Genomic DNA, 1,027,150 nt, shown 5'->3' with positions numbered 1-1,027,150 from the left:
GTAGCGGATGCAGTGTGTGTGTAGCGGATGCAGTGTGTGTGTAGTGGATGCAGTGTGTGTAGCGGATGCAGTGTGTGTGTAGCAGATGCAGTGTGTGTAGCGGATGCAGTGTGTGTTTGTGTAGTGTGAGTGGTGTGGATGCAGTGTGTGTTTGTGTAGTGGATGCAGTGTGTGTTTGTGTAGTGGATGCAGTGTGTATTTGTCTAGTGTGTATATAATGAAAGCAGCGTGTCTGTGTAGTGTGTGGGTAGTGTGCGTAAAGTGAATGCAGTGTGTGTAAAGTGAATGCTGTATATACTAAATGCAAAGTGTGTGTGTTTGTGTAGTGTGTGCATATAAGGAATGCAGAGTGTGTGTATTTGTGTTGTGTGTATAGTGAATGTAGTGTGTTTATATAATGCAGAGTGTGTGTTTGTATAGTGTGTGTATAAAATGCAGAGTGTGTGTGTAGTGTGCATTATATAAACACACTACACAAACACACTGCATTATATAAACACACTACACAAACACACTGTGTATATAATGCAGTGTGTTTGTGTAGTGTTTATATAATGCAGTGTGTTTGTATAGTGTGTGTGTTTATGTACTGTGTGTGTTTGTATAGTGTGTGTGTTTATGTACTGTGTGTGTTTGTATAGTGTGTGTCTATATAATGCAGTGTGTGTATATAGTGTGTGTATATAATGCAGTGTGTTTGTATAGTGTGTGTGTATATAATGCAGTGTGTGTGTATATAATGCAGTGTGTGTATATAATGCAGTGTGTTTGTATAGTGTGTGTGTGTGTATATATAATGCAGTGTGTGTTTGTATAGTGTGTGTGTGTGTATATAATACAGTGTGTTTGTGTAGTGTGCATTATATACACACACTATACAAACACACTGCATTATATATACACACTATACAAACACACTGAATTATATACACAGTGTGTTTGTGTAGTGTATGTGTATAATAATAGTGTATGTGTGAGGGGGCATTTAAAAAAAAAAAAAAAAAAAAATTATTTTTATATTATTTTTTTTTTTATATATATTTAATTATTATTTCTTTTTTGTTGTCCCCCCTCCCTGCTTGTTTCCTTGCCAGGGAGGGGGGATATGTTAATCCCTGGTGGTCCAGTGGCATTAGCTTAGCGAGGGGAGGGGGGGTGGGGTGGGCAGCAAGAGTTTACTCACCACCCAGCAGTTCCTCCAGCTCCCCAGTGTAAATCTCGCGAGACCCGCGGCCGTCAGAGCTGGCCGCGGGTCTCGCGAGATTTACACTGGGGAGCTGGAGGAGCTGCTGGGAGGTGAGTAAACGCTTGCTGCCCGCCCCCCCAGGACCGCCGGGCTTGTAATGAGCCTGGCGGTCCTGGGAGGTATTATCGGCAATATCGGTATCCCTATTGGCTGATACCGATATTGCCGAAAATACCGAATATCGGCCGATTATATCGGTAAAACCGATAATCGGTCGATCCATAGTGCTGACAGGAAGTGATATTCCCACAGTGGATTGAGTGGGCTTCGGTGGCCCTTTATAGCCCAGGTCTTCCATGTCGTGGAGGGAGTAATCCACCAATCCACCAACCTCTTTGTATTTAAATGTTTCTATCATATCCCCCGTCTTGTCTTTCCTCCAAGCTATACATGTTAAGATCTTTTAAATCTTCCATAATGTTTATATTTTGTTGTGAAAACTGAACAGCGTATTATAACTGCAGCTGTAAGGTTATGGTTTAAGGAGGTCCCCTGTCTCCCCGCACACAGTGTATTATAACTGCAGCTATAAGGTTATGGTTTAAGGAGGTCCCCTGCTCCCCGCACATGGTGTATTATAACTGCAGCTATAAGGTTATGGTGTAAGGAGGTTCCTGTCTCCCCGCACACAGTGTATTATAACTGCAGCTATAAGGTTATGGTGTAAGGAGGTCCCCTGTCTCCCCGCACATGGTGTATTATAACTGCAGCTATAAGGTTACGGTGTAAGGAGGTTCCTGTCTCCCGGCACACAGTGTATTATAACTGCAGCTATAAGGTTATGGTGTAAGGAGGTCCCCTGTCTCCCAGCACACAGTGTATTATAACTGCAGCTATAAGGTTATGGTGTAAGGAGGTCCCCTGTCTCCCTGCACACAGTGTATTATAACTGCAGCTATAAGGTTATATTGTAAGGAGGTCCCCTGTCTCCCCGCACACAGTGTATTATAACTGCAGCTATAAGGTTATGGTGTAAGGAAATCCCCTGTCTCCCCGCACACAGTGTATTATAACTGCAGCTATAAGGTTATGGTGTGAGGAGGTTCCTGTCTCCCCGCACACAGTGTATTATAACTGCAGCTATAAGGTTATGGTGTAAGGAGGTCCCCTGTCTCCCCGCACACAGTGTATTATAACTGCAGCTATAAGGTTATGGTGTAAGGAGGTCCCCTGTCTCCCCGCACACAGTGTATTATAACTGCAGCTATAAGGTTATGGTGTAAGGAGGTCTCCTGTCTCCCTGCACACAGTGTATTATAACTGCAGCTATAAGGTTATGGTGTAAGGAGGTCCTCTGTCTCCCCGCACACAGTGTATTATAACTGCAGCTATAAGGTTATGGTGTAAGGAGGTCCCCTGTCTCCCCGCACACAGTGTATTATAACTGCAGCTATAAGGTTATGGTGTAAGGAGGTCTCCTGTCTCCCTGCACACAGTGTATTATAACTGCAGCTATAAGGTTATGGTGTAAGGAGGTCCTCTGTCTCCCCGCACACAGTGTATTATAACTGCAGTTATAAGGTTATGGTGTAAGGAGGTCCCCTGTCTCCCCGCACACAGTGTATTATAACTGCAGCTATAAGGTTATGGTGTAAGGAGGTCCCCTGTCTCCCTGCACACAGTGTATTATAACTGCAGCTATAAGGTTATGGTGTAAGGAGGTCCACTGTCTCCCCGCACACAGTGTATTATAACTGCAGCGATAAGGTTACGGTGTAAGGAGGTTCCTGTCTCCCCGCACACAGTGTATTATAACTGCAGCTATAAGGTTATGGTGTAAGGAGGTCCCCTGTCTCCCCGCACACAGTGTATTATAACTGCAGCTATAAGGTTATGGTGTAAGGAGGTCCCCTGTCTCCCCGCACACAGTGTATTATAACTGCAGCTATAAGGTTATGGTGTAAGGAGGTCTCCTGTCTCCCTGCACACAGTGTATTATAACTGCAGCTATAAGGTTATGGTGTAAGGAGGTCCTCTGTCTCCCCGCACACAGTGTATTATAACTGCAGCTATAAGGTTATGGTGTAAGGAGGTCCCCTGTCTCCCCGCACACAGTGTATTATAACTGCAGCTATAAGGTTATGGTGTAAGGAGGTCCCCTGTCTCCCCGCACACAGTGTATTATAACTGCAGCTATAAGGTTATGGTGTAAGGAGGTCTCCTGTCTCCCTGCACACAGTGTATTATAACTGCAGCTATAAGGTTATGGTGTAAGGAGGTCCTCTGTCTCCCCGCACACAGTGTATTATAACTGCAGTTATAAGGTTATGGTGTAAGGAGGTCCCCTGTCTCCCCGCACACAGTGTATTATAACTGCAGCTATAAGGTTATGGTGTAAGGAGGTCCCCTGTCTCCCCGCACACAGTGTATTATAACTGCAGCTATAAGGTTATGGTGTAAGGAGGTCCACTGTCTCCCCGCACACAGTGTATTATAACTGCAGCGATAAGGTTATGGTGTAAGGAGGTCCCCTGTCTCCCCGCACACAGTGTATTATAACTGCAGCTATAAGGTTATATTGTAAGGAGGTCCCCTGTCTCCCCGCACACAGTGTATTATAACTGCAGCTATAAGGTTATGGTGTCAGGTGGTCCCCTGTCTCCCCGCACATGGTGTATTATAACTGCAGCTATAAGGTTACGGTGTAAGGAGGTTCCTGTCTCCCCGCACACAGTGTATTATAACTGCAGCTATAAGGTTATGGTGTAAGGAGGTCCCCTGTCTCCCCGCACACAGTGTATTATAACTGCAGCTATAAGGTTATGGTGTAAGGAGGTCCCCTGTCTCCCCGCACACAGTGTATTATAACTGCAGCTATAAGGTTATGGTGTAAGGAGGTCTCCTGTCTCCCTGCACACAGTGTATTATAACTGCAGCTATAAGGTTATGGTGTAAGGAGGTCCTCTGTCTCCCCGCACACAGTGTATTATAACTGCAGTTATAAGGTTATGGTGTAAGGAGGTCCCCTGTCTCCCCGCACACAGTGTATTATAACTGCAGCTATAAGGTTATGGTGTAAGGAGGTCCACTGTCTCCCCGCACACAGTGTATTATAACTGCAGCGATAAGGTTATGGTGTAAGGAGGTCCCCTGTCTCCCCGCACACAGTGTATTATAACTGCAGCTATAAGGTTATGGTTTAAGGAGGTCCCCTGCTCCCCGCACACAGTATATTATAACTGCAGCTATAAGGTTATGGTGTAAGAAGGTGCCCTGTCTCCCCGCACACAGTATATTATAACTGCAGCTATAAGGTTATGGTGTAAGAAGGTCCCCTGTCTCTCCGCACACAGTGTGTTATAACTGCAGCTATAACGTTATGTTGTAAGGAGGTCCCCTGTCTCCCTGCACAAAGTGTATTATAACTGCAGCTATAAGGTTATGGTGTAAGGAGGTCCTCTGTCTCCCCGCACACAGTGTATTATAACTGCAGCTATAAGGTTATGGTGTAAGGAGGTCCTCTGTCTCCCCGCTCACAGTGTATTATAACTGCAGCTATAAGGTTATGGTGTAAGGAGGTCCCCTGTCTCTCCGCACACAGTGTATTATAACTGCAGCTATAAGGTTATGGTTTAAGGAGGTCCCCTGCTCCCCACACACAGTGTATTATAACGGCAGCTATAAGGTTATGGTGTAAGGAGGTCCCCTGTCTCCCCGCACACAGTGTATTATAACTGTAGCTATAAGGTTATGGTGTAAGGAGGTCCCCTGTCTCCCTGCACACAGTGTATTATAACTGCAGCTATAAGGTTATGGTGTAAGGAGGTCCCCTGTCTCCTCGCACACAGTGTATTATAACTGCAGCTATAAGGTTATGGTGTAAGGAGGTCCCCTGTCTCCCTGCACACAGTGTATTATAACTGCAGCTATAAGGTTATGGTGTAAGGAGGTCCCCTGTCTCCCTGCACACAGTGTATTATAACTGCAGCGATAAGGTTATGGTGTAAGGAGGTCCCCTGTCTCCCCGCACACAGTGTATTATAACTGCAGCTATGGTTATGGTGTAAGGAGATCCCCTGTCTCCCCGCACACAGTGTATTATAACTGCAGCTATAAGGTTATGGTGTAAGGAGGTCCCCTGTCTCCCTGCACACAGTGTATTATAACTGCAGCTATAAGGTTATGGTGTAAGGAGGTCCCCTGTCTCCCCGCACACAGTGTATTATAACTGCAGCTATAAGGTTATGGTGTAAGGAGGTCCCCTGTCTCCCTGCACACAGTGTATTATAACTGCAGCTATAAGGTTATGGTGTAAGGAGGGTCTTTGTCCCAGTCTCCCCTCACATGGGAGTATTATAACCCAGACATTTGAAACATTTTTACTCTAGCAAAGCATATGGAAAGATATCATTCTACAACTCAGGATCTACATTTTTGCCATTCCTGGTGAAAAGGATTTTAAAGAGGACAGGTTCCGTTGAATAATGCATCCTGTGTGAGAGCAGGGGGGATTTGTAGCACGAGGGGGGGCATTAGTTAGACAGCAGGTGGGAAGTATTATCTGATCGTTAATTGCCAATATGTTTGCAAAGATTCCCAGTTCCTGTTGAGCTGAGCGAGAGAGATTCCTCCTAATCTTTCTGTAATCCAGATGGGAACCATACTTTGTTTCAAGTGTAAATGTCCTCAGAGTTTTACCCCCATAACAATCTCCAGATTGTGTCGCAGATCAAAGCTGAGTCAATAGATCTCAGCTACTCCGTGTAAAGTGACTTGTTACCTGTGGATGGGCCGCTGGGGGCACAGACCTGGCTATTCAATCTGCAGTCTCCGTGAGGTGTTGACGTGGCACGTTAGCCACTTTTCATCCTGTTAGGTCGTTTTCATGGAGGTGACATTTTAGATTTATACACAAGAGGAATATTTTCATGGGAACCTTGGAGAGTCATGTTAGTGAGGTTTGGAGTTTTCGGTTATTAAATGGGATTGCTAACTGGAGTTTGTTACACATATAGTGCACTTTGTCAATCATGGCAGGGGGGTGTAGAGCCAAGTTTATAATGGGCAGAGAAGGCACCTGTCTCCAGGCTGTTGTTTCATAGCGACCCACTGAGCCAGCTGTGATTGCTCTGTGTGAACCTGCAGCGGCGCAAGTTAGGTTGAGCAGCAGTTGGTCAGATAACAGTAGAGTCTGACCCAACATGGCCGCTAAGCCAGATAAATAAAAAACCCAGAAAAAAACTGAAACGGTTGGCTCTATTAAAACAAAAAGTGTTTGGTTTGCTAGACCCAAATGGCCTCCCTTCTCCCTATACCCAGTGTGCTGGGAGGTGGGTCAATGGACACTTCACAGTATGGAGCCCAGCGGACATCCCTACCTCATCTTCCACCCCATGTTTGTGATAAGGTGAAGAGCAATTTATTACCAATAAGGATCCATGAATGGCTTCTCCTCTCCTCCTCCTGGGCAGTGGAGTGGAGGGTGATATAATAATTACCTGACGTTGGGATATCTAAAAACTTATTAGACAGGTAGAACATGTGTCGTACTTGAATATTGAAATCTTGCTTGAAGATCTCCTTCAGATTCTGTCTTCACAAATATATTAAAAATGAATAAATGCTGCTCACAAATAAATTAAAATATATCAGAATAAATACTGCATTGCAAAAATGACTGCGATTATTGGGTAGGAAACTGATAAACAGGCAGCGATGTTCAGGGTCCAGGAGGTGGAACGGTGGATTCCTCAACCAATTAAACTGATATTAAATGAACACTCCAGGCACCATAACCACTACAGGTTTAGGGAGTATCAGTGCATAAATGCCATGAGGGATAACAGCGCTTTAGCATGGCTTAATACTGCTTAGACTCAGGGGAGGGCTGGCAGCGTTAGGCCTGGGGGGCAAATCCAGTCAAGTGGCCCATCGCACCAAGAGGTGAGTAAAAACACGTTTCCCATGTGATTGAAAGGGGAGGCAGTCACCTAAACAAACACACTCAGTGACAGGGACACACACTTGCTGATTTTACACACACTAACAAACACACACTCACTGACAGACACACTGTTACAAGTATACTGACTCACACAGACATACAAATTGACACACACACACATACAGGCATACTGGCTAGCACACACACAGACAAACTGGCACACACACAGAGACATATATACTTGCACACAAACACACAGACATACTGACACACACACACAGACATACTCATACACACACACAGACATACTCATACAGACACACACACTAACTTTAAAAGCCTACCTTTGCTGGTACCTTTCCTGAGGTCCAGTGTGCTGGCTAGGGTGCATGTGAGTTGGGGTCTAGCTCTGCTTGCTGTGTATGGGCCACCCGGTGGTCCCCCTTAGTGTGTGGGCCCCAGTGCAACTGTAGTACCAGCACCGCGGGCCCATGGGGGGGAACGAGGGGCGTAACTGGGGACCGCTGGGCCCCTGTGCATGTGTGTAGGTAGCGGTTACGTGTGGTGCGACACAATACATCACCCCCATTCAAACCCTTAACCCAATCAAAACCAGGAAACATATATGTGTGGTATAAAAAGGCCACAGCTTTTATTTATATTTTGTTTATAATTTATCAAACATATTTATAAAACCAACCATAAATAAAACAAGGTATAAACATTATTTAACTTGAACTAGTCCTTGCCAACCGTACCACCAACCCTCTAGGGTACACGCCCTACCGAGGCATCAGCCCTCCCCCCTCGTCCATGATACCTGGCCTTCACCTTGGCCTTCCAATACCACATGCCAACCCCTGGCCACCATTCCTGGCACAGAGGGCACGCGCAAATACCCAAACCTTTCCCGAGGTTAGGGGAGGGGACCCGACCCAGCATCCTTCTTTTTCTTGTACTCCTCTTCCCAATTGGTTCGGCAAGGACCATACCCGCCAGCTGTGACAAGATATTGAACACCTACAGAGGAAGGAAACAAAAACAGCAAAAAGGGGAGGGAGGGAGGGAGATTGTCACCTTGCCGTTATTTTAAGATGGCTGAGGTGAAGGGGACAAAATGTCCGTTATTTATACAACCCCACCCAAACCCTTAACCTAAATGCCACACCCATTTTACACCCACACCCACCACACCCACACATGCCTCCTATCCGGCTAGCTTTCAGCCCGCCTCCTCTGGGCCTTGTGTGTAGGTAGCGGTTACGTGTGGTGCGACACAATACATCACCCCCATTCAAACCCTTAACCCAATCAAAACCAGGAAACATATATGTGTGGTATAAAAAGGCCACAGCTTTTATTTATATTTTGTTTATAATTTATCAAACATATTTATAAAACCAACCATAAATAAAACAAGGTATAAACATTATTTAACTTGAACTAGTCCTTGCCAACCGTACCACCAACCCTCTAGGGTACACGCCCTACCGAGGCATCAGCCCTCCCCCCTCGTCCATGATACCTGGCCTTCACCTTGGCCTTCCAATACCACATGCCAACCCCATGCCACCATTCCTGGCACAGAGGGCACGCGCAAATACCCAAACCTTTCCCGAGGTTAGGGGAGGGGACCCGACCCAGCATCCTTCTTTTTCTTGTACTCCTCTTCCCAATTGGTTCGGCAAGGACCATACCCGCCACTAGCCCCGCTGCATTTACGCCTAAATCAGCGGGCGCGACCCCCAAGCAACGCCATGGCCTGTTCCAACGCATCCTGCAGCTCTAGGTTAAACAAGTCCAAACCGACATCAGTGAGATGGACCCCATCCGGGCGGAAAAAGATAGCCGCCTCCCGCTCAAAAGTACGGTGTCGAACTGCCAAGCCCCCGATACCTAGCACAAACTTGGAAACCCGCTTATTAATCTTTATGCGACAGCGCTCCATAGCACCCTGATCGCGTGCGCACTTCCAATAGTTCCTGGAAACTATTCCTGACCATATTAAGCAAATTTTTGGAAAAAGTACTCGCAAGCGCGCCAAGTCTCGCCTGATCAGCTCCCCTAAGCCCCACGCGGGCAGCGAACCTAAATCGTTCCCTCCCAGATGCACCACCAAGATATCCGGGATTCCTAATAACGTGGATAACTGCACGACCTCAGGCAACAGCTGACCCCATTTCATGCCCCGGAACCCGAACCACCGGACCTCCGCCAGCTCCCGAGGTATTCCAAGCCTTGTCCCACCCGGGCGAACCCCAGCCCGCAGGTGGGCCCAGTAGATGTAGGAATGACCGATTATCCAGATCCGTCGGCCGGGCCCTGTGGAGAAAACACAAGGGGAATACCGATCAGCCGAGTGGGCCGAACATAGGACCGAAACCTCCCCGATTCCCATCTACCAATCCTTTGAATGGCCTGGTCCGAGAAACCTAAACGAGAGGCTTCCGTAGCGGCCCCAATCCGAAAAGAGTGACCCCCAAAGTCTGTGCTCGAAATACCCAGATGTTCGAGTGCCAGACGGAAAACCCGGAGAAATTGGAAGCGGGAAAGAAAAGACCCATCCCCATGGATTAACAATGGGCCTACAACATCCGGGCGACACAGAAGGTAAGATTGAAAAGCTGCGACGGGACAGACAGCCGAGCCGGGAATGGCGCGAAGGGACACCCATGCCCCCCTACCAAAAATGTCAGTTTTCGACTTTCGCACCAAAAAACGCACCGTATCATCCACGACCGACACATCATGGAACAACAAGCCGCCTGGAATCCGCTTGCTAGGGCTCACAAGTTCCCCAATCCGCAGAGCACCAAAGAAGGCGAAAGAGAAAGCCACCCGAAACAAACGCGCTTCGAAATCGGACAAACAGACCCTGGATAAGACCGACGCAATACCAAGTAGCAGTGCGCCAGAAACCGGTCTCCTGGAATCCCGAGGCTGTGGACCTCTACGCCAGCCACGCATAGCGAGCCGGACCATGAAATCTTTGGTCACATCCGGCACGCGAGTCAGGTTGAACCAGAAGCTCAGACCTGATAGCTTCCCTGCTACCGTGGCTGGGGAACAACCACTAGCCTCCCAAAACCAGAGCAACCGTAAAACCCCCTGAACCCTCTCCGCAGATGAAGAAAACCCACCTTGGTCCTGCTCCAGAGCGACCCAGTCACCCCATGCCTTACCGTACCGGGCCCAAGTAGCATCCGACACTGAAGACCGAATCCATTCCCTTATTCGCTCAGGCCAAGGGACCATAGCTCTCTGGGACAGGGAAGGCCCATCGTATCTGCTTCGGGCGCGATCTGACGAAACACCTGCCATTGGAAACGAGAAAGGGCGTCAGCCGTGGTATTCTCTACAACGGGAATATGCACAGCGCGACATGTAACGTTCAAAGACAGGCAACGCAGAACCAAGCTCCGCAGGAGCCTGACCACCGGAGGAGAGGAGGCTGTCAACCGATTAATGGCCTGGACAACGCCCAAATTGTCACAGTGGAACACGACACGCCTGTTCTTGATCTCCGGTCCCCAAAGATGGAGAGCCACCACAATGGGAAAAAGCTCCAAGAACGCCATGTTCTTGGTCAGGCCCGAGTCGAACCACGATCTTGGCCAAGGTTCTGCGCACCATTGTTTTCCCATGATAGCCCCAAAACCCGACGAACCCGCGGCATCCGTAAACAGGTGCAGCACTTAGTTTGCTACCTCGGGCTGCTGCCAGTAAGACCTACCATTGTACTCTTCCAGAAAAACCGCCCAAACCGCTAAATCCTCCCTGAGCGGTTTGGTCAGGCGGACGAAGTGGAACGGCTTCAGTATCCCTGACGTGGCAGCCGCCAGGCGTCGGTTAAATACTCTACCCATGGGCATAATCCGGCAGGCAAAGTTTAATTTGCCCAACAAGGACTGAAGTCGTTGCAGCGTGATCTTCCGCAAGGAGCTCGCCTCCTGGACCACCCCACGTAGATCAGCCAACTTGTCCAACGGAAGCCGACATTCCCCGATGACCGAATCAATCTCGATCCCGAGGAAGCACAAGCACGTGGAAGGGCCAATTGTTTTGTCAGGTGCCAGCGGCACGCCGAACATACAGGCCACATCCGACACTGCTTGTAAGATCTGGGAGCATATCGGGGAATGCGCGGGGCCCACACACAGAAAGTCATCTAAGTAGTGAAGCAGGGAATCGTAACCGGACTCCATTCTCACTACCCATTCTAGAAAAGAGCTGAAGCATTCAAAATAAAAACAGGATATTGCACAACCCATGGGGAGACACATATCCACGTAATAATGACCTTCAAATGCACATCCCAAGAGATGATGACACTCTGGGTGAACTGGTAGGAGGCGAAAGGCAGACTCGATATCAGTTTTTGCCATGAGTGCCCCGGGGCCAGCGGCCCTGACTATGCCCACAGCAGCGTCAAAGGACGCATAGGAAACGCGGCATAATTCAGCTGCAATGTCATCGTTTACCGAGCACCCATGAGGGTGCGACAGGTGATGAATCAGCCGGAACTTTCCCGGTTCCCGTTTGGGCACCACGCCCAACGGTGAAACCCTTAGATCGGGGAGTGGCGAATCCCGAAATGGGCCCGCCATTCGGCCCAGCGCCACTTCCTTCGCCAGTTTTTCCCTGACCACCCCTGGATATTCAGAAACAGATCTCAGGTTTCTGCAAAAACCGGAGACCTGCCGAGGCCGGTGAGGGATCCAAAACCCCTGCCCAAATCCCTCTAGCAATAAGGCAGCCGCCTTCTTATTCCTATAACGATTTAGCCATGGGCGCATCGCGTCGACGTCCACCGGCGTCCTCGCTCTTAGCGCCCACGGAGTCCCCTTTGTCGCCAGTTTTGGCTCGTTTGAAGCATTTTGAAGCGGGGTGGGACCCACCGCACCCCGAACACTCATGCTTGAAGCGGCAACTAGACCCGAATTTGCATTGGCCATCGTTATATTGCCAACAGCAGCCTGTTTTACGTTGCCCGGCCGACGCTGCGGTTGAAGAACCCGCGCCGGCCCCCCCAAGAAAGGACGACAGGCCCCCTTGATGTGAGGCTGGGCGGGTCATGATAGCTAACCACAAGCCAATGTCCATTTGATCCCAGCCCATGGAAGGCCGAACCGCTAAACGTTGGCGGAACTGCTCATCATACCGCCACCAACCTAAACCGCCGTACACCCGACAAGCGGTCCATATGACGTCCTGGTAGCAGAATAGGGAAGAACATTTGGCGGGAGTCTTCTCACCTATCACGCTGGCTAAGATCGAAAAGGCTCGGATCCAGTTTCCGAAAGTTTTCGGAATCTTCCGGTACCGAAACTTTTCTTTGTCCTTTTCGGACTCTTTAGCGTCAGCGTCAACCCGGGGAAGATCTTCCATAGGGAGGAGAGAAAAAATTTCAACAAATTCCCCCTTGTCTATTTTGGCGCGCAATTCCGGCGTGAGATGGAGGCCCAGAGGGCCTGACCAGCACATGTACGCCGCACCGTGCGCAGCCGGAGCAACCCCCAAACCCGAGAGAGCAGCGGCGTCCCCGGCCGTGCCCACTGCAGATTCCGGCGTCACCGGCAGTAACGCCGAGGTTGAGGGGATGGGGGCCTGTGTTATATTAGCGGGCATTGGCGCCGCGACTGCAGAAGGATCAGACCCTGCGGAACCTGCCCAACCCGCCCGAAGTTGGTTATCTAACGCCACCGGGGGGGAAGCCCCGGGGCGATAACCCCGCTCAAGGGTTAGCAAAACCTGCTTCATAGCCTGGAGTACAGAACCCAATTCTTGCACTTCCCCTGCGCCAGCGCCCCCCAAACCCGACCCCGTTATACCAGAGTACTCACCTGCAGGAGCTGAATTGGCAGGTAGTAGCGGGACTTCAACATGCCCACCAGGCTGCAACGGCCCCAAGGGAACTGCGACCGCAGGAAGCACTGCACCAGTCACAGCATCAGGGAACCGGCTTGTCAGCCGACCAGGGGTGACCTGTGAAGACAGGACAGGTGAAAAAGAACCCTGCCCACCCAACCCAGGTAACTGGGGACCCGCAGAAGTGGTAAAGACTGTGTGTGAAACTGGCATGGCAGAAGGAGCCCCAGAGGGGGCAGCATGGACCATGGGTAATGGCGGGGCAGATGCAGAGGGCATCAGACCCATAGGGAGGGGGCCAAGGGGGGTAGGATGGGCAGGAGATAGTGTTGGAAGAGCTTGATGGGCGGCTGAGGATGATGAGAATGCAGGATGAACGGATGAGGTTGATGGGAGTGCATGCTGTCCGGCTGAGGATGATGGGAGTGCATGCTGGCCGGATGAAGCTGATGGAAGTGCCTGTTGAACGGATGAGGCTGATGGGAGTGTGGTAGTGGCCGGGCCAGGGGAGACAGAGCGGGGAGGATGATAAGGGGGGGGGCTGTGCCCACGAGTAGCCGGACCTGGCTCCATACCCCGACCCCCCGAACCCCCCAACCCCCTACTGGTTGCCCTGCCGCCTCGCGGCCTACTCACCACTCCTGAAGAAGAGCCGGCCGCCGACCTCACTTGCTCGCGCTCCGCCTGGGATCCACCATGAGCCGAGCGCCTGTCAGGTGCTCGGGTTGTCGCCATCGTTGTGCTGGAGAGTGATCTCGCGGACGACCTCCTGGAGGCCCGCGAGATCACAGGAGCAGGAACCGGCGCGGGATGGCCATCACCTCCCCGAGAAGCGGCAGCCGCACGGGTAGCTCTAGACCGCCTCGGGGAGGAGGCGACAGGCTGCACTGACACGTTGCCGCCCGCGGCCGCGGGGGACCTGGCGCGCGGGCCGGCAACGGGGCTCCTGCTCCTACCCCTCACCCGACCCTCCCGCGAGGGGCTATAACGGGTAGGAGGACGCGCCCGGCGGCGCGGAGTACCCTGGCTGCCGACAGAGGGAGCAGCTACCAGGGAGGCACCCTGCAGCCTTACCAGCTGGGCCTGCAGGTGCCGGCCACCGTCCTGGAGGGCCTCAGCCCGAAGAGCAGCAAGGATTCCGTCAATATCCATGCTTCTGGCCGTGGGGTAAGCAAAAGCAACACAATGATAGGAAACAGGGGGAGAGATTGTCACCTTGCCGTTATTTTAAGATGGCTGAGGTGAAGGGGACAAAATGTCCGTTATTTATACAACCCCACCCAAACCCTTAACCTAAATGCCACACCCATTTTACACCCACACCCACCACACCCACACATGCCTCCTATCCGGCTAGCTTTCAGCCCGCCTCCTCTGGGCCTAGAATTAAAGTAGGGCCCCCTTGTCACTCTACCTTGTGCATATTCTCGCTCCTCGTCACTCCCCACTAAGCAATACACATGGTTGAAATGTGTGTAGTTTCTTTGTGTGATTGTACTGTTGCAGAGTGAGTGTTGCATGTATGTGTGTAGTTGGATGAGTGTGATTGTGTGGGTGTGTGAGAGCTGGCTGAGTGTGATTGTATTTGTGGCTGTTTGAGAGGGAGACAAAGAAATAGAGAGGGAAATGGAGAGTGCCAGAGAAGACAGAGAGGGAGGGAGAGACAGAGCTACACATGTAGAGAGATGGAGAGACAGAGAGTGACACAAGGAAAGGAGAGACTGAGACAGCTAGAAAACAAGAGAGACAGAGAGTGACACAAGGAAAGGAGAGCCAGAGACAGCAAGAGAGAGACAAAGAGTGACACAAAGAAAGGAGAAACCGAGACAGCTAGAAAACTAGAGAGACAGAGAGTGACACAAGGAAAGGAGAGCCAGAGACAGCAAGAGAGAGACAAAGAGTGACACAAAGAAAGGAGAAACTGAGACAGCTAGAAAACTAGAGAGACAGAGAGTGACACAAAGAAAGGAGAGCCAGAGACAGCTAGAAAACCATAGAGAGACAGAGAGTGACACAAGAAAAGGAGAGCCTAAAAACTAGAGAGAAACAGAAAGAAAGTGAGACACACAGAAAGAAGTAAAGCCAGGAGGAGACAGCCTCCTATGTGTGCAGGGAGAGGTGATGGAGAGTATTTCACTCACCTTGATCCTGTGTGCCACTGTTGCAAGCTGGGACAGGGAATCCTGGGGGCCTAAGGGCTGCTGGGCTTTCTCTGAGCCCCCCTGTGCAGTCCCAGTGCTGCCAGCTGGGACAGGGAATCCTGGGGGCCTAAGGGCTTCTGGTCTTGCTCTGTGCCCCCCTGTGCAGTCCCAGTGCTGCCAGCTGGGACAGGGAATCCTGGGGGCCTAAGGGCTTCTGGTCTTGCTCTGTGCCCCCCTGTGCAGTCCCAGTGCTGCCAGCTGGGACAGGGAATCCTGGGGGCCTAAGGGCTTCTGGTCTTGCTCTGTGCCCCCCTGTGCAGTCCCAGTGCTGCCAGCTGGGACAGGGAATCCTGGGGGCCTAAGGGCTTCTGGTCTTGCTCTGTGCCCCCCTGTGCAGTCCCAGTGCTGCCAGCTGGGACAGGGAATCCTGGGGGCCTAAGGGCTTCTGGTCTTGCTCTGTGCCCCCCTGTGCAGTCCCAGTGCTGGCATCCTGGGAACTGAGGGAGGGGCCCTGCAGGCAGGATATGGAGGCAGCTCTGCCAGAACTCCACCCAGGAAGAGGTGAGGGTAGGCATTGAGTTCCGGTGTGCCTCCGCGGGACACCCAAACAATGAATACAGCGGGACCTTCATCTGCACTCCACCCTGCCCCTTACTGAGGTTACTGGCCGATTGCCAATCAGTGAGCTTGGATAATTGCTATTTAGTATATTGCCGAATTAGCGATATACTAAATAGCGGTTTTGCAAGGGGAGCCAGTCCTGCCAGCAGGGGTCTACAGAGCAGCCGGGGCCTGGATGCAGCTCCAACCCGGGAGTTCAGCCACCGGGGGTAACATTTTTTTTATTTTATTTTTGGATGTGGGCGGCCCTGGATTTAGGGTGGCCTGGGGGGCAATTGCCTCCCTGCCCCCTGGCCCAGCCCGCCCCTGCTTACACTCACCAATACTTGGTCCAGGCAGCCATCAGGGGGTACAAGCTATACAGTGTTATGGACAGGAACACTTTTATTTTAATATATTGCAGACAGATTTCATGACATCTGATATATTGAAGTGAAATAAAACTGCAAAACACGGGGCAAAAAGGAGCGAGCCGTCTTCCGGCTGTGTACAGACATTCATTATTGCTCCCCAGACAACAGTGTGAGTACCGGCTATTGTTCACCAGCGGCCTACTACAGGGCCATGCTAAGAGTCCACTGGGACATTTATGATGGGCCTAATTACAGAATCTTATCGATAGAAACAGTAAAACAGTGTTTTAAAACAGCTCAAGGAAGCAAGGTGAATGGTTAGAGTTAGGACCCACCTAAGAGGTCTGCCTTGACGTGGCAGGTGGGCTCATCCTCTCATGGCCATTGGAGGTAACTAAAAACCTCCATTTGTTTAAATATACATAGAGATTTGGGAAAGAGCACAGGTAACTTTTTTCTTTGGTTTTTACTAAAACAGTCCTACCTCCCAAGCGTCATGTATCTGGTGGAGGTGGTGCTGTAGGGAAACTCACAGGATATAGCATTCGGAAAACACATACCCTATGCTAATCTCTAGCTTTCATCTTTCAGGTGAATCCATACCCCCTAACAGCAGTGTCCAGTGAAGCAGAATGTCGGTGGGCAAAGGGGCAAACATGCCCAAAAAGAGGGCGTGTCTGCCCAAAGAATTAAATGGTCAGCCGAGGGCACACTGTGCAGACAGCACCCTGAGCTTGGCATAAATGGGTTTAATGCTAGCACTGGCTCTATGCTTTCTAAGGACTATCCAAACTCGCTGGACCACTCCTCTCCTAACCTTCTTACTAGGAGGCAGATGCTCCTGTTAGACAGTCTGGGACAAAAAAAGGTGGTGAGTGTAGAAGAAAGGGAACATCCACAGTGTAAGAGAGACTGAAGCTGCAACAGCATTCGCATAGTGAGCAAAATCAGCTTTACCTTAATTAAATAAATTGTCAGCCAGTTCACACACGTTTTGTTCCCCTACATCTCTCTTAAATTTCCATTATTAAGCAAGAGCATGTGAAGAGTAGTACAGATCAATGAACCTATTCTATGGGCCTGGGACTGGAGCTCCAGCTCCATCAGCCCCTATGTCAATCCTGCTATACTGGCTGGAGAGCTGCACTCTAAATGAGAGCATGTTTTTTGTTTTTAAACAAGTTTTGCTGTCCCACTCTTTTGAGCTTAAAAAAATAAATCTTGATTTTCAGGAGTTTCCGAACAGTTTACAACCAATGAAGTTTCTGAACCATTACAAATAATTTCGTAGTCGTAGCTATTTCCTGCATCCAACAAAAAGCTGCGCAGTAATCACGCCATACGCGGTCTGATGGTAAAATGGTGGCCCATCGGCATGGAAAGAGTTACGCAATGTGCGATCACGTCATGGAAATCAGCAGATGTCGGGCTGGATACATTAATATCGCTGTCACTGTGTGTATCGGAGACCCTGTAATGTGCAGAGAGACTGAACGCCAGCCAATGACCATAAACCGACCAATCTAGATTCTTATTAACAATCATTCCTTCTAAAAACCACTTCAAAGCACGAGCCATGAATCAATCAGCAAAGGGAAATATGCATAATTCCAAACATGCTTTATCATTTAAAATGGGATTGGAAGAAAATGTTTGAAAAGGCTGTAAATAAAAAAGTTAAATCGCTTTATATTGCAGTTTTCTAAAAAGGTGTGTATTGTTATTGCTTTCTCTTTCCAGAGAAAATCAACTTCTTGTCAGATCTTTTAATTGTTTAAATGCATCCCATGTGTATTAAAATGATTAGAAATCCTCGGCCCATTTAACCCCTTCACTGCCCGGTAACAGCTTCAAAGCTGTCATATAAACAGAGGATCGCATGCTCCTCCAGATATCTATGGGTTAAAACGATTTAAATCTATAACTCTTACTTATTTATTGTCCCCCCCAATGAAAATATCGGACATACAGCCCAGTCATTAAGGTCATATATCCGACCTACAAGCCAATCTGACCTCGATTTAAAGGGAATCTATAATGCCAGGAAAACAAACTCATTTTCCTGGCACTATACTTGCACCATGGGGGGGGGAGAGGGGGGGGGGGGGGGGGTTGACAGAGGGGGCTCTGTCAAGCCCTTCCCCTCTCCCCCTCCCCATGGTGCAGAAGAGGTTAATAGCCCTTTTCTGTCACTCTGCTCACACTCCTCTCCCGCTGATTGTCAACAACGTTGCAATTAAATGTGCTATATAAATAAATAACAGTTACGCCGCCCACTCCAGTTGTAGACTACTGGTGGAGGCAAGAACACTTCACACAATTTCCCCAGAAATTTTAGCTTTTCTAGTATGAAATGTTTTTCTAACAGATTGTGGTAATTTGGGAAACGCATGGATTAAGAATATAACTCCCATGACTGCTGACCCAACCAGACCCAACCATCAACCCGTTGCCCCCCAATAACCCACGTGACACCTGGTTCTTGTGGATAAGGGCAACGGCCACAGCTTTATTTAACTTAACAATTTGCTCAGTCCAAAACCTGCCAGCTGTTGGGTATTTGCCCAACAGGCAGTTCTCACACCTTCGGTACCATGAGCCTCGACATCCCGCTCCTCGCCATCAGCTCCGTGCCGGCTGTCGTCTCCCCAATGTCCTTTCTTCCTCTGCGCTGTCCAGGGAAACCGCCAAGCTGTGACAACACAAAACAACAGCACGAGACACAAACCACAACACCAGAAACAGGGAGGGGGGTGGGAAACAGTCAGGAGCCCTCAACTGATCCTGCCGACTGGTAAGTCCCCTCCCTCTCCCCTTCCTTAAGAAACCCCAAGTCTTAGCAACATTGTATCTTTTATTGATCCATCCCACAATCTTGGGCAGCAGTCATGTTCCCCCTTCCTTATTATTCCAGGGGGAATCTGACTGAGAACATTCCTCCAATATTGAGAACAATATGGGGACAGCAGGGCTGGACCTCAAACTCGTGATTGTTCCCTCCAAAATCGGGACCGTTGGGCGGCTGAAAATATAAGCACCCAACCAGGAAGAGGCAGCCCAGTGCATTCAGGGAATTTAATTTTCAGCAACAACAACAAAAAGAATCAATTCTCCACAACAGGAAATGCAATTGCAAATGTTCCATTTAACATTTTGATTCCTGACTCTTTTAGTGTTGGCTAATTTGTGCATGAATAGAAAGCTGTTGTTTTAACATAACAGCGTCCCTTTAACTATGTGCCTGTTTGCTGCGTAAAGACTTTTAATAACGGATTTAATGTATTAATGGAAAGCTTTCATGTACATTAAACGAGGTGGATATAGAGAAAGCCTTTTTTTTAACGAGCAGTGAAATCACAGGGTTCAGACTATTAAACACATATATATATCTCCCTCCGGTGCCATTACTCTGATGGGTGAGAGCCACAAGTGTCACTTTAGCCGAAAAAAGAGGCATCATTTGGAAAACTGAAGTCACCCACATTGGAAAATAAACTGGGTTTCGGACAGAACTGCTATTGATTGAACGAAGAAAAAAAAAACACAAAAGTTTTACTAGCAGATGTTTGCAATATATATATATATTTATATATTGAAACAATTCTTATTTGCTTGGTGCTTTGTTTAAACACTAACAAATCTCTTTCCACTTATTCTTCATATTGTATTCCATTATAAATGACATTATACGTTAGAATGTTTTAAGAAATGAAACAAGCTGTGACAGATTGAATTAGTAATAAATACAGATAAATTAATGGTCAGGTTTACTCAATATACAGTCAAACCAAATACAGAAAGACAATAGAGAGGTGAATTAAATTGATAGAAAGACCACAGAGGATACTGCAAAACCATGTGATAAATTACAAAATGATGGTGGAGCTGGTTGGGAGGCTATAACAGTGGTGATGGTGGTGGTGTGCGGTGGGGAGGCGGCGGGGGGGGCACGATTATATTTCTTTATTTACAGTTTATAACTATTTTCTAGTGAGCTATTTTGGTGTAATGTTCAATTTTCCGGCTGAATGATCTGATTGTTATTTTTGCTGGATGTCTGTCCTTTCACTAAACAATGAATTGTGGAGAAATGGTGAATTTCAGGCAACAATAGCCGATTGAAAGAATTCTCCTCTCCGCTGTAGTGATGGCTCAGCGATTATAGATGGATATTGCAGTCATTGTTCTTTCCATTGACAATTACATAGTGTATGACATCATGGCGCACACACTGGGTAATCATTTATAGAACACGTGGATGGGTAGCTGCTCATATTCCTATCTGCCATCAGTAATATTTCAATACATTGTCTAACGCTCCAAAAACACATTTTGAAATCTCCATCAACCTTTTACCATTCCAGGGGATTTTCTAGGGTCAAACACCTGGTGCTAAATCAATAAAGCCCAATCCTTGGCCCCTCCACAAACTCCATCCCTTAACAAGACTCACAGTTACTTACAGACGCACACAGTCATGTAGACACAGACACGTATGCTCAGACAGGCACAGATTGGAACACACACAGGCATTGGCAGAGACAGAAACAGACAAGTAAATACAAACATAGTCAGGCACAGCCAGACAAAGAAAGAAACACACAGACAGGCCGATGCAGACAGGCACACGCAGGCCTACACAGACACAAACAAGTGCACACAGACATACAAAGGCACACACAAGCAGGAACATGCAGACACAAACAGGCACACACATACACATAAAGGCACACACAGACAGGCGCATTCAGACACAAACAGACACACACAACCATATAAAGGCACACTCAGACACAAACAAACGCACGCAGACACAAACAGGTACATGCACACACAAACATGCACACACAGACTTATAAAGACACAAACAAACACATTCAAACATAGACACAAACGATCACACAAAGCATATAAAGATGCAGACAGGGAGACACAGGCACAGAAATCTCTGTATGATATATAAATCCATTGTTTAAAAAAATAAAAAATAAAATGTGAAATGATTACCAGTTAGAAATGGAAAGATGTTGTGGAATGCAGACCTGGTTATTCACTATAGTGAGAACTGTTTTGAATTCCAAGTGAATGTCAAATTTAAGGCCAAATTATTTGAACGGGTAAGATTTTACGGCTGTGCCTCCAATTTGGCGATTCTGATCCAAAATTCGAAATACACTTTGAACTCCCAACAAATCTCACTTTAGTAAATGACCCAAAAAGAATGAATTTGAGTGAATTAAATAAAGAATAACAAAATGTTGTTTCTAACCGCGGATTCGAGCTACGAGCTCAGCTTGGCTATTTTAATCCCAGTTTTACAGAGAATATTAAGGAAACATATAGCAGAGCTATTTCAGTCCCACAATTCCACAATTTTCTTGGCGTCGGTCTCTTTAAATAAGTAAAATACCTTCTTATTGTCTGGATACAGCTGATCCCTTTTTACAGCCCAAGTAAACTATGTACTAAGCTTGTCCTAATACAGCATGCACCGAGGACAATAATAGCCCGTGCCATTTCCAGGTAATCCCCCGGCTCTGTGTGAGGGGCGAATTGTCACCACCAGTCACAAGTGACATTCTATTACTCCATTATACTGCTAAATAGGCCTTTCCTGTCCCCCAGCCAGTCATTACATTGTATCCCCATTAAGGAGATTAGGACAAAGCCCGCACCCTAGGGATTCTGGGAAGAGCAGAGGGTTAGTAAGCAGGTGCTGATCCGGACAGAACATCCTGGGAATAAATCGCTCTCTAATGTGTTGGGAATTAACGCTGGAAAACAAGCTGCTGAAAGCAATGGGACCAGGCCTATAAATGACCCTTGTGAGTGCCGAGGGGAGCTAGACACAGCTAGCATCCAATGAGTTAAATAGTATCGTTCTGACCTCTGGTACTCAATGGGTTAACACGAATACCAGTAATGCCATTCTTATTTCTTTATTACTGGACCTGAAATGGTGACTGTGATTCAATGTCACAGTGTAAAGACTGCAAATTAATGGGTTAATATCGTGTTGCAGAGAATAGGAGACTCTCCATTTACACCTGTGCTATTCAGTGCAAATCACCAGCAATGGAACCAACAATTGTACCTCTCCGGTACTCTGGCAGAAAAATAGAGGACTTGGTAAGTGGGGGATTGTCTCACAGAGAGAGAATATGTTCTCATTGTGCCAGACTGGTGCCAGAGCAGAGCTCAACAGGTGCCAGAGCAGAGCTAAACAGGTGCCAGAGCAGAGCTCAACAGGTGCCAGAGCAGAGCTCAACAGGTGCCAGAGCAGAGCTCAACAGGTGCCAGAGCAGAGCTAAACAGGTGCCAGAGCAGAGCTAAACAGGTGCCAGAGCAGTGCTAGACCGGTGCCAGAGGAGTGCTAGACCAGTGCCAGAGGAGTGCTAGAACGGTGCCAGAGCAGTGCTAGACCGGTGCCAGAGGAGTGCTAGACTGGTGCCAGAGCAGAGCTAAACAGGTGCCAGAGCAGTGCTAGACTGGTGCCAGAGCAGTGCTAGACTGGTGCCAGAGGAGTGCTAGACTGGTGCCAGAGGAGTGCTAGACTGGTGCCAGAGGAGTGCTAGACCGGTGCCAGAGGAGTGCTAGACCGGTGCCAGAGGAGTGCTAGACCGGTGCCAGGGAGTGCAAGACCGGTGAAAGAGCAGTGCTATTTGGTCGCCTAACTGACGCTGGATGTCCTCACTCTGTGCGTCACCGGAATCCCCATAGGAAAGCATTATACAATTGCTGCTCATGCGCATTAGGACTCCCCCGCCGGCTGACACCAGGGACATTGAAGCTCGACTCAGGTAAGTGACGGGGGGGGGGGGGGGGGGGGGCACGTGGGGGGAAAGTTTTGTGTATTTTTTCTCTCATGTATCTCAACCCCCCCCCCCCCCCCAAGTGTCTTATTTTCTCCTCCCCCACAAGCCACTCCACGTGTCTCATTCCCCCCTTGGTACGTCCATGTGTGTTTATCCCCCCTCCACTCTTGCCCCTACATGTGTCTCTTCCCCATTCCCTCCATATCTCTTCCCCCCTCCCCTGCAGCCTTTCCATTTCTACCTCCTCTCCCTGCAGCCCTCCATCTTTCTCTTGCCCCTCCCCCCTGCAGCTTCTCCATTTCTCTTCCCCCCCTTCTGCTGCTCCTCCATTTCTCTCTCTCCTCCCCTGCCTTCCCCTGCAGCCCCTCCATTTCTCTCTCCCCTACCCTTTCCCTGCAGCCCCTCACCCACTACCTTCCATTTCTCTCCCCCCTTCCCCTGAAGCCACTCCATTTCACTCCCTCCCCCCGTACCTGTTGGCTCTCTCAGTGAGCACTTCCTGTCAGACCGCTCGGCTGCGCTACAGACAGCAGCAGGAGGGGAGCAGCACAGCTCATCGCTCCCCTCCTGCCGTTTAGCCTGCGACCGCTGGCCCAAGAGGTATGCTGGCGGCCCACAGTCACAGGGGTCGCAGCTGCGTCCTGGCCCCCTGGAGTGACTGGCTTGGTCACCGCTGCGAGCAAACTGCGCAAATAATCTATGAAAAAATCCATAATCCAATCTTTTGTTTTAAAGTATTTTTTATAAAATAATAATAAAAACTCTTGGAAGTAGTTGAGTAAACATTTCAGATCTGCTCTACGTCGTAACAACCGCGGGGCTCTGCTCTAGTTCCGTATCACACTTACTGGGGTAATTTGCCAATGGAGTGAGCTCACGTTGGCACCATGATGGAGGTGTGCCGTCATTGGAGAAATGCTCCCAGGTTGGGTCAATCAGGTCACAGGGCGCAGGAGATAGGATGGATTGGGAGATCGGTGTTTGTATAACAATTATAAACCTCTGATCGTGGCAGGGGAGGGCTGGCAATTCCTGGGGGGCAGTACAAACTAATGGTGGTTTAGTCCATGAAATTCCCAGATCCCCGTGTGACTGGTCCTATTCGTCCTATTCTGTCCTATATAAGGATGAAGGCATGGCCACCTCCATCAGTATGGCCTGTGCAGCATGACAAGGCATTCACTGAGAGACACACAGGAGTATTTACTAAAAAGTCACAATTTACAGTGAATTTCAAATTTAAGTCAGCTCTGCTTTTATTTCAGCCACTCTGACCTTAAAATGACACTCTAGTCACCAGAACAACTAGCGCTTAATGTTGTGTATAGTCAGTCCTTGAGGGCCTTTTTATGTAAACACTGCTTTTTCAGTGAAAGGCGTTTGCCTTGTTTGTTTTGTCACTCAGTCGGCCATTGGAGGTGCTTCCTGTATCCCTGCTGCACAGTGTGATATTATCATATCACTGTTTGTGGCACTTCCTCATATTATCATATCACTGTTTGTGGCACTTCCTCATATTATCATATCACTGTTTGTGGCACTTCCTCATATTATCATATCACTGTTTGTGGCACTTCCTCATATTATCATATCACTGTTTGTGGCACTTCCTCATATAATCATATCACTGTTTGTGGCACTTCCTCATATTATCATATCACTGTCTGTGGCACTTCCTCATATTATCATATCACTGTTTGTGGCACTTCCTCATATTATCATATCACTGTTTGTGGTACTTCCTCATATTATCATATCACTGCCTGTGGCACTTCCTCATATTATCATATCACTGTTTGTGGCACTTCCTCATAATATCATATCACTGTTTGTGGCACTTCCTCATATTATCATATCACTGTTTGTGGCACTTCCTCATATTATCATATCACTGTTTGTGGCACTTCCTCATATTATCATATCACTGTCTGTGGCACTTCCTCATATTATCATATCACTGTTTGTGGTACTTCCTCATATTATCATATCACTGTTTGTGGCACTTCCTCATATTATCATATCACTGCCTGTGGCACTTCCTCATATTATCATATCACTGTTTGTGGCACTTCCTCATAATATCATATCACTGTTTGTGGCACTTCCTCATATTATCATATCACTGTTTGTGGCACTTCCTCATATTATCATATCACTGTTTGTGGCACTTCCTCATATTATCATATCACTGTTTGTGGTACTTCCTCATATTATCATATCACTGTTTGTGGCACTTCCTCATATTATCATATCACTGCCTGTGGCACTTCCTCTTATTATCACATCACTGTCTGCGATACTTCCTCAGATTATCATATAACTGCCTGCGATATTTCCTCATATTATCATATTACTGTGTGCAGTGCTTCCTCATATTATCATATCACTGTCTGCGATACTTCCTCAGATTATCATATAACTGCCTGCGATATTTCCTCATATTATCATATTACTGTGTGCAGTGCTTCCTCATATTATCATATCACTGTTTGTGGCACTTCCTCATATTATCATATCACTGTCTGTGGCACGTCCTCATATTATCATATCACTGTTTGTGGCACTTCCTCATATTATCATATCACTGTTTGTGGCACTTCCTCATATTATCATATCACTGTTTGTGGCACTTCCTCATATTATCATATCACTGTTTGTGGCACTTCCTCATATTATCATATCACTGTGTGTGGCACTTCCTCATATTATCATATCACTGTTTGTGGTACTTCCTCATATTATCATATCACTGTGGTACTTCCTCATATTATCATATCACTGTTTGTGGTACTTCCTCAAATTATTATATTACTGTGTGCAGTGCTTCCTCATATTATCATATAACTGTTAATGATATTTCCTCATATTATCATATCACTGTTTGTGGCACTTCCTCATATTATCATATCACTGTCTGCGATACTTCCTAAAACTATCATATTACTGTGTGCAGTGCTTCCTCATATTATCATATCACTGTCTGTGGTACGTCCTCATATCATCATATCACTGCCTGCGATACTTCCTCAAACTATTATATGACTGTGTGCAGTGCTTCCTCATAATATTATATCACTGCCTGTGGCACTTCCTCATATTATCATATTACTGTGTGCAGTACTTCCTCATATTATCATATAACTGTTAATGATATTTCCTCATATTATCATATCACTGCCTGCAATACTTCCTCAAATTATTATATTACTGTGTGCAGTGCTTCCTCATAATATCATATCACTGCCTGTGGCACTTCCTCATATTATCATATCACTGCCTGTGGCACTTCCTCTTATTATCACATCACTGTCTGCGATACTTCCTCAGATTATCATATAACTGCCTGCGATATTTCCTCATATTATCATATTACTGTGTGCAGTGCTTCCTCATATTATCATATCACTGTTTGTGGCACTTCCTCATATTATCATATCACTGCCTGCCCTACGATACTTCCCCATATTATCGTGTCTCCATGTGTCTTCCATGGTGGTAGGAGGCTTGTTGTCCTTGAAGTGACTGTCCATATCCTCAGGAACCCAATGGTCCTGGAATGTCCCATTGGACGGAGCATGTGTCCTCTCTCCAGGATGGAATGTTCCTGTCGCTGACAGTTTATATGTTTATGGTACGGCTGCGATGACAGTTTCAAAGAGAAAGACTCTCTGCTTATGTGGTCCAAGCTTTGTTTGTCATCTTGATTAATGGCTCTGTTGACTAGCGACTTTTCAACTCACACTTGTACCTTCCAGGGCTCGGGAGGACAGAATACAAATAGGTAATGTGTAAATATATCCCTGGACAAGCTCCAATAACGCTGCTCTTAAATACTCCCAAACCACTTCTATGTGAGAGGAACAAACTATTTTTTTTATTATTTTTATTAATTCTTTATTTTCTAGTGCATGAAGGTATAACAGTGCATATGTGGTACCCCGACGGCATTCCACACACTTTTCAATGACATTTATAACATTGGGGTACATAGGTAAACTTGCACATTTTTTATTATTATGAGAGGTCAGCTTTATGATCAGTAGCTTAGAGGAGTGTTCAACGCTTGAGACAAGAGAGAGTTAGTTAAGGTTATGCATCAAGATTGTCAAACAGTGGCCAACAGTGGGTCCCTGAGACCTGTTAAGATTTGTAACTGTGCATTTTTAAGTGGTTTGGGAATTACCACGGTCAACAGGTGAGGTACAAGATGCTGGCAAAACATACTGCGAGAAAACTGACAAAATATACAGAACTGGCAGGCTATACATGTTATCTCGTGGATGCATATTTGAGCAAGATTACAGGTTCGAAATATATTATTTGTGCAGCACTATGCCACGTTGCTTGCACTGTGAAACGATTAAAACAAAAAGTGACAATTAAGTAAGCAGGCTAAACTTGCGTGTGTCTAGTGTGGGGCATGGTATTGCAATAAAGTCCCCTGGGGTTACACTGGAACGAGTCCCTCTTTGGCCGGGTCAGGTTTACTATGATCATTTCCCGCAGTGCCATGTGGCCTATTCAGTCTCCCGGTCACGGAACTCGGCTTGCAGTGCATCCTAGTTGGTTCACCCGATGCCTCATTGGTGGAGAGTCATATCCTGCTTTGGATGCCCGTGGATCTCCCCTTGGATGCAGTAGGTAATCGGGAGTGGGTGGGAGCGGTTGGTACCTTGGTGCCCGCGGGGGGTCTTCTCTGTGGCCACGGGTGCCCGGAGCGGGCCCTTGCTTGATTTCTGCAGTCTCTTTCGAGGGGTTGTTCTGTACGGGTGAGGTACACGCTTTCTTTTCCGACGCCATTTTTTGTTGAATACGTTTGCCAGCATTTTGCACGCTGCTCAGGATCTCATCCTCAGTGTGGTGGTATTTCTTTGCCGTAGGTTCACCACTGTTGCATGGGTCTTGAGGCTTGGGCCGGGATAACCCCCACCGGCCCCAGGGGGGGGGAGACGGGGCCTGCTCCATGACCCCGAGGGGGTCTGGTGTGATTCAGTTGGGCGGGCTAGCGGGGCAGCGACCGTCTACCCCGCTCACCGCCTAAGTAGGCCTCGTCCTGTGCAGACGACATGAGTCATTCTGGGGGACTTAAACACGGAGTGCAAGCCTCTCCCCAGGTCCAGTGCCCCTTCATGTGTCGGACCGTGTTCTCTGGTCGTTAGGAGGGTACCAGTTTAGCTTTTACTTGTTGAAATTTCGCTCGATTGCAGGAGCTGTTGTTTCTTGCGGCTGGTCTGCATGGTGGGCAGGCCCCGCCCCCCCAGGAACAAACTATTTAAAATGGACAATATTGTAATCAGAGACCCCATAACTGGAGACATTTAATCCGAACATAGAAAGTGTGAGATTAACAATGCTCCAGTGTAAACACTGTGATAAGGACCATCATTCAGGTTATGGAAATGAATGTATTACACATAAATTGTGTGATATTAAATATATACATATTAATTAATTAGTAATATCATTTATTTTATCAGAGGTTAAATTGGTGATGTGATCCCAAGGTCGAGGATCCAGACTGTGGAGTAAGAAGAATTGCCTGAATTAAGAACAATGTTTTAAAGAAAAACTGGTGACATGAGTTCCCAAACCTAATGCCTAAATCCTGCACTGTTGGTGTCGGGGATAGGGATTGACTGGTTATCGGTCTGGCTGATATTATCGGCCGATATTCTGTAATTTCAGCAATATCGTATCGCCCAATAAAGATACCGATATTGGCGATAATGCAGCCCAGGGCCGCCATCATGGTCCTGGGGGGCCCACGGCGGTCCTAGGGGACCCAGCACACTCTTACCTTCCCAGCAGCTCCTTCAGCCCCCCTGTATAACTCTTGCGAGTCCCGCAGCTGTCAGAGCGTTGCCATGGGTTACCATGGCAACGCTCCGTGCAGCACACAGGCCGCGAGAGTTAGACAGGGGAGCTGCCATATCCTGGCCAGGTAAGAAGCAGGGAGGGGGGACTAAAACAACATTTCTTAAATAAAAAATAAAATAAAAATGCCCCCCCCACCTTACACACCTACACAAACACTCACTGCACAAACACACACACTCTGCATTCATTATATACACACCCTACACACACACACTGCATTCATTATACACACACACTACACAAACACTCACTGCACACACACTACACAAACACACACTCTGCATTCACTATACACACACACTACACAAACACACACTGCATTCATTATATACACACACTACACAAACACACACTGCATTCATTATATACACACACTACAAAAACACACACACTCTGCATTCACTATACACACACACTACACACACACTGCATTCACTATTCACACACTACACAAACACACACTCTGCATTCATTATACACACACCCTCTGCATTCACTACACACACACACAGACTGCATTCATTATACACACACACTCTGCATTCATTATACACACACACACACACACACACACTCTGCATCCACTACACACACACACACACTCTGCATTCACTATACACACACACACACTGCATTCATTATATACACACACGCTGAATTCATTATACACACACACTCTGCATCCACTACACACACACACTCTGCATTCACTATACACACTCTGCATGCACTATACACACACACTACACACACTCTGCATTCATTATACACACACACTCTGCATTCACTACACACACACACACACTCTGCATTCATTATACACACACAATCTGCATTCACTATACACACACACTCTGCATTCACTACGCACACACACTAATGACTAATCAAATACTCTCACTGCATCCATTACACACACACATATTCTTGAAAACATAAATTCTGACTGGCATGTATGTTTTGTGCATTTACCTTAATATAAAAGATTTGCAAAAAACGAAATAATAAACATGTTAAGTTAACGGTAGATTTATGAAAATAGTTAACTTTTTTTAAATGGTAAGATGCAGATTGGTATTTAAAGTAACAGGCTTCTATTTTATCTTTCACTTCTTAAATGGACTAGCATGGCGCAGTGTGAGTGAGTATCTTAATATACAATTTATTTTTCTGTTTACTTTTGCTAACTCTCACAGATAACTGAAAGCTGCTAAGTAGACTTAAAGATTTCTTTTGAATCGAACTGCGGGTAATCGGGTTGATTGGCTGAATTTCCAGATTCTGAACTAACCAATGCCGAACGTGTTAGACAGGAGGAGGGGGGGCAATATTCTGTATTCCACGCGTGGCACTCACAGAAGAGATAATTGATGGAAAATAAAGACGGACGGCTAGAGAACAGTCACTAAATGTTGATTTTATTCTCAGATCAAATGAGAAGTGGCCAATAGAGGGAAAAGGAGATCAGTAAAAAGAAATCTACATTTTATATTTTATATTTGTGATTTTTAATAAATACATAAATATAGATTATTTTTTTACCGATCCTCAATTGGTTAGATCTTCTCAGTTAATCTGTAAACCAAATGGTGAGAAAATGCTCCAATCAGCATCCTGTACAATAGAAACCCAGTATTAAACATGATATTACTAATGTTCATATTATCTATATATTCCACAGGACACTGATTGCTCACTGATTGCTCCGCTTCCAGAATGGGATTAGGTCAAGCCGAACCAACTGTCCGAAAAAAGTTTCATCTTTGGAAAAAAGTTCAGCAGAAGCGAAATGTCTCGCCTTGCACAAGTATCTGAATATGACGTTATATGGGGGCCCCTCTCTAAGAAGTCTCCATGACCGTGGCCAGATATTTCCCAGATTGTCTTGGCATGATGCAGTGTGCCAGGCTCAGCTAGCTGGCATAGATATAGTCTGTGGGCTATCAAGTGATACACAGCCAGGGCACCTACTGGGATCGACTATCTGGACCTAACATTCACACAGTCCAACCATGAAGATCAACAACCCCAGTCGTCTCCTGTGCTGGAAATAGAAATCCACAACCTGTCTTTATAGCTATTAGCATCAGACTGATTGAGAGAACTCCTGGTGCTAAACGAGTCAATGCTAACACCTATCATACCCAGCCATACACCATCATGGCATAAAAAAATTCATTATTATATTCACTAAATTGTGAAATAGTTGCCAAAGAGCAAATTGTATCAAATTCAAAGAGACTTCGAGGTGAATATCAAATTTTAAGCCGAAGTAGACAAATTAGAATACCACGTTTTAATTTCACTGTTTACCACGTAGACTCTGAAACTCATTTTGAAATCACTTTGAATGACTGTCAAATCACACAGAGAAATACCCGATGCGTGTTCTGCGTACGGACTGCACAGCGCTGCCGATATGTTAGCGCTTTATAAATAATTAGAATTCCCAACAATTCACTTTGTCTTTTTGTTAAAAGTGCACAAGCTGAAATCCCGAATCCTTGTTTTTTTTGCAGGGATCTGCTCTTTAAAGAGCCCCGCGGTGTGCTTATAAATAAATGTCAGCTCAGCTATAAATTAGCACTTGCAAACAGCCCAGTGTCTGAGCAGCTTTTACAGAAATCCTCACAGCTCTGCTCTGTAAACCAAATTAACTGCCTAATCGGGAACTGTCCACGTTTAACGACCCCAAGCTGGCTGGGTGCCACACCACACGTTTCTCCCCGCCGCAGTTCTATTTATTTTTGTGAAAATGGAAACTTGTTAATCTCACACAGTCCTTTGAATGGAGGTTTCTGTACAGAGGAAAAGAAAATATTGCCGGAGTCTGCCTGGGAAAAATGGAATGTGTTGGGTGTCACCAATGATTTAAGTGTGATGGAGGGCGGAAAAAAACATTTAGGGCCTGGTACGTCGGGAGGGGGTCGTAAAATCGATAGGTGAGGGTGCGAATAATAAAAATAGAGTCTAAAAAAAAACCTTTATCCGGAAAGAAAGGTCTAATCCGCTCGTTCCCAGTCACTCACTCCAGAAGGCGTTCTGATAAATGGTATTTTACGTCAAATAAACGGCATTTTATATAGAACGCTAGAAATCAAATGTTTTTCTTTCTTTTAAAACCTCCTTGTCCCCTCCCAGTGATGGGGCAAATTACTGGCTGGACAGGAACACTGCCCTCTGCAATTTGTCTCGGTTTTAATTTACTTGAACACAAAAGAAAATTGGTTTCAGGTTTATGGGTTACATGGTTTCAAGGGATTCTGGAGATACACCTACACCCCCAGGTTCTGAGCCACAGGCCAGCTCGAAACCTACCATACCAGTGAGCCAATGTAGGGGTATACTGAGATACCATTACACCCCCAGGTTCTGAGCCACAGGCCAGCTCGAGACCTACCGTACCAGTGAGCCAATGTAGGGGTATACCGAGATACCATTACACCCCCAGGTTCTGAGCCACAGGCCAGCTCGAAACCTACCATACCAGTGAGCCAATGTAGGGGTATACTGAGATACCATTACACCCCCAGGTTCTGAGCCACAGGCCAGCTCGAGACCTACCGTACCAGTGAGCCAATGTAGGGGTATACCGAGATACCATTACACCCCCAGGTTCTGAGCCGCAGGCCAGCTCGAAACCTACCATACCAGTGAGCCAATGTAGGGGTATACTGAGATACCATTACACCCCCAGGTTCTGAGCCACAGGCCAGCTCGAGACCTACCGTACCAGTGAGCCAATGTAGGGCTATACCGAGATACCACTACACCCCCAGGTTCTGAGCCGCAGGCCAGCTCGAGACCTACCATACCTGTGAGCCAATGTAGGGGTATGCTGAGATACCACTACACCCCCAAGTTCTGAGCCACAGGCCAGTTCGAGACCTACCATACCAGTGTGCCAATGTAGGGGTATACTGAGATACCATTACACCCCCAGGTTCTGAGCCACAGGCCAGCTCGAAACCTACCATACCAGTGAGCCAATGTAGGGGTATACCGAGATACCATTACACCCCCAGGTTCTGAGTCACAGGCCAGCTCGAAACCTACCATACCAGTGAGCCAATGTAGGGGTATACTGAGATACCATTACACCCCCAGGTTCTGAGCCACAGGCCAGCTCGAGACCTACCGTACCAGTGAGCCAATGTAGGGCTATACCGAGATACCACTACACCCCCAGGTTCTGAGCCGCAGGCCAGCTCGAGACCTACCATACCTGTGAGCCAATGTAGGGGTATGCTGAGATACCACTACACCCCCAAGTTCTGAGCCACAGGCCAGTTCGAGACCTACCATACCAGTGTGCCAATGTAGGGGTATACTGAGATACCATTACACCCCCAGGTTCTGAGCCACAGGCCAGCTCGAAACCTACCATACCAACTTGTCCAAATGATCCAATGTAGGGGTATACCGAGATACCATTACACCCCCAGGTTCTGAGCCACAGGCCAGCTCGAAACCTACCATTCAAACTTGTCCGAATGATCCAATGTAGGGGTATACCGAGATACCATTACACCCCCAGGTTCTGACCCACAGGCAGCTTGAGACCTACCATACCAGTGAGCCAATGTAGGGGTATACTGAGATACCATTACGCCCCCAGGATCTAAGGCCACAGGCCAGCTCGAGACCTACCGTACCAGTGAGCCAATGTAGGGGTATACTGAGATACCATTACGCCCCCAGGATCTAAGGCCACAGGCCAGCTCGAGACCTACCATACCAGTAAGCTAATGTAGGGGTATACTGAGATACACCTACTCCCTACCATACCAACTTTTAAAACATAATTAATTAAATCCATAATAACAACCCATTCCACCCCCCAATTTACCTATGCAGCCCCCCGCCACAGCTCAGACCTTGACCCCTTAAGATGTCTGAGCACCTCCACACCCAATATACAATGTCCTGGCCAAACCTTCTTGTAGTCCCAAATTGAAATGGTGGAGACTAACCTCGGAAAGATGCGCAGTATCCATTAACCTGGCAACATTGATTCCAGCTCCAGGTGCCTAATCACCATCCTGCCAACTTTTTATAAGAAAACCGCCATCAATTTACTGACCATAATCCTGCAACATAATCGCTAGCATGCCTCCAGAGAAACATTGCCAACCAAAGAACCACTGCCCGGCCACTAACTCCTGGAATTGGTCCACATCCCTTTTCATTTGTTTAACCAACTCCTGCTTTTGCACCTGCCACATGTCATTATCTCTCGTGTGATATAAAACAAAATCTGTGGACTCCTACCTCAATCAAGCTGCTAAACACCTACCGCCACACGTCTCTCTACCAAAAAAACCCAAACCAAAGCAACACCAATGTAACCAATGTAACCTGACCCACCTACCATGCAACCAACACTAAGGAAGCAAACACAATAGCTCAGGAAAATAACAATACTTCATAGCCAATCCAAACACACCTCCTAGCTCTGCCACGGCCCATCCCAGATAACTAGCCAATCCAAACACACTAACTATAAATGCCCGCCTCCTAGCTCTGTCATGGCCTATCCCAGATAACTAGCCAATCCAAACACACTAACTATGAATGCCGCCCCCCTAGCTCTGTCACAGCCCATCCCAGATAACTAGCCAATCCAAACACACTAACTATGAATGCCTGCCCCCTAGCTCTGTCACTGCCCATCCCAGATAGCTAGCCAATCCAAACACACTAACTATGAATGCCCACCTCTTAGCTCTGTCACGGCCCATCTCAGATAACTAGCCAATCCAAACACTCTAACTATGAATTCCTGCACCCTAGCTCTGTCACGGCCCATCCCAGATAACTAGCCAATCAAAACACACTAACTATGAATGCCTGCCCCCTAGCTCTGTCACTGCCCATCCAAGGTAGCTAGCCAATTGAAACACACTAACTATGAATGCCCACCTCTTAGCTCTGTCACAGCCCATCTCAGATAGCTAGCCAATCCAAACACAGTAACTATGAGTGCCTGTCTCCTAGCTCTGTCATGGCCCATCCCAGATAACTAGCCAATCCAAAAACACTAACTCTGAATGCCGTCCCCCTAGCTCTGTCACAGCCCAACCCAAATACCTAGCCAATCCAAACACACTAACTCTGAATTCCCGCCCCTAGCTCTGTCACGGCCCATCCCAGATAACTAGCCAATCCAAACACACTAACTCTGAATGCCGCCCCCCTATCTCTGTCACAGCCCTTCCCAGATAACTAGCCAATCCAAACACACTAACTCTGAATGCCTGTCTCCTAGCTCTGTCACGGCCCATCCCAGATAACTAGCCAATCAAAACACACTAACTATGAATGCCGCCCCCTAGCTCTGTCACAGCCCATCCCAGATAACTAGCCAATCCAAACACACTAACTCTGAATGCCTGTCTCCTAGCTCTGTCACAGCCCATCCCAGATAACTAGCCAATCCAAACACACTAACTCTGAATGCCTGCCTCATAGCTCTGTCACGGCCCATGCCAGATAACTAGCATATCCAAACACACTAACTATGAATGCCCACCTTATAGCTCTGTCACGGCCAATCCCAGATAACTAGCCAATCCAAGCATTCTAACTCTGAATGCCCTGCCTCCTAGCTCTGTAACGGCCCATCCCAGATTACTAGCCAATCCAAACACACTAACTAAGAATGCCCGCCTCCTAGCTCTGTCACGGCCCATCCCAGATAGCCAGCCAATCCAAACACACTAACTATGAATGCCCTGCCTCCTAGCTCTGTCACAGCCCATGCTAGATAGCTAGCCAATCCAAACACACTAACTCTGAATGCCCGCCTCATAGCTCTGTCACGGCCCATCCCAGATAACTAGCCAATCCAAACACACTAACTCTGAATGTCCACCTCCTAGCTCTGTCACGGCCAATCCCAGATAAGTAGCCAATCCAAAGACACTAACTATGAATGCCCACCTCATAGCTCTGTCACGGCCCATCCCAGGTAGCTAGCCAATCCAGACACACTAATGTTGAATGCCAGCCTTCTAGCTCTGTCACAGCCCATCCCAGATTACTAGCCAATCCAAACACACTAACTCTGAATGCTCGCCTCCTAGCTCTGTCAAGGCCCATCCCAGATAGCTAGCCAATCCAAACACACTAACTATGAATTCCCGCCTCCTAGCTCTGTCACTGCCCATCCAAGATAGCTAGCCAATTCAAACACACTAACTATGAATGCCCACCTCTTAGCTCTGTCACAGCCCATCTCAGATAGCTAGCCAATCCAAACACACTAACTATGAATGCATGTCTCCTAGCTCTGTCACGGCCCATCCCAGATAACTAGCCAATCCAAAAACACTAACTCTGAATGCGGCCCCCCTAGCTCTGTCACAGCCCAACCCAGATACCTAGCCAATCCAAACACACTAACTCTGAATTCCTGCCCCCTAGCTCTGTCACGGCCCATCCCAGATAACTAGCCAATCAAAAACACTAACTCTGAATGCCGCCCCCCTAGCTCTGTCACAGCCCTTCCCAGATACATAGCCAATCTAAACACACTAACTATGAATGCTGCCCCCCTAGCTCTGTAACAGCCCATCCCAGATAACTAGCCAATCCAAACACACTAACTCTGAATGCCTGTCTCCTAGCTCTGTCACGGCCCATCCCAGATAACTAGCCAATCAAAACACACTAACTATGAATGCCGCCCCCTAGCTCTGTCACAGCCCATCCCAGATAACTAGCCAATCCAAACACACTAACTCTGAATGCCTGTCTCCTAGCTCTGTCACGGCCCATCCCAGATAACTAGCCAATCCAAACACACTAACTCTGAATGCCTGCCTCATAGCTCTGTCACGGCCCATGCCAGATAACTAGCATATCCAAACACACTAACTATGTGCCCTACTTCTTCCCGTCTCTGAAGAAGTAGGGCACCCTCCTACGAAACGCGTTAGACAAGACACAGTGAATCATCAGGACTGAGTTCGAGCATACTGAGTGTTTACCAGCAGAGATCTGTATCCGCACAGGACCATTGGCGTACTTGCTGAGTGGAGCCGTTTGCAGTGCACGTCCCCTGGAGTGAGATCCATATCGGGACGCACACAGAGAATCACGCTGTCCTTACCGGCAGCAGGATTTGCAACTCTCATCGGCCGAAGTCCACATCAATCCCAGCCAAATCCAAAGGTTTCTGCACTTTTCTGAGCCTCATTAGACTGGTAACAACTGTACGAACTGTTCCTGAATTATATATTTTTAACTTTTTATCAATAAACTGTTTTTTGTTATATACATCCAGTTTGTACCATTGCTTTCTACTTTTAGTGATACATTTTTTGTATTACTTTAGCATTCAGTTCCTTATACTGTATTGCTACAATATATCTACATATTTGAATTGCATCTTTGAATTAGACAAAGTATAACATTTGGAGCGGATATCAACTACCCTGTTTTATATCAGGGATAGAGATATTTGCACTGCACATATCATCTGCTGCAATTTATCATTTACCTATTTTCATTTCTATTTTTCCATTTTACTTTCTATTTTTTGTTGCCTATTTGATTCATCTTTTGTTTTTACTATTATTCTACACATTTTTTACTCCTTCCTTTTTATTTTATTTTATATCTGCAACGCATACTATTTTGGTTTTCTTAAAGGCAAAGCACGCATTTTTATATCTTAAAGGCACAGCACGCATTTTTATCTGTTATCTATATACTTGCACCTTCTATCATACTCAGCCAATATCATAGGTTAGCTCCTGGTATCTGCATACTATAGCAGAGTGCTCTCTTTATTTATAGGTTTTAGTGAATCCCTAATTTCCAGTTTTGAGCGACCTACTGTTAGTCAGACTCCCTCTCCCCTGGGCATTACATTAGGTATACCAGAATTATCTATTCACACTAACCATAAATGCCCGCCTCATAGCTCTCTCACGACCCATCCCAGATAACTAGCCAATCCAAGCACACTAACTATGAATGCCCGCTTCATAGCTCTCTCACGACCCATCCCAGATAACTAGCCAATCCAAACACACTAACTATGAATGCCCACCTCATAGCTCTGTCACAGCCCATCCCAGATAACTAGCCAATCCAAACACACTAACTATGAATGCCCGCCTCATAGCTCTGTCACAGCCCATCCCAGATAACTAGCCAATCCAAGCACACTAACTATGAATGCCCGCCTCATAGCTCTCTCACGGCCCATCCCAGATAACTAGCCAATCCAAACACACTAACTATGAATGCCCACCTCATAGCTCTGTCACAGCCCATCCCAGATAATTAGCCAATCCAAACACACTAACTATGAATGGCTGCCTCCTAGCTCTGTCAAGGCCCATATTCCACTAATCTGTGCTGCTCAATGGGCTACATTATCTGTTTGAAAAAATAAGATCCAACATCTTTCATTAAAACAACGTGGTTTAGGTTTAATTCCATGTACTGTGACCACTGCAGTGATTTTAAGTGGTCATGGTGCCTTGAGTCTGTATATACTGCATTTCACTGCGAAACACTGCACATAGCGAGTTTAACCCGTTCGTTGACACAGATTTAACTCCACCTCTTGCAGCGTCATAGGGGTGTCATTAAACAGCCGGGAACAAGAGGTGGCTAATGTCAATTCTGTGCAAATTTGTTTCTGCAGTCTGTCAATCATTGGTCAGCTGACACTCTCAGCCAATGAATGGCAACGGGATCAGCTTCTGGCTTCGGCAGCTCTGTAAAATCCATAAGAGAGAAACCCTGGAGGAGCTTGGAGCTCGGTCTTGGAGCTCGGTCGGGGACCATTACTAAATGGTTTGCCCAATTACCAGTAAAACAGGCCGGGGATCTTCTGGCATTATATCCATTACAGCAGGTTTGGGCTATTCCTTTACGAGATCATAATCCTTTGGAAGAACAAAGGAGTATCATCGGATTCGGTGGCCGAGAGGACTTGATAATTCACTGATATTATCAATCAAGGTTTGGTAAGAGCAGAACAAACACCACCATGTGATGAAAGCAATGTCACCAGACTTATACAAATGATTCCTGGATGATCAATTAAAGTAAATAAAGTACTAATAATGCAGGGAATTCAATAACACAGAAAATACAGTATCTGCATAAAATATCCAATTTGAACATGCTTGGAGAAACATATATGCATATCAACGTCACCTATTATAATGTACTATAAAGGCCAAACATGCAGGGAAAATGTCACCGCTAAAGGTTCATTCTGTTTGTCCCCTTGAGATCAAGTGATTAACATTAATTATGTTAAGTCATTAACGATTCCCAACTTCTTCGTCTTTCCCAGCAGAAAACAGTTCAGATATTTTTGGATTTGACTATAACGTTAAATGGACAATTTCTCATATAAAATTGTTTATCTATATAGCTGACTGTCGTTTATATTCAGCTTATAGTGCGTGTTAAAGGGTGATCTCAATGAATCATCAGGTGCTATAGTTCAGAGCAAACATTGAACATACATAAGTTAATAAATTAACAAGGTGTCCTCCTTCTTGTCCCAGTCTGAACCTCCTGTCTAGAAATACAGTTGTGCTCAAAAGTTTTCATACCCTGGCAGAAATTGTGATATTTTGGCATTTATATTGAAAATATGACTGATCATGCAAACAAATGCTCAAGGATAGTGATCCTATGAAGCCATTTATTATCACATAGTTGTTTGGCTCCTTTTTACATCCTAATGATAACAGAAATCAACCAAATGGCCCTGATCAAAAGTTTACATACCCTTGAATGTTTGACCTTGTTACAGACACACAAGGTGACACACACAGGTTAAAATGGAAATGGAAGGTTAATTTCCCAGACGTGTGGCTTTTTAAATTGCAATTATTGTCTGTGCATAAATAGTCAATGAGTTTGTTAGCTCTCACGTGGATGCACTGAGCAGGCTAGATACTGAGCAATGGGGAGCAGAAAAGAATTTGCAAAAGACCTGCGTAACAAGGTAATGGAAACTTTATAAAGATGGCAAAGGATATAAAAATATATCGAAAGCCTTGAAATGCCAGTTAGTACTGTTCAATCACTTATTAAGAAGTGGAAAATTTGGGGTTCTCTTGATACCAAGCCAAGGTCAGGTAGACCAAGACATGTTTTATCCACAACTGCCGGAAAAATTGTTCGGAATACAAAGAAAACCCCACAGGTAACCTCAAGAGAAACACAGGCTGCTCTGGAAAAACATGGTGTGGTTGTTTCAAGGAGCCCAATACGACGATACTTGACCAAAAATTAGCCAAATTTTGCCAAGACAAATGGGCAGCTATACCACCTGCAAGAATTAGGGGCCTCATAGCCAACTATTACAAAATGCTGCACGCTGTCATTGATGCTAAAGGGGGGCAATACACAGTTTTAAGAATTAAGGGTATGCAGACTTCTGAACAGGGGTAATTTCATTTTTTTCCTTGTTGCCATGTTTTGTTTATGATGTGCCATTCGGTTATAACCTACAGTTGAATATAAATCCCATAAAAATAAAAGAAATGTGTTTTGCCTGATCTCTCATATTTTCTTTAAAAAATGGTACATATATTATCGATTCTCCAAGGGTGTGCAAACTTTTGAGCACGACTGCACATAATGGCCTTGATTTAGTTTGTTTGAAATCTGTTAAAAAAAAAAAAAAAAAACTCTTTCAAAATGTTTTTCAGTTACTTTTTGATTTTAACCAAAAATATTATACTGAGGCCAAATTTTGGGGCACCCAGAACATGTATAATTTAATTGGTTATTGGAGGACTCTTCATTTCAGAGGGTTGGACTACAGAACTCGATCGATTATTGCCTTCATGGTGAATATGTATGTTATCTTTATATTTTACAGGTTTGAATGATATGCTTAATTTCTAGTTTAAGGAACAGAATTCAGACACTGTTTTACAGGGTATTGCAACACTATTGTGTGGTATTTTCCAACCCATTCGTAAATAAATCAGTTAATCCTGAAGAGGAAAGTAAACCATATCTTAATTTGCTTATTGGGGAGCTACATTTATTTATTGATGCCTCTATGGCTAATTCTTTAAGAATAGTTATTTACCGCAAGGGAGCCATGACTAATACATTGTTTAGGTCTTCTCTAAGGATACACTTCATCCTTTCACAGATAACGGGGAGAAAAACAGGCAAAATTGTCTATCCTTGGGCAGAATTGTCAAGGAAGAAGTTGAAGAGGCAACAGCTACAATGTAAAGAGTAGTGCGGACTCAGATTCCCGTACAGATGAGGAAGCAGATAAAGAATTCTGAAAAGAACACTAAGGATGTTGTACTAGACAAGCCTGCTGATGAGAAGGAGTGACCATAAAAATTGCTGATAAAGGAGAAGTACTCCTCCGTTTGGAGGACCTGCGGTACCCATGGGAGGACAAGATGGATTCAGCTGAATTATGTTGCAAAATACCTCAAACATAGAGTGGCATGTCCCTTAGATAAGTCGAGTAGAGACCAACTTCAGGTTAAATGCAAAGTCCCTTGCGAAGTATGTGCAACAACCAATGTAGTAACTGAGCAAACATGGACTGAATTACAAAAGAGGGATTAAAACGTGCCTTAAAATCGTGTTAGGACAAGGACTTAGACCGTCCCCTAACAAAACATTTCTCTCAGAGTCAGACTGTAGATGTCCGAGTTCTCAGGGTTAGATTTCCAAGTGATTTGAAAGCTCAGTAATGTTAATACATCAATAGGAACTGAGGGACAGAAAGCCATAGTGTTTGAGTTGAAGCTCACAGACATGGCACTGAATGAACAAAACAAACAGGCAAAGTGTAGCCTAACGGTGGCAATTTTAGGATCATGTTGACGAGCTCCTTAACTGCCGTAAACAAGGCTGTGTCAAGTCAATGAAAACAGATTCCACTGATAAATGTTTGAATAAGGCGAGCAAAGGTAGAAGCTATCCCTTCGTAGGGTAAAATAAGCCATCAAATGTGACGGACAGCCTGTCACCCCGCCAATCAATGCTTCCTAGCTGACGCTGAGGACCATAAGCACCGCACCGAACACCATCAGCACCGTAGCTCCCTAGCTGCTGCAGCTTGGCTGGGGTCTCGCCGTCCCTTCCCACCCTGGACCAAACTCCTGGATCCAGCTCCCAGAGGGAAGGCCTCTCCTCCAAGAGAGTGAAGCTCTTATAAGAGCTAGTGGTTATAGCCTGTATAGTTGTTCCCTACAATCATGAGATGAGGCTGCGTGTTGAGGGTGAAGAGGAACTGATTTTAATGGTGCCACACTTGGCCTTATATGACAATCCCCATGCAAGGGGTACGTCCACATGGACCTTGTTGGGAATTGAGTTACAATATTCACAGACCAATACGAACAGTATTCCAGTGCACACCACTCCCACACACAGCCCACAATCCCTCCCCTCTGCCTGGGAGATAATTGAGTCAGATACTGTATTAACCCAATTATCTCCAGGCAGAAAAAACACACATTTCTATAAAGTACTCCAAAACACATAATATCCCCACAAATGTTACATCTTCTAATAGCCCTGATCTGGGTGACCAACATATCCAAAAATCACCCAGATCAGTTCAGGGGTTCAGGAATTCTATGGAAGTCAATTTTTTGACCGACCGCAGGCATGGTCCCATGCCCAAAACAGTTCCAGAGAATCAGGGCTTGCGGTCGGCCTAGTTCGGTAGTTTGAAAACTAACAAACTACCCAACAGAGTCAATAGTCTTACCCTGGAGCTTGTTCCCCTCATCCAAGTGATTGATCTCACCGAACAGTGCTCTTCTAAGCTGTATAGAAATGAACGCAGGCGATGATGGAAGTCCAGCGGTGTTCGGGAGTTTCTGTATCTGATTTTAGTTCCATGAGATTCATGGCCAAACACCGCTGCCTGCGTTCATGCAAAATAGATGGCCTCCACCTTGTGGTTGTCCATAGGAATTGCGGCCACCCAGACAAACAATTAGAACACTGCGGTAAGAAATGTTCCAAGTTGTTTATAGGTGTTGACAAGCTCCAGGGTGGTCTCTGGTTCGTGCTGTTGTTCGGTAATTCGAAGTGCTGCTTCGAACCACTTCGGGAGTTTGAAGTGCTGCTTCACAAGTCCAAAAAGGCACAAACAGTAATTTAAACCAAGTTTTATCACAGGAGCCATAGTCACAGGGTAGGGGGCTGGCAAATAGGCTCCTCCAAAAGCCAGTGGCGAGGCTACTTTCGCCACATTTGGGTATGCCAATCAGGTAAACACTTTCCGATGGATTTTGTTGAACATTAGCTCAGACAACTTTTCTTTGTCTAATCTGTTGTTCCCATGCAAACAAGATTTTACTAGACCCAGAGATTCCTGCTTAGTGTGACAGAAGAGCAATAATACAAGTGTTTTGGAATGCAACAGGATTTGTGAACAATTTGTTCCTAAAGGAAAAGAAAGGACGACGAGACGCGCCCACCATAGAGCTCAAAAACCACAATCCTATTATTCTTTATTAACACTTCAAGATGGAAGGCATTCATTGCATGAGATATATTTTTTACAATATGATTGTATTTTCTGATTGCATTTTCTGGTTAACCCCTTCTTTACTTCATTTGGAGAGAAACAAACTGTAAATTGACTCGCCTCCCTTCGTGGTGTGTCAAAAAATGTATGAAACCCATTTCGACATTTCTAGGAAGGAAGATTTCTCTAATCTGGCAAAAGTAACCTGGCCACTGGGTTTTGGAGAGGCATGCTTGCCAGCCTCCTGCCCTGTGACTATGGCCCCTGGGATGTATTGCCCTTTAAAAACACTAATTGTGCATATTGGGACTTAGCACAATGCCCCTTGGACTGTTAACTGGAACAGATTTAAACATGTGGCATTGGCCATCTTAAATTGTCCAGCAGTGTTTTGTCATTGAGTGTATGGAACTGTTTTGGGCATGGGACCATGTGAACAGTGCGGCAAAAATAATACTTCCAGGAAATTCCTGAACCCCTGAACCGATCTGATTTTTGGATATGTTGTTCACCCAGATCGGGGCTAACAGGGGATGTGACTTTTGTGGGGATTTGTTGTATTTTGGAGTTCTTTTTGGGGTTTGTAAAAATGTATGGTTTTTTTCGGCTTAGAGTTAATTGAGTTAGTCCATTGTCTCCGTTAATTATATCACAGGCAGAGGGCAATACACAGTATTAAGAATTAAGGGTATGCAGACTTCTGAACGAGGCCATTTCATTTTTTTCCTTGTTGCTATGTTTTGTTTATGATTGGAGTACTTTTTGTACACTATATGGAAGTGACTGAATGCAAAACTATGTTTTTATTGGCTTGTTGTTCCTGTGTCCCTGTGCCCCACAAGGTCCACCTGGGTGGTAACCTTGTGGGGAAAACTGTATAAAAGATCAAGCTGTTCAATAAACCCTCATATCTCGTCTCATGTGTGGGGGGAAAGGCTGCATCTACACTGGGGGATTGCTATACTCTGTATACTCCCCTGGGCTATAATCACTAAGATCTTTTAAGAGCTTGTTCCTGCTACGCTCTCTTGGAAGAGAGGTTCACCCACTGGAACCTGGAGCCTTGTTGTAGGTCGTAGGTCCAGGGTGTCGTAGGTCCAGGGTGGGTAGAGGACGGCGAGACTCCAACCAAGCTGTGGCGGCTCATGGGATCTGCAGTGCTTATGGTGTCTGGTGCGGTGCTGATGGTCCTTGGTAAGCACTAGGAGCATCGATTGACGGAGAGTCCGTTACATCTAATATGGCCTTTTTATTCTTTTTATCTCTAGATTTTACCATTCACATAGTCAGACAAATGATTGATAGTACTGGAGGGGGGGAGGAGGAAAGGCACATTTGCAATTTGAAAGATTTTTACTACTTAAACAATAAGTATGATCATGGAAGCTGCTTACCTGAAAACCCACCACTATGACAGTGACGGAAATATGTGTTTGAAACGAAAGTTGCTCATTTGCAACTCTTGTACATTGGAAGGGATACATTTGTACCAATTGCTGTTAAACCAAAATAGAACAAAAAAATAAAATAACTGGGGGACGGGGCACGAGTTTTGGGTTGACTGATGCGCCTTGTGTGAGTTCCCAGCCTGACATTCAAAATCGGGGGCTTAGTTGACCATCAGTTTGCTAAATCAGTAAAAAAATCATATCATATAGCATATCAGTTGCCTTGAATTCTTGGCAGGATAATTTGCACTCATAATTTTGGTCAAAGACAAGACCAATTGTTTCATCTTATTGAAGACGAACAATGTTTCAGATGTTCGTTCACTCATTAAGGAGGTTGCAAATTGAAGAAGTCATCAAACTTAGCCAAGGAATGTTGGCAGTTTTGTTTAGAACACAATGTATCTGTACAAGCTAAATGTTTGATGGGCTTGCCCAATAGGATAGCAGGCTGGAAATCTCACTGTTTGATAATCCTCAGTGACTTGCTATGGACAGGACACCCTTCCTTAAAATCATGACTGTATGGAGTCGCTGTAAATTAATCTTTTTGCCATGAGCATAAGGAGCAGAAGCTTTACTTTAAGAATGGTCTCCAGCTTAGAACAATGTGTTTCCACCCTTTTAGATGATAGCAAAATCCTTATATCGGGCCTGGAGGCAGAATACATCCAATCACACCTTTTTGGACAGCTAAGCCGTGGTTTCCTCAAGTTTTAGATATGGCAGCAGATTTCATGAGATTGATCAAATAATGATTGATGCTTATTAGGGATCCAGAAAAGTACCCTCAAAACCTCATACAAAGGAATGTTGATCCAATATCAACTCCATTAAAGGTGTATCTTCTTTTGTTGACCCCTCTCTTTGAGGTAGGCAACTAAACAAAACCATCAATCTTCATAAAACTGACTTTATCAGCAGGCCATTCTGGGTTTGATGGCGTTCCCATTGGTAAACATCCTTTTGTGTGATTTTTTTTTCTGAAACAAACTAGATTTTCCACAATTCAGGTTTTATCGCTTTACAATTCTTTGCCTCATCTCATGCAAACATGTATAGGAATTCAGGCTATGAATGTTCACTCCACAGGGAATCAAATTAAAATATTCCAGATGGACAAAAACTTCCATTAAATTGGTCTCTTTTCCAATTTTCCCAAACAGAAGAAATTTGTGTCTGGTGTTATGTCTCAAGGAATATGAAACTAGAACCAAAGACTTCTGACAAACTATTGGAGACCCCTCTCTTTCCAGGATCCTTTCAGACCTGTTTTGTTTGACATGCTAGCACGATGGGTTAACTGGTGTTTGGAAAAAGCAGGAGAATATATTACCATACATGGAATTCATTCTTTTCTGGAGCCATGATATCTAAAGCTGTTTCTGTTGGTTGTGACTAGAAGACATCATGAAATTAGCAGTTTGGTCCCAAGAATATAACTTTGAAGAATTGTATTCTAACTGATTGAACATTTTTTATTTTCCAGTTCTAAGCAAGTTTTTAACTTGTAAATGAGACTCTGTGTCTTCTAATAAAATGGTGGAAAGTCATTATTTTATATACGGCATGCAGGTTAGTATTAATTCTCACCTACGTTAGTTTTATTCTGATCTGTACAGTAAAAATTATCACGCTTCTGTGTTTTGATCATAATTTTCATATCGTTAGCAGTTTTCTGTCTCTTTCCTTTTCAGTTTGATGTTTTATAAGAAGAGAATAGGACTTGTGTTTAGCAGTAAAGGGCAGTTTGAGACCTTTCTTGTTCCAACTCTGATGGATAGTTTGTCTGTAAGATGTTTGGTGGAAAAATCGATGTTACAAACGATACCTATGCATTACATACTAGTATACAGTACTATTGTTGTATGTATTGTGCTGTTTTTTTTTGTTTGTTAATATAAAATAATATGAGCCTCCATGTTTTTAATTAAACATGACTTAATAAAATCACAGAATAAGTTGCCCAAGTTTATGAGTGTGTTAATCCCTACGGATCTTACAATGGAAGGGAGCCGTCCTGACTACACTTCAACTGTGAGTGGGTCTGCTACTTTCCAATTAGCCACCATAACTGTATTGAGTCCACTCAACGTAACCGAGAAGGAGTTTTAATATAAGAGTTAAATGATCAAGTAGTATTTTGGCTCAGACCAGGAGGTCGGTAATAACGTACATGTGACAAACTGCCATTTGCAACTGGGCATTGGAGAGGACTTATTGCTAGCCTCCTGCCCTGCGACTATGGCCCTGGAAGGTATTGCCCTTTGAGACTTGTATTTGGGCACAATGGATGTTTGTATGCTGTTCCTGGCCCTTTAAATACTTGGGAGCAGTGTTCCAACTTTTTAACTGGCACTTCGAATGCAGTCGAAGTGCCGAAGTCGTCGAAGTGCCGAAGTCGTCGCCATTACAGTCGAACACGTGGCGGCGGCCATTTTAATCCAGTCGAACGCGGTGAGTTGTACCTTCCCCTACCCTTCGACACTGCGGCTGGAGACTAGATTCGAACACACGTTTGAACGGGACTTTGTCATTTCTGGGTGTAAACAGACCTCTGGTAGACAATAAAACACCACGGAAACAACCCCGGTTTCACTTCGACACTTCGACAAAAGTCGAAGTGAGTTTGACGGTTCGAACGCCGCCTTCGGATGGGACTTTGTAACTTTTCAGGGCAGAAATAGACCGACCGCACAGCCTGAATCTGTGGAACTGTTTTGGGCAGGGAAATGTGCTTGCGGTCGGTCATAAAGGGACCTCCAGCTAACTCTTTAACCCCTGGAGGGAATTAGCTGAATTTTGGATATGTATGTAAGTAAAGTGTGCTGATTATTAATATGTAGTTTTTATTAATATTGGATGTATAGTTTTAAAGTTATAAAAATTTATAAAAATGTATGTTTAAATTGTTTGTTATAATTGGGTTACCTCTCAGGCTAAGGGGAGGGAATCTGTGGGAGGTAACCATTGTGTGATTGGGTAATGTTTAATTGGATGTGGGCGTCTCCCTTTCAGGGGAGAATTGCATAAAAGCAGAGTGTGTGTAATTAAACCAGAGTTCTTCTTGACCCTTAATACGTAGCCTTGTCTCGTTATTGGAGGGAACTGCTATATCACACTGGGGATTGCTATGTGCTGCATACTCCCTTGAGCTTTAATCACTTGTTCTTGTTCCTGATACCCTCTCCTTGGAGGAGAGGTCTTTCCCACACGGTCCTGAATGCTGGAGGTTCATTCAGGGTGGAAGGAAGACGGCGTGGCTCCAGTTAAACTACGGCGGTTGTGGAGTCTGTGGTGGTTGTGGTGTCGCCTGCAGTGCGTGGAGTCCTCAGGAAGCGCTAAGAGCATCCGTCAACGGAAGGTTGTCCGTTACAGTACACAATAGGAATGCTGTATTGAAAGGAGACTAACATTTTTGTGAGTAAATGTACTGCACTCCTGTTAGCTAGGGGGGAAGAATGTTCTTTCTGTAGGTGGAGCACATGTTCTTTCTCTCCAGTGATTGTCTACGGTTGGTACAGAGAGCATAGAGTTGAGCCTGGACTGCGAGGAGGCAGGGTGAAGAACTCAGTTGGGAAAGACTTGACTGAGAGAAGTAGCTATATTGAAGCATGAAAAGTTTTCAGAAGGTGGTCGAAATATTGATCCAATCATTTAGCTAAACTATAGAAAGTGTGCGGCCCACTAAGGAGGCCCACCAGGTGGCCTCTACACTTAGGGCCAACCAGATGCTTATCAGCATCTTGGCAGAGAAAACCGCGGTTCTCCCATGCTCTCCCCTGCAGGGCTAACGCTATCCAAGTGCCGGCCCTGCAGTGTGCCTTCATGGACCGGAGGGAAGATCAGATACACATTGGAACTTTGCTGGCAGCCAGCAGGGGAGGGAGAGAGGACCCGGGAGCTCTAACCTGCAGCTCCTCCGGGGCCTCCTCTCGCGTGCACAGAAAATTGCGGCGGTTACCATGGCAATGCTCCGATCTCGCGAGAGTGAACTCTAGCCGCAGGAGTCACAGGTTAGAGTTCACAACCCACTAGGAGCACCAGGGATTGCAGGAAAAATCCCCCTTCCCTGAGTAAAGTTAAGAAGGGAGGGGGATTATAAAGAATTAGTATTATTTTAATTTGAAAAAAAACAACATATATATTTGCTTTAAGCTACCTACACACACATAATAAGTCCCTACACATTCACAGACACTGCCCTCCATACTAACACTGCCCTCCATACACACACAAGAGCCAGACCCTAACTCCTAAAATCCTCATGCTGCAGACTGGACATCAGGGAAGCTACTCTCCAGCCCCCAAAAGGTAGAAACTGGAGGGTGGCTATAAAAGAGCATATTTTGAAGCGCATGTTTATATGTATGTAGGTATATATCTGTGTGTGTGTCTGTCGGTGTGTGTGTCTGTATGTCAGTGTGTGTATGTCTATGTTTCTGTATGTATGTCAGTCTGTGTGTATAGGTATGTCTGTTTATGTGTGGTATGTAAATGTATGTTGTAACGGACCGTTTCAGCACACAAGGGGTTAAAATCCGTTTAGGCGATATTCCCCTGTCAGATATAAAGGCAGCTACTGCAGAACACCAAACTCCCGAATTGAATACAAGTGAATGCACCAAACTCCCGAACTGCATACAAGGGAATAAGGTAGCACTCCAAACTCCCGAACCGGAACCTCACGAATAGCTGCTAGCAGACGAACAGGAAAAGCTCCCAAGCGGTTTACACTCCTGGCAATCAGTCTCTATCAGCATTTAGTGAATCCCCCCAAAGACGGGACAAGGCTCCGTGTTGAGGGTCAAGCAGTTGAGGGTCAAGCTGTTTAATTAGGGCTACCTGCCCAGTATTTATGCAGTTCTCCCACCTGGTGGACACTCCCCTAGGGGACCAAATGGAAGACAGACATGTATAATTTTAGGACATACAGTCACAATACTTTCCCACAATACATCCTGGCTTCCTCCCCTCTGCCCTGGAGATAATTGAGAAGTAATTCAATTATCTCCCAGGACAGAGGCAAGACTCCATTATGCATGTGGTTAACATAAGATACAATATTACTTTAAAATACACAAAGTTACTTTTTGCACATAAAACACAGACATGTAACATATCCCCAGATAGCTCAGGTCTGAGTGCACATTATTAGGTGAATGGCACTCAGACCACACGAATACAGTTTAATCGCCATGGAGCCAAAGTCTTTAATTACACGAATAGGCTCCATGGCATAGCTATCTGGGTTAAAACATTCCCCCAACATAAAATACCGAATTTACATAAATTTGTTAAATCGGTACGAATTAGAACCAATGGCCGGAGGCTCAGCGGTGCTTAGCTGACACAGTGTTTGGGTTTGGCGTAGGAAAGCCGGGCAGAAAAGCGCTGGCTGCCCGGGGAGCTCCAGAACACCGCCATCGTGTTGCGGCTAGGTGTAACCGCGACCACCCAGTAACAGTCAATTAAGCTGCGGTTAACCGCAGCTACTGGGTGGTCAATTGCCGGCACACGCTCGTTAAGCCGCGGTTAACCGCGGCTTCAGGGAGGTAAATGAAGGGCACACGCCAGCTTCTGGGTGGCCAATTAACGGCGCCTGCCGGCTCCCCACGGCTCTGGGGAGGCTAAGAAAGGGCTGTTTGTTCGGTAGATAGAATCTACCGAACGGCTGTGCAGAAAGGGAGAAATAAATCCTCCTGCACAGCAAAATTAACCGTTTAACTGCCGGTCCATAATCCAAAGGCAGCAGGTGGGCAACCAGGCTCCTCCAATGCAATGTGGCGAGATTGGTCTTTTCACATATGTCTGTCGGTCTGTGTGTCTGTCTGTGTGTGTGTCTGTGTGTGTATCTGTATGTCTGTCTGTCTGTGTTTCTGTCTGTGTGTATAGGTGTGTCTGTTTATGTGTGGTATGTATCTGTATGTATCTGTATGTCTGTCAGCGTGTATCTGTATGTCTGTCAGTGTGTGTTTGTATCTCTATGTCTGTCTGTCAGTATGTATGAATCTGTGTGTGTGTGTGTGTGTGTGTGTATCTATCTGCATGTCTGTTTATGTGTATCTATGTCTGTCAGCGTGTGTGTGTGTGTATTTATCTGTATGTCTGTATATGTGTATCTGTATGTCTACCTGTCAGTGTGTACTTTTATATGTACTTGGAAAGTGAGGTGCTAAAAGCCTACCTGCGGCCCGTAGAGGTTTAGCCTATTTAGTTTTAGCCCCTTCCTGCTGCCAAGTTGTGCAGTTGTGTCTGCATTAGACTTTGCCCAACGTCAGCCAGCTCTGCATTTACATTAATAAACTTGGTGTCAGATCGATATCACGTGACTGTACCGACCATTGAGACCCACCGAAATCGCAGGAAGACCAGGATTTAACACTCAGCCCAGGAATTAGGAACCAATGGTAATGTTATAATACCCCTGTCCTTTCTCCCCCCCTGAGCTGTATATTTATGGGCATTCAGTTTGTTTTATCATATCCCTTAGGATAAAATTAGCGTTATTAGTCAAGGAATCATTGCATGCCGGTTATTTTGGCATTAGAGAGATAGAGAGATAGAGAGATAGAGACAGAGAGAGAGAAAGGGAGAGATATAGAGAGATAGGGAGATCGATAGAGATAGATATAGATAGACAGTCAGACTGATAGAGAGATAGAGAGATAGGCAGACATATTGATAGATAGATAGATAGACAGACAGACAGACTGATAGACAGACAGACAGATAGATAGATAGATAGCGATAGATAAACAGACGGAGATAGATAGATAGATAGATGATAGATAGATACATAGATAGACTGACAGATATACTGATAGACAGATATACAGATAGATAGATAGATAGACAGATAGATGATAGATAGATAGATAGATGTAATGATTTCAATTCTTTATTTTATGCCATTTTTATGTTGATTTTGCAGTACAATATTTTGTCACTTCCCACCTGTGTGAATTTTCCAGTACAGAAAGAGTTAATATCTACAAAGTCTAATAGGAAATGTTAATGAGATGTCATTAAAGTGCCCCCTCCTTCCCAGTCCGCACTTGTACCCCCACCACCTTTTCCATAGAAAAAAAAAAGCAAGAAATGAAAAGATCGAACGAGGGGAAAAGCGAATGCCCATTAAATCTGTTCTTGGAAGGGATATTACATGTCCTCGTTGTGCACGATTTATTACCTGTGTGGAGAAATGGAACGGCCAAAAGGAAATTACTACCTCTCTCTGCAGCCTGGGGCAAAATACACAATTGTTCAAGTGAAATATTATCATTTTGCAAAGCTCACTGCTTTTATTACAGCCCTTTAAATTGGGATGTTAATAACCATTTCATGCCTGCGGTGTGAGAGACGCATTAATAAACATAACAAATTGCTCTACAAGCGCCCAGTTATAGTGCGACAGATATCTCCGCCAATATGTGAATGGGACGGGGGGAGGTTAGAGTGACTGTCGCTGGAAAGAATGAATTGGGTGCTTAGATCGGACGCTGTCAGCTCGCAGCCCGCCCATTCTTATTTTATGTTTCATTTATTTTCTTGGCACAAATTGAAAAAAGTTAAATAATCAATAAAAATAAAATGTTAAAAAACTCTCCCACGTGTATGAATATTGCTTCTATTCTGATGACATTTTTCTTTGATTGACATCCTATCAGGAGCTGTGCAGTAACACACATTGGGTCTAAATAAAGATACATTTATCAGCTAAGCAGGAAAAAAACATCCACTCAGATTATCTTTTAACATTAAAGGGACACTATAGTCACCAAAACAACTTTAGCCTAATGCAGCAGTTTGGGTGCATAGACCATGCCCGTGCAGTCTCACTGCTCAATCCTCTGCCATTTAGGAGTTAAATCACTGTGTTTATACAGTCCTGGTCACACCTCCCTGCATGTGACTTGCACAGCCTTCCATACAACTTCCTGTAAAGAGAGATCTAATGTTTACACTTCCTTTATTGCAAATTCTCTTTAATTGATAATTTCTTATCTCCTGCTCTGTTAATAGCTTGCTAAACCCTGCAGGAGCCTCCTATGTGTGATTAAAGTTCAATTTACAGAGCAGGAGATAAAAACTTCTAAAGTAAGTTACATCTATTCAAAAAAGAAACAATTTTTTCTCCATGCAGGCTGTGTCAGTCATAGCAGAGGAGGTGTTGCTAAAGCTGCATAAACAGAAACAAAAGTGATTTAACTCCTTAATGGCAGGGGATTTAGCAGTAATACTGCAGGGGCATGATCTATACACCAATACTGCTTTACTGAGCTAAAGTTGTTTTTGTGACGATAGTGTTCCTTTGGAGGGGGAGGACCCTTTTGGTTTAATACGTCCTATTGGGCACTATGAATTAAGTCCCCTATCTGTTTCCAATAAAACCGAAGAAAAGCATTTTACTTACCTGGAATCCAGCACGGGACGTCACAGGGGGTCTTGCTTGGTCCAATCACAGATGCAAAATATGCACAGAATTGACATTAGGTAGCCGGGAATAGTCTACTGGGGTGCAACTGTTGTTGTCATTGTTAAACATGATTTCTATCAGCCAATCAGAGGGCAACAGAAAATAGAACAATATACAATTAGTTAAACTGATCACAGCTCTGTTTGAGGCGGCCAATGAATATGGGCAGATCAATGACTGACAGATGGCCACACCAATCGCAAGTCAGTAAAAGGAAATCAACAACGAGCAGCGTAGTGGTAGGAGGAGCCTGCTGTTCTGTTTCCATTCTCCTAATGAACACTGTAATGACTAGTGTTAAAGCTCGGAGCTGTGTTTATTACCTTATAAAGAGCTTTCATATAAAGAAATACAATTGTCCTGTCAGTATGTCCTGCACACACTATGCAGAATATTCATTCATTATAATTAATATTCATTAAATAAAATATCACTGTGATTACATGGTGTTGGTACCTGATAGCAAGATTAGCAGAATCTTAGTGGAATGTAAGACGGGACAGAGGAAAGACATACAGACAGACAAGTAGATAGATAGATAGACAGACAGATAAAGAGAGAGAGAGACAGAGTTAGAGGGAGACAGAAAGATAGACAAGTAGATAAATATAGATAGATAGATAGACAGAGAGACACACAGATACACACATACCTACACCCAGTGGTGTATCCTGGTTTTGTGCTGCCCTAGGCAGGACAAAACTCAGGCGCCCCCCCCTCCCCCCGCGCCACCCCCACCCAACCTTTCCCCCCGCCCCGCATTCTAAATACACACACACACACACACACTCGCTAACAGAAACACACACACACTAACAGACACACTCACTAACAGACAAACACACTCACTCACTAGCAGACACAAACTAACATACACACACACTCACAGGCAAACACACACTAACAGACACACACACTAACAGACACAAACACTGACACACACACACACTAACAGACACAGACACACACTAACAGACACACACACTAACAGACACAGACACACACTCACCCACCCACATTAACCCTTTTTTTTTTTTCTTTTTTTTTAACACATTTTTATTTTTTTTAACACATTTTTTTAAAAAAAATTTTAACACGTTTTTTTAAAATTTATTTCTAACACTTTTTTTTTAAATTAATATTTAACACATTTTTTTTTTAATTTAACCCCCCCCCCCCGCCTCCTTACCTTTGGGAATGCTGGGGAGGGGGGGTGTCTCTTCCTCCCTGGTGGTCCAGTGGCTGCTGGGCGATCGGGCGGCACTGCCTGGCGGGCGGGCGGGCGGCTGGCCGGCGAGGGAGCACTTCCCCTGAGCTGTCTGCTCAGCTCCCTCGCCGGCCTCAGAGTGAGGCTGGGAGCCGGAATATGACGTCATATTCCGGCTCCGCCTCCCAGCCTCACTCTGCGGCCGGCGAGGGAGCTGAGCAGACAGCTCAGGGGAAGTGCTCCCTCGCCGGCCGCCCACCAGCGCCGCCCGACCGCCCAGGAGCCCGCCGGCATGTCTGTTAGCCGCAAGGCTAACAAGACATTTGCCTTGGGCATTTGGGGGCGGCTTTTTTTGCCGCCCCCTGGAAAATGCCGCCCAAGGCAAATGCCTTGTTTGCCTCGCGGCTAATACGCCCCTGCCTACACCCCACCCAGGGCTTATAAAGCCTTGCCCCGCCCTGCAATTAGGCTCAGAGGACTCTGATTGGTAGGTTTAAGCCATCCAAACAGAGTGCTATGACAGGTAAATGAAGAGACTGAAAGGTAAGTCTCTACATTTACCTGTCACATCACTCTGATTGGTGTGTTTGAAATCCACCAATCAGAGTGTTGTGACAGGTAAATGTAGAGACTTACCTGTCAGTCTCTTCATTTACCTGTCAGATGCTCTGAGCCTAATTGCAGGGTGGGGCGGGTAGGGTGAGGGGGGTAGGTAGGGGTTAATTTTTTGGGGGGAGGGGGGTGACTAGGGGTTTGGGGAGCCCTAGTCACCCGGGGGAGGGGGTGTTAATTTTTTTATTTAGGGCCCCCACCCGCCGCTCAGGGGTGGGGGCCAGGGGGAGAACATTAGGTCCCCCCAATTAGTATTTAGGGCCCCCACCCACCGCTCAGGGGTGGGGGCCAGGGGGGAGGACATTAGGCCCCCCCAATTAGTATTTAAGGCCCCCACCCACCGCTCAGGGGTGGGGGCCACGGGGGAGGACATTAGGTAAAAACATTTTTTTTAAAAAGGGTCCCCCCTCCCAAGCCCCCACCCGCAGCTGTTTAATAGACATGCCCCTACTTGCGGTATAGCGAGTAGGGGCACAATTTACTAATACTAAGTAATTTTTACTTAGTATTAGTAAATTTGGCTGAAAGACCAATTTAGGTCTTTCAGCCTTTTGGTAGATAACTCCCTAAAACCGTGGGAATTAGGGAGTTATCTACCAAGCGGCTGCAAGAGAAGTGCCGAAGTTGCCGAAGTTCTGAATTGTTGAATTGCCGAAGTGCCGAATTGCCGAGGTCCCAAAGTTAAGAAATTACCGAATTTCCGAAGTATCGAAGTTCCGAAGTGTCGAAGTGCCGAAGTTGCCGAAGTTCCGAAGTGTCGAAGCGCCGAATTGCCGAATAGCCGAAGTCCCGAATTTTGGAATGCTGAACCGAACCAAAAAATGTTCCCATGCACATGCCTAATTAATATAGAAATGTCCAGTATAAATTCCCAAATATAAACTTGCCAGAAGAAACAACTGTGATCTTTTTAGAGAGTTTTCTTCCGCCGGGATGCCAAATCAGAAGAATTCTTGGAATCCGTATGTAAAAACAAAGAGAGACCAATAGTGTAATGTATCCCAGAAAGTGGTGTATGATAAAAAAAGTCTATATGGTCCTACTCACATTTTTTAGAGCTTTACCAGCTCTAATATGGATTGCGTACAGTGGTACAATCCTCACTTATAGGATACGTGAAAAGTTGATAGTTGTTTCAGTGATATGAAGACCATAAAATAAAAAGGAAAAGGAAAAACAATAGTGCTCACTGTATTAAAAACATTAGGAGTGTAGAAATATAATTGGGTACTCACATTTGGTTGAGCAGACAAACTGCTCAATGGGTAGTGCGTGAGTGGTAAAATCCCAGCCTAGGATTCTTTAGAGTAGTTCTCGCTGAAACAAATAAGATCAGATGCTAGACAGTAGAGAAGTAAAAGTATAAAATATTAAAAGAGTAAAATGGCACACTAACGGTATAAAAGTACCCAAAATGCATTTATTAACAATATTAAAATATCCACAACGCGTTTCACCTTTAAGGCTTTATCAAGTGGAGATAAAAAAGACTGACCTGACAAACAAGGGTTTATATACAGGCATAACAGATTCAAATCTGGCGCCCAAATGGCGTCATAACAAAAGTTTTAACATTTTTAAAATATTAATTTAGACTTATTAGAAGGATATATATATATAATGCTAAAAGCTTATAGTAAAAAGAACGGTGTAAAACGAGTTAAAACTGTTAGAAAATGATAAATAAAGATGATCACATGATCCGCGGCCCTCTTAGCTTTCGGGCTGCGCCACGTGGTCAAGCATTAGGTAACTATATTTCCCAATTTACCTAGTGCTTGACCACGTGGCGCAGTGTCATTATATTGATGTTATATCCTCCAGAGGAAGAAAGCACATTTGGTATAAAGGCATATTAAAACCATATTGTTTTTTACGTTAACTGTATCCAATCCCAGATGATACATAGAACATTGATATGTAACTAAAACGGAGAGGTTATAGTCTTCACTAAAACCTGTGTTTTGATCAAATTGTATCTCCCTTGTCCTTTCTTAGTTGCATCCTGTGTCCTCCCAGCCTGCGCGGTCTATAAGCTTGGAGGAGGTAAGTCACTTACTGTGGCGAAACCGACCTCGCCACGTGTCCTTGGAGGGGGCTGCTTGCTCGCCTCTTGCCTTTGGACTATGGACCAGACTTTATGTGAATGTGTTAACCCAGATAGCTATGCCATGGAGCCCATTCGTGTAGTTAAAGACTTCGACTCCATGGCGATTGAACTGTGTGAATAGGATCTGCGCGCTATTCGGTAGTTTCGTGCGCTCAGATCCCAGCTATCTGGGGATATGTGTAATGTCTGTGTGTTATGTGTAAAAGGTGAATTTATGTATTTTAAAGTGTTTTACTGTCTTTGTGTCCCCATGTGCTCAATGGAGTCTGTCTCTGTGCTGGGAGGTAATTGGATTACTTCTCCAGGAGAGAAGGCTCTGTAAAACCGGTCTGAGCTGGAAAGCTAGGGGTTTTAAAAGATACTTTACTAACTTTTGAACCCCTGGTCTGATGCATGCCATTTTTAAATATGTTGTTCCCCTGAATGGATTGATTGTGGATATGTAATTTTATGTGAATGTGATGTATGGTTTTGAAGTTATAAATATTGTGTAAAAAGTATATTTTAAACTGTATGAATAATGGGATTATGTGTCACACTAAGGGGAGCGGATGTGTGGGTTGCACCCGTGATACTATTGGTTATTTTATGCCTCCCCCTGGGTGTGGCCTGTATGTGTACAATTGTAATAAAAGCCAGGCTGGATTTGCCAGTCCAGAGTTCCTGCTTAACCCTCAAAGTGAAGTGTCGTCTCATTATTGGGGGAGGATTTATTGCATGCTGTTCCAGTTTGACTGCTAGGAGTGCAAACCTATTCGTATGGTTCCTATTCAACTGTCTACAGCATTCAGAGGCTTGAGAGGATTTATATGCTTCTCAGATTCAATGATTGTGGTGTCTGCCAGAGTGCTTGGAGTCCTCAGGAAACGCTAGGAGCATCCTTTAACGGAGGTACCCAGTCGGGGTGCCAGGCGATCCATTACATTGGTGGCAGCGGTGGGATGGCATCCTAGTGCGAGGTAAAGCAGCTCAGAGACACTGTTTGGATTTACAAATTGAGGGCAACGCTAGCACTCGTGCAGCGCCCCTGGGAGCAGACAAGTATGGAAGGTTCTGGCTCTGGAGATGATTGGCTGGCCGAGGTGAGGCAGCGAGTGGCCGAGTATGGGGATGATATACCCATGGAGACACGCCGGGTGATCTGGAACCAGGTCATGGGCGAGCGAAACACAAGGCTGGGCCGAGAATTCCGGCTGGCGAAAGAGAAGAAGTATGCTCAGCAGCAGGAGCGTTACAGCAGCCGAGTAGAGGCTTCATCCGAGGAGGTTAGCCGTCTTTCCCTGAGGCGGCGGGAGGAACCCGAAGTGGGGTCCTCATAGACTGGTCCTGTGAAGAACCACAACAGGCAGGTAGAGATGGGACCAAGGTCTCTCCACCGGGCCCACCGGGATGCTGGGCAGCCAGCCCAGATCCCCAGCAGCAGCCAGAGTTGCCAGGTGGCCCTTACTCACAAATGTTGAGGGGCCTCACGGATTGGTCCTGGGAAGACCCACAGATGGCAGGTGGAGGTGAGACTGCGGTCTCTCTACTGGCCCTACAGGGATGCTGGGCAGTCGGCCCAGATCCCCAGCCGCAGTGTGCGTTACAGGGAGCTGAAGGTGCCATCCTTCCTCCCCAGCGGCAGAATATTTTACCGGGAGGGGAGAGTCTCGTTCCCCCTCCCCAGTGGCAGCCCAGCTCACCAAGGGGAGACAATAAGCCCCCTCACCAGCGCAGATGGGACCGTGGTCTCTGCGCCCTGCCTACAGGGAGTACAGAGGGTCAGCCCTGCTCCCCAGCGGCTGAAAGTGTGTAAGGGAGAGGAGTTTGTTACCCCCTCTCCCAGCGGCAGCTTAGCACACCAAGGGGAGACAGTAAGCCACACACCAGCGCAGATGGGACCGTGGTCTCTGCGCCCAAGTTACAGGGAGCTGTAGGGGCCGTCCTTGCTCCACAGCGGCAGTCTACGGTTAAGGGAGAGGAGTTTGTTACCCCCTCTCCCCAGCGGCAGCTTAGCCCACCAAGGGGAGACACTAAGTTCCCCACTGGCGCAGATGGAACCAGGGTCTCTGCGCCCAAGCTACAAGGAGTATGGACAGTCGGTCCTGCTTCCCAGCGGCAGCCTAGCCCACCAAGGGGAGATGTTAAGCCCCACAACGGTGTAGATGGGACCGTAGTCTCTGCATCTGCACCACCGGGGATAGGGACAGTCTGTCCTGTGTCCCCACAGCAAGCCAAGGTATTGGAAGGGGAGGCAGTCGGTTTTCCCACCAGCAGAGAGAGCGTCAGGGAGAGGAGCCTGTTACCCCCTCTCCCCAGTGGCAGCTTACAGTGCAGAGAGAGGAACTTGTTGCACCCTCTCTCCAGCGGCAGCCTAACCCACCAAGGGGAGATGTTACACCCCGCAACGATGCAGATGAGACCGTAGTCTCTGCACTTGCAGCACAAGGGGTAAGGATGGTCGGTCCTCTCCCCCAGCCACAGAGCTGTGTACCCAGAGGGGAGACGATCGGTCTCCCCCTCCCACAATAAGGGCTCCAATCAGGCTACTTCAGTGGTAGCGCTGGCACCAGGGCAGAGTACCGCTGGTCTCTGCCCACTCAGCAACCCACCAAGGCAGTCTACCAGCTCCCCGCACAGCCGTGGTGAGGAACCTGAACCTGGACAAGCTGCTACTTTATCCAGGTGGAGTAAACATTTATTGTGGGTGGGAGGTACTGCTGTTTGTGCTTCGTGGGTGGGTTGCTGGACTAACCAGGGCACTGACCGGCAGGAGGTCAGATACCCTGTTAGTCTGGGGGGTAAAGGGGAGAAGTGTGGCGAAACGGACCTCGCCACGTGTCCTTGGAGGGGGCTGCTTGCCCGCCTCTTGCCTTTGGACTATGGACCAGACTTTATGTGAATGTGTTAACCCAGATAGCTATGCCATGGAGCCCATTCATGTAGTTAAAGACTTCGGCTCCATGGCGATTGAACTGTGTGAATAGGATCTGCGCGCTATTCTGTAGTTTTGTGCGCTCAGATCCCAGCTATCTGAGGATATGTGAAATGTCTGTGTGTTATGTGTAAAAGGTGAATTTATGTATTTTAAAGTGTTTTACTGTCTTTGTGTCTCCATGTGCTCAATGGAGTTTGTCTCTGTGCTGGGAGGTAATTGGATTACTTCTCCAGGAGAGAAGGCTCTGTAAAACCGGTCTGAGCTGGAAAGCTAGGGGTTTTAAAAGATACTTTACTAACTTTTGAACCCCTGGTCTGATGCATGCCATTTTTTAATATGCTGTTGTGACGAAGTGCCCTTCGCCACTTTGTCCTGGAGAGGCCTGCTTGCCTGCCTCCTACCCGCTGACTATGGCCCCTGGAAAACTGGTACATTTAAAGATTTATATTTGGGCTTGTTATACTGTATATTGCTGTTGCTGGCCCTTTTAAAATCATCTATGGACAGATTGGGACTTTTGGGACTACTGTCCCTTTAAGACTGTGGAGCATATTTCAGTATATTGCCTTTCATATTATATATGTATTTATGTGTTAAGTTTAACCTGGGTGATTTGTATGCAGCATTCAACTGATTGTTCGGTAGAATCACTCCATTCATTATATTGAGTGAAACTACCGAACAACCAGACCACCCAGGAATGAGTGTGCCTCCAATTACCGTTTGCAACAATGTTGCAAACGGGTAATTGGCAATCCGTGCAGTGTGGTCTGTGTCCTCTGGGTGGCCGCAATTCGGGAGCCGAACACGTGGCGGCGGCCATCTTAAACTACCGAACAGCGGTGTTTTGCCGTCGAGTGTCTGGAACTGAAAACGGACACTCGACTAGGCAAGCACCGCTGAGACCTCCAGACTTCCAGGATTTCGTGGGGAAACTACCGAACAGCCCGCCGTTCGGTAGAAAGAAACTCACGAACTAGGGGATTCATGCGAATTCCCCTTAGTCTCTATAACCCAGGCAATTCGTCTGTTTTCATTCCCTTTTCTGTGACCGACCGCAGGGCCAAAATGCATGGAACTGTTTTCGGATACTTTACCCATGCGGTCGGTCAAATCTTTGGAACTCCATATCTCCCGAACCATTCATCCGAATGAGCTGATTTTTGGACATGTTACCCTCCTGAATAAGAGCTAACCAGCGGTGCCGGATTTAAAGGTGTACCCCTTGGTTTTGGGGTACATCCAGAACTTGAGTAAAAATGGGGACATTTTAATTATGTTATGTGGTTATCTGAGGGGAGGAGACGTGGGGGTGTTACCATACGTATGATTGGTTGTTTTCATCCTCCCCCTGGGAGTGTCCTGTGTGTATCTGTTCCTAATAAAAAGCAGGCTGGGTGTTCCAGTCCTCAGTTCTTCTTGACCCTTCAAAACGTAGCCTTGTCTCGTTATTGGAGGGAATTGCTGTATCACACTGGGGATTGCTATGCTCTGCATATTCCCCTGAGCCTAATCACTTAGCTCTTTTAAGAGCTTGTTCCGGATACGCTCTCCTGGAGGAGAGGTCTTCCCCACACGGTCCTGGAGGACAGAAGCCGATCCAGGGTGGAAGGAAGACGGCGCGGCTCCAGTTAAGCTACGGCGGTTGTGGAGCCTGCGGTGGTTGTGGTGTCGTCTGCAGTGCTTGGAGTCCTCTGAGAGCGCTAGGAGCATCCATCAACGGAGGGTACTCGGTCGGAGTACACGGAGCTCCGTTACAGTTGTTCCCCTGAATGGATTGATTGTGGATATGTAATTTTATGTGAATGTGATGTATGGTTTTGAAGTTATAAATATTGTGTAAAAAGTATATTTTAAACTGTATGAATAATGGGATTATGTGTCACACTAAGGGGAGGGGATGTGTGGGTTGCACCCGTGATACTATTGGTTATTTTATGCCTCCCCCTGGGTGTGGCCTGTATGTGTACAATTGTAATAAAAGCCAGGCTGGATGTGCCAGTCCAGAGTTCCTGTTTAACCCTCAAAGTGAAGTGTCGTCTCATTCTTGGGGGAAGGATTTATTGCATGCTGTTCCAGTTTGACTGCTAGGAGTGCAAACCTATTCGTATGGTTCCTATTCAACTGTCTACAGCATTCAGAGGCTTGAGAGGATTTATATGCTTCTCAGATTCAGTGATTGTGGTGTCTGCCAGAGTGCTTGGAGTCCTCAGGAAACGCTAGGAGCATCCATTAACGGAGGTACCCAGTCGGGGTGCCAGGCGATCCGTTACACTTACTCCCAGCACTCCCTGCAAAATTAAAGGGCCCAGTCTGCCAAAGAGCTGCAGCACCAGACCGCGCCCCTGATGAGGTAGTTCCATTTGATTGGTTTCTTTCACAAATTTCACAATTTCTGCCAGGGAATGCAAACTTTTGAGCACATCGATCGATCGATCGATCGATCGATCGACAGACAGACAGACAGACAGACAGACAGACAGACAGACAGACAGACAGACAGACAGACAGACAGACAGACAGACAGACGGAGATAGATAGATAGAAAGACAGATAGATAGAAAGACAGATAGATAGATAGATAGGTAGGTAGATAGATAGATAGATAGATAAACAGATGGAGATAGATAGATAGATAGATAGATATACAGACAGACAGATAGATAGATAGATAGATAGATAGATAAACAGACAGATAGATAGATAGATAAACAGACGGAGATAGATAGATAGACAGATAGATAGACAGACAGGCAGACATACAGGTAGATAGATAGATAGATACATAGATAATGGATATATAGATAGGTAGATAGATAGATAGATAGATAGATAAACAGACGGAGATAGATAGATAGATAGACGGAGATAGATAGATAGATAAACAGACGGAGATAGATTGATAGGTAGATAGAGATAGATAGATAAACAGACGGAGATAGATATATATAGATAGATAGACGGAGATAGATAGATATATAGATAGATAAACAGACGGAGATAGATAGATAGATACATACATCCAGGTGCTGTTTAATTCATTCATGCACAGTTTTTTAATTCATGAACTGTTTAATTAATTAATGCACTGTTTTTTTAATTCATGAACTGTTTTATTAATTCGTGCACTGTGTTTTTAATTCATGCACTGTTTTATTAATTCATGCACTGTGTTTTTAATTCATGTACTGTTTTAATAATTCAGGCACTGTTTTATTAATTCATGCACTGCGTTTTTAATTCAGGCACTGTTTTATTAATTCATGTACTGTTTTATTATTCATGAACTGTTTTATTAATTCAGGCACTGCGTTTTTAATTCATGCACTGTTTTATTAATTCATGCACTGTGTTTTTAATTCAGGCACTGTTTTATTAATTCATGCACTGTGTTTTTAATTCAGGCACTGTTTTATTAATTCATGCACTGTGTTTTTAATTCAGGCACTGTTTTATTAATTCATGCACTGTTTTATTAATTCATGCACTGTGTTTTTTTATTCATGAAATGTTTTATTAATTAATGCACTGTTTTTTTAATTCATGTATTGTTTTATTAATTCATGCACTGTTTTATTAATTCATGCACTGTGTTTTTATTCATGAACTGTTGTATTAATTCATGTACTGTTTTATTAATTCATGCACTGTTTTTGATTCATGCACTGCATTTTTAATTCATGCACCGTGTTTTCAATTCATGTGCTGTTTTATTAATTCATGCACTGTGTTTTTAATTCAGGCACTGTTTTTTTTTTTTTAGATTCTTTATTTTTGAATGTGCAGTGTTAAATACATAGGTCAGTGATGACAAATGATATTACATTCAGTAGATAATTGGTAACCTTATGGTAACAGATTCAGGATGCGCTGCACTTTTTTTTTTTTTAAGGAAAACAAGAGTAAACATAGACAGGCATAGCTTAATGAAAGGGACTAACAGACTATACATGCTGCCTAAACATTTTAGCTTCGAGGTAAGATTGCATGGTTATGAAATACAAGTCATAGATTGTAGGTATCACATTTAAACTGAGTGCATCTTGTAGCTAGATCAACAATGAGCGTGTTATGCAGTACAACGAGAAATGGTGCCACTGTATCCCTGCCTCCGTATACGGTCGCCCAGGTTAGGATTACTTACGATGGCACAGAGGAATGGGGTTGCAATAGATGCTATAACGAAGCGTATGGTGGGTAGTGGCTGTAAGGGGCCATAAGATGACGCTATTAGCCAAGCGGCAGGCTGCAGGGCTTAGTTCTAAAGACCTGTCTGGTATTATTAGGATGATTGTGGAGGCTAAGTTGTAGCATGCACTTAAGGAGAAGAAACATCATAAGTTTTACAATATATTATGAGGTAAACTAGGTTAGGTTAGCAATACTGTGGATATATCTAGACATGGGATAGCGCCTAAGCATTTTGATCAATCTTAGCTTTGTAAATTGTTTATGAATTGAAGCCGTCAGTGTAGCCTGTAGTAGGTAGTGTTTTGCCAGAACCAGCTCTCATGATGAGTGAACAGGTCCCTCTGCATGCTATTCTTCACCCTATGCCGTTTCTGTAGGGTCCCCTAAGCCAGGAGTGTTGGACCTTCATGGTCTGGACCCAGTTGGTGCCTGCGACAAAGTTCCAGGGAGCGGCTTGCTCGTTTGGTGAGGAGATACTCTGCCACAGGTAGCCTGAGTGTCGGCTCAGAGGTGACCGGGGAGTTCTCTCCATGAAGTTGAGGACAGACGCCTGAATGACGTGGCTCGTCACTCTGCGGTAGCGGCTGGCAGGGTGTCGGACTACTCTTCGCCACCCCAGCTGGTCGTGCGGTTTCCGCGGCTGACGTTGCTTTACTCGGTTGGGAGGCGGGTGCTTGTTCTGTTTGGATCTCATGCCCGGCTTCGTTCGCACTGGAGCCGAACCTCGACGTTTTGGGGGTGGGAATCCTTCCCTGCCCCGGTGCTGCGGGAGGGCTGGAGTTTGTATGCTACCAGCCTGGGGACCCACGAGACCCAGGGTCGCCCCGTGCGGGGTAGTGCGGTGAGTATCCTTCAGTCGCTGGTTCGGTCGCTGTGCTGCTCTCCACCAATGTGGCCGGTACCTCCGGACCATACCCTTCGTCGTGCTCAGCCCGGGAGGGCTCTGGGTGTGTGGAGCTGAAGTGTGGTTCCCGTCTTCGGCTCTCATCCCTGCGGCCTTTTGGTAGCGTGGGGTTGCTGGCTGCATGTAGGCCTCTAGTTTCGCCCAAAAGCGATCAAAGATTCTGTCAATAGAGTCTCTCGTGCAATCTTTAGTTGCTGCTGTAACAGTTTGGTGCCTTCGCTTGTCCGACCTTTGCATGTCAGAATGTTCCACCATCTTGGGGACCCCTGCCTCCATTTCGTATAGGGAGGTCGGTGCGCCTGTCTCTTGGTGCGGAGGCCAGAACACCCCATCCGGTGGGGACCGAGATATCCCCCATCGGTCCATAGGGGGGGGGGGGGTGAGTTTGTTCCTCACTCTTAATGCGGTTGGCATCTGGCGGGAAGGCGGCCGTCCGACCCCCGTGCCTCCGCTAGGCCTCACGTTGCCGCTGCGGTTCCCGGTCGAGTACGTCGCCATGGATGGTACCGACAGGTCCGTGGGAGCTTTCTCCGTGTACTGAGCTCAATTGCGGTAAGTCTCCAGCAGTCAGATTCGGGTTATACGCAGTTTTTGGACTCTCTCCGCAGGAGCTCACACAACGTGCGACTTGTCGGTTAGCTGGTTCGGCTCCGCCCCCAATTCAGGCACTGTTTTATTAATTCATGCACTGTGTTTTTAATTCAGGCACTGTTTTATTAATTCATGCACTGTTTTATTAATTCATGCACTGTGTTTTTTTATTCATGAAATGTTTTATTAATTAATGCACTGTTTTTTTAATTCATGTATTGTTTTATTAATTCATGCACTGTTTTATTAATTCATGCACTGTGTTTTTATTCATGAACTGTTGTATTAATTCATGTACTGTTTTATTAATTCATGCACTGTTTTTGATTCATGCACTGCATTTTTAATTCATGCACCGTGTTTTCAATTCATGTGCTGTTTTATTAATTCATGCACTGTGTTTTTAATTCAGGCACTGCATTTTTAGTTCATGCACTGTGTTTTTAATTCATGTGCTGTTTTATTAATTCATGCACTGTGTTTTTAATTCATGAACTGTTTTATTAATTCATGTACTGTTTTATTAATTCATGCACTGTGTTTTTTATTCATGAACTGTTTTATTAATTCATGTACTGTTTTATTAATTCATGCACTGTTTTTAAAATTCATGTACTGTTTTATTAATTCATGCACTGTTTTATTAATTCATGCACTGCGTTTTTAATTCATGCACTGTTTTATTTATTCATGCACTGTTTTTTTAAATTCATGTATTGTTTTATTAATTCATGCACTGTTTTATTAATTCATGCACTGTTTTATTAATTCATGCACTGTTTTATTAATTCACGCACTGTGTTTTTAATTCATGTACTGTTTTATTAATTCATGTACTGTTTTATTAATTCATACACTGTTTTATTAATTCATACAAATACAAAAAGAGAAGTCCTGCGCTTAAGCTGCAAGGACTACAACACACATCAGCCCCAATATATAGTAAAAACCAAAGAAAAGAAAATGTTACTTGCGCTTTTTCCTTAATCCCTATGTATATTTAGACAAATGGAGGTCATTTAGTTGCTCCAATGGCCATTGGAGGGATGCCCGCCTGCCAACGTCAAGGCAGACCCCCCCTAAGCGGGTCCTAACACTGACCCTTCAGCCTGCTTCCTTGAGCTTCTGGCAAAGATATCTCCAATGAGACAGAAAAGGGTATTTTTTATATACACCCCTTTACTTATTAACCCTTAATAGGGAACACATGGGATGGGTAGCAGCATTGTAACCAGGCTGTGTGATACAAAGTAAATACAAATACAAAAAGAGAAGTCCTGCGCTTAAGCTGCAAGGACTACAACACACATCAGCCCCAATATATAGTAAAAACCAAAGAAAAGAAAATGTTACTTGCGCTTTTTCCTTAATCCCTATGTATATTTAGACAAATGGAGGTCATTTAGTTGCTCCAATGGCCATTGGAGGGATGCCCGCCTGCCAACGTCAAGGCAGACCCCCCCTAAGCGGGTCCTAACACTGACCCTTCAGCCTGCTTCCTTGAGCTTCTGGCAAAGATATCTCCAATGAGACAGAAAAGGGTATTTTTTATATACACCCCTTTATTAATTCATGCACTGTTTTATTAATTCATGTACTGTTTTATTAATTCATGCACTGTTTTATGAATTCATGTACTGTTTTATTAATTCACGCACTGTGTTTTTAATTCATGTACTGTTTTATTAATTCATGTACTGTTTTATTAATTCACGCACTGTGTTTTTAATTCATGTACTGTTTTATTAATTCATGCACTGTGTTTTTTTAATTCATGCACTGTTTTATTAATTCATGCACTGTTTTATTAATTCATGCACTGTTTTATTAATTCATGTACTGTTTTATTAATTCACGCACTGTGTTTTTAATTCATGTACTGTTTTATTAATTCATGTACTGTTTTATTAATTCATGCACTGTGTTTTTTTAATTCATGTACTGTTTTATTAATTCATGCACTGTTTTATTAATTCATGTACTGTTTTATTAATTCACGCACTGTGTTTTTAATTCATGTACTGTTTTATTAATTCATGTACTGTTTTATTAATTCATACACTGTGTTTTTAATTCATGTATTGTTTTATTAATTCAGGCGCTGCGTTATTCATCCACAAGCTGTTTTATTCATCCATGCGCTGTTTTACCAGCCAGCTGCCAGTGAGGAGGGTGTCGGGCTGTGCTCAGTGACCCTGTTCCCACCACCTGTGCCTGCCTGCTAGCTGTGTCTGTAAATAGCACAAAGCATTTTTCCTGTGGCGGTTCCTACTATGCCTGTCATGTCACTTATGCTGAGCTGCACTGCCCCACGGCCCCTGACGCTTGTGCCAGGCTTATTTTGAGCCCTCTGATGGCAGCCATTAATCAGTTTGTGGTTAAGGCATTTGGGGTGATGGCGTCCGACTTACTTTTACCCTAAAAAGAAAATTCACTAAACATTTTGCTTGTGTTACTTGGTGAATATGTGGTTTTCGGATCCTTAACCCTTTGATTCCCAGAGGTTCTGATGCAGTTTGCTGGTTATATTTTGCCTTGGATTGCTTTACGTGCAGACAGTCCTCCTCCTGTATAGTCATTATATAGATTTAATTGGGGGTTACTGATTCTAATAACCTCCAGGGGTAGTGATGTCCCGAATAGTTCGCTGGCGAATAGTTCCTGGCGAACATAGCTTGTTTGCGTTCGCTACGCATGGCGAACATATGCGATGTTCGGTCCGCCCCCTATTCGTCATCATTGAGTAAACTTTGACCCTGTACCTCGCAGTCAGCAGACACATTCCAGCCAATCAGCAGCAGACCCTCCCTCCCAGACCCTTCCACCTCCTGGACAGCATCCATTTTAGATTCATTCTGAAGCTGCATTCATAGTGAGAGGAGGGACAGTGTGCTGCTGCTGATTTAATAGGGAAATTGATAGCTAGGCTAGTGTATTCAGTGTCCACTACAGTCCTGAAGTCCATCTGATCTCTGCTGTAAGGACAGCACCCCAAAAAGCCCTTTTAAGGGCTAGAACATCAGCCTGCTTTTTTTTCCCCTGTATAATCTACTTGCAGTTGCCTGCCTGCCAGCGTGTGTGTCAGGCTCACAGCGTATACTGTACTCACTTGCCCAGTGCCACCACTCATATCTGGTGTCACAATAGCTTGCATTTAAAAAAAACAAAACTTTTTTGACTGTAATATAAAAGCAGTCAGTTTCCTTCACACGTGTGTGTTTCAGGGCCTGCCAGGGCACAGTGTCACACCAGTGCAACTCATATCTGGTGTAATAGTAGTGTACATTTAAAATTTTTTTTTTTTTGACTGTAATAGATTGAATAGCAGTTAGTTGTCTGCGCGCGTCTGTGTCTGGCTCACAGCGTATACTGTGCCCACTTGCCCAGTGCCACCACTCATATCTGGTGTAACAATAGCTTGCATTTAAAAAAAAAAATTACTTTTTTGACTGTAATATAATAACAGTCAGTTTCCTTCACACGTGTGCGTTTCAGGGCCTGCCAGGGCACAGTGTCACACCAGTGCAACTCATATCTGGTGTAACAGTAGTGTACATTTAAAAAAAAAAAAAAAATTCGACTGTAATAGATTGAATAGCAGTTAGTTGTTTGCAAGCGTGTGTGTAAGGCTCACAGCGTATACTGTGCCCACTTGCCCAGTGCCACCACTCATATATGGTGTCACAATAGCTTGCATTTAAAAAACAAAACACTTTTTTGACTGTAATATAATAGCAGTCAGTTTCCTTCACGCGTGTGCGTTTTAGGGCCTGCCAGGGCACAGTGTCACACCAGTGCAACTCATATCTGGTGTAACAGTAGTGTACATTTAAAAATAAAAATAAAATTTTGACTGTAATAGATTGAATAGCAGTTAGTTGTCTGCAAGCGTGTGTGTCAGGATCACAGCGTATACTGTGCCCACTTGCCCAGTGCCACCACTCATATCTGGTGTCACAATAGCTTGCATTTAAAAAAAAATTACTTTTTTGACTGTACTATAATAACAGTCAGTTTCCTTCACACGTGTGCGTTTCAGGGCCTGCCAGGGCACAGTGTCACACCAGTGCAACTCATATCTGGTGTAACAGTACAGTAGTGTACATTTAAAAATAAAAATACAATTTTGACTGTAATAGATTGAATAGCAGTTAGTTGTCTGCAAGCGTGTGTGTCAGGCTCACAGCGTATACTGTGCCCACTTTCCCAGTGCCACCACTCATATCTCGTGTCACAATAGCTTGCATTTAAAAAAACAAAAAAAACTTTTTTGACTGTAATATAATAACAGTCAGTTTCCTTCACACGTGTGCGTTTCAGGGCTTGCCAGGGCACAGTGTCACACCAGTGCAACTCATATCTGGTGTAACAGTAGTGTACATTTAAAAATAAAAATACAATTTTGACTGTAATAGATTGAATAGCAGTTAGTTGTTTGCAAGCGTGTGTGTCAGGCTCACAGCGTATACTGTGCCCACTTGCCCAGTGCCACCACTCATATATGGTGTCACAATAGCTTGCATTTAAAAAAAACAACACTTTTTTGACTGTAATATAATAGCAGTCAGTTTCCTTCACGCGTGTGCGTTTTAGGGCCTGCCAGGGCACAGTGTCACACCAGTGCAACTCATATCTGGTGTAACAGTAGTGTACATTTAAAAAAAGAAATACAATTTTGACTGTAGTAGATTGAATAGCAGTTAGTTGTCTGCAAGCATGTGTCAGGCTCACAGCGTATACTGTGCCCAATTGCCCAGTGCCACCACTCATATCTGGTGTCACAATAGCTTGCATTTAAAAAAAAAACAAAAAACCTTTTTGACTGTAACATAATAGCAGTCAGTTTCCTTCACATTTGTGCGTTTCAGGGCCTGCCAGGGCACAGTGTCACACCAGTGCAACTCATATCTGGTGTAACAGTAGTGTACATTTAAAAATAAAAATAAAATTTTGACTGTAATAGATTGAATAGCAGTTAGTTGTCTGCAAGCGTGTGTGTCAGGCTCACAGCGTATACTGTGCCCACTTGCCCAGTGCCACCACTCATATCTGGTGTCACAATAGCTTGCATTTAAAAAAAAGATTACTTTTTTGACTGTAATATAATAACAGTCAGTTTCCTTCACACGTGTGCGTTTCAGGGCCTGCCAGGGCACAGTGTCACACCAGTGCAACTCATATCTGGTGTAACAGTACAGTAGTGTACATTTAAAAATAAAAATCAAATTTTGACTGTAATAGATTGAATAGCAGTTAGTTGTCTGCAAGCGTGTGTGTCAGGCTCACAGCGTATACTGTGCCCACTTTCCCAGTGCCACCACTCATATCTCGTGTCACAATAGCTTGCATTTAAAAAAACAAAAAAAACTTTTTTGACTGTAATATAATAACAGTCAGTTTCCTTCACACGTGTGCGTTTCAGGGCTTGCCAGGGCACAGTGTCACACCAGTGCAACTCATATCTGGTGTAACAGTAGTGTACATTTAAAAATAAAAATACAATTTTGACTGTAATAGATTGAATAGCAGTTAGTTGTTTGCAAGCGTGTGTGTCAGGCTCACAGCGTATACTGTGCCCACTTGCCCAGTGCCACCACTCATATATGGTGTCACAATAGCTTGCATTTAAAAAAAAAACAACACTTTTTTGACTGTAATATAATAGCAGTCAGTTTCCTTCACGCGTGTGCGTTTTAGGGCCTGCCAGGGCACAGTGTCACACCAGTGCAACTCATATCTGGTGTAACAGTAGTGTACATTTAAAAAAAGAAATACAATTTTGACTGTAGTAGATTCAATAGCAGTTAGTTGTCTGCAAGCATGTGTCAGGCTCACAGCGTATACTGTGCCCACTTGCCCAGTGCCACCACTCATATCTGGTGTCACAATAGCTTGCATTTAAAAAAAAAACAAAAAACCTTTTTGACTGTAACATAATAGCAGTCAGTTTCCTTCACATTTGTGCGTTTCAGGGCCTGCCAGGGCACAGTGTCACACCAGTGCAACTCATATCTGGTGTAACAGTAGTGTACATTTAAAAAAAACCTAGAAATTTGACTGTAATGTAATTGCAGCCAGTTTCCTTCACACGTGTGCGTTTCAGGGCTTGCCAGGGCACAGTGTCACACCAGTGCAACTCATATCTGGTGTAACAGTAGTGTACATTTAAAAATAAAAATAAAATTTTGACTGTAATAGATTGAATAGCAGTTAGTTGTCTGCAAGCGTGTGTGTCAGGCTCACAGCGTATACTGTGCCCACTTGCCCAGTGCCACCACTCATATCTGGTGTCACAATAGCTTGCATTTAAAAAAAAAATTACTTTTTTGACTGTAATATAATAACAGTCAGTTTCCTTCACACGTGTGCGTTTCAGGGCCTGCCAGGGCACAGTGTCACACCAGTGCAACTCATATCTGGTGTAACAGTACAGTAGTGTACATTTAAAAATAAAAATACAATTTTGACTGTAATAGATTGAATAGCAGTTAGTTGTCTGCAAGCGTGTGTGTCAGGCTCACAGCGTATACTGTGCCCACTTTCCCAGTGCCACCACTCATATCTCGTGTCACAATAGCTTGCATTTAAAAAAACAAAAAAACTTTTTTGACTGTAATATAATAACAGTCAGTTTCCTTCACACGTGTGCGTTTCAGGGCTTGCCAGGGCACAGTGTCACACCAGTGCAACTCATATCTGGTGTAACAGTAGTGTACATTTAAAAAAAAAAAAAAGAAATTTCGACTGTAATAGATTGAATAGCAGTTAGTTGTTTGCAATCGTGTGTGTCAGGCTCACAGCGTATACTGTGCCCACTTGCCCAGTGCCACCACTCATATCTCGTGTCACAATAGCTTGCAATTAAAAAAAAAACACTTTTTTGACTGTAATATAATAGCAGTCAGTTTCCTTCACGCGTGTGCGTTTTAGGGCCTGCCAGGGCACAGTGTCACACCAGTGCAACTCATATCTGGTGTAACAGTAGTGTACATTTAAAAAAAAGAAATACAATTTTGACTGTAGTAGATTGAATAGCAGTTAGTAGTCTGCAAGCATGTGTCAGGCTCACAGCATATACTGTGCCAACTTGCCCAGTGCCACCACTCATATCTGGTGTCACAATAGCTTGCATTTTAAAAAAAACAAAAAACCTTTTTGACTGTAACATAATAGCAGTCAGTTTCCTTCACATTTGTGCGTTTCAGGGCCTGCCAGGGCACAGTGTCACACCAGTGCAACTCATATCTGGTGTAACAGTAGTGTACATTTAAAAAAAAACTAGAAATTTGACTGTAATGTAATTGCAGCCAGTTTCCTTCACACGTGTGCGTTTCAGGGCCTGCCAGGGCACAGTGTCACACCAGTGCAACTCATATCTGGTGTAACAGTAGTGTACATTTAAAAATAAAAATAAAATTTTGACTGTAAAAGATTGAATAGCAGTTAGTTGTCTGCAAGCGTGTGTGTCAGGCTCACAGCGTATACTGTGCCCACTTGCCCAGTGCCACCACTCATATCTTGTGTCACAATAGCTTGCATTTAAAAAAAACAAAACTTTTTTGACTGTGAAATAATAGCAGTCAGTTTCCTTCACGCGTGTGAGTTTCAGGGCCTGCCAGGGCACAGTGTCACACCAGTGCAACTCATATCTGGTGTAACAGTAGTGTACATTTAAAAAAAGAAATACAATTTTGACTGTAATAGATTGAATAGCAGTTAGTTGTCTGCAAGCGTGTGTGTCAGGATCACAGCGTATACTGTGCCCACTTGCCCAGTGCCACCACTCATATCTGGTGTCACAATAGCTTGCATTTAAAAAAAAATTACTTTTTTGACTGTACTATAATAACAGTCAGTTTCCTTCACACGTGTGCGTTTCAGGGCCTGCCAGGGCACAGTGTCACACCAGTGCAACTCATATCTGGTGTAACAGTACAGTAGTGTACATTTAAAAATAAAAATACAATTTTGACTGTAATAGATTGAATAGCAGTTAGTTGTCTGCAAGCGTGTGTGTCAGGCTCACAGCGTATACTGTGCCCACTTTCCCAGTGCCACCACTCATATCTCGTGTCACAATAGCTTGCATTTAAAAAAACAAAAAAAACTTTTTTGACTGTAATATAATAACAGTCAGTTTCCTTCACACGTGTGCGTTTCAGGGCTTGCCAGGGCACAGTGTCACACCAGTGCAACTCATATCTGGTGTAACAGTAGTGTACATTTAAAAATAAAAATACAATTTTGACTGTAATAGATTGAATAGCAGTTAGTTGTTTGCAAGCGTGTGTGTCAGGCTCACAGCGTATACTGTGCCCACTTGCCCAGTGCCACCACTCATATATGGTGTCACAATAGCTTGCATTTAAAAAAAACAACACTTTTTTGACTGTAATATAATAGCAGTCAGTTTCCTTCACGCGTGTGCGTTTTAGGGCCTGCCAGGGCACAGTGTCACACCAGTGCAACTCATATCTGGTGTAACAGTAGTGTACATTTAAAAAAAGAAATACAATTTTGACTGTAGTAGATTGAATAGCAGTTAGTTGTCTGCAAGCATGTGTCAGGCTCACAGCGTATACTGTGCCCACTTGCCCAGTGCCACCACTCATATCTGGTGTCACAATAGCTTGCATTTAAAAAAAAAACAAAAAACCTTTTTGACTGTAACATAATAGCAGTCAGTTTCCTTCACATTTGTGCGTTTCAGGGCCTGCCAGGGCACAGTGTCACACCAGTGCAACTCATATCTGGTGTAACAGTAGTGTACATTTAAAAATAAAAATAAAATTTTGACTGTAATAGATTGAATAGCAGTTAGTTGTCTGCAAGCGTGTGTGTCAGGCTCACAGCGTATACTGTGCCCACTTGCCCAGTGCCACCACTCATATCTGGTGTCACAATAGCTTGCATTTAAAAAAAAGATTACTTTTTTGACTGTAATATAATAACAGTCAGTTTCCTTCACACGTGTGCGTTTCAGGGCCTGCCAGGGCACAGTGTCACACCAGTGCAACTCATATCTGGTGTAACAGTACAGTAGTGTACATTTAAAAATAAAAATCAAATTTTGACTGTAATAGATTGAATAGCAGTTAGTTGTCTGCAAGCGTGTGTATCAGGCTCACAGCGTATACTGTGCCCACTTTCCCAGTGCCACCACTCATATCTCGTGTCACAATAGCTTGCATTTAAAAAAACAAAAAAAACTTTTTTGACTGTAATATAATAACAGTCAGTTTCCTTCACACGTGTGCGTTTCAGGGCTTGCCAGGGCACAGTGTCACACCAGTGCAACTCATATCTGGTGTAACAGTAGTGTACATTTAAAAATAAAAATACAATTTTGACTGTAATAGATTGAATAGCAGTTAGTTGTTTGCAAGCGTGTGTGTCAGGCTCACAGCGTATACTGTGCCCACTTGCCCAGTGCCACCACTCATATATGGTGTCACAATAGCTTGCATTTAAAAAAAAAACAACACTTTTTTGACTGTAATATAATAGCAGTCAGTTTCCTTCACGCGTGTGCGTTTTAGGGCCTGCCAGGGCACAGTGTCACACCAGTGCAACTCATATCTGGTGTAACAGTAGTGTACATTTAAAAAAAGAAATACAATTTTGACTGTAGTAGATTGAATAGCAGTTAGTTGTCTGCAAGCATGTGTCAGGCTCACAGCGTATACTGTGCCCACTTGCCCAGTGCCACCACTCATATCTGGTGTCACAATAGCTTGCATTTAAAAAACAAACAAAAAACCTTTTTGACTGTAACATAATAGCAGTCAGTTTCCTTCACATTTGTGCGTTTCAGGGCCTGCCAGGGCACAGTGTCACACCAGTGCAACTCATATCTGGTGTAACAGTAGTGTACATTTAAAAAAAACCTAGAAATTTGACTGTAATGTAATTGCAGCCAGTTTCCTTCACACGTGTGCGTTTCAGGGCTTGCCAGGGCACAGTGTCACACCAGTGCAACTCATATCTGGTGTAACAGTAGTGTACATTTAAAAATAAAAATAAAATTTTGACTGTAATAGATTGAATAGCAGTTAGTTGTCTGCAAGCGTGTGTGTCAGGCTCACAGCGTATACTGTGCCCACTTGCCCAGTGCCACCACTCATATCTGGTGTCACAATAGCTTGCATTTAAAAAAAAAATTACTTTTTTGACTGTAATATAATAACAGTCAGTTTCCTTCACACGTGTGCGTTTCAGGGCCTGCCAGGGCACAGTGTCACACCAGTGCAACTCATATCTGGTGTAACAGTACAGTAGTGTACATTTAAAAATAAAAATACAATTTTGACTGTAATAGATTGAATAGCAGTTAGTTGTCTGCAAGCGTGTGTGTCAGGCTCACAGCGTATACTGTGCCCACTTTCCCAGTGCCACCACTCATATCTCGTGTCACAATAGCTTGCATTTAAAAAAACAAAAAAACTTTTTTGACTGTAATATAATAACAGTCAGTTTCCTTCACACGTGTGCGTTTCAGGGCTTGCCAGGGCACAGTGTCACACCAGTGCAACTCATATCTGGTGTAACAGTAGTGTACATTTAAAAAAAAAAAAAGAAATTTCGACTGTAATAGATTGAATAGCAGTTAGTTGTTTGCAATCGTGTGTGTCAGGCTCACAGCGTATACTGTGCCCACTTGCCCAGTGCCACCACTCATATATGGTGTCACAATAGCTTGCAATTAAAAAAAAAACACTTTTTTGACTGTAATATAATAGCAGTCAGTTTCCTTCACGCGTGTGCGTTTTAGGGCCTGCCAGGGCACAGTGTCACACCAGTGCAACTCATATCTGGTGTAACAGTAGTGTACATTTAAAAAAAAGAAATACAATTTTGACTGTAGTAGATTGAATAGCAGTTAGTAGTCTGCAAGCATGTGTCAGGCTCACAGCATATACTGTGCCAACTTGCCCAGTGCCACCACTCATATCTGGTGTCACAATAGCTTGCATTTTTAAAAAAACAAAAAACCTTTTTGACTGTAACATAATAGCAGTCAGTTTCCTTCACATTTGTGCGTTTCAGGGCCTGCCAGGGCACAGTGTCACACCAGTGCAACTCATATCTGGTGTAACAGTAGTGTACATTTAAAAAAAAACTAGAAATTTGACTGTAATGTAATTGCAGCCAGTTTCCTTCACACGTGTGCGTTTCAGGGCCTGCCAGGGCACAGTGTCACACCAGTGCAACTCATATCTGGTGTAACAGTAGTGTACATTTAAAAATAAAAATAAAATTTTGACTGTAAAAGATTGAATAGCAGTTAGTTGTCTGCAAGCGTGTGTGTCAGGCTCACAGCGTATACTGTGCCCACTTGCCCAGTGCCACCACTCATATCTTGTGTCACAATAGCTTGCATTTAAAAAAAACAAAACTTTTTTGACTGTGAAATAATAGCAGTCAGTTTCCTTCACGCGTGTGAGTTTCAGGGCCTGCCAGGGCACAGTGTCACACCAGTGCAACTCATATCTGGTGTAACAGTAGTGTACATTTAAAAAAAAAAATACAATTTTGACTGTAATAGATTGAATAGCAGTTAGTTGTCTGCAAGCGTGTGTGTCAGGCTCACAGCGTATACTGTGCCCACTTTCCCAGTGCCACCACTCATATCTCGTGTCACAATAGCTTGCATTTAAAAAAACAAAAAAAACTTTTTTGACTGTAATATAATAACAGTCAGTTTCCTTCACACGTGTGCGTTTCAGGGCTTGCCAGGGCACAGTGTCACACCAGTGCAACTCATATCTGGTGTAACAGTAGTGTACATTTAAAAAAAAAAAAAAATTCGACTGTAATAGATTGAATAGCAGTTAGTTGTTTGCAAGCGTGTGTGTCAGGCTCACAGCGTATACTGTGCCCACTTGCCCAGTGCCACCACTCATATATGGTGTCACAATAGCTTGCATTTAAAAAAAACAAACACTTTTTTGACTGTAATATAATAGCAGTCAGTTTCCTTCATGCGTGTGCGTTTTAGGGCCTGCCAGGGCACAGTGTCACACCAGCGCAACTCATACTGGTGTAACAGTAGTGTACATTTAAAAAAAGAAATACAATTTTGACTGTAGTAGATTGAATAGCAGTTAGTTGTCTGCAAGCATGTGTCAGGCTCACAGCGTATACTGTGCCCACTTGCCCAGTGCCACCACTCATATCTGGTGTCACAATAGCTTGCATTTAAAAAAAAACAAAAAACCTTTTTGACTGTAACATAATAGCAGTCAGTTTCCTTCACATGTGTGCGTTTCAGGGTCTGCCAGGGCACAGTGTCACACCAGTGCAACTCATATCTGGTGTAACAGTAGTGTACATTTAAAAAAAAACTAGAAATTTGACTGTAATGTAATTGCAGCCAGTTTCCTTCACACGTGTGCGTTTCAGGGCCTGCCAGGGCACAGTGTCACACCAGTGCAACTCATATCTGGTGTAACAGTAGTGTACATTTAAAAAAAAAAAAAAACTTTTTTGACTGTGAAATAATAGCAGTAAGTTTTCTTCACGCGTGTGCGTTTCAGGGCCTGCCATGGTACAGTGTCACACCAGTGCAACTCATATCTGGTGTAACAGTAGTGTACATTTAAATAAAAAATTTTTTTTTGACTGTAATAGATTGAATAGCAGTTAGTTGTCTGCAAGCGTGTGAGTAGTACCACAAATTGAAAAAAAAATGACAGGCAGAGGCAGGCCACCCCGCAGGGGCCATCGTGGTCGTGGTGCTGTGATTCCCTTTGGCCCTAGAATAATGCCCAGTGTTCAGAGGCCACGTACCCTGAACTCGAAAAGTTCTGAGGACATAGTTGACTGGCTAACACAGGACACCCAATCTTCTACAGCTTCCGCTCGGAACCTTGATGCACCATTCTCCTCCAGCTTAGCTTCGGGCACCTCTGAAGCTACCACTCGCCCGCCTGCCGCCACCACCAACACTAGCAACACAGCCGCTTCACTTGATCTGTCAGAGGAGTTATTTACACATCAGTTGGAAGAAATGAGTGATGCGCAACCATTATTGCAAGAGGATGTATATAACAGGGATATGTCTCAGCCAGGCAGCATTACACACATGGACGTTCGGTGTGATGATGATGATGATGTTGTACCCACTGCTGCTTCCTTTGCTGAGTTGTCAGATACAAGTGAAGCGGTTGATGATGACGATGCGCCGTGGATGTCACTTGGGTGCCCGCTAGAAGAGAAGAAGAACAGGGGGAAAGTTCAGATGGGGAGACAGAGAGGAGGAGGAGACGAGTTGGAAGCAGAGGGAGGTCATCGCAAAGAGCTACTGACACAGTCAGACAGCATGCATCGGCACCCGGGGTCAGCCAGACAGCACGCCAATCAACGCATGCTGTTACCACCACCAGAATGCCGTCATTGCAGAGCTCAGCAGTGTGGCATTTTTTTTGTGTGTCTGCCTCTGACAACAGCGATGCCATTTGCAACCTATGCCAAAAGAAACTGAGTCGTGGGAAGTCCAACACCCACCTAGGTACAACTGCTTTGCGAAGGCACATGATCGCATATCACAGGCATCTCACATGAGTACAAGCAGCACACAAACTCAAAGCCGCCATCCTCCTCCTGGTTCAGCATCTTCAGCCACGTCAACCACTGCTGTCCTCCTTGCCCCCTCTCAACAATCCGCCACTCCTTCTCTTGCCTTGAGCAGTTCCTGCTCATCTGCCCACAGTCAGGTGTCTGTCAAGGACATGTTTGAGCGTAAGAAGCCAATGTCACAAAGTCACCCCCTTGCCCAGCGTCTGACAGCTGGCTTGTCTGAACTCTTAGCCCGCCAGCTTTTACCATACAAGCTGGTGGAGTCTGAGGTGTTCCAAAAATTTGTAGCTATTGGGACACCGCAGTGGAAGGTACCTGGCCAAAATTTCTTTGCACAAAAGGCAATCCCCAACCTGTACTCGATTGTGCAAAAGGAAGTAATGGCATGTCTGGCACACAGTGTTGGGGCAAGGGTCCATCTGACCACTGATACCTGGTTTGCAAAGCATGGTCAGGGCAGGTATATCACCTACACTGCGCATTGGGTAAACCTGCTGACGGCTGCCAAGCATGGAATGCGTGGCTCTGCAGAGGAGTTGGTGACACCGCCACGACTTGCAGGCAGGCCTGCTGCCACCTCCTCTACTCCTCCTACTCCATCCTCTTCCATAACCTCCTCGGCTGCGTCCTCTTCTGCTGCTGCGTCTTGCTCCACATCAACGGCACCCCTCAGCTCCCCAGGTACTATTCCACATCCCGGATACGGCAGTGTCACGCCGTCTTGGGGTTGACTTGCCTGAAAGCAGAGAGTCACACTGGACCAGCACTCCTGTCCGCCCTGAATGCACAGGTGGATCAGTGGCTGACTCCGCACCAACTAGAGATCGGCAAAGTGGTTTGTGACAACGGAAGAAATTTATTGGCGGCATTGAATTTGGGCAAATTGACACATGTGCCGTGCATGGCACATGTGTGTAATCTGATCGTACAATGCTTTGTGCATAAGTACACAGGCTTACAGGACGCCCTGAAGCAGGCCAGGAAGGTGTGTGGCCATTTCAGGCGTTCCTACACGGCCATGGCGCACTTTTCAGATATCCAGCGGCGAAACAACATGCCAGTGAGGCGGTTGATTTGCGACAGCCCGACACGTTGGAATTCAAAACTCCTAATGTTCGACCGCCTGCTCCAACAAGAAAAAGCCTTTAACGAGTATTTGTATGACCAGGGTGCTAGGACAGCCTCTGCGGAGCTGGGATTTTTTTTGCCACGTTACTGGACGCTCATGCGCAATGCCTGTAGGCTCATGCGTCCTTTTGAGGAGGTGACAAACCTAGTCAGTCGCACCGAAGGAACCATAAGCGACATCATACCATTTGTTTTCTTCCTGAAGCGTGCCCTGCGAAGAGTGCTGGATCAGGTCGTAGATGAGCGTGAAGAGGAAGAGGAAGAGTTGTGGTCACCATCACCACCAGAAACAGCCTTATCTTGGACCTGCGGCAACGCTGGAAGAGGATTGTGAGGAAGAGGAGTCAGAGGAGGAATGTGGCTTTGAGGAGGAGGAGGAAGACCAATTACAACAGGCATCCCAGGGTGCTCGTGGTCACCTATCTGGTACCCGTGGTGTTGTACGTGGCTGGGGGGGAAGAACATACCTTCAGTGAGATCACTGAGGATGAGAAATGGGACATGAGTAGCTCGGCATCCAACCTTGTGCAAATGGGGTCTTTCATGCTGTTGTGCCTGTTGAGGGACCCTCGTATAAAAAGGCTGAAGAAGAACGACCTGTACTGGGTGTCCACGCTACTAGACCCCCGGTATAAGCAGAAAGTGGCTGAAATGTTACCAAATTACAACAAGTCGGAAAGGATGCAGCAGTTCCAAAATCAATTAAAAAGTATGCTTTACACAGCATATAAGGGTGATGTCACAGCACAACGGGAATCTAACAGGGGAAGAGGTGAAAGTAATCCTCCTCCTCCCACGACCACGCCGGCAAGGACAGGACGCTTTACAGACGTGTTGTTGATGGAGGACATGCAGAGCTTTTTAAGTCCTACGCATCACCACAGCCCTTCGGGGTCCACCCTCAGAGAACGACTCAACCGACAGGTAGCAGACTACCTCGCCTTAACTGCAGATATCGACACTCTGAGGAGCGATGAACCCCTTGACTACTGGGTGTGCAGGCTTGACCTGTGGCCTGAACTATCCCAATTTGCGATAGAACTTCTGGCCTGCCCTGCTTCAAGTGTCCTGTCAGAAAGGACCTTCAGTGCAGCAGGAGGTATTGTCACTGAGAAGAGAAGTCGCCTAGGTCAAAAAAGTTTAGATTACCTCACCTTTATTAAGATGAATGAGGGATGGATCCCAAAGGGACTGACAGTGGGCGATACATTCGACTAAAAAAGGCCTGATGAGGGGAACTACTTAAAACACCACTCCTATCTGGTGGCACATTAGATTACATGCACAGTGCCCCAAATTTGAAGTAGGAGGACCAACCAAACATCTTTTTCCATCTCCCGGTTCCTAAAATCGATGCCATATACACGTCCCCTGATAGGGGATGTAACAGGGATTAAACTGATAGGAATAGTACTACTTAACACACCTTATAATAACGCAGAGAGAGGCAACACAGAGAGAGGAGTCTGAAGAAGAGGAGTCAGAGGAGGAAGGTGGCTTTGAGGAGGTGGAAGACCAAACACAGCAGGCGTCCCAGGGAGCTTGTTGTCACCTTTCGGGGACCCTTGGTGTTGTACGTGGCTGGGTGGAGGAAGAGACCTTCAATGACATCAGTGAGGACAAGGAACGGGACATGGCTAGCTTGGTATCCAACCTTGTGCAAATGGGGAGTTTGCGGTTGTGCAAATGGACTGTTTGCGGTTGTTTGCGGTGCATTAAACGGGGAGTTTGGTCTGTCACTGTGAAGCGGGCGTAACCCTTACACTACCTGATCGATACAACATTATACCTCATGTTTTAAAGCACGTTATTCCAAACAATTTAGGAATGTTAGGTGATTTATGCCCTTTATGGATTAAAACCAGACTCTGCATCAACTATGTAATTTTCCATGGGAGTTTTGCCATGGATCCCCCTCTGGCATGCCACAGTCCAGGTGTTAGTCCCCTTGAAACAACTTTTCCATCACTATTGTGGCCAGAAAGAGTCCCTGTGGGTTTTAAAATTCGCCTGCCTATTGAAGTCTATGGCGGTTCGCCCGTTCGCGAACATTTGCGGAAGTTCGCGTTCGCCGTTCGCGAACGGAAAATTTTATGTTCGCGACATCACTATCCAGGGGGCGTCGTAGTAACTGGGGCAGATTATATCTATGGGCCCATTATAATACTCAGGACATCTCCCTACGAAAAAGAATGAGTGCTTTCGATATATTGCTCCACAAGATTAAACTACTAATGTGGAGCAATGATTTGTAGGATTGGTAACCATGGTGACTGCCCCACTTTTCCACCTTTGCTCTAGAACGGTTCTCTATATATAAACCTCACCGAGGCTGCACGGCGACACAAGAACCATGTTTGGAGATTTTTTTTCCTGTTGTACCCCATGATAAATGGCCGTACATGATCTGATATACCGTGGGCCACACTAGACATATTGTATCACACTGAGCTCTGAATATTTCCAAATATTGAATTTCAAGAAACGTACAACATGAAATCCCTCCATAGACACAAGATGATTTATCTCTTTCTCAATCATTTATTCTCACATCTTCCAATTAACAGAAATAGATCAAAACCTGTCTTTATTCCCAATGCCAAGCCAGTGCCATCTGTTAACAGTAACATAACGTACATATCTATGTTTAAATTAATTCACATCTCGCAGAGTGATACATTCACAAAATTCTCCTTTTGGCATATCCGTAAATGATTAAACAAATTGTTGTGATTGATAAAATTAATTTTGCTGATTACATTTCTTCTGTTTTTTATTTTTGAGCATTAATTAATGGCGGTTAATTCTTATGCTGTGATTGACCATAGATTGATCAATAAATTATCTTCATGCTGTAGAATCGAGAGCTCTCTAACTCCGTTCTAGATTCTATATAATAGATGTTGTTGGCGGTGCTGAGGTGGTAGAAGAAATTAATGGAAATCCCACAGGAATCACTCGTGGCGTCTTTCTCAGTATCCCATCTTCTTCTTCTTCTCTCTCTCTCTCTCTCTCTCTCTCTCTCTCTCTCTCTCTCTCTCTCTCTCTCTCTCTGAGATTTGTAAGCAAAATAATTTTCAAGAAGTGTTTTCAAGCACCGTGTTTACATTCTCTCTTCTAAATGAGCAACCCCTTCTGTCATCAGCTCCATGACTTCTGTCAGCAAACTTTCCGTCTTAGACATTGAATCTCTCTCTCACGCTCTCCGAAGGGGACAAGGAATGGCCATTTCACGTGTCAGCACAATCTCACTAGCCCCGCGCCACATCCTCTTGAGTTTATTCCTTTTGTGTGACTAGACAAGATCCTTCCTTTCTCTGTGTCAGTAGGGAAGAATAATTTCCTCTTTGTGTGTCTGATGAAGTGTTATATGTTGTGTGTAGATAATACCAGATGAGCCCAATGGGATGATGCAATAGAGACAATGGGTTCCGTAGACGTTAAATGTAGAGCAGAGTAAGTACGGTTCCTGGGCAATAAAAGCCACCACGGTATAACCCATCTAAAGAGTATAGGCACATAGACAATGCCCAAGTATCTTACTTACCCTCCCCTTGGATCCACAACTATGGGTTCCATCATCACACCATAGCAATGAGCGAAAGGCACCTCCAAATGCCAAGTCTGAGAAGCAACAGTTAATACTGGTAAAAGATATCTCAAAGAATCAAGAAGCATTGTGGGTAATATAGCAGGCATGGCTGGCTAGACTGCTAAACCTTTCTGAATGGGGACAAGTCATTCCCAATTCCATCGACTGCCCAAAATTTGTTGGGGTATTACCCAACTGTGAGTCCGAAGAATCATCCAGGACCAATTGCAGGCCATGTAATGTCAACATAAACGTTATAAAAACAAATAATAGATATATGGCACTGCAAAGCAATGATTACTTTTAGTTTTATTAACTAATCTCTGTTTACTTTGGCTTTTTATTTGTACCTCCAGTTTATTATTTTCGAATAAGTTTTTTAAATGATCACAACTTGTTAGAATAAATTATATTGAATCAAGGCCCATAGCTGGTAATGCTGGACCATATATTGATTGTCCACTGCAACCCTTAGTGATATATCAATGGCCTTCTGACATTACTCACGTCTACCTACAGATTGTGATTGGTTGTAATTCCCAGCCAATCACAATGTTTCCATTCATTCCCCATTGACTTAATCTAATTCTGTCTCCTTTATTGAAGATCTTCATTATACAGATGTTGGCAGTACGTGCTGAGATCTTTATTACGCTATCAGCGTTGGCTAATTAACAAGATTAACTACAGCCTGTGGGTGATAATGCGACTCTATGTCCTTTGGATTCACACCCTGACACTTGGAAGCCTCCGTCATAAATAATTTTATTTATTAGACTCTTGCTCTAACGTAGGGGGCTGCCAGGAAGATCAAGGGCGTCTTCTTTCACTTTACTCACCAATACGGAGTAAATAAATGTCTTCGAGTTACCATAAACTGCAAAGGAATATCAGCCCCCATTCCCCTTCGATTCAGCCATGAAAGCCCTGGCAGGTTCGGTGTGAGAGATGTGATAAGGTATCCTGGACTCTGGAGAATATAATTAGATTTATTGCACAGCTCTGTGAAATAGACAGACACAACAAACAAGTGATTGTTATCAGCACGATATAACTAATATTACTGGGGTATATTGGGCACTACGTGAGGGGATAACTGGGCCAGCAGTCTTAGACATAGATAAACTTAAAGGGGCGATCCAACACAATACAATATCAAAAAAATATATTCACTTTTATAGTTCCTTCTATTACTGCAAATATTTACATCATCCTGCTTAAACTTTGTCCAATACAGGAACCAACTAGACTTGTTCATGGAATTTTGATTGCTGTGTATGGATATAATACGCATCACAAGGGTTAAAGTGCAGCTATTAGAAATCAGGTTGTTACAAGCCCACACACACAGATAGCTGTAAATATTCATCTCTATGGGAGGGTCTCACGACCAGATTTCAAAGGTCTCTGTGCACATTCTCAGTTCTACCCAGAGCACATATGTGCAAGTAGTGGGGACCCTGTAGTGCTCACCCAGGAAACCCTTGTTCTCAATAACCAGCCTTGAGATTTTACTGGTGAAATCAGACCACAGCTTTTATTCAAAAATTGTAAACAATTAACTCAATATATTAACATAATATACTGTAACCATACTGTATAGCACAACTGTCCTTAGCAACCCATAAAACCGGAATGCTCCTGGGCACTTGCCTTCCTCCCTGGTTCCAACCAATAATGGCCTCACAAACCTGGCCTTCAATCACCACCATTCTAACCACTAGTCGGCTTTGGCTCAGTAGGAACGTCTGTAAAAAACTATACCTTTTCCTTTACCAAGGCTAGGGGAGGGATGAGCCCTACTTCCTCTATTTACCATTGTACTCCCAGTCCAACCCCGATTGACAAGGACAATACCCGTCTGCTGTGACAAGAAAAACAATTTAGTGCAGCAACAATACCACATTAAAACATACACACGGGGGGGGGCGGAGCCTGACCGCCGAGTCGTGCGGACTCAACTAGCACAAGCTCCAGCCCGGCAGATGGAATCCGGGGTAAAAACGACGGCTGCTAAGCCAACTTTCACCCGAGGGCGCACCACCCACGTCGGGGGTGCCCCACGAGCCCATCGACACCACCCCGGGACTGGTCTGGGCCGGGATCATGGAGATCTAAACGCGGCCTACTAGGGTTGAAGCAGAGGAGAGGCGGCCGCTCTCCTCGGTGCAAAAGCCCACAAGCGAACCTACATCAGCATAACCCCCCCCCCCCCCCCCAGGACCGGTGGGGGACATCCCGGTCCCCACAGGACATACTGACCTGTCGGGGTCGGGAAAGCAAAAAGCAAGCAAACTGGAAGCAGAGCATAGAAGGGCAACAGACCCACAACAACCGGCCAAAATGGCCGCCCAGCCTACACCTGGAAAGAGGAGCACTCACATTAAGACACACGTGTTCCCTATGAAAATCTTTGACCTGCTTTGTGCAGGCCTCAAGGAGGCTCTACTCAACCGGGGGGCAACCCACCGACAAGCTGAAATAAGTGTGGCTTCGTGGATACGTCCAGCAACGAGGCGCAGCCACTATATGCAGGTACCTCGAGCCTCCAAGATGGCCGTTTGGCAAAACAGATACCGCCGGGCCTTGAGGCAGGGCACGGCACCAAAACCCTCGGGCACAAGCTCACACAAGAAACACCGGGATTATAAACCAAGCAACACACACACATCTCCTACCTGACTGAAACCCCGGCGACCAGCGCAACATGAAGCACATCACCCCAGTTGAAGCAACATCGCAAGCGGCCATGCGGCTGCACAACACGGGGGGACTACCGGAGCAGACCTCCGAGCCGGAGAAACCGGGCCCGGCGGCTCAAAGACGGGACTAATAATTACAGCACACCGGACCTACCAACGCGGGGTATAGGCTGAAGCGACCATCACGTTGCCTCACAGGTATTTCTGGCCTAACTCTTGCAACAGCGGAATACCCGGACTCAGACGACTAAAAATGGCCAAATGTGGACTATGCCCCCATGCCATCACAAACTTGATGTCCAGTTACCCATCAATACAACAGCATGCATTTATGTTTAGACTGCGTAGTGTTGTTACACTATACTGTAGGCAAGACATAGCAAAACACATCACTCATGACCCAGCTACTGTTATATTGCAAATCATAATGCCACACTACAACAACACTAGCAAAGCCAACCTAGCACCATTAAGCGTTGATCACCTTACTATATTATTCTAACGATTTCACTGTTTAGCCAAGCCTGTTATAACTATATAAAAATGTGCAATGTCTCATGCCACTATCAAACTTATGTGCATCTTCAAACACGCTGTTGTGGCGTATGTCAATAATATGTAATAAACTGCACAACAAAAATAAAGAATTAAAAAAAAACATACATACAGTGAATACCCAAAGACAGAAAAAGGGACGGGAGGGAGGAGAACTAATTCCTGTCCGATTATGAAATGGCTGAGAAGTTTAATGTAACATGGCCCCTATATAGTATAGTACCCCACTCTGTTATCATGACCAACCCCTGGCCCCACCCAATCCCACCTTATCACCATATTGCACCCCCCCTCCCATTGGGGCTGGCAGGGCAATGCAGGTGGTCTAGCGGACAGTCAGGTGCACTGTTCAGATGTGCGGTCAAGGAGCTCTGATCCTCCTGCTCAGCTCCCTCGCGTGCCTTTCAGTGATGCCGGGGCCGGAGTGACGTCATAGTCCGGCTTCGGCATCACTGCTGTGCACACGAGAGAGCTGAGCAGGGGAGAGCTCAGGGGAGAGTGCTCCCTCGCCGCCAGCCTCCAGCACAAGTAGGTGCCAGCCTCGGAGGGGGCCCTGAGGTGGCCAGCCGACCAGCTCCTGGGACCCCCAGGACAAGAGGCTGGCAAGGCATTTGCCATGGCATTTGAAGTCGCCCCCTTATAGTGCAGCCCAAGGCAAATGCCTTGCCAGCCTCGTGATAAATACAGCTCTGGCCAGTGCTCCACTCCATATTTCGAAGGTTGTTTGGAAACTGCAAGTAAGGGGTCCGGTTCAACGAATGCCTTGTATTTCGTATATACTCCGTTCGTTCGTATACTCTCAAAACGCGCGGGACTTAGTGATTATAGCCTGTTCGCATAGAACATTGATTCGTACATTCCTGAAATCCAAGTAGTTAGTAAGAGTAAATCCAGCGGTTCGTCAGTCACATACCAAAACATCAGTTGAGACTTGATGAAGGGTACAACAGGAATGTTTTATTATGGCCAGATGGCCCACTTTCATAAACAGAGCCCCAGCCGGGGGTCTCAAGCAAGGCCTAAAACTCCCACAACACACCCATGACACTCCCACAACACGCCCAGGAGTCTCTGTCTCTGGGAGATAATTTAGTGTACTTTGATTAAACTAATTATCTCCCAGGCACTGGAGTCACAAATCATAAAACATAAAATATAAAAAATACACATAATACATAGAGAACCCCCACAAATATTATATCCCCGGATAGCCTGGATATGAGCGCCCAAGTTGTCCAAATAGCGCTCATATCCCACAAACACAGCAGAATCACCACCGGGGTAAAGTTTTAACCGACCACAGACGTGGCGTCTGCCCAAATTAGTTCCAGAGAAATAATGGTAGTGGTCGATCCCTTTCGGGAGCTCCAAAACGAACAAAAAGACGAAATGTTCCCCTGGCTCATAGGTAGTGATTGTTTGCCTTGTTTGTGCGAACCATCCTACCGAACAGTGCTCTCCTGGCTTGTTGTGAGATGAAGCAGGCGTTCGTGTGATTGTACTAGTGCTCGTGGGGTTGAGTGTCCGACACTCCACGACCAAGTCCCGCTGCCTGATTTCGCCATTTTCTCCAGCACATGTTGTTCGGTTATACGAACGGTGGCCACACAGGGAGAGCACTTAATTCTGTTGTTTCTCTTAATGGGGTGGTTGTCGGTGTTCGGTAGATTTATCTACCCAATGCAGGGGAAGTAACTCTGATAATAAAAAACATACACGTTTACACGTTTCGTCACAAGTGTGTTTGCTCCCTTCGAGTTGACAGAGAGAGCTGAAAGAACCTAAAACAGTAAGGTGGATATTAAGGTTTATTTAGGTTGGGAAATGGACAAGCCATAGTGGAAATGGATAGCCATTAGTGCTCAGAAGCGCAAGGATTTTTTTTCTTTATTTTGTTACAATTTGTCATACCTTACTGAAAATTGTTGAATTTTGGAACCACAATAAAAAGAGCAAGTTATTTCGCCTCATCCAGCGTGTGAAGTGTCTCTGAAGCCTGAAAAGACTGTGTGTAACACCCAAATCCCAGGACAAGGTACCATGGGAAAGGAGTGCTTCTGTCACAAAAGCCAGGTACAGTATACAGATTACATACCCACATACAGTATACAGGTATTATACTCAGGTATAGTATAGAGCTTGTTCCAGCGAAGCGTTAGTTATTACCGATGGGGTATATCAGTTTGTTCCAGCGAAGCGTTAGTTATTACCGATGGGGTTTATCAGTTTGTTCCAGCACAGTGTTAGTTATTACCGATGGGGTTTATTAGTTTGTTCCAGCGAAGCGTTAGTTATTACCGATGGGGTTTATCAGTTTGTTCCAGTGAAGCGTTAGTTATTACCGATGGGGTTTATCAGTTTGTTCCAGCGAAGCGTTAGTTATTATCGATGGGGTTTATCAGTTTGTTCCAGCGAAGCGTTAGTTATTACCGATGGGGTTTATCAGTTTGTTCCAGCGAAGCGTTAGTTATTATCGATGGGGTTTATCAGTTTGTTCCAGCGAAGCGTTAGTTATTACTGATGGGGTTTATCAGTTTGTTCCAGCGAAGCGTTAGTTATTACCGATGGGGTTTATCAGTTTGTTCCAGTGAAGCGTTAGTTATTACCGATGGGGTTTATCAGTTTGTTCCAGCGAAGCGTTAGTTATTATCGATGGGGTTTATCAGTTTGTTCCAGCGAAGCGTTAGTTATTGCCGATGGGGTTTATCAGTTTGTTCCAGTGAAGCGTTAGTTATTACCGATGGGGTTTATCAGTTTGTTCCAGCGCAGCGTTAGTTATTACCGATGGGGTTTATCAGTTTGTTCCAGCGAAGCGTTAGTTATTATCGATGGGGTTTATCAGTTTGTTCCAGCGAAGCGTTAGTTATTACCGATGGGGTTTATCAGTTTGTTCCAGCAAAGCGTTAGTTATTGCCGATGGGGTTTATCAGTTTGTTCCAGTGAAGCGTTAGTTATTACCGATGGGGTTTATCAGTTTGTTCCAGCGAAGCGTTAGTTATTACTGATGGGGTTTATCAGTTTGTTCCAGCGAAGCGTTAGTTATTACCGATGGGGTTTATCAGTTTGTTCCAGTGAAGCGTTAGTTATTACTGATGGGGTTTATCAGTTTGTTCCAGCAAAGCGTTAGTTATTATCGATGGGGTTTATCAGTTTGTTCCAGCGAAGCGTTAGTTATTACTGATGGGGTTTATCAGTTTGTTCCAGCGAAGCGTTAATTATTACCGATGGGGTTTATCAGTTTGTTCCAGTGAAGCGTTAGTTATTACCGATGGGGTTTATCAGTTTGTTCCAGCGAAGCGTTAGTTATTATCGATGGGGTTTATCAGTTTGTTCCAGCGAAGCGTTAGTTATTACTGATGGGGTTTATCAGTTTGTTCCAGCGAAGCGTTAGTTATTATCTATGGGGTTTATCAGTTTGTTCCAGCGAAGCGTTAGTTGACTCTGAGACCTATCTGTCTGGTTCATCTGGAAATCTCGCCTCTCATGCAGAATTCCGCGTTTGAATTATACCAGGTCTAACCTTTCCTCTGCAGCTGCATAGCCCGAATTTAATACTTCCAGACTCTGCCAAGTCATTTGGTGGTTCTGCCATCCATCAGTACAGGATGGTCCGAGAGACAGACATCTGCCGTTGTTTACCCAGCAACCGCTCGATGGTTACTAGAGCAATGTCTGTAGCACATGAAGCTGTCACTCAGGGGCCAGGATGGACTGGGCCTGCCACTGCTGTCTCTGTGACTTTGGGACGATGACCTGAACATCTCAGTGACTCCTGCTGCATAGACTTATAATTCCTATAAACTGAATACATGAACCCATCAGGTGTCAGAGCTGCTAAACACGCTGTACCGTCCATTACTGGGTAATGCTTAACCCCTTAAGGACCAAACTTCTGTAATAAAAGGGAATCATGACATGTCACACATGTCATGTGTCCTTAATGGGTTAAACATAACGCTTGGTAAATCTCTCGGGTTTTTTATCTGCTGATTTTTGCCCATATCCATCATTTTTGAATCCTTGGATTTTTTTTTTTTTTTTTTTAATGCAACAAATTGATACATTTACCATAAAGAAATCCGTCACTTTTTAAATCACTTTAATAAATATATTCATGATGGGATTATAACCTCACTTTTCAGAACACTTTGATAAATATTCCCCAATATTTTGTAATTTTGCAATTTAGAGACCAACTGTCTTATTATGATCATGTTTTATCTTTTATGAAGCTTCCTATTCCAATACAATACAATTGTTCTTAACGTTACAGGTCTCAGTATACGGCAGCCAATCAGAGTGCACGGATCACGTACAATGACATTAGACAAGTAACAGGAGGTTCGTAGCAGAACGCAGAGAATTTAATGTAAAACAGGAAGTGCTGGGGGAGGAGTTTGCTACGTTGTATCACTTCACTAATGAACACTGAAAAGGTCGGTTTTAAAACTAAAAAATATCTTTCTTTGCTAACTGTTTATCCAACTTTGGAATCTCCAACTAACTCCCTATTTTAGTGGAAATATCTGCCTTACAGTGGCCTCCGTTTATTTTGTTTCGATTAACTTTTGAAACGATCACCATCTGTTAGCGGAACGTATCTACACAAATCACGTAGACGTTAATGGTGAGTTCTGTGGATAAATCATTTGGAATCATTTCTGATGCTGGTTAATTAAGTTGAGGCCATTATAAGCTATTGATGTAAAACGTAGGGTTAGTGGACTGTTATCCTGTGTAGTCTCAGGACATTCCATTGCACAGTGTTATATTAGGGTTTCTTGTAGGCTTGGTACTGTATATATTGTAACGGACCGTTTCACTTACAAGAGGATAAAACCCAGTTTAGGCGATAATCCCCTTTCCAGATGCACAGGCAGCTACTGCAAACACCATTCTCCCGACTGGAACCACACGAACACTGGAACAGCTGAACAAGAAAAGCAGACCTCGGCTTACACTCTTGGCAGTCAGCATACAATCCCATTCCCCCAAAGACCGAGACGACACATCGCTTTGAGGGTTAAGCAAGACTCTGGACTGGGACACCCAGTCTGGCTTTTATTACAACCAAGTACATACAGGACACTCCCAGGGGGAGGATGAATTTAACCAATCACATGGATGTACCTCCCACACATTTCCTCCCCTTAGATTAGCACTTAACATAATTATACCGTACACCTTTTCCCCCAATTCCTGGATGTACCCCAAATACATATGCTACACCTCCAAAACAGGTATCCCCTGATAGCCCTTATTCAGGGGGACAACATATTCAAGAATCAGGTCATTCGGATGAATGGTTCGGGAGATATGAGGTTCCAAATATTTGACCGACCGCATGGGTAAAGTATCCGAAAACAGTTCCATGCATTTTGGCCCTGCGGTCGGTCACAAACAAGTGAATGAAACAGACGAATTACTTGGGTTATAGAGACCAAGGGGAATTCGCATGAATCCCCTAGTTCGTATGTTTCTTTCTACCGAACGGCGGGTCATTCGGTAGTTTCTATACGAATTTCTGGGAGTATGGAGGTCTCAGCGGTGTTTGCCTAGTCAAGTGTCCGATTTCAGTTCCAGACACTCGACGGCAAAACACCGCTGTTCGGTAGTTTAAGATGGCCGCCGCCACGTGTTTGTTTCCCGAATGGCGGCCACCCAGAGGACAAAGAATACATTACATGGATTGCCAATTACCTGTTTGCAACATTGTTGCAACCGGTAATTGGAGGCACACTTATTCCTGGGTGGTCTGGTTGTTCGGTAGTTTCACTCAATATAATGAATGGAGTGATTCTACCGAACAATCAGATGAATGCTGCATACATATCACCCAGGTTAAACTTAACACATGAATACATATACAATATACAGGCAGTACAATAGAATATGCTTCACAGTCTTAAAGGGACAGTAGTCCCAAAATGTCCATCGCTGATTTTAAAGGGCCAGTAGCAGCAATATAAATTATTACATGCCCAATTATAGTTTTGAAAGTGCAATATGTCCAGGGGCCATAGTCAGCGGGCAGGAGGCTAGCAACCAGGCCTCTCCAGTTCACAGTGGCGAAGCTGGTTTCGCCACATATATAATGTAGATATGCAATGTACATACTGTATTTATAATGCCTAATATCATGTCCCCCTCGTGCTGCCAAAACCGCTCTGGTACATCAAAGCTTGGACTCCACAAGGCCTCTGAACGTGTCCTTTCGTATCTGGAACCATTATCAGCAGATCTTCTAAGTCCTACAACTTGGATCGGATTGTTGTTCAAGCACATCCCACAGATGATCAATCGGATTGAGATCTGGGGAATTTAGAGGCAAAGGCAACACCTTGAACTCTTTGTCGTGTTCCTAAAACTATTCCTGAACAGTTTTTGCAGTATGCCAGGGTGCATTATTCACTGGCCACTGCCATCAGGGAACACCATTAAATTCCCATCATGCTAACTATCTGTGAACTGCCAGCAGGAAACGTTCCATTATGCAATAAGGCCCCAACTTAACCCCGCCAGGGGTTAAAGTAAGCAGAGTCAAAGTCAGTAAAGCTGACTCTGGTGCTGAAGGGGTGTATCCGGAGCTGCCATCCAGATCAGTGAGGGCTGGAGAGCCAGGAACCCGTGTACCAGTGCATTCGATCCTAGCAGATCATGTGGTAATCAGCCACTAAACACGGATTGCACAGGGTTAGCGCTTAATAACAACATGCTTTAATACGGCACCATGCCATCCAGGGCACCACGTGATCCCAGCTGGCATGCTGTCTGCAGGGCAGTGCCTACACGTGCGGGGTGTCTGAGTCTGCCAGGGACAACAGAAAGGACTCAATATCTGGATAAAGAATGAGAGGATGACAATAGATTCTACTGAGCTGGTACAAGAACTACAAACTATATTCGTCTGCCGGGAACTCTGAGCTGTGAATCCCAGCTCATAAACCTGGGAGAGAGGAATACTGCATTGTGCCTGCACAAATCCCTTGCTCCTAAATGGGGAGAGAATTGTCCAGTTGTTCCCAAGTCTCTGTATCCCTGAAGACCCCTCACCATATAGTCCAGTGCCACACAGAGTGCAGTATCCCTGTGACACGGCATGCTCAGTCGCCGTGGCACTAATTGTGCAATTCTACCCTAAGGACAAGTGCAGGGGGATTGTAGTCTGGCTGAAATAAATTCCTGTAAATTACCGGCAGAGTAAATCTCTAGCTCGTCCTGTAACCCCTAGCATGACACGGGGTGTAGAAAGGTTATTCTGGACCATGGGGCATGTGTGACGACATTGATGACGAACATGTAATTGTGAATGCTGTGTCCACATAATTACAAAGATATCTGTGTGTGAACTGATGGCTCTCACTGTAAAATGTATATGCCCGCTGAGATATGACCGCTGAGATACAGTGAGGGAAAAAAGTATTTGATCCCCTCCTGATTTTGAACGTTTGTCCACTGACAAAGAAATGATCAATCTATAATTTTAATGTTAGGTGCATTTTAACAGAGAGATAAAATCAGGGCCGTCTTTAATATGAATAGGACCCTGGGCAAAGAATTTTGTTGGGCCCCCTCGGCCCTGCGACCCTCTCAATCCACCAACCCCCCAATTACGCCCAACCCCCAATCACACTGACATATTGACACATACACACACACAGACATATTAAAACATTCACAGATACATACTGACACACACATACACATACTGGCAGACATATTGACACACATTCAGACATACTGACACACACACACACACACAGACGCACATACATACACACACAGACACATACACTGATAGACTTATTGACACACACACAGACATGCTGATACACACACGCATACTGACATACACACAGACACAGTGACACACACAGGCATACTGACATACACACAGACATACTGACACACACAGACAGACATACTAACACACACACATACACAGACACATACACTGACAGAAATACTGACACACACACGCAGACATACTGACACACACACAGACATACTGACACACACACAGACATACTGACACACACACAGACATACTGACACACACACAGACAGAAATGCTGACACACACACACACAGACATGCTGACACACACTGACAGAAGTATTGACACACACACACACAGGCATGCTGACACACACAGGCATGCTGACACACACAGGCATACTGACACACACACAGACAGACATACTGACACACACACACAGACAGACATACTGACACACACACAGAAATACTGACACACACACACAGACACAGACATACTGACACACACACACAGACATATTGACACACACACTGACAGAAGTATTCACACACACACACACACTGACAGAAGTATTGACACACACACAGACATAATGACACACACAGGCATACTGATATACACACACAGATACACTGAAACACAGACAGACAGACATACACACACAAACATACTGACATACATTTAGCCACCCTCCAACCACCCTTACCTTTTCTGGAGGGTGGTTTCCCTGGGGAACAGTGGCAGGCTGAGGCAGTTGGGAGTTCTCCTCTTAAACTCCCCTCCTCCCTGCCTTTCTCCTCCTGTGCGGCTCTGATCTCCGGTGGGAGGAAGTGACGCGCGGCACTCACTTCCTCCCAGCTGGCTGACGAACAGGAAGGGGCCTGGTCGCGCTGTAAGCGTAACAGCGCCCGACCGGGCCCCTGCTGACACATGTCCACCGGGTGGCCCTTAGTGCATGGGCCACCCGGGGGCCCTCTTTAGCATGCGGGATGGTGCGGCTCTGTGCAGCCGCACCACCGGGTCCAAGGGGGGCTGCCCAAATCGCGGGGCCCACGGAGCAGCTGCTCTGGGCCCCCCAGGAGCAACTGGGCCCGGGGCAGCTGCCCCGTTTGCCCCGCGCTAAAGACGGCCCTGGATAAAATAACAAAACAAAAAAAAAATCCAGAAAAAAAGACAGGGTCAAGCTAGGGGAAACACACGAAAGGGATGTCAGTACAGTAACGCACATTGCAGGGCAACCGGGGCACTTCACAGTTTAGCGGGAGTTTTGTCTTGGTGACTATGGTCCCAGCCACCTTAAGATCATTAACAAGATCCTCCCGTGTAGTTCTGGGCTGATTCCTCATCGTTCTCATGATCATTGAAACTCCATGAGGTGAGATCTTGCATGGAGCACCAGACCGTGGGAGGCTGACCGTTATTTTGTGTTTCTTCCATTTGCGAATAATCGCACCAACTGTTGTCACCTTCTCTCCAAGCTGCTCAGCGATGGGCTTGTAGCCCATTTCAGCCTTGTGTAGGTCTACAATCTTGCCCCTGACATCCTTGGACAGCTCTTTGATCGTGGCCATGGTGGAGAGTTTGGAATCTGATTGATTGCTTCTGTGGACAGGTGTCTTTTATACAGGTAGCGAGCTGAGATTAGGAGCACTCCCTTTAAGAGGGTGCTCCTAATCTCAGCTCATTACCTGTATAAAAGAAGCCAGATATCTTGCTGATTGATAGGGAATCGAATACTTATTTCACTCATTGACATGCAAATCAATGTATAACTTTTTTGACATGCGTTTTTCTGGATTAGTATTTTGTTATTCTGTCTCTCACTGTTAAAATACACCTATAAATAAAATTATAGACTGATCATTTCTTTGTCAGTGGGCAAACGTTCAAAATCAGGAGGGGATTAAATACTTTTTTCCCTCACTGTATGTCTCCTGCGATATGTCCACTATCTCAGATCTCCGCTTTCTGTCTGCGCAGTGGCACTCACTGCACTCGCACTGCACGCAATGTACCTTCCAGGATACTGTACAGTGCGAGGGATGTAGGATAGCAGGAAATCTGATAGGAGTGCCGATGGGGAAATGTGTCTCTCTGATGGGAATGACCAGCGAGAAGCAGTAGAGAAATGATCTTTTTTGTTAAATTTTTTTTTGAATTGCGATGTGATGTATGATGAACCCAACCTATGAGCGCAAGATAGAAACATGGAGTGACAAACTCCCCTTCCGTGAGTTACCACGAGCTCCTAGAGGAACCTGCTTGCTAGCCTCCTGCCCACAGACTATGGACCCTGCAGGGAAACCTGTAAAAGACTACCGAACTTGACCGACTGTTACCACTGATTTACCTGGAACTGTTTTGGGCATGGGGCCATGCTTGCGGTTGGTAAATACTATAACTTCCATGAAATTCCTGAACCGATCTGGGTGATTTTTGGATATGTTGGTCACCCAGATCAGGGCTATCAGGGGATGTAGCTTTTGTGGGGTTTCCATGTGTTTTGGGGGTACTTTTGGGGTACTGTTAAAAAGTATGTTTTTCTGTGCTTGGGGACAATAGAAGTAGATTAGTACAGTTCATGATTCAATAATCTCCCAGGCACAGAGAAGGGATTATATTATTTGTGTATAGGATTGTCCTGGAGCCAATGTCATTGTGTGTTGTTTTTTGATTTTTTTTACTGTAGTCTATCCCCAGGTCCAGGGGGCGTGCGACCTGGATATAAGGCCAGTTGTGGCTGCCAATAAATGAGTTCCTGCCTACCCTCAACATAGAGTCTCATCTCATGTGTGGGGGGAACAGCTGTATCTGCGCTGGGGATTGCTATATCACAAAACTCCCCTGGGCTATAATCACAGCTATACTCTATTGGAGGAGAGGTCTTCTCACTGGGAGCTGCATCCAGGAGTTTGGTCCAGGGTGAGAAGGGACGGTGAGATCTCTGCCAAGCTGCGGCAGCTAAGGGGCTACGGTGCTTATGGTGTCTGGTGCGGTGCTTATGGTACTAGGTGACAGCTAGAAAGCAGCGATTGGCGGGGGCACCCAGTTGGGGTGCCAGGTGGTCCATCACACATAGAATGTGACGGCAGATAAGAACCATTTGGCCCATCTAGTCTGCACAATCTTCTAAATACCACGCATGCTTAAACCCCCTCACTGTGTTAACCTCTACCACTCCAACTGGAATGCTACTCCAGATAAACACATAAATCCACTATTCACAATGCTTCCAGTGTAAGGTGGAGTATGAACTGGACAGTAGGGGGCAGAGTCCTGGGGACCTATCTTCGGTCACTCAGTGCAGAGCTGGAATGGACCTAGCTGGGGATTAGACATGGACTGTGATCGGGGCATTCACTGAACTCCGAGATAAATATAGATCTGAAAACCTGACACTGGAAAAAGACAGCTGTTCCTTATAGAGCCAGCTCTTCGGGCATTCGGAGTAAGCCCTTTAACCCTTCATCCAGGAAACGCTGGCCAGCAATATTTAATTTCACAAATTGAGTGATCTGGGCATTATTGCTTCACATCTTCCATCAAACTGGCCCAAATAGGGGAATAATAAGCACAAAAATAAATAGGCACTTTATTATTTAATGTATTATATACAGCAAAAAAAAAAGTTCCAGTTACACAGGAATAGCAGCGCCACCAATCAGGGGCCTCTTATTCTGATATCGATGGGATAAGTGGTTTCTCCCGTCACACGAGCAATTCGAAGTGATAGCAGCCATACCACGACTGCCATTCTGTCACACAGTCTGGGTCTCGGCGCTGCTGACTGGGCATGCGCATGGCTCCGCTCTCATCGAGATTCTTCCTATTCAGGAGTGCCACCTGTGCCCGTGGTATACACAGGACGGAACTGGCAAAGAAAGACATGAACATTCCTCTTTTCCCATCTCTCAGTCAGCACATGATGTGGTTTACTCAAAACAGAAATGATCAAAGAATACATACATATCGTACCTCCAAGATAACATTGATCTACGTTATAAATGTAGGATGGTCCTCAAAAAGGATGTTACGTACAATAACAATTTATCTTTCTCTATTGCTAGAATGCTGTTGAAATACAATGTAACCTCAATGCTTTTACACTTACCTTGTTTTTTTAAACAATATATGTAAAAAATAAAAAAAATCTTTAATAAAGATTATAGATAAAAAAAAAAAGAGAGAATTCCTCCATTGCTGTGTCCAAATGATCGCGGCCATCTTATAGCTGTGTCATTTAATAATAGATAATATCTGTACAATATACAATACTATACAATCATTCAAAGTAGTTATGGTCTTTAAGTGAGATTCTATGGATTAAATCACCTCACCGTATGATAAAAACGATCTGAGGAATTTGGAGGCCAATGCAACAGTTAATCTCTGTCATGTTCATCCAACCATTCTGAGTGGCTGAATGCGTTATACTACTTAAAGAGGCCATCATGGAGCACCATTGCCATTACTGGGTGCACATTGTCTGCAACAATCTCTAGGTAGGTGCTACGTGTCAAAGTAACACCCACATTAATGCCAGGACTCTGGGTTACCAGGCAGAACATTTCCCAGAGCGTAACACTGCCTCCGTCAGTCTACTTACTTCCCATAGTGAATTCTGCTGCCATCTCTTCCCCAGGTAAATGATGCACACACACCCAGCCATTGACCTAAACTAAAAGAAAACATTAGTCATCAGACGAGGCAGCCTTGTTCCATCGCTCCATGGTCCAGGTCACGTCCGGCTTTGGACAGGGGTCATTCATTATGGGCACTCTGACTGGGCTGAGGCTACGCAGCGCTGCAAACTGTGAAACACTGTGTGTTCTGACACCTTTCTATCATGGCCAGCATTAAGTCTTTCAGCAATTTGACCTACAATAACTCTTCTGTGTGATCGGACCGGACTAGTCTTTGCTCCCTGTAACGGCTACCCAGATAGAGAGAGGGTTTCTGCCGTTGAAGACGTCCTTTTTCCCTGCAAGCTGCTGTGGAGAAGTAGGCTGATGTAATCCCATCCACGATATCCAGAGCGAGAATCAGGTTCAGCTGCAACAGGAACAGAATAACCTTCCCAAATAATCCCCTTTCAAGAACGAGACGAGGCTACGTTATGAAGGGTCAAGATGAACTGAGGACTGGAACACCCAGCCTGCTTTTTATTAGAAAAGGGTACACACAGGACACTCCCAGGGGGAGGATAAAAACAACCAATTATGCACAGGGTAACACCCCCACGTCTCCTCCCCTCAGATAACCACATAACACAATTATAACATACAATATTTTACCCCAGTTCTGGATGTACCCCAAAAACAGGGGGTACACCTAAAAATCAGCCCGATTGGATGAATGGTTCGGGAGTTACAGTGTTTCAAAGTTTTGACCGACCGCACAGACCAACTAGCCGAAAATAGTTCCATGAGTTTTGGCCTTGCGGTCGGTCTCTGTTCGCACGGTAAAAAGGTATGAAAATCTTGCCATCCATCCGAATCGCGGGGTTCGCTGCAATCCCCATAGATGATTGATTGTAACTACCGAATGGTGGAGTGTTCGGTAGTTTCTGTGCGAACTTATGGAGGTCTGGAGGACTCAGCGGTGTTCGCCTGTTTGCGTATCCGTTTTTAGTTCCATGCGGTTACAGGCAAACACCGCTGTTCGTACACAAGATGGCCGCGAACACGTGTAAAGTCCCGAAATGGCGGCCACCTATATTTCACATACGGACTTCGCACGAAATCATGCGAACAGAGGAATGAAACGAACAAAGGACTAAGTTGTAAGGATCTGTTACACTCCCCATTTACATCATGGGCGTCCATGGCCTTGACATCGATTCTCCTTTCTTGCACCACTTTTAGTAGGCACTAATTACGGAATCCCGTGAGCACCCAACAAGACTTGCCATTGGGTGTTGACTTGCTGCCAAATGTATCCCTCCCATTGACAGGTGCCATTGTAACGATATCAATATTAACCTCCTGGGAACCGACGAACAAATTGTCTTCCAAAAGACCATCCATTTCTGATGAAGTGGAAGTTCCCAGCCTACCACGTGACATATCATTGGGAAGCCCAGGATGTCCTCTTTACAATACTGCAGGGATTGATAGAGAAGCTCAAAAGACTAAAAGGAGAGCCATGAGAACGAAATGTCGAATACGGAAGACACAAGTGAATGGGCCGGGTCTCAGGAGGATACGTTATACACCTGTCAGTTGTTCTCATTTTTGGGCTGATTTATGTAAATATAGATTTGTTTTTCTTGAAATGGATTGTATATTACATGTGCTTCTATTCCCAACACTTGGTCGTCCTAATATGTGAAATTGTCTTAAAATGTTCCAACTCCATAATAACAGCACTTAAAGGTGACTGGGACATCTGTCGACAGACGGGTATAATGACTGGATGGAAAGGTAGAATTCTGCTATGGGGATATGTTCTGCATTACCACCGTTTTACTGGCAGTGTCTGCTCAGAGAGATTGACCAGCTGATATACACCAGCCCGATATGGGGAATACTCCTCAGCAAGCTATGTAGACTGACAGACGTCCAGCACTGGTCTTTATAACATTTTCAGAATATTGGCCAGTGTCATCACTTATATGCAGATGAAACGCAAATCTACCTGTCCTCCCCTGATCTCTCTCCACCCACCTTGACTCGTGTTTCTGACTGCCTCGCTGCTATTTCCAACTGGATGGCTGCTCACTTCCTTAAACTCAACCTGTCCAAAACAGAACTTCTAGTTTTTCCTCCCTCAAGTGCTGCTACTCCTGTGTCTGTCTCCCTCCAAGTCAACGGCGCTACTATCACCTCTACCTCACAGGCTCGCTGCCTAGGGGTTCTTTTCGATTCTGACCTCTCTTTTACTCCCCATGTCCAATCGATAGTCAAATCCTGTCGCATCCGCCCATATCTAACGCCGGACGCGGCTAAGATACTGGTTCATGCTGTGTTTCTCTCTCGCCTCGACTACTGCAATCCCCTTCTCACCGGTCTTACATGTTCCCAGCTTGCACCGCTGCAATCTATAATGAATGCGGCTGCGAGGCTCATTTTCCTGTCCGGTCGCACCTCCCACGCCTCACCCCTCTGTCAGTCCCTGCATTGGCTTCCAGTTAGATATAGGGCCCAATTCAAAATTCTGGCACTTGCTTACAAATCCCTACATAATGCTGCTCCAACATACCTATCCTCCCTCATACACAAGTATGTCCCGTCGAGACCCCTGCGCTCAGCCCAAGACCTACGCCTATCCTCTGCCCGGATCCCCACCTCTGACGCTCGCCTTCAAGACTTCTCCAGGGCTGCACCTATTCTGTGTGTAACGGATCGCCTGGCACCCCGACTTGGTACCTCTGTTAATGGATGCTCCTAGTGCTTCCTGAGGACTCCAAGCACTCTGACAGACACCACAATCACCGAACCGATGCAGCATATGAACCTTCTCAAGCATAGGAATGCTGTAGACCGTTGAATAGGAACCATACGAATAGGCTTACACTCCTAGCAGTCAACTGGAACAGCATGCAATAAATCCTTCCCCCAATAATGAGACGACACTTCACTTTGAGGGTAAAACAGGAACTCTGGACTGGCTCATCCAGCCTGGCTTTTATTACACTTGTACACTTACAGGCCACACCCAGGGGGAGGCATAAAATAACCAATCACATACATGGTACAACCCACACATCCCCTCCCCTCAGATAACCAGTTAACATAATTATACAGCCAGGAAAACTACAGTTTTTATACATGTGCTATAACTTTAAATCCATACATATTTAGAATCAGCACACTTTAAACATAAACCCTTCCAAAAATCAGACAAATCCCTCCAGTGGATCAAAAGTTAGCTGGAGGTCCCTTTATGACCGACCGCAAGCACATTTTCCTGCCCAAAACAGTTCCATAGATTTGGGCTGTGCGGTCGGTCAATTTCATGCCGAAAAACGACTAAGTCCCATTTCGAACGGGACTTAGTCTCTGGAGCTGCAAGTTCAGTATGGAAGAAGGTAAGGGTCAGCGGTGTTCGGTAAAATGTGTAGCCGATTTCAGTTCCACAGAATCTTTAGCATACACCGCTGACCGCGTTCGACTGAACAAAGATGGCCGCCGCCACGTGCAATTAACCTGCAGTAACCTCACAGCCTGGGAGGTAAATTGCCTGCACACTTTAACTTCTGGGTGGTCCGCCTGTGTGGTACTTGGTTCAGTAAGCCCTATTTACTGAACCAAGTGGGAGAGAGCCAGGGGCAAGTTATTTTACAGGTCTGGGGACATAGTCTTAAAGGGGCATTGTTCACCAAAGTTACAAGATGTCCCCAGACGGTTCTTAAAGGGCCATACACACCAAATAAAAGTCCATACGTTTTCAGGGGCCATAGTCTTAAAGGGTATTGTTACCCAAAGTCTCAATATGTCCCCAGACAGTTCTTAAAGGGCCAGCAGCAGTAAAATAAAAAACCATTCACTGTGCTTAAAGGGCCAGCAGTCGCACAATAAAATACAATATGCCCCAAATAATGCAGGGGCCATAGTCAGCAGGTAGGAGGCGGGCAAACAGGCTTCTCCAGGGCCCAGTGGCAAGGTTGGTTTCGCCACACTGTGGATCTCCCTTCCCTCCTCAATCAGACTTTCACCCAGCCTCCACTCCTTCAAAAAATCTTTGAAAACTCTCTTCTTCATTAAAGCGTATCAATTAAACTGTCAGCAGGTTTCTCATCCCCCACCCCATGACTCCTTTCCTGCAACTGTCAAAAATGACCTACCAAGCACTCAATAAACCCTTCTCTAACAAACTATTTAATTCCCCTACTCTAACCCTTTGTGTCATTATACCTCATTCCCTCTAGCATGTATGTTCCTGTACGTCCAGTGGTCTGATCTCAATTATGTGTTTGTTAGTCCACCCATTGCACAGCGCTACGGAATTTGTTGGCGCTATATAAATAATAAAATAATAATAATAATAATAATAATAATGTGAACGTTTTCTATATAATTACAACTCATTTTGTGCCAGAAATGCTGCTGAAGCTATAAACCATTATTGACCTATAACCTGCTTAACTCTTGTCATTGTTTTTGTACAATGTTGAGGTATGTATGCTAATACTGCCATGGTGGAACTAATACAATTAACCCTTTGTAAACAGCACAGGAATATGGTGCGGAATCTTAATTATTATTACCATTTATATGGCGCTAACATATTCCATAGCGCTTTACAATTATGGAGGTGAAAAACAAGATTGCAGATCAATAGGGGGAATAAACCAGGCTGAGATTTACCAGGCCCGCACTCCGAGCAGCACAGCACGTACAGATTTATTAGTGACCTTAAATGTTCACCATTATTACCATATAAAATCCCTTCTGGCCGGGGTCCTGCTGCAGGTAATTATGGTCTAATCAGCAGAGGAAGAATGGCACTGCGCCTCCAGCAATGTACAACGAGCTGGATGGATGCAGATTCCAAAACAATGAAACATTAGCTGGTAATTGCTGTGACTGGAATCCCCCCGCTCTGCGCTGAATGGCATGAGTCTAATAGGAGGTGAAAGCCATTTAAATGCTCGTAGCCCCATCCGGTGTCGATCAGTTCGTTTCCAGACGGATATGATGGCACAGCTCGTTATAACGTGTCACAGCTAACCATTGCTGGAGGTCGATCATATTAATCTGAGATTAAATAGAAGTGATGTGTTTCTGGCAAACGTTGTGGATTTATACACCTTAGGAACACCAGAGCATTTTAAATAGAAAACGTGTATTCCTAACGATATAGTGCCCCGTTGGCCATCAGAACGCAGTACTGCTCTAATCAGATTGTCTCTGTGAGAGTTTCACTTGGCTGAGTGACAGCCACTAGAGACAATTAAACCCTGCACCTTAACCATCGCTGTACCTGCAGAATGCCAACGTTTTCACATAAAGGGTTAAAACGCAGGGGTGGGGGGCACGGCACGCAGATCACTCCATTGAGATGACATGATCTGGGTGTCTATAGTGACCCTTTAATCTAGTGCTGGAGTGCTGGAGATACGGACTTTCAGATGCCCAACACCAGATTTATTGCCCAACGATTGAATGCAATAGACAGGAATCTATCAAAACCCTATTAATGGGGTAACACAGAATCCTTATTAATGGGGTAACATGGAGCCTTATTAATGGGGTAACATGGAGCCTTATTAATGGGGTAACATGGAATCCTTATTAATGGGGTAACATGGAGCCTTATTAATGGGGTAACACGGAATCCTTATTAATGGGGTAACACAGAATCCTTATTAATGGGGTAACATGGAATCCTTATTAATGGGGTAACACGGAATCCTTATTAATGGGGTAACATGGAGCCTTATTAATGGGGTAACATGGAGCCTTATTAATGGGGTAACATGGAATCCTTATTAATGGGGTAACACGGAATCCTTATTAATGGGGTAACATGGAGCCTTATTAATGGGGTAACATGGAATTCTTATTAATGGAGTAACATGGAGCCTTATTAATGGGGTAACATGGAATCCTTATTAATGGGGTAACATGGAATCCTTATTAATGGGGTAACATGGAATCCTTATTAATGGGGTAACACGGAATCCTTATTAATGGGGTAACATGGAGCCTTATTAATGGGGTAACATGGAGCCTTATTAATGGGGTAACATGGAGCCTTATTAATGGGGTAACATGGAGCCTTATTAATGGGGTAACACGGAATCCTTATTAATGGGGTAACATGGAGCCTTATTAATGGGGTAACATGGAATCCTTATTAATGGGGTAACATGGAATCCTTATTAATGGGGTAACATGGAATCCTTATTAATGGGGTAACATGGAGCCTTATTAATGGGGTAACATGGAATCCTTATTAATGGGGTAACATGGAATCCTTATTAATGGGGTAACATGGAGCCTTATTAATGGGGTAACATGGAATCCTTATTAATGGGGTAACATGGAGCCTTATTAATGGGGTAACATGGAGCCTTATTAATGGGGTAACATGGAATCCTTATTAATGGGGTAACATGGAGTCTTATTAATGGGGTAACATGGAGCCTTATTAATGGGGTAACATGGAATCCTTATTAATGGGGTAACATGGAGCCTTATTAATGGGGTAACATGGAATCCTTATTAATGGGGTAACATGGAATCCTCATTAATGGGGTAACATGGAATCCTTATTAATGGGGTAACACGGAATCCTTATTAATGGGGTAACACGGAATCCTTATTAATGGGGTAACATGGAGCCTTATTAATGGGGTAACATGGAGCCTTATTAATGGGGTAACATGGAATCCTTATTAATGGGGTAACATGGAGCCTTATTAATGGGGTAACATGGAATCCTTATTAATGGGGTAACATGCAGCCTTATTAATGGGGTAACATGGAGCCTTATTAATGGGGTAACATGGAGCCTTATTAATGGGGTAACATGGAATCCTTATTAATGGGGTAACATGGAGCCTTATTAATGGGGTAACATGGAATCCTTATTAATGGGGTAACATGGAATCCTTATTAATGGGGTAACATGGAATCCTTATTAATGGGGTAACATGGAGCCTTATTAATGGGGTAACATGGAGCCTTATTAATGGGGTAACACGGAATCCTTATTAATGGGGTAACACGGAATCCTTATTAATGGGGTAACATGGAATCCTTATTAATGGGGTAACATGGAATCCTTATTAATGGGGTAACATGGAGCCTTATTAATGGGGTAACATGGAGCCTTATTAATGGGGTAACATGGAGCCTTATTAATGGGGTAACACGGAATCCTTATTAATGGGGTAACATGGAGCCTTATTAATGGAGTAACATGGAGCCTTATTAATGGGGTAACATGGAATCCTTATTAATGGGGTAACATGTAGCCTTATTAATGGGGTAACATGGAATCCTTATTAATGGGGTAACATGGAATCCTTATTAATGGGGTAACATGGAGCCTTATTAATGGGGTAACATGGAATCCTTATTAATGGGGTAACATGGAGCCTTATTAATGGGGTAACATGGAGCCTTATTAATGGGGTAACATGGAATCCTTATTAATGGGGTAACACGGAATCCTTATTAATGGGGTAACATGGAGCCTTATTAATGGGGTAACATGGAATCCTTATTAATGGGGTAACATGGAATCCTTATTAATGGGGTAACATGGAATCCTTATTAATGGGGTAACATGGAGCCTTATTAATGGGGTAACACGGAATCCTTATTAATGGGGTAACATGGAGCCTTATTAATGGGGTAACATGGAATCCTTATTAATGGGGTAACACGGAATCCTTATTAATGGGGTAACATGGAATCCTTATTAATGGGGTAACATGGAATCCTTATTAATGGGGTAACATGGAGCCTTATTAATGGGGTAACACGGAATCCTTATTAATGGGGTAACATGGAGCCTTATTAATGGGGTAACATGGAATCCTTATTAATGGGGTAACACGGAATCCTTATTAATGGGGTAACATGGAATCCTTATTAATGGGGTAACATGGAATCCTTATTAATGGGGTAACATGGAATCCTTATTAATGGGGTAACATGGAATCCTTATTAATGGGGTAACATGGAGCCTTATTAATGGGGTAACATGGAGCCTTATTAATGGGGTAACATGGAATCCTTATTAATGGGGTAACATGGAATCCTTATTAATGGGGTAACACGGAATCCTTATTAATGGGGTAACATGGAGCCTTATTAATGGGGTAACATGGAATTCTTATTAATGGAGTAACATGGAGCCTTATTAATGGGGTAACATGGAATCCTTATTAATGGGGTAACATGGAATCCTTATTAATGGGGTAACATGGAATCCTTATTAATGGGGTAACACGGAATCCTTATTAATGGGGTAACATGGAGCCTTATTAATGGGGTAACATGGAGCCTTATTAATGGGGTAACATGGAGCCTTATTAATGGGGTAACATGGAGCCTTATTAATGGGGTAACACGGAATCCTTATTAATGGGGTAACATGGAGCCTTATTAATGGGGTAACATGGAATCCTTATTAATGGGGTAACATGGAATCCTTATTAATGGGGTAACATGGAATCCTTATTAATGGGGTAACATGGAGCCTTATTAATGGGGTAACATGGAATCCTTATTAATGGGGTAACATGGAATCCTTATTAATGGGGTAACATGGAGCCTTATTAATGGGGTAACATGGAATCCTTATTAATGGGGTAACATGGAGCCTTATTAATGGGGTAACATGGAGCCTTATTAATGGGGTAACATGGAATCCTTATTAATGGGGTAACATGGAGTCTTATTAATGGGGTAACATGGAGCCTTATTAATGGGGTAACATGGAATCCTTATTAATGGGGTAACATGGAGCCTTATTAATGGGGTAACATGGAATCCTTATTAATGGGGTAACATGGAATCCTCATTAATGGGGTAACATGGAATCCTTATTAATGGGGTAACACGGAAACCTTATTAATGGGGTAACACGGAATCCTTATTAATGGGGTAACATGGAGCCTTATTAATGGGGTAACATGGAGCCTTATTAATGGGGTAACATGGAATCCTTATTAATGGGGTAACATGGAGCCTTATTAATGGGGTAACATGGAATCCTTATTAATGGGGTAACATGCAGCCTTATTAATGGGGTAACATGGAGCCTTATTAATGGGGTAACATGGAGCCTTATTAATGGGGTAACATGGAATCCTTATTAATGGGGTAACATGGAGCCTTATTAATGGGGTAACATGGAATCCTTATTAATGGGGTAACATGGAATCCTTATTAATGGGGTAACATGGAATCCTTATTAATGGGGTAACATGGAGCCTTATTAATGGGGTAACATGGAGCCTTATTAATGGGGTAACACGGAATCCTTATTAATGGGGTAACACGGAATCCTTATTAATGGGGTAACATGGAATCCTTATTAATGGGGTAACATGGAATCCTTATTAATGGGGTAACATGGAGCCTTATTAATGGGGTAACATGGAGCCTTATTAATGGGGTAACATGGAGCCTTATTAATGGGGTAACACGGAATCCTTATTAATGGGGTAACATGGAGCCTTATTAATGGAGTAACATGGAGCCTTATTAATGGGGTAACATGGAATCCTTATTAATGGGGTAACATGTAGCCTTATTAATGGGGTAACATGGAATCCTTATTAATGGGGTAACATGGAATCCTTATTAATGGGGTAACATGGAGCCTTATTAATGGGGTAACATGGAATCCTTATTAATGGGGTAACACGGAATCCTTATTAATGGGGTAACATGGAGCCTTATTAATGGGGTAACATGGAATCCTTATTAATGGGGTAACATGGAATCCTTATTAATGGGGTAACATGGAATCCTTATTAATGGGGTAACATGGAGCCTTATTAATGGGGTAACACGGAATCCTTATTAATGGGGTAACATGGAGCCTTATTAATGGGGTAACATGGAATCCTTATTAATGGGGTAACACGGAATCCTTATTAATGGGGTAACATGGAATCCTTATTAATGGGGTAACATGGAATCCTTATTAATGGGGTAACATGGAGCCTTATTAATGGGGTAACACGGAATCCTTATTAATGGGGTAACATGGAGCCTTATTAATGGGGTAACATGGAATCCTTATTAATGGGGTAACACGGAATCCTTATTAATGGGGTAACATGGAATCCTTATTAATGGGGTAACATGGAATCCTTATTAATGGGGTAACATGGAATCCTTATTAATGGGGTAACATGGAATCCTTATTAATGGGGTAACATGGAGCCTTATTAATGGGGTAACATGGAGCCTTATTAATGGGGTAACATGGAGCCTTATTAATGGGGTAACATGGAATCCTTATTAATGGGGTAACATGGAATCCTTATTAATGGGGTAACACAGAATCCTTATTAATGGGGTAACACGGAATCCTTATTAATGGGGTAACATGGAATCCTTATTAATGGGGTAACATGGAGCCTTATTAATGGGGTAACATGGAGCCTTATTAATGGGGTAACATGGAATCCTTATTAATGGGGTAACATGGAATCCTTATTAATGGGGTAACATGGAATCCTTATTAATGGGGTAACATGGAATCCTTATTAATGGGGTAACATGGAATCCTTATTAATGGGGTAACATGGAGCTAACATGGAATCCTTATTAATGGGGTAACATGGAATCCTTATTAATGGGGTAACATGGAGCCTTATTAATGGGGTAACATGGAATCCTTATTAATGGGGTAACATGGAGCCTTATTAATGGGGTAACATGGAGCCTTATTAATGGGGTAACATGGAATCCTTATTAATGGGGTAACACGGAATCCTTATTAATGGGGTAACACGGAATCCTTATTAATGGGGTAACATGGAGCCTTATTAATGGGGTAACATGGAGCCTTATTAATGGGGTAACATGGAGCCTTATTAATGGGGTAACATGGAGCCTTATTAATGGGGTAACACGGAATCCTTATTAATGGGGTAACATGGAGCCTTATTAATGGGGTAACATGGAATCCTTATTAATGGGGTAACATGGAATCCTTATTAATGGGGTAACATGGAATCCTTATTAATGGGGTAACATGGAGCCTTATTAATGGGGTAACATGGAATCCTTATTAATGGGGTAACATGGAATCCTTATTAATGGGGTAACATGGAGCCTTATTAATGGGGTAACATGGAATCCTTATTAATGGGGTAACATGGAGCCTTATTAATGGGGTAACATGGAATCCTTATTAATGGGGTAACATGGAATCCTTATTAATGGGGTAACATGGAATCCTTATTAATGGGGTAACATGGAGCCTTATTAATGGGGTAACATGGAGCCTTATTAATGGGGTAACACGGAATCCTTATTAATGGGGTAACACGGAATCCTTATTAATGGGGTAACATGGAATCCTTATTAATGGGGTAACATGGAATCCTTATTAATGGGGTAACATGGAGCCTTATTAATGGGGTAACATGGAGCCTTATTAATGGGGTAACATGGAGCCTTATTAATGGGGTAACACGGAATCCTTATTAATGGGGTAACATGGAGCCTTATTAATGGAGTAACATGGAGCCTTATTAATGGGGTAACATGGAATCCTTATTAATGGGGTAACATGTAGCCTTATTAATGGGGTAACATGGAATCCTTATTAATGGGGTAACATGGAATCCTTATTAATGGGGTAACATGGAGCCTTATTAATGGGGTAACATGGAATCCTTATTAATGGGGTAACACGGAATCCTTATTAATGGGGTAACATGGAGCCTTATTAATGGGGTAACATGGAATCCTTATTAATGGGGTAACATGGAATCCTTATTAATGGGGTAACATGGAATCCTTATTAATGGGGTAACATGGAGCCTTATTAATGGGGTAACACGGAATCCTTATTAATGGGGTAACATGGAGCCTTATTAATGGGGTAACATGGAATCCTTATTAATGGGGTAACACGGAATCCTTATTAATGGGGTAACATGGAATCCTTATTAATGGGGTAACATGGAATCCTTATTAATGGGGTAACATGGAGCCTTATTAATGGGGTAACACGGAATCCTTATTAATGGGGTAACATGGAGCCTTATTAATGGGGTAACATGGAATCCTTATTAATGGGGTAACACGGAATCCTTATTAATGGGGTAACATGGAATCCTTATTAATGGGGTAACATGGAATCCTTATTAATGGGGTAACATGGAATCCTTATTAATGGGGTAACATGGAATCCTTATTAATGGGGTAACATGGAGCCTTATTAATGGGGTAACATGGAGCCTTATTAATGGGGTAACATGGAGCCTTATTAATGGGGTAACATGGAATCCTTATTAATGGGGTAACATGGAATCCTTATTAATGGGGTAACACAGAATCCTTATTAATGGGGTAACACGGAATCCTTATTAATGGGGTAACATGGAATCCTTATTAATGGGGTAACATGGAGCCTTATTAATGGGGTAACATGGAGCCTTATTAATGGGGTAACATGGAATCCTTATTAATGGGGTAACATGGAATCCTTATTAATGGGGTAACATGGAATCCTTATTAATGGGGTAACATGGAATCCTTATTAATGGGGTAACATGGAATCCTTATTAATGGGGTAACATGGAGCTAACATGGAATCCTTATTAATGGGGTAACATGGAATCCTTATTAATGGGGTAACATGGAGCCTTATTAATGGGGTAACATGGAATCCTTATTAATGGGGTAACATGGAGCCTTATTAATGGGGTAACATGGAGCCTTATTAATGGGGTAACATGGAATCCTTATTAATGGGGTAACACGGAATCCTTATTAATGGGGTAACACGGAATCCTTATTAATGGGGTAACATGGAGCCTTATTAATGGGGTAACATGGAGCCTTATTAATGGGGTAACATGGAGCCTTATTAATGGGGTAACATGGAGCCTTATTAATGGGGTAACACGGAATCCTTATTAATGGGGTAACATGGAGCCTTATTAATGGGGTAACATGGAATCCTTATTAATGGGGTAACATGGAATCCTTATTAATGGGGTAACATGGAATCCTTATTAATGGGGTAACATGGAGCCTTATTAATGGGGTAACATGGAATCCTTATTAATGGGGTAACATGGAATCCTTATTAATGGGGTAACATGGAGCCTTATTAATGGGGTAACATGGAATCCTTATTAATGGGGTAACATGGAATCCTTATTAATGGGGTAACATGGAATCCTTATTAATGGGGTAACATGGAATCCTTATTAATGGGGTAACATGGAATCCTTATTAATGGGGTAACATGGAGCTAACATGGAATCCTTATTAATGGGGTAACATGGAATCCTTATTAATGGGGTAACATGGAGCCTTATTAATGGGGTAACATGGAATCCTTATTAATGGGGTAACATGGAGCCTTATTAATGGGGTAACATGGAGCCTTATTAATGGGGTAACATGGAATCCTTATTAATGGGGTAACACGGAATCCTTATTAATGGGGTAACATGGAGCCTTATTAATGGGGTAACATGGAATCCTTATTAATGGGGTAACATGGAATCCTTATTAATGGGGTAACATGGAATCCTTATTAATGGGGTAACATGGAGCCTTATTAATGGGGTAACACGGAATCCTTATTAATGGGGTAACATGGAGCCTTATTAATGGGGTAACATGGAATCCTTATTAATGGGGTAACACGGAATCCTTATTAATGGGGTAACATGGAATCCTTATTAATGGGGTAACATGGAATCCTTATTAATGGGGTAACATGGAATCCTTATTAATGGGGTAACATGGAATCCTTATTAATGGGGTAACATGGAGCCTTATTAATGGGGTAACATGGAGCCTTATTAATGGGGTAACATGGAGCCTTATTAATGGGGTAACATGGAATCCTTATTAATGGGGTAACATGGAATCCTTATTAATGGGGTAACACAGAATCCTTATTAATGGGGTAACACGGAATCCTTATTAATGGGGTAACATGGAATCCTTATTAATGGGGTAACACGGAATCCTTATTAATGGGGTAACATGGAATCCTTATTAATGGGGTAACATGGAATCCTTATTAATGGGGTAACATGGAATCCTTATTAATGGGGTAACATGGAATCCTTATTAATGGGGTAACATGGAGCCTTATTAATGGGGTAACATGGAGCCTTATTAATGGGGTAACATGGAGCCTTATTAATGGGGTAACATGGAATCCTTATTAATGGGGTAACATGGAATCCTTATTAATGGGGTAACACAGAATCCTTATTAATGGGGTAACACGGAATCCTTATTAATGGGGTAACATGGAATCCTTATTAATGGGGTAACATGGAGCCTTATTAATGGGGTAACATGGAGCCTTATTAATGGGGTAACATGGAATCCTTATTAATGGGGTAACATGGAATCCTTATTAATGGGGTAACATGGAATCCTTATTAATGGGGTAACATGGAATCCTTATTAATGGGGTAACATGGAATCCTTATTAATGGGGTAACATGGAGCCTTATTAATGGGGTAACATGGAATCCTTATTAATGGGGTAACATGGAATCCTTATTAATGGGGTAACATGGAGCCTTATTAATGGGGTAACATGGAGCCTTATTAATGGGGTACCACGGAATCCTTATTAATGGGGTAACATGGAATCCTTATTAATGGGGTAACATGGAATCCTTATTAATGGGGTAACACGGAATCCTTATTAATGGGGTAACATGGAGCCTTATTAATGGGGTAACATGGAGCCTTATTAATGGGGTAACATGGAATCCTTATTAATGGGGTAACATGGAATCCTTATTAATGGGGTAACACGGAATCCTTATTAATGGGGTAACATGGAGCCTTATTAATGGGGTAACATGGAATCCTTATTAATGGGGTAACATGGAATCCTTATTAATGGGGTAACATGGAATCCTTATTAATGGGGTAACATGGAATCCTTATTAATGGGGTAACATGGAATCCTTATTAATGGGGTAACATGGAATCCTTATTAATGGGGTAACACGGAATCCTTATTAATGGGGTAACATGGAGCCTTATTAATGGGGTAACATGGAATCCTTATTAATGGGGTAACATGGAATCCTTATTAATGGGGTAACATGGAATCCTTATTAATGGGGTAACATGGAATCCTTATTAATGGGGTAACATGGAATCCTTATTAATGGGGTAACATGGAATCCTTATTAATGGGGTAACATGGAATCCTTATTAATGGGGTAACATGGAATCCTTATTAATGGGGTAACATGGAATCCTTATTAATGGGGTAACATGGAATCCTTATTAATGGGGTAACATGGAATCCTTATTAATGGGGTAACACGGAATCCTTATTAATGGGGTAACATGGAATCCTTATTAATGGGGTAACACGGAATCCTTATTAATGGGGTAACATGGAGCCTTATTAATGGGGTAACATGGAATCCTTATTAATGGGGTAACATGGAATCCTTATTAATGGGGTAACATGGAATCCTTATTAATGGGGTAACATGGAATCCTTATTAATGGGGTAACACGGAATCCTTATTAATGGGGTAACATGGAATCCTTATTAATGGGGTAACACGGAATCCTTATTAATGGGGTAACATGGAATCCTTATTAATGGGGTAACACTGAATCCTTATTAATGGGGTAACACGGAATCCTTATTAATGGGGTAACATGGAGCCTTATTAATGGGGTAACATGGAATCCTTATTAATGGGGTAACACAGAATCCTTATTAATGGGGTAACACGGAATCCTTATTAATGGGGTAACATGGAATCCTTATTAATGGGGTGACACGGAATCCTTATTAATGGGGTAACACAGAATCCTTATTAATGGGGTAACACGGAATCCTTATTAATGGGGTAACATGGAGCCTTATTAATGGGGTAACATGGAATCCTTATTAATGGGGTAACACAGAATCCTTATTAATGGGGTAACATGGAATCCTTATTAATGGGGTAACATGGAATCCTTATTAATGGGGTAACATGGAGCCTTATTAATGGGGTAACATGGAGTCTTATTAATGGGGTAACATGGTGTAACGGATCGCCTGGCACCCCGACTTGGTACCTCCGTTAATGGATGCTCCTAGTGCTTCCTGAGGACTCCAAGCACTCTGGCAGACACCACAATCACCGAATCAGAGAAGCATAGGAATCCTCTCTAGCATATGAATGCTGTAGACCGTTGAATAGGAACCATACGAATAGGCTTGTACTCCTAGCAGTCAACTGGAACAGCATGCAATAAATCCTTCCCCCAATAATGAGACGACACATCACTTTGAGGGTAAAACAGGAACTCTGGACTGGCTCATCCAGCCTGGCTTTTATTTCCAACTCACACATACAGGCCACACCCAGGGGGAGGCATAAAAGAACCAATGACATAGATGTTACCTCCCACACATCCCCTCCCTTTAGTGTGACACATAATCCCATTATGCATACAGTTTAAAATATACTTTTACACAACTTTCATAACTTTAAAACCATACATCACATTCACATAAAAATACATATCCACAATCAATCCGTTCAGGGCAACAACATATTAAAAAATGGCATGGATCAGACCAGGGGTTAAAAAGTTACTAAAAGTATCTTTTGTTCCTTTCTGGCTGGCAGAAAAACATCCCCACAATGCACCCTGGTTTCCTCCCTTCTGCCCTGGAGTTAATTGGAGAAGTAATCCAATTACCCAGGACTAAAGGCAGACTCCATTAACCACATGGTTGCAAAACAACATAAAACACTTTAAAATACATAAAGTCACATTTACACATAACACACAGACATTTCACCTATCCCCAGATAGCTGGGATCTGCACGCACAAAACTACTGAATAGCGCGCAGATCCTACTCACACAGTACAATTGCCATGGAGCTAAAGTCTTTCCCATAGTCTTTCATTATATGAATAGGCTCCATGGTATGGCTATCTGGGGTATCACATTCCCATAAAGTCTGGTCCATAGTCCAAAGGCAAGAGGCGGGCAATCAGCCCCCTCCAAGGACACGTGGCGAGGTCGGTTTCGCCACACTTCTCCCCTTTACCCCCCAGACTAACAGGGTACTTGACCTCCTGCCGGTCAGTGCCCTTGTTAGTCCAGCAGCCCACCCACAAGACAGAAACAGCAGAGCAGCCCACCCACAATAAACAGTTACTACACCTGGGTGAGGGAGAATCTTGTCCAGGTTCAGGTGCCTCACCACGGCTGTGTGGGGGACTGGTAGGCTGCCTTGGTAGGTTGCTGAGGGGGCAGAGACCAGCGGTACTCTGTCCTGTTGCCAGCACTACCACGGGAGTAGTCTGGTTGGAGCCTGGTTGCTGGAGACCGACTGTCTCCCCTTTAAATACACCGCTCTGCTGCTGGAGACCGACTGTCTCCCCTTGAGTTACACAACTCTGCTGCTGGAGACCGACTGTCTCCCCTTTAGTTACACAGCTCTGCTGCTGGAGACAGACTGTCTCCCCTTTGGCTAAACAGCCCTGTTGTGGGGGGGCAGGACCGACCGTCCCTACCCCCTGTGCTGTAAGTGCAGATACCACGGTCCCATCTGCACAGGTGTGGGGCTTACAGTCTCCCCCTGGTACATTAAGCTGCCACTGGGGAGAGGTGGTAACCAGCTCCTCTCCCATTAGAACACTCTGCCGCTGGGGAATGGAGACTGGGCTCTCTATTCCCTGTACATTAATGATCCGCCGCTGGGGAGAGGTGGTAACAATCTCCTCTCCCATGCATACTTCCCGTCTCTGCGGAGGGAGACCGACTGTCTCTCCTCCCAGCACAGAGTCCTGCTGTGGGGAAAAGGGGGCTGGGCTCTCCATTCCCTGCTGGATACTCTGCCGCTGGGGAATGGAGACTGGGCTCCCAATCCCCAACAAATCACACTGCCGCTGGGGAGGGAGGACGGCCCCTTCAGCTCCCTGTAACTTGGGCGCAGAGACCACGGTCCCATCTGCGCTGGTGTGGGGCTTACTGTCTCCCCTTGGTGTGCTAAGCTGCCGCTGGGGAGAGGGGGTAACAAACTCCTCTCCCTTACACACTTTCAGCTGCTGGGGAGCAGGGCTGACCCTCTGTACTCCCTGTAGGCAGGGCGCAGAGACCACGGTCCCATCTGCGCTGGTGAGGGGTTTACTGTCTCCCCTTGGTGAGCTGCGCTGCCGCTGGGGAGAGGGAATAACAAACTCCTCTCCCTTACACACCTTCAGCCGCTGGGGAGAGGGGATAACAGGCTCCTCTCCCTGCACCGTAGACTGCCGCTGGGGAGCAAGAACGGCACCTTCAGCTCCCTGTAACGCACACTGCCGCTGGGGATCTGGGCCGACTGCCCAGCATCCCTGTAGGGCCGGTAGAGAGACCGCAGTCCCATCTCCACCTGCCATCTGTGGGTCTTCCCAGGACCAATCCGTGAGGCCCCGCAACATTTGTGAGTAAGGGCCTGGTGGAGAGACCTTGGTCCCATCTCTACCTGCCTGTTGTGGTTCCTCACAGGACCAGTCTATGAGGACCCCCACTTCGGGTTCCTCCCGCCGCCTCAGGGAAAGACGGCTAACCTCCTCGGATGCAGCCTCTACTCGGCTGCTGTACCGCTCCTGCTGCTGAGCATACTTCCTCTCTTTTGCCAACCGGACTTCTCGGTCCAGCCTTGTGTTTCGCTCAGCCATGACCTGGTTCCAGATCACCCGGCGTGTCTCCATGGGTATATCATCCCCATACTCGGCCACTCGCTGCCTCACCTCGGCCAGCCAATCATCTCCAGAGCCAGAACCTTCCATACTTGTCTGCTCCCAGGGGCGCTGCAAGACTGCTAGCGTTGCCCTCAATTTGTAAATCCAAACAGTGTCTCTGAGCTGCTTTACCTCACACTAGGACGCCATCCCACCGCTGCCACCAATGTAACGGATCGCCTGGCACCCCGACTTGGTACCTCCGTTAATGGATGCTCCTAGTGCTTCCTGAGGACTCCAAGCACTCTGGCAGACACCACAATCACCGAATCAGAGAAGCATAGGAATCCTCTCTAGCATATGAATGCTGTAGGCCGTTGAATAGGAACCATACGAATAGGCTTGTACTCCTAGCAGTCAACTGGAACAGCATGCAATAAATCCTTCCCCCAATAATGAGACGACACATCACTTTGAGGGTAAAACAGGAACTCTGGACTGGCTCATCCAGCCTGGCTTTTATTTCCAACTCACACATACAGGCCACACCCAGGGGGAGGCATAAAAGAACCAATGACATAGATGTTACCTCCCACACATCCCCTCCCTTTAGTGTGACACATAATCCCATTATGCATACAGTTTAAAATATACTTTTACACAACTTTCATAACTTTAAAACCATACATCACATTCACATAAAAATACATATCCACAATCAATCCGTTCAGGGCAACAACATATTAAAAAATGGCATGGATCAGACCAGGGGTTAAAAAGTTACTAAAAGTATCTTTTGTTCCTTTCTGGCTGGCAGAAAAACATCCCCACAATGCACCCTGGTTTCCTCCCTTCTGCCCTGGAGTTAATTGGAGAAGTAATCCAATTACCCAGGACTAAAGGCAGACTCCATTAACCACATGGTTGCAAAACAACATAAAACACTTTAAAATACATAAAGTCACATTTACACATAACACACAGACATTTCACCTATCCCCAGATAGCTGGGATCTGCACGCACAAAACTACTGAATAGCGCGCAGATCCTACTCACACAGTACAATTGCCATGGAGCTAAAGTCTTTCCCATAGTCTTTCATTATATGAATAGGCTCCATGGTATGGCTATCTGGGGTATCACATTCCCATAAAGTCTGGTCCATAGTCCAAAGGCAAGAGGCGGGCAATCAGCCCCCTCCAAGGACACGTGGCGAGGTCGGTTTCGCCACACATGGAATCCTTATTAATGGGGTAACATGGAGCCTTATTAATGGGGTAACATGGAGCCTTATTAATGGGGTAACGTGGAACCTTATTAATGGGGTAACACAGAATCCTTATTAATGGGGTAACATGGAGCCTTATTAATGGGGTAACATGGAATCCTTATTAATGGGGTAACACGGAATCCTTATTAATGGGGTAACATGGAGCCTTATTAATGGGGTAACATGGAGCCTTATTAATGGGGTAACATGGAATCCTTATTAATGTGGTAACACGGAATCCTTATTAATGGGGTAACACGGAACCTTATTAATGGGGTAACATGGAATCCTTATTAATGGGGTAACATGGAATCCTTATTAATGGGGTAACATGGAATCCTTATTAATGGGGTAACACGGAGTCCTTATTAATGGGGTAACATGGAGCCTTATTAATGGGGTAACATGGAATCCTTATTAATGGGGTAACATGGAATCCTTATTAATGGGGTAACATGGAATCCTTATTAATGAGGTAACACAGAATCCTTATTAATGGGGTAATATGGAGCCTTATTAATGGGGTAACACGGAATCCTTATTAATGGGGTAACACGGAATCCTTATTAATGGGGTAACATGGAATCCTTATTAATGGGGTAACATGGAATCCTTATTAATGGGGTAACACAGAATCCTTATTAATGGGGTAACACGGAATCCTTATTAATGGGGTAACATGGAGCCTTATTAATGGGGTAACATGGAATCCTTATTAATGGGGTAACATGGAATCCTTATTAATGGGGTAACACAGAATCCTTATTAATGGGGTAACACGGAATCCTTATTAATGGGGTAACATGGAGCCTTATTAATGGGGTAACATGCAGCCTTATTAATGGGGTAACATGGAATCCTTATTAATGGGGTAACACAGAATCCTTATTAATGGGGTAACACGGAATCCTTATTAATGGAGTAACACGGAATCTTTATTAATGGGGTAACATGGAATCCTTATTAATGGGGTAACGTGGAACCTTATTAATGGGGTAACATGGAGCCTTATTAATGGGGTAACATGGAGCCTTATTAATGGGGTAACACGGAATCCTTATTAATGGGGTAACACGGAATCCTTATTAATGGGGTAACGTGGAACCTTATTAATGGGGTAACATGGAGCCTTATTAATGGGGTAACATGGAGCCTTATTAATGGGGTAACACAGAATCCTTATTAATGGGGTAACATGGAATTCTTATTAATGGGGTAACATGGAATTCTTATTAATGGGGTAACACGGAATCCTTATTAATGGGGTAACATGGAATCCTTATTAATGGGGTAACACGGAATCCTTATTAATGGGGTAACATGGAGCCTTATTAATGGGGTAACATGCAGCCTTATTAATGGGGTAACATGGAATCCTTATTAATGGGGTAACGTGGAATCTTATTAATGGGGTAACATGGAGCCTTATTAATGGGGTAACATGGAGCCTTATTAATGGGGTAACACAGAATCCTTATTAATGGGGTAACACGGAATCCTTATTAATGGGGTAACATGGAATCCTTATTAATGGGGTAACATGGAATCCTTATTAATGGGGTAACATGGAGCCTTATTAATGGGGTACCACGGAATCCTTATTAATGGGGTAACATGGAACCTTATTAATGGGGTAACATGGAATCCTTATTAATGGGTAACATGGAATCCTTATTAATGGAGTAACATGGAATCCTTATTAATGGGGTAACATGGAGCCTTATTAATGGGGTAACATGGAATCCTTATTAATGGGGTAACATGGAATCCTTATTAATGGGGTAACATGGAGCCTTATTAATGGGATAACATGGAGCCTTATTAATGGGGTAACATGGAGCCTTATTAATGGGATAACATGGAATCCTTATTAATGGGGTAACATGGAATCCTTATTAATGGGGTAACACGGAATCCTTATTAATGGGGTAACACGGAATCCTTATTAATGGGGTAACATGGAATCCTTATTAATGGGGTAACATGGAGCCTTATTAATGGGGTAACATGGAATCCTTATTAATGGGGTAACATGTAGCCTTATTAATGGGGTAACATGGAATCCTTATTAATGGGGTAACATGGAATCCTTATTAATGGGGTAACACGGAATCCTTATTAATGGGGTAACATGGAGCCTTATTAATGGGGTAACATGGAATCCTTATTAATGGGGTAACATGGAGCCTTATTAATGGGGTAACATGGAATCCTTATTAATGGGGTAACATGGAACCTTATTAATGGGGTAACACGGAATCCTTATTAATGGGGTAACACGGAATCCTTATTAATGGGGTAACATGGAGCCTTATTAATGGGGTAACATGGAGCCTTATTAATGGGGTAACATGGAGCCTTATTAATGGGGTTACACGGAATCCTTATTAATGGGGTAACACGGAATCCTTATTAATGGGGTAACATGGAGCCTTATTAATGGGGTAACATGGAATCCTTATTAATGGGGTAACATGGAATCCTTATTAATGGGGTAACATGTAGCCTTATTAATGGGGTAACATGGAATCCTTATTAATGGGGTAACACGGAATCCTTATTAATGGGGTAACACGGAATCCTTATTAATGGGGTAACATGGAGCCTTATTAATGGGGTAACATGGAGCCTTATTAATTGGGTAACAAGGAGCCTTATTAATGGGGTAACACGGAATCCTTATTAATGGGGTAACACGGAATCCTTATGTGACGAAGTGCCCTTCGCCACTTTGTCCTGGAGAGGCCTGCTTGCCTGCCTCCTCCCCTGTGACTATGGCCCTGGACTGTATTGCCCTGTAAAACCTACATTTGGGCATAATGGATTTGTGTATACTGCTCCTGGCCCTTTAAATACTTGGGAGCAGTGTTTCAACGTTTTAACTGGCACTTCGAATGCAGTTGAAGTGCCGAAGCCGTCGAAGTACCAAAACCATCGAAGTGCCGAAGCCGTCGAAATGGCCGCCATTACAGCCGAAACACGTGGCGGCGGCCATTTTAATGCAGTCGAACGCGGGCAGCGGGGACCTGAACCTTTCCCTATCCTTCGACACCACAGCTGGAGACTAAGTCCCGTTCAAACGTTCGAACACCCGTTCGAATGGGACTTTATCATCTTTTCATGGGAAATAGATCGCCACTCGACTAGCGACCACCGCGGAAGTTTTAACCACATTTGACTTCGACACTTCGACAAAAGTCGAAGTGCGTTCGAATATTCGAACACCAACTTCGGATGGGACTTTACCGATTTTCCGGACAGAAATAGACCGACCACACAGCCTGAATCTGTGGAACTGTTTTTGGGCATGCAAACAGGCGTGCGGTCGGTCCAAAAGGGACTTTTTAATATTTCTGGAACCACTGGACGGATTCTCACGAATTTTGAATATGTCGTTCCACAATTTATGTTGTGCATAAAAATTTAAGTTTTATTAATGTACCATGTAAAATGGGAAAGTTATGAAAGTGCATACAAATGTATAAAAATGTGTAAGTTTTAGCTTGGAGATAATTGAGTAGATATAGTAGGAAACTCAATTATCTCCCAAGCAGAGGGGAGGGAACCTGTGGGCTGTACTATGCTGTTATTGGTTATTTTATGCCTCCCCCTGGGTGTGTCCTGTGTGTACCTTTTGTAATAAAAAGCAGGCTGGGTGTCCCAGACCTGAGAGTTCTTCTTGACCCTTCAAAACGTAGCCTTGTCTCGTTATTGAAGGGAATTGCTGTATCACACTGGGGATTGATATGCTCTGCATATTCCCCTGAGCTTAATCACTTAGCTCTTTTAAGAGCTTGTTCCGGATACGCTCTCCTGGAGGAGAGGTCTTCCCCACACGGTCCTGGAGGACAGAAGCCGATCCAGGGTGGAAGGAAGACGGCGCGGCTCCAGTTAAGCTACGGCGGTTGTGGAGCCTGCGGTGGTTGTGGTGTCGTCTGCAGTGCCTGGAGTCCTCTGAGAGCGCTAGGAGCATCCATCAACGGAGGGTACTCGGTCGGAGTACACAGAGCTCCGTTACACCTTATTAATGGGGTAACATGGAGCCTTATTAATGGGGTAACATGGGGCCGTATTAATGAGGTAATATGGTGGTAACATGGAATCCTTACTTTTAATACTCTCTAGGCACGGTAACAGCACAGTATACACATTTAAAGTTTTAAAACCACCTCTAAATTTCCCCCATAAATAGTTTGGAGAAATGATGATTGTAATGGCACCCCCAGGCATAAAAGGGTTAAACCGCCGTTTAGAAGATCTTCCCCTTTCAGATATACAGGCACAGCTACTGCAGAACACCAAACTCCTGAACTGGATACAAAATAGCACTCCAACTCCCGAACTGGAACCTGATGAAAAGCTGCTAGCAGACGAACAGGAAAAACAGACTTACACTCCTGGCAATCAGTCTCTAACAGCATACAGTAAATCCCCCCAAGAACGAGACAGAGCTACGTGTTGAGGGTCAAGCAGTGGTCAGTTTAATGGCAGCAAAAGAAACTTATTTTATGACAGTTTCCCTTAGGTAGGACCACCCACAGGGTGTTACAAAATAACCAATCATACACGTACATTACAGAAGACACTCCCAGCATTTACACACAAAATCCTCCCCTCTGCCTGTGATACAATTATGTTACACAATGGTTTAACATAATTATCACAGACAGTAAAAATACAGTTTCCGCACATACCCTGTAACTTTAAAACAATACATCCAATCTCCATAAAAATTACATATTTAAACTCAGCATACTTTAAACATAAACACTCTCATACCAATCGCTCCAGTGGATAAAAAGATAGCCGGAAGTCCTTTATGACCGACCGCAAGCACATTTTCCTGCCCAAAACAGTTCCATAGATTTGGGCTGTGCGGTCGGTCAATTTCCTGCAGAAAAACGGCTAAGTCCCCTTCGAAGGCATGAACAGGTCCGTTGTTCGTGCAAATAGCACATTACAACAAGATGTTCGAATTGTCGAACGTACTTCGACTTTTACCGAAGTGTCGAAGTGGAGGCGACGGTAAGGGTCAGCGGTGTTCGTGTATTTGCGTGCCGATTTTAGTTCCACATTCTTTAGCATACACCGCTGACCGCGTTCGACTAAATTAAAATGGCCGCCGCCACGTGTTTCTTTGTCGAATGGCGGCCACTTCGACGACTTCGGTACTTCGGCTGCATCTGAAGTGCCATATAAAAAGGGCCAAACCTTCCCCAACAGTATTTAAAGGGCCAGAATGTGTGACATACACTCTGGTATGGCCGAATACTGTTTTTAAAGGGCCCAATCTCCCAGGGCCATAGTCCAGAGGCAACAGGCGGGCAACCAGGCTCCTCCAATGCAATGTGAGAGATTGGTCTTGTCACAATGATATTGTGACATTTAACCAGCAGAGAAAAGATTACAAAGAATACGGCTAAGGTAAGGAAAGGTTTAGGAGCAGCTTAGGGTTGGCTGAGAGTAGTAGGGAAATAGTCGGGTAATACAGTAACACTTTATTGACGGCAAAAGCAGAAAAAAAGACTTTGGGATAACATCTCTTATGATTTCTAAACCAGCAAATAATATGAAACGGGGGTGTATGTGGCGTTAATAACCGGGATGTTTTGGAAAAGGGATTTGCAATAAAGGAGAAAAGGAATTCTGTCATTTTATAAATTACCTGCAGGAAAAAAACAAAAAACAAAAAAACCCACTTGATTTATGTAAGCGTTCCAGGTTTCTGTTTATTTCGGGAGACACATCCATTTTCATGCTGATTCCTCCCAAACTTTCTACAATGTAACGGGCAATGGCGCAATGCACAGCCAGCGAGCATCTCAATGGCGGTTAGTTCTAATCACAAACTGAGTTATATAAATATACCACTTATTCCCACACTCTGAAAGCCCACGTTCTGCCCATGGTGAAATCTGTTTGTTTCAGAATCCCTGCAGTTTTATCCAAGAGATTACTAAAACTTCTAACACCTTGGCATGCCGTCCCACCCTCCCGTGGCTGGCACACAGTGGGCCTTTCACAGGACTTTTACACTTCCCCAAGGAGCATGATCTCATTCCTTTGGCAATCCCAAGCAGCTCTCTCCGAGTCGATCTCTGAGCCATGATTGTGTGTGAGGAGACATGTGCCAGTCACTGTAAAGTCATGAGGTCTTCTCCTTGTGTGTTGGATAATCCATCGAAGATATCTCTCGTGATGATATCAGGATGTTGCTAAGGAACAATAACTTTAATGGGCTTCATTCCATACGGTATGTCTCATCCTGATTGTTCAACTCACGTGCCTGAGGCCCTTGTAGACGACTTCAAAGGTTAAACTAATTCCTAGGCTGGATGTCAAGTGTTGGTTCACCATTTTTAATCCCTAGTTATCCAGCCTTGCCTCTCCAGATGTTGTTGATATGCATTTCCCGTAATCCTGTGAGTGTCAGGGGACAACTGTTGGCGGTGGATTACGGGCAAAAACAAACAAACAAAAAATAAATAAAACAATTCGAGGTTATAAGTTGATTTATTCTTGCACCTAAAAGGATCTCAAAGTACAGTAAATCAGCTGAGGACAATACTCGCAGCTTCTCTGCCAGGGATGGGCCAGTCTGCCTCTCGAATCACAAGATTAATCACTCTGTTCCACTGGGGAATATAAAACACACATATGTTTTGTCATGAACATAAATCTCAAAACCTTGCACGGGAAAGTTAATAATATTATACAAACGTGAAGTTATTAACTAATACAATTAAACTGCAATACTTTTCCATGATATAATTCCTTCTACTGAATATCGGATCAATACCGAAAAACTATTTGCAAAAAAGCGTAATATTTATCGATGCCTATTGGATTTCACTCTTTTTGGCTCCCAGTCTCCATGTAATTAATGCTACTGAGCCAAAAATAAACATTTTAAAAATCCTGGGGTTTTTAAAAATACATTTTCATATCAAGATTTCAGTGACACAAAAAGGAATCCAACTGTTTAATAATATTAATATTAAGGTACTTGGGAAAAATGGAATAAGTTGTGTTAACTCCACTGATAAATTCTAGAGCCTTAGATTCAAGGTTATTGGTCCAGCTGAAGAGAAATGTCTAGACCTTTCTAGACATAGTGTAGGAAACTGCATGCAAAGTATCACATGGGCCCGCGTTTCATTATTCTCAGGGAGCCAAGAAAATCATTTCTGTCATTGGGTACTTAATATATCAAACAGTCTGATAGTTTGGAAGATATCCGTGTTATTATGGGCCATTTCACAATTATACAGATAATCATTTTTTACTGAATTGGATATTTCTCTTCCGAACCAAACAGAGATCATTTGGTAGTTCCCCTTCACAACCTTGAAATAAATGCCTGAGAGCCCTCAGCCAATCTTCCCATCGCTTTCATCGCTGTATATAATACATGCGCAGTGGGAGTGTAGCGGAACTCCAATACCCAGCATAAGTATCTCCGCTGTTCAGTCCTCATAGTTAAAAGAAACAGTGTAATACTCCAAGACTCTTTCCCCTCCAGGAACAAGACGACACATAGTTCTGGCCATCAACTGATCTTATTTTGCCCACACAAGGCTTCTATGCACAGACCCCTCGCATGGGGTCTCTTTTACAAAAATACAGAGCTTTTCCTCACAGGATCCTCTGTGCCTGAGAGATAATTGCGTGGAAAAAAACTAGAACTTAATTATCTCTCAGGTACAGAAAAAACTACAATAATTTAAAACACCCCGAAAATACATTTTACTACTTCGGAAACCCATGAAAGTCACATTACCGAATAACTTGGTTTTGAGCGCACACTTAGACGAAATATCACTCAGATCCCTTCGGTGGTTCGGGAACGCCATTCGAATGAAGTTTTGACCAGTCAGCCACAAGTTGATGCCCTAAAATAGTTCTAGAGAAAGCAAGGCAATGACCGGTCATCTTTCAGGGGGCTCTCGCACGAACACTAACAAATGCTCCCCTTGGCTGTTAGTGTACAAATGTTCCCCATATTCATGCCTCTTGAACGCCGTTATCATAACTGTTCGGAAGTTGGATGGGCAGAGGTACCAGGTGTTCGCAGGGTCACATAGCCAAAAATAGTTCCACGCCGTCGACGACCATGTACCACTGCCTGCGTTTGGTAGACAAAATGGCCACCAATAGTTTGCAGACGTGTTTTCGGTTATAGAGGGGAAACACTTTCCTTAATGAGCAATTTGTGGTTAAAGGCCAGGGTTGGTTGGTTGTTAAAAGGTGCGAACAAGGGGACCACACAAATGGGGGTCCGGTAAACGAACGGGTCTGTATGGACAGCCAAACAAAAGGGAATAAAAGTGTAGCTAGATCATCCGTTCTGCTACAGGGAGGTTTGGCATCATGCTAAAACATCATGATAAATCTCTGGATGAGGTCCATTTGTTTCTAGACTTTCAGTGCTTTGTTTAGTTCATGCCAGTTTAGTTCTTCGTGTTTTTGTTAATTTTTCTGTCGTTGTGTCACTGTGCTTGTGTGCTGATGCCGTTATTTGTGTACGCATTGATTGACAAGACATAGCAGTTTCTAAATCGATGACAGGGGTTGAGAAATCCCAGAGAGCCCAGATTGCGAGATTTCATTGTAAGCTAGTAGAAGCTGCCTTTGGGTACAAGTGTTCAAGCAAGCCATTTATGTTGCACGTTCTCTTTACATTTTAGTTTAAATACCCGAAGTCCAAGGGAATGCAGGAATATATGAAACAGAAACTCTCCCAAAAAGCGGGCTCTGTGTCTATGTTATGTTAAGACTAATGAGGTGCAGACAGTTCCTGCACAAACCTTGGATTTAGGACAATGTGAAGCTCAGAATGTGGCCGTCATGGTAAAATATCTTTCTATGCTGGTTAAGACCTCTGTAATGAGAGCAACAAAGGATCAGTCTGCGTCCATCCCAGACGCCTTGTGATAGAGCACTTGTCGTGCTGAGAGTCATTTCTTGGCTGTTAAATAGGGACCAGTTTATTGCCATACATCGGGGCACTACTCAAGCACTGCGTGTGAATTTATATCAGTTTGCTCATATCTCTGTCTCACCCATCACTAAACTTTTCATCCTTTATCTTACCCGAACAGCGAGCACCGGCAATAGTAAATAGTATAAAATATTCTAAACACAGCACTGCTGAAATCATTTATTTAGTGCAGAAAGTAAACATAGAAACATAGAATGTGACGGCAGATAAGAACCATTCGGCCCATCTACTCTGCCCAATTTTCTAAATACTTTCATTAGTCCCTGGCCTTATCTTATAGTTAGGATAGCCTTATGCCTATCCCACGCATGCTTAAACTCCTTTACTGTGTTAACCTCTACCACTTCAGCTGGAAGGCTATTCCATGCATCCACTACCCTCTCAGTAAAGTAATACTTCCTGATATTATTTTTAAACCTATGCCCCTCTAATTTAAGACTATGTCCTCTTGTTGTGGTAGTTTTTCTTCGTTTAAATATAGTCTCCTCCTTTACTGTGTTGATTCCCTTTATGTATTTAAATGTTTCTATCATATCCCCCCCGTCTCGTCTTTCCTCCAAGCTATACATGTTAAGATCCTTTAACCTTTCCTGGTAAGTTTTATCCTGCAATCCATGAACCAGTTTAGTAGTCCTTCTCTGAACTCTCTCTAAGGTATAAATATCCTTCTGAAGATAGGGTCTCCAGTACTGTGTACAGTACTCCAAGTGAGGTCTCACCAGTGTTCTGTACAATGGCATGAGCACTTCCCTCTTTCTACTGCTAATACCTCTCCCTATCCAACCAAGCATTCTGCTAGCATTTCCTGCTGCTCTATTACATTGTCTGCCTACCTTTAAGTTATCAGAAATAATCACCCCTAAATCCCTTTCCTCAGATGTTGAGGTTAGGACTCTATCAAATATTCTGTACTCTGCCCTTGGGTTTTTACGCCCAAGATGCATTATCTTGCACTTATCCACATTAAATGTCAGTTACAACAACTCTGACCATTTTTCTAGTTTACCTAAATCATTAGCCATTTGGTTTATCCCTCCTGGATCATTAACCCTATTACATATCTTAGTATCATCAGCGAAAAGGCATACCATACCATCAAGACCTTCTGCAATATCACTTTTTTACTTAATTTTTGTTTACTCAACATCAACTCCATTTTTATCTAAAACTCGAGTTGGTTTTTTACTTTCTTCCAAGGGACCTCTAAATCTTTTTTCCACCATTTCGCAAACAACTATTTTAATAGCTAAAAAAAGATGTATAAGAATTAGTGATGTCGCAAACATAACATTTTCGGTTCGCGAACCGCGAACGTGAATTTCCGCAAATGTTCGCGAACCGGGCGAACCGCCATAGACTTCAAAAGCAGGCGAATTTTAAAACCTACAGAGACTCTTTCTGGCCACAATAGTGATTGAAGGCGGGGGGGGGGACCTACTGTCCTCCACCCTAGGCTTCCACCCCTGTGTGGCGGGTGGGGGCCATAAAGATAATGAGGGGGTGGGGACTGAGCTCTGCAGGGCGGGGGAAGGCTTATAAAGCCTTGCCACGCCCTGCAATTAGGCTAAGAACACTCTGATTGGCCGGTTTAAGCCAATCAGAGTGCTCTTTGTCATTTTACACAGCGTGGGAAAGTTCTTTGGAATTTTCACACGCTGTGTAAAATGACAAAGTGCTCTCTGATTGGCTTAAACCAGCCAATCAGAGTGTTCTTAGCCTAATTGCAGGGAGTGGCAAGGCTTTATAAGTCTTCCCCCGCCCTGCAGAGCTCAGTCTGCGCGGAGCCCTCCATGGGTGAAGAAGGATTAATTTTTTTTCGCTCGTTTTTTTTTTTTTTTTTTATTGTGTCGGTTATTATGTTTTTTTATTTGGCCTTTTTTTGGGCTGAAAAAAGAAGATTTTAGAAGAAAGAAAACATCGAATGGTAAGTTTTTTTTGTTTTTTTTTTACAGGTTCTTAGTTAAAGGTCCCCCCTCATTATTTTTAGGGTGAGGGGGGTAGGTAGGGAGATAATTTTTTTTTGGGGGGAGGGGGTGACTAGGGTCCCCCCACATTTGTATTTAGGGCCCCCACCCACCGTGCAGGGGTGGGGACCGGGGGGGACAGTAGGTCCCCCCATTGTGATTTATGGCCCCCACCAACCATGTTTTTTTTAGGGCCCCCACCCACCGCTCAGGGGTGGGGGCCGGGGACAGTAGGTCCCCCCATTATGATTTATGGCCCCCACCCACCGCTCAGGGGTGGGGGCCGGGGGGGACAGTAGGTCCCCCCTTATTGTTTTTTTTAGGGCCCCCACCCACCACTCAGGGGTGGGGGCCGGTGGGGTAGGTAGGTCCCCCCCTTATTGTTTTTTTTAGGGCCCCCACCCATGCTCAGGGGTGGGGGGCGGGGGGGGACAGTAGGTCCCCCCTTATAGTTTTTTTAGAGCCCCCACCCACTGCTCAGGGGTGGGGGCCGGGGGGGGACAGTAGGTCCCCCCATTGTGATTTATGGTCCCCACCCAACGCGCAGGGGTGGGGCCGGGGACGAGGACAGTAGGTCCCCACCCTCATTATTTTTATGGCCCCCACCCACAGCGCAGGGGTGGGGGGAGGGAGGACAGTAGGTCCCCCCCTCATTATTTTTATGGCCCCCACCCAACTCTCACAGGTGTGGGCGGGGGGAGGACAGTAGGTCCCCCCATTGTGATTTATGGCCCCCACCCACCGCACAGGGGTGGGGGCCGCAGGGGAGGACAGTAAGTCCCCGGGGCGGATCGAACATCGCATGTGTTCGCCCGCGGTGGCGAACGCGAACATGCTATGTTCGCCAGGAACTATTCGCCAGCGAATAGTTCGGGACATCACTAATAAGAATTGCTTTTAATTCATACGCCATAGGTGGCCAATTTAAATGTAACAAAACTACCTCTGGGGAAATTGTTGGATTTATATCCTTGACACTTGCTTTGCTCAGTATTAAGGCTTTAGAAAGTGGTATATTGATTTTTTTTTTTTAGTAAATAGTGAATCAATCAGATTACTCAAATTAGATTTTGATGTAATTAGATGTGTAGTCATTAGTGATGTCGCGAACATAAAATTTTCGGTTCGCGAACGGCGAACACGAACTTCCGCAAATGTTCGCGAACGGGCGAACCGCGATAGACTTCAATGGGCAGGCGAATTTTAAAACCCACAGGGACTCTTTCTGGCCACAATAGTGATGGAAAAGTTGTTTCAAGGGGACTAACACCTGGACTGTGGCATGCCGGAGGGGGATCCATGGCAAAACTCCCATGGAAAATTACATAGTTGATGCAGAGTCGGGTTTTAATCCATAAAAGGCATAAATCACCTAACATTCCAAAATTGTTTGGAATAACGTGCTTTAAAACATCAGGTATGATGTTGTATCGATCAGGTAGTGTAAGGGTTACGCCCGCTTCACAGTGACAGACCAAACTCCCCGTTTGCACAAGGTTGGATAGGAAGCTAGCCATGTCCCGTTCCTTGTCCTCACTGATGTCATTGAAGGTCTCTTCCTCCACCCAGCCGCGTACAACACCAAGGGTCCCCAAAAGGTGACAACAAGCCCCCTGGGACGCCTGCTGTGTTTGGTCTTCCCCCTCCTCAAAGCCACCTTCCTCCTCTGACTCCTCTTCTTCAGACTTTTCTCTCGTTGCCTCTCTCTGCGTTATTATAAGGTGTGTTAAGTAGTACTATTCCTATCAGTTTAATCCCTGTTACGTCCCCTATCAGGGGATGTGTATATGGCATTGATTTTAGGAACCGGGAGATGGAAAAAGATGCTTGGTTGGTCCTCCTACTTCAAATTTGGGGCACTGTTTGTGTAATCTAATGTGCCACCAGATAGGAGTGGTGTGTTAAGTAGTCCCCCTCATCAGGCCTTTTTTTAGTCGAATGTATTGCCCACTGTCAGTCCCTTTGGGATCCATCCCTCATTCATCTTAATAAAGGTGAGGTAATCTAGACTTTTTTGACCTAGGCGACTTCTCTTCTCAGTGACAATACCTCCTGCTGCACTGAAGGTCCTTTCTGACAGGACACTTGAAGCGGGGCAATCCAGAAGTTCTATCGCAAATTGGGATAGCTCAGGCCACAGGTCAAGCCTGCACACCCAGTAGTCAAGGGGTTCATCGCTCCTCAGAGTGTCGATATCTGCAGTTAAGGCGAGGTAGTCTGCTACCTGTCGGTCGAGTCATTCTCTGAGGGTGGGGCCCGAAGGGCTGTGGCGATGCGTAGGACTTAAAAAGCTCTGCATGTCCTTCATCAACAACACGTCTGTAAAGCGTCCTGTCCTTGCCGGCGTGGTCGTGGTAGGAAGAGGATTATTTTCACCTCTTCCCCTGTTAGATTCCCGTTGTGCTGTGACATCACCCTTATACGCTGTGTAAAGCATACTTTTTAATTGATTTTGGAACTGCTGCATCCTTTCCGACTTGCCGTAATTCGGTAACATTTCAGGCACTTTCTGCTTATACCGGGGGTCTAGTAGCATGGACACCCAGTACAGGTCGTTCTCCTTCAGCCTTTTTATACGAGGGTCTCTCAACAGGCACGACAGCATGAAAGACCCCATTTGCACAAGGTTGGATGCCGAGCTACTCATGTCCCGTTCCTCGTCCTCCGTGATCTCACTGAAGGTATGTTCTTCCCCCCAGCCACGTACAACACCACGGGTACCAGATAGGTGACAACGAGCACCCTGGGATGCCTGTTGTGGTTGGTCTTCCTCATCCTCCTCAAAGCCACATTCCTCCTCTGACTCCTCTTCCTCACAATCCTCTTCCAGCGTTGCCGCAGGTCCAGCAAGCGATGCTGATAAGGCTGTTTCTGGTGGTGATGGTGACCACAACTCTTCCTCTTCCTCTTCACGCTCATCTATGGCCTGATCCATCTCTCTTCGCAGGGCACGCTCCAGGAAGAAAACAAATGGTATGATGTCGCTTATGGTGCCTTCGGTGCGACTGACTAGGTTTGTCACCTCCTCAAAAGGACGCATGAGCCTACAGGCATTGGGCATGAGCGTCCAGTAACGTGACAAAAAAGTTCCCAGCTCCACAGAGGCTCTCCTAGCACCCCGGTCATACAAATACTCGTTAACGGCTTTTTCTTGTTGGAGCAGGCGGTCAAATATTAGGAGTGTTGAATTCCAACGTGTCGGGCTGTTGCAAATCAAGCGCCTCACTGGCATGTTGTTTCGCCGCTGGATATCTGAAAAGTGCGCCATGGCCGTGTAGGAATGCCTGAAATGGCCACACACCTTCCTGGCCTGCTTCAGGACGTCCTGTAAGCCTGGGTACTTATGCACAAAGCGTTCTACGATCAGATTACACACATGTGCCATGCACGGCACATGTGTCAACTTGCCCAAATTCAATGCCGCCAACAAATTTCTTCCATTGTCACAAACCACTTTGCCGATCTCCAGTTGGTGCGGAGTCAGCCACTGATCCACCTGTGCGTTCAGGGCGGACAGGAGTGCTGGTCCGGTGTGACTCTCTGCTTTCAGGCAAGTCAACCCCAAGACGGCGTGACACTGCCGTATCCGGGATGTGGAATAGTACCTGGGGAGCTGCGGGGTGCCGTTGATGTGGAGCAAGATGCAGCAGCAGAAGAGGACTCACCCAAGGAGGTTATGGAAGAGGATGGAGTAGGAGGAGTAGAGGAGGTGGCAGCAGGCCTGCCTGCAAGTCGTGGCGGTGTCACCAACTCCTCTGCAGAGCCACGCTGTAACGGATCGCCTGGCACCCCGACCCCTAGCGCTTCCTGAGGACTCCAAGCACTCTGGCAGACACCACAATCACCGAATCTGAGAAGCATACGAATCCTCTCAAGCCTCTGAATGCTGTAGACAGTTGAATAGGAACCATACGAATAGGCTTGTACTCCTAGCAGTCAACTGGAACAGCATGCAATAAATCCTTCCCCCAATAATGAGACGACACTTCACTTTGAGGGTAAAACAGGAACTCTGGACTGGCACATCCAGCCTGGCTTTTATTACACTTGTACACTTACAGGCCACACCCAGGGGGAGGCATAAAATAACCAATCACATACATGGTTCCACCCACACATCCCCTCAGATAACAGTAAACCCAATTATACGGTACACTTTTTTAGCCAGGTTCTGGATGTACCCCAAAAACAGGGGGTACACCTTTAAATACAGCATCGCTGGATAGCCCTTATTCAGGGGGACAACATATCCAAAAATCAGTTCATTCGGATAAACGGTTCGGGAGATATGGGGTTCCAAAGATTTGACCGACCGCATGGGTAAAGTATCCGAAAACAGTTCCATGCATTTTGGCCCTGCGGTCGGTCACAGACAAGGGAATGAAAACAGACGAATTGCCTGTGTTATAGAGCCTGGAGAGGGTTTGAATGAATTCCCTTGTTTGTGGGGTTCTTTCTACCGAACGGCGGCCATTCGGTAGTTTCTATAAGAATTTCTGGAAGTATGGAGGTCTCAGCGGTGTTTGCCTAGTCGAGTGTCCGATTTTAGTTCCAGACACTCGACGGCAAAACACCGCTGTTCGGTAGTTTAAGATGGCCGCCGCCACGTGTTCGTTTCCCGAATGGCGGCCACCCAGAGGACAAAGAATATATTACACTGATTGCCAATTACCCGTTTGCAACATTGTTGCAAACGGTAATTGGAGGCATACTTATTCCTGGGTGGTCTGGTTGTTCGGTAGTTTCACTCAGTATAATGAATGGAGTGATTCTACCGAACAATCAGTTGAATGCTGCATACATATAACCCAGGTTAACTGAACACATTATAACATATGTAATATTAAATGCAGTATACTGTAATATGCTCCACAGTCTTAAAGGGACAGTAGTCCCAAAAGTCCCAATATGTCCACTGATGCTTTTAAAAGGGCCAGCAGCAGCAATATAAAGTACAATATGCCCCAAATAACCCAGGGGCCATAGTCAGCAGGTAGGAGGCTAGCAACCAGGCTTCTCCAGTTCACAGTGGCGAGGTTGGTTTCGCCACACACGCATTCCATGCTTGGCAGCCGTCAGCAGCTTTACCCAATGCGCAGTGTAGGTGATATACCTGCCCTGACCATGCTTTGCAGACCAGGTATCAGTGGTTAGATGGACCCTTGCCCCAACACTGTGTGCCAGACATGCCATTACTTTCTTTTGCACAATCGAGTACAGGTTGGGGATTGCCTTTTGTGCAAAGAAATTTCGGCCGGGTACCTTCCACTGCGGTGTCCCAATAGCTAAAAAATTTTTGAACGCCTCAGACTCCACCAGCTTGTATGGTAAAAGCTGGCATGCTAAGAGTTCAGACAAGCCAGCTGTCAGATGCCAGGCAAGGGGGTGACTTTGTGACATTGGCTTCTTACGCTCAAACATTTCCTTGACAGACACATGACTGTGGGCAGATGAGCAGGAACTGCTCAAGGCGAGAGTCGGAGTGGCGGATGGTTGAGAGGGGGCAAGGAGGACAGCAGTGGTTGACGTGGCTGAAGATGCTGGACCAGGAGGAGGATGGCGGCTTTGAGTTTGTGTGCTGCTTGTAATCATGTGTTGATCCCATAGGTGTTTGTGATGTGCGATCATGTGCCTTCGCAAAGCAGTTGTACCTAGGTGGGTGTTGGGCTTCCCACGACTCAGTTTCTTTTGGCACAGGTTGCAAATGGCATCGCTGTTGTCAGAGGCAGACACACAAAAAAATGCCACACTGCTGAGCTCTGCAATGATGGCATTCTGGTGGTGACAACAGCATGCGTTGATTGGCGTGCTGTCTGGCTGAACCCGGGTGCCGATGCATGCTGTCTGACTGTGCCACTAGCTCCTTGCGACGACCTCCCCCTGCTTCCAACTCGTCTCCTCCTCCTCTCTGTCTCCCCATCTGAACTTTCCCCCTGTCTTTTTCTCTTCTAGCGGGCACCCACGTGACATCCACGGACGCATTGTCATCATCAACCGCTTCACTTGTATCTGACAACTCAGCAAAGGAAGCAGCAGCGGGTACAACATCATCATCATCACACCGTACGTCCATGTGTGTAATGCTGCCTGACTGAAACATATCCCTGTTATCTACATCCTCTGGCAATAATGGTTGCGCATCACTCATTTCTTCCAACTAATGTGTAGATAACTCCTCTGACAGATCAAGTGAAGCGGCTGTGGTGCTAGTGTTGGTGGTGGCGGCAGGCGGGCGAGTGGTAACTTGAGAGGTGCCCGAAGCTAAGCTGGAGGACGATGGTGCGTCAAGGTTCCGAGCGGAAGCTGTAGAAGATTGGGTGTCCTGTGTTAGCCAGTCAACTATGTCCTCAGAACTTTTCGAGTTCAGGGTACGTGGCCTCTGAACACTGGGCATTATTCTAGGGCCAAAGGGAATCACAGCACCACGAGCACGACGGCCCCTGCGGGCTGGCCTGCCTCTGCCTGTCATTTTTTTTTCGATTAGTGGTACTATGCATGCAAGCTACTGTGACAACAGATTTGAGTGGCACTGTGCACTGGCAGAAGTTGGCAGAGTAGACGCTGTAGGCCTGACACACACCCTTGCAGACAACTAACTGCTATTCAATCTATTACAGTCAAAATTGTATTTTTTATTTTTTTTATGTACACTACTGTTACACCAGATATGAGTTGCACTGGTGTGACACTGTGCCATGGCAGGCCCTGAAACGCACACGTGTGAAGGAAACTGACTGCTATTATTTCACAGTCAAATTTCTAGTTTTTTTTAATGTACATTACTGTTACACCAGATATGAGTTGCACTGGTGTGACACTGTGCCCTGGCAGGCCCTGAAACGCACACGTGTGAAGGAAACTGACTGTTATTATATTACAGTCAAAAAAGTTTTTTTGTTTTTTTAAATGCAAGCTATTGTGACATGAGATATGAGTGGTGGCACTGGGAAAGTGGGCACAGTATACGCTGTGAGCCTGACACACACGCTTGCAGACAACTAACTGCTATTCAATCTATTACAGTCAAAATTGTATTTTCTATTTTTTTTATGTACACTACTGTTACACCAGATATGAGTTGCACTGGTGTGACACTGTGCCATGGCAGGCCCTGAAACGCACACGTGTGAAGGAAACTGACTGCTATTATTTCACAGTCAAATTTCTAGTTTTTTTTAATGTACATTACTGTTACACCAGATATGAGTTGCACTGGTGTGACACTGTGCCCTGGCAGGCCCTGAAACGCACACGTGTGAAGGAAACTGACTGTTATTATATTACAGTCAAAAAAGTTTTTTTTGTTTTTTTAAATGCAAGCTATTGTGACACGAGATATGAGTGGTGGCACTGGGAAAGTGGGCACAGTATACGCTGTGAGCCTGACACACACGCTTGCAGACAACTAACTGCTATTCAATCTATTACAGTCAAAATTTTATTTTTATTTTTAAATGTACACTACTGTACTGTTACACCAGATATGAGTTGCACTGGTGTGACACTGTGCCCTGGCAGGCCCTGAAACGCACACGTGTGAAGGAAACTGACTGTTATTATATTACAGTCAAAAAAGTTTTTTTTGTTTTTTTAAATGCAAGCTATTGTGACACGAGATATGAGTGGTGGCACTGGGAAAGTGGGCACAGTATACGCTGTGAGCCTGACACACACGCTTGCAGACAACTAACTGCTATTCAATCTATTACAGTCAAAATTGTATTTTTATTTTTAAATGTACACTACTGTACTGTTACACCAGATATGAGTTGCACTGGTGTGACACTGTGCCCTGGCAGGCCCTGAAACGCACACGTGTGAAGGAAACTGACTGTTATTATATTACAGTCAAAAAAGTAATTTTTTTTTTAAATGCAAGCTATTGTGACACCAGATATGAGTGGTGGCACTGGGCAAGTGGGCACAGTATACGCTGTGAGCCTGACACACACGCTTGCAAACAACTAACTGCTATTCAATCTATTACAGTCGAAATTGTATTTTTTTTTTTAAATGTACACTACTGTTACACCAGATATGAGTTGCACTGGTGTGACACTGTGCCCTGGCAAGCCCTGAAACGCACACGTGTGAAGGAAACTGACTGTTATTATATTACAGTCAAAAAAGTTTTTTTTGTTTTTTTAAATGCAAGCTATTGTGACACGAGATATGAGTGGTGGCACTGGGAAAGTGGGCACAGTATACGCTGTGAGCCTGACACACACGCTTGCAGACAACTAACTGCTATTCAATCTATTACAGTCAAAATTTTATTTTTATTTTTAAATGTACACTACTGTACTGTTACACCAGATATGAGTTGCACTGGTGTGACACTGTGCCCTGGCAGGCCCTGAAACGCACACGTGTGAAGGAAACTGACTGTTATTATATTACAGTCAAAAAAGTTTTTTTTGTTTTTTTAAATGCAAGCTATTGTGACACGAGATATGAGTGGTGGCACTGGGAAAGTGGGCACAGTATACGCTGTGAGCCTGACACACACGCTTGCAGACAACTAACTGCTATTCAATCTATTACAGTACAAAATTGTATTTTTATTTTTAAATGTACACTACTGTACTGTTACACCAGATATGAGTTGCACTGGTGTGACACTGTGCCCTGGCAGGCCCTGAAACGCACACGTGTGAAGGAAACTGACTGTTATTATATTACAGTCAAAAAAGTAATTTTTTTTTTTTAAATGCAAGCTATTGTGACACCAGATATGAGTGGTGGCACTGGGCAAGTAAGCACAGTATACGCTGTGAGCCTGACACACACGCTTGCAAACAACTAACTGCTATTCAATCTATTACAGTCAAAATTGTATTTTTATTTTTAAATGTACACTACTGTACTGTTACACCAGATATGAGTTGCACTGGTGTGACACTGTGCCCTGGCAAGCCCTGAAACGCACACGTGTGAAGGAAACTGACTGCTATTATATTACAGTCAAAAAAGTTTTTTTTGTTTTTTTAAATGCAAGCTATTGTGACACGAGATATGAGTGGTGGCACTGGGAAAGTGGGCACAGTATACGCTGTGAGCCTGACACACACGCTTGCAGACAACTAACTGCTATTCAATCTATTACAGTCAAAATTTTATTTTTATTTTTAAATGTACACTACTGTACTGTTACACCAGATATGAGTTGCACTGGTGTGACACTGTGCCCTGGCAAGCCCTGAAACGCACACGTGTGAAGGAAACTGACTGCTATTATATTACAGTCAAAAAAAGTTTTTTTTTTTTTAAATGTACACTACTGTTACACCAGATATGAGTTGCACTGGTGTGACACTGTGCCCTAGCAGGCCTTGAAACGCACACGTGTGAAGGAAACTGACTGCTATTATTTCACTGTAAAATTTCTAGTTTTTTTATAAATGTACACTACTGTTACACCAGATATGAGTTGCACTGGTGTGACACTGTGCCCTGGCAGGCCCTGAAACGCACACGTGTGAAGGAAACTGACTGCTATTATTTCACAGTCAAATTTCTAGTTTTATTATTTTTTTTTTAATGTACACTACTGTTACACCAGATATGAGTTGCACTGGTGTGACACTGTGCCCTGGCAGGCCTTGAAATGCACACGTGTGAAGGAAACTGTCTGCCATTATATTACAGTCAAAAAAGTTTTTTTTTTTTTAAATGTACACTACTGTTACACCAGATATGAGTTGCACTGGTGTGACACTGTGCCCTAGCAGGCCTTGAAACGCACACGTGTGAAGGAAACTGACTGCTATTATTTCACTGTAAAATTTCTAGTTTTTTTATAAATGTACACTACTGTTACACCAGATATGAGTTGCACTGGTGTGACACTGTGCCCTGGCAGGCCCTGAAACGCACACGTGTGAAGGAAACTGACTGCTATTATTTCACAGTCAAATTTCTAGTTTTTTTTAATGTACATTACTGTTACACCAGATATGAGTTGCACTGGTGTGACACTGTGCCCTGGCAGGCCCTGAAACGCACACGTGTGAAGGAAACTGACTGCTATTATATTACAGTCAAAAAAAGTTTTTTTTTTTTAAATGCAAGGTATTGTGACACCAGATATGAGTGGTGGCATTGGGCAAGTGGGCACAGTATACGCTGTGAGCCAGACACACACGCTGGCAGGCAGGCAACTGCAATTAGATTACACAGAAAAAAAAAAGCAGATGTGACAAACTGCCATTTGCCACTGGGCATTAGAGAGGACTGATTGCTAGCCTCCTGCCCTGCGACTATGGCCCTGGGATGTATTGCCCTTTAAGAACTGCATTTGGGCCTAATGGATCTTGGTATACTGTTTCTGGCCCTTTAACTGTGTTGTACAAAGAAAGGGTTTGTACTTTTAAACTGGCACTTCGGATGCAGTCGAAGTGCCAAAGTCGTCGAAGTGCTGAAGCAGTCGAAGTGGCCGCCATTAGACAGTCGAACACATGGCGGTGGCCATTTTAATCCAGTCGAACGCGGTTACCTGTACCTTCCCCTACCCTTCGACACTGCGGCTGGAGGCTAAGTCCCGTTCGAAGATTCGAACACACGTTCGAACGGGACTTTGTCATTTTGGTGTAAAATAGACCTCCATTATACTATTGAACACTGCTAAAACACAACCCAGGTTCCACTTCGACAAAAGTCGAAGTGAGTTCAACTAATCGAACGGCGCCTTCGGAAGGGACTTTGTAACTTTTCAGGGCAGAAATAGACCGACCGCACAGCCTGAATCTGTGGAACTGTTTTGGGCAGGGAAATGTGCTTGCGGTCGGTCATAAAGGACTTCCAGCTAACTCTTTAACCCCTGGAGGGAATTAGCTGAATTTTGGACATGTTTGTAAGTAAAGTATGCTGATTATTAATATGTGTTTTTTTTTATTAATATTGGATGTATAGTTTTGGAGTTATAGAAATGTATATAAATGGATGTTTAAACTGTATGTTATAATTGGGTTACCTCTCAGGCTAAGGGGAGGGAATTTGTGGGAGGTAACCATCGTGTGATTGGGTAATGTTTAATTGGATGTGGGCGTCTCCCTTGCAGGGGAGAATTGCATAAAAGCAGAGTGTGTGTAATTAAGCCAGAGTTCTTCTTGATCCCTCAAAACGTAGCCTTGTCTCGTTATTGGAGGGAGATGTTATAATCACACTGGGGATTGCTATGCTCTGCGTACTCCCCTGAGCTTGAATCACTTAGCTCTTTTAAGAGCTGTTCCTGTTACGCTCTCCTTGGAGGAGAGGTCTTCCCCATACAGTCCTGGATGCTGGAGGTTCATACAGGGTGGAAGGAAGAGGTCTTTCCCACACGGTCCTGGAGGACAGAAGCTGATCCAGGGTGGAAGGACAAGGCGAGACTCCAGTCAAGCTACGGCGGTTGCGGAGTCTGCGGTGGTTGTGGTGTCCGGTGCGGTGCTTGTTGTCCTCGGCACAAGCTAGGAAGCATCCATTAACGGAAGGATCCGTTACAGCAGACTTATGTTCTAGCCCTAAAAAGGGCTTTTTGGGGTTCTGTCCTTACAGCAGAGATCAGATTAATCCTTCAGGACTGTAGTGGACACTGAATACACTAGCCTAGCTATCAATTTCCCTATTAAATCAGCAGCAGCACACTGTCCCTCCTCTCACTAAGAATGCAGCTTCCGAATGAATCTAAAATGGATGCTGTCCAGGAGGTGGGAGGGTCTGGGAGGGAGGGTCTGCTGCTGATTGGCTGGAATGTGTCTGCTGACTGTGAGGTACAGGCCAGGGTCAAAGTTTACTCAATGATGACGAATAGGGGGCGTAATTCTCTAGAACTGTTTTGGGCATAGGACCATGTGCACGGTCGGTCAAAACTAGGACTTCCATGGAAATCACAAACCCCTGAACCGACCTGGGTGATTTTTGGATATGTTGGTCCCCAGTTCGGGACTATCAGGGGATATGACTTTGTGGGGTTTCCATGTGTTTTGGGGGTTTGTTAAAATGTGTGTTTTCTGTATCTGGAGATAGTTTAGTTTAGTACAGTTCCGGACTCCATTATCCCCAAGGCATTATCTCCATTATCTTGTTTTGTGTGGGAGTGTCCTGGACCTGAGAGCCAATGTCATTACAGTGTGTGCTTTGTCATAGTCCCCTCTCAGGTCCAGTGAGGAATGCATGTTAGGAAACCCCTTGCATGGGGACCTGCATATAAGGCCAGTTGTGGCTGCCATTAAACAGTTCCTCTTCTGGAGGGGATAGCTATAATCACTCTTGGGATTGCTATAATCACTATACACCCTTGGATTATAATTCATTGCTCTTGAAAGAGCAGCCTGCTTTACTCTCTGGACTAGGAGAGGTCTACTCACTGGAAGCGAGATTCTTTTCTTTGGTCCAGTGTGGGTGAAAACAGACCGTTCGGTGAAAACATCTCCCAAACCACAGATACTGTGACCAGGGCCGGCCTTAGGCAAATAGGCGCCCTGTGCGGAAAGTCTTCATGGCGCCCCCCCACCACCCACCAAGTTGCCTGAATACAGTAACACACACAGGCACCAGGGACGTGTATATCGTGAGGCAAACAAGGCATCTGCCTTAGGTGGCACTTTGCAGGGGGTGGCAAAAAAAGCCGCCCCCAAACCCCCAGATCCCTTGCTTGCCTCACGTCCTGGGGGGCTCAAGAGCTGGCCGGCTGGCCATGTTTGAGCCCCCCCCCCGAGGCTGGCAGCGGGCAGCGAAGGAGCATACTCACCTGAGCTCTTCCTGCTCAGCTCCCTCTGCGCCGCTTAATGAAGCCGGGAGCCGGAATATGACGTCAGTCCGGCTCCTGGCATCACTAAGAGCCGCCTACTCAGTCTGTGCGCCCCCTGCCTGCCCGCCCAGCAGCCACACTGGACTGCAGGCAAGAAATCCACTCCAGCTCTCCCATGGAGGCTGGGTGGATTTAAAATAAAATGAAAAAAATATTAGTTTGTGAGTGTTAGTATGTCATTGTTTGTCAGTGTATATGAGAGTGTGTGTCTGTCCGTGAGTGAGCGTCTGTCAGTCAAAGTGCGGCCTTGACAGGAAGGGGTGGGGGAAATTTAAACTTGGTTACAGGCATGTACACACACACACACACTCAGTTAAAGGCAGTCACACATACAGGCACAGGCACACACAATGGCACAGCTACAGCGACACACACAATTAGAGTCACACACAGACAGTCACACACACACACAGACAGTCACACACACAGACAGACAGTTATACACACACACAGGCAGTCACACACACACACACACAGGCAGTCACACACACACAGGCAGTCACACACACACACACAGGCAGTCACACACACACACAGGCAGGCAATCACACACAGACAGTTACAGACAGACAGACAGTTACAAACAGACAGACACACACAGGCAGGCAGACAGTCACACACACAGGCAGGCAGTCACACACACAGGCAGTTACACACACAGGCAGTCACACACACAGTCACACACACGCAGGCAGTCACACACACAGACAGGCAGTCACACACACACACACAGACAGGTAGTCACACACAGACAGGCAGTCACACACACACACACACACAGACAGGTAGTCACACACAGACAGACACACACAGGCAGTCACACAGACAGACAGTCACACACACACACACACACACACACACAGGCAGTCACACACACACACAGGCAGTCACACACACACAGGCAGTCACACACACACACACAGGCAGTCACACACACAGACAGGCAGGCAGTCACACACACACACAGACAGGCAGTCACACACACACACACACACACACACACAGTCACACAGCCACATGGGACATGTGGGGGGGCTATAGGGACACATGGGGGCTATAATGAGACACATGGGGCTGGGGAGGGGGCTACACATGGGGCTATAAGGACATATGAAGGGCTGGGAGGGGGTACAGGGACACATGGGGGGGGGGCTATAGGGACACATGAAGGGCTGGAGGGGGGGTATAGGAGCATATGAAGGGCTGGGAGGGGGGAATAGTGGGACACATAGAGGGCTGGAAAAGAGGGCTAACAGGCAAACAGTCACACTTACCTCTATCCAGTGGATGCAGCTGGCTGATGGGGAAGCAGGGACTCCTTCCCTCTTCCTGTGCAGCAGGGGCTTCGGGTGGTATTAGCCCCGCCTCTGCCTCACGATAAGCCCCGCCCCCGCAGCTCGGTAAGCCCCGCCCCCTCTGCCGCGATTTTTTTTTTTTTTTTTTAAATAGACCCTGACACCGGCCATGTGCGGGCTGTGTCGGCTGTCAGGGCGCCCCCTGCTCCATGGCGCCCTGTGCGGCCGCACAGCTCGCACACCCCTAAGGCCGGCCCTGACTGTGACCATATGCACAAACTGTTATTCGTATATGAATATTGTGTATTTGATATTCCCAAACAAGACCGACCGCACAGCCTGATTTCATGGAAATATTTTGGGCAGACGCCTCGTGTGCGGTCGGTCTAAACTATACCCCAGTGGCATTTCGTTTGTGGGATCTAAGAAATTTCGGGATATGTTGGACGCTCAGACCCCGGCTATCCGGAGATATAGAACTTGAAGGGGTATCTCAATGTTAAATATATATTTTGAGGTATTTTTTATTATGCATGTCCTGGACCTGAGAGGTAATTATGTGTGTGCTTATGTTGCTGTCCCCTCTCAGGTCCAGTGGGGAATGCCCCTGGAATACATCATCAGAAACCCCTTGCATGGGGACTTGTATAAAAGCCAGCTGTGGCTTCCATTAAAGTAGTTCCAGTTTTATCCTCAACACAGAGCCTCGTCTCGTGCTTGTAGGGAGCAGTTATACCAGCTATTTCACTGTGTTTTAGGATTATGGCTTCCAGGTTTATTGCAGCTGTACTCACACTGGGGGGAAAAGAACATCTCTGGCGGCGAAACCCCTCTTCCCATCGGGGTGTCCGCCACAAGTGATATAGCAATGCCCAGAGTGATACAGCTGTTTTTCTTAGCCCCCGAGAGTTAACTTTTATTTATTTTTTTTAACCCTCAGGGGTTCAATTTATTTTATTAATTAATGTAAATATTTTAAAATGAGATATTTAGCTAGCTGGGGTGGGTGGGAGTTATGGGAAATTGGGGAATTTGGTGTTAGGCTAGCTAAGGGTTAACGTTAAAAAAAGTTTTAAAAAAAAAGCTTTAAAAAGTAAAGTTTTAATAATGTTTTTAAAAAGTGAAAAAAATCCCACCCTCCTTTACCCAGTCCTAATAAAAATTAACCCCTTCCCTGCCAGTTGATTACTGCCAACAGTGGTCAAAATACAGATCACAGTATTATACGTTTTTTTTGAGTTTTTTTTTTTAATCTTTATTTTTGCAAAGAGAGATCATATGGTAAAGTATGCAAAAGCCATATGCTATAGAGTTATTTTGTTGAGGTTTTTCTTCCTGTTGTTGTGGTTGACATGGTCGCTCTCTACCAGTTTAGTTCTGATTTTTTTTTTAACCCCTAAGGGTTAACCTTTCATTTTTTTTTTTTAACCCTCAGGGATTCAACTTATTTAATTAATGAATTTAAATATTTTAAAATTATTTTTTAAGGTTCAAAATATGCCTTTTGAAATACCCTGGGATGTCTTCTTTAAGAAATGGTATGGCTTTATGGGGTAAATGGATTATATAGCCTGGTAAAATACTCTAAAATGGGACATGGACACAGCCTAAAAATTCAAAGTTTGAAAAAAAACTGAATGGCTGTGTCTTAAATGTGCCCCTTCAATGTCCACATATACCTGGCAAAGGTACATATGAGGGTATTGCTGTACTCAGACGACATAGCTGAACAACATATAAATTATTATACAACCGTAGCACATATAGGGTTTGCAAAATATACTGTGCAAACTCACTTTGTGTGTCAAAAAGGCAGAAATGCTTATTACCACTACACCTAGTACAAGCTAGCGGAAAAATGATCCCACGCTAAGGTTCAAAATATGCCTTTTGAATTACCCTGGGATGTCTTCTTTAAGAAATGGTATGCCTTTATGGTGTAGCTGGAATATAAAGGGGGAGGAAGGGGTTAATTCCTTACCTTTTCCCCCCGCCGGGCTCCCTCAGCGCTGGGACTCTCCTCCCTCTTCTTCCGTCATCGGCTGAATGCGCATGAGTGCGCCCATTCAGTCAGTCCATCGGAAAGCATTCTCAAAGCTTTCCTATGGACGCTGGCGTCTTCTCACTGTGAAAATCACAGTGAGAAGCGCGGAAGCGCCTCTAGCGGCTGTCAGTGAGACAGCCACTAGAGGCTGGATTAACCCATAGGTAAACATAGCAGTTTACAGCAGAAAGGGTTAATCCTAGATGGACCCGGCACCCAGACCACTTCATTAAGCCGAAGTGGTCTGGTTGCTTATAGTGGTCCTTTAAAAACCTTAACTTGTCTATTGTCTATTTTACAGCTCTGTAACTTCACAAAATAGTGTCTAGGTCAGGGGTAGGCAACCTACGGCACTAGTGCCATGCACGGCACTCGAGGTGTCTTTGCACGGCACTCAAGGCTGCTAGAGACAAATAGGCTCTGGCCTATCAGGAGTCCCAGTAAAACTTCAGATATCTGCTAATCCGAAAAGGTGGTGAAGGACAATCCTCAATTTATGCATTGCAGCACAAAGAGGGGATCTCAGATCACTTCCTCCTAGCACTTGTGAATAGGAATCCACACTGTAGTAGAGCAGCTCGCAGTTGCTGTTGCAGCTCCTGTCCTTGACCTGTACCTGGCCATACTGGTCCCCACTGGAACCCAGGGAAGCCACCCAGTCTGCTAGATATACACAGGAATGCAGAATCCTGCATTCCTGTGTAATCCCTCATACAAATAGTACGGACAGCCCACACACAAACATACACATAATCTGCACAAACGCAACACCACTAACAATCCACATACATGCACACAACTCCACATGCAGTCTCTCACATGCAATACCTCAAACAGCCCCCACACATACTACCAAACACACAATGTGACATATCCATCTACACAATTCCACAAGCAACCCCCATACACAACTCACATTCATATGTATCATACACAATACCATAAACTACTCATGAACATATACAATATAATAGCTAAAATACGCAGTGCCGTCTTTAACGTGGGGCAAACTGGGCAGCTGCACCGTGAGCCCCGCTGTCCTCATCTATTTCTAACCCCTGGCCGGTAATCCGCACACTAAGGAGGCCCACCGGGTGGCCCGTGCACAAATGGGCACCCGGTGGGCTTCTGTCAGCAGGGTCCCGGTGGCGCACTGAGGCGCTTTAACAGCGCGAGCGGGCCCCTTGCTTTTTGGCAATAGGCTGGGAGGAAGTGACAGCCGTGCATCACTTCCTCCCACAAAGAGAGGAGCGTGCGGGAAAGAAGAGTAGGCAGAGTGGAGGGGGGCTGGCCGAGAGAGCCAGACCCCGACTCCCAACACCTTCAGCCACCAGCAGAAAAGGTAGGAAACTGGAGGGTGGGTTTAAAAGTGTAATTTTTGTGTGTGTCAGTATATCTGTATGTGTGTATGTCTGTGTCAGTATGTCTGTCAGTGTGTGTGTTAGTATGTCTGTGTGTGTCAGTATGTGTGTGTCTGTATATCTGTGTGTGTCAGTATGTCAGTGTGTGTGTGTCAGCATGTCTGTGTCAGTATGTCTGTCTGTGTGTGTGTCAGTATATCTGTGTGTCAGTATATCTGTGTATGTGTCAGTATGTTTGTGTGTGTGTGTGTTAGTATGTCTGTGTGTGTGTGTGTCAGTAAATCTGTGTCAGTATATCTGTGTGTGTGTGTCAGTATGTCAGTATGTCTGTGTGTGTGTTTCAGTGTGTATATATCTCTGTGTGCGTGTATATGTGCATACATCTCAGCATTCACACACTAACACTACACACAAATACACCCCTACATTCAAATGTCAACACGTACAAACACATGTCTGTGTTACACACCAAAATTATATGTAAATACACCCCTGCATTCAAAGACCAACACTACACAAATACATGCTTGCAGTCACGCCAACACCACATACAAACATATTCCATACAAAAACCTGTTTACATTCGAACACACAAAAACCGCTTAGTGCTAAGACCTGGAAACATGGGTAAATGGTAGAGCTCCAGCTGTCAATGCATTACTGGAGTTGCACGACAGATGGGGATCTACCTTTTAATCACTCGTGCAACAGGGAGGCCCAAAACATTTCTTGCACCTCTCTACTTTAGGTCCGCCACTGCGTTGAGGTGGAGGACGTGATTGCACGCCTGGGGAGGGGGGACAGTTTCCAGGGGGCCCCAAACAAATGCTTTGCCCAGGGTCCAGTCAATATTAAAGACAGCCCTGCATACTACGCACAAATGCAACGATACAAAGCAATTACAGTAAAAATAACACGAGCAGGATACGGCAGCATACACACCTCATTTTTAAAAAAAATAGGACTGGCACGCTACGGGACATCACAATCCTATATCGGCACAGTGCTGCTAAAAGGTTGCCTACCCCTGGTCTAGGTCATACATTGGGCAAATTATTTTACTCAGAGGATTCAACTGAGCATAATTTGGGGGATTTTATGACAGTGGTACATATCAAGTGTAAGAAATACTAAGCAAAAATGCAACATGTGTGTAAAAATGCAATTTTTTCCCCCTCACCACAAATATTGACAGAAATTGGTGTAAAAATGCTGACAAGTTAAGGCACCCGGGGTGTCTGCTTTATCAAATGGAAGCCCTTTGTGGGGTTATTTGAATAGTCACACTGATATAAATACCCCAAAATAAGACATAGGCTCGTCAAATCCATCAATTAAAAATCTAACCATAGAAACTGAAATAGCCTTGTCTCTTATTTGGCATTGTAGCTTCACAGAATAGTGCCAAAGGCATACAATGGGGGTATCGTTATACTCAGCAGATGTAGCTGAACACAATCTGTGCAGGAATAGCACACTCCAGCTTTACGAAATACACGTTACAAAAACCTTGTTATATGTGTATATGCCAAAATAGAGGATAAAACACACAATATTACTCCAATGTTTAGCAGGGATTGGCGATTAAATGGCTTCGTAAATATACGTGTATTTTAGTCCTTGTAGTTTGTGACCTGTAACTCTCAAAATTCTATACATATGATGTACTCTATAAATCAAGACACATAAATGAGCTTATTTTGAATTACTTTGCTGGACATATTATGCACACGCTATTATTGCTAAAACTTGGGGGGGAAATGCCCCCCCTCCCCCCATTGTTTTGCCATTTGTTTTATAATTAATGAGAATTTATTTATGTATATGTGACATCAAATTAATGCCCTTTTTGCCCTCTAAAAAAATGGTATATAATATGTGTTGGTGCAATAACTGACAGAGATGCAAATTGCGTTTGAACACAAACAGCAAAAAATGCAAAAATTGCTTGTGTCCTTAAGGGTAAGACAAGTTTTTGAAGCTGCGTCCTTAAGGGGTTAATGGTGCATTCTTTGCACTCCAACCTAACCGGTGGAAAAACCAATGAAACCTAGTTTGAGGTAGATCTAGAAATGAGATGGGATTTTGGGATTGATTAATTTTGATTTAATCCTTGCTGATTCTTTAAATTGGCCCAGATTAAGTTTTATCCGTGTGCTTGCGCTCGTCCTTACAGATAGAGCATTTTCTGCTGTCTTTAACGCCTTGTATGGCAGTCCTAAGCCAGCCTATCTCTAGAAGTTAATCAAAGGAATCCAGAAAACCAATGTAAACGGCTCACGTTACAGAATAAAGACAGCTGCACAATGCATTCAACTGGAGGAGTAAAACTCCCTGCAAATCATACGGGTTTAGTTTATTACAGATCTCCAACTACCGGCCTGGGAAAACAAGCATTTATTAGATTGCCAATGAAATCAACAGGTTTGTAAAATAAATCTAACCGCCCCACTTCTTTGTGTTAAACTTTACAACATTTTCATATCATTTGGAAACACTTCACGGGCTAAATGGGCTGAAAAGAATAAGGGGCAGTTTATACATTGTGGCATGGACACTGTAACAGGGGGGTTTGAAATGATATACATTCATTTACATTATATATATTTATATACATTATATACATTCATTTACATTATATATATTTATATACATTATATACATTATATACATTCATTAACATTATATATATTTATTTACATTATATATATTTATATACATTATATACATTCATTTACATTATATATATTTATATACATTATATACATTCATTTACATTATATATATTTATATACATTATATACATTATATACATTCATTTACATTATATATATTTATATACATTATATACATTATATACATTCATTTACATTATATATATTTATATACATTATATACATTCATTTACATTCTATATATTTATATACATTATATACATTCATTTACATTATATATATTTATATACATTATATACACTTTTTTACATTATATATATTTATATACATTATATACATTCATTTACATTCTATATATTTATATACATTATATACATTCATTTACATTATATATATTTATATACATTATATACATTCATTTACATTATATATATTTATATACATTATATACACTTTTTTACATTCTATACATTTCTGGTCCTTCAGTCCTGACAGACAAAGTCGTTTCTGTCTGTCTGTCTGCCTATCGATGCCAATATGATCACATTCGCTCAGTTGAGATATTTTTCGACAGCACCTTGACCATTACCACATATGAATGTGTTAGAGCACCATAAATGCCAGCTCTGATGTAATGTGTTAACTTCAACTAATGATGTCTTCGAGTGGCATTTCTATTACATCACAATTTGAAGGTTAGAGACAGTTCAGCGCACTGATGATGTCACTGGGTGGCATTAACCTATGGGGAGCATGTGTTTCTATAAGGTACTGTGCACATGTACATTTAATATAATATCAGTTTTGATGTGTTATATTTTGCTTACAGGGCATATCTGTTCTTTAAATGGTTTAATTAACGAGGAATTGTTAGCTTCTTGTACACATTTTCAAGTCCGGTGATGTGGTTTTGGTGTTCAGAAATAATTTTGGGTATTGGTGGTTTGTTATAGAAGTGTTTTTATAACAGCTAACCTCTGCGGAAGGGTGGCAATCGTCATGCCGAGAGTTTAATGTAAGGTATAGGGCCAAATGCTGCCCATCCGGTAACAAGGAAAATTCTGCAGGACAGCATTGGAACAGAGCAAATGCGATTTCTTCACCATAATAACCAGCGTTATCATATCGATGTATATTTAAAATGAGGTGTGAGATTATCATTCTGCCACCACTGCTATATCATCTGCAAACACTGGCATGTGGCTTCCAACGCCCAATAAGATCATCAAATGCAGACTAATAAGAGGTGGGCCATTGTGATAAGAGTGGGACTCAACTAGCCTTCTTGTTCAATTTAAACATTTTCACTGAACTATTGTCTGCAGATTATTATTATTATTATTATGTTATTATTTATATAGCGCCATCAAATTCCGCAGCGCTTTACAATGGGTGGACGGACAGACATGTAGTTGTAACCAGACAAGTTGGATGCACAGGAACAGAGGGGTTGAGGGTCCTGCTCAATGAGCTTACATGCTACAGGGAGTGGGGTAAAATTACACAAAAGGTAAGGATAGTATTAGACTAGTGACAGTTGCAGAAGATGAATCAGTTGGGAGCTATTAACAGTTTAATTGATACGCTTTTATGAAGAAGTGGGTTTTTAACGATTTTTTGAAGGAGTGGAGACTGGGTGAGCATCTAACGGAGGAGGGAAGAGAGTTCCACAGGAACGGTGCAGCCCTCGAGAAATCTTTAAGGCGAGCATCAGAGGTGGGAGTACGGACAGAAGATAGACCTAAGTCTTCAGCAGAGCGTAAGGGCCTAGACGGGACATACTTGTGTATAAGGGAGGATAGATAGGTGGGAGCAGCATTATGTAGATTACAGTAAAGATCAGTTATTGTCGTACCTTCCAATTTCAAGCTAGACTTTGGAAAGTCCCACTTGGGCACAGAAACTCATAACTTTTCATATCTATCCCAGAATTTCCAGATAGACATGCAAATGCACACAGACACTAATTGTGTTACAGACTTTACTCTGCAGAAACCCTTAGTAATGGACACGGTATTAAACACAGCTTTATATAAACCCATAGTATGGCCCTTGATCCAACAGGAACAGTGACCAGAATCCAGTTGAAAAAAAACCAAATGTTTTCTGACTTTTCATCTTTCGGCTTGTATAGTAATATGACTTCTACCATGACAACCCAATCAGTTACCATTTCTTGTAGTAGCGAGATCGTTATTTGTTAAAAACGTTAAATGGTGTCAGAAATGAGCTGCAGATCGACTGGGTAAACGTGGCACAATCTAAAGACAGCGACGTTCCGGCTCAGTATCGAGTCCTCTATTCTATCTCTGTAACAATAGATGTGGATTCCCTGTATATCACAGGACAATCCTTTATATCCAGAGGAAACTGTGGAATTAGATGTTAGATGTCTGAGACACATTTGTCTTTCTCTTAATAACATTAAAAACTATTTAATATATAAATAAATAAGAACAATTATAGTTAATTAACAAGTATCAATTCTTCCTGAATAAAATCAAAGGTATTCCAGAAAAGAAAAAAAGTGTCAAAGAAAGCGAGCAATAATCATAATATTTAATTGATTAATTGCAGCCGTGTAATCGGCATTTATGTCTTTAAAGAGGTAGAAGAGAGTAAAACATGCAGATTGTGCTTGGGAAGAACATGCTCCATCCATTGAGGTCCCCCCAGCTCTCCGAGCCGTGTAACAGAACGCGTACCGCGGGATAGTGTGTCGGCTGCTGGATTTAAGGGATTTGCTACATTGCCTGTAAACATAGTTCCCTCCAGCTGCACAGTCTGTGAGAGCGGCCACTGTACATAATTCTTTTGCTACAAACATGACTTTGTTCCATTCTTTTAGCACCTGAATCCAAGTGAGAATAATAACTGTCTTTGTGATATTTATGGCCTGGTAGGCAATGCGTAGAGTCTGCGCCCCCCCGTCCATCTGCTAACTCTATCAGCCAACCTGCCTTTAACACAAGGCCAACCGAAACCGCGCTGGGAGCTCACTGGCTTTTAAAACTTTATCAAAATAAATGGAGCTGGGAATATGGACTGTTAATCATACTACACTACACCAGCACGCAAAAGGTTAAAGCAGACATTTCCTATGAAGTCAGCTGCTGCAGAGTTTATTAGTATAAAAAATAACAAATTTTCTGTTTGGGTTTGGAATTTTTCCATTTTTTGTAAAGGTTTCCCATCATATCTTGATGATGCTGATTATTTTGGTATTAATATTATCACATTAAATAAGGCTGGCAATACACTGCACGTGTGGGTGAATTGTCCTTAAACCACCAGAACTCAGCTGAAGTAAAGGTGAACCCTCGGGGCAGAGCAAACATCTGATCCTGGCCGCCTCTGGAGGTCGCTTAGTTATTATTTATTTTATTTATTATTGGTATTTATATAGCACTAACTTATTCCGCAGCGCCTTACAATATTATAAAAAGAGGGAGATTTAACCATAAATGAGATAGGCGAGGTTATAGGCATTTCTGAACAGTTGGGTTTTAAAGGGGCCCTCTTAAATGATTGAAAACTAGGGGAGAGTCTGATGGGGTAGGCAGACTATTCCAAAGGAAAGGAGCTGAAAGGGAAAAGGTCTGCTAGCGCGAATTAGCAGTGAGGGTGAGAGCAGCGGACAGGAGGTCCTCGGCAGAGCAGAGTGACCAAGAAAGGGAGTACTTAGGAATTAGGGAAGAAATTTAATGGGGGCTAGAGATGTTTAGAGCTTTATAGGTAACGGTCAGTATTTTGAACTGAATCAAAGAAAGTACAGGAAACCAGTGTAAGGACTGACAGAGGGACGAGGTATGGGAGGAGGAAGATCAGCCTGGCATTCATTACAGATTATAGCGGGGCAGTTGGGCTTCTAGGGAGACCAATTAGGAGAGAATTACAGTGATCAATGCGAGAGATTACCAGAGCATGAACAAGCTCCTTCTGAATGCTGAAAGTTGGGAGAGTTAGGAGGAAAACCACGAGACATGTAATGACGCCGAGGCCATGATTACATCATATCCCAGCTGCCGGCTCACTGCAGGGCGAAGACCATCAGACACAGTCAGATGCACACGGTCCCACAAATATAGTCACTCACACACAATCACAGGCAGACAATCACACACACACAGTCAAAGACAGTCACAGCAGAGTTACACACAGCACACACTCTCTCTCTCACTTACAGTCAGCTTGGGCTGGAGGAGGAGTGGATTCAGTCCCTGCTGTGTTGGAGTTGGGGAAGGAGGGGCTCCTTCCTGCGTCCCCTCTGTGTGCAGCAGTAAGAGGCTGCCTTTAGCTCCAACCCCACATCCGACTTGGCTCCGCCCCCACAGCCGATCTGGCTCCGCCCCCACGGCCGATCTGGCTCCGTCCCCAACTCTCCGTGCGGGTCTCCTGCTCCCAGCCCCTGCGTGTGAGCTGTGTCGGCTGCCCGGCGAACCTGCTGCTATGGCAATCTGTGCAGCCACACAGCTCACTGAACTCCAAGTCTGGCCAGCCCTGATGACACCCCCCCCTACCTGATGGCACCCGGGGCAGACCGCCCCCCTTAGTACGCCACTGATAGCATGCAAAGGTTAGTTTGGGGGGTGGTCACAGGGGGCGAAGAAGAGAGTTGAATGTATGAACGAGATGCCTGGGTTTGTGGGAGTATGGACTAATGAGAGAGGGATAGTATGACTGTTTAGCAAGGGTGAGGGCTAAGCTGTATGAACGCAAGAATTATTTATAATGCGAGACTTCCTCCAGCAGCTTTCAGCAGAATGGGAGCATCTCTGCAGGCAGCGGGCCAACTTAGTGTGCCACGGTTACGGGTGTGTCCTCCTCGAGGCAGGGCCGGCGCGTCCATAAGGCGGCACAGGCGGCCGCCTTAGGGCGCACCGGCTCTGGGGGCGCAAAATTCCAGTGACCGGCAGGAGGGAAGTGCTCCCTCCTGCCTGGTCACTTCCTGGATCCCCGGAGCTGCTGGGAGGCGTGCGGCTGAAGTTGATTAGGAGGCGGCGAGGGAGCTCTCTGATCTCTCTGACCGGCTCCTCGCGCGCCTTTTGCTGATGCCGCGGGAGCCGGAATATGACGTCATATTCCGGCTCCCGCGGCATCAGAAAACAGCCTGCGAGGGAGCCGGTCAGAGAGATCAGAGAGCTCCCTCGCCGCCTCCTAATCAACTTCAGCCGCACGCCTCCCAGCAGCCCCACTGGACCACCAATGAGAGACCCACGCCAGCACTCCAGGTAGGGAGGCTGGGTGGGACATTTAAATGTAATTTATTATTAATTACTTTATTAATTACTGTGTGTGTGCATGTGAGTGTGAGTGTCTGTCAGTGTGTGTGTAAGTGTGTCTATGAGTTTGTGTGTGAGTGTGTATGTCAGTGTGTATGTGTGTGAGTGAGTGTGTGTGTGTCTGTCAGTGTGTGTGTCTGTCAGTGTGTGTGTAAGTGTGTCTATGAGTTTGTGTGTGAGTGAGTGTGTCTGTCGGTGTGTGTGTGTGAGTGAGTGTGTGTGTGTCTGTCAGTATGTGTGTCTGTCAGTATGTGTGTAAGTGTGTCTATGAGTTTGTGTGTGAGTGAGTGTGTCTGTCGGTGTGTGTGAGTATGTCAGTGTGTGTGTGCGCATGTAAGTATGTGTGTGTGTGTGTGTGTTCGAGTATGTGTCTGAGTTTGTGTGTGTGTGTGTGTGAGTGAGTATGTATTTTTCTGTATGCCTGTCTGTATGTATGTATCTGTATGATGGTATGCCTCTGTATGTATGTATGTGTCCGTATGCCTGTATGTCTTGTACGTATGTTTCTGTATGTCTCTGTATGCATGTATGTAACTGGATGTATGTTTGTCTCTGAATGTCTGTATATATGTCTCTGTATGCATGTATGTAACTGTATGCCTTTATGTCTCTGTATGTACGTATGTGTGTGTCTGTGTGTCTCTGTATGCCTGTATGTCTTTGTATGCATGTTTCTGTATGTATGTATGTGTCTGTATGACGATATGCCTCTGTATGTATGTATGTGTCTGTATGCCTGTCTATATGAATGTGTCTGTATGACGTTATGTCTCTGTATGCATGCATGTATCTGTATGTGTGTATGTCTTTGTATGCCTGTATGTATGTATGTATGTGTCTGCATGCCTGTATGTCTTTGTATGTATGTTTCTGTATGCCTGTCTGTATGTATGTGTCTGTATGACGGTATGCCTGCATGTCTGTGTATGCATGTATGTCTCTGACTGTATGTGTCTGTATGTCTCTGTATGATTATTGCTGTCTTTGTATGACAGTGTACCTGTATGACTTTGACTGTGTGACTGAAAAATGATGCCTGTGTGCCTGTGGCTTGGGAGGAAAGACACACAGGTGAAGATGCATTTTTTTTTTTTAATGAGGGTTGGGGGCGCCAAAATGCATCTTCGCCTGTGTAACTAAAAATCCTAGCACCGGCCCTGCCTCGAGGTGCATGTTTGGAGCGGGGCGGCAGCGTCCAGGGCAGAGGTGTGGGTAGTGTTATACGAGGAGATATCCAGTGAGGAAGGTAGGGACGGATGAGAGCTCACAACTGACATCAGCTGAGAGCTGTTGGAGGTCAATAGAATTCAGGTTCCTTCTGAGTTGAGTGGGGTAGGCTAAGAATGTTGGGTGAGGAGGTGGTGGTTTGATAGAGGAAATGTAGTGTTACAGAGAATAGAAACCGTGCATGAATCTGAAAAAAATAAGATAGGGGGTATTGTCAGCTAAATGCATGGTGGAATTAGCCCACTGGGATAGTCTGTGAGATGAAGTTTGTGTATTGGTTTCGAAAGGTAAAATATCTGGTCTCACTGGGGAAGGTCATGAGGTGATAAACGGATACCGCACTGTAAGTAAAATCTGCAGTAGGTCCAACAACCCACAAAACTGCATAATAGCTACAAGGTGTCATTTCTACCATCACAAATATTGGATGTCTATCTAAACCAAACAGAATAGAACAGCAAGCAGCCAGAACATTGCACACTGCTAACCTCACTGCACTATACATAATCTCTATACCACTGCACCTCACTGCACTATACATAATCTCTATACCACTGCACCTCACTGCACTATACATAATCTCTATACCACTGCACCTCACTGCACTATACATAATCTCTATACCACTGCACCTCACTGCACTATACATAATCTCTATACCACTGCACCTCACTGCACTATACATAATCTCTATACCACTGCACCTCACTGCACTATACATAATATCTATACCACTGCACCTCACTGCACTATACATAATATCTATACCACCTCACCTCACTGCACTATACATAATATCTATACCACTGCACCTCACTGCACTATACATAATATCTATACCACCTCACCTCACTGCACTATACATAATCTCTATACCACCTTACCTCACTGCACTATACATAATATCTATACCACTGCACCTCACTGCACTATACATAATCTCTATACCACCTCACCTCACTGCACTATACATAATATGTATACCACTGCACCTCACTGCACTATACATAATCTCTATACCACTGCACCTCACTGCACTATATATAATATCTATACCACCGCACCTCACTGCACTATACATAATCTCTATACCACTGCACCTCACTGCACTATACATAATCTCTATACCACCTCACCTCACTGCACTATACATAATATCTATACCACTGCACCTCACTGCACTATACATAATATCTATACCACCTCACCTCACTGCACTATACATAATATCTATACCACTGCACCTCACTGCACTATACATAATCTCTATACCACTGCACCTCACTGCACTATATATAATATCTATACCACCGCACCTCACTGCACTATACATAATCTCTATACCACTGCACCTCACTGCACTATACATAATCTCTATACCACCTCACCTCACTGCACTATACATAATATCTATACCACTGCACCTCACTGCACTATACATAATATCTATACCACCTCACCTCACTGCACTATACATAATCTCTATACCACCTCACCTCACTGCACTATACATAATATCTATACCACTGCACCTCACTGCACTATACATAATATCTATACCACTGCACCTCACTGCACTATACATAATCTCTATACCACTGCACCTCACTGCACTATACATAATCTCTATACCACCTCACCTCACTGCACTATACATAATATCTATACCACTGCACCTCACTGCACTATACATAATATCTATACCACTGCACCTCACTGCACTATACATAATATCTATACCACCTCACCTCACTGCATTATACATAATATCTATACCACTGCACCTCACTGCACTATACATAATATCTATACCACTGCACCTCACTGCACTATACATAATATCTATACCACTGCACCTCACTGCACTATACATAATATCTATACCACCTCACCTCACTGCACTATACATAATATCTATACCACCTCACCTCACTGCATTATACATAATATCTATACCACTGCACCTCACTGCACTATACATAATATCTATACCACTGCACCTCACTGCACTATACATAATATCTATACCACTGCACCTCACTGCACTATACATAATATCTATACCACTTCACCTCACTGCACTATACATAATATCTATACCACTGCACCTCACTGCACTATACATAATATCTATAAAACTGCACCTCACTGCACTATACATAATATCTATACCACTGCACCTCACTGCACTATACATAATATCTATACCACCTCACCTCACTGCATTATACATAATATCTATACCACTGCACCTCACTGCACTATACATAATATCTATACCACTGCACCTCACTGCACTATACATAATATCTATACCACTGCACCTCACTGCACTATACATAATATCTATACCACTTCACCTCACTGCACTATACATAATATCTATACCACTTCACCTCACTGCACTATACATAATATCTATACCACTGCACCTCACTGCACTATACATAATATCTATACCACTGCACCTCACTGCACTATACATAATATCTATACCACTGCACCTCACTGCACTATACATAATATCTATAGCACTGCACCTCACTGCACTATACATAATATCTATACCACTGCACCTCACTGCACTATACATAATATCTATACCACTGCACCTCACTGCACTATACCACCGCACCTCACTGCACTATACATAATATCTATACCACAGCACCTCACTGCACTATACATAATATCTATACCACTGCACCTCACTGCACTATACATAATATCTATACCACCTCACCTCACTGCACTATACATAATATCTATACCACAGCACCTCACTGCACTATACATAATATCTATACCACTGCACCTCACTGCACTATACATAATATCTATACCACCTCACCTCACTGCACTATACATAATATCTATACCACAGCACCTCACTGCACTATACATAATATCTATACCACTGCACCTCACTGCATTATACATAATATCTATACCACTGCACCTCACTGCACTATACATAATATCTATACCACTGCACCTCACTGCATTATACATAATATCTATACCACTGCACCTCACTGCACTATACATAATATCTATACCACTGCACCTCACTGCACTATACATAATATCTATACCACTGCACCTCACTGCATTATACATAATATCTATACCACTGCACCTCACTGCACTATACATAATATCTATACCACTGCACCTCACTGCACTATGCATAATATCTATACCACTGCACTATACATAATATCTATAGCACTGCACCTCACTGCACTATACATACTATCTATACCACTGCACCTCACTGCACTATACATAATATCTATACCACCGCACCTCACTGCACTATACATAATATCTATACCACTGCACTATACATACTATCTATACCACTGCACCTCACTGCACTATACATAATATCTATACCACAGCACCTCACTGCACTATACATAATATCTATACCACTGCACCTCACTGCACTATACATAATATCTATACCACCTCACCTCACTGCACTATACATAATATCTATACCACAGCACCTCACTGCACTATACATAATATCTATACCACTGCACCTCACTGCATTATACATAATATCTATACCACTGCACCTCACTGCACTATACATAATATCTATACCACTGCACCTCACTGCATTATACATAATATCTATACCACTGCACCTCACTGCACTATACATAATATCTATACCACTGCACCTCACTGCACTATACATAATATCTATACCACTGCACCTCACTGCATTATACATAATATCTATACCACTGCACCTCACTGCACTATACATAATATCTATACCACTGCACCTCACTGCACTATACATAATATCTATACCACTGCACTATACATAATATCTATAGCACTGCACCTCACTGCACTATACATACTATCTATACCACTGCACCTCACTGCACTATACATAATATCTATACCACCGCACCTCACTGCACTATACATAATATCTATACCACTGCACTATACATAATATCTATACCACAGCACCTCACTGCACTATACATAATATCTATACCACAGCACCTCACTGCACTATACATAATCTCTATACCACTGCACCTCACTGCACTATATATAATATCTATACCACTGCACCTCACTGCACTATACATAATATCTATACCACCTCACCTCACTGCACTATACATAATATCTATAGCACTGCACCTCACTGCACTATACATAATATCTATACCACTGCACCTCACTGAACTATACATAATATCTATACCACCTCACCTCACTGCACTATGCATAATATCTATACCACCTCACCTCACTGCACTATACATAATATCTATACCACTGCACCTCACTGCACTATACATAATATCTATACCACTGCACTATACATAATATCTATACCACTGCACCTCACTGCACTATACATAATATCTATACCACCTCACCTCACTGCACTATACATAATATCTATACCACCTCACCTCACTGCACTATACATAATATCTATACCACTGCACCTCACTGCACTATACATAATATCTATACCACTGCACCTCACTGCACTATACATAATATCTATACCACTGCACCTCATTTCACTATACATAATATCTATACCACTGCACCTCACTGCACTATACATAATATCTATACCACCGCACCTCACTGCACTATACATAATATCTATACCACCGCACCTCACTGCACTATACATAATATCTATACCACTGCACCTCACTGCACTATACATAATATCTATACCACTGCACCTCACTGCACTATACATAATATCTATACCACTGCACCTCACTGCACTATACATAATATCTATACCACTGCACCTCACTGCACTATACATAATATCTATACCACTGCACCTCACTGCACTATACATAATATCTATACCACCTCACCTCACTGCACTATACATACTATCTATACCACTGCACCTCACTGCACTATACATAATATCTATACCACTGTAATATCTCTCTGCACAGCACACAGTATAATATATATCTGCAGAGCACACAGTATAATATATATCTGCAGAGCACACAGTGTAATATCTCGCTGCAGAGCACACAGTGTAATATCTCACTGCAGTGCACACACAGTAATATCTCTCTGCAGAGCACAAAGTGTAATATCTCCCTGCAGAGCACACAGTATAATATCTCTCTGCAGAGCACACAGTGTAATATCTCTCTGCAGAGAACACAGTGTAATATCTCTCTGCAGAGCACACAGTAATATCTCACTGCAGAGCACAGTGTAATATCTCTCTGCAGAGCACACAGTGTAATATCTCACTGCAGAGCACAAAGTGTAATATCTCTCTGCAGAGCACACAGTGTAATATCTCACTGCAGAGCACACAGTGTAATATTTCTCTGCAGAGCACACAGAGTAATATCTCTCTGCAGAGCACACAGAGTAATATCTCTCTGCAGAGCACACAGTGCAATATCTCTCTGCAGAGCACACAGTGCAATATCTCTCTGCAGAGCACACAGTGTAATATCTCACTGCAGAGCACATAGTATAATATCTCTGCAGAGCACACAGTATAATATCTCTCTGCAGAGCACAAAGTGTAATATCTCACTGCAGAGCACACAGTGTAATATCTCACTGCAGAGCACAAAGTGTAATATCTCTCTGCAGAGCACACAGTGTAATATCTCTCTGCAGAGCACACAGTATATCTCTCTGCAGAGCACACAGTGTAATATCTCGCTGCAGAGCACACAGTGTAATATTTCTCTGCAGAGCACACAGAGTAATATCTCTCTGCAGAGCACACAGTGTAATATCTCACTGCAGAGCACACAGTGTAATATCTCACTGCAGAGCACATTGTATAATATCTCTGCAGAGCACACAGTATAATATCTCTCTGCAGAGCACACTGTATAATATCTCTCTGCAGAGCACACTGTATAATATCTCACTGCAGAGCACACAGTATATCTCCCTGCAGAGCACACAGTGTAATATCTCACTGCAGAGCACACAGTATAATATATCTCTGCAGAGCACACAGTGTAATATATCTCTGCAGAGCGCACAGTATAATGTATCTCTGCAGAGCACACAGTATAATATATATCTGCAGAGCACACAGTGTAATATCTCGCTGCAGAGCACACAGTGTAATATCTCACTGCAGTGCACACACAGTAATATCTCTCTGCAGAGCACAAAGTGTAATATCTCCCTGCAGAGCACACAGTATAATATCTCTCTGCAGAGCACACAGTGTAATATCTCTCTGCAGAGAACACAGTGTAATATCTCTCTGCAGAGCACACAGTAATATCTCACTGCAGAGCACAGTGTAATATCTCTCTGCAGAGCACACAGTGTAATATCTCACTGCAGAGCACAAAGTGTAATATCTCTCTGCAGAGCACACAGTGTAATATCTCACTGCAGAGCACACAGTGTAATATTTCTCTGCAGAGCACACAGAGTAATATCTCTCTGCAGAGCACACAGAGTAATATCTCTCTGCAGAGCACACAGTGCAATATCTCTCTGCAGAGCACACAGTGCAATATCTCTCTGCAGAGCACACAGTGTAATATCTCACTGCAGAGCACATAGTATAATATCTCTGCAGAGCACACAGTATAATATCTCTCTGCAGAGCACATAGTGTAATATCTCACTGCAGAGCACAAAGTGTAATATCTCACTGCAGAGCACACAGTGTAATATCTCACTGCAGAGCACAAAGTGTAATATCTCTCTGCAGAGCACACAGTGTAATATCTCTCTGCAGAGCACACAGTATATCTCTCTGCAGAGCACACAGTGTAATATCTCGCTGCAGAGCACACAGTGTAATATTTCTCTGCAGAGCACACAGAGTAATATCTCTCTGCAGAGCACACAGTGTAATATCTCACTGCAGAGCACACAGTGTAATATCTCACTGCAGAGCACATTGTATAATATCTCTGCAGAGCACACAGTATAATATCTCTCTGCAGAGCACACTGTATAATATCTCACTGCAGAGCACACAGTATATCTCCCTGCAGAGCACACAGTGTAATATCTCACTGCAGAGCACACAGTATAATATATCTCTGCAGAGCACACAGTATATCTCCCTGCAGAGCACACAGTGTAATATATCTCACTGCAGAGCACACAGTATATCTCCCTGCAGAGCACACAGTGTAATATATCTCTGCAGAGCGCACAGTATAATGTATCTCTGCAGAGCACACAGTATAATATATCTCTGCAGAGCACACAGTGTAATATATCTCTGGATAGCACACAGTATAATATATCTCTGCAGAGCATACAGTATAATATATCTCTGCAGAGTACACAGTGTAATATCTCTCTGCAGAGCACACAGTGTAATATCTCTCTGCAGAGCACACAGTGCAGTGTCTCTCTGCAGAGAACACAGTGTAATATCTCTCTTCAGAGCACACAGTGTAATATCTCACTGCAGAGCACAGTGTAATATCTCTCTGCAGAGGACACAGTGTAATATCTCACTGCAGAGCACAAAGTGTAATATCTCTCTGCAGAGCACACAGTGTAATATCTCTATGCAGAGCACACAGTATATCTCTCTGCAGAGCACACAGTGTAATATCTCACTGCAGAGCACACAGTGTAATATGTCTCTGCAGAGCACACAGAGTAATATCTCTCTGCAGAGCACACAGTGTAAAATCTCACTGCAGAGCACACAGTGCAATCTCTCTCTGCAGAGCACACAGTGTAATATCTCACTGCAGAGCACATAGTATAATATCTCTGCAGAGCACACAGTATAATATCTCTCTGCAGAGCACACTGTATAATATCTCTCTGCAGAGCACACTGTATAATATCTCACTGCAGAGCACACAGTATATCTCCCTGCAGAGCACACAGTGTAATATCTCACTGCAGAGCACACAGTATAATATATCTCTGCAGAGCACACAGTGTAATATATCTCTGCAGAGCGCACAGTATAATGTATCTCTGCAGAGCACACAGTATAATATATCTCTGCAGAGCACACAGTGTAATATATCTCTGCATAGCACACAGTATAATATATCTCTGCAGAGCGCACAGTATAATATATCTCTGCAGAGTACACAGTATAATATATCTCTGCAGAGTACACAGTATAATATATCTCTGCAGAGCACACAGTATAATATCTCCCTGCAGAGCACACAGTGTAATATCTCACTGCAGAGCACACAGTATAATATATCTCTGCAGAGCACACAGTGTAATATATCTCTGCAGAGCACACAGTGTAATATATCTCTGCAGAGCACACAGTGTAATATATCTCTGCAGAGCGCACAGTATAATATCTCCCTGCAGAGCACAGTGTAATATCTCACTGCAGAGCACACAGTATAATATATCTCTGCAGAGCACACAGTGTAATATATCTCTGCAGAGCACACAGTGTAATATATCTCTGCAGAGCACACAGTGTAATATATCTCTGCAGAGCACACAGTGTAATATTTCTCTGCAGAGTAGTGTGTATTTAATCTCGTGATGCTGCAGCAGACATATTGGTTAATACATCTGTTTATAGCAATAAACGAGGAGTACGAGGCCCAGTCTCGGTTATTTGTTGCTATGAGCCCATAACACTCCATTAGTGAGCTGCCGGCTACATCCGGCCTCACATGCCTGGCCGATGTTTACATACAAAATGCCCCCTTAATCAAGGGGAAGTCACCTGAGCTCAGCCCTCACTGCTTGTCAGTCACAGCTCGCTCAGACCCTGGCTCTCTGAGCTCCGAGCAATCCATAAAACCTGCGCCATATGTTCGCATTTTCCATCAGGCCTGGGCTGATTGAATCCAGAGACGTCTTCATTCTGGGGCTTTTCCTCGCCGCTGCTCCCCATCACCATTAATGTCAGCAGGCCACGGGGGCGGCCGTGTTTCCTGCTGCAAAGTGGCTTTATGGACTGTCAGTAACCACAGGATATTAAACAGATTTTTTATGTACCCCAATAGGGCTCAATCCACATCCCTTCGCTTGCTCCCCGTGCGTCCCCTGGCTGTAGGATCACTGCGCGGTTCGCCATCTGAGTCGTAGGAATTCACAGTGAAAAATGCTTTATTAAATTATGTAGGAGCAGGATCTGTACAGATAAATTATAACATGTTTGCAGTAATCCCGAAACAATCCGATCAGGCCTTACATGTCCCACAAATCACTGTTTCACTGATAAAGAACGATTCAATACATACAGCTCTCGGTGAAAACGTGCAAAAAAAAATAATCAGAAAATAGCACTTTCGCAATGTGGGAGTTCTACAGGCTGCACACCAGACTTGTACATGGCCTAAAATTCAGTTCAGCCCAATCGATTTGGTTGGAAACAATTTGGTTTGGTCTATTCGGTTTTCGTGCATGTTAAGTTTTGATTATGATGGATTTCGTACATCTCTCTGTTTGGTGCCAAAGGCAGAACTCCGAATCAAGCAAACCTGTTAGTCTGTTTGGTTCGCTTTGTGATTCGTTATATGGAGATTTAGAGTTATTGAATTGAGATGACCCACCGATCGCCCAAAATTTGGATGGATCGCAATTTGTTTGAAACCGAATGCACCGGTCTACTGCACACAAGGAATAATTGAGCCATAATATAGTGTTTTACACCTAACCCTGTCCAGTGATATAGCAACCAAACAATCGTGTTTCAGCTGACTGTAAAAAAAAACGTGCTGGGTATGACAAGGGCTTTGCTCATATTAATACGGGAGTCCCACACCGGCTGGAAGTGTTGGTCTTGGATTGTATAGAAAGGTAGATCTGGAGTCTTGTTCTGAAGATGTCCAGGAACGCGACCTCTTTCACTATGCTGGAAAGATCATTGAAAGAGAACCATTCGTTTACTCATAACATTTATGGTGAATTCATAACATAATTCACAGATGATATTTGAGGATATGTCTTCCACCCAGCCCTGCTCTGAGATAATGCACAGCCTGGAGAGCTCAGTTCCTTCAGGAACATCAAAAACATGGCGTTAGGGAGTGATAAGACTTCAACCATAAAGCTATTCCTCCATGTTTAGTTGGACTCAACAGGAAGTGTACTTCACAGACTAGTTACAGGATCTCTGTTGAATAATGACTGGGGGGGGGGGGGGTTTATGCATGTATTCTAAATGTTTTGTTAATTCACTAGACATGTGCACCAATACAATTTTCGTTTTCTACGAAAGATTTCGTTTTCAATAAAAATGTCATTCGTCAATCCCGAATTTTGCCTTCAAACCATTCGTTTTCGGTCGAAAATCGTAAAAAATTTATTCGTTTTCCCTATGACTCCATATTAATAAATGGGAGGTTAAATCCTCCTGAATGCCCCTACTCGCGGCATTGCCGCGAGTAGGGGCATGTCAACTAAACAGCGAGCAGCCAGTGGCTGCTCACTGTCATAACACACTAACTATAAAACAATATGGAGGTCACTCTGACCCCCATATTGATAACAGGGAGATTACATTCTTCCTATTGCCCCTACTCGCGGCTATTGCTGCCCAGTCACTAGTGCAATAAATGGGGGGGCTGGCACAGGTAAAATCCTGCTGCTCCTACCTGTACCAGCCCCCCCCCCCCCCCCCGCAGTAGGGGCATGTCACCTAAACAGCAAGCAGCCGTTGGCTGCTCGCTGTCATTTAAATCAATATTTTACATTGAAGTGAGTGAGAGCTATGGTAAGAGAGAGTACATGTAACAAAATGTTATAGTAAAACTATAACAATGTTGCAATAGGAAAAAGTAGCTATTTAGATCTAAATAGCTACTTTTTCCCACTACTCTTACCAGCTCTCTCACTTCTATGTAAGTTTAAATGACAGCAAGCAGCCAGTGTCTGCTCGCTGCCATAAAACTAAATATAAATCAATATGGGGCTCAATAGGACCCCCATATTGATAAAAAAAGGAGGTTAAACCCTCCCCAATGTCCCTACTCGCGGCATGCCGCGAGTAGGGGCATATCGCCTAAATTGAAATTTTAAAACACTAGTGACTGGGCGGCTATTGCTGCCCAGTCGCTAGTTAAATAAGGGGGGACCTGACACAGGTGGGGAACACACAAGTTTAAATGGGGGGGACATTGCCCGCGGGTGGGGACCCTAACATAATAATGTTAGGGCGGAACTAATGTCCCCCCGGTCCCCACCCATTGCCCGCGGATGGGGACCTTAAAGTAATAATGAGGGGGGACCTAATGCCCCCCCCCCAGTCCCCACCCAGTGCCCGCGGGTGGAGACCTTAAAATAATAAACGAAAGAAATGAAAAGGTAATCATTCGGCATTTCCACTTTCCTTTCGTTTCCATTATCGTATGTTGCTCTTTCGTTTACGTTTCTGCCGACGAATACGAAAACCACAGGAATTTTGCCGAAAACGCTTTCGTTCGAAAACGAATGCACATGTCTAGAATTCACTACTAAAATCAAACGGTGGATGGAAGGTCACATCAATTACATAGTTACATGGGCTGCAAAGAGACTTGCATTTATCAAGTTCAGCCACATCTGTTTTTACTGTTGATCCAAAAGAGCCAGTCTGAAGCACTTCCATTTTTGCAACAAACTAGGAAAAAAAATCCTTCTTGACCCCAGAATGGCAGTCAGATTAATCCTTGGATCAAGCAGTTATTGCCCTACATTGAAAAATTATATCCTTGAATATTCTGTTTTTGCAAGTATGCATCTAGTTGCTGTTTAAACATCTGTATGGACTCTGATAAAACCACTTCTTCAGGCAGAGAATTCCACATCCTTATTGTTCTTACAGTAAAATAAACTTTCCTTTGCCTTAGATGAAATCTCCTTTCTTCCAGTCTAAACGCATGACCTCGTGTCCTATGTAAAGTCTGGTTTGTGAATAGATCTCCACACAATGGTTTGTATTGGCCTCGAATATATTTGTATAATGTTATCCTATCCTCTCTCAGGCGATGTTTTTCTAAACTAAAGAGGTTTACTTTTTTTAACCTCTCTTTATAGCTAAAATGTTCCATTCCTTTTATTAATTTTGTAACCCGTCTCTGCACTTTTTCTAGTGCCATAATATCCTTCTTTAGAACAGGTGCCCAAAATTGCACAGCATATTCAATATGTGGTCTTACCAGTGATTTATAAAGAGGCAAAATGATATTCTCGTCCCGAGAATGAATGCCCTTTTTCATGCATGACAAAACCTTACTGGCCTTAGCCACTGCTGATTGACATTGCACATTGTTGCATAGTTTGTTGTCTATAACAATTCCCAAATCCTTTTCGTGTGTTGTTATCCCTAATTTGCTTCCATTAAGGGTATACGTTGCTTGTGCATTCTTTACACCGAAGTGCATAACTTAAATTTTTTCTACATTAGATTTAATCTGCCATTTGAGTGCCCAGTCCCCCAGTCTATCTAAATCCCTCTGCAGCAAAGTAATATCTTGCTCACATTGTATTATTTTACAAAGTTTTGTGTCATCTGCAAACACTGAAACATGACTTTCAATGCTGTCTTCAAGATCATTTATAAACATGTTAAATAGAAGGGGTCCCAGAACAGAACCCTGAGGGACACCACTTACCACCTCTGTCCAGCTTGAAAATTTACCATTAACGACAACTCTTTGTACTCTGTTTTTAAGCCAATGTTCTACCCAAGAACAAGCATTTTCATCTAGACCGATTTCCTTGAGTTTGAACACTAATCTATTGGGTGGAACCGTATCAAATGCCTTGGCAAAATCTAAATAGATCACATCCACTGCAACACCCTGATCTATACTTCTACTTACTTCTTCGTAGAACGCAAGTAAGTTAGTTTGACATGACCTGTGCTTCATAAAACCGTGCTGATTTTTGCTGATAACCATGTTCTTCTCAATGATTTCCTGCATATTTTCCCTTAATAACATTTCAAATACTTTCCCAGCCACAGAAGTTAAGCTCACAGGTCTATAATTTCCAGGCAAAGATTTTGAACCCTTTTTGAATATAGGAACCAAATCTGCCTTCCACCAATTCTCCAGAACACTTCCTGAAAGAAAAGAATCTTGAAAGATTAAAAACAGAGGTTCACTTATTTCCACACTTAGCTTCTTAAGTACTCATGGGTGAATACTTTCAGGCCCTTGAGCTTTGTTTATATTCACTTTCTTTAGTTGCTGCAGCACCTTGTCTTAAGTCATCCAATCATAATTTTTCTGCATGGTTTGTGCAGCAATGATTTACATATCTATAGCCATAGGTTCTAAAATGCCTGCATTTTCTTGGTCTTCATTAACTAACACCACCGTCCCAGTTTTCAGTGTACCTACACTTTCATATTTTTTTTTTTTAGAATTTATGTACTTAAAAAATGCTTTGGGATTGTTTTTGCTCTCTTTGGCTCACATTTTCTCATTTTGTAGTTTAGTGAATCTAATCACCTTTTTGCATGCATTATTGTCTTCCTTATATCTTTTATAGGATGCCTCTGATTTGTCCAATTTAAAGGCTTCGATTGCCATTTTCTTATTTTCAATTTATTGATTCACTTTCCCACTAAGCCATATTGGTTTCAATGTATTCCTTTTATATTTATTACCCAACAGTACAAACTAAGAAATGTATCTTTCTATTATTTGTTTGAAGAGCTTCCATCTAACTTCAGTATTTTTTTTCACTAGGGAGTTATGCCAGTCAATATATTGTGAAGCTGCCCTTATCTTATTGAAATTGGTCTTTTTAAAATTATATGTTTTAGCATACCCCATGTGCTTTTGTTTTTTTGAGTTTATTTCAAAGGACACTTTATTGTGATCACTATTTCCCAAGTGCTCCCTTACTTGAATGTTGGCCAAAAGATTGCTAGAACCGAGTTCTGACCAGCATCCTTTTAAGTTGGTGCTTGTACAAGTTGTAACATGAAGGTGTCATTTAACACATTCAAAAACGTATTCCCGGGGGCGGGGCTTGACCGTCAAGCAGCATGGCCGCATGAAATGTGCGCTCCGACCGACAACTCACTGTAAACGACGATATTGCTATCTTTCCCCCGGCAATTAAGCTGATCTAACACATCGGAGTGCCGGCAACACCCCGGTTCTCGATACGGGCAGATAACAAGCCCCACCGGAGAAGTTAAGCCCGACAGTGCATTGCGGCCTACAGTCGGGAGAGAGTGTGGGAGACGTGGCCGATCTCCCAGCTACCAGACCGGCTGGAAAATGCTAAAGCTACTGGACACCCCGTTCCCCCCCCAGCCGGTGGTGGTCATCCCGGCACAAACCAGCTACCAGTGGAATTTATTCACTAACCAGCCTCAGATGCAAACACCTAGCAGTGTAAACGAAGCCAAGATGGCGGCGGCTGACTCTGCAGCAGTGACATACAGCCTGCAAAAGCCACTGGAACAGCGACTGGACGACAGTTTCTGGCAAACACTGCAGAACAGAAGGAATCGTACTCTAGCAGCGACACAAAGACAAGCGGAGCACATATTCTCATCCCCTGTTAAGCTACACCAGGCGGCAGGTGACCAACGGAAATGGCCAAGAGTACCCAAAAGTGCAAGGCCAGCAAAGGAAAAGCTAGATCCGGCAAAACCCAAAGCCCGCTGCCAACCGTCCGTGCAGAGAACCAGGAGAGGGAACTCCAAGCCTCCAAACTCACCCACCCGGAAGCATACACAAGCAAGGCAAAGAATGACAGCCAGAGCTGGCGGACCGCAACTACAACTCCGCTCCCCCGCAAATGGCGGATCGGGAGCCTCTCGGATAACGGACCCGAACGGAACCAGGCAGAACCATGGCGGAGCATGGAGATCACCCACACCCACACATGTAGGCATACAATATAGATCAGAACGCCCCACATGCCATAATCAACATGCTGGCATACAATATAGATCAGCACGCCCCACATGCCATAATCAACATGCTGGCATACAATATAGATCAGCACGCCCCACATGCCATAATCAACATGCTGGCATACAATATAGATCAGCACACCCCACATGCCATAATCAACATGCTGGCATACAATATAGATCAGCACGCCCCACATGCCATAATCAACATGCTGGCATACAATATAGATCAGCACGCCCCACATGCCATAATCAACATGCTGGCATACAATATAGATCAGCACGCCCCACGTGCCATAATCAACATGTAGGCATACAATATAGATCAGCACGCCCCACGTGCCATAATCAACATGCTGGCATACAATATAGATCAGCACGCCCCACGTGCCATAATCAACATGCTGGCATACAATATAGATCAGCACGCCCCACGTGCCATAATCAACATGCTGGCATACAATATAGATCAGCACGCCCCACGTGCCATAATCAACATGCTGGCATACAATATAGATCAGCACGCCCCACGTGCCATAATCAACATGCTGGCATACAATATAGATCAGCACGCCCCACGTGCCATAATCAACATGTAGGCATACAATATAGATCAGAACGCCCCACATGCCATAATCAACATGCTGGCATACAATATAGATCAGCACGCCCCACATGCCATAATCAACATGCTGGCATACAATATAGATCAGCACGCCCCACATGCCATAATCAACATGCTGGCATACAATATAGATCAGCACGCCCCACGTGCCATAATCAACATGCTGGCATACAATATAGATCAGCACGCCCCACGTGCCATAATCAACATGCTGGCATACAATATAGATCAGAACGCCCCACATGCCATAATCAACATGCTGGCATACAATATAGATCAGCACGCCCCACATGCCATAATCAACATGCTGGCATACAATATAGATCAGCACGCCCCACATGCCATAATCAACATGCTGGCATACAATATAGATCAGCACGCCCCACGTGCCATAATCAACATTCTGGCATACAATATAGATCAGCACGCCCCACATGCCATAATCAACATGCTGGCATACAATATAGATCAGCACGCCCCACGTGCCATAATCAACATGCTGGCATACAATATAGATCAGCACGCCCCACATGCCATAATCAACATGCTGGCATACAATATAGATCAGCACGCCCCACGTGCCATAATCAACATGCTGGCATACAATATAGATCAGCACGCCCCACATGCCATAATCAACATGCTGGCATACAATATAGATCAGCACGCCCCACATGCCATAATCAACATGCTGGCATACAATATAGATCAGCACGCCCCACATGCCATAATCAACATGCTGGCATACAATATAGATCAGCACGCCCCACGTGCCATAATCAACATGCTGGCATACAATATAGATCAGCACGCCCCACATGCCATAATCAACATGCTGGCATACAATATAGATCAGCACGCCCCACATGCCATAATCAACATGCTGGCATACAATATAGATCAGCATGCCCCACGTGCCATAATCAACATGCTGGCATACAATATAGATCAGCACGCCCCACGTGCCATAATCAACATGCTGGCATACAATATAGATCAGCACGCCCCACGTGCCATAATCAACATGCTGGCATACAATATAGATCAGCACGTCCCACATGCCATAATCAACATGCTGACATACAATATAGATCAGCACACCCCACATGCCATAATCAACATGCTGGCATACAATATAAATCAGCACGCCCCACGTGCCATAATCAACACGCTGGCATACAATATAGATCAGCACGCCCCACGTGCCATAATCAACATGCTGGCATACAATATAGATCAGCACGCCCCACGTGCCATAATCAACATGCTAGCATACAATATAGATCAGCACGCCCCACGTGCCATAATCAACACGCTGGCATACAATATAGATCAACACGCCCCACATGCCATAATCAACATGCTGGCATACAATATAGATCAGCACGCCCCACGTGCCATAATCAACATGCTGGCATACAATATAGATCAGCACGCCCCACGTGCCATAATCAACATGTAGGCATACAATATAGATCAGCACGCCCCACGTGCCATAATCAACATGCTGGCATACAATATAGATCAGCACGCCCCACGTGCCATAATCAACATGTAGGCATACAATATAGATCAGCACGCCCCACGTGCCATAATCAACATGCTGGCATACAATATAGATCAGCACGCCCCACATGCCATAATCAACATGCTGGCATACAATATAGATCAGTACGCCCCACATGCCATAATCAACATGCTGGCATACAATATAGATCAGCACGCCCCACGTGCCATAATCAACATGCTGGCATACAATATAGATCAGCACGCCCCACATGCCATAATCAACATGCTGGCATACAATATAGATCAGCACGCCCCACATGCTATAATCAACATGCTGGCATACAATATAGATCAGCACGCCCCACATGCCATAATCAACATGCTGACATACAATATAGATCAGCACGCCCCACGTGCCATAATCAACATGCTGACATACAATATAGATCAGCACGCCCCACGTGCCATAATCAACATGCTGGCATACAATATAGATCAGCACGCCCCACGTGCCATAATCAACATGCTGGCATACAATATAGATCAGCACGTCCCACGTGCCATAATCAACATGCTGGCATACAATATAGATCAGCACGCCCCACGAGCCATAATCAACATGCTGGCATACAATATAGATCAGCACGCCCCACGTGCCATAATCAACATGCTGGCATACAATATAGATCAGCACGCCCCACATGCTATAATCAACATGCTGGCATACAATATAGATCAGCACGCCCCACATGCCATAATCAACATGCTGGCATACAATATAGATCAGCACGCCCCACATGCCATAATCAACATGCTGGCATACAATATAGATCAGCACGCCCCACATGCCATAATCAACATGCTGGCATACAATATAGATCAGCACGCCCCACATGCCATAATCAACCTGCTGGCATACAATATAGATCAGCACGCCCCACATGCCATAATCAACATGCTGGCATACAATATAGATCAGCACGCCCCACGTGCCATAATCAACATGCTGGCATACAATATAGATCAACACGCCCCACGTGCCATAATCAACATGCTGGCATACAATATAGATCAGCACGCCCCACGTGCCATAATCAACATGCTGGCATACAATATAGATCAGCACGCTCCACATGCCATAATCAACCTGCTGGCATACAATATAGATCAGCACGCCCCACGTGCCATAATCAACCTGCTGGCATACAATATAGATCAGCACGCCCCACATGCCATAATCAACATGCTGGCATACAATATAGATCAGCACGCCCCACGTGCCATAATCAACATGCTGGCATACAATATAGATCAGCACGCCCCACATGCCATAATCAACATGCTGGCATACAATATAGATCAGCACGCCCCACATGCCATAATCAACCTGCTGGCATACAATATAGATCAGCATGCCCCACATGCCATAATCAACATGCTGGCATACAATATAGATCAGCACGCCCCACGTGCCATAATCAACATGCTGGCATACAATATAGATCAACACGCCCCACGTGCCATAATCAACATGCTGGCATACAATATAGATCAGCACGCCCCACGTGCCATAATCAACATGCTGGCATACAATATAGATCAGCACGCCCCACATGCCATAATCAACCTGCTGGCATACAATATAGATCAGCACGCCCCACGTGCCATAATCAACCTGCTGGCATACAATATAGATCAGCACGCCCCACATGCCATAATCAACATGCTGGCATACAATATAGATCAGCACGCCCCACGTGCCATAATCAACACGCTGGCATACAATATAGATCAGCACGCCCCACATGCCATAATCAACATGCTGGCATACAATATAGATCAGCACGTCCCACATGCCATAATCAACATGCTGGCATACAATATAGATCAGCACGCCCCACGTGCCATAATCAACATGCTGGCATACAATATAGATCAGCACGCCCCACGTGCCATAATCAACCTGCTGGCATACAATATAGATCAGCACGCCCCACATGCCATAATCAACATGCTGGCATACAATATAGATCAGCACGCCCCACATGCCATAATCAACATGCTGGCATACAATATAGATCAGCACGCCCCACATGCCATAATCAACATGCTGGCATACAATATAGATCAGCATGCCCCACATGCCATAATCAACCTGCTGGCATACAATATAGATCAGCACGCCCCACGTGCCATAATCAACATGCTGGCATACAATATAGATCAGCACGCCCCACATGCCATAATCAACATGCTGGCATACAATATAGATCAGCACGCCCCACATGCCATAATCAACATGCTGGCATACAATATAGATCAGCACGCCCCACATGCCATAATCAACATGCTGGCATACAATATAGATCAGCACGCCCCACGTGCCATAATCAACATGTAGGCATACAATATAGATCAGCACGCCCCACATGCCATAATCAACCTGCTGGCATACAATATAGATCAGCACGCCCCACATGCCATAATCAACATGCTGACATACAATATAGATCAGCACGCCCCACATGCCATAATCAACATGCTGGCATACAATATAGATCAGCACGCCCCACATGCCATAATCAACATGCTGGCATACAATATAGATCAGCACACCCCACGTACCATAATCAACATGCTGGCATACAATATAGATCAGCACGCCCCACGTGCCATAATCAACATGCTGCATACAATATAGATCAGCACGCCCCACATGCCATAATCAACATGCTGGCATACAATATAGATCAGCACGCCCCACATGCCATAATCAACATGCTGACATACAATATAGATCAGCACGCCCCACGTGCCATAATCAACATGCTGGCATACAATATAGATTAGCACGCCCCACGTGCCATAATCAACATGCTGGCATACAATATAGATCAGCACGCCCCACGTGCCATAATCAACATGCTGGCATACAATATAGATCAGCACGCCCCACATGCCATAATCAACATGCTGGCATACAATATAGATCAGCACGCCCCACGTGCCATAATCAACATGCTGGCATACAATATAGATCAGCACGCCCCACGTGCCATAATCAACATGCTGGCATACAATATAGATCAGCACGCCCCACGTGCCATAATCAACATGCTGGCATACAATATAGATCAGCACGCCCCACATGCTATAATCAATATGCTGGCATACAATATAGATCAGCACGCCCCACGTGCCATAATCAACATGCTGGCATACAATATAGATCAGCACGCCCCACATGCCATAATCAACATGCTGGCATACAATATAGACCAGCACGCCCCACGTGCCATAATCAACATGCTGGCATACAATATAGATCAGCACGCCCCACATGCCATAATCAACATGCTGGCATACAATATAGATCAGCACGCCCCACATGCCATAATCAACATGCTGGCATACAATATAGATCAGCACGCCCCACATGCCATAATCAACATGCTGGCATTGTGGTGGAATCTCGGTAAAAATAAATTTAGTAGGCCGAGATTACCACGGGGCATGTGTACGTGCATATGCTGACGTATCGATCAGTTGGTTGCACGAGGCAAGATACGATCAGTAGTGTACGGAGCATGTGCAAGAATACAGGATGTAGTATTCCCCTCCTCCATTGTGCTGGACAGGCCATGCGGTCAAGCAGGAAGTTAATTCTTATTTGTATTGATTGGTTAAGAGAATGTGCGGGTGGAGCTTAATATGGGAGGAGTTATGTGCCTATATAAGGAGCCTGCACTATTGTCCGGGGCTCAGAACTTGCTGTATTTTGGTGACATTAGTCCCTCTGAGTCCCGATCGGTGATCCAATAAAGAATCTCTTCCTTCCTGAAGAAACCTGTGTCCATCTCTCTGTGCTTGGCTTCCGTCAGTTTCTCCGGTATCATTTGGTGCATTGGCCGGGAAGCTCATCGTTCAACGGTAGCTGAGAGGCAGAGCCGTGAGACGGTCTATCTTTGCCCACGTTCTCTACGGCTGCACCCCTGAACTTCTGCGTGGACCTCCCTTCATCTCGGCGCCACTGGTCTGTTGTCCAGGAGATCATCGGCCTCTACGTAAGAAGTCCTGGGGTGTCCCCGTCGATGAGTGTGAACTCAGGTTCAGGAACGAGGAGGTAAGACAACTGCTGTTTTAGACGGCAGACCCACTAGGGGTATACCGATTGTGCGGTAGGCCCATAAGGGGTTTGAATTGTGTATGGAATCTGCCCCCTCTGTCGGAGGGAAGGAGCGAAGGCGCACCGCTCTATCGAACGCTCTTTAGTAAGACCGTTTGATTTGGTTAGTCAGGCGGGGTTCTGGTGTAAATAGCCCTAGCCGGACACCGGTGTCTTGTCTAGACTAGCGTTCTAGGGTGTATATTACGTTCGCTAGGTCGGAGGGACCGGGAGACTAAGCGGCGCCTGTGTAAATTCGGTTCGCTAGCTCTCAACCTATCTTGGCTAAGTGGGAAGGCGTGTAAATTTGGAACCCACTAGATTTTTGATAGTAATCGACTAAGAGGCGCCTGTGTAAATTCGGTCCTCTAGCTCGCTATATGTGGTGCTTGGGCAGTGTGGCTAACCAAAACGGGTGTACATAGTTTTAGGTAGTCCATTCAAGGTACTGGCCAATAGTTTAGTTGGGAATTGTAAATGTGTTAAAGATTGTTTAGTAAAGTGTATATCTTGTTAGATAGCGCGAGCTCAGCCGTCTAGCGAGAGTGTTAATAGTGTGTTGCTGTATCATAGTGCACGGTACCATAACCCTGTATATTTACTGACACTGTATATAAGTACTAATCACTGTCGTCCATTGCATGTTTAACACCATAACCACTAATAATTGTATTGTGACCTTAAATTGTGCTTTGACCTATGCTAACCATACTGTAACCGCTATTTGTAAAAGGCTTAATGTACGGCTAATAGCATGGGTTAATGTATGACTTATAGCATGCCTTAATGTACAGCTTATAGCATGGCTTAATAAACGGCTTATAGAATGACTTAATGTACAGCTTATAGCATGGCTTAATGTACAGCTTATAGCATGGCTTAATAAACGGCTTATAGAATGACTTAATGTACAGCTTATAGCATGGCTTAATGTACGGCTTATAGCATGGCTTAATGTACGACTTATAGCATGACTTAATGTACGACTTATAGCATGACTTAATGTATGACTTATAGCATGGCTTAATGTACAGCTTATAGCATGGCTTAATGTATGACTTATAGCATGGCTTAATGTACAGCTTATAGCATGGCTTAATGTACGGCTTATAGCATGACTTAATGTACGACTTATAGCATGGCTTAATGTATGACTTATAGCATGACTTAATGTACGACTTATAGCATGACTTAATGTACGACTTATAGCATGGCTTAATGTATGACTTATAGCATGGCTTAATGTACGACTTATAGCATGGCTTAATGTATGACTTATAGCATGACTTAATGTAAGACTTATAGCATGACTTAATGTACGACTTATAGCATGACTTAATGTACGACTTATAGCATGGCTTAATGTACGACTTATAGCATGGCTTAATGTATGACTTATAGCATGGCTTAATGTACGACTTATAGCATGGCTTAATGTATGACTTATAGCATGACTTAATGTAAGACTTATAGCATGACTTAATGTACGACTTATAGCATGACTTAATGTACGACTTATAGCATGGCTTAATGAACGGCTTATAGCATGGCTTAATGTACGGCTTATAGCATGGCTTAATGTACGGCTTATAGCATGGCTTAATGTATGGCTTATAGCATAGCTTAATGTACGGCTTATAGCATGGCTTAATGTACGGCTTATAGCATGCCTTAATGTACGGCTTATAGCATGGCTTAATGTACGGCTTATAGCATGCCTTAATGTACGGCTTATAGCATGGCTTAATGTACAGCTTATAGCACGCCTTAATGTACGGCTTATAGCATGGCTTAATGAACGACTTATAGCATGGCTTAATGTATGACTTATAGCATGACTTAATGTACGACTTATAGCATGACTTAATGTACGACTTATAGCATGGCTTAATGAACGACTTATAGCATGGCTTAATGTACAACTTATAGCATGGCTTAATGAACGACTTATAGCATGACTTAATGTACGACTTATAGCATGACTTAATGTACGACTTATAGCATGACTTAATGTACGACTTATAGCATGGCTTAATGTACGGCTTATAGCATAGCTTAATGAACGGCTTATAGCATGGCTTAATGAACGGCTTATAGCATAGCTTAATGAACGGCTTATAGCATGGCTTAATGTACGGCTTATAGCATGGCTTAATGTACGGCTTATAGCATGGGTTAATGTACGGCTTATAGCATGGCTTAATGTATGGCTTATAGCATGGCTTAATGTATGGCTTATTGCATGGCTTAATGAACGGCTTATAGCATAGCTTAATAACCGGCTTATAGCATGGCTTAATGTACGGCTTATAGCATGGCTTAATGTACGGCTTATAGCATGGGTTAATGTACGGCTTATAGCATGGCTTAATGTATGGCTTATAGCATGGCTTAATGTATGGCTTATAGCATGGCTTAATGTACGGCTTATAGCATGCCTTAATGTACGGCTTATAGCATGGCTTAATGTACGGCTTATAGCATGGCTTAATGTATGGCTTATAGCATGCCTTAATGTACGGCTTATAGCATGGCTTAATGTATGGCTTATAGCATGGCTTATAGCATGGCTTAATGTACGGCTTATAGCATGGCTTAATGTATGGCTTATAGCATGCCTTAATGTACGGCTTATAGCATGGCTTAATGTATGGCTTATAGCATGGCTTAATGTATGGCTTATAGCATGCCTTAATGTACGGCTTATAGCATGGCTTAATGTACGGCTTATAGCATGGCTTAATGTATGGCTTATAGCATGCCTTAATGTACGGCTTATAGCATGGCTTAATGTATGGCTTATAGCATGGCTTAATGTATGGCTTATAGCATGCCTTAATGTACGGCTTATAGCATGGCTTAATGTACGGCTTATAGCATGCCTTAATGTACGGCTTATAGCATGGCTTAATGTATGGCTTATAGCATGGCTTAATGTATGGCTTATAGCATGGCTTAATGTACGGCTTATAGCATGCCTTAATGTACGGCTTATAGCATGGCTTAATGTATGGCTTATAGCATGGCTTAATGTATGGCTTATAGCATGGCTTCATGTACGGCTTATAGCATGGCTTAATGTATGGCTTATAGCATGGCTTAATGTATGGCTTATAGCATGCCTTAATGTACAGCTTATAGCATGGCTTAATGTATGGCTTATAGTATGCCTTAATGTACGGCTTATAGCATGGCTTAATGTATGGCTTATAGCATGGCTTAATGTACGGCTTATAGCATGGCTTATAGCATGCCTTAATGTACGGCTTATAGCATGGCTTAATGTACGGCTTATAGCATGGCTTAATGTACGGCTTATAGCATGCCTTAATGTACGGCTTATAGCATGCCTTAATGTACGGCTTATAGCATGGCTTCATGTATGGCTTATAGCATGGCTTAATGTATGGCTTATAGCATGGCTTAATGTATGGCTTATAGCATGCCTTAATGTACGGCTTATAGCATGGCTTAATGTATGGCTTATAGCATGCCTTAATGTACGGCTTATAGCATGGCTTAATGTACGGCTTATAGCATGGCTTAATGTATGGCTTATAGCATGCCTTAATGTACGGCTTATAGCATGGCTTAATGTATGGCTTATAGCATGGCTTAATGTATGGCTTATAGCATGGCTTAATGTACGGCTTATAGCATGGCTTAATGTATGGCTTATAGCATGGCTTAATGTATGGCTTATAGCATGGCTTAATGTATGGCTTATAGCATGGCTTATAGCATGCCTTAATGTACGGCTTATAGCATGCCTTAATGTACGGCTTATAGCATGGCTTCATGTACGGCTTATAGCATGGCTTAATAAACGGCTTATAGCAGGCAGCTTCTTCCAGCTGGCACCAGGAAATGTATCAGAGCGCTGCCTCGGTAACCCATGGCAATGCTCCGATATAATACAGGTAAAGGAGAGCAGTAGCCAGCACGGGGATATCTTCCCTGTCGGCCTCACAGCAGAGGAATGGCTGGCCGGTGAGGGCGATCTCCTGCCTGCCGCACAGAGCCCTGTCTCCCCAATAAAGTCCCTGTCACCCCAATATTTCTCCTATCACCCCATTGTAGCTTTTGTCACCCCATTACAGCCCTGGTCACCCCAATATTGCCCCTATCATCCAATTGCAGCTCTTCTCACCCCCTTACAGCCCCAGTCACCCCACTATACCCACAATCCACCTCACAATAGTCCCTTATCTCCCGCTACAACCCACATTCCCCCGCTATAGGCCGTTGACCCTACATAGCCCCTCTCCTCCACTATAGCCCTAATCCTCCCATTGCAGCACCCATCGCTATCAACATAAAGAAAACGGTGTTCCAAATCTCCGCAAAGGATTCTGGGTAGTTTTCATTTGTAATGATACTCCCAGAAGCTGGGTGTTAGTGATGGGAGTTTTCACCCAGCAGTGACTGTAGGAGCAGCCTCCACTCGCTGAGTCACATTCCTGGGTGGAAAGTTTCCTATTTTGCAGATTTTGTGGTCAGAGGACATGGGGGGTGAGGTGTGGGGGGGGGGGGGGGGGTGCTGCAGCTGTTCCCAGATTAGAAACTGAGTTTGCGGAGTTTGTTTCAAACTCTGATTGTCCTGCAGGAAGTGAAAGATTATCCATAATAACAGATAATAGACCCAATAAATCCCTCTCAATAAAGCCCACAGCCTGGGCCGTGTCATATGGCCATTAATTCATTGGCTCACTGCGTTTTCTAATGATTGGGATCTGCGTGTGAGGGCCGGCTGCTCAGCTTCGATCTCTGAATTATTATTCACTTTTAAAGTTTATTCATCAATTCATCAAACACAGCAATCGAGTCCACGGCCTGCGAGACGCAGGTTAATATCATTAGAGAGGTATTTCCTGACGCATTGCTAATAACCTGTAAGATACCCTTATAGTCTATGCAGCTTTCTGAGCCAGAATACATTGTGACAATAATACCGTCTAATATTAACGCCTGGTATAGAGCGTGGCGGGATACTCGATAGTATGTACACTGTCACATATTTATATTCACCACCATCCACCCGTACTAGTCTGCTAATAGCCAGCCATTTCAAACTCACATGCAATCTCTTAATGCATACGCTCAGAGTACACGCTCTGTATGCACACTCAGTATATACTCTTAGTATACACGCTCTGAATGCACACTCAGTATATACTCTTAGTATACACGCTCTGTATGCACACTCAGTATATACTCTCAGTATACACGCTCTGTATGCACACTCAGTATATACTCTTAGTATACACGCTCTGTATGCACACTCAGTATATACTCTTAGTATACACGCTCTGTATGCACACTCAGTATATACTCTTAGTATACACGCTCTGTATGCACACTCAGTATATACTCTTAGTATACACGCTCTGTATGCACACTGTGGCGAAACCAGCTTCGCCACTGTGAACTGGAGAGGCCTGGCTGCTAGCCTCCTGCCCGCTGACTATGGCCCCTGGACATATTGCACTTTAAAGACTATATTTGGGCAGGTATAATTTGTATTGCTGCTGCTGGCCCTTTAAAAGCAGCGATGGACATATTGGAACTTTTGGGACTACTGTACCTTTAAGACTGTGAAACGTAGTACAGTAATCCTGCCTTTAATACTTTAAATGTCATGTATGTATTGTTGTATGCAGTTAAGCTGGGTTATATATATATATGCAGCCTTCATCTGATTGTTCGGTAGAATCACTCCATTCATTGTATTGAGGAAACTACCGAACAACCAGACCACCCAGGATTAAGTGTGCCTCCAATTACCGTTTGCAACAATGTTGCAAACGGGTAATTGGCAATCATGTAATGTGTTCCGTGTCCTCTGGGTGGCCGCCATTCAGGAAACAACCACGTGGCGGCGGCCATCTTTAACTGCCGAACAGCGGTGTTTTGCCGTCGAGTGTCTGGAACTGAAATCGGACACTCGACTAGGCAAACACCGCTGAGACCTCCAGACGTCCAGGATTTCGTATAGAAACTACCGAATGACCCGTCGTTCGGTAGAAAGAAACATACGAACTGGGGGATTCATGCGAATCCCCCTTAGTCTCTATAACCCAAGTAATTCGTCTGTTTGCGTTCCCTTGTTTGTGACCGACCGCAGGGCCAAAATGCATGGAACTGTTTTCGGATACTTTACCCATGCGGTCGGTCAATACTTTAAAGTCCCATAACTCCCGAACCGTTTATCCGAATGGGCTGATTTTAACATATGTTGTCCCTCCAGACTAGGGCTATCTGGAGATATTGGATTTGTGGATGTACCCCAAGTATTTAGGGTACATCCAAAACTTGGGTAAAAATGTGTCCCTGTTAATTATGTTAAGTGCTAATCTAAGGGGAGGAAATGTGTGGGAGGTACATCCATGTGATTGGTTAAATTCATCCTCCCCCTGGGAGTGTCCTGTATGTACTTGGTTGTAATAAAAGCCAGACTGGGTGTCCCAGTCCTCAGTCTTACTTAACCCTCAAAGCGATGTGTCGTCTCGGTCTTTGGGGGAATGGGATTGTATGCTGACTGCCAAGAGTGTAAGCCGATGTCTGCTTTTCTTGTTCAGCTGTTCCAGTTCGGAGTGTTATTTCGTATCCAGCTCGTGAGTTCTGATGTTCTGCAGTAGCTGTGCCTGTCTATGGAAAAGGGGATTATCGCCTAAACGCATTTTTCCCCTTTAATGCTGAAACGGTCCGTTACAATTGGTGGCAAGCGGCGGGATCGTTCCTACAACCAGAGGGACAGCTACAGACAACACCATTTCTGGATTACAAATTGAGGGCAACGCTAGTATCCGTACAGCGACCCTATCTACAAAGGAACTCAGAAAATGGAGAAGAAGCTTCAGGATGTAATGTCCAGTTACGTAAGCCTGTGGGGTGGAGGAGTCCCAGAGGAGGACAGGATGAGGTACAGAGATATGGCCAGAGCCGAATTGTGGGACGAAGCCCTAGAGAAAGTACAGTATTCACGAGGGGATCAGCGCCGCAGCAGAAGGCAGCAAATTCTGGCTAGAATGGCAGAGCGGATGCCCCTCCTGAGAAAACAGACCACAGAAAAGTGGGTGACTAGACTCGAGATTCTAGTATACGCAGAACTGGTGCTCGACGACGCATACCAGGCGCTACAGTGGTACGCGGCTCAGTGTGTCCCCAGGATGGCAGAGTATGAGTTCCCAGAAGGCGGAGATTACACTGGCCCCGGTCTATTTTGGGATAATAGTGGTGACGAGGACTTTGGGGAAGATACCGACTATCGTTTTTGGGACCTGTACGGCATCCGAGAGAACATGCTGGGTCTCTTTGGCGCTATGGACCTCGAGGCAGACCTACGATATTTAGTTACCCAGGAATGGAACCTGGAGGGGGATTACCTGCGACTCATCAATGAGGCCTGGGAAGAGACAACCGGCCCTCCCGCCCAACAGCAACCAGCAGTACCCGAGGTGGCAGAGTTCCTAGACTGGTCCTGTGAGCAACCCCAGGGAGATGATGGTGTCGTCCATCCTCCCCAGCAGCCGTGTGTGTCCAAGGGAGCCGAAGGTGCAGTCCTTCCTCCCCAGCGGCAGGCTGAGTTACAGGGGGCAGAGGTTGTTGTTCCTGCCCCCCAGCAGCAAAGTGAGATGCCAAGACGGCAGTGTGAAGCGAAGGGAGAGGAGAGCAGCGTCCTCCCTCCCCAGCGGCAGTGTGTGCCCCAGGGAGCTGATGGTGTCGTCCATCCTCCCCAGCGGCAGTGTGTCCTGCAGGGAGCAGAGACAGTCGGTCTCGCACCCCAGCAGCCGGACAAGAGAATGAAAGGGGAGACAGCTGGTCCCCCTTTCCACCAGCAGAGAGAGTGGCAGGGAGAGGAGCCTGCTAACCCCCCTCCCCAGCGGCAGTTTACCGTCCAGAGAGAGGAACTTGTTACACCCTCTCTCCAGCGGCAGCCTAGCTCACCAAGGGGAGATGTTAAGCCCCACAACTGTGCAGATGGGACCGTAGTCTCTGCACTTACAGCACAAGGGATAGGGACGGTCGGTCCTGTTCCCCAGCCTCAGTGTGATGGATCCAAAGGGGAGACAGTCGGTCTCCCCCTCCGGCAGTCGAGCTGCGCACCTAAAGGGGAGACAGCCAGTCTCCAGCAACCCGACGCCCACCAGACTACTCCCGTGGTAGTGCTGGCAACAGGACAGAGTACCGCTGGTCTCTGCCCCCTCAGCAACCCACCAAGGCAGCCTACCCGTCTCCCACCCAGCAGTGGTGAAACACCAGAACTTGGACAAAATCCTTCCTCACCCAGATGTAGTAACCGGTTAGTGTGGGTGGGCTGCTCGGTTATTTCTGTTTTGTGGGTGGGTTGCTGGACTAACCAGGGCACTGACCGGCAGAAAGTCAGGTACCCTGTTAGTCTAATTGGCCAAGGGGAGAAATGTGGCGAAACCAGCTTCGCCACTGTGAACTGGAGAGGCCTGGCTGCTAGCCTCCTGCCCGCTGACTATGGCCCCTGGACATATTGCACTTTAAAGACTATATTTAGGCAGGTATAATTTGTATTGCTGCTGCTGGCCCTTTAAAAGCAGCGATGGACATATTGGAATTTTTGGGACTACTGTACCTTTAAGACTGTGAAACGTAGTACAGTAATCCTGCCTTTAATACTTTAAATGTCATGTATGTATTGTTGTATGCAGTTAACCTGGGTTATATATATATATATGCAGCCTTCATCTGATTGTTCGGTAGAATCACTCCATTCATTGTATTGAGGAAACTACCGAACAACCAGACCACCCAGGATTAAGTGTGCCTCCAATTACCGTTTGCAACAATGTTGCAAACGGGTAATTGGCAATCATGTAATGTGTTCCGTGTCCTCTGGGTGGCCGCCATTCAGGAAACAACCACGTGGCGGCGGCCATCTTTAACTGCCGAACAGCGGTGTTTTGCCGTCGAGTGTCTGGAACTGAAATCGGACACTCGACTAGGCAAACACCGCTGAGACCTCCAGACGTCCAGGATTTCGTATAGAAACTACCGAATGACCCGTCGTTCGGTAGAAAGAAACATACGAACTGGGGGATTCATGCGAATCCCCCTTAGTCTCTATAACCCAAGTAATTCGTCTGTTTGCGTTCCCTTGTTTGTGACCGACCGCAGGGCCAAAATGCATGGAACTGTTTTCGGATACTTTACCCATGCGGTCGGTCAATACTTTAAAGTCCCATAACTCCCGAACCGTTTATCCGAATGGGCTGATTTTAACATATGTTGTCCCTCCAGACTAGGGCTATCTGGAGATATTGGATTTGTGGATGTACCCCAAGTATTTAGGGTACATCCAAAACTTGGGTAAAAATGTGTCCCTGTTAATTATGTTAAGTGCTAATCTAAGGGGAGGAAATGTGTGGGAGGTACATCCATGTGATTGGTTAAATTCATCCTCCCCCTGGGAGTGTCCTGTATGTACTTGGTTGTAATAAAAGCCAGACTGGGTGTCCCAGTCCTCAGTCTTACTTAACCCTCAAAGCGATGTGTCGTCTCGGTCTTTGGGGGAATGGGATTGTATGCTGACTGCCAAGAGTGTAAGCCGATGTCTGCTTTTCTTGTTCAGCTGTTCCAGTTCGGAGTGTTATTTCGTATCCAGCTCGTGAGTTCTGATGTTCTGCAGTAGCTGTGCCTGTCTATGGAAAAGGGGATTATCGCCTAAACGCATTTTTCCCCTTTCATGCTGAAACGGTCCGTTACACACACTCAGTATATACTCTTAGTATACACGCTCTGTATGCACACTCAGTATATACTCTTAGTATACACGCTCTGTATGCACACTCAGTATATACTCTTAGTATACACGCTCTGTATGCACACTCAGTATATATATAGTATACACGCTCTGTGTGGCGAAACCAACTTCGCCACTGTGAACTGGAGAAGCCTGGTTGCCCGCCTGCTGCCTTTGGACTATGGACCAGACTTTATGGGAATGTGATACCCCAGATAGCTATACCATGGAGCCTATTCATATAATGAAAGACTATGGGAAAGACTTTAGCTCCATGGCAATTGTACTGTGTGAATAGGATCTGCGCGCTATTCGGTAGTTTTGTGCGCTCAGATCCCAGCTATCTGGGGATATGTGAAATGTCTGTGTGTTATGGATAAAAAGTTACTTTATGTATTTTAAAGTGTTTTATGTCTTTCTGTAACCATGTGGTTAATGGAGTCTGTCTCTGTGCTGGAGATAATTAGATTACTTCTCCAGCACAGAGAAGGCTCTGTAAAAAACAGTCTGAGCTGGGAAGCTAGGTGTTTTAAAAGATACTTTACTAACTTTTGAACCCCTGGTCTGATCCATGCCATTTTTAATATGTTGTTCCCCTGAATGGATTGATTGTGGATATGTATTTCTATGTGAATGTGATGTATGGTTTTAGAGTTAGGAAAGTTGTGTAAAAGTATATTTTAAACTGCATGCATAATGGGATTATGTGTCACACTAAGGGGAGGGGATGTGTGGGAGGTAACATCTATGTCATTGGTTCTTTTATGCCTCCCCCTGGGTGTGGCCTGTATGTGTGAGTTGGAAATAAAAGCCAGGCTGGATGAGCCAGTCCTCAGTTCCTGCTTAACCTTCAAAGCGATGTGTCGTCTCGTTCTTGGGGGGAATTGGATTGTAAGCTGACTGCCAGGAGTGTAAGCCGATGTCTGCTTTTCTTGTTCAGCTGTTCCAGTGTTCGTGTGGTTCCAGTCGGGAGAGTGGTGTTGCAGTAGCTGCCTGTGCATCTGGAAAGGGGGATATCGCCTAAACTGGGTTTTATCCTCTTGTAAGTGAAACGGTCCGTTACACTCTGTATGCACACTCAGTATATACTCTTAGTATACATGCTCTGTATGCACACTCAGTATATACTCTTAGTATACACGCTCTGTATGCACACTCAGTATATACTCTTAGTATACACGCTCTGTATGCACACTCAGTATATACTCTTAGTATACACGCTCTGTATGCACACTCAGTATATACTCTTAGTATACACGCTCTGTATGCACACTCAGTATATACTCTTAGTATACACGCTCTGTATGCACACTCAGTATATACTCTTAGTATACACGCTCTGTATGCACACTCAGTATATACTCTTAGTATACACGCTCTGTATGCACACTCAGTATATACTCTTAGTATACACGCTCTGTATGCACACTCAGTATATACTCTTAGTATACACGCTCTGTATGCACACTCAGTATATACTCTTAGTATACACGCTCTGTATGCACACTCAGTATATACTCCTAGTATACACGCTCTGTATGCACACTCAGTATATACTCTTAGTATACACGCTCTGTATGCACACTCAGTATATACTCTTAGTATACACGCTCTGTATGCACACTCAGGATATACTCTTAGTATACACGCTCTGTATGCACACTCAGTATATACTCTTAGTATACACGCTCTGTATGCACACTCAGTATATACTCTTAGTATACACGCTCTGTATGCACACTCAGTATATACTCTTAGTATACACGCTCTGTATGCACACTCAGTATATACTCTTAGTATACACGCTCTGTATGCACACTCAGTATATACTCTTAGTATACACGCTCTGTATGCACACTCAGTATATACTCTTAGTATACACGCTCTGTATGCACACTCAGTATATACTCTTAGTATACACGCTCTGTATGCACACTCAGTATATACTCTTAGTATACACGCTCTGTATGCACACTCAGTATATACTCTTAGTATACACGCTCTGCATGCACACTCAGTATATACTCTTAGTATACACGCTCTGCATGCACACTCAGTATATACTCTTAGTATACACGCTCTGTGTGCACACTCAGTATATACTCTTAGTATACACGCTCTGTGTGCACACTCAGTATATACTCTTAGTATACACGCTCTGTGTGCACACTCAGTATATACTCTTAGTATACACGCTCTGTATGCACACTCAGTATATACTCTTAGTATACACGCTCTGTATGCACACTCAGTATATACTCTTAGTACAGTATAGGGTTGTTATATTGTCTACCAGAGGTCTGTTTTACACCCAGAAACGACAAAGTCCCGTTCGAACGTGTGTTCGAATCTTCGAACGGGACTTAGTCTCCAGCCGCAGTGTCGAAGGGTAGGGGAAGGTACAGCTCACCGCGTTCGACTGGATTAAAATGGCCGCCGCCACGTGTTCGACTGTAATGGCGGCCACTTCGACGACTTCGGCACTTCGACGGCTTCAGCACTTCGACGGCTTCGGCACTTCGACTGCATTCGAAGTGCCAGTTCAAAAGTTGAAACACTGCTCCCAAGTATTTAAAGGGCCAGGAACAGCAAACAAACATCCATTTGGCCCAAATACAAGTCTTAAAGGGCAATACCTTCCAGGGCCATAGTCGCAGGCTAGCAATAAGTCCTCTCCAATGCCCAGTGGCAAATGGCAGTTTGTCACACCTCCCTTGTCACTCTTTTTTCTCCCCCTCCCTCCCTTGTCACTCTCTTTTTTCTCCCCCTCCCTCCCTTGACATTCTCTTCCTCCCCCCACCCCTACCTCTATTGTAGCGTGGCCGAGCTCTGTATGATCCGCGGGTACAGGGAGATTTTGTTTCCTGTACCCGGCCGGACTAAAAGGAAGTGCACACTCAGTGTTCACTTCCTGTTAGTCCGACCGGGTACAAGAGACAGATGCTCCCTGTACCCGCGGATCATACAGAGCTCGGCCACGCTACAGTGAGGGAGTGACAGGAGGGAAAGCTGAGCGCTGAGCGCTTCCCTCCTGTCAGCCCCTCTCCTCATGCTGCGCCCGGGCGGTGCGCCCTCATGGACGCACCAGCCCGGGCAAAGCTGCAGCCACCTGAGGCTCTCTACAGAGCGCTCGGGCGGCTGCAGCATGAGGAGGGCCGGCGGAGCTGGGGGGGATTTCTCCATAACCTGTCCCCCCGTATGATTTGCTGGGGGATTTATTTACAAACCTATACACTTGTCTGTAGTGATCAGCGCCCTCATTTGCTGGGTTTGTACCCTCCATTTTTTCTTTTATTTTGCTTTATAGGCTTATTGGGGTGTGCCTATTGAGTGGCAGCTTTTTCACCTATAGTGTGTATCTATAGTACCTTTTTTTCTGGATCTATCTTTATTTGTATTGGATTGCATATCACTTACTGTCTATTGTCCATTAAGAGAGTTCTGCCCAACCCGGGGCACAGAGATTAGGCAGATACCATGAGTTTGCTTGACATCATTCAAATTCCGGGATTGAAGAATGAATGGGAGGCCACAAACCGTAACCTGCCTAGGACCTTGTGGGATCTTAATCCTTACCATTAAGGGTCCAAACACAGGAGCAAGTCAACAGAATAGTGAATCCCTTACTATCTATTGTCCACCAACAGGAACAAGTCGACCCAATGGTGTATCGCTTACAGTCTATTGTGCACCGACAGGAACAAGTCGACCATAAAACGTATCCCTTATTATCTGTTGTCCACCGACAGGAACGAGTCGCCCAATAGTGTATCACTTTCTGTCTATTGTCCACCAACTAGAACAAGTTGACCCAATAACCTATCCCTTACTGTCTATTGTCCACCAACAGGAACAAGCCGACCCAATAACGTATCCCTTACTGTCTATTGTCCACCAACAAGAACAAGTTGACCAAATAGCGTATCCCCTACTATCTATTGTCCACCGACAGGAACAAGTTGACCAAATAGCGTATCCCTTATTGTCTATTCTCCACCAACAAGCAAATGTCGACCAAATAGCGTATCCCTTACTACCTATTGTCCACCGACAGGAACAAGTTGACCAAATAGTGTGGCAAACCCAGCCACTTCTGACTTATATGTATCGTATGTTGTCCATAGGCTGAATGTATACTGCAAGTCGTTACCTGTGATAATGCTATGTACAGCCGTTCGCCGTACGAATGTGGGCTCCCCAGGTAGACCACACCTTCACCAGTCGTGTGGCACCAAGTAACCGAGTGCATCCCGGTTGCAATCGGTATTTCAAGGCTCTCCTAGGTGGCCGCCGATCGGCTACCGACCATGCGGCGGTCGGCCATCTTGGATCCTTTGTCTCTGCAGCGGTGTTCGGTCGTCGAGAGCCTGGAACGGAAAACGGCTACTCGATGAGTGAACACCGCTGGACTTTCAGAGCGTTCGGGAGTCCCGCGTTCGGTGCATCCTATGCCCTGTACTTATTCGGTGCTTTTAAAACCACTTGAATGTTTTATCGTATTATGTGCGGCGTTCGGTCAGTTCAGCTGGGATCGGAGCGGTATTCTCCCAAGGTGTGCGCCCCGACCCCAGCTATCTACCGAACGTTCAATTATTATAAAGTACCGAGTATTGTGTGAATTGTGTATTTTAAGGTCAATTGTCGGTTTTGCTGCACGAGGAGATAATCCACTTAAGCGTCCATTTTGGTAGGAGTATCCTTCTCGTGCAGCAATGCCTGTTGGGAAAGTCGCAGTGTATGTTGGGAGAAATCCCCTGGAATTACTGTCTGGAAACCCCTTGCATGGGGAACTGTATAAATATGCTACCTGCGAATAAACCGAGTTAGTTGACTCCCAAACTGTGTTTCGTCCGGTTATTGGGAGGATGGGGAATATTGCCGTGCTTTCTGTCTTGACTGTGGATTTCCTGAAGATACCAACGGATATCGTGGACTAATATACTGCGTTCCGTAACAATTGGTGGCAAGCGACGGGATCCGAACCTTACAGCCGAAAAACGGAGTTCGTGTAACTGGAACTACCGAACGAGGAAAGCAAAGGCAATTCGTATGGAGATTGACTATACCATACTGAAGCGACAGACGTTAAAGGAACTACTGGAAGCCAGAGGGAAAGTAGCCAGCAGCAAAAACAAGGCGACAATCATTGCCGAGCTGATGGAGGGAGACCAAGCCCGCAGCGCTACCCCCCCGGTAGTTATGGAGGAAACGCTCTATGAAAGAGAGATGAGGACCAGGCTAGCGTTTTTGCCGCAACCGATATCAGATGCCATGTTAAATATGGTAATGGCAAATGTGCAGGAATATGTTATGGCACACAGCCCGCAACACACCCTGGCTCGAACCGAGTCAAACCCAGGGTCCCTCTACAACCCAGTAAAGCCCAAGATCCCGTACCAGGCATTCCGGGCTTTTTGCGAGGAAAAGGACGAGATAGACGGGTACTTGCAGGACTTTGAAAGACTGTGTGATCTGCAAGAGCTAGAACGGTCCGTATGGGTGCAACTGCTAGCAAGCAAACTAGCAGGTCGGGCAGCCGAAGCGTACCGTGCTGTACCCAGTGAGGACAGCAAAGATTATGACAAAGTAAAGCGTGCAATCTTGGAGAGGTATGCCATTACCCCGGAGGCATACCGGCGCAAGTTCCGACACTTACGAAAACCGGAGCGAGATTCGCACGCAGAATGGGCACACAAATTGGATCAAGCCTCCCAAGGGTGGATCCAGGCCAGCAACGCCACCACCATGGAGGAATTGCGCCAGCTGATGTTGTTGGAACAATTTTTTAATGGACTATCCCCGGAGACGCAAGAATGGGTACGGGATAGGAAACCCCTTACCCTAACGGAAGCGGCTAGATTGGCCGATCAACATTTTGATGCCCGGAGACCCCAGGGACCCGTAGCCAAAAGCTACTCCCGACCCCCAGGACTACCTAGCGCTACAACACCCCTAGCGCCCACCGCTGCCCCGTTCCGTCCCTCACAAGGACAGATACCGCCACCGTCCAGATACAACGGGCGGGCCAACATCCAATGCCATTCCTGCAAACAATGGGGGCATATGGCCCGAGAGTGCACCCAGAATCGCAGCAGGCCCACCTGGAATCAGGGCCGTCCAAACCCCGCACCCAGGGCGGCTGCTCACCATTACCAGAGGGACCCCGCCACTCAGGATTTATGGAGTGTACAGGCGGAGGAATCTCTGGGCATATTGCACGAAGTCATGTCGGTCCGAGCCACTGATAACCGGCAACATCACCGACAACTGGTAACTCTTGAGGGAACCGAAGTGCAGGGTCTGCGAGATTCGGGAGCTACCTTAACCCTGGTAGCCCCCCATTTGGTTTCGGAGGGCACGCATACCGGCGGATCTGTGGCCGTTCGGGTAGCCGGGGGAGCTGTATACCGACTACCCACGGCGAAAGTACATTTGAACTGGGGTGCGGGAGAGGGGACAGTAGAAGTGGGACTAATGCAGAACTTACCAGCAGATGTTGTGTTAGGGAATGATTTGGGTCAGATGACCTCTGCCTTTGTTCCACAGGCACCCTACCAGGAAGCCCATCCAGTAACCACACGGCAACAGGCACGCACCACGGCTACACCGATACACTCTGAGGCTCAGGTAAGAAACCACGACCCTTCCCCGACTTCCATATCCTGGGATACCCCGACTACCTTTATCACCGAAGTACAGACCGATCCCACTCTACAAGTCTATAGGGACCGGGCACAAGCTGTCCAGGCCGGGCTAGAGGGAGAGCATTACACGTGGGAAAAAGAGTTACTGTACCGTATCACGGCCAAAGACGTAGGGGGGTCCGTCACTTTGACGAACAAACAACTAGTGGTACCCCGGAAGTATAGGCAGGAGCTGCTCAGAATTGCTCACGATATCCCCTTATCAGGACACCTAGGGATGACCCGTACCCGGTACCGCCTAACGCACGCGTTTTTCTGGCCCGGAATCTCACAGGATGTGCGACAATATTGCACGTCCTGCGACGTCTGCCAGAGAGTAGGAAAACGAGGGGATCGCCACAAGGCCAAGTTATGCCCCCTTCCCATTATCGCCGAACCCTTCAGCAGGGTCGCAGTAGATATAGTAGGGCCCCTGCCAAAACCCAGTCCTTCTGGGAAGAAATACATTTTAACTGTGGTGGACTACGCCACCCGATATCCCGAAGCGGTAGCCCTCTCTAACATTCACGCTGAAACCGTGGCGGAAGCTCTAATAAAAATATTTTCCCGAGTAGGGTTCCCCCAGGAGATAATATCTGACCGGGGCACCCAATTTACTGCTGAGGTTACCCAACAGATGTGGAAAGTGTGTGGCATTAAGCCCATAGTCAATTCAGCCTACCACCCCCAGTCCAATGGACTATGTGAACGCTTCAATGGGACGCTGAAGCAGATGCTTCGGACGTTCGGGGAAACCCACAAAGACTGGGAGAGATTTCTACCTCACCTGCTCTTTGCGTATAGAGAGGTTCCCCAAGAATCGACCGGGTTCTCCCCATTCGAACTACTGTTCGGGAGAAGAGTACGGGGACCTTTAAACTTAATTAGGGAGCACTGGGAGGGGGAGAGTATCGCTAGCGAAACCCCTATAATATCATATGTACTGGAGTTCCGAGACCGACTGGAGGCGCTAACCCAGGCCGTACACACCAACCTCCAGGCGGCCCAGCAACGTCAGCGGCGATGGTACGATAGGGGAGCCAGAGACCGCAGCTTTCAAGTGGGGCAGAAGGTTTTAATTTTAAAACCTGTCCGCACAGATAAGCTGCAGGCCATCTGGCAAGGCCCATACCAGGTAGTGGAGCAGCGATGCGACACTACCTATGTGATTGGCCCCTGCTCCGGGGTAGGGAAGAGACGCATGCTTCACGTCAACCTGCTCAAACCCTACCACGAGCGGATAGAGGATGTGACGGCAATCTGTGCCTCAGCCATGGAAGATCAGGAGAACTTACCACTACCTGATCTGCTAGAACAGGAAGAGCCGGTAGAGCCCTCCCGGGGGGTTCAACTGGGGGAGCGGCTAAGCCCTCGCGAGCGTGCCCAGATACAGGCGCTGATCGTAGCTAAAGGGGCTACGTTCTCTAATTTACCTGGGTACACTCCGCTGGCCACCCACCGAGTTGAAACCCCGGGACAGCTACCTATGCGGCAGGCACCATATAGGGTCCCGGAATCAGTCCGGACTCATATGAAGGCCGAGCTGGATGAAATGCTGCAGTTAGGGGTTATCGAACCCTCAGATAGCCCCTGGGCATCACCGGTAGTCCTGGTGCCTAAAAAGGACGGCACGACCCGATTCTGCGTTGACTACCGGAGGCTGAATGACAAGACCGTGTCTGACGCCTACCCGATGCCCCGTATAGACGAACTGCTAGATAAAATGGCACGGGGCCAGTATCTCACTACAATTGACTTATGTAAGGGATATTGGCAGATTCCTTTAGCCGATGATGCCATACCCAAGTCGGCGTTTGTCACCCCGTTTGGCCTGTACCAGTTCAAGGTCATGCCCTTCGGGATGAAAAACGCTCCGGCTACTTTTCAGCGGATGGTAGATCGACTACTGGACGGCTTCCAGGACTATGCCTGTGCCTACCTGGACGACATAGCCATCTTCAGCCAGACTTGGGAAGATCACCTCCAACATATAGGGGCGATCCTAGATCGTATTGGGGGAGCGGGGTTAACGCTGAAACCGAGTAAGTGCCACGTAGGGATGGCCGAGGTGCAGTATCTAGGACACCGAGTAGGGTGTGGGCAGCAGAGACCCGAGCCAGCCAAAATTGAGGCCGTGGCCAAGTGGCCTACCCCCAGGACCAAAACCCAGGTGCTAGCGTTTCTAGGGACTGCAGGGTATTATAGGAAATTTGTACCCGACTACAGTACCCTGGCCAAACCCCTGACGGACCTGACCAAAAAGAACCTTCCCCGACTGGTTGTCTGGGCCCCAGAGTGTGAGCAGGCATTCCAACGGCTCAAGACCGCACTAACTAATGCTCCTGTGTTAATGGCTCCTGATCCAACTAAAAGATTTCTTGTCCACACAGACGCTTCAATGTTTGGATTGGGGGCAGTGCTGAGCCAAGTGGGAGCCGATGGCGGAGAACATCCCGTAGCCTACTTAAGCCGCAAGTTATTACCCCGCGAAGTAAGCTACGCCGCCATTGAGAAAGAATGCCTGGCCGTGGTGTGGGCCCTTAAAAAGTTACAGCCGTATTTGTATGGACAACCCTTTTCCTTACTCACAGATCATAACCCGTTGGTGTGGCTAAACCGTGTATCTGGAGACAATGCCCGGCTGTTGCGCTGGAGTTTGGCGCTGCAGCCCTTTGACTTTACCATCCACTACCGACCAGGAAAACAAAACGGTAACGCCGACGGGTTATCCAGACAAACAGAATTAGAAAAATGATCTGTGAGTACTCCCCCGGACATCCCCAAGCCGATCCGTTGGGATCAGACTGTGTATGCCGGCTTGGTTCTGGGGGAGCATTGTGGCAAACCCAGCCACTTCTGACTTATATGTATCGTATGTTGTCCATAGGCTGAATGTATACTGCAAGTCGTTACCTGTGATAATGCTATGTACAGCCGTTCGCCGTACGAATGTGGGCTCCCCAGGTAGACCACACCTTCACCAGTCGTGTGGCACCAAGTAACCGAGTGCATCCCGGTTGCAATCGGTATTTCAAGGCTCTCCTAGGTGGCCGCCGATCGGCTACCGACCATGCGGCGGTCGGCCATCTTGGATCCTTTGTCTCTGCAGCGGTGTTCGGTCGTCGAGAGCCTGGAACGGAAAACGGCTACTCGATGAGTGAACACCGCTGGACTTTCAGAGCGTTCGGGAGTCCCGCGTTCGGTGCATCCTATGCCCTGTACTTATTCGGTGCTTTTAAAACCACTTGAATGTTTTATCGTATTATGTGCGGCGTTCGGTCAGTTCAGCTGGGATCGGAGCGGTATTCTCCCAAGGTGTGCGCCCCGACCCCAGCTATCTACCGAACGTTCAATTATTATAAAGTACCGAGTATTGTGTGAATTGTGTATTTTAAGGTCAATTGTCGGTTTTGCTGCACGAGGAGATAATCCACTTAAGCGTCCATTTTGGTAGGAGTATCCTTCTCGTGCAGCAATGCCTGTTGGGAAAGTCGCAGTGTATGTTGGGAGAAATCCCCTGGAATTACTGTCTGGAAACCCCTTGCATGGGGAACTGTATAAATATGCTACCTGCGAATAAACCGAGTTAGTTGACTCCCAAACTGTGTTTCGTCCGGTTATTGGGAGGATGGGGAATATTACCGTGCTTTCTGTCTTGACTGTGGATTTCCTGAAGATACCAACGGATATCGTGGACTAATATACTGCGTTCCGTAACAAATAGCTTATCCCTTACTGTCTGTTGTCCACCGACAGCAACAAGTCGTCCCAATAGCGTATCCCTTACTATCTGTTTTCCATCGACAGGAACAAGTCGACCCAATATCATATCCCTTAATGTCTATTGTCCACCGACAAGAACAAGATGACCCAATGGCATATCCCTTACTGTCTATTGTCCACCAACAGGAACAAGGTGGCCCAATGGCGTATCCCTTACTGTCTATTGTCCACCAACAGGAACAAGTCGACCCGATAGCGTATGCCTTACTGTCCACCAACCGTAACAAGTTGACCAACTAGTGTATCCCTTACTGTCTATTGTCCACCAACAGGACCAAGGTGGCCCAATGGCATATCACTTACGGTCTATTGTCCACTGACAGGAACAAGGTGACCCAATATCGTATCATTTTCTATCTAGTCTACAATAACATAAATGTCTGCTGATAATTTACCACTGAGGGTCCAATGACCTGGCTATCTGCCAAGTGCTACAAGGTTGGTACAGGTTGCACTGCAAACAAGAAGATGTCTCTGCCACTATGATTTCTGAAAGCTCTGGTAATAATTATCCATAGACTTTAAATTAATATTATTTTAAAGACAGAATGGGCAATAGTATCCAAACAGAAGAAAAAAGGAATTTCTGGAAAAAAATCTGCTTAAAATAATATTACACCTCCAGATTGGCTGGTATTTTAGTGGGATTTTATTAATCTCTGGTGCAGTAATTGTATACTGTGTGATGAACATTGAAGAATAATCCTTTCTCTTTCTCCCTAAGTGTGAAAAATAAATTTCCATCTCTCTCACCAGAAGGTCGTGTGTAATGGTCAATTAACAGGAACTACAAATTCTGAGGGAAATTGATTTCTTTTAAACTTCTTAAATGTTCTGCTTTTCAAAGTCTCATTAAAATGAATATAAATCCTTGGAATAGAATTATTGCCACAATGCCCAGCGCCAACTGCTATAATCAAAGCTTATTATGGTATGACAGACACAGAGAGCAACATTCACCAACTGCCATTATCACATCGACATGCAACTTATAATCACATAACACAGACAGCAACATTCACCAACTGCCAATATCACAGCGACATGCAACTTATAATCACATAACACAGACAGCAACATTCACCAACTGCCATTGTCACAGCGACATGCAACTTATAATCACATAACACAGACAGCAACATTCACCAACTGCCATTATCACAGCGACATGCAACTTATAATCACATAACACAGACAGCAACATTCACCAACTGCCAATATCACAGCGACATGCAACTTATAATCACATAACACAGACAGCAACATTAACCAACTGCCAATATCACAGCGACATGCAACTTATAATCACATAACACAGACAGCAACATTCACCAACTGCCATTATCACATCGACATGCAACTTATAATCACATAACACAGACAGCAACATTCACCAACTGCCATTATCACAGCGACATGCAACTTATAATCACATAACACAGACAGCAACATTCACCAACTGCCAATATCACAGCGACATGCAACTTATAATCACATAACACAGACAGCAACATTCACCAACTGCCATTATCACATCGACATGCAACTTATAATCACATAACACAGACAGCAACATTCACCAACTGCCATTATCACATCGACATGCAACTTATAATCACATAACACAGACAGCAACATTCACCAACTGCCAATATCACAGCGACATGCAACTTATAATCACATAACACAGACAGCAACATTCACCAACTGCCAATATCACAGCGACATGCGACTTATAATCACATAACACAGACAGCAACATTCACCAACTGCCAATATCACAGCGACATGCGACTTATAATCACATAACACAGACAGCAACATTCACCAACTGCCATTATCACAGCGACATGCAACTTATAATCACATAACACAGACAGCAACATTCACCAACTGCCAATATCACAGCGACATGCAACTTATAATCACATAACACAGACAGCAACATTCACCAACTGCCAATATCACATCGACATGCAACTTATAATCACATAACACAGACAGCAACATTCACCAACTGCCATTATCACAGCGACATGCAACTTATAATCACATAACACAGACAGCAACATTCACCAACTGCCATTATTACATCGACATGCAACTTATAATCACATAACACAGACAGCAACATTAACCAACTGCCATTATCACAGCGACATGCAACTTATAATCACATAACACAGACAGCAACATTCACCAACTGCCAATATCACAGCGACATGCAACTTATAATCACATAACACAGACAGCAACATTCACCAACTGCCAATATCACATCGACATGCAACTTATAATCACATAACACAGACAGCAACATTCACCAACTGCCAATATCACAGCGACATGCAACTTATAATCACATAACACAGACAGCAACATTCACCAACTGCCATTATCACAGCGACATGCAACTTATAATCACATAACACAGACAGCAACATTCACCAACTGCCATTATCACAGCGACATGCAACTTATAATCACATAACACAGACAGCAACATTCACCAACTGCCATTATCACAGCGTCATGCAACTTATAACCACATAACACAGACAGCAACATTCACCAACTGCCAATATCACATCGACATGCAACTCATAATCACATAACACAGACAGCAACATTCACCAACTGCCATTATCACAGCGACATGCAACTTATAATCACATAACACAGACAGCAACATTCACCAACTGCCAATATCACAGCGACATGCAACTTATAATCACATAACACAGACAGCAACATTCACCAACTGCCAATATCACAGCGACATGCAACTTATAATCACATAACACAGACAGCAACATTCACCAACTGCCATTATCACATCGACATGCAACTTATAATCACATAACACAGACAGCAACATTCACCAACTGCCATTATCACAGCGACATGCAACTTATAATCACATAACACAGACAGCAACATTCACCAACTGCCAATATCACAGCGACATGCAACTTATAATCACATAACACAGACAGCAACATTCACCAACTGCCATTATCACAGCGACATGCAACTTATAATCACATAACACAGACAGCAACATTAACCAACTGCCATTATCACAGCGACATGCAACTTATAATCACATAACACAGACAGCAACATTCACCAACTGCCATTATCACATCGACATGCAACTTATAATCACATAACACAGACAGCAGCATTCACCAACTGCCAATATCACAGCGACATGCAACTTATAATCACATAACACAGACAGCAACATTAACCAACTGCCATTATCACATCGACATGCAACTTATAATCACATAACACAGACAGCAGCATTCACCAACTGCCAATATCACAGCGACATGCAACTTATAATCACATAACACAGACAGCAACATTCACCAACTGCCATTATCACATCGACATGCAACTTATAATCACATAACACAGACAGCAACATTCACCAACTGCCATTATCACATCGACATGCAACTTCTAATCACATAACACAGACAGCAACATTCACCAACTGCCATTATCACATCGACATGCAACTTATAACCACATAACACAGACAGCAACATTCACCAACTGCCAATATCACATCGACATGCAACTCATAATCACATAACACAGACAGCAACATTCACCAACTGCCATTATCACATCGACATGCAACTTATAATCACATAACACAGACAGCAACATTCACCAACTGCCATTATCACAGCGACATGCAACTTATAATCACATAACACAGACAGCAACATTCACCAACTGCCATTATCACATCGACATGCAACTTATAATCACATAACACAGACAGCAACATTCACCAACTGCCATTATCACAGCGACATGCAACTTATAATCACATAACACAGACAGCAACATTCACCAACTGCCAATATCACAGCGACATGCAACTTATAATCACATAACACAGACAGCAACATTCACCAACTGCCATTATCACAGCGACATGCAACTTATAATCACATAACACAGACAGCAACATTCACCAACTGCCAATATCACAGCGACATGCAACTTATAATCACATAACACAGACAGCAACATTCACCAACTGCCATTATCACAGCGACATGCAACTTATAATCACATAACACAGACAGCAACATTCACCAACTGCCATTATCACAGCGACATGCAACTTATAATCACATAACACAGACAGCAACATTAACCAACTGCCAATATCACAGCGACATGCAACTTATATCACATAACACAGACAGCAACATTCACCAACTGCCATTATCACATCGACATGCAACTTATAATCACATAACACAGACAGCAACATTCACCAACTGCCATTATCACAGCGACATGCAACTTATAATCACATAACACAGACAGCAACATTCACCAACTGCCAATATCACAGCGACATGCAACTTATAATCACATAACACAGACAGCAACATTCACCAACTGCCATTATCACATCGACATGCAACTTATAATCACATAACACAGACAGCAACATTCACCAACTGCCATTATCACAGCGACATGCAACTTATAATCCCATAACACAGACAGCAACATTAACCAACTGCCATTATCACAGCGACATGCAACTTATAATCACATAACACAGACAGCAACATTAACCAACTGCCAATATCACATCAACATGCAACTTATAATCACATAACACAGACAGCAACATTCACCAATTGCCAATATCACAGCGACATGCAACTTATAATCACATAACACAGACAGCAACATTCACCAACTGCCATTATCACAGCGACATGCAACTTATAATCACATAACACAGACAGCAACATTCACCAACTGCCATTATCACATCGATATGCAACTTGTAATCACATAACACAGACAGCAACATTCACCAACTGCCAATATCACAGCGACATGCAACTTATAATCACATAACACAGACAGCAACATTCACCAACTGCCATTATCACATCGACATGCAACTTATAATCACATAACACAGACAGCAACATTCACCAACTGCCAATATCACAGCGACATGCAACTTATAATCACATAACACAGACAGCAACATTCACCAACTGCCATTATCACATCGACATGCAACTTACAATCACATAACACAGACAGCAACATTCACCAACTGCCAATATCACAGCGACATGCAACTTATAATCACATAACACAGACAGCAACATTCACCAACTGCCAATATCACAGCGACATGCAACTTATAATCACATAACACAGACAGCAACATTCACCAACTGCCATTATCACAGCGACATGCAACTTATAATCACATAACACAGACAGCAACATTCACCAACTGCCATTATCACATCGACATGCAACTTATAATCACATAACACAGACAGCAACATTCACCAACTGCCATTATCACAGCGACATGCAACTTATAATCACATAACACAGACAGCAACATTCACCAACTGCCAATATCACAGCGACATGCAACTTATAATCACATAACACAGACAGCAACATTCACCAACTGCCGTTATCACATCGACATGCAACTTATAATCACATAACACAGACAGCAACATTCACCAACTGCCATTATCACAGCGACATGCAACTTATAATCACATAACACAGACAGCAACATTAACCAACTGCCATTATCACATCGACATGCAACTTATAATCACATAACACAGACAGCAACATTCACCAACTGCCAATATCACATCGACATGCAACTCATAATCACATAACACAGACAGCAACATTCACCAACTGCAAATATCACAGCGACATGCAACTCATAATCACATAACACAGACAGCAACATTCACCAACTGCCATTATCACAGCGACATGCAACTTATAATCACATAACACAGACAGCAACATTCACCAACTGCCATTATCACATCAACATGCAACTTATAATCACATAACACAGACAGCAACATTCACCAACTGCCATTATCCCATCGACATGCAACTTATAATCACATAACACAGACAGCAACATTCACCAACTGCCAATATCACAGCGACATGCAACTTATAATCACATAACACAGACAGCAACATTCACCAACTGCCATTGTCACAGCGACATGCAACTTATAATCACATAACACAGACAGCAACATTCACCAACTGCCAATATCACAGCGACATGCAACTTATAATCACATAACACAGACAGCAACATTCACCAACTGCCATTATCACATCGACATGCAACTTATAATCACATAACACAGACAGCAACATTCACCAACTGCCATTATCACAGCGACATGCAACTTATAATCACATAACACAGACAGCAACATTCACCAACTGCCAATATCACAGCGACATGCAACTTATAATCACATAACAGAGACAGCAACATTCACCAACTGCCATTATCACAGCGACATGCAACTTATAATCACATAACACAGACAGCAACATTCACCAACTGCCATTATCACATCGACATGCAACTTATAATCACATAACACAGACAGCAACATTCACCAACTGCCATTATCACATCGACATGCAACTTATAATCACATAACACAGACAGCAACATTCACCAACTGCCATTATCACAGCGACATGCAACTTATAATCACATAACACAGACAGCAACATTCACCAACTGCCATTATCACATCGACATGCAACTTATAATCACATAACACAGACAGCAACATTCACCAACTGCCATTATCACATCGACATGCAACTTATAATCACATAACACAGACAGCAACATTCACCAACTGCCATTATCACAGCGACATGCAACTTATAATCACATAACACAGACAGCAACATTAACCAACTGCCATTATCACATCGACATGCAACTTATAATCACATAACACAGACAGCAACATTCACCAACTGCCAATATCACATCGACATGCAACTCATAATCACATAACACAGACAGCAACATTCACCAACTGCCAATATCACAGCGACATGCAACTTATAATCACATAACACAGACAGCAACATTCACCAACTGCCATTATCACAGCGACATGCAACTTATAATCACATAACACAGACAGCAACATTCACCAACTGCCATTATCACATCGACATGCAACTTATAATCACATAACACAGACAGCAACATTCACCAACTGCCATTATCACATCGACATGCAACTTATAATCACATAACACAGACAGCAACATTCACCAACTGCCATTGTCACAGCGACATGCAACTTATAATCACATAACACAGACAGCAGCATTCACCAACTGCCATTATCACAGCGACATGCAACTTATAATCACATAACACAGACAGCAACATTCACCAACTGCCATTATCACAGCGACATGCAACTTATAATCACATAACACAGACAGCAACATTAACCAACTGCCAATATCACAGCGACATGCAACTTATAATCACATAACACAGACAGCAACATTCACCAACTGCCATTATCACAGCGACATGCAACTTATAATCACATAACACAGACAGCAACATTCACCAACTGCCATTATCACAGCGACATGCAACTTATAATCACATAACACAGACAGCAACATTAACCAACTGCCATTATCACATCGACATGCAACTTATAATCACATAACACAGACAGCAACATTCACCAACTGCCAATATCACATCGACATGCAACTCATAATCACATAACACAGACAGCAACATTCACCAACTGCCAATATCACAGCGACATGCAACTTATAATCACATAACACAGACAGCAACATTCACCAACTGCCATTATCACAGCGACATGCAACTTATAATCACATAACACAGACAGCAACATTCACCAACTGCCATTATCACATCGACATGCAACTTATAATCACATAACACAGACAGCAACATTCACCAACTGCCATTATCACATCGACATGCAACTTATAATCACATAACACAGACAGCAACATTCACCAACTGCCATTGTCACAGCGACATGCAACTTATAATCACATAACACAGACAGCAGCATTCACCAACTGCCATTATCACAGCGACATGCAACTTATAATCACATAACACAGACAGCAACATTCACCAACTGCCATTATCACAGCGACATGCAACTTATAATCACATAACACAGACAGCAACATTAACCAACTGCCAATATCACAGCGACATGCAACTTATAATCACATAACACAGACAGCAACATTCACCAACTGCCATTATCACAGCGACATGCAACTTATAATCACATAACACAGACAGCAACATTCACCAACTGCCATTATCACAGCGACATGCAACTTATAATCACATAACACAGACAGCAACATTAACCAACTGCCAATATCACAGCGACATGCAACTTATAATCACATAACACAGACAGCAACATTAACCAACTGCCATTATCACAGCGACATGCAACTTATAATCACATAACACAGACAGCAACATTAACCAACTGCCATTATCACAGCGACATGCAACTTATAATCACATAACACAGACAGCAACATTCACCAACTGCCATTATCACAGCGACATGCAACTTATAATCACATAACACAGACAGCAACATTAACCAACTGCCAATATCACAGTGACATGCAACTTATAATCACATAACACAGACAGCAACATTCACCAACTGCCAATATCACAGCGACATGCAACTTATAATCACATAACACAGACAGCAACATTCACCAACTGCCAATATCACATCGACATGCAACTTATAATCACATAACACAGACAGCAACATTCACCAACTGCCATTATCACATCGACATGCAACTTATAATCACATAACACAGACAGCAACATTCACCAACTGCCATTATCACATCGACATGCAACTTATAATCACATAACACAGACAGCAACATTCACCAACTGCCATTATCACAGCGACATGCAACTTATAATCACATAACACAGACAGCAACATTAACCAACTGCCATTATCACATCGACATGCAACTTATAATCACATAACACAGACAGCAACATTCACCAACTGCCAATATCACAGCGACATGCAACTTATAATCCCATAACACAGACAGCAACATTCACCAACTGCCAATATCACATCGACATGCAACTCATAATCACATAACACAGACAGCAACATTCACCAACTGCCAATATCACAGCGACATGCAACTTATAATCACATAACACAGACAGCAACTTTCACCAACTGCCATTATCACAGCGACATGCAACTTATAATTACATAACACAGACAGCAACATTCACCAACTGCCATTATCACATCGACATGCAACTTATAATCACATAACACAGACAGCAACATTCACCAACTGCCATTATCACATCGACATGCAACTTATAATCACATAACACAGACAGCAACATTCACCAACTGCCAATATCACAGCGACATGCAACTTATAATCACATAACACAGACAGCAACATTCACCAACTGCCATTGTCACAGCGACATGCAACTTATAATCACATAACACAGACAGCAGCATTCACCAACTGCCATTATCACAGCGACATGCAACTTATAATCACATAACACAGACAGCAACATTCACCAACTGCCATTATCACAGCGACATGCAACTTATAATCACATAACACAGACAGCAACATTAACCAACTGCCAATATCACAGCGACATGCAACTTATAATCACATAACACAGACAGCAACATTCACCAACTGCCATTATCACAGCGACATGCAACTTATAATCACATAACACAGACAGCAACATTCACCAACTGCCATTATCACAGCGACATGCAACTTATAATCACGTAACACAGACAGCAACATTAACCAACTGCCAATATCACAGCGACATGCAACTTATAATCACATAACACAGACAGCAACATTAACCAACTGCCATTATCACAGCGACATGCAACTTATAATCACATAACACAGACAGCAACATTAACCAACTGCCATTATCACAGCGACATGCAACTTATAATCACATAACACAGACAGCAACATTCACCAACTGCCATTATCACAGCGACATGCAACTTATAATCACATAACACAGACAGCAACATTCACCAACTGCCATTATCACAGCGACATGCAACTTATAATCACATAACACAGACAGCAACATTAACCAACTGCCAATATCACAGTGACATGCAACTTATAATCACATAACACAGACAGCAACATTCACCAACTGCCAATATCACAGCGACATGCAACTTATAATCACATAACACAGACAGCAACATTAACCAACTGCCATTATCACAGCGACATGCAACTTATAATCACATAACACAGACAGCAACATTAACCAACTGCCATTATCACAGCGACATGCAACTTATAATCACATAACACAGACAGCAACATTCACCAACTGCCATTATCACAGCGACATGCAACTTATAATCACATAACACAGACAGCAACATTCACCAACTGCCATTATCACAGCGACATGCAACTTATAATCACATAACACAGACAGCAACATTAACCAACTGCCAATATCACAGTGACATGCAACTTATAATCACATAACACAGACAGCAACATTCTCCAACTGCCATTATCACAGCGACATGCAACTTATAATCACATAACACAGACAGCAACATTCACCAACTGCCATTATCACAGCGACATGCAACTTATAATCACATAACACAGACAGCAACATTAACCAACTGCCAATATCACAGTGACATGCAACTTATAATCACATAACACAGACAGCAACATTCACCAACTGCCAATATCACATCGACATGCAACTTATAATCACATAACACAGACAGCAACATTCACCAACTGCCATTATCACATCGACATGCAACTTATAATCACATAACACAGACAGCAACATTCACCAACTGCCATTATCACAGCAGTCCCCATGTCAGACTGGATATGAGATACGTGGAAGGTGTATTTTTGTTCATAGTGACCGACTCTGCTCCCGTTGCAGTGATTAAGAACAGCTGACGTTACACCGCGCGGCTTTGGCCGGTAAACGTGACATTGTTTCAGCTGCACACATTGTGTTCATAGAGACAGCCGAACATGTCCGCAGGGAAAGGCTACCAGTCCCAGGTTCTGTCCACAATTATGGTTGTTAGAATTTTTGTCTTTTTATGCAAATCTATTCGGCAAAAACCCAAACATATAATCTGTCCCAGCTTTCAGTGTGAGGAACACAAACACATGGCTCCCATCTTCTAATCCCATACGGTTCTCGGGTAAGAGTAACATTTCATCCCATTTATGATGTTATTATTCACTAAGGAATGGCACATTTAGGTGACATGGATTGCCTGATAGAACGTGGTGCACCCCAGGATTTAGGAAAGCAGCTTGCTTTCAATCCTTGCACGTGATCGATTTCCCCGGCGTCCCCAATCAGTGGTATATTCTTTTTGGTCCCCACCACGAAGTCTAGTCCAGCTGTTCCCATCCATGGTACGTGGGAATAGAAAATGTTTTATTCTCAGCCCCCCTAGCACCATAATATGGAGGAGATCCGCAGGAAACTGCATTTTTTAAAATGTATTTTATTTTCACCATTTAACCCTTTGCTTCTTGTGCATTTTATATAAATATGAACAAGTCTGGAAAATTAACTTTTTTTACAGCATCTTCGAATGGCTTCGAGAGGGCTCTCATTCAGAATCGATCCTTCATTGCTTACTTAGGAGTGGTTTTACCATAGTTAATTTATTGATCTATCTCCAGAATTTTAAATCTGAATTGTGCTGAAATTTAGAAAATTAGTTAATTTTAGTGACAAATTCTGTGAGTAGATTACTCCTATATTTTGCTTTATGAAACAAACTTGTATCCTGTCGTTGTGGAGGAGAGAAGAATTTTTCCGATATATCTTGATGTAATTACAGTATGACAGCACAGAATATCCTAAATCGCTTCCCGATGAGTCGAGGTGATGCCGGGACATTCTGACCTGAGACACAAAAGTATTAAAATGAAACTTACAATCACACCATGAGTCATGTCCAATGGACCAAAGACAGCCGACGTTACAAACCCACCACGATTGCGGCTTTGATTGACGTTAAAACTACAAAAAAAATCACTGAGCAAATCCTATTTTGTAGGCCCTATGCACCAAGATAACCCTTTCAGTGCTGCGCGGTGACAAAGCTTAGCTCACTCCTACACCACAGGAACAAACTCTAATAAATGAGTAAAGATTAATAAATGCAGCCTGCATGTTCACTGAATATCACACAGATATAAAGCAGCTCTAACGAGTGCTATAAAATAACAGTTCAGAATCAAGCGTAGAGGGTGTCATGTGCCCGGACCGCAGTGTTATTGCCTTCAAATCCTTAAAATAATTAGGGATAAATTGCGGGAACCTGTGTCAACCAGGAGTGTGTAAACACAGAGCAGAGATGGATTGGATGGAAGAGCCGGATTAGTACAGGTGACGTGTGTCGCTGACCCCAGGTTCTAAGCACCTGGAAGGAGACTTATTGCCAGGATCAACTCTCAGATTTCATGGAACAAAGGAAAGTGTATTTCGTCCCTCGTAATCCCTCATCCCGCCGCCTAACATTTGTGATTATGTTACAACAAGACAGCTAAGCTGGAACGCTGCCCCACTGAAATGATTCCCGGGGTATTTTATTCCCCATTTCAGATCATCCATCATTCGCACAGTTTCTCTAAGGAAGCTGTCCGCCAAGCGAGGTGAAGTAAGTCGAACGTTTCCCATGTCCTGCGTATTGCTCTATTCTGACACTTTCTTTTTCATCGAGCCTTTCAGCAGAGAGCATGTAAGTGTTTTTCGTTGTGTGCGCAGAAGGCAAAAGCATTTTACTGCTTCTATCAAAGCGCTCCAGGCCACACTGAGTCCATATGAATTTCTTTTTCTTTTTTATTATTATTAGATATATACTTTTTTTTGGCATTTCTCTTTTTTGTTTTCTCTTCCCTCCTGGGATCACCAAGAAGAGAGGTTTTGCTAATTCGTACCAGACCGGCTCTTGCTGCGTCTGATCCTCTAACGAGCTGTAACGTAGCTCGCACAAGCCCAGGGTTTTTGGAACAAGATGTTCTTCAATCTTTCTTCCAACAAGACAACTTCAATACTCAGCATTTCTGCTCTGCATACACAAAAAAAATGAAAAATGTATTTCTAAGGAATTCTTTTCTTCTGAAAAGTATTCGTTGGATCGACATGAGTTTTCAGTTAACCTTTTTGCTGCTAGTGGACCCGCAATACATCCATCTAAGATCACAACCCCTTTTCCCTGAGGTGCCGTGACACTTGATTGATATTTCTTTGTAGTGGCTTAACGAGAAGACGTGCGTGTACACAGCCCCCACTGGTGGATAGTGCTTTATAAACCACTTAAATCATTTGGAAACTTTATGTATATTTTGAAATCACTTAGAGCTACGGTATCAGAAATATCCGTCTCCTAGGACCCCAGGAATAGCGATTTAATGAGCGTTTTCACTGCTTACTGTGACCCTCAGAGGAAATCTATGATACATTTTAAAAAATATTGACTTCTGTTACAAAGTCATTGAGGTAAATGGAAGTTAAAATATCACAGGGAATAAGAGAGAATCATGGCAAATCCAAGCGAGTTGCAGAAAACTGTTAAGCTGCCATTTTAGGATGAACAGCGCTCGTTGCGTTTTAGCATAATTAACCCTATGAGTATCATATGCGTGCCTGGCACATTGCAAAGAGCGACAGTATAGGCTGTAGGGGCCCTTTTATTCAATAAATGTTCTTTTCGCTCTGAGGTCATGTTATTGTCTACAATCAATATGTTTACTGTGGAGCTTAAACTGAATTGACCTCGATTCTGTAATAGTTAAGGTTGAAATAAACCCTGGATTTTCACACACCAAGCATAATAATGAGAATTTTCAGTGTCTCTAAATCGAAAATATTTTCGTGACATGTTGGGCCCATTAAATCTGTAATTATCCCAACATTAAACATTCGAAAAAACAATCTGAATCTGAGCAGGTGATGCTAGCATGCCAATTTCCTGTTTGTCGGTAGCGGTAACATGCCTGTTTCCTGTTTGTCGGTAGCGGTAACATGCCTATTTCCTGTTTGTCAGTAGCGGTAACATGCCTGTTTCCTGTTTTTGGTACCGGTAACATGCCTATTTCCTGTTTGTCAGTAGCGGTAACATGCCTGTTTAATGTTTTTGGTAGCAGTAACATGCCTATTTCCTGTTTGTCGGTAGCGGTAACATGCCGATTTCCTGTTTTTGGTAGCGGTAACATGGCTATTTCCTGTTTGTCGGTAGCAGTAACATGCATATTTCCTGTTTGTTGGTAGTAGTAACATGCCTGTTTCCTGTTTTTGGTAGCGGTAACATGCCTGTTTCCTGTTTTTGGTAGCGGTAACATGCCAATTTCCTGTTTGTCGGTAGCGGTAACATGCCTATTTCCTGTTTGTCGGTAGTGGTAACATGCCTATTTCCTGTTTGTCGGTAGCAGTAACATGCCAATTTCCTGTTTGTTGGTAGTGGTAACATGCCTGTTTCCTGTTTTTGGTAGCGGTAACATGCCAATTTCCTGTTTGTCGGTAGCGGTAACATGCCTATTTCCTGTTTGTCGGTAGCAGTAACATGCCTATTTCCTGTTTGTTGGTAGTAGTAACATGCCTGTTTCCTGTTTTTGGTAGCGGTAACATGCCAATTTCCTGTTTGTCGGTAGCGGTAACATGCCTATTTCCTGTTTGTCGGTAGCAGTAACATGCCTATTTCCTGTTTGTTGGTAGCGGTAACATGCCTGTTTCCTGTTTTTGGTAGCGGTAACATGCCAATTTCCTGTTTGTCGGTAGCGGTAACATGCCTATTTCCTGTTTGTCGGTAGTGGTAACATGCCTATTTCCTGTTTGTCGGTAGCAGTAACATGCCAATTTCCTGTTTGTTGGTAGTGGTAACATGCCTGTTTCCTGTTTTTGGTAGCGGTAACATGCCAATTTCCTGTTTGTCGGTAGCGGTAACATGCCAATTTCCTGTTTGTTGGTAGTGGTAACATGCCTGTTTCCTGTTTTTGGTAGCGGTAACATGCCTGTTTCCTGTTTGTCGGTAGCGGTAACATGCCTATTTCCTGTTTGTCGGTAGCAGTAACATGCCTATTTCCTGTTTGTTGGTAGTGGTAACATGCCTGTTTCCTGTTTTTGGTAGCGGTAACATGCCTGTTTCCTGTTTGTCGGTAGCGGTAACATGCCTATTTCCTGTTTGTCGGTAGCAGTAACATGCCTATTTCCTGTTTGTCGGTAGCAGTAACATGCCTATTTCCTGTTTGTCGGTAGGGGTAACATGCCTGTTTCCTGCTTTTGGTAGCGGTAACATGCCTGTTTCCTGTTTGTCGGTAGCGGTAACATGCCTATTTCCTGTTTGTCGGTAGCGGTAACATGCCTGTTTCCTGTTTGTCGGTAGCGGTAACATGCCTGTTTCCTGTTTGTCGGTAGCGGTAACATGCCTGTTTCCTGTTTGTCGGTAGCGGTAACATGCCTGTTTCCTGTTTGTCGGTAGCGGTAACATGCCTGTTTCCTGTTTGTCGGTAGCGGTAACATGCCTGTTTCCTGTTTGTCGGTAGCGGTAACATGCCTGTTTCCTGCTTTTGGTAGCGGTAACATGCCTGTTTCCTGTTTGTCGGTAGCGGTAACATGCCTGTTTCCTGTTTGTCGGTAGCGGTAACATGCCTGTTTCCTGTTTGTCGGTAGCGGTAACATGCCTGTTTCCTGTTTGTTGGTAGCGGTAACATGGGCTGACAGTCTTCTCCTTGATTTGGGATACCACAAGGACAACAGTATCTAGGGAGGGTAGTTTTGGGGGTTAGTTACTAAACAGCAATCTGTGGGACATTGGAACCAAAGTTAGGGCAAAATAGCTGCTTTGAAATAAACATTTATTTCAATCCTGGTAGAGGTGATCAATTAATGTCACAAATTAGAAAATGAAGCCACAATCGAACTCTTCCTGAAATGAAACCATCGACACTATTCCATGGCTAATTACCTCCCTTTTACACTTAGTGTATCCCAACACTCTGTTACTGCTGGCGTCATGGCGGAAGGCTAAATCTCCTGTGTTATTATACATGCGGTGTGCGAATGGTCTCCTGCGGACATTCTTACCTTTGTACATAGCTACACATAACTACTTAATAAAAGGGGAAAAACAAGTCTGATAATGAGCCTTCTGCCGGATAGCATTTTTAACAGAAACATCACATCACTTCTTTCATGTGGGCTAGAGTTTATTTCCAAACTAACTAATTTCAGGCGTTCGGTATTAAGGCGCTCACGACATACTGCTCGACGACCTCTGACCTGGAAGTGATATCTCTCCTGCCTGCTTAGCTAGGAGTCAAACTTGTCAATCCAGCTTTCTCCCCACAGATCAAAGCCACGGCCCCTCCACTCATTAGCACAATTAATCTGATCCCGAGGCACAAGCCAAAATGTCCTGAGAGGGGGAGGGCGCCGACAGCGGCTTATAAAAGAGAGAATACAAACTTCATCATCGTGCAAAACCCGCGCGCAAGCAGAGCAGCTGGTCCCAAAATGTAACACAGCTGCCTTGGTTTAGCCGCCTTACTGGCTGAAAGTCACAGAAAGGGTTACATTTCAAATTTTCCTGATCCTTGCGCATGTAAAAAAAAAAAACATTAAAATTATAAATTGTCTATTTTAGTGCACATCTAAGCTGGAAACATTCCATTTGTCCTCAATTTGAAGGCTAATTACGGTCGTTTGTAATGCCAGTAGCAAAAAGATCTGTATACATTTTCTTAAAATTTCCTAAAAAGTGAACCAGAAAATGGTTTATAAAGCAGACTACTTATTAAAGAACGTGCTAGCTATTCCAAGAGTAGGGGGTTCAATGCTGGAATTTTGACGCTGTCCGAGCTGCAGACGGGCGGTCTGATCACCAATCTGCCCCAAAAGACTGGGCAAGTCCAGACTGACAGTTACTGGAAAAGAGAATGGGGACATGTGTTTGTACTCATGGAGCCAGAGAGGGTTTCTCCTCAGATATGAATGTCAGCCATCGGGATAACAGTCATTGAGTGGAATTAGTAGGAATATACTAACGGCTGCACGCACACCCAGGAACCTTAAAGGGGTGGGGAATGGGGCTCTGGGGGTTCACTTGGTGGGATGGGGTGCCATGATAAGGTTGGGGCAGGGTAGCTTGGGTGAGAACCAGCAGTGTTTTAATAGATTTAGTCAGTTCTTTGGATTAGTTATTTTCCAAAACACGATTGGAGAGAGTATTAATACATTCTATTCATATTATAATGCTGGCACCTGGAGGGATTTCGCAAAATGCTGTGATATGAAAAATGGGGGAAAGTTGTCAAATGGAGTGCGCCTCCTGATTCTATTGGTTTCTATGGCGATTGCTCTCGTTGTTTTGTAATATAAGATACATATCTTTTTCTGAATATAAGAGAAAATAGACAATAGAAGGCAGTGCAATGCTATAGCCAAGGACAAGGCCCACCACGTGGCATAGATATCAACGATGAGGTAATGGTGAGCACAAACACCTCTAGAAGCTTAAGGTTATATATCAAATCTCCAAAATGAGGAATTAAGAAAGTAATATAGTCACAAAAACTGGTCAAATCACACATTTCAGAGAAATTCGTTTTAGAAAACCAGATCTTGGACGTAAAAGAAGAGCCCCAAGAGGCCCCCGACTAGACAGGTTGGCCGTCAGCCAAGTCCACCCGGGGCAACAGGGCATGGACATCTACCGACTCTTTAGAAATTAGCCAGTGGGTCTAGATATTACAGTAGATCTGGGTGCTTCCCCCGGCATTAAACAGGAGCTCTTCCATAGAGCGGAGCACCGCCATGCGTTGAAACCATGAAGTTATGGAGCATGGGACACTTTTTGTTTCCAGAAAATGGGTATGAAACCCCTGGCAGTTACTCTCTGGTTGTGAATGGGTGGCTTTGGTCAGCAGAGATGTGATTGGGCGAGGATTGGTGTAAAACAAGATGGCCGTAGACACTGGACCAGAATTGATGGCAGGAAACTCGCTATCTTGGCGTGGCTGGCGCCGACGGAGTCTGGTAATAAATATGAATGGAATGGTGTTGGTTCAGGATGAAGGTGATTGAGTTGATTAATATTGTTAATTAAGAATAATGAAAAAGCATTGAGTGACTTTTTGTGCACATACCCACAATGCACTTGCTGCTCACCCAGAAGTGAAATAGTTGTGGATACATGTCTTAGCATTCCAGCGGCGGTGGTAACATTGAGGCAAGGAGAGAAGCAGGATATTAAATCATTATCAGAGTATGTATTCACATCTATACATATTATTCAGGACCAGAGCCAGCTGTAGTGAGGTGAAGGAATGCAGGGGACCTGACGCTACCCGTCAGTGGGGATCAATAAATCGTGTAAATCGGATCCCAGAGATACATAATGCAGATATTTATTAAAACTTCTGAAAAGTGACTTTTGGAGGCGGTGGATAAAACCTGTTCCAACCTATTACAGTGTTTCAAAAATAATCTCAAAACAGTAAATAGACTGTAAACGTACGACGATAATAAATAGTGAAAAAGGCAACGAGAATTGATCAATCACAAAGGAACTCCAACTCTTCCAGGGCGTAAATTCGCAAAATGTTCTTTTAATTTTCCACTTGAAGTATCTTCACGGTATCTACTACCCTTTCTATATCACTGTTACTGCTCCCACTGGAAGGCTATTCCAGGTATCTACTACCCTTTCTATATCACTGTTACTGCTCCCACTGGAAGGCTATTCCAGGTATCTACTACCCTTTCTATATCACTGTTACCGCTCCCACTGGAAGGCTATTCCAGGTATCTACTACCCTTTCTATATCACTGTTACTGCTCCCACTGGAAGGCTATTCCAGGTATCTACTACCCTTTCTATATCACTGTTACCGCTCCCTCTGGAAGGCTATTCCAGGTATCTACTACCAGTTCTCTCCATAATTACTCTATCAATATCCTGTCACTGTCATTAAATATCAATATCAAGCTGCTACCTTATTAACTGTAGCGGCACCCCGGTGTAGTAGGGGTTTACGCCGCTGAGAAGGTGTCCTTTCCCCCCAAGAATGAAGACAGCTAAAGCATAACAGGTTCCCAATAATTACGAATCCAAGTAATAGCCATCCCCTCCAAGCACGAGACGAGACTCTGTGTTGAGGGTCAAAGTAGGAATAATGTTTATTCTGCAACTCGGGCTTTTATGCCGTACAACAACTCCTCCCCGTATCCGGAGGAGATAATACATTTACAGTGGGAGTCACTCCCACTGTACCGGGCAGAATATTTCACAAATATTACAGGGTTAATAACACACACAATATATAACGAAAATGCAATGTGCTACGGTAAGTGTATTAGGGAACGGAGATCTAAGGGAACAATATACGTGAAAATCCCCTAGATCGGTTGGGCCGTTCGCTAGATACACGTTTGCACCATTTACTCAGGAACCATATAACATAAACAAAAACTCTCTCTTGGATCCGGTGTCTCTATTTCGGTACTTTGGATCTGTCGACCAGCATGGGCGTACGTTACCGGTAAGGTTGAAATTCGTCGTGTGGAAAGTTCGTGAGTGTTCGGTCATTAGTTCATGCGGTCAAAATGGCTGCGACCCATTGTTCTTTCCACGTGGCGGTGTGTACCGTACGGATCCACAAGTACCCGAAATCCACAATAATCCAAATACAACGACAATTCTCCGAGATGGTATCTGTCACTCCAAAAGGGGTCTGTCACATTAACGTCATATAATTAAAGAATCACAGGGTGATTAAGTAGTAGTTTTTCTAATGTCTTACTATAATGAATGCAGCTGAATTTCACTGAAAATTTTAAACCTTTAAAGGAAACTGGTTTGTGTACTGTCATCCTAACGATTCACATACTGTCACAAAGTTATTTACTAAGGGGAGAATTCAAAGTGAAGATTGAGAATTTAAGGCCCATCGTAGCTGAACGTTAAGAATAGCTGACTGAGAGAATGTTTACACTTCAACTATTTTAACCTTAAAATTGAAACCCACTTTGATTTCTCACTTTAATACACCTGTCAGCTGTGTGAATTCTATAATATTAATATAAACGTCTTTAATTTAATATAATGCCTGTAATCACTGCATATTCACACTCCAGCTTTAACCCGTTTGGGACAAAAGGCGCTTCTTCATCCAGGCTGAGCCCGTTTAGTGGAAATCGTGTCCCTCTAATTCCCAGTCCAATCCCCTGTTTCACTTGGCCAGTCTTGGTGGAAACCGGACACGGCGAATGACAGGGAATCCTGCCCATGCTGGAGTCCCATAAAAAGATTAATGGGTCAGTTTCGGCAGCAGGATTTCTAATGTGACCTTCCCTGCCGGCCAGTGGAACGTATTGGGCTCGCGTTTCACTGGATGATTTAATATGGCGTTATCGAGATCTTGGAGCTCATGCGGATTATCTTGGGGAGCGACAGATGAAAAATCAATCATATCGAGGATTATGCAGAGGGGACTTGGTATCCAGCGAGATGTGCACAATTGCAAAATATAATATTCAAGATTTTTTCCCTTTTGCAAAGGGAAATTCGATGACGGCAATTTTAACACCGTAATCTTGCAAACATGAGTTTTGGGAAGTTCAGTTATAATTCTAGCTCAGATCGAATTACACCATATTCAATAGAAATGCAAAAAGGCTTATTCTCCAATACTCACTAAGTGTCCTGGATTTTCAGGAGCAGTCCTTTATCCAATGTCTGGTTATTTACAGTAAATTATTCACAATAGGAAATAAGATTTTAAAAAGCCTGATACATTAATTGGGAAAAGAAGATCATGCTAAGCATGGTTAAATATAAAATACAAACTGGGGGGGACACAATTTAGTCGGAGGTGATTAAAAACATCTTACTGCCAAAATTTGCATTTGAAGCTACAGAAACACGAAGCTTGCTAAATAAATATATTAATTGGAGTTCCAGGTTCCCGCAGTCCATAATGGAGACCCCAATTTACATTTTTAAAGTCTCAAGCCCATTGGAACAGGTAACAAGAAGAAACTGGACTGTCCAGTGACCAAAATATAGAATAAAAATGAACTTTTAATAGACTCAAAATTAAGAGGAGCTGGGAAGATACCTAGGTCTGAGCAGATACACATATTGAACACTACATAAACCAAATCAGAGAAGGAAGGAAGGGAGGACAAAGGGTGAAGAGCCGCACACAGGCGAAACGCGTCGGGGCTCCATTGTGTAGTTTAATTTACAAGTTGCGTTAGATTACTTAGACTATTCATCGTACTTAGCATCAGACTATTTCACAGAAATCTGTTAACGTTCTTCTAGCTTCGGGAAGCTTAGAGATTTGCTATTCGGCAAACTAGCGACAGATCAGCTTTCTCTATCAGTTGGTGCTTCAGATTGGAGAGTTCAGTATTTCTGTGATGAATACTTTAGGTCTTCTCAGCCTAGCAACCTGTAACAAAGTCATTTTAGATTTAGGCTTTGGCAGTGTGTTTTAGCTCAGCCACGGTTAGGGAAACAGCGGACATTCGTTCCACTAACTTAGCCTTATCGGACATTTATCATAGCTACACTAACTATTAGCCAGTACAGGGCAGATCAGCAAACTGCTCTGACAGGGCTATTTCTTTGCCGTCTTCACCTGATTATTTGTCCCACCCTGGGCTATCATTTTAATTTCCTCCAGGTTAATTGTTTAGGTCTGAGAACAAACTAAGCTGCAACTCCAAGGCACCGTTTAGATATTTAGGGCCGTTTGTGCACAGGTTTGAGTCATGAGGAAGGGAAAAGACTGAACTTTGAGACTACAACTGGCTGTTGATTAGCATTCCCATCGCTGATACACCAACTTTACCCATAAAAAGGAAACTTACAGCAGATATTCAAAGACGGAACCTTGATGACTATTGCTTTCTGCTGTTGAATCTGAGAAAAACTGAATAAAACAAAACTTGGGTGGCAGGATTAAAAATTCAGAAGAGTAACCGTCTGACGGATCCCAGCTTGATACATCTTAAGTTGTCCTTTGGGACCTGAGAGTTGCATCTTGTTGCCATTATCTGACTTGTGGGATTCCACATTAGTGACACAAGGGTGGTAGGATTAAAGATTTACTAGAGTATCTGCGCCAAGGGCACCCAAGCTGATGTTTCTTGAACAGGTCATTTGTAGTCATTTGTAGTCCTTAGAAATGTGCAGCTACATTGTGAAAAGCTACAAACTGACATCACGGTAAAGCCCACTGTAGAATGTCTTTACCTGCCAGGTAAAGGTTTCAGTTCATTGATGACCATTGGAGTTTTGTTGCCATCTTGTCTGACCATGTATTTGGTCTATGTTGCTCACAGACAGACATGAAAGATTACGTATAGAATGCTTCTCCACTCCAAGGCAGAGGCATCCAACTGTTGTGCGATAAAGTTATTGTTATAATCCACAGTTTGCCAATCTATGATTCCCAGTGATCTGAACGTTGGTTGTAATTAACCACTCACCACTAAACCTAATGAGTAAAAACTCTGACTATCAAAAACGTCTCTATGTTTGAGCACACCAAGACAGGCCAACATACCCAGGACACTTATAAAATGTGTGGTCATGTCTGAGAGAGCAGACACGAGATTCTGAGATAAAACGTCCGAATTGTTTGTTGTGCAAGAGTGACTAGCTCTTTCTATGGTTTTATCATTGACCAGAAATTCAGGTGTTGTGTAGCGTCGCTTGACAGTCATTGACAATCCAACCAAACTGAATGAATTCCTAAATGGCCTCATCTTCAAAAAGGAACAAGATGTCTCAATAGGAAACCACTATTAAAAATTTCCTCTAAGAATTGCAAACCACGGAGGCCAAAATATTCAATGTAATTATCAAGCAGACAACCATTTTAGTAAATTCTAGAGTGCTGTGCAAAGCATAATAATATCCACTGAAGACAGAAACCCAGAGGTAGTGAAAATGCTGGTTAGATATTGGTATATGGTACAGGGCCTGGCACTTGGTGGTATTTTCCTACTTGTCCCTGAAGACAACTACAACTTCTCCTCTTGTATACAAGGTTTACTTTAGGTTCCAAGCATGAGACTCTCTACTATAGAACGCAAGCTCCCCCCACAACAAACAAATCAATAGCATGGGTGGCTGCAGGATAGGAGAGATTTATTTTTAGGATTTTGCTGAGGGTACCTTACTATTTCTGCTATGATACATTCATATGTATTAATTCACCTTTCAAACGATGCATTTATCTATATTCTCTTGTAAAGAATGACAAAATTAATCTATGATAGCTGTTTGTCTGAAAATGGTGCAAACCGTATCTGAATTAGAGGGAACTGATGGTGACAGAACTTGTGGGAAAATGACAGCGATGAAGTGTTTATGTCACTTGTGAAAGGGCCATGGCTCTTGGCTGGGAGTATGGAGGAGAGAAGTGGGACATATTGCATTGAATTCTCCTCACCTCGGACTGTTAATGTCTAGTGTGTGCTTTGGCACAGCAAGCAGAGGATATACAGGCAGCTGAGACCCGTTACTCTGGTAGATGATAGAAAATGGAGTCTAACATGGGGAAAACTCAGGCTAAGTAGCTGGTTCTGATCCTACATTCATGTGATTACAGATATCACTCCCAATTAGATTGTAAGCTCCTTGTTCAGACCCTGGTAGTACCTTCATCTGTATATGGAACAACATGAGTATATCTGCTAATATACTTCAATAAAAGAATTGTTCTGTTCAGTGCATATATCTAGATACATATTGTATAATGTATGTATGATGTATAGATGTACTGCGGGCAGCTGGTTTCCATATCTAGGTATACCGCAATATTACCACCGTATGCAGCTGGTTACCATTTCTAGATATACCGTAATCATAACGCAGCATGCAGCTGGTTACCGTATCTAGATATATCGCAATATTACCACAGCATGCAGCTGGTAACCATATCTAGATATACTGCAATATTACCGCAGCATGCAGCTGGTTGCCATATCTAGATATACCGTAATAACAACGCAGCATGCAGCTGGTTGCAATATCTAGATATACCGCAATATTACTGCAGCATGCAGCTGGTTACCATATCTAGATATACTGCAATATTACCGCAGCGTGCAGCTGGTTGCAATATCTAGATATACCGCAATATTACCGCAGCATGCAGCTGGTTGCAATATCTAGATATACTGCAATATTACCGCAGCATGCAGCTGGTTGCCATATCTAGATATACCGCAATATTACCGCAGCATGCAGCTGGTTGCCATATCTAGATATACCGCAATATTACCGCAGCATGCAGCTGGTTGCCATATCTAGATATACCGCAATATTACCGCAGCATGCAGCTGGTTGCAATATCTAGATATACCGCAATATTACCGCAGCATGCAGCTGGTTGCCATATCTAGATATACTGCAATATTACCGCAGCATGCAGCTGGTTGCAATATCTAGATATACCGCAATATTACCGCAGCAAGCAGCTGGTTGCCATATCTAGATATACTGCAATATTACCGCAGCATGCAGCTGGTTGCCATATCTAGATATACCGTAATAACAACGCAGCATGCAGCTGGTTGCAATATCTAGATAAACTGCAATATTACTGCAGCATGCAGCTGGTTGCCATATCTAGATATACCGCAATATTACCGCAGCATGTAGCTGGTTGCCATATCTAGATATACCGCAATATTACCGCAGCATGTAGCTGGTTGCCATATCTAGATATACCGCAATATTACCGCAGCATGTAGCTGGTTGCCATATCTAGATATACCGCAATATTACCGCAGCATGCAGCTGGTTGCCATATCTAGATATACCGCAATATTACCGCAGCATGCAGGCGGTTGCAATATCTAGATATACCGCAATATTACCGCAGCATGCAGCTGGTTGCAATATCTAGATAAACCACAATATTACCCCAGCATGCAGCTGGTTGCCATATCTAGATATACTGCAATATTACCGCAGCATGCAGCTGGTTGCCATATCTAGATACACCGTAATAACAACGCAGCATGCAGCTGGTTGCAATATCTAGATATACCGCAATATTACCGCAGCATGCAGCTGGTTGCCATATCTAGATATACTGCAATATTACCGCAGCATGCAGCTGGTTGCCATATCTAGATATACTGCAATATTACCGCAGCATGCAGCTGGTTGCCATATCTAGATATACCGCAATATTACCGCAGCATGCAGCTGGTTGCCATATCTAGATATACTGCAATATTACCGCAGCGTGTAGCTGGTTGCCATATCTAGATATACTGCAATATTACCGCAGCATGCAGCTGGTTGCCATATCTAGATATACCGCAATATTACCGCAGCATGCAGCTGGTTGCCATATCTAGATATACTGCAATATTACCGCAGCATGCAGCTGGTTGCCATATCTAGATATACCGCAATATTACCGCAGCATGCAGCTGGTTGCAATATCTAGATATACTGCAATATTACCGCTGCATGCAGCTGGTTGCCATATCTAGATATACCGCAATATTACCGCAGCATGCAGCTGGTTGCCATATCTAGATATACTGCAATATTACCGCAGCATGCAGCTGGTTGCCATATCTAGATATACCGCAATATTACCGCAGCATGCAGCTGGTTGCCATATCTAGATATACCGCAATATTACCGCAGCATGCAGCTGGTTGCCATATCTAGATATACCGCAATATTACCGCAGCATGCAGCTGGTTGCCATATCTAGATATACCGCAATATTACCGCAGCATGCAGCTGGTTGCCATATCTAGATATACTGCAATATTACCGCAGCATGCAGCTGGTTGCCATATCTAGATATACTGCAATATTACCGCAGCATGCAGCTGGTTGCCATATCTAGATATACTGCAATATTACCGCAGCATGCAGCTGGTTGCCATATCTAGATATACTGCAATATTACCGCTACATGCAGCTGGTTGCCATATCTAGATATACTGCAATATTACCGCTACATGCAGCTGGTTGCCATATCTAGATATACCGCAATATTACCGCAGCATGCAGCTGGTTGCCATATCTAGATATACCGCAATATTACCGCAGCATGCAGCTGGTTGCCATATCTAGATATACCGCAATATTACCGCAGCATGCAGCTGGTTACCATATCTAGATATACCGCAATATTACCGCAGCATGCAGCTGGTTGCCATATCTAGATATACCGCAATATTACCGCAGCATGCAGCTGGTTGCCATATCTAGATATACCGCAATATTACCGCAGCATGCAGCTGGTTGCCATATCTAGATATACCGCAATATTACCGCAGCATGCAGCTGGTTGCCATATCTAGATATACTGCAATATTACCGCAGCATGCAGCTGGTTGCCATATCTAGATATACTGCAATATTACCGCAGCATGCAGCTGGTTGCCATATCTAGATATACTGCAATATTACCGCAGCATGCAGCTGGTTACCATATCTAGATATACTGCAATATTACCGCAGCATGCAGCTGGTTACCATATCTAGATATACTGCAATATTACCGCAGCATGCAGCTGGTTGCCATATCTAGATATACCGCAATATTACCGCAGCATGCAGCTGGTTGCCATATCTAGATATACCGCAATATTACCGCAGCATGCAGCTGGTTGCCATATCTAGATATACTGCAATATTACCGCAGCATGCAGCTGGTTGCAATATCTAGATATACTGCAATATTACCGCAGCATGCAGCTGGTTGCCATATCTAGATATACTGCAATATTACCGCAGCATGTAGCTGGTTGCCATATCTAGATATACTGCAATATTACCGCAGCATGCAGCTGGTTGCCATATCTAGATATACTGCAATATTACCGCAGCATGCAGCTGGTTGCCATATCTAGATATACCGCAATATTACCGCAGCATGCAGCTGGTTGCCATATCTAGATATACTGCAATATTACCGCAGCATGCAGCTGGTTGCCATATCTAGATATACCGCAATATTACCGCAGCATGCAGCTGGTTGCCATATCTAGATATACTGCAATATTACCGCAGCATGCAGCTGGTTGCCATATCTAGATATACTGCAATATTACCGCAGCATGCAGCTGGTTACCATATCTAGATATACCGCAATATTACCGCAGCATGCAGCTGGTTGCCATATCTAGATATACTGCAATATTACCGCAGCATGCAGCTGGTTACCATATCTAGATATACTGCAATATTACCGCAGCATGCAGCTGGTTGCCATATCTAGATATACTGCAATATTACCGCAGCATGTAGCTGGTTGCCATATCTAGATATACTGCAATATTACCGCAGCATGCAGCTGGTTACCATATCTAGATATACTGCAATATTACCGCAGCATGCAGCTGGTTGCCATATCTAGATATACCGCAATATTACCGCAGCATGCAGCTGGTTGCCATATCTAGATATACCGCAATATTACCGCAGCATGCAGCTGGTTACCATATCTAGATATACTGCAATATTACCGCAGCATGCAGCTGGTTGCCATATCTAGATATACTGCAATATTTCCGCAGCATGCAGCTGGTTACCATATCTAGATATACTGCAATATTACCGCAGCATGCAGCTGGTTGCCATATCTAGATATACTGCAATATTACCGCAGCATGCAGCTGGTTGCCATATCTAGATATACTGCAATATTTCCGCAGCATGCAGCTGGTTACCATATCTAGATATACTGCAATATTACCGCAGCATGCAGCTGGTTACCATATCTAGATATACTGCAATATTACCGCAGCATGCAGCTGGTTGCTATATCTAGATATACTGCAATATTACCGCAGCATGCAGCTGGTTGCCATATCTAGATATACTGCAATATTACCGCTACATGCAGCTGGTTGCCATATCTAGATATACTGCAATATTACCGCAGCATGCAGCTGGTTACCATATCTAGATATACTGCAATATTACCGCAGCATGCAGCTGGTTGCCATATCTAGATATACTGCAATATTTCCGCAGCATGCAGCTGGTTACCATATCTAGATATACTGCAATATTACCGCAGCATGCAGCTGGTTGCCATATCTAGATATACTGCAATATTACCGCAGCATGCAGCTGGTTGCCATATCTAGATATACTGCAATATTACCGCAGCATGCAGCTGGTTACCATATCTAGATATACTGCAATATTACCGCAGCATGCAGCTGGTTGCCATATCTAGATATACTGCAATATTACCGCAGCATGCAGCTGGTTACCATATCTAGATATACTGCAATATTACCGCAGCATGCAGGTGGTTACCAAATCTAGATATACTGCAATATTACCGCAGCATGCAGCTGGTTGCCATATCTAGATATACTGCAATATTACCGCAGCATGCAGCTGGTTACCAAATCTAGATATACTGCAATATTTCCGCAGCATGCAGCTGGTTGCCATATCTAGATATACCGCAATATTACCGCAGCATGCAGCTGGTTGCCATATCTAGATATACCGCAATATTACCGCAGCATGCAGCTGGTTACCATATCTAGATATACTGCAATATTACCGCAGCGTGTAGCTGGTTGCCATATCTAGATATACCGCAATATTACCGCAGCATGCAGCTGGTTGCCATATCTAGATATACTGCAATATTACCGCAGCAAGCAGCTGGTTGCCATATCTAGATATACTGCAATATTACCGCAGCATGCAGCTGGTTGCCATATCTAGATATACTGCAATATTACCGCAGCATGCAGCTGGTTGCCATATCTAGATATACCGCAATATTACCGCAGCATGCAGCTGGTTACCATATCTAGATATACTGCAATATTACCGCAGCATGCAGCTGGTTGCCATATCTAGATATACCGCAATATTACCGCAGCATGCAGCTGGTTGCAATATCTAGATATACTGCAATATTACCGCAGCATGCAGCTGGTTACCATATCTAGATATACTGCAATATTACCGCAGCATGCAGCTGGTTGCCATATCTAGATATACCGCAATATTACCGCAGAATGCAGCTGGTTACCATATCTAGATATACTGCAATATTACCGCAGCATGCAGCTGGTTGCCATATCTAGATATACCGCAATATTACCGCAGCATGCAGCTGGTTGCCATATCTAGATATACTGCAATATTACCGCAGCATGCAGCTGGTTGCCATATCTAGATATACTGCAATATTACCGCAGCATGTAGCTGGTTGCCATATCTAGATATACTGCAATATTACCGCAGCATGCAGCTGGTTGCCATATCTAGATATACTGCAATATTACCGCAGCGTGTAGCTGGTTGCCATATCTAGATATACTGCAATATTACCGCAGCATGCAGCTGGTTGCCATATCTAGATATACTGCAATATTACCGCAGCATGCAGCTGGTTGCCATATCTAGATATACTGCAATATTACCGCAGCATGCAGCTGGTTGCCATATCTAGATATACTGCAATATTACCGCAGCATGCAGCTGGTTGCCATATCTAGATATACCGCAATATTACCGCAGCGTGTAGCTGGTTGCCATATCTAGATATACTGCAATATTACCGCAGCATGCAGCTGGTTGCCATATCTAGATATACCGCAATATTACCGCAGCATGCAGCTGGTTGCCATATCTAGATATACTGCAATATTACCGCAGCATGCAGCTGGTTACCATATCTAGATATACTGCAATATTTCCGCAGCATGCAGCTGGTTGCAATATCTAGATATACTGCAATATTACCGCAGCATGCAGCTGGTTGCCATATCTAGATATACCGCAATATTACCGCAGCATGCAGCTGGTTGCCATATCTAGATATACTGCAATATTACCGCAGCATGTAGCTGGTTGCCATATCTAGATATACTGCAATATTACCGCAGCATGCAGCTGGTTGCCATATCTAGATATACTGCAATATTACCGCAGCATGCAGCTGGTTGCCATATCTAGATATACTGCAATATTACCGCAGCATGCAGCTGGTTGCCATATCTAGATATACCGCAATATTACCGCAGCATGCAGCTGGTTGCCATATCTAGATATACCGCAATATTACCGCAGCATGCAGCTGGTTGCCATATCTAGATATACCGCAATATTACCGCAGCATGCAGCTGGTTGCCATATCTAGATATACTGCAATATTACCGCAGCATGCAGCTGGTTGCCATATCTAGATATACTGCAATATTACCGCAGCATGCAGCTGGTTACCATATCTAGATATACTGCAATATTTCCGCAGCATGCAGCTGGTTGCAATATCTAGATATACTGCAATATTAACGCAGCATGCAGCTGGTTGCCATATCTAGATATACCGCAATATTACCGCAGCATGCAGCTGGTTGCCATATCTAGATATACTGCAATATTACCGCAGCATGCAGCTGGTTGCCATATCTAGATATACCGCAATATTACCGCAGCATGCAGCTGGTTGCCATATCTAGATATACTGCAATATTACCGCAGCATGCAGCTGGTTACCATATCTAGATATACCGCAATATTACTGCAGCATGCAGCTGGTTGCCATATCTAGATATACTGCAATATTACCGCAGCATGCAGCTGGTTGCCATATCTAGATATACTGCAATATTACCGCAGCATGCAGCTGGTTGCCATATCTAGATATACAGCAATATTACCCCAGCATGCAGCTGGTTGCCATATCTAGATATACTGCAATATTACCCCAGCATGCAGCTGGTTGCCATATCTAGATATACTGCAATATTACCGCAGCATGCAGCTGGTTGCCATATCTAGATATACAGCAATATTACCCCAGCATGCAGCTGGTTGCCATATCTAGATATACCGCTATATTACCCCAGCATGCAGCTGGTTGCCATATCTAGATATACCGCAATATTACCGCAGCATGCAGCTGGTTGCCATATCTAGATATACTGCAATATTACCGCAGCATGCAGCTGGTTGCCATATCTAGATATACCGCAATATTACCGCAGCATGCAGCTGGTTGCCATATCTAGATATACTGCAATATTACCGCAGCATGCAGCTGGTTGCCATATCTAGATATACTGCAATATTACCGCAGCATGCAGCTGGTTGCCATATCTAGATATACAGCAATATTACCCCAGCATGCAGCTGGTTGCCATATCTAGATATACCGCTATATTACCCCAGCATGCAGCTGGTTGCCATATCTAGATATACCGCAATATTACCGCAGCATGCAGCTGGTTGCCATATCTAGATATACTGCAATATTACCGCAGCATGCAGCTGGTTGCCATATCTAGATATACTGCAATATTTCCGCAGCATGCAGCTGGTTGCCATATCTAGATATACTGCAATATTACCGCAGCATGCAGCTGGTTGCCATATCTAGATATACTGCAATATTACCGCAGCATGCAGCTGGTTACCATATCTAGATTTACTGCAATATTACCGCAGCATGCAGGTGGTTACCAAATCTAGATATACTGCAATATTACCGCAGCATGCAGCTGGTTGCCATATCTAGATATACTGCAATATTACCGCAGCATGCAGGTGGTTACCAAATCTAGATATACTGCAATATTACCGCAGCATGCAGCTGGTTGCCATATCTAGATATACCGCAATATTACCGCAGCATGCAGCTGGTTGCCATATCTAGATATACTGCAATATTTCCGCAGCATGCAGCTGGTTGCCATATCTAGATATACTGCAATATTACCGCAGCATGCAGCTGGTTGCCATATCTAGATATACCGCAATATTTCCGCAGCATGCAGGTGGTTACCAAATCTAGATATACTGCAATATTACCGCAGCATGCAGCTGGTTGCCATATCTAGATATACCGCAATATTACCGCAGCATGCAGCTGGTTGCCATATCTAGATATACTGCAATATTACCGCAGCATGCAGCTGGTTGCCATATCTAGATATACTGCAATATTACCGCAGCATGCAGGTGGTTACCAAATCTAGATATACTGCAATATTACCGCAGCATGCAGCTGGTTGCCATATCTAGATATACCGCAATATTACCGCAGCATGCAGCTGGTTGCCATATCTAGATATACTGCAATATTTCCGCAGCATGCAGCTGGTTGCCATATCTAGATATACTGCAATATTACCGCAGCATGCAGCTGGTTGCCATATCTAGATATACTGCAATATTACCGCAGCATGCAGCTGGTTGCCATATCTAGATATACTGCAATATTTCCGCAGCATGCAGCTGGTTGCCATATCTAGATATACTGCAATATTACCGCAGCATGCAGCTGGTTGCCATATCTAGATATACTGCAATATTACCGCAGCATGCAGCTGGTTACCATATCTAGATTTACTGCAATATTACCGCAGCATGCAGGTGGTTACCAAATCTAGATATACTGCAATATTACCGCAGCATGCAGCTGGTTGCCATATCTAGATATACTGCAATATTACCGCAGCATGCAGGTGGTTACCAAATCTAGATATACTGCAATATTACCGCAGCATGCAGCTGGTTGCCATATCTAGATATACCGCAATATTACCGCAGCATGCAGCTGGTTGCCATATCTAGATATACTGCAATATTTCCGCAGCATGCAGCTGGTTGCCATATCTAGATATACTGCAATATTACCGCAGCATGCAGCTGGTTGCCATATCTAGATATACCGCAATATTTCCGCAGCATGCAGGTGGTTACCAAATCTAGATATACTGCAATATTACCGCAGCATGCAGCTGGTTGCCATATCTAGATATACCGCAATATTACCGCAGCATGCAGCTGGTTGCCATATCTAGATATACTGCAATATTACCGCAGCATGCAGCTGGTTGCCATATCTAGATATACCGCAATATTACCGCAGCATGCAGCTTGTTACCATATCTAGATATACCGCAATATTACCGCAGCATGCAGCTGGTTGCAATATCTAGATATACTGCAATATTACCGCAGCATGTAGCTGGTTGCCATATCTAGATATACTGCAATATTACCGCAGCATGCAGCTGGTTGCCATATCTAGATATACTGCAATATTACCGCAGCATGCAGCTGGTTGCCATATCTAGATATACTGCAATATTACCGCAGCGTGTAGCTGGTTACCGTATCTAGATATACTGCAATATTACCGCAGCATGCAGCTGGTTGCCATATCTAGATATACCGCAATATTACCGCAGCATGCAGCTGGTTGCCATATCTAGATATACTGCAATATTACCGCAGCATGCAGCTGGTTGCCATATCTAGATATACCGCAATATTACCGCAGCATGCAGCTTGTTACCATATCTAGATATACCGCAATATTACCGCAGCATGCAGCTGGTTGCAATATCTAGATATACTGCAATATTACCGCAGCATGTAGCTGGTTGCCATATCTAGATATACTGCAATATTACCGCAGCATGCAGCTTGTTACCATATCTAGATATACCGCAATATTACCGCAGCATGCAGCTGGTTGCAATATCTAGATATACTGCAATATTACCGCAGCATGCAGCTGGTTGCCATATCTAGATATACTGCAATATTACCGCAGCATGCAGCTGGTTGCCATATCTAGATATACAGCAATATTACCGCAACATGCAGCTGGTTGCCATATCTAGATATACCGCAATATTACCGCAGCATGCAGCTGGTTGCCATATCTAGATATACTGCAATATTACCGCAGCATGTAGCTGGTTGCCATATCTAGATATACTGCAATATTACCGCAGCATGCAGCTGGTTACCATATCTAGATATACTGCAATATTACCGCAGCATGCAGCTGGTTACCATATCTAGATATACTGCAATATTACCGCAGCATGCAGCTGGTTGCAATATCTAGATATACTGCAATATTACCGCAGAATGCAGCTGGTTACCATATCTAGATATACTGCAATATTACCGCAGCATGTAGCTGGTTGCCATATCTAGATATACTGCAATATTTCCGCAGCATGCAGCTGGTTGCCATATCTAGATATACTGCAATATTTCCGCAGCATGCAGCTGGTTGCCATATCTAGATATACCGCAATATTACCGCAGCATGCAGCTGGTTGCCATATCTAGATATACTGCAATATTACCGCAGCATGCAGCTGGTTGCCATATCTAGATATACTGCAATATTACCGCAGCATGCAGCTGGTTGCCATATCTAGATATACCGCAATATTACCGCAGCATGCAGCTGGTTGCCATATCTAGATATACTGCAATATTACCGCAGCATGCAGCTGGTTGCCATATCTAGATATACTGCAATATTACTGCAGCATGCAGCTGGTTGCCATATCTAGATATACCGCAATATTACCGCAGCATGCAGCTGGTTGCCATATCTAGATATACTGCAATATTACCGCTGCATGCAGCTGGTTACCATATCTAGATATACTGCAATATTACCGCAGCATGCAGCTGGTTACCAAATCTAGATATACTGCAATATTACCGCAGCATGCAGCTGGTTGCCATATCTAGATATACCGCAATATTACCGCAGCATGCAGCTGGTTGCCATATCTAGATATACTGCAATATTACCGCAGCATGCAGCTGGTTGCCATATCTAGCTATACTGCAATATTTCCGCAGCATGCAGGTGGTTACCAAATCTAGATATACTGCAATATTACCGCAGCATGCAGCTGGTTGCCATATCTAGATATACTGCAATATTACCGCAGCATGCAGCTGGTTACCATATATAGATATACTGCAATATTACCGCAGCGTGTAGCTGGTTGCCATATCTAGATATACCGCAATATTACCGCAGCATGCAGCTGGTTGCCATATCTAGATATACTGCAATATTACCGCAGCATGCAGCTGGTTGCCATATCTAGATATACTGCAATATTACCGCAGCATGCAGCTGGTTGCCATATCTAGATATACTGCAATATTACCGCAGCATGCAGCTGGTTGCCATATCTAGATATACTGCAATATTACCGCAGCATGCAGCTGGTTACCATATCTAGATATACTGCAATATTACCGCAGCATGCAGCTGGTTGCCATATCTAGATATACCGCAATATTACCGCAGCATGCAGCTGGTTGCCATATCTAGATATACCGCAATATTACCGCAGCATGCAGCTGGTTGCCATATCTAGATATACCGCAATATTACCGCAGCATGCAGCTGGTTGCCATATCTAGATATACTGCAATATTACCGCAGCATGCAGCTGGTTGCCATATCTAGATATACCGCAATATTACCGCAGCATGCAGCTGGTTGCCATATCTAGATATACCGCAATATTACCGCAGCATGCAGCTGGTTGCCATATCTAGATATACTGCAATATTACCGCAGCATGCAGCTGGTTGCCATATCTAGATATACTGCAATATTACCGCAGCATGCAGCTGGTTGCCATATCTAGATATACTGCAATATTACCGCAGCATGCAGCTGGTTGCCATATCTAGATATACTGCAATATTACCGCAGCATGCAGCTGGTTGCCATATCTAGATATACTGCAATATTACCGCAGCATGCAGCTGGTTGCCATATCTAGATATACTGCAATATTACCGCAGCATGCAGCTGGTTGCCATATCTAGATATACTGCAATATTACCGCAGCATGCAGCTGGTTGCCATATCTAGATATACTGCAATATTACCGCAGCATGCAGCTGGTTACCATATCTAGATATACTGCAATATTACCGCAGCATGCAGCTGGTTGCCATATCTAGATATACTGCAATATTACCGCAGCATGCAGCTGGTTGCCATATCTAGATATACCGCAATATTACCGCAGCATGCAGCTGGTTGCCATATCTAGATATACCGCAATATTACCGCAGCATGCAGCTGGTTGCCATATCTAGATATACTGCAATATTACCGCAGCATGCAGCATGCAGGTGGTTACCAAATCTAGATATACTGCAATATTACCGCAGCATGCAGCTGGTTGCCATATCTAGATATACCGCAATATTACCGCAGCATGCAGCTGGTTGCCATATCTAGATATACCGCAATATTACCGCAGCATGCAGCTGGTTGCCATATCTAGATATACTGCAATATTTCCGCAGCATGCAGCTGGTTACCATATCTAGATATACTGCAATATTACCGCAGCATGCAGCTGGTTACCATATCTAGATATACTGCAATATTACCGCAGCATGCAGCTGGTTACCATATCTAGATATACTGCAATATTACCGCAGCATGCAGCTGGTTGCCATATCTAGATATACTGCAATATTACCGCAGCATGTAGCTGGTTGCCATATCTAGATATACTGCAATATTACCGCAGCATGCAGCTGGTTGCCATATCTAGATATACTGCAATATTACCGCAGCATGTAGCTGGTTGCCATATCTAGATATACTGCAATATTACCGCAGCATGCAGCTGGTTGCCATATCTAGATATACTGCAATATTACCGCAGCATGCAGCTGGTTGCCATATCTAGATATACTGCAATATTACCGCAGCATGTAGCTGGTTGCCATATCTAGATATACTGCAATATTACCGCAGCATGCAGCTGGTTGCCATATCTAGATATACTGCAATATTACCGCAGCATGCAGCTGGTTGCCATATCTAGATATACTGCAATATTACCGCAGCATGCAGCTGGTTACCATATCTAGATATACTGCAATATTACCGCAGCATGCAGCTGGTTACCATAACTAGATATACCGCAATATTACCGCAGCATGCAGCTGGTTGCCATATCTAGATATACCGCAATATTACCGCAGCATGCAGCTGGTTACCATATCTAGATATACCGCAATATTTCCGCAGCATGCAGCTGGTTGCCATATCTAGATATACTGCAATATTACCGCAGCATGCAGGTGGTTACCAAATCTAGATATACTGCAATATTACCGCAGCATGCAGGTGGTTACCAAATCTAGATATACTGCAATATTACCGCAGCATGCAGCTGGTTACCATATCTAGATATACTGCAATATTACCGCAGCATGCAGCTGGTTGCCATATCTAGATATACCGCAATATTACCGCAGCATGCAGCTGGTTGCCATATCTAGATATACTGCAATATTACCGCAGCATGCAGCTGGTTGCCATATCTAGATATACCGCAATATTACCGCAGCATGCAGCTGGTTGCCATATCTAGATATACTGCAATATTTCCGCAGCATGCAGGTGGTTACCAAATCTAGATATACTGCAATATTACCGCAGCATGCAGCTGGTTGCCATATCTAGATATACTGCAATATTACCGCAGCATGCAGCTGGTTGCCATATCTAGATATACTGCAATATTACCGCAGCATGCAGCTGGTTGCCATATCTAGATGTACTGCAATATTACCGCAGCATGCAGCTGGTTGCAATATCTAGATATACTGCAATATTACCGCAGCATGCAGCTGGTTGCCATATCTAGATATACTGCAATATTTCCGCAGCATGCAGGTGGTTACCAAATCTAGATATACTGCAATATTACCGCAGCATGCAGCTGGTTGCCATATCTAGATATACTGCAATATTACCGCAGCATGCAGCTGGTTACCATATCTAGATATACTGCAATATTACCGCAGCATGCAGCTGGTTACCATATCTAGATATACTGCAATATTACCGCAGCATGCAGCTGGTTACCATATCTAGATATACTGCAATATTACCGCAGCATGCAGCTGGTTACCATATCTAGATATACTGCAATATTACCGCAGCATGCAGCTGGTTGCCATATCTAGATATACTGCAATATTACCGCAGCATGCAGCTGGTTGCCATATCTAGATATACTGCAATATTACCGCAGCATGCAGCTGGTTGCCATATCTAGATATACTGCAATATTACCGCAGCATGCAGCTGGTTGCCATATCTAGATATACTGCAATATTACCGCAGCATGTAGCTGGTTGCCATATCTAGATATACTGCAATATTACCGCAGCATGCAGCTGGTTGCCATATCTAGATATACTGCAATATTACCGCAGCATGCAGCTGGTTACCATATCTAGATATACTGCAATATTACCGCAGCATGCAGCTGGTTGCCATATCTAGATATACTGCAATATTACCGCAGCATGCAGCTGGTTGCCATATCTAGATATACCGCAATATTACCGCAGCATGCAGCTGGTTACCATAACTAGATATACCGCAATATTACCGCAGCATGCAGCTGGTTGCCATATCTAGATATACCGCAATATTACCGCAGCATGCAGCTGGTTACCATATCTAGATATACCGCAATATTACCGCAGCATGCAGCTGGTTGCCATATCTAGATATACCGCAATATTACCGCAGCATGCAGCTGGTTGCCATATCTAGATATACTGCAATATTACCGCAGCATGCAGCTGGTTGCCATATCTAGATATACTGCAATATTTCCGCAGCATGCAGGTGGTTGCCATATCTAGATATACTGCAATATTACCGCAGCATGCAGCTGGTTGCCATATCTAGATATACCGCAATATTACCGCAGCATGCAGCTGGTTGCCATATCTAGATATACTGCAATATTACCGCAGCATGCAGCTGGTTACCATATCTAGATATACTGCAATATTACCGCAGCGTGTAGCTGGTTGCCATATCTAGATATACTGCAATATTACCGCAGCATGCAGCTGGTTGCCATATCTAGATATACCGCAATATTACCGCAGCATGCAGCTGGTTGCCATATCTAGATATACTGCAATATTTCCGCAGCATGCAGGTGGTTGCCATATCTAGATATACCGCAATATTTCCGCAGCATGCAGCTGGTTACCAAATCTAGATATTCAGCTGATGTTGAAGAAAATGTGAACCTGTGGAATCTAAATGTTGATGGAAAGTAAGGGCACATATTTTTGCCATCTTTATCAATTGATAACATTTTACACAGATAAGAACAATGATTTCACGGAGGAATAGTTTGTAATTAGCCGTACGTCTTGGAGTGATTCAAGGCCACCCATATCAGGCTGGGACACCCATGTGTTGATTGTAAGAGCATCTAACCCTGAAATCAGAGCCCTGAGATGGAGAGCAGCATTAAATAGCGAATATGTCGATGTCAGATCTCCCCATTGTGCGGGGGTTCAGGTTTCATGTCCTCTCCAAGCTGTAACCAAGCTGCCTCTCCATCTTTCATCACGGCTACGTACACCCTGCCGTGCCGCCTACATAAATATCTCATGTTAACATGCTCTGTGTATCATAGATATGGGATTGCTTAATGTCCATTTATATATATATATATTTACACACGTACACAGACACCGGTCAGTGTTGCAGCTGCAATACCCTCTCTGTCTCTATCTTCTGATTAATGTCTCCCTAGTATGGCCATTTCAGACTCATTTATAGTTCCACAGGTTTAAATAAACATTAATTTAAGATACTATATAAAGGGACACTATAGTCACCAGAACAACTACAGCTTATTGAATTTGTTCTGGTGAGTAGAATCAGTACCTTCAGGCTTTTTGCTGTAAACACTGTCTTTTCATAGAAAATGCAGTGTTTACATTACAGCCTAGTGATAACTTCACTGGCCACTCCTCAGATGGCTACTAGAGGTGCTTCCTGGGGCATTGCTGCACAGTGTGACTGACATTCAGTGTCTCTCCACCCTCCGCATGCAGACACTGAACTTTCCTCATAGTGATGCATTGATTCAATGTATTTCTACGAGGAGATGCTGATTGGCCAGGGCTGTGTTTGCCTTGTGCTGGCTCTACCCCTGATCTGCCTCCTTGACAAGCTCAGCCAATCCAATGCTTTCCTGTGGGAAAGCATTGTGATTGGCTCATATCACCACTTCTGATGATGTCAGCCAAGCAGGCAGATCAGGGGCAGAGCCAGCAGCAGCAGACTGGAGTAAAGGTAAGATTTTACTATATTTAGAGAGGGCAAGGGGAGGCTAGGGCAGCAAGATGGTGTTTTTAACACTATAGGGTTAGGAATACATGTTTGTTTACAGTGTTCCTTTATGATTAATACTCTACCCAGTCATTTGGAAAACTTATTAAATCAAGGCTTTTTTTTTAAAATTATTTAAAGGGTTTTCTGAATCAGTTGGTAGTCTCAACAGGCACACTGAGAATATGTTCATTGTCCTAGGAGACACTGAGAATATGTTCATTGTCCTAGGAGACACTGAGAATCTGTTCATTGTCCTAGGAGACACTGAGAATCAGTCCTTGTAACGGATCACCTTCCGTTGATGGACGCTTCCTAGCTTGCGCCGAGGACCACAAGCACCGCACTGGACACCACAACCACCGCAGACTCCACAACTGGAGCCGCACCGTCTTCCGTCCACCCTGGAATCAGCCTTTGTCCTCCAGGACCGTGTGGGGAAGACCTCTCCTCCAGGAGAGCGTATCAGGATCAAGAGCTAAGTGATTAAAGCTCAAGGGAGTATGCAGAGCATAGCAATCCCCAGTGTGATATAGCTGTCCCCTCCAATCACGAGACAAGACTACGTGTTGAGGGTCAAGAAGATCTCTGGTTTAATTACACACACTCTGCTTTTATGCAATTCTCCCCTGCAAGGGAGACGCCCACATACAATTATACATTACCCAATCACACAACGGTTACATCCCACAGATTCCCTCCCCTTAGCCTGAGAGGTAACCCAATTATAACGTACAATTTAAACATACATTTTACCCAACTTTCATAACTCTAAAACCATACATCCAATATTAATAACAGTTACATATTATTAATCAGTCCATTCCAAATACAAACATACCCAAAAATCATTAGAATGCGTCCAGCCGTTCAGGAGATAGGTATAAGTCCTTTATGACCGACCGCAAGCACATTTTCATGCCCAAAACAGTTCCATGGATTTGGGCTGTGTGGTCGGTCTATTTTGTACCGAGAAAATGACTAAGTCCCATTCGAACGAGCGTTCGAATCTTGAACGGGACTTAGTCTCCAGCCGCGGTGTCGAAGAAGGTACGGGTCAGCGGTGTTCGTGCAATTGGGTAGCCGCAAACAGTTTCATAGATTTGGCTGCACACACTGCTGACCGCGTTTGAATACGTTAAAATGGCCAAGTGTTCGTTTGTCGAATAGCGGCCACTTCGACAACTTCGGCACTTTGACGACTTCGGCACTTCGACTGCATTCGAAGTGCCAGTTTAAAAGTTGTAACCCTGCTCCAAAGCATTTAAAGAGCTAGGAACAAAAATCCATTATGCCCAAATGTAATTCCTAAAGGGCAATACATTCCAGGGCCATAGTCGCAGGGCAGGAGGCTAACGATCAGTCCTCTCCAATGCCCAGTGGCAAAGGGCAGTTTGTCACAGTCCTTTTTCCCAGGAGACACGGGAATAAAATGACAGTTGACTCCCAAACTATGTGTTGTTTAGTTCTTGGGAAAGAGGTATTATTATTACGCTACCTGTGATTTATATGCTGATTCCTGACTACTAGCGGAGATACTGTGGATTAACCTACTACTCCTCTACACAGGGAGAGAGAGACAGAGCCAGAGGCAGGGAGAGAGAGAGACAGAGCTCGGGAGAGACAGACAGAGGGTGAATCTGTCTGTGGTCTCAGAAGACACTGAGAATCTGTCCATGGTCTCAGAATACACTGAGAATCTGTCCTTTGTCCCATGAGACACAGAGAATATGTCCGTGGTCTCTGGAGACACACAGAGAATCTGTCCTTTGTCTCAGGAGACACTGAGAATCTGTCTGTGGTCCCAGGAGACACTGATAATCTGTCCATTGTCCTAGGAGACATTGATAAACTGTTGGTAGTCTCAGGAGACACACAGAAAATCTGTCCTTTGTCCCATGAGACAAAGAGAAACTGTCCGTGGTCTCTGGAGACACACAGAGAATCTGTCCTTTATCCCAGGAGACACTAAGATTCTATCCGTGGTCTCAGGAGACACTGAGAATCTATCAGTTATCCCAGGACACACTCAGAATCTGTCCTTTGTCCCAGGAGACACTTAGAATCTGTCTGTGGTCTCAGGAGACAATGAGAATCTGTGTGTTGTCTCAGGAGACACTGAGAATTTGACCATGGTCTAATGAACACAGAATCTGACGACTCATAATAATATGATTGTGCCCCAGGTGACAATGTAAATGTAACTATCATTACTGAAAATCCAGAGAATCTGCACAAACTCCCTGCACATTCTGATAATTTTAGACATCCCTGTTGTCCTGATTTAGCTGGGAGAGCCCTGATATTGGGGACCTGTTCTCCATCCCAATTTTGTTTCCTCGTATCCAGCATCTAAGCAAAAGAGAACTGTCCCCAGCAAATCATTAGTTCAGGGTACGTGGCATCTGAACACTGGGCATTATTCTAGGGCCAAAGGGAATCACAGCACCATGACCACGACGGCCCCTGCGGGGTGGCCTGCCTCTGCCTGTCATTTTTTTTTCGATTAGTGGTGCTATGCGTGCAAGCTACTGTGACAACAGATATGAGTGGCACTGTGCACTGGCAGAAGTTGGTAGAGTAGATGCTGTAGGCCTGACACACACGCTGGCAGACAACTAACTGCTATTCAATCTATTACAGTCAAAATTGTATTTTTTTTTTTAAATGTACACTACTGTTACACCAGATATGAGTTGCACTGGTGTGACACTGTGTCCTGGCAGGACCTGAAACGCACACGTGTGAAGGAAACTGACTGCTATTATATTACAGTCAAAAAAGTTTGTTTTTTTTTTAAACTGCAAGCTATTGTGACACTAGATATGAGTGGTGGCACTGGGCAAGTGGGCACAGTATACGCTGTGAGCCTGACACACACGCTGGCAGGCAGGCAACTGCAATTAGATTACACAGAGAAAAAAAAAAAGCAGACTGATGTTCTAGCCCTAAAAAGGGCTTTTTGGGGTGCTGTCCTTACAGCAGAGATCAGATGAGTCCTTCAGGACTGTAGTGGACACTGAATACACTAGCCTAGCTATCAATTTCCCTATTAAATCAGCAGCAGCACACTGTCCCTCCTCTCACTAAGAATGCAGCTTCAGAATTAATCTAAAATGGATGCTGTCCAGGAGGTGGGAGGGTCTGGGAGGGAGGGTCTGCTGCTGATTGGCTGGAATGTGTCTGCTGACTGTGAGGCACAGGGTCAAAGATTACTCAATGATGACGAATAGGAGGCGGACCGAACATCGCATATGTTCGCCATGCGTAGCGAACGCAAACAAGCTATGTTCGCCAGGAACTATTCGCCAGCGAACCATTCGGGACATCACTAGTTCAGATGAAAAAACATCCAGCTTGTCTGGCATATGTTCATGCTAAGCTGGTGCCCCATTGTGGTAGACATCGAAAATATAACCATGCTGGCTGCCATCCCTGATGAAGATCATTGTAATGGACCACCTGGCACCCCGACTGGGTACCTCCGCTACTGGATGCTCCTAGCGCTTCCCGAGGGCTCCAAGCGCTCCCCCAGACACCACAACCACTGCAGACCCCACGAACCGCCACAGCTTGGTTGGGGTCTCGCCATCTCCTACCTACCCTGGACCAACGACAAGGCTCCAGGTTCCAGTGGGTGAACCTCTCCTCCAAGAGAGGGAAGTAGGAACAAGCTCTTACAAGAGATTAGAAGTGATTATCCAAGGGAGCACGCAGAGCATAGCAATCCCTTGTAGTGATATAGCAATTCCCCCAATAAGAGACAGGACTCTAGATTGATGGTTAAGCAGGAACTGAGGCTTTATTGTGTCTTTTATACAAGTTTCCAAACAAAGTTACCACCCACGTGGACCTTGTTGGGTACTGAAACTGCAAACTATAGAACCAATCAAGTACAGGCACATAGATAAACACTCCCACTTATTCCAGTAAAATCCTCCCCTCTGCTTGGGAGATAATTGAGTTAGTTACTGTATCAACTCCATTATCTCCAAGCTAAAAAATATACTTTTTATACACTTTTTATAACTTCACAATTATACATCCAATCTTATTAAAACTTATATATCTTTTTTATTTTTATTTTTTCATAACCAGCATAACTAGGGGACAAACAGATTCAATATTCAAAAATCATTCGAATCCGTTCAGCTGTTCGGGAGTTAGCTGGAAGTCATATTTTGACCAACCGCACGCACGCACATTTTCCTGCCCAAAACAGTTCCATAGATTTGGGCTGTGCCGCCGGTCTATTCATCCCAATGCAAATGTCATTCGAATGCACAAACGGGTGCCGTTCATGCAAATAGCAATGTCAATGTGGCATTCGAATAGTCGAACGCTGTTCGACTCCATTTGAAATGTAAGTTCCAAAAGAAGGTAAAACTTCAACGGTGTTCGTGCCGTCGAGTATCCGATTTTAGTTCCATGAACTCGACGGCAAAACACAGCTGACCGCGTTCGGCTGAATTAAAATGGCCGCCACGTGTTTGGTTGTCAAATGGCGGCCACTTCGACTACTTCAGCACTTCGGCTGTATCCGAAGTGCCAATTTAAAGTTGCAGAGCTGCTCCAATACAATTTAAAGGGGCAGAAAGAATCTTTTAAAATCCAATCTTCTAAAATAGAGTTTTTAACAGGCAATATATCCCAGGGGCCATAGACACAAGTCAGGAGGCTGGCAATTAGTCCTCTCCAGGCACAAGTGGCGAAGGGCTCTTCGTCACAATCATCAATTGTGAAAATCTACAACTATTTTGAAATATTTAATAAAATCAACTCTACAAATGTCCTTCGATACAATATTCATATTGGTTTCCAATATGCTCTAAATGTTACACTTTGGAACCTGGGTATACCCCAGTAATTTAGCTGTGAGTCCTACGAATCCAGCTGTGGACACTACTAATCAATATGTGAGCCCCAGGAAATGGGCGTTGCCCCTTATTTGTACCATGACTGCAGAGTTAAAACCCCAGGAGTTCCCCAATCTGTGTATTGGCTTTCGTGGCAATAAAGGAGTTAAATACTCCCAGTCTACTCCTTCTTGTTGGGTCTCTCGTGGCCCATTCCTCCCTAGTGTTGTGGATACACAACAGACCGTATTTCAGCGTCAGACACAGGTGATGACATGGGACAATTTAGTGCCTGGGTTAGCTCTTAAGGGAGACATAGTGTTGTAATTACACGCTCTGCAGCAGGCCTCACTGCTCCGATAAGGGACAACCTTTTCCATGCTTTTTATAGATTGCATTCCCTCCAAAGCTGGAGAAACAGCTGATGTCTCCACACATCCAGGGGGCAGCGAGCGACTCAGAGTGTTTTCAGCAGTTGGAGGGTTAGTGGGAATCAGCGCTTACTTCTGACAAGCCTCAGATAATCAGTCACTGGGCTCCGCATCCACTCAGCGCCAAAGGCCCTACAGAGGTGCTAAGCACACAACATGTACCGTTAGGCTCTTGCACACTTCATGCTCTCTTAGCAGCTTTACAGGAACATTTCACGTTAGTCACTGAAAGAGGGTCGATCACCCCATTCAGCTTCTCTGATCAAGAAAATCAGAATATATTTAAATATATAGATATATCCTACCCTTAACTTACAGCACCGTAGGAAGTTACATTATTACCACCTGAGCTAACGCAGGATGTGTCATCCGTGGATGTTCCTTGTGTTCTGCCTTTGAAGAATCCATATTACGTCCCCAGTGCAGCGTCAGAGCTAGTGGCTGTGTGAAACATGGGTTTTAATATTATTAATACACACACCCACAGAGCCTTTCTTCTCTGGTCTCCCCTAAAATAGAATAGAGGGGGGGGGTGGTTAGGGAAACATGTACCCGGCTGAAGTGACCAGGTGGTCTGCCACACTGACAAAGGAATTTGTCAGCATTTCTGGCCAATTCTCCTCTCTCCCAGTTCTACGATTTTGTCTAAAAAATTGCTGTTCCCTTGTTAGTTCTCACATACCCCTCCTTAGAGATGAAATACCTATATATGTATAGAAAGTCATAACAAATAAAACAGCTCCTTACCCCTGAAATAAGCTATACCCCTACACTCCTCTAACAAGCATAATAATAATAGATAACGAGTGAAACTGCTTCTGGGATAACTGACCAGTTTTAGAGGCTTGTGATTGGTGGAATCTCTTCAAAGTCTAGGAGGTCTCACTGCTGCAGTTAATTGCCTGTAGATTAGAAACAGGAGGAACTTTTCAGAGAAACTTGTAACTTCATGCCAGTAAATGCTGTTTCAATGTTTAGTGGGGTTAATAGCAGATTGGTGGTTTAAAAAAAAAAAAAAATTAAACTTATATTTGTGACGAACTGGAGCTTGTTAACACCTACTAACAACTTGGAACGTTTCTCACCGCAGTGTTCTATTTGTTCGCCACAATTCCTATGGACAACCTGTAACGGATCACCTGGCACCCCGACTGAGTACCTCCGTTAATGGATGCTCCTAGTGCTTCCTGAGGACTCCAAGCCCTCTGGCAGACACCACAATCCGAATCCGAGAAACCTTTTAAATTCTCCCAAGCATATGAATGCTGTATACAGCCGAATAGGAAAAACCATACGATAGGTTTACACTCCTAGCAGTCAAACTGGAACAGCATACAACGAATCCATCCCCCCAATAATGAGACGACACATCACTTTGAGGGTAAGACAGGAACTCTGGACTGTCTCATCCAGCCTGGCTTTTATTACACTAATCCACATACAGGCCACACCCAGGGGGAGGCATAAAATAACCAATCACATACATGGTTCAGCCCACACATCCCCTCCCCTCAGATAACATTAAACTCAATTATCCGGTACACTTTTTCAGCCAAGTTCTGGATGTACCCCAAAACCCGGGGGTACACCTTTAAATCCAGCATCGCTGGATAGCCCTTATTCAGGGGGACAACATATCCAAAATTCAAGTAATTCGGATGAATGGTTCGTGAGATATGGGGTTCCAAAGATTTGACCGACCGCATGGGTAAAGTATCCGAAAACAGTTCCATGCATTTTGGCCCTGCGGTCGGTCACAAACAAGGGAATGAAAACAGACGAATTGCCTGTGTTATAGAGCCTGGAGAGGGTTTGAATGAATTCCCTTGTTTATGGGGCTCTTTCTACCGAACGGCGGGTCATTCGGTAGTTTCCATACGAATTTCTGGAAGTATGGAGGTCTCAGCGGTGTTTGCCTAGTCAAGTGTCCGATTTTAGTTCCAGACACTCGACGGCAAAACACCGCTGTTCGGTAGTTTAAGATGGCCGCCGCCACGTGTTTGTTTCCTGAATGGCGGCCACCCAGAGGACACAGAACACATTACATGATTGCCAATTACCCGTTTGCAACATTGTTGCAAACGGTAATTGGAGGCACACTCATTCCTGGGTGGTCTGGTTGTTCGGTAGTTTCACTCAATATACTGAATGGAGTGATTCTACCGAACAATCAGAATGCTGCATACAAATCACCCAGGATAAACTTAACACATCTATAAATACATATATAATATTACAGGCAGTACACTTGAATATGCTTCACAGTCTTAAAGGGACAGTAGTCCCAAAAGTCCCAATATGTCCATAGATGCTGTTAAAAGGGCCAGTAGCAGCAATATACAGTACAATATGCCCCAAATAACCCAGGGGCCATAGTCAGTAGGTAGGAGGCTAGCAAACAGGCTTCTCCAGGGCCCAGTGGCGAGGTTGGTTTCGCCACATTTCTCCCCTTTTCCAAACATACTAACAGGGTACCTGACCTCTTGCCGGTCAGTGCCCTTGTTAGTCCAGCAGCCCACCCACAAAACAGAAACAGCAGTACAGTCCACCCACAATGAATGGTTACTACACCTGAGTAATGGAAAAACTTGTCCAGGTCCAGGTGCCTCACCCCGGCTGTGTGGGGGACTGGTAGGCTGTTTTGGTGGGTTGCTGAGTGGGCAGAGACCAGCGGTACTCTGCCCTGGTGCCAGCACTACTACAGGAGTAGTCTGGTTGGAGCCTGGTTGCTGGAGACCGACTGTCTCCCCTTTAGCTGCGCAGCTCTGCTGCTGGAGACCGACTGTCTCCCCTTGAGTTACACCGCTCTGCTGCTGGAGACCGACTGTCTCCCCTTGAGTTACACAGCTCTGCTGCTGGAGACCGACTGTCTCCCCTTTAGTTACACAGCTCTGCTGCTGGAGACAGACTGTCTCCCCTTTGGCTAAACAGCCCTGTTGTGGGGGGGCAGGACCGACCGTCCCTACCCCCTGTGCTGGAAGTGCAGAGACCACGGTCCCATCTGCACAGGTGTGGGGCTTACAGTCTCCCCCTGGTACATTAAGCTGCCGCTGGGGAGAGGTGGTAACCAGCTCCTCTCCCATTAGAACACTCTGCCCATTGATGATCCGCCGCTGGGGAGAGGTGGTAACAATCTCCTCTCCCATTAGAACACTCTGCCCATTGATGATCTGCCGCTGGGGAGAGGAGGTAACAATCTCCTCTCCCATGCCTACTTTCAGTCTTTGTGGAGGGAGACCGACTGTCTCTCCTCCCAATTCAGTGTCCTGCTGCTGGGGAACGGAGACTGGGCTCTCTATTCCCAAAAAATCACGCTGCTGCTGGGGGGTAGGACCAACTACCTCTGCCCCCTGCAACTCAGCCTGCCGCTGGGGAGGGAGGACGCTGCTCTCCTCTCCCTGCACTTCACACTGCCTTCCCGGCATATCACTCTGCTGCTGGGGGGTAGGACCAACTACCTCTGTCCCCTGTAACTCAGCCTGCCACTGGGGAATGGAGACTGGGCTCCCAATTCCCTGCAATTCACACTGCCGCTGGGGAATGGAGACTGGGCTCCCAATTCCCAACAAATCACACTGCCGCTGGGGAGGGAGGACGGCCCCTTCAGCTCCCTGTAACTTGGGCGCAGAGACCACGGTCCCATCTGCGCTGGTGAGGGGTTTACTGTCTCCCCTTGGTGGGTTAGGTTGTCGGTGGGGAGAGGGGGTAACAAACTCCTCTCCCTTACACACCTTCAACCGCTGGGGAGAGGGGATAACAGGCTCCTCTCCCTGCACCGTAGACTGCCGCTGGGGAGCAAGAACGGCACTTTCAGCTCCCTGTAACGCACACTGCCGTTGGGGATCTGGGCCGACTGCCCAGCATCCCTGTAGGGCCGGTAGAGAGACCGCAGTCCCATCTCCACCTGCCATCTGTGGGTCTTCCCAGGACCAATCCGTGAGGCCCCGCAACATTTGTGAGTAAGGGCCCGGTGGAGAGACCTTGGTCCCATCTCTACCTGCCTGTTGTGGTTCCTCACAGGACCAGTCTATGAGGACCCCCACTTCGGGTTCCTCCCGCCGCCTCAGGGAAAGACGGCTAACCTCCTCGGATGCAGCCTCTACTCGGCTGCTGTACCACTCCTGCTGCTGAGCATACTTCCTCTCTTTTGCCAACCGGAATTCTCGGTCCAGCCTTGTGTTTCGCTCAGCCATGACCTGGTTCCAGATCACCCGGCGTGTCTCCATGGGTATATCATCCCCATACTCGGCCACTCGCTGCCTCACCTCGGCCAGCCAATCATCTCCAGAGCCAGAACCTTCCATACTTGTCTGCTCCCAGGGGCGCTGCACGACTGCTAGCGTTGCCCTCAATTTGTAATCCAAACGAACTGTGTCTCCGAGCTGCTTTACCTCGCACTAGGACGCCATCCCACCGCTGCCACCAATGTAACGGATCACCTGGCACCCCGACTGAGTACCTCCGTTAATGGATGCTCCTAGTGCTTCCTGAGGACTCCAAGCCCTCTGGCAGACACCACAATCCGAATCCGAGAAACCTTTTAAATTCTCCCAAGCATATGAATGCTGTATACAGCCGAATAGGAAAAACCATACGATAGGTTTACACTCCTAGCAGTCAAACTGGAACAGCATACAACGAATCCATCCCCCCAATAATGAGACGACACATCACTTTGAGGGTAAGACAGGAACTCTGGACTGTCTCATCCAGCCTGGCTTTTATTACACTAATCCACATACAGGCCACACCCAGGGGGAGGCATAAAATAACCAATCACATACATGGTTCAGCCCACACATCCCCTCCCCTCAGATAACATTAAACTCAATTATCCGGTACACTTTTTCAGCCAAGTTCTGGATGTACCCCAAAACCCGGGGGTACACCTTTAAATCCAGCATCGCTGGATAGCCCTTATTCAGGGGGACAACATATCCAAAATTCAAGTAATTCGGATGAATGGTTCGTGAGATATGGGGTTCCAAAGATTTGACCGACCGCATGGGTAAAGTATCCGAAAACAGTTCCATGCATTTTGGCCCTGCGGTCGGTCACAAACAAGGGAATGAAAACAGACGAATTGCCTGTGTTATAGAGCCTGGAGAGGGTTTGAATGAATTCCCTTGTTTATGGGGCTCTTTCTACCGAACGGCGGGTCATTCGGTAGTTTCCATACGAATTTCTGGAAGTATGGAGGTCTCAGCGGTGTTTGCCTAGTCAAGTGTCCGATTTTAGTTCCAGACACTCGACGGCAAAACACCGCTGTTCGGTAGTTTAAGATGGCCGCCGCCACGTGTTTGTTTCCTGAATGGCGGCCACCCAGAGGACACAGAACACATTACATGATTGCCAATTACCCGTTTGCAACATTGTTGCAAACGGTAATTGGAGGCACACTCATTCCTGGGTGGTCTGGTTGTTCGGTAGTTTCACTCAATATACTGAATGGAGTGATTCTACCGAACAATCAGAATGCTGCATACAAATCACCCAGGATAAACTTAACACATCTATAAATACATATATAATATTACAGGCAGTACACTTGAATATGCTTCACAGTCTTAAAGGGACAGTAGTCCCAAAAGTCCCAATATGTCCATAGATGCTGTTAAAAGGGCCAGTAGCAGCAATATACAGTACAATATGCCCCAAATAACCCAGGGGCCATAGTCAGTAGGTAGGAGGCTAGCAAACAGGCTTCTCCAGGGCCCAGTGGCGAGGTTGGTTTCGCCACACAACCACGAGGTGGCGGCCATCTTGTTCGCATGAACGTAGGCAGCGGTGTTTGGGCATGAATCTCCTGGAACTAAAATCGGACATAGAAACTCCCGAACACCGCTGGACTTCCATCATCGCCTGCGTTAGTTTTCTATACAACTTAGAAGGGCTCTGTTCGGTGAGGTCATTCGTCTGGATGAGGGGAACAAGCTCCAGGGTAAGACTATTGTCTGTTCGGAAGTTTGTTCGTTTTTTTTAAACTACCGAACTAGACTGACCGCAAGCCGTGATTCTCTGGAACTGTTTTGGGCATGGGACCATGCCTGCAGTTGGTCAAATAAATGATTTCCATAGAATTCTTGAACCCCTGAACTTATCTGAATGATTTTTTGGATATGTTGGTGACCCAGATCAGGGCTATCGGGGGATGTAACATTTGTGAGGATTTATGTATTTTTCGGGTGTTTTAAAAAAGTATGTTTTTTCTGTGCTTGGAGATAACTGGATGAGAATTCGTACAGTTACTGATCCAATTATCTCCCAGGCAGAGGGGAGGGATTGTGTGCTGTGTGTGGGGGTTTCATGCCTTGTAACCTTATTGTTATTGGTCTGTGAAGTTGCAAATCAGTTCCCCACAAGGTCCCTGTCAGCGTACCCCTTGCATGGGGATTATCATAAAAGGCCAGTTGTGGCTATCATTAAACTGAGGTTTGTTTTACCCTTCACAAAGTCTTGGCTCATGTTTGGGGGATTGGGGAACTACATTCACTCTGGGGATTGCTATATCACAATACTCCCCTGAGTATAATCACTAAGCTCTTATAAGAGCTGTTCCTGCTACACTCTCTGGACTGGGAGGGGTCTACCCACTGGAAGCTGGATCCTGGTCTTGGGTCCAGGGTGGGTGGAGGACGGCGAGACCCCAACCAAGCTGCAGAGGTTTGTGGGGCTTACGGTGGTTATGATGTTCCAGTACAGTGCTTATGGTGCTCGCAAGTACTAGGAAGCAGTGATTGATGGACGTACCCGGTCGGGGTGCCAAATGGTCCGTCACAATATCTGTTAAGATGACTCCCCCGCCCCATGACACCTCAGGCGATGACATACTCACCCATGGCTTTTGTATGGGACTGCAGACTTTACTAGTTTGCATACATAGAATGTGACGGCAGATAAGAACCATTCGGCCCATCTAGTCTGCCTAATTTTCTAAATACTTTCATTAGTCCATGCCCTTATCTTATATCTAGGATAGCTTTATGCCTATCCCACGCATGCTTAAACTCCTTTACTGTGTTAACCTCTACCACTTCAGCTGGAAGGCTATTCATGCATCCACTACCCTCTCAGTAAAGTAATACTTCCTGATATTAAATTTAAACATTTGTCCCTCTAATTTAAAAGGACACTATAGTCACCAGTGCAATTACATGTATTCCTGACCTTATAGTGTTAACACGACCATCTAGCCCCCCTGGGCCCCTCATGCCTCCATAAATATAGTAAAAAATCTTACTGTATTCAAGCCTGAAGCTGTAACTCTGCATGCTGTTAGACTCAGGAAAAACAAGCAGTCTGCTGACATGTGATAGCCTGATTCAATCACAGTGCTTCCCCATAGGATTGGCTGAGACTGACAAAGAGGCAGATCAGGGGCAGAGCCAGCATGATTCAAACACAGCACTGGCCAATCAGCATCTCCTCATAGAGATGAATTGAATCAATGAATCTCTATGAGGAAAGTTCAGTCTCTGCATGCAGAGGGAGGAGACACTGAATCACAGGATGCTGTGCACAGTGCTGCCCTGTGCTCTGCTGACAGCAGATCTGAGTGGATGGAGGCTTATTATGCCTCCATCAACTCCGAAGTCCCTCTGGTTCACTCTGAGTGACTGCAACTGGAGGTGTTCCTAGCTTTCAATGTAAACACTGTATTTTCTCAGAACATACAGTGTTTACATGAGAGGCTGCAGGGAGCTATAGTTCTCACCTGAACAACCTCATTAAGCTGAAGTTGTTCAGGTGACTATAGTGTCCCTTTAATCTTCCTGATGTGAAAACCAAAACCTTAAAAAGTGGGAGGCACATATACAGACTGTTGTAATTCCTACACCGTTCACCTGATTTGGATGTAAATACCCTCAAATTATAGCTTAAAGACTGCAGTTAAAGCACATCTTGTTTGTTTCATTTCAAACCCATTGTGTTGGTGTATAGAGCCCAAAAGATTAGAATTGTGTCGATGTCCCAATATTTATGGACCTGACTGTATCTTTTTATTTTTTATAAAGGTTTTTGCTACATGATCTGTAAAGGATGTGAGTGACCTGCAACCAAGACCGTCCTCTTAATGTAACGTTTCCGTTGTTATTGTTAAATGGCAGCCACTAGGCTGGCTTACAGAACAGTTTGAGGGGAACTGGCCATTTACTGATATTTCAGAATTCAATGAAGAGAAACGAGGATCCCGGCTCGCTCCCCACCAACTTCCAGAGACTTGGACTCTTAGTCTAGTTCTATATGGGAATCTCTGGCAGCTAGATTGAGTCAGTGCAGTGACCTCTAGTGGTTGGTTGGTAAATAACAAGAAAAATAAGTTTTTATGTAAATTCAAGCTATATAAAGTCATGGGAAAAAGAAAGTGCACCCTCTGTGAATTCTATGGTTTTACAGATCAGGACACAACAATCATCTGTTCCTTAGCAGGTCTTAAAATTAAGTAAATACAATCTCAGATGAACAACACATGACGTATTACACTGTGTCATGATTTACTTAACAAAAAACCGAAGTTCCCCCTGTGATTTAATAGCTTGTAGAACCAATTTAGCAGCAATAACTCTAATTATTCTCTGTATGACTTTATCAGTCTCTCACATTTAGAGCAATCAGATGGCTTTACATTAGACTCTACTTTGGTACTTTGGTAAACAGAGGAGTTCATGGTTGACCCAATGACTGCAAGGTTCCCAGGTCTTGTATCATGACCCCTCCACCACCGAGCTGGACAGTTGGTATGAGGTGTTTTTGCTGATATGCTGTGTTTGGTTTTTGCCAAACGTGGTGCTGTGCATTATGACCAAACATCTCCACTTTGATCTCGTCTGTCCAATGGACATCGTTCCAGAAGTCTTGTGGTTTGTTCAGATGCAACTGTGCAAACCTAGGCCGTGTTGCCATGTTCTTTTTAAGAGATAAGAAGCTTTCTCCTGGCAACCATTCCAAAAAAAGCATTCTTGTTCAGTCTTTTTCTAATTGTACTGTCATAAACCTTAACATTTAACATGGTAAGTGAGGCCTGTAGAGTCCGAGATGTATCGGTCTGATCTTGTAGGGAATTTGCTGGGACGTCCACTCCTGGGAAGATTGGCAAGTGTCTTAAATGTTTTTTATTTTTGAATAATCTTTATCACTGTAGAATAATGGATTTTAAATTATTCGGAATTGGCCTTATAACCCATCCCAGTTTGATGGGCAGCAACAATTGCTTCTCTAAGATCGTTGCTGATGTCTTTCCTCCTTGGCACCGTGTTAACACACCTGAATGCTCCAGACCATCAGACTGCTATAACTTCAGCTTTTATAGAGGTGGTCACACTTGCTGATGATCAATTAATCACGGGCATTTGATCAGCAGCACCTGTCTGACTCTTGGCCTCCTAATTCCTATGGAAGCAGTAAGGGTGTACTTAGTTTTTCACACATGGTGTCTCCATTTTGGGTTTGTTAATGTTAAATAAATCGTGACACGGTGTAATATGTCATGTGTTGTTGTTCATCTGAGGTTGTATTTACCCAAATGCAATACCTGCTAAGGAACAGATGATTGCTATTAAAGGGACACTCCAGGCACCCAGACCACTTCTGCTCATTGGAGTGGTCTGGGTGCCAACTCCCACTACCCTTAACCCTGCAACTGTAATTATTGCAGTTTTTCATAAACTGCAATATTTGCATTGCAGGGTTAACTCCACCTCTAGTGGCTGTCTATTAGACAGCCACTAGAGGTCACTTCCTTGTTTCTAGCACAGGTTTCCTGTGCTAGAGCGTCGCTGGACGTCCTCACGCTGTGTGAGGACCTCCAGCGTCGCTCAAAACCCCATAGGAAAGCATTGAAATGATTTTTCAATGCTTTCCTATGGGGAGACGTAATGCGCATGTGCGGCATTTCCGCGCATGCGCATTAGGTCTCCTCGGCCGGTGAGCGAGATTAGTCTCGCCCACCGGCCAACGTAATCACTAGGAGGAGCGTCGCGGAGGTGGAGAAAGCGGCGAGGGACATCGCCGCTGTCCCAGGTAAGTGACTGAAGGGGTTTTTACCCCTTCAGTAACCGGGGATTGGTGGGTGGGAGGGAGAGGGACCCTCTAGTGCCAGAAAAATTGATCGTTTTTCTGGCACTGGAGTTTCCCTTTAAGTCCTGATATGTAAAACCGTAGAATTTAAAGAGGGTGAACTTTCTTTTTCTTATGACTGTATATTAAATTAATAGGCTGGACACCTGACAGCTACCCGGATGGAGACTGGAAAGCAGATAGTTAATAAATCGCATTCCTTTAAAGATGACTGTGTGTGGTTTAGTTATGTTTTAGTTAAAGTGCTTATTTGCTCTCTAGTTGGATGAATTGATTAACGAGGAATCGGAACTTTGTCAGGATAGGTGTTCGTGCTGGTGTTCTCCTCATTCTCTGACACTTACTGATATTTTGAGTTAATGGTTTTTAGGTTAGAACAATATTTTCAAGCACTTTTCAGGTGTTGAATTTGCTAAGTTTTCAATAGGGATATTTCTCGTAAAGGAAGGTAAAGACTGATGCATGACGATAAAGTTTGGTTCATCTGAATCGATTCCTTCAGGAAAAAAAAATAGTTTCAGGCAATTGGATTTCCAGACGTTTGGCTTTTCAGTTGAAAAAAATTTCATCCATGCGATCGTTTGGGGGAAAAAGATCTGGACAAACCAAAATGGCATAAAAATTGGCCAATCAGTGTATTGCAAATATATACATTATATTTATTGCAGTACGTTAAAAGGTGCCTTTTTGCTCCATTTGGCTCACAGATGAAGTGAGAAGTAAGAAAAACGGTAACAAATCAGTATTTATATATTATTTTTTGAATATATAATATGTTTTTTCTCCTCCTTTTTTCTCTATTTCTCACTTTTCTATCAATCTGTGAATAAAATGAATATTTAGTAGCTGTCCCCTAACCATCATCATCTCTTTTTATTGACACCCCAGGTAGAACTCCGAATCACAAAGCAAACAAAACGGGTTTGTCCAATGTCCGTTCTGTTTGTTTCCTGATTTGGTCATGTAGCGTTTCAGAGTTCGGAGTTTTGGTTGAACTGACGATCGCTCGAAATCCAGATACATCACAATTGGTTTGAAAGCGAATGGTCTAGATCAGTGGTTCCCAGCCCCGGTCCTCAAGTACCCCTAACCGTCCAGGATTTAAGGATTAACCAGTTGTGTCTAGGGTGTTTTTTGAAAGTAAACAAAACATTTTTAGACTCAACAGGGTAATCCCTAAATCCTGGACTGATAGGGAGTACTTGAGGACTGTGTTGGGAACCCCTGGTCTAGAAGATATTAATTATGGCAAAGGTAACTGGAAGCTAAATGTAAGGAGATTGGACACTGAGTTAAACTGTGTAACTCGATATCGAACATGAAAACCAACATTAAAGATATCGATCAAAGAAATTGGGAAGGGAAAATCATCCCAGATAAATCAAAAATTAAAGACTTGCAAGAGGACTTATGCAAAGTAATTTCTTGTTCCATTTTTCATTCCTAATTTTATACATGTTTTGTTTACCCATCACCGGAAACATTTGGTAGTTAGACTATATTGGTGATCTTTGTTAACAAATATGGGGAAATCACTAAACAAATATATGTTAAACACAGTATATCGAAGGAAGCATGGAAGAGTTGGAATAATGTGCCATGAACAAGGTTTTTTTAGATCCAACAGAAAATGTTTATGGGGAATTTAAGCAAAGTTTATATAAATGGCGATAAAAATAATAAAAAGAGTTTGTTGTGATAGAAATGGTGAATAAATAAAGATTAAATGATATATTGTGTAAGCCAAGCAGTGTGTGCGATGCCGTTGAAGTGGACAAATCACAAAATCGAGATTCTGTTAATTCAAATGGAAAAGAAGTATAAACGATATAATCATTACACTGCACAGTATCCGGCTGTTTTATACAGGAAGACATTCATAATAACCCCAGCTCAGAAGATAAATACTTTTTAGCTTTCTTTTCGTAGTAAACTATAAGGGGGATCAAGGTGTTCCGTATATTGTCTTTTATGTTAGGTCACTAATCTGTTTTTTAATCCTCATATTATTCCATATAACCCCCCAATAATGCCTACCGATACACCATAAAATCCTCTCTATAACTCCTCCTATTACTCCATATAACCCTCCCTATAACTCCTCCTATTACTCCATATTACCCTCCCTATAACTCCTCCTATTACTCCATATAACCCTCCCTATAACCCCTCCCATTACTCCATATAACCCTCCCTATAACTCCTCCTATTACTCCATATAACCTCCCTATAACTCTTCCTATTACTCCATATAACCCTCTCTATAATCCCTCCTATTACTCTATATAACCCTCCCTATAACTCCTCCTGTTACTCCATATAACCCTCCCTATAACTCCTCCTATTACTCCATATAACCCTCCCTATAACTCCTCCTATTACTCCATATAACCCCTCCCATTACTCCATATAACCCTCCCTATAACTCCTCCTATTACTCCATATAACCTCCCTATAACTCTTCCTATTACTCCATATAACCCTCTCTATAATCCCTCCTATTACTCTATATAACCCTCCCTATAACTCCTCCTGTTACTCCATATAAACCTCCCTATAACTCCTCCTATTACTCCATATAACCCTCCCTATAACTCCTCCTATTACTCCATATAACCCTCCCTATAACTCCTCCTGTTACTCCATATAACCCTCCCTATAACTCCTCCTATTACTCCATATAACCCTCCCTATAACTCCTCCTGTTACTCCATATAACCCTCCTTATAACTCCTCCTATTACTCCCTGTAACTCCTCCTGTTACTCCATATAACCCTCCCTATAACTCCTCCTATTACTCCATATAACCCTCCCTATAACTCCTCCTATTACTCCATATAACCCTCCCTATAACTCCTCCTATTACTCCATATAACCCTCCCTATAACTCTTCCTATTACTCCATATAACCCTCCCTATAACTCCTCCTATTACTCCATATAACCCTCCCTATAACTCCTCCTATTACTCCATATAACCCTCTCTATAATCCCTCCTATTACTCTATATCACCCTCCCTATAACTCCTCCTATTACTCCACATAACCCTCCCTATAACTCCTCCTATTACTCCATATTACTCCTCCTATTACGCCATATAACCCTCCTTATTACTACCTACAACTCCTCCTAATACGCCATATATCCCTCCCTATTACTACCTATAACTCCTCCTATTACGCCATATAACCTCTCTCTATATCACCTCCCTATTACTCCATATAACCCTCACTATAACTCCTCCTATTACTCCATATAACCTCCCTATAGCTCCTCTTATTACTCCATATAACCTCCCTATAACCCCTCCTATTACTCCATATAACCCTCCCTATAACCCCTCCTATTACTCCATATAACCCTCTATATAACCCCTCCCATTACTCCATATAACCTCCCTATAACTCCTCCTATTACTCCATATAACCTCCCTATAACTCCTCCTGTTACTCCATATAACCCTCCCTATAACCCCTCCTACTACTCCATATAATCCCCCAATAATGCCTACTGATACCCCATATAACATTCGCTATACTATAACTCCTCCTATTACTCCATATAACCCTTCCTATAACTCCTCTTATTATTACATATAAACATCTCTATAACTCCTCCTATTGCGCCATATAACCCTCCCTGTAGCTCCTCCTATTACTCCATATAACCTCTCTATAACTCCTCCTATTACTCCATATTACTCCTCCTATTACTCCATATAACCTACCTATAGCTCCTCCTATTACTCCATATAACCCTCTCTATAACCCCTCCTATTACTCCATATAACCTCCCTATAACTCCTCCTATTACTCCATATAACCCTCTCTATAACTCCTCCTATTACTCCATATAACCCTCCCTATAACCCCTCCTATTACTCCATATAACCCTCCCTATAACTCCGCCTATTACTCCATATACCCTCCCTATAACTCCTACTATTACTCCATATAACCCTCCCTATAACTCCGCCTATTACTCCATATAACCCTCCCTATAACTCCTCCTATTACTCCATATAACTCTCCCTATAACTCCTCCTATTACTCCATATAACCCTCCCTATAACTCCTCCTATTACTCCATATAACCCTCCCTATAACTCCTCCTGTTACTCCATATAACCCTCCCTATAACTCCTCCTATTACTCCATATAACCCTCCCTATAACTCCTCCTGTTACTCCATATAACCCTCCCTATAACTCCTCCTATTACTCCATATAACCCTCCCTATAACTCCTCCTATTACTCCATATAACCCTCCCTATAACTCCTCCTATTACTCCATATAACCCTCCCTATAACTCTTCCTATTACTCCATATAACCCTCCCTATAACTCCTCCTATTACTCCATATAACCCTCTCTATAATCCCTCCTATTACTCTATATCACCCTCCCTATAACTCCTCCTATTACTCCACATAACCCTCCCTATAACTCCTCCTATTACTCCATATTACTCCTCCTATTACGCCATATAACCCTCCTTATTACTACCTACAACTCCTCCTAATACGCCATATATCCCTCCCTATTACTACCTATAACTCCTCCTATTACGCCATATAACCTCTCTCTATATCACCTCCCTATTACTCCATATAACCCTCACTATAACTCCTCCTATTACTCCATATAACCTCCCTATAACCCCTCCTATTACTCCATTTAACCCTCCCTATAACCCCTCCTATTACTCCATATAACCCTCTATATAACCCCTCCCATTACTCCATATAACCTCCCTATAACTCCTCCTATTACTCCATATAACCTCCCTATAACTCCTCCTTTTACTCCATATAACCCTCCCTATAACTCCTCCTATTACTCCATATAACCCTCCCTATAACTCCTCCTATTACTCCATGTAACAGATCCCTCCCAACCTCTGGTGGATGTGAAACAAACAAGGGAATTACAATTTACACATCCATTCGTTTCATTCCTCTGTTCGTCTGGTTCCGTGCGAATTTCGCGTGTAATACAGAGGTGGCCGCCATTTCGGGACTTTGCACGTGTTCGCGGCCATCTTGTGTGCGAACAGCGGTGTTTGCCTGTAACCGCATGGAACTGAAAACGGATACGCAAACAGGCGAACACCGCTGAGTCCTCCAGACCTCCATAAGTTTGTACGGAAACTACCGAACGTCCCCTCGTTCGGTAGTTATATGCAATCATCTATGGGGATTCCAGCGAACTCCGCGATTCGCATGGATGGCAAGAATATCATACCTTTTTACCGTGCGAACGGAGACCGACCGCAAGGCCAAAACTCATGGAACTAATTTCGGCTAGTTGGTCTGTGCGGTCGGTCAAAACTTTGGAACGTTGTATCTCCCGAACTATACATCCGAATGGGGTGATTTTTGGATATATTGTCCCCCTGAAGGAGAGCTATCCAGCGCTACCGGATTTAAAGCTGTACCCCCTGTTTTTGGGGTACATCCAGAACTGGTGGAAAAATGTGGACATTTTAATTGGGTTATGTAGTTATCTGAGGGGAGGAGACGTGGGGGTGTTACCATCTGTATTATTGGTTGTTTTCATCCTCCCCCTGGGAGTGTTCTGTGTGTATCTATTTCTAATAAAAAGCAGGCTGGGTGTTCCAGTCCTCAGTTCATCTTGACCCTTCAAAACGTAGCCTCGTCTCGTTCTTGGAAGGGGATTATTTGGGAATATTATTCTGCTCCTGTTTACAGCTGAACCTGCTCCTCACTCTGGATATCGTGGATGGGATTACATCAGCCTACTTCTCCACAGCAGCTTGCAGGGAAAAAGGACGTCTTCAACGGCAGAAACCCTCTCTCTATCTGGGTAGCCGTTACATTGGTTGGCAGCGGTGGGATGGTTCTTTTGCCCAAGGAGCAAGTGCTGAATGGAGTCTCAGTATGCAAAGCTGAAAAGACCCACACTGAAAGATCTATTGGAAAATCGTGGTAGGAGTGCCAGTAACAGACCAAGGAGAGAGCTGATAGCTGACCTACTGGAGCTGGACGAAATGGATAGATCCATGGAGGTAACTGAACCTATTGCACCGGTCAGCGAGAACGATGTACTCACTGCTATTGTACAGCGAAGATTAGCATTATATCCAGAAAAGACCACGGAGCTATTAGACAGACTGTTCAAGAACGCAAAAGAGGAGATCGAGACTAAGAGGAGGCAAGACACGGAACATGTATTGGCGCAACAAGCTAGTACACATATAGTTCCTACTCCTCCTCCCGTTGCTGCAGGGAGGAAAATACCATTTACTGCATTTAAAGCGTTTGCAGAAAATGAGGAAGAAATTGATGGGTATTTGGCAGATTTTGAGCGGCAGTGCTCACTGCACCAGATACCCCCAGACCAATGGGTTACTATTCTGGCTGGAAAACTTTCAGGAAAAGCAAATGAGGCTTTTCGGGCACTCACGGCCGAAGATATCACACAATATCAGCGGGTGAAAGCTGCACTACTCACCCGATACGCAGTCACCCCAGAGGCGTATCGCCGTCGCTTCCGGGAGTCCAAAAAGAAGGCAGCGGACTCCCACATGGAATGGGCAAACAAGCTACAAAGGGTGGCATCACATTGGATGCAAGGGTGCAATGCTAACACCGGAGAAGAAGTGCTACAATTGTTCTTGATGGAACATTTCTTCCAAGATTTGGCGGCAGATACACAGGATTGGGTGAGAGATCGCCGCCCAGCCAACTTAAATGAGGCAGCACGACTAGCGGACGAATATGTGGAAACAAGAAAAGTGAGCCAAGGTACTACACGACCAGCACCTAGAACAGAGGCCCGCACCCCAACCTACGCTGCACGCACAGAATTCCGGGCCCCGGTACCCCCAGGACCTCCACGTCCTCAAGGGTCTAACAACCAGCCCCGGGAATCCTACAAAGTGACGTGTCATCGCTGCGGCAACCTGGGACATATTGCCCGTGTTTGCCCGTTGGGATCAGCCAATAATAACTGGAGGCGCACATCTAACACCGAAAGCCCATCTTCACGCCCCGCTGCTGCTCACTGCCTGGAAATTGAAGGGAGCCCTGAGGAATGTCTGGGAATATTATATGAGGCCAACCCCATACAAGCGGCTTCCCCAGATAATCGCCAGCACCACCGTCAGGAGGTGCGTGTAAATGGACAGATAGCACAAGGCCTAAGGGACACTGGCGCTACCATCACTTTAATACAGAAGCATCTGGTGAAACCAGAACTTGTGTCTAACCGTACTGTTGCTGTTCGGGTCGCAGGGGGGGCTGTCTTTCGCTTACCCACCGCCCGGGTACACTTGGATTGGGGAGTCGGGTCAGGAAAGACCACGGTGGGCATTATGGACAACCTACCCGCTGAGGTCGTGTTGGGCAATGATATTGGCCCTCTAGCCTCGGCCTTTTTACCCACTACTGCTGCGGCTTGCCCCGTGACCACCCGCTCACAGACCCGTATCGAGGACGATCCGCCAACAGGTCGGGAGACCCAGGTAAGCCACCGACAGACACCTAGCAATGACACTACAGATAGACCGCTAGCTTGGGACACCCCAGAGGAGTTTGGGAGGGAAACTAGACAGGACCCCACCCTCCGAAAGTACCGAGAACTAGCTGACAATAGAGGGGATGAGCGGGAACGTTTTATATGGGAGGGGGACCGATTATACAGATTAACCGAAGGCAGGAAGAGAGGCTGTGCTCCTTCGCAGAAGCGCCAATTAGTGGTACCTAGAAAGTACCGATTGGAGCTTCTCCGAATTGGCCACGACATTCCGTTAGCAGGACATCTAGGGGGTAACCGCACAACCTACAGAATCACTCAGACCTTCTTTTGGCCAGGAATCTCGAAGGACGTGCGCCGTTACTGTAGCATGTGTGATGTATGCCAGAGGGTGGGGAAGAGAGGGGATCATCCAAAAGCTCGACTGTCCCCTATGCCTGTGATCGAGGAACCATTTAGCAGGGTGGCAGTCGATCTAGTAGGACCCCTACCTAACCCCAGTCCCTCTGGTAAGAAATACATTCTTACCGTGGTGGACTATGCCACCCGCTACCCAGAAGCCGTCGCTCTGACGAATATCCAGGCTGACACTGTCGCCAGTGCGCTAGTCGGGATATTCACCAGAGTAGGATTTCCCCAGGAAATCTTGTCGGACAGAGGGACCCAGTTTACCGCAGACTTAACCCAGCAGTTGTGGAAGGTCTGTGGTATTAAGCCCCTACTTAGTTCACCGTACCACCCCCAGACTAACGGTCTCTGTGAACGCTTTAATGGTACCCTAAAGCAATTGCTACGGACCTTTACGGCGGAATACAGAGACTGGGAGCGATTTTTGCCACACCTCCTGTTTGCTTACCGGGAGGTACCGCAGGAGTCCACTGGGTTCTCTCCCTTTGAACTGCTCTATGGACGGAGGGTGCGAGGCCCCCTCGACCTCATCCGAGAGCACTGGGAGGGAGAGACGGAACACGAAGGTGTCCCCATCGTACCATATGTGCTAGAAATGCGGGACCGTATGGAACAGTTAGCCCGGATGGCCCGGGATCATCTCCATGCGGCCCAGGGTCGGCAGAAACATTGGTACGATCGGAACGCTAGGCTGAGAACATTCCAGGTAGGACAGAAAGTTCTAGTACTTAAACCCGTTCGAGGAAATAAATTGCAGACCTCCTGGCAAGGCCCCTACAAAGTAGTAGCCCAGGTCTGTGACACCACCTATATCATTGCCAGTAGCAAGGACGAAAAGATACAGAAGTCCTTTCATATAAACCTATTAAAGGAATACCAAGAACGGCCCGAAGACATAGCCGCCATATGCATCCCCGCCACTGAGGACCCTGACAGTCTCCCCATCCCTGATCTATTAGCCAACCCCGAGTCCAAAACTCTGCTTAATACAGTACAGCTAGGGGAGCGATTAACTCCCACAGAACGAGAACAACTCCAGCAACTACTAGTTGAAAAGAGATTAACCTTTTCCCAGGAGCCAGGTTACACACCTGTAGCGACCCATTACGTAGAAACCCCAGGACAAGCCCCGCTCCGACAAACTCCCTATAGAATTCCCGAGGCTGTAAAAGAAGAGATGAGGAAGGAGATTCAGGAGATGTTAAAACTAGGGGTTATAGAGCCATCCGACAGTCCCTGGGCATCTCCCGTCGTCCTAGTCCCCAAAAAGGATGGGACGACCCGGTTCTGTGTCGATTACCGACGCCTCAACGACCGAACTGTGACAGACGCATACCCCATGCCCCGAGTAGACGAGCTATTGGATCGCATTGCCAGGGGACGCTATCTGACCACCATTGACTTGTGCAAGGGGTACTGGCAGATTCCCCTGGCCAAGGACGCTATCCCTAAGTCGGCGTTTGTCACCCCGTTTGGCCTGTACCAGTTTAAGGTCATGCCCTTCGGGATGAAAAACGCCCCAGCTACTTTTCAGCGCTTAGTGGACCGCCTCCTTGATGGCTTCCAGGACTTCGCTTGCGCATACCTGGATGACATTGCGATCTATAGCGAGACTTGGGGGGAACACCTACAACACATAGAGACTGTGTTGGATCAGATTAGGGCCGCCGGCCTAACTCTGAAGCCGGAGAAGTGTAACTTTGGCATGGCTGAAGTTCAGTATTTGGGACACAGGGTGGGGTGTGGGAAACAACGACCAGAACCCGCTAAAGTAGAGGCCGTAGCCAATTGGCCCACACCCCACACTAAGACACAAGTGTTAGCATTTTTAGGGACAGCAGGGTACTACAGGAGATTTGTCCCTGACTACAGCGCCATCGCCAAACCCTTGACAGATTTAACAAAGAAGAACTTACCTAGGGTAGTCCTGTGGTCTCCCGCCTGTGAAACAGCATTCCAAACCTTGAAACAAGCCTTAATCAATGCACCTGTTTTGTCTGCCCCCGTCCCTAACAAAAGATTTGTCGTCCACACAGATGCGTCCATGTACGGACTGGGGGCAGTGCTAAGCCAGGTCGGCGAAGACGGGGGCGAACACCCTGTCGCGTATCTCAGCAGAAAACTGTTACCTAGAGAAGTGAGTTACGCGGCAGTGGAAAAAGAGTGCTTAGCCCTGGTCTGGGCCCTAAAGAAATTGACCCCATATCTGTATGGTCAAGAATTCACCTTAATTACTGATCATAACCCCCTTGTATGGCTGAACAGAGTAGCTGGAGATAATGGACGCTTACTGAGATGGAGTCTCGCACTACAGCCATACAATTTCTCCATCCAATACCGCCCTGGCAAGTTTAATGGGAACGCGGACGGTCTGTCCAGACAAACAGAACTATTGCCTTAACAAAGGACCGGACAGCCCCAAGTTGACCCGAAAAGGATCAATCCGGGTCTGCCGGAGTGTTCCACAAAAGGGGAGCAGTGTAACAGATCCCTCCCAACCTCTGGTGGATGTGAAACAAACAAGGGAATTACAATTTACACATCCATTCGTTTCATTCCTCTGTTCGTCTGGTTCCGTGCGAATTTCGCGTGTAATACAGAGGTGGCCGCCATTTCGGGACTTTGCACGTGTTCGCGGCCATCTTGTGTGCGAACAGCGGTGTTTGCCTGTAACCGCATGGAACTGAAAACGGATACGCAAACAGGCGAACACCGCTGAGTCCTCCAGACCTCCATAAGTTCGTACGGAAACTACCGAACGTCCCCTCGTTCGGTAGTTATATGCAATCATCTATGGGGATTCCAGCGAACTCCGCGATTCGCATGGATGGCAAGAATATCATACCTTTTTACCGTGCGAACGGAGACCGACCGCAAGGCCAAAACTCATGGAACTAATTTCGGCTAGTTGGTCTGTGCGGTCGGTCAAAACTTTGGAACGTTGTATCTCCCGAACTATACATCCGAATGGGGTGATTTTTGGATATATTGTCCCCCTGAAGGAGAGCTATCCAGCGCTACCGGATTTAAAGCTGTACCCCCTGTTTTTGGGGTACATCCAGAACTGGTGGAAAAATGTGGACATTTTAATTGGGTTATGTAGTTATCTGAGGGGAGGAGACGTGGGGGTGTTACCATCTGTATTATTGGTTGTTTTCATCCTCCCCCTGGGAGTGTTCTGTGTGTATCTATTTCTAATAAAAAGCAGGCTGGGTGTTCCAGTCCTCAGTTCATCTTGACCCTTCAAAACGTAGCCTCGTCTCGTTCTTGGAAGGGGATTATTTGGGAATATTATTCTGCTCCTGTTTACAGCTGAACCTGCTCCTCACTCTGGATATCGTGGATGGGATTACATCAGCCTACTTCTCCACAGCAGCTTGCAGGGAAAAAGGACGTCTTCAACGGCAGAAACCCTCTCTCTATCTGGGTAGCCGTTACACTCCACATAACCCTCCCTATAACTCCTCCTATTACTCCATATAACCCTCCCTATAACTCCGTCTATTACTCCATATAACCCTCCCTATAACCCCTCCTATTACTCCATATAACCTCCCTATAACCCCTCCTATTACTCCATATAACCCTCCCTATAACTCCTCCTATTACTCCATATAACCTCCCTATAACTCTTCCTATTACTCCATATAACCCTCCCTATAACCCCTCCTATTACTCCATAAAACCTCCCTATAACTCCTCCTGTCACTCCATATAACCCTCCCTATAACCCCTCCTATTACTCCATATAACCTCCCTGTAACGGATCGCCTGGCACCCCGACTGGGTACCTCCGTTGAAAGATGCTCCTAGCGCTTCCAGAGGACTCCAAGCACTCCACCAGACACCATAAGCACCGCAGGCTGCAACTATCTCCCTTCAGAACGAAGCAGGAACAAGCTCTTACAAGAGCTCAGTGATTATAGCAAGGGAATATGCCTAGCATAGCAATCCCTTGTAGCAGATTCCCCCAATAAGACACAGGACTCAAGTTGAGGGTAAAACAGGAACTCTGGACTGGCTCATCCAGCCTGGCTTTTATTTCCAACTCACACATACAGGCCACACCCAGGGGGAGGCATAAAAGAACCAATGACATAGATGTTACCTCCCACACATCCCCTCCCCTTAGTGTGACACATAATCCCATTATGCATACAGTGTAAAATATACTTTTACACAACTTTCATAACTTTAAAACCATACATCACATTCACATAAAAATACATATCCACAATCAATCCATTCAGGGGAACAACATATTAAAAAATGGCATGAATCCGACCAGGGGTTCAAAAGTTACTAAAAGTATCTTTTGTTCCTTTCTAGCTGGCAGAAAAACATCCCCACAATGCACCCTGGTTTCCTCCCTTCTGCCCTGGAGTTAATTGGAGAAGTAATCCAATTACCCAGGACTAAAGGCAGACTCCATTAACCACATGGTTGCAAAACAACATAAAACACTTTAAAATACATAAAGTCACATTTACACATAACACACAGACATTTCACCTATCCCCAGATAGCTGGGATCTGCACGCACAAAACTACCGAATAGCGCGCAGATCCTACTCACACAGTACAATTGCCATGGAGCTAAAGTCTTTCCCATAGTCTTTCATTATATGAATAGGCTCCATGGTATGGCTATCTGGGGTATCACATTCCCATAAAGTCTGGTCCATAGTCCAAAGGCAAGAGGCGGGCAATCAGCCCCCTCCAAGGACATGTGGCGAGGTCGGTTTCGCCACACTTCTCCCCTTTACCCCCCAGACTAACAGGGTACTTGACCTCCTGCCGGTCAGTGCCCTTGTTAGTCCAGCAGCCCACCCACAAGACAGAAACAGCAGAGCAGCCCACCCACAATAAACAGTTACTACACCTGGGTGAGGGAGAATCTTGTCCAGGTTCAGGTGCCTCACCACGGCTGTGTGGGGGACTGGTAGGCTGCCTTGGTAGGTTGCTGAGGGGGCATAGACCAGCGGTACTCTGTCCTGTTGCCAGCACTACCACGGGAGTAGTCTGGTTGGAGCCTGGTTGCTGGAGACCGACTGTCTCCCCTTTAAATACACCGCTCTGCTGCTGGAGACCGACTGTCTCCCCTTGAGTTACACCGCTCTGCTGCTGGAGACCGACTGTCTCCCCTTGAGTTACACCGCTCTGCTGCTGGAGACAGACTGTCTCCCCTTTGGCTAAACAGCCCTGTTGTGGGGGGGCAGGACCGACCGTCCCTACCCCCTGTGCTGGAAGTGCAGAGACCACGGTCCCATCTGCACAGGTGTGGGGCTTACAGTCTCCCCCTGGTACATTAAGCTGCCGCTGGGGAGAGGTGGTAACCAGCTCCTCTCCCATTAGAACACTCTGCCGCTGGAGAATGGAGACTGGGCTCTCTATTCCCTGTACATTAATGATCCGCCGCTGGGGAGAGGTGGTAACCAGCTCCTCTCTCATTAGAACACTCTGCCGCTGGGGAATGGAGACTGAGCTCTCTATTACCTGTACATTAATGATCCGCCGCTGGGGAGAGGTGGTAACAATCTCCTCTCCCATACATACTTTCCGCCTTTGTGGCGGGAGACCGACTGTCTCTCCTCCCAATACAGTGCCCTGCTGCTGGGGAAAGGAGACTGGGCTCCCTATTCCCTGCACATCAATGATCCGCTGCTGGGGAGAGGTGGTAGCAAGCTCCTCTCCCATACATACTTTCCGCCTTTGTGGAGGGAGACTGACTGTCTCTCCTCCCAATACATTGTCCTGCTGCTGGGGGGGGAGGTCGATGCTCTCCACTTTCTGTAACTCCAGCTCTAGTTGGGCATCTGGGCCGGTTGCCCAGCATCCCTGTAGGGCCGGTGGAGAGATCTCGGTCCCATCTCCACCTGCCTGCAGGGGGTCCTCCCAGGACCAGTCTATGAGGTCCTCTACCTCGGGTACCTCTGGTTGCTGTTGGGGAGGGAGACCGGTTGTCTCTTCCTCCAATAACCCATTCTGCCGCTGAGGAGTGAGACCGACTGTCTCCCCTCCCTGTAAAACATACTGCCGCTGGGGATCTGGGCCGGGTGCCCAGCATCCCTGTAGGGCCGGTAGAGAGACCTCGGTCCCATCTCCCCCGGCCACTTCGGTTTCTTCCTCGTCCCACTCTACCTGTGGCTGGAGTTTCTCCCAACGTGCCCACTGGCCTTCCCTCAACGCCCTGTGTTGTAGGTTCCGGGTCACCATGTCCCACACGAACCGCACGTATTTCTCCTCTGGATTGGGTCCGTAAAACTTCAGGCGCAACCCTACCATTGTGCCAAACTCTAGTACGGAGTAGCTATACGCCATGCTTGCTGTAGCCACTGCTGGTTCCATTATGTTGCTGAAGATAGGGACGCTGCACAACTCCACACGTTACCGTTGTCTCTGAGCTGCTTCTCCTCGCACTAGGACGCCATCCCACCGCTGCCACCAATGTAACGGATCGCCTGGCACCCCGACTGGGTACCTCCGTTGAAAGATGCTCCTAGCGCTTCCAGAGGACTCCAAGCACTCCACCAGACACCATAAGCACCGCAGGCTGCAACTATCTCCCTTCAGAACGAAGCAGGAACAAGCTCTTACAAGAGCTCAGTGATTATAGCAAGGGAATATGCCTAGCATAGCAATCCCTTGTAGCAGATTCCCCCAATAAGACACAGGACTCAAGTTGAGGGTAAAACAGGAACTCTGGACTGGCTCATCCAGCCTGGCTTTTATTTCCAACTCACACATACAGGCCACACCCAGGGGGAGGCATAAAAGAACCAATGACATAGATGTTACCTCCCACACATCCCCTCCCCTTAGTGTGACACATAATCCCATTATGCATACAGTGTAAAATATACTTTTACACAACTTTCATAACTTTAAAACCATACATCACATTCACATAAAAATACATATCCACAATCAATCCATTCAGGGGAACAACATATTAAAAAATGGCATGAATCCGACCAGGGGTTCAAAAGTTACTAAAAGTATCTTTTGTTCCTTTCTAGCTGGCAGAAAAACATCCCCACAATGCACCCTGGTTTCCTCCCTTCTGCCCTGGAGTTAATTGGAGAAGTAATCCAATTACCCAGGACTAAAGGCAGACTCCATTAACCACATGGTTGCAAAACAACATAAAACACTTTAAAATACATAAAGTCACATTTACACATAACACACAGACATTTCACCTATCCCCAGATAGCTGGGATCTGCACGCACAAAACTACCGAATAGCGCGCAGATCCTACTCACACAGTACAATTGCCATGGAGCTAAAGTCTTTCCCATAGTCTTTCATTATATGAATAGGCTCCATGGTATGGCTATCTGGGGTATCACATTCCCATAAAGTCTGGTCCATAGTCCAAAGGCAAGAGGCGGGCAATCAGCCCCCTCCAAGGACATGTGGCGAGGTCGGTTTCGCCACACTCCCTATAACCCCTCCTATTACTCCATATAACCCTCCCTATAACCCCTCCTATTACTCCATAAAACCTCCCTATAACTCCTCCTGTCACTCCATATAACCCTCCCTATAACTCCTCCTATTACTCCATATAAACCCTCCCTATAACTCCGCCTATTACTCCATATAACCCTCTCTATACCTCCATAGATCCTGCCCTGTATCCTGTATAAATAAACCAGTCGCATTGCTTGTATGGTTTATTTTTAAACACTATATATAGTTAATTGTCTGCTATTTAATGGCAGAGGGATGCAGAAGAAACCCAGGAAATGGGCTATAAAGCCTTCAGGGAGGTCAGAACTGGAAAAGCCCATTTAGTCTTTATACAGACAGCTTTGCAGCAGGGAATGGCACATGGCGGCCGAAGTGCTGAAATGCTGGATGAGGAAATTGTAAAATAGTGAGACTGACGGCTGAATTTTTCAAATCATTATCCAGGAGACACCATAAAACAGAGTGAAGTGCAACATTACACACAGCAGCTCGGAGTCATTATACAGAAACTAAGCTCTGTGTATAGGAAACACGGAACACACTGCAGACTGCAAAATGTAAGCTGCTCTGAGCAGGGTTATATGTGACTGTAAACATACTCTGTCAATTCATTTCTACTGTACATCCCCACTAATTAAATGCTAATAATCATAATAATATTGGGACAATGCAATGATCTGTGCATGATCTGTGACCAGCTCTGTGCATGTGCTGAAACCAACTCTGTGAATGCGTTATTACCAGCTCTGTGCATTCGCTGAAACCAACTCTGTGAATGCGTTATAACCAGCTCTGTGCATGCTCTGAAACCAACTCTGTGAATGCGTTATAACCAGCTCTGTGCATGCTCTGAAACCAACTCTGTGAATGCGTTATAACCAGCTCTGTGCATGCTCTGAAACCAACTCTGTGAATGTGTTATAATCAGCTCTGTTCATGTGCTGAAACCAACTCGGTGAATGCGCTGTAACCAACTCTGTGCATGCGCTGTAACCAACTATGTGAATGCGTTATAACCAGCTCTGTGCATGCTCTGAAACCAACTCTGTGAATGCGTTATAACCAGCTCTGTGAATGCGCTGAAACCAACTCTATGAATGCGTTATAACCAGCTCTGTTCATGCTCTGAAACCAACTCTGTGAATGTGTTATAATCAGCTCTGTGCATGTGCTGAAACCAACTCGGTGAATGCGCTGTAACCAGCTCTGTGCATGCGCTGTAACCAACTATGTGAATGCGTTATAACCAGCTCTGTGAATGCGCTGAAACCAACTCTGTGAATGCATTATCATCAGCTCTGTGCATGCTCTGAAACCAACTATGTGAATGCAGCATACAGCACGGTGCATGTGCTGGAACCACCTCTGTGAACGCGTTATAACCAGCTCTGTGGATGTGCTGAAACCAGCTCTGTGAATGCACTATAACCAGCTGTGTGAATGCTCTATAACCAGCTATGTGCATGCGCTGTAACCAACTCTGAGAATGTGCTATAACCAGCTCTGTGCATGCGCTATAATCTGTGCTTGCACGTTACCCAGCTCTGTGCATGCGCTATAATCTGTGCATGCACTGTACCCAGCTCTGTGCATGCGCTATAATCTGTGCATGCGCTATAACCAGCTCTGTGCATGCGCTATAATCTGTGCATGCGCTGTAACCAGCTCTGTGCATGTGCTGCAGTGCCCTCAGACTCACATACATAATGGAGAAGGTAACATTGTAACTAAGATGCCACATTTCCCCCAGTGAGACTGTCCCATCTGTTCTGAGTCCCTTCTGAGGGATGACCCTGGACCGGCAGTGCGGTGTATGGGGCCACCCAGCAGTGGGATCTGATAAACACATTCCTAATCTGCGATCCGAAAATGACCCTCACTGCAGCACACATTAGAGCACTGCTCCCATTATACTGGCACGGCCAGATTATTCATGGGGGTTATAGAAACAGATCGGGCTCTGGCGGAGGACTCACACATACAGGGCCAGGCTGGCATACAGCTCATGGACAAAGTTAAACTGAAAGCATGGTTTACACAATTGTTGACAGCAAAATAATTACATTAAATCGGCAATGAAAGGGTTACACGGTGAGTTACAAACCATTCTGAGGATTAATGCATTAAATCAAAGCCAGTTATCATCAGAAACATACATGGTTAATGGGAGCCCATGGCATTGGGTGGCATGCTCAGTTCCACTTCATAGGCCTGTGTTTTCAGCGCTCTGGCAGACGTGAGTGATGGTGATAATGGAGCAATGCTGAGAAATGTCACGATTAAAGGGCCGGGGTGGGAGCAGATGGAGTTTGATGTGTAAGATGGATGCCTAGTCGCCCCCTCTCCCCACACACATGTGTTACACTCGGCTGAGGTTACATGCCTGGCTTTCCTCTGATTTATGAGCTTTTGAGATTTTTTCTCTTCCCTGCTGCTCACAAAGTAAGGACTTCCTTTTCATGTTTCAATGCCAGCGGGCAACTGGCAACCAGCTGCTGGAAGCTCGGCATAAGACAGACTTTCTTCATTATTGTGTGTGACGCCGACATATACTGCAGTGCATCCAATCAGCAACAAAACTCTGCTGTACTGTGAGCTTTGTAAAACACATATTGACATAATTAGTGATGTACCGAATGGTTCGCTGGCCAATAGTTCCTGGCGAACATAGCGTGTTCGCGTTCGCCACGGCGGGCGAACACATGCGCGGTTCGATCCACCCCCTATTCGTCATCATTGAGTAAACTTTGACCCTGTGCCTCACGGTCAGCAGACACATTCCAGCAAATTAGCAGCAGACCCTCCCTTCCAGACCCTCCCACCTCCTGTACAGCATCCATTTTAGATTCATTCTGAAGCTGCATTCTTAGATAGGAGGGAAAGTGTAGCTGCTGCTCATTTGATAGGGAAATTGATAGCTAAGCTAGGGTATTCAGTGTCAACTACAGTCCTGAAGGACTCATCTGATCTATGCTGTAAGGACAGCACCCCAAAAAGCCCTTTTTAGGGCTAGAACATCAGTCTGCTTTTTCTTTTTTTTTTCTTTTCTTCTGTGTAATGTAATTGCAGTTGCCTGCCTTCCAGCTTCTGTGTCAGGCTCACAGTGGATACTGTGCCCACTTGCCCAGTGCCACCACTCATATCTGGTGTCACAATAGCTTAAACTTGCATTTAAATTTTTTTTTAAAAAATTCACTGTAATAGATTAAGCAGTTAGTTGTCTGCCAGCTTCTGTGTCAGGCTTCTGTGTCAGGCCCACTTGCCACACCGGACAAGCACTCCTGTCCGCCCTGAACGCACAGGTGGAAAAGTGGCTGACTCCGCAGCAACTGGATATCGGCAAAGTGGTTTGTGACAACGGAACAAATTTGTTGGCGGCATTGAAGTTGGGCAAGTTGACACATGTGCCGTGCATGGCACATGTGTGTAATCTGATCGTACAATGCTTTGTGCATAAGTACACAGGCTTACAGGACGTCCTGAAGCAGGCCAAGAAGGTGTGTGGCCATTTCAGGCGTTCCTACACGGCCATGGCGCACTTTGCTGATATCCAGCGGCGAAACAGCATGCCAGTGAGGCGCTTGATTTGCGACAGCCCGACACGTTGGAATTCAACACTCCTAATGTTCGACCGCCTGCTCCAACAAGAAAAATTAATGAATATTTGTATGACCGGGGTGCTAGGACAGCCTCTGGGGAGCTGGGAATTTTTTGGCCACGTTACTGGAGGCTCATGCGCAATGCCTGTAGGCTCATGCGTCCTTTTGAGGAGGTGACAAACCTAGTCAGTCGCACCGCAGGCACCATCAGCGACATCATACCATCTGTTTTCTTCCTGGAGCGTGCCCTGCAAAGAGTGCTGGATCAGGTCGTAGATGAGTGTGAAGAGGAAGAGGAAGAGTTGTGGTCACCATCACCACCAGAAACAGCCTTATCAGCATCGCTTGCTGGACCTGCGGCAACGCTGGAAGAGGATTGTGAGGAAGAGGAGTCAGAGGAGGAATGTGGCTTTGAGGAGGAGGAGAAAGACCAACCACAACAGGCATCCCAGGGTGCTGGTTGTCACCTATCTGGTACCCGTGGTGTTGTACGTGGCTGGGGGGAAGAACATACCTTCATTGAGATCACTGAGGAGGAGGAACGGGAAATGAGTAGCTCGGCATCCAACCTTGTGCAAATGGGGTCGTTCATGCTGTCGTGCCTGTTGAGGGACCCTCGTATAAAAAGGCTGAAGGAGAACGACCTGTACTGGGTGTCCACGCTACTAGACCCCTGGTATAAGCAGAAAGTGGCGGAAATGTTACCGAATTACAACAAGTCGGAAAGGATGCAGCATTTGCTAAATAAATTAAAAAGTATGCTTTACACAGCGTATAAGGGTGATGTCACAGCACAACGGGAATCTAACAGGGGAAGAGATGAAAGTCATCCTCCTCCTCCCACGACCACGCCGGCAAGGACAGGACGCTTTAAAGACGTGTTGTTGATGGAGGACATGCAGAGCTTTTTAAGTCCTACGCATCGCCACAGCCCTTCGGGATCCACCCTCAGAGAATGACTCGACCGACAGGTAGCAGACTACCTCGCCTTAACTGCAGATATCGACACTCTGAGGAGCGATGAATCCCTTGACTACTGGGTGTGCAGGCTTGACCTGTGGCCTGAGCTATCCCAATTTGCGATAGAACTTCTGGCCTGCCCCGCTACAAGTGTTGTCTGCCAGCTACAAGAATGGACCTTCAGTGCAGCAGGAGGTATTGTCACTGAGAAGAGAAGTCGCCTAGGTCAAAAAAGTCTAGATTACCTCACCTTTATTAAGATGAATGAGGGATGGATCCCGAAGGGACTGACAGTGGGCGATACATTCGACTAAAAAAGGCCTGATGAGATGAGCTGCCTTGGGCTAAAAATGGTCCACACGCTGCTGTATTTTAGCTCTGAATGCCGGTTGACTTGCGTGACTTATCCGCCACCAACTAGGGTTCAAGCCGCAATGTTTTAGGGCACTTTCTGCCTGGGAAACAAACATCAATTTTTATGGCCGCTGCTACAGCAGCGGCTGCAACAATACCTAATTTTTCAGGCATGTGTACATGCCTAACTTTTCGGCCCTCTTGTGCTGCACTGTGGCTTCAAAAACCAAACCAAAAAAAGGCACATAAAAGGGATTAAACTGATAGGAATAGTACTACTTAACACACCACTCCTATCTGGTGGCACATTAGATTACACGCGCAGTGCCCCAAATTTGAAGTAGGAGGACCGACCAAGCATCTTTTTCCATCTCCCGCTTCCTAAAATCGATGCCATATACACGTCCCCTGATAGGGCGCCAGCTCGTTATTCTCTTGGGCGCCAGCTCGTTATTCTCTTTTTCACTTCACTAGGGACACTTTACTGCACTATGGGCACTTCGACCCACTCTTTGTCTTGCACACTGTTATTCCTAGCCAGCATCTGTGATGGGAAATCAGGCAGTCATCTAAAAGTTTAGATTGAGCTTTAGCTTAGAACACCCTTGAAGGTGTTTAAGGAGATTAGGGCTAGTTTAGAGGATTCTTCTTAGACCTCTCTGAGTCTTTATAGCCCTTCTACCTATCCAGCATTTCTGGAAACTAGCTAAGAGAAAGGGTGGCTGTGAGTCTGTGATACATTTAACTTTATATCACCTTATTGACACTTTATTACTCCGGTCTCCATACTCTCTGCCTATACCCATCTATTTAGAGGGAATTTCCTTGCCCCTGCCAATATTATATTGTAGGTAATAGTATTACCATTATTACACAATTAGGTCTCTGAGGACAGGTGTCAATCCATATCTGCCAAGTGACCCTATGTAGGGGGAACAGTTCCTATTCTACTCTGTGTCAGTGTGTATCAGGGGCTCTGGGGACAGGTGTCAATCCATATCTGCCAAGTGACCCTATGTAGGGGGAACAGTCCCTATTCTGCTCTGTGTCAGTGTGTATCAGAGATCCTTAGGGCAGGTGTCAATCCATATTTGCCAAGTGACCCTATGTAGGGGGAACAGTCTCTATTCTGCTCTGTGTCAGTGTGTATCATGGTCTCTGAGGACAGGTGTCAATCCATATCTGCCAAGTTACCCTATGTAGGGGGAACAGTCTCTATTCTGCTCTGTGTCAGTGTGTATCATGGTCTCTGAGGACAGGTGTCAATCCATACCTGCCAAGTGACCCTATGTAGGGGGAACAGTCTCTGTTCTGCTCTGTGTCAGTGTGTATCATGATCTCTGAGGACAGGTGTCAATCCATATCTGCCAAGTAACCCTATGTAGGGGGAACAGTCTCTATTCTGCTCTGTGTCAGTGTGTATCATGGTCTCTGAGGACAGGTGTCAATCCATACCTGCCAAGTGACCCTATGTAGGGGGAACAGTCCCTATTCTGCTCTTTGTCAGTGTGTATCATGATCTCTGAGGACAGGTGTCAATCCATATCTGCCAAGTGACCCTATGTAGGTGAACCAGTCCCTATTCTGCTCTGTGTCAGTGTGTATCAGGGATCCTTAGGACAGGTGTCAATACATACCTGCCAAGTGACCCTATGTAGGGTGAACAGTCCCTATTCTGCTCTGTGTCAGTGTGTATCATGGTTTCTGAGGACAGGTGTCAATCCATACCTGCCAAGTGACCCTATGTAGGGGGAACAGTCTCTATTCTGCTCTGTGTCAGTGTGTATCATGGTTTCTGAGGACAGGTGTCAATCCATACCTGCCAAGTGACCCTATGTAGGGTGAACAGTCCCTATTCTGCTCTGTGTCAGTGTGTATCAGGGTCTCTGAGGACAGGTGTCAATCCATATGTCAAGGTGTCAATATGTCAGGTGTCAATCCATATCCATTGTGATTTAGGAATGTTAGGTGATTTATGCCCTTTATGGATTAAAACCAGACTCTCCATCAACTGTGTAATTTTCCATGGGAGTTTTGCCATGGATCCCCCTCTGGCATGCCACAGTCCAGGTGTTAGTCCCCTCGAAACAACTTTTCCATCACTTTTGTGGCCAGAAAGAGTCTTAAAAAGGTTTTAAAATTCGCCTGCCCATTGAAGTCAATGGCGGTTCGCCCGGTTTGTCGGTTCGCGAACGTTTGCGGAAGTTCCCGTTCGCCGTTCGCGAACCGAAAATTTCGTGTTCGCGACATCACTAGACATAATATTCATTTACGTGAAATTGGGATAGAAAGAATGGCAGTCAGTGCCCGATACACCGCCCTGTGTCCCTGTTACTTTGTATATCCCCATTTCCTGCCAAGTCTCATAGAAAATCTATCAGCGAAGGTGAGATTGTCCTGGATCCATCACTCGGCGAAGAACAATCTCTAATCCAGGACATCTTTACTACCAGGCTGGTACAGATCCCACTCGCCTTTTCCATCGCTTTATGTTTGATAAGTAGGATCTCTTTACTGCACATGTTGGCTGCATCTGAGCCCAGTGCCCGGTGGAAGTTGATGGACCGATGCTTTGATCTTCTGTATCCCTTAAGTTAACGCTGGTGGTTATATCCTACCCTGTGGGTGAGCTCTCCTGTCCACAGGCTGAAGAACTGTCCAAAACAGCCAGATGTTTTCAGAGAAGGTAAATTAGAAAGAACTCTCACTCAATTAAAGACACCGTATCGTGGTCCCCATTAGCATGTTGTAGATCAGGGTTGCCCACATGGTAGGTCCCAAGATGTTTTAAAACTACAGCTTCCAGGATGCTTTGTCATACTAAAGGCATGCGGAGCATCATGGGAGTTGTAGTTCTATACCATCTGGGGACCTACCTTGTGGGCACCCCTGTTGTAAATAATAAAAAAGTCCTTATACCTTGCATTAAACACTCAGGTTTTACCAATCACAGCCCTAAACCAAAGCAGAGCTGGTGAACACATGATTAATGAGCCGTTTTGAGACCTGTAAGGATTACCAACACAAACACCACCAACTCGATGAACACAAACACCACAAACTCGATGAACACAAACACCACCAACTCGATGAAGTGTATACCAGCAAAGTTACCCAATAATTCTTCGTTAATCAATTATACCGAATACAAGAAATAAGGACTGCACACAATACCTGTAATGTCTGCTTAACCCCTTAAGGACTAAACTTCTGGAATGAAAGGGAATTATGACATGTCACACATGTCATGTGTCCTTAAGGGGTTAAACACATAATAAACAGATAAACGATAATCTTTATTTATTCATTTATTATATTAAAAATGGACATTTCTAAACACATTTCGGTATCCAGATAGTTTAGCTATATATAACCTCTTATATTTTTTAAAAAAATATATAACAAAAGTTTTGCTGAATCTAATCTTTATTTATTACAAAATCTAGTTACTGGGATCAACACTTTAACATACTGATGCCTATTGGTCATTAAGAACCCATGCTATAAACCATGGGACTACGTTATTAGTACGTCATATGATAAATTAAATATATATATATACAAATACGTGCTTGTTAGATGGAATATATAGGCTGCAAAGTCCTAATGCAACATTGTATTGCCCCAGAGTTACACAAACGTGAACTAATAATATGATGAAACACCAATAATTGTAGCAGTGTGAAAAGATGCCATCTCTAATCCTTCTCAAAATCAGGAGGATCCGGCTGAACACATTTTTCCGATCTATAAATTGGTTCAGGATGTTCATGTGATAGTTCAGCTGAATGGACACATTCAGACGAACCAAAAAGGTCACAAAATGGGGAATTCATATATAAATAATATAATAATACATAGTGTGATGGACCGCCTGGAACCCCGACTGAGTGCCTCTGCCAATAATAAAAACATACTCACGATTGCATTGGCTCTCAGGTCCAGGACACTCCCACACAAAAACAGGGTAATCCCTCCCCTGTGCCTGAGAGATAATTACTTGAGTACATAAATATATAATTAAATTATCTCTCAGTACAAGAAACATGCAATGCAACAACACCCCAAAAGTACCCCTAAAACACATGAAAACCACACAATAGCGTCACATCCCCTGATAGCCCCGATCTTGGGGACCAACATATCCAAAAATCACCCAGATCGGTTCAGGGGTTCAGGATTTCCATGGAAGTCATAATTTTGACAGACCGTGCACATGGTCCTATGCCCAAAACAGTTCCAAGCGATGAAGGCTAACGGTTGGTCTCTTTCCGGAGACTTTTAAAGGGCATTTGGCAATATATATTACAGGTCCCATAGTCCTGAGGCAGGAGGCTGACAAGCAGGCCCCTCCAAGAACACGTAGCAGAGGCATTTCTGCTACACATAGTATATAATAATACATAGTATGTATATATTCAGCTCACCGATAGGAACATTTTAACACTATTTAGTTCATAGCATTTAAAACCACAAATCGTCATCACATTGTTTGCAAAATGAGTAACTCCAGTAATTAAATAATGCTACAAAACATGAAATAGGGCTATTGTAGTACTGCCCCTTTGATCACACCAGATGCTACAAAGCTTCCAGCTTGCATACAATGTGTACATGACCACGTAGAATTCCATCTTGTGGGACGAATGGCGTGAGTTCTGCATTTTTGTATTGTACCTCATTTCCATTAGGTAGCGGCTCCTTGTCAATACCTGCCAAGGTTGCTCAACATTGAACACATCCTTGGTTGCTGTGAGTAGGGCTTGTGTGTGACTATGAGTAGGTGATAGTCTAAGATATTTTATGTACGTTTCAATAAGATGTTTAAATCAAGGTGGAAAGTCTTCACAATATACATTGTTGAACGTGTTCATTGTTTTTGGAAAGGTCCGGGACCTGACCATGACTTGTGGCTCTAGCTCTGTAAAAGATAATGCTAATAACATGTGTCCTACACCACTCCAGTTAAATAATTAATGGAACTATGGGAACAATTTAACTAATACGGGTGGTTGTATTGTTCATGCCATTTCAGTGCCCTTTTAACTTCACCTTGGCAGGCAAGTGTCATCAGGGAGCAAATTATGTGCTGTGGCCTGGGGTGCAACTAGGAATCACAGGCCCTCTTTAAACTCTCACTGACACACACTCACTGACACACACACACTGACACACTCACTGAAGGACACACAGTCATTGGCACACAAACTGTTTAACCAACACACAGTATCAGTGACAGAAACAAACACACACTCACTGACCAGCATACACTGATTCACTGACAGTCACTTACACTCACTCACTGACACACACTGACAAACCCACACTCTCACTGATTTGACCACGCTGACACACACTCTCACTGATACACACACTGACACACACTCTCAATCACAGACACACTGACATATACTCTCACTGATTTGAAACACACTGACTGACAGACACACTCACTGACAGACACACACAAACACACACACATTGATAGACACACTCACACATTTTCAAATTCTTGCACACACACCCACACATTAATTTTATTTATTGTGGCTTTATTTTCTTAGGCCCATCCAGCTTCCCTGCCTTTGAGTGAACTGGTGTCTCGTCCCTGGGGTCCAGTGGGAATATTGTCCATGGCGTCCAGGGGGGATCTTGTAATCTTCTAGTTTCTCACTGCTGCCTTGCGTGCTGTTTAGTGATGCCAGGGCCTAAGTGGCGTCATATTTTGACTCCCGTCATCACGGCGCAAGGAAGCAGTAAGAAACTGTGAGAACATCAGCGCTGCCTCGCCGCCTGCATCTTCTCTCTCCAGTGTGTTTCGGCAGAGAAGGCACTTGCCATCCAGGTAAGCAGGTGCCTATTCAGCCTTACTGAAAAAGCCTCTTCTTTGGGGGCCCCCTGTGACAGTCATAGGCCATTTGCCTTTTCACAGTGCCCCCCATGATTTTTGCGCCCGGGCAGCTGCACCGCCAGCCCAATTAGTAGTTGTAGCAGACTTGGTCACCTCTCCGTTCGGTTTCCGAACGTAGACTGTAGTGGAGAGCTGATATTCCACAGGTTATTTCCACTCAAGGTAATAAAAAGGTTGACCACGCTGGAGTTAACCGCCAAAAGGGGTTCCATACATTTTGGCCCTGCGGTCGGTCACAGAAAAAGGGAATAAAATACACGAACGGCTTGGGTTATGGAGACTGGGGAGAATTCGGATAAACCCACTTGTTCGTGGGGGTCTTTCTACCGAACGGGGAGCTGTTCGGTAGTTCCTACACAAATTGACGGCAGTGAGGAGGTCTCAGCGGTGTTTGCCTAACCGAGTGTCCGATTCGGGTTCCAGACACTCGACAGCAAAACACCGCTGTTCGGGAGAATATACATAATTCTGAGGACAGCCCAATGCCATCCGCTACATAGACTCGTTTCCCTTTTTTTTTTCATCTATCGAACACCGACCACCCCCTGGCTTATTAACGTCAAAGGACCTCGTTAACTCAAGTGCTCTCACTGGGAGGCCACCATTCGTATGCCGAAACGCACGTGCGTTATGGAATAGCGGCTATATTGTCTCCCAAACGCAAGCAGTGGTACCTGGTCATCGAACGTCTGGAGCTAATTCCGGATGCCCGATCTCATGAACCCCAGAGAAATGTTTGGGCTTCAACCTCATGGCTGGTCAAAACTTTGCCCCGATGGCGATTCCCTTACACCGAATGGATCTGAGCACTTTTTGGACAACCTGGGTGTGGCAGAAGCAGCCACAAGAGACTGTTACTTAAACTGTTATATGTTATTCGAACTACCTGTCACTGAATGTACCGTGTATTTTACCAGCCTGTTAATGTAATCGGTTCCCGAACCAGATATACGTAGCCGGTTCGGGAACCGATTGAAAGTACCGAATGCAAGACCACCCTGCTGTGGTCGGGTGCCTCCCATTAATGGAAAGAAACAATGTTGCAAGTACCGTAATTGAGTTCGTGGGTGGCCGCCGTTCGCCTAATCTCCACGTGGCGGCGGCCATCTTAACTGCCGAACAGCGGTGTTTGGTCGTCGAGCGTCTGGAACTAGAATCGGACGCTCGACTAACCAGACACCGCTCAGACCTCCAGGATCACCAAAACGTACGATTCAAACTGCCGAACGGCCCGCTGTTCGGTAGTTTGAATTCCCCAGACTAGGGGATTCATCCGAACGAAAGATTAGAGTCGGATGGCTGAAATGTTCGGTACTTTCTGTTCAGTGAAGTAGACCGACTACAGGGCCAGAATCTATGGAGCTGATTTCGGCTACTGAATCCCTGCAGTCGGTCAAATCTTTAAATGTCTGTAACTCCCGAACCCCTGGTCTGATCTGGGTGAATTTTGAATATGTTGCTCACCCAGAGCAGACCTACCAGGGGACCCCTCATTTGTCACCGTACCCCCTGTATTTAGGGGACATCCAGAAACTGGGGAAAACTCTGTTCCCACTAATGAGCTTAACTGTTAATCTAAGGGGAGGAGAGGGAGAGGAGGTGACTACGATGTGATTGGTTATTTTAAGTTACCTCCCTTGCATGGGAAAAAGACATAAAAGCAAATGTGTAAATAAAGCTGGCAGTTGACCTCCAAGCTATGTGTCGTCTAGTTCTTGGAGGGAAGGGATTGTAACTACGCTACCTGTTTTATACCTGTCTTGGATTGTTGTTCCTGTCTACCAGCGGAGCTACCTTGGATCATACCTCTACTCCGCTACAATTGGTGGCAAGCGACGGGATCGTACTACGCAGCAAGAAGTGTTCAGCAGGAATTAAAAAGGACTGAATGGAAACGGATTATACCCTCTTGAAACGGGACACGCTAAAAGAGTTACTAGAAGCGAGAGGGAGGATAGCGAGCAACAAAACAAAGGCTATCCTAATCACAGAGCTCATGGAAGGAGACAGAGTCGCAGCTGCTGCAGCACCTCCAAGGGAGGAGGAGGAAACTGAATTTACCAGGGAATATAGGACCAGGATGGCTCTATTCTCACCAGCCATGGCAGAACAAAGAGCAGACCAGGTGTACAACGATGTACAGGCATACCTTATGGTGCTAGCGACGCAGAGGAACCAACAAGCGGGGGATGGAAACGCAACGTCTGTCCCCACCCCGCCAGCGAAAGCTAAAATAACATACCAGGCATTTAAAGCATTTATTGATACCGAGGGGGACATCGATGGCTATTTACAGGACTTTGAACGGTTGTGCCAGCTGCATGCCATTAGCACTGAAGACCAAGTACCATTGCTAGCGGGTAACCTATCAGGCCGCGCAGCAGATGCCTACCGAGCTATGCCGGCAGAGGATATCCGGGACTATCAGAAGGTAAAACAAACCTTGCTCGCACGGTATGCCATTACACCTGAAGCATACCGAGCCCAGTTCCGGAAACGACTCAAATCAGGAAAAGACTCGCATGCAGAATTTGCACACCGCCTACAACGGGCAGCTAACGGGTGGCTTGAGGCAGCCAAAGCCGTCACGGCCCAAGAGATCAAGCAGTTGATGGTGCTGGAACAATTCTACAAATGTTTGTCCGACGATCTACAGATCTGGGTAAGAGATCGTAAGCCCTGTACGCTACAAGAGGCCGCTAAGCTAGCAGATGAGCATCAGGACTCCCGGCGGGAACAGCACTTATCCACTAGAGTGCAATCCACGCCAGCTGTTCCCCGACTTACCCCAGTAGATTCGCCCCGACCAGGGGGAACCTACCAGTCCCAACCTCCCCGGTACAACAACAGGGCATCTATCCGGTGCCATGCCTGTAACCAGATGGGTCACATGCAACGAGACTGTCCCCGAAACCGGGCCAGGCCGGCCTGGACCCCTCAACGACCACCAACCACTCCTCGAGCCGCAGTACACTGCTATCAGGGCAGAGCCTTGGCTCAACCTTTCACCTCTACCCAAATAGAGGAACCCTTGGGCACCCTCCATGAGGTAAACCCGGTACAGGCGGCATCAGACAACCGCCAAGGCCACGACAAGTGGTCCATGTGGAGGGCAAGCGGATGGAGGGGTTAAGAGATTCTGGGGCCACCATCACTCTGGTACGGAACCATCTAGTGGCCCCGAACCATCTCACTGGAGACTGTATTGCAGTTCGAGTGGCAGGGGGAGCTATCTACAAAGTACCCACTGCTAAACTACATTTGGACTGGGGAGCGGGGGCAGGACAAATTGAAGTGGGGATGATGCAGGATCTACCTGCCGATGTGATCTTGGGGAACGATTTGGGGGAGCTAACCTCCGCTTTTGTTACCCGACCTCCTCCACAGGAAGCTTACCCGGTCGTCACCCGTCAACAGGCTCGCACCACGGCACCCCACATTGACTCTGAGGCTCAGGTAAGCCCGAACCCCCCTGATCACACTGTGTTACCCTGGGCTGCCCCATTAGAATTTGGTAGCGAGGTCGCCCTGGACCCGTCTCTACAAGTGTACAAGGACAGGATAGATAAAAACCAGACTGGCAGAGAGGGGGAGAGATATGCTTGGGATAAGGGGTTATTATACCGGTATGCAGAAAAGGTAGTAGCCGGATCAATTCCCGTACCCATCAAACAGTTAATTGTGCCTCGAAAGTATAGACGAGAGTTAATGCGGATCGCCCATGACATTCCCATGTCAGGACACCTAGGGATCAGCCGAACCAAACATCGGCTGCTGCAGAACTTCTTCTGGCCAGGGATATCACAGGATATTAAGCAGTACTGTAATACCTGCGATACCTGTCAGAGAGTGGGAAAACGGGGGGACCGATACAAGGCCAAACTACACACCCTGCCCATAATCGAAGAACCCTTTAGCCGGGTAGCGGTAGACATTATCGGACCGCTGAAACAAAAAAGCCCGTCTGGCAAGAAATACATATTGACCGTAGTAGACTATGCCACTAGATACCCCGAAGCAGTAGCCCTGACGAATGTACATGCTGAGACCATAGTAGACGCCCTCATGCGCATATTTACCCGTATGGGGATTCCCCGGGAGATCATTTCGGATCAGGGTACCCAATTCACGGCCGAGGTCACTCAACAGCTTTGGAAAGTATGCGGGGTCCGAGCTATCCTTAATTCCCCATACCACCCCCAGTCCAATGGCCTCTGCGAACGGTTTAATGGAACCCTAAAACAAATGATCCGCACGTTCGTAGCAACCCAGAAAAACTGGGAGCGGTTCTTACCCCATCTCCTGTTCGCCTACCGAGAGGTGCCCCAAGAGTCCACTGGGTTCTCTCCTTTCGAATTGTTGTTCGGAAGGAGAGTAAGGGGACCCCTAGATCTAATCAGAGAACACTGGGAGGGTGGGGACGACCATTAACGGCACCCCTATCGTACCCTATGTGTTGGAGTTTCGGAACCGCTTGGAGGAATTGACCCGGGCTGTGCGCAACAACCTCCAGGCGGCCCAGACACGCCAGCGCCAATGGTATGATAGGGGAGCCAGGGACCGCAGCTTTCAGGTCGGCCAGAAGGTACTAGTCCTACGGCCCGTCCCTACTGACAAGCTGCAGGCTTCCTGGCGGGGCCCATTCAAGGTGGTAGAGCAGGTCTGCGATACCACCTATATAATTGGCCCCTGCGCCGGGACCGGAGACAGACGCATGTTCCATGTGAACATGCTGAAACCCTACCACGAGCGCACAGAGGAAGTATCCGCCATCTGCGCCTCGGCTGCGGAGGACACAGATAACCTACCCCTCCCTGACATGCTAGGCCGAGGAACGCTGCAAGAGGATCTCGCAGCCGTACAATTAGGAGACCGCTTGAATCTCCAGGAAAGAGCTCAGGCCCAAAGTCTAATTAGGGAAAAAGGAGCCACCTTTTCCAACCTCCCGGGATATACCCCGTTAGCTACCAATCGAGTAGAAACCCTAGATCCGACCCCACTCCGTCAACCGCCCTACCGCATTCCCGAAGCAGTGAGGGGGAACATGTACAAGGAGCTGAAGGAAATGTTGCAGTTAGGGGTAATTGAGCATTCGGATAGCCTCTGGGCATCCCCAGTGGTACTCGTGCCGAAGCGGGATGGAACTACCCGCTTCTGTGTAGATTACCGAAGGCTCAATGATAAAACCGTATCCGATGCCTATCCCATGCCCCGGATAGACGAGCTATTAGACAAAATGGCTAGGGGAAAATACTTAACCACAATTGATCTTTGCAAGGGATATTGGCAAATTCCTCTAGCCGAGGACGCTATTCCCAAGTCGGCCTTCGTCACCCCATTTGGCCTGTACCAATTCCGGGTCATGCCATTTAGGATGAAGAACGCCCCGGCCACATTCCAGAGAATGGTGGACCGACTATTAGACGGGTTTCAGGAGTACGCTTGCGCCTATTTAGACAACATAGCCATCTTTAGTTATTCCTGGGCCGACCATCTAGACCATATCGGGGCAGTCCTAGACCGCATCAGAGAAGCCGGACTGACCCTCAAGCCCAGTAAATGTCATATAGGGATGGCAGAGGTCCAATACCTAGGACACCGAGTAGGCAGCGGACACCAAAAACCCGAACCAGCCAAAATAGAGGCCGTAGCTAAATGGCCAACCCCCGCACTAAAACCCAGGTACTAGCCTTTTTGGGGACCGCAGGGTATTACCGAAAGTTTGTACCTAACTACAGCGCCCTAGCCAAGCCCCTTACCGACTTAACCCGCAAGAACCTTCCTAAATTAGTAGTATGGGCCCCAGAGTGTGAACAGGCATTCCAACTCCTAAAAAATGCCCTTGTTAATGCCCCTGTGTTAGCTGCTCCCGATCCGACTAAAAGCTTTCTCGTCCATACAGACGCTTCAATGTTCGGATTGGGAGCAGTACTGAGCCAGATCGGAGCCGATGGCGGTGAACATCCGGTAGCTTACCTCAGCCGAAAACTTTTACCCCGAGAAGTAAGCTACGCCGCCATCGAAAAGGAATGCCTTGCCGTGGTGTGGGCCCTCAAGAAACTGCAGCCCTATTTGTATGGGCAAACATTCTCCCTGCTCACTGATCACAACCCGTTGGTCTGGCTGAACCGGGTGTCAGGAGACAATGCCAGGCTGCTGCGCTGGAGCTTAGCGCTGCAGCCCTTTGATTGCAACATCCAATATCGCCCGGGGAAGCTCAATGGAAATGCTGACGGGTTATCCCGACAAACTGAACTAGACAAGTGATCTGTGGGTACTCCTCCAGACATCCCCAAGCCGATCCGTTGGGATCAGACTGTGTATGCTGGCTTGGTTCTGGGGGAGCATTGTGGCAGAAGCAGCCACAAGAGACTGTTACTTAAACTGTTATATGTTATTCGAACTACCTGTCACTGAATGTACCGTGTATTTTACCAGCCTGTTAATGTAATCGGTTCCCGAACCAGATATACGTAGCCGGTTCGGGAACCGATTGAAAGTACCGAATGCAAGACCACCCTGCTGTGGTCGGGTGCCTCCCATTAATGGAAAGAAACAATGTTGCAAGTACCGTAATTGAGTTCGTGGGTGGCCGCCGTTCGCCTAATCTCCACGTGGCGGCGGCCATCTTAACTGCCGAACAGCGGTGTTTGGTCGTCGAGCGTCTGGAACTAAAATCGGACGCTCGACTAACCAGACACCGCTCAGACCTCCAGGATCACCAAAACGTACGATTCAAACTGCCGAACGGCCCGCTGTTCGGTAGTTTGAATTCCCCAGACTAGGGGATTCATCCGAACGAAAGATTAGAGTCGGATGGCTGAAATGTTCGGTACTTTCTGTTCAGTGAAGTAGACCGACTACAGGGCCAGAATCTATGGAGCTGATTTCGGCTACTGAATCCCTGCAGTCGGTCAAATCTTTAAATGTCTGTAACTCCCGAACCCCTGGTCTGATCTGGGTGAATTTTGAATATGTTGCTCACCCAGAGCAGACCTACCAGGGGACCCCTCATTTGTCACCGTACCCCCTGTATTTAGGGGACATCCAGAAACTGGGGAAAACTCTGTTCCCACTAATGAGCTTAACTGTTAATCTAAGGGGAGGAGAGGGAGAGGAGGTGACTACGATGTGATTGGTTATTTTAAGTTACCTCCCTTGCATGGGAAAAAGACATAAAAGCAAATGTGTGAATAAAGCTGGCAGTTGACCTCCAAGCTATGTGTCGTCTAGTTCTTGGAGGGAAGGGATTGTAACTACGCTACCTGTTTTATACCTGTCTTGGATTGCTGTTCCTGTCTACCAGCGGAGCTACCTTGGATCATACCTCTACTCCGCTACACTGGGTGCTCCGATCGAAGCTATTCGGGGATATAAGATATGTGGGGTTCCTGTGCAGTTTGAGTGTGGTTTTGGGGTGTTTTTGTATATTTTATGTATGATTCCCTGTAACTGAGAGATAATTGAGTTACCAGTCTGTGACTCAATTATCTCTCAGACACAGGGACGCCTGGGAGGGGTTTGTGTTATTCTGTATGGTTGGGTCTGTGCATAAAAGGCTGAGTTTGGCACAACAAAATATCAGTTGTACGTCCAGTTACTGGGGAGGGATAGAACTATTCACTTTGCAGCGCCTTGTTCCAGAGTTCCAGTTTCTGCAGATCCAGCGGAGAAATGTCCTTGTTAGGACTAGAGCTTTGCTACAGTAGTTAAGCTACTGGATGCGTCAGACAGGGCAGCCAGGCCCCCTGGAGAGACGGTCCAGTCGCAGCTGCGACCCCTGTGACCATGGTAGCTCCACCACTGGCTTCACCATATTAACATATTAACAGTGCAACCAGGCAAAAAGCAGTGCTGGGAGGAAGTGAGAGCCTGTCACTTCCTCCCAGCTAACACACACCAAGACATGCAGGACGAGAAGCGAGAGAGGAGAGGGGCACAGACTGGGAGAGCCGGCTCCTTACTCCTAACAGCCTAAGCCAGCAGAAGCCCCCCTCCTGCACCCAAAAGATAGGAAACAGAAGGGTGACCAGCAGGGGTGGACTGACACCTCACAGGGCCCTCGGGCAGTGGGTGATCAAGGGCCCACCCTCCTGGTCCTGGTACAAGGTTTTCTGGTCCCCTGCTATTCTTCTCCCCCTTCTTTCTGCTGCTTTTACACATATATTATGTGTAGGCTGCCCAGCACACAGAATGGATGTGTGAGAGCCACACATCCCTGACTCCCACATCCCTGAGTGCCCCCCAAAATGGCCAGATTTACTTTTAAGGGGTTAATCCCTTAGGTACAGTGGGGGCTGAGGTGGGCACTGGGGGCTGAGGTGGGTACTGGGGGCGGAGGTGGGTACAGGGGGCAGAGGTGGGTACAGGGGGCAGAGGTGGGTACAGGGGGCTGAGGTGGGTACAGTGGGGGCTGAGGTGGGTACAGTGGGGGCTGAGGTGGGTACAGTGGGGGCTGAGGTGGGTACTGGGGGTCTGAGGTGGGTACTGGGGGCTGAGGTAGGTACAGTGGGGGCTGAGGTGGGTACTGGGGGCTGAGGTGGGTACTGGGGGCTGAGGTGGGTACAGGGGGCTGTGGTATGTACAGTGGGGGCTGAGGTGGGTACAGTGGGGGCTGAGGTGGGTACAGTGGGGGCTGAGGTGGGTACTGGGGGGGCTGAGGTGGGTACAGGGGGCTGTGGTGGGTACAGTGGGGGCTGAGGTGGGTACTGGGGGCTGAGGTGGGTACAGGGAACTGTGGTATGTACAGTGGGGGCTGAGGTGGGTACTGGGGGGCTGAGGTGGGTACTGGGGGCTGAGGTGGGTACTGGGGGGCTGAGGTGGGTACAGTGGGGGCTGAGGTGGGTACAGTGGGGGCTGAGGTGGGTACTGGGGGGCTGAGGTGGGTACAGGGGGCTGTGGTGGGTACAGTGGGGGCTGAGGTGGGTACTGGGGGCTGAGGTGGGTACAGGGAACTGTGGTATGTACAGTGGGGGCTGAGGTGGGTACTGGGGGGCTGAGGTGGGTACTGGGGGGCTGAGGTGGGTACTGGGGGGCTGAGGTGGGTACAGGGGGCTGAGGTGGGTACTGGGGGCTGAGGTGGGTACTGGGGGGCTGAGGTGGGTACAGTGGGGGCTGAGGTGGGTACAGTGGGGGCTGAGGTGGGTACTGGGGGTCTGAGGTGGGTACTGGGGGCTGAGGTGGGTACAGGGGGTTGTGGTATGTACAGTGGGGGCTGAGGTGGGTACTGGGGGGCTGAGGTGGGTACAGGGGGTTGTGGTATGTACAGTGGGGGCTGAGGTGGGTACTGGGGGCTGAGGTAGGTACAGTGGGGGCTGAGGTGGGTACAGGGAGACAGGTGGTGCTAAGCTGAATGAAAATTAGCTTACCTGTGCTGTCTGCCAGGCTGCTGCAGCTCCATATCTTCCGGCTGCTCTTCAGGCAGGGCAGGACGTGATGTCACTACCTGGCCCCGCCTCTTCCTCCTCACACAGCTCCGCACGGCTGGAGACCTGGCAGCAGGAACTGAATACTCACTGCCAGGTCTCCCTGAGAGAGGGGAAACGGGGGAGGGAGGGAGGGGGTTAACTACAGAGTGATATGCTGCAGGGGCCCCTGACTGCCTCGGGATCTGCCCGGCCTGTCAGTCCGCCCCTGGTGACCAGTATGTGTGCATTAGCATGTTGTCAGTGTTTGTATCTGTGTGTCTGTTTACCTGCATGTGTGAAAGTGTGCGTATATTAATGTACATGTGTATCTGTGTGTGTGGCAGTGTATGTGTATATGTGCATACATCTCCGCATTAAAACGCCAACACTATACACAAATACACCCTTGCATTCAAACATCAATTTTATATACAAACACACCTCTCATCTCTATTTCTGTGTGTATTTGTATGTGTGTCAATGTGTGTCAGTATATCTGTATGTGGGTCAGTGTGTGTCTATATGTGTGTCAATGTATGTGTCTGTGTGCCTGCGTATGTGTCAGTGTGTATATCTGTGTGAGTACAGGTTTGTGTATGTGTATTAGTGTGTGTGGCAGTGTATGTGTATATATGTATACATTTCAGCCTTCAAATGCCAACACAACACACAAATACACCTCTGTTTTAAAACACCAACACTATATATAAACACAGCCCTGCATTAAAAAGCCAAAGCTACACACAAATGCATGCCTGCATTCACACACACATACTCCATACAACCATGCCTATATTAAACCACTCAAACCCTGCTCAGGGCTAAATACAGCCTGGCAAGGAGGGGAACATGGTAGATCCCCAGTTTGCAAAGCATTGTGGGACATGTATGACAGATGGCGATCTACCTTATGCCCACCCTTGCCATTGTAGGGGGGTTAAAATAATACTTGCACCATGGCCCCCTAAACATTAGTTCTGCCACTGTTGAGAGGGATAGAGTTAATGCAGTCACAGCTTTCCCTATCCCATACTACCGCTCCACCTCTCATATTTCACACTATGGCTTCACATTATCACGCTCACACTTCACACTATGGCTTCACGTTATCACGCTCACACTTCACACTATGGCTTCACATTATCACGCTCACCCTTCACACTATGGCTTCACGTTATCACGCTCACACTTCACACTATGGCTTCACGTTATCACGCTCACACTTCACACTATGGCTTCACGTTATCACGCTCACCCTTCACACTATGGCTTCACGTTATCACGCTCACACTTCACACTATGGCTTCACGTTATCACGCTCACACTTCACACTATGGCTTCACGTTATCACGCTCACACTTCACACTATGGCTTCACGTTATCACGCTCACACTTCACACTATGGCTTCACGTTATCACGCTCACACTTCACACTATGGCTTCACGTTATCACGCTCACACTTCACACTATGGCTTCACGTTATCACGCTCACACTTCACACTATGGCTTCACGTTATCACGCTCACACTTCACACTATGGCTTCACGTTATCACGCTCACACTTCACACTATGGCTTCACGTTATCACGCTCACACTTCACACTATGGCTTCACGTTATCACGCTCACACTTCACACTATGGCTTCACATTATCACGCTCACCCTTCACACTATGGCTTCACGTTATCATGCTCACCCTTCACACTATGGCTACACATTATCACGCTCACACTTCACACTATGGCTTCACATTATCACGCTCACACTTCACACTATGGCTTCACATTATCACGCTCACCCTTCACACTATGGCTACACATTATCACGCTCACACTTCACACTATGGCTTCACATTATCACGCTCACACTTCACACTATGGCTTCACATTATCACGCTCACACTTCACACTATGGCTTCACATTATCACGCTCACCCTTCACACTATGGCTTCACATTATCACGCTCACACTTCACACTATGGCTTCACGTTATCATGCTCACACTTCACACTATGGCTTCACGTTATCACGCTCACACTTAACACTATGGCTTCACATTATCACGCTCACACTTAACACTATGGCTTCACATTATCACGCTCACACTTCACACTATGGCTTCAATTTATCACGGTCACACTTCACACTGTGGCTTCACATTATCACGCTCAAACTTCACACTATGGCTTCACATTATCACGCTCACACTTCACTCACTCTCAGCATGCTGAATCAAATTTGTTTCCTCGTGCTTCGGTTACGTTTCACCTGGATTGTCAGCTTTCAGATCTCTTACCACTGCTGGTAATATCCTACACCTTTAGTGTTAGCTGGGAATATCCTACTCATTTAGTGTCAGCCGGGCTCTACAGAATCGAACGTTCCAACTTATTTAGTGTTAGCCAGGCTCTATAGAATGGAACGTTCCAACTAATTTAGTGTTGGACAGGCTCTATAGAATGGAACGTCCTACTCTTTTAGTGTTGGACAGGCTCTATAGAATGGAATGTCCTACTCATTTAGTGTTAGACAGGATCTATAGACTGGAATGTCCTACTCATTTAGTGTTGGACATGCTCTATAGAATGGAATGTCCTACTCATTTAGTGTTGGACAGGATCTATAGAATGGAATGTCCTACTCATTTAGTGTTGGACAGGATCTATAGAATGGAATGTCCTACTCATTTAGTGTTAGACAGGATCTATAGACTGGAATGTCCTACTCATTTAGTGTTGGACATGCTCTATAGAATGGAATGTCCTACTCATTTAGTGTTGGACAGGATCTATAGAATGGAATGTCCTACTCATTTAGTGTTGGACAGGATCTGTAGAATGGAATGTCCTACTCATTTAGTGTTAGACAGGCTCTATAGAATGGAATGTCCTACTCATTTAGTGTTAGACAGGATCTATAGACTGGAATGTCCTACTCATTTAGTGTTGGACATGCTCTATAGAATGGAATGTCCTACTCATTTAGTGTTGGACAGGATCTATAGAATGGAATGTCCTACTCATTAAGTGTTGGACAGGATCTATAGAATGGAATGTCCTACTCATTTAGTGTTAGACAGGCTCTATAGAATGGAATGTCCTACTCATTTAGTGTTAGACGGCTCTATAGAATGGAATGTCCTACTCATTTAGTGTTAGACAGGATCTATAGAATGGAATGTCCTACTCATTTAGTGTTAGCCAGGCTCTATAGAATGGAATGTCCTACTCATTTAGTGTTAGACAGGCTCTATAGAATGGAATGTCCTACTCATTTAGTGTTAGCCAGGCTCTATAGAATGGAATGTCCTACTCATTTAGTGTCAGCCGGGCTCTATAGAATGGAACGTCCTACTCATTTAGTGTTAGACAGGCTCTATAGAATGGAACGTTCCAACTTATTTTGTGTTAGCCAGGCTCTATAGAATGGAATGTCCTACTCATTTAGCAATAGCTGGACTCTATAGAATGGAATGTCCTGTTAACCATTTTTAACAGAATTTCTGGAGTTATAATTAACTCTGCATGCGTGTCCACTCGTTGTAATGCAGACTGCTTGACCTCCGGTTCACTCAGTGCTATCAGTGGCTGAGCTGTGTACATACACTGATAAGGAAGTCTTTTCCTGGAGTAAGGGGGCGTGGTTAAGGAAACACTTTTTACGTATAAACTACAGATTTTAATCATACAAAAACACAGCGTATTAATGAGGCCAAAAGCTATCAAAAGCATTAAAGTAGTATTAGTACCCGTGGTGATTTCTTGCAATATATTGTATTTTCTCTTTTCATATCATGTGATGTATGATAAATAATCTACTATTAAGAGTTTGTATGTTTTTTCTAGAATATTCTCTATTTTGAAGCAAGCACCATGTTTGTTGTTGTATGTCTATGCTGTTTGCTAGTGTAGTTGGTGCAGAGCAATATCAGAACACCTGTGGTTATTAAGGAGCTCTGTGCATGTACAGTCCCATCGGGAAGTGGTTCGACCGCCCTTCGAAGCATTGTGCAAGAACCTAAAATAAATCGTTTAATCTGCGCTTATTTGCTTTATTTTGACAATAGTTCACAATACTTATTTGTTATTAGTTTTAGGGTGTAAGAAGCCGTCATTCTAAAACACACTTTGTGGCAGAACCACTGTTCATTCGTGTATTTTCCTCTCTGTGTTATGTGTTTCTCCTGGCTTTTCGTGTATTATGCCCTGTTTCCCTATTCAGGAGCGTTCATACGAACGGAGTCCATTCGTCTCCCGAAAGGGAACCACCCAGATGCCCCATTAGAATGTTCAGAACCAAATAATTTGAACGTTCACACCTGTAACATAAGTGCGAAACCGCAAGGGAAGTAATTAATGAGTGCTCCCCTGGGTGACCGCTATTTCATATAGACGAACGCCAATCAGGGGGAGCAATCGTATCCCGAATGGAGACGCTTCCCATGCCAGGGGTTCGCAGAAGAGTCGTGCGAATGGAGACCAGTCAGGGAAATGTACGGTGTGGGGTTCATAAGGTTGGTGGGGACACTTTTGGGGCACTGGCTAGTTTGGTGGGTTTTCTGTGCCTGGGAGACAAAGAAACTAAGTCCCCTTTTCAGCACCCAAGCTCCCAGGCACATAGGATCCTCGAATGAAGACCAGTGTTGTTTAGGGTGGGAATCCCCTTGTATGTGGGGTGGGCTTTCTGTACCTGAGAGACAAAGAGACTAGGTTCCTTTTCCCACACCTGGGTTCCCAGGTACAGATGATCCTGGGATAGAAACCCCTGTGTGTCTGTGTGGAAGACCCCTTGCAGGGGGTTATGCATAAAAGCCGAGTGTGGCACAATAAAATTGTGTTGTATTCCCAGAGCTGTGTCTCGTCCAGTTACTGGGGGGGAAATGGATGCCTGCTTGTTGTAAGGGTTCCTGAGTGGCTGAAGGAAGGTATTAGGTTACCCGGGGTCCGCTACAATTGGTGGCAAGAGAAAGCCTATGAGCAGAAATCATGGCCAGAACCATCTCAGAGATACAAGCCTATGTAGATGAGGCGAACACCACACAACCCAACGAACGACAGGCAGGGGAAGTGTCCCCAGGGGGTTCGGCAGCTACCGAACAAAAGCACAAATTTCCGCTTAATGCCTTTTAAGCTTTCACTTAATTGGAGGAGGGCATTGATGACTTTTTACAAGATTTTGAGCACCTCTGCATACTACATAGCATTACCCCAGCAGACTGGGTTTCCCTTTTGGCAGAGAAGCTAACTGGGAAAACTGCAGGCGCCTACCATGCCTGAGGATGAGCTTCAGAACTATACCGTTGTGAAGCAAGTCCTGCTAGCTAGGCATGCCGTGATCCCAGAAGCGTACATCAGGAAGTTTAAGGAATCTAAGAAAGGGGAGAAAGATTCCCATGCAGAGTGGGCTTGTTTGGCAGCCCAAAACTGGATGCACTCGCAGCATGCCAAATCCCCAGAGGAGATCCTCCAACTGGTCTTGCTGGAGCAGTACAACAACAGGCTTCCCACTGAGGTGCAGGAATGGGTGAGAGAAAGGCAAGCCAAGACCATTACTGAAGCAGCCCAGTGGGCCGACTAATAAGTGGATACCCGACGGCCCCAATGCCCCGCCACCGCCCCCCCAGCGATTTTGGAAATCTTGAAAGAGAAATAATGCACAGGAAGTGAAAAGAGAATCCCTGGTGTCAGAGAACTTTGGGCTGTTGAGTTTGATTCCATTTTGCACGTTGGCATAAAATGCTTACTTACTTGGAACACATTGGTCATTGCATTATTTTTTTATTTTTTGTTCATTTCACGGTTTTTCATATGGAAAAGTAATTTACAGTTGTAAAAATATTGTAAACGCCGCCGTATACATTTCTAATGCTGATGTCACATGTGTGAAAGTCAAAGTGTACAGGTGTTGTTTTATCACATTGTAAAATATAACTACAATTCCTACTGTCGTGCGTTTGAAATGAAAACGCCTGCGGGTGCAGCTCTCTCCCCTGTGTACTCCGCTGACATTCAAAGCCAGAAGAAAAGGGAAAATTACAAAATGAATGAAATGTGCTGGGTTTGAGGCAGGAAATAACTTTTTTATGAATTTCTCCTTTGCCAGACTTACCTGTGGATACCGACCCGGCTACAGCATTTTATTCTACAATCCCATCATGGAGCATATTATTATGAACTGGAATCACTAACCGTCAAGGCAGACAATAATTTAACAACAAAACCAAATAGATAAACCAAGAGATACAGTGCATGTGAAGTGGGAGGGCCTACATTCCGGGTGAAATTATCTTAAAATAGGCAAGCCACAAAAAACATCAACAAGCAATCGCACCATAGGAGAAACTAGATTATCCTCTTCTTACTTCACACCCAGATATTTGAATAAGTCACGTGCTCTCATTTGAATCAATCTTTCATAACAGTTTGATTTTTGCATCCAAACTACTAAATCAAAGTGGGAAAGATGGCCAGCCCAATGAATGGAATCCACCATAATTCTAGGATATCCGATGCACCGTGGGTCATGGCTTAATGCTGTCTATTTATGCCCCTGATCAGGCCTACATCCTGAGAGGTGAGATTGGGGAAGTTAAATTGCTGACCAGATAGAACTCGATCCGATAAACATTAAATGTCCCCCCGTTCGCACTCTGTTTTTAAATTTTTTTTTTAATTAAAATATATAAGAGTAGATGAAGATAAATGGCAATTGTGGTGCCACCCTGAGAGAAGAGGTGTTTCCGCCCCCAGAGATGTCCTTTCCCGCCTAGTATGAGCAATGCTGAAGTATTCCCAAGCATTAATCCAAGCAGTAACAAAGCAAGTATGGCGGTTCCCTACAATCATGAGACGAGGCTCTGGGTTGAGGGTAAGCAGGAACTGATTTAATGGAAGCCACAACTGGCCTTATATGCAAGTCCCCATGCAACGGGTTTCTGATGACATATTCCAGGGGCATTCCCCACTGGACCTGAGAGTGGACTTCGGTAAAAGCACACACATAATTACATTAACTCTCAGGTTCAGGACATGCATAATAAAACAAAAAACAAAATACACACTTAACAAGTAGTTACCCCTTCAAGTCCTATATCCCAGATAGCCTGGATCTGAGCACCCAACATATCCAGAAAGCACTCAGATCCCACAAACGCAGCTGAAACACCACCAGGGTATAGTTTAGACCGACCGCACACGAGGCACCTGCCCAAAAAAGTTCCATAGATTCAGGCTGAGCTGAGGGTCTCTTTCGGGAGTACAAAACACAATGAAATAATGAAAGCATCTGTTCGTATAAGAGTTGGTCGTGTGCCCCTCGTTGGGCAGTTTGTTTCTAGTTAGTCGAACCAAACCAAACATACATGGGGCTGGAAGTCCCAGCAGTTTTTGCGCCGTTGAGTGGGCGATTTTAGTTTCATACACTCGATGACCAAACACTGCTGTATGTGTTCGCGAAACCAAGATGGCCACCGCCTCATGTTCGTCCATACAAACGATGGCCACCCAGTCGACCACTTAGATTGTTGGTAATTGCGATTTGCGAAAGTGTAAAAGAAGTCAAGCAGGTTAATGAGCGGCACACGGCTGTTCTGGGTGGTCTATTCATTTGGTATATGGTTCGGTATGCAAACCAAATTGTTCAATCTGTTCGGTGATGTTCGTATACCGGACCAGTCAATGTACAGCAATAATCCAGGGACAGGGAATCTGTCACAGCAATGTTTGATGTTATTGTAATTGGTAAGTATAAAATTCTTTTACATGCCACACATTATTTTTCTTCGAGCAGGTCCCCGTTTTGGATGGAGTATCTACTCGGCACAGTACATAGTGAGGATGGCTCAATTAAAAAGGGCTGGAGGTCCTAACACCTAGTGTAGCCAACCCATCTCATAGCCCAACAGATGGGAGTAGGAGTGGGACCATCAGCCAATACTGACCTATATCCCACCAAGATAGTGTGTTGGAAAGTAGGAAACGATTGAGCCAAGTTATCTCACAGTCTATTCCAATCCTCTGAATCTATCAAACTGAACTGCACTGACCCACTACCCCAGGCAGATACTCGAGCAATCACAGCACGAGCATGTTAAATGCGTTCATACTAAGCCAAGATAACTCAAACTATTTAGCATCATTTTAGTCAATTTGTGCCACTTTGGAAAAGACAAACAGCTGATCTTGTGCTCAGGGTTATTAGGAGGCGAAGAGACACAAATATCCACTATTCAGCCAGCGGGCTTTAGTCTTGTGTAATACATATATACAAAAAGCTGGTATTTCACAGAAATAAATTGGAAATCACGTGATCTCCAAATACTTACTTAATTATACAAAGAATGAGGCATACGTCAACAAGTACTATAAAAACAAAGTATCTAGCTGTGCGGGTCACCCCATAGTGAGTTTCAAATGTGGTTTATCCTGTTATTATGGGGTGACATCTAGTTTTTTTGGGTTACCCCAAAGTACGTGGAAAGACAGGGATATTGTAGCACATCAATAATAGGTATATATCCTTATAGAAGGTTTGTTTTCCTCTGAACACGCTATACAGAGAATTCATATAACAAAACAGCACTTCATATAAAAATGGGGAACTCACGCACTTTTGTGCATGGTGGATAAATTAATTCGGCAAAACTGGACTTTAATTCAGACGATCAAATATTGTCAATGCAGTGTTTCGGCTCATCACAATTTTCTCTGTGCAAACTATTTGGGCAAACCAAAAGGGTGCAAAAATGAGCCTCTCACTGTACTGCAAGATATATACATAATATTTAGATGTATATATAGTGTTCAGTACAGTAACAGGATAACTCTCTAACCCTTTTACTGAAGCAAATTCCAGTTGGAATTTTACCATTCACATTCAGTCAACATCTAGTCAATATCTGAAATTTGTGCATTCGACTGCATATTTTAAGGTTTAGTAATACGTCCATATGGCGATTCGGAGTTATATAATTCAGATGGCCAACCAATCAGCCAAAATCCGGAGAAACTGCAATTTATTTGAAACCGAATGCACAAATCTGATGGTTTCTCTTTAGAAGAGGCTGTGTGTGTGCGCAGTGTGTTATGTATGTACAGTTTGTGTCACGGTCATGTCACCCCCTGAATCCTCTGCCCCCTCCCTTCCTAATTAATATCTCTCCGTGTTGGTATGTACAATTTATGTGTGACCTCCGTACATTATCAGATTCCTAGTAGCTGCTGTCTCTATGACTTGTTTTCAGACTTTGCTGTTGGAGACGATATGGTGTGTGATTAAACAACCAATTAACATCGAGAGGACAGTCAGAACCGGTCCTAGAACCCTGAAGTCAGCTTTATTAAAGTGCGTTAGACTGTGTATGAGCTGGCTTCAATTACCCTCGTGGAGTGAACTAAAAGGGCTTATTTTTAAGTACAACATATCTCTTTAATATTCTATCCAACCATGAGATGTCTTTCTTCTCAAACAAAGAAAGACTATCAAACTCAAATCTTAGTGGACCGACATGGACATAAAATAGCCAGAATGGTTTTCATGTGTAAAGCATTGACCGACCAACCACATATGAGAGGATTTTATTTTGCTATAAAATAGCCCAAATATCGCTGATGGTTTAATAATCCCCAAAGCCCCTAAAACACATTAAGAAATACCCCCTGAGTAGGTCACAGACTGCGGCCACGATTTATTATTTTTGGATGAACTTTTCAAATTATTTATTATTTTTTATAAACTTTTCAATTGATTTAATATTTTTGGAAATACTTTAAAAACACATTTTTTAAATATATTAAAATATCAAAACCTATATGATATACAAAAAAAATCTATCGATATATAAAAAAAATCTAAATATTACAATATTAAAATAGTTTTCAATATATGCAATTATTTATCATTTAACCAAAAACTCTGGAATCAATTGCCAGTTAATAATGCGATTGGCCTGAGAACGCAGAATAATGTGTTATTTAAACTCTGGGCACCCCAGCACACAGTAAATGATCAATGAATACAGATTGTTTTACACCATATCACGATTCAGATTCATGATACAGGGCCATGAAGAATAACTAAGGGCTGTAACTTCTAACAATGTCTGGACACCAAACAAATCCTTTGCATTTAGTTCCATGTAGACAAATATCTTTGCACCCCTATCTTGTAGTGTGGGGGGCCGGCCTGCCAACTATTCTCACCCGTTGAAACGGCCTGGGGGCCTAAACACGGCCTCCCCTTCCATTACCTTAAATCGCACCAGATGTCGCCCTCCGAGCTAATTGATTTGGGGTCGCACAATGCAGTCATTGTTTTTGTTTTTTTCCGGAGCACAAATAAACAGTGGACAAATCCACCACCTCCCAAAATGGCAAAGGTTATTCAATTAAAAGCAGCCCAGAAAGTGTAGGTAATAATCCAGGGAAAGAGGACAGTTAGAGCAAAAGAAAACTTTATTCTTAGGCTTTGCTTGGCCTCTCCGGGACTGGCTGTAACTATGATGAATTGTTGGTGTGTGTAAGGCCTTATTATTTGTGATGTGAGGGGGGTGAAGGAGTCTCGTTGGGCGATACACCTGCTGGGACGCAGAGAAGCAGGAACAGCTGGACCTGTTGATTTAGATCATGCTACCACGGCTGCAAGGGCAGATCACCAAACAGCTCGTAAAAAAGGAAAGGGGTTTACGATTTCCCTCTCTCCCCCTCTCTACAAACAAATGGCCACATCATATGTTTTCGTAGCCCCGCAGTCAGTCAGGATGAAATCCAGCCCAAGGTGTGACCATGGTTTTGTGTCAGGGCTTCAATGGCGCGTTCGAGAGCCTCTTCTGGATATGATGGGATGTCCAGGATATTTGAGAACATGTGGGGGCTTCAGCAAGACCCCCCAGACTGCAGCACTACACTGAGTACACTGCCACCACAATAGTTATGTTAGGCCAAAGTAGTCAAATTGGAGCAAATTCCCCCCAGAATTCTCTCTTTAGGGAATAGACCTGTTTATGTCTCCAATAACCTCTCCCTGTTAAATATCAGGCTAGTATCTTCATCTCTAACAGCTTAAAAGGCATCTTTAATATAAACAGCTTCAAGCCATGAATTACTCAGTTTGTGTATATCGTTATAGCTAGTGATGTCGCAAACACAACATTTTCGGTTCGCGAACGGCGAACGGAACTTCCGTAAACATTTGCGAACCGGCGAACCGGACGAACCGCCATTGACTTCAATGGGCAGGCGAATTTTAAAGACCACAGGGACTCTTTCTGGCCACAATAGTGATGGAAAAGTTGTTTCAAGGGGACTAACACCTGGACTGTGGCATGCCGGAGGGTGATCCATGGCAAAACTCCCATGGAAAATTACACCGTTGATGCAGAGTCTGGTTGTAATCCATAAAGGGCAGAAATCACCTAACATTCCTAAATCACAATGGATATGGATTGACACCTGACCTATGACATATTGACACCTTGACATTTGGATTGACACCTGTCCTCCGAGACCCTGATACACACTGACACAGAGCAGAATAGGGACTGTTCCCCCTACATAGGGTCACTTGGCAGATATGGATTGCCACCTGTCCTCAGAGACCCTGATACACACTGACACAGAGCAGAATAGGGACTGTTCCCCCTACATAGGGTCACTTGGCAGATATGGATTGCCACCTGTCCTCAGAGACCCTGATACACACTGACACAGAGCAGAATAGGGACTGTTCCCCCTACATAGGGTCACTTGGCAGATATGGATTGACACCTATCCTAAGGATCCCTGATACACACTGACACAGAGCAGAATAGGGACTGTTCCCCCTACATAGGGTCACTTGGCAGATATGGATTGACACCTGTCCTCAGAGCCCCTGATACACACTGACACAGAGCAGAATAGGGACGGTTCCCCCTACATAGGGTCACTTGGCAGATATGGATTGACACCTATCCTAATGATCCCTGATACACACTGACACAGAGCAGAATAGGGACTGATCCCCCTACATAGGGTCACTTGGCACATATGGATTGACACCTGTCCTCAGGGACCCTGATACACACTGACACAGAGCAGAATAGGGACTGTTCCCCCTACATATGGTCACTTGGCAGATATGGATTGACACCTGTCCTCAGGGACCCTGATACACACTGACACAGAGCAGAATAGGGACTATTCCCCCTACATAGGGTCACTTGGCAGATATGGATTGACACCTGTCCTCAGAGACCATGATACACACTGACACAGAGCAGAATAGAGACTGTTGCCCCTACATAGGGTCACTTGGCAGATATGGATTGACATCTATCCTAATGATCCCTGATACACACTGACACAGAGCAGAATAGGGACTGTTCCCCCTACATAGGGTCACTTGGCAGATATGGATTGACACCTGTCCTCAGAGACCATGATACACACTGACACAGAGCAGAATAGAGACTGTTCCCCCTACATAGGGTCACTTGGCAGATATGGATTGACACCTGTCCTCAGAGACCATGATACACACTGACACAGAGCAGAATAGAGACTGTTCCACCTACATAGGGTCAATTGGCAGATATGGATTGACACCTGTCCTCAGAGACCATGATACACACTGACACAGAGCAGAATAGAGACTGTTCCCCCTACATAGGGTCACTTGGCAGATATGGATTGACACCTGTCCTCAGAGACCCTGATACACACTGACACAGAGCAGAATAGGGAATATTCACTAAATGTTAAACATTGCTATACAGGGGAATATTCAATAAATAAGGATAAGAGGGGGGGCTACTGTCTTCCCCCCCCCCAGCCCCCACCCCTGCACGGTGGGTGGGGGCCATAAATCACAATGGGGGGGACCTACTGTTCTCCCGCCCGCCCCCACCCGTAAACGGTGGGTGGGGGCCATAAAAATAATGAGGGGGGGGACCTACTGTATGATGTTGTATCGATCAGGTAGTGTAAGGGTTACGCCCGCTTCACAGTGACAGACCAAACTCCCCGTTTAACGCACCGCAAACAACCGCAAACAGTCCATTTGCACAACCGCAAACTCCCCATTTGCACAAGGTTGGATACCAAACTAGCCATGTCTGTTCCTTGTCCTCACTGATGTCATTGAAGGTCTCTTCCTCCACCCAGCCACGTACAACACCAAGGGTCCCCGAAAGTATGCTAATAAACTGAAAAAAGAAAAAATCTCCTAAGAAGGAGATCTAAAACTGGCATAGGAAAAGGTTAGACAACTATAATAAAGTGATACCTACAAATCCTAGTGAGCATAGGTGTATAATAGAGGAAGAAAGGGAAAGCAGAGTAATGCTTCCTAATACCGTGGTTAGTACCCTTTGTTAAAGTAAATTGAGTAATGGACAAAAGTCTTTATTGTATCATTTATAAATAACAAAGGGATACTATACTCATTCCCCTATAGTGGCTAATGGTGTAATAATGGTAATACTATTACCTATTATATAATATTGTCAGGGGCAAGGAAATTCCCTCTAAATAGATGGGTATAGGCAGAGAGTATGGAGACCGGAGTGATAAAGTGTCAATAAGGTGATATAAAGTTACATGTATCACAGACACACAGCCACCCTTTCTCTTAGCTAGTTTCCAGAAATGCTGGATAGGTAGAAGGGCTATAAAGACTCAGAGAGGTCTAAGAAGAATCCTCTAAACTAGCACTAATCTCCTTAAACACCTTCAAGGGTGTTCTAAGCTAAAGCTCAATCTAAACGTTTAGATGACTGCCTGATTTCCCATCACAGATGCTGGCTAGGAATAACACTGTGCAAGACAAAGAGTGGGTCTAAGTGCCCATAGTGCAGTAAAGTGTCCCTAGAGAAGTGAAAAAGAGAATAACGAGCTGGCGCCCAAGAGAATAACGAGCTGGCGCCCTATCAGGGGATGTGTATATGGCATCGATTTTAGGAACCGGGAGATGGAAAAAGATGCTTGGTCGGTCCTCGTACTTCAAATTTGGGGCACTGCGCATACAATCTAATGTGCCACCAGATAGGAGTGGTGTGTTAAGTAGTACTATTCCTATCAGTTTAATCCCTGTTATATGCCTTTTTTTTGGTTTGGTTTTTGAAGCCACAGTGCAGCACCAGAGGGCCGAAAAATTAGGCATGTACACATGCCTGAAAAATTAGGTATTGTTGCAGCCGCTGCTGTAGCAGCGGCCATAAAAATTGATGTTTGTTTCCCAGGCAGAAAGTGCCCTAAAACATTGCGGCTTGAACCCTAGTTGGTGGTGGATAAGTCACGCAAGTCAACCGGCATTCAGAGCTAAAATACAGCAGCGTGTGGACCATTTTTAGCCCAAGGCAGCTCATCTCATCAGGCCTTTTTTAAGCGAATGTATCGCCCAGTGTCAGTCCCTTCGGGATCCATCCCTCATTTATCTTAATAAAGGTGAGGTAATCTAGACTTTTTTGACCTAGGCGACTACTCTTCTCAGTGACAATACCTCCTGCTGCACTGAAGGTCCTTTCTGACAGGACACTTGAAGCGGGGCAGGCCAGAAGTTCTATCGCAAATTGGGATAGCTCAGGCCACAGGTCAAGCTTGCACACCCAGTAGTCAAGGGGTTCATCGCTCCTCAGAGTGTCGATATCTGCAGTTAAGGCGAGGTAGTCTGCTACCTGTCGGTCGAGTCGTTCTTTGAGGGTGGATCCAGAAGGGCTGTGGCGATGCGTAGGACTTAAAAAGCTCCGCATGTCCTCCATCAACAACACGTCTTTAAAGCGTCTTGTCTATGCTGGCGTGGTCGTGGGAGGAGGAGGATGACTTTCACCTCTCCCCCTGTTAGATTCCCGTTGTGCTGTGACATCACCCTTATACGCTGTGTAAAGCATACTTTTTAATTTATTTTGCAAATGCTGCATCCTTTCCGACTTGTTGTAATTTGGTAACATTTCCGCCACTTTCTGCTTATACCGGGGGTCTAGTAGCGTGGACACCCAGTACAGGTCGTTCTCCTTCAGCCTTTTTATATGAGGGTCCCTCAACAGGCACGACAGCATGAAAGACCCCATTTGCACAAGGTTGGATGCCGAGCTACTCATTTCCCATTCCTCCTCCTCACTGATGTCAATGAAGGTATGTTCTTCCCCCCAGCCACGTACAACACCACGGGTACCAGATAGGTGACAATGAGCACCCTGGGATGCCTGTTGTGGTTGGTCTTCCTCCTCCTCCTCAAAGCCAAATTCCTGCTCTGACTCCTCTTCCTCACAATCCTCTTCCAGCGTTGCCGCAGGTCCAGCAAGCAATGCTGATAAGGCTGTTTCTGGTGGTGATGGTGACCACAACTCTTCCTCTTCCTCTTCATGCTCATCTACGACCTGATCCAGCACTATTCGCAGGGCACGCTCCAGGAAGAAAACAAATGGTATGATGTCGCTGATGGTGCCTTCGGTGCGACTGACTAGGTTTGTCACCTCCTCAAAAGGACGCATGAGCCTGCAGGCATTGCGCATAAGCGTCCAGTAACGTGGCAAAAAATTCCCAGCTCCCCAGAGGCTGTCCTAGCACCCCGGTCATACAAATATTCATTAACGGCTTTTTCTTCTTGGAGCAGGCGGTCGAACATTAGGAGTGTTGAATTCCAACATGTCGGGCTGTCGCAAATCAAGCACCTCACTGGCATGTTGTTTCGCCGCTGGATATCTGCAAAGTGCGCCATGGCCGTGTAGGAACGCCTGAAATGGCCACACACCTTCCTGGCCTGCTTCAGGACGTCCTGTAAGCCTGTGTACTTATGCACAAAGTATTGTACGATCAGATTACACACATGTGCCATGCACGGCACATGTGTCAACTTGCCCAACTTCAATGCCGCCAACAAATTTGTTCCGTTGTCACAAACCACTTTGCCGATATCCAGTTGCTGCAGGGTCAGCCACTTTTCCACCTGTACGTTCAGGGCGGACAGGAGTGCTTGTCTGGTGTGACTCTCTGCTTTCAAGCAAGTCAAACCCAAGATGGCGTAACACTGCCGTATCCGGGATGTGGAATAGTACCTGGGGAGCTGGGGGGGTGCCGTTGATGTGGAGCAAGACGCAGCAGCAGAAGAGGACTCAGCCGAGGAGGTTATGGAAGAGGATGGAGTAGGAGGAATAGAGGAGGTGGCAGCAGGCCTGCCTGCAAGTTGTGGCGGTGTCACCAACTCCTCTGCAGAGCCACGCATTCCATGCTTGGCAGCCGTCAGCAGGTTTACCCAATGCGCAGTGTAGGTGATATACCTTCCCTGACCATGCTTTGCAGACCAGGTATCAGTGGTCAGATGGTTCCTTGCCCTAACACTGTGTGCCAGACATGCCATTACTTCCTTTTGCACAATCGAGTACAGGTTGGGGATTGCCTTTTGTGCAAAGAAATTTCGTCCGGGTACCTTCCACTGCGGTATCCCAATAGCCACACATTTTTTGAACGCCTCAGATTCCACCAGCTTGTATGGTAAAAGCTGGCGGGCTTATAGTTCAGACAAGCCAGCTGTCAGACGCTGGGAAAGAGGGTGACTTTCTGACATTGGCTTCTTACGCTCAAACATGTCCTTGACAGACACCTGACTGTGGGCAGATGAGCGGGAACTGCTCAAGGCGAGAGACGGAGTGGCGGATGGTTGAGAGGGGGCAAGGAGGACAGCAGTGGTTGACATGGCTGAAGATGCTGGACCAGGAGGAGGATGGCAGCTTTGAGTTTGTGTGCTGCTTATATTCATGTGTTGATCCCATAGGCGTTTGTGATGTGTGATCATGTGCCTACACAAAGCAGTTGTACCTAGGTGGGTGTTGGACTTCCCACGACTCAGTTTCTTTTGGCACAGGTTGCAAATGGCATCGCTGTTGTCAGAGGCAGACACACAAAAAAAATGCCACACTGCTGAGCTCTGCAATGACGGCATTCTGGTGGTGGACACAGCATGCGTTGATTGGCGTGCTGTCGGGCTGACCCCGGGTGCCGATGCATGCTGTCTGACTGTGCCACTAGCTCCTTGCAACGACCTCCCCCTGCTTCCAACTTGTCTCCTCCTCCTCCTCTCTGTCTCCCCATCTGAACTTTCGCTCTGTTCTTCTTCTTGCCGAGCGGGCACCCACGTGACATCCATGGACGCATCGTCATCATCAACCGCTTCACTTGTATCTGACAACTCAGCAAAGGAAGCAGCAGCGGGTACAACATCATCATCATCACACCGTACGTCCATGTGTGTAATGCTACCTGCCTGAGATATATCCCTGTTATCTACATCCTCTGGCAATAATGGTTGCGCATCACTCATTTCTTCAAACGGATGTGTAAATAACTCCTCTGACATACCAAGTGAAGCGGCTGTGGTGCTAGTGTTGGTGGTGGCGGCAGGCGGGTGAGTGGTGAGTGGTAATATCGTTGATTTTTAAAAGATTATAGAGTCAATTTTATTCAAGTAATCTAAAGTTTTTCCTAAATTCTAATTGCCTTTTTTTAAAATTCAGATCATGTAATTATTCCAAGGACCTAGCAGTGTGCCAGTAAAATTTTACTCCGCTAAATATACATTCAGCCACAAAATACAAACCACTCCAAATCATCAGATAAAATCTGAATTTAACTTTTTCTTGTTTTCTTATGTAATATTTTTGAGTTCCATCTTATATCTGTGTCTGAGACAATGTTGTAGGTTCCTCAAGAAATTAAAGGGACATTCCACTTCACAAGAAATAAATCACTGTTTAATAGGTATAGCCCATTGGGGATAAACCTAAAACAGATTCAAAAGCTACAGATCTCTTGTCCTAAACTTTCTGTGGCTGTCTAATCACAGCTCAATAAGAAGCATTGACAAGGCAGGTGCTCTGATCAATTCCTCTTGAGTTTATCTCCACTGAGCTAACCAAACCAGGAAGTGCTAGGATCAGTTGTCTGATTGACAGCCAGCAGGGTGTAACAAGGTTCGTTTATAAGAGTGCCAATTTCTATTGAAATCTGACATTTTTATAAAATGAGAAAAAGAGGACACACCTGTTCACACATAAAGTATTTCAGTAAGCAATACTTCTTTAGGGGTCCGGAGTGTCCCTTTAAGGCCTACATTTAATACGTTTTGCAAAAAATGTAATACCATGATCTGAAATGATACCAAGTGATTCAGTCACCATTAAAGTCTACATGTAGACAAATGATGGGAAAGCTGTTCTAACAAAATTGGACGATTTGTAAAATGTATTAAATCGAGGCTTAAGCCCTGGAGCGAAAACGCAAATTGTTGAAATAATAGCCTCACGTTCCTGTGAGGTGTCACATACTGAAAGAGTTAATGATTCTGACTGTGAGATTTCTTAATATTGTACTAAATGGGTTTCAGCTATTTCTTCTTAAATTTCACCTTGACTTGTTAACTCAATATGTCCTGGTTTGTTTGATAAATCCATGAAAGATTTATACAGTGCTGAGGAGTATGTGTGTTGGAGCAGCACTCTGATACATGTCAGCCGCGTGAATAGGTAAAGTTTGGCATTCTAGGTTACATGATTTGGTTTTCATCTGTAATGTTATCACTGCATCCTTCTTGGCTGGAGTCTGCTGTAAAAGTAAGAAATCTCATAAGATTCCGAGGACACAGATTCTTTGATTTAAGCAAATTTATTGACCTGTGTCTTTGCCAGAAGAAATGATCACTTAGAGAGTCACGTGGGGCTCTGGCACGTTATTGTCTGTTCTGACTTTTAGTTTCGACCCTCTAAAAGGCACGTACGCACGTTCCAAAGACTAGATTGTTTCCTTTGCTTTCCTCAACTATTGGGTTTATGGCAAGTTTACCGTTCTTCCAGTAATAATGAAGTTAATCGCCATTCACCATGGATTGGTGATCTTTCCAACATTCTCTCCTAGGCGTTAATGCGTTTTTAAGGGTTAATCATGCAGAGCAGGGACATAAAAAAACTGCAGTTTCTCCAGCAGACGCTATGACGCTCTGCGGTCAACCTCAGCAAGTCACCGAAGAGACAACCTCTGCAGGCCTACCAACGGTGCCCCCGTGTCTGGCCGACGTGGTCCTTGCTTTGTTTACAAGCACTTTCTCAAATTTCAGATCCAGCAACATATTTTTATTTTTATTTTTATGGTTGTTCCTGCCACCAGTTCCTGAGCAACATCTTTAGTTGCTGATAAAAAAAAAATATATATATAAAATTAAGCCAGAAAAAAAAAAAAGATGTGAATGAAGTCTGCCCGTGGCATCTGTTTCCCATCCTCGTTAATAACATCCTGGATCCCACGCAGGTGTGTTTCTGCCTTTTACAAGGGTACAAACCTCAGTCACATTTACAGGGTCAGCAGGTCTGTCGTTGGGTGTCTGGAGTGAGTGGCTGATTGATTCGCCATGTGGATTTTGTGGGTTCTTTACGTGTGTTAATTACCCTTGAATTTTAACTCCTTGTGTCCCACAGGAGCTCCTAATATAAGGGTGAGTTCAGGGAGATTTGAATCCAATAAACCTTGTTAAAGGGATTTCAGACTCTGATGGACGTGGGAAGAGAAGAAGTTCTGCAAATAGTTTCACATTCAGAACACGGACGTAGCATTCGGTAGACGTGTGCACGGCACAATTCTAAATCATTTTAATAATAACAAGAAATAGTTTTTCCTGAGAGAGAGAATTTTGCAGGACACCCAAAATTCAGGCAGATGTCAGTTAGCCTCTGCTGAATGTTGATTTGGAAACTGGAACCAAATTGCAAACGAAAAAGGTGTGAAAATGTTGTGTTACCTCTATCCTGGAACTGGGCGCCCCCATATTGGCTCCCTGTCAATCAGAGTTACTAGCAGTAACATGTACAGATACAAAAACAAACCATAAACAGCGTCTGCACCTGTCATTCATTCAATGTAATCAGCAATGTTTCTCCTCCAGAGCAGCCTGTGCCCTGTACTGGGTTGGGATGTCAGCTGCTAAATATTTTATAAATATTTAAAAGTAAAATGGGAGAATCACACGAAAAAAGAGTAAAGACAATTATAGATGATTTTCAATGTTTCCTATAATATTGACATAATCCTCATCTTCACAAGTCACACGTTATCCTTCCAGTAAGTCCTCGGGAGCTCTGTGGATGCTGTTAGCTAAGTGTAGGATCGCAGTAGATACCAGGTTCTAGACATACATTAAGCAGGTTTCTAGCGTGTTATCCCACCTGCTGATTGGTTCCTGAGATTTGTAAGGTATCGAGAATACTGACCTCAAGATACAGAATGTCCAGCATTGCTGTAGGAGGAAACTGGCACTTGGTCATCGTTAAGGTACCATCTCCATACTGGCAGAGTGTTCGTGACCTGGCGCCCGTACCCATGTACTGAGACTGGACCATCGAGTCTCTGGATATTGCAGGAGTCTTGTCGTGCCACTCAGAGACGGACCGCACCCCAAATTACTGCTTAGTGAATAATGTCTTGAGTCTGGCAACATTGTTAATGATTTCAATGGATGTGAGATTCCTCAAGTCACACACGTTCCATAAAGTGGTGCAGACACAGCCGGCGCACGTTTAGAAGGCTGTTCTTGTTCTTCTAATGGACTTAGCTGGCGAGGGAAGTGGCGCATGAAAGGGTTGCTCTGATATTTAAAATAAAAAACCATTTGAAGCTGCCATGTAACATTCTTTGGTTTGAAATATTTTCCAACTCTCCAACTAGACTTATTTGTGCCAGGCTGGATTAATTAAAGCCATATTGTTATAAATCTTTAGATCCTGAAATGATGATTTCTCCAGCGTTAAATAGCTAATAGACGTTCGACTGGAAGTTGCGCAGCTCAAGAATGCTTCAAAATGCATTAAGTGTCCTTTGCCGCTCTCTATGGATGACAGCTGCCTGCTAGACGAGTCTGTATCACTCCCACATTGCGCTTCAGCCAGTTTAGAAGGGCACAAAACAGGCTTGTTTGCAGCAGTAATCTTACTGATCTTGCGCACTGAGGACCTACTTCTAGTCCTAGTGATATCTACATGTGGAGTGGAGCTCATGTAAAGATGTCATCAACAAAATTAAATGGAAGGAAAAAACTCATGGTACCAAGGAGCTTGCAATCATACTGCAAAAGTTGTTTTATTTTTTCCTCTTTAATGTGTAAGATCATAGAAACATAGAATGTGACGGCAGATAAGAACCATTCGGCCCATCTAGTTTGCCCAATTTTCTAAATACTTTCATTAGTCCCTGGCCTTATCTTATAGTTAGGATAGCCTTATGCCTATCCCACGCATGCTTAAACTCCTTTACTGTGTTAACCTCTACCACTTCAGCTGGAAGGCTATTCCATGCATCCACTACCCTCTCAGTAAAGTAAAAAAGCTTCACGTGTCCTTTGTATTATATAAGACCCAACAAAAGAATATCAGCACACATGATCCTCTAGCCAGTGTGTAATTACACAGCAGATTGAACTCTTGCTGTACAGGGGAGATTAACTCATGGAGGAAAATTCCCAGTGCAAGTCTGTAACCACTGAGCTCCCATACAATATGCGCTCCCATACAATATGCGCCCCCATGCAATATGCGCTCCCATGCAATATGCGCCCCCATGCAATATGCGCTCCCATGCAATATGCGCTCCCATGCAATATGCGCTCCCATGCAATATGCGCTCCCATACAATATGCGCTCCCATACAATATGCGCTCCCATACAATATGCGCTCCCATACAATATGCGCTCCCATACAATATGTGCTCCCCTACAATATGCGCTCCCATACAATATGCGCTCCCATGCAATATGCGCTCCCATACAATATGCGCCCCCATGCAATATGCGCTCCCATGCAATATGCGCTCCCATACAATATGCGCTCCCATACAATATGCGCTCCCATACAATATGCGCTCCCATACAATATGCGCTCCCATACAATATGTGCTCCCATACAATATGCGCTCCCATACAATATGCTCCCACGCGTTCCTGCAGGACTCGAGCCCTGCTTATCCACAAAGCCATTATTTATTACCAGACACTCCGCTAATGCTGTAATTATTATTATTTTATTATTTATATAGCGCCAGTAATGGCAGAAGGAATGGGAGATTATAGCACCGAATACTGGGCGCTGTATGATTACCATTTTTAATGGACATTTGCAAGTTAATACTTTCCTATAGGGAAGTCGGTAATTCACTCGTTTTCCACTGACGATAGAATATTATATTATGACAATTATCTACTAGGGCTTTTCCCTAAGTGCCCCTATGGATGAGCCGCATAGTCTGTTAGTGTATGACTGAGGTAAATATGTCTTCGATTGTGTTTCCAAATATAGAAGTAATATTTATATTTGTTTATGACATAAACACTTACTGACAGCAAGTTTTATGACTTCCATCTGATTTCTCTATTAATATAACATGGCATAATGAATAATGGTGATCAGATTGGACAAGGGGGGCCACTCCTAGGTTTGGCTCAGGGAACCTGACGATTTAAGACCTTCCTTGTGACTGCCCATGATTTAAAATCTTTCTGGATTCCGAGTCTTTAACTCGTTGAAACCTTAAGCAAAAAATACCAACCAGAAACATGACCTCTCGTGGGCAGACTTCTAAATCACTTTGTTTTAGATCTCCACAACCAAATAGTCTTATTTCTGTGACCTTTTACATGACTAATATATATATTCAGATTTGCAAAGACCCAAAGATGACATAGCTGCTTGATGTGAAGTGGCCGGTGGAATGGAGAGGAACTAACACAAGTTATACTTTCCTGAATATCTCGCTCATGGGTTCCACCATTATTCTCACATTGTCGATCTTCAGCGCCTGGTGCCAGGATCCTCTAGCATTGTTGGGCGTTTGCGCATGACTGAGAGTGTAAAAGAGAAGTCTATGGAAGATCACACAAGACCCTCCACGTCTCGTTCTGTGTACAAGAACATGATTTTCCCACAGGCCTGGCTAGCGGCCACTGGTAGGAATTGACAAAACTTGATGCAACAGCAATATTTTTTTTTTTTTTATTTCAACAAGCACAGTGATAATGAGTATTGTTTATTCGTTTATTAAATGAAATGATTATTTTAATTATTAATAATTCATACACTCCGGCCAGCATTATGCACTGTATCAGTCCCTTAGTGCCAAGCTGTATATATTTCAGACAGAGGGAAGGAATGGCGATTTAACACACGGTAACAGCGCTTTTTATAGCTTCCCACTGACCCAGCGATGATAAATTATCCTTTATTGGGTACATTCGCTGCCTTTACCAGATGGATGGTGGGGAAATGAAGTCTTAAATAAACAGGGCAAGCACAGGAGCTGAGTGCTAATGAGCAAAGAGTAACAGGAAACGAGCACTTTGCCTGCGTTGGCTATATCCAGGGTGCAGAGCAGAGGCGCCTGGCTGTTTAATTTAACAGGTCAGTGCGTGGCGTTCTCCGAACCCTCATACCATGGCATGGACTCCCAGGAATGAGCCTCCTCTGGTTACTGCCGTAGGTCTGCAGTGAGATCCGCTTCTCAAGGGAAATATTATATTATTAAATGTGTCAGGAAAACACAATCTATCTATATTTATATTCCCCCTACATCCGAGATACATTTCAGATGGAGCCACATTTAGGGTCAGCTGTGGATTCCAGCCCAGTCACACATGTTTACAGCCGCCAACCCTTTCCTCAACTGACCCCTGACTTCAGGCCTGTGTGATAGAGTAAAGAAGGAGATTTTATCACTCGAATTATCCTCCAAACCAGTAAATGGTGAAGAAATACACCTCAGACAAATAACAGCAAGAGACACACAACGTTCTCCGATCCATTGAAATTGGATTAAACTTCTAAAGCTGACATCCGGCTACAAGGGTCACCTATTTATACCAGCCATTATATGAAGTGGCCATTTTAACTGAACCTAGGCTTACCTGTCAGTTGTCCCTCCCACCCTCCCTGTATTTGGTTAGGTTAGTTGATTTCCAGTTTTTTCACAGCGGCGGGGAATGGCCTAGTTAAATCGGGGTGCAGATGAAGGAGAAAGTGGGCAGCCTGAAGTTTAGTGTGGATTGGGCAGTGTTGCACGTGGTTGGTAGGTTCGAGCCCGTCGGTGGCTCCGAACCTGGGGGTGTGGTGGTGTCTTGGTACACCCTACACTGGAACTGGTGGGTAGCGGTGTCTTGGTACACCCCTACAATCGATATGGTGGGTAGCGGTGTCTTGGTACACCCCTACAATCGATATGGTGGGTAGCGGTGTCTTGGTACACCCCTACAATCGATATGATGGGTAGCGGTGTCTTGGTACACCCCTACAATCGATATGGTGGGTAGCGGTGTCTCAGTACACCCCTACAATTTAATCTGGTGGAAATGTGGTCATATTGGGCAGCCAGTTTCTGTATTAACATGTTATTTAGATTGTTATCTATTGTTATTATTGTTGTTATTATTGTGGGGTCATTGCTAGGGGTATGTTATGTATACGGGGGGATGTTAACTTTAATAAGATTTGTTGGCAATGACCCCATTTGTTATCCCTTAATTATTTTATAAATTTTTAATAATTTAATAAAGCTGTGGACTAATTATTTCCAACAGTATAACCAGTGTCTGTGTTTTAATGGGGGTTTGGGTAAGGTCAGAGCCGGTGCAAGGATTTTTGCCGCCCTAGGCAAAAGAAAGATTTGCCACTGAGTGTGCACTTTCTGTTAGTCCGGCCAGGTCGCGGACCGGAGAGGAGCTCGGCCACGCTACAGGGGAGGTGAGGCAGTGCGGCAGCCGCCTGAGCGTTCTCTATAGAGCGCTCAGGCGGCTGCAACATTTAAAGGGCAGGCGATGGGGGCGCAGGGTGGCTGCCTAGTTCGCCTTATAGGAAGCGCCGGCCCTGGGTAAGGTTAGCGCATATGCCGGCAAATCCGACTGTGCGTCTGTCATGTAACGTCGGACATTGATAGATTGGAAACCTCTCATTCTAACCAATATAAACTGTGGTCAGCATCAGCAGGACCCCCGCAGCCAGAGGGAACCTTGGTGTTTAGTCAGCTGCTAGGATCCTGCCCACTTGCTGCGGGGCCCCAAATGTGAAATACGTGGAACGTTACTAACAGGGCGTTTTGCCCCAGAATTGCAGCAGTTTTGTCGTAATAATTTAGTTTTTTATACTTTCTAAAAATATCTCCAAACAAGTTCCATCCAGTGTTCTTTAGCAGCTGTTAGCTTGGCGATGCAATGATCCCCATTAACTCCAATTATCCTCAGCCGTCAGTTCCATTCAGTTCCTTGTCCTGTTTACAGCTGATTAAAAATAACATATTGACATAACAATGTCTTCATCGCTGGTTCTGCTTACTGAGCGCACAGAGGGATATATTGGGCTGTGATGACATCACCAGTAGCTCTGGCAATGCTTGCGGCTTGGGCTGCGTTTATTGATGCGGGGTCAGAGGTGACCGGTTTCAAATAAATCCTGAATGCTGCGAAATGGCAGATAGAATATCTGTGAGTCACCGATAGAAAGTGCTGAGAGCGAGCGAGCATGGGATTTAATCTGACCTCAGCAATGTCCTGTATCAGCAGCTATACAGCATGGCGATGGAGACTGCGGGTATCGGGTATCAGGTCAGGGGTCACTCATCAAACCAGATACCCCCCTGTATGAAAAGGGGGCGCTGATTCCTGGAGCGTTAGCAATATATGGACTATGTCCAAGGATGAGACAATTATAACTATCCTTTATTTATTGCATCAATGTATAAAGCACAGAGCTGCATAGTGCGAGGAAATATGGCACAGAGCTGGACAGTGGTTTACATATGGCACAGAGCTGGACAGTAGGTTACATATGGCACAGAGCTGGACAGTAGGTTACATATGGCACAGAGATGGACAGTGGGTTACATATGGCACAGAGCTGTACAATGGGTTACATATGGCACAGAGCTGTACAGTCGGTTACATATGGCACAGAGCTGGACAGTGGGTTACATATGGCACAGAGCTGGACAGTAGGTTACATATGGCACAGAGCTGGACAGTAGGTTACATATGGCACAGAGATGGACAGTGGGTTACATATGGCACAGAGCTGTACAATGGGTTACATATGGCACAGAGCTGTACAGTCGGTTACATATGGCACAGAGCTGGACAGTGGGTTACATATGGCACAGAGCTGGACAGTAGGTTACATATGGCACAGAGCTGGACAGTGGGTTACATATGGCACAGAGCTGGACAGTGGGTTACATATGGCACAGAGATGGACAGTGGGTTACATATGGCACAGAGATGGACAGTGGGTTACATATGGCACAGAGATGGACAGTGGGTTACATATGGCACAGAGCTGGACAGTGGGTTACATATGGCACAGAGCTGGACAGTGGGTTACATATGGCACAGAGATGGACAGTGGGTTACATATGGCACAGAGATGGACAGTGGGTTACATATGGCACAGGGCTGGACAGTAGGTTACATATGGCACAGAGCTGGACAGTAGGTTACATATGGCACAGAGCTGTACAATGGGTTACATATGGCACAGAGCTGTACAGTCGGTTACATATGGCACAGAGCTGGACAGTGGGTTACATATGGCACAGAGCTGGACAGTAGGTTACATATGGCACAGAGCTGGACAGTAGGTTACATATGGCACAGAGCTGGACAGTAGGTTACATATGGCACAGAGCTGGACAGTAGGTTACATATGGCACAGAGCTGGACAGTAGGTTACATATGGCACAGAGATGGACAGTGGGTTACATATGGCACAGAGCTGTACAATGGGTTACATATGGCACAGAGCTGGACAGTGGGTTACATATGGCACAGGGCTGGACAGTAGGTTACATATGGCACAGAGCTGGACAGTGGGTTACATATGGCACAGAGCTGGACAGTAGGTTACATATGGCACAGAGCTGGACAGTAGGTTACATATGGCACAGAGCTGGACAGTGGGTTACATATGGCACAGAGCTGGACAGTAGGTTACATATGGCACAGAGCTGGACAGTGGGTTACATATGGCACAGAGCTGGACAGTGGGTTACATATGGCACAGAGCTGGACAGTAGGTTACATATGGCACAGAGATGGACAGTGGGTTACATATGGCACAGAGCTGGACAGTGGGTTACATATGGCACAGAGCTGGACAGTAGGTTACATATGGCACAGAGATGGACAGTGGGTTACATATGGCACAGAGCTGGACAGTGGGTTACATATGGCACAGAGCTGGACAGTGGGTTACATATGGCACAGAGATGGACAGTGGGTTACATATGGCACAGAGATGGACAGTGGGTTACATATGGCACAGAGCTGGACAGTGGGTTACATATGGCACAGAGCTGGACAGTGGGTTACATATGGCACAGAGATGGACAGTGGGTTACATATGGCACAGAGATGGACAGTGGGTTACATATGGCACAGGGCTGGACAGTGGGTTACATATGGCACAGAGCTGGACAGTGGGTTACATATGGCACAGAGATGGACAGTGGGTTACATATGGCACAGAGCTGGACAGTGGGTTACATATGGCACAGAGCTGTACAATGGGTGACATATGGCACAGAGATGGACAGTGGGTTACATATGGCACAGAGCTGTACAATGGGTGACATATGGCACAGAGATGGACAGTGGGTTACATATGGCACAGAGCTGGACAGTAGGTTACATATGGCACAGAGCTGGACAGTAGGTTACATATGGCACAGAGCTGGACAGTAGGTTACATATGGCACAGAGCTGGACAGTAGGTTACATATGGCACAGAGCTGGACAGTGGGTTACATATGGCACAGAGATGGACAGTAGGTTACATATGGCACAGAGCTGTACAATGGGTTACATATGGCACAGAGCTGGACAGTGGGTTACATATGGCACAGAGCTGGACAGTAGGTTACATATGGCACAGAGCTGGACAGTGGGTTACATATGGCACAGAGATGTACAATGGGTTACATATGGCACAGAGCTGGACAGTGGGTTACATATGGCACATAGCTGGACAGTAGGTTACATATGGCACATAGCTGGACAGTAGGTTACTTATGGCACATAGCTGGACAGTGGGTTACATATGGCACAGAGATGGACAGTAGGTTACATATGGCACAGAGCTGTACAATGGGTTACATATGGCACAGAGCTGGACAGTAGGTTACATATGGCACAGAGCTGGACAGTGGGTTACATATGGCACAGAGCTGGACAGTAGGTTACATATGGCACATAGCTGGACAGTAGGTTACATATGGCACAGAGCTGGACAGTGGGTTACATATGGCACAGAGATGGACAGTAGGTTACATATGGCACAGAGCTGTACAATGGGTTACATATGGCACAGAGCTGGACAGTAGGTTACATATGGCACAGAGCTGGACAGTGGGTTACATATGGCACAGAGCTGGACAGTAGGTTGCATATGGCACAGAGATGGACAGTGGGTTACATATGGCACAGAGCTGGACAGTGTGTTGCATATGGCACAGAGCTGGACAGTAGGTTACATATGGCACAGAGCTGGACAGTGGGTTACATATGGCACAGAGCTGTACAGTGGGTTACATATGACACAGATCTCTACAGTGGGTTACATATGGCACAGAGTGGTGCAGTGGGTTACATACGGCACAGAGCTGTACAGTGGGTTACATATGGCACAGAGCTGTACAGTGGGTTACATATGGCACAGAGCTGTACAGTGGGTTACATATGACACAGATCTCTACAGTGGGTTACATATGGCACAGAGTGGTGCAGTGGGTTACATACGGCACAGAGCTGTACAGTGGGTTACATACGGACCGAGCTGGACAGTGGGTTACATATGGCACAGAGCTGTACAATGGGTTACATATGGCACAGAGCTGTACAATTGGTTACATATGGCACAGAGCTGGACAGTAGGTTACATATGGCACAGAGCTCTTGTGGTGGAATCTCGGTAAAAATAAATTTAGTAGGCCGAGATTACCACGTGGCATGTGTACGTGCATATGCTGACGTATCGATCAGTTGGTTGCACGAGGCAAGATACGATCAGTAGTGTACGGAGCATGTGCAAGAATACAGGATGTAGTATTCCCCCTCCTCCATTGTGCTGGACAAGCCATGCGGTCAAACAGGAAGTTAATTCTTATTTGTGTTGATTGGTCAAGAGAATGTGCGGGTGGAGCTTAATATGGGAGGAGTTATGTGCCTATATAAGGAGCCTGCACTATTGTCCGGGGCTCAGAACTTGTGGTATTTTGGTGACGCTAGTCCCTCTGAGTCCCGATCGGTGATCCAATAAAGAATCTCTTCCTTCCTGAAGAAACCTGTGTCCATCTCTCTGTGCTTCGCTTCCGTCAGTTTCTCCGGTATCATTTGGTACATTGGCCGGGAAGCTCATCGTTCAACGGTAGCTGAGAGGCAGAGGCGTGAGACGGTCTATCTTTGCCCACGTTCTCTACGGCTGCACCCCTGAACTTCTGCGTGGACCTCCCTTCGTCTCGGCGCCACTGGTCTGTTGTCCAGGAGATCATCGGCCTCTACGTGAGAAGTGCTGGGGTGTCCCCGTTGATGAGTGTGAACTCAGGTTCAGGAACGAGGAGGTAAGACAACTGCTGTTTTAGACGGCAGAACCCACTAGGGGTATACCGATTGTGCGGTAGGCCCAAAGGGGTTTGAATCTGTGTATCTGCCCCCTCTGTCGGAGGGAAGGAGCGAAGGCGCACCGCTCGATCGAACGCTCTTTAGTCAGACCGTTTGATTTTGTTAGTCAGGCGGGGTCCTGGTGTAAATAGCCCTAGCCGGACACCGGTGTCTTGTCTAGACTAGCGTTCTAGGGTGTATATTACGTTCGCTAGGTCGGAGGGACCGGGAGACTAAGCGGCGCCTGTGTAAATTCGGTTCGCTAGCTCTCAACCTATCTGGGCTAAGTGGGAAGGCGTGTAAATTTGGAACCCACTAGACTTTTGATAGTGCGACTAAGAGGCGCCTGTGTAAATTCGGTTCTCTAGCTCGCTATATGTGGTGATTGGGCAGTGTGGCTAACCAAAACGGGTGTATATAGTTTTAGGTAGTCCATTCAAGGTACTGGCCAATAGTTTAGTTGGGAATTGTAAATGTGATAAAGATTGTTTAGTAAAGTGTATATCTTGTTAGATAGCGCGAGCTCAGCCGTCTAGCGAGAGTGTTAATAGTGTGTTGCTGTATTATAGTGCACGGTACCATAACCCTGTATATTTACTGACACTGTATATAAGTACTAATCATTGTCGTTCATTGCATGTTTAACACCATAACCACTAATAATTGTATTGTGACCTTAACTTGTGCTTTGACCTATGCTAACCGTACTGTAACTGCTGTTTGTAAAAGACGATGTTACTGGGGTGTGTTATAGACGGGTAATTCATATATAGAGAATTATAGCGTGGGTGACTGTATAGTTTCGCCAAAGGGCATAATATTGATTATCTAGTGACTGGTGTAACAGCTGTGTGTGTACGGGAATTCCCTGAGTGTTTATTGTGTTATTGTATACGTTTCACTTGGTAACTGTACCACGTGGTGCTGTTGCCAGAGGAAACGGGTGTGACTGTTGAATAGTACGCGTGTATAGTATTCATTGTCGACGACGTTCCATTGTTAAGTATGGGTGCGTCGCAGTCAACGATTCCGGATCCCTTAGGTTGTATGGTGAAGAATTTTAAAAAGGGATTCAAGACATGTGATTTTGGGGTTAAAATGTCTCCTGTACGTTTGGTCACTTTGTGTACTAGGGAGTGGCCTACTCTGGTTGCGGCATGGCCGCCACGTGGCAGTTTGGATCCAACTCTGGTACAGCGCTTACACGTGGCTGTATCAGGTAGGCCTGAACTTTACGGCCAGTTTCCTTATATTGATTGTTGGAGACAGGCCGTAAATGACTCGCCAAAATGGCTCCAGACATGCCACGAGGAGCAGTGTCGCCTCATGGTAGCTAGGACTTGTTCGTCCACTAGGACTGGTGTTAGGCCCATTTTGGACACGCCCCCTGAGTCCGAGATCCCTTTGCCGCCCCCTTACTTTCCGTTAAGAGGAAGTGATGCAAATGCAGGAAGTCCTGCAACCCTCCCCTCATTACCCCCATCCACTTCCGCTTCCTCCTCCAGTACAGAATCCACCCCCTCTCGTACTAAATCTCCCCTTCCGGAATCAGAACCAACCCCCATTAAAAACGAATATCCTGATTTGGCGCCACTTCAGACTTCCGGTCAAGCTTCATCTAGCTCGGCTCGAAGTGTTTTATTTACAACCTTTTCCCAAAACCAAGCTCCCATATCCCCATACCCTATTTCTCCCCGACTGGAACCTATGACTGACGCCCCTCCACGTAGCCCCATACAGACCCGACAGTTGACCGGTGCCCAACAATTAAAACACTATCAGATGCCTCTTCGTCTGAATCCTGGGCCAGCCTATATCGATGCCGCAGGCCAAATGGCACATGCTGACCCAGTCTTTGTATATGTCCCATTCACGACAACCGATCTCTTAAATTGGAAGACCCACAATTCCTCGTATACTGAGAAACCACAAGCTATGACTGATCTGTTCACCTCAATAGTACAGACACATAACCCGACATGGGCTGATTGCCAGCAGTTATTAATGACTTTATTCAACAATGAGGAAAGGACAAGAATTAATCAAGCGGCCATTAAAGCACTAGAGGATAAAGCCCGTACTTTAAACCAAGCCAATCCATCAGCATGGGCCGCAACACATTATCCCAACACCGATCCCGATTGGAATGTAAATGGTGCTGATATGGTTCAACTCAGAGCCTATAGAGACGCTATAATTGCTGGCATGAAAGCCGGAGGAAAGAAAGCCATTAACATGTCGAAGACAGTTGAGGTGATTCAGAAAAGCGATGAAGCGCCCAGTGTCTTTTATGACCGATTATTGGAGGCGTACCGCTTGTACACCCCCTTTAATCCGGAAGACGCAGACAATTCCCGAATGGTGAACTCCGCCTTTGTCAGCCAAGCTTACGGAGATATTAAGCGCAAGCTACAAAAGTTAGAAGGGTTTGCAGGTATGTCAATCACCCAACTAATGGAGGTAGCGAATAAAGTGTATATGAATAGGGAAACAGAAAGTAAGAAAGAGGAAGAGCGCAAGATGCGTAGAAAGGCTGATATGCTAGCGGTAGCGATCGCAGGCGTAGATAGACGGGGCCCAGATAGAGGCGATAGTAGATGGAATAGGGAGCCTTTGAGTAGGAATCAATGCGCGTATTGCAAGGAAGAAGGGCATTGGAGGAACGAATGTCCGCAAAGAGAGCAGTACGAGAGAGACCTACCCAGGGCAGGCTACGGAAACTTTAGAGGCAGAGCGAGAGGTAGAGGAGGCCCCGGAGGGAGTAATGGTAATAGAGGGAATAATGGGAACAGAGGAAGTGTTAGGGAAGACAGGTATATTCCAGCAGCGCAAAGGTCCCGCGATAGAGAAGGTAGGGACTTTGTAGGATTGGCTGACACGGTCATGGAGGACTATTGATACCGACCGGGCTCCATCCCCCTTGGTCGAGCGGAGCCTATGGTCGATGTATCAATAGGGGGAAAAAGGAGTGCGTTCATGATCGACACTGGTGCTGAACATTCAGTGGTGACTAATCTAGTTGCTCCTCCATCTGGAAGGACTATTACTGTAATAGGAGCAACTGGAAGAAGTGCTGAAAAACCGGTTCTTAAAAGTCGACTCTGTACATTGGGAGGCCACGTAGTAAAACATCAATTCCTTTATATGCCTGAATGTCCAGTTCAATTGTTGGGACGTGATATGCTATCAAAATTACAAGCGCAGATTACGTTCCTACCAAATGGAACAACATCCTTAAAGTTTAATGGACCTTCAGGTATTATGACATTATCCGTACCAAAGGAAGAAGAGTGGCGACTTTATACAGCGTTGACTAGCCAAAACCCTAGGAGTGATGAGTCATTATTCAACATACCAGGAGTTTGGGCAGAGAACAACCCACCAGGACTGGCCCGCAATATTCCACCTATTAAAATTGAACTAAAACTTGGGGTTTATCCAGTGAGCCTAAGACAATACCACATTCCGCAGAAGGCTAAGAAGAACATCCAATCTTATCTGGATAAGTTCATACGGTATGGTATCCTAAAATTCTGTACTTCCCCCTGGAACACCCCATTGCTGCCTGTTCAAAAGCCCGGTACAGATGAGTATCGACCTGTGCAGGACTTGAGAGCAGTCAATGATGCGGTTGTTAGTATACATCCAGTTGTACCCAATCCATATAACCTGCTTGCTTTAATTCCGGGCGGGGCTACTTACTTTACAGTCTTAGACCTCAAAGATGCCTTCTTTTGCCTCCGAATTGCCGCAGAAAGTCAATGTATTTTCGCTTTCCAATGGGAGAACGCTGTAACGGGCTCAAAACGCCAAATGACTTGGACAAGACTGCCCCAAGGGTTTAAAAATTCACCTACCCTATTTGGTTCAGCCCTAAGTCAAGATCTACTGGATTTCGAGTCCATCCCAGGAGAGTGTGTATTGTTACAATATGTAGATGACTTGTTGATAGCAGCAGTTACAAAAGAAATCTGTCAGCAAGCAACGCACGATCTACTACACATTCTATGGAAGGCAGGATACAAGGTGTCTAGAAAGAAGGCTCAGTTGTGTTTGCCAACTGTCAAATATCTGGGATTCCATATCTCTGAAGGTCAAAGAATTATGGGGCCAGAGAGAAAAGAAGCTGTGTGCCAAATACCGATACCCAAGAATAGAAGACAAGTGCGAGAATTCTTGGGGGCAGCAGGCTTCTGTAGGATATGGATTCCCAGCTACGCGATACTGGCAAAACCTCTGTACGCAGCTGTGGCGAAACCAACCTCGCCACTGGGCCCTGGAGAAGCCTGTTTGCTAGCCTCCTACCTGCTGACTATGGCCCCTGGGTTATTTGGGGCATATTGTACTGTATATTGCTGCTACTGGCCCTTTTAACAGCATCTATGGACATATTGGGACTTTTGGGACTACTGTCCCTTTAAGACTGTGATACATACTCTAGTGTACTGCCTGTAATATTATATGTGTATTAAGTTTAACCTGGGATATGTATGCAGCATTCATCTGATTGTTCGGTAGAATCACTCCATTTATTATATTGAGTGAAACTACCGAACAACCAGACCACCCAGGAATAAGTGTGCCTCCAATTACAGTTTGCAACAATGTTGCAAACGGGTAATTGGCAATCAGTGTAATGTATTCTTTGTCCTCTGGGTGGCCGCCATTCGGGAAACAAACACGTGGCGGCGGCCATCTTAAACTACCGAACAGCGGTGTTTTGCCGTCGAGTGTCTGGAACTAAAATCGGACACTTGACTAGGCAAACACCGCTGAGACCTCCATACTTCCAGAAATTCGTATGGAAACTACCGAATGACCCGCCGTTCGGTAGAAAGAACCCCATAAACAAGGGAATTCATTCAAACCCTCTCCAGGCTCTATAACACAGGCAATTCGCCTGTTTTCATTCCCTTGTTTGTGACCGACCGCAGGGCCAAAATGCATGGAACTGTTTTCGGATACTTTACCCATGCGGTCGGTCAAATCTTTGGAACCCCATATCTCACGAACCATTCATCCGAATTACTTGAATTTTGGATATGTTGTCCCCCTGAATAAGGGCTATCCAGCGATGCTGGATTTAAAGGTGTACCCCCGGGTTTTGGGGTACATCCAGAACTTGGCTGAAAAAGTGTACCGGATAATTGAGTTTAATGTTATCTGAGGGGAGGGGATGTGTGGGCTGAACCATGTATGTGATTGGTTATTTTATGCCTCCCCCTGGGTGTGGCCTGTATGTGGATTAGTGTAATAAAAGCCAGGCTGGATGAGCCAGTCCAGAGTTCCTGTTTTAACCTCAAAGTGATGTGTCGTCTCATTATTGGGGGAAGGATTTATTGTATGCTGTTCCAGTTGACTGCTAGGGGTACAAGCCTATTCGTATGGTTCCTATTCAATGGTCTACAGCATTCATACGCTTGGGAGAATTTAAAGGTTTCTTGGATTCGGTGATTATGGTGTCTGCCAGAGTGCTTGGAGTCCTCAGGAAGCACTAGGAGCATCCATTAACGGAGGTACCAAGTCGGGGTGCCAGGCGATCCGTTACAGCAGCTATCAAAGGTACAGAGCACGACCCCTTCTTATGGACCCAAGAACAGCAAACGGCATTTGAAGATGTGAAGAAGGCTTTGATGAGTGCCCCAGCATTAGGTCTACCTGATCACACACGACCATTCTACTTATATGTACACGAGCAAAGAAGAATGGCTGTGGGAGTATTGACACAGTACTTGGGATCATGGCAAAGACCTGTTGCCTACATGTCTAAGCAATTGGATGCAGTGGCCAGCGGACTTCCACCTTGTCTAAGAGCCGTAGCTGCAGCCGCCCTGCTAGTAGCTGAAGCCGATAAACTCACTCTGGGTCAAGAACTTTATGTACGAGTCCCACATGCAGTACAGACGTTGTTGGATTACAAAGGAAATCATTGGTTTAGTAACAGCCGTATGACCAAGTATCAAGCAATGTTGTGTGAAAACCCCAGAGTGCATTTAGAGACTGTAAACACCTTAAATCCAGCTACCCTTTTGCCACAACCTACTGAAAGTCAACATGATTGTTTGGAAGTAATGGATGAAGTATTCTCAAGTAGACCAGATCTTCGTGATTTTCCCATCCAGAACCCCGATGTTCAATATTATACCGACGGCAGTAGTTATGTGAAAGAAGGGATCCGCTATGCAGGATATGCAGTGACAACAATAGACAAGGTGATAGAAGCTCGGCCACTGGCGAAAGGAACATCAGCACAAAAGGCAGAATTGATAGCACTGACACGAGCGTTACAATTGGCTGAAGGTTTAAGAGTGAACATCTACACGGACTCCAAATATGCGTTTTTAACCACTCATGCCCACGGAGCTTTGTATAAAGAAAGAGGACTACTGAATTCAGAAGGCAAAGAAATCAAGTACGCAGCTGAAATCCTACAACTATTGGAAGCAGTGTGGGAACCGAAAGAAGTCGGTATCATACATTGTCGAGCGCATCTGAGAGGAGATGGTGATGTAACCAAAGGAAATCGGATGGCAGATAGTGCAGCCAAGCGTGCTGCTGAATCAGGAAGAGAGGAGTATGTGGGGCATATAGCTGCTCTTATACCAACTCCACTGTCCCAATGGACTCCAGTTTATACAGCTCAAGAAGAGGAGTGGTTAAAGACTGAACCAGGAAAGTATTTGGAGAACAAGTGGTATCAGCTAGAAGATGGAAGAATAGTCATACCAGCATCACTAGCGGTAGAAATTGTCCAAAATTATCACAACGGGACACATTCTGGGAGAGACAGCACAGAAGAATCTCTCAGAAAACATTTCTACATACCAAGATTGTCCAACTTGACTCAGGCCATTGTACGAAGATGTGTAACGTGTGCTAAAAATAATGCAAGACAAGGACCAGTAAAGCCACCAGGAGTCCAGTTTATGGGGGGACTCCCCATGTCCGATTTACAAATTGACTTTACAGTGATGCCTAAATCGGGTGGACATCGTTACCTGCTGGTAATTGTGTGCACCTATTCAGGCTGGGTAGAAGCATGTCCTACTCGTACAGAGAAAGCAGGAGAAGTTGTGAGATTCCTGCTACGAGAAATAATACCCCGATATGGACTACCCTGTTCTATAGGATCGGACAATGGTCCAGCTTTTGTTCATCAGTGCCTACAACAACTGACTCATATGCTTGGTATAAAGTGGAGGCTTCATACAGCATATAGACCCCAGAGTTCTGGTAAGGTAGAGAGAATGAATAGAACTATTAAGAACCAGTTGGCTAAAATGTGTCAGGAAACCCAACTTAAGTGGAACGTTCTCTTACCCATAGCTTTATTGCGAATCCGCAGTACCCCTACCAGAAGGATGGGCCTCTCTCCTTTTGAAATCATGTATGGGCGACCACCTCCCGTACTTGGTAACTTAAGGGGGGATTTGAGTCAGTTGGGAGAAGGAATTACCCGGCAGCAGGTTGTAGAGTTGGGTAAGACTATGGAGGAGGTACAGAAATGGGTACAAGATAGATTACCTGTGAATATTTATCCCCCTGTTCATAGTTATCATCCAGGAGACCAAGTGTGGATTAAAGAGTGGAATAATGTACCGTTAGGGCCCAAGTGGAGAGGTCCTTATGTTGTTCTTTTGTCTACCCCTACAGCGATAAAAGTAGCCGAAGTGACTCCGTGGATACATCACTCCAGGGTTAAACCAGCAGCAGTCGATTCTTGGCAAGTTACAGCAGATCCAGAGAATCCCTGCAAGATCCGGTTAAAACGCACTACTCAGTCGGAGTAACGAGGAACTATTGTGGATTACAAATTTTATTATTTTTGGGATTTGGTGCGTGAGTGAGAAGGCCATAATAAAGCCTGTCCGCCCACCGACGTATAGTTTATAAGCCAGGGAAAGTCTCGAAGGGACTCCTGTGAAGACGAGCAGAACTCCATTCCCTGCAGCCCTTACATCCTGGAAGCTGAGGTGCCTTCGCACGGACGAAGACTGAGGATGACGGCGAAAGATGTGTTTTTGATAGTGTTTATTTATGTGTGTTTTTATATTCAGGAAGGTAGAGGTACCGACACTCCTAGCTGTGAGGTATGCATTAAGACTACGAGAACAGGTAACCATATTTCCCAAACCCTAATTTGGCATTCACAATACGAGTGTAAAGGAGATGTATCGAGATGTAGATACCTAAATATAGACTATAGTGTGTGCCATTTAGGAGTAGGAGAACCTAAGTGCTTCAGTCCGGAGTATCAACCCCGTACAATTTGGTTGACTCTCAGGAATGGAGATCCTCAGGGGACCCTAATTAATAAGACGGTGTTAGAATCCGTACATTCTTCGGGTGTTCTGCTATTTGATGCGTGTAAAGCGATATCGAGTGGTAGAAAGCCGTGGAATGTATGTGGGGATCTTAGATGGGAGAGGACGTATGGGTCTAATGATAAATATATTTGTCCCAGTAGTAAAAATAAATATGTAAGTCCTAGATGCCCAAATAAAGACTATAACTTTTGCCCATATTGGTCTTGTGTGGGGTGGGCGACTTGGGGACAGACAGTAGACAAAGACATGATAGTGACTAAGTTGCCGACTAGCCCATATTGTAAGTCTATGGAATGTAATCCCATCCATATACTTATAAATAACCCCGATAAGTTCTTAGACAAATATGGCAATTTATTTGGGTTTCAGATATACGGGACAGGTTTAGATCCTGGGACAGTATTGTTTATAGGGATAGAGACTGATACGGTATCCTCCCAAACTCATCAAGTATACCATTCCTTTTATGAAGAGATGAGTATAGATAATAAGATCCCCCATAATGCTAAAAACCTGTTCATTGATTTAGCCGAAAGTATTGCCGGTAGTCTTAATGTTACCAACTGCTATGTGTGTGGAGGTACTAACATGGGAGACCAATGGCCTTGGGAAGCAAAGGAGGTAATGTCCGGTTCTGAGGCAGTTGACCAACTAATATCTACACAAGCCGATTATCATATGAGTGTTAGAGGTAAATCTGAGTGGAGATTAAAGACCTCCATGATAGGTTATGTTTGCATAGCAAGGAAAGGAATAATGTATAATACTTCTGTAGGAGAATTAACTTGTCTAGGGCAAAAAGCTTATGATGATGATACAAAGAATACAACTTGGTGGTCGGCTTCAAATGTCTCAGAACCATCTAACCCGTTTGCTAGATACGCCAATTTAAAGGATGTGTGGTTTGATTTATCCATCACATCTACCTGGAGAGCCCCAGCAAATTTGTACTGGATCTGTGGTAAGAAAGCCTATTCGGAGTTGCCACAGGACTGGGAAGGGGCATGTGTGTTGGGTATGCTCAAACCATCCTTCTTCTTGTTACCGATTGAAACAGGTGAGACTTTAGGTGTTAAAGTGTATGATGTGAATCATAGGAAGAAAAGGGGACCCATAGAGATAGGCGCCTGGGAAGATGATGAATGGCCTCCCCAGCGTATCATAGATTATTATGGGCCAGCCACGTGGGCAGAGGATGGTACCTTTGGTTATAGAACCCCTATTTATATGCTCAACCGTATTATAAGATTACAGGCGGTGGTTGAGATTATTACTAACGAAACATCACAAGCGCTCAATCTTCTAGCGAAGCATAACACCAGGATGAGGACAGCAGTCTACCAAAATAGATTAGCCTTGGATTACCTTTTGGCAGTAGAGGGAGGTGTATGTGGGAAGTTTAACCTGAGTAATTGCTGTCTTCAAATAGATGACGAAGGGCAAGCAATAGCTGAGCTTACTAGCCATATGGTTAAACTAGCGCATGTGCCTACTCAGGTATGGAAAGGGTATAATCCAAGTAGTTGGTTTGGTAGCTGGTATGAGTGGTTTGGAGGGCTTAAGGCAGTGGTAGGTGGAGTCCTACTGATTTTAATGTTGTGTCTACTCCTGCCGTGTCTTATACCCTTAGTAGTTAGGTCTGTGCAAAGCCTGATAGAAAATATAGCAGAGAGGAAGGCTGCTGCACAGATAATGGCGATTTATAAGTATAAGGCTCTAGATCAGGGAGAACCAATGCAGGAAGATGAGTGTTAAAAGATTCACATCATAGATAAGTCTGGTCTGGTTCATGGTAACTTGCGGTGTATGCAAACCAAGGTTAAGTGATGCCTCAAGTAATTGTGAAATATCAAGAGGCATCAAAGGGGGGAATGTGGTGGAATCTCGGTAAAAATAAATTTAGTAGGCCGAGATTACCACGTGGCATGTGTACGTGCATATGCTGACGTATCGATCAGTTGGTTGCACGAGGCCAGATACGATCAGTAGTGTACGGAGCATGTGCAAGAATACAGGATGTAGTATTCCCCCTCCTCCATTGTGCTGGACAAGCCATGCGGTCAAACAGGAAGTTAATTCTTATTTGTGTTGATTGGTCAAGAGAATGTGCGGGTGGAGCTTAATATGGGAGGAGTTATGTGCCTATATAAGGAGCCTGCACTATTGTCCGGGGCTCAGAACTTGTGGTATTTTGGTGACGCTAGTCCCTCTGAGTCCCGATCGGTGATCCAATAAAGAATCTCTTCCTTCCTGAAGAAACCTGTGTCCATCTCTCTGTGCTTCGCTTCCGTCAGTTTCTCCGGTATCACTCTACAGTGGGTTACATATGGCACAGAGCGGTGCAGTGGGTTACATACAGCACAGAGCTGGACAGTGGGTTACATACGGCACAGAGCTGGACAGTGGGTTACATATGGCACAAATCTGTACAGTGGGCTACATATGGCACAGAGATGGACAGTGGGTTACATATGGCACAACGCTGTACAGTGGGCTACATATGGCACAGAGCTGTACAATGGGTTACATATGGCACAGAGCTGTACAGTGGGCTACATATGGCACAGAGCTGTACAATGGGTTACATACGCACAGAGCTGTACAGCGGGTTACATACTGCACAGAGCTGGACAGTGGGTTACATATGGCACAGAGCTGGACAGTGGGTTACATATGGCACAAATCTGTACAGTGGGCTACATATGGCACAGAGCTGTACAATAGGTTACATATGGCACAGAGCTGTACAGTGGGCTACATACGGCACAGAGATGTACAGTGGGCTACACATGGCACAGAGCTGTACAATAGGTTACATACAGCACAGAGCTGTACAGTGGGCTACATATGGCACAGAGCTGTACAGTGGGTTACATACGGCACAGAGCTGTACAGTGGGCTACATACGGCACAGAGATGTACAGATCTTAATTTCGGGACTTCTGCACTTCGAAACGTCTCTTGCAGCCGCTTAGTAGGTAACTCCCTAATTCCGTGGGAATTAGGGAGTTATCTACCAAAAGGCTTAAAGACCTAAATTGGTCTTTCAGTCAAATGTACTAATACTAAGTAAAAATTACTTAGTATTAGTAAATTTTGCCCCCTACTTGCGGTCTAGTAAACAGTGAGCAGCCTGTGGCCCAACGCTCCTCCCCCCCTTAGTACGCCACTGTATATATACACACACACACACACACACACAGCACCCCTCACACACATAATGCACCCCTAAACACATTACATTCCAGACACACACTAGATCCTTTACCCAACTCTGGATCATCTACACACATACACGCATTAGATCCCTATATACACTCTGAATCTGTTATAAACACACACTCACTAGATCTCCTACACATTCTGGGTCCTTCAAACACACACTTGACTCCTATACACACACACACACACACACACTACACTCTTAACATACACACTCTGGATCCCCTATACACACACACACTAGATTCCTTGTAAGCAAACACACACTACACCCCTAAACACACACTTTCTACAAACACTACATCACCTATACACACACTTGCTACATCCCCTATACACACACTATATATCCTGTATGCACACACTTGCTACATCCCCTATACATACATTCTCTACAGCCCCTAGCCACATATGCATCACATAACACCACAAACACAACATGACTAAAACCAACCCTATTACACAATACCACACCACAATCAGCTCACGCTACACACACACAATCCCACAATCAGGCTCCAAACACATGCACAGTACTCTTTCCTGGCCCTTTTGTCTCCTGGTATCCATTTATAGAGACACCAGAGACAAATTGCAAGGAACCACAGTGCAAGCATGTTATTAAATTTGCTTGCACTGTGCAGAACAAATACAGGGCTTTTTTTCTCATGCTAGAGCTCTTCAGCAGAGCTCTGCGCATGGCCTGCCCTGGAAGAGCATTGAACCAACATGCTCACTTTGAGAGGGGGCGTGTTTGTCATTGGTGATGACAAAACACACCTCCTCTGCCCCGCCCCCTTCTTAGTGGGCCGCTGTGATAAAAAAATGCCCGGCCCGAATTTGTTTCCCAGTCCGGCCCTGCCCTCTATAACTGGACTACAGAGGACACAGGCCAAGACTCCTGGTTATTATGTCTCCTGGCCAGCCCACCTAAGCTCTAAAAAGAACATTGTAAGTGCTGAAAACAGGCGCCCGGTGTAGGACAGCTGCCTACTCTGCCTAATGGGGACACAGCCCTTCTTGTGAATGGAGCCCGGCCACAGATAATTCCTCCAGATTGCAAATACTGCCTTAAAGGAACACTATCATGTTAGGAAGACAAAGCACTATAGAATCCCTCTGCCACCGCCCTTTCTCCCCGCCCATGTAAAGGGTTAAAAAACCTTTTAAACACTTACCTGATTCCAGCGCTAATGTCCCTCTACCTCCTCCAATGTCAACAATGGGGAACATGTGCGGCGAGCTCCACACGCGCATTAGGCCGTTCCCATAGGAAAACATTGAATTCATGCTTTCCTATGCGGTTTTCAACACACTGGACGCCCTCATAGACAGCGTGAGGACATCCAACGTCGTTTGATGGAGTCAAACTCCGTGAAACTGCAGGAAGTGCCTCTAGTGGCTGTCTGGTAGACTAGAGGCCGTCTTAACCCTGCAGTATAAACATTGCAGTTTCTCTGAAACATATTTTACATAGCAGAGTTAAGGGGACAGGGACACGGCTCCCAGACTACGTCAGTGAAATTAAGTGTATAGTGTCCCTTTAATAACTGGCTACCTACATACTATCCAAAGCACCCCTTGTGTGCACTTACTGAATTACAATTATATCAGATCAGGTCAACATGTTTCAGATAACTATAAGGTCATTAGGATTAAAGTTGTCCTCATTTTCCACCAGATTCCAGCCACACAGAACATGTTTAGCGATATTTAATTCTTTTTTTATATACCTACCTCACTTTTCCCCTTACACTCAGCTTTTCAAAATTCCAATAACGCTAAGTGCGGAAAGTAAATACAAAACTTTTAAACACGTCATAAATCTGCCATGGTATGGATGGCTCCGAAAATGCAGAGGAGTAATGACCGCAGATCCTAAGGGAGGAAGCCTTTCTCGGGCCCAATTCCTGTTATAATGAGAGCTTTGTGACAGAGGCCTGGTACATAACCTATGGCTGAGATACCCTGCACCCCAAAAAACCTCTCACTGATCAATATCTGAGACAGAATTGTGAGATCCACGTGTGGACGTCAAGTATTCTGCTCTGTTCAACCCAAAATGAGTTCACTCTTTCACCTACTTAGAAATTCGAAGTTCTAGTTTGTCATCACATGCCATATCTCAAGCCAATAAAGTGGACTTTATAAAGTGTAATCAAGCCCCAAGTGATGTAACCGTAGATATATAATATAGATAAAATGTACCAAGTGTAAGGTTATGTTCACTTTAGCCATTCAAGCTCAGAATTGGGACAATATTTCCCATATGACGGACTTCCAGGAGACAGACGTGAAAAGGGCATTATTTACCAAATTCTCTCTATATCCAAGTTTCATAATTTTACCAAAAAAAACAAAAAAAAAACACATTAAACTAAAATGAAACCAAAACAAATATTATATTGTAATAAGAACTATAAAGCCATCTGTAAAGAGCATGTGTTACTAAATATTAGATGTTAGTGAGTGTCACTGCGCCTCAAATCAGATCCTCCTCCATAACTTCATCACTATCACAATTAATGATAATTCTCCTATAGTATCCTCATAACAAAAGCTAAGCCATATTATTATTATTATTATTATTATTATTGCCATTTATATAGCGCCATCAGATTCCATAGCGCTTTACAATATTATGAGAGGGGATTTAACTATAAATAGGACAATTACAGATAAACTTACAGGAACGATAGGTTGGAGAGGACCCTGCTCAAACGAGCTTACATTCTATTCTACAAGACAGAAGGATGTGGGGGGGGGGGGGCGGAGCCTGACACGGACCAGAGCGGTCGCACATTACCGGAGCTCCGGTACAATCCACTGCAATCGGGGATAACCCGCATCACTCACGGCCACACAACCGAGCACTGACCTCGGAGAACCACACTGACACGCCGATGCCGTTCCTCCTGACACCCGGCTCCAAAACTAAACGCCGAGGCGGCAAGACCTACAGGACGGGAGGGCAACGTCAGACCCTTTTGGGAACGCACTGGCCCTGGAACGTCCCAGACTTTGAGGACTGGTACCCCGACACATTGAGCTCAGGTGAGATGGGCCGCAAGACGCAAAAAACGCCCCAAAACACCGCAAAGCCACAGCGCGATATAGGCCAAATGCTACAGGCCTCAAACGCAGTGAAGGCCCAAACTCCCCGAGATACATCCCAACAGCCTTCAGAGGAAGGTGACACACAGGACAATCCACACCCCAGTCCCCAACACCCAACACCCACATGGACATCAGAAACTAGCACACCGGCCTCCAAACGAGACATACGGGCAATGCTAACAGGCCTACAGCAGAATCTCAGACAAATGTGGGAAGCAGACCTAGCAATACTCAAGCTGGACGTACACGCGGTGTCAACGCGCACACAGGCAATCGAAGAAGAGGTCAAGGGACTGAGGGAGAACTACCTAGCTCTAGGGGAGAAAGTGCGACACTTACACACCTCACAATTGACAATGGCCAGGCAAGTTAATCTCCTGGATGAATTTAAAAATAGGAGAGCGCACTAATAAGTATAAATGTGGATAAAATAAATTAAGAATATAATAGTATAAATTTCAGCAGCTAGACATAAAGCAAAACTCCTTAAAGATCATGCCCTAAATGTATGAATAAAAAATTTCAGCGCTATATACGGTAGTCTAACAATGAGGCTACCTATAGAGAATGTGCAAAAAAAATCAAATTTCTGTGAATTAGTGATATGAATATAAGAACACTTAAATCCCACAGTAAGTTAGACTTGTGCACAAAAAATAATTAAAAGAAAAACTTGCTTAAGAGTCCATACAGTCTTATAAGAGAGTCTTGAAGGGGTTAATCCTGTATTGAAGGGATTAATCTTGTATTGAAGGGATTAATCTTGTATTGTAGTAGGAAATACACTGTAGCTTTTTTTCCCCGGATAATACCTTCAAAGGATACAAAAGAGAGCTTGCATAGTGTAAAACCGTATTTAATAAATAAAAAGATACCCTTCCCCCCAAATGGAACCCTTACGTTAGCAAGTAGTGACACTCGTTTCCAAGATATCACAAAAATCACTTTGAATAGTCAGAGGATGTAAAGCCGTTTACCGTCCGCTGCTCAGCAGTATTCAAAATTCCCGCCCGATCTCAGCGCTGATACGGTGGGTTCTAGCCTGCAGGATACGAGCATCAGCGTGTGGTCGATTCTGAGCCGGCTGTAAGCCTCAGACCTCTGCATCCGATAGCACTTCAACGCGTTTCGCCCGCTTAGCCGGGCTTTTTCAAGATGCAGAGGTCTGAGGCTTACAGCCGGCTCAGAATCGACCACACGCTGATGCTCGTATCCTGCAGGCTAGAACCCACCGTATCAGCGCTGAGATCGAGCGGGAATTTTGAATACTGCTGAGCAGCGGACGGTAAACGGCTTCACAGCCTCTGACTATTCAAAGTGATTTTTGTGATATCTTGGAAACGAGTGTCACTACTTGCTAACGTAAGGGTTCCATTTGGGGGGAAGGGTATCTTTTTATTTATTAAATACGGTTTTACACTATGCAAGCTCTCTTTTGTATCCTTTGAAGGTATTATCCGGGGGGAAAAAAACTACAGTGTATTTCCTACTACAATACAAGATTAACCCCTTCAATACAAGATTAACCCCTTCAATACAAGATTAATCCCTTCAATACAAGATTAATCCCTTCAATACAGGATTAACCCCTTCAAGACTCTCTTATAAGACTGTTTCCTTGAATACTAGGGATTTATAGTATCATAATTATTGTTTGAGTTATATGGAGTATTTCTGTTTAAATGTATTATATATTAATTATTATTAGTGTTTTTATGTTTTATTTATTCTGAGTGCATATTAGGATTATTATTACTATATATATCCTTCAATATTTATGCATTGGACTAGAGTTTCTAAAATCATTGAAAATAGACATTAAATAAATTAAATATGAGGTGATTGTGATTTTGATGTCATTTCAATACATGCTTTTATGTTTTGATATTGATACTTCTTTCTTTTTTCCAATGTTGAGTGTTAGTCGCAAGATACTGACACATTCTTTCCAAGTATAGCTTTTTGCCCATTGCGCATGTGCATCCATTATTACGGGGACTCACGAAGGCCACTATACTTGTGGACGCGAAGTTACAGCTGGAACGCACGGAAGTGCGATTTGGAACGCAGACGTCACTTCCGGTGACGTCTTGGCAATCCGAAAAGCGGGAAAAGAATACTACGATCAGCTGTGAGTCGGCAAGTTGATGATTAATCCGGAACCAAGTCCGAACACACCCACCACACCACCAATAGGATTGAGAGTTGTCTTATATATTGAGACTGTGGGATGAGGGAGGGTATAGCGGGAATTTTTTATGTATGGAGATTGTCGAATTTATATTACTATTTTAACCTGAGAGGTCCCTGATGAAGTTCTGATTGAACGAAACGCGTTGGACCAGTGCCTTTTATTGTATTTAAGAATAAATGTTTTTTTTCTACCATACTTTGTTCCTGCTCTACTTTTGGTTTCCGGATTTTCTATATCCATCACATCCAGTGGATTTTATGTGTGACCCCCCTACAAGAGTAGGTTGTGGCAATTTCAAAGCGATTTTCCTACCTACATCTTGTGAGTGCACTCAAGAACGTGTCTGTGATTGCATATTTGTAACAGTCTTCACTATGTTTTATTAATTTTTTATATAGGTTCAGACAGCGTCTTCCCCTATCTGTGTATCCATTTTCTCTTATAAGACTGTATGGATTGTATGGAATCTTAAGCAAGTTTTTCTTTTAATTAATTTTTGTGCACAAGTCTAACTTACTGTGGGATTTAAGTGTTCTTATATTCATATCACTAATTCACAGAAATTTGATTTTTTTTTGCACATTCTCTATAGGCAATCTCCTGGATGACAGAGGGCGCCGCAAAAATATTAAAATTCGAGGGGTGTCGAAATCAGTGCCACTGGAAGAATTGCCACACTTCGCTAGACGCCTTGTGGCCACACTTTTACCAGCCAAACAGGCAAAAACATTCCAATTCGACGGGATCTATAGGATAGCTAAATCCCCACAAGCACCCACCTCAGCTCCACGGGATGTAATATTAAGATGCCAATCAATGGCGGACAAACTGGGGCTAATGGCTGCAATACAAGGGCAGACCCCATTCGACTTCGAAACATGCAAAATTTCCTTCTTCCAGGACTTGAGCAGAGCCACACTACAATGGCGCAAGAGCATGCACCCAATCACCAAGCAACTCCAAGCGGCGGGTATAGCCTATAGGTGGGCGACCCCAGGAACTCTCTGGATCACTAAGGACGACAAGCACTTCAACGCCACCGAACCCACGGAGGGCTCAGCACTGATGACTGCCCTGGGACTACCGAACCTCGCAGCGAACTTGGGGACACCACTAGACCCTCAGCCTGGGACATCCGAAGCTGAAATAACCGCGACTCCTGGAAGAGGCAGGGGTGCCAAACCCAAGACCTGAGGGACATACTTAAGCCGACAGCCGACTAGGCTTCAGTTTGAACATTTCGTTTAAATGTTTTGTGTAGCTAACCCTGATTCTTAAACTAAATGTAGTTCTTTGTTTTTTCTCGTTCTAACAATTATTGCAGTACGAAAGAGGCTCACTAGAGCCAACCACCTCTGCTCCGACGACACCTCCCCCCCCCTCCCCCTGGGGTTATAGGGAACCAATATCGAGGGCGACATAATAAAACAGACTGGCATCAGGCACGTCACATAGGTTGATAACCATAATCTGGAACCACACGGGCTCGACCTGATCCTGTCATACTATAGCGACCTATATCATCTAGACATACTAGCCATAGCTGTGAACTGATTTAGCGACTACACACAGCCACCACTAGAATGAAGGGGCACCTTAAGACTCCTTGCATACCATGCACACAGGTGCACCTAATAGCCTTAGTCAGAAACGAACATAAGAGCGGACTCAGACCTAGAAGGGACACCCATAGAGGTACCCCACGACCACCATGATCTACTCCTGACCTATGTGCAGATGGGCCGCATCATAAACCCACATCCTCGGGACATTGGGCAAGACGTTAGACATAATACCCAGACTTAGTCATACCCACCCTATTCCCGCAGCTCACAACCCTAAAATACAAGGGGTGAAATTAGCAGATAGGTACCCTCTACCCTCACGATTACACGATCTACATTACTCATTATAACATTGAGACCAACTGTAATTATAAAATGTATGTGAAACGATTCTAGACATACCTGTGCTTGATATTTACGGTTTTGATGTGTAAAGGCTATTGTGGCCTTGCACATATGTTTATCATTTTCACATACGAAAAATAAAGATAAAAAAAAAGACAGAAGGATGTGCACAGAATTTACCTATACACAATACAGACACCGTTGTAGCTGTGCCCTTTATATCGCAGTGAGCAGAATAAAGAGTTATCAGGCTCTCACATTGTCCAATATGTGACATAATCACAATGTATTCATATTAATAGGAGACACAACTAATCTCCCCGACATGCATAAACTGCAGATCATCAATCACAAGATAGAACCCGATCACCCCAGCTAACCATCCTGGCCACAAATTCCACGCAATAAGAGTATACCACCATCTCTCTCAAATGAGAACACCAAAAGCCTATCTGTCCATCCTGGTGACAAACACCACCAAATAAGCATGGAATGATTCACCATATCTGCCAAAAGAGATCCACCAGTCCATCTGTGAATCCATGCATAACTTTACATGATAAACATGGGCTATGTAACATAAGTACCTTGTGAGCACTTCACCTGCCCAACCATCCATTATAATATAAACCACCACCCCTACTAGGGCAGACCTCCCACTCCCACTCCCATCACCTCTACTAGGAGACCTACTTCATTCGTCCATTACGGTATAATCCAACATCTCTACTAGGAGAGACCTCTCCCATCTGTCTATTATGGTATAAACCACTGTAACGGACCGTTTCAGCAGACAAGGGGTTAAAATCCGTTTGGTGATAATCCCCTTTCTGAGACACAGGCACAGCTACTGCAGAACACTCCCGAACTGGATACAAAATAGCACTCCAAACTGGAACCTCACGAATAGCTGCTAGCAGACGAACAGGAAAAGCTTACATCAGCTTACACTCCTAGCAATCAGTCTCCAACAGCATACAGTGAATGCCCCCAAGAACGAGACAAGGCTCCGTGTTGAGGGTCAAGCAGTGGTCTGAGGTGCTGGCACACCCAGCCTGGTTTTTATTACGGTTGTGCACATACAGGACACACCCAGGGTGAGGCATAAAATAACCAATCAAGTAACAGTACAACCCACACATCCCCTCCCCTCAGATAAACAGTTAACATAATTATTACATACAGTAAAAATACAGTTTCCACACATACTCTGTAACTTTAAAACCATACATCACATTCACATAAAAATACATATCCACAATCAATCCATTCAGGGGAACAACATATTAAAAATTGGCATGAATCAGACCAGGGGTTCAAAAGTTAGTAAAAGTATCTTTTGGGCCCTGGCTGTCAGCATGGCAAAATCTGGCTCACACAGGTTTTACAGAGGCCTCTACTAGCACAGACCTCCCACATCTGTCCACTATGGTATAAACTACCATCGCTACTAGCACAGACCTTCCACATCTGTCCATTATGGTATAAACTACCATCTCTACTAACACAGACCTCCCACATCTGTCCACTATGGTATAAACTACCATCTCTACTAGCGCAGACCTCCCACATCTGTCCATTATGGTATAAACTACCATCTCTACTAGCACAGACCTCCCACATCTGTCCATTGTGGTATAAACTACCATCGCTACTAGCACAGACCTCCCACATCTATCCACTATGGTATAAACTACCATCTCTACTAGCACAGACCTCCCACATCTGTCCATTATGGTATAAACTACCATCTCTACTAGCACAGACCTCCCACATCTGTCCATTATGGTATAAACTACCATCTCTACTAGCACAGACCTCCCACATCTATCCACTATGGTATAAACTACCATCTCTACTAGCACAGACCTCCCACATCTGTCCATTATGGTATAAACTACCATCTCTACTAGCACAGACCTCCCACATCTGTCCACTATGGTATAAACTACCATCTCTACTAGCACAGACCTCCCACATCTGTCCTCTATGGTATAAACTACCATCTCTACTAGCACAGACCTCCCACATCTGTCCTCTATGGTATAAACTACCATCTCTACTAGCACAGACCTCCCACATCTGTCCATTATGGTATAAACTACCATCTCTACTAGGAGAGACCCCCCTCAATCCAACTGTCCATTCTGGCCCCAATGACATTTCTACTAGGAGCTCATCCCAGTAGTCCAGCTGTCTATCCTGATCCCCATATCCACACAGCATTTTACATGGAGAAAACAGTATCATGTCTCCACAGTTATTCTCACCTGATTGTCAATCTGCTTCCCCTGAGCCCAACATATGTAAAGTAATAGTAACTATGGAAAGATAATCTATTTTTAGTGGTGGGAGATGAGATCCCCTAGTCTTCGGATCTGGGGGCAATGTATGTGTACCTTTTGCGTCCTTGACTTGCTATGGCCACAATATTTACTATATCCCCTCAGTCTGCACCTGGTGCAGTCTTTGTCACGTGTTTTTCCCTTTTACACACTGTGTCGCAATATTTGATGTCCCCCGCCTCTGCTATACAAGCCATGTGATTTTAAATAAAGGCTGTTTCTTCACACGTTCAGCCAGTTTTAGATCCCATGAAAGCAATCTGGCATCGCTCACTGTCAGACACCCCTCTCCAAAACCCCAGAGTTTGACTAAGATCGCACACACCGAAGAAATAAATGGGTTAACGTTATAAAATAACACTATTAAACCTAAAACCCTCCATTAACTAGACACCAGAGGCATTTTAAGCTTTCCACAAAGCAGAGATAGAAAGAGTCCCGGGCTCACGCAGCCTCAGCCTGCCCCCAAGCTTTGCTCACCCAACATTTCTGAAAAATATAAACCGATACGATAACGCAATATTCTAACTTCAACGCCTGCATAAGTCACTAAAAAAATTTAACCCACAGCGCTACTCCTCATTCTTTGTTTATTTGGAAAACATCAAATACTGTCAGTAGGTCTGAGAGTTTATGACAAAGGATCCAGGAGAACATGGCCGCCCGCACTCCTGTCCTGTAGAGTCACTTACTAGTGATCTCTTCGCACTAGTGTTGTATCTTCGCACTATCGTGGTATCTCTCAGCTGGAAGCAGGTGAACGATAATCAGTGGAATCCGTACACACAGAATACAGCGTTTCAAATATTCCTCAAATAAACATACAGGGATTAAATCAAACCAGACGTTGTTAATCCTACATTAAAATACTGCAGTGTCGGAGATAAATCTGCTAATTTTAAAAAATTGCATATTGCAGGTCGTAATTCCCAATATTAGCTTTTACTTTATATATTTTCAGCCTTGACCAGAGTTTTAGGTTTGGGTTCAGCCTATGGTTTTCCATGAAAAGGATCTTAAAGGCATTTAAGATACAAGCAAGTCCCCCCTCGAGACCCAGAGGCACAACTGGGCCTAAACCCGCAAGCCTCACATGCCTTTCCATCAACTGCAAAGGCCTGAACAACCCTGCTAAACGACACCGTCTACTTCGATGGGCCAACCGCTCCTCGGCTGACGTAGTCCTACTGCAGGAAACCCACTATGAACAGTCCAGAGCATTCCCCCTCCGGAGTAGATATTACAGGAAATGCCACCTGGCAAACTCCCCCTCAGGCAAGATAAATGGAGTAGCCATCCTGATCCGCAACACTTGCCCTCTGATATTTACGCGCACCATCGCCGACCCTCAGGGTCGGTACATCACCGCGGTAGGACGCGTAGGCCCACACAAATATGCGATAACCTCGATCTACGCGCCCACACTCCCAGACCCCGACTTCTGGTCCTCCCTACAGGCCCACCTCCGCCTCTTTCCCTCACACCACTCGATAATTGGAGGGGACTACAACGCCGCCATGTCACCTGACATGGATAGGCGTAGATCAACGAACCTGCATACGCGGCCCCCACCCGCCACCCGGAACGACAAGCTGCTACACGCGTTTGTGGCACGCACACAATTAATAGACACATGGAGACTCCTGCACCCCACCACCGCAGACTTCGCGTTTTACTCACACCCCCACTCATCCTACTCCCGCATCGACATGTTCCTCGCATCCCCCTCCCTACTCCCCCACATCACACAAGCATCGATAGGCTCGATCACATGGTCGGACCACGCCGACATAACACTCCGACTCAACATCCCTCACACAACAAAAACATGGACCTGGAAACTCAGACCCACACACCTCCACAACACCACCATCAGAGAAACACTCCGAAAATACATCCTTGACTACTTCGAAATTAATAAAAACTCAGTTGACTCCGCAGGCACTCTATGGGCAGCCCATAAAACAGTCATCCGAGGACGACTAATCGCGATGGCCACGGCGTACAAAAAGCAACAACTGGCACAACTAGAAACGCACCTGGCAGCCCTCAGAGCTACGGAGCACCAACACAAAAAAAAAACCACACCCGCCCTAACAGCCCAACTTCACATGCACAGACAAGACATCCAGAAATTCATGGCACAGGATTCTAAAAAGGCACTCCAATGGACGAGGCAAATGTTCTACGAGAAATCGAATAAAGCAGACACACTCCTGGCTCGTAGGCTCCGCCAAAGAAAGAGATCCAGAAACATACCCCAAATAAAAACACCAGACGGCCAACTGCATACACTCCCACACCAAATCGCGACTGTCTTTTAAGATTACTATGCCTCTCTATACGACCATGACCCCGAATACCGACAAAACCCAGATCCCACCCGGACAAAGATAGAAAAATTTCTGGAACTAATTCTGATGCCCTCCCTCACAAATGAAGGACGGAAGGCATTAAACACCCCAATCACACCCGAAGAAATCACACAAGCGCTGAAAACCCTTAAACCTAACAAATGCCCAGGCCCCGATGGATTCCCCGGACTCTACTACAAAACATACTCATCGATACTCCTACCACACCTCCTCTCCCTATTTGCCTCCCTCATGGAAGGAAATCCCCCACCCCCAGACATGCTACGAGCTAACATATGCTTACTCCCGAAGCCCAACAAAAACCATCAAGACCCAGGCCACTATCGCCCCATCTCCCTATTGAACACTGACATCAAACTATTCACGAAACTATTAGCGAACCGACTACACCCCTTTCTCCCTAAACTAATTCACACAGACCAAGTGGGGTTCATCCCCAACCGGCAGGCAAACGATAACAGCAGAAGAACATATGACCTAATTTGGAACGCCAACCACCGACCACACCCCACCCTCCTCCTATCCCTAGACGCTGAGAAAGCGTTTGATCGCATTCTCTGGCCCTTTTTGTTCGCTACCCTAGACAAAATGGGCTTCCCAACGACCTTCACTGAAGCAATCAGAGGATTATACACTGGCCCCACGGCAAATCTTCTAATCCCAAACGCTCAGCCCCCCTCCTTCACGATACATAATGGAACGCGACAAGGCTGCCCTCTCTCCCCCCTTCTGTTCGCCCTGTCCCTGGAACCCCTCCTCCAGAAAATCCGCCAGACCAAAACCATTACGGGTCTCAAAATCCGTAACGAAGAATATAAGATAGCAGCCTACGCGGATGACCTCCTGTTAACACTATCCGACCCCATACACTCTCTACCCCCCCTTCTAGCTCTCCTAGACGAATACGCCGAAATATCAGGCTACAAACTAAACCTAGGTAAAACAGAAGCACTCCCGATTAACACCCCCCCGAAACACTAGAGGCGCTTAAGCGGAAACACCCATTCCGATATGAAACGGAGAGCATAGGCTATCTAGGTACGCACCTACCAGCGGATCTGCAACTCACATACCAACTTAATTACCTCCCACTTCTACGCAAAGCCACCCAGGATCTGGAGAACTGGCAACACCTATCCATATCCTGGCTGGGACGCCTGGCGTCAATTAAGATGAACTTGCTCCCACGATTTCTCTACCTCTTCCAGGCCCTACCCATCCCCATATCCAAGAAAGACTTTAAGCTACTACAGACCCAAGTAGACAAGTTCGTATGGGCAGGGAAAAGAGCCAGAATAAAACGGACAACGCTGTATGTACCACACAAGAAGGGAGGATTAGGACTCCCCAACTTTTGGGACTACCATCAAGCGGCCCAGCTAGCCCAAATCCAAAATCTCCACGCCCCAGCAGGCCTCAAATTATGGGTAGACCTGGAACATGATCTATTCGGGCGGGATCTCCCCTCCTTATACCTTTGGCTCCCCAAACAGAGCAGACCACGCACCCCCCACACGTCCCCAGCACTAACACACTCCATACAACTGTGGGACCGAGTCACCCGCAAACACAAACTCGTTAACTCCCCATCCCCATTAACACCGATACTAAGGAATACACAATTCCAACCAGGCATGACCCCCAAACACTTTGAAAGATTTGAAGACAACGACCTAATTAGGTTCTACCACTTTTTCCGGGGACAACAATTAATCCCCTTCACGGAACTCCCACAAGACACCCCACTTACAACATTCGACCACTTTCGCTTCCTCCAAATCAGAAGCTTTCTGTCCCACCCAACCAACCAAGCCGCCGCCACCACCCCACTCACGTCGTTCGAGAAGATGTGCTTACACACCCCTGTACAGAAAGGCCAGATCTCTTCCATATACAGCATCCTACAACACACCGGTACCCCAGAAGCCCTATCATACACCAGAACCTGGGAGAGGGACATCGGTCCCCCGGAGAACCCCTCCGACTGGGGAGAGATATGGGAGGCCACAGCCTCACTTTCCATTTGCGTCACACACAAGGAACAGGCCTACAAGACCATGTTCCGATGGTATATCACCCCCCTTAGACTAAAACAAATGCACTTCTCCCCCTCCGACAGATGTTGGAAAGGATGCGGAGCACAAGGCACGTACATCCACCTATGGTGGGAATGCCCGCACATCACCCCACTGTGGCGTGAAATGGCCCAAACAGTCAACAGGACTCTACACAGTGATCTTCCATTGGATCCGTGGATCTGGCTCCTCTCCAAACCACACGAATCCTTAACTAGGGCCCAAAATAAACTCACAGCCCGAGTGGCACTAGCCACCCGGAGAACAATAGCCAGACACTGGGGCAGCAACACTATCCCCACCCCAACGGAAGTGCTACAGAAAATAGACGAAACTATCAAAATGGACAAACTATCCGCTCTGATCCATGACACCTCCAAATCTTTCCACAAGATATGGGACCCGTGGCTCACCGGAGCGGCACTGGCACCATAAACTCAACAAAACCCACCTAGCCCCAGTCTCGGAAGACCTCCCCAAAACATTTCCCCCTCCTCCCAAGCCACCCCCCCCCACCCCTCCCCACCAACACAGCCCACCCCCTTGCTTAGGGATGGGCGGGGAGAGCGAGGGGGCCTAGTAGTATTTTTTTTCTCTCTCTCTCTCTCTCTCTCTCACTCTCTCTTTTTTCTCCCTTCTCCTCCCTTCTTCCGTTCCCCCCGACCACACCCCCACATCTCGACCACCTCACCTACACAGGGTTTGCAGGACTGGGAGACCGACCTGAAAACCCACTGCAACACCAGCAACACCACAACAACCCCCGAACAATCCCCATTACCAGCACCAACACCTCCCAGTAGTGGGATACCAGGACAGACTACCACGAGACTCCACACTTCCCACAAACACACAGAGTACAAAGACCCAATCAATGATGCATATCATACACACTCACACTACAAACTACAATCAGACCAAGCTTCTTAGGACAATGATTGCACAAGCACTGTTTAAAATGTATCATTATGTCTCTTAAGTTGGCCTCTGCACAGGCCCTGTTTATCGATTGCGGACAGTAACCGCTAAGAAGGCTTCTGCGCAAGCCAGGTTTCTCACTCACAGACTCAACCAACAAAAGGCCATGTTACGCATTCCAAGACGGCTTCTGCGTAAGCCTTAATGTTTTCATTGTTTATGATACCGCATACTATGATACCAAAAATAAAGAATTATAAAAAAAAAAAGATATAAACAAGTCATTCATGTGTGGGTAATCAATGCAGCCAAAGTCCTTTCAGTCCATCATGTTTAAATGAACTGAGGACTCTGATATTGAGGTCATTTGATGACGTATGATGTCATGATGTAAGACCCTCATGGCCACACCCACATGGCCCTATATATGTAAGTTCAAGACTTTCTATCATATGGGCTGACAAGGAAAGCTGATTGGAAGAGATACAATTCCCTATCGAATATCGATTTCAGGGAAACGGATTACAAACAGGTGATGGACGTTGTGGAAGAGATTCTATCAATCTGTCAGCCACGGATAAAGGAATCATTCGAGCACAAGTTAATATTCTATTGCAAAAAGTGATTTTAAATTAAATAAATCATAACATTTCAGAGAATATAACGAATCTAATAATCTAACAATTGGCTTTCTTTCGGCATTAAATATAGTGCTCTAGTACAATATGAAACTAATGTGTGAAGCAAATAGATTTATAGTAACATTAAAAGAGAAGTGATGGAATACACAAATATAGAAAGTGTAATCTACCCAATATGAGATATAAAGTAACATTTACTTGGCATTTAAAGGCAACCAACAAATCATTCTCCTGTGTAAGTAGAGGACGCCAGCCTATCGTGACAGCTGTATGTGAGGAATTTAAAGGAACACTCCCTCAAATGTAATAGTGCATATACCCCCAAAGGAAATTGGTATTCCATTTGTTTTGCGCATTTTCTTTGCGGAATATGATATTTTGACTTGCAATAACCACAGATCTCTTGTCTGCATCACTTGCGAGCCCTCCCCTTCTAGTCCCGCCCAGACTCTCTTTGACTGTCCAATCACAGACTTCCCAATACAGCTCAATGAGAAGTCTTTGCAAGGCAGGTGCGCTGGGCAATTGCTACCTCATGAGTTTATCTCCCCTGAGCTAAACAAACCAGGAAGTAACAGGACCTGTGTCTGATTGACAGCTAGGGGGGTGTAACAATGTTCATTTATAAATGTGTCAATTTCTATTGAAATAAAGTAAGCTATTTTATACTTCGGTACATGTTTATTGAAATAATATGTCTTTGCATTGTACTTATTGGATTGTAATATTTTATAAATCCACTGTAAGATAATAGGGGCACCTAGAGTTTCCGATTGATTTTGCACTTCTTAGAGTGACTTGCAAAGACAGAAAAAGGAACCACACTCTATTCACTACAAACAAAGGGTGTTTAGCTGAACCAACAGCCAGCACAGGCCCATAAATTAGATACCAGTATTAGAGTGCCTTGCAAAGACAGAAAAAGGAACCGCACTCTATTCACTACAAACAAAGGGTGTTTAGCTGAACCAACGGCCAGCACAGACCCATAAATTAGATACCAGTATTAGAGTGCCTTGCAAAGACAGAAAAAGGAACCGCACTCTATTCACTACAAACAAAGGGTGTTTAGCTGAACCAACGGCCAGCACAGACCCATAAATTAGATACCAGTGTTAGAGTGACTTGCAAAGACAGAAAAAGGAACCGCACTCTATTCACTACAAACAAAGGGTGTTTAGCTGAACCAACGGCCAACACAGGCCCATAAATTAGATACCAGTATTAGAGTGCCTTGCAAAGACAGAAAAAGGAACCGCACTCTATTCACTACAAACAAAGGGTGTTTAGCTGAACCAACGGCCAACACAGGCCCATAAATTAGATACAAGTATTAGAGTGCCTTGCAAAGACAGAAAAAGGAACCGCACTCTATTCACTACAAACAAAGGGTGTTTAGCTGAACCAACGGCCAGCACAGGCCCATAAATTAGATACCAGTATTAGAGTGCCTTGCAAAGACAGAAAAAGGAACCGCACTCTATTCACTACAAACAAAGGGTGTTTAGCTGAACCAACGGCCAACACAGGCCCATAAATTAGATACCAGTATTAGAGTGCCTTGCAAAGACAGAAAAAGGAACCGCACTCTATTCACTACAAACAAAGGGTGTTTAGCTGAACCAACGGCCAGCACAGGCCCATAAATTAGATACCAGTATTAGAGTGACTTGCAAAGACAGAAAAAGGAACCGCACTCTATTCACTACAAACAAAGGGTGTTTAGCTGAACCAACGGCCAGCACAGACCCATAAATTAGATACCAGTATTAGAGTGCCTTGCAAAGACAGAAAAAGGAACCACACTCTATTCACTACAAACAAAGGGTGTTTAGCTGAACCAATGGCCAGCACAGACCCATAAATTAGATACCAGTATTAGAGTGACTTGCAAAGACAGAAAAAGGAACCGCACTCTATTCACTACAAACAAAGGGTGTTTAGCTGAGCCAACGGCCAACACAGGCCCATAAATTAGATACCAGTATTAGAGTGCCTTGCAAAGACAGAAAAAGGAACCGCACTCTATTCACTACAAACAAAGGGTGTTTAGCTGAACCAACGGCCAGCACAGACCCATAAATTAGATACCAGTATTAGAGTGCCTTGCAAAGACAGAAAAAGGAACCGCACTCTATTCACTACAAACAAAGGGGGCTTAGCTGAGCCAACGGCCAGCACAGGCCCATAAATTAGATACCAGTATTAGAGTGACTTGCAAAGACAGAAAAAGGAACCGCACTCTATTCACTACAAACAAAGGGGGCTTAGCTGAGCCAACGGCCAGCACAGACCCATAAATTAGATACCAGTATTAGAGTGCCTTGCAAAGACAGAAAAAGGAACCGCACTCTATTCACTACAAACAAAGGGGGCTTAGCTGAGCCAACGGCCAGCACAGCCCATAAATTAGATACCAGTATTAGAGTGCCTTGCAAAGACAGAAAAAGGAACCACACTCTATTCACTACAAACAAAGGGTGTTTAGCTGAACCAACGGCCAGCACAGGCCCATAAATTAGATACCAGTATTAGAGTGACTTGCAAAGACAGAAAAAGGAACCGCACTCTATTCACTACAAACAAAGGGTGTTTAGCTGAACCAACGGCCAGCACAGGCCCATAAATTAGATACCAGTATTAGAGTGCCTTGCAAAGACAGAAAAAGGAACCGCACTCTATTCACTACAAACAAAGGGTGTTTAGCTGAACCAACGGCCAACACAGGCCCATAAATTAGATACCAGTATTAGAGTGCCTTGCAAAGACAGAAAAAGGAACCGCACTCTATTCACTACAAACAAAGGGTGTTTAGCTGAACCAACGGCCAGCACAGGCCCATAAATTAGATACCAGTATTAGAGTGACTTGCAAAGACAGAAAAAGGAACCGCACTCTATTCACTACAAACAAAGGGTGTTTAGCTGAACCAACGGCCAGCACAGACCCATAAATTAGATACCAGTATTAGAGTGCCTTGCAAAGACAGAAAAAGGAACCACACTCTATTCACTACAAACAAAGGGTGTTTAGCTGAACCAACGGCCAGCACAGACCCATAAATTAGATACCAGTATTAGAGTGACTTGCAAAGACAGAAAAAGGAACCGCACTCTATTCACTACAAACAAAGGGTGTTTAGCTGAACCAACGGCCAGCACAGACCCATAAATTAGATACCAGTATTAGAGTGCCTTGCAAAGACAGAAAAAGGAACCGCACTCTATTCACTACAAACAAAGGGTGTTTAGCTGAACCAACGGCCAGCACAGACCCATAAATTAGATACCAGTATTAGAGTGCCTTGCAAAGACAGAAAAAGGAACCGCACTCTATTCACTACAAACAAAGGGGGGGGGCTTAGCTGAGCCAACGGCCAGCACAGGCCCATAAATTAGATACCAGTATTAGAGTGACTTGCAAAGACAGAAAAAGGAACCGCACTCTATTCACTACAAACAAAGGGGGCTTAGCTGAGCCAACGGCCAGCACAGGCCCATAAATTAGATACCAGTATTAGAGTGCCTTGCAAAGACAGAAAATGGAACCGCACTCTATTCACTACAAACAAAGGGTGTTTAGCTGAACCAACGGCCAGCACAGGCCCATAAATTAGATACCAGTATTAGAGTGCCTTGCAAAGACAGAAAAAGGAACCGCACTCTATTCACTACAAACAAAGGGGGCTTAGCTGAGCCAACGGCCAGCACAGACCCATAAATTAGATACCAGTATTAGAGTGCCTTGCAAAGACAGAAAAAGGAACCGCACTCTATTCACTACAAACAAAGGGGGCTTAGCTGAGCCAACGGCCAGCACAGCCCATAAATTAGATACCAGTATTAGAGTGACTTGCAAAGACAGAAAAAGGAACCGCACTCTATTCACTACAAACAAAGGGTGTTTAGCTGAACCAACGGCCAGCACAGACCCATAAATTAGATACCAGTATTAGAGTGCCTTGCAAAGACAGAAAAAGGAACCACACTCTATTCACTACAAACAAAGGGTGTTTAGCTGAACCAACGGCCAGCACAGGCCCATAAATTAGATACCAGTATTAGAGTGCCTTGCAAAGACAGAAAAAGGAACCACACTCTATTCACTACAAACAAAGGGTGTTTAGCTGAGCCAACGGCCAGCACAGACCCATAAATTAGATACCAGTATTAGAGTGCCTTGCAAAGACAGAAAAAGGAACCGCACTCTATTCACTACAAACAAAGGGTGTTTAGCTGAACCAACGGCCAGCACAGACCCATAAATTAGATACCAGTATTAGAGTGACTTGCAAAGACAGAAAAAGGAACCGCACTCTATTCACTACAAACAATGGGGGCTTAGCTGAACCAACGGCCAAAACAGGCCCATAAATTAGATACCAGTATTAGAGTGACTTGCAAAGACAGAAAAAGGAACCGCACTCTATTCACTACAAACAAAGGGTGTTTAGCTGAACCAACGGCCAGCACAGACCCATAAATTAGATACCAGTATTAGAGTGACTTGCAAAGACAGAAAAAGGAACCACACTCTATTCACTACAAACAAAGGGTGTTTAGCTGAGCCAACGGCCAGCACAGACCCATAAATTAGATACCAGTATTAGAGTGCCTTGCAAAGACAGAAAAAGGAACCGCACTCTATTCACTACAAACAAAGGGTGTTTAGCTGAACCAACGGCCAGCACAGGCCCATAAATTAGATACCAGTATTAGAGTGACTTGCAAAGACAGAAAAAGGAACCGCACTCTATTCACTACAAACAAAGGGGGCTTAGCTGAACCAACGGCCAGCACAGACCCATAAATTAGATACCAGTATTAGAGTGCCTTGCAAAGACAGAAAAAGGAACCGCACTCTATTCACTACAAACAAAGGGGGCTTAGCTGAACCAACGGCCAGCACAGACCCATAAATTAGATACCAGTATTAGAGTGACTTGCAAAGACAGAAAAAGGAACCGCACTCTATTCACTACAAACAAAGGGTGTTTAGCTGAGCCAACGGCCAGCACAGACCCATAAATTAGATACCAGTGTTAGAGTGCCTTGCAAAGACAGAAAAAGGAACCGCACTCTATTCACTACAAACAAAGGGTGTTTAGCTGAACCAACGGCCAGCACAGGCCCATAAATTAGATACCAGTATTAGAGTGACTTGCAAAGACAGAAAAAGGAACCGCACTCTATTCACTACAAACAAAGGGTGTTTAGCTGAACCAACGGCCAGCACAGACCCATAAATTAGATACCAGTATTAGAGTGCCTTGCAAAGACAGAAAAAGGAACCACACTCTATTCACTACAAACAAAGGGTGTTTAGCTGAACCAACGGCCAGCACAGACCCATAAATTAGATACCAGTATTAGAGTGCCTTGCAAAGACAGAAAAAGGAACCGCACTCTATTCACTACAAACAAAGGGGGCTTAGCTGAACCAATGGCCAGCACAGACCCATAAATTAGATACCAGTATTAGAGTGACTTGCAAAGACAGAAAAAGGAACCGCACTCTATTCACTACAAACAAAGGGTGTTTAGCTGAACCAACGGCCAGCACAGACCCATAAATTAGATACCAGTATTAGAGTGCCTTGCAAAGACAGAAAAAGGAACCGCACTCTATTCACTACAAACAAAGGGTGTTTAGCTGAACCAACGGCCAGCACAGACCCATAAATTAGATACCAGTATTAGAGTGCCTTGCAAAGACAGAAAAAGGAACCGCACTCTATTCACTACAAACAAAGGGGGCTTAGCTGAGCCAACGGCCAGCACAGGCCCATAAATTAGATACCAGTATTAGAGTGACTTGCAAAGACAGAAAAAGGAACCGCACTCTATTCACTACAAACAAAGGGGGCTTAGCTGAGCCAACGGCCAGCACAGGCCCATAAATTAGATACCAGTATTAGAGTGCCTTGCAAAGACAGAAAAAGGAACCGCACTCTATTCACTACAAACAAAGGGTGTTTAGCTGAACCAACGGCCAGCACAGGCCCATAAATTAGATACCAGTATTAGAGTGCCTTGCAAAGACAGAAAAAGGAACCGCACTCTATTCACTACAAACAAAGGGGGCTTAGCTGAGCCAACGGCCAGCACAGACCCATAAATTAGATACCAGTATTAGAGTGCCTTGCAAAGACAGAAAAAGGAACCGCACTCTATTCACTACAAACAAAGGGGGCTTAGCTGAGCCAACGGCCAGCACAGCCCATAAATTAGATACCAGTATTAGAGTGACTTGCAAAGACAGAAAAAGGAACCGCACTCTATTCACTACAAACAAAGGGTGTTTAGCTGAACCAACGGCCAGCACAGACCCATAAATTAGATACCAGTATTAGAGTGCCTTGCAAAGACAGAAAAAGGAACCACACTCTATTCACTACAAACAAAGGGTGTTTAGCTGAACCAACGGCCAGCACAGGCCCATAAATTAGATACCAGTATTAGAGTGACTTGCAAAGACAGAAAAAGGAACCACACTCTATTCACTACAAACAAAGGGTGTTTAGCTGAGCCAACGGCCAGCACAGACCCATAAATTAGATACCAGTATTAGAGTGCCTTGCAAAGACAGAAAAAGGAACCGCACTCTATTCACTACAAACAAAGGGTGTTTAGCTGAACCAACGGCCAGCACAGACCCATAAATTAGATACCAGTATTAGAGTGACTTGCAAAGACAGAAAAAGGAACCGCACTCTATTCACTACAAACAATGGGGGCTTAGCTGAACCAACGGCCAAAACAGGCCCATAAATTAGATACCAGTATTAGAGTGACTTGCAAAGACAGAAAAAGGAACCGCACTCTATTCACTACAAACAAAGGGTGTTTAGCTGAACCAACGGCCAGCACAGACCCATAAATTAGATACCAGTATTAGAGTGACTTGCAAAGACAGAAAAAGGAACCGCACTCTATTCACTACAAACAAAGGGTGTTTAGCTGAGCCAACGGCCAGCACAGACCCATAAATTAGATACCAGTATTAGAGTGCCTTGCAAAGACAGAAAAAGGAACCGCACTCTATTCACTACAAACAAAGGGTGTTTAGCTGAACCAACGGCCAGCACAGGCCCATAAATTAGATACCAGTATTAGAGTGACTTGCAAAGACAGAAAAAGGAACCGCACTCTATTCACTACAAACAAAGGGGGCTTAGCTGAACCAACGGCCAGCACAGACCCATAAATTAGATACCAGTATTAGAGTGCCTTGCAAAGACAGAAAAAGGAACCGCACTCTATTCACTACAAAGAAAGGGGGCTTAGCTGAACCAACGGCCAGCACAGACCCATAAATTAGATACCAGTATGAGAGTGACTTGCAAAGACAGAAAAAGGAACCGCACTCTATTCACTACAAACAAAGGGTGTTTAGCTGAGCCAACGGCCAGCACAGACCCATAAATTAGATACCAGTGTTAGAGTGCCTTGCAAAGACAGAAAAAGGAACCGCACTCTATTCACTACAAACAAAGGGTGTTTAGCTGAACCAACGGCCAGCACAGGCCCATAAATTAGATACCAGTATTAGAGTGCCTTGCAAAGACAGAAAAAGGAACCGCACTCTATTCACTACAAACAAAGGGTGTTTAGCTGAACCAACGGCCAGCACAGGCCCATAAATTAGATACCAGTATTAGAGTGACTTGCAAAGACAGAAAAAGGAACCGCACTCTATTCACTACAAACAAAGGGGGCTTAGCTGAACCAACGGCCAGCACAGACCCATAAATTAGATACCAGTATTAGAGTGCCTTGCAAAGACAGAAAAAGGAACCGCACTCTATTCACTACAAACAAAGGGGGCTTAGCTGAACCAACGGCCAGCACAGACCCATAAATTAGATACCAGTATTAGAGTGACTTGCAAAGACAGAAAAAGGAACCGCACTCTATTCACTACAAACAAAGGGGGCTTAGCTGAACCAACGGCCAGCACAGACCCATAAATTAGATACCAGTATTAGAGTGACTTGCAAAGACAGAAAAAGGAACCGCACTCTATTCACTACAAACAAAGGGTGTTTAGCTGAGCCAACGGACCCATAAATTAGATGCCAGTGTTAGAGTGCCTTGCAAAGACAGAAAAAGGAACCGCACTCTATTCACTACAAACAAAGGGTGTTTAGCTGAACCAACGGCCAGCACAGACCCATAAATTAGATACCAGTATTAGAGTGACTTGCAAAGACAGAAAAAGGAACCGCACTCTATTCACTACAAACAATGGGGGCTTAGCTGAACCAACGGCCAAAACAGGCCCATAAATTAGATACCAGTATTAGAGTGACTTGCAAAGACAGAAAAAGGAACCGCACTCTATTCACTACAAACAAAGGGTGTTTAGCTGAACCAACGGCCAGCACAGACCCATAAATTAGATACCAGTATTAGAGTGACTTGCAAAGACAGAAAAAGGAACCGCACTCTATTCACTACAAACAAAGGGTGTTTAGCTGAGCCAACGGCCAGCACAGACCCATAAATTAGATACCAGTATTAGAGTGCCTTGCAAAGACAGAAAAAGGAACTGCACTCTATTCACTACAAACAAAGGGTGTTTAGCTGAACCAACGGCCAGCACAGGCCCATAAATTAGATACCAGTATTAGAGTGACTTGCAAAGACAGAAAAAGGAACCGCACTCTATTCACTACAAACAAAGGGGGCTTAGCTGAACCAACGGCCAGCACAGACCCATAAATTAGATACCAGTATTAGAGTGCCTTGCAAAGACAGAAAAAGGAACCGCACTCTATTCACTACAAACAAAGGGGGCTTAGCTGAACCAACGGCCAGCACAGACCCATAAATTAGATACCAGTATTAGAGTGACTTGCAAAGACAGAAAAAGGAACCGCACTCTATTCACTACAAACAAAGGGTGTTTAGCTGAGCCAACGGCCAGCACAGACCCATAAATTAGATACCAGTGTTAGAGTGCCTTGCAAAGACAGAAAAAGGAACCGCACTCTATTCACTACAAACAAAGGGTGTTTAGCTGAACCAACGGCCAGCACAGGCCCATAAATTAGATACCAGTATTAGAGTGACTTGCAAAGACAGAAAAAGGAACCGCACTCTATTCACTACAAACAAAGGGTGTTTAGCTGAACCAACGGCCAGCACAGACCCATAAATTAGATACCAGTATTAGAGTGCCTTGCAAAGATAGAAAAAGGAACCACACTCTATTCACTACAAACAAAGGGTGTTTAGCTGAACCAACGGCCAGCACAGACCCATAAATTAGATACCAGTATTAGAGTGCCTTGCAAAGACAGAAAAAGGAACCGCACTCTATTCACTACAAACAAAGGGGGCTTAGCTGAACCAATGGCCAGCACAGACCCATAAATTAGATACCAGTATTAGAGTGACTTGCAAAGACAGAAAAAGGAACCGTACTCTATTCACTACAAACAAAGGGTGTTTAGCTGAACCAACGGCCAGCACAGACCCATAAATTAGATACCAGTATTAGAGTGCCTTGCAAAGACAGAAAAAGGAACCGCACTCTATTCACTACAAACAAAGGGTGTTTAGCTGAACCAACGGCCAGCACAGACCCATAAATTAGATACCAGTATTAGAGTGCCTTGCAAAGACAGAAAAAGGAACCGCACTCTATTCACTACAAACAAAGGGGGCTTAGCTGAGCCAACGGCCAGCACAGGCCCATAAATTAGATACCAGTATTAGAGTGACTTGCAAAGACAGAAAAAGGAACCGCACTCTATTCACTACAAACAAAGGGGGCTTAGCTGAGCCAACGGCCAGCACAGGCCCATAAATTAGATACCAGTATTAGAGTGCCTTGCAAAGACAGAAAAAGGAACCGCACTCTATTCACTACAAACAAAGGGTGTTTAGCTGAACCAACGGCCAGCACAGGCCCATAAATTAGATACCAGTATTAGAGTGCCTTGCAAAGACAGAAAAAGGAACCGCACTCTATTCACTACAAACAAAGGGGGCTTAGCTGAGCCAACGGCCAGCACAGACCCATAAATTAGATACCAGTATTAGAGTGCCTTGCAAAGACAGAAAAAGGAACCGCACTCTATTCACTACAAACAAAGGGGGCTTAGCTGAGCCAACGGCCAGCACAGCCCATAAATTAGATACCAGTATTAGAGTGACTTGCAAAGACAGAAAAAGGAACCGCACTCTATTCACTACAAACAAAGGGTGTTTAGCTGAACCAACGGCCAGCACAGACCCATAAATTAGATACCAGTATTAGAGTGCCTTGCAAAGACAGAAAAAGGAACCACACTCTATTCACTACAAACAAAGGGTGTTTAGCTGAACCAACGGCCAGCACAGGCCCATAAATTAGATACCAGTATTAGAGTGCCTTGCAAAGACAGAAAAAGGAACCACACTCTATTCACTACAAACAAAGGGTGTTTAGCTGAGCCAACGGCCAGCACAGACCCATAAATTAGATACCAGTATTAGAGTGCCTTGCAAAGACAGAAAAAGGAACCGCACTCTATTCACTACAAACAAAGGGTGTTTAGCTGAACCAACGGCCAGCACAGACCCATAAATTAGATACCAGTATTAGAGTGACTTGCAAAGACAGAAAAAGGAACCGCACTCTATTCACTACAAACAATGGGGGCTTAGCTGAACCAACGGCCAAAACAGGCCCATAAATTAGATACCAGTATTAGAGTGACTTGCAAAGACAGAAAAAGGAACCGCACTCTATTCACTACAAACAAAGGGTGTTTAGCTGAACCAACGGCCAGCACAGACCCATAAATTAGATACCAGTATTAGAGTGACTTGCAAAGACAGAAAAAGGAACCGCACTCTATTCACTACAAACAAAGGGTGTTTAGCTGAGCCAACGGCCAGCACAGACCCATAAATTAGATACCAGTATTAGAGTGCCTTGCAAAGACAGAAAAAGGAACCGCACTCTATTCACTACAAACAAAGGGTGTTTAGCTGAACCAACGGCCAGCACAGGCCCATAAATTAGATACCAGTATTAGAGTGACTTGCAAAGACAGAAAAAGGAACCGCACTCTATTCACTACAAACAAAGGGGGCTTAGCTGAACCAACGGCCAGCACAGACCCATAAATTAGATACCAGTATTAGAGTGCCTTGCAAAGACAGAAAAAGGAACCGCACTCTATTCACTACAAACAAAGGGGGCTTAGCTGAACCAACGGCCAGCACAGACCCATAAATTAGATACCAGTATTAGAGTGACTTGCAAAGACAGAAAAAGGAACCGCACTCTATTCACTACAAACAAAGGGTGTTTAGCTGAGCCAACGGCCAGCACAGACCCATAAATTAGATACCAGTGTTAGAGTGCCTTGCAAAGACAGAAAAAGGAACCGCACTCTATTCACTACAAACAAAGGGTGTTTAGCTGAACCAACGGCCAGCACAGGCCCATAAATTAGATACCAGTATTAGAGTGCCTTGCAAAGACAGAAAAAGGAACCGCACTCTATTCACTACAAACAAAGGGTGTTTAGCTGAACCAACGGCCAGCACAGGCCCATAAATTAGATACCAGTATTAGAGTGACTTGCAAAGACAGAAAAAGGAACCGCACTCTATTCACTACAAACAAAGGGGGCTTAGCTGAACCAACGGCCAGCACAGACCCATAAATTAGATACCAGTATTAGAGTGCCTTGCAAAGACAGAAAAAGGAACCGCACTCTATTCACTACAAACAAAGGGGGCTTAGCTGAACCAACGGCCAGCACAGACCCATAAATTAGATACCAGTATTAGAGTGACTTGCAAAGACAGAAAAAGGAACCGCACTCTATTCACTACAAACAAAGGGGGCTTAGCTGAACCAACGGCCAGCACAGACCCATAAATTAGATACCAGTATTAGAGTGACTTGCAAAGACAGAAAAAGGAACCGCACTCTATTCACTACAAACAAAGGGTGTTTAGCTGAGCCAACGGACCCATAAATTAGATGCCAGTGTTAGAGTGCCTTGCAAAGACAGAAAAAGGAACCGCACTCTATTCACTACAAACAAAGGGTGTTTAGCTGAACCAACGGCCAGCACAGGCCCATAAATTAGATACCAGTATTAGAGTGCCTTGCAAAGACAGAAAAAGGAACCGCACTCTATTCACTACAAACAAAGGGTGTTTAGCTGAACCAACGGCCAGCACAGGCCCATAAATTAGATACCAGTATTAGAGTGACTTGCAAAGACAGAAAAAGGAACCGCACTCTATTCACTACAAACAAAGGGGGCTTAGCTGAACCAACGGCCAGCACAGACCCATAAATTAGATACCAGTATTAGAGTGCCTTGCAAAGACAGAAAAAGGAACCGCACTCTATTCACTACAAACAAAGGGGGCTTAGCTGAACCAACGGCCAGCACAGACCCATAAATTAGATACCAGTATTAGAGTGACTTGCAAAGACAGAAAAAGGAACCGCACTCTATTCACTACAAACAAAGGGTGTTTAGCTGAACCAACGGCCAGCACAGGCCCATAAATTAGATACCAGTCAGGGGCGGACTGACCGGTCGGGCACTTCGGACATGGTCCGAGGGCCCGGCCGGGAGGGGGGCCCGCCATCAGGGGGCCCGGCCGCCCCTTTAAATGCTGCAGCCGCCTGAGCGCTCTCTTAAGAGCCTCAGACGGCTGCAGCTTCTCACCTCCCCTCCCCTGTAGCTGTGCGGTCCGCGGTGCCCGGCCGGAGTGATAGGAAGGTGCTCAGTGTGCACCTTCCTGTCAGTCAGGCCGGGTACAGGAATCAGAAACTTCTGTTCCGCGTGGAACAGGAGTTTCTGTTTCCTGTACCCGGCCGGACTGACAGGAAGGTGCACACTCAGTGTGCACCTTCCTATCACTCCGGCCGGGCACCGCAGACCGCACAGCAGCTCGGCCACGCTACAGGGGAGGGGGTAAAAAGAGAGTGGGAGGGGGGGGAGCGTGTTAAAAAGAGAGTGGGAGGGGGGGGTTTAAAAAGAGAGTGGGAGGGGGGGAGTTTAAAAAGAGAGTGGGAGGGGGGGTTTAAAAAGAGAATGGGGGGGTTAAAAAGAGTGGGGGGGGGGTTAAAAAGAGAGTGGGGTGGGGGGTTAAAAAGAGAGTGGGAGGGGGGTTAAAAAGAGAGTGGGGGGGTTAAAAAGAGAGTGGGAGGGGGGTTAAAAAGAGAGTGGGGGGGTTAAAAAGAGAGTGGGAGGGGGGGTTAAAAAGAGAGTGGGAGGGGGGGTTAAAAAGAGAGGGGGGTAAAAAGAGAGTGGGAGGGGGTAAAAAGAGAGAGGGAAGGGGGTAAAGAGGGAAGGGGGTAAAGAGGGAGGGGGGTAAAGAGGGAGGGGGGTAAAAAGAGAGAGGGGAGGGGGTAAAGAGGGAGGGGGGGTAAAAAGAGAGAGGGAGGGGGGTAAAAAGAGAGAGGAAGGGGAGAAGAGAGGGAGGGGGTAAAAAGAGAGGGAGGGGGGTAAAAAGAGAGAGGGAGGGGGGTAAAAAGAGAGAGGGAGGGGGTAAAAAGAGAGAGGGGGTAAAAAGAGAGAGAGGGGGTAAGAAGAGAGAGGGAGGGGTAAGAAGAGAGGGAGGGGGGTAAGAAGAGAGGGGGAGGGTAAGAAAAGAGAGGGAGGGGGTAAAAAGAGAGGGAGGGGGAGTAAGAAGGGAGGGGGAGTAAGAAGGGGGTAAGGAGAGGGTGGGAGTAAGAAGGGGGGTAAGAAGAGGGGGAGGGGGGAGTAAGAGGAGGGCAATTGCCCCCTCCCCTGTCCGCAGGCACCGTGCGGGCAGCCGGCAGGGGAGGGAGGAAGAGAGGACCCGGGAGCTCAGCCTGCAGCTCCTCTGGGTCCTTCTTGCGCGAGCACAGATCGTTGCCGCGGTTACCACGGCAACGTTACGGCTCTTGCGAGAGTAAACTCTAGCCCTGGAGCTACGGGCTAGAGTTCACTCTCAACACTGTGACCACCAGGGATTCCTGGTGGTCGCAGTGGTGAGAGTGAACTCTAGCCCCATAAACACACTGCCCCCACACACCATACACATTCACACACTGCCCCCCCATACACACACACTGCCCCCACACACCCCATACACATTTACACACATTGCCTCACACACACATACACTGCCCACCCATACACACACAGCCCCCCATACTAACATTGCCACACACATACACAGCCCCCTCATACACACATTGCCCCACACACCCTACACATTCACACACTACACACACTCACACACACTGAACCTTTCACACACACTGCCCCCCTTACACATTGCACCACTGCTCCTATACCCTACTACAGCCTCATATCCCAGCAGACCACAGGTAAGTTGTCAAACTGTTCTTAAACGGTTTGACTACTTACTCTGGGAGGGGGGCCCGGCCCTCCTGGCACCATAACGACTACACAGAGCAGTAGTGGTTATTGTGCATGGATTATTTCTTTAAATAATCTACAAGTGTCCCAGTAGCCAGCAAGCCAGCCAGCCCACAGGCCGGCCAGCCAGCCAGCCAGCCCACAGGCCGGCCAGCCAGCCAGCCAGCCCACAGGCTGGCCAGTAGCCAGCCAGCCAGCCCACAGGCCACCAGTTAGGCTTACAGCCAGCAAGCCCACAGCCTGCCAACCGCAGCCAGCAAGCCACAGCCTGCCAGCCAGCAAGCCACAGCCAGCAAGCCACAGCCTGCCAGCCGCAGCCAGCAAGCCCACAGCCTGCCAGTCGCAGCCAGCAAACCCACAGCCTGCCGGCAGTAGCCAGCAAGCCCACAGCCTGCCAGCCGCAGCCAGTAAGCCCACAGCCTTCCAGCAAGCCCACAGACTGCCAGCCAGCAACAGTAATTAAGGTAAGAGGAGCCAACTTGGCCTAGGTATCAGCGAGCTATGTTGTGTTGCTATATTGTGAATAGGAACCAGAGTGTTGGAGACCCCCCTCCAGGCCCCATTAGACTCCATTGTAGTCTCTAATGGGACCTGGAGGAAATTCTTTCTAACACACTCTCTAAAGGACACTGAGATAGCCTCTGCTAGAATGCTCCCCCCCTCCATGGCCCATTAGCCCTCAATTGTAGTCTCTACTGGGGCCTGGAGGCGACTGATTCCAGCAGGGACACTGAGATGGCCTCTGTTAGAAAGACCCCCTTTCCAAGCCTATTAGACTCCATTGTAGTCTCTAATAGGGCCTGGAGGGGATTCTTTCTAACACACTCTCTAAAGGACACTGAGATAGCCTCTGCTAGAAAGACCCCCCTCCATGGCCCATTAGCCCTCAATTGTAGTCTCTACTGGGGCCTTGAAGGGATTATTGCACTTTTGTTCCTTGTGTCTAAAGATTGTGTAGGGTGTGGCTGGAGGCGGTGCATGGAGGCGGGACATGGGTGGCGCTTGCTGCGGAGTATAGGTGGGGCCTGTAAGGGGGCCCTTGATTTATTTTGCCCGGGGGCCCTGAGGGTTCTCAGTCCGCCCCTGATACCAGTATTAGAGTGACTTGCAAAGACAGAAAAAGGAACCGCACTCTATTCACTACAAACAAAGGGGGCTTAGCTGAACCAACGGCCAGCACAGGCCCATAAATTAGATACCAGTATTAGAGTGACTTGCAAAGACAGAAAAAGGAACCGCACTCTATTCACTACAAACAAAGGGTGTTTAGCTGAGCCAACGGCCAGCACAGGCCCATAAATTAGATACCAGTATTAGAGTGACAGTCATGTAGCAGATTCCTTTGTTTGCTAGAATGCCAACGTGGTAGATGTGAGATACTGACCCTCCATTACACAGAGACGGAAAGCCGACTGCAACGATGAACAATCAAATGAATTTAATTCACAGAAACCTCTATAAAGCCCCAACGTAAAATTGCAATTAATAAAACCATTTTTTATTTTTATAGAAATCTATAAAAAGTAATGAAGTTTCACACAGGGCGTCAGTTCCTCGCTAGGCATTGCAGTGCTTTAGCAGGACTGCTTTCCGAAGTTTAATGCCCATTATGCCGATGCTCCCTAGTGACCTCACAGAATGCAATAAATCTATGTTTTACTTCCAGAGTTTAAATATGACTTAATTCCTTCTATAGTCAGGTTTAATTCAATATGATTCAGGTGAAACTTAGATTATTGACAGCACAAGAAAAGAGGAATGCTAAACCAGAAGAGCTTGCAATTTAATGGCTGAATATGTCTGTGTAAGAGAAGCGAGCATGTAATATTATGATTGATATTGTTCTCTGGGTTATTACATTCTGATGAATAAGCACTTGTTCTGTACAAACACTGTTAACGAGGCAATTAATATGTGCTGCTATCAGGATACAATGAATCCAGGTGAAGTGGGGCTCGAGGGCTCTGCGATAATTGGACAGTGCTGATTTTTGTTGCTTGTCTTCCCAATTAGCGCTAAGTACTTGTTTAATGTTGATGAGCGCCCACCTGTTGCTTCCAGCCTAGCGGGGTCAGAGGTCAGGTCATGGGTCGAGGGTAATCATCCTATTTAGAAATAGAGCATGTCATGCTATTTATGACATCCTTTTCCATGTCTCATTATGGAAGGGATCACCTCGGGAGTGCCTGAAAACCAAATAAAGGCTTTCCCTGCGCTATGCATGGGACACTTACCTCCAGCATGGACGTGTGATTAGTGTCCCCCCAGCTGTTTAACGTGATCTTTCTTTATTTTAACAAGGGAACCGTTTCCGCCTGTCAGATGGCTTTGGGATAATTAGCATTTTAAATGTCATTACCGCTATGTCATCTCATAAGAAGCGTGCTGGAGGGGAAATTTGGAGATACACCTGTTTTAGCCGGAAATCCAGGCTTATTAACAATCTGATAAACATTAACTAGTGTGTTCTTCAAAATAAATAAAAGAAGGATGTATTTACCTGCATGCTGTGCCAGACACTTGTGTATCTAGTGGTGCTAAAATATTTACACATGGTCCAGAGATAACGGCTTGTTTTGTTTAGCCCTTTGGGCGGAATATCGTGTTCCAGGAACTTGCCTGAGATTGATGAGAGCTGACTGCACATTCAATGTGTGAATATTGTCCAGAGGGATTGGGGACGGCAGGACAATTTCTAGGCAATTCCACACCCGCCATCTTAATGTGTTCTTTATTTAGGGTTACTTGGCGTTTTATATGGAACCTTGTTTATCATTACAGATTAATCCCAGGATTGAATACATTATTGTAGGATTCACCTTAAGGCTTGCCTTGACATTAGCAAGTGAGCTTACACTATAAAGGCCTTTAAAAAAAATGATATAACTAATCATGCGTGATACATTTACCTCCCCGGTGGTCATGTGCCTACCTCCCAATGCACTTTAAACAAACATATCCCAGGTAGGAACCATCAAACCCATTAACTGGAAATGAAGGGTTGATGACATTGCATGCTTGATCTTATAATGAATTGTGACAGACCTCTCTGTCCCTGGATTTTGTATTTCTAATTATGAGTTTGTTGGTTTGTTCGGTGGTTTTAACTTCTATGTTGTAGCGGAGAGCTGATTTCTCGCAGCTATTCTCCACTTTGGATCCCAGGGAGGCTCAGGAACAAGTCATAAGTAAATCCACAGCAGAGTTTCCAGCAGGTAAAAAGGTACAGCAATATCCCCACAGCACTCCCAATAACTGGACGACACACAGTTTCAGGAGTAGAACTGACAATCGTTTATTCCAAGGTTTCTTATAAAGCCTGCTCCCATGCAAGGGAGGGATCCACAGTAATTAGGACAGTAACCAATACAGGGCTTGTTACCTCCCACACATCTCCTCCCCTCAGAGTGACTCATAATCCCCTTAACTTACACAGTAGTTTACCCCAAACCTGGATGTACCCCTAAACCATCACATAACATTAATATTAGGTAGCCCTGATCTGGGTGACTATTATATCCAAAATTCACCCAGATCGGACCAGTGGTTTGGTAGTTACGTGGAGGTGAAGTTTGACCGACCGCACATGAGTTGGTATCCGAAAAGGGTTCCATAGGTTTGGGCCCTGCGGTCGGTCTCTGTTCGGCAGTTAAAACATACATTTATAATTGCCATCCACACTTAAATTCACATAGATGTTGGTTCCCTCATTCGGTACTTTGTTTCTACCGAATGGGGATTCGTTAGGACTCTCCGTTCGCAGTTACGGAGCTCTGGAGGTCTCAGCGGTGTTCGGTTGTTTGAGTGTCCGATTTGAGTTCCAGACACTCGACGACCAAACACCGCTGAGATTTTCATGCGTAAGATGGCCGCCGCCACGTGTACGCATGCCGAATGGCGGCCACCCAGATACAATCCTAACGAGCTTGTTAACTTGCGGTTTTAGAAAGAATGCGAACCTTAATTGCTAACCCACTTCTCTCTGGGGTGGTCCCTCAGTTCGGTAGTTTCCATATGCATATGGTACGGATGGAAACTACCGAATAGCATACAATTCACACAGAAAATATACGAATAGGAAAATTAACACAGGCAAAATATACCGAATACAGTCACACAGGCATGTTACAGGACAGGCTTACTGCATTCCGCTACATATGTACAGGGTCATCGAAGGGGCTATCAAGGTCCCGAGCGTGCAGCCCAGCACCCCACCGACATTTGAGAGACACCCGGCACTTTACCGACACCGGAGAGACCCTATATGCATCCAGGGAGAAATAGCAGGACTACAAGGATATTGTGTACTGTGAACAGCTCATTGTACCATCAAATTGTACATATTACAGCTTTGCCTGCAACAGGACCTGCCTCTACGGAAATATTGGTGAGATCCACCCAAACATCATAGTGTGTACACACTAGGACTGTATATACCTTATTTTTTCATTTTTCTTATTTTTTTCCATTTTTTTCAATTTTTATATTTTTTTGTACTTTTCCAAGAAATCTTCCAGATAGCAATCTGGGCTCTCAAATATATAAATGCAGATAAGCACTATTACTACTAAGTAAGTCGGACTTTGTAGGGGTTTATTTATACATGCATGGAGTATCATTGGTTGTCATAGGATATATCATTTCCAGAAAACTTATTGCTGTAGTATCTTCTCACTTTTTTGCATATATCAAATTAAATATAACTATATTTGCTAAATGTATTAAATAGAGCAATTACTTATATTAAAAATTTTTGAGTGTGGTATCATCTGTTGTTATATGTACAGTCTTATCTTGCTTGAATAACCAAACTAATTACCGAACGACCGACCACCCTCTAGTGTAGTGTGCTGCCTATTGACCCTTTTAACCTTTAAAACACTTTGGAAAACCGCAAACACCTCAACGTTCTGAGCGGTCGGCTGGGTGATCGTCGTTCGTAAGCTCGAACATCTTAAACTGTTGAATGGCCACTGCTGGGACTTCCAGACTTCCAGTAATTAATTTTCCTTTCATACGAAAGTAGCGGCATTCGGTACATTGAAGCATACGAACAAGAGACACTGGTCCACCTGGGCAGCACCCTTGTTGGGAAAATTGCATAAAAGGCCAGTGTACCTTGAGTTCCTGATTTACCCTCAACACAGAGCCTCGTCTCGTGCTTGTGGGAAAAAGTGATACCAGCAATAATACCTGCTCTTGTGATAGCTCTTTGGATCAATATAATCACTAGCTCTTCTAAGAGCTGTTCCTGCTCTGCTCTACAGCCTCCTCCAAAAGTTAGCTATTCCCGGCCGCCCACAAGGCTACTGCCCTGAATAGTTCCATAAGTTCAGCTGGGTCGGCCGGTCTATTTCAGGGGTAGGAAAACACATCAAAATAACAAAAGAACCATTCGTGTCTATGATTCTCCAGTGTCTCTTGTTCGTATGCTTCAATGTATCGAACGCCTCTGCTTTCGTAAGGAAGGAAAACTAATTACTGGAAGTCTGGAAGTTCCAGCAGTGTTCGTGCGATTGAGTGCCCGAAAACAGTTCCATACACTCAACGACAAAACACCGCTGGCCGTTCGACAGTTTAAGATGGCCGTAGCCACGTGTTCGTGCATACGAACGACGACCACCCAGCCGACCGCTCAGAATGTGGAGGTGTTTCCCCAGAGTGCTATAAAGGTTAAAAGGGTCAATAGGCAGCACACTCCACTACGGGGTGGCTGGTCATTTGGTAATTAGTTTGGTTATTCGAACAAGATCAGACTGTACATAGGAGAAGTTAAAACCACCGAACAAACCAACAAACTCATAATTAGAAATACAAAATCCAGGGACAGAGAGGTCTGCCACATGATTTTATTTTAATAAACGTTCCCCTGCTGGTTACTTGCGCTCCTGTTTAGACATGGGAATATTTTTCCACCCATCCTATAAGGAAAATACCATGAGTGCTGCAAACAGTCAGATTAATTCATTGCAATATAGCAATATAAGGAATACTGTTGTTTGATCATTACTGTTTTTTTTTTTGGGATAAATAGAATGTTCTTGCCATCTTTAACCCCTTAAGGACACATGACATGTGTGACATGTCATTATTCCCTTTTATTCCAGAAGTTTGGTCATTAAGGGGTTAAATATCTGTACGAGGGGTGGGGCCAAGTAGCAGGAATTCTAAATAATTCTCTATAAAACAATTATTTGACTCCTAATGTTTGCACGTAATTTTTACAGTCTCTAATGATGCCTCCTTCCCATACTATAGTCCAGATCTGAGACCCCGTTCGGGAGTGACCCTGCCCAGTCGTCTTTAGCAGTTTTCTCTCTGTGCCCATGGTTTGGCACGTTCCCTTCTCACGAACTGAACGCTAGCTCCCTGGAGGCCATTCGCACGAACAAACCCACGAACGGTCCTGAGCCACGACTGCTATGGAACAAATTTCGGCATGAGGACTTAGATCATTCATGTGCACTAACCTGCGAACAGTCCGCAACGGCACTTAGCCACAAATGTTTTTGGCTAGGTGACCTTGCGGTTCCCGGGCAACTTGGTCCGGTGTTTTGAACCACTTTGCGACCCGCCAGGAAAGTGCTTTTTGGAGGGAAGGTGCCTGAGACAAAACGCTCCCTTAGAGCCAGACGGAGCACCCCATATTTTGGCCTCAGGAGCTACCGAAAGTTGACTGGCCAAAGCACACATTGCTCTGGAACTATTTTGGGCATAGGACCACGTGTGGGCCAGTCAGAACTTTGTCCTGGTGGCGATTCCCCTACACTGCATGGATCTGAGCGCTATTTGGACAACTTGGGCGCTCAGATCAGGGCTGTTTGGGGATGTAAGACATGTGGAGTTATTGCATGTTTTTAAAGTGTTTTAGGGTACTTTTATAATTTATTTGGTTTTGTGTTTGGCTCTCTGTTCCCTGGAGATAATTAGCTTACTGGTCTTTAACTCAATTATCTCCCAGGCACAGAAATCTCTGGGAGGGGCTTGTATTGTATTCTTTGGAGAACCCCTGCTGGGATCTGTGCATAAAAAGCCAAGTTTGGCCCATTAAAATCATTTGTACTCCCAGGACTGTGTGTTGTCCAGTCCCTGGGAGGGGATTGAGCTAGTCCCCTATCCTGTTCCAGGACAGAGGGTTTGCAGGAGGACCCCAGTCAAGCCACGGCGACTGGGGCAGAAGCGCTTCCCCGGTCCCAGCTAGGAAGTGATTCTGGGAGGAGCTCCAATACACAGTCTCTAAATAATACAGTCTGATAATATTTACAGTCTCTCTAATAATACTTACAGTCTCTCTGATAATATTTACAGTCTCTCTAATAATACTTACAGTCTCTAAATAATACAGTCTCAAAATAATACTTACAGTCTGCCTGTTAATGCTTACAGTCTCTCTAATAATACTTACAGTCTCTCTAATAATACTTACAGTCTCAGAATAATACTTACAGTCTCTAAATAATAATAACAGCCTCCTAATAATACTTACAGTCTCTCTAATAATACTTACAGTCTCTAAATAATACTAACAGCCTCCTAATAATACTTACAGTCTCTAAATAATAATACTTACAGACTCTCTGATAATATTTACAGTCTCTCTAATAATACTTACAGTCTCTCTAATAATATTTACAGTCTCTCTAATAATACTTACAGTCTCTAAATAATAATACTTACAGTCTCCTGAATAATACTTACAGTCTGTCTAATAATATTTACAGTCTCTCTAATAATACTTACAGTCTCTAAATAATAATACTTACAGTCTGTCTAATAATACTTACAGTCTCAGAATAATACTAACAGCCTCCTAATAATACTTACAGTCTCTAATAATATTTACAGTCTCTAAATAATAATACTTACAGTCTCCTGAATAATACTTACAGTCTGTCTAATAATGCTTAGTCTCCAAATAATGCTTATAGTTGTTAGGATTTAATCATATTATATTGCATGTTTTGTATAAGCTTACTATGTGTGTCACTGTGTGTGTCACTGTGTGTGTCATTGTTTGTGTCACTGTGTGTGTCACTGTGTGTGTCATTGTGTCACTGTGTGTGTCCTTGTTTGTGTCACTGTGTGTGTCATTGTTTGTGTCACTGTTTGTGTCATTGTTTGTGTCACTGTGTGTGTCATTGTTTGTGTCACTGTGTGTGTCACTGGTTGTGTCACTTTGTGTGTCACTGTGTGTGTCACTGTGTGTGTCATTGTTTGTGTCACTGTGTGTGTCACTGTGTGTGTCATTGTTTGTGTCACTGTGTGTGTCACTGTGTGTGTCATTGTTTGTGTCACTGTGTGTGTCCTTGTTTGTGTCACTGTGTGTGTCATTGTTTGTGTCACTGTTTGTGTCATTGTTTGTGTCACTGTGTGTGTCACTTTGTGTGTCACAGTGTGTGTCACTGTGTGTGTCATTGTTTGTGTCACTATGTGTGTCATTGTTTGTGTCACTGTGTGTGTCACTGTTTGTGTCACTTTGTGTGTCACTGTGTGTGTCACTGTGTGTGTCATTGTTTGTGTCACTGTGTGTGTCACTGTTTGTGTCACTGTGTGTGTCACTGTTTGTGTCGCTGTGTGAGTCACTGTGTGTGTCAAACCAGATAATGAACATCTTTTCTCATTGCCTGCACCATGGCTACTGTGTTTGCCATTTGTGAGATTAGATCCTGACTCTCACCATCTTTAGAGCTTGCTGGCTTTATTCAATCTATTAGCACAGGGCCGAGGCGATAGAATACACAAAGAACCTGATATTACCCAAAACAAAGGCAAACAAAACACCCCCCTCTCAGTGTGGTATGTGGCTATGGGGTGGGGGGTAAGGTAAAGTTTACTGTATTGGGTTACTCACTTAGGGAACTAATGTAAAGAATGGCACAGACAGTTTGATTGTGTAGAACCAGAGAGTTGAAATGTGTACAGCTGACGGATCAGCCTCCCAGGAGAGGTGGTAATAAAATCATGCTCTTTATATAATTTTGTTATTGGAAACGTTTTTTATTGCTTTTTGTAAGTTAAAACAGCATGGGAGGGGTACAGAAGAAAGAAAAGGAGGGAAGGGGAACTCTCTCTTGTGCAATAATTGGCCACATCAACAATTGGATGAAAATGGCTTTGATTAGGTACAATGGTGTCTATTAGGGTCCATTTCAGGTGAGCGATGTTGCTCCACCAGGTGTGTCATACCTGCAGTAGAGTTACATAGTGTATGTACAGACAGGCTAATCGGCATATAAATAGTGTAAATGGCAAAGCATAATATACATACAAAACGTAAAATACAGATTAAGGTAATGCTTTAAGTGTACATTGCGTGTGATATAGAACCTAAGGCCATGCGTCCCATGCTTCTCGTGACGCGTGAGATAGGGGGAAATCTTTAGGAGTATTTGTAGATACGTTGTCTATCCAGATCTTTATTTACCTCAGGGCCTTTTGGTGGGTAGGAGAACTTCCAGACTCTCGATATGTGGTGTTGTGCAGTTAGGATTCCTGGGGCACCTCCCGATATGCGAACAGGAGATGCGAAGGAATCTTTCCCAATTCTTGCGAGTCGCTGCAAAAGTACAGAGCATTTGCTTCAACATGCCATTGAAGTGCTCGTACAGGCCATTGGTCTGAGAGTGGTATGGGGAGCTCAGGATCGGTTTAACCTCCACAGTTGGGTAGTCATTTCAGCAGTAAACTGGGAACCCTGATCCGTGATGATCTCCCGGGGAAAACACTCGCATCGTGGCTTCAGTCACAGTCTCTGCCTGAATATTGTTCAGGGCGGCTGCCTCAGGGTATCGAGTCGGTAGTTCACAATGGTCAGAATATATTTCTTCCCAGAGGGACTAGGCTTAGCTAGGGGACCTATAATGTCAACAGCTACTCTGCCAAAGGGGTCTGCAATAACGGGTAGGGAATGGAGCAGGGACTTATGCCGATCGCCCCGCTTCCCCACTTTCTGGTAGACATCGCAAGTCTGGCAGTACTGCCTCAGATCCTTAGAGATGCCTGGCCAGAAAAAGCTTTAGGTGAGCCGATGCGGAGTACAACTCCTTCCCACATGCTCGACAAGAGGAATATCGTGAGCTATCTTCAGCAGCTCATGCTGATATTTCTTGGGTGCCACCACCTGCTTGGTACCTGACTTGTACCTGACTTATTTTTCTCCGCTATGCGGTATAACCGTCCCCACTCCCAGATGAACCGCTCTCCCTCCTTTCCCACCTCCCAAGTGGCCGCCTGGTTCCTATAGGTCTGGAGGGTTGTGTCAGATACTACGTCCTAATTCAGCAGGAGTATCCCAGGGGACAGGTGTTGGGGCAGGGGTAGCTTCCCCTGGGCACGGTGGGCATGGGACTAGCACGGGTGGCTGGGGTGCAGGGACGGTTACGGGGTCCGGGGTTAAGGGTATTAGCACGGGGTGCTTGCTTAAGGGGCGTCTATGGGAAACTGGGGGACGGGGCTCAGCACATGTGCCTACCTGAGCCTCAGAGTGTGAGCTGTCCTGGGTGGTGTGAGCTTGCTTCTGGGTCATCACAGGGTAGCTCTCTGCGACGTTCCATAGGGGCATATAGGTGGAGTCCATTAGCCCTACTTCCACCTCTCGGTGTCCGGTACCCCAATTGAGGTGGATGTGGGCTGTGGGTAGGTGGTAGGTGTGTCTCCCGGCCTCTCGGACTGCAGCTGTTCCTCCATTCTTCTCTGCCTCAGCGACAAGCCTACTTTGTACTAGATTCAGGGTGGCCACGGTGTCTCGTAGCCCATGGATGGTGCGCCCATTCAACCGGACTGGTTGCCTGTGGTGGGCTTGGTTGTCCGGGCTTGGTGGGGGTTGACTTCATGCAGGATGGAGCAGTCGTCCTCTCCGTGGTGTAGGTAGCCCATGGGGACAGCCTGGTAGCTGTGGGCTGCTACTCTCGGATGTTGGGCAACGTGTGAGGGTACAGTGTGTGTGTGTGAGTGAGAGTGCTGTAAGTGCCAGTGGTGCAGTGTGTGTATGAGTGAGGGTGCTGTGAGTGCCAGGGGTGCAGTGTGTGAATATGTTTGGAGGGCTTGTGTGTTGGGGTGGCAGATTATTATCTATATATTACTTTAAAAACATTTTTAAAAGTAAAGAAGCATTGATTATATCCCCCCTCCCTTCTTATCCTTAGCCTGGGAGGGGGGACCGTGCTGCCAATCCTGGTGATGCTAGTGGTGAGTAAACTCGTGGGGCTTGTGGGGCTCGCGAGAGGAACCTGGCGGAGCTCATGATAGAGCTCCTCCGTGTTCTTCTCCTGTCTTCCTCCCTCTCTTCCTAGGACGTTGGGGAATTGGGTTCAGACGTTTGGTATCTTGGCAAGCGTGATTGGGGAGAGGGCTGCTCGGCGCTGTTTTGCTACAGGACACTATTTGGAATGGTTGAACATTTAGTCAGCGCCGCGCGGTCCGGCCCTCTGTGGTGTGGCATCAGATGGACATTGGCAACTGGCTCTCCGTCATGATCCAGGCAGAGGCGCACCAAGGCGGGTTGTCCTCCTTTCTCTGCTCGTCGACTCTTGCTCGACTCAGCAGAGCGGGTTTTTTTCGGGTGCTTTAGGGTCCCCTGGGAGCACAATAGGACAGTGGGGCCTTGGCTTCTTGGGGTGACGTGCCTTGGCTTCTTGGTTATCAGAATTGACTCGGTGGCCATACAAGGCTGGCTGCCGCGGGATGAGGTCGAGGGGCTGCGCCGGGATCTGGCGGTAGTCGGAGGAAGACGCAGCTGTGCAACCTCTGATCACTCACCAGGCAATTCTCTCTGTTGGGGAGGTTGACCGTCACTTGCCGGATCATGCCTATGGGGCAGGTGTTCAGCAGAACTACTGGGCCCGCTGCAATTTATTCGGCTCACGAGGCAATTGCGGGATGACATGGAGGTCTGGGATTCCTTCCTGACCGAGTATAATAGTAGGTCATCTTGGCATGCGCCAGAGGTGTCCGGTTTGGACTTGCGCCTCTAGACGGACGCTGTTGGCTCAATCTGGTTTAGGGCGACTTTGGGATCGCGCAAGTGTGCTGATATTGCCGGCGGAGTGGAGGTGGATATCGTTGCGGGTTCGCCCGCTCGTTAGATGGTCTATTGCAACTGCTGGTGCATTGAGATCTTTGGCGGTTATGGCACCCTTGGCGGTGTCCTCGCGTTTGTCTGGGATGATTTTCTCTTAAGCCCCAGGGTTGGGAAGATATCACCACGGAGTTTCTGGTGGCAGGCGGTCGGTGCAGGGGTCGGTTCCTGCTCTTCGTTGCATCTTTGGAGCCATGAATTGGTGAGTCTGAGCAGGTCTGCCGGTGGGGTCAGGACCTGGTGTCCTTGTGGGCCTCGCTGGCAGCGGTCCGGGATTGGCCACCTGTTCAGGGAGTTCCGCGAGGTTCCTGGCTGGACCGCTCATGGTGCATGAGGATGGGAGCTTCTTCTCCCATTTTTAAGTTTTCCGGGTTTTTCGCCTGGGGTTGGCTGCTTTGAGGGTGGATGGTGCAGATTTGGCGGGCATTCTTTCCGCTTTGACGTAACAACAGAGGTCTCTCGGCTGGGTATGCCGGATCGGGAGGTGCAGGGGATAGGAAGGTGGACTCTAGGAGTTGTGTTTCCTATGTGTGTCCCGCTGGTTACCCCCAGGGTCTGGATGATTGAGCACTCCTGGATGATTGAGCTCGGAGGTGTGCGGCGGTCCAGGAGGGGAGCTGCTTGGCTTTACGCCTTTGACTGGTTCGGGGGTTCGGCGCCAGGGGGCATGAGGTGGATCCGACTCCTCCCGGGAATTGGTCAGGCTCTCTCACTTGCTGGGGGTGTCTTCGGTGCTGGTCATCCCTCTGGGGGGTAATCGACCTGGGGAGGTGTCGGTCGGGGACCTGGTGGACATAGTGAAGCGGGACTTGTCCCAGTTCCTTATATTATTTCCGTTTTTTTTTTTTTTTTTGCATACGTGTGGTCGGAGGTTGTGGGGAGGAACTATTGGCGGCAGGCACACAGCCAGATTGCGCTGGACCACTGCCGTGAAGTTAAGCGTCGGGTTTCACAGTTCGTGGTAGGGGTTGGTGGGATACCTGTTACATAACTGTTATTCACCCTGGATTATATTGACTATGTTATGATACTTTGGCTTCGGTACGTGAATATTACATTGTTTTCCCAAATGGACTATAAATACCCTGGTTCGTCAAACGAACAACCGACCACCCAGCTCCTGGCGTGGGCCGCCACTTAACCCCGGTCACCTCTCCAACTAACGAACGGTCGACCACCCGGCTGGGAGCGTGTGCCATCAATTGCTCACCCAGGGAGTTGCGGTTTGCGGTTAACCGCAGGCTAATTGACGTCCCCAGTATATATCCGTTCGTTCCCTATCTACCGATGGTTAAACTACAGAAAGAGGCACGAACGGGGACCACCCTCAATCTGGAGTGTGGCAGCAATTAGAACATAGAACGTTGCGATTAACTGCAGACTAAGTGGCCCTTCATGGAGGGCTAATTTTGGATACCGAACACCTACCACATCCAGGCAGAGAGCGGGGATTCGGGCCCAACTCTGGCCGGTATTAGTTCCACGAGTTGGCGCCGAGGTCCCGCTGCCAATGTTGCACATAAAAACATGGCCGCCATTTTCAGCCTGCGACCCAAATACACAAACTGACTTTCTTTCGACGGAATACAGCTACGGGTTCTTGGGTTTGAGTCGCTATTCGGTGGATTAGTGCATACGGACCAGAGCTATAAAATGAGTGGTGAAAGTGCCGAAATATCTATGAAACTGTTAGAGTTATGTATTTTTAATCTGTTTTCTGTGGGGAAAATAAACGTGGGTTTTGGGCGCTTGGAGATAATTGTATTACTGTAACCGTTGGATTCATTATCTCCAAGATGGGCGGTAGCAAATTCAAATGATAAATTGTATTCTCATTGGTTGATGCCTTGTGTTATCCCTGTATCCCATCAGGTCCAGAGGGGGCTGTCCCTGGACCTGAGATTTTGCATAAATACCGATCCCTGTGTGCCATTAAAATCAGTTCTTGTTTGACCTTCAAATTGCAGCCTCGACTCGTTTTGTGGGGAACGAGTATCCTAGCTGTAAAATAGCTGGTGGGATTGTTCTACACTTACAGGATCCTTCTGGATATCGAGACAAAGCGGCTTCTCTCTCTCTCTAAACTGGGATCCAGACTTTCCAAGCGGTCAAGCTTCCAGTGTCAGGGTACCTGTGGTCTCTACCTCCGAAAGAGGTAGAGACTTAGCTGTTCCTCCATCCAGACGGTCTGATGGCTCCCTTCCCCGCGGTCTATCCGGTCATGCTAGGCCGGCCGCGAGGGAGTAACTGCCTTTTACAGCATCTAGGCAGGAAGTAGTCATCAGGACACTCCCTCGGAACAACCTGTCAGTCAATGGCTGCAGGACCAATCAGGACGCCTTGGAGGCGTGGTTACTGCTCTGAACAGGGTATTTAACAGAGCTTCTTTCATTAGCTCATTGCCCTGTCGTGGTTCTAGCTTGTTCTAGTCACTCAGTGCTTGTGTATTCTATTATCCCTTTTGGTTTTGACCCGGCTTGTTTACCTTACTCTGCTTATCTCTGTTACCCTTGATTCGGCTTGTCTCTCGCTTACCTGTCTTCTGTTACCCTCGACCTCGGCTTGTCTTTGACCATTCTATACTGTACTACTTACGTTAGTCCGGCTATTCTAAGGTCCGGTATACGTATCTGGCTACTGTTTGTACTCTGCGTGTTGGATCCCTGTCCCGATCCTGACATTACGACAGGACCAATGGATCCTGCAAGTACAAACAGTCAGCTGGCTGCTCCTGATCCTAGGTTTGAAGCCATGGATCACAGAATGGATCAGATGGCGCTTGCGCTACAGGCTCTATTAGCTTGTGCCAATAACCCACCAGAGGAGATACGTAATACCCCTGTTTCTCCTGTCTGTTCAGGTCTAGAGGTAGCCACAGTGGGTGCTCATTCTCGCATTACCCCCCCAGTACGCTATGGTGGGGCTCCTGAGAAGTGTTGTGGTTTTTTAAACCAAATTAGTATCCACTTTGAATTGCAACCTCGCTCTTATCCTACAGATAGGGCAAAAGTAGGATTTATTATCACCCTACTCATTGAGAAAGCTCTGAGATGGGCCAACCCACTATGGGAGAACGATAACCCATTAGTTTATAACTATAACGCATTTGTAGCTGCTTTTAGAAGAACATTTGACCCTCCAGGTAGAAAGGTTAATGCAGCCAGATTACTGTTGCGCCTGAGACAGGAGAACCGAACACTGGTGGATTATGCACTAGAGTTCAGGTCTCTGGCGGCAGAAATCAAGTGGAATGAGCAGGCGTATATGGATGTATTTTTGAATGGCCTATCTGATGTAATCCTTGATGAGGTTGCTACCAGAGAACTCCCTGAGAATTTAGAGGATTTAATTTCGTTCATCTCTCGTATAGATGAAAGTCTAAGAGAGAGACAGAACACTCGAGAGAGAAACCAGAGACCTTCTTTTAGGTTAGCTCCTGCTTTTCCAAGTCCTGACTCCACGATATCTTTGCTTACTGAACCTATGCAGATAGGGTATACCCGCCTCTCTGAGGAGGAAAGACAGCACAGGAGAAGAGAGGGTTTGTGTATGTATTGTGGAGCCAAGGGTCATTTACTCTCGAACTGTTCTAACCGCCCGGGAAACGCTCGCACCTAAGTCCCTCTAGAGGACAGGCCTTGGGTGTTTCTATTTTGTCCTCTACTCCTAATTATAAGGATCACAGGCTTCTGCTACCAGTTTCCTTAACTTGGGGGAAGGAAGTAGTAAGGGCTATGGCATTGATAGATTCCGGTGCTGCTGAGAATTTTATCGACCAAGCCTTTGCTAGTAAGAACAATTTTCAATCCCAGCTAAGGGAGACACCTTTGGCCGTTGAGGCCATAGATGGTAGACCACTACTCAGTGGCGTACTAAGGGGGGGGCGGGGGGGGCGGCCCGCCCCGGGTGCCACTGACTAGGGGGGTGCCATGACGCCCAGTGTCATGTGTCACCCCCCATCATTACGCTGCGGCGGCTGCGCACAGCCGCAGCACCTTTGCGGCCCGGCAGGACTTACTTCCAGGATGAGAAGGGGGAGGAGTGTTGTGGGCCGCGGCGTCGCGCAACGTGATGACGTTGGAGTGAGGATTAATTAAGGGGGTGTATTAATTAAGGGGGGTGTGGATTAATTAAGGGGGCTGTATTAATTAAGGGGGGTGTGGATTAATTAAAGGGGGTGTATTAATTAAGGGGCAGTGAGGATTTATTAAGGGGGGTGTATTAATTAAGGGGGGTGTATTAAGGGGTGTGTGGATTAATTAATGGGGGTGTATTAATTAAGGGGGTTGTGGATTAATTAATGGGGGTGTATTAATTAAGGGGGTTGTGGATTAATTAAGGGGGGTGTATTAATTAAGGGGGGTGTGGATTAATTAAAGGGGGCTGTGGATTAAAGAATTAAAGGGGGAGGTTTAAATAATGGGGGTGCAGGTTTTTTTTTATTAAGGGGGTTGCAGTATTCTATTTATTAAGGGAGGATGTGCACTGCAGATTTTTGTTTTTTTGTTAAGGGGGTGTGCAGGGTTTTTATAAGGGGGGTGTGCAGGTTTTTTGTTATTAAGAGGGGTTGTGCACGTTTTTGTTTTTTATTAAGGGGGTGTGCAGGGTTTTTTATTAAGGGGTGTGCAGGATTTTTATGTGTAGGGAGTGAATGAAATTTATGTGATCGGGGTGCAGGGTTTTTATGTGTAGGGAGTGTATGAAATTTATGTGATCGGGGTGCAGGGTTTTTATATGAAGGGCGAGACAAGGGGCTTTGTAGAATGGAGCAGGGCAGTTCTCACCAGCCCCTTTCTACAAAAGCACTGGTCTTCCCCCTTCTACAAAACTGGCGCATTTTACAAATGCTACAAGCAGTTTACAAATTTGTGCAATAAATATTATTGAAAACATTGAAAAAAATGTGGGTGTTTTCTTACATTTTTATTATGGGGAGGGGGGGGGGGGGGTGCCACACTCAGGGTCCGCCCCGGGTGCCAAATGCTCTAGGTACGCCCCTGCCACTACTAGACCCTGTTATCTTTCGTGAGACCGTACCCATTGATTTAAATGTTGGTATCCTACACGTGGAGAATTTATCTCTTCTGCTCATTTCGTCTCCTTCCGTTCCCATAGTTCTGGGGTACCCATGGTTGAAAAAACATAACCCTATTATCGATTGGGAGTTAGGAGAGATACTCTCGTGGGGCCAGGGCTGCCAGGATCGGTGTTTGTGCAAGGTTTCTCCATTAGCTAATATTAACATACCAGAGAATCCTACTCAGTCCACAGAAAGACAAATACCAGACCTTTACCTAGACTTAAGGGCAGTGTTTGACAAGAAGAATGCTGATTCTTTGCCTCCACACAGGTCATTTGACTGTAAGATTAAGCTTCTACCCGGCACTATGCCTCCGAGGGGCCATGTATATCCTTTGTCTGTTCAGGAAAACTCGGTTCTAGAGGAGTATATTCGGGAGAATTTAGAAAAGGGATTCATCAGGAGGTCTTCTTCTCCGCCCGGGGCTGGGTTCTTTTTCATTAAGAAGAAGGATGGCACGCTGAGACCTTGTATCGATTACCGAGGCTTGAATAAAATAACTGTCAGAAATGCCTATCCTATCCCACTGATTACCGAGTTATTTGATCGTCTTAAGGGCTCCAAAATCTTCACCAAGTTAGATCTCAGAGGGGCTTACAATTTGGTGAGAATCCAGCAAGGTCACGAGTGGATGACGGCATTCAATACCCGGTATGGCCATTACGAATACACTGTTATGCCATTTGGACTATGCAATGCTCCTGCAGTATTTCAAGATTTGATTAATGAGGTACTTAGGGAGTTTCAGCATGATTGTGTTATTGTTTACCTGGACGACATACTAATACACTCTAAGGAGATTGAGACTCACCATAGACAGGTCAGAAAGGTATTACACAAGCTGCTGCAACATGGTCTATATTGCAAATTGGAAAAGTGCAGTTTTGATCAGTCTCAGGTAGACTTTCTTGGATACGTGATTTCTGGGGAGGGTTTTAAAATGGATCCTGTAAAACTCCAATCTATTTTAGACTGGCCCTTGCCCAAAGGACTCAAGGCTATCCAAAGGTTTATTGGTTTTTCCAACTACTATAGGCGCTTCATTAAAGGATACTCCTCTATCATTGCGCCTATTACCAATATGACCAAACAAGGGGCTGATACTAAGTTCTGGTCTAAGGAAGCGCTTGGTGCTTTCAAGACTCTCAAGGAACTTTTTGCCTCGGCTCCCATTCTAGTCCATCCTGATACGACTCTGCCTTTCTTGCTCGAGGTCGATGCCTCTGAGACAGCAGTTGGGGCTGTTCTGTCTCAAAGGTTAGGGGTGGATAAACCGTTACACCCTTGTGGTTTTTTCTCTAAGAAATTTTCTGGGCCTGAGAGCAGATATGACATCGGGGAAAGGGAACTGTTAGCAGTCATTAAAGCCTTAAAGGAGTGGAGACATTTGTTGGAGGGGACCCTACACCCTATTACGATTTTGACGGACCACAAAAACTTGTCCTATATTGGGGAGGCTAAGCGCTTATCCTCTAGACAAGCTCGTTGGTCCTTATTCCTGACTCACTTCAATTATGTACTGACTTACAGACCTGGTTCTAAAAACTCTAAAGCCGATGCATTATCTCGCCAATATGAACCTTCTACTGTACCTGAACCAGTTCTTTCTTCTATAGTTCCGAAATGCAATATCATTGCTAATATGAATCTCAGGATTCATTCTCCATTACTGGCCGAGATCATTAAGTTGCAACATCTAGCACCTAAACAGACTCCTGCGGGCCGTCATTTCGTTCCTCCTGCTCTTCAACTGGAACTTTTACAGTGTTTACATAATAGCAAGATGGCGGGACATCCTGGTATTCGCAAAACTTACGCGTTGATCTCTAAGGACTTCTGGTGGCCTGCTTTACGGAGGGATATTGAGGAGTTCATCGCTGCATGTGAAGTTTGTACTAAAACCAAACAACCCCATACGCTTCCATGTGGATTCCTGCACCCCTTGGAGGTTCCAGAAAAACCATGGTCCTGTTTGGCCATGGACTTTATTGTCGATCTACCTATCTCTAAAAGACAGACTGTTATCCTCACCGTGGTTGACAGGTTTACTAAGATGGCACACTTCATTCCCCTGCCTAAACTCCCGTCTTCTCCCGAATTGGCAGAGATATTCGCTAAGGAGATTTTTCGCCTACATGGGATACCCTCTCAAATTGTATCGGACAGAGGCTCCCAATTTGTTTCCCGCTTTTGGAGGTCCTTCTGCTCTCAACTTGGTATTAAATTAAACTTTTCTTCTGCCTATCATCCTCAGTCTAACGGAGCTGCTGAACGTACCAACCAGAAAATTGAACAATATTTACGATGCTTTGTTTCTGAACACCAGGATGATTGGGTCGGTTTGATTCCTTGGGCGGAGTTTGCACACAACAATCTCGTTTGCGATTCTACTCATTCAAGCCCCTTCTTCATGAATTATGGTTTTCATCCGTCTATTCTTCCTTCGGATTCCCCTTCCCAGGGGGTGCCGTCGGTTGATGTTCATGTTGCCAATTTGAGGAAGTTGTGGGATCAAACTCGACAAATCCTTGTGCACAACTCTATGTTGGTCAAGAAACACGCTGATAAACGTAGAAGGGCGGCTCCGGTCTTTGTTCCAGGTGATAGGGTATGGCTGAGCACGAGGAACATCCGTTTAAAAGTGCCCTCCATGAAGTTCGCTCCTCGTTATATTGGACCCTACAGGGTGCTGACCCGTATCAATCCAGTTGCGTATCGTTTAGCTCTTCCTAATACCTTACGCATCCCGAACTCGTTTCACGTTTCATTGCTGAAACCACTCATATGTAACAGATTTTCCTCCACAATAGCCCCTCCTCGCCCCGTTCAGGTGGAGGGTCAGGAGGAGTATGAGGTTAACTCTATTATTGATTCTCGAATCTCCCGGGGGAGAGTACAATATCTGGTTGATTGGAAGGGATATGGTCCTGAGGAGAGGAGTTGGGTACCTCAGGAGGATGTTCATGCTCCCCGTCTCCGCAGGGCGTATCACTCTCGCTTCCCATCTCGTCCCGGTTCATTCCGCCCGGTGGGCGTATCTGAGAGGGGGGGTACTGTCAGGGTACCTGTGGTCTCTACCTCCGAAAGAGGTAGAGACTTAGCTGTTCCTCCATCCAGACGGGCTGATGGCTCCCTTCCCCGCGGTCTATCCGGTCATGCTAGGCCGGCCGCGAGGGAGTAACTGCCTTTTACAGCATCTAGGCAGGAAGTAGTCATCAGGACACTCCCTCGGAACAACCTGTCAGTCAATGGCTGCAGGACCAATCAGGAAGCCTCGGAGGCGTGGTTACTGCTCTGAACAGGGTATTTAACAGAGCTTCTTTCATTAGCTCATTGCCCTGTCGTGGTTCTAGCTTGTTCTAGTCACTCAGTGCTTGTGTATTCTATTATCCCTTTTGGTTTTGACCCGGCTTGTTTACCTTACTCTGCTTATCTCTGTTACCCTTGATTTGGCTTGTCTCTCGCTTACCTGTCTTCTGTTACCCTCGACCTCGGCTTGTCTTTGACCATTCTATACTGTACTACTTACGTTAGTCCGGCCATTCTAAGGTCCGGTATACGTATCTGGCTACTGTTTGTACTCTGCGTGTTGGATCCCTGTCCCGATCCTGACATCCAGCTAGCCTGGGAGTAACCGTAACAATATCCATTTGTCATAGGGTTTTTGAGAAGGAGGCGGCAGATTTGTTTCGGCCGTATGGGGTTCATTTGGCTAGGGTCGGGCTCGACAGTTTTTAATCTGGCCATTCAAGAGGTGGTGGAACAGGCCATGGTCGGTTTGTTTGGGGTCACCCCGCTGATTTTAGGCTTAAAACAGCGGGGTTTGTGGCGGGGCATGTCCTTGCCAAATAAGGGATGGTTTGGTAGATAGATGAAAAAGGGGGATAATGGCCGGGTCTCATCCTCCCCCTGTCTCTTATGGTGAACCTGGAGGAGGTAACAGGTTGGACGTGTCCCCACTGGGTTGTAAGTCGACCGGTGGGGAGCATTATGGTTGGGTCCCCCGAGCGTAAAACCGGCTGGTGGGGAGCCCTGAAAAGGAAGATTTTTTTATTATGCTGAGGGGGAGGTGAGAGCCTTGGGGAAGTTAGATTGGCAAGGACGGTTTATTCGGTTACTGTATGACTATTTGCAAACTGTTTATGTTAATTTATGATATTTATTCTTTTGTTATACGTTAAAGAAGTTATACAGTATTTGGTTGTGTTAATAAATGCTGTGACCTGTTTTTTTCCAAGAAGTTGTCTGTCGTTATTTGAAGGGGTAAGTTATGGTTTTATGGGGGATGAAGGGAATGCTATCCAATGCCCACTACGTACATACATGTGTAAATTAAATTTCTTAGAACAGCTCCTGTGGACACTCCCCCCACTCACACTCAGAACAGCCAAGCCCCTGGTCACACCCCTACTCACACTGAGAACCGCTCTGCCCCTAGTCATACTCCCATTCACACCAACCCTGCTCCTGCATACAACCCCACTCAAACTCAGAACATCACTCGTTATTCCCAATAAAATGCCAGGTTCGTTATTCCCAATAAAATGCCAGGCTCGTTATTCCCAATAAAATGCCAGGCTCGTTATTCCCTATAAAACGCCAGGCTCGACATTCCCTATAAAATGCCAGGCTCGTTATTCCCAATAAAACGCCAGGCTCGACATTCCCTATAAAATGCCAGGTTCGTTATTCCCTATAAAATGCCAGGCTCGTTATTCCCAATAAAATGCCAGGCTCGTTATTCCCTATAAAATGCCAGGCTCGTTATTCCCTATAAAATGCCAGGCTCGTTATTCCCAATAAAATGCCAGGCTCGTTATTCCCTATAAAACACCAGGCTCGTTATTCCCTATAAAACGCCAGGCTTGTCATTCCCTATAAAATGCCAGGCTCGACATTCCCTATAAAATGCCAGGCTCGTTATTCTCTATAAAACGCCAGGCATAAGCAATAATCCAAAGGCAGAGAGGTCTGCCACATACTCCAAAACACATAATATCCCCACATGTTACATACCATAATAGCCCTGATCTGGGTAAACAACATATCCAAAAATCACCTAGATCAGAGCATTGGCTCAGGAAATTCCTTCAAGTCTCTTTTTGACCGACCGCACGCATGGTTTTATGCCCAAAACAGTTCTAGAGAATCAGGCTTTGCAGCCGGTCTATTTCAAATAGTCGAAATACATCTTCTTACCGAACGCCGTTCGACTCCCGTTTGAATAGCCGAACATCCATGGAATGAAAAGCGGGTGTTCGTACAATCAGGTGTCTGATTTGAGTTCCGTGCACGCGACGACCAAACACCGCTGGATGTTTGACTGAACAAGATGGCCGCAACGTGTTCAACTGTCGAATGGCGACCACTTTGACTCACTTCGACTTTTCGAAGTGCCACTTCGAAAGTTCGAATTTGTTCCAGTTAGAAGTCCAAGAGCCACAAACAGTGTCTGTAAGCAAGGCAGACCTTTTTGGGGTCAACTTGGGGATGTCCGTGGTTGGGTCAGGTGGAAAGTTCTGTTTGCCGGGACAACCCGTCGGCGTTGCCATTCTGCTTCCTGGGTCAGTAGTGGATGGTGTAATTATACGTTTGCAGGGCCAGGCTTCAGCGTAATAGTCGGCCGTTGTCCCCTACAACCCGGTTAAGCCAGACCAACGGGTTGTGGTTAGTAATTAAAGTAAATTCTTGTCCATATACAGTGCCTTACAAAAGTATTCACCACCCCTTGACGTTTTACCTATTTTGTAACATTACAGCTTTAAGTTAAATGTTTAATTAATCTGAATTTTGTGTGATGGATTAAAACACAATTGTCTAAGTTGGTGAAGTGAAATGAAAAAAATATATACATAAAACTATTTTTTAGAAAAATGAAAACAGAAAATTGGCATGTGCGTATGTATTCACCCCCTTTGTTATGAAGCACAAAAAAAGCTCTCATGCAACCAATTACCTTCAGAAGTCACATAATTAGTGAAAAGATGTCCACCTGTGTGCACTCTGAGTGTCACATGATCTGTCATTACATAGACACACCTTTTTTGAAAGGCCCCAGAGGCTGCAACACCTAAGCAAGAGGCACCACTAACCAAACACTGCCATGAAGACCAAGGAACTCTCCAAACAAGTAAGGGACAATGTTGTTGAGAAGTACAAGTCAGGGTTAGGTTATAAAAAATAATTCTAAATCTTTGATGATCCCCTGGAGCACCATTAAATCTATCATAACCAAATGGAAAGAACATGGCACAACAGCAAACCTGCCAAGAGACGGACGCCCACCAAAACTCACGGACCGTGTAAGGAGGGTGTGACGAAAGCACCTTCGTCACTGGGACTTGGAGAGGCCTGCTTGCCAGCCTCTTGCCCTGTGACTATGGCCCCTGGCATATATTGCCCTTTAAAAACACTATTTGGGCAGATTGGATTTTAAAGGCACTGTTTCTGCCCCTTGAACTTTTAACTGGAACAGATTCAAACATGTGGCGGCGGCCATCTTAAATTTTCCAGCAGTGTTTTGCCGTTGAGTGTATGGAACTGTTTTAGGCATGGGACCATGTGCCCAAGGAGAGGTTCACCCACTGGAAGCTGGAGCCCAGTCTTCGGTCCAGGGTGGGTGGAGGATGGCGAAACTCCAACCAAGCTGTGGCGGTTAGTGGGGATTGCAGTGATTATGGTGTCGAGTGCAGTGTTTATAGTCCTTGGCGAGCACTAGGAGCATCGTTCGACGGAGACACCCAGTCAGGGATGCAGGCAGTCCGTCACAGAAGGCATTAATCAGAGACGCAGTACATAGGACGACAGTAAGCCTTACGCTACAAAGAGTTGGGCTTTATAGCAGAGTGGCCAGAAGACAGCCATTACTTTCAGCAAAAAACAAAATGGCACGTTTTGAGTTTGCGAAAAGGCATGTGGGAGACTCCCAAAATGTATGAAGGAAGGTGCTCTGGTCTGGTGAGACTAAAATTGAACTTTTCAGCCATTAAAGAAAACGCTATGTCTGGCGCAAACCCAACACATCACATCACCCAAAGAACACCACCAGTGAAACATGGTGGTGGCAGCATCATGCTGTGGGGATGTTTTTCAGCAGCCAGGACTGGGAAACTGGTCAGAGTTGAGGGAAAGATGGATGGTGCTAAATACAGGGATATTCTTGAGCAAAACCTGTACCACTCTGTGCGTGATTTGAGGCTAGTACAGAGGTTCACCTTCCAGCAGGACAATGACCCCAAACACACTGCTAAAGCAACACTTGGTGTTGAGTGGTTTAAGGGGAAACATGTAAATGTGTTGGAATGGCCTAGTCAAAGCCCAGACCTCAATCCAATAGAAAATCTGTGGTCAGAATTAAAGATTGCTGTTCACAAGCGCAAACCATCCAACTTGAAGGAGCTGGAGCAGTTTTGCAAGGAGGAATGGTCAAAATCCCAGTGGTAAGATGTGGCAAGCTCATATAGACTTATCCAAAATGACTTGGAGCTGTGATTGCCCCTGGCTGCAGGGGGTGCTCTGTATACTGTGTGATTATGGGGTACGGTTGGTTATTACCCAGAATCCCTGGCTGCAGGGGGCGCTCTGTATACTGTGTGATTATGGGGTAAGGCGGGTTATTACCCAGAATCCCTGGCTGCAGGGGACGCTCTGTATACTGTGTGATTATAGGGTGAGGCGAGTTATTACCCAGAATCCCTGGCTGCAGGGGGCGCTCTGTATACTGTGTGATTATGGGGTAAGGCAGGTTATTACCCAGAATCCCTGGCTGCAGGGGGCGCTCTGTATACTGTGTGATTATGGGGTAAGGCGGGTTATTACCCAGAATCCCTGGCTGCAGGGGAAGCTCTGTATACTGTGTGATTATAGGGTGAGGCGAGTTATTACCCAGAATCCCTGGCTGCAGGGGGCGCTCTGTATACTGTGTGATTATGGGGTAAAGCGGGTTATTACCCAGAATCCCTGGCTGCAGGAGAGCTCTGTATACCGTGTGATTATAGGGTAAGGCGGGTTATTACCCAGAATCCCTGGCTGCAGGGGGAGCTCTGTATACTGTGTGATTATGGGGTAAGGCGGGTTATTACCCAGAATCCCTGGCTGCAGGGGGCGCTCTGTATACTGTGTGATTATGGGGTAAGGCGAGTTATTACCCAGAATCCCTGGCTGCAGGGGGAGCTCTGTATACCGTGTGATTATAGGGTAAGGCGGGTTATTACCCAGAATCCCTGGCTGCAGGGGGAGCTCTGTATGCTGGGTGATTATGGGGTAAGGCGGGTTATTACCCAGAATCCCTGGCTGCGGGGAGCGCTCTGTATACTGTGTGATTATGGGGTAAGGCGAGTTATTACCCAGAATCCCTGGCTGCAGGGGAGCTCTGTATACTGTGTGATTATGGGGTAAGGTGGGTTATTACCCAGAATCCCTGGCTGCAGGGGGCGCTCTGTATACTGTGTGATTATGGGGTAAGGCGAGTTATTACCCAGAATCCCTGGCTGCAGGGGGCGCTCTGTATACTGTGTGATTATGGGGTAAGGCAGGTTATTACCCAGAATCCCTGGCTGCAGGGGAGCTCTGTATACTGTGTGATTATGGGGTAAGGCGGGTTATTACCCAGAATCCCTGGCTGCAGGGGGAGCTCTGTATACTGTGTGATTATGGGGTAAGGCAGGTTATTACCCAGAATCCCTGGCTGCAGGGGGAGCTCTGTATGCTGGGTGATTATGGGGTAAGGCGGGTTATTACCCAGAATCCCTGGCTGCGGGGAGCGCTCTGTATACTGTGTGATTATGGGGTAAGGCGAGTTATTACCCAGAATCCCTGGCTGCGGGGAGCGCTCTGTATACTGTGTGATTATGGGGTAAGGCAGGTTATTACTCAGAATCCCTGGCTGCGGGGAGCGCTCTGTATACTGTGTGATTATGGGGTAAGGCGGGTTATTACCCAGAATCCCTGGCTGCGGGGAGCGCTCTGTATACTGTGTGATTATGGGGTAAGGCGAGTTATTACCCAGAATCCCTGGCTGCAGGGGGCGCTCTGTATACTGTGTGATTATGGGGTAAGGCAGGTTATTACCCAGAATCCCTGGCTGCGGGGAGCGCTCTGTATACTGTGTGATTATGGGGTAAGGCGGGTTATTACCCAGAATCCCTGGCTGCGGGGTAGCTCTGTATACTGTGTGATTATGGGGCAAGGCGGGTTATTACCCAGAATCCCTGGCTGCAGGGGAGCTCTGTATACTGTGTGATTATGGGGTAAGGCTGGTTATTACCCAGAATCCCTGGCTGCAGGGGGGGCTCTGTATACTGTGTGATTATGGGGTAAGGCGGGTTATTACCCAGAATCCCTGGCTGCGGGGTTGCTCTGTATACTGTGTGATTATGGGGTAATGCGGGTTATTACCCAGAATCCCTGGCTGTATACTGTGTTATGGGTTAAAGGAGGTTATTACTCCGAATCCATGGGGTAAAACTATGAAAAAATACTCAATAACATTTTAACTTCCTTTTGGAGAAATGAAAAGGAAGAAAGGTAAAATTATAAATACAAACAAACAAATAAATAATATTTACTTAGTAAATAACATTGGATTTGTGGCCATACTTTACACCATAATTTATTCAGCACTGGTACAGGGTATGGCTGTCTGCTGCCCAGTGAATGTCCATTGTCCAGGCTGGGCCCAGCTTGAGAATTCTGTGATTCGCTAGGGATTCCAATGTAAAGATCCCTCAATCTCTCAGCACCTGCCGACATCTAGCCAGATCCCAGGGGAGGCGGCTGTAACCATACTGAGCCTGGCAAAACATGAACTCTGCTCCGCCACAGACCGCTTTCTGGGATCCAGCAACCTTTAACAAATATACAGGGCTTCCTGCCAGGCCTGACTCAATGCAGGAGCAGAGCTGAGTAAATATTGTGTGGGAGACTCACACATCTGTCACGCCGAATTTATTACGCGTCACTCAAAAGGCATCTGTTTCATGCTAGGTCCTGGATTTATTTTCCCTGTCTTGTCCATCCCATCTCGGGCAGGGTCTCCATCAGGCTGTCATTAAATGGACCACGCCAACATAAGAACAGATTAACCAGAGATGTGATGTTTGAGAACAGAACAAAACAAATACCAAAATCTGTAGAAGACTCTAACTGTATCCCCCATCGGAGGTCAATGGACACTTTGAATCAACAATGATCAATGTCTCCTCCTAGTGACTGCTTTGGCCCTAACACCCTATTTCTGCTCTGCACCAGAACGTATTCTCAGTGAATCGCAGTGACCATTCAAACTGTCTGGAATATACAGGGACATTATGGTGAAAGAATATAGGATGGACTCTGAATGAAAAGATATTAATTGGAAGAAAATGAATGAAAGCAGGTGTAGAGAAAGGAATTAGAAGGTTATAGTGAGGACAGGAGAATGATAGGAAAGGGTCTGGAATGAAGAGAATGGGGGAATCAATAGGGAAGAGATGGATTAAGGGAAGGAAATTAGCGGTAAGAATACTAAGAGAATTAGATGAAATCTATTTTTAATGCCAATTGTTTATTGCCTTCGTTTTTAATGCCCACCCTCCTCCCCCACACTAAATAAACCCCTACTTACCTCTAATTCCATCACCGAGTCTGTGAGGCCTACCACCCTGTTCCTAGTTCGTCTTCATTCCTCTTTGACTTCTCATCCATTCAAATGCTTCTCAAGGAGAGGCACAGGATCCAATGCTTGATTACTCTTACGATGTTCTTCAGAACGGCATGTTTCTCATTGTGGGAGCAATGAAGGGTGACAGTGACTGAAAGAGGAGAGATTACTGAACATAACACACAAGTTTTAATGGTAGGAATGAGAAGGGATTCATAGAAGGAATAATGACAGGAATCATTTGGTTTAATGGAATTCATAGAAAGGAGTCCAATCAAAACCTGCTTTTAGTTAATAATATTAATGGAGAGCTGTAGCTCCATATTAAAAATCGAAAGATGTTTAACCCCTTAAGGACCAAACTTCTGGAATAAAAGGGAATCATGACATGTAACACATGTCATTTGTCCTTAAGGGGTTAATATAAACACGCGCTGTGAGTAACTGGTTACAATTCAGAGAGAGATGTTTAATATAAACGCGCTGGGAGTAACTGGTTACAATTCAGAGAGAGATGTTTAATATAAACGCGCTATGAGTAACCGGTTACAATTCAGAGAGAGATGTTTAATATAAACGCGCTGTGAGTAACTGGTTACAATTCAGAGAGAGATGTTTAATATAAACGCGCTGGGAGTAACCGGTTACAATTCAGAGAGAGATGTTTAATATAAACGCGCTGGGAGTAACCGGTTACAATTCAGAGAGAGATGTTTAATATAAACGCGCTGTGAGTAACTAGTTACAATTCAGAGAGAGATGTTTAATATAAACGCGCTGTAAGTAACCGGTTACAATTCAGAGAGAGATGTTTAATATAAACGCGCTGGGAGTAACTGGTCACAATTCAGAGAGAGTTGTTTAATATAAACGCGCTGGGAGTAACCGGTTACAATTCAGAGAGAGATGCTTAATATAAACGCGCTGTGAGTAACTAGTTACAATTCAGAGAGAGATGTTTAATATAAACGCGCTGTAAGTAACCGGTTACAATTCAGAGAGAGATGTTTAATATAAACGCGCTGTGAGTAACTGGTTACAATTCAGAGAGAGATGTTTAATATAAACGCGCTGGGAGTAACCGGTTACAATTCAGAGAGAGATGTTTAATATAAACGCGCTGGGAGTAACCGGTTACAATTCAGAGAGAGATGTTTAATATAAACGCGCTGGGAGTAACTGGTCACAATTCAGAGAGAGATGTTTAATATAAACGCGCTGGGAGTAACCGGTTACAATTCAGAGAGAGATGTTTAATATAAACGCGCTGTGAGTAACCGGTTACAATTCAGAGAGAGATGTTTAATATAAACGCGCTGTGAGTAACCGGTTACAATTCAGAGAGAGATGTTTAATATAAACGCGCTGTGAGTAACCGGTTACAATTCAGAGAGAGATGTTTAATATAAACGCGCTGTGAGTAACCGGTTACAATTCAGAGAGAGTTGTTTAATATAAACACGCTGGGAGTAACCGGTTACATTTCAGAGAGAGATGTTTAATATAAACGCGCTGTGAGTAACCGGTTACAATTCAGAGAGCGATGTTTAATATAAACACACACTGGGAGTAACTGGTTACAATTCAGAGAGATGTTTAATATAAACGCGCTGTGAGTAACCGGTTACAATTCAGAGAGAGATGTTTAATATAAACGCGCTGGGAGTAACTGGTTACAATTCAGAGAGAGATGTTTAATATAAACGCGCTGGGAGTAACCGGTTACAATTCAGAGAGAGATGTTTAATATAAACGGGCTGTGAGTAACCGGTTACAATTCAGAGAGAGATGTTTAATATAAACGCACTGGGAGTAACAGGTTACAATTCAGAGAGAGAGATGTTTAATATAAACGCGCTGGGAGTAACCGGTTACAATTCAGAGAGATGTTTAATATAAACGCGCTGGGAGTAACCGGTTACAATTCAGAGAGAGATGTTTAATATAAACGGGCTGTGAGCAACTGGTTACAATTCAGAGAGAGATGTTTAATATCAACGCGCTGGGAGTAACCGGTTACAATTCAGAGAGAGATGTTTAATATAAACGCGCTGGGAGTAACCGGTTACAATTCAGAGAGAGATGTTTAATATAAACGCGCTGGGAGTAACCGGTTACAATTCAGAGAGAGATGTTTAATATAAACGCGCTGGGAGTAACCGGTTACAATTCAGAGAGAGATGTTTAATATAAACGCGCTGGGAGTAACTGGTTACAATTCAGAGAGATGTTTAATATAAACGCGCTGGGAGTAACCGGTTACAATTCAGAGAGAGATGTTTAATATAAACGGGCTGGGAGTAACCGGTTACAATTCAGAGAGAGATGTTTAATATAAACGCGCTGTGAGTAACTGGTTACAATTCAGAGAGAGATGTTTAATATAAACACACACTGGGAGTAACCGGTTACAATTCAGAGAGAGATGTTTAATATAAACGGGCTGTGAGTAACCGGTTACAATTCAGAGAGAGATGTTTAATATAAACGCGCTGGGAGTAACAGGTTACAATTCAGAGAGAGATGTTTAATATAAACGCGATGTGAGTAACCGGTTACAATTCAGAGAGAGATGTTTAATATAAACGCGCTGGGAGTAACCGGTTACAATTCAGAGAGATGTTTAATATAAACGCGCTGGGAGTAACCGGTTACAATTCAGAGAGAGATGTTTAATATAAACGGGCTGTGAGTAACTGGTTACAATTCAGAGAGAGATGTTTAATATCAACGCGCTGGGAGTAACCGGTTACAATTCAGAGAGAGATGTTTAATATAAACGCTCTGGGAGTAACCGGTTACAATTCAGAGAGAGATGTTTAATATAAACGCGCTGGGAGTAACTGGTTACAATTCAGAGAGATGTTTAATATAAACGCGCTGGGAGTAACCGGTTACAATTCAGAGAGAGATGTTTAATATAAACGGGCTGGGAGTAACCGGTTACAATTCAGAGAGAGATGTTTAATATAAACGCGCTGTGAGTAACTGGTTACAATTCAGAGAGAGATGTTTAATATAAACACACGCTGGGAGTAACCGGTTACAATTCAGAGAGAGATGTTTAATATGAACGCGCTGGGAGTAACCGGTTACAATTCAGAGAGAGATGTTTAATATAAACGCTGTGAGTAACCGGTTACAATTCAGAGAGAGATGTTTAATATAAACGCGCTGGGAGTAACTGGTTACAATTCAGAGAGAGATGTTTAATATAAACGCGCTGGGAGTAACCGGTTACAATTCAGAGAGAGATGTTTAATATAAACGGGCTGTGAGTAACCGGTTACAATTCAGAGAGAGATGTTTAATATAAACGCACTGGGAGTAACAGGTTACAATTCAGAGAGAGATGTTTAATATAAACGCGCTGTGAGTAACCGGTTACAATTCAGAGAGAGATGTTTAATATAAACGCGCTGGGAGTAACCGGTTACAATTCAGAGAGATGTTTAATATAAACGCGCTGGGAGTAACCGGTTACAATTCAGAGAGAGATGTTTAATATAAACGGGCTGTGAGTAACTGGTTACAATTCAGAGAGAGATGTTTAATATCAACGCGCTGGGAGTAACCGGTTACAATTCAGAGAGAGATGTTTAATATAAACGCGCTGGGAGTAACCGGTTACAATTCAGAGAGAGATGTTTAATATAAACGCGCTGGGAGTAACCGGTTACAATTCAGAGAGAGATGTTTAATATAAACGCGCTGGGAGTAACCGGTTACAATTCAGAGAGAGATGTTTAATATAAACGCGCTGTGAGTAACTGGTTACAATTCAGAGAGAGATGTTTAATATAAACACACACTGGGAGTAACCGGTTACAATTCAGAGAGAGATGTTTAATATAAACGGGCTGTGAGTAACCGGTTACAATTCAGAGAGAGATGTTTAATATAAACGCGCTGGGAGTAACAGGTTACAATTCAGAGAGAGATGTTTAATATAAACGCGATGTGAGTAACCGGTTACAATTCAGAGAGAGATGTTTAATATAAACGCGCTGGGAGTAACCGGTTACAATTCAGAGAGATGTTTAATATAAACGCGCTGGGAGTAACCGGTTACAATTCAGAGAGAGATGTTTAATATAAACGGGCTGTGAGTAACTGGTTACAATTCAGAGAGAGATGTTTAATATCAACGCGCTGGGAGTAACCGGTTACAATTCAGAGAGAGATGTTTAATATAAACGCTCTGGGAGTAACCGGTTACAATTCAGAGAGAGATGTTTAATATAAACGCGCTGGGAGTAACTGGTTACAATTCAGAGAGATGTTTAATATAAACGCGCTGGGAGTAACCGGTTACAATTCAGAGAGAGATGTTTAATATAAACGGGCTGGGAGTAACCGGTTACAATTCAGAGAGAGATGTTTAATATAAACGCGCTGTGAGTAACTGGTTACAATTCAGAGAGAGATGTTTAATATAAACACACGCTGGGAGTAACCGGTTACAATTCAGAGAGAGATGTTTAATATGAACGCGCTGGGAGTAACCGGTTACAATTCAGAGAGAGATGTTTAATATAAACGCGCTGTGAGTAACTGATTACAATTCAGAGAGAGATGTTTAATATAAACACACGCTGGGAGTAACCGGTTACAATTCAGAGAGAGATGTTTAATATAAACGCGCTGTGAGTAACTGGTTACAATTCAGAGAGAGATGTTTAATATAAACGCGCTGGGAGTAACTGGTTACAATTCAGAGAGAGATGTTTAATATAAACGCGCTGGGAGTAACCGGTTACAATTCAGAGAGAGATGTTTGGCTGTTCTCTCTTGCAATGCCCTATAACAGTACTTGTAGATCTCGGCTGGCACTATGTTTAGCTAAAGTGGGTATATGAATTTGTAATGATCTGTGCCAGCTGTGAGTCTTTGTGAGTTATTCTTACGGATCCTTCCCACTGTGCTTTGCTTGATTCCTGACTCTGTAAAGTCGTTTTGAAAGCCTGTGAAGATGCCTCTGGTTTTTGGGTCATTATATCTCCATGACACCTCGAAGTGGAATGTTGATCCTCCTGGCTGTGGGCAGAACACACTTCAAGGGGCTGAATAGCAAGATATGAGACGTTCTAATTCAGGAACCTTGGCAGGCAGGCACGGCCAATGAACTGGTATGCTGGGCTCGAGATGGAAGATGGTGCTTCTCTTCAGATTGAAAGATGATATTCCACCTGACTTGCTCATATCTCTTGATATAAATCTGCCCATCGTTCTAACCATGGTTTATTCTGTGTGTGACTCTATAATGACACAGTGCCCCTTACTGGGCAAAGACCACACACAGCATGCAGACCTTCCCAAAGCTGGGACTGGGGAAAAGAAAGCAGATATTTATGCACAAATGAACATTCGAAACAAATAAACAACATGATTATTAAAATAATTCATCTAAAAATCCTTTCTAGTCAAAGACAATTAGACGTTTAAACCTACTCCGGGTTATTCACTAACGAGCCAAGTGATGGGAATTCAAAGCGAATTTAAGATTAACTGCAACGTTGCTGAACTGGAAGAAGTTTTACCTTAAATTTCACATTTACGTTGAATTTACTTTAAGTCCCCAACATTTCTGGTTTTAGCCAATCTCCAGGCGAATGTGGTGAGCTCCACCGCACTAGAAAACCTCCTGAAAAAAATATTACAGACACCTGTGCCCCACTCAGCAGAGCTATTTACTAAAGCGAGAATTGAAAGGGAGATCCAATTTAAGGCCAGAGTAGTCAAAGTGAAAGCATCACTGAAACAGAATTTTTCCAGTTCAGCTTTTTTGCCAATAAATGTGAAATTCACATCCTACGAATCTGCTCAGTCACCATAAGAATCTGCCCATTCACTTCGATACCTTGCAATCTGCCAATTCATCATGAGAATCTGCTTAGTTACCATGAGTATCTGCCTTAAAGCTCGGAGACCTGAAGAATCTTCTTGTAATACAACCGGGGGGACCAAATTCCCCTAGGCTTTACCTATAGGTGACCGGTAGGGGCTATTATTATGAAAGGGGAGGACCTAGTGTCCCCCCAGCACCCAAACAAGGGTGCAGGGCAGGGACTCAAATAAAAGGGGGGTGGACATGTCCACACCCAAGTGTCTTGGTCCTGATACAATTTGATCTTATTCAGGTATCGTGATGAAATTCCTTCTCTAGGCCCTGATACCATCTGGTCTTATCCAGGTGTCATGGTGGGTTATCTGCATAGGTCCTGGTTGTATTCACGTGTTGTGGTGGTTATCTGTCTAGGTCCTTATACCCTTTTGATCTTATTCAGGTTTTGTGGTGGAATTCCTTCTCTAGGTCCTGATACCCTCTGGTCTTATCCAGGTGTCATGGTGGGAACTCTTTAGGTGCTGATACCCTCTGGTCTTGTTCAGGTGTCGTGGTGGATTACCTGTACAAGTCATGGTCCTATTCACGTGTCTTGGTGGTTTATCTGTCTATCTTTGATCTTATTTAGTTTTTGTGGTGGTGTTATCTCTCTAGGACTTGATATGGCTTGATTTTTGGTTTACCACTCTCGGTCTCACTCACACGGGGGATTAAGCAGCATTTCCTAGCACAAGCCTGTCCTGTATTACATTTCTCCTTTCTATCGGCTCCTCTATGTGACTAACTAATGTCGCATATTGTTTTCTTTATCAATGCTCCCACTTGGCCGTATCCCGGTCTTGGCAATCACCCAAGCTGGCATCCTCTTTCCTGCACTTGGGCCAGGGTCTTAAAAGCTTACACACTTCTAATGTTAAAGTATTTCAGAGGACAGCCATATGTCTAAAAATCCAAGGAATTAGTGATAATTACACCCCCAGTATTTCACTTCTCTGGACATTGAACAAAAAACACAATTACTGCTGTAATCCCTTTGGAAAGAACCCGGATCCAATTTTACAAGTACGTGGTGGACGTCCCTTGTACCGAGGGAAAAATAGAACTTTATTCCGATGGTAGGGGTTTTAAAAGTGATACTTATGGAACTGATACTGGGCCCATTCATGCGTACGCACAGAGGAAAATCCTTTCTTATGATGTGAGTGGTGACTAGATATTCAGACTTCGGACTGTGTAAACTGACAATGTATATGAAAAGGAATTATCCTGATAATGACACGATTACTGTATTACTGAAGGGGGTAATTTGGCTGTAACGCCACAGGACAAACTACACTGCGCCAGCAAGGAGAATTAAGGGTCCCATGGATTTTATAAACAGGGTTATTCACTAAGCTCTGAATTGGAAGTTTGTAATTCCGTTGTCAGTTAACTACAATTAAAATATCACATTTTGAATGTAAATTACAGAATTTCTCCAAATTATCTGCATTTGCCTCAAAGCTAGCATTTAAAATTCAGAGTATGTTGGCGAACGCAGGAACAGAGACAAAGAATTCAAATACTGTTTAGAGTTTTTTAGGCCAATAAATCTGTAAAAATTATCCAAATTTGCTATATTTTTTATTTAGTTTTTGTGTCCTAAATTTTTCATTGATTGACACTTTAGTAGTGAATAACCCTGATAGATTAGGATGTAGCGTAAAACTGAATGTGGGATGTCACAAAAAGCAGGGCACCACTAAGCAAGGCCGTGCATTAAAACCGGCTTCTCAGATCTGAAGAAGACATCGAGATGGTAGGGTGAGGTACAAATATAATTAACAGGTAAAGGATAAATAGAGTGAGAAAGGAGCACGACCCATTCTTAACGCATAGCTTTAACTTCAGGGGATAAGAGTAAAGTAACTCTAATAATAGGTGGCAGCTGGAGGTCAGGATAGCAGATATCTTCAACATCCGAGTAAAGGTTGGCGCAGGAAGCAAGGAGCGCAGAAACACAATACGACCGGTCTGAGAGCAAGAGGATATCAAGGCCAAGAACAAAGCGAATATAACAGATCTGGCATAGCAGCACAAAGGAACCAGGAACGGGTGTCCTAGCAACATACCCCCAGGATTGGCGCCCTGAGAAGTAGAATACCAATGGGAGGGGGCTAACTGTTGCGGACTCTACCTTAAAAGAGGTATGGTGTCCGCTCGAATTACTGGCAGGTCAGCCTGGTGTGAATGCTACCAGGGTGCTTGCCAATCAAGCGGACCCACTGAGGGCTGTTTCAGTGCTCTCTTCAGGGTCCTAGTGCCCAGTCTGCAACGTGAGCAAGTCACCAGGGAACAAAGTCAGCATGGCGAGGCAGGACCCGAAAATCAGGACTGTCTTGACAAAATCAGGGTGCCTAGGAGGCATGTAGCAAGGATCACACAAAGTGTAGGTTCTTCAATCTGGCAAAGCTGCCGGTGTAACCGTGCCTAGAGGATTTCTCAATCTGGCAAAACTGCCGGTGTTAACGTGCCCAGAGGATTTCTCAATCTGGTAAAACTGCCGGTGTAACCGTGCCCAGAGGATTTCTCAGTCTGGCAAAGCTGCCGGTGTAACCGTGCCCAGAGGATTTCTCAATCTGGAAAAGCTGCCGGTGTAACCATGCCCAGAGGATTTCTCAATCTGGCAAAGCTGCCGGTGTAACCGTGCCCAGACGATTTCTCAGTCTGGCAAAGCTGCCGGTGTAACCGTGTCCAGATAATTTCTCAATCTGGCAAAGCTGCCGGTGTAACCATGCCCAGAGGATTTCTCAATCTGGCAAAGCTGCTGGTGTAACCGTGCCCAGAGGATTTCTCAATCTGGCAAAGCTGCCGGTGTAACCATGCCCAGAGGATTTCTCAATCTGGCAAAGCTGCCGGTGTAACCGTGCCCAGACGATTTCTCAGTCTGGCAAAGCTGCCAGTGTAACCGTGTCCAGAAAATTTCTCAATCTGGCAAAGCTGCCAGTGTAACCATACACAGAGGATTTCTCAATCTGGCAAAGCTGCCGGTGTAACCGTGCCCAGAGGATTTCTCAATCTGGCAAAGCTGCCGGTGTAACCGTGCCCAGACGATTTCTCAGTCTGGCAAAGCTGCCGGTGTAACCATGCCCAGAGGATTTCTCAGTCTGGGAAAGCTGCCGGTGTAACCGTGCCCAGAGGATTTCTCAGTCTGGCAAAGCTGCCGGTGTAACCGTGTCTAGAGAATGTCTCAATCTGGCAAAACTGCCGGTGTAAACGTGCCCAGATAATTTCTCAATCTGGCAAAGCTGCCGGTGTAACCGTGTCTAGAGGATTTCTCAATCTGGCAAAGCTGCCGGTGTAAGCGTGCCCAGAGGATTTCTCAGTCTGGCAAAGCTGCCGGTATAACCATGCCCAGAAGATTTCTCAGTCTGGCAAAGCTGCCGGTGTAACCGTGTCTAGAGGATTTCTCAATCTGGCAAAGCTGCTGGTGTAACCGTGCCCAGAGGATTTCTCAATCTGGCAAAGCTGCCAGTGTAACCGTGCCCAGAGGATTTCTCAGTCTGGCAAAGCTGCCGGTGTAACCGTGCCCAGAGGATTTCTCAATCTGGCAAAGCTGCCGGTGTAACCGTGCCCAGAGGATTTCTCAATCTGGCAAAGCTGCCGGTGTAACCGTGCCCAGAGGATTTCTCAGTCTGGCAAAGCTGCCGGTGTAACCATGCCCAGAGGATTTCTCAATCTGTCAAAACTGCCGGTGTAACCGTGCCCAGATAATTTCTCAATCTGGCAAAGCTGCCGGTGTAACCGTGTCTAGAGGATTTCTCAATCTGGCAAAGCTGCCGGTGTTAACGTGCCCAGAGGATTTCTCAGTCTGGCAAAGCTGCCGGTATAACCATGCCCAGAGGATTTCTCAGTCTGGCAAAGCTGCCGGTGTAACCGTGCCCAGAGGATTTCTCAGTCTGGCAAAGCTGCCGGTGTAACCGTGTCTAGAGGATTTCTCAATCTGGCAAAGCTGCTGGTGTAACCGTGCCCAGAGGATTTCTCAATCTGGCAAAGCTGCCGGTGTAAGCGTGCCCGGAGGATTTCTCAATCTGGCAAAGCTGCCGGTGTAACCGTGCCCAGAGGATTTCTCAATCTGGCAAAGCTGCCGGTGTAACCGTGCCCAGAGGATTTCTCAGTCTGGCAAAGCTGCCGGTGTAACCATGCCCAGAGGATTTCTCAATCTGGCAAAACTGCCGGTGTAACCGTGCCCAGATAATTTCTCAATCTGGCAAAGCTGCCGGTGTAACCGTGTCTAGAGGATTTCTCAATCTGGCAAAGCTGCCGGTGTAACCGTGCCCAGAGGATTTCTCAGTCTGGCAAAGCTGCCGGTGTAACCGTGCCCAGACGATTTCTCAATCTGGCAAAGCTGCAAGCGTAACCGTGCCTAGAGGATTTCTCAATCTGGCAAAACTGCCGGTGTAAACGTGCCCAGAGGATTTCTCAATCTGGTAAAACTGCCGGTGTAACCGTGCCCAGAAGATTTCTCAATCTGGCAAAACTGCCGGTGTAAACGTACCCAGATAATTTCTCAATCTGGCAAAGCTGCCGGTGTAACCGTGCCCAGATAATTTCTCAATCTGGCAAAGCTGCCGGTGTAACCGTGCCCAGAGGATTTCTCAATCTGGCAAAGCTGCAAGTGTAACCGTGCCCAGAGGATTTCTCAATCTGGCAAAACTGCCGGTGTAACCGTGCCCAGATAATTTCTCAATCTGGCAAAGCTGCCGGTGTAACTGTGCCCAGATAATTTCTCAATCTGGCAAAGCTGTCGGTGTAACCGTGCCCAGAGGATTTCTCAATCTGGTAAAACTGCCGGTGTAACCGTACCCAGAGGATTTCTCAATCTGGCAAAACTGCCAGTGTAACCGTGCCCAGAGGATTTCTCAATCTGGTAAAACTGCCGGTGTAACCGTGCCCAGAGGATTTCTCAGTCTGGCAAAGCTGCCGGTGTAACCATGCCCAGAGGATTTCTCAATCTGTCAAAACTGCCGGTGTAACCGTGCCCAGATAATTTCTCAATCTGGCAAAGCTGCCGGTGTAACCGTGTCTAGAGGATTTCTCAATCTGGCAAAGCTGCCGGTGTTAACGTGCCCAGAGGATTTCTCAGTCTGGCAAAGCTGCCGGTATAACCATGCCCAGAGGATTTCTCAGTCTGGCAAAGCTGCCGGTGTAACCGTGCCCAGAGGATTTCTCAGTCTGGCAAAGCTGCCGGTGTAACCGTGTCTAGAGGATTTCTCAATCTGGCAAAGCTGCTGGTGTAACCGTGCCCAGAGGATTTCTCAATCTGGCAAAGCTGCCGGTGTAAGCGTGCCAGGAGGATTTCTCAATCTGGCAAAGCTGCCGGTGTAACCGTGCCCAGAGGATTTCTCAATCTGGCAAAGCTGCCGGTGTAACCGTGCCCAGAGGATTTCTCAGTCTGGCAAAGCTGCCGGTGTAACCATGCCCAGAGGATTTCTCAATCTGGCAAAACTGCCGGTGTAACCGTGCCCAGATAATTTCTCAATCTGGCAAAGCTGCCGGTGTAACCGTGTCTAGAGGATTTCTCAGTCTGGCAAAGCTGCCGGTGTAACCGTGCCCAGACGATTTCTCAATCTGGCAAAGCTGCAAGCGTAACCGTGCCTAGAGGATTTCTCAATCTGGCAAAACTGCCGGTGTAAACGTGCCCAGAGGATTTCTCAATCTGGTAAAACTGCCGGTGTAACCGTGCCCAGAAGATTTCTCAATCTGGCAAAACTGCCGGTGTAAACGTACCCAGATAATTTCTCAATCTGGCAAAGCTGCCGGTGTAACCGTGCCCAGATAATTTCTCAATCTGGCAAAGCTGCCGGTGTAACCGTGCCCAGAGGATTTCTCAATCTGAAAAAGCTGCAAGTGTAACCGTGCCCAGAGGATTTCTCAATCTGGCAAAACTGCCGGTGTAACCGTGCCCAGATAATTTCTCAATCTGGCAAAGCTGCCGGTGTAACCGTGCCCAGATAATTTCTCAATCTGGCAAAGCTGTCGGTGTAACCGTGCCCAGAGGTTTTCTCAATCTGGCAAAGCTGCAAGTGTAACCGTGCCCAGAGGATTTCTCAATCTGGTAAAACTGCCGGTGTAACCGTACCCAGAGGATTTCTCAATCTGGCAAAACTGCCAGTGTAACCGTGCCCAGAGGATTTCTCAATCTGGTAAAACTGCCGGTGTAACCGTGCCCAGAGGATTTCTCAGTCTGGCAAAGCTGCCGGTGTAACCGTGTCCAGATAATTTCTCAATCTGGCAAAGCTGCCGGTGTAACCATGCCCAGAGGATTTCTCAATCTGGCAAAGCTGCCGGTGTAACCGTGCCCAGACGATTTCTCAGTCTGGCAAAGCTGCCGGTGTAACCGTGTCCAGATAATTTCTCAATCTGGCAAAGCTGCCGGTGTAACCATGCCCAGAGGATTTCTCAATCTGGCAAAGCTGCCGGTGTAACCGTGCCCAGAGGATTTCTCAATCTGGCAAAGCTGCCGGTGTAACCGTGCCCAGACGATTTCTCAGTCTGGCAAAGCTGCCGGTGTAACCATGCCCAGAGGATTTCTCAGTCTGGGAAAGCTGCCGGTGTAACCGTGCCCAGAGGATTTCTCAGTCTGGCAAAGCTGCCGGTGTAACCGTGTCTAGAGAATGTCTCAATCTGGCAAAACTGCCGGTGTAAACGTGCCCAGATAATTTCTCAATCTGGCAAAGCTGCCGGTGTAACCGTGTCTAGAGGATTTCTCAATCTGGCAAAGCTGCCGGTGTAAGCGTGCCCAGAGGATTTCTCAGTCTGGCAAAGCTGCCGGTGTAACCGTGTCTAGAGGATTTCTCAATCTGGCAAAGCTGCTGGTGTAACCGTGCCCAGAGGATTTCTCAATCTGGCAAAGCTGCCAGTGTAACCGTGCCCAGAGGATTTCTCAGTCTGGCAAAGCTGCCGGTGTAACCGTGCCCAGAGGATTTCTCAATCTGGCAAAGCTGCCGGTGTAACCGTGCCCAGAGGATTTCTCAGTCTGGCAAAGCTGCCGGTGTAACCATGCCCAGAGGATTTCTCAATCTGTCAAAACTGCCGGTGTAACCGTGCACAGATAATTTCTCAATCTGGCAAAGCTGCCGGTGTAACCGTGTCTAGAGGATTTCTCAATCTGGCAAAGCTGCCGGTGTAACCGTGCCCAGAGGATTTCTCAATCTGGCAAAGCTGCAAGTGTAACTGTGCCCAGAGAATTGAGATGCCTCCCATAACTGGAATTTTCAACCTATCCACCCATGTATTGACCGCACCTGAGATCTCCCTACTTAACAAGGGTCTGAGTTTTGCTCCTTTTAGGAACCCAGATATCCTAGATCTATTTCGAGATCTTAACCAATTTATTAGAAAATTAACGTTAACCAGGTCGTTTAATATCAAGGAGGCCAATAGCGTCCAAACGGCTTCGATTTTTCTAAATGATCCACAAGATAAAATCATCCTGAAGAACCTGATGAGTCTACTAAATGACCAAACTGAATCCCGTGGGGAAGTTGATGCCTTGGAGGTGTTGGAGGCTAGTATATCTACAGGACTTAAAACTCGTTCTACATACTATCCTCTAGCTGACAAAGGAGGGTTCATTCCTATCTTCTATGAATTGGTCATGAAGGATTTTAAACACCTGGTCCTGGATCTTGAGAAGCAACAGAAAGATCGAAAATTGGAACACAATCTCACTAATCTCGAAATGTCAGCCCTAAAGGGCCTTAAAAAGGATAATAACATCATTATAAAGGGAGCAGACAAGGGAGGAGGGATTGTCCTCCTCAATAGAGAGGATTACCTGGGTGAAGCCAATCGAATTCTTGGAGACCAAGAATACTATCAAGTTCTCACCTTCAACCCCTCAACCCGCTTTACCAAAGAATTACGGGCTTGGGTTAACAAGATGTTTGACATGAAGGTTATTGATAAATTGGAGAAAGGTTTCCTCCTCTCTGGTGAAGGCAATATCCCCATTTTTTATTTTCTCCCCAAGATGCATAAATCACTCACCAACCCGCCGGGGAGACCCATCATTTCATCCATTGGTTCTCTGACTGCACCACTCTCAAAATGGGTAGACACTCACCTTCAAAAAATCATGATTCACCTTCCCTCCTACATTAAAGATACAGGACATGTGCTGTCCCTGATGCAGGAGGTTGTGTGGCAGGAGAACTTCTGCTGGTTAACCATTGACGTGGCGGCCCTATACTCCAACATTGACCATCATTTAGGTTTGAAAGCGGTCAAACATTTCCTTTTGGAAGACCCTCTTCTTCCACGATTCCAAGTGGAAGCTATTGTTGAAAGCATATCCTTCATTCTAACCCACAACTATTTTAGTTTTAATGGGCAATTTTATTTACAGAAGAAAGGGACAGCAATGGGGGCGAGCTTTGCCCCAGCATATGCCAACATCTTTATGGGTCTATGGGAACTTTCCAACATTTACCATAACCCTATCTGGAAGAGGCACCTGAAATTCTACAAACGCTTCATTGATGACATCCTGATCATTTGGGAAGGTGATTTAAATGAAGCTGAGGAGTTCGTCCAAAGTCTTAATAACAACGAATGGGGGCTCTCCTTTACGAGTAACAAAAACAGATCGACGATTGAATTTCTGGATTTAATCTTGAGTGGGAAATCTGGTCATGTCCACACCAAAACATATAAAAAACAGGTGGATGTCAATGGATTTTTGCACTCCACTAGTGGTCATCATCCTACGTGGATTAATAATATCCCGTTTAGCCAGTTCACCAGGCTCCGACGCAATTGTTCCTTTTTGGAGAATTTTGAAGAGTAGTCGTTGGACCTCTGCCAGCGATTTCTGGACAAAAATTATGATCCCAACATCATTGGTCGGGCGTACCAGAAGGCTAGAGGGCTCAATAGAGATTCCCTTATCAATCAGCGAAAAATTGGAATGGACGGAAAGAACTTCACGATTATCCCTGGGTTTGCAGCTGACACATCGATTTCATCACCCCCCCCCCTCAGTCAAACATAGGGAGATTCTATCTTTACTGGAGAATCATCCGATAAAAAGGAGACCTAAATCAAGGAATGACTTTCACATCAGTACTAGAGAGGTGGGTCAGAATAAAGGTCCCATTTTCTCGACTACGTACAATAGGGCGTACAATCAGATCATTCATATTTTAAATAATCACTGGTCAATTCTTCGTTTGGATCCATGGCTTCGATTCAGTATCCCTGAAGTACCCAGAGTAACATTCCGTAAAAATAGGAATTTAAAGAACCTATTGGCTCCTTCCAAATTTCCGACTGCCAAAACCAATAAAACATCGATATTATGTGAAGCAGGAAATTTCAAATGTGGTGCTACTCGTTGCCTAACCTGTCAACACATATGTCACGGAAGGAAGAATTTTTCCCCATCCTCTAAAGATGAGAACTTCCATGTAACTACTAGAATCTCGTGCAATACCTCATTTGTAGTATATCTGCTGATATGTACTTGTAACTTGCTATATGTAGGTCAGACCTCGAGACCACTAAAAGCTAGGTTCAGGGAACACAGACGAGCCATCTGCAACCGTGATAAAAAATCCTCGGTAGCCAGACACTTCCAAATGGCCCACGACAGTAATCCTTCACAGCTAATAGTAATGGGCATTGAGCATATTGCAGAGAATACACTTAATAGAAAATTAGCTTTAATCACAGCGGAAACTAAATGGATCTTCAGACTCAATACACTTACCCCCAATGGGTTAAATGAAGAAGTGGAATGTAACATTTAAGATTCGGAATATAACTTCTTTGTCCCTGTCAGTGAAAGATCTTTCACTGTTTTTATATGTGGGAGAGAATGAATTGGGAACCACATATACATTGTGATTCACCATAGACCCCATGGTCACTATGACACTTATATGAATCTCACATGAGTGCTCAGCATTTATTTCAATGTTCTTTTTCTTAATTAAATATATAAAAATATAGTGCTCAGCATTTATTTCAATGTTCTTTTTCTTAATTAAATATATAAAAAAATGTTATGATTCAAAAAATAATTCAACTGTATTATTATTATTATTTTTTATTTTTAAAAAGGCTAGCAAACTAAGATTGATTAATATCATCAATCTCTGTTAAATTGGAGATTGAATCATTTTATTAGTAAAAAATTTTTAATCCTTATTTTATGTCTACATATATGCATTTTTCGATGTTAATAATATGACATTGTCCCAATAATGATAAACGTTTTCATTTATTATATTTGGTGTTGCTTTATCCACTTGCAGCATTCCTTATTTAGATCTGTAATGATCTCAGTATATCAATTTACAATCATGACCATTCTATGAAACAATTAAGAGTGGGTATATATACCCGGCTCTTAGACAGCATACATTGTCTTGAAAAAGTCCTCCAGCTAGGACGAAACGCGTAGACGTGCTGTCTGCTGCTTCACCACACCGCCGACTGATTTGAACTTTCCAGCCGGTCCGTCCTTTACGACCCGCCATTGATTTTCGGCAAGTGACCTGGCGAGAACGACTGATCCTGCAGCTCCCACGGTTTGGAGTTTATGTGCTCCCAGTATCTCATCCGAAGGTCGGACGAATAGGGTAAGTTGCCGTAGTGATATCCCCATAGTGTTCCATATCTGGTGGATGTGATTTCCACCTTGGGGCCATCCCTATCGCTTCCCCCTTAGTCTTGACCAGGGTGTTTGGCTGGTTTTCGAGCTCCCTCTCCGTGAGACGGCTCTGTCGTCTGGGCACTATCCGTCCACCTACTTATATTTTTTACGGACTGTTCATGGAGTTTATCGCTTGATTTCAAGTTTAAATATAGTTTTTATGTTTATGTGCACATCTCCGATTTTTCACATCAGTCCTTTGTCGACAAGAATATGAACAAGGGGCCCCTTACTATTCACCACGCTTACATCTGATACTGGACATTTTGAGATGTTGTTTCATATTTTTATGTTTGGCTTTTTATACAATAAATGATATTTTGTATACTCTTTATATATGTGTAGAGTATTCTGATTCAGATAGACTCACCCAGTACATTTTATTTTGGTTTATGGTGGTCATTGTGGTGATCCCAGCGATATTGGTCATTATTACTTTTTATTTCACTTTGATTTTTATGTTGATTTGCATAATTAATTGGAGCGCTCACATACCAGTTATATCTTTGCCGGTGTTAACGTGCCCAGAGGATTTCTCAGTCTGGCAAAGCTGCCGGTATAACCATGCCCAGAGGATTTCTCAGTCTGGAAAAGCTGCCGGTGTAACCGTGCCCAGAGGATTTCTCAGTCTGGCAAAGCTGCCGGTGTAACCGTGTCTAGAGGATTTCTCAATCTGGCAAAGCTGCTGGTGTAACCGTGCCCAGAGGATTTCTCAATCTGGCAAAGCTGCCGGTGTAAGCGTGCCCGGAGGATTTCTCAATCTGGCAAAGCTGCCGGTGTAACCGTGCCCAGAGGATTTCTCAATCTGGCAAAGCTGCCGGTGTAACCGTGCCCAGAGGATTTCTCAGTCTGGCAAAGCTGCCGGTGTAACCATGCCCAGAGGATTTCTCAATATGGCAAAACTGCCGGTGTAACCGTGCCCAGATAATTTCTCAATCTGGCAAAGCTGCCGGTGTAACCGTGTCTAGAGGATTTCTCAATCTGGCAAAGCTGCCGGTGTAACCGTGCCCAGAGGATTTCTCAGTCTGGCAAAGCTGCCGGTATAACCATGCCTAGAGGATTTCTCAGTCTGGCAAAGCTGCCGGTGTAACCGTGCCCAGAGGACTTCTCAGTCTGGCAAAGCTGCCGGTGTAACCGTGTCTAGAGGATTTCTCAATCTGGCAAAGCTGCTGGTGTAACCGTGCCCAGAGGATTTCTCAATCTGGCAAAGCTGCCGGTGTAAGCGTGCCCAGAAGATTTCTCAATCTGGCAAAGCTGCCGGTGTAACCGTGCCCAGAGGATTTCTCAGTCTGGCAAAGCTGCCGGTGTAACCGTGTCTAGAGGATTTCTCAATCTGGCAAAGCTGCTGGTGTAACCGTGCCCAGAGGATTTCTCAATCTGGCAAAGCTGCTGGTGTAAGCGTGCCCAGAGGATTTCTCAATCTGGCAAAGCTGCCGGTGTAACCGTGCCCAGAGGATTTCTCAGTCTGGCAAAGCTGCCGGTGTAACCATGCCCAGAGGATTTCTCAATCTGGCAAAACTGCCGGTGTAACCGTGCCCAGATAATTTCTCAATCTGGCAAAGCTGCCGGTGTAACCGTGTCTAGAGGATTTCTCAATCTGGCAAAGCTGCCGGTGTTACCGTGCCCAGAGGATTTCTCAGTCTGGCAAAGCTGCCGGTATAACCATGCCCAGAGGATTTCTCAGTCTGGCAAATCTGCCGGTGTAACCATGCCCAGAGGATTTCACAGTCTGGCAAAACTGCCGGTGTAACCGTGTCTAGAGGATTTCTCAATCTGGCAAAGCTGCTGGTGTTACCGTGCCCAGAGGATTTCTCAATCTGGCAAAGCTGCCGGTGTAAGCGTGCCCGGAGGATTTCTCAATCTGGCAAAGCTGCCGGTGTAAACGTGCCCAGAGGATTTCTCAATCTGGCAAAGCTGCCGGTGTAACCGTGCCCAGAGGATTTCTCAGTCTGGCAAAGCTGCCGGTGTAAACATGCCCAGATGTCTCAATCTGGCAAAACTGCCGGTGTAACCGTGCCCAGATAATTTCTGAATCTGGCAAAGCTGCCGGTGTAACCGTGTCTAGAGGATTTCTCAATCTGGCAAAGCTGCCGGTGTAACCGTGCCCAGAGGATTTCTCAGTCTGGCAAAGCTGCCGGTATAACCATGCCTAGAGGATTTCTCAGTCTGGCAAAGCTGCCGGTGTAACCGTGCCCAGAGGATTTCTCAGTCTGGCAAAGCTGTCGGTGTAACCGTGTCTAGAGGATTTCTAAATCTGGCAAAGCTGCTGGTGTAACCGTGCCCAGAGGATTTCTCAATCTGGCAAAGCTGCCGGTGTAAGCGTGCCCAGAAGATTTCTCAATCTGCAAAGCTGCCGGTGTAACCGTGCCCAGAGGATTTCTCAATCTGGCAAAGCTGCCGGTGTAACCGTGCCCAGAGGATTTCTCAATCTGGCAAAGCTGCCGGTGTAAGCGTGCCCAGAGGATTTCTCAATCTGGCAAAGCTGCCGGTGTAACCGTGCCCAGATAATTTCTCAATCTGGCAAAGCTGCCGGTGTAACCGTGTCTAGAGGATTTCTCAATCTGGCAAAGCTGCCGGTGTAACCGTGCCCAGAGGATTTCTCAGTCTGGCAAAGCTGCCGGTGTAACCGTGCCCAGAGGATTTCTCAGTCTGGCAAAGCTGCCGGTGTAACCGTGTCTAGAGGATTTCTCAATCTGGCAAAGCTGCTGGTGTAACCGTGCCCAGAGGATTTCTCAATCTGGCAAAGCTGCTGGTGTAACCGTGCCCAGAGGATTTCTCAATCTGGCAAAGCTGCCGGTGTACCCGTGCCCAGAGGATTTCTCAATCTGGCAAAGCTGCCGGTGTAACCGTGCCCAGAGGATTTCTCAATCTGGCAAAGCTGCCGGTGTAACCGTGCCCAGAGGATTTCTCAGTCTGGCAAAGCTGCCGGTGTAACCATGCCCAGAGGATTTCTCAATCTGGCAAAGCTGCCGGTGTAACCGTGCCCAGAGGATTTCTCAATCTGGCAAAGCTGCCGGTGTAACCGTGCCCAGAGGATTTCTCAGTCTGGCAAAGCTGCTGGTGTAACCGTGTCTATAGAATGTCTCAATCTGGCAAAGCTGCCGGTGTAACCGTGTCTATAGAATGTCTCAATCTGGCAAAGCTGCCGGTGTAACCGTGTCTAGAGAATGTCTCAATCTGGCACAGCATTGGTCGCTACATTACTCATAGACCCAGTTCAGTCACCATGTAACTAATTAAACTCAGAGTCTCTCTCCCTGATTGTAACAACCTTCGGATATGAAATATCTTAATAAATAACAGTGAATAATGTCAGTCATTCATTGCAACCATGCATTTCTGATTTTAGTTTTCCTTTATTCGGCTCAGAGAGACAATTACTCGGATATTTGAATATTACTGCCTCCTGTCTGACCAGCTCCCAGAGCTGCACATACGATTCTCTCCCTCCTCAATCAGCGCAGAGATCAATCGAACCTTCGCACGTGTGTAAAATAGTTGATCTCATCCTTGTGTTGAGTACTTTCTATCAGCACTCCATTACCGCGCTGGCCAGCGGCGTTCTTCCTCTATTCATTTACGCAGATCTTGACTGTGTGACATGAATCCTGGCTTGTCGTCTCTGAGATGATCAATAAAATAGTCCACAGAGCTTACAGTACATTATTTAAAGTACTATCTGCCTATGAATTGTGGGGGAGCTAAAATATGAATTGCAAAATGTTGACAATGTTATCAAAACTTTAAAAGTAGCTGAATTGAAGATTGTGTTTTTTTTTACAGCTTTTTAATAAACCTGGGGCAGAACTACCAGGGTCGCAATGATAACTATTGTGCCCATTGTTTAGTAATATGGCAGTAACTTCTTACTACAAAATAACAAATTATTACAGGGACCCCCGAAGGCTGTCCATCAGTGAATGAGTCAGAATGCTGCTGCCGAGTTGACGCAATCTTCTGACTTGTTCACTTAGCGCCAGAGAGAAAGCTCATCTACTGGCTCATCACGGGTATGTTCAGCAGAACCACAGAACCACCAGGGATCATACACTCACTAGACCACCAGGGATTGTATCCCCTTCCTGCAGAAAGGTAAGCACGGAGCAAAGGGGGGTAACATTGAAATAAAGCACACACACTCAATCACACTCAGCTAACTCCACATATACATTGCACACCATTAGTTGTATTCCTTAGAGGGGAGGGACAAGGGGGGCCATATTTTTACCCTTGCACCAGGGCTGCGTGGATCCTAGTTACACCCCTGATCAGGGCACGCAGAGAATTGACAGGAAGTGACATTTTTAGATGCGCTGCAGAAATAGATTTGGTTATTTGAATCTAAGATTTGCAGCTCTGTTGTGAATTAATTAATTAAAAAATCACCAAAAAAAATCCCAAGTGAATAAGATGGTGCAGATTCAGTTTATAAAGTGCAATAAATATTTAAATATGAAAGTGTATCAATAGAGTTCTAAATTTCAGTGTATGCAAATGTTATCTCCATCTGTCTCCAATCTGCCCCAGATATAACTTACTGATTCTACTATGTTGTTTGCAAAAGGCTGAAGATATGGATATGTCCCCATCTGGGAACCAACCTGCCCTCAGCAATAGGTAGGTCACCGTCTCAATGATCGGAACTGGAAACAGCTGGATGTTACTGTGTCAGTGATCGGAATGGAAGGTACGGGACTGGAAATGGCTGGATGTTACTGTGTCAGTGATCGGAATGGAAGGTACGGGACTGGAAATGGCTGGATGTTACTGTGTCAGTGATCGGAATGGAAGGTACGGGACTGGAAATGGCTAGATGTTACTGTGTCAGTGATCGGAATGGAAGGTACGGGACTGGAAATGGCTAGATGTTACTGTGTCAGTGATCGGAATGGAAGGTACGGGACTGGAAATGGCTAGATGTTACTGTGTCAGTGATCGGAATGGAAGGTACGGGACTGGAAATGGCTAGATGTTACTGTGTCAGTGATCGGAATGGAAGGTACGGGACTGGAAATGGCTAGATGTTACTGTGTCAGTGATCGGAATGGAAGGTACGGGACTGGAAATGGCTGGATGTTACTGTGTCAGTGATCGGAATGGAAGGTACGGGACTGGAAATGGCTGGATGTTACTGTGTCAGTGATCGGAATGGAAGGTACGGGACTGGAAATGGCTGGATGTTACTGTGTCAGTGATCGGAATGGAAGGTACGGGACTGGAAATGGCTAGATGTTACTGTGTCAGTGATCGGAATGGAAGGTACGGGACTGGAAATGGCTAGATGTTACTGTGTCAGTGATCGGAATGGAAGGTACGGGACTGGAAATGGCTAGATGTTACTGTGTCAGTGATCGGAATGGAAGGTACGGGACTGGAAATGGCTAGATGTTACTGTGTCAGTGATCGGAATGGAAGGTACGGGACTGGAAATGGCTGGATGTTACTGTGTCAGTGATCGGAATGGAAGGTACGGGACTGGAAATGGCTGGATGTTACTGTGTCAGTGATCGGAATGGAAGGTACGGGACTGGAAATGGCTGGATGTTACTGTGTCAGTGATCGGAATGGAAGGTACGGGACTGGAAATGGCTGGATGTTACTGTGTCAGTGATCGGAATGGAAGGTACGGGACTGGAAATGGCTGGATGTTACTGTGTCAGTGATCGGAATGGAAGGTACAGGATTGGAAAGGGCTGGATGTTACTGTGTCAGTGATCGGAATGGAAGGTACGGGACTGGAAATGGCTGGATGTTACTGTGTCAGTGATCGGAATGGAAGGTACGGGACTGGAAATGGCTGGATGTTACTGTGTCAGTGATCGGAATGGAAGGTACGGGACTGGAAATGGCTGGATGTTACTGTGTCAGTGATCGGAATGGAAGGTACGGGACTGGAAATGGCTGGATGTTACTGTGTCAGTGATCGGAATGGAAGGTACGGGACTGGAAATGGCTGGATGTTACTGTGTCAGTGATCGGAATGGAAGGTACGGGACTGGAAATGGCTGGATGTTACTGTGTCAGTGATCGGAATGGAAGGTACGGGACTGGAAATGGCTGGATGTTACTGTGTCAGTGATCGGAATGGAAGGTACGGGACTGGAAATGGCTGGATGTTACTGTGTCAGTGATCGGAATGGAAGGTACGGGACTGGAAATGGCTGGATGTTACTGTGTCAGTGATCGGAATGGAAGGTACGGGACTGGAAATGGCTGGATGTTACTGTGTCAGTGATCGGAATGGAAGGTACGGGACTGGAAATGGCTAGATGTTACTGTGTCAGTGATCGGAATGGAAGGTACGGGACTGGAAATGGCTAGATGTTACTGTGTCAGTGATCGGAATGGAAGGTACGGGACTGGAAATGGCTGGATGTTACTGTGTCAGTGATCGGAATGGAAGGTACGGGACTGGAAATGGCTAGATGTTACTGTGTCAGTGATCGGAATGGAAGGTACGGGACTGGAAATGGCTAGATGTTACTGTGTCAGTGATCGGAATGGAAGGTACGGGACTGGAAATGGCTAGATGTTACTGTGTCAGTGATCGGAATGGAAGGTACGGGACTGGAAATGGCTAGATGTTACTGTGTCAGTGATCGGAATGGAAGGTACGGGACTGGAAACGGCTGGATGTTACTGTGTCAGTGATCGGAATGGAAGGTACGGGACTGGAAACGGCTGGATGTTACTGTGTCAGTGATCGGAATGGAAGGTACGGGACTGGAAATGGCTGGATGTTACTGTGTCAGTGTTACAATACCTAGTGACCCAACACCCAGTTTGTATATGATAATAGATTAGACAACATTTACCGGTCCTTAGAATGGCTGGGTTATATAGAACTGCTGGTGAGATGAGATGGACCATGTGAAAGGTTCCTCTCCCCTTCATGGACCTCCCAGACTGGAAACGGCTGGATGTTACCGTGTCAATGTTTGGAATGGAAGGTATGGGATTGGAAACGGCTGGATGTTACCATGTCAATAACCGGAACGGAAAATTCGGGACTTGGAATGGCTGGATGTTACCACTATGTGAAACACTTGCAGTGCTGTAACTATAGAGAGACTAAAATAATATATAGATAAAGAATGAAAATGTGCTCACCTTGATTAGAGCCTCTAACTGCCTGCCTCTAGGTTGGAAAGCTTAGTGTCACTTTTTGGGGGGCCACACACTGCTGCTACATACCTAATTGTTGGATGACAAATACTGCTTCAGATTCTTCAAAATTTAAATATTATATTTATGAAAAATTCAAACATAACAACAATAAAGGTGCAGTATATAAAATATCCAGTAACTCTAATAGTGCTAAAACGTGTTTCGCTCGTGTGATGAAACTGACACTAGCGAAACGCGTTTCAGCACTATTAATGTCTTCTATACTGCGCCATCATTCTGTCTCTGCTTTCTCCTTTGAGTGTGACAACCCTGCATGAACATAGGTGTGATGCTACAGTGATAGTAGTGAGCCTTATTGTTGTCAGGCTCCATTCCATGTGAGTGCTTTCTATCCCCCAGTGTTTTACCATCTGCGCTATATACTGTACCTTTTTTTTGTTCATATGCTGCTTTCCACACACAACCACTTTTCATAAGAGGGTAAGAAAATCCTTTTTAAACTTTTTTAGCTCTTCACTTAGCATTAGCTATTCATATAGGTGTTTCACTTATAGGGAAGCAATGTTATCCCTACACGAGTGTATCGAGCTGCTATTATCTATCATATTTTTAATATCTATTTTATATACTATTTCGATTGGATGTTATAAGACTACTTACCTTACATTAATATAAGGCTACTTACCTTACCTAATATGGAAGTATATTCGTTTTAGAAAAGAGATAAATGCAGGTTAATGAGAACTTTTGTTTATTTATTTTTTAATTATGCATATTTTCATGCCGTATCTGTCTAACCATGATGCAATTAAGATATAAAGGGGTCAGCTCCAGACGGAGTGTCTCTTAATGTAATAAAAAATCAGTAAATGAGTAATAAACTTTCGAAAAAGAGACCAATACTTTCAGAGTTCTGCATACGACCCTGGAATCCAAAACTAATGAAATGATTTGTTTTGCAAATATCCAGTTTCTGGAGAGTTTCCCTGAAGAGTCATTTTATATATAACATTAAATGGAAGCGAGCAGAGCCTGTTAAACACACAAATTCAACTACAACACGACTACAATATATCAGTTCTGCTTGTCCTAATTAATCCACCGTGCCTGGCATGATGTACATATAATGTGTTCTCAGACTGAGGAACAGACTGATCTGTGAACATGGCATGATACAAATAGTGCCACATCCCTTTCTGGGACTCCATGTTAAACAAGCATGCCGACACATGAACACGCTTCTTTTATGATTTGTAACTGAAAACAATTTCATGCAGTGTTATTTTGTGACCAGACCAACGCGGTTTGAAGTTGTTGCAATGTTTGACATTGATGGGCCAGGTGTGGTATTACTGTGAGAATTATTGTATGTGTAAAGGACCTGTCCGTGGGTATAGATAGCACTCTCGAAGTTAACTTCACACGCTTGGTGGTGGGAAGGAGATTCTGAACAGCGTCCGATGCCAAAGTTACAAATCACAGATAGAAAGCAGGTGATTACATGCCCTTCAGTTGCTAACCAAAAAAGCAATATCCACTACGTGTATTTGTAATGTGCATACAATCATTCGTAACATGATATTGGGCAGAACCCCCAACAATAACCTCTCTCTCCACACGCTGCCGCGATACGCATTATTATAAGGAAGAAATCCTCCCAAGCCCTGTACCAGCCTTGTCCAACCGTTCAAAGTGAAATGTTTTATAGAATCACAAGCCAGGAATATCTCTTGGGTGCAATGAGTGGCCAGTAGCATGCTAGTCATATAATGTTAGGGATGAGACTTCCTCATGGACTCCCCATCACACGGGATTAATACTGTTGGCCATTCTTTTATTTAAAAGTGCAAATTTAGGATAAGGGCCTGTCCATTCCTGAGATGCAAAACATCAAACCGAACACTGACTATTGTGTTTAATTGCTAAACAGCGAGTTAGTTCTGTTTTTTTTTAGAAATCGTCGATCTCTGATCTTTGTTCTTTGAAAGCTGCACCCTGTATATTTTTCTGTCGTTTCTCTTCCCTGAAGAGTGAAGGTGTTTTCTCATCCCTTGGACTATGCCATGAGGGTTGCACAATTAATAACAAGGCTTCTAGTGCCTCCTATACTAATTCTATATTGTTTGTAATTACAGACCTAGAGTTTGACCATCGTTCCCGAGATCTTCTGACCATTGTATCTCATTCCTGTACTAATTCTAGTGCTATACGTTTATATTATTTGTATGTACGGACCTAAAGTGTCACCATTGATCCCAGGATCTTCTGACCATTGTATCTCATTCCTATAATAATTCTAGTGCTAAACATTTATATTATTTGTATTTAAAGACCTAGAGTGCCAACATCAATCCCGAGATCTTCTGACCATTGTATCTCATTACTATACTAATTCTAGTGCTAAACATTTATATTATTTGTATTTACAGACCTAGAGTGCCACCATCGATCCTGAGATCTTCTGACCATTTTATCTCATTCCTGTACTAATTCTAGTGCTAAACATTTATATTATTTGTATTTACAGAGCTAGAGTGCCACCATCGATCCTGAGATCTTCTGACCATTTTATCTCATTCCTGTACTAATTCTAGTGCTAAACATTTATATTATTTGTATTTACAGAGCTAGAGTGCCACCATCGATCCTGAGATCGTCTGACCATTTTATCTCATTCCTGTACTAATTCTAGTGCCATACATTTATATTGAGATATACACACACACATATATAATAATAATTTTCTTTTAATTAAAATAATTTAGTAGTTAAGGAGTTAAGGGATTAATGTATAAATAATTGTAAAGTATGTATAGTATGAATGTAATTTGATACCAGCCATCTCTGCTGAGCTCCGCAGTACTTCTAAACACGTTAAAGGGACACATCATACTGGGACCCACTCTCATTTAAATGCTTTATATTGAAAATGTAAATGTAATTCGGTATTTGGGGTTCAGGATTGACCTGCGTATACATGGAAATAGGGCCTGGATCTAAACACGACATTGATGGAAATACCTGGCCCAATATAGTTATTAATTACCAACACAATCACAGCTTCTACAATTATGAATGAAAACACATTTAAAGTAATTTCTAGATGATATCTGGATCTTAAATGTTTTTTATTTGACCCCGTATAGGGAAAACAAAATCGGTCGTGTAAGGTAACCCCTAATACTGGGCTAAACCCAATCTAACTGAATGTCCCACAATAGAGAGGACCAAAAGGAATCCCATAAACTATTTTAAATAATTAATCTGTATTAAAGAGCTTATAAATAGTGTGACACGCAGTTACCCCACATTAAGTACAGACAGGTAGTTTGTATATAGCTAATCAGTATGTTCAGGTGTGACGAAAGTAACCTCGTCACAGGCCTTTGGAGGCCACCCTTTTGCCTTGGGACTATGGGCCCTGCGATATACCTTGCCCAATGCACTTGAAAAGGCTCTGTTCATGGGATTTATGTACTTTTGTACTCCAGAAAGAGACTGACCGTTAGCCCTAAATCTCTGGAACTGTTTTGGGGATGGGACCATGTGCACGATGGGTCAAAACTATGACCTCCAGGAAATTCCTGAACCCCTGAACCGATCTGGGTGATTTTTGGATATGTTCACCCAGATCAGGGCTATCAGGGGATGTGACTGTATGGGGATATGTTGTATTCTGCGGTACTTATTGGACTTTGTAAAAATGTTAGTTTTTTTCTGCCTTAATTATATCACAGGCAGAGGGGAGGGATTGTGTACTGTATGCGGGAGTGTCATTCATTGTCACATTGTTTTAATTGGTTTGTACACTTTGTGTCCCTGTGCCCAAAAAGGTCCACCTGGGCATCACCCTTGTTGGGAAACCTACATAAAAGGCCAGCTGTGGCTTCCATTAAACAGACTTACTTCACCTTCAATCTAGAGCCTTGTCTCTTATTGGGGGAAACTGCTATATCACTACAAGGGATTGCTATAATCACTATACTCCCTTACATTCCCTGAGCTCTTGTAAGAGCTATTCCTGCTTGACTCTCTGGAGGAAGAGAGGGTCACCCACTGGAACCTGGAGCCTTGTCGTAGGTCCAGGGTGGGTAGGAGACGGCGAGACCCCAACCAAGCTGCGGCGGTTGTGGGGTCTGCAGTGCTTATGGTGTCTGGTGGAGTGCTTGGAGCCCTCGGTGAGCACTAGGAGCATCTGTCAACAGAGGTGCCCAACCGGGGTACATGAAGCTCCGTTACAGCAGGCTTGGAACATTTACTTGACAAGCGCACAGTCGGATTTGCCGGCATATGCGCTAACCTTACCCAAACCCCCATTAAAACACGGACACAGGTTATACTGTTGGAAATAATTAGTCCACAGCTTTATTAAATTATTAATAAAATAATTAAGGAATAACAAATGGGGTCATTGCCAACAAATCTTATTGAAGTTAACATCCCCCCATATGCATAACATACCCCTAGCAAAGACCCCACAATAATAACAATAGATAATAATCTAAATAACATGTTACTACAGAAACTGGCTGCCCAATATGACCACATTTCCAGCAGGTTAAATTGTAGGGGTGTACCGAGACACCGCTACCCACCATATCGATTGTAGGGGTGTACCAAGACACCGCTACCCACCATATCCATTGTAGGGGTGTACCAAGACACCGCTACCCACCAGTTCCAGTGTAGGGTGTACCAAGACACCACCACACCCCCAGGTTCGGAGCCACCGACGGGCTCGAACCTACCAACCACGTGCAACACTGCCCAATCCACACTAAACCTCAGGATGCCCACTTTCTCCTCCATCTACCCTCCGATTTAACCAGGCCATTCCCCGCCACAGCTCAGGACTTGACACCTAAAACTCCTCAGCGACCCCCACCACACCGGAATAAGGCCTGTTGAATGCCTTCCTGAAGGCCCAATTTAAACAGATCACACCTTACATCCAAAAACGTACCCCATCCCCCCTGGAGTACCAAGGGAACTTGCCTCCCAGTTCGTTGTGTCTCACTGTTACACCGCCCCTACATCTGATAAATACCGCCATAAATTTTTTATTAATTCATCCTCGCCACCGAGACCGGGTACCTAGTATGTCTCCAATGTAACCGAGGAACCATCTCGGACCGCACCACCACCACACCTGTGGCCAGCTCCCATAGCCAGTCCACCTCCCTCTGCCTCCACCTGTTCAATTCCTTTTCCGGGACCATGCTGATATCCTTCCCGCCCTTGCGGAATACCAGAATGTCCTGGACAGTACCCCTTGTTACCTTCCGGAAAATTTTCTCCACTATTGCCTTGCCACCAAAACCCCCGAAAACCAAAACCACTCCAGCTCCACCAATTCCAAAGGAAAGCCCAGTTGCGCCCCTTAGATGTAAGAGTGGCCCACCAACCATGTCACCAAACCTGAAACGAAAGTAATTAGCGACAAGGCATAGCCCCAAGCACAAACCCATACGTCCATAGCCATTAAACCAAACAGACCGGCCGTAAACAGGACTTAAACCTTACTGACTCCCACCTGCCTAAACGTTTCCCCAGGTCCTCACTTAAAACCAGACGGGACGCCTCTGTCGCCGCCATTATCCGGGAAGCATGGGCCCCAAAGTGCCCGGGATCCAAACCTAACATTGTCAAACCCCTCCGAACAAACTCCTGCGGAAATTGAATCGTGACAACGCCGATCCGTCCCCTTTTACCAGTAAGCCACACGGGATGTCCGGGCGAAGCTCCAAGTAACATGATGCGCTTGACGCCGGGCGTAACCCTGACCCCGGCAAGGAATATAGCTTTGCCAAACCTCCTTTACCAGACACATCCGTTCTTGAACAACCCTACCGAATCATTACCTTAACCGACTGAGGTTCGAAAACCAAGTGTAGAACCCCCCAACACCCGCCTGAAAGGCACTCATCAGCTCCCCAATCCGAATTGCTCCAAGCCCCCGAGAAGCAAACAAACTCACCGCAAAAGTAGAGTAACACACCACCAGGCGTTGCGTTACCCAAGGAAACCAGCCGCCTGGCACCGACACATTACACACCTCTCCGTAAGACCCCCGATGCCTGACGGACGTGACAACATTCTGTCACTTCCTCCCAATCGGTCAGTTTGAACTCTAACGCCAATGCCGCCATGCTCCTGTCCATTGCAGATGGAGCTAACGCTGAAAGAACAAGCGGCTTAGGAACCACAGCAAGGAATCCCTTCGCCCCTCCTTTGACTGGGACCCACCAGTGAAACCAACCGCCTCGTCCCACATATCCCAAACCTTCACATAGGCAGTCCCCGTGCCCGGTGCCATAGGATTCCGTACCGATCCTCCAAGCATGGCGTTTTGAGCTGCCACATTTCCTCCAGACCGGCCTGTCCCTCCTCCCGCGCCCCCTGTGGCTGCCATTCGCAGCTTGTCCCCTTGTGCGCGAGCCAAGTAACCAGCCCCTACCTTCCGCCAACCAGGCACGTTCCTGCACCCGATATTAAACTACCTGCACAGTAATATGAATCGCCGCCATTGGTGTACATCCTGAACCGAGGACCTGGCTGGATGGTAAACCGCATGAACCCCGCCGTATTGTCCGTGAATTACGACTTTTCGTCCCTTAGTCCTTCACCTTTTAGAGCCACAGCCACTCCCAATGGAAATAACTAAAAAGATGCCAACTTCGAATAAGTGCCTCCCACCACTGCTCCGCGCACCACCTGCCTTCCAGGTATGCTCCGGAATCTATGTTCCCAGAGGCATCCTTAAACAACTCGATAACACCCGCAATGGCTCCACAAGTAGCCTTCCCCAGGCAATTGACACTCTCCTACCACCGAAACAATTTCCAGCCTAAGCTAAGACGTGCGGTAGGATTCCTGCGACCGTAAGGTATGTCCACAACGGCCCGGCCCAGCCGAGCCCACACAGCAAGCTATCTTACAGATAATGTACTAAGGAACCCCTTCCTGATTCCTCTTTCACCACCCACTCCCAGACGGAACCAACTTCCCGAAGTAGGAACATGAAATGGAACTGCCCCTTGGCAAGCAGAGGTTACCAATAGGCACCTGCAAACATGCAACCCAAAAGATGGAAGGGTCGTCAATAATCAAACACGTCCCACTCCCCCGAACCAACTCGACGGCAAGGCCGAATGATGCCAAAGATACAGAACAGGTCCGCGTTGATGTCCTCATTTACCGATGCCCCTTTCGGGTGCGATAAGTTTTGTATCAGACGGAATTTGCCTGCCCCATTCTAGGGGACCACCCCCCACGGAGACACCCACAGATCCGCTAATGGTGGTGTTACGACACTCACCGCCTGGAGAGTGAAGCCGCCGTTTAGTCGATAATCCCCTTTCTCCAGAAATGCAATTTCAGTTCAACCGATCATAAAACTCCAGAACGGAGCATACGAATGCGGTAACTCCCGATCAGCAATCCATCCGAAATCCTTCCACAGCTAGAAATAAATGAAAGCGCTGTCCCAATAGTCAATCCCTCCACAAACGAGACAAAGCTCCGTTTTGAAGGTCAAGCAGAATGTGTTTAATGGGGGCTACCTGCCCAGTATTTATGCAGGTCTCCACCAGGTAGACACTCCCCTAGGGGACCTGGTGGAAGACTGTAAAATATATTAAACAGTAGCCAATCACAGTGGTTATAATACAAGCCCTTCCCATTTTACCCATAATACATCTTTTCCTATCCTGGAGATAATTAGGGAGAAACCTAATTAACTCAGAGGATAGGAACCATCGCCATTTTAAAACACAAAAAATGCAATAAAATACATAAAATCAGAAGTACCGAATATATAGTGTTCGTGCAACGTATCCCCAGATAGCCTGGATCTGAGGGCATATTCCTACCGAATAGCGCTCAGGTCCGATGTACACAGTCCAATCGCCATGGAGTCAAAGTCTCTCATAAGTCCTTCGGTATACGAATGACTCCATGGGACGGCTATCTGGGTAAGTCCATACGAATGAAAGAAACTCCCGAACGGACCAGTGTTCGTATGCCTCCAAGGGAATAGAAGGGGAGACGGCCGTCTCCAGCGGTGTTCGGTAGATAAAGAGTCCGTTTTTAGATCCATGGGTTTTGCACCGAACACCGCTGATTCGCCTCGTGTCCAAAATGGCCGCCGCCTCGTGTTCGGCATACGAACGACGACCACCCGTACGAATGGAATGGAGAGGTGTTTGCGGTTAACCACAACGTTCTAATTTGTGGTCAAGGTGTTAATGAGCCGCACACTCCTCTCCTGGGTGGCCGATGTTCGGTAGTTTCAATCGGTACTTTAGAAAACGTACGAACAACAGCATACGGACAGGAAATCCACGAATCCAATGCAAACAGACGAACCAGCAATACAGGTCTATGCAGCAGGGTTCGTCACACGGCTCCCCCCTTGTGGAACACTCCGGCAGACCCGGCTTGGCCCTTTAGCGGGTCAACTTGGGGATGACCGGACTAGGAGGTAGCAAGAACGTCGGTTTGCCGTGATAACCCATCTGCATTCCCATTCTGCTTACCGGGTCGGTAGCTGATGGTGAAGTTATATGGTTGTAATGCTAAACTCCACCGCAGCAGTCTACCATTGTCTCCTGAGACCCGGTTAAGCCAGACAAGGGGATTGTGGTCCGTGATAAGGGAAAATTCCTGTCCATACAAATAGGGACTCAATTTTTTCAATGCCCAGACCAGGGCCAAACATTCTTTCTCCACTGCCGCATAACTCACTTCCCGGGGTAACAGCTTTCGACTGAGATATGCGACAGGGTGTTCTCCTCCATCCTCCCCGACCTGGCTTAGCACAGCCCCCAGTCCATACATGGAAGCATCTGTATGGACGAGAAAACGTTTGTTAGGAATTGGGGCAGCCAGGACAGGGGCATTCACGAGAGCCTGTTTAAGTGCTTGAAATGCAGCTTCACAAGCTGGAGACCACAGGACCTGCTTAGGGAGGTTCTTCTTAGTCAGGTCTGTCAGGGGTTTAGCTATAGAGCTGTAGTCGGGGACAAAGCGTCTGTAATACCCTGCTGTCCCTAGGAAGGCCAATACCTGGGTCTTAGTGATAGGTGTGGGCCAGTTCGCTACTGCCTCTATCTTGGCCGGCTCTGGTCTCTGGCTCCCACACCCCACCCTGTGACCCAAGTATTGTACCTCAGCCATGCCTAGATGACTCTTTTCTGGCTTCAATGTCAGGCCAGCGGCCCGAATTTTATCCAGTACTACCCCTACGTGCACCAGGTGTTCCTCCCAGGACTCACTGTAGATCGCAATATCATCCAGGTATGCACAAGCAAATTCCTGGAAGCCATCAAGGAGCCTGTCCACCATCCGTTGGAAGGTAGCTGGGGCATTCTTCATCCCAAATGGCATAACCTTAAATTGGTATAAGCCAAAGGGGGTGACGAAGGCCGACTTGGGGATAGCGTCCTTGGCCAGGGGAATCTGCCAGTAGCCCTTACACAGGTCTATGGTGGTCAGATAGCGTCCCCTGGCAATGCGGTCTAATAATTCGTCTACCCGTGGCATCGGGTAGGCGTCAGTGGTGGTCCGCTCGTTGAGCCTCCTGTAGTCCACACAGAACCGGGTGGTCCCATCTTTCTTAGGCACCAGGACTACAGGGGAGGCCCAAGGGCTATCGGAGTGCTCGATGACCCCAAGCTGGGTCATCTCCTCTATCTCCTTCCGCATTCCTTCTCGGACTGCTTCAGGGATACGGTAAGGGGGCTGTCGTAAGGGGTTCTGTCCATGGGTCTCTACCTTATGTACAGCTAGGGTAGTGTAGCCGGGTTCTTGGGAGAACGTCGCCTGCTTCTCCCACAGAAGCTGTTTCGCCTGTCCCTTCTCTGCGGGGCTTAACCTGTCCCCTAGCTGTACGAGATCAGTCAGATCCGTCTGGGCACCTCTTGCTAATAGGTCGGGTAAGGGTAAGCTTTCGGTATCGTCTGCAGCGGGGGCACATACTGCAGCTACATCCTCAGGTCGTTCCTGATACTCCTTTAGCATGTTCACATGAAAGGATCGCTGGATCCTGTCATCTGAACAGCTGGCTATAAGGTAAGTAGTATCACACACCTGAGCTAACACTTTATACGGGCCCTGCCAAGATGCCTGCATCTTGTTCGCCTTCACAGGTTTGAGCACTAGTACCTTCTGCCCAACCTGGAATACTCGCTGTCGGGCACCCCGATCGTACCATTCCTTCTGTCTCCCCTGGGCCACCTGGAGGTTCTCTCTTACCATCAGAGACAGTTTCTCCATGCGGTCCCGAAGTTCCAGAACATATGGCACTATGGGGGTCCCTTCCTGCTCCGTCTCCCCCTCCCAGTGGCCTCTAATGAGATCTAGGGGTCCACGGACCCTTCTCCCATAAAGCAGCTCAAAGGGGGAGAACCCAGTAGATTCCTGGGGCACCTCTCTGTAGGCAAACAACAGATGAGGCAGGAATCGCTCCCAGTCCCGGCAAGTGTCAGAAAAGGTCCTCAGCATCTGTTTGAGGGTGCCATTAAATCGCTCGCAGAGACCGTTAGTCTGTGGATGGTATGGGGAACTAAGTATCGGTTTAATGCCGCATACCCTCCACAGCTGCTGGGTGAGCACAGCGGTAAATTGGGTTCCCTGGTCAGAGAGGATCTCTTGAGGGAACCCGACCCTGGTAAAAATCCTAACCAGGGCATCAGCAACTGTCTCTGCCTCTATGTTAGACAGCGCTACTGCCTCTGGATAGCGAGTGGCATAGTCCACCACGGTGAGAATGTATTTCTTACCAGATGGACTAGCCCTGGCCAGTGGACCTACAATATCAACGGCTATGCGGGCAAAGGGCTCCCCAATAATAGGCATTGACATAAGCCTACCTTTTGGGTGGTCCCCCCGCTTCCCTACCCGTTGACAAGTGTCACACGTGCTACAATATATACGCACACCCTAACTTCTGCCTCCCGACCGCCCTCCGGTGACCCCACCCTTCCGCACCGCGGGGACGGCCCCTTTTTCCTTGATCATGACTCTAAAATGATTTTTGCAATTTAAAAAGTGTGGTGTGTTTATTGACTCACCGCCCGAACCCCCGTCTGCACTGTCCACCTTGCCAGGCTCTGGAGTATCCGGTGGACGCCGACTCCTGTCCGCGCTGGTCCCGTCTCAAGCTCATAGGAGTAACACTCCTCGACCTGCTGGGATAAGATAACCTGGGTAGTCTGTTCTGATATAGCCTTACCAGCCCTTCCTCCCTGCGCTCTGTTCTGTCGTCCTAATCTCTGCTCCTTCATGCTGCCTGACCTTCCTGGCCGCAGGCGTCACGCCTCTGCCCTAGTGAAATCCTGCCAGATGAAGCTGAAACGCTGCACTGAGACCTCCTCCTCTCCCAGGAACTGTACCTCCTCCTACCACACCGACTCCTTGACGGGCTCCTCACCTGCTCCTCCATCCCTCATCTGACCTCCTGCTGCTGCCGTGCCTGTCATTGTCCCTGCGCTGCTCCTGAGAACGCCCCCCAGCCTCTCCTGTAACTCCATGCTGCCTTCTGCCTGAATACTGCTCTGTTCTTCTATGCTGCCTCCATGCTGCCTCCTGCCTGAATACTGCTCTGTTCTTCTATGCTGCCTTCTGCCTGAATACTGCTCTGTTCTTCTATGCTGCCTCCATGCTGCCTTCTGCCTGAATACTGCTCTGTTCTTCTATGCTGCCTCCATGCTGCCTCCTGCCTGAATACTGCTCTGTTCTTCTATGCTGCCTCCATGCTGCCTTCTGCCTGAATACTGCTCTGTTCTTCTATGCTGCCTCCATGCTGCCTGCTGCCTGAATACTGCTCTGTTCTTCTATGCTGCCTCCATGCTGCCTCCTGCCTGAATACTGCTCTGTTCTTCTATGCTGCCTCCATGCTGCCTCCTGCCTGAATACTGCTCTGTTCTTCCATGCTGCCTCCATGCTGCCTCCTGCCTGAATACTGCTCTGTTCTTCTATGCTGCCTCCACGCTGCCTTCTGCCTGAATACTGCTCTGTTCTTCTATGCTGCCTCCATGCTGCCTTCTGCCTGAATACTGCTCTGTTCTTCTATGCTGCCTCCATGCTGCCTCCTGCCTGAATACTGCTCTGTTCTTCCATGCTGCCTCCATGCTGCCTCCTGCCTGAATACTGCTCTGTTCTTCTATGCTGCCTCCACGCTGCCTTCTGCCTGAATACTGCTCTGTTATTCTATGCTGCCTCCATGCTGCCTCCTGCCTGAATACTGCTCTGTTCTTCTATGCTGCCTCCTGCCTGAATACTGCTCTGTTCTTCCATGCTGCCTCCATGCTGCCTCCTGCCTGAATACTGCTCTGTTCTTCCATGCTGCCTTCTGCCTGAATACTGCTCTGTTCTTCTATGCTGCCTCCATGCTGCCTCCTGCCTGAATACTGCTCTGTTCTTCTATGCTGCCTCCACGCTGCCTTCTGCCTGAATACTGCTCTGTTATTCTATGCTGCCTCCATGCTGCCTTCTGCCTGAATACTGCTCTGTTCTTCTATGCTGCCTCCTGTCTGAATACTGCTCTGTTCTTCTATGCTGCCTCCATGCTGCCTCCTGCCTGAATACTGCTCTGTTCTTCCATGCTGCCTCCATGCTGCCTCCTGCCTGAATACTGCTCTGTTATTCTATGCTGCCTCCACGCTGCCTTCTGCCTGAATACTGCTCTGTTCTTCTATGCTGCCTCCATGCTGCCTTCTGCCTGAATACTGCTCTGTTCTTCTATGCTGCCTCCTGTCTGAATACTGCTCTGTTCTTCTATGCTGCCTCCATGCTGCCTTCTGCCTGAATACTGCTCTGTTCTTCTATGCTGCCTCCATGCTGCCTCCTGCCTGAATACTGCTCTGTTCTTCTATGCTGCCTCCTGCCTGAATACTGCTCTGTTCTTCTATGCTGCCTCCATGCTGCCTTCTGCCTGAATACTGCTCTGTTCTTCTATGCTGCCTCCATGCTGCCTCCTGCCTCCATACTGCTCTGTTCTTCTATGCTGCCTCCATGCTGCCTCCTGCCTGAATACTGCTCTGTTCTTCTATGCTGCCTCCTGCCTGAATACTGCTCTGTTCTTCTATGCTGCCTCCATGCTGCCTCCTGCCTCCATACTGCTCTGTTCTTCTATGCTGCCTCCACGCTGCCTCCTGCCTGAATACTGCTCTGTTCTTCTATGCTGCCTCCATGCTGCCTTCTGCCTGAATACTGCTCTGTTCTTCTATGCTGCCTCCATGCTGCCTCCTGCCTGAATACTGCTCTGTTCTTCTATGCTGCCTCCATGCTGCCTCCTGCCTGAATACTGCTCTGTTCTTCTATGCTGCCTCCATGCTGCTTCCTTCTCCCTCGAGGGCAGGCAGCTTTCACATCTGACAGGTAAGCTCAGGTTCAGTTAAAATGGCCACTTCATATAATGGCTGGTGTAAATATTCCCCTTATGGCTCTGCCCTACCCAGCATGCTAGCTGTCACTAACTTCCTGTGGCTGCTATGCCTACCTCCTGGCTCTGTCAAGGCCTATTCCTCTTAGCTGGTCCATGGGCTACATTCATGATTCTAGTATTTGTCACAAAGCGGTGGAAACACATGGAGCTACAATGTCACAGAAGTGTTTTATTATCATTTATAAAGTGACAACAAATTCCTCAGTGCTATATATTGAGTGTGCACTCCCCCATTTCACAGGGGGACCCCTAATTTTATGTTGCCTTTTCCTCTCTTCTTACACTGTATGTTATATTATTATGGTGGTCATATACCTTTCACTATCGCTGTGATTACTCGTCATTTGCACTATCCTTACTATATAGTACATGGTATTTAAATGAAAGCAAAACCATTTTAAAATGAAAAAAGATACAAAGTTTACATTTGCAGTTTCTGATGTTGATACCGGAGAAACTGACGGAAGCCAAGCACAGAGAGATGGACACAGGTTTCTTCAGGAAGGAAGAGATTCTTTATTGGATCACCGATCGGGACTCAGAGGGACTAGCGTCACCAAAATACAGCAAAGTCTGAGTACTGAATACATAGAGTACATTCCTTATATAGCACTGTAGCTCCTCCCACAATTAACTACACCCACACATACCCTTAACCTATTTAATGAATAGAGTCTAAACTCATCCATCCGGTCTAACCACGTGGCTCATCTGATACAAAGGAGAGGGACGCGTAATTCCAGTTCTTACATTCCTGCACCTGGTCAGTACAGTGATGACAGTATCTTAGCTACGTGTAATTAACCAGATACTACAAACACATATACATACATATGCCTTGTGGCAATCTTAGCCTGCTAAACTTGTATTTTACTGGAATTACATCACATTCCCCCCTTTGATGCCTCTGATATTTCACAATTACTTGAGGCATCACTTAACCTTGGTTTGCATATACCTCAGGTTACCATGAACCAGACCAGACTTATCTTATGATGTGAATCTTTTAACACTCATCTTCCTGCATTGGTTCTCCTTGATCTAGAGCCTTATACTTATATATCGCCATTATCTGTGCAGCAGCCTTCCTCTCTGCTATACTTCCTATCAGGCTTTGCACAGACCTAACTACTAAGGGTATAAGACACGGTAGGAGTAGACACAACAGTAAAATCAGTAGGACTCCACCTACCACTGCCTTAAGCCCTCCAAACCACTCATACCAGCTACCAAACCAACTACTTGGATTGTACCCTTTCCATACCTGAGTAGGCACATGCGCTAGTTTAACCATATGGCTAGTAAGCTCAGCTATTGCTTGCCCTTCGTCATCTATTTGAAGACAGCAATTACTTAGGTTAAACTTCCCACATACACCTCCCTCTACTGCCAAAAGGTAATCCAAGGCTAATCTATTTTGGTAGACTGCTGTCCTCATCCTGGTGTTATGCTTCGCTAGAAGATTGAGCGCTTGTGATGTCTCATTTGTGATAATCTCAACCACCGCCTGTAATCTTATAATACGGTTGAGCATATAAATAGGGGTCCTGTAACCAAAGGTACCATCCTCAGCCCACGTGGCTGGCCCATAGTAATCTATAATACGCTGGGGAGGCCATTCATCATCTTCCCAGGCGCCTATCTCTATGGGTCCCCTTTTCTTCCTATGATTCACATCATACACTTTAACACCTAAAGTCTCACCTGTTTCAATCGGTAACAAGAAGAAGGATGGTTTGAGCATACCCAACACACATGCCCCTTCCCAGTCCTGTGGCAGCTCCGAATAGGCTTTCTTACCACAGATCCAGTACAAATTTGCTGGGGCTCTCCAGGTAGATGTGATGGATAGATCAAACCACACGTCCTTTAAATTGGCATATCTAGCAAACGGGTTAGATGGTTCTGAGACATTTGAAGCCGACCACCAAGTTGTATTCTTTGTATCATCATCATAAGCTTTTTGCCCTAGACAAGTTAATTCTCCTACAGAAGTATTATACATTATTCCTTTCCTTGCTATGCAAACATAACCTATGATGGAGGTCTTTAATCTCCACTCAGATTTACCTCTAACACTCATATGATAATCGGCTTGTGTAGATATTAATTGGTCAACTGCCTCAGAACCGGACATTACCTCCTTTGCTTCCCAAGGCCATTGGTCTCCCATGTTAGTACCTCCACACACATAGCAGTTGGTAACATTAAGACTACCGGCAATACTTTCAGCTAAATCGATGAACAGGTTTTTAGCATTATGGGGGATCTTATTATCTATACTCATCTCTGCGTAAAAGGAATGGTATACTTGATGAGTCTGGGAGGATACCGTATCAGTCTCTATTCCTATAAACAATAATGTCCCAGGATCTAAACCCGTCCCGTATATTTGAAACCCAAATAAATTTCCATACTTATCTAAGAACTTGTCGGGGTTATTAATGAGTATATGGACTGGGTTGCATTCCATAGACTTACAATAAGGGCTAGTCGGCAACTTAGTCACTATCATGTCTTTGTCTACTGTCTGTCCCCAAGTTGCCCACCCCACACAAGACCAATATGGGCAAAAGTTATAGTCTTTATTTGGGCATCTAGGACTCACATATTTATTTTTACTACTGGGACAAATATATTTATCATTAGACCCATACGTCCTCTCCCATCTAAGATCCCCACATACATTCCACGGCTTTCTACCACTCGATATCGCTTTACACGCATCAAATAGCAGAACACCCGAAGAATGTACGGATTCTAACACCGTTTTATTAATTAGGGTCCCCTGAGGATCTCCATTCCTGAGAGTCAACCAAATTGTACGAGGCTGATACTCCGGACTGAAGCACTTAGGTTCTCCTACTCCTAAATGGCACACACTATAATCTATATTTAAGTATCTACATCTCGATACATCTCCTTTACATTCGTATTGTGAATGCCAAATTAGGGTTTGGGAAATATGGTTACCTGTTCTCGTAGTCTTAATGCATACCTCACAGCTAGGAGTGTCGGTACCTCTACCTTCCTGAATATAAAAACACATATAAATAAACACTATCAAAAGCACATCTTTCGCCGTCATCCTCAGTCTTCGTCCGTGCGATGGAACCTCAGCTTCCAGGATGTGAGGGCTGCAGGGAATGGAGTTCTGCTCGTCTTCACAGGTGTCCCTTCGGGACTTTCCTGGCTTATACACTATGTGATGGTAAGCGGACAGGCTTTATTATGGCCTTCTCACTCACACCTGTAACAATAAAATTTGTAATCCACAATAATTCCTCGTTACTCCGACTGAGTAGTGCGTTTTAACCGGATCTTGCAGGGATTCTCTGGATCTGCTGTAACTTGCCAAGAATCGACTGCTGCTGGTTTAACCCTGGAGTGATGTATCCACGGAGTCACTTCTGCTACTTTTATTGCTGTAGGGGTAGACAAAAGAACAACATAAGGACCTCTCCACTTGGGCCCTAACGGTACAGTATTCCACTCTTTAATCCACACTTGGTCTCCTGGATGGTAACTATGAACAGGGGGATAAATATTCACCGGTAATCTATCTTGTACCCATTTCTGTACCTCCTCCATAGTTTTACCCAACTCTACAACCTGCTGCCGAGTAATTCCTTCTCCCAACTGACTCAAGTCCCCCCTTAAGTTACCAAGTACGGGAGGTGGTCGCCCATACATGATTTCAAAAGGAGAGAGGCCCATCCTTCTGGTAGGGGTACTGCGGATTCGCAATAAAGCTATGGGTAAGAGAACGTTCCACTTAAGTTGGGTTTCCTGACACATTTTAGCCAACTGGTTCTTTATAGTTCTATTCATTCTCTCTACCTTACCAGAACTCTGGGGTCTATATGCAGTATGAAGCCTCCACTTTATACCAAGCATATGAGTCAGTTGTTGTAGGCACTGGTGAACAAAAGCTGGACCATTGTCCGATCCTATAGAACAGGGTAGTCCATATCGGGGTATTATTTCTCGTAGCAGGAATCTCACAACTTCTCCTGCTTTCTCTGTACGAGTAGGACATGCTTCTACCCAGCCTGAATAGGTGCACACAATTACCAGCAGGTAACGATGTCCACCCGATTTAGGCATCACTGTAAAGTCTATTTGTAGATCGGACATGGGGAGTCCCCCCATAAACTGAACTCCTGGTGGCTTTACTGGTCCTTGTCTTGCATTATTCTTAGCACACGTTACACATCTGCGTACAATGGCCTGAGTCAAGTTGGACAATCTTGGTATGTAGAAATGTTTTCTAAGAGATTCTTCAGTACTGTCTCTCCCAGAATGTGTCCCGTTATGATAGTTTTGGACAATTTCTACTGCTAGTGATGCTGGTATAACTATTCTTCCATCTTCTAGCTGATACCACTTGTTCTCCAAATACTTTCCCGGTTCAGTCTTTAACCACTCCTCTACTTGAGCTGTATAAACTGGAGTCCATTGGGACAGTGGAGTTGGTATAAGAGCAGCTATATGCCCCACATACTCCTGTCTTCCTGATTCAGCAGCACGCTTAGCTGCACTATCTGCCATCCGATTTCCCTTGGTTACATCACCATCTCCTCTCAGATGCGCTCGACAATGTATGATACCGACTTCTTTCGGCTCCCACACTGCTTCCAATAGTTGTAGGATTTCAGCTGCGTACTTGATTTCTTTGCCCTCTGAATTCAGTAGTCCTCTTTCTTTATACAAAGCTCCGTGGGCATGAGTGGTTAAAAACGCATACTTAGAGTCCGTATAGATATTCACTCTTAAACCTTCAGCCAATTGTAACGCTCGTGTCAGTGCTATCAATTCTACCTTTTGTGCTGATGTTCCTTTCGCCAGTGGCCGAGCTTCTATCACCTTGTCTATGGTTGTTACTGCATATCCTGCATAGCGGATCCCTTCTTTCACATAACTACTGCCGTCTGTATAATATTGAACATCGGGGTTCTGGATGGAAAAATCACGAAGATCTGGTCTACTTGAGAATACTTCATCCATTACTTCCAGACAATCATGTTGACTTTCAGTAGGTTGTGGCAAAAGGGTAGCTGGATTTAAGGTGTTTACAGTCTCTAAATGCACTCTTGGGTTTTCACACAACATTGCTTGATACTTGGTCATACGGCTGTTACTAAACCAATGATTTCCTTTGTAATCCAACAACGTCTGTACTGCATGTGGGACTCGTACATAAAGTTCTTGACCCAGAGTGAGTTTATCGGCTTCAGCTACTAGCAGGGCGGCTGCAGCTACGGCTCTTAGACAAGGTGGAAGTCCGCTGGCCACTGCATCCAATTGTTTAGACATGTAGGCAACAGGTCTTTGCCATGATCCCAAGTACTGTGTCAATACTCCCACAGCCATTCTTCTTTGCTCGTGTACATACAGGTAGAATGGTCGTGTGTGATCAGGTAGACCTAATGCTGGGGCACTCATCAAAGCCTTCTTCACATCTTCAAATGCCGTTTGCTGTTCTTGGGTCCATAGGAAGGGGTCGTGCTCTGTACCTTTGATAGCTGCGTACAGAGGTTTTGCTAGTATCGCATAACTGGGAATCCATATCCTACAGAAGCCTGCTGCCCCCAAGAATTCTCGCACTTGTCTTCTATTCTTGGGTATTGGTATTTGGCAGACAGCTTCTTTTCTCTCTGGCCCCATAATTCTTTGACCTTCAGAGATATGGAATCCTAGATACTTGACAGTTGGCAAACACAACTGAGCCTTCTTTCTAGACACCTTGTATCCTGCCTTCCAGAGAATGTGTAGTAGATCGTGCGTTGCTTGCTGACAGATTTCTTTTGTAACTGCTGCTATCAACAAGTCATCTACATATTGTAACAATACACACTCTCCTGGGATGGACTCGAAATCCAATAGATCTTGACTTAGGGCTGAACCAAATAGGGTAGGTGAATTTTTAAACCCTTGGGGCAGTCTTGTCCAAGTCATTTGGCGTTTTGAGCCCGTTACAGCGTTCTCCCATTGGAAAGCGAAAATACATTGACTTTCTGCGGCAATTCGGAGGCAAAAGAAGGCATCTTTGAGATCTAAGACTGTGAAGTAAGTAGCCCCGCCCGGAATTAAAGCAAGCAGGTTATATGGATTGGGTACAACTGGATGTATACTAACAACCGCATCATTGACTGCTCTTAAGTCCTGCACAGGTCGATACTCATCTGTGCCGGGCTTTTGAACAGGCAGCAATGGGGTGTTCCAGGGGGAAGTACAGAATTTTAGGATACCATACCGTATGAACTTATCCAGATAGGATTGGATGTTCTTCTTAGCCTTCTGCGGAATGTGATATTGTCTTAGGCTCACTGGATAAACCCCATGTTTCAGTTCAATTTTTATTGGTGGAATATTGCGGGCCAGTCCTGGTGGGTTGTTCTCTGCCCAAACTCCTGGTATGTTAAATAATGTCTCATCACTCCTAGGGTTTTGGCTAGTCAACACTGTATAAAGTCGCCACTCTTCTTCCTTTGGTACGGATAAAGTCATAATACCTGAAGGTCCATTAAACTTTAAAGATGTTGTTCCATCTGGTAGGAACGTAATCTGCGCTTGTAATTTGGATAGCATATCACGTCCCAGCAATTGGACTGGACATTCAGGCATATAAAGGAATTGGTGTTTTACTACGTGGCCTCCCAATGTACAGAGTCGACTTTTAAGAACCGGTTTTTCAGCACTTCTTCCAGTTGCTCCTATCACAGTAATAGTCCTTCCAGATGGAGGAGCAACTAGATTAGTCACCACTGAATGTTCAGCACCAGTGTCGATCATGAACGCACTCCTTTTCCCCCCTATTGATACATCGACCATAGGCTCCGCTCGACCAAGGGGGATGGAGCCCGGTCGGTATCAATAGTCCTCCATGACCGTGTCAGCCAATCCTACAAAGTCCCTACCTTCTCTATCGCGAGACCTTTGCGCTGCTGGAATATACCTGTCTTCCCTAACACTTCCTCTGTTCCCATTACTCCCTCTATAACCATTACTCCCTCCGGGGCCTCCTCTACCTCTCGCTCTGCCTCTAAAGTTTCCGTAGCCTGCCCTGGGTAGGACCCTCTCGTACTGCTCTCTTTGCGGACATTCGTTCCTCCAATGCCCTTCTTCCTTGCAATACGCGCACTGATCCCTACTCAAAGGCTCCCTACTCCATCTATTATTGCCTCTATCTGGGCCCCGTTTATCTACGCCTGCGATCGCTACCGCTAGCATATCAGCCTTTTTACGCATCTTGCGCTCCTCCTCTTTCTTGCTTTCTGTTTCCCTATTCATATAGACCTTATTAGCTACCTCCATTAGTTGGGAGATTGACATACCTGCAAACCCTTCTAACTTTTGTAGCTTGCGCTTAATATCTCCGTAAGCTTGGCTGACAAAGGCGGAGTTAACCATTCGGGAATTGTCTGCGTCTTCCGGATTAAAGGGGGTGTACAAGCGGTACGCCTCCAATAATCGGTCATAAAAGACACTGGGCGCTTCATCGCTTTTCTGAATCACCTCAACTGTCTTTGACATATTAATAGCCTTCTTTCCTCCGGCTTTCATGCCAGCAATTATAGCGTCTCTATAGGCTCTGAGTTGAACCATATCAGCACCATTTACGTTCCAATCGGGATCAGTGTTGGGATAATGTGTTGCGGCCCATGCTGCTGGATTAGCTTGGTTCAAAGCACGGGCTCTATCTTCTAATGCTTTAATGGCTGCTTGATTTATTCTTGTCCTTTCCTCATTGTTAAATAAAGTCATTAGTAACTGCTGGCAATCAGCCCATGTCGGATTATGCGTCTGTACTATTGAGGTGAACAGATCAGTCATGGCTTGTGGTTTCTCAGTATACGAGGAATTATGGGTCTTCCAGTTTAAAAGGTCGGTAGTGGTGAAAGGGACATATACGAAGACAGGGTCAGCGTGTGCCATTTGACCTGCGGCATCGATATAAGCTGACCCGGGATTTAAGCGAAGAGGCATCTGATAGTGCTTTAATTGTTGGGCACCAGTCAACTGTCGGGTTTGGATGGGGCTACGTAGGGAAGCGTCAGTCATGGGTTCCGGTCGGGGAGATATAGGGTATGGGGATGTGGGAGGTTGGTTTTGGGAAAAGGTAGTGAATAGAACACTTCGGGCCGAGCTAGATGAAGCTTGACCGGAAGTCTGAAGTGGCGCCAAATCAGGATATTCATTTTTAATGGAGGTTGGTCTATCTGGTTCCGGAAGGGGGGATTTAGTACGAGGGGGGGTGGATCCTGCACTGGAGGAGGAAGCGGAAGTGGATGGGGGTAGTGAGGGAAGGGTTACAGGACTTCCTGCGTTTGCGTCACTTCTTCTTAACGGAAAGTAAGGGGGCGGCAAAGGGATCTCGGACTCAGGGGGCGTGTCCAAAATGGGCCTAACACCAGTCCTAGTGGACGAGCAAGTCCTAGCTACCATGAGGCGACACTGCTCCTCGTGGCATGTCCGGAGCCATTTTGGCGAGTCATTTACGGCCTGTCTCCAACAATCAATATAAGGAAACTGGCCGTAAAGTTCAGGCCTACCTGATACAGCCACGTGTAAGCGCTGTACCAGAGTTGGATCCAAACTGCCACGTGGCGGCCATGCCGCAACCAAAGTAGGCCACTCCCTAGTGCACAAAGTGACCAAACGTACAGGAGACATCTTTACCCCAAAATCACAAATTTTAAATCCCTTTTTAAAATTCTTAACCATACATCCTAAGGGATCCGGAATCGTTGACTGCGACGCACCCATATTTAACAGTGGAACGTCGTCGACAACGATTACTATACACGCGTACTATTCAACAGTCACACCCGTTTCCTCTGGCAACAGCACCACGTGGTACGGTTACCAAGTGAAACGTACACAATAACAATAAACACTCAGGGAATTCCCATACACACACAGCTGCTACACCAGTCACTATATAATCAATATTATGCCCTTTGGCGTAACTACACAGTCACCCACGCTATAATTCTCTATATACGAATTACCCGTCTATAACACACCCCAGTAACATCGTCTTTTACAAATAGCGGTTACAGTACGGTTAGCATAGGTCAAAGCACAAGTTAAGGTCACAATACAATTATTAGTGGTTATGGTGTTAAACATGCAATGGACGACAATGATTAGTACTTATTATACAATGTCAGTAAATATACAGGGTTATGGTACCGTGCACTATAATACAGCAACACACTATTAACACTCTCGCTAGACGGCTGAGCTCGCGCTATCTAACAAGATATACACTTTACTAAAACAATCGTTAACACATTTACAATTCCCAACTAAACTATTGGCCAGTACCTTGAATGGACTACCTAAAACTATATACACCCGTTTTGGTTAGCCACACTGCCCAATCACCACATATACATAGCGAGCTAGAGATCCGAATTTACACAGGCGCCTCTTAGTCGCACTATACAACGAGCTAGAGATCCGAATTTACACAGGCGCCTCTTAGTCGTACTATCAAAAGTCTAGTGGGTTCCAAATTTACACGCCTTCCCACTTAGCCCAGATAGGATGAGAACTAGCGAACCGAATTTACACAGGCGCCGCTTAGTCTCCCGGTCCCTCCGACCTAGCGAACGTAATATACACCCTAGAACGCTAGTCTAGACAAGACACCGGTGTCCGGCTAGGGCTATCTTACACCAGGACCCCGCCTGACTAACCAAATCAAACGGTCTGACTAAAGAGCGTTCGATCGAGCGGTGCGCCTTCGCTCCTTCCCTCCGACAGAGGGGGCAGATACAGATTCAAAAACCCCTTTGGGCCTACCGCACAATCGGTATACCCCTAGCGGGTCCTGCCGTCTAAAACAGCAGTTATCTTACCTCCTCGTTCCTGAACCTGAGTTCACACTCATCGACGGGGACACCCCAGCACTTCTCACGTAGAGGCCGATGATCTCCTGGACAACAGACCAGTGGCGCCGAGACGAAGGGAGGTCCACGCAGAAGTTCAGGGGTGCAGCCGTAGAGAACGTGGGCAAAGATAGACCGTCTCACGCCTCTGCCTCTCAGCTACCGTTGAACGATGAGCTTCCCGGCCAATGCACCAAATGATACCGGAGAAACTGACGGAAGCCAAGCACAGAGAGATGGACACAGGTTTCTTCAGGAAGGAAGAGATTCTTTATTGGATCACCGATCGGGACTCAGAGGGACTAGCGTCACCAAAATACAGCAAAGTCTGAGTACTGAATACATAGAGTACATTCCTTATATAGCACTGTAGCTCCTCCCACAATTAACTACACCCACACATACCCTTAACCTATTTAATGAATAGAGTCTAAACTCATCCATCCGGTCTAACCACGTGGCTCATCTGATACAAAGGAGAGGGACGCGTAATTCCAGTTCTTACATTCCTGCACCTGGTCAGTACAGTGATGACAGTATCTTAGCTACGTGTAATTAACCAGATACTACAAACACATATACATACATATGCCTTGTGGCAATCTTAGCCTGCTAAACTTGTATTTTACTGGAATTACATCACAATGTGACTAGACAAGCGTTTAGCAGCAGTTGTGGGCTCTGCCCAGACCAGGAAATGGCTCCACCAATCAAGACCCTCTTCTTTACTCTGTGTGATACAACAGACCCCCTTCCCCTGCAGCATTATATCTGATAGCAGTCTTACAATATTCTGTTGCTAAAGGTAAAGATGTATTTTGTTACATTATATTTCATTTCACTGCTACAGAAATGTTCACGGTATAACACTAATCTCAGCCATCCCAGCAGCTAGTCCCTGCAGCCATTTAAACCTTTATATCACGCTGTAAACCCATATTCCCAGAATGTTATGGGTGAGAAATTAAAACGTGGGAAATGGATTTATGGTTCTCTGGATGAAAGGTTTTAACTCCACCCTCTGTTCCTCCAGATGATGTCATTGACGACTTAACTGCTTGACATCACTAACACCTACGTAAACCTGGAAACTGCCTATTCTTAACAAAAATATGTAAAGAAAATTAAAAAAAGAAAAATCATATTATTGCTGATTTTTGAACATGGCTCTCACATAGAAAGCCTGCAGAGTGTCTGTTAGACCTCCTTCGTCTACAGTAATCGGGTCACCACATGCTCTGAAGGTCCATCTGGACTGACATGAAATCCATCCGCTCTCCTCTTCTTGGATTTATAATAATTACAGTCATTGATAGAGACGTATTATATGTAAATGCATCTCAAACCCATCTTAGAAAATTCAGCAATTTGCATTATTCATTGTGTCCCTTACTCCTGCCATGTGATTACACTATACACTGTTCATCACTTAAATTAAACAAAGGAATCCAGATAACTGATCCAGATAAACTGAATCAAACCCATCCCCGATAAGCCGCCATCTTACTTATAGCAGTGTTCTCATTGAGAACTCTGCAACTGTGAAATAATCAAAACGAAACCAGATTAAACTGCTAATAGTAACCCAGCCAATCAAACCAAACAACATTAAACTGCTAATGGTAACCCAGCCAATCAAACCAAACAACATTAAACTGCTAATGGTAACCCAGCCAATCAAACCAAACAACATTAAACTGCTAATGGTAACCCAGCCAATCAAACCAAACAACATTAAACTGCTAATGGTAACCCAGCCAATCAAACCAAACAACATTAAACTGCTAATAGTAACCCAGCCAATCAAACCAAACAACATTAAACTGCTAATGGTAACCCAGCCAATCAAACCAAACAACATTAAACTGCTAATAGTAACCCAGCCAATCAAACCAAACAACATTAAACTGCTAATGGTAACCCAGCCAATCAAACCAAACAACATTAAACTGCTAATGGTAACCCAGCCAATCAAACCAAACAACATTAAACTGCTAATAGTAACCCAGCCAATCAAACCAAACAACATTAAACTGCTAATGGTAACCCAGCCAATCAAACCAAACAACATTAAACTGCTAATGGTAACCCAGCCAATCAAACCAAACAACATTAAACTGCTAAAAGTAACCCATCCAATCAAACCAAACAACATTAAACTGCTAATGGTAACCCATCCAATCAAACCAAACAACATTAAACTGCTAATAGTAAGCCATCCAATCAAACCAAACAACATTAAACTGCTAATGGTAACCCATCCAATCAAACAACATTAAACTGCTAATGGTAACCCATCCAATCAAACCCAACCACATTAAACTGCTAATAGTAACCCATCCAATCAAACCAAACAACATTAAACCACTAATGGTAACCCATCCAATCAAACCAAACAACATTAAACCACTAATGGTAACCCATCCAATCAAACCAAACAACATTAAACTGCTAATAGTAACCCATCCAATCAAACCAAACAACATTAAACTGCTAATAGTAACCCATCCAATCAAACCAAACAACATTAAACTGCTAATAGTAACCCAGCCAATCAAACCAAACAACATTAAACTGCTAATGGTAACCCATCCAATCAAACCAAACAACATTAAACTGCTAATGGTAACCCATCCAATCAAACCAAACCACATTAAACTGCTAATAGTAACCCATCCAATCAAACCAAACAACATTAAACTGATAATGGTAACTCATCCAATCAAACCAAACCTATAACAACCGCTAATGGTTTTCATGAAATCAAACCAAACCTGTAACAACCGCTAATGGTTATCATCCAATCAAACCAAACCTGTAACAACCGCTAATGGTTATCATCCAATCAAACCAAACCTGTAACAACTGCTAATGGTTATCATTCAATCAAACCAAGTCCGTAACAACCGCTAATGGTTATCCATCCAATCAAACCAAACCTGTAACAACTGCTAATGGTTATCCATCCAATCAAACCAAACCTGTAATAACCGCTAATGGTTATCATCCAATCAAACCAAACTTGCAACAACCGCTAATGGTGATCATCCAATCAAACCAAACCTGTAACAACCGCTAATGGTTATCATCCAATCAAACCGAGTCTGTAACAACTGCTAATGGTTATCATCCAATCAAACCGAGTCTGTAACAACCGCTAATGGTTATCATCCAATCAAACCAGACCTGTAAAAATCACTAATGGTTATCATCCAATCAAACCAAACCTGTAACAACCGCTAATGGTTATCGTCCAATCAAACCAAACCTGTAACAACCGCTAATGGTTATCATCCAATCAAACCAAACCTGTAACAACCACTAATGGTTATCATCCAATCAAGCCAAACCTGTAACAACTGCTTAGGGTTATCATCCAATCAAACCAAACCTGTAACAACCGCTAATGGTTATCCCTCCAATCAAACCAAACCTGTAACAACTGCTAATGGTTATCATCCAATCAAACCGAGTCCGTAACAACCGCTAATGGTTATCATCCAATCAAACCAGACCTGTAACAACTGCTAATGGTTATCATCCAATCAAACCGAGTCCGTAACAACTGCTAATGATTATCATCCAATCAAACCAAACCTGTAACAACCGCTAATGGTTATCATCCAATCAAACCAAACTTGTAACAACCGCTAATGGTTATCATCCAATCAAACCAAACCTGTAACAACCGCTAATGGTTATCATCCAATCAAACCATACCTGTAACAACCGCTAAAGGTTATCATCCAATCAAACCAAACCTGTAACAACCGCTAATGGTTATCATCCAATCAAACCAAACCTGTAACAACTGCTAATGGTTATCATCCAATCAAACCGAGTCTGTACCAACCGCTAATGGTTATCATCCAATCAAACCAAACCTGTAACAACCGCTAATGGTTATCATCCAATCAAACCAAACCTGTAACAACCACTAATTGTTATCATCCAATCAAACCAAACCTGTAACAACCACTAATGGTTATCATCCAATCAAACCAAACCTGTAACAACCACTAATGGTTATCATTCAATCACACCAAACCTGTAACAACCGCTAATGGTTATCAGCCAATCAAACCAAACCTGTAACAACCACTAATGGTTATCATCCAATCAAACCAAACCTGTAACAACCACTAATGGTTATCATTCAATCACACCAAACCTGTAACAACCGCTAATGGTTATCATCCAATCAAACCAAACCTGTAACAACCACTAATGGTTATCATCCAATCAAACCAAACCTGTAACAACCACTAATGGTTATCATTCAATCACACCAAACCTGTAACAACCGCTAATGGTTATCATCCAATCAAACCAAACCTGTAACAACTGCTAATGGTTATCATCCAATCAAACCAAACCTGTAACAACCGCTAATGGTTATCATCCAATCAAACCGAGTCTGTAACAACTGCTAATGGTTATGATCCAATCAAACCAAACCTGTAACAACTGCTAATGGTTATCATATTTTTTAAGATATCTAAAGAACTACCTAAATTACAACAACAATTGCTATTTCAGTTCTTGGCTGCAGCTAATACTTTGATAGCTAGAAACTGGAATACTCTAATATACTAGTTTCTAGCTATCAAAACCCAAATCACTCTAAATTGGTCATACGACTCTATGGCACTCTCACAACTTACATCGAGTGTGTTAACGAACAGAGCCGGGGATGTATGGGACGTGGAAGACATGGAATGTATCCAATATCCTCTCTATGTAGGGGTAATCACTTGCCTGAACTGTAACGATTTATCATTTATCGCTTGTCGATGATTACTTTCTGCAATCTATCGGATGTAATTATGTATAAGAACATTTCAGGCCAAGTGATGACACAAGCCGTGGAGCCATAGGGTGCCAAACCTTTTCCTACTGCGATTGCTTTTACTCTTTTCTTATCGTTTGTTAAGTTTACCCTCTTACTCCCCCCTTTCTCTGATTTTACAACATACAGGGAGAATAAGTCACACGTGATGTGCAGAGATTGTTCGTAACACTATGCACCAACTTAACCCTTTAAGACCAGAGGGCGTACAATTACGTCCTTTTTTAAGCGGCTCTAAACGCCGCCGGGCGTAATTGTACGCCCTCTGTTTTTTTTTTTACTTACCAGGTCGCCGGCGATCCCACGCCGACGATCGCGGTTGGGGGAACTCCCAGGGAGCCCCCCCGCGGCACGTCCGCCCTCCAGCAGCCCCCCCGGCCATGTGAGAGTGAGGTCCTTGCGAGGACCTCACAATCACATGGCCGGGATAGCTGGCTCAGGCATTGCCAGCAGGGGGACTAACTGTAATGACAGTTATTCCCCCTGCTGGCTGAAATCAAATTAAAAAAAAGTTAAATCAGTGTAAAAAAAAAAAAAATGATTAAAAAATGATTAATATTCCTTTTAAAACGTGATAGTTGTGGTGATTGCAGCGGCTCGCTAATCTTGCAAATTTTTGTCTATTGTGTTGTGTATCGTTCTTGCTGTTTGATGATGTTGCTAACTCAGCACCATTTAGAATATTTGTTGCATGCTTATTATTGACCCAGAGGGCAAAGCTTCACATTTATCTACATTAAATCTCACCTGCCACTTGCCTGCCCAGTCCCCTCCTTAATCGAAATCCCTCTGCAGCCAATATCCTGCTCACACCGTATTACTTTACATAGTTTTGTGTTATCTGCAAACACCAACACATGACTTTCAATGCCAATTGCACAATCATTAATAAACAGATTAATAAGAAGGAAGCCAAGGCCAGTCCCTATATATCTCAGATTCCAGTGATGTTATAAATGAAGGACAATATGCATGGTTATATTTAAGAACACGTATTTATCCTGCTGTGTCTAGTATATAGGAATCCCTGGTGTGCCGTACTCCAGTGTCCTGAGATATGACTTCAAGGTAAAACATCTCATGGGTAGTTCGCTGGTCGAACAATGTTCGTTTTGCAGTTCCAACCACCCATGGCCGGAGCACAGTGTGCAATGAATAGCTATACCATCAGAGCTGGTCCAGCCAGTGAGCACAGCCAGGAATGGCTTGGTCTGGTCCCTGACCTCTTGCCTTTATTTAAAGAAACAGCACTACAACCTTTATCTGTGTGTTTCGACACAATGCTTGTTACAGTATTACATAGCCATTCTCGATTAGCTCCTGTCCTTAGCGAGTCATAAGCTTGTGAACAGAATTTCATTTTGATTTTGCAAACTGTTGCTCTTAATAAGTCCCTTCAGGTATAAGATGAAGCTGAGTAACACCGTGGGCTTCATAAAACTCCCCCTAAACTTTTTTTGGGTCACTTTGGTGGGACACCAGGAATTCTTATAAACGTTTTTCTGTTATTTACAGTGACCAGCTGGGCTGCCAATCTGTCTGGCAGGGGTAGAGTTAAGGGTCACACCAGAACCATTGATTACACCCGATATCTGCTCATGACCTCAGTTGGAAGTAATTCCCTCAGCTTATGTGGACCCTGGGAGCTTTAATTCTATCACAGAGGAGAAAACTGAGTGGTGTCCGGGCCTAGCGACAGCTGAGAGGCCTGATTACCCCATTGCATCGGGAGTGTTTTCAATTAATGGCTAATTAAATCATGAAGCAGTTTAGTCACAGCTCCCCAGGATGTGTCCGTTCTCGGAGATGTGCATTCCACCTCTGTACAATCACAGCTCAGATCTCGTCCTCGTTATATGATCAGCCTCAGATAGGTCATTCAATCGTACATCAATATTTTCCTTCTATTAAACTGCATGTTGTTTAATTCAATTTCACTCCCCCCATTCCTCAGCCTCGCTTTGTGAGACGGCCAACATATTTCTAAAGTCAAGGTCACTAGAGGCCTATTTTCTACAGCTATCTGGGGTTTTAGTGATAGCTCCTTAAAGTGCTATAACGTCCAGAAGCAACAATCGGAGGTTAACCACCAGAATCGGCACCCCAACAATATACGTAGAGTTGGCACCCCAACAATATACGTAGAATTGGCACCCCAACAATATATGTAGAATCAACACCCCAAAAATATAGGTAGAATTGGCACCCCTATAATATAAGTAGAATCAGCACCCCAACAATATACGTAGAATTAGCACCCCAACAATATACGTAGAATTAGCACCCCAACAATATGCGTAGAATTAGCACCCCAACAATATACGTAGAATTAGCACCCCAACAATATACGTAGAATTGGCACCCCAATAATATATGTAGAATCAGCAGCCCAACAATATACATAGAATTGGCACCCTAACAATATATGTAGAATCAGCACCCCAACAATATATGTAGAATTGGCACCCCTATAATATACGTAGAATCAGCACCCCAACAATAACAGCCAGAATCAGCACCCCAACAATATACGTAGAATTAGCACCCTAACAATATACGTAGAATTAGCACCCTAACAATTTACATACAGGCCCCCAATCTCTTTATTAGGTGAGTCTAGTGGTCACCGCTAACAGTGACATACAGTCGCCCAATAATGATCTCCTCCCCCCGGGGGCACCGTTTATTGGTTACACTGTTCAGGGGGGTTCAAGGCTGCTAGGTTTCATGTAGAAATATACCACCAAATAAATTAACATTACAGCAACAAAATGTCTAATATTATGACAAAATATAAAAAAAAAATAAAAACAGTTGTTGGGTTCCCCGGTGCCTAGCCAGTCTATAGAGGGAAAAGCATTGATTTTCCGATTCAAAGAGAGACATACACCACAACCACTGCAATAATGAACTACCTTATTACAAAGTGCGACTCAGACTCAATTGTCCACCAGCCTTCTCGCCCCCAACCACCAATACCCATCAGCTCCCCCAGATCAGGGTCTTCTGTTACTTACCTGGCCCTGTGCGTGCGCAACAGAGAAAATATCATTAAAAGCGCTTATTTGAACACAATACACTAAATTATTATTATTTTGATTTATATAGCGCCAACAGATTCCGTAGCGCTTTACAATATTATTAGAGGGGGGATTTGACTATAAATAGGACAGTTACAAGAAAACTCACAGAAGCCAAGGGTTGAAGAGGGCCCTGCTCAAACGAGCTTACAGTCTATTTAAACAAAGTTTTCAGTTTTGGGGCCGTTCTGAGAAATTTTAGGTAACTTACTGATAATATATGCAACGAAATGTGATTTATATCAAGAACAATGTATCTAATTTACACAGGCTGGTTTCTAAACACGTTTATTGTAGTTTAAATACTGGGAGTATTATTACTGTGGAGCTCTGTTATACACCCAGACACATTACTAGGAGTATTATTGCTGTGGAGCTCTGTTATACACTCAGACACATTACTGGGAGTATTATTGCTGGGGAGCTCTGTTATACACTAAGACACATTACTGGGAGTATTATTGCTGTGGAGCTGTGTTATACACTCAGACACATTACTGGGAGTATTAATGCTGTGGAGCTGTGTTATACACTCAGACACATTACTGGGAGTATTATTGCTGTGGGGCTCTGTTATACACTCAGACACATTACTGGGAGTATTATTGCTGTGGAGCTCTGTTATACACTCAGACACATTACTGGGAGTATTATTACTGTGGAACTCTGTTATACACTCAGACACATTACTGGGAGTATTATTACTGTGGAGCTCTGTTATACACCCAGACACATTACTAGGAGTATTATTGCTGTGGAGCTCTGTTATACACTCAGACACATTACTGGGAGTATTATTGCTGGGGAGCTCTGTTATACACTAAGACACATTACTGGGAGTATTATTGCTGTGGAGCTGTGTTATACACTCAGACACATTACTGGGAGTATTAATGCTGTGGAGCTGTGTTATACACTCAGACACATTACTGGGAGTATTATTGCTGTGGGGCTCTGTTATACACTCAGACACATTACTGGGAGTATTATTGCTGTGGAGCTCTGTTATACACTCAGACACATTACTGGGAGTATTATTACTGTGGAGCTCTGTTATACACCCAGACACATTACTAGGAGTATTATTGCTGTGGAGCTCTGTTATACACTCAGACACATTACTGGGAGTATTATTGCTGGGGAGCTCTGTTATACACTAAGACACATTACTGGGAGTATTATTGCTGTGGGGCTCTGTTATACACTCAGACACATTACTGGGAGTATTATTGCTGTGGAGCTCTGTTATACACTCAGACACATTACTGGGAGTATTATTGCTGTGGAGCTCTGTTATACACTCAGACACATTACTGGGAGTATTATTGCTGTGGGGCTCTGTTATACACTCAGACACATTACTGTGAGTATTATTGCTGTGGAGCTCTGTTATACACTCAGACACATTACTGGGAGTATTATTGCTGTGGAGCTCTGTTATACACTCAGACACATTACTGGGAGTATTATTGCTGTGGAGCTCTGTTATACACTCAGACACATTACTGGGAGTATTATTAACGTGGAGCTCTGTTATACACTCAGACACATTACTGGGAGTATTATTGCTGTGGAGTTCTGTTATACACTCAGACACATTACTGGGAGTATTATTGCTGTGGAGCTCTGTTATACACTCAGACACATTACTGGGAGTATTATTGCTGTGGAGTTATGTTATACACTCAGACACATTACTGGGAGTATTATTGCTGTGGAGCTCTGTTATACACTCAGACACATTACTGGGAGTATTATTGCTGTGGAGCTCTGTTATACACTCAGACACATTACTGGGAGTATTATTGCTGTGGAGTTATGTTATACACTCAGACACATTACTGGGAGTTTTATTGCTGCAGAGCTCTGTTATACACACAGACACATTACTGGGAGCATTATTGCTGTGGAGCTCTGTTATACACTCAGACACATTACTGGGAGTATTATCCATCTATACGATACATTATATTATTATATCCCTCTATATGATACAGTGTATTATCTCCATCTATACGATACATTATTATATCCCTCTTTATGATACATTGTATTATTATCTTCATCTATACGATACAAGATATTACTATATCCCTCTATATGATACAGTGTGTTATCTCCATCTATACGATACATGATATTATTATATCCCTCTATATGATACATTGTGTTATTATCTCCATCTATACGATGCAATATATTACTATATCCCTCTAAATGATACAGTGTGTTATCTCCATCTATACGATACATGATATTATTATATCCCTCTATATGATACAGTGTATTATTATCTCCATCTATACAATACATGATATTATTATATCCCTCTATATGATAGTGTGTTATTATCTCCTTCTATACGATACATGATATAATGATATCCCTCTATATGATACAGTGTGTTATCTCCATCTATACGATACATGATATTATTATATCCCTCTATATGATACAGTGTATTATTATCTCCATCTATACGATACATGATATTATTATATCCCTCTATATGATAAAGTGTATTATTATCTCCATCTATACAATACGAGATATTATTATATCCCTCTATATGATACAGTATTATTATCTCCATCTATACGATACAAGATATTATTATATCCCTCTATATGATACAGTGTATTATCTCCATCTATACAATACAAGATATTATTATATCCCTCTATATGATACAGTGTATTATTATCTCCATCTATACAATACAAGATATTACTATATCCCTCTATATGATACAGTGTATTATTATCTCCATCTATACGATACAAGATATTACTATATCCCTCTATATGATACCGTGTATTATTATATCCTTCTATACGATACATGATATTATTATATCCCTCTATATGATACCGTGTATTATTATATCCTTCTATATGATACAGGATTTTATTATATCCCTCTATATGATACAGTGTATTATCTCCATCTATACAATACATTATATTATTATATCCCTCTATATGATACAGTGTATTATTATCTCCTTCTATACGATACAGGATATTATTATATCACTCTATATGATACAGTGTATTATCTCCATCTATACGATACATGATATTATTATATCCCTCTATATGATACCGTGTATTATTATCTCCATCTATACGATACATGATATTATTATATCCCTCTATATGATACAGTGTATTATCTCCATCTATACGATACATGATATTATTATATCCCTCTATATGATACAGTGTATTATTATCTCCATCTATACGATACATGATATTATTATATCCCTCTATATGATACAGTGTATTATTATCTCCATCTATACGATACAAGATATTACTATATCCCTCTATATGATACCGTGTATTATTATCTCCTTCTATACGATACAGGATATTATTATATCCCTCTATATGATACAGTGTATTATCTCCATCTATACAATACATTATATTATTATATCCCTCTATATGATACAGTGTATTATCTCCATCTATACGATACATTATATTATTATATCCCTCTATATGATACAGTGTATTATTATCTCCTTCTATACGATACAGGATATTATTATATCCCTCTATATGATACAGTGTATTATCTCCATCTATACGATACATGATATTATTATATCCCTCTATATGATACAGTGTATTATCTCCATCTATACGATACATGATATTATTATATCCTTCTATATGATACAGGATATTATTATATCCCTCTATATGATACAGTGTATTATCTCCATCTATACGATACATGATATTATTATATCCCTCTATATGATACAGTGTATTATTATCTCCATCTATACGATACATGATATTATTATATCCCTCTATATGATAAAGTGTATTATTATCTCCATCTATACAATACGAGATATTATTATATCCCTCTATATGATACAGTGTATTATTATCTCCATCTATACGATACAAGATATTACTATATCCCTCTATATGATACAGTGTATTATTATCTCCATCTATACGATACAAGATATTATTATATCCCTCTATATGATACCGTGTATTATTATCTCCATCTATACGATACATGATATTATTATATCCCTCTATATGATACAGTGTATTATCTCCATCTATACGATACATGATATTATTATATCCTTCTATATGATACAGGATATTATTATATCCCTCTATATGATACAGTGTATTATCTCCATCTATACGATACATGATATTATTATATCCCTCTATATGACACAGTGTATTATTATCTCCATCTATACGATACATGATATTATTATATCCCTCTATATGATAAAGTGTATTATTATCTCCATCTATACAATACGAGATATTATTATATCCCTCTATATGATACAGTGTATTATTATCTCCATCTATACGATACAAGATATTACTATATCCCTCTATATGATACAGTGTATTATTATCTCCATCTATACGATACAAGATATTACTATATCCCTCTATATGATACCGTGTATTATTATCTCCATCTATACAATACATGATATTATTATATCCCTCTATATGATACCGTGTATTATTATATCCCTCTAAATGATACAGTGTGTTATCTCCATCTATACGATACATGATATTATTATATCCCTCTATATGATACAGTGTATTATTATATCCTTCTATATTTGGGGAAGGCCAAATGTAAGCATAGTGCTCTCCGCACATGCGCATTAGGTCCCCCGATCAGATGATGTTGGAGGAGGTGGAGCGCCAACCCAGCGCTGAGGGACATTAGTGCTGAAATCAGGAGTGCAAGAAAAAGGGTTTTGAACCCTTTCTGTGCTGGGGGCCGCGAGAGGGGTGGAGGACCAGAGGGCACTATAGTGTTAGGAATGCACCTTCGTATTCCTCCTATCCCTATAGATTCCCTTTAATAATTCCATTTTACCACCTGAAAAGTGTTCCGTTTAACATCTCTCTAACATTGGCGATCCTTCCGGAACGCATATTTCTGTAAATAATGGTGAGATTTAAGTGCACAAAAGCTGACACTTTTTAACAATTTTAATAGGTAGACAGATTAGAGAACAAAAATAAAAGGCATTTCTAGAAAACTTTGAAAAGTCTCACTCAGCGACTTGTAAAATAAACGGCTCCATAAGTTGCATTTTTAGCGTCACAGGCGAGGTGTAGACTAAACTGCCCTGTGACTGACGCCAGAGCGGGGGATCCATGATACTGCCGCCCCCCCTTACCATGAGATCCCCCTATAGCACCTCACATGCAGAATGGGGATTTGCTTATTTGATGGACAGAGCCGGAATATCCGGGGGGCAGGGATATCTAGCACTTTCTCTCTAATTACTAATTATATCGGGCGAGAGGGGAGCCTGACGGAAAGGTGAAATGTGATCGAGAGGGATTTGCAGGGAAGATGGGAGATGGATGTGGGACACAGGACAGCTGACCGGGGCAGCGAGGAGGGGGCCAATTGACAGCAGCTGCTCCTTCCTTGGCAATCTCAGGGCTCATCTAAAGTATCAGTGTTTTAATGCATTTCTGTTTACTCAATCATTTTAGATGTGATGGCCTGTAATCTCATAAAGGTTTGTTAGCACTGAAGGGTGGCTGTCATGCCAACAGGTGGCCCACAGATAAGAGCGGGCAGCTGCAACCAGTCAAAATACACGTTAACCCTTCGACTGCTGATATTAACCCTTGATGTGCCGGTGGGGCATCAGTACAGTACAGATCAATATTGGCTCTGTAGGAATTCCTTATTGGAATTAACTACTTCATTCCGGCACTAGTTTAAGAAATCATAAGAACATTAAAAAAAATGGGATGCTGTGTTACGTTAACAGCGCTGAAACAGTTAAAAGAGGAATCAGTATAAAAAATGCATGTTGCAGGGGAAAGTTACAACATTGGAGCAAGTCTTATACATGGCGTGAATATTGCGTCCCCCGTCCTGCCCAGATACCCGAAAAATGATCTAATTCCGATCTTTTACTTCGAAACTAAATATAAGATACCAGGCTTATTCACTAAAATGAGAATTCAAAGTGAATATAAAGAGAAGTTCAGATTTAAGGCCAGAGAAGCCAAACAGAGGCTATTTCAACGTTAAATTTCAATTCCACCTTGATTTTCTCTTTATGGTGAATCACCCTGTAACGCACTCAGAGCACACCTGGAGTATGCGTTTCTGGATATACTTCTAGTTACTAAATGCACCTTTTCTGTCTGCGAATGATTAATATGCTTTACTTTCTTAATAGTAATTCATCAATAAACCGCAAATCGTAACAAACTGAACCCTAAAGTGCAAATTTAAGACTAAAATATTCAATCTGTGACTATACCAGGGCCGCAGAGTCATCCAACAGAGTTATTTTTGGCTACGTTTTGCTATGTAGATTTCAGTTTGTCCCAATTTAGAGTTTAGCACAGTTTCCCAGATAAGCGGAGTGGTAAAATGCTCAGATTACTAACGGCAGATTTTAGCTGGAAACAGGAATGTGAATTGTTGTGTAGGACTTGGCATTGGCAGGGGAGCTTACACTTTAATAGCTAGTGCAGTAGTACGAAAACTTCTGTTATTTAAATGTGCGTAGGACTTGGGTTATCGCAGAAGTAACTTCCGCTTTGTTTATAAATTCGGGTTGATAAATACAACAGCCATTATTATTATTTTATTATTTATATAGCACCAGCAAATTCTGTAGCGCTGTACAATGGATGACCACACTCGAGTAGTGGGAGTTTGAGTGCAGGGCTGGTTTGTGTGATTTTATTCAGATAGGGCGAGAATCGCAGGCATGTAACGCTCAGTGTATGGGCTGTGTGTGATGCAGCCCGGCACAGAGAATGAAGAGGACCTGGAGACAGATTTATAGACTGCAGCTTTTTACCAAAACATACTTAGCATTATCTAAACTCATAAATGTCAGCCCTGTCCTCTCCTGACATTAATGTGATAAATGCTGTGTGATGTGCTCCCTCCAGCGGGTGTCAATGTGACGGACGTTATACGAGAGTCTGTTTAAAGCGGCAGTAAATCTTTATAACCTATAGAACACATATTCATGGCAGTATACGCGCTGCAACTCCTGTAAACTGTAAAACTAGACGTTAGATTTCTCCAACACTCGCAGATTTATTTATGATCTCAATTTGACTGCAAATTGCAAAATTCTGTGAAAATCCCCAAATTTAACCTGAAATTTTAATTTATGCAATTAGTAACATTACTAAATGTGCTTATTCAATTTGGAGCTATTCGGTTACTGCTAAAAAAAAAAAAAAATGATCAGTGAAAAGTCTGAATGCCTAAAAATATATAATATACACTAATTTATCAAGCACTGAATATTAACCAATCTACCTCTGGATTGGCACGTTCTTAGGCAAATTCATTGATTTTGAAAGACAAGTGAATAAAAGTGTTTGTCCAGTCCGGCTGTGGCAGTATTTTTATCAGCAATAGGACAAGCGGACAATTAAATTACACAAGATCCGAGCACAGTATAAAAGGAATACACGTCATATGGAATCAATGATATCAATATTAAATAAGACGTGTAAAGTTCTTGATTGTTCGTACCAATGTTTACGACCTTGGGCTCGCTTGTGAACACAACGTGGCTCCGGCCATTCGCCATTTCTACTCAATAAAATGGTTTCTGTACATGGGAATAACAGAAAAGACAAGATAAAAAGGGAGGTGATTGGGGGAATGGCAGGATGCAGTGCTGAGTACGGACCCAGAAATTACACATCCAGGTAGGTGAGTCGACCAATTGGGTCACCAGAGCGTCCAAAGATCCCAGACTAAGACTGACCCCATCATACAGGACATCATGCACCCCAAAGACTAGTACTCCAACCAATACTACCAGCACGTAGTGTAGCGTTCAGTCTACGCCTGTTTGGCACAAGACAAACTTTCAAATTGCCACATTTCTTCAGGGTATAGTGGCATTAACTGCGTTGAATTAATCGTAAAGGTACAGAATTTCCATAACGGTTTAGAAGTGTTGTGTGCTGCGGTAACATTGCTGCAAGTGTAGATGGTGGGGTTTATCTGAAAGTTTGTAAAATCTTTTGAATCTCTTGCCAAGAGTTCTGCACCACATGGCACCTCACCAGCTTTATCAGCGAGACCAGCAGAAACCTGCAATACTTACCTTGTAGCTGGATCACTTACCCACTGAATGGATTCTGAAGTGGATTCTAATCTATTCAGGACTCGTTCAGGGCCCAGTGGAATAATTCACAGTGATTTGGTTATTTTTGTAAATTTTATTTTATAATTTTAGAGAAAACTTCTGTCAATGTGTCCATCAGAAGTTATCAAGTAAAATGAAATCACAGGTTTTGGATGCTTCGAACCCCAGATTGTACTGGGTATATCGCCAGAAGGTCCGATACTGTTACAATTTGTATAGTTTACAATGGTCGGAGTATAATCCCTCTTAATGTACATTTTTGTATTTTACTTTCATAATATTTTCTGTTTTAAAATGATTGCGTACAGAGATTATTCAACTTTAGAGGCTTCTCATTCAAAACGCAAAATTAGAAAATTGTGAATATACTAACTGTTACAAAACTGTTATTTAACCTGGATTATATTGACTATTTTATGATACTATGGCTTCGGTACGTGAATGAGGCATCTTTTTCCCGAATGGACTATAAATACCCTAGTTCATCAAACGAACAACCGTCCACCCAGCTCCGGCGTGTGCCATCACTTAACCCCGGTCACCTCTCCAACTACCGGACCACCCGGCTGAGAGCGTGTGCCATCAATTGCTCACCCAGGGAGTTGCGGTTTGCAGTTAACCGCAGGCTAATTGACGTCCCAGTATATATACCACCTTCAATCTGGCGTGTGGCAGCAATTAGAACATAGAACGTTGCGGTTAACCGCAGGCTAAGTGGCCCTTCACGGAGGGCTAACTTTGGATACCGAACAGCGACCACATCCAGGCAGAGAGCGGGGATTCGGGCACAACTCTGGCCAGTATTAGTTCCACGAGTTGACGCCGAGGTCCCGCTGCCTATTGTTGCACATAAAAACATGGCCGCCATTTTCAGCCTGCGACCCAAATACACGAACTGACTTTCTTTCGACGGAATACAGCTACGGGTTCGTGGGTTTGAGTCGCTATTCGGTGGATTAGTGCATACGGACCAGAGCTATAAAATGAGTGGTATCTATGAAACTGTTTGAGTTATGTATTTTTTTTTTTTATTTGACAATTTTTATTGTTTTCAACATATAAGTGATAAGGTAGGGAGGGGTACAGAAAGTAGAAAAGGGGAGGGGTGGGGGGCGGTGTGTCATCCAATGTTTCTGAACCACATACAAGGTAGACAGTAATCATTCTCTTTGTACATTGTTCCCTATACATATATATTACTCTTCTTGGTTCTCCTCGGGTTGTCCCTAGTATATCAGGTATGACCTCTATCTACTCTCACTGCAGCAAGTATGTGCGTGGTTCGTATTTTAGTTCTATGTGTGTAATTTCTAATAGTATTCTGTGTATGTCCTCCCAGAACGGTTGGATCAGCGGGCATTGCCACCATGTGTACAGTACAGTACCTACGTGAGAGGCACATCTCCAGCATTGTGGGGAGCTAGTTGGGTAGAGTTTGTGCAGCCTCGCGGGTACTAAGTGCCACCTATACATCATTTTTGTATGTTGCTCTAAGAGAGTGGCCGATTTGATCATTTTTTTTGGAGAGACAATGATGTCATTCCATGTTTGTTGGGAGATCACTTCATTGAGGTCTAGTGCCCACTGTTTCGCAGGTGTGGTGTCAGAGAGTGGGGTGTATTCTAGGAGTAATCTGTAACACATGGAGAGCGGCCCGTACGATTTAGGTAGGCGTTTATCCAGGCATATTTGTTCCCACAGTGTGGGGTTCTGTGTCCCTATTTCTTGTAGTGTGGGGTCATGAGGTTCGTATTTGCGTAGGAAAGATTGGAGTTGTCTATATGAGAAGTGGGAGGCCTGTGGGATCCCATAAACTAAGCGCAGTGTGGCAAAATCTGTGAGCTTATTTCCCGTGTAGAAGTGGGTTAAGTTATGTAGGCCCTTTTCGTGCTATGGTCGTTGGGATACAGTATGTTAAGGCCCACGTGGGCATGGATTTAGATATTTGAGGGTTGGTGCATAGTTTGGCTCTATGTGTATCCCATGTTTGCAGTAGTAATAACAGTTGGTTTGGCATGTCCGGTATTGTTGGCCGAAGTGTTGTGGGTATCCACAGAATATGTGAGATTTCATATGGTTCTAGCAGCCGTGCCTCTAATGTTACCCACTGTGGCGGGGGTTGGTCTATAAGGTGTGGTAGTACGGATGCTAGTATTGCTGCTTGGTAGTAGGAGCGAACATCTGGGACTGCCAGTCCCCCCTCCTTCAGAGGTGCCTTGATGAGTTTCAGCGCCACCCGGGGTCTCCCATTCCCCCAAATAAACGTATTCATGTCTTTCTGGATTGCCTTGAAGTAGGATTGGGGGAGCTTAAGTGGGAGGGTCCGAAAGACATATTGTAGCCGTGGGAGCACGGACATCTTCAGTGCCAATATTCTTTCGGTTCATGTAAGGAAGAAGGCCCCCCATGTCTTTAAGATAATTTTACAGTCATTCCAGACCCTAATATAGTTCCTAGTTGGGAGGTCTGAGGGTTTTTTGGTAAAGAGGAGTCCTAAATACTTTATATAGTCTGACCGCCGCTCAAATGGGTATGTCTTGCTCAGGGTCAACATCTGGGAGGCATGGAGTCCTATCCCCATTGCTTGGGTTTTTGACGCGTTTAACGAATAATATGACAGCCGGCCATAGTGTTTGATAGTCTGCATAAGGTTAGGGAGGGACTCAGCGGGTTTTGTGATATATAATAGTATATCGTCTGCGAAAGCACTGATTTTATATTCTGTACCTTTCACAGTAATGCCATGTATGAGAGGGTGCACTCTGATATTCGTAGCAGGGGTTCCAGGGCCAGGACGTACAGTAGGGGTGATAGTGGGCAGCCCTGTCTCGTACCGTTGGTGATGTTAAAGGGGTGCGACTTAAATCCAGCTTGGAGGACTTGTGCTGATGGGGTAGAGTACAATGCGAACACCTGTCGCACAACTCGTGGGGGGAACCCATATGCCCGCAGTGTGCGTTCTAGAAAAGGCCAACTGAGATGAGCAAACGCCTTTTCGGCGTCCAGTGCAAGGAGCAGCCCGCTGCCCTTGGTCTTTCTAAGACTCTCTAACAGCAGTGTCAGTTTGCGGGTGTTATCTAGCCCTTGCCTGCCTTTCACAAATCCTGTTTGATCGTTGTAACGGACCGTTTCACTTACAAGAGGGTAAAACCCAGTTTAGGCGATAATCCCCTTTACAGATGCACAGGCAGCTACTGCAAACACCATTCTCCCGACTGGAGACACACGAACACTGAATCCGAGAAACCTTTTAAATTCTCCCAAGCATATGAATGCTGTAGACCATTGAATAGGAACCATACGAATAGGCTTGTACTCCTAGCAGTCAACTGGAACAGCATACAATAAATCCTTCCCCCAATAATGAGACGACACATCACTTTGAGGGTAAAACAGGAACTCTGGACTGGCTCATCCAGCCTGGCTTTTATTACAATAATACACATACAGGCCACACCCAGGGGGAGGCATAAAATACCCAATCACATACATGGTTCAGCCCACACATCCCCTCCCCTCAGATAACATTAAACCCAATTATCCGGTACACCTTTTCAGCCAAGTTCTGGATGTACCCCAAAAACAGGGGGTACACCTTTAAATCCAGCATCGCTGGATAGCCCTTATTCAGGGGGGAAACATATCCAAAATTCAAGTCATTCGGATGAACGGTTCGTGAGATATGGGTTTCCAAAGATTTGACCGACCGCATGGGTAAAGTATCCGAAAACAGTTCCATGCATTTTGGCCCTGCGGTCGGTCACAAACAAGGGAATGAAAACAGACGAATTGCCTGTGTTATAGAGCCTGGAGAGGGTTTGAATGAATTCCCTTGTTTGTGGGGTTCTTTCTACCGAACGGCGGGTCATTCGGTAGTTTCCATACGAATTTCTGGAAGTATGGAGGTCTCAGCGGTGTTTGCCTAGTCAAGTGTCCGATTTTAGTTCCAGACACTCGATGGCAAAACACCGCTGTTCGGTAGTTTAAGATGGCCGCCGCCACGTGTTCATTTCCCGAATGGCGGCCACCCAGAGGACAAAGCATACATTACACTCATTGCCAATTACTAATTGGTAATTGGAGGCACACTTATTCCTGGGTGGTCTGGTTGTTCGGTAGTTTCACTCAATATAATGAATGGAGTGATTCTACCGAACAATCAGAGAATGCTGCATACATATAACCCAGGTTAACTGAACACATGAATGCATACATGATATTAAAGGACCAAAGGCAGTATTACTGTAATATGCTCCACAGTCTTAAAGGTACAGTATCCCAAAAGTCCCAATATGTCCATCGATGATTTTAAAGGGCCAGTAGCAGCAATATAAAGTACAATATGCCCAAATATAGTTTTTATAGAGCAATATGTCCAGGGGCCGTAGTCGCAGGGCAGGAGGCTAGCAACCAGGCCTCTCCAGTTCACAGTGGCGAAGCTGGTTTCGCCACAATCGTCGCCTATGAGTGTGGGCAAGAGGTCGCTGAATATATTCGCTAGGACTTTTGCGTATATTTTTGTGTCTGTGTTTAATAGCGATATGGGTCGGTAATTTTTGCATTGGTCTGGTGTTTTGTCTGGTTTGGGCAAGGTTACTATGGTGGCCAACAACATTTCATGCGGTAGTTTCCCCGATTCTGAGGCAGAGTGATACACCTTCAGGAGATGCGGGGCATGTTCTTGCGCATATAGCTTATAATAGGCGTTAGAAAGGCCATCTGCTCCGGGCGCTTTACCCCTTGGTAATCCCTTTATCACGTTCAGCACTTCCTGTATTGTAATAGGTTTTAGCAGTTCAGCTGCTTGTGTCAAATCTATTTGGGGGAGGTTAGCCGTCTGAAGGTAAATGTCTATTTCGTCTGCGTTGGCCAGATGTACATTGCCGGAGGTGTTCAGGTTGTAGAGTGTGGAGTAGAACTCCGCAAATTCCTGGCTAATAGCTGTGGGGGTGATTTTTTTGTTGCCGTCCTCACCTACAATGTGGGCGATTTTTGAGTTAGTGTACTCTGTTCGTAATCGATTGGCTAAGTATTTACTGGCCTTGCCGCTATTATGGTAAACATTGGCTTTTAATTTGTGGAGCATGTTTGTAGCGGAGAGGTAGTACAATCCACAGGGTCTCCGCTGGTAGACAGGAAAAGCAGGTAGTAATCCAAGTAGGCAGGTACAGCATACAATAATCCAGGTAGCGTTATAAGAATCCTTCCCTCCCAAGAACTAGACACATAGGCTGGGAGTCAACTGAGCTTTTAATCACAGGTCACAGTATTTATGGGATTCCCCATGCAAGGGGTTTCCCTACTGACATTACAGGGGTTGTACAGTAGGGGACTACATGGGGAACTGAACAACCTGGACATTTCTCCCATCATGCACTGCTGTACGAGAGGGATACTCCCACTAGAATATACAGTTAAGTGGATTATCCCTCCGTACTGCAGAACCAATATTCTACACGAAAATACATAACTTGTATAATATTCATTAGATTTAAACGAATGGACGTTCGGTAGATAGCTGGGGTCTGAGCGCACATTTCGTGAAAGTACCGCTCAGATCCCAGCTTAAATAACCGAACGCCGCACGAAACACACATTATTTCTAAGTTACATTCAAACTACCGATTGACCTTAGGGAAACACATTACCGAAGGACCGGGGCTCCCGAACGGTTTGGAAGTCCAGCGGTACTCGTGCCGTCGAGTAGCCGATTTTAGTTCCAGGCGCTCAACGACCAAATACCGCTGGGGTAACAAAGGATCCAAGATGGCCGACCGCGCGTGGTCGGTAGTCGAACGACGGCCACCCTGAATCCTCTTAATTACCGATTGCAACAATATTACAATCCTTAATGGGAGCCACACGACCTCCTGTGTGTGGTCTCCCTTCGGTAGTTTGTTCGTTTCACGAACAGTGTTGAAATTCACTGTTCGTGAAACAATTGCATGAATGCTGGTGGTTTTCATGCCGCCAGCATACGAACGCTATAGTTCACCTGAACCATATAACACATAACATACGCTTGGTTCTTAAAGTGGTACACACGTATTTAAACAACATAGTTTTAAAGTGGCTGCTTTTGCCACAATGTTCTTGGTTTTTTCTGCGTTTAGCTGTGCTAAGCGGGTATATAGTGTTTGAAGTTGTGTTGCTAATTGTGGTGAGGGTTGTAGTTTGTTCTGTTTGGAGGTTAGTGCTATTTGTTTGTGGCAATCTAGGAGGTTGGTTTGGTGGTCTCTTCAGAAAGGAAGATCTTCTGATAAACAGGCCCCTCGTGACCGCTTTGTGTGCTGACCAAACTGTGCTGTCTGAGATTTCTGTTCCACTGTTTGTATCAAAGTATGCTTGCAGTGCTTCCTTTATTTATTTAACAAATGTGTTGTCTGACAGCAGTGAGTCATTTAATTTCCATGAGCCTCTTCCTTTAAACTGGAAGGCGTCTAGGAGGTCAAGGTACACCGGGCCGTGGTCTGACCATGTTATGTCCCCAATGGTACAGTTAGACAGATGGGCTAGGAGTTGTCTATCTATGAGGAATGCGTCTATGCGGGTATAGGTGTTATGGGCCCTCGAGTAGAATGAATAACCCCTGTCCCCTGGGTGCAGTGATCTCCAGGCATCGTAGAGGTCATAGCGATCTATCAGCTTGGTAAATGCCTTAGTCGTGGTGTCTAATCTCTTTTTGCTGCTTCCTGTCAGGGTAGCAGTCGTGTCGAGCATGGGTGATACTATGCGGGGATTTTAACTGCATACAATTACATTTCCTCTTTTAATCTTGTCTATTTTATGCAATACCATTTGGAGGAATTGCTTAGGGTTTTCATTGGGGAAATAGGTTGCAACTAATGTGAGGTGGACATTGTTGAATTGTCCCACCAATATTATGTATCTGCCCCTTGGATCTATACTGTGCTATATTGGGGTAAAGGCTACGTCTCTGTGGACCAGAATTGATACTCCTTTTGTCTTAGTGCTTGCTTGAGAATGAAATTGGACGGGGTAAGTTTTCATGAATATGGCCGGAGTGCAGTCATTCCGAAAGTGCGTTTCCTGGATACAGGCAATATCTGCCCTGTTTTTTATTAAATCTTTAAGCAGTAGTCTGCATTTACCTGGGGTGTTTAACCCCTTGACATTGTGAGAGACAAGTCTCATAGTGGTATGGTGGGGGGTGAGTGCGCTGCATATCGTTTGCGTGTATCGGTACAAGTCGGCTGAGTAGGGTTTCGTGCGTCTTGTTAAGATGTGGTAAGTGATTCGGTTTCTGCGGGGTAGCTGGAGTTTGAGTACTTGGATGACATTTCGTGGGGAAAGGGGGGACTCTCTGGGGGGGAATGAGTCCAGGTGGGGGGATAGGTGAGGGGATAGGGTAAACGGGTGGGCAACATGCCCTAACTAGCTCCCTTACTCGGAGCCACATTGCATCGAGTAACTCTCGATTGCAGAGCCCAGGGGGCGGGAGGTCGAGCTTTGCCATAGGCGTGCAGCTCACTTGTGGCTCTGATGGAGGTAGGAGTGTAGCGGAGTAGAGGTATGATCCAAGGTATCTCCGCTGGTAGACAGGAACAGCAATCCAAGACAGGTACACGACAGGTAGCGTAGTTACAATCCCTTCCCTCCAAGAACTAGACGACACATAGCTTGGAGGTCAACTGTCAGCTTTATTCACACATTTGCTTTTATGTCTTTTTCCCATGCAAGGGAGGTAACTTACAATATCCAATCCTATCGTGGTCACCTCCTCTCCCTCTCCTCCCCTTAGATTAACAGTTAAACTCATTAGTGGGAACAGAGTTTTCCCCAGTTTCTGGAGGTCCCCTAAATACAGGGGGTACGGAGACAAATGAGGGGTCCCCTGGTAGGTCTGATCTGGGTGAGCAACATACTCAAAATTCACCCAGATCGGACCAGGGGTTCGGGAGTTACAGACAGTTAAAGTTTTGACCGACCGCAGGGATTCGGTAGCCGAAAACAGCTCCATGAATTCTGGCCCTGTGGTCGGTCTATTTCAATGAACACAAAGTACCGAACAGCCTAGCCATCCGGCTCTAATTCTGCATTCGGATGAATCCCCTAGTCTGGGGGATTCATCCTACCGAACGGCGAGCCGTTCGGCAGTTTGAATCGCATGTTTCCGTTGTTCTGGAGGTCTGAGCGGTGTCTGGGTAGTCGAGCGTCCGATTTTAGTTCCAGACGCTCGACGACCAAACACCGCTGTTCGGGAGTTAAGATGGCCACCGCCACGTGTTCAGTATACGAACGGCGGCCACACACAAACCCAATTGCTAATACTTGCAACATTGTTGCCTTCCCCTAAGGTGAGGCACAGATTACATTAGACATACAGTTTAAATACAATGTAGTACTTAGTGCAACAGTCTCTTGTGGCTGCTTCTGCTCCCCCAGAACCAAGCCAGCATACACAGTCTGATCCCAACGGATCGGCTTGGGGATGTCTGGAGGAGTACCCACAGATCACTTGTCCAGTTCAGTTTGTCGAGATAACCCGTCGGCCTTGTATCGGTCCCCCCTTTTTCCCACTCTCTGACAGGTATCACAGGTATTACAGTAATGCTTAATATCCTGGGATATCCCTGGCCAGAAGAAATTCTGCAGCAGCCGATGTTTGGTTCGGCTGATCCCTAGGTGGCCTGACATGGGAATGTCGTGGGCAATTCGCATTAATTCTTGCCTATACTTTCGAGGCACAATTAACTGTTTGATGGGGATGGGGATAGATCCAGCTACTACTTTTTCTGCATACCGGTATAATAACCCCTTATCCCAAGCATACCTCTCCCCCTCTATGCCCTTCTGGTTTTTATCTATCCGGTCCTTGTAAACCTGTAGGGACGGGTCTAGGGCGACCTCGCTACCAAATTCTAATGGGGCATCCCAGGGTAACACAGTGTGATCAGGGGGGGCCGGGCTTACCTGAGCCTCAGAGTCGATGGGTGGTGCCGTGGTGCGAGCCTGTTGGCGAGTGACGACCGGATAAGCCTCTTGTGGAGGTGGTCGTGTAACAAAAGCGGAGGTTAGCTCCCCCAAATCATTCCCCAAAATAACATCCGCAGGCAGGTCCTGCATCATCCCCACTTCGATTTGTCCTGCCCCCGCTCCCCAGTCCAAATGTAGTTTAGCAGTGGGCACTTTGTAAATAGCTCCCCCTGCGACGCGTACTGCAATACAGTCTCCTGTGAGATGGTCCGTGGCCACTAGATGGTTCCGTACCAGAGTGATGGTGGCCCCGGAATCTCTTAATCCCTCCATCCGCTTTCCCTCTACATGGACCACTTGTCGGTGGCCTTGGCGGTTGTCAGATGCCGCCTGCACCGGGTTTACCTCATGGAGGGTGCCCAAGGGTTCCTCTATTTGAGTAGGGGTGAAAGGTTGAGCCAATGCTCTGGTCTGATAGCAGTGAACTGCAGCTCGAGGGGTAGGCGGTGGTCGTTGAGGGGTCTGGCCCGGTTTCGGGGACAGTCTCGTTGTACGTGACCAAGCTGGTTACAGGTATGGCACCGGATATGTGCCCTGTTGTTGTACCGGGGGGGTTGTGTATGGGGAGTCCCTCCTGGTCGGGGAAAATCTACTGGGGTAGGTCGGGGAAAGGTTGGCGGGGATTGCACTTTAGTGGATGAGTGCTGTTCCTGCCGGGTGTCCTGATGCTCATCCGCTAGCTTAGCGGCCTCTTGTAAGGTGCAGGGTTTACGATCTCTTACCCAGTTCTGTAGTTGGGGGGACAAGCGTGTGTAAAATTGTTCCAGCACCAACAACTGCATGATCTCTTGGGACCGCTGTAGCCGGTGTGCGAACTCTGCATGCGAGTCTTTTTCTGGTTTGAGTAGTGCCCGGAACTGTATTCGGTATGCCTCCGGTGTAATGGCATACCGTGCGAGAAGGGTTTGTTTTACCTTCTGATAGTCCCGGATATCCTCCGCCGGCATGGCTCGGTAGGCATCCGCTGCGCGGCCTGATAGGTTACCAGCTAGCAAGGGCACTTGGTCTTCGGTGCTGATGGCATGCAGCTGGCACAACCGTTCAAAGTCCTGTAAATAGCCATCAATGTCCCCCTCTGTATCAATAAATGCTTTGAATACCTGGTAAGGTATTTTTGCTTTTGCTGGCGGGGTAGGGACAGACGATGTGATTCCTTCCCCCGCTTGTTGGTTCCTCTGCGTCGTTCGCAGCATGAGGTACGCCTGTACATCGTTGTAAACCCGGTCTGCCATCTGCTCCGCTAGGGCTGGTGAGAATAGAGCTATCCTGCTCCTATATTCCCTGGCGAACTCGGATTCCTCCTCCTCCCTTGGAGGTGCTGCAGCAGCTGCGACTCTGTCTCCTTCCATGAGCTCTGCGATTAGGACAGCCTTTGTTTTGTTGCTTGCTATCCTCCCTCTCGCTTCTAGTAACTCTTTTAGCGTGTCCCGTTTCAAGAGGGTATAATCCGTATCCATTCAGTCCGTTTCAATTCCTGCCGAACGCTTCTTGCTGTGTAGTTACGATCCCACTCCTGCCACCAATTGTAGCGGAGTAGAGGTATGATCCAAGGTATCTCCGCTGGTAGACAGGAACAGCAATCCAAGACAGGTACACGACAGGTAGCGTAGTTACAATCCCTTCCCTCCAAGAACTAGACGACACATAGCTTGGAGGTCAACTGTCAGCTTTATTCACACATTTGCTTTTATGTCTTTTTCCAATGCAAGGGAGGTAACTTACAATATCCAATCCTATCGTGGTCACCTCCTCTCCCTCTCCTCCCCTTAGATTAACAGTTAAACTCATTAGTGGGAACAGAGATTTCCCCAGTTTCTGGAGGTCCCCTAAATACAGGGGGTACGGAGACAAATGAGGGGTCCCCTGGTAGGTCTGATCTGGGTGAGCAACATACTCAAAATTCACCCAGATCGGACCAGGAGTTCGGGAGTTACAGACAGTTAAAGTTTTGACCGACCGCAGGGATTCGGTAGCCGAAAACAGCTCCATGAATTCTGGCCCTGTGGTCGGTCTATTTCAATGAACACAAAGTACCGAACAGCCTAGCCATCCGGCTCTAATTCTGCATTCGGATGAATCCCCTAGTCTGGGGGATTCATCGCATGAAGTTTGAATCGCATGTTTCCGTTGTTCTGGAGGTCTGAGCGGTGTCTGGGTAGTCGAGCGTCCGATTTTAGTTCCAGACGCTCGACGACCAAACACCGCTGTTCGGGAGTTAAGATGGCCGCCGCCACGTGTTCGGTATACGAACGGCGGCCACACACGAACCCAATTGCTAATACTTGCAAAATTGTTGCCTTTCCCTAAGGTGAGGCACAGATTACATTAGACATACAGTTTAAATACAATGTAGTACTTAGTGCAACAGTCTCTTGTGGCTGCTTCTGCCACAAGGAGCATTGTAACTTTGTGGTTTTGGGATGTCTGGAGGGTCTCGAGAGTTAACGAGAACAGGTTAGACCAAAAGGAGGATATATATAAGAAAGAAAAAAAAAACATTATGAAAGAACTCATTGGTGCTGCCGGCCCTATCAAGGGAAAGGTGTTGTCTCTTGGTTTGGTCTGGGTCATCGGCTCCCTGTGTATAGCAGTTAGTAAGGGGGGGCCTCGGCCGGGTGCAACCCCTTCCCTAGGATTTGGAATTTTAGCCAATTAGCCCTTGCTGTGACTGGGCCGCCACGGCCCCAACTGCGTAGGGTGCTGTGGCGAAACCGACCTCGCCACGTGTCCTTGGAGGGGGCTGATTGCCCGCCTCTTGCCTTTGGACTATGGACCAGACTTTATGGGAATGTGATACCCCAGATAGCCATACCATGGAGCCTATTCATATAATGAAAGACTATGGGAAAGACTTTAGCTCCATGGCAATTGTACTGTGTGAGTAGGATCTGCGCGCTATTCGGTAGTTTTGTGCGTGCAGATCCCAGCTATCTGGGGATAGGTGAAATGTCTGTGAGTTATGTGTAAATGTGACTTTATGTATTTTAAAGTGTTTTATGTCGTGTTGCAACCATGTGGTTAATGGAGTCTGCCTTTAGTCCTGGGTAATTGGATTACTTCTCCAATTAACTCCAGGGCAGAAGGGAGGAAACCAGGGTGCATTGTGGGGATGTTTTTCTGCCAGCCAGAAAGGAACAAAAGATACTTTTAGTAACTTTTGAACCCCTGGTCGGATTCATGCCATTTTTTAATATGTTGTTCCCCTGAATGGATTGATTGTGGATATGTATTTTTATGTGAATGTGATGTATGGTTTTAAAGTTATGAAAGTTGTGTAAAAGTATATTTTACACTGTATGCATAATGGGATTATGTGTCACACTAAGGGGAGGGGATGTGTGGGAGGTAACATCTATGTCATTGGTTCTTTTATGCCTCCCCCTGGGTGTGGCCTGTATGTGTGAGTTGGAAATAAAAGCCAGGCTGGATGAGCCAGTCCAGAGTTCCTGTTTTACCCTCAAAGTGATGTGTCGTCTCATTATTGGGGGGAAGGATTTATTGCATGCTGTTCCAGTTGACTGCTAGGAGTACAAGCCTATTCGTATGGTTCCTATTCAATGGTCTACAGCATTCATACACTTGGGAGAATTTAAAGGTTTCTCGGATTCGGTGATTATGGTGTCTGCCAGAGTGCTTGGAGTCCTCAGGAAGCACTAGGAGCATCCATTAACGGAGGTACTCAGTCGGGGTGCCAGGTGATCCGTTACATGTGCCTACAGGGTTTCACCGCCCAGGGTAACCTCAGGGCATTGGCAAGACAGGTACAACACTTTATAGATATACTGCGATTCAGTGGAGGCTGTTACCCGCTGTCCTCTGTGGTCCCTCCCAGCTCCCCATTAGTTTCTGAGGATATTAGGGGCAAGTCTCCTCTTGTGGGAAGGTGGCCTACAGTCTGATAGTTCTCTAACTACTTGGAACAGGTACTGGTGGAAATCTATCAGATTAACTCTAGGGCATAAGCACCCAACTTATTACATTTAACATTAGTTCTGCCCATAACTCAAAACATTTAGATTGTGATATGACCTGATCTCTGTAACTGCAGTAGATCTCAGATTTATATGGAAGGACATTGGTATCATGCCTCCGTTTAGGGAGGAGTGTCCTTCAAAGCCTTCATGCGAGTGTCCACTCTGGGGAGATCCTGGGGGCTTTTCCTGGTTTCTGTTGTAAGCGCTCTGGTGTTGGAAAACCCCAGTCCTTGAGCTTAGAGAGACCCGATTCCAGGGTAGAGTGCATGGATCCTTCGTGATGGACCAAAAGCTTTGCGGGGTATCCCCACCTGTATGCTACCTTTTGTTCTCGCAGGGTGGTAGTGACCGGAGCCAAGTGTTTCCGAAATTGCAGAGTTTCTGCAGAGAGATCCGCAAAGAGTTTGATCAGCGTTTCTGCTTGCCTTCATCAGCTGCTCTTTGGCGTGGAAGAAGTGAATGCGTGCAATGACATCCCTCTCCGTTGTGAGTGGCAGGTGTTGTGGCCGTCGGAGACGGTGCGCTTTATCCACAAGCAGCTGGTCTGGGTGGATAGCTGGTGTGAGCAGTTGGAACATGTTTTGAAGGTAGTCAGTGAGGCCTGCGGCTAATACCGTTTCCGGTATACCTCGGATCCGAATATTGTTCCTTCTCGATCGGTCCTCTAGATCTGCCAGCTTGGTTTTATAAATGTGGAGGGTTGTTTCTTTTTCCCGCACTTTGGCCGCCAGCCGGTTATGTGCCTCAGCGCATTCATCCAATTTGTTCTCCACGTGGGCCGTGCGTTGGCCTATATCTGAGATGTCTTTGCGGAGATCTGCCGCTAGGCTTTGCAGCTGCTTTTTCATGTTGTCCTGCATCGTGTCAGCCAAGGCGGTAAGCATGGTTTGCATTGCTGTGGTTGTTAAGGGTTGTTCCTCTGAGATGGAACCCAGGGAGGCTAAGGGTGAAAGCGATCCTTTACGGGAGCGGGCCTCTCCACCATCTTTGTAGTGGTTGCGGCCTTCTCGCGATTTCTGTCCGGCAGTCCTTGCCAAGAAGAAGGACGCTCGGTCTGCTTTCGTTGTTTTGTTCTTCTGTCTCTGAGACATAGTGAGTCTGTAGGTGCTATAATTTTGCTCTTTAGCCCGATTATTTTTGCTCCAAGGCACCAGAACGGTAGGAGCCTCACAGATCTGCGTCCATTTAGTTCAGGCACCAAGCCACGCCCCCGGAGTTATGTATTTTTAATGTGTTTTCTGTGTGGAAAATAAACGTGGGTTTTTGGGCGCTTGGAGATAATTATATTACTGTAACCGTTGGATTCATTATATCCAAGCTGGGCGGTAGCAAATTCAAATGATACATTGTATTCTCATTGGTTGATCCCTTGTGTTATCCCTGTATCCCATCAGGTCCAGAGGGGGCCATTAAAATCAGTTCTTGTTTGACCTTCAAATCGCAGCCTCGACTCGTTTTGTGGGGAAAGAGTATCCTAGCTGTAAAATAGCTAGTGGGATTGTTCTACACTTACAGGATCCTTCTGGATATCGAGACAAAGCGGCTTCTCTCTCTCTCTCTCTACACTGGGATCCAGACTATCCAAGCGGTCCAGCTTCCAGCAAGCCTGGGAGTAACCGTAACACTAACCATTGATAAATCCATTCTGCTCTTTGTTACAAACCACACGCTGTCTGTAACTTAACTGCTGGCTAAACTCAGGTTCTAACCAGCCGTCAATCATATCGCACAGCAGGGGAAGCTAATTATTATTATTAATGTAAATGATAACAAACTGAAATTTAATAAATAATGAATTGATCTGAAACTAAACTAAATTTTCACCATGCACACCGTTTTGTGAACCCAGGACATACTTGAAAACGAGAAAAATCTCGAAGTATCCTTCCTAAAATATTTTATAAATAAATACCAGCAGGGTCCTTGCACATTCCTAGTCATCTATTTTCGTCACTCTTATCTCCTGTATGGAAAAAATAGCACTTTGCGTTAGACATGTGCAATTCGGTTTGGTCCGAATTGAAATTCGGACGAATTTCGGACATTTGGATGCTTCCGAATGTCCAAATGGCCAAAGTGCAAAATTTCCGAAGTGCTGATGTTCGGAAGTCCGAACCGAAACGAATTGCAGAAGTGCCAAAGTGCTTCGAACTTCTAAAAAGTGACAAAACGCGTAGGGGTAGTATTAGGGTTGTAGTAGGGATAGGGGTTGAGGTAGGGTTAGGGAAAAGGTTAGGAGTAGTGTTAGGGTTAGGTTAGCAGTAGGGTTAGAAGTAGGGTAAGGGTTGGGCTAGGGGTAGGGTATGGTTGGGTAAGGAGTAGGGTTAGGGTTGGGTTAAGAGAAGGGTTATTCCAACTTTAACCCTACTCCTAACCCAACCCTACTCCTAACTCAACCCTACTCCTAACCCAACGGAACCCTAACCCTACTCCTAACCCAACCCCAAAGTCCCGAATTTTGGAAGTGCCGAACCATGCCGAATTTTGGAATTGCAGAATTGCTGAAGTCCCGAATTGCTGAAGTGGCCATGCACATTGTGACGAGACCAATCTCGCCACATTGCATTGGAGGAGCCTGGCTGCCCGCCTGCTGCCTTTGGATTATGGACCGGCAGTTAAAGGGTTAATTTTACTGTGCAGAAAGATTTATTTATTCCTTTCTGCACAGCCGTTCGGTAGATTCTATCTATCGAACAAAACAGCCTTCTATCAGCCTCCCCAGAGCCGTGGGAAGCCGGCCGGCGCCGTCAATTGGCCACCCAGAAGCTGGCGTGTGCCTCCTATCGATCTCCCTGAAGCCGCGGTTAACCGCGGCTTAACGAGCGTGTGCCGGCAAATGACCACCCAGTAGCTGCGGTTAACCGCAGCTTAATTGACTGTTATTGGGTGGTCGTGGTTACACCTAGCCGCCACACGATGGCGGTGTTCTGGAGCTCCCCGGGCAGCCAGCGCTTTTCTGCCCTGCTTTCATGCACTAAAAGCGGACACTTTTACGTGCAGGCACCGCTGAGCCTCCAGCCCCCTGGTTCCTATTCGGGACAATTTAACAAACACCTGGAACTTCTGGAGTTTATTTTATGGGAATGTTGTAACCCAGATAGCCATGCCATGGAGCCTGTTCGTGGAATTAAAGACTTTGGCTCCATGGCGATTAAACTGTATTCGTGTGGTCTGAGTGCCATTCACCTAATAATGTGCACTCAGACCTGAGCTATCTGGGAATATGTGACCTGTCTATGTTTTATGTTTAAAAGGTGACTTTATGCATTTTAAAGTGTTTGCTGTTTCTGTGTCCCCACGTGTGTAATGGAGTTTTGCCTTTGTCCTGGGAGATAATTGAATTACTTCTCAATTATCTCCAGGGCAGAGGGGAGGAAGCTAGGATGCATTGTGGGGATGTTTTACTGCTATATGTCTGCAATTGGTACTTGTCTGTCCGTTGTTACAGTCTTCCATCTGGTCCCCTAGGGGAGTGTCCACCAGGTGGGAGACCTGCATGAATACAGGGGAAGGTAGCCCTCAGTAAACAGACCACTGCTTGACCCTCAACACGGAGCCTCATCTCGTTCTTGGGGGGATTCACTGTATGCTGATAGAGACTGATTGCCAGGAGTGTAAGCCGCTTAAGGAGCTTTTCCTGTTCGTCTGCTAGCAGCTATTCGTGAGGTTCCAGTTCGGGAGTTTGGAGTGCTACCTTATTCCCTTGTATGCAGTTCGGGAGTTTGGTGCATTCACTTATATCCAATTCGTGAGTTTTGGTGATTCTACAGTAGCTGTGCCTGTCTGTGAAAAGGGGATTATTGCCTAAACGATTTTAACCCCTTGTCTGCTGAAACGGTCCGTTACACACATCCCTACTTTTCGTTCATACTAACATTTCACACCTTGTGACCCAGTGTACTGTCTGTAGCTGATCACTTCCCAAATATATCTTTATGAAGAAGGAACTAATAAGTGGTTAAAAATGGTGTAAATGTTTAAGTTTGTTTGTAAAGCGATCTATACACAAACTGCTGTTATGATCTGTGTATATGCTAGCCATTTGCTTCAGATAAATGTAAAATTATATATTTTTTATCACTCAAAAAGTGCTCAGTAGTTAAGGGGTTAAGAAAATAACAGCACGCAATAGATGCAGAGCGCTAATTTCTTAAATGTGGATATTTATTGTTCTAATATTAGTGTTTATTAGCTAGATTGCTACATGCTGCCCCTTTAAACAAGTCGTCCTGAGAATTCAATGTGGGAGCTGAGGTCTCTCCTGCCGTTCTAATTCTGACCACACTAGTACTTAATATCGAATCATTAAAGGGACAGCATTATTAATGGCAATTTGAAAAGAAATGCAACCACAGTTCACTGGTTATCGGGTGGGTGTTAAAAGAAAACACCATAACCACTGCAACTTGCGGTATTTGTTATGATGCCAGGAGTGCCCTAGTCCCCCCCTTTCTAAAAGGAGTCAGACCGTTTTTCTTACCTGGGGTCTGACAGGTACTGATCCTGCCTCCACTGAGCTGGACTTTCCTAAGCCAATGAGCTAAGCACTGCACTGCATAGCTCAGAGAACCTACCTAAAGCTCCTTCATAAGAAATACCAGCCTTTACCAATGCTTTTCAGACAGAGGTAAATAAATAACAATAATAATAATAATAATAAATGTAAATTAGCACAACTCATCCATTCCAGTAATATTGGAAGTATATCTGCATTTTACATGCAATATGTCAGACAGAATCTAGTAATCCGCATAGATTGTAGCCCCATGTAACAAAAGCGGAGCTTAGTTGAAAGGGACTTTGACAGAGCTAGGAGGCGGGCATAGGAGGAAGCATGTAGGGATTGGTCGTTAGCGGGTGAGGGGCTGGGCTATATAAATAGGCAGCCATCTTGGAAGAGTCACTTTTAACTTACTTACCTTACTGAGTTTTATCCCAATGGCGGGATAGGGAGCTGAAGGATAGGAAATAGGCTCCCCAGTAGGATGGTTATGGAAATGGTTAATGTGGTTCTTGGTAAGTTTGGTAGGTTTCAAGCTTGTTGGTGGCTCAGAACCTGGTGGGGTAGGGGTACCCAGGTATACCCCTACCATGGTTAATTAAAAATGTTGGCAAGCTATGTTCATGTTGGAATACGGTTATATATTATGTGTTTATATATGGGTCATTGCCTTTTATATCGAACTGTGGGGATACGGATGTGGTATGGCAGGGTGTGGGGCAATGACCTTTTTCAATGTTAATTTATTACCAATACTATTATTAATAAAAGCTGTGGACAATTTTGACCCATATACCCTAGTGTGTGTTTTATTGGGTTCGGTATGTGGGGGGGGGGGGGGGGTTGTCCTGATTCCTCCTGCCCATATGGCGACTTTGCACCCGTCATGTAAAATATTACTAGGAAAGGTGACACAAATGGATACATGCAAATCTCCTGGGTATGAGTATCAGGAAGGAATCCTTCGTAGGGCGTTGCTGGCCTGTATTGTAGATATGGAAATGGAGCACATGACATACAGTTTGTACAGCTGTACTGATAATCTGTCCTATACAAGGTATTCAATTCATATAGTATACTCAGCTCGCCGTGAGTCCTCCCTCCATCCTGCCTCTAACTGGCTGCCAAAATGGATCTATAAAGTTTGACAAAATATCGGAGCTAGCGTTTTCTAAATATTTAGCAATTTGTCCTGTTTTTCTTCTGATCCAGTAAAAACCTTTATTACAGATCCCTCTCTTGGTGGCCCAGGTGGATGTTACCACAATAGAAACATAGAATGTGACTGCAGATAAGAACTGTAGCAGAGCTGCAATATTAAATCCAAAGATCTCCGCTGGTATAGAAAGTAATCCAAGTAAAGCGCTGGAAATGAAGGCAATCCCCCAAATCCCCCAGTAACCGGACGAAACACAGTTCTGGGAGTCAACTCAGGTTTTTATTCACAAGCTCCAGTATTTATGTGGTTCCCCATGCAAGGGGTTTCCTTAGTCACATTACAGGGGTTGTACAGTAGGGGACTACATGGGGAACTGGAAATACAGAGCATTTCTCCCACCATGCACTGCTGTACGAGAGGGATACTCCCACTAGAATATCCTGTTAAGTTGATTATTCCTCCGTACAGCAGAATAGGGTTTAAGCATAAAAATCCATAACTTTAGCATTATTCGTGTGATTATAATGAATGACCGTTCGGTAGATAGCTGGGGTCTGAGCGCATACTTCGGGCGAGTACCGCTCACATCCCAGCATAAATAACCGGAGCTCCCGAATGGCCTGGAAGTCCAGTGGTGTTCTCGCAATCGTAGCCGATTTTAGTTCCAGGCGCTCGACGACCAAACACCGCTGGGATAGCAAAGGATCCAAGATAGCCGACCGCCGTGTGGTCGGTAGCCGAACGACGGCCACCCAGGAAAGCAATTAACCACCGATTGCTACAATGTTGCAATCGGCTAATGGGAGCCACACGACCCTCTGTGTGTGGGCTCCCGTTCGGTACTTTATTCGTTTCACGAACAGTATGTAAAGTCACTGTTCGTGAAACGACCATATGAATGCTAGCGGCTTTCGGCCGCTAGCATACGAATGCTCTATAGTACAAAATTATAGGCATACATTTACATACAGAATTCCAGCGGCTTTTGCAGACAACCTTTAAAGGTACAGTAGTATGATCTAAAGTGGCTAGGTTTGCCACAAGAACCATTCGGCCCATCTAGTCTGCCCAATTTTCTAAATACTTTCATTAGTCCCTGGCCTTATCTTATAGTTAGGATAGCCTTATGCCTATCCCACGCATGCTTAAACTCCTTTACTGTGTTAACCTCTACCACTTCAGCATGAAGGCTATTCCATGCATCCACTACCCTCTCAGTAAAGTAATACTTCCTGATATTATTTTTAAACCTTTGTCCCTCTAATTTAAGACTATGTCCTCTTGTTGCGGTAGTTTTTCTTCTTTTAAATATAGTCCCCGCCTTTACTGTGTTGATTCCCTTTATGTATTTAAATGTTTCTTTCGGATCACTATTAGTTGAAGTTTTTGGAGACTGAATAATCTGATGAGAATGACATTAACCATTTCTCAGTCTGGCCCCACGATGTGCGCGCTGCGAGCTGCCTCCCAACAGCTGGGCCTCATTCCTTGGCAACTGACACTTTATGACACATGTTGTCGGATATTTTGACTTAGCTGCGAGAGCGCTTGGCCTTGGTGTTGATAGATAATGCGCACATTAAGGGTGCACGGTGGGAATAGGGATACGGAGGGGTCAGTTTTGATCACAGGACGCTGATGACATACGTAATTATGCTCCTGACCCTCTCCTCTCACAACCCAACAGCTCACTCATTAATTAGTGAAGTTCAACAATTAGAGAAGGCTGCCGGCAAGGGTTCCCCGGGGGCATTCTGAGCAGAGGTCAGAACAAACACCTTAATGATAAATCAGATGTTGATTCACGTCCGAGAAAATGTTCTCTTTAACTTGTCAACACTTGGTGACTTTCTGTGAGAGTCCGGGATCATTTACACGATTGTCGAGAGCTGTAGTCTAATGGAAGCGTGGCCCTTAGCCACGCAACATCCTGACAATGAGGCACATCCTAACCATAGCCCAATAACATGGACTTCAAAAAACGTATTTAGAGTGCAAGCAGGCTGCCCAGCCCACGCTGGCCGCACCACAAACTGATTCCATAAAAACATCTGGTAAAGCCAATCAGCCATCATAACCTTATTTCCCATTTTCAGTTAGTCCAAACGGCAATCTTTGTCAGCTGGGCACTGTATCGAGCTTAATATGTAACCCATGTTATAGGTACCTATTAGGAGTTTTATCATTTTGGAGCTCTGTGATACACCCAAACACTGCACATTACTGTGGAGCTCTGTGATACACTCATACCACACATTACTGTGGAGCTCTGTTATACACTCACACCACACATTACTATGGAGCTCTGTGATACACTCATACCACACATTACTGTGGAGCTCTGTGATACACTCATACCACACATTACTATGGAGCTCTGTGATACTCACACCACACATTACTATGGAGCTCTGTGATACACTCACACCACACATTACTATGGAGCTCTGTGATACTCACACCACACATTACTATGGAGCTCTGTGATACACTCATACCACACATTACTGTGGAGCTCTGTGATACACTCATACCACACATTACTATGGAGCTCTGTGATACACTCACACCAAACATTACTATGGAGCTCTGTGATACACTCATACCACACATTACTATGGAGCTCTGTGATACACTCACACCACACATTACTATGGAGCTCTGTGATACACTCACACCACACATTACTATGGAGCTCTGTGATACTCACACCACGCATTACTATGGAGCTCTGTGATACACTCACACCACACATTACTATGGAGCTCTGTTATACACTCACACCACACATTACTATGGAGCTCTGTGATACACTCATACCACACATTACTATGGAGCTCTGTGATACACTCACACCACACATTACTATGGAGCTCTGTGATACACATACCACACATTACTATGGAGCTCTGTGATACACTCATACCACACATTACTATGGAGCTCTGTGATACTCACACCACACATTACTATGGAGCTCTGTGATACACTCATACCACACATTACTATGGAGCTCTGTGATACACTCACACCACACATTACTATGGAGCTCTGTGATACACTCATACCACACATTACTATGGAGCTCTGTGATACTCACACCACACATTACTATGGAGCTCTGTGATACACTCATACCACACATTACTATGGAGCTCTGTGATACACTCATACCACACATTACTATGGAGCTCTGTGATACACTCATACCACACATTACTATGGAGCTCTGTGATACACTCACACCACACATTACTATGGAGCTCTGTGATACACTCACACCACATATTACTATGGAGCTCTGTGATACACTCATACCACACATTACTATGGAGCTCTGTGATACTCACACCACACATTACTATGGAGCTCTGTGATACACTCATACCACACATTACTATGGAGCTCTGTGATACACTCACACCACACATTACTATGGAGCTCTGCGATACACTCATACCACACATTACTATGGAGCTCTGTGATACACTCATACCACACATTACTATGGAGCTCTGTGATACACTCATACCACACATTACTATGGAGCTCTGTGATACTCACACCACGCATTACTATGGAGCTCTGTGATACACTCACACCACACATTACTATGGAGCTCTGTTATACACTCACACCACACATTACTATGGAGCTCTGTGATACTCACACCACACATTACTATGGAGCTCTGTGATACACTCACACCACACATTACTATGGAGCTCTGTGATACACTCACACCACACATTACTATGGAGCTCTGTGATACTCATACCACACATTACTGTGGAGCTCTGTGATACACTCATACCACGCATTACTATGGAGCTCTGTGATACACTCATACCACACATTACTATGGAGCTCTGTGATACACTCATACCACACATTACTATGGAGCTCTGTGATACACTCATACCACACATTACTATGGAGCTCTGTGATACACTCATACCACACATTACTATGGAGCTCTGTGATACTCATACCACACATTACTATGGAGCTCTGTGATACACTCACACCACACATTCCTATGGAGCTCTGTGATACTCACACCACACATTACTATGGAGCTCTGTGTTACTCACACCACACATTACTATGGAGCTCTGTGATACACTCATACCACACATTACTATGGAGCTCTGTGATACACTCATACCACACATTCCTATGGAGCTCGGTGATACACTCATACCACACATTACTATGGAGCTCTGTGATACACTCACACCACACATTACTATGGAGCTCTGTGATACACTCATACCACACATTACTATGGAGCTCTGTGATACACTCACACCACACATTACTATGGAGCTCTGTGATACACTCATACCACGCATTACTATGGAGCTCTGTGATACTCACACCACACATTACTATGGAGCTCTGTGATACTCACACCACACATTACTATGGAGCTCTGTGATACTCACACCACACATTACTATGGAGCTCTGTGATACTCACACCACACATTACTATGGAGCTCTGTGATACACTCACACCACACATTACTATGGAGCTCTGTGATACTCACACCACACATTACTATGGAGCTCTGTGATACACTCACACCACACATTACTATGGAGCTCTGTGATACACTCATACCACACATTACTATGGAGCTCTGTGATACTCACACCACACATTACTATGGAGCTCTGTGATACACTCACACCACACATTACTATGGAGCTCTGTGATACTCACACCACACATTACTATGGAGCTCTGTGATACACTCACACCACACATTACTATGGAGCTCTGTGATACTCACACCACACATTACTATGGAGCTCTGTGATACACTCATACCACACATTACTATGGAGCTCTGTGATACACTCACACCACACATTACTATGGAGCTCTGTGATACTCACACCACACATTACTATGGAGCTCTGTGATACACTCACACCACACATTACTATGGAGCTCTGTGATACACTCATACCACACATTACTATGGAGCTCTGTGATACTCACACCACACATTACTATGGAGCTCTGTGATACACTCATACCACACATTACTATGGAGCTCTGTGATACTCATACCTCACATTACTATGGAGCTCTGTGATACACTCATACCACACATTACTATGGAGCTCTGTGATACACTCATACCACACATTACTATGGAGCTCTGTGATACACTCATACCACACATTACTATGGAGCTCTGTGATACACTCACACCACACATTACTATGGAGCTCTGTGATACCCATACCACACATTACTATGGAGCTCTGTGATACACTCATACCACACATTACTATGGAGCTCTGTGATACACTCACACCACACATTACTATGGAGCTCTGTGATACTCACACCACACATTACTATGGAGCTCTGTGTTACTCACACCACACATTACTATGGAGCTCTGTGATACACTCATACCACACATTACTATGGAGCTCTGTGATACACTCATACCACACATTCCTATGGAGCTCGGTGATACACTCATACCACACATTACTATGGAGCTCTGTGATACACTCACACCACACATTACTATGGAGCTCTGTGATACACTCACACCACACATTACTATGGAGCTCTGTGATACACTCATACCACGCATTACTATGGAGCTCTGTGATACTCACACCACACATTACTATGGAGCTCTGTGATACTCACACCACACATTACTATGGAGCTCTGTGATACTCACACCACACATTACTATGGAGCTCTGTGATACTCACACCACACATTACTATGGAGCTCTGTGATACTCACACCACACATTACTATGGAGCTCTGTGATACACTCACACCACACATTACTATGGAGCTCTGTGATACTCACACCACACATTACTATGGAGCTCTGTGATACACTCACACCACACATTACTATGGAGCTCTGTGATACACTCATACCACACATTACTATGGAGCTCTGTGATACTCACACCACACATTACTATGGAGCTCTGTGATACACTCACACCACACATTACTATGGAGCTCTGTGATACTCACACCACACATTACTATGGAGCTCTGTGATACACTCACACCACACATTACTATGGAGCTCTGTGATACACTCACACCACACATTACTATGGAGCTCTGTGATACTCATACCACACATTACTGTGGAGCTCTGTGATACACTCATACCACGCATTACTATGGAGCTCTGTGATACACTCATACCACATATTACTATGGAGCTCTGTGATACACTCATACCACACATTACTATGGAGCTCTGTGATACACTCACACCACACATTCCTATGGAGCTCTGTGATACTCACACCACACATTACTATGGAGCTCTGTGATACTCATACCACACATTACTGTGGAGCTCTGTGATACACTCATACCACGCATTACTATGGAGCTCTGTGATACACTCATACCACACATTACTATGGAGCTCTGTGATACACTCATACCACACATTACTATGGAGCTCTGTGATACACTCATACCACACATTACTATGGAGCTCTGTGATACACTCATACCACACATTACTATGGAGCTCTGTGATACACTCATGCCACGCATTACTATGGAGCTCTATGATACACTCACACCACACATTACTATGGAGCTCTGTGATACTCACACCACGCATTACTATGGAGCTCTGTGATACACTCATACCACACATTACTATGGAGCTCTGTGATACTCACACCACACATTACTATGGAGCTCTGTGATACACTCACACCACACATTACTATGGAGCTCTGTGATACACTCATACCACACATTACTATGGAGCTCTGTGATACTCACACCACACATTACTATGGAGCTCTGTGATACACTCATACCACACATTACTATGGAGCTCTGTGATACACTCATACCACACATTACTATGGAGCTCTGTGATACTCACACCACACATTACTATGGAGCTCTGTGATACACTCATACCACACATTACTATGGAGCTCTGTGATACTCACACCACACATTACTATGGAGCTCTGTGATACACTCACACCACACATTACTATGGAGCTCTGTGATACACTCATACCACACATTACTATGGAGCTCTGTGATACACTCATACCACACATTACTATGGAGCTCTGTGATACTCACACCACACATTACTATGGAGCTCTGTGATACACTCACACCACACATTACTATGGAGCTCTGTGATACCCATACCACACATTACTATGGAGCTCTGTGATATGTTATATCTCTCTCTCTCTCTCATTATGTCTGTTTTATTTCCCTATGTCAATACTATTTGATCTGATAATTAACACTTTTCAGGGCCGCTAGGACCAACCCAGCCAGGGAAGCCCTAATCAATATCCCCCGATTGGGTGTAACATGCCCCTGCCAGCGAGCCCTGGGCCGCAGGATGCCACAGGTTAAGGATTTGTGTTCTTTCAATCTTGCAGAATGTTCCCTGGGATTGTGAGTAAGATGTAATCTTCATCTTGGCTGCCGTCCTGTGCTGATCCCCACCCCTTCTCCATGGGTGCAGAGCGTGCTAATATATCTGCACCTGCACTCCGCATGGCCCGTAATGAGGTCATTCAAGCAGCACTACCGCTATCGCCCCGAGCTACCCCGCGGCAGTGTCACCCGTCACCCGATTCACACTTCACATGTTAAGCTCCCAAACCACAAGCAGTTAGGGATTTGTAACGGAATTAAAGTCTTTGGATATAAAATATGATTTTATTTCTGCTAAGGTTTAGCTGAAATTTTAAAACGTTTTACCCAACTTCTGGACATTATGTGTCTAACTGACCCTCCCCATCTCCTCTGTCTATAAAGAGCCACCCGCCCTCCCGCAGCATGGTACAAGATATAACTTACCGTATTTACCGCAGCGTGGTACAACATCTAACTTACCGTATTTACCGCAGCGTGGTACAACATATAACTTACCGTATTTACCGCAGCGTGATAAAACATCTAACTTACAGTATTTACCGCAGCGTGATAAAACATCTAACTTACCGTATTTACCGCAGCGTGGTACAACATATAACTTACCGTATTTACCGCAGCGTGATAAAACATCTAACTTACCGTATTTACCGCAGCGTGGTACAACATCTAACTTACCGTATTTACCGCAGTGTGGTACAACATATAACTTACCGTATTTACCGCAGCGTGATAAAACATCTAACTTACCGTATTTACCGCAGCGTGATAAAACATCTAACTTACCGTATTTACCGCAGCGTGATAAAACATCTAACTTACCGTATTTACCGCAGCGTGGTACAACATCTAACTTACCGTATTTACCGCAGCGTGATAAAACATCTAACTTACCGTATTTACCGCAGCGTGATAAAACATCTAACTTACCGTATTTACCGCAGCGTGGTACAACATCTAACTTACCATATTTACCGCAGCGTGATACAACATCTAACTTACCGTATTTACCGCAGCGTGATACAACATCTAACTTACCGTATTTACCGCAGTGTGGTACAACATCTAACTTACCATATTTACCGCAGCGTGGTACAACATCTAACTTACCGTATTTACCGCAGCGTGATAAAACATCTAACTTACCGTATTTACCGCAGCGTGATAAAACATCTAACTTACAGTATTTACCGCAGCGTGGTACAACATCTAACTTACCGTATTTACCGCAGCGTGGTACAACATCTAACTTACCATATTTACCGCAGCGTGATACAACATCTAACTTACCGTATTTACCGCAGCGTGGTACAACATCTAACTTACCATATTTACCGCAGCGTGATAAAACATCTAACTTACCGTATTTACCGCAGCGTGATAAAACATCTAACTTACAGTATTTACCGCAGCGTGGTACAACATCTAACTTACCGTATTTACCGCAGCGTGGTACAACATCTAACTTACCGTATTTACCGCAGCGTGATAAAACATCTAACTTACCGTATTTACCGCAGCGTGATAAAACATCTAACTTACAGTATTTACCGCAGCGTGATACAACATCTAACTTACCGTATTTACCGCAGCGTGGTACAACATCTAACTTACCGTATTTACCGCAGCGTGGTACAACATCTAACTTACCGTATTTACCGCAGCGTGATAAAACATCTAACTTACCATATTTACCGCAGCGTGATAAAACATCTAACTTACAGTATTTACCGCAGCGTGATACAACATCTAACTTACCGTATTTACCGCAGCGTGGTACAACATCTAACTTACCGTATTTACCGCAGCGTGATACAACATCTAACTTACCGTATTTACCGCAGCGTGGCACAACATATAACTTACCGTATTTACCGCAGCGTGGTACAACATCTAACTTACCGTATTTACCGCAGCGTGGTACAACATCTAACTTACCGTATTTACCGCAGCGTGGTACAACATCTAACTTACCGTATTTACCGCAGCGTGATAAAACATCTAACTTACCGTATTTACCGCAGCGTGGTACAACATCTAACTTACCGTATTTACCGCAGCGTGATAAAACATCTAACTTACCGTATTTACCGCAGCGTGATACAACATATAACTTACCGTATTTACCGCAGCGTGGTACAACATATAACTTACCGTATTTACCGCAGCGTGGTACAACATCTAACTTACTGTATTTACCGCAGCGTGATAAAACATCTAACTTACCGTATTTACCGCAGCGTGATACAACATCTAACTTACCATATTTACCGCAGCGTGGTACAACATCTAACTTACCGTATTTACCGCAGCGTGATACAACATATAACTTACCGTATTTACCGCAGCGTGGTACAACATATAACTTACCGTATTTACCGCAGCGTGGTACAACATCTAACTTACCGTATTTACCGCAACGTGATAAAACATCTAACTTACCGTATTTACCGCAGCGTGGTACAACATCTAACTTACCATATTTACCGCAGCGTGGTACAACATCTAACTTACCGTATTTACCGCAGCGAGATACAACATATAACTTACCGTATTTACCGCAGCGTGGTACAACATATAACTTACCGTATTTACCGCAGCGTGGTACAACATCTAACTTACCGTATTTACCGCAGCGTGGTACAACATCTAACTTACCGTATTTACCGCAGCGTGATAAAACATCTAACTTACCTATTTACCGCAGCGTGGTACAACATCTAACTTACCGTATTTACCGCAGCGTGGTACAACATCTAACTTACCGTATTTACCGCAGCGTGGTACAACATCTAACTTACCGTATTTACCGCAGCGTGGTACAACATCTAACTTACCGTATTTACCGCAGCGTGGTACAACATATAACTTACCGTATTTACCGCAGCGTGATACAACATCTAACTTACCGTATTTACCGCAGCGTGATACAACATCTAACTTACCGTATTTACCGCAGCGTGGTACAACATATAACTTACCGTATTTACCGCAGCGTGATACAACATCTAACTTACCGTATTTACCGCAGCGTGGTACAACATATAACTTACCGTATTTACCGCAGCGTGGTACAACATATAACTTACCGTATTTACCGCAGCGTGATAAAACATCTAACTTACCGTATTTACCGCAGCGTGATAAAACATCTAACTTACCGTATTTACCGCAGCGTGGTACAACATCTAACTTACCGTATTTACCGCAGCGTGATACAACATATAACTTACCGTATTTACCGCAGCGTGGTACAACATCTAACTTACCGTATTTACCGCAGCGTGGTACAACATCTAACTTACCGTATTTACCGCAGCGTGATAAAACATCTAACTTACCTATTTTCCGCAGCGTGGTACTACATATAACTTACCGTATTTACCGCAGCGTGATACAACATATAACTTACCGTATTTACCGCAGCGTGGTACAACATCTAACTTACCGTATTTACCGCAGCGTGATAAAACATCTAACTTACCGTATTTACCGCAGCGTGGTACAACATATAACTTACCGTATTTACCGCAGCGTGATACAACATCTAACTTACCGTATTTACCGCAGCGTGGTACAACATATAACTTAACGTATTTACCGCAGCGTGGTACAACATATAACTTACCGTATTTACCGCAGCGTGGTACAACATATAACTTACCGTATTTACCGCAGCGTGGTACAACATCTAACTTACCGTATTTACCGCAGCGTGGTACAACATATAACTTACCGTATTTACCGCAGCGTGGTACAACATCTAACTTACCGTATTTACCGCAGCGTGATAAAACATCTAACTTACCGTATTTACCGCAGCGTGATAAAACATCTAACTTACCGTATTTACCGCAGCGTGGTACAACATCTAACTTACCGTATTTACCGCAGCGTGATACAACATCTAACTTACCGTATTTACCGCAGCGTGATAAAACATCTAACTTACCGTATTTACCGCAGCGTGGTACAACATATAACTTACCGTATTTACCGCAGCGTGGTACAACATCTAACTTACCGTATTTACCGCAGCGTGGTACAACATCTAACTTACCGTATTTACCGCAGCGTGGTACAACATCTAACTTACCGTATTTACCGCAGCGTGGTACAACATCTAACTTACCGTATTTACCGCAGCGTGGTACAACATCTAACTTACCGTATTTACCGCAGCGTGGTACAACATATAACTTACCGTATTTACCGCAGCGTGATAAAACATATAACTTACCGTATTTACCGCAGCGTGGCACAACATATAACTTACCGTATTTACCGCAGCGTGATACAACATCTAACTTACCGTATTTACCGCAGCGTGGTACAACATGTAACTTACCATATTTACAGCAGCGTGATAAAACATCTAACTTACCGTATTTACCGCAGCGTGATACAACATATAACTTACCGTATTTACCGCAGCGTGATAAAACATCTAACTTACCGTATTTACCGCAGCGTGGTACAACATATAACTTACCGTATTTACCGCAGCGTGGTACAACATCTAACTTACCGTATTTACCGCAGCGTGGTACAACATATAACTTACCGTATTTACCGCAGCGTGGTACAACATCTAACTTACCGTATTTACCGCAGCGTGGTACAACATCTAACTTACCGTATTTACCGCAGCGTGATACAACATCTAACTTACCGTATTTACCGCAGCGTGATAAAACATCTAACTTACCGTATTTACCGCAGCATGGTACAACATCTAACTTACCGTATTTACCGCAGCGTGGTACAACATCTAACTTACCATATTTACCGCAGCGTGGTACAACATCTAACTTACCGTATTTACCGCAGCGTGGTACAACATCTAACTTACCGTATTTACCGCAGCGTGGTACAACATCTAACTTACCGTATTTACCGCAGCGTGGTACAACATATAACTTACCGTTTTTACCGCAGCGTGGTACAACATATAACTTACCGTATTTACCGCAGCGTGATAAAACATATAACTTACCGTATTTACCGCAGCGTGGCACAACATATAACTTACCGTATTTACCGCAGCGTGGTACAACATCTAACTTACCGTATTTACCGCAGCGTGGTACAACATATAACTTACCGTATTTACCGCAGCGTGATAAAACATCTAACTTACCGTATTTACCGCAGCGTGGTACAACATCTAACTTACCGTATTTACCACAGCGTGATAAAACATCTAACTTACCGTATTTACCACAGCGTGGTACAACATCTAACTTACCGTATTTACCGCAGCGTGGTACAACATCTAACTTACCGTATTTACCGCAGCGTGGTACAACATCTAACTTACCGTATTTACCGCAGCGTGGTACAACATCTAACTTACCGTATTTACCGCAGCGTGGTACATCTAACTTACCGTATTTACCGCAGCGTGGTACAACATATAACTTACCGTATTTACCGCAGCGTGATAAAACATTTAACTTACCGTATTTACCGCAGCGTGGTACAACATCTAACTTACCGTATTTACCGCAGCGTGATACAACATCTAACTTACCGTATTTACCGCAGCGTGATAAAACATCTAACTTACCGTATTTACCGCAGCGTGGTACAACATCTAACTTACCGTATTTACCGCAGCGTGATACAACATCTAACTTACCATATTTACCGCAGCGTAGTACAACATCTAACTTACCGTATTTACCGCAGCGTGATACAACATATAACTTACCGTATTTACCGCAGCGTGGTACAACATCTAACTTACCGTATTTACCGCAGCGTGGTACAACATCTAACTTACCGTATTTACCGCAGCGTGGTACAACATCTAACTTACCGTATTTACCGCAGCGTGATACAACATCTAACTTACCATATTTACCGCAGCGTGATAAAGCATTTAACTTACCGTATTTACCGCAGCGTGATACAACATCTAACTTACCGTATTTACCGCAGCGTGGTACAACATCTAACTTACCGTATTTACCGCAGCGTGGTACAACATCTAACTTACCGTATTTACCGCAGCGTGGTACAACATCTAACTTACCGTATTTACCGCAGCGTGATACAACATCTAACTTACCATATTTACCGCAGCGTGATAAAACATTTAACTTACCGTATTTACCGCAGCGTGGTACAACATCTAACTTACCGTATTTACCGCAGCGTGGTACAACATCTAACTTACCGTATTTACCGCAGCGTGGTACAACATCTAACTTACCGTATTTACCGCAGCGTGGTACAACATCTAACTTACCGTATTTACCGCAGCGTGATACAACATATAACTTACCGTATTTACCGCAGCGTGGTACAACATATAACTTACCGTATTTACCGCAGCGTGGTACAACATATAACTTACCGTATTTACCGCAGCGTGATAAAACATCTAACTTACCGTATTTACCGCAGCGTGATAAAACATCTAACTTACCGTATTTACCGCAGCGTGATAAAACATCTAACTTACCGTATTTACCGCAGCGTGGTACAACATATAACTTACCGTATTTACCGCAGCGTGATAAAACATCTAACTTACCGTATTTACCGCAGCGTGGTACAACATCTAACTTACCGTATTTACCGCAGCGTGATAAAACATCTAACTTACCGTATTTACCGCAGCGTGGTACAACATCTAACTTACAGTATTTACCGCAGCGTGGTACAACATCTAACTTACCGTATTTACCGCAGCGTGGTACAACATCTAACTTACAGTATTTACCGCAGCGTGGTACAACATCTAACTTACCGTATTTACCGCAGCGTGGTACAACATATAACTTACCGTATTTACCGCAGCGTGGCACAACATATAACTTACCGTATTTACCGCAGCGTGATAAAACATCTAACTTACCGTATTTACCGCAGCGTGATACAACATCTAACTTACCGTATTTACCGCAGCGTGGTACAACATCTAACTTACCGTATTTACTGCAGCGTGGTACAACATCTAACTTACCGTATTTACCGCAGCGTGATAAAACATCTAACTTACCGTATTTACCGCAGCGTGGTACAACATATAACTTACCGTATTTACCGCAGCGTGGTACAACATCTAACTTACCGTATTTACCGCAGCGTGGTACAACATCTAACTTACCGTATTTACCGCAGCGTGATACAACATCTAACTTACCGTATTTACCGCAGCGTGGTACAACATCTAACTTACAGTATTTACCGCAGCGTGGTACAACATCTAACTTACAGTATTTACCGCAGCGTGGTACAACATCTAACTTACCGTATTTACCGCAGCGTGGTACAACATCTAACTTACAGTATTTACCGCAGCGTGGTACAACATCTAACTTACCGTATTTACCGCAGCGTGGTACAACATATAACTTACCGTATTTACCGCAGCGTGGCACAACATATAACTTACCGTATTTACCGCAGCGTGATAAAACATCTAACTTACCGTATTTACCGCAGCGTGATACAACATCTAACTTACCGTATTTACCGCAGCGTGGTACAACATCTAACTTACCGTATTTACTGCAGCGTGGTACAACATCTAACTTACCGTATTTACCGCAGCGTGATAAAACATCTAACTTACCGTATTTACCGCAGCGTGGTACAACATATAACTTACCGTATTTACCGCAGCGTGGTACAACATCTAACTTACCGTATTTACCGCAGCGTGGTACAACATCTAACTTACCGTATTTACCGCAGCGTGATACAACATCTAACTTACCGTATTTACCGCAGCGTGGTACAACATCTAACTTACAGTATTTACCGCAGCGTGGTACAACATCTAACTTACAGTATTTACCGCAGCGTGGTACAACATATAACTTACCGTATTTACCGCAGCGTGGTACAACATCCAACTTACAGTATTTACCGCAGCGTGATAAAACATCTAACTTACCGTATTTACCGCAGCGTGGTACAACATCTAACTTACCGTATTTACCGCAGCGTGGTACAACATCTAACTTACCGTATTTACCGCAGCGTGATACAACATCTAACTTACCGTATTTACCGCAGCGTGGTACAACATCTAACTTACAGTATTTACCGCAGCGTGGTACAACATCTAACTTACCGTATTTACCGCAGCGTGATAAAACATCTAACTTACCGTATTTACCGCAGCGTGGTACAACATCTAACTTACAGTATTTACCGCAGCGTGATACAACATATAACTTACAGTATTTACCGCAGCGTGATACAACATATAACTTACCGTATTTACCGCAGCGTGATAAAACATCTAACTTACCGTATTTACCGCAGCGTGGTACAACATCTAACTTACAGTATTTACCGCAGCGTGGTAGAACATCTAACTTACAGTATTTACCGCAGCGTGGTACAACATCTAACTTACCGTATTTACCGCAGCGTGATAAAACATCTAACTTACCGTATTTACCGCAGCGTGGTACAACATCTAACTTACCGTATTTACCGCAGCGTGGTACAACATCTAACTTACAGTATTTACCGCAGCGTGGTACAACATCTAACTTACCGTATTTACCGCAGCGTGATAAAACATCTAACTTACCGTATTTACCGCAGCGTGGTACAACATCTAACTTACAGTATTTACCGCAGCGTGATACAACATATAACTTACGGTATTTACCGCAGCGTGATACAACATCTAACTTACCGTATTTACCGCAGTGTGGTACAACATATAACTTACCGTATTTACCGCAGTGTGGTACAACATATAACTTACCGTATTTACCGCAGCGTGGTACAACATCTAACTTACAGTATTTACCGCAGCGTGATAAAACATTTAACTTACCGTATTTACCGCAGCGTGATACAACATCTAACTTACCGTATTTACCGCAGCGTGGTACAACATCTAACTTACAGTATTTACCGCAGCGTGATAAAACATTTAACTTACCGTATTTACCGCAGCGTGATACAACATCTAACTTACCGTATTTACCGCAGCGTATATATGTATTTTTTCTCTCTTATTATAACTTTATCAACGATATAACATTTCTGCTACAAGCTCTAGGATGTTTACATTTTATGGAGAATCAAAAATACTCAAAAAAGGGGAGCAGTATATAAATTTTTAATCGAAAATTCAATTGATGTAGCATTTATTCAGGAGACTCATTGGATTGAACCTCCTGATAGATTATGGAAATATAAAAAATTCCCGATAGTCTATGCATCAAACCTAGAGGGCAAGACGAAAAAAAGGGGTACAGCTATTATTATTTCTAATAGACTTAATGTTGAAGTTATTCATTCAGTAATTGATGGAAATGGTAGATATCAGGTTTTGGTTATACAAATTGATGGTTTTACTTATACTTTAGTAAATATATTTGCTCCGAACCATAACCCATCAGACTTGCTAGACCAAATTATGGATATTGTAGATGAAGTGGCCTGTGGTAGCATTATAATAGGAGGCGATCTCAATAGTGTCGTTGACCTAACTAAAGATAGAAGTTATACATATTCTGGTAAGGGTAACCTAAATAATGTAGGAATATCTGGTCTATCTGATTTTTTAGTTAAAAATTCCCTTTATGACTGCTGGCGTATTACGAATCCTCAGGAAAGAGATTATACATTTTTTTCGCAGGTACATCAAACCTATTCTCGTATTGATATGTTTTTTGTGAAAGAGGGCCTCCTAAAAAATATTATTAAATTTACAATTGGTTCTATAGAAATATCGGATCATGCCCCAGTCTTCCTAAGAATTAGGGTAAAGGAAGGTAATAGCCTAAGGGCTAGATGGAGACTTAATGAAAGCCTTCTGAAAGTTGACTGCATTAGGGATAAAATAGAATTAGAAATAGAGAATTTTTTAAAAATTAATCATAATGGAGAAGTTGCAACACCAATTGTATGGTGTACCCTAAAAAGTTTTATAAGAGGATTATTAATTAAATACGGTTCCGAACATAAACGGAAGAAAGGTGAATCATTACAAGTCCTGAGGATAAAACTGGCGAAAAAAGAACGGTTAAATAAATTATCAACAAATAGGGAATTAATAGAAGATATTAATAACTTAAAGTTAACTATTAAAGAAAAAATATATGAGGAGATTAATAAAAAGCTAACCTTTCTTAGACAAAGATGGTATCACAACAATAATAAAATGAATAGGGAGCTCTCCAATAGAATTAAGAACCAACACAAAGATAAATCTATAAAAAAATTGATGACTAAGGGAGGAAGGATTGTAAACTGGCCTAATGATATAGCAGAGGCATTTGCAGAGTTTTATAGATCGCTTTATAATTTGGGAGAGCTTAAGGTAAGCATTTGCTGGTATCAGACAAAGTTTTAACGTCTCTAATGAGACATGAAGGGTGTTTTATAAACCCCTACATACTTTACCCTGAATAGGGCTATAACACATACAAATCACCTTGCTGGTATCAGCTAAAAGGCAAATTTCTCTGATAAGACAGGAAGGGGCATGGGCGTCCGCAGGAATTTTCCGGGGGGGGGGGGGGGGGGGCATAATTGTAATGACATCTATGCTTGGCCCCTTTTTGACAGTGTCATGAAGGGGAGGAGCATAGTCGTTATCACTTAAAGCCAGGGTGAATAGCGTTTTCACAACTATGGTGTCAGGAATACATGTTTGTATTCCTGACACTATAGTGTTCCTTTAAGCAAATTAAAGGAACATTCTGGTCACCATAACAACTTCATCTAAATGAAAATGCTATGATGCCAGGAAGCCCCTGGGTGCTCTTTCCTTTAAGGGGTTAAACCGCTCTCAAATGGTTTAACCCCAAAGGCTTCCTCCAGCTTCAGGTCCCTCAGTGGTATTCGGCATCTGAAACGGAGTGTCAGGAAGTGCAGATTGACGTCAGGCTTGGGTGCCGCTGATTGGCTAGAATGGTCAGCTGACGCTCTAAGCCAATCGCTAGTTCCCGGTTAATAATTTTTTAAAACTTTTTTATGAATGGGGAGCTACTGATTGGCTTAAAGTGCCAGCTGACCGCTCTAGCCAATCAGCAACACCCCTACCCAGCGGCATTCTGTGCTTCCTGACACTCAGTAAATAAAAGTGAACACATTAACACTGATATTGTTTTTTACCTGGGGAGATGAGAAGGTCCAGAGTTTCCCTGCCAGGCCCAGATACCAAAGCCTTATGATGTGGTGTCCAGAATAAAGTGGAGGGTTCACTTCATTTGTCCTTCCTGCTCCAATCTCCTTTTCTTCTCCTTCATTTGACAGTCTTCTTTTCTTCTGACACTGTCTTCTATATTTGGCTCCTTCTGCTCCTTTACCTTTCTGCTTATTTTGCGCCCTTCTGCTCCTTTCTCATTCTGATTCCTTTCTGCTCCTTCTTCAACGTTACCTTTGTGCTCCTTCTGTCCCTTTCTGCTCCTTGCAGACCCTTTCTGCCCCTTCTCCTTGCATACCCTGCTCCTTGCAGACCCTTCCTGCTCCTTGCTGACTCTTCATTTAGCCCCCCCTCACCCCCCATGCCTCACTTGCCTAATCTATAGGCTGCCCCCCCATGCCTCACTTGCCTAATCTATAGGCTGCCCCCCATGCCTCACTTGCCTAATATATAGGCTGCCCCCCATGCCATACTCCCCTAATATATAGGCTGCCCCCCCATACCTTACTCCCCTAATCTATAGGCTGCCCCCCATGCCTTACTCCCCTAATATATAGGATGCCCCCCATCCCTCACTCCCCTAATCTATAGGTTGCCCCCCATGCCTTACTCCCCTAATATATAGGATGCCCCCCATGCCTTACTCCCCTAATATATAGGATGCCCCCCATCCCTCACTCCCCTAATCTATAGGCTGCCCCCATGCCTTACTCCCCTAATATATAGGATGCCCCCCATCCCTCACTCCCCTAATCTATAGGCTGCCCCCCCATCCCTCACTCCCCTAATATATAGGATGCCCCCCCTCCCCCATGCCTCACTCCCCTAATATATAGGCTGCCCCCCCCCATCCCTCACTCCCCTAATATATAGGATGCCCCCCCTCCCCCATGCCTCACTCCCCTAATATATAGGCTGCCCCCCCATACTCCCCTAATCTATAGGCTGCCCCCATGCCTTACTCCCCTAATATATAGGATGCCCCCCATCCCTCACTCCCCTAATCTATAGGCTGCCCCCCCATCCCTCACTCCCCTAATATATAGGATGCCCCCCCTCCCCCATGCCTCACTCCCCTAATATATAGGCTGCCCCCCCCCCATCCCTCACTCCCCTAATATATAGGATGCCCCCCCTCCCCCATGCCTCACTCCCCTAATATATAGGCTGCCCCCCCTTACTCCCCTAATATATAGGCTATTTTAACCCCCCACCCCATCCCTCACTTCCCTGGTCTGTAGGCTGTCTCTGGCTGCATGTGTTGCTCCCCTGCGGTTTCAATCAGCAGAAAGAAGTAGGAATAGATGCAGCTTCCTGTCCCTGTCTCTCTCCATACACAGCGCCTACTGGCCGGCGTCGGTATTGCAGTTCATTTTAAATCTCACACGAAAAATAGCAGAACAAGCTGAAAAATCCAGGGGGGGGGCAAGTACCCCCCTTGCCCCCCCCTGCGGACGCCCATGGGAAGGGGTGCAGCAAAGTTTATTGAATGTGTAGAAGCCCTATTGTGGTGGAATCTCGGTAAAAATAAATTTAGTAGGCCGAGATTACCACGTGGCATGTGTACGTGCATATACTGGTGTATCGGTCGGTTGGTTGCACGTGGCAAAGATACAATCAGTAGTGTACGGAGCATGTGCGAGAATACAGGATGTAGTATTCCCCTCCTCCATTGTGCTGGGCAAGCCATGCGGTCAAACAGGAAGTTAGTTCTTGTTCGATTGATTGGGTAAGAGAATGTGCGGGTGGAGCTTAATATGGGAGGAGTTATGTGCCTATATAAGGAGCCTGCACTATTGTTCGGGGCTCAGATCTTGTTGTATTTTGGTGACATTAGTCCCTCTGAGTCCCGGTCGGTGAATCGAATAAAGAATCTCTTCCTTCCTGAAGAAACCTGTGTCCATCTCTCTGTGCTTGGCTTCCGTCAGTTTCTCCGGTATCATTTGGTTCATTGGCCGGGAAGCTCATCGTTCAACGGTAGCTGAGAAGCAGAGGCGTGAGACGGTCTATCTTTGCCCACGCTCTCTACGGCTGCACCCCTGAACTTCTGCGTGGACCTCCCTTCGTCTCAGCGCCACTGGTCTGTTGTCCAGGAGATCATCGCCCTCTACGTAGTAAGTGCTGGGGTGTCCCCGTCGATGAGTGTGAACTCAGGTTCAGGAACGAGGAGGTAAGACGACCGCTGTTTTAGACGGTGGACCCACTAGGGGTATTGGATACCGATTGTGCGGTAGGCCCATAAGGGGTTATTTGGAATCTGCCCCCTCCAGTGGAGGGAAGGAGCGAAGGTGCACCGCTCTATTAAACGCCCTGTAGTCAGCCCATTTAATTTTGGTTTGGAGTCAGGCAGGGTTCTGGTGTAAATAGCCCAAGCCGGACACCGGTGTCTTGTCTAGACTAGCGTTCTAGGGTGTATATTACGTTCTCTAGGTCAGAGGGACCGACCGGGAGACTAAGCTGCGCCTGTGTAAATTCGGTTCGCTAGATCTCAACCTATCTTGGCTAAGTGGGAAGGCGTGTAAATTTGGAACCCACTAGATTTTTGATAGAGTAAATAGACTAAGAGGGTTCTGTTGTAAATTCCGACCTCTAGTTCGCTATATGTGGTGCTTGGGCAGTGTGGCTAACCAAAACGGATGTAGATAGTTTTAGGTAGTCCATCAAGGTACTGGCCAATAGATTAGTTGGGAATTGTAAATGTGTTAAAGATTGTTGTAGTAGCGTGTATATCTTGCTAGATAGCGTGAGCTCTGCCGTCTAGCGAGAGTGTGAATAGTGTGCAACTGTATTATAGCGCACGGTACCATAACCATGTATAATTACTGATACTGTAAATAACTACTAATAACTGTCGTCTATGTTGTATGTTTAACACCATAACCACTACTAATTGAACTGTGACTTTAAATTGTACTCTAACCAATGCTAACCGTACTATAACTACTGTTTGTAAAGACGATGTTACTGGGGTATGTTATAGACGGGTAATTCAGATATAGGGAATTATAGTGTGGGTGACTGTATAGTTTCACCAAAGGACACAGTATTAGTTATTTAGTGACTGGTGTAACAGCTGTGTGTGTACGGGAATTCCCTGAGTGTTTTGTTGTGTGCGTTTCGCTTAGTAACTGTACCACGTGGTGCTGTTGCCGAGGGAACGGGTGTGACTGTTGGTAGAGTGTTTGTTTAGTTTCTGTTGGAGACGACGCTTCATTGTTGGTATGGGTGCGTCAGATTCAACGGTGATGGATCCCTTAGGATGCATGCTGAAAAACTTTAAAAAGGGATACACTGTGTATGATTTTGGGGTAAAGATGTCTCCAACACGCCTGACTGCTTTATGTAGTAGGGAATGGCCTACTTTGGTTGCCGCATGGCCACCACGTGGCAGTTTGGATCCTAATCTGGTACAGCGTGTACACGTGGCTGTATCAGGTAGGCCTGAACTTTACGGCCAGTTTCCGTATATTGATTGTTGGAAGCAGGCCGTAAATGACTCGCCAAAATGGATCCGGATATGCCACGAGGAACAATGTCGCCTCATGGTGGCTCGAACTCACTTGTCCACTAAGGCCGTAATTACGCCCATTTTGGACACGCCTCCTGAGTCCGAGATCCCCATGCCACCCCCTTATTCCTCCTCCACCGGAAGAGGAAGAGGAGGTGCTGTTGGTAACGCTCCTCCCCTTGCCCCGTTGTCCCCACCTACCCCTTCCTCTAGCTCAGAGCCCAACCCCCTTGTTTTAAACCCTCCCCTTCCGGTACCTACCTCTGTTAATTGCACCTACCCAGATTTGGCGCCATTTCTAGTTCCTGGTCAGGCTCCTCCTAGCCCGGCCCGGAATATTTTACTCACCGCCCCCCCCCTTAGTAAAGCATCCCCTTGTCTTACTACCCCTCGACCGGAACCCCTAACTGATGTTTCCAAACGAAGCCCCATACTAACCCGACAACTGACCGGTACCCTCCAACCCCGACATTATCAAATGCCTCTCCGACTGACACCAGGCCCGACACACATCAACGGTGATGGCCAGATACAACAAGCTGATCCCGTCTTTGTTTATGTACCCTTCACTACAACTGATCTATTTAACTGGAAGACCCATAACTCCTCATACACCGAAAAGCCTCAAGCCATGACGGATTTGTTTACCTCCATAGTCCAGACACATAATCCCACTTGGGCTGATTGCCAGCAACTGCTTATGACATTATTTAATAACGAGGAAAGGACAAGGATAAACCAAGCGGCAATTAAAGCGCTGGAAGAAGTGGCCCGTACACAAAATCAGGCCAACCCGGCAGCATGGGCCACAGCACATTATCCAAACACTGATCCGGAATGGAATGTCAATGGCGCAGACATGGCCCATTTAAAATCATATAGGGACGCTATTATTGCTGGCATGAAAGCCGGAGGGAAGAAGGCGATTAATATGTCTAAGACGGCTGAGGTGTTACAGAAATGTGATTAATCGCCCAGTGTTTTTTATGACCGATTATTGGAGGCATACCGTTTGTATACCCCCTTTAATCGAGAGGCTCCTGAGAATTCCCGGATGGTTAACTCTGCCTTTGTCAGCCAAGCCTACAAAGATATAAAGCGCAAGCTGCAGAAGTTAGTGGGGTTCGTAGGGATGTCTATAACCCAACCAATGGAAATAGCTAATAAAGTATACATGAATAGGGAGACAGAGACGAAGAAGGAGGAAGAGCGAAAGATGCGTAGGAAAGCAGATATGCTAGCGGTAGCTATCGCAGGCGTAGATAGGAGGGAAAAGGAAGTGTATAGGGGAACGGATAAAGGCGAGAGTAAATGGAATAGGGAACCTTTGAGTAGGAACCAATGCGCGTACTGTAGGGAAGAAGGGCATTGGAGAAGTGAGTGTCCACAAAGGGAACAGTATGAGAGAGACAGACCTAGGGCAGGGTATAGTAATAATTATAGAGGCAGAGCGAGAGGTAGAGGAGGCCCTGGAGGAAATAGTGGTAATAATAGAGGAAGCGTTAGTGGGGATAGGTATTATCCAGCAGCGCAGAGACCCTTCGATAGAGAAGATAGGGACTTTGTAGGTTTGGCGGACACAGTCATGGAGGACTCCCCCTTGGCCGAGCGGAGCCTATGGTCGATGTAGCAATAGGGGGAAAAAGGAGTGCTTTCCTGATTGACACTGGTGCTGAACATTCGGTGGTGACTGACCTAGTCGCTCCTCCTTCAGGAAGAACTATCACTGTAATAGGAGCAACTGGAAGGAGTGCTACTAAACCGGTTCTTAAAAGTCGACTCTGTACATTGGGAGGCCACGTGGTGAAACATCAATTCCTTTATATGCCTGAATGTCCAGTCCAACTGCTAGGACGTGATTTGTTGTCAAAATTACAAGCACAGATAGCGTTTCTACCTAATGGAACAACATCTTTAAAGTTCAATTGAACTTTCATGTATAATGACAATATCTGTACCAAAGGAAGAAGAGTGGCGACTTTATACAGCGTTGACTAGTGAAAACCCTAAGAGTGATGAATCCTTGTTCAATATACCAGGAGTGTGGGCAGAGAACAACCCACCAGGACTTGCTTGCAATATTCCACCAATTCGAATCGAACTAAAACTTGGGGTTTATCCAGTGAGCTTAAGACAATATCACATCCCACAAAAGGCCAAGAAGAATATACAATCTTATTTGGATAAGTTCCTAAAATTCTGTACTTCCCCCTGGAACACCCCATTGTTGCCTGTTCAAAAGCCCGGTACAGATGAGTATCGCCCTGTGCAGGACTTGAGAGCAGTCAATGATGCGGTCGTAAGTATACACCCAGTTGTGCCCAATCCATATAACCTGCTTGCTTTAATTCCGGGCGGGGCCACCGATTTTACTGTCTTGGATCTTAAAGATGCCTTCTTTTGCCTTCGAATTGCTGCGGAAAACCAGTGTATCTTTGCATTCCAATGGGAAAATGCTGTAACGGGCTCGAAATGCCAGATGACTTGGACAAGACTGCCCCAAGGGTTTAAAAATTCACCTACCCTATTTGGATCAGCTTTAAGTCAAGATTTCAAGTCCATCCCAGGAGAGTGTGTACTATTACAATACGTAGATGATTTGTTGATAGCGGCAGTTACAAGAGAAATATGTCAGCAAGCAACACATGATTTACTACACATTCTTTGGAAGGCAGGATACAAGGTGTCCAGGAAGAAAGCTCAGTTGTGTCAGCCAACTGTCAAGTATCTGGGATTCCATATCTCTGACGGTCAAAGGATAATGGGGCCAGAGAGAAAAGAAGCTGTATGCCAAATACCAATACCCAAGAATAGAAGACAAGTGCGGGAATTCTTGGGGGCAGCAGGCTTCTGTAGGATATGGATTCCCAGTTATGCGATATTGGCGAAACCTCTTTATGGAGCTATAAAAGGTACAGAACACGATCCCTTCCTGTGGACCCCTGAACAGCAAAAGGCATTTGAAGATGTGAAGAAGGCATTGATGAGTGCCCCAGCATTAGGTCTACCTGATCATACACGTCCATTCTACTTATATGTACACGAGCAAAGAAGAATGGCTGTGGGAGTATTGACACAGTACTTGGGATCATGGCAACGACCTGTTGCATATATGTCCAAACAACTGGATGCAGTGGCCAGTGGTCTTCCACCTTGTCTAAGAGACGTAGCTGCCGCCGCCCTGCTGGTAGCCGAAGCTGATAAACTCACTCTGGGCCAGGAACTCTATGTGCGAGTCCCGCACGCAGTACAGACGTTGCTAGACTATAAAGGCAATCATTGGTTTAGCAATAGCCGCATGACTAAGTATCAAGCTATGTTATGTGAAAACCCGAGAGTGCATCTAGAGACTGTTAATATCTTGAATCCAGCTACCCTTTTGCCACAACCTACTGAGAGTCAACATGATTGCCTGGAGGTGATGGATGAAGTGTTCTCAAGTAGACCAGATCTTCGTGATTTTCCCATCCAGAACCCTGATGTCCAGTACTATACGGACGGCAGTAGTTATGTGAAAGAAGGGATTCGCTATGCAGGATATGCAGTAACAACCATAGACAAGGTGATAGAAGCTCGGCCATTGTTAAAAGGAACATCGGCACAGAAGGCAGAACTAATCGCACTCACACGAGCGTTACAATTGGCTGAAGGTTTAAGAGTGAACATCTACACGGACTCCAAGTATGCGTTTTTAACCACTCATGCCCACGGAGCTTTGTATAAAGAAAGAGGACTACTGAATTCAGAGGGTAAAGAAATCAAGTACGCAGCTGAGATATTACAACTACTGGAAGCCGCGTGGGAACCGAAAGAAGTTGGTATCATACATTGTCGAGCGCATCTGAAAGGTGATGGTGATGTAACCAAAGGAAATCGGATGGCAGATTATGCAGCTAAGCGTGCCGCTGAATCGGGTAAACAGGAGTATGTAGAACATATAGCTGCTCTTATACCGACCCCACTGTCTCAATGGACTCCAGTTTATACAGCTCAAGAAGAAGAGTGGTTAAAGACTGAAGCTGGGAAGTACCTGGAGAATAATTGGTATCAGTTAGAAGACGGAAGAATAGTCATTCCAGCATCACTAGCTGTAGAAATTGTCCAGAATTATCATAACGGGACACATTCTGGAAGAGATAGTATGGAAGAATCTCTTAGGAAACATTTCTACATACCAAGATTGTCTAACTTGACTCAAGCCATTGTACGAAGATGTGTGATATGTGCCAAGAATAACGCAAGGCAAGGACCAGTGAAACCACCGGGAGTCCAGTATAGGGGGGGACTCCCTATGTCCGATCTTCAAATAGACTATACGGTAATGCCTAAATCCGGTGGACATCGCTACCTACTAGTAGTTGTGTGTACCTACTCAGGTTGGGTAGAAGCATGTCCTACTCGTACAGAGAAAGCAGGAGAAGTTGTGCGATTCCTGTTGCGAGAAATAATACCCCGATATGGACTACCATGTTCTATAGGATCGGATAATGGTCCAGCCTTTGTTCACCAGTGCCTACAACAACTGACTCATATGCTTGGTATTAAGTGGAAGCTTCATACGGCATATAGACCTCAGAGTTCTGGGAAAGTGGAAAGGATGAACAGAACTATTAAGAATCAATTGGCAAAGATGTGTCAAGAGACTCAACTTAAGTGGAATGTTCTTTTGCCCATAGCTCTGTTGCGTATTCGTAGTACACCTACCAGAAGGATGGGTCTCTCACCTTTTGAAATCATGTATGGGCGTCCACCTCCCGTACTTGGTAACTTAATGGGGGATTTGAGTTGGCAGAAGGAATTACCCGGCAGCAGGTTGTAGAGTTGGGTAAAACTATGGAGGAGGTACAGAAATGGGTACAAGATAGATTACCTGTGAATATTTATCCACCTGTTCATAGTTATCATCCAGGAGATCAAGTATGGATAAAAGAGTGGAACAGTGTACCGTTGGGGCCTAAGTGGAGGGGTCCTTATGTTGTTCTTTTGTCTACCCCTACAGCTATAAAGGTGGCTGAAGTGACTCAGTGGATTCATCACTCCAGGGTTAAACCAGCATCAGTAGATTCTTGGCAAGCTACACCAGATCCAGAGAATCCCTGCAAGATCCGGTTAAAGCGCACAACTCAGTCGGAGTGACGAGGAGATATTGGGGTTTCAAGTGTAATTAAAGAGATCAGCAAGTAAGTGTTTTGACGGCCATAATAAAGCCTGACCACTTACCCACATGACATAGCCAGAGTGTCTTGAAGGGACCTCTGTGAAGGGAAGAGAGGACTTGAAGAACTCCATTCCTTGCAGCCCTTACATCCTGGAAGCTGAGGTGCCATCGCACGGACGAAGAATGAGGATGAAGACGTCAAGAGAAATGCATTTGATAATGTATATATTTTTGTTTTTAATTATTCAGGAAGGTAGAGGTACCGACACACCTAGCTGTGAGGTTTGCATTAAGACTACTAAAACAGGTAATCATATTTCCCAGACCCTTATTTGGCATTCACAATATGAGTGTAAAGGATATGCATCTAGGTGTAGATACTTAGGTATAGACTACAGTGTGTGCCATTTAGGAGTAGGAGAACCTAAGTGCTTCAATCCGGAGTATCAACCCCGTACAATTTGGTTGACCCTTCGGAATGGAGACTCACAGGGGACCCTAATAAATAAAACAATACTAGAAACCGTACATTCTTCGGGTGTTCTGCTATTTGATGCATGTAAGGCGATATCAAGTGGTAGAAAACCGTGGAATGTATGCGGGGATCTTAAGTGGGAGAGAACGTATGGGTCTAATGATAAGTATATTTGCCCCAGTAGTAAGAACAAATACATAGATCCGAAATGCCCAAATAGGGATTACAATTATTGTCCATATTGGTCTTGTGTAGGGTGGGCAACTTGGGGACAAACAGCAGATAAGGATATGATTGTTACTAAGTTGCCTACCAGACCATATTGTAAGTCTATGGAGTGTAATCCAGTCCATATACTTATTAATAATCCTGAACAGTTTATAGATAGGTTCGGAAACGTATTTGGGTTCCAGATATATGGGACGGGTTTGGATCCTGGGACAATATTATTCATAGGGATAGAGACCGATACCGTAGCATCCCAAACTCATCAGGTTTTCCATTCTTTTTATGAAGAGATGAGTGTAGAAAATAAGATCCCCCATAATGCTAAGAACCTGTTTATTGATCTAGCTGAAAGTATTGCTGGTAGTCTTAATGTGACCAACTGCTATGTGTGTGGAGGTACTAACATGGGAGACCAATGGCCCTGGGAAGCAAAGGAGGTAATGTATTCTGGTTCTGAGACAATTGAACAAATAGTATCTTCTCAAGCCGATTATCATATGAGTGTTAGAGGTAAATCTGAGTGGCGATTAAAGACCTCCATTACAGGTTATGTTTGCATAGCAAGGAAAGGAATAATGTATAATACATCAGTAGGAGAATTAACTTGTCTAGGGCAAAAAGCTTATGATGATAATACAAAGAATACAACTTGGTGGTCGGCTTCAAATGTCTCAGAACCACCCAACCCGTTTGCAAGTTATACCAATTTAAAGGACGTGTGGTTTGATCTATCTACTACATCTAGTTGGAAAGCCCCAGCAAATTTGTACTGGATCTGTGGTAAGAAAGCCTATTCGGAATTACCACAGGACTGGGAAGGGGCATGTGTGTTGGGTATGCTCAAACCATCCTTCTTCTTGTTGCCTATTGAAACAGGAGAGACTTTGGGAGTTAAGGTATATGATGTGAATCATAGGAAGAAAAGAGGACCCCTAGAGATAGGTACCTGGGAAGATAATGAGTGGCCTCCCCAGCGTATTATAGATTATTATGGGCCAGCTACATGGGCAGAAGATGGTACTTTTGGATATAGAACCCCAATATATATGCTCAACCGTATTATAAGGTTACAGGCAGTGGTTGAGATAATTACCAACGAGACATCGCAAGCGCTCAATCTCCTAGCGAAACATAATACTAGGATGAGGACAGCCGTCTACCAAAATAGATTAGCTTTGGATTACCTATTGGCAGTAGAGGGAGGTGTATGTGGGAAGTTTAACCTAAGCAATTGCTGCCTTCAAATAGATGATGAAGGGCAAGCAATAGTTGAGCTTACTAGCCATATGGTTAAACTAGCGCATGTGTGTAGCGGTACTTACCTTATCCGGGGGCCGGCCGCGGTCCTCTCTTCAAGCCGCGCGCGGTCCTGCGGCTGCACGAGCCGCGCGCGGCTCATCCGACTGCTCAAACAGGAAGGCGGGCAGTGACCGCGAGAAGCGGTCACGTGTCCCGCCTGCAGCTAAGAGCGCGCCGCGAATCTCGGGCGCGCTCTTAAAGAGACAGTGGGAGCCTAAATTGCAAAAAGGCTCCCATTGGCTCCTGTCACGCCAATCACCCCATACACTTACCTGTTGGGGGAGTGGAAGTGACAGGAGCCAATCACGTTAGTTTGAAGGCTACTTATACTTACCCTTTTCCCTTAGTTCCTTGCCCTATCGTGGTTTCTGCTACAGTTCCCTTTAGTGCTTGTTGTATTCAGTTGTGTTTCTCCGTACTTGACCTTGGCTTTGTATTCTGACTTCGTTTTCGCTTTATCCTTGTCTGTACTGTTTGCCGGCTTGCTGATTCCTGTGTACCAGACCCCGGCTAGTTCTCGTTTACGCTGTCTCTTTGTGCCCTTGACCTCGGATCGCTCCTGACTCTGTACTTCTCCTTTACGTCGAGTCCGGCCACTCTAAGGTCCGGTAGACGTATCTCTCCTCTGTGCTGTCTTCTGTTTTGCTGGATCCTGCGTGTAGGGGTATATACTCGTTACATTACGATAGGGCCATGGACCCCGCAGATTTAGCTCAACAGATGGCGACCCATGAGGCTAGATTTGTAGAGCAGGATCACCGTATGGATCAAATAGCTCAGGCTCTCCAGACGCTCTTAGCTAGAACCATTCCAGCAACCGCACCTAACCCTCCTGCACCCCTGCTTCCTGAAGTATCGACTATGCCTAATGCTACAGCACATTTAACGCCTCCTCCTAGGTATGGAGGGGATTCTAAGACATGCAGAGGGTTCATTAACCAAATAGAGTTTCATTTTGAAATGTATCCACGTTCATTTCCCACAGAGAGGTCCAAAGTTGGGTTCTTTATGCACCAACTTACCGACAAAGCACTTGAATGGGCAAACCCTATTTGGGAGGCTAATGGACCTATGGTGCATAACTTTCACAGTTTCCTAACAGCTTTTCGCAGAACTTTTGACACTATGAAAAGGTCTAAGAATGCCGCTAGAGCATTAATGAGGGTTAAACAGGGTTCTAGGTCTGTGGCTGATTACGCTATACAGTTTCGTACCCTTGCCTCACAGGTCGATTGGACCAATAATGGGTTAACTACTGCCTTCATGGAAGGCTTATCAGATTCTATATTGGATGAGGTAGCGGCTAAGGAACTTCCTGTTGCCTTAGAGGACCTTATTGACTACCTCATCGATATAGATAATAGGATTCGGGACAGGCTCTATACCAAGAACAGGAATAGAAGTTTTGTTAAGCCTATTCACCCCAGAGTTAATCCACCGGAGAGTGTAAAAGTATCTGAAGAGGAGCCAATGCAATTAGGGGTTGCCAAACTCTCTGATAATGAAAAATTACATAGGAGAAGAGAGGGACTCTGCCTATATTGTGGTAGGAGAGAACATATGGTAAAGGAGTGTCCTCTGCTCCCGGAAAACTCTCGCACCTAAGACCTTATAGGGGACTGGCCTTGGGTGTGATTTCTAAGTCTCCTACATTGCCTCCTAACCGACTGCTTCTCCCTGTTTCTTTACATATGGGAGAGAGTTGTATAGTTGAAAACATATACGCCCTGGTTGACTCTGGGGCAGCTGAGAATTTTATAGACTCTGGTTTTGTAAAGAAAAACAATATTCCCATCAGGGAGAAGGAGATACCCTTGGCCGTTGAGGCCATAGATGGTAGACCATTGATATCTCCAGTTGTTACTCACGAGACTGCACCGCTACACATGTACACAGGGGTTCTACACTATGAAACCATTCGGTTCCAGGTCATCACCTCTCCCTCTTCACAGTTGGTATTAGGGTATCCATGGTTACGTGCCCACAATCCCATTTTTGACTGGGAGACAGGGCAGATAAAATCATGGAGTGAAGCCTGCCATGAGTCATGTACTATTGAAGTCACGCCTGTGAATTCTATTAACGTTCCTACTGTTCCTCCTTTATCTACGGCTATACCCTCTCAGTATTTAACTTTAAAGACTGTCTTTGATAAAAGAGAGGCTGACAAATTACCGCCTCACAGACCCTACGATTGTGCTATTGATTTGTTGCCTGGTACTATACCTCCCAAGGGCAGGGTGTACCCCCTATCGGTTCAAGAAAACCGTGTCATGGAGGAGTACATTAAAGAATCATTAGAAAAGGGATTTATTAGGAGATCCTCTTCTCCGGCTGGAGCGGGGTTCTTCTTTGTATCGAAGAAAGAAGGTGATTTAAGACCTTGCATTGATTATAGAGGTCTTAATAAAATCACCATCAAAAATGCTTACCCTATACCGTTAATAACAGAATTGTTTGACAGGCTCAAACATGCTACGGTATTCACCAAATTAGATCTTAGAGGAGCATACAATTTGATACGTATAAAAAAGGACCACGAATGGAAGACAGCCTTTAACACTCGGTCAGGTCATTATGAGTATACCGTCATGCCATTTGGGCTTTGCAATGCCCCAGCAGTGTTCCAAGAATTTATTAATGATGTCTTAAGGGACTTTATTCACTCATTTGTTATTGTGTACTTGGATGACATTTTAATATATTCTACAGACATTCACACTCATCACAGACATGTTACGACAGTTCTGAAGACCCTTCTTGCTAATGGTCTTTATTGCAAATTAGAAAAATGTCTATTCGACCAATCCGAGGTCCAGTTTTTAGGGTATTTGATTTCCGCTGAGGGTTTTCGGATGGATCCCCAGAAGCTCGCTGCGGTCATAGAATGGCCTCTGCCGCAAGGTCTGAAAGCCATCCAGCGTTTTCTGGGTTTCTCTAATTATTATAGACGTTTTATCAAAGGTTTTTCGTCTATAGTAGCGCCTATTACTCGTATGACTAAAAAGGATGGCAATACACGTGTCTGGTCTACTGAGGCACTTCAGGCTTTTGACTTTCTTAAGACTACGTTCGCCTCTGCCCCTATTTTACAGCATCCTGTCCCCTCATTGCCATATATACTTGAGGTTGATGCTTCCGATATAGGGGTAGGTGCTGTCTTATCCCAAAGAGAGTCTCCTGACAAGCCATTGCATCCTTGTGGCTTCTTTTCTAAACAAATGTCCAAAGCAGAAAGGAATTATGATGTGGGTAATCGCGAACTCCTTGCTATCATTTTAGCACTCAAAGAATGGAGACATTTGTTAGAAGGCACTAAGGATCCCATCCTCATATTTACGGATCATAAGAACCTGTCCTACCTTAGCGAAGCTAAAAGGTTGTCTTCCAGGCAGGCTAGGTGGTCACTGTTCTTGTCTCATTTTAATTATATAATAACCTATAGGCCAGGCGACCGGAACACTAAAGCGGACGCTCTGTCCAGACAATTCGAGACTATTGACAAACAGGAGATTGATGTCACTCCTGTCATTCCCCCAGACAGGATAATAGCAACTACTATATTGTCTATTTCCTCGTCCCTCTTGCAGGCCATACAAGCGAAACAGAGCATGGCACCTGGCGAGAGGCCTAATGATAAATTGTTCGTTGACGTTCCCGAGAGACGGGATATTCTGTCACTGTATCACGATACTAAGACTGCTGGACATCCTGGTATTTCCAAAACAGTGTCAGCCGTTTCTCGGTATTTCTGGTGGGATACCTTACGTAAGGATGTTACTGACTATATAAGTGCTTGTTCTACTTGTGCATGTATGAAAACCTCTCGTAGAGTTCCTTGTGGGCTGTTGCATCCGTTACCCGTTCCCGAGAGACCTTGGTCTAATCTATCAATGGATTTTATTGTTGAATTACCCCCTTCGAATGGTAACACAGTCATCCTAATGATAGTAGATCGGTTTTCCAAAATGGCTCACTTTGTGTCTCTTCGCAAGTTGCCCACTTCCAAGGAACTGGCTCTTATCTTCGCTAAAGAAGTGTTTCGATTACATGGTATTCCCTTATCTATTGTATCCGATAGGGGTAGCCAATTTATTTCCAGGTTCTGGAAAGCCTTTTGTTCGGAGATGGGTATTTCCCTCTCATTTTCTTCCGCTTACCATCCCCAGTCTAATGGAGCTGCTGAACGTGCCAACCAGTCTCTGGAGCAGTACCTCCGTTGTTTTGTGTCTCACCATCAGGACAATTGGTCTGACCTGCTTCCTTGGGCTGAATTTGCTCGGAATAACGCCACTCATGATTCTTCCGGCAAAAGCCCTTTTTACGTTGTCTATGGCCAGCATCCCGTTGTTCTTCCGGCTGCATTCTCCTCACAGGGCATGCCAGTTCTGGATGAGCATTTGGCTGGTTTGCGTAATACTTGGGAGCAGGTTCAGCGTTCTTTGGTGGACTCTGCTGCCCGCCAGAAGGCTCAGGCTGACAAGCATCGCAGAGCGGCTCCTTCCTATGTTGTGGGGGACAGGGTTTTGCTTTCCACACGGAATATTCGCCTCCGGGTGCCTTCTATGAAATTGGCTCCCCGCTTCATTGGTCCTTATCGCATTATACATAAGGTTAATCCCGTTTCTTATGCCTTGGGTCTGCCTAAAAATCTGCGTATACCCAATGTATTTCACACCTCGTTGTTGAAGCCTTACGTACGCAACCGCTATACCCGGAGTACACCCCCTCCCCCTCCTGTCTCTGTGGAGGGTCATGAGGAGTTCGAAGTGTCTGCTGTTATTGACTCTCGTTTCCTCAGGGGTCGGCTTCAGTACTTGGTACATTGGAAGGGTTATGGGCCTGAGGAGCGCAGTTGGATTTCTGCGGATGCTGTTCATGCTCCCCGCCTTGTACGTTCTTTCCATTCGCGTTTTCCTGCCAGACCTGGTCCTGCCCGCCCGGAGGGCGTGTCCTCAGGGGGGGGTACTGTAGCGGTACTTACCTTATCCGGGGGCCGGCCGCGGTCCTCTCTTCAAGCCGCGCGCGGTCCTGCGGCTGCACGAGCCGCGCGCGGCTCATCCGACTGCTCAAACAGGAAGGCGGGCAGTGACCGCGAGAAGCGGTCACGTGTCCCGCCTGCAGCTAAGAGCGCGCCGCGAATCTCGGGCGCGCTCTTAAAGAGACAGTGGGAGCCTAAATTGCAAAAAGGCTCCCATTGGCTCCTGTCACGCCAATCACCCCATACACTTACCTGTTGGGGGAGTGGAAGTGACAGGAGCCAATCACGTTAGTTTGAAGGCTACTTATACTTACCCTTTTCCCTTAGTTCCTTGCCCTATCGTGGTTTCTGCTACAGTTCCCTTTAGTGCTTGTTGTATTCAGTTGTGTTTCTCCGTACTTGACCTTGGCTTTGTATTCTGACTTCGTTTTCGCTTTATCCTTGTCTGTACTGTTTGCCGGCTTGCTGATTCCTGTGTACCAGACCCCGGCTAGTTCTCGTTTACGCTGTCTCTTTGTGCCCTTGACCTCGGATCGCTCCTGACTCTGTACTTCTCCTTTACGTCGAGTCCGGCCACTCTAAGGTCCGGTAGACGTATCTCTCCTCTGTGCTGTCTTCTGTTTTGCTGGATCCTGCGTGTAGGGGTATATACTCGTTACAATGTGCCTACTCAGGTATGGAAAGGGTATAATCCAAGTAGTTGGTTTGGTAATTGGTATGAGCAGTTTGGCGGACTTAAGGCATTGGTAGGTGGAGTCATGCTAATCTTGATTGGTAGGTGGAGTCATGCTAATCTTCTCCTTCCATGTCTTGTTCCTTTGGTAGTTAGGTCTGTGCAGGGCATTATAGAAAATATAGCAGAGAGAAAGGCTGCTGCACAGATAATGGCTATATCTGTACTGGATCTGTGGTACGAGGCTCTAAATCAGGGAGAACAAGTACAGGAAGAGGAATGTTGAGGGATTCATGTCTTTAGGGAGTCGCAAAGTCTGGTCTGGTTCATGGCAACCTGAGGTATATGCAAACTATGGTTAAGTGATGCCTCTGGAATTGTGAAAATATCAGAGGCATCAAAGGGGGGAATGTGGTGGAATCTCGGTAAAAATAAATTTAGTAGGCCGAGATTACCACGTGGCATGTGTACGTGCATATACTGGTGTATCGGTCGGTTGGTTGCACGTGGCAAAGATACAATCAGTAGTGTACGGAGCATGTGCGAGAATACAGGATGTAGTATTCCCCTCCTCCATTGTGCTGGGCAAGCCATGTGGTCAAACAGGAAGTTAGTTCTTGTTCGATTGATTGGGTAAGAGTATGTGTGGGTGGAGCTGATTATGGGAGGAGCTATATACCTATATAAGGGACCTACACTGTATGATCAGGGCTCAGACTTTACTGTTTTTTGGTGACATTAGTCCCTCTGAGTCCCGGTCGGTGAATCGAATAAAGAATCTCTTCTTTCCTGAAGAAACCTGTGTCCATCTCTCTGTGCTTGGCTTCCGTCAGTTTCTCCGGTATCACTATAAAGGGTTAAATGTGAAAGGGTTTATAAAACACCCCTTCCTGTCTGTCAGACCTTCCGGCATTCGCTAACCGTGGACTTCCGGGTTCTCGGAGCGCGGCCACTCCCCCTCCTATGACGTGGTCGTTCCCAGGGTTCATAGAGAGTCCGCGTCAACACCACAGTGCTGGATCAACTCGAAAGCTCCCGCGAACTTCAAACTGAATATTTACTTCTACTGTGTATCGGACCCGGACTGTTTAATCAATTACCCTCCTTCTCCTCTCCTACGACCTCGGACTGTTTTTTGGATATTCTCTTGCCTGCTGCAACCTCGATTCTCTGTGGAATCTCCATCACCAATTTGGATTATCACTCCTTCATAAGTTAAGTAAACCAGATTGGCTCAAACTTAATATATAACCATCCTAAATCTAAGTGGTTCGCTATCTGCTCCACATCAACTCATAATCTTGTTTCCAACACCTACTTATTAATTATCTGCATCCTAATTTGGAACTTCTCGCTGGTTGTGTTAAATTTACCTTATCCTAAAACAACTTCAAACACCGCTGCTGGTTATAACCTGCCAGGAATTAAAGAGACAGTTCAATTTGATTATCTTTTTTTATTTAAAGTAATAAACATTATCAACCTCAGAAATCTGCAGTTGTTTCCATCTTATCAACAATTGAGCGTTACAGATTGATCCAGCCTAATTAATGGATACAGCAGATCTCACTTCTGAAATCACCAGATTAAACCAAAGGGTGGATACTCTCACTCAAGGCATGCAAGATCTACAGATCACCAATGAAAGAATCCTTACTTATGTAAGGGACTTGCAAACCCATACTCCTCACACAGTTACACACTCGGCTAGTGACCCTGCTGTCTCCAACCCCGAAAAATTCTCTGGAGACAGGTCCCAATACCGAGAGTTCATCAATTCTTGCAAGTTGTTGATTGCATTAAAACCCCGATCATATCCCACTGAAAGATCTAAAGTCTGTTCTGTTATTTCATTTCTGAGAGGTGAACCCATGGCCTGGGCTCATTCCTTTCTTGAGAATGATGATCCCATATTGGATTCTCTGGATGAATTCTTTGAAGCCATGTCTCTCCTTTACGAAGACCCAAACAAACAAGCGACTGCAGATTTAACCATTAGAACACTGCAGCAAAGAAACCGGCCTGTTGAAGATTACATTGCTGAATTCAAACGATGGGCACCTGATACTCAGTGGAATGACATAACTCTACGTAACCAGTTCCGTATTGGGTTGTCTGAAGCTGTCAAAGATGAGCTCTCCAGAACTGAACTACCTACTACACTAAATACACTTATTCAACTGTCAATCAGTATCGACCGAAGACTTAGGGAAAGAAAAGCTGAGAAATCACTCACTAGCTCTCTATGGAAAAAACCCTTCACCTCTTCAAAGGCACCGGAGAAACCTATAACTCCCGCTGAACCTATGGAAATAGGGGTTGTGAGAAGTCCTCTTACTCCAGAAGAGAGAACCAGAAGAAGACAACTGAACCTCTGCATGTACTGTGCTTCGCAAGAACATGTTGTCCCAGACTGTCCCCTATTGAAACGTCCAAGAGGCGGTAAGCATGGTTCTACCACGACTATAATGAGTGTACTTCCTTCTAAACCAACCTCTCATTTTTCCTCTGTCTCTCTCATATTACAGTGGGACAAAGAAAGAATTACGACTAAGGCCATTATTGACTCCGGTGCTAATGGGGTGTTCCTGGACTCATCCTTTGTTACAAAAAATAAAATTCCTTGCGTTCAAAAACGTAATTCCGTCTCTGTCAGAGTTATTGATGGCTCCTTAATCTCCTCGGGGCCCATTCGCCTTGAAACTGTCCCTTTAAGGACTACTACTAATTATCTCCATTCTGAATTTCTTGTTTTTGATGTCATAAATTCTCCTCTTTATCCTATAATATTAGGGATAGACTGGTTACGGACTCACAACCCACTTATTACCTGGGCTCCTTTCTCTCTCACGTTTAACTCTGCATATTGCCAGAGAACATGTCTACAGCACATCCCCATTTTGCATGTTACTAGGGAATCCACTATACCTTCCATCTATTCAGAGTTCGCTGATGTGTTCAGTAAAAAGGAAGCAGAGACACTTCCTCCTCATCGACCCTATGATTGTCCGATTGACCTTGTTCCTGGTGCTCCTATCCCTTTTGGACACATTTACCCTCTCTCTGAATCAGAGTTAAAAACCCTCAAGGAATACCTGGATGAAAACCTCCGGAAGGGGTTCATTAGACCTTCCTGTTCACCAGCCGCTTCCAGCATGTTTTTTGTAAGAAACAAGGACCAGACTATTCGGCCAATCATCGATTACAGGTCTTTAAATAAAATAACTATCAAGAATCGTTACCCTCTTCCCCTGATCAATGAGTTGATTGAAAGATTAAGAACAGCTACCATCTACACTAAACTTGACCTTCGTGGGGCATATAACCTTGTTAGAATCAAAGCCAATGATGAATGGAAAACGGCGTTCAGAACCCGATATGGTCTTTACGAATATCTTGTCATGCCCTTCGGGCTATGTAACGCCCCTGCAACCTTTCAGCATTTCATTAACGATATCTTCCGAGATCTCCTAGACGTTTGTGTCATCATTTACTTAGATGATATTCTCATCTACTCCAACAACCTTGAAGAACACAGAAAACACGTGAGATGGGTATTATCCAGATTAAGAACACACAAATTATACGCAAAACCAGAAAAATGTATATTTGAAGTCAATGAAATCACTTTTTTGGGATATGTTATCTCCCCTCATTCAATAAGTATGGATACCTCCAAAATAGATTGCATTGTCAACTGGTCTACTCCTACTAATACTAAAGACTTACAACGTTTTCTGGGATTTGCCAACTTCTATAGGAAGTTCATTAAAAATTACTCCAAGGTTGCTCATCCCCTCAACCTGCTCAATAGCAGTAAACGGTCCTTTGCTTGGAACGAAGAGGCTCAAGCAGCCTTTGATGAATTAAAACGGAGATTCACAAGTGCACCCATTCTTCAACTACCTAATCCTGCTTTTCTCTACGTCATGGAAACGGATGCTTCTGATACAGCTATCGGGGCTGTCCTCTCTCAACACCAAACGCCTCAAGATCCTCTCCATCCAGTAGCTTTTTTTTCACGATCCTTGTCTCCTGCTGAACGAAATTATCCTGTAGGAGAAAAAGAGTTATTAAGTATTAAAGCTGCATTCGAAAACTGGCGTCACATACTTGAAGACACACGCACTCCTGTAATTGTTTATACCGACCATAGGAACCTTGAATATCTTCATTCCAACAAAACACTCTCTGCCAGACAAGTACGCTGGAATCTTTTCTTTTCCCGTTTCAATTTTCAAATCATCTACAGACCTGGATCCAGAAATAAAAAGGCAGATGCCCTGTCCAGAATTCACCAAGATCTTCCTGTAAACGAAACTCAACCTCCTAAAATCATAGGTATTATTTCGTCATTAACTGATGATATTAAACATCTCAAAGAAGAAGATCTTGAACTTCCCAAACAAGGCAATCTATCAAAAAAGGACGGTTTGTACTACTTCAAGGACAGGTTATACATTCCTCCCTTGTTTAGGAATAAAATACTCTCCTTGATTCATGATTCCCCTCTGGCTGGTCATCCTGGTACAAGAAAAACACTGGAGCTGTCTAAAAGATATTACTGGTGGCCTCGCCAGGACAGAACCATAGAATCTTATGTAAAAAACTGCCCAACCTGTCTGAGATCAAAATCTGACCATCATCCGCCATTCGGTCAATTACTGAGCCTACCTATTCCAGAAAGACCTTGGCAGTCCATCTCAATGGATTTCTTGGTAGAACTCCCTCCTTCGCAACATCATACCACCATTCTGGTAGTGGTAGACCGTTTCACCAAGATGTCCCATTTTATTCCTTTAAAGAAATTACCCTCTTCATCTGAACTTGCAAAAGTATTCATCAACAACATCGTGAAACTCCATGGTCTTCCTGAAGAAATCATATCAGACAGAGGAACACAGTTCACCTCCAAATTCTGGAATGAGATGTGTTCCTCCCTCAACATTCAACGTAAATTATCTTCAGCCTATCATCCTCAAACCAACGGACAAACAGAGAGAGTTAACCAATGTCTTGAACAATACTTGCGGTGTTATTGCTCTCATTTACAAGATGATTGGATCACGTGGTTACCAATGGCAGAGTTCTCTTACAACAACTCGGTACATACTAGTAGCAAAATGACTCCATTCTTCTCAAATTTTGGATTCCATCCTTCTTCATTCCCCGATCAAGGACTTCCTTCTTCTAATCCATACGTCTCCAACCATAACTCGTTCATGTCTGCCCTCTTCCTCAGGTTACGTGATAACCTTAAAAATGCATCAGCTGCTCAGAAAAAGTTTTTTGATACTGGTAGACGACCTTCCCCTACTTACAAGGTTGGTGATCTAGTATGGCTCTCTTCAAAAAACATTGTTACCAACCGTCCCTCAAAGAAACTAAGTTCACTCTTCCTTGGCCCTTTTCGTATATTGTCACTCATCAACGAAAACGTGGTTAGATTGAAACTTCCACCTACCATGAAACTACATCCAGTCTTCCATGTGTCATTGCTTAAACCACACCACTCCGACCCTTTCCAAAGGGATGTTCTTACTACTCCTGATCCCCTTCTGGTGCAAGGTGAAGAGGAATACGAGGTACAGAGGATTCTCGACTCACGAATCCATCGTGGTTCCTTACAATATCTTGTCCGGTGGAAGGGCTACGGAGTTGACGAAGACTCATGGGTGTCGTCCTCCGCGGTGCATGCTCGTCGACTTATCAACGCGTACCATGCTCGCTACCCATCCAGACCTCGTTGACAGCATCCGGTGGCTGCTTCTTATGAGGGGGGTTCTGTCAGACCTTCCGGCATTCGCTAACCGTGGACTTCCGGGTTCTCGGAGCGCGGCCACTCCCCCTCCTATGACGTGGTCGTTCCCAGGGTTCATAGAGAGTCCGCGTCAACACCACAGTGCTGGATCAACTCGAAAGCTCCCGCGAACTTCAAACTGAATATTTACTTCTACTGTGTATCGGACCCGGACTGTTTAATCAATTACCCTCCTTCTCCTCTCCTACGACCTCGGACTGTTTTTTGGATATTCTCTTGCCTGCTGCAACCTCGATTCTCTGTGGAATCTCCATCACCAATTTGGATTATCACTCCTTCATAAGTTAAGTAAACCAGATTGGCTCAAACTTAATATATAACCATCCTAAATCTAAGTGGTTCGCTATCTGCTCCACATCAACTCATAATCTTGTTTCCAACACCTACTTATTAATTATCTGCATCCTAATTTGGAACTTCTCGCTGGTTGTGTTAAATTTACCTTATCCTAAAACAACTTCAAACACCGCTGCTGGTTATAACCTGCCAGGAATTAAAGAGACAGTTCAATTTGATTATCTTTTTTTATTTAAAGTAATAAACATTATCAACCTCAGAAATCTGCAGTTGTTTCCATCTTATCAACAATTGAGCGTTACACTGTCTCACTGGAGATTCTTGGCTGATATCAGCATATCTAATGGCTAGTGTAGGAACTCACCTATTGAGGCTTGCCTTGACGTGGCTGGTGAGCTTATAGATTCAAATGGCCATTGGAATAAGACTAAAGAGCCTCCATTTTGTTTAAATGCACATGGGGATTAGGCCAGAGCGCAGGTAACGTTCTCTTTGTTTTTACTATATATTTTAAGCTGTTGGATACTGTAACGGACCGTTTCAGCATAAAAGGGAAAAATCCGTTTAGGCGATAATCCCCTTTTCCATAGACAGGCACAGCTACTGCAGAACACCAAACTCCCGATCTGGATACGAAATAACACTCCGAACTGGAACAGCTGAACAAGAAAAGCATACAATCGGCTTACACTCTTGGCAGTCAGCTTACAATCCAATTCCCCCCAAGAACGAGACGACACTTCATTTTGAGGGTTAAACAGGAACTCTAGACTGGGACACCCAGTCTGGCTTTTATTTCCAACTCACACATACAGGCCACACCCAGGGGGAGGCATAAAAGAACCAATGACATAGATGTTACCTCCCACACATCCCCTCCCCTTAGTGTGACACATAATCCCATTATGCATACAGAGTAAAATATACTTTTACACAACTTTCATAACTTTAAAACCATACATCACATTCACATAAAAATACATATCCACAATCAATCCATTCAGGGGAGCAACATATTAAAAAATGGCATGAATCCGACCAGGGGTTTAAAAGTTACTAAAAGTATCTTTTGGGCCCTGGCTTGCAGCATGGCACAATCTGGCTCAAACAGAAGTAAAACATCCCCCACAATGCATCCCGGCTTCCTCCCTTCTGCCCTGGAGATAATTGGAGAAGTAATCCAATTATCTAGGACTAGAGTCAGACTCCATTAACCACATGGTTGCAAAAAGACAGTAAAAGACATAAAATTACATACTGATACATTTAACACATAAAACACACATTTCTACATATCCCCAGTTTAACTGAACACATAAATACCTACATAATATTTAGCAGGGTTAAAGTACCATGTTCTACAGTCTTAAAGGTACAGTATCACAAAAGTCCCAATAAGTTCACGGAGGACCCTTAAAGGCCCAGTAGCAGTAATATAAATCATTACATGCCCACATATAGTTTTTATAGAGCAATATGTCCAGGGGCCGTAGTCGCAGGGCAGGAGGCTAGCAACCAGGCTTCTCCAGTTCACAGTGGCGAAGTTGGTTTCGCCACAATTCTCCCCTTTACCAATTAGACTAACAGGGTATCTGACCTCCTGCCGGTCAGTGCCCTGGTTAGTCCAGCAACCCACCCACAAAACAGAAATAGTAGAGCAGCCCACCCACACTAAATAGTTACTACACCTGGGTGAGGGAGGATCTTGTCCGGGTTCAGGTGCCTCACCACGGCTGTGTGGGGGGCTGGTAGGCTGCCTTGGTGGGTTGCTGAGGGGGCAGAGACCAGCGGTACTCTGTCCTGTTGCCAGCACTACCACGGGAGTAGTCTGGTTGGAGCCTGGTTGCTGGAGACCGACTGTCTCCCCTTTGGATATATCGCTCTGTGGCTGGGGAACAGGACCGACCGTCCCTACCCCTGGTGCTGTAAGTGCAGAGACTACGGTCCCATCTGCACAGCTGTGGGGCTTAACATCTCCCCTTGATGGGTTAGGCTGCCGCTGGAGAGAGGGTGTAACAAGCTCCTCTCTCTGGATGGTAAACTGCCGCTGGGGAGAGGGGTTAGCAGGCTCCTCTCCCTGGCACTCTCTCTGCTGGTGGAAAGGGGAACCAGCTGTCTCCCCTTTCATTCTCTTGTCCGGCTGCTGGGGTGCGAGACTGACTGTCTCTGCTCCCTGCAGGACACACTGCCGCTGGGGAGGATGTACAACACCATCAGCTCCCTGGGGTACACACTGCCGCTGGGGAGGGAGGACGCTGCTCTCCTCTCCCTTCACTTCACACTGCCTTCTTGGCATATCACTTTGCTGCTGGGGGGCAGGAACAACTACCTCTGCCCCCTGTAACTCAGCCTGCCGCTGGGGAGGAAGGACTGCACCTTCGGCTCCCTGGGACACACACGGCCGCTGGGGAGGATGGACGACACCATCAGCTCCCTGGGGTACACACTGCCGCTGGGGAGGGAGGACGCTGCTCTCCTCTCCCTTCACTTCACACTGCCTTCTTGGCATATCACTTTGCTGCTGGGGGGCAGGAACAACTACCTCTGCCCCCTGTAACTCAGCCTGCCGCTGGGGAGGAAGGACTGCACCTTCTGCTCCCTGGGACACACACGGCCGCTGGGGAGGGAGGACGCTGCTCTCCGCTCCCTTCACTTCACACTGCCTTCTTGGCATCTCACTTTGCTGCTGGGGGGCAGGAACAACAACCTCTGCCCCCTGTAACTCAGCCTGCCGCTGGGGAGGAAGGACTGCACCTTCGGCTCCCTGGGACACACACGGCCGCTGGGGAGGATGGACGACACCATCAGCTCCCTGGGGCACACACTGCCGCTGGGGAGGATGGACGACACCATCAGCTCCCTGGGGTACACACTGCCGCTGGGGAGGAAGGACGACACCTTCTGCTCCCTGGGACACACACTGCCGTTGGGGATCTGGGCAGGAATTTAATAGTTCTACATAGTCCATCTCCAGCCCTTGTTCCATGGCAGCGAAACGGCGGAGGTCTCGTCCCAGTCCAATAGATCTCGGGCCCTGTAACATCTCACTCCGGTAATGCACGATAGCCCAGTACCGTGACTCTGCTGGACTGCCGAAGTCGACGTCTTCTGTTAAGGCCTTCCACAACAGGCCAGGGCTAGTGTAGTGATCCCCCTCCGGCTGGATGCCCTCTGCCCTCCACGTCTCTGGCTGGACAGTGCACCACCACAGTGCCCGGTATGAGACGTCCAGGCTCAGTTCCCTTTCCACGAGGTACTCAAGTTGTCTTACCCGCTCCCCTCCGGGTTGGTCCCCCAGAAGCGGCATCCGACAGGCCATTTGTTCCTCCAACAGGTATGCGGCACCAGGAAAGCGCTGCTGCCGTTGATACTGGACTTCTTCCCGGGCATCATACCATAATCTTATCCGGGCATTATCTCTCCATTCTAATTCACTCTCTTCCTCAGGTGTGTGTGTTGCCCAGGTGTGCGTGTTGCCCATTTTCCCAAAATCCTTCGTAGATAGGGGCGCTGTACGGGTACTGGCGTTGCCCTCACTTTGTAATCCAGGAATAGTGTTGTCTGTAGCTGTCCCTCTGGTTGTAGGAACGATCCCACCGCTGCCACCAATTGTAACGGACCGTTTCAGCATAAAAGGGAAAAATCCGTTTAGGCGATAATCCCCTTTTCCATAGACAGGCACAGCTACTGCAGAACACCAAACTCCCAATCTGGATACGAAATAACACTCCGAACTGGAACAGCTGAACAAGAAAAGCATACAATCGGCTTACACTCTTGGCAGTCAGCTTACAATCCAATTCCCCCCAAGAACGAGACGACACTTCATTTTGAGGGTTAAACAGGAACTCTAGACTGGGACACCCAGTCTGGCTTTTATTTCCAACTCACACATACAGGCCACACCCAGGGGGAGGCATAAAAGAACCAATGACATAGATGTTACCTCCCACACATCCCCTCCCCTTAGTGTGACACATAATCCCATTATGCATACAGAGTAAAATATACTTTTACACAACTTTCATAACTTTAAAACCATACATCACATTCACATAAAAATACATATCCACAATCAATCCATTCAGGGGAGCAACATATTAAAAAATGGCATGAATCCGACCAGGGGTTTAAAAGTTACTAAAAGTATCTTTTGGGCCCTGGCTTGCAGCATGGCACAATCTGGCTCAAACAGAAGTAAAACATCCCCCACAATGCATCCCGGCTTCCTCCCTTCTGCCCTGGAGATAATTGGAGAAGTAATCCAATTATCTAGGACTAGAGTCAGACTCCATTAACCACATGGTTGCAAAAAGACAGTAAAAGACATAAAATTACATACTGATACATTTAACACATAAAACACACATTTCTACATATCCCCAGTTTAACTGAACACATAAATACCTACATAATATTTAGCAGGGTTAAAGTACCATGTTCTACAGTCTTAAAGGTACAGTATCACAAAAGTCCCAATAAGTTCACGGAGGACCCTTAAAGGCCCAGTAGCAGTAATATAAATCATTACATGCCCACATATAGTTTTTATAGAGCAATATGTCCAGGGGCCGTAGTCGCAGGGCAGGAGGCTAGCAACCAGGCTTCTCCAGTTCACAGTGGCGAAGTTGGTTTCGCCACAGATACTAAGCTACTGCTGCTGTAAGCGCGGTGCTTTATCTTTGTGTTTGTAATGGGGTATACACTGGGGGGGGGGGGGAGCAGACTGTAATGGGGGATACACTGGGGGGGGAGCAGACTGTAATGGGGGATACACTGGGGGGGGAGCAGGCTGTAATGGGGGATACACTGGGGGGGGAGCAGGCTGTAATGGGGTATACACTGGGGGGGGGAGCAGGCTGTAATGGGGATACACTGGGGGGGAGCAGGCTGTAATGGGGGATACACTGGGGGGGGAGCAGGCTGTAATGGGGGATACACTGGGGGGGGGCAGTTAGGTCAGGCTTTAATGGGGGATACACTGGGGGGCAGTTAGGTCAGGCTTTAATGGGGGATACACTGGGGGGCAGTTAGGTCAGGCTGTAATGGGGGATACACGGGGGGCAGTTAGGTCAGGCTGTAATGGGGGATACACTGGGGGGGCAGTTAGGGCAGGCTGTAATGGGGGATACACTGGGGGGGCAGTTAGGGCAGGCTGTAATGGGGGATACACTGGGAGGGCAGTTAGGTCAGGCTGTGATGGGGGATACACTGGGGGGGGGGCAGTTAGGTCAGGCTGTGATGGGGGATGCACTGGGGGGGGAGTTAGGTCAGGCTGTAATGGGGGATACACTGGGGGGGGAGTTAGGTCAGGCTGTAATGGGGTATACACTGGGGGGGGGGAGTTAGGTCAGGCTGTAATGGGGGATACACTGGGGGGGGGGAGTTAGGTCAGGCTGTAATGGGGGTACACTGGGGGGGAGTAGGCTGTAATGGGGGATACACTGGGGGGGAGCAGGCTGTAATGGGGGATACACTGGGGGGGAGTAGGCTGTAATGGGGGATACACTGGGGGGGAGTAGGCTGTAATGGGGGATACACTGGGGGGGGGGAGTTAGGTCAGGCTGTAATGGGGGATACACTGGGGGGGGAGCAGGCTGTAATGGGGGATACACTGGGGGAAGGGGGGAGTTAGGTCAGGCTGTAATGGGGGATGGGGGATACACTGGGGGGGCAGTTAGGTCAGGCTGCTTCCCCAAACTCCAGCCCTCCAGAAGTTGCTGAACTACAACTCCCATGATTCTATGAATGAAATAGATGGCTGAGAATCATGGGAGTTGTAGTTCAGCAACTTCTGGATTGCCAGAGTTGGGGAAGCAGCCTGTCTGAGATGGAAAACTATTGGTTTCCATGGAAACTGCTCCCCATTAACCCTGCACTCAGTTACTGTGGGCGGGGCCAAGAAACCAGGCAGTGGGCGGGGCCAGGAATCCCGGCAGTGGGCGGGGCTAGAAAACCAGGCAGTGGGGCGGGGTAGGAGGGGCTGGGACGCTCAGTCTCGAGGGGGGGGGGCGTGGTAACAGAAGCGGGATCAGGGGGCGGGGCCGAGATGGTCCTGTGATCCGTCTCCTAGCAACCGAGTAGCGTCTGGAAACGGGAGCTGATACCGAGACCGACACCGAGACCGAGAGCGGAGAATGGGCCCCAAGAGACCTAAGAGCGGCCAGTCCTCCACCGCAGGGCCGGCTACCCAACCCCGGAACTGGGAGTCCGGACTGATCGACACCCCGCTGCAGGAGGTAGGGGAGCAAGGGGTTAACTGTCTGTAATGGGGAGCAAGGGGTTAACTGTCTGTAATGGGGAGCAAGGGGTTAACTGTCTGTAACGGGGGGAGCAAGGGGTTAACTGTCTGTAATGGGGAGCAAGGGGTTAACTGTCTGTAACGGGGGGAGCAAGGGGTTAACTGTCTGTAATGGGGAGCAAGGGGTTAACTGTCTGTAATGGGGGAGCAAGGGGTTAACTGTCTGTAATGGGGAGCAAGGGGTTAACTGTCTGTAACGGGGGGAGCAAGGGGTTAACTGTCTGTAATGGGGAGCAAGGGGTTAACTGTCTGTAACGGGGGGAGCAAGGGGTTAACTGTCTGTAATGGGGAGCAAGGGGTTAACTGTCTGTAATGGGGAGCAAGGGGTTAACTGTCTGTAATGGGGAGCAAGGGGTTAACTGTCTGTAATGGGGAGCAAGGGGTTAACTGTCTGTAATGGGGAGCAAGGGGTTAACTGTCTGTAATGGGGAGCAAGGGGTTAACTGTCTGTAATGGGGAGCAAGGGGTTAACTGTCTGTAATGGGGAGCAAGGGGTTAACTGTCTGTAATGGGGAGCAAGGGGTTAACTGTCTGTAATGGGGGAGCAAGGGGTTAACTGTCTGTAATGGGGAGCAAGGGGTTAACTGTCTGTAACGGGGGAGCAAGGGGTTAACTGTCTGTAATGGGGGGAGCAAGGGGTTAACTGTCTGTAACGGGGGAGCAAGGGGTTAACTGTCTGTAATGGGGGGAGCAAGGGGTTAACTGTCTGTAACGGGGGAGCAAGGGGTTAACTGTCTGTAATGGGGGGAGCAAGGGGTTAACTGTCTGTAACGGGGGAGCAAGGGGTTAACTGTCTGTAATGGGGAGCAAGGGGTTAACTGTCTGTAATGGGGAGCAAGGGGTTAACTGTCTGTAATGGGGGGAGCAAGGGGTTAACTGTCTGTAATGGGGGGAGCAAGGGGTTAACTGTCTGTAATGGGGAGCAAGGGGTTAACTGTCTGTAATGGGGGAGCAAGGGGTTAACTGTCTGTAATGGGGGGAGCAAGGGGTTAACTGTCTGTAATGGGGGGAGCAAGGGGTTAACTGTCTGTAATGGGGGGAGCAAGGGGTTAACTGTCTGTAATGGGGGGAGCAAGGGGTTAACTGTCTGTAATGGGGGGAGCAAGGGGTTAACTGTCTGTAATGGGGAGCAAGGGGTTAACTGTCTGTAATGGGGAGCAAGGGGTTAACTGTCTGTAATGGGGAGCAAGGGGTTAACTGTCTGTAATGGGGAGCAAGGGGTTAACTGTCTGTAATGGGGAGCAAGGGGTTAACTGTCTGTAATGGGGAGCAAGGGGTTAACTGTCTGTAATGGGGAGCAAGGGGTTAACTGTCTGTAACGGGGGGAGCAAGGGGTTAACTGTCTGTAATGGGGGGAGCAAGGGGTTAACTGCCTGTAATGGGGAGCAAGGGGTTAACTGTCTGTAATGGGGGGAGCAAGGGGTTAACTGTCTGTAATGGGGGGAGCAAGGGGTTAACTGTCTGTAATGGGGAGCAAGGGGTTAACTGTCTGTAATGGGGGAGCAAGGGGTTAACTGTCTGTAATGGGGAGCAAGGGGTTAACTGTCTGTAATGGGGGAGCAAGGGGTTAACTGTCTGTAATGGGGGAGCAAGGGGTTAACTGTCTGTAATGGGGGAGCAAGGGGTTAACTGTCTGTAATGGGGAGCAAGGGGTTAACTGTCTGTAATGGGGAGCAAGGGGTTAACTGTCTGTCTGTAACGGGGGGAGCAAGGGGTTAACTGTCTGTAATGGGGAGCAAGGGGTTAACTGTCTGTAATGGGGGGAGCAAGGGGTTAACTGTCTGTAATGGGGAGCAAGGGGTTAACTGTCTGTAACGGGGGGAGCAAGGGGTTAACTGTCTGTAATGGGGAGCAAGGGGTTAACTGTCTGTAATGGGGGAGCAAGGGGTTAACTGTCTGTAATGGGGGGAGCAAGGGGTTAACTGTCTGTAATGGGGGAGCAAGGGGTTAACTGTCTGTAACAGGGGGAGCAAGGGGTTAACTGTCTGTAATGGGGAGCAAGGGGTTAACTGTCTGTAATGGGGGAGCAAGGGGTTAACTGTCTGTAATGGGGGAGCAAGGGGTTAACTGTCTGTAATGGGGAGCAAGGGGTTAACTGTCTGTAATGGGGGAGCAAGGGGTTAACTGTCTGTAATGGGGGAGCAAGGGGTTAACTGTCTGTAACGGGGAGCAAGGGGTTAACTGTCTGTAACGGGGAGCAAGGGGTTAACTTCTGTAATGGGGGGAGCAAGGGGTTAACTGTCTGTAATGGGGAGCAAGGGGTTAACTGTCTGTAATGGGGGAGCAAGGGGTTAACTGTCTGTAATGGGGGAGCAAGGGGTTAACTGTCTGTAACGGGGGGGAGCAAGGGGTTAACTGTCACCTTTGGGAGGAAGGGGCTAACCCCTTGTCCAGTCTATAGGGGTCATGTTTACCTATTATTGACCAGTCTATATAGGCCATGTTTACCTGTTATTGACCAGTCTATAGGGGCCATATTTACCTGTTAATGACCAGTCTATAGGGGCCATGTTTACCTGTTAATGACCGGTCTATAGGGGCGATGTTTACCTGTTAATGACCAGTCTATAGGGGCCATATTTACCTGTTAATGACCAGTCTATAGGGGCCATGTTTACCTGTTATTGACCGGTCTATAGAGGCCATGTTTACCTGTTAATGACCAGTCTATATAGGCCATGTTTACCTGTTAATGACCGGTCTATAGGGGTGATGTTTACCTGTTATTGACCGGTCTATAGAGGCCATATTTACCTGTTAATGACCAGTCTATAGGGGCCATGTTTATCTGTTAATGACCAGTCTATGGGGGCCATGTTTACCTGTTATTGACCAGTCTATGGGGGCCATGTTTACCTGTTATTGACCAGTCTATATAGGCCATGTTTACCTGTTATTGACCAGTCTATGGGGGTCATGTTTACCTGTTAATGACCAGTCTATGGGGGCCATGTTTACCTGTTAATGACCAGTCTATGGGGGCCATGTTTACCTGTTAATGACCAGTCTATAGGGGCCATATTTACCTGTTAATGATCAGTCTATAGGGGCCATGTTTACCTGTTAATGACCAGTCTATGGGGGCCATATTTACCTGTTAATGATCAGTCTATAGGGGCCATGTTTATCTGTTAATGACCAGTCTATAGGGGCCATATTTACCTGTTAATGATCAGTCTATAGGGGCCATGTTTACCTGTTAATGACCAGTCTATGGGGGCCATATTTACCTGTTAATGATCAGTCTATAGGGGCCATGTTTATCTGTTAATGACCAGTCTATAGGGGCCATATTTACCTGTTAATGATCAGTTTATAGAGGCCATGCTTACCTGTTAATGACCAGTCTATGGGGGCCATGTTTACCTGTTAATGACCAGTCTATGGGGGCCATGTTTACCTGTTAATGACCAGTCTATAGGGGCCATGTTTATCTGTTAATGACCAGTCTATAGGGGCCATGTTTACCTGTTAATGACCAGTCTATAGGGGCCATGTTTATCTGTTAATGACCAGTCTATAGGGGCCATATTTACCTGTTAATGATCAGTTTATAGAGGCCATGTTTACCTGTTAATGACCAGTCTATGGGGGCCATGTTTACCTGTTAATGACCAGTCTATGGGGGCCATGTTTACCTGTTAATGACCAGTCTATAGGGGCCATGTTTACCTGTTAATGACCAGTCTATAGGGGCCATGTTTATCTGTTAATGACCAGTCTATAGGGGCCATGTTTATCTGTTAATGACCAGTCTATAGGGGCCATATTTACCTGTTAATGACCAGTCTATAGGGGCCATGTTTACCTGTTAATGATCAGTCTATAGGGGCCATGTTTACCTGTTAATGATCAGTCTATAGGGGCCATGTTTATCTGTTAATGACCAGTCTATAGGGGCCATGTTTACCTGTTAATGATCAGTCTATAGGGGCCATGTTTACCTGTTAATGACCAGTCTATAGGGGCCATGTTTATCTGTTAATGACCAGTCTATGGGGGCCATGTTTACCTGTTAATGACCAGTCTATAGAGGCCATGCTTACCTGTTAATGATCAGTCTATAGGGGCCATATTTACCTGTTATTGACCAGTCTATAGGGGCCATATTTACCTGTTAATGATCAGTCTATAGGGGCCATATTTACCTGTTATTGACCAGTCTATGGGGGCCATGTTTACCTGTTAATGGCCAGTTTATAGGGGCCATATTTACCTGTTAATGATCAGTCTATAGGGGCCATGTTTACCTGTTAATGACCAGTCTATGGGGGCCATGTTTACCTGTTAATGATCAGTCTATAGGGGCCATATTTACCTGTTATTGACCAGTCTATAGGGGCCATATTTACCTGTTAATGATCAGTCTATAGGGGCCATGTTTATCTGTTATTGACCAGTCTATAGGGGCCACCGCATCCAAAATGGCGGCATGTCTACTTCCAGTGCCTCGATGGCGGCTACAATCATATCCGAAAGCTGGAAATGGAAATAACGTCATATTGAAGGTGGCTGATGGTGGAAGTACTATTGGACCATATATGGGAATGGTTTGACCCGGTCAATGAACGCAAGTGGGATTAATTGAGTCATTAAAGGATCACTATAGGGGCAGGAACACAAACATGTATTCTTGACCCTATAGTGTTAACACCACCATTTAGCCCCCCTGGGCCCCTCATGCCTCCATAAATATAGTAAAAATCTTACTGTATTCAAGCCTGAAGCTGTAACTCTGCATGCTGTTAGACGCAGAAAAACAAGCAGTCTGCCGACATGTGATAGCCTGATCCAATCACAGTGCTTCCCCATAGGATTGGCTGAGACTGACAAAGAGGCAGATCAGGGGCAGAGCCAGCATGATTCAAACAAAGCACTGGCCAATCAGCATCTCCTCATAGAGAGGAATTGAATCAATGAATCTCTATGAGGAAAGTTCAGTGTCTGCATGCAGAGGGAGGAGACACTGAATCACAGGATGCTGTGCACAGTGCTGCCCTGTGCTCTGCTGACAGCAGATCTGAGTGGATGGAGGCTTATTATGCCTCCATCAACTCCGAAGTCCATCAACTCCGGTTCACTCTGAGTGACTGCAACTGGAGGTGTTCCTAGCTTTCAATGTAAACACTGTATTTTCTCAGAACATACCGTGTTTACATGAGAGGCTGCAGGGAGCTATAGTTCTCACCTGAACAACCTCATTAAGCTGAAGTTGTTCAGGTGACTATAGTGTCCTTTTAAATTGGCTATATAACTGCAATGACAGCACTGAGACAGACCAGACAGTGGTCGAAACTTGTGCTGATTTGTTTATTGCTAGAATTTTATTTTAATCCATGCTATCTATCTTGATTATAGTGAAATCTACCATACTCCAATAGGTCTGCGATTGAATCAAGCTACCCAAAGCTCGATGGGATATCTGCAGAGTTCAGAGCAAACTTAGTAGGCTCTAAAGAATGTGAGTGTTCCCAGAAACCACTCTCTCACTGTATCATTAGACATACTACACAATGCTGGCCTTTATTCTATTTAAATCAGTGTATAACGGGATAACTATAACCACTGTGTGCGTTACCACCTTTTTAATTTGATTGAAGTCGGTTTGTTGTAAGTGTAAAGCAGTGACATTATACTGCACTGGGTCGTATTTAATTATCCCTTAATTAATTAATTATTGTGTAAATAAAAGATTTATCGAGTGCCATCTGGATCCAGTTCAGGCCAGGCACAGATTGCATTGGAAGAGGACAAACCGACACATCGGAGGAGATTCATTACATTTATTAAATCTCTTGGGATTTTCAGCTACTTTTGCCCCAACTCATTTTTGAATTTACACAATGTTTTTGGCAACATAATGAATATATCAATCGTTCTGCCACTCCAAATCTGGCGGCAGGTGGAAATGACTATAAAAGAAACTATTAGAGCTCTTTAATAAATATGATCTAAATAATGAACACCTTTAACCATCACTTTGATAAATCTCCCCTAATGTTTCTCTTTCCTCGTCTCTGAACGCTTTCTCTGTATTAACTTCCAGATGCAGTAAACCATTAGTAATATCACAGACTGTAATAGTTTATAATCAGTGAGTAGTGATGTCACAGTTAGACTGTAATAGTTTATAATCAGTGAGTAGTGATGTCACAGTTAGACTGTAGTAGTTTATAATCTGTGAGTAGTAATATCACAGTTAGATTGTAATAGTTTATAATCTGTGAGTAGTGATGTCACAGTTAGATTGTAATAGTTTATAATCTGTGAGTAGTGATGTCACAGACTGTAATGATTTATTTTCAGTCAGTAGTTATGTCACAGTTAGATTGTAATAGTTTATAATCAGTGAGTATTGATGTCACAGTTAGACTGTAATAGTTTATAATCTGTGAGTAGTGATGTCACAGTTAGACTGTAATAGTTTATAATCTGTGAGTAGTGATGTCACAGTTAGACTGTAATAGTTTATAATCAATGAGTAGTTATGGCACAGTTAGACTGTAATGATTTATTATCAGTGAGTAATGATGATCACATGGACTGTAATGACGTATAATCCCTGAGCCGTGATGTCATAGCTGGACTGTAATAACTAATAATCAATGAGTAGTGATGTCTCAGCCGGGCTGTAATAGCATTGTGAGTCCTGGCAGTAGCCAATTGTCACTTGATTTCCCAGTGGCACCGAGCCAATAAAAGTTTATTTTCCATTTAATGGTTGTAGAGAAGTTGCTGGTTATTTGTGTTTTGCAGCTGATCTCGCTCCCCGTGTCATATCAGTGTTATTTGCCCCTTATTGAAATACATATGACTGTTAATATTTTGCACCTGTTCAAAGATTTTGTGTTTTTCTTAAGCCATATTCAGCAATGTAATGAAGCCCAGTGTAAACAGAGAGGCTTATTCACCAGGAGCCTGGGAAGGCGAGAGTGGAGGGGCCTGCTTGGGGAAGGAAAGCGCCACGTTGCTGTGCGAGGCTGGGTGTGCGATACTCTGCAGGGAAACAATGAAATGAAAACGATAAATTATAGGTTTTTTGTCCAGCTGTCCAAAGCGAGGCGTTTAATTGATGTGAAGTCCTGGCCGGCGGCGCTCTGGGCTGGTCAGGGTTTAATCTTGATAAATCTACGTATACGATTTGTAGGTTTAGCATTGCATCGGCTGTTGATCGTGTTATTTATGGCGTAGCAGCCAGCCCATAAAACGCTTATAAAGTAATGAGAAAATCATCTTTCTGCCTGTTAACCTGTTCACCACCACAGCGCCGCACACAGATCAGGCATGTCTGTGCGTCTGCTCCTGCGTCACTAGAGGAGTTCAGCCTCAATGGCAGAATTATATACACAGCTTAAACATAGGTACATAGCCCATGGAATATATACCTAGCTGTGACCTGTACATACTGAACTACACCCTAAATATAGCTGCAACATACAATTAATAATTATTGTATACATACCAACCAACATTTCAAATGGACAAAGAGGGACTCTTTCATTTTAGGGGTATGGGGGAGTGGGCAAGGACGGGGCTGTAGCGGAGCTGCTATATTAAATCCCAATATCTCCGCTGGTAAAATAAAGTAATTCAAGAAAAGCGCTGAATAACCGGACGAAACACAGTTCTGGGAGTCAACTGAGGTTTTATTCACAGGCCACAGTATTTATGTGGTTCCCCATGCAAGGGGTTTCCTGAGAGCCTTTACAGGGGGTGTACAGTAGGGGACTACATGGGGAACTGAACATACAGGACACTTTTCCCACCATGCACTGCTGTACGAGAGGGATACTCCCATAAAAATATCCTGTTAAGTGGATTATCCCTCTGTACAGCAGAACCGGTCTTTTTACTCAAAAATACATAACTTGCACGTTATTCGTGCTATTTAACCAAATGACATCTATATAGATAGCTGGGATCTGAGCGCATACTTCGGGAAACTACCGCTCAGATCCCAGCACAATTAGCCGAATGCCACACAAAACATACTTTAATATGAACTCGAACGGCGGCCACCCTGCGAATCAATTAACTGAGGAAAGATACATTGTTGCAATCTGTTAATGGGAGCCACACGACCTCCTGTGTGTGGTCTCCCATTCGGTACTTTGTTCGTTTCACGAACAGTGTTGAAAGTCACTGTTCGTGAAACTACCACAGGAATGCTAGCGGCTTTCGCGCCACTAGTGTACGAATGCCCACTATCCCATATTTAAGCGAACACTTAAAATAAGCTTTATATCACACAGTCTCTCCAGGACAACCATTATACATAAAAGAATAGTCTTAAGTGGCTAGGTTTGCCACAGGGGATTACTAATAATAATTTATTAGTAACAAAAATTTAATTTTAGAAGAAGAACAATGTATCTTATGTACACAGACTGATTTCCAAACACATTTATTGTAGTTTAAAGACACATTACTGGGAGTATTATTGCTGTGGGGCTCTGTTATAGGCTCAGACACATTACTGGGAGTATTATTGCTGTGGAGTTCTGTTATACACACAGTGTAAACATAGCAGTTTCATTGAGCTGACGTGGTCTGGGTGCCTATAGTGGTCCTTTAAACTACAATGAATGTGTTTAATTAACTGAGGAAATTATTGATGTGAAGCTCTGTTATACACTCAGACACATTACTGGGAGTATTATTACTGTGGAGCTCTGTTATACTGTCAGACACATTACTGGGAGTATTATTGCTGTGGGGCTCTGTTATACACTCAGACACATTACTGGGAGTATTATTGCTGTGGAGCTCTGTTATACACTCAGATACATAACTGAGTATTATTGCTGTGGAGCTCTGTTATAACACATTACTGGGAGTATTATAGCTATGGAGCTCTGTTATACACAGACACATTACTGGGAGTATTATTGCTGTGAAGCTCTGTTATACACTCAGACACATTACTGGGAGTATTATTGCTGCGGAGCTCTGTTATACACTCAGACACATTACTGGGAGTATTATTGCTGTGGAGCTCTGTTATACACGGAGACACATTACTGGCAGTATTATTGCTGTGGAGCTCTGTTATACACTCAGACACATTACTGTGAGTATTATTGCTGTGGAGCTCTGTTATACACTCAGACACATTACTGGAAGTATTATTGCTGTGGGGCTCTGTTATACACTCAGACACATTACTGGGAGTATTATTGCTGTGGAGCTCTGTTACACACTCAGACACATTACTGGGAGTATTATTGCTGTGGAGTTCTGTTATACACTCAGACACATTACTGGGAGTATTATTGCTGTGAAGCTCTGTTATACACTCAGACATTACTGGGAGTATTATTGCTGTGAAGCTCTGTTATACACTCAGTCACATTACTGGGAGTATTATTGCTGTGAAGCTCTGTTATACACTCAGACACATTACTGGGAGTATTATTGCTGTGGAGCTCTGTTATACACTCAGGCACATTACTGGGAGTATTATTGCTGTGGAGCTTTGTTATACACTCAGACACATTACTGGGAATATTATTGCAGTGGAGCTCTGTTATACACGCAGACACATTACTGGGAGTATTATTGCTGTGGAGCTCTGTTATACACTCAGACACATTACTGGGAGTATTATTACTGTGGGGCTCTGTTATACACTCAGACACATTACTGGGAGTATTATTGCTGTGGGGCTCTGTTATACACTCAGACACATTACTGGCAGTATTATTGCTGTGGAGCTCTGTTATACACTCAGACACATTACTGGCAGTATTATTGCTGTGGAGCTCTGTTATACACTCAGACACATTACTGGCAGTATTATTGCTGTGGAGCTCTGTTATACACTCAGACACATTACTGGGAGTATTATTGCTGTGGAGCTCTGTTATACACTCAGACACATTACTGGGAGTATTATTACTGTGGAGCTCTGTTATACACTCAGACACATTACTGGGAGTGTTATTACTGTGGAGCTCTGTTATACACTCAGACACATTACTGGGAGTATTATTGCTGTGGAGCTCTGTTATACACTCAGGCACATTACTGGGAGTATTATTGCTGTGGAGCTTTGTTATACACTCAGACACATTACTGGGAATATTATTGCAGTGGAGCTCTGTTATACACTCAGTCACATTACTGGGAGTATTATTGCTGTGGAGCTCTGTTATACACTCAGGCACATTACTGGGAGTATTATTGCTGTGGAGCTTTGTTATACACTCAGACACATTACTGGGAATATTATTGCAGTGGAGCTCTGTTATACACGCAGACACATTACTGGGAGTATTATTGCTGTGGAGCTCTGTTATACACTCAGACACATTACTGGGAGTATTATTACTGTGGAGCTCTGTTATACACTCAGACACATTACTGGCAGTATTATTGCTGTGGAGCTCTGTTATACACTCAGACACATTACTGGCAGTATTATTGCTGTGGAGCTCTGTTATACACTCAGACACATTACTGGGAGTATTATTGCTGTGGAGCTCTGTTATACACTCAGACACATTACTGGGAGTATTATTACTGTGGAGCTCTCTTATACACTCAGACACATTACTGGGAGTATTATTGCTGTGGAGCTCTGTTATACACTCAGACACATTACTGGGAGTATTATTGCTGTGGAGCTCTCTTATACACTCACACATTACTGGGAGTATTATTGCTGTGGAGCTCTGTTATACACAGTGTAAACATAGCAGTTTCATTGAGCTTACGTGGTCTGGGTGCCTATAGTGGTCCTTTAAACTACAATGAATGTGTTTATAAGATACATTGTTCTTTTTCTAAATTACATTTTAGTTTGTTTATTTTGTTATTTTGAATTTGTTATTGGTAAGTCCCCGGAAGTTATCAGAACAGCCCTGTCCCTAGCCACTCCCCCACTCAAACCCAGAACAGCCGCGCCCCTGGTTATTCCCCCACTCACACCCTTAAAGGGAATCTCCAGTGCCAGCAAAACAATCCGTTTTCCTGGCACTGGAGGTTCCCTCCAGTGAAAACCCCTCAGTCACTTACCTGAGGCTGCGACGATGTCCCTCATCGCTGTCTCCTCCTCCCCCGCCGCTCCTCCTTCTTACTCCGTCGGCCGGTTGGCGAGACTGATCCCGCCCACCGGCCGAGAGACCTAATGTGCATTAGGTCTCCCCATAGGAAAGCATTGAAAACTAATTTCAATGCTTTCCTATGGGGATTTGAGCGACGCTGGAGGTCCTCACACAGCGTGAGGACGTCCAGCGACGCTCTAGCACAGAAAACCTGTGCTATAGAGCAGGAAGTTCCCTCTAGTGGCTGTCTAATAGACAGCCACTAGGGGAGGACTTAACCCTGCAAGGTAATTATTGCAGTTTATAAAAAAAACTGCAATAATTACACTTGCAGGGTTAAGGGTAGTGGGAGTTGGCACCCAGACCACTCCAATGGGAAGAAGTGGTCTGGGTGCCTGGAGTGTCCCTTTAAATTTAAAGTGTCCCTCTTTGTCCATATGAAATAGTTTAGCAGATTAAATATTTATCTTTGTTATAGTTACTATATAGTGTAAATATTTAAAGGGACACTTCGATTCCTTAGAGCAGTTTAGCTTGCTGGAGTGCTTAATGGGTGAATAGTGTCCTCCTTTTTCATTTTATAAAAAGTGTAGATTTCAATACAAATTGTCGCTTTTCTAAATGAACCTGGTTACACCCTCCTGGCTGTCAATCAGACATCTGGTCTTGTTACTTCCTGGTTGTTTACCGGTTACATTATGGTAGAGGGGGGTACAGGAAGTGCAGTAGTTTTACAGTATAGATTTTATTTATATAGAGCTAACAGGTGTATTCAGCACTTTACAGATCAAATTGTATGAGAGGAAGCTAAACGTCAGCGAGTTGTAAGTACAGATTCCCGCGGCTCTCTTACCGTGCATGCAACATGATGTACGCCGATACAACAGTTACTGGGAGCTGCACATTATAGAGTATATTGTCCTTCCTACTGGCATCAGATCTAGAGCAGCTACCTGGCTCTCCCACTTCCTCTCCTTCACCTAACTATCCAGAGCAAGAGGAGAATATTCGGGTACCAGTCTGGAGCCTAGCCCTGGTATCAGTCTGTCTATCTCTATCATTCTGTCTGTCTCTCTCACTCTGTCTCTGTCAGTCTGTCTATCTCTATCATTCTGTCTGTCTCTCTCACTCTGTCTCTGTCAGTCTGTCTATTTCTGTCACTGTCTCTGTTTACTATCTCTGTCTGTCTGTCTATTTATGTCAGTCAGTCTATCTCTGTCAGTCAGTCTATCTCTGTCAGTCAGTCTATCTCTGCCAGTATGTCAGTCTATCTCTGCCAGTATGTCAGTCTATCTCTGCCAGTATGTCAGTCTATCTCTGCCAGTATGTCAGTCTATCTCTGCCAGTATGTCAGTCTGTCTCTCAGTCTCTCTCTGTCTCTGTCTCTCAGTCTCTCTCTGTCTCTCAGTCTCTCTCTGTCTCTGTCTCTCAGTCTCTCTCAGTCTCTCTGTCTTTCTTTCTGTCTCTGTCTGTCTCTGTATGTCTGTCTGTCTGTCTCTCTGTCTGTCTCTGTCTGTCTGTCTGTCTGTCTCTCTGTCTGTCTCTGTCTGTCTGTCTCTCTGTCTGTCTTTCAGTCTCTCTCTGTCTCTGTCTCTCAGTCTCTCTCTGTCTCTGTCTCTCTCTGTCTCTCAGTCTCTCTCAGTCTCTCTCAGTCTCTCTCAGTCTCTCTGTCTTTCTTTCTGTCTCTGTCTGTCTCTGTATGTCTGTATGTCTGTCTGTCTGTCTGTCTCTCTGTCTGTCTTTCAGTCTCTCTCTGTCTCTGTCTCTCAGTCTCTCTCTGTCTCTGTCTCTCTCTGTCTCTCAGTCTCTCTCAGTCTCTCTCTGTCTTTCTGTCTTTCTTTCTGTCTCTGTATGTCTGTCTGTCTGTCTGTCTCTGTCTGTCTGTCTCTCTGTCTGTCTTTCAGTCTCTCTCTGTCTCTGTCTCTCAGTCTCTCTCAGTCTCTCTGTCTTTCTTTCTGTCTCTGTCTGTCTCTGTATGTCTGTATGTCTGTCTGTCTGTCTGTCTCTCTGTCTGTCTTTCAGTCTCTCTCTGTCTCTGTCTCTCAGTCTCTCTCTGTCTCTGTCTCTCTCTGTCTCTCAGTCTCTCTCAGTCTCTCTCAGTCTCTCTGTCTTTCTTTCTGTCTCTGTCTGTCTCTGTATGTCTGTCTGTCTGTCTGTCTCTCTGTCTGTCTTTCAGTCTCTCTCTGTCTCTGTCTCTCAGTCTCTCTCTGTCTCTGTCTCTCTCTGTCTCTCAGTCTCTCTCAGTCTCTCTCTGTCTTTCTGTCTTTCTTTCTGTCTCTGTATGTCTGTCTGTCTGTCTGTCTCTGTCTGTCTGTCTCTCTGTCTGTCTTTCAGTCTCTCTCTGTCTCTGTCTCTCAGTCTCTCTCAGTCTCTCTGTCTTTCTTTCTGTCTCTGTCTGTCTCTGTATGTCTGTCTGTCTGTCTCTCTGTCTGTCTCTGTCTGTCTTTCAGTCTCTCTCTGTCTCTGTCTCTCAGTCTCTCTCTGTCTCTGTCTCTCTCTGTCTCTCAGTCTCTCTCAGTCTCTCTCTGTCTTTCTGTCTTTCTTTCTGTCTCTGTATGTCTGTCTGTCTGTCTGTCTCTCGGTCTGTCTCTGTCTGTCTGTCTCTCTGTCTGTCTTTCAATCTGTGTCTATTCCTTTATTCATTTTCTCTATCTAGAAATCAATTCCATTCTGTCTTTGTCTCTCTCTCTGTATTGAGTTTCTAATTGTGAAATAATATGGCTCGCTCTTAATAATGGATGGGCCAGCTCACCCTTACTCGTGCTTGGTATAATATTTGTGTGTTTATTTACACTGTATTGTATCTATTAGTAAAATATTGCTCTCACTCCTGTTTACTGACGTGTCCTGGATATATGTATATTACTAGACGTGTATCCCCTTTTCCATATTGTTTTGAGGACCCAGAGGAGTCCGTATCTACAGTACTTGTAGTACAAAGGTATCTATTACCCACTCAGTGTGTGTTCTATCCACCAGTAGGTGCATCTGTATATTTTATAAATGTATATTACTAGACGTGCACGCAGACTATATCGCTTTAGGAAAGGATAGACATTGTGTTTTTTCTCTCGCCATTGGGCGCAGGTTCATTTTAGGATTAATTCCCCAAAGACCCCAACGTTTTCTAAATAAACGCCTCCAAGGAGCTGAGATCAAAGTGGAATTCGTGACATGTCCTGTTAGAAAGTCCCCCCACCCTTGGACATTTTCCTTCAATAATTGGGTTAAGTCATTGACTTCTTAACTGCAAATTGGCAGTAAAAACAGAAATCTTCACATTCCTTACTCAGAAAAAAGGAAAAAAAATATAGTGTCAACATTCAATAAGAAAACTAATAATCTCTAAAACAAAAATCACAAATAATGAACAAAGGTAGGATTTATTGCTTTAACTATTCTCCATATATTAGTACCATTGATTTGTTTCTAAATACAGTAATAACATGCTTAGATTTCATTTGAAAAATGTGACATATCCATTAAACTCCTTGTTGATTTTTGACAATATTACTAATCTATCATTAATAATATCATTTCCCGTGCTTTGAATGTACCGCACAATGCGCTATTTTATTGTTACTATGATCTGGCGTGAATATTGCATTATGCAGTTAACCCTGTCCTTGCCAGTGTGGATATGCACCATATCATTTCTCCATGTGCCAACCAGGTCCTCTGCAGTGCCCAAAGGGTTAATGGCTTCATTCAGTCCGAGTCGTGCTGCCGCCCCGTAATAAACGGTAAATAGCAGAAATGAGTCTGCAATTATAGCCAGTAATCCTAAAAGCGTTTCCAGATTTTATCATAACCGCGAAAATCATTTTACAAAGGCGCATGAGAACCCCCAAACCCAGAATATTCGCCTTCATTTTCAGCTTTGTTTCTACAAAATCACTTTGTATTCACAAGGGCAGGGAAAAAAAACTCTTTCTGTGTCTGTTCGTAGCTGCAGGATTCGGGAATGAGAGCTAAACCCAGATCTGTTTATCCAAATTAGTTAACGCATTCACTGCCACGGACTGGCTCAGCGTCACTGGCTCTGACCCCCCAGTAATCACACGTTAAAATTGGAATTATTAGTAAATAATAACTATTAAAGGAAAATCCAGCGATTCAATGAAATGTTTTCACTGGGTCGGGTTGTTCCCTCCGCTGCGAGATTGCTTTAAATACCGAGAGCAGAGTTAAACGACTGGAACTGACACGGAAATCGCCACGTAACGAGAAAGCAGCGATCTGTTTACACAGTCCTTCTCAAAAAGGACATTGTTCTTGTTGTTTGATTATTTGTTTTAATGCCCTAATATTATTCTTTACTTGTTGTAATCTATATATATATATAATGTATTTATATTAGGTGTCTGTCTGTCCAATATTGTCCAGTATCTATCTATATCTATCTGTCTGTCTGTCTGTCTGTCTGTCTGTCTATCTCTATATATATATATAATGTATATTAGGTGTCTGTCTATATATATATATAGATATAGATATAGATATTCTTACCCCTGGGTGGTATATATATAATTTAAAAAAAAATATTTGTGACTTTATGAGATATGATATCTACACATTAATATATCTCTTAAGTGCATGAAATAGTGTACTCATAGAAGTGTAGTAAAAGCTATAAAGCTGCTCCGATCCAAACAGACAAAAAAAAAAAAACAAGTGACAGGCGACGTTTTACTCTTTTATCAAGACTTTCTTCAAGAGCGAAAAAAACTAAATATAATATATAGAGACTATATGTACTATTTAAGCAGCTATAATATATATATAGCGTATATATTGTATCCGTCTTTATGTGTGTGTGTGTGTGTGTGTGTACGTATATATTGTATCCGTCTTTATATATGTGTGTGTACGTATATATTGTATCCGTCTTTATATATGTGTGTGTACGTATATATTGTATCCGTCTTTATATATGTGTGTGTACGTATATATTGTATCCGTCTTTATATATGTGTGTGTACGTATATATTGTATCCGTCTTTATATATGTGTGTGTACGTATATATTGTATCCGTCTTTATGTGTGTGTATACGTATATATTGTATCCGTCTTTATATATGTGTGTGTACGGATATATTGTATCCGTCTTTGTGTGTGTGTATACGTATATATTGTATCCGTCTTTATATATGTGTGTATACGTATATATTGTATCCGTCTTTATGTGTGTGTATACGTATATATTGTATCCGTCTTTATATATGTGTGTATACGTATATATTGTATCCGTCTTTATATATGTGTGTATACGTATATATTGTATCCGTCTTTATATATGTGTGTGTACGTATATATTGTATCCGTCTTTATATATGTGTGTATACGTATATATTGTATCCGTCTTTATGTGTGTGTATACGTATATATTGTATCCGTCTTTATATATGTGTGTGTGTACGTATATATTGTATCCGTCTTTATATATGTGTGTATACGTATATATTGTATCCGTCTTTATATATGTGTGTGTATACGTATATATTGTATCCGTCTTTATATATGTGTGTGTATACGTATATATTGTATCCGTCTTTATATATGTGTGTATACGTATATATTGTATCCGTCTTTATATATGTGTGTGTATACGTATATATTGTATCCGTCTTTATATATGTGTGTGTACGTATATATTGTATCCGTCTTTATATATGTGTGTAAACGTATATATTGTATCCGTCTTTATATATGTGTGTGTACCTATATATTGTATCCGTCTTTATATATGTGTGTGTACGTATATATTGTATCCGTCTTTATATATGTGTGTGTACGTATATATTGTATCCGTCTTTATATATGTGTGTGTACGTATATATTGTATCCGTCTTTATGTGTGTGTGTGTTTTAATAGATTTGTATGGTTCTGTTTTAACTATTTCATTTCACAGTCTTTAGAAGAGCCAAATAAAATCCGTTTGCTGAGATTTTAAGGGCATGCAGGTTAATACATTAGATTTTATACTGCCTCATTTATTCCGCCCCTCTATTTGCTGCAAAATAAATTAGGACGTGTCTTTTAATTGACATTAATAAATAATCCTCGCATAGCCTCCACTACCCCCATAACACTCAGACAGTGGATTATTTCACTCACTTGTTTCAAAGCTTCTTATATTTATAACAGAATTTTAACTTAAACTTTCAAAATGCTCAACGTTCTGATTCTTTACCAAATGTCTGATCTGATTCTCCCATTTACTGTGAGCCTTCTAAGCGTAATACAATGACCAATAATATTATATGATTATTATTCTATACCTTCTACGCGTAATACAATGACCAATAATATAATCTGATTATTATTCTATACCTTCTAAGCGTAATACAATGACCAATAATATTATCTGATTATTATTCTATACCTTCGAAGCGTAATACAATGACCAATAATATTATCTGATTATTATTCTATACCTTCGAAGCGTAATACAATGACCAATAATATTATCTGATTATTATTCTATACCTTCGAAGCGTAATACAATGACCAATAATATTATCTGATTATTATTCTATACCTTCGAAGCGTAATACAATGACCAATAATATTATCTGATTATTATTCTATACCTTCGAAGCGTAATACAATGACCAATAATATTATATGATTATTATTCTATACCTTCTAAGCGTAATACAATGACCAATAATATTATCTGATTATTATTCTATACCTTCTAAGCGTAATACAATGACCAATAATATTATCTGATTATTATTCTATACCTTCTAAGCGTAATACAATGGCCAATAATATTATCTGATTATTATTCTATACCTTCGAAGCGTAACACAATGACCAATAATATTATCTGATTATTATTCTATACCTTCGAAGCGTAATACAATGACCAATAATATTATCTGATTATTATTCTATACCTTCGAAGCGTAATACAATGACCAATAATATTATCTGATTATTATTCTATACCTTCGAAGCGTAATACAATGACCAATAATATTATCTGATTATTATTCTATACCTTCTAAGCGTAATACAATGGCCAATAATATTATCTGATTATTATTCAATACCTTCTAAGCGTAATACAATGGCCAATAATATTATCTGATTATTATTCTATATCTTCGAAGCTTAACACAATGACCAATAATATTATCTGATTATTATTCTATACCTTCGAAGCGTAATACAATGACCAATAATATTATCTGATTATTATTCTATACCTTCTAAGCGTAATACAATGGCCAATAATATTATCTGATTATTATTCTATACCTTCGAAGCGTAATACAATGACCAATAATATTATCTGATTATTATTCTATACCTTCTAAGCGTAATACAATGACCAATAATATTATCTGATTATTATTCTATACCTTCTAAGCGTAATACAATGACCAATAATATTATCTGATTATTATTCTATACCTTCTAAGCGTAATACAATGGCCAATAATATTATCTGATTATTATTCTATACCTTCGAAGCGTAACACAATGACCAATAATATTATCTGATTATTATTCTATACCTTCGAAGCGTAACACAATGACCAATAATATTATCTGATTATTATTCTATACCTTCTAAGCGTAATACAAAGACCAATAATATTATCTGATTATTATTCTATACCTTCTAAGCGTAATACAATGACCAATAATATTATCTGATTATTATTCTATACCTTCTAAGCGTAATACAATGACCAATAATATTATCTGATTATTATTCTATACCTTCGAAGCGTAATACAATGACCAATAATATTATCTGATTATTATTCTATACCTTCGAAGCGTAATACAATGACCAATAATATTATCTGATTATTATTCTATACCTTCTAAGCGTAACACAATGACCAATAATATTATCTGATTATTATTCTATACCTTCGAAACGTAATACAATGACCAATAATATTATCTGATTATTATTCTATACCTTCTAAGCGTAATACAATGACCAATAATATTATCTGATTATTATTCTATACCTTTGAAGCGTAATACAATGACCAATAATATTATCTGATTATTATTCTATACCTTCGAAGCGTAATACAATGACCAATAATATTATCTGATTATTATTCTATACCTTCGAAGCGTAATACAATGACCAATAATATTATCTGATTATTGGAAGATGGTTAAATGGCGGAACAAAGAATAACATTCTGTTTTCTTTAACGAAATGGTTGTTCTCATCTAACTATGTTATAGTTCGATTCCTGCATTATTTATTTATATTATATGTGTGTGTGTGTGTGTGTGTGTATATATATATATGTGTGTGTGTGTGTGTGTGTGTGTGTGTGTGTGTATATATATATGTGTGTGTGTGTGTGTATATATATATGTGTGTGTATATATATATATATGTGTGTGTGTGTATATATATATATGTGTGTGTGTGTGTGTATATATATATATATATATATGTGTGTGTGTGTGTGTGTGTATATATATATGTGTGTGTGTGTGTGTGTGTGTGTGTATATATATATATGTGTGTGTGTGTGTGTGTGTGTGTGTGTGTGTGTGTATATATATATATATGTGTGTGTGTGTGTGTGTGTGTGTTTATATGTTTGTATTCGAGACAGGCAGTGTGATTAGAAACGAGTTCTCACTTATTTCAATATATTGTGGCAGGCTTACGCAATGTATGATCCTATACTGTAACTAAGCCCCCATTATTACTGCCAAGTTTAGGTGCTTTTAGTGGGTGAGTGAGTGCGCTGGATCTTGTGCATTGTGTGCGTGTGTGTGCGTGTGTGTGTGTGTGTGTATATATATATACTGTATATTTAAAAACCACTAATATTTTTAACAGTCTCTCTGCCATGGGAGCTTTCAAAATTCCACCATAATTACAAAACAGCAAAACAAAGAAGTGTAGAGACTTTACATCGGGTTAACTTTATGTTAACTCCTCAATCCCTGGAGACCGTAAATTAGTGAAGATATTTAACCCTTTACTGTCAGCAGCTCCTGTGAATGTCCACTCTTCAGATCAGGGCTGAGCCTGACGCACGGTTGGAGCTGCACCTTTTAGCTGACATATTATCCTTCTGTAACAATTTATTATTTTTATTATTTGTAGCGCGCTGACACCTTCCGCCTTAGAAATGTTTTCTCGATGTAGATTTGATATAAAATGAATAGACAGGAGCTGCCTCTGCTGCATTTTAACCCTCTGCCTGCTGGATTCCTGGAATTGGCACAAAGTGCTTGTTAACCCATGGAGTGCCAGACAGATACACTGCATCTGAAAGGGAAATAACAAAATGGCTGCCTTCTCACAGAATGGAGGGGCACCGCGCTCCGCTAGTTTGTGTTTAACTAAAGATGAGGAGGCTGATTTGTGCTCCCATTCATACAGTTTATACTGTTAGAGTTATTTACTAAACTGAATATTCAAAGTCAATTTCAAATTTAAGGCCAACACAGCCAAACTGAAAATAGAATCCGAATTTTCGAATTTGTAAATGTTGGCCCTAATTGTGAAATGTACATTTAATTCCTGGCAGTTCTCGTTTTAGTGAATAACCTGTTTGTTTATTACTACAATCCCCTCATAAATGAATGAGATTGAGGGAAGGACGCAATAAGTGAACGTACTCTCTGTAATCTCGAGCCCCGGTGAGCGAAAACATGGGTCGGCCCTTCCAGCGTTATTAGCCCATGGATTTATCTATCCGATATCCTTTCCTTTTAACTCTTTGTAGTGGGGATAATGGCATGTATCCCGCCGGTCCTGGCAGGGAGCCTGGTAGAAATCAAGGTGTGGGGATGCTTTCCGTGTCCCGCTGTGGCCATTAAGGAAATCTATGATGACATGTTTGTAGAAAGTGATCCCAATCTGGTGGTTGGTGCACGGCAGGAAGCTGTGTCAAGGTGTGCATGCTGTATGTATGAATTAAAGCATTGCTCCTGTTTAGTACAACTTCTGCTCTCCTCTCTACTTTTTAAATGAAGTTTAACCCTATTTCTGCTGAAACACAGGAACATGTGCACTTTAAGATCAATGCAGAATTTCAGGTTGTTTTTCCTTTGACATATTTTTGATGCCCCCTCTCCTTCCCCCACACACACAAATTTCCCTTTTCCTCGTCAGATATTGTGCAGTAAGGTCTCCGCAAGACACACGCCCGGCGTCCATTTATTTCTTTTTGTTTGTCAGGGATGGCAATTGTTATTTACTACAGCCTCAGATCTTTTATTCGGGGAGAGTTACCTCATTGCAGAACTGGCCGGGGGGGACGGGGGGCCACGAGATATAGCGAGGCCAGATGGTGAATCACACAGAATATTTACAGTACACATCAATGGTACACTAGTTACAGCAGATATACCACCCAGTAGCTCCCTATCTATAGATCTAACAGATAAAAGTGTGCAGAGAGAGGGCGCGATTGCCTCTCGCTGAGTACACTGACAGCAGCGGGTCACTAACTATCACCAGCATTGCCCCAAACCAGCATTGAATATCTGAAGGACTGACAGCTTTTCTATATTGGGAGTGTGACTGACTGGGTTATGCGCATAGCTTGGAGAATTAAACTACTTTGGCCTTAAACTTGAAATTGCCAACAATTCTCCCTTTAGTGACTGTGTACATGGCTCAGCGCCGTTGTTTTAGCTGTTCGTGTATTCCAGTTTGTGTTTGTTGCCACATCACTGCGCATGTAGCTAGTCACGGACTCCAACTCTCAGCAGTTTTTCTATTCAGTCGTCTTTTGGGTGAGATTTAGTAATATGGCACGAGGCAGTAACAGTGGGTAACTAGACGCACAGTGTCCATTATGGCAAATAAAAATATATGCTCTCCATGCTGTGTGCTAAGCTGGTTTTATTAGATTTCCTTCTAAAAAGAATACTAATTAGAGGTATTAAGATGAAAAAAACCCATGTTTATACATTATGGAATTATAGAAAGAGATTAGTAAATGGTTATATTTATGGAATACATTAAATGGCGTGTCTGGGGAGATAGCGTTTATTGGAAAAATGGCTGCCTGAACCGGCACGGTTTTCCTATAATTTGCGTTTTTTTCTCTTGATAGTCCCCCTACTTTCATTTTCCTTCCATCATACAAGCGACCTCAGCTTTGTGATTTTAAAATGCGCATGAATTTGGATGCAAAAAAAAAATGTAACTAATATCTAAAAGTAGAAACTGTATTTGGCAGACATGACTTCCAGAAATTTATCTTCAACTCATAAACACCCTGCGAGCAGAGAAATGATTCTTTTAGTCCCTTTCGGCCTCTCTCCCGATCATGTTAATCGACACTCGCATATGAGAGGGGCTCGCTTGTTATGCTGGCATATTTCGGACATGATTCATCAGAAGAATTCATAGCACTTATTGTAGGTTTTAATAAAAAGAACGCATTAGGCGATTCATTGCACGGAAAAAAAACCAAACGTTCATCGTTAAGCAGAATCATCGGAGAAAGTGTATGAATATGTGTCTTTTATGCTCCTTTTAAATACTTTTTAGGTTTTTTGAAATTTACTAAAATCTGTAAAAATCGACATAAAACTTGTTTGGATTTCTAATGCAATGTATTTACTAGCGGCATGTGGTGTGAAATGCCTGGATTCAGTTTGGCTGAAATTGTTGCTTTTTACAGGTGCAGGTTGTCATGGCAACGCACCCCTTTCTAAAGCAAAATTATTCAGCGTTCCCTATCTCTGAGCGAAAGTGATGTCGCAGGCAGCTCATTCGTCTTAACATGGGCATTGAAACAAGAATGCTTGGCTTAAACTAATCGTTTTCCTCGGGTTAATATTCAATAAGTTATACTTTCAGATACATATTGCTGTCAGTTCTAGTTTTTAAGATGGAACACATTTTCGCTATCATGCTCAATTCTGCCAAGGCTAGGAATGGCTGACAGGTGTTAGCCCCTTCTTAGTCCGGGCAGAACTCCCTGCCAGAAGCTAAACTCTGCAAATTTGCAACCAAGCAAAATCTCTAAAACAGAGTATTACTTTATTTGCTTGTTTTAATGCATTGATAATTCTATGCAGGATGATTTTACAAATGTTGCCGAACTCCTGCTTGGAATGTCCCTGAGTATATATCGGAGACAGACGGGTAGCTTGAGAGAGCAAAAGTATGTAAAGCTGTCACATAAATATTTTCTTCTTCACCCCCTTGCCTTTAGACGACATTTAACCTCTTCATGGATGATATCTTGTTGGGGCAATCATCATATTAAAGGATTGGGCGACTTATTGTAACGCCCTGATAGAACTGCTTTTTCGAATGTATTCATTTTTATCAAAGCAGGATATACATCGCTGCCATAGTTTATACATTAGGTTTCATATGCCCCCCATTACTGTGTTACCCCCAATTTACCAGGACGTTCAGCAGTGGTAGTTAACCAAGAACAATTGATTATCAGATCATGTTACAGCGTCATATAGAATATCAGGAAAAGTTGAGGAAATTTCATTTTAATTTTAGGAAAAAGTATTTTTTTGTTATTTAATTTTTGGGGTCTGATTTTTTTACTAGTCAGAAGGGCTAAACGGCGACCAGCAAAAAGCCCACATGAAAATTGACTATAGAAAAAAACCCACTTTCAAAATTGTCCACGCTGAAAAATGGCCACAAGAAAAAATGTCTACACTGAATATTCTGAACGGGCCATGCTTGTGCCTCTGATCTGGATGCATTTTGTCCATTAACCATCTCTCCGCACACGTTAGACAGTGTAATAAACCACCGTGAGAAGCTGTCCCCCAGCTGGCATCCCACTCTGACTGTTCAGATATGTTTCTATTTACTAAATCACCTTTTTTACTCTGTTACTGCTGTACTGCTAGGTCAGGGATGGCTATCTGGGCACGTCCACTACTGTGGAACATGTATATCCGGCGTCACACCCACATACAGCTGCTGTGATATTTCGCCATCATGGATGTAGATCACCGGCGGTCTCATCTCCCCTTTCCTGGATTCTTGGTTTTAGATGGCGTGGAGCATTTTTTGCCGACCCACATTTATAATGTGCTTTTTATTTTCACATTTAGCATGCCATGACCTATAAAATCCCATAGATGTTGGCGCAGGTTCCGCGGTTGTAGAATTGTATTTGGCACTATATATTTTTTTTTATCCATGGAGATCTGAGGATCTTCACATTTAATTGGAAAACATCATGTGATCCGTGTGTGTAAATTCTGTGAGCGTAAATCCTGGCGTGCGCCACGCATTTTACAAAGGAATCGTTTCTCTGATGTCTGCATCTGGGGCAGTAAAAATTAAAAAAAATGTTTGTGTCGGTTTATATTGCTTTAAAAAGAAATGATTTAATGATGTTTTATGGTTTAGCAGAGAATGTATCTTTATATACTCCATTCTTATTTCAGGCATAGGAATGAGAGTGACAGCAGAGAGGACGGGGTGCTCCTAGCGTGGGGCAGAGAGTTCCCCCTATGTTAATATTTCATAGGAGTAATGTTCTGCAGATATATATTGGATTATTTCTGGGGCAAACGGCTAGAAGGTGATTTGCGCGTCATGAAAGATTTCGTCCGAATCGATTTTGTCCCCCAAAAAAGAGTGTTTCCAATGATTAAAGATTCATCCATGTCATGTATTCAGGTTGGACAAATTTTGCAGTTATTTCGTGAAAAACGATCGAAACAAAATGGCCCTAAAATTGGCCAATCAGTGTACTGCAAAATATACACCTAATACAAGTATTCAGTAATAATAATGTATTCTGTATGTGGTTTGCAGTGCACTGATAGACGCATTTTAGCACCTTTGATTCACAAATCAAGCGAGAAGACGCACCGGGGGAAAAAGAAAGGGCAGTAAAAAGCTATATTTATATTATCTACTTTTTAAATATCGATTATATTAATATAGATTTTTTTTACTGCTGCTCCTTATTCACCAGTTTTAGTCACCAGTTTTAGTCACTTCTCACTTGAATAAAAACATTTAGTCTCCCCTAGCCATCGATCATCTTTTGTCTTTGTCTCCTCGGGATGAACTCGTCCATTTCGCTCGTTCCCTGATTTGTCTATATAGCGTGTCAGAGTTTGGGATTTCAGATAAATTGCAATTTGTTTGAAACCAAATGCACAATTCTACTACTAGTAACACTTTATCTGGTTTCCACGGTGATTGCTGCAACGTATTGAGTGGCGTAAAAGTCTCGCTAGTGACGCTCAATTCATTGTACAAATAATGAGCCGAGGTTACGCTGTGATTTCTCACTGTATAATAATCTGTAAAGTGGAATAACATGATATAACAACTTTCTATGTTTACTATAAACCCATATACTGTCATGTACAAACACAGCATTTGATTATAAATGAAATAGGAAGAATTCATTTTTCCAGAAAATAAAAAAAACACAAGTATAACTAAGAAATTCCCTGTAACATATCGCATTATTACCCTCTTATCTAAGTCCGTTTCCTACAGATATAAGACATCAGGAAACTTCCAGGAATCGTGTCTCCGGGGTTTGCAATCCCAAGGAAGCCGGGGGTATTTAAGCACGCATCAGTCCAAAGTCAGCCCTGGTTAACTCTTTCACTGCTAAATTAGTGGCACTGCCCTGCCAAGCCGTGCCCAGAGCTTCATGCAGGGCATTTAGAGAGGGAAGGCTGAAATTGATAGTACACTTTTTATGATTTTTTTTTTTTTTTTTTTACACCATAAAGATGAGAAATGCTGAGATTGTTATATATGATTCCTTATTACTATATTGATAGGATTTACCCCATTCGTACAAGCAGTATTAATACACTGAATGGCAACGCTCGGAGCGTGCCCAAGGAATCGAGCAGCTTCAGTTTACTGTGGATTATTCACGAAACCGTGAATGAAGGTGAACTGAAAGCCAGATGGCATAGTGGATGCGAGAGCGTAGCTTGCAATGTGTTAACAAGTTCCCTGTTCCAGCACAGCGTGTTCTCTAGCGAGCCCTGAAAGGGTTACTGGCAGTGGCTATCCATGTCCCGCTGCGCTGAGAAGGCCGCAGGTTTCCAATCCTGTTAGTTATGGGCTGTGAGCCGCAAGCATTTAAAATGAAATGCTATCCAAGGGCGTCCAGAGAATCGAGGCAGTGGGATTGCGGTGGGTTTTTCCAGCTTTGAATTCTATCTGCAGAAAGCCAGAATGCTCTCGGATCAACGTGCAACCGAACACCAGCATTCTCAGCCTGTCACTGGACACGGATACAGCGTGTAATCTGTATTGTGATCATTCCTACGGCCTCTATAGCCATTCTGAATGCTTTGATTAACTCCGTCACCGCCACAACACAGAGCATCAAATCTCTAAACGGCAACGTGGAGCTGAAATAAGCAGTCATGGTATGATTAAACATGACGTGTCAGGTACATTAATCAATGCCATGTGACACACGAGGCCTCTAATAAGAATGTATACGACTTTTAAGTTCTTCCTCTGGTGATAATGTTAGGATAGACCGCTGAACTGACCTGCAGCTCTGGAGCTCTACACACTGAACTATCTCATCTGTTATTAGCCTGTCTGCTACAGAGATCCTAAAGGCTAACTTGTCTGGATCCACGAGTCCTTCACCAGTAAGAACACAGGTAGAAGCTCTCTGTCTGAGCTAGTTCATTGGCTGAGAGCGGTCAGCCAATGCACGTTTTAGCTCAGGAGAGATAATGGGGGCTCCAGCTTAGCCGAGCTCTTCTGACTCTCCATGGTCCATAGAGGAGGTGGGAAGCGGTGACCGGCGGACCCCAATAACCAAGTCAAACCATTCTAAACCGCCTTACACACAGTGATCTGTAATCGTTATGGTACTTGGTGTGTTAAAGCTGCCATGATTACCCCATGTCCTGAGAATGTATAATTTACCAGCATGTCCTGTCGCATTCACAGCAGAATCATCCTGGTCCTCACATGTCATTTATTTCATCAATTGTTTCCAGTCACTGTAACTGTCTGCAGCCGTAATGTGTCCCTTTATTCGTGTAACAGTCACACACCATTTTCTCATGCTGTATGAGAAGATAAAGGTTCACAGATTAAAAAACCCCGATATATATCAACGGCAGCAGTCCTACGAATCAAGCACAGCGATGAGCACTAAAGACAATACAAACTCTGTATAAAATGACAGAATCTGTTTAATGAGGCTGTTTTGTACCCATGTCCGGTTCTGTCATTTTTTTCGCTTGTTCGTTTGATGTTGGTTTGGATTCTGACTGTTAACGTTGTCACAGTGTAAAAAATGCAAAACTCTACAGTTTGTTCTCAAACTATATTGCTGCCACAATGGCATCCCCAACATCCAGAACGGAGGTTCCATTTTATATATGACGCAATAATATTCTATTATAAATAGTTTACTATAGTGTAGTCAAAGATAACATTATAGACTATATTAATTTGTTATGTTATTTAATTTATTGCTTATTAATTTTGTTTATTAATTGGTATCCATGGTAACTAGCACAGGGACTGTCTCAGATGGTAAAGTAAATAGTCCCGGGATGTTTTGGCCAAATATCCACTGGGTGCTGGACATAATGAGTTAACGTGGTACGGATTTCGGTAGTGACTGTGATGTATTTTGCCTTGAGATAAATGATGTTGTGTATATGTAAGAGCACACAGCCATTCGTGGAGGCTCTGGTCCTCGTTATGTGGCCTTGTAACTTTTTATTTTTATTGGAAGCAGACGCCCACAAATCATTCTAAACTTGAAAAGGCTCAGGTACTCTTTGAGATGATTAAGAAATAAGCTCAACACAAGTATCAATGGCTAGAACAGGGGGAGGCTTGGTAGGCAATCACAAAATTATTGCCCTTTCACCCTTTAACTGCTAGATAAAATATTGGTACAAAACGAGAGCTTTAGCCCAGTATCCTGATATAATATTTCATTGACATATTCAAAGCGTCTGGATAGTTTGTAGACCTGTACACAGTTCTTGGGAATGACATGCTGTGTAACATGAACACATTTAAATCTTCCCAAGTCAGGGAGCCTGTACCTCACCTACCCGGCACAAGAAAATGGAATATGGTTGATGAACGGAGGGAAGTTCTGCTTGTGCCATCATTTTCCATCATGGCTCTTAGCCATGGTTGCCTATCCCTCTGTTTGCCACTGGCATGCAGTATTGCTGTTTGGCCAATTGCCATGCAGTATGGTGTGTGATCAGAGCAGAATTAACCATAAGGTGACCATAGGCAGGTGACAGGGCTCAAGCATCATTAATTTTTTAATTGACTTCACCCTATTAATATGTGTGATACCACCGTGACCTACGTGCCATGACATTTGATGGTCTCTGACAGGTCATCATAAGTTGCTAGACTGTCATCCAGGCATAGACACGGTGACCTACCCAGCCAGCCCGTCACTTACAGGTTCCTGATGTTAATCACCATGCTCTTTCAATTCTCCGTGAAATCTAAGCTGGTCGTTTGGTTCTCTAAGTTGAAGGTCTCGCCTGGCCCATGACTGGGTTCACTCTGGTTATTTCCTATTTACATTTGGACAAACCTGACAGATGACCTCTGACTCATATCTTTAAGACATCGCTAGGACTGCGTCATTCCTTTGGAATAATTCTTTATGAATGTCTCCATCTTCACTCCCCACTTTTTATGAAGCCATTTCTCTTCTTTTCTCCTCCACATTCCTCATATAATGTTTATAGATTCCACAATACTGAAATACACCTGGCAATCAGTCTACACTGTACAATGTGGTTTATTAGTAATATTTTGGTTTTTGCACTCTCTTTAGGCTGACATTAGAACCTGCCATGTGGATGGGCCACAACTGTCTGTGACTTACCCAATGCGCCATGACAGCAGGTTTAGAACAATAGACGAGATATTTCAGGACATGATTCAAGCTCTTTGTATATTAATACGATTTGGCCAGTTACCTGTGTCTGACCACCCTGGGGTCCATCATGATAGCAGGTTTGGAACAATAGACGAGATATTTCAGGACATGATTCAAGCTCTTTGTAAATTAATACGATTTGGTCAGTTACCTGTGTCTGACCACCCTGGGGTCCATCATGACAGCAGGTTTAGAACAATAGACGAGAGATTTCAGGACATGATTCAAGCTCTTTGTATATTAATACGATTTGGTCAGTTACCTGTGTCTGACCACCCTGGGGTCCATCATGATAGCAGGTTTGGAACAATAGACGAGATATTTCAGGACATGATGCAAGCTCTTTGTAAATTAATACGATTTGGTCAGTTACCTGTGTCTGACCACCCTGGGGTCCATCATGACAGCAGGTTTAGAACAATAGACGAGAGATTTCAGGACATGATTCAAGCTCTTTGTATATTAATACGATTTGGCCAGTTACCTGTGTCTGACCACCCTGGGGTCCATCATGACAGCAGGATGAAGATGGTTTCCTACCAGCATACTGCTACATTGGGACCTCAGAGGACTGAAAGCTATTTTTGGCAGCATCATATCTAAAGTACATGGTCCACAGAAGATGGCGATTGGCCTCCCATACTGTGAGCAAACTCCAGGGATACACACTCCATATTGCCAAAATGTAACAGAGAAAGTATGAAATTGGTAACTGTAGCAGGGAAGTTCTGTGGCTCATGCAAGCACATTAGTAATGTGGCATTTTAGTATGTTATGTGGTGTTTGTGGGCTGCCTAGTACAAAAACCTAGAACTAACAGGTCGCAAGGGTGAATGTAGTAATTCACAAACTGGGGATACCACACTCACACTTAGACATCCAGGTGCTTGTAAGGGCCAGTGTTGGCAAAACCCAGTTTAGTAGATAAAATAAATGAGGTCCTGGCACTCAGGATTGCCTCAGGAAGGCAGGTTTATTGAAACAAAAACTGCAACGTTTCAAACCTACACAGAGGCCTTTATACTAAACTATACTAAAGGCCTCTGTGTAGGCCGAAACGTTGCAGTTTTTGTATCCATAAACCTGCCTTACTGCAGCAATCCTGAGTGCCAGGATCTAATTTATTTTATCTACCAAGGGTAGCCAGAGCTATACATGCTGTAAATGCTCTTTGGCTGGCCTGAGAAGGTGGGCTTGTACTAGTGGTGTCTATATGCATTTAGATGAGTTTGACCTTCGTTCTACTTCCTGACCTTGAGGTCAGTTTATATGCCTGTCTCATGGCTGTATGCCATGCCACCCAGTGGCCAGAGAGTGTGCGTGCATTCATCCCGTCCAACAGTGTTTAATAGCGATCTCCTGTGTTCTATTTCTGCAAGCGATCTATTTTGAGGCAGGTGCCCTTGTTTATTTGCTCGTCTTTCTCATTGTAGTTAAGCAAGGCCCTCCTTACAGGAGCATGTCACTCAGCCCAATCTCCGTGCCAGCACGGCCTCTATTTATGACCTTGGCAGATCTGCTGGAAAATACTTGCTACGAGCAAGCACATTCTAACCGTGCTTAAGCTTTGTAGAGTAAGAACAGCCACATTTTACATTTTTTCAAGCGGCCCTGCACTTTCCCTCGCCTGTGCAAACGAGACGTTGAGAGTGATTAAAAGCTGTCACCTCATGAATCGGGCAGGCCAGTCTTTCCATGTGCTGTGTAAATAAGCTCTTTTTGGACTGGCGACTTGGCTGCGCTACCATCTCTACATGGAAAAGCTTTTCCTACATTTCTCACTCGGGTTTTCCTCCAAGCACAGCAGTTTGTAAAAATAAAATGAAATGAGTGACTTTCCAAATCCAGATTCCATTTTTTTGCCTTTCCATTTAAGCCAAGGCGGACCTGTACCATATATTTTAAAGCCCAGCTATCCGGATAAAGGCATTGTGTCCGTGCGTTCCATGTGTGACTCCATACATGTGGCTTTTTGTGTTGGGGGTGGAGGGGTGGGGGGAGAGGGTTGTTATTTCCCGGTTATGGTGCGCCATGTGGTGTTTGTGGTTTTAGGTTGACTTATTCTTCATAAACACGGTATATTGACTTCCTGGAGCATGAAAACGTGGCAAACTGGTTCATCTTTAACTCCAATCGTGTCTGTATGTGTTCTTATACGTGGAATTATCTTCTATAGAGCTCCTGGCTCTGTAAGGTCTGCTGTATTAGATTTACCCCAGGGTCCCACTTGGGATCGTTTGCTAAATGCCAAGGCCATATTTGGTTCTGTGCAGCTTTTCACAGTCTGTGCCTTTCACTTTGCTGTTCCCCAATGTTTAACCCTTTTAGTCCCATGAGTGCGAGGGTGGCTAGTTCCATGGGGGTCTCCCTCAGATTATGTCCTTATTGCACAGCTGGCTTTTTATGGCCACAAAGAGTTAATCCCCTTTTAGGACAAATGTTGAAGGTTGATGAGCCGGGTTTCATTTGTCGGGAAACTATAAGCTTACAGCTGTGGCTGGCTGTGCCTATTTCCTATTGGAACACAATGATTGTATTGAAGGGATTTGGGGGGGGGGGGGGGGGGAGAATGCTCCCTTATTTAATGGGTCCCTCCCTTCGGCAGACCCTCTCCCCACAGCTGTGATTGCAGCGGCAAATGGTCTCTGGGACAGAATTTATAGAGGCATCACCCAACACCAGCCTAATTGTGAGTTCTGATAGAGATCGCTGGAAGGCAAGGTCTGTGGGACAATAGCGCCACCCAGTGGCAATCAGATCAGAATGATGCTGTCTGTATTAAAGGAGTCTTTTCAGTCTGTGATCAATGAAGTACAGGGTGGGAACTGTTTAACAAGACCCCACTTACATCCCATAATCTGAGTGTTTATTCGTGCCATTATTCATCGCATGCCAGCCTTACCCACATCTTTCTAATTAGAGGTGTCCTCTCCCATGGAGTCAGGGGACATTATGAAAAATTTTGGAAAAAACTCTCAAACTGTCCTTTATTGACAAGTGGGCTATTGTGACCTAAATTGTGCGATGTGGTTTTAAATTACATCTCCATTTTATTAAATACACTGTCATTAATATAGGATTTTTCCATATGTTAAATGTGTATTATATTTTCATATTTCTAAACAGCCAATATTTTACCATATAAATCGCGAAAGACCGAATATGGATTTTACATTTCTCTGCCCGTATAAATTGAAACCTACATTTCTGATGGTTTTTTCTAGTTCATCACCATTGTCAGTAAATAGGATTATAGACGCATTATATAGGATTCATTATAGACACATTGTATAGGATTCATTATAGACACATTATATAGGATTCATTATAGATACATTGTATAGGATTCATTATAGACACATTATATAGGATTCATTATAGACACATTATATAGGATTCATTATAGATACATTATATAGGATTCATTATAGATACATTATATAGGATTCATTATAGATACATTATATAGGATTCATTATAGACACATTATATAGGATCCATTATAGACACATTATATAGGATTCATTATAGACACATTATATAGGATCCATTATAGACACATTATATAGGATTCATTATAGACACATTATATAGGATCCATTATATACACATTATATAGGATCCATTATAGACACATTATATAGGATTCATTATAGACATGTTGTATAGGCTATAGGATTCATTATAGATACGTTATATAGGATTCATTATAGACACATTGTATATGATTCATTATAGACAAATTGCATAGGATTCATTATAGACACGTTATATAGGATTCATTATAGATACATTATATAGGATTCATTATAGACACATTATATAGGATTCATTATAGACACATTATATAGGATTCATTATAGACACATTGTATAGGATTCATTATAGACACGTTCTATAGGATTCATTATAGACACATTATATAGGATTCATTATAGACTCATTGTATAGGATTCATTATAGATACATTATATAGGCTATAGGATTCATTAGAGATACTTGATATAGGATTCGTTATGGACACAATGTATAGGATTCATTATAGACACATTATATAGGATTCATTATAGATACATTATATAGGATTCATTATAGATACATTATATAGGATCCATTATAGATACATTATATAGGATTCATTATAGACACATTATATAGGATTCATTATAGACACATTATATAGGATCCATTATAGACACATTGTATAGGATTCATTATAGACACGTTCTATAGGATTCATTATAGACACATTATATAGGATTCATTATAGACACATTATATAGGATTCATTATAGACACATTATATAGGATTCATTATAGATACATTATATAGGATTCATTATAGACACATTATATAGGATTCATTATAGATACATTATATAGGATTCGTTATAGACACATTATATAGGATCCATTATAGACACATTATATAGGATTCATTATAGACACATTATATAGGATCCATTATAGACACATTATATAGGATTCATTATAGACACATTATATAGGATTCATTATAGACACATTATATAGGATTCATTATAGATACATTATATAGGATTCATTATAGACACATTATATAGGATCCATTATAGATACATTATATAGGATCCATTATAGACACGTTATATAGGATTCATTATAGATACATTATATAGGATTCATTATAGATACATTATATAGGATCCATTATAGATACATTATATAGGATCCATTATAGACACATTATATAGGATTCATTATAGACACATTATATAGGATCCATTATAGATACATTATATAGGATTCATTATAGATACATTATATAGGATTCATTATAGACACGTTATATAGGATTCATTATAGACACATTGTATAGGATTCATTATAGACACATTGTATAGGATTCATTATAGACACATTATATAGGATTCATTATAGACACATTATATAGGATCCATTATAGACACATTATATAGGATTCATTATAGACACATTATATAGGATCCATTATATACACATTATATAGGATCCATTATATACACATTATATAGGATCCATTATAGACACATTATATAGGATTCATTATAGACATGTTGTATAGGCTATAGGATTCATTATAGATACGTTATATAGGATTCATTATAGACACATTGTATATGATTCATTATAGACAAATTGCATAGGATTCATTATAGACACGTTATATAGGATTCATTATAGATACATTATATAGGATTCATTATAGACACATTATATAGGATTCATTATAGACACATTATATAGGATTCATTATAGACACATTGTATAGGATTCATTATAGACACGTTCTATAGGATTCATTATAGACACATTATATAGGATTAATTATAGACCCATTGTATAGGATTCATTATAGATACATTATATAGGCTATAGGATTCATTAGAGATACTTGATATAGGATTCGTTATGGACACAATGTATAGGATTCATTATAGACACATTATATAGGATTCATTATAGATACATTATATAGGATTCATTATAGATACATTATATAGGATCCATTATAGATACATTATATAGGATTCATTATAGACACATTATATAGGATTCATTATAGACACATTATATAGGATCCATTATAGACACATTGTATAGGATTCATTATAGACACGTTCTATAGGATTCATTATAGACACATTATATAGGATTCATTATAGACACGTTCTATAGGATTCATTATAGACACATTGTATAGGATCCATTATAGACACATTATATAGGATTCATTATAGATACGTTATATAGGATTCATTATAGACACATTATATAGGATCCATTATAGATACATTATATAGGATCCATTATAGACACATTATATAGGATCCATTATAGACACGTTATATAGGATTCATTATAGACACATTATATAGGATTCATTATAGATACATTATGTAGGATTCATTATAGACACATTATATAGGATTCATTATAGACACATTATATAGGATTCATTATAGACAGATTATATAGGATCCATTATAGACACATTATATAGGATCCATTATAGACACATTATATAGGATTCATTATAGACACATTATATAGGATCCATTATAGACACATTGTATAGGATTCATTATAGATACATTATATAGGATTCATTATAGACACATTATATAGGATTCATTATAGATACATTATATAGGATCCATTATAGACACATTATATAGGATTCATTATAGACACATTATATAGGATTCATTATAGACACGTTATATAGGATTCATTATAGATACATTATATAGGATTCATTATAGACACGTTATATAGGATTCATTATAGATACATTATATAGGATTCATTATAGATACATTATATAGGATCCATTATAGCCTTATTGTATAGGATCCAATATAGATACATTATATAGGATTCATTATAGATACATTATATAGGATTCATTATAGACACATTATATAGGATTCATTATAGACGCATTATATAGGATTCATTATAGACACATTATATAGGATTCATTATAGACACATTATATAGGATCCATTATAGACACATTGTATAGGATTCATTATAGACACATTATATAGGATTCGTTATAGATACGTTATATAGGATTCATTATAGACACGTTATATAGGATCCATTATAGACACATTGTATAGGATTCATTATAGATACATTATATAGGATTCATTATAGATACATTATATAGGATCCATTATAGACACATTGTATAGGATTCATTATAGACACATTATATAGGATTCATTATAGATACGTTATATAGGATTCATTAGAGACACGTTATATAGGATCCATTATAGACACGTTATATAGGATCCATTATAGATACATTGTATAGGATTCATTATAGATACATTATATAGGATTCATTATAGACACGTTCTATAGGATCCATTAGAGACACATTATATAGGATCCATTATAGACACGTTATATAGGATTCATTATAGATACATTATATAGGATTCATTAGAGACACGTTATATAGGATTCATTATAGACACATTGTATAGGATCCATTATAGACACATTGTATAGGATCCATTATAGACACATTGTATAGGATCCATTATAGACACATTATATAGGATTCATTATAGACACATTATATAGGATCCATTATAGACACGTTATATAGGATTCATTATAGATACATTATATAGGATCCATTATAGACACATTGTATAGGATCCATTATAGACACATTGTATAGGATCCATTATAGACACGTTCTATAGGACATAGTGTTTTTTTTTAATTATAGATACACCCAGACATGCAGAAAAGACGGTGCTTAAAATTACTTTTTTTGTAATTATTTTTCTGCATATTGACAATTTAACAAGATTAACATTGAAAGAGGAATACACACAGCAATTATACACAAAACAGGGCCTTGTGGCAGGGGAAATGGGGGAGGGGGGTTGCAGGTTTAGGCAATTTGCCATTTATTTACAGTAATTACCAAATTAATTATAGAAAGTTTATTCTTTATAAAGATTACCATTAAGTGTCATTTATATCTGTGGTCAGACTATTTTCAACTTTGCACAACACCTGCCTGTGAGCTGATCGCGTTACTTGGAAAATCTATATAAAATCTAATATATCATTAAAGAATAGAAATCGCTTTCCTATCACTAGTTTGGAATTTTTTGCTATATTATATTTCACTACGCAGTATTTAATGTTATCTACTGTTATAAAATAGAGTAATATAGAATGGGGGATATTCTGAGAGAAGCTGTAACAAGGTGTAATAAGTTATAATCTTTAATGTTATAATATAGAGTAATATAGAATGGGGGATATTCTGAGAGAAGCTGTAACAAGGTGTAACAAGGTGTAATAAATTATAATCTTTAATGTGATATAATATAGAGTAATATAGAATGGGGATATTCTGAGGGAAGCTGTAACAAGGTGTAATACGTTATAATCTTTATTTAATGTTATATAATATAGAATGGGGGATATTCTGAGAGAAGCTGTAACAAGGTGTAATAAGTTATAGTCTTTAATGTTATAATATAGAGTAATATAGAATGGGGGACATTCTGAGAGAAGCTGTAACAAGGTGTAACAAGGTATAATAAATTATAATCTTTAATGTTATATAATATAGAGTAATATAGAATGGGGATATTCTGAGAGAAGCTGTAACAAGGCGTAATAAGTTATAATCTTTAATGTTATATAATATAGAGTAATATAGTATGGGGGACATTCTGAGAGAAGCTGTAACAAGGTGTAATAAATTATAATCTTTAATGTTATATAATATAGAGTAATATAGAATGGGGGACATTCTGAGGGAAGCTGTAACAAGGTGTAATAAGTTATAATCTTTAATGTTATAATATAGAGTAATATAGTATGGGGGACATTCTGAGAGAAGCTGTAACAAGGTGTAATAAATTATAATCTTTAATGTTATATAATATAGAGTAATATAGACTGGGGGATATTCTGAGAGAAGCTGTAACAAGGTGTAATAAATTATAATCTTTAATGTTATATAATATAGAGTAATATAGTATGGGGGACATTCTGAGAGAAGCTGTAACAAGGTGTATTAAATTATAATCTTTAATGTTATATAATATAGAGTAATATAGTATGGGGGACATTCTGAGGGAAGCTGTAACAAGGTGTAATAAGTTATAATCTTTAATGTTATAATATAGAGTAATATAGAATGGGGGATATTCTGAGAGAAGCTGTAACAAGGTCTAATAAGTTATAATCTTTAATGTTATAATATAGAGTAATATAGAATGGGGGACATTCTGAGGGAAGCTGTAACAAGGTGTAATAAGTTATAATCTGTATTTAATGTTATAATATAGAAACATAGAATGTGACAGCAGATAAGAACCATTCTGCCCATCTAGTCTGCCCAATTTTCTAAATACTTTCATTAGTCCCCGGCATTATCTTATAGTTAGGATAGCCTTATGCCTATCCCACACATGCTTAAACTCCTTTACTGTGTAATAAGTTATAGTCTTTATTTAATGTTATATAATATAGAGTAATATAGAATGCGGGATATTCTGAGGGAAGCTGTAACAAGGTGTAATAAGTTATAATCTTTATTTATTGTTATAATATAGAGTAATATAAAATGGGCGATGTTACTGCTCCCCCGATAGGAGAGGGGTTACTGCCGTCTAGAACATTCCCTTACCGAATGCAGAGGTAGCTACTGAGTGCTCCAAACTGCCGAACAGCAATCACACGAACCCGTTGGTCTCCAAAACAGCCAAACAACAATCACACAAATCAGTCTCCCAAATAGCCGAACAAGCGCAATCCATACGAATAATCCCCCCAATGACGAGACAAAGCTCCGTATTGAGGGTCAGCAGGAATCTGATTTAATGTGGGCTACATGCCCAGTATTTATGCTGGTCTCCCATCTGGTGGACACTCCCCTAGGGGACCAAATGGGAAACTGTGACAAGGACATTGTAACAACCAATCACAGAGTTACATACATAGCCATTCCCCTTTTATTACCCAGGACCCACTGCTCTGCCCGGGAGATAAATGTGAAGTAATTCAATTATCTCCCAGGACAAAGACCAAACGCCATTTTAGATGACAAGGACAAAAATGCATAAAAATACATAACTGTTTAATATTAAAACATAATATAGGCATTCAACAGGTCCCCAGATTGCTAGGATCTGAGCGCACAAAAGTACAGAATAGCGCTCAGATCCTATGTACACAGTCCAATCGCAGTGGAGTCAAAGTGTTAACAAAGTCTGTTCTCCATACGAATGGGCTCCACGGGATGGCTATCTGGGGTATGGTTTATTCGTTCACAAAGTACCGAACAGAAGGACGTTCGAGGATTCCTACCGAAGGAGAAGGGAGGTCGGCGGCTTCAGTGGTGTTCGTGCCAAAAAATGTCCGTTTTGAGTTCCATGAGTTGGCCGTCGAACACCGCTGAGCTTTCGTGGATTTAAAGTGGCTGCGACCTCGTGTTCGGTATTCGAATGGCGGCCACCCAGCTACAGCATCAATTAAGAGGTGTCTGCGGTTAACCTCAACGTTCTAATGGGGCCAAGAGGTTAACCAGAAGCACACTTCTCTACTGGGTGGCCGGCCGTTCTGGAGTTTTATCTGGTAGTTAAAAAGGGAACGGTATAGAGTCCACATGAACGGGAAAACACAAATTAAACTAACGAATGAAGAATAAGTCTTCATGTAAGTTCAAGACAGAGAGATCTGTCACAGGCGATATTCTGAGGGAAGCTGTAACAAGGTGTAATAAGTTATAGTCTTTATTTAATGTTATATAATATAGAGTAATATAGACTGGGGGATATTCTGAGGGAAGCTGTAACAAGGTGTAATAAGTTATAATCTTTACTGTTATAATATACAGTAATATAAAATAGGGATATTCTGAGGGAAGCTGTAACAAGGTGTAATAAGTTATAATCTTGAATGTTGTAATATAGAGTAATATAGTATGGGGATATTCTGAGAGAAGCTGTAACAAGGTGTAATAAATTATAATCTTTAATGTTATATAATATAGAGTAATATAGAATGGGGGATATTCTGAGAGAAGCTGTAACAATGTGTAATAAGTTATAATCTTTAATGTTATAATATGGAGTAATATAGAATGGGGATATTCTGAGAGAAGCTGTAACAAGGTGTAATAAGTTATAATCTTTAATGTTATAATATAGAGTAATATAGAATGGGGGATATTCTGAGAGAAGCTGTAACAAGGTGTAATAAGTTATAATCTTTAATGTTATAATATGGAGGAATATAGAATGGGGGATATTCTGAGAGAAGCTGTAACCAGGTGTAATAAGTTATAATCTTTAATGTTATAATGTGGAGTAATATAGAATGGGGGATATTCTGAGAAAAGGTGTAATAAGTTGCACGTGTAATAAATGTTATTTTTTAGAATAATATAGAATGGGGGATATTCTGAGAGAAGCTGTAACAAGGTGTAATAAGTTATAATCTTTAATGTTATAATATGGAGTAATATAGAATGGGGGATATTCTGAGAAAAGGTGTAATAAGTTGCACGTGTAATAAATGTTATTTTTTAGAATAATATAGAATGGGGGATATTCTGAGAGAAGCTGTAACAAGGTGTAATAAGTTATAGTCTTTATTTAATGTTATAATATAGAGTAATATAGAATGGGGGATATTCTGAGAAAAGGTGTAATAAGTTGCACGTGTAATAAATGTTATTTTTTAGAATAATATAGAATGGGGGATATTTTATTAGAGACTAAATTCTAAGTAACGTGGAATAAATTACTTTAAGGGTTTTCTTTCTAAGTCAGCACAATTGCCGAATATTTAGTAAATCTCCCATGAATCCCGTGTGAATTAAAGATGGTCCGTCTCCTGAAGGGACAGTATTAGAAGTAGCGCTCCATAATAATGCACTGAGCAGCGTTGCCAAGTTATGGGACCAATGGCGGTGCTCTGTAATAGAAACGTTTTGTTTTATAAATATCTGATCTGGCGACATTAATTCCCAATGTTCTGTTATTGACGTTTCCATAAGGTGCTTACCGGTAAGTGAATATAACAGTAATTACTAAAAGGTCGTGTATTGCCCCAGGAAAGGGACGATGCATTGATAGTCTTGGGATGTAGGATCAAAGTCTTTTTATACTTTTCTTTCTTATTAAAGGCTACATTCCTTTTTGATGCCTACCAACCTACGGTAAGTATGCACGTCGGTGTAGAAGAATGACAATGCTGCCTTTATTGTCACTGGTGCTGAGATAACGGCCAGCCTGCAGGGCACAAGCTGAGCGCTGCTGAATTCCTCTTGGAAAAGCTTTGTATAGGGGGCATATTTAGAGACACTCGAACTGTGCTCGAGGAGGGAAGGGAGTTCCACAGAAGAGGTGCAGCCCTGGAAAAGTCTTGAAAGCGAGCATTAGAGGTGGGAGTACGGACAGAGGAAATACGTAGGTCTTTGGCAGACCGTAGGGGCCTTGACGGGACATACTAGTTTATTAGGGAGGCTAGGTAGGTTGGAGCAGCATTATGTAGGGACTTGTAAGCAAGCATCAGAATTTTACATTGAGCTCTTTATCTAACTGGAAGCCAATGCAGGGACTGACAGAGCGGGGAGGCGTGGGAGGTGCGAGCGGACAGGAAAATGAGCCTCGCCGACGCATTCATTACAGATTGCAACGGTGCAATCTGAGAACATGTAAGACCACTGAGAATAGTAGTCCAGGCGAGGTGATGGTAGCGCCGTTGACTTGGAGGGAGGGAGACATGGGAGTAGTAACACTTGAGGGAGGAAAGACCAGAAGTTCTGTTTTGGACAGGTTGAGTTTAAGGAAGTGAGCAGCCATCCATTTGGAAATCGAAGAGAGGCAGTCAGACACGAGTCAAGATGGGCGGAGAGAGATCAGAAGAGGACAGGTAGATTTGCGTGTCATTATGTCAATGTCCTGGGGAGTGGGCATCACTGGGCCACAGTTTAGGCCACCTTTGTTGTCACTCTTCAGGTTCCTCTCTAGTTTTATGTACGGAATATTTTTTGATGACGCTACCATTGCTGACCGACCCCTGAAATGGACGTCTTCCGAGCAGACTGTGAGTCATGAGTACAGACTGACTAGACGTTATGGATCAGTCCACAACGTGTCTTTTATTCCTGTGCTAGCTTTTTCTGTGTCTTTTATTCCTGTGCTAGCCTTGGCCGTGTCTTTTATTCCTGTGCTAGCCTTGGCCGTGTCTTTTATTCCTATGCTAGCCTTGGTTGTGTCTTTTATTCCTGTGCTAGCCTTGGCCGTGTCTTTTATTCCTGTGCTAGCCTTGGCCGTTTCTTTTATTCCTGTGCTAGCCTTGGCTGTGAAGAGATATCTCCAGCCACTCTGTCTCACCAAACCCTTTGCTCATCTATCAAGAACTATTAAGAAATATTATAGTTTAACATTTTGTCTTGAGTAATATGTGTATTCAGTAAATCATTCAACAAAAACAGCAGAACTTTAAAGACAAAACTAGTGACAGATGATTTGGAAGTAAATGTGAATGTGCAATGATCTCAGTTCTTGGCATTATCACGGGTTGGTATTAAGGGAAAAGATGATGAAACATCGATTTTGATTTTTAATAACTTGTTCAAGCTCTCTATTTTTCCAGCCAACAGAGTTTATAAAGAAAAAAATCAAATCTTCACAAGCGGCCAAGAGATCTATTTTTGTCTCCTGTTGACTGAAAACAGTCAGATCAATGGTGCAGAGTAATTCTCGGCAGCTCTGGTTAATATCAGCTGCTGTTTGCCTGGCAAAGTGAAGCATCTTGTACAGCTGCTATCCTGGCATGGTTTGGGCACCATGTGCTGCAGCTAGCATGGCATGGTGTAGGCACATTTTGCTGTAGTTAGCCTGGCATGGTTTGGGCACCATGTGCTACAGCTAGCATGGCATGGTGTAGACACATTTTGCTATAATTAGCATGGCATGGTTTGGGCAATTTATTCTGCAGTTTACCTGGCATGTTGAGGGGAACTTATTTTGCAGCTAAACTGGCATGGACTGGAAACCTTGTGCCGCTGTTAATGTGGCATGGATTAGGCATCATGGTCTGTCTTTAGGTTATTGGCACACTGTGTTACTATTAGCCTGGTGACATATGGGTGCCTTGTATTGTCATTACCCTGGGCATCCTAACCTAAGGAGGCGTGCTGTTTATATTATACCAAAGAAACTGAGTGACTTCAGCATCCTAACTAGGCCACTGGTGGGTAATGTAGTGCAGGACCTGGACACGGTCCCTGTCTATTCTACATGTCTACAGTCCCTTCGTGTACCATGGCTTGTCTATTGTCCTTGATGTGACGGTCTGAATATGTATCACCGTCAAGCACAAGCATTCCCTTATTCCCATAAAACAATATCGCCAATAATCCACAGGGCAAAATATCGCTGTATGCTATATAAATAATAAAATAATAATAATATTAATGTACAGTGTACAGCGCTACGGAATCTGATGGTGCTATATAAATAATAAAATAATAATAATATTAATGTACAGTGTACAGCGCTACGGAATCTGATGGTGCTATATAAATATTAAAATAATAATATTAATGTACAGTGTACAGCGCTACAGAATCTGATGGTGCTATATAAATAATAAAATAATAATAATAATAATATTAATGTACAGTGTACAGCGCTACAGAATCTGATGGTGCTATATAAATAATAAAATAATAATAATAATAATGTATAGTGTACAGCGCTACGGAATCTGATGGTGCTATATAAATAATAAAATAATAATAATATTAATGTATAGTGTACAACGCTACGGAATCTGATGGTGCTATATAAATAATAAAATAATAATAATATTAATGTACAGTGTACAGCGCTACGGAATCTGATGGTGCTATATAAATAATATAATAATAATATTAATGTACAGTGTACAGCGCTACGGAATCTGATGGTGCTATATAAATAATATAATAATAATAATATTAATGTACAGTGTACAGCGCTACAGAATCTGATGGTGCTATATAAATAATAAAATAATAATAATATTAATGTACAGTGTACAGCGCTACGGAATCTGATGGTGCAATATAAATAATAAAATAATATTAATGTACAGTGTACAGCGCTACGGAATCTGATGGTGCTATATAAATAATAAAATAATAATAATATTAATGTACAGTGTACAGCGCTACGGAATCTGATGGTGCTATATAAATAATAAAATAATAATAATATTAATGTATAGTGTACAACGCTACGGAATCTGATGGTGCTATATAAATAATAAAATAATAATAATATTAATGTACAGTGTACAGCGCTACGGAATCTGATGGTGCAAAATAAATAATAAAATAATATTAATGTACAGTGTACAGCGCTACGGAATCTGATGGTGCTATATAAATAATAAAATAATAATAATATTAATGTATAGTGTACAACGCTACGGAATCTGATGGTGCTATATAAATAATAAAATAATAATAATATTAATGTACAGTGTACAGCGCTACGGAATCTGATGGTGCAAAATAAATAATAAAATAATATTAATGTACAGTGTACAGCGCTACGGAATCTGATGGTGCTATATAAATAATAAAATAATAATAATGTACAGTGTACAGCGCTACGGAATCTGATGGTGCTATATAAATAATAAAATAATACCGTAATAATATTAATGTACAGTGTACAGCGCTACGGAATCTGATGGTGCTATATAAATAATAAAATAATATTAATGTACAGTGTACAGCGCTACGGAATCTGATGGTGCTATATAAATAATAAAATAATAATAATATTAATGTACAGTGTACAGCGCTACGGAATCTGATGGTGCTATATAAATAATATAATAATAATATTAATGTACAGTGTACAGCGCTACGGAATCTGATGGTGCTATATAAATAATAAAATAATAATAATATTAATGTACAGTGTACAACGCTACGGAATCTGATGGTGCTATATAAATAATATAATAATAATATTAATGTACAGTGTACAACGCTACGGAATCTGATGGTGCTATATAAATAATAAAATAATAATAATATTAATGTACAGTGTACAGCGCTACGGAATCTGATGGTGCTATATAAATAATATAATAATAATATTAATGTATAGTGTACAGCGCTACGGAATCTGATGGTGCAATATAAATAATAAAATAATATTAATGTACAGTGTACAGCGCTACGGAATCTGATGGTGCTATATAAATAATAAAATAATAATAATATTAATGTACAGTGTACAGCGCTACGGAATCTGATGGTGCTATATAAATAATATAATAATAATATTAATGTACAGTGTACAGCGCTACGGAATCTGATGGTGCTATATAAATAATATAATAATAATAATATTAATGTACAGTGTACAACGCTACGGAATCTGATGGTGCTATATAAATAATAAAATAATAATAATATTAATGTACAGTGTACAGCGCTACGGAATCTGATGGTGCTATATAAATAATATAATAATAATATTAATGTACAGTGTACAGCGCTACGGAATCTGATGGTGCTATATAAATAATAAAATAATAATAATATTAATGTACAGTGTACAACGCTACGGAATCTGATGGTGCTATATAAATAATAAAATAATAATAATATTAATGTACAGTGTACAGCGCTACGGAATCTGATGGTGCTATATAAATAATATAATAATAATATTAATGTATAGTGTACAGCGCTACGGAATCTGATGGTGCAATATAAATAATAAAATAATATTAATGTACAGTGTACAGCGCTACGGAATCTGATGGTGCTATATAAATAATAAAATAATAATATTAATGTACAGTGTACAGCGCTACGGAATCTGATGGTGCAATATAAATAATAAAATAATATTAATGTACAGTGTACAGCGCTACGGAATCTGATGGTGCTATATAAATAATATAATAATAATAATATTAATGTACAGTGTACAACGCTACGGAATCTGATGGTGCTATATAAATAATAAAATAATAATAATATTAATGTACAGTGTACAGCGCTACGGAATCTGATGGTGCTATATAAATAATATAATAATAATATTAATGTACAGTGTACAGCGCTACGGAATCTGATGGTGCTATATAAATAATATAATAATAATAATATTAATGTACAGTGTACAGCGCTACAGAATCTGATGGTGCTATATAAATAATAAAATAATAATAATATTAATGTACAGTGTACAGCGCTACGGAATCTGATGGTGCTATATAAATAATAAAATAATAATTATATTAATGTACAGTGTACAGCGCTACGGAATCTGATGGTGCAATATAAATAATAAAATAATATTAATGTACAGTGTACAGCGCTACGGAATCTGATGGTGCTATATAAATAATAAAATAATAATAATATTAATGTACAGTGTACAGCGCTACGGAATCTGATGGTGCTATATAAATAATATAATAATAATATTAATGTACAGTGTACAGCGCTACGGAATCTGATGGTGCTATATAAATAATATAATAATAATAATCTTAATGTACAGTGTACAGCGCTACAGAATCTGATGGTGCTATATAAATAATAAAATAATAATAATATTAATGTACAGTGTACAGCGCTACGGAATCTGATGGTGCTATATAAATAATAAAATAATAATAATATTAATGTACAGTGTACAGCGCTACGGAATCTGATGGTGCAATATAAATAATTAAATAATATTAATGTACAGTGTACAGCGCTACGGAATCTGATGGTGCAATATAAATAATAAAATAATAATATTAATGTACAGTGTACAGCGCTACGGAATCTGATGGTGCTATATAAATAATAAAATAATAATAATAATATTAATGTACAGTGTACAACGCTACGGAATCTGATGGTGCAATATAAATAATTAAATAATATTAATGTACAGTGTACAGCGCTACGGAATCTGATGGTGCTATATAAATAATAAAATAATAATAATATTAATGTACAGTGTACAGCGCTACGGAATCTGATGGTGCTATATAAATAATAAAATAATAATAATATTAATGTACAGTGTACAGCGCTACGGAATCTGATGGTGCTATATAAATAATATAATAATAATATTAATGTACAGTGTACAGCGCTACGGAATATGATGGTGCTATATAAATAATAAAATAATAATATTAATGTATAGTGTACAGCGCTACGGAATCTGATGGTGCTATATAAATAATATAATAATAATATTAATGTACAGTGTACAGCGCTACGGAATCTGATGGTGCAATATAAATAATAAAATAATATTAATGTACAGTGTACAGCGCTACGGAATCTGATGGTGCTATATAAATAATAAAATAATAATATTAATGTACAGTGTACAGCGCTACGGAATCTGATGGTGCTATATAAATAATAAAATAATAATATTAATGTACAGTGTACAGCGCTACGGAATCTGATGGTGCTATATAAATATTAAAATAATAATATTAATGTACAGTGTACAGCGCTACGGAATCTGATGGTGCTATATAAATAGAGACTTATTTATGATACCTGCAACTAGACATGTTCAGACAGTCCAGTGAACCAATAAGTCTCGGCTGTTTTTGTTAGTTGCTATTTAGGTTTAGCAAAGGTAGTTTTGTAGTTCCTTAATTAGCACCGCAATGCATACGTTATCCAACCTGATGGGGGCACATACAGACAACAAGGGAATGAAAAATATATAGGAAAAGCTGGCCATGGGTTAAATAGATGCTGTAGGCATCAATACAACTTACGGTTAATGAAGCAGTGTTGGTGTATTGACCATGCCTCTGCTCAATTCTCTGCATTTAGAAGTTAAATCCCTTTTATCTATGTCCAGGTGAGGCTTGTCACACCTCCCCTGGGTATGACTCACACAACCAACAAGAATCCTTTTTTGGTGTCAATTTACTTTATAAGTTTTTATTTCCTGCTCTGTAATTTGAACTTTAATCACACACAGCTCCTGCAGGGTATAGAAGGCTAGTAACAGAGAAATTCTAGATTAAACATAATGTGCAATAAAGGAAGTTTAAACATTAGAGCTTTCTTTACAGGAAGAGTCTAGGACGTCTGTGTAAATCACATGCAGGTAGATGTGACTATAGCTCAATAAACAAAGCTATTTAACTCTTAAATGGAGGACGACTGAGCAGTGAGCCTGCATGGGCATGATTTATACACCACAACTGATTTATTAAGCTAAAGTTGTTTTGGTTACTGTAGTATCCCCCTTAAGGACCAAATTTCTGGAATAAAATGGAATCATGACATGTCACACATGTCATGTGTCCTTAAGGGGTTAAGAAGAAGGGGACCGATGGTATGGCCTTTGCTAACCTTACTGAATGGTAGGATTTCCTGTACACTTGCTCCGTTTCCATATTGATGTAACACCCAATCCAGGACAGTTGAAGGTTTGTTTATTTTAAGATGTCAGTCGCTCTGCATTCCTGTGGTATATACATTGTAATCTACTCCTCACACCTAAACAAATGTGGGCATGAGGTTTGTCTTCCATAACTGTGTGCTGTGATCAAGAATTAATTCTAATCCATCCAAAATTGTGGTCAAAAGATGCCAACATATTTTAATCTTCTGCTGGTTGAATAGCCATCATTAAAAACAAAGCAATGATGATACAGTCTAGAAAATTAAAGACAAAAAAGTTGGAATAAAAAATAATTTCAGGGTTCTCCTAAATGACTGCTGACGCAGAACCTTCCTACCCGGGGTAATGTATTATAGTATCTGCAGCTATGGTCCTCACAATGAATGGAGAGGGGTGGAGATGGTAATTGTGTTTGGAGTAGCAACGTATGGACAGCTATGGCAGGAGTATGGTAGACTAGATCCCAGGTGCAGGGGTATTGAGACGGACCACCTTGAATGGAGACAGACTTGTGCGCTCATAATCCTCCTTCTGCAAGAGTTGTATGGCTCCTGCTGCCATTTAACCAGAAAATATTCTTACTCGTTCTAGGATTCTTGGAAGGTGAGCATCTCTTTTGTGGTTGAGAGCCGGCAAGAAGATGAGATACATACAAAGGCACTTACACAGGCCATATGTGTGCCGCAACGCAAGCTATTCAGCGTGGTGTCCTGGGACAAGATGGTGCAGCAGGTACGGTGCCATGGCAGTCATATTGTGTCAATGCTGAATGTGATTCGGTCCACTCAATTCTTCTATAATCACCAGAGTACAAGCATAAACATTGTGTTTCACTGAATCCTCCACCAAAGTTCGAATGTGGGCACCTGGCTCAGAAGATCCCAGGAAGATACTCCACCACACCTACTGCTGTTAATGAATACCCCATGTTGATAATTCACACCTACTCATAATTCACTCCCTTGCCGATAGCTTACACCCCCTACTGAAAATTGACATCCCCTGTTGATAGTTCACATGCCCTACTGATGGTTCACACCGCCTGCTGATAATTCCGAGGTGTATTTTGGATTTGTGCTTCCCGTTGGCATAAAAACACTCGGACAACCCCTAGTTTAAATTTGCCCCACCCCTTCCTGTCAAGGGCGCACATCTTCACTTTAAAGATCAACACACACTTTGACAAACACACGCCCTCAATGATGCATGCACTGACATACATTCACTGACAGACAAACACACTTACACACACTGAAACACACACATTCACTGACAGACACGCACACATTTTATTAATCCGAGGGTCTTGGTAGTATCCCTTAGTAACCTTGTGTCAGCATATCCTGATACAAGCATTTTTCCTGACATCTCTCATTGACTTGCTATATGAAATGCTGTATTAGCAATAATAAATATAACTGCAAAAAGATAAATCCTGCACTCACTCCCATCACTACTGGGCGGCAGCAATGACTATAGTACACATCAACCAAAATACATATGGTAAAAAACAAAGAAAAACAAGTTACCTGCGCTCTCTCCTTAATCCCTATGTATTTTTAAACAAATGGAGGCCTTTAGTTACCTCCAATGGCCATGAGAGGATGAGCCCACCTGCCAACGTCAAGGCAGGCCCCCCCTAAGCGGGTCACCTTGCTTCCTTGGGCTTCTGGCAAAGACATCTCAAATGTATAGGGGTGTATAAAAAAAAATACCCCCTTCTGTCTCATTAATTAACCCTTAATAGGGAACACATGGGATGGGCGGCAGCATTGTAATAATAAATATAACACGTGGCAGTTGCTGAATTTGTACCTGATAATTGAGGGTGTGTCACACATGTAGGTCAAATACCTATCTCATTCCTGATCCTTTCTTACATTTACTTGAGCATCAGATATAATTATTTGTGCTTGTCGTTAATTCACCAAACTCCGAATTGTAACTAATTGAAATCTTTTCAAATAATTTTTATTAAAGTTTTACATATTTGTATAACAACAAGAATATAAACATTGTATTGGGGGTAGGAAGGGAAGGGGAACTTGGAAATGGAAAAGAATAACCATCCAGCATTAAAATAGGCATAACAGTGTATATGGCAAAAAAAAATAATAATATGTTTTTACATCAATGCACTTTAATAACAAATATGTCAAAGACCATATGCTGTTTTGATTTTTTCTTCCCACTTATCCCAATTGTATTTTAATATTGGGAAACCACGCTTATTAGATCTATGCGATAATTCGTGTGCCTTTTTTTCTAGAATCAAATTAAAAACTTCCCTGAGAGATGGCACATCTTGGGACTTCCAATGTCTAGGTAAACAGGATGTAGCAGCGATCAAAATGTGACCTATGATTATTTTGTCTGTTCTATTAATGGACTCCGGGAGTTTTTTTAAATAAGGCTAGTTCCGAGGTTAAAATGCTAATGGTCCTGTCCACTTTAATAATGAGGTCGTGAATCATTTTCCAATATTTAGTTAATTTAGGACAGAACCACCAAATATGGGCCATATTGCCCACACCCCCACAATCCCTCCAACACCGGTCAGAATACATATTGTTCATGTTGTGCAATCTAGACGGGGCCAGGTACCAACGATATAAAATTTTATAATGATTTTCAAAGTGGTCGGTGCAATACGAAATACCTTTTAAAGCTTTAAAAAAAAAAAGAACCATTCTTCTAGATCGTACTGGGCACCCAACTCCGTCTCCCATGACAACATGTGTTTTAATTTAACTAGGGGCTTGGCGTTATAAAACGAGTAGCATAAGGATATCATGCCTTTACTAGTGGGGCTGCATAAAAAAGCTTTCTCTAATGGAGATATCTCAAGCGGTTTATAGTTTTTATCCGTTTCAGGTACCTTATATAGTTCTTTCAATTTGTCAATGATTACCTTACATTCCAACTCACATACATTCGTTAATCCATATTTAAGTTTCAATTTTTCCAAAGAAAGAATAGCATTGCCGTAAAAAAAATTGTCAAGATTAGTTATAGAGCATTCCTTCAACAGTTCTATTTTTAAGGTTGGAATATAATCTTTCAATAATTCAATAGGCATTGCTCTATATAGGCTGGGAGAATGATCATTTTTAAAAACAATATCCCAGGCCTTAAGTGTAGTCTTGGTAGATAAAAATAACTTTGTAATTCCAGGTCTTTTCTTAGAGTTTAACCAAGGTAATTCCGACAGTCTAACCGGTAAAATTCTGGATTCTTCTATTTCCATCCATCTGGGTTTATCAACCTGATTGCCAAAGCTCACAGCCACTGCAGCGTTAGTGGCGAAATAATATTTGCGTATTTCGGGAACACCGATACCGCCATTCGATTTGTGGTGCTGCAAGGAAGTGAGCTTCACACGAGCAGGCTTATTCCCCCAGATGAACTTCATCATTGTCGAGTGAACTTTATTAAAAAATGATAATGGGATGGATAAAGGGATGGTCCTAAAGAAATATAGAATTTTTGGTAGTATCGTCATTTTAACAGATGCGACCCTCCCCAACCATGAAAGTTCCATTCCGCCCCATCTCTCCATCTCCTTTTGTAGGTCCGACCATGCTTTCCTCAAGTTGTGATTATGCATATTTACCACATTTTTGCATAAATTAATGCCAAGATATTCCATATAGTCAGCTCTCCAATCAAATAAATATAATTTCTTAAGGGCAGTGGTTTCCGAATTTTTTAAATGAAATGGAAGGGCCTGAGACTTAGACTCATTTAATTTGTAGTACGATATCTCGCCAAATTGAGTTAAAATGTCTTTGAGGTGGCTCAAAGATTCTTTTGGGTTTTTGACAGCTATATCGTCTGCAAACAGGCCAATTTTGTGAACGGATTCTTTAACAACAATTCCTACAATTTGTGATGTTGTTCTAATTAGTTCAGCCAGGGGTTCTATTGCTAAAACAAATAGAATTGGAGATAAAGGGCACCCCTGTCTCGTCCCATTGGTTAGAGAAAAAGTTTGGGGTGTGAAACCGGAAGCTGAGACATGGGCGGAAGGTGCACAATATAGCGCCTTAATTGCTGTGATAAAGGATGATGGTATGTTGAATCTTTCTAACGTTCTCCATAAATATCCCCAATGTATCCTGTCAAACGCCTTCTCTGCGTCTAGAGATAGAAGCAATGAAGGCGTTTTGGTCATATTGATATGCTGAATCAAGTTTATGAATCTTCTAGTCCCGTCGGGCGCCTGTCTATCCTTTACAAAACCCACTTGATCCTTATTTATTAGCAATGGGATTCATTTGGTTAATCTATTTGCGAGAACTAATTGAAATCTAAATTGCAAAATTTCGGCTTATAAGCCAATCTGTGACTATTACTTGAAGAATCTTTACAGATCAGCTATTTGTTGATATGTTGATTTAATTTTACTACAATTCACATATTAATGAGTTAACCAATCTACCTTCCAAAGCAGACCTGGCCAACATGATTGGGAGATTGGAGGCCTCTTTCCAGGCAAAGGTAGATGCAGTGGGAGCAGACATACAGCAAGTAAGCCTTAAAGTCACAGACCTCGAAGAGGAGAGGGATGTGATGCAAGCCCAAATTACAAATAACTCTTCTACACTGGAAGCTCATTCTCACACACTATCTGCCTTTCAAATACAGTTGGATGATTTAGACAATAGGAACCGCAGAAATAACTTAAGAATAAGGGGTCTCCCGGAACTACAGGGGGAAGATATAACGGCCACCCTGACAGAACTATTCAATCTTATACTGGGGGACCCCACTGACACCCCCATTATAATGGATAGAGTACACAGATCGCTACGCCCAAGAGGAGCTGTTTCGGAAGCACCACGAGACGTCATCTGTAAGCTACACTACTTTACAGTCAAAGAGACCATAATCAGGGCACTCAGAGACACATCTCAACCCCTGCTTTTTCACGAACATCATATACAGATTTTTCCAGACCTTTCCTGGTTCACACTCCAAGCAAGGCGAGCCCTGAAACCCATTACGGAACACCTGCGCAACCGCAACATACGTTATAGATGGGGCTATCCCTTTGCACTTATAGTTAACAGCAAGGGGACAACATATTCTATCGCAACCCACCAAGATGTCAGACCATTCTTACAGACACTGGACCTGCCGGATACGAATATTCTGGACTGGTATGTCCCACAACCCAACCAAGACGCTACCATCCTGCCCCAAAGACAAAGATGGAACACCCCAGCTAAAAGGCAAAGAGCGGACCAGCGGTTCCTCTCACCCAGAGGGCGAACAGCACGGCCTCCAGGCAGAGACCTGCAATTAAATGCATAACCACTTCCACAATCTGTTACTCCCCTTCCCCATTCCTACCACCACTCACTCCTTAGCAGGTGATGTCAGCCCGGAACAACGATACATCCGAGATATGGTCACATAATTACGCAGAAGTGGCAGCATAATTGAACGGAGAACTACTACCTAGCGAACCTTTGACCTGACTTTCCTCATGGCTACACCAACACCCCTCCAGGAAACACGGACCCAATGGCACTCTTGAAGGCTTCAGTGCCTCTGGGTCTTTTACCATCGGTCACATGGCCCATCCTTGAAACAACTACCTACGCATGGAGGAGAGCATCTTGGATCACAGACATTCTATGAGCCTATCTCTTTGTCAGAGGGACTCTATGAGATCACAGACTGTTTCGAAAGTAGCACACTAAGGGGATCCTGACATCTGTCGATTTTGAATGTGATGAACACCAGGTCGTATGTCCCATTGCACCCTTACACTCAAACGTGCATTTCACTATTGTATGCAATGATCGGACGTATTGTATGGTTCGCTTTCCTCTGCATTTACTGTCACAACCTACATATGGTACATGTTGTTCTTGACCTGCTGTTACCCAAAATGCTGCCCTCCCGCCCCCCCCTTCCCTCCCCTCACCCCCCTTTTCTCCTTACCTTTTCCACATATCCACTTACACACGACCTCTTAAAGAATATGTTAAACTTGTAAGGATTGTAATCTCGGGTTCTAGCTTAGCTACTTACCCAAATAGTTCGTGTCCTGACTCTTGCACGGAGACAGGATTATTATTGTACTAAGGTTTACCTTAACGCAACACATTGTACAGCTGTTCACCTGAACTAGTCTTTAGCACCCGAGGGTAAACCACTTCGGAGCATTGGAGGGGAGGGCACGTCAGGCCATTATCTCCCGATTTGAGGACCGCTTGGCTAAAGCGTGCCCCTCCCCCTGCTCTACCTGTTAAATCGTAAATAATTAACAGTGTTTGTTACCTTGTGATTTACCTGTGAGTAACCGATACCACTAACTCCCTCACTGCATCACTCTTTCCCAACGCGGAACGACAGACTACTAGAACTACATAGGGATAGTTGATACGGAACAACCTGTCGCACCGAGACCTAAATAAACGTATATAGAAAGATGGCATCAATTAGAATCCACACACATAACGCTAGGGGATTGAACGTCCCAGAGAAAAGAAAACTCGCACTCGCAGATTACCAAAGACATAAAGCAGACATAGTGTTTGTTCAGGAAACCCATTTCCGCAAAAACAACGCCCCTTCATTAAGGAATCGCAAATATCCAGTAGGTTTTTTCAGTCACTACACGGAGGCAAAGGCTAGAGGGGTAGCCATCCTGCTGGGACGGCAGGTCCCATTTCAGTGTACGAAACAACTATCGGATGACTCAGGCAGATACATATTCCTTAAGGGGACATTAGGCAATACCAAGATCACTTTAGCCAATATTTACCTCCCCAATAGGAAACAATGCCAGGCATTAAGAAAAATAATCCGCAAACTCTCGGATTTCCAGGAAGGTGTTTTAATATTGGGAGGAGATTTTAACATCTCCCCAGACAACACCTTAGACACCTCAGCTTCATCCACTGCCTATTTAGAACCAACCCGTAGACACCTGACAGAACTACTCCACCAAGCCAGACTATATGACGGCTGGAGAGCATTGCACCCTACAGACAAGGACTTCTCCTTCTACTCCCCTCCTTCAGGTTCATACACCAGAATAGACATTATTTATATCCAACACAAGCACCTCGGATTAATCAGAGCAGCTAACTATGGCCCAATCACGTGGTCAGATCACGGCCCGCTAACTCTGGAACTGACAATTCCCACCATCCCACAGACCCAACCACAATGGAAACTAAATGACCTCCTTCTAAACAAACAAGATGTAATCGAAAATCTAAAGGTCTGTGTTGAGAGATACCTTGCAGATAATGCAAGAGGAGACACAAGACCCGAAATTGTCTGGGAAGCACACAAATGCGTGCTTCAAGGGGAATTAAAATAGCAAAAGCCCAGAACAAACTGCGAGAAGCCCGGGTACGATCTCTAACCCGAGCTATTCAAATCCTAGAAACCACACACCAGGCAGATATGTCACTACAAACGTATACAACACTGACTTCAAAAAGGACAGAACTGACTACCACGCTACAACTACATGCAAAACAATCACTTCGCAAAACCAAACACACATATCACACTCAAGGAGGTAAAAGTGGACGCTTACTGGCACAAGCCCTATCACAACAAAGACCATCTACATTTATCTCAGACATAAGGCGTCCTGATGGCTCTCTGACCCAGAGGATGCCGGAAATAATGTCAACCTTTCACAGCTTCTACTCATCACTATACAACCTGAGGGATACACCGACTCCCACGGACAAAATTCAGGAATTCCTCGCTAACAGAATAAAAAACACAATACCACGGAATATGGTAGAATTCCTAGATATCCCTATAACAAGGGAAGAATTCCTGTCTGTGGTTAAACAACTACCCAATGGCAAAAGCCTGGGCCCAGATGGGTTTACGGGCAAATACTATAAGGTGTTGGCACAGATGCTGGCAGAACCCTTCCTTAGAGCCTTCAACGCAAAAACTGACCCTTTAACCGTCAGTTTTTATGGTAGAAGCTACCATAACCTTAATACCAAAGCCAGGTAAAGACGCCTTGAACTGTGCGAGTTATAGGCCTATATCCCTGATGAACGTGGACCTAAAGCTCTTTACAGAAATGTTGGCAAACAGGTTAAAACCGTTACTGCCGGACCTCATCCACCCAGACCAGGCGGGGTTTGTGCCGGGGAGGGAGGCAAAAAATAATACCACTAAAATCATAAATATTATGCATTGGGCCAAAACACAAAAAATTCAGAGTGCTTTATTAACCATTGATGCCGAGAAGGCATTTGATAGAGTGGACTGGTCCCTAATGAAGTCCACGATGCGGCACTTGGGATTTGGACAATGGTGGTTAGCATAGTGGTTAGACAGATTGTACTCATCTCCAACTGCCCGCATTCGCATAAACGGCCAACTGACAGAGGCAGTTAACATCAGAAACGGTACCAGGCAGGGATGTCCGCTATCACCGCTGATATTTATCTTAACCTTAGAACCATTCCTACAAGGCATACGGGATCACCCTCACATTAGGGGGATAACGATCGGGGAGGCGGAATACAAAGTGTCGGCATTCGCAGATGATTTGCTTTTTACAATATCACATCCTACCCACACAATCCCTAAGATCCTAACCGAGATGGAAACATATAGTGAAATATCTAATTTCCAAGCTAACCTAACGAAATGCAAGATTCTCCCCATATTCACCACTCACACCACAGAAAAATATCTCCAACAAAACTTTCACTTTACGTGGACAACTAAATCAGTTAAATATCTAGGGGTACATCTTCCCCGTCACACTGGACAGATATACGACCTAAACTTCCCACCCCTCCTGACCGCTATCTCGAAAGACCTACAGACGTGGCACAAACCGTGCTTTGGCTGGTTCTGTAGAATCAGTATAATCAAAATGACCGTGCTGCCACGATTACTCTATTTGATGCAAACATTGCCGGTGATACTACCAAAATTATTCTTCACCAAAATCAAAGGCATCATTCAAGCTTTTATATGGGCACAAACAAAACCACGCTTAGCACACAAACTCTTAATAAAACCAAGGGAAAGAGGGGGTATGGGGGTACCAGACATAGAAGCATACCACTCTGCCATACATATGACGAGGATATATGAATGGACAAAGGAACAGCCTACACAACAATGGGTAGCGATAGGACAAACACATACCACCTTGCCACTAGCCTCTCTTCCCGGGTACGAACCACGCAGCAATCCTATGATGCATAAACACCATCCCACAATTGTGGCCACCCTAAAATGTTGGAAACGTCTTAACAATACCTTACCTATATCCCCATATCCATCCCCACTCTAGCACCTGACACAAAACCCACTACTCCCGCAGGGCTTTCCGAGACGCTTATATGAAATGTATCATAACACCTTTCCCGTTACATTACAGGAGATAACGAGAGATAATTCGTTCATCCCACTGAGGGATCTTACACTTGGGAAACACCCCACAGCTCTACAACAAATGCACTACGCCCAAACCCACCACTTTTTGAAGGGACACCACCTTATTCCAGGGGGTACTAGGGAGCTTACAGCCTTTGAACTCCTATGTACAACTCATCCCCTAAAACGTAAATTGCTATCCACCATGTACAAGATGATTCAGAACACAAGGGCCTCACACGAGATACACACCGGACTATTCCACAAAATGGGCACAGGAATTACAAATAAACTTATCAGGGGATCAATGGAAACAAATCTTTACCAGAACTCACAAAACTTCCATAGCCACTGCTTCCCAAACGCATCACAAGATGGCATTACACTCCCTCGAAACTGAGCAAGATGTATCCGGACTCCAAAGACATATGTTGGAGGTGCAGCCAGACGGGGCAAACACTCACATATCTGGTGCCAATGCCCGATCATAGCAAGGTATTGTGTCAGAATACATGCACTCATAAAGAGCATCACAAATGCCACAATTCCTTTCACACCGGAACACTTGATTTTTCTTTTACCACCCCCAAACATAAATTATAAAGAGAATAAACTAATATCTCAACTCCTAATGGCAGTTAATCTACTTATTCCGATTTATTGGAAACAAGCTAAAGCCCCCTCCATCAGGGAATGGATTGAGAAAGTGGAGAACATTAGACAGATGGAGGAGATCACTCATGCCGTGGTAAAAAACTTCTCTTGTTACACACAAACCTGGCACCCATGGATTTCCTTTATGGAACAGGGCAAAAAGGAACAAAACAATCAAGACTTAACCGGGAAGACTAACATAACACTACATTGCTACTCACACTACCTTTGTGACTTAACGTGATTATACAAACACGGGAACCAAACCCGACATGACACTTCATAATACGTTACCTGGGATATGAGTTGATGTCTGTTATATGTTGTATTTTCTATAGCAATACCACTCTATTAAGAGGAAAGTTTACTCAGACAGTGATATCACGTTACCGATGTGTGCACTTAATATACCATGTAAATTAACTCACGCTACGACTAAGAACTTACTATGTTATCAACCGAATGCCAAACTATCTCCAAACATTCGAAAGGCACACCTACTAAACTGTTATCTAAATATTGATACCTGTGTTTGATTATATTTTGTATGATGTTATGTATGTATCTCACATATGACAATGTAATTTTCAACTTAAAGAAAATCAAATAAAAATTGAAATTTAAAAAAATAAATAAAAAAAATTGAGTTAACCACGTAGCCCTTGGCCTGGATGTCTGACTTTGGAGTTGTAGCAGGATAAGGAGGATAGCCCATATGCCGGTAATGTTGGTTCTCCAGTGTCAGTGTCAAAGCATTCCTAGCAGATTCCCACCATTTGATGTAGGGATAACGTGCTCTCCCACAATGTATCAGATAATATCACGTTTTCTTTACTTCCAGATTAATGAACTTGGGAACTCAAAGGTGAAAAAGCCGAAAGATGCCCCCATGTATTGCGAGGTAAGGAAGTGCCTTCCATTCTTGTCATACCGTGCTACTGAACCTCTTTGCCTGATTTGTAAATTATGTGAACACGATGGACGCGGATCTCTTTTCAGCGATGTAACTATGTAATTATCTAACTAGTAAGATTAGGAAACTGATCCTCAGCTGCCTCTTTGGAGTTACTGATCAGCTTTATGATTATAATAGTCAGTCTGTGTATGTTGGCTCACAAGGTGTCTCCTCTGGTGTACATGGAGGGTAAAGCATCTCACCACTTTTGACCTTTTTAATCCCTTTTCTGTCCTTCAGTAAACTCACATTGATCCATAAAGCACCCTAGTTATATAGGCCACTGCTTACAAACCTTTTTTTTTTTTTTTTTTTTAACAACTTCATGGAACCTGGGGTCTGCAAACTGCTTGATACAAAATCGTTTTGCTTGTGTTTTCACCCGCTGATGCCCCATAAATTTTAATGCATCTCAGTTTTAAGCCGATATAAAAAGTACAGCCTTTTAGCTGCGGTCAGAGACGTGGAAACGCTCGAGTGTTATCCCAAGCGGTCTCCTAGGAATAATTTAACACATACTCGATTGTTAAATTTATTGGCTTAACCTGGCATGTGCCAGTGTTAGCTCCGCCACAAACACACGGTTACAAGTTATTTACGAGGTAAAGATATTAAAAAAAAGTATATACATAGCAGAGGTTTTTTTTTTTTTTCTGTCATGGGAAGTAATTGCCACAGCACAAGGCCTGGAGCATAACACCATTTCTGTATCTAATTACCTGAGGTAGCAGCGGCTCATTTTAAACGCTCACACAGAGTGTTTTTGGAAGAAGGATTTAGTATATATACAGCTGTACAGCTCAAAATGCACCCCCAGCCGATCCTTGTGCAGGTACCGGTGTCCTCAGGATATAGAACTGGCATTTCTAACCGTGCCCACCGGACTGGACCTGGGGTCCCAATCCCAGACAGGTCACGGAGAGCACAGATAGCACTCGTACACACTGACAGACACGGTACAGGTAAGAGTACACACATTGAAAGCTCCCACCTCATTCTGTGAACCATTTTTAGTAAAATCCAGAAAACTTTATTGTGTATTTCTTGTTTAAATGGCATATCTAATCACTCGCTTGACCTAATATAAACCTTGTCGTGACAGGTTCACTATAACAATGAATATATAAATGTCTACATTTAATTTCTTTAGGATCTGCTTCATACCACCTCTCCAGTTTAAACATTGTCACCATTGTGTCAGGTCAGTGTTATACCAGAGTGACCCCCACCGGTCCCTCCTGCCCCCATTTGGGGACACTTTTCCGAGCAAGCTGTACCACTCCATAATTCCAATATATTGGGTCATTACCAGGGATTTGGCATCTCCGGAGAGCAGGAAACTGCCTGGAGTGTTTAACAGAGAGACAACAGATACTCATGGGAGATTGATCTTTAGCATTGAGTGCCAAGCTATGCCAGTTTTTCCAGATGCTAATTCATGTAAAACAAAGGGTTTTTGTGAAAGCTATGAAGAAAGAATAGATCATGTTTAGTTCCTGTGCACCATTACATTTGAAGTGATCCTTATTAAATATAAAAACATACACTGTAACAGCAGATATAAACGGAGCCATCCATGGTACCTTTCATGTGTACGCAGCAGTCTCTCTCGGGAATAAGGTTTGCTGTTTCACTGCTCTGATGCTATATGACCAAATGTACCTACACTAGATATTGACCAAATACAATGCTACACAGTGGGGTCAGGCCAGGGTGGACTATCTGCTGTTGACATTGAGCAAAGCCTTGATAAAGGTCCTGGTCACATTGCAGCAGTCTTACCACTCTTTTCACAGTTTCCTTAAAGGGATATATTTTCATGAGTACATATTATTTTGTCTTCCTAATTGCATTAAAGATGGACCTAAACATCCAAAAATTTGAACAAATAACACAAGCTGGCTGAGGGCTGTATGTGAACCTGTCCAACGCCTTGATGGCTGCAAGACCATGGTCCCTGGTTTATGTCTTGGTGGCTGGGAGGTCCACGTGACCCTATTTAATGTTTCAATGTGCTGGTAGATCCTTCATAGTTCTCTAAAACAGATGTGAAGTGTGCAGTGTTTTCTCTGTGGTTGGCAGGAGGTTATTCTGGCCATGGGCTGCTTCCTCAAAGACTTTGTACAGTTCTCAGACCCCTTTAACCAGATTAGTGTCAGTCTCCTGACCACTGCCTGAATGATCTGCTGCTAAGTGTTGTTTGCAGATTTGCTCCTTGAAAGGCCTTATTAAACACTTTGTGAGTTATCACTCAGCAGGCGTATTGGAAACAGCCCGGGGAGCAGCGATAGCAAATCACGGATTAATTAGCAATGTATACCTTGTTACTCACAGATGCCTTAATACCGTGCTAATATTGTTTTAAACCAGATTTTCTACCAGAAATGATGATTAACTTAAAGTGAGACATGTTAGTCCGACATGGAAAAAACATGCAACCATATGCTGCAATGTATGTCCATGATCGGGATTTATATCCCTTGTTTCTGAATAATAGCTGCAATGGCTGTTTAGTTTTGGCATTCAGATGGATATGTCACAATAAAATATTTTGCACTTTCAAATTGTTAGGTAAAATGCCAATAAAATACATGAATTTATTTGAATCCATGCTTAATCTCCGCAAACTGGGAATATATATACAAGGCACTGTATCAGCCCTGTGATTCTGCTCTGATCGTATGTTCACTCCCTCCACCAGGGCAGCTTGTTCAATTAGCTCCTCAGCCCAGGATCTCTGCCTTACCTAGTCACTTTATCTCTTGATGTCTGTAGCCATTTTATATCCTGGGCATAATTAACAACAGCATGAGGCAGACTAAACCTCCTCTTCTCAGAAGGACCTTCGTTCCACAATATATTGCTGGAGCCCTTCTTTCCACTTCATGATGTCGCTGGAGCTCTTCCTTCCACTCCATATTGTAGCTGAAGCCATTCTGTCAACTCCGTGATGTTGCTGGAGCTCTTCTTTCCACTCCGTGATGTTGCTGGAGCTCTTTCTTCCACTCTGTGATGTTGCTGGAGCTCTTCCTTCCACTCCATGCTGTACCTGCAGTCCTTCTTTTCACTCCATGCTGTATCTGAGCTCTTCTTTCCACTCCATGTTGCTGGAGCCATTCTGTCAACTCCGTGATGTTACTGGAGTCCTTCTTTCCACTCCATAATGTTGCAGGAGCCCTTCCTTCCACGTCATGATGTTGCAGGAGCCCTTCCTTCCACTCAATGTTGCTGGAGCCCTTCTTTCCACTCCATGATGTTGCTGAAGCTCTTCTTTCCACTCCATGATGTTGCTGAAGCTCTTCTTCCCACTCCATGATGTTGCTGAAGCCCTTCTTTCCACTCCATAATGTTGCTGAAGCCCTTCTTTCCACTCCATGATGTTGCTGAAGCTCTTCTTTCCATTCCATAATGTTGCTGAAGCTCTTCTTTCCACTCCATGATGTTGCTGAAGCTCTTCTTTCCACTCCATGATGTAGCTGGAGCTATTCCTTCCACTTCATGTTGCTGGAGTCCTTTTTGCAGGTTGTGCCCTCTTATGGGAGTAACAGCCACATTGTGGCAGCTGATGTTGGCATAGAGTAGCAATCTCTCTCTTTCTTTATATAAGTGTATATTTTGCTTTCTTTTCTGCAGGATAATGGCATTCAAAGCTGGAACACTACAGGACCACAGCACGTGTATCGTAGAAGGACTGGCCTGGCTGTTAAAGATCATCCTCTGTGATGCCAGATGGAATGCTCTCAAACCAGGCTTTTAAAATACACAAAATGTCCTCCACCGTGGTACTGTGCTGTCTAGGCACAGTGTGGGATAGCCAGCGAAATCAGAATATTCAGCTTTATAAAGTAATGGAATTGTATTATATGTATTCTATTCATTACTGGGAATTGAAAGGGGAAGTGCAAAATTGCGATTTCCAAAATATAGTTACATTTGGGAGTTTTTTTTCTGGATATTTTGGCATTTATCAATTTCCTTCTCGCCTCAATAATCTATTCAGAGTATAAAAGTATTGGAGCATTGCAGTGTGTTCATCCACAGGCAGTATGTCTGTCTATTGCCATGTTAAAACGGGAAGAACGTCACAACGCTACTCCACAGAACAGGTTCCCCAGGGAGTAATTATCTGTGGCCACATTGTCCTAGTAAATGGATTATTGTTTTAAACGGTGACAGAATGAGCTGCAGTGCCAAACACGTGTATCTGTGAGCCAGATGTTACAGCTCATGGGTCTCAAAGGAGGTGTCAAAAACCTTTTATTAGGTCAAAAACTAAAATAGTAATCAGACGGGAGTTTAATAGCAACCATTTTTAATGAAATGAGTAGGCCTATTGGTGACCAGGGACCACTTCCTAGAACACTACAACACAATAGAGCTAAAAGAAGACATTTAGCAGTAAACACAGAAGAACAAAGCAGAAGTTTCCCTTACAGAACCAGCCTATATCTACCTCTACCTGCCGCTCTTCAACATGGGAATACTTACTGCTGTCCAACATGAGATTCCATCAGATACCTACTGCTGTCCAACATGAGAATCCATCAGATACTTACTGCTGTCCAACATGAGAATCCATCAGATACTTACTGCTGTCCAACAAGAGAATCCATCAGATACTTACTGCTGTCCAACAAGGGATTCCATCAGATACTTACTGCTGTCCGACAAGGGATTCCATCAGATACTTACTACTGTCCAACATGAGAATCCATCAGATACTTACTGCTGTCCAACATGAGAATCCATCAGATACTTACTGCTGTCCAACAAGAGAATCCATCAGATACTTACTGCTGTCCAACAAAAGAATCCATCAGATACTTACTGCTGCCCAACAGGAGAATCCATCAGATACTTACTGCTGTCCAACAGGAGAATCCATCAGATACTTACTGCTGTCCAACAAGAGAATCCATCAGATACTTACTGCTGTCCAACATGAGAATCCATCAGATACCTACTGCTGTCCAACATGAGAATCCATCAGATACTTACTGCTGTCCAACATGAGAATCCATCAGATACTTACTGCTGTCCAACAAGAGAATCCATCAGATACTTACTGCTGTCCAACAAGGGATTCCATCAGATACTTACTGCTGTCCGACAAGGGATTCCATCAGATACTTACTACTGTCCAACATGAGAATCCATCAGATACTTACTGCTGTCCAACATGAGAATCCATCAGATACTTACTGCTGTCCAACAAGAGAATCCATCAGATACTTACTGCTGTCCAACAAAAGAATCCATCAGATACTTACTGCTGCCCAACAGGAGAATCCATCAGATACTTACTGCTGTCCAACAGGAGAATCCATCAGATACTTACTGCTGTCCAACAAGAGAATCCATCAGATACTTACTGCTGTCCAACAAAAGAATCCATCAGATACTTACTGCTGCCCAACAGGAGAATCCATCAGATACTTACTGCTGTCCAACAGGAGAATCCATCAGATACTTACTGCTGTCCAACAAGAGAATCCATCAGATACTTACTGCTGTCCAACAAGAGAATCCATCAGATACTTACTGATGTCCAACAAGAGAATCCATCAGATACTTACTGCTGTCCAACATGAGAATCCATCAGATACTTACTGCTGTCCAACATGAGAATCCATCAGATACTTACTGCTGTCCAACATGAGAATCCATCGGATACTTACTGCTGTCCAACGAGGGATTCCATCAGATACTTACTGCTGTCCAACAAAGGGATTCCATCAGATACTTACTGCTGTTCAACAACGGATTCCGTCAGATACTTACTGCTGTCCAGCAAGGGATTCCATTAGATACCTACTGCTGTCCAACAACGGAGGCCATCAGATACTTAATGATGTTAAACATGGGATTCAATCACTCTCAATAAAGGGAATCAATCAGTTATCTTGTGCTCTCCAGTATAGGATTTTACCAGATATATTCTGTTTTCCGTTGTGGAATCCCTTTAGATATCTAACTACTGCTGTCTCCACTAGAGAAGTCACAAAATGCCCTCCATTAGTTACTCACTATTTTCCATTAGAGAAGTTACTCACTGTTTACCATTCGGGAAGTTACTCACTGGTTTCCATTAGGGAAGTTACTCACTGGTTTCCATTAGGGAAGTTACTCACTGGTTTCCATTAGAGAAGTTACTCACTGGTTTCCGCTAGAGAAGTTACTCACTGGTTTCCGCTAGAGAAGTTACTCACTGGTTTCCGCTAGAGAAGTTACTCACTGGTTTCCATTAGAGAAGTTACTCACTGGTTTCCATTAGAGAAGTTACTCACTGGTTTCCATTAGAGAAGTTACTCACTGGTTTCCATTAGAGAAGTTACTCACTGGTTTCCATTAGAGAAGTTACTCACTGGTTTCCATTAGAGAAGTTACTCACTGGTTTCCGCTAGAGAAGTTACTCACTGGTTTCCGCTAGAGAAGTTACTCACTGTTTACCATTAGAGAAGTTACTCACTGTTTACCATTAGGGAAGTTACTCACTGGTTACCATTAGAGAAGTTACTCACTGGTTACCATTAGAGAAGTTACTCACTGGTTACCATTAGAGAAGTTACTCACTGGTTACCATTAGAGAAGTTACTCACTGGTTACCATTAGAGAAGTTACTCACTGGTTTCCATTAGAGAAGTTACTCACTGGTTTCCATTAGAGAAGTTACTCACTGGTTTCCATTAGAGAAGTTACTCACTGTTTTCCGCTAGAGAAGTTACTCACTGTTTTCCGCTAGAGAAGTTACTCACTGTTTTCCATTAGAGAAGTTACTCACTGGTTTCCATTAGAGAAGTTACTCACTGTTTACCATTAGAGAAGTTACTCACTGGTTTCCATTAGAGAAGTTACTCACTGGTTTCCGCTAGAGAAGTTACTCACTGGTTTCCGCTAGAGAAGTTACTCACTGTTTTCCATTAGAGAAGTTACTCACTGGTTTCCGCTAGAGAAGTTGCTCACTGTTTTCCATTAGAGAAGTTACTCACTGTTTTCCGCTAGAGAAGTTACTCACTGGTTTCCGCTAGAGAAGTTACTCACTGTTTTCCATTAGAGAAGTTACTCACTGGTTTCCGCTAGAGAAGTTACTCACTGGTTTCCATTAGAGAAGTTACTCACTGGTTTCCGCTAGAGAAGTTACTCACTGGTTTCCGCTAGAGAAGTTACTCACTGGTTTCCGCTAGAGAAGTTACTCACTGGTTTCCATTAGAGAAGTTACTCACTGGTTTCCATTAGAGAAGTTACTCACTGGTTTCCATTAGAGAAGTTACTCACTGCTCAGACACCAGGATTTTCAGAATCCTGGAAATAGCTGTGTGTTTAGCACATAAGTTATGGGATTTGTAGAAACGTGCTCAGCAGTTTCATTCATGGAGAAAACGAAAACGTTTTGCACAAGCGAATAGTTTGGTCCAGTGACTTCTAACAGCTTGCGTGCAAAAATAATAAATAAAATGCCATAATTACTTTCAATACAACGTCGATGGTTTTTGCTCAATACAGTAATAGCCTTTGATAGCCTTTGAAAAAGGCGCTTGTTTTAGCGCCGAAACGCGTTAGGCGTATTATGATTTTGTAATCACTGCACTTTTTTATTTTTGCACTGTTTGGGGGGGTTTATTTAGCTCATGGTGAGTTGAAGCCGGATTGGAGTGAATCTTAGTAAGGGATGCAGCCTCTTCTTAGTATATATCTTCTTTTCACACAGGATCGCTATTGATAGCATTGAGACATTTTATGCAACATTGTAGCGTGGAAAATAAGTGCTCTATTTAACTCTAATCCTAGTGTGCCACTATTATTGGGGCAGGAGTGTTCTTTATGTTTCTACTATGAGACTATGAAGTAGTTTTTGCTCGTGAAGTTTATATGAGAGAGGTCTACTCAGCCTTTTTTTTTTTTTAGGCTCTACACACACTCTCATTCTTTAGATTGGGCATATGTCATATAGCAACATTTACCTCCTAATTGCCCCTTTATTTGGCTTCCCTACTCCTTATAGCTCACTGAGCTGCATTTATTCCTCTTTGTCTATTAGAGTGTTTTTTCATTTATTCATTTATTTTTTGTTTGTGTTTATGATTAATAAATGTATGGTTTTTAAAGTAACAGTGTATTCAGACCTATATCCTACTAGTGTATCCTGGACATTTCTGCCTAGGATCACTTTCCTTTTCTCAATACAGTAATGTTTAACTATAAATTGTCTTTCATTATTTTATTTCTTTTCCGTTGCGCATCTTATCTAACCGGCTCCATTGAAGCAATAGGAACCCGAAGCAGCGACTTGTGTGTAGTCACCACTGCGCGATAACTGTCTATGAAACAGCTGGTCTGACAGAGAACCGTAATATACTCTTTACCAGCAAAAACAACAAGCAGGGCTAAAATAAACCTAAACGGTCTATTTTCTTACGTAATATTCCACGAGGAACATGTACTGGAGGGCGTTTCTTCATGTTGAGGAACGTAGGTCCCCTGCAGTGAAGAGCTAGACTTTCTTTGCGCCGGCCTCCAGCTGTTCTGTTGCTGTGTTAATACCGCATGGATTTCGCTTTGATTGAGTCATGATTACTATGTATTCACAGAATATGACCTTTTGTCATGGCATGACCTTAAGGCGAGAGACTGAGTGTTCTACAGGATGTTATTCCAGATTCTCCAATGCAAGTGGCATTTCTCATGGTTATTCACTTAACCCCTTAAGGACCAAACTTCTGGAATAAAAGGGAATCATGACATGTCACACATGTCATGTGTCCTTAAGGGGTTAAAGGACCACTATAGTGCGAGGAAAACATACTTGTTTTCCTAGCTCTATAGGGTCCTGGGGCCCCCCTCCCGCCGGGCTGAAGGGGGAGGAAGGGGTTAAACACTTACCTTTTTTCCAGCACTGGGCTCCCTTGGCGCTGGGGACTCTCCTCCTCCTTTCCCATCATCGGCTGAATGCGCATGCGCGGCAAGAGCTGCGTGTGCATTCAGCCAGCCTCATAGGAAAGCAATACTCAATGCTTTCCTATGGACGCTGGCGTCTTCTCACTGTGAAAATCACAGTGAGAAGCGCGTAAGCGCCTCTAGCGACTGTCAAAGAGACAGCCATTACAGCAGGCAGGGTTAATCCTAGATGGACCTGGCACTCATTGAGCTGAAGTGGTCTGGGTGACTATAGTGGTCCTTTAATTGTGATTGGTCAGAAATTCTAAGTGAATTGAAAGCCAGTTTAATATTTTAGGTCATAATATGCCAAACTGATAACTACAGGGAGTGCAGAATTATTAGGCAAGTTGTATTTTTGAGGATTAATTTTATTATTGAACAACAACCATGTTCTCAATGAACCCAAAAAACTCATTAATATCAAAGCTGAATATTTTTGGAAGTAGTTTTTAGTTTGTTTTTAGTTATAGCTATTTTAGGGGGATATCTGTGTTTGCAGGTGACTATTACTGTGCATAATTATTAGGCAACTTAACAAAAAACAAATATATACCCATTTCAATTATTTATTTTTACCAGTGAAACCAATATAACATCTCAACATTCACAAATATACATTTCTGACATTCAAAAACATAACAAAAACAAATCAGTGACCAATATAGCCACCTTTCTTTGCAAGGACACTCAAAAGCCTGCCATCCTTGGATTCTGTCAGTGTTTTGATCTGTTCACCATCAACATTGCGTGCAGCAGCAACCACAGCCTCCCAGACACTGTTCAGAGAGGTGTACTGTTTTCCCTCCTTGTAAATCTCACATTTGATGATGGACCACAGGTTCTCAATGGGGTTCAGATCAGGTGAACAAGGAGGCCATGTCATTAGATTTTCTTCTTTTATACCCTTTCTTGCCAGCCACGCTGTGGAGTACTTGGACGCGTGTGATGGAGCATTGTCCTGCATGAAAATCATGTTTTTCTTGAAGGATGCAGACTTCTTCCTGTACCACTGCTTGAAGAAGGTGTCTTTCAGAAACTGGGAGTTGAGCTTGACTCCATCCTCAACCCGAAAAGGCCCCACAAGCTCATCTTTGATGATACCAGCCCAAACCAGTACTCCACCTCCACCTTGCTGGCGTCTGAGTCGGACTGGAGCTCTCTGCCCTTTACCAATCCATCCATCTGGCCCATCAAGACTCATTCTCATTTCATCAGTCCATAAAACCTTAGAAAAATCAGTCTTGAGATATTTCTTGGCCCAGTCTTGACGTTTCAGCTTGTGTGTCTTGTTCAGTGGTGGTCGTCTTTCAGCCTTTCTTACCTTGGCCATGTCTCTGAGTATTGCACACCTTGTGCTTTCGGGCACTCCAGTGATGTTGCAGCTCTGAAATATGGCCAAACTGGTGGCAAGTGGCATCTTGGCAGCTGCACGCTTGACTTTTCTCAGTTCATGGGCAGTTATTTTGCGCCTTGGTTTCTCCACACGCTTCTTGCGACCCTGTTGACTATTTTGAATGAAACACTTGATTGTTCGATGATCACGCTTCAGAAGCTTTGCAATTTTAAGAGTGCTGCATCCCTCTGCAAGATATCTCACTATTTTTGACTTTTCTGAGCCTGTCAAGTCCTTCTTTTGACCCATTTTGCCAAAGGAAAGGAAGTTGCCTAATAATTATGCACACCTGATATAGGGTGTTGATGTCATTAGACCACACCCTTTCTCATTACAGAGATGCACATCACCTAATATGCTTAATTGGTAGTAGGCTTTCGAGCCTATACAGCTTGCAGTAAGACAACATGCATAAAGAGGTTGATGTGGTCAAAATACTCATTTGCCTAATAATTCTGCACACAGTGTATAGAACTATTAGCTATTTAAAGTTGCAGATTTTTACCTTCTATCAGTAAATATACCAAGCATCGGCACCTCTCTAATGAAGTATATATAAGCTAGGAGATTCCGTTTTCATCCACCTATCCAAAGACAGTAATAAAATAGCTCCCTCTTCAAATCTCTATAAAAGGAAACAAACCCCAAATCCTGCATTTTATGCCTCATTCTGCATCGTGCGAATTCCATCCCAGGAAAAAGAGAATATTTGAGGAATGTTTGAGGAAGATGATGTCCCGAACAGAGACAAACAGGCTGGCATTGATGGGAATGACCCACAGCTGGCACAGCTCCTGGTTTAAGGAGCCCAGAAGATGCCAATTTGAAGGATGCCATCTGTATGGACCCAGTCTATTAATGTGACTGCTCTACCAGTCTATATCATGTGATATGCGTTGGATCTTGGGGCTTTGTTTATTGTCTGCATTGTCTCCCTTATCTGCAGCGCCATCTAATGTCTGATTTGTGTAATTTTCTGTCTCCATGATTATCCCCGTTATATCAGAATCATGTGCAGCACATTTCATTAGTGTGCAGCCAGGTATTGATTAATTACAATATTATTTAATGCTTCGCGAACCTAAAAATGTATTTCTTTTTAAAAATCACCAATAATGTTTTTTACTTAAAAATACAAATAAGGTAAAGAAAAATGAAAAAAAAGTATTTTTTTTGCTTTTCGACATTCGTACTGTTTTTCTACGTTAATATCAGATAATGAGCAGTTAAAAATCTACATGGGAAAACAGGGAGGAGAAGAATCCATTGGGGTGTGCCTGGGTGTGGGTGGCCTGATTTTGTGTTGGAATATAATTAGTATTTACAATACATGTCCTATCAATGTGTATATTTTATGAGGTGCAGAACGTGTGCCCTCTGAGCAATAACTGTGACAATAAACAGTACCTGGCAGAGAGAATAGCCAGGCTTGGAGCCAGAGATACTCTGCCCATTGCTGATCTCCCCGCTGCTGCAATGCAAAGTCTCAGGAGGCTGGCAGTATCCAACGCTGGCTGCCACTCTTCTGCAAACAGCAGCAGGGATCTAGAGGAGTGGTCTTCTAACACAGAATCACTTACCATCTTGTGCCCAGTGACGTGGAGAGAACTTGGAAGCTTTAAGCAAGAATTTCCAGAGTATCGGCAATTAAACCAGGATCAGATATCGTATTAGCATTACCAGGAGGGTGACTGTAACAGGAGGGCCATGGGTAACAGCAACATGGGGGGCCGTGAGTGACAGGAACATGGGGGGCCATGGGTGACAGCAACATGGGGGGCCATGGGTGACAGCAACATGGGGGGCCATGGGTGACAGGAACATGGGGGGCCATGGGTGACAGGAACATGGGGGGCCATGGGTGACAGGAACATGGGGGGCCATGGGTGACAGGAACATGGGGGGGGCATGGGTGACAGGAACATGGGGGGCCGTGAGTGACAGGAACATGGGGGGCCGTGAGTGACAGCAACATGGGGGGCCATGAGTGACAGGAACATGGGGGGGCCATGGATGACAGCAACATGGGGGGCCATGAGTGACAGCAACATGGGGGGCCATGAGTGACAGGAACATGGGGGGGCCATGGGTGACAGCAACATGGGGGGCCGTGAGTGACAGCAACATGGGGGGCCGTGAGTGACAGTAACAGGAGGGCCATGGGTAACAGCAACATGGGGGGCCGTGAGTGACAGGAACATGGGGGGCCATGGGTGACAGCAACATGGGGGGGCAGTGAGGGACAGCAACATGGGGGGGCATGGGTGACAGGAACATGGGGGGCCATGGGTGACAGGAACATGGGGGGGCAGTGAGGGACAGCAACATGGGGGGCCATGGGTGACAGGAACATGGGGGGCCATGGGTGACAGGAACATGGGGGGCCATGGGTGACAGGAACATGGGGGGGCCATGGGTGACAGGAACATGGGGGGGCCATGGGTGACAGGAACATGGGGGGCCGTGAGTGACAGGAACATGGGGGGCCGTGAGTGACAGGAACATGGGGGGCCGTGAGTGACAGGAACATGGGGGGCCGTGAGTGACAGGAACATGGGGGGGCCATGGGTGACAGCAACATGGGGGGCCATGAGTGACAGCAACATGGGGGGCCATGAGTGACAGGAACATGGGGGGGCCATGGGTGACAGGAACATGGGGGGCCGTGAGTGACAGCAACATGGGGGGCCGTGAGTGACAGTAACAGGAGGGCCATGGGTAACAGCAACATGGGGGGCCGTGAGTGACAGGAACATGGGGGGCCATGGGTGACAGCAACATGGGGGGGGCAGTGAGGGACAGCAACATGGGGGGGCATGGGTGACAGGAACATGGGGGGCCATGGGTGACAGGAACATGGGGGGGCAGTGAGGGACAGCAACATGGGGGGCCATGGGTAACAGCAACATGGGGGGGCAGTGAGGGACAGCAACATGGGGGGGCATGGGTGACAGGAACATGGGGGGCCATGGGTGACAGGAACATGGGGGGGCAGTGAGGGACAGCAACATGGGGGGCCATGGGTAACAGCAACATGGGGGGGCAGTGAGGGACAGCAACATGGGGGGGCAGTGAGGGACAGCAACATGGGGGGGCAGTGAGGGACAGCAACATGGGGGGGCAGTGAGGGACAGCAACATGGGGGGCCATGGGTGACAGAAACATGGGGGGCCGTGAGTGACAGCAACATGGGGGGCCGTGAGTGACAGTAACAGGAGGGCCATGGGTAACAGCAACATGGGGGGCCGTGAGTGACAGGAACATGGGGGGCCGTGAGTGACAGGAACATGGGGGGCCGTGAGTGACAGGAACATGGGGGGCCGTGAGTGACAGGAACATGGGGGGCCGTGAGTGACAGGAACATGGGGGGCCGTGAGTGACAGTAACAGGAGGGCCATGGGTAACAGCAACATGGGGGGCCGTGAGTGACAGGAACATGGGGGGCCGTGAGTGACAGGAACATGGCCCCCCGTGAGTGACAGTAACAGGAGGGCCATGGGTAACAGGGACATGGGGGGCAGTCCCACAGACACAAACGGCCCCCCGTGAGTGACAGTAACAGGAGGGCCATGGGTAACAGGGACATGGGGGGCAGTGAGTGACAGGAACATGGGGGGCCATGGGTGACAGGAACATGGGGGGCCATGGGTGACAGGAACATGGGGGGCCATGGGTGACAGGAACATGGGGGGCCGTGAGTGACAGGAACATGGGGGGCCATGGGTGACAGGAACATGGGGGGCCATGGGTGACAGGAACATGGGGGGCCATGGGTGACAGCAACATGGAAGGCAGTGAGTGACAAGAACATGGGGGGCCGTGAGTGACAGGAACATGGGGGGCCGTGAGTGACAGGAACATGGGGGGGCATGGGTGACAGGAACATGGGGGGCCATGGGTGACAGCAACATGGAAGGCAGTGAGTGACAAGAACATGGGGGGCCGTGAGTGACAGGAACATGGGGGGCCGTGAGTGACAGGAACATGGGGGGCCGTGAGTGACAGGAACATGGGGGGCCGTGAGTGACAGTAACAGGAGGGCCATGGGTAACAGGGACATGGGGTGCAGTGAGTGACAGGAACATGGGGGGCCATGGGTGACAGGAACATGGGGGGCAGTGAGTGACAGGAACATGGGGGGCCATGAGTGACGGGAACATGGGGGGCCGTGAGTGACAGGAACATGGGGGGCCGTGAGTGACAGGAACATGGGGGGCCGTGAGTGACAGGAACATGGGGGGCCGTGAGTGACAGGAACATGGGGGGCCGTGAGTGACAGGAACATGGGGGGCTGTGAGTGACAGGAACATGGAAGGCAGTGAGTGACAAGAACATGGAAGGCAGTGAGTGACAAGAACATGGGGGGGCCGTGAGTGACAGGAACATGGGGGGCCGTGAGTGACAGGAACATGGGGGGCCGTGAGTGACAGTAACAGGAGGGCCATGGGTAACAGGGACATGGGGTGCAGTGAGTGACAGGAACATGGGGGGCCATGGGTGACAGGAACATGGGGGGCAGTGAGTGACAGGAACATGGGGGGCCATGAGTGACGGGAACATGGGGGGCCGTGAGTGACGGGAACATGGGGGGCCGTGAGTGACAGGAACATGGGGGGCCGTGAGTGACAGGAACATGGGGGGCCGTGAGTGACAGGAACATGGGGGGCCGTGAGTGACAGGAACATGGGGGGCCGTGAGTGACAGGAACATGGAAGGCAGTGAGTGACAAGAACATGGGGGGGCCGTGAGTGACAGCAACATGGAAGGCAGTGAGTGACAGCAACATGGAAGGCAGTGAGTGACAAGAACATGGGGGGCCGTGAGTGACAGGAACATGGGGGGCCGTGAGTGGCAGTAACAGGAGGGCCATGGGTAACAGCAACATGGAAGGCAGTGAGTGACAAGAACATGGGGGGCCATGGGTGACAGCAACATGGGGGGGCCGTGAGTGACCGTAACAGGAGGGCCATGGGTAACAGGGACATGGGGTGCAGTGAGTGACAGGAACATGGGGGGCCATGGGTGACAGGAACATGGGGGGCCGTGAGTGACAGGAACATAGGGGGCCATGAGTGACAGTAACAGGAGGGCCATGGGTAACAGGGACATGGGGTGCAGTGAGTGACACGAACATGGGGGGGCATGGGTGACAGGAACATGGGGGGCAGTGAGTGACAGGAACATGGGGGGCCATGGGTGACAGGAACATGGGGGGCCGTGAGTGACAGGAACATGGGGGGCCGTGAGTGACAGGAACATGGGGGGCCGTGAGTGACAGGAACATGGAAGGCAGTGAGTGACAAGAACATGGGGGGGCCGTGAGTGACAGCAACATGGAAGGCAGTGAGTGACAGCAACATGGAAGGCAGTGAGTGACAAGAACATGGGGGGCCGTGAGTGACAGGAACATGGGGGGCCGTGAGTGACAGTAACAGGAGGGCCATGGGTAACAGCAACATGGAAGGCAGTGAGTGACAAGAACATGGGGGGCCATGGGTGACAGCAACATGGGGGGCCGTGAGTGACCGTAACAGGAGCGCCATGGGTAACAGGGACATGGGGTGCAGTGAGTGACAGGAACATGGGGGGCCATGGGTGACAGGAACATGGGGGGCCGTGAGTGACAGGAACATAGGGGGCCATGAGTGACAGTAACAGGAGGGCCATGGGTAACAGGGACATGGGGTGCAGTGAGTGACACGAACATGGGGGGGCATGGGTGACAGGAACATGGGGGGCAGTGAGTGACAGGAACATGGGGGGCCATGGGTGACAGGAACATGGGGGGCCGTGAGTGACAGGAACATGGGGGGCCGTGAGTGACAGGAACATGGGGGGCCGTGAGTGACAGGAACATGGGGGGCCGTGAGTGACAGGAACATGGGGGGCCGTGAGTGACAGGAACATGGGGGGCCGTGAGTGACAGGAACATGGGGGGCCGTGAGTGACAGGAACATGGGGGGCCGTGAGTGACAGGAACATGGGGGGCCGTGAGTGACAGGAACATGGGGGGCCGTGAGTGACAGGAACATGGGGGGCCGTGAGTGACAGGAACATGGGGGGCCGTGAGTGACAGGAACATGGGGGGCCATGAGTGACAGGAACATGGGGGGCCGTGAGTGACAGGAACATGGGGGGCCGTGAGTGACAGGAACATGGGGGGCCGTGAGTGACAGGAACATGGGGGGCCGTGAGTGACAGGAACATGGGGGGCCATGAGTGACAGGAACATGGGGGGCCATGAGTGACAGGAACATGGGGGGCTGTGAGTGACAGTAACAGGAGGGACATGGGTAACAGGGACATGGGGGCAGTGAGTGACAGGAACATGGGGGGTCATGGGTGACAGCAACATGGGGGGCCATGGGTGACAGGAACATGGGGGGCCGTGAGTGACAGGAACATGGGGGGCCGTGAGTGACAGGAACATGGGGGGCCGTGAGTGACAGGAACATGGGGGGCCGTGAGTGACAGGAACATGGGGGGCCGTGAGTGACAGGAACATGGGGGGCCATGAGTGACAGGAACATGGGGGGCCATGAGTGACAGGAACATGGGGGGCCATGAGTGACAGGAACATGGGGGGCTGTGAGTGACAGTAACAGGAGGGACATGGGTAACAGGGACATGGGGGGCAGTGAGTGACAGGAACATGGGGGGTCATGGGTGACAGCAACATGGGGGGCCATGGGTGACAGGAACATGGGGGGCCATGGGTGACAGGAACATGGGGGGCCATGGGTGACAGGAACATGGGGGGCCATGGGTGACAGGAACATGGGGGGGCCATGGGTGACAGGAACATGGGGGGGCCATGGGTGACAGGAACATGGGGGGCCATGGGTGACAGGAACATGGGGGGCCGTGGGTGACAGGAACATGGGGGGCCGTGAGTGACAGCAACAGGAGGGCCATGGGTAATAGGGACATGGGGGGCAGTGAGTGACAGGAACATGGGGGCCATGGGTGACAGCAACATGAGGTCCATGGGTAACAGGGACATGGGGGCAGTGAGTGACAGGAACATGGGGGCCATGGGTGACAGCAACATGAGGTCCATGGGTGACAGCAACAGGAGGGCCATGGGTGAAAGAAACAGGAGGGCCATGGGTGACAGGGACATGGGGGGCAGTGAGTGACAGGAACATGGGGGGCCGTGAGTGACAGGAACATGGGGGGCCATGGGTGACTGCAACATGGGGGGCCATGGGTGACTGCAACATGGGGGGCCATGGGTGACTGCAACATGGGGGGCCATGGGTGACGGCAACATGGGGGGCCATGGGTGACGGCAACATGGGGGGCCATGGGTGACGGCAACATGGGGGGCCATGGGTGACGGCAACATGGGGGGCCATGGGTGACGGCAACATGGGGGGCCATGGGTGACGGCAACATGGGGGGCCATGTGTGACGGCAACATGGGGGGCCATGGGTGACGGCAACATGGGGGCCATGGGTAACAGGAACATGGGGGGGCAGTGAGTGACAGGAACATGGGGGGCAGTGAGTGCAGTCAGACTGTTATTAGGTTAGTGTGAGTGCAGTCAGACTCTGTTATTAGGTTAGTGTGAGTGCAGTCAGACTCTGTTATTAGGTTAGTGTGAGTGCAGTCAAACTCTGTTATTAGGTTAGTGTGAGTGCAGTCAGACTCTGTTATTAGGTTAGTGTGAGTGCAGTCAGACTCTGTTATTAGGTTAGTGTGAGTGCAGTCAGACTGTTATTAGGTTAGTGAGAGTGCAGTCAGACTCTGTTATTAGGTTAGTGTGAGTGCAGTCAGAGTCCGTTTAGGTTAATGTGAGTGCAGTCAGACTGTTATTAGGTTAGTGTGAGTGCAGTCAGTCTGTTTAGGTTAGTGTGAGTGCAGTCAGACTCTGTTATTAGGTTAGTGTGAGTGCAGTCAGACTCTGTTATTAGGTTAGTGTGAGTGCAGTCAGACTCTGTTATTAGGTTAGTGTGAGTGCAGTCGGACTGTTATTAGGTTAGTGTGAGTGCAGTCAGACTGTTATTAGGTTAGTGTGAGTGCAGTCAGACTGTTATTAGGTTAGTGTGAGTGCAGTCAGTCAGTTTAGGTTAGTGTGAGTGCAGTCAGTCCGTTTAGGTTAGTGTGAGTGCAGTCAGTCCGTTTAGGTTAGTGTGAGTGCAGCCAGAGTCCGTTTAGGTTAGTGTGAGTGCAGCCAGAGTCCGTTTAGGTTAGTGTGAGTGCAGTCAGACTCTGTTATTAGGTTAGTGTGAGTGCAGTCAGACTCTGTTATTAGGTTAGTGTGAGTGCAGTCAGAGTCCGTTTAGGTTAGTGTGAGTGCAGTCAGAGTCCGTTTAGGTTAGTGTGAGTGCAGTCAGAGTCCGTTTAGGTTAGTGTGAGTGCAGTCAGACTCTGTTATTAGGTTAGTGTGAGTGCAGTCGGACTGTTATTAGGTTAGTGTGAGTGCAGTCAGACTGTTATTAGGTTAGTGTGAGTGCAGTCAGACTGTTATTAGGTTAGTGTGAGTGCAGTCAGACTGTTATTAGGTTAGTGTGAGTGCAGTCAGACTGTTATTAGGTTAGTGTGAGTGCAGTCAGACTGTTATTAGGTTAGTGTGAGTGCAGTCAGACTGTTATTAGGTTAGTGTGAGTGCAGTCAGACTGTTATTAGGTTAGTGTCAGTGCAGTCAGACTGTTATTAGGTTAGTGTGAGTGCAGTCAGACTGTTATTAGGTTAGTGTGAGTGCAGTCAGACTGTTATTAGGTTAGTGTGAGTGCAGTCAGACTGTTATTAGGTTAGTGTGAGTGCAGTCAGTCCGTTTAGGTTAGTGTGAGTGCAGCCAGAGTCCGTTTAGGTTAGTGTGAGTGCAGCCAGAGTCCGTTTAGGTTAGTGTGAGTGCAGTCAGACTCTGTTATTAGGTTAGTGTGAGTGCAGTCAGACTCTGTTATTAGGTTAGTGTGAGTGCAGTCAGAGTCCGTTTAGGTTAGTGTGAGTGCAGTCAGAGTCCGTTTAGGTTAGTGTGAGTGCAGTCAGAGTCCGTTTAGGTTAGTGTGAGTGCAGTCAGAGTCCGTTTAGGTTAGTGTGAGTGCAGTCAGAGTCCGTTTAGGTTAGTGTGAGTGCAGTCAGAGTCCGTTTAGGTTAGTGTGAGTGCAGTCAGTCAGTTTAGGTTAGTGTGAGTGCAGTCAGTCCGTTTAGGTTAGTGTGAGTGCAGTCAGAGTCCGTTTAGGTTAGTGTGAGTGCAGTCAGAGTCCGTTTAGGTTAGTGTGAGTGCAGTCAGAGTCCGTTTAGGTTAGTGTGAGTGCAGTCAGAGTCCGTTTAGGTTAGTGTGAGTGCAGTCAGAGTCCGTTTAGGTTAGTGTGAGTGCAGTCAGAGTCCGTTTAGGTTAGTGTGAGTGCAGTCAGAGTCCGTTTAGGTTAGTGTGAGTGCAGTCAGAGTCCGTTTAGGTTAGTGTGAGTGCAGTCAGAGTCCGTTTAGGTTAGTGTGAGTGCAGTCAGAGTCCGTTTAGGTTAGTGTGAGTGCAGTCAGACTCTGTTATTAGGTTAGTGTGAGTGCAGTCAGTCAGTTTAGGTTAGTGTGAGTGCAGTCAGTCAGTTTAGGTTAGTGTGAGTGCAGTCAGAGTCCGTTTAGGTTAGTGTGAGTGCAGTATACATTGATCACCAGGATTACATTTTCTGAATATTCCTGGATGGGAATCGAGAATCACTGTGTATGTGTGTTGGAAACCGAATGAATAAATGCGTCCCATACTATTGCTAACCTTTGGCGTTGAACGCAGTGCGCACTCTCTAGACGTCAGTCTAAATGGTTGAAATTGACACCATATGCCGCCTCTCCTAATTGCTGGAAGGAAAGGAAGAAAGGGGGGCCTGGGAGAAGGAGGGGGGCATGTCACTATTTGTGCATCACCTCATTTATTGATCTGTTATAAATAAAGCCAATACTGCAATGCAGAGCGAGCAAAGTCTTAGGACTAGATTAGCTTCTTAACAGAGCCCCCCTTCCCAAGCCCAGAGACCCTCACTGCACCCACGGCAAGAAAACCATAAGCAACTTTTATGGCTCTTTTTTTCTTAAATATTTTATTTATTTCACAGTAAATAAAGTGGATACAGGGCTCAGAGGACAACCGGCCAGATGTTAGTGAGTTGTATGAAATTTGGTGGAAACAAGCTGTAAAAAACACAGCCATAAAAGTGAGATATAAAAAACAAACCATGGTCTATCCATGCCACACATCTGGACAATACAGCTGTATGTTCCCAGCTCTGTCGTCACCTTCGGAAAACGCAATACCCTGATTTCACCCCAATTAGCCAGCGAAGCAGAGGGATAGGCTTTAATCTCTGCTTCGCTGGTTGTACAGCTAATTGTGGGTCTTTGTGGTGGGATGTGCCAATGTCTTCTCCAGGCTCCTCACACCATCACTCCCGTCTGTTTGGATGGAGAGACGTGGCCGATATCCAACAAATGTTTGGGTCTTATTCTGGATTAAGCTTTATGACTTTCCAGCCATGGTGATGATTTAGGAGATACCCTGCTATGTCCCTTTTCTTTACCAGATTCTCCTCTGATGATGTTCATTTCTCTGATCTATAGAAGAGCTTTTTTATTGAAATGTTCTCAAGCAATCATGGGAGAATATTTCTTTTTCAGAATGGCTACCTGTGGCTATCTATATTAAAGAGTATTATCTTAATCAGCTTTTGGCTCTGCTGTGTTTTTAGTTTTAATTTAATTAGTTTTCCTCTATTTCAACAATACTACCTGCCATACTTTATATTCCTATTCTTTGGATTTCCCTGCCCATGATCCTCATCATGCCTAATCACATCCTCTACTTGTCCAGTTTATCCCCTTAGCTCCTAACCCTTCCGTAAGTTGATCCCCTTATCCTACCATTTCCTGATCCCCATAGCTACCCCATCCTACCAAGTCCTGATCCCCTTAGCTTCTTATCCTACCATGTCCTGATCCCCATAGCTCCTTATCCTACCATTTCCTGATCCCCATAGCTATTTATCTTACCACGTTCTGATCCCTTTAGCTTCTTATCTTGCCATGTCCTGATCCCCTTAGCTCATTATCTTGCCACGTCCTGATCCCCTTAGCTCATTATCTTGCCACGTCCTGATCCCCTTAGCTCATTATCTTGCCACGTCCTGATCCCCTTAGCTCATTATCTTGCCATGTCCTGATCCCCTTAGCTCATTAGCTTGCCATGTCCTGTTCCCCTTAGCTCCTTATCTTGCCATGTCCTGATCCCCTTAGCTCCTTATCTTGCCATGTCCTGATCCCCTTAGCTCCTTATCTTGCCATGTCCTGATCCCCTTAGCTCCTTATCTTGACATGTCCTGTTCCCCGTAGCTCCTTATCTTGCCATGTCCTGATAGCCTTAGCTCCTTATCTTGACATGTCCTGGTCCCCTTAGCTCTTTATTTTACCATGTCCTGATCCCCTTAGCTCTTTATCCCACTATGTCCTGATCCCCTTAGCTCCTTATCATACCATGTCCCCTTAGCTCCTTATCCTACCATGTCCCCTTAGCTCCTTATCCTACCATGTCCCCTTAGCTCCTTATCCTACCATGTCCCCTTAGCTCCTTATCCTACCATGTCCCCTTAGCTCCTTATCCTACCATGTCCCCTTAGCTCCTTATCCTACCATGTCCCCTTAGCTCCTTATCCTACCATGTCCCCTTAGCTCCTTATCCCCTTAGCTCCTTATCATACCATGTCCTGATCCCCTTAGCTCCTTATCTTGCCATGTCCTGATCCCCATAGCTCCTTATCCTACCATGTCCTGATCCCCTTAGCTCCTTATCATACCATGTCCCCTTAGCTCCTTATCCTATCATGTCCCCTTAGCTCCTAATCCTACCATGTCCCCTTAGCTCCTAATCCTACCATGTCCTGATCCCCTTAGCTCCTTATCATACCATGTCCTGATCCCCTTAGCTCCTTATCTTGCCATGTCCTGATCCCCTTAGCTCCTTATCCTACCATGTCCTGATCCCCTTAGCTCCTTATCATACCATGTCCTGATCCCCTTAGCTCCTTATCCTACCATGTCCTCTTCTTTCTAGCTCCTTCTGATACTCTTAGCCTTTTCTCCGATTTTGTCTCACCTTTTTATTCTACATGTTCCTCTTTGTCTTAGTTACTGATCCTTATAGCTGTGTTCTGATCCTCGCAGCTTCCTTTAGCTCCTTATCCTCTGTGTGAGTGGCACCTTATTCTGGTGCCAGGCAGTGGGTAGTTATTCTGAATCCACCCAGCAGTTAAAATGCCTGCAGTGATTTGTTATGCAGTTGACAGCTGATGGGCAGTCATTCCAGTACCCTCCTGTAGCTATAATTCCAGCCAGCTTGCAGTTTTTCCTATGAAAGCCAGTGTTTGCAATGCCATCTGGTGTGCAGTTACTCTAATATAACCCGAGGCTAGGAGTTCTGCCATCCTGTGGGTTAATTCCAGCTAGTTATTCTCAGAGCAGCCAGGAGCTGGGATTCTGACCAGTGGATCCATCATTTGTAGGCAGCCGGGAGGTAGTTATGCTAAAGCCAGTAGTTCGTTGTAGGTATTTCCTGCATTACCTGATTGCTTTGCTTGGTGCATTGACAATGTCTGAAAGGAAAGACATTAAGCAGAAATATGATATTAATGGAGCAGTAAATTGATCAAATTACAGATAAGCACAAAACACGAAACATTTCATTTTCAGAGTAAAATGCTTTATTGGAAACATCTGGAGTATTTACTGTGTACTGAGCAGCCAGGCTTGCATATCTGATACAGGTACCCTCAGGGCCCAACACACTGAGAGGGTCAGCCATCATTACCCACAGGGCCCAACACACTGACAGGGTCAGCCATCAGTACCCACAGGGCCCAACACACTGACAGGGTCAGCCATCAGTACCCACAGGGCCCAACACACTGACAGGGTCAGCCATCAGTACCCACAGGGCCCAATACAATGACAGGGTCAGCCATCAGTACCCACAGGGCCCAATACAATGACAGGGTCAGCCATCAGTACCCACAGGGCCCAACACAATGACAGGGTCAGCCATCAGTAGCCACAGGGCCCAACACAATGACAGGGTCAGCCATCAGTACCCACAGGGCCCAACACACTGACAGGGTCAGCCATCAGTACCCACAGGGCCCAACACAATGACAGGGTCAGCCATCAGTACCCACAGGGCCCAACACACTGACAGGGTCAGCCATCAGTACCCACAGGGCCCAACACAATGACAGGGTCAGCCATCAGTACCCACAGGGCCCAACACACTGACAGGGTCAGCCATCAGTACCCACAGGGCCCAACACAATGACAGGGTCAGCCATCAGTACCCACAGGGCCCAACACAATGACAGGGTCAGCCATCAGTACCCACAGGGCCCAACACACTGACAGGGTCAGCCATCAGCAGCCACAGGGCCCAACATACTGACAGGGTCAGCCATCAGTACCCTCAGGGCCCAACACACTGAGAGGGTCAGCCATCATTACCCACAGGGCCCAACACACTGACAGGGTCAGCCATCAGTAGCCACAGGGCCCAACACAATGACAGGGTCAGCCATCAGTAGCCACAGGGCCCAACACACTGACAGGGTCAGCCATCAGTAGCCACAGGGCCCAACACAATGACAGGGTCAGCCATCAGTACCCACAGGGCCCAACACACTGAGAGGGTCAGCCATCAGTACCCACAGGGCCCAACACACTGAGAGGGTCAGCCATCATTACCCACAGGGCCCAACACAATGACAGGGTCAGCCATCAGTACCCACAGGGCCCAACACACTGACAGGGTCAGCCATCATTACCCACAGGGCCCAATACACTGAGAGGGTCAGCCATCATTACCCACAGGGCCCAACACAATGACAGGGTCAGCCATCAGTACCCACAGGGCCCAACACAATGACGGGGTCAGCCATCAGTACCCACAGGGCCCAACACACTGAGAGGGTCAGCCATCCTTACCCACAGGGCCCAACACACTGAGAGGGTCAGCCATCAGTACCCACAGGGCCCAACACACTGACAGGGTCAGCCATCAGTAGCCACAGGGCCCAACACAATGACAGGGTCAGCCATCAGTAGCCACAGGGCCCAACACACTGACAGGGTCAGCCATCAGTAGCCACAGGGCCCAACACAATGACAGGGTCAGCCATTAGTACCCACAGGGCCCAACACACTGACAGGGTCAGCCATCAGTACCCACAGGGCCCAACACAATGACAGAGTCAGCCATCAGTACCCACAGGGCCCAACACACTGACAGGGTCAGCCATCCTTACCCACAGGGCCCAACACACTGAGAGGGTCAGCCATCAGTACCCACAGGGCCCAACACACTGACAGGGTCAGCCATCAGTAGCCACAGGGCCCAACACAATGACAGGGTCAGCCATCAGTAGCCACAGGGCCCAACACACTGACCGGGTCAGCCATCAGTAGCCACAGGGCCCAACACAATGACAGGGTCAGCCATTAGTACCCACAGGGCCCAACACACTGACAGGGTCAGCCATCAGTACCCACAGGGCCCAACACAATGACAGAGTCAGCCATCAGTACCCACAGGGCCCAACACACTGACAGGGTCAGCCATCAGTACCCATAGGGCCCAACACACTGACAGCGTCAGCCATCAGTACTCACAGGGCCCAACACACTGACAGGGTCAGCCATCAGTACCCACAGGGCCCAACACACTGACAAGGTCAGCCATCAGTACCCACAGGGCCCAACACAATGACAGGGTCATCCATCAGTACCCACAGGGCCCAACACACTGACAGGGACAGCCATCAGTACCCACAGGGCCCAACACACTGACAGGGTCAGCCATCAGTACCCACAGGGCCCAACACACTGACAGGGTCAGCCATCAGTACCCACAAGGCCCAACACACTGACAGGGTCAGCCATCATTACCCACATGGCCCAACACAATGACAGGGTTATCCATCAGTAGCCACAGGGCCCAACACACTGACAGGGTCAGCCATCAGTAGCCACAGGGCCCAACACACTGACAGGGTCAGCCATCAGTAGCCACAGGGCCCAACACAATGACAGGGTCAGCCATCAGTACCCACAGGGCCCAACACAATGACAGGGTCAGCCATCAGTAGCCACAGGGCCCAATACACTGACAGGGTCAGTCATCAGTAGCCACAGGGACCAACACACTGACAGGGAGTCCACCAGTACCCACAGGACATGGGGTGGCCATAAGTAGACACAGGGCCCAACACACTGACAGGGAGTCCATCAGTGCCCACAGGACCAGCGGTGGCCATCCGTAGCCACATGGCCCAACACACTGACAGGGAGTGAATCAGTGCCCACAGGACCAGCGGTGGCCATCCGTAGCCACATGGCCCAACACACTGACAGGGAGTGAATCAGTGCCCACAGGACCAGCGGTGGCCATCCGTAGCCACATGGCCCAACACACTGACAGGGAGTGAATCAGTACCCACAGGACCAGCGGTGGCCTTCACTAGCAACAGGGCCCAACACACTGACAGGGAGTCCATCAGTACCCACAGGACCAGTTTTGGCCATTAGTAGCCACAGGGCACAACACACTAATAGGGAGTCCATCAGTGCCCACAGGGCGCAGGATGACCATCAGTAGCCACAGGGCCCAATACACTGACAGGGAATCCATCAGTACCCACAGGTTCCAACACACTGACAGGGAGTCCATCAGTACCCACAGGACATGGGGTGGCCATCAGTAGCCTCAGGGCCCAAAACACTGACAGGGAGTCCATCAGTAGCCACAAGGCCTGGGATGGCATCAGTAGGCACATGGCCATCAGTAGCCACCGGGTCCAGGATGGCCATCAGTAGCCACAGGGCCCAACACAATGACAGGGTCAGCCATCAGTAGCCACAGGGCCCAACACAATGACAGGGTCAGCCATTAGTACCCACAGGGCCCAACACACTGACAGGGTCAGCCATCAGTACCCACAGGGCCCAACACAATGACAGAGTCAGCCATCAGTACCCACAGGGCCCAACACACTGACAGGGTCAGCCATCAGTACCCATAGGGCCCAACACACTGACAGCGTCAGCCATCAGTACTCACAGGGCCCAACACACTGACAGGGTCAGCCATCAGTACCCACAGGGCCCAACACACTGACAGGGTCAGCCATCAGTACCCACAGGGCCCAACACAATGACAGGGTCATCCATCAGTACCCACAGGGCCCAACACACTGACAGGGACAGCCATCAGTACCCACAGGGCCCAACACACTGACAGGGTCAGCCATCAGTACCCACAGGGCCCAACACACTGACAGGGTCAGCCATCAGTACCCACAAGGCCCAACACACTGACAGGGTCAGCCATCATTACCCACAGGGCCCAACACAATGACAGGGTTATCCATCAGTAGCCACAGGGCCCAACACACTGACAGGGTCAGCCATCAGTAGCCACAGGGCCCAACACACTGACAGGGTCAGCCATCAGTAGCCACAGGGCCCAACACAATGACAGGGTCAGCCATCAGTACCCACAGGGCCCAACACAATGACAGGGTCAGCCATCAGTAGCAACAGGGCCCAATACACTGACAGGGTCAGTCATCAGTAGCCACAGGGACCAACACACTGACAGGGAGTCCACCAGTACCCACAGGACATGGGGTGGCCATAAGTAGACACAGGGCCCAACACACTGACAGGGAGTCCATCAGTGCCCACAGGACCAGCGGTGGCCATCCGTAGCCACATGGCCCAACACACTGACAGGGAGTGAATCAGTGCCCACAGGACCAGCGGTGGCCATCCGTAGCCACATGGCCCAACACACTGACAGGGAGTGAATCAGTGCCCACAGGACCAGCGGTGGCCATCCGTAGCCACATGGCCCAACACACTGACAGGGAGTGAATCAGTGCCCACAGGACCAGCGGTGGCCTTCACTAGCAACAGGGCCCAACACACTGACAGGGAGTGAATCAGTGCCCACAGGACCAGCGGTGGCCATCCGTAGCCACATGGCCCAACACACTGACAGGGAGTGAATCAGTACCCACAGGACCAGCGGTGGCCTTCACTAGCAACAGGGCCCAACACACTGACAGGGAGTCCATCAGTACCCACAGGACCAGTTTTGGCCATTAGTAGCCACAGGGCACAACACACTAATAGGGAGTCCATCAGTGCCCACAGGGCGCAGGATGACCATCAGTAGCCACAGGGCCCAATACACTGACAGGGAATCCATCAGTACCCACAGGTTCCAACACACTGACAGGGAGTCCATCAGTACCCACAGGACATGGGGTGGCCATCAGTAGCCTCAGGGCCCAAAACACTGACAGGGAGTCCATCAGTAGCCACAAGGCCTGGGATGGCATCAGTAGGCACATGGCCATCAGTAGCCACCGGGTCCAGGATGGCCATCAGTAGCCACAGGGCCCGGGATGGCCATCAGTAGCCACAGGGCCCACTGTGTCTACTGATGGCCCAACCCTACACCCTGTGGCCATCAGTAGCCACAAGGCTTGGGGTGGCCATCAGTAGACACATGGCCATCAGTAGCCACAGGGCCCGGGATGGCCATCAGTAGCCACAGGGCCCAACACACTGACAGGGAGTCCATCAGTACCCACATGTCCAGGGGTGGTCATCGGTACCCACAGGGCCAAGTGATTATATCACCCCATGATGCTGGTCTCAGTATGGGGTTATATAAGGCTGCTTAGTAAGGCTGAAGGGGCTGTAGTCAGGAACCAGGAACAGGTAGTGACCAGGGCCTGGGTAGGCACAAAGCCCCTGCCTGCAGAAACCATCATATGCAAATCTACCTGACTATGCAAATTAATGAGGGGCTTTTTGCTATTTAGGTACTGTACATAACTGTTGCAAGATCTTTCATAACCAGCAGGTGGTGCTGCACAGGCTCCACAGCCAAGTCCACCTAGTTGGTAGAGAACACCAGCAGGACAGGAGAGCACACAAAACATTTAACATATAACATTACAATGAAACAAACAAACGTATAATGGACACGATGACTTCGACACAAGTGACATCTGGGGAAACAAAAACAACACAGTTCCATAACTACCACAGCAAACCCAGTCCCACATAGTCCCAGAGGGTGAGCATAGTCCCACGGGATCAAATAACTGATGGCTTTTATTGCCAAATGTCTGTGTGTATTTTACCTTTATTCTTGAACTCAATCTGTGTTTTGTTTTTTTAATTGTAACAATGTTTGTGTATCTATACAATTAAAACAAACTGTTTATTTGCTATAATTATTGGCTCCTGAAATCGGTGATGGATCAGTAAAACAAGGTGTAGTAGGTATCCAACATGCAGAGTGCTTATAAAGCACAGAGTGTCCAGAACAGACACTATGCGCAGAGAACGGCCAAATAACATTCAGAGGTCAAACAGTATAGACTACACTAAGTTAAGCCAGGCCAGCTCAGGGACTCCAGCAAGCAGGACGATCTAGAACAAGCCACGTCAAATACCAGCAATACACACTGTGACAGAACCCTGGCTGTTCGTGGTTTTCCCCTTGTATTATGTGTTTCATGTATTGTGCCTGTACATGCAGATGTGGGCCCTCTTCCCCCTCCTTTCGGGAATGTAGTGTCTACCCCGACTTCTCCCCCTGCCTTTTCCTGTCACAGCAGGACGTGGTCACAGAGACCCTGCCGGCCGAGTTTGGACTGGCTGCTTTGTCCCTCTTTCATCCCACCCATCAACTTCTTGGGATTGAAACCCCTGGTGTATTGTGTTAGACACCCCATGTCTGTGCATGAAAAACCATGTGTGACAAAATAAACAGAGTCAGTCAGTGTTGTGACCTCCAGGACTGTGTTCCGTCAAAAAATAACAACCAGTGTCAGAGGCTATAAAATATGCCCTAAATCAAACAGGCATAAAAGCTCACTTGCATATTATCTCAAAAGGCTGGACATGTGTACAGAACAAAACCCCAAGGCTACTAGTGCCTTTCTCAAGGGATCACTACATTTACCCATTGTCATGGCTTACCTTAGTTGGAGTCCAAAGTGCAGAGATGTTTGCTCACCCTTGCAGATAAACACAGCCCGGTAACCAGATAAGAAGCTACCTAGGCTGTGAATCTGTGCATGGGGGTTTAGGCAGGAACAGTAACCGGGTACAAGGAAACAGACAAGGGCAAATCCAGGAGAGTAGTCAGACACGGTTCCAAAATTCAGGGCAGGCAGCGGACAGGTAAAAACGAAGATACAGAAGCAGGGGTCACAAGCCAAGTCAGTCTATAAGCAACAGGAACAGGAAACATTAAACAACGAACTGACCCTGCCCTCAGGGACAGGCGGTGTTATATAGGTGGATAACGAGTTATCTGCCTCAGGTGGAGTCAGAGTGATAGACATCATCTCCTGTCTGGCACCTGTGGATTGACCACCACTGGCCGTCTGGAAGGCACACCCATGCTACATTGGTGTTTTAAATAACCCTCCTTCCAGCTGATGGCCATCAGGGTGATTATCATCGTTCTCAGCATTGCTCAGTTAACATCCCTCAAAAAAATGTTTACACTAAAACAATAGTAAGCAATATGTGATATTAAAAATAAATGTAATAAATTCCCCAGGAATGATCCTCAATTCGTGCATTCGTGCATATAGTTAATAGAACCAAGCACCATTTACATTGAGGGAATGCCCTAACATGCCGAAAAGCAAGTCAACTCCAAAAGGCATAATTCAGTTCTATGGTTCGGCTAAACCCAGAGAATGAATCAAGCGAATGTGCTCGAACATAGCCGCTGCTACCATCCAGTTTGTGAAAAACCAGTAGCTGTGCCGAAACATTGGGGTTTTGTTCTGTACACGTGTCCAGCCCTATGACATAGTATGCAAGTGAGCTTTTATGCCTGTTTGATTTAGGGCACATTTTATATCCTCTCACTGGTTCTTATAGTCTTGTCACAGTGTTTGTTTGATTTACTTTGTTTGTATAATAAAGAGATTTGGATTATTAACGAAAGTGTGCTTCTTTTTGTATATAGTAATATGTTTGGCATTAAGGGATGCCTCTTTAAGATAGCACCCATAGATGTTATGTGAATTTGGAAATGACACATGTATACTGAGATGTGCTCCATGCTGCCACGGGTCCCACTGAAGATACAGGTTCTAGATCATTCTCAGTGTTCTTCATTCTCACTCTACTTGTTCGCCTGTGCCAACACTGTGTCCTTCTTGGCACTTAATGGTTCCTGCCTACCTTTTAGCTTTAAACCTAATGTGTGAAAGGATCACCATGAACGTATGGGAAGAGGGCAGTTTGTCACCTGTGACAGTGAATGGAATGTGTCGATGATCTGGAGAGGGAAGAACTTGAATAGAAGACTTTCTAACATTAATCACTGCCGTTCTCTTCCACTTCTCATAGGTCACTGAAGCTGCAAAGGCCCTTGTGGACAGCGGAGAAAAGCTTCCTCTTCCTCTAATTGCAAAGCTCCTGAAATTTCAGTTCCTGTGCATAAAGCAGAAGGACATTCAGCGTAGAAGTGCAGAGAAGAAGGTATTAAATGGGGTGCTGTTGTAATAAATATTATTTTACCGCTTTTTAAATCAAGATTAAATCCCATCTCGGATATGTGGTGCAATTTTACCACCTGTTTTAAACAAGGATATAATGGAACTGCAGAGGTGGGCTACAAAACTAAAAAAGGGAATAGACGATTTTAGTTATGGAAAAAGGCTAGAAAACTTGAATTAGTTTACTTAAAAAAGATATCTCAGAGATGGGTGGGGATATTCTAACCCTATATAAATATACACAGGACAAGTATGATCAGCTCCTCATTAACATACCTCCCAATGTGCTGAGAAATTGTAAGTCACTTACTAATAATTTATAAAACTAAAATGTAATATAGAAGAAGAACAATGTAAACACATCGTAGTTTAGAAACATTACTGGGAGTATTATTGCTGTGGAGCTCTGTTATACACTCAGACACATTACTGGGAGTATTATAGACATGTGCAATTCGTTTCGGTCTGAATTAAAATTTGGTTGAATTTCGGGTAATTCGGACATTCGGGTGCTTCCGAATGTCCGAATAGCTTAATTGCCGAAGTGTAGTAGTTCCGAAGTTGCCGAAGTTCCGAGGTGTCAATGCAGAAGCACAGTATTGCCTAAGTACTAATATACTTACCCAGTGAAAGAAGAAGAATGTTACACTATATACAATTTCAAATAAGAAGTATACAAACGTAGCCAGGATTCACCTGTAAGCATTTGCAACACTTACAACAATCAAGTAACATACATTCATATAAAATTTAAGTTACATCCAATCAGAGTGCTCTGACAGGTAAATGAAGAGACTGACAGGTAAGTCTCTACATTTATCTGTCACAGCACTCTGATTGGTTGGTTACTTAATCCACCAATCAGAGTGTTATGAGTCAAATTACACAACGTGAGAAAATTCCAAAGAACTTTCCCACGCTGTGTAAAATGACACAGAACACTCTGATTGGTGGATTTCAAACCAACCAATCAGAGTGCTGTGACAGGTAAATGTAGAGACTTGCCTGTCAGTCTCTTAATTTACCTGTCAGAGCACTCTGCTTGGATGGCTTAAACCCACCAATCAGAGTGCTCTGAGCCTAATTGCAGGGCGGGGCAAGGCTTTATAAGCCTTCCTCCGCCCTGAAGAGCTCAGTCTGCGCGGAGCCCTCACTGGGTGAAGATGGATTTTTTTGGGGGGCGCTTTTTTAAAAAAAATGTTTTAATTTTTTTAAATTGCGTCGGTTATTATGGATTTTTATTTGACCTTTTTTGGGGGCTGAAAAAATGATTTTAGAAGAAAGAAAACATCAAATGGTAAGTTTATGGGTCCAGGAGGGAGGACAATAGGTCCCTCCCCCCCAATTTGTATTTAGGGCCCCCACCCGCCGCTCAGGGGTGGGGGCCATGGGGAGGACATTAGGGCCCCCCTTATTCTTCTTTAGGGCCCCCACCCACCGCCCAGTGCTGGGGGCCAGGGGGGAGGACATTAGGTCCCCCCCTTATTCTTGTTTAGGGCCCCCACTCACCGCTCAGGGGTGGGGGCCGGGGGGGAGGACATAAGGTCCCCCCCTTATTCTTCTTTAGGGCCCCCACCCACTGCTCAGGGGTGGGTCCAGGAGGGAGGACAATAGGTCCCTCCCCCCCAATTTGTATTTAGGGCCCCCACCCGCCGCTCAGGGGTGGGGGCCAGGGGGGAGGACATTAGGTCCCCCCCTTATTCTTGTTTAGGGCCCCCACCCACCACTCAGGGGTGGGGGCGGACAATAAGTCGTCCTCCCCCCCCAATTTGTATCTAGCGCCCCCACCCGCCACTCAGGGGTGGGGGCAGGACATAAGGTCCTCCCCCCTTTTTTCACTTTAGGGCCCCCACCCGCCGCTCAGGGAGGGGGGACCCTTTTATTTATTTTTTTATTATTTTTATTTTTTTAACAGGCTGCTCACTGTTTACTAGACATGCCCCTACACGCGCTAAAGCTGTTATACACTCAGACATTACTGTTATACACTCAGACATTACTGGGAGTATTATTGCTGTGGGGCTCTGTTATACACTCAGACACATTACTGTGAGTATTATCGCTGTGGGGCTCTGTTATACACTCAGACACATTACTGGGAGTATTATCGCTGTGGAGCTCCGTTATACCCTCAGACACATTACTGGAAGTATTATTGCTGTGGAGCTCTGTTATACACTCAGACATTACTGGGAGTATTATGGCTGTGGAGCATTAGGATAGAAAAGAGGGACAGGGGGACAGGGGGATTTGGGCTTAATATAGGGATTGTGCCTCCTAAATATGTAGAATTATCTGCCTAAAGAGGTTGTGTTCTCAGATTCTTTAGAGGTACTTCATACACCATAACCACTTCAGTGATTTGTCATGGTGCTTGGAGTCTGTATGTGCAGCGTTCGCTGAGAAACCCTGTAAATAAAGAGTTGGCTAATGCTAATTCCTTGCATATTTGGCATCTGATGTTAGCATGCTAGCTACAAACTATAAATTGTGGAATCTCCTCCACCCTCCTGTACATTGCCTCTCCCTGCAGTGAGGAAGAATAACGTCACTGAAGGAAACTTGTTCTTGGGGAGAAGGGGAAGCATACAAGCAATGGTCATTACATCCAAATACCTTTTTTATTAAAGGGACACTATAGTCCCAAAATCAGCTTTAACTTAATGAAGCAGTTTTGGTATAGAGATCAGGCCTCTGAAGTTTCACTGCTCCATTCCATGCCATTTAGTAGTTAAATAATACTTGTTTCTGATTATGCAGCCCTAGCCACACCTTCCCTGGTTGTGACTGACACAATGTACATGAAAACAAAATAATTTAATTTGTAATCAGATGTTAACTTACTTTAAACGTTTTTATCTCCTGCTCTGTAAATTGAATTTTAAGCACACACAGGAGGCAATTTTAAATGAAACAGAATTTGCAATAACGTAAATGTAAACATTACATCTCACGTTACAGGAAGTGTTTAGGAAGGCTGTGCAAGTCACATGCAGGGAGGTATGACTAGGGCTCTATAAACAAGTAAGTGATTTAACTCCTAAATGGCAGAGAAATGAGCATTGAGACTGCAGGGGCAGCCATTCTGTTTGTGGCGGGGAACCAATGGTTTCTATATTACAAGGATTGAGCTTTATATCCTACCATATACGGGAAACCAATAGTTCCTATATAACACAGATTGAACGTTATATCCAACCATATACGGGAAACCAATGGTTTCTACATAACACGGATTGAGCGTTGTACCATACCGTATACGGGGAACCGATGGTATCTATATAATACGGATTGAGCTTTATTAGTGATGTCGCGAACATAAAATTTTCGGTTCGCGAACGGCGAACGCAAACTTCCGCAAATGTTCGCGAACCGGCGAACCGCCATAGACTTCAATGGTCATGCGAATTTTAAAACCCACAGGGACTCTTTCTGGCCACAATAGTGATGGAAAAGTTGTTTCAAGGGGGCTAACACCTGGACTGTGGCATGCCGGAGGGGGATCCATGGCAAAACTCCCATGGAAAATTACACAGTTGATGCAGAGTCTGGTTTTAATCCATAAAGGGCATAAATCACCTAATATTCCTAAATCACAATGGATATGGATTGACACCTGCCATATGGATTGACACCTGTCCTCAGGGACCCTGATACACACTGACACAGAGCAGAATAGGGACTGTTCCCCCTACATAGGGTCACTTGGCAGATATGTATTGACACCTGTCCTCAGAGACCATGATACACACTGACACAGAGCAGAATAGGGACTGTTCCCCCTACATAGGGTCACTTGGCAGATATGGATTGACACCTGTCCTTAGGGACCCTGATACACACTGACACAGAGCAGAATAGGGACTGTTCCCCCTACATAGGGTCACTTGGCAGATATGGATTGACACCTGTCCTTAGGGACCCTGATACACACTGACACAGAGCAGAATAGGGAATATTCACTAAATGGCAAACATTGTTATACAGGGGAATATTCAGTAAATAAGGAAAAGGGGGGGGGGAACCTACTGTCCTCCCCCCTAGCCCCCACCCCTGCGCGGTGAGTGGGGGCCATAAATCACAATGGGGGGGGACCTACTGTCCTCCCACCTGCCCCCACCCGTGAGCGGTGGGTGGGTGCCATGAAAATAATGAGGGGGGACCTACTGTATGATGTTGTATCGATCAGGTAGTGTAAGGGTTACGCCCGCTTCACAGTGACAGACCAAACTCCCCGTTTAACGCACCGCAAACAAGCGCAAACAATCCATTTGCACAACCGCAAACTCCCCATTTGCACAAGGTTGGATACCAAGCTAGCCATGTCCGTTCCTTGTCCTCACTGATGTCATTGAAGGTCTCTTCCTCCACCCAGCCACGTACAACACCAAGGGTCCCCGAAAGTATGCTAATAAACTGAAAAAAGAAAAAATCTCCCAAGAAGGAGATCTAAAACTGGCATAGGAAAAGGTTAGACAACTATAATAAAGTGATACCTACAAATCCTAGTGAGCATAGGTGGATAATAGAGGGAGAAAGGGAAAGCAGAGTAATGCTTCCTAATACCGTGGTTAGTACCCTTTGTTAAAGTAAATTGAGTAATGGACAAAAGTCTTTATTGTATCATTTATAAATAACAAAGGGATACTATACTCATTCCCCTATAGTGGCTAATTGTGTAATAATGGTAATACTATTACGTATTATATAATATTGCCAAGGGCAAGGAAATTCACTCTAAATAGATGGGTATAGGCAGAGAGTATGGAGACCGGAGTGATGCTGTCATAAAAAGTGTCAATAAGGTGATATAAAGTTAAATGTATCACAGACACACAGCCACCCTTTCTCTTAGCTAGTTTCCAGAAATGCTGGATAGGTAGAAGGGCTATAAAGACTCAGAGAGGTCTAAGAAGAATCCTCTAAACTAGCCCTAATCTCCTTAAACACCTTCAAGGGTGTTCTAAGCTAAAGCTCAATCTAAACGTTTAGATGACTGCCTGATTTCCCATCACAGATGCTGGCTAGGAATAACACTGAGCAAGACAAAGAGTGGGTCTTAGTGCCCATAGTGCAGTAAAGTGTCCCTAGTGAAGTGAAAAAGAGAATAACGAGCTGGCGCCCAAGAGAATAACAAGCTGGCGCCCTATCAGGGGACGTGTATATGGCATCGATTTGAGGAACTGGGAGATGGAAAAAGATTTTTGGTCGGTCCTCCTACTTCAAATTTGGGGCACTGCGCGTGCAGTCTAATGTGCCACCAGATAGGAGTGGTGTGTTAAGTAGTACTATTCCTATCAGTTTAATCCCTGTTATGTGCCTTTTTTTTGGTTTGGTTTTTGAAGCCACAGTGCAGCACCAGAGGCCCGAAAAATTAGGCATGTACACATGCCTGAAAAATTAGGTAGCAGCGGCAAGAAAAATTGATGTTTGTTTCCCAGGCAGAAAGTTCCCTAAAACATTGAGGCTTGAACCCTAGTTGGTGGCGGATAAGTCACGCGAGTCAACCGGCATTCAGAGCTAAAATACAGCAGCGTGTGGACCATTTTTAGCCCAAGGCAGCTCATCTCATCAGGCCTTTTTTAGTAGAATGTATCGCCCACTGTCAGTCCCTTCGGGATCCATCCCTCATTCATCTTAATAAAGGTTAGGTAATCTAGACTTTTTTGACCTAGGCGACTTCTCTTCTCATTGACAATACCTCCTGCTGCACTGAAGGTCCTTTCTGACAGGACACTTGAAGCGGGGTAGGCCAGAAGTTCTATCGCAAATTGTGATTCCTCAGGCCACAGGTCAAGCCTGCACACCCAGTAGTCAAGGGGTTCATCGCTCCTCAGAGTGTCGATATCTGCAGTTAAGGCGAGGTAGTCTGCTACCTGCCGTCGAGTTGTTCTCTGAGGGTGGATCCCGAAGGGCTGTGGCGATGCGTAGGACTTAAAAAGCTCTGCATGTCCTCCATCAACAACACGTCTGTAAAGCGTCCTGTCCTTGCCGGCGTGGTCGTGGGAGGAGGAGATTCCCGTTGTGCTGTGACATCACCCTTATACGCTGTGTAAAGCATACTTTTAAATTTATTTTGCAAATGCTGCATCCTTTCCGACTTGTTGTAATTTGGTAACATTTCAGCCACTTTCTGCTTATACCGGGGGTCTAGAAGCGTGGACACCCAGTGCAGGTTGTTCTCCTTCAGCCTTTTTATACGAGGGTCCCTCAACAGGCACGACAGCATGAAAGACCCCATTTGCACAAGGTTGGATGCCGAGCTACTCATTTCCCGTTCCTCCTCCTCAGTGATCTCAATGAAGGTATGTTCTTCCCCCCAGCCACGTACAACACCACGATTACCAGATAGGTGACAACGAGCACCCTGGGATGCCTGTTGTGGTTGGTCTTCCTCCTCCTCCTCAAAGCCACATTCCTCCTCTGACTCCTCTTCCTCACAATCCTCTTCCAGCGTTGCCGCAGGTCCAGCAAGCAATGCTGATAAGGCTGTTTCTGGTGGTGATGGTGACCACAACTCTTCCTCTTCCTCTTCACGCTCATCTACGGCCTGATCCAGCACTCTTCGCAGGGCACGCTCCAGGAAGAAAACAAATGGTATGATGTCGCTGATGGTGCCTTCAGTGCGACTGACTAGGTTTGTCACCTCCTCAAAAGGACGCATGAGCCTACAGGCATTGCATGAGCGTTGGCATGAGCCTACAGGCATTGCAGAGGCTGTCCTAGCACCCCGGTCATACAAATATTCATTAACGGCTTTTTCTTGTTGGAGCAGGCGGTCGAACATTAGGAGTGTTGAATTCCAACGTGTCGGGCTGTCGCAAATCAAGCTCCTCACTGGCATGTTGTTTCGCCGCTGGATATCTGCAAAGTGCGCCATTGCCGTGTAGGAACGCCTGAAATGACCACACACCTTCCTGGCCTGCTTCAGGACGTCCTGTAAGCCTGTGTACTTATGCACAAAGCGTTGTACGATCAGATTACACACATGTGCCATGCACGGCACATGTGTCAACTTGCCCAACTTCAATGCCGCCAACAAATTTGTTCCGTTGTCACAAACCACTTTGCCGATCTCCAGTTGCTGCGGAGTCAGCGACTTTTCCACCTGTGCGTTCAGGGCGGACAGGAGTACTTGTCCGGTGTGACTCTCTGCTTTCAAGCAAGTCAAACCCAAGACGGCGTGACACTGCCGTATCCGGGATGTGGAATAGTACCTGGGGAGCTGGGGGGGGTGCCGTTGATGTGGAGCAAGACGCAGCAGCAAAAGAGGACTCAGCTGAGGAGGTTATTGAAGAGGATGGAGTAGGAGGAGTAGAGGAGGTGGCAGCAGGCCTGCCTGCAAGTTGTGGCGGTTTCACCAACTCCTCTGCAGAGCCACGCATTCCATGCTTGGCAGCCGTCAGCAGGTTTACCCAAAAGTTTTGGGGTTTTTAAATGCACGCTATCGTGACACCAGATATGAGTGGCACTGTGCATTGGCAGAGGTTGGCAGAGTACACACTGTAGGCCTGACACACACTTATGAAGGACACTGACTGCTATTATATTACCGTCAAAAACTTTTTTGTTTTTAAATGCACGCTGTTGTGACACCAGATATGAGTGGCACTGTGCACTGGCAGAGGTTGGCAGAGTAGACTCTGTAGGCCTGACACACCCGCTTGAAGACAAATAACTGCTATTCAATCTATAACAGTGAAAAACATTTTTTTGTTTTTAAATGCAAGCTATTGTGACACCATATATGAGTGGTGGCACTGGGCAAGTGGGCACAGTATCCACTGTGAGCCTGACACAGAAGCTGGCAGGCAGGCAACTGCAATTAGATTACACAGGGAAAAAAAGCAGACTGATGTTCTAGCCCTAAAAAGGGCTTTTTGGGGTGCTGTCCTTACAGCAGAGATCAGGTGAGTCCTTCAGGACTGTAGTGGACACTGAATACACTAGCCTAGCTATCCACTTCCCTACCAAATCAGCAGCAGCAACACTTTCCCTCCTCTCACTAAGAATGCAGCTTCAGAATGAATCTAAAATGGATGCTGTACAGGAGGTGGGAGGGTCTGAAAGGGAGGGTCTGCTGCTGATTGGCTGGAATGTGTCTGCTGACTGTGAGGCACAGGGTCAAAGTTTACTCAATGATGACGAATAGGGGGCGGATCGAACCGCGCATATGTTCGCCCGCCGTGGCAAACGCGAACACGCTATGTTCGCCAGGAACTATTCCGTTCGGTACATCACTAAGCTTTATATTTCACCGTATACGGGAAACCAAGGGTTTCTATATTACATGGATTGAGCTTTATATCATACCGAATACGGGGAACCAATGGTTTCTATATTACACGGATTGAGCTTTATATCCTACCGTGTACGGGGAACCGATGGTTTCTATATAACAAGGATTGAGCTTTATATCCTACCGTATACGGGGAACCAATGGTTTCTATATAACAAGGATTGAGCTTTATATCCTACCGTATACGGGGAACCAATGGTTTCTATATTACACGGATTGAGCTTTATATCCTACCGTGTACGGGGAACCGATGGTTTCTATATAACAAGGATTGAGCTTTATATCCTACCGTATACGGGGAACCAATGGTTTCTATATAACAAGGATTGAGCTTTATATCCTACCGTATACGGGGAACCAATGGTTTCTATATAATGCGGATTAAGCATTATATCCTACCGTATACGGGGAACCAATGGTTTCTATATAACAAGGATTGAGCTTTATACCATACCGTATATGGGGAACCGATGGTTTATATATAATACGGATTGAGCTTTATATTTCACCGTATACGGGAAACCGAGGGTTTCTATATTACATGGATTGAGCTTTATATCATACCGTATACGGGGAACCAATGGTTTCTATATTACACGGATTGAGCTTTATACCATACCGTATACGGTGAACCAATGGTTTCTATATAATATGGATTGAGCTTTATATTTCACCGTATACGGGGAACGGATGGTTTCTATATAACAAGGATTTAGCTTTATATCCTACCGTGTACGGGGAACCAATGGTTTCTATATTACACGGATTGAGCTTTATACCATAACGTATACGGGGAACCAATGGTTTCTATAGAATATGGATTGAGCTTTATATTTCACCGTATACGGGGAACGGATGGTTTCTATATAACAAGGATTTAGCTTTATATCCTACCGTGTACGGGGAACCAATGGTTTCTATATTACACGGATTGAGCTTTATACCATAATGTATACGGGGAACCAATGGTTTCTATAGAATATGGATTGAGCTTTATATTTCACCGTATACGGGGAACGGATGGTTTCTATATAACAAGGATTGAGCTTTATATCCTACCGTATACGGGGAACCAATGGTTTCTATATAACACGGATTGAGCATTATATCCTACCATCCATGGGAAACTGATGGTTTCTATATTACACGGATTGAGCTTTATATCTGTCAGGGCTTACCTGGGTTGGGAGTCCGGCAGGCAGGGATGTATGCTCACCCTTGCAAGTAAACACAGGCCGAGGTGGTCAGGCAATAATTCACCTGGCCTGTGAGTCAGTGCACGGGGGCTGTGCAGGATAATTCTCCAAGTCACAGTACAGGAACGAATAAAGCAGGAGAATCATTGTGGGAAGCCAAAGGTCAGAGGGTGCCAGAAATCAGAATAAACAAAACAACAAGCCAAGGTCAAGAGTAAACTGGAGAACACAAAACGCAGTATGATCACCAGAGTCAAGGAACGGACACTGCCTTCTGGGAGAGGCAGTGTTTTATTCCTGGCTAACGAGACCATCATCTTCAGGTGTACCAAGAGTGACAGGAGTAATTCCAATGCATGTCCAGCCCCCAGTGCTGGATACAAGACAGAGCTAGATACTGACATTACTAAAGCTGAATGGTGGCTCAGAGGTAACATAGCAGCCCCAGGACTGCAAAGTACCCAGGCTCAAATCCGCTACTGGGCATTCCTGGGACAACCTCGTTTGGCACTACAGAAGTTACAGTGGGAACCGTGACAATATCCTACCGTATACGGGAAACTGATGGTTTTTATATAACACAATTTGAGCTTTATATCCTACCGTCTACGGGAAACTGATGGTTTCTATATTACACGGATTGAGCTTTATATCATACGGGGAACCAATGGTTTCTTTATAACACGGATAGAGTGTTATATCATACCATATACGGGGAACCGATGGTGTCTATGTTACATTGATAGAGTGTTATATCATACCATAATCGGGGAACTGATGGTGTCTATATTACATGGATTGAGCTTTATATCATACAGTATACGGGGAACCGATGGTTTCTATATTACACGGATTGAGCCAATGGTTTCTATATTACACAGACTGAGCTTTATATCGTACCGTATACAGTGTTTATTATACTGTACATTTCACGTCTTTTCTTTTAGCCGAATGGAGAAAAGACGAAACAGAAGCCAGCGAAGGGGAAGCCATCTAGTGCAATGTCTGCTGGGAAAGGAAAGGGGAAAAAAGCAGTTGACGTCCCTCCTCCTGTCAAAAAGGACACCAGCCTACGGCGCCGCGGGGAGGAGGATGGCATCAATAAATACATAGGTAATTACCCACTAATAACGCAGCAGAGCCAGCCAGGATGTACGCCCTCCGCTTCATCACTCCTACACGGCGTGCCATCATCTAATTATCAGATCTCCTCTGTTATCTTTAACCATTAATAAAATGGGGTCTAGGTAATATCGCCAAATAAAATAGTAACTTATACCCAGTCATATAGCTGGAATATGAACAGAAGTAGACTGCAATAGCTTTTCAAAGTGCTTTCCATCTGCTTGTACCCCAATAACTACATGTGATGTCCCAGTGTACCCCAATAACTGCATGTGATGTCACACTGCAAGATGTTATTATATAGTCCCAGTGCACCCCAATAACTACACGTGATGTCCCAGTGTACCCCAATAACTACATGTGATGTCACACTGCAAGATGTTATTATATCGTCCCAGTGTACCCCAATAACTACATGTGATGTCACATTGCAAGATGTTATTATATAGTCCCAGTGTACCCCAATAACAACTTGTGATGTCCCAGTGTACCCCAATAACTTCACGTGATGTCACACTGCAAGATGTTATTAGATAGTCCCAGTGTACCCCAATATGTCACACCCTTCACCTTGATACATCTGACGGGAGAGCAAATGATAAATATCATATTCACAGAAGAAGGCTGCGCAAAAAAAGACCCCCAATGTTTCAGCATAAAAACCTTTCTGAATGGAGGGTTAGAGCAAGATCGAGGGATTATATAAAGTGAAGTTTTATAATTTATTAATATTTAGAGGTACTCTCCCTCTAGTGAAGATTTATATTTTATTAATATTTAGTGATACTCTCCCACTAGTGAAGATTTATATTTTATTAATATTTAGTGATACTCTCCCACTAGTGAAGATTTATATTTTATTCATATTTAGTGATACTCTCCCTCTAGTGAAGATTTATATTTTATTAATATTTAGTGATACTCTCTCAATAGTGAAGATTTATATTTTATTAATATTTAGTGATACTCTCCCACTAGTGAAGATTTATATTTTATTAATATTTAGTGATACTCTCCCACTAGTGAAGATTTGTATTTTATTAATATTTAGTGATACTCTCCCTCTAGTCAAGATTTGTATTTTATTAATATTTAGTGCTACTCTCCCACTAGTGAAGATTTATATTTTATTAATATTTAGTGATACTTTCCCTCTAGTGAAGATTTATATTTTATTAATATTTAGTGATACTCTCTCACTAGTGAAGATTTATATTTTATTAATATTTAGTGATACTCTCCCTCTAGTGAAGATTTATATTTTATTAATATTTAGTGATACTCTCCCAATAGTGAAGATTTATATTTTATTAATATTTAGTGCTACTCTCCCACTAGTGAAGATTTATATTTTATTAATATCTAGTGCTACTCTCCCTCTAGTGAAGATTTATATTTTATTAATATTTAGTGATACTCTCCCTCTAGTGAAGATTTATATTTTATTAATATTTAGTGATACTCTCCCTCTAGTCAAGATTTATATTTTATTCATATTTAGTGATACTCTCCCAATAGTGAAGATTTATATTTTATTAATATTTAGTGCTACTCTCCCACTAGTGAAGATTTATATTTTATTAATATTTAGTGATACTCTCCCTCTAGGGAAAATTTATATTTTATTAATATTTAGTGATACTCTCCCTCTAGTGAAGATTTATATTTTATTAATATTTAGTGATACTCTTGTTATGGTACTTTTTCAGTAAACCAAAATGTTTAAGTGTCTATCTGTTCCTGTCCAAATTAAAGAGAATTGAATTGCGTATATACGCTGAAGTAATTCAGTCTGACACACGGAGTTCAGGTTAAAATAACTTCGAGGAAATTTATTGGCAAGTGAAGTATCAGAGGGCGCGCAGGCCCTTTTAAGAGACATTTTCGTCATCATTGATTATCAAGATATCAGTGAATAAACATCATTAATTGGATTAATTGTTAAGTGTCTGGATTAGTGTCCACCTATCAATATAATTAATTGGATCAAAAACTAAGTGGTTAGTTCCGTGTCCACCCACCAGGAGGTGGTGTTATTCTAGACACGGGTGGGGACAAGGGGGTCTTGAGCGTCATTTTACTCGGTCGGTGATGTCAGATCTCGTGGTTAGGTGCAAGGTCTCTTATGAATAGAACATTTCATTATTACTGTGTTCTCATGGCCTTTAAATTATACTATGTTGCGAGTTAGGGGAAACTCAACAGTTCCTGGGTTAGTCATATCCTTATGGAGAATACAGTCTTTGTCTATTGTATTAGATGTGCTGAGAAATACTGTCATGTAATGTAGTTTTCATATGGAGAAGTCAGGTTATGAGGACAAAATGAAGGATTTGTCACAGTATCAGGTTAATACAGAGTTAGAGCAGCAATTCAATATAAGTACAATAAGATTTTTTAATAATTCTACATCAGTCCCCCCTATGAAATGTTAAATTCTAAGAGATAAAAACTTTATTTGTTAATACCAGAAGACGTGTTAGCCCAAAGGCACAGAAACCCCGTGGCCGCTAGCTAGGTGTTAATGCAAAGTGCAAGTCTGTCCCTATTTTCTGACCCTACTAGGCTAACTCATCTGTCAGTATGGCTCTCGAACACTTCACACCCATGGGTGTCCCACGGCAGCTAACCCACCGCTTCTCCACACGGGGCCTTTACCATTCACTGACAGATGCTGTCCCTAAGGTGGTCCCTTCCTAGAACTCTCGCACTTTATCATCAAAAGGGATAGATTGCAGCGGCAAACAGGGTGAGTTGAGATCCTGGAAATCTTGGTCATCAACATCAAGAAGTGTGAAAGTGGGTGCCGCTTGGTCAACAGTCTTCGTGAGAGCTTTCCTCAGACAGGGGAAGACACAACAAAAGAGAAGAGCAAAGATAAAAAGAGAAATTAGTATTGCCATACCAATATGCATTAAAGCCTTTTTCCAACCCGTCATCCAACCAAACCATCTGTCCCAGGGATCTTTTATCCCAGAATTCCTTTTTAATTCCTCTGAGAGGTCATTTAATTTTGCTATGGCTAATGTAACTTTACCATTAGGACCTGTGTTTTCTGGGATGTAGGTACAACATGTCATGGTGTCGGGCAAAATTTTACATACCCCTCCTTTTTCGGCTAGGATCATATCCAGGGCTATTCTATTTTGGAAGGCCATTTGGGATGTTGCCTGCAACTGTTCGGCTAATCCCTGGAGGGCATCTCTGGTGTAATTAACGAAACGCTGTTGATTGTAATAAATGTAGTTTATCCAGTTTAAGTTCTTGTTTGCGGTAACTATGGTAAAAATTGATTCAAATCCTGCAGCAACTTCATCTCTCGCTTTAAATTCATTGGGTACCCCCCTAGGTACCCCAATGGCATCAATGTAAATGTGAGGGTCAAAACTTCCTTTTACTGGGGCTTCACGCTTAGCCTTAGTGTGGCTGGACTCATGGGTGTTGGTGTGTGTGTCAGAAATAATGTGTATAGGCATAATGGCCTTGGCCAATGTACACTCCCCCCACCACTCTGTGTCCATTCTGGATCTTAGCTGTAAATCCCCACACAACCAGTAAATATCTCCCAGTGACCTAATGTGCTGCTGCAGCAAACGTACAGGAACAGTTCTATATGTAGTACAATAACCTGCGGGAAAGTTACCCACAAATTTACCAATCCCATCATGTTTGACATAGCAAGTGTAATTACCTTTATATACGGTAACACCATGAGGAGGTCTTACATTTTTGGCTATAAGAGGATACTCCGCTGTCCATGCTTGACATAGAGACCTGTTGAAATTATATTGGTAGGCAAAAAGACTTAAAATACAATTTTCTTCATCTACTGGCAGGGTTAAAGGTACAGTGCCCAGATGAGGCCGGGCACCACCACACACATAGCATGCGGTTCGGTTATGTTTGTTGGCATTATATTTCATCCATTCTAACCATAGGTTAACATCATTAAAACCTGTTTCAGCGGCCATGGTATCTTCAAAGGTGGGGTTAGCAATGGCCATCATGTCCTTAAAGGACTGGATGTGTGGTTTTAATGGGTTTGTGACCATGTGAGTAGCTCCTTGCCACTCAGGGGAATTACACATATCTTTAAGGTAGAAATGCCCTAATTTAGTATAGGAACCCTTTTTCCAGTACATTCCTAATACATACTGGTCTGCATCTGTTGGGCTTGGATGCTCAACATTAAGAATTAATTTCATTGGTGTGCCTCCTCCAGGCTTTTCTCAGAGTCACTTTAGATAAGGCACTTTTTGGCTTGTAGCCCCAGGAAGGCCCGGCATTCCATCCCGCCGCCCCCCAATGGCCACAATTGTGCCCCCATTGTTTGTCAACTACACAAACATATGGATCTTTTACATGAGGGATATCTCTATAGATATTCTGGATTTGTGTTGTAGAGAATGGGCATTCTACGATGTCACAATAATCAAAGGTATAGGTAGCCACACGGGTACATGATGAATTATACCAGAAGGTGTACCCACTAGCATCTTTAGTGATGGCTACTTGCTGGGCCTTAATTAAACTAATTAAGGAGACAATGTACCAGAGGTACATGGTTGTGCGGTATCTGCTTCCTCTGGGGCAGGAGACTTCTTGCAGTGGGAAGCGTGGATCCAATGTGGCCTGCCGGCCAATTTGACGGAAGTTGCGATGATCAGGAGAACTTGGAATGGCCCGTCAAATCTTGGTTCCAGGGTGCTTTTCCGCACGAACTTCTTAACCAGAACCCAATCTCCGGGAAGCAGGTTATGGGTACCTGTGTTCAAATCAGGATCTGGAATTGAAGAGAAAACTTGGGCATGTATTTTGTTCAAGGCACTTGCAAGTTCAGTTACATAGTCTACTAAAACATCTGATTGAAGCTGTAACTGCTGTGGATAATAACAACCTAGCCTGGGTGCTGTCCCAAATAGAATTTCATATGGGGATAACGAGTGTTTCCCTCTAGGTGTGTGCCTAACGCTGAACAAAGCTATTGACAGGCTTTCTGGCCAGGGCATTTTTGTTTCTTGTGACATTTTTAACATTCTGGCTTTTAGAGTGCCATTCATGCGCTCTACTTTACCACTACTTTGTGGGTGGTAAGGGGTGTGGAAGGCTAGGGTCACTCCCAGAGCAGTCCAAATTTCTTTAGTCACTGTTGCTGTAAAGGCTGGGCCTTGATCACTTTCAATGACTTCTGGAAGTCCGAATCTACATACAATGTCTGTAAGTAGGCTTCTTGCGGTTGTTTTTGCAGTGATATTGGCCACAGGGTAGGCTTCTGGCCAGCCTGAGAACATATCCACCATTACTAGTGCATATTCATGAGACCCACTCTTGGGCATTTGGATGTGATCAATTTGAATTCTCTGGAATGGGTACATGGGTTTTGCTAGGTGCTTTGCAGGCACCTTGATTGGTCTTCCTGGATTACATTTTGCACAAATGACACAGGCCTTGCAGAAGCTGTTGATCAGGGTTGTGATTCCAGGTGCTTCATAATATTTTTGAATGAGTGCGGCCATTAGGTCTTTTGACAGATGTGCAGGCCCATGGGCCCATTGGACAACTGCTGGGTATAAGTTTCTTGGAAGGCAAAATTTAGAATTGTTGTAGTAAATTCCGTCCTTTAGGACAGCTCCTTTCTTCTTCCATTTCTGGATTTCTTCAGGGGTAATTATAGCTTGTTGTTCTCGTAGAATTCTTAGGTCAGTAGGAAGAGTTTGTAAGGTAAAGATAGGAACTTCTTCTTCTTGACCGGACACTTCTTCATCCACTTCCTGCAAATCTCTGGCCGCTTGCTTAGCAGCCTGATCAGCTAAATGGTTGCCCTTTGCTTCATCTGAATCCAATTTCCCATGTGCCTTTACTTTCAAAACGGCCACTTCTTCAGGGAGTAGGAGGGCATCCATTAGTTCCTTGATTGCAGAGCTGTGTTTGACTGGTGTACCGGCAGTGGTAAGAAATCCTCTTGTCTTCCAAATGAGGCCGAAGTCATGTGCCACACCCAGAGCATATCTTGAATCTGTATAGATGTTGGCACGCTTTCCCTTGGAAATCTTGCATGCTGAAGTCAGGGCTTGCAATTCAGCTTCTTGCGCAGACATTGCTGGCGGTAGAGGTGATGACTTGAGAACTTCCTCTGTTGTGGTTACGGCATATCCTGTGTGGTATTTTCCTTCTTCATCAGCATACCTTGAACCATCCACAAACAGAGTAAAATCCGGATCCGGTAATGGATTCTCATGCACAGTTGGTAAGTGTACTGTTTCCATTTTCATCTGTTCGAAACAGTCATGAGGAGTTTCTGGGTCATAGTCATTTGTTATAACTAGGTCTTTAAATTCCTTTTCCAGGAAATGGCGTGGCCATGCTTCAAGAAGGTCAGTTGCTGGGTATTTGGCAATGCCATTTTCCTGTAGTTGTGATTCATCCATGGTGGCCCATAATTTTGCCATGGGCCCAAGGTCATTCCATGATCTTGTCTTCAACTTGGTAACAGGAATATGTGGAATAGCAGTATCCCAATGACGGTATAGGTAATTGAGTTCTGGGGGCAGTTGGATCAGGACCATGCTGTTGCCTTCCGAGTCACAATAGAAATCTTGGGCAGTGAGCTTTACTTCAAACCAGTGGTAGAGCTCATCTTCATAGCAAGGTTCAGGAGTAATGTCTGGCTTGTACCACATGGTACAGAAGGCGTAATCTGGACCTTCACAGAGAGGTGTCTTGTCCTCGTGAAAAGTTAAATGTGGATGCATTTTCTTGATACATCCACAGAGAAGGTAGATGTAGGTTTCATCTGTGACAAACCCATAGTAGATACCCCCCTCAGGGAGTGGAAGAAGAGTGGATGGGTTAAGAACTTGACACCTTTGTATAGAAATGTTGTCAGGCAGAAGAAGATGACATTGCAGACGTAGGTGTCTAGCGGGAGACACGTGCTTGAGCTGGACTTGGTTGATAATGGCAGAGATGTCATGAGGGGCCAAAACAACCAACGGGTGGCCAAGGACCAGGTCTGAAGTTCTTTCAATGAGTTCTCTTGCAGCAAAAACAGCCCTAAGGCAGGAAGGGGTCCCTCTAGCCACAATGTCCAGTTGGCATGAAAAGTATCCAATAGGCCTCTGGCGGCCTTTTAAGTCATTAGTTTGGGTAAGAACTCCTGTAGCATGGCCTAGTCTTTCAGAGACAAATAATTTGAAAGGCTTGGTATAGTCTGGTAGGCCCAAGGCAGGAGCAGAGACAATGGCACGTTTAAGAGATTTGAAATTGTCCAGAGCTTCGTTGGTCAGGCCGAATGGATCTGACTTGAGTGCATCGTAGAGAGGTTGCATAAGCAGAGAGGCCTCTGGGATCCATGCTCTGCAGTAGGAAATGAGGCCTAAGAAGGCATGAAGAGATTTTGAAGTCCTTGGGGGTTGAATGTCCAGAATTGCTCTGACTCGGTCCCGAGTGAGATGTCTGGTACCTTGAGATAGGCAATGTCCAAGGAAAATCACAGAAGGTTGACAGAACTGCAGCTTGAGAAGTGAAGCTTTACATCCTTGTTCTGCCAAATAGCAAAGCAGACTAATTGAACACTTTTCAGTAGTGGGTATATCATCTCCACAGAGCAGCAAATCATCCACATACTGGAGTAAAACAACTTCTGGGTGTTCAGCTTGCCATGGGTCAAGAATAGTACACATGGCTTTGGCAAATTGACTTGGAGAATTTTGTGCCCCTTGGGGCATGACAGTCCATGTATATTGTTGCATTTCATGGGTGAAAGCGAACAGGTATTGACAGGATGGATCTAGTGGAACACTGAAAAAAGCATTAGCTAGGTCAATGACTGTGAAATACTTTGCAGAAGGTGGGACGCCAGAGAGCAGGGTATGGGGGTTTGGTACAAGAGGGGTATCCAGGACAGTGGCTTCATTGACCGCACGGAGATCCTGAACCATCCTGTACTTTACTGGCTCACCTTTTAGAGTCTTCTTCTTCACAGGAAATAATGGAGTATTACATTCTGATTTACACTCCACTAAAGCACCCTTTTCCAGGAGCGCTTTGATGTGAATAGAAATGGCTGCAGCCTGTGCTGGTTTTAGAGGATATTGTGGTTTCCTTGGTAACTTAGCTCCTGGAATAAGCTTAACCACCACAGGTGGGATATTTAGATGACCTATATCCTCTGGGCCTGAGGACCATAACTTAGCAGGCACCTGAGTTTTTAACTCATCTGGGAAATTGGACCTAGGTTCTGCTGCTTCCTCATTGGGTTTTTCTAATTGCAGCATCAAAGGTAAGGAGCACAGGGCTGAAGTGTCAGAAACAGATAGAGGTGTAAACATTTCTACCTGTCCATCTGGAGTGAAGGTTATAGATGCCTGCAGGCGTGAGAGGACATCAGCGCCTAACAGGTTAATTGGGCATGTGGAGGAAACTACAAAACGAGCAAGTAAGCTTGTGCCAACCCGCAGAGGGGTTGTTAGAGGACTGTGTCTCGGTTGGCCATCCACTCCAACACAGGAGACATCAATACTTGACAAGAAAGATGGGTCTGGCAGGTCTTGTTCTCTGAGAACACTTCGGGCTGCGCCTGTGTCAATAAGAAATGTGGTTGGTTGGCCTTCAATGAAGATTTATATTTTATTAATATTTAGTGATACTCTCCCACTAGTGAAGATTTATATTTTATTAATATTTAGTGATACTCTCCCTCTAGTGAAGATTTATATTTTATTAATATTTAGTGATACTCTCCCTCTAGTGAAGATTTATATTTTATTCATATTTAGTGACTCGCCCACTAGTGAATATTTATATTTTATTAATATTTAGTGATACTCTCCCAATAGTGAAGATTTATATTTTATTAATATTTAGTGATACTCTCCCTCTAGTGAAGATTTGTATTTTATTAATATTTAGTGATACTCTCCCACTAGTGAAGATTTATATTTTATTAATATTTAGTGATACTCTCCCACTAGTGAAGTTTTATATTTTATTAATACTTAGTGATACTCTCCCTCTAGCGAAGATTTATATTTTATTAATATTTAGTGATACTCTCCCTCTAGTGAAGATTTATATTTTATTAATATTTAGTGATACTCTCCCTCTAGTGAAGATTTATATTTTATTAATATTTAGTGATACTCTCCCTCTAGTGAAGATTTATATTTTATTAATATTTAGTGATACTCTCCCAATAGTGAAGATTTATATTTTATTAATATTTAGTGCTACTCTCCCACTAGTGAAGATTTATATTTTATTAATATTTAGTGATACTCTCCCTCTAGTGAAGATTTATATTTTATTAATATTTAGTGATACTCTCCCTCTAGTGAAGATTTTGTATTTTATTAATATTTAGTGATACTCTCCCTCTAGTGAAGATTTATATTTTATTAATATTTAGTGATACTCTCCCAATAGTGAAGATTTATATTTTATTAATATTTAGTGATACTCTCCCACTAGTGAAGATTTATATTTTATTAATATGTAGTGATACTCTCCCTCTAGTGAAGATTTATATTTTATTAATATTTAGTGATACTCTCCCTCTAGTGAAGATTTATATTTTATTCATATTTAGTGACTCGCCCACTAGTGAATATTTATATTTTATTAATATTTAGTGATACTCTCCCTCTAGTGAAGATTTATATTTTATTAATATTTAGTGATACTCTCCCACTAGTGAAGATTTATATTTTATTAATATTTAGTGATACTCTCCCTCTAGTGAAGATTTATATTTTATTAATATTTAGTGATACTCTCCCTCTAGTGAAGATTTATATTTTATTAATATTTAGTGATACTCTCCCTCTAGTGAATATTTATATTTTATTAATATTTAGTGATACTCTCCCTCTAGTGAAGATTTATATTTTATTAATATTTAGTGATACTCTCCCTCTAGTGAAGATTTATATTTTATTAATATTTAGTGATACTCTCCCACTAATGAAGTTTTATATTTAATTAATACTTAGTGATACTCTCCCTCTAGCGAAGATTTATATTTTATTAATATTTAGTGATACTCTCCCTCTAGTGAAGATTTATATTTTATTCATATTTAGTGATACTCTCCCTCTAGTGAAGATTTATATTTTATTCATATTTAGTGATACTCTCCCTCTAGTGAAGATTTATATTTTTTTCATATTTAGTGACTCGCCCACTAGTGAATATTTATATTTTATTAATATTTAGTGATACTCTCCCTCTAGTGAAGATTTATATTTTATTAATATTTAGTGATACTCTCCCACTAGTGAAGATTTATATTTTATTATTATTTAGTGATACTCTCCCTCTAGTCAAGATTTATATTTTATTAATATTTAGTGATACTCTCCCTCTAGTGAATATTTATATTTTATTAATATTTAGTGATACTCTCCCTCTAGTGAAGATTTATATTTTATTAATATTTAGTGATACTCTCCCTCTAGTGAAGATTTATATGTTATTAATATTTAGTGATACTCTCCCTCTAGTGAAGATTTATATTTTATTAATATTTAGTGATACTCTCCCTCTAGTGAAGATTTGTATTTTATTAATATTTAGTGATACTCTCCCTCTAGTGAAGATTTATATTTTATTAATATTTAGTGATACTCTCCCTCTAGTGAAGATTTATATTTTATTAATATTTAGTGATACTCCCCCTCTAGTGAATATTTATATTTTATTAATATTTAGTGATACTCTCCCTCTAGTGAAGATTTATATTTTATTAATATTTAGTGATACTCTCCCTCTAGTGAATATTTATATTTTATTAATATTTAGTGATACTCTCCCACTAGGGAAAATTTATATTTTATTAATATTTAGTGATACTCTCCCTCTAGTGAAGATTTATATTTTATTAATATTTAGTGATACTCTCCCTCTAGTGAAGATTTATATTTTATTAATATTTAGTGATACTCTCCCACTAGTGAAGATTTATATTTTATTAATATTTAGTGATACTCTCCCACTAGTGAAGAATATGAAAAGTAGGATGGAGTAGAATGGATATGTGTAGAGTGCATAGCTTGGCCGTCCAGTGAGGGTAGTAGGAGAAATGCTGCAGTAATATCAGCAAATGCCTTCAATATAAATGGTGCTGTATGGAGTGGGGTTCATCCCAACATGTGTATTATCTTTATAACTTGTTATAAACAATTAAATTGTTCTGTCAGTCTGTTATCTTTACAATGATCTTGGAGAAGTGCAAGCTTTGGGGAAGGGTGTTTTTAATGAAAGCTGGAATTTCTTGCTGTTAAAGAGACTGTTAAAGCGATCTCCTCATCTCTTGGATTTGAGACCAATAAATCTGCTTTCACATACCAAGTCCATTGTCTAAGCTTCCCTTGCTGTGAGCTGGGTGTTTTTGACTTGCAGAGGCTCAGGATCCAGGTCATGTCTCACAATAACCTTGTTAATGTGTTTCCAGACGATGAGCCAGATGATGGAGTCCAGCATTACATCATTGTCCTGGGGTTCTATCAGCCTCAGACTCTGGTTCTGTTGGCGGACCTCGGAGTTCACGTGTCCAGTGTGATCAGAATCTCTTCCGAGAACTATGCAAGCTTGCCGGCTTCTCTGCTGGATCCAGACTGGACTGCTGAAGGTAACAGTACACATATTTTATTTATAATAGTGTTCCTTTTTAATTGCGGTTGTTGCATAGTTTGTAGGACAGGATCATCTCGCATACCCACCCTCACTAACCTATCCACCACCTTTCCTACAAAACACATGCACACTAGTGTCCCCAATCAGTAATGTTTAACGATTTGAACTTTTTATGAGATTTATTAATGATGGGAAAGATATGCAATGTCTCCTGCATATGTCAGTCCCACCATAAACGTGCCATTATTTCTACTTGTTAATATATTGAAGACCCCTTTTGTTACCCCAGGCCACACCGGTCAACGAATGGCTCCAGAGTGCAATGCTTGCTTGGCCCTGCTACCATTTCCCGTTCCCTCTACTCATGGGGTTCACTGCTCATTTGTGTCACTTTTCATTCATTTCTGACCATGTGCTCCCTTGGTGTTTGATTCTGTAATGCTCCGACATGATAGCTGAATTTTCTCCTAATTGGTTTTTGTTCCTCAGTTATTGAAATGGAAAATCTGCGAAAAAAGACAGTTGGCAAATCCCTGGAAGTCTTTTGGAAATATTTGGAGCCCATCCTGAATAGTGATAGGCCAGGATCCAAACTCTCTGAGGTGGCAAGACTGCAATGCTCAATAAAGGAACATGTCTGCCTTACTGACTCGAGTGAAGGTGATCTGGAGGTCAGTACAAGGACAGTGGATTGAGACATTACCTCTGATTTATTGGATTAAGGATTGACAGAGTACTAGATATACTCAATGGGGGCTGAGTGCCATTATGGCAACTTCGCATATTCTCAGCTCCTCCAATATCAGCTGCTGTGGAGCAGTTACATTGTAATGTCCGTATCCCTTTAGTGTAAAAGATATTGGGAGTTTGGTTAATTGCCCCCTCCAGTGTGAACTGCTGGGTTCCCTGAGTATTCTACAGACAGCGGTTACATTGTAATGTCCGTATCCCTTTAGTGTAAAAGATATTGGGGGGTTTGGTTAATTGCCCCTCCAGTGTGAGCTGCTGTGTTCCCTGAGTATTCTACAGACAGCAGTTACATTGTAATGTCCGTATCCCTTTAGTGTAAAAGATATTGGGGGGTTTGGTTAATTGCCCCCTCCAGTGTGAGCTGCTGGGTTCCCTGAGTATTCTACAGACAGCGGTTACATTGTAATGTCCGTATCCCTTTAGTGTAAAATATATTGGGGGGTTTGGTTAATTGCCCCCTCCAGTGTGAGCTGCTGTGTTCCCTGAGTATTCTACAGACAGCGGTTACATTGTAATGTCCGTATCCCTTTAGTGTAAAAGATATTGGGAGGTTTGGTTAATTGCCCCCTCCAGTGTGAGCTGCTGTGTTCCCTGAGTATTCTACAGACAGCAGTTACATTGTAATGTCTGTATCCCTTTAGTGTAAAAGATATTGGGGGGTTTGGTTAATTGCTCCCCTCCAGTGTGAGCTGCTGTGTTCCCTGAGTATTCTACAGACAGCGGTTACATTGTAATGTCCGTATCCCTTTAGTGTAAAAGATATTGGGGGGTTTGGTTAATTCCCCCCTCCAGTGTGAGCTGCTGTGTTCCCTGAGTATTCTACAGACAGCAGTTATATTGTAATGTCCGTATCCCTTTAGTGTAAAAGATATTGGGGTTTTGGTTAATTGCCCCCCTCACTGTGAGCTGCTGTGTTCCCTGAGTATTCTACAGACAGCAGTTACATTGTAATGTCCGTATCCCTTTAGTGTAAAAGATATTGGGGGGGTTGGTTAATTCCCCCTCCAGTGTAAGCTGCTGTGTTCCCTGAGTATACTACAGACAGCAGTTATATTGTAATGTCCATATCCCTTTAGTGTAAAAGATATTGAGGCGGTTAGTTAATTGCCCCACTCCAGTGTGAGCTGCTGTGTTCCCTGAGTATTCTACAGACAGCAGTTACATTGTCATGTCCGTATCCCTTTAGTGTAAAAGATATTGGGGGGTTTGGTTAATTACCCCTCCAGTGTAAGCTGCTGCTGTGTTCCCTGAGTATTCTACAGACAGCACTTATATTGTAATGTCCAAATCCCTTTAGTGTAAAAGATATTGAGGCGGTTAGTTAATTGCCCCCTCCAGTGTGAGCTGCTGTGTTCCCTGAGTATTCTACAGACAGCAGTCGGTCTGTCTAACTGTTTGGATCAGTGGCAGCAGCCTGATATGCTTGGATGAGGGCACTGACCTTCACTCACTAACAATATCGAGGCTGGTTCAGGAATAATTACCTATAGAAACCACAGTTGCACCAAATACCTATACTCCACAGGGCATAGCAAGGTACAAGTTCACCCTTCCAAAAAACCCTGTGATATACTCAGTAACCTCTAGCAACCATTAGCTGGCGGATCGAACGCTGCCAAACACATAGGGTGGGAGAAGGGGAGCCGCCATTTACACAGACGGTGGGAGAAGGGGAGCCGCCATTTACACAGAGGGTGGGAGAACGGGAGCCGCCATTTACACAGAGGGTGGGAGAACGGGAGCCGCCATTTACACAGAGGGTGGGAGAACGGGAGCCGCCATTTACACAGAGGGTGGGAGAAGGGGAGCCGCCATTTACACAGAGGGTGGGAGAAGGGGAGCCGCCATTTACACAGAGGGTGGGAGAAGGGGAGCCGCCATTTACACAGAGGGTGGGAGAAGGGGAGCCGCCATTTACACAGAGGGTGGGAGAAGGGGAGCCGCCATTTACACAGAGGGTGGGAGAAGGGGAGCCGCCATTTACACAGCGGGTGGGAGAACGGGAGCCGCCATTTACACAGAGGGTGGGAGAAGGGGAGCCGCCATTTACACAGAGGGTGGGAGAAGGGGAGCCGCCATTTACACAGAGGGTGCGAGAATGGGAGCCGCCATTTACACAGAGGGTGGGAGAAGGGGAGCCACCATTTACACAGAGGGTGCGAGAAGGGGAGCCGCCATTTACACAGAGGGTGGGAGAACGGGAGCCGCCATTTACACAGAGGGTGGGAGAAGGGGAGCCGCCATTTACACAGAGGGTGGGAGAAGGGGAGCCGCCATTTACACAGAGGGTGGGAGAAGGGGAGCCGCCATTTACACAGAGGGTGGGAGAAGGGGAGCCGCCATTTACACAGAGGGTGGGAGAAGGGGAGCCGCCATTTACACAGAGGGTGGGAGAAGGGGAGCCGCCATTTACACAGAGGGTGCGAGAAGGGGAGTCACCATTTACACAGAGGGTGGGAGAAGGGGAGCCGCCATTTACACAGAGGGTGCGAGAATGGGAGCCGCCATTTACACAGAGGGTGGGAGAAGGGGAGCCGCCATTTACACAGAGGGTGGGAGAATGGGAGCCGCCATTTACACCGAGGGTGGGAGAAGGGGAGCCGCCATTTACACAGAGGGTGGGAGAAGGGGAGCCGCCATTTACACAGAGGGTGGGAGAAGGGGATCCGCCATTTACACAGAGGGTGGGAGAAGGGGAGCCGCCATTTACACAGAGGGTGGGAGAAGGGGAGCCGCCATTTACACAGAGGGTGCGAGAAGGGGAGCCGCCATTTACACAGAGGGTGGGAGAAGGGGAGCCGCCATTTACACAGAGGGTGGGAGAACGGGAGCCGCCATTTACACAGAGACTCGGATGGGCAGAGAGAGTGGTTTCACTGTAGGGTGTAAGTCAGTGCTGGAGCAAAGTGCATGGTTAGTGGGACTTTATGGACTACATGTAGGGATGTTATTGGGAGAAAAGAGTTTAATAGAGAAGAAAGTCTTAAAGGGTTATTTACTAAAGTGACAAGGCGCATACAAAGTCCGTTTCAAATTGAATTCAAAATAGCTGAACTTAAAAAATTCTTAACGTCCGCTATGCTTTCCATTCAGCTACTCTGACCTTCAATTTGTAATGAATTCTCACTTTAGTGACTAACGCTGTCCGTTTCTCACTTTGTAAAGGTACAATGTCAGTTCTGCTCTGTGTCGTCAGGAAACGGGCGGATTAGCCATACATTATGCATTATGGTTTAACGATGACAAACATTCACTCACCCACCCCTTTAGTATGTAACCGTCCTTCTTGTTTTGTCTCCCATAGCTGACACACTCTACGGAAGTGTTTGAAAGAGTCGCCTGTCTGATGTATGACTGCCTGGACTGGAGACGCCAACATCAGCTCTACCTGAACAGCATGAAGATCATCAATATCCCTCCGGTGACCAAGGAGAGGGTCCCCGAGACAAAGCCCGATGTGAGCCACCTCCCAGCACTCCAACTAGCGCAGGGTCATTCACTAAGAGTCAGAATTGTCGGAAATTCTAATTGAAGGTCACGGTAGCCAAAATAGCTGACATGGGGATGTTTGCCAGTTTGACTACTTTGGCCTTAGATTTCAAGTGCACTTTGAATTCTCAACAATTCCCAGTTTAGTAAATAATGTGCATTAGACCTAGGATGGCAATGGGTTATCACCAGCCTTGATTTATATTGCGTTTGGAAAGTATCATGAGAACCATCAAAAAAAGACATAGGGCCTTATTCAATATGGTTAAACTTTTTTAATGATTTTTTTTTAACTAAAATATTAAAATATCACCCCATTTACAGTTGTGCCCAGTTTGCACACTCTTGGAGAATTGGCAATATATGTACCATTTTTAAAGAAAACATGAGTGAGCAGGCAAAACACATTTCTTTTATTTCTTATGAGATTCATATTCAACTGTAGGTTATAACAGAATGGCACAATCATAAAACAAAACAAGGAAACAAATGAAATGGCCCCTGTTCAAAAATCTGCATTCCCTTAGTCCTTAATACTGTGTGTAACGGAGCTTCCTGTACCCTGGTTGGGTACCTCCGCCGACGGATGCTCCTAGTTCTTACCGAGGGCTCCAAGCACTTCTCCAGACACCATAAGCACTGTAGACCCCACGAACCGCTGCAGCTTTCTACCGTCTCCTACCCACCCTTTACCTACGACAAGGCTCCAGATTCTAGTGGGGGAACCTTTCTTCCTCCAGAGAGTCAAGCAGGAACAGCTCTTACAAGAGCTAAGGGAATCCAAGGGAGTATAGTGATTATAGCAATCCCTTGTAGTGATATAGCGGCTCCCTACAATAAGATACAGAACTCAGTATTGACGGTGAAGAAGTCTGAAGGTTCAATGGTACAGGTTGACTTTATATACAATTCCTCAGGCCAGAGGCACACCTCCTGGACCTGATGGAGCACCGCATTACAAACTGTACAGACCAATTAGAACAATGCCCAACACTCCCACATACAGCACACAATCTCTCCCCTCTGCATGTGATATAATTAAGGTAGATAATGTACTAACTTAATTATCCCCAGGCATAAAAAACTAATTTTTACACAAAGTATAGAAAACACCCCAAAACATAACACATACCCATAAAAGTTATGTAGCAGGGGTTCAGGAAATTCATGGAAGTCATATTTTTGCCCAGGCAAACGCAGGATTTCATGCCCAAAACAGTTCCATAGATTCGCGGCTAAGTGCTGTTGGAGGACCGACCATGAACCGCGAGGTTTTCATGCCGAAAATAGTTCCAGGGCATTTGCGGCTAAGTCCCCCTGAAGTCTATTCGGTTTTAGTCCATGCAAACAAGATGGCCGCCACCACGTGTTTGAATGTCGAATGGGAGTTCGAAGAACCAATGTTTAAAGTGCCAATAGGTACAATTAGGGTCTCTCAGCCAAAATAAATTAAAGGGGTCATAGTCACAGGGTAAAAGGCTGGCAAGTAGCCCCTCCAAAACCCAGTGGCGAAATGGCTTTCGTCACACTGTGTATTGCCCCCTTTATCATCAATGTGACCATAAAGCTCTATTTTGGGTCTCGTCACTCCAAATTACGGTGTACCAAAAGATGTGAGGTGTGTCAAGGAATTGTCGGCATATAGTAACCGGGCTTATTTGTGGCATTGGCGCAGTTAAGGTTTCTTTCTGGCAACTCGACCATGCAGCTAATTTTTGTTCAAGTATCGTCAAATTGTGCCCCTTGAAACAACCACACCGTCTTTTTCCAGAGCAGCCTGTATTTCTCCTGAGGTTACCTGTGGTTTTTCTTTGTATCATGAACAATGTTTCTGGCAGTTGTCACTGAAATCTTTCTTAGTCTACCTGACCTTGGCTTGGTATCAAGAGATCCCCAAAGAGATCCCAAAATGTTTCACTTCTTAATAAATAATTGAACACTACTGACTGGTATTGTGAAGGTTTTGGATATATTTTTATATCTTGTTCCATCTTCAATATAAACGCCAAAATTTCACAATTCCTGCTATGGTATGAAAACGTTTGAGCACAACTGTACTATATATCAAAAAATACTGAAATGTTACAAAATCTAAATAGGTTTCTTAATTTTGAAACCATTTAAAAAGTTTATCCAAAAATATGAAATAGTTTGAAAAGTTTATCCAACGATATTAAATTGAAGCCATATTGTGATCAGCCACTAATTATAACTAAAGTGAGTGTAACAGAGCCTGAGTCCTAGCAGGGACTCTCCTCCGCTGGTTACTCTAAGATGTGCTCAGGAACAAGTAAAATACTCAAAGTGAACTGCCAAATACAGCAAAGTAATCCTAGAATCTCCCACCACCTCCCCAGCAACTGGACGACACTCTGGGGGTATAACTGACTTTATTGGAGCCACAGCTGGCCTTTTATGAGAGTACCCATGCAAGGGGTTTCCAGATACATATTCCAAGGGCATTCCCCACCGGACCCGGTGGTGTATTTTGGATTTGTGCTGCCCTAGGCACGACTAAATTCGAGCACCCCCAAAATCTAAATTTGCCTCCCCAATTCGTGTCAAGGCCATTTTTTGGACTGACAGACACATGCCCTCATTGATACATGCACTCATTGACAGATGAACAGTAATTGGCACACATATACAGTCATTGGCACACACTGTTTAACCAACACACACTTTCACTGACAGACACACACAGATACACATAAAATGACATACACTCACATTCTCACTCACAGACACACACTGACAGCTACACTCGCTCACAGTAAGGTGGACAGTCCCAGAACACAAGGCAAACAAGGCATTTGTCTGGGAGCTTGGGGTGGCATTTTTTGGCGCCCCCCCTGAAAGTGCCGCCCTAGGCAATTGCCTTGTTTGCCTTGTGGTAAATACATCCCGGACCTGAGAGTAGACTGAAGAAAAGTACACAATATAATTACGTTGCCTCTCAGGTCCAAGACATGTACAATCTTTATCAGCCCAAAATATACAGTTCCCCACAAGGTACCCCCTCAAGTCCTATATCCCCAGATAGCCTGGTTCTGAGCGCCCAATATAGCCAAAAAGCGCTTAGATCCCATGAACACAGCTGAAACGCCACAGGGGTAAAATTTAGACAGACTGCACATGAGGTGCCTGCCCAAAAAGGTTCCATGAAAATGAGCTGTGCGGTCGGTCTCTTTCCGGAGTATAAAATGCATGAAAACTAATACAAAAACTGTTCATGTATATGTTCCTATAAGTATCTAGTTTGGGAGTTTGCTCCCTCTGAGCTGAACGCCACTCTGTTCGTATGAATCTCCACGAATGTAACAGAAGGTGGAAGTCCCAGCGGTGTTCGCACCGTCGAGTGGCCAATTTTAGTTCTATACACTTGACGACCAAAGACCACTGTTGCTGTTCAGATTCCAAGATGGCCGCCGCCACTTGTTCCCACATGCGAATGGCGGCCACCCAGCCGACCGCTTGGAACGTTCATGTAGTTGCGGTTTGTGGAGGTGTGAACTGGGTTATTGGTGTTAATGAGCGGCACACTCCACATGTGGGTGGCATGCCGTTCGGTATTTTTCTCGGTTGTCGACTAGAACAGTGATAGCAAATCAGGAGAACGGTATTTACCGAACGGCCAGGCGAAACAGGGGGAAAGCAGGGTGATTCTAGGGGTACAACAGACGATTTCCACATACACAGCTTTTATGCCCAGTCCCATGCAAGAGGTTCCACACAAAATAATGCAGGGGTTTCAATCCCAGGATCCTCTGTGCCTGAGAGATAATTGCCTGAGAAAGCTCATCTAATTAATTATCTCCCAGGTACAGAAAATCCAACAAAATATCCTGTACTCCAAAAGTACCTCAACCCTACTCAAGAACCCCACGAAAAGTACATTCCCCAATAGCCCCCATCTGAGTGTCCAGCATATCCAAGAATCACTCAGATTGGGAATGCCATCGTGGTAAAGTTTTGACCGGCCAGACATGAGGCGTTAGCCCAAAACAGTTCCAGGGAAATGGTTGCCCTGGCTAATCTCTGTTTGTGAAGTTCTTGTGCGAACACCATACAAGGGAATCTCTTAATATCAGGATATGAATGCTCTTCCTGTTCGGTAGTTAATTTCTCCCGAACTTCGTTTGTCGGAAACTGGAACGTACAGCAGTCTAAGGTTTACTGGCGTTCGTGCGAGTGGCAAGCCGAAAAGAGTTCCAGGCACTCGACGCCCAAGTACTGCTGCCCACATTCGGGAGACAAGGCCGCCACCATTCTGTTTGCCACGTGTTCGGTTATACAAAATGGCGGCCACCCAGGGGAAGCACTCATTAATTGTTTCCCTTGCGGTTTCGCACTTAAGTGGTTGGTGTTAACGTTCTAATGGTCCTCATTCGGTAGACAAAGGGATTCCGTTCATATGAACTCTCCCGAATGGCTAAAGAGGCACCACACAGGGGAAAAACACACAAAAGGTGGAAGTTCTGCTAAAGGGGGGTATGGACAGCCTAAAAAGGGGAATAAAAAGTGTCTAGCAAGTGTCCATTCCACTATAAACGCACCATTACCACTCTACTTAAAAGGTTACTACAACCAAAAAATTGTGTTGTAAGAAAACACTGCTTTTGGTCAGAGTCCCCTTCCTATCATCGTCCCCTCATTTCTAAACCTCAAATCTGTTCCAGTGCAGAGGCCAAGTTCTCCCTTTGCACTCTCTCAGATGGAATGGACGGAGCTGAGGGGAGGACATGGTGCGGTCATTGGGTCCATTAGGACAGACACCAAACATGCAGACCACTGACACCCCAGTGACACTGCCAGATGTGGGGTTACCACTCCGACAGCCAGCATTGGGGTCATTTATAAAAGGGAGAATTCCAAGTAAATATCAATTTAGAGGTCGCAATAGCAAAACTGAAAACACATTCACTTGGAGAATTTTTCAAATTGAGAAATGTTGGCCCAAATTTTGGAATTCACTTCACTTTCAGTTTCCAGAAATTCACTCAACTGAATAACCCTGTATTGCCTTATTTCGACACATACAGACTGCATAAACACTTTCAGGATTATTTACCACAGTGAGGATTGTTAGAAACTCAAATTAAATTCAAGGGCAAAACACCCAAACTGGCAAAATTCCCCAGTCAGTCATGCTTCCACTTTGGCTATTTTGTATTCACTTTATAGTCCATGCAGTTCTTACGTTGATGAATAGCCCTGTTTAGTTACCTGATTATGTCTCAGGGCAGGCTGTGTGAGCTCAGCTCGGCGGGGTTCGCTGACATTGTGACCAAACTGTGCAGACAGAGCCTGACCCTGTAGAAGCATTAAATGATGGGTATTATGCTGAGCCAGTGTTTGGAACAGTGGGAATATCCGCTAACTCTGTAAAGATAAAGTCTAGATAATGATAGATCATGAGGTGTATGGGTCCTTCTGATTGGTTGATATCTGTTACAGTCACCACAGCCTCAGGTGGCTGTCGCCCCTCCATCCACTCCAAGGGGAAAGAAGAAGGCCGCGCTGGAACAAGTCCATCCAACTGTCATCCTGCCTCCTGCTGCTTCGCCATGTGGTATGTAAAGGGTTCATGCCAAGGCACAGCACTTCACATACACTTCATATTGTATGAAGCTGTAGATACAGAACAGGGCATCTCATATCTACTGTGGGCACAGCGCAAGAGATATCTGCAGTAAAATAAAGCTCTGGAGTAGGTTGTAGATCTAGATTCTATCTCTACTGAACTATAGCGTGGAGAATGGGCTCTCTATAAAGGCTAACTTCACATTGAACTGTATCTCTCCAGTGGGTTATATTTATGTATATATATTTAATGGAAAGGGTCTGACCTTAGAGGGCAATCCTGGGATTCTTGGACATTATTTGTAGAGGAACCTCTAACCAATACTGACCAGAGCAGACTATAGGGAAAGCAGAACAATTAGAAATAAAGTGCGGGATTCTGCTGGCAGAGTAACGGAATAGCAGTTTCCCATAGACTTCAATGGAGGATGTTATTCAGTACGTATAAGAGAATCCAGCCGTAAGTCTAATGTTCCATGCAGCTGATCCACAGGCTGGGCGTTAAAGCAGGACCTGTCTGACCAGGCTGACTGACTGATTGACTATACAGGATACAGCTCATTATGGAAAGACATATTGAGTATTCTTATAGTCCTGATTTGCTATTTTTGGAGACAGTATAAACGTACCCGTACTCTGCAGCCCAATCTGAAATCTTTCCTTATACTTCATTGGGTGCCAGCATCCAAAAGGAAACCGGGTGATTTGTTTTCTACTTTGGCTTGGTTGGGTCAATAAATGCTTTAATAATAGCCTATGATAACTGTAATCTTTCCCAGCAGAGACAGAGGTTCCCTCCCACCATACAGATGTGGATATGCGATATTATAATGACGTGCTACGTGACCTGCCGGAGGAGCTGGTGTCTGTCCCTGTAATACTTCACTCTATTTTAGAGCAGGTGAGGTTCCGCAAGGCAGTGATCCACCAAAGACCCCGATGACTCTGGCATAATATGGCACTCTCATGTAAAACAGATCAGTGCAATATAAAGTGCGTTTAAAGAACAGTTCTGGTGATAGAGCCGCTATGACCTACAGTGCGCTAAAATACATGTTTCCTGAACTATTAATTGTTTGGGTCAATGATTGTAGTAATCCATTCAGTACATAATGACCCAATCTACAATCTCAAACTATTCAACAGGTTGTTGCAACTGAGAATAATCTGGTTCCTCCAAGTGAGACGGAGCCTGAACCTCGAGCAGATGGTCTGGATCCCACCATCGCTGGACATCTGATCTCTATGTTGGATTCTCTCTCTCTATCAGAGAAAGAGAAGAAGGTAAAGTTTGGCAATTGTGTAACAAGCGGCTCAATCTTCTATTCTGAAGAGAAATTACAATTTAGAGCCACTTCAGTAGCGGCTGGTGAAGTTTTAGGATGGTGGGGTGCCAGACTCCTCCTCCAGAATTCTACTCCTCCCTATAGAGTACATAGATACTCATACATACCCTGCAGTTGTGTATAAACGATTAGCATACTTGCTAATTGCATTTAATTATTGCAAATTAAGTGTGCAAATTATTTCATAACAGTCAGAGAGCTCACATCACAGCGGCACAGGGAGCCACGACACTGCAAGCTTCTGAACAATGAATACAGAGACTAGCTCTTTGTATCCAGCACTGCAAGCCCGTCCTTCACTATAACTACAGCACCTAAGATAGACCATGCCTAAGGCCTCACAAAGTCTAGAGCCCCACTGACATACTGATATATCTGACAATAGACTCCAAACATTTCAGCTCCTTCTTAGTCAGTATTAGCTCTCGGCACATAGTGTACACAGGGTTAAAGCAGCAGGATACTTTTTTACCTTTGCAGATAGCAATACAATAACTCTGCAGTGGTAATATGGAGCCAGGAAGTAGTTGATATTCTTAACAGAATCAACAATCATTACAGATTAAAAACAGTGTGCGATCAAAATCAGCACTCTGTGTCTCTGGATTTATATGTATTCATTATATATTTGAGTAAATTCCCTTGCTTAATCAGCTCTCAGGCAGTACTAGGGCTATTGTGAGAGAAAAATGATAATACTTTATTATACACTTACATTTGGCCGGGGCCAGGAGCCACTGCTGCTGTGATTACGAACACTGCTTTTTGCTTCTCTCTCTTATGGGTACCCTCTAGTGCTAGGAGCCAATGATGGCCCCTGAATAGAGAGGCCAATGGCATGCCTCCACTCATGAGCCGCTGGCTCTGCTACCTGACTGGCAACTCAATGGGAATTTCTTAAGATTCCTTCTTAAAGGAGACTAGGCATGTGCAAAAGCTGCTTAAACAGGGCAGATTTCCAACCTGCTCCATTTTCTTGACCTGTCTAGATGCTCTCAAGTAAGCTTTTCCAAACAGCTACCAATGAGGAAGGATGAGCCCTGCAGAGCTCAAACCTATTACAGAATTAAAAGGACAAAAATGTTGTCACCTTTTTTTTTTTTTTTTTTTGGTTTACCACCCTCCCATCTAGAAAAAGATTCTTAGTGTTTCTAAACTACTACAAATATATTTATATGTTTTTATTCTTTATTTTTGTTGTGCATTGCAAATACGACAGGTAAGCAAAGTCAAAATATAGAATCAAAAAATGTCAACATTTCTCCATACATGTCAAGATTCCTGCACAATTGTTAAAATTGAAGAGTACAATTTGCTTACGTTGGCATACATTGGCGCATAGAGTAAAACAAAAATTAAATTGAACACATGCTTCTGAAAAATATATTATAAGCTATAGGAGTGACTACGTTGACAATATCCCTGGAGAGGAAGCATGCAGAGATATGATACCAGGTCAGGAGAGTAGGTTCCTAGCGACCCTATATTCCACAAAATGTATCTCTTACTATTACATCGCCAATTGGCATTCTAGATAGCACTGCTTTCTGCTATAATGAAATGTATAAATCACTCACTATCTACTATCACAAAATCCATGGAGGTTCTAGATGACTGGTTTTCTGTCTGCTGTCATAAAGGGAATTTAGGTTCTAAATCAGGATAGAAAATAATGTCAGCTATCCACCAATCACCAGGAGAGATTAGTTAGCTTGAATGTTATTTCAGTGTGATGTCATGGTATGGACGGAGCACATCACATAGGAGTCTATAAATTCATTGTGTAATACTATTTCCCTTTTTTACAGAACCTGCACAATACGTTCCTTTTTCAAGGTAAAGAGGATACTGAAGCTATGACCGAAGGGATACATCAATTTAATTACCATGATAAGATGAGCCAGCGTATATATCACATAAAGGTAATCAGACGACTCGTTTTCCTTCAAACCGTCCCATTTATGATGTCAGCTAATGTCACTAAACCACAGATACTGAAACATGTTATAGGGGTTTGCACCCCACATGTTCCATGCATATGGCAGGATGTTCCTTGGGCCTTTCAGGTGCTGATTTGTAGCAGAACAGGTTTTTATGCAAAATGAAATGTATAACTTTCATCTCGTAGACAGAATTGAATGTGTCGTATGATTATTTTTGCTTTCACAAAATGAGTGTATTAGTCACATCTAGTGATGTCGCGAAAAAATTTTCGGTTCGCGAACAGCGGACGCAAACTTCCGCAAACGTTCGCGAACCGGCGAACCGCCATTGACTTCAATGGGCCGGGCGAATTTTAAAACCCACAGGGACTCTTTCTGGCCACACTAGTGATGGAAAAGTTGTTTCAAGGGGACTAACACCTGGACTATGGCATGCCGGAGGGGGATCCATGGCAAAACTCCCATGGAAAATTACACAGTTGATGCAGAGTCTGGTTTTAATCCATAAAGGGCATAAATCACCTAACATTCCTAAATCACAATGGATATGGATTGACACCTGACACATGACATATTGACACCTTGACATATGGATTGACACCTGTCCTCAGAGCCCCTGATACACACTGACACAGAGCAGAATAGGGACTGTTCCCCCTACATAGGGTCACTTGGCAGATATGAATTGACACCTGTCCTCAGAGACCCTGATACACACTGACACAGAGCAGAATAGGGACTGTTCCCCCTACATAGGGTCACTTGGCAGATATGGATTGACATCTATCCTAAGGATCCCTGATACACACTGACACAGAGCAGAATAGGGACTGTTCCCCCTACATAGGGTCACTTGGCAGATATGGATTGACACCTGTCCTCAGAGACCATGATACACACTGACACAGAGCAGAATAGGGACTGTTCCCCCTACATAGGGTCACTTGGCAGATATGGATTGACACCTATCCTAATGATCCCTGATACACACTGACACAGAGCAGAATAGGGACTGTTCCCCCTACATAGGGTTACTTGGCAGATATGGATTGACACCTGTCCTCAGGGACCCTGATACACACTGACACAGAGCAGAATAGGGACTGTTCCCCCTACATAGGGTCACTTGGCAGATATGGATTGACACCTGTCCTCAGAGACCATGATACACACTGACACAGGGCAGAATAGAGACTGTTCCCCCTACATAGGGTCACTTGGCAGATATGGATTGACACCTGTCCTCAGAGACCATGATACACACTGACACAGAGCAGAATAGAGACTGTTCCCCCTACATAGGGTCACTTGGCAGATATGGATTGACACCTGTCCTCAGAGCCCCTGATGCACACTGACACAGAGCAGAATAGAGACTGTTCCCCCTACATAGGGTCACTTGGCAGATATGGATTGACACCTGTCCTCAGAGACCATGATACACACTGACACAGAGCAGAATAGAGACTGTTCCCCCTACATAGGGTCACTTGGCAGATATGGATTGACACCTGTCCTCAGAGACCATGATACACACTGACACAGAGCAGAATAGAGACTGTTCCCCCTACATAGGGTCACTTGGCAGATATGGATTGACACCTGTCCTCAGAGACCATGATGCACACTGGCACAGAGCAGAATAGGGAATATTCACTAAATGCCAAACATTGTTATACAGGGGAATATTCAGTAAATACGGATAAGGGGGGTGGGGGCCTACTGTCCCCCCCCCCCCCCGGCCCCCACCCCTGCGCGGTGGGTGGGGGCCATAAATCACAATGGAGGGGGGACCTACTGTCCTCCCGCCCGCCCCCACCTGTGAGCGGTGGGTGGGGGCCATAGGGGGGGACCTACTGTATGATGTCGTATCGATCAGGTAGTGTAAACTCCCCATTTGGATACCAAGCTAGCCATGTCTGTTCCTTGTCCTCACTGATGTCATTGAAGGTCTCTTCCTCCACCCAGCCACGTTCAACACCAAGGGTTCCCTGAAAGTATGCTAATAAACTGAAAAAAGAAAAAATCTCCTAAGAAGGAGATCTAAAACTGGCATAGGAAAAGGTTAGACAACTATAATAAAGTGATACCTACAAATCCTAGTGAGCATAGGTGTATAATAGAGGGAGAAAGGGAAAGCAGAGTAATGCTTCCTAATACCGTGGTTAGTACCCTTTGTTAAAGTAAATTGAGTAATGGACAAAAGTCTTTATTGTATCATTTATAAATAACAAAGGGATACTATACTCATTCCCCTATAGTGGCTAATTGTGTAATAATGGTAATACTATTACCTATTATATAATATTGGCAGGGGCAAGGAAATTCCCTCTAAATAGATGGGTATAGGCAGAGAGTATGGAGACCGGAATGATAAAGTGTCAATAAGGTGATATAAAGTTAAATGTATCACAGACACACAGCCACCCTTTCTCTTAGCTAGTTTCCCGAAATGCTGGATAGGTAGAAGGGCTATAAAGACTCAGAGAGGTCTAAGAAGAATCCTCTAAACTAGCACTAATCTCCTTAACCCCTTAAGGACACATGACATGTGTGACATGTCATGATTCCCTTTTATTCCAGAAGTTTGGTCCTTAAGGGGTTAAACACCTTCAAGGGTGTTCTAAGCTAAAGCTCAATCTAAACGTTTAGATGACTGCCTGATTTCCCATCACAGATGCTGGCTAGGAATAACACTGTGCAAGACAAAGAGTGGGTCTAAGTGCCCAAAGTGCAGTAAAGTGTCCCTAGTGAAGTGAAAAAGAGAATAACGAGCTGGCGCCCAAGAGACTAACGAGCTGGCGCCCTATCAGGGGATGTGTATATGGCATCGATTTTAGGAAGCGGGAGATGGAAAAAGATGCTTGGTCGGTCCTCCTACTTCAAATTTGGGGCACTGCGCGTGCACTCTAATGTGCCACCAGATAGGAGTGGTGTGTTAAGTAGTACTATTCCTAGCAGTTTAATCCCTGTTATATGCCTTTTATTTTGGTTTGGTTTTTGGAGCCACAGTGCAGCACCAGAGGCCCGAAACATTAGGCATGTACACATGCCTGAAAAATTAGGTATTGTTGCAGCCGCTGCTGTAGCAGCGGCCAGAAAAATTGATGTTTGTTTCCCAGGCAGAAAGTGCCCTAAAACATTGCGGCTTGAACCCTAGTTGGTGGCGGATAAGTCACGCAAGTCAACCGGCATTCAGAGCTAAAATACAGCAGCGTGTGGACCATTTTTAGCCCAAGGCAGCTCATCTCATCAGGCCTTTTTTTAGTTGAATGTATCGCCCACTGTCAGTCTCTTCAGGATCCATCCCTCATTCATCTTAATAAAGGTGAGGTAATCTAGACTTTTTTGACCTAGGCGACTTCTCTTCTCAGTGACAATACCTCCTGCTGCACTGAATGTGCTTTCTGACAGGACACTTGAAGCGGGGCAGGCCAGAAGTTCTATTGCAAATTGGGATAGCTCAGGCCACAGGTCAATTCTGACAAATTTTGGGCAATTCGGACATTCGGATACTTCCGAATGTCCGAAGAGCTGAATTTCCGAAGTGCCGAACCGAACTGAACTGCCGACTCCCATAGTGCCGAATTTCGGATTTGCTGAACCGAAGTGGCGAATTTCCGATTTGCCAAACCGAACCGAAGTCCCCCCCCTCCCAAGCCCCCACTCGTGCCATGCAAGTGGGGGCTTTTAAACTGAAGGGGGACCCTGAGTGGCAGGTGAGGGCCCCAAAACCAGCAAAATGGGGGGTGGGGACCTATTGTCCTCCCCCACTCACCACCCCTGAGCAGCGGGTGGGGGCCCTAAAGTAGAATAAGGGGGGGACCTATTGTCCTCCCCCCTGGCCCCCACCCCTGAGCGGCGGCGATTGGTCAACGTGGCTTGACTGGGGTCCTGGAACCGCTCCCTCCTGGAGCCGAATGGGGAACTCGATCTATCCCCACACTCAGTCCTGGGAGCTCTGGTCCTTACAAGGACTTTCCCCGTTAAATCCTCCACCTTGGAATGTTGTAATCTGTCGAGATGGCCTGCTTTTATACAATTTTGACACAGTTAAGGACGCCCCTGACACTCCCACACAAACAGGATAATCCCTCTCCTAGGCCTGAGAGGGGACCAGTTACAAGTTACAAACTCTTCCTCTGTGTCTGAGAGATAATTGAGTCAGGAACTGAACTAACTCAATTATCTCCAGGCACAGAAAAACATACCATATTACAAACCCCCCAAAATACAGTTAAAACACATTAAAAACCCACAAAAGTTACATCCCCTGATAGCCCCGATCTGGGTGACCAACGTATCCAAAAATCACCCAGATCGGTTCAGTGGTTCGGGAATTTCCTTGAAGTCATAATTTTGACTGACCGTGCACATGGAGCTGTGCCCAAAACAGTTCAATGAAATCAGTGCTAACAGTCGGTCAAGTTCAGTAGTCTTTTACAGGTTTCCCTGCAGGGCCCATAGTCCGTAGGCCGGAGGCTGGCAAGCAGGCTCCTCCAGGAGCTTGTGGCAAACTCACGTGGGAAGGGGAGTTTGTCACAAGTATCCTATCCTGCGTGGTGTTTACAGGACAGGTGAGTTACACCTGATTAAAGGACAGCAATTGGAGCGATGAATGGGATCCATTTTTTTGTTCTAATGTCCACAGAGCAAAGAATAATCTCTTCCATCTCTCTTAGGTCCCCCATACCCTGAATCCCATTAAAGTCGAGCAAGAGATGCTGCAAAAACTGCCTCTGACTGAGCTCCTACACTTTGCTCAGCCGTCCCCCGAGCAGGACTCCAGGAGACTAGCCCAGATCCATGAGCTGATGTATTACTGCACTTCGGGTGAGTCCGACCACCCACTCAGAAAGAAATTCACAGCCTTAATAAAGTGTAATATGTTCTTAAGGAAGGATTTCCATAGAAAGGGGCTGTCTCTGTGATAACTCAACACATGTTTATCTTATTACTGTCTTACAGAACAACTGAGCTGGGAAGAAGTGGAAAGGGCATTTAAACTGTTCACATTAGAGAGCTTGAAGCTCACCGGTTTCAATGATTTGGGCCACTTAGAAGGTACAGGGAAAGTACTGGGAGAAGATTTGGTTATTCCCTGGAATAATCCAGCGCGGTTTGCCCGGGAGATGTTCAGACTCGCCAGCGTGAGGAAGATGTACAAACAGATGGAAGGTTCTGTGGACGGTAGGTACTGTCCAAATGACTTACCTCCTGGCTGCACGTTCTCAGTATATTGTGTTTTTTATAAGGAATACAGAGAATCTGCACCTTCTTCATAGTGACACCATACCCACACGGTCCACACTGAATCAATGTTTAATAACAACTCTGGGGTGTCGCACGACACTTTCCATGTCTAAGAATGTGAAAGTCCCCCCGTCCCGTCCCGTTTCCCTACGTACCTGTCTATTTCTTTCTATACAGCTGCCTACTGACGTTATCTTTATAAGCAAATTTCAATGTATGGAAAGTTCAAGGTCTCTATTCAAATTGTATATGGTGGATTAACTACTTAGAGAGTTTATCAAATTCCATTTTACAGGGCTAAGTGACAAGGGAAGAATGGACCAAGATGGTGTTACTACCAGCGATAATAAGGTAACATTCTATATCTACCTTGCATGTACCTCTTCTCATTATAGATCATTAATGCAGTTACTGAGCGCTAGCTCCCCCTGTCGTTATAGATCATTAATGCAGTTACTGAGCGCTAGCTCCCCCTGTCGTTATAGATCATTAATACAGTTACTGAGCGCTAGCTCCCCCTGTCGTTATAGATCATTAATACAGTTACTGAGCGCTAGCTCCCCCTGTCGTTATATATCATTAATGCAGTTACTGAGCGCTAGCTCCCCCTGTCGTTATAGATCATGAATGCAGTTACTGAGCGCTAGCTCCCCCTGTCGTTATAGATCATTAATACAGTTACTGAGCGCTAGCTCCCCCTGTCGTTATAGATCATTAATACAGTTACTGAGAGCTAGCTCCCCCTGTCGTTATAGATCATTAATACAGTTACTGAGCGCTGGCTCCCCCTGTCGTTATAGATCATTAATACAGTTACTGAGCGCTAGCTCCCCCTGTCGTTATAGATCATTAATACAGTTACTGAGCGCTAGCTCCCCCTGTCGTTATAGATCATTAATACAGTTACTGAGCGCTAGCTCCCCCTGTCGTTATAGATAATTAATGCAGTTACTGAGCGCTAGCTCCCCCTGTCGTTATAGATCATTAATACAGTTACTGAGCGCTAGCTCCCCCTGTCGTTATAGATCATTAATGTAGTTACTGAGTGCTAGCTCCCCCTGTCGTTATAGATCATTAATACAGTTACTGAGCGCTAGCTCCCCCTGTCGTTATAGATCATTAATACAGTTACTGAGCGCTAGCTCCCCCTGTCGTTATAGATCATTAATACAGTTACTGAGCGCTAGCTCCCCCTGTCGTTATAGATCATTAATACAATTACTGAGCGCTAGCTCCCCCTGTCGTTATAGATCATTAATGCAGTTACTGAGCGCTAGCTCCCCCTGTCGTTATAGATCATTAACGCAGTTACTGAGTGCTAGCTCCCCCTGTCGTTATAGATCATTAATGCAGTTACTGAGTGCTAGCTCCCCCTGTCGTTATAGATCATTAATACAGTTACTGAGCGCTAGCTCCCCCGTCGTTATAGATCATTAATACAGTTACTGAGAGCTAGCTCCCCCTGTCGTTATAGATCATTAATACAGTTACTGAGCGCTAGCTCCCCCTGTCGTTATAGATCATTAATACAGTTACTGAGCGCTAGCTCCCCCTGTCGTTATAGATCATTAATACAGTTACTGAGCGCTAGCTCCCCCTGTCGTTATAGATCATTAATACAGTTACTGAGTGCTAGCTCCCCCTGTCGTTATAGATAATTAATGAAGTTACTGAGCGCTAGCTCCCCCTGTCGTTATAGATCATTAATACAGTTACTGAGCGCTAGCTCCCCCTGTCGTTATAGATCATTAATACAGTTACTGAGCGCTAGCTTCCCCTGTCGTTATAGATCATTAATACAGTTACTGAGCGCTAGCTCCCCCTGTCGTTATAGATCATTAATACAGTTACTGAGCGCTAGCTCCCCCTGTTGTTATAGATCATTAATACAGTTACTGAGCGCTAGCTCCCCCTGTCGTTATAGATCATTAATACAGTTACTGAGCGCTAGCTCCCCCTGTCGTTATAGATCATTAATACAGTTACTGAGCGCTAGCTTCCCCTGTCGTTATAGATCATTAATACAGTTACTGAGCGCTAGCTCCCCCTGTCGTTATAGATCATTAATGCAGTTACTGAGCGCTAGCTCCCCCTGTCGTTATAGATCATTAATGCAGTTACTGAGCGCTAGCTCCCCCTGTCGTTATAGATCATTAATACAGTTACTGAGCGCTAGCTCCCCCTGTCGTTATAGATCATTATTACAGTTACTGAGCGCTAGCTCCCCCTGTCGTTATAGATCATTAATGCAGTCAGTTAGTGCTAGCTCCCCCCTGTTAAAGAGCATTAATACAGACGATCACCTGCCCGCCATGCACGTACCATGCCACCATTAATAATGGAACCTGGACGCCATCCCACACAGCCTGCTCTGAATTACTTGCAGGACTCACTAAAGCATAACCTAACAATACAAATATTTACATTATGCCAACATAATCAAAGGCTGCAGGCAGACTTTCAGATTTGTTTGTGCAGTAAAACTCCTTGCAGCTGGTTGCAATCTAAACTTGGATGGGAAGACAGAGACAGAGAAAGAGAATAATCTTCACTTAGCGTACAAAGCCTGAGAGAGACAGAATATCCATCATTTACTGAGACCACAATAGACAAAAAGAGAAAAGAATCTTCACTTAACTTAAAATGGACTGAGAGAGACAGAGAGAGAAAAAGTCGGAATATCCTTCACTTACTGAGCTCTGAACGGACATAGACAGAGAAAATATCCTTCACTTACTGAGCTCTGAACGGACATAGACAGACAGAGAGAAAATATCCTTCACTTACTGAGCTCTGAACGGACATAGACACAGAGAAAATATCCTTCACTTACTGAGCTCTGAACGGACATAGACAGACAGAGAGAAAATATCCTTCACTTACTGAGCTCTGAACGGACAGACAGACAGAGAAAATATCCTTCACTTACTGAGCTCTGAACGGACATAGACAGACCAAGAAAATATCCTTCACTTACTGAGCTCTGAACAGACAGACAGAAACAGAGAAAATATCCTTCACTTACTGAGCTGTGAACGGACATAGACAGACCCAGAGAAAATATCCTTTACTTACTGAGCTCTGAACGGACAGACAGACAGAGAAAATATCCTTCACTTACTGAGCTCTAAATGGACACAGACACAGAGAAAATATCCTTCACTTACTGAGCTCTAAATGGACATAGACAGACAGAGAAAATATCCTTCACTTACTGAGCTCTGAACGGACAGACAGACAGAGAAAATTTCCTTCACTTACTGAGCTCTGAACGGACATAGACAGACAGAGAGAAAATATCCTTCACTTACTGAGCTCTGAACGGACATAGACACAGAGAAAATATCCTTCACTTACTGAGCTCTGAACGGACATAGACAGACACAGAGAAAATATCCTTCACTTACTGAGCTCTGAACGGACAGACAGACAGAGAAAATATCCTTCACTTACTGAGCTCTGAATGGACATAGACAGACAGAAAATATCCTTCACTTACTGAGCTCTGAACGGACATAGACAGACACAGAGAAAATATCCTTCACTTACTGAGCTCTGAACGGACATAGACAGACACAGAGAAAATATCCTTCACTTACTGAGCTCTGAACAGACATAGACAGAAACAGAGAAAATATCCTTCACTTACTGAGCTCTGAATAGACATAGACAGACCCAGAGAAAATATCCTTCACTTACTGAGCTCTGAATGGACATAGACAGACACAGAGAAAATATCCTTCACTTACTGAGCTCTGAATGGACATAGACAGACAGAGAAAATATCCTTCACTTACTGAGCTCTTAACGGACATAGACAGACCCAGAGAAAATATCCTTCACTTACTGAGCTCTGAGCAGACATAGACACAGAGAAAATATCCTTTACTTACTGAGCTCTGAACGGACATAGACACAGAGAAAATATCCTTCACTTACTGAGCTCTGAACGGACATAGACAGACACAGAGAAAATATCCTTCACTTACTGAGCTCTGAACGGACATAGACAGAGAAAATATCCTTCACTTACAGAGCTCTGAACGGACATAGACAGAGAAAATATCCTTCACTTACTGAGCTCTGAACAGACTTAGACAGACACAGTGAAAATATCCTTCACTTACTGAGCTCTGAACGGACATAGACAGACACAGAGAAAATATCCTTCACTTACTGAGCTCTGAACGGACAGACACAGAGAAAATATCCTTCACTTACTGAGCTCTGAACGGACATAGACAGACACAGAGAAAATATACTCCACTTACTGAGCTCTGAACAGACAGACAGAAACAGAGAAAATATCCTTTACTTACTGAGCTCTGAACGGACATAGACAGACCAAGAAAATATCCTTCACTTACTGAGCTCTGAACGGACATAGACAGACACAGAGAAAATATCCTTCACTTACTGAGCTCTGAACGGACATAGACAGACAGAGAAAATATCCTTCACTTACTGAGCTCTGAACGGACATAGACAGACAAAGAGAAAATATCCTTCTCTTACTGAGCTCTGAATGGACATAGACAGACCCAGGGAAAATATCCTTCACTTACTGAGCTCTGAGCAGACAGACACAGAGAAAATATCCTTCACTTACTGAGCTCTGAACGGACATAGACACAGAGAAAATATCCTTCACTTACTGAGCTCTGAACGGACATAGACAGACACAGAGAAAATATCCTTCACTTACTGAGCTCTGAACGGACATAGACAGACAAAGAGAAAATATCCTTCTCTTACTGAGCTCTGAATGGACATAGACAGACCCAGGGAAAATATCCTTCACTTACTGAGCTCTGAGCAGACAGACACAGAGAAAATATCCTTCACTTACTGAGCTCTGAACGGACATAGACACAGAGAAAATATCCTTCACTTACTGAGCTCTGAACGGACATAGACAGACACAGAGAAAATATCCTTCACTTACTGAGCTCTGAACGGACATAGACAGAGAAAATATCCTTCACTTACTGAGCTCTGAACGGACATAGACAGACCCAGAGAAAATATCCTTCACTTACTGAGCTCTGAACGGACATAGACAGACCCAGAGAAAATATCCTTCACTTACTGAGCTCTGAACGGACATAGACACAGAGAAAATATCCTTCACTTACTGAGCTCTGAACGGACATAGACAGACACAGAGAAAATATCCTTCACTTACTGAGCTCTGAACGGACATAGACAGACAGAGAAAATATCCTTCACTTACTGAGCTCTGAGCAGACAGACACAGAGAAAATATCCTTCACTTACTGAGCTCTGAACGGACATAGACAGACACAGAGAAAATATCCTTCACTTACTGAGCTCTGAACGGACATAGACACAGAGAAAATATCCTTCACTTACTGAGCTCTGAATGGACATAGACAGACAGAGAAAATATCCTTCACTTACTGAGCTCTGAACGGACATAGACAGACCCAGGGAAAATATCCTTCACTTACTGAGCTCTGAGCAGACATAGACACAGAGAAAATATCCTTCACTTACTGAGCTCTGAACGGACATAGACAGACACAGAGAAAATATCCTTTACTTACTGAGCTCTGAACGGACATAGACAGACCAAGAAAATATCCTTCACTTACTGAGCTCTGAACAGACAGACAGAAACAGAGAAAATATCCTTCACTTACTGAGCTCTGAACGGACATAGACACAGAGAAAATATCCTTCACTTACTGAGCTCTGAACGGACATAGACAGACACAGAGAAAATATACTTCACTTACTGAGCTCTGAACAGACATAGACAGAAACAGAGAAAATATCCTTCACTTACTGAGCTCTGAACGGACAGACAGACACAGAGAAAATATCCTTTACTTACTGAGCTCTGAACGGACATAGACAGACAGAGAAAATATCCTTCACTTACTGAGCTCTGAACGGACATAGACAGACCCAGAGAAAATATCCTTCACTTACTGAGCATTGAACGGACATAGACAGACACAGAGAAAATATCCTTCACTTACTGAGCTCTGAACGGACATAGACAGACAGAGAGAAAATATCCTTCACTTACTGAGCTCTGAACGGACATAGACAGACAGAGAAAATATCCTTCACTTACTGAGCTCTGAACGGACATAGACAGACCCAGGGAAAATATCCTTCACTTACTGAGCTCTGAGCAGACATAGACACAGAGAAAATATCCTTCACTTACTGAGCTCTGAACGGACATAGACAGACACAGAGAAAATATCCTTCACTTACTGAGCTCTGAACGGACATAGACAGACAGAGAAAATATCCTTCACTTACTGAGCTCTGAGCAGACAGACACAGAGAAAATATCCTTCACTTACTGAGCTCTGAACGGACATAGACACAGAGAAAATATCCTTCACTTACTGAGCTCTGAACGGACATAGACAGAGAAAATATCCTTTACTTACTGAGCTCTGAACGGACATAGACAGACCAAGAAAATATCCTTCACTTACTGAGCTCTGAACAGACAGACACAGAGAAAATATCCTTCACTTACTGAGCTCTGAGCAGACAGACACAGGGAAAATATCCTTCACTTACTGAGCTCTGAACGGACAGACACAGGGAAAATATCCTTTACTTACTGAGCTCTGAACGGACATAGACAGACCAAGAAAATATCCTTCACTTACTGAGCTCTGAACAGACAGACAGAAACAGAGAAAATATCCTTCACTTACTGAGCTGTGAACGGACATAGACAGACACAGAGAAAATATCCTTTACTTACTGAGCTCTGAACGGACATAGACAGACAGAGAAAATATCCTTCACTTACTGAGCTCTGAACGGACATAGACAGACCCAGAGAAAATATCCTTCACTTACTGAGCATTGAACGGACATAGACAGACACAGAGAAAATATCCTTCACTTACTGAGCTCTGAACGGACAGACAGACAGAGAAAATAATCCTTCACTTACTGAGCTCTGAACGGACATAGACAGACAGAGAAAATATCCTTCACTTACTGAGCTCTGAACGGACATAGACAGACACAGAGAAAATATCCTTCACTTACTGAGCTCTAAATGGACATAGACAGACAGAGAAAATATCCTTCACTTACTGAGCTCTGAACGGACAGACAGACAGAGAAAATTTCCTTCACTTACTGAGCTCTGAACGGACATAGACAGACAGAGAAAATATCCTTCACTTACTGAGCTCTGAACGGACATAGACACAGAGAAAATATCCTTCACTTACTGAGCTCTGAACGGACATAGACAGACACAGAGAAAATATCCTTCACTTACTGAGCTCTGAACGGACATAGACAGACAAAGAGAAAATATCCTTCTCTTACTGAGCTCTGAATGGACATAGACAGACCCAGGGAAAATATCCTTCACTTACTGAGCTCTGAGCAGACAGACACAGAGAAAATATCCTTCACTTACTGAGCTCTGAACGGACATAGACACAGAGAAAATATCCTTCACTTACTGAGCTCTGAACGGACATAGACAGACACAGAGAAAATATCCTTCACTTACTGAGCTCTGAACGGACATAGACAGAGAAAATATCCTTCACTTACTGAGCTCTGAACGGACATAGACAGACCCAGAGAAAATATCCTTCACTTACTGAGCTCTGAACGGACATAGACAGACCCAGAGAAAATATCCTTCACTTACTGAGCTCTGAACGGACATAGACACAGAGAAAATATCCTTCACTTACTGAGCTCTGAACGGACATAGACAGACACAGAGAAAATATCCTTCACTTACTGAGCTCTGAACGGACATAGACAGACACAGAGAAAATATCCTTCACTTACTGAGCTCTGAACGGACAGACAGACAGAGAAAATATCCTTCACTTACTGAGCTCTTAACGGACATAGACAGACCCAGAGAAAATATCCTTCACTTACTGAGCTCTGAACGGACATAGACAGACCCAGAGAAAATATCCTTCACTTACTGAGCTCTGAGCAGACAGACACAGAGAAAATATCCTTTACTTACTGAGCTCTGAACGGACATAGACACAGAGAAAATATCCTTCACTTACTGAGCTCTGAACGGACATAGACAGACACAGAGAAAATATCCTTCACTTACAGAGCTCTGAACGGACATAGACAGAGAAAATATCCTTCACTTACTGAGCTCTGAACGGACATAGACAGAGAAAATATCCTTCACTTACTGAGCTCTGAACGGACATAGACAGACAGAGAAAATATCTTTCACTTACTGAGCTCTGAACGGACATAGACAGACACAGAGAAAATATCCTTCACTTACTGAGCTCTGAACGGACATAGACAGACAGAGAAAATATCCTTCACTTACTGAGCTCTGAACGGACAGACAGACAGAGAAAATATCCTTCACTTACTGAGCTCTTAACGGACATAGACAGACACAGAGAAAATATCCTTCACTTACTGAGCTCTGAACGGACATAGACAGACACAGAGAAAATATACTCCACTTACTGAGCTCTGAACAGACAGACAGAAACAGAGAAAATATCCTTTACTTACTGAGCTCTGAACGGACATAGACAGACCCAGGGAAAATATCCTTCACTTACTGAGCTCTGAGCAGACAGACACAGAGAAAATATCCTTCACTTACTGAGCTCTGAACGGACATAGACAGACACAGAGAAAATATCCTTCACTTACTGAGCTCTGAACGGACATAGACAGACACAGAAAATATCCTTCACTTACTGAGCTCTGAACGGACATAGACACAGAGAAAATATCCTTCACTTACTGACCTCTGAACGGACATAGACACAGAGAAAATATCCTTCACTTACTGAGCTCTGAACGGACATAGACAGACACAGAGAAAATATCCTTCACTTACTGAGCTCTGAACGGACAGACAGACAGAGAAAATATCCTTCACTTACTGAGCTCTTAACGGACATAGACAGACCCAGAGAAAATATCCTTCACTTACTGAGCTCTGAGCAGACAGACACAGAGAAAATATCCTTTACTTACTGAGCTCTGAACGGACATAGACACAGAGAAAATATCCTTCACTTACTGAGCTCTGAACGGACATAGACAGACAGAGAAAATATCCTTCACTTACTGAGCTCTTAACGGACATAGACAGACCCAGAGAAAATATCCTTCACTTACTGAGCTCTGAGCAGACAGACACAGAGAAAATATCCTTTACTTACTGAGCTCTGAACGGACATAGACACAGAGAAAATATCCTTCACTTACTGAGCTCTGAACGGACATAGACAGACACAGAGAAAATATCCTTCACTTACAGAGCTCTGAACGGACATAGACAGAGAAAATATCCTTCACTTACTGAGCTCTGAACGGACATAGACAGAGACAGAGAAAATATCCTTCACTTACTGAGCTCTGAACGGACATAGACAGACAGAGAAAATATCCTTCACTTACTGAGCTCTGAACGGACAGACAGACAGAGAAAATATCCTTCACTTACTGAGCTCTTAACGGACATAGACAGACACAGAGAAAATATCCTTCACTTACTGAGCTCTGAACGGACATAGACAGACACAGAGAAAATATACTCCACTTACTGAGCTCTGAACAGACAGACAGAAACAGAGAAAATATCCTTTACTTACTGAGCTCTGAACGGACATAGACAGACACAGAGAAAATATCCTTCACTTACTGAGCTCTGAACGGACATAGACAGACACAGAGAAAATATCCTTCACTTACTGAGCTCTGAACGGACATAGACAGACACAGAAAATATCCTTCACTTACTGAGCTCTGAACGGACATAGACACAGAGAAAATATCCTTCACTTACTGAGCTCTGAACGGACATAGACAGACACAGAGAAAATATCCTTCACTTACTGAGCTCTGAACGGACAGACAGACAGAAAATATCCTTCACTTACTGAGCTCTGAACGGACATAGACACAGAGAAAATATCCTTCACTTACTGAGCTCTGAACGGACATAGACAGAGAAAATATCCTTCACTTACTGAGCTCTGAACGGACATAGACACAGAGAAAATATCCTTCACTTACTGAGCTCTGAACGGACATAGACAGACACAGAGAAAATATCCTTCACTTACTGAGCTCTGAACGGACATAGACAGACAGAGAAAATATCCTTCACTTACTGAGCTCTGAACGGACAGACAGACAGAGAAAATATCCTTCACTTACTGAGCTCTGAACGGACATAGACAGACACAGAGAAAATATCCTTCACTTACTGAGCTCTGAACGGACATAGACACAGAGAAAATATCCTTCACTTACTGAGCTCTGAACGGACATAGACAGACACAGAGAAAATATACTTCACTTACTGAGCTCTGAACAGACATAGACCGAAACAGAGAAAATATCCTTCACTTACTGAGCTCTGAACAGACATAGACAGACACAGAGAAAATATCCTTCACTTACTGAGCTCTGAACGGACATAGACAGACACAGAGAAAATATCCTTCACTTACTGAGCTCTGAATTGACATAGACAGACCCAGAGAAAATATCCTTCACTTACTGAGCTCTGAGCAGACATAGACACAGAGAAAATATCCTTCACTTACTGAGCTCTGAACGGACATAGACAGACACAGAGAAAATATCCTTCACTTACTGAGCTCTGAACGGACATAGACAGAGAAAATATCCTTCACTTACAGAGCTCTGAACGGACATAGACAGAGAAAATATCCTTCACTTACTGAGCTCTGAACAGACAGACCGAAACAGAGAAAATATCCTTCACTTACTGAGCTGTGAACGGACATAGACAGACCCAGAGAAAATATCCTTCACTTACTGAGCTCTGAACGGACATAGACAGACACAGAGAAAATATACTCCACTTACTGAGCTCTGAACAGACAGACAGAAACAGAGAAAATATCCTTTACTTACTGAGCTCTGAACGGACATAGACAGACACAGAGAAAATATCCTTCACTTACTGAGCTCTGAACGGACATAGACAGACACAGAGAAAATATCCTTCACTTACTGAGCTCTGAACGGACATAGACAGACACAGAAAATATCCTTCACTTACTGAGCTCTGAACGGACATAGACACAGAGAAAATATCCTTCACTTACTGAGCTCTGAACGGACATAGACAGACACAGAGAAAATATCCTTCACTTACTGAGCTCTGAACGGACAGACAGACAGAAAATATCCTTCACTTACTGAGCTCTGAACGGACATAGACACAGAGAAAATATCCTTCACTTACTGAGCTCTGAACGGACATAGACAGAGAAAATATCCTTCACTTACTGAGCTCTGAACGGACATAGACACAGAGAAAATATCCTTCACTTACTGAGCTCTGAACGGACATAGACAGACACAGAGAAAATATCCTTCACTTACTGAGCTCTGAACGGACATAGACAGACAGAGAAAATATCCTTCACTTACTGAGCTCTGAACGGACAGACAGACAGAGAAAATATCCTTCACTTACTGAGCTCTGAACGGACATAGACAGACACAGAGAAAATATCCTTCACTTACTGAGCTCTGAACGGACATAGACACAGAGAAAATATCCTTCACTTACTGAGCTCTGAACGGACATAGACAGACACAGAGAAAATATACTTCACTTACTGAGCTCTGAACAGACATAGACCGAAACAGAGAAAATATCCTTCACTTACTGAGCTCTGAACAGACATAGACAGACACAGAGAAAATATCCTTCACTTACTGAGCTCTGAACGGACATAGACAGACACAGAGAAAATATCCTTCACTTACTGAGCTCTGAATTGACATAGACAGACCCAGAGAAAATATCCTTCACTTACTGAGCTCTGAGCAGACATAGACACAGAGAAAATATCCTTCACTTACTGAGCTCTGAACGGACATAGACAGAGAAAATATCCTTCACTTACAGAGCTCTGAACGGACATAGACAGAGAAAATATCCTTCACTTACTGAGCTCTGAACAGACAGACCGAAACAGAGAAAATATCCTTCACTTACTGAGCTGTGAACGGACATAGACAGACCCAGAGAAAATATCCTTCACTTACTGAGCTCTGAACGGACATAGACAGACCCAGAGAAAATATCCTTCACTTACTGAGCTCTGAACAGACATAGACAGACCCAGAGAAAATATCCTTCACTTACTGAGCCCTGAACGGACATAGACAGACAGAGAAAATATCCTTCACTTACTGAGCTCTGAACGGACATAGACAGACACAGAGAAAATATCCTTCACTTACTGAACTCTGATCGGACATAGACAGAGAAAATATCCTTCACTTACTGTTCTCTGAACGGACATAGACAGAAACAGAGAAAATATCCTTCACTTACTGAGCTCTGAACAGACACAGAGAAAATATCCTTCACTTACTGAGCTCTGAACGGACATAGACCCAGAGAAAATATCCTTCACTTACTGAGCTCTGAACGGACATAGACCCAGAGAAAATATCCTTCACTTACTGAGCTCTGAATGGACATAGACAGACACTGAGAAAATATCCTTCACTTACTGAGCTCTGAACGGACATAGACAGACCCAGGGAAAATATCCTTCACTTACTGAGCTCTGAACGGACATAGACACAGAGAAAATATCCTTCACTTGCTGAGCTCTGAATGGACATAGACAGACCCAGAGAAAATATCCTTCACTTACTGAGCTCTGAACGGACATAGACCCAGAGAAAATATCCTTCACTTACTGAGCTCTGAATGGACATAGACAGACACTGAGAAAATATCCTTCACTTACTGAGCTCTGAACGGACATAGACAGACACAGAGAAAATATCCTTCACTTACTGAGCTCTGAACGGACATAGACAGAGAAAATATCCTTCACTTACAGAGCTCTGAACGGACATAGACAGAGAAAATATCCTTCACTTACTGAGCTCTGAACAGACATAGACCGAAACAGAGAAAATATCCTTCACTTACTGAGCTGTGAACGGACATAGACAGACCCAGAGAAAATATCCTTCACTTACTGAGCTCTGAACGGACATAGACAGACCCAGAGAAAATATCCTTCACTTACTGAGCTCTGAACAGACATAGACAGACCCAGAGAAAATATCCTTCACTTACTGAGCTCTGAACGGACATAGACAGACACAGAGAAAATATCCTTCACTTACTGAGCTCTGAACAGACATAGACAGACCCAGAGAAAATATCCTTCACTTACTGAGCCCTGAACGGACATAGACAGACAGAGAAAATATCCTTCACTTACTGAGCTCTGAACGGACATAGACAGACACAGAGAAAATATCCTTCACTTACTGAACTCTGATCGGACATAGACAGAGAAAATATCCTTCACTTACTGAGCTCTGAACGGACATAGACAGACACAGAGAAAATACCGTTCCCTTACTGTTCTCTGAACGGACATAGACAGAAACAGAGAAAATATCCTTCACTTACTGAGCTCTGAACAGACACAGAGAAAATATCCTTCACTTACTGAGCTCTGAACGGACATAGACAGACAGAGAAAATATCCTTCACTTACTGAGCTCTGAACGGACATAGACAGACCCAGAGAAATGATCCTTCACTTACTGAGCTCTGAACGGACATAGACAGACACAGAGAAAATATCCTTCACTTACTGAGCATTGAACGGACATAGACAGACCCAGAGAAAATATCCTTCACTTACAGAGCTCTGAACGGACATAGACAGACACTGAGAAAATATCCTTCACTTACTGAGCTCTGAACGGACATAGACAGACACAGAGAAAATATCCTTCACTTACTGAGCTCTGAACGGACATAGACAGACACAGAGAAAATATCCTTCACTTACTGAGCATTGAACGGACATAGACAGACCCAGAGAAAATATCCTTCACTTACAGAGCTCTGAACAAACATAGACAGACACTGAGAAAATATCTTTCACAACTGACAGTGCTCGGTTATGTTTGGTGAGGTAGCGGCATGTGTACCTGTGTTCCTCCCTCAATATAGCTACAGGTAGAGGCACTTGTATGAATAAGCATATGTTCCCTTGGACTTCGCACTGCCTGGTATAAAGCCCCCCCCCCCAACCCCCCCTCCCTCCTCACCCCCATTAATAAAATCTTATTGTCACCTCCGCTGCTTACATCTTGAACTACATCCTGACCATTGGATCATTTCCCGAAAACAGACATAGACCGAAACAGAGAAAATATCCTTCACTTACTGAGCTCTGAACGGACATAGACCCAGAGAAAATATCCTTCACTTACTGAGCTCTGAACAGACATAGACCGAAACAGAGAAAATATCCTTCACTTACTGAGCTGTGAACGGACATAGACAGACCCAGAGAAAATATCGTTCCCTTACTGTTCTTTGAACGGACATAGACAGAAACAGAGAAAATATCCTTCACTTACTGAGCTCTGAACAGACACAGAGAAAATATCCTTCACTTACTGAGCTCTGAACGGACATAGACAGACACAGAGAAAATATCCTTCACTTACTGAGCTCTGAACGGACATAGACAGACACAGAGAAATGATCCTTCACTTACTGAGCTCTGAACGGACATAGACAGACAGAGAAAATATCCTTCACTTACTGAGCTCTGAACGGACATAGACAGACACAGAGAAATGATCCTTCACTTACTGAGCTCTGAACGGACATAGACAGACACAGAGAAAATATCCTTCACTTACTGAGCATTGAACGGACATAGACAGACCCAGAGAAAATATCCTTCACTTACAGAGCTCTGAACGGACATAGACAGACACTGAGAAAATATCCTTCACTTACTGAGCTCTGAACGGACATAGACAGACACAGAGAAAATATCCTTCACTTACTGAGCTCTGAACGGACATAGACAGACACAGAGAAAATATCCTTCACTTACTGAGCATTGAACGGACATAGACAGACCCAGAGAAAATATCCTTCACTTACAGAGCTCTGAACAAACATAGACAGACACTGAGAAAATATCTTTCACAACTGACAGTGCTCGGTTATGTTTGGTGAGGTAGCGGCATGTGTACCTGTGTTCCTCCCTCAATATAGCTACAGGTAGAGGCACTTGTATGAATAAGCATATGTTCCCTTGGACTTCGCACTGCCTGGTATAAAGCCCCCACCCCCAACCCCCCCTCCCTCCTCACCCCCATTAATAAAATCTTATTGTCACCTCCGCTGCTTACATCTTGAACTACATCCTGACCATTGGATCATTTCCCGAAAACACAAAAATAGTATCAACTGGTAAACAAACAATAAATGGTCAACATACCCATGGCTCGATTTGTAACCAGGAAAAACTATAACAATAGATGTAAAAATATTTAGTTATATATATATATATATATATATATATATATATATATAATGATTTTTGGTTGACCACTCACATATTTACACCGTCACAGCTAAGTACTCGTAGAAAGGATATTTTGTAGGGAAAGTTCTACTTGTAGCATAGTGGATGGATCCACTGCTGTTTACAATTTTCCTTTTTTTTTCAGCTTGATCGATAGCGGGGGTGAGTTATAGTGTCTTATATATTGTATGTACTTTGTAGTACGTACCTTTATTTCATGTATGGGGAGCTACCAATTGGCTTAGAGTGTCAGCTTTCTGCTCTGGCCAGTGAGAGGCACCCCTCCCTGGCGGCACTCCCCTGAAACTCAATTGAGGAAGATGGGTGCCGCTAGGGAAAGGGAGATCGGACCCTGGAGGCAACATTTTGTGGTTAAACCGTTCGAGAACGGTTTAACCCTTCAAGTATGAAAACACCCGGGACCACCTGGCACCATAACAACTTAATTCTGAGTGTTCCATTAATTGGTATACTGGCCTGTATTTCCTGTTTTGATTTTGTATAATTTCCTCTCAATAATGTGCAATGTTTGTGCCATTCTTCAATGAATGTTGCAGTTTGGAATAAAGTTTTTCATATTTTGTACACATTTTACTGAGACCTCTTAAGGGGAACCATCTGCGCTCACTAAAGTCATAAATGTAGTGGATTGTAAACTAAATTGCTAAATTTAAACAACAATAGGTTGTGATTGTAGAGTTGAGGTTTTCCAGCTCAGCTCTTTTTTCCCCTAGTTCTCGTTTTAGATTAATACATGTTGGTGTTTAGTGAATAACTGTCACAGTTTAGTAGATAGAAACGGGCAGAGGTGCCTCTCACTGGCCAGAGCGGAAAGCTGACACTCTAAGCCAGTTGGTAGCTCCCCATACATGAAATAAAGGTACGTACTACAAAGTACATACATTATATAAGACACTATAACTCACCCCCACCATCGACCAAGTGGATCCAAATAGAACTTCCCCTAAAAGATATCCTTTTTACTAGTAACAGACTGAGAATGTCCAAAACAAGGTACAGGCAAGGATAAGGCAGAAAGGAGGTCAGGCAGGAGAAAGATTGGTTCAGGCAGCACAGGATCGTAAGCGTAGGACAAGCCAAAGGTCGGATATCGGATAACATACAGGAACAGGGAGCAACTTGATAGGAGCAATAGCACAGAATACTGAGCACAGGTAGGTCTAAACAAGATTATATAGGAGAGGGGGAGGGTATACACCACAGGTGTCATACCTGCCTCCTGTGACTTACTTCAGGAAAACGCCTACTTCCCCTTTAAGAAGCATCGGTTTTGGCGCATGTGCGTCTTAAACCACCAGTCAGGAAACTTATTCGGCATGTGCCTAATGGTTAATCACGGCATCAGTGCCGTGTGAAGTCTTCTGTCATTCTCCCCTAGTCCCGGTGTCATGGGACATTACTGGAGCAATGTCTGTCAGTGCAGCATATTGCTGTGGAGTGTAGAGAGGACTTCTGTCATTCTCCCCTAGTCCCGGTGTCATGGGACATTACTGGAGCAATGTCTGTCAGTGCAGCATATTGCTGTGGAGTGTAGAGAGGACTTCTGTCATTCTCCCCTAGTCCCGGTGTCATGGGACATTACTGGAGCAATGTCTGTCAGTGCAGCATATTGCTGTGGAGTGTAGAGAGGACTTCTGTCATTCTCCTCTAGTCCCGGTGTCATGGGACATTACTGGAGCAATGTCTGTCAGTGCAGCATATTGCTGTGGAGTGTAGAGAGGACTTCTGTCATTCTCCCCTAGTCCCGGTGTCATGGGACATTACTGGAGCAATGTCTGTCAGTGCAGCATATTGCTGTGGAGTGTAGAGAGGACTTCTGTCATTCTCCCCTAGTCCCGGTGTCATGGGACATTACTGGAGCAATGTCAGTCAGTGCAGCATATTGCTGTGGAGTGTAGAGAGGACTTCTGTCATTCTCCCCTAGTCCCCTAGTGTCATGGGACATTACTGGAGCAATGTCCGTCAGTGCAGCATATTGCTGTGGCGTCTAGAGAGGACTTCTGTCATTCTCCTGTAGTCCTGGTGTCATGGGACATTACTGGAGCAATGTCAGTCAGTGCAGCATATTGCTGTGGAGTGTAGAGAGGAGGTAAGTGATGTGCAGGGCAGAGGACGGATAGCCAAGCCAGGTGAGGGGGTGACAGTAAGCTGCTATGATTTCTTGTAGCGCGTATAGCTTGCTGACCTGTTTGGCATGGTGTTCTGTTAGTTAATGTCGTGTTTCTCCGCAGGATGAAGGGGAGAAGAAGATTCTGCAAGCTGGTCTTGAAGAAATCGTGAAGACACAGAGAAGGTCGCTCAGTGACTGGTGTTACTCTGAACATTTTGCACCGTGGATTCTCCTCCAGGTAATAGGAAACCTGTGCAACGCATTTAACCTCTGTTCCTACCAAAAGAGGTGGTGGTTGTCGATGTTACCTTGTCATTAACTAAGTCACCACTGACTTAGACAGCATGTCTTTTCATTCTGTTTCCTAGTCACGTGTACAGCTGACATCAGCGCTGGATTAGGAGCTGTGGCAAACCTAGCCACTTCTGAGCTATTTGCAGTATAGGTTGTCCGTAGGCTGAATGTATAATGTGTTCCGTTAAATGTATATGTGTTGTACTATGGCCGTTCGCATGCTGACAGCCGTACGCTGCCAGCATACAAACATTCGTACGACGAAACACGGCTATCCTGGCCGTTCGCCGTGCGAATACGGGCTCCCCAGGTCGACCACACATTCACAAGTCGTGTGGCACCAATTAACCGATTGCAACATTGTTAATTAAGGGCTCTCCTAGGTGGCCGTCGTTCGACTACCGGCCATGCGGCGGTCGGCCATCTTGGATCCTTTGTCTCTGCAGCGGTGTTCGGTCGTCGAGAGCCTGGAACTGAAAACGGCTACTCAATGATCCGAACACCGCTGGACTTCCAGAGCGTTCGGGAGTTCCGCGTTCGGTACATTATGTGTCCCGTACTTATTCGGTACTTTTAGACCAACTTCAATGTTTAAATGTATTCTGTGCGGCGTTCGGTCAATTCAGCTGGGATCAGAGCGGTATTCTCACAAAGTGTGCGCTCCGACCCCAGCTATCTACCGAACGTTCGGTTATTCCAAAGTACCGAATATTGTGTGAATTATGTATTTTAAAGTCAATTGTCGGTTTTGCTGCACGAGGGGATAATCCACTTAATCTTCCATTTTAGTGGGAGTATCCTTCTCGTGCAGCAATGCCTGTTGGGAAAGTCACAATGCATGTTGGGAGAAATCCCCTGGATTATCTGTGTGGAAACCCCTTGCATGGGGAACTGCTTAAATATGCTGCTTGTGAATAAACCGAGTTAGTTGACTCCCAAACTGTGTTTCGTCCGGTTATTGGGAGGATTGGGGATATTGCCTTGCTTTCTACTCTGACTGTGGATTTCCTGAGGATACCAACGGATATCGTGCATTATTATACTGCATTCCGTTACAATTGGTGGCAAGCGACGGGATCCGAACCTTACAGCCGAAAAGCAGCGTTCGTGTAAACTGGAACTACCGAACAAGGAAAGCAAGGGCAATTCGTATGGAGATTGATTATACCATACTGAAACGACAGACTTTAAAAGAGCTACTGGAATACCCTGGATACAGGCCAGTAACGCTACTAATATGGAGGAGTTGCGACAGCTAATGCTACTGGAACAGTTTTTTAATGGTTTGTCCCCAGAAGCACAAGAATGGGTGAGAGACCGTAAACCGCTCACCCTACCCGAAGCCGCTAGGTTGGCGGATCAGCATTTTGATGCCAGGAGGCATCACGGATCACAGAATAAGACTCTCCCTCGGATTACAGGGCCACCCAATAATTTTACTCCTACCGGCCCCACCGTACCCCTGCACAGGCCAGCACTGAATACTCCACCACCCCCCTCCCGATACAACGGCCGGGCTAACATTCAGTGTCACACCTGCAAGCAGTGGGGACACATTTCTCGGGAGTGCACCCAAAACCGGAGCCGGCAAGCTTGGAATCAGGTGCGACAAAATTTGGCACCAAGGGCTGCTGCGCACCATTACCAGGTAGCACCCGCCACCCAAGAATTGCTGAGCGCTCAAATCGAGGAGCCTCTAGGGGTGCTCCACGAAGTAATGTCGGTCCGAGCCACCGACAACCGACAACATCATCGGCAGCTAGTAACCCTAGAGGGGAAGGAGGTACAAGGGCTCCGGGATTCGGGAGCCACTTTAACTTTGGTTGCACCACATTTGGTACCAGGCGCAACCCACACTGGCGGCTCAGTGGCAGTACGGGTGGCCGGGGGAGCAGTATACCGGCTACCTACTGCCAAAGTACACTTGGATTGGGGTGTGGGAGAGGGGACTGTGGAAGTGGGGCTTATGCAGAATTTACCTGCAGATGTTGTGCTGGGGAATGACTTAGGCCAGATGACTTCCGCGTTTATTCCCCAGGCTCCATACCAGGAGGCACACCCCGTAACCACCCGGCAACAGGCTCGCACCACGGCTACACCGATACACTCTGAGGCTCAGGTAAGAGACCATGTCCCCCAACCGACCCCCATGACCTGGGATACCCCGACTACCTTTGCGACCGAAGTCCAGACCGATCCCACCCTCCAAGTATATAGGGACCGGGCACAAACAGACCAAGCAGGACTAGAGGGGGAGCGGTACATCTGGGAGAAAGAGTTGTTATACCGGGTCACGACAAAAGATGTGGGGGGGTCTGTCACCTTGACTAACAAACAGCTAGTGGTACCGCAAAAGTATAGGCAGGAGCTGCTTAGAATTGCTCATGATATCCCCTTGTCAGGACACCTAGGGATGACCCGTACCCGATACCGCTTAACGCATGCCTTCTTCTGGCCCGGGATCTCTCAGGATGTGCGCCAGTATTGCACCTCCTGCGACGTCTGCCAGCGAGTAGGTAAACGAGGGGATTGCCACAAGGCCAAGCTATGTCCCCTACCCATTATCGCAGAACCCTTCAGCAGAGTAGCGGTGGATATCGTAGGGCCCCTGCCAAAACCCAGTCCCTCTGGCAAAAGATACATTTTAACTGTAGTGGATTACGCCACCAGGTACCCCGAAGCTGTGGCCCTCACTAATATCCATGCTGAGACCGTAGCGGAAGCGTTAATGAAAGTGTTTTCCCGGGTAGGGTTTCCCCAAGAGATAATCTCGGACCGAGGTACCCAATTTATGGCCGAAGTTACCCAACATATGTGGAAGGTATGTGGCATTAAGCCAATAGTTAATTCCGCCTACCACCCCCAGTCCAATGGGCTATGTGAGAGGTTCAACGGGACGCTGAAGCAGATGCTTCGGACGTTCGGGGAGACCCACAAAGACTGGGAGAGGTTTCTGCCTCACCTACTCTTTGCTTATAGAGAGGTTCCCCAGGAGTCGACAGGATTCTCCCCGTTTGAGTTACTATTTGGGAGAAGGGTGCGGGGACCCTTGAACTTGATTAGGGAACATTGGGAGGGAGAGAGTACTACCAACGAAACCCCTATCATATCCTACGTACTGGAGTTCAGGGACCGTCTGGAGGCGCTCACTCAGGCTGTACACACCAACCTCCAGGCGGCCCAGCAACGACAGCGACGCTGGTACGATAGAGGAGCCCGAGACCGCAGCTTTCAGGTGGGACAGAAGGTTTTAATTTTAAAACCCGTCCGCACAGACAAGCTGCAGGCCATCTGGCAAGGCCCATACCAGGTAGTGGAGCAGCGATGCGACACTACCTATGTGATCGGCCCCTGCTCAGGGGTAGGGAAGAGACGCATGCTCCACGTGAACATGCTCAAACCCTACCATGAGAGGATCGAGGATGTGACGGCAATATGTGCCTCCTCCTTAGAGGATCAGGAGAACCTACCCTTACCTGACCTACTAGAACCAGAGGCACCGATAGAGCCCTCCCGGGGAGTTCAGCTGGGGGAGCGGCTCAGCCCCCAGGAGCGTGCCCAGGTACAAGCGCTGATTGTAGCCAAAGGAGCTACCTTCTCCAATTTACCTGGTTACACTCCGCTAGCCACCCACCGAGTAGACACCCTGGGACAGCTGCCTATGAGGCAGGCTCCATATAGGGTTCCGGAATCAGTCCGTACCCATATGAAAGCCGAGCTAGAAGAAATGTTACAGCTAGGGGTTATCGAACCCTCCGATAGCCCCTGGGCATCGCCGGTAGTCCTGGTACCTAAAAAGGATGGCACCACCAGGTGCTGTGTCGACTACCGGAGGCTAAATGACAAAACGGTGTCTGATGCCTACCCGATGCCCCGGATAGACGAGCTGTTAGATAAGATGGCACGGGGCCAGTATCTCACTACCATTGACTTGTGTAAGGGGTACTGGCAAATTCCGCTAGCCGATGACGCCATCCCCAAGTCGGCGTTTGTCACTCCGTTTGGCCTGTACCAGTTCAAGGTCATGCCTTTCGGAATGAAAAACGCTCCGGCTACCTTTCAGCGGATGGTAGATCGGCTACTGGACGGTTTCCAGGAGTATGCCTGTGCCTATCTAGATGACATAGCCATCTTTAGCCAGACCTGGGAAGACCACCTACACCATATAGGGGCGATCCTAGATCGTATTGGGGAGGCTGGGTTAACGTTAAAACCTAGCAAATGCCACATAGGTATGGCTGAGGTGCAGTATCTGGGACACCGAGTAGGGTGTGGGCAGCAGAGACCCGAGCCAGCCAAGATTGAGGCCGTAGCAAAGTGGCCTACCCCCAGGACTAAGACTCAGGTGCTGGCGTTTTTAGGGACGGCCGGCTACTACCGGAAGTTTGTTCCAGACTATAGCACCCTGGCCAAACCCCTAACGGACTTGACTAAAAAGAACCTACCCCGACTGGTTGTCTGGGCCCCAGAGTGTGAGCAGGCATTCCAGCAACTCAAAACGGCTCTAACTAATTCTCCTGTGTTAACTGCTCCTGATCCAACTAAAAGATTTCTTGTTCACACAGACGCTTCAATGTTTGGATTGGGGGCAGTACTGAGCCAAGTGGGAGCCGATGGCGGAGAACACCCCGTAGCCTACTTAAGCCGCAAGTTGCTGCCGCGTGAAGTGAGCTACGCTGCCATTGAGAAAGAATGCCTGGCCGTGGTGTGGGCCCTCAAAAAGTTACAGCCATATTTGTACGGACAACCTTTTTCTTTACTCACAGATCACAACCCGTTAGTGTGGCTAAACCGTGTATCTGGAGACAATGCCCGGCTGCTGCGCTGGAGTTTGGCGCTGCAGCCCTTTGACTTTACCATTCATTATCGGCCCGGAAAACAAAACGGTAACGCTGACGGGTTATCCAGACAGACTGAACTTGAGAAGTGATCTGTGAGTACTCTCCCGGACATCCCCAAGCCGATCCGTTAGGATCAGACTGTGTATGCCGGCTTGGTTCTGGGGGAGCATTGTGGCAAACCTAGCCACTTCTGAGCTATTTGCAGTATAGGTTGTCCGTAGGCTGAATGTATAATGTGTTCCGTTAAATGTATATGTGTACGCTGCCAGCATACAAACATTCGTACGACGAAACACGGCTATCCTGGCCGTTCGCCGTGCGAATACGGGCTCCCCAGGTCGACCACACATTCACAAGTCGTGTGGCACCAATTAACCGATTGCAACATTGTTGCAATCGGTAATTAAGGGCTCTCCTAGGTGGCCGTCGTTCGACTACCGACCATGCGGCGGTCGGCCATCTTGGATCCTTTGTCTCTGCAGCGGTGTTCGGTCGTCGAGAGCCTGGAACTGAAAACGGCTACTCAATGATCCGAACACCGCTGGACTTCCAGAGCGTTCGGGAGTTCCGCGTTCGGTACATTATGTGTCCCGTACTTATTCGGTACTTTTAGACCAACTTCAATGTTTAAATGTATTCTGTGTGGCGTTCGGTCAATTCAGCTGGGATCAGAGCGGTATTCTCACAAAGTGTGCGCTCCGACCCCAGCTATCTACCGAACGTTCGGTTATTCCAAAGTACCGAATATTGTGTGAATTATGTATTTTAAAGTCAATTGTCGGTTTTGCTGCACGAGGGGATAATCCACTTAATCGTCCATTTTAGTGGGAGTATCCTTCTCGTGCAGCAATGCCTGTTGGGAAAGTCACAATGCATGTTGGGAGAAATCCCCTGGATTATCTGTGTGGAAACCCCTTGCATGGGGAACTGCTTAAATATGCTGCTTGTGAATAAACAGAGTTAGTTGACTCCCAAACTGTGTTTCGTCCGGTTATTGGGAGGATTGGGGATATTGCCTTGCTTTCTACTCTGACTGTGAATTTCCTGAGGATACCAACGGATATCGTGCATTATTATACTGCATTCCGTTACAGGAGCTTAATAGTCTGACTGTGATCACGACTGGTCTGTATCCTATAGATACAAATTGCAAAACCAGCCAATACCTACTAAGTGGGACAGTCGTAATGTAGGTGGTCCTGCAGTATCCTACTTCTTCTGGACAATACCGTAATCCAATACCTACTAAGTGTCCTGTATCTAGTGGGACAGTCGTAATGTAGGTGGGCCTGCAGTATCCTACTTCTTCTGGACAATACCATAATCCAATCCCTACTAAGTGTCCTGTATCTGGTGGGACAGTCGTAATGTAGGTGGTCCTGCAGTATCCTACTTGTGAAGGATTTGTATGTATTTACCTGTGTGCCTTCAGTTATGCCTTCTCCCTGCAGTTGGAATTTGTGTAATAAGTTCAATTCAGTATGATAGGAGTTATGTATTTTTGTATCCTTTTGTGTTTTACTGGTAACGTGCTCAATGGAGTCTGCCTCTATCCCTGGATATAATTGGATTATTTTCCACATTGTCTCCAGGATAGAGGGCTCTGTAAAACCGGTTTGGGCCAGATAGCCATGCTGCCAGCCAGGCCCCAAAATATACTTTACTAACTTCTGAACCCCTGGTCTGATTCATTACATTTTTTTTATATGTTCCCCTGAATGGATTGATTGTGAATATATAATTTTTATGTGAATGTGATGTATATTTTATAAGTTATGAATATGCTGTAAAAACTGTATTTTTCCTGCCTGTGATAATTGCATCTTCTATTGTATAAGATAATTGAACCGCAGGCAGAGGGGAGGATTTTGTGTGGGCTGTTTTATTGGCTACTGTAGATAATGTGTCCCTCCCCTGCATGGGAGCAGGGCATAAAAGAAACTGTAGCTTGAATACCTGCTGTTGTGTTACTTCCAGTAAAGTCTTGTTCCAGCATTAAGCCTTGGCTCATGTGTGGATTATTTCGTGTTGCCAGAGATATTCCTTCCTGTGGATTAATGGGAATATTCTTTTATGGGGAAAAAGGGAATTACTGGACGGTGATATAAACTACTACCGTCACAAATGGTTGGCAGCGGCGGGATTTTATTTTTTCCCTGCACCAAGATTCCAAACAGACACTGGGGACAGTGAATGGAAGGCTGGTACACCCTGCTGAAACGGAACACATTAAAGGAACTTTTGGAAGTGCGTGGAAGAATTGCTAGCAACAAAACCAAGCGGGTCATTATTGCAGAACTAATGGAGCTAGACCGAGAGAACTTGGTTGCAGCAACACCAACCATTCACGAGATGGAGACACCGGCGATTCGGGAGAATGAATCGCCAGCCAACAAGGAGATTCGGCAGAGGTTAGCATGGTTCGGTCCGAACCCATCAACTGACGTGTTACAAATAATAAACATTGTGTCAGAAGAGGAGAAACAGAAGAGAGAGAAATAGATCTGCAACTGAAGCTGGCTGAAACCCAGCGGGCAGCAGCAAGCTCCCCAACCAGCGAGCACAGCACAGCAGACACAAAGAAAATTCCTTTCAGTGCCTTTAAATCTTTTAATGAGAAGGAATGCAAGATCGACAGTTATCTGGCGGGTTTTGAGCGACAGTGCCACCTGCATAGAGTAGCTGCGGAGGAATGGGTTTCGATATTGGCTGGGAAGTTGTAGGGTAAAGCTTCCGATGCTTTCCGGGCCGTACCAGAACAGGAGATCCACAGCTACGCAAGGGTTAAAGAGGCGCTCCTGGCTTGTTATGCGGTAACCCCAGAGTCATACCGTCAGAAGTTCAGGGACGCACGCAAAACGGACAAGGACAAGTATTCCTATGCAGAGTGGGCCTACCAGTTATACCTGTCTGCATCCAATTGGGTCAACAGTAGCCAAGCTACCACCGCGGAGGACATCCTACAACTCGTACTCCTGGAACAGTTCTTCGACCACATCCAGGCATATATTAAAGACTGGGTGGAGACCACAAACCACTTTCTTTACCAGAGGCTGCCAAGTTGGCGGATGAGTATGCGGATACTCGCAAGACCACACGGGTCGCACCACAGGTCCAACCCCCTTGACCAGCGGTACCGTCAAACCCACCAGTGACCAGGTATCAACCCCCCAGCAGACCGGTAGTTTCCAACCATCGCTACCCACGACATGCTGCTAATGAACGACGTTGCCACGGTTGTAACCAACTGGGTCACATGAAGTACAATTGCCCCATGAACGCCGCCGCCAGGTCCAATTGGACTCAGCCTGGGTACCATCAACCCCCAGCAGCCGCCCATTGTGTGGATTATCCAGCATCGTCTAACTGGGACGCCAAGGAGCTGAGTCAGGAAGAACCCTTGGGTACTCTATATGAAGCACTCCTGGTCCAATCCACCATAACGGACAATAGGAAACACCATTGTCAGCTGGTAATGGTTAACGGAAAGACAGCACGGGGCCTGAGAGACAGTGGCGCTACCATCACTCTGGTTCAACAACATCTTATTGACAATTCTGAAAGAACAGGGAAATCTATTGCTGTGAGAGTGGCAGGGGGGGGCAGTGTATCGGATTCCTACAGCGCAAGTGCATCTGGACTGGGGCACTGGGGCTGGCAATGTTCAAGTTGGCGTGATGAAAGAGTTACCCTCCGAAGTCGTCTTGGGCAATGATCTTGGCCCGCTGACTTCTGCTTTTGCATCAACCCCACAACACGAGGCTAACGCAGTAACCACCAGAGCACAAAGTTGCGCTGCCGAGAGCCATCCACTCCCTACAGAGACCCAGGTAAGCCAATCTGATATACCCCTGACTGTAGCGCCCCTCCCCTGTGATACCCCGGAGGACTTTGGGAGGGAAGTAGTCGGAGACCCTTCCCTCAGAAAGTACAGGGAAAAGGCGGAGAGAACGGGGAGAGAACGGGGAGAAAGTACAGAGGAAAAGGCGGAGAGAACGGGGAGAATTAGAAAAGGAGCAGTTCGTCTGGGAAAAGGGCCGTTTATACAGGCAAACGGAGATCCGGGTCAATGCACCCGGGCCCCAGCAAAAACGCCAGCTGATAGTTCCCCGGAAATACCGGCGGGAGTTAAGGATTGGGCATGATGTCCCTTTAGCAGGACACATGGGAATACGAAGGACCTTAGATAGGGTAACCCAGAACTTATTTTGGCCTGGGGTATCCGATGACATCCGAGCGTATTGCCAGACATGCGAGGCATGTCAAAGAATAGGTAAGAAGGGAGATCACCCGAAGGCTAAACTAGTTTCTATGCCAATCATAGAGGAACCTTTCACGAGGGTAGCTGTAGACCTAATAAGCGCTATATCCTTACCGGTAAGCGTTGTATCCTTACCGTGGTGGATTACGCTACTCGTTACCCCGAAGCTGTGGCCCTTTCTAATATCCAGGCTGAGACAGTGGCTGATGCCCTGGTCAAGATATTCACTCGAGTGGGATTCACCAAAGAGGTTTTATCCGACCAGGGTACGCAGTTCACCGCCGAGGTAACTCAGCAGATCTGGAAAGTCTGTGGAGTTAAATCCCTGACTAGTTCCCCATACCACCCCCAGACCAGTGGCCTGTGTGAATGCTTCAACGGGACACTGAAGCAAATGCTGAAGTCGTTCACGGGAGCCTATAAAGATTGGGAGCGATTCTTGCCACACCTCCTCTTTGCATACCGGGAGGTGCCGCAAGAATCAACCGGGTTCTCACCCTTTGAACTACTATATGGAAGGCGGGTGAGGGGGCTACTAGATCTTATTAAGGACCACTGGGAAGGGCAGACCGAGATAGAGGGGACCCCGATTGTGCCATACGTGCTGGAGCTGCGGGACCGCATGGGGGAATTGGCGCGGACGGTACAGGAAAATCTCCAAGCGCCCAGCAGCACCAGAAAGTGTGGTACGACCAACGGACTAGGTACCGGAGCTTTCAGATCGGACAAAAGGTCATGGTGCTAAGACCAGTGCGAACTGACAAGCTCCAGGCTGCCTGGCAGGGCCCCTATAAGGGCTCGCTGAGGACTCCAAGCACTCCACCAGACACCATCAGCACCGCAGTCCCCACGTCCAGCGTTACAGCTTGGCTGGGAACTCGCCATCGCCTACCCACCCTGGACCTACAACAAGGCTCCAGGTTCCAGTGGGTGAACCTCTCTTCCTCCAGAGAGTCAAGCAGGAACAGCTTAAAAGAGCTTAGTGATTATAATCCCTTGGGAGTATAGCGATATAGCAGCCTTTTCCCCCCACACGAGATGAGACTCTGTGTTGAGGGTAAAACAGGAACTCAGCTTTAATGGGGCACACTGGCCTTTTATGCAAGTTTCCCAATAAGGTTTACGCCCAGGTGGACCTTGTTGGGTACAGGACACAAAGTATGCAAGCCATTAAAAACAATGTGATAAGGAACAACACTCCCACATACAGTAAACAATCCCTCCCCTCTGCCTGTGATATAATTAAGGTAGTTAATGCATTAACTTAATTATCCCCAGGCAGAAAAGACACACATTTTTATAAAGTCCAATAAGTACCCCAAAACACAACATATCCACATAAATCTTACATCCCCTGATGTGGGTGAACAGCATATCCAAAAATCACCCAGATCAGATAAGGGGTTCAGAAATTTTATGGAAGTCATATTTTTGCCCTGGCGTACACAGGATTTCATACCCAAAACAGTTCCATAGAATCGCGGCTAAGTGCCGCTGGAGGACCGACTGGGAACCGCAAGGTTTTCATGGCGAAAATAGTTCGAGGGCATTCGCAGCTAAGTCCCCCTGAAGTCTATTCACGGTTTTGGTCCATGTGATGAAGATGGATGCCACCACGTGTTCGAATTGCGGCCACTTCGACTGTTCGAGAGTTCGAAGAAACATTGTTTAAAGTCCAAATAGCCACAAATAGGGTCTCTCAACCACAATAAATTAAAGGGACCATAGTCACAGGGTAAAAGGCTGGCAAGTAGTCCCCTCCAAAAACCAGTGGCGAGGTCACTTTTGCCATATATATATTTATATACATATATATATATATATTGTGATCCTTGTTAGTAGATAGCACGGTCCTCTAGGGCAAAAACATGCACAGTCCTTTTATATTCTTATAATCCCGGCAACTTTATTTGTATATTTACACATCAGGCAGCAGCAAACGAAACATAAATGCAATGATGTAACACAAATCCCTACAACAAAAAATATAGCTCGTCTGAGCACTAACTCACATCAGATTCCCTATCTATCAGGGGTTAAACTATAACAAAAATTGTGGGTTTCACCAACCTAGTGTATTTGTCCGCTCTCAGCACTCCAGTGCTCCAAGCCAGCCTTGACTGCTTCCTTCCGCACTCCTAGTGCTCCAGGCCAGCACTCCCAGTGCCTCAAGCCAGCACTCCCAGTGCCTAGTCTCCTTGACTCTCTTACTGGAGAGAACACCCTCTCTCCTACCTGCTTCCTGAGAGGAAGCCAGCAATCCCCCCTGTACCTGCCTAGCAGGGAGTGGTTTATTCCCACTGCTACAGCTGATCATCTGCAGCTGAGCATGGGGTTGGAGACAGTCCAAAAAACCCTGGCCTGGATCTTTGTCTCCCAAGAAAACCACTAAACTGTGGAGTGGAGCATTGGCCCACCCTTCTCTCCAAATACTCCACCCCAGGGGCCCATAACTAAACAAAGCTTTGTGTTGTACAACACAAAAACTACACGTACTTCCCCTGGGGTTAGAAGGCCTCTCTGCCTTCACTTTATCACAATATATATATATATATATATATATATATATATATATATATACACACATACACACACACACACACACACACACACATATATCACATATATATTCAAGCAGGTCTAGGTTCTCGCTTTGTGTCCAAGAATGGTTTGTTCCCTAGTGCTGATATATACCTTGTCAATCCGGTCAACATTCGAGCCAGCATGGTTCTCTTGGTTCATATTATGCTTATTTTATTGAGGTGGGTAGAGTATATTTCGTTATGTGTCTTCCCCAGGGACACTTAGTGTAGTGGTCAGACCGGAATACAAACCGGGGGTTCCTGGTTCTAAGGCAGTGACATTCATCAAGAGAAAGCTAGTGTCACAACCGGAATTAGAAAAACTACAGAAAACATCAACCATGCGCTACAAGGAGGGAGAAATTTCCATACCCACATCCATAGCTGCGGAGGATTGCCGACCTTAAGCCCCTTCCCCAAGATGGCATAGATATGAGAAAATGATCCTAGAAAAGCTAGCAGTCCTTAACCAGTGGAGAAGACTATTGGAGACGAGAAGTAGCTGTTCACAATCCCAACCTACACCATCACAGAGATCAACAGGCTCATATATCCCACTGCATTCGTGGTCCTCCAGCTACTTGACTACAAGATCGGGCTCAAAGAGAAGCAATGCCCACCATGGAAAATACGACTGGAAGTCAAGATAAAGAGAACACGGGAGGAAAGTCACTCAGATCTTTTCACTTGTCATCTTTTCTTCTTCCAACACATGAAATTCAGAACTGACTGTTCACTTACTGCTTAATATATCCCATCTCTTGACAGGTACCGTTGGATCGATATAATCAATGTTATTCACTTCACCTGTCTGTGGTTTTAACCCCATAATGCCGTTGCGGCAGCATTCGAACACTGGAACAGATTTCATGCCCAGGAGCTCCAGGAAACTCGCCTCCACCATGATCCACTTCGGGAGGACTGCCTGATAGCGCATGCAGTCCTCTCCTGGCAAGCCAAGTGCCGGGGACCATGTGATCGCTCTCAGAGATTTTATTCATATTAATTTATGTTTCATATATGAGTATTTAATGCGAAATTAAAGTCCTGTTTCTCGTGAAAAAAATTATATATAATAAGTGTGGGTGTACTTAATATGAAAGAGGTAAATTATGGTTGTACAGACATATAGTCAAATTCCACATTTAGTTTTGATTAGAACTTGTACAATTGCCTCCGTCCTTCAGGGGTTAATGTTGTGGCTGATCAGTGTACATTTTTGTTGATTATGCGGTAAATATTATGGGGAACAAAATATTAAGTATCCAAGAAAAGGACTGGTCCCCTTTAATTCTGTCTTTGGCGTTCTGGCATTTCTTGACGTGTCCCATTTTTCGCTGTGAATTCCCTTTCGATATATTCGTATTTTATATAATGCAGTTTTTAAACCGAACCCTCCTGAGTTTGTCATTTATCTTGCATTTTGTTTCAGGCTTTGCATGATGCATCTCACATGTATCAATGCATGGATTCCTATTACCACACACAAGACAACTCACTGCTGTTAATCCTGCACAACCCCCTAAATTTGTTTCGTCAGAGCCAGCAATCCTGGGACATCGCCCTCCACTCAAACATCAGCTTCAGGTTAACATTGACGAGAAAAATTTAAAACATTATATAGTGATATAATATTTTATACAGACCCATTGCTGATTGTTATATAGTGATACAGACCCATTGCTGATTGTTATATAGTGATACAGACCCATTACTGATTGTTACATATTGATACAGACCCATTACTGATTGTTACATAGTGATACAGACCCATTGCTGATTGTTACATAGTGATACAGACCCATTGCTGATTGTTACATATTGATACAGACCCATTACTGATTGTTACATAGTGATACAGACCCATTGCTGATTGTTATATAGTGATACAGACCCATTACTGATTGTTACATAGTGATACAGACCCATTACTGATTGTTATATAGTGATACAGACCCATTGCTGATTGTTACATATTGATACAGACCCATTGCTGATTGTTACATATTGATACAGACCCATTGCTGATTGTTACATAGTGATACAGACCCATTGCTGATTGTTACATAGTGATACAGACCCATTACTGATTGTTATATAGTGATACAGACCCATTGCTGATTGTTACATATTGATACAGACCCATTGCTGATTGTTACATATTGATACAGACCCATTACTGATTGTTACATATTGATACAGACCCATTACTGATTGTTACATAGTGATACAGACCCATTGCTGATTGTTACATAGTGATACAGACCCATTGCTGATTGTTACATATTGATACAGACCCATTACTGATTGTTATATAGTGATACAGACCCATTGCTGATTGTTACATATTGATACAGACCCATTACTGATTGTTACACGGTGACACAGACCCATTGCTGATTGTTACATATTGATACAGACCCATTGCTGATTGTTACATATTGATACAGACCCATTACTGATTGTTACATATTGATACAGACCCATTACTGATTGTTACATAGTGATACAGACCCATTGCTGATTGTTACATAGTGATACAGACCCATTGCTGATTGTTACATATTGATACAGACCCATTACTGATTGTTATATAGTGATACAGACCCATTGCTGATTGTTACATATTGATACAGACCCATTACTGATTGTTACATAGTGATACAGACCCATTACTGATTGTTACATATTGATACAGACCCATTGCTGATTGTTACATATTGATACAGACCCATTACTGATTGTTACATATTGATACAGACCCATTACTGATTGTTACATATTGATACAGACCCATTACTGATTGTTACATATTGATACAGACCCATTGCTGATTGTTACATAGTGATACAGACCCATTGCTGATTGTTACATAGTGATACAGACCCATTACTGATTGTTACATAGTGATACAGACCCATTGCTGATTGTTACATAGTGACACAGACCCATTGCTGATTGTTACATATTGATACAGACCCATTGCTGATTGTTATATAGTGATACAGACCCATTACTGATTGTTACATAGTGATACAGACCCATTGCTGATTGTTACATAGTGATACAGACCCATTGCTGATTGTTACATAGTGATACAGACCCATTGCTGATTGTTACATATTGATACAGACCCATTGCTGATTGTTACATATTGATACAGACCCATTACTGATTGTTACATAGTGATACAGACCCATTACTGATTGTTACATATTGATACAGACCCATTGCTGATTGTTACATATTGATACAGACCCATTGCTGATTGTTACTGTAACGGACCGTTTCACTTACAAGAGGATAAAACCCAGTTTAGGCGATAATCCCCTTTCCAGATGCACAGGCAGCTACGGCAAACACCATTTTCCCGACTGGAACCACACGAACACTGGGACAGCTGAACAAGAAAAGCAGACATCGGCTTACACTCTTGGCAGTCAGCATACAATCCCATTCCCCCAAAGACCGAGACGACACATCGCTTTGAGGGTTAAGCAAGACTCTAGACTGGGACACCCAGTCTGGCTTTTATTACCAACAAGTACATACAGGACACTCCCAGGGGGAGGCATAAAATAACCAATGACATAGATGTTACCTCCCACACATCCCCTCCCCTTAGTGTGACACATAATCCCATTATGCATACAGTTTAAAATATACTTTTACACAACTTCCATAACTTTAAAACCATACATCACATTCACATAAAAATACATATCCACAATCAATCCATTCAGGGGAACAACATATTAAAAAATGGCATGAATCCGACCAGGGGTTTAAAAGTTACTAAAAGTATCTTTTGGGCCTGGGCTTGCAGCATGGCACAATCTGGCTCAAACAGAAGTAAAACATCCCCCACAATGCATCCCGGCTTCCTCCCTTCTGCCCTGGAGATAATTGGAGAAGTAATTCAATTATCTAGGACAGGGATAGGCAACCTTCGGCACTCCAGATGTTGTGGACTACATCCCCCATAATGCTCTTACACCCATAATGCTGTCAAAGCATCATGGGAGGTGTAGTCCAAAACATCTGGAGTGCCAAAGGTTGCCTATGCCTGATCTAGGACTAGAGTCAGACTCCATTAACCACATGGTTGCAAAAAGACAGTAAAAGACATAAAATTACCTACTGATACATTTAACACATAAAACACACATTTCTACATATCCCCAGTTTAACTGAACACATAAATACCTACATAATATTTAAGACAGTATTACTGTGATATGTTACAAAGTCTTAAAGGGACATTAGTCCCAAAAGTCCCAATATGTCCATCGCTGATTTTAAAGGGCCAGTAGCAGCAATATAAATTATTACATGCCCAAATATAGTTTCTAAAGTGCAACACGTCCAGGGGCCATAGTCAGCGGGCAGGAGGCCAGCAGCCAGGCCTCTCCAGTTCACAGTGGCGAAGCTGGTTTCGCCACAGTTACATAGTGATACAGACCCATTGCTGATTGTTACATATTGATACAGACCCATTACTGATTGTTACATATTGATACAGACCCATTACTGATTGTTATATAGTGATACAGACCCATTGCTGATTGTTATATAGTGATACAGACCCATTACTGATTGTTACATAGTGATACAGACCCATTACTGATTGTTATATAGTGATACAGACCCATTACTGATTGTTACATATTGATACAGACCCATTGCTGATTGTTACATAGTGATACAGACCCATTACTGATTGTTATATAGTGATACAGACCCATTACTGATTGTTACATAGTGATACAGACCCATTACTGATTGTTACATATTGATACAGACCCATTACTGATTGTTACATATTGATACAGACCCATTACTGATTGTTACATATTGATACAGACCCATTACTGATTGTTACATATTGATACAGACCCATTGCTGATTGTTACATAGTGATACAGACCCATTGCTGATTGTTACATATTGATACAGACCCATTACTGATTGTTACATATTGATACAGACCCATTACTGATTGTTACATAGTGATACAGACCCATTGCTGATTGTTACATATTGATACAGACCCATTACTGATTGTTACATATTGATACAGACCCATTACTGATTGTTACATAGTGATACAGACCCATTGCTGATTGTTACATATTGATACAGACCCATTGCTGATTGTTACATATTGATACAGACCCATTGCTGATTGTTACATATTGATACAGACCCATTGCTGATTGTTACATATTGATACAGACCCATTGCTGATTGTTACATATTGATACAGACCCATTGCTGATTGTTACATATTGATACAGACCCATTGCTGATTGTTACATATTGATACAGACCCATTGCTGATTGTTACATAGTGATACAGACCCATTGCTGATTGTTACATATTGATACAGACCCATTGCTGATTGTTACATATTGATACAGACCCATTGCTGATTGTTACTGTAACGGGACGCGGTATATTAGTCCACGATATCCGTTGGTATCCTCAGGAAATCCACAGTCAAGACAGAAAGCACGGCAATATTCCCCATCCTCCCAATAACCGGACGAAACACAGTTTGGGAGTCAACTAACTCGCTTTATTCACAGACTTCCATATTTATGCAGTTCCCCTTGCAAGGGGTTTCCTTACAGCTGTTACAGGGGATTTCTCCCATCAGGCATTGTAATTATCCCAACAGGCATTGCTACACGAGAGGGATACTCCCACTAAAATGGACGATTAAGTGGATTATCCCCTCGTGGAGCAAAACCGACAATTTATATAGAAATCCATATTTTATACATTTTTGCTCGCTTTTAGACGAATGACCGTTCGGTAGATAGCTGGGGTCGGCGGGCACATTTAGTGAGAATACCGCTCTGATCCCAGCTAAACTAACCGAACGCCGCACAAAATACATTAAAACATTGAGTTCGGTTTAAAAGTACCGAACATCTATGGGGAACAGAATGTGCCGAACGCGGAACTCCCGAACGCTCTAGAAGTCCAGCGGTGTTCGGATCATTGAGTAGCCGTTTTCAGTTCCAGGCTCTCGACGACCGAACACCGCTGCAGAGACAAAGGATCCAAGATGGCCGACCGCCGCATGGTCGGTAGCAGGACGGCGGCCACCTAGGAGAGCCCTTAATTACCGATTGCAACATTGTTGCAATCGGTTAATTGGTGCCACACGACTTGTGAATGTGTGGTCTACCTGGGGAGCCCGCATTCGTCCGGCGAACGGCTAGAATAGCCGTGTTTCGTCGAACTAATGCTTTGTATGCTGGCAGCGTACGGCTGCCAGCATGCGAACGGCCATAACACAGCACTTATACAGGTAAGGACATACAGTATACATTCAGCCTATGGACAACCTGCAATACATATAGTCCAGAAGTGGCTAGGTTTGCCACAATGCTCCCCCAGAACCAAGCCGGCATACACAGTCTGATCCCAACGGATCGGCTTGGGGATGTCCGGGGGAGTACTCACAGATCACTTCTCTAGTTCAGTCTGTCTGGATAACCCGTCAGCGTTACCGTTTTGTTTTCCTGGCCGGTAGTGGATGGTAAAGTCAAAGGGCTGCAGCGCCAAACTCCAGCGCAGCAGCCTGGCATTGTCCCCAGATACACGGTTTAGCCACACCAACGGGTTGTGATCTGTGAGTAAGGAAAAAGGTTGTCCATACAAATACGGCTGTAACTTTTTAAGGGCCCACACCACGGCCAGGCATTCTTTCTCGATGGCGGCGTAGCTTACTTCGCGGGGTAACAACTTGCGGCTTAAGTAGGCTACGGGATGTTCTCCGCCATCGGCTCCCACTTGGCTCAGCACTGCCCCCAATCCAAACATTGAAGCGTCTGTGTGGACAAGAAATCTTTTAGTTGGATCAGGAGCCATTAACACAGGAGCATTAGTTAGTGCGGTCTTGAGGTGTTGGAATGCCTGCTCACACTCTGGGGCCCAGACAACCAGTCGGGGAAGGTTCTTTTTGGTCAGGTCCGTCAGGGGTTTGGCCAGGGTACTGTAGTCGGGTACAAATTTCCTATAATACCCTGCAGTCCCTAAAAACGCTAGCACCTGGGTTTTGGTCCTGGGGGTAGGCCACTTGGCCACGGCCTCAATTTTGGCTGGCTCGGGTCTCTGCTGCCCACACCCTACTCGGTGTCCTAGATACTGCACCTCGGCCATCCCTATGTGGCACTTACTCGGTTTCAGCGTTAACCCCGCTCCCCCAATACGATCTAGGATCGCCCCTATATGTTGGAGGTGGTCCTCCCAAGTCTGGCTGAAGATGGCTATGTCGTCCAGGTAGGCACAGGCATAGTCTTGGAAGCCGTCCAGTAGTCGATCTACCATCCGCTGAAAAGTAGCCGGAGCGTTTTTCATCCCGAAGGGCATGACCTTGAACTGGTACAGGCCAAACGGGGTGACAAACGCCGACTTGGGGATGGCATCGTCGGCTAAAGGAATCTGCCAGTATCCCTTACATAAGTCAATTGTAGTGAGATACTGGCCCCGTGCCATTTTATCTAGCAGTTCGTCTATACGGGGCATCGGGTAGGCGTCAGACACGGTCTTGTCATTCAGCCTCCGGTAGTCAACGCAGAATCGGGTGGTGCCGTCCTTTTTAGGCACCAGGACTACCGGTGATGCCCAGGGGCTATCTGAGGGTTCGATAACCCCTAACTGCAGCATTTCATCCAGCTCGGCCTTCATATGAGTCCGGACGGATTCCGGGACCCTATATGGGGCCTGCCGCATAGGTAGCTGTCCCGGGGTTTCAACTCGGTGGGTGGCCAGCGGAGTGTACCCAGGTAAATTAGAGAACGTAGCCCCTTTAGCTACGATCAGCTCCTGTATCTGGGCACGCTCGCGAGGGCTTAGCCGCTCCCCCAGTTGAACCCCCCGGGAGGGCTCTACCGGCTCTTCCTGTTCTAGCAGATCAGGTAGTGGTAAGTTCTCCTGATCTTCCATGGCTGAGGCACAGATTGCCGTCACATCCTCTATCCGCTCGTGGTAGGGTTTGAGCAGGTTGACGTGAAGCATGCGTCTCTTCCCTACCCCGGAGCAGGGGCCAATCACATAGGTAGTGTCGCATCGCTGCTCCACTACCTGGTATGGGCCTTGCCAGACGGCCTGCAGCTTATCTGTGCGGACAGGTTTTAAAATTAAAACCTTCTGCCCCACTTGAAAGCTGCGGTCCCTGGCTCCCCTATCGTACCATCGCCGCTGACGTTGTTGGGCCGCCTGGAGGTTGGTGTGTACGTCCTGGGTTAGCGCCTCCAGTCGGTCTCGGAACTCCAGCACGTACGATACTATCGGGGTTTCGCTAGCGATACTCTCCCCCTCCCAGTGCTCCCTAATTAAGTTTAAAGGTCCCCGTACTCTCCTCCCGAACAGTAGTTCGAATGGGGAGAACCCAGTCGATTCTTGGGGAACCTCTCTATACGCAAAGAGCAGGTGAGGTAGAAATCTCTCCCAGTCTTTGTGGGTTTCCCCGAACGTCCGAAGCATCTGCTTCAACGTCCCATTAAAGCGTTCACATAGTCCATTGGACTGGGGGTGGTAGGCTGAATTGACTATGGGCTTAAGGCCACACACTTTCCACATTTGTTGGGTAACCTCAGCAGTAAATTGAGTGCCCCGGTCAGATATTATCTCCTGGGGGAACCCTACTCGGGAAAATACTTTTATCAGAGCTTCCGCCACGGTTTCCGCGTGAATGTTAGAGAGTGCTACTGCTTCGGGATATCGGGTGGCGTAGTCCACCACAGTTAAAATGTATTTCTTCCCAGAAGGACTGGGTTTTGGCAGGGGCCCTACTATATCTACGGCGACCCTGCTGAAGGGTTCGGCGATAATGGGAAGGGGGCATAACTTGGCCTTGTGGCGATCCCCTCGTTTTCCTACCCTCTGGCAGACGTCGCAGGACGTGCAATATTGTCGCACATCCTGTGAGATCCCGGGCCAGAAGAACGCGTGTGTTAGGCGGTACCGGGTACGGGTCATCCCTAGGTGTCCTGATAAGGGAATATCGTGAGCAATTCTGAGCAGCTCCTGCCTATACTTCCGGGGTACCACTAGTTGTTTGTTCGTCAAAGTGACGGACCCCCCCACATCCTTGGCCGTGATACGGTACAGTAACTCTTTTTCCCACGTGTAATGCTCCCCCTCTAGCCCGGTCTGGGCAGCTTGTGCCCGGTCCCTATAGACTTGTAATGTGGGATCGGTCTGTACTTCGGTGATAAAGGTAGTCGGGGTATCCCAGGATATGGAAGTCGAGGAAGGGTCGTGGTCTCTTACCTGAGCCTCAGAGTGTATCGGTGTAGCCGTGGTGCGTGCCTGTTGCCGTGTGGTTACTGGATGGGCTTCCTGGTAGGGTGCCTGTGGAATAAAGGCAGAGGTCATCTGACCCAAATCATTCCCTAACACCACATCTGCTGGTAAGTTCTGCATGAGTCCCACTTCTACTGTCCCCTCTCCCGCACCCCAGTTCAAATGTACTTTCGCCGTGGGTAGTCGGTATACAGCTCCCCCGGCTACCCGAACGGCCACAGATCCGCCGGTATGCGTGCCCTCCGAAACCAAATGGGGGGCTACCAGGGTTAAGGTAGCTCCCGAATCTCGCAGACCCTGCACTTCGGTTCCCTCAAGAGTTACCAGCTGTCGATGATGTTGCCGGTTATCCGTGGCTCGGACCGACATGACTTCGTGCAATATGCCCAGAGGTTCCTCCGCCTGCACACTCCATAAATCCTGAGTGGCGGGGTCCCTCTGGTAATGGTGCGCAGCCGCCCTGGGTGCGGGGTTTGGACGGCCCTGATTCCAGGTGGGCCTGCTGCGATTCTGGGTGCATTCCCGGGCCATATGCCCCCATTGTTTGCAGGAATGGCATTGGATGTTGGCCCGCCCGTTGTATCTGGACGGTGGCGGTATCTGTCCTTGTGAGGGACGGAACGGGGCAGCGGTGGGCGCTAGGGGTGTTGTAGCGCTAGGTAGTCCTGGGGGTCGGGAGTAGCTTTTGGCTACGGGTCCCTGGGGTCTCCGGGCATCAAAATGTTGATCGGCCAACCTAGCCGCTTCCGTTAGGGTAAGGGGTTTCCTATCCCGTACCCATTCTTGTGTCTCCGGAGATAATCCATTAAAAAATTGTTCCAGCAACATCAGCTGGCGCAATTCCTCCATGGTGGTGGCGTTGCTGGCCTGGATCCACCCTTGGGAGGCTTGATCCAATTTGTGTGCCCATTCTGCGTGCGAATCTCGCTCTGGTTTGCGTAAGTGTCGGAACTTGCGCCGGTATGCCTCTGGGGTAATGGCATACCTCTCCAAGATTGCCCGCTTTACTTTGGCATAATCTTTGCTGTCCTCACTGGGTACAGCACGGTACGCTTCGGCTGCCCGACCTGCTAGTTTGCTTGCTAGCAGTTGCACCCATACGGACGGTTCTAGCTCATGCAGATCACACAGTCTTTCAAAGTCCTGCAAGTACCCGTCTATCTCGTCCTTTTCCTCGCAAAAAGCCCTGAAGGCCTGGTACGGGATCTTGGGCTTTACTGGGTTGTAGAGGGACCCTGGGTTTGACTCGGTTCGAGTCAGGGTGTGTTGCGGGCTGTGTGCCATAACATATTCCTGCACATTTGCCATTACCATATGTAACGTGGCATCTGATATCGGTTGCGGCAAAAACGCTAACCTGGTCCTCATTTCTCTTTCATAGAGCGTTTCCTCCATAACTACCGGGGGGGTAGCGCTGCGGGCTTGGTCTCCCTCCATCAGCTCGGCAATGATTGTCGCCTTGTTTTTGCTGCTGGCTACTTTCCCTCTGGCTTCCAGTAGTTCCTTTAACGTCTGTCGCTTCAGTATGGTATAGTCAATCTCCATACGAATTGCCTTTGCTTTCCTCGTTCGGTAGTTCCAGTTACACGAACTCCGTTTTTCGGCTGTAAGGTTCGGATCCCGTCGCTTGCCACCAATTGTAACGGGACGCGGTATATTAGTCCACGATATCCGTTGGTATCCTCAGGAAATCCACAGTCAAGACAGAAAGCACGGCAATATTCCCCATCCTCCCAATAACCGGACGAAACACAGTTTGGGAGTCAACTAACTCGCTTTATTCACAGACTTCCATATTTATGCAGTTCCCCTTGCAAGGGGTTTCCTTACAGCTGTTACAGGGGATTTCTCCCATCAGGCATTGTAATTATCCCAACAGGCATTGCTACACGAGAGGGATACTCCCACTAAAATGGACGATTAAGTGGATTATCCCCTCGTGGAGCAAAACCGACAATTTATATAGAAATCCATATTTTATACATTTTTGCTCGCTTTTAGACGAATGACCGTTCGGTAGATAGCTGGGGTCGGCGGGCACATTTAGTGAGAATACCGCTCTGATCCCAGCTAAACTAACCGAACGCCGCACAAAATACATTAAAACATTGAGTTCGGTTTAAAAGTACCGAACATCTATGGGGAACAGAATGTGCCGAACGCGGAACTCCCGAACGCTCTAGAAGTCCAGCGGTGTTCGGATCATTGAGTAGCCGTTTTCAGTTCCAGGCTCTCGACGACCGAACACCGCTGCAGAGACAAAGGATCCAAGATGGCCGACCGCCGCATGGTCGGTAGCAGGACGGCGGCCACCTAGGAGAGCCCTTAATTACCGATTGCAACATTGTTGCAATCGGTTAATTGGTGCCACACGACTTGTGAATGTGTGGTCTACCTGGGGAGCCCGCATTCGTCCGGCGAACGGCTAGAATAGCCGTGTTTCGTCGAACTAATGCTTTGTATGCTGGCAGCGTACGGCTGCCAGCATGCGAACGGCCATAACACAGCACTTATACAGGTAAGGACATACAGTATACATTCAGCCTATGGACAACCTGCAATACATATAGTCCAGAAGTGGCTAGGTTTGCCACAGTTACATATTGATACAGACCCATTGCTGATTGTTACATATTGATACAGACCCATTGCTGATTGTTACATATTGATACAGACCCATTGCTGATTGTTACATAGTGATACAGACCCATTGCTGATTGTTACATAGTGATACAGACCCATTGCTGATTGTTACATAGTGATACAGACCCATTACTGATTGTTACATATTGATACAGACCCATTGCTGATTGTTACATATTGATACAGACCCATTACTGATTGTTACATATTGATACAGACCCATTGCTGATTGTTACATATTGATACAGACCCATTGCTGATTGTTACATATTGATACAGACCCATTACTGATTGTTACATATTGATACAGACCCATTGCTGATTGTTACATATTGATACAGACCCATTGCTGATTGTTACATAGTGATACAGACCCATTGCTGATTGTTACATATTGATACAGACCCATTGCTGATTGTTACATAGTGATACAGACCCATTGCTGATTGTTACATAGTGATACAGACCCATTGCTGATTGTTACATAGTGATACAGACCCATTGCTGATTGTTACATAGTGATACAGACCCATTACTGATTGTTACATAGTGATACAGACCCATTGCTGATTGTTACATAGTGATACAGACCCATTGCTGATTGTTACATAGTGATACAGACCCATTGCTGATTGTTACATATTGATACAGACCCATTGCTGATTGTTACATAGTGATACAGACCCATTGCTGATTGTTACATAGTGATACAGACCCATTGCTGATTGTTACATATTGATACAGACCCATTGCTGATTGTTACATAGTGATACAGACCCATTGCTGATTGTTACATAGTGATACAGACCCATTGCTGATTGTTATATAGTGATACAGACCCATTGCTGATTGTTACATAGTGATACAGACCCATTGCTGATTGTTACATATTGATACAGACCCATTGCTGATTGTTACATATTGATACAGACCCATTACTGATTGTTACATAGTGATACAGACCCATTGCTGATTGTTACATATTGATACAGACCCATTACTGATTGTTACATAGTGATACAGACCCATTGCTGATTGTTACATAGTGATACAGACCCATTGCTGATTGTTACATATTGATACAGACCCATTGCTGATTGTTACATAGTGATACAGACCCATTGCTGATTGTTACATAGTGATACAGACCCATTGCTGATTGTTACATAGTGATACAGACCCATTGCTGATTGTTACATAGTGATACAGACCCATTACTGATTGTTATATAGTGATACAGACCCATTGCTGATTGTTACATATTGATACAGACCCATTGCTGATTGTTACATATTGATACAGACCCATTACTGATTGTTACATATTGATACAGACCCATTACTGATTGTTACATAATGATACAGACCCATTGCTGATTGTTACATAGTGATACAGACCCATTACTGATTGTTACATATTGATACAGACCCATTGCTGATTGTTACATATTGATACAGACCCATTGCTGATTGTTACATAGTGATACAGACCCATTGCTGATTGTTACATATTGATACAGACCCATTGCTGATTGTTACATAGTGATACAGACCCATTACTGATTGTTACATATTGATACAGACCCATTGCTGATTGTTACATAGTGATACAGACCCATTACTGATTGTTACATATTGATACAGACCCATTGCTGATTGTTACATAGTGATACAGACCCATTGCTGATTGTTACATAGTGATACAGACCCATTACTGATTGTTATATAGTGATACAGACCCATTGCTGATTGTTACATAGTGATACAGACCCATTGCTGATTGTTACATATTGATACAGACCCATTGCTGATTGATACATAGTGATACAGACCCATTGCGGATTGTTACATATTGATACAGACCCATTGCTGATTGTTACATATTGATACAGACCCATTGCTGATTGTTACATAGTGATACAGACCCATTGCTGATTGTTACATAGTGATACAGACCCATTACTGATTGTTACATAGTGATACAGACCCATTACTGATTGTTACATATTGATACAGACCCATTACTGATTGTTACATAGTGATACAGACCCATTACTGATTGTTACATATTGATACAGACCCATTACTGATTGTTACATATTGATACAGACCCATTACTGATTGTTACATATTGATACAGACCCATTACTGATTGTTACATATTGATACAGACCCATTGCTGATTGTTACATAGTGATACAGACCCATTACTGATTGTTACATATTGATACAGACCCATTACTGATTTTACATAGTGATACAGACCCATTGCTGATTGTTACATAGTGATACAGACCCATTGCTGATTGTTACATAGTGATATAGACCCATTGCTGATTGTTACATAGTGATACAGACCTGTGACGAACCCTGCTACCTAGACCTGTATTGCGGGTTCATCTGTTTCCATTGGATTCGTGGATTCCCTGTCCGTACGCTGTTGGTTTTTCGTTTCCTAAAGTACCGAGTAAAACTACCGAACATCGGCCACCCAGGAGAGGGGTGTGCGGCTCATTAACACCTTGACCACAAATTAGAACGCTGTGGTTCACCGCAAACACCTCTCCATTCCATCGTACGGGTGGTCGTCGTTCGTATGCCGACCACGAGGCGGCGGCCATTTTGGACACGAGGCGAATCAGCGGGGTTCGGTGCAAAACCCATGGATCTAAAACGGACTCTTTATCTACCGAACACCGCTGAAGACGGCCGTCTCCCCTTCTATTCCCTTGGAGGCATACGAACACTGTCCCGTTCGGGGGTTTTCTTCATCCGTATGAACTTACCCAGATAGCCGTCCCATGGAGTCCTTCGTACACCGAAAGACTTATGAGAGACTTTGACTCCATGGCGATTGGACTGTGTACTTCGGATCTGAGCGCTATTCGGCAGGAATATGCCCTCAGATTTAGGCTATCTGGGGGTACGTTGCACGAACACTATATCTTCGGTACTTCGGATTTTATGTATTTTATTGCATTTTGTGTGTTGTGTTTTAAAATGGCGATGGTTCCTATCCTCGGAGTTAATTAGGTTTCTCCCTAATTATCTCCGGGATAGGCAGAGATGTATTATGGGTAAAATGGGGAGGGCTTGTATTATAGCCACTGCGATTGGCTACTGCTTAATATATTTTACAGTCTTCCACCAGGTCCCCTAGGGGAGTGTCTACCTGGTGGAGACCTGCATAAATACTGGGCAGGTAGCCCCCATTAAACACATTCTGCTTGACCTTCAAAACGGAGCTTTGTCTCGTTTGTGGAGGGATTGACTATTGGGACAGCGTTTTCGTTTATTTCTAGCTGTGGAAGGATTTCGGATGGATTGCTGATCGGGAGAGACCGTGTTCGTATGCTCCGGTCGGGAGTCTTACGATCGGTTATGCTGGAATTGCATTTCAGGAGAAAGGGGACTATCGGCTAAACGGCGGCTTCACTCTCCAGGCGGCGAGTGTCTTAACAATTGGTGGCAAGCGACGGGATGAATCCCACCGCCCTGAAGGCCAGCTACACACCCCGGATTGGAAATGCAATATGAGGTGTTAAGGCGTGCTACCCTTAAAGACATTTTGGAGCGCAGAGGACGATCAGCGAGCAATCTCAAGAAAAGAGAGATTATTGCTATATTGGTAGAGATGGATACAGCACAGGGAAGGGAGATAGCTAATGTGCCTGGCCTGCTGGATCTAACACCCGAGGAAATAGCGTTTAACCGGGCAGTTCAGATCAGGCTGGCACACTTTGGCCCCAACCCTGCAGCGGATATTGTGGTGCAAGTACAAGCCGCAGTAACAGCACAACAGGCGCTCCAGAGAAGCGGAGCTGCAACAGCAGAGGTACCCCATAATAACAATGGGAAGAAGAAGGTACCATTTGCTGCTTTTAAAAACTTTATTGAGACTGAAGGAGAGATAGACGGGTTCCTGGCGGACTTTGAACGACAGTGTGCTTTACACCAGGTACCCGCAGAAGAATGGGTTCCTATCCTCTCTGGGAAGTTATCCGGCCGGGCTAGTGAAGCCTTTCGGGCCATCCCAGAGGAGGAACTCACTAGCTACCGGACAGTAAAAGATGCTCTGTTGACCCGGTACGCCGTTACCCCTGAGGCGTACCGGAGGCGATTCCGGGACAATAATAAACAGGCTGGTGATTCCTATGTGGAATGGGCCTGCCGGGTACACCGCACGGCAGCCCACTGGATGACAGGGTGTCGAGCGGTAACTGGGGAAGAGGTGCTACAAGTGTTCCTGCTAGAACACTGCTTTGACAAATTACCTGCAGGAGTTCGAGAGTGGGTCAGGGACCGTAAACCCGCTACCTTTCATGAAGCTGCTCGTCTGGCTGACGAATACACTGATGCCCGTAAACTCGATCAGACAGCAGCCAAGGTCCCTGCCCGAGTGGAATACAAACCGGCAGCACCTCCAACCACCAACCTATATCACCCCCCAGCACAACGTACCCCCGCTATACCGCCAGCAACCAACCATGGGCAGTCAGCCCGCTTCAACAAACGGGGTTACTCCAACCAGGTCCAGTGCTTTGGGTGCAAGCAGATGGGACATAAAAGACCGGAATGCCCTTTAAACAACGCCAACCAAGCACCATCCTGGAGGAACCCAGCCGGCGGAGCCCAGCAGCCACCTCAGCCTTCTGCTCACTGCCTTGAGCAGGAGGAGTTTTGGGGTTTCCTTCACGAAGCCGACCCAGTTCACGCAGCTCAGCAGGACAACCGCCAACACCACAGGCAGACCGTTAAGTTGAACGGGAAAGAGGTCACTGGTCTAAGAGACACCGGAGCTACTATGACCTTACTTCAAAAGAACCTGGTTTCGGAACACCAACACACCGGGAATACTGTGGCAGTAAGGGTGGCAGGAGGCGCCGTGTTCCGTCTGCCTGTTGCCCGGGTTCATTTGGACTGGGGAGCGGGAGCTGGACATGTGAATGTGGGGGTTATGAAGGACTTGCCTGCCGATGTTTTGCTGGGAAATGATTTGGCCCCTTTGATTTCCGCCTATGCTACTATGGGACCTGGCGAAGCCAACCCAGTGACTACCCGTGCTCAGACCCGTGCTACTGGAACCGGCCCACCTGCTGCTGAGACCCAGGTAAGAACCGATTCCCCGACTGACACCCCAGGGCCGACGTTAGCTAGTTGGGATTCCCCGGAGGAGTTCGGGAGGGAAACCCAGACAGACCCATCTCTCCAGAGGTATAGAGGCAGAGCAGACACTGGAGAGGAAGGAGCAGAGGGGGAGCGGTATGAGTGGGTGGGGGACAGGTTATATCGGATCCCTAAGCCGTCCCAGAAAAGTGTTGCCCCTCCGCCGAATCGACAGCTGGTAGTGCCCGCGAAATACCGGCGGGAGATTCTGCGGATAGGGCATGATGTCCCGCTAGCCGGTCATCTAGGGTCCCGCCGCACAGGCCATAGGATTATGCAGAATTTTTTTTGGCCAGGTATTAACCAGGCTGTGCGGATATATTGTAGCACGTGTGACACTTGTCAACGGGTAGGGAAGCGGGGGGACCACCCAAAAGGTAGGCTTATGTCGATGCCTATTATTGGGGAGCCCTTTGCCCGCATAGCCGTTGATATTGTGGGTCCACTGGCCAGGGCTAGTCCATCTGGTAAGAAATACATTCTCACCGTGGTGGACTATGCCACTCGCTATCCAGAGGCAGTAGCGCTGTCTAACATAGAGGCAGAGACAGTTGCTGACGCCCTGGTTAGGATTTTTACCAGGGTCGGGTTCCCTCAAGAGATTCTCTCCGACCAGGGAACCCAATTTACCGCTGTGCTCACCCAGCAGCTGTGGAGGGTGTGCGGCATTAAACCGATCCTTAGTTCCCCATACCATCCACAGACTAACGGTCTCTGCGAGCGATTTAATGGCACCCTCAAGCAGATGCTGAGGACCTTTTCTGACACTTGCCGAGACTGGGAGCGATTCCTGCCTCATCTGTTGTTTGCCTACAGAGAGGTGCCCCAGGAATCTACTGGGTTCTCCCCCTTTGAACTGCTTTATGGGAGAAGGGTCCGCGGACCTCTAGATCTCATTAGAGGCCACTGGGAGGGGGAGACGGAGCAGGAAGGTACCCCCATAGTACCGTATGTTCTGGAACTTCGGGACCGCATGGAGAAACTGTCTCTGATGGTAAGAGAGAATCTCCAGGTGGCCCAGGGGAGACAGAAGGAATGGTACGATCGGGGTGCCCGACAGCGAGTATTCCAGGTTGGGCAGAAGGTACTGGTGCTCAAACCTGTGAAGGCGAACAAGATGCAGGCATCTTGGCAGGGCCCGTATAAAGTATTAGCCCAGGTGTGCGATACTACGTACCTTATAGCCAGCTGTTCAGATGACAGGATCCAGCGGTCCTTTCATGTGAACATGCTAAAAGAGTATCAGGAACGACCTGAGGATGTAGCCGCAGTGTGTGCCCCCGCTGCAGACGATACCGAAAGCTTACCCTTACCCGACCTATTAGCCAGAGGTGCCCAGACGGATCTGACCGAGCTCGTACAGCTAGGGGACAGGTTAAGCCCCGCGGAGAAGGAACAGGCGAAACAGCTTCTGTGGGAGAAGCAGGCGACGTTCTCCCAAGAACCCGGCTACACTACCCTAGCTGTACATAAGGTAGAGACCCCTGGACAGAACCCCTTACGACAACCCCCTTACCGTATCCCTGAAGCAGTCCGAGAAGGAATGCGGAAGGAGATAGAGGAGATGACCCAGCTTGGGGTCATCGAGCACTCCGATAGCCCTTGGGCCTCCCCTGTAGTCCTGGTGCCTAAGAAAGATGGGACCACCCGGTTCTGTGTGGACTACAGGAGGCTCAACGAGCGGACCACCACTGACGCCTACCCGATGCCACGGGTAGACGAGCTATTAGACCGCATTGCCAGGGGACGCTACCTGACCACCATAGACCTGTGTAAGGGCTACTGGCAGATTCCCCTGGCCAAGGACGCCATCCCCAAGTCGGCCTTCGTCACCCCCTTTGGCTTATACCAATTTAAGGTTATGCCATTTGGGATGAAGAACGCCCCAGCTACCTTCCAACGAATGGTGGATAGGCTCCTTGATGGCTTCCAGGAATTTGCTTGTGCATACCTGGATGATATTGCGATCTACAGTGAGTCCTGGGGGGAACACCTGGTACACGTAGGGGTAGTGCTGGATAAAATTCGGGCCGCTGGCCTGACGTTGAAGCCAGAGAAGTGTCATCTAGGCATGGCTGAGGTACAATACTTGGGTCACAGGGTGGGGTGTGGGAGCCAGAGACCAGAGCCGGCCAAGATAGAGGCAGTAGCAAACTGGCCCACACCCATAACCAAGACCCAAGTATTGGCCTTCCTAGGGACTGCAGGATATTACAGACGCTTTGTCCCCGACTATAGCTCGATAGCTAAACCCCTGACAGACCTGACTAAGAAGAACCTCCCTAAGCAGGTCCTGTGGTCTCCAGCTTGTGAAGCTGCGTTTCGAGCACTTAAGCAGGCCCTCGTGAATGCCCCTGTCCTGGCTGCCCCCCTTCCTAACAAACGTTTTCTCGTCCATACAGATGCTTCCATGTATGGACTGGGGGCTGTGCTAAGCCAGGTCGGGGAAGATGGAGGAGAACACCCTGTCGCATACCTCAGTCGAAAGCTGTTACCCCGGGAAGTGAGTTATGCGGCAGTAGAGAAAGAATGTTTGGCCCTGGTCTGGGCATTGAAGAAATTGAGCCCCTATTTGTATGGACAGGAATTTTCCCTTATCACGGACCACAATCCCCTTGTTTGGCTTAACCGGGTCTCGGGAGACAATGGTAGACTGCTGCGGTGGAGTTTAGCATTACAACCATATAACTTCACCATCAGCTACCGACCCGGTAAGCAGAATGGGAATGCAGATGGGTTATCCCGGCAAACCGACGTCCTTGCTACTTCCTAGTCCGGTCATCCCCACGTTGACCCGCTAAAGGGCCAAGCCGGGTCTGCCGGAGTGTTCCACAAGGGGGGAGCCGTGTGACGAACCCTGCTACCTAGACCTGTATTGCGGGTTCATCTGTTTCCATTGGATTCGTGGATTCCCTGTCCGTACGCTGTTGGTTTTTCGTTTCCTAAAGTACCGAGTAAAACTACCGAACATCGGCCACCCAGGAGAGGGGTGTGCGGCTCATTAACACCTTGACCACAAATTAGAACGCTGTGGTTCACCGCAAACACCTCTCCATTCCATCGTACGGGTGGTCGTCGTTCGTATGCCGACCACGAGGCGGCGGCCATTTTGGACACGAGGCGAATCAGCGGGGTTCGGTGCAAAACCCATGGATCTAAAACGGACTCTTTATCTACCGAACACCGCTGAAGACGGCCGTCTCCCCTTCTATTCCCTTGGAGGCATACGAACACTGTCCCGTTCGGGGGTTTTCTTCATCCGTATGAACTTACCCAGATAGCCGTCCCATGGAGTCCTTCGTACACCGAAAGACTTATGAGAGACTTTGACTCCATGGCGATTGGACTGTGTACTTCGGATCTGAGCGCTATTCGGCAGGAATATGCCCTCAGATTTAGGCTATCTGGGGGTACGTTGCACGAACACTATATCTTCGGTACTTCGGATTTTATGTATTTTATTGCATTTTGTGTGTTGTGTTTTAAAATGGCGATGGTTCCTATCCTCGGAGTTAATTAGGTTTCTCCCTAATTATCTCCGGGATAGGCAGAGATGTATTATGGGTAAAATGGGGAGGGCTTGTATTATAGCCACTGCGATTGGCTACTGCTTAATATATTTTACAGTCTTCCACCAGGTCCCCTAGGGGAGTGTCTACCTGGTGGAGACCTGCATAAATACTGGGCAGGTAGCCCCCATTAAACACATTCTGCTTGACGTTCAAAACGGAGCTTTGTCTCGTTTGTGGAGGGATTGACTATTGGGACAGCGTTTTCGTTTATTTCTAGCTGTGGAAGGATTTCGGATGGATTGCTGATCGGGAGAGACCGTGTTCGTATGCTCCGGTCGGGAGTCTTACGATCGGTTATGCTGGAATTGCATTTCAGGAGAAAGGGGACTATCGGCTAAACGGCGGCTTCACTCTCCAGGCGGCGAGTGTCTTAACAAGACCCATTGCTGATTGTTACATAGTGATACAGACCCATTGCTGATTGTTACATATTGATACAGACCCATTGCTGATTGTTACATATTGATACAGACCCATTGCTGATTGTTACATATTGATACAGACCCATTGCTGATTGTTACATATTGATACAGACCCATTGCTGATTGTTACATATTGATACAGACCCATTGCTGATTGTTACATAGTGATACAGACCCATTGCTGATTGTTACATAGTGATACAGACCCATTGCTGATTGTTACATAGTGATACAGACCCATTACTGATTGTTACATATTGATACAGACCCATTGCTGATTGTTACATATTGATACAGACCCATTGCTGATTGTTACATATTGATACAGACCCATTGCTGATTGTTACATATTGATAAAGACCCATTACTGATTGTTACATATTGATACAGACCCATTGCTGATTGTTACATATTGATACAGACCCATTGCTGATTGTTACATAGTGATACAGACCCATTGCTGATTGTTACATATTGATACAGACCCATTGCTGATTGTTACATAGTGATACAGACCCATTGCTGATTGTTACATAGTGATACAGACCCATTGCTGATTGTTACATAGTGATACAGACCCATTGCTGATTGTTACATATTGATACAGACCCATTGCTGATTGTTACATAGTGATACAGACCCATTGCTGATTGTTACATAGTGATACAGACCCATTACTGATTGTTATATAGTGATACAGACCCATTGCTGATTGTTACATAGTGATACAGACCCATTGCTGATTGTTACATATTGATACAGACCCATTGCTGATTGTTACATAGTGATACAGACCCATTGCGGATTGTTACATATTGATACAGACCCATTGCTGATTGTTACATATTGATACAGACCCATTGCTGATTGTTACATAGTGATACAGACCCATTGCTGATTGTTACATAGTGATACAGACCCATTACTGATTGTTACATAGTGATACAGACCCATTACTGATTGTTACATATTGATACAGACCCATTACTGATTGTTACATAGTGATACAGACCCATTACTGATTGTTACATATTGATACAGACCCATTACTGATTGTTACATATTGATACAGACCCATTACTGATTGTTACATATTGATACAGACCCATTACTGATTGTTACATATTGATACAGACCCATTGCTGATTGTTACATAGTGATACAGACCCATTACTGATTGTTACATATTGATACAGACCCATTACTGATTTTACATAGTGATACAGACCCATTGCTGATTGTTACATAGTGATACAGACCCATTGCTGATTGTTACATAGTGATATAGACCCATTGCTGATTGTTACATATTGATACAGACCCATTGCTGATTGTTACATAGTGATACAGACCCATTGCTGATTGTTACATATTGATACAGACCCATTGCTGATTGTTACATATTGATACAGACCCATTGCTGATTGTTACATATTGATACAGACCCATTGCTGATTGTTACATATTGATACAGACCCATTGCTGATTGTTACATATTGATACAGACCCATTGCTGATTGTTACATATTGATACAGACCCATTGCTGATTGTTACATATTGATACAGACCCATTGCTGATTGTTACATATTGATAAAGACCCATTACTGATTGTTACATATTGATACAGACCCATTGCTGATTGTTACATATTGATACAGACCCATTGCTGATTGTTACATAGTGATACAGACCCATTGCTGATTGTTACATATTGATACAGACCCATTGCTGATTGTTACATAGTGATACAGACCCATTGCTGATTGTTACATAGTGATACAGACCCATTGCTGATTGTTACATAGTGATACAGACCCATTGCTGATTGTTACATAGTGATACAGACCCATTACTGATTGTTACATAGTGATACAGACCCATTGCTGATTGTTACATAGTGATACAGACCCATTGCTGATTGTTACATAGTGATACAGACCCATTGCTGATTGTTACATATTGATACAGACCCATTGCTGATTGTTACATAGTGATACAGACCCATTGCTGATTGTTACATAGTGATACAGACCCATTGCTGATTGTTACATATTGATACAGACCCATTGCTGATTGTTACATAGTGATACAGACCCATTGCTGATTGTTACATAGTGATACAGACCCATTGCTGATTGTTATATAGTGATACAGACCCATTGCTGATTGTTACATAGTGATACAGACCCATTGCTGATTGTTACATATTGATACAGACCCATTGCTGATTGTTACATATTGATACAGACCCATTACTGATTGTTACATAGTGATACAGACCCATTGCTGATTGTTACATATTGATACAGACCCATTACTGATTGTTACATAGTGATACAGACCCATTGCTGATTGTTACATAGTGATACAGACCCATTGCTGATTGTTACATATTGATACAGACCCATTGCTGATTGTTACATAGTGATACAGACCCATTGCTGATTGTTACATAGTGATACAGACCCATTGCTGATTGTTACATAGTGATACAGACCCATTGCTGATTGTTACATAGTGATACAGACCCATTACTGATTGTTATATAGTGATACAGACCCATTGCTGATTGTTACATATTGATACAGACCCATTGCTGATTGTTACATATTGATACAGACCCATTACTGATTGTTACATATTGATACAGACCCATTACTGATTGTTACATATTGATACAGACCCATTGCTGATTGTTATATAGTGATACAGACCCATTGCTGATTGTTACATAGTGATACAGACCCATTGCTGATTGTTACATAGTGATACAGACCCATTGCTGATTGTTACATAGTGATACAGACCCATTGCTGATTGTTACATAGTGATACAGACCCATTGCTGATTGTTACATAGTGATACAGACCCATTGCTGATTGTTACATATTGATACAGACCCATTGCTGATTGTTACATAGTGATACAGACCCATTGCTGATTGTTACATAGTGATACAGACCCATTGCTGATTGTTATATAGTGATACAGACCCATTGCTGATTGTTACATAGTGATACAGACCCATTGCTGATTGTTACATATTGATACAGACCCATTGCTGATTGTTACATATTGATACAGACCCATTACTGATTGTTACATAGTGATACAGACCCATTGCTGATTGTTACATATTGATACAGACCCATTACTGATTGTTACATAGTGATACAGACCCATTGCTGATTGTTACATAGTGATACAGACCCATTGCTGATTGTTACATATTGATACAGACCCATTGCTGATTGTTACATAGTGATACAGACCCATTGCTGATTGTTACATAGTGATACAGACCCATTGCTGATTGTTACATAGTGATACAGACCCATTGCTGATTGTTACATAGTGATACAGACCCATTACTGATTGTTATATAGTGATACAGACCCATTGCTGATTGTTACATATTGATACAGACCCATTGCTGATTGTTACATATTGATACAGACCCATTACTGATTGTTACATATTGATACAGACCCATTACTGATTGTTACATATTGATACAGACCCATTGCTGATTGTTATATAGTGATACAGACCCATTGCTGATTGTTACATAGTGATACAGACCCATTGCTGATTGTTACATAGTGATACAGACCCATTGCTGATTGTTACATAGTGATACAGACCCATTGCTGATTGTTACATAGTGATACAGACCCATTGCTGATTGTTACATAGTGATACAGACCCATTGCTGATTGTTACATATTGATACAGACCCATTGCTGATTGTTACATATTGATACAGACCCATTGCTGATTGTTACATAGTGATACAGACCCATTACTGATTGTTATATAGTGATACAGACCCATTGCTGATTGTTACATATTGATACAGACCCATTGCTGATTGTTACATATTGATACAGACCCATTTGTTATGGTACTTTTTCAGTAAACCAAAATGTTTAAGTGTCTATCTGTTCCTGTCCGAATTAAAGAGAATTGAATTGCGTATATACGCTGAAGTAATTCAGTCTGACACACGGAGTTCAGGTTAAAATAACTTCGAGGAAATTTATTGGCAAGTGCAGAATCAGCGGGCGCGCAGGCCCTTTTAAGAGACATTTTCGTCATCATTGATTATCAAGATATCAGTGAATAAACATCATTAATTGGATTAATTGTTAAGTGTCTGGGTTAGTGTCCACCTATCAATATAATTAATTGGATCAAAAGCTAAGTGGTTAGTTCCGTGTCCACCCACCAAGAGGTGGTACTTTTCCGGACACGGGTGGGGGACAAGGGGTCTTGAGCGTCATTTTACTCGGTCGGTGATGTCAAATCTCGTGGTTAGGTGCAAGGTCTCTTATGAATAGAACATTTCATTACTACTGTGTTCTCATGGCCTTTAAATTATATTATGTTGCGAGTTAGGGGAAATTCAACAGTTCCTGGGTTAGTCATATCCTTATGGAGAATACTGTCCTTGTCTATTGTATTAAATGTGCTGAGAAATACTGTCATGTAATGTAGTTTTCATATGAAGAAGTCAGGTTATGAGGACAAAATGGAGGATTTGTCACAGTATCAGGTTAATACAGAGTTAGAGCAGCAATTCAATATAAATACAATAAGATTTTTAATAATTCTACATCAGTCCCCCCTATGAAATGTTAGATTCTAAGAGATAAAAACTTTATTTGTTAATACCAGAAGACGTGTTAGCCCAAAGGCACAGAAACCCCGTGGCCGCTAGCTAGGTGTTAATGCAAAGTGCAAGTCTGTCCCTATTTTCTGACCCTACTAGGCTAGCTCATCTGTCAGTATGGCTCTCGAACACTTCACACCCAAGGGTATCCCATGGCAGCTAACCCACCACTTCTCCACATGGGGCCTTTACCATTCACCGACAGATGCTGTCCCTAATCTAGTCCCTTCCTAGAACTCTCGCACTTTATCATCAAAAGGGATGGATTGCAGCGGCAAACAGGGTGAGTTGAGATCCTGGAAATCTTGGTCATCAACATCAAGTAGTGTGAAAGTGGGTGCCGCTTGGTCAATAGTCTTCGTGAGAGCTTTCCTCAGGCAGGGGAAGACACAACAAAAGAGAAGAGCAAAGATAAAAAGAGAAATTAGTATTGCCATACCAATATGCATTAAAGCCTTTTTCCAACCCGTCATCCAACCAAACCATCTGTCCCAGGGATCTTTTATCCCAGAATTCTTTTTTAATTCTTCTGAGAGGTCATTTAATTTTGCTATGGCTAATGTAACTTTACCATTAGGACCTGTGTTTTCTGGGATGTAGGTACAACATGTCATGGTGTCGGGCAAAATTTTACATACCCCTCCTTTTTCGGCTAGGATCATATCCAGGGCTATTCTATTTTGGAAGGCCATTTGGGATGTTGCCTGCAACTGTTCGGCTAATCCCTGGAGGGCATCTCTGGTGTAATTAACGAAACGCTGTTGATTGTAATAAATGTAGTTTATCCAATTTAAGTTCTTGTTTGCAGTAACTATGGTAAAAATTGATTCAAATCCTGCAGCAACTTCATCTCTTGCTTTAAATTCATTGGGTACCCCCCTAGGCACCCCAATGGCATCAATGTAAATGTGAGGGTCAAAACTTCCTTTTACTGGGGCTTCACGCTTGGCCTTAGTGTGGCTGGACTCATGGGTGTTGGTGTGTGTGTCAGAAATAATGTGTATAGGCATAATGGCCTTGGCCAATGTACACTCCCCCCACCACTCTGTGTCCATTCTGGATCTTAACTGTAAATCCCCACACAACCAGTAAATATCTCCCAGTGACCTAGTGTGCTGCTGCAGCAAACGTACAGGAACAGTTCTATACGTAGTACAATAACCTGCGGGAAAGTTACCCACAAATTTACCAATCCCATCATGTTTGACATAGCAAGTGTAATTACCTTTATATACGGTAACACCATGAGGAGGTCTTACATTTTTGGCTATAAGAGGATACTCCGCTGTCCATGCTTGACATTGGGACCTGTTGAAATTATATTGGTAGGCAAAAAGACTTAAAATGCAATTTTCATCATTTACTGGCAGGGTTAAAGGTACAGTGCCCAGATGAGGCCGGGCACCACCACACACATAGCATGCGGTTCGGTTATGCTTGTTGGCATTATATTTCATCCATTCTAACCATAGGTTAACATCATTAAAACCTGTTTCAGCGGCCATAGTATCTTCAAAGGTGGGGTTAGCAATGGCCATCATGTCCTTAAAGGACTGGATGTGTGGTTTTAATGGGTTTGTGACCATATGAGTAGCTCCTCGCCACTCAGGGGAATTACACATATCTTTAAGGTAGAAATGCCCTAATTTAGTATAGGAACCCTTTTTCCAGTACATTCCCAATACATACTGGTCTGCATCTGTTGGGCTTGGATGCTCAACATTAAGAATTAATTTCATTGGTGTGCCTCCTCCAGGCTTTCTCAGAGTCATTCTTTGAAGGAGGGACCTACCATGATCATCTACTTTAGATAAGGCACTTTTTGGCTTGTAGCCCCAGGAAGGTCCGGCATTCCATCCCGCCGCCCCCCAATGGCCACAATCATGCCCCCATTGTTTGTCAACTACACAAACATATGGATCTTTTACATGAGGGATATCTCTATAGATATTCTGGATCTGTGTTGTAGTGAATGGGCATTCTACGATGTCACAATAATCAAAGGTATAGGTAGCCACACGGGTACATGATGAATTATACCAGAAGGTGTACCCACTAGCATCTTTAGTGATGGCTACTTGCTGGGCCTTAATTAAACTAATTAAGGAGACAATGTACCAGAGGTACATGGTTGTGCGGTATCTGCTTCCTCTGGGGCAGGAGACTTCTTGCAGTGGGAAGCGTGGATCCAATGTGGCCTGCCGGCCAATTTGACGGAAGTTGCGGTGATCAGGAGAACTTGGAATGGCCCGTCAAATCTTGGTTCCAGGGAGCTTTTCCGCACGAACTTCTTAACCAGAACCCAATCTCCGGGAAGCAGGTTATGGGTACCTGTGTTCAGATCAGGATCTGGAATTGAAGAGAAAACTTGGGCATGTATTTTGTTCAAGGCACTTGCAAGTTCAGTTACATAGTCTACTAAAACATCTGATTGAAGCTGTAACTGCTGTGGATAATAACAACCTAGCCTGGGTGCTGTCCCAAATAGAATTTCATATGGGGATAACGAGTGTTTCCCTCTAGGTGTGTGCCTAACGCTGAACAAAGCTATTGACAGACTTTCTGGCCAGGGCATTTTTGTTTCTTGTGACATTTTTAACATTCTGGCTTTTAGAGTGCCATTCATGCGCTCTACTTTACCACTACTTTGTGGGTGGTAAGGGGTGTGGAAGGCTAGGGTCACTCCCAGAGCAGTCCAAATTTCTTTAGTCACTGTTGCTGTAAAGGCTGGGCCTTGATCACTTTCAATGACTTCTGGAAGTCCAAATCTACATACAATGTCTGTAAGTAGGCGTCTTGCGGTTGTTTTTGCAGTGATATTGGCTACAGGGTAGGCTTCTGGCCAGCCTGAGAACATATCCACCATTACTAGTGCATATTCATGAGACCCACTCTTGGGCATTTGGATATGATCAATTTGAATTCTCTGGAATGGGTACATGGGTTTTGCTAGGTGCTTTGCAGGCACCTTGATTGGTCTTCCTGGATTACATTTTGCACAAATGACACAGGCCCTGCAGAAGCTGTTGATCAGGGTTGTGATTCCAGGTGCTTCATAATATTTTTGAATGAGGGCGGCCATTAGGTCTTTTGACAGATGTGCAGGCCCATGGGCCCATTGGACAACTGCTGGGTATAAGCTTCTTGGAAGGCAAAATTTAGAATTGTTGTAGTAAATTCCGTCCTTTAGGACAGCTCCTTTCTTCTTCCATTTCTGGATTTCTTCAGGGGTAATTGTAGCTTGTTGTTCTCGTAGAATTCTTAGGTCAGTAGGAAGAGTTTGTAAGGTAAAGATAGGAACTTCTTCTTCTTGACCGGACACTTCTTCGTCCACTTCCTGCAAATCTCTGGCTGCTTGCTTAGCAGCCTGATCAGCCAAATGGTTGCCCTTTGCTTCATCTGAATCCAATTTCCCATGTGCCTTTACTTTCAAAACGGCCACTTCTTCAGGGAGTAGGAGGGCATCCATTAGTTCCTTGATTGCAGAGCTGTGTTTGACTGGTGTACCGGCAGTGGTAAGAAATCCTCTTGTCTTCCAAATGAGGCCGAAGTCATGTGCCACACCCAGAGCATATCTTGAATCTGTATAGATGTTGGCACGCTTTCCCTTGGAAATCTTGCATGCTGAAGTCAGGGCTTGCAATTCAGCTTCTTGCGCAGACATTGCTGGCGGTAGAGGTGATGACTTGAGAACTTCCCCTGTTGTGGTTACGGCATATCCTGTATGGTATTTTCCTTCTTCATCAGCATACCTTGAACCGTCCACAAACAGAGTAAAATCCGGATCCGGTAATGGATTCTCATGCACAGTTGGTAAGTGTACTGTTTCCATTTTCATCTGTTCGAAACAGTCATGAGGAGTTTCTGGGTCATAGTCATTTGTTATAACTAGGTCTTTAAATTCTTTTTCTAGGAAGTGGCGTGGCCATGCTTCCAGAAGGTCAGTTGTTGGGTATTTGACAATACCATTTTCCTGTAGCTGTTCTTCATCCATGGTGGCCCATAACTTTGCCATGGGCCCAAGATCATTCCATGACTTTGTCTTCAATTTGGTAACAGGAATATGTGGGATAGCAGTATCCCAATGGCGGTAAAGGTAGTTAAGTTGTTGAGGTAATTGGACCAAGACCATGCTATTGCCTTCAGAGTCACAATAGAAATCTTGAGCAGTGAGCTTAACATCAGTCCAATGGTAGAGCTCATCTTCATAGCAAGGCTCGGGAGTAATGTCTGGTTTGTACCACATGGTACAGAAGGCGTAATCTGGGCCTTCACAGAGAGGCTTTTCATCTTCATAAAATGTCAAATGTGGATGCATGACTTTCTTGATACATCCACAAAGCAGGTAAATGTAGGTTTCATCTGTGATAAATCCATAATAGATACCCCCCTCAGGGAGTGGAAGAAGAGTGGATGGGTTAAGAACTTGACATCTTTGGATGGAAATGTTGTCAGGTAGAAGAAGATGGCACTGCAGGCGTAGGTGTCTGGCTGGAGACACGTGCTTGAGCTGGACTTGGTTGATGATGGCAGAAATGTCATGAGGGGCCAAAACAACCAGGGGGTGGCCAAGGACCAGGTCTGAGGTTCTTTCTATGAGCTCTCTTGCAGCAAAAACAGCCCTGAGACAGGAAGGGGTCCCTCTGGCCACAATGTCCAGTTGACATGAGAAATATCCAATAGGCCTCTGGCGGCCTCTTAAGTCATTAGTTTGGGTGAGAACTCCTGTTGCGTGGCCTTGTCTTTCAGAGACAAATAATTTGAAAGGTTTGGAGTAATCAGGTAGGCCCAAGGCAGGAGCAGAAGCAATGGCACGCTTAAGAGATTTGAAATTGTCCAGAGCTTCGTTGGTCAGGCCGAATGGATCTGACTTGAGTGCATCGTAGAGAGGTTGCATAAGCAGAGAGGCCTCTGGGATCCATGCTCTGCAGTAGGAAATGAGGCCTAAGAAGGCATGAAGAGATTTTGAAGTCCTTGGGGGTTGAATGTCCAGAATTGTTCTGACTCGGTCCCGAGTGAGATGTCTGGTACCTTGAGATAGGCAATGTCCAAGGAAAATCACAGAAGGTTGACAGAATTGCAGCTTGAGAAGTGAAGCTTTGCATCCTTGTTCTGCCAAATAGCAAAGCAGACTGATTGAACATTTTTCAGTAGTGGGTATATCATCTCCACAGAGCAACAAATCATCCACATACTGGAGTAAAACAACTTCTGGATGTTCAGCTTGCCATGGGTCAAGAATAGTACACATGGCTTTGGCAAATTGACTTGGAGAATTTTGTGCCCCTTGGGGCATGACAGTCCATGTATATTGTTGCATTTCATGGGTGAAAGCGAACAGGTATTGACAGGATGGATCTAGAGGAACACTGAAAAAGGCATTAGCTAGATCAATGACTGTGAAGTATTTTGCAGAAGGTGGGACGCCAGAGAGCAGGGTATGGGGGTTTGGTACAAGAGGAGTGTCCAGGACAGTGGCTTCATTGACTGCACGGAGATCCTGAACCATCCTGTACTTTACTGGCTCACCTTTTAGAGTCTTTTTCTTCACAGGAAATAATGGAGTATTACATTCTGATTTACACTCCACTAAAGCACCCTTTTCCAGGAGCGCTTTGATGTGAATAGAAATGGCTGCAGCCTGTGCTGGTTTTAGAGGATATTGTGGTTTCCTTGGTAACTTAGCTCCTGGGATAAGCTTAACCACCACAGGTGGGACATTTAGATGACCTATATCCTCTGGGCCTGAGGACCATAACTTAGCAGGCACCTGAGTTTTTAACTCATCTGGGAAATTGGACCTAGGTTCTGCTGCTTGCTCATTGGATATATCTAATTGCAGCATCAAAGGTATGGAGCACAGGGCTGAAGTGTCAGAAACAGATAGAGGTGTAGACATTTCTACCTGTCCATCTGGAGTGAAGGTTATAGACGCCTGTAGGCGTGAAAGGACATCAGCGCCTAACAGGTTAATTGGGCATGTGGAGGAAACTACAAAACGAGCAAGTAAGCTTGTGCCAACCCGCAGAGGGGTTGTTAGAGGACTGTGTCTCGGTTGGCCATCCACTCCAACACAGGAGACATCAATACTTGACAAGAAAGATGGGTCTGGCAGGTCTTGTTCTCTGAGAACACTTCGGGCTGCGCCTGTGTCAATAAGAAATGTGGTAGGTTGGCCTTCAATGGGTAAAGTTACTGTGGCAAGTGGCCCCCCTCCCTTATCCCCTGTAAACACTGCCATGACAGGGGTTAATGACACAGGTTTGCCAATTTCCTAATCATCATCTGGTTCCTCAACAATTGGAACCGTTTTCATGGTCTTAGGGGCCGGGGCAGGCTTGGGAAACTTTTTGGGCTCCCCTGTAGGAAACTTTTTGGGCTCCCCCGGTTCCCTTTTGGGTTCTGGACAGTCACTTCTGTAGTGTCCCTTAGCCCCACAATTAAAACATGATACGTCCTCTAACTTGACTCCCTTGGTGCCAGGGGTGATGGGGGTGGCACGGGCCACCATGAGAGGAGCTGAATTGGGTCTTCTGGGGGTTTGGGCAGATTCCAAACCTCTAGCAACTAGGAGTAACGTATCTAGGGGAACAACCTTGTATTCAGGGCGTGCAGCAATGATTCCCTTGCGTATGGAATCTTTAACACCTTGGACAAACGCACCTGATAGCATTTGTGAATGAATTTTGTCAGTGAGATCAAATCCCAAATCTGTAAACATTTGATATAATCTTGCATGAAACCTTTCCACTGATTCTCCTTTGTCTTGCACAACATCAGTAAGGCCAGCAGCTTGATCTGCAAGTTTATCCTTAGCCCAATCTCTCAATTGATTGCAAAAGGTTACTCCGGAGGGATAATCAACATCACTTGTAAGCAGATCTGTACTGAGGTGGCGGGCCATGCTGGGCCAATATGCATCCCCTGCTTTAATAGCACAAATGCTCAGTAGGTCACGCCAGGCGGCGGAATAAGTCTTTTGTATCTGAACTATCCCTCGGTAAAAAGGCATAGGCTGTTTCTCTGGGTCAGGGAGAGATTTCATTAAAGCACTAGCTTGTGTGGGGTTAAAAGCGACATATTTAGGAGGGGCCTGTTCTCCCCGACCCTGATGGCCGAAGGGATCTTCAATAGAACGGTGGGCTCTCGCAGCCTCCATTGAAACCTGGGACAGCCTGTCATCCTCTCCCTCATCTAGCTCTATTATCTGGGACCTTCTGCGTGAGGGGATCACCTGAGGAGACAGGGCCGGGGGATAGGAGGGAGCTCCGGAGGCGGGAGTTGCCATTGGGTCATAATCTTGGGACCGGTAATCACCGGGAAGCACCGGCATCAGGGGTGCTGAATGGCTGGGGGCCGCCATATTGGAGGCGGGGAAGGAAGTTGCATTGGGGTTAAGGGAAGACGTGGCGGCCATGTTGGATGTGGGCACATCCGGGGCAGACTGAACCGGACTGGGCATGACCGGAACCTGGGGAGTGGCTTGGGGAAAGGGGTATGGCCAGTGAGGATAGGGGTATGGGAAGGGGTATGGCCAGGCCATTTGGGTGGGAGTTGGGGCGGAACCTGGAGTGGGCAGTGAGGTTGGGGAGGGATTAGCAGAGGGGGTGGGAACCTGGGCTGTGGTCGGGGCGGGCGAGGGAGAGGGTGGAGAAGAGTCAGTAGAGGCGGGTGAAGAAGGAGGAGCCGGAGTGGGATCAGCAAGATTGACAGTGGCAGGAGAGGAGGGGTTAGTGAACTGGGCAGATGCAGATGGGAGGGTAGGATTATCTACGGAGACAAAGTGTGAAGAAGGAATGGCAGATGAGATGTTAGCATTAGACTCAGAAGGTGGCTTGGGGATGGATGAGGATGATGGGAATGTTAGGGAAGGAGAAGGGGAAAAGTAGGATCCATCAGAATTTAGGACCGGCAAACGGGAGAGGTGACGGGATGGGGATTGGGAGGATTGGGAGTGGGATACATAGTCAGCTGGCAATCTCCCATTGCTGACTGGACCTTTGGGATAGACATCCCCCGGGCGCCATTTTGGGGCGCTGGCTGAGGAAGAGCCCCAGCAACACAATTATTATGGTACACAAACAATTTCACACCCTTGTGAATTATTTCTTCCTCAACCCAACCTTCTTGCTGAATAGCCTTTGCTACTCTGTACCATGCTTCAGCTGTTTTTAATAAATTATAATTTGCAAGCTTGCCTTTCTTTTCCATCAACAATCTACGCCAACTTTCTGGTTGTAATCTACCACATGTCGGCACAGCTATTTTACAAACTTTTGCAATCTTTTCAACACCTTTAACCATCTCCTCACCCTCTCTGTCATCAACTAAATCACATGCTAACCAGCCCTTACTGGGCTTACCTAAATCCTGCCCCATAATCCCTTCTCCCCTACACCAGCGTCTCAGATATAGGGAAAGATAAGGAAAATTGAACCGGAACGTCTACAATGCTCGACTGCCACCTGAGAATCGTGGGTCTTTCTCAAGTGCGTCTTCCCAAAACGTAGACTAGTCACTGAATCCGCCTACCCGGGGTGGTAGACACGGATTGGAGCGAGGTGAGAAGTGTGTGACCAATCACTTCTCTATTAAGAGGAATGGGAGTGGATAGTATAATAGTACAGGAAGTGTAGAAAAGGTAAAGAGTAAGGAAAGAAAAATCCTTAGAGACAGATACAGGAGTTTAAATGACTCCACATTAAACAAACAAGACAACAGTACAGTTGAAATACAGTGCATGCATCACAGTTCAAATGAAATCAACAGTAATCCCTTTCCTTCTACATGTGCTTACTCCAAAGTCACCTTTCTCAACCTCGTAGTGTCCCCGCTCGGAGAATGACTTCCTCAAGTCTCACTACCAGCGGCCAAGGATAACAGCTAACACCGGTCCGAAATCCTTTCTAGCCTCCCTCGTTACAGCAGTCCACTTAAAGTGGCCACGCCACCCTCACTCCCGTAGTGCCCTTATAAAACCCACTCTATAAGTCTCACTACCACGTGATGCGGAAAACAAGCAATGCCTGCCTGAATCCCCCCAGGAAACTGAGTCCCCTGCCACAAGGCTAAGTCTCCTATCACAGTTAAAATAATCAGTGGACCTTTCAACTCAACTAGAGCCGAAGGGTCCGGGTCAGGACGTCCCCAACTCAACTAGAGCTGGATGGTCCGGGTCAGGACGTCCCCAACTCAACTAGAGCTGGATGGTCCGAAAGCGCACAGTGAAGCTAGCTAGGCTATCAAAGTGACACAAAATTGGATCACAGGAAACTATGATTCTACACAGATCCCACAATTCCACAAACTCCTTTTTCCTTACAGCCACAGCCACGAGGCTCCTAAAAGAAGTAAACAGGCAAAGAAGACCCCCAGGAACACATCCACAGGTCAACCCCCCTTTTTCCCTACAGCCACAAACACGTGGCTCCTAAAAGGAGTAAAACAGGCAACAGGACTTCAGGCAAATCCCTCGGGTCCACCCCCCCCTTTATCCCAAAAAGGGGAAAACAGACAAACACAGGACCCTCAAGCAAACTACCACTGGTCCACCACCCCCCCTTTATCCCAAAAAGGGGAAACAAATAAACATTCAGCCCGGGCAACCAAACTAGACACACCCAGGCAACAGATAGACTAAATGCAGGTAACAAATGGGTAATAAGACTCCGGGCAAGATATTACCTGTCTTTGATGTCCTCCCGGGAAGCAGTCACAGACACGTGGACGGGTCAATCAAAGGGGCCGGAACGTACCGGTGGCTCTGCAGAAGTCTCTACCGTGTAACTGGAGGTGATCAGTCTCCCTTTCCTTCCCCCTGGATTCCTCCGTCCACCCTTGTCTTCCTTAGGACGGCTCACCGGCCAGACATAGCCCGGAGTCCCTGTTCGGGCGCCAAAGTTGTTATGGTACTTTTTCAGTAAACCAAAATGTTTAAGTGTCTATCTGTTCCTGTCCGAATTAAAGAGAATTGAATTGCGTATATACGCTGAAGTAATTCAGTCTGACACACGGAGTTCAGGTTAAAATAACTTCGAGGAAATTTATTGGCAAGTGCAGAATCAGCGGGCGCGCAGGCCCTTTTAAGAGACATTTTCGTCATCATTGATTATCAAGATATCAGTGAATAAACATCATTAATTGGATTAATTGTTAAGTGTCTGGGTTAGTGTCCACCTATCAATATAATTAATTGGATCAAAAGCTAAGTGGTTAGTTCCGTGTCCACCCACCAAGAGGTGGTACTTTTCCGGACACGGGTGGGGGACAAGGGGTCTTGAGCGTCATTTTACTCGGTCGGTGATGTCAAATCTCGTGGTTAGGTGCAAGGTCTCTTATGAATAGAACATTTCATTACTACTGTGTTCTCATGGCCTTTAAATTATATTATGTTGCGAGTTAGGGGAAATTCAACAGTTCCTGGGTTAGTCATATCCTTATGGAGAATACTGTCCTTGTCTATTGTATTAAATGTGCTGAGAAATACTGTCATGTAATGTAGTTTTCATATGAAGAAGTCAGGTTATGAGGACAAAATGGAGGATTTGTCACAGTATCAGGTTAATACAGAGTTAGAGCAGCAATTCAATATAAATACAATAAGATTTTTAATAATTCTACATCACATTACTGATTGTTACATATTGATACAGACCCATTACTGATTGTTACATATTGATACAGACCCATTGCTGATTGTTATATAGTGATACAGACCCATTGCTGATTGTTACATAGTGATACAGACCCATTGCTGATTGTTACATTGTAGCGGAATGCAGTAAGCCTGTCCTGCAAAATGCCTGTGTGACTGTGTTCGTATAATTTTTCCCTATGTTGAAATTGCTGTTCGTCTGTTTATTATGTGAATTATATGTTATTCGGTAGTTTCCATCCGTACTATATACTTATGGAAACTACCGAACGGAGGGGCCACCCCGGAGAGAAGTGTGCCAGCAATTAAGGTTCACATTCTTTCCAAACCGCAAGTTAACCGGCATTAACATTGTATCTGGGTGGCCGCCATTCGGCATGCGTACACGTGGCGGCGGCCATCTTACGCATGAAAATCCCAGCGGTGTTTGGTCGTCGAGTGCCTGGAACTCAAATCGGACACGCAGACAACCAAACACCGCTGAGACCTCCAGAGCTCCGTAACTGCCGAACGGAGAGACATAACGAATCCCCATTCGGTAGTAATAAAGTACCGAATGAGGGAATCACTATCTAGGTGAATGTAAATGTGGATGGCAATTGTAAATGTCTATTTTAACTACCGAACGGAGACCGACCGCAGGGCCCATTCTCATGGAACCCTTTTCGGATACCAACTCGTGTGCGGTCGGTCAAACTTCACTTGCCGGTAACTGCCGAACCCCTGGTCCGATCTGGGTGAATTTTGGATATTATATTCACCCAGATCAGGGCTACCCAGCGGTACCCTGATATTAAAGATATATGATGGTTTAGAGGTACATCCAAGTTTGGGGTAAACTACTGTACAACTTAAGGGGATTATGACTCACTCTGAGGGGAGGAGATGTGTGGGAGGTAACAAGAATGGTATTGGTTACTGTCATAATTGCTGTAGTTCCCTCCCTTGCATGGGAGCAGGCTTTATAAGAAACCCTGGAATAAACGATTGTCAGTTCTACTCCTGAAACTGTGTGTCGTCCAGTTATTGGGAGTGCTGTGGGGATATTGCTGTACCGTTTTACCTGCTGGAAACTCTGCTGTGGATTTACTAATGACTTGTTCCTGAGCCTTCCTTGGATCTAAAGTGGAGAATAGCTGCGAGAAATCAGCTCTCCGCTACATACATATTGATACAGACCCATTGCTGATTGTTATATATTGATACAGACCCATTACTGATTGTTACATAGTGATACAGACCCATTACTGATTGTTACATAGTGATACAGACCCATTGCTGATTGTTACATATTGATACAGACCCATTACTGATTGTTACATATTGATACAGACCCATTGCTGATTGTTACATAGTGATACAGACCCATTACTGATTGTTACATATTGATACAGACCCATTGCTGATTGTTACATATTGATACAGACCCATTGCTGATTGTTACATATTGATACAGACCCGTTGCTGATTGTTACATATTGATACAGACCCATTACTGATTGTTACATAGTGATACAGACCCATTGCTGATTGTTACATATTGATACAGACCCATTACTGATTGTTACATAGTGATACAGACCCATTGCTGATTGTTACATAGTGATACAGACCCATTGCTGATTGTTACATATTGATACAGACCCATTACTGATTGTTACATAGTGACACAGACCCATTGCTGATTGTTACATATTGATACAGACCCATTGCTGATTGTTACATATTGATACAGACCCATTGCTGATTGTTACATAGTGACACAGACCCATTGCTGATTGTTACATAGTGATACAGACCCATTACTGATTGTTACATAGTGATACAGACCCATTGCTGATTGTTACATATTGACACAGACCCATTACTGATTGTTACATATTGATACAGACCCATTACTGATTGTTACATATTGATACAGACCCATTACTGATTGTTACATAGTGATACAGACCCATTGCTGATTGTTACATAGTGATACAGACCCATTACTGATTGTTACATATTGATACAGACCCATTACTGATTGTTACATATTGATACAGACCCATTACTGATTGTTACATATTGATACAGACCCATTACTGATTGTTACATATTGATACAGACCCATTACTGATTGTTACATATTGATACAGACCCATTGCTGATTGTTACATATTGATACAGACCCATTACTGATTGTTACATATTGATACAGACCCATTGCTGATTGTTATATAGTGATACAGACCCATTGCTGATTGTTATATAGTGATACAGACCCATTGCTGATTGTTACATATTGATACAGACCCATTGCTGATTGTTATATAGTGATACAGACCCATTGCTGATTGTTACATAGTGATACAGACCCATTGCTGATTGTTACATATTGACACAGACCCATTGCTGATTGTTACATAGTGATACAGACCCATTGCTGATTGTTATATAGTGATACAGACCCATTACTGATTGTTATATAGTGATACAGACCCATTACTGATTGTTATATAGTTATACAGACCCATTGTTGATTGTTATATAGTGATACAGACCCATTACTGATTGTTATATAGTGATACAGACCCATTACTGATTGTTATATAGTGATACAGACCCATTGTTGATTGTTATATAGTGATACAGACCCATTGCTGATTGTTATATAGTGACACAGACCCATTACTGATTGTTATATAGTGATACAGACCCATTGTTGATTGTTATATAGTGATACAGACCCATTGCTGATTGTTACATAGTGATACAGACCCATTACTGATTGTTACATATTGATACAGACCCATTACTGATTGTTACACGGTGACACAGACCCATTACTGATTGTAACACGGTGACACAGACCCATTACTGATTGTAACACAGTGACACAGACCCATTACTGATTGTTACATATTGACACAGACCCATTACTGATTGTTACACGGTGATACAGACCCATTACTGATTGTTACATAGTAATACAGACCCATTGCTGATTGTTACATATTGATACAGACCCATTACTGATTGTTACACGGTGATACAGACCCATTACTGATTGTAACACGGTGACACAGACCTATTACTGATTGTAACACTGTGACACAGACCCATTACTGATTGTTACATAGTGATACAGACCCATTGCTGATTGTTACATATTGATACAGACCCATTGCTGATTGTTACATAGTGATACAGACCCATTGCTGATTGTTACATAGTGATACAGACCCATTACTGATTGTAACACAGTGACACAGACCCCTTACTGATTGTAACACGGTGACACAGACCCATTGCTGATTGTTACACTGTGGGGATATTTATGGGATAATAATAGTAAACAGTTGAGAATTGCCCACTATTTCAATTCTCAGATCCCAAAGATTCGTTATCATGTAAGTGAAATGTATTCCATATAAATAAAATCACAATTTGTTATAAAAATAGATACAATTTATTGTGACAATTTAAATAATAATAATATGTAACATGCGTGATAATAATCAATGAATATTCAGTATAACATGAGTATGCAATTAAAATGGCAATACATTCCAATGGCTAACACAGTATAGAATCTACAACATTAGCTGTCAAGAGAAGATTTATGATGGGTTTCACAGAGAAACGAAAGTGAAACTTACACACACAGAGCTTGCAGCTTAAGGCCATAAAACTTTAGCTGACAGTTAGAATAACCCTTTCAATGCTGGTTAGACCTCCTAGGTAATTAAGACCTATTCTCATGTAATTTTAAATAAAATAACATTTAAACTAGCTCATTAGTCATTTCCTGGAACCATCCAATAAGAGTAATCTACCATGTTCTATAAGCAGAATTTTAACCTGCTTAAAGAGATTTTTTATCTTATTTTAGGGCAAATCAATACACCTGGATAAATACCACGATATGCTAACATGTTAATATGTCACATTAATACATAATTATTCTTTTCCCATCTGCAGATTGGGATATTATAACTATATATTCTTTAGTAACTAAGATTTCTAAATATCGAAATCTGATCGTGATTTATCCAGTCATATATCATGCTATTAGAAAATGTTAATTAATTTAGATTAATTAAATGAAACCAGTATAATTACCAGTTGAGTAGATATTTTCATCAGATGAGTAGGTAGTCTCAGGAACTGAATGGATGTGTGATTGGTGTGTAAGAAATTGTGAGTGCCTTGGAGTGGATATCTGTCATGGATTTCTCTGCATTGCCCCCGACTGCTCACCTCTTTGCTTCCTTTGCATACCTCTCTCTTCCCTTTGTCTTAACTTTTTAAAGGGAAAATTCACTAGGTGATAGACCAATAGAAAACTGGAGGTGTGGTTACCTTCCAGACAGCAATTTAAGTATTTGGTCTATAGCGATCAGTCTCGTCCCACTAAACATTCCTATCTCGGAAAGAGTTAACTTTTCCTGGAGGCTATTTTGACGTCATTTAAATTATCTTTATGGTCATTTATAATTTACATTTTCTGTCGGTTCAAAGAGTTTATTTGGGCTTTCTTCAGACTATGTGTCTGGCAACTCTGCTATAATTTCTAATATGACAGTTCATAAACTAAGTATGACCTCTAAATTACAATGGGACCTTATACAATATCGAAAGTTAAATTAAATTACCGTATTTATCGGCGTATAACACGCACTTTTTTCCCCTGAAAATAGGGGAAAAATCGTGGGTGCGTGTTATACGCCGATATCCCATAATTACTTACCTGTCCTGAAGCGTGGGCCGGCTTCACAGCTTGCACCGCGGTACAGGAACTTTAATTTCATGTTCTGGTTTCCGGCGGGACTGAAAGGAAGTGTGCACGTGCACACTTCCTTTCAGTCCCGCCGGAAACCGGAACATGAAATTAAAGTTCCTGTACCGCGGTGCAAGCTGTGAAGCCGGCCCACGCTTCAGGACAGGTAAGTAATTATGGGAGGGGAAGTACACTATGGGAGGGGGAAGTACACTATGGGAGGGGGAAGTACACTATGGGAGGGGAGGGGGGGAAGTACACTATGAGAGGGGAGGGGGGGAAGTACACTATGGGAGGGGAGGGGGGGGAAGTACACTATGGGAGGGGAGGGGGGGGAAGTACACTTTGGGAGGGGAGGGGGGGGAAGTACACTATGGGAGGGGGGGGAGTACACTATGGGAGGGGAGGGGAGGGGAGGGGGAAGTACACTATGGGAGGGGAGGGGAGGGGGGAAGTACACTATGGGAGGGGAGGGGAGGGGGGGGAAGTACACTATGGGAGGGGAGGGGGGAGAATACTATGGGAGGGGGGGAGAATACTAGGGGAGGGGAGGGGGAGAATACTATGGGAGGGGAGGGGGAGAATACTATGGGAGGGGAGGGGGAGAATACTATGGGAGGGGAGGGGGGGAGAATACTATGGGAGGGGAGGGGGGAGAATACTATGGGAGGGGAGGGGGGAGAATACTATGGGAGGGGAGGGGGAGAATACTATGGGAGGGGAGGGGGGAGAATACTATGGGAGGGGAGGGGGGAGAATACTATGGGAGGGGAGGGGGGGAGAATACTATGGGAGGGGAGGGGGAGAATACTATGGGAGGGGAGGGGGGGAATACTATGGGGGGAATACTATGGAAAAGGGGGGGACACTATGGGATGAGGGGGGAACACTATGGGATGAGGGGGAATACTGTGGGATGAGGGGGGGGGGGGAAATACTATGGGAGGGGGTAAATTTCCTGGAATTTCTTTCTAAAAATGAGGTGCGTGTTATACGCCGGTGCGTGTTATACGCCGATAAATACGGTATTTAATCTTCTCTGTCACAAATGTCTGGGTTTAGAATTAATTATATTCCATTAGCATTTAGACAGTCTGTCCATCCCCCGTTCTTATTTCTTATCAATTTGGTTTGTATATACTGAGCATTCCTTTAGCTCTGGCAAAGTGGTTAGTTTTACAGAAGGGATAGAAATCTTGTGTCTTTTGTTAGCTTGAAAATAACAAAATGGAGTCTGCTCTGTTCAGAGTGACTCTGACAATATACATTTTAATTTCTATTGGAGTGGATATCTGTCATGGATTTCTCTGCATTGCCCCCGACTGCTCACCTCTTTGCTTCCTTTGCATACCTCTCTCTTCCCTTTGTCTTAACTTTTTAAAGGGAAAATTCACTAGGTGATAGACCAATAGAAAACTGGAGGTGTGGTTACCTTCCAGACAGCAATTTAAGTATTTGGTCTATAGCGATCGTCCCACTAAACATTCCTATCTCGGAAAGAGTTAACTTTTCCTGGAGGCTATTTTGACGTCATTTAGCTTATCTTTATGGTCATTTATAATTTAAATTTTCTGTCGGTTCAAAGAGTTTATTTGGGCTTTCTTCAGACTATGTGTCTGGCAATTCTGCTATAATTTCTAATATGACAGTTCATAAACTAAGTATGACCTCTAAATTACAATGGGACCTTATACAATATCGAAAGTTAAATTAAATTACCGTATTTATCGGCGTATAACACGCACTTTTTTCCCCTGAAAATAGGGGGGAAATCGTGGGTGCGTGTTATACGCCGATATCCCATAATTACTTACCTGTCCTGAAGCGTGGGCCGGCTTCACAGCTTGCACCGCGGTACAGGAACTTTAATTTCATGTTCCGGTTTCCGGCGGGACTGAAAGGAAGTGTGCACGTGCACACTTCCTTTCAGTCCCGCCGGAAACCGGAACATGAAATTAAAGTTCCTGTACCGCGGTGCAAGCTGTGAAGCCGGCCCACGCTTCAGGACAGGTAAGTAATTATGGGAGGGGGAGTACACTATGGGAGGGGGAAGTACACTATGGGAGGGGGAAGTACACTATGGGAGGGGAGGGGGGGAAGTACACTATGGGAGGGGAGGGGGGGGAAGTACACTATGGGAGGGGGGGGGGGAGTACACTATGGGAGGGGAGGGGAGGGGGAAGTACACTATGGGAGGGGAGGGGGAAGTACACTATGGGAGGGGAGGGGAGGGGGGGAAGTACACTATGGGGGGGAGGGGGGGAAGTACACTATGGGAGGGGAGGGGGGAGAATACTATGGGAGGGGGGGAGAATACTAGGGGAGGGGAGGGGGGGAATACTATGGGAGGGGAGGGGGAGAATACTATGGGAGGGGAGGGGGGGAGAATACTATGGGAGGGGAGGGGGGAGAATACTATGGGAGGGGAGGGGGAGAATACTATGGGAGGGGAGGGGGGAGAATACTATGGGAGGGGAGGGGGAAGAATACTATGGGAGGGGAGGGGGGAGAATACTATGGGAGGGGAGGGGGGGAGAATACTATGGGAGGGGAGGGGGGGAGAATACTATGGGAGGGGAGGGGGAGAATACTATGGGAGGAATACTATGGAAAGGGGGGGGACACTATGGGATGAGGGGGGAACACTATGGGATGAGGGGGGAATACTGTGGGATGGGGGGGGGGGGAAATACTATGGGAGGGGGGAAATTTCCTGGAATTTCTTTCTAAAAATGAGGTGCGTGTTATACGCCGGTGCGTGTTATACGCCGATAAATACGGTATACGGCACGTGCACACTTCCTTTCAGTCCCGCCGGAAACCGGAACATGAAATTAAAGTTCCTGTACCGCGGTGCAAGCTGTGAAGCCGGCCCACGCTTCAGGACAGGTAAGTAATTATGGGAGGGGGAGTACACTATGGGAGGGGGAAGTACACTATGGGAGGGGGAAGTACACTATGGGAGGGGAGGGGGGGAAGTACACTATGGGAGGGGAGGGGGGGGAAGTACACTATGGGAGGGGGGGGGGGAGTACACTATGGGAGGGGAGGGGAGGGGGAAGTACACTATGGGAGGGGAGGGGGAAGTACACTATGGGAGGGGAGGGGAGGGGGGGAAGTACACTATGGGGGGGAGGGGGGGAAGTACACTATGGGAGGGGAGGGGGGAGAATACTATGGGAGGGGGGGAGAATACTAGGGGAGGGGAGGGGGGGAATACTATGGGAGGGGAGGGGGAGAATACTATGGGAGGGGAGGGGGGGAGAATACTATGGGAGGGGAGGGGGGAGAATACTATGGGAGGGGAGGGGGAGAATACTATGGGAGGGGAGGGGGGAGAATACTATGGGAGGGGAGGGGGAAGAATACTATGGGAGGGGAGGGGGGAGAATACTATGGGAGGGGAGGGGGGGAGAATACTATGGGAGGGGAGGGGGGGAGAATACTATGGGAGGGGAGGGGGAGAATACTATGGGAGGAATACTATGGAAAGGGGGGGGACACTATGGGATGAGGGGGGAACACTATGGGATGAGGGGGGAATACTGTGGGATGGGGGGGGGGGGAAATACTATGGGAGGGGGGAAATTTCCTGGAATTTCTTTCTAAAAATGAGGTGCGTGTTATACGCCGGTGCGTGTTATACGCCGATAAATACGGTATTTAATCTTCTCTGTCACAAATGTCTGGGTTTAGAATTAATTATATTCCATTAGCATTTAGACAGTCTGTCCATCCCCCGTTCTTATTTCTTATCAATTTGGTTTGTATATACTGAGCATTCCTTTAGCTCTGGCAAAGTGGTTAGTTTTACAGAAGGGATAGAAATCTTGTGTCTTTTGTTAGCTTGAAAATAACAAAATGGAGTCTGCTCTGTTCAGAGTGACTCTGACAATATACATTTTAATTTCTATCATAGTACAAAATGTCTGCCGATATAAATACCCTGACAACACGGTGACACAGACCCATTACTGATTGTAACACGGTGACACAGACCCATTACTGATTGTTACATAGTGATACAGACCCATTGCTGATTGTTACACAGTGATACAGACCCATTGCTACACGGTGACACAGACCCATTACTGATTGTTACACAGTGCTACAGACCCATTACTGATTGTTACACAGTGATACAGACCCATTACTTATTGTTACACAGTGATACAGACCCATTACTGATTGTGACATAGTGACACAGACCCATGACTGATTGTTACATAATGATACAGACCCATTACTGATTGTTACATAGTGATACAGACCCATTACTGATTGTTACACAGTGCTACAGACCCATTGCTGATTGTTACATATTGATACAGACCCATTACTGATTGTTACACAGTGCTACAGACCCATTGCTGATTGTTACACGGTAACACAGACCCTTTGCTGATTGTTACTTAGTGATACAGACCCATGACTGATTGTTACATGGTGATATCAATCCCATTTTATTTATTGTTTGTATGTTTTTGTTTTTTTAGGAATTACGTGGAACTGGTGGCAGATTCTATCGCAGATTGGGTGCAGGAAGAGGAGGTAAAGTATCAGGCAGAGAAGGAACGGAAAGAACTAGAAGCCCTGGATTTGGCCAGGAAGAAAAGTGACGTTGCATCCAGACAAGTTACTCCTAGCAGCAAAAAGGCCAAGAAATCTGTCTCACCCAAAAAATCCAGGAGTGAGTGTTGTATGGATAAATAACCAGACAAGTTAGGTTAATGGTTTATGCCCTAAATGTAATCTCAGAATCAATCTAATCAATCCCAACTTGTGTGACAAACCTCAGGTACTTCGTGAAGTACGTTTGTTCATATACTCCCGAAATGCTAGGGACTTAGTGATTATAGCTCGTTCGCATAGTACGTTTGTAGCGGATTGGTACCGGGCTGTCCCACGACATGTATGAGAATAAGTGTATTTGGTCATATGGCTGGTTTAATGTGTGTGAACATGTATAGAAATCATGGTATCCGGTTATAGTGACAGTTAAATGTATGTAAAGAATTGTATTCCTCTAGTTGTTCGGTAGAATCATTCAAATAAAACAAGGGAATGAAACTACCGAACAACCAGACCACCCCGTGTAAAGTGTGCCTTCAATTACCGTTTGCAACAATGTTGCAAACGGGTAATTACCTATTCCTGCAGTGTGATCTTTGTTCTCTGGGTGGCCGCCATTCGGGATGCGAACACGTGGCGGCGGCCATCTTAAACTGCCGAACAGCGGTGTTTTGCCGTCGAGTGTCTGGAACCAAAATCGGACACTTGACTAGGCAAACACCGCTGAGACCTCCAGACTCCTAATACTTCGTGGGGAAACTACCGAACGGCCCGCCGTTCGGTAGAAAGAACCCCACAAACTAGGGGATTCATCCGAATCCCAGTCAGGCCACTTGGCAGTAATATTTCACCCCTTTGCATTCGCCTGTTTGTGACCGACCGCAGGGCCAGAATACATGGAACTGTTTTCGGATACTTTACCTCTGCGGTCGGTCCAAACTTCAAAGTCCCATAACTCCCGAACGCTTCATCCGAATGGGCTAATTTTTAAGTATGTTGGTCCCCCAGAATAGAGCTATCTGGGGATGTTGGATTTGTGGATGTACCCCAAGTATTTAGGGTACATCCAAAACTCGGGGAAAACGGTGTACACAATAAGGGGATTATGATGCTAGAGGAGGGGAGGAGATCTGTGGGAGGTTACTACTTAAAGATTGGATAATGTCTTAAGTGATAGAACCTCCTCCCTTGCATGGGAGAGGGCTTTATAAGGAACTGTGGAATAAAGCTTGTCAGTTCTACTCCTGAAACTGTGTGTCGTCCAGTTATTGGGATTGCGATGGGGATACTGCTGTATTATTTTACCTGCTGGAAACCTTGCCTGTGGACTTAACATCACCTTGTTCCTGAGCCTCACTGGGATCTCTAGTGGAGAATAGCTGTGCAAGATCGGCTCTCCGCTACATTGGTGGCAGCAGTGGGATTCAAACTCACAGAGGAACAAGCGTAAATGGAGTACGGATGGAGATTGATTTTTCTGCGCTAAAACGCTCCACGCTAAAGGACCTCCTAGAGGCAAGGGGTATACAAGCCAGCAATAAGAAGAAAGCAGTACTTGTTACAGAACTCATGGCAGAGTACAGAATGGAGGGCGATTCAGTTCCGGCACAGAGGGAGCCGGGAGGAACACCACAAGGATCGGAATTCCAGAGGCAGGTTCAGTTCAGGCTATCCTTTTATGGGGAAAACCCCCCAACAGAAATTGTTACCAGGACAATGGCCGAGGTACAAGAATTCATCCTAAGGACACAGGCACCAGAACAAAGCTCTGCAATTAATGTGCCACAGGAAGGTAAGCCTAAAATACCATACCAGGCTTTTAAAACATATGTGGAGGCAGAGGAAGATATAGACGCTTTCCTGCAAGACTTTGAAAGACTGTGTGCACTGCATAAAATTAACACAGAGGACTGGGTACCTATTTTGGCCGGAAGGTTAACCGGGAGGGCAGCAGAGGCATATCGGACTGTACCTAATGACGAAATAAGGAATTACAGTAAAGTGAAAGAAATTATACTCGCCAGGTATGCTATAACACCCGAGGCATACCGGCGGAGGTTCCGGGATCTAAAGAAAACAGAGAAGGACTCGCACGCAGAGTGGGCATGCCGATTACAGGGGGCAGCGCTCGGGTGGGTGCAAGCTAGCAAGGCACGTTCTATGGAGGATGTAATACAGATGTTGCTGATGGAGCAGTTCTATGAGGGAGTAACCAATGAGGTCCAGGAATGGGTAAGGGACAGAAACCCTACTTCCCTTACCGAGGCTGCTAGGAAAGCGGATGACTACCTGGATGCACGCAGGTCACAAAAACCTGCAGCTCCAAAAGCAACCTTTAAAACATTCGGGGGAAACACCTACACCCCAGCTCCACCGAGACCACTACCACCACCACCACCACCCGCTGCACAGCCCCGGTTCCGACAACCCACCGCTGGCCCCTGTCATCACTGCCAGAAGTGGGGACATTATAAAAGGGAATGCCCACAGCTACGGGACCGTTCCACCTGGATTCGTCCAGGCCCACCTCCACCCAGGGCGGCCGCAGCCCACCACTACCAGGACCTAGTCACCACCCCGTATGGTTCCGCAGTCCCCATTACTACTGTGGAACAATGGGAGGTACTGCACGAGGCAGATCCTGTCCAGGCCGATGTGGATAATCTACGGCACCATCGACAGACGGTATATCTGAATGGTACAGCAGTCCGGGGATTACGAGATTCGGGAGCCACCATCACTTTGGTACAGAGCCACCTGATTTCAGATCAGGCAAAACTGAACAAAACTGTTGCCGTCCGGGTAGCTGGGGGAGCAGTGTACCGGCTACCTACAGCAAGGGTACATTTACATTGGGGAGCGGGGGCAGGGGAAGTGGAGGTGGGGTTGATGCCGCATTTACCGGCGGAGGTTTTATTGGGGAACGATCTGGGGAGGCTCACTTCTGCTTTTGAGCCCCAGTCGCCCACCACAGGGGAGGTCAACCCTGTAGTCACCCGACAACAGGCCCGCACCCAGGACCACAACACACTGCCGGAGGTCCAGGTACTCCCCCTCTAGAATGTGTCCCCTGGGCTCCACCTAATGAATTTGTAGCTGAAGTCGCAACAGACCCCACGCTTCAGGTGTATAGGGACAAGGTTGGCACGGGTTCCCCCGGGGCGGAGGGAGAGAAGTTTATCTGGGATAAACAACTTTTGTACAGGGAAACAACCAAACAGATTACGGGGTTAGACCCGATAGCGAGGAGACAATTAGTGGTACCACAGCGGTACCGGGCTGAATTACTCCGGATAGCGCATGATATTCCGCTATCCGGACATCTAGGGGTTAGTCGCACCAGGTACAGACTAACCCAGAGTTTCTTCTGGCCAGGGATTAGCCAGGAAGTACGCAGATATTGCACGACTTGCGATACCTGCCAGAGAGTGGGAAAAAGGGGGGATCGCAGGAGCTAAACTTCACCCCTTACCCATAATAGAGGAACCTTTTAGCCGAATAGCGGTGGATCTGATAGGCCCCCTCAATAAAGTTAGCCCGTCAGGAAAACGGTATATTTTAACGGTCGTAGATTATGCCACCAGGTATCCAGAAGCAGTGGCTCTGACCAACATCCACGCTGAGACGGTCGCGGATGCCCTCATGCGGATATTCTCCCGGATGGGATTACCCAGGGAGATTATCTCGGATCAGGGTACCCAGTTTACCGCAGAATTCACCCAACACCTCTGGAGGATCTGTGGCATTAAGCCTATTATCAGTGCCCCTTACCACCCCCAGACGAACGGGCTCTGCGAACGATTCAATGGTACCTTGAAGCAGATGCTCCGAACCTTCGCAGAGACCCACAAGGACTGGGAACGTTTCCTGCCGCACCTCCTATTCGCATACCGGGAGGTGCCGCAGGAATCCACAGGGTTCTCCCCGTTTGAATTATTGTTTGGAAGGAGGGTCCGAGGCCCATTGGATCTTATTAGAGAGCATTGGGAGGGAGACCGGAGCACAGATGGCACTCCCATCCTACCATATGTGTTGGCCTTTCGGGACCGCCTAGAAGCATTGACCAAGACGGTAAGGGAAAACCTTCAGGAGGCCCAGACCCGCCAGCGTACATGGTATGATCGGGGAGCCAGGGACCGTAGCTTTCAGGTCGGGCAGAAGGTACTAATTTTAAAACCTGTCCGACATGATAAGTTACAGGCCGCCTGGCAAGGCCCATATAAGGTGGTGGAGCAAAGATGCGATACCACCTATATTATCGGCCCCTGCACAGGGACTGGGGGGCGACGCATGCTCCATGTGAACATGCTGAAGCCCTACCACGAGCGTACTGAGGAGGTAACCGCCATCTGTGCCCCTAACACGGAAGAGTTTGACAGCTTACCCCTCCCCGATTTGCTGGGGGATGGGCAGCTGTCCGGGGATTTAGGGGAGGTTGCGCTGGGAGATCGGCTGAGCCCACAGGAGCGGATCGAGGTACAGCAACTATTGGAAGAGAAACGCGACACGTTCTCTAATGTACCTGGATACACGCCTCTGGCAACTCACTGGGTCGAGACCCCAGGGCAACTACCCATGCGCCAGACGCCATACCGCATTCCAGAAGCGGTACGGGCAAACATGCGTAAGGAGATCGACGAAATGCTCCAACTGGGGGTGATTGAACCCTCAGACAGTCCTTGGGCATCTCCTGTAGTCCTCGTACCAAAGCGAGACGGTACGACCCGCTTCTGCGTGGACTATAGGAGATTGAACGAGAAGACTGTATCTGACGCCTATCCGATGCCCCGGATAGACGAGTTACTGGACAGAATGGCCAGGGGCCAATACCTCACCACTATTGACTTGTGTAAAGGGTATTGGCAAATCCCCCTGGCCCCAGACGCCATCCCGAAGTCGGCCTTTGTCACCCCATTTGGCTTGTACCAGTTTAAGGTCATGCCATTTGGGATGAAAAACGCCCCAGCCACCTTCCAAAGGATGGTGGATCGACTCCTGGATGGATTCCAGGACTATACATGTGCCTACCTGGACGATATTGCTATTTTTAGCAATACGTGGCAGGAACACTTAGCTCACATCGGAGCTGTACTAGATAGGATAAGGGAAGCAGGTCTGACGGATGGAAGATCGGCTCTCCGCTACAACGTTGATTCGTACGTTCCTGGAATCCAAGCTGTTCGTAAGAATAAATCCAGCGGTTCGTCGTTCGCATACCCAAACATCAGTTTAGACTTGATGAAGGGTACAACAGGAATGTTTTATTATGACCAGATGGCCCACTTTTATACACAGACCCCCAGCAGGGGGTCTCAAGCAAGGACATAGCATAACACTCCCACAACACACCCATGACACTCCCACAACACGCCCAGGAGTCTCTGTGTCTGGGAGATAATTTAGTGTACTTTGCTTAAACTAATTATCTCCCAGGCACTAGTTACAAATCATAAAACATAAAATATTAAAAATACACAATACATAGAGGAACTCCCACAAATATTATATTCCCGGATAGCCTGGATCTGAGCGTCCAAGTTGTCCAAATAGCGTTAAGATCCCTCGAACTGCCAGGACGAACCAGTGGCCCAACGCGCAGAATTAAGTAAGACATATAACAAATACAAATAGTAACAACCGGGCCTTAGAATTGCCGGAATTAACAAAATAGAATAAACAGTCACGAGCCACGGTCAGGAATATAGAAAGGAACAAATCATGGGCGTAGGAACCAGGGGGGATGGGGGGGGGGGATCGCATCCCCCCCAGCAAATCATGCGGGGGGGACAGGTTATGGGGAAATCCTCCCCAGCTCCGCCGCCCCCCCTAATGCTGCAGCTGCCCGAGCGCTCTGCACAGAGCCTCAGGCGGCTGCAGCTTTGCCCGGGCTGGTGCGTCCATGAGGGCGCACCGCCCGGGCGCAGCATGAGGAGAGGGGCTGACAGGAGGGAAGCGCTCAGCGCTCCCTCCTGTCACTCCCACACTGTAGCGTGGCCGAGCCCTGTATGGTCCGCGGGTACAGGGAGTATCTGTCTCCTGTACCCGGCCGGACTAACAGGAAGTGCACACTGAGTGTGCACTGAGTGTGCACTTCCTTTTAGTCCGGCCGGGTACAGGAAACAAAATCTCCCTGTACCCGCGGACCATACAGAGCTCGGCCACGCTACAACATAGGTAAGGGAGGGGGGCGGAAGAGAATGACAAGGGAGGGAGGGGGGAGGAAGAGAATGACAAGGGAGGGAGGGGGGAGGAAGAGAATGACAAGGGAGGGAGTGGGAGAAAAAAGAGTGACAAGGGAGGGAGGGGGAGAAAAAAGAGTGACAAGGGAGGGAGGGGGAGAAAAAAGAGTGACAAGGGAGGGAGGGGGAGAAAAAAGAGTGACGAGGGAGGGGGAGAAAAAAGAGTGACGAGGGAGGGGGAGAAAGAGAGTGACAAGGGAGGGAGGGGGAGAAAGAGAGTGACGAGGGAGGGAGGGGGAGAAAGATAGTGACGAGGGAGGGAGGGGGAGAAAGAGAGTGACGAGGGAGGGAGGGGGGAGAAAGAGAGTGGGGAGGGAGGGAGGGGGAGAAAGAGAGTGGGGAGGGAGGGAGGGGGGAGAAAGAGAGTGGGGAGGGAGGGAGGGGGGAGAAAGAGAGTGGGGAGGGAGGGAGGGGGGAGAAAGAGAGTGGGGAGGGAGGGAGGGGGGAGAAAGAGAGTGGGGAGGGAGGGAGGGGGGAGAAAGAGAGTGGGGAGGGAGGGAGGGGGGAGAAAGAGAGTGGGGAGGGAGGGAGGGGGGAGAAAGAGAGTGGGGAGGGAGGGAGGGAGGGGGGAGAAAGAGAGTGGGGAGGGAGGGAGGGAGGGGGGAGAAAGAGAGTGGGGAGGGAGGGAGGGAGGGGGGAGAAAGAGAGTGGGGAGGGAGGGAGGGAGGGGGGAGAAAGAGAGTGGGGAGGGAGGGAGGGAGGGGGGAGAAAGAGAGTGGGGAGGGAGGGAGGGGGGAGAAAGAGAGTGGGGAGGGAGGGAGGGAGGGGGGAGAAAGAGAGTGGGGAGGGAGGGAGGGAGGGGGGAGAAAGAGAGTGGGGAGGGAGGGAGGGAGGGGGGAGAAAGAGAGTGGGGAGGGAGGGAGGGAGGGGGGAGAAAGAGAGTGGGGAGGGAGGGAGGGAGGGGGGAGAAAGAGAGTGGGGAGGGAGGGGGGAGAAAGAGAGTGGGGAGGGAGGGGGGAGAAAGAGAGTGGGGAGGGAGGGGGGAGAAAGAGAGTGGGGAGGGAGGGGGGAGAAAGAGAGTGGGGAGGGAGGGGGGAGAAAGAGAGTGGGGAGGGAGGGGGGAGAAAGAGAGTGGGGAGGGAGGGAGGGAGGGGGGAGAAAGAGAGTGGGGAGGGAGGGAGGGAGGGGGGAGAAAGAGAGTGGGGAGGGAGGGAGGGAGGGGGGAGAAAGAGAGTGGGGAGGGAGGGAGGGGGGAGAAAGAGAGTGGGGAGGGAGGGGGGAGAAAGAGAGTGGGGAGGGAGGGGGGAGAAAGAGAGTGGGGAGGGAGGGGGGAGAAAGAGAGTGGGGAGGGAGGGGGGAGAAAGAGAGTGGGGAGGGAGGGGGGAGAAAGAGAGTGGGGAGGGAGGGGGAGAAAGAGAGTGGGGAGGGAGGGGGAGAAAGAGAGTGGGGAGGGAGGGGGGAGAAAGAGAGTGGGGAGGGAGGGAGGGAGGGGGAGAAAGAGAGTGGGGAGGGAGGGAGGGAGGGGGAGAAAGAGAGTGGGGAGGGAGGGAGGGAGGGGGGAGAAAGAGAGTGGGGAGGGAGGGAGGGAGGGGGGAGAAAGAGAGTGGGGAGGGAGGGAGGGAGGGAGGGGGGAGAAAGAGAGTGGGGAGGGAGGGAGGGAGGGAGGGGGGAGAAAGAGAGTGGGGAGGGAGGGAGGGAGGGAGGGGGGAGAAAGAGAGTGGGGAGGGAGGGGGGAGAAAGAGAGTGGGGAGGGAGGGGGGAGAAAGAGAGTGGGGAGGGAGGGAGTGGGGAGGGAGGGAGGGAGGGGGAGAAAGAGAGTGGGGAGGGGGGAGGGAGATTGACATCCATCACACACAATCACACAATCATGCAACCCTTACACACTCAATGCACCCCGTGCGCGCACACACACACACACAATCATGCAACCCTTACACACACAGACACACTCAATGCACCCTGTACACACACACTCAATGCACCCCTTACAGACACACACACTGCATCCCGTACATACACAGAAACACACCTTGCAGCCCTTACACATACAAACACAGATTCACACAATGCATTCCTTACACACATATCAGGACATCCCCTACACACTCCACCCCCTGTGAACAAAGTCATTGGTGGAATATGAAGGTGGACCCTGGGACCCAGACCTTGAGCTGTGTAAAGGGCCCCCAAAAATGGAGCTGCTTCCCGTTTTCCCAGAACATTGATTTTTGTGACCACAGTTACAAACAGCCTCCAGAGAGCCTGTTCTACACCAGACCAGTGGAGCCAGACTGCAGCTAGAGCCCATCATCATCCTCATCTGGTTGTAAGTAGGCAATCTAGCATATTATTCGTGGCACTAATCTCTAATTTACCTCACATTAAAGAAACACTATAGTCCCCAGAAGCACTGCAGCTTAATGTAGTGGTTCTGGTGTCTATAGCCTGTCCCTGCAGGCCTATTAATGTAAACACGGCGGCACTCCAGCACTGGCGTTAGTTAACATGGCAGAAAAATAATTGGAAAGGGTTAGGGGGGCTACTAATAAGGATAGGGGGAGAGGGGTAGGTAGAAAAATAATTGGAAGGGTTTAGGGGGGCTACTAATATGGATGGGAGGAGGGAGGAGGTAGAAAAATTATTGGAAGGGGTTAGGGGGTACTAATATGTATGGAAGAGGTAGGGTGGGTTCTAATATGCATGGAAGGGGTTGGGGGGGTACTAATATGCATGGAAGGGGTAGGGGCTTAATATGCGTGGAAGGGGTAGGTGGGGTTCTTTTGTGTATGGAAGGGGTAGGGGTGGTTCTAATATTCATGGGAAGGGTAGGGGTGGTTCTAATCAGGAGGATCCCGGCGCTGTATCCGGGTAAGTAAAATCCCTTCCCTGTAGTGACCCTTTATGTTATTATTTAATCATTTATATAGCAACTGCAAATTCCGTAGCGTTGTACAATGGGATAAACAACTCCTAGTTTACGGAATAAGAATATACCTGGCAAGTAAAAATGCTATCCCCCCAGTTTTTTGGGGGTTCCTACGCCCATGGAACAAATACAGAAAGAACAAAGCCAAAGGGTCAGGGATACCAGAAATACGGGAAGTCAAGTCAAGACAAGATCAAAAACCAATAATCAGAATCAGGAACGCGCTCTCGGATAACCAACAGGATGGAAACCACGACAGGGCACTGAACAACTGCAGGTTTGGGTTTAAATAACCCAGTAAATCCTGCTATTGGCTAATTTGAGTCCCATGACCCTAGAACGTGCGTGCACGGCGAAAACGTGCCGCCTCACACACATTCACGTCACTAGTGACGTCATTGTGGGCGCCGTTATTAATTAGCGCTGTCTTGCAGCAGTTGGCGTCCCTTCCAATGCTGTACCCGGCCGCCAATCCACAAACTGCGTGGAGGGGAAAGCTCTGGGGGTGAGGTGAGTAACCTCTTCCTCCTTTAGTGTGACTGCGCCAATCAGGCACAGTCACACTGTGGTGCAGATCGGGCACTGCGATAGTGTGACCGTACCGATCAGGTGTGGTCATCCTGACACGAACACAGCCGAATCGCCACCGGGGTAAAGGTTTGACCGACCGCACACGTGGTGCCTGCCCAAATTAGTTCCAGAGAATCAGTGGTAGCGGTCGGTCAATTTCAGGAGTTCCAAAAAGACAAACAGTTCCCCTGGCTCATAGGTAGCGATTGTTTGCCTTGTTCGTGCGAACAATCCTACGGAAACAACGCTCTCCTGGCTTGTAGTGGAAAGAAGCAGCAGTTTGTGTGAATTTTCCTGTGTAAGTAAGGTCAAGCGCCCAATTTAGAGTTCCAAACACTCGACGACCAAGTCCTGCTGCCTCCTTTCGTGCGACAACATGGTCGCCGTTTTCTCCAGCACGTGTTGTTCGGTTATACGAACGGTGTCCACACAGAGAGCACTTAAGTTTGTGGTTTATTTGAAGTTAATGAGCCAGGGGGGTGGTTGGTGTTCAGTAGATCCATCTACCGAACGCAGGGAAAGTAACTGGGAAAATAAAGTACAAAGCTTTGTCACAACTCGTAACTACAATAAGAACTATTGGGTTGGTAATATAGTCTCTGGATGCTAAAATATGAGACATATATTTTAGAGAACTAGAACTCCCGTGAACCCTGTCATGAGAGCACAGTGCATCAAAGCTGGTAAAACATATAGTGAACAGGATATCACAACTGATAAAGCACAAAGCAATGAGGGCATTAAACTTGGCAAAACACATAGTAATGAGGGCATCAAAGCTGGTAAAATATATAGTGATCAGGATATCACAACTGATAAAGCACATAACGAAGGCATCAAACTTGGCAAAACACATAGTAACCAGGTCATCAAACCTGGCAAAACACGGAGTAACTAAGGCATCAAACTTGGCAAAACACATAGTAACGAGGGCATCAAACTTGGCAAAACACATAGTAACGAGGGCATCAAACTTGGCAAAACACGGAGTAACGAGGGCATCAAACTTGGCAAAATACGGAGTAACGAAGGCATCAAACTTGGCAAAACACATAGTAAGAAGGAGTTCCAAAACGAACAAAAAGACTAACAGTTCCCCTGGCTCATAGGTAGCGATTGTTTGCCTTGTTCGTGCGAACAATCCTACCGAAACAGCGCTCTCCTGGCTTGTAGTGGAAAGAAGCAGGCGTTCGTGTGAATTTTCCTGTGTTCGTGAGGTCAAGTGCCTTAGAGTTCCAGACACTCGACGACCAAGTCCAGCTGCCTGCTTTCGTGCGACAAAATGGTCGCCGTTTTCTTTAGCACGTGTTGTTCGATTATACGAATGGTGTCCACACAGAGAGAGCACTTAAGTTTGTGGTTTATTTGAAGTTAATGAGCCAGGGGGGTGGTCGGTGTTCGGTAGATCCATCTACCGAACGCAGGGAAAGTAACTTGGAGAATAAAAACACATAGTAACCAGGGCATCAAACTTGGCAAAACACATAGTAACGAAGGCATCAAAGCTGGTAAAAGATGGAAATGCTGTGGTAACCTATAACTTCTTGATATTTTAGTGCAATGATTTTGCTCTTGATTTCTTACTTATAGGGCTCTTCATAAAAGTTAAAATTGCCAGAAATTCTAAGTGAATTTCCAATTGAATTATAAAGTAGCCAAATGGAAACCAGAACTGACCTTCCGGATTATGCAGTAAAGTCTGATTCTGATTGGGTAAACCCATCCGGTGCTGGACAGGGCTATTGGGATTGCAAACTCCAGACAATATTCACACTATCTAACCGTATATGCATTTTGCAGAGCAGGCTCTAAATGGGCCGAAATTTAGTGCAGATTTCAGCTGGACTGGCTAATAGTGCTCAGATTGTTAAAATATGAATAGCTTGCGAGCTATCTGCCAAGTTAATAAAGAAAGCATATGGAGGTCAATATGACCCCCGTATTAGGGAGATTTGAAACAGCAGCCATGCCACAGGGTTGTGCATATCTGCTAAACAGTGAGCAGTTAGTGCCTGCTCACTGTAACTATAAACTGGTGACTGGGTAGCCATGGGATGGAGATTGCAAGGTAAAGGGGGGCCTCTGCAACATGATGTCCCCCCCACCCCACCCATGGGCATTGGGTGGGGGCTTTACATTAAATAATTGGGGTTATTTACTAAACACTGAATGAATCCAGAACCCATCATTCCTTGTTTAAAATACTGAGGGTGCAGAGAGTGGCCATTACATACAGTCCAGAATTAATCATACATTCTGTGGATATCTTCCTCTAGGTCCCAGAGGCAGTGACTCCCGTCTCATGGCTGAAGATGCCCCCCCTGTGCCAGAGACTGCCACAAACCCCTTTATCCGGGAAGGATCTCTGAAGGTGAGGTATTCTGGCATACAATTATTACATATCAACAATGGCTAGTCTTGCTCCCCTTTATAGTGGGAAATATAGGTTCCAAGGTGAGCCACCACTAATTTGTTTATATTGTTTGGCTTGCATTATTGGTTTTATATGAAAATACAGAATACTACTATACATAGCTGTATGATACCACGTGCTTCCATATATCTCTGTATGATACCACGTGCTGCCATATATCGCTGTATGGTACCACGTGCTGCCATATATCTCTGTATGATACCACGTGCTGCCATATATCGCTGTATGATACCACGTGCTGCCATATATTGCTGTATGATACCACGTGCTGCCATAAATCTCTGTATGATACCACGTGCTGCCATATATCTCTGTATGATACCACGTGCTGCCATATATCTCTGTATGATACCACGTGCTGCCATATATCTCTGTATGATACCACGTGCTGCCATATATCTCTGTATGATACCACGTGCTGCCATATATCGCTGTATGATACCACGTGCTTCCATATATCTCTGTATGATACCACGTGCTGCCATATATCGCTGTATGGTACCACGTGCTGCCATATATCTCTGTATGATACCACGTGCTGCCATATATCTCTGTATGATACCACGTGCTTCCATATATCTCTGTATGATACCACGTGCTGCCATATATTGCTGTATGATACCACGTGCTGCCATATATATCTCTGTATGATACCACGTGCTGCCATTTATCTCTGTATGATACCACGTGCTGCCGTATATCGCTTTATGATACCACGTGCTGCCATATATATCTCTGTATGATACCACGTGCTTCCATATATCTCTGTATGATACCACGTGCTGCCATATATATCTCTGTATGATACCACGTGCTGCCATATATATCTCTGTATGATACCACGTGCTGCCATATATCGCTGTATGATACCACGTGCTGCCATATATCGCTGTATGATACCACGTGCTTCCATATATCTCTGTATGATACCACGTGCTGCCATATATCGCTGTATGATACCACGTGCTTCCATATATCTCTGTATGATACCACGTGCTGCCATATATCACTGTATGATACCACGTGCTGCCATATATATCTCTGTATGATACCACGTGCTTCCATATATCTCTGTATGATACCACGTGCTGCCATATATATCTCTGTATGATACCACGTGCTGCCATATATCTATGTATGATACCACGTGCTGCCATATATATCGCTGTATGATACCACGTGCTTCCATATATCGCTGTATGGTACCACGTGCTGCCATATATCGCTGTATGATACCACGTGCTGCCATATATCGCTGTATGATACTACGTTCTCCCATATATCGCTGTATGATACCACGTGCTGCCGTATATCTCTTTATGATACCACGTGCTTCCATATATCTCTGTATGATACCACGTGCTGCCATATATCGCTGTATGATACCACGTGCTGCTGTATATCGCTTTATGATACCACGTGCTTCCATATATCTCTGTATGATACTACGTGCTGCCGTATATATCGCTGTATGATACCACGTGCTGCCGTATATCGCTTTATGATACCACGTGCTTCCATATATCTCTGTATGATACCACGTGCTGCCATATATATCGCTGTATGATACCACGTGCTGCCATATATCTCTGTATGATACAGCGTGCTGCCGTATATCGCTGTATGATACCACGTGCTGCCATATATCTCTGTATGATACCACGTGCTGCCATATATCTCTGTATGATACCACTTGCTGCCATATATCGCTGTATGATACCACGTGCTGCCATATATCGCTGTATGATACCACGTGCTGCCATATATCGCTGTATGATACCACGTGCTGCCGTATATCGCTGTATGATACCACGTGCTGCCATATATCTCTGTATGATACCACGTGCTGCCACATATCTCTGTATGATACCACGTGCTGCCATATATCTATGTATGATACCAGGTGCTGCCATATATCTCTGTAAGATACCACGTGCTGCCATATATCTCTGTATGATACCACGTGCTGCCATATATCTCTGTATGATACCACGTGCTGCCATATATCTCTGTATGATACCACGTGCTGCCATATATATCACTGTATGATACCAGGTGCTGCCATATATCTCTGTATGATACCACGTGCTGCCATATATCTCTGTATGATACCACGTGCTGCCATATATATCGCTGTATGATACCACGTGCTTCCATATATCGCTGTATGGTACCACGTGCTTCCATATATCGCTGTATGATACCACGTGCTGCCATATATCGCTGTATGATACCACGTGCTGCCATATATCGCTGTATGATACTACGTGCTGCCATATATTGCTGTATGATACCACGTGCTGCCATATATTGCTGTATGATACCACGTGCTGCCGTATATCGCTTTATGATACCACGTGCTTCCTTATATCTCTGTATGATACCACGTGCTTCCATATATCTCTGTATGATACCACGTGCTGCCATATATCGCTGTATGATACCACGTGCTTCCATATATCTCTGTATGATACCACGTGCTGCCATATATCGCTGTATGATACCACGTGCTGCCATATATCGCTTTATGATACCACGTGCTGCCATATATCGCTGTATGATACTACGTGCTGCCATATATTGCTGTATGATACCACGTGCTGCCGTGCCGTATATCGCTTTATGATACCACGTGCTTCCATATATCTCTGTATGATACCACGTGCTGCCATATATCGCTGTATGATACCACGTGCTGCCATATATCGCTTTATGATACCACGTGCTGCCATATATATCTCAGTATGATACCACGTGCTTCCATATATCTCTGTATGATACCACGTGCTGCCATATATCTCTGTATGATACCACGTGCTGCCATATATTGTTGTATGATACCACGTGCTGCCATATATCGCTGTATACCACGTGCTTCCATATATCTCTGTATGATACCACGTGCTGCCATATATTGCTGTATGATACCACGTGCTGCCATATATCGCTGTATGATACCACGTGCTGCCATATATCGCTGTATGATACCACGTGCTGCCGTATATCTCTGTATGATACCACGTGCTGCCATATATATCGCTGTATGATACCACCTGCTGCCATATATCGCTTTATGATACCACGTGCTGCCATATATCGCTGTATGATACCACGTGCTGCCGTATATCTCTGTATGATACCACGTGCTGCCATATATATCGCTGTATGATACCACGTGCTGCCATATATCGCTTTATGATACCACGTGCTGCCATATATCGCTGTATGATACTACGTGCTGCCATATATTGCTGTATGATACCACGTGCTGCCGTGCCGTATATCGCTTTATGATACCAAGTGCTTCCATATATCTCTGTATGATACCACGTGCTGCCATATATCGCTGTATGATACCACGTGCTGCCATATATCGCTGTATGATACCACGTGCTGCCATATATATCGCTGTATGATACCATGTGCTGCCATATATCTCAGTATGATACCACGTGCTTCCATATATCTCTGTATGATACCACGTGCTGCCATATATCGCTGTATGATACCACGTGCTGCCATATATCGCTGTATACCACGTGCTTCCATATATCTCTGTATGATACCACGTGCTGCCATATATTGCTGTATGATACCACGTGCTGCCATATATCGCTATATGATACCACGTGCTGCCATATATCGCTGTATGATACCACGTGCTGCCGTATATCTCTGTATGATACCACGTGCTGCCATATATATCGCTGTATGATACCACGTGCTGCCATATATCGCTGTATGATACCACGTGCTTCCATATATCTCTGTATGATACCACGTGCTGCCATATATCGCTGTATGATACCACGTGCTGCCATATATCGCTTTATGATACCACGTGCTGCCATATATCGCTGTATGATACCACGTGCTTCCATATATCTCTGTATGATACCACGTGCTGCCATATATCGCTGTATGATACCACGTGCTGCCATATATCGCTGTATGATACCACGTGCTGCCATATATTGCTGTATGATACCACGTGCTGCCGTGCCGTATATCGCTTTATGATACCACGTGCTTCCATATATCTCTGTATGATACCACGTGCTGCCATATATCGCTGTATGATACCACGTGCTGCCATATATCGCTTTATGATACCACGTGCTGCCATATATATCGCTGTATGATACCATGTGCTGCCATATATCTCAGTATGATACCACGTGCTTCCATATATCGCTGTATACCACGTGCTTCCATATATCTCTGTATGATACCACGTGCTGCCATATATTGCTGTATGATACCACGTGCTGCCATATATCGCTGTATGATACCACGTGCTGCCATATATCTCTGTATGATACCACGTGCTGCTGTATATCGCTGTATGATACCACGTGCTGCCATATATCGCTGTATGATACCACGTGCTGCCGTATATCTCTGTATGATACCACGTGCTGCCATATATATCGCTGTATGATACCACGTGCTGCCATATATCGCTTTATGATACCACGTGCTGCCATATATCGCTGTATGATACTACGTGCTGCCATATATTGCTGTATGATACCACGTGCTGCCGTGCCGTATATCGCTTTATGATACCAAGTGCTTCCATATATCTCTGTATGATACCACGTGCTGCCATATATCTCTGTATGATACCACGTGCTGCCATATATCGCTGTATGATACCACGTGCTGCCATATATCGCTTTATGATACCACGTGCTGCCATATATCGCTGTATGATACCACGTGCTGCCATATATCGCTGTATACCACGTGCTTCCATATATCTCTGTATGATACCACGTGCTGCCATATATCGCTATATGATACCACGTGCTGCCATATATCGCTGTATGATACCACGTGCTGCCGTATATCTCTGTATGATACCACGTGCTGCCATATATATCGCTGTATGATACCACGTGCTGCCATATATCGCTGTATGATACCACTTGCTTCCATATATCTCTGTATGATACCACGTGCTGCCATATATCGCTGTATGATACCACGTGCTGCCATATATCGCTTTATGATACCACGTGCTGCCATATATCGCTGTATGATACCACGTGCTTCCATATATCTCTGTATGATACCACGTGCTGCCATATATCGCTGTATGATACCACGTGCTGCCATATATCGCTGTATGATACCACGTGCTGCCATATATTGCTGTATGGTACCACGTGCTGCCATATATCTCTGTATGATACCACGTGCTGCCATATATCGCTGTATGGTACCACGTGCTTCCATATATCTCTGTATGATACCACGTGCTGCCATATATCGCTGTATGGTACCACGTGCTGCCATATATCTCTGTATGATACCACGTGCTGCCATATATCTCTGTATGATACCACGTGCTTCCATATATTGCTGTATGATACCACGTGCTGCCATATATATCTCTGTATGATACCACGTGCTGCCATATATCGCTGTATGATACCACGTGCTGCCATATATCGCTGTATGATACCACGTGCTTCCATATATCTCTGTATGATACCACGTGCTGCCATATATCGCTGTATGATACCACGTGCTTCCATATATCTCTGTATGATACCACGTGCTGCCATATATCGCTGTATGATACCACGTGCTTCCATATATCTCTGTATGATACCACGTGCTGCCATATATCACTGTATGATACCACGTGCTGCCATATGTATCTCTGTATGATACCACGTGCTTCCATATATCTCTGTATGATACCACGTGCTGCCATATATATCTCTGTATGATACCACGTGCTGCCATATATCTCTGTATGATACCACGTGCTGCCATATATATCGCTGTATGATACCACGTGCTTCCATATATCGCTGTATGGTACCACGTGCTGCCATATATCGCTGTATGATACCACGTGCTGCCATATATCGCTGTATGATACTACGTGCTGCCATATATCGCTGTATGATACCACGTGCTGCCGTATATCGCTTTATGATACCACGAGCTTCCATATATCTCTGTATGATACCACGTGCTGCCATATATCGCTGTATGGTACCACGTGCTGCCATATATCTCTGTATGATACCACGTGCTGCCATATATATCTCTGTATGATACCACGTGCTGCCCTATATCGCTGTATGATACCACGTGCTGCCATATATCGCTGTATGATACCACGTGCTTCCATATATCTCTGTATGATACCACGTGCTGCCATATATCGCTGTATGATACCACGTGCTTCCATATATCTCTGTATGATACCACGTGCTGCCATATATCGCTGTATGATACCACGTGCTTCCATATATCTCTGTATGATACCACGTGCTGCCATATATCACTGTATGATACCACGTGCTGCCATATGTATCTCTGTATGATACCACGTGCTTCCATATATCTCTGTATGATACCACGTGCTGCCATATATATCTCTGTATGATACCACGTGCTGCCATATATCTCTGTATGATACCATGTGCTGCCATATATATCGCTGTATGATACCACGTGCTTCCATATATCGCTGTATGATACTACGTGCTGCCATATATCGCTGTATGATACCACGTGCTGCCGTATATCGCTTTATGATACCACGTGCTTCCATATATCTCTGTATGATACCATGTGCTGCCATATATCGCTGTATGATACCACGTGCTGCCGTATATCGCTTTATGATACCACGTGCTTCCATATATCTCTGTATGATACTACGTGCTGCCGTATATATCGCTGTATGATACCACGTGCTGCCGTATATCGCTTTATGATACCACGTGCTTCCATATATCTCTGTATGATACCACGTGCTGCAATATATATCGCTGTATGATACCACGTGCTGCCATATATCTCTGTATGATACCACGTGCTGCCGTATATCGCTGTATGATACCACGTGCTGCCATATATCTCTGTATGATACCACGTGCTGCCATATATCTCTGTATGATACCACGTGCTGCCATATATCTCTGTATGATACCACTTGCTGCCATATATCGCTGTATGATACCACGTGCTGCCATATATCGCTGTATGATACCACGTGCTGCCGTATATCGCTGTATGATACCACGTGCTGCCATATATCTCTGTATGATACCACGTGCTGCCATATATCTCTGTATGATACCACGTGCTGCCATATATATCGCTGTATGATACCACGTGCTTCCATATATCGCTGTATGGTCCCACGTGCTTCCATATATCGCTGTATGATACCATGTGCTGCCATATATCGCTGTATGATACCACGTGCTGCCATATATCGCTGTATGATACTACGTGCTGCCATATATTGCTGTATGATACCACGTGCTGCCATATATTGCTGTATGATACCACGTGCTGCCGTATATCGCTTTATGATACCACGTGCTTCCATATATCTCTGTATGATACCACGTGCTTCCATATATCTCTGTATGATACCACGTGCTGCCATATATCGCTGTATGATACCACGTGCTTCCATATATCTCTGTATGATACCACGTGCTGCCATATATCGCTGTATGATACCACGTGCTGCCATATATCGCTTTATGATACCACGTGCTGCCATATATCGCTGTATGATACTACGTGCTGCCATATATTGCTGTATGATACCACGTGCTGCCGTGCCGTATATCGCTTTATGATACCACGTGCTTCTATATATCTCTGTATGATACCACGTGCTGCCATATATCGCTGTATGATACCACGTGCTGCCATATATCGCTTTATGATACCACGTGCTGCCATATATATCGCTGTATGATACCATGTGCTGCCATATATCTCAGTATGATACCACGTGCTTCCATATATCTCTGTATGATACCACGTGCTGCCATATATCTATGTATGATACCAGGTGCTGCCATATATCTCTGTATGATACCACGTGCTGCCATATATCTCTGTATGATACCACGTGCTGCCATATATCGCTGTATGATACCACGTGCTGCCATATATCGCTGTATGATACCACGTGCTGCCATATAGCGCTGTATGATACTACGTGCTGCCATATATTGCTGTATGATACCACGTGCTGCCATATATTGCTGTATGATACCACGTGCTTCCATATATCTCTGTATGATACCACGTGCTGCCATATATCGCTGTATGATACCACGTGCTTCCATATATCTCTGTATGATACCACGTGCTGCCATATATCGCTGTATGATACCACGTGCTGCCATATATCGCTTTATGATACCACGTGCTGCCATATATCGCTGTATGATACTACGTGCTGCCATATATTGCTGTATGATACCACGTGCTGCCGTGCCGTATATCGCTTTATGATACCACGTGCTTCCATATATCTCTGTATGATACCACGTGCTGCCATATATCGCTGTATGATACCACGTGCTGCCATATATCGCTTTATGATACCACGTGCTGCCATATATATCGCTGTATGATACCATGTGCTGCCATATATCTCAGTATGATACCACGTGCTTCCATATATCTCTGTATGATACCACGTGCTGCCATATATCTCTGTATGATACCACGTGCTGCCATATATCGCTGTATGATACCACGTGCTGCCATATATCGCTGTATACCAAGTGCTTCCATATATCTCTGTATGATACCACGTGCTGCCATATATCGCTGTATACCAAGTGCTTCCATATATCTCTGTATGATACCATGTGCTGCCATATATTGCTGTATGATACCACGTGCTGCCATATATCACTGTATGATACCACGTGCTGCCATATATCGCTGTATGATACCACGTGCTGCCGTATATCGCTTTATGATACCACGTGCTTCCATATATCTCTGTATGATACCACGTGCTGCCATATATCGCTGTATGGTACCACGTGCTGCCATATATCTCTGTATGATACCACGTGCTGCCATATATCTCTGTATGATACCACGTGCTTCCATATATTGCTGTATGATACCACGTGCTGCCATATATATCTCTGTATGATACCACGTGCTGCCCTATATCGCTGTATGATACCACGTGCTGCCATATATCGCTGTATGATACCACGTGCTTCCATATATCTCTGTATGATACCACGTGCTGCCATATATCGCTGTATGATACCACGTGCTTCCATATATCTCTGTATGATACCACGTGCTGCCATATATCGCTGTATGATACCACGTGCTTCCATATATCTCTGTATGATACCACGTGCTGCCATATATCACTGTATGATACCACGTGCTGCCATATGTATCTCTGTATGATACCACGTGCTTCCATATATCTCTGTATGATACCACGTGCTGCCATATATATCTCTGTATGATACCACGTGCTGCCATATATCTCTGTATGATACCATGTGCTGCCATATATATCGCTGTATGATACCACGTGCTTCCATATATCGCTGTATGATACTACGTGCTGCCATATATCGCTGTATGATACCACGTGCTGCCGTATATCGCTTTATGATACCACGTGCTTCCATATATCTCTGTATGATACCATGTGCTGCCATATATCGCTGTATGATACCACGTGCTGCCGTATATCGCTTTATGATACCACGTGCTTCCATATATCTCTGTATGATACTACGTGCTGCCGTATATATCGCTGTATGATACCACGTGCTGCCGTATATCGCTTTATGATACCACGTGCTTCCATATATCTCTGTATGATACCACGTGCTGCAATATATATCGCTGTATGATACCACGTGCTGCCATATATCTCTGTATGATACCACGTGCTGCCGTATATCGCTGTATGATACCACGTGCTGCCATATATCTCTGTATGATACCACGTGCTGCCATATATCTCTGTATGATACCACGTGCTGCCATATATCTCTGTATGATACCACTTGCTGCCATATATCGCTGTATGATACCACGTGCTGCCATATATCGCTGTATGATACCACGTGCTGCCGTATATCGCTGTATGATACCACGTGCTGCCATATATCTCTGTATGATACCACGTGCTGCCATATATCTCTGTATGATACCACGTGCTGCCATATATATCGCTGTATGATACCACGTGCTTCCATATATCGCTGTATGGTCCCACGTGCTTCCATATATCGCTGTATGATACCATGTGCTGCCATATATCGCTGTATGATACCACGTGCTGCCATATATCGCTGTATGATACTACGTGCTGCCATATATTGCTGTATGATACCACGTGCTGCCATATATTGCTGTATGATACCACGTGCTGCCGTATATCGCTTTATGATACCACGTGCTTCCATATATCTCTGTATGATACCACGTGCTTCCATATATCTCTGTATGATACCACGTGCTGCCATATATCGCTGTATGATACCACGTGCTGCCCTATATCTCTGTATGATACCACGTGCTGCCATATATCGCTGTATGATACCACGTGCTGCCATATATCGCTTTATGATACCACGTGCTGCCATATATCGCTGTATGATACTACGTGCTGCCATATATTGCTGTATGATACCACGTGCTGCCGTGCCGTATATCGCTTTATGATACCACGTGCTTCTATATATCTCTGTATGATACCACGTGCTGCCATATATCGCTGTATGATACCACGTGCTGCCATATATCGCTTTATGATACCACGTGCTGCCATATATATCGCTGTATGATACCATGTGCTGCCATATATCTCAGTATGATACCACGTGCTTCCATATATCTCTGTATGATACCACGTGCTGCCATATATCTATGTATGATACCAGGTGCTGCCATATATCTCTGTATGATACCACGTGCTGCCATATATCTCTGTATGATACCACGTGCTGCCATATATCGCTGTATGATACCACGTGCTGCCCTATATCTCTGTATGATACCACGTGCTGCCATATATCGCTGTATGATACCACGTGCTGCCATATATCGCTTTATGATACCACGTGCTGCCATATATCGCTGTATGATACTACGTGCTGCCATATATTGCTGTATGATACCACGTGCTGCCGTGCCGTATATCGCTTTATGATACCACGTGCTTCTATATATCTCTGTATGATACCACGTGCTGCCATATATCGCTGTATGATACCACGTGCTGCCATATATCGCTTTATGATACCACGTGCTGCCATATATATCGCTGTATGATACCATGTGCTGCCATATATCTCAGTATGATACCACGTGCTTCCATATATCTCTGTATGATACCACGTGCTGCCATATATCTATGTATGATACCAGGTGCTGCCATATATCTCTGTATGATACCACGTGCTGCCATATATCTCTGTATGATACCACGTGCTGCCATATATCGCTGTATGATACCACGTGCTGCCATATATCGCTGTATGATACCACGTGCTGCCATATAGCGCTGTATGATACTACGTGCTGCTATATATTGCTGTATGATACCACGTGCTGCCATATATTGCTGTATGATACCACGTGCTTCCATATATCTCTGTATGATACCACGTGCTTCCATATATTGCTGTATGATACCACGTGCTGCCATATATATCTCTGTATGATACCACGTGCTGCCCTATATCGCTGTATGATACCACGTGCTGCCATATATCGCTGTATGATACCACGTGCTTCCATATATCTCTGTATGATACCACGTGCTGCCATATATCGCTGTATGATACCACGTGCTTCCATATATCTCTGTATGATACCACGTGCTGCCATATATCGCTGTATGATACCACGTGCTTCCATATATCTCTGTATGATACCACGTGCTGCCATATATCACTGTATGATACCACGTGCTGCCATATGTATCTCTGTATGATACCACGTGCTTCCATATATCTCTGTATGATACCACGTGCTGCCATATATATCTCTGTATGATACCACGTGCTGCCATATATCTCTGTATGATACCATGTGCTGCCATATATATCGCTGTATGATACCACGTGCTTCCATATATCGCTGTATGATACTACGTGCTGCCATATATCGCTGTATGATACCACGTGCTGCCGTATATCGCTTTATGATACCACGTGCTTCCATATATCTCTGTATGATACCATGTGCTGCCATATATCGCTGTATGATACCACGTGCTGCCGTATATCGCTTTATGATACCACGTGCTTCCATATATCTCTGTATGATACTACGTGCTGCCGTATATATCGCTGTATGATACCACGTGCTGCCGTATATCGCTTTATGATACCACGTGCTTCCATATATCTCTGTATGATACCACGTGCTGCAATATATATCGCTGTATGATACCACGTGCTGCCATATATCTCTGTATGATACCACGTGCTGCCGTATATCGCTGTATGATACCACGTGCTGCCATATATCTCTGTATGATACCACGTGCTGCCATATATCTCTGTATGATACCACGTGCTGCCATATATCTCTGTATGATACCACTTGCTGCCATATATCGCTGTATGATACCACGTGCTGCCATATATCGCTGTATGATACCACGTGCTGCCGTATATCGCTGTATGATACCACGTGCTGCCATATATCTCTGTATGATACCACGTGCTGCCATATATCTCTGTATGATACCACGTGCTGCCATATATATCGCTGTATGATACCACGTGCTTCCATATATCGCTGTATGGTCCCACGTGCTTCCATATATCGCTGTATGATACCATGTGCTGCCATATATCGCTGTATGATACCACGTGCTGCCATATATCGCTGTATGATACTACGTGCTGCCATATATTGCTGTATGATACCACGTGCTGCCATATATTGCTGTATGATACCACGTGCTGCCGTATATCGCTTTATGATACCACGTGCTTCCATATATCTCTGTATGATACCACGTGCTTCCATATATCTCTGTATGATACCACGTGCTGCCATATATCGCTGTATGATACCACGTGCTTCCATATATCTCTGTATGATACCACGTGCTGCCATATATCGCTGTATGATACCACGTGCTGCCATATATCGCTTTATGATACCACGTGCTGCCATATATCGCTGTATGATACTACGTGCTGCCATATATTGCTGTATGATACCACGTGCTGCCGTGCCGTATATCGCTTTATGATACCACGTGCTTCTATATATCTCTGTATGATACCACGTGCTGCCATATATCGCTGTATGATACCACGTGCTGCCATATATCGCTTTATGATACCACGTGCTGCCATATATATCGCTGTATGATACCATGTGCTGCCATATATCTCAGTATGATACCACGTGCTTCCATATATCTCTGTATGATACCACGTGCTGCCATATATCTATGTATGATACCAGGTGCTGCCATATATCTCTGTATGATACCACGTGCTGCCATATATCTCTGTATGATACCACGTGCTGCCATATATCGCTGTATGATACCACGTGCTGCCATATATCGCTGTATGATACCACGTGCTGCCATATAGCGCTGTATGATACTACGTGCTGCCATATATTGCTGTATGATACCACGTGCTGCCATATATTGCTGTATGATACCACGTGCTTCCATATATCTCTGTATGATACCACGTGCTGCCATATATCGCTGTATGATACCACGTGCTTCCATATATCTCTGTATGATACCACGTGCTGCCATATATCGCTGTATGATACCACGTGCTGCCATATATCGCTTTATGATACCACGTGCTGCCATATATCGCTGTATGATACTACGTGCTGCCATATATTGCTGTATGATACCACGTGCTGCCGTGCCGTATATCGCTTTATGATACCACGTGCTTCCATATATCTCTGTATGATACCACGTGCTGCCATATATCGCTGTATGATACCACGTGCTGCCATATATCGCTTTATGATACCACGTGCTGCCATATATATCGCTGTATGATACCATGTGCTGCCATATATCTCAGTATGATACCACGTGCTTCCATATATCTCTGTATGATACCACGTGCTGCCATATATTGCTGTATGATACCACGTGCTGCCATATATTGCTGTATGATACCACGTGCTGCCATATATCGCTGTATGATACCACGTGCTGCCATATATCTCTGTATGATACCACGTGCTGCCATATATATCGCTGTATGATACCACGTGCTGCCATATATCGCTGTATGATACCACGTGCTGCCATATATCGCTGTATGATACCACGTGCTGCCATATATCTCTGTATGATACCACGTGCTGCCATATATCGCTGTATGATACCACGTGCTGCCATATATCGCTGTATACCAAGTGCTTCCATATATCTCTCTATGATACCATGTGCTGCCATATATTGCTGTATGATACCACGTGCTGCCATATATCACTGTATGATACCACGTGCTGCCATATATCGCTGTATGATACCACGTGCTGCCGTATATATCGCTGTATGATACCACGTGCTGCCATATATCGCTGTATGATACCACGTGCTGCCATATATTGCTGTATGATACCTCGTGCTGCCATATATCGCTGTATGATACCACGTGCTGCCATATATCTCTGTATGATACCACGTGCTGCCATATATATCGCTGTATGATACCACGTGCTGCCATATATCGCTGTATGATACCACGTGCTGCCATATATCGCTGTATGATACCACGTGCTGCCATATATATCGCTGTATGATACCACGTGCTGCCATATATATCGCTGTATGATACCACGTGCTGCCATATATCTCTGTATGATACCACGTGCTGCCATATATCTCTGTATGATACCACGTGCTTCCATATATCGCTGTATGATACCACGTGCTGCCATATATCTCTGTATGATACCACGTGCTTCCATATATCGCTGTATGATACTACGTGCAGCCATATATCGCTGTATGATACCACGTGCTGCCATATATCGCTGTATGATACCACGTGCTGCCATATATATCGCTGTATGATACCACGTCCTTCCATATATCGCTGTATGATACCGCGTGCTGCCATATATCGCTGTATGATACCGCGTGCTGCCATATATCTCTGTATGATACCACGTGCTGCCATATATCGCTGTATGATACCGCGTGCTGCCATATATCTCTGTATGATACCACGTGCTGCCATATATCGCTGTATGATACCACGTGCTGCCATATATCTCTGTATGATACCACGTGCTGCCATATATCTCTGTATGATACCACGTGCTGCCATATATCTCTGTATGATACCACATACTGCCATATATCGCTGTATGATACCACGTGCTGCCATATATCGCTGTATGATACCACGTGCTGCCATATATCTCTGTATGATACTACGTGCTGCAATATATCTCTGTATGATACCACGTGCTGCCATATATTGCTGTATGATACCACGTGCTTCCATATATCTCTGTATGATACCACGTGCTGCAATATATCTCTGTATGATACCACGTGCTGCCATATATCTCTGTATGATACCACGTGCTTCCATATATCGCTGTATGATACCACGTGCTGCCATATATCTCTGTATGATACCACGTGCTGCAATATATCTCTGTATGATACCACGTGCTGCAATATATCTCTGTATGATACCACATGCTGCAATATATATCGCTGTATGATACCACGTGCTTCCATATATCTCTGTATGATACCACGTGCTTCCATATATCTCTGTATGATACCACGTGCTGCCATATATCGCTGTATGATACCGCGTGCTGCCATATATCTCTGTATGATACCACGTGCTGCCATATATCGCTGTATGATACCACGTGCTGCCATATATCGCTGTATGATACCGCGTGCTGCCATATATCTCTGTTTTATACCACGTGCTGCCATATATCGCTGTATGATACCACGTGCTTCCATATATCGCTGTATGATACCACGTGCTGCCATATATCTCTGTATGATACCACGTGCTTCCATATATCGCTGTATGATACCACGTGCTGCCATATATCTCTGTATGATACCACGTGCTGCCATATATCGCTGTATGATACCACGTGCTGCCATATATCGCTGTATGATACCACGTGCTGCCATATATCGCTGTATGATACCACGTGCTGCCATATATATCGCTGTATGATACCACGTGCTGCCATATATCGCTGTATGATACCGAGTGCTGCCATATATATCTGTATGATACCACGTGCTGCCATATATCTCTGTATGATACCACGTGCTGCAATATATCTCTGTATGATACCACGTGCTGCAATATATCTCTGTATGATACCACGTGCTGCCATATATATCGCTGTATGATACCACGTGCTGCCATATATCGCTGTATGATACCGCGTGCTGCCATATATCTCTGTATGATACCATGTGCTGCCATATATCGCTGTATGATACCACGTGCTGCAATATATCTCTGTATGATACCACATGCTGCAATATATATTGCTGTATTATACCACGTGCTGCCATATATCGCTGTATGATACCACGTGCTGCAATATATCTCTGTATGATACCACGTGCTGCAATATATATCGCTGTATGATACCACGTGCTGCCATATATCGCTGTATGATACCACGTACTGCCATATATTGCTGTATGATACCACGTACTGCCATATATTGCTGTATGATACCACGTACTGCCATATATCGCTGTATGATACCACGTGCTGCCATATATCGCTGTATGATACCACGTGCTGCCATATATCGCTGTATGATACCACGTGCTGCCATATATCGCTGTATGATACCACGTGCTGCCATATATATCGCTGTATGATACCACGTGCTGCCATATATCGCTGTATGATACCGCGTGCTGCCATATATATCTGTATGATACCACGTGCTGCCATATATCTCTGTATGATACCACGTGCTGCAATATATCTCTGTATGATACCACGTGCTGCAATATATCTCTGTATGATACCACGTGCTGCCATATATATCGCTGTATGATACCACGTGCTGCCATATATCTCTGTATGATACCGCGTGCTGCCATATATCTCTGTATGATACCATGTGCTGCCATATATCGCTGTATGATACCACGTGCTGCAATATATCTCTGTATGATACCACGTGCTGCAATATATATTGCTGTATTATACCACGTGCTGCCATATATCGCTGTATGATACCACGTGCTGCAATATATCTCTGTATGATACCACGTGCTGCAATATATATCGCTGTATGATACCACGTGCTGCCATATATCGCTGTATGATACCACGTACTGCCATATATTGCTGTATGATACCACGTACTGCCATATATTGCTGTATGATACCACGTACTGCCATATATCGCTGTATGATACCACGTGCTGCCATATATTGCTGTATGATACCACGTGCTGCCATGCCATACATTAGAATTAAATATTACCGCTACATTACTAAGAAACATTAGCTACATGATAAAACCAAATATCAATAACATTTAAGAAATAAGCCAATTTCCCATGTAACTCCACCTACAGGCCTGGAAGGAAGAACAAGAGAAATTAAAGGAAGAAGAACGTCTCAAAGAAGAGAAGAAAAATGCTAAAACCAGCAAGTCAGCTGATAAGAAGAAAAAAGGGAGCAAGGAGAGGACTTCTTCCCAGGAAACTAAAGGATCTCCCAATGCTCGAAAGAGGAGCCCTAAAGATAAACCGACTGAGGAAGAGCCCAAGGAGCCGATCCATGAAACACAGAGCTTCCCTGTGACTGCTCCTGAGAAGGTCTTTAAGGTGAGAAATGCCTTATAATCTCATTATCTGTTGGCAGAAAGACTTAATAAGTAGTAAGGAATTTTGGTAGATGTAACGGACCGTTTCACTTACAAGAGGATAAAACCCAGTTTAGGCAATAATCCCCTTTCCAGATGCACAGACAGCTACGGCAAACACCATTCTCCCGACTGGAACCACACGAACACTGGAACAGCTGAACAAGAAAAGCAGACATCGGCTTACACTCTTGGCAGTCAGCATACAATCCCATTCCCCCAAAGACCGAGACGACACATCGCTTTGAGGGTTAAGCAAGAACTCTGGACTGGGACACCCAGTCTGGCTTTTATTACAAACAAGTACATACAGGACACTCCCAGGGGAGGATGAATTTAACCAATCACATGGATGTACCTCCCACACATTTCCTCCCCTTAGATTAGCACTTAACATAATTATACCGTACACCCTTTTCCCCAATTCCTGGATGTACCCCAAATACACATGCTACACCTACAGGTATCCCCTGATAGCCCTTATTCAGGGGGACAACATATCCAAGAATCAGGTCATTCGGATGAATGGTTCGGGAGATATGAGGTTCCAAAGATTTGACCGACCGCATGGGTAAAGTATCCGAAAACAGTTCCATGCATTTTGGCCCTGCGGTCGGTCACAAACAAGGGAATGAAAACAGACGAATTGCCTGTGTTATAGAGCCTGGAGAGGGTTTGAATGAATTCCCTTGTTTGTGGGGTTCTTTCTACCGAACGGCTGGTCATTCGGTAGTTTTTATACGAATTTCTGGAAGTATGGAGGTCTCAGCGGTGTTTGCCTAGTCAAGTGTCCGATTTTAGTTCCAGACACCGCTGTTCGGTAGTTTAAGATGGCCGCCGCCACGTGTTTGTTTCCCGAATGGCGGCCACCCAGAGGACAAAGAATACATTACACTGATTGCCAATTACCCGTTTGCAACATTGTTGCAAACGGTAATTGGAGGCACACTTAGTCCTGGGTGGTCTGGTTGTTCGGTAGTTTCCTCAATACAATGAATGGAGTGATTCTACCGAACAATCAGTTAAATGCTGCATACATATCCCAGGTTAAACTGCATACAAAAATACATACATGACATTAAAATATTAAAGGCAGGATTACTGTACTACGCTCCACAGTCTTAAAGGTACAGTAGTCCCAAAAGTCCCAATATGTCCATCGCTGCTTTTAAAGGGCCAGTAGCAGCAATATGAATTATTACATGCCCAAATATAGTTTCTAAAGTGCAACACGTCCAGGGGCCATAGTCAGCGGGCAGGAGGCCAGCAGCCAGGGCTCTCCAGTTCACAGTGGCGAAGCTGGTTTCGCCACAGTAGATATTGTCATAATGCTAATATTTAAATATATATATATATACATTGAATATATCCCTCACCATATCACTGTTGGTCCCTGTGAGCCCATGAAATAAGACGTCTGCCCATGATTGTAAGTATGATGATGGCGTAGGTTTTGGACGGATAATGTTGAGCTATCTCCTTATTCTTTTCTTATTCTAGTTTATTGGCTACAACATGGGAGATGATTTGATCCAGGTCTCTGGGAGCAGTCGGTATCTTTTCCCAACGGATGGTGGACAAATCCATGTGGAATATATACGGTTTGAGAAAGGTAGCAGTTTGAGTTAAACCAGTGATCCTACAAAAGTTCCTTAAATCCAAAAATTCCCAGAAGAAAAGTGGAAAATACACAGAATATACAGACATATAGTGACCCAGGCCAGGCCATAATGACAATGTGATGCCTTGACATCTAAGGAAATGCTTTCTCATTAATTATGTTACTTGTTTCTGTGCGTTTTCATTAGGTCATTCCTTTGTGAAATTAAAGTTACAGAAGGATGGACATAGCTTCTTTATCCACATCACCAACCCAAAGAAACCAAGTAGAGATGAAGAGGATGAGAAATTCGAGTTGGATCAGCAAGGTCAGTCTACATTGATTACTTGTAGGCGAGGGGCTAGAGGCTTTCCATTTCATGGGTAGGTGGCTATCTGCCTGGTGGAGCAGTTAGTTTTCCATCTGGTAAAGTAGATTGTGCATCATCTGGTGTAGTGTGTACATTTCCATCTGGTGGGGTTGTTTGTTTTCTGTCTGAGACAGGCAGCTTGGCAGTTGATTTTTCACCAGATGGGGTAACTTCCTTCATCAATATTGTATTTCTTTATTATAGGAAAACCGATCATTAAAAAAAAATATGTCAGTGAATTTGGTTCTTTCTCAGCTACTCTGGAGAGTGGGATCCAGCTATCTCTCAGTCACTATGGAGCATCTGGGAAAAGTCCAGGTAAATAATACATGGCAGAGCCCAGTATATTCATGTTACTATTCATGGAATGGGTTCCAGGTTTCTCGCGAACGGATTCATGCTGCCATTCATGGAATGGGTTCCAGGTTCTTCTTGAACGGATTCCTGCTGCCATTCATGGAATGGGTTCCAGGTTCTTCTTGAACGGATTCCTGCTGCCATTCATGGAATGGGTTCCAGGTTCTTCTTGAACGGATTCATGCTGCCATTCAGGGAATGGGTTTCAGGTTTCTCTTGAACGGATATATGCTGCCATTCAGGGAATGGGTTGCAGGTTGCTTTGTACACTAGTGGTCTGTGTGTCCTAAATTTATCATGTTCTGCTTACAGAGGATGAGGACCCGGAACTTGCAGCCATGCTGACATTTCCTTCTATTCACACCCCTAGTATCCTCCCAACTCCCCCACCCCAACCTCCATCCACCCCTTCTGGAAAGTCACGCAAATCCCCACGCCAGAAATCTTCCAAAGGATCCCGTGTAAAGACCCCCGTCTCTGCACCTGTGGAGGAGAGCCCAGCACCAGTAGAAGCCAAGGTGTGTGAACAGAAAATTATAACTTATATATTCTCTGTGAATTTTAGAAATATCAAGCTCATCAACCAAAAGCGTTATGTTAAAGCCATATTCGAATGCAGGACAATTTGCCCCATTTTCTCCTTTACTCTAATGTTGGTTCTCACCCTACTGAGTAACAATTCTCAGCTGGAGCTCATGTCAGCGGGACTGTAATTAAATAATACGCTTTATTCTTGTCAGTAATTTTATTTTCTCTACACACAGTCAAGATAAAACCTAGAGATCTGTTTAAGTGGTTTATTGGAGAACATATACTTGTGGCCTTCAGTGGGATAGTTCGTACAGGCTCTGAATAGAGGCATTGCTTAGAATTAATCCAGTTTCATGATTACTTTATCTAACGTATGTTTAGAAGCAATGTAATCCTGCACACAGTCACCATTGCATTTAACCAGTCATTATTAAAAACAAACATGCTTACAAGTAACTTCAATCTGATGTCATACCCGTGTTCATACACATACCATATGGTCCAGGTTGGTACCGTGCACTCTGTATATAACTTGCATATCTATTCAATCAGCTACTCACCTACATAGTTAGCAATGAAAAACGACTTTTAAGCAAACTCCACAAATTCCGTTTTTACCCCTTTCACTTCTTCCAGAGGCCCCACAATCCTTTCACAATCTGCTCCAGTATGCATTGTTCTGTATAGCTCAATGTGTGTCTGATGGGGAATATGTAGAGTGTTCGCTCGTTTGAGCAGGGTCCTCTTCAACCTATCGTTCCTGTGAGTTTTCTCGTAACTGTACTTTTTATAGTTACATCCCCCCTCTTGTAATATTGTAAAGCGCTACGGAATCTGTTGGCGCTATATAAATGGCAATAATAAATAAATAAATAAATATGTGCCGTCTGCGATAACATTTTACCCATAACTGGTCAGCATTATTATTTATTTATTTATTATTGCCATTTATATAGCGCCAACAGATTCCGTAGCGCTTGTCCATTATGTCCAAATATGGTGATATTGTCTGCAATCTGCATTCCCCAAAACACAAATAGATTCCTTCCATATACTCATACGGAGGGTGTCTGAACTATTTTATTATTTTTGTTAGAAATAATATCTATACAATAACATCACCATTAAAAGGGATATTTTTATACTCTGTGATACTTGACACGCAATATTTTTGCAAAAGATTAATTAATAAATAAAATATACAATTTTGTTAATGTAATTTTTGTTTTCTTTCATAAATCTTGCAGAGCAATCTATATTATTCAGATAGACAATCTGTATGACGTGTTTGGATAGGATAGCTCAGTGCGGGGTTTGGGAAGTTTAAAGCCTGTATCTGGTACTTTCAGCTGAGTTAGCAGTAAAAGAATTCATGTTATAGTGTGAGAACTGGAGATAAGTAGGGAAGTCCACCAGGATATAACTGCATGTCATTCTGCTGCTCTAAATCTTAATAAGTGTCACTGTTATATCCTGCAGCTGGATCCAGCCCCACCTCCTGCGCCTCTTCTCCCCGAGCCACTTCCTGCTAAGCCATCATTCCAGGGACTGAATGTCTGCTGCCCCAATGGGCTCCTGGTGGGTTTCATAAGGGACGACTCGGCAGGTCAGTAACATTGTGTGCTCACAGAACCAGGAACTGTATGATGTCATAATCCACAGTCCTTTCAGCCAATCAGTGGAGACCTTATAACTAGGGATGCACCGAAATGAAAATTCTGTGCCGAAATCGAAAATTCAGGATGCCCTTGGCCGAAAACCGAAACCGAAAATGACTTTAATAAAACCAAAAAGGTTTTTCCTAAAATTTTATTAATATTAGACTTTTTAATTAATTAAATTGATCTAATATGAAAAACTTCCCTTCTCTTTTAGTGCCCCCCCAGCTTAATGTTCCTTTCCCCTCCCTCTTTTTTAGTGTTCTTTCCCCACCTCCCCAGTCCCATAGTGTTTTTTCCCCTCTTCCCTGTCCCATAGTGTTATTTCTTCTCCCTCTCCCCTGTCCCATAGTGTTCTTTCCTCTCTTCCCTGTCCCATAGTGTTATTTCTTCTCCCCCTCCCCTGTCCCATAGTGTTATTTCTTCTCCCCCTCCCCTGTCCCATAGTGTCCTTTCCCCCCTCCCCTGTCCCATAGTGTTCTTTCCCCACCTCCCCTGTGCCATAGTGTTCTCTCCCCCCCCCCTGTCCCATAGTGTTCTCTCCCCCCCTCCCCTGTCCCATAGTGTTCTTTCCCCCCTCCCCTGTCCCATAGTGTTCTTTCCCCCCCTCCCCTGTCCCATAGTGTTCTTTCCCCCCATTCCCTGTCCCATAGTGTTCTCTCCCCCCTCCCCTGTCCCATAGTGTTCTCCCCCGTCCCATAGTGTTCCCCCCCGTCCCATAGTGTTATTCCTCCCCCTCCCCTTTCCCATAGTGTTCTTTCCCCCCCTCCCCTGTCCCATAGTGTTCTTTCCCCCCTCCCCTGTCCCATAGTGTTCTTTCCCCCCCTCCCCTGTCCCATAGTGTTCTTTTCCCCCCTCCCCTGTCCCATAGTGTTCTTCCTCCCCCTCCCCTGTCCCATAGTGTTCTCTCCCCCCTCCCCTGTCCCATAGTGTTCTTTCCCCCCCTCCCGTGTCCCATAGTGTTCTTTCCCCCCCTCCCCTGTCCCATAGTGTTCTTCCTCCCCCTCCCCTGTCCCATAGTGTTCTTTCCCCCCCTCCCCTGTCCCATAGTGTTCTTCCTCCCCCTCCCCTGTCCCGTAGTGTTCTTTCCCCCCTCCCCTGTCCCATAGTGTTCTTCCTCCCCCTCCCCTGTCCCATAGTGTTCTTTCCCCCCCTCCCCTGTCCCATAGTGTTCTTCTCCCCCACCCCTGTCCCATAGTGTTCTTTCCCCACCTCCCCTGTGCCATAGTGTTCTTTCTTCTCCCCCTCCCCTGTCCCATAGTGTTCTTCCTCCCCTCCCACCTCCCCTGTCCCATAGTGTTCTTCCTCCCCTCCCACCTCCCCTGTCCCATAGTGTTCTTTCCCCCCCACCCCTGTCCCATAGTGTTCTTTCCCCACCTCCCCTGTCCCATAGTGTACTTCTCCCCCCACCCCCTGTCCCATAGTGTTCTTCCTGCCCCCTCCCCTGTCCCATAGTGTTCTTCCTGCCCCCTCCCCTGTCCCATAGTGTTCTTCCTGACCCCTCCCCTGTCCCATAGTGTTCTTCTCCCCCCACCCCTGTCCCATAGTGTTCTTTCCCCACCTCCCCTGTGCCATAGTGTTCTTTCTTCTCCCCCTCCCCTGTCCCATAGTGTTCTTCCTCCCCTCCCACCTCCCCTGTCCCATAGTGTTCTTTCCCCCCCACCCCTGTCCCATAGTGTTCTTTCCCCACCTCCCCTGTCCCATAGTGTTCTTCTCCCCCCCTCCCCTGTCCCATAGTGTTCTTCCTGCCTCCTCCCCTGTCCCATAGTGTTCTTCCTGCCTCCTCCCCTGTCCCATAGTGTTCTTCTCCCCCATCCCCTGTCCCATAGTGTTCTTCTCCCCCCTCCCCTGTCCCATAGTGTTCTTCTCCCCCCTCCCCTATCCCATAGTGTTCTCCCTCCCCCTCCCCCGTCCCATAGTGTTCTTTCCCCCCACCCCTGTCCCATAGTGTTCTTTCTTCCCCCCCTCCCCTGTCCCATAGTGTTCTTCTCCCCCCTCCCCTGTCCCATAGTGTTCTTCCTGTCCCCTCCCCCGTCCCATAGTGTTCTTTCCCCCCCACCCCTGTCCCATAGTGTTCTTTCCCCACCTCCCCTGTCCCATAGTGTTCTTCTCCCCCCTCCCCTGTCCCATAATGTTCTTTCCCCACCTCCCCTGTCCCATAGTGTTCTTCCTGCCCCCTCCCCTGTCCCATAGTGTTCTTCCTGCCCCCTCCCCTGTCCCATAGTGTTCTTCCTGCCCCCTCCCCTGTCCCATAGTGTTCTTCTCCCCCCTCCCCTGTCCCATAGTGTTCTTCTCCCCCCTCCCCTGTCCCATAGTGTTCTTCTCCCCCCCATCCCATAGTGTTCTTCCTCCCCCCTCCCTGTCCCATAGTGTTCTTTCTTCCCCCCCTCCCCTGTCCCATAGTGTTCTTCTCCCCCCTCCCCTGTCCCATAGTGTTCTTCCTGCCCCTCCCCCGTCCCATAGTGTTCTTTCCCCCCCACCCCTGTCCCATAGTGTTCTTTCCCCACCTCCCCTGTCCCATAGTGTTCTTTCCCCCCCACCCCTGTCCCATAGTGTTCTCCCCCCGCCCCATAGTGTTCTTCTCCCCCATCCCCTGTCCCATAGTGTTCTTCTCCCCCCCTCCCCTGTCCCATAGTTTTCTTCCTCCCCCTCCCCTGTGCCATAGTGTTCTTTCTTCCCCTCCTCCCCTGTCCCATAGTGTTCTTCCCCACCTCCCCTGTCCCATAGTGTTCTTCCCCTCCTCCCCTGTCCCATAGTGTTCTCCCCCCCCGTCCCATAGTGTTCTTCCTCCCCCCTCCCCTGTCCCGTAGTGTTCTTTCTTCTCCCCCACCCCTGTCCCATAGTGTTCTTCCTCCCCTCCCCTGTCCCATAGTGTTCTTCACCCCCTCCCCTGTCCATAGTGTTCTCCCCCCCTCCCCTGTCCCATAGTGTTCTCCCCCCCAGTCCCATAGTGTTCTCTCCCCCCCGTCCCATAGTGTTCTTCCTCCCCCCTCCCCTGTCCCATAGTGTTCTTTCCCCCCTCCCCTGTCCCATAGTGTTCTTTCCCCCCTCCCCTGTCCCATGGTGTTCTTTCCACCCCCTCCCCTGTCCCATAGTGTTCTCCCTCCCCCTCCCCTGTCCCATAGTGTTCTCCAAACCTCCCCTGTCCCATAGAGTTCTCCCCCCTCCCCTGTCCCATAGTGTTCTCCCCCCTCCCTGGAGTTCTCCCCCCTCCCCTGTCCCATAGTGTTCTCCCCCCCTCCCCTGTCCCATAGAGTTCTCCCCCCTCCCCTGTCCCATAGTGTTCTCCCTCCTCTCCCCCTGTCCCATAGTGTTTCTCCCCCTCCCCTGCCCCATAGTGTTCTTCCCCCTCCCCTCCCCTGTCCCATAGTGTTCTCCCCCCCCCCCCCAAGTGCAGTATTCTTGACTTTTCATGTTATCATTACTATCTTTCATTGTGATGTATAATCATCTGAATTGTTAATGCAAGCATGTCTGTTAAACTATGCACTACAAAAAAGAAACATCTAAAACAAAAAATATTTTGGTGCATCCCTACTTATAACAGCGATGGCTCATCCTGCAATGCCACTCACATTTCCCATGATGCTTGGCTGGCATTTATATTGGTCATCACTGCTATTAATGCAAGTGTCTTACACAATACACAGAGCAGCAAAGTAAACACCCACTGTACAGCGACCAGTAATCAGACCCTCCCGAACAAAGAAACAATTAGGAATGATACCGTATAGAACACAGTATTGATACCCCCTTAAAGAGACTAGTAGAAATAATACAGTATAGAGACCGGTAACGATACCTCCTTACAGAGATTAGTAGGAATAATACAGTATAGAGACTGGTAACGATACCTCCTTACCGAGATTAGTTGGAATAATACAGTATAGAGACTGGTAACGATACCTCCTTACAGAGATTAGTTGGAATAATACAGTATATGATACCTCCTTACAGAGATTAGTGGGAATAATACAGTATAGAGACCGGTAATGATACCTCCTTACAGAGATTAGTGGGAATAATACAGTATAGAGACCGGTAATGATACCTCCTTACAGAGATTAGTAGGAATAATACAGTATAGAGACAAGTAATGATACCTCCTTACAGAGATTAGTGGGAATAATACAGTATAGAGACCAGTAATGATACCTCCTTACAGAGATTAGTAGGAATAATACAGTATAGAGACAAGTAATGATACCTCCTTACAGAGATTAGTGGGAATAATACAGTATAGAGACCAGTAATGATACCTCCTTACAGAGATTAGTAGGAATAATACAGTATAGAGACAAGTAATGATACCTCCTTACAGAGATTAGTGGGAATAATACAGTATAGAGACCAGTAATGATACCTCCTTACAGAGATTAGTTGGAATAATACAGTATAGAGACCGGTAATGATACCTCCTTACAGAGATTAGTAGGAATAATACAGTATAGAGACCGGTAATGATACCTCCTTACAGAGATTAGTAGGAATAATACAGTATAGAGACTGGTAACGATACCTCCTTACCGAGATTAGTTGGAATAATACAGTATAGAGACCGGTAATGATACCTCCTTACAGAGATTAGTGGGAATATTACAGTATAGAGACCAGTAATGATACCTCCTTACAGAAATTAGTAGGAATAATACAGTATAGAGACCGGTAATGATACCTCCTTACAGAGATTAGTAGGAATAATACATTATAGAGACCAGTAATGATACCTCCTTACAGAGATTAGTGGGAATAATACAGTATAGAGACCAGTAATGATACCTCCTTACAGAGATTAGTGGGAATAATACAGTATAGAGACCAGTAATGATACCTCCTTACAGAGATTAGTAGGAATAATACAGTATAGAGACTGGTAACGATACCTCCTTACAGAGATTAGTTGGAATAATACAGTATAGAGACCAGTAATGATACCTCCTTACAGAGATTAGTTGGAATAATACAGTATAGAGACCCGTAATGATACCTCCTTACAGTGATTAGTAGGAATAATATAGTATAGAGACCGGTAATGATAACTCCTTGCAGAGATTAGTAGGAATAATACAGTATAGAGACCAGTAACGATACCTCCTTACAGAGATTAGTTGGAATAATACAGTATAGAGACCGGTAATGATACCTCCTTACTGAGATTAGTTGGAATAATACAGTATAGAGACCAGTAATGATACCTCCTTACAGAGATTAGTTGGAATAATACAGTATAGAGACCGGTAATGATACCTCCTTACAGAGATTAGTGGGAATATTACAGTATAGAGACCAGTAATGATACCTCCTTACAGAAATTAGTAGGAATAATACAGTATAGAGACCGGTAATGATACCTCCTTACAGAGATTAGTAGGAATAATACATTATAGAGACCAGTAATGATACCTCCTTACAGAGATTAGTGGGAATAATACAGTATAGAGACCAGTAATGATACCTCCTTACAGAGATTAGTGGGAATAATACAGTATAGAGACCAGTAATGATACCTCCTTACAGAGATTAGTAGGAATAATACAGTATAGAGACTGGTAACGATACCTCCTTACAGAGATTAGTTGGAATAATACAGTATAGAGACCAGTAATGATACCTCCTTACAGAGATTAGTAGGAATAATACAGTATAGAGACTGGTAACGATACCTCCTTACAGAGATTAGTAGGAATAATACAGTATAGAGACCAGTAATGATACCTCCTTACAGAGATTAGTAGGAATAATACAGTATAGAGACCAGTAACGATACCTCCTTACAGAGATTAGTTGGAATAATACAGTATAGAGACCAGTAATGATACCTCCTTACAGAGATTAGTAGGAATAATACAGTATAGAGACTGGTAACGATACCTCCTTACAGAGATTAGTTGGAATAATACAGTATAGAGACCAGTAATGATACCTCCTTACAGAGATTAGTAGGAATAATACAGTATAGAGACTGGTAACGATACCTCCTTACCGAGATTAGTTGGAATAATACAGTATAGAGACTGGTAACGATACCTCCTTACAGAGATTAGTGGGAATAATACAGTATAGAGACCAGTAATGATACCTCCTTACAGAGATTAGTGGGAATAATACAGTATAGAGACCAGTAATGATACCTCCTTACAGAGATTAGTGGGAATAATACAGTATAGAGACCAGTAATGATACCTCCTTACAGAGATTAGTTGGAATAATACAGTATAGAGACCGGTAATGATACCTCCTTACAGAGATTAGTAGGAATAATACAGTATAGAGACCAGTAATGATACCTCCTTACAGAGATTAGTAGGAATAATACAGTATAGAGACCAGTAATGATACCTCCTTACAGAGATTAGTAGGAATAATACAGTATAGAGACCAGTAATGATATCTCCTTACAGAGATTAGTAGGAATAATACAGTATAAAGACCGATAATGATATCTTCTTACAGAGATTAGTGAGAATAATACAGTATAGAGACCAGTAATGATATCTCCTTACAGAGATTAGTGGGAATAATACAGTATAGAGACCGGTAATGATACCTCCTTACAGAGATTAGTGGGAATAATACAGTATAGAGACCAGTAATGATACCTCCTTACAGAGATTAGTTGGAATAATACAGTATAGAGACCAGTAATGATACCTCCTTACAGAGATTAGTGGGAATAATACAGTATAGAGACCCGTAATGATACCTCCTTACAGTGATTAGTAGGAATAATATAGTATAGAGACCGGTAATGATAACTCCTTGCAGAGATTAGTAGGAATAATACAGTATAGAGACCAGTAACGATACCTCCTTACAGAGATTAGTTGGAATAATACAGTATAGAGACCGGTAATGATACCTCCTTGCAGAGATTAGTAGGAATAATACAGTATAGAGACCCGTAATGATACCTCCTTACAGTGATTAGTAGGAATAATATAGTATAGAGACCGGTAATGATAACTCCTTGCAGAGATTAGTAGGAATAATACAGTATAGAGACCAGTAACGATACCTCCTTACAGAGATTAGTTGGAATAATACAGTATAGAGACCGGTAATGATACCTCCTTACAGAGATTAGTGGGAATAATACAGTATAGAGACCAGTAATAATACCTCCTTACAGAGATTAGTGGGAATAATACAGTATAGAGACCAGTAATGATACCTCCTTACAGTGATTAGTAGGAATAATACAGTATAGAGACCAGTAATGATACCTCCTTACAGAGATTAGGGGGGATAATACAGTATAGAGACCAGTAATGATACCCCCTTATAGAGATTAGTTGGTATAATACAGTATAAAGACCAGTAATGATACCTCCTTACAGAGATTAGTAGGAATAATACAGTATAGAGACCAGTAATGATACCTCCTTACAGAGATTAGTGGGAATAATACAGTATTGAGAGCGGTAATGATACCTCCTTACAGAGATTAGTTGGAATAATACAGTATAGAGACCAGTAACGATACCTCCTTACAGAGATTAGTAGGAATAATACAGTATAGAGACCAGTAATGATACCTCCTTACAGAGATTAGTAGGAATAATACAGTATAGAGACCAGTAATGATACCTCCTTACAGAGATTAGTAGGAATAATACAGTATAGAGACCAGTAATGATACCTCCTTACAGAGATTAGTAGGAATAATACAGTATAGAGACCAGTAATGATACCTCCTTACAGAGATTAGTAGGAATAATACAGTATAGAGACCAGTAATGATACCTCCTTACAGAGATTAGTAGGAATAATACAGTATAGAGACCAGTAATGATACCTCCTTACAGAGATTAGTAGGAATAATACAGTATAGAGACTGGTAACGATACCTCCTTACCTAGAGTAGTAGGAATAATACAGTATAGAGACCAGTAATGATACCTCCTTACAGAGATTAGTAGGAATAATACAGTATAGAGACTGGTAACGATACCTCCTTACCTAGATTAGTAGGAATAATACAGTATAGAGACCGGTAATGATACCTCCTTACAGAGATTAGTAGGAATAATACAGTATAGAGACCAGTAATGATACCTCCTTACAGAGATTAGTGGGAATAATACAGTATAGAGACCAGTAATGATACCTCCTTACAGAGATTAGTGGGAATAATACAGTATAGATACCGGTAATGATACCTCCTTACAGAGATTAGTGGGAATAATACAGTATAGAGACCAGTAATGATACCTCCTTACAGAGATTAGTGAGAATAATACAGTATAGAGACCAGTAATGATACCTCCTTACAGAGATTAGTAGGAATAATACAGTATAGAGACTGGTAACGATACCTCCTTACCTAGAGTAGTAGGAATAATACAGTATAGAGACCAGTAATGATACCTCCTTACAGAGATTAGTAGGAATAATACAGTATAGAGACTGGTAACGATACCTCCTTACCTAGATTAGTAGGAATAATACAGTATAGAGACCGGTAATGATACCTCCTTACAGAGATTAGTAGGAATAATACAGTATAGAGACCAGTAATGATACCTCCTTACAGAGATTAGTGGGAATAATACAGTATAGAGACCAGTAATGATACCTCCTTACAGAGATTAGTGAGAATAATACAGTATAGAGACCAGTAATGATACCTCCTTACAGAGATTAGTAGGAATAATACAGTATAGAGACCAGTAATGATACCTCCTTACAGAGATTAGTGAGAATAATACAGTATAGAGACCAGTAATGATACCTCCTTACAGAGATTAGTAGGAATAATACAGTATAGAGACCGGTAATGATACCTCCTTACAGAGATTAGTAGGAATAATACAGTATAGAGAGCGGTAATGATACCTCCTTACAGAGATTAGTGAGAATAATACAGTATAGAGACCGGTAATGATACCTCCTTACAGAGATTAGTAGGAATAATACAGTATAGAGAGCGGTAATGATACCTCCTTACAGAGATTAGTGAGAATAATACAGTATAGAGACCAGTAATGATACCTCCTTACAGAGATTAGTAGGAATAATACAGTATAGAGACCAGTAATGATACCTCCTTACAGAGATTAGTGGGAATAATACAGTATAGAGAGCGGTAATGATACCTCCTTACAGAGATTAGTGAGAATAATACAGTATAGAGACCAGTAATGATACCTCCTTACAGAGATTAGTAGGAAGAATACAGTATAGAGACCAGTAATGATACATCCTTACAGAGATTAGTTGGAATAATACAGTATAGAGACCAGTAATGATACCTCCTTACAGAGATTAGTAGGAATAATACAGTATAGAGACCAGTAATGATACCTCCTTACAGAGATTAGTAGGAATAATACAGTATAGAGACCAGTAATGATACCTCCTTACAGAGATTAGTGGGAATAATACAGTATAGAGACCAGTAATGATACCTCTTTACAGAGATTAGTAGGAATAATACAGTATAGAGACCAGTAACGATACCTCCTTACAGAGATTAGTGGGAATAATACAGTATAGAGACCGGTAATGATACCTCCTTACAGAGATTAGTTGGAATAATACAGTATAGAGACCAGTAATGATACCTCCTTACTGAAATTAGTTGGAATAATACAGTATAGAGACCAGTAATGATACCTCCTTACTGAGATTAGTTGGAATAATACAGTATAGAGACCAGTAATGATACCTCCTTACAGAGATTAGTAGGAATAATACAGTATAGAGACCAGTAATGATACCTCCTTACTGAGATTAGTTGGAATAATACAGTATAGAGACCAGTAATGATACCTCCTTACTGAGATTAGTTGGAATAATACAGTATAGAGACCAGTAACGATACCTCCTTACAGAGATTAGTTGGAATAATACAGTATAGAGACCAGTAATGATACCTCCTTACTGAGATTAGTTGGAATGATACAGTATAGAGACCAGTAATGATGCCTCCTTACAGAGATTAGTGGGAATAATACAGTATAGAGACCAGTAATGATACCTCCTTACAGAGATTAGTAGGAATAATACAGTATAGAGATCAGTAACGATACCTCCTTACAGAGATTAGTTGGAATAATACAGTATAGAGACCAGTAATGATACCTCCTTACAGAGATTAGTGGGAATAATACAGTATAGAGACCAGTAATGATACCTCCTTACAGAGATTAGTTGGAATAATACAGTATAGAGACCAGTAATGATACCTCCTTACAGAGATTAGTAGGAATAATACAGTATAGAGACCGGTAATGATACCTCCTTACAGAGATTAGTAGGAATAATACAGTATAGAGACTGGTAACGATACCTCCTTACAGAGATTAGTTGGAATAATACAGTATATAGACCGGTAATGATACCTCCTTACAGAGATTAGTTGGAATAATACAGTATAGAGACCGGTAATGATACCTCCTTACAGAGATTAGTGGGAATAATACAGTATAGAGACCAGTAATGATACCTCCTTACAGAGATTAGTTGGAATAATACAGTATAGAGACCAGTAACGATACCTCCTTACAGAGATTAGTTGGAATAATACAGTATAGAGACCGGTAATGATACCTCCTTACAGAGATTAGTGGGAATAATACAGTATAGAGACCGGTAATGATACCTCCTTACAGAGATTAGTAGGAATAATACAGTATAGAGACCGGTAATGATACCTCCTTACAGAGATTAGTGGGAATAATACAGTATAGAGACCAGTAATGATACCTCCTTACAGAGATTAGTGAGAATAATACAGTATAGAGACCAGTAATGATACCTCCTTACAGAGATTAGTAGGAATAATACAGTATAGAGAGCGGTAATGATACCTCCTTACAGAGATTAGTGGGAATAATACAGTATAGAGACCGGTAATGATACCTCCTTACAGAGATTAGTAGGAATAATACAGTATAGAGAGCGGTAATGATACCTCCTTACAGAGATTAGTGAGAATAATACAGTATAGAGACCAGTAATGATACCTCCTTACAGAGATTAGTAGGAATAATACAGTATAGAGAGCGGTAATGATACCTCCTTACAGAGATTAGTGAGAATAATACAGTATAGAGACCAGTAATGATACCTCCTTACAGAGATTAGTAGGAATAATACAGTATAGAGACCAGTAATGATACCTCCTTACGGAGATTAGTAGGAATAATACAGTATAGAGAGCGGTAATGATACCTCCTTACAGAGATTAGTGAGAATAATACAGTATAGAGACCAGTAATGATACCTCCTTACAGAGATTAGTAGGAAGAATACAGTATAGGGACCAGTAATGATACCTCCTTACAGAGATTAGTTGGAATAATACAGTATAGAGACCAGTAATGATACCTCCTTACAGAGATTAGTAGGAATAATACAGTATAGAGACCAGTAATGATACCTCCTTACAGAGATTAGTAGGAATAATACAGTATAGAGACCAGTAATGATACCTCCTTACAGAGATTAGTGGGAATAATACAGTATAGAGACCAGTAATGATACCTCCTTACTGAGATTAGTTGGAATAATACAGTATAGAGACCAGTAATGATACCTCCTTACAGAGATTAGTTGGAATAATACAGTATAGAGACCAGTAATGATACCTCCTTACAGAGATTAGTGGGAATAATACAGTATAGAGACCAGTAATTATACCTCCTTACTGAGATTAGTTGGAATAATACAGTATAGAGACCAGTAATGATACCTCCTTACAGAGATTAGTGGGAATAATACAGTATAGAGACCAGTAATGATACCTCCTTACAGAGATTAGTAGGAATAATACAGTATAGAGACTGGTAACGATACCTCCTTACAGAGATTAGTTGGAATAATACAGTATAGAGACCAGTAATGATACCTCCTTACAGAGATTAGTAGGAATAATACAGTATAGAGACTGGTAACGATACCTCCTTACAGAGATTAGTAGGAATAATACAGTATAGAGACCAGTAATGATACCTCCTTACAGAGATTAGTAGGAATAATACAGTATAGAGACCAGTAACGATACCTCCTTACAGAGATTAGTTGGAATAATACAGTATAGAGACCAGTAATGATACCTCCTTACAGAGATTAGTAGGAATAATACAGTATAGAGACTGGTAACGGTACCTCATTACAGAGATTAGTTGGAATAATACAGTATAGAGACCAGTAATGATACCTCCTTACAGAGATTAGTAGGAATAATACAGTATAGAGACTGGTAACGATACCTCCTTACCGAGATTAGTTGGAATAATACAGTATAGAGACTGGTAACGATACCTCCTTACAGAGATTAGTTGGAATAATACAGTATAGAGACCGGTAATGATACCTCCTTACAGAGATTAGTAGGAATAATACAGTATAGAGACCAGTAATGATACCTCCTTACAGAGATTAGTAGGAATAATACAGTATAGAGACCAGTAATGATACCTCCTTACAGAGATTAGTAGGAATAATACAGTATAGAGACCAGTAATGATATCTCCTTACAGAGATTAGTAGGAATAATACAGTATAGAGACCGATAATGATATCTTCTTACAGAGATTAGTGAGAATAATACAGTATAGAGACCAGTAATGATATCTCCTTACAGAGATTAGTGGGAATAATACAGTATAGAGAACGGTAATGATACCTCCTTACAGAGATTAGTGGGAATAATACAGTATAGAGACCAGTAATGATACCTCCTTACAGAGATTAGTTGGAATAATACAGTATAGAGACCAGTAATGATACCTCCTTACAGAGATTAGTGGGAATAATACAGTATAGAGACCCGTAATGATACCTCCTTACAGTGATTAGTAGGAATAATATAGTATAGAGACCAGTAATGATAACTCCTTGCAGAGATTAGTAGGAATAATACAGTATAGAGACCAGTAACGATACCTCCTTACAGAGATTAGTTGGAATAATACAGTATAGAGACCGGTAATGATACCTTCTTGCAGAGATTAGTAGGAATAATACAGTATAGAGACCCGTAATGATACCTCCTTACAGTGATTAGTAGGAATAATATAGTATAGAGACCGGTAATGATAACTCCTTGCAGAGATTAGTAGGAATAATACAGTATAGAGACCAGTAACGATACCTCCTTACAGAGATTAGTTGGAATAATACAGTATAGAGACCGGTAATGATACCTCCTTACAGAGATTAGTGGGAATAATACAGTATAGAGACCAGTAATAATACCTCCTTACAGAGATTAGTGGGAATAATACAGTATAGAGACCAGTAATGATACCTCCTTACAGTGATTAGTAGGAATAAAACAGTATAGAGACCAGTAATGATACCTCCTTACAGAGATTAGGGGGGATAATACAGTATAGAGACCAGTAATGATACCCCCTTATAGAGATTAGTTGGTATAATACAGTATAAAGACCAGTAATGATACCTCCTTACAGAGATTAGTAGGAATAATACAGTATAGAGACCAGTAATGATACCTCCTTACAGAGATTAGTGGGAATAATACAGTATAGAGAGCGGTAATGATACCTCCTTACAGAGATTAGTTGGAATAATACAGTATAGAGACCAGTAACGATACCTCCTTACAGAGATTAGTAGGAATAATACAGTATAGAGACCAGTAATGATACCTCCTTACAGAGATTAGTAGGAATAATACAGTATAGAGACCAGTAATGATACCTCCTTACAGAGATTAGTAGGAATAATACAGTATAGAGACCAGTAATGATACCTCCTTACAGAGATTAGTAGGAATAATACAGTATAGAGACCAGTAATGATACCTCCTTACAGAGATTAGTAGGAATAATACAGTATAGAGACCAGTAACGATACCTCCTTACAGAGATTAGTAGGAATAATACAGTATAGAGACCAGTAATGATACCTCCTTACAGAGATTAGTAGGAATAATACAGTATAGAGACCAGTAATGATACCTCCTTACAGAGATTAGTAGGAATAATACAGTATAGAGACTGGTAACGATACCTCCTTACCTAGAGTTGTAGGAATAATACAGTATAGAGACCAGTAATGATACCTCCTTACAGAGATTAGTAGGAATAATACAGTATAGAGACTGGTAACGATACCTCCTTACCTAGATTAGTAGGAATAATACAGTATAGAGACCGGTAATGATACCTCCTTACAGAGATTAGTAGGAATAATACAGTATAGAGACCAGTAATGATACCTCCTTACAGAGATTAGTGGGAATAATACAGTATAGAGACCAGTAATGATACCTCCTTACAGAGATTAGTGGGAATAATACAGTATAGAGACCAGTAATGATACCTCCTTACAGAGATTAGTGAGAATAATACAGTATAGAGACCAGTAATGATACCTCCTTACAGAGATTAGTAGGAATAATACAGTATAGAGACCGGTAATGATACCTCCTTACAGAGATTAGTAGGAATAATACAGTATAGAGAGCGGTAATGATACCTCCTTACAGAGATTAGTGAGAATAATACAGTATAGAGACCGGTAATGATACCTCCTTACAGAGATTAGTAGGAATAATACAGTATAGAGAGCGGTAATGATACCTCCTTACAGAGATTAGTGAGAATAATACAGTATAGAGACCAGTAATGATACCTCCTTACAGAGATTAGTAGGAATAATACAGTATAGAGACCAGTAATGATACCTCCTTACAGAGATTAGTGGGAATAATACAGTATAGAGAGCGGTAATGATACCTCCTTACAGAGATTAGTGAGAATAATACAGTATAGAGACCAGTAATGATACCTCCTTACAGAGATTAGTAGGAAGAATACAGTATAGAGACCAGTAATGATACATCCTTACAGAGATTAGTTGGAATAATACAGTATAGAGACCAGTAATGATACCTCCTTACAGAGATTAGTAGGAATAATACAGTATAGAGACCAGTAATGATACCTCCTTACAGAGATTAGTAGGAATAATACAGTATAGAGACCAGTAATGATACCTCCTTACAGAGATTAGTGGGAATAATACAGTATAGAGACCAGTAATGATACCTCTTTACAGAGATTAGTAGGAATAATACAGTATAGAGACCAGTAACGATACCTCCTTACAGAGATTAGTGGGAATAATACAGTATAGAGACCGGTAATGATACCTCCTTACAGAGATTAGTTGGAATAATACAGTATAGAGACCAGTAATGATACCTCCTTACTGAGATTAGTTGGAATAATACAGTATAGAGACCAGTAATGATACCTCCTTACTGAGATTAGTTGGAATAATACAGTATAGAGACCAGTAATGATACCTCCTTACAGAGATTAGTAGGAATAATACAGTATAGAGACCAGTAATGATACCTCCTTACTGAGATTAGTTGGAATAATACAGTATAGAGACCAGTAATGATACCTCCTTACTGAGATTAGTTGGAATAATACAGTATAGAGACCAGTAACGATACCTCCTTACTGAGATTAGTTGGAATAATACAGTATAGAGACCAGTAATGATGCCTCCTTACAGAGATTAGTGGGAATAATACAGTATAGAGACCAGTAATGATACCTCCTTACAGAGATTAGTTGGAATAATACAGTATAGAGACCAGTAATGATACCTCCTTACAGAGATTAGTAGGAATAATACAGTATAGAGCCCAGTAATGATACCTCCTTACAGAGATTAGTGGGAATAATACAGTATAGAGACCAGTAATGATACCTCCTTACAGAGATTAGTAGGAATAATACAGTATAGAGACCAGTAATGATACCTCCTTACAGAGATTAGTAGGAATAATACAGTATAGAGACCAGTAATGATACCTCCTTACAGAGATTAGTGGGAATAATACAGTATAGAGACCGGTAATGATACCTCCTTACAGAGATTAGTAGGAATAATACAGTATAGAGACCGGTAATGATACCTCCTTACAGAGATTAGTGGGAATAATACAGTATAGAGACCAGTAATGATACCTCCTTACAGAGATTAGTTAGAATAATACAGTATAGAGACCAGTAATGATACCTCCTTACAGAGATTAGTAGGAATAATACGGTATAGAGACCGGTAATGAAACTTCCTTACAGAGATTAGTAGGAATAATACAGTATAGAGAGCGGTAATGATACCTCCTTACAGAGATTAGTGGGAATAATACAGTATAGAGACCGGTAATGATACCTCCTTACAGAGATTAGTAGGAATAATACAGTATAGAGAGCGGTAATGATACCTCCTTACAGAGATTAGTGAGAATAATACAGTATAGAGACCAGTAATGATACCTCCTTACAGAGATTAGTAGGAATAATACAGTATAGAGAGCGGTAATGATACCTCCTTACAGAGATTAGTGAGAATAATACAGTATAGAGACCAGTAATGATACCTCCTTACAGAGATTAGTAGGAATAATACAGTATAGAGACCAGTAATGATACCTCCTTACAGAGATTAGTAGGAATAATACAGTATAGAGAGCGGTAATGATACCTCCTTACAGAGATTAGTGAGAATAATACAGTATAGAGACCAGTAATGATACCTCCTTACAGAGATTAGTAGGAAGAATACAGTATAGAGACCAGTAATGATACCTCCTTACAGAGATTAGTTGGAATAATACAGTATAGAGACCAGTAATGATACCTCCTTACAGAGATTAGTAGGAATAATACAGTATAGAGACCAGTAATGATACCTCCTTACAGAGATTAGTAGGAATAATACAGTATAGAGACTGGTAACGATACCTCCTTACAGAGATTAGTAGGAATAATACAGTATAGAGACCAGTAATGATACCTCCTTACAGAGATTAGTGGGAATAATACAGTATAGAGACCAGTAATGATACCTCCTTACAGAGATTAGTAGGAATAATACAGTATAGAGACCAGTAATGATACCTCCTTACAGAGATTAGTGGGAATAATACAGTATAGAGACCGGTAATGATACCTCCTTACAGAGATTAGTAGGAATAATACAGTATAGAGACCGGTAATGATACCTCCTTACAGAGATTAGTGGGAATAATACAGTATAGAGACCAGTAATGATACCTCCTTACAGAGATTAGTGAGAATAATACAGTATAGAGACCAGTAATGATACCTCCTTACAGAGATTAGTAGGAATAATACAGTATAGAGACCGGTAATGATACCTCCTTACAGAGATTAGTAGGAATAATACAGTATAGAGAGCGGTAATGATACCTCCTTACAGAGATTAGTGGGAATAATACAGTATAGAGACCGGTAATGATACCTCCTTACAGAGATTAGTAGGAATAATACAGTATAGAGAGCGGTAATGATACCTCCTTACAGAGATTAGTGAGAATAATACAGTATAGAGACCAGTAATGATACCTCCTTACAGAGATTAGTAGGTATAATACAGTATAGAGACCAGTAATGATACCTCCTTACAGAGATTAGTAGGTATAATACAGTATAGAGACCAGTAATGATACCTCCTTACAGAGATTAGTAGGAATAATACAGTATAGAGAGCGGTAATGATACCTCCTTACAGAGATTAGTGAGAATAATACAGTATAGAGACCAGTAATGATACCTCCTTACAGAGATTAGTAGGAAGAATACAGTATAGAGACCAGTAATGATACCTCCTTACAGAGATTAGTTGGAATAATACAGTATAGAGACCAGTAATGATACCTCCTTACAGAGATTAGTAGGAATAATACAGTATAGAGACCAGTAATGATACCTCCTTACAGAGATTAGTAGGAATAATACAGTATAGAGACCAGTAATGATACCTCCTTACAGAGATTAGTGGGAATAATACAGTATAGAGACCAGTAATGATACCTCTTTACAGAGATTAGTAGGAATAATACAGTATAGAGACCAGTAACGATACCTCCTTACAGAGATTAGTGGGAATAATACAGTATAGAGACCGGTAATGATACCTCCTTACAGAGATTAGTTGGAATAATACAGTATAGAGACCAGTAATGATACCTCCTTACTGAGATTAGTTGGAATAATACAGTATAGAGACCAGTAATGATACCTCCTTACTGAGATTAGTTGGAATAATACAGTATAGAGACCAGTAACGATACCTCCTTACAGAGATTAGTTGGAATAATACAGTATAGAGACCAGTAATGATACCTCCTTACTGAGATTAGTTGGAATAATACAGTATAGAGACCAGTAATGATACCTCCTTACAGAGATTAGTGGGAATAATACAGTATAGAGACCAGTAATGATACCTCCTTACTGAGATTAGTTGGAATAATACAGTATAGAGACCAGTAATGATACCTCCTTACAGAGATTAGTGGGAATAATACAGTATAGAGACCAGTAATGATACCTCCTTACAGAGATTAGTAGGAATAATACAGTATAGAGACTGGTAACGATACCTCCTTACAGAGATTAGTTGGAATAATACAGTATAGAGACCAGTAATGATACCTCCTTACAGAGATTAGTAGGAATAATACAGTATAGAGACTGGTAACGATACCTCCTTACAGAGATTAGTAGGAATAATACAGTATAGAGACCAGTAATGATACCTCCTTACAGAGATTAGTAGGAATAATACAGTATAGAGACCAGTAACGATACCTCCTTACAGAGATTAGTTGGAATAATACAGTATAGAGACCAGTAATGATACCTCCTTACAGAGATTAGTAGGAATAATACAGTATAGAGACTGGTAACGATACCTCCTTACAGAGATTAGTTGGAATAATACAGTATAGAGACCAGTAATGATACCTCCTTACAGAGATTAGTAGGAATAATACAGTATAGAGACTGGTAACGATACCTCCTTACCGAGATTAGTTGGAATAATACAGTATAGAGACTGGTAACGATACCTCCTTACAGAGATTAGTGGGAATAATACAGTATAGAGACCGGTAATGATACCTCCTTACAGAGATTAGTGGGAATAATACAGTATAGAGACCAGTAATGATACCTCCTTACAGAGATTAGTGGGAATAATACAGTATAGAGACCAGTAATGATACCTCCTTACAGAGATTAGTTGGAATAATACAGTATAGAGACCGGTAATGATACCTCCTTACAGAGATTAGTAGGAATAATACAGTATAGAGACCAGTAATGATACCTCCTTACAGAGATTAGTAGGAATAATACAGTATAGAGACCAGTAATGATACCTCCTTACAGAGATTAGTAGGAATAATACAGTATAGAGACCAGTAATGATATCTCCTTACAGAGATTAGTAGGAATAATACAGTATAGAGACCGATAATGATATCTTCTTACAGAGATTAGTGAGAATAATACAGTATAGAGACCAGTAATAATATCTCCTTACAGAGATTAGTGGGAATAATACAGTATAGAGACCGGTAATGATACCTCCTTACAGAGATTAGTGGGAATAATACAGTATAGAGACCAGTAATGATACCTCCTTACAGAGATTAGTTGGAATAATACAGTATAGAGACCAGTAATGATACCTCCTTACAGAGATTAGTGGGAATAATACAGTATAGAGACCCGTAATGATACCTCCTTACAGTGATTAGTAGGAATAATATAGTATAGAGACCGGTAATGATAACTCCTTGCAGAGATTAGTAGGAATAATACAGTATAGAGACCAGTAACGATACCTCCTTACAGAGATTAGTTGGAATAATACAGTATAGAGACCGGTAATGATACCTCCTTGCAGAGATTAGTAGGAATAATACAGTATAGAGACCCGTAATGATACCTCCTTACAGTGATTAGTAGGAATAATATAGTATAGAGACCGGTAATGATAACTCCTTGCAGAGATTAGTAGGAATAATACAGTATAGAGACCAGTAACGATACCTCCTTACAGAGATTAGTTGGAATAATACAGTATAGAGACCGGTAATGATACCTCCTTACAGAGATTAGTGGGAATAATACAGTATAGAGACCAGTAATAATACCTCCTTACAGAGATTAGTGGGAATAATACAGTATAGAGACCAGTAATGATACCTCCTTACAGAGATTAGGGGGGATAATACAGTATAGAGACCAGTAATGATACCCCCTTATAGAGATTAGTTGGTATAATACAGTATAAAGACCAGTAATGATACCTCCTTACAGAGATTAGTAGGAATAATACAGTATAGAGACCAGTAATGATACCTCCTTACAGAGATTAGTGGGAATAATACAGTATAGAGAGCGGTAATGATACCTCCTTACAGAGATTAGTTGGAATAATACAGTATAGAGACCAGTAACGATACCTCCTTACAGAGATTAGTAGGAATAATACAGTATAGAGACCAGTAATGATACCTCCTTACAGAGATTAGTAGGAATAATACAGTATAGAGACCAGTAATGATACCTCCTTACAGAGATTAGTAGGAATAATACAGTATAGAGACCAGTAATGATACCTCCTTACAGAGATTAGTAGGAATAATACAGTATAGAGACCAGTAATGATACCTCCTTACAGAGATTAGTAGGAATAATACAGTATAGAGACCAGTAACGATACCTCCTTACAGAGATTAGTAGGAATAATACAGTATAGAGACCAGTAATGATACCTCCTTACAGAGATTAGTAGGAATAATACAGTATAGAGACCAGTAATGATACCTCCTTACAGAGATTAGTAGGAATAATACAGTATAGAGACTGGTAACGATACCTCCTTACCTAGAGTAGTAGGAATAATACAGTATAGAGACCAGTAATGATACCTCCTTACAGAGATTAGTAGGAATAATACAGTATAGAGACTGGTAACGATACCTCCTTACCTAGATTAGTAGGAATAATACAGTATAGAGACCGGTAATGATACCTCCTTACAGAGATTAGTAGGAATAATACAGTATAGAGACCAGTAATGATACCTCCTTACAGAGATTAGTGGGAATAATACAGTATAGAGACCAGTAATGATACCTCCTTACAGAGATTAGTGGGAATAATACAGTATAGATACCGGTAATGATACCTCCTTACAGAGATTAGTGGGAATAATACAGTATAGAGACCAGTAATGATACCTCCTTACAGAGATTAGTGAGAATAATACAGTATAGAGACCAGTAATGATACCTCCTTACAGAGATTAGTAGGAATAATACAGTATAGAGACCGGTAATGATACCTCCTTACAGAGATTAGTAGGAATAATACAGTATAGAGAGCGGTAATGATACCTCCTTACAGAGATTAGTGAGAATAATACAGTATAGAGACCGGTAATGATACCTCCTTACAGAGATTAGTAGGAATAATACAGTATAGAGAGCGGTAATGATACCTCCTTACAGAGATTAGTGAGAATAATACAGTATAGAGACCAGTAATGATACTTCCTTACAGAGATTAGTAGGAATAATACAGTATAGAGACCAGTAATGATACCTCCTTACAGAGATTAGTGGGAATAATACAGTATAGAGAGCGGTAATGATACCTCCTTACAGAGATTAGTGAGAATAATACAGTATAGAGACCAGTAATGATACCTCCTTACAGAGATTAGTAGGAAGAATACAGTATAGAGACCAGTAATGATACATCCTTACAGAGATTAGTTGGAATAATACAGTATAGAGACCAGTAATGATACCTCCTTACAGAGATTAGTAGGAATAATACAGTATAGAGACCAGTAATGATACCTCCTTACAGAGATTAGTAGGAATAATACAGTATAGAGACCAGTAATGATACCTCCTTACAGAGATTAGTGGGAATAATACAGTATAGAGACCAGTAATGATACCTCTTTACAGAGATTAGTAGGAATAATACAGTATAGAGACCAGTAACGATACCTCCTTACAGAGATTAGTGGGAATAATACAGTATAGAGACCGGTAATGATACCTCCTTACAGAGATTAGTTGGAATAATACAGTATAGAGACCAGTAATGATACCTCCTTACTGAGATTAGTTGGAATAATACAGTATAGAGACCAGTAATGATACCTCCTTACTGAGATTAGTTGGAATAATACAGTATAGAGACCAGTAATGATACCTCCTTACAGAGATTAGTAGGAATAATACAGTATAGAGACCAGTAATGATACCTCCTTACTGAGATTAGTTGGAATAATACAGTATAGAGACCAGTAATGATACCTCCTTACTGAGATTAGTTGGAATAATACAGTATAGAGACCAGTAACGATACCTCCTTACAGAGATTAGTTGGAATAATACAGTATAGAGACCAGTAATGATACCTCCTTACTGAGATTAGTTGGAATAATACAGTATAGAGACCAGTAATGATGCCTCCTTACAGAGATTAGTGGGAATAATACAGTATAGAGACCAGTAATGATACCTCCTTACAGAGATTAGTTGGAATAATACAGTATAGAGACCAGTAATGATACCTCCTTACAGAGATTAGTAGGAATAATACAGTATAGAGACCAGTAATGATACCTCCTTACAGAGATTAGTGGGAATAATACAGTATAGAGACCAGTAATGATACCTCCTTACAGAGATTAGTTGGAATAATACAGTATAGAGACCAGTAATGATACCTCCTTACAGAGATTAGTAGGAATAATACAGTATAGAGACTGGTAACGATACCTCCTTACAGAGATTAGTAGGAATAATACAGTATAGAGACCAGTAATGATACCTCCTTACAGAGATTAGTAGGAATAATACAGTATAGAGATCAGTAACGATACCTCCTTACAGAGATTAGTTGGAATAATACAGTATAGAGACCAGTAATGATACCTCCTTACAGAGATTAGTGGGAATAATACAGTATAGAGACCAGTAATGATACCTCCTTACAGAGATTAGTTGGAATAATACAGTATAGAGACCAGTAATGATACCTCCTTACAGAGATTAGTAGGAATAATACAGTATAGAGACCGGTAATGATACCTCCTTACAGAGATTAGTAGGAATAATACAGTATAGAGACTGGTAACGATACCTCCTTACAGAGATTAGTTGGAATAATACAGTATAGAGACCAGTAATGATACCTCCTTACAGAGATTAGTTGGAATAATACAGTATAGAGACCAGTAATGATACCTCCTTACAGAGATTAGTTGGAATAATACAGTATAGAGACCAGTAACGATACCTCCTTACAGAGATTAGTTGGAATAATACAGTATAGAGACCAGTAACGATACCTCCTTACAGAGATTAGTTGGAATAATACAGTATAGAGACCAGTAATGATACCTCCTTACAGAGATTAGTAGGAATAATACAGTATAGAGACCAGTAACGATACCTCCTTACAGAGATTAGTTGGAATAATACAGTATAGAGACCAGTAATGATACCTCCTTACAGAGATTAGTAGGAATAATACAGTATAGAGACCGGTAATGATACCTCCTTACAGAGATTAGTGGGAATAATACAGTATAGAGACCAGTAACGATACCTCCTTACAGAGATTAGTAGGAATAATACAGTATAGAGACCAGTAACGATACCTCCTTACAGAGATTAGTAGGAATAATACAGTATAGAGACCGGTAATGATACCTCCTTACAGAGATTAGTTGGAATAATACAGTATAGAGACCAGTAATGATACCTCCTTACAGAGATTAGTGGGAATAATACAGTATAGAGACCGGTAATGATACCTCCTTACAGAGATTAGTAGGAATAATACAGTATAGAGACCAGTAATGATACCTCCTTACAGAGATTAGTGGGAATAATACAGTATAGAGACCAGTAATGATACCTCCTTACAGAGATTAGTAGGAATAATACAGTATAGAGACCGGTAATGATACCTCCTTACAGAGATTAGTTGGAATAATACAGTATAGAGACCAGTAATGATACCTCCTTACAGAGATTAGTGGGAATAATACAGTATAGAGACCGGTAATGATACCTCCTTACAGAGATTAGTAGGAATAATACAGTATAGAGACCAGTAATGATACCTCCTTACAGAGATTAGTGGGAATAATACAGTATAGAGACCAGTAATGATACCTCCTTACAGAGATTAGTAGGAATAATACAGTATAGAGACCGGTAACGATACCTCCTTACAGAGATTAGTGGGAATAATACAGTATAGAGACCAGTAACGATACCTCCTTACAGAGATTAGTTGGAATAATACAGTATAGAGACCAGTAACGATACCTCCTTACAGAGATTAGTAGGAATAATACAGTATAGAGACCGGTAATGATACCTCCTTACAGAGATTAGTAGGAATAATACAGTATAGAGACCAGTAATGATACCTCCTTACAGAGATTAGTAGGAATAATACAGTATAGAGACCAGTAATGATACCTCCTTACAGAGATTAGTGGGAATAATACAGTATAGAGACCAGTAATGATACCTCCTTACAGAGATTAGTGGGAATAATACAGTATAGAGACCAGTAACGATACCTCCTTACAGAGATTAGTGGGAATAATACAGTATAGAGACCAGTAATGATACCTCCTTACAGAGATTAGTAGGAATAATACAGTATAGAGACCAGTAATGATACCTCCTTACAGAGATTAGTTGGAATAATACAGTATAGATGTCACAGATCTTACCTGGAGTGGGAGTCCGACACGCAGAGTTAAAGCACTCTTTGCAATACGACACAAGTCAAGGGGACTTAATGCAGAAATCCCCAAGGCCGTGAAACAGTGCAATGGGGCTGATAATAACCAGGGCTTCCAGGAACGCAGTACAGGCAAGGGTAAATCCAAAGAGAGTAGTCAAGGTCAATATCAGTAGTCAGGACAGGCGGCAATCAGGCAAAAACGGTAGACGAGCAGAGGAACAAAACCTGGAGTCAGATGAATAATATCAGTAAGCCATTGTTTGTGTTTTTTTCAGGCGGGAAGAAGTTGGAGACGAAGCTTACTGCGCATTCGGAGAACAGTCAAAAACTGCTGATCCGACAAAGCTACCCCGTGAGAGTGAGGAAAAGCCAAATGTACAAAGGGACTAGGAATCAGGCAGTAAAGGAAGCTTCCCGTGTGGTCACAGCCTCGGGGATCGTGGTGAAATACATGCTGGATGGATCTACCCAGGTAAGGAAACTACCCAAATTCACCAGATCCATGGCTGGCCATTAGAGCTATACTTTGATTAATTCCTTACTTTCCACCAGTCATTGATAGGAGCCGAATAACCGGGTCCTTCAATTCCTCTATCTGACCAATCTTTAAAGCCAGGCTCTGTATTAGTCTTTTTCATTTTACGTGAGTCTCTGACTGGATTTTATATAATTGGATCCTCCAGTTTCTGTCCTCTCTCTGGCTAGCAATGCCACGTGATCTGGGGGAAGGGAATTTACTAGAACTTTAAGCCAGTCAGGGGGACTGACCCAGCTGGTAATTTAATTTCTCAACTAAGTGGTGACCAGTACAGGATCCAAGGTTAACGTAAGTGGGGTTTATTACTAAAAGGTAGCTCTGTCTGGGATTTATTTGATGTTAATGATATTTAATGTCCCAGGTTCTCTTTCCTGATGGAACGGTTTGCCAGAGTCCAGACTCTGGTCCCATTGTCCAGCCTTCTGGTCCCATTGTCCAGCCTTCTGGTCCCATTGTCCAGCCTTCTGGTCCCATTGTCCAGCCTTCTGGTCCCTCCTCATTACCTCCTAAAGTTCTTGATGCTCACCCAGCAACACCTCCATCAGCCCGACAAGATGATCAAAAGCCAGAACCGGTACCTGAACAAGTGACCAAGAAAGGTAATCTTTACCAGATCAATTGAACGTGTGTCCTGTGAATGAAACGGAATATTACATCTGAGTTTCACTGATACAGCGGAGTGCAGTTACTGGTTGTCAGAATGTGTGTGAGTAGGGGCGGACTGACCACTCGGACCGAGGGCCACAGGCAGTCAGGGGCCCGGCTGCACTCATGCTTCTGATCTCCACAGTTATAAGGAAGTTTGCTTGGGCCCATGGTGAGACAGAGCCCCAGCGACCTGTTACCCTGCAATTCCATTCCCCCATTCAGCGTGAGACCTGGCAGCTTACCTGCTCTCACTGTCAGGTCTCCTCTCTCTCCCTGCAGACAGTACACAGTGATAGGTGTGAGGATGGGAGGGGGCAGGAAGTGACTTCATACCCCCTGCTCCCCTCTCACATGGAGCACTCACAGGATGGATGGAGGGTGAGAACAGGAGCCTGGCACAGCAAAACCCACTCAGGCTGGAGGGAGGAAGAGAAATCAGACTGACTAGGGGTGAAAAGGGCAGATAAATATGTGGGATGAAGGGGTGAGCCAGGGCAGAGGCACACAGGGGTTTGTAGAGATGTGGGGTAGATGTGTGTGTTTATATATTTATTACATATTTTTGCTGGTTCTCTTATTATTTCTTGATGTTTGTCTAATTTTTGTGTTGAGTGTGTCACAGATTTTTTTTGTACAGCCCATGATATATTACTTTTGCTTTTTAGGTGAATTCCCTATGCTAAAGAATATGTAAATGTTTCATGAATGTTTTATATGGTATTATATGTAATAAATATTACATTTTAAAAAATAATTAGTAGGAGGGGTTAAAAAAAATGAAATGTGTATTTCTGATACTATAGTTTTGAAAGAATGGTTTAGGTGATCAGCCTTTCCAGTGCCTCGCCAGTCTTGTCGCAGCTGGATCCACCCAGCTCCGCCTCCTTGACTAAGATTATCAAATTTGATAATCTAAACCAGGGCTTGACAAATCCCAGGTCGCCACTGCGACTAGAAATTTTGCCCTGGCGTCTGGGATTTGCCAGCTCTTTAGTTAATGTGGTCGTCGAGGGAGCGTTGAAGGCGGCCACCGCAGGGAATATTAGAGCCGTCCGTCTTCGGGAGCATGGAGGCGGCCAGACGGTTGAGGCAGCATGGAGCCGACCACCCTGAGGAGGATGGAGGCGACTGGCTGAGGCAGCATGAAGCCGGCAGCCCGCGGGAGCATTGTAGGCGGCGTGCGAGGGAGCAGTAATCTTACTGCAGTTCCTCTCTGCACCTTCGTGCTGTTTAATGATGCCACTAGCCGGAATATGACGTCATTCTGGTCCCAGAGTGCACGCAAGGAGTAGAGAGCAGAAAGGAACTGCAGGAAGAGAGCAGCCCCACTGGACCCCAGGGTAAGATTCACTAAGCATATTCCAAAGGTAGGGAGGCTGAGTGGGTTTCAATTAAAACAAAAATGTATGTGTGTGAGCCTGTCAGAGTGAGAGTGTGTGTGTGAGCCTGTCAGAGTGAGAGTGTGTGTGTGAGCCTGTCAGAGTGAGAGTGTGTGTGTGAGCTTGTCAGAGTGAGAGTGTGTGTGTGAGCCTGTCAGAGTGAGAGTGTGTGTGTGCGCCTATCAGAGTGAGTGTGAGAGTGTGTGCGCCTATCAGAGTTAGTGTGAGAGTGTGTGCGCCTATCAGAGTGAGTGTGAGAGTGTGTGCGCCTGTCAGAGTGAGTGTGAGAGTGTGTGTGCCTGTTGTGTGAGCCTGTCAGTGGGTGTGTGTTTGTGTGAACCTGACAATGTGTGTGAGCCTGTCAGAGTGAGTGTGTGTGTATGAGCAAGCCTGTTGTCAGAGTGTGTGTGAGCCTGAGAGTGTGTGTGTGCATTTAGGTATTTAGGTACCCGCCCGCTCCGATCGCCTTTTTTCATACACCATGCCAGTTTCACCACGGCTGGTCCCATCTCCATGGCTGAGATTATCAATCTTCATGATCTTATCTAACCCAATGCTTTCCCTTAGGATTTTGTGCATGTGCAGTCCTGTCCCAGGACTCTCTAGTGGCCGTCTGAGTGACTGTCACTAGAGCTGTTACTAAGCAGCAATGTAAACACTGCCTTTTTACTGAAAAGCCTGCAGGGACAAGCTACAGACACCAGAACAACTAAATCAAGCTGTAGTGGTTCTGGTGGTTATAGTGTCCCTTTAAGATTTGCATTTGAAAAAAATTTGTTTGTTGAAAATGACTGGCTCCTAACTTTTCTAGCTGACTCCTAGATTCCAAACAAATTTGTCAAGCCCTGATCTAAGCCAATCCAGTGCTTTCCCATAGGAAAGCATTGGGGTGCTATTGCGCATGTACGGCTAAACGCCGCAATGCACAGATAGCAGGATCCTTTACAGCACTAATCAGCATCATCTCATAGAGATGCATTGAATCACTGCCACTCAATTTTTACCCAAAATTCCTAAGAACCAGCAAACACCCCCAGGTAGACACATGATAAAGCGTTTAAGTCTTCATGCAAAGCGTGGACACGTTGAACATCAGTGCCTCCCACTAGAGGTGTTCCTAGGCAGTAATGTAAACGCTGCCTTTTCTCTGAAAAGGCACTGTTTACATTAAAAAGCCTGCAAGGATTAGCTTTGGACACGAGAACTACATTAAGCTATAGTTGTTATGGTGACTATAACATCCCTTTTAATAATGAATATTTGGTCTTCAAAGGTCACAGAATCCCTATCACAATTCCACTAACTCTTTCTGAAGAATGTGTAGATACATATAGTGAGGATGGAGACCTAGACAGAAAATAGTAACTAAACCTACCCAAAACTCAAGGAACCTTTAAATCTTCTTAACGTACCTGCTGCCATCTTTTATGTGTTAGCATGGACAAAAGAAAGGCCCACAAACTGGGTACCATTGTAAGCAGTATGATGGCTTCCACACCCTCGTAGCAGAAGACATGTAGGTACCAAACCAGTTGTGTTACTCTATAGCTAAGACATATGATTTCTCCTTATTTCGTTTCTCCCTCCTTTCTCTGATACATGACTCAGATTTCTCCCCTGGCCTAGACTCCATAGCTTTCAGCAATTATTGGAGACCCCTCTGCCGCAGATAGACCATATCATGTCCCCTGCTAGAGTTGCTAAGAGAGAGCAGGCAGTTACATCACAAAGATGCCAACTGATTAGACAGACACTGAATGGCTTTTTGAACGATCCAGTGTTAAACACTGAGAGCCTTAAATGAATGCCTGCCCATATCTAATGGTAAAATGGGAGATAGTTACAGTGAAACCCAACTAATGGCTGTGTTCTGAGCCAAGCTCAATCCCAGTAAAACACAAGGAAAAGCCTTACTGACTTACAAATTCAACTTATAAAACGTCTCTCCCAACTAGAATTGTAAATGCAGCTGAGCATCTAATACCTGGGTCCCTTTTATGTTGTCGCTGGGCTTGTGCAAATGTATTTCTATTTGTTTCATTGGTGGTCTCCTGTAACGTTTAGTTTGTAACAGGCTAAATGTGTGACCTTTGTGCAATATTATAAACCTAATGAAATGTATTTACAAAAGCTAAAAGAATGGGTGGATGGAAAGTTGAAAAAATATCGAAGGCCAACAGAGCAAATGTTAAGAAAGTATTTTATTTTGTGTCTGCAGGGAAAAGTGGTCACAAAACAATGACCACCTCAGCAAGGCAAGAAAGTGTGGAGGCACCTGGCCTAGAGCCCCCAGCCCCGGTAATTACTGTCCCCGAAATAAAGCCTGGGACCTGGATCACAACTACCCCTTCTGGCCAGAAAATAGGAACCAGAGGATCCGAGAGACTGGAACTGAGCCCTGTCTTGTCCTTTAAATCCACTGACCCGGTGAACAGAACGGCAAGTCAACACAGTTACTGTTAATGTCACAGTAGATCAATGAGGATCATCTGGAAAAGGGTTTAGGGGGCGGTGTCCTATCTGCAATATGCAATAGTTAATTGAACGGTCTGTCTCTATCTGGGATAGGGAATTGGAGGGTCTGTCTCTATCTGGGATAGGGAATTATAGGGTCTGTCTCTATCTGGGATAGGGAATTGGAGGGTCTGTCTCTATCTGGGATAGGGAATTGGAGGGTCTGTCTCTATCTGGGATTAGGGAATTGGATGGTCTGTCTCTATCTGGTATTGGGAAATTGGAGGGTCTGTCTCTATCTGGGATTGGGAAATTGGAGGGTCTGTCTCTATCTGGGATTCTGAAAAAGAGGGTCTGTCTCTATCTGGGATAGGTAAATAGAGGGTCTGTCTATATCTGGGATAGGTAAATAGAGGGTCTGTCTATATCTGGGATAGGGAAATTGGAGGGTCTGTCTCTATCTGGGATAGGAAATTGGAGGGTCTGTCTCTATCTGGGATGGGGAATTGGAGGGTCTGTCTCTATCTGGGATAGGGAATTGGAGGGTCTGTCTCTACCTGGTATGGGAAATTGGAGGGTCTGTCTCTATCTGGGATGGGAAATTGGAGGGTCTGTCTCTATCTGGGATTGGGAAATAGAAGGCCTGTCTCTATCTGGGATGTGAATTGGAGGGTCTGTCTCTATCTGGGATAGGGAATTGAAGGGTCTGTCTTTATCTGGGATAGGGAATTAAGGGGTCTGTCTCTATCTTGGATAGGGAATTGGAGAGTCTGTCTCTAACTGGGATAGGGAAATAGAGGGTCTGTCTCTATCTGGGACTGGGAAATAGAGGGTCTGTCTCTATCTGGGATAGGAAATTGGAGGGTCTGTCTCTATCTGGGATTGGGAAATAGAGGGTCTGTCTCTATCTGGGATAGGAAATTGGAGGGTCTGTCTCTATCTGGGATATGGAATTGGAGGGTCTGTCTCTATCTGGGATAGGGAATTGGAGGGTCTGTCTCTATCTGGGATAGGAAATTGGAGGGTCTGTCTCTATCTGGGATTGAGAAATAGAGGGTCTGTCTCTATCTGGGATAGGGAAATAGAGAGTCTGTCTTTATCTGGGATTGGGAATTGGAGGGTCTGTCTCTATCTGGGATAGAGAAATAGAGGGTCTGTCTCTATCTGGGATAGGGAAATAGAGGGTCTGTCTCTATCTGGGATAGGGAAATAGAGAGTCTGTCTTTATCTGGGATTGGGAATTGGAGGGTCTGTCTCTATCTGGGATTGGGAAATAGAGGGTCTGTCTCTATCTGGGATAGGGAAATAGAGGGTCTGTCTCTATCTGGGATTGGGAAATAGAGGGTCTGTCTTTATCTGGGATAGGGAAATAGAGGGTCTGTCTCTATCTGGGATAGGGAAATAGAGGGTCTGTCTCTATCTGGGATAGGGAAATAGAGGGTCTGTCTCTATCTGGGATTGGGAAATAGAGGGTCTGTCTTTATCTGGGATAGGGAAATAGAGGGTCTGTCTCTATCTGGGATAGGGAAATAGAGGGTCTGTCTCTATCTGGGATAGGGAAATAGAGGGTCTGTCTCTATCTGGGATTGGGAAATAGAGGGTCTGTCTCTATCTGGGATAGGGAAATAGAGGGTCTGTCTCTATCTGGGATAGGGAAATAGAGGGTCTGTCTCTATCTGGGATAGGGAAATAGAGGGTCTGTCTCTATCTGGGATAGGGAAATAGAGGGTCTGTCTCTATCTGGGATTGGGAAATAGAGGGTCTGTCTCTATCTGGGATAGGGAAATAGAGGGTCTGTCTCTATCTGGGATTGGGAATTGGAGGGTCTGTCTCTATCTGGGATTGGGAATTGGAGGGTCTGTCTCTATCTGGGATAGGGAATTGGAGGGTCTGTCTCTATCTGGGATTGGGAAATAGAGGGTCTGTCTCTATCTGGGATAGGGAAATAGAGGGTCTGTCTCTATCTGGGATAGGGAAATAGAGGGTCTGTCTCTATCTGGGATTGGGAATTGGAGGGTCTGTCTCTATCTGGGATAGGGAAATAGAGGGTCTGTCTCTATCTGGGATAGGGAAATAGAGGGTCTGTCTCTATCTGGGATAGGGAAATAGAGGGTCTGTCTCTATCTGGGATAGGGAAATAGAGGGTCTGTCTCTATCTGGGATTGGGAATTGGAGGGTCTGTCTCTATCTGGGATTGGGAAATAGAGGGTCTGTCTCTATCTGGGATAGGGAAATAGAGGGTCTGTCTCTATCTGGGATTGGGAAATAGAGAGTCTGTCTCTATCTGGGATTGGGAAATAGAGGGTCTGTCTCTATCTGGGATTGGGAAATAGAGGGTCTGTCTCTATCTGGGATAGGGAAATAGAGGGTCTGTCTCTATCTGGGATTGGGAAATAGAGAGTCTGTCTCTATCTGGGATTGGGAAATAGAGGGTCTGTCTCTATCTGGGATTGGGAAATAGAGGGTCTGTCTCTATCTGGGATTGGGAAATAGAGAGTCTGTCTCTATCTGGGATTGGGAAATAGAGGGTCTGTCTCTATCTGGGATTGGGAATTGGAGGGTCTGTCTCTATCTGGGATAGGGAAATAGAGGGTCTGTCTCTATCTGGGATTGGGAAATAGAGAGTCTGTCTCTATCTGGGATTGGGAAATAGAGGGTCTGTCTCTATCTGGGATTGGGAAATAGAGGGTCTGTCTCTATCTGGGATTGGGAATTGGAGGGTCTGTCTCTATCTTGGATAGGGAATTGGAGGGTCTGTCTCTATCTTGGATAGGAATTTAAACGGTGATACTGTGTCACGGATGGGGATTTAGGGGTCTTACGCTATCTAGTATATTGATTTGCTGGCTATTTCTCAGGAAAATAGATGTGACAAGATTTCTTTATTGCATGGTTTTTGGTGCATGTTTGAGAAAATGTCCAGAACTTTATTCACCCAGTCAGTGTCAGAGCTAATTAATGTTGCCCCAGCATGCTGGCATGTCATAAAGCGTATCACTGCACATGTACATCTTTATACCTAAACCTGTAATGGGCTGCAGGTTCAGGGGTGTAACGGATCGCCTGGCACCCCGACTGGGTACCTCCGTTAAAGGATGCTCCTAGCGTTTCCTGAGGACTCCAAGCACTCTGGCAGACACCACAATCACCGAATCTGAGAAGCATATAAATCCTCTCATGCCTCTGAATGCTGTAGACAGTTGAATAGGAACCATACGAATAGGTTTTCAATCCTAGCAGTCAAACTGGAACAGCATGCAATAAATCCTTCCCCCAATAATGAGACGACACTTCACTTTGAGGGTAAAACAGGAACTCTGGACTGGCTCATCCAGCCTGGCTTTTATTACACTTGTACACTTACAGGCCACACCCAGGGGAAGGCATAAAATAACCAATCACATACATGGTTCAACCCACACATCCCCTCCCCTCAGATAACAGTAAACCCAATTATACGGTACACATTTTTAGCCAAGTTCTGGATGTACTCCAAAAACAGGGGGTACACCTTTAAATTCAGCATCACTGGATAGCCCTTATTCAGGGGGACAACATATCCAAAAATCAGGTCATTCGGATAAACGGTTCGGGAGATAAAGGGTTCCAAAGATTTGACCGACCGCATGGGTAAAGTATCCAAAAACAGTTCCATGCATTTTGGCCCTGCGGTCGGTCACAGACAAGGGAATGAAAACAGACGAATTGCCTGGGTTATGGAGCCTAAGGGGGATTCGAATGAATCCCCTAGTTCGTGGGGTTCTTTCTACCGAACGGCGGGCCGTTCGGTAGTTCCCATACGAACTTCTGGAAGTATGGAGGTCGCAGCGGTGTTTGCCTAGTCGAGTGTCCGATTTTAGTTCCAGACACTCGACGGCAAAACACCGCTGTTCGGGAGTTTAAGATGGCCGCCGCCACGTGTTCGTTTCCCGAATGGCGGCCACCCAGAGGACAAAGAATACATTACACTGATTGCCAATTACCCGTTTGCAACATTGTTGCAAACGGTAATTGGAGGCATACTTATTCCTGGGTGGTCTGGTTGTTCGGTAGTTTCACTCAGTATAATGAATGGAGTGATTCTACCGAACAATCAGATGAATGCTGCATACATATAACCCAGGTTAACTGAACACATTATAACATATGTAATATTAAAGGCAGTATACTGTAATACGCTCCACAGTCTTAAAGGGACAGTAGTCCCAAAAGTCCCAATATGTCCACCGATGATTTTAAAAGGGCCAGCAGCAGCAATATAAAGTACAATATGCCCCAAATAACCCAGGGGCCATAGTCAGCAGGTAGGAGGCTAGCAAACAGGCTTCTCCAGGGCCCAGTGGCGAGGTTGGTTTTGCCACAAGGGGACATTGCTGTAGGTGAATGTAAGTAGAGTTGATACAAGCACACCCGATCAGAGATTTTGCAGGTTCTGCAAAGCCATTGCCCAGCAGGCTGAGACCCAGGATTGGGCACTTAACTTCAGGTACTGAAACTGTCTCGGAGGGTATTTGTTCTCCGTAGAGTAAGGAGACCCTACTTCACATGGCTACGTTAGGACGTGCAACGGCGCTAGAGAAACATAGTAATCGTTCCATTGATCAGCAATAAATACATATGGCAGTCTCACCAACCCATTCTACACATGGGGAGATAATGTGACTGCAATGAAGATTTCTGCTATTGATATAACAGACCTCTCCATGTAAATATTATTATTAGTGGCATTTATAAAGCGCCAACATATTTCGCAGAGCTAAAATATCACTGCAGAGCCAAGTGAGGGAGTGAGAAGACCACTGTTGGTATGGATTACTAGACAGCTAAAGGGACTCTATAGTAAAGCCCTCTGGTCCCCGTCTCCATCACGCCCCCTTGCAACCAAAAGTGGCCTATCCATCAGGAAGTGCCTCTAGTGGCTGTCTAATTGACTTAGTCCTGCAATGTAACTTTTGCAGTTTTTCTAAGGACTAATTGGGATAGGGATACTGCACCCAGACCAATGAAATTAAGTGGTCTGGTTGACTAGAGTGTCTCTTTAAGTCTTTAGCAATGGCTCGAGGAAGGGGGGTTTAGTCAAAGGGATACTCCAAAATATCTTCACACATTCCTACTGGTCCTCACTACCTTATCCTGCTACCTCTGTTCACCAAACTCTGGATTTTACATACTTATGGCTCCTTTTGAAAGTTTTTGGCAAATAGCTGGGGTACATTACTAATTACTGATTGGTTTCCACCCTAGTTGATAATTGTAACTGAAAACTTACAATAACAGCTACTTAAACAAATACCGTCCACTCAGATTAGCCCCTCACTGGTAAAACACAGAAACACACGCAGTGTCACCAGAAAGAAATGCTCACTGTGAACATGCATACCCTGTGATTGGCCTTGGCAGGAGATAGTGACACTATATATAGTGTATTAAACTGGGTGCTATGCCAGACACATATTTTTTTTTTTTTTTAATTCTTTATTTTTTCACTCGGCAGGAAAGGGAGTGCAATAAACAACTTTTAGGCTTACGCAGAAGCCCACTTCACATAACAGCTGTGTCAGTTATTACAGTACATAAGTAACATGAGTAATGGAAGGGTGACATATTGGAATATGCATATACAGTGATTAGTATCCCTGAATTCCAGCGAGGTTTTTGTAATTATGAGGTTCCCTTGTACAGCAAGGGGAAAGAGAGGAAAGAGGGGGCGGAGGCAAGAGGGAACGGGGGATATAGATGAAAAGGGAAAAAAAAGGGGGGGGAGGGGAGGGGGGTAAGGGAAATAGGGACTAAAAATACTGTAGTCCTCCACAGCTATTCTGTGTCCCAGTTTTAGTTGTCTAGTACCCTTCTCTGTGTGGGTGATACCCGCGTCATGAGTTTACCAACAAGGTAAGGATTCAGAAGAGATGCCCAGACACATATTTATGGCACGCTTGGGAAGTGTTCATTTAACACATGCACTTTACACATAGCATAATGTTTTTATATAATATGTCTGGCATTTTCAGTTCCTTTGAAATGTGTTTTATGGATTTAATGTAATACAATATAGCTAACATGCTTTTCCTATAGAAAACATGGAGATTTACAGTTGTAAGCAAACTTATTCAACCCCCATTTGCCAAAATGTACAGACTTCCAGCTGTTTGCAATGAACAAATCAAACAAAATCAATTGAAATAGCTTAACAAAAAGATACACAGAGGGCTGGAATGGCAAAGACACACAGAGGAGCTGGGGTGAACAAACACACACACAGAGGGGCTGGTGGGAGAATGAGACACACAGAGGGGCTGGGGTGAACAAACAGACACACATAGGGGCTGGTGGGAGGATGAGACACACAGAGGGGCTGGTGGGAGGATGAGACACACAGATGGGCTGGTGGGAGAATGAGACACACAGAGTGGCTGGTGTGAGAATGAGACACACAGAGGGGCTGGGGGGAGAATGAGACACACAGAGGGGCTATAACAATCAGACATTTGATTGAAGGATTACATCAGGTTTGATTGACAAGTCCAAAAATATGAGGCTCCGTTCATTTCTTTTTTTTAGGCATTTTATAATACTGCACATTTTTATGAAATAAAATATTGTATGACAAGAGAAACAGGCTTAACTTACATTTGCTAGAATGAGTGCTGTATCGGCAGAGCACACATTAGATATAGCTAACCATAGCTTATAAACGTGCCTGGTGTCTATTGCGTCTAAGAGCAAGGCACATTGAACTATTATGCAATAAGAACGTTAACAGGAGCACTGTATGAGGGTTCAACAGCTTGGAAGAATAAATGGGTATCATAAAAAGTGTTAAAACAAAATGACTTTTGTTGCTTGTGTGCCACTGGGTGTACTTTCGCACAAGTCAGGTGGCAGCCAGCTCCCAAAATCAGAGAGTCAGCCAACACCAAGACTGGGCACCCATCTGCCATGTGCGTGTTGGCCTTACTGTTTATGGGACTTTCCTTGGACTTTGCTGTTTTTAATCTATTTCCTGTTATTGGAGAATAAAAGTTTTGTAACCCCCTAACCTGCGTTATGGAGGTACATCGGACACAATTTTGGGAAGTACCCAGCTGAAGTCCACATGTGATTTATTCAAGGCATGTTTGAGCCAGCTTTTAAAGTGGCTCCATCTATGTGAGTGAGACCAACACATTTCTTTTAAGTTTACAGTTTAAACTTTATTACCCTATGTCTTCTCTATTTATGTTTATTTGCAGAGATTGACTCCAATTTGGGTAATATTAATTCTATTTATTTGAAGTGCTCTCACCATCTTTCTTTTGATTGTCCATTTCTATGTGTTGGCCGCTGTAGTGTGCCTCGCTACGGTTCAGAGGTGAGGTACTCCCCACGCCCCAAGCCTGTTCCAGAGCCTTCACCACGTTGCAACGAACTTGGAAATTCGTCCCGTCTGGGAGTTTGCGGAAGGCTATACTGTGCTTGTGTAGAAGTCGGCGTTTCGTTCTCCTCCACATGTGTATCTGGTGCGCTGGGGGTGTTCCCCTGGTAGCCCAAAGCCCAGGAAGGCATAGAATAAAAAGGTCTGCTGCCCTTGTGGTCAGGTTACCTCTGGGGGGGTCTCACAGGCTTTGTCCCGCCATGCGTCTGCTCTCTCACCCTTGGTGTGTTTGCAGAAGACGCCAGCTTTGTCCGCTCCATTAAGGTAGCCCAAAAGTGGTTGAAAGCTGCCTCCAGTCTAGCTTCTTTGTGGCTCTGCATTATGGGCGCAGGTTTGTCCGCAATCTTGTTTTCCGCCGTTCGGCACTCTGGGCTTGTCGTAGGGGCAGCTCGCCATAAACTGGGGGGACCCTGATGTGAGGCCCAGCGGGGACCGGGATAACCCCCACCCGCCCAGAGGGGGGCAAAGCGGGACCGAAGCCATCGGCAGGTCGCACTGAGGATGGGAGATCGGCCACGTCTCCCGCCCAGAAGACAATTGTAGGCCGCAGAAAGCCCTCATCTCTGAGGGTACAGTCAGTCATCGTGTTTTCAAGCCAAGGGCTTAACCAGGCACTCCCAGGTAGATATAAGCCAGTGGTAGCAGGATTTAATAGGCAGACTTTTCTTATTTTAGGCTTAAAAAGATGGTGAGGTTGAGGAGCTCTCTCAACCCGCGTCCTACTCATTCAGCGGACAGGTCCCGCCCCCAGGTTTCGTTCATTTTAATATATATCTTTAAATAAGTTAATATACTGTATTTCTGTTGATTTTCATTATGTTAGTTTATTACAAGCTAATCTATGTCTGTTGAAATGTATTTTCTCTGTAAAATCCTTAAAGCACCAATTTACCACCACAGGTTATGACCACTAGGGAAGATCAAGTGGTCACTGTCCAGGAAAATGATGGTACTTTTATAGTGGAACATGCTGATGGAACCAGGATAACCACCTTCTACCAAGACGTGGAGATCCCACTTTCTGGAGACCACGAGGAAACTGGTATTACTTAATACTGGTTTGACTAGCAAAATAGCTCCTTAACCTCTTAAATACCGTTCTCTAGTTTTGTCAACCGTCCATTTGCTAGCTTTATCCCATGCTCCATTCACACACCATTCACAAACCCCATCTACAGACCATGTACTAGTTCCATCCAAACACTATTCACAAACCCCATCTACACACTATTCACTAGCTCCATCCTAAGCTCCATTCACACACCATTCACAAACCCCCATCTACAGACTATTCACTAGTTCCATCCAAACACTATTCACAAACCCCATTTACAGACCATTCACTAGCTCCATCCTAAACTGCATTCACAAACCCCATCTAGAGACCATTCACTAGTTCCATCCAAACACTATTCACAAACCCCATTTACAGACCATTCACTAGTTCCATCCAAACACTATTCACAAACCCCATTTACAGACCATTCACTAGTTCCATCCAAACACTATTCACAAACCCCATCTACAGGCCATTCACTAGCTCCATCCTAAACTCCATTCACACACCATTCACAAACCCCATCTACAGATCATTCACTAGTTCCATCCAAACACTATTCACAAACCTCATCTACAGACCATTCACTAGCTCCATCCCAACCTCCTTTCACACACCATTCACTAATCCCATTTACAAACCATTCGCTAGTTCCAACCAAATACTATTCACCAAGTCCATTTAGTTATATTCAGATACCATTCGCTAGCTCCTTCCCAAACTCCATTCAGACACCATTCGCTATCTCCTTCACAAACTCCATTCAGACATCACTAGTTGTCTTGTGCCTATCCTAACACACATCTTTAACTGCTCTCTCTCTTCTGGCACTGTTCCTGCTGACCTTAAACATGCCACTGTAATACCTATCCTGAAAAAAACATCTCTTGACCCGTCCTCCCCCTCTAACTATCGTCCCATATCCCTGCTCCCTTACTCATCAAAGCTTTTGGAAAGACTTGTCTTTACCCGTGTGTCTGACTTCCTTAATTCCAACTCTCTCCTTGACCCTCTTCAGTCTGGCTTCCGCCCTCTCCACTCTACTGAGACCGCTCTTATCAAAGTGACTAATGACCTAATCTCCGCTAAAATCCAAAGGTCACTACTCCATATTAATTCTCCTTGACCTCTCTGCTGCCTTTGACACAGTTGACACAGTTGACACAGTCTCCTCCTTCAAACTCTTCCTCCTATCTCTCCCAACGCTCATTTAGTGTCTCCTTTTCCAAGGATACCTCCTCCCCTCGCCCTGTCTCGGTTGGAGTTCCCCAAGGCTCTGTCCTTGGTCCCCTTCTTTTTTCTCTTTACACTGCCTCTCTTGGAAAACTTATTGCCTCTTTTGGATTCAACTACCACCTGTACGCTGATGACACTCAGATATACCTCTCCTCACCGGACCTCTCCCCGGCCGTCCTGCAACGTGTCACTGCTTGCCTCTCTTCCATCTCTGACTGGATGTCGTCACGCTTTCTCAAACTTAACCTCTCTAAAACTGAACTCCTTGTCTTTCCTCCTCCTAATACTGATCCTCCTCTCTCACTCTCCCTTCAAGTCAGTGATATCCACATAAGTCCATCCCTACAAGCGCGCTGTCTTGGCGTCATACTTGACTCTGGTCTCACCTTTGAGTCTCACATCCAGTTTGTTGCCAAGTCCTGTAGGTTCCACCTCAAAAACATAGCCCGCATCCGCCCCTTTCTTACGCAAGATGCTACCAAGGAGCTTGTCCATGCTCTAGTAATTTCCCGCATGGATTACTGTAACCCTCTCCTGATTGGTCTCCCCAAAAGCCGTACTGCCCCGCTACAGTCTGTAATGAATGCTGCAGCTAGACTGATTTTCCTATCCAGTCGGTCCTCTCACACCTCGCCCCTCTGTCAGTCCTTACATTGGCTCCCTGTATCCTATAGGAGTCAATTCAAAGTGCCAACCCATACATTTAAAGCACTGAACAATTCCAGCCCCTCTTATATCTCTTCACTGATCCAGAGATATGCCCCTCCTCGTACCCTCCGCTCTGCCCGCGACCACCTCCTGACCGCTGCTCGCACCCGTACGGCCAACTCGCGCTTGCAGGACCTCTCACGGGCGGCTCCTCTCCTTTGGAATAACTTTTATTATTTATTTATTTATTAAAAATTCTTAAGAAAACGCAGTCTTATTACCCATAGGGTCTCGATGCGCATACCAGCAATAAAAACAGACAAAACAATATCCAGCAAAACCACAGCATTATAATCACATGCATTTGAACCAAGTTAAACATTTCATGTCATCCCATACGCCTGAGCAAATAAAACTGTTTTTAAGCTCCGGCGGAATTTCAGTAGATCATTCTCAAGTCTTAATGTCAGAGGCAGAGAGTTCTGATTGCCTACTGCCATCAGACTCTCCCCTAGTCTTCAATCATTTAAGAAGGGCCTTAAAACCCATCTCTTCAGGAAAGCGTATGGCCTCCCAGAGTAATCTCTCCCTTACATACCTGTCTCTTGCTCTCCTATGGGATAGTGCTTTGCTCTCTCCTCCAGCTCTGCTTCACTCCTACTTGATATTTCCTATCCTAATGTTTCTAATACCCCACCTCCTATAGACTGTAAGCTCATTTGAGCAGGGTCCTCTTCAACCTATTGTTCCTGTAAGTTTTCTTGTAATTGTCTTATTTATTGTTACATCCCCCCTCTCAAAATATTGTAAAGCGCTACGGAATCTGTTGGCGCTATATAAATGGCAATAATAATAATAATAATAATACTAATCCAAACACTATGGACAAAGTCCATGCCAGACACTATTCATTAGTTCCATCCAAACACCATTCACTAAGTCAATTTATGGATTATGCACTAGTTCTTTTTAGACACTATTATTATTATTATTATTATTGCCATTTATATAGCGCCAACAGATTCCGTAGCGCTTTACAATATTTTGAGAGGGGGGGATGTAACAATAAATAAGACAATTACAAGAAAACTGACAGGAATAATAGGTTGAAGAGGACCCTGCTCAAATGAGCTTACAGTCTATAGGAGGTGGGGTATTAGAAACATTAGGATAGGAAATATCAAGTAGGAGTGAAGCAGAGCAAAGCACTATCCCATAGGAGAGCAAGCGACAGGTATGTAAGGGAGAGATTACTCTGGGAGGCCATACGCTTTCCTGAAGAGATGGGATTTAAGGCCCTTCTTAAATGATTGAAGACTAGGGGAGTGTCTGATGGCAGTAGGCAAGTTATTCCATAGGAGAGGAGCCGCCCGTGAGAAGTCCTGCAAGCGTGAGTTGGCCGTACGGGTGCGAGCAGCGGTCAGGAGGTGGTCGCGGGCAGAGCGGAGGGTACGAGGAGGGGCATACCTCTGGATCAGTGAAGAGATATAAGAGGGGCTGGAATTGTTCAGTGCTTTAAATGTATGGGTTAGCACTTTGAATTGACTCCTATAGGATACAGGGAGCCAATGTAAGGACTGGCAGAGGGGCGAGGTGTGAGAGGACCGACTGGATAGGAAAATCAGTCTAGCTGCAGCATTCATTACAGACTGTAGCGGGGCAGTACGGCTTTTGGGGAGACCAATCAGGAGAGGGTTACAGTAATCCATGCGGGAAATTACTAGAGCATGGACAAGCTCCTTGGTAGCATCTTGCGTAAGAAAGGGGCGGATGCGGGCTATGTTTTTGAGTTGGAACCTACAGGACTTGGCAACAAACTGGATGTGAGACTCAAAGGTGAGACCAGAGTCAAGTATGACGCCAAGACAGCGCGCTTGTAGGGATGGACTTATGTGGATATCACTGACTTGAAGGGAGAGTGAGAGAGGAGGATCAGTATTAGGAGGAGGAAAGACAAGGAGTTCAGTTTTAGAGAGGTTAAGTTTGAGAAAGCGTGACGACATCCAGTCAGAGATGGAAGAGAGGCAAGCAGTGACACGTTGCAGGACGGCCGGGGAGAGGTCCGGTGAGGAGAGGTATATCTGAGTGTCATCAGCGTACAGGTGGTAGTTGAATCCAAAAGAGGCAATAAGTTTTCCAAGAGAGGCAGTATAAAGAGAAAATAGAAGGGGACCAAGGACAGAGCCTTGGGGAACTCCAACCGAGACAGGGCGAGGGGAGGAGGTATCCTTGGAAAAGGAGACACTAAATGAGCGTTGGGAGAGATAGGAGGAAAACCAAGAGAGGACAGAGTCACAGAGACCGAGTGATTGAAGAGTTTGAAGGAGAAGAGAATGACCAACTGTGTCAAAGGCAGCAGAGAGGTCAAGGAGAATTAGAGAATTAATATGGAGTAGTGACCTTTGGATTTAGCGGAGATTAGGTCATTAGTCACTATTCACAAGCTCCATCTAAAGACCATTCACTAGGTCCATCCAGACACTATTCACTAGCTCCATCCTAGACACTATTCACTAATCCCATTCAGACGGCATTCAGTAGGATGATCCCAGACACAACTCATTAGTTCCATTCCAGACACCATTCACTAGCTCCATTTTTGGACTATTCAATAGCTCTGTCTAGACAGATAGAACACTAGTTCCATCCCATACAGTATTTAGTAGGTTCAGCCAGACACTATACACTAGTTCCATCCCATACAGTATTTAGTAGGTTCAGTCAGACACTATACACTAGTTCCATCCCATACAGTATTTAGTAGCATTTAGACACAATTCTCTAACTCCATTCCAGACACAAGGTACATTCCAGACACAAGGTACATCCCAGACACTATACACCAGGTCCATCACAGACACTATACACCAGGTCCATCACAGACACTATACACCAGGTCCATCACAGACACTATTCAATAGTTGCATCCAGGCAGCATTTACTAACTCTGTCTCAAATGATAATTATGATTTATTTTGTAGGTGAAATCCCTCATACCATTCCAAAGAGAACCAAGTTTGTGCGTGTGGAAAGTGAGGGCTTTGCCACCATTATTCTGAACTGCGAGTCAAACGTCTGCAATGCTGTATTCGGAGATGGCACAGAAATCTGTGCAAAACCACAAGGAACATATCAGGTGAGATGTTTCCCTATAATCCAGGTGAGATATTACCATTTACTCCAGGTTGGATATTTCCCTATACTCTAGGTTGGATATTCCCCTATACTCCAGGTGGGATATTTCCCTGTACTCCAGGTGGGATATTCCACTATACTCCAGGTGGGATATTCCACTATACTCCAGGTGGGATATTCCCCTATACTCCAGGTGGGATATTCCCCTATACTCCAGGTGGGATATTCCCCTATACTCCAGGTGGGATATTTCCCTATACTCCAGGTGGGATATTTCCCTATACCCCAGGTGGGATATTTCCCTATACTCCAGGTGGGATATTTCCCTATACCCCAGGTGGGATATTTCCCTATACCCCAGGTGGGATATTTCCCTATACTCCAGGTGGGATATTTCCCTATACTCCAGGTGGGATATTTCCCTATACCAAAGGTGGGATATTTCCCTATACCCCAGGTGGGATATTTCCCTATACTCCAGGTTGGATATTTCCCTATACTCCAGGTGGGACATTCCCCTATACTCCAGGTGAGATATGTCCCTATACTCCAGGTGGGATATTTCCCTATACTCCAGGTGGGATATTTCCCTATACCCCAGGTGGGATATTTCCCTATACTCCGGGTGAGATATTCCCCTATACTCCAGGTGGGATATTCCCCTATACTCCAGGTGGGATATTCCCCTATACTCCAGGTGGGACATTCCCCTATACTCCAGGTGGGATATTTCCCTATACTCCAGGTGGGATATTTCCCTATACTCCAGGTGGGATATTCCCCTATACTCCAGGTGGGATATCCCCCTATACTCCAGGTGAGATATTCCCCTATACTCCAGGTGGGATATTTCCCTATACCTCAGGTGGGATATTTCCCTATACCCCAGGTGGGATATTTCCCTATACTCCTGTGAGATATCCCCCTATACTCCAGGTGAGATATCCCCCTATACTCTAGGTGAGATATCCCCCTATACTCCAGGTGAGATATCCCCCTATACTCCAGGTGAGATATCCCCCTATACTCCATGTGAGATATCCCCCTATACTCCAGGTGGGACATTCCCCTATACTCCAGGTGGGATATTCCCTATACTCCAGGTGGGATATTTCCCTATACTCCAGGTGAGATATTTCCCTATACTCCAGGTGAGATATATCCCTATACTCCAGGTGAGATATTTCCCTATACTCCAGGTGAGATATTTCCCTATACTCCAGGTGGGATATTTCCCTATACTCCAGGTGGGATATTTCCCTATACCCCAGGTGGGATATTTCACTATACTCCAGGTGAGATATGTCCCTATACTCCAGGTGGGATATTTCCCTATACTCCAGGTGGGATATTTCCCTATACTCCAGGTGAGATATTTCCCTATACTCCAGGTGAGATATATCCCTATACTCCAGGTGAGATATTTCCCTATACTCCAGGTGAGATATTTCCCTATACTCCAGGTGGGATATTTCCCTATACTCCAGGTGGGATATTTCCCTATACCCCAGGTGGGATATTTCACTATACTCCAGGTGGGATATTTCCCTATACTCCTGTGAGATATCCCCCTATACTCCAGGTGGGACATTCCCCTATACTCCAGGTGGGATATCCCCCTATACTCCAGGTGAGATATCCCCCTATACTCCAGGTGAGATATCCCCCTATACTCCAGGTGAGATATCCCCCTATACTCCAGGTGAGATATCCCCCTATACTCCAGGTGGGATATTTCCCTATACTCCAGGTGGGATATTTCCCTATACTCCAGGTGGGATATTCCCCTATACTCCAGGTGAGATATCCCCCTATACTCCAGGTGGGATATTCCCCTATACTCCAGGTGGGATATTTCCCTATACTCCAGGTGGGATATTTCCCTATACCTCAGGTGGGATATTTCCCTATACCCCAGGTGGGATATTTCCCTATACTCCTGTGAGATATCCCCCTATACTCCAGGTGAGATATCCCCCTATACTCTAGGTGAGATATCCCCCTATACTCTAGGTGAGATATCCCCCTATACTCCAGGTGGGATATCCCCCTATACTCCAGGTGAGATATCCCCCTATACTCCAGGTGAGATATCCCCCTATACTCCAGGTGAGATATCCCCCTATACTCCAGGTGAGATATCCCCCTATACTCCAGGTGGGATATTTCCCTATACTCCAGGTGGGATATTCCCCTATACTCCAGGTGGGATATTCCCCTATACTCCAGGTGAGATATCCCCCTATACTCCAGGTGGGATATTCCCCTATACTCCAGGTGGGATATTTCCCTATACTCCAGGTGGGATATTTCCCTATACCTCAGGTGGGATATTTCCCTATACCCCAGGTGGGATATTTCCCTATACTCCTGTGAGATATCCCCCTATACTCCAGGTGAGATATCCCCCTATACTCTAGGTGAGATATCCCCCTATACTCTAGGTGAGATATCCCCCTATACACCAGGTGAGATATCCCCCTATACTCCAGGTGAGATATCCCCCTATACTCCAGGTGAGATATCCCCCTATACTCCAGGTGAGAGATCCCCCTATACTCTAGGTGAGATATCCCCCTATACTCCAGGTGAGATATTCCCCTATACTCCAGGTGGGATATTTCCCTATACTCCAGGTGAGATATCCCCCTATACTCCAGGTGAGAGATCCCCCTATACTCTAGGTGAGATATCCCCCTATACTCCAGGTGAGATATCCCCCTATACTCTAGGTGAGATATCCCCCTATACTCCAGGTGAGATATTCCCCTATACTCCAGGTGGGATATTCCCCTATACTCCAGGTGAGATATTTCCCTATACTCCAGGTGGGATATTTCCCTATACTCCAGGTGGGATATTTCCCTATACCCCAGGTGGGATATTTCCCTATACTCCAGGTGGGATATTTCCCTATACCCCAGGTGGGATATTTCCCTATACTCCTGTGAGATATCCCCCTATACTCCAGGTTAGATATCCCCCTATACTCCAGGTGAGATATCCCCCTATACTCTAGGTGAGATATCCCCCTATACTCCAGGTGGGACATTCCCCTATACTCCAGGTGGGATATCCCCCTATACTCCAGGTGAGATATCCCCCTATACTCCAGGTGAGATATCCCCCTATACTCCAGGTGAGATATTCCCCTATACTCCAGGTGGGATATTTCCCTATACTCCAGGTGGGATATTCCCCTATACCCCAGGTGGGATATTTCCCTATACTCCAGGTGAGATATCCCCCTATACTCCAGGTGGGATATTCCCCTATACTCCAGGTGGGATATTCCCCTATACTCCAGGTGAGATATCCCCCTATACTCCAGGTGGGATATTCCCCTATACTCCAGGTGGGATATTCCCCTATACTCCAGGTGAGATATCCCCCTATACTCCAGGTGAGATATCCCCCTATACTCCAGGTGAGATATCCCCCTATACTCCAGGTGAGATATTCCCCTATACTCCAGGTGGGATATTTCCCTATACTCCAGGTGGGATATTTCCCTATACTCCAGGTGGGATATTTCCCTATACTCCAGGTGGGATATTTCCCTATACTCCAGGTGAGATATCCCCCTATACTCCAGGTGAGATATTCCCCTATACTCCAGGTGAGATATTCCCCTATACTCCAGGTGGGATATTTCCCTATACTCCAGGTGGGATATTCCCCTATACTCCAGGTGGGATATTCCCCTATACTCCAGGTGAGATATCCCCCTATACTCCAGGTGGGATATTCCCCTATACTCCAGGTGGGATATTCCCCTATACTCCAGGTGAGATATCCCCCTATACTCCAGGTGAGATATCCCCCTATACTCCAGGTGAGATATCCCCCTATACTCCAGGTGAGATATTCCCCTATACTCCAGGTGGGATATTTCCCTATACTCCAGGTGGGATATTTCCCTATACTCCAGGTGGGATATTTCCCTATACTCCAGGTGGGATATTTCCCTATACTCCAGGTGAGATATCCCCCTATACTCCAGGTGAGATATTCCCCTATACTCCAGGTGAGATATTCCCCTATACTCCAGGTGGGATATTTCCCTATACTCCAGGTGGGATATTCCCCTATACTCCAGGTGGGATATTCCCCTATACTCCAGGTGGGATATTCCCTATACTCCAGGTGGGATATTTCCCTATACTCTAGGTGAGATATCCCCCTATACTCCAGGTGAGATATCCCCCTATACTCCAGGTGAGATATCCCCCTATACTCCAGGTGAGATATTCCCCTATACTCCAGGTGGGATATTTCCCTATACTCCAGGTGGGATATTCCCCTATACCCCAGGTGGGATATTTCCCTATACTCCAGGTGAGATATCCCCCTATACTCCAGGTGAGATATCCCCCTATACTCCAGGTGAGATATCCCCCTATACTCCAGGTGAGATATCCCCCTATACTCCAGGTGAGATATTCCCCTATACTCCAGGTGGGATATTTCCCTATACTCCAGGTGGGATATTCCCCTATACCCCAGGTGGGATATTTCCCTATACTCCAGGTGAGATATCCCCCTATACTCCAGGTGGGATATTTCCCTATACTCCAGGTGGGATATTCCCCTATACTCCAGGTGGGATATTCCCCTATACTCCAGGTGAGATATCCCCCTATACTCCAGGTGGGATATCCCCCTATACTCCTGTGAGATATCCCCCTATACTCCAGGTGAGATATCCCCCTATACTCTAGGTGAGATATCCCCCTATACTCTAGGTGAGATATCCCCCTATACTCCAGGTGAGATATCCCCCTATACTCCAGGTGAGATATCCCCCTATACTCCAGGTGAGATATCCCCCTATACTCCAGGTGAGATATCCCCCTATACTCCAGGTGGGATATTCCCCTATACTCCAGGTGGGACATTCCCCTATTCCCCAGGTGGGATATTTCCCTATACTCCAGGTGGGACATTCCCCTATTCCCCAGGTGGGATATTCCCCTATACTCCAGGTGGGATATTCCCCTATACTCCAGGTGAGATATCCCCCTATACTCCAGGTGGGATATTTCCCTATACTCCAGGTGGGATATTCCCCTAAACTCCAGGTGAGATATTCCCCTATATTCCAGGTGAGGTATTTACCCTATACTCCAGGTGAGATATTTACACTATACGCCAGGTCAGGTGTTTTATCCAAGTATATTTCCCTGTGTTCTTTCCTTGTTTATCATTATAAATGGATACCTATTATGGATCTTTTTTATATGAGCTGCAGGATGTTAATAGTTGACCACAGTGTGGAGACTTGGTACAGAAGTAGCAGTTTCTTGACAGACAGACTCATTATCTCCCTGAGTAAGTGATGAGCATTTTCGTTATGGACAGGTCTACCCATCAATGTCAGGTTGTCTGAGTATTAACCAGGACGGACGTGCGCTGTATTCTCCAAGGACCAGTTCCTCCACACAGAACCATTCCCAGCAAGAAGATCCGATCCCTGCAAGTTCCACGAGCCACACACAAGATCCGATCCCTGCAAGTTACACCATGAGTCACACACAAGATGTTATTTGCGAGGCTTTGGATCCGGAGGGCAATCACTACCAGGTAACAGTTCCTGGCTCTGATCTTTTAGTAGATATGTTTCCAACATGTGAGAGTTTTACTGAAGTTAAAGTTTGCAATGTAGTGGATGTCAGAGTTGCCACCCATATTTCCCTCTTAGGTAATGGCGAATGGTAGCACATCTGTGGTTCTCTGCAGCACTGAAACAGACGAGGGGGAGGACGAGTTGGAGAAATCAGCCCTGACCACTTTTCCAAATCGATCGGAGGTCCACAAAGTGGAAGTATATGACTTACATGCCCCCAGGTACAGTATTTTAAAGATAACTTTTATTCCTACAACAGGTTTTAAAGTCTGCACCCTGGCACCGTTAATGGGGGGGGCTCTCTTCTGGCACCAATGATGGTTCCTGGCTTAATCTAGCCCTCTCTGCCATATTCCACCCAGAAATATACAGTTAGGTCCGGAAATATTTGGACACTGACACAAGTTTTGTTATTTCCTCTGTTAATTAATTCAAGTTAAAGTTAAATAATGAATATGGGCTTAAATTGTAGTCTCGCTTTAATTTGAGGGGATTGACATCCAAATTGGAGGAAGGGTTTAGGAATTGCATCCCTTCAATATGTAGTCCTCTCTTTTTCAAGGGACTAAAGTGATTGGACAAATAACTGAAGACTGTTACATGGAAAAGTGTGGGCTGTTCCTTTGTTATTTCTTCATCAATTAAGCAGGTAAAAGGTTTGGAGTTGATTCCACGTGTGGCATTCCCATTTGAAAGCTGTTTCTCTGAACCTACAACACGCAGTCAAAGGAGGTCTCAATGCAAGTAAAACAGGCAATGTATAGGCTGCAAAAAAACAAAACACCAGAGATAGCAGGATCATTAGGAGTAGGCAAATTAAGTTTGGTACATTCTGAGAAACGCACTGGTCTGCAACACAAAAAGGTCTGGACATCCATGGAAAACAGTTGTGGATGAGGTAGGCATATCATTATCCAAGTCTACCATAAAGAGAAGACTTCACGGGAGCAAATACAGAGAGTTCACCACCAGGTGCCAACAATTCATAAGCCTCAAGAATAGAAAGGCCAGATAAGACCTTGCCAAAAACCATCTGGGACAGCATTTTTTGGACAGATGAAACTAAGATCCACCTTTACCAGAATGATGGGGGGTTGGGGGGAGTATGGAGAAGGCTTGGAACGGCTCATGATATGAAGCATACCTCATCGTCTGTAAATCATGGTGGAGGTAGTGTGGTGGCATGTGCTTGCATGGCTTCCAATGGCACTGGATCACTAGTGTTTACTGATGATGTGACAGAAGCAGCCGGATTAATTCTGAAGTGTATAGGGATATATTTGTGACGGAGCTCCTGTTCTCTGACCGAGTACCTCCGTCCAATCCACTTCCTAGCCATTGGGGGGGAGCCTGGAGCACTTCTACCCCAGTCGCCGAGGCTTGACTGGAGTCTCTCTGGAGCTTTTCCACCCGACCAGGCTGTAGCTCACCTTCTAGGCAGGTATTGTCCCCTCTGCCTATTCCACTGCATCCGATCTTTCAGGCAGGTGTCGCCCCCTCTGCAGCTTTGCTTAAGGTGTTTGCTATTGCCTTTACAAAGATACATGTGGCTCTCAGGCCTAGCGCTCTTGATTTATCCCAGGGCTAGAGGGATCGAGCAGCCAGCCAACAGGTCCCAAGACTCAGTTACTGGGATCCCTAAAAATCCACATAGAACACCCAGTTCAAAAAGAAACTAACATTGCTGTGACAAACTCAATAAAATACAAATAACCAAAACATGTCAGAAAATTATAATAACATAATAACATAGTTATAAAGGGGTGGGGAAGACAATAACCTACACAATATATCTCTCCTGCCTGCTGAATTCACAATATGCAAAGCTACCTGAATATGCAAACTAACAAGCCTTCCTATTCAGGTAGGGCATATTTATGTTACCACGAACAGAGGGCGCTATATAGACTCCATAACCAAATCTACCTAGTTGCTAGCAATCATCAGCAGGACAGGAAAGCAGACAAAACATTTAACACTAAATATTTTACACACACCCTGCACACAGGGTGACTAAAACATTAGAATAGTCCAGGGACCTACTTAAATAGCCTGTCTGAAGTTCCTGGTGATGGTGACTACGGTCACAATATTGTCTGCTCAGATTCAGCCAAATTCAGCAAAGTTTATTGGGACCCAATGACCCAAAATATACTGAAAAGCAACCCAGGAGTTTTTTGGAAAAAAAGTGTAATATTCTGCAATAGCTGAGTCTGATCTCAACCCGATTTACCATGCATTCCACTTGCTAAAGACAAAACTTAAGGCAGAAAGATCCACGAACAAACAACAACTGAAGACAGTTACATTAAAGGCCTGCAAAGCATCACAAAGGAGGAAACCCATGGTTTGGTGATGTCCATGCGTTCCAGACCTCTAGCAGTCATTGTCTGCAAAGGATTCTCAACATTTTATTTATGATTGTGTTAATTTGTCCAATTATATTTCAGCCCCTGAAATAAGGGGACTGTGTATGAAAAGGATTGCATTTCCTTAACGTTCACATTTTTCTTGAATTAAAACTGAAAGTCTGCACTTCATTTGCATCTCGGGTGTTTCATTTCAAATCTATTGTGGTGGCATACAAAGCCAAAATTCTGAAAATGTCTTAGAGTCCATACATTTCCAGACCTAACTGTAAGGCTGGGCAGCAGAGTGTTCAGGTATATCTCTGAGCTGCAGACAGGTTTTCATGTCAGTAATTATCAAAAGGGAAATATCAACCGAAATTTTTTTTTTTTAATTCTGTATTTTATTGTGCAGGGAATTACAAATTAGACTGCCTTGTCACGACAACAGAGCAGGTCAACATAGACAAAACATTTCAGCAATAGCATCGTGTGATAGACATAAGCACATTTTTGTTTAAAGACGTATAAGTCACATTTAAGCTTTAGGTTGTTATAAGAGCCCTGCGAAGTCTTGGTAGCCATAAAAGTTAACTAATAGAGTTTGTGCAGGGAATGAATGTGTCATTCGTGCTAGCAATAAGATACGAAAATGTATTTATAACCAAAGCCTTGCTATGTGTGATTATCATCTACTGTAACTTCTGGTCTTTGAACCAAAGGAAAACCCAATGACCCCTTAGCTGTCGGAGAGGTGGGGATATGGCATTAAATTTCCACTGCCCCTCCTCTCTACACATGAACAGCATGCTGCTGGTACCCAATTAAGGCATAGCCGCTGTCCTACCTTATAGGGTTTTCAGCAAAGTGCTGTTCCCACAGTACCTCCTCCCAACAGTCGCCTGGGGTTAATGTGACAGGGTGAGTGTGGCATGGTTGGGGCCTGTGTATCACAGGGTTGGGGTGAATTTACCTTGGTTGGAGGAGGGAGTTTGACAGGACGAGGGGAGGTTAGTGTGACAAGATGAAATGAGTGGTGACAGTGTATGGAGGGGGGGAAGGGAGGGCTGAATGCATTTGGGGGGTGACAATGTGTGTATGGAGGTGTGACTGTGTGTGTGTGGGGAAGGGGGGGTGACAGTGTGTGGGGGGCACCACTCCCCCCTCCTCCTAAGTTGCTAGGTCAAGCAGTATACAACTGATCTTTATTTTATAATATACGCCTGGTGAAGTGGCTGTCTGATGTAAAATTAAAAATAAAAAGACTAATATCCTGCTGCCCTTTCCACCAATTGTATAGATCCGGGGCCATAGAACCCTACACCCGGGGCTTCAGCACGCAAAGACAGACAAACAAACACCCACAGACTCACACAGAGCAATGTGTGATCTCCTAATTGTAACTGTGATGCCAGTATTTTATCCTTAGCCAATACTTGACTCACAAATTTGATTAAAGCAGAGTCAGTTTGACTCCTGCTGGATTTACCGCTACAAGTAAAAGGTGATTCATTTATATTTTAGGTTTTTCATTGTTCACCCTGATGGCTCGGGCACTGAACTTCTTCGAAAACGGGAAGTGGAAGATTATTTGGCGTCCTGCTACAGTGATTCTAAAACAGCAGTGATAGAAGAGCCTGCCCAGGAGAGACCAGGTATTCAGGCCCATCGCTGTTATACTGCCCGTAACTGACCAGGATGGAGGGCTAGTGTCAGGACTACAGAGCCAACAACAGGCCTGGGACCTACTGACAGGACTACAGAGTCACCGACAGGCCAGAGACCCAGTGACAGGACTACAGAGTCACTGACAGGTCTTGGACTCACTGACATGGCTAAAGAGCCACCAACAGGCCTAGGACCCACTAGCAGGACTACAGAGCCACCAACAGGTCTGGGAACCACTGGCAGGGCTAAAGAGTCACCAACAGGCCTGGGACCCACTGGTACGGTTACAGAGCAACCAATAGGCCTGGGACCCACTGGCAGGGCTACAGAGCCACCATCAGGCCTGAGACCCACTGGCAGGGCTACAGAGCCACCGACAAGCATGGGACCCACAGGTAGGGTTACAGAGCCACCGACAAGCATGGGACCCACTGGCAGGGCTACAGAGCCACCATCAGGCCTGGGACCCACTGGTAGGGCTACAGGGCCATCAACAGACCTGGAACCCACTGGCAGGGCTACAGAGCCACTGACAAGCATGAGACCCACTGGCAGGGCTACAGAGCCACCGACAAGCATGGGACCCACTTACAGGGCTACAGAGCCTAGGACCCACTGGCAGGGCTACAGAGCAACCAACAGGCCTGATACTCACTGCTAGGGCTACAGAGCCTAGGACCCACTGGCAGGGCTACAGAGCAACCAACAGGCCTGATACTCACTGCTAGGGCTACAGAGCCTAGGACCCACTGGCAGGGCTACAGAATCACCAACAGGCCTGGAACCAACGGGCAGGGCATTTAATTGAATTAGGCAATATACTCTGTACTGAGGACTTGATGAAGGTATGTCCCAAATTATATATCTTGGCATTAGAGAACACAAACGTTATTTATAAAGCGCCAACATCCCCCCACTGTATACGATGTAATATACAGCAGGTGTATGTGCCGTGACCACCTTTATTTCTCTGTCCCAGGAGTGCAGAGCATTACCGTCCTAAAACCCTTCCCAGATACCTCACAGTGGATCCTGAAGAAGCAGTTAGCGAATCTGTCTCCGCCAAATCTTATCTCCCGCACATGGGAAGACTTTCCAGCCAGAGAGGTACCTGTTCACATTTCTCGTGATGTTTGGTCACTAAACAGTGAGTTATAATGAGCTGAGATTTTATACATTATTTAAAACAAAGGGGTATAAAATTTAATTTATTATTTTATTCTCTTAAACAATAATAAATAACTATATCACAAACAATTAGGAATGAACTTGTTATTGAATTGGAAAAAATAAGAATTGTTGCAGAGCTCTAGTCCTGACATTCCCCACCGACTCTTTCGCTATATATATATATAATTACATTTTACTTCAAATTACAGTCATTCTTTTTATTTTTAATATGCAGGAGACTAAAATGCAATGTATCCTTTTTTTCCAAAGTGATTTTCTATCAGACTATTGGCAGCCCTTTCAGTGTTTTGTTAGCAGATACGTAAGTTATGCCTGGCTTACAAGGATCTAATCGTTCTACTTGACTGAAATTAAACAAAATGTGGACAATCCTGAGATTTACTGAAATATTACATTCAGTTAATACATGAGACCGTAAAATGAAATCTGTAATAACTAAATGTCTGCTTTCAGAGAAAGACTCCGGGGCCCCCACTTGGCATTGGATCTTATGAAGGGCTCTGTTTTAGTTCCAGTAAGGTGGTCACACCTCCTCCACCTGTCCAGAAATGCCCTAGAGCCCTCCAGATCCGTCAGCTCCTTCTATACCAATCAATCAGCAAGTCACTGCGAGAGAGACTGCAACTGTCACTCAAGGTAGGGTTAAAGGACTCTGTACCCAGCATGCATTGCAACCGAATAAATGGCTCTTGCAATTACCTGCTCATCAGTTCAATATGGGGGGAAAGAACTCCTATCCTTTAATATTTTTGCATGTTTTCAAATGATTTAATATTTTGAAAAATAGTTTCATATCTTGATACATATTTACATAATTTTTATATGATGTATCTTTGAAATTTTAACATTTTGAAAAAATAATTCAAAACAAGTTGATCCAATAATATTAAGTAATTTGAATAGCGTATCCAAGAATATTATATTGAGGCCATAATCAGCTATGGTATTAACACACACTGGACTATTCACTAAAGTGTCAGTTGTTGGGAATTCTAAATTAATTTCAAATATTATATAGAATACTGCTTGATCCGTGCATTTCACATTATCTGATTCCTACACAGTGTTTACCTTACTACCCTTACTACCCTCGGCTGGGTATCTCTGTTACTGCTTGATCTGTGCATTTCACATTATCTGATTCCTGTACAGTAATTACACACAGTGTTTACCTTACTATTTACTACAGCCCTCGGCTGGGTATCTCTGTTACTGCTTGATCCATGCATTTCACATTATCTGATTCCTGTACAGTAATTACACACAGTGTTTACCTTACTATTTACTACAGCCCTCGGCTGGGTATCTCTGTTACTGCTTGATCCGTGCATTTCACATTATCTGATTCCTGTACAGTAATTACACACAGTGTTTACCTTACTATTTACTACAGCCCTCGGCTGGGTATCTCTGTTACTGCTTGATCCATGCATTTCACATTATCTGATTCCTGTACAGTAATTACACACAGTGTTTACCTTACTATTTACTACGGCCCTCGGCTGGGTATCTCTGTTACTGCTTGGTCCATACATTTCACATTATCTGATTCCTGTACAGTAATTACACACAGTGTTTACCTTACTATTTACTACGGCCCTCGGCTGGGTATCTCTGTTACTGCTTGGTCCATACATTTCACATTATCTGATTCCTGTACAGTAATTACACACAGTGTTTACCTTACTATTTACTACGACCCTCGGCTGGTTATCTCTGTTACTGCTTTATCCGTGCATTTCACATTATCTGATTCCTGTACAGTAATTACACACAGTGTTTACCTTACTATTTACTACGGCCCTCGGCTGGGTATCTCTGTTACTGCTTGGTCCATACATTTCACATTATCTGATTCCTGTACAGTAATTACACACAGTGTTTACCTTACTATTTACTACGGCCCTCGGCTGGGTATCTCTGTTACTGCTTGATCCATACATTTCACATTATCTGATTCCTGTACAGTAATTACACACAGTGTTTACTTTACTATTTACTACGGCCCTCGGCTGGGTATCTCTGTTACTGCTTGATCTGTGCATTTCACATTATCTGATTCATGTACAGTAATTACACACAGTGTTTACCTTACTATTTACTACGGCCCTCGACTGGGTATCTCTGTTACTGCTTAGTCCATACATTTCACATTATCTGATTCCTGTACAGTAATTACACACAGTGTTTACCTTACTATTTACTACGGCCCTCGGCTGGGTATCTCTGTTACTGCTTGATCCATACATTTCACATTATCTGATTCCTGTACAGTAATTACACACAGTGTTTACCTTACTATTTACTACAGCCCTCGGCTGGGTATCTCTGTTACTGCTTGATCTGTGCATTTCACATTACCTGATTCCTGTACAGTAATTACACACAGTGTTTACCTTACTATTTACTACGGCCCTCGGCTGGGTATCTCTGTTACTGCTTGATCCGTGCATTTCACATTATCTGATTCCTGTACAGTAATTACACACAGTGTTTACCTTACTATTTACTACGGCCCTCGGCTGGGTATCTCTGTTACTGCTTGGTCCATACATTTCACATTATCTGATTCCTGTACATTAATTACACACAGTGTTTACCTTACTATTTACTACGGCCCTCGGCTGGGTATCTCTGTTACTGCTTGATCCATACATTTAACATTATCTGATTCCTGTACAGTAATTACACACAGTGTTTACCTTACTATTTACTACGGCCCTCGGCTGGGTATCTCTGTTACTGCTTGATCCATACATTTAACATTATCTGATTCCTGTACAGTAATTACACACAGTGTTTACCTTACTATTTACTACGGCCCTCGGCTGGGTATCTCTGTTACTGCTTGGTCCTTACATTTCACATTATCTGATTCCTGTACATTAATTACACACAGTGTTTACCTTACTATTTACTACGGCCCTCGGCTGGGTATCTCTGTTACTGCTTGATCCATACATTTCACATTATCTGATTCCTGTACAGTAATTACACACAGTGTTTACCTTACTATTTACTACGATCCTCGGCTGGGTATCTCTGTTACTGCTTGGTCCATACATTTAACATTATCTGATTCCTGTACAGTAATTACACACAGTGTTTACCTTACTATTTACTACGGCCCTCGGCTGGGTATCTCTGTTACTGCTTGATCCGTGCATTTCACATTATCTGATTCCTGTACAGTAATTACACACAGTGTTTACCTTACTATTTACTACGGCCCTCGGCTGGGTATCTCGGTTACTGCTTGATCCATGCATTTCACATTATCTGATTCCTGTACAATAATTACACACAGTGTTTACTTTACTATTTACTACGGCCCTCGGCTGGGTATCTCTGTTACTGATTGATCCGTGCATTTCACATTATCTGATTCCTGTACAGTAATTACACACAGTGTTTACCTTACTATTTACTACGGCCCTCGGCTGGGTGTCTCTGTTACTGCTTGATCCATACATTTCACATTATCTGATTCCTGTACAGTAATTACACACAGTGTTTACCTTACTATTTACTACGGCCCTCGGCTGGGTATCTCTGTTACTGCTTGATCCGTACATTTCACATTATCCGATTCCTGTACAGTAATTACACACAGTGTTTACCTTACTATTTACTACGGCCCTCGGCTGGGTATCTCTGTTACTGCTTGATCCATGCATTTCACATTATCTTATTCCTGTACAGTAATTACACACAGTGTTTACTTTACTATTTACTACGGCCCTCGGCTGGGTATCTCTGTTACTGCTTGATCTGTGCATTTCACATTATCTGATTCCTATACAGTAATTACACACAGTGTTTGTTTACCTTACTATTTACTACGACCCTCGGCTGGTTATCTCTGTTACTGCTTGATCCATGCATTTCACATTATCTGATTCCTGTACAGTAATTACACACAGTGTTTACCTTACTATTTACTACGGCCCTCGGCTGGGTATCTCTGTTACTGCTTGATCCATACATTTCACATTATCTGATTCCTGTACAGTAATTACACACAGTGTGTAACAGATCCCTCCCAACCTCTGGTGGATGTGAAACAAACAAGGGAATTACAATTTACACATCCATTCGTTTCATTCCTCTGTTCGTCTGGTTCCGTGCGAATTTCGCGTGTAATACAGAGGTGGCCGCCATTTCGGGACTTTGCACGTGTTCGCGGCCATCTTGTGTGCGAACAGCGGTGTTTGCCTGTAACCGCATGGAACTGAAAACGGATACGCAAACAGGCGAACACCGCTGAGTCCTCCAGACCTCCATAAGTTCGTACGGAAACTACCGAACGTCCCCTCGTTCGGTAGTTATATGCAATCATCTATGGGGATTCCAGCGAACTCCGCGATTCGCATGGATGGCAAGAATATCATACCTTTTTACCGTGCGAACGGAGACCGACCGCAAGGCCAAAACTCATGGAACTAATTTCGGCTAGTTGGTCTGTGCGGTCGGTCAAAACTTTGGAACGTTGTATCTCCCGAACTATACATCCGAATGGGGTGATTTTTGGATATATTGTCCCCCTGAAGGAGAGCTATCCAGCGCTACCGGATTTAAAGCTGTACCCCCTGTTTTTGGGGTACATCCAGAACTGGTGGAAAAATGTGGACATTTTAATTGGGTTATGTAGTTATCTGAGGGGAGGAGACGTGGGGGTGTTACCATCTGTATTATTGGTTGTTTTCATCCTCCCCCTGGGAGTGTTCTGTGTGCATCTATTTCTAATAAAAAGCAGGCTGGGTGTTCCAGTCCTCAGTTCATCTTGACCCTTCAAAACGTAGCCTCGTCTCGTTCTTGGAAGGGGATTATTTGGGAATATTATTCTGCTCCTATTTACAGCTGAACCTGCTCCTCACTCTGGATATCGTGGATGGGATTACATCAGCCTACTTCTCCACAGCAGCTTGCAGGGAAAAAGGACGTCTTCAACGGCAGAAACCCTCTCTCTATCTGGGTAGCCGTTACATTGGTTGGCAGCGGTGGGATGGTTCTTTTTGCCCAAGGAGCAAGTGCTGAATGGAGTCTCAGTATGCAAAGCTGAAAAGACCCACACTGAAAGATCTATTGGAAAATCGTGGTAGGAGTGCCAGTAACAGACCAAGGAGAGAGCTGATAGCTGACCTACTGGAGCTGGACGAAATGGATAGATCCATGGAGGTAACTGAACCTATTGCACCGGTCAGCGAGAACGATGTACTCACTGCTATTGTACAGCGAAGATTAGCATTATATCCAGAAAAGACCACGGAGCTATTAGACAGACTGTTCAAGAACGCAAAAGAGGAGATCGAGACTAAGAGGAGGCAAGACACGGAACATGTATTGGCGCAACAAGCTAGTACACATATAGTTCCTACTCCTCCTCCCGTTGCTGCAGGGAGGAAAATACCATTTACTGCATTTAAAGCGTTTGCAGAAAATGAGGAAGAAATTGATGGGTATTTGGCAGATTTTGAGCGGCAGTGCTCACTGCACCAGATACCCCCAGACCAATGGGTTACTATTCTGGCTGGAAAACTTTCAGGAAAAGCAAATGAGGCTTTTCGGGCACTCACGGCCGAAGATATCACACAATATCAGCGGGTGAAAGCTGCACTACTCACCCGATACGCAGTCACCCCAGAGGCGTATCGCCGTCGCTTCCGGGAGTCCAAAAAGAAGGCAGCGGACTCCCACATGGAATGGGCAAACAAGCTACAAAGGGTGGCATCACATTGGATGCAAGGGTGCAATGCTAACACCGGAGAAGAAGTGCTACAATTGTTCTTGATGGAACATTTCTTCCAAGATTTGGCGGCAGATACACAGGATTGGGTGAGAGATCGCCGCCCAGCCAACTTAAATGAGGCAGCACGACTAGCGGACGAATATGTGGAAACAAGAAAAGTGAGCCAAGGTACTACACGACCAGCACCTAGAACAGAGGCCCGCACCCCAACCTACGCTGCACGCACAGAATTCCGGGCCCCGGTACCCCCAGGACCTCCACGTCCTCAAGGGTCTAACAACCAGCCCCGGGAATCCTACAAAGTGACGTGTCATCGCTGCGGCAACCTGGGACATATTGCCCGTGTTTGCCCGTTGGGATCAGCCAATAATAACTGGAGGCGCACATCTAACACCGAAAGCCCATCTTCACGCCCCGCTGCTGCTCACTGCCTGGAAATTGAAGGGAGCCCTGAGGAATGTCTGGGAATATTATATGAGGCCAACCCCATACAAGCGGCTTCCCCAGATAATCGCCAGCACCACCGTCAGGAGGTGCGTGTAAATGGACAGATAGCACAAGGCCTAAGGGACACTGGCGCTACCATCACTTTAATACAGAAGCATCTGGTGAAACCAGAACTTGTGTCTAACCGTACTGTTGCTGTTCGGGTCGCAGGGGGGGCTGTCTTTCGCTTACCCACCGCCCGGGTACACTTGGATTGGGGAGTCGGGTCAGGAAAGACCACGGTGGGCATTATGGACAACCTACCCGCTGAGGTCGTGTTGGGCAATGATATTGGCCCTCTAGCCTCGGCCTTTTTACCCACTACTGCTGCGGCTTGCCCCGTGACCACCCGCTCACAGACCCGTATCGAGGACGATCCGCCAACAGGTCGGGAGACCCAGGTAAGCCACCGACAGACACCTAGCAATGACACTACAGATAGACCGCTAGCTTGGGACACCCCAGAGGAGTTTGGGAGGGAAACTAGACAGGACCCCACCCTCCGAAAGTACCGAGAACTAGCTGACAATAGAGGGGATGAGCGGGAACGTTTTATATGGGAGGGGGACCGATTATACAGATTAACCGAAGGCAGGAAGAGAGGCTGTGCTCCTTCGCAGAAGCGCCAATTAGTGGTACCTAGAAAGTACCGATTGGAGCTTCTCCGAATTGGCCACGACATTCCGTTAGCAGGACATCTAGGGGGTAACCGCACAACCTACAGAATCACTCAGACCTTCTTTTGGCCAGGAATCTCGAAGGACGTGCGCCGTTACTGTAGCACGTGTGATGTATGCCAGAGGGTGGGGAAGAGAGGGGATCATCCGAAAGCTCGACTGTCCCCTATGCCTGTGATCGAGGAACCATTTAGCAGGGTGGCCGTCGATCTAGTAGGACCCCTACCTAACCCCAGTCCCTCTGGTAAGAAATACATTCTTACTGTGGTGGACTATGCCACCCGCTACCCAGAAGCCGTCGCTCTGACGAATATCCAGGCTGACACTGTCGCCAGTGCGCTAGTCGGGATATTCACCAGAGTAGGATTTCCCCAGGAAATCTTGTCGGACAGAGGGACCCAGTTTACCGCAGACTTAACCCAGCAGTTGTGGAAGGTCTGTGGTATTAAGCCCCTACTTAGTTCACCGTACCACCCCCAGACTAACGGTCTCTGTGAACGCTTTAATGGTACCCTAAAGCAATTGCTACGGACCTTTACGGCGGAATACAGAGACTGGGAGCGATTTTTGCCACACCTCCTGTTTGCTTACCGGGAGGTACCGCAGGAGTCCACTGGGTTCTCTCCCTTTGAACTGCTCTATGGACGGAGGGTGCGAGGCCCCCTCTACCTCATCCGAGAGCACTGGGAGGGAGAGACGGAACACGAAGGTGTCCCCATCGTACCATATGTGCTAGAAATGCGGGACCGTATGGAACAGTTAGCCCGGATGGCCCGGGATCATCTCCATGCGGCCCAGGGTCGGCAGAAACATTGGTACGATCGGAACGCTAGGCTGAGAACATTCCAGGTAGGACAGAAAGTTCTAGTACTTAAACCCGTTCGAGGAAATAAATTGCAGACCTCCTGGCAAGGCCCCTACAAAGTAGTAGCCCAGGTCTGTGACACCACCTATATCATTGCCAGTAGCAAGGACGAAAAGATACAGAAGTCCTTTCATATAAACCTATTAAAGGAATACCAAGAACGGACCGAAGACATAGCCGCCATATGCATCCCCGCCACTGAGGACCCTGACAGTCTCCCCATCCCTGATCTATTAGCCAACCCCGAGTCCAAAACTCTGCTTAATACAGTACAGCTAGGGGAGCGATTAACTCCCACAGAACGGGAACAACTCCAGCAACTACTAGTTGAAAAGAGATTAACCTTTTCCCAGGAGCCAGGTTACACACCTGTAGCGACCCATTACGTAGAAACCCCAGGACAAGCCCCGCTCCGACAAACTCCCTATAGAATTCCCGAAGCTGTAAAAGAAGAGATGAGGAAGGAGATTCAGGAGATGTTAAAACTAGGGGTTATAGAGCCATCCGACAGTCCCTGGGCATCTCCCGTCGTCCTAGTCCCCAAAAAGGATGGGACGACCCGGTTCTGTGTCGATTACCGACGCCTCAACGACCGAACTGTGACAGACGCATACCCCATGCCCCGAGTAGACGAGCTATTGGATCGCATTGCCAGGGGACGCTATCTGACCACCATTGACTTGTGCAAGGGGTACTGGCAGATTCCCCTGGCCAAGGACGCTATCCCTAAGTCGGCGTTTGTCACCCCGTTTGGCCTGTACCAGTTCAAGGTCATGCCCTTCGGGATGAAAAACGCCCCAGCTACTTTTCAGCGCTTAGTGGACCGCCTCCTTGATGGCTTCCAGGACTTCGCTTGCGCATACCTGGATGACATTGCGATCTATAGCGAGACTTGGGGGGAACACCTACAACACATAGAGACTGTGTTGGATCAGATTAGGGCCGCCGGCCTAACTCTGAAGCCGGAGAAGTGTAACTTTGGCATGGCTGAAGTTCAGTATTTGGGACACAGGGTGGGGTGTGGGAAACAACGACCAGAACCCGCTAAAGTAGAGGCCGTAGCCAATTGGCCCACACCCCACACTAAGACACAAGTGTTAGCATTTTTAGGGACAGCAGGGTACTACAGGAGATTTGTCCCTGACTACAGCGCCATCGCCAAACCCTTGACAGATTTAACAAAGAAGAACTTACCTAGGGTAGTCCTGTGGTCTCCCGCCTGTGAAACAGCATTCCAAACCTTGAAACAAGCCTTAATCAATGCACCTGTTTTGTCTGCCCCCGTCCCTAACAAAAGATTTGTCGTCCACACAGATGCGTCCATGTACGGACTGGGGGCAGTGCTAAGCCAGGTCGGCGAAGACGGGGGCGAACACCCTGTCGCGTATCTCAGCAGAAAACTGTTACCTAGAGAAGTGAGTTACGCGGCAGTGGAAAAAGAGTGCTTAGCCCTGGTCTGGGCCCTAAAGAAATTGACCCCATATCTGTATGGTCAAGAATTCACCTTAATTACTGATCATAACCCCCTTGTATGGCTGAACAGAGTAGCTGGAGATAATGGACGCTTACTGAGATGGAGTCTCGCACTACAGCCATACAATTTCTCCATCCAATACCGCCCTGGCAAGTTTAATGGGAACGCGGACGGTCTGTCCAGACAAACAGAACTATTGCCTTAACAAAGGACCGGACAGCCCCAAGTTGACCCGAAAAGGATCAATCCGGGTCTGCCGGAGTGTTCCACAAAAGGGGAGCAGTGTAACAGATCCCTCCCAACCTCTGGTGGATGTGAAACAAACAAGGGAATTACAATTTACACATCCATTCGTTTCATTCCTCTGTTCGTCTGGTTCCGTGCGAATTTCGCGTGTAATACAGAGGTGGCCGCCATTTCGGGACTTTGCACGTGTTCGCGGCCATCTTGTGTGCGAACAGCGGTGTTTGCCTGTAACCGCATGGAACTGAAAACGGATACGCAAACAGGCGAACACCGCTGAGTCCTCCAGACCTCCATAAGTTCGTACGGAAACTACCGAACGTCCCCTCGTTCGGTAGTTATATGCAATCATCTATGGGGATTCCAGCGAACTCCGCGATTCGCATGGATGGCAAGAATATCATACCTTTTTACCGTGCGAACGGAGACCGACCGCAAGGCCAAAACTCATGGAACTAATTTCGGCTAGTTGGTCTGTGCGGTCGGTCAAAACTTTGGAACGTTGTATCTCCCGAACTATACATCCGAATGGGGTGATTTTTGGATATATTGTCCCCCTGAAGGAGAGCTATCCAGCGCTACCGGATTTAAAGCTGTACCCCCTGTTTTTGGGGTACATCCAGAACTGGTGGAAAAATGTGGACATTTTAATTGGGTTATGTAGTTATCTGAGGGGAGGAGACGTGGGGGTGTTACCATCTGTATTATTGGTTGTTTTCATCCTCCCCCTGGGAGTGTTCTGTGTGTATCTATTTCTAATAAAAAGCAGGCTGGGTGTTCCAGTCCTCAGTTCATCTTGACCCTTCAAAACGTAGCCTCGTCTCGTTCTTGGAAGGGGATTATTTGGGAATATTATTCTGCTCCTATTTACAGCTGAACCTGCTCCTCACTCTGGATATCGTGGATGGGATTACATCAGCCTACTTCTCCACAGCAGCTTGCAGGGAAAAAGGACGTCTTCAACGGCAGAAACCCTCTCTCTATCTGGGTAGCCGTTACACAGTGTTTACCTTACTATTTACTACGGCCCTCGGCTGGGTATCTCTGTTACTGCTTGATCCATGCATTTCACATTATCTGATTCCTGTACAGTAATTACACACAGTGTTTGTAGCGGAATGCAGTAAGCCTGTCCTTCAAAATGCCTGTATGACTGTGTTCGTATAATTTTTCCCTATGTTGAAATTGCTGTTCGTCTGTTTATTATGTGAATTATATGGTATTCGGTAGTTTCCATCCGTACTATATACTTATGGAAACTACCGAACGGAGGGGCCACCCCGGAGAGAAGTGTGCCAGCAATTAAGGCTCACATTCTTTCCAAACCGCAAGTTAACCGGCTCATTAACATTGTATCTGGGTGGCCGCCATTCGGCATGCGTACACGTGGCGGCGGCCATCTTACGCATGAAAAGCCCAGCGGTGTTTGGTCGTCGAGTGCCTGGAACTCAAATCGGACACTCAGACAACCAAACACCGCTGAGACCTCCAGAGCTCCGTAACTGCCGAACGGAGAAACATAACGAATCCCCATTCGGTAGTAATAAAGTACCGAATGAGGGAATCACTATCTAGGTGAATGTAAATGTGGATGGCAATTGTAAATGTCTATTTTAACTGCCGAACGGAGACCGACCGCAGGGCCCATTCTCATGGAACCCTTTTCGGATACCAACTCGTGTGCGGTCGGTCAAACTTCACCTGCCTGTAACTACCGAACCCCTGGTCCGATCTGGGTGAATTTTGGATATTATATTCACCCAGATCAGGGCTACCCAGCGGTACCCTGATATTTAAGATATATGATGGTTTAGGGGTACATCCAAGTTTGGGGTAAACTACTGTACAACTTAAGGGGATTATGACTCACGCTGAGGGGAGGAGATGTGTGGGAGGTAACAAGAATGGTATTGGTTACTGTCATAATTGCTGTAGTCCCCTCCCTTGCATGGGAGCAGGCTTTATAAGAAACCTTGGAATAAACGATTGTCAGTACTACTCCTGAAACTGTGTGTCGTCCAGTTATTGGGAGTGCTGTGGGGATATCGCTATACCTTTTTACCTGCTAGAAACTTTGCTGTGGATTTACTAATGACTTGTTCCTGAGCCTCCCTGGATCTAAAGTGGAGAATAGCTGTGAAAGATCAGCTCTCCGCTACATTGGTTGGCAGCGCTGGGATCCAGACTCACAGAGGAACAAGGATTAATGGAGATTGACCTTTCTACGCTAAAAAGAACCACCTTGAAAGACCTTCTGGAAGCAAAAGGTGTTTCTGCCAGCAGCAAATCCAAAGCAACGCTTATCACCGAAGTAATGGCAGAATACAGAGCAGAGGAGGTCCAGGCCACGGAACAAAGACCTGAAACAGAACAGGAAGAGTTCCAAAGGCAATTACAATACAGACTGGCCTTCTATGGGGAAAACCCACCCACAGAGATCATCTCTAAAACCATGACAGAGGTGCAGGAATTTGTAAAGAGAAACAGGAGACCACAAACACCAGAAAGAGGTACCGCAGGAGCTGTGGCACAAGAGGGTAAGCCCAAAATTCCCTACCAAGCTTTTAAAACGTATGTGGAAGCAGAGGAGGATATAGATGCCTTCCTCCAGGACTTTGAGAGACTATGTACACTGCATAATATACCAAGGGAAGAGTGGGTACCCATATTAGCAGGACGGCTGTCAGGAAGGGCAGCGGAAGCCTACCGCACTGTACCAGATGTGGAAATTAGGAACTATAGCCGGGTGAAAGAGATTATCCTGGCCCGGTATGCAATAACACCAGAGGCATACCGGAGACGTTTCAGGGAATTGAAAAAGGTGGACAAAGATTCACATGCAGAGTGGGCTTGCCGACTAGAAAGGGCAGCCCTTGGGTGGATACAGTCGAGTAAAGCGAGGTCCATGGAGGACTTATTACAAATGCTGCTGTTGGAGCAGTTTTATGAGGGGATATCCTCAGAACTGCAGGAATGGGTGAGGGACCGTAACCCCACCACCCTCACCGAGGCTGCCAAAAAGGCAGATGACTTTATGGATGCTCGCAGACAAACCAAGACAGTGGGTAACAAACCGGCCATGCGGCCACTAGGGGTAAATTCATTTTCTCCTAACCCTCAACCCCCACCAAGATCCCTTCCTCCACCAGCACCAGCAGCAGCGCAGCCGAGATACCGCACACCTGCTTCTGTGCAATGCCATCGATGCCAGAGGTGGGGACATTACCAGCGAGATTGTCCGCAGTCCAGGGAACGCAACACCTGGATCCGACCAGGGCCCCCACCACCACCACCGAGAGCAGCAGCACATCATTACCAGGATGAGGTACCACTTCCCTACAGCTCTGCCGTTCCAGTCACGACTGTGGAACAGTGGGAAGTGCTGCATGAGGCCAACCCCTTACAGGCACAGGCGGATAACCGCCAGCACCATAGGCAAACCGTATATCTGGAAGGGAAGCCTATGCAGGGGCTCAGAGACTCAGGAGCCACCATCACCCTGGTGCAAAGCCATTTGGTTTCAGATAAGGCCAAACTGAATAAGACTGTGGCTGTCAGGGTTGCCGGGGGAGCCGTGTATCGGCTAGACACAGCCAGGGTACATTTGCATTGGGGTGCGGGGTACGGGAATGTGGAAGTGGGACTAATGCCGCAATTACCTGCTGAGGTGGTCCTGGGGAATGATCTGGGCAAACTCACCTCCGCATTTGAACCACAAACTACTGAAGAAGCACACCCAGTAGTCACCAGGCAACAGGCCCGCACCCAACAAAACAGCGCACTGCCGGAGGTCCAGGTAAGAGATTCCTCCCCTTCCCTAGACTGTATCCCTTGGGCCCCTCCTGACGAGTTTGTAGCCGAGGTAGTCACTGACCCCACCTTACAGGTATACCGAGACAAGGTCACCTCTATCCAACCGGGGGCGGAGGGGGAAAGATTTGTATGGGACCGACAGTTATTATACCGGGAATCAAGTAAACAGATAGATGGGTCAGACCCCATTACCACAAGACAGCTGGTGGTACCTCAGAGGTACCGAACCGAATTACTCCGGATAGCGCACGATATTCCGCTATCCGGACATTTGGGGGTCAGCCGTACCAGATATCGATTGACCCAGAGTTTCTTTTGGCCAGGGATTAGCCAGGAGGTACGCAGGTACTGTAATACCTGCGACACGTGCCAGAGGGTGGGAAAGAGGGGGGATAAGCGTAAGGCGAAGCTGCACCCCCTACCCATAATTGAGGAACCCTTTCATAGGGTTGCCGTAGATATTGTAGGTCCTTTCAGGAAACCCAGCCCCTCGGGCAAACGATACATCCTGACTGTAGTGGACTATGCCACTCGCTACCCCGAGGCGGTAGCTTTAACTAATATACATGCAGAGACGGTGGCTGAGGCGCTGATGCAGGTTTTCTCCCGGATGGGGCTACCCAGGGAGATCATCTCGGATCAGGGCACTCAGTTCACGGCAGAAGTTACCCAACAACTCTGGAAGTTCTGTAAAATTAAGCCTATAATTAGTGCTCCGTACCACCCCCAGACTAATGGGCTCTGCGAACGGTTCAATGGCACCTTAAAGCAAATGCTCCGAACCTTCGCAGAGACTCACCGAGACTGGGAAAAATTCCTGCCGCACTTACTGTTTGCTTACAGGGAAGTGCCGCAGGAATCTACAGGATTTTCCCCTTTTGAGCTGCTATTCGGGAGGAGAGTAAGGGGACCCCTAGACTTGATTAGAGAGCACTGGGAGGGAGACCGTAGCGTGGACGGTACCCCTATTGTACCATATGTGTTGGCCCTCCGAGATCGCCTGGAAGCACTCACCAAGACGGTAAAGGAAAACCTACAGGCAGCTCAGACGCGGCAGCGCACCTGGTACGATAGAGGCGCCAGGGACCGCAGCTTTCAGGTCGGACAGAAAGTTTTAATTTTAAAACCTGTTCGACACGATAAGCTACAGGCCGCCTGGCAAGGCCCTTATAGAGTGGTAGAACAACGATGTGACACCACGTATATAATTGGCCACTGCGCAGGGAATGGGGGGCGACGCATGATCCATGTGAACATGCTGAAACCTTACCAGGAACGTTCAGAGGAGGTGACAGCGATCTGCGCCCCCACCTCTGAAGAGAGCGACAGCCTACCCCTCCCCGATCTGTTAGAAGACGGACAGCTGGCTGGGGATTTAGGAGCAGTTGTATTGGGGGATCGGTTGAGCCCACAGGAGCGTATCGAGGTACAACAGCTACTGCAGGAAAAGCAGGAAACCTTTTCTAATGTACCTGGATACACCCCTCTGGCTACCCACCGAGTAGACACCCCAGGTCAACTTCCCATGCGCCAGACCCCGTACCGCATCCCTGAAGCGGTCCGGGAGAATATGCGCAAAGAGATTGAGGAGATGATACAGTTAGGAGTAATTGAGCCCTCAGATAGTCCCTGGGCATCTCCAGTGGTCCTCGTACCAAAGCGGGACGGCACGACCCGCTTTTGCGTGGACTACAGGAGACTGAATGAGAAGACCGTATCCGACGCATACCCGATGCCTAGGATAGATGAGTTACTAGACCGGATGGCCAGGGGGCAATACCTTACCACGATTGATCTGTGCAAAGGGTATTGGCAGATTCCCCTGGCCCCGGACGCCATCCCCAAGTCCGCCTTTGTCACCCCATTCGGCCTGTACCAATTTAAGGTCATGCCGTTTGGGATGAAAAACGCGCCGGCTACCTTCCAGCGGATGGTGGACCGCCTCCTAGATGGGTTCCAAGACTATACCTGCGCATATCTCGATGATATTGCCATATTTAGCGATACCTGGCAGGAACACTTGGCCCATATAGGAGCGGTCCTAGACAGGATCAGGGAGGCGGGTTTGACCCTAAAACCAGCTAAATGTAGTATTGGGATGGCCGAGGTACAGTACCTGGGCCACCGAGTGGGCTGTGGTAAGCAGAAGCCGGAACCCGCCAAAGTAGAGGCGGTATCCCAGTGGCCTACCCCGACAACTAAAACCCAGGTGTTAGCCTTCTTAGGGACAGCAGGGTATTACCGGAAGTTTGTCCCCAATTATAGTGCCCTGGCCAAACCCCTCACTGACCTGACCCGTAAAAACCTTCCCCGCCAAGTAACCTGGACCCCGGAGTGTGAGCAGGCATTCCAAAACTTGAAAGATGCGCTTGTTAATGCCCCTGTCTTGGCCGCTCCCAATCCAACTAAACGTTTTCTTGTCCACACAGACGCTTCTATGTTTGGATTGGGGGCAGTACTGAGCCAAGTCGGGGCCGATGGCGGAGAACACCCCGTGGCTTACATCAGTCGCAAACTTTTACCCCGGGAAGTAAGCTACGCCGCCATCGAGAAAGAATGCCTGGCAGTGGTGTGGGCCTTGAAGAAATTGCAACCCTATTTGTATGGACAGGCTTTTTCGCTGCTCACGGATCACAACCCGTTAGTCTGGCTGAACCGGGTGGCTGGGGACAATGCCAGGCTGCTGCGCTGGAGTTTGGCGCTGCAGCCTTTTGACTTTAACATTCAATACCGCCCGGGTAAGCAAAATGGAAACGCCGACGGGTTGTCGCGACAAACTGATCTGGAGAAATGATCCGTGAGCACCCCGGTCATCCCCAAGCCGATCCGTGTGGGATCAGACTGTGTATGCCGGCTTGTGGGCAAGGGGGAGCAGTGTAGCGGAATGCAGTAAGCCTGTCCTTCAAAATGCCTGTATGACTGTGTTCGTATAATTTTTCCCTATGTTGAAATTGCTGTTCGTCTGTTTATTATGTGAATTATATGGTATTCGGTAGTTTCCATCCGTACTATATACTTATGGAAACTACCGAACGGAGGGGCCACCCCGGAGAGAAGTGTGCCAGCAATTAAGGCTCACATTCTTTCCAAACCGCAAGTTAACCGGCTCATTAACATTGTATCTGGGTGGCCGCCATTCGGCATGCGTACACGTGGCGGCGGCCATCTTACGCATGAAAAGCCCAGCGGTGTTTGGTCGTCGAGTGCCTGGAACTCAAATCGGACACTCAGACAACCAAACACCGCTGAGACCTCCAGAGCTCCGTAACTGCCGAACGGAGAAACATAACGAATCCCCATTCGGTAGTAATAAAGTATGAATGAGGGAATCACTATCTAGGTGAATGTAAATGTGGATGGCAATTGTAAATGTCTATTTTAACTGCCGAACGGAGACCGACCGCAGGGCCCATTCTCATGGAACCCTTTTCGGATACCAACTCGTGTGCGGTCGGTCAAACTTCACCTACCTGTAACTACCGAACCCCTGGTCCGATCTGGGTGAATTTTGGATATTATATTCACCCAGATCAGGGCTACCCAGCGGTACCCTGATATTTAAGATATATGATGGTTTAGGGGTACATCCAAGTTTGGGGTAAACTACTGTACAACTTAAGGGGATTATGACTCACGCTGAGGGGAGGAGATGTGTGGGAGGTAACAAGAATGGTATTGGTTACTGTCATAATTGCTGTAGTCCCCTCCCTTGCATGGGAGCAGGCTTTATAAGAAACCTTGGAATAAACGATTGTCAGTACTACTCCTGAAACTGTGTGTCGTCCAGTTATTGGGAGTGCTGTGGGGATATCGCTATACCTTTTTACCTGCTAGAAACTTTGCTGTGGATTTACTAATGACTTGTTCCTGAGCCTCCCTGGATCTAAAGTGGAGAATAGCTGTGAAAGATCAGCTCTCCGCTACAGTGTTTACCTTACTATTTACTACAGCCCCCGGCTGGGTGTCTCTGTTACTGCTTGATCCATACATTTCACATTATCTGATTCCTGTACAGTAATTATGATGTAGATTAATTTAGAAATAAACAAATATGTTTAAATGTCTATCTGTTCCTGTCCAAATCTGAGATGATTAAATTGCGTATACGCAGAAGTAAGCTCACACTGACACATGGAGTTCAGGTTAAAAGCACTTCAGAAAATTTAATACAATCTGGTTGGAAAACAGTTGTGCAGATCTTTTTAAAAGCAAAATGACATCATCATTGAATATCAGATAATAACAAATAAACATCATTAATTGGATTAAACATTATGTGACTAACTTCGTGTCCACCCACCAATATTATTAATTGGCTCAGGGGTTTGAGTGACCAGCTAGGTGTCCTCCCACCGGGAGGTGGTATTGTTCTGGACAAGGGTGTGGACAGAAGGCTCAGGCGCCATCTTTCCCAGCATGAGGTTTACTCGGTGGAAAGGGGGGCTTGAGCGTCATTTTACACAGTCAGTGATATCGGGCCTCATGTCCAGGTGCAAGGTCTCTTATGAATAGAACATTTCATTACTACTGTGTTCTCGTGGCCTTCAAATTATACTATGTTGCAAGTTAGGGGAAAGTCAGTAAAGTCAGCAGTTCCTGAGTTAATCATATCTTTATAGAGAATACAGTCTTTGTCTATTGTATTAGATGTGCTGGGAAATTCTGTCATGTAATGTAGTTTTAAAATGAACAAGTTAGGTTATGAGGACAAAATGGAGGATTCACAGTATGCAGTTAAAATGGAGTTAGTACAATAATTCAATACAAGTTCAATAAAGATTTTTAATAATTCTACATCAGTCCCCCCTATGAAATGTTAATATTCTAAGAGATAAACTTTATTAGTTAGTTTCAGAAGACAGGTTAGCCCAAAGGCACAAAACCCTATGAAGTAACGGTTCTTAAAGTCTTCTTAGTTCTTCAGAGGGACATCATAAATAGACAAGCTTACATTACCATATGGACCTGTGTTATCTGGAATATAGGCACAACAAGTCATGGTGACAGGTAAACGTTGTTGGTTGCAATAGATATAATAAAAGCAAATCAAAATATTATTATTATTATTAGCAGTGACGGTTGAGAAAATGGACTCAAACTTTCCCTTTACTGCAAAATCATCTGGTACCCCCCTTGGCACACCTATGGCATCAATATATATATATCAAACTTTCCCTTTAGAGGGGTGCTCCTTTTTATGTTCTGAAGCATGAATGTGGTGTGTCAAGAGTACCTTGTCATGTATTATGTGTATTGACATAATAACCTTGGTTAGGGTGTAGTATTAAACCTGTCCCACGCTACATCAGCGTAGGTGGACTCGGATCATTTAGTCAATATTAATATCACCACAAACTCAGGATGGGCAAATAATCCTGAGGAAGCTTGGCATTTGGATCTCTTCAGCTTCACGAGGTCTCCTTTTGGGGTCCTCGGCTTTCCATCGATGGCAGGTGGTCAGGCATTATTATGGCCATCAAACACCTACTTGCTGGTATCTTTTTATTTAACAAGTCATTTTTTTTCTTTAGAGTCAAAAGTGTGTCAAAATCAACAAATGTTACTTCTCATGTTGCAGAGATAGAGAGAGTCTTGAATCTGGAACAATGAATCCACTGAGTGATCTCTGCAACTTTCACAATGCACTATTGGATATATGGTCTTGGTTGTCACATTGATGACCGGCTAGGCTTCTGGCCATCCTGACAAAATGTCTATTATAACTAGTGCATATTTGACCCAGTAGCTCTTTGTCACCTGGATTCTTGAAAGGGATATTGAGAGTTAGCTAGGTGCTTAGGATTCTCCTCCTCTTCTGCCTGAGCTGTCCTTGGCACAAATAACACAGGATCGGCAGTGACTGGTGATTAGAGGAGTAATTCTAGGTGCTTTAGAGTATTTAGAGATCAAAGAGTTCATGAGGGTCTTGGATAGGTATAAAGTTCCATGGGCTCACTGCCCAGTACATGTTTTTGGGTAAACAGAGCTTAAGAGCGTTGGAGTACAGCCCGTCTTCAAGGGTTGCCCCTTTCTGTTTTTCCAGCTTTGTATTTCTTCAGGGTCAGTAGCTGCTTTGTCATTCTTTTAGAAGCTTGAGATCTGTAGGTAGGATCTACATGGTGAGTATAGAAGTTTCTTTAGCGGACACCATTCTGTCCACTTCCCTTGGTGCACTTGTGGCTTGGTTGGCAGCTTTTAGTCAGCTGAGTGGTGCTTCTTATCTTCCAGATTGATCCAAAATAATGTGCTGCACCCAGGGCATGTCTTGAGTCAGTGTAGGTATTGGCATGTCTTCCTTCAGGTATTTTGTATGCCACTGAGAAGGCTGTCAATTCAGCGTCTTGAGCAGATGTGAGTGAGGAAAGTGAAGGTGCTTGACGTACCTGATCTTCTGTAGCAACAGCAAATCCAGTATGGTACCTTTCCTCTTTATCCGCAAACAGAGTGGAGTCAGGATCTGGTAAAGCTACTTTGTCTTTCTATTCACAGTTCTCTTGCTGACCCCCCTCTGTAGAGATTTGTAAATTGAATGTTCATGTTTTGTTCTAATGAGTCAAGTTCCTTTCATGAGATTTCTGGGGACTTAGTGAAGAAAAAACATGAGGGACAGCCACCTCCCTTACTTCCATGGGAATCTGGGTCAGGGCCGCACTATTTCCTTGAGAGTGCCCAAAACAGTTCTTTCAGTGTGGTATTCCCCCCTGGGGAGTGGCGGAAGAGTGGCCAGAGCAACTTTTCTTCAAAATATAATGTTGTCAGGTAGAGGCAGAGTTGTCTATGGGTGGAGGAAATTGGTAAGGAATAAGAAGGGAGGAAGCATATAAAGGATATAGATATGGTGGTGGGGAGATGGAAGAATGAGTAGCGGATAGAGTGAGAGGGAAGAAGGTGGAGTAGGAGGAGGAGAAGGAGGAGTAGAGGAGAAGTAGGAGGAGAGAGGAGAAGGTGGAGTAGAGGGAGGAGTAGGAAGAAGAAGGAGGAGTAAGAGCAGGAAGAAGGAGTAGGAGGAGGAGAAGGTGGAGTAGAGGGAGGAGTAGGAAGAAGAAGGAGGAGTAAGAGCAGGAAGAAGGAGTAGGAGGAGGAGAAGGTGGAGTAGAGGGAGGAGTAGGAGGAGAAAGTGGAGTAGAGGGAGGAGTAGGAAGAGGAGGGAGGAGTAAGAGCAGGAAGAAGGAGTGGGGGGGTAGAGGAGAAGGAGGAGGAAAGAGGAGAAGGTGGAGTAGAGGAAGGAGTAGGAGGAGAAAGTGGAGTAGAGGGAGGAGTAGGAAGAGGAGGGAGGAGTAAGAGCAGGAAGAAGGAGTAGGAGGAGGAGAAGGTGGAGTAGAGGGAGGAGTAGGAGGAGAAAGTGGAGTAGAGGGAGGAGTAGGAAGAGGAGGGAGGAGTAAGAGCAGGAAGAAGGAGTAGGAGGAGGAGAAGGAGGAGTAGAGGGAGGGGCAGTAGGGGAAAGTGGGGGACTGTAGATGAAGGGGAGGGATCGGTGGGAGGAATAAGCGGGGATGGGCAGGTAAGGGAGCAAACAGGTGATGTAGCAATGGAGGATACATCAGAAATCAAGACTAGGTAGAAATGCAATGGAGGCTGCAAATAGCCCATGTACAACAACTATTAACTGGCCCTATGCTTTCCCTAGAGAAAAATAATAAAAGGCTAACATGCTCATCTTGTCTCCACAAGCCTCGAACGTTTCACTCCCATGGGTGGCCCATGATGGCTTGCCCACCACTTCTCCACACGGGGTCTTGTGCCCGCGGAGACAGACGCTATCCCTGACTCTCGTTCTTAATTTAATAATTTATATCTAACATCTCAAAATGTAATTTCTACTTATATCACAAATATACATTATCACAATTTTATGTCTCGTAAATGGGATAAAATTTATTCTACTCTTCACTGATAATGTATTTTTAAAACATACAAAATAGACAAATAACATTGCCTTCTGCAAAATAAATGGAAAAGATAATGGAGATTTTGTTAAGCTTATAAATGGCTATACATTAATCCACATTTATTTTCCTCCAGTTTCTGGCTGTTAATGACAATGTACAATGTAATAGAGCAGCAGGGAATGCTAGCATAATGCTTGGTTGCATTGGGAGAGGTATTAGCAGTAGGAAGAGGGAAATGCTCATGCCATTGTACAGAACACTGGTGAGACCTTACTTAGAGTACTGGATACAGTACTGGAGACCATATCTTCAGAAGGATATGGATACCTTAGAGAGAGTTCAAAGAAGGGCTACTAAACTGGTTCACGGATTGCAGGGTAAAATTCACCAGGAAAGGTTAAAGGATCTTAACAGGTATAGCTAGGTGAAAGGACGAGACAGGGGAAATATGATAAAAGCATTTTAAATACATAAAGGGAAACAACACAGTAAAAGTGGAGACTATATTTAAAAGAAGGAAAAACTACCATAACAAGAGGACATAGTCTCAAAAATAGAGGGACAAAGGTTTAAAAAATAATATCAGGAAGTATTACATTACTGAGAGGGTAGTGGATGCATGGAATAGCCTTCCAACTGGAGTGGTAGAGGTTAACTCAGTAGAAGTGTTTTAAGCATGCGTGGGATAGGCATAAGGCTAAGCACTTGCTGCTAGTAACAGATCTAGAATTAATATACTATAATGCCCAAAGTCTCAATTCCTACGCATATGCAATAATAAAATATCTGGGCTTACAACAAAAATTATGTTAGTCAGTCTTTAAACTTGGCTTATTCATTTGTTCAAGAAATCTTGGTTTATTAGAACTTTCTTTTAGTAAATGTTCTTTAAGATAACCCTTCTTTCAGCATGTTATCTATCAATCTTTGTACACAAAGCTAAAACACACTTGTTACTTATACGTGAAACGATAGACATATATATTCTATCTACATATTAACCAATACTTGTCACAGACACCTTCCTGACACAGGGAAACTAATAGCAGGATAATCCTAGTAACCGTAACCTTTTTGTTCATAATATATGGGAATTAAGGAAGACAGCATGTCTTTAAGATAGGATGAGCATGACACAATACACGGGCGGAAAATAAATAAATAAAATAAATAAATAAACTCACGGAATGCAAACAATATACCTACAGCCATTAATCACTTTTCCTCTTCACAATCTAGCTTAACAACTTTGCATATTCCCTCTATCCACATTGCATAGTAATGCAACAAATCACACTTGCCTTTACATTTTTAACTCGTCCAAATAATTCTCTATTCCTGCATCAGATTCACTTTCCTAACCTTCGTAATAAACACTGAGCTACATCCCTGACTCCTTATCTTATACAACAGTCTTGGAGAAAATACTTTGTTCCATTGCTAAATCTTATCATTAGTTTCTGAATAATTTTACTGAACGCAGAACTGAAAAACCAGGAATGTCACCCCTCCCTCTCCCCCCTCGCGTCTCACAGAAGGCAAGGAGAGAGCCAGCATGAAGTTTTTTAACCATGTCAGCGCTGGAAAGACAGTTACGTTACAATTATTGCAAAAGCAAAGAGACACAAAAACACAACATTTAATAATACTCTTCAGTGAAACTCAATACAAAACCCCCACCCTCTACCAGGGTAATGGCTAACACAAAATACAAAAACAATTATTATAATATACATACATTCTTAACCCTTTGTGATCTAGTTCTTCCTCAACCCTACCTTCCTGCTGAATAGCAGTGCTACTCTGTACCAGTAAGCTTGCTTTCTTCTCTGTCAGTAATCTACCACATGAAGGCACAGCAATTTTACACACTTTAGCAATCTCTATCTTCAACTAGATCACACGCGCTAGCCAGCCCTTATTGGGCTTTTCTAACCCTGTTCCATTCCCCTCCTATACAGGCGTCCCAGATATAGGGGGAAAAGGTTTTAAACAGTGTCTACAATGGTGGACTGACACTCGAGAGGGGTGGGTCCCCCCCCAGTGCGTCTTCCCAAAACGTAGACTAGTCACTAATTGGAGGTGAGAAGTGTGTGACCAATCACTTCTCTCACAATAGAAATAGGAGAGGATAGAATAATAATATAGGAAGTATAGAAAAGGGAAAAGGCAAGGAAAAATCCTTAGAGACAGACACAGGAGTTTAAATAACTCCTAATTACACAAACAAAACAACAGTACAATTGAAATACAGTGCATGCATCACAGTTCAAATGAAATCAACAATAATCCCTTTCCTTTACTCGTGTGCTTACTCCAAAGTCACCTCCCTCAATCCCGTAGTATCTTACTACCAGCGGCCAAGGATAACAGCTAACACCGGTCCGAAATCCATATGCCTCCCTCGTCACAGCAGCCCACTAATAGTGTCTGCGCTACCCTCACTCTTGTAGTGCCCCTATAAAGACCCACTTTATAAGTCCCACTACTCCGTGGTGATGAAGACAGCAATGCCTGCCCGAATTCACACACCACCAAATAAAAATTGGAATGGCTCCAGCTCAGCGCTCAAAGCTGGAGGGTACCACCACTCTGCAAGCAGAGTAACGTGCACAGAGAAGCTAGCTAGGCTATCAAAGTGACACAAGAAGGATCCCCAGGAAACTATGAGTCTACACAATCTCCACAGATCCAACACACCTCTTTTTCCCTACAGCCCCAGCCACGAGGCTCCTAAAAGAGTTAAACAGGAAAAGATGACCCCCAGGAACACATCCACAGGTCAACCCCCCTTTTTCCCTACAACCACAGCACCGTGGTTCCTAAAAGGGGTAAAACAGGCAACAGAAGACCCAGGCAAATCCCCTCAGGTCCACCCCCCTTTATCCCAAAAGGGGTAAAATACAAACAGATAGACAGACAAACTGAAGACCCAGGCAAGTCCCCTCAGGTCCACCCCCCTTTATCCCAAAAAGGGGAAAACAAGCAAGACAGAACCCCAGGCAAATCCCCTGCAGGTCCACCCCCCCTTTATCTCAAAATGGGGAAACAGGCAAACAATTCAAACACACCCAGGCAACAGATAGACTAAAATGCAGGTAAACAAGTGAGTAACGAGACACCGGGCAAGATATTACCTGTCTTTGATGTCCTCCCGGGAAGCAGTCACAGACACGTGGACGGGTCAATCAAAGGGGCCGGAACATACCGGTGACTCTGCAGAAGTCTCTACCGTGTATCTGGAGGTGATCAGTCTCCTTTCCTACCCCCAGGATTCCCCCGTCCAACAGTATCTTCCTTAGGACGGCTCACCGGCCAGAGGCCATAGCCCGATGCCCCACGTTGGATGCGCCAAATTGATGTAGATTAATTTAGAAATAAACAAATATGTTTAAATGTCTATCTGTTCCTGTCCAAATCTGAGATGATTAAATTGCGTATACGCAGAAGTAAGCTCACACTGACACATGGAGTTCAGGTTAAAAGCACTTCAGAAAATGTAATACAATCTGGTTGGAAAACAGTTGTGCAGATCTTTTTAAAAGCAAAATGACATCATCATTGAATATCAGATAATAACAAATAAACATCATTAATTGGATTAAACATTATGTGACTAACTTCGTGTCCACCCACCAATATTATTAATTGGCTCAGGGGTTTGAGTGACCAGCTAGGTGTCCTCCCACCGGGAGGTGGTATTGTTCTGGACAAGGGTGTGGACAGAAGGCTCAGGCGCCATCTTTCCCAGCATGAGGTTTACTCGGTGGAAAGGGGGGCTTGAGCGTCATTTTACACAGTCAGTGATATCGGGCCTCATGTCCAGGTGCAAGGTCTCTTATGAATAGAACATTTCATTACTACTGTGTTCTCGTGGCCTTCAAATTATACTATGTTGCAAGTTAGGGGAAAGTCAGTAAAGTCAGCAGTTCCTGAGTTAATCATATCTTTATAGAGAATACAGTCTTTGTCTATTGTATTAGATGTGCTGGGAAATTCTGTCATGTAATGTAGTTTTAAAATGAACAAGTTAGGTTATGAGGACAAAATGGAGGATTCACAGTATGCAGTTAAAATGGAGTTAGTACAATAATTCAATACAAGTTCAATAAAGATTTTTAATAATTCTACATCAATTACACACAGTGTTCACCTTACTATTTACTACGGCCCTCGCTGGGTATCTCTGTTACTGCTTGGTCCATGCATTTCACATTATCTGATTCCTGTACAGTAATTACACACAGTGTTTACATTACTATTTACCAAGGCCCTCGGCTGGGTATCTTTGTTACTGCTTGATCCGTGCATTTCACATGATCTGATTCCTGTACAGTAATTACACACAGTGTTTACCTTACTATTTACTACGGCCCTCGGCTGGGTGTCTGTTACTGCTTGATCCATGCATTTCACATTATCTGATTCCTGTACAGTAATTACACACAGTGTTTACCTTACTATTTACTACAGCCCTCGGCTGGGTATCTCTTTTACTGCTTGATCCGTGCATTTCACATTATCTGATTCCTGTACAGTAATTACACACAGTGTTTACCTTACTATTTACTACGACCCTCGGCTGGTTATCTCTGTTACTGCTTGATCCGTGCATTTCACATTATCTGATTCCTGTACAGTAATTACACACAGTGTTTACATTACTATTTACTACGGCCCTCGGCTGGGTATCTCTGTTACTGCTTGATCCATGCATTTCACATTATCTGATTCCTGTACAGTAATTACACACAGTGTTTACCTTACTATTTACTACGACCCTCGGCTGGGTATCTCTGTTACTGCTTGATCCGTGCATTTCACATTATCTGATTCCTGTACAGTAATTACACACAGTGTTTACCTTACTATTTACTACGGCCCTCGGCTGGGTATCTCTGTTACTGCTTGATCCGTGCATTTCACATTATCTGATTCCTGTACAGTAATTGCACACAGTGTTTACCTTACTAATTACTACGGCCCTCGGCTGGGTATCTCTGTTACTGCTTGGTCCATACATTTCACATTATCTGATTCCTGTACAGTAATTACACACAGTGTTTACCTTACTATTTACTACGACCCTCGGCTGGTTATCTCTGTTACTGCTTGATCCATGCATTTCCCTCTGGTTGATTGTACACACTATATACACGCTATACATCGGTAGATTCTGGTCGTTACAGATCATTAAGGTCATTACAGTTCCACTGCGATGCCAACTCTGAATTGTATAAAGTAATTATATTCAATTAAGCCTTATAAGGTTATTATTAGAGCTTCCAGTATGAGGATTGAACACCGGCACTAACACTTCATGGGATTAATTTTAGGGCTATGTCGACGAGATCCTGAAGAAGGAGGAATACTTGAAGGAGATCAACATAAAGGACCCCAGAACAGCAGACAAGAGAGAACATGCTGCGGATCTGCTCAAACTTGTACTGGTGAGAGCAAAATTGTATGGCGGGTTGGAGGATGTGGTCTCTGTCCTGGTGAGAGCCGTATTATATAGTCTGTGGGAGGATGTGGTCTCTGTCCTGGTGAGAGCCGTATTGTATAGTCTGTGGGAGGATGTGGTGTTTGTCCTGGTGAGAGCCATATTGTATAGTCTGTGGAAGGATGTGGTGTTTGTCCCGGTGAGAGCCATATTGTATAGTCTGTGGGTGGATGTGGTGTTTGCCCCGGTATTGACGTATTGTATAGTCTGTGGGAGGATATGGTGTTTGCCCCGGGATAGACGTATTGTATAGTCTGTGGGAGGATGTGGTGTTTGTTCTGGTGAGAGTCATATTGTATAGTCTGCGAGAGGATGTGGTGTTTGTTCTGGTGAGGGCCATATTGTATAGTCTGTAGGAGGATTTGGTGTTTGCCCCGGTATAGATGTATTGTATAGCTTGTAGGAGGATGTGGTGTTTGCCCCGGTGAGATCCATATTGCATAGTCTGTGGGAGGATGTGGTGTTTGTCCCGATGAGAGCCATATTGTATAGTCTGTGGGAGGATGTGTTGTTTGTCCTGATGAGAGCCATATTGTATAGTCTGTGGGAGTATGTGGTGTTTGTCCCGGTAAGAGCCATATTGTATAGTCTGTGGGAGGATGTGGTGTTTGTCCTGATGAGAGCCATATTGTATAGTCTGTGGGAGGATGTGGTGTTTGTCCCGGTATAAACGTATTGTATAGTCTGTGGGTGGATGTGGTCTCTGTCCTGGTGAGAGCTATATTATATAGTCTGTGGGAGGATGTGGTGTTTGACCCGATGAGAGACATATTGTATAGTCTGTGGGAGGATGTGGTGTTTGTCCCGATGAGAGCCATATTGTATAGTCTGTGGGAGGATGTGGTGTTTGTCCCGATGAGAGCCATATTGTATAGTCTGTGGGAGGATGTGGTGTTTGCCCCGGTATAGACGTATTGTATAGTCTGTGGGAGGATGTGGTGTTGTCCCGATAAGAGCCATATTGTATAGTCTGTGGGAGGATGTGGTGTTTGTCCCGGTGAGAGACATATTGTATAGTCTGTGGGAGGATGTGGTGTTTGTCCCGATGAGAGCCATATTGTATAGTCAATGGGAGTATGTGGTGTTTGTCCCGGTGAGAGCCATATTGTATAGTCTGTGGGAGGATGTGGTGTTTGTCCTGATGAGAGCCATATTGTATAGTCTGTGGGAGGATGTGGTGTTTGTCCTGGTGAGAGCCATATTATATAGTCTGTGGGAGGATGTGGTGTTTGTCCCGGTGAGAGACATATTGTATAGTCTGTGGGAGGATGTGGTGTCTGTCCTGGTGAGAGCCATATTATATAGTCTGTGGGAGGATGTGGTGTTTGTCCCGGTGAGAGACATATTGTATAGTCTGTGGGAGGATGTGGTGTTTGTCCTGATGAGAGCCATATTGTATAGTCTGTGGGAGCATGTGGTGTTTGTCCCGATGAGAGCCATATTGTATAGTCTGTGGGAGCATGTGGTGTTTGTCCCGGTGAGAGCCATATTGTATAGTCTGTGGGAGGATGTGGTGTTTGTCCCGATGAGAGCCATATTGTATAGTCTGTGGGAGGATGTGGTGTTTGCCTCGGTATAGACGTATTGTATAGTCTGTGGGAGGATGTGGTGTTTGTCCTGATGAGAGCCATATTGTATAGTCTGTGGGAGGATGTGTTGTTTGTCCTGATGAGAGCCATATTGTATAGTCTGTGGGAGGATGTGTTGTTTGTCCTGATGAGAGCCATATTGTATAGTCTGTGGGAGTATGTGGTGTTTGTCCCGGTAAGAGCCATATTGTATAGTCTGTGGGAGGATGTGGTGTTTGTCCTGATGAGAGCCATATTGTATAGTCTGTGGGAGGATGTGGTGTTTGTCCCGGTATAAACGTATTGTATAGTCTGTGGGTGGATGTGGTCTCTGTCCTGGTGAGAGCTATATTATATAGTCTGTGGGAGGATGTGGTGTTTGACCCGATGAGAGACATATTGTATAGTCTGTGGGAGGATGTGGTGTTTGTCCCGATGAGAGCCATATTGTATAGTCTGTGGGAGGATGTGGTGTTTGTCCCGATGAGAGCCATATTGTATAGTCTGTGGGAGGATGTGGTGTTTGCCCCGGTATAGACGTATTGTATAGTCTGTGGGAGGATGTGGTGTTGTCCCGATAAGAGCCATATTGTATAGTCTGTGGGAGGATGTGGTGTTTGTCCCGGTGAGAGACATATTGTATAGTCTGTGGGAGGATGTGGTGTTTGTCCCGATGAGAGCCATATTGTATAGTCTATGGGAGTATGTGGTGTTTGTCCCGGTGAGAGCCATATTGTATAGTCTGTGGGAGGATGTGGTGTTTGTCCTGATGAGAGCCATATTGTATAGTCTGTGGGAGGATGTGGTGTTTGTCCTGGTGAGAGCCATATTATATAGTCTGTGGGAGGATGTGGTGTTTGTCCCGGTGAGAGACATATTGTATAGTCTGTGGGAGGATGTGGTGTCTGTCCTGGTGAGAGCCATATTATATTGTCTGTGGGAGGATGTGGTGTTTGTCCCGGTGAGAGACATATTGTATAGTCTGTGGGAGGATGTGGTGTTTGTCCTGATGAGAGCCATATTGTATAGTCTGTGGGAGCATGTGGTGTTTGTCCCGATGAGAGCCATATTGTATAGTCTGTGGGAGCATGTGGTGTTTGTCCCGGTGAGAGCCATATTGTATAGTCTGTGGGAGGATGTGGTGTTTGTCCTGATGAGAGCCATATTGTATAGTCTGTGGGAGGATGTGGTGTTTGTCCTGATGAGAGCCATATTGTATAGTCTGTGGGAGCATGTGGTGTTTGTCCCGATGAGAGCCATGTTGTATAGTCTGTGGGAGGATGTGGTGTTTGTCCCGGTGAGATCCATATTGTATAGTCTGTGGGAGGATGTGGTGTTTGCTCGTTTATAGACGTATTGTATGGTCTGTGGGAGGATGTGGTGTTTGTCCCGGTGAGAGCCATATTGTATAGTCTGTGGGAGGATGTGGTGTTTGTCCCGATGAGAGCCATATTGTATAGTCTGTGGGAGGATGTGGTGTTTGTCCCCTATAGACGTATTGTATAGTCTGTGGGGGGGATGTGGTCTCTGGCCTGGTGAGAGCCATATTGTATAGTCTGTAGGAGGATGTGGTGTTTGTCCCGGTGAGAGCCATATTGTATAGTCTGTGGGAATATGTGGTGTTTGTCCCAGTATAGACGTATTGTATAGTCTGTGGGGGGATGTGGTCTCTGTCCTGGTGAGAGCCATATTATATAGTCTGTGGGAGGATGTGGTGTTTGACCCGGTATAGACGTATTGTGTAGTCTGTGGGAGGATGTGGTGTTTGTCCCGGTGAGATCCATATTATATAGTCTGTGGGAGGATGTGGTGTTTGACCCGGTATAGACGTAGTGTATAGTCTGTGGGAGGATGTGGTGTTTGTCCCGGTGAGATCCATATAGTCTGTGGGAGGATGTGGTGTTTGTCCCGGTATAGATGTATTGTATAGTCTGTGGGGGGGATGTGGTTTCTGGCCTGGTGAGAGTCATATTGTATAGTCTGTAGGAGGATGTGGTGTTTGTCCCGGTGAGAGCCATATTGTATAGTCTGTGGGAGTATGTGGTGTTTGTCCCGGTGAGAGCCATATTGTATAGTCTGTGGGAGGATGTGGTGTTTGTCCCGATGAGAGCCATATTGTATAGCCTGTGGGAGGATGTGGTGTTTGTCCCGGTATAGACGTATTGTATAGTCTGTGGGAGGATGTGGTGTTTGTCCCGGTATAGACGTATTGTATAGTCTGTGGGAGGATGTGGTGTTTGTCCCGGTGAGAGCCATATTGTATAGTCTGTGGGAGGATGTGGTGTTTGTCCCGGTGAGAGCCATATTGTATAGTCTGTGGGAGGATGTGGTGTTTGTCCCGATGAGAGCCATATTGTATAGCCTGTGGGAGGATGTGGTGTTTGTCCCGGTATAGACGTATTGTATAGTCTGTGGGAGGATGTGGTGTTTGTCCCGGTATAGACGTATTGTATAGTCTGTGGGAGGATGTGGTGTTTGTCCCGGTGAGAGCCATATTGTATAGTCTGTGGGAGGATGTGGTGTTTGTCCCGGTGAGAGCCATATTGTATAGTCTGTGGGAGGATGTGGTGTTTGTTCTGGTGAGAGTATTATTGTATAGTCTGTAGGAGGATGTGGTGTTTGCCTCAGTATAGACGTATTGTATTGTCTGTGGGAGGATGTGGTGTTTGTCCCGGTGAGATCCATATTGGATAGTCTGTGGGAGGATGTTGTCCCGGTGAGATCCATATTGTATAGTCTGTGGGAGGATGTTGGTGTTTGTCCCGGTGAGATCCATATTGTATAGTCTGTGGGAGGATGTGGTGTTTGTTCCATTGAGATCAATATTGTATAGTCTGTGGGAGGATGTGGTGTTTGCCCCGGTGAGATCCATATTGTATAGTCTGTGGGAGGATGTGGTGTTTGTCCCGATGAGAGCCATATTGTATAGTCGTTGGGAGGATGTGGTGTTTGTCCCGGTATAGTCTGTGGGGGGATGTGGTGAGAGCCATATTGTATAATCTGTGGGAGGATGTGGTGTTTGTCCCGGTGAGATCCATATTGTATAGTCTGTGGGAGGATGTGGTGTTTGCCCCGGTGAGATCCATATTGTATAGTCTGTGGGAGGATGTGGTGTTTGCCCTGGTCTAGATGTATTGTATAGTCTGTGGGAGGATGTGGTGTTTGTTCTGGTGAGAGTATTATTGTATAGTCTGTAGGAGGATGTGGTGTTTGCCTCAGTATAGACGTATTGTATTGTCTGTGGGAGAATGTGGTGTTTGCCCCGGTGAGATCCATATTGTATAATCTGTGGGAGGATGTGGTGTTTGCTCCGGTGAGATCCATATTGTATAGTCTGTGGGAGGATGTGGTGTTTGCCCCGGTATAGACATATTGTATAGTCTGTGGGAGGATGTCGTGTTTGTCCCGGTATAGACGTATTGTATAGTCTGTGGGAGGATGTGGTGTTTGTTCTGGTGAGAGTCTTATTGTATAGTCTGTGGGAGGATGTGGTGTTTGTCCCGGGATATACGTATTGTGTGGTCTGTGGGAGGATGTGGTGTTTGTTCTGGTGAGAGTCTTATTGTATAGTCTGTGGGAGGATGTGGTGTTTGTCCCGGGATATACGTATTGTGTGGTCTGTGGGAGGATGTGGTGTTTGTTCTGGTGAGAGTCATATTGTATAGTCTGTGGGAGGATGTGGTGTTTGTCCCGATGAGAGCCATATTGTATAGCCTGTGGGAGGATGTGGTGTTTGTCCCGGTATAGACGTATTGTATAGTCTGTGGGAGGATGTGGTGTTTGTCCCGGTATAGACGTATTGTATAGTCTGTGGGAGGATGTGGTGTTTGTCCCGGTGAGAGCCATATTGTATAGTCTGTGGGAGGATGTGGTGTTTGTCCCGGTGAGAGCCATATTGTATAGTCTGTGGGAGGATGTGGTGTTTGTTCTGGTGAGAGTATTATTGTATAGTCTGTAGGAGGATGTGGTGTTTGCCTCAGTATAGACGTATTGTATTGTCTGTGGGAGGATGTGGTGTTTGTCCCGGTGAGATCCATATTGGATAGTCTGTGGGAGGATGTTGTCCCGGTGAGATCCATATTGTATAGTCTGTGGGAGGATGTTGGTGTTTGTCCCGGTGAGATCCATATTGTATAGTCTGTGGGAGGATGTGGTGTTTGCTCCATTGAGATCAATATTGTATAGTCTGTGGGAGGATGTGGTGTTTGCCCCGGTGAGATCCATATTGTATAGTCTGTGGGAGGATGTGGTGTTTGTCCCGATGAGAGCCATATTGTATAGTCGTTGGGAGGATGTGGTGTTTGTCCCGGTATAGTCTGTGGGGGGATGTGGTGAGAGCCATATTGTATAATCTGTGGGAGGATGTGGTGTTTGTCCCGGTGAGATCCATATTGTATAGTCTGTGGGAGGATGTGGTGTTTGCCCCGGTGAGATCCATATTGTATAGTCTGTGGGAGGATGTGGTGTTTGCCCTGGTCTAGATGTATTGTATAGTCTGTGGGAGGATGTGGTGTTTGTTCTGGTGAGAGTATTATTGTATAGTCTGTAGGAGGATGTGGTGTTTGCCTCAGTATAGACGTATTGTATTGTCTGTGGGAGAATGTGGTGTTTGCCCCGGTGAGATCCATATTGTATAATCTGTGGGAGGATGTGGTGTTTGCTCCGGTGAGATCCATATTGTATAGTCTGTGGGAGGATGTGGTGTTTGCCCCGGTATAGACATATTGTATAGTCTGTGGGAGGATGTCGTGTTTGTCCCGGTATAGACGTATTGTATAGTCTGTGGGAGGATGTGGTGTTTGTTCTGGTGAGAGTCTTATTGTATAGTCTGTGGGAGGATGTGGTGTTTGTCCCGGGATATACGTATTGTGTGGTCTGTGGGAGGATGTGGTGTTTGTTCTGGTGAGAGTCTTATTGTATAGTCTGTGGGAGGATGTGGTGTTTGTCCCGGGATATACGTATTGTGTGGTCTGTGGGAGGATGTGGTGCTTGTCCTGGTGAGAGTCTTATTGTATAGTCTGTGGGAGGATGTGGTGTTTGTCCCGGGATATACGTATTGTGTGGTCTGTGGGAGGATGTGGTGCTTGTCCTGGTGAAAGTCATATTGCATAGTCTGTGGGAGGATGTGGTGTTTCTCCCGATGAGAGACATATTGTATAGTCTGTGGGAGTATGTAGGGTTTGCCCCGGCGTAGACGTATTGTATAGTCTGTGGGAGGATGTGGTGTTTGTCCCAGTATAGATGTATTGTATAGTCTGTGGGAGGATGTGGTGTTTGTCCCGGTGAGAGTCCACAGATTGTGTCTGAAACCTTGTAACATTTCTTCCAGTCATTCACAGACTTTGAGGAGTCATCACAAGTCTTTAGTCTGGAACACATTGAAGGTAATGAATCTTCTTTTCTTTGACATACTCATTCTGACATTACAATGGATTACAATGGATGGACCTTAAACGCTTTCCTTGTGTTTTGGTTTCAAGCAGACATTGCCTGTCTTTACCAGAAAGCTATTTCACCAAATTCACCACCTCCTCCTCCAGTGGCCAAGTCTCAGAGGAGTGTGGAAGATTGGGAGAAACAAAGGTAGGAGTACTGTATCCCTTGATCAATCCCATTCAGTTTCGTTTTTTTTTTTTTATCCTATTTATGTTGCACAAATTGCTTCAAGTTATTGATATTTCTGGACTGACTCTGATATTGATTTGGAGTAAAGCCAAGTGACCATGATCACCTCAACATCACCGTGGTTCAGTGAGTGAGAGGTATGCCAGCTTTCTGCTTCTCAAGCTTTTTAATCTACTGCCCAGGCCACTTACGGCTTCCTCCAAGTAGTCTGCCCTGTCAACCACTCTCGTTTCACAGACTATAGGAGCCCACGTCAGTATTTAGCAGCCTCTGTCATGCTTCCAGACCTGTATGTACGTGCACTAAGTAAATTAAGATCTCAGGCAACAATGTCACATTTTACCATCTCACCATCTCCATTGTATATTCTCTGCTAGAGTTCCACTTGCTGAGTTTCTGCAGGGTTTTCCCAAACAGGATTCTGGTGTAAAAAGTCCCCCACAGAGCATGTTCCTGACTAGTCCTTTCTACTTTGCCAAGCTTGTCATGTTGATATCCAGTGTATGACATGCGAGGCTTGTGACTAATCCAAGTCATAGTTTGTAATCCAGTTTAGTGAAGTTGCTTTCGACCCTTTCTTGTGGACACACTACTGAAGATAGTGGAGATACAGAACAGTAAGCCTTTAGATCGGTCTGCTGGTAGAAAGAGTGAGTGAGGTCCAGGACAGACAAACAAACACACAGACAGGACAGGCAGACAGACGTATAATTTTCTTGACAGTGAACAGGATAATTAATTATCATTAATTCTATCATCTCTTCTCTCTCCATGCAGCCAGGGTGGAGTGACCTGGGTATCACTGTGGCCAGGCAGATTAGAGCAGGACAGGTAAAGGAAGTTTTCAGGATGGTTTATTTCAGTCTGTCTGTCTGTCAGGATTATTTCAGTCTGTCCGTAACAGCCAGCAAAGGGTTAAGCGGGGATCATAGAACAGTCAGTATAAACATCAGTTTGTTTCCATGGTGATTGTTCTTTACGTCTGTACCACCATACAATGTCTCTAACATACAGATGATTTACAGAAAATGTCACCCGACTTTCCAAAATCAGAGATTTATTTATTATAAAGGAAACATTACTTGTGAGGATACCTCATAAAAGAGCAATGACAGTACTATTACCTGACAGGTGCATAGTCGCCATATAGGCAGGCGGAATCATAACAAAAAAAAAACACATACCGAACCCAATAAAACACACATAGGCGTCAAAATTGTCCACAGCTTTTATTAATAATAGTATTGGTAATAAATTAATATTGAAAAAGGTCATTGCCCCACACCCTGCCATACCACATCCATATCCCCACAGTTTGATATAAAAGGCAATGACCCATATATAAACACATAATATATAACAGTATTTCAACATGAACATAACTTAAAGTGCCAACATTTTAATTAACCATGGTAGGGGTATACCTGGGTACCCCTACCCCACCAGGTTCTGAGCCACCGACAAGCTCGAAACCTACCAAACTTACCAAGAACCATATTAACCATTTCCATAACCATCCTATTGTGGGGAGCCTATTTCCTATCCTTCAGCTCCCTATCCCACCGCTGTGACAGATTATTTTTAGGATGGCTGCCTATTTATATAGCTCAGCCCCTCACCCCCTAACGACTAATCCCTACATAGCTTTCTCCCATGCCCGCCTCCTAGCTCTGTCAAGGCCCATTTCCACTAAGCTGTGCTTTTGTTACATGGGGCTACATTCAGGTTCTGCTAAATCCTGCTCTGGCCTCTTACAGCAAATCATTTTGTGTTGTGTATATTTTTGCACAGTTGTCTGTCTATACACTTAAAGGAACACTACAGGGTCAGGCACACAAACATGTATTCCTGACCCTACACTGTTAAAAACACCATCAAGCCCACCTGCCACCTTGTCCCCCTATTTATAGTAAAATCTTACCTTTATTCCAGTCTGCTGCTACTGGCTCTTCCTCATATCTGCCTTCTTGGGTGACCTCATCAGAAGGTGACCTGAGTCAATCACAATGCTTTCACATAGGATTGGCTGAGACTGACAAGTAGGCAGATCAGGGGCAGAGCCAGCATGATTCAAACACAGCACTGGCCAATCAGCATCTACTCATAGATATGTATTCAATGCATCTCTATGAGGAAAGCTCAGTATCTGCATGCAGAGGGTGGAGACACTGAATGTAAATTCACACTGTGCAGTACTGCCCCAGGAAGCACCTCTAGTAGCCATCTGAGGAGGGGCCAGTGGAGGTATCCCTAGGCTGTAATGTAAACACTGCAGTTGAACTGAAACAAAACAAAACAGTGTTTACAGCAAAAAGCCTGAAGGGAATTATTATACTCAGCAGAACAAATACAATAAGCTGTAGTTGTTCTGGTAACTATAGTGTCCCTTTAATATACTAAACTGAGATCAGAGGATCTGGGTAATGTCAGGAACTCACTTATTATATACAATTATTTTTCATTGATGTATTGCAATAAATGTACAAATTGTGTTTTACAATAAAAGTTCTGACAAATAATACATAAAGCTGTAGTAATAATACACTGAGATGTAATATTACAATAAGCTGTAATACAGTGGGCTGTAATAAAACAATAACATGTAATAATACACTGAGCTCTTATAATACACTGAGATGTAATATTACAATAAGCTGTAATACAGTGGGCTGTAATAATACAATAACATGTAATAATACACAGAGCTGTAATACAATGAGGTGTAATAATACAATAACATGTAATAATACACTGAGCTTTAATAATACAATAAGCTCTAATTATTATTATTGCCATTTATATAGCGCCAACAGATTCCGTAGCGCTTTACAATATTATAAGAGCAGGGGATTTAACTATAAATCAGACAATTACAAGAAAACTTACAGGAACAATAGGTTGAAGAGGACCCTGCTCAAACGAGCTTACAGTCTATACGAGGTGGGGTGTAAAAACACAATAGGACAGGAAATAGCAATCAAATAAGGTGGGAGTGAAGCAGAGCTGGAGGAGAGAGTAGAGTGCTGCCCTTTAGGAGAGAGCAAGAGACAAGTATGTAAGGTAGAGGTTACTCTGGGAGGCCATAAGCTTTCCTAAAGAGACAGCTCTGCGGCTGTGAAGCCAACTCATAGCTCCAGGGTCTCCGCTGGGGCTTGCGCCTTTCTCCAGTGGCTATCTCCACTTAGGCAGCCCCGGGGAGAGCGTTTCTTGGGCAACTACGAGCCTGGCCTCACAGCTCCCAGGGAGAGGAAGTCAGTGATTATAGCTCCGTTAGGAGCAGATAGGGCGATCCGAACCGCCAGTACCCTAGTGTCACCACCAACCTCAGAGACCCGTTTGTGTAGTCCCAGTGCGAAAACCCCGCAAGGGAAGCATCTCTTTTCGGGATACGAATACTCCCCCTGGGTGGCATTCGCCTATACGCATGGCTGCCACCCAGGGAGCACTCATTAATTACATTCCTTTCAGTTTCACACTTATGATGCAGGTGCGAATGTTCTGATTGATTGGTGTGAACATTCTAATGGGGTACCGGGGTGGTTTGCGTTCGGGAGACGAACAGGTTCCATTCGCATAAGCGCTCCCGAACGGTCAACAGGGCATATTACACGAAATACATAGAAATACATGGGGAAACGTACAATTCACAGGGGAAAAACCCCTAAGGAGTAGTGGGCATGGTATTCAGTGACGGCAGTCCGCCACAGGCAGCATAAAGAGAAAATAAAAGGGGACCAAGGACAGAGCCTTGGGGGACTCCAACCGAGACAGGACGAAGGGAGGAGGTATCATTAGAAAAGGAGACACTGAATGAGTGTTGGGAGAGATAGGAGGAAAACCAAGAAAGGACAGTGTCACAGAGACCAAGAGATTGAAGAGTTTGAAGAAGGATCAACGGTGTCAAAGGCAGTAGAGAGGTCAAGAAGAATTAGTATGAAATAGTGGCCTTTGGATTTAGCTGCGATTAGGTCATTAGTAACTTTGATAAGAGCAGTCTCAGTAGAGTGAAGGGGGTGGAAGCCAGATTGAAGAGGGTCAAGGAGAGAGTTGGAATTGAGGAAGTGAGACATATGTCTTTCCAGAAGCTTTGAGGAAAAAGGGAGCAGGGATATGGGACGATGGTTAGAGGGGGAGGACGGGTCAAAAGATGTGTTACAGTGGCATGTTTAAGGTCAGCAATGACAATGCCAGAAGAGAGAGAACAGCTGAAGATGTGTATTAAGGAAAGCACAAGACAAGTGGAGAGAGATCTGATAAGGGGAGAGGGGACAGGATCAAGCGGGCAAGTGGTGGGGCGAGAGGAAAGGAGAAGTGCAGCCACTTCTTGTTCAGGAAAAAGTCTGATGGATAGGAAAGGCATGATCTACATGTGGTTGAGAAAGAGAAAGGCAGGGTGGGGAGAATTCTTTCCTTAGCTGTTCAATCTTGTCGTTAAAGTAGCATGCAAAGCTATGGGCCATAAGGTTAGTTTGAGGGTTGGCCACAGCAGGGCAAAGAAGAGAATGAAAGGTGCAAAGAGACACCTGGGATTGCAGGAGCATGAACTAAAAAACTAAAAAGAGGAAAAGTATGAGGGCAAGGGCTGCGTTGTATGAACACAATATGAATCTATAATTTAGATTGTGACGGGCCGTCCGTCAATTGATGCTCCTAGCGCTTACCAAGGACCATCAGCAACGCACCGAACACCATAGCCACTGCAGACTCCATGAACCTCCGTAGCTTGGTCTCGCATAGTATAGCTGTGGGAAGGACCTCTCCTCCAGGAGGGTATAGCTGTGGGAAGGACCTCTCCTCCAGGAGGGTATAGCTGTGGGAAGGACCTCTCCTCCAGGATAGTATAGCTGTTGGAAGGACCTCTCTTCCAGGAGAGTATATCTGTTATAAGAGCTAGCAGTGATATAGCAGTTATAGCTGTTCCCTACAACACGAGATGAGGCTGGTTTATTGAGCACAAAAGCATTTCTTTTATACACATTTTCAGGCCAGAGGCACACCCCCTGGACCTGATGGAACACAGGGACAAAAGGGACACAAACCAATAGAAACAATAATTAACACAGTAACACTCCCATATACAGTCAGCGAGCCCTCCCCTCTGTCTGTGATATAATTAAGATAGCTAATGGAATAACTTAATTATCCACAGGCAGAAAATATCAGTTTTTACACAAAGTTCAGAAACACCCCAAAACTCAAACATATCCCCATAAATTATACATCCCTGGATAGCTCTGATCTGGGCGAACAACATATCCAAAAATCACCCAGATCAGAGCAGGGGTACAAAAGTTTAATGGAAGTCTCTTTTTTGACCAACCGCACGCATGATTTCATGCCCAGAACAGTTCCAGAGAATTTGGCTGTGTGGCCGGTCTATTTTCCATACTAAGTTCCGTTCAAATGCACGAACGGGGCCGTTCGTGCAAATAGTCAAAGTTAAAGTGGCGTTCAAATTGTCGAACGCTGTTCAACTCCAGTCGAAGTTCTGGAGAAGGTAAAGTTCAGCAGTGTTCGTGCCGTCGCGTGTCCGATTTGAGTTCCTTGACCTCAACGACCAAACACCGCTGAACGCGTTCGACCGAATTAAAATGGCCGAACGTGTTCGAATGGCGGTCACTTCGACTACTTTGGCTGTATCCGAAGTGCCACTTCGAAAGTGCAAATCTTTTCCAATAATATTTAAAGGGGCAGAAACAGTGCTTTAAAATCCAATATGCACAAATAGAGTTTTTAAAAGGCAATACACCCCAGGGGCCATAGTCACAGGGCAAGAGGCTGGCAAGCAGGCCTCTCCAAAACCCAGTGGCGAAGTGCAATTCGTCACAGAGATAGTCTGCCTGGGTGCGAGACTTCCTCCAGGAGCGTTCAGCACAACTGGAGCAACTTTGCAGGTAGCGTGTTGTGTTAGTATGCCACGGTTGGGGGCGTGTTCTCTTCAAGGTGCATGTTTGAAGCGGGGCTGCAGCGTTCATAGCACAGGTAAGGGTAGTGATATATGTGGAGATGGCCAGTGAGGGACAGGAGAGAGAAGGGATGGATAGCAGTTGTGAATCAATATCGTCTGACAGCTGCTGGAGCTCAATAGAATTAAGGTTCCTCCTGAGTTGAGGGGGGTTAGGCTGAGGTTGTTGGGTGAGTAGGTATTCAAGAACAAATGATAAGAGGTGGTGGTCAGAGAGGTGAAACGGAGTGTTGGAGATGTTAGACACTGTACATGCATAAGAAAAAATGAGGTTGAGGGGTTGGAGAATTAGCCCACTGTGATAGCACGAGGGAGGAAGTAATTGAAAGTAGTTTAGAGGCTGCTGAGGTCAGGGGTGGGTTAATGGGAATATTGAAGTTCTCGAGAATTAGGGATGGTATGTTAGAGGAGAGGTAGCCAGGCAGCAAAGTGGTCAAGGAAGAGGAGAGGGGGACCGGGGGGAGATAAATAACGGCAATGTTACAATAAGCTGGTATAATACACTGAGCTGTAATATTACAATACGGAGTAATATTACACTAAGCTGTAATATTATGAGCTGTAATAATACATTCAATTGCAATATTACAAGGAGCTGTAATAATATAATAATATGTAATACACTAAGCTGTAATAATGTACTGAGCTGTAATATTACTGTGGCAAAACTAGCCACTTAAGAAATGTATGTGGGTAAAATGTTTCATTTTTCGTTAATTTTCCCTTTTATTACATGTATATGTATAGGGCATTCGTGTGCTTGCAGCATACGAATGCTGCCAGCGTTCCGCTTAAAGTTCCACGGACAGTGATTTTCAAACACTGTTCGTGAAACTAACCAACTGCCGAATGGGAGACTACACAACGGGGGTCGTGTGTCTCCCATTAACTACTGCAACAATGTATCTCCAGTTTATTAATGGGTTTCGTGGGTGGCCGCCGTTCGTATACCGAAACGTGGCGGCGGCCATCTTTGTTCACGAAAGCACAGCGGTGTTTGGTCGTCGAGTGCCTGGAACTAAAATCGGCTACTCGACTTACCGAACACCGCTGGACTTCCAGGCCATTCGTGTAAATAATTATTTCGGTAGATTAAAACTTTTCGTGTATTTTCCAAGTACAATGTCTGTTCACCTAAAGTGTATTTCACATGGTGTTCGGTTATTTCTGCAGGGATCTGAGCGGTAATTCACCAGACCGTGCGCTCAGATCCCAGCTATAAAAGGGTCGACTAATTCCGCTCACTATTTTACAAGTTATGGATTTTAATGTATAATGGTATGTTTTACTGTACGGAGAGATAATGTGGTTATCAGTACATTCTTACACCATTATCTCTCCTGTACAGCATGGCCTGATGGGAAAAGACCTTGCAGGGTCAGTTTCCCACACAGTCCCCTTGATTAAAACCCCTGTAATACCAGTTGGTAAACCCCTTGCATGGGGAGCTGCATAAATACTGTAACCTGTGAATAAAAGCTCAGTTGACCTCCAAGCTATGTGTCTAGTTCTTGGGAGAAAGGGATTGTTATTACGGTACCTGTGTTTTACCTGCTTTATCCTGACTACCAGTGGAGATACCGTGGATTAAACCCTACTACTCCGCTACAATTACAATGCGCTGTAATAATGCACTGAGCTGTAATACAACGAGCTGTAATAGTACACTAAGCTGCAATAATACAATGAGCTGTAATGATACAATGAGCTGGTATAATATACTGAGCTGTAATAATACAATGAGCTGTAATAATACAATGAGCTGATAATACATTGAGCTGATAATACACGGAGCTGTAATAATACAATAAACTGTAATAATACAATGAGCTGATAATACATTGAGCTGATAATACACTGAGCTGTAATAATACAATGAGCTGTAATGATACAATGAGCTGGTATAATATACTGAGCTGTAATAATACAATGAGCTGTAATAATACAATGAGCTGATAATACATTGAGCTGATAATACACGGAGCTGTAATAATACATTGAGCTGATAATACATTGAGCTGATAATACACTGAACTGTAATAATACAATGAGCTGTAATGATACAATGAGCTGGTATAATATACTGAGCTGTAATAATACAATGAGCTGTAATAATACAATGAGCTGATAATACATTGAGATGATAATACACGGAGCTGTAATAATACAATGAGCTGTAATAATACAATGAGCTGATAATACATTGAGCTGATAATACACGGAGCTGTAATAATACAATGAGCTGTAATAATACAATGAGCTGATAATACATTGAGCTGATAATACACTGAGCTGTAATAATACAATGAACTGTAATAATACAATGAGCTGATAATACATTGAGCTGATAATACACTGAGCTGTAATAATACAATGAGCTGTAATGATACAATGAGCTGGTATAATATACTGAGCTGTAATAATACAATGAGCTGTAATAATACAATGAGCTGATAATACATTGAGCTGATAATACATGGAGCTGTAATAATACAATGAGCTGTAATAATACAATGAGCTGTAATAATACATTGAGCTGATAATACACTGAGCTGTAATAATACAATAATCTGTAATAATACAATGAGCTGATAATACATTGAGCTGATAATACACGGAGCTGTAATAATACAATGAGCTGTAATAATACAATGAGCTGTAATAATACATTGAGCTGATAATACACTGAGCTGTAATAATACAATAAGCTGTAATAATACAATGAGCTGATAATACATTGAGCTGATAATACACTGAGCTGTAATAATACAATAAACTGTAATAATACAATGAGCTGATAATACATTCAGCCGATAATACACTGAGCTGTAATAATACAATAAGCTGTAATAATACAATAAGCTGTAATAATACAATGAGCTGTAATAATACAATGAGCTGAAATAATACAATGAGCTGAAATAATACAATGAGCTGTGAAAAAAAATACTTTCATTCACTAACTGTATTTGACATATTTCACATGTCATTGCTTAGTTTTGTTCACTTTATCATAAAATAATGATTTTACCATGTTCACAGGCAGGAAATCCTATTTCACAAAGAGAGTCTCATGGCTTTAAGGAACCGGGATATCCCACCCTATTTCCAGTCTGAATTCGGGGTTGCCTTTCTCCAAACACAGGTACGATATATACTCACAGATACTGGTAAAACCCTGGCCAGGCGGAGTGTGTATCAATTCTGTTATTCCAGACTATTATTTAACCCTTTCTATGCTTCTACCTTATTCATTTCCTCCCACAAACTAAAGCACAAAGTGGGATTATCTTTCACGAGATTATGGTTGTAGATTCACTGTTTAGTGGATTAACCCCTGCTTTCACAGAGACTACTTGTTTGTATAATAGAAAATCAAACCCTGCCAGCATACAGCCACGTGCCCTGAAACAGAAGGTCCTAGTGGAATATTGAAAGCTAGACAAATTGTTTTAACACATACAGGATTATTGACTAAAGTGAGAATTTAAAGGGAATTTCAAATCCAAGGTCAAAATAGCCGTACTGGAAAATGTAAGGTCCCTTTAAGGATTTGGTACCTAGGAGTTGAATGATTAAGCCCCGGTTTTGTAACTTCAATCTGTCCTATTCCGGTTGATTTGTACAGGTTCCAGATACAGAACATCTCTCTAAACAGCTGCCACCATTCATAAGGGAAAAGAAAAAGACAGAAGAACCATTGGCTGAACCGGACAAGAATCCTGGAGCAGGTATCTGCTTACATTGTAACATTGTCATCGAGCTGAGACCTTCACACCCAAAAGAAATGGGGAGAAAACCTGGCTGGATACTCCATCTGTGTCTTAAAATGGGGGGAAATTCGTAAAAAATGTATATTTCTCAGATTTCACCCAGAAACATTGAGCTATTATTAGCCATATGTTTGTTAATGGGTTATTCTGGCAAAACACATATAACCCACTTTCTATTGCATCTGGCAATAAATTCCATTGTTTGAACATTTTTTGTCTCTCTAAGTTAAATCTCCATCATTCTAGTCTAAGTGGATAAGTTGACATTTTCATTGTTCATTTTGTGTGGATTGGTTGATTTGTAATAAGCAATAAGAAGGACAAGATCAGCTGGACAATGATTTGTTAGCAATTAAGGGGAGGGGGGAGTCTGTTAGAAGAGTGGATAGAGTAGAATAGGATACTGTCCAGGGTGGGTTTATTAGAACATCGGTATGGTGGAGATTGGATAGAGTAGAATAGGATACTGTCCAGGGAGAGCTTATTAGAACATCGGTATGGTGGAGATTGGATAGTGTAGAATAGGATACTGTCCAGGGTGGGTTTATGACAACATCGCTATGGTGGAGATTGGATAGAGTAGAATAGGATACTGTCCAGGGTGGGTTTATTAGAACATCGAGTATGGTGAAGATTGGATAGAGTAGAATAGGATACTGTCCAGGGAGGGTTTATTAGAACATCGGTATGGTGGAGATTGGATAGAGTAGAATAGGATACTGTCCAGGGAGGGTTTATGAGAACATCGGTATGGTGGAGATTGGATAGAGTAGAATAGGATACTGTCCAGGGTGGGTTTATTAGAACATCGGTATGGTGGAGATTGGATAGAGTAGAATAGGATACTGTCCAGGGAGGGCTTATGAGAACATCGGTATGATGGAGATTAGATAGTGTAGAATAGGATACTGTCCATGGAGGGCTTGTTAGAACATCGGTATGGTGGAGATTGGATAGAGTAGAATAGGATACTGTCCAGGGTGGGTTTATTAGAACATCGGTATGGTGGAGATTGGATAGTGTAGAATAGGATACTGTCCAGGGAGGGTTTATTAGAACATCGGTATGGTGGAGATTGGATAGTGTAGAATAGGATACTGTCCAGGGAGGGTTTATTAGAACATCGGTATGGTGGAGATTGGATAGTGTAGAATAGGATACTGTCCAGGGAGGGCTTGTTAGAACATCAGTATGGTGGAGAGTGGATAGAGTAGAATAGGATACTGTCCATGGAGGGCTTGTTAGAACATCAGTATGGTGGAGATTGGATAGAGTAGAATAGGATACTGTCCAGGGAGGGTTTATGAGAACATCAGTATGGTGGAGATTGGATAGTGTAGAATAGGATACTGTCCATGGAGGGCTTGTTAGAACATCGGTATGGTGGAGATTGGATAGAGTAGAATAGGATACTGTCCTTGGAGGGCTTGTTAGAACATCAGTATGGTGGAGATTGGATAGAGTAGAATAGGATACTGTCCAGGGTGGGTTTATTAGAACATCGAGTATGGTGAAGATTGGATAGAGTAGAATAGGATACTGTCCAGGGAGGGTTTATTAGAACATCGGTATGGTGGAGATTGGATAGAGTAGAATAGGATACTGTCCAGGGAGGGTTTATGAGAACATCGGTATGGTGGAGATTAGATAGTGTAGAATAGGATACTGTCCATAGAGGGTTTATTAGAACATCGGTATGGTGGAGATTAGATAGTGTAGAATAGGATACTGTCCATGGAGGGCTTGTTAGAACATCGGTATGGTGGAGATTGGATAGAGTAGAATAGGATACTGTCCAGGGTGGGTTTATTAGAACATCGGTATGGTGGAGATTGGATAGAGTAGAATAGGATACTGTCCAGGGAGGGTTTATGAGAACATCGGTATGGTGGAGATTAGATAGTGTAGAATAGGATACTGTCCATGGAGGGCTTGTTAGAACATCGGTATGGTGGAGATTGGATAGAGTAGAATAGGATACTGTCCAGGGTGGGTTTATTAGAACATCGGTATGGTGGAGATTGGATAGTGTAGAATAGGATACTGTCCAGGGAGGGTTTATTAGAACATCGGTATGGTGGAGATTGGATAGTGTAGAATAGGATACTGTCCAGGGAGGGTTTATTAGAACATCGGTATGGTGGAGATTGGATAGTGTAGAATAGGATACTGTCCAGGGAGGGCTTGTTAGAACATCAGTATGGTGGAGAGTGGATAGAGTAGAATAGGATACTGTCCATGGAGGGCTTGTTAGAACATCAGTATGGTGGAGATTGGATAGAGTAGAATAGGATACTGTCCAGGGAGGGTTTATGAGAACATCAGTATGGTGGAGATTGGATAGTGTAGAATAGGATACTGTCCATGGAGGGCTTGTTAGAACATCGGTATGGTGGAGATTGGATAGAGTAGAATAGGATACTGTCCATGGAGGGCTTGTTAGAACATCGGTATGGTGGAGATTGGATAGTGTAGAATAGGACACTGTTCAGGGAGGGTTTATTAGAACATCGGTATGGTGGAGATTAGATAGTGTAGAATAGGATACTGTCCATGAAGGGCTTGTTAGAACATCGGTATGGTGGAGATTGGATAGAGTAGAATAGGATACTGTCCAGGGTGGGTTTATTAGAACATCGGTATGGTGGAGATTGGATAGAGTAGAATAGGATACTGTCCAGGGAGGGTTTATGAGAACATCGGTATGGTGGAGATTAGATAGTGTAGAATAGGATACTGTCCATGAAGGGCTTGTTAGAACATCGGTATGGTGGAGATTGGATAGAGTAGAATAGGATACTGTCCAGGGTGGGTTTATTAGAACATCGGTATGGTGGAGATTGGATAGAGTAGAATAGGATACTGTCCAGGGAGGGTTTATGAGAACATCGGTATGGTGGAGATTAGATAGTGTAGAATAGGATACTGTCCATGGAGGGCTTGTTAGAACATCGGTATGGTGGAGATTGGATAGAGTAGAATAGGATACTGTCCAGGGTGGGTTTATTAGAACATCGGTATGGTGGAGATTGGATAGTGTAGAATAGGATACTGTCCAGGGAGGGTTTATTAGAACATCGGTATGGTGGAGATTGGATAGTGTAGAATAGGATACTGTCCAGGGAGGGTTTATTAGAACATCGGTATGGTGGAGATTGGATAGTGTAGAATAGGATACTGTCCAGGGAGGGCTTGTTAGAACATCAGTATGGTGGAGAGTGGATAGAGTAGAATAGGATACTGTCCATGGAGGGCTTGTTAGAACATCAGTATGGTGGAGATTGGATAGAGTAGAATAGGATACTGTCCAGGGAGGGTTTATGAGAACATCAGTATGGTGGAGATTGGATAGTGTAGAATAGGATACTGTCCATGGAGGGCTTGTTAGAACATCGGTATGGTGGAGATTGGATAGAGTAGAATAGGATACTGTCCATGGAGGGCTTGTTAGAACATCGGTATGGTGGAGATTGGATAGTGTAGAATAGGACACTGTTCAGGGAGGGTTTATTAGAACATCGGTATGGTGGAGATTAGATAGTGTAGAATAGGATACTGTCCATGAAGGGCTTGTTAGAACATCGGTATGGTGGAGATTGGATAGAGTAGAATAGGATACTGTCCAGGGTGGGTTTATTAGAACATCGGTATGGTGGAGATTGGATAGAGTAGAATAGGATACTGTCCAGGGAGGGTTTATGAGAACATCGGTATGGTGGAGATTAGATAGTGTAGAATAGGATACTGTCCATGGAGGGCTTGTAAGAACATCGGTATGGTGGAGATTGGATAGAGTAGAATAGGATACTGTCCAGGGTGGGTTTATTAGAACATCGGTATGGTGGAGATTGGATAGTGTAGAATAGGATACTGTCCAGGGAGGGTTTATTAGAACATCGGTATGGTGAAGATTGGATAGTGTAGAATAGGATACTGTCCAGGGAGGGTTTATTAGAACATCGGTATGGTGGAGATTGGATAGTGTAGAATAGGATACTGTCCATGGAGGGCTTGTTAGAACATCAGTATGGTGGAGAGTGGATAGAGTAGAATAGGATACTGTCCATGGAGGGCTTGTTAGAACATCAGTATGGTGGAGATTGGATAGAGTAGAATAGGATACTGTCCAGGGAGGGTTTATGAGAACATCAGTATGGTGGAGATTGGATAGTGTAGAATAGGATACTGTCCATGGAGGGCTTGTTAGAACATCGGTATGGTGGAGATTGGATAGAGTAGAATAGGATACTGTCCATGGAGGGCTTGTTAGAACATCGGTATGGTGGAGATTGGATAGTGTAGAATAGGATACTGTCCAGGGAGGGTTTATTAGAACATCGGTATGGTGGAGATTGGATAGTGTAGAATAGGATACTGTCTATGGAGGGCTTGTTAGAACATCGGTACGGTGGAGATTGGATAGTGTAGAATAGGATACTGTCCATGGAGGGCTTGTTAGAACATCGGTATGGTGGAGATTGGATAGTGTAGAATAGGATACTGTCCAAGGTGGGTTTATTAGAACATCGGTATGGTGGAGATTGGATAGAGTAAAATAGGATACTGTCCAGGGAGGGTTTATTAGAACATCGGTATGGTGGAGATTGGATAGTGTAGAATAGGATACTGTCTATGGAGGGCTTGTTAGAACATCAGTACGGTGGAGATTGGATAGTGTAGAATAGGATACTGTCCATGGAGGGCTTGTTAGAACATCGGTATGGTGGAGATTGGATAGTGTAGAATAGGATACTGTCCAGGGTGGGTTTATTAGAACATCGGTATGGTGAAGATTGGATAGAGTAGAATAGGATACCGTCCAGGGAGGGTTTATTATAACATCGGTATGGTGGAGATTGGATAGTGTAGAATAGGATACTGTCCATGGAGGGCTTGTTAGAACATCGGTACAGTGGAGATTGGATAGAGTAGAATAGGATACTGTCCAGGGTGGGTTTATTAGAACATCGTTATGGTGGAGATTGGATAGAGTAGAATAGGATACTGTCCAGGGTGGGTTTATTAGAACATCGGTATGGTGGAGATTGGATAGTGTAGAATAGGATACTGTCCATAGAGGGTTTATTAGAACATCGGTATGGTGGAGATTGGACAGTGTAGAATAGGATACTGTCCAGGGAGGGAATACATGATTCCCAAGGGGGGCACAGGGTACTTACAATTCTGGGTGGGATTCCCATTGGATGTATTGGAGAAATTGGATGAAATCAGTTAATGGATTGAACTACATTTGGTTGCATTTTATACACATCAAACCATTAGTTTAAGAAGCCACATTTGGCAAGCTACTGTCTGTTGCTGTTTAGTGAATAGACCTTCCTGATACCTGTTGTGTTTTTTAGGAAGTGAGGAGGATAATGATTCAAGACAAACCAAATCTAGAGACACTGTTACTCCACATTGCATGGCAGACTGCGGGACAGACATGGCACCCGATAACAAAATTACTCTATACCCAGGTGGGAGACAAAGCATTCATGTTTACATTACAATGTTAAAGGTTCCAGCTCACAATCCCTTTAATATGAGGTTTTAGGTTTTGATTTAATGCATCTCTATGAAGAGGTGCTGATTGGCCAGGGCTGTGTTTGACTTGTGCTGGCTCTGCCCCTGATCTGCTTCCTTGACAGTCTCAGCCAATCCTATGGGGAAGCATTGTGATTGGTTCAGACCACTACTTCTGGTGATGTCAGCCAAGCAGATCAGGGACAGGGGCAGCAGCTACAGGCTTAAATACAAGTAATATATTACTATATTTAACGAGGCAAGAGAGAACCAGGGGTGCTAGATGGTGGTTTTAACATTATAGGGTTAGTAATACATGTTTGTGTGTTTTATAAAGTGTTTTATAAGGAACTCTTCTTTTACTGTCTGCATGAATGTGAGAGGTGCCATTTTGTTAGATGTCTCAGCCTGTTGGAGGTAGTTCAGGAAGCTGGGGACATCCTGGGTGGCTGATTGACAGTGTTTATAATGTTGTTTATGTAATGTCACCCACCGCAATGGAGAAAACTCAACATAGCTGATTAGGCTGTTTTACATCAAAGACACAAAGACCTTTAACAATCTTACGAGAACACTGGGCATGTCCACTCTGCGTAACCCAGCAGATATCGGCCATTCCTAAATGGCAAACTCCAAAGAGAGCAATACATGAAGTGGGTTTCACCTTTACATAGCCATTGTTCAATTCATTATTATAGAACAGTGTTTTCTTTTCAGATGTTTTATTGAAAGTTTGAAATATAATAATATAACCAAACAAAAATAATAATATCAAAAAAACAAACAAAAAGGGGGAAATATGCTAATGAAACATTATAAATCACTTTAAGAAAGTGCACAATAATAAGTATAACTGTACCATTGGGAGTGCCTTATTTCGCAACCATAATGCAGTGTAAAGTGAATTAACAATAAAAGTATGTAACAGTGTTTGGCGACCGGTTGGGGGAAAGAGCGAAGTATGATATTGACACCGAATGTCTTCTTCCTAAATCATCCAAGAACATTCTTGTCTTTCTGAACTTCTGTTATAAAGACATGCTGAAATCTCACACTTTCACAAGACCATGTACAACAATTAGCCTACTAAGAACATGTTATCGTGTTCTCAATTCAAACCAATGAATTATCGATTTATTTATTTTCTGCAGTCCAAGACGAGGCTGAAACAGAAGTCAGTTGGCCGGAGATGATTCCACCAAAATATTATCAGCCTCTGGCCCGTAGTCTGAATATAGACGTAACAGGGCAACCCAGGAGAGAGAAAGTAAGATTGCCAAAATCAATCCTTATCTCCAAACCAGCATCGGTTCCCAACAGAAAGGTAGGATGACTTCATGACCTGGCAGTACTATAACGAGAGCTTTGTATGTAGGAATTCAGATATCGAAGGGTTTTGTATATGCATTTATATTGTTGCTACGTGCTGACAATTCTTCATCTCGTGGTTCTATCTCTTGATAGTTTGTAGCGGCTGAAGATCCAGTACGGTGCAATACAAACATGTCTATGTCACCCCCAAGAAGCAGGGGTACGAAGCGAATCCCAAGAGGCTTTCATCTTTTCCCCTCAGCAGTCCAGTTTGGCATTGTGCGAGAGGGCTACACTTACTCCATGTCGGTCACATTGAAGAACATCGGTGTAGAATTCTGCAGGTAACAATTCTATGCACCACTAGGATGCAAGCAGGTGACCTCACATAAGTCTCTTTTAATACAAAAACTTTATTGTTCTGTGTGGGGAAAAAAAGCATAATAACATAAACAAGCAAAGTTTCATTAACACCCTATGGGTTTCATGCTAGGAAGCATTTAATGTCAGGGGCCATGAGGAGCTCTAATGAAAATAGCCCAACTTACATTGTATGCACATTTACAATCCACGCTGGCATTTCTTCGGCCCCAATGTAATCTTAAATGGCTCAGTTCAAACATGTTTTTATTTAGTTTTATCTATCAAGGAATCTATTTTCTATATCCAGACAGTTGATCAATTTACTATTGAACATTGCACAAACTCTACTTTAAGGACACTGAGATATACGTATACAAAACATCTACACTCTACAGCAACCGCAATGCCAGAAAAAACAACTGTCCATGGGCAGAAAAAGCATTTAGAGAGAAGGTGCAGAAAAAACAGTCCTCCTGTTACCATGGGCACTTATAGATTGTCTCCACAGGCACTGAACGAACATACAGCCCTCCTGTCTCCACAGGCACTGCACAAACATACAGCCCTCCTGTCTTCACAGGCAAGGCACAACATACAGCCCTCCTGTCTCCACAGGTAAGGCATGAACATACAGCCCTCCTGTCTCCACAGGCAAGGCACGAACATACAGCCCTCCTGTCTCCACAGGCAAGGCACGAACATACAGCCTTCCTGTCTCCACAGGCAAGGCACGAACATACAGCCTCCTGTCTCCCCAGGCAAGGCACGAACATACAGCCTTCCTGTCTCCACAGGTAAGGCATGAACATACAGCCCTCCTGTCTCCACAGGCACTGCACAAACATACAGCCCTCCTGTCTTCACAGGCAAGGCACAACATACAGCCTTCCTGTCTCCACAGGCAAGGCACGAACATACAGCCTTCCTGTCTCCACAGGCAAGGCACGAACATACAGCCTCCTGTCTCCCCAGGCAAGGCACGAACATACAGCCTTCCTGTCTCCACAGGTAAGGCATGAACATACAGCCCTCCTGTCTCCACAGGCACTGCACAAACATACAGCCCTCCTGTCTTCACAGGCAAGGCACAACATACAGCCTTCCTGTCTCCACAGGCAAGGCACAACATACAGCCTCCCTGTCTCCACAGGCAAGGCACAACATACAGCCTTCCTGTCTCCACAGGTAAGGCATGAACATACAGCCCTCCGGTCTCCACAGGCAAGGCACGAACATACAGCCTTCCTGTCTCCACAGGCACTGCACAAACATACAGCCCTCCTGTCTTCACAGGCAAGGCACAACATACAGCCTTCCTGTCTCCACAGGTAAGGCACGAACATACAGCCCTCCTGTCTCCACAGGCAAGGCACGAACATACAGCCTTCCTGTCTCCACAGGCAAGGCACGAACATACAGCCTTCCTGTCTCCACAGGCAAGGCACGAACATACAGCCTTCCTGTCTCCACAGGCAAGGCACGGACATACAGCCTCCTGTCTCCCCAGGCACTGCACAAACATACAGCCCTCCTGTCTCCACAGGCAAGGCATGAACATACAGCCATCCTGTCTTCACAGGCAAGGCATGAACATACAGCCCTCTTGTCTTCACAGGCAAGGCATGAACATACAGCCCTCTTGTCTTCACAGGCAAGGCATGAACATACAGCCTCCTGTCTCCCCAGGCAAAGCACAAACATACAGCCTCCTGTCTCCACAGGCACTGCACAAACATACAGCCTCCTGTCTCCACAGGCACTGCACAAACATACAGCCTCCTGTCTCCCCAGGCACTGCACAAACATACAGCCCTCCTGTCTCCACAGGCAAAGCACAAACATACAGCCCTCCTGTCTCCACAGGCACTGCACAAACATACAGCCCTCCTGTCTCCACAGGCACTGCACAAACATACAGCCCTCCTGTCTCCACAGGCAAGGCACGAACATACAGCCCTCCTGTCTCCACAGGCAAGGCACGAACATACAGCCCTCCTGTCTCCACAGGCAAGGCACGAACATACAGCCCTCCTGTCTCCACAGGCAAGGCACGAACATACAGCCCTCCTGTCTCCACAGGCAAGGCACGAACATACAGCTCTATTGTCACCACAGGCAAGGCACGAACATACAGCTCTATTGTCACCACAGGCTCAAATCAGATCACACCTTACACTGTCGCTTAGTGGACAGATAGGTTTTTGTACTTAATGGAAACATTGCATAAAATTATTCAGAAACGAAGAGATCATAAAAGCAGTAAATCAAATGTTAAGAAGTACCAATTGGCAAAGGCATTTTAAAAGAAATCCGAAACCATTAGGGGGACACTCAACTCCGAATCACTATGATCGATATTGGTAAATTTCAGGAAGATATTAGTAAGTTGTGAAGCCAAGTCTAGGTTCACTCATCACTTGCCTTCTCTCCAAGACTGTGAACTGACAGAGAGAAGCTTCAGATGAAAGATTGGGCGGTTTGGAAGATCAAGGAAGAAATCTGTTTTGGATTATTGAATACAGGTCCGAGGACCAAATTCTTCAGCTTCATTTTGAGGCATCAGAAACAATTTGTCTTCTGTATTGGGTTTTGGCATCAACATGGAATGTGTAACAAAGAGTGATATTCTATGGCTTGCTATAGCCTGGCTCACCAGCTGATGTTTCGCCATGAACTTCTGATTTTCGAGCGTGATCATCTGACTTTTCCCTAGTCTTCAATTATTAAGGGTAAAACATTTGTGGTAGGGCCCTGTATCCTGATAGGGAGTTACAGACTCCATCACTGTCCCCTTAGAGCACTCGTGGAGTTAGTGTTACAGGGTTACAATAATTTGTCAGTGACTTACAAATGGAGGATTCTCTGTAAGGCGTTCCTACAGACAATATTCACTTGGAGTTTCTTGTTATCCATCTCTCCTGGGAGTTGCTGGTAGTATTTACCACAACAGAGAACATTCACATTTTGCAAAGACAAATGATCTTGGCTTATCAAAGACCCTGGGAATGCTCCTCACAAATATCTAAGAAATTCTACCATTACGGGCAGGAGTGGACAGAATGATGAGAAAGTCTGAACAGAGAAATCCTAAGAGATTAATAAATTCTGTGCGGAATGGTCAGTCTCGTTCCAGTTTGCTGACTAGAGATATAATCTGAAGGCAGTTTTGCTAAAGGTTTCGAATAGTTCTGACACATTGAGGTTCACACCCAGAAATGGAATATGATGGCTATAAATTATATACATCGTGTTAACTTTCTACCCACGATCCTTTAACACTTTCATTTTTACCAATGTGTGTCTGGAAATGGTCTGACAATGGACCACCAGAAAGAACTGAATTAGACCAATTATGCTTTAATAAATAATCCTAGATAGAATTGACGCATTATTGAGAGATTGGTTTGCAGCAATCTGTATGCAGTTTTTCTCGATTGCTTTTCAGAACAAGGAAAATATAATTATCTCCCAGATAAGGAAATAAACTGCTCGGTCATATTTATTGGCCTCATAATATGTTGTTTAATAGACAATTTGTTAAATTTGTGATTGAAAAGGAATCTCTGCTTTTTTTAGTACATGAACTCAGTAAAGATCTAGTTACCCACATTCTGACAACGTCAAGACTCTGGTACGATGGTACAAGTTGAAGTTGTAGCTTAATTACTGATGTCCTTAGAAGGTCTGGAATCTAGATGGCACCACTTTAAATTATAGCTCTATAACCCCAAGGTTCTTTAAAGGCTCCAGGGTGAAAGTCCCAGTTAAGCCTGACGCTCTACCATTTAAGTCCCAAGAAGACATGAATTCTAGCACAATGGCTGATCTGTTGCTAACGTCCTCAGAACCCCTGACATTTGCCTGATGGAACAAGTTGAAGATGTTTCCCTTCTACCCATCTCATTGCAAGGTTTGATTGTTGTGTAAGAGAGCAAATGTTCGTCTTACCAAGTCCTTACAAGGCCTGGTCTCTCGCATGATGGCAGCAATGGAAGTAACAGCTCTACCACACATCCCTTAGAATTGGGATCCTATGACAACCCTGGGGAACCAACTGGGGTATTATCCTTTCTGGGGCACCCTCTTAGGGCATCATCCTGGGCACAATCCTAGGGCATCATCTAGTATATTAACTCTTTGGCTGCCAGGTACCTGTTAAAGGTTAAGAGTTGGCTCATTTTAGCATGTTAACTGATGAATGGACAGCTCTGTACATAGAAGGGTTAATTCTTGGCCCTCCTTGATGAGAGGTAAGACCGCTCTCGCTCAGGCCATCCGTAGCATTTTCCAGATGAAGGAAATCGTGACAAGTTTGATTTCTAATCGGAGATGAAAGAAGTAAAACTATTATTCATACCCAGCTCATCCATATACATGTAATACTGGTAAACGATGCCAGCAGCCCCCCATCACTGCCTCCAGAACAGGGATCTGGCAATCATTAATAGCAGCAGCTCTGTGTCCCAGAGACACCTCTGCAGACCAGCTGCTGTCCAATTGCACCTCCTAGTGGTCACAACTCAAAGGATATGGAGCCCTCATGCCATTCTCCATGGACTACTGAACAAAGGGTTAATGGAAAAGTATAAATCCCATCGTAACACAAAATTAACATAATACACCATTAACACAATACACCAAATAACACAAACAAACCCAATACACCAAATAACACAAACACAACACACCAAATAACACAAACACACACAATACACCAAACACAACACACCATAAACACACAACACCAAATATCACAAACACAACACACCATAAACACAAACACACACAATACACCAAATATCACAAACACAACACACCATAAACACAAACACACACAATACACCAAATATCACAAACACAACACACCATAAACACAAACACACACAATACACCAAACACAAACATACAAAATACACCAAATAACACAAACACAACACACCATAAACACAATACACCAAAAACAGGGAGAGCCTGGGGCACAAACATACACAATACACCAAATAACACAAACACAACACACCATAAACACAATACACCAAATAACACAAACATACAAAATACACCAAATAACAAAAACACAACACACCATAAACAAACATACACAATACACCAAATAACACAAACACACACAATACACCATGGCCTGCCAGCTTCCCCCAGATCATTTACAGCAGACTATGGAGTCAATATATACTGGAAGTTGTGGAAATATTTGTTAAAATGATATTTACTAACTGGCAAACCGTACTGATTTGCTCCCCAGAAGTCATATAATGGGGAGAAAGCCACGATGGACATTGCCGGTCCTCCCCTGCTGAGACACATTACCGGTGATTGGCATTCGCTCTCCATAAGGAATTCCAGCAGCATAATATTAACTAAAGGGAGAATTGCTGGAATTCTAAGTGAAGTGGAAATAGTCTCCCCGTCGGCTCTGCTTCCTGTTCTCCTGTAGTGACTAACCCTGCATGTCTGTCAAGGAGCCGCCGTGTCCTCTAATTTTCAGATTTAGATGACCGGTTATTCCTTTTTATAGTATGTTTATTAGTGGAGTAATACGAGTGTGGCAGCGGCAGATCACACTTTGTCGCTTTGTGGGTTTATTTACTAAACCGCAAACTACAGTGAACTGGAAATCCGACTTAAATGAAGTTGGGATTATTGGAGAGAGAATTTTCCAGATCCCTAGATTTCATGGTTTAATGACGGATAATGGTCATGATGTAAGGTAAGAGAACAATAGAGGATCTTCAGGCACCGGCAGTTTTAATGAATCTAAAGAGGCAACAAAGACCTTGTAGAAGGTCAAAATGTTGCTCTGTCGCCGCTTTAGATAATTAAACCTGCCTGTGCCTGAAGATCCTCTATTGTTCTAACTGCAGCTCAGCACCCAGTGATCATTTGGAATGGAGTGCAGCCCCCCTCTTGTTATTTTAGGTAACATGATGCAGGGCAGCGCTTCCCAACCTGTGGTACCAGTACCCCCAGGGGTACAATTTAGTGCCCCAGGGGGGTATGCGATATAATTTGAGTAATGGCGGCCGCGGGCTGGGAACCCGGCCATCGGGAAAATGGCCGGTTTGCCGCGATGGCCATCACAGGATCTCACTTACCGGCCCACAGGCACTGACAGGCAGATATATGTGTGTCTGTATCTACATGTGTGAGAGTGATTGTATATGTGTGAGTAATTGTATATGTGTGTCTGTATCTACATGTGTGAGAGTGATTGTATATGTGTGAGTGATTGTATATGTGTGTCTGTATCTACATGTGTGTGAGTGATTGTATATGTGTGTCTGTATCTGCATGTGTGAGTGATTGTATATGTGTGTCTGTATCTGCATGTGTGAGAGTGATTGTATATGTGTGTCTGTATCTGCATGTGTGAGTGATTGTATATGTGTTTATGTATCTACATGTGTGTGAGTGATTGTATAGGTGTGTCTGTATCTATATGTGTGAGAGTGATTGTATATGTGTTTAGGTATCTGCATGTGTGTGAGTGATTGTATATGTGTGTCTGTATCTACATGTGTGAGAGTGATTGTATAGGTGTTTATGTATCTACATGTGTGTGAGTGATTTTATATGTGTGTCTGTATCTACATGTGTGAGAGTGATTGTATAGGTGTTTATGTATCTACATGTGTGTGAGTGATTTTATATGTGTGTCTGTATCTACATGTGTGAGAGTGATTGTATATGTGTTTAGGTATCTGCATGTGTGTGAGTGATTGTATATGTGTGTATGTATCTACATGTGTGAGAGTGATTGTATATGTGTGTCTGTATCTGCATGTGTGAGTGATTGTATATGTGTTTATGTATCTACATGTGTGTGAGTGATTGTATAGGTGTGTCTGTATCTATATGTGTGAGAGTGATTGTATATGTGTTTAGGTATCTGCATGTGTGTGAGTGATTGTATATGTGTGTCTGTATCTACATGTGTGAGAGTGATTGTATATGTGTATCTGCATGTGTGTGAGTGATTGTATATGTGTGTCTGTATCTGCATGTGTGAGAGTGATTGTATATGTGTGTCTGTATCTGCATGTGTGAGAGTGATTGTATATGTGTGTCTGTATCTGCATGTGTGAGAGTGATTGTATATGTGTGTATGTATCTACATGTGTGAGAGTGATTGTATATGTGTGTCTGTATCTACATGTGTGAGAGTGATTGTATATGTGTGTCTGTATCTGCATGTGTGAGAGTGATTGTATATGTGTTTAGGTATCTGCATGTGTGTGAGTGATTGTATATGTGTGTCTGTATCTACATGTGTGAGAGTGATTGTATATGTGTGAGCAATTGTATATGTGTGTCTGTATCTACATGTGTGAGAGTGATTGTATATGTGTGTCTGTATCTGTGTCTGTGCGCATGTGCGTGTGGAGAGAGCCTGGGGCAGAGGGGAGAGCCTGGAACAGAGGGAAAAAGCAGGGAGAGCCTGGGGCAGAGGGAAATGCAGGGAGATCCTGGGGCAGAGGGAAATGCAGGGAGATCCTGGATCAGAGGGGAGAGCAGGGAGATCCTGAGACAAAGGGAAATGCAGGGAGATCCTGGGTCAGAGGGGAGAGCAGGGAGAGCCAGGGGCAGAATAGAAGCAGGGAGATCCTGGGACAGAGAGAAATGCAGGGAGAGCCTGGGTCAGAGGGGAGAGCAGGGAGAGCCTGGGGCAGAGAAAAACTTATATATTGAAAATAACAGCAACTACGTTCATTACAAACATTTTGCTAATATGAGGGGTACAATTTATGGAGATGGACTGCCAAGGGGTACTCCAGTAAAAAAAAAAAGGTTGGGAACCACTAATTCCATGTTTTTCTTACAGGTTCCATGTGAAGCCCCCTCCTCCAAGCAGTGGCCTGAGAGTATCATACACCCCCGGCCCGGTGAGTACCCCTAACCTGACTACACTCCATCCCACCACAGGCAGTAAAAAGATTACTGAGATTCTGATAACGAGCTTTATAATAGTAACACGGGAATAGAATAGAAAATAACCTGTAGTGGTTATGGTGCATGGAATGTCCCTTTAAAGATATCAGCGAGTTACTCCCACCAATCTCAGGCAGGCTGGGGCATGCAGGTCCCTCTGTTTTTCTAAGAATAAAGTTACTTGATCCCCTGATTCTAAAAACAAATATGGTAAAGAATATTAAGGAGGACTGTGGACTTACCTTTTGGAGACACTATCTACAGTCTTTTGTGTATTAAGATATCTCCCAAACCCCAGAATGGTATTATATTCCCATAACCCATTCCCTTCACACACACAGCTTCCCCATCACACAGCCCCCATCGCAGACATACAGCTAGCTCCCATCACACACAGCTAGCCCCCATCGCAGACATACAGCTCGCTCCCCATCGCACACATACAGCTAGCTCCCCATCGCACACATACAGCTCACTCCCATCACAGACATACAGCTAGCTTCCCATCACACACAGCCCCCATCGCAGACATACAGCTAGCTCCCCATCGCACACATACAGCTAGCTCCCCATCGCACACATACAGCTCACTCCCATCACAGACATACAGCTAGCTTCCCATCACACACAGCCCCCATCGCAGACATACACCCCATTCTCATAACATGCAGCCTCTGTCACAGACAAATCAGGCCTTCTCTCCCTCTTTGTTAAATTGTGAGCATAGCACATGATGTCATTAGTGACCTTTCCCAGCATGGTTTTTGTTGTGAGTGATTGTGCATTATGATGTGCAGCTGATTTCCCAGGATACACACTGATACATAAAACACCCCAAAACATTTTCAGAGGTTAAAGTTTAACAGAACACCTTTCAAATGAATGCGCAGCAGGACATTGGTCAGTAGAGCAATTACAGCAATATGCTTTATTTCCTGCAGGTGGCAGCAGGAATGGAGACCAGACTGGACATTGAGTTGTTTGCGATGGCTGTTGGCCTGGAAGGACCCGAGGGGGAGGCTGAGTGGTCTCACTGTATCGAGGTCCAAACGGAGGTGGAGACCCTGTTTCTGCCAGTTACTGCAAATATCCTTCCCTTGGAGCAGCCATTGAAACGGCAACCTAGGTCTAGTTTAAAATGACCCATACACAGTTTGTGCAGGGACAGCCGAAAGGGCTGCATTTCTAGCAACTCACAGCATTGTGCATGACCCCTACCCCTTTAAGGCAAAACACGGCTCCCTGGATTTAACAAGCTTTCCAAATGATTACCATAGACTTTAATGGTGACGGCTGTTGATAAGGCTTTTGGTACGTTTTCCTAACAGTACTGAAACATTGAAAAAGCTTATTAAATCAAGGTCTGAAGAATAAATGCACAACTCCACATATTGTCCAGAAACTGTGCGCCTTCGTGTTATCTCCCTTATGTTGCCATAAACATACCAATTACCAAATAAGTTAACGGATATAAACATTGCAGGGTTAAGGGGACAGAGACACTGCACGCAGACCCCTTCATTGAGTCAGTGGCCTGGTGCCTATAGTGTCCCTTTAATTCTGGCAATCTAATGCAATGATAGCAATTTAAGGAGCTATTAAGCCGCTAAAAGATCAAAATTAAGAAAAGCCCTTTACTCAAAGTTTAGGACATAACTCCCTAATTTGTTATCCTTATCAAAACAAATGGATCTGAAATAATTTGTTTAATATTTGTTTTTATTTGCATCAGTTCAGACGCTTCCGAATTGCTGAATGCAGAAAAAAAAAAAATTAAGTCTGAGCAAAACAAATTTCACATCTCCGCTGTCCTCAGCACCTAGCAGGCTGCATAAACCGCGAAAGATAAATTAAACTGACATTTTTCCGGTATCCGTCCTTTGAGAGTTTTGCCCCGCACTACGGTATGTTTTTGTGGTTTTAGATAGCGCTGCTCTCAGTATATTCATTTAACAAACAGATACAAGAGTGCACCATTTCTATTCTAGCAAAAGTCTTCTGTTGTTCCATTCCGTGAATGCAAGTGGCTGGTGAAGTCCGTTACTAAATCTTTAATATACATTTTACTGATCGAAAAAAAAAGGTTAACACAAGTTGATTTTCTAGGTTACGTTTCTAAAGAAACAAAACCTTCAGCCTTCAATATAACTACTGATTCTCTGCGTGCCAGCAGGACTGCACCCAAACGGGTAAATCGCCATTCTGACACATACCGTAGTGCAGTACCAATGCAGGGAACAATCTAAAAATCAATGCATCCTTAACAAATCATCACCAGTCTTAACAGGTAACCTGTATGATAACAGAACAGGGACCGGATCAGACAATGAAAGGGGGCCAGGGATACGACTGCTTAGCACCTCCCCCAGCTCCAGGCTGGAACTCCTGAGAGCCAGGAAGATGCCAGAGACAGGTAGGTGTCCCACTGATTTTATGGAGGGTGTGTCCAACAGGTGTCTGGTGTGAGTGACTAGTGAAAGAAGGGAAGGTGAACTGGCACAGCCGGAGACCTCTAGCTCCACAACAGGCACTGCCTCATCATTCCCTAAACAACTACTTAGAATCTGAGGCCTGGTTTTGGTGACTGAAAAGAAACTGAAGTTTAATTGTGAACAATTCAATCATAATTTCAAGTTTTGTCCGTATTGAATGTAATAAAATGTGACTTAGGAGCATGCTGCAGGGCCGGAACGAGGATTTCCCCAGTACTGCAGCTAATTGATGTACTATTTGGGGTGGGGCAGGAAGAACAAAGTTTCATTCTATTTCTTTCCCTACCCACAATGTGACTCAGACTAACGGCTCAAACTACCTCCTATTTATAGTTAGGACACGATCAATTGGACCCAACAGGCTAGCCAATAAGATGTACCGAGTGGGTTTGTTTTGTGTTTCACCCAACGCACATTTATAACCTCTCTTTTTTCAATTCCAGTGCGGACTGCAGACTTCTGACCAGGAACCTGCACTACATTCCAATAAAATAATATATTCTTAATGATTGTGAACCATGCATCCGTTCATATGTTCTAAACGAGAGAGAATACCATCTGTCAGCATTTATTATCTAAAGGAAGACTGTATTATGGATTTCCTAATAAAAGAGGATCGGTTCATGGAAAGGAAATTCAAAGAATCCATCCACAGTGATCCATCCACACACGCTTTGCTCAACATTTATAACATAATAAGAAAGTGTTAGAGCTGGCAACAGACCCTTTAAACTACAAGTACCCCTTCCAAATACTACAACTAATAAACTCAATTTATCCAGTTAGCTCAGGGGAGGGAGAGAAATGACCAAATATAGGTAATAAGAGCATCTCCATAAGCAGGGAGGGTAAATAAATGAAATGGTAGAATGTAAGCTCTGCTAACAAAGAACAGAAACAATCTCAAGCCAGAGGCAGGTTTATTGGATCCACTGAGTGCCTGGAGACTATTCCTGTTCTGTTATTCTGGGTTTGCTTCAGTGCATCCGGTATAAACTGCAATTGAATGTGCTTCCTTATCTTTTGATTCAGAGCATATCTCTGCTCACCAACTGTTCCTCTGTCTTTTATTCTTAACAAACACTTACGTGGATCTTCACATAAAAAAATAAAAGAACGTTTATTTTAAAGGCGTGTTTGTTTCCCAATGATGGTCAAGTCATACAGGTGAAAGGTCACTCCATTTGTGACACGTTGGGCATTAAATGGTAAAAAGCAGTCTGAACCAATCGCAGCTCTCCATTTCCTTTAGGGTGTGGCTTTCTCTGAGAGATTGGTTTATACTAGGAATGGATCGGAACAATGTCCTCTTGTCCAATGTGAACTAAGCAACAGTAAGAATTAGCTTCTCATTCTTTTTCCTTTTCCGCTTTTTCTCCTCAAACCTCTCCGTGGCATCTGCAAAAAACAAGACTTCTTCTTTAGCCTCGATCTCTCTCTTCAGGAACTGCAGGCCGGCCATGTTCAGCCCCATCACATCCTGCAGAGAAATATAGATTACATCAGCAAGGAAACGTTATTTTCAATTATTTCCTCCTCTACCAAGTTCAGCATGAAAGGGCACCATTCACATGGAGACAAGATGGAGACACCCAGTTCCAGGACAGATGCTGGCTTTCCTAGATTTCATTTTCTGAATTCACGAAACACATTTGGTAATTTTAAGGTAAAATCTTACCCGCTCTTCAGACACCCGCGAGATTGTGCAATTTTTCAGATCTTCAATTACCCCAAGAAGCATGTGGTTACTGGTTATCTGTCCGAAGTGGATCCTAGGAAAATAATAGATATAGATAACGAGACAGCCCACCAGTAAACCTGCAACTAATCATACACAGTCTGCAGTGGTACGGTTACTATCCTGCCACACTACCATGCAATACCACGAGAGTGAAGGATCAACAGCCCCCAAAAACAAGACCAGATCTCCTATTAAAGCCCCCAACCCCCACCCTCATGTCTCCCAAGAAAAGCACTGACCTCAAAAGGAAGAAAAGGCAGCGACAGATCAGCTCCACATCCTGACCACGTCGAATGTAATCCCTGAACAAAGTGAGGACATCCGGCACATAGGAGAATGGCAGAACGAGGAGCGCCTCTTCCAGCTCGCTGTCCGACAAAACAGAGTATTGTTACTGCCACTGTCGGCACAGTATTGCTAACAAGATATGACACAGTATTACCAACGGTACTGTTACTAATACGGTATAGCACAACATTACACACACGGTACTGTTACTAATACGGTATGGCATTACTCACACGGTACTGTTACTAATACGGTATGGCACAGCATTACTCACACGGTACTGTTACTAATACGGTATGGCATTACTCACACGGTACTGTTACTAATACGGTATGGCACAGCATTACTCACACGGTACTGTTACTAATACGGTATGGCACAACATTACACACACGGTACTGTTACTAATACGGTATGGCATTACTCACACGGTACTGTTACTAATACGGTATGGCATTACTCACACGGTACTGTTACTAATACGGTATGGCATTACTCACACGGTACTGTTACTAATACGGTATGGCACAGCATTACACACATGGTACTGTTACTAATACGGTATGGCACAGCATTACTCACACGGTACTGTTACTAATACGGTATGGCACAACATTACACACACGGTACTGTTACTAATACGGTATGGCACAACATTACACACACGGTACTGTTACTAATACGGTATGGCATTACTCACACGGTACGGTTACTAATACGGTATGGCACAGCATTACACACACAGCACGGTTACTAATACGGTATGGCACAGCATTACACACACAGCACGGTTACTAATACGGTATGGCACAGCATTACTCACACGGTACTGTTACCAATACGGTATGGCACAGCATTACTCACACGGTACTGTTACTAATACGGTATGGCACAGCATTACTCACACGGTACTGTTACTAATACGGTATGGCACAACATTACACACACGGTACTTTTACTAATACGGTATGGCATTACTCACACGGTACTGTTACTAATACGGTATGGCACAACATTACACACACGGTACTGTTACTAATACGGTATGGCATTACTCACACGGTACTGTTACTAATACGGTATGGCACAACATTACACACACGGTACTGTTACTAATACGGTATGGCATTACTCACACGGTACTGTTACTAATACGGTATGGCACAGCATTACTCACACGGTACTGTTACTAATACGGTATGGCACAACATTACACACACGGTACTGTTACTAATACGGTATGGCATTACTCACACGGTACTGTTACTAATACGGTATGGCACAACATTACACACACGGTACTGTTACTAATACGGTATGGCATTACTCACACGGTACTGTTACTAATACGGTATGGCACAACATTACACACACGGTACTGTTACTAATACGGTATGGCATTACTCACACGGTACTGTTACTAATACGGTATGGCACAGCATTACTCACACGGTACTGTTACTAATACGGTATGGCACAACATTACACACACGGTACTGTTACTAATACGGTATGGCATTACTCACACGGTACTGTTACTAATACGGTATGGCATTACTCACACGGTACTGTTACTAATACGGTATGGCACAGCATTACACACATGGTACTGTTACTAATACGGTATGGCACAGCATTACACACACGGTACTGTTACTAATACGGTATGGCACAGCATTACTCACACGGTACAGTTACCAATACGGTATGGCACAGCATTACACACACGGTACTGTTACTAATACGGTATGGCACAGTATTACTCACACGGTACTGTTACTAATACGGTATGGCATTACACACACTGTACTGTTACCAATACGGTATGGCACAGCATTACTCACGCGGTACTGTTACCAATACAGCATGGCACAGCATTAAAACAGAAGGAGTGGGGTAGAGAATCCACCTATATAAAACAAGTGGAAAGTCCAACCCACTAGAAATACCTCCCAAAATAAAGTGTCACATAAATAGGGTAGAATAATCTTTATTAATAATAATAATATACAAATACTAATTACACCAAAAAAGTGTGTGTGTAAGTAGTGGGAAAGAAAATACCAACACCAATAAAAACCTGGGTAGGTTAGACCTACAGAATCACTTTAGCTACAGATAAGACAATCAGAGTAGAATCACCTCAAATGTCTCAATACAAAGCCAACAGGAAGGTCTCATTTAAAGGAGAAAACATAATAGGGATAATGGTCTGGCAGTGGTTGTAGTGCCAATAATATAGAGAGCGGCAAGGCTAAAGTGAGGTCTAGGACTAAGTCCTAAAGTGTCTAGAAAAAAAGGAAAAAACTTCCTAGTAAGTAACACTCTAATTACCAATAGGGTAAGAGATAGAGAGGATCTCTAATGGACAAGGCCACAATGGGAGTAGCAAGTCCAATAATATAATCAGTAATAGAATAGTCAGAACACAAATAAATGAATTAAATCTTGTGGACACAAAAGTATCCAAATGTAAAGTTGAAACCTGAGATACCCTAAACTTACTGTCTAAACACACAGCCACTCACTGCTGCTTCACGGCAGCCTAACAGAATCCCTAAAAGCTATAATCATAGTATAGGACGCTAAAATAGCGCCATGAAAGTCCAGGTAAGTAAGAGTAAACGAAAAGAAGGCTTAGTAAGAGATCATAGCGTCGGCTACTACCAGCTCGACGCACGTTTCGGCGTGTTAGATACGCCTTTGTCAAGAGCATTACTCACACGGTACTGTTACCAATACGGTATGGCACAGCATTACTCACACGGTACTGTTACCAATACGGTATGGCACAGCATTACTCACATGGTACTGTTACCAATACGGTATGGCACAGCATTACTCACACGGTACTGTTACCAGTACGGTATGGCACAGCATTACTCACACGGTACTGTTACCAATACGGTATGGCACAGCATTACTCACACGGTACTGTTACCAATACGGTATGGCACAGCATTACACACACGGTACTGTTACCAATATGGTATGGCACAGCATTACTCACACGGTACTGTTACCAATACGGTATGGCACAGCATTACTCACACGGTACTGTTACTAATATGGCACAGCATTACTCACTCACACGGTACTGTTACTAATATGGCACAGCATTACTCACACAGGACTGTTACTAATACGGTATGGCACAGCATTACTCACACAGGACTGTTACTAATACGGTATGGCACAGCATTACTCACACGGTACTGTTACTAATATGGCACAGCATTACTCACTCACACGGTACTGTTACTAATATGGCACAGCATTACTCACACAGGACTGTTACTAATACGGTATGGCACAGCATTACTCACACAGGACTGTTACTAATACGGTATGGCACAGCATTACTCACACAGGACTGTTACTAATACGGTATGGCACGGCATTACTCACACGGTACTGTTACTAATATGGCACAGCATTACTCACTCACACGGTACGGTTACTAATATGGCACAGCATTACTCACACAGGACTGTTACTAATACGGTATGGCACAGCATTACACACACGGTACTGTTACTAATACGGTATGGCACAGCATTACACACACGGTACTGTTACTAATACGGTATGGCACAGCATTACTCACACGGTACTGTTACTAATACGGTATGGCACAGCATTACTCACACGGTACTGTTACTAATACGGTATGGCACAGCATTACTCACACGGTACTGTTACTAATACGGTATGGCATTACTCACACGGTACTGTTACTAATACGGTATGGCACAGCATTACTCACACGGTACTGTTACTAATACGGTATGGCACAGCATTACTCACACGGTACTGTTACTAATACGGTATGGCACAGCATTACTCACACGGTACTGTTACTAATACGGTATGGCACAGCATTACTCACACGGTACTGTTACTAATACGGTATGGCACAGCATTACTCACACGGTACTGTTACTAATACGGTATGGCACAGCATTACTCACACGGTACTGTTACTAATACGGTATGGCATTACTCACACGGTACTGTTACTAATACGGTATGGCACAGCATTACACACACAGCACGGTTACTAATACGGTATGGCACAGCATTACACACACAGCACGGTTACTAATACGGTATGGCACAGCATTACTCACACGGTACTGTTACTAATACGGTATGGCATTACTCACACGGTACTGTTACTAATACGGTATGGCACAGCATTACACACACAGCACGGTTACTAATACGGTATGGCACAGCATTACACACAGCACGGTTACTAATACGGTATGGCACAGTATTACTCGCACAGTACTGTTACTAATACGGTATGGCACAGCATTACACACACAGCACGGTTACTAATACGGTATGGCACAGCATTACTCACACGGTACTGTTACCAATACGGTATGGCACAGCATTACTCACACGGTACTGTTACTAATACGGTATGGCACAGCATTACACACACAGTAGTGTTAATATTACGGTATGGCATTACACACGGTACGGCATTACACACACGGTACTGTTACTAATACGGTATGGCACAGTATTACTCGCACAGTACTGTTACTAATACGGTATGGCACAGCATTACTCACACGGTACTGTTACTAATACGGTATGGCACAGCATTACTCACACGGTACTGTTACTAATACGGTATGGCATTACTCACACGGTACTGTTACTAATACGGTATGGCACAGCATTACACACACAGCACGGTTACTAATACGGTATGGCACAGCATTACACACACAGCACGGTTACTAATACGGTATGGCACAGCATTACTCACACGGTACTGTTACCAATACGGTATGGCACAGCATTACTCACACGGTACTGTTACTAATACGGTATGGCACAGCATTACACACACAGTAGTGTTAATATTACGGTATGGCATTACACACGGTACTGTTACCAATACGGTATGGCACAGTATTACTCACACGGTACTGTTACTAATACGGTATGGCACAGTATTACTCACAAGGTATTGTACAGTATGGCACAGTACTATTAATACTGCAGTATATAACATTACAGAGTATTAGTTTTGTTATTTTGTTAGAATTACAATACAGAAATAGATTAGTTTCCTAAACCCAGCACTGCCAACTCCAGCACCAGGCATTTAATGAGTGAAACAGGAATCACAAGATTAATATGGACTAACCTACCTGGATTTTACCTTCTTGAAAACATCCAGAACATAATCTGAGGGCTGGAAATGGAGATAATTATTAGAATCAAATCTCCCCCATCTTCTGAGATAACCGGCATTGTTTATAGAGTCACATCATAAAGGAGCACTCTGTCCCACCCTCCATTATATATTCTGTCTTATCAAACCTGTCCCACACTCTGTCCCCCACCCGTCATTACACACTCTTTACACTTCTCACCCCCAAACTAATTTTGTGAACTTTACTTTCACTTACTGAGATATTTCCAAACGCTTGTAGGATGGGATGAGTTCTGCGGGGAAACTATAAAAATAACCAACAATATTAATAAAACAGGCAACAAGTCACAGCATTCAAGGAGACTCTGAACAGACTTGCCACAGTTCGACAATACATCCTACCCCTTCTTTTGAGAACTCACATATGCCTTTTCTTTCCCCTGAGCAGTCACACAGCTCGAGCCAGCTTGCCCCGCCCCTGAGCACACAGCCCGAGCCAGCTTGCCCCGCCCCTGAGCACACAGCCCGAGCCAGCTTGCCCCGCCCCTGAGCACACAGCCCGAGCCAGCTTGCCCCGCCCCTGAGCACACAGCCCGAGCCAGCTTGCCCCGCCCCTGAGCACACAGCCCGAGCCAGCTTGCCCCGCCCCTGAGCACACAGCCCGAGCCAGCTTGCCCCGCCCCTGAGCACACAGCCCGAGCCAGCTTGCCCCGCCCCTGAGCACACAGCCCGAGCCAGCTTGCCCCGCCCCTGAGCACACAGCCCGAGCCAGCTTGCCCTGCCCCTGAGCAGTCACACAAATTCATAGAAATTCGTGGTCTCTACATTTATAGTTTTTACCTCTTTCCCGGCACTTTTGCAGAAGGCTTGATGCTCCTCTATTTTAGCACTCTCCTCTCTGTGCAGGTCAATAGCCTCCATAACGCGCTCAGTCTTAAAGAGAAATAGAATTCAAACATGTCAATACAACAAAGATCACTTCAAGCAAATGGACTAGTGGCAATCTCCCAGCTTTGAAAACCTTGATCAAGCAATAGTGTCTACCGTAAAATAAGTCTTTGGATGACGTTGTAGAAAAAACTCTCACATTGATTGTCCCCAACTTGTCCAATGTCTACTGACCATGGAACATATTGCAGGGTTTGGTATTATTTGGACGATGAGTGAAACTGGTTCTCTAGTACTCACCGATTTAATGGTCTCAATGGTTTTCTTCCCTGCGAGGCTAACCTCACCTTCACGCTCTCCAGCAACCTGTAAGTGATAATTAAATATTAACCGTAAGGAGATTCAGGGGGACATTCCCTAATATAAGGCACTATCTTGTGGAAGAAGACTTCCTGCCAAGGGTGACCCATGATTACTACTCACTCTGGGTCAGAACTGAAGCAGGGGCCCCAATAATGCTGGGGAACAATGTAGGATCATACAGGGGCCACAGAACTACTGAGGTTGGATGGCCTGTAAATAAGCCAGGTTAGAATTGACTAAGGGCTTTAACTCAGAGCCTGTGCAGAGTAGATCACTCTGGGGGCAGAAATACTCACCACCGGCTGTTCGCCTTTGGCCACACTATCCTCAAATTCTGCTTCTCTTTGCTGGAAAAAAAATACAAGCAATAACAATTAAAGACATACAGGACAGTGAATGGGTTAAAAAGCCGCAGTCCCAGGGTGAAACTGGTTGGGAGATATTTACAGAGGAAGGTACTGGATCAAAATTCCTTCCTGGATGTTAATTGGGCAGTTACTGGGATAAAAACGGATTTCATGATGCTAACTGGGTAATTAATGGGTTAATGACACAGGTCCCTGGATGATGCAGAGCATTTTGTTTATTGTTAGATGGGATTCCAGACCATAAAAGCACCAACTATATTAAAAGAAACATGGCTCAGATTTACCTTCATGGTTTTATGGTGTTAGCCCCATATATAACCAATTATTTGATCGACCCTCAGACTCACCATCTCTTTCTCCTCCTCCAGAATCAGGGGTTCCCTTGTTCTCTCCCAGAGTCGCAGAGATTTATCATGCGATGACGACACAATGTGATCCCCGTTTGGACTGACAGCCAGACACCAGATCTCTCCATGGTGGCCCTGGGCAACGCAAAAATCGCCATGAGCATAGCACTGCGTCACGCCAACAAGTGCAAATTGCTTGCGAAGACAGAGGCTACAAGCATTTTATTTTGTACAGCTATTAGGCACAGATATAATAGGATCATTTACCAAGATATTCCAAGCAGCAGTCAAGTTATTCAAAATAGATCTTGCACTAGCCACAATGGGTCAATGCGCAGCACAACCGAGTTCGTGGACACAGGCAGAGAGGGGGTGTTAAAGGGTTAAATATAAAAATACAGAGAGCAGGAGTGTCTGCAATAGGACTACAGAGCAGATGTAGAAAAGCCAGCCTACTAGGAAACCAGCACAATGAACACAGCATGGCGTCAATGAAAAACCTAATTTACTGATTCTACTCCTCAAACGACAGTCAGGTCAAGGTTTTTTTATTTATTTATTATTATTTAAGAAAAAAGTATATAGAAATGCAACAAAATAAACCCTACTTGGCGTTTTGGTCTTACCTCGAGCACCTGCACCTGCTGGAAGTGGTCAGCATCCCACTGCTTGACCTTCCGGTCCTTCCCGACACTGAAGAACAGGTGAGTCTTTGGAACAAACTGGAGGAACATGACACTAACGAAAGGAGAGAGAGAGAGAAAAAGAAGGTGGATAAATGAACGCAGAGAGAGTTATATCTCAATATCCGTCAGAGATCGCAGTGTGCCTGAATTCAGCGCAAGTAACATTTTCTTTTCTTTGGTTTTTACTATATATTGGGGCTGATGTGTATTGTAGTCGTTGCTGCTGGCCCAGCAGTAATGGGACTAAGCGCAGGACTTCTCTTTTTGTATTTACTTTGCATCACACAGCCTGGTTACAATGCTGCTGCCCATCCCATGTGTTCCCTATTAAGGGTTAATAAGTATAGGGGTGTATATAAAAAATACCCCTTTCTGTCTCATTAGAGATATCTTTGCCAGAAGCTCAAGGAAACAGGCTGAAGGGTCAGTGTTAGGACCCGCTTAGGGGGGGTCTGCCTTGACGTTGGCAGGCGGGCATTCCCTCCAATGGCCATTGGAGCAACTAAATGACCTCCATTTGTCTAAATATACATAGGGATTAAGGAGAAAGCGCAAGTAACATTTTCTTTTCTATGGATTGCTAGAACCTGCCGGTTTTACACAGATACAGTTCTTACATTGAAGGAACATACAGAATGACACAGACGGCAGGGAATTGGTTGCCAGGGTGATGTACAATGTAATTACTTTGTTCCCTGGACTCAGACAGCAATTACTAGGGTTTATATCAAGGTCCACGGGATTAATTTATGGTTTTCACCAGCTGACTTTCGTTGGATTGATTTTACAGCCGTTTTCTGACAGAAGGTGAACATGGTTTCCAGTCCATCAGACAGAATATAAAACCCTAACTCTGCCCATTTCCTTACCCTGAACCCTGCAGTGAGGGACTGTAAGCAGGAAACAGCGAGCGTGAGCGTTCTGAACAGTAAAGGATGATGGGAAGGGGTTTAAACAGCATTTCCACTTCTTTCAATTTCCACCTTCTGACACATAGCGAGAGGACAAGGACATGTATCTATCCCCAGCCGACTTCCTGAGACCAGAAACACTAACCTGTCATCATGGGCAAAGAGGGAGCGATGACAGTCTCCGAAATCCAAACCCCAAATCTTGATATTCCGATCGGCGGAGCCAGTGACTATTATGGAGCTGTCCTGTAAATGGTGAAGATCACATATCATCACTAGAATGAATATTACTGCCATATAACAGATACCGTTATAATGTTAGACAAACCCAGCCTGGAATGTCTAGGGGGAATACATATGGAATAGCAGGAAAGCTAAATTCTTTATAACAGTAAGACATAAACTGGGCTTTTAGTATCGGAGTATTACACAACTTACATGGGAGATGTCCAGGCAGAGCACAGGAAGCTTGTGTCCGTACAGTGACAGGAAGAACTGAAAAAAGGCAAAACCGGGGTTAGAGAACGAGCCAGAATAACGTACAGACCTGCGCCACCCGCATCACAAAACGCTGAAACAGAATGGAAGCTAAAACAGTAAATCCTGGAACAATTCTCCAACCTGGCTGTAAAACACGTCATAGCTAGTTTAGCCTAATTAATTGGAAACTTAATTGCAAAGTTTATTAAATAAACCCACAGGGGAAAAAAAAAAAAAAAAAGTACAGACCGGTGCGATCGCTTGCAGACAATTTAAACAATATACAACTGCGTTAATGTAACAGAGCAATATGTATCACTGGGGCTGCGACATGGAGCAGGAATGGTACTTGTATTATCACCCCATCCGTCACATACCTTCAGAGTGTCAACAAAAAAGATCTTGACTGTGCAGTCCAGCAGGGACACTGCTAGGAAGCGGCTGTCTGGGCTGTGACGTATGAACAAGACGTCCTCATCCAACTGCAATACTCGTGTCTGCTTCACCGATAGACGCCGACTGGAGGAGAGACAGACCACTATGAGCAAGCAGGAATGGAAACTGAACCAACTGTCTACATGTCCCCCCCTGCAACTGCCAACAGGAGATCGCCACAAAGGCCAGGTTTAAAAATCTAACTGGACTGTGTACGGACAACGGCCGCCACAGGGTTGTGTATGAATGGATATCAGCTATATGCCAGACACTGCGTATGAACGGACAGCACTCGGTCTGATTAATTGATAGCGGCTGCTGATTGGTGGAGCCTCTTCCTGATCTGGGATTAGGTCCGGAATAGCAAAGGCAGCTGGAATTTTAAACCAAAGTTTTCCTCTTTCTATATTCTAATACTAGCTATGACCCCCTGAGCCTCCAGAACAACCTGAATTGTTTGCAGCAGAGACTAAACATGTTACTAGAAACATTGCTCAAAAAGGTCACCCTCAGGATCATACATTGTGGGGCTAAAATTGGCTCTGCAGGGAGATAACAGGAGCTTTACGGATCCTATAGAAGCAGGAAAAGGATATAAAATGTATCAATGCATGGTTTAAAAAGAGTGAAAGTTTCTATCTACGTGGATTGCAATATCACACAGAGCTCAAGGGATTATCCTTTACTCCGAACACTCAGCGGCACCATGTCACCATTAACAAAAACATGGAAACCAAAGGCACGTCATTAAAACATCTCTAACAGGGATCGAGGATTCTGGAGGCTAATGGGATTCATTTATACGAAAGGGTCGGTTGCTCACACCATAAACATGTAGACTAGATTATGGAAAGGTTCTCCTGCAGGTGGGTATGTGTGATTAACTAGAATAGGTAAGGGCAGCACTCCATGTCCGTTACCTGCTCTGTGCATCAGACTCATCATTCACCAACTCAAACTCCCAAAACTTCACACATTTATCTGCACCTCCTGTGGCGAAGCCTCTCTACAATGAAAGAAATGTAGACATGTTAAAAAATAACGCAGTAACCAAAGCAAAAGACAAGCAAGTCTAAGTAAGTTCCCTGATCTACTGTGTTATTAGTAACCGGGCGATCGCTCAGTAAGTTCCCTGATCTACTGTGTAATTAGTAACCGAGCGATCGCTCAGTAAGTTCCATGATCTACTGTGTAATTAGTAACCGGGCGATCGCTCAGTAAGTTCCCTGATCTACTGTGTAATTAGTAACCGAGCGATCGCTCAGTAAGTTCCATGATCTACTGTGTAATTAGTAACCGGGCGATCGCTCAGTAAGTTCCCTGATCTACTGTGTAATTAGTAACCGAGCGATCGCTCAGTAAGTTCCCTGATCTACTGTGTAATTAGTAACCGGGCGATCGCTCAGTAAGTTCCCTGATCTACTGTGTAATTAGTAACCGAGCGATCGCTCAGTAAGTTCCCTGATCTACTGTGTAATTAGTAACCGGACGATCGTTCAGTAAGTTACCTGATCTACTGTGTAATTAGTAACCGGGCGATCGCTCAGTAAGTTCCCTGATCTACTGTGTAATTAGTAACCGGGCGATCGCTCAGTAAGTTCCCTGATCTACTGTGTAATTAGTAACCGGGCGATCGTTCAGTAAGTTCCCTGATCTACTGTGTAATTAGTAACCGGGCGATCGCTCAGTAAGTTCCCTGATCTACTGTGTAATTAGTAACCGGGCGATCGCTCAGTAAGTTCCCTGATCTACTGTGTAATTAGTAACCGGACGATCGCTCAGTAAGTTACCTGATCTACTGTGTAATTAGTAACCGGGCGATCGCTCAGTAAGTTCCCTGATCTACTGTGTAATTAGTAACCGGGCGATCGCTCAGTAAGTTCCCTGATCTACTGTGTAATTAGTAACCGAGCGATCGCTCAGTAAGTTCCCTGATCTACTGTGTAATTAGTAACCGGGCGATCGCTCAGTAAGTTCCCTGATCTACTGTGTTATTAGTAACCGGGCGATCGCTCAGTAAGTTACCTGATCTACTGTGTAATTAGTAACCGAGCGATCGCTCAGTAAGTTACCTGATCTACTGTGTAATTAGTAACCGAGCGATCGCTCAGTAAGTTACCTGATCTACTGTGTAATTAGTAACCGGGCGATCGCTCAGTAAGTTCCCTGATCTACTGTGTTATTAGTAACCGGGCGATCGCTCAGTAAGTTACCTGATCTACTGTGTAATTAGTAACCGGGCGATCGCTCAGTAAGTTACCTGATCTACTGTGTAATTAGTAACCGGGCGATCGCTCAGTAAGTTACCTGATCTACTGTGTAATTAGTAACCGGGCGATCGCTCAGTAAGTTACCTGATCTACTGTGTAATTAGTAACCGAGCGATCGCTCAGTAAGTTACCTGATCTACTGTGTAATTAGTAACCGAGCGATCGCTCAGTAAGTTCCATGATCTACTGTGTAATTAGTAACCGGGCGATCGCTCAGTAAGTTCCCTGATCTACTGTGTAATTAGTAACCGGGCGATCGCTCAGTAAGTTCCCTGATCTACTGTGTAATTAGTAACCGAGCGATCGCTCAGTAAGTTACCTGATCTACTGTGTAATTAGTAACCGGACGATCGCTCAGTAAGTTACCTGATCTACTGTGTAATTAGTAACCGGGCGATCGCTCAGTAAGTTCCCTGATCTACTGTGTAATTAGTAACCGGGCGATCGCTCAGTAAGTTCCCTGATCTACTGTGTAATTAGTAACCGAGCGATCGCTCAGTAAGTTCCCTGATCTACTGTGTAATTAGTAACCGGGCGATCGCTCAGTAAGTTCCCTGATCTACTGTGTTATTAGTAACCGGGCGATCGCTCAGTAAGTTACCTGATCTACTGTGTAATTAGTAACCGAGCGATCGCTCAGTAAGTTACCTGATCTACTGTGTAATTAGTAACCGAGCGATCGCTCAGTAAGTTACCTGATCTACTGTGTAATTAGTAACCGGGCGATCGCTCAGTAAGTTCCCTGATCTACTGTGTTATTAGTAACCGGGCGATCGCTCAGTAAGTTACCTGATCTACTGTGTAATTAGTAACCGGGCGATCGCTCAGTAAGTTACCTGATCTACTGTGTAATTAGTAACCGAGCGATCGCTCAGTAAGTTCCATGATCTACTGTGTAATTAGTAACCGGGCGATCGTTCAGTAAGTTACCTGATCTACTGTGTAATTAGTAACCGGGCGATCGCTCAGTAAGTTCCCTGATCTACTGTGTTATTAGTAACCGGACGATCGCTCAGCAAGTTACCTGATCTACTGTGTAATTAGTGACCGGACGATCGCTCAGCAAGTTACCTGATCTACCCTGTAATTAGTGACCAGGCGATCGCTCAGCAAGTTACCCGATCTACCGTGTAATTAGTGACCAGGCGAGAGATCGCTCAGTAAGTTACCTGATCTACCCTGTAATTAGTAAACGGGCGATCGATCAGTAAGTTACCTGATCTACCCTGTAATTAGTGACCAGGCGAGAGATCGTTCAGTATGTTACCGGATCTACCCTGTAATTAGTGACCGGGCGAGAGATCGTTCAGTATGTTACCTGATCGATCGTGTAATTAGTGACCGGGCTAGTAAGTTACCTGATCAGGTGACAGAGAAATAGACCATAATGCCCCATTATGAGCTTCCACCGAATCCAGGAGATTTCCTGAGGCCAGGTCAAAGATCTGCAGCTTTCCAGACTGAAACAAACAGGAAGTTACTAAACAGAGTGATAAGGGGGAGCTGGTACTATAATATCTGCACACCAAGCGCGACAGCCAGTCTTGGCCCGGGACTATTACCTTCGTTCCCACAATAACATGTCGATCGCCAGGGACAAAGAGGGAGCACAGGGCATATTCACACGGCATAGTCCGGATACACTGCAGGGTGGACCTGGACGGATAGAAACAGACAATGTGACATGATTATCTCCTATGACACCATCGTTTTAAAACAGGAACAGGTTATTAAAATAAAGTACCTGTTCCAGATTTTGACAGCTTCGGCTGACGCTGAGAGCACGGCAATGTTGTCAGAGCTGAATGCTAGCGTGCGCACATCACTCCGGTGCCCCCCAATGGTGAGCTGCAAACTCTTGGTGACCTCCGTGAGAGCAGCTGGCGTGGGCTCTGACGGCAGCGAGAAGCACTCTAAACTGTTGTTCTGGAGGAGAATGACCACTTTCACCATCCCCTTTGGAAACACGAGTAAATCGAATGATCTGGGGAGACACACACTCACTTTAAAACAGACTTCTCAGAAAAGTTATCTAGCCAATCTACGGTCAGCAACAGATATATACGGGCACTAGACACTAAAACCACTACACTTTAATGCAGAGGTTATGGCCTGTACCGGCAATTTGACAAATGTAAACTGACATTTGTGAGAAGTAGCAATGTTCCCTTTTTGTCACCAAGACACATACTAGTAAAGACTTTAAATAATTGAAAGTCAGCCACATTTGGATTAGTTGTCTATTCGATGCATGCTTTATCGTCTCTCTAATAGAAGTATTGGTATGACCTTTGATCAATCGTAAGGATTCCATTGTACAGCGCTACATAAATAATAAAATAATACCAGAAAAGGAGGAGAGGGTGATGCGGAGAGACCAGAGTGCCGCTGAATAAAAAGAGTTTAACAACTTTATGGGGGGACATGCAGGGCATGAGAAGAGGAACAGAGTGTGGATGCGGGCGAGGGCTACAGGAGAACAGGGATCCACGGGCGAGGGCTACAGGAGAACGGGGGATCCACGGGCGAGGGCTACAGGAGAACGGGGGATCCACGGGCGAGGGCTACAGGAGAACGGGGGATCCACGGGCGAGGGCTACATGAGAACGGGGGATCCACGGGCGAGGGCTACAGGAGAACGGGGGATCCACGGGCGAGGGCTACAGGAGAACGGGGGATCCACGGGCGAGGGCTACAGGAGAACGGGGGATCCACGGGCGAGAGCTACAGGAGAACGGGGGATCCACGGGCGAGGGCTACAGGAGAACGGGGGATCCACGGGCGAGGGCTACAGGAGAACGGGGGATCCACGGGCGAGGGCTACAGGAGAACGGGGGATCCACGGGCGAGGGCTACAGGAGAACGGGGATCCACGGGCGAGGGCTACAGGAGAACGGGGATCCACGGGCGAGGGCTACAGGAGAACGGGGATCCACGGGCGAGGGCTACAGGAGAACGGGGATCCACGGGCGAGGGCTACAGGAGAACGGGGATCCACGGGCGAGGGCTACAGGAGAACGGGGATACACTGGCGAGGGCTACAGGAGAACGGGGATACACTGGCGAGGGCTACAGGAGAACAGGGATTAAGAAAGTCCTCATACTTTATTTTAGAAGAAGCTTTGATGTTGCTGATTTTCTGGATTTCATCTTGAAGAGTTCTCTCAATCACAGGCTCCTCTGGAGTTTCTCCTTTCTGGGCTTTCTTACTGGATAAGAAATAGACAAGTCACAGCAGGTATTTACCTGTGATAAGCTCTTGATGTACAGAAGGTTTTAACATTTGTCCTGAATTTCCATTTTAAACGACTTGCACAACATAAAAATATTTACCCTTCACATTGGAGCAATTACTCCACAGATGGCTGCCAGTTACCCCGTAAGCTGAGGGCAATTAATCTCTTACCCACCACTGACCTACACCCCAGGTCACTGCACTCACTTTGCTTTCTTCCTGGCAATTTTCAGCTTTCTCTCCAGTTTCTTGTGTATTTCCTCTTCATTCAGGACACAAAATATTTCCAGGACAGAGTCCGTGCCCTGCAAAAAAAAAAGCACATATGGGTGGGTGAGTGTGGGGCGGGAGACATGGCTGATGGGGCAGAATGGTAGTGCGCTACATTGTGTCCGAGTGCCAACATGTACAATGGAGTAATCTATAATCAGAAAGAACGAATACTCACGTGACAGGCCAGGAACCGCTTTGTTTGGTCTGTCCGCAGCGTCACCACCCGGTCCCTTCCTTCTCGCATTATGGAACCATAGCTGCCACAGGTCAAGATGCGCTGAGATCAAAAACGTGGAATTAGAACAAAAACAAACCCAGCAGGTGCCATTCAGGTTAATAAAGCATAAACACAGACACCAACATGGGGGAGTACCAAAGCAAGTGCCATTCAGGTAAGTAACACAGTATAAACACAAACATGGGGGAGTACAATTGTATTATTGGTACAACAGACATCATAAAGTGTATCCCAATAATAGAAGAATACAGCGGAGTGCAGTTAGCATAGCCAATATATTGAGATCAGATTACCTGATCGATCGTGTAATTAGTGACAGGGTGAGCAATGGCACAGTATGTTCGAATCTCGGTCTCCTGTACCCCTAAGCTATGCTGCTGCACCCCGTATGCCTGGCTTCCTGTGCTTCTCCCTCCAATACCCCCTTGACCTTCCACACATACCTAGTCTTCGTGTAACACCCAGTACCCCCACACCACTTTACGTTTATGAATTGTCCTCATCCTTTTTGACATTTCTGCGTACATACACGATTGGGTTACTTTGCCTTCACTTGATGTGAGGGAGGGGACGTCGACCACTAGGATTGTGCAATACTTACCCTAACAGGATATGTAGGATTAAGTTTAATTGTGGTGTGGGAATCTGGAAGAGGAACATACTAAGCAGATATATGTCCTTCCAAAACCCAGAAGATACCAATTCCAAAAACAGTGTACCGGGGTTCCTTTATCCTGTAGGCACTGCCAATATCTCGATGGAAAGTTACCTATGTGGTGTGAGATACCACCTCATGGTTGACTTGGAATGCATTTCCCATTGGTTAGTGTTGGCCTGATCATAATTCTTGAGAGTCTGATATTTCTTGTAAAGTGGGGAATGATTTTATCCCCTGGATGGATAGTAAGCGGGGTACCTTAGTCGCTCCAGGCTTCACCCTGTTTATTAGCTTAATATCTGTAGAGTAGCACTCCAATACTTGAATGGATTTGGTTATAGAAGCCTGGGCGTGTGGTCTCCATTGCTTTTATAGGAAGACACACCGTACCTTTCTATTGTGGATAATACTACCGGCAGAGAAGTCGTAAGGTCGCTAAGGAATAGTAGTACATAATCTGCGAACAACGCTATCTTATGGTCATACGTGCGTTTGAAATCCCTTTATCTCTGGTTGCCTTTTGACCATGGGGCCCAGCGGTTCGAGTGTTGTGACAGGGGACACACGTCTTGTACCATTTGTGATATAAAAAGCTTCGGATAAAAATCCTGAATTCAAAAAGGGAGCCAATGGGATAGAATATAGCACTGATAAGGCTTTTAAAATGTTTCAGGAAACCATCATGTATCCCTCAGCATCAAGGGCGAGGAGCAGTTCAGTCAGGCTTCAAAAATGTATTTTAAAACCGCTTTGCATATAATTTTAGATCAACATTTAGTAAGGATATCGGCCTAAAGTTCGCACTGTGCTTTAGGGATTTCTCTGGTCTGGGTAGGGTTAAGAATGCCTCCAATATTTCCCTTGGTCCTGAATCATTTGTCAGAGAATTGAAGAAATAAGTGACATGTGGTGTCCGCGTTTGTGTTAATTTAACTAAATATGAATCGGGAATTCCATCTGGTCCCAAAGCTGTGTGACTACCAGCCAGTACTAGTGAATGGCATTCCAAATAACTAGACTTCAGGCAATGAGGGGAAACGGAGCATTTCCAGGATGCAATCTCTCTTTTTGTAGAAGTTGTATAGGTAGTACAGAGAAGCTAGTTAGCACGGGACCATGATCATACCAGTAGATTACATCTATATGAACTCTCAATGGAATTTTCAGCGACAACCCATCCACCCAACACAGATCGAGCCTGGAATACACACGATGTACATTGGAATAAATATTATTGCGATTCCTATTTATTAAAAAGTCTTCATATCATTCTCTGGGGAAGTGACAGCATTGAGTGTACCACCCCTCCACACCAGAATCTTAGTTGGGAATCCTCATCGATACGAAACGCCATGCACTCAATTTAGTGAACACTGCAAATAATTTTATTTTTGCCATTGTTGCCGCCGACAAATCTGGGAACAAGGTAATATCGCCAAAGGGGTCAGGGAGACATTTTAGCTTATGCGTGGCTTTCATGAGCCTCCTTAAGGTGGTAAAAGTGTTTTCTGACTGTAGTGTCCCTAGGCAAATTTGTTGGCAAGTGATTGGGGCTTTGGCAGGTGGTGGGCCCTGCCCAGCATCCAGTCTTTCTCTGTTACTTCTGGGGTTAGGGTTTAGAAGATACAGACCAGAAATGTAGCTAGATCCGGCATCCCTACTGACACTGGGATCCAATGGATCCTGATGTTATTTCTGCGTGTCCAGTCCTCGATATCAGCCAGCTTCTGAGCTAGCGCCAAGTTGAGCTCCTCCAGTTGCTGTACCCTATCCGCAATATTTCACAAAGCTTAGATTCTGACAGCGTCTGATGTGGCGTATCACTCATCTAGATGAAGATGAGACCTTTTCTTGACTGAGGTCGGGACTTTTGAGGATTCCCTCAACTTGTTTTGTTTCAGTGGTGATTGCCACAGTCTAACACACTTCAGGTCTAGTATCATCGGGTGGTCTACTCCACCATTCGACTGCTCTCCTTGTAGGTCAAACCACGCCCAACAGATAATTTTTTTCAATAATTACAATACTCTAAATTACATCATACAGACACAAACCGCCCATATACATTCTGTAGAATGGATAAATCATATTAAATGGTGGAAGCCCAGGGCTAAATCTGTGCTGAAGAGATTCACATTAGAACTCTTTTAGCCTTATCGTACCTGTTCTGGGACCTCCTCCACGTCCTCCGCTTCCTCTTCCTCCCCTGCGGACACACCTTTGGTTCTCTTAGTCTGCGGACCCTCCGTGACGTCACTCTGCAGACACAGAAAGCAGTATTAATATCATTTCCAAAATCCAGAGACCGCCCTCCAGTAGATAACTAGCTATAACGTGCACCTACCAGGAGCCTTCTAAAGCCATCACTAAACCATGTGATTGTTCTGTTAACCATCTTTGCTGGTACATTGGAATTCCTATGTTGTGCTTTGAACTTCTCCTGCAATACGCTGTTGGACCTTTGTATGGCTCCCTTTTAGATTCTTTTTTTGTGGATTGTGTAGTTTGTTGTGTTGCTTTGTTTATAAAGCAGCACCCCCAGCATAGAACTTCCTGGAGTGGTAATACCTACCTGAACTACATCCTTTGTGCACAAAATTAACAAGTAGCCTTGGTGAGCCACAACAGCAACATTGAGCACCCAGCTACCAACATTGACAGGCTATAAGGCTATAAGTATATTTGTGTCAGTGGTTTGGGTGCACATATTTGTCTTTGGGTCTCTGTTAAAATCACTATTTTACATTTGGAGAGTCACTGGAAGATTTTAGAGGTGTCTCTATACATATTTTTCAGCGCACTAGCACTTTTCTCTTTTCTGTTCTGTTAACCACACATCCCAGTGATTGCAGCATTTAACTTAGCGGGCTCAGGTGGATTGGTTCCTATCATACGATGGTGTATGGAATATCCAATGGAAGTGGGGTACCAAGTATTAGAACTGGAATCATTTGTATTCTGGTGTCCACGGTAACAGTGACTACAATCACTTACCTCTTTTATGTATGAAACACGCCAGGATCTCAGCTCGCTGTCGGCAGACCCAGTCAGAACACGGCTTTCTTCTGAGAGGACCGCGAGCCCCCAGACCTAGAGACAAGAGGCTCGTTTAGTTTGTAAATTCACATCTTATTAAATACAAGTTCTGTTCCTTTTTAACAGCAGTCGTGGATTTATAAAGTATTATGGTATTAAGGTCACCGAGGGGTTAATCTGATCGCAACTTGGAGACTTGGCAGGAAACTCAATGAATAACCTTTAACCCCTTAAGGACACGACATGTCATGTTTCCCTTTTATTCCAGAAGTTTGGTCCTTAAGGGGTTAAAGGAACACTATATTCACCAGAACAAGTACAGCTTAATGTGCGTCATGCAGCGTATTGTATTTGTTCTGGTGAGTAGAATCATTCCCTTCAGGCTTTTTACTGTAAATACGGTCTTTTTAGTTAAAATGCAGTGTTTATATTACAGCCTAGTGATAACTTCACTGGCCACTTCTCAGAGCAGTGTTTGGCTCTGCTCCCAGCCCGTCTCCTCGGCTGTGATTGGCTGAGATCACCACTTCTGAGGTCAGCCAAGGAGGCAGATCAGGGGTGGAGCCAGCACCAACAGGAAGGAATAAAGGCAAGATTTTACTATATTTAGGGGGGCAAGGGCGGCGAGATGGTGTTTTTAACATTAGGAATACAGGGATAAAAGAGACGCTAAGGATTATAGCCCTAACATTTAACAAATATTCAAAGACCTGCAGAGGGCCAATATCCTGCTACAACATACTGTATGGCGTGACGGCAGATATCCTGCTACAACATACTGTATGGCGTGACGGCAGATATCCTGCTACAACATACTGTATGGCGTGACGGCAGATATCCTGCTACAACATACTGTATGGCGTGACGGCAGATATCCTGCTACAACATACTGTATGGCGTGACGACAGATATCCTGCTACAACATACTGTATGGCGTGACGGCAGATATCCTGCTACAACATACTGTATGGCGTGACGGCAGATATCCTCCTACAACTGCATGGCGTGATGGAAGAGGGCCGATATCCTGCTACAACATACTGTATGGCGTGACGGCACAGGGCCGATATCCTGCTATAACTTACTGTATAGCGTGACAGCAGAGGGACAAAATACGGCTACAACTTATTGTACGGTGTGACGGCAGAGGGCCAATATCCAGCTATAACTTACTGTATGGGGTGACGGCAATATCATGATTTGAAACAGTAACAAAAATCTGAGACATACCGCACCCATAATGCAGCAGCATTACAATAAACGGATACAAACGTAATCATTGGGGGCAAAATGAAAAATCTCTTCAAATTGAGGTTTTTAACCATTTCTTTTGTTACGATGTGACTACAAACAACAAGCTGTAGTGGTTATGGTGCGTTGAGGGCCCCTGTATGAATCAGCTCAGCTGGGTCTGAGAGCAGATCGTGGAAAACTAATGTTTAGATCTGGATTCTACAATTAATGATTAAATCTGGGAAGACAGGAGTTTATGATTTGAAGAATCTGTCCATGGCTCCTGGCTTTTCATACAGAAATGACATTTAAATGGTCGTTTTTTAGCTTGTCATATACAGTGACAGATGTACCAGAAAGCGCGCCCAGCATAGCCGAGTGCGCATACAGACGCAGAACTGACAATCTAATGGGCTACATACCTCCGTGCGGTGTCCCACCATGGTCTGGAAGCAATGCTGTGTGTCCAGATCCCACCATTTCACCAACGTGTCTTTACCACTGACAGGGAGAGAAATGGGTTACTGATGGTTGCCAACCCAGGACAGGACCAATGAGAAAAATACCCCAACAACAACAAAGAGACCTTTCAAAATAACCTCGGGAGGCACATTGTCAATGTCTTCAAAAAGGAACCTTACAGTACAGGTCATTCTAGTTCACTCGAGACCTTGACAATGACCTTGGGGGGGGGGGGGGGGGATAATGTGAGAGGCAAGGCATTGCAACAATGACCCTAGATGGGTCTTCACAACTAAACTGCATCCAGAACAGACCCATCTCCCACCAGAAACTTTAATGAAGAGACTGTCTCCAAAGTACATGCGTTACTGCCTCTAGTAAAGGAAACAGTCACAGTAACCGATAACTGGCAAATCAAATTTACAACTCAAAGCCGTGAGCTCTAACATGCACATTCATAATCCCCAAATTCCAGAATGTGATGGATTTAACTAGTGAGAATTAGACTGAATAATCTCCTGAAGGAATGTGGGAAGGGCAAGTTAAAATAAAAGCAACCAAAGAATTTTCATTTTGCTCTGTTTGATAACATAACTCGGAGTAAACCAAAACAGGCCCAGCTTTGCCCCTCCAGAAAACTACTATGTGATGTTATTATATATTGCATATTTACATTGTGCCAACCCATGCCGTAGCTCAACGAGAGTGAAAAAAATAAACTGCGCAGGTCTCAGAGATGGGGAATGGTGATACTTCCTGAACCCGTCCCTCGTTACCATAAATCTGCCAGGAGACCACCTCAATAATGAGCTCTTGTGCAGGCGAAAGTATAAAGCGGAGGTCTATGGAGGACCAGCGAGACCGCGGCATCTTACTTACACAACGTCTTTCTCGCCAACGACAAAACTTGATTGCGTTAGCTCCACATTGTGTCAGGCATAGGAAATATACCAAGACAAACCAGTCCCTACTCTGTCTCTGAATATCTTTTGCCTGCGTTGGAGTTTTAGTGTGATGTTAGATCTATGAAATGCTCATTTTGGGGGGTGATAGAGGTGACGAGACACGTTAACCATTTTCTGATTGCATTCAGAGCACAGTTGTGACATCATACAATAATTTTCTCCAGCCTGTCATTTTTATTTGTTGCTTTTTGTAAATTTTTGCAGCTGTAAACTCAGAATTGGGGAGTTCTGTAATTTGTAGACATAAAACTCAAGAGCCTAGTTACACAGAGGACAAATTGACATTCTCAAACCTCATGCAAATCAGATCAAGAACAACATTAAAATTGCTAGCTCAGAGGACAAGCAGACATGGGTAGAGTGTCTGACAGCTGGTGACTCACCTGGTGACGAGGAGGTTCCTCTCTTTGAGGAATACAGCCTGTGTGATAGCATCCTTGTGTCCCTTCAGTCTATACAAACCACTCTCATTAATCACATCCCACACAATCACATGCGTGTCCTGCGAGAAAAGAATGTCTAATTAATACAGTATCTGCACAGAGCAACGTCCTGTCTGCTGGAAAACAAACCGTGAACATTCAGCTTCACAGTAACAGACAATGAAACAATGATGGCGTATTCACTAAACAGCGAATTGGAAAACCAGGATTTACACCCAATTGAAACCAATCCAGCCACACTGGGGGTGTAACACAGGGCTCGACAAATCCCAGGTGCCAGGGATTAGTCAGCCCAATCAGCGGAGACAGTCGGCTGTGCAGAATGGAGGTGGAGTGGGAGCAGTAATCTTCCTGCAGCGATGGCAGGAGACGGAATATGAAGTCACTCCACCCCGGCATCACTAAATAGCGTGTGAGCAAGGAGATTACAGCACAGCCCCATCGGACCCCAGGAAAAAATGATCCACTCCAGCTCTCCCAAATATAGGGAGGCTGGGTGGATAAATCAATTAAAAAAAATATATTTCTGAGTGTCTGTTTAGGTGACCAGCCCCCCTCTGATCCCACAGGAAAGGTGATTTTACACACCTTTATTTCCCCATGCCAGTCTCGCCTCCATGGCCGAGAATCTATCTTGATGAGCTAAGCCAAGCCAATGCTTTCCCATAGAAAAGCATTGGGAGGCAATTGCTGCACTGTGCCAATCCTCATCTCACAGAGAAGCATTGAATTAACGCATCTCTATGGGAAACATTCAGCTCCTCCGTACAGAGCGTGGATACACTGAACGTAGGAAGAAGGAGCAGACTGTTCCTAAGGAATATCCTGGCTGTTTAACCCTTGCAGGGCTGACCGGTTGCACCTCCGCACCTTGGATCCTGATACCAGACGGCCCCCCAGGTGATCATAGCTCATAGTGGTCACTGCCTCCTTGTGTCCGTTAAATGTAATTCCACTCTCTCCGCTCAGCAAGCTGAAAATCCGAATGGATCCGTCCTCGTAGCCCACAGCCAGCGAAAGTCCGTCAGGGGACGCACACAGATAGGTGACCTCGTGTTTCACACCCCGGAGGATGAGAACCTGGAAGAGAAGGAATAGACCGGGAGATTAGGCAAATTTTCATTCATACGAACAGACAAGGGATAATCGGATTGGCTGACACTCACCTTCTCACTTTTGCGGGTGTCCCAAATAAAGACATGCTCGCAAGCCCCAACAGCCACATAACGCCCCTTCTCCCCTCGCAAGGTGACAAAGACGACATTCGCTTTCTGACTGGCAATCACTCCAAACACCGCGCTGGGGGCATAGCGCAGGTACTGCTTGGTAAGACCCATCGTTTTCACAAACACTGTAAAAATACAAACCAGATATCTCTGGTTGGGGTGGTTGGGGTCAGTTGGGGGGGCTGGGTTGGTTGGGGTCAGTTGGGGGGGCTGGGGTCAGTTGGGGGGGCTGGGGGTCAGTTTGGGGGGGCTGGGAGAGGTTGGGGTCAGTTTGGGGGGTTGGTTTGGGGGGGCTAGGAGAGGTTGGGGGTCAGTTTGGTGGGCTGGGAGAGGTTGGGGGTCAGTTTGGGGGGCTGGGAGAGGTTGGGGGTCAGTTTGGGGGGCTGGGAGAGGTTGGGGGTCAGTTTGGGGGGCTGGGAGAGGTTGGGGTCAGTTTGGGGGGGCTGGGAGAGGTTGGGGTCAGTTTGGGGGGCTGGGAGAGGTTGGGGTCAGTTTGGGGGGGCTGGGAGAGGTTGGGGTCAGTTTGGGGGGGCTGGGAGAGGTTGGGGGGCTGGGAGAGGTTGGGGGGCTGGGAGAGGTTGGGGTCAGTTTGGGGGACTGGGAGAGGTTGGGGGTCAGTTTGGGGGGCTGGGAGAGGTTGGGGGTCAGTTTGGGGGGCTGGGAGAGGTTGGGGGTCAGTTTGGGGGGGCTGGGAGAGGTTGGGGGTCGGTTTGGGGGGGCTGGGAGAGGTTGGGGGTCAGTTTGGGGGGGCTGGGAGAGGTTGGGGGTCGGTTTGGGGGGCTGGGAGAGGTTGGGGTCGGTTTGGGGGGGCTGGGAGAGGTTGGGGGTCGGTTTGGGGGGGCTGGGAGAGGTTGGGGTCGGTTTGGGGGGGCTGGGAGAGGTTGGGGGTCAGTTTGGGGGGGCTGGGAGAGGTTGGGGGTCGGTTTGGGGGGTCTGGGAGAGGTTGGGGTCGGTTTGGGGGGGCTGGGAGAGGTTGGGGGTCAGTTTGGGGGGGCTGGGAGAGGTTGGGGGTCGGTTTGGGGGGGCTGGGAGAGGTTGGGGGTCGGTTTGGGGGGGCTGGGAGAGGTTGGGGGTCGGTTTGGGGGGGCTGGGAGAGGTTGGGGGTCGGTTTGGGGGGGCTGGGAGAGGTTGGGGGTCAGGTTGGGGGTCAGTTTGGGGAGGTTGGGGTTAGTTTGGGGGGGCTGGGACTTACCTGGCTGCGGTCGGTCTCTCCGGATCCACGTGCTCAGGGCGCATGCGCTCAGCGAACAGGAAGAGCCAGCCGGCCTTGGCCCCGCCCCGCGCGTGACGTCACCAGTCCCCGCCCCTCCGCCCCGCTCCGCCCCCTGCGCTCCGCCCCCCTGCGCTCTGCCTTCCGGTATCGGGTCAGCTGACCTGGAGCTGCGGAGATCGAGAGACCCCGACATGGGGGAGCGGCCGGAGGAGGTGAGACCCCGAGACCGGATACCCTCCCCCAGCCCCCCAATACCTCCCCAGCCCCCCAATACCCTCCCCCAGAACCCCAATACCTCCCCAGCCCCCCAATACCCTCCCCCAGAACCCCAATACCTCCCCCAGCCCCCCAATACCCTCCCCCAGAACCCCAATACCTCCCCCAGCCCCCCAATACCTCCCCCAGCCCCCCAATACCCTCCCCCAGAACCCCAATACCTCCCCAGCCCCCCAATACCCTCCCCCAGAACCCCAATACCTCCCCCAGCCCCCCAATACCTCCCCCAGCCCCCCAATACCCTCCCCCAGAACCCCAATACCTCCCCCAGCCCCCCAATACCCTCCCCCAGAACCCCAATACCTCCCCCAGCCCCCCAATACCTCCCCCAGCCCCCCAATACCCTCCCCCAGAACCCCAATACCTCCCCCAGCCCCCCAATACCTCCCCCAGCCCCCCCAGAACTCCAATACCTCCCCCAGCCCCCCAATACCTCCCCCAGCCCCCCAATACCTCCCCCAGAACCCCAATACCTCCCCCAGCCCCCCAATACCCTCCCCCAGCCCCCCAATACCCTCCCCCAGAACCCCAATACCTCCCCCAGAACTCCAATACCTCCCCCAGCCCCCCAATACCTCCCCCAGCCCCCCAATACCCTCCCCCAGAACCCCAATACCTCCCTCAGCCCCCCAATACCTCCCCAGACCCTCAATACCTCCCCCAGAACCCCAATACCTCCCCCAGACCCTCAATACCTCCCCAGACCCTCAATACCTCCCCAGACCCTCAATACCTCCCTCAGAACCCCAATACCTCCCCCAGAACCCCAATATCATCCTCTGTACCCCAATCATACAGTGTATCACCCCCTGCACCCCAATCATACAGTGTATCACCCTCTGTACCCCAATCATACAGTGTATCACCCCCTGCACCCCAATCATACAGTGTATCACCCCCTGCACCCCAATCATACAGTGTATCACCCCCTGCACCCCAATCATACAGTGTATCACCCCCTGCACCCCAATCATACAGTGTATCACCCCCTGCACCCCAATCATACAGTGTATCACCCTCTGTACCCCAATCATACAGTGTATCACCCTCTGTACCCCAATCATACAGTGTATCACCCTCTGTACCCCAATCATACAGTGTATCACCCTCTGTACCCCAATCATACAGTGTATCACCCTCTGTACCCCAATCATACAGTGTATCACCCCCTGCACCCCAATCATACAGTGTATCACCCCTGCACCCCAATCATACAGTGTATCACCCCCTGCACCCCAATCATACAGTGTATCACCCCCTGCACCCCAATCATACAGTGTATCACCCCCTGCACCCCAATCATACAGTGTATCACCCCCTGCACCCCAATCATACAGTGTATCACCCCCTGCACCCCAATCATACAGTGTATCACCCCCTGCACCCCAATCATACAGTGTATCACCCCAATCATACAGTGTATCACCCCAATCATACAGTGTATCACCGTCTGCACCCCAATCATACAGTGTATCACCCTCTGCACCCCAATCATACAGTGTATCACCCCCTGCACCCCAATCATACAGTGTATCACCCCCTGCACCCCAATCATACAGTGTATCACCCCAATCATACAGTATATCCCCCCTGCACCCCAATCATACAGTGTATCACCCCCTGCACCCCAATCATAGTGTATCACCCCCTGCACCCCAATCATACAGTGTGTCACCCCCTGCACCCCAATCATACAGTGTATCACCCCAATCATACAATGTATCACCCCCTGCACCCCAATCATACAGTGTATCACCCCCTGCACCCCAATCATACAGTGTGTCACCCCCTGCACCCCAATCATACAGTGTATCACCCCAATCATACAGTGTATCACCCCCTGCACCCCAATCATACAGTGTATCACCCCCTGCACCCCAATCATACAGTGTATCACCCCCTGCACCCCAATCATACAGTGTATCACCCCTTGCACCCCAATCATACAGTGTATCACCCCCTGCACCCCAATCATACAGTGTATCACCCCCTGCGCCCCAATCATACAGTGTATCACCCCCTGCACCCCAATCATACAGTGTGTCACCCCCTGCACCCCAATCATACAGTGTATCACCCCAATCATACAGTGTATCACCCCCTGCACCCCAATCATACAGTGTATCACCCCCTGCACCCCAATCATACAGTGTGTCACCCCCTGCACCCCAATCATACAGTGTATCACCCCAATCATACAGTGTATCACCCCCTGCACCCCAATCATACAGTGTATCACCCCCTGCACCCCAATCATACAGTGTGTCACCCCCTGCACCCCAATCATACAGTGTATCACCCCAATCATACAGTGTATCACCCCCTGCACCCCAATCATACAGTGTATCACCCCCTGCACCCCAATCATACAGTGTGTCACCCCCTGCACCCCAATCATACAGTGTATCACCCCAATCATACAGTGTATCACCCCCTGCACCCCAATCATACAGTGTATCACCCCCTGCACCCCAATCATACAGTGTATCACCCCCTGCACCCCAATCATACAGTGTATCACCCCCTGCACCCCAATCATACAGTGTATCACCCCCTGCACCCCAATCATACAGTGTATCACCCCCTGCACCCCAATCATACAGTGTATCACCCACTGCACCCCAATCATACAGTGTATCACCCCCTGCACCCCAATCATACAGTGTATCACCCCCTACACCCCAATCATACAGTGTATCACCCCCTGCACCCCAATCATACAGTGTATCACCCCCTGCACCCCAATCATACAGTGTATCACCCCCTGCACCCCAATCATACAGTGTATCACCCCCTGCACCCCAATCATACAGTGTATCACCCCCTGCACCCCCAATCATACAGTGTATCACCCCAATCATACAGTGTAGCACCCCAATCATACAGTGTATCACCCCCTGCACCCCAATCATACAGTGTATCACCCCCTGCACCCCAATCATACAGTGTATCACCCCCTGCACCCCAATCATACAGTGTATCACCCCCTGCACCCCAATCATACAGTGTATCACCCCAATCATACAGTGTATCACCCCCTGCACCCCAATCATACAGTGTATCACCCCCTGCACCCCAATCATACAGTGTATCACCCCCTTAATCCTGCACCTAAAACCATTGCGTTGATGCAGACAGTAATGTTTCCATCGCAGGTTAACCTGTCACCACATGTAATAGCAGAGTGAGCCTCCAGTATTTCCATCCGATGTGATCTGATTGGCACAGCGCCGTGTTGTGCGCACACTAGTCTCTTAATGCTTTCCTATGGGAAATCATTGGATTGGCTGAAATCGATCTCAATGATCTCAGTTAAGGAGGCGGAGCTAAGAGGTTGAAATTGTAAATAAACGAATACTCGCTGCAGGTGGGGCCGGTAACCTAAACAGCCAACAAGTCACTGTAGCGTTAGGCATACGCTTTTATTATAACACTGTAGTGGTCCTTTTAAGACCAGCGTAGCCGAACTGGATGGATTCTCCAAGTCAGCTATTGTACCCTGTGTGTAGAGTGTTTATTTAGGAATGTCGCCTGTTATATCCTTAACCCTTTCAATGCTGGAACTTTGCACTAAGCATTCCATCACTTAACCCTTCCCAGCCCCTTGTACAGAATCTCCCTCCACCGAGCCTCTCTTATATGGGATATCCCTGCCCCCCCCCCTAGACTGTCCTAATACGGGATATCCCTTCCCCCCTAGACTGTCCTAATACAGGATATCCCTGCCCCCCCCCAGACTGTCCTAATACAGGATATCCCTGCCCCCCCAGACTATCCTAATACAGGATATCCCTGCCCCCCCCCCCAGACTATACAGGATATGCCTGCCCCCCCAGACTGTCCTAATACAGGATATCCCTGCCCCCCAGACTGTCCTAATACAGGATATCCCTGCCCCCCAGACTGTCCTAATACAGGATATCCCTGCCCCCCCCAGACTGTCCTAATTCAGGATATCCCTGCCCCCCCAGACTGTCCTAATACAGGATATCCCCCCCAGACTGTCCTAATACAAGATATCCCCCCCCGACTGTCCTAATACAGGATATCCCCCCCCCCCAACTATCCTAATACAGGATATCCCTGCCCCCCAGACTATCCTAATACAGGATATCCCTGCCCCCCAGACTGTCCTAATACAGGATATCCCTTCCCCCCCAGACTGTCCTAATACAGGATATCCCTTCCCCCCCAGACTGTCCTAATACAGGATATCCCTGCCCCCCCAGACTGTCCTAATACAGGATATCCCTGCCCCCCCAGACTATCCTAAAACAGGAGACTATCCTAATACAGGACATCCCTGCCCCCCCCCCCCCGACTGTCCTAATACAGGATATCCCTGCCCCCCCAGACTATCCTAATACAGGATATGCCTGCCCCCCAGACTGTCCTAATACAGGATATCCCTGCCCCCTTAGCCTTTCCTGATAGGGTAACTGGATGCCCTATACTGGTTATGGTCTGATATCTACACATTGTTTTCACACCACGTGCTGGGCCTTTCACAGTAACGTGATCTGGCCAGAGGTCAGTCGGACAGGTTTAGTGAGATATTTGTAGAATGTCCCAGCACCATTCTTACTGTCTTAGTTTCCATTAGTCCCGTGGTGTCCAGGTAATATATTGAACCTGTGATCACTCTACCAGATGGTTAAAGGGTCGACCACCAGCTCAGGGACTTCTAGCAGTGAGAAGGTACCCGGCTTCTCTGGGTACTGAGATGGAGGGATAACAGATTCACAGCGAGTGTTAGCATAGCGAAGCAAATTCTCAAATAAAACGAGTATGGCTGGCATAGGGAGTCTACTAAATTAGGGGGAAGGGCATATTTAGAATGGGAAGGTTACAGAGAGAAGGGGCAGATGGTGCCAGGGATTTGGTATGGGGAGGAGTGGCAGATGGTGCCAGGGATTTGGTATGGGGAGGAGTGGCAGATGGTGCCAGGGATTTGGTATGGGGAGGAGTGGCAGATGGTGCCAGGGATTTGGTATGGGGAGGAGTGGCAGATGGTGCCAGGGATTTGGTATGGGGAGGAGTGGCAGATGGTGCCAGGGATTTGGTATGGGGAGGAGTGGCAGATGGTGCCAGGGATTTGGTATGGGGAGGAGTGGCAGATGGTGCCAGGGATTTGGTATGGGGAGGAGTGGCAGATGGTGCCAGGTATGGGGAGGAGTGGCAGATGGTGCCAGGTATGTGGTATGGGGAGGAGTGGCAGATGGTGCCAGGTATGTGGTATGGGGAGGAGTGGCAGATGATGCCAGGGATTTGGTATGGGGAGGTGTCGCAGATGGTGCCAGGGACGGGTATGGAGAGAGGGGTTATTATCAGAAGAGCAATCTCACGTTTATCTATGTTTGCGACATGAGGTGTGTCTGTGAAGCTCTGAATGATGGCCCGCAATGTGTATGTGGTTATTGTGAGTTTGCCAGTGGGATAATTATTTATTCGGTCTTAGGTTATTCAGGTTTGTCTGAATATCTGGAGAAAGTTGGCTGGGAAGGAAGGGGTTAAACATTTAACCACTAATCCCTCTGTGTGCGTGGAATATTACAGGACACTGAGCCCCTTACATAACCGGCAATGCAGCGTCACCATACGTACCGTGCTGCCAACACTACTTGGAGGTACATCTAAACACAATTTACTCCTTTTTTGGAAGTTCAGGAGTGTAATATCCATTCATGTTTGTGAATGCAGATTTGGTGACGAGGGCCCTGATGTGCAGCGCGATCCTTTCCATGCCATGGATCCTCTGGGCGCCAGGTCGTGTTACGTGGATGTGGACACTCTCCCATGCTGGTCGGAGGGTCCGCCCGGAGAAGATGTGCTGGATTCCTCATTGTCTCAACAGCCAGAGCTGAGCCGGGGGGATCGTTCTCCGTTCCCTTACCGGGAAGACATCAATGAGAAGATTGTGTTATGGTGAGTGAGATATAGCCGCCATTTGATAAGCTTCAGGAGAACAATTATGAAAATTAGCTTTTGATGTGCTATAGTGTATGTTCTATCTTGTAAAGCGTTGTAATGTCCATATCCCTTTAGTGTAAAAGATATTGGTGAGTTTGGTTAATTGCCCCCTCACTGTGAGCTGCTGTGTTCCCCGAGTATTCTACAGACAGCAGTTACATTGTAATGTCCGTATCCCTTTAGTGTAAAAGATATTGGGGGGTTTGGTTAATTGCCCCCTCCAGTGTGAGCTGCTGCGTTCCCTGAGTATTCTACAGACAGCAGTTACATTGTAATGTCCGTATCCCTTTAGTGTAAAGGATATTGGGGGGCTTTGATTAATTGCCCCCTCCAGTGTGAGCTGCTGTGTTCCCTGAGTATTCTACAGACAGCAGTTACATTGTAATGTCCGTATCCCTTTAGTGTAAAAGATATGGGGGGGGGGGAGGTTGGTTAATAGCCCCCTCCAGTGTGAGCTGCTGGGTTCCCTGAGTATTCTACAGACAGCAGTTACATTGTAATGTCCGTATCCCTTTAGTGTAAAAGATATTGTGGGGCTTTGATTCATTGCCCCCTCCAGTGTGAGCTGCTGTGTTCCCAGTCTGACACCTTATAAGAATTGTACAAGGGGTTAATACGGATATCTTGTCTAATACACAGATGTAACGGCTGGTAGGAAAGATAAGCCAGAATTATAATAACAAAAAACAAGTAATGCACTGCGATGGTGCCCTGCAATAAGCGTTCATTGTGTGAATCAGTCCCATCCTGCAGAACCAATAATATAGCAGGTTAAAATGTCATTGGAAGCCTCACGATCTGAGCGGTTTAGGAATGTATAACCACTCTCAGGACTCTGTGCCAGCCTGGCCTAGCGAGGCATTCAGCAAACATTAATAAACCCAGTCAATCTGTCTCTGTGATGGGTATAACTTGTCTGTCTGTCCCAGGGCTGGCGACGTAGCGTTACTGAACTGCACCGCAGTGGTTAATACCAGCAATGAGACGCTTACTGACAAGAATCCCGTGTCTGACAGTATATTCCGCTACTCCGGGTCCGAGCTGCTCGAGGAAATGCCAAAACTGAAAGGTGAGCCTGAAACAAAGTGTGAACTCTCTGCCAATGGCGACCTTCTCTCATGGTAGCTGCGTATTGCAACCAAAGCCATGATCCAGCGCACACCTGCACCGGGAATATGGTGGACTACTTAGTAACAACTGGTGCTTGCCCTCCCTATGTGCACAGCCCCCGGTTACATTTCTGCTTTTTTTTTTTTTTTATCCTTATTGGAGACAATATAAACGTAATCTTTCCCATTTTCTGTCACTCTGCGGGCAGGACTGCCACCCTTTGTAAAGGAGCAGTAATGCCATGTCAGCGGACCGGTTACCTCCTTTGTGCATTGTGGGGGAATTCTTGGATAAATTACTGGAACAGCTAACACAGTCGTAACATTCTGTTGTTTCGGGCCATATTGACTTCTATCTGAATGCCAGTGCATGTAATCTTTAAAGAGTTGCTCCAACCACCATAACTACTTCAGTGAATTGAAACTGAGATATTAGTAATCGTGTGCTGGAAGCTAGTAGCACCCCAGCACATGTGAAATTGGCAGCCCAGAATTCTGTTACAAACAGCTTAATGTAATTTCTGTGTATAAATAATGTCTGCCACTCCACACTGGTGACAGACCTGATCATTTTTCCCTTGTGGCCAGAGCACCTGAGCAACCTCTGTTACATAGTTATTGGAAAAAAAAAAAAAACCTCCCTCCTCTCCCTCCCCTCACTGACCTAGAGCGCACGTTTGCTCTGTGCCAGCTAAATGGTCCAATCACCGGCTTCTCTATGCGATTCCTGTGATTGGACCGCGCTGTCCCTGTGACAGTCATCCAGCGCTGGCTTCCAGGGGAGTAAATCCTGTATTTTGCAGGTTTAGAAGGGTCAGGGTAAGCAGGTAATATTTCTGTTCAGAGAAGAGGGAACGCCCTGTTTGGATTGTGTTCAGATAATGAGATTGAGTGGGGTCTGCGGACTGTGATTTTCACATATAATCTACTCTCTCCTTTCCGTCCTTTTAATTGGCAGGTTGCAGGACGGGGGAAGCCAAACTAACCAAAGGGTTCGGTCTGGCGGCTCGTTACATCATCCACACCGTGGGTCCGAAGTACAAGACCAAATACCGCACGGCAGCCGAGAGCTCCCTGTACAGCTGCTATCGGAATGTCCTCCAACTGGCTAAGTAATATGCTCCTCGTGGGCGGGATCAGGCGGTCTGCCCAATAGCACTAATTTAGCAGATGGGTTTGCTTGGTGATATAATAGGGCAAGAAGCAAAGACCGTTTCTACTTCCCAGAGTGCTCTGGGGGAGTCAGGCCTACATGTGTGGTTCATTTGTTGGTCCTACCAGTTTCCATACTTTGCTTGCTGCCAGTCTCGGTACGTCTGATTTACCTGCAGGTTTGGTAGGAGGGTGCGTTATTGCAGATTGATAAAGTATTATTCAGACCGCGCATTCTCTGTGCAATCTCGCTCAGCCAATAAATGGATGAATTGATATTGGTGGAACACAATTCCAGCAAGGGATGGCCGGGCCATTGTACCGTGAGATCCCCACATTTTGGTGAAGCTGTTTTACCGTATGATCAAGGATCGTCCGTAACCAAATGTCAGTATAACATTGACTCCGGTACGTTGTAGTTATGGTACCTAGATGGCTCCTATAAACCATGATTACAGACTTGGTTCTAACTTCCTGATTACATTTTGGGGTGATCCACCTCCTTACCGATACCAGGGATACCAAACTATTCCTAAAGATCTCACCCCTTGTGTTCCAGTAAAGAATAAATAAATAAACTCAAACATGGATATTTACAGAATTCAGATTGTAGGTATCTCTAAACATTGGTTTAAACCCAGAATTGCTGTTCTATCTTCTGTTCATGTGCTAGCTGGGCATCATGGGTTTCAAACAAATGTGTGCTTTTTAAAAAAAAAAAAAAAAGTTTTTTGCTTGTATAGCAGGGGTTAATGTGAGGTAGGCAGTGGGAAATTAACCCTTTGTTTGTCACTCCCCAGCAGTGTGGAGTCTGTTACTCGGAGGGTTTAGAGTAAAAGCGTTCTCCTCTATTCGCCATCCCCCTTTCCCCCTCCCTGCTGGGCACATGGAATGGGCCGAGTCATCTGCACAGTGGCAGTTTTGGCACCCTCGTGACACTTGCAGAATCCAGCTGCTGGGTGTGATGAGCATGTGATCTGAGGTCTAATATCCTAACTCTACCAGCCAAGCGAAGAGGAACTTCCTGAAACACAGCCGTTGCAGCACAGCCTGAACATTTCAAGCAATGCATTGTGGTTCTAATCATCCCACTGCAAGACCCAGGCCATCTGTGCCGGGTCCACAACTGCCACCCGATGGCTGATTTTTCCTTGCAGATGCCCACACAGCCTGGCAGAGCAGAAAAAAAGTAAATTAGGCTATGTGGGAGATGCCCACACAGTCTGTCAGAGCAGAGTTACTGGGAGATACCCACACAGCCTGGCAGAGTGGGGATACTGAGACGTACTGTGACGTAATTAGTATAGGACCTAATGATATTGGGGTACACTGACGTAATTAGTGTAGGACCCACCGCTATTGGGGTACTGTGACGTAGTGGTGTGCATAGCACAATATGGCCATATAGTGGAATTGAATCCCCATATTTGCTGAGATAGGTTATTTTAAGTAGCTTTATAAAATGTAAAACTGTCTTTTTCTGTGTGCGCTGTTCCATAATCTGTATTTTGTATATATTTTGGTCTCTGTGGCAGCACCACTGCGGTAAAATGCATGTTCCGGATGTTCCCCTGATTCCCTTTTTTTCCGAGGCAGAGGAGGGATGACAGGGATTTGCTGATGTAAAGGGAGAATATGTTGTGCAGCACCTGAGAGAGAGAGACTGTAACTAGTCTCCCATTTCTATACAAGTTGTGTTTCCTAAACCTGAACCTTTATCAGCAGGAAAATGTGACCATGGTCAGAAACGTCTCTATAGACCCCCCAGATGTCATTATGTGAAAGCCGCACAGCTTCCAGCTAGTTCTGTTCCTCAGTCTATTCCATGAGATACCACGTGTAACACGGCAGATAATCTATATAGTGCATATCACATACTGGGAATGTTGTGAGTGAGGTGGCCCTATGCTAGTTTTCATTGTGTTTTCGTGCGCAGTTAGACGCAGTGCTTTCTATTCGCTGTCTAACTCTGGTTCTTCTTGTCTTGTTTCAGGGAGCAGTCCATGTCTACGGTGGGATTCTGTGTGATCAGTTCTCAGAAGAGGTGTTATCCGTTAGAGGATGCAACGCACATTGCTCTCCGTGAGTGCTGCCTCTCGTCACCTGATATGAATATAGATTAATCGTGAATAAACCTCTTATAAAGAGCCCCGTATCTAAAGCCGTGTACACGGCTGGATTGTTATAAAAGTGAAATAACTCCCAGTTATTGTGGTCACAGCTGTCAGCAAGCAGTGGTCACATGTGAATTTTAGAACATGTTTATCTCAAAAATGTTTACCAATATGCTGCACCCAGTGATGTCCTTATTTAGCTGAGCTCTCTGCTAATGACATAACTTTCCAGCTCATATGATCTGCCAGTGACATCACTAGTGATTCTTACCTCACAGCGTTCCAGTGACATCTCTAGATATCTTCATGTATGTGCCCAGCCAGCGTTCACGCTGGTGATGTCATTGCCCAGCCAGCGTCCTCGCTAGTATTATTCTGTGTGCTGTGGTTATAAGCTGTGTCACAGCACATAGTTTGGAGAATTCTGGTTTCATACTTCCAGCGTTATCATCCTTATTCTGTTATGTTATTAATGCTGTTGTGCATGTATTTATATCACACCTTGGTGTGAGGAGACGTGCTATAAACTGTGTTCTGTGAAACCTCTGATGGCTATGACTTGTAATTGATGTTGTTTTGTCTCAGGTACTGTGCGCAGGTTTCTGGAGGTCCATGGTTCCGCTCTGGAGAAAGTGGTGTTTGCCGTTACAGAGCAGGAGGAGGTAAATCACCAAATTGGTCTAACCTTGTGGCAGCTTTGTTCAGTGGTTTATTTTGCTCTGGAAATGTGAGCTGTTGGTGCTTGCTTGTGTTGGCACATGTAGTGTCCTAACCGCTCTCTGTGTGCAACGATATAAACCATCGCTCCCCGGGTCCCAACCCCTCTCTCTTTGTGTAACGAGATAAACCATCGCTCCCCGGGTCCTAACCTCTCTGTGTGTATTGAGATAAACCATCGCTCCCCAGGTTCTAACCCCTCTCTGTGTGTAACAAGATAAACCATTGCTCCCCTCTCTGTGTGTAACGAGATAAACCATCGCTCACCCGGTCCCAACCCCTCTCTGTGTGTAACAAGATAAACCATCGCTCACCTGGTCCCAACCCCTGTCTGTGTGCAACGAGCTAAACCATCGCTCACCCGGTCCCAACCCCTCTCTGTGTGTAACAAGATAAACCATCGCTCACCTGGTCCCAACCCCTGTCTGTGTGCAACGAGATAAACCATCGCTCACCTGGTCCCAACCCCTCTCTGTGTGTAACGAGAGAAACCATCGCTCACCTGGTCCCAACCCCTCTCTGTGTGTAACGAGATAAACCATCGCTCCCCGGGTCCCAGCCCCTCTCTGTGTGTAACAAGATAAACCATCGCTCCCCAGGTCCTAACCTCTCTCTCTGTAATGATATAAACCATCGCTCCCCGGGGAACACCTTTCTGTGTGTAATTATTATTTTATTATTATTATGTTATTTATATAACGCCATCAAATTCCGCAGCGCTTTACAATGGGTGGACGAACAGACATGTAGTTGTAACCAGACAAGTTGAACACACAGGAACAGAGGGGTTGAGGGCCCTGCTCAATGAGCTTACATGCTAAAGGGAGTGGGGAGTATGTAGCGATTTGAAAGCAAGAACCAGAATTTTAAATTGAGCTCTATATTTTATAGGAAGCCAGTGTATGGACTGACAGAAGGGTGAGGCATGGGAGGTGCAGGCGGACAGGAAGATGAGCCTCACAGCCGCTTTCATTATGGACTGTAAAGGTGCAAGTTGGGAGCACGTAAGACCACTGAGAAGCGGATTACAGTAGTCAAGGCGAGAAAGGACAGTGGAATGGACCAGCACCTTAGTCACATCTGGCGTTAGAGGAAAACTCCAGTGCCAGGAAAACAATCAGTTTTCCTGGCACTGGAAGTACCCTCTCCCTCCCACCCCCCAATCCCCGGTTACTGAAGGGGTGAAAATGTCCCTCGTCGCTGTCTCCTCCTCCGCGCCGCTTTTCCTACGGTCTCTGTCGGCCGGTGGGCGAGACTGATCCCGCCCACCGGCCGGGGAGACCTAATGCGCATGCACGGCAATGCCGCGCATGCGCATTAGCGTTTCCCATAGGAAAGCATTGAAAAAGATTTTCAATGCTTTCCTATAAGGAAATGAGCGACGCTGGAGGTCTTCACACAGCGTGAGGACGTCCAGCGATGCTCTAGCACAGATAATCTATAAAAAAACTGCAATAATTACACTTGCAGGGTTAAGAGTAGTGGGAGTTGGCACCCAGACCACTCCAATGAGCAGAAGTGGTCTGGGTGCCTGGAGTGTCCCTTTAAGTAGGGGCGGATACGCGCAATGTTTTTGAGATGGAAATGACAGGATTTGGCGATAGAGTGAACATGAGGCTTGAAGGAGAGGTCAGATTTAAAGAGAACACCTAGGCAGCGAGCCTGCGTGGTGGAGCTGATGGTAGCACCATTGACTTGGAGGGAGACGAATACAGGAGTAACAACACTTGAGGGAGGAAAGACCAGAATTTCAGTTTTGGTCAAGTTTAGTTTAAGGAAGTGGGCAGCCATCCAGTTAGAAATAGCAGAGAGGCAGTCAGAGACACTAGTCAAGAGGGACGGGGAGAGATCAGGAGAGGACAGGTAGATTTGCGTGTCATCTGCATAGAAATGATATTGGAAGCCAAAGGAGGTAATGAGTTTACCAAGGGAGGCAGTATAGATGGAGAACAGTAGGGGACCAAGGACTGAACCTTGGGGGACACCAACAGAGAGGAGTTGGGGAGAAGAAGCAGAGCCAGAGAAAGAAACACTGAAAGAGTGCTGGGAGAGGTAGGAGGAGCTCCAGGAGAGAGCAATATCTTGTAGACCGATATTGCGGAGGATGAGAAGAAGCTGTTAATGATCAACAGTGTCAAAAGCCGCAGACAGGTCAAGGAGAATTAGGATAGAGTAGTGACCACAAGATTTTGCACTGAGTAGATCATTGGATACTTTGGTCACAGCTGTTTCCAAAGAGTGCTTAGCGCGGAAACCAGACCGAAGCGGGTCTAGCAGAGAGTTGGACTCGAGGAAGTCTGTCAATCTCGCATACAGAATTCTTTCAAGGATCTTGGATGCAAAAGGCAGTAGCGAGATAGGACGATAGTTGTAATGAGATAAACCATCGCTCCCCGAGTCCTAACTCCTCTCTGTGTGTAACGAGATAAACCATCGCTCCCGAGTTCTAACCCCTCTCTGTGTGTAACGAGATAAACCATCCTTCCCCGGGTTCTTACTCCTCTCTGTGTGTAACGAGATAAACCATCGCTCCCCGGGTCCTAACCCCTCTCTGTGTGTAACGAGATAAACCATCGCTCCCCGGGTCCTAACCCCTCTCTGTGTGTAATGAGATAAACCATCGCTCCCCGGGTCCTAACCCCTCTCTGTGTGTAACGAGATAAACCATCGCTCCCCGGGTCCCAACACCTCTCTAACCCCCAATGTTTCGCCAGGGGTTTTACATGTATGTTTCGTGGTCTGTGAGGAGCTCCAACTCTGTAACCTCTTATAAGGTGTGAATAGGGCAGTTTTCTCCTCCAACAATGTTACGAGAATTCCCAGAATCCTTTGCCATCCTTTTAATGTTGAACCTTTTATGTCAGTGACAGCCAGAGGGTCACATTGTGTCATTCATTTCTTAAATCTTAAATTCTGTGTTTCTCAATGGTTGTGAAATACAGCGAGTGCTGTCACAATACGGCCTGTGTGTGACGCCATCAGCGGTTACAGGCGTGAAGACCTTTTACTGCAAAGATGTTTTTTGGGCGTTTTTTTTTTTTTTTGGCTTCTTTAGTGTATGTATAGATACATATTAATGACATATCTCTGTGTATCACATACATTCTATTCAAATCACCTTCTTAATGCTCCAAACGGTAATACATTATTTTTAAATAAAGTTTCTACTCTGTGAGAGCTGGTAGCTCCTACTCATGGCTTCTGTTATCTGCAGTGCAGTGCTAGCCCATTGTCTGAGAATTTCCGCTATAGTGTGCTGTAGTGGTTATGGTGCTTGAAGTGTTCGGGCAGGAATTCACTCATTGGCTGAAAGCAATCACCTCATGTAGAGCCGACGGAAGGTTCTGAGCAGGAATCAAGGAGAAGCGCTGATGGACTGAGATCAAAGGTTGAACCAATCTCAGACTGTTTGAGTCCTTAAAAACTGAGGGCATCAGGACGCTCCTCGCACCATAGCCAATGCTACAGTAGTTCTAGTGGTTATAGATATTGCATATAATCATGCTAAACACAGTGGGGAGAATTAGCCAAATGTCAGACCGCTTTGCTCCAATTTTTTTCTGCGTTTTTTGAGCAGTTTAATAAATCTGTGTTTTTACATCATTTTTGAATGCGTATCAGATTTTTATTTGACAGCGCAATGGATTTATCAGACTGTCACAAAGTGTTCTGTTTCAGTTATCTTTTCTTTTTTTCTGAAAGGCTGAATTTGGCGTTCTCTTCTGAAATGGACATTTCTATGTTTTAACAATTGTAATAAATAGGAAATACTGGAAGCGTAAAACAAGACATCTTTCATAGCACCAGATCCTATTAACGCGTCTAACCTGTGTCGTCCATTACAGAGCGTATACATGCGTCTGCTTCCTGTGTATTTCCCGCGATCTTTGGAGGAAGAGCTGCGTTCGCGGCCACTTATACCCCCAGATATCGGTAATGCAGATGGGGAGCCAGTGGTGCCGGAACGTCAGATTCGAATCAGTGAAAAGCCGGTAACATATGAAGGTGAGAGTGGGACCTTTATAAATTTACTGCCACAAAAACCCCAAAACTGCACCCTCCCCAAATTGGAGACACAACCACCAAACCAAACACTACCATCTTGTAATTGGTAAATAAGTGCCAGTAATTACTGCCATGGAAACGGTAAATAGGTGACCGGTAATTACTGCCATGGAATCGGTAAATAAGTGACCGGTAATTACTGCCATGGAATCGGTAAATAAGTGACCGGTAATTACTGCCATGGAATCGGTAAATAAGTGACCGGTAATTACTGCCATGGAATCTGTAAATAAGTGACCGGTAATTACTGCCATGGAATCGGTAAATAAGTGACCGGTAATTACTGCCATGGAATCGGTAAATAAGTGACCGGTAATTACTGCCATGGAATCGGTAAATAAGTGACCGGTAATTACTGCCATGGAATCTGTAAATAAGTGACCGGTAATTACTGCCATGGAATCGGTAAATAAGTGACCGGTAATTACTGCCATGGAATCGGTAAATAAGTGACCAGTAATTACTGCCATGGAATCGGTAAATAAGTGACCGGTAATTACTGCCATGGAATCTGTAATAAGTGACCGGTAATTACTGCCATGGAATCGGTAAATACGTGACCGGTAATTACTGCCATGGAATCGGTAAATAAGTGACCGGTAATTACTGCCATGGAATCGGTAAATAAGTGACCGGTAATTACTGCCATGGAATCGGTAAATAAGTGACCGGTAATTACTGCCATGGAATCGGTAAATAAGTGACCGGTAATTACTGCCATGGAATCGGTAAATAAGTGACCGGTAATTACTGCCATGGAATCGGTAAATAAGTGACCGGTAATTACTGCCATGGAATCGGTAAATAAGTGACCGGTAATTACTGCCATGGAATCGGTAAATAAGTGACCGGTAATTACTGCCATGGAATCGGTAAATAAGTGACCGGTAATTACTGCCATGGAATCGGTAAATAAGTGACCGGTAATTATTGCCATGGAATCGGTAAATAAGTGACCGGTAATTACTGCCATGGAATCGGTAAATAAGTGACCGGTAATTACTGCCATGGAATCGGTAAATAAGTGACCGGTAATTACTGCCATGGAATCGGTAAATAAGTGACCGGTAATTACTGCCATGGAATCGGTAAATAAGTGACCAGTAATTACTGCCATGGAATCGGTAAATAAGTGACCGGTAATTACTGCCATGGAATCGGTAAATAAGTGACCGGTAATTACTGCCATGGAATCTGTAAATAAGTGACCGGTAATTACTGCCATGGAAACTGTAAATAGATGCCGGTAATTACTGCCATGGAAACGGTAAATAAGTGATCGGTAATTACTGCCATGGAATCGGTAAATAAGTGACCGGTAATTACTGCCATGGAATCTGTAAATAAGTGACCGGTAATTACTGCCATGGAATCGGTAAATAAGTGACCGGTAATTACTGCCATGGAATCGGTAAATAAGTGACCGGTAATTACTGCCATGGAATCGGTAAATAAGTGACCGGTAATTACTGCCATGGAATCGGTAAATAAGTGACCGGTAATTACTGCCATGGAATCTGTAAATAAGTGACCGGTAATTACTGCCATGGAAACGGTAAATAGATGCCGGTAATTACTGCCATGGAATCGGTAAATAAGTGACCGGTAATTACTGCCATGGAATCGGTAAATAAGTGACCGGTAATTACTGCCATGGAATCGGTAAATAAGTGACCGGTAATTACTGCCATGGAATCTGTAAATAAGTGACCGGTAATTACTGCCATGGAATCGGTAAATAAGTGACCGGTAATTACTGCCATGGAATCGGTAAATAAGTGACCGGTAATTGCTGCCATGGAATCGGTAAATAAGTGACCGGTAATTACTGCCATGGAATCGGTAAATAAGTGACCGGTAATTACTGCCATGGAATCGGTAAATAAGTGACCGGTAATTACTGCCATGGAATCGGTAAATAAGTGACCGGTAATTACTGCCATGGAATCGGTAAATAAGTGACCGGTAATTGCTGCCATGGAATCGGTAAATAAGTGACCGGTAATTGCTGCCATGGAATCGGTAAATAAGTGACCGGTAATTGCTGCCATGGAATCGGTAAATAAGTGACCGGTAATTACTGCCATGGAATCGGTAAATAAGTGACCGGTAATTACTGCCATGGAATTGGTAAATAAGTGACCGGTAATTGCTGCCATGGAATCGGTAAATAAGTGACCGGTAATTACTGCCATGGAATCGGTAAATAAGTGACCGGTAATTACTGCCATGGAATCGGTAATTAAGTGACCGGTAATTACTGCCATGGAATCGGTAAATAAGTGACCTTTAATTACTGCCATGGAATCGGTAAATAAGTGACCTTTAATTACTGCCATGGAATCGGTAAATAAGTGACTGGTAATTACTGCCATGGAATCTGTAAATAAGTGACCTTTAATTAAGGTCACTTATTTACAGATTCCATGGCAGTAATTACCGGTCACTTATTTACCGATTCCATGGCAGTAATTACCGGTCACTTATTTACCGATTCCATGGCAGTAATTACTGCCATGGAATCGGTAAATAAGTGACCGGTAATTGCTGCCATGGAATCGGTAAATAAGTGACCGGTAATTACTGCCATGGAATCGGTAAATAAGTGACCGGTAATTACTGCCATGGAATCGGTAAATAAGTGACTGGTAATTACTGCCATGGAATCTGTAAATAAGTGACCTTTAATTAAGGTCACTTATTTACAGATTCCATGGCAGTAATTACCGGTCACTTATTTACCGATTCCATGGCAGTAATTACCGGTCACGTATTTACCGATTCCATGGCAGTAATTACCGGTCACTTATTTACCGATTCCATGGCAGTAATTACTGCCATGGAATCGGTAAATAAGTGACCGGTAATTACTGCCATGGAATCGGTAATTAAGTGACCGGTAATTACTGCCATGGAATCGGTAAATAAGTGACCGGTAATTACTGCCATGGAATCTGTAAATAAGTGACCTTAATTAAAGGTCACTTATTTACAGATTCCATGGCAGTAATTACCAGTCACTTATTTACCGATTCCATGGCAGTAATTAAAGGTCACTTATTTACCGATTCCATGGCAGTAATTAAAGGTCACTTATTTACCGATTCCATGGCAGTAATTACCGGTCACTTAATTACCGATTCCATGGCAGTAATTACCGGTCACTTATTTACCGATTCCATGGCAGTAATTACTGCCATGGAATCGGTAAATAAGTGACCGGTAATTACTGCCATGGAATCGGTAAATACGTGACCGGTAATTACTGCCATGGAATCGGTAAATAAGTGACCGGTAATTACTGCCATGGATTCGGTAAATAAGTGACCGGTAATTACTGCCATGGAATCGGTAAATAAGTGACCGGTAATTACTGCCATGGAATCTGTAAATAAGTGACCGGTAATTACTGCCATGGAATCGGTAAATAAGTGACCGGTAATTACTGCCATGGAATCGGTAAATAAGTGACCGGTAATTACTGCCATGGAATCGGTAAATAAGTGACCGGTAATTGCTGCCATGGAATCTGTAATAAGTGACCGGTAATTACTGCCATGGAATCGGTAAATAAGTGACTGGTAATTACTGCCATGGAATCGGTAAATAAGTGACCGGTAATTACTGCCATGGAATCGGTAAATAAGTGACCGGTAATTACTGCCATGGAATCGGTAATAAGTGACCGGTAATTACTGCCATGGAATCGGTAAATAAGTGACCGGTAATTGCTTCCATGGAATCGGTAATAAGTGACCGGTAATTACTGCCATGGAATCGGTAAATAAGTGACCGGTAATTACTGCCATGGAATCGGTAAATAAGTGACCGGTAATTACTGCCATGGAATCGGTAAATAAGTGACCGGTAATTACTGCCATGGAATCGGTAAATAAGTGACCGGTAATTACTGCCATGGAATCGGTAATAAGTGACCGGTAATTACTGCCATGGAATCGGTAATAAGTGACCGGTAATTACTGCCATGGAATCGGTAATAAGTGACCGGTAATTACTGCCATGGAATCGGTAAATAAGTGACCGGTAATTACTGCCATGGAATCGGTAAATAAGTGACCGGTAATTACTGCCATGGAATCGGTAAATAAGTGACCGGTAATTACTGCCATGGAATCGGTACATAAGTGACCGGTAATTACTGCCATGGAATCGGTAAATAAGTGACCGGTAATTACTGCCATGGAATCGGTAAATAAGTGACCGGTAATTACTGCCATGGAATCTGTAAATAAGTGACCTTTAATTACTGCCATGGAATCGGTAAATAAGTGACCGGTAATTACTGCCATGGAATCGGTAAATAAGTGACCGGTAATTACTGCCATTGGAGTTTTTGTTCTCTGACTGCAGCGGTTTGATTGATCATTGCAGATGACTCGTCGGAGGACGAAGGGCTGTCTCTGGGCCTGTCTTTCATCGGATCTCATGCGTTTGCTCGAATGGAGGGAGATGTGGACAAACAGAGGAAACTTGCCCTCCAGGGGCAGATGTCTGGAGCAGCTCTACAGAAACAACACCAGAGAAAGTAAGCTTGCTGCGGCCTCCGGGCAATTAATACTTTGTGTACTCCTCCTCCTCTTACTGAGATGTCCTCGCTGCATGCAGTCCCAGGGTTTGAAATGTAAGCTTAGTTTGACAGTCACACTCAGGCAGCAAGTTAGTGTCTGTACCATCGGTTTACTGACCGCAGCTGGCATTACTGCCGATTAGTGCCTTGGGGCCTTACAGGAACAGCGGCCAGACTCCCATTGTGGCACACAGAGGGCTGTTTATATTACGCTATTCTGCTCTGCACTGAAACAGTCCATTGGTTTCCACGATGTCCCACACTATAATTCTTATAGATACAGTCTGGGGAGAGGACAAACAATCTGTTCTCTCAGCAGCTTTTACCAAGTCTGACGGAATGTTTCCCAAGTGAAAACTCTGACCAATCAACTGCTTAGCTGCTCCTTTCTGTGATGTGTTTCACAGAACCCTTCAAACCATTCCATTAATGCGTATTGGAATAAAAACTGCAATAAAATAGCCTGAAACAAATCATTTTATAAATCATTTAAAAATACTTCGATTTATGTATTAAAGTGAGTATTGTCGGGAATTCAAACTGATTTGCAATTTTAAAACCAAAGGAACTGAAATGAAAAAATTGTTTACTTAATGAATGTTTTAATTCGACTTGTTGGTCCTTAAATTTGAAATGAACGCTGAGTTTGTGGCCATTGACAGTTGTTTATATGTTGGCTGTTCCCATTGCCGGTTAGCTGTCCAGATACTCAGTGCTGTATTTTCCCTTCTAGCTATAATCGCTGGCTTTCCCGAGCTCGCACTGAGGACCTCTCGGACATCGCTGCTCTCAAAGCTCTATACCAGTCTGGTGAGTCTGACTCTGCCCTCACACTGCGCTGAGGCAAATTGTGGATTTCAGTAACTAGGAACGAGTTTTATAAAATACATTGTGCTTTTTATATCTGTCAGGCCTGGAAACACAATTCATTCTCACTATTAAGGCTGTTCCTAATCCCATTATTAGCATTTGGGGTACACTGAGTCAAAATTCTTGACAAATTTAGTTTTTTCCTTATAAACTCCTCATTTCTGGCGTATTAAGCCATCACATTATAATGTACCATGCAGCACACTCTGTCCCGTGTTATAATGTAGCATGCAGCACACTCAGTCCCGTGTTATAATGTAGCATGCAGCACACTCAGTCCCATGTTATAATGTAGCATGCAGCACACTCAGTCCCATGTTATAATGTAGCATGGAGCACACTCAGTCCCATGTTATAATGTAGCATGCAGCACACTCAGTCCCATGTTATAATGTAGCATGCAGCACACTCAGTCCCATGTTATAATGTAGCATGCAGCACACTCAGTCCCGTGTTATAATGTAGCATGCAGCACACTCAGTCCCATGTTATAATGTAGCATGCAGCACACTCAGTCCCGTGTTATAATGTAGCATGCAGCACACTCAGTCCCATGTTATAATGTAGCATGCAGCACACTCAGTCCCATGTTATAATGTAGCATGGAGCACACTCAGTCCCGTGTTATAATGTAGCATGGAGCACACTCAGTCCCATGTTATAATGTAGCATGCAGCACACTCAGTCCCGTGTTATAATGTAGCATGCAGCACACTCAGTCCCATGTTATAATGTAGCATGCAGCACACTCAGTCCCGTGTTATAATGTAGCATGCAGCACACTCAGTCCCGTGTTATAATGTAGCATGCAGCACACTCAGTCCCATGTTATAATGTACCATGCAGCACACTCAGTCCCATGTTATAATGTAGCATGCAGCACACTCAGTCCCATGTTATAATGTACCATGCAGCACACTCAGTCCCATGTTATAATGTAGCATGCAGCACACTCAGTCCCATGTTATAATGTAGCATGCAGCACACTCAGTCCCATGTTATAATGTACCATGCAGCACACTCAGTCCCATGTTATAATGTAGCATGCAGCACACTCAGTCCCGTGTTATAATGTAGCATGCAGCACACTCAGTCCCATGTTATAATGTAGCATGCAGCACACTCAGTCCCGTGTTATAATGTAGCATGCAGCACACTCAGTCCCGTGTTATAATGTAGCATGGAGCACACTCAGTCCCACTGAGTGTGCTGCATGCTACATTATAACATGGGACTGAGTGTGCTGCATGCTACATTATAACATGGGACTGAGTGTGCTGCATGCTACATTATAACATGGGACTGAGTGTGCTGCATGCTACATTATAACATGGGACTGAGTGTGCTGCATGCTACATTATAACATGGGACTGAGTGTGCTGCATGCTACATTATAACACGGGACACTCAGTCCCATGTTATAATGTAGCATGCAGCACACTCAGTCCCATGTTATAATGTGGACACTCAGTCCCATGTTATAATGTAGCATGCAGCACACTCAGTCCCATGTTATAATGTAGCATGCAGCACACTCAGTCCCATGTTATAATGTAGCATGCAGCACACTCAGTCCCATGTTATAATGTAGCATGCAGCACACTCAGTCCCATGTTATAATGTAGCATGCAGCACACTCAGTCCCATGTTATAATGTAGCATGCAGCACACTCAGTCCCATGTTATAATGTAGCATGCAGCACACTCAGTCCCATGTTATAATGTAGCATGGAGCACACTCAGTCCAATGTTATAATGTAGCATGGAGCACACTCAGTCCCGTGTTATAATGTAGCATGCAGCACACTCAGTCCCGTGTTATAATGTAGCATGCAGCACACTCAGTCCCGTGTTATAATGTAGCATGCAGCACACTCAGTCCCATGTTATAATGTAGCATGCAGCACACTCAGTCCCATGTTATAATGTAGCATGCAGCACACTCAGTCCCATGTTATAATGTAGCATGCAGCACACTCAGTCCCATGTTATAATGTAGCATGCAGCACACTCAGTCCCATGTTATAATGTAGCATGCAGCACACTCAGTCCCATGTTATAATGTAGCATGCAGCACACTCAGTCCCATGTTATAATGTAGCATGCAGCACACTCAGTCCCATGTTATAATGTAGCATGCAGCACACTCAGTCCCATGTTATAATGTAGCATGCAGCACACTCAGTCCCATGTTATAATGTAGCATGCAGCACACTCAGTCCCATGTTATAATGTAGCATGCAGCACACTCAGTCCCATGTTATAATGTAGCATGCAGCACACTCAGTCCCATGTTATAATGTAGCATGCAGCACACTCAGTCCCATGTTATAATGTAGCATGCAGCACACTCAGTCCCATGTTATAATGTAGCATGCAGCACACTCAGTCCCATGTTATAATGTAGCATGCAGCACACTCAGTCCCGTGTTATAATGTAGCATGCAGCACACTCAGTCCCATGTTATAATGTACCATGCAGCACACTCAGTCCCGTGTTATAATGTAGTATGCAGCACACTCAGTCCCATGTTATAATGTAGCATGGAGCACACTCAGTCCCATGTTATAATGTAGCATGCAGCACACTCAGTCCCATGTTATAATGTAGCATGCAGCACACTCAGTCCCATGTTATAATGTAGCATGCAGCACACTCAGTCCCATGTTATAATGTAGCATGCAGCACACTCAGTCCCATGTTATAATGTAGCATGCAGCACACTCAGTCCCGTGTTATAATGTAGCATGCAGCACACTCAGTCCCGTGTTATAATGTAGCATGCAGCACACTCAGTCCCGTGTTATAATGTAGCATGCAGCACACTCAGTACCATGTTATAATGTAGCATGCAGCACACTCAGTCCCATGTTATAATGTAGCATGCAGCACACTCAGTCCCGTGTTATAATGTACCATGCAGCACACTCAGTCCCATGTTATAATGTAGCATGCAGCACACTCAGTCCCATGTTATAATGTAGCATGCAGCACACTCAGTCCCATGTTATAATGTAGCATGCAGCACACTCAGTCCCATGTTATAATGTAGCATGCAGCACACTCAGTCCCATGTTATAATGTAGCATGCAGCACACTCAGTCCCATGTTATAATGTAGCATGCAGCACACTCAGTCCCATGTTATAATGTAGCATGCAGCACACTCAGTCCCATGTTATAATGTAGCATGCAGCACACTCAGTCCCGTGTTATAATGTAGCATGCAGCACACTCAGTCCCGTGTTATAATGTAGCATGCAGCACACTCAGTCCCGTGTTATAATGTAGCATGCAGCACACTCAGTCCCGTGTTATAATGTAGCATGCAGCACACTCAGTCCCATGTTATAATGTAGCATGCAGCACACTCAGTCCCTTGTTATAATGTACCATGCAGTCCTGTGTTCTAATTTGGCCTGCAGCACAGTCAGTCCTTTGGGGCCACACAGTCACTGATGACCTATATGGCTGACATCTGTCTATTTTACGGTTTGCTTATAGGCGTGGATAACTGCGGCAGAACAGTCATTGTGGTCGTAGGAAGAAACATTCCTGTGTTACTGATTGACATGGAGAAGGTGAGGGGGCCCATGGGGTGTTTTTCTTTAACGTTATTAAATATATTGAGATATTACCCGAGCTCACAGTCTGTGTGTTTCTGTATGTAACGTGTATGCTGTACCCGAGCTCACAGACTGTGTTCCTGTATGTAACGTGTATGCTGTACCCGAGCTCACAGACTGTGTTTCTGTATGTAACGTGTATGCTGTACCCGAGCTCACAGTCTGTGTGTTCCTGTATGTAACGTGTATGCTGTACCCGAGCTCACAGTCTGTGTGTTTCTGTATGTAACGTGTATGCTGTACCCGAGCTCACAGTCTGTGTGTTTCTGTATGTAACGTGTATGCTGTACCCGAGCTCACAGACTGTGTTCCTGTATGTAACGTGTATGCTGTACCCGAGCTCACAGTCTGTGTGTTCCTGTATGTAACGTGTATGCTGTACCCGAGCTCACAGTCTGTGTGTTCCTGTATGTAACGTGTATGCTGTACCCGAGCTCACAGTCTGTGTGTTTCTGTATGTAACGTGTATGCTGTACCTGAGCTCACAGTCTGTATGTAACGTGTATGCTGTACCCGAGCTCACAGTCTGTGTGTTCCTGTATGTAACGTGTATGCTGTACCCGAGCTCACAGTCTGTGTGTTCCTGTATGTAACGTGTATGCTGTACCCGAGCTCACAGTCTGTGTGTTTCTGTATGTAACGTGTATGCTGTACCCGAGCTCACAGACTGTGTTTCTGTATGTAACGTGTATGCTGTACCCGAGCTCACAGTCTGTGTGTTTCTGTATGTAACGTGTATGCTGTACCCGAGCTCACAGTCTGTGTGTTTCTGTATGTAACGTGTATGCTGTACCCGAGCTCACAGACTGTGTTTCTGTATGTAACGTGTATGCTGTACCCGAGCTCACAGACTGTGTTTCTGTATGTAACGTGTATGCTGTACCCGAGCTCACAGTCTGTGTGTTTCTGTATGTAACGTGTATGCTGTACCCGAGCTCACAGACTGTGTTTCTGTATGTAACGTGTATGCTGTACCCGAGCTCACAGACTGTGTTTCTGTATGTAACGTGTATGCTGTACCCAAGCTCAGTCTGTGTGTTTCTGTATGTAACGTGTATGCTGTACCCGAGCTCACAGTCTGTGTGTTTCTGTATGTAACGTGTATGCTGTACCCGAGCTCACAGTCTGTGTGTTTCTGTATGTAACGTGTATGCTGTACCCGAGCTCACAGTCTGTGTGTTCCTGTATGTAACGTGTATGCTGTACCCGAGCTCAGTCTGTGTGTTTCTGTATGTAACGTGTATGCTGTACCCGAGCTCACAGTCTGTGTGTTCCTGTATGTAACGTGTATGCTGTACCCGAGCTCAGTCTGTGTGTTTCTGTATGTAACGTGTATGCTGTACCCGAGCTCACAGTCTGTGTGTTCCTGTATGTAACGTGTATGCTGTACCCAAGCTCAGTCTGTGTGTTTCTGTATGTAACGTGTATGCTGTACCCGAGCTTCTGTATGTAACGTGTATGCTGTACCCGAGCTCACAGTCTGTGTGTTTCTGTATGTAACGTGTATGCTGTACCCGAGCTCACAGTCTGTGTGTTTCTGTATGTAACGTGTATGCTGTACCTGAGCTCACAGTCTGTATGTAACGTGTATGCTGTACCCGAGCTCACAGACTGTGTTTCTGTATGTGACGTGTATGCTGTACCCAAGCTCAGTCTGTGTGTTTCTGTATGTAACGTGTATGCTGTACCCAAGCTCAGTCTGTGTGTTTCTGTATGTAACGTGTATGCTGTACCCGAGCTCACAGTCTGTGTGTTTCTGTATGTAACGTGTATGCTGTACCCGAGCTCACAGTCTGTGTGTTTCTGTATGTAACGTGTATGCTGTACCCAAGCTCAGTCTGTGTGTTTCTGTATGTAACGTGTATGCTGTACCCGAGCTCACAGTCTGTGTGTTTCTGTATGTACTGTGTATGCTGTACCCAAGCTCAGTCTGTGTGTTTCTGTATGTAACGTGTATGCTGTACCCGAGCTCACAGTCTGTGTGTTTCTGTATGTAACGTGTATGCTGTACCCGAGCTCACAGTCTGTGTGTTTCTGTATGTAACGTGTATGCTGTACCCGAGCTCACAGTCTGTGTGTTTCTGTATGTTGTGGCGAAACCAACCTCGCCACTGGGCCCTGGAGAAGCCTGTTTGCTAGCCTCCTACCTACTGACTATGGCCCCTGGGTTATTTGGGGCACATTGTACTGTATATTGCTGCTACTGGCCCTTTTAACAGCATCTATGGACATATTGGGACTTTTGGGACTACTGTCCCTTTAAGACTGTGATACATATTCTAGTGTACTGCCTGTAATATTATATGTGTATTAAGTTTAACCTGGGATATGTATGCAGCATTCATCTGATTGTTCGGTAGAATCACTCCATTTATTATATTGAGTGAAACTACCGAACAACCAGACCACCCAGGAATAAGTGTGCCTCCAATTACAGTTTGCAACAATGTTGCAAACGGGTAATTGGCAATCCGTGTAATGTATGCTTTGTCCTCTGGGTGGCCGCCATTCGGGAAACAAACACGTGGCGGCGGCCATCTTAAACTACCGAACAGCGGTGTTTTGCCGTCGAGTGTCTGGAACTAAAATCGGACACTTGACTAGGCAAACACCGCTGAGACCTCCATACTTCCAGAAATTCGTATGGAAACTACCGAATGACCCGCCGTTCGGTAGAAAGAACCCCACAAACAAGGGAATTCATTCAAACCCTCTCCAGGCTCTATAACACAGGCAATTCGTCTGTTTTCATTCCCTTGTTTGTGACCGACCGCAGGGCCAAAATGCATGGAACTGTTTTCGGATACTTTACCCATGCGGTCGGTCAAATCTTTGGAACCCCATATCTCCCGAACCATTCATCCGAATTACTTGAATTTTGGATATGTTGTCCCCCTGAATAAGGGCTTAAAGGTGTACCCCCGGGTTTTGGGGTACATCCAGAACTTGGCTGAAAAAGTGTACCGGATAATTGAGTTTAATGTTATCTGAGGGGAGGGGATGTGTGGGCTGAACCATGTATGTGATTGGTTATTTTATGCCTCCCCCTGGGTGTGGCCTGTATGTGGATTATTGTAATAAAAGCCAGGCTGGATGAGACAGTCCAGAGTTCCTGTTTTACCCTCAAAGTGATGTGTCGTCTCATTATTGGGGGAAGGATTTAATGTATGCTGTTCCAGTTGACTGCTAGGAGTACAAGCCTATTCGTATGGTTCCTATTCAATGGTCTACAGCATTCATACGCTTGGGAGAATTTAAAGGTTTCTCGGATTCGGTGATTATGGTGTCTGCCAGAGTGCTTGGAGTCCTCAGGAAGCGCTAGGAGCATCCATTAACGGAGGTACTCAGTCGGGGTGCCAGGTGATCCGTTACATATGTAACGTGTATGCTGTACCCGAGCTCACAGTCTGTGTGTTTCTGTATGTAACGTGTATGCTGTACCCGAGCTCACAGTCTGTGTGTTTCTGTATGTAACGTGTATGCTGTACCCGAGCTCAGTCTGTGTGTTTCTGTATGTAACGTGTATGCTGTACCCGAGCTCACAGTCTGTGTTTCTGTATGTAACGTGTATGCTGTACCCGAGCTCACAGTCTGTGTGTTTCTGTATGTAACGTGTATGCTGTACCCGAGCTCACAGACTGTGTTTCTGTATGTAACGTGTATGCTGTACCCGAGCTCATAGTCTGTGTGTTCCTGTATGTAACGTGTATGCTGTACCCGAGCTCAGTCTGTGTGTTTCTGTATGTAACGTGTATGCTGTACCCGAGCTCACAGACTGTGTTTCTGTATGTAACGTGTATGCTGTACCCGAGCTCACAGACTGTTTCTGTATGTAACGTGTATGCTGTACCCGAGCTCACAGTCTGTGTGTTCCTGTATGTAACGTGTATGCTGTACCCGAGCTCACAGTCTGTGTGTTTCTGTATGTAACGTGTATGCTGTACCCGAGCTCACAGTCTGTGTGTTTCTGTATGTAACGTGTATGCTGTACCCAAGCTCAGTCTGTGTGTTTCTGTATGTAACGTGTATGCTGTACCCGAGCTCACAGTCTGTGTGTTTCTGTATGTAACGTGTATGCTGTACCCAAGCTCAGTCTGTGTGTTTCTGTATGTAACGTGTATGCTGTACCCGAGCTCACAGTCTGTGTGTTTCTGTATGTAACGTGTATGCTGTACCCGAGCTCACAGTCTGTGTGTTTCTGTATGTAACGTGTATGCTGTACCCGAGCTCAGTCTGTGTGTTTCTGTATGTAACGTGTATGCTGTACCCGAGCTCACAGTCTGTGTGTTTCTGTATGTAACGTGTATGCTGTACCCGAGCTCACAGACTGTGTTTCTGTATGTAACGTGTATGCTGTACCCGAGCTCATAGTCTGTGTGTTCCTGTATGTAACGTGTATGCTGTACCCGAGCTCAGTCTGTGTGTTTCTGTATGTAACGTGTATGCTGTACCCGAGCTCACAGACTGTGTTTCTGTATGTAACGTGTATGCTGTACCCGAGCTCACAGTCTGTGTGTTTCTGTATGTAACGTGTATGCTGTACCCGAGCTCACAGACTGTGTTTCTGTATGTAACGTGTATGCTGTACCCGAGCTCACAGTCTGTGTGTTCCTGTATGTAACGTGTATGCTGTACCCGAGCTCACAGTCTGTGTGTTTCTGTATGTAACGTGTATGCTGTACCCGAGCTCAGTCTGTGTGTTTCTGTATGTAACGTGTATGCTGTACCCGAGCTCACAGTCTGTGTGTTTCTGTATGTAACGTGTATGCTGTACCCGAGCTCACAGTCTGTGTGTTTCTGTATGTAATGTGTATGCTGTACCCGAGCTCACAGTCTGTGTGTTTCTGTATGTAACGTGTATGCTGTACCCGAGCTCACAGTCTGTGTGTTTCTGTATGTAATGTGTATGCTGTACCCGAGCTCACAGTCTGTGTGTTCCTGTATGTAACGTGTATGCTGTACCCGAGCTCACAGTCTGTGTGTTTCTGTATGTAACGTGTATGCTGTACCCGAGCTCAGTCTGTGTGTTTCTGTATGTAACGTGTATGCTGTACCCGAGCTCACAGTCTGTGTGTTTCTGTATGTAACGTGCATGCTGTACCCGAGCTCACAGTCTGTGTGTTTCTGTATGTAACGTGTATGCTGTACCCGAGCTCACAGTCTGTGTTTCTGTATGTAACGTGTATGCTGTACCCGAGCTCACAGTCTGTGTGTTCCTGTATGTAACGTGTATGCTGTACCTGAGCTCACAGTCTGTGTGTTTCTGTATGTAACGTGTATGCTGTACCCGAGCTCACAGTCTGTGTTTCTGTATGTAACGTGTATGCTGTACCCGAGCTCACAGTCTGTGTTTCTGTATGTAACGTGTATGCTGTACCCAAGCTCACAGTCTGTGTGTTTCTGTATGTAACGTGTATGCTGTACCCAAGCTCACAGTCTGTGTGTTTCTGTATGTAACGTGTATGCTGTACCCGAGCTCACAGACTGTGTTTCTGTATGTAACGTGTATGCTGTACCCGAGCTCACAGTCTGTGTGTTTCTGTATGTAACGTGTATGCTGTACCCGAGCTCACAGTCTGTGTGTTTCTGTATGTAACGTGTATGCTGTACCCAAGCTCAGTCTGTGTGTTTCTGTATGTAACGTGTATGCTGTACCCGAGCTCACAGACTGTGTTTCTGTATGTAACGTGTATGCTGTACCCGAGCTCACAGTCTGTGTGTTTCTGTATGTAACGTGTATGCTGTACCCGAGCTCACAGTCTGTGTGTTTCTGTATGTAACGTGTATGCTGTACCCGAGCTCACAGTCTGTGTGTTTCTGTATGTAACGTGTATGCTGTACCCGAGCTCAAAAGTCTGTGTGTTTCTGTATGTAACGTTTATGCTTTACCCGAGCTCACAGTCTGTGTGTTTCTGTATGTAACGTGTATGCTGTACCCAAGCTCAGTCTGTGTGTTTCTGTATGTAACGTGTATGCTGTACCCGAGCTCACAGTCTGTGTGTTTCTGTATGTAACGTGTATGCTGTACCCGAGCTCAGTCTGTGTGTTTCTGTATGTAACGTGTATGCTGTACCCAAGCTCAGTCTGTGTGTTTCTGTATGTAACGTGTATGCTGTACCCAAGCTCAGTCTGTGTGTTTCTGTATGTAACGTGTATGCTGTACCCAAGCTCAGTCTGTGTGTTTCTGTATGTAACGTGTATGCTGTACCCAAGCTCAGTCTGTGTGTTTCTGTATGGAACGTGTATGCTGTACCCGAGCTCACTGTCTGTGTGTTTCTGTATGTAACGTGTATGCTGTACCCGAGCTCACAGTCTGTGTGTTTCTGTATGTAACGTGTATGCTGTACCCGAGCTCAGTCTGTGTGTTTCTGTATGTAACGTGTATGCTGTACCCGAGCTCACAGTCTGTGTGTTTCTGTATGTAACGTGTATGCTGTACCCGAGCTCACAGTCTGTGTGTTTCTGTATGTAACGTGTATGCTGTACCCGAGCTCACAGTCTGTGTTTCTGTATGTGACGTGTATGCTGTACCCGAGCTCACAGTCTGTGTGTTTCTGTATGTAACGTGTATGCTGTACCCGAGCTCACAGTCTGTGTGTTTCTGTATGTAACGTGTATGCTGTACCCGAGCTCACAGTCTGTGTTTCTGTATGTAACGTGTATGCTGTACCCGAGCTCACAGTCTGTGTGTTCCTGTATGTAACGTGTATGCTGTACCCGAGCTCACAGTCTGTGTGTTCCTGTATGTAACGTGTATGCTGTACCCGAGCTCACAGTCTGTGTGTTTCTGTATGTAACGTGTATGCTGTACCCGAGCTCACAGTCTGTGTGTTCCTGTATGTAACGTGTATGCTGTACCCGAGCTCAGTCTGTGTGTTTCTGTATGTAACGTGTATGCTGTACCCAAGCTCAGTCTGTGTGTTCCTGTATGTAACGTGTATGCTGTACCCGAGCTCAGTCTGTGTGTTTCTGTATGTAACGTGTATGCTGTACCCGAGCTCACAGTCTGTGTGTTCCTGTATGTAACGTGTATGCTGTACCCGAGCTCAGTCTGTGTGTTTCTGTATGTAACGTGTATGCTGTACCCGAGCTCACAGTCTGTGTGTTCCTGTATGTAACGTGTATGCTGTACCCAAGCTCAGTCTGTTTGTTTCTGTATGTAACGTGTATGCTGTACCCGAGCTCACAGTCTGTGTGTTTCTGTATGTAACGTGTATGCTGTACCCGAGCTTCTGTATGTAACGTGTATGCTGTACCCGAGCTCACAGTCTGTGTGTTTCTGTATGTAACGTGTATGCTGTACCCGAGCTCACAGTCTGTGTGTTTCTGTATGTAACGTGTATGCTGTACCTGAGCTCACAGTCTGTATGTAACGTGTATGCTGTACCCGAGCTCACAGACTGTGTTTCTGTATGTGACGTGTATGCTGTACCCAAGCTCAGTCTGTGTGTTTCTGTATGTAACGTGTATGCTGTACCCAAGCTCAGTCTGTGTGTTTCTGTATGTAACGTGTATGCTGTACCCGAGCTCACAGTCTGTGTGTTTCTGTATGTAACGTGTATGCTGTACCCGAGCTCACAGTCTGTGTGTTTCTGTATGTAACGTGTATGCTGTACCCAAGCTCAGTCTGTGTGTTTCTGTATGTAACGTGTATGCTGTACCCGAGCTCACAGTCTGTGTGTTTCTGTATGTAACGTGTATGCTGTACCCAAGCTCAGTCTGTGTGTTTCTGTATGTAACGTGTATGCTGTACCCGAGCTCATAGTCTGTGTGTTTCTGTATGTAACGTGTATGCTGTACCCGAGCTCACAGTCTGTGTGTTTCTGTATGTAACGTGTATGCTGTACCCGAGCTCACAGTCTGTGTGTTTCTGTATGTAACGTGTATGCTGTACCCGAGCTCAGTCTGTGTGTTTCTGTATGTAACGTGTATGCTGTACCCGAGCTCACAGTCTGTCTTTCTGTGTCAGGCACTGCTGTACTTCATTCACATGATGGATCATGTTGCTGTCAAAGAGTACGTCCTGGTTTATTTCCACACTCTTACTGGTGATCACAACCACCTGGATTCGGACTTCCTCAGGAACATACATGACATTGTGGATGCCAAGTAAGTGTTATACTTGTATTCACACATTTCAGTCTGTACGTGCTCGGCGCTCGGTCGGTGCGGCCTGCGTGCTCGGCGCTCGGGCGGTGCGGCCTGAGGTAATCTTGTGTGCGGTAATAAATACTGAGAGTAAAATGATTAATAAACCTTTCGATATCTTGTGTCGGGGTCATCGCGTTCATGTATCAATCTGGATTCTAATTCCGTTTCTGGATTGAAGCTGGCAGTGTGCTCCCTGTATTGGCACAGAACCTTCACCCAATGTTCACATAAATGAATCCCATGAACCTGTGGGGTTACTGCACCCACCAGCTAATGATTTAATGCCTCATTCCTGGTTAAATCTACATTGCTGCAGGAAATGTGGCAGTGGCAGTAGATGTACATTTATCATTGGTTAGTAGCAGAATATGACCAAGCCTCAAATAACTATCATGGCGTTAGATTAAAGGGAGTCTGTAAAGAAAAAACAAACTTGTGTTAAACCGCTCCCATATATCCCAAGATACTGGATATATTCAATGTAAAATATCCAGATATACTCACCTCTCCTCTCTTCCAGAGCTTCCTCATGTAAGCCCACCTCTGGTCCTCTGCACCGCCTGCTCGGAGGGCAAACCTCCTGTGTGACCCCAACTCGCCCGGTCTATTCCCCTATACTCCCTAGTCAGCACTCGCAGTGTCGACTAGGCAGTTACTATAGCAACCACAGTGCATGCGCAGATGGTCAGTCTAGCCAAAGATTTTATTGGGAAGAGCGAGAGGGTTTTGCTCCCAGTCTAATCATTTCTCGGCACAATGTATAGATAGAATTTCCAAAGAGAATGAGTGGTTTAATGAATGATTCTACAACATAACAAATTATCTCAGTGGAGCCATTCGTTGGCACTAATTTGCTTATTACAAATTCAATTCTATAAATCCCCTCGTTAGCCCCTTCCCAGTGTCAGAAGAGTCTTCACAATATGCCTGGAGTCTTATGACCATATTAGTTCTAAACAGTCGATACCTGTATTTAGATTCCACCTGAAGTCAAGTCCTCTAGGCGGTGACAGTCCAGCATTTAGAATGCTTCTTGTGGTATATTAATACTTTCATGGCAAGAAGGAAGTATTTTTATATCGGGACAGTCCATGCAAGTTGAATCATGAATGAGTCCATTGTCTCTGCCCCTTTACGGTGCACTATAGTTACCAAAACACGTTTAGATTAATTAAGCAGTTTAGGTGTATAGATCATGCCCCACTGTCTCACTGCTTAATTAGATTTAATTGACTAGTTAAAGTACTTTTTTTATGCCGCCCTAGTCACATCTCCCCTGACTGTGACTCTCACAATCTTTCTACAGACCTCAAAGAGAGAGATAATGTTTAAACTTCCTTTATTGCACAGTGTGTTTAATTTAGAATTTATTATCTGCTTTTCTGTTAATAGCTTTCTAAACCTTGCAGGAACCTTGTGTGTGGTTAAAGCTCAATTCACAGTAGTAGACAATAAAGACTTCTGAAGTAAACACACTGTTCTGTCCCACCTGTGTGAGGTGTGGCTAGGGCTGCATAAGCAGAAACAAAAGTGATTTAGCTCCTAAATGGTGCAGAATTGAGCAGGACTACAGGGGCATGATCTACACACCAAAACTGCGTCATTAAGTTGTTTTGGTGCTTGGAATGTCACTTTAAATCACTAAATGTTCAAATACCCAGAGGGATTAGGATACTGCAGAAGTATTGAAAGAGATTCATAGATCCGGGGATTTGTTGTGTTAATCTGCTATAATCTCACAGCTGTGGGGATTCGTTGGGTTATTTTTGCTATAATCTCACAGCCGTGGGGATTCGTTGTGTTAATCTGCTATAATCTCACAGCTGTGGGGATTCGTTGTGTTAATCTGCTATAATCTCACAGCTGTGGGGATTCGTTGTGTTAATCTGCTATAGATTCACTGCTCTGTGAGTTCAAGGGTGCATGTGCCAATTAGGTTAATGGTGTGTTTTGTTGGCAAGTTGTACAACGCTCCTCCACATGTTACCACCAGACATCATGCAGACCCTTTGTTCCAAGTACTCCAATATTTAAACACGTTTACCCTTACTGTTTCTGAAGGGCAAAGATGATGCAGAAAGAGTAAAAATAATGTGCATGTCTTCAGGTCCCTCACTGCTGCAAAGCTGGGGTTGTTAACGTGGAAAGAAATGTACGGTACTTGCAAGGACAGATGCCAAACATAGGAGCAGGTCTGACGATGTCAATGTGTGCTGTATGAGCTCAGAGATTAACACAAACACAAAGAAAGTTCCCGCTCTGTATGTCTCCCATTCTGTGGAGCAATGTGTGTTTAGTGTGCCTGCGAGCGTTTAGTGTGCCTGCGCGTGTTTAATGTGCCTGCGCGTGTTTAATGTGCCTGCGCGCGTTTAGTGTGCCTGCACGTGTTTAGTGTGCCTGCGCGTGTTTAGTGTGCCTGCGTGCGTTTAGTGTGCCTGCGCGTGTTTAGTGTGCCTGCGCGTGTTTAGTGTGCCTGCGCGTGTTTAGTGTGCCTGCGCGTGTTTAGTGTGCCTGCGTGCGTTTAGTGTGCCTGCACGTGTTTAGTGTGCCTGCGCGTGTTTAGTGTGCCTGCGCGTGTTTAGTGTGCCTGCGTGCGTTTAGTGTGCCTGCACGTGTTTAGTGTGCCTGCCCGTGTGTTCTCCTTGTGCATTTTCGTTTCAAACTAATTTTGTGATTCGTCCAAATTTTGGGGGATTGTCGGTTCATCCAGATAAATACAATTTTTTTCCCTCTCACTTGATCTGTGAACCAAATGGATGTAAAATGTGCCTACCTGTGTTCCTAGATATATAAATAATTATAATTTTTTGCAGTACACTGGTTCATTTTTATTTTTTTTTACATGTTTTCTCGGAAATATATATATATAACGAGCTAAATCACCACGTGAAAAAAAAGTTGGAGACACTACAAAAACCAAACCTTTTCTGTATGAATTGATTCTGCTAAGACACGTTTCTTCACTGTCACAAGTCCTGTGTGTATAAATTCTTGTTTATTCAGAAGGTAAAGCTTTATTGAATAGACCCGTATCATTCATACACCCATGCTGTACAGCCTGAGATTTACCATTTATGCGCACGATGATACTGCTTCGGGTTTCAAAGTTCCTTTCCACAGACAATAACCACTTCTTTCTGTGCATAGTGTGTTATGTTACGTTTCAAGGTAAGGTTGGCAGCGCAATGTGATTCGTAATAAGGTTGGCAGAGCGAGCCTTTTATAATAAGGATGGCAGTGTGCGAATTCCGTGGTAAGGTTGGCAGTGTGAGCATTGTGTGGTAAGGTTGGCGGTGTGAGCATTGTGTGGTAAGGTTGGCGGTGTGAGCATTGTGTGGTAAGGTCGGCGGTGTGAGCATTGTGTGGTAAGGTTGGCGGTGTGAGCATTGTGTGGTAAGGTTGGCGGTGTGAGCATTGTGTGGTAAGGTTGGCAGTGTGAGCATTGTGTGGTAAGGTTGGCGGTGTGAGCATTGTGTGGTAAGGTTGGAGGTGTGAGCATTGTGTGGTAAGGTTGGCGGTGTGAGCATTGTGTGGTAAGGTTGGCGGTGTGAGCATTGTGTGGTAAGGTTGGTGGTGTGAGCATTGTGTGGTAAGGTTGGCGGTGTGAGCATTGTGTGGTAAGGTTGGCGGTGTGAGCATTGTGTGGTAAGGTCGGCAGTGTGAGCATTTCGTGGTAAGGTTGGCGGTGTGAGCATTGTGTGGTAAGGTTGGCGGTGTGAGCATTGTGTGGTAAGGTTGGCGGTGTGAGCATTGTGTGGTAAGGTTGGCGGTGTGAGCATTGTGTGGTAAGGTTGGCAGTGTGAGCATTGTGTGGTAAGGTTGGCGGTGTGAGCATTGTGTGGTAAGGTTGGCGGTGTGAGCATTGTGTGGTAAGGTTGGCAGTGTGAGCATTGTGTGGTAAGGTTGGCGGTGTGAGCATTGTGTGGTAAGGTTGGCGGTGTGAGCATTGTGTGGTAAGGTTGGCGGTGTGAGCATTGTGTGGTAAGGTTGGCGGTGTGAGCATTGTGTGGTAAGGTTGGCAGTGTGAGCATTGTGTGGTAAGGTTGGCGGTGTGAGCATTGTGTGGTAAGGTTGGAGGTGTGAGCATTGTGTGGTAAGGTTGGCAGTGTGCGAATTTCGTGGTAAGGTTGGCAGTGTGAGCATTGTGTGGTAAGGTTGGCAGTGTGAGCATTGTGTGGTAAGGTTGGCGGTGTGAGCATTGTGTGGTAAGGTTGGCGGTGTGAGCATTGTGTGGTAAGGTTGGCGGTGTGAGCATTGTGTGGTAAGGTTGGCGGTGTGAGCATTGTGTGGTAAGGTTGGCAGTGTGAGCATTGTGTGGTAAGGTTGGCAGTGTGAGCATTGTGTGGTAAGGTTGGCAGTGTGAGCATTGTGTGGTAAGGTTGGCGGTGTGAGCATTGTGTGGTAAGGTTGGCGGTGTGAGCATTGTGTGGTAAGGTTGGCAGTGTGAGCATTGTGTGGTAAGGTCGGCGGTGTGAGCATTGTGTGGTTAGGTCGGCAGTGTGAGCATTGTGTGGTCAGGTTGGCGGTGTGAGCATTGTGTGGTAAGGTTGGCAGTGTGAGCATTGTGTGGTAAGGTTGGCAGTGTGAGCATTGTGTGGTAAGGTTGGCAGTGTGAGCATTGTGTGGTAAGGTTGGCAGTGTGAGCATTGTGTGGTAAGGTTGGCAGTGTGAGCATTGTGTGGTAAGGTTGGCAGTGTGAGCATTGTGTGGTAAGGTTGGCAGTGTGAGCATTGTGTGGTAAGGTTGGCGGTGTGAGCGTTGTGTGGTAAGGTCGGCGGTGTGAGCATTGTGTGGTAAGGTTGGCAGTGTGAGCATTGTGTGGTAAGGTTGGCAGTGTGAGCATTGTGTGGTAAGGTTGGCAGTGTGAGCATTGTGTGGTAAGGTTGGCAGTGTGAGCATTGTGTGGTAAGGTTGGCAGTGTGAGCATTGTGTGGTAAGGTTGGCAGTGTGAGCATTGTGTGGTAAGGTTGGCAGTGTGAGCATTGTGTGGTAAGGTTGGCAGTGTGAGCATTGTGTGGTAAGGTCGGCGGTGTGAGCATTTCGTGGTAAGGTCGGCGGTGTGAGCATTGTGTGGTAAGGTCGGCGGTGTGAGCATTGTGTGGTAAGGTTGGCGGTGTGAGCATTGTGTGGTAAGGTTGGCGGTGTGAGCATTGTGTGGTAAGGTTGGCGGTGTGAGCATTGTGTGGTAAGGTCGGCGGTGTGAGCATTTCGTGGTAAGGTTGGCGGTGTGAGCATTGTGTGGTAAGGTCGGCGGTGTGAGCATTGTGTGGTAAGGTCGGCGGTGTGAGCATTTCGTGGTAAGGTCGGCGGTGTGAGCATTGTGTGGTAAGGTTGGCGGTGTGAGCATTGTGTGGTAAGGTTGGCGGTGTGAGCATTGTGTGGTAAGGTTGGCGGTGTGAGCATTGTGTGGTAAGGTCGGCGGTGTGAGCATTTCGTGGTAAGGTCGGCGGTGTGAGCATTGTGTGGTAAGGTCGGCGGTGTGAGCATTGTGTGGTAAGGTTGGCGGTGTGAGCATTGTGTGGTAAGGTTGGCGGTGTGAGCATTGTGTGGTAAGGTTGGCGGTGTGAGCATTGTGTGGTAAGGTTGGCGGTGTGAGCATTGTGTGGTAAGGTTGGCAGTGTGAGCATTGTGTGGTAAGGTTGGCGGTGTGAGCATTGTGTGGTAAGGTTGGCGGTGTGAGCATTGTGTGGTAAGGTCGGCGGTGTGAGCATTGTGTGGTAAGGTTGGAGGTGTGAGCATTGTGTGGTAAGGTTGGCGGTGTGAGCATTGTGTGGTAAGGTTGGAGGTGTGAGCATTGTGTGGTAAGGTCGGCGGTGTGAGCATTGTGTGGTAAGGTTGGCAGTGTGAGCATTGTGTGGTAAGGTTGGCAGTGTGAGCATTTCGTGGTAAGGTCGGCGGTGTGAGCATTGTGTGGTAAGGTTGGCGGTGTGAGCATTGTGTGGTAAGGTTGGCGGTGTGAGCATTGTGTGGTAAGGTTGGCGGTGTGAGCATTGTGTGGTAAGGTTGGCGGTGTGAGCATTGTGTGGTAAGGTCGGCGGTGTGAGCATTTCGTGGTAAGGTCGGCGGTGTGAGCATTGTGTGGTAAGGTCGGCGGTGTGAGCATTGTGTGGTAAGGTTGGCGGTGTGAGCATTGTGTGGTAAGGTTGGCGGTGTGAGCATTGTGTGGTAAGGTTGGCGGTGTGAGCATTGTGTGGTAAGGTTGGCGGTGTGAGCATTGTGTGGTAAGGTTGGCAGTGTGAGCATTGTGTGGTAAGGTTGGCGGTGTGAGCATTGTGTGGTAAGGTTGGCGGTGTGAGCATTGTGTGGTAAGGTTGGAGGTGTGAGCATTGTGTGGTAAGGTTGGCGGTGTGAGCATTGTGTGGTAAGGTTGGCAGTGTGAGCATTGTGTGGTAAGGTTGGCGGTGTGAGCATTGTGTGGTAAGGTTGGCGGTGTGAGCATTGTGTGGTAAGGTTGGAGGTGTGAGCATTGTGTGGTAAGGTTGGCGGTGTGAGCATTGTGTGGTAAGGTTGGCGGTGTGAGCATTGTGTGGTAAGGTCGGCGGTGTGAGCATTGTGTGGTAAGGTTGGAGGTGTGAGCATTGTGTGGTAAGGTTGGCGGTGTGAGCATTGTGTGGTAAGGTCGGCGGTGTGAGCATTGTGTGGTAAGGTTGGCAGTGTGAGCATTGTGTGGTAAGGTTGGCGGTGTGAGCATTGTGTGGTAAGGTTGGAGGTGTGAGCATTGTGTGGTAAGGTCGGCGGTGTGAGCATTGTGTGGTAAGGTCGGCGGTGTGAGCATTGTGTGGTAAGGTCGGCGGTGTGAGCATTGTGTGGTAAGGTTGGCGGTGTGAGCATTGTGTGGTAAGGTCGGCGGTGTGAGCATTTGGTGGTAAGGTCGGCGGTGTGAGCATTTCGTGGTAAGGTCGGCGGTGTGAGCATTGTGTGGTAAGGTCGGCGGTGTGAGCATTTCGTGGTAAGGTTGGCGGTGTGAGCATTGTGTGGTAAGGTTGGCGGTGTGAGCATTGTGTGGTAAGGTTGGCAGTGTGAGCATTGTGTGGTAAGGTTGGCGGTGTGAGCATTGTGTGGTAAGGTTGGCGGTGTTAGCGTTTCGTGGTAAGGTTGGCGGTGTGAGCATTGTGTGGTAAGGTCGGCGGTGTGAGCATTTCGTGGTAAGGTCGGCGGTGTGAGCATTGTGTGGTAAGGTCGGCGGTGTGAGCATTGTGTGGTAAGGTTGGCGGTGTGAGCATTGTGTGGTAAGGTTGGTGGTGTGAGCATTGTGTGGTAAGGTTGGCGGTGTGAGCATTGTGTGGTAAGGTCGGCGGTGTGAGCATTGTGTGGTAAGGTTGGCGGTGTGAGCATTGTGTGGTAAGGTTGGTGGTGTGAGCATTGTGTGGTAAGGTTGGCAGTGTGAGCATTGTGTGGTAAGGTTGGCGGTGTGAGCATTGTGTGGTAAGGTTGGCAGTGTGAGCATTGTGTGGTAAGGTTGGCGGTGTGAGCATTGTGTGGTAAGGTTGGCGGTGTGAGCATTGTGTGGTAAGGTTGGCGGTGTGAGCATTGTGTGGTAAGGTTGGCGGTGTGAGCATTGTGTGGTAAGGTTGGCGGTGTGAGCATTGTGTGGTAAGGTTGGCAGTGTGAGCATTGTGTGGTAAGGTTGGCGGTGTGAGCATTGTGTGGTAAGGTTGGCGGTGTGAGCATTGTGTGGTAAGGTTGGCGGTGTGAGCATTGTGTGGTAAGGTTGGCGGTGTGAGCATTGTGTGGTAAGGTTGGCGGTGTGAGCATTGTGTGGTAAGGTTGGCAGTGTGAGCATTGTGTGGTAAGGTTGGCGGTGTGAGCATTGTGTGGTAAGGTTGGCGGTGTGAGCATTGTGTGGTAAGGTTGGCAGTGTGAGCATTGTGTGGTAAGGTTGGCGGTGTGAGCATTGTGTGGTAAGGTTGGCGGTGTGAGCATTGTGTGGTAAGGTTGGTGGTGTGAGCATTGTGTGGTAAGGTTGGCAGTGTGAGCATTGTGTGGTAAGGTTGGCAGTGTGAGCATTGTGTGGTAAGGTTGGCGGTGTGAGCATTGTGTGGTAAGGTTGGCGGTGTGAGCATTGTGTGGTAAGGTTGGCGGTGTGAGCATTGTGTGGTAAGGTTGGCGGTGTGAGCATTGTGTGGTAAGGTTGGCGGTGTGAGCATTGTGTGGTAAGGATGGCAGTGTGAGCATTGTGTGGTAAGGTTGGCGGTGTGAGCATTGTGTGGTAAGGTTGGCAGTGTGAGCATTGTGTGGTAAGGTTGGCGGTGTGAGCATTGTGTGGTAAGGTCGGCGGTGGTAGCGTTTCGTGGTAAGGTCGGTGGTGTGAATGCTTTAAGATGTTCTGACTACCTATACGTTGGACTGGTCTGCCTACACAGTGTCTGCCTCGCACAAGGTCGCATTACAACTATGTTTCTGGCTTTCTAGGTATAAGAAGAATTTGAAGGCTCTCTACTTCGTCCATCCAACATTTCGCTCCAAGGTAGGAATAATATCACCAGCGAGACACTATATTTACTGAGGGCAGAAAGCTAATTACTGGGGAATGTTAGAAGCTATGATCAGTATATGATTTATTTGGACAGGTAAGGATCTGATAATACTAATTCCCGAAAACCAACCGAATACACCGGGTTATATATTGAAGATAGTTTAGAAACTTTATTTTATGCAAACAATGTTGTAGAAAAATAGATATATTAACTATAAATTTCAGTATAGGTTGAGCCACGGTCTGTACTGACCGCTCGCAGAGAATAGATTGATGCAGCCATGGCCTGTACTGACCGATCGCAGAGAATAGATTGATACAGCCACTGCCTGTACTGACCGATCGCAGAGAATAGATTGATACAGCCACTGCCTGTACTGACCGATCGCAGAGAATAGATTGATACAGCCATGGCCTGTACTGACCGATCGCAGAGAATAGATTGATACAGCCACTGCCTGTACTGACCGATCGCAGAGAATAGATTGATACAGCCACTGCCTGTACTGACCGATCGCAGAGTATAGATTGATACAGCCATGGCCTGTACTGACCGATCGCAGAGAATAGATTGATACAGCCATGGCCTGTACTGACCGATCGCAGAGAATAGATAGAGCAATGACTTGTACTGACCGATTGCAGAGAATAGATTGATACAGCCACGGCCTGTACTGACCGATCGCAGAGAAAAGATTGATAGAGCCATGGCCTGTACTGACCGATCGCAGAGAATAGATTGATACAGCCACTGCCCGTACTGACCGATCGCAGAGAATAGATTGATACAGCCACTGCCTGTACTGAACGATCGCAGAGAATATCGATTGATACAGCCACTGCCTGTACTGACCGATCGCAGAGAATAGAGTGATACAGCCACGGCCTGTACTGACCGATCGCAGAGAATAGATTGATACAGCCACTGCCTGTACTGACCGATCGCAGAGAATAGATTGATACAGCCACTGCCTGTACTGACCGATCGCAGAGAATAGATTGATACAGCCACTGCCTGTACTGACCGATCGCAGAGAATAGATTGATACAGCCATGGCCTGTACTGACCGATCGCAGAGAATACATTGATACAGCCATGGCCTGTACTGACCGATCGCAGAGAATAGATAGAGCAATGACTTGTACTGACCGATTGCAGAGAATAGATTGATACAGCCACTGCCTGTACTGACCGATCGCAGAGAATAGATTGATAGAGCCATGGCCTGTACTGACCGATCGCAGAGAATAGATTGATGGAGCAATGGCCTGTACTGACTGATCGCAGAGAATAGATTGATACAGCCACTGCCTGTACTGACCGATCGCAGAGAATAGATTGACACAGCCACTGCCTGTACTGACTGATCGCAGAGAATAGATTGACACAGCCACTGCCTGTACTGACCGATCGCAGAGAATAGATTGAGCAATGGCCTGTACTGACCGATCGCAGAGAATAGATTGAGCCTGTACTGACCGATCACAGAGAATAGATTGATACAGCCACTGCCTGTACTGACCGATCGCAGAGAATAGATTGAGCAATGGCCTGTACTGACCGATCGCAGAGAATAGATTGATACAGCCACGGCCTGTACTGACCGATCGCAGAGAAAAGATTGATAGAGCCATGGCCTGTACTGACCGATCGCAGAGAATAGATTGATACAGCCACTGCCTGTACTGACCGATCGCAGAGAATAGATTGATACAGCCACGGCCTGTACTGACCGATCGCAGAGAATAGATTGATAGAGCCATGGCCTGTACTGACCGATCGCAGAGAATAGATTGATACAGCCACTGCCTGTACTGACCGATCGCAGAGAATAGATTGATACAGCCACTGCCTGTACTGACCGATCGCAGAGAATAGATTGATAGAGCCATGGCCTGTACTGACCGATCGCAGAGAATAGATTGATACAGCCACGGCCTGTACTGACCGATCGCAGAGAATAGATTGATACAGCCATGGCCTGTACTGACCGATCGCAGAGAATAGATTGATAGAGCCATGGCCTGTACTGACCGATCGCAGAGAATAGATTGATACAGCCACGGCCTGTACTGACCGATCGCAGAGAATAGATTGATACAGCCACGGTCTGTACTGACCGATCGCAGAGAATAGATTGATACAGCCATGGTCTGTACTGACCGATCGCAGAGAATAGATTGATACAGCCATGGCCTGTACTGACCGATCGCAGAGAATAGATTGATAGAGCAATGGCCTGTACTGACCGATCGCAGAGAATAGATTGATACAGCCACTGCCTGTACTGACCGATCGCAGAGAATAGATTGATACAGCCATGGCCTGTACTGACCGATCGCAGAGAATAGATTGATAGAGCCATGGCCTGTACTGACCGATCGCAGAGAATAGATTGATACAGCCATGGCCTGTACTGACCGATCGCAGAGAATAGATTGATACAGCCACTGCCTGTACTGACCGATCGCAGAGAATAGATTGATACAGCCACTGCCTGTACTGACCGATCGCAGAGAATAGATTGATACAGCCATGGCCTGTACTGACCGATCGCAGAGAATAGATTGATAGAGCAATGGCCTGTACTGACCGATCGCAGAGAATAGATTGATACAGCCATGGCCTGTACTGACCGATCGCAGAGAATAGATTGATACAGCCATGGCCTGTACTGACTGATCGCAGAGAATAGATTGATACAGCCACTGCCTGTACTGACCGATCGCAGAGAATAGATTGATAGAGCCATGGCCTGTACTGACCGATCGCAGAGAATAGATTGATACAGCCACTGCCTGTACTGACCGATCGCAGAGAATAGATTGATACAGCCACTGCCTGTACTGACCGATCGCAGAGAATAGATTGATAGAGCCATGGCCTGTACTGACCGATCGCAGAGAATAGATTGATACAGCCATGGCCTGTACTGACCGATCGCAGAGAATAGATTGATAGAGCCATGGCCTGTACTGACCGATCGCAGAGAATAGAGTGATACAGCCATGGTCTGTACTGACCGATCGCAGAGAATAGATTGATACAGCCATGGCCTGTACTGACCGATCGCAGAGAATAGATTGATAGAGCCATGGCCTGTACTGACCGATCGCAGAGAATAGATTGATACAGCCATGGCCTGTACTGACCGATCGCAGAGAATAGATTGAGCAATGGCCTGTACTGACCGATCGCAGAGAATAGATTGATACAGCCATGGTCTGTACTGACCGATCGCAGAGAATAGATTGATACAGCCATGGCCTGTACTGACCGATCGCAGAGAATAGATTGATAGAGCCATGGCCTGTACTGACCGATCGCAGAGAATAGATTGATACAGCCACTGCCTGTACTGACTGATCGCAGAGAATAGATTGATAGAGCCATGGCCTGTACTGACCGATCGCAGAGAATAGATTGATACAGCCACTGCCTGTACTGACCGATCGCAGAGAATAGATTGATAGAGCCACTGCCTGTACTGACCGATCGCAGAGAATAGATTGATACAGCCACTGCCTGTACTGACCGATCGCAGAGAATAGATTGATAGAGCCACGGTCTGTACTGACCGATCGCAGAGAATAGATTGATACAGCCACTGCCTGTACTGACCGATCGCAGAGAATAGATTGATAGAGCCACTGCCTGTACTGACCGATCGCAGAGAATAGATTGATACAGCCATGGCCTGTACTGACCGATCGCAGAGAATAGATTGATACAGCCACTGCCTGTACTGACCGATCGCAGAGAATAGATAGAGCAATGACTTGTACTGACCGATTGCAGAGAATAGATTGATACAGCCACGGCCTGTACTGACCGATCGCAGAGAAAAGATTGATAGAGCCATGGCCTGTACTCACCGATCGCAGAGAATAGATTGATACAGCCACTGCCCGTACTGACCGATCGCAGAGAATAGAGTGATACAGCCACGGCCTGTACTGACCGATCGCAGAGAATAGATTGATACAGCCACTGCCTGTACTGACCGATCGCAGAGAATAGATTGATACAGCCACTGCCTGTACTGACCGATCGCAGAGAATAGATTGATACAGCCACTGCCTGTACTGACCGATCGCAGAGAATAGATTGATACAGCCATGGCCTGTACTGACCGATCGCAGAGAATAGATTGATACAGCCATGGCCTGTACTGACCGATTGCAGAGAATAGATTGATACAGCCATGGTCTGTACTGACCGATCGCAGAGAATAGATTGATAGAGCCATGGCCTGTACTGACCGATCGCAGAGAATAGATTGATAGAGCCATGGCCTGTACTGACCGATCGCAGAGAATAGATTGATAGAGCCATGGCCTGTACTGACCGATCGCAGAGAATAGATTGATAGAGCCACGGCCTGTACTGACCGATCGCAGAGAATAGATTGATAGAGCCATGGCCTGTACTGACCGATCGCAGAGAATAGATTGATGGAGCAATGGCCTGTACTGACTGATCGCAGAGAATAGATTGATACAGCCACTGCCTGTACTGACCGATCGCAGAGAATAGATTGACACAGCCACTGCCTGTACTGACTGATCGCAGAGAATAGATTGACACAGCCACTGCCTGTACTGACCGATCGCAGAGAATAGATTGAGCAATGGCCTGTACTGACCGATCGCAGAGAATAGATTGAGCAATGGCCTGTACTGACCGATCACAGAGAATAGATTGATACAGCCACTGCCTGTACTGACCGATCGCAGAGAATAGATTGAGCAATGGCCTGTACTGACCGATCGCAGAGAATAGATTGATACAGCCACGGCCTGTACTGACCGATCGCAGAGAAAAGATTGATAGAGCCATGGCCTGTACTGACCGATCGCAGAGAATAGATTGATACAGCCACTGCCTGTACTGACCGATCGCAGAGAATAGATTGATACAGGCACGGCCTGTACTGACCGATCGCAGAGAATAGATTGATAGAGCCATGGCCTGTACTGACCGATCGCAGAGAATAGATTGATACAGCCACTGCCTGTACTGACCGATCGCAGAGAATAGATTGATACAGCCACTGCCTGTACTGACCGATCGCAGAGAATAGATTGATAGAGCCATGGCCTGTACTGACCGATCGCAGAGAATGGATTGATACAGCCACGGCCTGTACTGACCGATCGCAGAGAATAGATTGATACAGCCATGGCCTGTACTGACCGATCGCAGAGAATAGATTGATAGAGCCATGGCCTGTACTGACCGATCGCAGAGAATAGATTGATACAGCCACGGCCTGTACTGACCGATCGCAGAGAATAGATTGATACAGCCACGGTCTGTACTGACCGATCGCAGAGAATAGATTGATACAGCCATGGTCTGTACTGACCGATCGCAGAGAATAGATTGATACAGCCATGGCCTGTACTGACCGATCGCAGAGAATAGATTGATAGAGCAATGGCCTGTACTGACCGATCGCAGAGAATAGATTGATACAGCCACTGCCTGTACTGACCGATCGCAGAGAATAGATTGATACAGCCATGGCCTGTACTGACCGATCGCAGAGAATAGATTGATAGAGCCATGGCCTGTACTGACCGATCGCAGAGAATAGATTGATACAGCCATGGCCTGTACTGACCGATCGCAGAGAATAGATTGATACAGCCACTGCCTGTACTGACCGATCGCAGAGAATAGATTGATACAGCCACTGCCTGTACTGACCGATCGCAGAGAATAGATTGATACAGCCATGGCCTGTACTGACCGATCGCAGAGAATAGATTGATAGAGCAATGGCCTGTACTGACCGATCGCAGAGAATAGATTGATACAGCCATGGCCTGTACTGACCGATCGCAGAGAATAGATTGATACAGCCATGGCCTGTACTGACTGATCGCAGAGAATAGATTGATACAGCCACTGCCTGTACTGACCGATCGCAGAGAATAGATTGATAGAGCCATGGCCTGTACTGACCGATCGCAGAGAATAGATTGATACAGCCACTGCCTGTACTGACCGATCGCAGAGAATAGATTGATACAGCCACTGCCTGTACTGACCGATCGCAGAGAATAGATTGATAGAGCCATGGCCTGTACTGACCGATCGCAGAGAATAGATTGATACAGCCATGGCCTGTACTGACCGATCGCAGAGAATAGATTGATAGAGCCATGGCCTGTACTGACCGATCGCAGAGAATAGAGTGATACAGCCATGGTCTGTACTGACCGATCGCAGAGAATAGATTGATACAGCCATGGCCTGTACTGACCGATCGCAGAGAATAGATTGATAGAGCCATGGCCTGTACTGACCGATCGCAGAGAATAGATTGATACAGCCATGGCCTGTACTGACCGATCGCAGAGAATAGATTGAGCAATGGCCTGTACTGACCGATAGCAGAGAATAGATTGATACAGCCATGGCCTGTACTGACCGATCGCAGAGAATAGATTGATAGAGCCATGGCCTGTACTGACCGATCGCAGAGAATAGATTGATACAGCCACTGCCTGTACTGACTGATCGCAGAGAATAGATTGATAGAGCCATGGCCTGTACTGACCGATCGCAGAGAATAGATTGATACAGCCACTGCCTGTACTGACCGATCGCAGAGAATAGATTGATAGAGCCACTGCCTGTACTGACCGATCGCAGAGAATAGATTGATACAGCCACTGCCTGTACTGACCGATCGCAGAGAATAGATTGATAGAGCCACGGTCTGTACTGACCGATCGCAGAGAATAGATTGATACAGCCACTGCCTGTACTGACCGATCGCAGAGAATAGATTGATAGAGCCACTGCCTGTACTGACCGATCGCAGAGAATAGATTGATACAGCCATGGCCTGTACTGACCGATCGCAGAGAATAGATTGATACAGCCACTGCCTGTACTGACCGATCGCAGAGAATAGATTGATACAGCCATGGCCTGTACTGACCGATCGCAGAGAATAGATTGATACAGCCATGGCCTGTACTGTCCGATCGCAGAGAATAGATTGATACAGCCATGGCCTGTACTGACTGATCGCAGAGAATAGATTGATACAGCCACTGCCTGTACTGACCGATCGCAGAGAATAGATTGATACAGCCACTGCCTGTACTGACCGATCGCAGAGAATAGATTGATACAGCCATGGCCTGTACTGACCGATCGCAGAGAATAGATTGATAGAGCAATGGCCTGTACTGACCGATCGCAGAGAATAGATTGATACAGCCATGGCCTGTACTGACCGATCGCAGAGAATAGATTGATACAGCCATGGCCTGTACTGACTGATCGCAGAGAATAGATTGATACAGCCACTGCCTGTACTGACCGATCGCAGAGAATAGATTGATACAGCCACTGCCTGTACTGACCGATCGCAGAGAATAGATTGAGCAATGGCCTGTACTGACCGATCGCAGAGAATAGATTGATACAGCCATGGTCTGTACTGACTGATCGCAGAGAATAGATTGATAGAGCCATGGCCTGTACTGACCGATCGCAGAGAATAGATTGATACAGCCACTGCCTGTACTGACCGATCGCAGAGAATAGATTGATAGAGCCACTGCCTGTACTGACCGATCGCAGAGAATAGATTGATACAGCCACTGCCTGTACTGACCGATCGCAGAGAATAGATTGATAGAGCCACGGTCTGTACTGACCGATCGCAGAGAATAGATTGATACAGCCACTGCCTGTACTGACCGATCGCAGAGAATAGATTGATAGAGCCACTGCCTGTACTGACCGATCGCAGAGAATAGATTGATACAGCCATGGCCTGTACTGACCGATCGCAGAGAATAGATTGATACAGCCACTGCCTGTACTGACCGATCGCAGAGAATAGATTGATACAGCCATGGCCTGTACTGACCGATCGCAGAGAATAGATTGATACAGCCACTGCCTGTACTGACCGATCGCAGAGAATAGATTGATACAGCCACGGCCTGTACTGACCGATCGCAGAGAATAGATTGATACAGCTACTGCCTGTACTGACCGATCGCAGAGAATAGATTGATACAGCCATGGCCTGTACTGACCGATCGCAGAGAATAGATTGATACAGCCACGGCCTGTACTGACCGATCGCAGAGAATAGATTGATACAGCCACGGCCTGTACTGACCGATCGCAGAGAATAGATTGATACAGCCACGGCCTGTACTGACCGATCGCAGAGAATAGATTGATACAGCCACTGCCTGTATTGACCGATCGCAGAGAATAGATTGATACAGCCATGGCCTGTACTGACCGATCGCAGAGAATAGATTGATACAGCCACTGCCTGTACTGACCGATCGCAGAGAATAGATTGATACAGCCACTGCCTGTACTGACCGATCGCAGAGAATAGATTGATACAGCCACTGCCTGTACTGACCGATCGCAGAGAATAGATTGATACAGCCACTGCCTGTACTGACCGATCGCAGAGAATAGATTGATACAGCCACTGCCTGTACTGACCGATCGCAGAGAATAGATTGATACAGCCACTGCCTGTACTGACCGATCGCAGAGAATAGATTGATACAGCCACTGCCTGTACTGACCGATCGCAGAGAATAGATTGATACAGCCATGGCCTGTACTGACCGATCGCAGAGAATAGATTGATACAGCCACTGCCTGTACTGACCGATCGCAGAGAATAGATTGATACAGCCACTGCCTGTACTGACCGATCGCAGAGAATAGATTGATACAGCCACGGCCTGTACTGACCGATCGCAGAGAATAGATTGATACAGCCACTGCCTGTACTGACCGATCGCAGAGAATAGATTGATACAGCCATGGCCTGTACTGACCGATCGCAGAGAATAGATTGATAGAGCCATGGCCTGTACTGACCGATCGCAGAGAATAGATTGATACAGCCACTGCCTGTACTGACCGATCGCAGAGAATAGATTGATACAGCCACTGCCTGTACTGACCGATCGCAGAGAATAGATTGATAGAGCCATGGCCTGTACTGACCGATCGCAGAGAATAGATTGATAGAGCCATGGCCTGTACTGACCGATCGCAGAGAATAGATTGATACAGCCACGGCCTGTACTGACCGATCGCAGAGAATAGATTGATACAGCCACTGCCTGTACTGACCGATCGCAGAGAATAGATTGATACAGCCACTGCCTGTACTGACCGATCGCAGAGAATAGATTGATAGAGCCACGGCCTGTACTGACCGATCGCAGAGAATAGATTGATACAGCCACTGCCTGTACTGACTGATCGCAGAGAATAGATTGATACAGCCACTGCCTGTACTGACCGATCGCAGAGAATAGATTGATACAGCCACTGCCTGTACTGACCGATCGCAGAGAATAGATTGATACAGCCACTGCCTGTACTGACCGATCGCAGAGAATAGATTGATACAGCCACTGCCTGTACTGACCGATCGCAGAGAATAGATTGATACAGCCATGGCCTGTACTGACCGATCGCAGAGAATAGATTGATAGAGCCATGGCCTGTACTGACCGATCGCAGAGAATAGATTGATACAGCCATGGCCTGTACTGACCGATCGCAGAGAATAGATTGATACAGCCACTGCCTGTACTGACCGATCGCAGAGAATAGATTGATACAGCCACTGCCTGTACTGACCGATCGCAGAGAATAGATTGATACAGCCACTGCCTGTACTGACCGATCGCAGAGAATAGATTGATACAGCCACTGCCTGTACTGACCGATCGCAGAGAATAGATTGATACAGCCATGGCCTGTACTGACCGATCGCAGAGAATAGAGTGATAGAGCCACGGTCTGTACTGACCGATCGCAGAGAATAGATTGATACAGCCACTGCCTGTACTGACCGATCGCAGAGAATAGATTGATACAGCCATGGCCTGTACTGACCGATCGCAGAGAATAGATTGATACAGCCACTGCCTGTACTGACCGATCGCAGAGAATAGATTGATACAGCCACTGCCTGTACTGACCGATCGCAGAGAATAGATTGATACAGCCATGGCCTGTACTGACCGATCGCAGAGAATAGATTGATACAGCCACTGCCTGTACTGACCGATCGCAGAGAATAGATTGATACAGCCACTGCCTGTACTGACCGATCGCAGAGAATAGATTGATACAGCCACTGCCTGTACTGACCGATCGCAGAGAATAGATTGATACAGCCACTGCCTGTACTGACCGATCGCAGAGAATAGATTGATACAGCCATGGCCTGTACTGACCGATCGCAGAGAATAGATTGATACAGCCACTGCCTGTACTGACCGATCGCAGAGAATAGATTGATACAGCCACTGCCTGTACTGACCGATCGCAGAGAATAGATTGATACAGCCACTGCCTGTACTGACCGATCGCAGAGAATATATTGATACAGCCACTGCCTGTACTGACCGATCGCAGAGAATAGATTGATACAGCCACTGCCTGTACTGACCGATCGCAGAGAATAGATTGATACAGCCACTGCCTGTACTTACCGATCGCAGAGAATAGATTGATACAGCCACTGCCTGTACTGACCGATCGCAGAGAATAGATTGATACAGCCACTGCCTGTACTTACCGATCGCAGAGAATAGATTGATAGAGCCACTGCCTGTACTGACCGATCGCAGAGAATAGATTGATGGAGCAATGGCCTGTACTGACCGATCGCAGAGAATAGATTGATACAGCCACTGCCTGTACTGACCGATCGCAGAGAATAGATTGATACAGCCACTGCCTGTACTGACCGATCGCAGAGAATAGATTGATACAGCCACTGCCTGTACTGACCGATCGCAGAGAATAGATTGATACAGCCACTGCCTGTACTGACCGATCGCAGAGAATAGATTGATACAGCCACTGCCTGTACTGACCGATCGCAGAGAATAGATTGATACAGCCACTGCCTGTACTGACCGATCGCAGAGAATAGATTGATACAGCCACTGCCTGTACTGACCGATCGCAGAGAATAGATTGATACAGCCATGGCCTGTACTGACCGATCGCAGAGAATAGAGTGATAGAGCCACGGTCTGTACTGACCGATCGCAGAGAATAGATTGATACAGCCACTGCCTGTACTGACCGATCGCAGAGAATAGATTGATACAGCCATGGCCTGTACTGACCGATCGCAGAGAATAGATTGATACAGCCACTGCCTGTACTGACCGATCGCAGAGAATAGATTGATACAGCCACTGCCTGTACTGACCGATCGCAGAGAATAGATTGATACAGCCATGGCCTGTACTGACCGATCGCAGAGAATAGATTGATACAGCCACTGCCTGTACTGACCGATCGCAGAGAATAGATTGATACAGCCACTGCCTGTACTGACCGATCGCAGAGAATAGATTGATACAGCCACTGCCTGTACTGACCGATCGCAGAGAATAGATTGATACAGCCACTGCCTGTACTGACCGATCGCAGAGAATAGATTGATACAGCCATGGCCTGTACTGACCGATCGCAGAGAATAGATTGATACAGCCACTGCCTGTACTGACCGATCGCAGAGAATAGATTGATACAGCCACTGCCTGTACTGACCGATCGCAGAGAATAGATTGATACAGCCACTGCCTGTACTGACCGATCGCAGAGAATATATTGATACAGCCACTGCCTGTACTGACCGATCGCAGAGAATAGATTGATACAGCCACTGCCTGTACTGACCGATCGCAGAGAATAGATTGATACAGCCACTGCCTGTACTTACCGATCGCAGAGAATAGATTGATACAGCCACTGCCTGTACTGACCGATCGCAGAGAATAGATTGATACAGCCACTGCCTGTACTTACCGATCGCAGAGAATAGATTGATAGAGCCACTGCCTGTACTGACCGATCGCAGAGAATAGATTGATGGAGCAATGGCCTGTACTGACCGATCGCAGAGAATAGATTGATACAGCCACTGCCTGTACTGACCGATCGCAGAGAATAGATTGATACAGCCACTGCCTGTACTGACCGATCGCAGAGAATAGATTGATACAGCCACTGCCTGTACTGACCGATCGCAGAGAATAGATTGATACAGCCACTGCCTGTACTGACCGATCGCAGAGAATAGATTGATACAGCCACTGCCTGTACTGACCGATCGCAGAGAATAGATTGATACAGCCACTGCCTGTACTGACCGATCGCAGAGAATAGATTGATACAGCCACTGCCTGTACTGACCGATCGCAGAGAATAGATTGATACAGCCATGGCCTGTACTGACCGATCGCAGAGAATAGAGTGATAGAGCCACGGTCTGTACTGACCGATCGCAGAGAATAGATTGATACAGCCACTGCCTGTACTGACCGATCGCAGAGAATAGGTTGATACAGCCATGGCCTGTACTGACCGATCGCAGAGAATAGATTGATACAGCCACTGCCTGTACTGACCGATCGCAGAGAATAGATTGATACAGCCACTGCCTGTACTGACCGATCGCAGAGAATAGATTGATACAGCCATGGCCTGTACTGACCAATCGCAGAGAATAGATTGATACAGCCACTGCCTGTACTGACCGATCGCAGAGAATAGATTGATACAGCCACTGCCTGTACTGACCGATCGCAGAGAATAGATTGATACAGCCACTGCCTGTACTGACCGATCGCAGAGAATAGATTGATACAGCCACTGCCTGTACTGACCGATCGCAGAGAATAGATTGATACAGCCATGGCCTGTACTGACCGATCGCAGAGAATAGATTGATACAGCCACTGCCTGTACTGACCGATCGCAGAGAATAGATTGATACAGCCACTGCCTGTACTGACCGATCGCAGAGAATAGATTGATACAGCCACTGCCTGTACTGACCGATCGCAGAGAATAGATTGATACAGCCACTGCCTGTACTGACCGATCGCAGAGAATAGATTGATACAGCCACTGCCTGTACTGACCGATCGCAGAGAATAGATTGATACAGCCACTGCCTGTACTGACCGATCGCAGAGAATAGATTGATACAGCCACTACCTGTACTTACCGATCGCAGAGAATAGATTGATACAGCCACTGCCTGTACTGACCGATCGCAGAGAATAGATTGATACAGCCACTGCCTGTACTTACCGATCGCAGAGAATAGATTGATAGAGCCACTGCCTGTACTGACCGATCGCAGAGAATAGATTGATGGAGCAATGGCCTGTACTGACCGATCGCAGAGAATAGATTGATACAGCCACTGCCTGTACTGACCGATCGCAGAGAATAGATTGATACAGCCATGGCCTGTACTGACCGATCGCAGAGAATAGATTGATACAGCCACTGCCTGTACTGACCGATCGCAGAGAATAGATTGATACAGCCAGGGCCTGTACTGACCGATCGCAGAGAATAGATTGATAGAGCCACTGCCTGTACTGACCGATCGCAGAGAATAGATTGATACAGCCACGGCCTGTACTGACCGATCGCAGAGAATAGATTGATACAGCCATGGCCTGTACTGACCGATCGCAGAGAATAGATTGATACAGCCACGGCCTGTACTGACCGATCGCAGAGAATAGATTGATACAGCCACGGCCTGTACTGACCGATCGCAGAGAATAGATTGATACAGCCATGGCCTGTACTGACCGATCGCAGAGAATAGATTGATACAGCCACGGCCTGTACTGACCGATCGCAGAGAATAGATTGATACAGCCACGGCCTGTACTGACCGATCGCAGAGAATAGATTGATACAGCCACTGCCTGTACTGACCGATCGCAGAGAATAGATTGATACAGCCACGGCCTGTACTGACCGATCGCAGAGAATAGATTGATACAGCCATGGCCTGTACTGACCGATCGCAGAGAATAGATTGATACAGCCACTGCCTGTACTGACCGATCGCAGAGAATAGATTGATACAGCCATGGCCTGTACTGACCGATCGCAGAGAATAGATTGATACAGCCATGGCCTGTACTGACCGATCGCAGAGAATAGATTGATACAGCCACGGCCTGTACTGACCGATCGCAGAGAATAGATTGATACAGCCACGGCCTGTACTGACCGATCGCAGAGAATAGATTGATACAGCCACTGCCTGTACTGACCGATCGCAGAGAATAGATTGATACAGCCACGGCCTGTACTGACCGATCGCAGAGAATAGATTGATACAGCCATGGCCTGTACTGACCGATCGCAGAGAATAGATTGATACAGCCACTGCCTGTACTGACCGATCGCAGAGAATAGATTGATACAGCCATGGCCTGTACTGACCGATCGCAGAGAATAGATTGATACAGCCACTGCCTGTACTGACCGATCGCAGAGAATAGATTGATACAGCCACGGCCTGTACTGACCGATCGCAGAGAATAGATTGATACAGCCACGGCCTTTACTAACCGATCGCAGAGAATAGATTGATACAGCCACTGCCTGTACTGACCGATCGCAGAGAATAGATTGATACAGCCACGGCCTGTACTGACCGATCGCAGAGAATAGATTGATAGAGCCATGGCCTGTACTGACCGATCGCAGAGAATAGATTGATACAGCCACTGCCTGTACTGACCGATCGCAGAGAATAGATTGATACAGCCACTGCCTGTACTGACCGATCGCAGAGAATAGATTGATACAGCCACTGCCTGTACTGACCGATCGCAGAGAATAGATTGATACAGCCATGGCCTGTACTGACCGATCGCAGAGAATAGATTGATACAGCCATGGTCTGTACTGACCGATCGCAGAGAATAGATTGATACAGCCATGGCCTGTACTGACCGATCGCAGAGAATAGATTGATACAGCCATGGCCTGTACTGACCGATCGCAGAGAATAGATTGATACAGCCACTGCCTGTACTGACCGATCGCAGAGAATAGATTGATACAGCCACTGCCTGTACTGACCGATCGCAGAGAATAGATTGATACAGCCACTGCCTGTGCTGACCGATCGCAGAGAATAGATTGATACAGCCATGGCCTGTACTGACCGATCGCAGAGAATAGATTGATACAGCCACTGCCTGTACTGACCGATCGCAGAGAATAGATTGATACAGCCATGGCCTGTACTGACCGATCGCAGAGAATAGATAGAGCAATGACTTGTACTGACCGATTGCAGAGAATAGATTGATACAGCCACGGCCTGTACTGACCGATCGCAGAGAATAGAGTGATACAGCCACGGCCTGTACTGACCGATCGCAGAGAATAGATTGATACAGCCACTGCCTGTACTGACCGATCGCAGAGAATAGATTGATACAGCCATGGCCTGTACTGACCGATCGCAGAGAATAGATTGATACAGCCATGGTCTGTACTGACCGATCGCAGAGAATAGATTGATACAGCCACTGCCTGTACTGACCGATCGCAGAGAATAGATTGATACAGCCATGGCCTGTACTGACCGATCGCAGAGAATAGATTGATACAGCCACTGCCTGTACTGACCGATCGCAGAGAATAGATTGATACAGCCACTGCCTGTACTGACCGATCGCAGAGAATAGATTGATACAGCCACTGCCTGTACTGACCGATCGCAGAGAATAGAGTGATACAGCCACTGCCTGTACTGACCGATCGCAGAGAATAGAGTGATACAGCCACTGCCTGTACTGACCGATCGCAGAGAATGGATCGATGCCTCTTGGGTCCAATTTAAAGACTAATACCCAACTTTACAATAATGGGATGTGATTGCCAACTGTTTAGGCGCTCAGCCAGGCATCTCCACTTCAGAGATTGATTAAATATAATCCTCGTCAACTCAATCTTTGCTGAACTTCAGTTTGTGCATATTTCTGTCCCATATTTAATTAATTGCAGTCCACCATACACAGAGCTTCACATGTGGCCGTGGAGATGATTTAAAGGGCCAGCAGTTAATAGCACGACGCCACTCGGAAGCTTTAGCACAGGGGAAAGTCAACCTTTTAATACCTACCGCCCACTCTTGTATCGTTGTTGATGGTAACATTTCTTTACTGCCCACCAGTACCGCAGTAACTAATTTTATAGCGCAAGTGCAATTTTTTTTTATTTTGTATTATTATTTCTTTTAAAAGTTTTTTTTTTCTAGGTCTGTGAGTTAAGGGGCAGTGTGTGTGTGTGTGTGTGTGTGTGTGTGTGTGTGTGTGTGTGTGTGTGTGTGTGTGAGAGAGGGGGCAGTGTCTGTGTGTGTGTGTGAGAGGGGGCAGTGTGTGTGTGTGTGTGTGTGAGAGGGGGCAGTGTCTGTGTGTGTGTGAGGGGGCAGTGTGTGTGTGTGTGTGTGTGAGAGGGGGCAGTGTCTGTGTGTGTGTGTGTGTGTGTGTCTGTGTGTGAGAGGGGGCAGTGTCTGTGTGTGTGTGAGAGTGAGGGGGCTGTGTGTGTGTGTGTGTGTGAGGGAGCAGTGTGTGTGTGTGTAAGGAAGCCATGTGTTTGAGGGGGCAGTCTGTGTGTGTGTGTGTGTGTGTGTGTGTGTAAGGAAGCCATGTGTTTGAGGGGGCAGTGTGTGTAAGGGGGCAGTCTGTGTGTGTGTGTGTGTGTGTGTGTGTGTGAGAGGGGGCAGTGTCTGTGTGTGTGTGAGAGTGAGGGGGCTGTGTGTGTGTGTGTGTGAGGGGGCTGTGTGTGTGTGTGTGTGAGGGAGCAGTGTGTGTGTGTGTGTAAGGAAGCCATGTGTTTGAGGGGGCAGTCTGTGTGTGTGTGTGTGTGTAAGGAAGCCATGTGTTTGAGGGGGCAGTCTGTGTGTGTGTGTGTGTGTGTGTGTGTGTGTGTGTGTGTGTGTGTGTGTGTGTGTGTTTTTGAAGGGTGCATAGGGTCTATGCTGTGTGTAGGTGGGTGAGATGTGAAAATATATCTTAAAGTCTCCCCCCTCCTTTCTTCTCACCTTTTACCCGAGAGGGGGGACATAATGCTGCAAGCCCTGGTGGTCCAGTGGTGGCATGTTCTCTTTAGCCTGCAGCTCCTCCTGCTCCTGTCCTCCTGCGAGCAGAGCACTGTATCAGAAGGTTGCCATAGTAACACACAGAAATTCTCCCAGGTCCTTCCCTCACTCTGCTGGAACTAAGTGCCAGCAGGTCGGTGAAGAAGATCTTTGATCTCCTGACCAGTCCGAGAGGACTTACAGCAAGGCTGGCTCGTAATGGGCTGGATCTCCCCTGCCGGCCTTGGTGCACAGCCATCGAGGCCCACTGGGCGTTTAGTGCAGAACCCACCACCGCCCACCTGAAATCCCAAACCGCCCACTAGTGTAGGGATCAGGTTGACTACCCCTGCTCTAGACGGTACTGGTGTACTCAGCGTAACATGATCCCTGACATTTAAAGCACAGCTTTCCAGAAACCCAGCAAACAGCCCTCCCTGTTTATTGCTAATATTGCTGTCAGTCTGCCGGTGTCAATAACGAGCGCCATGGCTATTATCAATTGTTACACCATACATTCCCCTGTCACCGCATTAACCCTGGCTGCGGATTGGTGGCAGGCAGGGGCGGGCTGGGCCGGGGGGCAGGGAGGCAATTGCCCCCCAGGCCGCCCGAAATTCTTTTAGGACCGGCCGCGGCGGGCCGGCCCTTTAAATGCTGCAGCCGCCGAGCGCTCTGTAAAGAGCGCTCAGGCGGCTGCAGAACAGATTCTCCCCTCCCTCCCCTCCCCTGTAGGTGGCCGAGCTGGTCTCCGGTCCGCGGTCCCGGCCGGAGTGATAGGAAAGTGCACTAAGTGTGCACTTCCTGTCAGTCCGGCCGGGTACAGGAAACAGAAACCCCTGTGACGCGCGGAACAGGAGTTTCTGTTTCCTGTACCCGGCCGGACTGACAGGAAGGTGCACACTGAGCACCTTCCTGTCACTCCGGCCGGGACCGCGGACCGGAGACCAGCTCGGCCACCTACAGGGGAGGGGGTAAGAAGGAGGGGGGGGAGGGGGGTAAGAAGGAGGGGGGGAGGGGGGTAAGAAGGAGGGGGGGGTAAGAAGAAGGAGGGGGTAAGAGTAAGAAGAAGGAGGGGGTAAGAGTAAGAAGAGGGGAGGGGGTAAGAGTAAGAAGAGGGGAGGGGGTAAGAGTAAAAAGAGGGGAGGGGGTAAGAGTAAAAAGAGGGGAGGGGGTAAGAGTAAAAAGAGGGGAGGGGGTAAGAGTAAAAAGAGGGGAGGGGGTAAGAGTAAAAAGAGGGGAGGGGGTGAGAGTAAAAAGAGGGGAGGGGGTGAGAGTAAGAAGAGGGGAGGGGGTGAGAGTAAAAAGAGGGGAGGGGGTGAGAGTAAAAAGAGGGGAGGGGTGAGAGTAAAAAGAGGGGAGGGGTGAGAGTAAAAAGAGGGGAGGGGGTGAGAGTAAAAAGAGGGGAGGGGGTGAGAGTAAAAAGAGGGGAGGGGGGGAGAGTAAAAAGAGGGGAGGGGGGGAGAGTAAGAAGAGGGGAGGGAGGGAGAGTAAGAAGAAGGGGGGAGGGGGAAGAGTAAAAAGAGGGGAGGGGGAAGAGTAAAAAGAGGGGAGGGGGAAGAGTAAAAAGAGGGGGGGGGAAGAGTAAAAAGAGGGGGGGGGGGGAAGTAAAAAGAGGGGGGAGAGTAAAAAGAGGGAAGGGGGGAGAGTAAAAAGAGGGGAGGGGGGAGAGTAAAAAGAGGGGAGGGGGGGAGAGTAAGAAAAGGGGAGGGGGGAGGGGGGAGAGTATAAAGAGGGGAGGGGGGGAGAGTATAAAGAGGGGAGGGGGGAGAGTAAAAAGAGGGGAGGGGGGAGAGTAAAAAGAGGGGAGGGGGGAGAGTAAAAAGAGGGGAGGGGGGGAGAGTAAAAAGAGGGGAGGGGGGGAGAGTAAGAAAAGGGGAGGGGGGGAGAGTAAGAAAAGGGGAGGGGGAGAGTAAGAAGAAGGGGGGAGTAAGAAGAGGGGAGGGAGGAGGAAGAAGGGCGGGGGGAGTAAGAAGAGGGAAGAGAGAGAGTAAGAAGAGGGGAGGGGGATAATAAGAGGGGGGAGTAAGAAGAAGGGGAGATAAGAAAAAGAGGGGGGTAAGAAGAAGAAGGGGGTAAGAAGAAGAGGGGGGTAAGAAGAAGAAGGGGGAGTAAGAAGAAGAAGGGGGAGTAAGAAGAAGAGGGGGGAGTAAGAAGAAGAAGGGGGTAAGAAGAAGAAGGAAGGGGTAAGAAGAAGGGGGAGTAATAAGAAGAAGGGGGTAAGAAGAACAGAGGGGGGAGTAAGAAGAAGAGGGGGGAGTAAAAAGAAGAGGGGGGAGTAAAAAGAAGAAGGGGGTAAGAAGAAGAAGGGGGTAAGAAGAAGAAGGGGGGTAAGAAGAAGAAGGAAGGGGTAAGAAGAAGGAGGAGGGTAAGAAGAAGGGGGAGTAATAAGAAGAAGGGGTAAGAAGAACAAGGGGGGGAGTAAGAAGAACACAGGGAGGAGGGGGGGTGAGAACACACAGAGGGAGGAGTGAGAAGAACACAGGGAGGGTGGAGGGGGGATGAGAAGAGCACAGGGAGGGTGGGTGAGTGTGAGAAGAGACCGCTAGGGGAGGGTGGGGGAGAGGAGAGACCACTAAGGGGCAGAGGAGAGCTCTAAGGGACAGAAGGGACAGCTCTATAGGACAGGGGGCAAAACAGGGAGCTCTTTAACACTACGCGCACGCACACACACACACACACACAATGCATCCCTATACATACACAGAAACACAATGCATCCCTATACATACACAGAAACACACAATGCATCCCTATACATACACAGAAACAGAACATGCTTCCCTTACACACAGAGAAACACACAATGCATCCATTACACACACACACAATGCAACCCTTACACACAAAGACAATGCATCATTTGCACACATACACAGAAACATACAATGCAAACCCTTACACACACATGCAAACACACACACTGTTTTTCTTACATACACACAGAAACACAATGCATCTCTTACACTCAATGCACACACATACAGACACACACCTTGCATCCCTTATGCATACAAACACAGATTCACACAATGCATCCCTCACACACAACCAGAAACACATAATACATCCCTTATACACAAATACACACTGCTTCCACTACACACAAACACACTGCATCACCTGCACAAACTGGTATCCCTATACACTACATACCATAAGCACACATATTAGATAACACATAACACATCCCCTACACACTCCACTCCCTGTGAGCGAGCTCATGGGTGGGTGGAACATACAAGTGGACTTATGAGTGGGCCTTATGGGCATACTCACCGTCAGGCACTGGAGCCCAGACCTTGAGCTGTGTAAGAGGCCCCCAAAAAATGGAGCTGTTCCAATTCGCCCAGAACGTTGAATTTTGTGACCACAGTTGCAAACAGCCTCCAGAGGTCCTGTTCTACACCAGACCAGTGGAGCCAAACTGCAGCCCATCATCATCCTCATCTAATTGTAAGTAGGCAATCTAGTATATTATTAGTGACACTAATCTATAATTTACCTCACATTAAAGGGACACTATAGCTTAATGAAGTGGTTCTGGTGTCTATAGCTGGTCCCTGCAGGCTTTTTAATGTAAACACACACTGTGTGCAGCACTGGCGTTAGTTCATATGGCAGATCATACGGGTGGGGCATTGTGATGTCACATGGGGGGGGGGGGGCAAATTAATATTTTGTCTAGGGCGGCAAAAATCCTTGCACCGGCTCTGATCCTGGGCAGGTGCACCAGTCTACTGGTGACCCACAGGAGGGGAGTGCACTGATTGCACTGCACTCTCCTCCTGCCCAGACCCGTCTTGACCGCAGTGCAAGTGCCCTCTGCCCCTAATTTACAGTGGCTCACACTCACAACAAGCAGTGCCTGGAGCCCTTTGCAGAGACGGAAACAAAGAGGTTCTGCGGCAGCTGGCCGTCCTGCAAGCATTACATTAAACAGCTGTTCCCCATGCAGCCACAGGTGGCGTTGTGCTGGGAGACTGTGATTACTCTTCATTTCCTCCCAGCCTACAGAACAGCGCATGGGGGAGAGAGGAGGAGGCATGATTTAATCTTGAATAAATCCTCTAAGCAAACCTTTATAAATTTGGGGGGGATCAGCTCTAGTTTCCACAGTTTATTTGTGTTTACTCTCATCTCTGTATTAATATTGAGGGATGTCTAAGTAGTAACATCAGTGTGTGTCAGCAGGGCCAGCCGTTGGGGTGGGCAAGCTGTGCGGTCACGCAGGGTGCCATGACCACAGAGGCGCCCGGCGGCCAACACAGCTCACAAGTTGGGTACACCAGCATATTTAATTTAAACGATTCGCTGGTGGTCCACTGGTGCGCACCAGCAGTAGGTGCAGTCAGATCATATCCTCTCCCTCGTGGTTCCGGCGCTCAGTTACTGAGTCAGAGCACAGGCTCAGAGATTCTCAGCCTGTGCTCTGACAACATTGAAAGTCAGAGCCGTGAAGGAGCGGGTATGGCAAAGAGCTACTGATTAGCATTACATCAATATCCGTTATAAAACCAGAAAAAGGTGGGCATGGATGGTGAACTGATTTGGTGGCGCAATGGGCCACTTGACTGGTTTTGCCCCCCAGGCCTAAGGCTGCCAGCCCTCCCCTGGTGGCAGGGCAGCAAGAGAGAATCTGGAATTAGAAACATCCATCTGTGTGCGTATTAATGAGTTCACAAATGGCGAAGAATTAGTTCATGGGATAAAATGCCCTGTCACACACAGTTTGTTACCCTCTGACCTCTCCCGGCACGCGATATTTAGCGAAATCTCACTAGATTTCGACCCAGAGTTAGGTCACATGCTATAATTAGTATTAAATCCTGCATCACCAGGAATGTCGGCCTTGTTTATAATTTAACCTAAACTTCTAGAGACACCACCATATAAAATACTCTTGGAGCGGTTCATTCCGTGGGCAATCTCTTATTGCTTGCGCTAGGCTCCCAAATTGGGACAGTGTTGCTGCTGAGGGCCCTTTACACATGGATTAACTGCTATCGACACCTGGTCTATAATTTGGGATATTGGAGGCTGCATATTCGTTTAGTATTCGTTCTCAACCTCCATGATGATCTCCAGCTCCATTGTAGAACCATTATCCATGCATTTTTATTCATTTTCTTGGCTTGATGTAGAATAAGACCATGGGCTCCAGCAGTATTGGGGATTGGACATAGGGCCAGGTGTGAGAGTGATCGATTAGGACACTCAATGACCATCTCGAGTTCCCGTGATCACACCACCGTTGATGTACACCACTATTGATGTACACTCATACTTTTGGATTGAACTCCTTTCTTTTTTTATTTTTTTTTTATTCATCGTTCTAATTAACTCATTACTTTAATTTTTATTAAATTTTAATTGAATGTGATTATGGCTCTTGATGCCGCCTCTCACTATACTTTGTCTTTATTTATTTTTCTTTAAGGTTTCCACATGGTTTTTCACGACTTTCACAGTGTCTGGTCTGAAGGACAAGGTTCACCAGGTAGAGAGCTTGCACCAGCTCTTCACGGCCATCTCCGTAGAGCAGATTGAAATCCCTCCATTCGTCCTGGATTATGATGCCCGGGTAAGTGCTCGGGAGGACTTCATGTGCCCCTGCTACCACAGTTATTCACGGCTCACCCCCGGGTTTAACTGACGGACACAGGATATTACAAGTCTCAGAGTTCGGGGCTCATTCCCTGTAAATGGGGGTTTCAGCATGGTCACTGGGTCTGCTGATGAGAATCCGTCTCAGGTATATGATAAATTACAGTTATCAGAATTTTCTATTCTTCCTGTTAGCCACTCGGATTTATTTTATTTTTAATGTTTTTATTTTTTTTGCAGTACTATAAATATATATATTAAAGTGTAGAGAATGAACAGTCAAAATTGAAAAGGCACAATATTGCTGTAAATAATAAAACCGATAAAGAGAATATAACAATATTAGGCTCCAGTGGGCACCATAGGGTACAGTACCAGTAGTAGCTATCTCTCATGTTTTGTTTTTTTACGCTCTGATATAATAGAATTACATTGTTTTAGTAACATGTTTTTTATTCTGACAGGAAAATGGTCCCTTCTTCCCTTCACATTCATTCTCCGGCCTCTGACCTTCGCTTCTTAGAGACTGTTTGGGATAAGCCAGCCTCTCCCGTGCGTTGGGATATTGGGGTACAGCCAAGGACTCGTCCCTCTGGACGGATGATGCTGTGTAGACGTGGGCTGTGACCCTCCCTGACCTGGTGATGTCAGAGATATTATTCACATATTGCTTTGGCAGATAGTGGGCTGCTACATTTTATTTATAATATCTGTCCCGTGTAAATAAACCGCCCGGAAAATCTGTCATTCCAGCATTTCCCAGTGGAGTCGGATTCACACAGACTGCTCTGTTCATTGGACGATTGTCCGATTGTTTTCTGAATAAAGTCCCTTACAATGTGTGCTTTTTTATGGCTTGTGCAATTCTCTGGAAGACCTCATTTCAGCACAGCACCGATCTATAGCTCCATTAACTGTGAAACGATAAACTACAATCCCTTTTTTTTCCGATTTCTAGATCTTTCCTTTGCGATGTAGAATTTCAGATTGTTCGTAATCTTAATTCTTCTGGAAGCACATCCCTCCCTGTATTATATATTAGAAGTGGTGGGTAATATGCCTTCCATGCTGGCTTAGCCAGTGCAGGACAACTTACCGTTTACTGAAATGTACAGATTGGACAGGTTTGGAATAAAATACATTTCTGTGATTAATAAATATATTGGAAGAAGAGTGTTGCTCTGTATGATAAGAATGGGCTGTTAGTAATAGTTACATCTGTGGTTCTCCCCGAGTTTATACTGACACAGATGAAATATTTGTTATATTTGTGGCATTAACCCCTTTACTGTGAGCAGTTCAGCTCTTCAAGAGTTAATGGGACTCTGTAGGCACCAAATCAACTTTAGCTTAATGAAGCAGCTTTGGTGTATAGATCATAACTCCGTAGTTTCACTGCTCAATCCTCTGCCATTTAGGAGTTTAATCACTTTGTTTATGTAGCCCTTGTCACACCTTCCTGCACGTGTCTTGCACTGCCTTCCTAAACACTTCCTGTAAAGTGAGATCTAATGTTTAAATGTCCTTTATTGCACAGTCTGTTTGATTTGGAATGTCTTATTTCCTGCCATGTTAATAGCTTGCTAGACCCTGCAGGAGCCTCCTGTATGTGATTAAACTTACTTTAAAGTAGGTTACATCTGATTGCAAATGAAACCATTGTGTTCATGCAGTCTGTGTCAGTCACAGCCAGGGGAGGTGTGACTAGGGCTGGGGAAAACGGCAGAGAATTGAGCAGTAAGACTGCAGGGCATGATCTGCTACTTCATTAAGATAAAGTTGTTTTGGTGCCTACCGTGTCCCTTTAATTAGAGCAGTGGAAGTGTGAATTAGAAACCTGATATTTATTGCAGTTTAACACTGATTAAAGGGATGCTGTAAAACGGCAGTATCGGCTGACTGTCTAACCCTCACAGCGGAGGTAGTTTACAGTGATGGGAGTCAGTGACAAATCCTTTCCCTATGACGTTTAACATCTCAGCCAGCAAGAGCTGATACTCTTGCCATAACGGTATCACTTGGACAGAAGTTGGTATATTTGACACCCCAAGAGGAGTGTGGATTGGGGTAGCTATAAAACCTTTACAAAATGCAGCAAAAAGACAGCATTTTGCAGCAGTAAAGTAGTAATATTGCTAAACTACACCGAGGGGTGTATTCACCAAGCAGGGAGCCGGTGAGAGCAATGTCATACTAATCACATGCACTATAGAATGATAATTATTGTAGAACGTTTCACATTATTGACCAAACGGGATGACATTTTAAAAATGGTCCAATATTTCTCCTGCTCTGCTAGTTAGCTAATCACTTCTCTGCAAATCACAGTTTGGGAAGCAAAGCCCTAAAATCGCACATTTCTGAAGGTAAAAATGAATTTAAAAAAAATAATAAGAATAAAATGTCCTTTGGTCGGTGAGAAATCTAGATTGCGCTGTGGCTTCTAGACTCAATGAACCAATATGGTGCCCCCACAGCTGTTCGCAAGGATCCTCATGAGGAATTCCCACTGTTTTTGAATGGAAGGTCTAGTAGTGATGGGAGTTGCTTGCTGGCGTCATTGTTTCTATATGTTTTCATGAGATTGTTTTCTCACCAGGTGCTTGTATTCCCTGCGTGATATGTGACCGCCAGGCGTTATTCGCCATATCATAACGCGAACGCTGAAGGTGGGATTTTGGTTTGTGGTTTGTTTTTTTTGGGGTTATTTTTAGTTTTTATTATGGAATTTGTTATCACCGAACCCCCTTCTGAGGCCTCGTGTCCTTTGATTTACTTCCCAAGCTGCAATATTTGGCTGAGCGGTCTGGAACGGGCCCTATCCTCGAATGAACAGATACCGACCAGCACCGAGCACACTAATGGAAAAAACAACTTCAAATATTACACAGGATTTATTTATTTTTCCTACCTGAGGTCCTGTCGAGCCATACAGATAAACCACAACTGGAGCTATTGTGGACAAAGTGCTGTGTTTGGGAACCCAGTCGCTCAGGGTCAGCAATTTGCTGTGAAATGTGCAGATTCTCCGGGTGAATGGAATAATTCACAGAGATGACTAGTTTGGGGTGAATGCATAGATTTACAGAGAGGATTCTGAGTGTTGGAGCAGATTCTTAGGATGAATGGGTCGATTTGCAGAGATGACTGGCTTGTGGTGAATGGGTAGATTCACAGGAATGACTGGATCGGGATTAAAGGGTAGATTCACCAAGGTGAATGGGTAGATTCCCAGAGATGACTGGCTCAGGATAAACAGGTAGATTCACAGAGATGACTGACTCGTGTGAATGGGTAGATTCACAGTCATTACTGGCTGGGGGTGAACAGGTAGATTTGCAGAAATGACTGGCTAGGGATGAACGGGTAGATTTGCAGAAATGACTGGCCCTAGAATGGGTAGATTTGCAGAGATGACTGACTTGGGATAAACAGGAATATTCTTATAGATGACTGGCTCGGGATAAATAGGTAGATTTGCAGAGATGACCAGCCTGGGGTGAATGGGTAGATTCGCAGACATGACTGGCTCTGGGTGAACGGGTAGATTTGCAGAGATGACTGGCTCTGGGTGAACGGGTAGATACCTAGAGATGACTGGCTTGGGATGAGTGGGTCAATTAGCAGGGTTGACTGGCTCAGGATGAATGGGTAGATTCCCAGAGATGACTAGCTCGGGGTGAATGGGTAGGTTTCCAGAGATGACTGGCTCGGGATGAATGGGTAGGTTCCCAGAGATGACTGGCTCAGGGTGAAAGGGTAGATTCAGAGAGATGACTGGCTTGGGATGAACGGGTAGATTAGCAGAGATGACTGGCTTGGGATGAACGGGTAGATTAGCAGAGATGACTGGCTTGGGATGAACAGGTAGATTAGCAGAGATGACTGGCTTGGGATGAACGGGTAGATTAGCAGAGATGAGTGGCTCGGGGTGAACGGGTAGATTCACAGAGATCACTGGCTCTGGGTGAACGGATAGATTCACAGAGATGACATGCTCGGGATGAACGGGTAGATTCGCAGGGAGGAGTGGCTTGGGACGAATGGGTAGATTCCTAGAGATGACTGGCTCAGGGTGAATGGGTAGATTCCTAGAGATGACTTGCTCGGGATAAATGGGTAGATTCGCAGGGAGGACTAGCTTGGGATGAATGGAAGGATTTGCAGAGATGACTGTCTTGGGGTAAGCGGATAGGTTCGCAGAGATGACTGGCTCTGGGTAAGTGTGGAGTTTCTTGGGGTGAACGGGTAGATTCCTAGAGATGACTTGCTCGGGGTGAATGGGTAGATTCCCAGAGATGACTGTCTTGGGGTGAGCAGGTAGATTCCTAGAGATGACTTGCTCGGGATGAATGGGTAGATTCGCAGGGAGGAGTGGCTTGGGACGAATGGGTAGATTCCTAGAGATGACTGGCTCTGGGTGAATGTGTAGATTCACAGAGATGACGGTCTTGGGGTGAACGGGTAGATTCCTAGAGATGACTTGCTCGGGGTGAATGGGTAGATTCCTAGAGCTGACTGGCTCGGGGTTGTGGCGGACCTGGTACCATGCCCTGGGTGTGCTGGAATGATATAGGAATTTACAGAACAGAGCTGTATCTCCCCATCTGGGAGCCGAACTGAGCTTTTGTGCCCCCCTCTTTATTGACTCAGAACACTGACCACCCCTGGCAGTTAACTGCATTTAAAGGATTAATTTGAGTGCTTTCACTGGGTGGCTGCTATTCGTATAACTGAATGCACCTGGTCCAGTGAATGGCAGCCATTTTGTCTCCCAACGCAGGCAGCGGTACTTAGTCATCAAGGCGTGGAACTTTTGTCGGCTACACATTCTCGCTAACCGCGGCAAAGATGGTACTGCTGCCTGTTTACATTCCCGACCAGCTACATGAACCAAGTTCAGGCGATAGGGACTACCGACTAGGGGGAGCATTCGCTGCTAATGTGCCAGGGGAGCGTTCATCTGTGTACGTGCAGGAACCCCGAACAGAGACAAGCTGCTGCCACGAATTCTCTGGAACTCTTTTAGGGAATCACCTTGTGGCCAGCTGATCAAAACTTCTCCCGAATGGCGATTTCATTTCACTGAACCAATATGATCGCTTTTTGGATATGTTAGGCGCTCAGACTAGGGCTATTCAAGGATATCGGACTTGTGGGGTTGTGTACTATTTTCTTATGTTTTTGGGGTGATTTACAATGTTGTATGTATTTTTCTGTAACTGAGAGATAATTTGATTATCCAGATTAGAGCTCAATTATATTACAGGAAAAAAACCTGTAATGTTGTTGTGGAGACCCTATGAGCCTTGTGTGACCGAATAAAGATCAGTTGACTCCCAGAACTGCGTGTCGTCCAGTTACTGGGGGGGGGGGGGGGGGGGGGCTATAATCACTGACCAGCTCTTTCTTCCAGCTCCAGAGGATTCCAGCGGAGATATTGTGTCTTAGGATTGCAGCTCCGCTACAGGGGTGAATGGGTAGATTCGCAGAGATGACTGGCTCGGGGTGAATGGGTAGATTCGCAGAGATGACTGGCTCGGGGTGAATGGGTAGATTCGCAGAGATGACTGGCTCGGGGTGAATGGGTAGATTCGCAGAGATGACTGGCTCGGGGTGAATGGGTAGATTCGCAGAGATGACTGGCTCAGGGTGAATGTTGAAATTCACCGAGCTGATTCTGGTTGTTGGGGTAAATTCCCAGAGATGACGCTGGGTGTTTAAGCAGATTCCCAGGGACTCTGTGTGCTGGGGCAGATTCGGAGAGTCACACTGACTACACTCTAGAGTTAACTCTTGTGTGTTTTATTTGCTTTAACCCCTTAAGGACCAAACTTCTGGAATAAAAGGGAATCATGACATGTCACACATGTCATGTGTCCTTAAGGGGTTAAGAATCCTTGAGTCCCCAGCTGGTGCTCTGTTTAGTAGGTCTCACTTGAAATCGCTGCTTTAAGTTTTTTAGAAGCCGTGCATTTTAGACACTTGGTCTCTCTGTGTAACCGCTAATTTAGACAGTTCTGTTTGGACCCAAGGCCTCCATCCTCCCTGTTTAGTCTGCGGTTGAGGACCATCTGCTGTCCCTGTGCCGGAGCGTGGCAGCAGGGCGATGGACTAATTACTTGAGCTGCGTCCCTGGAAATGTTTTTTTATTTTCTGGTCCATATTTAGCCGACACCATCTGTCTGCAGGGAATGGAAATCTCACATAATCTAAGGCTGGCTGGTTCAGGGACACAGCAAGGTGTACTTCGCACGTACAGGGAGTGAGCCTGCACCCATTAACCCTGGCCCTGCCACTCGGGGACAACAATGGGGATCTATTTACTAAACGTGAGACTTATGAAGACATTGAAGAAAAAAAAAACTGTCCTGCAACAATTCTCCAACTCCTATATGCAGCCACACAATTTATATTAATTAACGTGAATATATTAACATACAAAATGAAGCCCAGGGCTCAAACTCTCACTACTCCTGGGCAGCAGCAATGATTCTCACTACCCCTGGGCACCAGTCCCAATATATACAATAAAAGTGACGTGTGCACTATCCCAAATCCATATGCACCTTTTAATAACTGGAGGTTTTCAGTGTCACTCCAAATTCCAATAGTCAATAAAGTGTAAGCTCACTTGCCAAAACCTCTTAGGTGAGTCCTACACTAACAATTCACCCTGCTGCACCAAAGCAATCTGTAGGGATTTTGAGAAATACCCCTCTCTGTCTCATTGTACCTAAAGGTTTGTTAGTGTAGGACTCACCTAAGAAGTTTTGCCGTGATGTGGCAGGTGAGCTGACACTTAAATGGACATTGGAGTGATACTAAAAACCTCCAGTTATTTAAATGTGCGCAGGGATTTGTAATAGTGTGCAAGTGACTTTTTGTTTTTTTATTGAAGGTGAATATATTGTTTAGGGGGACGGGAAATTGTAGGTACAGTCAAAAGAGTGTATACATTGTCAAAACACCAGGTCATGTGACCAGGCCTGTTACCATGGTTACATCAAACCCAAATAAAATATAAATCTATTCCAATATTATATAAAGCCCTAAAAAATGAATTCCTATAGTGGAGCCAACGATTCAGGATAAAATGTCTCCAGTCAATATATTGTCTTTTATATCCGGTCTATTGGGGTTTACTAAACAGAATACTGAATTGTGAAATCCAAGCAAAAGTAGCTGATCAGCAAATAAGCCTAGCTGGGGAATTTCTCCGTCAGCTACTTCGGCCTGAATATCCTGACTTCGTATTCAGTGTTTCGCGAATCCCCTGCTTAGAGCGTTAGTTGCTGTGTTCTGAATTTCAAAAACTAAGCAAAGTTGTCCATCTACCCTCCCAAAAATATTATAATTTAGGTATTTACTAAAATTGCTGACGTTATTCTCAGCTTGCCGAGCTGGATGGTTAGTGACTACTACCCTTTCCCCGACCTGCGTTACCTTCCCGTCTGTAATCAGGATCAGTGATATCGCAGTAATGGCTGCTACCTACCTGCTCCCCTTTCCCCGACCTGCGTTACCTTCCCGTCTGTAATCAGGATCAGTGATATTGCAGTAATGGCTGCTACCTGCCTGCTCCCCTTTCCCTGACCTGTGTTACCTTCCCGTCTGTAATCAGGATCAGTGATATCGCAGTAATGGCTGCTACCTACCTGCTCCCCTTTCCCTGCCCTGCGTTACCTTCCCGTCTGTAATCAGGATCAGTGATATCGCAGTAATGGCTGCTACCTACCTGCTCCCCTTTCCCTGCCCTGCGTTACCTTCCCGTCTGTAATCAGGATCAGTGATATCGCAGTAATGGCTGCTACCTACCTGCTCCCCTTTCCCTGACCTGCGTTACCTTCCCGTCTGTAATCAGGATCAGTGATATCGCAGTAATGGCTGCTACCTACCTGCTCCCCTTTCCCTGCCCTGCGTTACCTACTGTCTGTAATCAGGATCAGTGATATCGCAGTAATGGCTGCTACCTATCTGCTCCCCTTTCCCTGACCTGCGTTACCTTCCCATCTGTAATCAGGATCAGTGATATCGCAGTAATGGCTGCTACCTACGTGCTCCCCTTTCCCTGACCTGCGTTACCTTCCCGTCTGTAATCAGGATCAGTGATATCGCAGTAATGGCTGCTACCTACGTGCTCCCCTTTTCCCTGACCTGCGTTACCTTCCCGTCTGTAATCAGGATCAGTGATATCGCAGTAATGGCTGCTACCTACGTGCTCCCCTTTTCCCTGACCTGCGTTACCTTCCCGTCTGTAATCAGGATCAGTGATATCGCAGTAATGGCTGCTACCTACCTGCTCCCCTTTCCCTGCCCTGCGTTACCTTCCCGTCTGTAATCAGGATCAGTGATATCGCAGTAATGGCTGCTACCTACCTGCTCCCCTTTCCCTGCCCTGCGTTACCTTCCCGTCTGTAATCAGGATCAGTGATATCGCAGTAATGGCTGCTACCTACCTGCTCCCCTTTCCCTGACCTGCGTTACCTTCCCGTCTGTAATCAGGATCAGTGATATCGCAGTAATGGCTGCTACCTACCTGCTCCCCTTTCCCTGCCCTGCGTTACCTACTGTCTGTAATCAGGATCAGTGATATCGCAGTAATGGCTGCTACCTATCTGCTCCCCTTTCCCTGACCTGCGTTACCTTCCCATCTGTAATCAGGATCAGTGATATCGCAGTAATGGCTGCTACCTACGTGCTCCCCTTTCCCTGACCTGCGTTACCTTCCCGTCTGTAATCAGGATCAGTGATATCGCAGTAATGGCTGCTACCTACGTGCTCCCCTTTTCCCTGACCTGCGTTACCTTCCCGTCTGTAATCAGGATCAGTGATATCGCAGTAATGGCTGCTACCTACGTGCTCCCCTTTTCCCTGACCTGCGTTACCTTCCCGTCTGTAATCAGGATCAGTGATATCGCAGTAATGGCTGCTACCTACCTGCTCCCCTTTCCCTGCCCTGCGTTACCTACTGTCTGTAATCAGGATAAGTGATATCGCAGTAATGGCTGCTACCTATCTGCTCCCCTTTCCCTGACCTGCGTTACCTTCCCATCTGTAATCAGGATCAGTGATATCGCAGTAATGGCTGCTACCTACGTGCTCCCCTTTCCCTGACCTGCGTTACCTTCCCGTCTGTAATCAGGATCAGTGATATCGCAGTAATGGCTGCTACCTGCCTGCTCCCCTTTCCCTGACCTGTGTTACCTTCCCGTCTGTAATCAGGATCAGTGATATCGCAGTAATGGCTGCTACCTACCTGCTCCCCTTTCCCTGCCCTGCGTTACCTTCCCGTCTGTAATCAGGATCAGTGATATCGCAGTAATGGCTGCTACCTACCTGCTCCCCTTTCCCTGACCTGCGTTACCTTCCCGTCTGTAATCAGGATCAGTGATATCGCAGTAATGGCTGCTACCTACCTGCTCCCCTTTCCCTGCCCTGCGTTACCTACTGTCTGTAATCAGGATCAGTGATATCGCAGTAATGGCTGCTACCTATCTGCTCCCCTTTCCCTGACCTGCGTTACCTTCCCATCTGTAATCAGGATCAGTGATATCGCAGTAATGGCTGCTACCTACGTGCTCCCCTTTCCCTGACCTGCGTTACCTTCCCGTCTGTAATCAGGATCAGTGATATCGCAGTAATGGCTGCTACCTACGTGCTCCCCTTTTCCCTGACCTGCGTTACCTTCCCGTCTGTAATCAGGATCAGTGATATCGCAGTAATGGCTGCTACCTACGTGCTCCCCTTTTCCCTGACCTGCGTTACCTTCCCGTCTGTAATCAGGATCAGTGATATCGCAGTAATGGCTGCTACCTACCTGCTCCCCTTTCCCTGACCTGCGTTACCTTCCCGTCTGTAATCAGGATCAGTGATATCGCAGTAATGGCTGCTACCTACCTGCTCCCCTTTCCCTGCCCTGCGTTACCTACTGTCTGTAATCAGGATCAGTGATATCGCAGTAATGGCTGCTACCTATCTGCTCCCCTTTCCCTGACCTGCGTTACCTTCCCATCTGTAATCAGGATCAGTGATATCGCAGTAATGGCTGCTACCTACGTGCTCCCCTTTCCCTGACCTGCGTTACCTTCCCGTCTGTAATCAGGATCAGTGATATCGCAGTAATGGCTGCTACCTACGTGCTCCCCTTTTCCCTGACCTGCGTTACCTTCCCGTCTGTAATCAGGATCAGTGATATCGCAGTAATGGCTGCTACCTACGTGCTCCCCTTTTCCCTGACCTGCGTTACCTTCCCGTCTGTAATCAGGATCAGTGATATCGCAGTAATGGCTGCTACCTACCTGCTCCCCTTTCCCTGCCCTGCGTTACCTTCCCGTCTGTAATCAGGATCAGTGATATCGCAGTAATGGCTGCTACCTACCTGCTCCCCTTTCCCTGCCCTGCGTTACCTTCCCGTCTGTAATCAGGATCAGTGATATCGCAGTAATGGCTGCTACCTACCTGCTCCCCTTTCCCTGACCTGCGTTACCTTCCCGTCTGTAATCAGGATCAGTGATATCGCAGTAATGGCTGCTACCTACCTGCTCCCCTTTCCCTGCCCTGCGTTACCTACTGTCTGTAATCAGGATCAGTGATATCGCAGTAATGGCTGCTACCTATCTGCTCCCCTTTCCCTGACCTGCGTTACCTTCCCATCTGTAATCAGGATCAGTGATATCGCAGTAATGGCTGCTACCTACGTGCTCCCCTTTCCCTGACCTGCGTTACCTTCCCGTCTGTAATCAGGATCAGTGATATCGCAGTAATGGCTGCTACCTACGTGCTCCCCTTTTCCCTGACCTGCGTTACCTTCCCGTCTGTAATCAGGATCAGTGATATCGCAGTAATGGCTGCTACCTACGTGCTCCCCTTTTCCCTGACCTGCGTTACCTTCCCGTCTGTAATCAGGATCAGTGATATCGCAGTAATGGCTGCTACCTACCTGCTCCCCTTTCCCTGACCTGCGTTACCTTCCCGTCTGTAATCAGGATCAGTGATATCGCAGTAATGGCTGCTACCTACCTGCTCCCCTTTCCCTGCCCTGCGTTACCTACTGTCTGTAATCAGGATAAGTGATATCGCAGTAATGGCTGCTACCTATCTGCTCCCCTTTCCCTGACCTGCGTTACCTTCCCATCTGTAATCAGGATCAGTGATATCGCAGTAATGGCTGCTACCTACGTGCTCCCCTTTCCCTGACCTGCGTTACCTTCCCGTCTGTAATCAGGATCAGTGATATCGCAGTAATGGCTGCTACCTGCCTGCTCCCCTTTCCCTGACCTGTGTTACCTTCCCGTCTGTAATCAGGATCAGTGATATCGCAGTAATGGCTGCTACCTACCTGCTCCCCTTTCCCTGCCCTGCGTTACCTTCCCGTCTGTAATCAGGATCAGTGATATCGCAGTAATGGCTGCTACCTACCTGCTCCCCTTTCCCTGACCTGCGTTACCTTCCCGTCTGTAATCAGGATCAGTGATATCGCAGTAATGGCTGCTACCTACCTGCTCCCCTTTCCCTGCCCTGCGTTACCTACTGTCTGTAATCAGGATCAGTGATATCGCAGTAATGGCTGCTACCTATCTGCTCCCCTTTCCCTGACCTGCGTTACCTTCCCATCTGTAATCAGGATCAGTGATATCACAGTAATGGCTGCTACCTACGTGCTCCCCTTTCCCTGACCTGCGTTACCTTCCCGTCTGTAATCAGGATCAGTGATATCGCAGTAATGGCTGCTACCTACGTGCTCCCCTTTTCCCTGACCTGCGTTACCTTCCCGTCTGTAATCAGGATCAGTGATATCGCAGTAATGGCTGCTACCTACGTGCTCCCCTTTTCCCTGACCTGCGTTACCTTCCCGTCTGTAATCAGGATCAGTGATATCGCAGTAATGGCTGCTACCTACCTGCTCCCCTTTCCCTGACCTGCGTTACCTTCCCGTCTGTAATCAGGATCAGTGATATCGCAGTAATGGCTGCTACCTACCTGCTCCCCTTTCCCTGCCCTGCGTTACCTACTGTCTGTAATCAGGATCAGTGATATCGCAGTAATGGCTGCTACCTATCTGCTCCCCTTTCCCTGACCTGCGTTACCTTCCCATCTGTAATCAGGATCAGTGATATCGCAGTAATGGCTGCTACCTACGTGCTCCCCTTTCCCTGACCTGCGTTACCTTCCCGTCTGTAATCAGGATCAGTGATATCGCAGTAATGGCTGCTACCTACGTGCTCCCCTTTTCCCTGACCTGCGTTACCTTCCCGTCTGTAATCAGGATCAGTGATATCGCAGTAATGGCTGCTACCTACGTGCTCCCCTTTCCCTGACCTGCGTTACCTTCCCGTCTGTAATCAGGATCAGTGATATCGCAGTAATGGCTGCTACCTACGTGCTCCCCTTTTCCCTGACCTGCGTTACCTTCCCGTCTGTAATCAGGATCAGTGTGTAGCGGAATGCAGTAAGCCTGTCCTGCAAAGTGCCTGTGTGACTGTGTTCGTATAATTTTTCCCTATGTTGAAATTGCTGTTCGTCTGTTTATTATGTGAATTGTATGTTATTCGGTAGTTTCCATCCGTACTATATACTTATGGAAACTACCGAACGGAGGGGCCACCCCGGAGAGAAGTGTGCCAGCAATTAAGGTTCACATTCTTTCCAAACCGCAAGTTAACCGGCTCATTAACATTGTATCTGGGTGGCCGCCATTCGGCATGCGTACACGTGGCGGCGGCCATCTTACGCATGAAAATCCCAGCGGTGTTTGGTCGTCGAGTGCCTGGAACTCAAATCGGACACTCAGACAACCAAACACCGCTGAGACCTCCAGAGCTCCGTAACTGCCGAACGGAGAGACATAACGAATCCCCATTCGGTAGTAATAAAGTACCGAATGAGGGAATCACTATCCAGGTGAATGTAAATGTGGATGGCAATTGTAAATGTCTATTTTAACTGCCGAACGGAGACCGACCGCAGGGCCCATTCGCATGGAACCCTTTTCGGATACCAACTCGTGTGCGGTCGGTCAAACTTCACTTGCCTGTAACTACCGAACCCCTGGTCCGATCTGGGTGAATTTTGGATATTATATTCACCCAGATCAGGGCTACCCAGCGGTACCCTGATATTACAGATATATGATGGTTTAGGGGTACATCCAAGTTTGGGGTAAACTACTGTACAACTTAAGGGGATTATGACTCACTCTGAGGGGAGGAGATGTGTGGGAGGTGGCAAGAATGGTATTGGTCACTGTCATAATTGCTGTAGTTCCCTCCCTTGCATGGGAGCAGGCTTTATAAGAAACCTTGGAATAAACGATTGTCAGTTCTACTCCTGAAACTGTGTGTCGTCCAGTTATTGGGAGTACTGTGGGGGATTTCGCTGAACCTTTTTACCTGCTGGAAACTCTGCTGTGGATTTACTAATGACTTGTTCCTGAGCCTCCCTTGGATCTAAAGTGGAGAATAGCTGCGAGAAATCAGCTCTCCGCTACATTGGTTGGCAGCGCTGGGATCCAGACTCACAGAGGAACAAGGATTAATGGAGATTGACCTTTCTACGCTAAAAAGAACCACCTTGAAAGACCTTCTGGAAGCAAAAGGTGTTTCTGCCAGCAGCAAATCCAAAGCAACGCTTATCACCGAAGTAATGGCAGAATACAGAGCAGAGGAGGTCCAGGCCACGGAACAAAGACCTGAAACAGAACAGGAGGAGTTCCAAAGGCAATTACAATACAGACTGGCCTTCTATGGGGAAAACCCACCCACAGAGATCATCTCTAAAACCATGACAGAGGTGCAGGAATTTGTAAAGAGAAACAGGAGACCACAAACACCAGAAAGAGGTACCGCAGGAGCTATAGCACAAGAGGGTAAGCCCAAAATTCCCTACCAAGCTTTTAAAACGTATGTGGAAGCAGAGGAGGATATAGATGCCTTCCTCCAGGACTTTGAGAGACTATGTACACTGCATAACATACCAAGGGAAGAGTGGGTACCCATATTAGCAGGACGGCTGTCAGGAAGGGCAGCGGAAGCCTACCGCACTGTACCAGATGTGGAAATTAGGAACTATAGCCGGGTGAAAGAGATTATCTTGGCCCGGTATGCAATAACACCAGAGGCATACCGGAGACGTTTCAGGGAGTTGAAAAAGGTGGACAAAGATTCACATGCGGAGTGGGCTTGCCGACTAGAAAGGGCAGCCCTTGGGTGGATGCAGTCGAGTAAAGCGAGGTCCATGGAGGACTTATTACAAATGCTGCTGTTGGAGCAGTTTTATGAGGGGATATCCTCAGAACTGCAGGAATGGGTGAGGGACCGTAACCCCACCACCCTCACCGAGGCTGCCAAAAAGGCAGATGACTTTATGGATGCTCGCAGACAAACCAAGACAGTGGGTAACAAACCGGCCATGCGGCCACTAGGGGTAAATTCATTTTCTCCTAACCCTCAACCCCCACCAAGATCCCTTCCTCCACCAGCACCAGCAGCAGCGCAGCCGAGATACCGCACACCTGCTTCTGTGCAATGCCACCGATGCCAGAGGTGGGGACATTACCAACGAGATTGTCCGCAGTCCAGGGAACGCAACACCTGGATCCGACCAGGGCCCCCACCACCACCACCGAGAGCAGCAGCACATCATTACCAGGATGAGGTACCACTTCCCTACAGCTCTGCCGTTCCAGTCACGACTGTGGAACAGTGGGAAGTGCTGCATGAGGCCAACCCCTTACAGGCACAGGCGGATAACCGCCAGCACCATAGGCAAACCGTATATCTGGAAGGGAAGCCTATGCAGGGGCTCAGAGACTCAGGAGCCACCATCACCCTGGTGCAAAGCCATTTGGTTCCAGATAAGGCCAAACTGAATAAGACTGTGGCTGTCAGGGTTGCAGGGGGAGCCGTGTATCGGCTAGACACAGCCAGGGTACATTTGCATTGGGGTGCGGGGTACGGGAATGTGGAAGTGGGACTAATGCCGCAATTACCTGCTGAGGTGGTCCTGGGGAATGACCTGGGCAAACTCACCTCCGCATTTGAACCACAACCTACTGAAGAAGCACACCCAGTAGTCACCAGGCAACAGGCCCGCACCCAACAAAACAACGCACTGCCGGAGGTCCAGGTAAGAGATTCCTTCCCTTCCCTAGACTGTATCCCTTGGGCCCCTCCGGACGAGTTTGTAGCCGAGGTAGTCACTGACCCCACCTTACAGGTATACCGAGACAAGGTCACCTCTATCCAACCGGGGGCGGAGGGGGAAAGATTTGTATGGGACCGACAGTTATTATACCGGGAATCGAGTAAACAGATAGATGGGTCAGACCCCATTACCACAAGACAGCTGGTGGTACCTCAGAGGTACCGAACCGAATTACTCCGGATAGCGCACGATATTCCGCTATCCGGACATTTGGGGGTCAGCCGTACCAGATATCGATTGACCCAGAGTTTCTTTTGGCCAGGGATTAGCCAGGAGGTACGCAGGTACTGTAATACCTGCGACACGTGCCAGAGGGTGGGAAAGAGGGGGGATAAGCATAAGGCGAAGCTGCACCCCCTACCCATAATTGAGGAACCCTTTCATAGGGTTGCCGTAGATATTGTAGGTCCCTTCCGGAAACCCAGCCCCTCGGGCAAACGATACATCCTGACTGTAGTGGACTATGCCACGCGCTACCCCGAGGCGGTAGCTTTAACTAATATACATGCAGAGACGGTGGCTGAGGCGCTGATGCAGGTTTTCTCCCGGATGGGGCTACCCAGGGAGATCATCTCGGATCAGGGCACTCAGTTCACGGCAGAGGTTACCCAACAACTCTGGAAGTTCTGTAAAATTAAGCCTATAATTAGTGCTCCGTACCACCCCCAGACTAATGGGCTATGCGAACGGTTCAATGGCACCTTAAAGCAGATGCTCCGAACCTTCGCAGAGACTCACCGAGACTGGGAAAAATTCCTGCCGCACTTACTGTTTGCTTACAGGGAAGTGCCGCAGGAATCTACAGGATTTTCCCCTTTTGAGCTGCTATTCGGGAGGAGAGTAAGGGGACCCCTAGACTTGATTAGAGAGCACTGGGAGGGAGACCGTAGCGTGGACGGTACCCCTATTGTACCATATGTGTTGGCCCTCCGAGATCGCCTGGAAGCACTCACCAAGACGGTAAAGGAAAACCTACAGGCAGCTCAGACGCGGCAGCGCACCTGGTACGATAGAGGCGCCAGGGACCGCAGCTTTCAGGTCGGACAGAAAGTTTTAATTTTAAAACCTGTTCGACACGATAAGCTACAGGCCGCCTGGCAAGGCCCTTATAGAGTGGTAGAACAACGATGTGACACCACGTATATAATTGGCCACTGCGCAGGGAATGGGGGGCGACGCATGATCCATGTGAACATGCTGAAACCTTACCAGGAACGTTCAGAGGAGGTGACAGCGATCTGCGCCCCCCACCTCTGAAGAGAGCGACAGCCTACCCCTCCCCGATCTGTTAGAAGACGGACAGCTGGCTGGGGATTTAGGAGCAGTTGTATTGGGGGATCGGTTGAGCCCACAGGAGCGTATCGAGGTACAACAGCTACTGCAGGAAAAGCAGGAAACCTTTTCTAATGTACCTGGATACACCCCTCTGGCTACCCACCGAGTAGACACCCCAGGTCAACTCCCCATGCGCCAGACCCCGTACCGCATCCCTGAAGCGGTCCGGGAGAATATGCGCAAAGAAATTGAGGAGATGATACAGTTAGGAGTGATTGAGCCCTCAGATAGTCCCTGGGCATCTCCAGTGGTCCTCGTACCAAAGCGGGACGGCACGACCCGCTTTTGCGTGGACTACAGGAGACGGAATGAGAAGACCGTATCCGACGCATACCCGATGCCTAGGATCGATGAGTTACTAGACCGGATGGCCAGGGGGCAATACCTTACCACGATTGATCTGTGCAAAGGGTATTGGCAGATTCCCCTGGCCCCGGACGCCATCCCCAAGTCCGCCTTTGTCACCCCATTCGGCCTGTACCAATTTAAGGTCATGCCGTTTGGGATGAAAAACGCGCCGGCTACCTTCCAGCGGATGGTGGACCGCCTCCTAGATGGGTTCCAAGACTATACCTGCGCGTATCTCGATGATATTGCCATATTTAGCGATACCTGGCAGGAACACTTGGCCCATATAGGAGCGGTCCTAGACAGGATCAGGGAGGCTGGTTTGACCCTAAAACCAGCTAAATGTAGTATCGGGATGGCCGAGGTACAGTACCTGGGCCACCGAGTGGGCTGTGGTAAGCAGAAGCCGGAACCCGCCAAAGTAGAGGCGGTATCCCAGTGGCCTACCCCGACAACCAAAACCCAGGTGTTAGCCTTCTTAGGGACAGCAGGGTATTACCGGAAGTTTGTCCCCAATTATAGTGCCCTGGCCAAACCCCTCACTGACCTGACCCGTAAAAACCTTCCCCGCCAAGTAACCTGGACCCCGGAGTGTGAGCAGGCATTCCAAAACTTGAAAGATGCACTTGTTAATGCCCCTGTCTTGGCCGCTCCCAATCCAACTAAACGTTTTCTTGTTCACACAGACGCTTCTATGTTTGGATTGGGGGCAGTATTAAGCCAAGTCGGGGCCGATGGCGGAGAACATCCAGTGGCTTACATCAGTCGCAAACTTTTACCCCGGGAAGTAAGCTACGCCGCCATCGAGAAGGAATGCCTGGCTGTGGTGTGGGCCTTGAAGAAATTGCAACCCTATTTGTATGGACAGGCTTTTTCGCTGCTCACGGATCACAACCCGTTAGTCTGGCTGAACCGGGTGGCTGGGGACAATGCCAGGCTGCTGCGCTGGAGTTTGGCGCTACAGCCTTTTGACTTTAACATTCAATACCGCCCGGGTAAGCAAAACGGAAACGCCGACGGGTTGTCGCGACAAACTGATCTGGAGAAATGATCCGTGAGCACCCCGGTCATCCCCAAGCCGATCCGTGTGGGATCAGACTGTGTATGCCGGCTTGTGGGCAAGGGGGAGCAGTGTAGCGGAATGCAGTAAGCCTGTCCTGCAAAGTGCCTGTGTGACTGTGTTCGTATAATTTTTCCCTATGTTGAAATTGCTGTTCGTCTGTTTATTATGTGAATTGTATGTTATTCGGTAGTTTCCATCCGTACTATATACTTATGGAAACTACCGAACGGAGGGGCCACCCCGGAGAGAAGTGTGCCAGCAATTAAGGTTCACATTCTTTCCAAACCGCAAGTTAACCGGCTCATTAACATTGTATCTGGGTGGCCGCCATTCGGCATGCGTACACGTGGCGGCGGCCATCTTACGCATGAAAATCCCAGCGGTGTTTGGTCGTCGAGTGCCTGGAACTCAAATCGGACACTCAGACAACCAAACACCGCTGAGACCTCCAGAGCTCCGTAACTGCCGAACGGAGAGACATAACGAATGTAAATGTGGATGGCAATTGTAAATGTCTATTTTAACTGCCGAACGGAGACCGACCGCAGGGCCCATTCGCATGGAACCCTTTTCGGATACCAACTCGTGTGCGGTCGGTCAAACTTCACTTGCCTGTAACTACCGAACCCCTGGTCCGATCTGGGTGAATTTTGGATATTATATTCACCCAGATCAGGGCTACCCAGCGGTACCCTGATATTACAGATATATGATGGTTTAGGGGTACATCCAAGTTTGGGGTAAACTACTGTACAACTTAAGGGGATTATGACTCACTCTGAGGGGAGGAGATGTGTGGGAGGTGGCAAGAATGGTATTGGTCACTGTCATAATTGCTGTAGTTCCCTCCCTTGCATGGGAGCAGGCTTTATAAGAAACCTTGGAATAAACGATTGTCAGTTCTACTCCTGAAACTGTGTGTCGTCCAGTTATTGGGAGTACTGTGGGGGATTTCGCTGAATCTTTTTACCTGCTGGAAACTCTGCTGTGGATTTACTAATGACTTGTTCCTGAGCCTCCCTTGGATCTAAAGTGGAGAATAGCTGCGAGAAATCAGCTCTCCGCTACACAGTGATATCGCAGTAATGGCTGCTACCTACGTGCTCCCCTTTCCCTGACCTGCGTTACCTTCCCGTCTGTAATCAGGATCAGTGATATCGCAGTAATGGCTGCTACCTACCTGCTCCCCTTTCCCTGACCTGCGTTACCTTCCCGTCTGTAATCAGGATCAGTGATATCGCAGTAATGGCTGCTACCTACGTGCTCCCCTTTTCCCTGACCTGCGTTACCTTCCCATCTGTAATCAGGATCAGTGATATCGCAGTAATGGCTGCTACCTACGTGCTCCCCTTTCCCTGACCTGCGTTACCTTCCCGTCTGTAATCAGGATCAGTGATATCGCAGTAATGGCTGCTACCTACGTGCTCCCCTTTTCCCTGACCTGCGTTACCTTCCCGTCTGTAATCAGGATCAGTGATATCGCAGTAATGGCTGCTACCTACGTGCTCCCCTTTCCCTGCCCTGCGTTACCTTCCCGTCTGTAATCAGGATCAGTGATATCGCAGTAATGGCTGCTACCTACGTGCTCCCCTTTCCCTGCCCTGCGTTACCTTCCTGTCTGTAATCAGGATCAGTGATATCGCAGTAATGGCTGCTACCTGCCTGCTCCCCTTTCCCTGCCCTGCGTTACCTTCCCGTCTGTAATCAGGATCAGTGATATCGCAGTAATGGCTGCTACCTACGTGCTCCCCTTTCCCTGACCTGCGTTACCTTCCCGTCTGTAATCAGGATCAGTGATATCGCAGTAATGGCTGCTACCTACGTGCTCCCCTTTTCCCTGACCTGCGTTACCTTCCCGTCTGTAATCAGGATCAGTGATATCGCAGTAATGGCTGCTACCTACGTGCTCCCCTTTTCCCTGACCTGCGTTACCTTCCCGTCTGTAATCAGGATCAGTGATATCGCGGTAATGGCTGCTACCTGCCTGCTCCCCTTTCCCTGACCTGCGTTACCTTCCCGTCTGTAATCAGGATCAGTGATATCGCAGTAATGGCTGCTACCTGCCTGCTCCCCTTTCCCTGCCCTGCGTTACCTTCCCGTCTGTAATCAGGATCAGTGATATCGCAGTAATGGCTGCTACCTACGTGCTCCCCTTTCCCTGCCCTGCGTTACCTTCCCGTCTGTAATCAGGATCAGTGATATCGCAGTAATGGCTGCTACCTACGTGCTCCCCTTTCCCTGCCCTGCGTTACCTTCCTGTCTGTAATCAGGATCAGTGATATCGCAGTAATGGCTGCTACCTGCCTGCTCCCCTTTCCCTGCCCTGCGTTACCTTCCCGTCTGTAATCAGGATCAGTGATATCGCAGTAATGGCTGCTACCTACGTGCTCCCCTTTCCCTGACCTGCGTTACCTTCCCGTCTGTAATCAGGATCAGTGATATCGCAGTAATGGCTGCTACCTACGTGCTCCCCTTTTCCCTGACCTGCGTTACCTTCCCGTCTGTAATCAGGATCAGTGATATCGCAGTAATGGCTGCTACCTACGTGCTCCCCTTTTCCCTGACCTGCGTTACCTTCCCGTCTGTAATCAGGATCAGTGATATCGCGGTAATGGCTGCTACCTGCCTGCTCCCCTTTCCCTGACCTGCGTTACCTTCCCGTCTGTAATCAGGATCAGTGATATCGCAGTAATGGCTGCTACCTACCCGGGTGCAGTGATTATTGATGGTCTAATGAGGTTACTGTGAGTCACAGGGAGCATTCGCCTCCCATTAATCCTCTTACCTGTGCAACCAATGATTAATATGAACGGGGCGACAGGTGCTGAACTTCCATAATCAGTAAAATAGAAACATTAAACGAAGTTTCAGAGAATCTGCTCGGGTCATTAACAGATTCAAACCCTAATCTACGAGCCAGGTATTAAAAGTTACTAGTCTCAATCACTAGCCGACAAGTGGACATTTTTAGCCCTGATTAAGGGTGAAACAATATTACGGGGAAATGTCATCGGCTATTGATGTTTACTGACGGCACAATTATCTCTAATCTTTTATAAAGATTTTGCTACTTTAGTTTCCTGATGACATAAATCAAACTTGCATTTATTCATACTCACTGAGTTAACCCCTTCTATACATGAGTTAACCCCTTCTATGCATGAGTTAACCCCTTCTATGCATGCTACCACAGTAAGACACCTCCAAACACGTGTGATTACAAATTAAAACATTCAAACCAGTCTGCGTTCCTTTGACAGCAAGTGACCGGTAATTGGGAACGTGGCAGTTAATGGTGGATACTGCAATCTATGTCCCATGCCGGCAACTGGGAACGTAAGAGTTAATGGTAAATACAACGGTCTGTGTCTCCCTCTGGTCACTTGGAACGTGGCAGTTAATGGTGGACATTTGGGTCTGTGCTCCGCGCCAGTCTCTAGGAACGTGGCAGTTAATGGTGGACACTGTGGTCTGTGTCCCACGCCAGTCTCTGGGAACGTAAGAGTTAATGGTGGACACTGTGGTCTGTGTCCCATGCCAGTCTCTGGGAACGTAAGAGTTAATGGTGGACACTGTGGTCTGTGTCCCACGCCAGTCTCTGGGAACGTGGCAGTTAATGGGAATTATAGACATTGACACTCACATATATACACTGACACTGACAGATACACACACTGACACACACATACTCACAGATACACATACACACACACTGACAGATACACATACACCCACATATATAGTATATACAGATGTGGGGGTTAGATAGTTATGTTACATAGTTACATAGTTAGATAGCTGAAAAGAGACTTGCGTCCATCAAGTTCAGCCTTCCTCACATTTGTTTTTGCTGTTGATCCAAAAGAAGGCAAAAACCCCAGTTTGAAGCGCTTCCAATTTTGCAACAATCTAGGAAAAAAATTCCTTCTTAACCCCAGAATGGCAGTCAGATTTATCCTTGGATCAAGCAGTTATTACCCTACATTGAAAGATTATATCCTTGAATATTCTGTCTTTGCAAGTATGCATCTAGTAGCTGTTTGAACATCTGTATGGACTCTGATAAAACCACTTCTTCAGGCAGAGAATTCCACATCCTGATTGTTCTTACAGTAAAAAAACCTTTCCTTTGCCTTAGACAAAATCTTTCTTCCAGTCTAAACGCATGACCTCGTGTCCTATGTAAAGTCCGGTTTGTGAATAGATTTCCACTCAATGGTTTGTATTGGCCCCAAATATATTTGTATAATGTTATCATATCCCCTCTCAGCTAGTGTATACAGATATTGGTGTTACATAGTTATATAGTGTATACAGATGTTGGGGTTAGATAGTTATATAGTGTATACAGATGTGGGGGTTAGATAGTTATATAGTGTATACAGATGTGGGGGTTAGAGTGTTCTATAGTATATACAGATGTGGGGGTTAGATAGTTATATAGTGTATACAGATGTGGGGGTTAGATAGTTATATAGTGTATACAGATGTGGGTGTTAGATAGTTATATAGTGTATACAGATGTGGGGTTAGATAGTTATATAGTGTATACAGATGTGGGGTTAGATAGTGATATAGTGTATACAGATGTCGGGGTTAGATAGTGATATAGTGTATACAGATGTGGGGGTTAGATAGTTATATAGTGTATACAGATGTGGGGGTTAGATAGTTATATAGTGTATACAGATGTGGGGGTTAGATAGTTATATAGTGTATACAGATGTGGGGGTTAGATAGTTATATAGTGTATACAGATGTCGGGGTTAGATAGTTATATAGTGTATACAGATGTGGGGTTAGATAGTTATATAGTGTATACATATGGTGGGGTTAGATAGTTATATAGTGTATACAGATGTGGGGTTAGATAGTTATATAGTGTATACAGATGTGGGGGTTAGATAGTTATATAGTGTATACAGATGTGGGGGTTAGATAGTTATATAGTGTATACAGATGTGGGGGGTTAGATAGTTATATAGTGTATACAGATGTGGGGGGTTAGATAGTTATATAGTGTATACAGATGTGGGGTTAGATAGTTATATAGGGTATACAGATGTGGGGGTTAGATAGTTATATAGTGTATACAGATGTGGGGTTAGATAGTTATATAGTGTATACAGATGTCGGGGTTAGATAGTTATATAGTGTATACAGATGTTGGGGTTAGATAGTTATATAGTGTATACAGATGTTGGGGTTAGATAGTTATATAGTGTATACAGATGTGGGGTTAGATAGTTATATAGTGTATACAGATGTCGGGGTTAGATAGTGATATAGTGTATACAGATGTGGGGGTTAGATAGTTATAGTGTATACAGATGTCGGGGTTAGATAGTTATATAGTGTATACAGATGTGGGGGTTAGATAGTTATATAGTGTATACAGATGTGGGGGTTAGATAGTTATATAGTGTATACAGATGTTGGGGTTAGATAGTTATATAGTGTATACAGATGTGGGGTTACATAGTTATATAGTGTATACAGATGTCGGGGTTAGATAGTTATATATTGTATACAGATATTGGGGTTAGATAGTTATATAGTGTAAACAGATGTTAGGGTTAGATAGTTATATAGTGTATACAGATGTTGGGGTTAGATAGTTATATAGTGTATACAGATGTTGGGGTTAGATAGTTATAAAGTGTATACAGATGTTGGGGTTAGATAGTTATATAGTGTATACAGATGTGGGGTTAGATAGTTATATAGTGTATACAGATGTGGGGTTAGATAGTTATATAGTGTATACAGATGTGGGGTTAGATAGTTATATAGTGTATACAGATGTGGGGTTAGATAGTTATATAGTGTATACAGATGTGGGGTTAGATAGTTATATAGTGTATACAGATGTGGGGGTTAGATAGTGATATAGTGTATACAGATGTCGGGGTTAGATAGTGATATAGTGTATACAGATGTCGGGGTTAGATAGTTATATAGTGTATACAGATGTGGGGGTTAGATAGTTATACAGTGTATACAGATGTTGGGGTTAGATAGTTATATAGTGTATACAGATGTGGGGTTAGATAGTTATATAGTGTATACAGATGTGGGGGTTAGATAGTTATATAGTGTATACAGATGTGGGGGTTAGATAGTTATATAGTGTATACAGATGTGGGGGTTAGATAGTTATATAGTGTATACAGATATTGGTGTTACATAGTTATATAGTGTATACAGATGTCGGGGTTAGATAGTTATATAGTGTATACAGATGTCGGGGTTAGATAGTTATATATTGTATACAGATGTCGGGCTTAGATAGTGATATAGTGTATACAGATGTCGGGGTTAGATAGTTATATAGTGTATACAGATGTCGGGGTTAGATAGTTATATATTGTATACAGATGTCGGGGATAGATAGTGATATAGTGTATACAGATGTCGGGGTTAGATAGTTATATAGTGTATATAGATGTCGGGGTTAGATAGTTATATACTGTATACAGATGTCGGGTGTAGATAGTTATATAGTGTATACAGATGTTGGGGTTAGTTAGTTATATAGTGTATACAGATGTTGGGGTTAGATAGTTATATAGTGTATACAGATGTGGGGGTTAGATAGTTATATAGTGTATACAGATGTCGGGGTTAGATAGTTATATAGTGTATACAGATGTGGGGTTAGATAGTTATATAGTGTATACAGATGTCGGGGTTAGATAGTGATATAGTATATACAGATGTCAGGGTTAGATAGTTATATATTGTATACAGATGTCGGGGTTAGATAGTGATATAGTGTATACAGATGTCGGGGTTAGATAGTTATATAGTGTATACAGATGTGGGGTTAGATAGTTATATAGGGTATACAGATGTGGGGGTTAGATAGTTATATAGTGTATACAGATATTGGTGTTACATAGTTATATAGTGTATACAGATGTGGGGTTAGATAGTTATATAGTGTATACAGATGTGGGGGTTAGATAGTTATATAGTGTATACAGATGTCGGGGTTAGAGAGTTATATAGTGTATACAGATGTGGACGTTAGATAGTTATATAGTGTATACAGATGTCGGGGTTATATAGTGTATACAGATGTGGGGGTTAGATAGTTATATAGTGTATACAGATATTGGTGTTACATAGTTATATAGTGTATACAGATGTGGGGTTAGATAGTTATATAGTGTATACAGATGTTGGGGTTAGATAGTTATATAGTGTATACAGATGTTGGGGTTAGATAGTTATATAGTGTATACAGATGTGGGGGTTAGATAGTTATATCGTGTATACAGATGTGGGGGTTAGATAGTTATATAGTGTATACAGATGTGGGGGTTAGATAGTTATATAGTGTATACAGATGTTGGGGTTAGATAGTTATATAGTGTATACAGATGCTGGGGTTAGATAGTTATATAGCGTATACAGATGTGGGGGTTAGATAGTTATATAGTGTATACAGATGTTGGGGTTAGATAGTTATATAGTGTATACAGATGTGGGGGTTAGATAGTTATATAGTGTATACAGATGTTGGGGTTAGATAGTTATATAGTGTATACAGATGTTGGGGTTAGATAGTTATATAGTGTATACAGATGTGGGGGTTAGATAGTTATATAGTGTATACAGATGTTGGGGTTAGATAGTTATATAGTGTATACAGATGTTGGGGTTAGATAGTTATATAGTGTATACAGATGTGGGGGTTAGATAGTTATATAGTGTATACAGATGTTGGGGTTAGATAGTTATATAGTGTATACAGATGTTGGGGTTAGATAGTTATATAGTGTATACAGTTGTGGGGGTTAGATAGTTATATAGTGTATACAGATGTGGGGGTTAGATAGTTATATAGTGTATACAGATGTCGGGGTTAGATAGTTATATAGTGTATACAGATGTGGGGGTTAGATAGTTATATAGTGTATACAGATGTGGGGGTTAGATAGTTATATAGTGTATACAGATGTGGGGGTTTGATAGTTATATAGTGTATACAGATGTGGGGGTTCGATAGTTATATAGTGTATACAGATGTGGGGGTTAGATAGTTATATAGTGTATACAGATGTGGGGTTAGATAGTTATATAGTGTATACAGATGTGGGGTTAGATAGTTATATAGTGTATACAGATGTGGGGTTAGATAGTTATATAGTGTATACAGATGTGGGGGTTAGATAGTTATATAGTGTATACAGATGTGGGGTTAGATAGTTATATAGTGTATACAGATGTGGGGGTTTGATAGTTATATAGTGTATACAGATGTGGGGGTTAGATAGATATATATTGTATACAGATGTGGGGGTTAGATAGTTATATAGTGTATACAGATGTCGGGGTTAGAGAGTTATATAGTGTATACAGATGTGGACGTTAGAGAGTTATATAGTGTATACAGATGTTGGGGTTAGATAGTTATATAGTGTATACAGATGTGGGGGTTAGATAGTTATATAGTGTATACAGATGTGGGGGTTAGATAGTTATATAGTGTATACAGATGTGGGGTTAGAGAGTTATATAGTGTATACAGATGTTGGGGTTAGATAGTTATATAGTGTATACAGATGTGGGGGTTAGATAGTTATATAGTGTATACAGATGTGGGGGTTAGATAGTTATATAGTGTATACAGATGTGGGGTTAGATAGTTATATAGTGTATACAGATGTTGGGGTTAGAGAGTTATATAGTGTATACAGATGTTGGGGTTAGATAGTTATATAGTGTATACAGATGTGGGGGTTAGATAGTTATATAGTGTATACAGATGTGGGGGTTAGATAGTTATATAGTGTATACAGATGTCGGGGTTAGAGAGTTATATAGTGTATACAGATGTGGACGTTAGATAGTTATATAGTGTATACAGATGTCGGGGTTATATAGTGTATACAGATGTGGGGGTTAGATAGTTATATAGTGTATACAGATGTGGGGGTTAGATAGTTATATAGTGTATACAGATGTGGGGTTAGAGAGTTATATAGTGTATACAGATGTTGGGGTTAGATAGTTATATAGTGTATACAGATATGGGGGTTAGATAGTTATATAGTGTATACAGATGTGGGGGTTAGATAGTTATATAGTGTATACAGATGTGGGGGTTAGATAGTTATATAGTGTATACAGATGTGGGGGTTAGATAGTTATATAGTGTATACAGATGTGGGGGTTAGATAGTTATATAGTGAATACAGATGTGGGGGTTAGATAGTTATATAGTGTATACAGATGTGGGGTTAGATAGTTATATAGTGTATACAGATGTGGGGTTAGATAGTTATATAGTGTATACAGATGTGGGGGTTAGATAGTTATATAGTGTATACAGATGTGGGGGTTAGATAGTTATATAGTGTCTACAGATGTGGGGTTAGATGGTTATATAGTGTATACAGATGTGGGGGTTAGATAGTTATATAGTGTATACAGATGTGGGGGGTTAGATAGTTATATAGTGTATACAGATGTGGGGGGTTAGATAGTTATATTTTGTATACAGATGTGGGGGTTAGATTGTTATGTAGTGTATACAGATGTCGGGGTTAGATAGTTATATAGTGTATACAGATGTGGGGGTTAGATAGTTATATAGTGTATACAGATGTGGGGGTTAGATAGTTATATAGTGTATACAGATGTGGGGGTTAGATAGTTATATAGTGTATACAGATGTGGTGGTTAGATAGTTATATAGTGTATACAGATGTGGGGTTAGATAGTTATATAGTGTATACAGATGTGGGGTTAGATAGTTATATAGTGTATACAGATGTGGGGGTTAGATAGTTATATAGTGTATACAGATGTGGGGTTAGATAGTTATATAGTGTATACAGATGTGGGGTTAGATAGTTATATAGTGTATACATATGTGGGGGTTAGATAGTTATATATTGTATACAGATGTGGGGGTTAGATAGTTATATAGTGTATACAGATGTGGGGGTTAGATAGTTATATAGTGTATACAGATGTTGGGGTTAGATAGTTATATAGTGTATACAGATGTTGGGGTTAGATAGTTATATAGTGTATACAGATGTGGGGGTTAGATAGTTATATAGTGTATACAGATGTGGGGGGTTAGATAGTTATATAGTGTATACAGATGTGGGGGTTAGATAGTTATATAGTGTATACAGATGTGGGGTTAGATAGTTATATAGTGTATACAGATGTCGGGGTTAGATAGTTATATAGTGTATACAGATGTCGGGGTTAGATAGTTATATAGTGTATACAGATGTGGGGGTTAGATAGTTATATAGTGTATACAGATGTCTGGGTTAGAGAGTTATATAGTGTATACAGATGTGGGGTTAGATAGTTATATAGTGTATACAGATGTGGGGTTAGATAGTTATATAGTGTATACAGATGTGGGGTTAGATAGTTATATAGTGTATACAGATGTCGGGGTTAGATAGTTATATAGTGTATACAGATGTCGGGGTTAGATAGTTATATAGTGTATACAGATGTTGGGGTTAGATAGTTATATAGTGTATACAGATGTGGGGTTAGATAGTTATATAGTGTATACAGATGTTGGGGTTAGATAGTTATATAGTGTATACAGATGTCTGGGTTAGAGAGTTATATAGTGTATACAGATGTGGGGTTAGATTGTTATATAGTGTATACAGATGTGGCGTTAGATAGTTATATAGTGTATACAGATGTTGGGGTTAGATAGTTATATAGTGTATACAGATGTGGGGTTAGATAGGTATATAGTGTATACAGATGTTGGGGTTAGATAGTTATATAGTGTATACAGATGTGGGGGTTAGATAGTTATATAGTGTATACAGATGTCGGGGTTAGATAGTTATATTTTGTATACAGATGTTATACAGAACATAATCCCACCCACACATTCTTACCCAAAACATAATCCAACCTACACATTCTTACCCAGAACATAATCCCACCCACACATTCTTACCCAGAACATAATCCCACCCACACATTCTTACCCAGAACATAATCCCACCCACACATTATTACCCAGAACATAATCCCACCCACACATTCTTACCCAGAACATAATCCCACCCACACATTCTTACCCAGAACATAATCCCACCCACACATTATTACCCAGAACATAATCCCACCCACACATTCTTACCCAGAACATAATCCCACCCATACATTCTTACCCAGAACATAATCCCACCCACACATTCTTACCCAGAACATAATCCCACCCACACATTCTTACCTAGAACATAATCCCACCCACACATTCTTACCCAGAACATAATCCCACCAACACATTCTTACCCAGAACATAATCCCACCCACACATTTTTACCCAGAACATAATCCCACCCGCACATTCTTACCCAGAACATAAACCCACACACTCCTACATGTGCCCTTGTCCGCTTAGCTGCGCTATCTCCCCAGGGCCTGGAAGGTGTTGGGGTTCTGAGCGTCGCCTGGTGTTAACAATAGTAACATTAAATTGTTTATAATGTCGGAATAGTCTATTTAAAGGGATTAATGATATTAAGCCAGTCCGTTCCCTCCTTTACGGCACAGATAATCAATACGTATGGAAGCCATGATACATCTCGCCCACTTTCTCTGGAAATCACTGATTAATTGTGGGATGACATGGGACGTGAGGTAGCAATTTTCTAAATCATGATCCCACTCGCTGTATTCTTTCATTCCCGGATAGTTTGGAAGTATAAACATGGACGTGGGCTTGCTATGAGCTAATTGGACCCATCGTGTGTCACACACAGCAATCTACGTATCCTCACTCTGTGTCTGTTTCCGTAGATAGCTGAGTTTAATTAGCATTATCATACTTAAAGCGGCACTTTGTGTTATGTGTCCACGCTGCTCCCTTTAAAGCCACTCTGCCCACCCACAGAAAGTATTTAAATTCCAACCCAGTCGAAAGAAAGCACAAGAAAAAGTATAGACTACTTCGCCTTACGTATTTTTCCTACGCTTAACAAAGTTTGACAAAAGGCGGAGTTACCACTGGCAGGTTTTGTCACTGGTGACACGTGAGGTGATTGTGACAGAACCATCCGTCTGTCTGCTATGGTGGATACGTCTATTTTGCTGTATTTTCGTGTAATGGCTATTTCCTATAGCCCAACTGTACAAATGACTTTTCACCGAACAAAGCTACCGAACAGATGGCCACCCAGAATAGAAGTGTGCTGCTGGTTAACCTCTTGATCCCAATTAGAACGTTGTGGTTAACCGCAGACACTTCTCAATGAAACCGATTTCAGGGTGGTCGTCGTTCGTATGTCGACCACGAGGCAGCGGCCATTTTAAAACACACGAAAGCCCAGCGGTGTTCGGCTCTAATTTCATGGAACTAAAAACGGACACTCCTTCTGCCGAACACCGCTGAACCAACGGATCGCCTAGCTGTCTCGACGAACACGTACATACACCGGCTGTTCGGGAGTTTTTACCGCATCTAAAAGTACTGAACCCAGGTAGCCTTCCCATGGAGTCAATCGCATACCGAAGAACTGTACGAACTTTGACTCCATGGCGATTGAACCATGCGTATGGGATCTGAGCGCTATTCATCAATAATATGCACTCAGATCCAGGCTATCTGGGGATATGTGATACGAATGTGAAATATTCGGTTATTATAAAGTTATATATTTTCATGTACTTTCTGCTCTTGTGTTTAAAATGGCGATGTGCCTTTGTCCTGGAGGTAATTGAATTACTTCCCAATTACCTCCAGGGCAGAGGGGAGGGAAACATATTGCATTGTGGGAAAAGTCTGTGACTGTATGTCTGAAATGTACTTTTGTCCTACTGTAATTACAGTCTTCCATTTGGTCCCCTAGGGGAGTGTCCACCAAGTGGGAGACCCGCATAAATATGGGCGGGTAGCCCACAGTAAAGCCAGTTCTTATTTTACCCTCAATGCGGAGCTTCTGCCTCGTTTGTGGGGATGGGGAATTACTATTGGAACAGCACTTTTCGTTATTTCTAGCTGTGAAAGGAGTTCGACTGAATTGCTGATCGGGAGTTACCGCGTTCACCTATTTACCGTTCGGGAGTTTGACGGTCGGCTGTATGGAAACTGCATTTCTGGAGAAGTGGATTATTCACTAAATGGCAGCTTCATCTATTTGGCGGTGAGTGTCGTAACAGTGATAAAGTCTCTTTTTATAGGGAATGACGCGCCTCTCGCGATCCTCCATCGATATCATTGTTGTTCTCTCATGCAGGCGCGAGAGTACAGAACTGCTGTCGGCTCCGGGCACATGATGCGGCAGATGCAGAAGAGGAACTCGCAGCCTCCACAAGGGCACGGTTTGGGTAAGTGAAAACCTACTATATAAGCAGGGCCGTCACCATCTGGGGTCTCGCCCACTCACGGTGTATTATAACTGCGAGTTAAGTGTCAAACCATTCGTAAATAGGTGAGGTGTGCGCTAGAGGACTCCTGGCACAGTAACGCCTATAGCTCGCTGTAACAGTTATGGTGCATAGAGGCACACCAGGCTAAAGTTAAGCCATTCTTTTTCCATGCATTATACATAATACATTTTAGAAAATATTTGCAATTATAATCTATCCAAACCAATAAATTATAATGCTCTAATGTTTTTCTATGGGACTCAATGCGATAAATCAGGACTTAATGGGCAGAGGGCAGGGGCGGACTGGGAACCCTCAGGGCTCACAGGCAAAATAAATCAAGGGCCCCCTTACAGGCCCCACCCATGCATCGCAGCAAGCCCCACCCTTGTCCCGCCTCCAGTCACACCCTACACAATCTTTAGACACAAGGAACAAAGGTGCAATAATCCCCTCCAGGTCCCAGTAGAGACTACAATGGAGGGCTAATGGGCCATGGAGGGGGGGTCTTTCTAGCAGAGGCTATCTCAGTGTCCTTTAGAGAGTGTGTTAGAAAGAATCCCCTCTAGGCCCTATTAGAGACTACAATGGAGTCTAATAGGCTTGGAAGGGGGTCTTTCTAACAGAGGCCATCTCAGCGTCCCTGCTGGAAACAGTCGCCTCCAGGTCCCAGTAGAGACTACAATTGAGGGCTAATGGGCCATGGAGGGGGGGTCATTCTAGCAGAGGCTATCTCAGTGTCCTTTAGAGAGTGTGTTAGAAATAATTTTCTCCAGGTCCCATTAGAGACTACAATGGGGGGGGGGGTCTCTCCAGCACTCTGGTTCCTATTCACAATATAGCAACTCAACATAGCTCGCTGATACCTAGGCCAAGTTGGCTCCTCTTACCTTAATTACTGTTGCTGGCTGGCAGGCTGTGGGCTTGCTGGCAGGCTGTGGGCTTGCTGGCTACTGCAGGCAGGCTGTGGGCTTGCTGGCTGCAGCTGGCAGGCTGTGGGCTTGCTGGCTGCGGCTGGCAGGCTCTGGGCTTGCTGGCTGCGGCTTGCAGGCTGTGGCTTGCCGCCTGTGGCTTGCTGGCTGGCAGGCTGTGGCTTGCTGGCTGGCAGTCTGTGGGCTTGCTGGTTACTGCCGGCAGGCTGTGGGCTTGCTGGCTACTGCCGGCAGGCTGTGGGCTCGCTGGCTACTGCCGGCAGGCTGTTGGCTTGCTGGCTACTGCTGGCAGGCTGTGGGCTTGCTGGCTACTGCCGGCAGGCTGTGGCTTGCTGGCTGCGGCTGGCAGGCTGTGGCTTGCTGGCTATGACTGGCAGGCTGTGGGCTTGCTGGCTGTAAGCCTGTGGCTTGCTGTAGGTCTGTGGGCTGGCTTCTGCCCTGTGGCTGGCTGCTGGCCTGGCTGGCCTGTGGGCTGGCTAACTGGTGGACTGTGGGCTGGCTGGCTACTGGCCTGGCTGGCCTGTGGGCTGGCTGGCTGGTGGCCTGGTTGGCCTGTGGGCTGGTTGGCTGAACTGCCTGTGGGCTGGCTGGCTGGCTACGGGGGCACGTGTAGATTATTTAAATAAATAATCCATGCACAATAACCACTGCTGCTCTGTGTAGTGGTCATGGTGCCAGGAGAGCCGGGACCCCCTCCCAGAGTAAGTAGTCGAACCATTTAAGAACAGTTTGAAAACTTACTTGGGGTCTGCTGGGATATGGGGCTGTAGTAGGGTATAGGAGCAGTGGTGCAATGTGTGAGGGGTGCAGTGTGTGAAAAAGGTTCAGTGTGTGTGTGGGGGGGGGGGGTGGGCAGTGTGTGTGTGAGGCAATGTGTGTAAATGTGTATGGTGTGTGTGGGGGCAGTGTGTGTGTATGGGGGGCAGTGTGTGTGGGGGGGGCAGTGTGTGAAGGTGTATGGTGTGTGTGTGTGGGGGCAGTGTGTGTATGGGGCTAGAGTTCACTCTCACTACTGCGACCACCAGGAATCCCTGGTGGTCGCAGTGTTGAGAGTGAACTCTAGCCCGTAGGTCCAGGGCTAGAGTTCACTCTCGCGGGAGCCGGAGCGTTGCCATGGTAACCGCGGCAACACTCTGTGCTCGTGTGAGAAGGACCCAGAGGAGCTGCAGGCTAAGCTCCCGGGTCCTCTCTTCCTCCCTCCCCTGACGGCTGCCTGCACGGTGTCTGCAGACCGGGGAGAGAGATCGGCCGGGGGGGATCCACCAATGATATATACAGCCCCTCTGTGTGCCTTTATGTCTCCCCCAGTCCCTCTGTATGTTTCTTTCTCCCCCTCACTGCTCCTCTGTGTCCATGTCTCCCCTCTCCTTCACAGTCTCTCTTCCCCCTCTGCCTCTTTCTTCCCCTCCCCTTTTGTGTGTCTCTCTCCTTTCTCCCTGTGTCTCTCGTCTCTCTGTCTCTTTCTCCCTCCTTTCCCTGTGTCACTCTCTCCCCACCCCCCTCTGTCTCTTTCCTTCCCCTCCCCCTGTGTCTCTCTATTTTCCCAGTCTGTTTCTTCCCTCTTCCCCTGCCTCTATCTATTCCCCCTTTCTATTTTATTTTTACTCCTCCCATTTACCAAGAGAAGACAGAGGGGGCCGGCCGCGGTACATGCTGGAGCCGCCGGGTGGCAGCCTCGCCGGTCCGGCGGCACTTCTGTCACTCATGCTGAGGGCTGAAGGAGGGAGGAGCATGTCTCTCTCTCATGCTCCCTTGCGGTTCGCACAATTCCCAGCACAGGATGCACAGTATACTCTGTGAATAATATATATTATTATATAGGCCAGGCTTCCCTCTCCTGGTCGGGTATATAGGCGTAGTCTAACCCTTTGACTCAGTAGGGCTCAGTGTAACCGTAATCTCAGAGCTGTGAGCTACTCGATCCTCCATTTCAGGCAGGCGGCCGTGACCCAGTGTCCATGGAAACCATAGTCTAACGTGAGCAAGGCCAGCATCCTTCGTGGAGGGTCACGGAGCTCCGAATAGGCTGTTGGGGTCCCAGGTGTTCAGTCACATTACTTCATGCAGACTGGGAGACATTTATTAAAGTGTCTGTTCTAAGAAGTCGTGGGGAAGTCATCAATCAAACGTGTCTGTTGGTTCCACGGTGATTGCTCCAATTTTATTACTTTATTAATATTTTTTAGAACAGAACACTTTGATAAATCTCCCACCGACTTTATTACCCTTTTATAATTTTCCTGATAAAGAAATAGATATTATTACTGTAACCTCGCATTATCTAAACGCCGCTGTGACCATGTCCGGCTCTGTAGAGACATTTAATGTGGCTCTCCTTGTGGATTCAGACACAGAATTCAGGAACACTGTGTTCCGTGTTTTGAAAGGTCGATGTAAAGTGAAACCTGCAAAGTATCTTTAGATGTAACATTATATAACTGGCGGATTGCGCAATACACACAATGTTTGTTTAAAGTGTTTTATAATCCAGTGTACCAAGATGTTTCCCAAGGCTTATCGAGTGGTAATGCTGATAACACGGTTTACAGACTCCTGCATCGTTCTTTTGTGTTTACAAAGTGATTATGGTTCCTTATTGTGCCTGAAGCAGACAGTAACTTGACCTCTTCCAATCCACGGACACATTACCAGCAACTTAACACAGATTGAAGGCTTAGAATTATATTGTGATGTAAGGATTAATGTTTAGTGATGTGTCAGGGCCGGCCTTAGGCCTTTGGGCGCCCTGTGCGAAAAATCTTCACAGCGCCCCCCTTTCCTGTCCTCCCTCCCCCACTCCTTCCCCGCCTCCTTCACCCCCTCCTTCCCACACACTTGCCATACACACGCACACACACAAACAAACGCAGGCAGTCACACACAGACAGCCACAAACAAACACAGACATAGAATGTGACGGCAGATAAGAACAATTCGGCCCATCTAGTCTGCCCAGTCAGTCACACATAGGCAGTCACACACACACAGGCAGACAGCCACACACACACACACAGGCAGGCAGCCACACACAAACAAACACACACAGGCAGGCAGCCGCACGCAGAGGAAGTCACACACAGACAGCCACACACAAACACACAGGCAGACAGCCAAACACACAGAGGCAGACAGTCACACACACAGACAGTCAAACACACAGACAGTGACACACACACTGGCAGACAGCCACACACACACACAGGCAGACAGTCACACACACACAGGCAGACAGTCACACACACACAGGCAGACAGCCACACACAAACAGGCAGACAGTCACACACACACAGACAGTCAAACACACAGACAGCCACACACACACACAGGCAGACAGTCACACACACACAGGCATACAGTCACACACACAGGCAGACAGTCACACACACACACACACACAGGCAGTCACACACACACAGATAGTCTCTCTCACACACACACAGTCACACACACACACACAGTCACACACACATACACACACACACACACAGGAAGACAGTCACACACACACACACACACACAGGCAGTCACACACACACACACACAGACAGTCACACACACACAGGCAGACAGTCACACACACACAAACACACACACACACAAACAGTCACACACACACACACACACACACACACACAGGAAGACAGTCACACACACAGGCAGACAGACAGCTGAAGTGTGGCCCAGAGGCACGACAGCAGGACTAAGGCAGAAAGAGATTGTGATTGTGTAGTGTAGGGGTTAATGTTTAGTGATTGTGTAGTGTAGGGGTTAATGTTTAGTGATTGTGTAGTGTAGTGGGTTAATGTTTAGTGATTGTGTAGTGTAGGAGTTAATATTTAGTGATTGTGTAGTGTAGGGGGTTAATATTTAGTGATTGTGTAGTGTAGGGGTTAATGTTTAGTGATTGTGTAGTGTAGGGGGTTAATGTTTAGTGATGGTTTACTGTAGGGGTTAATGTTTAGTGATTGTGTAGTGTAGGGGGTTAATGTTTAGTGTAGGGGTTAATGTTTAGTGATTGTGTAGTGTAGGGGGTTAATGTTTAGTGATGGTTTAGTGTAGGGGTTAATGTTTAGTGATGGTTTAGTGTAGGCGTTAATATTTAGTGATTGTGTAGTGTAGGGGTTAAGGTTTAGTGATTGTGTAGTGTAAGGGTTAATGTTTAGTGATGGTTTAGTGTAGGGGTTAATGTTTAGTGATTGTGTAGTGTAGGGGTTAATGTTTAGTGATTGTGTAGTGTAGGGGTTAATATGTAGTGATTGTGTAGTGAAGGGGTTAAAGTTTAGTGATTGTGTAGTATAGGGGTTAATATTTAGTGATTGTGTAGGGGTTAATGTTTAGTGATTGTGTAGTGTAAGGGTTAATGTTTAGTGATTGTGTAGGGGTTAATGTTTAGTGATTTTGTAGGGGTTAATGTTTAGTGATTGTGTATTGTAAGGGTTTAATATTTAGTGATTGTGTAGTGTAAGTGTTAATATTTAGTGAGCATGTGGGGTAAGGGTTAAAGTTTAGTGATGGTTTAGTGTAGGCGTTGATATTTAGTGATGGTGTAGTGTAGGGGTTAATGTTTAGTGATTGTGTAGTGTTAGGGTTAATGATTAGTGATTGTGTAGTGTAAGTGTTAATATTTAGTGAGCATGTGGGGTAGGGATTAATGTTTAGTGATGGTGTAGTGTAGGCGTTAATATTTAGTGATGGTTTAGTGTAGGCGTTAATATTTAATGATGGTGTAGTGTAGGGGTTAATGTTTAGTGATTGTGTAGTCTAGGGGTTAATGTTTAGTGATTGTGTAGTGTAGGGGTTAATATGTAGTGATTGTGTAGGGGTTAATATTTATTGATTGTGTAGGGGTTAATGTTTAGTGATTGTGTAGTGTAAGGGTTAATGTTTAGTGATTGTGTAGTGTAGGAGTTAATATTTAGTGATTGTGTAGTGTAGTTAATGTTTAGTGATTGTGTAGTGTAGTTAATGTTTAGTGATTGTGTAGTGTAGGGGTTAATGTTTAGTGATTGTGTAGGGGTTAATGTTTAGTGATTGTGTAGTGTAGGGGTTAATATTTAGTGATGGTATAGTGTAGGTGTTGCGGAGTAGTAGTATTATCCACGGTATCTCCGCTGGTAGACAGGATGAAGCAGGTAAAATGCAGGTAGCGTAGTTAAAATCCTTTTCTCCCAAAAACTAGACGACACATAGCTTGGATGTTAAAACACTGGCATCTCACCAGGCTGAGTCAAACTCTTTATTGATTACAGCTTACTTGAAACACAGACCTCCGCAGGGGGGGGGGGGGGGGCTGCATTCCACACAATACATTTCCCTTAGTCCCAGGCAGGAGGGGGTTGGGTTACAGATAGCCATCTCCTGCCTTAGGAGATACCAAGCAGTGCACAGGGATACACTTTACATCAAATTACATTCATGGGAGGTTACACTTTAAGTGGCTGGTTTGGCCACAGATAGGAATAGCAATGCAGTAATAGCAAGATATATACAAGGACATTCTGTAAGTGGCTAGGTTTGCCACAATGCTCCCCCAGAACCAAGCCGGCATACACAGTCTGATCCCAACGGATCGGCTTGGGGATGTCCGGAGGAGTACTCACAAATCACTTTTCAGGTTCAGTTTGTCTGGATAACCCGTCGGCGTTGCCATTTTGCTTCACAGGGCCGTAGTGGATGGTAAACTCAAAAGACTGCAGCACCAAACTCCAGCGCAGCAGCCTGGCATTGTCTCCTGACACCCGGTTCAGCCACACCAACGGGTTGTGATCTGTGAGTAGCGAGAATGGTTTTCCGTACAAATAGGGCTGCAGCTTCGTGAGGGCCCACACCACGGCCAGGCATCAGAGACTGTCTTATCATTGAGCCTTCGATAGTCTACGCAGAAGCGGGTAGTTCCATCCCGCTTCGGGACCATAACTACTGGGGGGGCCCAGGGGCTATCAGAAGGTTCTATAACCCCCAATTGTAACATTTCCTCGATCTCCTTACACCTATTCTCTTTTACAGACTCAGGGATGCGGTAAGGAGGTTGGCGGAGGGGTGTCTGCCCTGGGGTTTCTACATGGTGCGTGGCTAATGGGGTATACCCAGGGAGGTTAGAAAAGCTTTGGGCCTGGGCCCGCTCCTGGGTACTCAAGCGCTCTCCTAGCTGTACTGCTTCCCGATCCTCATTTTGGCCTTCTTTCTCTAGGAGGTCTGGGAGGGGCAAATTATCAAAATCCTCTGCGGCAGTGGCACAAATCGCAGTCACCTCCTCTGTGCGCTCGTGGTAAGGCTTCAGCATGTTCACATGGAGCATGCGTCTGCCCCCTGCTCCAGCGCACGGGCCAATTACATAGGTAGTGTCGCAGATTTGCTCTACCACCTTGAATGGGCCCTGCCAGGAGGCCTGCAGCTTGTCTTTAGGGACGGGTCGTAGGATTAGCACCTTCTGCCCGACCTGAAAGCGGCGGTCCCTGGCCCCCCATTCATACCATCTGCGCTGTCTTTGCTGGGCCGCTTGGAGGGTGGTATGTACGGTCTGGGTCAAAGTCTCCAAGCGTTCCCGGAACTCCAGCACATAGGGTACAATAGGGGTACCATTAGTGGTCACTCCCCCCTCCCAGTGCTCTCTGATTAAATCTAGGGGGCCCCTCACCCTCCTTCCGAACAACAATTCAAAGGGAGAGAACCCAGTGGATTCTTGGGGAACTTCCCTATAGGCGAACAGCAAGTGGGGTAAAAACCTCTCCCAGTCCTTCTGCGTGTCTATGAACGTCTGGATCATCTGCTTAAGTGTTCCATTTAACCGTTCACAGAGACCGTTGGACTGAGGGTGGTAGGGCGAGTTAAGGCTAGATTTTACCCCACAGACCTTCCAGAGCTGGTGGGCGACCTCTGCAGTGAATTGGGTACCCCTATCCGAAATAATCTCCCGTGGAAATCCCATGCGGGAGAAAATTTGCATAAGGGCATCCGCTACGGTCTCTGCATGTACATTCATTAGAGCCACCACCTCGGGGTATCTGGTGGCGTAGTCCACTACGGTCAAGATGTACTTCTTGCCAGAGGGACTGGGTTTTTTCAGGGGTCCGATTATGTCCACCGCTACTCTAATAAAAGGCTCTTCTATTATGGGCAGGGAATGGAGTTTGGCTTTGTAACGGTCTCCCCTCTTCCCTACCCTCTGGCAGGTATCACAGGTGTTACAGTATTGCCTAATATCCTTGGAGATACCTGGCCAGAAGAAGTTCTGCGTCAGCCGATGTTTAGTTCGGCTGATCCCTAAATGACCGGATAAGGGTATGTCGTGCGCTATGCGCAGTAACTCCTGTCTATACTTTCGAGGCACAATTAACTGCTTTATGGGTATGGGAATAGACCCGGCTACTACCTTCTCTGCATACCGGTATAATAACCCTTGATCCCAAGCATATCTCTCTCCTTCTAAGCCTGCCTGGTTCTTGTCTATTCTGTCTTTGTAAACCTGCAGGGACGGGTCTAGAGCGACCTCGCTACCAAATTCTAGGGGGGCATCCCAGGGAAGGGCAGTGTGGTTATGGGGTATATTGCTTACCTGAGCCTCAGAGTCACTGGATGGGGCCGTGGTGCGGGCCTGCTGCCTGGTGATGACTGGGTAGGCCTCCTGTACATTGGTTCGCGGAACAAAAGCGGAGGTGAGCTCCCCCAAGTCATTTCCCAAAATAACATCTGCGGGCAAGTCTTGCATCATCCCCACCTCCACGTTCCCTGACCCCGCTCCCCAATTCAAATGTATCTTGGCAGTGGGAACCTTGTAGATCGCTCCCCCTGCCACCCGTACTGCTACACAATCCCCAGTAAGCTGGTCCTTTGGGACACGGTGGTTTCGGACCAAGGTGATGGTGGCCCCAGAATCTCTCAGTCCCTCCATACACTTCCCTTCTACGTGGACGACTTGGCGGTGGCTTTGGTGGTTATCGGACGCTGCTTGGACGGGGTTAACTTCATGGAGGGTGCCTAGAGGTTCCTCCACCTGGGTGGCTGTGGAGTAGTGTACCGCAGCCCGAGTGCCAGGGGGTCGGCCTTGCTTGGGCCATGATTGTCGTGCCCTGTTTCGGGGGCATTCTCGTTGTACATGCCCCCGTTGTTTGCAGGTGTGGCATCTGATGTGTGCCCAGGTGGGGTACCTAGGCTGGTATTGGTTGTTAGCTCCCCCGGATCGTGGGTGAGCTGTTTCGGCCAAGGCAGGCCGGTGGTTTGTCGACTGGGGGAATACCCTGGGTGGTGGGTGCTGCGCTCGCCTGGTGTCTTGATGTTCGTCCGCTAATTTAGCCGCATCTTGTAAGGTGCGTGGTTTACGATCTCTTACCCAGTTCTGCATATCAGTAGTTAGTCTCCGGTAGAACTGTTCCAACAAAAGTAATTGAATGAGATCTTCCCGGGTAGTTACTTGCGCCGCATCAATCCACCCTGTGGCTGCTCGGTGTAAGCGGTGTGCAAACTCTGCGTGGGAGTCCTGTTCTTGTTTTTTTCAGGTCCCGGAATTGGAGTCGGTATGCCTCGGGGGTAATGGCATACCAGACTAGGATGGCCTGCTTTACCTTCTGGTAGTCTCTGCTGTCCTCATCAGGCACTGCCCGGTAGGCTTCTGCTGCGCGGCCAGATAATCTACCGACCAGCAGTGGTACCTGGTCTTGGGGCCCGATATCATGCAGCTGGCACAGTCTTTCAAAGTCCTGCAAATATCCATCAATATCACCCTCTGTGTCCGTGAAGTTTTTAAAGGCTTGGTAGGGAATTTTTGGTTTTCCCAGTATAATACTGGGTGGAGCCGGTGACCCCTCTCTGGATTGCTGGTTTTGTTGGAACCGTTTGGCCATGATGTATTCTTGCACATCTGCCATGATCCTGTCAAAGGTCGCTTGGGGTGGTGTGGTTGGGTACAGTGCCATCCTGCTCCTGAACTCTTTCTGAAATTCTGTTTGCTCTTCCTCCATTGGAGGTGCTGCAGCAGCCGCTGCTCTGTCTCCTTCCATGAGCTCAGCAATAAGGGTAGCCTTTGTCTTGTTGCTGGCTATTGTTCCCCTTGCCTCTAGTAATACCTTCAGTGTACTCCGTTTCAAAAGTGCATAATTAGTTTCCATTCACCGGCTGTTCGTGTGATTCCACGTATTCCTGAACTCCGGTTTCATCCGAATGGTTGTTTCACGAATTGCTGTTTCTTTTCCTTTGCTCGCATCAATCCCTGCCAAACTCTGCTTTGCTGTGTGGTTTGAATCCCGTCGCTTGCCACCAATTGTTGCGGAGTAGTAGTATTATCCACGGTATCTCCGCTGGTAGACAGGATGAAGCAGGTAAAATGCAGGTAGCGTAGTTAAAATCCTTTTCTCCCAAAAACTAGACGACACATAGCTTGGATGTTAAAACACTGGCATCTCACCAGGCTGAGTCAAACTCTTTATTGATTACAGCTTACTTGAAACACAGACCTCCGCAGGGGGGGGGGGGGGGGCTGCATTCCACACAATACATTTCCCTTAGTCCCAGGCAGGAGGGGGTTGGGTTACAGATAGCCATCTCCTGCCTTAGGAGATACCAAGCAGTGCACAGGGATACACTTTACATCAAATTACATTCATGGGTGGTTACACTTTAAGTGGCTGGTTTGGCCACAGATAGGAATAGCAATGCAGTAATAGCAAGATATATACAAGGACATTCTGTAAGTGGCTAGGTTTGCCACAGTAGGGTTTAATGTTTAGTCATTGTGTAGTGTAAGTGTTAATATATAGTGAGCATGTGGGGTAGGGGTTAATGTTTAGTGATGGTGTAGTGTAGGCGTTAATATTTAGTGATGGTTTAGTGTAGGCGTTAATATTTAGTGATTGTGTAGTGTAGGGGTTAATGTTTAGTGATTGTGTAGTGTAGGGGTTAATGTTTAGTGATGGTATAGTGTAGGGGTTAATGTTTAGTGATGGTTTAGTGTAGGTGTTAATATTTAGTGATGGTGTAGTGTAGGGGTTAATGTTTAGTGGTTGTGTAGTGTAGGGGTTAATGTTTAGTGATGGTATAGTGTAGGGGTTAATGTTTAGTGATGGTTTAGTGTAGGCGTTAATATTTAGTGATGGTGTAGTGTAGGGGTTAATGTTTAGTGGTTGTGTAGTGTAGGGGTTAATGTTTAGTGATTGTATAGTGTAAGGGCTAATGTTTAGTGATGGTATAGTGTAGGGGTTAATGTTTAGTGATTGTGTATTGTAAGGGTTAATGTTTAGTGATGGTTTAGTGTAGGTGTTAATGTTTAGTGATTGTGTATTGTAAGGGTTAATGTTTAGTGATAGTGTAGAGTATGGGTTAATGTTTAGTGATTGTGTATTGTAAGGGTTAATGTTTAGTGATGGTTTAGTGTAGGGGTTAATGTTTAGTGATTGTGTAGTGTATGGGTTAATCTTTAGTGATTGTGTAGTGTAGGGGTTAATGTTTAGTGATGGTTTAGTGTAGGGGTTAATGTTTAGTGATTGTGTAGGGGTTAATGTTTAGTGATTGTGTAGTGTAATAGTTAATGTTTAGTGATGGTGTAGTCTAGGGGCTAATATGTAGTGATTGTGTAGTGTAAGGGTTAATGTTTAGTGATTGTGTAGTGTAGGGGTTAATATTTAGTGATGGTATAGTGTAGGGTTTAATATTTAGTGATTGTGTAGTGTAAGTGTTAATATTTAGTGAGCATGTGGGATAGGGGTTAATGTTTAGTGATTGTTTAGTGTAGGGGTTAATATTTAGTGATTGTGTAGTGTAAGGGTTAATATGTAGTGATTGTGTAGTGTAAGGGTTAATGTTTAGTGGTTGTGTAGTGTAGGGGTTAATATTTAGTGATTGTGTAGTGTAAGGGTTAATATGTAGTGATTGTGTAGTGTAAGGGTTAATGTTTAGTGATTGTGTAGTGGTGGGGTTAATATTTAGTGATTGTGTAGTGTAGGGGTTAATATGTAGTGATTGTGTAGTGTAAGGGTTAATGTTTAGTGATTGTGTAGGGGTTGTGTAGGGGTTAATGTTTAGGTATTGTGTAGTGTAGGGGTTAATGTTTAGTGATTGTGTAGTGTAGGGGTTAAGATTTAGTGATTGTGTAGTGTAAGGGTTAATATGTAGTGATTGTGTAGTGTAAGGGTTAATGTTTAGTGATTGTGTAGTGTAGGGGTTAATATTTAGTGATTGTGTAGTGTAAGGGTTAATATGTAGTGATTGTGTAGTGTAAGGGTTAATGTTTAGTGATTGTGTAGTGTAGGGGTTAATATTTAGTGATTGTGTAGTGTAGGGGTTACTATTTAGTGATTGTGTAGTGTAAGGGTTAATATGTAGTGATTGTGTAGTGTAGGGGTTAATGTTTAGTTATTGTTTAGTGTAAGGGTTAATATTTAGTGATTGTGTAGTGTAGGGGTTAATATTTAGTGATCGTGTAGTGTAGGGGCTAATATTTAGTGATTGTGTAGTGTAAGGGTTAATATGTAGTGATTGTGTAGTGTAAGGGTTAATGTTTAGTGATTGTGTAGTGTAGGGGTTAATATTTAGTGATTGTTTAGTGTAGGGGCTAATATTTAGTGATTGTGTAGTGTAAGGGTTAATATGTAGTGATTGTGTAGTGTAAGGGTTAATGTTTAGTGATTGTGTAGTGTAGTGGTTAATGTTTAGTGATTGTGTAGTGTAAGGGTTAATGTTTAGTGATTGTGTAGTGTATGGGTTACATTTTAGTGAGGATGTGGGGTAGGGGTTAATTCCGCTGTTTAGCAAACGATATAGCATATTGGTTACACGATACAGGGTTGCTTACTAAAGTGAAGGTTTAAAGGGACACTATAGTCACCAGAACAGCTACAGCTTATTGTACATTATACAGCATATTGTTTTTATTCTAATGAATAGACTCAGTCCATTAAGGCTTTTTGCAGTATTTACTGTTTGTTTCAGAGAAAATGCAGTGTTTACCTCTACTGACCATTTCTCAGATGGCTGCTAGAGGTGCTTCCTGGGGCAGTGCTGCACAGTGTGACTTATATTCACTGTCTCCTCCCTCTGCATGAACTTTCCTCATAGAGATGCATTGATTCTCTATGAGGAGATGCTGATTGGCCAGGGCTGTGTTTGGCTTGTGCTGGCTCTGCCCCTGATCTGCCTTCTTAACAGTCTCAGCAAATCCTATGGGAAAGCATTGGGATTGGCTCACAGAATCACTTCTGATGATGTCAGCCAAGCAGGCAGATCAGGGGCAGAGGCAGCAGCTACAGACTTGAAAACAAGTAATGTTTTACTATATTTAGGGATGCAAGGGGGGGAGACAGGGGGCTAGATGGTGGTTTTAACACTATAATGTCAGGAATACATGTATAGTGCTCCTAATATTATACCATCTCATTATTATTTTAATTCATGTATATTGGCATCTTTACGCAGCTCGGGTCAGACTGTCAGCCAATTTTCACTATTTTCCAGTTGGCCGTTGTTTTCAAATCATTCCCGCCGGCAACATTTTATATCAGGGAATTAGGAAAAAGCAACAAATGATTGCAAAATAATGGCTGTCAGAAAGGGGGAGTGCGAAAGGTAGGCAAGGAATTAGAAAACATAATGGGTTATTATAGGTTATAAAATAAAGATATTAAATACAACTATTACAAAAATGTCCATTTCCGTTTTAATTAGTAATTATGGTGTATGAAGAGCAAGCTTTCTCAGATTTGATGTTTCGTCTTTACGCGTTAATCGCCAGCTTCCAATTAGTCAGACAAGTGACCTGCTTGGCGATAATGCTACAATGCCATGATATTGTGCGACCTGGCTGGCGCTGCCCAGGACGCGGTGACTCAGCCTGCGGCGCACACAGTGGGTTCCGTGGAGGGAAATCCCGTCCACGAGCTCTTTATTGATAAGGTTTCTTTCGCTTCCTCTTTCTGACAGATGTGACAGTTTCAGTGACATTTCCCACCGCCTTGTTACAGGAAGGACGATGCTTCGAAGAAACTGGGCCGCGTCCTCCCCCAATACAATACTGCGTCTGTATCACCATATTCCCTCATGACAGGCAGAAAGTGATTTCACAGTAATGAGAGCGGAAATATTGGAGGCAATTGATGACTTTTGCCACTAAATGGGTTTGGGAAAGGGCTGGATTAGAACTCTTACTAATCTCAGGCAGACCTAGACATGTACGGCGCAGCCCAGTGGCATTCAAACTGTGCATTACAGAAAACAATGCACAGATAATGTCAGCCACTATGTGTGAAAACATGCTCAGTGTATTCATCGTTATATGCTCCCGGTGTTTATCATAGCTGGGACAACCCCTCAGGACCACATTCCTGGGGTGGAACTACCAGTGGGGCAGCCAGAATAGCCACTCTGGGGTCCATAGGAAGGTGGCTAGAATTAGAAAAATGTGTTTTCTTTATTTCTCTGTATGTTTGTATCTGTGTGAGTCAGAGTGTGTGTATCTGTGTGTTAGTGTGTGTATCTTTGTGTGTCAGAGTGTGTGTATCGTTGTGTCAGTGTGTGTCTGTGTATCTGTGTGTATCAGTGTGTGTATATTGTGTTTGTCAGTGTGTGTATCTGTGTATATCAGTGTGTGTGTACATTGTGTGTATCTGTGTGTATCTGTGTGTGTATCTGTGTGTGTACATTGTGTATATATGTGTGTATCTGTGTGTGTCAGTGTGTGTATCTGTGTGTGTACATTGTGTGTATTTGTGTGTATCATTGTGTGTATCAGTTTGTGTCAGTGTGTGTATCTGTGTGTGTACATTGTGTATATCTGTGTGTATCAGTGTGTGTCAGTGTGTGTATCTGTGTGTGTACATTGTTACATAGTTACATAGTTACATAGTTAGATAGCTGAAAAGAGACTTGCGTCCATCAAGTTCAGCCTTCCTCACACCTGTTTTTTGCTGTTGATCCAAAAGGCAAAAAAAAAAAAAACCCAGTTTGAAGCACAATTTTGCAACAAGCTAGGACAAAAAATTCCTTCTTGACCCCAAAATGGCAGTCAGATTTATCCTTGAATCAAGCAGTTATTACCCTACATTGAAAGATTATATCCTTGAATATTCTGTCTTTGCAAGTATGCATCTAGTAGCTGTTTGAACATCTGTATGGACTCTGATAAAACCACTTCTTCAGGCAGAGAATTCCACATCCTGATTGTTCTTACAGTAAAAAAACCTTTCCTTTGCCTTAGACGAAATCTTCTTTCTTCCAGTCTAAACGCATGGCCTCGTGTCCTATGTAAAGTCCGGTTTGTGAATAGATTTCCACACAATGGTTTGTATTGGCCCCGAATATATTTGTATAATGTTATCATATCCCCTCTCAGGCGACGTTTTTCTAAACTAAATAGGTTTAAATTTGTTAACCTTTCTTCATAGCTGATATGTTCCATTCCTTTTATTAATTTTGTAGCCCGCCTCTGCACTTTTTATAGTGCCATGATATCCTTCTTTAGAACAGGTGCCCAAAATTGCACAGCATATTCAATATGTGGTCTTGCCAGTGATTTATAGAGAGGCAAAATGATATTCTCGTCCCGAGAATGAATATTGTGTATATCTGTGTGTATCAGTGTGTGTCAGTGTGTGTATCTGTGTGTGTACATTGTGTGTATCTGTGTGTATCTGTGTGTATCAGTGTGTGTCAGTGTGTATATCAGTTTGTGTCAGTGTGTGTATCTGTGTGTATCTGTGTGTATCAGTGTGTGTCAGTGTGTGTATCTGTGTGTGTACATTGTGTGTATCTGTGTGTATCAGTTTGTGTCAGTGTGTGTATCTGTGTGTGTACATTGTGTGTATCTGTGTGTATCAGTGTGTGTCAGTGTGTGTATCTGTGTGTATCAGTGTGTGTCAGTGTGTGTATCAGTTTGTGTCAGTGTGTGTATCTGTGTGTATCAGTGTGTGTCAGTGTGTGTATCTGTGTGTGTACATTGTGTGTATCTGTGTGTATCTGTGTGTGTCAGTGTGTGTATCAGTTTGTGTCAGTGTGTGTATCTGTGTGTACCTGTGTGTGTACATTGTGTATATCTGTGTGTATCAGTGTGTGTCAGTGTGTGTATCTGTGTGTGTACATTGTGTGTATCTGTGTGTGTCAGTGTGTATCTGTGTGTATCAGTGTGTGTCAGTGTGTGTATCTGTGTGTGTACATTGTGTGTATCTGTGTGTATCTGTGTGTGTCAGTGTGTATCAGTTTGTGTCAGTGTGTGTATCTGTGTGTATAAGTGTGTGTCAGTGTGTGTATCTGTGTGTGTACATTGTGTGTATCTGTGTGTATCAGTGTGTGTCAGTGTGTGTATCAGTTTGTGTCAGTGTGTGTATCTGTGTGTGTCAGTGTGTGTATCTGTGTGTGTACATTGTGTGTATGTGTGTAGCTGTGTGTATCAGTGTGTGTCAGTGTGTGTATGAGTTTGTGTCAGTGTGTGTATCTGTGTGTATCAGTGTGTGTATCAGTTTGTGTCAGTGTGTGTATCTGTGTGTATCAGTGTGTGTCAGTGTGTGTATCTGTGTGTGTACATTGTGTGTATCTGTGTGTATCAGTGTGTGTGTCAGTGTGTGTATCAGTTTGTGTCAGTGTGTGTATCTGTGTGTATCAGTTTGTGTCAGTGTGTGTATCCGTGTGTATCAGTTTGTGTCAGTGTGTGTATCTGTGTGTGTCAGTGTGTGTCAGTGTGTGTATCTGTGTATCAGTGTGTGTCAGTGTGTGTATGAGTTTGTGTCAGTGTGTGTATCTGTGTGTATCAGTGTGTGTATCAGTTTGTGTCAGTGTGTGTATCTGTGTGTATCAGTGTGTGTCAGTGTGTGTATCTGTGTGTGTACATTGTGTGTATATGTGTGTATCAGTTTGTGTCAGTGTGTGTATCTGTGTGTATCAGTTTGTGTCAGTGTGTGTATCAGTTTGTGTCAGTGTGTGTATCTGTGTGTATCAGTTTGTGTCAGTGTGTGTATCAGTTTGTGTCAGTGTGTGTATCTGTGTGTATCAGTGTGTGTGTCAGTGTGTGTATCAGTTTGTGTCAGTGTGTGTATCTGTGTGTATCAGTTTGTGTCAGTGTGTGTATCCGTGTGTATCAGTTTGTGTCAGTGTGTGTATCTGTGTGTGTCAGTGTGTGTCAGTGTGTGTATCTGTGTATCAGTGTGTGTCAGTGTGTGTATGAGTTTGTGTCAGTGTGTGTATCTGTGTGTATCAGTGTGTGTATCAGTTTGTGTCAGTGTGTGTATCTGTGTGTATCAGTGTGTGTCAGTGTGTGTATCTGTGTGTGTACATTGTGTGTATATGTGTGTATCAGTTTGTGTCAGTGTGTGTATCTGTGTGTATCAGTTTGTGTCAGTGTGTGTATCAGTTTGTGTCAGTGTGTGTATCTGTGTGTATCAGTTTGTGTCAGTGTGTGTATCAGTTTGTGTCAGTGTGTGTATCTGTGTGTATCAGTTTTTTGTCAGTGTGTGTGTCAGTGTGTGTATCTGTGTGTATCAGTGTGTGTCAGTGTGTGTATCAGTTTGTGTCAGTGTGTGTATCTGTGTGTATCAGTGTGTGTCAGTGTGTGTATCTTTGTGTGTACATTGTGTGTATCTGTGTGTATCAGTGTGTGTGTCAGTGTGTATCAGTTTGTGTCAGTGTGTGTATCTGTGTGTATCAGTTTGTGTCAGTGTGTGTATCTGTGTGTGTCAGTGTGTGTATCAGTTTGTGTATCTGTGTGTATCTGTGTGTATCAGTTTGTGTCAGTGTGTGTATCTGTGTGTGTCAGTGTGTGTCAGTGTGTGTATCAGTTTGTGTCAGTGTGTGTATCTGTGTGTATCAGTTTGTGTCAGTGTGTGTATCTGTGTGTGTCAGTGTGTGTATCAGTGTGTGTATCTGTGTGTGTCAGTGTGTGTATCTGTGTGTGTCAGTGTGTGTATCAGTTTGTGTCAGTGTGTGTATCAGTTTGTGTCAGTGTGTGTATCTGTGTGTGTCAGTGTGTGTATCTGTGTGTATCAGTGTGTGTCAGTGTGTGTATCTGTGTGTACATGGCTGTAGTCTCTATTTGTGAAATAAAGTTAAAACATATATAGGTAATATATAAAGTCATTGTAATACTTGTGTATTTAATTTTGTATAAAAACGAGGTGTCTATCACAGAATATAAGGAATTTATTGCAATTATGTGACAATTGTTGATTTTTGGCAAAATAGCTGCTATTCCCTCTTGGAAAATGTAGTTTATCGTGGGCGGCACGCTTATAGCGTTCGCCGACATATTGTAGGCACATGTGGGGCGGAGTTTTATTGCTTTGGAGCTCTGTGATACACTCATACACACAGCACATTACTGGGAGTTTTATTGCTGTGGAGCTCTGTGATACCATCATACACACAGCACATTACTGTGAGTTTTATTGCTGTGGAGCTCTGTGATATATTCATACACACCGCACATTACTGGGAGTTTTATTGCTGTGGAGCTCTGTGATACACTCATACACACTGCGCGTTACTGGGAGTTTTATTGCTGTGGAGCTCTGTGATACACTCATACACACAGCACATTACTGGGAGTTTTATTGCTGTGGAGCTCTGTGATACCATCATACACACAGCACATTACTGTGAGTTTTATTGCTGTGGAGCTCTGTGATATATTCATACACACCGCACATTACTGGGAGTTTTATTGCTGTGGAGCTCTGTGATACACTCATACACACTGCGCGTTACTGTGAGTTTTATTGCTGTGGAGCTCTGTGATTCAATCATCCACACAGCACATTACTGTGATTTTATTGCTCTAGAGCTCTGTGATACACTCAGACACACTGCACATTACTGTGAGTTTTATTGCTGTGGAGCTCTGTGATACACTCATACACACTGCGCGTTACTGTGAGTTTTATTGCTGTGGAGCTCTGTGATTCCATCATACACACTGCATATTACTGTGATTTTACTGCTGTGGAGCTCTGTGATACACTCATCCACACAGCACATTACTGTGATTTTATTACTGTGGAGCTCTGTGATACACTCATACACAATGCTCATTACTGTGGGTTTTATAGCTGTGGAGCTCTGTGATACTCTCATACACACTGCACATTACTGTGAGTTTTATTGCTGTGGAGCTCTGTGATACTCTCATACACACTGCGCGTTACTGTGAGTTTTATTGCAGTGGAGCTCTGTGATAAACTCATACACATTGCATATTACTGTGATTTTACTGCTGTGGAGCTCTGTGATACACTCATACACACTGCACATTACTGTGAGTTTTATTGCTGTGGAGCTCTGTGATACACTCACACACAATGCTCATTACTGTGGGTTTTATAGCTGTGGAGCTCTGTGATACTCTCATACACACTGCACATTACTGTGAGTTTTATTGCTGTGGAGCTCTGTGATACTCTCATACACACTGCGCGTTACTGTGAGTTTTATTGCAGTGGAGCTCTGTGATAAACTCATACACATTGCATATTACTGTGATTTTACTGCTGTGGAGCTCTGTGATAAACTCATACACACTGCATATTACTGTGATTTTACTGCTGTGGAGCTCTGTGATACACTCATACACACTGCACATTACTGTGAGTTTTACTGCTGTGGAGCTCTGTGATACCCTCATACACTGAGAATTACTGTGAGTTTTACTGCTGTGGAGCTCTGTGATACCCTCATACACTGAGAATTACTGTGAGTTTTACTGCTGTGGAGCTCTGTGATACCCTCATACACTGCTTATTACTGTGAGTTTTATTGCTGTGGAGCTCTGTGATATATTCACACACAGCACATTGCTGCACACACAATGCTACAGGTATACGCAGGTGGTACACACATAGAGAGTGTCACACATGATCCTATAAATCAAACAGCTGGAATTGTACATTTCGGCCCCTGGGGACAAGAGACAAATAGCTCTTTAGTTTCAGTAGCAGAAGCAGATTTTCGATTCCCAGTTTCAGGAGTTGGGGACCAGTGACACCTGTGTTTATCAAACGAAGTCCAACGAAGGAGAACAGCACACAAGAAATCAGATGCAAATCACCTAAATGCCAGCGTTCGCCGTAACGCCATATTTAACACCGCACTGAGTACACAAAGCAGCCACAGGCCGGGGACAATGTCATATCAACCACCTGCTGAATAGTTCAAAAAATAAGGGCTCAAAGTGCAGAAATTGTGTTTTTGGCCTTGTGTCCCAGAGTTTGGCCCACATTTTAAAAACTGTCCTCTAAAATCTAATTGTGCGTCCAAAGTGTGCTTTAAAGGACGTATATTAAGACACAGCTAATACACAGAGTGCAAGTGGGGTGTAATATGGATCTCCCCAATGCCGGTGCGGTAACAGGATGTGCCCCAGAAGGGGTATTGGGAGCTCAGTGGTATAATCGGCATTAGAAGGTGGTAAAACTATAAATCTTCTAACATATATGGCGCGGTATAGTGAGTGGGGATGTGGAAACTGGTGGCCATAAGTCAGTCTGTGTGAGCCCCTGTCTGTCTCTATCTGTGTGAGCCTGTCTCAGTCTGTGTGAGCTGCTATCTGTCTCTGTCTGGGTGAGCTTGTCTCTGTGAGCCTGTCTTTGTCTGTGTGAGCCTGTCTCTGTCTGTTTCAGTTGCTATCTGTCTCAGTCAGTGTGAGCCACTCTCTGCCTCTGTCTGTGTGAGCCGCTGTCTGTCTGTGTGAACCGCTGTCTGTCTCTGTCTGTGAGAACCGCTGTGTGTCTGTGTGAACCACTGTCTGTCTCAGTATGTGTGAGCCGCTCTCTGTCTGTGTAAGATGCTATCTGTCTGTGTGTGCTGCTCTCTGTCTCTGTGAACTGCTGTCTGTCTCAGTTTGTGTGAGCCACTCTCTGTCTGTGTGTGCTGCTCTCTGTCTCTGTCTGTGTGAGCCGTTGTCTGTCTCTGTCTGTGAGAGCCGCTGTGTGTCTGTGTGAACCACTGTCTGTCTCAGTATGTGTGAGCCGCTCTCTGTCTGTGTGAACCGCTGTCTGTCTCTGTCTGTGAGAGCCGCTGTGTGTCTGTGTGAACCACTGTCTGTCTCAGTATGTGTGAGCCGCTCTCTGTCTGTGTAAGATGCTATCTGTCTGTGTGTGCTGCTCTCTGTCTCTGTGAACTGCTGTCTGTCTCAGTTTGTGTGAGCCGCTCTCTGTCTGTGTTTGCTGCTCTCTGTCTCTGTCTGTGTGAGCCGTTGTCTGTCTCTGTCTGTGTTTGCTGCTCTCTGTCTCTGTCTGTGTGAGCCGTTGTCTGTCTCTGTCTGTGTGAGCTGCTCTCTGTCTCTGTCTGTGTGAGACATCTGCTGGCTCTCAGTGGAGGAGGTAATTTAACCCCAAATAATTTATCAAACCATTAAAACAGTGACTACTTACATTATTGGGTCCCAGGGCACTTCTGGCACCATAACCACTATAGGAAGGTACTGGGGTTAGTGGGACTTGGGGTGTTCTTTTGAGGTCTGGAGCTTGTTGATATCACTCATGAAAATAATATATCTTGTTAGCATGCTGTAGTGGTTATGGTGTTTGGGGTGTTCCCTTAAATGATACAGTACAAACTATTCCCGTACAAGAAAGATATACTGTGAGTCTGTGACATGTCCCTAAACTCTTTCTAATCTGCATTGAAGTAAAATGTGTGATGATTCCTGGGAATGCTGCAATGACTGCTGAAATCACAATGGACACCAGATCTGCTCTAACCAGGAGACCAGCCACCACGCCGTGTCGATTACTGCACTCGACCTCGACAATTAACTAGGATGCCTCTAGACACAGAATTCTCAGGGGCCCCTAACCCACCAAAATTCCAGCTCTGTGTACGTGTTCTATGATTTGTCAGACGAGAGTCGGGAAGAAGATATTTACTTTAAATTTACTGCAATTACCAGGTAGAAAAATTGGAAAATATCTATATAAGGAAAATAAAGACACATTTTAACTTAAGAACAGTATGTGCGCTGAACAGACACAACTGGCAACTGCCTATTGGCTGATCGAGTCCTCCGAGTAGTCAAACCATTTATGGCTGAGCAGAAAAGGACGACATTTCAGTTAATAAATACATTCTACTCGCAATCTGAAACCAATAAAAACTGATATTGGAAAAACCATAATAAATACTGTGACGGATCACCTGGTACCCCGACTGGGCACTTCCGCCAACGGATGCTTCCTAGCCGACACTGAGGGCCGTAAGCACCGCACCAGACACCACAAGCACCGCAGACTCCACAACTGCCATAGCTTAAATGGAATCTCGCCGTCTTCCACCCTGGACCAACCTCTGACATCCAGAACCATGTGGGAAAGACCTCTCATACTCCAGAGAGCGTAGCAGGAACAGCTCTTAGAACCCAGGGGAGTATAAAAGGTATAGCAATCCCCAGTGTGAATATAGCAGTTCCCCTCCAATCACGAGACGAGGCTACTTGTTGAGGGTTAAGCAGGAACTCAATTTTAATGGAGGCACACTGGCCTTTTAGACAAGTTTCCCAACAAAGATGACACCCAGTTGGACCTTGTTGGGCACAGGGACACAAATCATGCAAGCCAATAAAATTTATGTGACAATGAATGACACTCCCACATACAGTACACAATCCCTCCCCTCTGCCTGTGATATAATTAAGGTAGTTAATGCATTCACTTAAAGGACCACCATAGTGCCATATCCCCATAAATGTTACATCCCCTGATAGCTCTGATCTGGGTGAACAACATACCCAAAAATCACCCAGATCAGATCATGGGTTCAGGAATTTTAGGGAAGTCATAGTTTTGCCCAGGCGAACACAGGATTTTATGCCCAAAACAGTTCCATAGATTTGCGGCTAAGTGCCGCTCGAGGACCGACCGGGAACTGCGAGATTTTCATACCGAAAATAGTTTCAGGGCATTCGCGGCTAAGTCCCCCTGAAGTCTATTCACGGTTTTAGTCCATGGGTACAAGATGGCTGCCACCACGTGTTCGAATCTCGAATGGCGGCTACTTCGACTGTTCGGGAGTTCGAAGAACCATTGTTTAAAGTCCCAATATCCACAAATAGGGTCTCTCAAGCACAATAAATTAAAGGGGCCATAGTCACAGGGCAAAAGGCTGGCAAGAAGGCCCGGATTTTCCTATAGGCTAACTAGGCTTCAGCCTAGGGCCTCAAGATCAAGAGGGGCCTACATTCAAATTGTTAGCAAAATTAAAATTACACTATTCTAAATAAAAACAGTGAACACTTAAACACTGAACCGAAAATAAGGAGAAATTCTACGCATATGATATGACCAGTGGCGTACTAAGGGGGGACCGGGGGGGGGGGCGGTCTGCCCCGGGTGCCACTTACTAGGGGGGTGCCCGGGGCAGACAGCAATGCCCCTCCTCCCGTGATCGCCAAGACCGGCGGTCTGCAGCTCCGCAATGTGCAGAGCTGCAGACCATGGATCTCGCGTGCACTGCCCAATCAGAGCGTTGCCGCGGATTACCACGGCAACGCTCTGATTGGGTCTCGCAAGATCCATGGTCTGCAGCTCTGCGGAGCTGCAGACTGGAAATGAGGGCCACCAGACCACCAGGGACCCCACCGGACCACCATGCAGCCCCCACTGGACCACCAGGGATTTAAGTTAATTTTTTTAGTCACCCCCCCCTCTCCTCATCACCCCCCTCCCTCTCACAATCACCCCCCCTCTCCTCATCACCCCCCTCCCTCTCACAATCACCCCCCCCTCTCCTCATCACCCCCTCCCTCTCACAATCACCCCCTCCTCACCACCCCCTCCCTCTCACAATCACCCCCTCTCACAATCACCCCCCCTCTAACAATCACCCCCCCCCCCTCGACTTTTTATTTATTTATTATCCGTGCCACATTTTTTTTATAAAGGTTATACCAATCACAACATGTTTCATTTAACACATTGATTTATATCACAGTAATGATGTATTTTATTGTCTCTCATGTAATTTACAAACTTAAAAATGGGAGGTGAAAGGGCTTCATAAGTGGAATAGCCTAGGGCCTCTTTTCATCTAAATCCGGCCCTGGTGGCAAGTAGTCCTCTCCAAAACCCAGTGTCTTTTGTCACATATACATTGTAATGTTAGGTGAATCGAGGAATATTTCTTCCCCCACATTGTGGACCAGCAGGGGTATCAATGTTAAAATTGGCCACGTGTGTCATCAAATGGCCAATGTGGAGAGATTTAACAAAATCTTGCAATCACCATGGAAACCAATTAAATCAGTGGATACGTTCTATTGGAGAATGCTCAAATGTAACGATTTATTTTTTTATCAGTTTGGAGATAATTCGCTCCGTAACTCAGATTTATCTTCCCCTGTGAGGCGGTAATAGGCTCTCGGGTCCTCCTGAGCAGACCATTGACTTTGTATAATGACTCGGGGATACATTTTTCAACTATTTTTTTTTTTTTTATGTGCAAGACTAACCCCTACCTCACATACCTGTCTCTTGCCCTCTCCTAAAGGGCAGCCCACCTTATTTGATTACAAATCCCTGTCCTAATGTGTTTTACACCCCACCTCGTATAGAATGTAAGCTCGATCGAGCAGGGTCCTCTACAACCTATTGTTCCTGTAAGTTTTCTTGTAATTGTCCTATTTATTGTTACATCCCCCCTCTCATAATATTGGAAAGCGCTACAGAATCTGTTGGCGCTATATAAATGGCAATAATAATAATAATAATAATAATAATAATAATAATAATGTGCAGGTAGTTCCCATGAACTAATTGGTTCAGAAGCCTCGTTCATAAAGTGAGAACTAATTTATCATAGACACAATGTAATAAACATGATCAGAGAAACCACGAACTGAGGGAATTAATCAGAGAAACCACAAATTGAGGGAATTGATCAGAGAAACCACGAATTGAGGGAATTGATCAGAGAAACCACGAATTGAGGGAATTGATCAGAGAAACCACGAATTGAGGGAATTGATCAGAGAAACCACGAATTGAGGGATTTGATCGGAGAAACCACAAATTGAGGGAATTGATCGGAGAAACCACAAATTGAGGGAATTGATCAGGGACACCACGAATAGAGAGAATTGATCAGGGAAACCACCAATTGAGGGTATTGATCAGGGATTTTTTTTTAAGTTTGGCAGTTTTGGATCTAAAGGTTGCCGTCCACATGTCCAATATGCACAAATCCTGGTTAATTGACTAAAACCCTTTGGATCTATAAAATGATGATCTCGGCAGAATCCCAGGAAGATTTACTTTGGTGAGCTTTTCGTGGATCCCTGAATGGACCTTTGACCCCCCAGAGCTTGCTTTGTGAGCTCAGACTGTCTTTCCATGACGCTGATTCTCGAACACACAGCTGGTGACACAAGTTGGACAGTGACGTTGTTGTCTCTAATTCAACACAAAAACCTTTGTAGATTTTAAACTGAGCAAAGAAACACAGATTGTATCTGAGAGCAGTTCCGGTCTGAGCCACAAATAGCTCTTCTCCTCCTTAAGCAAAGCCCGAGGGCTGGATCAGTGGTACGGCAGCAATGTTTGACGTACATAGTATTAGGAGGCACCGTGTGAGTGTGTTCGCATGCTCGCTCCGAGACTCCAATCAAACCCACTATAATTAACGGCTAAGAGAGGCCGCTTTATTTAGCTCTGCACAAAATACCTGTCATTTTTATAAACAAGGTGTGTAGAGACTGTGGACTCAGTCAGTCTAATTTCTCTGTCTCGTTCGAACAGCAGCGCAACTCCCATCATCCTCACCTCAAAAAATACGTTTTTAAACAAGGCAAATCGAGATTGAGGGCAGCAGCTCCCTTTTTGCCCCTCTCTAATGATTGGTCGGAGAGATGAAAACTCCCACCACACTCAACCAAGCCCCTTTTTTAGATCTTTTTTTTTCTAATCTTGTGCACACATCGAGCAGAGACAGATCAATGGCTTCTTCCAAACTTGGCATTGCAAATCTCATCAGGCTGAGCCAGCCACTGCACTCTCCTGCTGGCTCAGAGGCGGCTCCGCCCTTCCAACCTTGCCATGAAATTAGGTTCAATTTCCAAAATACATTCAGAAAGCAGATAAATCTTAGAGATAAACAGGATTTGTATTTGTTTTAATACGTCAATTAGGCTGCTCCATTACTTACAAATATTTGATCTCGGTGACTCGTACAAAGCAGCGATCGAGCGGAGATAACACTCAGTAAATAATTGAAGAAGGAAAGTTCGCTGCATTTAAAGGATTTCTTTAATTCCTAATAATAACAAATGTAAACACTGCGAAGTAACTTGGCACAATGCGCGGTACGACCTGCTGCTAATCCTCCACAATTCACTGCTCAATGAATAAACCCCAAATATATCCATCCACTTCTAGCCTGTCTATATTGTTATACTGACTTTATCAGTGACCCCCTCGCCCTGTTACCCCTCGTACACTCAGTCTCCTCGCAGCGCCCCAATCACCCTCTTACTCTCTGTGTTACCAGCCTGTTACCCCTCGTAAGCCAGTCTCCTCGCAGCGCCCCAATCACCCTCTTACTCTCTGTGTTACCGGCCTGTTACCCCTCGTACAGTCAGTCTCCTCCCAGCGCCCCAATCACCCTCTTACTCTCTGTGTTACCGGCCTGTTACCCCTCGTACAGTCAGTCTCCTCCCAGCACCCCAATCACCCTCTTACTCTCTGTGTTACCCGCCTGTTACCCCTCGTACAGTCGTCTCCTCGCAGCGCCCCAATCACCCTCTTACTCTCTGTGTTACCCGCCTGTTACCCCTCGTACAGTCAGTCTCCTCCCAGCACCCCAATCACCCTCTTACTCTCTGTGTTACCGGCCTGTTACCCCTCGTACAGTCAGTCTCCTCGCAGTGCCCCAATCACCCTCTTACTCTCTGTGTTACCGGCCTGTTACCCCTCGTACAGTCAGTCTCCTCGCAGCGCCCCAATCACCCTCTTACTCTCTGTGTTACCGGCCTGTTACTCCTCGTACAGTCAGTCTCCTCCCAGCGCCCCAATCACCCTCTTACTCTCTGTGTTACCGGCCTGTTACCCCTCGTACAGTCAGTCTCCTCGCAGTGCCCCAATCACCCTCTTACTCTCTGTGTTACCGGCCTGTTACCCCTCGTACAGTCAGTCTCCTCGCAGTGCCCCAATCACCCTCTTACTCTCTGTGTTACCGGCCTGTTACCCCTCGTACAGTCAGTCTCCTCCCAGCGCCCCAATCACCCTCTTACTCTCTGTGTTACCGGCCTGTTACTCCTCGTACAGTCAGTCTCCTCCCAGCGCCCCAATCACCCTCTTACTCTCTGTGTTACCAGCCTGTTACCCCTCGTACAGTCAGTCTCCTCCCAGCGCCCCAATCACCCTCTTACTCTCTGTGTTACCCGCCTGTTACCCCTTCTACAGCCAGTCTCCTCCCAGCGCCCCAATCACCCTCTTACTCTCTGTGTTACCAGCCTGTTACCCCTCGTACAGTCAGTCTCCTCGCAGCGCCCCAATCACCCTCTTACTCTCTGTGTTACCAGCCTGTTACCCCTCGTACAGTCAGTCTCCTCGCAGTGCCCAATCACCCTCTTACTCTCTGTGTTACCGGCCTGTTACCCCTCGTACAGCCAGTCTCCTCGCAGCGCCCCAATCACCCTCTTACTCTCTGTGTTACCCGCCTGTTACCCCTCGTACAGTCAGTCTCCTCACAGCGCCCCAATCACCCTCTTACTCTCTGTGTTACCGGCCTGTTACCCCTCGTACAGTCAGTCTCCTCCCAGCGCCCCAATCACCCTCTTACTCTCTGTGTTACGGGCCTGTTACCCCTCGTAAGCCAGTCTCCTCCCAGCGCCCCAATCACCCTCTTACTCTCTGTGTTACCGGCCTGTTACCCCTCGTACAATCAGTCTTCTCGCAGCTCCCCAATCACCCTCTTACTCTCTGTGCTACCCGCCTGTTACCCCTCGTACAGTCAGTCTCCTCCCAGCACCCCAATCACCCTCTTACTCTCTGTGTTACCGGCCTGTTACCCCTCGTACAGCCAGTCTCCTCCCAGCGCCCCAATCACCCTCTTACTCTCAGTGTTACCGGCCTGTTACCCCTCGTACAGCCAGTCTTCTCGCAGCGCCCCAATCACCCTCTTACTCTCTGTGTTACCGGCCTGTTACCCCTCGTAAGCCAGTCTTCTCGCAGCTCCCCAATCACCCTCTTACTCTCTGTGTTACCGGCCTGTTACCCCTCGTACAGTCAGTCTCCTCCCAGCACCCCAATCACCCTCTTACTCTCTGTGTTAACCGCCTGTTACCCCTCGTACAGTCAGTCTCCTCCCAGCACCCCAATCACCCTCTTACTCTCTGTGTTACCGGCCTGTTACCCCTCGTACAGTCAGTCTCCTCCCAGCCCCCCAATCACCCTCTTACTCTCTGTGTTACCCGCCTGTTACCCCTCGTACAGTCAGTCTCCTCCCAGCACCCCAATCACCCTCTTACTCTCTGTGTTACCGGCCTGTTACCCCTCGTACAGTCAGTCTCCTCGCAGCTCCCCAATCACCCTCTTACTCTCTGTGTTACCAGCCTGTTACCCCTCGTACAGTCAGTCTCCTCGCAGCTCCCCAATCACCCTCTTACTCTCTGTGTTACCGGCCTGTTACCCCTCGTACACTCAGTCTCCTCGCAGCGCCCCAATCACCCTCTTACTCTCTGTGTTACCGGTCTGTTACCCCTCGTACAGTCAGTCTCCTCCCAGCGCCCCAATCACCCTCTTACTCTCTGTGTTACCGGCCTGTTACCCCTCGTACAGCCAGTCTCCTCGCAGCGCCCCAATCACCATCTTACTCTCTGTGTTACCCGCCTGTTACCCCTCGTACAGTCAGTCTTCTCGCAGCGCCCCAATCACCCTCTTACTCTCAGTGTTACCGGCCTGTTACCCCTCGTACAGTCAGTCTCCTCGCAGCGCCCCAATCACCCTTTTACTCTCTGTGTTACCGGCCTGTTACCCCTCGTACAGCCAGTCTCCTCCCAGCGCCCCAATCACCCTCTTACTCTCTGTGTTACCGGCCTGTTACCCCTCGTACAGTCAGTCTCCTCGCAGCGCCCCAATCACCCTCTTACTCTCTGTGTTACCGGCCTGTTACCCCTCGTACAGCCAGTCTCCTCGCAGCGCCCCAATCACCCTCTTACTCTCTGTGTTACCGGCCTGTTACCCCTCGTACAGCCAGTCTCCTCCCAGCGCCCCAATCACCCTCTTACTCTCTGTGTTACCCGCCTGTTACCCCTCGTACAGCCAGTCTCCTCGCAGCGCCCCAATCACCCTCTTACTCTCTGTGTTACCCGCCTGTTACCCCTCGTACAGCCAGTCTCCTCGCAGCGCCCCAATCACCCTCTTACTCTCTGTGTTACCGGCCTGTTACCCCTCGTAAGCCAGTCTTCTCGCAGCGCCCCAATCACCCTCTTACTCTCTGTGTTACCGGTCTGTTACCCCTCGTACAGTCAGTCTCCTCCCAGCGCCCCAATCACCCTCTTACTCTCTGTGTTACCGACCTGTTACCCCTCGTACAGTCAGTCTCCTCCCAGCGCTCCAATCACCCTCTTACTCTCTGTGTTACCAGCCTGTTACCCCTCGTACAGTCAGTCTCCTCCCAGCACCCCAATCACCCTCTTACTCTCTGTGTTACCGACCTGTTACCCCTCGTATAGTCAGTCTCCTCCCAGCACCCCAATCACCCTCTTACTCTCTGTGTTACCGGCCTGTTACCCCTCGTACAGTCAGTCTCCTCCCAGCGCCCCAATCACCCTCTTACTCTCTGTGTTACCCGCCTGTTACCCCTCGTACAGTCAGTCTCCTCGCAGTGCCCCAATCACCCTCTTACTCTCTGTGTTACCGGCCTGTTACCCCTCGTACAGTCAGTCTCCTCCCAGCACCCCAATCACCCTCTTACTCTCTGTGTTACCCGCCTGTTACCCCTCGTACAGTCAGTCTCCTCGCAGCGCCCCAATCACCCTCTTACTCTCTGTGTTACCGGCCTGTTACCCCTCGTACAGTCAGTCTTCTCACAGCGCCCCAATCACCCTCTTACTCTCTGTGTTACCGGCCTGTTACTCCTCGTACAGCCAGTCTTCTCGCAACGCCCCAATCACCCTCTTACTCTCTGTGTTACCGGCCTGTTACCCCTCGTACAGCCAGTCTCCTCCCAGCGCCCCAATCACCCTCTTACTCTCTGTGTTACCCGCCTGTTACCCCTTCTACAGCCAGTCTCCTCCCAGCGCCCCAATCACCCTCTTACTCTCTGTGTTACCAGCCTGTTACCCCTCGTACAGTCAGTCTCCTCGCAGCGCCCCAATCACCCTCTTACTCTCTGTGTTACCAGCCTGTTACCCCTCGTACAGTCAGTCTCCTCGCAGTGCCCAATCACCCTCTTACTCTCTGTGTTACCGGCCTGTTACCCCTCGTACAGCCAGTCTCCTCGCAGCGCCCCAATCACCCTCTTACTCTCTGTGTTACCCGCCTGTTACCCCTCGTACAGTCAGTCTCCTCACAGCGCCCCAATCACCCTCTTACTCTCTGTGTTACCGGCCTGTTACCCCTCGTACAGTCAGTCTCCTCCCAGCGCCCCAATCACCCTCTTACTCTCTGTGTTACGGGCCTGTTACCCCTCGTACGCCAGTCTCCTCCCAGCGCCCCAATCACCCTCTTACTCTCTGTGTTACCGGCTGTGACGAAGTGCCCTTCGCCACTTTGTCCTGGAGAGGCCTGCTTGCCTGCCTCCTCCCCTGCGACTATGGTCCTGGACTATATTGCACTGTAAACCCTGTATTCGGGCATATGGATTTGTATTAGGCTGTCTTGAACCCTTTAACTATGCTGTAGGTCTGGACTGCTAATATAACCGAACAGCCAGGGGATTTAGGCGAATATATTGCATGGGAATACCATTACTGGAGAATACAGCCATTCGTATGATTTCATACGAATTCTTTGTGCTCTGAATAGGTGGCCGCCATTTCGGGACTTTTACACGTGTTCGCGGCCATCTTGCGTGCGAACAGCGGTGTTTGCCTGTGAACGCATGGAACTGAAATCGGAAGCGCAAACAGGCGAATACCGCTAAGACCTCCAGACATCCAGAACTACGTACGGAAACTACCGAACGACCGGCCGTTCGGTAGTTATACTTAACTTAGTATGGGGATTCTAGCGATCACAAGGATGCGAATGGATGGCAAGAATTTCGTCTATTTTACCGTGCGAACGGAGACCGACCGCAAGGCCAAAACTCATGGAACTATTTTCGGCTAGTTGGTCTGTGCGGTCGGTCAAAACTTTGGAGCTCTGTATCTCCCGAACCATTCATCCGAATGGACTGATTTTTGGACAGACTGTTCCCCTGAACAAGGGCTATTTGGGGATACCAAATATTTAATTTAAAGCTGATTTAAAGCTGTACCCCCTGTTTTTGGGGTACATCCAGAACTTGAGTAAAATAATGTACGTTTTAATTGGGTTATGTGTTTATCTGAGGGGAGGAGACGTGGGGGTGTTACCATGCATGTGATTGGTCAATTTCATCCTCCCCCTGGGAGTGTCCTGTATGTACCTGATCCTAATAAAAAGCAGGCTGGGTGTTCCAGTCCTCAGACCTCTTCTGACCCTCAATACGTAGCCGTGTCTCGTTATTGGAGGGAACTGCTATATCACACTGGGGATTGCTATGCGCTGCATATTCCCCTGAGCTCTTAATCACTTAGCTCTTGTAAGAGCTTGTTCCGGATACGCTCTCCTGGAGGAGAGGTCTTCCCCACACGGTCCTGGAGGACAGAAGTCGATCCAGGGTGGAAGGAAGACGGCGCAGCTCCAGTTAAGCTACGGCGGTTGTGGAGCCTGCGGTGGTTGTGGTGTCGTCTGCAGTGCTTGGAGTCCTCTGAGAGCGCTAGGAGCATCCATCAACGGAGGGTACTCGGTCGGAGTACTCGGAGCTCCGTTACAGTGGTGGCAGCGCTGGGATGGCGTCCTAGTGCGAGGAGAAGCAGCTCAGAGACACTGGTAACGTTTGGAGTTACAATTGAGGGCAACGCTAGCCATTGGGCAGCGCCCCTGGCTACAACAGGATGGAATCAGCTGGTTTGCGGACAGCGTTCCATGATGAGGAGGAGAAGGAGGCCGCAGATTACAGGGATGCAGCCAGAAAGGAACTCTGGTATGATGCCCTGGAAGACGCCCAGTGGCGGCGAGGTGAGAGTCTCCCCAGTGATGAGCAGCGGCTACAGAAGCGTGTGGCAATGCGAATGTGTCTATTGGGAGAGCAGCCCCTGGATGAATGGGTGGCAAGACTAGAGACCCTGGTATGGCGAGAGATCGGGCTAGACAACGCATACCAGGCCCTCTGGTGGCATACCATTCGACTTACTCCCTGGACAGC

At 44.8% G+C, this 1,027,150-nt stretch overlaps 3 protein-coding genes across 4 annotated transcripts; 2 read left to right on the top strand and 1 right to left on the bottom strand.

Annotated features, from left to right (window-relative positions):
* The first annotated feature begins 517,487 nt into the window (after positions 1-517,487).
* SPAG17 (sperm associated antigen 17) lies at positions 517,488-873,187 on the top strand. Its single transcript, XM_063445995.1, has 48 exons — positions 517,488-517,643; positions 566,206-566,346; positions 576,500-576,559; positions 607,366-607,497; positions 617,957-618,122; positions 629,584-629,760; positions 630,255-630,436; positions 633,820-633,972; positions 639,462-639,576; positions 640,367-640,488; positions 640,734-640,871; positions 642,742-642,855; positions 647,559-647,709; positions 647,845-648,066; positions 648,425-648,480; positions 665,774-665,890; positions 679,063-679,217; positions 723,341-723,534; positions 735,368-735,462; positions 752,909-753,160; positions 754,699-754,810; positions 755,007-755,126; positions 755,373-755,486; positions 755,838-756,043; positions 757,536-757,662; positions 782,595-782,791; positions 783,219-783,276; positions 783,340-783,456; positions 787,103-787,323; positions 795,653-795,794; positions 800,675-800,829; positions 806,190-806,411; positions 806,530-806,675; positions 810,327-810,457; positions 811,450-811,577; positions 812,115-812,297; positions 838,194-838,307; positions 845,258-845,312; positions 845,409-845,511; positions 846,331-846,384; positions 854,561-854,663; positions 855,147-855,249; positions 860,655-860,771; positions 861,969-862,141; positions 862,282-862,472; positions 870,332-870,392; positions 871,380-871,524; positions 872,714-873,187. The coding sequence occupies exons 1-48, from the start codon at positions 517,542-517,544 to the stop codon at positions 872,902-872,904; spliced, it is 6,633 nt and encodes a 2,210-aa protein (XP_063302065.1). The 5' UTR covers positions 517,488-517,541; the 3' UTR covers positions 872,905-873,187.
* Positions 873,188-873,217: 30 nt separating this feature from the next.
* On the bottom strand, positions 873,218-899,893 carry WDR3 (WD repeat domain 3). Its single transcript, XM_063445985.1, has 27 exons — positions 899,848-899,893; positions 898,596-898,780; positions 898,300-898,509; positions 897,370-897,488; positions 895,982-896,060; positions 894,285-894,380; positions 893,453-893,548; positions 890,570-890,671; positions 890,329-890,426; positions 889,991-890,095; positions 888,631-888,870; positions 888,449-888,542; positions 888,245-888,346; positions 885,537-885,622; positions 884,559-884,700; positions 884,140-884,196; positions 883,847-883,947; positions 882,731-882,842; positions 882,105-882,239; positions 881,686-881,736; positions 881,327-881,392; positions 880,979-881,071; positions 880,395-880,442; positions 880,134-880,177; positions 874,911-875,039; positions 874,609-874,702; positions 873,218-874,410 (listed from the first exon to the last, which is right to left on the bottom strand). Exons 2-27 carry the CDS (start codon positions 898,764-898,766, stop codon positions 874,255-874,257), a joined length of 2,826 nt encoding a protein of 941 aa, XP_063302055.1. The 5' UTR covers positions 898,767-898,780; positions 899,848-899,893; the 3' UTR covers positions 873,218-874,254.
* Positions 899,894-900,056: 163 nt separating this feature from the next.
* GDAP2 (ganglioside induced differentiation associated protein 2) lies at positions 900,057-964,720 on the top strand. 2 transcript variants are annotated; one of them, XM_063445977.1, is made up of 14 exons: positions 900,057-900,080; positions 905,845-906,069; positions 907,044-907,183; positions 908,182-908,335; positions 910,369-910,457; positions 911,075-911,151; positions 915,052-915,211; positions 919,664-919,817; positions 920,593-920,669; positions 924,234-924,310; positions 932,325-932,464; positions 940,919-940,973; positions 963,381-963,524; positions 964,012-964,720. In XM_063445977.1, the coding sequence occupies exons 2-14, from the start codon at positions 905,891-905,893 to the stop codon at positions 964,054-964,056; spliced, it is 1,491 nt and encodes a 496-aa protein (XP_063302047.1). In that variant the 5' UTR covers positions 900,057-900,080; positions 905,845-905,890; the 3' UTR covers positions 964,057-964,720. The 2 variants fall into 2 exon arrangements, with proteins under 2 accessions (XP_063302047.1, XP_063302039.1); XM_063445969.1 differs by lacking the exon at positions 900,057-900,080 and adding an exon at positions 905,675-905,771.
* Positions 964,721-1,027,150: the final 62,430 nt, after the last annotated feature.

The sequence above is a fragment of the Pelobates fuscus genome, chromosome 1 (genome assembly GCF_036172605.1).
Source record: "Pelobates fuscus isolate aPelFus1 chromosome 1, aPelFus1.pri, whole genome shotgun sequence".
Classification (NCBI taxonomy): domain Eukaryota; kingdom Metazoa; phylum Chordata; class Amphibia; order Anura; family Pelobatidae; genus Pelobates; species Pelobates fuscus.
Note: the sequence above shows the minus strand (reverse complement) of the source record. Positions and strands in the feature narration are given on the sequence as shown.

Coding starts and splice junctions, on each gene's coding strand:
- GDAP2 (XM_063445969.1), top strand. CDS start 905,728: ATGCAGCGTCACCATACGTACCGTGCTGCCAACACTACTTGGAG. Junction 932,465..940,918: donor CATGACATTGTGGATGCCAA/GTAAGTGTTATA, acceptor CTGGCTTTCTAG/GTATAAGAAGAATTTGAAGG. Junction 940,974..963,380: donor ATCCAACATTTCGCTCCAAG/GTAGGAATAATA, acceptor TTTTTCTTTAAG/GTTTCCACATGGTTTTTCAC.
- SPAG17 (XM_063445995.1), top strand. CDS start 517,542: ATGGGCCCCAAGAGACCTAAGAGCGGCCAGTCCTCCACCGCAGGGCCG. Junction 782,792..783,218: donor TGCTGGATGGATCTACCCAG/GTAAGGAAACTA, acceptor TTAATGTCCCAG/GTTCTCTTTCCTGATGGAAC. Junction 846,385..854,560: donor GGCAGATTAGAGCAGGACAG/GTAAAGGAAGTT, acceptor CCATGTTCACAG/GCAGGAAATCCTATTTCACA.
- WDR3 (XM_063445985.1), bottom strand. CDS start 898,766: ATGGGTCTTACCAAGCAGTACCTGCGCTATGCCCCCAGCGCGGTGTTT. Junction 888,543..888,630: donor GCTGTCAAAATCTGGAACAG/GTACTTTATTTT, acceptor CTATCCGTCCAG/GTCCACCCTGCAGTGTATCC. Junction 884,197..884,558: donor TTTTTGTTGACACTCTGAAG/GTATGTGACGGA, acceptor GCCTTTTTTCAG/TTCTTCCTGTCACTGTACGG.